The 1,153,433-nt window shown below is 40.4% G+C and overlaps 7 protein-coding genes, 1 long non-coding RNA gene and 2 pseudogenes across 13 annotated transcripts; 5 read left to right on the plus strand and 5 right to left on the minus strand.

The window, feature by feature from the left end:
* The first annotated feature begins 23,865 nt into the window (after positions 1-23,865).
* On the plus strand, positions 23,866-582,599 carry SLC9A9 (solute carrier family 9 member A9). The gene is made up of 16 exons (XM_022582689.3): positions 23,866-28,075; positions 44,041-44,243; positions 77,070-77,147; positions 79,537-79,613; positions 189,478-189,593; positions 226,021-226,126; positions 291,058-291,196; positions 295,541-295,646; positions 313,263-313,351; positions 361,849-361,962; positions 363,546-363,657; positions 384,858-385,011; positions 463,746-463,794; positions 476,279-476,358; positions 573,290-573,395; positions 574,667-582,599. Exons 1-16 carry the CDS (start codon positions 27,901-27,903, stop codon positions 574,892-574,894), a joined length of 1,932 nt encoding a protein of 643 aa, XP_022438397.1. The 5' UTR covers positions 23,866-27,900; the 3' UTR covers positions 574,895-582,599.
* LOC111179332 (eukaryotic translation initiation factor 4 gamma 2 pseudogene) lies at positions 345,489-349,033 on the plus strand (annotated as a pseudogene).
* A 138,234-nt stretch (positions 582,600-720,833) lies between the features above and the next one.
* Positions 720,834-729,509, minus strand: CHST2 (carbohydrate sulfotransferase 2). The gene is made up of 2 exons (XM_022582688.3): positions 728,181-729,509; positions 720,834-728,089 (listed from the first exon to the last, which is right to left on the minus strand). Exon 2 carries the CDS (start codon positions 727,905-727,907, stop codon positions 726,315-726,317), a length of 1,593 nt encoding a protein of 530 aa, XP_022438396.1. The 5' UTR covers positions 727,908-728,089; positions 728,181-729,509; the 3' UTR covers positions 720,834-726,314.
* A 43,085-nt stretch (positions 729,510-772,594) lies between these two features.
* Positions 772,595-827,936, minus strand: U2SURP (U2 snRNP associated SURP domain containing). 5 transcript variants are annotated; one of them, XM_022582685.2, is made up of 28 exons: positions 827,830-827,936; positions 819,272-819,316; positions 817,797-817,928; positions 810,340-810,438; positions 808,170-808,284; positions 807,474-807,607; positions 804,884-804,951; positions 804,248-804,342; positions 804,132-804,164; positions 803,957-804,039; positions 802,416-802,581; positions 802,023-802,234; positions 801,037-801,080; positions 797,859-797,963; positions 796,499-796,565; positions 796,255-796,418; positions 794,775-794,937; positions 794,280-794,359; positions 793,254-793,341; positions 792,112-792,234; positions 790,880-791,036; positions 789,926-790,021; positions 789,151-789,217; positions 784,859-785,018; positions 781,865-781,975; positions 779,339-779,457; positions 777,920-778,096; positions 772,595-776,763 (listed from the first exon to the last, which is right to left on the minus strand). In XM_022582685.2, exons 1-28 carry the CDS (start codon positions 827,872-827,874, stop codon positions 776,625-776,627), a joined length of 3,087 nt encoding a protein of 1,028 aa, XP_022438393.1. In that variant the 5' UTR covers positions 827,875-827,936; the 3' UTR covers positions 772,595-776,624. The 5 variants fall into 5 exon arrangements, with proteins under 5 accessions (XP_022438393.1, XP_022438392.1, XP_089767169.1 ...); XM_022582684.2 differs by having other exon boundaries at positions 804,129-804,164; XM_089911043.1 differs by lacking the exon at positions 792,112-792,234 and having other exon boundaries at positions 804,129-804,164.
* A 253-nt stretch (positions 827,937-828,189) lies between these two features.
* On the plus strand, positions 828,190-836,574 carry LOC149749424 (uncharacterized; annotated as a pseudogene).
* Positions 836,575-867,463: 30,889 nt separating this feature from the next.
* LOC149749425 (uncharacterized) lies at positions 867,464-868,990 on the minus strand. The gene is made up of 3 exons (XR_016393126.1): positions 868,796-868,990; positions 868,461-868,665; positions 867,464-868,031 (listed from the first exon to the last, which is right to left on the minus strand). It is a non-coding gene; the product is annotated as an uncharacterized LOC149749425 (long non-coding RNA).
* Positions 868,991-869,375: 385 nt separating this feature from the next.
* PAQR9 (progestin and adipoQ receptor family member 9) lies at positions 869,376-880,224 on the plus strand. Its single transcript, XM_022582683.3, has one exon. The coding sequence runs from the start codon at positions 869,774-869,776 to the stop codon at positions 870,905-870,907; it is 1,134 nt and encodes a 377-aa protein (XP_022438391.1). The 5' UTR covers positions 869,376-869,773; the 3' UTR covers positions 870,908-880,224.
* Positions 880,225-932,278: 52,054 nt separating this feature from the next.
* Positions 932,279-1,004,668, plus strand: PCOLCE2 (procollagen C-endopeptidase enhancer 2). Its single transcript, XM_022582681.3, has 9 exons — positions 932,279-932,636; positions 933,574-933,682; positions 978,139-978,394; positions 985,027-985,151; positions 987,924-988,060; positions 993,244-993,398; positions 998,338-998,421; positions 1,000,790-1,000,957; positions 1,003,169-1,004,668. The coding sequence occupies exons 1-9, from the start codon at positions 932,554-932,556 to the stop codon at positions 1,003,297-1,003,299; spliced, it is 1,248 nt and encodes a 415-aa protein (XP_022438389.1). The 5' UTR covers positions 932,279-932,553; the 3' UTR covers positions 1,003,300-1,004,668.
* An 18,237-nt stretch (positions 1,004,669-1,022,905) lies between these two features.
* On the minus strand, positions 1,022,906-1,087,366 carry TRPC1 (transient receptor potential cation channel subfamily C member 1). 2 transcript variants are annotated; one of them, XM_022582675.3, is made up of 13 exons: positions 1,086,716-1,087,366; positions 1,075,783-1,075,937; positions 1,069,280-1,069,381; positions 1,064,874-1,065,076; positions 1,059,281-1,059,412; positions 1,056,880-1,057,075; positions 1,052,486-1,052,822; positions 1,045,937-1,046,076; positions 1,044,110-1,044,253; positions 1,035,043-1,035,218; positions 1,026,373-1,026,574; positions 1,025,879-1,026,073; positions 1,022,906-1,024,841 (listed from the first exon to the last, which is right to left on the minus strand). In XM_022582675.3, the coding sequence occupies exons 1-13, from the start codon at positions 1,086,888-1,086,890 to the stop codon at positions 1,024,614-1,024,616; spliced, it is 2,385 nt and encodes a 794-aa protein (XP_022438383.1). In that variant the 5' UTR covers positions 1,086,891-1,087,366; the 3' UTR covers positions 1,022,906-1,024,613. The 2 variants fall into 2 exon arrangements, with proteins under 2 accessions (XP_022438383.1, XP_022438385.1); XM_022582677.3 differs by lacking the exon at positions 1,069,280-1,069,381.
* Positions 1,087,367-1,089,847: 2,481 nt separating this feature from the next.
* Positions 1,089,848-1,142,623, minus strand: PLS1 (plastin 1). Its single transcript, XM_030761532.2, has 15 exons — positions 1,140,747-1,142,623; positions 1,135,748-1,135,911; positions 1,133,787-1,133,916; positions 1,128,963-1,129,095; positions 1,127,420-1,127,501; positions 1,119,403-1,119,568; positions 1,119,179-1,119,321; positions 1,118,178-1,118,273; positions 1,115,335-1,115,530; positions 1,110,288-1,110,366; positions 1,107,081-1,107,195; positions 1,100,125-1,100,258; positions 1,099,556-1,099,679; positions 1,092,204-1,092,328; positions 1,089,848-1,091,969 (listed from the first exon to the last, which is right to left on the minus strand). Exons 1-15 carry the CDS (start codon positions 1,140,814-1,140,816, stop codon positions 1,091,834-1,091,836), a joined length of 1,893 nt encoding a protein of 630 aa, XP_030617392.1. The 5' UTR covers positions 1,140,817-1,142,623; the 3' UTR covers positions 1,089,848-1,091,833.
* Between the last annotated feature and the right edge of the window lie 10,810 nt (positions 1,142,624-1,153,433).

A 1,153,433-nucleotide genomic window follows, 5' to 3' on the forward strand; every position in this document is an offset into this window, starting at 1 on the left:
AAAAGGAAGAAGTTTCAAATCAACAGAAGTAGAAAAGAAAAAGGAGAAGTAACAACTGATACTGCAGAAATACAAAGGATCATGAGAGGCTACTACAAGCAACTATATGCCAATAAAATGGACAACCTGGAAGAAATAGACAAATTCTTAGAAAAGTACAACCTTCTGAGACTAAACCAGGAAGAAATAGAAAATATGAACAGACCAATCACAAGCACTGAAAGTGAGACTGTGATTAAAAATCTTCCAACAAAGCAAAGCCCAGGACCAGATGGCTTCATGGGCGAATTCTGTCCAACATTTAGAGTACAACTAATACCTAACCTTCTCAAATTCTTCCAAAATATAGCAGAGGGAGGAACATTCCCAAACTCATTCTACGAGGCCACCATCACCCTGATACCAGTACCAGACAAAGATGTCACAAAAAAAGAAAACTACAGGCCAGTATCACTGATGAACATAGATGCACAAATCCTCAACAAAATACTAGCAAACAGAATCCAACAGCATATTAAAAGGATCATACACCATGGTCAAGTGGGGTTTATCACAGGAATGCAAGGATTCTTCACTATACACAAATCAATCAACGTGATACACCATATTATCAAACTGAAGGATAAAAACCATATGATAATCGCAATAAATGCAGAAAAAACTTTTCTACAAAATCAACACCCATTTATGATAAAAGCTCTACAGAAAGTGGGCATAGAGGGAAGCTACCTCAACTTAATAAAGGCCGTATATGACAAACCCTCAGCCAACATCGTTCTCAATGGTGAAAAACTGAAACCATTTCCTCTAATATCAGGAATGAGACAAGGTTTTTCACTCTCTCCTCTATTATTCAATGCAGTTTTGGAAGTTTTATCCACAGCAATCAGAGAAGAAAAAAATAAAAGGAATCCAAATCGGAAAAGAAGAAGTGAAACTGTCACTGTTTGCAGATGACATGATACTGTACATAGAGAATCCTAAAGATGCCACCAGAAAACTACTAGAGCTAATCAATGAATTTGGTAAAGTAGCAGGATAAAAATTCATGCACAGAAATCTCTTGTGTTCCTATACTGTAATGATGAAAGACCTGAAAAAGAAATTAAGGAAACATTCCCATTTACCATTGCAACAAAAAGAATAAAATACCTAGGAATAAGCCTACCTAAGAAGACAAAAGATCTGTATGCAGAAAATTATAAGACACTGATGAAAGTAATTAAAGACAATACAAACATATGGAGAGATATACCATGTTCTTGGATTGGAAGAATCAACATTGTGAAAATGACTCTACTACCTATAGCAATCTACAGATTCAATGCAATCCCTGTCAAGCCACCTGTAGCATATTTCACAGAACTAGAACAAAAAATTTTACAATCTGTATGGAAACACAAAATACCCTGAATAGCCAAAGCAATCTTGAGAAAGAAAAATGGAGCTGGAGGAATCAGCCTCCCTGACTTCACACTATACTACAAAGAATGAAAAATGTAAAAGAATGAAATTAGAACACTCCCTAACACCATACACAAAAATAAACTCAAAATGGATTAAAGACCTAAATGTAATACTGGACACTATAAAACTCTTAGAGGAAAACCTAGGAAGAACACTCTTTGACATATATCACAGCAAGATCTTTTTTGACCCACCTCCTAGAGTAATGGAAATAAAGACAAAAATAAACAAATAGGACGTACTGAAACTTAAAAGCTTTTGCACAGCAAAGGAAACCATAAACAAGACAAAAAGACAACCCTCAGAATGGGAGAAAATATTTGCAAACAAAGCAACTGACAAAGGCTTAATCTCCAAAATATACAAGCAGCTCATGCAGCTCAATATCAAAAAACCCAAAAAACCCAATCCAAAAGTGGGCAGACAACCTAAATAGACATTTCTCCAAAGAAGATATCCAGATTGCCAACCATCACATGAAAGGATGCTCAACATCACTAATCATTAGAGAAATGCAAATCAAAACCACAATGAAGTATCACCTCACACGGGTCAGAATGGCCATCATCAAAAAAATCTACAAACAATAAATGCTGGACAGGGTGTGGAGAAAAGGGAACCCTCTTGCACTGTTAGTGGGAATATAAATTGATATAGCCACTATGGAGAACAGTATGGAGGTTCCTTAAAGAACTACAAATAGAAGTACCATATGATCCAGCAATCCCACTACTGGGCATTATACCCTGAGAGAACCATAATTCAAAAAGAGACATGTACCACAATGTTGCGCTATTTACAGCAGCACTATTTACAATAGCCAGGACATGGAAGCAACCTAAGTGTCCACTGACAGATGAATGGATAAAGATGTGGCACATATGTACAATGGAATATTACTCAGCCACAAAAAGAAACAAAATTGAGTTACTTGTAGTGAGGTGGATGGACCTAGAGTCTGTCATACCGAGTGAAGTATGTCGGAAAGAGAAGAGCAAATACTGTGTGCTAACACATATATATGGAACTTAAAAAAAAAAAAGTGATTCTTGTGAACCTAGGGGCAGGATAGGAATAAAGATGCAGGTGTAGAGAATGTACTTGAGGACACGGGGAGAGGGAAGGGTAAGCTGGGATGAAGTGAGAGAGTAGCATTGACATATATACACTACCAAATGTAAAATAGATAGCTAGTGGGAAGCAGCTGCAGAGCACAGGGAGATCAGCTCAGTGGTTTTTGAACACCTAGAGGAGTGGGATAGGGAGGGTGGGGGGGAGGCATAAGAAGAAGGAGACATGGGGATATATATATACATATAACTAATTCACTTTGTTATACAGCAGAAACGAACATAACACTGTTAAGCAATTATACTTCAATAAAGATGTTTAAAAAAAGACTGAGAAAATGTACATAGATACATAATGATCTCTAAATATAAGTTAAAAGGGCAAGGTATTGAAAGGGGGCTACTATATGTACAGAATAGTTGAAGGGGAGGTCTTTATTTATGTACAGCATTTTCTTATAGTAGCAAAAAATAGCTCAGGAAACTGATGGCATATGTTGTCACCTGGAAGTCTCGGGTGTGGAGAGGGAGTGACATTTTTCACTATATTTCTATCTATCTACACAGATACAAATACACAAATTAATTTTTGTTTGACTTTTGTACCACACAAATATATTATCTATTTAAATCTTACAGACACTTTTGTTTATAAGTAGCAAACACTTTTAAGTAACTGTGAGCTGTTTCTACTTACAACACTTCTGACATAAAATGCATGGTGTTCTTCCAGCACCAACAAATTCTCCAACTCTTCAGCCATCAACTGGGTGTTCTACAATTCATTTTAATTCTGACACTAACTACCCAGCGTTAGCACAGACCCCATGGATTAAGGGCTCATTCTCAGGGTAGTACTGCCCCCACTTCAGACACCAATTGTATTGATAAGTTCCGGATCACCTTACTTCTGACCAACCAGTTATAAATTGGGGGTTCCCATGACTCCCTCCTCAGGTTTGATAATCTGCTAGAACAGCTCACAATACTCAGGAAAACACTTTACTTACGATTACTGGTTTATTATAAAGGGTGTAACTCAGGAATTCACTCATTCATCGGTCCCTGTCCCTTTCCTGTAGGTTAGGCAATGGCACTGAAATTTCCAACCCTCAAGTAGTGCCTTGGTCTTTCTGGCAACCAGACCCCATCCTGAAGCTATGTAGGGGCCCTCAGTCAGCAGTCATCTCATTAGCATACAAGAGACACCCTTTGGCTCCAGAGATTCTAAGGGTTTTAGGAGCTGTGTGCCAGGAACCACAGACAAAGACCAAACATATATTTATTCCATCACAGTAACACGATATCACTTTACAGAGGATGTGGCAGATTATATTTTCCAAAGGTTGCTACATCAATGTATCCCATCTCACAAGCTCTTCTTACAATAGGATGCTGCCACTCCTCTTGAATCTGGGTGGGCCTGGAACCATGTGACGACTATTTGAATGTCAAGGTTAAGTCATAAAAGGTGATATAGCTGCTCGAGTCTCTCTTTCTCTCTACAGACGCTTGCCCCTGGAATCTAGCTACATTGTTGTAAGGAAGTCAAGTAGCACCTTAGAAAGATTTTGTAAAGGTGTTTCCACCCCAGCCCCAACTGAGGTCCAGGTGGCAGCCAGTACCGACTGCCAGACTTGGGATTAAGTGAGCCAGCCCCCAGCCTTCAAGCCACCTCAACAGGTGTTGACTAGAGCAGAGACAAACTGTCCCCTCCCAGCTCTGCCCAAACTGCAGATTTATAAGCAAAATAAATGATACGTTGTTTTAGGCCACTAAGTTTTGGATGGTTTATTGTCACACAGCAATGAATGAATAACTAGAACAGAGGGGAAGTTGTTGGAAGTTTTTGAGAAAGTCAGGGATACAGCTTGGTGTCGGGCACAGCTAGAATCAGATTGGTCACTTCCACAATTTCCTCTCTCTATATCAGTTTCTCCCCACCCGTTGGTCATTGTTGCTTCTTTTTTTCTGGATATCATTCTCTTAGGTCTTTTGGCTTCATTTGCATGGTATGCTTCCCCAATTCCCAATTCCTAACTTGGCCCTTTAAGAAGAACTAAGCCTCTTTTCTTAGTTACAGGGTTCAATATCCTATAAACAACTTTGGACCAATCAAATGTGCCTAAAGGGAGGGTCCTATAATATTTGGCCCTAGGGGCTCCTCCAGAGAATTGGGGCTATTTTCTGAGAAGAGAAAATTGCAAAACGAGTAGTCCTCACTTTTGACTTTGGGGGAACTCTTAGGAAAATAATAAATTGCTTTCTGCGTGAGTTTAAATCTCAGAATCTCAAGCAAAAGGTAGGTCTAATTTTATGATGGGAATCAGTGTCAAATAGGATTAGCTGAACAGGAATTCTTCTAATGGTACCATCTTGGATCTTCAATAAAAATCATCAAGATCAATTGATTAGGGAGCCAGCAGGATGTTAATAGTTAATCGAAGGGGAGACTGTGAAGGGCAAATTTATCCAGTATGGCTTTAAATGTAAACTAATTTTATGGAGCAGCAATACATTATAGTTGTTAGAAACCTGGACTCTGGAGCCGGATGGTTCTGCTCAATGTGGCTGCACCACTGGCATCTTTATGACATTTAGCAAGTAGTCTCTCTGTGCCTCAGTTTTCTTGTCCGAACACCGGCGCTAACAACATTTCCTGCCATACAGGGTTATTGTGGGTTTTAATAAATTACATGCTAAGCACTAATAACAGTGGCTGGCACAAAATGAGTCCTCAGTGAATAATGCTTTTATATTCCAGACATCAGATCAGATATCCTGTAGAATTTATCCTAAATTAAGTCTTTGTCACTGGAACTTACAATCAAGTTAAATTCATCAAGTGTGAGCAAGTCCCAGCCAAAAGTTAGATGCTAATGGGAGACTCCTTTCTATTGCCCTTTGGTTCCTGTCTCTGTCGATATTTGGGAGTGGTGGGATGTTATGGATATGGTAGATTGGCCTTCAGCCTTAGTTCCAAACTCCTCCGCACGTGCTTGGAGTTACGCAGAGATTGGCATACTGAAACCTACCTTTCCTAAACTTCCACACAGCTGGTATTCTGGGTACAGATTAACTCTTTAATCTGACGCACTTAGGCAGAGTCTTTAAGGTGGACATGAGATGGGTGCCATCTTCCTGTTGCTTTGGATCTTACTGGCTAACATCATTGTGAGGATTTTGAGATTTTTCTGGAGAAGTCCAGCATCCCTTCACTAGCTGCATGTGTGTTGAGAGGCAGCTGTGACGTGGAGGGCAGTGGCTGCAGCTTCTTGATCCCTGGATCGCAGTAGGTGGCAGTGGGTTTTGAGGTCAACCAACCCAAACGTCAACTCCTGAAGCCCCACATTTCCGAACGTGTCAGAGGTAGCAGCTTTCTTGGAGGGCTTGTTGCATGACGTTGTTTGGGAGTAATTCCTCCAGCCCCTACACCACTAACGGAAGCACCCAATTTCCTACACTGTATCCTTTCAGCTCCTTTTCTTGCAGCCACACTCTGACTGATTCAGACAGGAAGCCACAGAAGTTATCTTCCCCATGGTAGTCCTCTGTCAAGTGATTAATTTTTCCAACTTATTCCGTGTGACCTTGCTGAGCTAATGGAGGAGAACAAGAAAAGGAGGCTGCGGGCTAAGGAGTTGGATTGCTGATAAAGGATGATTCCTCAAAAAATAACAGACAAGTTCATCATGTGCCCAAGGGAGAAAGCCATTCCTCTGCTGCTGCACTGTTACGGGAGTGCACTGGGGTCATGTAGTGAGGGTACCTGGAGTAGTCCTCAGTGTGATCGCCCCCGAAAGAATTTCAGTTGATTTTACAATTTATTGTTAGATTTTTCCACTTGAGCAGAGCTATTCGGATCTGTTTTAATCTCCTCTGCTGTGCCACCTTGAAAAACTGACTTTTTAATGCCTGTCATTTTTCATCAACACTAGCATTGGGTTCCCCAAATGTTCTCAGCCCCTTTCTTCCTTGCCACAGAGCATAGAAAGCCATACACTTACTGCCCTCCCTTCTCTCGCCCTAGCAGGGATCATATGATCCAGTTCTAGTGGAACTCTGGAGTAGCTTCTAGAAAAGCTTTTGTTTTCCTTATTTAAAAAAAAAAAGATATGATTAACAGGACTCCCTCCTTCCTTCTCTCCTACCTTAAAAATAAATATGGTGCCTGGAGTCATATAGCAGCCATTTTGTAAACATGAGGTGACAAGTCAATTCACCAAAGACGATAGAGGGAAAAAGACAGGAGTTAAGATCTTTGGTCACACAATTGAGTCTCTGCATTTGCCCTGAATTTCTTACCCCTGGGCTTTTCCTTAAGTGAGAATAGTAAACTTCTATTTATTTAAACAAGTATTTGTAGGGTATTCTATTCCTTGTAGTCTATAAAATTTCTATACAATGTGTTATTTATATCTCCTGGAGTTTTGTGGGGATCCAACAAGATAACTGGTGTGGCAGTACTTTGAAAAACTATAAAAAAAGAACTAATTTTAGGGCTTCCCTGGTGGCGCAGTGGTTGAGAGTCCGCTTGCCGATGCAGGGGACGCGGGGTCGTGCCCCGGTCCGGGAGGATTCCGCATGCCGAGAAGCGGCTGGGCCCCTGAGCCGTGGCCACTGGGCCTGTGCGTCCGGAGCCTGTGCTCTGCGGTGGGAAGGGCCCCAGCAGTGAGAGGCCCGCGTGCCCCCCCAAAAAAGAAAAAGAGAACTAATTTTAAAGTCCTGTTTTTAAGGGAATCAGCTGTTTTCTGTGTAGCTCAAGGTAGAGGAAATTTCAATGAAATGATAAGTGATTGAAATAAATATGCCACATATTCCTTTCAACAACTGAGATGAAGGCTTGCTTCTCTCTTAAATTATTAATAACCCCATTTAGTACTTTCAAAGTGCTTTGCTATCATTTGATATTTAATCCTCAGAATTTCCCTAGCAGATTGTAAAATCTCATTTTACAAGGGTAGAAGTGAAAACAAGGCTTTTCAAAGACTTTCTCAGAGACACATATGCCTGTGGCAGACTCAGATCTAAAAATCAAAGAATCTAACAGTCCGGTGTGTAATTGGCTTTCTCATGTAAGTTTGATATGCAGGACATGACACAGCCCAAGGGAGCCCTAAGCCCTAAGCATTTAAAGTTTCATAGTATATGTATATTCAAACTAAGATCCAGCTAACCATGTACTTTATACTCTTTATCCTTGTGAATAAAATGCCTTTATGCACAACATTAGAAGAGGACAAGGAAATAATATTCTCTACCAGTAATGAACTTCAGTCTATTTACACACTGCTCTATACTGTGTAATAATTTTGTGTGCCCCCCACATTCATACGTTGGACCTAATCCCTAATGTGATGATATTTGGAAGTGGAGCATCTGTGAGGTGGTTAGGTCATGAGGGTGAAGCCTTCATGAATGGGATTAGAGCCCTAAAAAGAGAGACCCCAGAGAGCTCTTTAGTCCCTTCTACCACGTGAATACAGCAAGATGGCGGTTTTTGAACAAGAAGGAAGTCTCCCTAGATACTGAATCCGCTGGTGCCCTGACCTTGGGTTTTCCAGCCTCCAGAGCTATGAATTTCTGTTGTTTATAAATCACCCAGTCTATGATAATTTGTTATAGCTACCCAAACTAAGACACACACTGAAAGCATCATCCTATCCTGGCATAAAAGAAATGAGGTCATATTACTTTGTTATTTTCCTGATGTACATTGTTATAAGCAGTAAAAAGGGGGTTCTTTTGATACTACATGTTGAAAAAAACAGGGGCAAAGTAAGGAGAATATCTAACTGCCTAAACAGGAAGTGGATTCATGCTTTAAAAAGGAAGTGAAGAAAAATCATCGGTGATCAAAACTTCATTCAGAATTGTGCTGCTGAGAATCTCCCTCCACCTTCAACCCAAGAAAATGTTCTGGCAATTTTAATAATGTTATGTTCAATGAAAAGAAACTTTGCCCTTAATTAATGGTGTTATTTTCAAGAAAAAATTTACCCATTTCAAAGCCTTTTATCCAAATTCTGACTTAGTAAGATTTACATGACATGAGATCAAAGAGAGGAAAAGGAAAAAAAAGCTCAAACAGAAATACAAAAAGGCCTTAATTAAGTCTATATTATTACTATCTTTATTTTCAAATCCAGAGATGGATGATATAGAGATTTCCTTCCCCAGCTCTACTACTTCCTAGCCATGGGACTTTGGGCAAGTGGCTCTCTCTGTGTTTAATGTCCTCAAGTGGTAAATGAACATAATGATAGTACCTACTTCATTGGGTGGTTAAGCGGATTGTATGAAATGGTATTGTAACAGTAATGTTAGCTATTAGTATTGTCTGTAAAAACCAGGAAACAATAAGCACAACTAAGTCAGGGACACCTACGACACATACTACAAAGTTGCAGGACCTATGTCAAATACATTTTGTAAAATACTAAAGGGTAGATTGTTGAGAGGTGACAAAGAGCACACTTTTGTCCAGTTCTGCTATTCCTAAGGGCAACAATGGTCCCTGGATTCAAGAGGACATAGCTGAATTTCAGGAATGAAGAAGGTGGTGTTCAGCAAGAAACAGGGATGTTCCTGAGCAGAAATCCACTGTAAATGGGAGAAAATTATCAAAAATTATTAACAGATTATTACTGGTCACAACAAGGAGCAGATGGCTTCCCAGAAAGCCTAAATAGTAGAACTCTGATAAACCCTCTGGATTCTTGCTGAGGCTTATGATTTATGGGAAGAGCACACACCCTGGGAGAATGAGAATTTTGTAAGATATTTAAATCTCTGCCACCTGATGTTCTAAAGGCTGTTGTATATGTACATTTTATTTGTTAACTACCTCTTCTTCTTTTTTCAAACAAATAAGTTTTTTAAATTTTATTTAAAAAAATTTTTTTTTATTACTGTTATGTTTTGGACCGTGCCGTGTGGCATGCAGGATCTTAGTTTCCCGACCAGGGATTGAACCCGTGCCCCCTGTCATGGATGCATGGAGTCCTAACTACTTGACCGCCAGGGAAGTCCCTGTTAACTACCTCTTCTGCAACAGTTTTATGATAATTAGAACAGGGGAGTGAGGTAACAATCTTGCCTGTTTTAGAAAACAGATATTTTCAGGATGTAGTGTAATTGGATTGGGGGAGAGATAGGAAGATGAAGCCAGAGAAGTCAAGTGCTTGAAACTGGAAGAATTAAACTGGGTAAACTCCAGGAAAGAAATGTGCATAACATACTTGTCAGGCCAATGATGACTTCTAAATATTGGTACTGCCAAGAGCACCGAGCACAGGACAGGGCCCTTCACCAAGTGTTCTCAGTGTTCCAAGAGCACCTCTAGTGTTTCCTGTCTGCCTCCCAGGTGGCTCAGTCTCTCGTGAGTAAGCTACACTGAAAGGGGAGATACGATGAAAGAAGGGTGAGGAAGAGAAGACAACAAGGAAAAAGAGGGAACCAATGAAGAATACAGAGGAGCAAGGGAAAGTTAAGAAGGGAAAGAGAAAGGAAAAGAAGGAAGAAAGTGAGATAATATGGAGAAGAAAGAGATGAAAGCATGAGAATGGGACAAGCATGGAATCACAGAGACATCACTAGGAGGCTTGGACTGGAGTATTGAGCTAGAATTGGACACAGGAATGGAGAGAGGAGACACTGTGTCAGGAGGAACTTCTTGAGAGTAGAGGAGATAGGAGAAAATGAGGTTAGAGGAATAAGAAAACACTGTGTGTTATCGTAGATGTCTGGATTAATAATCATCTTTATGTCTATTGTGTCAAAGCTCTTAGTGACATTGTGGGCAGAACCACATCCAATACTGTTTCAGAATAATGATGGCTTTTGGTGAAGCAGAGTGTATGAAGGGGAGGAGAAATTGGATGAATGATGAAGGAAGAGATAGGAAGCCAGTCCTGCAAGACACCAGGGAGACGCTAATGCTGAACCCTTGGAAATGGAAGTGATGCAATGCCTGTGAAAATGAGCAGGATGTTTACTATCTTTCTGCACAATTAAAAGGAAAAAAGAAAAAAAATGATAGCACTGGCTACACACAACTGTTTCTTAAAGAAGAACATATTGGCATCCAATTTATCTGAGACTGGGCGTCGCCTTGAGGATCTGGCATGTGTGTTATTACTTACATGTGATGTTCCATACCAGTTATTTTACAAGTTTTAAACCAGGCTTTGGCACTTTTTCATTTGTATATTTGCTCCTTTTACTTTATGAGATGAGTCATTTATTACTTTATCAATTCATACATCTATCAAGATATCTCTTGGACCAGTCGTTCTCAAACTATAAAGAGCATCAGAACCATCTGGAGGGCTTGTTAAACATAGATTTCTGGGCTCAACCCCTTCAGAGTTTCTTACGTATGCGGTGGTCTGGAGTGGAAGAATTTTCATTTCTAACAAGTTTCCAGGCCATGCTGATGCTGCTGGTCCAGACCTCGCTTTGAGCACCACAATATTTGATAAATAATAGAGTATTCCTACTGGGTGCAAATTCTATTGCTGCAGAGATATTAAAATACAAGATTGTATTTCCAAGGATGGAATTTTCAGAGTTCAGAAAAACTGTGAGAAGCATTACTATACAAAACTATCAGTTATATTATTTTATCAATAGTAAAATCAAAGAGTTTTATGACTTTTTTCAGGAAAGTTTCTGAATTTGTGACTTTCTCTGATTAGATGACTCACTTGAAATTCTGGCCTTCCCACTGTAGTTTCCTCAATTTTAAAACCTCAAACTTAAGAGTTGTGAAGGAAGTATTACACCTGAAACTAACACAATATTGTAAACCAATTATACTTCAATTAAAAAAAAAAAGTTGTAAAGAAAAATTTCTCCTCTTCTTCACATGATCCCATCTTGACCCAGAGAGAAGGACGCATTCACCAATATTTCTGTCTTCTCAGAATAGTTCTAGTGAGAAAGCTTGTGCCCCTCCCTCCACATGCTGTGGACAGAGCGTGATACTCACTGGGCCATATTGGTTGTGAGGACTGTGTTCATAAAAAGAGGAGGGGGCCACCTTAATATCTGTGACCCCCCCTGGGCTCTCAGGTGCAAACAGGCTTACCTGCACTTCTGTGGCCAAGCAGTAAGTCCACCTGGGTAGCGCCCTTCCACAGGCATCAGCCCCTGCTGGAGACATTACACAGTGTAGCCTGTTCCTTGCAGCTGACTGGGTAAATGGACACAGAGTCCTATCTGCAACCTGGACACAGCCCCAGGGTAAATGTGCAGATCCTAGATCTAAGAAAACTTCAGGTCAAAGCTGTAGTCTCCAACAGGTTTTAGCAGAAGCCCTGCTAAACCATTCATACGATTGGCTATTTGATCTTTAAGTGTTTGCTTTATCAGTCAGCACTCTGAAGGGGAGCAGAATAGGATTTTAGATCTAAAAGACCTCTAAAGTAGGCTGGAAAGCAAGTATATACATAAGATGGGCATATGGGCAGCAAAAGGCAACCTAGGGAGACTGAGGATCTCAATGTAAGACTCAGTGGTCAGCTTGGGCTGGGGCAGCTCACAGTGGTTTATTGTACAGCCATAGCTGGTACATAAGGCACGGGATGCTCAGAAGCAGAGTTCTGGTTAAATGCCACCTCAAAACATGTGGTCTTCACTCTGTGAGGCCTTTTTAGACATTTGTAGAAACAATGATTGCTACTTTCATAGTGTCTTTTTTCTCCATATAGTGCTTGGGGCACAGGACACTAATGTGTTCATTCTGACCTCCAGTTTGTTAGCATCAGGCCTGAGTAGCAGCTCCAGATGAGTTCCAAATCTTACAAATAGTCTCTTGGGCTCATAAGGCTCCATTATAGGATTTTGGAAATATACAACCTCTACCTTTGGGTGGTAAATTGGCTCTGAAATGGGTATTTTAGCAATTCTGCTCATCGGTGTGGATTTATCCCAACTACAGCTTCAACCATGGAAGGGTAGTGCAACAGGCAAAGAGGAATATGGAATTTCTCCAAAGGAGCTATGTCACATTTTTAAGCTGGAGTAGAGTTCAAAACAAAACCAACCTCATTATGAACCAAATGCTAGTAGGAATAATTTCAAGATTTCCTTCCAGGAAACTGTCATTTGGAATTTGGTTTGCTTAGTGATATATCGAGGAAAGAAAACTGGAAAGAGGTTTGATCTTAAAATCAAAACATCAATGAGAAAACGTAAAAGCAAAATGAAGGCATAAACGCTGAGAGTATAGGTAGAGATGGAGAATGAACTTTTACCTGTGAAGAAAGGTTGAATTCTTGAAAAAAGATGTAACTGGGAAAAAGGGAAATATTTTAGTTGTTACTCAATCAAGGAGTTTGGGGAGCTCATGAAACCAAGTAAAAGAAATGAGATTGAGAGAGCTAACTGGGTTTATTCTCCCAGTGAGAGCCCAGATAGAGAATACGGTTGAGAGTGAAACTTTCCCTTCCTCCCCTCCCCTGCCTCCCCATCCCTTCCCTTCTCGTCTCTTCTTTTCCTTTCCCTTTCTTTTCTCATCCTCTTCCTTCATATTAAAAAAAAAACATTTTAATTACAGAAATTTCCTAACAAACACAAAAGAAGAGAGAATAATATGATGAACCCTCATGTGTTCAGCTCCAGCAGTTATAAACATATGGTCATTCTCATTTCATCTATACCTCTCCATTCCTCCCCCAGCCCCTTATCCCCTGCTGGATTATTTTAAAGTTAATTTCAGACACCATATAATTTCATTTGTATTGTCTTAAAGAAATAAGGATTTAAAAAGCAAAATTTAACCACAAGGTTCTTTCATATCTAAAAATATTGATAATAATTCTAGGAGCTAATAACCTATTATACCAAAGTTCCAGGATACAATGTTAATATGCAAAAGTCAATTGCTGTCCTACACACAAACAATGAGCAAGTGAAATTTGAAATAAAAAATGCAATATCATTGACATTAGCACCCCCCACTAAAAGAACTACTTAGGTATAAATCTAAAAAAACATGTATAAGACCTATATGAAGAGAACTATAAAACTCTGATGAATAAAATCAAAGAAGAACTAAATAAATGGAGATATATTCCATGTTCATGAGTGGGAAGACTCAATATTGCCAAGATGTCAGTTCTTCCCAACTTGATCTGTAGATTTAACCAAAATTCCAGCAAGTTATTTAATGGATATGGCCATGCTCATTCTAAAGTTAATATGGAGAGGAAAAAGTCCCAGAATAGCCAAAACAGTACTGAAGGAAAGGAACAAAGTTGGGGAACTGACACTACCCAACCCAACTTCAACACTTGCTGTAAAGCTACAATAATCAAGATGGTTTGATATTGTACAATATGGGGAATATAGCCAATATTTTATAATAACTATAAATGGAGTATAACCTTTAAAAATTCTGAATCACTATATTGTAAACCTATAACTTACATAATATAGTACAGAAACTACACTTCAATTAAAAAAATAATTTAGTATTGGCAAATAACAGATTAATAGAACAGAACATAAAGCCCAGAAAGAGCCACTCATAAATATAGTCAACTGATTTTTTTTTGAAGTTATAACTCACATTTTTATTAATAATATTTATTCATTTTAACAATATTTCTAAGTTTCAAGCCATGTAATTTTTTGGTTTTATGTTCAAATGTAGACTTTTCACTCATACCTTCCGAGATGAGCTGCATAAATCAGTTGTTAAAAATACTAGATTCATCTGCTCTGACAATATTCCCTGCTAATTTAGTCATTTAAAGATTTAGCTTAACTTCTAAAACTAAAACATACTGCACCTTTCTTTGTGAAATAAGAACTAGCCATTTTATCCAAGAGTACTGATGTCCGACTATAGATAATTTTGTTACAAAATTGCCATTATTTAGAAACAAGACCAATAAGTCAAGACAATCATTAAGTCCTACAGCAGAAGTGTGAATTAATAAGTGTAACTGAGAACCACTAAGTCAATGAATAATGACCATATCATATACTTCGCTCAGTTGTTTTAAAAATCATTCAGCTGTACTTGTGACTGACAGATGCCACTAGCATGACATCAGGCCCAATATGCATACATAATAACTTTGGTTGAACACATAATTATTATAAAGTTATTAAATACATAATAACTTTTACTGTGTCCACATGCAGAAAAGAGTTACCATGGCAGGCCTGACACTGTTCTCCTTAGAAAGGCCTGCTTACAAGGCTGGCCCTTAGCTGGCATCAGAACCTGGATTTGGGGAGCATTCCCGCCATTCCCTAATTGATGAGAGCTGCTCACTGCGCCTAAACTGTCTGGGTTTGTGTTCAATACCTGCTTTCCTTCTGGGAGTCTGGAATTTTGGTACATGCTATGCAGAGGCTGCCACGTGACCGACTCCCAGTTAAAAAGTCTGAGGACTGAATCTCAAATGAGTTCCCCCGGAGACAACAGTTCACACGTTGTCACAATTCAACCATGGTGGAATTAAGCTCACCTGAGTGACTCTACCAGGAGAGAGCTCTAGGAAGCTTGCACCTGGTTTCCTCTAGACTTTGTCCCATGTGCCTTTTCCCTTTGCTGGTTTTGCTCTAATAAATCTTAGCCATCAGTATGACTATATGCTTAGTACTATGAGCATATGAAAAGTTGCTCCATGTCATACGTCATCAGGGAAATGCAAATTAAAACAGCAATGAGATACTACACACTTATTAGAATGGTCAAAATTTGGAACACTGACAACACCAAATGCTGAGGAGAATGTGGAGTAATAGGAACTCTCATTTATTGTTGGTGCAGCTGCTTTGGAAGACAGTTTGGCAGTATTTTAGAAAACTAAACATATTTTTACCATATGATCCAGCAATCCTGCTTCTTGGTATTTATCCAAAGAAGGTGAAAACTTATGTCACACGAAAACTTGCACATGGATGCTTATAGCAGCTTTATTCATAATTGTCAAAACTTGGAAGCACCAAGATGTCCTTCAGTAGGTGAATAAATAAATAAACCGTGGTACATCCAGACAATGGAATATTATTCAGTGCGAAAAAGAAATAAGCTATCAAGCCATGAAAAGACATGGAGGAATCTTAAGTGCATATTAGTAAGTGAAAGAAGCCAACTGTATGAGCCAACTATATGACATTATAGGAAAAGCAAAATTATGGAGATAATAAAAAGATCAGTGATTACTAGTGAGGGGCAGCGGGTGAGGAGAGGGGAAATATGAATAGGCAGAGAACAGAGGATTTTTAGAGCAGTGAAAAAATTCTGTATAATATTATAATGATGGATATATGCCATCATACATTTGTCCAAACCCGTGGAATGGACAACTCCATAAGTGAACATTAAGGTAAACTATGGACTTTGGGTGATTATGATGTGGGTGACTATGATGTGTCAATGTAGGTTCATACTTGGTAAAAATTATACCATTCTGATGAGTGATGTTGATAATAGGGAGGCTATGCATGTGTGTGGGCAAACTATATATCTCTGCACCTTCCTTTTAATTTTTTTGTAACACCTAAAACTGTTCTAAAAACTGTCTTTAAAAATATTAACAATAATTCCCTCATGTGTATATTATTATCCATATATTCATGGACATTTCATGGAAGTGCTGTATTGGGTGGTTGCAGAAAAATTGGGTACGGGGACTTCCCTGGTGGTGCAGTGGTTAAGAATCCACCTGCCAATGCAGGGGACACGGGTTTGAGCCCTGGTCCGGGAAGATCCCACATGCTGCCGAGCAACTAAGCCCGAGAGCCACAACGATTGAGCCTGCGCTCTAGAGCCTGCAAGCCACAACTAATGAAGCCCACACGCCTAGAGCCTGTGCTCCGCAACAAGAGAAGCCACCACAATGAGAAGTCCGCACACTGCAACGAAGAGTAGCCCCCGCTCGCCACAACTAGAGAAAGCCCGCACGCAGCAACGAAGACCCAATGTAGCCAAAAACAAATAAATTTTTTAAAAAAGAAAGAAAAAGTGGACAACATTTATGATAGAAGGACTGGAGAGATTAGCAGAGAATACATTAAACATTGTTTGATGAGTCTGAAGGTAACATAGTCATTTCAGGTGGCAAACTCATATGGCCATTGTCTGGGGGAAGATGTCCAAGAAAATCATAGGGTTAGGACTCTGAGCAAAGATTTAGGGAAGATGAGGTACAGTGAAGGCGAGCCTGGTAGGTTTAAAAGAGATCAGTTCCAGGCCGGGGTCAGGTGCTAGGCCGATGGAAGGTACTTATGGGTAGAATTATCGAGCTTGGGATGGTGAAGGTAATTGGATATGTTTGAACAGTGAACACATTTGGCTGACCCAGAACTGACTGATTTCATGTAGGGGATCCCAGAACAACTGTCTGGTTTGAAAAAAAAAAAAAGTCAGGAACTCTGATCCAGCAATAAGTGCTACCCAGGAGGAAAGAAAATTCAAAGCTCTGCTGAGCCTGCAGAGTTCATGGAAGGAGAGAAGGAAATGGAACATTAGGGGATATTAAACTGCTGTAGGAAAAGATGAAGCTGAATGAATAGTTCTGCTACCAATGATGTGGGAAGAGAGACGTTCAAGGTCTGAAAAGTCCAAAAGCCAAGGAAAGGCAAGGTTTGGGGGGAAAGGACGTGAAAAAGAACACAATGGTGCTCATTTAGAACTATCCACAGAGGATTCAGTTAGGGGTGTACTGAGGATAATTCTTTAAATGAGGCCATCCCTCAAGTGATAAGAGGGAACTGCATCTATAAGATATGGTTCCTTAGATTAAGGTTAAAGGAATTCCAGCTCCAAATCTGCTCCAGCACAGGCTAAAATCCTTTTGAGTTTCTACTGGGGATGCAGAAATAGAGAAGGAAAGAGGTTGAGTTTACATAGAACGTTAGGTCATGAATGTGCTTAGAAGGGGATGGAGGCAGTATCACTAGACAGAGTTCAGGCTCTGGGAGGAACTGGATCCTCCAAAAGCAGCAATCAAGAAGGAAATAAAAATATAGTTAAAATTTTTTATTGTGGAAATTTTGAATTACACATAAAAATAGATAGAATAATATAACATTCCCACTATGCAGTCACAGCAACCATAAAATTGTTGCCATTCTTATTTTAACTATTCCTTCACATGATTTTATGGTGGAGTACATTGAAGGTCCAGATGTTTATTATTTCATTAATAAATAGTTAAGAGGTTTTCAACATACAGGACAGACACAGAGTGGACCAATGAAGCCTTGGGTTAACCCAGAGTACTAGACTAGAGGTGTCACCCCTGCACATTTCAAAGTTTTAGAAGAAGATACCATTTTATTTTATTTTAAAATTTTTTTATTGAACTATAGTTGATTTACAATATTGTGTTAGTTTCAGGTGCACAGCAAAGTGATAAATTATATATATATGTGATATCTATCTATCTATCTATCTATCTATATATATATATATATACACTCTTTTTCAGATTCTTTTCCATTATAGATTATTATAAGATACTGAATCTAGTTCCCTATACTATACAGGAAATCCTTGTTGTTTATCTATTTTATGTATAGTAGTGTATATCTGTTAATGCCAAATTCTCAATTTATCCCTCCCCACCCTTTCCCCTTTGGTAACCATAAGTTTGCTTTCTGTTTATGAGTCTGCTTCTGTTTTTAAATAAATTCATTTGTACTATTTTTTAGATTCCCCATATAAGCAATATCATATGATATTTATCTTTCTCTGTCTGACTTACTTCACTCAATATGACAGTCCCTAGGTCCATCCATGTTGCTGCAAATGGCATTATTTCATTCTTTTTTATAGCTGAGTAATATTCCATTGTGTATATATACCACATCTTCTTTATCATTCATCTCTTGATGGACACTTAGGTTTCTTCCACGTCTTGACTATTGTAAATAGTGCTGTTATAAACATAGGGGTGCATGTATCTTTTTGAATTTGAGTTTTCATCTTTTCTGGATATATGCCTAGAAGTGGTATTGCTGGGTCTTATGGTTATTCTATTTTTCATTTTTTTAAAGGAATCTCCATACTGTTTTCCATAGTGGCTGTACCGATTTACATTCCCACCAACAGTTTAGGAATGTTCCCTTTTCCGTACACCTTCTCCAACATTTATTATTTGTAGACTTTTTGAAGATGGCCATTCTGACTGGTGTGAGGTGATACCTCATTGTAATTTTGATTTGCATTGCTTTAATAATTAGTGATGTTGAGCATCTTTTCATGTGTCTGTTGGCCATCTGTATGTCTTCTTTGGAGAAATGCCTATTTAGGTCTTCTGCCCATTTTTTGATTGGGTTGTTTGTTTTTTTGATATTGAGTTATATGAATTGTTTGTATATTTTGTAAATTAATCCCTTGTCAGTTGCATCATTTGCAAATATTTTCTCCCAGTCTGTAGGCTGTCTTTTTGTTTTGCTTATGGTTTCCTTTGCTGTGGAAAAGCTTGTAGGTTTGATTAGGTCCCATTTCTTTATTTTTACTTTTACTTCTTTGGCCTTGGGAGACTGAGTTAAGAAAATATTGCTACGATTTATGTCAGAGAACATTTTGCCTATATTCTCTTCTAGGAGTTTTATAGTGTCATGTCTTATATTTAAGTCTTTAAGTCATTTTGGGTTTATTTTTGTGTATGGTGTGAGGGTGTGTTCTAACTTCACTGATTTACATGAGGCTGTCTAGCTTTCCCAGCACTACTTGCTGAAGAGACTGTCTTTTCTCCATTGTGTAGTCTTGCCTCCTTTGTCAAAACTTAATTGACCATAGGTGTGTGGGTTTATTTTTGGGCTCTCTATTCTGTTCCATTGATCTATATGTCTGTTTTTGTGCCAGTATCATACTGTTTTGATTGCTTTAGCTTTGAAATATTGTCTGAAGTCTGGGAGGATTATGTCTCCAGCTTTGTTCTTTTTCCTCAGGATTGCTTTGGCAATTCTGGGTCTTTTGTGGTTCCATACAAATTTTTGGATTATTTGTTCTGGTTCTGTGAAAAATGTCAATGGGTAATTTGATAAGGATTGCATTAAATCGGTAGATTGCTTTGGATAGTATGGCCATTTTAGCAATATTAATTCTTCCAATCCAAGAGCATGGGATATCTTTCCATTTCTTTGAGTCATCTTCGATTTCTTTTATGAATGTTTTATAGTTCTCAGCATATAGGTCTTTCACTTCCTTGGTTAGGTTTATTCCTAGTTTTTTGTGTGTTTTTTTTGACGTGATTTTAAACAGGATTTTTTTTTTACTTTCTCTTTCTGATATTTCATTGTTAGTGTAAAGAAATGCAGCAGATTTCTGTATATTAGTCTTGTATCTTGGTACCTTGCTGAATTCATTTATTAGTTCTAATAGTTTTTGTGTGGAGTCTTTAGGGTTTTCTATATAAAGTATCAAGTCATCTGCATATAATGACAATTTTACCTCTTCTCTTCCAATTTGGATACCTCTTATTAATCTTGTCTGATTGCTGTGGCTAGGACTTCCAATACTATGTTGAATAGTAGTGGTGAGAGTGGTCTCCTTGGCTTGTTCCAGAATTTAGTGGGAAGGCTTTCAGTTTTTCTTTGTTGAGTATTATATTGACTGTGAGTTTGTAATAAATGGCTTTGATTATGTTGAGATATATTCCCTCTATACCCTCTTTGGTGAGAGTTTTTATCATGAACGGACGTTGAATTTTATCAAATACTTTTTCTGCAAGAAGATAGCATTTTAAATGCCTCTTTCTAATGGTGAGACAATATATCCAAGTGAATTTTCCCATCGTTGCAGGAAACACGGTATGACCATTAATGGGCAGTTTCTCCCTTGTGGGTTTAAATTTGCTGGAAATGGCCTCTGGACCACATGCCCAGATTGATGTCTGTCAGTTAGCCTGAAACCAAAATATTTTATCTATAACTGTGTTTTCTTCATGTGCCTGTCTTTCCCTAGGATAAAACTCTCAGCAATGTTCTGCAGATAACAAAAATACAGAACTAGACTGTACTGTCTACAAAACTCTGGACAGATAATTTTGCTTGGGATAATGCTCTGGTGGCACAGGAGTTGCTTGCTTGTATTTTCTAAACTTTGTTAGAATAACTCTGGTGCTGTGATTCTCAGGCACAGCAGAATGCATGAGTAATTTGTAATTGGGTAAATTCAACTTTGTAGCTGCTGAAGAAGCTATAATTATTCTAGTGCTTCAGAGATGGCACAAAACACTGCAGCTGCTAAAAGAAAGCTGGCCACATCAGAGTGAGATGAATCCATTAAAACCAGAAAGAGACAGAAAAAAAAAATTGAATTTAGTTTACAAGAAGGGGAATTTGATTTAGAATATTAGTACTTTCTCTCATAATTTAACAATCAAATAATTAATATTCAAATTTGGGGTATTTGAGTGTTGTTTGTATGATTTTTTTTTGAGTAGTTTTATGCTGGCACATGGAACTTTTATACTTTTTTTAAGCTGTGAGTTGCACAATGTGGATCAACACAGCTTACCAAAAAAAAAAGAATTGTATAGGAGTGAGTTTTCTTCCTTTGGTGTGTGGTGGAGTTAAGGCAAATTTAATGAGTTCTTATCCTTCCTCACAGGTTTTGGGAGCAATAGTTAGACCACTCAACACACTGTCCCAGGTGGATTCAAAAGAAGCATCCTCTTGAACACAGGAGCATGATTGCTTAGGTACAATGCTGATTTCCATTCTGGACCGGGTCAGTCTGCTCCTGGTTGATCACACGCCTGGCAGTGAAGTCTAACAAATACCTGGGGAGAGTTTATGGGGAACATTTCTGCTCCTATCACCACATTTCCACACTGGTTCATGCAGGAGAAAACTTCTACCTATGCTTCTGACCTTTTGCAAGTGCCATGAAGGAGCTTCTGCTTCACTCTTGATCCCTTGGAACAAGAATGTTCACTGGGTGATCTAGACATCACATGGGCTGGGCCACACCTTATTAGAGGGGAGTTTCCTGGGCTTAGGAGCAGAGAAGTCTGAACCGTTTCTTTCTCTGACTACTACAGTCAAGGTGAGCCCAGAAGGTTAAGGGGTGGTTGAAGCCCTAACATTCTTTCTTTCTTTTTCCTGCTGTGTCTCGGCAGACCTCCTTAAAACAGGCTGAGTGCATGGATGTGGATTCTGCTCTGCTGATAAGGTCTTACATCATTAGGTGTGTCTCTGAATGTGCTCTCCTCAGCCTCTTTGTAGATTTGGGATGAGGTGGGAGACTTGTGGTCTAAGCCACCTTCTCAGACATAGTTCACAAAAATTTTATATTTCGGATGTGACTGTTTTGTTCATTTATTTGTTTTGCGTGTATTCTCCTTTGGTTAAGATGGTGGCAGGGAGGAGCTGTGAGGTTAGGCTGCTCATGGAGCCTAACAATTCCAGCAGAACAATTCCATTTTTCACATGGAGATGAATCTAGCTATTATAGTAGATTTTGGTGGAATCCAATACTGTTTCTATCTCAAATTGCTGACAACCAATTGATTCTGCTCTTTCCAAATTCAATATTTCTTAATTAGAGTGCCTTAACAGACAAGGTTTAAGTTGAAAGTAGAGTTAGAAAGGCATTTTTGTTTTAAAAAAAAGATTCTTCATTTAACATTTAAAAACTTATATAATTTATAGTCCCTCAATTTTGAAGCCCAAATGTACTGAAGAAAAATTCTTCTTTTAACAAGGATACTAAGAGTGAATAAATATTCAAAGCTATCTATTCTTTTAAAAGTAATTTTGTTGAAGAATCTGGGAACCTGGAAGACCTGCTGTAACATAATGTTCTCTGTTACAGCTTAATTGAGATTTATAAGCCCTGATGATATTTTGGGGAATAGTTCTTCCACCACCCAGTGTCTAAGAGACATTTCTGTCAAAATCTGCTTGGCATTTATGTACTTCATTTCAGAAAAATATTTCCAAGTTTATACAACTTCATGTTGTTGGGAACTCTGTCTTCTCTCCTCCTGTGTACGTTTCTCTAACTGGAGAAATATGCAGAGACCAGGGAGAGGTGAGGGGCATGGTGCCTTTCTTCGTTAGTTTATATAAAATTTTAATAATTTAATGGAGAAGTGACAGGGCAAACTATCAATATATTTCAGCTAATGAGGTCAGAGTTATTAGTTTGTACGACACAGAATAGAAGTTATATCCTAAGAGGAATGTGAATTTATCTTGTAGACACTTAGGAGATCAAAGGAATGAATTTTCTCAGATCTTTGATCTCAGAAACTTTGCATTAAAAGTATCAGTAGACGCAGCTTGGAGTGTTAGTTCTCCATCTCGTCCTCCCTGTCCTTGGCTCCAGAGCTCATACTTCTTTCCGGCTCTGAAGTCTCCATCCTGGGTTGTGGGGAGGTTTCAGCCACTGTGGCCAGCCTGCACTTACCCTGCCTCGTGAAGAACTGACTGAACAAAATGAAAAGGCAGTGAGTGAAATTTTTCTCACAACTTACCCTTCAGTATGTTCAAGACAGAAGAGGGGACCAATGGACCGAAGCTTGTTACTTTTTCTTTAACTTTTTAAAAACTGAGATATAATTGACATGTAACATTTATTATTTCTTACAGTGGTACCCTCTACAAAAGAAAAAGGGTGATATGCTGTGGATAGGAACAAAGAAAGAGAAGAGGCAGAATTAGGAATCAAGGGCTATTCATCTGGGACCCTCGTCACTCTGAGGCTTTAGCTGTGAGGCCCTTTGATGGCACAGGGATGACATGGCTAGATCACAGGCAAAATGCCAGCCTTGCCTCTCTTCAGCTCTGTACAGCTTTGGGACCCTTCAATGAAGCAATGCTTAAGTAAAAAAAGTGGGGTCCAGTATATGTTTGCTGGGACAAAGCCAGCAAGTGGCATCTGGTGCAAGTGTAAGGCGATTCCCCTTTTCTCTGGTCATCACTGGTTTGGGGTCCTTATTATGTACTTGTGTACATCAAGGATGAACAATCTAGAGATAAGACCTCACCTTGGAAAACAGTAAGGTCTGTACCCCAGTTTTCCTTCCTCAGAGCATGGCTGGAACTTGGTGGGGCAGAAGAAGGACGAGATCCTCATTCATGCACACATGTTTCTATATATGAGTTGTTTAATGAAATTACACAAGCCCTCTCATTCTCACTAGTTTTCAGTGAACTTTATTTCACTTTGCCGCCATAATGAAGAGCAGTGGAAAAAACATGCACTTGGGGGTCATTTCCTGGGTTCATGGTCCTTGGTCCCATAGACTAAGAGTCTGAAGAGGAAAACCAGGTATTAGGCAGTGAATGTCTTTGGGACTTAATACTGTCCAAGTGTTTACATGGAATTTAACTTTCTGTGAAATTTTTGAACTTTCGTTTCTCTGTGGGAATCTACTAATGGGAGCAGTTCATATTGTTCAAATCAGGGACATTTTTATGCTAACATGTGACTTTTGGAGGGTAGGGAAAGCTAAGATGTGTTAAAAGATAAACTGAAGCACATTAAAATTTTCAAGAGTTTATTTGGGCATACATCCATTCAAACTGGGGCAGCACCAAACTGAAAGGGATTAGGATCACTCCACCAACAGAAGCTTAGAGAGAAGTTTTTGTAGAAAAGATAGGGAAACAAAGCAAGGACAGTATTTGATTTGCTGTAGCTTTCATGGTTGCCTTATTTGGTAAATCTTAGTTGGCCGTTTGTGATTGGTTGTTCTTAAATTTCATTTTCTTGGATTTGAGCACATTGACTCTGGCTTAGGTTTGGTTTGCTTGCATAGGTGACCAAGGCATTAGCGTCACCCCAGTCTAATAGTTGCCTCATGTAATTACTTTAACAGATGAATTTACGGCAAGTTTGAAAATAGAATAGGGGGTGAATCTTCAGTTTAGTGCATTGTGTGACCTCCAAGTAAACTTAATTACAGTCCTGTCCTGGTCTATTTTAGAACCTTTGGGGGCAAAATATGAAACTGCCATCTCACTGGTCTCAGAGAGGGATAAGTGTCAGGAGAAAGGCCAAGTGAATATGGAAATGGGATTTTCCTCTAACCCAGGGCCTGAATTGACTTAAGTATTTTCCGTTAAGCCTGATGGTTGAGAGAGAACTAAGACTGGTCAGAGTGGGGGCTCTAGGGAACAGGGAAGAGGAACCCTCAGCATCTCTCCTCACCCCAGGAAAGTTTCCCTTCTCCATCCTCTGAGCCCACAATCTCCACTGTCCTCTCCAAGAGCAAGGAACTCTCAAATGATTGGCTAGATTATGAAACACAGTCTATGGGTTCTAACTGGTCACATTCACTAAGGTTGGGGTTATTATGCTACACCAAGTTATTTGGCTTGGAAGTTTCTTCTCTTCAAGTTTTTCCTTCCATGAGACTAGATGGGCAAGCTGAGTCAGGGGAATTTCACTGCATAAGCTCGGCCATCCTGTTTTTCTCTTTACTTCCTTCCTCTTACTGGCATGTTGTATCTTTCAGCAAGAACCTTTGACTCAGTGGCCAATAGGTGTTAAGATCTGAATTAACGGACAATCAAGAATTCTTCTTTGGGAGTATTTAAGTTTTGTATTTAAGTTTTGAGATCCCAACTTCATCAGAGCCCTAGTACTAAGGTTTATGTCACCAGCTAATAAAATATTGCCTTAATTTTTAATAGATATTCTTCTTTTTGTGAATATCTCCCTCAGGAATCTCATAAAGAGCAGTCATTTTTGATAGTACAGGATTTGTAAATTTGGAGAACCTTGGCTATTAGGGTGACCAGTTGTGCTGGTTTGCCTGTGACTGAGGAGTTTCTGGGATACAGGACTTTCAGTCCTAAAACCACAAAAGTCTCTAACAAGGCAAGGTGAATTGATCACCCCAGCTAAAATGCCATCTTAATGCCACTAAACCCTGTGTGTGAATTTAACCCCTACTGGTGTGCAACCTTGGATATATTACCAACCCTCTCTGAGCCTTAAGTGCCTCACATGTAGGGTTTTTATGACTATTACATTAAATTAAATTTCCCAGCATATTTCCTGGTTTATAGTAGATACCAAAGTAATATGTGCTTCTACTTAGTTTTCTTATTTTTCATGGTACATAAGAATATTAAATGATATTCTGAGAAGAAAACACAAGATAGGAGGAATTGAAACACTTTTCTGAATGGAAGAATTGGAAAAGTTTCCTAAACCCCCTTTTCTTTTCAGCTTCCCATCCTAATGTTAAACAGTATCAGGATTGGACAATAGAATGGTGAATGTATTCCATTCCTGGAGTGAACCAGGGGCCACATGTTCAAATGACTGTAGGGGTCATGCAGGGAACATAAATGAGTGAAATAGAATGAATGGGACTTGTGGCAAACAGGAACCCCCTCAGCCTTAACAGGTTGTGGCCACATGGGAAGGAGGGTCCAGTGTGCCAGATCTTACCAGTTTTTTTCTAGAGAAACCATGTGTCTGATATTTTTATGTGAAATATACCTTTTTTCATATGTTGACATCAAGTTTAGGACTTTTAAAAACAGTGTATTAGCCAATCAAAACATTCCACAGGTCTTTAATCCTCTCACTGAGTTGCTTCATTGGGTAAGAGAGTGAAATTGGATGTCATAATAAGACAACCGAAGAAAGTTTATTCTGGCCAGATGGAATAATCATCATTATTAAAAGGAAACCAAAGTAATTAAATGGTGACTGAAAAGAAAAAGAAAAAAAAGATAGGAAATTGCCACGTTTTGAAGTTGGGTTATCTTGTAAATCTAACAACTCAAGACTAAACCTGTGGGGTTGCAAAATGGTAAAGGTAGAACCTGCTAGCAAAGCTTCATGAAATGCTTGCAAGCATTATCTGACAGATTTCAAAACAGTTTGAATATTAGTCATCACGGATATGTCTGCCAAAAAGGGTAGTGTGTTAAAAGAACATCTGCAACCCACATAAATACCCCCTGCTGAGTTAAACTCAGGAAATCAGCTTCAAAAGTTGCAGAAGGCAAAGAAGCTGAAACAGCAGAATTTTATATTAAGTGGTTGATAGACTTTCTCTGTGGGTAAAACTGTTATTGAGGAGCTCGTGTAGCCCCCAATATATTGTGTGTTTGACCTCTAGCTTTTGGTGACAAGATATTCTGAGGCTCTATTTGGACTCATCCTACTCAATGAATCACTTACACCATATAAATTGAATACTAATTCCGTCAAGTATGGATATGCTAGATGATTATTACAACCCCTGAGTTATAATAATATCATGAAATGATGAAGAACCTCACTTAACCCTGTATCTAATTGTATCATAAGACCAATAAGGCAAACGAATCATAACAATTACTAAGAAAACAGCAGAGCCTATGGTAGCGTTATCTTGATCTTTTTCAAAAAGCATAAGAATCTTAATTCAAACAGAACTAACCTGCCAAATGCAAGATGATCTGAAGAATCATCACTGTCTGTGCCCTGGAATTCTGGAAACTTCATTGTTGGTGGCAGACTATTCCTCAGTGAACCACATTGTTCTGCATATAGGACAGAGGAGGTTTGTGATCCGTGGCAGTTTCTGTGGGTCCTGAATGTCTGGACCAGGAGCTTTACAAAGAGAAATCCACAAATGTGGCATTACTGGGAATGGCTGTATGGTTTCTTCCTTCAAAGACACGTCTTTAGTTTCTTTTCTTTTTTGACTCAACATATAAAAACAGCACACAGCTGTAGAGATAGGACAAAATTCTTTTTGTCTTGTGCTTTCATTTATTCTTGTTAAAAGAAAAGCAATTGATTCAGCGTTTAAAAACTGCTCTTGTGACTACCAGTTATATAAAACCAGAGGGACATTCATAGACAAAATTATTTCTTGCTTCTAAACTTAAAAAAAAAAATCCTTGTGAAATCATTTTCAGTGTGTCCCCATCACATTGCTAGGCTTTGGTTGGAAAGGAAAAATCTCGCATGTGAGTGAGGTTATGATTCAGGAATTGGCTTTTTGAATTTAGAAAATGTTGGTGATGTAAGGTGATCTGCTTTATTATTAATCTACAATTCACCTGTTATGCAGCTTAAGAAGACTTGTTCTAAACGATAAGATCATGACTCAAGATCTCAGAATGACTGATAGCAGGTTTGTCCGATATGAAAGTTAATTTCATGGAATGAATCATTTAACGACAGTAAGAGTTGATGATGAAACCACACTCTGGAGTTTGAAAAGAGACGAGGCTGCTTTAAGAGAGAAACAGGAAGTTGTAACTAGAAGCCATCTGAATACTAAGCCAAGGCAGAATGCTCATGAAGTAGCAACTTAAGTGGCAGTGTTATCCTGAAATCCTCAGGCAGCCAGACCGTCTTAGGCAAACCTTGATAAAACAGTCCTTATCCAGGTTTTTATCTAAGGAATCCCGAGTAGACTGGAGAATGGAGAGACAGCAAAGGTTCATGTCAGAGAGGGACGAGTATCAGTTTCAACATCAGGGAGCGGTGGAGCTGCTTGTCTTTAATTTTTTGCTCATCCTTACCATTTTGACAATCTGGTTATTTAAAAATCATCGATTTCGCTTCTTGCATGAAACCGGAGGAGCGATGGTGTACGGTGAGTGCAGAAACTGTAGGATTGATGTGAAACTTGTTGCTTGGGCGTAATTAGAGACTTGTGCTCAGATGGCAAAGTACCGAAACTGGAGAAAACATGCTGATTGAAATGTCATTAGCTTGATGAAAGGTGCTGCAGCATAATGAATGCTCATCTCTATCCAGATGAGCTGCCAAAATTTGCCTTGTCACAGGAGTAAATGTCACAGTCATGTTCTCACGCAGCACATAATGCGAGTCTGTTGACAGATGCAGGTCCGTTGTCATGTGGGGAGACAAACAGGGCTAGCTGTTTGTTTTTGTAATGATAGATATTGGGAAGTCACAGAGAGCAGCCTTCTTTCACTGGAGGGGCTGATGAGCTTTATAAAGTTCTAGAAATAACATCACTTAAACATGTATTGAGTAAATCCTCTTACATCAACTAGTTTCAAGAAGAAAACTTGCAGAAACGTATGTATTCCACCCCTACTATTGGAGTAATTTTGTTCAAATCTATTTTAATTATATGAGCATGTTTTATTTTCTTATAATACACAAGTTTCTTTACGCAGTGCTCTTCATTTCTTAGCCTGATTTCATAATTTCTAGTTTATAGTTAGTATGATTTACTATGTATCTTCTTTTTTGGAGGGAGGGACAAGGTGTGGAAAAGAATTTAACCTTTTAAGCTCCCAAGGTATTGCTCTTTCTGTGCAACTTACCATGTCATTCCTTTCAGAAAGCTTAATAAAATGTGACAGAGATTATCCAGTATGTACTCTCATCTTTTAAAGTAAAGTGTAAGACACTGGTGGTTTTAAAACTGATCTATGAAATAGTTTGCTTTACCACTCTTAGCCTGATAATGGATAGGAACTTTGAACACAATGGAAACAGCTGAGGCATTGTTATAAGTCATAGTAAAGAATATACTTTTATATTTCACTTCCCTTATTTTGGAAGTCCTAAAGCCTTTTATACCCCCGAGGTTCAGGGAACAGGATCTGTGCACATTTTATATGCTAACCATATGATGTCCTGATGATAACAATGTACAGTCATGATTTGAGACCATAAGAAATCGGAGGCCTTAACTGGATCGCACTGTGAGATACTTGAGCTAGAAGGCAGAAGTTTTAGGCTAAGCAGTGTAATTTCTTTCAGGAGACTGATGTGCTGGTCCATTCAGAGCACAGTTAAGTTCCTTTCCATTGAGGGACTTAAAAAACATAACAAAACTCTCATTTGAGGGGAAAAACTTACAATCAGGTTAAAGAGAAATAGTCAGACAGAAGGGAAGTGACACCAGCAGATGTAAAGCCCTCGGCGCCAGTCACTGCCCTTCTCCACCATCAGTGGACCAGGCTTTCTACTGACTCTTCTAATAAATAATCAAAGAGGATATAGGATGTAATCTGAGAAGCCAGAAACAATGTAATTCTTAGCATTAAATTAAAGGGCTATATATAGTTTAGCAAAACAACACTGGTTTTAAAATTATGACCCTTTATTAGAGGGGAAGATTTCTTCACAGCCCTGAATTTGATTGAACTATGACTCATTTACCAATTTCAACTTATCTATGATGGAGATACTGTTTTGTAAAACTTTTGATTAAATTTTGGTGACCTATTAAAATTCAGACATACTTTGTACTCACGACACATAAATGTAACTTTTACTTTTTAACATGAAAATTCCCAGATTAACTTTTAATCCTTAAAAACTGCATGAAATACTTTTAAGTTGTGGTTGAAGTCATAAAATATTAGCACATTTACTGTGTAGCACAGGGAACTATATTTAATATCTTGTAATAAACTATACTGGAAAAGAATTTTAAAAAGATTCGGTTTTATATATATATATGTGTGTGTGTGTGTGTGTGTGTGTGTGTGTGTGTGTGTGTATATATGTAAAACCGAATCACTTTGCTGTACTCCTGAAACTAATGCAATATTGTAAATCGACTATACTTCAATAAAGAAGAAAAAAAATTAGCACATTGAGCAATAGTTGAGATAGCATTTCTCTAAATTGCTATTCTTAAGTCAGTTTAAGCTTAAGGTTTGTGTGGGATTAAGTTGAGCTGTCTGATTTCTGTCCTTCTTTTATAAATTTTTTATATGGGAGTTATTGAAAGCAAGTTCTGAAACACTGCAATGTATAAGGATTATAAAAATTATGGAGACATCCACATATATGTATAACTATCCCATTACTAGAATTTTTAGTATCCTTGAGTTATCTTGAGCTGTATAAATCAGTGAAAAGACTTTTATTTTAGTGTTGTTTAGTTTTTTTTTATTGGCATAGAGTTATAATTGTTGGAATTTAAGGAGATCTTAAAGGTTATTTTCTCTAGCCACCTCATTATACAGAGGAAGAAACTAAATCTCAAAGAAGTGAACTTCCCCTAAACTGAATAGCTACTCATGGCGGCGTCCATGTGATTTTACTCATCCACAGGTCTAATAAGGTTCATGTTCATCTCAAAAGAGTTCTCACTGATAATTTCTGAAAATAGTCCATATGGATAGCACTGGTGACATCTCATATTTCTTCTTCAGGGATGATCTAAATGTTATGTCTGAAATATTTATTAGGGACTTTCTGTCAGTGATGTAATAAAATCGTCTGAAACTACAACAGAGAAATAAGAGGGACATTCAGATAAACCTTTTATTTTTGTTGTTTTATTGGAGTATAGTAGATTTACAATGTTGTGTTAGTTTCTGCTGTACAACGAAGTGAATCAGCTATATGTATACATATATCCCCTCCCTCTTGGACCTCCCTCCCACCTCCCCCCCCCAACCCACTCATCTAGGTCACCACAGAGCACCAAGCTGAGCTCCCTGCGCTATACAGCAGGTTCCCACTAGCATGGTAAGGGGAAGGGAGATGCCAAGTGAATGAATCTCCCAGTAGCTGTAACTGAATTTGAAATTCATACATTGGGAAGGAGTCAGAGATTGTAAGTCCAGCATCCTCATCTCAGAGGTAAGGAAATGAAGACTTAGAGATATGAAGGTCATGTAATTAGCCACCGAGCTGGGCTATCTCTATTAAGAGATGCTGAAGATATTTGAAAATAAATAAATTCTTTCAATGATTGTCGTAGAGAGAAGATGTATCTGTGAGATCCAGATGCATCCTCATATTGTTTATGCTTTCAAGATTAGTCAGATAGATTCTATTTTCCAGAAAGTCCAAAAGAATGAAATTTCAGAGTAAGACCAAATAAACCCCTTCATCACCAGAGGATGGAAGTCATGGCTCTTGTGAGAGCTCTGCCAGGGGCCTGGTGATAACCAATGGGGAAGAAAAGAAACAAAACTATGGTTCACGTTGAACTTTTAAAAGTTTTTTTTATCTTAAAGAAGATGAACACTTGAAAGTAAACTGTACTTCAGTCATCTCCATCTTACAGACAGATATGCTTGTAATGAAACATCTTCTAAAATTGCTTGGTCCTGTACCTGGCGCTTATCAGTGAATTTGACTAACAGTTCCCCTACTAGACTGACTACTGCTCTTACTCTCGTCAACTATTTGTATAACGTTTCATTTTCCTCTGCATCAAGGACCATAAATATTTTTCTAAGGCCCTGGATTTCCTGTTTCAGCCCAGCCAGCCTTTTGTCTTTCTGCCACCATTCTGCCGATATGTGTCAGTTATCCTTTAGAAGACACACTAGATGTTGATGCATTTTATCTGTATATGGGGAAATCCAATTAAAAAATTTTAGGGAGCAGGGTCTTAGGAAATGAGCAATTAAATAAAAGTGAGGAGAAAAGTGATCAAACAGAACATTTATAGTTATTGTTAGGAACAATTTCCAAGTTGTTAACCTTATATTATATGAAGTGTTGTAGAGGCCAAGAAAAATCATGGGTGGTGTCTGGTTTGACTCTGGAGTTCCTTGGAGATAATTCTGATACTCCAGATACAAATAATCTATCTTTCTTGGTATCAAGGGTCCTAGGATGCTTTTAAAAATTAGTGGCAGCATTTTAACAATATTTTTGCTTCGCCAGGAACAGTGGTTGGTAATTGTGTCTCATGACATTCTACAGCTCTCATTATTTCAAAATCAAAGGATTAGAATCCATAATTGGCTTAAAGTATAAGCCATGATGATATTCACTTAAATTGGACTAAAAGCTTAAGAGACTGTTAATGGTCAAAATATTGACTGGCAGCAGATGGTGCACTTAGCGCTGCTCACTTAGGGCCCTGTATCCATTGCTCGTTGTTCATAAAAGAAAAATTGCTCCTTGTTCCCTGGTAGCATTAACAATTCCATTACACATCACTGGGGGCTCCCTTACTTTGTAGGACATTCATAATGCCATGCATTTGAGGGTTGGGATCTGAGTTTAGGGACAGAACAATTTAAATCTCTTAGAATTCTACCTTTGATTTCACAGCCTTATAATATAAGGGACAGTCTCCAAATACAAGGGGAAATCTTGCTCACTGTTTAGTGGGCTGAAGGGAAATTTTAAGCCGCAAAGTTTAGATTTTGAATTCATTAAACTATATTATATTAACTCTAAGAATATATTTAGCGGTTTCATAAGGCCAACTGAGTTCACTCAACAGCCTGTTTTTCAAGATTTAAAGAAAACATAGTTACATAGTCAAGCACTAAGGTTTTAAAAGCTATTTTTCTTAAAAAATCATAAGGCATTAATTTTATCCTAGCACTGCTTGGAGGTTCCTCAGGATAAAATTGTCTTGGTGGACATGGTGTGGCTCTCCCCTACTGATGCATTTTACTCTGCTTCAGTCCAGCCCTGCCTCCTTGACTGCCAGGCCCATAGGAGATGTTGACTTCACACCCTTCTCCCTGCCTGGAAGGCCCTCCTGAGGCTTTTTACTTATGCAAATGTAGCATGCTTTATGGAGAAAGCATTGGATGCTCTCTTGGGGATTTGGGTTTTTAAATCCTTATGATTTTCTTTTTTTTCAGTAGCTAGATGCATTACTTTGGGCAAGCGATTTAATCTCTAGCCCTAATTTTCTTATCTATAAAATGAGGAAGAAATGAAATAGAAGATTTCACTAACCTTCCTTCCAGCTTCAAAAGTTCTTCAAGGGCTTCCCTGGTGGCCCAGTGGTTGGGAGTACGCCTGCTGATGCAAGGGGTGCGGGTTCATGCCCCGGTCCAGGAGGGTCCCACGTGCCGCAGAGCGGCTGGGCCTGTGGGCCGTGGCCCGTGGCCGCTGGGCCTGGGCGTCCGGAGCCTGTGCTCCGCGGTGGGAGGGGCCGCAGCTGTGAGAGGCCCACATACCGCAAAAAAAAAAAAAAAAAAAGTCCTTCAAAATTCAGGCTAAGACTGACATTAGCCATCAGGCAACTCTCAGCCACTCCAACTCAAACCAATAGCTTTTTTTCCCAGAACCCTACCAGCCTATAATGACATCCGAGTCTTTCTCCCAGATGGGATTTTAATTAGTTTTATTTTACCATTCTTAGTTCTTCCAGTTCTGCTCTGATTTTATATGGAATGCTCAGTAAATCCTGTTGAATTCCTGTTAGAAAGGCAAAGAGAGAAAGTTATACCATCAGAACAGTGAGGTCTGGCTGTGGATTTGGGGATCTGTGGATGCATGTCATATGAAAACCAGAGTGGCTCTGATTTAATTTGAAGGGACCTGCAGGAAAGGTAATTAGGGTTAAGAGCCTAATGAATTACACTTGCTTTCCCTCTTGGGGGAAAAAGAGGTTGGTTTTAAGAAACTTTCGGAGATCAGGGCCAGGTTTTCCATGCTGTAAAGTGTTAGCCAAAGAAAGTTTGAAATAGTGGAAAAAATCAAAGATGTATAGCTCTGTGTAGGTTTTTAAAAGTTGATTTTAAGAAAATAACCTCCTATGTATCCTGCTGTGCTTCTGAATCACTAAGGAGCTACAGAGGAAGCCCGTAGAGCAAACTACTGTGTTGCCTCAAAGGATCCCATCTCAGACTCTAAAGGCTAATGGGTGTGCACATCAATAAAATGGATTTTTGATTTAAACTGTTTATGGAGATATTATATATAGTCTAAATGGTTAGGCAAGTGGTAACATGATAAACTAATATTTGCTAAACATTTATTATGTCAAAATAACATAATAAAAATAGCAATATAACAAGTAACAATAATAAAAATAGCTAACACAAATAGCATTTACAGTATGAATTATGCTGTCATAAGTACTTTACATGTATTAACTCATTTAATCCTCACAACAACCTTTTTTTTTTTTTTTTGCGGTATGTGGGCCTCTCACTGTTGTGGCCTCTCCCGTTGCGGAGCACAGGCTCCGGACGCGCAGGCTCAGCAGCCATGGCTCACGGGCCCAGCCGCTCTGCAGCATGTGGGATCTTCCCGGACCGGGGCACGAACCCGTGTCCCCTGCATCGGCAGGCGGACTCTCAACCACTGTGCCACCAGGGAAGCCCAACAACCATTTTTTATGTGGGGAAACTGAGGCACCAAAAATTAAGTAACCTGCTTAAGGTCACACATACTAGATACCTAAGCTGGGACTCATACCTTGGCAGTTTGGCTCCATAAGGCCACTGGGTATCACAAACATGGGTGTGTTTGTGTGTGCATGTGTGTGTTGCACGGGGGAGGTATTGTCATTTTTATGTTACAGATGATGAAACCAACACTCAGAGACATAAAGTGACTTGCTGGTAACCACCAGGGCTGAACTTCAAACCCACGATCATAAAACCCATATTCTTTCACCTGTATCACACATTTAGCCCTAGAAGTGTTGCCGTTACTTAATAAATGTCTATTTTGTGCCAGGTGATAGTACTTTAGAAAGTTTATAAAAGAAAGACAGAGATTGAAATATCTAACTACATACTAACCCTCATGGCTAATCATCACCATATCCATGCAGAAAAGCTCTGAGGATCTTCAGTTTGTATATAAGGAAACAAACAGAAAATTTACAACTATGGCCAAGGCTGCCCACAATAATTGGGAGAAACACCATTTTTGGAAGCTAGTGCTCTCAAATTCTGGCCACAGTTGTCCTCTCATCAAAGTCTGCTGTTGGTATTTAACTCTCCCAGGAAGTTAGGAGTGAGGAGAGGTTGGGAAAGGGAGGTGGGTCTTTAAGTTTTCTTTTTACCTTGAGGCCTCAGAAACATTATACTGTCCATAGCCAAAAGCCCAGCATGGGAAAGACAGTGGGAGCAATATTGTGAAAGCACATCCATGCCAAGCAGCTGGGTTGAAATGTCCCCGTGAGAGTGATGAGGCTGACCCGGAAGCACCTGCCCCAGCATCAGGGAAGGCGGTGTTGCAAGTCCACAGTGATTCTGGTTTTAAATGCCTGTGATTGTCAGAATGGGTGGGGAAGGAACTGCAAATGCCTTATTCATGTGGAGTGTGCAAAACTAGGCTTTCATCTAATCTTAGTTTAATGGAATTAAATTTTTGGAAGGGACTGAAGATAAAATTACTTATACCTCTGGGCTCTCCAAGCTTGATGAAACCTGTGTGCATGAACCTGAGGTGACATGGATTTTGATGGAGTTCTATGACTGTGATGGCAGTCGTATTGGTAGAAACTGCTGTCTTACAAGACAGTGCTTCTCACAGTAGGGTTCCAGAAGCATCAGCATCACCTGAAAACTTGTTAGAAATGTATATATGTGGCCCCCGACCCAGCCTTATTAAGTCAAAAACTTGGAGTCCAGCAAAGCAGTGTTTTAATGAAACTTTCAGAGGTTTCTGATGCACCCAAGTCTGAGAACTACTCCACTAGGAAAATGAAACATGCAGTTTCTAGTTTTGTCTCCTTTTCTCCTATCTTTTTTCGTTCTCATTTCATTACCCAGCTGTGATGAAGACAGAGTTTGGGAGACAATCTCCATGTATTGGAGAGTCCCTTCCTCTTTCACTATCTAGAATACTTTGTGACATTTCCACCTCTGGTTTGAGAAAAAATAGACTGTTCTGTGTAAACATTATAAAAGAAATCATTTTGTTTTAGTCAGTATCTATCTAGGTAGATATCTCTATATTTCTTTTGTAAACTTCCTAAGATGATTTCAAGGAAGGGTATTAGCTACATATAAGCTGTGGCTGAGATAGTTTCTAGAGAAAAGTTACCTATAGTGATATGTTAGGAATCCCGGAGTGCTGTGAAATGTGTGTGTGTGTGTTGTATGCACAGGTGTGTGCATGTGTGTGTTGTCTGGTATGCATCAAGGATGGATGTGCATATCGGGCAGCCTACCATGGTGGAAGATCTCATGGTTGGGACTCTGTCATTTCGCATATGACTCTAACCTGTGAGAAGATAGAACTTTGAATGGATGAAGCATCCCAAGGTGGAACAGCTTCATGGACCACTTTCCACCTTGGAATATCATGGGATACTCTTACGGGCAGATGCCCCAGACAGACCTGTTCTGAAATCGTTATGGGGTGCTTTTTCTTCAGCAAAGCAAGTTGATAGTGAGCCAGCACAAAGCAATAAATTATGTCCCTTTTAGCAACACCCACACCTTCCTTTAGTCCTTTGAATTTAGAAGGTTGGTGGGAGGGCAGAGAGAGAACAAAAGCTCTAAATAGCCAGAAGGCACTGTGTATTTTTACTTTTGGTTCTATCCCTGACTAATCTCAGTGTAAAACTAAACTGCTAAAGGAAAATGTTAGGGAATGCATTTAGCATTTGAAACTCAAACCCATATCATCCCTCTAAATCAGTGTTCTGACAAAGGCTTTGATAAGATGGTAGAGGTGGATAAATATCAAGTAAACAGTTAAAAATTGTAGCAATATATATGTGTTAGCATACGGTATTTGTCTTTCTCTTTCTAAGAAAAAAAAATGTCATGAAGAACCTAGGGGTAAGACAGGAATAAAGACACAGACCTACTAGAGAATGGAGTTGAGGATATGGGGAGGGGGAAAGGTAAGCTGTGACAAAGCGAGAGAGAGGCATGGACATATATACACTACCAAACATAAAATAGATAGCTAGTGGGAAGCAGCCGCATAGCACAGGGAGATCAGCTCGGTGCTTTGTGACCACCTAGAGGGGTGGGATAGGGAGGGTGGGAGGGAGGGAGACGCAAGAGGGAAGAGATATGGGAACATACGTATATGTATAACTGATTCACTTTGTTATAAAGCAGAAACCAACACACCATTGTAAAGCAATTATACTCCAATAAAGTTGTAAAAAAAAAAAAACACTCTAAAGCAAAAAAAAATTGTAGTGATAACACGTAATATCTAATATTTGTGAATGCTATCTTACAGTTAAATGGTGTCCACCTATTTGGCTTCCTTCGAATATTTATCACACCCTTTCCTTTTCCTTCTTCATTTCCACATTTGGATCCCTAGTTCATATTTTTTAATCTGAGTGACTGAAATAACATCTTAGATTCCCTGCCTTAAAGAGTCTCCCACTATAAAAAGTCTTAAGAGTGGTAAAGAATGCTCTTCCTTGGCTTTATTTTATTCCTGTCATCTTGAAATTCCTCTTCTCAAATTCCTTTGTTAAATTCTTTTTCACATAAATAGACACTACTTCTGATGTTAACTTCCTCTCCATGTTCCCACTGTTTCTCAATTCTCTTTTCTCTCTTCGGATAATTTTCTCCAAACGCTCTTTCCTCTGCCCCGAAACAGAACAAATCTGCCTCTTCAAAAGGAGCTCACTCTGTTCTTCCTCAGGATCTTCTTGGCAACTGTCTCTCCCTCTTGAACACCCTCTTTCTCTCAGCTGCACTGGGGTCCTTGATCTCAGGTGCCCTAGTGGGCCACCCAAACTGCTCGATGTTCCTGATTAGCACCCCACTTATTGATTTCCATGTGCTTCTCCCTATAAAGTCCATGCCCTCTTCTCTCCCTTGCAAATCCAGTGCATCCTTAAGAAGCTCCTCTGCGAAGCCTTCCTTAACACTTTAGGGGGTGGAGTTAGTTGATCTCTCCTTTAGGGTTCTTTGGGACTTTGTACATTCACTTGTTAAAAAAAAAAACGGTATCTGTTAGGATGTGTTCAACTGCTAGTCACAGGAACCCTGACTCAGACAGACTTAAGCAATATGGCAATTTATTATCTCCCATAACTAGAAGTCCAGAGAAGAGTAGTCTTCAGGGCTGGCTGATTCAGCAACTGCCGTTGTTTTCAAGGACGCGGGGTTTTTTTTCCTTTTCTCCGCTCTGCCATTCCCAGTGCTGACTTCAATGCCAGGCTGGGAGCGAGGTGGGCATGGCAGTTCCTGGTGTCCTGACCAGGCACAATAATAGCCTGAGGAAGAAGAGAGCTCATCTCTCCTCGGCCCCTCTTTTAGGATGTCAAAACTTTTCTAAGAAGCCTCCTAGCAAGCTTCTCTTCACATTTTATTGACAAGAATAGAGTTACATGCCTTCTAGTACCAATTATCAGCAAGGGGAATAGAAACATCCTTGGAACTGAGAGAGAGGTCACCTTACCCTGAGCACATGTGGGGAGGGATGGTTAGCCGAAGAAATCAGGGTTTTGTTGGGAAAAAGAGGGGATAGATGCTGAGTTGCCAATCAGCAGTGTCTGATACCCTTTATTAAGCTGAGATATCATATTACGTAGTTTAAGGATTTATCTTGTTTTTCCAGTAAGAGACAACACCTCATTTATTTAGATCATTCTTGGTAGCCACTCCGTGCATAGAGAGTGAAAGAACTACAAAACTCAGTTCTTCAATCTTCATGTATTAACTACATTTTCTTGAGGCTCCTAAATTCTCTCCAATGTCACGTGGCATTTGAACATACCTGTGTGATAGTCTGGTGCATGTGTATAGTTGGGCTTGTTGCTTTGTGTGACTCCTACGGGAAGAGAATCTGAAAGTAGCCCGCTGGAGTGTGCCATGCAGTGTGGCAGTGTGCGTGATAGTGTGTGCACACAATCATTGGTCTGAACATAGCCAAAGAGATTTCAACATGTTGTGTTTTAAAAGCCATCCTGTTATCCATTTCATTATATATAAATATGATCATTATATATAAAAGTAAATCCCCATCTATATTCCTCTGAGAAAATTCTCTTAAGGATAACATTTCAGCATCATGTAGAATGACTAAATAAGATGCAGGGGAACTGGTTATGAAATGCAGGCTTAATATAAGAAGACACTTAGGAAACCCTCGTACCTTATTCTCACTGGAAATCAGGATCATAGGCTTGGGCAGAAGGAAGAGGCCTGGTAGGATTAAAATATTTTATGATCAGGGCCATATTTTATTCATTTTTATAATTCCCACAAGTCCTAGAGCAACGCCTTCCATGTCTGTAGCATGAAAGCAGAAGGAGGGAGGAAGGGAGTGGGGTTTTCTCATATTTTCAAAGTGGAGAATGGAGAGCCAGTCCAGAAAGAGGAGGCTCATATTTCTAAATGTTTAGCATTTGAGTGCTCGTGAGGCTCTTTCCTCCTTCCTTCCTGCGTCCCTCCTTTCCTCTCCCACAGACATCACCATGTCAACTGTATGTCAGGCATCCGCTATGAGAGTTATATTGCAAGCTCTGTAAGGACAGGAACATCGCAACATTTGGTGTGATGCTCCTTACATGTGACATTTTAAAATGTCGGTCACTGACTAACTACATAAACTCAGAGGATCCTTTTCTTCTTGAATCCAAGGGAGTTTGTGGACTTGGAGAAAGTTGGGTTATAACTGCCTAAAGTGTTTGGCTTTTCTAGAGAAAAAAGAGATGAAGAATAGCACAGCTTCTGCCCTAAACAGTCTCATTATCCAATGGGGGTGACAAAGCCAGACTCTACAGAGCAGTGCTGAACAATATATATCTTTATATAAAATGGGGCCAAAAAGGGTGTGGTGCAAACTATAAGTACTCAAAGGTTAGGGAACTTAGTGAGTACAGGCTGCATCAGAGCACAGGTCCCCCAGCTGGGACTTGAGATGGACTTTGTAGGATTGTGAGGACCTTAGGGATGAGGTCTGTTGTCCAAGATCTGTCTTGGGGGTTTGTGTGCTTCTGGGGCAAGGTCAGCGTTCACTAGAAAGCAAGTTCCCACTGCTGTCACCCTGGTTGCCCAGATGCTCAATCTTGTAGACCCAGGGGATGCATCTGGGCTAGAGTTTCTGCTTGGAGAAGGTAATGCCACCAGCCGGACAAGTGACAGAGCTCAGCAAAGTGTCATGCTTGTGAGGATACAACCTGGGGTCAGGGCTATGCACACATGTGTTTGTGGTATTGCTTTGCTGGGACAGGCTGCCTCCTTTTCTCCTCGGGCAGGTAGGGTTCTGGTTCATGGCTTACCAAAGAGAGTACTGGTTTGTGTCCATAAGTCATAGTAGACAGTCCCCTCTTTTCTTCTTCTGTGCACAAGTGGTTGATGCTCTGTTTACCCTGCATCTTTGTGGGGGTATAAAAATAACCCCTTTTCATTAGCATTTTCTTCCTACTAGCAATCCTACTTTATCTGTCACCTGCTGTCCCGCAATACTGGGCTGGAGTGTGTTAACTCAACATTCTGTGTTTGTGTCAGCATACAGCTAAAGCTCTGAGTGGCTGTCAAAAGCATTATGAGGCTCTATGAGTAGGTGTCTGGCCTCCAACATTAAAGATTTTCTCGTTGCTGCTACTGCACTCAAATGGGTGGGTGCATTTGTTAACCGAGTGCATGGTGAGGCTGTAGCTTCCCCACTGGCCCTTGTACTGTGCCAAGATGTTGATTCCTCTCAACTCTTGGGACTGGGGAGAAGGAGGGCCAGGGCCTTCTGTCTAGTGTGTTAATTTGGGTCCTCCAAGAAGCAGATGCTGGAGAGAGATTAGCTGTGCAAAATGTTTATTGGGGGAAAATTCCTTTGAGGAAAAATGGGGAGGGAGACTGCGGATGCTGGGCCAGCTATCAGGTCTTGGAGCAGCCCAACCAACCCCTGTGGAGAGAGGGAAGGAGGGGAGGCTGCGTAGGAAAAGGTATAGGCTGCGGTGCAGTTCTAAGAAAGGTTGGGCAAAGCTGATGTGGAGTCTCTGAGCCATGGTGACCCTTCAGAGGGGTCCCATATCCCTGTCTTAGTGCCCCTGCTGCAATCAGTCATTGGCTGGGTTCAGCATGACTGCAGTCATGAATTCCAGACCATTGGTCAGACTACACACTCCTCATAGTGGGAGATCTATCTGCAAGGTGCATTTTCATGGCTATTACATCTAGTCACCTCTGGCAGCGAGGAGCTTACTCCACTTACTCAAGTGTGCCGCTTCTCGAAGGCTGGAACCAGAGATGGTACAGAGGGCCAGGCACGGCCATTTAGCTTTTGAGGCATTGTATGAATTTAACCACAGAAACCCAGGTACTAAGCACTTGTTATTATGACAAATACTTGTTTCCCCTGCTTGAGAAAAAATGGTGGACACTACATGTTTACTTCTTGCTACCGCACTGAAAGCATATTGCAAAAATAAGCGGCTCACGGCTCACCCTTTGGGAATTTCAGATATTACCAATACAGGTTCTCTCCATTCAGGCCCTATGCATGTAGTACCTTGTTTCCCTTCTTTATATTCCACTTAGCAGAAAGCAGAGGTCATAGTATCATCCATGGTAATTGCCAAGTAACTTTTAGAAAACGAGTCCTTCCTAGGATTCCACTAGAGTGTTGGAAAAGTGATGTTCTTACACAGGCACCCTAAACCATGTGCAGTGTATGTGGTGCGTCTTCCCTTCTCTTTCCTGACTTGTTTTATTGTAGTCATTTGACACTGCACATGGAAGGCTGCCCACTGTTCTATGATGGGTCAAGTGCTCATGGTGGTTACATACCCATCACTTATTTTTTCTTGCTGGCAAAGGTTAAGATAAAATATTTCTCACTATTATGGGGGAGTGGGCCAAATACTGAAGCAGGAACAAGTAAGGTAAAAATATTTTTGACAGAAATCTGCTTTCATTCTCACCTATTACTCTAGTTCTCTACATTACTGCCAAAGTGATAGATCTTATATGAAAACCTGACTGTTTTACTGTCCTGCCTAAAATCTTTCAATAGTTCTATATTACCATTGGGTTAAAAATAAAAACTTCTTAGCATGACAGAGGAGTCTCTTTATGACCTGGCCCCTGTGGTCTAGAGTTTTTCTCTCTCTTTGTCTCTGTCTCTGTCTCTCTCCACCTATTCTCTTCTTACTCCACTGCTGATTCCCTAAATCCATCAGATTTCTTAAATTCCTCTGTATTTCTACATTATATTATTAGGTTATCCTAGTGACTGTTAACACAGAACCACTCACATTTCAGTGACTACACAAGTGAAGTTAACTTTTCACTCAAGTAACAGTCCAGTGCAGGTTTTCCTGGTTGGCGGATGGCTTTCTCCCACCTGGTGTCTCAGGGACGCAGATTTCTTCAATGTGGTGACTCTGTCTACCTATACCTATAGGGCCTTTGTTTCTGCCCCATCCATATGATAAATGGGGAAAGAGAAGGGAGAAAACTCACCTACTTCTTCAGTGCTGTGGCACACATCAGTTTTGCTTATATTCCATCGGTGAGAACCCAACCAAATGCCAGAGAGCTGGAAACACAATCTCTGGCCAAGCAGCCACTTCCTGACAACTGTTCTACACATTGGCAAACAAAAATCCTAGGGAACATTTATTTGTCTCTGCCGTTACTCACGTGCTGCCACCCACATGTGCAGCCTGGATCCCAACTCATTCCCTGATTCAGGTCATCTGGACAAATCTTATGTGACCTTTTAAGATTCATCTAAAGCTTTGCATCATTCACAGAGCTTTGGAGTGTCTCCTCTTTATACTCGTATAACATGGGGTACTTACCAGCTGTCATAGCACACGTCACGTTGTATTATAATTGTTTGCTTATGGATCTTCATTTTACAAACTTCAGCTCCTGTAGGACTGGGACTGTATTTTTATTTTAAGTCTATAAATGTCTGAAACAAAATATGCACCCAACAAATGTTTTATTGAATAAATGAAAGGCCATTAGATGACTAGATTTACAAAAGAGTGGTAAAACCTCCAAACTTTGATGTTTTAATGAGTGAACTGTGGATTTATCCTAAAACAAATACATCAATCCTAAGTTTAAATTGAGGAATGTGTGGACCTCTAAAGTTTCTTTGTGATTTTGTTAATAAATCCACAATATTAAGAGAGTTCACATTTATCAGATTACCATGAGCATCCTAACAGAGTCTGTAAACTCAAAAGTCAAGGATTGTCACTTGAGTTCAACTCTTTGCTAAGGGAATATTGTATCATTAGAATGCGTCTGGCTGCAGGTAAGCAGAAACTTGATTTTACATTGTTTGAAAAATTAGAAAATGTATTATGTCACATAACGGGAAGTCTAGAATTAGGGTAGCTCCAGGATAGGTTGATCCAGGGCTCAGTGAAGGCATCCAGGACCTGGGTTCTGTCTATATCTCAGTCCAGCCATCCTCAGTATATTGACTGTGTCCTTGGACTATATCCCCTCAAGGTCACAAGATACCTGCCAGCAAAAAGTAGAGAAACATATTGATCATATCCTGAGGGAGAGAATAAGAACACTTGTCCCCTAACCACAGTATATAAGTGCAACCTTTTAGTCTGATGGGGCTGTCTCAGATATGTGCTGATCTGTGGACCAGAAACTTTCTCCAGGGGAATTCCATCTCCTGACTGATTCGATTACAGTATCTCTCATGGAGCCAAGGTTTTCTTGAGCACTTGGATGGATAGAAGAGGTGGGTAGCTCTTCTCTCCAAAATCTGTGGGTCCATTAGGAAGGAAAAAAGGAGAAGTATTAACAGTGTCCATCGCAAATATTTTAACAATACAGTCTGTTGAGCTGGTATCTATGGAAGAGTGAACAATTTTCTAAACCAGGCAATGACCCTTTCTCCTGCCACCTATACAAGTTACAAATCATATATTTGAAAGCATCTAGTAGTGAACATTTTAGATTACATTTCTCCAGTGCAATTATTTATTCTTTATTTTAGGCCTTGTAATGGGATTAATTTTACGATACGCTACAGCACCAACTGATATTGAAAGTGGAACTGTGTATGATTGTGGAAAACTGGTCTTCAGCCCTTCAACTCTGCTGATTAATATCACTGACCAAGTTTATGAATATAAATACAAGAGAGAAATAAGCCGGCAGAACATCAGTCCTCATCAAGGCAACGCTATACTTGAAAAGGTAAGGATCCTCCCTCTCTGGTCACATATTTTTGTTTTCCAGTATAAATAATTGCGTCATATATGAGCCACCATAAGTAACGCATCCATACACATACATATGCCCTTTTTCAACACCACACTAATGGGGTGATTTAGCTAAGTGGTTAATGCCTTGATATACCCTGATTTTAAGCTCAGTTGTCTGTATTTTTTTTCTAGAAGTTGGAAAAATAATGCTTTTTATTATAACTGTTTTGTAAGCCACAGTTACATTAGGTAAAAAGATAATAGTAATTAAGCTGACTCCGCCTTTCATGTTACTTGATTCAAGTTTTCACATGTTTTTTTTTTTTTTAATTTTTGGTTGCGTTGGTTGCTGCACATGGACTTCCTCTAGTTGCGGTGAGCAGGGGCTACTCTTTGTTGTGGTGCGCGGGCTTCTCCTTGCAGTGGCTTCTCTTGTTGCAAAGCACGGGCTCTAGGCACGCAGGCTTCAACAGTTGTGGCACACGGGCTTAGTAGCTGCGGTGCTTGGGCTCAGTAGTTGGGCTTAGTCGTTGTGGCTCGCGGGCTCTCAAGCACAAGCTCAGTAGTTGTGGCGCACGGGCTTAGTTGCTCCACGGCATGTGGGATCTTCCAGACCAAGGATGGAACCTGTGTCCCCTGCATTGGCAGGAGGATTCTTAACCGCTGCACTACCAGGGAAGTCCCACATGTGTGTTTTAAGTGTTGTTGTATGTATTACCAGCTGGCTATGCAGTTTAAATATCCCTTAAATCAAAAGGAAAATGGAGGAGAATAAAAAAATTTTCACTTGCAAGCCTTGATCTAGAATGGCTGACTTTTAGCTGCCAACACAAAACATTGGCCACTTGGCTGTTTATAAATACACTGACACACAGTCAATCTCAAGAGATCTTGACTCCATCAGTTTAGTTAGGGAATCTTAAATTGAAAAAAGAATTGTGAAGTTACTCATATTTTAAAAATGTTTTTATTATTGCAAATGCGTGAATTGCTTCAGTTATTAGGAGGGAAACTTTCTTCTACTCTCAGGACTCTGGGTCAGAAAACAGGTGAGGTTACCTTCTGTGGTGTCTTGTGTGTGGATCAGTCTTTGGAATAAGTGAATTTGTGTTTAACAACACAAGTACGTGCTAAGAATCAGGATCTTATGAGATTTATTCTAGATCGTTTTGTGTCAGAGCCGAGAACTTCCTTGCTATTATGGAAGTGCACTTTATCAATTTTATCCCATATAAATTTAGTTTTCTTTTAAAATACACATTTTTTTTCCATTTCAAGAGATTTGAGACAGGAGGGGAGATACATGATCTGGATTTTTCTTCATTCAAGATGAGTAATTTCTAGTGTTTTTTTTTTCACATTATCTTCCACTAGCACATTCTAGATTAACTTCCTCCTAGCACTTGGTGAGGGCTCAGGAAAGTCAAACTGATTATAATACTAGCCTAAATCAGACTTAGTAAAGTGAAGTGAAGCACAAAAAAGCAAATTAAATCATGTATTTCTGAAGTAAATAGGAGCAACTTCTAGATCTGCTATTTTGGATGATCTCTTCCATGATATTCTTTCTATTTACATGAATAATAGAAAACTATCTATCTTGAAATAATTTTTTAAAGTGACCTTGTTAGCGGCATAATTTAAACACCGTCTTCAGTTTTACTTTGCTTAGTATCGGAACATAAATTATTTCCCTCCTCATTCTCTTACCTATTTTATCTGCATTTCTAAGCAGCACTATTTCTCCAAACAGGTTGACCACCACCACCCCCCGTCCCAAAGATGCTGATAATTATCTCTGGTTTTTTTATAGCAAATTGTTCTCTAACAGGATAGCCTACAAACACCTGATCAGAAATTTTGTTACTGTGCTGTTCACCTATTGATTTTTTTTATCAGCAGCCAAACTCCAGTGTTTTCTTTTGAAAAATTAAGGCAAGAGATGGAGAAAATGTCTAAGTTTCTGGGGCCTTCTTGATCTTTTCATTGGGTGGATTATGAGTTCTGCACATGAAGTGTTTCAATGACCTTGAATGCTCAAGTATTTTATAGACTAACTTCTAAATTGCGTGACTTATTTTTTTTTAACTTTTTTAAAAATCTTTATTGGAGTATAATTGCTTTACAATGGTATGTTACTTTCAGCTTCACAACAAAATGAATCAGTTATATATATACATATGTTCCCATATCTCTTCCCTCTTGCGTCTCCCTCCCTCCCACCCTCCCTATCCCACCCCTCCAGGCGGTCACAAAGCACCGAGCTGATCTCCCTGTGCTATGCGGCTGCTTCCCACTAGCTATCTACCTTACATTTGGTAGTGTATATATGTCCATGCCTCTCTCTCGCTTTGTCACAGTTTACCCTTCCCCCCTCCCCATAGCCTCAAGTCCATTCTCTAGTAAGTCTGTGTCTTTATTCCTGTTTCACCCCTAGGTTTTTCATGACATTTTTTTTTCTTAAATTCCATATATATGTGTTAGCATACGGTATTTGTCTCTCTCTTTCTGACTTACTTCACTCTGTATGACAGACTCTAGGTCTATCCACCTCATTACAAATAGCTCAATTTCGTTTCTTTTTATGGCTGAGTAATATTCCATTGTATATATGTGCCACATCTTCTTTATCCATTCATCCGATGATGGACACTTAGGTTGTTTCCATCTCTGGGCTACTGTAAATAGAGCTGCAATGAACATTTTGGTACATGACTCTTTTTGAATTATGGTTTTCACAGGGTATATGCCCAGTAGTGGGATTGCTGGGTCATATGGTAGTTCTATTTGTAGTATTTTAAGGAACCTTCATACTGTTCTCCACAGTGGCTGTATCAATTTACATTCCCACCAACAGTGTAAGAGGGTTCCCTTTTCTCCACACCCTCTCCAGCATTTATTGTTTCTAGATTTTTTGATGATGGCCATTCTGACTGGTGTGAGATGATATTTCATTGTAGTTTTTATTTGCATTTCTCTAATGATTAGTGATGTTGAGCATTCTTTCATGTGTTTGTTGGCAGTCTGTATGTCTTCTTTGGAGAAATGTCTATTTAGGTCTTCTGCCAATTTTTGGATTGGGTTGTTTGTTTTTTTGTTATTAAGCTGCATGAGCTGCTTATAAATTTTGGAGATTAATCCTTTGTCAGTTGCTTCATTTGCAAATATTTTCTCCCATTCTGAGGGTTGTCTTTTGGTCTTGTTTATGGTTTCCTTTGCTGCGCAAAAGCTTTGAAGTTTCATTAGGTCCCATTTGTTTATTTTTGTTTTTATTTCCATTTCTCTAGGAGGTGGGTCAGAAAAGACCTTGCTGTGATTTATGTCATAGAGTGTCCTGCCTATGTTTTCCTCTAAGAGTTTGATAGTTTCTGGCCTTACATTTAGGTCTTTAATCCATTTTGAGCTTATTTTTGTGTATGGTGTTAGGGAGTGAGCTAACCTCATACTTTTACATGTAGCTGTCCAGTTTTCCCAGCACCACTTATTGAAGAGGCTGTCCTTTCTCCACCGCACATTCCTGCCTCCTTTATCAAAGATAAGGTGACCTTATGTGCGTGGGTTTATCTCTGGGCTTTCTATCCTGTTCCATTGATCTATATTTCTGTTTTTGTGCCAGTACCATACTGTCTTGATTACTGTAGCTTTGTAGTATAGTCTGAAGTCAGGGAGCCTGATTCCTCCAGCTCCGTTTTTCGTTCTCAAGATCGCTTTGGCTATTCGGGGTCTTTTGTGTTTCCATACAAATTGTGAAATTTTTTGTTCTAGTTCTGTGAAAAATGCCAGAGGTAGTTTAATAGGGATTGCATTGAATCTGTAGATTGCTTTGGGTAGTAGAGTCATTTTCACAATGTTGATTCTTCCCATCCAAGATCATGGTATATCTCTCCATCTATTTGTATCATCTTTAATTTCTTTCATCAGTGTCTTATAATTTTCTGCATACAGGTCTTTTGTCTCCTTAGGTAGGTTTATTCCTAGGTATTTTATTCTTTTTGTTGCAATGGTAAGTGGGAGTGTTTTCTTAATTTCACTTTCAGATTTTTCAACCTTAGTGTATAGGAATGCCAGAGATTTCTGTGCATTAATTTTGTATCCTGCTACTTTACCAAATTCATTGATTAGCTCTAGTAGTTTTCTGGTAGCATCTTTAGGATTCTCTATGTATAGTATCATGTCATCTGCAAACAGTGACAGCTTTACTTCTTCTTTTCCGATTTGGATTCCTTTTATTTCCTTTTCTTCTCTGATTGCTGTCACTAAAACTGCCAAAACTATGTTGAATAATAGTGGTGAGAGTGGGCAACCTTGTCTTGTTCCTGATCTTAGTGGAAATGCTTTCAGTTTTTCACCATTGAGGATAATGTTGGCTGTGGGTTTGTCATATATGGCCTTTATTATGTTGAGGAAAGTTCCCTCTATGCCTACTTTCTGCAGGGTTTTTATCATAAATGGGTGTTGAATTTTGTCAAAAGCTTTCTCTGCATCTATTGAGATGATCATATGGTTTTTCTCCTTCAATTTGTTAATATGGTGTATCACATTGCGTATATTGAAGAATCCTTGCATTCCTGGAATAAACCCCGCTTGATCATGGTGTATGATCCGTTTAATGTGCTGTTGGATTCTGTTTGCTAGTATTTTGTTGAGGATTTTTGCATCTATGTTCATCAGTGATATTGGCCTGTAGTTTTCTTTCTTTGAGACATCCTTGTCTGGTTTTGGTATCAGGGTGATGGTGGCCTCGTAGAATGAGTTGGGGAGTGTTCCTCCGGCTGCTATATTTTGGAAGAGTTTGAGAAGGATAGGTGATAGCTCTTCTCTGAATGTTTGATAGAATTCGCCTGTGAAGCCATCTGGTCCTGGGCTTTTGCTTGTTGGAAGATTTTTAATCACAGTTTCAACTTCAGTGCTTGCAATTGGTCTGTTCATATTTTCTATTTCTTCCTGATTCAGTCTTGGCAGGTTGTGCCTTTCTAAGAATTTGTCCATTTCTTCCAGGTTGTCCATTTTATTGGCATAGAGTTGCTTGTAGCAATCTCTCATGATCTTTGGTATTTCTGCAGTGTCAGTTGTTACTTCTCCTTTTTCATTTCTAATTCTATTGATTTCAGTCTTCTCCCTTTTTTTCTTGATGAGTCTGCATAATGGTTTATCAATTTTGTTTATCCTTTCAAAGAACCAGCTTTTACTTTTATTGATCTTTGCTATTGTTTCCTTCATTTCTTTTTCATTTATTTCTGATCTGATCTTTATGATTTCTTTCCTTCTGCTAACTTTGGGGTTTTTTTGTTCTTCTTTCTCTAATTGCTTTAGGTGCAAGGTTAGGTTGTTTATTCGAGATGTTTCCTGTTTCTTAAGGTAGGATTGTATTGCTATAAACTTCCCTCTTAGAACTGCTTTTGCTGCATCCCATAGATTTTGAGTCGTCGTGTCTCCATTGTCATTTGTTTCTAGTTATTTTTTGATTTCCTCTTTGATTTCTTCAGTGATCACTTCGTTATTAAGTAGTGTATTGTTTAGCCTCCATGTGTTTGTATTTTTTATAGATCTTTTCCTGTAATTGATATCTAGTCTCATAGCATTGTGGTCGGAAAAGATACTTGATACAATTTCAATTTTCTTAAATTTGCCAAGGCTTGATTTGTGACCCAAGATATGATCTATCCTGGAGAATGTTCCATGAGCACTTGAGGAAAATGTGTATTCTGTTGTTTTTGGATGGAGTGTCCTATAAATATCAATTAAGTCCATCTTGTTTAATGTATCATTTAAAGCTTGTGTTTCCTTATTTATTTTCATTTTGGATGATCTGTCCATTGGTGAAAGTGGGGTGTTAAAGTCCCCTACTATGAATGTGTTACTGTTGATTTTCCCTTTTATGGCTGTTAGTATTTGCCTTATGTATTGAGGTGCTCCTATGTTGGGTGCATAAATATTTACAATTGTTATATCTTCTTCTTGGATTGATCCGTTGATCATTATGTAGTGTCCTTCTTTGTCTCTTCTAATACTCTTTATTTTAAAGTCTATTTTGTCTGATATGAGAATTGCTACTCCAGCTTTCTTTTGGTTTCCATTTGCATGAAATGCCTTTTTCCATCCCCTTACTTTCAGTCTGTATGTGTCTCTAGGTCTGAAGTGGGTCTCTTGTAGACAGCAAATATATGCGTCTTGTTTTTGTATCCATTCAGCCAATCTGTGTCTTTTGGTGGGAGCATTTAGTCCATTTACATTTAAGGTAATTATCGATATGTATGTTCCCATTCCCATTTTCTTAATTGTTTTGGGTTCGTTATTGTAGGTCTTTTCCTTCTTTTGTGTTTCTTGCCTAGAGAAGTTCCTTTAGCAGTTGTTGTAGAGCTGGTTTGGCGGTGCTGAACTCTCCCAGCTTTTGCTTGTCTGTAAAGGTTTTAATTTCTCCATCAAATCTGAATGAGATCCTTGCTGGGTAGAGTAATCTTGGTTGCAGGTTTTTCTCCTTCAACACTTTCAATATGTCCTGCCACTCCCTTCTGGCTTGCAGAGTTTCTGCTGAAAGATCAGCTGTTAACCTTATGGGGATTCCCTTGTGTGTTATTTGTTGTTTTTCCCTTGCTGCTTTTAATATGCTTTCTTTGTATTTAATTTTTGACAGTTTGATTAATATGTGTCTTGGCATGTTTCTCCTTGGATTTATCCTGTATGGGACTCTCTGTGCTTCCTGGACTTGATTAACTATTTCTTTTCCCATATTAGGGAAGTTTTCAACTATAATCTCTTCAAATATTTTCTCAGTTCCTTCCTTTTTCTCTTCTTCTTCTGGAACCCCTATAATTCGAATGTTGGTGCATTTAATGTTGTCCCAGAGGTCTCTGAGACTGTCCTCAGTTCTTTTCATTCTTTTTTCTTTATTCTTCTCTGCATTAGTTATTTCCACTATTTTATCTTCCAGGTCACTTATCTGTTCTTCTGCCTCAGTTATTCTGCTATTGATCCCATCTAGAGTATTTTTCATTTCATTTATTGTGTTGTTCATCATTGTTTGTTTCATCTTTAGTTCTTCTAGGTCCTTGTTAACTGTTTCTTGCATTTTGTCTATTCTATTTCCAATATTTTGGATCATCTTTACTATCATTATTCTGAATTCTTTTTTAGGTAGACTGCCTATTTCCTCTTCATTTGTTAGGTCTGGTGGGTTTTTATCTTGCTCCTTCATCTTCTGTGTGTTTTTCTGTCTTTTCATTTTGCTTATCTTACTGTGTTTGGGGTCTCCTTTTTGCAGGCTGAAGGTTTGTAGTTCCTGTTGTTTTTAGTGTCTGTCCCCAGTGGCTAAGGTTGGTCCAGTGGGTTGTGTAGGCTTCCTGGTGGAGGGTACTAGTGCCTGTGTTCTGGTGGATGAGGCTGGATCTTGTCTTTCTGGTGGGCAGGTCCACGTCTGGTGGTGTGTTTTGGCGTGTCTGTAGACTTATTATGATTTGGGGCAGCCTCTCTGCTAATGGGTGAGGTTGTGTTCCTGTCTTGCTAGCTCTTTGGCATAGGATTTCCAGCACTGTAGCTTGCTGGTCGTTGAGTGAAGCTGGATGCTGGCATTGAGATGGAGATCTTGGGAGATTTTCGCCGTTTGATATTATGTGCAGCTGGGAGGCCTCTTGTGGACCAGTGTCCTGAAGTTGGCTCTCCCACCTCAGAGGCACAGCACTAACTCCTGGCTGCAGCACCAAGAGCCTTTCATCCACACGGCTCCTTAATTTGGGATGATTCGTTGTCTGTTCATGTATTCCTCAGATGCAGGTACATCAAGTTGATTGTGGAGCTTTAATCCGCTGCTTCTGAGGCTGCTGGGAGAGATTTCCCTTTCTCTTCTTTGTTCTCACAGCTCCCAGGGGCTCAGCTTTGGATTTGGCCCCGCCTGTGCGTGTAGGTCGCCGGAGGGCGTCTGTTCTTTCCTCAGACAGGACGGGGTTAAATGAGCCGCTGCTTTGGAGGCTCTGGCTCACTCAGGCCGGGGGTAGGGAGGGTCACGGAGTGCGGGGCGGGCCTGCGGCGGCAGAGGCTGGCGTGACGTTGCACCAGCCTGAGGCGCGCCGTGCGTTCTTCCGCGGGGAGTTGTCCCTGGATCCCGGGACCCTGGCAGTGGCGGGCTGCACAGGCTTCCCGGAAGGGGGGTGTGGATAGTGACCTGTGTTTGCACACAGGCTTCTTGGAGGCGGCAGCAGCAGCCTTAGCGTCTCATGTCTGTCTCTGGGGTCCGCACTTTTAGCCGCGGCTCGCGCCCGTCTCTGGAGCTCCTTTAAGCAGCCATCTTAATCCCCTCTCCTCGCGCACCAGGAAATAAAGAGGGAAGAAAAAGTCTCTTGCCTCTTCGGCAGGTCCAGGCTTTTCCCCAGACTCCCTTCCGGCTAGCCGCGGTGCAGTAACGCCCTGCAGGCTGTGTTCACGCCGCCAACCCCAGTCCTCTCCCGGCGCTCCGACTGAAGCCAGATCCTCAGCTTCCAGCCCCGCCCGCCCCGGCGGGTGAGCAGACAAGCCTCTCGGCTGGTGAGTGCCGATCGGCCCTGATCCTCTGCGCTGGAATCTCTCCGCTTTTCCCTCCGCACCCCTGTTGCTGTGCTCTCTTCCGTGGCACCGAAGCTCCCCCACTCCGCCACCCGCAGTCTCCGCCCGCGAAGGGGCTTCCTAGTGTGTGGACACTTTTCCTCCTTCACAGCTCCCTCTCGCTGGTGCAGGACCCGTCCCTATCCTTTTGTCTCTGCTTATTTTTTTTCTTTTGCCCTAACGAGGTACGTGGGGGGTTTCTTGGCTTTTGGGAGGTCTGAGGTCTTCTGCCAGCGTTCAGTAGGTGTTCTGTAGGAGTTGTTCCACGTGTAGATGTATTTCTGGTGTATCTGTCAGGAGGAAGGTGATCTCCACATCTTACTCTTCAGCCATCTTCCCGCAAGTCCTATGTGACTTATTGACTCACAATTAGCATTTGTTCCTCGTGGCATCCCAAGTTGGCAATAGGCAGCTCAGTACCCAGGGTAAATCCTCCAGCTCCTTGCTGGTGGAGAAAGGGGCATCCACTGGTACACTTACCGTATTAGACAACTTTAAGTGGAAAGGATCATTTTTATAAATGGCCAGAGTATATCTTAACACACATTTGTTGCTTAAGTGCCAATTTTGGGGGACCCTAGTTAGTCTGCAAAAATGAAATGCCCATAGTCTGTATTTGTTGCTGGGAATAATTGTCCACTGGATGCAAGTATTCATATCAATCGAGCAATTAATTTATGTCAGACGCAAAAGAATTCCAAAAAAGGGCCTATTTATTGGAAGGCTTATAGGGAGGTAACATGGAGTAATGGGAAAAAAATTCAGGACCAGATAGATCTGCCATCTATCCTTAGTAAATTCCTTGAACTTCCTAATCTCCAACTTTTTTATTTGTAAAGTGGGGAGATGAGAACTATTTTGTAGGATTGTTTTAATGTTTAAATGAGATGATGTATATAAAGTACCTGTCATAAGGCCCTTTATGTTGCTGTCACTGCCTCTACTACTACTTCCACTGCCACTTCTAATACCACTGCCAACACCATCACCACTGCAGCACCTCTAAGACCAGTGCTACCATTGCTGCTACTAATATTTGAATGCTTAATATATGCCAGGGATTAATAAAATATGTGGATTTTTTCCATTTATTTAACATCCCTTGGGGAGATAAGACCAATGTATAATATACGTTAGTATATAATTCAGTTCTAAATTGTATCATATAGACAATGAGAATTATGAAGCTTTACGGATTAGTTGTCATAGATACTTGAGCTTGTTAGGGAGTCTTCCTGGAGGAGGTGGAACTTGAGAAGGGCTTTGAAATGTGGATATGGCTTGAATAGGCAGCAGGATTGAGTTCAGAAAGATGTGGGCAGGAGTGGAGGGTGAGGTTGCAGGAAGTGATTATCTAGGTGAAAAGGGAAGAAGGGCTTCATCAACGCTTTGGATCAACAGAACCTGCTTGATTTATAGGAACACTGTGAAAAGAAGAATCTAAGATTCTAAGGCTTCAGGTCTGGCTGGGAGAATGTGGGAGTCCTAGGATAGAGGCAAGGGAGGGAAGGAAGATTTGTGGAAGAGGATGGGTGAAATGACTGTGGGTCTGCATCTGGAGAGAGATCATCTAATTTAGAGCAAGAAAGAGCCCTGGGCTTCCCTGGTGGCGCAGTGGTTGAGAGTCCGCCTGCCGATGCAGGGGACACGGGTTCGTGCTCCGGTCCGGGAGGATCCCACATGCCGCGGAGCGGCTGGGCCTGTGAGCCATGGCCGCTGAGCCTGTGCATCCGGAGGCCACAACAGTGAGAGGCCTGCGTACCGCAAAAAAAAAAAAAAAAAAAAGAAAGAACCTTGACTTCCTTAAGTTGAACTCCGTCATTTTATAGAAGAGTAAAAGAAGAACTTAAGCCCTAAAATTGATTTAAGTCAGTGATTTTCAAACTTGTCTGAATTTTGGAATCATTTGAAGCTGCAAAAAATCCTGATGCTTGTGTTCCACCCCTGGAGTTTGACATTTTACTGGTTTGGGGTGCCACCTGAGCTTTGGAACTTTTCGAAGATCACCAGGTGATTCTTTTTTTTTTTTTTATACAGCAGGTTCTTATTACTTATCTATTTTGTACATATTAGTGTATATATGTCAATCCCAATCTCTCAGTTCAACCCCCTCCCCGCCCCTGCTTTTCCCCCTTTCACCAGGTGATTCTAATGTGCAGACAAGTTTGGGAACCACTGATTTTGGTCCTGTGTTGTGTTCAGGTGAATATAGTGAGGAGAGAAATGCCACTTTTCGGCTTCTTCTCCTCACCTCCACTGCTGCAGATCTATCAGCCCCTTTTATACACAAAGTACTTTTCTTGCTTCTGGACCTCTACACATGTTATTCTTTTTGCCTAAAATGGTCTTACTCCTTCTCTTTGGGCGTCAGCCTCCTTCTTATCCCTAGAATCTTGAAATGCCATCCCTTCAGAGAGGGCTTGCGCTGTGATTTTCTCACACTGTATCCCCTCTCTCTCTTTCTCTCTTGCCCTCTCTTTTGTTTCAAAGTACTTAGCACCATATGAAATTTTATATGTATTTTCTTGCTTATTAATGATCATTCTTACATTGTTTGATGTCCACTAGACTGTAAACTTCACAAAGGCAGGGATCATGCCTTTTTTATTGACCAGTGTATCCCCAAAGATTACCACGGTGCCTGATGCATATTGCTGCTAAATAAATAGTTTGTGAATGAATGAATGAGTAAATGGAAGAATCTGAGAGCTTGGTGGAGTATATACAGCTAGACTATTTGGAAGTTTTCATCTTGGAGTTGGTGGAATAGTGTCCTGGACACTTAATGGTTGAAGAGACTAAGATATTATCTAATCTTAGTTGTGTACATATAGATAGAAATTCATATCCAGAGAAATTACATGGTAGGTCCAGGGCCCCACTACTGGTCAGAGGCAGAACGGAGACCCATAGCACTTTACTCTGAGTCCTGAGTGATGTATCATATCCCACACCATTGGACAGGCTCTTGAGTGGCCCTGTGGACAGAGAAGGACTGAGGCCTGGGCTCTCTTACACTGAGATGGGTGGAAGGAGGTGAGGACCAGTGCTGGAAAGAGAAGAGGATGGTCAGAATTACAGAAAGAGGTCTAGCACCATGGTGTTACAGAAGCCATTGGTGCGGCTCCACTGGGACCTTTTTCTTTGTGGTACAGATTTAAGGGAGTATTTGGCCTTTGTTTCCAAAAGTTACAGGATGAGGAAATGAGTTTTACTCTCAGCAGAATGTAGTTTAAGGGCTTGGATGAAATTTCTGACTTCAGGATTTGAAGAGGCTGAAATAAATTCCTGTGCTATAGAATCATCTCTTGGAATACTTGTAAGAGCACATGTATTTCTGAGACGGTTAGGCCTTGATGTGTTTGGAAACAGCGCTGGGCTTGATGGCTCCCTGAGTTTCTTCCAATAAGAAGGTATAAAACTGGAAAATGTGAGAGCTGTTGGCACGTATATATGCAGCAGTGTACTGTGCTTTTATGCCACATTATAAACATATAAAAATTTCAGGAAATACCATATGCCAAGCTTCTGTTGGTCATGCTCAATGCAGATAAGGAAAAAATATTTTCGCTTAAAGATGTGTGAGAACAGTATTTTTCTATATGTTATGAGCAGCTGATGACCTCAAAACAACCTTCTGAGAGAATAAAACTAGATCGTGTTGCTTTGTATCTATCCAGTTAATGTTTCCAACACTGTTTGTCAAACTGTTCTGTGGATCTAATGTATCCTTAAGTAGTTTTAACTGAGTGGGGCCTATATTCTATTACACAGTGGCTTTACAGACATTAATTTGTTACAGAGTATTTAGGCATACTAAAATGTCTACTAAGCATTTCTGAATTTCGTATCAATAGGAAGTTTAAATCTTGCTCTTGAAGAGCAGGAGATAAAAGAACTTTCTCCATCACTCATTCATTCATTCATTCTTTCAACACAAGTGAACTGAGTGAGTCTCATCCGTTTCAATTCTGAAATAATGATCTCAAAGAGTTTATCAGTAAATTGGGGAAAACACATCATATGAATAAATGAACAAATACACCACAAGACAGCTATCAAAGGAGTGGGTCAGATACCACAGACATTCAGAGGGGGCAATATTATTTCTTGTTAGGGTGACAGGAAAGATTTCAAAGAAGGATAGCTGATTAACTCTGGTGGTGATATATGTAGTGTGTGAAGGTAGGAGAGTCATTCCAAGCAGAGATAAAAGCATGATGTGGAGGTAGAAAAAGGGGTAGAGAGTATTCCAAGAAAGAAAAACATTTCCGATAATTTGAAGTACGGAAGACCAGTGAAACGTAGGGTGGGAATAAAGGCAGACCTTGGTTACGGAATCCCTTAAATGCCAGGCTGAGTAATGCCTACTCTATTGGTAGTCAGTGGAAGAGTGCAATGTTGACAAAAGGAAAGAAATAGTTAGGCTTCTGTGTACAAAGTAGAGAATGAAAGCAGAGAGACAGATGAGGCTAAGCTTGAATGGTAACCAAGAGGCAGATGGAAGAGAAGCAAGGAAGGAAGACGCTGTAGAGTTTGGGCCAATTGGGCACAAGGAGGAAGAGAGTATAGCTCATTCTGCTACCCTCTCTTGTGGGTTCACAGAGAGTGGCAGGACAGAAATGGAGACCTTAAAAGTTAAGGGAAGGAGCTGGTTTGTAGTGGAAAATCATAAGTATAGTTTAAAACTGATGAATGAATTAATTTGTCTCATCATTAATTTATTTATCATTGACTTAACACATTATGTTTTTCCACATTGAGTTGGAAAGGTCAGCAGACCATTTGGCTGGAAAAGTCTTGCAGACCCAGTAGGTTTTCAAAAAGTTGTCAGCACAGTTAAATTTATACTTCCTATAATGTATAAGTCAGTTGACTGTAATGTGAAAAGTCGAAGGAAACTACCCAGTGAAATGTTTGCCAAGTCTTCACTTCCTGTGTGACAAGTGACACTATCATTTGGTAAGGAAAGTTATTTTGGAGTAAGTTACACTGCTGAGTAATCTGTCCTGTTGTTGCAGTAAAGAGAATTACCAGGCAAATAGGTCAGACTTAAGCTATTATCAATTGTGTTGGTAATACTGTATATTTTTGAGATATTTTAAGGAAGTCCTTATAGCCACAGCTAATTATATGACTTTAAAAAATAATTTTGTATTTGCAGTATCAAAACATCAGTGTCTTAATATTTTTCTCACTGTCCAACTTTTTCTGATGGTGATTTTGACTGTTTGTCATTCAGAGTCTTAATTCTCACATATTTATTTGTAAATTATTTCTGTTTTTTCCAGTCTTTCTTTTTGCTTGATTATTCTGGCTCAGAGGCAAGCTCTTCTGGTAACAGGAACAGCTTGATCAGAAGGAGTCATTAGACCATGAGATAAATATGTGCAGTTAGTGCTGGGACACTTTTGGAGAAGATAAAGACGGGAAAGAAATCTCTAAAACTGTTCTAGGCACAGTGAGAGAAGCAAGCATCATGATAAATCAGCACTTTGGGTTTGGAGAAACATTTGTAGGACACTTTCAATTATTTCTCCATTCTGTAGAGAACAGGGATTCATGATTTATGTTTCTTTATCATGACAAGTCTTGACTCTTACACATGAGATTGTCCTGGGGGATCTCAAGCTTGGCAGAGCATGGGATGAGGCTGTTTGGATAGACTTAGCTACTTTCATCGTAAATCTTAGTTAAGAGACCTGTTGTTAATAAAGAAAGCTGACATTTTATTTTTGTTTTATCTGTTTTCTTCCACCTTTGTTCAACTTTCTTTGTAGAACGTTGGCCTGAGAAATGATTTCAGAAATGTCTTGACTCTAAATATTCCATTAAATTTTTTTCCCAATTTTACTGAGATAAAATTAACATATAAAATTATATTAGTTTAAGGTGTACAACATAATGATTTTATATAGATATATAGATATCTATATATATATATATCAAATGCAAAATGATCATCACAATAAGTTTAGTTAGCTTTCATCACCTCATGTAGTTACAAATTTTTTTGTGATGAGGACTTTTAACTTTGTAACAACTTTCGAATATACAATACAATGTTATTAACTAGAGTCACCATGCTGTCCATTATATCCCCAGGATTTATTTACCTTATAACTGAAACTTTGTATCTTTGGACCACTTTCAACCATTTTTCACACTCCTCATCTCTCAGGTCTCGCAGCGACCAATCTGTTCTCTGTTTCCATGAGTTCGTTGTTTTTCTTCTTTTTAGATTCCAAGTTAGTGAGATCATACAGTAGTTGCCTTTCCCTATCTTATGTCACTTAGCATAATGTTCTCAAGGTCCATCCATGTTGTTGCAAATGGCAGGGTTTCCTGCTTTTGTACGGTCGAATAATTCAGTTGCATATATCTCTATATATACACCACATTTTCTTAATCCAATTATCCATCAGTGGACACTTAGGTCATTTCCATGTCTTGGCTATTGTAAATAATGAGACAATGAACATGGGTGTGTGGCTACCTCTCGAAGATCCTAACTTCAGTTCCTTTGGATATATTCTCAGAAGTGGGATTGCTGGATCATATGGTAGATCTATTTTTTAATTTTTTGAGAAACCTCCATATTGTTTTCCATGCTGGCTGCACCAATTTTCATTCCCACAAACAGTGTGAAAAGTGTTCCTTTTTCTCTACATCATGGTCAACACTTGTTATCTTTTGTCTTTCTGATAATAGCCATTCTAACAGGTGTGAGATGATATCTCCTGTGTCCTTGTGATTTTGATTTGCATTTCCCTGATGATTAGTTCCATTTGGTTTTAATTTAGTCATTGAACAACATAGATTTTCTTTAGTCATTCAACAAATATTTATTGATTGGACACTAATCATATGCCGGTTTGTTTTAGATGATGCAAATACAGTAGTGAGCAAAACAAAGTCCTCAATCTCATGGAGCTTAGGTTCTAGGGGAGAGATAGATGAAGTACAGTTCAACACAAGCATTCATAATCTAATGCCAGGTGGAGACACGTGCTATAAAGAAAGGTTAACAAAATGAGGGGATGGTGAGAGAAGTGTATTTAGGTATGTCCTGCAGGGAAGGTCTCATTGAGGAGGTGAAGCTGGAGCCAAGATCTGAATGAAGTTGGAGTGAGCCACGCAGAGATCTGTAAGCAGAGAATTTCAAAACAGAGGGCAAAACTAAATAAGACTAGATGCCTTTGCTTTCTGGAGGTCATTTTCTTCCCTTGCCAGTTCTTTGCTATATTTTTCATCAACATCCAAGACCATTTTTGTCTATACAAAAAGTTCTGGAAAAATTCTATTTGTTGTGGTTGAGAAGGGTAGAGGAGAAGAAGAGAGACGTTCACTTGGACTGGGCAGTGAAAATGCAGAAAATGTAGAAATAACAGAACACCGTGCCCCAAAGACAGGCAGGCTCTGCCTAGCATCCTGGCAACTTTTGCAGTCTGGCCTTCAGAATGCACAGTCCAGACACGAAGGAGTTATTCTACTACAGTTTGATTGTAACTTGGAGCACCCCCAATGCAGGGTTAGGAATTACCCTAGACAGATCAATGTGGTAGAGTTTGGATTAAGCCCTTGCCACCTGGAAGGCAGCTCGGCTTTCTAACACAGGGCTATGGAGGCAGCACTCAAAAACTCTTAGGACTTCCTTTCTTCTACTTCACAGATCAGCACTCAGGACTCATGTTCTAAGGAAACTGACCACTGGAACATTTATTTGTGGCAGGGATTGCATTCCAACCAGCTGTCTGATTTTATTTCTTAACAAAAAGCCTAGCTACTCAAAATAATGTAAAAACTGTTGGTGGCAATGGTCTCTTGGAGTGTCAGGTGATTAGAGCACAGACTGGACTGGTATCTCTCATACTCACTCTTCATTGGGAAAGGAAAGAAGTCATGTGAAAGTGTATGAGTAGGATGAACACTGGCATGGTGCTCTTTCTAACATGACAAAATTTGATAAGAGGAGAGCAGCTATGGAGTAAAGGGATAGCTTCTCAGATTCCTGGCTTCAAGCCTGAGAAAATATCCCAGACCACCATGGGGAGAAACAACTGAGATGCCCACCCATCTCCCAATCACCTCTGCCTCCTGACTATTGCCTGGTCTTGGACCATCTTAGCACGTCCATTTGGTCATCCATTTGCCTGGTTCCAGAAGGGACTTAAAGTGGTAGCACAGACGCATTTTTAGGAAATATGGGAGCCAGCATGGTAGACCACACCGTGGACTAGCATTTTGGGGTGCCGTGTAGCCATCCACTAAGCTACTATCAAAGGACAGGTTTTCAAAGCTATTTTGGGGGGAGGGGGGTGGCTGAGGGCTCTGAAGGTATTCTCTCCACTTCCCTATCCTACTCAGTTCAAGATCATGGTGAAATATATTCCATGGGAGGCCAATCTTAAAAGAATGACTTATACCTTGTTATTTGATACTATTTTCTGTAATTATTAATGTCTTGTATTTATTGTGTGTTAGAACAAAATATTCCTCCTAGGTGATCTTTCCAAAAAACACTAAAATATTATTCTTTTAAACATCAACACATACGTGCTGGGAACTGGCGTGTATGAGGCAGCATAATATGGTTAGAGCCCCACGCTGCAATCAGAATACCTGGGTTTAAATCCCTGGTCTACCTTTTTCTTTTTTTGCGGTACGCGGGCCTCTCACTGTTGTGGCCTCTCCCGTTGCGGAGCACAGGCTCCGGACGCGCAGGCTCAGCGGCCATGGCTCACGGGACCAGCCTCTCCGCGGCATGTGGGATCTTCCCGGACCAGGGCATGAACGCGCGTCCCCTGCATCGGCAGGCGGACTCTCAACCACTGCGCCACCAGGGAAGCCCCCTGGTCTACCTTTAACCTGATCTTTAGCATGTGACCTAACCCTTGGTGCCTTTGTTTCGTCAAATGAGGCAATACTAGTACCAACCTCCAAAGGTTATTATGAGGACTAAATTAAATAATTCATATAACCAGATAATATGTTACAGCATTAATAAGTCCTCAGTAAATATTAATTGTTATTATTAAGCACCAGCTAACTGCGAAGTACTTTAAAACACTGATTTCCATACTTTGATATGTGCATCAGTAAAACACTATTATGTGTACCTAATATATGCCTATTTATTTACAAATGAGATGAAAGTACTATTGTACCAATGTACTGTGTATATTATAAAGCAGTATCAAACTAGAATTTTTTAAAGGATGAGATAAAAATAAAATATAAAAAGCTTTTTCCACACTCAGGTGGATCACCTTGTTTACTTCCTAACATATGTACACTTCAACTTAAGGACCAATAGAATAGTTCATATTTTATTAAAATTTTATTTTTATTTTAACTATTTTTGATGTTTCCTGAAAAATTCTGCTCTTCTCTGAAATCTTACTATATTCTGAGTCTCAGCAGCACCAGTATGCACACGGGCTCTTGGCCTGAGATAGGGATGCTCTTAGGGGCCGTTAGCTTTGTGAGAACATTCAGTCCCACCCTAAGTGATCCCACACTGCCATACTTCAGTACCTAGTTCTGTCGTCTCAAAGCTCCAGCGGGTGTTCTCCTACTGTATCTTAGCTGAGTTGTAAATTAAGATTTATATCGATGATGTTGGATTAATGTCTGTCTCCTCACCAGACTCTAGGCCCCAGGAAAGGAGGAGGGACCAGGTCTGTCTGTGGTCACACTGTATTCCCAGCTGACAGCACATGCGTGCTGGTGCCTGGCACATGGTTGATACTCTGTGGACCCTGGCAAGTGAGTGGGTGATATAATGAAGTATTCTTCTCTGCTTTTCAGTTGCAACTTCTCACTGCTACTGTCCTGTCTTAGTTGTCAGCCATTTTATACCCAAGGATCTATCACAGATTTCTCCTCAGAGTGAAGTACCAGGGCTTTGTGATGGCTTTTTGCTATTCAGAGGGTTGAATTGCTGGCAGTCTCATCTCCAAATAATTAAGTAAGGATAGAGGGAGAGGGAAAAAAGGAGGCTGGGTACAGGAGAGACAAACAGAGGGAGGGAGAAAGAGAGATTTCTCATAAGGTTTATAGTCTCAGTAGATAAAACTTAAGCATGGATCTTTCAATTTCTTTCCTCTTTGCTTTATTCCTTCTAAAACATTAAACTGTGGCGAGAGTGCACATTTATCATTGCTGGGCTCCAGTGAGTAGTTATATAAGGTTCCATCCAACTGCATTTCCTGGTTCTTCCCAAAGGTCATTAAGAAGCTCCTCATTAGTAGCTTATACAGCCTGAAGGTAGGATAGGCATCAGTGGCACAGGAAGGGTGGGGACCATCAAGAGAGGTGAGAACCTTAGGGAAGCTGTGCATTTAACTGGCTTGTCTCCTGATGCCATGTGAGCCTGTCTTGTGTTAGGAGTCTCCCAGCTGCTCCTCTCAGATCCATTTTTAATTATAAGGCTAACTAGACATGGTCTGATTTACAGAGTTCTGCCTCAGGTGGAGGTGTTTGAATCGAGAATGTCTACAAATTCAGGTTCTCTTCACTGCTCCTTTTTTGTTTTGTTTTGGTTTGGTTTTTTGGCCATGCCGCACGGCATGCAGGATATTAGTTCCCCAACCAGGGGTGGAACCCGTGCCCGCTCCAGTGGAAGCACAGAGTCCTAACCACTGGACCACCAGGGAAGTCCCCCCTTCACCATTCTTTCTGACTATTGGGTTCCTAGAGGACTCAGAGGTGGAGTTTAGTGGGATGGTTAAGTGTCCTTGAGATGAACACCTTATGAATGGAAGAGGAAGGAAGCCTGAGAGGGCCAAGGGAGAAGTTAAGCTGTGATGCAGGCCCAACAATTTTGTCTAACTCCCTGGGAAGCTCTGGAGTTAGACTGGCTCTTCAGAGTCATCCGCAGTTGAACTGAGATGGCCTGGACTCTAAAATACCAAATCATTTTGTCTTTGGATGTGGGCTACTCTGGGAAGGGCGTGACTCTGCGTGAGCTGGCTCTTTTCAGTCTTGGCAATCTCTGAAGGGGCTGACAGTATTCTAAGCAGCAGAGGTGACAAAGCCTTCAATGAAGGAAAATCCCCGTGTCTAACACATTGACCCTTGTAGGGGAGAAAAATCTTTCTTTCTGCCTGTCTAGGTTTTTGACTAGGGCCCTTGTAACAGAAGACAGATTAACAAGACAAAGACAAACAGAAGTTTATTAACGTATTTATTTCATGTATACCTGGGAGAAATCTAGGGAATGAGTAACCCAAAGAGATGGCTTAGAATTCAGGCTTCAGTACCATCTTTAGCTAAAATAATGAAAAGTGTGTAGGGGAGGCAAGTTTTAGGAAGGTGACCAGGACATGTATGGTAAAGAGGGTAAGGTTATTATGCAGATCTAAGTCTGTGCCTTTTATTGATAAGTTTCATATGATTTAGAGTCACCCTTCTCTTCCTAGAAGGAAACACCCTTACAAACGGAGGTTTCCTAATGTAAGTTTCCCTTACAAAAGGGTAACTTCTAGTCTGTTTTCAGAGCTTCTCCTGTGTCTGCTGTTTCTCAAAATAATCAGATCAAAATAATTCTAAGGCCAAAAAGGCATATTTTGGGGGGATATAATATATTCTGGTCTCCTATACCTTCAATAGTCTGAGAAGCTTTATATAGGTTATGTGTACAAGAAGAGAACCCAAATGATGAGTTAAAACATAGTTGAAGTAAAATAATGCAGTGGAGTACTGAGAGTCTGTGCTCTGAGAGCTGATTATTTATTAAATATCCAGGAATCTGCAAGCCAGTTGATCAAACATTGGCAACTTGAAATGGGCCGTGGTAGGAGTATTTAGACTACAGAAATTGTCAACTGCTGCAAATCGGGGCTTGTAGGCTTTTTTTACTCCACAGAGATGATTTACTAGCACACCACTGAATATATGCCTATACCATTGCATTTTTAGGAGAACTGAAAATATCCACACACCACATGTTCATCTCACAAAAAAGTTCTTTCTCACATGGTGATTGTCTTAAAATTTCACTATTAGAGCTTCATATCTTCAGCTTGAACTGACTACCTCTAAGGTGATATAGAGAAATGCGTAAGGTTTATGTCTTTGTCCTTTTGGGCAGCTATAACAAAAATACCATAGCCTGGATGACTTAAACAACAAACATTTATTTCTCACAGTTTTAGAAGGTGGAAAGCCCAAGATCAGGTCACCAGCATATTTGGTATCTGGTGAGAGCTAGCCTTCTGATTCATAGATGGCTATCTTCCTGCTGTGTGTTCTTATGTGATAGAAAGAATGAGAGCTCTCTCAGTTTTCTTTTATAAGGACATTAATCCCACGTATGAGGGCTCTACCCTCACAACCTAATCACCTCCCAAAGGCACCACCTCCTAATACCAACAACTTAGGGGTTGGATTTCAACATATGAATTTTGAAGAGATGCAAATATTCAGTCCATTGCAGTTTTGCAGTTACACCTAGGGCTGAATTCTACCTCTGCCACTTTCAGCATTGAGACTTGGAGAAGTTAACTTCTCATATTTTTCTTTATCTATAAAACAGGGATCAGTGATACCCACTTTAGCTTTACAAAATAAAGGAGAAAAAGTTATTTAGTGTTAGGTGTGCTGTAAATGTTACTCTGCTTCCTTAACATCGGCGCTTGGCAAGCATGGATTTCCTCCTTGGGACAAAGTTTGAAGTAGGCATGTTGAAGGAAGTTTGGTGTTGTTTTTTAATGCATCATTTTTAAGGTGAATGCACTGTTTGAAAAATACATCATTTTAATTTTAAATCAAGATGTATGGTATCATTTTCTGCTGATTTCAGCACCTCCCCCCCCACCCCACTTCCCCCAAATCCCTTCAAGCATGCCTGTTATGACTGTGGTCCTTGCTGACTCAGCCCTTTCCTGTCCAGCTTCCCCAGTCCAGTTGCTCCGTGGTGAGGTCTTGTGATGGGGAAGCTGCAAGCACACTTCAAAACTAAGGACCAAAAAGATAATGCAAACTCAGAAAAATTGTAAGGCAAAAAAGAAACTCTGTGGGACTGTGATGCTCCTGTATATTCTGAGGGTTGGAAAGCACAGTTTCTTTGGCCTATAATATAAAAATTGGCCAAGATTAAGATCAATTCCAGATTAGGGGGGAAATCATTCTTGAGGCACAGATTTTCAGTTCTGTTGGATGTCTTTCCTTTTGCAACCCTCCCCTGGGTACTGAGGAATGAATACTCTTGGTGAGATGGGGGACCAGGCCCTTCTCACACACACCTATTATTTTCTCTTCCCCTGCTGATCTGTAGCCAGGGAGTCCCCCTGTCGTGTTAATACCACAGCTAGTGGAGGTAAAGGGGGGTAGGCAACCCACACAGCAAAGGGCACCAGCAGCCAATCCAAGCTATATGTAGGGAGTTAAAAGGTCAGGAGCCTGGGTGTCTAGGGTTGGGAGTAGGAAACCATATCATTTGATTTTCAAACTGGAACTCTTGAGAGCTAAGTGAGGCATGATAAATAATTAGGCCAGGACAACAGGTATTACCTGGGACTGTTCTGGTCAAACCAGAAGGTATGGTTACCTTAGTAAAGGGTCACAAAGGTAACAGAGGTAAGTTCATATGTCAAGAATCTTATGCAGAAACATAGGAGACTCTCTGCCCATCGGTGTCTAGGTGCTGTGGCAATGATCTGGAAAATGTGGGTGGTCTTTATGTATTTGAAGCTCATGAGGACACATCCAATAGTGGAGTGGATAACCTGAACCCATAGGTGGATGGCAGATGGACTACTTTAGTTAAGAAGGTGGTCCCTGGCGTCATATTACTTGGTTCAAATGCTGCTTACCAGCTGTGTGATGCTGGATGAGATGATTAGTTTTCCTATGCTTCAATTTCCCCATTTGTAAAATGGGATATCCCTAACTATCAATACTTTGTAGGGTCTTTGTGAGTTGCAAATGAGAACATACATGTAAAGCACTTAGAATAGTGCCCGGTTCATGGTAAGTGTTCAAGGTATATTAACTGTTAGTTTTGTTATCTTTATTGTTATCAACAAAGCAGTGGACTCACAATCAGAAGCTAAGGTTTGAGTCCAAGTCTTACTACTTACAAGGTGTGACTTTGTGAAAGCCGCGTATCTCTCTGAGCCTTGGTTCCACCTCTGTAAACATGGGGTGTACACAGTACTTACCTCAAAGGTGGTTTTAAAGAAAAAATGAGAGTCTATTTATGAAGGCACTTTTAAAACTGTAACAGCCTTATGGAAATGTCAGGGTTTTTTAAAATTATTACTTATTATTGTAATTAATTGACAAGTGATAACTGTAGTAGTCTATAAGTAAGGAAGACAGACCCTGAGCTTCAGCCCTGCCTGAATTATAATGACTGTGCATTCCCTTTTCCATGGTAGTTATTTCCATTTCAGTCTCACCATTATTCCAAGAGGTGATCAGATATCGCCCCTGTTCAGAAACTGAGGCTCTGAAAGCTTATGTGACTTGGTCAAGATTAATCTGTGGCCCAAATGGTCTTAGGACCAAGTCTTCTGACTTTGAGTTCAGTGTTGTTTCCACACCTCCTTGTTGCCAAGCTAAATATTTAGAATTATATGAATGTTTCGTTCTCAATTCTCCACTTAAGTTTGCCTGGGTTTATAAACATTACCTACCTCCAATGAAATACCAGTGCTTATATCTGTCATTTTTGCATGTATAATGTTCACAATAGTGTATTTCTAACTTCTAGAATTTTAATTACTTGAAAAGTCATCATAGTTTTGTGAGAAATCTCACAATTTCTCAATGATAATTTATAATTATTATTACAAATAAAATATATTTACATATATTTTACATATTTTTCTATGTGATTTAAATCAGATGGTCTCTCAAACTTTGCAACTTGCTTTATTTATTTATTATTATACCCTTACCTTTTCCTCAGGCTTTTAAAAGTTTAGGGTAAACAGCCAATTATAAAACTTTAGGAGAAAATATATTTATGACATCAAGATAAGAGAAGATTTTTTTTAAAGAAGTTACCAAAAGCTGAATCAAAGTAAAAATGGAATAAGTTTTACTACATTAAAATGAAAAACTTTTGCATGAAAAGACACCACTGACAAAGTTAAAAAATAATGTTAAAAAGTTTAAGGGGGTGAGAGAATAGAAGAATGTATTTGAAGTGTAAATAACCAAAACAGAATAGTAACCAGGTTGTGTGAAGAACTAATAAACAAGAAAAAGTCATACCGGGTAAAAGGTATGATCCAAAAAATCACTAAAGTGATGTCACAAAAGACCAATAAACAAGGAAAATATGCTTATTTCATTAGTAATGGGAAATGCAAAGAAAACAGTAATGTGGTAGCAGCTCATATATATCTTACTGGTAAAAATTAGAAATCTGTCAATACTAAGTGTTGGCTAGAAGGTAGAGAAATACTCCTATACTTTCCCGTGGAGTGTAAATGGTGTAACCACTTTAAAGTTACTTCAACCTACTACGGTTGAAGATTCGTATACCTTATCATCCAGCAGTTCTACTGCTATGTATTTTCCTCTTTTAGAGAAATTTACACATGTATGCAAAGGCTTAAGTACAAGAATATCTGTTGCATTATTTTTAGTCATAGTGAAAATAGGAAAATACCTAATTGCCCTAATTCTCTTATCAGAGAAGGGAAAAAACAATCGTGATATATTCATCCAACAGAAGGCTATACAGCAGTTTAAGCGAATAGACAAGATCCACATGTATTAATGTAGGTAAATTGTAAGAACGCTTCTGAATGTATAAAGCAGGATACAAAAGGCTAGTCATGGCTAAATTTCTGTAAAATTTAAAAATACACAAATAATACTAATTATTTCTATGGATACATGTATATGAAGTACAAGAATATAGTCATGGAAGGAAAACATTTTCTAACTTCAGGGTATTGGTCACTTCTGGGGAAGGGTCTTCAACTCTGACACATCATTTAAAACTTGTTTGAAGCAAAATTAAGAATATAAATATAGTAAAAAGAGAAACAGCTCTGGTTTAGGATTTCAAAGTTCAGTGGTGCCTCTGAGTGATCCTGTGATTTTCCACATGTCCCTTGAACTTTCTGGGGGACAACATTAGGTCAGGGTTTCAAACATTTTTTAGCAGAGGAACACTTCATTCAAAGAAAATCTGAAAATCCTTCACAATGTGTGAAACAGGTGAAATCAAAACTGTTCAGGCAGAACCTGGAGAGCAGAGCCAGGGTGGACGCAGCGCAGTTGTCTCCACTTCCCATCACCACCACTCCCTCCGTGGAGCCCAGGGATTGGCAGAAATCAGTTTGCAGACCCCTAAGTTGGGTGACGTCTAAGGCAGCTTCTCCTTCTGACAGTCTGTGGCACTCTGTATTTCTTAAACAACAGCCTACAGGAGGTAAAGCCTATTTCTCTGATGAGTCCCTGCCACATATAAGAGCTCTGTAGGAAACCATCTGGAAAAATGGAAGAACGCTTTTCACTGTGAATAACTATCTCCTAACCTGGCCGTTCCACAGATTTGAATGTCAAGAGCAGGATTTCTCCCCATTTTTAAAAAACAGTAATTCGTTATCTTTTTGCTGCTTGTATGGCTTCCTTACCTGCCTAAACTTATATCCTTACCATTCTTTGTCCTGATCTTACTTGCTCTAAGTAAATATTGTTGAATGAATGGACGTCTCCTGGGTTTGGTCCTTTCTTTCCATTCTGTCACAGTCACCTTCATTCACATTGTCATTACCTTGTGCTCATTTTGGTTCTTGACAATGGTTTCCCTTCATCCAGGCTAAACTTGAGGCCCCTTCAAACTAATCTACATGAGACACTTTTTTTTTTAAATGACTTTAATTTATTTTTTAAGTAATTAATACATTCATGTGGCTTAACGTTCAAAAGGTACAAAAGAGGTAGGTTGGAATCTTGAAGACATTATTCAATATCATTTCTTTTGCCCATCTGATTTTTAACTTCATAGTATTTATTAAAAAAGACTTTTTGTTGTTGCAGTATAGTTGCCCATCTGATTTTATATCTAGGTGAGACACAGATACAGGAATGAGAAAGACAGAGAGCAAAAGCTAGGTAAAATAATGAGTCTCAGTCTGTAAGCTGGCTTGCTCGTCTTTCACCCCAGAATCAGGAAGACTGACCCACCCAGCCACGGACCCAGCTGGACAGCATGAGCCTTCCCTAGGTCTGGGAGGAGCCGGGGGCATCCACTTTGAGCAAGCAGGCCGGTTCCAACACGGAGAGAGAGGGAGCTGAGACGCACACGCTCAGTTCGTTTACTCCAGCTTACCAATTAGACTAGTCACTCTCTGTTTCCTAGGGAGAGTGAGTGAAAGGTGGGGCCAGGGCCAGGAGTGTTGAATCCTGTACAGCGCTCCCCAGCTGGTGTGCTGCTGGGTTACAGGTGTGCCATGAGATATCAATCCCTTCATCCTCAGGCTGAGGATGGTCAGAGTCCTAGTCTCATCTTTTCATCCCTGCGTAGTCTCATCAGGACCCTAATTTCCCCACAGTTTACCCCATTGACCCAATATACTCATTTTCTGTGTGTGTGTCATGATGGCAAAAATGCTGGGATGCCCTGCTCTAAGCAGCAGTCCTCTCTGTATCCATAGATATGAAGCCAGGGCAAAGAAAGTCGTCCCTCACTAAGTACATACAGAAAACCCTTCTCCCAACCCCCATACTTCCTGCCACCAAGTTCTCCCCCCTGGCCTCCCCAGAAGCAACTGATTGTGTGTGTGTATATATATATATATGTATGTATAACTTATATATATAATATGCAATAGACAATAGTATATATATGCATATATACACACACACATATTTATAATATGCAGGTAAATATTCTACACGTCCTCCTTTTCCACACAAATCATGGAATAGGCCAAATGCTTTAACAAACTACCCCGAAATCTCTATGATTTAACACAATAAAGGTTTATTTCTTGCTTGTGTTCCAATCCAGTGTGGCCTTTGGGCCATGAGGGGACCACTGTAGTCTTCTCCAGGGGCCATTAATCATTCCCAACTTCCTTTAATCTAGTGGTTCTGCCAGTCGCTAGTATTTGGGACCTCTGCCAGATGTTCTACAGGAGCTAACAAAGGCAGAAAAACAGAGAACATGGAAGATTTAGGGGATTTTTAGAGACCAGGGTTGGAAATTATTTATATTACTTCTATCCACATTCAATTGGCCAGACCTTTGTCATATGGCCCCATGTGACTACAAGGAAATGTGGTCTAAGTGTCTGGCCAGGACAAAAAGAAAATGGGGTGTGGTGAGGCCATAGCAGTGTTTGTTACACGTGCCAGACAGACTGTTCTACACCTTACTTTTTGAGCTTGACAGCAAATTTTAGAAAGCAACCATATCAGTTCATAGACAGTTTCCTCAGCCTTTCTAACAGTTGCATAGTATTCAATTTTACAGATTATAGTTGACCCTTGAACAACACAAGTTTGAGCTGCATGGGTCCACTTATATGCAGATGTTTTTCAATAACAAGTACTGCAGTACTAGATGATCTATAGTTGGTTGAATCTGCGGATGCAGAACCGTGGATAAGCAGGAACTGCGGAAAGGGAAGAACCTCATATACAGAGGGCCAACTGCGAGTTATACCCAGTTTTCGACTGCATGGAGGGTCAGCACCGCTAACCCCTACCTTGGTCAAGGGTCAGCTGAATATTGTGATTTATTTAATCAGTCCATTTTTCGATCATCCTCAGTGCTTTCTTTCTTCCCATTTATTCATCTGCAATGAATACTCTTGCCCTCGTGTCATTCTACACATGTGCAAGCATACCTGCAGGATAAATTCTCAGATGAGGTGTTGCTGAATCAAATGGTATGGATATCTGGGCTTTCCTGGTGGTGCAGTGGCTAAGAATCCACCTGCCAATGCAGGGGACACGGGTTCGAGCCCTGGTCCAGGAAGATCCCACATGCCGCGGAGCAACTAAACCCATGCGCCACAACTGCAGAGCCTGCACTCTAGAGCCTGCGAGCCACAGCTATTGAAGCCCACACGCCTAGAGCCCGTGCTCCGCAACAAGAGAAGCCACCGCAATGAGAAGCCCGCACACCTCAACAAAGAGTAGCCCCCACTCCCTGCAACTAGAGAAAAGCCTGCACGCAGCAACGAAGACCCAGTGCAGCCAAAAATAAATAAATAAATAAATTTCAAAAACAAAACAAAACAAATGTTATGGATATTTTACATTTTGATACCTTTTGCTAAATTACTCTACTAATAGGTTATACAAATTTATACTCCCAATAGCCATTTTGTTGTTTAATCCTGCTGTGCAAAATATCTCTACTTTCTTCCGTGTTTGAATGAATATAGTTTCAGTTCATTTCCGCTGGGTTAGAGAGGTTAATAGTCTGGGGAGTATGCATAGCCAGGCCTTAACCTCCTCCCACATCACTCAGGAGGTCTACATTTTCTACTTCTGTTCCCCAAGTGCACCTTGTGCCTCCAATCCTTAACCCATTGCTTCAGCAATTTCTTCCATTTCAATTCAGGTATAGTGAGCCTTTCTTGAGAAACAGTGTCAGGTACCAAGTAGAACACTTTACACCTCTTATTACATCTAATCCTCAAAAACAAGTCTAGGAAGTAGGCATTTGCATGCCCATATTACAAATGATGAAACTGAGCCTCAGAGAGATTAAGTGGAGTAAGCTTATCTAATTAGTAGGCGATATATTTTCATCAGATATTCTGAATTTGTTCTCCATTCTCCCCCTCTGGTGCTTTTCATACCAAAACTTAGGGCAGAGGAAAGGAAACACACACCCTTGAGTTGTCTCTATGTATATCCCAAAGCTGTCTCCCCCGAGCAAGCCAGGTTTTCTTTGAATTCTCATATTTACATTAAAAATGCATACAGGTTTTGATTTTCACTTTTAAATATATCTGCATTTTAAAAATATTTAAAATATTTCAAACTGCTTGCTATCAAGTATAACTGAAACTCCAGGAAGCTGCCAGTTTCCCTTGTGGCTTGGTGAACCCTGGCCCACTGCTTCCAGGGCAGACAAAAGAGCATGGTTCTGTATGTTGGTGCCCCATGGAGAGGCTCCTACCCATCCTTCAAAACCCAGCTCATACGCTGCTTCAATATCAAGCATCCCTGCAGGGTTAGCAAGCCCAGAGTTGTGTCTCTGTCCTAGAGAACCATGAACTACAATGTAACCCTGTGCCTTGTACTGAAACTACACAGCGTCTTTCTTTTGACTATAACCTTCATGGATTCAGTCCATCTATCATATATATTCAAGAACTTTGCAACAGAGAAGAGGCTTGTTAGATTTCTAATGAACAAAGCGTTGAAGATAAGTGAACGCATTATTGTGTTAACCACTTTTACTTTTCCAAAGGAATTGGGAATTGCCAAAATAATGAAAGCCTACTTCTGAGTCCCAGCTTCTCTTAAACACTCCTAAGTCTTGCTTTAAGTAGTTATATTAGCCTGGTTCTCCCTTGGAAAGCACACATTTAGCTTGACCATGCAGATACACCCAATTCCCAGCAATATCCCTGACACATTCATTGACACTGGGCATGACATTCATTTCTTCTCCTGTCTCTGGAAAAAGGGGATAATTGCATTTGCCAGTTACCACTCAGGAATGCTGTCAGAGTTGATGAAACTATGTTTTTAAAAGGCCTCTTTGGGAGTAATATGCCACATAAATCACAGTCCCCATATTAATATGCCACATTAATCACAGTCCCCTTTTAGTGCTTATTTATTTAGTAGTTGCTAGAACACTGATATTTCTTCCTAGATAGTTCATATTGAGTTGCTGGATGCCTTAATACTCAGGACCAAACAGAATTTTTTTTTTTTAATTTATTTTTGGGTGTGTTGGGTCTTCATTTCTGTGCGAGGGCTTTCTCTAGTTGTGGCAAGCGGGGGCCACTCTTCATCGCCGTGTGCAGGCCTCTCACTATTGCGGCCTCTCTTGTTGTGGAGGACAGGCTCCAGATGCGCAGGCTCAGTAGTTGTGGCTCACGTGCCTAGTTGCTCCGCAGCATGTGGGACCCTCCCAGACCAGGGCCCAAACCCGTGTCCCCTGCATTGGCAGGCAGATTCTCAACCACTGCGCCACCAGGGAAGCCCCAAACAGAATTTTTGTATCTATAACCTTCTGATGAGAATTAAACTTGGTATCTTTGCGTTCTGCTTTTGGAAGTTTTCAAGTTGATTATCAACATGTCCAGGCCATTCCTAGCCAAATACCAGTGCGTATTTTAGTTAATAGGTAAAACTACTGCATCCTTGTAGTAGTTGAACATATTGGTATTTTTCTGTCTCACATTATCTGGTATTTTAAGAATTGAGTCTCAGTATTTAAAAATCTCACAGTTTTCATGAAGCATCCATAATTCTACCACCTGAGTCTCAGGTCAGTTGCTCCAAATTAGCCATTCCTTATATGGGACGATAAACCATCTAAGAATTGAATGGTCTGAATTTTAAAATTCTAGTAACTGTCTATAAATGTACTGTTCAACAGTTAATAGCCACAGGAAAAAAAAAAATTTCAGTCCCCAGTTCCAGTAGCTTGCAATTCAATTGCTCAATAGATCATGTGACCCATGGCTCCTGTATTGGGCAGGACAGTAATAGAACATTTTCACATCACAGAAAGTCCTACTGGACAGTGCTGGTCTATAAAATTTGTATCTTAAGACTAATGTATTTAGCTGGAAGATTTTTAACTTTCTGCTCTTCCCTTTCACACCTGTCTTAGATTTTTTTCCTCCCTCACACTATAATGAAAAATTTTAATTGTTTGGGCCTTAAAAACAGTCTCACCTCCAAGGCCACGATTTGAACACAAAGTCTGAGGAAAATGACATGTGGAATCGCCATCTGGAGGTTGGTGCAGCGGCAGATCCAGCCATTTCTGAGAAATTGTCTGGGTTTGGAGTTACTCCCAGAACTCTGATTTAGCAGTTCCTAAGCTTATAGCAAGTCTGAAAGGAACACAAATCTGTTTTGTATATACAAATAAATCCTCGTACGCTGCATGCCATTCTCAGCCTGCCAGTTTCATCTGGCTGCTCCAGAAAATATAATTCAATAACACATTAGTTAACCTGCATGCAGGGAATGGGGCATTCTGGTTATTGAAATGTTCTGGTTGAGTGATTAACCTGATTTTTGCAGAAAAACTGCCGAGGCGAGGGATTTTTCTGTCCAAGATGTTGTGCCACTGTAATTCTCTCTTCCAGATGATCACGGCTGCATTGCTTCTCTCCTCCAGAACTCAGAAATACATCTCTTTGCTAAAAACTTTCAAATATGCAGTTGATACACTCTCAAAGAGGCCTCAAAAATAGATCAATAATGGTGTTTCAGATAATCTTAGAAAAAAGAGTAAACTTAGAAGGAAAAGTAATATCTTTGCCCAAATGTTACACAGTTGTAACACTCAAGAGTTCCTAACAATAGGGCAACTTCTTCAAATAGTATAACTTCAAAATATTAATTCAGATATTTCATTTTCTTTAGTAATAAATACTTAAAGGTGCTTATTAGATGTTAGGCAACGCTGCAAGGGCTTTGTAAGTATTAATTCATTTAATTTTTATAACCACCTTAAAATTAGGTACCAGATTATTGTATTCATTTTCAAGATGAAGAAACTGGCACAGAGAGTTGGGGATGGGCCAAGCTGATCTACCTGAATGCTCACTGGTACAAGAAGTTGTAGCATCAATGAGGGAATAACTAGGTTTATGAGAGGGTGCCCAGCTGAGTTAGGTGGCTCCTACTTCCCCCCTTTCCAAATATTAGAAATATTTGGAAATATTTCTTTCCAAATATTAGAAGAGTTGAGGGGCCAGTATGCAGAAAAGCGAAGAGGGACTCTGGCAATGCTCAATTAGGCCCCAAGTAAAAAATGGGAGTTAAGAAAGGCTTTTCTTAATTTTTACTTAAGTAATTCTTACCTGTAATGTGTAAGGTTGTTAGGGATATATATAATTCATTCCATTTTAATAGATTTGTTTCTCAAAGGCAATTAATTTTTTTTTCCAATTTAGCAAATATATATTGAGCAATGGGCTAGCACTGGGAGGGCTGAAAGCAACACAGAATTGGCTAAGACATCATTGTGATCCTTGATGGCTTCCCAATTTAACTGGGAAAACAGTCAAACGGAAACCAATAATCGTGTAAAATATGTTATGAAACACATATGCTTCAAGAGAGGGTACAAAGTGCTGAAAGAGCATAGAAGAAAGAATTGTCAGTTTTGACTTGGGAAATCAAAGCATGTTTCAGAGAGGAGTAGCTTTTGAGATCCAGTTTCAGAGATGAGTAAGAATTCAGGCAAAAAGGGGGAGGAAATTAGAAAGTATAGTTGTGAAACCCATACATCTCAAAGATTTTGACAAGTGCTGTAATGGTAAGAAGGCTTAGTGGTGAAATAATGAATGGCAGTGAGTGTGTGTGTGTGTGTGTGAGAGAGAGAGAGAGAGAGATTGAGAGAGAGGGCAAGTGTGGAAGAAGAGAATGAGCCTAAGGAAGGTTTTAAAGATTAATGAGTTAACATTTTCAGACTACCCAGCAAATAGCAGATATTGGATTCAAGAATTTCTCCATCTCATTTCATTGCATTTCACACCAAGGAAGTTTTTGCCAAGTTTATTTTAACATTGAAGTAAAAGCCAATAAACAAATACTAGAAAAATCCAGTTTCACTTTCAAATGTGTTTTTCCAGAGTCCAGAAAATATTTTGAACTTCAGAGTGGGATAAAGTGGGAAAAGTAAGACTAAATTTCTAAAAATGTTTTATTTGGGAAAACCTTAGATAAATCCTTGTCAGAGCTAAAATGTTGGAACACTACCAATCTCCTCAACCAGAAAAAAATAAAATAGAATAAAAACATTGAAAATATGAGGAATGAATAACTAATCAAAGGAAAAGGAAAAGGTTTTCTTTGCCTAGAGAGGTTTCATTGAGGTTTTTTTGATGTTCTTATTAGCTACAGAATAAAGTTTTACATTTAAAATATTACTTTATAGTTGTATTCAATTATGAATTTCTAAGTTTCCATTTTCTCTTATTTTCATCTTTGCTAATTTAATATCATGTTAGTATGCTTCAGACAACCTTAGCAAGGGTGACTATAACAATTTTTTTAAACTTATTTTTAGTAGTCCAAAGGAGCATCTTCTTAACTATACTTTTGTCTTTTCTGGCAGATGACATTTGATCCAGAAATCTTCTTCAATGTTTTACTGCCGCCAATTATATTTCATGCCGGATATAGCCTAAAGAAGGTAAATGTACAGTGATTGTTTTCTTCTTTTATCATTAAGTAGAGTATTTTGCCAGCACTAATGAAAAAAATTATTTTATTTTATGGGTTTGCCTATTTGGTAAGAATATCATTATCTTAGATCATATATGATACAGATTCAAATCTGACATGCTTAGAATTCTTCTAAATCCTGCTATGTCCAGTATACTAACCGATAGCCACGTGCCATTGAAATGTGACTAGTCTGAATGGTGTGCTTTTTCTTTTTTGTTTGTTTTTTTAACTTTTATTTATTTATTTATTTTTTAATATTTGGGGAGTTTTAATCAGTCGTTTTTCTACAGTTATCATAGTTTATTTTATTTTATTTATTTATTTTTGGCTGCGTTGGGTCTTCATTGCTGTGCGCGGGCTTTCTCTAGTTGTGCAGAGCAGGGGCTACTCTTTATTGAGGTGCACGGGCTTCTCATTGCGGTGGCCTCTTATTGTGGAGCACGGGCTCTAGGCACGCGGGCTTCAGTAGTTGTGGTGCTCGGACTCAGTAGTTGTGGCACCCGGGCTTAGTTGCTCCGTGGCATGTGGAATCTTCCCAGACCAGGGCTCGAACTCATGTCCCCTGCATTGGCAAGCTGATTCTTAACCTCTGCACCACCAGGGAAGCCCCTGAAGACGTGCTTTAAGTGTACAATATGCACTGGATTTTACAGACTCAGTATCAAAAAGTAATGTAAATTATTTCAATAATGTTTTATATTGATTTCATACAGAAATGATAATGTTTGAATATATTGGGTTAAATAAAACATTTTATTATCAACGTTCATTTTACTTTTTTTTTTTTTTTTTTGCGGTACACGGGCCTCTCACTGCTGTGGCCTCTCCTGTTGCGGAGCACAGGCTCCGGACGCGCAGGCTCAGGGCCATGGCTCACGAGCCCAGCCGCTCCGCGGCATGTGGGATCTTCCCGGACCGGGGCACGAACCCATGTCCCCTGCATCGGCAGGCGGACTCTCAACCACTGCGCCACCAGGGAAGCCCTCATTTTACTTTTTAAAAAATTATTTTAATGTGGCTACTAGAAAAATTTTAAATGACATATATGGTTTACATTATATTTCTACTAGGCAATATTATTCTAGATGATTATAACCAAAGAGCTTGCTGTTAATTACATTGGGTTTACCCATCACCCATTGGGTGAAAACTTAAGATTGTTTTGCTAATACTCAGCTGTTGATGCTGATAGAGACAAAGTCTGGTTTTGCAATTTCTATGCACTTGCAAAACATTACTTAGGTGCAGCCTGAATGCTCACATTTCCTAAATTAGTAATTCACATAAAAGTTTAGGTGCTAGCATCCCAAGTGCTGCGGAGTGAGGTTCTGGCCTGAATGAGTTTTGAGATGCAGAGGTAGTGCAGTTGCTTTTCTGCTGTCCACCACCCACTCCAGAGATTCCTAGGGCTCTCCTCCTTTGGCCTGTGGGCTCCAGCAGCCTTTGCTTTTTCAGCACAGACCTGATTTTCTTGTGTACTCCAGGCTCCCTCTTTCTGTCAGTTCTGGCTACTCAGATGCCACTTACAGAACGGGAAGGGAGTTTTCCCAAGCAAGCATTTGAAAAGATTTAGAAAGCTAGACTTATTCCAGTCATCCTTCCTCATCCTCAGCCCCAAGACTATGTATCATTTTGTGTGATTCATTAGAATAAACTGTTGTAGGTGATTAAGGTTTTGTTTCATCACATTCAGAAGGACTGTAAATCAGAGATCCAATAAAAGTCAAAAGACAACTTAAATCTTTTTTTTTTTTTTTTTTGCGGTACGCGGGCCTCTCACTGCTGTGGCCTCTCCCGTTGCGGAGCACAGGCTCTGGACGCCAGGCTCAGCGGCCGTGGCTCACGGGCCCAGCCGCTCCGCGGCATATCGGACCGGGACACGAACCCGTGTCCCCTGCATCGGCAGGCAGGCTCTCAACTACAGCGCCACCAGGGAAGCCCAACTTAAATCTTTTAGAATAGTATATTTAAAGTGCTAAAGGGGTTTCAGTGACAACAAAACTTCTGAAAAACTCTGTCTTCCTTTAATCATCCCAGAATCCTGCATGGCCATTGCTCCAGTCCCTTCCCTCTCTCTCAGGTCCAGCCAGTTCTGGCAGTAGTTTCTCTCATCTCTACCCTGTCACCTTCCAGGTGTATTTTTTCCCCTGTTTTTTGGAAACCTCTGTCCTTTTCTGTGTAAATCAGTTAAGCCTTATTTGTACAATAGGGCCAGGAACTGATGCTCCAAAAAAAAAACTTGCCTAAACAGTGAGGGAAGGGTGGGGCAATTTATTGCATTTATTTTTATTTCCTGTTAACACTAAGAAGAAAAATGCTGACGTACTATATAAAATGTATCTTTTTCTCCCCAGAGACACTTTTTTCAGAACTTAGGATCTATTTTAACATATGCCTTCTTGGGAACTGCCATCTCCTGTATCGTCATAGGGTAAGTGACATTCGGAGCTCAAGTTCCAGAAGGCTGTAGGGCCGGTGCTCTCGAAATGTGGGAGGAATCTCACATTTCCTGGACTCACACTGACTGGGTGAATTGTCTATTTTTTTCAGTATATCACCTCTTTACACATTTTTCTGACTCAGTTCCAAGGCTTGCATGTCTTCTGACAAACACAAGTCTTCAAATCAAAGCAAACTAGAATTAGACTGTTGGATTTTCTCTGTGAGTTTTGAACTTCTGACTTAGGGAATGTGGATAATTTGGTTTGAGTTATGTGACGCACGTTGACTTTTTTGGCTTAAATAATGCAGATACGCACGTTGCATTCGTTTTCCTTCTTCTTGGCAGAACCTTACCTATATATAGTTGATAGGAGTAAAATAGTAGCTATACGTTAAGGGTTTTCTTTCTAAGGGAAAGTTTACAAGAGAGCAGTCTGAGACAGACGTCTCTAAATATTAGCAGAGTTGTTTCCTGCTGGGATACACTGTAGGACGCAGACTTGTTTTTTTCTCATTATATTTTATTGGTTATGCTGCTAAGCCCCAAGTCTAACTATACAGACTCTGGCTTGCAGCTCATCATAAAACAAAATGTGGTACAAAATAGTGAAGCCAATCCAATTCACTCATAATCCTATCCAATACATTAAATCTCCACTGCAGAAAACATGTACAGCTGCTATGACTACAATGGCATGGATGTCTTAAATTGTCGATACAGCCAGTTCTACCCTGGAATTTTACTGCATACAGCTGTTATATCCCTAACACAAGAAACTGAGGCTAAAAACACACATTAGTCACTCATCCAGCCTTTTCCTTACGAAATATTTAGTGTGTGTCACTGGAAAGCTAAGGAGCTCTCATTACTTGGACCTGAAAGTGGGGAGCGGGGGGGGTGGTATTTTGAATTCTCTGTTAAATTTTTATTGATTCAAGCCTAGAACAACTCAGCCTACATTATATGAAAATGTCCAGCATGGTTAAGGTGGTGAGGAAGCTGAAGATTTTAGCACCTGAAGGTGGAGGCTTGCAGAGATGTAGACTGGGGAGCCTTATAAAATCTGGACAACTAAGAGATCTATCAACTGTTTGTGATTGAGAGTCACAGTGGATTTGATCTTTCTCAAAGCTTGTTCAAGGGGGGGGGCTTCTCTGTTCTGTGGGTATGCCATAGCTAAATATCCAAATTTCAAAGCTGGCAAGGGCCTCAGAGATCTGTGTAATTAAAACCCCTCCTTCTGAAGATGGAGGAATGTAACATCTTGAAAGGCTAATTAATTGTTTCAGTCTCACCATCTATGAGAAGTAGGACCTTGGTCAGGACAAAATTCAGAACTTCTTCTCTTGATCCAGTAGCTCTTTCCATCACCCACCTCTTCATTTAGCAATTTATCTTGAATTTCTATACATACCTAATATTATTCCTATACATTGACACAAGACTCTGAGATGTGTGGACTCTACAAATGATTGATTATCAGTTTATAGCAAGATTGATCTTTAGCAGTTCTATAATATGGAAATCTGAGATTTACAGTAGATGCAAATTCTAAACTTGTGGACAATGCTGTCAAATTATGGCATAATCAGTTTCATTATTATTCTGTTTCCTTTGCATAACTGATTTTAAGTATATGTAAGTGTATGCATTGATATAATACACTTTACTATTATTAAAAATCTATACATCTAGTTTTAAAGCACAATAATGTATAGTGTGTGTGTGTGTGTGTGTGTGTGTATGCTTGCACTTGCGCATTGTATATAATTGACTTGTTCTTAAAATTTTCAATTCAAGAGATCTAGTGATATGTATTTACTGGAGTTGAGAAACTCTTCTAATTGATTTTTAAAGCTGTGATCAATAATTTATAATGAAAAGTGATTTGAATAAAAAGTACAGCCCTGGCAAAACTTTTAGAACCATGTTCCTTGTTTGAACAACAAAAACTTGTAGGGTGCCTTCCTAATGTGGGTCATTAGGTTAAAGTGCAGAAGGGTCAGATAGTTTAAAGGTTTTAGGATCTTATCCAGCAAGGTAAGGGAAACCCTTGAAGAGCTTTAGCTTGAGCGTGACAAGGTCAGATTTATCCTTTAGGAAGGACATTCTGGTGGCCATGTGAAGTGGGAAAAAGGCAGCAAGGGGACCATTTTAGAGGCAATTTCCAGGCTAGGTTGGAAGTGATGAGGGCCTAGTCTTAGGCAGTGGCAGTAAAGGTGGATATGGAGCTATCAACTTGTGGAAATCTTGAGAGAATGAGGTCATCCGGGGAAAGTATGTGGAGTGAGAAAGGAAGGTACTTATACAACAGCACTAGTTGAAGAAAGGAAGAGGTGCCCACAAAGAACTAAGTACTGGGCCCAAGAAACAGGAAGCAAACCAGCAGGGAATGTATCTGGAAGTTAAAGGAAAAGGTAGATGGAGGGTGGACAGTGTCTAACACAGGAGAGGTCAAGTGGGATAGGCATAGGTCCATTGGATTCAACCCCTAGGAAATGATGGGCAACTCCACACTTATGCTATGGGCAGAAATAGAGGAAGAGTATTGGTAGGTTCAGTTGTTTGGGGTACTGTACAATGAGAAATAATCATTTATTTTGATGCTGTTCTCCAGATACCATCAGAAATTTTGAAAGAAAGGCACACACTTAAATTCAGACCGAACAGATACTTTCATAATTTGGTGACTCCTGTTGTGAGTCACTCAGACTTACACTTAAGTCTTAGAAAATGACCAGTTATATTTTCTGATAAATTAATGGTGGTAAGAACAACACAACAAACATTTATTCAGTGCTTAATATGTACCATGCCCTTTTTAAAAGTACTTTACATGGATTACTTCATTTAATCCTCCAAATAATCCTATTAAGTAGATAATGTTATTATCCTCACTTAACAGTTGAGACAGCTGAGGTTCAGAGAGAATAACACAGTGTAAGTAATAGGGCTGGTATTAGTAACCAAAGAATTTGGCTCCAGAGTCAAATTCTTAATGCCAAAAAATGTGCTTTACTTCTATGTATTGGTATCACTAAAAAATAGCATTTAGAATATTAAACTAAAGAAAAAATGGTGTAAATCAGTCAATATTTACTAACATGCCCCTTGTTTCTTCATTTATCCCTTTAAAAGTTCTCACAGACATGAGAGATTTTTATTAGGGAACCCTATCTAAAAGAAATCCACATTTTTAAGGGGAAGAAGGGGGAGGCCTGAGTTTATGCAGTTCTGTTTATAAAATGGGCAAGAGGAGGGATTCAGAACAGTCAGTTAGATTGGACTCTGAGAATAATTTTATAAAGGAGGCAGATTCTGGGTAGTCATTTAGTGAAGAGGGATGAGGTAGTTGGATTTTCCATACTCTCAAGTGCATTAGTCCTGGTGGGTATGGGGAATATTGTGCAAGTTTCCAAGTTAGAGAGTAAGTCTCACTGAGCAATGTAAGAGAATGTGGGAACTAAAATACTGGAGAGTCAACTGACAGATGGCCATGAAGCCCAGGATCCGAAATATATTATATTTTTATTTTTAAAATTTGTTTATTTTATTTATTTATTTTTGGCTGTGCTGGGTCTTCATTGCTGCATGCGGGCTTTCTCCAGTTGCAGCGAGCGGGGGCTACTCTTTGTTGCGGTGCACGGGCTTCTCATTGTGGTGGCTTCTCTTGTTGCAGAGCATGGGCTCTAGGCACATGGGCTTCAGTAGTTGTGGCACGCGGGCTCAGTAGTTGTGGCTCGTGGACTCTAGAGCGCAGGCTCAGTAGCTGTGGCTCATGGGCTTAGTTGCTCCACGGCATGTGGGATCTTCCTGGACCAGGGCTCAAACCCGTGTCCCCTGCATTGGCAGGTGGATTCTTAACCACTGCACCACCAGGGAAGCCCCAGGATCAGAAATTTATGAGAATGTGAAGGTCACAAAGAGTGATTTTGAAATATGAATGAAAACTCAGCTAGTGGGTCATGGTCTTCTGTAGGTAAACACTGTAGTCAAACTACAGGTTGGTTTTAGAGCTGGATTCAGAGGCTTTAGTAATTTAGATCATTGGGTCCATTTAAATGAAAGAGTTCTTAACCTTTATTAACTTCATTTTGTTTCAAAAATTAGATGTAAATCATCTTTCATATTACATGGGAAATTTTAACAGTATCCTCCTGGCAATAAAGTCAAAGAAACCTTTAACCATTTTTTTATAGGATGGATTGTTCTTAAAGGATCAAACCATCTTTTCTAGTTTTCTCCCCCATTTTATCACTTAAGAAATGTTTTAAATACATATCTGTTTTTAAATAAAACCCATGTGTTTGAATTATTTTGCTATTCATCTCCTTCATCTTTGGGGACTATTCCTTTATCTTTGACTCCATGTTTCCACTCTATGGCCACACAGATGTGTCATCACAATGACAACCTACCTAATGCTTACTGTCAGCACATACATTTTTGTTCTAAGAACTCATAAGTACCCATGAAGTGCTTCTTCTTCAAGAGCAATGAAATTGATACCCTTTTAGCTTCTCTGTTAATGAGGAATTAAAACAAATGCCACAGTTTCAAAAATATTTGGAAAAAAGGGACATGAAAGACTTCCCTGGTGGCGCAGTGGTTAAGAATCCACCTGCCAATGCAGGGGACATGGGTTCGAGCCCTGGTCTGGGAGGATCCCACATGCTGCAGAGCGACTAAGCCCATGAGCCACAACTACTGAGCCTCCACTCTAGAGCCCGTGAGCCACAACTGCTGAGCCCATGGCGTGCCACAACTACTGAAGCCCGCGCGCCTAGAGCCCATACTTACAACAAGAGAAGCCACCACAATAAGAAGCCCGCACACCGCAACGAAGAGTAGCCCCCCCTCTCTGCAACTAGAGAAAGCCCGTGCGCAGCAACGAAAACCCAACACAGCCAAAAATAAATAAACAAATAATAATTTAGTTAGAAAGAAAGAAACAAAGGGGACATGGATCTAAATGATGAAGAATGGGGTGTTAATGTTAAAACTAGCTCACTTCTTAAATCGCATCCCATGTGCCACACACTGACCTATGCTTCTATCTCATTTTATTCTCATAATGCCCCTATGAGACAGGTACTATTATTATCCTTATTTCACATACAAGGATGCTGAGGTTGAGACTTGCTCAAGGTTACACAGTAAGTAAATGGTATTAAATGGCATAGCCAGTCTGACTTTAGAACAGACACACTTAGAATCTCCTTGTCCTCTTCCTCCTCCTAAGATGACGCGTTACATTTCCTGTAGTGTTTTGCAATTAATAACTATATATGCCAGACCAAGTCCTCAATAATTTCAGATTCTTGTATTTATCATTATGACTAGCAATTATGAAAAATCTGAATGTTTAAGAATGAGCTGTGGGGCTTCCCTGGTGGCACAGTGGTTGAGAGTCCGCCTGCCGATGCAGCGGACACGGGTTCGTGCCCCGGTCTGGGAAGATCCCACATGCCGCGGAGCGGCTGGGCCCGTGAGCCATGGCCGCTGAGCCCGCGCGTCTGGAGCCTGTGCTCCGCGACGGGAGAGGCCACAGCAGTGAGAGGCCCGTATACCACAAAAAAAAAAAAAAAAGAATGAGCTGTGAATATAATTGCAAAGTAGAAATGGAACCTGTCTTTTCTTACTGGAGGTAGTTGGAGGGATGGTATGAATCCATTTTACTTGCTTAGAATTGCTGGACTCTGTGTAACTCACTCTGGAAAACTTGGATTCAGAAATGTGAGGTTGTTTATATTATTCATATCAACATTCCTCAGGAATGTTGATTTTCCTGCTGGGCTCCTTAATATACCACAGAAGCATGCCTGACACTGCCCTCTTGTGTCATCATGCCTGCTGAGCTGGGGACCTGTAGGTCTAAGTGCCCAGGGCGCTGGTTCTAGAATCGCTGTTGCCCTGTCCTTAAATGAGATACTGTATGCTGAGGTTCAGTAGTCTCAAAAGGCTGACTCCTAAGCCTGGAAGAAGGAACAAGGGTCTAGAACCAAAACCTGAAGAGGTTTAGTTCATAGATGGAGGCCGAGTGATACCTCAGTGCCTTAAGCTCTAACACTGGGAAGAGAATGATTTAGAGCAGTTCTTAATTCCTAATCCAGTTCTTAATCCAGGAAACACAGACCCTTAAATGGTTCATAAAAGGACTTCAGGGTGGGGCAATTCAACCCCCTTAAATTGTCCATGAATTTTTCATGGGAGAGAGTCTGCATAGATTTCACTGTTTCATCAGCTTTGCTAAGAGATTGAAGTTGACAAAGAACAAGTATGTTTTTCAAGAGCCTAAGGAAAGAGAAGGTTGAGAAAGGAAGGATTTCACATATCTCCATATTTAATTAGAACTGAAGAATTCTCTAGACTGCATTCAGTGTGGCCATAAAGTCTGGAAATATGCATGCTATTATCTTATTATGTACTATAATGTAATAACAATAAACTAGCTATTACGTATTTGTCCATGGTCCCCGACTTGGTGGCCATTCTGTATCCATGCCTAAGAGTGGAAGTGCCAGGTGGTAGGGTCTGCAAAATACTACTCATTTTTACAAAATAATGCAAAATCATTTCCAAAGCACTTGTACCAATTTTTCCTCTTAATTTTTGGCAATCTAATAGGTGTGAGGTGAAATTATACTGTGGTCTTTATTTATATTTCTCTGATTGTTAATGAAGTTGACTATATTTTCATATGATACCTCACCAAACTTTTTGTCCATTTTTCTAATGAGTTGTTTTACCATATTTTCATTAATTTGCCTGATTTCTTTGTATGTTCTGCATGGTAGTCTGTATTCAGTTACATATGCCACAAATATTTTCTCCCAGTTTGTGTCTTGTGCTTTTACTTTTCCATGATGTCTCTTAATGAACAGAATTTCTTAAATTTAATGTAGTTAAATTTATAATTTTTTCTTTTATGGTTAACATTTTTGTATTTTATTTAAAAAATCCTTCCTTACCCCAGAATCAGAAAGACATTTTCTTCTAAAGTGTTTTAAAGTTTTGCCTTTTGCCGTAAGTCCATTTTCCAGAATCGATTTTTGTGTATAATATGAAGTAGACATCCAATTAAATTTTTCTTTCTCAGAGGGACAGCCAGTTATTCTAACATCATTTATTGTCTAGTCTCACTTTTCCCCAGTATCTACAGTTCCTTCTGTACTATGTGTTGTGGTTTCTGTTTCTAGACCATTAATTCTATCTTATTGGTCTCTAATCTATCCCTGCACAAGTACCACACTGTCCTAATTATGATGGCTTCATAATGAGTCTTTATATCTTAAAAAGAAACTCTTCTTCATGAGTACCTTGTCTATTATTATTTCTTTACTCTTGAATATAAATTTATTCCAATGTATATATTTATGAGTATATAATTTTAACATTTATAAATATATTTGTATATACTTTGTACATATTTGTACAACTTATAACTCTATTTCTGAGTGTTTGCCTTAGGGACCCCCTTGTACATGTGCACCATGCATAAAAATATTTGTAGCAATTTTATATAATAATATATATATTATCATATATAGTTATATATATTATTAATATGTATATTATATGATAGCAAAAACTTGTAAACAACTCATATTTCATTAAAAGGAGAAAAGAGAAATAAATGTATTTAATATTATACAGCAGTGAAAAGCAATGAAATAAAATTGCTAATGACAATAGAGGTGAATCTTGGAAGCATAAGGTAAGATCAGTAAATCAAGTCCCGTAAGACCTTTTTTATAATGTTCATAAATGACCAAGATTAAACAATGTTGCATAAGCATACATGCATATAGGTGAGAATGCATATATGCATATGTGTAGTAAATAAGGGAATTAAGAACACAAAATTCAGCCAAGTGGTAATTTCTGGGAAACAGGGAAAAGAATGGAATGGAAAGAAACACGTAGAAGAAATAAGTTATTGGTGATATTCTGGCTCATGGGTTGGAGTGGGTTTCCAGGTATTCAATATACTACTATAATTTATAGCTTGCATATATCTTCTATATATTCTCTTGCATGTGTCAATTGTATTAAAAAGAAAATAAAAGGGAAAACAAGTTGAAGGAGCTATTTAATAGATTTATAAATATAAGCAGCTTGATTACGTTGCTTACTTCCATTTCTGGAGAACTCAGACTCTTCTATTGTTTCTCTTTGTGTGTGTTTTAATAAGAGCAACTCTGGTTGGCAGGCAGTAGCAGAGATGCAAAGGTGCCAAGAGTGTATTTGCCGGTATCCCCTGGTTAATTCTTATCAACCACAAAGCCCTCTGCTTTTCCTCTCTCTTCCCTTATCTATCTTCACCTTCTCTCTTCTTTCTCCCCACTCTCTTCCCCTCCATCCCAACCGTGTATTTCTCACTGTCCCCTGAGACTCTGTCTGGGCTGCTGCTCTCTGAGACTCCATTTTCAGTAGGCTGCAACACAGCAGAGCTCAGGAGGCTGTGTTGAGTCAGACTAGAAGGCCCCATGCCTCCTCAGTGCATTCATTTACTCTCTAGATACGGAGCTGGCACAGTAATAGCTGTCACTGGTGTCAAAGAGAAAAATAAATGTGCTGCTGCCCTGACACAGCCAAATGAGAAAAAAATAATCTCTAATCTGTCAAGTACAGCCCGAGCCACTTAGCAGTGTGGTTTCTCATATCCATATCACAGCAGGCATGGGCTGTATTTCTGGCAGCAAAGTGGAGAGTGAAGTTTATGAGGAAAAGAAACAAAAGGTAGGGAGGGAGGGACTGCGGAGAACATCAGAGATGTAGTTTGGAGGTAAAGGAGGTGAAGCTGTCAGAGCACCATATGGATCTATGCATTAGTTACCACGTTACTCCTTCTATCACAGCCTTGAAGATGTCAGGAATAAGAATGACAGCACAGGACAGAGAAAAGTAAACAAATTCTGAAAGATTCAAAAAGGAAAGCAAATAAAACCTAACTCCAAATTAGAAAGAGAAATGCTGAAAATCATGTAGAAGGAACAAAATATGTGAGATTGTCGACATGGAAAAAGAGAAATATATAATAATAAAAAAAGTATAAAAATAATTGTAACAATCTATTCTGAAAAAGAATTTACCTGATAAGTCTTATTATTAAATAATGTATTCTAAAGATTCTAACTATGGGATTCCTTTTAAATGAAATATTCAAGTCTTGGAATTACCTAGTTTATCTTCATTCTTCATTACCCTTGGACACAAACATTTTTCTCAATTTGACCAAAATCTGATGGAGAAGATTTAAATGTGGCTCCGCTTCTACATGCACACACACACACCACAACCCTTGCAGATAAAAGGTAAAAAAAAATAAGGAAAATATATCAGTTATCTGTTGCTGTGTAACAAACCACTCCCCAAACTTAGTGGCTTAAAACAGCTATTTTATTAGTTCACAATTCTGTAGCTCAACAATTTAGGTTGGACTCAGATGAGCAGTTCTGTGGTTCTCATCTGAGGTCACTCATGTGACCACAATCATCTGGGGCTTGACAGGGATTGGGTGGTCTAACATGGGTTCACTCAAATGTCTGGTGGCTGATTCTGATTATTAGCTGGTTGGTCTGGGGACTCAGTTCTGTTCCGTGTAACCTCTCACCCACCATTAGGCTAGCCCTGGCTTTTTTCCATGATGGTCTCAGGGCAGCATTCCAAGATGATGAGAACCGAAGTGCAAGACTCTTAAGGCTCAGTCCCAGAAGTCTTGCAATATCACTTTCCCTGCATTGTATTCGTCAAATTATCACAAGAGCAGCCAAGATTCAAGGCATGGGGAAATAGGCTCCAGCTCTTGATGCAGGTTGTGATAAAGTCACATTACACAGTGGTATGCATACAGGGATGGGAAAATTATTGTGGTCATCCTTGCAGATATTCTACCACAGGAAGGAACTATAAAATATATTCAGCGATATCAAGGTAAGAGCTGGCATTAAAAAATGGGACTCAAAACTTTGTGTGAAACCTATGGCTACGAAAGGAAAACATGATGGAGAATCAAGGTGACCTTAGAAAGGCTAACTCACCAGCCTTCTCTGTTAGACTTCCCGATGTTCTGAAAAGAGTAATAATGAATCTGTACCCTGATGACTTCAGTGACTTTCGAAGAAGTATCTTATAACATTCTATGTTTGGATATAAAATTTTATGCAAAAATATACAAAAGTTCAAAGGAAATAAAGTAGAGAGCATGGCTCACTAAGATTTTATGCTACCAAAGCAAATGACATTCGTGGAAAATTGAGCCCTGCTGAGCTAGAGTGGAGAATTATGGAAGAGTTTTATTTAATTTGAGAATTTCAGTTGCTCTGTTTCCCACCAGTGATGCTGAGAATGTGGAAGCAAAGGTGTGGCCATGTTAGCTGTAAAGGCAACAACATCCTTGCTGAGGAGGTTTCTTTCATGACTGCACATCCCTTGCCAAGGGCTGTCATAACAAACCTGATTTGCATCCACTATTGTCTGACTGATTGTGGTGCTTTGGGAAAGGGTGGAGCTTTGGAGATGACTAAAGCTTGATCTTGGCAGCTTATTCATTTTGCTTGAACAGTTTAAGGAGAAATAAGGTTAAGGAGTTATGCCACATGGCCTTTATTGTATGTTTTCAGGGCCTTGAAAATTACCTTAAAAATGGAAACCCATGAATCTTTCACTAAACTATAAGCTACATTGCCAAAACTGTCCAACTTACCTGTGTGCTCCTCCCCATTCTCCTTCCCCCCCATCCACAGAGGTAAATCTTATGCTGAATTTTTATTTATAGTCTTTCCATGAGCTTTTGAACTTTATAAAAACAGTATTATACTTTATGTCATCAAGCCATTTTCTTTATTCCCCCCACTCATGACTTTTCTAAGATTCATCCATGTTATGGTTTTTAGCTGTAGCTCATTCACTGTCATTGGTAACATGCAAATGTGAGAATATTCCACACTTTACTTATTCTCTTATTGATGGAGTTGCTTCTATCTATGAATATTCTTTTTTATATAAAGCTTTATTTATTTTTGTTTGTTTGTTGTTTTTAATTAATTAATTTATTTTTGGCTGCGTTGGGTCTTCGTTGCTGCACGTGGGCTTTCTCTAGTTGCGGCGAGCAGGGTCTACTCTTCATTTCGGTGCGCAGGCTTCTCATTGCGGTGGCTCCTCTTGTTGCAGAGCATGGGCTCTAGGCGCACGGGCTACAGTAGTTGTGGCACGCAGGCTCAGTAGTTGTGGCGCACGGGCTTAGTTGCTCTGTGGCATGTGGAATCTTCCCAGACCAGGGATCGAAACTGTGTCCCCTGCATTGGCAGGCGGATTCTTAACCACTGCGCCACCAGGGAAGTCCCATCTATGAATATTCTTGTACAAGTCACCTGCGGCTCTTGTAAAAGATTCTTTAAACAATGAACTTGAAATGGAATGTGTGATACCACGTTGTTTTCCAAAGTGGTATCCCTACCAGCTGGTGTGTTTCCATTGCACCACATCCTCACCAGTGCTTAGTATTGTCAGACTTCATGATCAATTTGTCTAGCCCTGTGACAGTATCACACTACTTTAATCATTGTTGCCTTCTAGTAATTAAATCAATATTTAATAGGAACAACCTTACCCTCCGCCCCACCACACACACCCTACAATATTCCTTATGAGTGTCATAGCTCTTTGGATCTCTTTATTTTACTGTAAAAATTTTAGAATCATCTCATCAGATTCTTTGACTCACTGTGCTGGTATTTTGATTAGAATTGCATCAAATCTATAGATCAATTTAGGGAAAGCTGACATATTTATGATATTGCCTTTCTATTCTTAAAATTTGATATCTCTTTTTACTTACGTTTTCTTTAAGTCTTCCAATAACAGCCTTGCACAAATTTTACTAAATTTATTCCTAGGAATATTGTATTATATTATAAATGGTTTTATTTTCAACATTTCATTTTCTTAGTGTTGCAATTTAGCAGTCTTTGAAAAGCAATAAAATGGCCCACTTCTAGCTGGCCTGGAGCTTACAGTCTACAAGGGAGGCATTCATGAGGGAATCACATAAACACATGGAAAAGCACAGCTACAGAGAGTGTGAGCAAGGAGAAGTGAATGCTGCAAAGAGATCAGAGACTTGGAGGATCTGCTTGAGGCTTGGGTCTGGAGTGATAAGAGCTCTGACGAGGTAGGTAGAGGGAGCTGTGGGAGCACAGTAAGGAAGCCAGGAGAGGCTTCCAGGGAAATGACTTCTAACATGAGATCTTACATTTATTTCAAAGGAGGAACCCAGGAAAAGACCTGAGAAAAGACATTTCAGGCAGAGAGTATAGCACGTGGGAGGCCAGCAGCAAGGTGAAACTTTAGTTCTGGCTTTTGTCCAGGGCCAGAGTATGGACAGGAAGCAGTAGGAGATACACAGGGTGAGGGCAAATTTTTTTCTGGGAACTTGAGACCTTGTTCTGGAGTTTGGACATAACTCTGTAGGCTATAGAGTGCTCAACAGGAGATAAGCACTTTTAAAATTTCACTCCAATTGGAATATGAAAATGGAAGAGAGAAAGTCAAGGTGGGAAACAAGAGAGCAGCTAGGAGGTGATGCTACTTTAAACCTGGAGACTACTTGGTTGGATTTGAGAGCTGACTGGGAGATGGAACTGACAGGACATGGCCATTCATCAGATTTAGAGAAATAAAGGACATCATGGGTAACTCAATTTTCTGGCTTCAACCATAAGCTCACTCTGAATTTGACTGTCAAATCTAGCACAGTTTGGACCTTATGTGCTATCCCCTTCCATCCTTGTCTTATGTTCCCTAATAGAATTAACCTCTTGGGGGCTTCCCTGGTGGCACAGTGGTTGAGAGTCCGCCTGCCGATGCAGGGGACACGGGTTCGTGCCCCGGTCCGGGAAGATCCCATGCTCCCGTGAGCCGTGGGGCCGCTGAGCCTGCACGTCCGGAGCCTGTGCTCCACAACGAGAGAGGCCACAACAGTGAGAGGCCCGCGTACCACAATAAAAAAAAAAAAAAGAATTAACCTCTTGGTAATCATGCCCTTACTTTTAGTAAAAGTCAATAACTATATTGCCAAGTGAATCAATGAATTAATGAAAAGATCTGAGAAATGTATATCCTTTGGTTGACAAAGAGGTAGTAGAAGTAACAAAAGTTTCAACAGAAGCTAGCTTTTTGGTTCATTTTTTTGGTTCCTGGCCTTGAACTGACCATTCTGCATTTACTATCTCATTTAATCTTCACAACTAACAGCAGAGATGGATAATTTCTGTTGTTCCCTTTTTGTAAGTGAGAGGTATGAAGCTCATATTGCTTACGTAATTTTTCCAAGGCGTGACTGACTCCAGAGCTCGTACGCTAAACGCATCCTTACCACTTAAGTTGCATCTTTGTACCTGCAGCAGCACCTGGAGTTTCTTAGAAATGCAGAGTCTTGGGCCTCATCCCAGACCTCCTGAGTCCTAATCTGCATATTAACAAAATCCCTAGGTAAATTTACTATGCTGCACTTCCAAACTGGTAGTGAGATTTAATGCCTTACTTAGGGATTTAGTAAGAACAGACTATAGGAATCAAGATGATTTTAACTTGCATTAAATTCATATTACCCAGGCACCACTGAAACGAAACTAAATCAATTAATTTCAGAATTTATATCCACAAGATTTATATAGCTATCTGTGTCTGTGCACATATCTGAGTCAAATATTGTATGTGTGTTACGTAGAAGGTAATTGGTAGTTTACTGTTCGTGGGGCACATAGAGCCATCTCAGTGAGAAATGCCCAAAGTTCTGGTCTAAGGGTTTCAGCAGTATCAGTGTGGGAGGTACTCTACCTGATTTAGCAATTACGCTCTGATGTCATTAAAATGAAATGGCCCCAATAAAAGGAATAGAAGTCAATCTTAACCACAGCTCTGAGATGCTTTATTGCTCTATTTCACCCTCACTTACTAATTCCCTCTGCGTGAGAGGCAGCTATAAAGGTTTCCAATAGGTAAGCTACATTATCAACAGAATCATGAATATGAATGATGACATCATTTTTTTAGCATCAATGAGCAAGTTTAAACTTGAAGGTCATTGCTACTGGATGATAGGTACCTACGATCTATTTTTATATGATTCTTGACTATTTGCCCTGTGGTTGCATCTCCTTCCTCCTTGTGATTTCAACATCTATATGAATTTGACCTGCTTTTGACTGGATTTTTCTTGGCAACTCTGTTCTAGTGCTTGGTGAAGTGGATTACTCAATCTTTTCTTTAGCTTCTCAAGGATACCATATCACTTGGTCCCCCTCTTCAAATAAGGTGTACATCTATGAGAACTATCAACTGTAATGATGATAATTGCTTGCATTTATTGAGCATGTACTTTGTGCCAGCCACTGACATGCACTTTACACACATTAAATTCATTCATTATCACAACCCTCCATTTAAAGATTTTTCTCATCATAAGAATATACATTTTCATATTCTTTACTAAAACAATTTTTAATTTTCCTTAGAATGTTAAAAAGTTTTGCAAAATACTTTCATAAATAGTCTTACTTATGGAATAGACTCTTACTGGAATTTTGTTAATATACAGTAGAAGCTTAGGGTTCTTAAGTAAGAATGTCCACAAAGACAAAAGATGAACCCCAATGTAAACTACAGATTTAATTAATAATAATGTATCAATATTGGATTATGGTAGATGAAACTGGAGGAAAGTGAAGGGGTATATGGGTAACTATCTTGAGATTTTGAATACTTTCTACTCAATCTTTCTGTAAACAACTCAAAAAATAGTCTATTAATTAAAAAAAGAATGTCCACTTTATAAATCTTTTACACAACCTCTTTCTTTGATAACATATAGAATATACCAGATATTTCCTATGGCCCTAGTGGTCCTATATTGGATGAAAACTAGAGGTTCTTATCCTTATCTAAACCTAGGATTGTAACTCTTTTGGGCTCATGGACTCCCAAAGTCCACTTAGCCTGTTTTAGTGGTAGCACCTTAGTTGAGCAGTTTGGCAATGGCCCTACTACACTTCATCTCTATCATAGTACCAGAGGTCCTAAGAATAATAGAACTAAAAGCTGAACTCTTTATGGCTGATGGGAAACCTTCCCTCTGGTTAGCCTCCATTATATGGTGGCCACCTCCCCAATCCCTTAGAATAGGTGTTATGAGGATGATGCTTTCTTAATTGCCCAAGTTAAATCATATTTCTTCTATTTTACAGAATGGATATTAGCACTTGTGAGTTTCTTGCTTCTCCTCTTTCAGTGTCCAAACTACACTATTGACAAAGTCGTGATTGAATAAAACTTTTCATGAGAGTGATCATAATGTATCATCAATCCCTAATTGGCTGTGATTCACTAATCACATTTCGCAAGATCATTTTCTCCATGGCTATGATCATAATATCTTCACTATGTTTTTTGGTTGCATGTAATGTGCCAACGTTTTCTTCCCTCCAAAATACTAACCATAATTTAGTCATTTGTTACTAATTGATTCTTTCTCTCTGTGTAATACCTGCCACTTCTGTTTCAAAGTTTACTTATGTGTTTAGTTTTTCCTCTTGATTTTGTATAGCTTGGCTTCTGTTATTGAGCTGTCCTCTATCCAGGTGACCTATGGCTTCTAACATATGTATATGTATATGTAATAGATAAATTGCTTACATGATTGTGAAGGCATTGCTTTTAATTTACAGCAAAAATATATCTATTCTAGGTCACAAATTTAAGATTTCTACAGGAACCAATAACCTGATTATTTAACAAGTCATCCACTGTGCTTCACAGGGCTAAATACAATTACAGCCTTATCCCAGCAGAGAGAAATTAAGAGTATAGGAAAAGGTAAGCATTATCCTCTAAGGGTGGAAAGTAGATGGAGACTCATTTGGAAGAATGTAAGTGGTTATTGTGGATGGCACATGCCTTAGGAAAACATTTTACTTTCAAATGGCCTGTTTTCATAGAAATGATACTCATGTTAGAAATATGAGCAAAGTGTACTATTCTCGTAGTCCCTTGCCCTCCTCACAAAGTGTATTCATTTGCATTTTACCACAACCATACCAGACAGGCAGAGGCAGAAATTATCCTACTTTATACATAAGAAAACTGAATATTAGAGAAGTTAAATTACTTTCTAAGATACTTTTTTTCATTAGTATTTGTCAAAACTGGAAATAATATCTGTTTTTTCTAATTCCTAGATCTCTTCAAATGCTTTACATCCTTGGTTAAGGGCTATCCCACTCTTGAAATCTATTCTCTTGCTGATCATTCAATACAACAAGTGAAATTTGAGACTTATAATAGACATGATAAATAATAACAGTGTATTATGTACACTGCAGGTATACATATATACATATGTATAATACATACACATATGTACATAATATATATATACATACCTACACATGCACACACACGCACACACAGACACACCACTTTCAATTTTTAATTAAATTTTTTTACATCTATTATTTTAACTGCCTATCAAGACAGCAGGGATGTGAGATTTCCCCCCAAAGACATCCCTGAGCTAGATCCAGAAATGAATATAAATCCAGTGAAATTGTTTAGGACACTGAAGGTGTAATTTCATGTCATTGCAAGAGTCCTACATTAGAAATAGTGCTGTGTTCACAGAATTTTGGAGAACTGTATTTAGTTGATCTCTAGAGGAAATTACATACACAGGGCATGCAAGTCAACCAGCATTAATTCACTCAATGGCAGCCCAAATTACACTTTTTAAGAGCTGTGTCTCTAATCTTAGATTCAACTGTTCTATTACTTCCACTGATGTTCAGTTTAGCTTGGCTACTTCTAATGAATAACTCTTTGTAAGGAAATCGATTTTCCTGTTGGGAAAAAGTACAGAAGTTTCCCCAAAGGTTTTTCTCTCTTTCCTTCTAAATTTAACTAACTTTCCATATATCAGGTTAGGAAAATACAGCTATTTTTAAAGATATTTTCTTACATAGTTGCCAGATGATTTCCAACCCTCCTTTTTCTCTTCCTCCCTGCCTCCCAGATGGATACGTTTACAAGGGACATAGTTAAGCATGGATATGCAGTTCCAAAAGCCATTCTCTGACTCCATTCCTCCCATTTTGAAGAATTTCAGCATTCAGTAATAGTTATGGGATTTTTGTTTTAAAGTTTTACAAGATGAAAGGGACTTTACTTAAACCTTGAGTTATTCATAGCTATTTAGATACTTTGAAACATATTTTGAGCAATGTTAGTACTCTTCAGGCAATGTAGCTATGAGAACATGTCAAGTTTTTTACAACCTTGCTGTAAGAGGAAAGGCCATGAGCACAATGCTACTGAGAGTGTTATCTGCAGACTGGTGGTGGTCTGTGAGCTGGGTGCTATTAGATTTGGAAAAATAATTACAAAAACTGAGAATAAGCATTTAGGAATATCCAGAGTCATTTGATATCTGTTGAATTTAATAATAAAATATTTGGACTTGCATTTTATGTAATGTAAAAATACACTTTATGCAGCATTTCATTTTTATTGCATTTTACAAAAGTATCAGTGACAATAGTTTGGAATTAATAATAATAATAATTAGTAATTGATTAATGCTCCTTCACCACAGAGAGTTTGAGAAGCAGTGCTCAAGGAGGTCAATTCAAAAATGTCCTTATGGTAGGGGTATTTCATAGGGGAAAAGAAAATGGTTAGAAAATCAATTCTAGGTTATGGTTTTAAAAAAGTTTGGTTAAAGTCCACTAGGTGGATAACTAGTTTCTCAGAACAAATCTTAATTCCATTAAAGTTCATTGGAAAATTACTTAAGCATTTTTATGAGATGACAGTTTTTCAAGAAGGAGATTTTTAATTTAAGATATATATAAAAATATAACTCAGATAAACTTTGCTTCAAATTTTCTTTTATTGGAGTCAGGGAGGAAAGGCAGGCAGTTCAGTTGTATACTTGAAATCTAACCTGACTACGTTTCTTCCTGATGTAAGCTTTCCATATTGAGTAAATTTCTTTGAGGCAGCTGGACTTCAAGTAACTCTGGCTATCTAGTTTTTAATTAAAAGGCATGATCTCTGTGATGGGTACACCAACACCAGTCTAGTATTTTTAAGAAAGAGAGAATGGGGCCAAGGAAGAGGTGATAAAAATGCCTTTTGGTGGCCTCCTTAGTCCCCCAAAGAACTAAACTAATGCATCTTTCACCAGATAGATATTCAATTCCTGAATGTTGTGAGTTGCTTCCCCAGAAGAAAATTTTTATATTGAAAATATATCTTAGCATTCTCTTAAGTGAGTTTACAAAATTCTTATGATGGGAAATGTTCAAAATTTGCAGTCTTTCTAAAATAACAAACATATGTAGGGATAGATTTTCCTCAGTTGAAGCAACATTCCTACCATGGTGTGAAATTCATTCATGTTGAAGGGGAAAGTATTGGTAAAATATTGCTTCAAAACATTACTTATAATTGAAAAGAATCCTGATCTAGAAAAATATCCCCCCCCTCAGATTTTCAAATTTTAACATCTAATAATATTTGTAAGACTTTTTGTTTTATTAATTTGAATTTTAGTCTTTTTTTTTCCCTCCAGTTACACGGTTTTTAAAAATCCATAAGTCTGTAGAAGAAGTTATAGTTATGGGAAATAGCTTTTATTTTATATGGCATATTCCTGCTTTATCCTTTTTAAAAAAGGGGGAGAAAATAAATAAATAATTATATACTTTAAAAATAAGTAAAAATAAAATAAAGGGGGGGAGAAAACATTACAAATTATATTCTTTAGAATGGAAGAGTTGACTTTATAATGCTTTAGAGTTTGTTTTCGTCACCTGCCTTGCTGTTCAGATTTTTTCAGATGTTCACATGTTTTCTTACTAGTTTACAACTTCACTGGATAAGTCCATTAAACCACTATGAAGAACATCTCAATAGGGGGAAATTCCCTTAACAAAATCTGGTTTGAAGAGATGGAGAAAAATTATACAATTGCCACAAAGATATAAATAAAAGATCTAATGATAATCTTTATACCTATTCCTTTTGAAGGATAGGAATAATATATAGCTTATTATTACATGTATTAAAATCCTTTCAAACTGCCATTATATTAAATAAACACATGTTTTGAGAAAGCAGGAAAGAATAGTAAATTAGTTTTTTAAATTGTGATGTTTTAGATTTAAAGAACATACATTTAAATTTTGAAGGTGATAGATTTTATTTAGAACATGATAAGGATGTGTATATTTGCTCAGTGTCCCGAGAATTTGCATGTAAACTAGATTCAGAGCACAAAACAGATTGATAAAGCTACACCCCTTGCTTTTTAACCACTAACACCCACACAGAGTTGAAGCCAGATTTTAGCAGTGTTTAAAGGCACCATAGAGTGTTATCATAAGTTTACATTTCAAGATCATTTCAAAGTTACAGTCTTTTGCCTATTGGAAAGAAAAGTTGGAACTTCAAAAAAGTCTGTTTCAATAAGCAGATGTGAAAAGCCATTTTGGTAAAATTATTTGTGGATTTTAGACTCAAGGCAAACCCTAAATATGTGAAGAATGGAGTGTGGATTATATTAAAATGGATGTTAAACAGGAGGGGACAACTATCACCACCTAGGAAGCTGAAACTCCATTCCAAAATCAACAGAATGAAATAATTATACACAGTAAACGATACACCAGCTGTAGCTCAGCAGCCATTGGCTTTTATACTGTGCCCTCTGGTGGGAAAATTTATAAATCACAATTTTAACTGTTTCGAACTGACTCAACAAGGTTTATTATTTCTTATTTCTGGACTTTATGTATAATCAAACTTTAGCCTAAGGGAGAATATGTACTGATTTTTTGAGGCAGAGTTGCCTATGGCGTCAACTAATCCAACCTCCCAGTTTTACCTGGAGATGATAAATAGTTTAGTCAGGCTTAAAGAAAAGTGAACTATTTATTATTCAGTTCTCCTTTGTCCCAGGAAAGTATTAATTATTGAATACCTCTTAAGTGCCAGACACTATATAATCATCATTTCATTTAACCTCATTAACTCTGAATTCAGTCCAATACTTTCCCTCTTCATTTCCCTGTTACCTTAAGGTCTTCCCAGAGCTAAAACCTCATCTCCAGTCTACTCATATTTGCAAATACAGGTTTTAAATGTTATTTGCTTCCTCTCCCCTTTCAGAGAGGGCCAGGGAGGGGCAAGACCAGCAGGATAGGGGTGGGTCCCAGGAGGTGCTGCTCTCTTTTGACTAGTGATACCTTGGGTCCTTCACACAAGTCAGCAATGGGACCGGGAAATCCAACTCCAGGTCACCTATCCAGGGCCAGGTGGGGACAGAAGTCCATGGCAGTGGGCCACAATGAGGCTTGTGAAGCTGAAAAGGCTGAGGAGAAAATGAACCAAGGAGGCAGGGGAGAGGAGGGTCCTGGGGTAGGGGTAGGGGATGGCTGGAACACGATGGGGCATTTTCACCCAGCCTTGGGCTTGTCCACATATGCTAGGTCAGTTTGAAAGGCTCAGAGTTGGCAAATATGTACATAATATGAACGTTTTTAGAATTAGAAAATGTTGCAACAATATGTAGCTCAACTTTCGGTTTTTTAAAGGTTGTCTTCTTTCCTTCTTTATAATATGATACATGATACACATAATAATAATATAATAGCTAACCTTATAGGCCATCTTTTATGTACGTATTTTGTTCCAAGCCTTTCATATATCTTAGTCCATTCAGCCCTCACAAACGCCTCATGGAGTGGATGGTGGTGTTGTCCGCAGTTTGCTGGTGAGGAGACCACAGCCCAATGGGAATAGGAACCATGACAGATGTCACGTGGACAGTACGTGTGAAGAGCTGAGATTCAAACCCAGGCCAGCCGGCTTCAACCTATGCTCCTAACCAATATGCCATGCCTATTATGAAGCATAATAATAAATCAAGCACCTATAAACCCTTAGCTCAACCTTAGAAATGAAAGGCATCACTGGTACCAGTGAGGCTCTCAACCAGTGAAGGTTCTTTTCTCAGGAAGGCTAAGTGACTGTCCCACAGTTGGTTATTATATCTTGCTGAGTTTAACACTCAGCCGTTGAGTTTATATGGATGCTACATAGTAGCAAAAGTAGAAGTTTACTAGTTGATTTATTATTTATTAAAGCCAAGAAAACAGAATTTTTGCCTTATATGCGGGGGTCACCCCCTCCACCCCTTACTTGATTTTAAACAGACCTGAATCTTTTATTGCATTTGCATTTGGAAGACTTTTAGGCTCAGAGAGTTACTCATTAACTAATGAACCAATTAATTAACCAAACATATGTAAAACACCTACTAGGTGGCAATCACCATGCTAGGGACAGTGTGAAGATCAGTGCCACACTGAAGTGGCTTGTACTGGCTCACAAGAGCCAATGGTTAATGTTTCAGGACTTTTGTGAGTCAGTTGTCAAACACATACATTATTAAAAATCATTAAATTATGTGAATATACAAATATATAAATTATATTAAAACAAAGTTAATAGTAAAAACATCACTTCTTAATTTTCGCTACATTTTATTATTCATACTTTTGAGGTTATTTACAAGTGTATCTGTATGGTGGAAATACAGTGTAAGAATGTGCTAGCAACTGTGCATTTTTTCCCAACTCTACTTCAGAGATCTCACATTGGTAGCTTGAAATTGGCTATTGTGTATTTACATCATAGAAATCGGCAAAGGCTATAAATCAGGGCTTTTCTTCTTAAAGAACTAGTTTTTGAACATGTAGCAGCACACCGATACAGTGAAGATTAATATACAACTAAAAAAACAATTCTTGGTCTAATGGAACTAGTTATTTGAGCAATACACACACTCAAAATGTTAAAAAAAAAAAAAAAGCTGAACAAAACAAACACCAAAACCCACCATGGTCTCCAACAATGATAATTTTAAAGTATTACCTTTCAACATAGTTAAAATCAACTTCATTTCCATATTTCTCTGGAATTTGCAGCTGGAAATACAGAACTGCTGCCACACTTCTGAAATTGGAATCAGTTGGGCAGGACCTCTTGGGGGCAGTGGTGTCTCTATAAATGTTTCCAGTCACAGCTCCAATCTGACAGTTTTCCACAAACTAGACTTTGGGGCAACCAATAAGCTTGCTAATTAGCACTTCACAAAAGTGGTCACAACTCTTCTTTTGAAGTGAAAAGGCTGTTTGTAGTATTTAACTAATAGGGGTTAAGTGCTACAGTTCCTTCCAGAACCTGCTTTCACTTCAGGTTACAACTAGGCAGAGAGAATGCTCGGAAACAACCACGGAGTCCCTGGGCTTACAGGATAAACTACATATGACCCAACCTGGAGTTTGAGGCCCTTCTAACTAGAACCCTCCTTCTCAAATATCTGTATTTGATTATACTGACTGTCCTTTAATCCACAAGCTTGAGTGTACCAGAAAGAAACTTTTCTTTACTTTTTTTTCTGTAACTAAAATTTGTTTCTGTTTTGAGGCTTTAATATTCTGTCTGGGTGGCTGAAATGAAATCTCTCTCCCTGGGATCATGTCCAATACTAGGAGACTTTGGAGCCCCAAGGTATCAGGGTGGGGGGCTTCCTGGATGTCGTCAGGGCATACTGGCATTCACAGAGACACCATAGTCTGGACTTCAGGCATCGGTCTACACATTTCATTTGTATACCCTTCCTTGTCCTGGCAGCAAAGTCTCGCCAGGGCTTCCGGCAGTCTGAGTCATGAGTGTGCCACTCTGGGACCCATGAGAAACATTCTGCTGCCCCTCCACACACACATTCGGGAGCTCCTCTGAGTCTGCCTTGGACCCATCTGCCTAGGCTGGAAGCCCACCTGTGGCTCAGCTGACCATCTGGCCATCCTTGAGCACTTCTTCTTCTGTTTCTGCTACCCAGACTGGAGGGTAGTCTGGAAAGAAGGCTGCTTCTTCCTCTCTGTCAATTCAAGAAGGGGAAGTGGTCACTTCTCCAAGTGATGACAAGAAGAGAAAAGAGTCTGAGTGGTTTCCGCTACTTTCACAGCCAAAAATATGACAAGGAATGGCAACAGGAGTAGAGAGGAAATCATAATGTCTTATTAACCGAGTCCACCCCAATGTCGATAAAATTCCTGTTTATAATTAAGGAGTTTCCTGGGTTTTCAATGACAAGTTAGCCTAAAAGTGGACAGTTCAGTGAAGAGGATAAATTCCCATTCAGTCTCCTTATCCTTGAGCTTGAGATCTCAGCCTTTCCCCCATGACACCTACTCTCTGCAAGGTCAGGGTGTCTGTCTATGTGTATGTGTGTGTGACTAATAATGACACTAATAATGACAGTGTTAATCTGAAAAAGCAAGCTTCACTCAGTCTAGTCACTCCATCACTTCCCTTCTTTGGTACATGCCATGCACCACTTGCAGTTGAATCAGAATCCCACCCAACACGTCATAAGAAGGAAATAAATGTCATAAAGAATACCTCCTCCTCCTTAACATGGTTGGCACTCAGTGAACATTGGTTCTGTGTAGAGGAGACTCCTTTCCCAGTTCCCTACAGATGCTCTCATCAGCCATTTCAATTCAGCCCTGTTATGAGATCCCTTTGCTTCTTTGCATTGTTGTGTTGTATGAACTGAATATTTGTGTCCCCTTCCTAAAATTAATATGTTGAAGCCCTAACACCCCAAAGTGATGGTATTTGGAGGTGGGGCCTTTAGGAGGTAATTAAATTTAGATGAGAACAGAAAGGTAGGATCCAATGATGGAATTTGTGTCCTTTTAAGAAGAAGAAGAGAGGCCAGAGCTGTCTCTCTCTCTACCAATGTGAGGACACAGCAAGAAAGCAGCTATCTGCCAGCCAGAAAGAGGGCTTACATCAGGAATGTAATCTGCTGGCACTTTGATCTTAGACTTCCCAGCCTCCAGAACTATGAGAAATAAATATCTATTGCTTAAGCAACCCAGTGTATGGCATTTTGTTACAGCAGCCAAGCTGGAATATTATATAGTGTGTGCTTAGAATCAGGGCACCAAGTGGAACATAACAGGGGAGGCATTTTCCCTTCTACAAACCTTTTGATCTGATCTTTGCCATTTTGATAGGTGAAAAAAAAAAAAGTTTATAGTTTTCATTTACATTTCTCTTACTGTAAGGCTGAGCATCTTTAAATTTGTTTAAGAGCCATTTATATTTCCTTTCAGTGAATCGTCTTCTTCATAATTTTTATTTATTTTGTCTTCTATTGAGTTGTAGGAGCTCTTTATACATTAGTGAGATTAGTCTACTGTGATGTGAGTTGCAAATATTTTTCCCAGTTTGTCATTTCATTTTTATTTTCAGGAAATTTTTTTCCCATATAATTGTTGTTATCAATACTTTATTTTGTGGCATTTAGATTTTTCTCACAAAGGCCTTTCCCAATCTAAATTTTATTAATTTTTTCCCACATTTTCTTCAAGTGCTTTCATGCCTGTTTGTATTTGTAGTAATTATTTGGTATATCTTCAATATCTGGCATAAAAGTTATGATGTAAGGCTCTAACTTTATCCACCCTCCATCCAACCACCCCCCAATAAATAGTTATTTATTCCTATAGTATTTGTCGAGCACCTCATCTTTTGCCCACTTATTTTAAATACTATTTTTGTCATATACTATATTTATACATTTATTTGGGTCTATTCCTGAACAGTATAGTCTGTTTTATTGATTGTTTTTTTAAGCACCACCAGTACCTCACTATCTTTTTCTTCTTCTTCTTCTTAATTATTATGGCTGTAAAATACGTTTGCATATATGAAAGGGCTAGTGTCTCTTCCTTTTTTCCCCAGAATTTTCTTACTATTCCTGTTTGTTTATTTTCAATATTAACTTATGAATCACCAGTATAATCTTGCACCAAAATCATCCAGAACTAGGTGTTTTTACTAGGATTGCATTAAATTTATAAATTAACTTGTGAAAAATTTGTGTATTTATGTGGTTGAGTCCTCCTATTCTAGAAACAAGATATGTTGCAAGTAATTTATTCTGAATGATAAAGTACCCATAGAGGAAATAATTTATATGCTTTATATGGTTAGAATGACTCTCAGGCTATCCATAAACATTCATGTTTACTTGCATGCAGCTATATCTTCTCTTGAATTGGGGAAAAAGAAACCAAGCTTGCAGCTAGCTCCCTAGGAATTCCACATATCTCTTGGCATATCTTATCTCTGTACTCAAGGGTGTGTATTCTTCATGTAAATATCATCCATCCTTGTGTCACACTAGGAGGAAAAAGGTTTTGAATTTTAGCCAGAGCCTATGCTCCTATTTATCTAACAGAGATTGCTGTGCTTTCTTGACCTTTTCCTGGAGTGCTACCTTTTCAGATCAGTATTGGCCTAACTCGCTGCTATATTTTTAGTTTTTGTATGTTTGTTTGTACTTGTTATTCATTAGCTTACATGGAATTACAAGTTAGCACAGCTTGCTGGAAATTTGGTGGCCGCAAGGCTACTCTTAGAAGATAGCAAAAAAGAACATTTGTAATAGTGTGGAAAAGAAAGAGTTCCCAGTTTCTAGTGTTTTCTTCTGATTTTGCTTTTGTTTCAGAGGAATACCTTAGGTACTGAAGAATAAAACATTAAAAAGACTAGGCTGGTATCAGCAACTGAATTCAACATGGGCTTGTTTTCACTAATGTTAACATGGATAAGGATTGTATAAATCCACTGAGGGGAATAAAGAGAAGTGTTGGTTTCTGGGCATAGGATAAGCATGATGCAGAGCAGGGGCCAAAGCAAGTTCAGGTTGTAGTAAGAGTTGAAGAAGCCACTCCTGTATTTTTAAGATTATAAAATACAATTTATTTTCATTTAATTTGACAGCTCCTTGCCTCACCTTTAATTACCAGTAGTAACAACATTTACTATCTACTATGTGTCAGTTGCTAAGTATTTTACTTACATTTTCTCCTTTAATCTGATAACTCTATCATGTTGTTTCTTTCCACTCTGTAGATGAGGAAATCTAGGCTTGAAAAAGTTAAATAATTTGGCCAAATAATTTGGAACTTGAGTGAATGTTTAAACACTTAACCACTAATCTATGCTTAACCTTTTATAACAGACTAAAAAACCTTATTATTTTAAATTATTCATATTTTAATGTGAAACATTTACTCAAAGTGACAAAATATAAACATTTGTACTAAATGTTGCATAGAGGTACATAAAGGTATATAATCTTGTTTTAAATAGCGTTAGTACTTTGGAATTGGAAACTTTACCAAGAAATACCATTTCCCTTTATTTACCACATTTTACTGAATGGAGACATATTCATAGAGCATTAACATGCCATACCATTTATTCAGCAATTACTTTTAAAGCATCTATTATGTATATAGCACTGGATATCTTAGTAACCTCACTATAAAGAATCTGTGTCTTTTTTTTTTTTTTTTGGTGTACGCGGGCCTCTCACTGTTGTGGCCTCTCCCGTTGCGGAGCACAGGCTCCGGACGTGCAGGCTCAGTGGCCATGGCTCACGGGCCCAGCCGCTCCGCGGCATGTGGGATCCACCCGGACCGGGGCACGAACCCGTGTTCCCCACATCGGCAGGCGGACTCTCAACCACTGCGCCACCAGGGAAGCCCTCTGTGTCTTTTTGTACACACGAGTAGGAGTTCTTTCACCTGAAGTAGCCCTTTGGTATCTTAAACACAGTTCCTCCTGTGTTTGGTTAGATGAGGTACACTCCTTCCAGTTTCAATACCTCATTAAATCATGTTCTATTACTAGATTCACATGCTCAGAGGAATGTGGTGCATCTGATTCCAAGAGAACCATGTTTCATTCTCTTAAAAAAAATAGAACAACCTTTTTCAGCATCTATAACTTAGGGACAAAATATAGGGCAGGGTGTTGTCAAGATTAAATGAATTAATATATAAGAAGTTCTTAGAACGATGCCAGATACATTTTGTCCCCTCAGTCAGTAGTGTTCTGATTGCTTATTATCACAGCCATCACTGTTATATATAGGTAGAAATGTTTATATGATTTTTCCTCCTGAGAATCATTGAGAGAGGAGCCCTTCAGGTGTGTAAACTTAGTGTATAGCAGTTAATGGGTGAATATTGCATGCAAGCAAGAAGAGGGGGTGGTGTGAAGAATAAGAGGGGAAAGGAAATGATAAGAAATGTGGAAAAGTCCAGCTGGAGGGGGTAGAGCAAACAGGGTGGTTATGGAGAGTATCTCTATAGCTGTCATCTACTTACCTTTAATTGCCTGGTACAAACTTTGCAACAAACAGAGCAAACATGAGAATTCATACCAGCTCTCTTCAAGAGAATGTATTTTGATCATTAAAAAATTCTGAGGAAGTGAGAGACTGGAAAGATATAATTACTGTCTGTGTAGTTAATTCTAAACCATTAGGCTTCTCCTTTATAATCATTTAGTTATAAGATAGAGAGGCGTCACAGAAATGCATGAAGTGATAAAGATGATTGGGAAACCAGACATCTAAATGGCCATTTCATTAAGGAAATAGGCAGTTACTTTTAAACATTCCATGATTTTTTTAAAAAAATCATGCTGTAAAGGACGAAGGAAGATTCATACTTACTGTTGAAAAAATTCTAAAGCTTTTCACCTCTATAAAAACAATCAGCTAGTTGTTTGGCTGGAGGCGTCCCAGCACTGTTGCCTGCGGGCTGTTGGGTGCTGCCAGGTCTCAGTGCAAATGAGCCAAGAAATTAGCTTCCAGCAGCAGTGTTCCTGCAGCTGAATGTTCCTCAGTGTGTCCTCCACCAGTGTTCACATTACCAGGGTGAGCCACAGCTGCACATCCTCTGCTCTCCCAGAGACTCTCCAAGACCAGAAGGATGGTGGTTCTCAAAGCGTGGTTCTTGAAGGAGACCTTCAAGATGGTGGAGGAATGAGACATGGAGATCACCTTCCTCCCCACAAATACATCACCAAAACATCTATATGTGGAACAACTCCTACAGAACACCTACTGAATGCTGGAAGAAGACCTCAGACCTCCCAAAAGGCAAGAAACTCCCCATGTACCTGGATAGGGCAAAAGAAAAAAGAAAAATCAGAGACAAAAGAATAGGGACAGGACCTGCACCTCTGGGAGGGAGCTGTGAAGGAGGAAAGGTTTCCACACACTAGAAGCGCCTTCGCGGGTGGAGACTGCAGGTGGCAGAGGGGGGAAGCTTCGGAGCCACTGAGGAGAGCGCAGCAACAGGTGTGCGGAGGGCAAAGCGGAGAGATTCCTGCACAGAGGATCAGGGCCAACCGGCACTCACCAGCCCGAGAGGCTTGTCTGCTCACCCGCCAGGGTGCATGGGGGCTGGGAGCTGAGGCTCGGGCTTCAGAGGTCGGATCCCAGGCAGAGGACAGGGGGTGGCTGCGTGAACACAGCCTGAAGGGGGCTAGTGCGCCACAGCTAGCCAGGAGGGAGTCTGTGAAAAAGTCTGGACCTGCCAGAGAGGAAAGAGACCATTGTTTCGGGGTGCGCAAGGAGAGGGGATTCCTGCTCCGTGTGCCCACAGACAGCAGAACACTGCTTAAACAAGCTCCAGAGACAAGTGTGAGCCACGGCTATCATCTTGAACCCCAGAGGCAGGCATGGACCACTACCGCTGCCACCACTGCCAGCAAGAATCCTGTGTGCAAGCTCAGGTCACTACCCACACTCCCCCAGGAGGCTGTGTAACACACCACTGCCAGGGTCCTATGATCCAGGGACAACTTCCCCAGGAGAACACACAGCATGCCTCAGGCTGTTGCAGCATCATGCCAGCCTGTGCCACTGCAGGCATACCCTGTGTTCCAGTTATGACTACCGTACCCCTCCCTCTTCCCAGCCTCAGTGAGCAAGAGAGCCTTATCAGCTGCTGCTTTAACCCCCTCCTGTCTGAGCAAGGAACGGACGCCTGAGGACGAACTACATGGAGATGTGGGGGCAAAACCAAAGCTGAACCCCAGGAGCTGTGCGAACAAAGAAAAGAAAGGGAAACTTCTCTGTGCAGCCTCAGGAGCAGCAGATTAAATCCCCACAATCAACTTGATAAACCCTGCATTTTAAGAAGATCTGAATAGACAACAAAAGTTCCCAAAATTGAGGGGGTGGACTTTGGGAGCAACTGTAGACTTGGGGTTTCTTTTGGCATTTGATTTGTTTTTGGTTTTATGTTTATCTTAGTTTAGTTGTTAGTGCTTGTTTTAATTGGTGGGTTTGTTTATTGGTTTGGTTGCTCTCTACCTTTTCTTTTTCTCTTTTTGTGAGTGTGTGTGTGTGTGTGTGTGTGTGTGTGTGCGTGCGTGTGTGTGATTTTGTCTGTTTAGTTTTGCTTTTAACGTTTGTTTTGGGGTTCTGTATGTTCGTTTTTCTTCTTCTTCTTCTTCTCCTTCTCCTTCTCCTTCTCCTTCTCCTTCTTCTTCTTCTTCTTCTGTGCTGTGCAGCTGGCAGGGTGTTGGTGCTCTGGCCAGGTGTCGGGCCTGAGCCTCCGAGGTGGGAGGGCTGAGTCCAGGCCATTGGACCAACAGAGACCTCCCAGCCCCATGGAATATTAACTGGTGAGAGCTCTCCCAGAGATCTCTGTCTCAACACTAAGACTCAGCTCCACCCAATGGCTAGCAAGCTCCAGTACTGGACGCCCCATGCCAAACAACTAGCAGGATAGGAGCACAACCCTACCAATTAGCAGAGAGGCTGCCTAAGGTCATACTAAGTTCACAGACACCCCAAAACACACCACCAGACATGGCCCTGCCCACCAGAGGGACAAGATCCAGCCCCACCTTCCATAACACAGCCACCAGTCCCCTCCACCAGGAAGCCTACACAAGCCACTGAACCAACCTCACCCACTGGGGGCAGACACCAAAAATAAGAGGAACTGTGAACCTGCAGTCTGGGAAAAGGACACCCCAAACACAGTAAGTTAAACAAAATGAGAAGACAGAGAAATATGCAGCGGATGAAGGAGCAAAGTAAAAACCCACCAGACCAAACAAATGAAGAGGAAATAGGCAGTCTACCTGAAAAAGAATTCAGAGTAATGATAGTAAACATGATCCAAAATCTCGGAAATAGAATGGAGAAAATACAAAAAATGTTTAACAAGGACCTAGAAGATCTAAAGAGCAAACAAACAATGATGAACAACACAATAAATGAAATTAAAAATATTCTAGAAGGAATCAATAGCAGAATAACTGAGGCAGAAGACCGGATAAATGACCTGGAAGATAGAAGAGTGGAAATAACTGCCACAGAGCAGAATAAAGAAAAAAGAATGAAAAGAATTGAGGACAGTCTCAGAGACCTCTGGGACAACATTAAACTTACCAACTTTCGAATTATAGGGGTCCCAGAAGAATAAGAGAAAAAGAAAGGGCCTGAGAAAATATTTGAAGAGATTATAGTTGAAAACTTCACTAACATGGGAAAGGAAATAGTCCATCAAGTGCAGGAAATGCAGAGTCCCATGCAGTATAAACCCAAGGAGAAACACACCAAGACACATATTAATCAACCTATCAAAAATTAAATACAAAGAAAAAAATTTTAAAAGCAGCAAGGGAAAAGCAACAAATAACATACAAGGGAATCCCCATAAGGTTAACAGCTGATCTTTCAGCAGAAACTCTGCAAGCCAGAAGTGAGTGGCAGGGCATATTTAAAGTGAGGAAAGGGAAAAACCTACAACCAAAATTACTCTACCCAGCAAGGTTCTCATTCAGATTGGAAAGAGAAATTAAAAGCTTTACAGACAAGCCAAAGCTAAGAGAATTCAGCACCACCAAACCAGCTCTACAACAAATGCTAAAGGAACTTCTCTAGGCAGGAAATATAAGAGAAGAAAAAGCCTTACAAAAACAAACCCAAAACAATTAAGAAAATGGTAATAGCAACATACGTATCGATAATTACCTTAAATGTAAATGGATTAAATGCTCCAACCAAAAGACATAGACTGGCTGAATGGATACAAAACAAGACCTGTATATATGCTGTCTACAAGAGACCCACTTCAGACCTATGGACACATACAGACCGAAAGTGAGGGGATGAAAAAAGAAATTCCATGCAAGTGGAAATCAAAAGAAAGCTGGAGTAGCAATTCTCATATCAGACAAAATAGAGTTTAAAATAAAGACTATTACAAGCGACAAAGAAGGACACTACATAATGATCAAGGGATCAATCCAAGAATAAGATATAACAATTGTAAATATTTATGCCCCCAACATAGGAGCACCTCAACCCATAAGGCAAATGCTAACAGCCATATATGGGGAAATCGACAGTAACACAATCATAGTAGGGGACTTTAACACCCCACTTTCACCAATGGACAGATCATCCAAAATGAAAATAAATAAGGAAACACAAGCTTTAAAAGACACATTAGAGGAGAGAGACTTAATTGATATTTATAGGACATTCCATCTAAAAACAACAGAATACACTTTCTTCTCAAGCTCTCATGGAACATTCTCCACTATAAATCATATCTTGGGTCACAAATCAAGCCTTGGTAAATTTAAGAAAATTGAAATCGTATCAAATATCTTTTCTGACCACAACGCTATGAGACTAGATATCAATTACAGGAAAATAAACTGTAAAAAATACAAACACATGGAGGCTAAACAATACGCTACTAAATAACGAAGAGATCACTGAAGAAATCAAACAGGAAATCAAAAAATACCTACAAACAAATGACAATGAAAACATGATGACCCAAAACCTATGGGATGCAGCAAAAGCAGTTCTAAGAGAGAAGTTTATAGCAATACAGTCCTACCTCAAGAAACAAGAAACATCTCAAATAAACAACCTAACCTTATACCTAAAGCAATTAGAGAAAGAAAAACAACAAAAAAAGAAACCCAAAGTGAGAAGAAGGAAAGAAATCATAAAGATTAGATCAGAAATAAATGAAAAAGAAATGAAGGAAACAATAGCAAAGGTCAATAAAACCAACAGCTGGTTCTTTGAGAAGATAAACAAAATTGATAAACCATTAGCCAGACTCATCAAGAAAAAAAAGGAGAAGACTCAGATCAGTAGAATTAGAAATGAAAAAGGAGAAGTAACAACTGACACTGCAGAAATACAAAGAATCGTGAGAGACTAGTACAAGCAACTATATGCCAGTAAAATGGACAACCTGGAAGAAATGGACAGATTCTTAGAAAAGTACAACCTTCCAAGACTGAACCAGGAAGAAATAGAAAATATGAACAGACCAATCACAAGCACTGAAATTAAACCTGTGATTAAAAATCTTCCAACAAACAAAAACCCAGGACCAGATTACTTCACCGGTGAATTCCATCAAACATTTAGAGAAGAGCTAACACCTATGCTTCTCAAATTCTTCCAAAATATAGCAGAGGGAGGAACACTCCCAAACTCATTCTATGAGGCCGCCATCACCCTGTTACCAAAACCAGACAAAGATGTCACCAAAAAAAGAAAACTACAGGCCAATATCACTGATGAACATAGATGCAAAAATCCTCAACAAAATACTAGCAAACAGAATCCAACAGCACATTAAAAGGATCATACACCATGATCAAGTAGGGTTTTTCCCAAGAATGCAAGGATTCTTCAATATATGCAAATCAATCAATGTGATACACCATGTTAACATATTGAAGGATAAAAACCATATGGTCATCTCAATAGATGCAGAGAAAGCTTTTGACAAAATTAAACACCAATTTATGATAAAACCTCTCCAGAAAGTAGGCATAGAGGGAACTTACCTCAACATAATAAAGGCCATATATGACAAACCCGCAGCCAACATTGTTCTCAACGGTGAAAAACTGAAACCATTTCCTCTAAGATCAAGAACAAGATAAGGGTGCCCACTCTCACCGCTATTATTCAACAAGCTTTGGTAGTTTTAGCCAAGCAATCAGAGACGAAAAAGAAATAAAAGGAATCCAAATCGGAAAAGAAGATGTGAAACTGTCACTGTTTGCAGATGACATAATATTATACTGAGAGAATCCTAAAGATGCCACCAGAAAACTCTTAGAGTTAATCAATGAATTTTGTTAAGTAGCAGGATACAAAATTAATGCACAGAAATCTCTTGCATTCCTATAGACTAAAAACAAAATATCTGAAAGCGAAATTAAGGAATCACTGCCATTTACCATTGCAACAAAAAGAATAAAATACCTAGGAATAAACCTACCTAAGGAGACAAAAGACCTGTATGCATAAAACTATAAGACATGGATGAAAGAAATCAAAGACGATACAAACAGATGGTGATATATACCATGTTCCTGGATTGGAAGAATCAACATTGTGAAAATGACTATACTACCCAAAGCAATCTACAGATTCAATGCAATCCTATCAAACTACCAATGGCATTTTTCACAGAACTAGAACAAAAAATTTTACAATTTGTATGGAAGCACAAAAGACCCTGAAGAGCCAAAGCAATCTTGAGAAAGAAAAATGGAGCTGGAGGAATCAGCCTCCCTGACTTCAGACTATACTACAAAGCTACAGTAATCAAGACAGTATAGTACTGGCACAAAGACAGAAATATAGATCAATGGAACAGGATAGAAAGCCCAGAGACAAACCCATGCACATATGTTCACCTTATCTTTGGCAAAGGAGGCAAGAATATAAAATGGAGAAAAGTCAGCCTCTTCAATAAGTGGTGATGGGAAAATAGACAGCTACACGTAAAAGAATGACTTTAGAACACTTCCTAACACCATACACAAAAATAAACTCAAAATGGATTAAAGACCTAAATGTAAGGCCAGACACTATAAAACTCTTAGAGGTAAACACAGGCAGAACACTCTGTGACATAAATCACAGCAAGATCCTTTATGACCCACCTCCTAGAGAAATGGAAATAAAAACAAAAATAAACAAATGGGACCTAATGAAACTTTAAAGCTTTTGCACAGCAAAGGAAACCACAAACAAGACAAAAAGACAATCCTCAGAATGGGAGAAAATATTTGCAAATGAAGCAACTGACAAAGGATTAATCTCCAAAATATACAAGCAGCTCATGCAGCTCAATATCAAAAAAACAAACAACACAATCCAGAAATGGGCAGAAGATCTAAATAGACATTTCTCCAAAGAAGATATACAGATTGCCAACAAACACATTAAAGGATGCTCAACATCACTAATCATTAGAGAAATGAAAATCAAAACTACAATGAGGTATCACCTCACACTGGTCAGAGTGGCCATCATCAAAAATCTACAAACAGTAAATGCTAGAGAGGCTGTGGAGAAAAGGGAACCCTCTTGCACTCTTGGTGGGAATGTAAATTGATACGGTCACTATGGAGAACAGTATGGAGTTTCCTTAAAGAACTAAAAATAGAACTACCATATGACCCAGCAATTCCACTACTGGGCATATACCCTGACAATACCATAATTCAAAAAGAGACATGTACCACAATGTTCATTGCAGCACTATTTCCAATAGCCAGGACATGGGAGCAACGTAAGTGTCCATCGACAGATGAATGGATAAAGAAGATGTGGCACATGTATATAATGGAATATTACTCAGCCATAAAAAGAAACAAAATTGAGTTATTTGTAGTGAGATGGATGGGCCTAGAGTCTGTCCTACAGAGTGAAGTAAGTCAGAAAGAGAAAAACAAATACCGTATGCTAACATATATATATGGAATCTTAAAAAAAAAAAGGTTCTGATGAACCTAGGGGCAGGACAAGAATAAAGATGCAGATGTAGAGAATGGACTTGAGGACACAGGGGGTGGGGAAGGGTAAGCTGGGACTAAGTGAGAGAGTGGCATGGACATATATACACTACCAAATGTAAAATAGATAGCTAGTTGGAAGCAGCTGCATAGCACAGGGAGATCAGCATGGGGCTTTGTGACCACCTAGAAGGGTGGGATAGGGAGTGTGGGCGGGAGATACAAGAGGGAGGATATATGGAGATACATGTATACATATAGCTGATTCACTTTTTTATACAGCAGAAACTAACACAACACTGTGGAGCAATTATACTCCAATAAAGTTGTAAACAAAACAAAACAAAAACAAAAAAACAAGGCTGCACTAAAAGTCCCCTAGTACAAAAGAGGAGAAAAAATAGAACATATTTGTTGAGGGTCTACAATGTTCATTCCAATGGGGTTGAATGCTACAGGTATTTAAGAGTGAGATGAGTTCCTGGCCACAGGGAGCTTTCTAGTTGAGATTAATGAGATATTTGCCCATGAAACTATCCTTCCTCTCCCAAAACACGATAGTCAGTTAAGGTAGCCTTTGAAGTCAATTTATTTTTTCACTTTCTTGCACTCTCTCTCTCTTTTTCTGTTTCTGTTTCAGTAACCAAATCATATGAAGGGCCGTGCCAGCTCATGTGTGTATATCATAGGGAAGGAGTAAATAGCTTTACTCAGTGTGGAAAATTGCTTGTAGCTGGGAGATCATCCACATCTTCAGAGGTCTTATTGCCCAATCCTGTCTGAAGATACCCTGGCATGAAGGCATGAATAACATGCATGAAGTTTGGCCTTGTTATTGTAGTCAAACATCAATTCTTTCACTCTGTCCCCTGGAGAAACTTCTGGAGATCCAATCAAGGGGCTTACCTCCTGAATGAGACATATGCTCTAAACCCCTAACCATCTTATTAGCATAATTCTCATGAAGTATTCTTCAACTCAGACACACTCAAATCATAGTGGTATTAATGCTACAGATACTGCTTTCTAATTGCATACAGTAATTGTGGGCATGACTACCATGCATTGTTTCTCAAAACAATGAATTGGTATACTGAGATAATAGGGTTATGAGACATGTGGAAGGAGCTTTGGAACTCTTCTAGTCTATCCCTCCACTTACAGCTAAAAAAAACCAAGACCTACTTGTAGAAATGCAATTTGCAATTCCTTAATGGTTAAAGCAATCATGCCGCTATTTTTATTTTTATGTTTTTTGGTTTTGTTTTTTATTTTATTTTTTAAATTAATTTTTATTGGAGTATAGTTGATTTACAATGTTGTGTTCATTTCTGCTGTACAGCAAAGTGAATCAGTTATACATATACATATATCCACTCTTTTTTAGGTTCTTTTCCCATATAGGTCATTACAGAATATTGAATAGAGTTCCCTGTGCTATACTGTAGGTTCTTATTAGTTATCTATTTTATATATAATAGTGCGTATATGTCAGTCTCAATCTCCCAATTTATTCCCCCCCCGACTTTCCCCCTTGGAAACCATAAGTTTATTTTCTACATCTGTGACTCTATTTCTGTTTTATAAATAAGTTCATTTGTACCATTTTTTTTAGATTCCACATACAAGCGATATCATATTATATTTGTCTTTCTCTGTGTGACTCAGTATGACAGTCTCTAGGTCCATTCATGTTGCTGCAAATGGCATTATTTCATTCTTTTTTATGGCTAATATTTCACTGTATATATGTACCACATCTTCTTTATCCATTCCTTTGTCGATGGACATTTAGGTTGCTTCCATGTCCCGGCTATTGTAAATAGTGCTGCAATGAACATTGGGGTGCATGTACCGTTACAAATATGGTTTTCTCTGGATACATGCCCAGGATGGGATTGTGGATATATGGTAGCTCTATTTTTAGTTTTTTAAGGATCCTCCATACTTCTCTCCATAGTGGCTGTAACAATTTACATTCCCACCAGCAGTGTAGCATTTATTGTTTATAGATTTTTTTGATGATGGTCATTCTGACCAGTGTGAGATGATACCTCATTGTAGTTTTGATTTGCATTTCTCTAATAATTAGGGATGTTGAGCATCTTTTGATATGCTTTTTGGCCACTTGTATGTCTTCTTTGAAGAAATGTCCACTTAGATCTTCCACCCATTTTTTGATTGGGTTTTTGTTTTTTTGATATTGAGCTGCATGAGCTGTTTGTACATTTTGGAGATTAATCCCTTGTCAGTCACTTCATTTGCAAATATTTTCTCCCATTCCATGGGTTGTCTTTTTGTTTTGTTTATGGTTTCCTTTGCTGTGCAAAAGCTTTTAAGTTTAATTAGGTCCCATTTGTTTATTTTTGTTTTTACTTTTGTTACTTTAGGAGGTGGATCAAAAATGATCTTGCTGCAATATATGTCAGAGAGTGTTCTGCCTATGTTCATCCTGCTATTTTTAAATATGTGGTGAGGTCAAATCCTGTGTGGTAGCCATTCTCTTCCATCAGAATCCCTTCCTTCCATACACATTCACTAAGCATGGTCATATTGGTTCTGGCCTTGTTGCCTGATACTATATCCTTTTCAACTTTCTTAAATGTCTGCTTATTTTCACCATGAAGTACTTTTTCACTTTTGTTCCCTGTAGCTCTCATTTTTCAAAATCCCAAACTACAGTTCTTCTTTGCTCTCAGATGACTATTTTTCAATAAGAACTTCCTCTGGTTAACCCCTGAGCCATCCCAAAATTTAGTGTGCATCCTCTATCAGTTATCTATTGCCTCAGTGACAACAGATGTGGCAAATAGATGGAAGGTGAGGAATTGGGGCCATTAATGCAATCATTACACCAAAATATGACAGGAAAGTAATTTGAATTTGGCTGCACAGAGCCCAGGGTGACCATGAAACAGATTTATGTCAGTGATTTATATCAGCAATCACAGGCTTATATTTTTCATAGGTAGCAGTCTTTATACCAATTGACCACTGATGCTTTTTGTTTTTGGAGTAAAGGACAATTATTGTATAAATTATGTGTTGGCCATGAATAAACAGCTAGTCTATTGAACAGCATAATTATAACAAGATCCCTACTGAACCCCAAATGCCCCGCATGTTTCTAGGCAGCATATGGATAGTGTGACAAACTCATAGGATATGAGCTCAGGGATCCCTCTTGGTTCAATGATCTCTCAGGGGTCATTGGTAATGAACACAGGTGCCAGAAACAAAATGCCAGACGTGATGAAGAGAAGATGGAAAATTCAGCAAAGAAAGTCTTAGCCTTTCCAGATCACTGAGGTGGTGACTATGCACCTAAAGATTTTCCAGAAGTTACTCTGAGAGCAGCAGTTAGCACTGCTTGTGGAAGTGTAACTTGCATTGCATATGTTTTACCTTTCAAAGGGAAAAATGATCAGAAGTGGTCTATCTCGAAAATTACATGCTATCATTGAAATTCATTCAGTTGTCTACACAGATATAATCTGTATTCATCCTGAGAAGTAGATGAGAGCCCCATGATTTATTATGTCTCTTTAATCTATCTGAGAGCACTCACATCACCTTGTTAGATACCTTATCAGCAACTTTCTCCATCAACCTTTTGATAAGAATTAATAACTAGGAAAAAATGTCCTTTCCTGAGCAACAGTCCCTTTCTTTTCCCTACCCATTAAGAGTGGATTTTTTATAAAGCAGTGTCTTCTGATATGAGCTTGGCAAAGGGAAAGAGGAAGAACCCAAGTACCCTGCTTATGATATGACAAAGGATGGCTTTCATGGGTCAGAGATCTTAGTTGAAAAAGATCTCTTAATAGTAACCTAGGAAATGTGAACCCTCCCACTTAAAAAGTAGCAATATTAGGGCTTCCCTGGTGGCGCAGTGGTTGAGAGTCCGCCTGCCGATGCAGGGAACACGGGTTCGTGCCCCGGTTCGGGAGGATCCCACATGCCGCGGAGCGGCTAGGCCCGTGAGCCATGGCCGCTGAGCCTGCGCGTCCGGAGCCTGTGCTCCACAACGGGAGAGGCCACAACAGTGAGAGGCACGCGTATCGCAAAAAAAAAAAAAGAAGCAATATTGACTTATCATATCAGACTCTCAATAAATACATTTTGTGTAGAAAAAAAATCACTCGTCTGACTTGATGGCCCCATCCTCAAATTTCTTAAGTTTTAGAGGTTTTACAACAGAGTTATCACCTTAAAGATTCCACTAGGTGGAGATCCTGAGCCACACTCCATGCTTTAGGACATATATGAAGAAATGTGAAAAATATTTTATTTTGCTTTTTACTTCATTTTTCACAGCTTTTTTTCTTCTGAAAGATTGCGGAGTGGAACTATTTATTGGTTGGTATATTAAAGAAAATCTGGCATGTACAAACAAGCACTCCAAAGATTTTTAGTAACACGTATCGCAGGAGGCTGAATTGATACCAGAAACTAGGAGTACAAAATCCATGGTGGTATTTTTTTATAAAAGAGAAGTGCAGGGGTTTGTGCTTTGTTTTAGAACCACAGTAACCAAATCCCACGTCTATTATTTGAATTTATCTGTTTATAAAGACATTTACCTTAAGTCAGATTAAGAGATTTTTTTTTGAACTCAAAATTTCTTTGTTCAGTAAAGAAACTAGTAAGATAAAGTCAAGTTAAACAAAAGAAGTAGATGGATGTAAATTTCCAAAGCTTGTAAACTAAATGGCTGTGGCGTTAGTGACTGACACAGATATCTGAATGTCATTGCGGGTTGAATCTCACGCACATTATCTGGGTTCTGAAGGAAGAGGGTGGGGAACTCCCTTGGCTCACAAGAAGACTCTATGAATTTCCAGTTCTGATCACTGTATAGGAAATCCAGTAGAAGCTGCCACCAAAAGCCCCAATGGGAGGCTAGCCAGGTTTTCTAGAGGCACCTGAGGACGCTCCAAAATGTCAAGAAACCATTGGAAGCAGTTCTGTCTCCTCACCTTTTTTTTTTTTTTTTTCAAATGACACCTAAAAGCACAGCTGTGTAAATGGCAGAGCCTGGACCAGAACTCCCCATCCAGTGCCTGGCCATTCTACTGGATACTTCTCATGTGAATTGATCTGAGTTCCTCAACCTTAGGTCGCCTCTTAATGTTTTGAAACTTGTAAAAGCCACAAAGCCTTCTCAAAGAGGTGAACGGTAAAGAGCTTTAAATCAGGAATATTAGCTGACTCAGGATCCAGTGCCAACACTGCCACTGAATTGTGTGACCTTGCTCTTTAGGCCTCAGCATCCTCGTCTACAAAATGAGAACGATGGAGAAGGTCTATCCGTTCTATCTGTGTTTAGTCACAGGCATATTAATTGCTCAGGCAAGTTCAGGTCAACTTGAGAAAATAACCATAGGCAGTATCCTTGCCTCCATCCCCCTCATAAAAACATAGTTGATGTGGGAAAGTTGCTTTGGAGATCATCACGCTATTAAAGCAATCCATTGCAAAGTTTTATTTGCGAGTATAAAAGTTAAGCTTCTATCAGGGGCTATTTTAATTATTTATCAGGGATTACAGTAGAATTCCATTTTAATGAAATTGGTAGACTATCAAAAGAACCCAAATACCATTAAAATTAATGTCTACTCTACAAATAAAAAGGGTATTTATGATATCAGATGTGATGGTGGTGGCTGCTATTGTTATCATTTTAAAAATCATTTCCATAAAGCAAATATGTACTGTACACTCTGCGGTTATTTTGTTCTCAGTCTTTCTAGTAGGAGATGGAGGCCTGCTGGTGTCTGCGATATTATTATTGTTCTAAGACTAAATCTCAGAGGGATTTAGGAAAGGGTTTCTTATCTGAAAGAAGACAGAAAATGTTGATGAAAGGGATAAATGCTTAAGACAGTAAAATACAGAAGAATAGATAGAAACTACAGATTGGAGGTCTCTATGTTATTTTAGTTACATCTCTGGTTGTAAGTGACAGAAACCAACTCAGAACAGGATAAGCAAAAAGGGATTCTTACTCTGAGGATAGAGGGCATTTTACTGATTCTAATGGCAGGAAAGGAGCTGGCCTCAGTTTGGCCTGGAAAAAAGGAGCTGGACACTCACTAAGGACCTAGGAAATGCTCCCTTTCTATCTCTTTTCTGTGTCCTTCCACTCATTCCCCATCTTCTGTCTCTCAGTAGACCTGAAGGGAAGGAGGCAAATACATGGTAGCCCCTACACTGACATTTCTCAGCATAAAGGACCAAACTCACTGGTTATTTCTATCCCAATTCCAGACTATTGGGGTGGGGGAGAATCTGAAGGGATTAGTTTGGGGCAAGGTGCCTACCTTGATTTGAACAATTCTGTCCTGGGGAGGGGATAGTACATGCAGGGCTTCTGGGGTCCACTCTTGGTGGGGTAGGGATAGTTCTCAAGGGGTCTGTCATCCTGGGAATAACAGAGTGTCAGATGTGAAAAGAGGCAGTGTCACTTGACAGTTAAAAGCAGGGATTTGGAACCAGATGCCTGCCTTCAAATTCCCCTTAGTACCCATGTGACAGAGTTGAACCAGTTATTTAACCCTCTCCCCCTTAGTTTCTTCAGCTGCAAAATGAGGATGCCCATAGTGTTGAGATGAAAGAAGCTAATCCATGTAAAGTTAATAGAACATTGCCTACAGCTTAACGAATGAACTATCAACTAGTTGTTGATATCATGATTATTAAAAAGTACAGATGTTTTAAAAACATATCAAGAGTTACTTTGAATCAGTTTCTGAGGCTGTAGGAACTTGTTAGTGACCTCTTATTTTGTAATCCTCCCTTCCTTGTCAATAAGCGTGGACATTACATTTAAAAGCCCAGCTTTATACCAAGGCTTAGAGGACTCCTTCCTCCCCCCAACCCACCCCCTCCCCCGTATCCCCTCTCTCCCCTACAACACACGCCCAGTCTGCTAGTCTTTGCTTCTCTGCTAGAACCAAGCTTAGTGTCAGTTATACCTCCTGACCTTTCCTTACACTGGTTCTTCCACCCTGCTTTACCTATGTCTGACACTCTTCTATTCTGAACTTTTGAAATTGTCTGACACCTATATTCCCACCCCCACCTTGGTTCATTTTCTCTTCTCTGTTAACAGTTTTATTCCAAACATCTTCAAATCTGCATATCCCTGAGACCTTTTTTTTTTTTTACCATTTTTAAAAATACGAGGGCCATTTCTCCATCAGGGGGAGCCCTACAGTCATCAAGTCCTTATAGTTTACAACATTCTCCACTCAGAGGAAACAAAAAACTGAACTTTGAGAACTGATGCCAGATTTACACAGGATATTATAACATGCATCATCCAAAAGTAATTTCTATTTATGAATGAAACACTATATCAATAGGTGTATTAACTAGGTTGACTGGTAAATGAACAATGACTTGGGAATACATCTGTCTTACATGAGTTTTTCATTTAAGGAGGCTAATTATATCCATAACATCAACCTTGAGTTACTGTAGGCTGTTGACCATGAGTTGGCAATGGCCTCATTATGTAGAACTGGATGTTATAAATGGTGGTCATTAAGACAGGATTCTAAATTAATTTAGGGGCCAAAGATATAAATGCAAAGTTTCTCAAATTGGGCATTCTGGGAAAGTTCCAAGGTGATGGAAGAGGATGAAAGAGAGCAGCTTTGAAAAACTGTGTGGTGGTAGCAATAATAAAAATCACTAGTCCAGCCTCCATCTCCACATACTTTCCCTGCTGTTTCCTTTGCCTAGTGACTGTATTGACTTGCCCTTGATCATTTTCTCTTCCTCCTCATCTCATTATCTTCATATTTCCTGCCAACCCCTTCATAGCACTCTTTCTAATTCGATGTAAGACAAAGGAAAGGGCCTGCTATTATACTGTTTTTTGTTTGTTTGTTTGTTTTTTGTGGTACGCGGGCCTCTCACTGTTGTGGCCTCTCCCGTTGCGGAGCACAGGCTCCGGACGCGCAGGCTCAGCGGCCACGGCTCAGGGGCCCAGCTGCTCCGCGGCATGTGGGATCTTCCCGGACCGGGGCACGAACCCATGTCCCCTGCTTCGGCAGGCGGACTCTCAACCACTACGCCACCAGGGAAGCCCTATACTGTTCTTCTTAAATCCTGAAAATCATTTGGTGAAGAAGGAAAAATACAAGGTGAGATATGAACATACCAAGAGGCAGAATAGTTTAGGCATGGAACTAGACAGTAGTTCCCACCTTGGGGGGTGGGGGAGGGGTGGGAAACACACATTTGAAATTTGTGGGGTGGTGGGAACACTTTCAGTTGCCTGAATGGTGCTACAGCTTTTGGTTCCTGGGAGACCCGGAGGACCATAGACTTGCAATGCACAGCAAAGTGCTGCACAGTGAAAGTCGGCTCCACTCCAAGTGCCAGTAGTTCCACTGTTGAGAAACTTTAGTGGTGTGAAATATATTGATTATTTAGATCAGGGTCACAACATAGCCACTGAGCCAACAACTGTGGTCAACAGATGTACAATATTTTGTCTGTCTTGAGGCATGTTTTATAAAAATTTACATTTGAATGGTGGGAAGGCATATTCTCCATTTCCCCATAAGGCCCACCCTCTGTGGTTTTTCACCACTTCATTCATTTATACCCACACTTCCAACCTGAAGGCATTTAAATTTGCCCAGTGATTTTGGTTCAGGTGTCACAAATCTATATCTTTGAAAAGAGAACCCTGAGTTCTCCCTGTTATTGGTTTGGTTTTTTCTTCCTCGAGCACATGTAAACTGTTTGGCTCTGTGGACCTGATATTGTTCCAGGGGACAGTTTCTGGGATATCACAAGGAAACTTTATCCTCATTTGTCTTGTACCCTGATATGCATCTTTTGGTTCATCCTGCATTTTACCTAAGTTCCTGTAGAAAGCATTTGTGTTTTATTACATTTGCTTATACATGATTCACACCTTTTTAAAAAAGACTTTGAGGCAGCTTACAGTAACAGGACAATTAAAAATAGAAACAGAACCATTTAAGAGATCAATTAAAAGAAGTAGGACTACCAGGATTAATTTGTTACTTCACTCAGACATTTAACTCTGTGCTTTGGATTAATCAAAGAATAGACTATAGAGTTCTCTTGCCCAGTTAACGGAAGCATATACACCTTTGTTTGGAAGGACAGACCTCTTGAACTGATGTTGAAGTCTGAAAATATTTCATTGCATAAGATCTTATAGTGCAGTAATTCCTATTAATATGTTCAACCTATCTCTATTTATTGTTACAAAAATGGATTATCCATTCAATAAACCAACACTCTCCCCAGAGTGCCTTAGTTTCTGAAGTGCGAAGGTGTGGAGGACCAATGAGTGCTTTTGAAGATAAGTACTTTTGAAAATCTTTGGAGGCTTAACATACGTAGGGCAAAGATTATAAGGCAAATGGATGTTTGTGCTAAAATTTGTCAGGCAATTTGGAGCATAGATATTTTTAAGAAAGCACACTAAAAATACGGTACTAGAATGAGATAGTGTATGGAAATGACAGCAATAACTCTCTTTTCATGCTAAAGCCCTTGCCTGGTGAGTCAGTGGCTTTAATTGGTTTATTCCAAGGATTTATAAGGGCTGGATACTGCCACTGTTCTGTGAAGAAGAGCTTTTCTTTCCTGAATCCTGAGGTCTAATTGTGGGATCGTGGCCTTCATGTTTTGTGACCATAGGCGCAGAAAGGCCTGTAGATATTTTCTTTTTATGAGACAGTGTGATGGATGAAAAGTGATTTGTTTGCTTTTGTGTGTGTGCAGAGAGGAGGAAGAAGACCCGATTGGTAAGAAATGGTGCTCCACCTGCCATGGTGTTTTAGAGACTTGGGCCCTGGAGTCCCCACTGCATTACCTAAGATGCGCCACTGATCAGGTTTCTTACTGGAACCTCAGTTTCCTCAACAGTTATATCCATCATCTTTTCTTTTTTCTTTCCTTTCCTTTTTTTTCCCATTTCTTTTCTTGTTCTAGGAAGTTCAAAGAGAAACTTAGAGCCAAATTGCTTTAACTTAGTTTTTAATATCCAATACAATTCTCTCCCACTCTTCCCTTGGTATGTTTTAAAAATTACATACACACACATGCATGCATATTTGCATATATAATAGATATATTTGGCATAATATATATTATGACATTATAACCTAAGCAACTTCAAACTATTTTTGGAAGTCACAGGAGTATATACTCTAAATACACTAGATAAGTAATGAATTATGATTTTTTTTAGTGCTTTTCAGCAATCCTGCCATATTTCTATCTTCCGCCTGACCGTTTAACAGGACACTTCTATGTCCTGTCCACGTAGGAGCCTCACAATAAATATTTCTTGAACATCTTGAACCCAATGCTTCTAATACAGCTCTAACACATTTTCAAAACAGGTCTTATAAGTTTTACTATTAAATCATCATGACCAAGGTTGCATACTGATTTAGGCAGTCCCTCTTTCGCTCTATCCTGGAATATAATCTGTAGAGCTTTTCCTTGCTCTGAGATACCTGTGAACATGTTAAATGCTTGAGAACACACTTGTGGTCATTTTGGGGAGTACTCTTTTGAGGGAATCAACAAATCTTATAGATGTGTATACCAGTGCGGATCCAAATGTGTTCACCTTGGAGAAGCCAAGGCAGTGAGCCTTGGCAACCTGCTGAGAGGGGAAGTCTCTTCAGGCAGCTGGAGAGAGCCCGGCAGCCCACACTGCTCCCTGAGAAGGGCCGGAAGCTCCTAAATCACCCATTGTGCAAACACCTATTCACTAGCAAGTTGTGGTTATAAGATTATATGTCCATAGCAAGGTTTTGATGTTGCTGTAAACCACTCAGACTCAGCTGTTATAATTTATTGAAACATCCGTTCCCCTCAAGGGAATTATAGGCTAGTAATTACCATTTGTCCAGGTGCCATAAACAACAAGTCAAGAGACTTTGGATTTCTCTATGGCAGAACTAAACACTATGCTGTAATGGGGGGAGAAAGCTTTTGTAAAAACTAAACTGCTTAACAGACAGGAACCATGCCATCCAGTTGAGGTTCTTTTGATACACATATTCCCTCATCTCTTGTCTCCACCCACCCTTGTCTAATCCCTGAAAATTCCTTTTTTTGGAGGAGCTTCTGTGATAACCAGCTTTCCTTTTGAACATCTCGAGAAGATTTTGTTTTCATCGCAGGCTTTGTCTTAGGACTGCTGGCTCAGTTTCCGCCCCTCTGTTTCCCCTTGTCACTTTCCTCTCCTGGCTCCTGCCTCTGACTCGTCCTTTTCAGTGGCTCGGCCTTTTCAGTCGCTAGCTCACATGGGGAAAAAGTCTGTTCTCCTCGGGGACCCACTGAGGCTTCCATATCAATAAAGCAAATTGATGGCAGCTTTAACACATTTCCCAATTATTGTCTGCAGATGCTTTTCAGAACAAACCGCCCCCCAAACCCTTCACACACAAGAAAAAACACTCCCCTGGCAAAATGATCTTGTTGGGAGGTTGAAAAGGAAAACCTGACAAAGGAAGAATAGAAAATATTCATTGGCAGGAGCTTCCTGGCCATAGACCTTAACTCCTGTTCAGAGGGATAAGAGCAGAAAAAAATCCCAAAGCATGATAACCTGACCCTGGGGTTCCCATATTGGAACTAAATTTTACTGAGACAGGGTGGCTGCAAGAACACTTTCCCTTATTTTATCAGCTCAGTGGTTACATTTTTCTGTATTTTCTATTTCTTCGGTCTCACTTTTCCCCTATTCTGGATTCAGGTGGCTAATCCTGACAGCTGGCCATCTCTTTTCCATACCTTTGTCTTAAGAGTCTCTCAGACGTGATCTCTGAAAGGTCTATCCAAAACTGTGGAGGATGGTTGGGCTTCGAGCCCTTTTCCTGGCTCCTAGGAGGAGAAAGAGAAATCCTGAGACATCCAGACATACCTGATTATAGGGAAAGATTCAGCACATGTTCCCTGTTGGCAGACAATATCTGGTAAGTTATTTACTTTTTCTCTTTATCAAAAATCTTTCTTCTTCAGTATCCCTTTTTCCTTCCTCTCTCCACATGAAGAATTAGGGCATCTACCTAGACAAAACTATAGTTCGAAAAGATACATGCACCCCTATGTTCATAGCAGCACTATTTACAATAGCCAAGACATGGAAACAACCTAAATGTCTATTGACAGATGAATGGATAAAGATGTGGTATATATATATACAATGGAATGTTAGCCATCAAAAAGAATAATGTCATTTGCAACAACACGGATGAACTTAGAGATCTATCATACTAAGCGAAGTAAGTCAGAAAGAGAAAGACAAATACCATATGATACCACTTATGTGTGGAATGTAAAATACGATACAAATCAACATATCCATGAAACAAAAACAGACTCTGATATAGAGAACAGATTTGTGGTTGCCAAGGGAGAGGGAGGTTAGGGGAGGGAAGGATTGGGAGTTTGGGATTAGCAGAGGCAAACGATTATATATAGAATGGATAAACAACAAGGACCTACTGTATAGCTCAGGGAACTATTTTCAATATCCTGTGATAAATAAACCACAATGGAAAAGAATATGAAAAATAATATATATATATACATATATGTGTATAACTGAGTCACTTTGCTGTACAGAAGAAATTAATACAACATTGTAAATCAACTATACTTCAATAAAATTTTAATAAATGACTGACTCCTGAAAGAAAAAAAAATTAGTTTCAAGATACTTTCTTATATCTGTTATAACTACACACCATTCTGGGCAGCACCGGTAGATATGCAGGTGATCTCAGCAAGGCTGAAGGCCTGAGAGGACTAAATCCCCTCCACACTCAGCCATGTCCATCTACAGCGAGGGGCCACAGGGGTTTGAAAAGCTCCCGTGACTGCCGCAGTGGAGTACAGCATCATCCCTGGAAATCCTCTACTGTTGCCATGGATGGTCACCATTCCAAAACTCAGCTGTAATAACCTGTTAGGGTCCTGAAGGGCACCAGGAAGGAACAAAGGCCGGTGCTTCATCAGGCCCAGGGCATGGCCTCCGTCGGCTTCCTTTCTTCTCCTCTCTTGGAGGAAAAATTCCACCTCGTTTTTTTCACCCATCCAAAGAAGGGATTGGAGCTCTGTATGGCTGCAGTTAACAGAAAATGGGGCTGGTGGGCAGGGGAAAGCAAGCTTTCAAATGATGTTTGGTATGTCTGCAAAGTTCAGCTAGTCTGCTACTTCCCAGTTTGCATGCATGTGGAGTCATCTACATCTTTCTTTTTTTTTCCACATGGGCCAAATCCTAATTTCAAGGAGACAGAAAAGCCTTCCAAATGTGGCAAAATACAAAGCAAAACTACAGCCAAGGGGCAGATGTGAGCTTTCTAAAAGCAGAGCAAAACTTATTGGAGCCATTCTGCTCAAGGGAGTGGGGAAAGAGAAGGAATGAAGGCCTGAACTTCAAAGAAATGTAAATAAAACATTCCTCCTGCTCTGATTTTAATCTTTTTCATTGGCCGCTTTCTGTGAGGGGGTACCTAAGTGAGTAGATTTGCCTACCCCTTCAACAAATCAAAGCTTTTCAGAACAGGATCATCAGTGGGGACTCCTTACCCCAGGAAACTGTAATTGGAGGTAAATATTAATTTTAGAGGAAGGCCTTTGAGCCCAGGAAGTGCAGCAACAATGTGCCTCCAAGGAGCCACTTCTTTTCTTTTCCATATCCATTGGAAGCAGATTGTGGGAGCAACGCTTATCTCCCATTTTTATCCATTTTAACAATGCTCTGCCTACTGCTAGTTAAACTGCCTTAAGCTCAACACAAAAAGCTCTTTTCAGAGCATCTGGCAGACAACTTAAAAAAAAAAGAACAGAAACGGAACCTTTTCACACAGCTCTCCCAGTGCCTTTTCATGAGATGTGGCTGTGTGCAGACAGCCAGGCTTTTGGGGATAAAGACATCACCAAGTATTAGGTCTACACTTATTCTTCTTTAAAGTTGCTGCCATACTCTTGCCTCTACCTTCTGCCTTCCTACAACACCCACCCTCACTCCCCCGAGGTGGGTAGGCCTATGCTGGCAGCTATGATGGTTTTTCTTTGCATGTTGGTCAGTAAAGCCCAGTGAGGATCTCCTGTGTTAAATCGTGTCTCACCTTCATCAAGTAGTGGTGTCTAAAGTCCATGGTCTCATCTGGAGACTTACTAGACCACCTATGGGGAAGGTGATAAAAAGGAGAATTCAAAACAGATGGGATGGTGGCCAGATTCTGCTAGAAACCTGTGAACAGTTTGTGTCCATATCAGCAGGGCTAAAGATGGGCTGCTGTTCTCTCTGCTAATGAGACAGATCCCTGGACTGCCATCTCCCATCCACGGTAAGGGCAGGAGAGGTGCCCACTCTGCTGCTCCTGCTGAGGAGATTTCTGAGAACTCTGGAGTTTATTTTCAAATCTCTGAACATCACTTTGAAGTAAGGGTTCTTTGAAGTAACTCTGAAGCTGATTCTGAAGAGTTTGATGAGTGTCTGAGAGGTGATTAAATAGACTGTGGATGCAGGAATAGTCTCTCCTCCCAGACCTAGTTGTCCTTTCCTCTCAACAGCGGGCCATGTTGGTGAGAACAGATTTTTCAATAGTGAGACTCACTGAGGAGGCCCCAGGCTCTGGTCCAGAATCCGCTTGACTAAACTCAGCCTGAGGAGAAAGGAAAACATTGCCTATTTCATTTTAGTCTCCAGTGTGACCTACTTCTCCCCGGTACCTCCAACTACTTTCTTTCACATCCTTTTATTATTTGCCTATTGACGCCATGCCCACCTTGTTAATGACTGTGATCAGTGTCATACCATTTCACTTCTTTTTCTTTTTTAATTAATTTTTATTGGAGTATAGTTGCTCTACAATGCTGTTAGTTTCTACTGTACAGCAAGATGAATCAACTATACATATATCCCCTCTTTTTTGGATTTCCTTCCCGTTTAGGTCACCACAGTGCATTAAGTAGAGTTCCCTGTACTATACAGTATGTTCTCATTAGTTGTCTATTTTATACATAGTATAAATAGTGTGTATGTGTCAATCCCAATCTCCCAATTCCTCCCCCCTTCCCCCTCAGCATCCATACATTTGTTCTCTACATCTGTGTCTCTATTTCTGCTTTGCAAATAAGATCATCTATATCATTTTTCTAGATTCCACATAGATGTGTTAATATACGATATTTGTTTTTCTCTTTCTGACTTACTTAACTCTGTATGACAGTCTCTAGGCCCCTCCACGTCTCTACAAATGACCCAATTTTGTTCCTTTTAATGGCTGAGTAATATTCCATGGTCTATATGTACCACATCTTCTTTATCCATTTGTCTGTCAGTGGACATTTAGCTTGCTTCCGTAACCTGGCTATTGTAAATAGTGCTGCAATGAACACTGGAGTGCATGTGTCTTTTTGAATTATGGTTTTCTCAGGGTATGTGCCCAGTAGTGAGATTGCTGGGTCATATGGTAGCTCTGTTTTTAGTTTTTTAAGGTACCTCCATACTGTTCTCCATAGCGGCTGTATCAATTTACATTCCCACCAACAGTGCAAGACCCTGTTGCACAGGTCTTGTGCACACCCTCTCCAGCATTTATTGTTTGTAGATTTTTTTATTTATTTATTTTTATTATTATTCTCCACACCCTCTCCAGCATTTATTGTTTGTAGATTTTTTGTTGATGGCCATTCTGACCGGTGTGAGGTGATACCTCATTATAGTTTTGATTTGAATTTCTCTAATAATTAGTGATGTTGAGCCAGGAAGAAATAGAAAATATGAACCGACCAATCACAAGTAACGAAATTGAAACTGTGATTTAAAATCTTCCAACAAACAAAAGTCCAGGACCAGATGGATTCACAAGTGAATTCTATCAAACTTTTAGAGAAGAGCTAACACCTGTCCTTCTCAAACTCTTCCAAAAACTTGCAGAGGGTGGAACACTCCTAAACTCATTCTATTAGGCTACCATCACCCTGATACCAAAACCAGAAAATGATATTACAAAAAAAGAAAATCATAGGCCAGAATCACTGATGAGCATAGACGCAAAAATCCTCTACAAAATACTAGCAAACAGAATCCAACAGCACATTAAAAGGATCATACACCATGATCAAGCAGGGTTTATCCCAGGAATGCGAGGATTCTTCAATATACGCAAATCAATCAATGTGATAAACCATATTAACAAACTGAAGAATAAAAACCATTTACTTCTTCTGGAAGGGAACTTCCTGTCGTTTCTGTCACAGGCCAATTCCTTAGGAAGCCAACTCTGAAGCAGAGGTTAGTATGCAGAGATTAGGAAGTGTTCTCATGATACAGGCCTGTGGAAGGAGGTAGGATGGGGCAGAGTGAGAAGCTGAGCTATAACGCAGTCCCAAGGAAGGCCCTAGCTGACCCCAAGGGGATGGGAGACCCTCGAGCCAGGACCACCCTTCAGAGTTGCCCCAAACTGACACAAGGAGGCCAGGCCTTTATACCCTTTACAGCACTGGATGTAAGCTGCCTTTGGAAGGAAGTATGACCTTATACAAGGTGAGTCTCTTCAACCAGGGCAATCCCTATAAGGGGCTGACAGCAGCAGGGGGATAAGTCCTGCATTCCTGAAGGGAGATGAGACCATGCATCATATCATGTACTACAGTCTCCATGTTAAACTATTAGGTGGTCCTTCTAGGAACATCCTATTAGTGATTTTAAGGTGATAGATGCTTAGAAAGGAGGGCGCCCTCTGAGAGTGTGCATCCTCCTGTCCACACATCAAGAAGCTGAGGGAGGTGTGGCAAGAGCAGCCACCACAGCTCATCCTGCAGTGCCAGACTGGGGTCCCCGCCAGCCTGGCTTCAAAAGCAGAACTTTCCATAATGGTGACTTCCTATCTTATCGAAGGAGCAAATGATGTGCATCTCCTCCAGCAGCCCCGGAAACTGGTTCTGCCAGTTGGAGAGGAGAGAGCCAACAGCTAGACTCAACAGGAAGCCTGAATTTCAACACAGAGCAAAACATATAAATATTTATCTAATCACATAATTAAAGGAAATCCACTGTCCCTCCCTGTACAGTGGCAGTCTAAATGGCCCACTTCATTAAAATGCAAAAGTTTTGTGAAATACTTAAAAATATTTCCTGAAAAGACTCTTTCCTCCATGGATTTATTTTTTTAAAGAGGAAATATATAAATATATTTATATGTAATATTAATATATTTTAGTTAAATAATAAATATATTTTATTTAAGTATATATTTTGCATGCCATATGTAGTCACATATATGACTACAATTTGCTTTTACCCTGTACCTTCTTCCCACTTTTCTGTAGAGTAGTTATCAGTTATTGGTACTTAACAAAGACATTACCAAACAACATTATGAAACATTTTCTTCTATGTTATCATTATAGGATAGCAGGCAGATTTGTCTACACAGGTGGGGGAAGTGGAGAGCTGAATTATTCAACGACTTTGATTAATGTTTATGTCAGAGCAGGAACTAATGCATCAGTAATGGGGAAGTTCAATTAGTACTTTAATTAATTAGACTCCTGTTTTTAGCTCTATTGTGAAGAATAATTATTTGTTAGCTTTGCTTAGGACCTGGGTGAAGGCCTTGATTACAGGTATTACAAAAAATATGCCACTGAGTTTGGGGCTCTTTGAAGAAATGTGAAGCTTGTGAAAATAGAAAATGTCAGTGAAAATTTAAACACATTGTTATTTACTAAGCCATTAAAGGCTCAATTGAAAGTTAGAACAAAGTTCAAAATAAATGGATATAACTGAAGATGGTATTGATGCATTAATTGTCTTCTATTTGAATTTAGGGCCACTTTTAACTGCAAAATCAAGACAATACAGTATCATGCAGTTAACCATAAGCTGACTTACTTTTATCCTTACAACGATAAATCTACTAACAAATATTAAGACCATGAAGGCTTAGTCTTACCAAAAAACGGAGTAGCACCTACAGAGGAGCCTGCATAATTTACATTTCTCCCCCTACTCACTGCTAGGGTTTAATCATATCTGAAAGGCAGAATAATTTAGATGCCTAGGCATTGGCATATAGATTTTCCTTTTGTTCCTTATTTTAGTCTGACCAGTGGTTCTGAAACTTTAATGGTATACTCAAGGATTACTGTACAGAAATATGTTCTTGAAGCCAGGATAGTTATGCCTCATGGACCAATAAGGGGCGTTCAAGGGCAATTTTGGCTATCTGAGAATTATAAGAAGAAGCAAATCAACTATTGAGCCACTTAGGCCTTGAAATCAACTAAACATCAAAAGTGTTGTCCCAAAATGCCATTCTCCTCAACTCTAGCTTTAAGATGTAACACAAATATTAGGCTTCTGATAAACTGTTAAGCTTTATGAATGATTTGCTTTTCACTTTTGAATGAAGTAGAGAACATTAAACATTAGTCCCATAAAGTAGCATGCTTAATCTTTGGCATCTAGGAATGTTTTCCTAAGTGGGATAAAAGGAATTCCAGCTAAGTCTCCAGACGTAGAATTTTTAGCCTAGCTCTTTAATGCTGCAGCATTTTGCTGTGGGTTGTCTTTCAAATTACTGTAGTGTTTCTAAAATGTGATTTTACAGTTAATTTTCTTCTTAACTTTAACCATGGATTCATTTTTTCTAAAAGGAAAAAACAAAGAATAAAGGAAGAAAGCATCTTGATTGTGTGTGATAAAGAATGACACCATAGCTATCTGTTTTAAACCTCCTAACAGTTTCAATTCCTGCAAAACAAGGCAAAGAGATTTATGTAGGCTTTATGAATATCAATTTAAAATAACAAGCAAATGAGTAAAACCATGTGTTCACAATATTTATAGTAATAAAATGCTTTAAATTTTTAAATAGTCTGTACTTGCATCCATAAAATGCATGAAAGTCTAGAAAAAATATTTTAAAAATTAAGTTTAGTTAGAAAATATATATTCCATAGTTAACTGTTTTCTATAAAAAATGACACTTTTATTATTCACATGCTTGTATAATTCTATTAGGCACATCTTTATTATGTTTGGGTTTTTTTGGTCTGCAATTTTAGTGTTATTCCTGTCTTCAGTTAGTACCATCCTTTTTTTATATCTTCTTTTACCCTTCTTTCAACTATTTTATATAGTTGAAATAAATCTTTCATATTTTACATTACCCCTTTAAGACTTCTGAAATCTTTTCTTTATAAAGAAAGTGTGTATATATATGTGTGCATGTGTGTGTGTTTGGGAAAGAGGATAGTGGTAGCAAGCAAGGAAGTAAATAAACAAAGACATCTTAAATATATATATATATATATATATATATATATATATATATATAGACATACATGGCCCTGCACCTCTTATAAGGCTGTACATGAATAAACAAATGAATGCAATCAGGAAGAAAGCTGTTCTTAGACTTCATATATATATTAAATGTATGTAATTAACTTACATATTCATTGGGATTTTTGGATATGCTTCTCACTTGCAGGAAAGAAATGATTGATAAGATGTGACCCTTGCTTTCAGGCAGCTTGTGGTCATAGGAAAGGACAGAATAGTATACCAGTTATCACTGTTCCATGAGATAAGTTCTGGAAATACTTGTGCTTAGGGCTGAAGGAAGAATAGGAACTCTGCATGAGAAAGGTCCTCTCTGTTATCAAGGCAACAAAATGCAAAGCAGCAAGAGTAAAATAATCTACTCTTGGAGCTTCATTGAAGGAATAGGTTCTTTCTGTTTATGATGGGAAAGAGAAGCACTGGCGTACCAGATAAAGTATGAACGTTCCTGAAACAAGTAAGAGGTAGTGAGCCCAGAGGATCATAAATCACACATCCCGTCAAAGGGAAGGGGGTGAGGAAGACTGGCATTTATTAAAAATCTCATGTGAGGGCTTCCCTGGTGGCGCAGTGGTTGAGAGTCCGCCTGCTGATGCAGGGGACGCGGGTTCGTGTCCTGGTCCGGGAAGATCCCACATACCGCGGAGTGGCTGGGCCCGTGAGCCATGGCCGCTGAGCCTGCGCGTCCGGAGCCTGTGCTCCGCAACGGGAGAGGCCACAGCAGTGAGAGGCCCGCGTACCGCAAAAAAAAAAAAAAAATCTCATGTAAGATGGGTGACGGATTCATTGAACCCTCAGAGCAAGCCCTTGACAAGTGTTCATTCAGGATATAGTTACAGAGCAAACACTATGCTAGGCACTGAGAATACAGCAGGGAACCAGTCAGCAAATCCCTGCCCACACGGGGCTTCCACTCCATTAGGAGAAACAGACAGCCAATACAGAAACAAACAAGTGAACATGTGATAGAATGAGCCTGGGAGTGGCACTCAGGAAGTGATAGTTGAGCTGGGAGGTACTTGGAAGAAGGGGCCCAGTCCTGAGACAATGTGAAGGCAGAACATTCCAGGCAGATACAAAGGACGCTAAAATGGAAATGAATAGAGCATCTTCAAGGAACAAAGGAGGGAAGGTGGGTCTACAGAAAGGTGAGCAAGGAGAAGCAGGGAGGAGAGGAAGTCAGACAGGAGCCACACCCCAACTGTGGGCTGTCCTGGAGAGTTTGACTCTTCTAAGTGTGGTGGGAAGTCCTTAGGTAGTTTTCTGCAGAGGACTGATGCCAAAGAAAACCAGAGCTGCACAGTAAAGTGGTCAAAACTGATTTTAACCAGGAACTCTTGTAATGGGGGAAAGAGACCTCAGTATAGAACTGGGCTCAATTCTGAATACAAGGACAAGAGGGGATTTACAACCAATGAGCAGGGTGAGGGTCAGTGGACAAAAAAATTATTAGAGGAAACATTAGGGCTGAGGGGGGGATTCTGGCTAAACAAACTCAACAGGCTTCTTGTTGAAGGCAGGCCAGGGTGATCAGATATTGAGGGTGAAGGATTCTCCATAAATTGACTTAGAAGGATTCTTGCTCTTGAGGACAAGGACCCCAAACAGGGCCTAATCGAAAAGGGGCAGGAGCCTGACTAAGTTTGACAAAGGTGAGAGTCTTTGCCAGTGACATGATCTGATTGTCTTATTAAAAATATCTCTCCAGCTCCCGGGTAGGAAATGGGCTTTGGGGGGCAAGAGTAGAGACTCTGAGGTCACTGCAGTGGGGCAAGTGACAGGCAGCTGAAGCCCCATGAACTTAAAGAATGTGCCACCAGTGGTGGAGCACAGATTTGATGCCAAGTCTGATTCCAAAGCCCCAATTCTTTCTGTTATTGGATCCTCTCGACCCTGTTGGTTGTAGTAATGTGCCAGGAACTTGTATTATACAAGAACTCTGATCAAGGAGCTCAAGAACATGGAATGCTCTTTAAACTAGCTATCAGACACTAGGACTTGGGCAAGGAAGAGGAAATCACAAGATGTCAGCTTGGTAAGCCCAGACCTATTCCTGGGTCTATAATATTTGTGGGGACCAGGACAAGAGCATAGACGGACACCCACATGTCATAAGCCTACATATTTAAAGGTAAAAGGCAGGCCCAAAGACTGCTAAATAAATACGTTCATACTTATACCTTGATAAATACGCCTTTATAATGACCTGGAAGGCCAGCTCCAATTTGGAATTCTCAAGATGCCAAGTTCAGTGCCAGAACATAGGGGCAGTGAGAGTGTGAGTCTCTGGTCCCTGGCTGCCACCCACTTTGGCTCATCTCAGCCTTAAGAAGAAGGCCCATAGAATCCCAGGAGCTGGCTTGGCACCATTAGTGGCAGGGGATCCTGGAGTCTCAGAACAAGAGTGTGGCCTGGATAGCAGGATTATGGGTTCAGGGTGGCCACATCTAATTGGCCCATACACATTCCACCCTGGGGAGAGGGAACATCTGGACAAGGTCAATAGTTGGGTCTCTAGGGCACAGGACCTTGGACAGGTGGTCATTTCACCAGGTCTGAGAGCAGTGCTGCCTGTCCAGTGAGCTGAGAGGTAAAGTGGGATGCTGCAGAGGACAGAAAGCAGACCAGATCCCCAAGGAGAGTTCTTAAAAAAATAACTCAAAGCATAACATTGCCGTATTGGTTTCCTATGGCTGCTGTACGAATTACCACAAACTTAGAAGCATAAAATAACAGAAATGTATTTTCTCACAGTTATGGAGGCCAGAATCTGAAATCAGTTTCACTGGTCTAAAATCAAGGTCTTAGCAGGGCTGCACCTCCTCTAGAAGTTCTAATGGGGAATCCATTCTTTGCTTCCTCCAGCTCCTGCCGGCTGCTGGCATTCTTGGCTTGTGGCTGCATCGCTCCGATATTCAAGGCCAGCATCTTCAAATCTCTCTGCTCCATCTTCACATGTCCTTTTCTCTGTGTGTTCAGATCTCTCTTCCTCTGTTTTATAAGGATATATGTAATGGCATTTAGGACCCACTTGAATAATCTAGGATAATCTCCCCACTTCCAGATTTTTAACTTAATCATAGCTGCAAAGTCCTTGTGTCTGTATAACGTAACGTTTACAGGTTCTGGTGATTAGGACCTGATATTTTCTGGGCTTACTGTTCAGCCTACCACTGCACTGTCTTTGTCTGATGGTTCAAGCTATAATATTTCATCCAAAAGTATTAAAAATATTACTTTTGAGGGAAAAAGCAATTAGATTTGTCACATGATTTTATATAGAGAGATAAGTATTTTCATCTTGGATGTTGTCAAGACCATCACCCGTGAAGACAAAAATTTTCTATTTGGTCATCTTTTTCTATGGTTATGGAGGAAAACTAATAGCAGATGAAGAAGAAAGCAAAGATTTCTAGCCAACTGTTTTCCTATTTTGTTTATATTAATCAGCACTATTTTTATTTGGAATGGACAGGTGGCAAACCACACTACCTTGGAAGGAAATTACTTGAGCACTTGAAAAAATTGGTGAATGTACTCAGATAGGCAGGGCTTGATGACAAGCTTTTTTCCTGAGAATTTGAGATAGGAGTCTTGAATTCAATTCAACATATTAATTAAACACAAAAACATTTATTGAGACACCGCTAGATGCCAGGCCCTGGGCTTTGGAAATAGAAAGATAAATTATATTCCATACATGTCCTTCAAGAACTCACAATTTAGCATGTGAGAAGAGACACAGAAACAAACAGTTAAGAAAATGAAAGTACAATGTGGTACGTGCTATGAGAGGGATATGATGGAAGTGCTGAGGCTGAAGGTTCAGGAGGAGAAAAAAGAGAACATAGGAAACTATCGGACATTCAAGGAGCACTCAGTAAATACTTGAATGAATGGCCGCTGCTGTCTCCTCCCTAACACCTCCTGCACCTGCTCCGAGTTCAAGCCACCATTTCTTGCTTGAATCACTCTGAGACCTTACAAACTAGCCCACCAGATCTATTCTCCATGCAGGAAATCCATGTCTTCTCTGCCTAAGACCTCTAACTGTTTCTCAGCATATTGGGAATAAGATTCCACCTGCTTGCTACGGCCTAAGTGACATGGTTTACCCTCTGCCTAACATTTTTTTTTTAATTTTTGATTGAAATATAGTTGAATTACAATGTTGTTAATTACTGCTGTACAGCAAAGTGACTCAGTTATACATATGGATACATTCTTTTTCCTATGCTTTCCATTATGGTGTATCACAGGACATTGAGTACAGTTCCCTGTGCTCTACAGTAGGACCTGGTTGTTTATCCATCCTGTATATACCAGTTTGCATCTGCCTACCTTTAGAGTATTGCTTGTGGTCAACTTTCTCCAGCCACGTTGGCCTTCTTTCTCTTCCTGGAAACTCTGAGCTTATTCCTGCCTCAGGACCTTTGCTCTTGCAGTTTCCCTTGTTCTACCTTAGCTTCTCTTTTCATCCAGTCTCTGCTCAGGTGTCCCCCTGATAGAGGAATGCATCTGATCACACACAGCAAGTATCAATTTCCAAAGTGATTTCCTGTGTTTATTTTATTTCTTTTCAATTGAAATGCAATTTCCATGAGGCAGGACCTTGTTAATCTTATACATTTTATCCCTATTGGTTGTCTCAAGATAGATGTAAACTTTGATCCCTGCCATGATATGAAAACTCTAAATCTACACTGCCCAAAGTCAGGACCTTGATGAAGAGAATTTCCAGAAAAATGTACAGCAAGGCCTAGTGTTCTAAGTATTGGTGACATTATTATCCCAATCCTTTAAGTAGGCTTAAGAGTTAATCCCATAAAGGCAGCGTTGCACAGCTGTAAAGTTTTCATGAAGGATGATTTTAGTGTTCTTTGCAGACTTCTAGGCTAGTCATTGAGCTAGAATTATGACACAGGAGTAAAAATGGTCTTAAAAAATAACAGTATCACTTTAAAATGAGACCAATCCAGGAGATACAATTGTGATGATTTGAATTAGTTATTCGAAAATCTCTTTTTTTCTTTTTCTGGAGGCTTTTTTCTGTACTGCAACAATAAAAAATATCTGTAAATGCTTTGCAATCAAAGAAGCTTATTATAAAAACATACCTTGGTTGCTTGAAAATGCTCACTGGTCAGTATTTTTCATTTATCAGTCTCTATGCCGTGTTTTGTCTGGAAGCTCCATCTCTCTCTCTCTCCTGTGAGTTATTGCCTGAGCATCAAACTAGTGTATTTTGTATGCCAGTCATATTAAATTAGAAGTTAAACAGAAAAATCTCCTTTGTGTAAAGGTCAAGCTCTCTTTAAAAAGCTTTTGGCATTCAAAGTCGAAGCAGTAAACAACAAAAGACAATGGCAGAGTTGAACAAATGGGGCTTAACTGGCCATTAGACTTGGACTGATTTAAAAACGAATGCCTGACTCTGCATTCTGGGTATCCACCAAACCTAAGGTAATTCCTCTTAGTGGGCTCACTTCAGATAAGTATCATCTAATTCCTTTCTCATTAAAAACTTCCTCTGGATACTGGCACAGTAAATACCTGGTATAAAAAGCTACCCCTGGCTCACACCCCTTTCCTCTGATTCTCCACTTAATCAGACTTAATCATTATTCATTTGCCTAATTCAGGAAACATTTAAAGCTGTTTTTCACTTAATCATTTTGACTAAAAAAGCTACAAGACCAGTGGAGATTTTTTTAAGCCTTTTAAAACCTTTAGAGCATAAAATGGTGAATTCTAATTATTATCTAAATAAGACAGGGGAAAAAAAGAGAAACAGGAAGTTCTTTTTAATGGTGAGAGGAACACATGCAGGGAGGGCCTGGGTAGGCTGGGGAGTGAGTGGATGGGGCCCTGGGGAGAGGGGGAGTCAAGTTTTCTATTATTGTGGCTCAGCTCTGAAGCGGTTTTGAGTTAGGGACACCTGTGTGGGAAATAACTATGTACAGGTAACTGTCATTTCTGATTAGCACAGCCTGGAGTCCCGTGATGAGGGAGACACATTCAGGGCCTGTTAGAGATTCGGTCTCCCCAGGCAAGAGGTGCCATGAGGGATGTCTTTGGCGGGTGTGAAGTAGCCTTTGCCAATGTTCCTGAAGAGGACTGGGGCAGCAACAGGTTTCCACCAGCTGAGCCGACGTCTGGGGACACCAGAGCCTAGGGCACAACTGGAACATTGTGATGCTCTAAAGCAAAACTGAGAACTGGCATTAACCTGGAGGCATTAAAGACTCTGGACTTTTCAAAAATTACTTTGAACTCTATATTGCTGTTGCCTGGGATGTGGTTAAGTATTTAACTGATGTTGCTACTATTATTACTATTAATCATATTAGCTACTCATTACCTGCATCCACAGAATCAGAATTCTTCAGACCATCTAAAGCCTAGATGGTCATCTGGTCCAGACTTCTGCCTTTAGGGGCTTAAAAGTGTCAGAATATATTAAAGTTGAACTTCCCACTTGCATTCATGTCTAAAGAATTGTTCAGCAGAAAAAATATTCTCCTCACCCTCATGCTTTCATTCCCGAAATAATTAGGAATGCCACAGGAAACTAACACAGGAACTAGCACATACCAAGGCATCTATGCAAATTACAAGCATATACCAATGCCTTTCTACAAATTACACAAAGTTGACCCCTCTGAAGGGGTGCAGTCTATTACCTGGGCCATGGGCTGTGTAAGCAGAGTGGGAGTTGGGCTTCAGCCCCCAATCACCCTCCTAAATTGGCATAAATTGGAAGGAGATGAAGAGAACCTCCTGGGAACAGGCAGCAGGCTCTCTTGGAGAGCTGTGATACATTTATCTTAACTCTTTAAATAATAGGCTATATTTTAGAAGTTACAGATTTACAGAAAAATTGAGCAGCTAGTACAGAGTGTTCCCATTATGTCTCCCCATACCCCCCACCCATGCAGTTTCCCTTATAATTAACGTCTTACATTAGTTTTGTTAAATAACAAAAATTCAACTGAGTAAATTTTAAAGACCTAATTGACTTTACTGAGCGATTCATGAATCGGGCAGCAACCCCTCTAGCAAGTAGAAAGGATCTCTGAGGAGTTGTACAAAGTGGAAGCCTTTTATAGTCAGAGGGGGAGGAACAGTAGGTTTCAGGCTTAGGTCCCTCCTCCCTATGGGGGATGGAAGGGCACATGTGGCAGATTACCGCATTGGTCCTGACTAGAACTCCAGACTGGCTAAGACTACATTCCTGGGAGAGGTTGTAGCTGCATTTAGGGTAGGTATTAAGTCTTGATTTGCTGACATGAGGCATACCACAAGTGACTCTATTTGGTCCTGTTGTGTCCTTTTTAACTGTTGGGTACGTTTGTTACAACAAATGACCCAATGTTGATACATTATTATTAACTAAAGTTCGTGCTTTCATTCAGATTTCCTTAGTTTTTACCTAGTGTCCTTTTTCTGTTCCAGGATCCCATCCAGAATATCACATTACATTTAGTTATAACGTCTCCTTAGGCTATTCTTAATTGTGACAGTTTCTCAGACTTTTCTTGACTTTCATGACTGACAGTTTCCACTACTGGTCAGATATATCATAGAATGTCCCTCTACTGGAATTTGTTTGATATTTTTCTCATGATTAAGACTGGGGTTATATGTTTTAGGGAGAAAGATCACAAAGGTAAATTGTCATTTTCATCATATCATATCAAGGGTACAAAGTTTCAACATGATTTTTGACTATTGATGTTGACCTTGGTCACCTGCTTGAATTAGTGTTTGTCAGGTTTCTCCACTGTAAAGTTACTCTTTTCCCCTCCTTCCAATTACTCTTTGGAAGGGAGTCACTATGTGCAGCCCACACTTACGGCATAGAGAGTTATGTTCCTTTTCCTTTCCATGGAGTATCTGCATCGATTTTTGGAATTCTACATGGAGAGATTTGTCTCTTCTCCCCCATTTATTCATTTGCTCAATTATTTATTTATTTCAGTATGGACTCATGGATATTTATTTAATATTTTGGTTGATAATCCAATACTACTTTATTTTATTGCTCAAATTACTTTAGCTTTGGCCACTGGGAACTCTTTCAGTTGGCACCTATACCCCGTTGATATATTCCCATCACTGTGGGATTCCTTGAGTGGGGGTGGGTCACTCCCTTACTTTCTGGGGCTACAACATGCTCCAGGCTCAGATTGTATATTTCCTGTCCAGAGCTAGAATCAGCCATTTCTCTAGGGAACACTGGTTTCTTTTGTTGGAGAATGATGTTAGAAACCAAGATCTGAGGGCTACGTGTACTCATTGCTACAGGGTCCTCTTGTTTAGGCCTCTCGGCTGACAGAGCAAGGAAATACATGTGTGTATACTGTCTACATGCATATATCTGTAAATATCTCTATATATGTAACCTTCTGAATCTATATTAACTTAAACATGAATTCTTACCGAGTCTCCAACTCTATTACCACAAGGGTTGTTCTAGCCTCCTCCCCTTGCTGACCTACAAATTTTCTCTCCAAAGGGGAGAACCATTTACTTATTTAATTTTAATATACATGTATAGCAGTATCAGAGTTTTTAACCTCTACCTCCATGGAAAACAATTTTATCAATTAAAGTGTTTATGTGCAGTTCCTTTTGCCTTTAGTTTTAGGTCAGCCTTTTCCTCCTTCCTCCTTTAGTGAGTTGTTTTGTACATTTGGAATATAGCTAGATACTCTTGTCAAAGTCTGCATTCTTTCCAGAGATTCTCTAATGAGGAGATGTGATAATTTAATAAGTTAATTAATCTCATATTTACCAAACATACCACTGATATGCATTTATTTTAATTTGTACTAGAAAAAAGTATATAACTAGACTAACAAAACTATGATTTCGTGACAATTATTGATTAGGACAAAGGTAAATATATTTAATTTTAAAACTGGTTCATATTAATGAAAATTGGCAGTGACGGGGAAAGGCTGAAGTGTGGGAAAAACTGAATTAATTTATGCACAAGGCCCATCAAAATCATACCTATATCTACTTTTAATGCATAGCCAGTTGAGAATCCTGCTTCAGCTTCAGATCCTCAACCTACAACATGCTCAACAGTTCAAAATAATCTGGTGTTCTCTCTGATCTAGTCTCATTTAATTTTACAACACATGAGGCAACAGTCAACTCATAACTTTGGCCAACTTCTCACTAAGTTCACAACTTCTTCAAATGGTATACTCTAGAGAATTCCAGGATCTCCAAATGGAGGAAGCTGGATTTTGTCAGATCTTAAATAAGACAGTCCTGGTTGACAACACTAATGGTCTAACTCATCTTACAGACACCCAACCAAGAGAAATAGCATCTCAGATGGAGCGTAGGTAAGACCAAGATACCTGGACAAGGATAGGGATAGAGATTTTAAAAATAGACACAAAAATCTTAGAGGATTTATTAAACACAGATTTCTAGGTGCCACCCCAAAGTTTCTAATTCAGTAGGTATAGGTGGGTCCCAAGAATTTGCATTTTTAACAAATTCCCAGGAGATACTGAAGTTTGGGGTACAGGGACCACACTGTGAGAACCATTGGTTCAGGTGTTCAGGCAATGGCTTAACAGAAGCGAAAGAACAGATTAACCCTGTATATGTTATTATAGAAAATATCATTGCTTGAAGGCAAATGCAACTTTAAGTATCTAAATGAAATTAAACTTGAACTTTGGAGCTTCCTTAATTTTATTGTGGTCACTGATCACAAGATCAGGTAAGGTTAGTAAGGAAATATTAAACCTGAAAATTTAATAAACGTGACAATTATCAACATCATCATCTTTGTTTCCTTTCATGGCAGATTTTAAGTAAGTATTAAATAGCTATTCTCTTTGGGTTTGACCTTTTTAAAATCAGGAACATTTTGTTGTTTTTTGGGGGGGGGTGGTTAATAGGAGCAAGTGGTTTGGGCACCAAGAAATTTCTTTTACTTTGTTTACTTTGGAAATATACCTCAAATTTGCTTCGTGTTTCATTTGCTCATTATTTTAAAATATAAGTATAAAAATCTTAAAGAAATTTGTAGCCTGAAATACAGTAACCGAATTTTTACGAGTCTCTCTTTATGGTACAATGTGAAATGCAGGTAAAGCTTGAGAGCATTATTTAAGAGTAAAAACTGGAATTTGTCTCAATGTCCAATATTAAAAGACTGTTTAATATATTATGTTAAATAAAATGAAATGTTGTATGACTCTTATAAGTGTGTAAACAAGAAAGAAAATCATGTACTATTTGAAAAATAGCAATTTGCAACATTTTATAAATGGTATGGGTCACAAATGGGTTAAAATGCATAAAAGTTAGATTGGCATAAAATGTGCTAAAGTTATATACAATTTATCATAGGACTTAAAAGTGCTGCCTCTGGATGCAGACTGAATGGACATAAACCTCAGCTCTAACACTTTCTAGTCGTGTGGCCTTGAATGAGTTTGTTAGTCTCTTTTTGTTCTCCACTGTGAAATGGGAGTTGTGGTACAATGGGGAATATATATTTGGTCTTTTTCCTGGCTTCCTGGCACACAGCTCCTAAAATCTTTGGAATTTTCAGAGTGATAGGAGTGTCTTTCATTATTTGTGATAAGTTCCCTTCAACTATACCTGCATTTATGCTTATGAGGTGACTCTTGCAGGCCTCTAGATAGCTTCAGGACAGGGGTTGATTGCCAGAAAGACCAAGGCATGATCAGAAAGAAGGCTGGAACTTTCAGCCCTACCCCATGACCTCCAGGGAAGCAAGAAGGGCTAGAGATTAAGTCAGCCATCAATGGCCAATGATTTAATCAACAATGCCTGTATAATAGAACCTCTATGCAAGCCCTAAATGATGGGGTTCAAAGATGTGTTCCAGGTTGGTGATCACATCAAAGGGCTGGGAGGGTGGTGTGCCTTTCCACCCCACCCCCTGCCCCTGCCGACCCACTGCCACTATACCTTGCCTTATACATCTCCTCCATTTGGCAGTTCCCAAGTTGTATCTTTTCTAATAAGCTGGTAATAGTGAGTAAAAAGTTTTTACATGTTCTCTGAGCTATTCTAGCATGTTACTGAACCAAGAAGGGGCTGTGGAAACTCCCGATTTATAGCTGGTGGGTCAGAACTAAAAGTGGCTCAGGACTTGTAACTGGCATTTGAATTGAGGGCAGTCTTGTGGAACTGAGCCGTTTAACTTGTAGAATTTGATGCTAACTCCAAGAAGATAGTGTCAGAATTAAATTATTGGACATCTAGTTGGTGTCCAGATAATTGGAGAATTGGTTATTGATGTTGTAAAATGCCCCAGGAGTCATATTATTATTTAGCTATAACACTAACGGTTCAGTTGAGAAAACAGATCCACTCTAGGTATTTCAAGCAAAAACTATGTAATAATATTTGGGGGTTTACAAAACTGTTGGAAGGGCTGGAGAGGGAAGTCAAGAGGGTGGCCATTAGATTTTACAACTGTGTCCCAGAGATCCCATCCAGTGGTGAGGGACTATAGGACACCTTGCTGTTATCCCAGTTATGCCTGTGTCCTATGGCACGTGACTGGAAGGGGATTCAGAAGCCCCTGAAGACTGATTTCTCCTAAGGCCCGCATATCTGCCACTGCAGGAGAAAGAAGCATGAATTCTGACTCCCTCTTGTCTCCCAGGTCTAGTGCTAGAGTATTTCAGTAAACGGCAAAATATAAAGTACATGCAGAACCTAAGTGGTAATGGAGTCTAGGACATGTAGTTCTTGGTCTTCCAGCCCCTGTGATAAAGGAAAGGCACAAAGAAGCATGGGAATATTATAAGCTAATCACTTAAAATAGTTTAAAAAATCCAGCGTGCTATCTCATAGGATTTTGTGGGGATTAAGTGGGAAATTCATGTAAAGCATTAACAGAGCATGTGCACACATTTTAAGCATTGAGTTAGTGTAAGCATTCTTCATGATGATGATAAGATCTTAGAGGGTGAGGGAGAAGATGGATAATGTCTTGCTCTCTACTTTTCCCCCACCTGCAAATTTTCTACAGTAAAAGCTTATTATATATTTAGAAGAAAACTAAATATCAACATAAATGCTAGGAAATCATACTTTCTGTAGGTGTATATAAAAATATTAGTATAGGACAGCATATTAGAAGAAATCGTATATAAACTCATAAGCAAAATATGTTTTCTGCACAAATGAAATACATTGACGTTCATCCTGCACATGTTTGAAACTTGAGATTGAAACATGCCATCAGCACAGCCTTCACTAGCTTTGCCATTCATGGGAGTTTTAAAACTCCCTTTAGTGGGGTTCTTATTTTAGGTATTGAGTGAATTGTGAATCAAGCCTTTATTTCTATGATTCAAACTTAATTATTCTACCTGCTGTCTTCCAAAAATAAAAGTGCATCCAATTCCTGTGAGAACATCTTGGTAAAAATTGGAAAAGGCAAATGACTAACAGGAAGAACATCAAATGTACCTGGAACATAAAGAGTAAAAGGAAAATGAAAAGAGCTAATTTTTCAGTGAACCCAGGGAGACAATTCCAGTTAAAGGACTAATTAAAATACTGGGGCAGAAAATGTTGTTTTCATGATGAAATGATGTAAAGACTTAGATTAGAAAGCTTGGTACTTCCAGAGCAAATCTTAAAATGCGACATACTGCCTTGACATTTTTAATGTGGCATGAAGTCTATTGAGTTATTATTACCATAAATCTTTAATAATATAAAATATTATAACTTGGTTTTTTAATCAAAGAATATTATTAGAATGACTCAGTATCTGAGCTTTTCTCCACTTAGTGTATTAAAAATAATTCTTTCAAATGCTCCAATTATGATTGTCAGAGTAAGTGGAAAATAATTTATTTAGGAAGTAACCGCATTCTTAATGTTCCCTACCCACTGACTCAGAGCTGATTAATACTTTACAAACCAGATGTGATTAGCTGGCAGCCTGGCTTGGAAGAGTCATCTCATTACTGGCCCATTATCCTGTTAGCCCTTTGCTCAAAAACTGATCAGTGAGCCAATTAACTACCTTCTCCTTAGTGTGCAGGAGCACAGAATTGTGGTGTGTTTGTCTTTTACAGATGTCACCTACCATAGTCATTTATTGTGAATATCCTGAGAACTAAGAGCAAATCAGACAGAGATTTCTCAGTCTTAGACCTTCTTGCTATTGGTTAAAACAAACCCCAGAAATTTAGATAAAACTTGAAAGAGGGTACAGTAAATAGTTACTTCCACAGAGCCCCCTCTTTAGGGTGTACTCTGTGTCTCTTCAACATTTATTGACTATCCACTTCCTCTAGCACATAACTTCTAAGAGGGTAGGATTTTTACCTTGATCACCTTGGAATCCACATGCTGAGATGTAGTCGATGCTCAGTAAACATGAGTAAATGAGCAAATGAACACTTGACAGGATGCTCGTGCATAATGGCAAAGAGAACATTGTTCTTACCTTTAGGGAACTCCCAGGCTAGAGGAGAAACAGACACATAAGCAAATAGCTATAAGGTAGTGGGTGATGAACTATTATAATACAGGTGCAAGGAAGAACGTGAGTCAGAGAGAGACTAAATTTTGTGTCAAGAGCGGGGGGTGGGGTAGGAGCAGAGCAAACTTTCCAAGGATGGAGATGCATAGACTTTAAAGAATCGTTAGGAACTCCACAAGCCCAATGAAAGGTTCCAGAGAAAGAACACAACATATATAAAGGTATGGATTCCTGGAAGAGCATCCTCTATTAAAAATAGCTCAAGGGAAGTTGTCTGCATAACCCACTAACTTTTGAGATTTCATGTCGTGATTTTCAAAAAGAAAAATGACAAGGTATGGGAAAGAACAAATAAGTTGCCAGGAGAGCCTGAAAGAGGCACATTAAAATCATTGTTGAAGAAACTAAGGCTCAGAGAGGGCTAACTAACTTGCTCAATGTTAGACAAGTAGCAAATGGGAGATCAGGGATTTGAATTCATCCCTCTTTACAACCCATGATCTTACACACTAACTCTTGGCAGTATCTGTGAGGCATCCACTTAGTTAATTTTTTCCTTGAATTATTATACCTGAGAAATTAGATTAGTTATTCAAAGCCCTATTTGGTGAGCATGAAGTCTTAAAGAAGGAAGCCTATAGTTTGAATGTTTTTACAGAGTCTTACTTTCCCTTCAGCTTTCCGCAGGTTCATTGCTTCATTCATTCAGTCAGCAGTTCATAGCCCATGTATGCCAGGCACTGTGCTGAGCATTGACTCTATAACACTCCTTACCTTGGGCTTTGTGGGACAGACCATGAGAAAGTCTTAATTTCCAACTTTACTTTCTCAGGCTCACTGGAGTGCTCCTGCAAATCTAATTTTACAGATAGCATATCTTTTAAATCTAGGATTCCAAGGTTGAACAAAATATTACTTGAGTAATTCCTGGGATTCCCCAAAGGGTAGGAGTTCTTTTATTTGAGGCCTTTAGAGGTCTGTTGTCTACTTTTCTGCTTCACATTATTGATTGCAGAAGCTTTAATCATTATTAAGCTTTTCATTTTGGTAGCTGGTCCTCAAAAGCCATTCTAGTGATTGCTTTCTCTTTGAGGAATGGGGAATTTTATTTTACCAACAGGACAAGAAGTGTGGCTCTCACATGTATTAGTGTTTATTTTGTCAGGGATTGCATCCTGTGTTCTAGTGAACAGGCCCTTCCTTCTACATAAAGCAAGTGTGTGACTCTGAGTACACTAACGATTGTCATTTGTTAAATGGATCTGATTGAGCTGTAGCCAGACTGACTGATGCATCTTTACTAAAGTGCATGTGACAACACAATTCACAATCTGATCATCTTTATTATGACTGAACCACAAGATACTTCACCAGGGATTTTCTTCAGCCATTTAGAGAGGGAGAGTAGAGGACAGAGCATGGCCATGTTACTGCACCTTACTTCACCTCCCAACTCTGGCACCTCTGTGACCTTGAACACATTACTGAATCTCTCCATAATAGAGTCTGCTCATCCACAAACCTCCCCAGGTTTTTTTTATGAAGGGTATTTATGAAGATAAAAGATAGTAGCTATATGTAAAGTAACCAGAACATAACCAGTAATCAATAAGTGCTGACAGCATTTTCTAGGAACCATAGATGTTTTACTCATTAGTGTAACAGCACATATACATGGGAGCACATGAGAACATTGGAAAAGGGTTAGAGAAGAACCACAAGATTAATTTGAAGGTTGAAGAATGAGCTTTGGAATGGAAGACTATAGAGACTGAGGTTCATGATATTAGAGATGAGAAGGAGGGAGACAAGTTATTAATGGCGTTGAGCAATATGGTTATTATCCCAAAGATGGCAATTGGCTGTTTGCCATTTAACTGAATACAAAGTAAGATAATTGGGGCCTACGATACAGAATGGTGAGTAGGGGACAAGTAAGTTGTTCCCATGATATTTGCACACACTAGACTCTTGATGCATTAGTTGGATGAAAACATACATGAATTAATGAGCAAATGTGGAATCATTTCCTAGCATTTATGTTTCTTGAACATTGGGTTATTACTGAGAGGGGTTGAAAAACTCTTTTATCTGGTGAAATGAAAAGAATGGAGATGTAATTAAAGAGGGGCCTTCAACTGTCTTGATAACGTGTTATTTCTGAGCTGGGTGGGTATGTAGTTACTATAGTTGTATGTTGATTTATTCCTTACTTTTCTGAATATGTTAAATATTGCATAATAAATTTAGAAATAACCACACCCACTAAAATAGATTCAGATGTCTCAGAGGATGAAATTCTTTGGCAATGAGGCTTAGTGATGAGAAGGAATAACAGGAGAAAAGGATACCAAAATGGTCGTTTTGACGGCACCTGTGGAATTGGCTGTACTAGCTACCCAGGATTCAGCATGCAGGGGGCTGGGCCCCAGATATACATTGTTCCACTGCCCTTGTGGTAGTTGCCCTGGAATCGAGGCTGCAACAAAGGCAGGAGAGAAAGGTATTCTGCTGCTCATAGCTCCTGAGGTGGGCCCAGGAGAAGCTGGGCTAGTTCTGAGCATGTAACATGACAGGCTGCAACCTCAGGCTTTCCCCTTGGCGGTCGGTAGTGGTGACAGCTACCATCATGATTCTATGTCTTTTTCTATTATCTTAGCACAAATTTAAACTAGTGCTCAGGGGTAGTTAAGTGTTGAGTGAATGAAAATAGGGCATCTTTCCAAATGCTGAAAAGTAAAACTGTAAAGAAATATGAACAGTTAACAGTTTTGCGTATTATTGACTCAAGTAGACAGACTTTCCTCTCTGTTTCCACTGGGCAGTTGCTTCCGCCTTTGGTTCCAGTTTGGTCCTTCTCTCAGAGTACCTATTTGGAATGATCTGCCTAGTGGTCAAAATGCCTGTAAATCACAGGTGGTTACTGTGGGATTCCTGGGCCCTTACAAATGGAGGACAAAGAAGAGACAAATTATCCCCCTTCATTCCTTCCTCTGAATTGTGAGCCCCTAAAGAAGGCTACCTACAGCCTTGTGACCATTAGCTTGCACTCCCCTCCCCTCCGCCCCCCATCCCTGTCAAAATCCTCCTTGTGGTCATTATGAGTGTAAGACCCGTGAGTGGTAGGTAGTAGGGACAGTGTTCCTTCATTCTTTATTTTTTAATTGTGAAAAAATATTTGTAACGTAAAACACCATTTTAAACATTTTTAAGTATCTAATTCAGTGGCATTAATTGAATTTCCAATGTTGTACAACCATTATCACTATTTATTTTCAAAACTTTTTCAACATACCAAATAGAAACTTTGTAACCATTAAGTAATAACTCTCCATTCTTCCCTCCTCCAAGCCCCTGGTAACCTCTAATCTACCTTCTGTCTCTATGAATCTGCCTATTCTAGATATTTCGTGTAAGTGGAATCATACAATCTTTGTTCTTTGATGTCTGGCTTATTTCACTTAGCATAAGTTTTCAGGGTTCATTCATGTTGTAGCACGTGTTAGAACTTCACTCCTTTTTATGACTGAATAATTTTTGTATAGCATAAGCTACATTTTCATCGTCCTGGGTCAGCCATACAAAGATAAATAAATAATACATAATCTGTGTTCTCAAGATGGTCATGATGCAGGGCAGGATGAGGGAAGGACTCATGGAAAGTGGAAAACAAACAAGTAAATCAGTCATCATTGATCGTACCATGTGCTAAGTATGTGCACCATGTAACAGGGCTGCAAGTAAAAAAAACAACAACAACAGTTCAGAATGCCTTGAACAATAAGTGGATTTACTGTCTCAAATAACCAGACATCTGGAGTTCTCACAGTTGGTTAACTGAGCAACTTAAATCCAGGCCAGTGTCCTCTCATCTTTTTGCTCTGCTATCTTTAGTCTCTTCCCACCAAGCTGACTCCCCTCCTCGCAATAGCTGTGAGGTTGGACAATAGCTGAAACAGTTCCAGGCAGCCATTTCTCACACACAAGTGACCAGAAGCTGAGAGGGGGACTCTATCCATCTTGAGTCTCCTTTTAAGAGCTAAGGAACATTTTCCACAATACCCACCCACCCCTAGCAGATTTCCCCTCGTGTTTCATTGGCTTAGATTGTCCTGCTTCATCCCTGGGCCTGGCATGCGGCCTCTCACCCAGAGTGCACCAAGGGAAGCTACCTGAACAAACTCAGGGTTCTGCTAGCAAGAAAGGTGGGAAGGAAAGGACCTAAGGTGAGCAACCGCATCCCGTTACATCCTGGGACAGAAGTGCTCACGGGGTTTCTAAACAGCTTGCAGAGTAGGAAGGGCTTAGATAGGATCTTCTCTTATTGATGTTTCATTTCTCTGATGCTCACAAACTGGTTACTTACGTCAAATTCTTCTTTCTTTTGTAACTAATAGTTTTATTTCCAATATTGAAGTTCGCATGCCTCTTGAAACATGTTTAAAATAAAAAAAATATGAAGAAGAAATAAAAATAAGACATAATTCTACTATCCTGGGGTTTATTTTGTATATTTCTTTTCTTTTTCCATAAATTATAGATATATATAATCTGTCAAAATCTCAGTTATATAAGCCATGTAACTTTATGTTTTCCATAATTCAAATCACCATTATGCCTGGGGGCAAAAACAAAATCTTGACTAGTTACATTAATCTCAAATCAATTCAAGGTTTTAATTAGTCAATCCGAGTTATCCTCAGTCAGTTCAAGATGTTCCCTTTCTCTTTTCTTGGGGATTCTCTAAATTCCAGGAGTCACAGTGTTGGACTCCTGGAATTTAGGAGAAAAATGGAAAGTCAGGACATTTGTTATTTCATTGTCCTCTGTCCACAGTCCATGGCTAGATCTGAATCCTGGGTAGTTTCTCATCTTTGGTTCAAATAGTTGATGACCATGTCCTCATTGTTTGTATAGCAAGACCTCTTGGCTCTGCTGGCTATCTGCCTATTTGCCAAGAATCACACCACGGTATCTAGGAACAGTTGCCTTAGGCCTGTGTGTGTGGATACCTCACACCTCTGTTTCTACCTGACATCTCTCAAGGCATGCTCCACCAGTGACCAGGGTGAGGTAGGTGCCCTCACTGGGACCTACCTAGAAAACAATCCATACAGTCTATGCTCTCAAATACCCCAAGTCTACCCGAGGAGTGGCATCTATCCTCCCATCCCCACTCCCAACATGCAGCCAGGGATGAACCAATGTGTAAAGTCTTTTCTTTCCCCTCCTCCCATCCCCATCTCTTCTCTCCATTTAGCCTGGAAAACTGTCCCTCATCTGGATTTGGTGCTGAGGGTAGAGGGATTGGAAAACCTGGCATATGATTGAAATCATATCCTTCCATATCTATTCATTATGACTGAATCCTTCAAGGCCTTTGCTTTTGACATTCCAAACCTAAGCTTTTGAGAAAAACTCAAAAGCCATTTTCTCTCCAACGTTTGTCGATTTTAAAGTTCAAAATCTGAGAATTATAAAGCCAAAAGCTGAGCCAAAGTGAAACCTGAAAGAAGTAATAATAGTTCACGGGACAGACAATTAGGGAAAAAATAATAAAATATCCAGTTGATGTAGAGAATATGGCAAAGTGTTGTCTTTACTAACTGATAGGTCAGTTGAGGGTTTTGATAACTTTTTAGCCCCATTTCACCATTCCAAGTGCTAGTGACCGCTCAGCATATTCAGTCAAAGACAGCCATGTGGTCCGACTGAACTGGTTCTAGTGATTATCATGTCATATTCTACCACTTTTCTTATCTCTGATCCAAATTTCCTTTCTCTGGAGTTCACAAACTGGTCATTGTTATTTTCCGTGAGTAACAAAATTCCTTTAGAGGAGATAACTCAGCTGTGCCTTGAATTCCCAGGAGGTGTGGCAAGGGAGGAGGTTCATGAAGTATTTAGATGGACTCTAGTGAAGCATGGATTTGTCTATTGTAAAATTGGACATTAAACATTTAAGCAAAGGCTTTGTTAATGAGAAGTTAAAGTGGTCAGAGGCTGTCCTTAAATCCCCATTCACAATTCCCATGTGTCTCTCTGAGACATTCACACATGCAGCTGAAGGCAGTGTTGCCTAAAGCTCTTTCTTTGAGGTTAATACCATAAACACACACATTCATTTATGAGAAAAGGGTCATTAATGGTACCTGAGGGATCTCTGTCACATAAGGAGAGAATGATGAAGAGTTGCCCCACTTTGTAAACTCTCTACATTGTCCATGATTAGATCACAGATTACATTCAAATTAAGATATTTACAGATAATATGCGAAATAGAATTTAGGAGGCCAAATTAAGGGACTTGTGGATTTTTGACAGAGAGGCATAAACTGCCACCAAGTTTCAGACAAAGTGAAATATTTTAAATTCATGGCACCGTGTGCTTATCTTTTGAAGTGTGAGATCTGGGCCTTCTGTTGTCGTCAAGTTCATCCTCTGAATCAGTGACACATGCTCCAGTAAACATCAAGTTACAGCTCCCAGTCACTAACCAACACAGGGTTCCTGGAGCAGATCCAATCCTCAAGAACAGAAGTCATGTAAATAAACTCTGTTCAGCAGGTCATGCACTGAGAGGGAACCAGACTAAGACATCAAGGCAATTCCTGGGCATATTGCTATAGCTGAACAGATGGCGGGCAAGAGAAGTGCTTTAAAGGAGCCACTGGAGCACAATTTCAAGTGATGTCTCACATCTTTTGACAGTTGGAGAGTGATAGAAGCAAACAGATCATGGGGATGTGTTACCACTTGGAAAGGAATGATTTCATTCAAAGATGACTGGAGCAAAATACACAGTAGGATCTCCTCAGAAAAGGGCAAGGTGATATGGAAAGGTGACTGCAACTTGGGCACCAAGGACCTATCCTGGGTCAGGAGTGTAGCAAAGGGGACTTTTTCGCATCTTAAGAGTATTATATTCATTGTGGGGCTCTGCATCACAAGTCATCTTAACAGTAAGAATGCTTGATATTACAGGAGGACAGGTATATTCAAGCACTTCCTAGCTCAGAAGTGTGTCTGAGGACACATTATGTGGTTGAGCCTACAGGTGGGAAGATGAGTGAGAACAAACTGTAGAGTACGAGAATCAAGACACTGAGGGAATGAAGTGAGGGCTGACAACAAGCAGGAACACTGTCCTCATCCCTTTCTAGACCTTGCACAGGCCAGGAAGGAGCAGCAGAATTCAAACTCAAACTTGTTTGGGTATGCATATTGAATAAGGGAATCAATTGGGAACTTCGGCTTGAGGAACAGATGTCTACCCAGCATCCTCTCTTCCTACCCTTGCTACCAGAACTCCTATTTTGTTTAGGCATCTACCCATTATCCACATGGCTCTGAGGATGGTGATCTCTTCCCTAGTTCAAGAGTAAATCTCTGTAGGCATGACTAGGCCCCCTGCCAGAGATTGGTGGGCATGTGAACTAGTTCTGGCCCATGAGGCTTGTGGGGAAAGCCTCTGAGGGGTTTCCGGGAAAGGTTTCCTCTCTCCTAACGGGAGATAGCCCTTTCATCTCTGAAAGTTATTGTGTCTATATATAAGGGTTGGAACAAGATATTGCAGCCGTGCTGTGACCACAAGCAAACAGTCTATGTTGATCAGGTGAAAGTGGCTGAGCTGGAAAATTGCCAATATGAATCAAGATTTGTGGGGTTTGTCACTTGCAACCTATATCATCTTAAGTGACAGATTTTTTTTTAAGTCATGCTAACTTTTCTGAAAGTTTAGTAGAGGTCTGGGGGAGGGCAGGTGGCTTAGTCTGCAAGGCTCTATCTTCTGCTCTGTCCATCCACCCATCTATCCATCCATCCATCCATCCATCAGTTATTACGTGCTTACAGTATACCAGGCATTTAGATGAGCATTGAAGGTATGAAGATGAATTGGAAATAGCCCCTTCCCTTGCAGTGCTCATAACCCTGTTAACGGATGGTATGATATGTCTTGTAAGATAGGAATGTACAAAATGTCTTGGTAGTCCAGAGTGGGTAGTGATGAGCTCTAATCTCCAGGTCGGACGTAGAGTAGGACATACAGAGACTGATTAGAACTTGCCCAGCAGAAAGTATGTTTCAGGGAGTAGGAACTGAAAAAGCGAAGAGAGGTAGTAAGGAAAGCCCAACTGCTTCACCCCTATATGTAAATCCATTCAGAAAGGCAGGCTACGTAGAAATGGACTGTCTGCATCATAAGAGAATCTCAGAGAATGGTGAACAAAAAAGGAAGACAGTTTACTTATTTAGATGCTGCAAGGGAAAGAAGGTAGGTTTGAGGAATGATGGAAGATGGGTTATAAGACTAATCCTTGCTCTTGAGTTACACAGTCATGCCAAAGTCTCCAAAATACCTCCCTTTCAAAGGTGGTCCAACAGTGAGTATGCTCCCTGAAGTTTTTGTGATCCTCTTTCTGGTTGTGATTGTCGGAATTATATAAGGCCACCACACTTGGCCTTAACATGTGCACTTCGATTCTGAAAACATTTATGTAATCAACCACTTACTATATGTGATACAGTTTGAAGAACAAGATACGGAGATAAGTACCAGGATTCGTACCTAAGGAACCCACAGGATAGAAGAGAAAACACACACATAACACATACCTATCATACAATAGAAAACATTACCATAAAAGTATGTACACAGGTGAAACCCTTGAGGGATACAATGCGGGGAGCTTGGCCACGTATAGAGAGTAGATAGTATTTCTGTTGATTCTGAATGGTAAGTAATAGTAGGAGTTTCCAAGTTGGGAAGGTACTTCCAGATAGAAGGACCAACAAAAAGAGGGAACCCCAGAAGAAGAGGGCATCTAAGGTGAGAATCTTCTAGGGTGCAAGAAGGTACAATGAGGTGAATTGTGGGGGTGGCACAGAGAAGTGGATGAGAGAGCGGTGTGAGGTGACAAGATGGAGAGGGCTTATGGACCAATAAAGGTATTGTATGCAGTCTTGAGGAGTTTGAATTTCATTGATTATATGTATGTTGAGTGTCTCCCATGTGCCCAGGAGTTTTAGGATCCACAGATACAATTTCAAGTTTTAATCCCTACTCTCCAGTAGGCCTGGACCAGTGGAAGAGATAGACGCATGGACAGGAGTGAGGAGAGTTAATGTTTGAAGAGCCTTGACCTTGTGCTAGCACTCTACCTCAATTATATGATGTATGCCTCACAACATACCAATAATAGAATATTATTATTCTGATTTTACAGAAGAGGAACTGAGGCACAGAGAGGTCAAGTAACTTTTCCAAGACCTCACAGCTAAAATAACAAGTAGTGTGGATTCAGACTCAGGTCTGTTGTATTCCAGAGCCAACACAATAATGTATAAATTTGGAAGCTCAATAGAGTGGCACTTAGACTGAGGATCAAGGAAGTCTTCCTTAGGGAGATGATGTATAAGCTAAGTTTTAAAAAGTAGAAGGAGTTGGCTAGGTGATGAAGGAAGGACATTCCAGGCAGAGGGAAGAGCATGAACAAGGGTGTGGAGGTAAGGAACTGCCTGGTGGTAGAGGGAATTAGGTGTTGGTGTCACATACGTTATGAGGCAAGAGGGCAAGGAGATGAGTCTAAATATGTAAGCAGCGACCAGATTATGGATGCCTTTACATTATAAGGATAGGACATTGACCAAAAAACATTTTTCAACCATGTCACGATCATCAGCTTCCTGCAAAATATCTTCACCACGTCAGTTACTGGAACCATAATCTACTCGATTAAGACTAGACCTTGATAGTCATCCTTGATTTTTCCATACCTCTACCCACTTATCCAATGAATCAAGAGTTAATTGAGGCCGTTTCTTCCTTCTAAATATATCTCTAATATTCTCCCTGCTCCATCCTCACTGCCACTTCCCAACTCTGAGCAAATCATTCTTCACCTGGATATGGTGAGGGCCTCCTTCATGACCTTGCACTTCTGCTTAGCAGCCACAGCAACGTTCTAAAAATGTAACTCAGACCGCCTACCTCCTCATCCCTGCTTGAAATCCTCCTGTGGACTCTCCTGTATTTCAGATGAAATCCAAATACCTTACCATGGCTGTCAAGGCTCTGCTTTCCTCTCCAAGCTTACCGCACCCCTCTGTCCCCTTCATCCATTTTGCTCCACTTCCTTCAAGGTCCTAGAATACGCTATATCCCTTGCCTCGAGGTCTTTGTCCGTGCTGGTCCTCCTGCCTGCAATGATCACCTTCCAGATCTTTACATGACTTCCTCCTTTCCATCCTTCAGATTTCAGCTTAAACAGTGCTTTATTTGATTCCTCTATCCATTCTCCTCCATCGTACTTTGATTTGTTCTCCATCATTGATATTGTGGTTTTCGTAGCATCCTCACCACAAGAAGTCACCATTCTATTTGCTCATTAAATATCTGTCTCTTCTTTTGTTCTGTAAACTTGCAAGAGGACAGCACCATGTTGGTTTGCTCACACCTTACCCTGAATGCCTGGCCCAGAATAGCCACAGTCCTTAGAAATGTGGCTGTCTCCCATTAATTGTTTAGTAACAGCTCCATCAACTAATAACTGAAGACTTAAAAACAACTTTAAGGGACAGTATGAGATATAGAGGAATATGGAGAAGAAATAAAAATTTGTGCAGTAAATATAGGAAAGCATGAGGATAAATTCAATTTAGGAGGCATGGGGACATGGTAACTCCTCTGGACAGCGCCTGGCACAAAATAGTCATCAATAAATATTTGTTAAATAAATTAATATTAGCTAAATGATTGAATCTATTGACATAGATGAATAATCCAATACTAACAGACCTCATAGAGGCAAGTAGAAGTAATAGCCCAAGGTGGGTCACTGTCTAAAGCGTTTTCTTCATCTGTGAAGGGAAAGCACTCAGTGAATTAATCTGTTTTATTTTCTCAGCTGTCTTTTTTTCTTTACTATACAAATTTGAAGCCAAGATATAATTTGTTACGGAAGATGAGCCTGCTAGCCATAAAATTTTGGCAGGAGAGAAGCAGAAGCCTTTTCCCATGGTAGTAAATAAAATATGATTCACTAAGAGTAATCTAATAATAGTGAGAGAAACAAGTGTCAAGGCTAAAGAGTGGCCAGAGAATCTTTGGTCCGCATAGGCTAATGCATGGATAAGGATATATTTTAACTCTAAATTTTATAATTCAAACAGCACAACAGGGCTTCCCTGGTGGCACAGTGGTTGAGAGTCCGCCTGCCGATGCAGGGGACACGGGTTTGTGCCCCGGTCCGGGAAGATTCCCGCATGCCGCGGAGCGGCTGGGCCCGTGAGCCATGGCCGCTGAGCCTGCGCGTCCAGAGCCTGTGCTCCGCAACGGGAGAGGCCACAACAGTGAGAGGCCCGCGTACCGCAAACAAACAAACAAACAAACAGCACAACATACCAATCCAATCACTGAAGTTGGATTGTAAAACGTAACAATGGTTCCATTGATGCCCCAAGTAGCACTTATAGAGAAAGCATTTGATAACGCAGATTTTCTTTACTGTTCACCTTTTATATTTGGATAATACGCAGTCTATGTTTGAGCTACCTTGGTTAGAAATAAAGATAAGATTTTAGACAGTTGTATCCTCTTCTCAAAGTACTCAGAAATTGTTTTTTTTTATTCCTGCTTATCAGACAACAAATATGTATTGAATATCTGCTATGTACCTGACAGTGTTAATTAAAGTTTGTTTCTCCTTTGTCATGTTAAAACTCTAGGCCTTTTTTTGTTGTTTACACTATAATTAGGGAGGCAGCTTCTATTCTTTTTTCTTTGAATTTTTGAATTTATTTTTTTATACAGCAGGTTCTTATTAGTTATCCATTTTATACACGATAGTGTATACATGTCAATCCCAATCTCCCAGTTCATCTCACCACAAACACCACCACCCCCCTGCCACTTTCCCGCCTTGGGGTCCATGTTTGTTCTCTACAACTGTGTCTCTATTTCTGCCCTGCAAACTGGTTCATCTGTACCATTTTTCTAGGTGCCACATATATGCGTTAATATACGATATTTGTTTTTCTCTTTCCGGCTTACTTCACTCTGTATGACAGTCTCTAGATCCATCCACGTCTCTACAAATGACCCAATTTGGTTCCTTTTAATGGCTGAGTAATATTCCATTGTATATATGTACCATATCTTCTTTATCCATTCATCTGTCGATGGGCATTTTAGGTTGCTTCCATGACCTGGCTATTGTAAGTAGTGCTGCAGTGAACATTGGGGTGTATGTGTCTTTTTGAATTATGGTTTTCTCTGGGTATATGCCCAGTAGTGGGATTGCTGGGTCATATGGTAATTCTATTTTTAGTTTTTTAAGGAACCTCCATATTGTTCTCCATAGTGGCTGTATCAATTTACATTCCCACCAACAGTGCAAGAGGGTTCCTTTTTCTCTACACCCTCTCCAGCATTTGTTGTTTGTAGATTTTCTGATGATGCCCATTCTAAATGGTGTGAGGTGATACCTCATTGTAGCTTTGATTTCCATTTCTCTAATAATTAGTGATGTTGAGCAGCTTTTCATGTGCTTCTTGGCCATCTGTATGTCTTCTTTGGAGAAATGTCTATTTAAGTATTCTGCCTATTTTTGGATTGGGTTGTTTGTTTCTTTAATATTGAGCTGCATGAGCTGTTTATATATTTTGGAGATTAATCCTTTGTCCGTTGATTCATTTGCAAATATTTTCTCCTATTCTGAGGGTTGTCTTTTCGTCTTGTTTGTAGTTTCCTTTGCTGTGCAAAAGCTTTAAAGTTTCAATAGGTCCCATTTGTTTATTTTTGTTTATTTCCATTACTCTAGGAGGTGGATCAAAACAGATCTTGCTGTGATTTATGTCAAAGGGTGTTCTTCCTATGTTTTCCTCTAAGAGTTTTATAGTCTCTGGTCTTACATTTAGGTCTCTAATCCATTTTGAGTTTATTTTTGTGTATGGTGCTAGGGAGTGTTCCAATTTCATTCTTTTCCATGTAGCTGTCCAGTTTTCCCAGCAGCACTTATTAAAGAGACTGTCTTTTCTCCATTGTATATCCTTGCCTCCTTTGTCATAGATTAGTTGACCATAGGCACATGGGTTTACCTCTGGGCTTTCTATCCTGTTCCATTGATCTATATATCTCTGTTTTTGTGCCAGTACCATATTGTCTTGATTACTGTAGATTTGCAGTATAGTGTGAAGTCAGGGAGTCTGATTCCTCCAGCTCTGTTTTTTTCCCTCAAGACTGCTTCGGCTATTCGGGGCCTTTTGTGTCTCCATACAAATTTTAAGATTTTTTGTTCTAGTTCTGTAAAAATGCCATTGGTAATTTGATAAGGATTGCATTGAATCTGTAGATTGCTTTGGGTAGTATAATCATTTTCACAATGTTGATTCTTCCAATCCAGGAACATGGTATATCTCTCCATCTATTTGTATCATCTTTAATTTCTTTCATCAATGTCTTATAGTTTTCTGCATACAGGTCTTTTGTCTCCCTAGGTAGGTTTATTCCTAGGTATTTTATTCTTTTTGTTGCAGTGGTAAATGGGAGTGTTTCCTTAATTTCTCTTTCGGATGTTTTCATCTTTAGTGTATAGGAATGCCAGAGATTTCTGTGCATTGATTTTGTATCCTGCAACTTTACGAGATTCATTGATTAGCTCTAGTAGTTTTCTGGTGGCATCTTTAGGATTCTCTCAGTATAATATTATGTCATCTGCAAACAGTGACAGTTTTACTTCTTCTTTTCCAATTTGTATTCCTTTTATTTCTTTTTCTTCTCTGATTGCCGTGGCTAGGACTTCCAAAACTATGTTGAATAATAGTGGTGAGAGTGGACATCCTTGTCTTGTTCCTGACCTTAGAGGAAATGGTTTCAGTTTTTCACTATTGAGAATGATGTCTGCTGTGGGCTTGTCATATATGGCCTTTATTATGTTGAGGTAGGTTCCTTCTATGCCCACTTTCGGGAGAGTTTTTATGATAAATAGGTGTTGAATTTTGTCAAAAGCTTTTTCTGCATCTGTTGAGATGATCATATGGTTTTTATTCTTCAATTTGTTAATATGGTGTATCACATTGATTGATTTGCGTATATTGAAGAATCCTTGCATCCCTGGGATAAATCCCACTTGATCATGGTGTATGATCCTTTTAATGTGTTGTTGGATTCTGTTTGCTAGTATTTTGTTGAGGATTTTTGCATCTATGCTCATCAGTGATATTAAACTGTAGTTTTCTTTTTTTGGTGACATCTTTGTCTGGTTTTGGTATCAGGATGATGGTGGCCTCATAGAATGAGTTTGGGAGTGTTCCTCCCTCTGCAATTTTTTGGAAGAGTTTGAGAAGGATGGGTGTTAGCCCTTCTCTAAATGTTTGATAGAATTCACCTGTGAAGCCATCTGATCCTGGACTTTTGTTTGTTGGAAGATTTTTAATCACAGTTTCAATTTCATTACTTGTGATTGGCCTGTTCAAATTTTCTATTTCTTCCTGGTTCAGTCTTGGAAGGTTATACCTTTCTAAGAATCTGTCCATTTCTTCCAGGTTGTCCATTTTATTGGCATAAAGTTGCTTGTAGTAGTCTCTTAGGATGCTTTGTATTTCTGCGGTGTCTGTTGTAACTTCTGCTTTTTCATTTCTAATTTTATTGATTTGAGTCCTCTCCCTCTTTTGCCTAATGAGTCTGGCTAATGGTTTATCAATTTTATTTATCTTCTCAAAGAACCACCTTTTGGTTTTATTGATCTTTGCTATTGTTTTCTTTGTTTCTATTTCATTTATTTCTGCTCTGATCTTTATGATTTCTTTCCTTCTACTAACTTAGGGTTTTGTTTGTTCTTCTTTCTCTAGTTCCTTTAGGTGTAAGGTTAGATTGTTATTTGAGATTTTTCTTATTTCTTGAGGTAGGCTTGTATTTCTATAAACTTCCCTCTTAGAACTGCTTTTGCTGCATCCCATAGGTTTTGGGTTGTCATGTTTTCATTGTCATTTGTCTCTAGGTATTTTTTGATTTCCTCAGTGGTCTCTTGGTTATTTAGCAACGTATTTTTTAGCCTCCATGTGTTTGTGTTTTTTACATTTTTTTCCCTGTAATTGATTTCTAATCTCATAGCATTGTGGTCTGAAAAGATGCTTGATATGATTTAAATTTTCTTAACTTTACTGAGGCTTGATTTGTGACCCAAGATGTGATCTATCCTGGAGAATGTTCCGTGCACACTTGAGAAGAAAGTGTAATCTGCTGTTTTTGGATGGAATGTCCTATAAATATCAATTAAATCTATCTGGTCTGTTGTGTCATTTATAGCTTCTGTTGCCTTAGTAATTTTCTGTTTGGATGATCTGTCCATTGGTGTAAGTGAGGTGTTAAAGTCCCCCACTATTATTGTGTTACTGTCGATTTCCTCTTTTATAGCTGTTGGCAGTTGCCTTATATATTGAGGTGCTCGTATGTTGGTTGCATATATATTTATAACTGTTATATCTTCTTCTTGGATTGATCCCTTGATCATTATGTAGTGTCCTTCCTTGTCTCTTGTAACCTTCTTTATTTTAAAGTCTATTTTATCTGATATGAGTATTGTTACTCCAGCTTTCTTTTGATTTCCATTTGCATGGCATACCTTTTTCCAACCCCTCACTTTCAGTCTGTACGTGTCCCTAGGTCTGAAGTGGGTCTGTTGTAGACAGCATAAATATGGGTCTTGTTTTTGTATCCATTCAGCAAGCCTGTGTCTTTTGGTTGGAGCATTTAATCTATTCACATTTAAGGTAATTATCAATATGTATGTTCCTATGACCATTTTATTAATTGTTTTCAGTTTGTTTTTGTATGTCCTTTTCTTCTCTTGTGTTTCCCACTTAGAGAAGTTCCTTTGGCATTTGTTGTAGAGCTGGTTTGTGGTGCTTAATTCTCTTAGCTTTTGCTTGTCTGTAAAGCTTTTGATTTCTCCCTCGAATCTGAATGAGATCCTTGCCAGGTAGAGTAATCTTGGTTGTAGGTTCTTCCCTTTCATCACTTTAAATATATCATGCCGCTCCTTTCTGGCTTGTCGAGTTTCTGCTGAGAAATCAGCTGTTAACCTTAGGGGGGTTCCCTTGTATATTATTTGTCATTTTTCCCTTGCTGCTTCCAATATTTTTTCGTCTTTAATTTTTGCCAATTTGATTACCATGTGTCTCAGTGTGGTTCTCCTTAGGTTTATCCTGTATGGGACTCGCTGCACTTCCTGGACTTGGGTGGCTATTTCCTTTCCCATTTTATGGAAGTTTTTGACTATAATCTCTTCAAATATTTTCTCGGGTCCTTCCTCTCTCTCTTCTCCTTCTGGGACCCCTATAATGCGAATGTTGTTATGTTTAATGTTGTCCCAGAGGTCTCTTAGGCTGTCTTCATTTCTTATCATTCTTTTTTCTTTATTCTGTTCCACAGCAGTGAATTCCACCATTCTGTCTTCCAGGTCATTTATCCGTTCTTCTGCCTCAGTTATTCTGCTATTGATTCCTTCTAGTGTATTTTTCATTTCAGTTATTATATTGTTCATCTCTAGTTGTTTGTTCTTTAATTCTTCTGGGTGTTTGTTCTTTAGTTCTTCTAGGTCTTTGTTAAACATTTCTTGCATCTTCTCGATCTTTGTCTCCATTCTCTTTCCAAGGTCCTGGATTATCGTCACTATCATTATTCTGAATTCTTTTTCTGGAGGGTTGCCTATCTCCACTTCATTTAGTTGTTTTCCTGGGGTTTTATCTTGTTCCTTCATCCTGTACATAGCCCTCTGCCTTTTCGTCTTGTCTATCTTTCTGTGAAGGTGGTTTTTGTTCCCCAGGCTGCAGGATTATAGTTCTTCTTGCTTCTGCTGTCTGCCCTCTGGTGGATCTTCTTTTTTTATGATTCATTTTCTTTTTTACAATTACTCAGGAGTTTTTTGGGGGTCGGGGTCTTTTATGTTTAAAATCTTCTGTGATTCATCTCAATCCTCAAGTGATTATTAAATAGTCCAACTGATGCAGTAAGTCCAATCTCGAGGCACTGGGATGAGTCCTTTATACTTTATGCTGGAAAGATGGATTCCTTGAGAATTAAGTAAAGATAACTGCTATCTTTGTTATTATATTTCCAGTCAACCATATTCTCCCAGAGTATTTTCCTTAAGCGTTTTAGAAAGGAGGTGGATTTTTTTTCAGTCTCTGAAGACCTTATTCAATTAACTGGGTCAATACTTTTTAAAATTCTGACTACAAAAGCCAGAGTTCACCTCTCCTTGCCTCCTATCCGAATATACTTTTATTATAGTTTATTCATGGACAAGTAGCTTATCCACTGAAAAGACATGTCACAGACTGTATTCAGGGGCAAGCACAAATCTAATGATGTGGTATCATTATGTGTGATATCTGTGTCTGATGATCTTTTCTTTTACCTTTTAAAATGAACTTTATCAAGGTGTAATTTTCATACAATAAAAGGCACCCATTTTAAGTTTACAGTCAGATAACCTTTAACAAATGTGTGCCCATTTAAACACCACCTCAATCACTATGAAGGATGTGTCCATCATCCCAAAAGTTTCCATGGTGTCCCTCTGCAGTCAGTCACCCTCATCCTCACCATAGGCAACATTGATTAGCTCTGTATTTCTAACTTTCTCCTAATCACTGGGCAGGATAAAGGACAAGACACATCTCCTGCCTTCAAAGCCCTTATGCCATAATGGGAGAGGGGAAAATGGACACTGAAAAAATTCAGCAGCCAGATAGTAACATACTCAAGAATCACGGGGGTTAGGGGCAGGCAGTGCTGGGATGAGAAGAGGCATGGATTAAGCAATACATACAAGGCCTGGGCTCTTTCTTGTACGGACTCTATTTCTAACCCTCTGTCTTGGTTTTCCCAACTATAACATGAGGAGCTTGAACCACCTGACCTCTAAAGGCCCTACTGGTGTCTCGCCTTTATATTTTACTTGTGAGGAGTGAGTGCTCAAGTCCGTGGGACCACCACTGGTGTGGAAGTCTGTAATTACTCTGTGGTAGGTAAAATGTCTGGCTTCACTCACCAAACACATTTTCATAAAAGTTAATGTTTTTGGTGTTTAGCATATTAGGATCCTCTCATCAGAAGCAATCAATGGAGTTTTATTTCAGTCTATTTAAATAATTTGAAATAATTTGAAGGAGCTACTTTTTGGTTCAGTTTGAGAAATATGTTAATTGATGTTTTCTAGCCAGGATATAGCTGCAAGAGACTGCCCTCAGTTGTCCATCATCTCCCCTGCTGGCCGGTCTCCTTTACTCAAAGGTGGCTTTCCAAAAAGTTAAATCTCCAGAAAGTTACAACTCAAACAGGAAATGAGACAGCAAGTGAAGACAGAGGAAAAGAGATCTCCACAGTGGTCTTCAATTCCAGCAAGGGTAAAGCTTCCATCTCCAGTAAATAATTGGGCAATTATTTAGACATTATTCTAGCTTCTCTGACCATTAAGGGTGTTTTATTTTTCTTCATTAGGCTTCTCATACTTTCACAGGTTAAACTTCTCAAATTCTAATCACCTGTGAACGTTGTTAAAATGCAGATTCCAAGCCAGCAGGTCTGGGGAGGGGCCTGAGATTCTGCATTTCTAACACACTCCCAGGTGGTGTGGATGCTTTTGGACCAAGGACACACTTGGACAGGTGACTGAGGTGGTAAAGTGTTAGATTGGTCACCTTTTCTGGATAACCGACCTACCGACTGCTCTACTTCAAGTTATTTATGTTGTAAAAGGTGCATAATTTAGAAATGTCAACTTATTCAGGGAATATTCTTCCTGTGAGTCGAGTCCAATATAGAGAGTTGAGTCCAATATAGAGGCAGCCCTCTGAAAATGTCATTGAAACACACATTTTCCATTGGGCAACCAACCCATTAGTCTAGCCTTCTGACTAGAAAATGTTTCATTCTTTGGATTAACATGAAAAATATGAACATTATATCCTCCCTAAAACCCCAGGGACCTGTATACAGGAAATAGAGGCCCCATCCATCACCATCCTGGCCTTCTGATGGACTTAAACTTGAGGCAATGGCAGGTTTGGGTCTCTCTACCCAGGACACTTGTTTTTGGAGTTTAGCTTCTAATTCTCTGTGTGCAAGAGTCTGACCAATTTTTTCTCCTGACTGTGGTTTTCAGGAACACAGGGTTTTTTTGTTTTGTTTTGCTTTGTTTTCTGCTTATGGGTTTGTTGATTTCTAAAAGCAATCTTTGTTCCATCAATCACATACCAGGAAGACATATTATTTTTATCACATAAAGAAGGCAGATACTGAAACTCAGAGCAGATTTATGTGTTGTTGGGTTTATCTATCTGTAGGGGTACCAGAACTCAACCAGCCTGCAGGGTTGACTAGCTAGGAGTGAAGTGGACAGTAATCGTCAAACTATAGTGAGGAGGCTGGGGAGAAAGTTAGGAGACAGTGAAGTTATTGGTGTTCTGAGCCCTGTTTGTACTCAGCAAATATTAAAATACCAATTTTCAAAAATAATTGGTCCTTAGGAATAGAGAATGGATAAATAAACAGAAAATGGTCTTGGAAACATAACACAGAGACTATTTACTGGCCACTGAAGACAAAATTTACCAAAAATGCAAAGGAAATTGGAGGGGAGTTGGGGAGTGAAAAGAAAATGTCCTCTTCCCAAAGAAGGGGAACAAAAGGAAAAAAAAGTTAAGGCCAGAGAATTTTTGACCAAGGAGAGAGAGAGGGAAACCTGCATTCTATGTGATTCTGCAGTTTGTGTGAGACTCCAGGAAGCCAGACCTTCGGTACACTGGCTTGGCCCTAGGGTGTGCCATCAATTTTATTGATGACTACGACTCATTTTAGCCTGCAGAAAACTGTTGAATTCAGGAGGAAGGAGAGTGTTACCAGATTTACACCTGGCAAAATTGCACCTTATTTCCCCATCATACCCCCCACCCCTCCATTCATCAGATTCTTTAAAACTTAACATGATACTGCTTTCCTTCGTTCACTTAAAAAAATTGTTTTGGCTCACAAAAATCTTCGTAAAGGCCATGTTTTCAATAATACTTTTGTTTTAGACACTGACTTGTCAGATTGCTGAGACATAAAAGCAAACGTTCCGTTTAAAAAATGTTTTTCTGGGCTCTTCTTCATCTGGTCTTTGTCTGATGTCCATCCAACCCTCGGTGTTAAAGGTCACCTCAGAAAGGGCTGGCCACTTTCTCTCCTTGAGCTGAGCTGCTACTGTGTGGGGATTTCTCGTCCTCCTCCCTTCTCCTCAGTCTCCACCACCGCTGAGCCGTACAACCACAACCACCAGTGATTCAGTGCCTCACTTCTACCCAAGGGACTCTATAAAGCCTGGGCTGCTGGGAAGAAGTTAGGGGGATGCGGCTGGAGGGGAGTTACCTACCTCCACAGCCACTGTAACAAGGCCTTTCCCCGGGACCTGGGATGGATGATTGAGACACACTTTCAGCTCTTCCCCTCCACTCTCTTCTTTTTATTTATTTAGTTATTTATTTTTGGCTGCGTTGGGTCTTCATTGCTGCACGCGGGCTTTCTCTAGCTTTGTCGAGCGGGGGCTACTCTTCATCGCTGTGTGCGGGCTTCTCACTGCTGTGGCTTCTCTTGTTGCAGAGCACGGGCTCTAGGCGCACGGGCTTCAGTAGTTGTGGCACGCAGGCTCAATAGCTGTGGTGCACGGGCTTAGTTGCTCCGTGGCATGCAGGATCTTCCCGGACCAGGGCTCGAACCCATGTCCCCTGCATTGGCAGGCAGGTTCTCAACCACTGCACCACCAGGGAAGCCCCCCTCCACTCCCTTCTTATTAACTATCTCCTTCTCCAGAGATTCCCTTCCTACACCTTCACAGGCATCCTCAGATTCAGAAAGTGGAAACTCACCACTTTTTTTTTTTCAGTTAGACATTGGATTATTTATTTTATAGTAGAACATACCTTTTCCACCTCCTCTTTTGTTTCTAACTCAACAACATAGCTTAGAGATCTTTCCATATTAGTGTATGAAGAAGAGCTTCCTCCTTCTATTTAAAGGCTTTGTGGATGAATTCTAATTCATTTAACAATCTTCTGTTGATAACATGTTGATAGCATTATAATATTTAACTCTTATTTTAGATACTCAGTATTGTCTAGGTGCTGGGGATACATTGATGAGGACAAAAAATAAAAGAGCATATTTCCTCTCCTCATGGAACTTGAATTCAATGAGATAGACATTAATAAAAGACCTACTCAAATAAATGTAGAATCATAACACTGATAAGTGCTGAGAAGAATCTAATAGCGGGAATTTATATAGTCAGGGAGTAAAAGATAGCTTTTCCAAAAAAGTGGTAATTGAACTGATATCTAAAGAAAGAACTCACCACTTCTGTTTCTTTACACCATGCCATTAAGAGGATTAATGAACGGAAGTTGCTAGCATTTCTCCTCCCTCTGTCTGCCCACATGAGGGGTTTCTGACTTGGGCCTCTCCTATAGCTTCCTCCCACAAGCTCTGAGGATGTGGCACGTGATTGCAGCAGGTGGGAGATGTAAGGGAGGATTTTGAAGAGGTATTGTTGGGACATTTTTAGGTTCAAAAATTATGTCTGATGACCTGGACTTTGTTCTTGTAACAAAGATAAAGCTTAAGGAAAATACTTAAGGGCTGAACTATACATGGGTTATAGCCTCAAAATATTAAATCAATTCTTCCTATACCTAGACAGCTAACATTTTCATTTACCCATTCTTTTGCCTTCCTAAACTGGACCTAGAAAAGACTCGAACATGAGAACTTAAGAAGGCACTTTTTAATGCTCTGCGCATTTTCCCATTGAAGGCTACCTGTGTTCCTCAGAGACGGGGATGGAAATGAGGGGGAAACTGAGGCTGTTGGAAGCAACAGAAGGTGGAGGTTGAAAGGGATACTGGCTCTTTGCAGTTATCCCTGCAAGGGTGTGAACGGACACCCATAGGCCTAGGAGACCTAGGCCTAAACCTTTTGAGGAGGCTTATACTGGCAGGAGAGCCTGATTTCCTGACATCTCTGTACGTCTGGCTTGAATTTAAAAAAGTAAAACTCCTCACCTGCTCATTTGTTCTTTCCTCAGCAAGTGAGACCCGAGTCGTTGGCAGCCAAATGCATCCTCCTCAGGTGGCCTCCAGCCTCACAGTTAGTCCTGGCTTTGATTGCTGGGCAAAGAACCGCAAAGAAAAACCCTGGGCCTAGGTAGAAATCTCTTTTGTTTTTTCAAAACATTTATCATGTGTATAGCTATATGGATAGAACCCTTGGAATATCTGTCTCATAATTCCAGTAGAGAACCCAAGTGTGGCACATTGGTGTGTGTGTGTGTGTATCAGAGCCTTTACAAATATCAATTGGGTTTAATTTAGAACATTCATTTGGAAGCCTTTTAAAAATACTGCCAGTTATTTAGGGTTAGGAATTACAGCCAAGCATGAGAAGAAAAGTAGATTATTTAATTGTATAATTATTGGGCATCTACTCTACAGTAGGAGCAATAGTAGAAGCAGTTTTTCAGGAGGGAACTTCAAGGAGTCTCCATGTAGGAGGGCCTCTGATCCTCTGATTGAAAGTATTACCATGTTTGACCTACACACATACGGGTGGCTGAGTGAAAAATGGAAGGTGATATCCCAGAATGACAAGAGGGCATACACAGGACTAGGATTGGAGATAGTTCAATACAGCTACCAGAGTATTCCATTTTTTTCATTTATCATAAGTGTTTTCAACAAGCAATTATTCAGCACCTGTTAAAGGCCAGGTACTGTGCTAAGTATTGAAGATAAGAGAAGAATTAAATATGGTGTCTGCAGAGGGCATACACAGCCTAGTAACAACAAGTAAACAAATGTTACCAAACGACAAGATAAGCTACATCTACCATGGAATCACGGATAGGGGAAAGAAGGAGAGAACGCTACCTTGGAAGACCCAGTGTAAACGGTGGACAGGTCCAGATGGCTTCCCAAAGATAGCAGCCCCTGAATTAAAACTTGAAGAACGAGTAGCACTACTTCAGGGGCTGTCCAACGGTGGGAGTGGTGGAGGTAGAGGGTATTCCATGTGAAAGAAACAGCAAGTACCAAGGTGCAATTTTATCAGCCTGACATGTTATTCAACAAGGAACATCACACACATATTTGCATATACTTTATTTTCAAGTAAAAATAGGGACTCGTATTTCTCCAGTACCACGTCTTCCACATTGTTAAGACTCTCACCATCTCCCTATTAGGAAAAACAAGCAAATACTCAAATAAAATAGTGACTAGATTAATTAGGGCAAAGATAATTAAAAGCTGAAGATCCAAACCTGTCTTGTAAACTAATTTCTCCCATTCCTGAAAGGGCTTATTTGAAAGCTAAAGGATATGTTTTGGTTGCCTGTGTTTTTATTAAAGACACAAGAAAAGGGACTTTGTTCCCAAGTAAAAACAGGGTTTAAATTTACAATTTACTTTATCATCATCAAGCATCATGCCTGTGCATCTGGTGCCCCTGGGCTGCTGCAGCCCAGACGTCTCCCCATAGGAATGGAGGTGCCTTGAGGGAGCTACGAGTCCTGCCCAAGATCTTGTAAAATAGAAGGTGGCAAGTCGCCTGTCTGCAGGAGGAAACTCTGAGCCCTTTATCCGCCATGGAATACAAATTTCCACAGTTAGAGCCTCTCAGTAACGTGCACTACGTTCTATAAAGAAGCAAATGCGAATTGAAAGAACACATTAAGAAATTAATGTCCATGAACACATTAGCATGGATTTTCAAAAATCTGTTTAAGATTCAACAGCCATTTGTTTGGCTACCTGCTGTGTAACAGCCTTCCAAGTCGGCACTGTTATCCTCATCTCACAGAGAAGGAGACTGAGTTTCTGAGGAGCTGAGCTGTCCTAGTTTAAACAGCTACTAAATAGCAGCGCTTGGAGTTGAACCCAGAGTTTATGACGAGTCAAATGCTCTTGCCCCTATATTCAGCTCTCACCTTTAAACTCGGAAAGCAGGATCCTAAGGAATGGAATTCAAGATTAAATCATTTTTATAAGACGAGAAGTGATAAGGACATTTTTAATCCATGAGATACCACCAGGGTGGGCTGACCCAGGTGAGCTGCTGCAGGGCTGGGCATGGGCCACTTGTAGGAGAGCTATGAAGGGCTGGAGAGCCATAGCAGAACCCGCCTGTCCAGGTGGTAAGTGGGAATGGGCTGGGAAGGAGTGGAGCCCAGGCATTTCACCCCATGAGGGGTTCAGCTCCAGGTGAGGGGTGCTGGTACAGCAGGGACGTAACTGAGCCTGATCCAGTCTCACTGGCACTTTGCTGCCTGTGCTTTTCATTCAAAGCTCTTGATTCCCTAGCAGGGGCAGAAACGTTCACTCTGCAAGCACTCTGTTGGATACCATTTCAACAAAAACAAGAAAGCATTATGCAAGGAAAACATTTTCCCCTGAGTTTCTTCTCAAATATGTGTGTATATGTGGGAGAGAGAAATATGTGAGAACAGAAAAATGTAAGTAAACAGTGCAAATCAAACCAGTAGGCGAGCTTGCACATCCCAAGATGGCAAGGAGCAAAAAGGAGTTATTTCAGCTTTATATTGTTCTCTCTGAATGTTTCTTTTTTGTTCTTAATGTTTTCAAGTCAGAGGCTTGTAAACTTGCCAATTCCTAAGAAATGGCTTAGCTGGACTGCGCTTTTGTTTCCTTCTTCTTAGCTTCAGTCATTCTCTTCTCCCCTGTTTAACTCCCCATAACCTATTTGATGTTCAACTTCTGTGGCTTGAACTTTCCATCACCATCTGGATCCTTCAGTCATCACTGAACATGATTAGCTGCTTAATTCTTACCCCTTGAGAATGTTACATCCACATTGCGACATGTGGACCTACTAACCCCGCCACTGTTTATTCAACTAATCATTTTTCTGTCTTTATCTGCAAGTGGATAAGGCCACTTGCCATAGAAAACGTGTTCTTTCTGAACTTGTCTGCATCCTTAATACCAGGGATGTAGCTTTCTAAAATGGAGAAATGTGTTGATAACTAAAAAGACTTGACTGGAAGCAAAATCCTCTTTCAAAATACGGGGTGCATCTCAGTTCAGACTAATATAGCAGAATTCACAGACACAAATGCAGAGGGGGATGCAGTAGGGGATGTAAAGATTGAAGCCAGCTAGATGTAAGAGTAGCTCAGACTGTGGTCAGGTAGGGAAGCAGGCAGCCACCGCTCAGTTCCAATGGGTTGCTTCCATGAGGGAAACATGGTCCAACGTTGCTAGATCTTCTTATCTTCCAAGAGAAGCTCATAGTCTGAATTTTTATGTGTGATCTTCTACTGTTAGCCACTAATCCTAACAATTTTCAAGGCATTCGACTGCCTCTCAGCAGCCAGATTACAGTCTCTGTGGTAGGTGAGGAATGAAATAGAGATGCCATGCTGAGATAGTGCCACTCACTGGAAAATGCCTATCATGTGTGTAGTTTGGGACCTTGCTCCTTAAGTGTGGTCCATTGACCAGCAGTATTCATATCACCTGTATTCAAATATGAATGCATTAGAATTCAGAATCTCAGGCCCCACTTGAGACCTACTGAATCAGAATCTGCATTTTAACTAGGTCCCTAAGTGATTGATCTGTGCATTACAGATTAAGAAGCACTGATATCTGTATAAGGTGATGGTTAGTGTAAAGACAACTTTGATGTTCTGGAAAGGGGCTCCACCATGTTCACCCACCATGGGAGGCACCAGAAGAGGCTTATTAAGCTCAAGGAGCTACAGGCGGTAAAGCAGCTGAAGGTTGTGGTTCATTGCAGTCCTCTCTCCGTCATCCTCTTGCTCGTCCTCCTTTGCCCCATCCCGGGTCCCACCAGTTGTGGTTGGAGAAAACATGGCTGTTGCTCCCCAAAGATCTCCCAGACATCCAAGCCAACAGCAAAAGAGCCACATAAAGGGCTTTAGCAACCTCCTCCACTTCCACTCTGTAATTATCTCTCCTTTTTCTCCCTCTGCCTGCTGCACATTGCCTCACGTACCATCTCTCCCTTGGTCATCATCTTGCTTGGTTTTGTTTGTTTGATTTTGTTTTGTTTCGTTTCGCCTCAGCCTTTGTCCATCACCCTTTGAGCTGACAACCGCATGCTGGACTGATTTCCTAACCTCGACCTTGTGCTCTCTGATGATGCTTCTTCTGAGTGTCCTTTCTCCTCTCACAGCCACGTAACAGGAGAAACTTGCCAGAGTTCAGCATAGGCTCCAGGGCTAACTGTGGCCACTCTTCGCTACTTGGCAGGAGTCTGGAATGAGACACTTCAATTAATCTCTTCTTTTTTTTTTTTTTTTTTTTACGGTACACGGGCCTCTCACTGCTGTGGCCTCTCCCGTTACGGAGCACAGGCTCCGGACACACAGGTTCAGCGGCCGTGGCTCACGGGCCCAGCCGCTCCATGGCATGTGGGATCTTCCCAGACCGGGGCACGAACCCATGTTCCCTGCATCCGCAGGCGGACCCCCAACCACTGCGCCACCAGGGAAGCCCTAATCTCTTCTTTGATATGAACTGATAATTAACAAGCAATGCTTAATAAGAAATTAAGTATGTGGGTTTTTTGTTTTCTGAAAAATATTGATATTTGAGTCTTGAAGGAAAAACACCATTTCTCTTTTGAAAATAACTCAAAGCAACACCTATGTCAACTCCAGCCAAGTTGCTATGTGGTGGCTTTGTGTGCAGTAACAGAAAATGACTTACTCTTTGGGGTATAAACCTCACATTTTGAAAACGCATTTAACTGAAGATATTCTCTTTGACAATCTCCTTGTGAAAAGTATCCTGCCAAACAATTTTTTGATGTCGTACCTCCCCCAAATTTTCTATGACGATTAGAGGACAGTCAATGCTGCCCTCACTTCTTGGCCTTGTAGTGTGGAAGTTTTTGGTTTGTGATGGCTCTGGTCAGTCTGACTGGGGCTCTTTCATTCCTGCCTTGGCCTTCCTCTCCACCTATCCCTCTTCCCCACTCTCACCAACCTTCTTATTTGATAAATAATTATTGAGCACCTATGTGTAAGTGTCCTAGGGATTTGGGGATGGCTAATACAGGATGGTCCTTACCCTCATTCTAGCAGGAAAGACAGATATTAGACAGTCTATTATACAATTAATCATTTAATTCTATGGTGAGTGCTGTGAAGAAGAGAAGGCATGACAAAAGCTTCTATTAGGCAGATCTGACTCTTGCAGGAGGGTCCAGAATAGTTTCACTGAAAGAGTGATGTTTGAGGACTATTTAAAAGATGTGCGCAGGGCAGAGAAAAGACATAAGGGGTAGTCTGGTTTCCCAGGGCTGGTAATATTGGGGCACAATTATCTGAGGGGGGAAGTGATGGAGAGGTATTAGAACCTGAAGAGATCTGTGTGGACAGGACCAACTGAATTTAGGTGTGACCTTTATTGAAGGACAAAGAGCACATATAGACCCTGAAGGGAGAGAACTGAAAGCATAAAGAATAAATACCCCAACCTTATGCTTGTCTGCCACTCTGACCTCCTGCCAGTGTCCCTTCACCCCTTTGACCTGTTGGTCAAATCGAACCAAAATCCAGAGGATAGGAGAGCTCACTGATAGAGCTCATACACGTCAGCCTCCTGGAGCACAGAGCAGGGTGGAAAGGATGGAGAATGGACCTGGAAAGGAATAGCCACCACAAGTATTCTGGCATTTAATCTAAGAGCAATGGGAAGTCACGAAAAGGCTTTGAACATGGAGCTATATGGTCAGATTTGTGTTTTACAATGATTCTGGCTACACATTGGTGGGAAGTGAAGGGATACAGGGAGACAGTTTCAGCAAGCATAGAAATATCTGGAGGAGGTGTGGCCTAGGGTAGACAGAGGTATTTGAAACCAACTCAAGAGGCAAAAGAGCAGTTTAGTGATAGATTGCCTACAGGGAGGGGCATGGGGAGGAGGTGGAGATACGTCTAAGATGACCTCCAGTCTTCTGGGCAGGAGTTGCTGCCTTTGCTGAAGAAAAAAGAAAAAGAAAAAAGTCACTGGAGTAACCCCAGGGTTCTGGAGAAGATCCTATGTTCAGACTCAAAGCTAGTGAGTTTGAGGTGCCTACAGGCCCTCCTAGAAGCCAGAACTGGAACCTGGGTATTAGATAAGGTAGAGAGGCTGCTAGACATCCTGTTCAGTGTCATCTGGGAAATAAAAATGAGTTGTTCCCCAGTCTTGGGGAATTCAATGAGTTTTGTGAATGTCTCCTCCCATCTCCTGGGAAGGTTGAGGTATTTGACACAGGCAAGGATAACTTCATCTGTTTGCATTCTATTCCAAAATAGGCATTTGTGAAGGAGCTACTGTCAAGTTAGGAAAAGAGTGCTGGTTAATGAAATCAGTTCCTGGTGCCAGACTTTAGGTCCTGTCAAATCTGTCTTTATTTTTACTTTGATAACTGACTGAATGCTGGAAAGTATTGTCAATTATGAAGTTTCCCATCTTCCTCTCTTGGTCTTTGCTTTTATTTTATTCTTCAGATCTTTATAAAATCATGAAATTTTAGAGTTTGAAATCACCTTAAAATTTATTTAGCTCCACCCCCTAAATTCACTCCCTCAAGTACACCTGTATCCTTTTCATATAATAAGCCAGCATCCTTTTTGTAGAATACTTAAGGGATGCTTAAATTCCTCCAGGGAAGGAAACTCACTGCTTCCCACCAGAGTGGATTCCTACCACACTGTGGACAGTTCTTCAATAGGCTGATCTGACTCTTTGTAATGTCCTGGTTGTCTGGAGGAACATGGATTAAATTCTCTTTCTCCCTTCCAATGACCACCCTCCAATTCTAAACTCTGGGTACCATGTTGCTTCTTGGCCTTCTCTCAGGTGGCAAACCCAGCTCTACATCTCCTGCCCATCTAACATGTCTCTAACCCCTCAGTATCTTAAGAGCCATTTTCCAATGGGGTGTTTTGAATAAGAAAATATTTTAGCTGAGATCAGACCGATTTTGAATACAGTGGAATTAGTATGTCTCAAGGTCTGCACAAATATACTTTCATCGATACAGATATCTTTCCCCTCTACTACTTCTTTTGCCATAGATCTGTCTTATCATCTTCTCTTGTCACGTCACTAGCTTTGGGAATTTTGTGATGTTTGTTTGAATATTTTCATTATGTGGCTGAATAAACCTATTAAGCTATTCGTGACCTCCTGGCAAGCTTCTCTTCACCATCTTCTGCTTGGCCACTTGCCTGTTTTTTTCAGGGGGGCCCAAAATTGGATGCGGTGGGGTCGGGGAGGTGGTCTCTCAGTTGTGTGCCGTGCTGACGACACTAGATCTGGTTGAAGAATCATTTAAAGGAGTAACCTCTTTGCCAGTGAGGTCTTGGCAAATGTCCATAATGAAATTCGATGAAAATGTATGTTTCTATGTTGAAAACAACCTATTAAAGGCTTCTCTTGATAACTCCAAATCTGAGCCTTTCTCAATTTGTTGATTCTTTGAGGGAGGTGGTCTCATAGGCTAAATGGCCTTTTGTGCTTCTCAACAAAAGTAAGAGCTGGAATAACTAAATAAGCCCTTGGGTCATTCAGTAGTGGTTCTCTGGTAATAATATTGTACAAAAGGAGGACTATTATTATACCCATTTTATGGACAAGGAAACTGAGGAAAGGATGAGATAGACAAGTTGCCTAAAGTCAAAGAGCTAGAAAGCAGCAGAGGCATCTACCATAACAGACTTTAACAATCCGTTTACTTCTCTACATACCTGAGTAGACTCCTCATTATCTTTTTTTTCCATTTTATGCCTAGCAGCTAGCAGGGTTCTGGGTAGATAGTAGGCACTCAATTAAAAATGTACTGTATGGCTTAATAAATAAACTTGATTCTTACCTCTCCCTCTGAGCCTCATTTTCTATAAAGAAGAAAGCATTTACTCCTTCTATTGATATGTTGAGTTTTTAAAGATGAAATTATGCTTGATAATAACAGGTGCTTTGTTCTTCAGAGGTATAGAGTTAAGAAATCAAATCATTAACTATTGGCCCATTTACCTGGGTGAGTCCTCTGCAGATGGTTCATACCACCATGTCTGTCTTAAAGCTGAATTAAAAGCCCATTCAATTCAAATCACATGGGGACACGCCCAACTGTCTACATTTCAGTTCAGTGCCTAATAGTGTAAAGCAGTCTGTATGTCGGGTAGGATGGGGGTTAGTAGACAATAAGTAGGGACATAGATGAAGAGTAGTTATATCAGTTGTCTGGTGCTGTGTAGACCAGATACGTGGGTAATTGTCAGAAATGTTCCTATAGGTTGGTCAGGCTGGCCCCAGGTAGATCTAGCCCTGGAGTCTGGTCATTTAATATTCTGACAGGGACACTTGGGAGTAACAAGATTTAACAAACCAAATGGCCTTTTTTTTAAATGCTTGTGTTGCTGGGTTGATGGGGAACAGCAATAGTGATCTCAAGGCTCGGGATCTATAGGGGAATACATAATTTCTTTATGGCACTAAGTATTTTATTGTTTTCTTGTTCTCTAAATCATTTGGGTGATTTTTTTTCTATATTTGATTAGTTGGTAAACTCTGTTATTAGTAGAGAAGCCCATGAGAACAATCTGTCTCTGGGCTCTGATAATTGATTTGAAATATTCCAAAAGAAATTCACTTTACAACTACAAAGGAATTTCAAGTAAGAAGTTGTATTACATGCATCAGAAGCAAAACAGACCATTGGAAACTCTCCATTCTAGATCAAAAAGTTTTCAAAAATATATTGACATGGTTGGAAAAGAAGAATCAGGGCAAGGAATTAATGTTTGATTTTCGTCACTCACAAGATGTATTGTTCATTCTATCTTGTCACCAGTAATGATAATATATTTTAAAGCCATCAGTCAAACAGTGAATAGTGTAACATCCTACTTTGGGCTAAATATGTTTTAAACATCTACATTATTTATGAGCTTGCTACTTGCTGGAAAATTCATCTGATTGGGTTGCATTTTCTGGTTATTTACATTCTGTTGCAACCAGCAGTTGGCTTTAGGGTTCCAAATGGTACAGCTGAAGAACATAAATATGCTTTAGGGGATATGAAAAGGGATGAGAAGTTTTCTGGGAATAATAGATTAGGCAAATTATATTCAAATCACAGGTTCTATTCCCTTTGCTGAAATCCTAGGCAGCAGAGCATCTGTGGTATCTGCCAGTTCTGGTAAAACCTCTTTAGGAGAAAACTGGCGTTCCAGTCCTGGCTCCTCTACCAGCCGAGTTCAGTGTGACTTTGACCAAGCCACTAACCTAGGTGAGTCATGGTTTTTATATTTTTAAATAGGGATTCTGAGTTGAATAATTTTTTAAGTCTTTTTTTTTTTTTTCCCAGATCTAAACAACTGGTTCCAAAGTGTTTCAGTTTCACATCTGAGGAAAAATGGTGGAGCAAATGCTGTGAGGTGGTAATAGGCTGCTAAGCTCCTTGGGACAGTTACCTCATCTGTGAAAGTAGGATAATGGAGCTTGACTTTATCCACCTCCCAGGAGGGGGGAGAGCAAGTGAGGCAACAGTCATGCATGTGTTTTTAAAGATGAAAAGTAGTGGTTAAGGGCCTAACTATACAGGGCAGCAGGCTCCTCTCTTGCTGCTTTAGCCGGGATGAATTTCATAGTTAGAGATATTTTGTACAAGCTCATTTGTTATTAATCAAAGATTATATGTATATATGTGTATACATATATGTGTGTGTGCATGTGTGCATTACACATGCACACACACGTACATACACGTATTTGCACTGCCAATCAGAGCTTCCGAGCTGATATAGTTCAGCCCAAAGCAAAGAAATGGGTTTTTTTATTTAACAGGCATAGTATTCCTTTAACAGACATGCAAATTTCTGCTAAGAGTAAAAAAAAAAGAAAAATTTAAAAAGAAAAGCTTGAAGATACCCTTTATCACTTTTGAAGACTCAGTAAAACTTTGCAGTGACCAGCCTCAGATGTGATGAGACCAAAGCAGTCACCCAGCTCTTTCCCTGTGTCAGTGAAGGGTGGGTCTCTGTACCTAGGACAGAAGTCTCCGCGGAGTTGTAAATCAAAGGCATAATGGAAGTCTGTTCAATTTCACATTTTACTGGGAGAGACATTCTTTCACTCCCTCTTCCCCACCTCTTTTTAAATTTTATTCTACAAAGAGCTCCAGGTCGGAACTGAGAGGTAACAGTACCTTGAACCTTCATATGTTATTCAGTAAGCCTCTTCACTCATCCACAGATCAGCAGGGAGACCAAGTCACCATGCAGTGGGTAGTAAGTATTAGGTGCTTATCTGTATGTGAACCTGTATTAATTGCATCTCAGGCAAGCTCCATGTGTGAATTCAAAGTGCTGCCTAGAGTTTACCATTAGAGCCAGAATGTATACAAGTGTCTCGGTGATTTTGCTTAGTTAGCAGCATCCTCATGTAGGGTCTCCTACTCAAAGTGTGACATGGGACCAGCAGTATCAGCACCTGGGAGCTCATCAGAAAGGCAGAATGGCAGGCCACACTCTACTGGCTGATCCTTAGGTGATTGGTCTGGACACTAGAGACATGATGTGATCTAGAACACTTGTTCTAGATCTGGCTGCATAGTGGAGCAGTGGAAGAACTTAAAAAATACTAATGCCTGTGTCCCACCTACAGAGATTCTGATATACTTGGTCTGGGATGTAGCCTGGGCATCATGATTTTCAAAGCTCCCTATGTGATTCTAATATGCACCAAAATTTGAGAACCGTTGAATTAGACTATGTAGTAATTCATAGTGGAAGAATCCATCACACTAAATTACCCAACTTTCATTGTCCACACCTCATGTGTTGCCACCCACTTGCTTTGGTGGCCCATGTTAACTTTTCCTTAGTGACCACCCCTTTACATGACTACAACTCGTGTCTGACCCCATTGGTCCTTCAAGAAATATGCACCTCCAGTGCTTTCTTCCCCCAGACCATAGTCCTCCTTTCCTCCCCTGAGCTATCCCTTTAGCTTTCTTACCAAACTTGTTATTTTTCACTTAGCAGTCCAGTTATTTACACACTTAGCTTGTCCCTTCTCTAGGAGCTATTAGCTCCTAGAGGGCAGAAGCCGTATCAGATTCATCTTTGTAACCTTTAGTGTCTAGCAAGGCCGGGTAATATGTGCATAGAATGGAGATAGGAACAGAGAGGGAAGAAGGCAGAACAGTCCAGATGTGCTGTCTTTCTTCAAATTAGTCAGGTAAGATAGGCACACAAAGAATGCATGAGTGGAATGTAGGATCTGGATGAAATAAAGAAGAGAGGTTTGTTAACCACATCAAAGGGCGGACATTGGGGATACAAGTTGAAAGAGGAATGGCAGCAAGAGAGCAGTGATTATATCCAGTAAGTATTAGGCATGGTTTTCTGAAAGGAGAAGGCAGGGTGCCCAGGTTGTAGAGAGAGCTGAGATGACTCAGAGCACTGTAAGGGCCACGCATCCCTGGCTGCTGGCGTAGGCTGACAAACTGCAAGGGAGGTTGTCATTTAGGGTACCTGATGCCTTTAGTGAGTGTGACTGACTCCCACACTGCCTTCATTGTTCCTCTCAGTCTTCTCAAAAGCAATCCTGTTTCACCCCTGGATGAGCCAGCATACTCCCAGAAAGTGGATCTGAGTAGACACACAATTAGGATGCCTGGTCAAGTTCTCACCTGTGTCTAGTTCACCTTTCAGTAGATCTCAACTTCTTACTGCATTTCAGCATTGTGACTTCTGCTCATTCCAAATTCATGCTTGGGATTTATATCACATTTCCTCCAAGAACTATGAAGCACTTAACAGGAGGGAAGCTTTTTTCCCTGCAGGCAACTATGTAGGTTGCTATAGGGCCTCTGGGGAGGTCCAAGAAAGTGACAAGTTGACAGGCAAGTGAGCAGTAGAGTATGTGGAAAAATGGACTCACTTAACTATGTTCCAAGGATCCCAAGGTCGCAAAGCCTCAGACCCCAGCCATGGTTAAAAAACAGTGTATTTCATCACAACCTCCTCTATGCACCCTTTCCATTCTTGAAAAGACATGGTGACCATGTTTCCTTCTAGGCCCACAGGAAGCCTGATATAGAACTGACTTAAAGGGAAAATCATGGAAGGTATGGTGCTTTCCAAACCCCCTTACAGCCAAATTTGATGCCGAAAAGCAAGGTCTTCAAGGCATTCCTAACCCTTAAAAAGCTGGTCCCATTATGTATCATGCCAAAAACATTCTTTCAGAAACAAAGAATATAGTAATTGACTTTTAAAATTTGGGAAGCCAAGGCAAAGATATCTTAAATTTTCTACACAGTGTCCTATACTGAAAAGTAGAAAGGAACATACATTTAAATCTCATTTCTATCCTTAGCTGGATTTCCTTGTCTGTAATATAAGATTCCTGACGGCTGCCCAACTGGTGTGTGTGTGTGTGGTGTGTGTGTGTGTGGTGTGTGTGTGTGTGTGTGTGAAGATTTAAAAAATATAGAAAATGCACTCACATGGGAGCTCTACAGAGTAGGAATTCAAATGTTCATATGTTCATTGCCTTCCTCCTTCCCCCATTTTTATTCCTAATACTTTTATTCCTTAAAATCTCAGGGCCAGAGAGCCACCTACCCAATGACGGTTCAGCGCCTTGAAAAGAATTAAAGTTCCATGGGGTTGGCAGCCAAGAAGAAAGTAGGAGAGTAGAAGCCATGGGGGTACAGTTGTCTTGCTGATGGCTGTCGCAAACAAAGTTTTTGAGCGGTCAAATGTTCCGGCATAGAATTTCCCAGCCCTGACACACGCATTTATGCCCCTGACAGTGAACCCTCCCCTCATCTCTCCTCTTCCTCCTACCCCCACCCCCTTCCCTAACCAGCCTCCTCTTTCCACTTAGGGACAGAAAAGTTGGATACAACCTTTCCCTTCCTCTAATCCTCTCTCCCTCTACCCCTTTCAGAGGAAAGAGGATTAAGGGCAGGCAGTCTGCACTCTTCCTAGTTGCTGGTACAAGATAATCTGATAGAGGAACTGGACAGGAGCTCACTTGTCACCATAACAAAGCGGAGTGGGGCTTCACCCGATCCCCTATTTTCTTTTAACATGCCCACAAGCCACCCAGTTGATTCCTTCACCCTCCTCTCCTCAGCTTTCACTAAAACAGAAGGAACAAAGTCTTGGGACTGGTGGGAAAACTAGAATGGGCCAAGGGACCATCTAGTGTATGAAATCTTAGCACCTGACTCAGCTACAGCAGGACCCACAGGCTTCGTGGGCTTCTTGGGGCCGAGCAGCCCACTCTGGGTGCTGAGATAAAGGCCATAAATAGAGTCACAGTTCAGTCAGGACAAGTTTTTCCCCGCCATCTCTGCAGTGGGTGGCAGATGGCAGATGGTTTCCTGGATTGCTAAAGGAGAGGTTTCATTTTTTGGCCATTGTATTTTTATTGATCCAAGAAGAAACCACCTTCAGGAGGAACAGTTTTGCATTCTAGGGGAAGAAAATCAGTAGTTTGGGCATCTCACATATAGATGGGATATTGCTGGCAGTCTCCTTACTTGAGTGTATATTTCAGATTCATCAAATATGCCACCTTCCTCTCAAAGCCTTTCCTGAGTCCCCAAGAGAGCTGCTTCTCCTCTGTGAACTCAGTGCATTTGATCTGCAACTCACCTAGGACACGTAACAATTTCTATCATGTATTCTGCTTTTGTAGGTGACTTGTCTCTCCCTCCTGAGGATGGAAATCATGCCTGACTTATCTTTGCATTTCTCATAAGCCTTAGTAAAGGCTTTTATGATATTAAATACTATATATATAAATATATATAGAGAGAATTTACTATCATATATATGTATGAGTTTATATATATATTAACATATGTGTGTGTGTGTATACACACACACACCCACACACAAACTGAGAAACAGTGACAAAAGAGGAGAATCATTTCTTTGATACCTAGGAGCAAATGATCCTACAGACCCTTTAAGGCCCATATAGTTTCACCTAAAATCAGACTCACCGTCTCATGCCACTACTCTTGACAAAGCAGAATTCTTATTTTTTAACTCCTGTTTGTGAGCACCCATGAGATGTGAGCTTCTTCACAGCTTCTTCCCCACATCTTTAAGATCAACTCAAGCCTCACTCTAAGCCCCCTTCTGGAGACAGGCCTGATTTCCCTCATAGCCAGACATCCCAAAAGGATGGGTATGTTGCCTGTCTCAATTTCCTCATTTTTTCCATGGGCTCTTCAACCCATTCTAATCTCGCTTTAGCTCCCACATTCCTAATGACATTAAATGAAAGGGCTCGTTTGGCAACATTCAATCCTATGTATCATACCCTCCTTCTGGAAACACTCTTCTCTTGACTCTTGTGACACTCTACCAGATTTCCACTCATGTCTCTGTTGACCAATTCTTTGTATCCTCTTTTCCTCATCACCTCTACCTCATCTTCAAATGCTGGAGTTCCCAGGCATCAATCGTGGGCCCTCGTCCACTTTATGTTCTCTTCACATTTTCATTCACACCCAACTCTGAATACCCAGCAGGCTCACCAGCTTCTCAATCTCAACATTTCTCAAGTTGAACGTGTAATCTTTCTTATAATATAAAGTCCCCCTTTATTGTTCCCAGCTAATATAAGTGTGGACATGTGCAATCTGTACTTCTCTCCATAGGACTTAACCACAATACTGTTAAAATAATAAATTATAAATTAGCTAGTAAACATCTGGCTCCCCAATAAAATATAAGCTCCCTGAGCGGAGGAATTATGTCTGCTGGTACTTATTTGTTGAATGAATGAGTTAATGAGCAAATTAATGAATGCATGAGTAAATGAATTTGGCTAGAAGACCTTCCCAATTCCATCCACTCCAACATTAATAAATTATGAGTTCTCTCATGGAAACAGAGAGAAGATAGGTGGCTGCCAGGGGCAGGGGGCAAGGGGGAGGTGGGAGAAGTGAGTGAAGATGGTCAAAGGGTGCAAACTTCCAGTTATAAGATGACTGGGGATGTAATGTATATCATGGTGACTATCATTAATAATGCTATCTTGTATATTTGAAAGTTGCTAAGAGAGTAGGTCTTAAAAGTTCTCGCCACATACAAAAATATTATAACTGTGGGGTGATGGATATGCTAACTAACCTTATTGTGGTAATCATTTTGCAATACATACATATATCAAATCATCATATTGTATACCTTAAACTGACACAATGTTATATGTGAATTGTATCTCAGTAAAGCTGTAAAGAAAAAGAATTTATGGGGCTTCCCTGGTGGTGCAGTGGTTGGGAGTCCGCCTGCCGATGCAGGGGACGCGGGTTCGTGCCCCTGTCCAGGAGGATCCCGCATGCTGGGGAGCGGCTGGGCACATGAGCCATGGCCGCTGGGCCTGCGCGTCCAGAGCCTGTGCTCCGCGACGGGAGGGGCCGCAGCAGTGAGAGGCCCGCGTACCGCCAAAAAAAAAAAAAAAAGAATTTATGACTTCTCTAGTGGGGTATTGCTCTTGAATGCATGCCCCAGAAAAAAAGAGAAACTGTGAGATTGAAACTATCCATAAAATGTCAACAAATAAATGAAGATGCTTATCCAGAGGAAATGTTTGAGTATAGAAATCAGAAATTTAGGTGCAGATTATAATCTTTGTTTTGCTATCAGAGCCTGTTGGTGCTGGGCTTTCCCACTGCAGAGTGAGGTCCATGTAATGGTCTGTTTCACAAGCTTTCACAGGCAGGAATGTGGCTCTTCTGACAGTTAACAGGCCTGGTCCACACAGCTGTTTCCAAACTGACAGCAATTCCCCTTGCGTATCTCTAGCAATTCAAAAAAACTGCCTTTTCCAGTAGATCTATTCATAGCTTGATCAAGACTATTTTTAAAAAAGATGTATTCTTTTTAAAAAATACTGAGAGGGACTAAGATGGCATACTTAAAAATCATCCAAGCAATTGAGCCTTCTGGAACTTTTTGTTTTGAAACATTTTTGCAACATGCCTTTAGGTGTGGAACTTTAATAGTGTGAAACAAGCTCATGAAATTTAAAATCAGTACGTGTGTCACAAACACTCAATAAAGTGAGTATGTGGAGCATTGTGTAGGACATTTCTTCAAATTCTCTTTTACCCAATGCCTTCTATAAGTGACATGACTGCCATCCTGTGAAACTCTACTCTTTGAAGACGGGTCATGGATTTGCGCCTTTGTATCCTCTGTAGCATAAGCACTCTGCTTTTTAAAGAATAGCACTAAGTGGATATTTGTTGAGATCAATGTTATCAGCAATTTTGCTTTTTATATGGCAGTTCTGCTTCTGCCCATCCCTGTGACCTGGGCTGTCCCTAAGCACAGGCTGACCCCAGAAGGACATCTCACTTGGGTCCACCATCTTCACAGCATTGCGTGCACTGGAATTCACCGGCTTCCCTCTCCCAATCAGACCACATCTTTCCTGTATCCTGAGCCATCTGAAATAGTTTCTGTGAAGTGCTGATAGAACACACCACCCTGTGAGAATGTGGTGGTTGCTAATGGGTTCATTTATTTATCCTCCCAGTTAATACAGTTATAATTAGTTAGTTACAATAATGTAGCAACAATAACAATAGCTAGTTATTAAAAAAAAGTGCCTGGCACATAATAGATACACACTAATTATTGACATTATAATTATCAGTGACAATGACCATTGTTATTGGTAATAATAACAAAATGATCATACTGAGCTCATACTGCACTGGGCTTTTTCTGTTTTTCTTGCTTTTTAAGGTATTATCTCAAGGAAGATATTGGAATTATAGTTATTTTGTGTCCAGGGGTTGATTTGGAGTAAACAAATCATTTACTTTCTTTTTTTAAAAAAACAAACTGTGTGTATAGAGGTATGTGTATATGTGTGTGCATGCGTGTGTGTGTGTGTGTACATGCACATGTGTTTCTCTTGATTTCAAAACAATTCCGAATCTCTATAGAATGGTGGTTGTGTATGCAGGTTCTGGCATCCAACTGCCTGGGTTCAAATCCAGCTCTGTCACAAGCTAACTTCTGTGACCTTAGGCAACTTACTTAACCTCTCTGAATCCTGATTTTCACCTTTGTAAAAAGGAATAAGTATAGTACCTAACTCAAGTATTATGAAGATTAAATGACATAATGAATGTCATGTCACATAATAGCACTCACTAATGTACATTGTTATTTTTTTATTATGACTGTTATTTAGAAAGAAGTGAAAAATGCAGAATAGGAAAAAAGAAAATAGTCACATGTCATTTTATAACCACTATTAACATCCCAGACTATATGCTTCTGACCTTTTTCTGTTTATATGTGTGCTTAAATATATTCAATTTTTATAAAATTAGAAATTATTATATATTACCACTTTATAATTTGCTTTATCAATTTACTTTTCTATGCCTAATATACACTCTTGTATATAGTATTAATAGTTGCATATTAGTTCGTTATATGTGTGTTCTGTAATTTATTCACTGGACATTTAGATTGCTTTGAATTTTTCACTCATGAATAGTAATAATCTGAAATAAACTAAATAACTTCTGGTGTGTATTCAGATTAATTTCTTGGCAAAAATTTATAGAAAATCATTTAATAAGCTACAGTATATAAAAAATTTAATACTTTTAAAATAAATTGTCAAATTGGCTTTTATAAAGACTTTAATTTTATTTTCATCAATAGTACATGAGGTTTCTAGTTTCCAAGTAATCTTCCCAAGCCTGGGTAATATATATGCATGCATATATTTTTTTTATCTTACCCAATCTAATGGCTTCTGTAGGGCAATATGGGGCAAGTCATTTTAATTCTGAGGCTCAGATTCCTAACTTGTAAAATTAACTAATGGGTATAGAATTCAGAAATATAGTCATAGGTCATAAAGTTGATACTGATTCCAGAGCCTATCCATGCTCCATATTGGAAGTGTAGCTCAAATGAGAAAGACCTGTGGTGAAGTCAGGTTAACACCAGGTGAGGCTGAAGGGATGACTCTCGGAGAGCATTTCCCTGGTAATGTTGTGACTGTCCAGAAAGTCTCAGTGTTCATCAGACATGCAGATTCTAATTCAGAGGGTGATGCGGATAACATATATAATTAAAATCTATGATTATATTTATTGCCATCTGCCTTGCTATAAACGACATGCTCCATAAGGACAGGGATCTTTGTCTTGTTCACTGATGTATTCTAAACACCTAGCACAGAGCCTGACAATAGTAGGGGTTCAGTAATAAATATCTATTGAATGAACAAGCTGAATGACTCTACTCTTAACCTGTCCAGAGGCTGCATACCCTGATAACCAGCAGAATGCCCTCCCCAAGATAAGTGTAGGTGAGCTGCCATGATTGAGGCCTCTTCCCAGAAACAATTGCTGTGTCACATGACACAGGCTTTCTCAGATATGTTAACACTTGCAGCCTAGTTAAGCTTCAGCCTCCCCTGCTAGAATCCACACACTTCACAGCAATATTGGGTCTCTGCTCGAACCCATGTGGTTGTCTTAATAGTTCAACTCATGGGTAGTAGTATCTCCAAGTTCTTGGGGATACTCCGTTGCTGCACCTTTGTCCTATATAGAACAACCACCTTATGGACTAGTTAAGAGTATACTGTATGAGGTAACATATAATGTACAATATGGAACTGTTCATGTAGGCAATATGATGTAGGAATTAAAAGCCCGGGATCTGGAGTCAAATTTCTCAGTTCAAGTCTGGGTTCCACAATTTAATAGCTGTGTCACCTTGAGCAAGTTACTTGATCACACAGTATTCAGTTTTCTCATCTGTAAAATGCAATTAGTACCTACCTTGTAGGATCAATGTGTGGATGAAATGAGTTAAAACATGTGAAGAAATAGATATAGAAAGTGAATATTACCTATTTTGATAATTACTATTAGCAGTCATAATCTCATTGAGAATTTACTATGTGTCAAAACCCATATTTATATTACCTCAGATAATCCTTAAAGCAGCTCTGTAGACTAACCATAATTCTTTTCCCTACCTCAGAAGGTTTTAGTAATGCCCTAAAATCACATAACTAGTAAGTGGTAGAAACTGGATTTAAATGCATGTGTGTCTGAAATATTCTCTCATAGAGAAATTTTTCATAAGAGAATTTGAAATATCCACATTCTCATTGTCATTAAAATTTCGAATATCTGATTTCTAGTCTTTTTAGTCATGCTCACAACCCTACAACATTTTTCAAGAAACTAATTTAAAAACATGTGAATATCTAAGCAACAGTCTATTGGTCTGAGAGTCAGTGGTTTCTAAGGACTCTTACAGTCACTTTCAGTGATTCTACCGTGGTCCAGTTCACCAATTTTTGTTTTTCCTCCACTAGGATTTAGAAAAATCAGTTAATTAAATACAATTTAAAAGCTATAGGGTGGCAAATGATGACCAAAACAGATAATTTGCATTCCATGGGTTTGGTAAACATAATCTCATGAAAAGAATGGCTTTCTTTGCAAGATCAAAATGTAACCATTTCAAGATTCATTTTCAACTGTGTGTTGAAGTTACAGGTGCTCTAAACCTAACAGTGTTTTCTCTACCTGGTGTGGAAGTGTCCTGACACCACCAGTAGTAGAGACTCATCTATTGTAAAGTAACTGGTTGACTGAGTGCCTTGTGAGTGGCCAGTATCCTTCTCATCACAGTGACAGACTTTAAACTTGAACCCTTTGCAGACACCCTAGCAGACAAAACAGTAAAACTGAAAAGCAATCCATTTACAGATGTCAACCCAGCCACTATATTTGTGGGTATGATTTGCTATGCCATATTTCACAGATTATTTTTTATATCCTTGAGATTTGTTTTCACTGAAGTACACTATAAAATGTTCTTTTACCTTTTGCCAGGTGAATAAACTGTGATATTTGGTACAGTGTACTGAGAACTAGCATGGCTACAAATAGGCAGAATAGTGGTAATTTGTGCCTCATACTTATTCAGGAAGCCCATTAGAATGTCAGCTATGTTGATGTTTGAAGATCATATTTTTCTCTTCAACAGGTTAATTATGTATGGCTTTGTGAAGGCCATGGTATATGCTGACCAGCTGAAAAATGGAGACTTTCATTTCACTGACTGTTTGTTTTTTGGTTCACTGATGTCTGCTACAGATCCAGGTAATTGCCCAAATGATATGTTGCCTTCTTTCTAAGACTCAAACATTTAAATTGAATTTTTCTCTGATGACCATCACCCGAGTCTACATAATAATATTCCTTATTCCTTTTCACTTGCAGTTGACATATCTGTTAGTGATTACAAAAAAAGAGAAAAGAAACAGGTGAATATTCTAACACCTCTCAAAAAATAGTTCTGAAAGCAATTTCAGTAATGGGAAAGACTCTTTAAAATTCATTACTGTTTATTTCTGTAGAATATGTAGCCATTTTGAGCTGTGGTCCTTAATTGCTCTCTATTTAACTTTCTTCTTTCAAAAATGCTCTATTGGGGCTTCCCTGGTGGTGCAGTGGTTGAGAGTCCGCCTGCCATGCAGGGGACACGGGTTCGTGCCCAGGTCCGGGAAGATCCCACATGCCGCGGAGCGGCTGGGCCCGTGAGCCATGGCTGCTGAGCCTGCGCGTCCGGAGCCTGGTGCTCCGCAGCGGGGGAGGCCACAACAGTGAGAGGCCTGCGTACCGCAAAAAAAAAAAAAAAAAAAAAAAAAGCTCTATTGAATTAAATGGTAAAAAATAATTTTTAAAATTGTTTACTATGTAACGTTTTAAACATATTAAACATAGGGAGAATAATAAAAAGAATTGTCATATACCCTTAAAATTAGCAAATTATGATGATTATCAAATATGGCCAATGTTTTTATGTATACCCTTCTACACTCCTTCTCACTATGACTGAATTATGTTAAAGCAAATCCTAGACAGCATATCATTTTATTTGTAAATGTTTTGAAAAATGACCATTGTCATAATGAAACCTAAAAATATTAATAATCTTTTTTAATATTATCAGAGAGCTAGGCTCTGTTCAAATAGCCCCAATTGTCTTTTTGTCATTATCATTATTAGTTTGTGTAGTAGTTTGTACAAATTAGGACCCAAATAAGGGCTACACATTACAATTGGTGGATATGACTATTGAGTTTCTTTTCATCTATATGTTCCCCTTCCATCTTCTATTTTTCTTGTCACTTATTTGTTGGAAAAAAAAGGCAAATTGTCTCATGGTTGAATTAAATATGGTTGCTTAAAATGTTCCTCTAACTTCTGTATTTCTTGTAAACTGATGGTTAAATCTAGAGGTTTAATCAGATCAGCGTTCATCTTTTTTGGCAAGATTACTTGCTTGGGGCTTCCCTGGTGGCGCAGTGGTTGAGAGTCCGCCTGCCGATGCAGGGTACGCGGGTTCGTGCCCTGGTCCGGGAAGATCCCACATGCTGCGGGGCAGCTGGGCCCGTGAGCCATGGCCGCTGAGCCTGCGCGTCTGGAGCCTGTGCTGCTCAACGGGAGAGGCCACAACAGTAAGAGGCCCGCGTACCACAAAAAAAAAAAAAAAGAGATTACTTGCTTGCTATGAATCTCTATAGCATCACATCGGGAAGCACATACTGTTTAGTGACTCACCTGTCAGCCTGATCCATCACACTACTGAATTGCTACTCCTGCAAAGACCACCAGAACACACCTGTAGTTGAACAAGATGTTTTTATTACATGTTGTAATGAAGAGAATGCTCACCAGAGGAACCATGGGACATCTCAGAGAGTGTTAGAAAGGACTTGTTATAGGACTTGGGCTTATGCTTGGTGATTTTAGGGAAGGCTTAAGGAATTGGGGCTTTGCTCTGGATTAGATGCTGTCAGAAAGCATGAGGGATTGGGCATTTTAGTAAGTCTTATCGGGCAGGAGGAAAGACTGAATAGAGCCTAAGGCTACAATTTGTAAAGAAGCAGCGCCACTTATAATAGCCAAGATAGGGATGTTGTGGTTTGGACAGTGTTCATTTTTTGTGTTTAGATGTGATTACACAGTAGGCTTGTTTTTGTCTTGATCCATCATGGTCACAGAGTAAACCTGTCTGATGTTTTCTGTGAAATTGTTTACATTCAACAAGAGAACAACAAAGCCCAGCTGATAGTACCAGGCCAGCTCCCGGATACTAGGGGCTGCTCTTCTCTTTCTTAGAATGGCCCTCTGACCAGCAGTATTGGCACCATGTGGTAGCTTGTTTTAAATGCAGAATCTCAGGCTCAACTCCAGAACTACTGAATCAGGTTCTAGAATTTAATATCCTCAAGTGGTTTATATGCACAGTAAAGTTTGAGAAGCTCTTAATGTTAGACTTCCCCATTTTAGCTAATGGGTTTAGTACCTGTTGATGGTTATGCTTAGTCTAGAATTTGTTAGGGGTTACAAACTAGTGGTATGCTAATTCTATCCTACATTTTGCATGTATTAGCTGGTACTCTCCTGAAAGAAGCAGTTTTCCAGATCAACTTTTTGAGTACCCTGTGATAATTATTTGAACAAAAAATCAGGATAAATTATTTATTCTTTTTGTTTACTTACTAATGTTCTAATTTTCAAAATAATGAGTTGTTTATCATCTCCCACATATGATCAGGTAGGTGGTTTGGGGCTTTTTTAAAGTATCATATCAACACATAGATTTAAACATAGTTGATATGTTTCAATCTACTATTGTAATTATACTTTTTGAACAAAATATTCCATCTTTGACAACTGGGAGCCTCTTCAAGTTTCTCCTATATCCTTTTGCCACAAACCCAATAGTCTCTCGTAGATTTCTTGTTTCGGAGCAGGACTAGATGTACCAACCTTATTTTGTATGTTTCCTGTACCCTGACTTAGAACCAGACATTTCTTTAAGAAGACTTGGTTCTTTCTAAGCAGGAAATTTATTTAGAGAACAAAATGTGGACACTGGGTGTTTTCATTACTATTGTATTGGTCATTGTTTCTACATATTTTTATTTGTTTTGAAGGAGAAGTAATATCACAAATTCATATTAATATTGTTACTTCCAATTTAGGATTATAGAAATTTAACTTAACTGCCTTGAATTTATTTTGCATTTAAATTTTTCTTCTGCCTACTTTTCTTCTTTCTATTACATTAATATAATTTCTTACTTCCTTTAAATGTATATTTTCAAATTTACAATGCACATATTATTACTAAAAATATGATTATTGAAAACTGCTTAGATTACATTGTGGTTCTTTTTAACCTTTGTGTATATGCCACTAGGATGAACAGTTAAAAATTACTCTGTTTTAAGAGCTCTTGAAATAATCCTCTGTGTGGGTAAGCCACAAGTCAATTATACAATAATGTTCATTTGTTTCATTTTGCTTTTAATTGTTGTTTTAAACTTAGATTAAATATCTACAGAATTCCAAAATGAAAACCATAGGACAAAAGAAGAGAAATCTAACTTCTAGACCTGTCCTCTCTATCCTAATTTTTCAACCATTTGGGTTGGTTTTTAGTTTACGCTTCTATTTTTATTTTTTTAACATCTTTATTAGAGTAAAATTGCTTTACAATGTTGTGTTAGTTTCTGCTGTATAACAAAGTTAATCAGCTATACGTATACATATATCCCCATACCCCTTCCCTCTTGCGTCTGACTCCCACCCTCCCTATCCCACCCCTCTAGGTGGTCACAAAGCACCAAGCTGACCGCCCTGTGCTATGCGGCTGCTTCCCACTAGCTATCTATTTTACATTTGGTAGTGTATATATGTCCATGCCACTCTCACCTCACCCCAGCTTATCCTTCCTCTCCCCGTGTCCTCAAGTCCATTCTCTACGTCTGCATCTTTATTCCTGTCCTGCCCCTAGGTTCATCAGAACCATTTTTTTTTTTTAGATTCCATATATATGTGTTAGCATACGGTATTTGTTTTTCTCTTTCTGATTTACTTCACTTTGTATGACAACTCTAGGTCCATCCACCTCACTACAAATAACTCAATTTCGCTTCTTTGTATGGCTGAGTAATATTCTATTGTATATATGTGCCACATCTTCTTTATCCATTCACCTGTCGATAGACACTTAGGTTGCTTCCACGTCCTGGCTATTGTAAATAGTGCTGCCATGAACATTGTGGTACATGTCTCTTTTTGAATTATGGTTTTCTCAGGGTATATGCCTAGCAGTGGGATTGCTGGGTCATATGGTAGTTCTATTTTTAATTTTTTTTTTTTTTTTTTTTGCGGTATGTGGGCCCTCTCACTGTTGTGGCCTCTCCCGTTGCGGAGCACAGGCTCTGGACGCGCATGGCTCAGGGACCCAGCTGCTCCGCGGCATGTGGGATCTTCCCAGACCGGGGCACGAACCCGTGTCCCCTGCATCGACAGGCGGACTCTCAACCACTGCGCCACCAGGGAAGCCCTATTTTTAATTTTTTAAGGAACCTCCATACTGTTCTCCATAGTAGCTGTATCAATTTACATTCCCACCAATAGTGCAAAAGGGTTCCCTTTTCTCCACACCCTCTCCAGTATTTATTGTTTGTAGATTTTTTGATGATGGCCATTCTGACTGGTGTGAGGTGATACCTCGTTGTAGTTTTGATTTTCATTTCTCTAATGATTAGTGATGTTGAGCATCTTTTCATGTGTTTATTGGCAACCTGTGTCTCTTCTTTGGAGAAAAATCTATTTAGGTCTTCTGCCCATTTTTGGATTGGGTTGTTTGTTTTTTTGATATTGAGCTGCATGAGCTGCTTGTATATTTTAGAGATTAATCCTTTGTCAGTTGCTTTGTTTGCAAATATTTTCTCCCATTCTGAGGGTTGTCTTTTTGTCTTGTTTATGGTTTCCTTTGCTGTGCAAAAGCTTTGAAGTTTCATTAGGTCCCATTTGTTTATTTTTGTTTTTATTTCCATTTCTCTAGGAGGTGGGTCAAAAAGGATCCTGCTGTGATTTATGTCATAGAGTGTTCTGCCTATGTTTTCCTCTAAGGGTTTGATAGTGTCTGGCCTTACATTTGGTATGCGTCTATCTTTAGCTCTAAGCAAACAAACATGAACACGCTCGACTATATACTACAGCACGCATGGTTCATCACCTTGCTCTTCTTTAATTAACAGTATTTTGAAGAGTAATCCATAGCAACACATTAAGAGTTTTCTCATTTTCTTTTATAGCTGCAGAGTATTCCATAGTTTATTCAACCAATTGCCTGTTAATGGACATTTGGGTTCTTTTTTGTCTTTTGCAATTATGAATGATGTTACAGTTAATAACTTTAAATTAATAGCTTTCCACATTTTGCTCCTGTTTCTTTGGGATAGATTTGTGGAAACGGGTTAAAAGGTATTTGTAATTTCCTAGGTGCCAATTTCCTCCCCATAAAGTTTGTACCATTTTGCCTTCACACCAGCAATGTATGACAGTGTCTGTTCTGTACAGCCTTGCCAATGCAGAATTCTGTTACAATTTTGGGTTTTTGCCCATACAATAAGTGAGGATTTGTATCTCTCTGTGGCTTGACTTAATATTTCTCTTAATATGAGTAATATACGTTTAGGGAACATATGCATTTTTTTTTTCTGAAAAGCAAATGTTTATAAGATGCCCTTTTCCAGTAGGTTGTTGGTCTTTTATTTTTCATGCTTCTGAAGCCCTTAATATACTAGGGATATTAACCCTTTGTAATATAAGTTACAAATATTTTTTGTCCGTTTTATTTTGCTTATGGGATGGGGGAGGAAAAAGCATTTTTTAATGTATGATGTTGACATTCTTCCTGGAAGAGGATGAAATGAAAGTATGTCTCAGATTTAGAACCCGTGGTGTCGATTAGAAGACCAGAGTCCCAGAGTGGTGTACAGGGAGAGACTGTTCCATCTCCAGGCCTAGAGAAGACCTGGCCACTAAATCATTGCTGGACCATTTCATGCTACCATCCCCCAAACCCAGGGAAATGCAGAAGTCCCTTGGCATCCACGGAAATGGGGCCTCAAGTAAATTATTTTCAATCCATCAGTGATTTCTAGTTAGTTCAGGTTATTCTCTTCTGCCATATATGGATACTTTGCTTTTCATGGTCAGGTCCCATTTTAGGTCACCTGTGCACAAATCTGCATTTTGAAAAGCATTGCATCCATTGTTTCTTGGTCCCAATGCTAATGGCCAAGTTGTTGTATTTTATGGAGTGATTCAGCCAGCTCCAAGTGTGTGGTGTTCAAGCTTTGCTCCTTCTGTGACTAGTGATATTCCTGAGGTTATGTTTACATGACACAGGAAAACTGATTGAAATAGAAAAAAAAAAATCTAGCTCAGTAAGATGGTTATTTATCTACATTGTATCAAACAACTGAGCTGACTGAATTTTTTGAAATACAGAATTGACTCACAGCCATAACGAGAATCCTGGGAACCAAGTCCACTTTCCAAGTCTGGCACAGACCAGCTGTACAACTTTGGGCACCACTTAGCCTCTCTAGATTTTATGGGTTACTGAAAGTGGAAGATATGTGATCTCATCTTTTCCAACCCCTTCATTTTACAGATGAAGAAACTGACTTTTCATCTGTAAAATGAAAAGTTTCGACTAGAGCCCTTTCCAGCTCTAACATTTGGCGCTTATTTCTGTGAGACTGTTTTTTGTTTCTTTGTTTTTAATTTCATTTTAAAACAAGTTTTTGTTTTACAGTAGTTAAAAGTGAACCCAAAGCCCTCCACCCAGACATTTGGGGGTTCTTACACCAACTCAGCAAATGTTAGAGAAGATCTCACATAGCGGAGACCCACACATGAACAGGAATACTTAAGCACCCTTTTCTTCTGGGAGCTAATTGTTATATTAAAACACACTGAACCTACTCTCTGCTAAATTGGTGCAATTTAAGATCTTCAACAACCTTTAAACACCTAGTTAATCTTACCCTACAATTATTCATTTATTGCCTAAATTATTGTGACTCACTAATTTATGAAAGAGAACCTATGCTCTCCAGGTCTGATTTTTCATGGCCTTCTTTAAATTAATTCTTTCCCATTTAGCCTTAGCTAAATCTCAGCGAGGTATTATTAACTATTAATATTTTTCTTTTACAGTTACATATTTAGACTTAAATCTAATTCTTCCTGCATGTTTCAGACTCCCTTCAGCCAGTTTTCAGTATACCTCCAGTTAGGGTGATTTAGATATTATTTGATTGATTTAGTTTCCTCCTTTCCTCACTGATGAAGATCTTGCTGCTGATGGAAACGTCATCAGCATCCCTTAACAGAAAGAGTGGATAACTAAAGGCAGAGCCCCCAAAGAGACCATGTATGATAAACTGCAGGGTATGGGAAGAGAGAAGTACTTGCAGGGCTTGATCGATAAACACACATCTTCAGGTGTGTTTAGACAAGGAAAAATAGGAGGATGGGGGAGGGGAGAGAAACAATCAACAAAATGGTAATAGAGTAAGAGACCCAGCGACTGGAAATAGATGCTATAGTTAATATCCCTCTTTTTACAAATGGCCAAAGCCCATTAGGAGTCTCTCCGACCTCATACTATCCTCCTGTCTCTTTCATAACTGACTTGGGTCCCAGTTTGGTATATTTAGATTATCCAAGATAACGATTTTTATTATTAAGACTGAAATATCCCTTTATATGGAGTGAGTGACATAGAGAGGTCCTTAAGGTATGTAAAGATACTTGGGAATCCCACTGTACCCATGTGCTATTCCTTAAACACACCAGTCTTTTTTTTTTATTATTATTCAAGTATAGTCAATTTATATTATAGTCTATTGACTATTATATTATAGTCTATCGACTATATTATAGTCAATATTATAGTCAATTATTATTCAAGTATAGTCAATTTACAATATTAGTTTCATAGTGATTCAATTTACATTAGTTACATAGTGATTCAATTTACAATATTAGTTTCATAGTGATTCAATATTTTAATATACTCCATTTAAAGTTATTACAAAATAATAGTTATATTTCCCAGTGCTGTACAATATATCCTTGTTTCTTATTTATTTTATACATATTCGTTTGTATCTCTTAATACCATACCCCTATCTTGCCCCTCCCCCTTTTCTCCCCACTGGTAAACACTAGCTTGTTCTCTATATCTGAGTCTGTTTCTGTTTTGTTATATACATTTATCTGTTTTATTTTTTAGAGTCCACATATAAGTGATAACATAGTGTATTTGTCTTTCTCTGTCTGACATTTCACTAAGCATGATACCCTCTAGGTCCATCCACATTGTTGCAAATGGCAGAATTTTATTCTTTTTTTATGGCCAAGCAATATTCCATTGTGTATATATACCACATCTTTATCCATTTGTATGTTGATGGACACTTAGGTTGCTTCCATATCTTGGCTATTGTAAATAATGCTGCTATGAACATCGGAGTACATGTATCTTTTGGAATTAGCGTTTTCATTTTCTTTGGATATGTACCCAGCAGTGGGATTGCTGGATCATGTGATGGTTCTATTTTTAGTTTTGGGGGGATCCTCCATACTGTTTTCCATAGTGGCTGCAACAATTTACAATCCCACCGGCAGTGTACTAGAGTTCGCTTTTCACCACATCCTTGCCAACATTTGTTATTTGTAGAATTTTTGATGATAGTCATTTTGACAGGTGTGAGGTGATATCTTATTGTGGCTTTGACTTGCACTTCTCTGGTGATTAGCAACACTGAGCATTTTTTCATGTGCCTATTGGCCACCTGTACATCTTCTTTGAAAAAACGTCTATTCAGGTCTTCTGCCCATTTTTTAATTGGTTGATTGTTTTTAGATGCTCAGTTGTATGAATTGTTTATACATTTTGGATATTAACCCCTTATTGGCCATATCATTTGCAAATACTTTCTCCCATTCAGTAGGTTGTCTGTTCATTTTGTCAATGTTTACCTTTGCTGTGCAAAAGCTTTTAAGTTTAATTAGGTCCCATTTTTTTATTTTTGCTTTTATTTGTTTTGCCTTAGAAGACAGATGCAAAAAAATATTGCTAAGAATTATGTCAAAGAGTGTTCTGCCTATATTCTTTTCTAGAAGTTTCCTGCTTTCCAGTCTTATATGTAGTTCTTTAATTCATTTTGAGTTTATTTTTGTATATGGTGTGAGGAAATGTTTAATCTCATTGCTTTACATGCAGCTGTTCAGTTTTCCCAGAACCACTTACTGAAGAGACTGTCTTTTCTCCACTGTATACTCTTGCCTCCTTTGTCGTAGATTGATTGACCATAAGTGTATGGGTTTATTTCTGGACTCTATTCTGTTCCATTGATCTATGTTTCTGTTTTTGTGCCAGTACCGTGCTGTTTTGATTACTGTCGCTTTGTATAGTCTGAAAGCTGGAGTGTGATACCTCCAGCTTTGCTCTTTTTTCTCAAGATTGTTTTGGCAATTCTGGGTCTTTGTGGTTCCATATAAACTTTAGGATTATTTGTTCTAGTTCTGTGAAAAAATGTCATGGGTATTTTAATAGGGATTGCATTAAATCTGTAGATTGCTTTAAGTAGTACGGATATTTTAACAATATTAATTCTTCTAATCCTCTAAGAACATGAGATATCTTTCCATTTACTTGTGTCATTTTCAGATTCCGTCATCAGTGTTTTAAAGTTTTCAGAGTATGGGTTTTTCACCTCCTTGGTTTAATTTATTCCTAGGTATTTTATTCTTTTTGATGTGATTTTAAACAGGAGTGTTTTCTTGCTTTCTCTTTCTGATAGTTCATTATTAGTGTATAGAAAAGCAACAGATTTCTGTATATTAGTCTTGTATCCTACAACTTTACTGAATTCATGTATTAGTTCTAATAATACATGAAGACTGTTTGGAGACTTTAGGATTTTCTGTATAGAGTATCATGTCATCTGCAAATAGTGACAGTTTTATTTCTTCCCTTCCAATTTGGATGCCTTTTATTTATTTTTCTTGTCTGGTTGCTGTGGCTAGGACTTCCAATACTTTGTTAAATAGAAGTGGTGAGGGTAGGCATCTTAGTCTTATTCCTGATTTTAAAGGAAAGGCTTTAAGCTTTTCACCACTGAGTATGATGTTAGCTGGAACACACCAGTCTTGCTGCTGCCTCCAGGCATTTGCATTTGTTGTTTCTCCATCCTCACCTTCTTCAGGTCTTTTCTCAAATGTCACCTCAATGAGACCTTCCCTAACCATCCTATCAAAAATCAAACCCTTCTTCCCCCCAACACAGTTTGCCCCAAATCACTGTGCTTCCCATCCTTTTTCCTTGACTTACATTCTTGTACAGCACTAATCACTATTGATCTACTATTTATTTTATTTCCTTATTGTTCCTTAGTTCTTTGTCCCTCTGAAAGAGGAGCTTTTTTTTTCTATTTTTTCTGGGGTTTTTTCCTATCTTTTCACTCTTATATTTCTCGTATCTAAAACAGTAGGTTTTCAATAAATGCTTGTTAAATTAATGAATTAATAAATTTGTGGAAGAAACTGCTAGAGCAAAGTGTGGAGCTTGAAAAGGTATCTATTCTCAAATGTGAAACGTGAAGCAGCTGAATATCCCAGCTCACCCTTGGAGATAAGGAGTCTCATGGCCCCAGGAGGGACAGTGACTCAAGATGAAGGTGGAACTCCTCGCACATAGCTGAACTTCCAGCACAAGCTGAGTGCAAATATTAGTTTCTGTCCTCCAAAAAAAAAGATATATTCAGCTAAAACAAAAATAAATGTGTCTTTCTTTTTGTTCAACCATGCAGCCAATATTTCTTTCCCCCTTTTCATCGGTGGTCAGTAGCTTAACACTTTCCAGAGAGCACCAAGCCATAGATTGTAGACTTGCAGAAGCACTTATAACAGTGTGGGGTTTTTTTTCAGGTTGAAAGATGTCCAAAATAGGAGGTTCCTTTAGGAAAAGGAAGAACTCAGCACAATACATTAAATATTAATCACCCAGAAGATGACAGAAACTCATCCTGGTATTTACAGGACTGACATTTCTTCCAAGGTCTCAAGGAAGCCATTCATTCAGGAATATGCACAGTGGGCTGTGCATTTTCTCACTTCATCAATTTCCCTGTTTCCTATTTGGATTAAAATGTCTTCATTTTATGTGATGCAGCTACTTTGAGACTCAAATACAGCTGTGCTATTTTGAACTCCAGAAGTATTAGTCCAGTATTTAAAACTAGAAAATAATTCTTACTTTGTAGACTTGTCCTATTTTCTCTCAAGAAAATTAATCCAGGTTGTCCTGTCTTAGGCAACCTCAAATAGGGCTTACTTGAGCATTGCTCTGTCCAATGTGATGGCTATGAGCCACACGTAGCTATTGAAGTGTAGCTAGTCAAAATTGATGGGCTGTATGTATCAAATACACCCTAGATTTCAAAGACATAATGTGAAAAAAAGTAAAATATCTCACTGATAATTTTTATACTGACTACATTTTGAAATAATAATATTAATTGAATATTGAGTTAAATAATATATACACTACCAAACGTAAAATAGATAGCTAGTGGGAAGCAGCCGCATAGCACAGGGAGATCAGCTCCGTGCTTTGTGACCACCTAGAGGGGTGGGATAGGGAGGGTGGGAGGGAGGGAGATGCAAGAGGGAAGAGGTATGCAGACATATGTATATGTATAACTGATTCACTTCGTTATAAAGCAGAAACTAACACACCATTGTAAAGCAATTATACTCCAATAAAGATGTTAAAAAAATAAAATAAAATAAAAATAAATGAGGGCTTCCCTGGTGGCGCAGTGGTTGAGAGTCCACCTGCCGATGCAGGGGACACGGGTTCGTGCCCCGGTCCGGGAAGATCCCACATGCCGCGGAGCGACATGCCGCGGAGTGAGCCATGGCCGCTGAGCCTGCGCGTCTGGAGCCTGTGCTCCGCAACGGGAGAGGCCACAACAGTGAGAGGCCCGCGTAGCAAAAACAAAAAAACAAAAAAACCCAAAAACATAAATAAATAAATAAAATAAGATAACATTTAAAAAAATTGTTAACTTGTTATTTTTATGCTATCTTAAGACGAGGCTGCTATTTTACCATCAGCAAGTGAAAGATGCACATTTTTGCTTGTTTTCCTGGTAATAGTAAATGGATTTCCATAAATCTACATACTTGGTTAGTGGAATGTTCCCTTGACCACCTCCCATTTGTTCATGAGTTGGGAGTGTAATATATATAATGTAGCAATTTTGCTTTGGATAAAACACAAATACACTTTTATATTTATATTTCACAGGTAGAAGATAATATGTGAAAGCAAATCCCAGACATTGCCATTTTTCCCCATGTGTTTTGGTATGCATCTCTATAATTATGATCATTATTCTTACATAACCATGGAGCCATTATCAAACCTGCAAAATTTCCCATAATCCATTGGTATCATCTAATACCCAGTCCACATTCAATTTCCCTGATTTTTGCCTTTTACTTTAATCAGAGCCCAAAAAAGCTTCACATTTGACATTTAGGTGTTATATCTCTGCATTCTCTCTTAGTCCAAAGCAGTGTTTCCCTCTTCTACCCCACCACTTTTTATGCTATTGACTTGTTGAGGAAATCGGTCAGGACGTCCCACATTCTAGATTTGTCTGTTCACTTACCGGTGGTGTCATTTAATTGTTCCTGTATTTCCATTTTGAAAGTTAGTTAAAAAAATCTTGATTAGATTCAGGTTCAGCAGTTTTGCAAAAATGCTGCAGAGGGGATGCTCTATAGCTCATGTTGCGTCATATCAGAAGTTACACATTCTCTGGGTGTTGACTTTTAGTGATGTTAAGTGTGATCAGTTGGGTTCAGGTGGTGACAGCCTGATTCCTCCTTGTGAATTTTCCCACGAAATTTTCACGTAATAGTTTCATCCATTGATGCTTATTGTCTGAACCTATTAGTTTCATTAAGATTGACAAAATAGTGATTCTTTTCTAATTTTGTCATTTCTTTCAGATTATTATCTAGGATTATTATTGCTGCAAAAAATCCTGTTATTATTTTTTCTTTTTTTTTTTTTTCTTTCCGTACGCGGGTCCCTCACCGCTGCAGCCTCTCCCGCTGCGGAGCACAGGCTCCGGACGTGCAGGCCCAGCAGCCACGGCTCACGGGCCCATCCGCTCCGTGGCACGTGGGATCCTCCTGGACCGGGGCACGAACCACGTCCCCTGCATCGGCAGGCGGACTCCCAACCACTGCGCCACCAGGGAAGCCCCCCTGTTATTATTTTAAACCAATCCTTATATCATCTAAAAGGAATGAGTAGACAATATCTGGATCTTTGGTCAAATAAAGCAGCTGTAAACAAATTTCCATTTTAAACATCTGGCTTAAAACATAGCCCCAATGCCATCATCACAACTAAAATATTAACAATAATTTTTGTGGTAGGCAAAATAATGGTCCTCCACAGACGTCCATGTCCTTATCTCCAGAACCTGTGAATATGTTACCTTACTTTGCTAAAAGGGCTTTGCAGATGAGATTAAAGACCTTGCAGTGTGGCTATTACCCTGAATTATCTGGGTTGGCCCAATCTTATCACATGGGTCCCTAAAAGCTGGAGAACCTTTTCTGGCAGTGATCAGGAATAGATGTGACTATGGAAGAAAGGTACAAAGAGAAAATTTTTCTGGTTTTGAAGATGGAGGAAAGGGGCTATTAACCAAGGAATGTGGAGGGTGGTCTCTAGAATCTGAAAAGGACGAGGAAACCAATTCTCTCATAGAGCTTCCAGAAAGGAGTGCAGCCCTGTTGACACCTTGACTTTATCCCATTGAGACTCATGTCAGACTTCTGACATCCAGAGCTATAGAATAATCTATTTGTTTTGTTTAAAGTTTGTGATAATTTGTTACAACAATAGAAAACTAATATAATTTTAAGTGTTATCAAATATATAACTAGATTTAAATTTCTCAAATTGTCTCATAAAATTTTCTATAGCTTCTCTATTAGACCAAGGATCAAGACAATGGCTGCACATTGCTTTTGGATGATATAAGGATAATTTAAAATAATAAAATTGTAGGATTTTTTTAATTAATTAATTAACTTATTTTTTAATTTATTTGTTTTTTTAACATCTTTATTGGAGTATAATTGCTTTACAGTGGTGTGTTCGTTTCTGCTTTATAACAAAGTGAGTCAGCTATACATATACATATATCCCCATATCTCCTCTCTCTTGCGTCTCCCTCCCACTTTACAGAAAGAGACTTTAGAAATCATTTAAGGTAACACTCTTATTTTACAAAAGAGTGAACTAAGGTTTAGAGATGAATTACTTGACCCTAAGACAGTCATGTCAAAACAACATTATAATCACTCTGAAAACTTCATGAAGGTCTGCAGTGAGTTCTGGGAAAGCGATGGCCTTAACTTGACTTCCTTGCCTTTCATTACTCCCTCTAATCTACCTGCTTTTGCTAAAATCAGATAGATGCCTATATGCAACTGAGTGCTGGTGAAGCAGTGAGCCCACCACAAGTGAAATAACAAGCACTGAGCTTTCTCTACCATGAGTAGCATGAGCATCTAGAGGCCATGTTCACAGATGTTTTTAGATGGGGACTGGAAAGCTATGAATACTCAGCAAAGGTTTGGGTTTGCAGAAGTCTGTGGATCTTAGTGATGGAAAAGGGGGAATAGGTTGACCCACTTGATCCTGTATGAGTGAACTTGGTTTCCTTGATTACTGGGCAAAGGTGTAGCCTCATCCAGCTGTCTGAGGGTAGCCCACATGCTTCTACACCACTGGCCTACTTTCTGCCACCTATGGGACTGCTGTCTTGGAGGGTAGTCCAACAAACAGTCTTAAGCCCCAATAACCCAACAAAGAAAAATAAAAACACAACATGGCTTTTCAGTAGCCTGAGAGAGGAAGATCAGTCAAAACAAACAGAACACACCACACACACACACACACACACACACAAATAAATTCCTGAAGTAGTCAGAGGACAATTTGAACAACGTTTTTATAAGAAAAGTTAAGAGGATCAAGGGCAGATCAAATTCATGATTTTTCCAAGTAAGCAATTGAGTAGATAAATCAAAGGATGATGCAGTTAAGACCTTCCCTCCACAACAGATAATCATCTGGCCCAAAATGTCAATAGTGCCCAAATTGAGAAACCCACATTAGCTAATTTCTCGGGTCGGGTTTGGACCCTTAAGGAAAGACAGCACTGGGAATCCACCAGCCCCAGGATTTGTATGGAAAGAGAATGACTAAATTTCTCATCAATTCCTTACACCAGGAGATCTTTTGCACTGCCCGATATTACTCCCATGAACACTTGTTCTGTTGTCTAGCTAATTGTATGCACTTAGTGTGGCAAGGAGCTGAGCAATAATTACTCCATGGAATGCAAGTGAGCCAAAAAGGTGGCGCTTATATTGATTTTTTCTAATTTGTCTTTGCTGTGTATAGCTGCCCTTTGCCGGAGTCTGAAGTACGTACCTTTCCCAACTCCCTCACCTCCCTTCCACAAGCAGCAATTCAAAACAGACTTCTTTCTTCCTGGGGATTTCTCATGGCTTTTGTTGGTATTGTTATTATTGTCTGTTAGCTCCAATTCCATTTTCTTTGTATACTTTCCCATCATTGATTTAGGGGAGGAAGCCAGTAGCTTACACTAGCTCATCGTCTTGTTGATGGGAAGAACGCTATGATAAAAATGCCACTTTTTCTCAAATTAATATAAAAAGTTAATGCAATTCCCATGAAAACCTAACACTTTAAAAATTTGGAACTGGATAAAATTATTTTAAAGTTTATAACGTAGAATAAAAGCATGAGGGGAACTGCCTAACCAGATATAAGAATAAACTACAAAGCTATTGTAATCAAATTAATATGGTATTGGCCTAGGAATAGGGAGACCAGTGGAAAAGAACAGAGGATCTAGAAACAAGTCTCAGTATAAATGGGAATTTGAGGGGTGGTATTTCAATTCAGTGGGAAAAGGATTGTGTATTTAACAAATGATATTTGTAAAATTGGCTGGCTATCCATTTAGAAGACATTAAAATTGGATACTTATCTACCATTTACAAAAATATACCTAGAAGAATTAAAACGTAAATGAAAAAATGAAGCAAAAGAACTTCTGCAATAAAATCTGTACGTTTAGGGCTTCCCTGGTGGTAAAGTGGTTGAGAGTCCACCTGCCGATGCAGGGGACGCAGGTTCGTGCCCCGGTCCGGGAAGATCCCACACGCCGCGGAGCGGCTGGGCCCATGAGCCATGGCCGCGGAGCCTGCATGTCCGGAGCCTGTGCTCCGCAACGGGAGAGGCCACAACAGTGAGAGGCCTGCGTACCGCAAAAAAATAAAAATCTGTACATTTATATTTGCAGATTATAGATAAGGAAATTCTTCTTAACAAGGAATGGAAACCTGGAATCTACAAATAAAGAATAGACATACTTGACTATATAAAATTGTTTTAAAACAATTTTTAAATTGTTAGGGAAAAAACATTTAAATATAGAGAACAGAATATTATTTTCTCTAATATACAAAGACACTTAAAAAGGACAATCTGGCAATAAATAACAGAAAAATGGACAAAGACAATAAAGAGACAATTCATAGAAGTGCAAATCCTCTTGGGCCTCAAATGTGAAAAGTTATTCAAACTCATCAGAAACCATAGAAATGTAAAATAAAGTAACAGCATATCATTTTACCCCTAGCAGTTTGGCAACAACAGTTAACACCAAGGTAACAGTCATTGCTGTCAGGGAGGCAGGGAAAAGTGGACTCTTACACATTTCTAGTGGAAATTTAAATCATCAACAGACTTTTGGAAATCAATTTTGCAAGAGCTATTAGAATTTAAAATACATAGCCCCTTCTCCCAGCCATCTGACTCCTGGGAAGTTATCCCACACAAGTAGAAAGACTGGTTCTTAAGGATATATGGGCAGGGATGTTTATTGCAACATCTTTTTAAGTGGAGGGGAAAAAAAAAAGAAGCAAAGTGAATCCTATCCATAAGGGAATTGTTGGATAGGTTGCAGGACATCTACACGATGTCATGTAGCCATTAAAAAAGAAAATTAGTGCTCTTCCAGCTGACTTGAAGGCTTTCCAGGAGGCACTGTTGACTATGTAAAGCAAAATGCAGAACAGTATATATATGATTCAAATTTTTTAAAAACAACAATCATTCCCATGTATTTATGTATATTTATGTATGTAAATGTATTTATATACATAATGTACATACATAAATACATGGGAATGCCTGTATTTGTATTTACATATACATATATATGTATAAAGCAGGACTCATGGGGTATAACTGTAGAAACTGCTTTTTCTCCCATTGCTCTTCTAAAAGTATTCTTTTAAAAGACTACTCCTTTCCCACGTGGATGAAAACTTTTGGTCTTTAAGTTGCAATCAGAGTCTCAATTCAGCAATGAATATGTCCAATATCATGTAATATTGCATGTTTTCAATTAAGACTTTGCCCCACATCTTCCAGCCCATTGAAAGCAGGTTGGTTGGGGTCTTCTTTGTCACATGCCTCACCTACCCCTTGCTAGATGCAGTTCCTGACTCCTACAAGATGGAGGCAGAGATGAAGTAAGGAAATTTTTTATTTGATTAACAGTAAGCCACCATTAGAGCAGCTGGACAGCCACATCCCATTAGATTTCTCAGGCGAGAGTCAACCAATATTCCACTGTGTTCCCCAACTCCAGGGGTCACATCTTAAGCTGTCTGACGGTCTAGGCAAAGATCCTTTTCATAGGCTTGAGATGAGGGAGTGTGAGATTCACAATTCACAAGTAGCAGAACACCATTCACAAATCTTAACTTGCTAGGCTAGAGTCTAGAGACCCTTTCATATTCTTAAGGTAGGTGAGAGAGAGGTTTAAAGGAATCATGTAACTGGTTTTTGGATAAGTACTTTAAAATTGTGCATCTCACTGTGGAAAATGTTATTTTTTTCTTTTCTCCTCAGTTTAAACTTCTGATTTAATCTGTTACAAATGTGTGTGTATGTGATTAATATAAAGAGAATTTTCGTATGAAGAGACATTGGTGGGACATGTACTAGATTGTAAAGTTAGGTTACTTTGGAAGGAAAAGAAGAGATGGGGAAAAGGGAGACATGTCAAAAAGGAAAAGAAAAAAAAAGACTATTAAAACAAAGCAAACAAAAAGTATATAAATATAATGTGACATTTACATATTTATGCATTTATATGGAAGCACATCTATGTATGCAAAAAGAAAACTTCAAAATTTCATAGAAATGGGAAAATTGATGAATTTTTAAATGTCATGTTATTAAACCACTGTAAAGTGTAATTAGAAGACCTTCAAAGAAAATCTTCAAACTCGATATGATATTATGCATACTATGAAGTAAAAAAAAAAAATTCAATGACTTTGCATATTACATGTAAGTCACACATCTTGACTTGATCTGGCAGCTAAAGTGTGCTAAGAATCCCAAGTGCTTGATGAAGCCCTGGACCCTGGGTGTTGGCTTTCATAAGGAGACTACTGGCTCATGTTAATTGAATTTACAATATTCACTCTGGCATTATCCTGTCTGGAGCCCAAATTAAATGCATGGATAATTCATTTATTGAAATTAGAAGCCAAGAGGAATATAGATACAAAGTCTAAGTCTCTGCTTTGCTAATACTGAGCCCAACCATCTTCTTGACAAGTGTTTTAGCACCATGTTATTTTTGTAACTGGGCATTGGGAGATCTAAGGTCCAGTTCAGTTCCTGCTACTAACTCACAGGGCAAATTCGGGTGGCCACTTAACCCTTCTAGGCTTAATTTCCTCATATATTCCTAGAGGAATTAGATGATTGCTGAGGTCACTCACTTCCTGTTCTCCATCAGTGATTCTCCAACTTGAGCGTATGTAAATCTCATTTGGAGCGCTTGTTAAAATGCAGATTACTGGGCTCTGCTTCCAGAGATTCTGATTCAGTAAGTCCAGGTGGAGTCCAGAACTTCAATTCTGACAAATGTCCAACCGACGCTAACGATGCTAGTCCAGAAAGAAGCCTGATGAATATAAGAACTGATGAGTGAAATATTTGCAATCCTGAGTAAGCATGGTGAATCATAGAGAGTGAAGTAGGCTCAGTACTGATGTTTTTAGGTTGAGGTAGATATCGGTTTACGCACTTATAGGATATGTATGTAATTTCAAGTGTGGCAAAAACGAACTTTTTAGGATAATTGTAGTAAAGATAAATTCTCACCACCGTATGTGCTCCCTCCTCAGAGAATGTGAACTGTAAATGTCCTAGTTCCCAGGAGATTGCAGAAGTATAGAAAGTGCTGCTAGAAAACCTCGGAGACTTCCATCTCTGGGAGGTGGTGACCTTCCTCCTGAGACACACCTGACTGTCTCCTGGCAGAGCAGCCTCCATTGCCCAGCTTTCCCAGCATGTGCTACCTAAAATCACAGCTAGGTGTCACTCTAATTCTGGGGCTAGCTGGTCTCAAGTGGAAAGCTAGAGTGAGCCGGGGCACTGGGGAATACATTACCAACTCCTGTGTTTGTGGGTTAAAGCATTTAAGAGATCGCCTAGGAAATTCTCCACATAAAAGGATCACAGTTAGGGATGGATCATAAACTTTCAATCCCAAGAGGAATTGCCACTAAAAATAAAATAGGTGTGTGATGGTGTAGGAGAGTTATCTAAAAATGAGGTCAGGACGGGGCCTTCCAGTGGCCAAATTATCCTGGATATTGAAAGTATATGTTCATTAAGGCAAGATTAGTGTCATGGGTGAATGGAGAACCACCTTTTAGTGATTTAACTTCTCTGAACTTCATTTTCCATGTCCTTAAAATAGATACTGTAAAAAGAAAACATCAAGTACCTTCAGTTTCTTCACAGAATTCTTGTGAGATCAAAAGAAATGTTGTTATTTGTAAATTGCTAGGTATTATTATTAAACAAAGTTTTACTCACAATGAGTTGTTCTAAGTCACTTTATTGACTTTTTAGATGACACTGTCAAAACATTTGTTTATAATTGAACATGAAATTGCCAAATATCCACTCTTTTCTTCAGTAACCATGAGGAAACAGTTGTTGTCTCATGATATTTCATTACTTCCCCATCCGCTTTCAAGGTAAATCCCAAATGTAAAAGGATTAAAAAGAAGCAATAATTAAATTGTATATATCTTTGTATTCTCTACTTTTTGTAGCATGCAGCGTACATTATTTATTCATTTATTTTTATTGAAGTAGAGTTGATTTACCGTGTTGTGGTAATTACTGCTGTACAGCAAAGGGGTTCAGTTATACATATATATACATCCTTTTTTGATACTGCTTTCCATTACGGTGTATCACAGGATATTGAGTATAGTTCTCTGTGCTACACAGTAGGACCTTGTTGTTCATCCATTCTATAAGTAAAAGCTTACATCTGCTAACCCCAGCCTTCTACTCCATCCCTCCCCCAAACCTCTCCTCCTTGGCAACCACCAGTCTGTTCTCTCTGTTTGTGATTCTGTTTCTGTTTCATAGATAGGTTCATTTGTGTCATATTTTAGACTCCACATATAAGTGATATCATATGGTATTTGTCTTTCTCTTTCTGACATACTTCACTTAGTATAATAATCTCTAGTTGCATCCATGTTGCTGCAAATGGCATTATTTTGTTCTTTTTTATGGCTGAGTAGTATTCCACTGTATATATGTACCACATCTTCTTTATCCATTCATCTGTTGAAGGACATTTAGGTTGTTTCCATGTCTTGGCTACTGTGAATAGTGCTGCTATGAACATAGGGGTGCAAGTATCTTTTTGAATTATGGTTTTGTCTGGATATATACCCAGGAGTGGGATTGCTGGATCATATGGTAATTCTATTTTTAGTTTTCTGAGGAACCTCCTGTTTTCCACAGTGGCTGCACCAACTTACATTCCCACCAACAGTGTAGGAGGGTTCCCTTTTCTTCACACCCTCTCCAGCATTTATAGTTTGTAGACTTTTTGATGATGGTGATTCTGACTGGTATGAAGTGGTACCTCATTGTAGTTTGGATTTGCATTTCTCTAATAATTAGTGATGTTGAGCATCCTTTCATGTGCTTATTGGTCATCTGTATTTCTTCTTAGGAGAAATGTCTGTTTAGGTTTTCTGCCCATTTTGGGATTGGATTGTTTGTTTTTTTGTTGTTGAGTTGTATGAGCTGTTTGTATATTTTGGAAATTAAGCCCTTGTTGGTCCCATCATTTGCAAATATTTTCTCCCATTCTGTAGATTGTCTTTTCATTTTGTGGATGGTTTCCCAGTGTACGTTATTTAAATATTTAAAATTCAGAGTAGTTTCCCTGTGCTTCCAGATGCTGCTCCTGGAGTCATATCAGGCATTGCAAAATGTAGTAGGAAGGCTTGAATACCAGCCTCTGTTTTGGATTATATAGATCATGGAATAATTAAGAATGAGTGCTCTAGCCTTTTATCCCCTCCTCACCCCATTCTAATACTACCACAAATTATAAAGCCAAATTCAGATCTGTGTTTGGATTGGTACTTCACTGCTCTTTCAAACGAGTTCCACTTCTCTAATTAAAGGCTCCTTTTCTTCATAATTTGACTGCCAGTCCACACCTTGAGTCACTGACTGTAGCTTATCCCACGTAATGTGTGTCTACAGTCACCACTGACCAAAGCCACCCTCTGAGTACATGGGCACAAAATATGACTTCTCATCCTACAGGGTGCCCAAGGGTAGGGTTTTACCTGTAACAAATTCTCCAGCTTGGCAAAATGATTATTATTGTCTCCTCAGCATAGTCAGATGGAAGCACTGGACAAATGAACAGCATTGAGTTTTCATCTTTTCTATTATTAACACTTTGAGGAAATAAGAGTCTTCAAAAATGAAAGGTGGTTTTATATACCATACTTGCAAGTCACTATTTTCATTTAACATTTAAGTTGTAAGGGGAAAAATGCCACCTTTATCCTTTAAAGTTTGCTGCAGTGTAACTATTCCAGAGGCACATGAACTATCTTACCTTTGATGGTGTTGATAATCCGAAGAAGACCCTTTCTATTTGGGGTTACTATGGTTACGGCTGCACGGGTGATGTGCGAGCTACACTGCTGTTTTGATAAAAATAGGTATTAACTACCAATCATAGTGCTTCTCATTTCACAGTAGTTCTTGCAGAAGAACAGCATATTTTTTTAACAAAGGAGGAAAAGAAAGAAAAAAAGCCTTTCCAAAGCACGAAGGAACATCTGCATAAATAATGGTGATTGGTCATGTGTATAAAAATATTTTTAATTAAATTCTTTTTAATTAAACAAGGCATTTTGCTGAATCCTTCTCTGTTATTTGCACCAAGCTTAGTCTTGAGGAAGACGGCTGATTAATAGACCCAAGAATCTATAATTAAAAGCAGAACTGTTATTTTTGGAGAAAAGCCTCTCCAGTAAGGGTGACTTAATTGGGCTGTCTCTCATATTTTTTCATTTGTCATTGAACTCTCTGGTTAGAATTTTGATTTTTTTAAATTAATTAATTAATTAATTTTTGGCTGCATTGGGTCTTCATTGCTGCGCGTGGGCTTTAGTTGCAGCGAGCAGGGGCTACTCTTCGTTGCGGTGCGTGGACTTCTCATTGCAGTGACTTCTCTTGTGCAGCATGGGCTCTAGGCACGTGGGCTTCAGTAGTTGTGGCACGCAGGCTCAATAGCTGTGGGCGCAGGCTCAGTAGTTGTGGCTCGCAGGCTCTGGAGCACAGGCTCAATAGTTGTGGCGCACAGGCTTAGTTGCTCTGCAGCATGTGGGATCCTCCTGGACCAGGGCTCGAACCCGTGTCCCCTGCATTTGCAGGGGGATTCTTAACCACTGCACCACCAGGGAAGCCCTAATTTTTTTTTTTTAATATTGGAGGAATGATTATTAACATTGTCTGGCTTCCCTGGTGGTGCAGAGGTTGAGAGTCCGCCTGCCGATGCAGGGGACACGGGTTCGTGCCCCGGTCCGGGAAGATCCCACATGCCGCGGAGCGACTGGGCCCATGAGCCATGGCCGCTGAGCCTGTGTGTCCGGAGCCTGTGCTCCGCAACGGGAGAGGCCACAACAGTGAGAGGCCCGCGTACCGCAAAAAAAGCTATAATACAAGCAAAAGAAATGAATGAAGACCACAATTAAATATTGAAAAACAATAGTGAAGAGAGTGTGTGATCAAAGGGACCTAAAAAAACAGAACTAAACAATGAAAAGTCTTCCGATTATGACAATGTTTGCTCAGCGGCCATGGCTCACAGGCCCAGCCGCTCCGCAGCATGTGGGATCTTCCCGAACCGGGGCACGAACCCGTGTCCCCTGCATCAGCAGGTGGACTCTCAACCACTGCGCCACCAGGGAAGCCCTATGGCTTCTTTTTTTTACAGTCATATATATTGTTCTTTTTCTTCTTTGGTCCCCTCTGCCTCTGCATTTCAGAGTTTCAGAATACACCAAGTTTGTGGTTTCTCAGCACTGGTGTTAGCAGCATTCTACACAGAAATTCAAGAGAAAACTGAATAACTTTCTATCTGCAGACAAAAAAAATAAGATGTAATTTACAAAGCAGTCTCTTCAGCACCAGGACTGGCTTTGAGAACAAAGACAACATTCATTTAATATCTGCTAAGCAGCATAGGAAGAGATTGAGATGGTTTTATTCCCATATTCCAAAAAAAAAAAAAACCTCACATACAGTATAAGGTTATGTCCCTAAATCATTTGCCTATAGTTATCTGTAGAGAAACTTGGGTGACTCTACTTCTATTGTGTAATATTTGGTAGAGAAGTATTGCTGTGGAAGAAGGCAAGCAGTGAGGGATCATTCGGGGTCTTTTCATACGTTTTCATTGAATTCCAGGTAGAAAAAAATTACACCTCCGAGGAAGTCAGAGGATATTAGACCAGCGTACTTCCCATAGAAGGTAGCAGGCTTCTAGAGACTGCAGACAGACCAGCCATTTTTACGAGGCAATCTGTGCTTCAAACCTGTACACAGTGTCATTTAATAGTATTCGGTTGCATTTTTTTGTGTCTGTCCAATTCCATGTTAAACACACTGGGATAGCATCAGTTTAAAAGTCTCTACATAAACCCAGGTCTATAAAACACCATCATATAAACCCAGATTCTATTCTTGAGCTAATTTATCCAGAAATAAAAAGAACAGGTTGAATTTATATTATGTATCTCGTTCAGTGAACTGAAATAGCTTCCACTCGCAGTATTTCAATTACTTTCATGTAGTTTTCTTGGGTAGAGAGGATCCATTTCTTAGATGAAATAATTGAGGCACAGAGAAATGTTGGGTTTTTCTTAAGATTTTATAGTAAGTCAATGAAAGATTGACACAAAAGCCAGGACTTCTATTTTCTTAGGTGATTAGACTATGTTTTCTGTAAGACACTAACATCTGTATGATCAAAATGTATTATTGACTTCAGCTAACGTGCAGCCAGCTCTAAAATCAGTAATGTCCTTATTCTAACCATCAAAGCATCTGTTAAGTCAAAATTTAGAACCCAAAGCCACCAATTGGTAGCAAACGAAAACCTCCATCTGAATTTTTCTACCTGGAGAGTATACCATTTAGTGATAACAACAATTAACTAAGTGTGTACACATATATCATATAATTTGATCATCACCACAGCCAGTCAATTATCTCCATTTTAAGAAACTTAAGATTATAAATACTTAAGTGGTTTATTTAAGTCTACAAGGGTCATAAGTGGCAGAGATGGGAGACAAAGTGTATCCAACATTCTTTGTCCTACACCACTGTTATTTCTCAAAATATTATAGAACAGTGATGTGCCCATTAGGCTTAGCACAAAATGAAACCTAATAGTCAAGTTCTCACTTTATTGTTGATTTCATTTAACAAACATTTATTCGGCACCTGCTATGCACTAGGTACTATAGGAGTGACTGAGGGAGGGAGTGAGAAGCAAAATACTGATCCTGCCCTCAGGAAACTCCAGTCTAAAGGGGGATATAAGTATGACAACTGGCAGTAAGTTTAAAAGATAAGACAGAGGTAGTCAGGCAGCTTTGTGAGCTCGGAGGAAGGGCCCCATGAACTCTTGTATCACTCTGGTGGGAAGAAGATCCTGGGAAGGCATAGGACCTCCTTCAAGACAGTATTTTGCTTGATTGAAGAAGGCAACATGTCAGTTGGAGGAACCACAAACCATGTTTCTCTCCTATAAGAGGTGGCCGTATGAGTAGGTTTTTTTAAAAAATTCCCGTTCAGGCCACAGATGGCATGACCTGCTCAATACTAGCAAGATCTTCCTAGGCTCAGACTCCCTTTGGGGGTGTCCTGGCTTGATAATTCTGGGGGCCAGGGTCAAATCGAGAGCACACCCTCTTGCTATTATAACAGCTCTCTCCTCACTTATGCAGAAGAGTCAAGCTCATGATCGTTTGTCTTTGACACTATTATGCACCTGTTGCTCTGCAACCCCTGATCTCAGTTCCCACCCAGGCTCCATTGGCATAATTAGGAAAATATGCACTCTCCACACCCAGAGTCTACAGTTTGGAGTTTAGGTCTGAGAGCCATAGAATTTTAGTTTTGGGAGGACCTTAAAGACAAGCTCTCTCAATCTCATTTTTAGACAGGGACCTTGAGACTCAGAAAGAGAAAGTAAATGTACATTGGGTAGGAGTAGGTGTTCTTTCCAAATGCAGGAATTCAAGGGGTAATTTGTGAGAAATGGAAGGAGGCAGAGAAGAGTTTTCGTCACTTCTCTGCTTGATAATATCTATTTACCTCTCTTGAAGGCATTTTTGAGTATCAAAGGGGAGACACACAAGTAGAAGGTGTCATTCCATTTTATAATGGACAAACCCTCTGATGGTTTTGATGACATGAATAATAGCATTAATGGTAACCACCATTTACTGAAATACAATATGCCAGACACTTTACATAAATTATCCCACTTAATCATTCTCCAAAAACCTACGAGGGAGGGAATATTTTTATCTCCCTTTTGCCAGTGAAGCTTACTGAAAGCTTAGTGAGGTTAAGTAACTGGCTCAAGATCACCAAGTTCATTTGCATTGCAGCTGGGATCCGAACAGAGGTTGGTTTGACGTCAGAGTCAAGTTCCCAACCGTTATGTCTACCTCAGAACAGAGTTGTGAATAGCAAGGTCTTGGCGCAAAGGTCTTGCTTCAGAAATTGGAAGCCTAGTTATGGAAAGTCAGCTCCACAGAACAGAATTAGAGAAGATAGTGGGTGACAGCCAACTATATAAATGCCCGGGATATTGAGAATGGATAAAGCAAGACTCCAGGTGTTCTGAGGATGGGATTTCAAGAATACACTGAAAAACCATTTGAAGCAATTCAACAGCTCCGTGGACAGCTGGGAAACAGCTGTGGCTGACAGACCTCTCTGGCTCGCTGCTTTGGGGAACAGAATGGCTCTGCTTAAACGAAAGCAGTTCATTCTCAGCAGTGCTCAAAGACAGACCTGCAGAACAGAAGTTTCGAAAGTCAGTGTCCAGCCCACACTTTCCAATCATGTGTTAAAGAAGATATTGCATATGGGGGAAAACTGGATTCAGAAATTTCTTGGAGAGTGTTTCCTTGGACAAGAGCACCCTCTGGCTCCCTTTAGGGTTTGGCTTGGCTGACTGAGGTCAAAACCATGGGGCAATGAGGCAACTACTGAGTCACACTGAAGGCAGCACTCACTATCAGAGTCACGTAAATGCAGCGTCAGCACTTGCACAACCCGAAAGTGAGCACCTCCTGAAGGGTGAGATGCCTAAGGAGCCAGGAGGGCACCCCAAGTAGCAGCCTGGGTCGAGTCCCCTTGCTCTACAAAGCCTCTCAGAGGCCCCTGGGGTTAGGATTCCTTGAAAAGTGGTTTCCCTCCTTCTAGAGCACAGCCAAGAAAGGACAGGGACTGACCTTTTACCTGGGTACTGTAAAAAAAAAACACATTGTAGTGTTCAATGTATTATTTTGAACTGAAACAAAAACAGCTTTTTATAACAAGTGCTATCAGGTCAGTGAGTGGGCAAAGAAGTCATTGACCACAATGGGAGGACACAAGAGAGGCAGGAGCCGGTCTGATCTTCAAGGAGTTAGCCGTATGGCGCATGACCTTCAAGTTTCATTCGTTTGTTCACTCATTAGGTCAACAGAATTAACTGCCTGCTGCTTGCCAAAGCGACCAAAGGCATCAACAAATATATAGATGAATAACCAATACCAGTGATGACCAAGTTTTATCCAAGGGGACCAATTTAAAGAAAAGTAAAAATGCTTGCAGGCTGTTTTTTGGGAGGTGTTTTTGTTTGTTGTTTGTTTGTTTTTTAATACTGCTTTCACATAAGAAAAAGCATTTACCTGCACCTGAACTTCTGCCTGCTTTTATTATTTTCCAATCCAGAAAGGATTACTGTAGAGGACTAAAATTTCAGAGATGACAAAGCTAGTTCACACTGCAGTATCTGATGTAATATAGCACATCTGGAACTGGTTTCTTTTTCTTTCCTTGCCTGACCTTGTAAACCACTGAACTGCAAAGTGTGGCTTGTCTCTTGAAATTATATCCTATAATGCCAGAGATTTTTCCATTGTAAATAAGATAAGTCACATTTTTTAACACAAACAAAATGTTTCTGGGTAGGTGATGATGCCATTCCTTGAGATTGGTAGTTCAAGGGCAAGAGCAGCCGATTGACAAAGGCTGGCTGGGGGATAGGGAATCTATAGCACATCCATACCCAGTGCCAGGCACACAATGATGCTTAACAAGTATTTATTCCAGTAGAAGAACTCCAGGTGGAGTTGTCTTGGCAGTGGCTAGATACGGGAGTCCGTAGCTGAGGGAGAGGAAGAGATGGGCTGGAGATTGAGATTACTTAGTGTGGATGAGATTGCTCAGGGAGAGTTGGTCGAGTGAGAAGGGAACCGAGGAGGGGTTCCTGGGCAGCGTCTGCTTGAGTTTACACAGGAGAGAGAGAAAAAGGTTTGAGTTTACACAGGAGAGAGAGAAAAAGAGACAAGAGGGGTTGAAGGGAAATTAGGTGAAGCTTGTATCCCCAGCACAAAGGAGAGCACTTGGAAAGACAAGAAGTGTCCACAGTGTCATGTCACATAGAGGGCTCAACAGTCTGGAAGCCCAGGGAGGAAGTTCTGAGAGAAAGGGAGGAGGTGAGGGGTCCTCACATATGGCATCCTGGGCCGTGGGAAGAGACTCCGGGTTCCATGCTGTATCTCCTTATTAAGTTTGGCCAGTTTTTAAGATGGTTTTTACCTTTCTTATTCTAAAAATAGTGCATGCTTATTGTAAAAAAATTATAAAATACAAAACAAAGTTCAAAGAAGAAAAATAAAAATTATCCTGAGAGCTGCTTTATGACTTTTGGCTTGCTCGCTTTAGACTTGGCTTACCCAATTGTGTTAACTTTCCACCCTGGTTTGGAAGTCATCATTCCCACTTCAGCACCAATTCTTCACAGTGTAGGTCATATAAAATAAACACTGGAAAATAAAGTGATCTGATGAGCTATAAAGTAATACATTCTGAGTAAACGAGTGATCTGTTGTGTGTGATGATCGTACCAAGGGTGACTCGCATGGATAATTAATTAGCACAGAGGGCCCCATACGCACAAATATTTTCAAACCCACAGCCTTCTCATCGGTCCAGGTTTTCCCTTGCTAAGCATGAGCTAAAAGATTTGTCTAAGTGACTTCTTTTCTACCCATGGTGGGGTAGGGGCCAGGGGGACTGAAGGGCCGTTCTAGCTACATCCCCACTCAGTAACTCATATATTGAAAAATGAAATGCCTGGAAGTTTAGCCATTTTGTAGTTCCTATGGTGGGAGGGTAGCAGAGTGTATTCGTTTGCTAGGGCTGCTGTAACAAATTACCAGAAATGTTGCAGCTTAAGACAACACAAATTTATTATTTTATAGTTCTATAGGTCAGTAGTCCAGGTTGGCTCAACTGGGGTCTCTACTCCAGGTTTCACAAGGCCAAAATCAAGGTGTTGGCTAGTTGGGCTGTTACAGGGAAGCTCTAGGAAGAATCCTCTCCCAGGGTCATTCTGTTTGTTGGCAGAATCCAGTTCCTTGCAGTTATAGGACTGAGGTTCCTGTTTCCTTGCTGGCTGAAAGCTGGGAATACCTTGGCTTCTAGAGATCTCCCTCTGGCCCTTGTAAGTGAGTCCCTACATCTCAGAGTTAGCAATGGAGAGTTCAATCCTTCGCACCCTTGGAATCTTCCTGGCTCCCTCTTTTTTTCAGTCTCTCTTCTGCCTTGCCTTCAACTGCACCTCTGACCAGGCAAAGAAATTTCTGTGCTTTTAAGAGCCTGTGTGATTAGGTTGGACCCACCTGAATAATCCAACATAATCTGCCCATTTTAAGGGAACCTTAATTACACCTGCAAAGTCCCTTTTGCCGTGTAAGGTTATATATGCACAGGTTCCGGGGGTTAGTGCATGGACATCTTTGGTGGTGGCGGCGGCGGGGGCGGGGGGGCAGGCATTATCCAGGCTACCTCACAGGGTGATGACATGAATGATTGGACACATGGCATGATCCCTCTCCTCCTGTCCCTTTTCCCCTCTCTCTCACAGAGGCCCAGTGTGGACTCTTCTCAATATTACTCTTGTTCACCCTTAGCAGCTTGTCTAAACTGCTTAGAAAGCAGGAATATGCACCCTCTACTTTGAAACCTTTCTGTAATGTCCCTCAGGGTCTTGATCCACAGATTGGGCAATGATGGTATAAGATACCTGCTTGTTTCATATCTTTTTGTAGCAAGAGAAAAATTTATTTGTGAAACCCACTTATCTTATGATCATGACTAACGCTACCATCTTTTTTCCTACAATTGTTACTTTTCATGGGTCACAGTGATATTTTTACCTTCCATTGATGACCCATCCAAGCTTTGTCTGCTTTATGGCTCCACTGAGCTTTTCTCTGAATTTATTTCATGATTTGTAGGCAAACCCTTGCCTACTGTGTTCATTTTTAAAATGGCAAAATGCTTGTCGTAATCCTGATTGGAGAACGCTTGTTGATGACAGGGTGAGTCATCTTCACTCAGATATTGAGCATACTGCAGAGGTTCCCCATTAAACTGCACCATGGCTCATTAAACCCCACTGGTGAGAAAACTGGGCCTTATTTTAAATGTTTATGTTCCGTGCTAATGTTAAGTTTAGAATATTTCTGTTGCAGGTACCTTTGGGAAAAATTTTTAAAGCACCAGCTAAAGTGCCAACAGATATCAGCCCATAAGTTCCCAAATATGGAATCTGGGAAACATCCCCCCGACCCCTGTATTTATTCTCAGGTTTCTCCCTTCCTAATCTTTAAATATCTTTTTTTTCTTAATACCAAACCTTGTGATCTTCTGATTACGTTTTTATATTCTCAGTAACTGCTAAGGACTGTACTCCTGGTTTTAAAGCAAAAGAGGAAGTAGATTCTTCTGGAACAACATTCAGCCATGTTTGAAGTCAAGGAAAGGACGTATGATAGTCAGTGTTTTTATTATTCATATATTGAAGAAATAATCTCTGTCCACAAAGCACTTACATTCCAAAAACAGACTTAAACAAACAGAAACACTCATGACAGAACTGTGATTCCAGAGATGTGCCAGTGGAATTAATATGAAAAGAATAATTTTCCTCATGTGGGAGTTTTAGAAATCCTCTACATATATGCCAGCTGGTTATAGTGTGGCAAAAGATATTAAGATCTAGGGTGGCTTTCTCAACAGGAATCCAAGAGAGTTAAATTCTACAGAAAATGATTTGAGCAACTATTTTCTCATTTCTCTCAAAGATGATGCTTAGCCAGTATCATTCTGAGTGCAGAGGATGTAAATTAATTCATTACATACAACAAATGTCTTTGGACAATGGTTCTCAAACTTTTTGGTGTCACAACCACTTTACAATTCTTCAAAATTAGGAAAGACCTCAAGGAGCTTTTTGTTTATGGGTGTTACATCTACCAATTCTTACCATGTTAGAACTTTAAATTTTTTAACATATTTTCATTGATCTATTTAAAATAGCCATCATAAACCATTTATAAGCTAAATGACATATTTTTATAAAAATAAATTTATTTCCAAAACAGAAAAATTTACTGAGAAGAGTGACATTGTTCTACATCTTTTCAAATCTCCTTAATATGTGGTGTAGTAGAAGACAGCTGGATTCTCACATCTGCTTCTGCATTCAATTGCACTCGCACACATCATATAGCTTCTGGAAAATTCCACTGTACACAGATGACATAATAAGAAGGAAAAACTCAAGTGACATTGTCATATTATTCTGAAAATGGTTTTGACCTTGGGGAATCTTCCTGGATAGGTCTCAGGAACTCCCAAAGGACCCTGGACCATACTTTGAAACCATTGCCTTGGGGCATTAGGGCTTGTTTCTCCCAGGGATCCGTGGTGAAGAGGGCTTCAATAGTGTGCTTGCCTATGGTACTTTCTCCACTACTAACTCGGTACCAAAATAACATATCATATTGATGGCCAAAATAAAATTGCAGCGTTTTAGGGTTAAATCATCCATGATGATTTGTGTACCTTCTGATTTAGAATTACCTCAAAGAAGTAAATCTAGTGGTTAGCTTTCTAGATCTGGCATAGTTTCTCTGACTTATTTCAGAAGGGTTAGGTTTTCTAGTTGTAATTCTAGGATATGATTAGCAAAGCTTGACTGGCCAAACCAGTACATGCACTGATTCTGCTGCCAAGGCTTCACTGAGAAGGTTTAGGCTCAGAATAATTCCAGTATTCGAGCCTGTACTAGGATACCTCAACTTTTTTGGAAGCCTCTCCTTGAAATCTCACTCTGTATAATATTTCAGAAAAGTGGGAAGAGTTACAGGAGAATTTCGTATATAGGAATTACATGAGTAAAAAAAAAAAATCCCACATTTCCCCAATAATCACTTGTGGAAATGCAAAAATGCTACCTTATTTATGAGACTACCAGGGTTCTCCACCTGTCAGGCCTGACATGGTTCAGCTGCACAGGCCAGAGACATTTTTGATTCTCCATGTGTCAGGGACAAGTGTCACACATACTGATTTGCACAGAAAACCACAGAGAGCACTCTCCAGGGAAAGCCAGCATTTTGACAAGGCTCAGTGATGACTTAGAGCAACAGGGGTAGGAACTATTGTGTGATGTTGTCCATAGACCCATATCATTTGAAATTTAAATTCCTTGTAAAACACCAAGAAAATATGGGTCAGAGAGCTGCTAATGGAGATTCTAGGGAAGGGACTGTCACTAAATCACCCTGAAGACTTAAAAGTGACTGAAAGAGCATTAGGAAAGAGGTCAGTTCAAAAGCTAGCAGTAAAAAAAGAAAAAAAGAAAAACATCATTTAAGAGTCAACACATTGAGGTACTGATGGGGTCAGCCAGTCATTATCTGAATTTTTATCTCCAGGTATGGTTATTACACTTGACATGAGAAAATAATAGTTTCAATGCTTTAAAGGGGTTCCCCTCTTTTTCCCCTCTCTTCAACTTCTTTATCCGCTTATTCTGCTCAACCTGTAATTTAGAAATTGAAGAGAAAGCCTCTCTTGGCTTTCTGCTCCATAGGCTTCGCTTTATCACCAGCTTCTCAGAAGTGCCATCCACTCCACTGCCTCATTCATTCCCCCAAGACCCCTCGCTGTTTGATTTCTGAAACTATTTTCTCAGATATCTCCAGTGAGTCAGTGACATTTCTCAACCATCCGCTGCTCTTACCTGGGGGTAGTTATGTGTGTGTGTGTATGTGTGTTTGGACATAAAGTTATGTATGCTTGTATTCCTTACTACCAATTTGGGAGACAAAGCGGATATTTCTCCAGCTAAAAAGTCAAGTAGAAAGGGGATGTGTTGGGGAGGGGTCCTGAGCCCCAAGCGGAGCTTCCAACCCATCACTAAGCGATGGGTGCAACTACAGCATGACAAAGGCAAAGATGACTGAATCCCCTGATAAAATCAGAGGCTTAAGAAATTGGATTGTGTCTTCTCCCCTTCTTATCCACATGGGGTCTAGAATGTTCTCCTCATACTGTCACAAGAAGGCTCATCTAACTATGCATTGCTTTTCAGCCCAGCCTCGGACCTAGGTTGTCCTTACAAACCCAGCAACACGTGTGGGCAGAGCTTGTGTGAGCATGTCCACAGCTGTTCCAAGACATTCTCTCCTGGGAAGGTGACACAGAGTCTTGGACATTGTGTGTGAGATTGAGCCCTGCCAACGAGCTAATTAAATGTGTTTTTTAAAAGCTCTAAGCTTAGCAGCGAAAGTGGGCGGCTAATTTCCTGACTCACCTATTCAACTCATTTGTGGTCCCAGCAAATACTTACTCTTGTAGGACACACTGCCTGGCTCTGTTTGCAAGCCGTTCCATTTCTTCACAGGGTAAATAGGAATGCACAGAGTAATAGCTTTCTCTCTTGTGTGGGATAACGTTTATGAAGTGGAGTTCAGTTCTTTGTGCAAAAGGAATTGTGGGGGCTTGCCTGGTGGCGCAGTGGTTGAGAGTCTGCCTGCCGATGCAGGGGACACTGGTTCGTGCCCTGGTCCGGGCAGATCCCACATGCCGTGGAGCGGCTGGGCCCGTGAGCCATGGCCACTGAGCCTGCACGTCCGGAGCCTGTGCTCCACAACGGGAGAGGCCACAACAGTGAGAGGCCCACATACCACAAAAAAAAAAAAAAAAAAAAAAAAAAAGGAATTGTGGGAATGTCAGAACAGTTTTGAACAAAACTGGATATTCAATTAAGAGCCTTTCCCTTCTAAGGCCCAGAGCTCTCACTGGAAAGGTGCAGAGCCCATCCCAGCCCAGGGTGGACTTTGTAACTGGGGATGTGGGGAAAGAAACCCTGGGCCTTACATCCCTATTTGTGAGCCTAGGAAACCTGTGTGTCTGGGAGTGCAGACAAGCTGCAAGTCATCTTCAAAGCTTGGAAAATCAACAATCACAATAAAACAACAGCCAATATTCAATAGAGCTTCCATGATAGAATTTTCTAATTTAAAAATTACTTTTATTCCACAAAATCCTAGCAAAAGGAAAATGTTGCTAATTAAAACCCCCAATGGAAGTCTCTTTGTTTTGATTAGATGCAGGGTCTTGACTATCCTAGCAGTAGACAGAGGTTACTTAGCAGAGGTAATTGTTAGCCCCTCCTACGACCGCCTGCAAAGGCTGAGGGTGGTGGCAAATGTGAACAGCTACATGCTAGTAGAGAGGACATCTCTGCCATTCTGCCTATCGTGATTAAGGATCTACTCAGCTAGAATAATGAAATTGACTCTATGCCTAGTAAAATGGGAGCAGGCTAATTGTCATGCCAATTCATGACATTTTATATCTGTTGTCCCTTTACCTCAGAGCTAGTTGTTGAATTCAATTCTCCTTTCCCTAGGATAATTTTTAGTAAATAAAACTCTATGCATGATGAATATGGTTTTCAGCCAACTTGTTCATGCTTAGGGTCAGGTTTGGCAAATATCCCACGCGTATGTTTCATGCTTCTTTTTCTCCACATACCCCTTAGCGGTAAATGTTCCCCAAGGATCTCTCATGAACTCTCTTCTCTTTCTATGTACTTTGCCCAGGCAATCTCAGCCACTCCTGTGGCTTTATGTTCCATCTACATGCTTATAACACTTAAAATCTTTCTTCTGCTTTAACTCTGTCCAACTCAGCTTACAGCCTTTTATTTCCAGCTTTCTTACGAAATCTCCATTGGAAATTCTACCTGGCTATTTAAGTCAACATGTCAAAAACCAAACTTACAAAATGCCCCTGTCTACAAACTAATTTATCTTATGCAGCCCATCTACCAACTAACTGCCCAGGGTTGAAACCAAGATGACTCCTTGCTGTCTCTCAAGCACCGAGACCCACCAATTCTCCATCCCAAATATCTTGTGGGTATTGTCACCTCTGCTCTATCCTCCTTGACATTATCTTTTATTCATTCACTCACTAAAGGCTTACTATATTCTAGCACCGTGCTAAGGGCTAGTGACATAGAGGGAAGATGAGAACCAACGAGTAAGTAAAATACAAAGCACGTTGGTCACTGACCTATCAGAACCCAGGGTGGTGGATGTTCAGGGCAGAGCAGGATGTGTAAGAATTTAGGAGACTGAATCTAGGACTCTTCCTGTCTTGGTACAACTCATCTCTTGCCAGAACATTTGGGAAAGCTTCTAGCCACACGTCCATTCTGCCCTCTGCCCTGCTGCCTGAACTTAATTTCAAAAGTTTAAAGCAGATTGTGTCATGGTCTGACTAAAACCCTTCCATTATAGCAGGACAAGTGCCAAACTTCTTGATTCTACTTACAAAACAGTCCAGCTCAGCTTTTCCTCCCCCCAGCACTCTTTTATACAACACAGTTACTAACCTCACGGCCCATGAAATAGGAAAAGAAAGAGCAGAAATGAAAATGCCCACTCTGCCTTAAAAATTTACCATCAGTGTCATTTTCAACCACCTTCTTTTCCCCTTTGGCAATCAACTCAATGGATCATTTTCCTAATGATTGCTGTTCACACTTTGCATGACTGCTTCAAGTATCAAGACACTGAATAGTTTTGATGACCACAGCCAATCAGTGTGTGATTATTTACTGCCCTGGTGTACTCCCAAAGGCTCCATACAGATATGAGGTATATAGTAGCCATGCAGCAGGCTGCCGAAAATGAATCCTTAGGTCTTGCTTTTAGGAACATTGAGTCCATCTTTATAGATGAGTGTGATCTCGAGAGAATGAGAGCCAGGTGCCGACTACCTCTCCCTTCACAGGAATAAGTCGCTGCAACAACATCATTCATTCATTCACTTAGTCGTTCATGCATCAAACAGGAGTGACCCAGGTCTTTGCTGAGGGATCAGGGGTGTGGAGGGGAAATTTGAAAGGCTTTTAAAGATTGAATAAAGGTTTTTTCTTTTGTTTTGGTTTGGTTTTTGGGGGAGCAAGAAGTGTGTGTGTGTGTGTGTGTGTGTGCATGTGTGTGTGTCTGTGTGTGTCTGTGTTTATGTATTTAAAGAAGGAGGGGAACAGTAGCACTTGGATGGGAAACAAATAGCTGCTCTGGTAAAGTGAATCAAAATGCCAAGGTAATTAAAAAATGACACGAGTTTGGGAAATTACGGCAAGTTCCTTGTGGCTTGAGGGAGGCAGCAAAGGGTGGTTAGGGGGTGGGAGTGGTGCAGAAAGAGATACTGGAAGGTAAAGAGCATGAAGATTATAGAAGACTCGTACCAAGGAGCTCAGACTTTCTCTTGTAAGCAGGGAGGAGCGAGCCCAGAGAAATCTCTAAGCAGGGAAGTGAACAGTCAGATCGTTTTTTGATTAAAGTTTCGGTGCGTGTATAGTGATGGATTTGAGAAGATGAACATTTAATGAGTGCTTTATACAGGTGACCACAACCAAGGACAAGTCCCTGGCTACGTCCCAGCTAACTCTGCGTATCTGTGTGTCTTCCCTAGTGACGGTGTTGGCCATTTTCCATGAACTGCATGTCGACCCCGACCTGTACACACTCTTGTTTGGGGAGAGTGTGTTGAATGATGCAGTTGCCATAGTCCTTACATAGTAAGTACCAGAACTTGGCCTGTGCTTCTTTGACCATGTAAAATATGCTTCTACTTGGTGATAATTCCTAGTGGCTTTAATAGTATCTTTTCTTTTATGTCATAGAGATACAGTCAATTTCTAACTTTTAAGAAATTATTATCACAGAAGAGCTCCAAGAGTAGGAACATTTCATTAGCCACTTAATTTCTAACACCATTAATAAGCTTCATGTTTCCAGCTTATTACAAGATACTACTCAAAGGGTAACATTTTTGTTCTCGGTGTATGTATTTAGCTGATTCACTTAGGCTTCCTAAAATGCCCATAAATAAGCTTTCTTCATTTCAAATCAATATCATTTAATTTTTTTCCTTAAGTCACTTTCCAGATAATAGACTAATAGAAACCGTTGTATTTATACTAATTTTGGCAAATTGGAGATAGAAGTTGAGAGCCAGAATATTCTTTATTTATCAGTGCAAATGTAACACGTTATAGAAGCACACACATTTTAAAATCATCACGTGACAAGTCAAAATGATGGAGTTTCGTCTGCTAAGAGTTAATGTAATTTTCCCTTCATCTTTTCCCCTTTAGATGCTTACCATTTATATTTAATAAATGACACTTTGGTGGCTTTCACTATGTCAGAGGTCTCTTCTTGGTTTTAGATTAAGACCAACATTTTGGGCAACAGTCAGATACCCTAGAGGGAGGTAGCTATCTAATAATTAAATGTGACAACAAGATTCAATTCAGTGTTTTAATTACTTCAAATGCATTTGAAAATGTATTGCAAAGTAACAAAGGATTTTTAAAAGTCAGATCGCCCAGAGGGGAGTAGGAAACAACAGGGCAGCACTATTCTTTTTTTCTGCCAGCTGACATTTCTTAAGGCTGCCACCCTAGAGTTACCACTGAATTCAGCAACTTTCAAGAAAGAGTCTCCAAAAAAACTTATATTTTACCTGGCTACTGAGAAGTGCCTCTCCTGCATTAAAGGAAAATACCAGTGAGTGCAAATTAAGAGCAAAAGCCATGGCAGATTCACAAATGCCAAAGGATGCTTTTAAAGAAACACCAAGAACAATTAATTAAAACATCAGGGATCTTTGTCCAAGATATACTAGTATTAAAGGAACATTTGGAGGAAAACTTTTTAAAAATCTGCTGAGTCCCTCATCTTCACTTCCTGAGCTGCCATGTTGTAAAAAGGCCAAGCAAAGCAAAACGACTAAAGCACAAATGAGCCTTGGGAAAGAATCATGCAGCTACAGCCAAGGAAAGGTTTGGCCTTTCTACTTTCAGCACTACCATGCACAGTAGTTTTCCATTCAAAATGCAGACTCCAAGGATGAATGTTGACACTGTTGAGCACAAGCCTGGGAGGCATTTGAAACAGTCCATTTAAGATCTCCCCAGGTCAATATGTGGTTATTACTGGTAGCGCCTTTTCTACTCCCCTATCCGTGCGTTGCATGTCTTAATAAAATGTGTTTCCCACCATGGCAAGATCCTTTCCTTTCTAGGCACCAGACACTTGCCAGTCTAGCTGAAATCTTGTGCTTCCCAGCTTTGGCATTTCAGGCATTGTGCAGAGTGACCCCAGTGAGTTTCAACTTTAAAATAAAGATAATTCTAAATTAGGAATACTTGACACGGAAGCTTCCACACATTCAAACCTGCAAGCTCGTTCTTCCACCTGGTGCATTTGGACTCCACCAGCCTCTTCCAGGAGCTCTATTAGCGTTAATGTACAGCTGTCCCTCTGTATCCACAGGGAATGGGTTCCAGGCCCCCTGTGGATACCAAAATCCACAGGTGCTCAAGTCCCTTATATGAAATGGCATATAGTACAGTCAGCCCTCTCTATCCGTGGGCCCCATGTCTGCTGAGTCAACTAACTGAACCTCGGATTGTTCGATGAGGAACCCGCGAATACGGAGGGCCTCCTGTAACTAGGTTACCCTGGGTCTAGACTCTCGTCCCCCTGTGCCGTCTGTTGACCACTTCTTCTTTCACCTTACACAATCCTCCATGTGTTTTACTCTTCACTTTTCTCACTTGCTTCTTAAGCTTAGTTTGCAGCACGTATGACAATCTCTTTTTTTTTTTAACATCTTTATTGGAGTATAATTGTTTTACATTGTTGTGTTAGCTCTGCTGTATAACAAAGTGAATCAGCTATAGGTATGCATATATCTCCTCCCTCTAATGTCTCCCTCCCACCCTCCCTATCCCACCCCTCTAGGTGGTCACCAAGCACCGAGCTGATCTCCCTGTGCGATGCGACAGTCTCTTTTTATACATCTACTTACACACACATTCCCTCTCCTTTAATGCTGCATCCCCAACTATCTTCTTGTTCCCATGGAAGAACCCTATTTAACAGTTTTCCATGACTTTCAGACCAGGAGTTCAAACATTTGTCTCTCCATTTTTCTCTTCCTTCACTCTAACTTCACATAGTAGCCAGACACATCTCTCTGGCTTGTAGCCTCATGCCTTTCTTCACAGGCGCAAAGCTCTCTTCCCAGGTCCTGCTTCTGCCCCATCAAGTCTTTCACCATGTACCTCAGTCTCCTCCTCTGGGAACCACTAGCTCACATGCTAAAGTCCCTCCTCCACCTCCGTATGTGCCTCCATCGATTCCTTGCTAGGGCTCAGCCATGAAATCTTGGGTTTACACGTATATTTGCTTTTCTAGATAGTAACTTTCTGAAGATGGAGACTTTGCACTTGAAACGTATATTAAAAGAGACAATGAAAACCTCCTTTGTATTTTCCCTTTCTCAGTTCCATCTTCGTGTGGTTTTGAAGTTCAAGAATAGAGGTAGAGCTTTTATTGTACCATGGAAAGGAAAAGACACATTTTGATGTGAAATCAAGTACAGTAAATGACCTAGATCATCAACCACTATGGCCTTGGCAGTGACTCCAGAGCCTCTTTGGAATAGCCACACACTTTCATTTGTCTTTCCATCTTCTACAAGCAAATCTCCTTGCTTAAGAACCATCCTCTTAGTATTTAAAAAAGTTTTATTGTTAGTTTTTTGACAGTAATGTGCTCTAGTATTCCTCATTCAAATACAAAGTGATTTAGCCACATTTTAGATTAAATCAGCTTTTCTGTGCTAATCTAAGAAGCGAACTAATTATAATACTTTTTCTTAGGTTAAATGTGCTCTGAATTTCAGACAACTAATTTATAATTGAATTTGATGACCATAACTCTTGTACACAGCGGCATGTGGTGGGTGGTGTCCCTAAGGCTTAAAATGATCCAGAATTATCTTAAGATAAAAGTAACTTCATTTAACAAAAAAGTTTTGAAATTAGCTTTTCTCTGATCCATGCTATTATTTCAAGTATATAGGGAATGTCATACCCAAATATGTATGTGTATTGGTTCATGAATGAATTCCATGTGATGGATTTGCACTTCTAAAGATTGTGTAATAGACTGTGAAGTAAGGCAAAAGATATAATGAAGACATCTTGAAAGGTGTGTGTTTTTGAATCCTGAACAAAGACATTACTTTCAGAGGCACCATGGTAGGGTAGAAAGAGCCCTAGGTTTAAGTCAAAAGTGGTGGTGTCAGGATTGTCACGAATTAACTGTACAATTATTACAGTTGACATGAAATCAACCCAAACTGGAGTAAACACAAGGGGAGTCTGTGTTGGCTGATGTAACTGAACAGCAGGAGTAGAAATGGCTCAGGAAAGGATCCAGTGAAATGAGCTGAACTCTCACCTCGCTCAGCTTCTTCAGGGTTATCTCCCTCACCCGGTCACTAGATAGTTGCCAGCGAGTCCCAGGGCTGCATCTTTCTTCAGGAGGTTAGAGCAAGAATCTTTGTCCCATTATTCCCAACATAAATCTTAGTACACCTTATAGATTCTGACGCTATTCCAGACCCACTTGTGGCCAGGGAAATGTGCTTCATTTACTGTCTCAGGTCTAAGTCACATTGTTCATAAATTCAGGGCAGTAATTGGTTTTACTTGGAAGCACATGAGCTGAGACTGGAGAAAGATGGGATTCTTGCTCAGAGTAATACTGCCACAGAAAAGGAAAAGTGGATGCTGGTCAGAACCAAAACAAAACAGAACAGAACCTAAAAGCCCACGACAGCGACTTCAAATGGCCGTAAACTCTTCATGCTTGTTTCCTTACCTATAATATGTAAGAATAGTTGTTCTGTATACATTACAAAATTATTCTGGGCAATAAATAAAGCAATATATTTGGAAAGGCTCTATAATCTACATAATCTATGCTTATAAATATATATACTTATTATAATTTATATAGTCACGTATATCAATATCTTTCATTGTACTTACACAGATCTCTCTGGTTTCATTGTTATGACTAAAGATAGACCTGCTTCTAGTGAAGCATTCCTTCATAAATATGGCATTTTATGATCCAAGGAATAGAGAGAATAACCATTTTTACATGTGATTTCCCCCATTAAGAATGAACCACTTAGTTAAGGTACACTGTCTAAAGAACTAGAGGTTGAAGTATATTACTTAAAGTTATATAGGTACTCACAACCAAAATTGATATTACTTGTGGAAGTTAATTGGAGGAGGAGAGAGAGAAAGGCAGGGCTAAGTTACCTAAAATGTCACATCTCTCACAGTAAGAAATCAATATATATGTGTGGAGTTGATAAATCAAGAAATGGAAGTATATACATATTATTTAGAGTCATGGGGCAGCCATCGGAAGAAATAAAACCATAAATGTTACTAGTTGGTTGAGTAAATTATAATATATTAAGATCATGAAATCCTATGCAGACATTTGAAAAATGATAGAAAAGGAGTGTTGATGTTAAAAGATATTCACAATATATTTTTTAAGAAAACAGGAAAAATTTTAAATGGTGTATACTCTAAGATCTATTTTGGTTAAAAAAAAATCACAGCCAAATTCATGTGTGTGTATGCATGTGGGTGTATAATTAGAACACATTATCATTTATATACAAAATCAGAGTGTTAGGTGGGATCACAGGTGATTTTTATTTTCTTCTGTTTACTTGTATATATGTATTGGAAATAGATTAAACTACTTATGATCGACTCTGGTCCAAAGAATCCCCCATTAACATACTTGATAATTGGCAATCTTCATTTAAATGCAGATTCTACAGAGGTTTAAGTTTGAAATTTTTTTCTACCCATGAAAGATGAGAAAGAGGATGATGATTTGTTCTCAGCCATTTATCTGCGAAACTGAAATATTGCCAGTATTGTACTGAAACATCTTCTTGTAAAATAGTTCCACAGTATACAAATGCCTCCAGATTTTCTTAGAGATAAAATAAGAACCTCATTAAACAGCTGGCTCTTGGATGATAATAAACACGTACTAGGTGCCTTTATTTTCTGTTAAGCAAATGCTTACAAGGAAATTTAATATAGATTATTGAAAGAGATGGAGAAATGGACACCATTTTCTCATTTTAAATAAGAGTGTTGTGCTGCTTAGAGGCTCTTACTAGAAAATGTCATTTCAAGTGTGATACTGGTGAATGCTTGGCACTTAAGAGTGAGTGACATTTTGAAAGACCGCATTTCTTATAGTCCATGCATCTTAAGGGAAATTTAACATGGAAATTAATGGGATGGCTGTGAGACTCCAAGTACCATGTGACTAACAGGAACCTTGAGATGTCATCCAGCCATTTGACAAAAATGTACTGAGGACCTGTATGTGCCAGACTCTATGCTGAGCGTTGGTAATGTAGATGGATGGGCACAGTCACTCATCCCTACTCTCAACAGCTCCTCACCGAAACGAGGCAAACGATAGCTAAAGCAGGATTTAATATGTGCAACAAAAACTTGCTCTATAAATTATCCCAGAAAATAGCTATGTAGGGATTGGTTCTAAACATATTTCGTTAAGGAAATCTATTATTTCTCTTGGTACCATCATCTCTAAGTAGATTACAAGCTCCTTGAACGAAAGACATACTTTTCTCCATCCACCATGACATGCAGCTAATTATCTGGAAGTTTCTCAACCTTTCAAACACAGGTGGGGACATTTTACTAATCCTCTCATTAAAATACATTCCAGAGGATGGATGTTTAATATTCTTCATACTGCTTCTTCTAAATATATGAAACGCCTTATTAGTTATCCTCACTAGCACTACTTCTCCCATTTTACCCATAGCTGTAAACATAGAGGTGATAAGGAGATGTCTCCTTTTGATGAGAATGAACCAAAACTGTTATTACCACCGGAAAGTATAATATTTCTCATGAATCTGCTCAACTTAAAAACAAATTTCTTATATCTTGACACATCTTTCTGAGGGTAAGTCACTTTGATATTTGCCTTGGAAACTGAAAATCAGCATAAAATACATTTATTTTGATGCCTGTCTAGATACTGCTGGGATACATAATTAGAAAAAAAAAAAAGAATTATGGTCCTTTCTGCTTAAGGACTCCTTGCCCTAACAGTCAATCCATGCCAACTTCATTTTTTGGACACCAGGTGGCACCACCTAGCAGGAATGGGACAGCGTCCTGGCATCTTTAAGAAGCTACTGGGAGGCAAAGCTCAGCTGACCTCCTGCATAGCTCAGAAAGCCCAGTGTTTGCTGCCCACACCCCTGCCTGCTGCTGCGGCCTTGTTTGCTTTTCCTTGTTCCTGATCCCTGGTTCCTGTTTCCTGGCTATGACTCTGGCATCTCCCCTACCCTATCTTTTCATGTCCCTGTTCAGATTACTGGGAATTGACATTGACTTTATCCTGTGACTCCAATCCCTTGCCTCTCAGATTAGATCTGACGTTTACTCACTGCTTCTCGGGAACTTCATTTCAAACCACACACTACAGACTGAACTGCCAAAAATAAATAAATAAAAGAAATCCATATTGGTACTTCCCTGGTGGCGCAGTGGTTAAAAATCCGCCTGCCAATGCAGGGGACACGGGTTCGAGCCCTGGTCGGGGAAGATCCCACATGCTACGGAGCAACTAAGCCCATGCACCACAACTACTGAGCCTGCGCTCTAGAGCCCGCGAGCCACAACTACTGAAGCCCGCATGCCTAGAGCCCGTGCTCCACAACAGGGAAGCCACCGCAATGAGAAGCCCGTGCACCGCAATGAAGAGTAGCCCCCGCTCGCCACAACTAGGGAAAAGCCTGTGCGCAGCAATGAAGACCCAACGCAGCCAAAAAATAAATAAATAATAAATAAATAAATTAAAATTTTTAAAAAAAGAATAAAAAAGAAATCCATATTGATGGTTTCTTATCTCAATTCCATTTATACTTTAATTTATTGGTGTATAAGTCAGATGTAAGTGCCAGAAACCCAATTCAAGTTAGCTTAAGCAAAAGGAATTCACTGGCCTATTTAACACGAGTTGGGCTGACTCTGGGCATGCCAGGATTTAGGGATTCAAATGTGGTTGTCTACTCTTTCTTTTTCTTTCTTGGCTCTGATTCCCTCTGAGTGCTAGTGTCATTCTTTCCTAGTACAGACAGATGACTGCACAGATAGATGACTACGAAGTAGGAGAGAGTGACCTATGGCACCTCCAGGCTTATATTGTTCTAGTTCAAAATAACACTTAATTCTCCCAATATTTGCATATCAGCCATAGATATGATACAAGCAGAGCCAATATCTTCCTATTGGCTCTGCTTGTATCAGAAGATCACCTCTAGGCCAATCACATAGTACTCTATGGAAATTAAACATGGTGATCGGCCAGATCTGAATGATATCCCCATCCTTGTGGCCAGTGGCATGGAATCTTTTATTAGAAGAAAGTGATTGGAAGTCAAGTTTAATCCCAGAACAACAACTACCATATTTCACAATAATGGAATGTTCAGAACATAATGAATTGAAATGAAGCACATAGGCCCTATGCATTTACAAACTTTAAAAAATGCTTTATCTATCTATTTTTGTTTTATTTCCATTTCTCTAGGACATGTATACACTACCAAATGTAAAATCGATAGCTAGTGGGAAGCAGCCACATAGCATAGGGAGATCAGCTCGGTGCTTTGTGACCACCTAGAGGGGTGGGATAGGGAGGGTGGGAGGGAGACGCAATAGGGAGGAGATATGGGGATATATGTATATGTATAGCTGATTCACTTTGTTATACAGCAGAAACTAACACACCATTGTAGAACAATTATACTCCAATAAAGATGTTAAAAAAAAAGTTTTATCTAAAAAGGCAAAAAATCTTTGCTAAATGTAGAACTGATTTGAAGGAGAGAAAAGGAAATTCCCCAGGTATACAAGGCAAGAGTGGGAAGATACCACTGTCAGTAGCCACATGATTTTGTATAGGATATAAACTCAGAGGTTTTGGAGCTGGAGTCCCACTTCCATGTGGAAATCAGAGCGCTTTCTCTTGTAGGCTCACTCATGATGATAAACTTGAGCAAAGCTCTTTGAATAAAGCCTGGATTCTCAAAGTGGTCCCTCCGTCACAGACTCTGTCCGTCAGCCTTAAAAAATGTTGAGGAAACTTGTCATTTATCTGGATTTTGCATCAGAATCCCTGGCCTGGGAAGTTGTGTGTAGGAAATACAAGCCAATGAATTAAGATTAAAAGATTTTAGGACAATTGAAACATCTGCCCCAGCATTATTTCCCTTTCCTTATTTCTAAATATGCTAAACTTCTCTGAAGTGATGCTATCTCAACCCAGACACATGGAAATCCCACAGAAAAGAAAACAACCCTTCCTGAAAGTAAATTCACAATAAAAATTTATAAGCCACAAAAGGAAATAACTCCACTATGAAGAAAAGTCAGAAGATAAAAGTAAATCAGAAGAACAAGCACCCTAAGGAACTAAACAAAAATTATAAACTCTTGAGATATATTATAAAATAAGCATATTAAAATGACTAAAGAGATAAATGGAGGAACAGAAAACAAGTTAGGAAAGAATAATGCAGATATCGACATTAGAAACTAAACGGATGAGATAAATGTCCTATTAAATGCAGCTGGTTAACCAGAAGTAAAGTTTGCAAATGACCCAGAATGCAGAGCAGAATTAATCTGTGGCAATATTTGAAGAGATAATGGATGATAATTTTCCAGAGTTGAAGAGAAAAACTGAAACATCATATTATGTCCAGAGCTGGAAAAATTAAAACTAACCCACAGCCAAATATATTATAATGAAATATGAGATCATCAAAGACAGAGTGGAAATCTTAAAATTAACCAGAGAGGAAAGATGAATTACTTACAGTGGAAAACAATTTGGACAGTAGAATAATATGTACAAAGTTATGAGGGAAAATAACCTACAAACCAGGTTCTAAATTCAACTAAAATGCTATTCAAGGGAAAGAATGAAATAAAGACATTTTCAGGTAAATAGAGTTTACCACTCATAGATAATCAATTATAGAAATAAGAAACTGAACTCACAAAGACTTGGGCGACAAGGAGTGGTGAGCAAAGATATTGGTGAAACTATCATAAATCTAATAAGCAATGACTGTGATGACAATAATGACGATTAATCGGGAGGGGTAAATTATGGAAGAAACAAGCACTATATTATCCACTACAATATTCAGAGATAGTGAACATTGAATGATAGTGAACTGAGAGATGATGGATGGTATGCAGAGGAAGTGGAGATACGGCAAAAGAGCTGTTTTAAAGCAATCCAATTTTCACTCAAGTAGCCGTATTTATCGAAATGTTTCTCAAAATGGTGCAAGAGTCTGACAACAAATAATCTTTTTCAGTTTGGTTTAGAAATGCTGCAATCAATTTATACTTGCTCTGAAACTTTAGATAGTCTTTAATAATTTCAAACTATACGAGGTATTTCTATACATTAGGAAGCTGGTAAAGTATCTTCCCTGGGATCCCTCCACTTTTCTGTTGAAGATTATAAGCTGTATCCTTTGTACCTCTAGTATCTCAAGTGTGGGACTCGTCGTGTTCTCTCTGGAGGCTGTCCTTCATCTTTCTCATTGTCTTCCTACTTTTGCTTACTCTCTGTTCTGATTTCTTCATGTTCTCTTACTGTCAGATTTATGATCCACACTAGAAATTCATCTATTCAGTTCTTGCCAATTCCTGAGAAGAGGTTACTTCCATGGGTGGAAAGCAGGGGACGTTTTCCACCACACCAGTTCTTGATATGCTGTGTGATGGAGATTCTTTTAAAAATTGTTCTTTATGTGCACAAATGACTGTGAGCTAATGTTTTAGGCAAAAAGCCAGTCTTGAGAGAGAGTTGAAAGAGGTAGTTCTGTCTTTTGATGTACATTGTCACCAAGTCATAGTAGTGCCTTATTTATTTTAGCCCCTGTTTGAAATTTTGGCTCTCTCTCTACACGGAAGAACCTGGTGATGTTCTCTTGTTTAGGCCTGGCATGACCAGCCATGTACTAAGAGAATGATTTGCACTAAGCCAAGTATGCATGAGGCAGAGGTGGACACCAGGGTGCTGATATAATAAACACCAAGAAGTTACTGACCCATGGACCAGACTATCCATGCTAGCATGATCAGCTCATTTTCTTTCTATAGTCAAGCTACTTAGGAAGCTGAACCATAAACAGCATCCACTTTATTAATTCACCACAGGAAATTACTGTCACCGGGATTTCAAGTACCCCAAAGATCACATGATAAAAGCAGTATTTCCTGTGGGCTGACCTGCATATAAAGACAAATAATATCCAAAGGGTTGTATGCTCAGCATGGGGACAGAAGAAGGGTAGATTGATGAATCAGATGTTTATCTGCATCTTTCACACAAAAGGTATTTTTTTCCCAACGGAACTTGGAATTTTGAAGTGGTAGGCAATGGCAACCACTCCCCAAATCCATACCAACGTTTAAACATTTAAAACTATTCTACATTTGTTAGGATAACTAAACCTTGCTCTCTCCCCACTAGATAAACCTGGGATGGTCACTTGCAGTGTTTGATTCTGTGATTCTCAATTCTTCTATGACTAGTCCATCCTTCTTCTGGTTGATACATTGCACTTTTGTCACTACACATGAATGCCTTTGTCTCTGTTTGATGTCCTTTAATAGCTGGTGGGGGAATTAATAGTGATTGTCTCTCCTTCTCTGTGTTGTGACCAGTGACATACATTCACAAGACAGTGGCCTAGTGATGGAGGATAGTTCATAACTAGGTATCAGGGACATCTATGAGAAGAACCAATCGTGGCTTTGGCTTCACGTGAGATAAGATTTCCAACATTGCCAAACTAGCTTCTGTTCATAACAAGATCTAAAACACTACACATTAAACTTTTGGAGAGGAGGTCATAAACTTCTTTTTAGAATCTGTAGAAAGCTATGGCTCTCATGTCAGAGAGAGGGAAGTGTATCTAAACAAAAAAAGACAAAACTTTATATTTCAGGAGTTCTCAGTTAAGATTTTTTTTTGTCCTAAAGCATATTTTCTTTCCAATGTGTTTAAGCTTGACTTCTCATTCTGAACAACCAAGAAAATGCCTTTTATTTTAGGTGGTCAATTCTGAGTTTTTTCCCAAGAAAAACATTTCCAGAGAACAAGGGGTCAAATCAGTATGCGATCATAATTTTAGTCTAAATTAAAAGCTCTCTCTTGGCCTGGAGAATATAATCTGTTCATGTTATTTGGGCTCCATAATGAATTTACATGGCAGGCTTATTGCGGATTTTATGTGGGCTCTGCGTTCCTGGGGCATGTAATGCTCTGGGAATCTGATTAAAACTTTGGGAAGGGGCAGCTGTTCAGCTATAGTGGGTGAACTCAGGACCCATTTTTCAGAACATGACCATAATGCCTGATACCCTGGCCTGCTATTAGATGATAAATGAACTGTCTTTGAATGCCCAGCTCCTGTGTTAATAGCTTTAAAAGATCGGTTGTTTATGGAAAAGAAGTTGGGAGCTTTTATCAATTTTCCTGTCCCGGGCGTCCTCAAATACATCATTTTTTTCCATTGCCAGAATGACAGGCAGTGTTGAAGGGAAAAGGAATAAATTCTTCCAGTATTTAGGTTGCTCTTCATGGGTTAACATCAAGAGTTTCTCATTTCAAAAGATAGTGGAGTGAGTGCCCAGTGAATTCTTTTATGAAGTGAAACACATAAAATCCAGACCACATGCTTGCTAGCATTATCCTATAGTATCAGAATCGTTATGTAATTCCATCTGATTTTTCTAAAGGTACTTAATTCAACTCAGTATATGAAAGTCAAATTCTGGAGCCTGTGCCAATTAGCTTATTTCCAGAATGACAGCTAAATTGTCAAATTTGATCTAATGCCATTGATTATGTTATCCCTGATGCCATTACATTAAATCCGGACCCCAATATATTTGGAGGTTTATCCTTTTTTATCTTTAACCCCATCCCCACCCTCATCTGCCTACTTTGTTTTTGTGGACATCAGAATATCTTCAAAGCAGAGTTAATTTTTCATCATGTGACTATTGAACATTTAGATTTTTAGACATTGCCTATTGTTCTAACAGCAGTCTGCTTTTAGCCTTTTCATCAGCATGTTTATAAGAATAAGTTATGAAAAATAAAAAATATACACATGTATGCATTCAATTTCGTTTTATTAGGAGTTCTGGTAAAAGCTTTGGTGGAAGAATTTAAATCTTAGAACACACCTCATGTGTGGATCGTGTGTTTTACTTTTTCCACGAAGAAGCGAAGGCTGGGCTGGGAGTCTGGATGATGACTCTATCATTTACTAGCTTTATCCCATTGAGCAAGTCAGTCAGTTTCTGCAAGTCTGCTTTCTAATTTCATCAAGATGCAGCCTCAGTATACACATCTATCCCAATTTAAAATATAAAAATCTGTTGGGATTTTAGAAGTGAGATTGCACTGAAGATATAGATTATGAAAGCAATAAGATCAGTGTCATGGGAAAACAAAACTCTAGAAAACCAAAGCCCAAAACATGTATAATTATTTACTAAGATGGGGTAAAAGACTATATCCTGAAGACAGGGATAAGCTGAAATTTTAAAAGTAAAATCATACAAATTTAAAATATAAAAATTAAAATTAAATACTCAATAGATGAGCTGATATGATTGTCTACTTAAAAATACAAGCGACTCAAATGGAAAATTTTAGAGAGCTCAGAAATCTGGCTGGACAGAAGACTGACACACAAAAATCAATAGCTTTTCTAGACTTCAGTAACAACTGATGATAAAATGTCATGGGAAAATTATTTTGTTCACGATAACATTTTAAAATCTAAAATAATTAGAATAGCCCTAAATAATAAACCTATAAGATATGTGAGAAGAAAAGTCTTAACTTTAGCGAAGGACAAAAAAGACAATCTCAATAAATGAGAAGCCCTACTACGAAATAGGATGGGAAGATTCAATATTGTAAAATAGTCAGCCCTTCCCCCAAGTAATCTGTACCTTCAGAATAATCTGCCTCCTCAAATCCCAACAGATTTTTTTAAGGTGATTCTAAAGTTCACATGGAGCTTCTGCTTAAAACAGGAGGATAAGATATTTATTCTACTAGATGCCCTCAAAACAAACTAAAACTATGAAAAACATTGAAAAATAGAGAGGAAATTTTCATAGCAAATGAAACATAGAAACAGTCACAGCTCCAAACCACAAACTATGAAATATTTACGTATGAAGTATTGCTGCCAAATAATGTGAAATCTTGAACAAGAGACGGAAAGATGCTGAGCCAGGTCAATTCCTCTCAGATTTGACAGTATATCACATCACTGACAGGCCTAGCTAACATTCCGTTGTTTAGAGCACAGATAAGATCAGGCTGGATGGGCCAAGGAAGAAATGGAGGAAAATAATCTGACCCTTCAAAATGCCAAGATGAGTAGAAATCATGCTGACCTACACTCTAGTTTCCCAGCTAGGGCATTGCAGGAGGCTCTTTGCATGGGGGCGGGCAGGAGGGAGGGAGGCAAAAATTTCCAAACCAAAACATACTTTATCTGTAACTTATGGATCTTTTCTCTATGGCACTCAATTTGAATGCCATGGACTGGAAAAAGATGTATTCCCGAAAGAAAGAAAACAGATTTAGCAACAAATGCTTGAGACCGACAACTTGGGGCAGTTTTTCAAACATGACTCCCAAATTCTTTGACAGTCCTCCCATGGGGAGGTGAAGTCTATGCTTCCTCCCCTTGTCCCCGTAAATCTATAAAATGCAGAGGAAGGGATGCTGTGCCAGTTTCCAGGCCCAGGCCTTAAGAAACTAGCAGCTTCCACTTCCTGTTCCTTGTGACACTCCCCATTGGAACGCAGCGACCTTACTGTGAAGTCAAGCCTCTCTGTGAAGTGTACCACCTGGGGAGAGAATGACAGCCAGCCTGACTTCCCAGACCTTTGGGTGGTCCATCCTTGAAGCGGATCCTTCAGCCTCTTTAGAGCTGCCCCACTGATACCACATGCAGCAGAAATGAGGTGAACCTGCTGAGCTCCGCCCAATTTGCAGATTTGTAAACAAAGCAACTGATTGTTGTTTTAAACTGCTAAGTTCTGGGGTGGTTTGTTTTGCAATGATAGATAACCAGAACAAAATCCAAATTAGAACTGCAATTGGCTTCCGCTTACTCAACTCTATTCCACCCATTTCCCTGTATCCCTGCACTATACTATTATTTAATAAGTAGCCAGTCTCTTTTAAAGATGAGTAATAATCAAAAAGGAGGGAGTGGGACATGTTCATCAAAACTGCAAAATATATTTTTTTAATTTAAGCCAAAGAAGAGCCCACAATCCCCCAAACAAATTTACCAAAGTATTAAAGAAAAGTTTAGACAAAGAATTCTCCATTATTATGAAGGACAGCGTGAATTTTCTCTCTCTCTCTCTAGATGTAGCTATAGATAGATATAGATATATCATTAAAGATTTCACAGAAGAGACATAAAAAAATCAAGGGAGATTAAAACTGTGCCAGCAGAGCTCAAGAGAAAAGTTGGAGAGATAAATAAAATCACTTAAGAGATAAAAAAGGCTTTAGAAGCAACAAAAATAGAATGAACTTCTCTGAAAGCACTGTTAGGGACATAGAAGATAGATTTGAGGAAATAACATGAAACAAAGCAGAAAAGAACAAAGTTATAGTAATGACTATAGGGAATACGGTAGAAGTGGATGGCAGATAGCTGAGTATTTTTGAAGAAGAAAGCACATGGAAATTATTTTAAAACATAATAAAACAATATTCTCCTGAAATGATGTAATAAGTGGATGGAAAGACTTAAAGGACCCACCAGATGCCAGGAAAATTTCATTTGGAATCATCCACACGATGAGACAATCTGGCAAAGTTATTGAATTTCAAGTTTAAAGAAAGAATTATGAGGACATCTAAGCAGAAAATCCAAGTCACTTACAAAAGCAGGAATAATCAGGTTGGCCTGGGACTTGACCAAGGCCCAAGTGACATTCAATTTCAGAAGATGGAAAGGCAGCACATTTTTACTTCTGAGGGACAGAATGTGAAACCCAAGCCAAATTGTTCTTCCAATATAAAGGCAACAGATTAGGTGTTTTAATAAATAGTGTGGGTCAATGGGCTATTCCTTTGGGAGACACAGTTAAATGCCTAATTCATATTATTCCTAAAAAAGAAACTCTATAGGGGTTACAGAACAAAATGTTAAGAAAAAACTATAAAAATACCAGGAGCTATTTCTATAATTTTGGAATGTTGATGGTCTTCCTAAATAACGCTCAAAAAAAAAAAAAATACCACTCAAAACTTAAAAACAGTAAAATTAAAAATTAACCAATTTATACACAAATTTTTAAAAGTAAATAGCATAAATAGGAGACAAATAACAGACTAGAAGAAAATATTTGCAACATCTTTACAGTCTTAATATTTTAAATACATAAAGAACACCTACAAATCAATATGAAAAATTTTCAATACAAAGTTGAATAAAAATATGAAAAAATAATTTGCAGATCTCTGTATGTGTGTGTGTGTATATATATATATATATATATATATATACACACACACGTATATAGCCAAGTAAAATGATGTTATTTACATCATTTTGGAGAAAATACAAATTACATCATTTTGGAGAAAATACAAATTCAAATGAGACATTTTACATCCATCTGATTAGCAAGATTTAAAGAGTTTTGTCACGTTCAGTTCAGTGTTGGCAAGAATGAGGAGAATCAGGTGTTCTTATACACATTTTTGTCAGTATCACTGAACATTTTAAATGTACTCAGTTAAGCTGCTTCTAGTAATATACCTCAAGAAATATTTCCTTATGCAGACAAAGATACCTATATAGTCATCAGTATAACGACAACAAACATGTAAACAGCCAAAAATGTCTATTGATAAGGAAGAGATTAAATATATTGTATATGCATTGACATACATACACTACCAAATGTAAAACAGATAGCTAGTGGGAAGCAGCTGCATAGCACAGGGAGATCAGCTCAGTGCTCTGAGGGGTGGGATAGGGAGGGTGGGAGGGAGGCTCAAGAGGGAGGGGATATGGGGATATATGTATATGTATAGCTGATTCACTTTGTTATACAGCAGAAACTAACACAACATTGTAAAGCAATTATTCTCCAATAAGGATTAAATATATATATATATAGTACTACATACAAACTAGGGAAGACTTTGGAGCCTATAAAAGTAGAAGACATGGAAAAATCAACATTTTTAGTTACAAAATAATGTTTCTGAAAAATGCATATTGTATAATAGCATTTATGCAAAAATGACATTTGTATGTAAATGCATATACACGTAAGGGAGTGGCTTTCACATTCTACTCTGTACACTTCTGCATTGCCTTAATCTTCAATACAGTGGGCGTATTTCTGTTTTACTTCTGTAGTAAATGCATTTTTAATGGGGTGCCTTACCTGCTTACTTAGTAGAGGTTTTAAGTTGTGTTTATTGCTACATTCTGAGCACCTACAACTGGCATAATAGTTGGCCATCTGTAGTTAGTAGGCCTCTGTCTAATGAATGAATGAATAGGGATTTGGTGAGAATCCAATGGGAGGATGGTTGTAAAAGGCTTATACAAGCACGGGTATTTGTGTGACAGCAAAAACCTGATTTTAAATTATAAGAGTGAAACCCTAGAAATGTGTGTGTCTCGGATGCCAGAACAGTTGATTGAAAGTTGAAATCTTTGGCCAGTTCATTTAGATCATTTTCGAAGTTCCAAATTCCTAACCATATAAGAATGTTTAAGACGTATTGGATGTATGCATCATGAACTTGACTCAGGAAAATATATTCACATAAAATAAAAAAAATTTGCCTTTGTATTAATGATAATACAGCTCTAAGGAGTTTGTGAACAAAGCAGGTAACACGAATTTGTGATGGTCCAGGACACAAGACAACAAAAAAGTGGTGGGGCCAGTGACTAAGTGGAGGATGCATGCCCTCCAAAAGTACTTTCGGTTCGATTTTAATTTTAAGCATTGTGATAGCCAAGCCTAGCTGGAGGGGGCCAGTTTGTGACCCTAGGTGTAAGCGACATAAACAATCCACTTCCATTAGAATCTTCTCATTGCCATCTGCGTTTCAGGCTATCCTCATTTCTACCTTAATTCTTTTGTGCCTGCTCTTTTATCAGTTAGGAATTCCCTCCCAAGTCTTCTGTGTCCAAATGGTTATTGTTTTGCAAAGCTGAGATTACATCCTACCTCTCCAACAAACACTATCAAGAACCTTCCAGCCACAGATTCCTTTCTCTGAACCCCCAGGGAAAGTTTTATTTGGAACCATAGCCTCTCAGAGTGAGACTGGGCATTAAAATTCAATCAGTGCAGTTTCAGATAAGGCTGCCTTCCGTCGTGACCAGCAGGAGGTCACTCCACCCAGAGCTGGTGATCTGGAGGGAAAGCAGGGCAACTCCCGGGAGCAGCAAGTGCTTCTCTCCACTCACCTCCTACCTGATTCCCTGTATCTGCAAATCATGGGTCCTGGTCTCACCTCTGGGAATCCTATAGTAACTGGAAGCTTGGTTTTGTTGGGCTTCCCCAGTGTTGACTGGCAGAGTTTTTTGTTTTCTTTTTAAACTCTGAATTTATTGCCCAGATTTAAAAATCACGAGAATTAACATAAAAACCCAGATTTCTGATTACTTTTGAAAAAGCTGTTAGCTGTACTAATATTGGGAGCGCATAGATAACATCTCCCCTGACAACAATTAGCTGGCATTAGGAAACGGCTGCCCCCGCTTTTAATCCGCGCAGAATACCCCAGTTAGTCACAGTTCCCACCACTCCATGTTGCCCCTAAACTGAGCCCAGGGATCCTCTGCCATGGGCTATTGAGTTTACACAGTGTCTTTTTACAGGAGAGTTAAGAGGAAAGGCATTATTTCTTGTGCTTCTGTCTCTATCAAAGGAGGAAAAGGAAGAGTAAGGCTGTCCTCCCTCACTCACATTGCCTGCCAGACCTCTGTGGAAGTTTGAATTTGCCACCTTAGCAATGAAGACAAAACACCTTCTTTTTCATATGAAAGCCATTTATAGGTTAGAAAAAAAAAAAACTATCAAAAAAAATTCAATGTCTTCTTCTCTGCAAAGCCCTATTTCTGTTCTACATACGACATAGTTCTGATTTCATTCATCATCCTAGTTGCTCTACTGTGAACGAGTTTACTGCTATGCTTTCAAAAGTGCATTAGAATTTTTGACCCAAATGCAGGGATTATTTTTAATCCCTACTAAATTTCGTCTGGATTTATGCAAGGCACTTGGCCTCTCATCAGAAACTTGTGGAATAATATGGAGAAGTTAGAGTTAGTAAGAAGCAAAATTAATTGATTTTGTATTGATTTAAGTAGCGATAAAAGTCCGTATTTCTAGTAGCTTGGCAGAGAGCTCGATTGAGGGATTTATTCTGTTTAATATTTTTATCGGTGACTGACATGGAAGGACAGATTGCAGACTTGTCAAATTTGCAATTGATATGACTCTAAGAGGTACAGCAAATAGACTGAATATGATATTGAGATTCCAAGAGAGAACAACAGGCTGGAGAAATAGACTACCCTATGTATTTAAGGTTAGTTTGACGTAACTAGTCTCTGAATTATTATCATATCATAATCATCCTATCAGATTGTTTTGTTTTGGGCTATTAATTGATGAATAAACCTAGGTAAGAGCATTTCCAAAGAAATATACTTTAAGCAAAGTCTGTAATATTCATAAAGTACATTGGAATATGAATTCATTTTTTAATTTGCTCAGATAAGCAAATTAAAAATTGAGCCTTAAATCGGATTCTATTTCTTCCCCTTAGATTTTCACATAGTGAACTCAACTCATGGCTTGAAAGCTAATCTCTGATCATTTTTCCTGAACTGCATTACCATTAATACAATGGATATTATCTGAAAAATCTCAGATAATTGTCAAGGCAGAAAAAATTTGCCTTAGCTTCTATGATGAGAGGGATGTCTCTGTGCTCTTACCCAGAAGAATCACTCCTTTCCCCCAGATGAACTGATCTTCAGAGCAAAAACACAATTCACTGGAGTAAAAGGTATTTGTGGTTATCCTGGAACTTTCCAGATGGTTACATTTCTAGAATTTATCTTTTTTTTGGTCCTTTCTCGCATCCAGAGCATCTTTGCTATTCTTGAGGCACACTGGATCAACCAAGTGGTTGTTTTATGTTCATGTCTTTGTGCCTTTTGCCTTTTTTCTCCACTTGAGTTGATTGGTTTAGGGAGTTATTTAAACGAGTATGAATTTTCTCTAGAGAGTTCATTTTACTTCTCATTAATTTTGAGGCATTTTATTGATGAGCAACCCAAAGACAAGTATCCTAAAGGATAACAAAAGCTTGTCTGTCAATTTCTTTTTTTTTTCTTCTTTTTTCCCCTGGCCAAGTTCAGGATAAATGGTTGTTGAATTCAACAAATACACATTTTTGTTTTTTCATTGAGCCTCATATTAGCAGCTAAGGGAATAAAAATGGTATAGTTGAATTATCTTCCATCCCCATGCTAAATATGATTTCACTGCTGCTGTGCCCTGTCGTCCTCAGTTGGTACTTTAGACTTGTAGGTCCATGAGAGTAGAGAATGCTTCTGTCCTGCTCACCATTGTACCCCCAGTGCACAGGGCCTGGCTCATAATAGACACTCAGTGAATACTTGCTGAATGAATGAACATCTCGGGGCCTTTGAACCCCTTTGAACCCCCTATGAACCCCTTTTTGTCTGGAATTCTGTACCCCCCACCCATACCTGCAACAACATCCCACCATATGCCACCCTATTCCTTTCCTGGCTGGCTCCTTTTCATCTGTTCAGTCTCAATTTAAATAGAGTGTCTAGAGTGAGCTTTGCTTGATTATCCTATCTAATATATCTCTCCCCTGACTCTCTCACACACACACACACACATGCACACATGCGAGCACACACACACACATGCACACACACACATTTATTTTCTATACTGGTAGAGTTGCCAGATTTAGCAAATGAACATGTAGGACTCCCAGTTAAATTTGGACTTCAGATCAGCAATGAAAATTTCTTTTAGTATATGTAAGTTTAATACTGGCAACCCTAAGTGTGATGCCCTGATCATAGCACTTATCATGATTTGCAATTATATATTCATTTATTTACTCATTTATTGTCTCTTATCCCCTACTGTGATGTAAACTCCATGGGGGCAAGGACCATGTCTGTTTTCCTTACCAACATGTCATTATCACCCAACACATTTCCTTGCACTAGTAGATGCTTAATACGTGTTTGTTGAGTGAGTTGATTGGAGATCAGATGAGCTATCAAGCTTAATAAATGATTTTTCATTAATTGATTGATGAGTTGCGTAGACAGACCGTTTATTGCTTAGTGCTTCCCCCCACCACATGGTGACTGATTGCAGTCAGTTACATTAAAAGAATATTACCTGTTTTTTTGATGACATCACCAAAAAAGTGGCCTAAGTGCAGGTGATCCAGAGGAAACAGAAATGGTCATGACCTTACCCAAAAGAGGTTTTGATTAGTAAACTACTGATACTGAAGCTCCTCTGATGCTGGTCTTTGTGTCTGTTTTAATCTTTTTAGCAAAAGAAAAATACTTAACTAAGCTACATTTTGTTTGGTTTGGTTTGGTTTGGGCTGCACCCCACGGCTCGTGGGATCTTAGTTCCCCCACCAGTGAAAGTGCATGTCCTAATCACTGGACCACCAGGGAATTCCCTAAGCTACATTTTAAATTTTTAAATGTATTTTACTTTTTTGTTTTTGCACAAGAAGAAATTTTGAATGCATTAATCTTGAAGAAAACAAGGTGGTTTAACTATGACATTTCAAAGACATATTTGAACATACTCTTTGGGCCTGATTTACGTCATCTGCAAAATGACTGTTTATGAAATGCCTCTTATTTTATGTGGTATAACTCTGACATCCCAAAGTATAGTTCAGAAGATAACTTAGTTCAGAAAATGATTGTTCTAACAGAAATAATCAATTTAAGTGACTCAAATAGGTCTCTATATTCCATCTAACTAACGATGAATATTAAAGAGTGAGTTATTATGTTATTCTCTCTACCCTTTTATCCTTCCATCTCTCCATCCCCATCCATCTGTCCCTTAGGGAAATAGCTTCTGCCCCCTAGGCTCTCACATTCTAAACAAGACCATCTTCCTTCTAAGAGGTGAGAAAGTAGTGTTTTCCTAAGAGTGTGTAGAAAGGATTAACATATTCTTAGGGAGAGCCCCAGGGTAGAATACAGACTACATTAAATAAAATAAATAAAATACAGATACATTAAATAAATAATGGCCGGTCCTCCTGACAGCTCACAGTTTAACTGGGGAAGTAAATGTTCTCCACTGAACTTGCATATTACCAGCTTCCTGCTAATTAAAAAGAATTTTTTTTCTTATCTATTGAGTGTTTAGTACATGTTATGTATTCATAAGTGATTTGCATGCACCATTACACTTAATCCTCCCAACAATGCTATGTGATAGACACTTCTTATCCCCATTTAATAGATTTAAAAAACCTAGGCTCAGGGATGTTAAGCTACTTGCCTAAAACTCCTTAGTTAGAAAGTGGCAGAACTTAGTAATGGAGCCACTGCACAGATAGATAGTTGGTACAATTTGAAGTGTTATAAATATTATAGAATAAATGTCAAAAGAAAGAGGACCTGCAAGAGAAGGACCCTCCCTGAAAATGAACTGAAGTATCGTGTCATGACTCCCAGACACAGGGGCCACTGAAAGGAAGAGGGGTTCCCCCACTCTTGCTGCTGTTCCATGGCCAAGGCACAGCTGTGACAACCCAAACACTGCCTGGGTTGAAGCCCCACATCTGCCACCTCCTAATGATACAGGACAATTATTCAATCTATTTGACCAGCATTGTTGTCATCAACAGCAACTTTTATGAAAACTTAATGAGATGGGCTTTCTGTTGACTGTAAAACACCATGAAAGTGGGATTTATTATTTGGTCTCTTCTTTTAGTGGGTCCAGAAGTTGTTGAGATACTGAGAAAGAAAAGGCCATTCTTAGAAGTGCTTCACCTCAGTTCTTCCTCAAATCTCTGGCCATGTGGGTGGCCCTCCAGAGTCAGCTGCAGGGTAGTGAGATTAAGGAGGACAAGTTTATCCTCTTACCCAAAGCTATTGTCCTGTTAAAATGAGGATTTGTGTGCCTTTCCTCAGGATCGACCCAGCTTGGCACCACAAGATGAATTTTTATCTGGGGCAGTGCAAAATGTTGTACACATGCATTACACTAAATAAAAGGCTCTGTAAAGATTTTAATATTTGAATGCTGTGCATGGAAAATGTGTGTGCATTATGTATAAAATGAAAATTTTTGCAAATTTGAAAATCCCATTTTTTATCAAACAAGCATAATGGTTCTAGTTTGCTTCCAGTAAGTTTCCTTTCTAAATATTAGTTACTGTTTCAAAATGTGTTTTCTTTCTTTTTTCTCCATACACAAACAAAATTACTCTGCTTAGAGCAGTTATCACAAGTTCTCTCCAACAGTGAGCATTGTCTGAGATTTTGCTTCAGAAACTGTCATCTTTACAGTGACAGCATTTTCTAGGTTTCCTTTTTAACCTCTTTGCTTTTCCCCTTGTCTTCCAGTTACTCCTTGTGGACTTTCTTCAGCACCTCTCTATAATACTGGTAAAATATAGGGCTTAGAAAATTGCCTCAGCTACTTTTCTGAATGAATTCGACAGAGGTGTGTGGGTTGTTAAGGAAAAATCCTTTCTCTTCTGTAAGATTCAGTTCACTGTTAATGATGAACTTGATTGGGGAAGCTACCATTATTTTCAAAATTCAGGATGCTGTGGTTTGAGTTCCTTTGATGTGATGCTCCATGGAAACTGCCATGTCTTCTCTCCTCAGAGAAATGGCTTAAACCCTCTGTGTTTTTCATTCTCCATTTGGTCAAAATCTTTAGAAAATGCTATTGAGTACTTGTTTTTTCTTCAAATAAATAACTGTTTTGAGATTATCTCTCCATTCACAAGTGAAAGTAGCATTTCAGTTCTCCTTACTATTAGGTGGGAATAGATCCTTATTAGAAAGCTCGTGAGGGTCTTTCCAGCAGGCAAGAAGTGACTCGTCTGCTGTGCATCTAAGGAGGCTGAGAGGAATGGTAAGTCTCCTTTCATAGTCCTAGGTTGGTCCTGAGGCAGCTGCTCTTCCACCATCAGAAACCATGCTTGGTTTTGGAGGCAGAATTAGGAAGGAGTAGAAAGAGGCACATGGATTTGATATTATCTTTGAGCCCCTGTGATGTCTCTATATCTATCTGTATCTACCAGACTTTCCAAATCCAGGATGTACATTGGACCCCAAGGCTCCCAACAAAGCCATTTCTCCCTTCAACTACCCTAATATTCTACACCTACCTATAATGGAAGGCCACTGGCCCCAGATATTTTTTTTATAGTCTCTTCCGAAGAGTTTCTCTGCCCCACCTCAACGCCTGTCATCCCCAACGCTCCTGATACATAAGCTGTCTTGACCCAAGGTCGATCAGTCAACCATACAAAGCAGGCCCTATGCCTTATTGACTTTAAGAGTTTGTTGACAATCCCCAAGTGGGTGTTCAAAAAATGGTCAATGCTAACTCTTTTCCCCACACCATTCTAGTACAAGTAGCAGTGGTGGGCTTTTGTCAATCTAATATCTCCTCTTTGTAGCTCAGTCCCAACTGTACTCTTGGTTGCCTTGTAAATATTCCTAATACCGATTGCCTCTTTACTTTCCCTCTGACACCAAGTTAAGGCCTCCCTCAACTCTTTACTGGACTTCTTCAAAAGCTTCTTCACTGGTCTTACTGCCTCCAGTCACTGTTTCCATTAGTTCATTCTTCATGGTGCTATCAGAGTATTGTTCTTTTAAAGGCCAGTCTCCTCAAGTCAGTTGTCTCTTTCAAACCTTTCAGTGGCTCCCTGGCGCCTCAGGATCAAGTTCAAACTCCTCAACAGGGCATTCCTAGCTCTTTACTGAATCACTACTACCTTTATCTCCAGCTTCTTCTGGAGTTTGTACATAGATTCCTGCAGGGCAGAGGTAGATAGACGAGTGGATTAGGCTGGGAGTGGAAGGACAATGGGAAAATGGAGAGCTCATGCCCATGCAGGGAGTTGCCCCTACTCAGCTCTAATTCTTTTTTTTTTTTTTTTTTTTTTGCGGTACGCGGGCCTCTCACTGTTGTGGGCTCTCCTGTTGTGGAGCACAGGCTCCGGACCGGACGCACAGGCTCAGCGGCCATGGCTCACGGGCCTAGCCGCTCCGCGGCATGTGGAATCATCCCGGACCGGGGCACGAACTCGTGTCCCCTGCATCGGCAGGCAGACTCTCAACCACTATGCCACCAGGGAAACCCTCAGCTCTAATTCTTGCTATGCAGAAAATTACATCCAAAATTGTTAGAACTTCTGATTTTTCAAGAGTAGCTAGGAATCTGGATATTTTTATGTGTGATCTCAATTTTAAATGTTGAAAAGATTTCATATTTTCTTTTAAACAAACAAAAGAACAATGTATAATCCAAATAAAACATGGCAATCAATTGAAGCCCATAGGCCATCAGTGAATAATCTGCTCCCCTGCTTCCATCTACTCTAATCCAGGGTTCTGCAAACTTTTTCCTGTAGATTGTCAGATGATAAATATTTTAGGTTTATATGCCATATGGTCTCTGTGGCAACTTAACTCTGTCATTGTTGTACAGTGTAATCTTTTGTACTTCCAGAAGTGTCTCAAACTGTTTCCAATTTGCCATTTCTAATATGTTTTACAGTATAAAACTGGATAATCAACTTCTCTAAACTTCTTAGAATTGTGTAGATACTAAGGATGAATGGAAGCAAAATACTGTACTGAAAAGAACACAAACATTAGTCAGATGAAGATTCAATTCTTCCTTCTTTCACTCACAAGTACAGCCTTGGGGAAGGTACCTAATCTCTCTGAGATGTTTTCCTCATCTATAGAATGGGGCTAGTTTTACATATCTCATGCAGTTGTTGTAACAATGATGATAAATTATTTACAGCATCTAATACATAATAAAAGCTCAACAAGTGATGCCTGCTACATTTATTTTACTATTACTATTGGCTCTGACTTATCTCCTGTGATTATTTTAATACATGGACTTAAGCTTTCATAACCTATTATTTTTTATTTCAAATGTCCGGGCTTACAGCTACCTTTTGAAAAACTGAGATTGTCATAAAGCCAGATAGTATCTGAGGGAAAAAGTACCCCATCTGACACATAAAAAGATCCCATGAATGTAGAATCTGAATTGATAGTTCCACCACCCATCATGGGAGTGGAAAGTTTTCAATGTCCTAACCATGGTTTATATCTTTCTTATGCTAATAAAGAAACCAAAAAAAAAAAAACAAAAACCCAAAAGCCTTAAATTGTCCTGGATCCCTATTGAATGCCATGTGAGCAAAGACATGATCCAATTATAGCACATTGAGAGAGCAATTTCTCCTGGTTTTATTAGGCAATCAGTAAGATGTACTCTTATTGTCTGTTGGAGGACTGTGAATTAAAGTGTCTGGAATCAGAAGAGAGCTCTGCGTAGTCTATTCTCTCCCAAGCTAGAGGTGTCTCTGAATAAGCTTTGTGGTCCATTAGAAAGGAGAGTTAGAAATGATTGAGAGCCAGAAAGACTGATCAAAGAACTAAATATACAGCTTACCAAATGATACGTAGCAAGAGTGGAGGGAGGGGGAAAGGGGATCAGAAACTGATACAAGCATACCACAAATGAGTAGAACAACTTTTTTTAGAGAGAAACTGAGCCTAGGAAACTATAGTGTTATTCCTCAGAAATGACGTACTCATCACATGGCTCGCTGAAGACTCCCCCAAAGCAAACAGTGGAATAACCCAGACTCATTCAAGCTATTGGGTGCTGCTCTGGAGCAGATGGGCGATGGGAAACACAAGCAGAGGTAATGCTCAGAAACTATAGGAGGAGAATTATAAAATTTGAAGAGGGGGAAGATATACTATTGCATAAGAAACTCATTATTAAAAATGTTAATTCTCCCCAAATTAGTTTTAAAATGTAATGCAATTCCCAAAAGTAACATGACCACTCCTACTAAAACTGGATAAAATTATTTAAATTTTGTATAGGAGAATAAATGAGTTACAGTAATGTCTAAAGCAATCCTGAAAAAGAAAGCCTAATGGAATGATACAATTATAATTATTGCAATATGGTACCAGTACAGGAATAGACAAGTCAAATAAAAAAAATAGAACACTCAGAAATAAACAGAGGTGTGTCTGTGGACATGTATGCACACTTGTTTTATGTTTAAAGTAACATTACAATTCAGTGAAAAATGAAAAAGAAGATGAAGTTGGGACATTTTGCTGGCTAATTATAAAAAGACAAGAGGAAAAGATTATAGCTCTACTGTCATACCTTACATGAAAACAAATTCCAGATGACATGTAAAAAAATGTACGTAAAATCACCAGAAATACTAGGTTTACTACAACTTAATACTAGCTAGTAGCACTTAATAAATATATTTGTGGAAGATTTTGTGACCATAAGATTTAATTGCAAACTTTGAGAGGTTTTGATATATTCCGAAGACTGGTTGCCAAGTCTTCAAACATATTAAAATTACAGAAAGTTTCACAAATTCTTTATGATTCCATGCTTAATTTTCTTTTTAGTAAGTTATTATCCATAACTGCCAGAAGGTTAATCATTTGCTATTGACATTTGGAATTCTTTTTACACACTTTTCAATTTTAAGATGTTGTTTGAAAAGAAAGAAAAAAAGAAAAAACACAAGCATACCTTGGGGCCCCGCCCCTCTGCCCCCTTAGACATTAGTCATGTGACTAAGGACAGCACGGCACACAGAAGGAAAGGTAATTGATCCCAGTAAAACACCTTGCCATAAGAAAATGTTCTGTTAACTTTTCAGTACTTCCAGGAGTCAAGGAATCAAACTGAGAAGAAAATACAAGTAGTATATTATTGAGAGACTATTGCAATCCACACAGCTGTTTCCAAATTGTTTGTCACATATTTCAGCCCCTGCTGTGTTAGTTTTTTTTCTTTTTTTCTACATTAGGAAAAAAAATCCATATTGGTTTGATTTAGCTTTCTTAAAGTGCTTCAGGTTTCTAAGGCAGTTCTTTAAGTAAGTTGCTATTGAGGTAATTCCTTTTGTTTACATGTAATATTCAAACTGAAATCACAGTCATCCTCTCTTAAGTGTCAGCTGGAACATTTCAGTGCCAGGTGTCACAGAGTTTGCCCTCAGGGATGTATGAAAATGTAACTTGGTTGCAAATTAGCTGGGAATTCCCCAGCATGTCATTTAAAATCTGCTCAGGACAGTTGCAGGTATTTTGGTCTGTTTTTCTATAAACAAAAGGATACTATGAAATGGAGGTTTGATAAACAGACAGTTCTGTCCCAGAACCTTGAAATCACCTCAGGGAAGAAATTATTTACCTCTGTATTCAATCGGCTTGCATACTGGTGGTCTGGCATCCTAACAACTTTCCTCTTGCAAACCTGTCAGAGCACAAGGGCACCGCCCTGAAGGTCAGTGTGATTGCAAGCCAAGCCAGATCCTTGCTCATTTATGTAAGAGTAGCCCATGAGTGAGACAGACTGTCTGAAGGCAATAGGATTGCATAGGATTTGCTTCCATCTTGCAGACAATATTTCATTTAACTGGGCTGCGCTCATGCAAATTCACATGGGTTCAGGGTTTGAGACTTTGAAACAGGCCAAAAATGCAAAGTTTAACTGCTGTGCTGCTATATATAGTGACCTACCTCTCTTCAAGCTTGCTCTGTCAATGGTAATCACTGTCTTGTGCACGGAGACAGGGCCAGTGCAACTCTGCAATGACGCACCCCACGTGGGGCAGGCTGGGATCCAGCCTTGGGTGAAGTCTAGCACTCATTATCTGTCTTTTGAATGCTTCGAACATTGACGATTGACCTAAAGCTTTGACTTAAAAGTATCCCCTGCTTTAATCTCCAATTGTTTCACATCGACCTCTATAATATCGTTGTCTTTAACCTCTTGATTTTTTCCAACCAAGATCCACTCTGAGTCAACCCACTCTGTATTTTTCGCTCATGCTCCCAGGCCCTAGAACACTTCCTAGTCATCTTGCAGGACAGGATCCAATTTAAAACAACTTTAAAGACCAACTGGCTGCAAACAAATTGATCTATCAATACAATATTTTTCTCCATAAATCGATTCCATTCTGGTTTTTTTTTTCATGTAGCAGTTCGATTTTTGAAGTGCCCCAGATCACTTTTAAAATGCTTTGTTTGGGGCTTCCCTGGTGGCGCAGTGGTTAAGAATCCGCCTGCCAATGCAGGCGGCACGGGTTCGAGCCCTGGCCCGGGCAGATCCCACATGCTGCAGAGCAACTAAGCCCGTGCGCCACAACTACTGAAGCCCGCGCGCTGTGCTCTGCAATAAGAGAAGCCATTGCAATAAGAAGCCCGCGCACCACAACGAAGACCCAACGCAGCCAAAAATAAAAATAAATAAAATAAATTTATTAAAAAATAAATAAAAATAAAAATGCTTTGTTCTCCTCTGATCATCTCTTTTTGATTTTTTACTGTTTCCTCCAAGTCTCCGCACCCCATCCCTATATCCCCCAGAATACAAGGGAAACTAAATGTTCAAAAAAATGTATTATTGATAAGTTGAAAAAACCTAAATACTCAACAGTTGGGGATTACGCCCGCCATAATTGTTTGGAAAAAATTTTAACGGATTGAGGGTAAAAAAGTGAATGTTTCCCTTCACTATATCAAGACTTTATAACTTTTTGTATAAAGGTCATGAGGCAGTATATAAGGAGCCCACAGAACAGGCCTAACAGCTGAGTAGACACACTTGACTAAGAATTAACTCAAACTTTATAAATTAAAGAAAAATATCTAAAAGGCCTAAGTCTGAAAAATTTTAGTATTTTTCCTTTTCTGTGTTTTTCTTTTCACCTATAAATAAAAGTAATTTAGGCACTACAGAAGAAAATCATAAATTGCAGACAAGCAAAAAGACGTACATCAGAAACCCCACCATGATCCAACCTAGAGACAACCACTATTATAGATATACCATTTCTTTGCTCATACATATGAATAACATATACATATATACCTTATTCAGAAATTATCTCATACCATACTTAGTGTTTGAGAACATTTAACCAATCATCTATTGTTGGATATTAGTTTTATTTGTGAGTGTGTGTGAGTGTCTTTTGGTAAATTTTTACTATTACAAATAAGTACAGTAATAATTATAGAAATAGATATTGAAAACTCAAGAAAGGAAAAAATATTCTGGAAATTGACAAAAATATTTAACAGTGAAACATTATAAATAAAACTGAAGGAGCACCCAAGTTACCTATTTGTGGGGGAAAAAAAGTGTTTTTGATAGTTATTTTCAGCAATTCATTCTTTTGACTAAATTATCGTGTTTAACAAATTTCTCGTGAACTAGTTATTTCCTATCACCAAGTCCCTTTATTGGTTCCCATTAAAGTTTTTTGCTGCAAGTGGCTGTCTCTCATGAGGAGAGTGGTTCTTCCTGAGCCCCAAGTGTTCTGCCATTTAACGTTTCAGATCTATTCCTTGCTCCTTAAACCTCTGATTCTTTTACCCTCCTTCTGAGTTTCTCCTTCAGGCATTGATTTATAGTAATACCCAAGTCACTGCTTATAAATTAACTTTTACACAGTCAACCAGACCTTAACATATCATCGTTCCTGCCTTTATCTTGTTAATCTTTTCATGTGTCTCAGATAAACTCTCCTTCTTGTTAGAGTGACTGACTGACTTCACTTGGATTCTCATCCCTTTGTGTCCCTTTTAAGACTTTGTTTCTAAGGTCATCTCTTCCTCTGTTTTGCTGTATCTCTGCTTCTGTATCATCTCCTTTATTTTTTTCTTTCAGCTATGCCATTATTTTCCCCTCCTTAAATAGTACTTTTGCTTGTCTCTACTATCTATTTTTACTACAAATATATTTTTCTTCTTCCTTGCATCACCAATCTAGTAAATGAATTGTTCTACTCTACTTTCTCATATCCCTCCTTAACCCCTGTAAACTTACTTCCATCCCATTGACTCAACAAACCTGCTTCTCCATTCCTTTTGTGCCTATTCAAACTGTGCTTTCCAAGAATTCAGACTTCTTCTCTGAAGCATCAAAAACTGTTTAACCACCTACTTTTTGGGACTCTCTCCACTTCCACCTATTCTCAACTCTGAACTAACCTAGCTTTCCATCTGTCTTTCTCTAAACCCCCTTTTGTTTTGTCTTAACTGCATCTTTCTCCTGGTCCCAAGTTTATGAGGCTTAAGTCTCTGTCCTCACCTCCATTTCTCTCTTGGCATTTACTCCCTTCAATAACTTATCTCTTCTCGTAGTTTCACATCCACACTATTTCATCTTTCCCCTATATTTTCATGGAGCATATCCTTCAGTATGTTTCTGCAAAGGGAACATAAAGAGCAGTTATTCTGAGACATTGCATCACTGCATAGTAAACATGGCTTTACAGTTGGCCCTCCATATCCACGGATTTCACATCTGCAGATGGAAAATATTTCGGGAAAAAAAACTTTCGAAAAGGTCCAAAAAGCAAAATTTGAATTTGCTGCAAGCTGGCAACTATTTACATCACATTTACATTGTATTAATTATCATAAGCAATCTAGAGATGATTTAAAATATACAGTTATGGGGTGGGATAGGGAAGGTGAGAGGGAGATGCAAGAGGGGGGGGATATGGGGATATATGTATACGTATAGCTGATTCACTTTGTTATACGTCAGAAACTAACACAACATTGTAAAGCAATTATCCTCCAATAAAGATGTTTAAAATAAATAAATAAATAAAATAAACAGTTATTATGCAAATACTATCCATTTTATGTGAGGGACTTGAGCTTCCGTAGGTTTTGGTATCCACAGCAGGTCCTGAAACCAATCCCTTGCAGATACCCAGTTTCAGCTGTATTCCTCTCTCATGCTTGGAATGATTCTTTGGCTGACTATGGAATTTTAGGTTAGAAGTCATGTTACTTCAGAATTTTCAAGACATGTTTCATTGTCTTCCAACTGCTGCTTTCAGAAATCCACTGCTGTGTGACTTCCACCCACTCGTTTGTGTTCTTTCTTTTGGCTCTCAAAGAATTACTTAAACATTCTCTTTATTCCTTTTATTTGAAATACCACAATAATGTGTCTGAGTATAGTGCTCTTTTCCATTCATTGCGCTTCATATTTGGTGCGCCCTACAATTTAGAAACATACTCTGCAGTCTGGGAAATTTTCTCATACATTTTCTCTCATAATTTCATCTTTTCTCTCTCCTTTCTTTTTATGGAGCCCATTTTGTAATGTTGACCTGATCATCTCATTTTCTCATCTTTTCTCTTGTACTTTTCAATTCTTTATCATATCTAGCTAAACGTCTATCTATTAATATAAACATTTTCGAAGAGATTTACTCAACTTTATGTTCTAGTTTTGAAATTTTCATTTCAGTCCTTGTATTTTTCTTTCTAAAAGTCCTTTCTTGTTTTCTGATTGCTTCTTTTTCTAGAGTCCTGTTCTTGCTTCATGAATGCAATATTTTCTCTTGCCTCAAAATACTGATAATAGGTTTTGGAAGACTTTTTTCAGTACCTTAAGTTGTGTCTGTTTTCTGAAAATTCTTTTTTTTTTTTTTCCTGTCTTTTCAATTTTGTTCTCTGTTTTTCTCATCTCTCTAGAGAGGCTTGGCTGAATATCTATATTTAAGAGTAAAGTGGGGAGAAAAAGCCTAAGAAGGCACAGGATGTGGGCTAGGGGCAAGTCTTGACTGTCAACTGGTGAGCCTCATTGTAGGGTAACTGGGGAACCTGGCCTTTATTTGGGGGCACCTCCAAATCTAAGTACCTGTGAACCAGTCAACGTCTACCAATAGTCCTTCTAATGGGAGGTGTAAGTAGATTACCAACATGCTGAGAGTACTGCATGGAAAAGGATCTAGGGGTTCTCACAGTTTATGGTATGGACTCTTATTTAACCCACCTCTATTCAGTTCTGTATCCCAGTCTTCCTCCCCTGTGCCTGCTGCCCCCAGTCCAGACCCTCCCAGCCTCAATTTCTTAAGTAAATCCTCTGGAGATGGAGTGCACAATAATAGCTGACAGTTCAGAGAAACAGATTGGATTTTTTTTTTTAATAAATTTATTTATTTATTTATTTTGGCTGTGTTGGGTCTTCATTTCTGTGCGAGGGCTTTCTCTAGTTGCGGCGAGCGGGGGCCACTCTTCATCGCAGTGCGCGGGCTTCTCACTGTCGCTGCCTCTCTTGTTGCGGAGCACAGGCTCCAGACGCGCAGGCTCAGTAGCTGTGGCTCATGGGCCCAGTTGCTCCGCAGCATGTGGAATCTTCCCAGACCAGGGCTCGAACCCGTGTCCCCTGCATTGGCAGGCAGATTCTCAACCACTGCACCACCAGGGAAGCCCCAGACTGGATATTTTAAACTTAACAAAATGATGCTAAAGTTTATCTGGAAAAATAAACATTCAAGGAAAATTCTGAAAGTCCTGAGTAATGCTGAGGTACATGATCTACCAGATCCTAAAATGTATTGTGAGGCTATAGCCATCAAAGTTTGGTGCTGTGAAGGAAAAGGCTGGCAGCTTTATGGAAGACTAGAGTTAGAAAAAATCCAAACAAACACATGTGGGAATTTTGGATATGATAAAAGTGGCTGTTCATATCTGTAGGGAAAAGATGAATTATAACAGGATGTTTATGGCATTGCATTATAAACATTGTTTATAAAAACAACCTAATTGTCCACCAATATGAAATTAGTTTAATAAACGTGATCACTTCATACAATATTTGCAACTGTTCAAAAGAATGAAATCATTAAATGTGAGCTGATTTGGAAGATATCCAATATATCACTTAAGTTAAAAAGCAATTTATTGAATAATACGTATGGTATTTTCTCATATTTTTTCTAAAAATAAGAGAGGGTATATATTGCTAATCCATACATAAAAGTTTTAGAAGCAGAAGAAATATTAATAGTACTTCTGGGAGTGGGAATTGGGGCCTGGAGAGGAAGGAAAAGTCTTTCACTTTTCATTTTATACCCTCTGCACTCTTTGAATTTTTTTTTCAGTTTTTTTCCCATGAGAATACATATCTTGTATAGCTAAAATTTTGTTAAAAATTAATAACTACAACATTGCTAGCTTGCTGTCCAAATACTAGATTGTGAAACAGTTTTTAAATGTAATTGAAAAAATATTGATTCTAGGCTGGCTTGCCCTGTAACAAATTGGCCCATGAGCTGGGATTTCTTCAGGCTTGTCATCATCCCATATTTTTGCCTACACCAATTCCAGCTGCCAATCATCATGCTTTCTTGCTTGCTTCTTAGAACACTCTCTCCACAATTTTTATTTACTTACTCTGTTGCAACATAAAAGTTTCCCAGATACCTGTTCTCTTAGGTCATTTGCTACAGTTGTAGCAGATCTGTACCTGGAACAGACTGAGAATAGACTTATCTTCTCCCCTGCTTTAACTCCCTGGAGTGTGGAAATAGGTCAGATAATGGAGTTATAGATCACCACCTACAAGGGACACAACAAACCATGTTCCAGCATAGATAACCAGAGATTTTACGTGATTTCACATTTCTTTTGTTTTAGAGAAAATGTTTAAAATGATTCAACTATGTAAAAGTATACAGAAAAAAAATATACGCATTACTCAGATTTTTTTCAAAAGATTGATATTACCTTAGAACTCTTTTTAAAGGAATAAAAATACAGCTACTATTGTAGTCCTGTTCCTTCCTATTCTCTTCCTTCCCCCAGCTCCCTTCTCCCCGAAGGTAACCACTACCCTAAAGTCAGTGTTTACCCTTCCCGACCATTTTTTATTATGCCCTATGTCTGTATGTATCTGTATACAACATATAACATTTCTGTAAATTTTATGTAAAAATTTACATAAATGGTATTATACTTATTTATTTCAATTAGATTGCATTCAGCTGCAAGTAACAGAAAAATACACTGTAAGGTAGTAAATAATTGAGTATTATTTGTCTCACAAAACAAGAAGTCTAAGGAAAGGTGGTCCTGTGGTGATCCAGTGGCTCAGTGATGTCATCTGAGATGATAGTGATGTTATCTGTCATCCTGCCCCACTGTCGCAGTGGGTAACTCTTCACCTGCTGGTGAGTTGGCTATGAAACTTCAGGACTTCACATGCCAGGGAGGACAAAGAGGGAAGGCAACAGCCTTTTCCTTGTTAAGTTTTGTCATTTTATTTGGGAAGGAAAAGACACCCAGAGAATTTCACTACATCTCATTTGCTAGAACTGATACACCCTTCGCTACAAGAGAGGGCAAAGTATTGAATATTTTTAGCTTTGCAGCTTTCTTAGTAGAGAAAGTCACTGGGAAAAAGGGGAGCTCTTAACTTTTAAGTAGCTAGTCATGATGTCTGCTAGGTTATTCTTTTGAAAGTTGCTTTTTCCATTTGCCGTCCTGTTTTTTTTCAGCTTATCGATATAGGTAATTCTAGATATAATCCATTCATGTTAACTGCTGAGTAATAGTTCATTATATAAATATATCAACATTTATTTGAGTATTTTCCTATCGAAGGACTTTTAAGTTGTTGCCATATTTTCACTATTACAAAAATGAAATCCTTGTATGTATATATATATATATCTTTGTACTCATGTGATAATTGTATATATAATACATATAGATTACATAAAGATGTAATATAGAATACATATATTACATACTATATTATATGTAGTATACTATATATTATTATTGAATACATATAAAATATATCTTTAAATAGTGAAATAGAACGATAGATCATGTCATTTTCATCTCTGATCACACACACACGTGTGCATACACATACCTTACTTTGTGCTTTCAATGTAAATGCTTTTCTATGTCTCTTCTTTTCTCCTTTGCTTTTTCATTTGGAATATTGACTGCTCTATGTCCCTTTTATATTGTCGTTGTTACACTACTGTGGAGTGATTCATTTCAGTTCTTTTTGTTACCTTAGTCATTATCCTTAAATTTTAAATATATAATTCACATAGCATTCATAATTAACAAAGTCTGAAATAAATAAATATCTCTAGCATCATCCTGGATAATACGAAGAAATTAAAATGCCTTAACTCTTCTTACTTCTCCCATCATTCATGTTATTAATTGGCTAGTATTTTAATTCCACCTCATTTTTAACCATTCAATAATAATTATTGTTGTTACAATTAATGCTTATTTTGGTTCATCTTCATGTTTAATAGTTTCTTTAATTAACATTGCTTCATGAACCTACTCTTTCTTCTGTGTCCAGTTTTCTTCTTTCTGAAGCTTCTTCTGTAATGATTCTTTTACTAAAGATGTTAGATTAGCAGATTATCTCAGTAATGGTAATTTAGCAGTAAATTATTAGTCTTTGGCTTAAAATTTTCTTTATTTTGTCCTCACTTTTGAAATATAGTTTATCCAGTTATAGAATTCAAAGTTGACAAATATTTTCCCTCAGAACTTTAGACATGTTTGTTAGAAAATTATATTTTGGACTTTGTTGCTATTGATTAACAATATGCTCTATAAGCGTTATCTTTTTAAAACGAATCTATCTTTTCTCTCTGGGTGATTTTTGGTTTTCTCCTTATATACTGTAATTGTGCAGTTTCACTGCAGCAAGTCTAAATATGCATTAATTTTACTTTATTCCACTCAGAATAATGATTATTCAATTATATAAAAATTCTCCTAGAATATTGTCTCTCCCTCATCTCTTTTCTTTCATCTGAAACTGCTATTAGATATATATTGGATCTTTTCAATTTATTCTCCATGTGTCTTATTTTTTTTAATTTTTTCTCTTTTTATGTTTCTTGAGTGATTTCCTCAGATCTTGTTCTCTAATTCTCTTTTGAGCTGTGCCAACTGAGTTTTTAATTTCATTGTCTACAGTTTACTTTCTAGATTTTGGTCTGTTTCTTTTTAAAATTGGCTATGTTCTTTCATTATGTTTTATATTTATTTTTAACTTACCATTAATCGTTTTAAATGTAACTGTTTTGGAGGGTTTTTCAGACTGTGCTGCTATTTCTATTTCTTTTTTTTTTTTTTTTTTTTACGGTACGCAGGCCTCTCACTGTTGTGGCCTCTCCCATTGTGGAGCACAGGCTCCAGATGCGCAGGCTCAGCGGCCATGGCTCACGGGCCCAGCCGCTCCGCGGCATGTGGGATCTTCCCGGACCGGGGCACGAACCCGTGTCCCCTGCATCGGCAGGCGGACTCTCAACCACTGCACCACCAGGGAAGCCCTATTTCTATTTCTTATGGTTCTAGTTCTCCCTTTTTAAATTTTTTAGTTCTCTGCCTCTCCCTCATAGTGGTTTCTCTTTTTACATTATGTATATATTTTCAAATTTTTTTGTTAAACAAAGTTAGAACGAAAAGTGAAGCATATTGATTTAAATTGTCCTCCAAGTCGGTTAAAGAAAGCACACAAACTTATCTTTTGTGAAGGTTTTGGTTTTTTTAGTAGCATCAAGTGGAGCTGATTCTTGCCTTCAGTTTTCCTTTTGTTTCTTACTCCTAGGGATTTCCACTTCTTTATTTCACATTCAGCTATGAGTTCAAAAAGTTGTTATAATTTACGTTTAAGTTTATATACACTAATATGGGAAGAAACTCTACATTAGTTTAGTTCTACTGGTTGCATGAACCCCCTATTAATGACTTTCTGAGGACACTTAACTTCCTTAACACTGCTCTGTACTCCTGTCAGCCCTCAGTGATGTCATAAAGTTATTGAAAACAAATACAAATCTTAAAAGTGGTTTCTGAACAATTTTTTAATATGTGCTAAAGATAATACCTGCTAATATAATTTTCTAAGGCCGAAGTTACAAACACATGGTCCACTGCTCATATCCCATCTTCAGACACATTTTGTTTCGTCCACACAATGTTTAAAATTTTGTATTAGTTTCCAACATTTAAAAATTGGCCAATTTTATATAATGGTTAAGATTTTTAGTGTCTCTTACAAACAAAGTAACCAAAAAAAGCAGGTCCTCCTGCATGCCTGTGCCAGTACTGAAAGATGGAGTTCTCGCCCCTCTCCCTTGTTTCCATAGACAGTTTGTTCCTTTACATTATAAGTATGGCCTTGCAAGCACCTGAGTTTGTAACTTCTGGTCTAAGGAAGTAAAAAATTTGTGGAGTGACACAAAATACATCACCATTCAGCTCCTAATAAATATGTAAAGGGCTGATTAATCTGGTTAGTTCGCTTCAGTACGTAGGCACTTTAACTCACTAAGGTCAGAAAGATGATCTGCTCTTTTGACCTACTCCAAGGGAAGCATATTTATTTTGGGGAGTAATCCGAGGTCCTGTAAAGAAAACACAGACACTAATTTTAGTAAATATAAACAAAATGGGTTGCAGTGTGATTCAGACAAGCAGAAAATCTTTCATTTTTGCTTCGTATGTGTGCATTTGTATCTTTGTGAGGCTTTGTGGTTTCTTTGGAAGCAGAGCCTCCAGAACTTTCTCTAACTCTTGTTTCAACCAGTGGCCCCCTTGTTGGAAACTTGATAGAATCTGTGGGTAATTAATAAGAATTGGACATGTTTCCAATTTTAAATTATTCCTTCTTTCTAGTTTTGCAAGAATTCAGCAGTATCACAGCCAAGTAGGGGTGCTGTAAACTGTTATGAAATAGCTTTATTATTTCCTGGTAGGTTAGCTATTTATTAATTTGGTCAGTACTCATGTGGAAAAAATAGGCTTTATTGTGTTACAACCTCTTCCATATAAACTGTGTTCCCAGATACTCAGAAGCATATTACTTGTTTTTATTTGTACCCCATACACTTCCACCCCCACTTCACCCCCACTTGAGCCACACGAAGCTCCTCACCATATCCTAGATGACTCTTATTTTCCCCGAAACATAACGCCAGCCTCTCCCTCTTTGTCAGGCCCAGTTTTGGTTTTGTCTCAAGTCAGGAGTCATTTTCTCTTGCTAACACTTTCATCCTGCTTCATTCACCCTGTGATGAGCATGACCGTCACTTGGTTTTATGACTGGTTCTCCACATAGCTGTTCAGTACTAGATTTTGAGCTTCGTAAAAGCAAGCCTTACTTCTTGTCTTATTCATCTTTATTTCTAGGGCCTGGTACCCTGCTTGGCACCTAAGAGTTACTCAACAAACTCACAGTATCTTGAATTAGACTTAATTATGTCCAGAAAGGAGTTGAGTTAGTTTACGGGACTAAGGAATATTTACTTTCAAAAAGGATAATAAGTAAAAGATGAAAAGACATCTCTTAAAAGAAACAAGAAAACGAGTATCTGGCACCACTTAGTTACTTAATTTAGCACTAAATTTTGTTCAGAGCCTCCTGGCGACAAAGTGAAAAGGGAAGTACCTCAGTTTATATAGTTCTTCGAGCCAGCTAAAGAAAACACACAAATCATCTGCCAGCGTTGTTTGTTATTGAACTCCATGAGAAATAGGGCATAGGGTGACATAGTAGACAATGTTCTTGACCACAGTCTTATGAAAGGCACAAAATTATTCTTCATATTGACCTTCTCAAATCCGCCCTCTGCCAAAGCTAAAAGTAGAGCAATAATCCCTAACTAAATAAAGCCACTACTATAATAGCTCTTTAAAGTTGTTTCCTGATGATCTGATGTGAAACAAAGTTAGAGCTTAAGTGACTGTTAGTTATCCATTGCTGGGTAGCAAATTGCCCCACAGCTTTACCGCTTAATATGGCAAGCATTCATCTCACCATTCCTGAGGGTCTGTTGAGGCTAGGTGTTCTGCTTCAAGGTCTCTTGTGACTTTGCAGTTAAGCTGTTGACCAGAGCTGCAGTCTCTGAAGACTCAAGTGGGACTGAAGGCTCCACCTCCAAGCACATTCACATGGCTGTCAGCAGAACGTTTAACTTCCATGCCGCACATTCTCCTTCACAGGGCTGGGCATGACTTGACTTCCCCGACAGAGAGCAATCCAAGAGAAAGATTATGATGTAGTACATGTGAGAGAAAGAAAGAGCAACCAAAATGGAAGCCGTGGTGACTATTTCAGTCTAGTCTCGGAAACGACATATTGTCACTTCTGTTGATCACACAGATCAGCCCTGGTACAACGGGAGAGGGGACTACACAAGGGTGCGGATACCAAGTGTCAGGGATCATTGGAGGCCATCTCAAAGGATGGCTGCCAAAGCAACCAAAGAATGTTTGGTTCTCATGTACTTTAGATGGTCCTTCTGGAATCTCACATGTGAGCACTTATAAGTAGTGCATGAAGACCATTCAAAGTTGACTTCTGAGGTTGCAATTAACGAGAGATGTATATACTTCCAGTCTCAGGAGATTAATGTACCTGGTACGGGGTGAAAATGTGCAGACCTGATGCTCATATTTCTTTCCTACCCCTGCAGTGATAGAGCCAACAGGTTCCTTGAAAGAAATCTGATTATGTTTAATTACTCAAAAAGTCTGCACATAGATTTCTGCATGTAAAATATGGAAGAAAAACTCTTGGCTTTAAAACTTTTAAGCCATGTGTGGTCACAGCCACAGGTCTTAGAAATGCCATTTCACACGCTTGACTTTCAGTAGGACTGCATCTGAAATGGTCCTCAGGGACAGAGCTAAAGAAGGGAACTGTCTTAAAATGTGAAAGGGACTCTTGAAGAAAGCCAGGTACTGTTACCCCTATTGTACAGGGGGATTAAGTAATTTACCCAATATTACAGAGCTAAGCATCAGATATATTCAGCCAGGAAAAAAGATTAAGTGCTCTCATTTTAGACTACATGCAGAATTGTCCCACTCATATCCATATTTCCTTTAGCCTTTTAAAAGGATTTATTAACCCATTAAAAATGAATGAAATATCAATTAAAAGAAGCACAAAAGCTAGTATTAAATAGAGTTAAAGTAATGTATTTGAATATTAAGAATTTCTAGCATGTAAAAAAATTGCTTTAATTCCTTTTATAGGCAACTAGTAAATGTTTGTAGCAACTGACATGATACACAGCTGGCTTTCCTCACCGGGAAGAACTTCTTAAGGGGCAGACTTTAGCTAAGATCTCACCATTGAGATCTTGAGAGGTGTTGACCTAGAGTCATTGGATCTGAGTCAGAGCCTCCAGCCCGGGTCAGGAGCATGCACGGGAAGGAGGCCCGTGACTATGGGGCTGGCTACGTACCGCTGGTCCCACAATGAGCAAGCCAGCGATTTTTCAAAGCAAACTGGTCCAACAGGCCTCCTCTCTCCCCTGACTCTTGGCTGCTTTGAAACACTGAATAATACAACAACAAAGTTAATTTTTTATATGATAGTGTTAAGGACGAATAAAGCCTGCAGGAGTAATAAGGTTTTAAAAATTGAAGAAAGGCATTGTCGAAAAATTTAAAATAAATAGGAAAGAGAACACTGGAAAGCTGTTATATACAGGCTGGAAATGTAATAGAGGAGAATTTCTCCAGGAAATCTCCCCAGCAGGGCCTCAAGTCTTAGCCAGGGGAGTGTGAGAGCTCGGAGGGATGGTGGTAAGGGGTGCAGGAGGTGGGGATGAGTGTGGGAGCCGTGCGGGGTGAGGGGAGGGCGAGTGAGAGGGTCTGGGGCCCAGCGAGGGTGTTTCCTCCAGAAGAGTCTACAGAGGGAGCAGTGCTCCTGTGCAAACACGTGGACACATCCCATCGAGTTCAGGCATTTTTCAGAATATGTAGAACTGGGTCTTCCTTCTGGGTGACTTCATATGAGAGCTAGATAATGGGCTCATTAAATAGCCCCCCAAAAGGTGTGTGCCTTGCAGCCCTCTGGGCTTGAGAACCTAGGAATTAGACCACCTGGTCTGTTAGCTGGAGTTTTGCTCACACCATGGCATTGGCCCCAAACTTCAGCAGACCACTTGGGTCCTCTTCGTGAATGGAAATAACGAGAAGCCTAGTCTAGCTACATGTCTTCTGTCGGGCATCTGATTTAGAGAATTCCTTTAGCGAAAATTATATTTCACCATTCACAAAGTCTTCCTACGTCTGTTGTACAATATGTTTCTTATGACCACCCTAAGAGATTAATAAGGTAAACTAACGTAATTATTGTTCCCTTTTTTCCAGTGAGCCAACAGAGGCAGAGAAAAGTAGTGGTAACTCCCCAGGGTTACATCTGTAACCATCATGTTGCATGTGCCATGCATTGCCTCTTATCCCATTGAGTCCTTACTGCAGTCCTGTAAGTTACTGTACTTGGAGGGCTTGAGTGACTTGCCCAGTAAATTGCTGCCCCCAGGGTGATAGAACTTACTCTCAAACCCGGGGAGTCTGGCACCAGCCCCCCTATCTCTGCACAGTGAAATTTGAAAGCAGTGGTTAAACTGCAAAGCTATAAATTAGCAGTACGGAGTGGGAGGGTTAAATACATGAATTTGGAGAATTATTTAATACTGGATTTGGAAACTGTACATAGGTACATAAAATTTTAAATCAATCCTTGGAGGTGGTATGATACAGTAAAAGAGCAGAGGTTTTGAAGAAAGGTGTCCTGAATTTAAACCCTGGCTTCCCCATTCACTGTTTTTGTTTTTGATAATTGTTTTTTATGTATTTTAAAAAATTTTTATTTTATATTGGAGCATAGATGATTAGCAATGTTGTGTTAGTTTCAGACGTACAGGAAAGTGATTCAGTTATACATATACACGTATCTATTCTTTTCCAAATCCTTTTCCCATTTAGGTTATTACAGAATATTGAGCAGAGTTCCCTATGCTATACAGTAGGTCCTTCTTGGTTATCTATTTTATATATAGTTGTGTGTGTACATGTCAGTCCCAGACTCCCAACCTATCCCTCCCCCTCACCATCCCCCCCACCCCCCCAGCCCGTGACATTCACTGTTTAAATGGATTTGGCCAAGTCACTTCTTAATTTCAATCCCCAAATCTGCAAAATGGAGCTTTCGCCACAAAACTTATATCATTGGAATATGATGAAACTCAGATAAGGCATTGTCTATGAAGTCACTTTATAATTCTAAATTCTAATCTTTGTGTGGGGAGGGTCACAGATCATTCCTCATCTCAAAAGATTGATTGTTGATTTTCATATTTATTTTCTGTCTCTTTGCCTCCCCCCTCTATATTCACCTACGGCATCTACAATAGTGCCAGGCACTTAGTAAGCACTCAGCAAACATTCATTGAATGAATAAACATGAAAACCAATAGAAATAATCATACTGGCATTTAATTAAAGAGAAGAAATTTTGAAAAATAACTCCCCTACTATCATTATTGAGACTGTTTCTCCCCTCAGCGTCCCATGTCTAGGGGAAATGAAATGTGTACCTAAACAAATACACACTTGCAGCATTTACACTTACATTCCCAATTGCCACTTTCTTGTGCTCAGTTAAAATAAATCACACAGCGCTTCCTCCCCATATTGTTTTCTGATCTTCAGCAAGCTCTGCCAAGAGCTAGAGGGACAGCCCAGTGGGTCTCTTCTCTCAGCCTTGGGCACAGTGAAAAAGAGGATTTGAAGTAGTTGAAAGCATTTGTGAAAAAAAATATTTCAGCCTTCTGGTCTACTTAACAACCTGTATCACCCATATTTCATTACCTTAGCTCCTCTTGACAACTATGAAATAATTTCCCAATTCTTCCCTTAGCCATGGTTGCTGATCAACATACATGTTTCCATACTGATCCGTTTTTTTGATTTGCTGGGAGTTGAGTTTGGGGACAGTCATCTCAGATCCACTGAGGAACAAGAAAGGCACCAATCTCTGTACATCATTAATATTTTAAAAGCTAATAACATTTATTAGCTTTAAGGATTGACTTACCAAGGTTAATATTTAAATCTGATAAATTAATGAGTTCTACTTTTGTTTATTTTTTGCACGCTTAAAGAATTCTAATCTGTCTAGAGGAAACTTCTCTGTTTTTGCTGCCTTTCAGGGCAGCAGGCTATCTGCAAGTAGCACTGGACTGATAGGTAAGAGGCCAAGAAAATAATAGTTGGGACAGTTATTGATTAGCTGCATGACCCTTGACAAGTGACTTCATTCTCCATCTTTCCTTTGGTTTCTGAGTTTAAAAAAAAAATGGAAAGAGCCACTGATTTCCTACTTTGTGACATCATGAGAAGACAAATGGAATATTTTGCGACACCGATTTCTTATAGGTCTCGAGGGACCCAGACGAGTTTGTTTTATTTCTATTTTATTATACACTTCATTATGGATGACACTGAACACTTCAGGGCACTGTGAAGGAACTTAGATTCCTTATTCCTCACAGCCTTGTCTGTGGTCAGCCTCAGCGCCATTTGTATTGCAGTAGTACAAAGGAGAGAAGCGATATTTTGCTGGGTCACAAAGAATGTCAGTGACAAGTTAGGACTAAACACAGGCAATTGTTTAGCTCATAAAGCCCCACAGCTTCCTGTGGATTATTTGTGGGTCGCATCTGAACCTTATGTTTAATAACAATAACCACCACAAAGATTGCTGATTACTCAGATGTTAAGCACAGCCGCATTTCTTTGCAAACAAAGGCCCTCCTCACAGAATAAAAGGACCAATTATGCTTTCCAAGTAAGGTCCTTTTATTATTAGATTCCTGGGCATTTGGTGACTTATACCATTTATAATTCAATGCTCTTAGTGATAACAAAATAGCTGTAACCAACTGCTTGATAAAATACAGAGAATTCCAGAAACATAATTATGTTTTTTAAGAGCTAAATAGTGATATGAGACAGGGAATATAATTTCTTTTCTAACTCTTTTCCCATGAGGCATATGGTAAGCCTTCCTTTCCTACTTTGCTGCCAGAGTCCCACTGCACCTGTGTGACAGCAAGAACTGTCCCTTCAGGTTAATGAAGGGATAACTAGTTTGAATCTTGTTTAGAATGAGGGATTGAGGCCACCAACATTTTGAAGCTACTCACATAATTTTCAGCATCTGATTTGCCAAGCAAATCAAGGCCTTAAAAACAAAAAACAGAACAACAAGCAAAAGGGTCTTGCTCCCTGAGACACATAATGTCATTGTTAAAGAAATGGCAGCTCCCCATGTATCTATGTGTCTTTATTGATGCCTACTGCACCCCACACAGAGAAGACCAAACTTTTTGGCTCTTGAAGGACAGCAGCAGGCAGCACACTCTCCCCAACTGGAAAGTGGGGAATGATTTTAAATACATTGTGTTGACTTTCTTGCAGCCTTTTAATAACACATAGGTAGGAGGCCATGGAACTTCAGATAAACAAGGACTGAATGAGTGTCAGTTGAGCTTGCTTCTGGAATGTTCTGGGGTAACGTTGAGATTTGGGGGATGAGGGTATGTTTTGGAAAGGCAGCTACTGGAGAAAATTATGTAAACCTGGTGCTAAGTATCTACCTGAGAAAACTGGGTATAAGTTGAACTCTCATCAGCTTTAAGTTACCCTCCGATAGGCCCTGATGGGAACATAGCTACAGCCCCATCTTTAGTTCTGCTTAGACTTATACGCATGTCCCTCTTATCACAGCAAAAAACAGTAGCATCATTACATCTGGACGTGTTTTATGATTCCTCCTGGGAACAGCTGTGTTGCCTGTCTTTGTGTGGATACAGTTTTTTAAAAATGAAAATCACCATGGCAACAGCTGCAGCCACTTATTACAGAGCAGTGGAAGTGTTGCTGGTATTTCTGAGGAAAGCTATGCTCTCAGAATAATGTGCCTCTTACAGTGGAGTGGATTTTTCCTGCTAACATTTCCATTTTGAAAAAATACAAAAGTATAAGAGTGTGTTCAAAAGAAATTTAGCAGGGAACTGGAGAGCTCAGGGAATTGGTAAGCAAGAATGGAGGCTTTCATCTGTGGCCCCTGAGTTAAAGTCCAGCTGTTTGTTGCTAGCTCCCAAAAATGGGATTCTAGGGAGAGCAGTGCTCATTATTTGTTTTTAGCTCCATGGTACCTAAATATGGTACTCTAAGTAGAATTGCTTAATAGCAATGATAGTGATGATTAGAATTAACTGAAGCCAGTTTTCTGCTTCTTTTAGCAGCACACCTTCCTTAGAACTTTGAGGAACCTCTAAATTTGGGACTGTAGGACCCAATGTGCTCCATCTCAGCCAATAAGTATAAAGTAGTTTAAGATAAGTTTCGGTTTTCTTTTAACTCAGTTCTGAGATTAGTGACATATTTCATAGGCTCATGCTAAATGTTCTGGCACCTCCTCTTTGCTAAGCATTAAGAAGTAGAGAAAGGGAAGCTAGCAAAGAAGATTGCCACGACATATGTTCAAGACTTTATACGTTATGGGGGGAGCATCTGCATGCTGAGTTTTGAACAAGTTTTTCATATTCCCTAAGCATGATGTCACATCATTTTAATGATCCCATAGACCATGTTCTTGATGGAAGCAGCCAGATAATTTGACAGGAAGTGTTTAACTCTAAGGAAATAGAAAAGCGATACCAATTTGGGGTACCTCATGGAAATAATAAAACCTCCAAAAGCTGTGGTCTCTAAGACTACAGATAAATAAGCCTTGAGCATAGCACAAACATCCGTCAAAACCCAAATCCTTCGCTCACTTCCAAAGACCTCTGACACCTGATGAGGTGCTTCAGTTGTGCAGGGGTGTGTGGCTACTTATGTCTCTGAATGTGTGTGTGTATGTGTGTGTGTTGAGAAAAGATTAGGATTTATATGATCTGCTCTCTCTCTCACAAAGTTCAAATCCCTTAAATAAAAGTTATCCCATATATTTTTCTGGTTGTTGGACCCTAAAGTTTTAGAGTGTATATTTCACCACCAAAGTTATACTTCATCTGAACTTGGTTAAACTATGTTGTGCCATGGCTTGTTTTCCTCCCATCGCTCAGAAGAAACAGAGAAGCCCATGGAGAAAGTTTTTGCCCTGGGCTATAGGCAACATATTGCAAAAAGGCTCCATCTCATCCTATTCCAGGAAACGACTGAAAAACAAAAACTTTTCCCCTGTTAAGCCCAGCCACTAGGGATTGTTTTATGTTTATTAGAAGACAAGGCAGCATATTAGAATCTATCGTGCAGCAAGCCGTATGTCCCATCTCTCTCCTTTCTGCTGCCAAGTTTGTTTCCCATTCGAGCCAACCAAGCAACTGTTACACAAAATAAGCCAGAATTTGGGATTAGAACACCATTTGATGGACTCTCTCCAGAGAAATCTTCAGTGCTTGTGATTTACCCCTCCCCTTATTTCTACACTCCACCCATACCACCCGAACCCGTGCATTCATGGCGTTGCATCATATCTTACTTGAGAGACTCAAGAGGAAGGTGACTCTAACAGTTTTATTTTCACTGAACTAGGCAAAAAGGGAGGACGTGCTGATTTAATCCTGATGCAGGAAAGGGAACGCTGAAAGGAATGCAGCAGTAAAGAAGGGAGATAATCATTCTCTTCATGAGAGTCAATACATTTTCCTGGATCTGGTAGCCTCAGGCAGATGTTTGATAAGAGTTGTTGGTTGAGAAGGAATCACCATCTGGCATGAAATGCATCTTAGTATAATTAATTTCTCATTTAATAAATGTATTCCATTTTGCTGGACCACTCTGAAGCCAAAGGAATATGATTCTGTTGGGAGGATCTTGGATCTGAAAGGTGGATCAGATCCACATTTGCTGCTGTGCTTAGGTCACAAGGAACCACTGCCCCCAAATCTGGTGTGTTCAGAGGAGAACTCATCACGGGTTGCATTTTTGGGTGGCATCTGTCTTCAAGTCTGCTTTGGTGGTGTAGGCTTCCATCACTGGGTACTCGGTTTGGTACTCCATTCCATTCTGATAGAAAAATAACGTTTTGATTATCCATAAAATGTAGTAGCAGCCAAGGACAGATATGCTACTTCCTGCCCGATAACAGGCAAAACATTCTACCTTTCAAACACAAACATTTCGTTAAGCCTAGGGGAAAGTCTGGAGGAGAGCTGACCCTGTTCAACTTCAGTTTCAGGAGCCCTGTGGACCTTTTTTTTTTTTTTTTTTTTTCCTGCTGGTTTGCTATTAAATAAACACACAAAGGAAGAACTAAAGAAATATGCAGATAGATACTTTAAAGACCTCACCTCACCAGTAGAGATTGCCAAAGGGAAGGACTTACCTACTGGGACCAGCACATATAGCCACCCTTTTGCTGATGCACACTTGAGGACAGTTTACTGGGAGGGGGCCGTAAGGGAGAGGCAACGCAGTGGCTTTAGAACTGGGTTCTAACGCTGGTCCTACCATTTACTTGCCACGTGTCTTTGGCCACGTAGCTTAACCTTCCTCAATGTCGTCAGTTTCTCCTTGTAATACGTAGATAATATTATCTCTCCCGTGGGGTTGTGGGAACGATTACAAATAATGTATACAAAATGCTGATGACGGTTCTGGCTTGCAAGAGGGCTTCAATAAGTGGCAGCTATTAGCATTGCAATGTGGAAAGCACAAAGTCCAAGAGGATTTTAACACTGAATATTTTGCAGGAACATACCATATATGCTTTCCAAATTCAGTATTTAAGACTCTAAAATTAAGCTGGCATTGCACGTAAGAAGATGTTGGGGGTAGGAGTTTATTTATTCATTTATTTTTGCTGTGTTGGGTCTTCGTTTCTGTGCGAGGGCTTTCTCTAGTTGTGGCAAGCAGGGGCCACTCTTCATTGCAGTGCGCGGACCTCTCACTATCGCGGCCTCTCCTGTTGCGCAGCACAGGCTCCAGACGCGCAGGCTCAGTAGTTGTGGCTCACGGGCCCGCGGCATGTGGGATCCTCCCAGACCAGGGCTTGAACCCGTGTCCCCTGCATTAGCAGGCAGATTCTCAACCACTGTGCCACCAGGGAAGCCCCCAAACTATCTTTTTATATCTTACTAGTTTATTTTATTATGGTTTGAAAAGCCAGAAATTATTATTTTTTTCTCGGTCGTCATTTTGGTAATTTACTGAGTCCTTTTTTTTTTAGATCCAGAAGTTTGAAGGCAAAACGTTTTCAAAGTAAATAATTTAGTAGAAGCAGCGTTCTCTTTCCTCTCCACTGCCACCTACACAGACCGGTTGGTGCCAGGGCCAAAGATTGTCAGGCAATCCAAGGCAGAAGGTGGTAGAGGTGCTTGTCTGGTTCTCTGAGACCTTCCATTTCATTACATTCCCCAAATTCTGGCATTAAGTTTGTGGGGATTATCATACTTTTCCTGTGATGAAGTTACCTGGGGCTTCACCATCACACTCCATACGCGTCCATGGTGCTGTAATCTCTAATTATGCACTGACCTCCTCCTGACGATGTTTCATTAGCATTAAGTGATAAAGCAGGCTTTTCACACACAAAAACATGGATTTTGCTATTTCTCTGCATAAGATTTTTTAGAGCTTCTCTCTCTCTCTTGCTCTTGCTATCACTCTCGCTCTCTTTCTCTACCACACACACAGACGCACACACGCACACACACACAAAATGGATATGAAAGCAGTACAATCCTCTGTTGTTTTCTTCTAAATGGCATTCTCCTCTTCTATCACTGGCTCACCTCTGTTTCCATTTGGATGCTTTCTAGCAATGGCCCTTAGGCATGTTTTTAAAAACTGGATTTTCCAAGAAGGTGGTAATAGGTTTGAATAAAAATCTAATGAATACACTTAATCCAGAGGAGACAGTGAGGTATAATTATTGAATTTCGCCCTTTATCTCAAAGACTTTGTAATTTCTATATAACCTTAGTCCCATTTAAGTAGTAAAGTTCAACACTAGCTGGTAGCATACCCAGTTAGTGGTGGGTAGAATGGTAATACAAAATAGACCTGACCAAAGAAATCCAAAAAACAAAAAAACAAAATGAGAGAGCGAGAGAGACCCCCTACCATAAAAGGAGCAGAGGAGAATTATCCCAAAGCAGCCTTCCCCACCTGCCACTTGCCCTCCAAATAGGAGGGGCCGCATCTCCAGCACCTCCTTCTGACCCACCCTGGCTACCAGTTTCTTCCCTTACAAACAATATGAACAATTCACTAGTTTTTAACCCATCTTACAGAGAGACATCTATATCCCAAATGCTTTTTATTACCAACATGTTACTTATTTCATAATTGAGCCATCAAGGAACATTTCTCTCCCAAATTCCCTGTTTCTCCCATGTGCTCTCATGACATATAAATAAAGACAGTAGATCTTTCGAAGATCTTGCCATGGGTGCACTGAACAAGGCCTGGGAGCTGTTGTGTCTCACACATTCTGACTGACCTAAGGAGAGCCAAGCCCTGGTAGTGGTGGTGGTGATGGTGAGTGACTTTGGATGTTTTGAATCAATAAAGTTGACATAAGCTAAACCCTGAAGAGAGAGTAGGATTGATTCAAGCCGCAGTTAATTTATGCTTCACGATGTTATCTGCTATACTTCCTCTGTCATTTATTCCTGTGTAAATACAACTCTCAAAACATCCCCTTTCTCTCCAGATATACTTAGATGTCATTATTTACTTACGTTCTCCCGTACATTGCCTGCTAGCCCACAGCTGCCATATACGACCCCTACCCGAGCAGGCAGTGAGTGAAAGGCCATGGCTTAAGCACGGGGTTTCCTCCATGACCCCACTCCTGTTTCTTGAACCTTGGTCTGGTTATCTGATTTTGTCTCTTACCTCCCCTTCTGTAGATCACTGTTAACCTCAACTTCTGACCGCCCCCTCCTTGTTCTGCCATCAGAATTTGTGCACCCCTACTTCGGTGGTATTTAACCTTTTTGAGGTCATGGAATAAATGGTGAAGGTGTATGAAAGTTAAGGACTCTCCTTCCAGCAAAGTGCTTGTGTGCATTTAAGTTGGGTTCACACCCATCCCTGGACTCCCTGAATCATTGATTCCCTGGCTGCCTTGCTGGTTGTATATATACTCATTGTGGCTTGCTCACCTGGGTCTAACTTGAAGTGTCGTACTCACCTGCCTCCACCCCGGTCCTCCACCAAGCCTTCCAGTCTGCATTTTCCCCAGCCTCTGACCTATTGTCCACCGAGATGTGCAAAACCTATCTTCTTGAATCTTTAAGACTGCTTCAGGGCCCAGGGCTCAGGGCCCTAGCCCTAGGAGCTTGTGCTCCTTCACGGCTCAGCAATGGCCTTGGTAAATGAAGTGTTCATCCTGGTGCTTGGCATCTGACTCCAAGTCTTAGTAACTATCTTTATTACATGGGTGGGAAAAACCTATTAATTGCTTGAGTTAGAAATCTCTCGATTTTTACAAGTTGTATTAGTTTGAGATTCAAATATACTGTAAAGTCTACATTGTTATCCTAGATAAAGCTGTATCCTGAAGATGCAGTATCAGAGATGACTCTACTGTGGAACTTTAGCATTCTGCAATATATACTTTATAGCAACTGCTAGACACATATAATGTAATTTAAAAGCATTATGTGAAAGCAAAACCCTCTTTGGTAAGATTTGTTGGTCCACAGCTCCCATGCTTCAAACATAAAATCAAAATCTGTAGAGGGGAGGCAACATACCTATGTGCTTTGCCCCCAAAGATAGACTTGTACTCAAGCAAAATTATCTGCAACTCTGTTTAGTTGCAGCTCTATTTATGGATGCAGATTCTCAATTAGGTTGTGATTTGGGGCCCAGATGCTCACTTAATTGCTAATAAATAGAAGCACAGGAGAAGGATCTGGGAATATGAGTTGATCAGTGCAAATATTTTCTGGGAGTTGGCTTGTCACCAGGTGAAACTCCATCAGGCTGTCTCAGGAAGCTGTTTATAACAGGAGTGAGTTTTGTTTAACACAGGAATGAAAGGCACCCAGATTAGGAAAGCTTTTCATAGGACATTGTCTATGAAAAATCCTTTGACCCAGCCAGAGGAAGCTAGTGTGTCATTCAGTCCCTCATCTCTCTGTCCTCAGCCCACAGCATCTGTGAAGCACTGCAGGCCCCAATGAAAGCAAGTGCCTGTTTTCGGATTCTTTTTATCTCTATGTAGCATGCAGTGAGCTGTGAATTGGTGATCGCCATGAAAGCAACTCCATCGGTTTCATGAGTTTTCCTTGATTGTTGCTGATCCACGATTCTATACAACTTCATTAGATACTTTCTGTTCGTGAACATTTTTGCTTCAGATATAGCAACGGGATTTCTGTGATATGTCTATCTTGGTGTCCCCTTCTCCAGCAAGGCTGCTGGAAGTTAAACTCTGCTGGATTTGTAAAACAGCCGTGGATCTTTTGGTCTTAACTGTCATTAACAATTTACATGCATCTTCTTTTTTGATACTATCCCAATAACCTTCTGCTTTACAGGCCTCATTAAGAAAAAGATGAATTCAGTACATGATCTAACTCTAAATGTATTACTCATTCCACCTCAGAAGACTCTTATAATGTTCTGACACCTTAATTGGAATTCCTGAATGCCTCTATATTCTTAGAAGAAGAGCTCAGTTTTTATTGATTTCTTTTGAGCAAATGGTGAACGATAATCATTCCAACAATAATATTGATATAAATAACAGTAACAACAATAATAACAGCTCACATTTATGGAGTGCTTCCTATGTTCCAAGTAGAAGCACTGTACACGTATTAACCCAGTTAATCCCCACTCTATGAAGGAGGCGCAATTGTTATTATCACCATTTTTTAGAGGAAGACACTGTGACACAAGTAAGTAATCACTATAAAGAGACAGTAGTCACCACATGGTAGCACAGCATGAACAACTGCATGAGGTGATGTGAGGCCTGAGTTGGTGCTGCCATGAACATCAAGAGACATGGAGTGTACATAGTTTCATAACAAACTCATTCGATGTGGAGAAGAGCCCTCCATGAAGAAATCCTGGCCTCCAAGCAGCACTAGGTGGTCAGCAAAACTCCTCATATCGAAATGAATATATTCACTAATGCAGTTTTTTTCTTACAAATTAGTACCAGAAGTCCTAAAATCTTAACCTTCTGTGAGTAGTCTTTGCCTCTATCCTATGAACGTGAAACGTTTGTTGAGTTATTTATCTGTGTGTACACTCAGGCGACGGATCCAAGTGTTTTCACTTCCCAGTCTACATTGCACACGGGCTTTCACTAGTGAGACCTGAGTTGAATGGCTGCCGCTCCAGTTACTAGTGAGTTACTTGGGGCAAATGATTTACCATCCCTGAGTCTGTTTATCTCTAAAATGCAAATACTTTCTTCTTCATTACATTTTTGGAAGGATTAAATGAGGTGAGATATATAAAGTTACTTCATTTCTCTAAGCCATAGTTTCCTCATCTATAAAATGGAAATCATAATAGCACCTACTTCAGGGGGTCACTGTGAGGGTTCAGTGAGATAATGTTTATAAAAATGCTTAACATAGAGCTTGACACATAGTGAATGCTCCATAGTAACAAATACAGAGAATAATATGTATTTTGAGTTCTCAGTAAATGTTGGAGCACCTGACCCCCTTCTCCATTTCAACCTTGGGGATTAATATTTGGTCTTTCTTACACCTGTTAATGATTATATTTTAATTTTAACTAGATTTCCGTCTTTAGTGGCAATTAACCTACTTTTCTATATCTTTCTACATCTATTATGACTAAAAGTTTCACATATTACAGTACTCTTTGGAGCTAAGATTTCATTAGTGAGGATTAAAGGAACTGAAAAGTTGGAGAAAGGGTTGAAGTTCCCATTAGATCATGAGAATTAGTGTCTCTCTCTCTCTTTTAAATAGGTTCACAGTGGTGGGATTCAAATTCCTGTTTCTGCTTCAGAAAAGAAAGAAAGAAAGCAAACAAAATAAGAAGAGTATTTGCGAGTTATTTTATCTTTAGGACTATCTCTGATTCACTTTCCTCTCAATATTAGGTGCAAGAGAAAATTTCTCAAAGCCCACAGACTAATCCAATTCTGACAAGACTTTTCAGGCTGAATCGCAAAGTAATTTAAGATGCCCTTTCAAAGAAAATGTACATATAATTCATAACAAACCTCCTTTAACTCTTCTTCCCTTTTAACCAATTTTAAGCTCAGAACTCTCTTTGTCACTTGAAAGTTGGAACTTAATGGACCAGAGCCACTTAGGAATCTGTCAAAGACTTTATTCCGTGCTGAAATTTGTAACTGTTCTTGATGTCATTATCAACATGGCTCCCACCTAAAGCATCGGCGCCTTCATTGCATCCCCACTGAAGTACTGCCCCTTGCTCGCTGAATACTCAGCCATTTCCAATGGCAGGATTTGGGTAGCCCAGAAAGCCAAGTACCCTCCATCCCTCTCTTGATAGTCCTGGAGGAAGCTGGAAATAGATAGGGAGTCAATGACCCTGGGGGCGGGAGGTTCCTCGAGGCCACATTACCCAACTGTCTAGTGCATGATTTTTCTCCATAACACCCTGACAGGTAACTCTTTCATTCTATGTTTAAGTATCTCCAGCGACAGAGAACTTGACTTTTATAGATCTCATTTCGTTTTCCATCAGATCTAAGAATTAGGAAATTCTGAAATAGAATATAAAGCTGAAATCTTTCTCCCTCTGATGTTTTACTCGTGGACTTTACTTTGCCTTCTGGAAACACAAAGAATGAGGCCAGTCCTTCCTCTGCATGACCGCGTTTCAAATGCTCACTGTAGCTGTTTCTGCTAAATTCATCTATCCTTTAAACTCCCCTCCTTCCTTACTTCTTCTTCCCCACCACCCTACTCTTTCTCCTGTGGTCTGCTATGGTTTGTCAGGCTTCGTTCAGATGGTGCCACCCAGACCAAAGAAGAAAGCCACGTCTGATCCAGCCATGGGGGAGGACAATGGGACCATGCTGACTCGTGTCCAGCTTCCTCTACTGTTATTAACATAGCCTTCACCTGGAATGTTCTATACCACGCTCCCCTACCCCAAACCCTCCAGTGGATGCCCTTTCACCCCTAGAGGAAAATCCTAAGTCCTAAGAAAGTCCCGAAAACTTCCACAAGAGCTGGCCCCAGCCCAGTCTCCAGCCCTGTCTCCTACCACTTTCCCCTTGCCCATTCCCCTCCAGCCACACTGCCTCTGCTTCAAGGACTAGAAAACTCTCCCCACTCTTTTCATGCAGGACTCCACTTAATAATGTTTTTCAGAGAAGCCTTTCCTGACCATCCTAAGTAAAACAGCACCCTCATCACTCTCTATTCCATCCCTTCATGCTGCTTTCTTTTTCTTTTCTGTCTCCTCTGTCCTTAAATCATAGTTTACTTGCTTAGCTATTTATTATGTTGATTTCTCCACTGGAACGTAAGGAACATGAGGTCAGAAGGTTTGTTGTGTTCCCTGGTGGATCTTTAGTGTCTAGAAAAATGTCTGCACATAGTAGGTGCTCAAGAAACATTTGTTGTTAGAATGAATCCATTAATTCAGCCTGAGATCATATTATTCTGGGGGCAGCCATGATATACTAACTCATACTTCCCACAAAATTCTCCGTGTCTTGTGGTGCCAGACATCAAAATGGCAAAGTGATATTTGTCAAGGATTTGGAAAAATCACTGTTTGCTGTGAATTTGGACCCTAAGGGAGCGGTCATTAACTAAACAGTCCTTCAGAAGCTGAAAGAGTTCATTAATGTGCCTCCTGAAACACAGCCCTTGACCCTGCAGGGCTGTTGGCCCTTGGGAAGGTGAGACCCTGTGGTTCTAACTCAAGCTCAGTGAACTTCTGGCCAGAACCACTTGTTATTAAAAGGCAACTTTTCTAACCTCCCAGGGTGCCTGGAATGCCCCCAATTCCTGAAGTCATTATGTTCTACAGCAGGTTCTCTTGACAGAACTTCATCAGCCTTTGGCAGGACATAAGTCAGAATAATGGGCAAGCAGATGCCAGCATGAATTCCAGTGTGTTCACACAATTCTTGGCCCCATAAAATCAATTCCTTATTCATAATTAAGCAACTTCCTGAGAAAGCGCAGGTTGGTAGAGTTATTAAAAGGTAAATAATAGATAAGAATCCACTTGTTTCTTTTTCGGGGGGGAGATAAAAAATTTTAAACACAAAATAGCACTGTAATTAGTTTTTCTTCTACTTTCTTCCCTGTGAAACTCAGGGCCAACCAAACAGAGCAGCTTGTACAAATTTCCATCACCCCTCTATGTTGCATTTCTCCTTAAAACGTATCCTTCAGAGCGGAATGACAAGGCAACTCGAGATAGATGGGGAGAAAAGAAACTAGAAGCATCCGGACATGAAGGTCACAAGATGCATCATCCTGTGGGTTTTTGCCTGTTTTCCAAACTGGGTTTAGGAAGCAGACCTGAAACAAAAGTTGCTAAATGCCTTCCTACTAAAAGGAGCATCAGCGCTCCCCAGCACTTAGAACCACACACCTCCCAACAGGCTTAATTGGCAACAGAATCAGCCTCATTTCCTCCAATTCCTACCCCATCTCCTTGGTCTCAAAACAGTGTATGAAAGGAGTGGGAAAGAAAGGGGGTCCTCCTTGGAGAGACTGCAGTGTTTGAGGTGTGAAGCTGTCACCCCTCCCCGTGAGGGAGCTTCCTCTCCCCTAAGTCAAGTGGAAGGGATGCCACTGGAATCACCCCAATAGATGGAGGCTGCCTGCAAGAGGAAGGCTGCCAGCTTGTCCCCAGAGGAGTAACTGCAGAGGGGCTGAGCCCCTCTCAAAATAGAGCTGGGAAGGAGGTTCTTGGATGTGGCTTCTTGGAGTGAGAGAGCAGAAGAACACAGGGACTGGCCTACAGATTTCTGGAAGGAGTCAGCTGGAGTCCTCTGTGTCAGCAGGACCTGAAGGCTCCCTAGTTTGCTGTGTTTGGGGAGTGGGCAAGGTGAGCCCTCCTAGAAGAGTGCTCCATGGCCCATGGAGGGTGCTCAGGGGTGCCACAACTAAAGGGGACTGGAGATCAAGAGAGGTGTGAGAGCCACCGAATTCCCCAAGTGGCCCCTGATCCAAGCCATAGAAAAGGGCTGGGAATATATAGAGCTGGCAGGGCAGAAGGAAAACTGAATGGTCCCTGTGAGGGGATTCTTCATAAATTGGAGGTGCCACCATGTCAGCAGGGGCTTCCAAGAAACGGACCAAGCAGGGACAAGAGTGAGGCCAGGGACCCTGTCCATTGTGGCCAAACAATTGGCCACAAAAGGTGGAGAGCTTGGCTCCCCATCACTCCTTCATGCCTCTAACACCAGGGGGCGCTGGTGCTCAGGAGGGAGGTGGAGGGGAGCATTCCTGAGCACTTTCTTTGTTTTTTTTTTTGGCTGCGTCAGGTTTTTGTTGCTGTGCGTGGGCTTTCTCTAGTTGCGGTGAGCGGGGCTACTCTTCCTTGTGGTGCGCGGGCTTCTCATTACGGTGGCTTCTCTTGCTGCGGAGCACGGGCTCTAGACTCACGGGCTTCAGTAGTTGTGGCACGCGGGCTCTAGAGCACAGGCTTCAGTAGTTGTGGCGCACGGGCTTAGCTGCTCCGCGGCATGTGGGATCTTCCTGGACCAGGGCTTGAACCCATGTCCCCCGCATGGGCAGGCATATTCTTAACCACTGTGCCACCAAGTGCGCCACTCCTCCCTTTCAAGCCATCCTGCCTGCTGCTCTAGAATATTCTGCAGGGAGAAGAAGAACCTTGCTTTGAAGATTTAGGTTTTAAGCTGGACAGCACTAAGTTGTGATAACCGAAAGGAACTGAATAATGGAATTTGACCAAGACATCATTGATGGAACTATACACCCAGCACAAAGAAGGATTCAATATAGTACAGTTGGAAGAATCAAGAGCTCTGTAATAAACTGGTGCTAGTAGTTTAAATTTTTTTGTTAGGGATTAAAGATTTGGCAGAGAAAATGGAAGGTCCTTTTTGTACATCTTTGGCTATAGTAGTCATCTTCCCATCTTTTTCTTGATTACATTCATAGAAATTCAAAAAGGGATGTGATGTATATGCTTAAAACTTTCCTTTTAAAATTTTAAAGTGGCATTGATTCATGTTAACAAGAGAAGTGAGACTGGACTGGGAGAAAAGAGAAGCAGGTTGTCCCAATTAGGCACCCAGAATGTTGAGTAGGTTGTGGGGGTTGGGAGGACCTGTCAGTGGCGAACATCATTATGAACAAAGGCTGCCCAGGAGCTTGAGGTTGTTGAGTAGTTTCTGTGAGGGAAAATTATGGGGAAAATATTTTAGCAGTAGCAGTAAAGAATAACAGGAGTGGGTGGTGATGGAAGCTGGGTGGTCTTGAGAAAGATTGTAAGAATCAGGAGAGCGATGACTCCGTAGGGTCCAGAATGGGAAGATGGCCAGAGTTTTGGAAGGGATGGCATTGGCGGCAGTGATGGTGGTTCCATTTATAGAATACTTTCGATACATTATCTCATCTTCACTCTCAGCATGATTGCAATAACGTCTTTCCTACTTCCTCTTCTTTCGTTTCCTCCTCGCCCCCCTTCTCCTTCTTCCTCATGGCTGGCATTTATTGAGCATATGTGCCACATGCCATTCTACACAAAACAATTTGTATGATCAAATGATCCCTGATACCAAGAGATTCTAGACCAAGGACCAGTCAGAGTGTGAGAGAGACAGGTGATGACATCTCAGTTCTGTTTTGGTTGAGGTACTCACTGGACATCTAGTTTGGGATACTTCTTTTAGAACTAAACCAATCTCTCAGTTTGAGAAAGAGACGGAAAGACAGACAACACAATGACGAAGAAGAAGGAGAAGAAGAGGAAGGGGGAGGGGGAGGAAGATGGGTTATTTGAAGAAGGATGATTAACTTAAGAAATGCTTATCTAGTTCTTACTATGTGCCAGGTACCATTTTGAATGCTTTATAAACATTAACTGATTGACTTCTCATAGCAACCTTCTGTGATAGGTACTATTATTATCATCTTCACTTTATTATCATTTTTTTAATTATCATCATCATAGGAAACTGAGGTGCATATAGTCTAAGTAACTTGGTCAAGTTCACACAGCCGGTAAGTGGCAGAGCTGAGATTTCAACTCAGATCTCAGATTCAGATACTATGCCCTTAACGCTACCTAAGTTGCCAGGGGGGGTTCCTGTAGGAACATCGTAAAGTTGAGAAGATGGGTTGTTGAGAAACACTGGAGTTTCGATGGTGTCTGTGAGTCTTAAACGATACAGCGAAGGGCTTCACTGGGCTTCCCTGGTGGCGCAGTGGTTGAGAGTCCGCCTGCCGATGCAGGGGACACGGGTTCGTGCCCCGGTCCGGGAAGATCCCACGTGCTGCGGAGCGGCTGGGCCCGTGAGCCATGGCGGCTGAGCCTGCGCATCCGGAGCCTGTACTCCGCAGCGGGAGAGGCCAGGACAGTGAGAGGCCCGCGTACCGCAAAAAAAAAAAAAAAAAAAAAGATACAACGAGCAGTGTGATCCTTATTCATGTGGCTATCATCAAAGGAATTTAGGATATTTCATCCATTTCAAAAATTTTGAATAAAAGATACGCATATTTATTTCTGAGACTGTATGCAATACACTACCATCAAAATAGTTTTTGGTGAATAATCTGTTCCTGAACAGAATGATTCAGAATCAATAACCTGGACTTATATCCAATTTATAAGATGAATATTTAAACACCACTGTGTATTTCCAGTCATGTCATTTTCAAGGATATCGGTTCTATCCAACTCAAACATTGTTTTCCAGAAATCTGCAGATCACAGATCTATCTTCACCAGCATGTGCTATAAACAGTGCCTCTTCAGAGTGGCGTCCCAAAGAGCAAGCACCACACAGATTAGCAGAAAGTCCAGTTCCTCTTCCCTGCCTCTCCCCGCTCCGATATTTGCATCCGTTAATGGTTCAAGCATCTCCCTTGGTGCACGGGAGGAGGTATCTCCTTTTTAAGTCCAAAGTGCTGAAACCGTTAGAACATGATCTTCCGTCCTTTCTCAGGTTGAAGTTAGAGAACTCTACAGATGCTACCCAAACCCTTGGTCATTTCCGAAAACACCCTCTGCAACTGCTGCTCCATAATCCAGAGGCTTAGTGTTGAAGCTGAAAACCAGAGCCCAAAGAGATGCCTCCTTTCCAGGGCTTAGAGCCTGGAAGAACAACTTCCTAAAATCCTGGCAGTCAGGAGAGATACAATGTCTCTGGGACATAAGGCCCCTGCTTTCTTTGCCTCACTCCTCACCAGCAGCCAGAGGGCTTTGCCTGCAGAATGTCCTCTGCTAAACTTGGGGAGATGTAACTCAAGTTCAGTCTCCTGGCCTGTTCTTGTCCTGGAGCACATCCCTGTCCAGGCTGCTGAGGACGCCCCTTTCCTCCTTAATCCACGGACCCAAGAGCTCCGCGCAAAACGTGACAACCTACTGGCGTCACTTCTATGGCCGTTTCCTCCCTGGAGACCCTGATGTTCCCATGCAAAAGTGACTTTTCCCTCTGCAGCAACCTAGAAGCACAGTGTGCTGGGAGGGGACCCACACCCCATCGGCCCGTAGTTGGAACCAAGGCCTTGTTCAGCCACGGTGCTCTGCCCTCTTTCATTGTGAGCCTGTGGAAGTTCTTAGCAGAATGCTGATGATCATGGCAGTGATGGTGATGATGGCCAACATTCATTGAGAGCCTATTTTTTGTGCACATAATCAGCACTCAATGAATGGCCCTACAACCTATAAGATAAATATATAGGCTTTGTGGGTTTTTTTTAATCTTAATGTGTTTTTTTTTTTGGCCACGTCCTGAGGCATGCTGGATCTTAGTTCCCCAACCAGGGATCGAAACCGTGCCCCCTGCAATGGAAGCATGGAGTCTTAAACACTGGACTGCCAGGGAAGTCCCTCTTATTTTTTTTTATAGGTTTTTAAATGTACCTCATATTCTCACACATTTCTGTGGGATACGTAATGTTATGGCCATTCTATAGACTTTGAAACCGAGCCTGAGTGATGGAGTAACTTAACCAAGGCCATACAGCCAATAAGGATGAGATCTTTGAGGCTCAAGCTAAGAGTCTCAAGTGTTAACTTCAAGCTTGCATTGATAACCCTAAAAGTACCCACAACACGACTACATATAGTCAATGCCTAATAAAAACTCTTGTAGATGATGATCCATTTGAGAGATGACTAGCTTTTGCAAGCCTCTTCTCCTCCTGCATTTCTTCCTTATTTCCTTCCTGCTTTCCAGTCAGCCTGCCCTCGTTCCCTCAACCTTTATATAGCCTGCCACGGGCCGGGCATCAGGCTGTGTCCTGGGCATAGAAGCAGGACAAAGACCCAGGCCAGGCCTAGCAAAGCTGAAGTCCAGGAGCAGAAGGCAGGCACGAAAGCAGGTTTCCAGGAGGAGCCCTGCGTCTCACCTGCTAGTGGGATGGGAGAGGAGGGCTCTGTCGCCCCATGCAAGGTGCTCCACACTCTCCTGGCACATGGGAGAGTGCTTCTCGTGTTCCATCCACACATGGAATCCAAGGTTCTGGTGCCTGAACTCCTATTGCCCTTAGAATCAGAACCACACTCACTCAACGGTCCTGATGTGGGTCCATGTTTGCCTCCCAACAAGAACACTTTTTCAAGGGAGAAACAAGAAATCTACATTTTGAACTTAGTAGCTATATGATCTTCATTCCTCTGACTCTTCGTTTCTGTATTTTATTTTTAAAAAGGAGGGGCGAGAAAAGAAAGAAAAAGACGGATAACCATATACCTGCCCTAATTACCTGGCAGAGATGTTATAGGATCAAATACAGTTATAATGCAGGCATAAGAGGACTAAATATTACATAAATGTGAGGGCTTTTGTATATTCTTAAGGTGGAATTTAAAGCTCTGAGTGATGCCAGCTACCTGCCTTTACCCCTCCGCCAGTGCCCACATATATGCTGCCAGGCTCCAGCCATCACTATATAGTTCCACGTTGAAGTGCCCTCAACTCTCCTGCCTCCTTGCCTTTGCTTCCACTCCTTCCACTACCTGGAATGCCTGCTGCCCATCACTGACTGCTGACTTGATCAAATGCCATCCCCTCTATTCTAAACTAGTGCCCCTTTCCTCATTTGCCCCATTAAATGTTGCACATCTCTCACAATCACGCTCAGCGCTGTGACTGACATGAGCTAGCTGTCTTCTCTGTCTTAGGCGTCTCCGCCTATGCCTTGCATATGGTCAGTAAAATGTTTGTTGACTCAAGTTCTGCTTCTCCTTTCCATGCCCTTCCCTGCCTGCCCGCCACTCCCTGCATCGAATCCATCACCTGGTACATAGCAGGTACCCCGTGCATCTCGACTAACATCCTGAAGTGCTTTAGGGTTGGCAAATCAATGAACGAGTCTCCATAGGTCAAGGAGAATTAAGTAAGCTCTTCCCTTCAGTTCAATCAGATCTCACAGGGAAGGTATGAAATTTGGCTGCACGCTTTTGGGTGGGGATCAGAGCCCAGGAAGAAAACAGCATCTCCCAAAATGCAGACTATGAACGAGTGGAGATACCCAGATGATTTTAGGTGACACAAAGGGGAACTTTGTTTTTCAAATTTAATAATTACATAATCTCATGTGTATTAAAAAGCAATATATGAAGCAACTCAAAACTATGATTTCGTAAATATTATTTAATAAAAGCTTTTGCATTTGAATAAAAATGAGTTGATTTAAGAACAAACATTACATAAGTAATGATACGGAATATGGCCAAAAGAAGTGATGGTGGTGCTTCAAGCTAGGGAAGCATCGGGACAGAGAAAACACTTCCAGCGAGTGCAAAGGTGAAGATGGGGTTGAAGAGCTGCCTGTTCTAAGGATCAGATCTGCTGGGAGCAGCCTTAGGAATTAACAGAATTATTTACAAAACTGTGTTACTGTGCAAAAACCTTTGTTTGAAAGACAGATAGCAACTGGAATGTTTCCTCATCACTACTGCTTTTTTTACACACGCAGCCATGGGCACCAAGTTTCCGAATGGCCATGGGGTTTTACACCCTTTCCCAGGACTGTCAGCTACAAAGGACCCAAATATGGGTTTGCTTTTCCTTTTTTTTCTGCAAAGCACAACACGTTACAAAAAGAAGAACACTTCAAAGGCAATCCCTTTCTCATATACATAAGAGGGCTCCATTTGAGATCCACATTCATCTTCCTTATCCAATTACATGATCAAAGCAGAAGTGTTTGAAACAACCTAATCAAAAAATGGGCAGAAGACCTAAATAGACATTTCTCCAAAGAAGACATACAGATGGCCAAGAAGCACATGGAAAGCTGCTCAACATCACTAATTATTAGAGAAATGCAAATCAAAACTACAATGAGGTATCACCTCACACCAATTAGAATGGGCATCATCAGAAAATCTACAAACAACAAATGCTGGAGAGGGTGTGGAGAAAAGGGAACCCTCTTGCACTGTTGGTGGGAATGTAAATTGATACAGCCACTGTGGAGAACAGTATGGAGGTTCCTTAAAAAACTAAACATAGAATCACCATATGACCCAGCAATCCCACTACTGGGCATATACCCAGAGAAAACCATAATTCAAAAAGACACATGCACCCCAATGTTCATTGCAGCACTACTTACAATAGCCGGGTCATGGAAGAAACCTAAATGCCCATCGACAGATAAATGGATAAAGAAGATGTGGTCCACATATACAGTGGAATATTACTCAGCCATAAAAAGGAACGAAATTGGGTCATTTGTAGAGATGTGGATGGATCTAGAGACTGTCATACAGAGTGAAATAAGTCAGAAAGAGAAAAACAAATATCGTATATTAACGCATATATGTGGAACCTAGAAAAATGGTACAGATGAACCGGTTTGCAGGGCAGAAATAGAGACACAGATGTAGAGAACAAACGTATGGACACCAAGGGGCGAAAGTGGTGGTGTGATGAATTGGGAGATTGGGATTGACATATATACACTAATATGTATAAAATGGGTAACTAATAAGAACCTGCTGTATAAAAAAATAAATAAAATTCAAAAAAAAAAAAGCAGAAGTGTTTGACCTACTTTGGGGGTTTAAAGACATCCAGGGAAAAACTAGAAACATTTAAAACTACCTTTTTTATGCCACACGTTTTCCTGGAGGAGAATTGGAACCCACTCCCCCTGTTCTCTCTTAACTAGTCTTTAGACACAAAAAGTCAGGTCAGAGAGTTAACGTACTCTCATCATCCAAGTCACAAGAGATTCAGTTACATCTCTGTAAAATCCTATCTAATCTCAAGTCAGTGTGTCTGGTGTACTGTTTGCTCTCTAAGAGCGACAAGGCCCCTCCCAGCAGCCGCTGAGAAACTATTGATTTTGTCTGATTAGCTTTAAAGACCTTGTATTAAAATAAAAACTGCAAAAAACAAAAAAATCTGAAAAGTTACTTCGTTAGTCTCCCGAAAGCTACTGGTTCTAGCACATCTGTTCATTTTGATGCTACAATACGGAGCTCATGTTTCCTAAAATAGGACACACCTTGTCCTTTACATTAACACTGTGGGATTTGAGGCCCTGGTTACAAAAAGAAAATAGCAAATATGACATCCTCAAAACTATTTAAGTGAGCAGACTGCCTATTGGTGGATTGATTTTTCTCTGTGGATATAAATCTGTTGGCGGCCGTCGGAATTGGGGTATAAAAGGTGACCTTAGGCAGCTGCTGTCATTTGTTTCAGTGGGAAAGTGAGGGGTTTGTCTCTCCCCAGGGGTTAATACTGTGACGCTCTGAACGTCCTCTGGGCTCTGTTTCTGAAGGGTTACACTGGAGAGGAGCAATGTTTTGTGGTTTATGACAAGATCACAGCAGAATATTTTGTGCATGCTGTGATTTGTATCGCCCATTTGTGCACAGGCCATAAAAGTGCACTTTTTATCAGGAACATTTGTGAATATTTAACAGCACTGAAGACATATGGCCACTAAATAATTCACAGTTATCTATCTCCTCAGCAGATTCCTTATACGCCTACCATGTTTTAATGCCTAGTTTGCTCAGAAATAATATTCCTTACGACCCTTCCTATATAAAAATGTTTACTGACGGGCAGCAATATATAGATACCATGGGATTGGGTTGTAAGGAATCGGAAAGCTTTCTGCCTTCTCCACCTCTCTCTGTCCTCATCCGTTTCCCCTGAAAGCTTCCAACCAGCACCTAACCTCATAGGAAAACGTGCCCTTCCCAAAAGTGGGTGCTAAATTCTGACTTCTGGTGTTTGGGCCATGAGATGGGAGTCGCTGACTAACCTTCACCCTCTTCTCTTTTCAGTTCTATATCCATTTACAGTCCCAAGGAGAATCCGAATGCATTTGATGCTGCAGCATTCTTCCAGTCCGTGGGGAATTTCCTGGGGATCTTCGCCGGCTCATTTGCAATGGGGTCTGCGTATGCTGTTGTCACGGCACTGATATCCTTTGTCCTGTGTGGAAAGCTGGGGACTGTTCAGAGCAGTCAACTTCCCCGGAATGTTTCCGAGGACTGACAAATTCCAGGCCAGGAAATGGTTAGATAGTCTCGTTCAAGTGCAGTACGGCACCACTGGAGCCATCTTGACTCCGAGCCACCCCTCGAAGCATAGGTCGGTACCAGTGGAAGAGGGGCCCAGGCTCTTTTCCTGTCCAAGGCCAGTTCTAGCACTGCTCATACTGTCTGATCCTAGGATAGCAACAGTCTTAAAAAAATTCCCACCTAGGAATATAGGTGACCAGGGGGTATCAGGCTTGGATAGATCAAGGTCAAGAGGAAGAACTGAAGACCTAAGGTCAAGAATAAAGCATGATTGACTGGGAGTGATAAACTAAGTGCTCTCTGCCTCCTTTTCACACTCGTATCAAGCACTAGTTCACAGGGTCGACCAAGCCAAAGATGACTGCGAGCTTAAACGAGCATCCATGGCTCTTTTATGGAAAGGGAACAGCAAGCCAAGCAGAAATGATGTTTGCCATATCCAGGCAATTGTGTCATCTTACTCCCTCTTCTTCAGCAGAGACGTGGGAGGATGGGTAAAGGTCCTAGAGGATTTGAGCCGGGGAAAGAAGCTGGTCTGGTGAGCTCTTCACTCATGGCAGTTGCATGGGGGCAAAGATAAGTCAGGTTTGAAGAGGAAAGCCAGAAGGCTAATGTCAAGTGTTAACTGAGGCTACAGAGAAGAGGCAGAACAAAGGACCAGAGACCTTGGGGGGGAAAGAGAAGTAAGAAAGGAGAAAGATGCAAGAAGGGTCAGGGATCAAGGCAAGGAAAGCAAAATGTTGGGGTCTCTTTTCATGAGGACTAGCCTAACAGTTCACTGAACACCTGCTAAAAGGCTAGGTTCTACTAAAGTTTTCTAAGATAAGTCAGAAGATGAATAAAACATGGGCTCTGCCTTCAACTAATGACGAACTTGGGAAGACAAGCTCTACAGTAAGAGTTGGACGGAAAGTGAGCGCTAAAGCTGCAGCCACCTTAGTAAGATTATAAAAGTTCAAATGATGGTGAGGCCACTGTGTCTGGGATAGTCCAATAGACTCTTGGCCGATCTTATGATTCTGGAAAATCATCTGAAAAGCAGTATTTACATGCAGAGTAGGACCTGGGCTTGACCTGAAAGATGGGTAGGATACAGGCAAAAGCCACATGATAAGAGATTCAGGAGAAGACCAGCATTCATGAAGGTGTGGCGGAGGGGGCACTGCCGTGGCACATGGCAGTTGTGCCTGAAAGGACCTGAGGGCTCAGGCTGGTGAGCGGTGGAAGATGAGGGGACACAGGTGGGATGGAGTCAGCTTGTGGAGTATCTTGGAGTGTTATTCAAAGGAGCCTGGGCGTCTTTCTATAGTCCACAGAGAGGGACACAATGAAAGTCCTGTTTTTAAAACATAAATAAGGAACTGGTATGTAGGGTGAATGAGAGAAGGAAGATTAAGATCAAGGAAAACTGTGATGATAACCTGTGGGGGGGTAAATCGGGAAGGAGGCCAATGTTTAGAAGAATCTCTAGGACTTAGTGATTGGTTGGTACTAAGAGATAAGGAAGAGGAGAGAATCAAAAGACCACCCCAAAGTCATGTCCTGGAAACCCTGGAGAATGTCAACTCCATTGACAAAAGTAAGTCGAAAAAGATAGGGCTGACTTCCAACTAAAAATAATGATTAACAATCTACCCAGTACTGGAGACATGTCAGGCCCCCTACTACTTGTTTTACATGCAATAACTCATTTAACCTTCACAATGGTCATATCTTTTTTTACTGGACACTGGAGCTTAGAAAGGGTAAGCTATTGCCCAAGGTCATACAGCTTGGAAGTAGAGCCAAGATCAAACCCAAGGAGTGAAACCGAGAGACAGACCATGCTCTTGATCACTACTCCCTGTTGCCTCTTAATTATTAAGTGGAATGACGATGGAGGTCACATGTTGTATGGAGTAGAGTAATAGTAATGATCACAACATTTAGTGAATGTCTAGCATGGGCCTTTATATATATCTTCTTATTCGAATTAACCCTGTAAGACACCGGGTTACACAGGAGGAAATCGAGGCTCAAGAAGGTTAAGTAGCTCACTCTGAGTCACATATCAGTAATAATGGACATGATATTAATTATGCCATCTTACATATGTTCAGAACTGTACCACGTGCCAGCCATTGTCCTTCGTATTTTGCATAGATTATCTCAGATAGTTTTTATAAGAACCCTGGCAGGGAGATACTGTTATTCCCCCAATTTTCAGCTGAAGAAACTGACGTAGAAGGTTAGGCAACTTGTCTAAGTCCACACAGCTAGGACATTTCAGGGCAGGGGTTTAAAACCAGGCCTTTGGTCCCAGGGACGGCACGAGGTGGAAGGGCTGAGATTGGAACTTTTTTCTGCCCAGTGTGCAAGGAATGTATGGACACATAAGTAAACAAATTGATAAGGAAGGTAAAAATTCCTGGAGGTTGGAAGTCTGCTCTGATATTGGATCAGATCTGGGGAAAGGGGTGGAGAAAAGGAAGAGACAGGGGCTCAGTAATAGTGGCAACACCTGATGGCCTTGGGTCACAGACTCAGGCTGTGAAGGAGACAGGGGCACAGTCCATTCCTCCACCATAACCACCTGGATGCCTTGTCCACAATGAGGCAGAGGCTCCTCAGATTGTGGGCCCCTGGGTTCCGGACAAGCTTAGGGCTTGACTCAGAACTGAACAACTTTCTGGAGGCCATGGAAAGAGAAGAACACTTTACTCCCAGTTGGTATTCTGTTACTCAGATCGGCCTGAACCTTCTCTTTACAACAAACTAGAAGAGGGAATTCAGAGGAACAAACCCCATTAGAAACAAAGCCTTCCCTCCAAGTAAGAAGAGGGGACATTGGAAAAGGGTCAAAGGGCAGCCCATGTTTTCCTCCAGATAAAGAATTGCTTCCAGACCCTTACTGAACCTCTTTCCAGAAAAGATGTTTTACAAAACAAATTTATTTAAATCACACTAATTGAAAAACTTACACATCCTTTGTTATATACCAGGCACTCTTCTGAGTGCTTAACATATTGTAAGTGGTTTATAGACCTAGGAGGTAGGTTGCACTATTATGCCCATTTTCAGACATGGAAACCAAAGCGCAGAGTGGCCCACGGACCCGTCTAAGCTGATACCATGAATATGGGCCCAGGTAGAGTTGCCTTCCAGAGACCACACTCCCAACCATGACATGATCCTTAGTATTTTGTGCTTTCTAAGACTTTACAAAACATTTTTAATATCTTCATTGCATGTTACTCTGCACATTGTATGAGTAGGTATTACTCTCATTGCCAGTTCACCCAGGATACAAATAAGGCTCACAGAGGTTAACATACTGCTCAGAAATCACACAGCCAGTGACTAGCAGAGCCAAGACTCAAACCCAGATCTACTAACGCAGAGGTCATACTTTTTGCTTCCTTGCCCTGCTGCCAAACATCTATTAATATGGAATCTTCCTTACACTTTGTTGTAGAAACATAAAAATGCAACAGCATTAACATCTCTTTATCTGTCAGGGCATTTTCCGCCTAGTGGTGGACACAATTACAAGGTAGCCCTTTCCCATCCATCACTAACTCCCAATCGTCTCCCCATAGCCCATTCTCTGCCTGACTCAGATCACTGTGCCTTTGTTCTATTTGCAACTTATAGACTATTGACCAAGTGTCATCCTGGCCAAAATGAACCACTGCCCGCCAAAGGGCATCTTGCTTGACCTAGAAGCAACACCCGTTTTCCTCCATCCTACTTTTACAAAGAGAGTCCGGGCAGCTTCCCTCTCACTGAACATAAATGCTCCTCCTGATTCAATTTCTATCCCCAAGAGAGAAGACTCTTCAAGGTGATCTGTCCACAGACCAGCACTCCCTGGGGAGCAGTGGCCTCCTTCAGTGTTGACACGCTGGCAGCATCTCACCCAGCCTCACTCCCCTTGGCTTTGTTTTCCCAGATCTGCCAGTATTCTGAGGGGCACACCCCAAGGGCTGAGTCCAAATTTAAGAAGTTTTGTGTCTACACTGAGCTGATTTTATCCTCTTAGTAAGACATCTTTTTTATCTGAACACCAGTTTGCATTTTTATAGGAGTGTTCAGCCCGCAATGAAGCATGATTCCTGCTGGCCTTCAAAGTCAAGCCTCAGTCAGTTACAGCCAGCTCCGAAAATTAGTTCTCTCATCTAAAACACAACCAGATTTTTTCACAGCCAAAAAGGAGATTTATTCATAAAAGCAGTTGTTATTTCCCTTAACGCATCTTTGTCACTTGACCAAATTTACCAAACTGTGTGAGTTCCCTATGCTGGAAACGGGCCTGTTTTTCCTCCTGTCTTGGAGCGCCTTCCTGTCTGCCGAGGCCGCTGGCCTAACAGGTCAGTGTTTCGTCCAGCGCAGCAAACTGGATGTGTGAACACATGTGTTCCCCCCACCTCTCCCCATGCCCCCCTCCCTGACCCAGCCGGAGGTGAAATGGAGGCCCTTTTCTATAGGTCTGTGTCAGAATCAGCCTCTCCTGGGCACCCTGGGGAGAAGAAAAAATATCCATTTATCCAACAGCTCAACTGGAAGTCTCCAAACTGCCGTTTCCTCTCCTCTCCTTGCTGGTCAGGAAGGGGATGTTGAAATCTATGAATGACTGGTATACTGAGGTGATGGATAACTTTACAAATAAGAGTCTCTGCTCAGAGTGTGAAGGGTGCACAGCCGCTTTGTGGGAAAGGGTGGTGACTTTCCATTGGCTGTTGACAGCAACGCCCACGAAGGCAGCCTCTCCTGGTGTGCTCATCTCCACACACGGGCCGTGTTTAAAAATCTTTGCATACACTCCATGGCAGGCCAGAAAACAAGGCGCCAACTTGGTGGCTTCACGGTTTAATTAATGTCTCTTACTGTAGAAAGTCTGTATGTAGAGTCCTCTGAGATGGAGCAGTTGATAGAGAGGCAGTCCCTAAGGCCCCAGGTGCCACGCATCCTGTATCTGGATTCGGCAATTAGATTGCCTTTCTGCAAGAGCGAGGGTTTGCGCTTGGCTAGCTGCAACGATTGGGTACTTTTCCATGTAGAAGAATCACTGTGGCTCTGAGCAAAATTTCAAAGCTGTTTCTCTCCTTTGGCTTAGTTCCTTGCTTCTCCTGGGTTTCAGTCCTGGATCCCTTGCTGCTCACTACATCTTAATTGACTTTCAAGTGCGATTCCCCCGCCCCCCTCCGAAGTACTAACTGGGAATAAGGTATGCCTCCCTGGGTACTTGCATTTTAAAAGGTGGTACTTTAAGTGTAAATAATAATAAAAGTTGATATATAGTGAAAGCATACCATGAGCCAGGTGCTGGCTAACTGCCTTTCATGGATTTTCTCATTCATTTACAGAATGACCCAAAGTTAGGGACTATGCCCGGTTTACTCAGCCAACAGTAAGTGGTGGAGCTGGGATTTCAAATAAGGAGATCTGATTCTAGAGCCTGGGCTCATGGGTACCAAGCATTGCTACCTTGAATGAAATTCTATCTATAGAATATGAGGCAGGCCCCCAGGAGTAGGAAGATATTTGGGGCCCCAGAAGCCTGCCTCGTCCATTTGCTTCTAGGCTGGTTTGGCCTCTCCTGTGAAAGCCATGGCAAATCTTTTTTGTAATGATAATCTGTTGCTCTGGGCAGCTGACCCACCTTACTTCATAGCCATGGGAACCAAGCTATTTCCACAGGCTTTGAGGGTGTCTGTTGCTGATACAGACAGCCACCTGCCAGTTATTATGACACTATAATCAAGACTGCATTACCAGAGTCCACCCTACCAGGCCCAGTATCATTCCAAACCATTCTAACACAACATCCATTATATTAGAGCCTTACCGTGTTATTAGAAAGGTTGCTAAAGAGCTTATGCATTACAAAGGAAAAGGATACTGGTGTCTCTTAAATGAAATAATGGAGGAAACAATTTACATACATCATTCAGAAAATTGTGGTTCCCTTTCCTCCACATTCCATGACCTTTTCAGCACTTACCATATTGTAAAATGATGTGAGTAATGTTAACAACAAGAATACATATTTGACCTTCTGGAAAGGTAAAGAAGTACCTTAACTCACCTGATATTTTTTAGTCTACTGTTGATCATTGTAATAAACACACACACACACACACACACACACACTTATGCGCACATATCCCAATGCTTAAGATTGTTTCTGTTTGTGAAGATTGTCTATTTCCTGATCCAATTCAGCAATATCTTGTTTTCTTAAATGTTTTTAGGGTTATGGTCCACGTATAAACTCTTAGTTTATCTGTGCCTTGCGCTTTTGCTATGCTTTTGACCTGATATCCTTATTGGATACCATGCAGATCACTTCTAAGGAGCCAGCATCATGGGGTGGGTGGATGCATGTGTGGGCCTTTGTAGCAGAAAGACCCAAATGTCCACGTCTGCACCCAGGGGAGCGCTCATCCAGAACAGTACTCCAGATTAAGCAACATGCCCGAAAGGCATTTGATACAAATCAAACTTCAGGTGTGAGCGTTTTGTACTGCCGAAGACCAAGCTTGCTAAGTCCAAATTACTTATGTGTGTGTTTGTTTATTATTTAATCCTTGCCTATTTCTAAATTGGCTTTGAGACAACTCATAACCTGAGCCATGCATATCATGGGACCATTTAGTTGAGGCTAGACACTCAAGTGCTTTGGGATAGAGTTTTTCTGCAAAATGAGGCAGCTGTTCATTGCTGTGGTTTGGCAATAAGTATAGCTCTGAGCTTTCTGGCAGCCAAAGCCAAAAGGGAAACATGATGAGTTATATAGGAATAATACAGTACTATAAAAGGAAGTCACAATTATTTATAAAAATGGGCAACCTTTTTTTCTAAAACTTTAGGGGAATTTATCACACACATCTTTATGTAAGGGCCTTTGAGCATCATAACAGACAATGTTTTGTTTTAGGGAAGTTGGAGATCCATTCTTCATGTAATCATTTCTCATATCAACCTTCAATAAAATCTGATGGTGTGGAATTAAATTATATTCTCTGAGGATATTTCATGCAGTAAGAAAATCTTTTTATCTCTAATCCACAAGTAAACTAATATAACGCAAAGCTAAAATCTAGAAAAATTTTCAGAAAGTGCTTAACGAATGAACATATGACAATGAATGTAGTGAACTAAATGAAATGAGCTATTAAATAGTTTATGAGTAACTGTAGTGGTAACCAGCCATCCTGGGGCCGTGTATGGGTTCACTGAGAACAAATCATGTAGGACCTAGAAATGGTGTTTACACACAATGGGTTCTCAGCAGAATTCCCCCAGCCCTGACATTGCTAGGTGAGGGCTCAAGGGTGCCCATCAAGGGAGCAGGCCTCTAGGCCTACCACCCCTACTTCACCCCTCTTATTGGTTCCATAGATTGGGTTCACCTAAGATTTCATTTAAAAAAAAGGATTTCTGATGCTTTAAACAAAATATATCTGTTTTAAGAATATATTTTTTATTTTTTCTTACTACCAAGGTAAGGCATATACATTTTAGAAAATTTGGAAAATGTAGATTTACAGAAGGAAATAAAATTAGAGTTACCTGTATTCTCACTGCCTATTAATAACTATTGTTAGTATTTGTCTGAATTGATCTAATTATATGCAAATACATATACATAAGTAAATATATACATGCATACATATATGTAATTACATTTTTATTTTTAAGTAACTTGCTTTTTTTCACTTAACAATTTATAGTGAATGTTTTTCATGGCATTAAATATTCTTCTATATTATTATTTCTAATTGCTGCCTAGTACTATATCATATTAACTTGCCATAATTTATTATACCAACCTTTTGATTGTTTATAGTTTTCAACATTGTTAATATGATTGCAATGGTAATCCTTACAGCTTGACGTATGAACTTCTATTTATATAACTGACTAAAAATAAAATTCCTGGGTTAATAAGAATGCTAACATTTTAATGTCTTGGAAAAATGTATCCAAGTTATCCTCCAGAAAATTTGCATTCCTTTATACTTCCACCAACGATGTAAGAGGGAGCTCATTCACTCACATCTTCATCACCCGAACTCATATTCACCCCTGCTAATTTGATAATCAAGTTCCATCTTATTCTGATTTAAATTCATTATATTTTTACTGAGGAAATCATTTTAATTATATGTCATTGGCAATTTGTATTTCTCCCTTGGTGAACTACCTGCTTATGACCTTTGTCCTTTTTTCCTATTGAAGTGCTTATTTTTGTCACGTTAAATTTTAGAAGCTCTTTATCTATTAAAAAATATTAACCTTTTGACTGTCATGTAGGCTATAAATATTTTCCAGTTCACGGCTTTACCTTTTAAATATGTTATGCTTTATTTGTTTATGTAAGGGAAATGTTGGCATAGACATTTTCAAGTTTCATGTGGTTAATTTTATCTCTTCCTTCGAAAGCCCAAGATTTTATTGATTTCTACTTATAAAGCCCGCTGTTATTAATAATAATGTATACGTTTTTTTAATATTCGTCTGGTTTTATTTTTGCATTGGAATCCATCTGGAATTTGTCCTGCTGTGAGGTGCGAGATATAGTAGGGATTTGATTCTCTTCCTAGATTGTTATTCACTCATCCTGACACCCTTCAAACTTAACCTATGAATTTACAATATAATGTCCATGTATGTAGGTACATATATGTGTATATATGTTCTGGGCTTTCTGTTGTTCCACTGAGCTCTTGGTCTTTACTGTTTTCATCATTTCAACTCCATGGCTCCTTTTAATAGCGATTTCAAGAGATTCTTTGCTATACTCACACATTTATATTCCAGAATGACTTAAAATAACTTTCTTGTGTTTCAAGCAGAAGATAACTTTAGGATTATGATTGGGGTTGTATTAAATTTTTAGATTAATTTGACGAGGAGTGGTGTTTTTACAGTGTTGAGTCTTCCCACAGAGGAATATGTTATGTCTCTCCATTTATTCAACCCATCTTTTATGGCCCTTAGTAAATCTTTATAGGTGTCTTCACATTAGACCTACAAATTTCTTGTTAAGTACTTTTTAAGCTATTTTATATTTTGGCATACTATGATGAATGGAAACTTCTTCCATTATAGTTTCTGGAAGGCTATTGTTTGTTTATGTGCATCTAGACCTCACCATGCTATTTGATTTACTCTCCGCAGTTCTGAAATATAGAACCATAGCTGATGTGTAGAATTTGGATTGATGGGCCAAAATTATATTAGACTATCAGGCTCGTGAGGACTATATCAACACCAGCAGTGTGGCTGAAGCATGCTAGGCATTCAATATCTTTTGAGCAATGGAATGAATGATTTTAGCTTAACAAAATGAAAATTTTCTAAAATCTGAATAACAGACTGTTTTATGAGTTAGTGAGTGCCTTATGCCTGATAATATTCTTGTAGATTCTTTTTTTTTTTTTTTTTTTTTTTTTTGCGGTACGCGGACCTCTCTCACTGTTGTGGCCTCTCCCGTTGCGGAGCACAGGCTCCGGACGCGCAGGCTCAGCGGCCATGGCTCACGGGCCCAGCCGCTCCGCGGCATGTGGGATCTTCCCGGACCGGGGCATGAACCCACATCCCCTGCATCGGCAAGCGGACTCTCAACCACTGCGCCACCAGGGAAGCCCTTGTAGATTCTTTATGTCCACCGGTCAGGGTATTTCAGAGCAGATTCATACATCAACTAAAGGATATATCATAAATTACATTGATCTGCAATTTCATTTCCCTAACTCTTAGGTTAAAATGGAGACGTGGAGACCTTGGGAAACAAGAGCCTAATCTAAAAGAATATGGTGGGCATATGTCGGCTTTGGCTGCCCAGCACCCGTTCTCCCTTTCACTGAGAATAGCATCCTGATGTTGTTTGGGGAACTACCCCTCCTCCATCAGATACCATCTTCTTAACCAAGGTACCCCACCCTCCCCTGCCAAAGAGAATAGGGGCATCCGAAGCTAGGTCAAACAGACACTCCTTCCCTGTGATACGAACTTTTAGGAGGGAGTTAGAAGTATATACAACTGTTGGCACCCAGACTTTCCAACAGCAAAACCCTATTGGGACCCTCTACTTATTCCTGCCACAGATCCCTGGAGCTGCCTTTATGCCTCTTCCCTCCAATAAATTCCTTTCTGATTACAGTTGCCAGAATCAGTGTTTATTGCTTGCAAACAAAGAAATCTAAATAGTACAAGGGAAGGAATAATCTATGAGGTATTTCAACAAAAGAAGCTGCATAACTTGGTGACAATTCAGAAGGGAAGAGAGGCTCAAAGACGGCACAGCCTCTAGGCTAGGATGCTTGGGACCATCTCATGCCAGGTGCATACTGACAGACAAACAAAAAGAATCAAGCTTACAGAGACCGTTTGCACAGTCTTCATAATTCTTTTTCGATTCGCCTCCTTATGAGATTCATTATGAACACTTCAGTGTGGTGGGCGGGGCTTGCTCGTGACCACATTTGCTGCTTTCACTTTTAGTTGTTACTAATTTGATGATGATCATTTGATTTATTTTGATCATCTTTTACTTCAAGGGCCACATTTGCAGCCGCCTCATCTCAGTCTCTTAGAAATTGCACCTGCAAATGTTCAATAGTCACACAGAAGCACTTAGTTTTATGGAAACAAGTGGCTTTTAGACATGCAAATGAAGGTTGGCATTTCTATTACCCAAAGGTCTGATGCTCTGCTACTGGAAATGTACAAGTGCTGTCTGAGAAAACTTTTATTTACGAAGACTGGGCAGAATATCAAATGCAAGTGAGAAGTCTTTCTAGAAGATAAGGGTGTGTAGACAGAAATGGACTTTAGGGAGTCCTCACAAGCTGGGAGAGCATAGAAGGAAGAGAATGTATATGGAAGTTTCTGCCCTAATTACAAAATCAGCCACTAAGGGGCATGTCTCGGATTTCTAGTTCTTCTGCTAACTTGCTGAGGGATAGGAATGTCACCCTGTTAATTGGTATCTCAGTTTTCTTTACTGCTGAGGTAAAAAGATTTTATTATTTTGTAGTGGGAGGACATGGCACACATACAAAATGTGGCTTTTGAGTAAATACATGACCTGAGGTATTCTCTCTGTCAGGTACCTGGTACACATGCATACCTAATTTCTGATCAAGTAGAATTTTTCTTGGCCTATTTCCTAAAAGTCATTAGGTTACTGAGCCATTATTTTAAATTGAATATTGAAAATAATTCAGCAGTATTATTTATAGCATAATCTCTGGTGGCATTGAATCCTGTCATAGAAGCTGCTTTTCAGTTTATAAAGATAACCAAAAAGCACAGCTGGACAGGTGGTTTGAAAATTCATTTTTATAATTTGTTTCCCAGCTGAGACTTTGGGGGGTCAGGTTTTTTTGTTTGTTTGTTTGTTTTTTGCGGTACGCGGGCCTCTCACTGTTGTGGCCTCTCCCGTTGCGGAGCACAGGTTCCGGACGCGCAAGCTCAGCAGCCATGGCTCACAGGCCCAGCCGCTCCGCGGCATGTGGGATCTTCCCGGACCGGGGCACGAACCCGTGTCCCCTGCCTCGACAGGCGGACTCTCAACCACTGCGCCACCAGGGAAGCCCTGGACGTCAGGTTTTTGCCAGAAGCAAACTTTCAGGGACCGTCATTAAACACCCAAAGAGTAAGATTTCTAATGGCAACATTGACACTGCATCTAATGATTTCTCTGCTTCCAGGCACTGTTGTAATAAAGGCAGCTTCCATTTTTAGGTTCTTGGGGCATATTTTATATCAGCTGGAAGTGAAGGAGGAGGAGGGAGGCCGTTGGCATCCCTCACTTTCTCATACAAAAAGTTAAACAGTATAGCCCACTATTTACTCAGCTTAGAATAGTTTCCATCTAAGAAAACAAACGTGTAAAAATCTGAAAGAAAAAAAGTCCTGATTACTGTACTAAGCAATGCCATTGGGCTTTGTAGTCTGACTCTAGAGAGTAAGAGACTCTGAAAAAAATTTTGAATGTAGAAGGGTAAAAACAAATGCCGCTCTGGCTCATTCACTAAGGAATTGACCAAGATGTCTGAACGAGAGAAGAACTCAGCACACACAAACATGAAGCACGACATAAACAGTCAATTCACCTCAATGACGTCACCCAGCCTTGTTCCCCCATTGGTCTCAAATGACAAGGGCCTAATTACATTGTCATGATAAGGAAAAGCTGACACCTGAAAGCTCAGGTCCTGCTTATCTGTCCGGTCAGCTCTTGAAAGGCTTTTGTAGAATAAGTAGTTGGGAAAAGGGGAAACCGGGAATGTCTTTCTTTTTGGCAACAGACGAGGAAAGATTTCCAAATGAATTGACTATTACTGGACACGTTGAGACTTTACTTGATCTGAGTAAGTAAGCTGGCTCATTACTTCTCATCTCCATCATCTCTCGCCTTGGCGAATACTTGTCTGAAACTCTTAAGAAGGCTTCTAGTTCAGAGATAAATGTGTTCCATTTGGCTTGCCACTGATGCATTGCATGACTGGATGGGAAATATATTTCTAGATCTCAGTAAATAAAACAAATCACCAGGAGGGACTTAGTTTAAATTGTTTCTCAAATCAAATCTGGCCGGTTTTAGCTTCTAAATACATGTCATTAGCTGACATCTCAGCTTCAAACTGTTCTTGCTTTCATATTGACAGGACCATATGAATCCAACTTAATTAGCCAACAATTCACCAACAAATGAGGTGCACTGAGTGTTTTCCAAGCCAAAAATAGAGCCAGAGGCTCAAACTATTAGGCATTCAAGCTGTAGCAATAGACACCCAAAATTCTCAAGGGGATTTATTAACTAGCTTGCTGAACCAAGGGCAAACACGCAAAAACGCCATCTCAATAAACACAGGTGTAAAATACATCTTCTAGCATAATAACTCATTAACTCACACCTGCACTTTCTTGAACCAACTAGCTCATCATTTCAGTATTCAAACAATCTTGCACATGTAACTTGAGTAGTGGACAAATTTATCTCTGCTTTCTTCACTGTAAATGTTTTCTGTCTTTACTTAACACCTCCTCACGGTGCCAGCAGCCATAGGGAAAAGAGAAAGTTCCTCATGTCCTGCACAGGCGTGTAGAAAACAGTGAGAGGCCCGCATACCGGAAAAAAAAAAAAAAAAATTAGTCCATTTGAAAGTCTTCTGGATTCTATACAAGTGTGGAACTTCTACATGGAAAGGTACAGTGGTCAATTGGACATGGATATCTGGGATGAGGCTGCTGACTAGAGATTTAGGTGACATTGGTGTACATGTATTAAGCGACTCCAAGGAAATGAAAACTGAAAAGAAGGAGTAAACCTGACAGTACCAACATTTGAGGTGGAAAGCCAGGGATCTAAACAAAAGGATATTTTTCTTCTCCTCCAGACCTCAAGTTAATTTGCATAAGTACTCACTACTACATTATTTAAGGAATTTTTTGTTTTAAATGGAAATTTATAAACCTTGCAACACAGACAGGAAGTAATCTTAAATGCATGCCTACCCTCTGCACTGGAGGATCTAGAAAGAAGAACATAGATTTGTGCTGTTTTCTATATTGATATTCTTGTATCCCACAGACTCATCATTCATCTGCCAACCGTAGCATTGCCAAATATAGTAAACTAGACAGTAATTGTATTCTTTGCAAACTTGGAATCCTTCATATTCCCTGAAGGAGTTTTCCATTTCGTTAAATCTTTGACTTCTCAGTTCCAGGTTCACGTTCAGCAGTGGTGGTAGGAAACCTGTCAGAAACGTCTCATTTTACTAGATCAAAAATAAATAAAAGTGTGGCATGGAAAAATAACCCATCAACCTTAAAACCCCTCAGAGTGCCGCCTGAGAGCAAGACACAGTTTTTTCTTTCTCACTCGCTCTTTTTCTGTGTTCTGATGATATAATCAATATTTCCTGTCCAAAAACGCAATATTCTCCAGTCTTAGAAACCCCTCAAGTCTGCATTTAATGTCAAAGAAAATCATCCTCCATGTGACAGATGTTTATTTTTCAGCTTCTGTATCTGAAGTCTTCATCAACTTTTAATGAGAAAAGAACCACTGAATAATGTTATCAGTAGCAGAGACCGTACGTGACAATAGTCTTGAATAAGAAAATTTAAATGTTAGAAGAAAATAGACTCTGCCACTAATAAATCCAGATAAACATCTATTTGTATGTGAGGATCAAAAATAATTTCTCCTTCGTTCTCTTTTTAGAGCAGATAAATATTTCTTGAAATAGAGATTCATTACTTTGACAAACCTGCATTTGAGTGTCTGATGTCTACTGGGCACTGTTATGGGATTGGGAGCAATACAAAGAAGGAGGTCATAGACCCAGCCCTTGAGGAAATCTAGGTCGAGAAGGTAATCTAGTTGCCAGGAAGTCCACATGAGGCCGTGGGGGTACCATGTAATTCTTCAATTCCATATATGCAGTCCTTGAAGCAAATGTAAAAACAGCAGTTCAGATCACAGACACTTAAGATGGGAAGGTGCTTAGAGATCATCTAGAGCAGCATTTACCACAGTTTCTTGACGCTTATCATAAAAAAATAAAATAAGATAGTTTTGTCATGCACTTATCTGCACAAGAGCATATTTTTTTGCCCACAATGGTACTTACTTACCTTAAAATACACAAAAGTTCTAATTAAAAGTTATGAACCTGAAACTATCACATTATTAATCAACTGTACTCCAATGTAAAATAAAAAGTTTAAAAAATTTATGAAGTTCTTATATTTTCTTCTATGCTTCAGTGGGTTTCTTGCATACCCCAATCTAAAGGACACTAGTGCAGACCATCTTCTTCAATTCTTTGAGAAGAAAACAATGGACCAGGCAATGAATTTGAATTGCATTAGTCATTCAACTAGTTAAGTGTCTGAACTATGCCAGATAGAACCCAGGTCTCCTGATACCCATTGTAGTACATTTTTTCTTACATAATTTACAACCACACAATGAACCTTGATGTCATGTAAGCATAGGTTTGTGTGTGATGTGTGTAAGCATAGGTTAATGTTACTAAATATTGTATATACACAAGCATTAGTAACACTAATGCTTTCTGAGAAGGTCCAGAAGTGGGAATCATGGAGAACAGTGTAAATGGTGTTCTGTTAACCAAAAGGAGCTAATTGTCCTCTCAAAATTGATCTCTCTGGGGCTTCCCTGGTGTCGCAGTGGTTGGGAGTCCGCCTGCCAATGCAGGGGACACGGGTTCGAGCCCTGGCCCGGGCAGATCCCACATGCCGCGGAGTAACTAAGCCCGTGCGCCACAACTACTGAAGCCCGCGTGTCGTGCTCCGCAATAAGAGAAGCCACTGCAATGAGAAGCCCGCGCACCGCAACGAAGACCCAATGCAGCCAAAAATAAAAATAAATAAAATAAATTTATTTAAAAAAAAATTGATCTCTCTGGAAAGAATTTACTTGCCAGCAGAATCATTATTCTTCCCAAAGAATTACAGACCTCCTCATGCTGTTTCCTAAACTTCTTTGCCTGCCAATAATTTGAATTTAACTGTATACCTCTTTGTGGTTTCTCATACAGCTCTTTTAGTTAGTGTCATGAAGTATCGGTTCTAGTTCTTATTCAAAATTGCACAAATGAGTCCTTGCAGACAGCTCTTCAGCGATCTTGCCCGCCACCGAAAGCTCACTGTGCAAACTGATAGGCAATTTTGAGCACACATGTGAGTCAGAAACTCTTATTATTATTTTCTCTAAGCCACTTCTTAATTTCTTTCAGAGCTCCTTATCTATTTTAGTTCTCAGATATTTTTGAGCATGCTCCCTCCCTGTGGATCTGGATGTATGTACTTGGTTCCACTTGTCATTGCTACAGGGCCCCATAAATACAACTTGAAACCCAAACCTTAGACATGCAACCCTCGTAGTTGCATTTAATGACCGCTTGTGTTTTTCAGAAGAGATGGAAGCAGAATGATCAGATTTTAGCTCAGTTAGGAAAGAAAATGCAGTAACGTTTGCCAGCAGAAGATCAACATACTAGGTGTTTCATAGTTCTATTTTATGGATACTAGGACTAATACAGCATGTAAGAGAAATACTTTCATACTTATAATAATTAGTTTGATCATTTTAAACATAGAGCATATTAGATGTTTCTTCTAAGTTTTGAAATATTTGGAAAAATGTAATTAATTAATTCAACGTGTATTTATTCCCTAACCTATAACAGATTCAAACCCAAAGTGTGCAGGTAAACTGCATGTTCCTGGGACATGCCACATAGTTTCCTAGCTTTCGCCCTTCACTCACATTGAATTCCCTACCCCCGACCCTGCACCTGCAAATTCTTCTTATCTTCCAAGACCTAAGTGCCTCTGTGTCCTTTAGGAAAACTTTCCCCATCTCTCTCCCACTTTCCCCAGCCCAAAAGAAATCACTCCCTCAGAATTCCCATTTTCTTATCCCCTACTTCATTCTACCTGCTTTTAGATATCTCTGTGTATGTGTTGTCTCTGGTAGGAGACATAAAGCTACTTGAGGTCTAGGACTGGGTTTATTCATCCTTGCATTCCCCATGTCCATAACCCATGCTTTCCTCATTGAATATCTCAGTAGATAGATAGAACTTGCAAAAATCGGATACCTTAACTGTAGGATTACTGAGAATTGTCTAAGTTTGGATTTCTAGGAGTGAGGCACACATTTTCACCTGCTTTTCCTTGTTGCAGGAGTTGATGTGGAAGAGAAGGCAACAAATAATGATTAAGGACATAAAAGGTGTGAGACGTGCTAGATGTTTTGTATTTCTTCCCCCAGCAACTTGTTGAATAGGAAATGTTGTTGTGTTTAGACCTGTAATGAGCTTCTCTGAGTCATTCCTTCTCTTCATGCCTTCCTCCTTTCACCTACTTCTAGTAATTATAGCAAAACCTTATATTTACTTCTTAGTGTTTAGTTTACAAATCATGTTAAAATCCATTGTATTGCTTTATACTTAGAACAGACCTGTGAGACAGGTGGGCCCTATCCAAATGAGAAAACTGAGTCTTAGGTGGGTGAAGCCCTTGGCCAACATCACCCATTACATACCTGCAGCCACGGTCAAAGAACGGCAGCCTGGGGAGGATGGACACCTGAGGGACCCCAAGGCCTGAGAGGCATGCACCATATGCTTATTAGGAATGTTCTCTTTGGCTGTATTTTTTCATTTTTATTTATTAAGTTTTTAATTCTACTGTCTTTGGTTCCATTTTTATGTCTTTTGTCTAGATTCTTTAGGTAAATAGTCCATTTATTTCCCTTTTTTTTTTCTAATAGAATGCAAGTAAGACTATAACCTTTCCTCTGAATAATCCTTTGGTTTTATCCCATTGGTTTTGATAAGAAAGGTACTATACACTTACTGTCATTTATCTCTACATAAGCTAAAATTTCAAATTTGATTTCATCTTCAACTCCAATTTTATTGAAAAGAATACAGTTAAAAATCTCTAATGGATACATTTATGTAGCTATGCTTTTTGTTAATTTCCAGTTTTATAACATTTTGATCAAAGGATGCAATTTGTTTGTTTTGTTTTGTTTTGATTTTTAGAGGGGGAAAGAATTTTTGAACTATTTGATAGTAAAATATATCATCAATTTATTCCATGTTAACTAATTTCTTTTATATTCTAGTGTTGCTCGGATTAAAAAATAATTTTAAAATAAAGAAAAAAAATTGTAACTCCTCAAACACTCTTAATAGATAATTGTTCCATGACCCTAAAATTATTTCATGGAATCATGTCAATCCTAGAAAGTCACAGAAAGAAGAAGTGGAGAATAAGACACAAAACTATAATTAAAAACATTTTTATACTTAGCAAGAGCTGCAAAAGTAAAAAAGGGGCACTGAGGCAACACAGAGGTAGTCACTGCAAGAAGCAAGTGTGACCCCTTGGACTGGAGGAGCAAAGGGAAGAGAATCTAGAAGCTCCTAAGAAGGAACCACGGAGCTGGGACTCAGACCTCTGAGGACACTGCCTGCCTGCTGCTGCTTTCTCTGAGGGGGTCCCAGGAGGCTGGTCTGCAAGTGAAGGAAAACAACAAAAAACAAAAAAAGAACACAAGGCTGGGACCAACTGCCAAAGCTGTGGTGAAGAACCATTGCTGAGATGCAGCTGACAGGACCAGCAGGCAAACAGGAGGGAGCAAGGCCTTCTCTCCCCTCCTGCGTCCTACTCTCCTCCTGGGGCTCTATACTGACAGAGCCCATCAGGCAAAGGAAGATGTATTCTGGAGAGCCCCAGCCTCAGGATCACAGACCAGCACAGGAGGGTGGGCTTGGGGCTGAGACACTAGCTCACAGCCTGGCACAAGGAACACTTAGTGCCCCTCCCCGTCCTTTTTACAACTGAGAGTCTGAGATCCAGAGCATGCAAGAGAGTGGTCTAGGGCCTCACATAACAGTGGTACAACTAGGGCTAGCAGGCACAGTTATGTAAAAATATAGTGACAATTAAAACATACTTTTGTAAGGTAGAAAACTGGCAACTGTTAATTTGTGTGAGTGAATTAATTACCAAGCTATAGAATTATGATTATGTATGCTAATACTAAGGGTCAGATCAGCTTTGTTGTTTTATTTTAATTACAACACCAAGACTCTGGTCATGTAGGCAGACTCTCCATTGTTTGCTGCTTGTGTGACATATCTGTAGACAAAACTCAAAAAGTATTAGCAGAAACTTTGCCTATTAGTGTTCTAATGGGAAAACCAATGGAGCTACTGGAGAAAATATCCTCAAAGGAGATGTCCAGCCAACTCTGGTATATAATCTTCATCATCAAATCTCTGACTCTTTCCCTGGGACATCAGAAATGATATTTTTTAGATGGCTTAAGATTACCTTAAAACATTCCTGGAGGGTCTAATACAGGCAGAAAAGTACAGGGAGTCTGTGGAATTTTGAATCTTAGCTCTGCCACTTTCAAGGTGACCTTGAGTAAATTACTTTGGTTTCTTGTTACCTGGTGATAGGAATGTTCATTTATTTATTCAGCAAATATGTGGAGTGCCTACCATGTGCCTGACATTGCTCTAATGGCTGGGGACCAGTGAATCACTCTGCACTCCCTGAGCTTTCCACTGCAGTGCAGAAAGGCAGAAAATAAACCTATAAATATATAAAATGTTAGGTGGCAGTAAATAATATTACAAAAATAGGTCAAGGTAGGAAAGTAGAGAACGACGAGAGGGATTAGTTTTATAGAGTGCATAGCAGAGGCCAGTCTGAGAATGTAACATCTTAAGGAAAGGAGGGAGCCATGTGGGTGTCTGGAGAAGACTTTTCTAAACAGTGGGAACCAGACATGCAAGGGCCCTGTGGTGGAACCTGCTTAGCGAAGACGAAGAGGGTGTGTGATGAGGTGAGGGGCGGGGGGCGGGGGGGCATGGGAAAAGCGGAGCTCAGGGAGCCGCGGGGAGGGGAGGAGGAGGCAGGACTAGATCCTACAGGGCCTGTTTGTTATGTGTTTCCATTACAGAGCTGGGAGCAGAGGACTGACATGATCTGACCTGTCTTAAAAGATTCACTAGCGCTGCTGGGTGGAAGGTAGACTGTGGAGAGTCAACAAGGGAGACGGGGTCGGAGGTGCAATTAGGAAGCTCTTGCTGTAATCCGGGCAGAAAATGATGGTGACTTAGAAAAGGGTGTGAGTGTGGAGGTGTTGAGAGGTGATGGCGTGCCGGGTAGATTTTGAAGGACCAGTCAACAACACTGCTGATGTACAGAGAGGGGAGAAGTAAAGAGTGTTGCCAGAGTGTTTTGTTTTGTTTTGTTTTGTTTTTTGGTACACGGGCCTCTCACTGTCGTGGCCTCTCCCGTTGCGGAGCACAGGCTCCGGACGTGCAGGCTCAGCGGCCATGGCTCACGGGCCCAGCCGCTCCGCGGTATGTGGGATCTTCCCGGACCGGGGCACGAACCCGCGTCCCCTGCATCGGCAGACGGACTCCCAACCACTGCGCCACCAGGGAAGCCCTTCCCAGAGTTTTTTGCCTGGATGGCAGGAAGAATGGAGATGCTATTACTGAGAAGGGGAAGAGAGCGGGAAGGGCTGGTGAATCGTGTGAAGCCTGTTGTGAGATAATAAATCAATGAAATAAATGAGATGATGTGAATAAAACTAGTGTGTTCCTTGCCCACAATAAGCATTCAGCCAATCTTACGGCCCTTACCTATCCTTTATTCTTTGTTACTTCTTTTTGTTCTCAGAATGCATTTGTGCACTACCCACATGCCCCTCCCTTTTTATTCACTACTTCTCTGCAGATCAATATATAGTCAAAACGTTTCCACAACAGTGGGAGGTCGGCTAAACCTCACCCAGAGAAACTTCCAACAGACTGCTGAATCAGCAGAGGTACATAAATTGCATTTTTAAAGAAAGAAAGAAAACTACTTGATGACAAAACAACATGCATGGCAATCCTTCTAGTTCCTTGAAGTCCTTGAAGTACTTCAGTACCCCCAAAGTTTCCCTGGTACTGGTTGTTTTTTAATAGAAATTCTGTGAAGAGAGAAATATAGTATTTCATAAGCAGTTTTCTCTTTGAATTTCTGAAGAGAGGCTAGAAAACTGAAAAGTTACCCAAAGCGACTATATAAATGCTTACTGCATATATTATTTCTTGGCACAATTTCCTAGTTGTTTTTATTCTTTTGCCTAAAAGTTTGAAGCATAATATTAAAAGGAAATAAGTGATGTAAATGTATTAGACAAATATGTCTTAGCAATATTTTATCCAAAGCCAACGCCCAAAATAACCAACATGTAAATAGAAGCATACAGTGTACATATAAAAAATATGCTTGGTTCTTTAAAATTCTTTACTGCAGAATTTTTATTTCATTTGAAATGTCAGTATTCAGTTCACATATCTCTATACTCTTAAGAATCATCAGCATTTAATTTATGAGTGTTTTTAGTTGGAAAGAGTCTGCTGTTTAAAATTCAATTCAATCCCCTTGGTTTGGGTTGAAGACTACTTACATCTTGTGTTTTTCCCAAAGCCCTCCTCTATGCCCAGTTTCCCATAGCTAATCAAATCTTTAATCCAAGGTAGCATGCAGCCCCTACCACTTCCCCACCCCAGCTCAGGGGCAATAACACAGAGAGTAACAGAGCCCAGGGACAAATAACACATTTGTCCCATGGTTGTTCCTCCTCTGTCCCCTGGCAGCATCTAGGGTATGTGTGGCTTCATGTAGCATTTAAAACTGGGTATAATGATGGCTTAAGAAATAAATCCTGCAACCAGCCAAGAAGCAGCTGGGGGCCCACTGTGGATAAGAAGCACACAAGAACAGACCAGCTTACCTTCAAGGAGTGTGTGCCTTGGACGTGTTCACGAGATTATCCAGCAGCAGAAAGACAAAGCCCCCAGCTTTGCCAAGGAGGTGTAGAGGCAAACAAGGATCTCTTTCTGGGCTTGGCAAGTAGGAGTATTGGCAGAGGCAACTGAACCCTTGTAGATGCCTTAGGTTTATGACTCGTGGTTTTTAATACTAAGTTATGGAATGATAGGAACTTCTCAGGCTCCTGAAGGTACACAGTGGAAAGCAAATGTCTAAGCAAATATGCCAGCATTTAGTATAAAATGCAGCCGAGTAGCTGGCACTAGCTGTGAGAGGCCTGGAATTGACTATACAGTCTTGTTCATGGGTTTCCAAGTATAACTTTCCTAACACATGACCAGAGAATCATTTATTCCCCAGGAAGAATCTACTTCTTAACGCTTTTCTTTAACTTTAATCCTGTTAAGTTCCATGTTTAAAGTAAGCAGCCAGGTTTACCAAAGGTTTCATCACCATAATTATTAGCAATTTTAACTCTACTGATGCCAAGTCTGTTTTCCAGCTGGGATAGCCCTACCCCTTTGACTTAGATGGGAAAGAAAATTGATTTTGACTGGTATGTTTTTAAATTTCAGGGATAGTTGCTGTTCTCTTCTGTGGAGTCACACAGGCACATTATACCTACAACAATCTGTCGTTGGATTCCAAAATGAGGACTAAACAGGTAAAAGAAAAAACTCACTACAGGCTTTGTCTCTTTTCTCAGTGTAATTGTTATGTGGCAATTTCTGGCCGGGCACTTGGAAAGAATTTCATTAGTAAAGGAAGGCAGTAAGCTGAAGGCTTCGTTATAGGTTGGATATTTATAGATTTTTTTTTTCTTCAGGATAACTATTAACAATTCTCTTGGTAAGCAAAAATATAGTTATAATAGTCTCTCCCTCCTGAGAAATGTGGAACGTAGACTGTCAGTCTTGAAGATGAAAGGCCCACCGTCAGTAATAATTCACAGTCACTTACATGTCAAAGCATTATAAAGCATGTGAGATTGGGTAGTTTTATAGAAAGAAGGAAATGAAGAAGGATAAGGAAGTAATGTTTGGTCTTTAATTGGGTGCTTTTGCTTTCAAGTAAACTCCACTGCCAGTTGTCACACAAGCAGAATGTATCTCCCATATGCCAGGAACACATCTGTTTTGATATTGGCGCATAAACACTCACAGATTCCTTCCACAAACATTTGCTGCATCACCACTGTGTGCCAAGCACTGTGCTTGGTACAAGGAATAAAAGGGCAGATAATATATGAACCTGCCTTTAAGTGGTTCATTATCAAGTCTGTTGAGGAGGATAAAGATGTGCAGTGAGCAATTAATTATCCACAGTGTGATAAGTACTGAGATAGAAATGTCTATATAGGTTGTTTGGGGAGAATTCAATAGGGCCTCCTCCCATGGTTAGGCCTGGGAAGGTGAAGAGGAAGTTTCCAGAGATGATAGCCCAATCTGGAGCTTGAAATACAAATAGAAGTTAATTAGGTAAAGATGTGGGATCCAGCGGGGGATGAGAAGGTAGCAGGAAGGGCATTCGAAGCCAAGGTTGTAGCATGGACAAAAGCTCTGAAGCAGTTTACTGGAGCACTTTAAATAGTTCTATGTGGCTAGTGAATGGGGTAAGGCTGAAGTTAGTGGAATATAGTATGCGATGAGACTGCACACACAGCCAGAGACCAGCTTATTGAAGGACTTTCATACCTTGTGAAGAAGTTTAGACTTTAACCTAAAGGTAATGGGGGAGTGGCTCTAACAACAGAAATTTATTGTCTTACACTTCTAGATGGTAGAAGTCTGAGATCAAGGTATAGGTAGGATTAGTTCCTTCTGAGGGTTCTGAGGGAGAATCTGTTCTATTCCTTGTTTTTACCTTCTGGTGGTTTTCTGACAATCTTTGGTGTTCTTTGGCTTGTAGACACATTATCCTAATCTCTGCCTTCATGTTCACATGGCATTCTCCTTGTGAGCATGTCTGCCTCTAAATTTACCCTTTTTATAAGGATACCAACGATACTAGAATAGGGACCCACCATACTCCAGTATGACCTCATCTCAACTTAACTAATTACATTTTCAAGGACCCTATTTCCAAATAAGGTCAGATCCTGAGGTACTGGGGGTTAGGAATTCAACATGTGAATTTAGGATGACATCACTCAGCCCATAACAGGAAGTCATTGAAGTGTCTTAGGTAGAGTAATTTTCGGATAATTGAAGTTCCATTTTAGAAATATCAACTGACAGACAAGAAGAGCACGGATCAAATGGCACTTGTATCAACTAGCTTGTGCTGTATAACAAGCAACCCCAGTGGCATTTAACAATAAACACTTATTTATCGTGCATCTGCAGGGCTTAGCTCTTTTGATCTGGGTTGATCTGGGTGGCTCTACTTGTCTCAACTAGGATGGTTCACTGTCTGTGGGTTTGGCGGGGCTCTATGCTAGAGTGGGCTTGTCTGGAGCACCTTAACCAGTGCCCCGTGTCTGTCATTCTTCTCCTGGCAGAAGAACAAACCCCCGTGTGCCAGTTCATTTCAAGCTGCTGCTTGCATCACATTTCCTAAACATCCTATAGGTAAAGAAAATCACATGGCTGAGCCCAGGGTCAAGGGGCTGAGCAGGCCACTAGCTCACAGTGGGAGAGCACTGTAAAGTTACATGACAAGGAACATGGATATAGAAAATTATGAAGAATAGAACCAAATTATTTCAATCTATCCCAAAATGCAAATGGAGGTAGATAGGCCCCTATAATAAGCCCAGTGATGCTGAGAACATCTGATGTTGGGGCAGTGGGAGTGGAAAAAACCCAAAAAGACATCTAAGCAAACCTGTGATTGGCTAGGCATTCCTAAACAGTTTTCGAAGACTTACCTTAAAGCTCTGTAAAATGGCTATTGTTTTCATCCTTCTCTCTTTGTCATGTCCCAAGCTCAGCTGGACCTGAGCCCATCTCCTACCTACCCAGCAGGGACTCTGCAAGGTCACCCTTGTCTCTGCCCATCAGAGGACACAGAAGATGCAATTACAGACATTTTAAGGAGCCCCAATTTTAAAAAATGAACCAAAAAACTGATACCAGTACCTAGAAACTTCCGATACATAGTCTCCTAGGATCCTTTTAATTATGGAGACTCCTAGCATTCTCTAGAACTTAAAGGGAAATATCTTGGGCTGGTTTTTCCTGACCTCATATGGTTCTCTGAGCATTTGTATTCTGAAAGGCTGAACTCTGTTTAGAGACTTGCACTTTTAAGTCACGCTATCTAGACCACTCAGCAGAACTTCAAAGATAACTCATCTCATGGCGAGACAGCAGCCCAGCACCTAGGGGAGACAAAGCCAAAATCAGTGCCCCACAGCCTTCTGTTCTCCTCTGAATGGCTTGACAAGCACTCCCTGATGGGCTGCCAGCATCCATTTTTACAGCAGTCTCCTTTAGGGAAGGAGATTTTTACAAGTTCACTCTTTAACATCCAGATAATTGCATCCCTCCATCTTTGCTCTCCCCATCGCCTTCTTTCCTGGGTGTCTGGTTCATAGTAGGAGCTTAATGAATGCTAATTCCCTTCCCTTCCCTTCTCATACCTTTCTCACTTCTTTTCTTTCAGGATCTCTCATTTTCTATTTATTTTTTCTCGTGATATGTGCATACATAGCAACTGTGCATATTTATACATGAATATATATGCATACATCTACACATATATTCCCCACTCTAGCATATAGAGCCCGAGGTCACCATTTTAAAAAAACAGTGAGATCAAGTACTTTAATGAACTTCACAGATCAAAAGTCCTTGGCCACATCTGCACCAATGTAGCAAGCAAAGTTTAAACTCCATGTGGGAAACCAATTATAAATTGTAAAGAAAAGCTGAGGCAGGTATTATAGAGATTGCCACTGTTTCCTTTTGAAACGGACAAAGGTTTAGAAAGTATTATATGACAACACATGGTTACAGAATACATTATCTTGCTCTGCATCTCCCTGAGTTGTGTTCATTGTCAGTGGGAGAAATCGCCTCTTTGCCTCTGTCCCCAGGACTGTTTAATGGGAGTGAAGGAAGTCAATTAGTGAAGTGTAGGAAAAAATCAATGAAAATCAACTTTGTGTTATAAAACCCTTAGTTGTGGGCTTCCCTGGTGGCGCAGTGGTTGAGAATCGGCCTGCCAATGCAGGCGACACAGGTTCGAGCCCTGGTCTGGGAAGATCCCACATGCCGCGGAGCAGCTAAGCCCGTGTGCCACAACTACTGAGCGATGAGAAGCCCGCGCACCGCAACGAAGAGTAGCCCCCGCTCACCGCAACTAGAGAAATCCTGTGTGCAGCAAGGAAGGCCCAACTCAACCAAAACTAAATAAATAAATAAATGTATATATAAAAAAAAATCCTTAGGTAATATGATTTACAAAAGAATTTTATTCCTGGACTGTGCCTAGATCAGCTAATGAAATGGCTATGTCTGGATACAAAGACTTTTGAGAATTAATATATCCTTTGTAGCTTCAAGAATTAGAGTGCCTCTTTTAAACTGCAGATTTACATTAAAATATGTTTTGTAACTGATAATGACCATCTAGATGCCGGTGAATTGATTTTCACTCCAAGCCATGAAGAAACATGTAGCATCACTGTGTGTTAGGCACAAAGCAGCATAATAGAGACATTCTTGTGCTGTTACCCACCATGAGGATTTCTATTTTCATAGCAAAGCCCTCTAGTAAAGAGTATATGAACATACGTGGCAACCCTTTCCCTGGGCTCAAAGCCGTTTGCTTACTTTAGGGTGTGCACATCTAGCTCTAGAGACAGACAAATACTGCAAGCCCTGACTCTTGACCTAGAAACTGAGAACCATTAGAGATACTCGAGATGGACATCAGCACACGACAGTCTGTGAGCCTAGAGGTCTCACCCTGAAGCATCCAGAAGACCGCATACCAACCTCCTGACCCCACTCACACATGTCCAGGCCTGCCTCCCAACCCCTTCCTTCCTCATGCCCTCACCCGCTAGGCAGGCCTGGGAGCTGATAATCTGGGCCAGATTCCAGGGTGTTTCCATCAGCTGTCTCTTCCTGGCCTGAGGCTAACTTGCAAAACCATGTACCTCTCTACCATCCTTTTTTTTTTTTTTTTTTTTTAAAGATTAAAGGGTATCCTTTAATTTTTTCTCCAAGGTTTTGGGTATTTTTTTTAAATTTATTTTATTCAAGTATATTTGATTTACAATGTTGTGTTAATTTCTGATGTACAGCACAGTGATTCAGTCATACATATATGTACATTCTTTTCCATTATGGTTTATCACAGACCTACCATCCCTTTTAATTAGAATTTCTCCTTCTCTTCCTGCAGTTTCCACCTAAAAATTACTTCTACAGATACACATGGGTGTACAATGTTAATTTAAATAATTAACATCTATGATGCATTAACATGTACAAAGTACTTATTTAATTTTTACTTACTTCTCTACCTAAGTGGTAGCTCTTCTTATTATCACTGATTACCTTCATTCATTCATCTAACATTTTGTGAGAGCCTATTTTGTGCCAGCCGCTCTTCAGGGTGCTGGGATACAAGAGTGAATCAAAAAGAATTGCTAGTAGAGGAGTTTGGAGTAATCAAAATAAATAAGCAAAACATACAGCGCATTCACGGTAAGTTATAAGGCCAATGATAAAGCAAGGAAGGGAGGAAGGAGTGTGTGTATATGGGAAGGCAGGGTTGCTACTTTAAACAGCGTGGCCAAGGAAGGCCTCAAAAAGAAGGTGATCCTTGAAAGAAAGAAAAGAGGGAGGGAGCTATGTGGACATTTGGGGCAGAGCCACCCAGAAATTGGGAACCACGTACACAATGGCACCCTGGAACAAGGTGACCAATGTGGCTGAGGTGGAATGTACCAGGGGAGAGCATGAAAGACAATATCAGAGCAGTGACAAGGGGCGGGTCCTGGAAAGCCTGAACAAGGTGGAAAAACACCAGAGGCTTTTAAGTTCAGGCATGGCATGATACGATTTAAATTTTAAAAGAAGGGAGGTGTCACGTATTAACTGGAGAAGATTGCAAGATAGCACATTTGAGGGACAATCGACAACCAAGTGCTGATTTGTTATATTTGAGATGTGTATTAGTCCCCAAAGCAAAGCTGTTGATAGCCAGTTGGACAAAGAATTCTGGAGTTCAGGAGCGAAGTTTAGGCTACAAGTACAATTTTAGAAGTCACCAGGATCGAGATGATATTGAAAACATGAGGCTGGCTGAGATCTCTAAGGAAATACTAGAGGAGGGATCCAAGAACCAAGCCTTGAGGCACTCCAATGGTGGTAAGAAGAGTCAGGAACCAGCAAAGGAGACCTAGAGGGAGAACCCAGTAGGGAGAAGGAAAACCAAGAAAGTATGGTGTTCTGAGAGTCAGATGAAGAGTCTCCAGAAGGAGCATGATGAATGGTGCCAAATACTGCTGAAAGGTCAAGTAAGGTGAAGAACATGAACATCATTGATGACATTGATAAGAACCCTGTCGGTGGAGTGTCAGGGTAAAAGCCTGAATGTAATGGGTTCAAGAGAGAATGGAAAGAAAGAAATTGGAAACTGTGTGTATAGACGAGTCTTTCAAAGGATGGGGAGCAAAGAAATGAGATGATAGCTGGAGGGAAAAGTGAGGCTGAAAGACAAATCGTTTTATTTATTTATTTATTTATTTATTTATTTATTTATATTTTTTTGCGGTACACGGGCCTCTCACCGTTGTGGCCTCTCCCATTGCGGAGCGCAGGCTCCGGACGCGCAGGCTCAGCGGCCATGGCTCACGGGCCCAGCCGCTCCACGGCATGTGGGATCTTCCTGGACCGGGGCACGAACCCGTGTCCCCTGCGTCGGCAGGCGGACTCTCAACCACTGCGCCACCAGGGAGGCCCCGTTTTATTTTTAAGATGGGAGAAACAACAGTACTTTTGTATGCTGATGGGAATAATACAGAGTAGAAGACCGTGTGTTAGAGGGTTTGCCAAGACTTATGAGTGGCAGAGGGAAATTTTTAACTTAGATTTTTTGACTTGTAGTTCAAACTATTTTGCCTTTTACTATTCTTTGATTAGTAAATGCGTTTAGTAGCAATTGGGGGGCTTAGCATCATTTATTCAGTAAACCTTGAGTGGATGGATAGATGAATGAGTGAATGAATGAATGTTTGGCTATCTTTATTATCCTTTCAGCTACTTAGTCATTTATCTTATATTTAATTCTGTCATCTCTGAAAGTCTTTCAGTGCATTTTAATTTTTTTATTAAAATATAGATCGAGATGGACATAGATGTTTTCGTGCATTTATTTTTGAAAAGCCAGATTCTTTGCCTAGCATTTATCGGCAAACAATGACATCTTCATTACAGCACATTCTTTCCAGATGCTTATTTTATTTCCATTCCCCCCAGATGATATTTTGAGTGTTTATCACCATTGAATGGAAAAGCAGCAATGCAAATCCAAATTTAAATTTCCAATAAAAAAAAAAAAGACAATGGGAGCCAAATTAGATGTGCTGTGCATGACTTTGTAAAAAAAAAATTCAAGAAAAAGAACAGGAATGTGGGGAAATCCAGATGATATGGTGAAAAGAACACTTAAGCGAGAGTCCAGAAAGCTAGTTTGCTCATTATCTCTACAACTAATGGTGGGGCCTTGGATAATTAATTTAACACCTGTGAGCTTCAGTTTTCTCATTTGTGAAATGAATGATTGAACTATATGACTGGGTTTTAAGGAGGATGCTGTAAACCTAATAATTCTCTGACTTGACATAGAGCATAAAACACGCATCTCGTTCCCTCTTCCAGACTGGAACGGGCAGGGATCACTTGATTGCAGTGCAATGCATAAAGATGAGAGAAGCAGTCAAAGTTTGCCGTTGCTCTTGTTGACAAATTGTTGGGCAGACCATTGTAATAAGCTGTCAAATCAAATCCAAGGATGAAGCTGTAGAACATCAAAGTCCTTGATTTATCCTGGGGTGAAAAGTTTCACTGACGGCTGGGTACTTTTTCCTGGAAAAATTCTCTGTTCCTACCTGAATGATTGTAATGGGTTCTTCAAACACTGCCTGCTTCCTTGGGGTGGAGAGAACAAAGCTTACATTGCTGCCACTCAGTGTCAGGGTCTGACTGAAGGGCTTCCCAGCTTTTCATTTCAAGCATGGACTGAGTGTGGACTAAGCACCGCCTGGTTGCATGGCAGGCACCATGCTAGAATCCAGGGAGACAAAGGCAAAAAAAAGGCAACCAGGGGACTGAAAGAGTATGCAAAAGCAGAAAACTAAGAATGATCTTGACAAGTCCTAGAGACAAAGGGATAGCGCACTCTGCCTGGGGCTCAGGTTCCCTTGGGGAAGTAGATAGGGGTGGGTTTGGGCTGCTGGTGTAGGTTGTGGAGCAGGAAAGGGAAAGGTGTGGGAGAGGGTTGAGGATTAAAATGGAGAGGTGAGTTCAGGTGGACATTTTAGTGTCTCACTGTGCTACGTTTAGGAGAACTATATTCTTTTTTTTTTTTTTTTTTGCGGTACGCGGGCCTCTCACCGTTGTGGCCTCTCCCGTTGCGGAGCACAGGCTCCGGACGTGCAGGCTCAGTGGCCATGGCTCAAGGGCCCAGCCGCTCCGCGGCGTGTGGGATCTTCCCGGATGGGGGCACGAACCCGTTTCCCCTGCATCGGCAGGCGGACTCTCAACCACTGCGCCACCAGGGAAGCCCAGGAGAGCTATATTCTATAAGGTTCATACTTGCTTAAGGCTTTTAGACATAGAGATGATGATAATAATCAGATTTGTGCCTTACAAAGGTAATGAATGTAGGATCATGAAGGAAATGACATCAACCCATGATATCAATCTCCCTGCTCACCACACTTCCTTCTGATAAATGCTTACATATGTAACGTCTAAATTTATCTTAACCTTCTGTGGCTCTAGGTATACTTTTGTCCTGTCTCATCTCTTAGGATGTTGTGGTCTATATGAAAAGTTTATGGAAATTTACCATTTAGTTTTGTCTTGAACTTAGGAGTTGCTGAATTAATAAATAAATAAATGAATGAGTGAATGAATTATGACCTTTAACATTCCAAGATAAAAAATAGAGAGGGGAAACAATGTATGCTAATTAATAGTTTTATTTAATTCTGATATGATGCATTAATTTAAATGTAATGAGTTGGATGTACAAAGCAAATGTCTAGGGTAATCTTGAGATATTGAAAGAAAGATCAAGTATAATTCCATTGCTTGTTTCCTGCAGTGTGCCTCTGCCTTATTGATTTGCATTACAGTGGTTTTTGATTATGGTTTTGTGCAATTTTTCTCCATCACTTTTAACAAAAGCAAGCTCGTTTCATCCCAGTTACCTGTTCTGAGGCACAGAGTAGAGAGAAAGTCGGGGGCAACAATGCCCCTGTCTCCCTGGCTTCTGAGAAGTAAGATCAAAGATATCTTCATAAAGCATAGAATTGCCATTTTTAAAAAACTCTAATTACATTTCTTTTGTCAAGATTTCTACCACTTTTCTTCTTCCCTTCATTCAAAGTACGTTTAAAAATACCATCCTAGAAGGGTTGAATTCATAAATGATGGCAAAGTGCTTAAATTTCTCCTTAGCTAAGCTGGTGATTCTTTCCAATGAAACTCATTATATTGTATAAAGGACATTTAGTAGTTCAGCTAATAAGTGTTCTCTTTTAAATGCTAATGAGAGTGGAGCTCCCACATAATGGCAAGAACACACTGTACTTTCGGTGCCCAAAAAGAATTATTGTCTGTGAACCCCTAGTTAAGAAGCCGTATGCCACAACCAACTTGGATTATAGTAGGGGCCACAAATGACCCTTAGGCGCCCTCCGTAGTAGGTATCTCCTATATGTCAGGTACTAGGGCCCAGGGAGAAATAAAGCCAAGTAAGACATGAGATGTGCTTTCCCTTGAACATTTTTCATGTAAGTTTTCTTGTCTGATAAAGTTGTAACATAAAGGTACCATAACTTCTCGATTAAATTTTAGCTACTCTTTTAACCACACATCTGTGTTTGTTTATCATAGTATATAATTGCAGTTGAGAATTTTAAGTCATAAAATCTAAGAAGTTCAGAGCAAGGTGGGAATATAAAGATAAACTTTTAAACCCAGAATTATGTTGGAGGAAACTGAAGCCCAAAGAAGTTCGATGGCCTGAGGGGTAGAGTCAGTTCTGCAACCCAGGGGCCAACCTGGGCATAGACCAATGCTCAAGGGATATGCCCTGCAAGCTAAAAATACCCAATACCCACCTCCAAAAAGCAACCTTTGGTGTATTACTTATCTATTGCTGTGTAATGAATTACCCTAAAATGTATCAGTTAAAACAACAAACTTGTACTATTTTGTATTGTTTTTGAGGGATCAGAGCCTAGGAGCATCAGCTTAGCTGGGTAGTTCTAGCTCAGGGTCTCACATGAGGTTGCAGACAAGCTGTTGGCCATGGCTGCAGTATCTGAAGACTCAACTGGGCCTGGAGGATCCACTCCAACATAGCTCACTCACATAGCCATTGGCAGAAAGCCTCAGCTCTTCACCATGTGCCTTCCATAGGGCTGCTTGGGTGTCCTCATGGTGTGAAAGTAACTTTCCCCCAGAGCAAGAAGAAAGCAGCAATGCTCTTTATTAAACTACTCTCTGAAGTCACACACTGTCACTTCTGCCATATTCTGTTTGTTAGAAGCAAGTCGCTAAGACCAGTCCACACTCAGTGGGAGGGGAATTAAGCTCCCCCTCTTGAAAGGAGGAGTTTCAAAGAACTGTGAACATATTTTAAAACTACCATGGAGCCTGATGCCATTTGGGGAAGTGATTTTTTGATTATGGTTTCAATTTCTTATATAATTGAATACTTGGGTTTTCTGCTTCCTCAGTCAACTTTACTTTCCTAGTAAACCATCTATTCTCTCCGGCTTTTCAAAAATTTTAATAACAACAATTGTTGAACACTATTACCTGGCATTATAAATATATATTTCACATAAATTATTCCAATTAAAATTCACCAAAAAATTCAGGAGGTAAATAATAATATTAATCATATTTTACAAGCCTTAGAGAAGTTAAAAAGTTCACCCGAAGGATAGAGTTGTGCACCATAACCCATTATTATTTTAATGTCTTTTTCATATATTTGATTGTAGACTTTTCCTGTAGACAGTGATGTGTATGTATTTTCCCCCTTCTTTAATTTATGAAACTGCATATTATACTGATCATTTTAAGAAATAGCACTTGGATTTGTTTATCTATTCTACTGCCATGTTCTCTAATTCATTCCTTTCTCCTTTTATCACTGTCATTTTCTTCCTCTCCTTGGGCTTCGCTTCTTCCTCCCTGTCCCCTTTGTAGATGACAATGAACCCAAGTAACCCTGTCCTTGCCGACCAACACTCCTCCCTTTTCTCTTCTTTTCCTTTCTCAGCCTTAACACCAACCAGAGACGGCCTTGATGGGTAGAACCAGGAATGACTTTTCTTTTTCCACCAAAGTATCGATGCTGTCACATCTCCTATCCTATGCACCTCTTTGTCCTGTGACAGATATTTTTTTCCACTTTGCTGCTGTTGTTTTCCTCTTTCTTCAGGATTCATCAGTTCTATATCTGAGTCACCTGCCAGGACTGTCTATCTCTACCCAATAGGCAACACTTTGGGGATCCATATTAATTAATTAATTTCTTGCCAACATGATTCAAAGCCTTCTCTTAATTTTTGTCTTATCTTAACCCTAAGAAAGTATACTTACCTCATTCATCATTTTCTAAAATTTAATTTTTTACTACGTTTTCCCCAAAATAATGGCTTTGTATTCTTTACCACTATGTAGGGCTTCAGCCTCTCAGAGGGATGGTCCTCTCGCTCTCTCTTTCTCTTGCCCTTTGTCCAATTTTTTCTCTCATTTCTTTCACCTTTAGAAAACAAGAACAAAAAATCATTATTAATGCTTAAGTATTAACATATAAATATATATGATCCATGTCCTTCTATGTATGAGTCTGATTCACTGCTTAATGGGAAAAATTTATCTGAATAGGTTTTAAGAGATCGGCTGGCCTGGTCCCCATTTTGATGACATTCAAGACAGATGGTTGCTCATTATTACCTTAAAATTTCTAAGGATGGCAATGACATAACCCCCTTGAATAGCCCATTATAGTTTTATCACCCTGCTTGACAGGTGCAGGTATGAAGGGCTTCAGTCTCATAATGGCATTTTGGGATGATAAATGGAAATTACTGTAATCTTTCTACTCATTTTAATTAAATTTGATTGATGCAGCACAGAAAACATCAAGGCTGAATACATGCACCGGAGCGTGTGTTTGTTAAAGAATCTGCCAAATTTAAGGATGCCATTTCCTTGAAGATCTTGAAAGATGCAGCAAATGGATTTAATAAAATGTTAAGTCTTTGTGCAATTCCCTCAGAAGAGAAATTGAATTGCTTCTGGAGACACAGCTCAAAAATCCAAAAAATCTCATCAGTGGAGAGATGATACAGAACTCCAAATTACCTGAAAGGAAAATCTAATAAATGAGAATAAGACTTTGGTTTTAGGAAAGTCACTTAATGCAATTGTTCTGGGTTGCATTGAGAAAGAACTTGATTGGAGTCAGCAGTGACCGATCTGTTCTTGAGGGAGAAGAGAATGTCCCTTATTATGGACTGCTTTAGCAGTGAACACCCAAATAACAAACTATTCCTGATGTATTTTTCCATTGGTTCCAAGATGTTAAAAATTATGCTTGAAAACACACTTCTTTTCCCTTTTCGTACTGTGCCTTGTTCCATTCCAATTAAATTTTCAAGGACAAACTAGAGGGGCAAAGATGCCTGATGGAAAAATAAAGGAATTCTTCTGTTGAGAAAGAATGTCTAACCTTTTCTGTCATTATACGTAACTGAATTTACACAACTCTTCTCTTCCCCAGAGATCTGTGAAAATGTGGTCCTTGGGACTCAGATCTGGAAAAAATGTTATTTTGGGTTTCTAGGACAATGACTTCAGACCTCAGCACTAGTCATCCTCTGACTTGCTTTTCTTGTCTAAAGATGCTGCTCTGATGATAGCACAGGGACCTACAACATAGGGCCGAGGTAGAAGATCTCTTGGCCAGCTAGAAACAGACAGGCAGAGAAGGGCTCCAGGTAGCACGTGGGATGAGATGAGAACAAGCTGAGTTTCACTCTCATGAGTTCTGACACAGCAGGTTTCTGGAGAGTTACTGTGAAGTTCTGTGAGCAGCCTCTGGGTTCTTTCCTAGGGTCACAAGGCGAACTATATCTCAACTGTTTATTCCTTCTGCAGGTGTTCCCAATGGTGGTTTGTAGGCTAGTGTGATAATGATTCAATTTTATGACACTGCCTGTACTCAGTTCTGGCATAAATTAATGATTTACACCACCCTCTTAGGGAAAACACCACCATTCTTCCCCTTCGTGCTAATCTGTTGTTTGGTTTTTGGCTTGCTTTTATAGTACCAAGTGGGGGCAGGTAGTCTACAGGAGTCTTTTGCTTCATCCAGGTTTATTAGAGACAAAAGAGTTTGAAACCATCTAACCTTCCAGGGGAAAGTAGTCTGATTTTAAAGGAACATTTCTGGCTTGTTTGGCCCTACTGAATGTTTCATGTAATGGCTGGACTGTTGCTAGGACTCAGATACACTGGCCTGTGGAATAAAGCACCATTCCTTAAGGGCCTTCCCTATGTTCTGGGCAAAAAAGTACCTTGTTAAAGGCTCTAGAATGTTCCCAGGCACTAATACAGGCATCTAGCCCTAGTTCCTGATTTGTCCAAGGTCCAGACAACCCAAGGGAAGGAGCTTGAATTTTATCCCTGATTGGGCTTCAGGCATGTAGTGATATATGTATGAGGAAGGGGTTAATGACAGAAGCCAGACACAGAGAGGAATAACCAAACCCTTAAGTGGGAAATTCCTATAAGTGGGAAGGGGTCTAGTACAGCCTGAGGGTCAGCATCTTTTTGTGGGACTTTGTGAGAATGGACGTGGCCCTCCTAACCCACCCGCCTGCTGGCCTGCCTATACTCTGAGGACGAGAGCACTAATAGGTAAAATGGGGAGAGGGGGAGGCAGCATTGTGTCCCTGCTGGGACCCTCCTCTCTTCCCAGAATGCTGGCTGGTAAACTAGAAAGAATTTAAGTGGGTGTCCAAATACCTCTACTAAGGGACCATCTCTAAAAGAACTGGACACAAGGAAATGAAGTTGGAGGGAGAGATAAGTGGCAAAGACCAGGAGGCAGGCAGAAATAGAGCTTCAGGTGCTGGTGGCAAAAATAACAGGGGCCCCCAGGAATGAGGCTGTCCTAGAATTGCAGGCAGCAGGCAGCTGCAGTGCAGGCGGCATGAAGAGCACAGTCAGCAGCTCGGAGTACAGCGAGAGTAGGTGGGCGCAGGTAGCATGGCTGTGGCTGAGCTGAGCAAGCACGTGGGCAGCTGGAGCTGAGACGTGGCAAGTTCCAGACTCTGGTCATATGTGCCACTTCCGCTCCCTCCTCCTGAAAGCCCTCAGAGCAGGCGTTCTCAGCCCTGGACTCTGTTAGAATGACTGAGGAGCTTTTACAAATCCCAGATGCCTAGGAACTCTGATTTAGTTACTCTATGGTAGGGCTTGGGCTGCAATATATTTTTTTTAACTCTACCAAAGTGATTCTAATGAGTGACCAAACCTGGGACTCTAGAAAGACACTGGACGGGGAAGGGCTGAGGTTCTGTCATTTGACAGGTGGGGTTTTGATCCAGCAGATTGAAGCCAAACTGTCCAGGTGACTTCACGTGGGGTGGGAACTGCACGCCGGTGGGCTTGAGGCCCTTCTCCAACCAGGCTGCACACTGGAATTACCCAGGAGTTGTGCCCGGTGCCTCCCCCGGGGATTCTGATTTAATTGGCAGGGGGTGGGATGGACCAGGCAGCAGAGCTCTTTAAATCTCCTTGGGTGGCTTTAATGTACAGCAACGCTTGAGAACCAGTGACTTGGGGGACATTAACATCACTCATGAGGTTCCCCTTTGGGATTCCCATAAACATTCAAGGGAAAAGGAAACTCTGGAAGGGATCTTACATTCTGTGTGAGTAGGTGGAGGTTCAGAGCCATCAGGGTTTAGATGTTTGTACAAATGCCTTTATATTTGCAGTCAGGATGTTTCGGGGACATTACCCAGATAAGTACTTTCACAGTTCTTAGATCTGGGAAGGCAGTCAGACTGACAAGCCAAAGAGAACAATTGACAGACCCCCTCGTAGGGTGAGTTGCTCACCTGTCTGAAGCAGACAAATGGAGGTTTCACTTTAAGATTCACAGATTCACTGTAGTGATCACAGATTGCACAACTGTTGCACTACATAAAAAATGGTCCTTCAACTAGAATGAGCTATTTAGGGGTATTTATTTTCACTACTTTCATCTTTAACTTGGGAGAATGCAGATTTGATTAATATTTATCGAGTATCTAATAGGTGCCAGTCACTGTCTAAGGTGGTTTACTGAAAATTAGTATATTCAATCTTCATGACAACAACTGGTCAGTTAGGTCTTAAGAGCAGCTATTTTACTGAGGAGGAAACTGGCACACAGAGAGCTAACTCATTTACCTGGGATCATACAACAAATAGACCTGAGTGGGTTTAGGACAGATTCCAAGTTCAGGGTTTTTTTCCCACCTCACCAAGCTGCCTTTCTTCCACCTCTACTTATTGACTTAAGAGTATCCCACAGTTTAACTTTCATTTCCAGTTTTAGTTTCATAGGACAACTTATTTGTGATGAATTTCATGAAATACCTTTGGAAAGTTGCTAAGTATACGATCCATCTGAATCTAGACTTACCTACAGTATCCCATACTATAGATAATTCTGGGATAGAGAATTTTTTCCACCTAAAATTATTTGAAGCCTCAATAAATAATATCTTTTTAGAGTCAATACTCTTGAGAATGTTGAAATGAAATCTCTAATTTCTTCAGCTAAGGAGGTGGTATTTTTAAATGACTGTGATTCTAATTACTGTACTCTACCATGTATGAATTGAGAGAAAACTTGCCATGTCTATTTCTCAGAACCTGTGGCTAAGGCACACTTTGATAATTTTCAGAACTGTACAAAAGAAAGTTTAATGTTTTCTATATGATGAGGTAGACGTGTAAAGAAGAATCAAACGTGTGTCTAAAGTTATAATCTATGTGCAATTATTGTACATGGTTAAGAATTTTAGATCCCCAACTAGGGATCTAACCCATGCCCTCTGCATTGGACGCGCGGAGTCTTAACAACTGGACCACCACGGAAGTCCCAAGAATTTTGGATTGTTTAACATTCTCAAGAGCTTTCATCTTAGAAAACCTTATTCTATTCACTGAATCCTTCCCCCACAAAAAACACATTTGTGTCATAAGTTATCAGTACTCTGAAAGCTCATATCACCATAAGGAGCATACTCAACTACTTGGAAATAGATAGAAAAAAATGCTGTTTCCAAAAGCGTATATTAGTACTTAATTTCAAGCAATTTACACCATGTTTTTCAGAGTTAAGCAAAAAAAAAAAGTAAATTTATTGACAATGTTCAACTGGACATGAAAATAAAACACCCAGGTATCATTGGCAGAAAGTGATAGGATTGAAGCTGACTCCAGGTTCTGCTTCTAACATGAATCTTTTGTTCAGAAACAGTATGTGCTAGTTGATTTTGTGATATAGAAACTTCTATGACAGAACACTAAAGTCTTCTAAGCTGCCTTAAGACTGACTTGCTCCAATCTCTATGTTCGTCAATATCTTAATTTTACTTTGACTTGAATGTATATATTCTATGCCTTCTCAGCACTTTTAAGTGATTCTTTCCTAAGTGTTTTCCTTGGTTGTGATTTATTATGATGATTTAAGTGGTGACCTACAGGAGTTAAACTTCAGATCTGCTTTTAAAAGAGAGATGATTCCATTTCTATTGTTCATCCGAATATTCTAAGGATTTAATGATTTATGCAATCAAAGCTCCTTTTTCTATCATTTTTTAAAAGGCCTCCCTCAACCTAGAAATTCCATTTGAAAAGAAAATGCTTTTTGATTTTAAATTGCAACAGAAGCTTCAGCTTATGCCACAGAACACAAAAGTGACTTTTTTAAGCCTTTTTTTTTTTAAGTAAAATGTTAGTTGCACCATTAGTTTCCCAATGACTTAAGGGTTGCAGTTCAAAGAAAACCTCATGCCAAACTTATTTATTCCAAATATGTTTTTCTGATCCCACTGTCCAGCATCCCAACTCTTCCACCAGTTTCCAAATGTCAAGCCAAACAACCACTAGGGTTGATAAAGAAACACTTAAATCTACCCTGCTGGTCAGCACAAAAGACTCAGAGGGACGCCAGGACCCCTAGCTCCGCCCTAGGAGTAAATCCGAGCTCTGTGGACCAAAAGAGTCTGGGGTCCCTAAATGAACCCATGATCTTTAACGTGAACAAATGATCCTCCTGCTAAAACATGCCCAGCACCTGCATCCAAAAAACATCATTGCCTGACCCTGGGGGTGTAGTTCCAGGGTTCTGGGAGAGGTGCCCAAATGCAGTGGGCTCCTGGAGAAATCTGTTACCACAGGAATATTGAGAAATCCAGTTAAAAATTTCACATTTTACGGTCAGTCAACTTCAAAAAGTCACGCTTTCCCTTTCAAACTTTGAACTAGGTGAACAGAGAGATGATTTGATTTGTGGTTCTGCTGCACAGAAGTTACACATCATTTAAAATAATTTTTTAGAATTTATTTTCAAATGTTTAAAAGCACCAATAAATTATTTTTGTGTTTTATTGACTTTCAGATTTACTTGATTCTTGAAACATTATTATCTTTTAATTACTGTGAGCTGGTCTTGAGTTTCAAAGTATCATCTGACAACTGATTTAATTTTCAATGTGTAAAATATGGGCTTTCTTCCCACAAACATAACTGTTATTTTAAGTGAAATCTGGGCAAGATAATTATTACACTCAGTTTTTACCAAATGAAATCTTTAATAAGAAAAGCTTTTTGCTATAGCTTTGTGAATTGTTCCAACTTGAAATACATAACTCAATTTATTTGTAGATGCTTATGTTAAAAATTTCATTATATTTTAGACAATAGGTTAGGTGGACTAAACCCAGACATTTATTGCTGCTTTACAGGAGAGATCTACACTATTATTTTTTGAAAAATATGCATAATAGCTCTTCACAAATGTTCACCTCATTAAAAAAGAAATGCCATTTCACTTTAGCTACAAAGACCTTTCCTTGACAAAGGGACGTTGGCTACAATGGTCTGTTTGAAATATTTTTCTCTCTCTCTCAGATACATTTTTAAAATACCTCTACCTCCAGATGATTCGAAGATATATGATGTTTAAAGATGTAGGGTTTTTTTCATGGTTATATGCATCAGTAACACAACAAAGGTCAGCTTTGCTATGTTTTGCATGTGGTATGCTCGTATATCTGACTACTCCTACCTGTTTAGCCTCACTTACTGCACCTTCCCAGATTTCAGTGTGTTTGTCCTTTACAAAGCATCCTCTGCTGGGTTAGAGCCATGACTTTTTGAATTATTAACATCTGCACAATGCCTCCCAGAAGCGAGAGAATACAGGTACTGAATTATCCTGTGTGTCTCCAAGTCAGTCTTCACACAATCTTGGCATCTGGGAAGCAGAGAAGGTAGGGCAACTGACACTGGACATGGGAGACCTGGGCTGTCGGCCTGGGTCTGCTCGTGCACTTGTGGTATCTCCCTACACCAAAGATTCTTTCTTTTACTTTTATTTTGTGTGTGTGTGTGTGGTACATGGGCCTCTCACTGTTGTGGCCTCTCCCGTTGTGGAGCACAGGCTCCGGAGGCACAGGCCCAGCGACCATGGTTCACGGGCCCAGCCGCTCCGCGGCATGTGGGATCTTCCCGGACTGGGGCACTAACCCGTGTCCCCTGCATCGGCAGGCAGACTCTCAACCACTGTGCCACCAGGGAAGCCCTTTCTTTTACTTCTTACTATTTTTTAACTTACTATGTCATGGGCGATGTTCCAGGCCACGATATAGATATCCTTCATTAAAATGAGGCTTGTGGATATATGTTGAGCAACAATTACCTAGATCATTTGGTCTTGTTTTTTCCTACCGTTTCTCATCATCTACACCCACATTTTGTATTTTATAGAGAGTTAAGCTATAAAGAGGAAATGAGAAGGAACCCAGTGAAGGAAGGTTTGCACAGACTGCCTCTTTTCTAAAGATTTTTCAGACAAGCTTCCCACATGTCATGTCCTCCCTGGTTTACTGCACTTCCAGCAGGAGGATGGACTGTTGAACACTTGTAGTGTGGGTTCTTTCATCCCCTCGTCTGAGTCCCAATCCCCAAGGACAAGAAAAGGTGCCCTTACTACTCTTTTGAAGAGAATCAAATAAGTAAAACTCAGCTGAATTCACTGTGGGCTCAGGAGAGTCCAGAGCAGAACTCTCAGGAAAAGAGGAAGTTTGGGGATTGCAGTTTGCTTTCCTTGCCAAGAGAGCATTCAAAATCTCAAGAGGTCGGTGAGGCCAGGATACCCAAAAGGAGGCCTGAGGGGGTGAATCAGGTTCATTCATGACTGGGGATAATGATAGCTTCTACTTCACGGCATCAGAATCGGTAACAGAGTTCACCAAATAGCTGTTGACGAATGAATAGAATTGTGGTGAGGATTAAATAAGTTTTCACACACTCGTTTTTACAGCGTTTGTGGCACTTATATGCATGTTAGGTTTGGTTTTGGTTATTTTGTTTTTGTTTTGTCTTATTTGTTTTCTGAGTGCTAGAATTAGGACTCGTAATTACATCTTGCAGTTCAAGCTTCTGATCTGTAATAGAATTATCTTATTCCATGAAATCAAATTTAAAATGCTAAAAAAAGCTCAGTTGACATAGGCAAATCATGGATCACATTATAGCAATTTTTTCAATGAACTTAGGTAGAGCAGCAACCAATCTGAAGCTGGTTAGATCAGAAAACAGGTAGTGGGGAACGCATGTCTTGACAGAGCAGTGAGAGACCATATCTGCCCTTTAGCTGCCTGATTCTTGTCTGTTTGCTGTGTGCTGCAACAACTATTTGGATAGTGTTTTCAAGACTTTCTGACAGACTTGAGAAAATGCATGGGCATTTTTCCATCTGGTCAGTAAGGGAAAACCTTGACCAGATAAAATAACTTGGATATTCTACCAACCATGATAATTCAGTTGCTTAGTGGCCCCTTCTTGTTTATTAGCCACAAACCTCTCCATTCCTCAAAGGCAGGTATTCCTTCCCTTCTGCTTGCACAGTGTGTGTCACAGACTCAATAAATGCAGGCTGAAATAAACCATAAAGTTAAATGAGGCTGCAGCTGCCTTCCAGGCTCTAAGAACAGGTGATACTCAGGCTAGACTCTTGGCAAGCACGACCCCAGATTTCTCATTCTCACTCCTCCATCCTGGAGTCATGGGGGTGGCATCCCTTCCTCCCATAATAAATTTAAAACGAAGTAAGGCACTCCTTGGACAGACTTTTCTTTTGAGAAATTAGCTAAAAGTACAGCATCAGATATAGTGTCCATTTTTTTTAGGCTTGCATTTTTGAATTCTTCACTTTTTAATATATATCAACTACTTTATACTTTATAAATACTATGCAAATTTATATAAATATCAAATACTTTATATAAATCTCAATCTCTCCATTGAAGCCAGTAACCATTCATAGGTCACAGAGTCCTTGGAATTGAAAGCTACGACTTCTGTTTTCTTCTCTGTTAAAATGTACTTCGAGTTTTCTTAAGAGTTAAAAATCCCTGCTCTAGTGTGTTCAGTTCATCCAATATATAAAACTATCCAACAAAACAGTGTTGGATCCTTCCAAAATCCACTCACAGATCCTTTTATGGGATGTCATTCCCCAAACAAAACTTCATAATGCCCTTGTTTTATCCAAACCCCTAGAGAGGATTACATATCAAAGACAATTAAAACTTTTTAGTAGAAATGGGGCCAAAATGCTTCAGATGAATAAGAAATCCTCTAGGTCTTTTCCAAAAGCCAATGAACTTGGACTTTTTCTCCCTCCTGTGTTTTTATAAAAAAAACTTTTTAAAGTTTAACTTATGTTTTTCTTAACTATCTCAGTGTTGTGGTTTAGGCCATGGAAGGTTGACTTCCTTCCAGAAAGGCATTTCCCACCCTGAAGTGAGATACTGTGATTGTTGCTCCAGAGCCTTCTGGATCTGAACTTCAACGAGTTAGGTTCCCCCAAGGGTCACTGCACCCTGTTCAGACGCCCTCTCTTCTCCCACCATGACCCTGGCTCTCTCCTCATCTTTAGGAGGCACGTGTTCTCCTTCAGGCTTTTTTTCTTTTCCTCTCGAGTTAATGCTCTTGGTGGCTTTATATTCCCATTGTTTCATGTTGTTGATTTTCCCCACTTATGAAGATTAACCAAAGTCAAGATCAAGTCCTGATTTACCACATAGTAAATACTCAAGAAACCTTTGTTGACTTTTATTTCTTTTAAGCGAAAGGGACAAGTTAAAGTAGAGAAGGCACCTTCTTCTCCTTACCCACTCCTAGCCATGTTAGGACTTTTTACTATGTTGGACCACATGAAACTGTGGCTATTTGATGTTTTCAACTACAGAAATGGCAATTTCATATGATTCAACTAACACCATGCTGCTAAGCAGCTGGGCATTCTGTTTGCAAAGAGTTCCCACACTCGTTACTAGGTGACCAACCAATGGTCCTGGTTAGCCCAGCACTGAGGGGCTCCCGGGATTGGAGATTTCAGTGCTACGACAGGAAAAGATGCCAGCAAACTGAGACTAGTTGCTCACCCTAGTCGGTATACTACAGTCCAATTCTGCTTTCTGTGATTTCTTATTTCCTAAATGTGTAAAGAAAAAACTGTCCAAATTTATCATAAAAATATAATCGTCAGTAAGAGTTACTGAAGACCCACCATGTGCAGACACCTCAGTTAATTTGTTTAATCCTTCCAATAATTCCATGAGGTGGGAACTCTTCTTATCTCCATTTTACCAGTGGGTGAAAGGAGGCACAGAAAAGCAAAGTTGCCTGACTGGGGTCACAGAGCTTGCAGTGGTGGAGCAGGGAGCTGAGCGCAAAGAATCTGAATCCAAAATGAGTGCTCAAAGGAGGAATACTCACTTCTCCCTTCCTTGGGTGTCTATGGTTTCTGCAAAGTCTGCTGATGAAAGTGGTTTCCGAGGAAAAGGAATGGATATAGTTTTCTCCATCCCTCTCCAGCTTTAGTCTTCTTTTTTTCCCTCCCACTTCCACACCCTGGATATTTACTTTCGTTACAGCCACTTAGCCTTGGTCATGCTACTGCCTAGCCCCAACCTGGTAGCATTCTCGTCACCTTGTCCCAGGTGCACACGCCCGGCTCCTAACATGAGGTGCCACCCTCTGTCCACTAAGCCTGTCCCTCACCTCTACCTGGACCACCACTCCCTACAAAACAGTTTCCTATGTGGCCCATACCACCCCTTGGCTCTGCTCCCGCTACTAAGGGGCAGAGGGGAGGAGGGCTAAGCATCAGGAGATGGGCCTGGTGCTAGATCTCGGAGACTGTTGAGTCTTAAAAGTCATGCTAAGCAGTTTGGCTTTTATTTGACAGACAGTAAGGAGGCAGCTAAAGTTGATGGGCAACGGCAGAAGCACACTGTGTTTTAGAAAGATAAGTCAGAAGGTGGACTGGGGCAGGGAGTCTCTAGGATTGCTTTCGTTATATGAGAGCCGGCAAATTCTGATGCAATAGCGCTCAGCGTATACTGTGTGGCACCAAGACAACTAGTCAATTAGATGAAAAAAATCATCCTAATCCAGTTACATCAGCCTTGTGATCATGTTCCCTGATTTTCACTCTCCTAAACCGATAGGAAATGCTAACAATGAAAAGACACAAGTTGTCAAGTGTCAATTAAATACTTTTCGCTGTACTGGATCCTCCTGTGCTCCAATACGGCTAATATGTTTAGTTAAAATGATAGTCTATTAATCTTATGTTAAGGCGTAGAAAGGAATGACAGAACATATTTCATGCTATCTATGAAAACTGGTGAAAAGCAAAAATGAAAATGTTAAATCTGTGAAGAGGAAACAGGTCATCACTGTTCTGGGTATACTTGTGGATTCCAAGTAGATTTGCCTAAAACTGCATGGAAGGAGTTTCAGAACTGGAAATGTAAAACCCTACTTTAAAATAAGAAAATATCTCCCCAAATAACCCTGGTCCCTAATACGGGGTAGATCTGCTTGAAATGAAGGCAACAATTGTCCGTGTCCACGTCCATAGTTCCGCAAGGGTGCCCAAGCCCTTCACCGCACAGGAAGCTTGATATATATTTCAACACATAAGATAACATATACTTTGCACTGAGACTTCCTTGCTAAGTTCAAGATCCTTACAATGGCTGCCAACTCCTAATATTTCAAAGACTGTCTACATTAATATCTTTCAAAGCCCCAAACCTTGGCAAGGAACAAAAATTGTTTTTGAATCTGCTTCAAGAATTAATATTAGAGAATAGGAGGTTTTCCTCTTAGCAAATTGAAGCTGAATAAATTGTTCTCTGTCTCCTTAGAAATGGAACTGATTGCTGGAGGTGAGCACGGCTGGGAGGGGGCAGCATGCAATGCTGGGGAGGGGCGTGTGTGGGCTCAGAGGGGCCTTTGTTCTCTTAAATTATTGGCAGATCTGTTTCTTTAAACCCAGTGTAGATGCTAAAATACAGGAAGTAAGTATATTTGCTTGGAGTTACATTAAAGACAGCTGGAACTGCTGGACGATTACTGCCTATTTTCTTAGATTACTGCGTGCCCACAGAGCAGCCTGCTCCCAAGCATTTCTGGGCGGTTGCTCACGTCCTCGCCACTATGACAGGTGAATTGAAACAATCCTGTGTAGACCTGCATTCGGGCTATTCCTTGGAACAAGACAACAAGCCCAAGAGACATTTCCTTGTGGCGCTTCTGACGACTGCTTTGTCACTCCCTGCCCCATACAAGCAGGGATTCTGTGGTTTGATGGTTTGGTGCCGTTCCCCCTGTGGACTTAAAAGACCCAGACTTCAAAGCCACCTGCCAAAAGCTTTTGGTAATGGCTTTGACTTTGTTATTTTTTTCTATTTATAAAAATAACATAATTCTTGTAGTATACCAGTAAATATAAAACAGAATAATGAGAGTAAAAGAAAATCTTACTGCCTAAAAGCAACCACTGTAACTGCTAATACTTTGGCTTTTTTTTTTTTTTTTTTGCTGATCTGTGGCAAACTGCTTTTCTTTCAAATCATCACTTCTCTTTGCCTTTTAGAATATCATTATATTCCCAAAGAACCAACACAGTGTCTCCATTCCTGATCAGAACAACTAATATTTAAACTAGTATTTACCCACAATTCCAGGATTTACAAATGTATGCTAAGAATTCGTTGCATATTACCTGAACTTGGCATTTTTTTCTGCTAGTATTTCTTAGCTATTTTAATTTAGTCAAGACTAAACTGTGTGTGTACAATTTTGTATCCTGCACCATCTACTTGACAGTTACAAACTAAGCATCTCCCATTAATTTTAAGTCTTCTTCTTTGTTTTGTCATTACTGGCCAAAGAGATGTATCTAGATCCATCTACTTTTCTGCTCTTACAACCTGTGGATTTTTATCATTTCATTCTTTCTTATTTATATATCAGATTAAATCAGATGCCACAACAATTATTGGCACCATCTAAGTGAAAGGGTATGTTTTAAAGGGATAAAATTGTTCTTCATTATAGACCCAGAAATATGCTTTTAAGGTTGTAATGACATTTGAATGCTAATTCCTAAAGTAAAAGAAGAAATGGTTCCCCAAGAGACTCACAGAGCAAAGAGAAGATGGTAGGGAGATTTGAAGGATGCGATTCATATGCTACTTCAGCATTCTAGAGAAAGCATCCACCGCTAATCTGACAGAGCCAGGGTCCTTACTTGTCACTTGCTATGTGATCTTAAATATGTCACTCAACAATCTGAGCCACAGAGGCTTCATCTGGGAAATGGGAGAAATAATACTTACCTCATGCAGGGACACTATTTAGCATGTAATCGACGCTTGTTGGAGCTCTGTCCTTACTATGCAAGATGAGGTCTTTTTCATAATGGATTTGTGTGGATTTAAACAATATAAAAATAGACAAATGACATTTTCAAAAGCCTTAAAAATATAAGAACCAGTTCCTTAACTGCATCCTCCTTTAGCTAGCATTTTTTAGAACAGGTAGCCATATTTTGCCTAGGCTGACAATTTCTTTTGACATCTGTATAGCATTCAGTATACTTTGTTCATCTTGGTTGAGTATGGATATAGGTCTCAAGAAATCTAATTCCATTCATTGGTCATAATGACGGGCACTCTGGAAACCCAAAAGATTAGTATAGATAGAATTCTAGGGTCTTGTTTCAGAAAATATATGCAAAAACTGATTTTAGTACAGTCAAGCATTTTCGAAGCAACTATATACGTGTGAAGAAACAATGTGGCCACCACACATTCTTCCCTGATTATTAAAGCTGATCCACCTTCTCCTCTTTCTGCACATTCTCCAATCCCATGCCACCCTTGCCTTCAGCTTGACTTTGATACCTGAGACTGTTAGTTGGATGGGGAATCTATTAACCTTGATCCTTCATCTCAGTTCAGCCTCTATCCTTTTCCTCTCCTGTGAGAGCAGGGACTTGGATCTCCTAAGGGACTTCAGTCATCTTCCTCCCCCCTGTGTCTTCAGCCTCTTGATCCCTTCTAGCTATTTCTCCTCAGCACAGGGTTTTTCATCATAGACAACAGATACATTCTTCAATCCACCTCTTTACTTGGTTTCTGAGAGAGTCAGTCCCCTCCTGGTCTTCCTCCTTCTTTCTGGTCTTCCCTTCTCTTCCCATCTGCTCTGCTAAGGCATCCATTCCCTGGACCACCCAGGGAATTCCCTGGTGGTCCAGTGGTTAGGACCTGGCACTTTCACTGCTGTGGGCCCAGGGTTCCATCCCTGGTCGGGGAGCTAAGATCCCACAAGCCACACAGTGAGGCCAAAAACAGAAGAAAAAAAAAAAAGGACCCCCTCAATATCATGTCCTTTCAGCATATCAAAGAAATGTAACATTATTGTTAGATTTCATTGTTTGACTTGGGTAAAGGAGACATCTATATTCAACTCTTTCTTCTTTTTACATAGCTTATGTGGCAGAAGTCAAAATAAATATATGTACCATAAATATTTTGTTTCTTTCTCATTACCTTCTTACCTTAGATATACACAATACACACAATCTTGTCATGATTGTTTGTCTTTCAATGATGAATAATTGAGAATCCCTATGTGCTAGACATTGAGGGGATTACAGAAAAATATAATGACAACAGTTACCCTTCATTGAGCCCCTCATGTTTGCCGGAAGGTTTACATAACAACAGTGTTGCACAGTAAGTATTAAATTCTCCAATTCTACATGGAATAATGTTGAGGCTTCAAGTTTTCAACTTCACACAGCTTGCAACCAAAGAGCTGGGATTCAAGCTGTGTCTTTATAACCCAACACTTTCTTTTTATGACTCGATGTTAAGTGTAACAGTTCCTAAGAGGTACAAATTATTAGGAGGGGTGATTACTGGGGTTAGTTTTGATAAAATTAATTATATGGGTTTTTAAAATTTATTCATTTGTTTTTCTAAAATTTAAGAAAAATATGAAGTTCTGCAAAGTTGAGTTTTGTGAAAAGTAAAAATAAGTCACCGCATCCGCATTTTTCATTTTAATTTAGATATCAGTTTTTTCTTACCTTATGAAATTGTGCGTTTTGGAAGCAAAGATAAGCATTATATTAAAATACATTCAGAAAAGTTAAATGCTGGCCTTTCGCTGGTCACGCCTAAGAGCTGTAGAGTAGGAATTTTTACATGATTCAGGATGTGTTGAAGCTGTGTCTCCCTGACAGTTCATTAATTATTGACATTTTCTCTTTTTCTCTCCATGGAATTCTGGGACTGGAAGAGACCCTGTTATGTAGCCCCCATATGAAAATAAGCAATGACCTGAGAGCCAAATGAAATCCGGGCAGGCCCAATGAGAATCAGGTGTGGGTAACGAGAGGCAGGCAGTTGGCCTCATGAGAAACTTTACAGATCCTGTTTCTTTCTATGACCTTTTTTCTATTTTTCAGGGTAATCTTTTAGGTTGTGTTTTACTGAATTTTTAAGCATATTTTCACTTATGCTTTCTTATATTCTTATAAGTTTCTAATATAGTGAATATAATGGCATGAAGTGGCAAGGTTGTGCCACAGTGTAGGTAAATATCCAGGGCAGTGTTAAAGTAGCACAGGGAAATCCTTGTTAGATCTGGCTGTTTCTATGCCACCCTGGTGCCCAGTCTTTTCTGACCTTGGAAGCTGGTTATAATTGGAGGGAATACTAGATGCTTCAGGTCTTTCTTCTAGATCAGGAAAGGCAAGAAAGGATGATATATGAAGACTCAGATGAACTGACAATATGATGTAGAGGTGGAGTTTTATGGCTGTTTCCAAAATCAATGGAAAAGAAAGCTGGGACCAATTAAATACCTGTCATGGGCATACAAGGGAGAACTTGTGGTGCACATACTAGGTTTTGACCATTTCTACGTAACAAGACTGTAAATTTCTCTATCCAACTATTATTTCCTTGAAAATAAGAATTACGTTTTATTTCTTATTGTATCCCCAGTGACTAGCACATCTTTAACATAAGGCAAACAGTCAACCAATATTTGGAAATAAATGGGAATTGAATTAAGAGGATACAAATAATGATTTTAAACTATTTTCAAGTCTAATTTCTGGGCTAGACTTGTCTCCTAAATAGTTCTACATGTGAGCTACTATATCTACAATATCTCAGAAAACATTGGTGGGTTCTAGGTGGGGAAAGATGTATCCCCTGAGAAATTTAGACTTCAGGCTTGACCTTATGAGAGTTTATGGTTTAAATTTATACTGCCTATGATATCCACAATACCCAAACTTAAAATATAAATTAAAATGTGGTCCAGGTTGGAAATATGCGTGGAACAACTGGCAAAAACAAAGCATCTTTGGCAAGCCACATTCTAGACAAAGGCCACAAAGATGTCACCAAAAAAAAAAAAAAAAATTTATTTTCTCATTTTTGCTTCCATCTTTTTTTTTTTTGCGGTATGTGGGCCTCTCACTGTTGTGGCCTCTCCCGTTGTGGAACACAGGCTCCGGATGCGCAGGCTCAGCGGCCATGGCTCACGGGCCCAGCCACTCCACAGCATGTGGGATCTTCCCGGACCGGGGCACGAACCTGTGTCCCCTATCGGCAGGTGGACTCTCAACCACTGCACCACCAGGGAAGCCCCAAAGTAAATTAGTAAAATGAGGCACAAACAGATCAAAGCATTTTAATTTTAGTTATTGAAAGGGCGTACTAACAGAAATTCACTTTACATAAGATATGTATGTTATAATAGAATGCATAACTTCCAACCCAGTGGGAAATAAAGAAGGAAAAAAGTCAATCAATACAAAAGCAGGCAGGAAATGGGAACAACAACAACAACACCACCCCCAAAGCATAGAAAAGTCAGAGTAATTTGAAAGCAGACAGTAGAAATAAAATCAAATACATTAATAGTGAACAAAACTGTAAATGGACTAAACTCATGAGTTAAAAGGAAGGGACTGTCAGATTTAACTTAAAAAATTTTTAATTGTAGTATTATAGTATACATAGGATAAATACATATAAGTGCACAGCTTGCTGAATTTTTGTGAACTGAGCTCAACTGTGTAAACAGCACCCAGGTCAAGAAGCATTATCAGTACCTCAAAAGCCTCTCTAATGCCCCTTACAGTCACCTCCCTGCTCTTCCCCAAAAGAGTAACCACTATCTTGACTCTAACAGCATAGATTAATTTTTCCTTTTATTTCAGAAGACTTCTAAAGTACAAAAAATAAATAAAGGAAAAGTTCAATCTATTTGACTTCACTAAAATAAAGAACATTTGTTCATCAAAAGACATCATAAAAACAGGAGAAAGGCTAGTGATAAACAAGAGGAAATATTTGCAATTTGACATATAACTACCAAAGGATCATATATTCCAGAATATATAAAGAATTCCTACAGATCAGATCAATAAGAAAAAGATAAACTACCCATTGATTTGAAAACTAGACAAAGATATTAGATATTTCATATGAGAAGAAATCCTAATAGTCATCAATATATCACAAAATGTTCAAATCAGTGGTCACATAGGGAATTCAAACCATTCTACCAGGGTGAAAAAAATTAACATATATAATTGAGTGGTTAAGAGTACAGATTCTGGAGTCAGCCAAGCTGGGTTCAAATCCCAGATCCACATACGTAGTTATTTGGTCTTGGGCAAGTTACTGTACTTCTTTGGGCTTTGGTTTCCTCATTTATTAAATGAGGCTATTAATTCTTCCTACCTCGTAGGGACATTAACCTCATTAGGATTATTTTATTTGTTTAGGCCAAAATCTTTGTGTCATCTTTGACTTCATCTTTGGCCTTCAGCAAATCATCTCACTTCTATTTTAAAAATATATTCAGAATATTCTCTCCTCTCACCAGCCCCATCAATGCCACTGTAGTCCAGGTTCACTGACATCTCCCACCTGGACTATTACAGTAACCATCAGACTGGCCCTTCTACTTCATCACTGGCTTCTATTTGCAACACAGTAGCAAGAATGATGGTGTTAAAGCATAATCAGAACCATGTCACTCTGTTGCTCAAAACCCTCCAGTGCCTCTCATCTTCCCCAGTAAAAGCCAAAATCCTTCACTAAGTCCTTCAAGTTCCTAGAGCACCATGTTCATGGCTCTCATTCTGATCTCTTGCATTCTACTTCTCTGTTCCAACCACACTGGGTTCCTTGATATTCTTCAGAGCCTTTGTGTTGCTGCTAGCTCTAATCGGGCTGTCTCTCTCCCAAATGTCTACCTGGCTTGCATCTTCACTTTTATTTTAGATCTTTACTTTGTCTTTACTTTAAGTCAGTAATAGTTTCATTGGACACTATCTAAAATTTCAACATCCACCTTGATAATTATTTTTCAGCCTCCAGTGAGGGGAAACCAAAAGCCAAAAATAATCCGGAGCTATTGACATTTCTGGGACAAAGTCAGTGAGAAGAAGGGGGTGGTTCAGCCAACACACTGAATAACCCCACTTTTTCCTACTTAGCTTCCTGTCTTGGCCACGTGGCACGTCAGATCATTTCTGACCTCTGCACTTTCACTCTGAATATTTCTCCATCAGGTTTTGCCCTCTCCTGGGGGGGAGGGGGGGTCGTTAACTCTCGCCTTCATTCTTGCAGGCAAGAGTATCAGGACTTCTGTCTAACAGCTGTGGCTCTCATCTCCCTGGCAGCAGAGTGAACTCCTTGGAGGGGAAAAAAACCTTGCTATTTTATATCTCCCTTCCTGCTTTATTTTTTTAACCTTAGTTCATATCACTAATATGCTATATATTTTAGTTGTTTATCTTGTTTAATGTCTCCTCTACAGAATTGAAGTTCCAAAAGGCAAGTGTTTTTGTCAGTTGTGTTCACTACTGCATTTCCAGCACCTAGAATAGTGGCTGGTACATAGTAAGTCCTCAATAACTTTTTGTTGAGTGAATGTATAAATGAATGAATGAATCAGCGAATGCCTAGTTTGGGCAAGAGTGTGGAGCAACTGGAACATTTACACATTGCTGGTGGGAGGGTAAATTTGAGAAGCAATTTGACAGTACCCATAAAGCAAAAGATCGATGTCCCTTCTGACCTAGTAGTTCCACTCCAAGTAGATACTCTCTGGTTAAGTGCTTCATACCTGCATCAGGAGACAGGTACAAGAATAGTCAAAGCTCCACCGTTTATAAAAGCAAAGAACTGGAAACAACCCAAATGTTCATCAACAGTAGAATGGATAACTGCATTTCCATTTCTTATATCATACAGCTGGGAAAATGAATGAAGCAGAACTCTAGCAAAACAACACGATGAATCTCAAAAACAAAATATTGAGCAATATATTCAATGTGATTTCATTTATATAAATTTGAAAAACATAACAACAAAATAATATATTGTTTAGAGATATTAAAATTTGCAGAAAAAGTATAAAGAACAAGGCCATAAGGTACACAAAATTTAGGATAGTGATTACCACACAGACAGAAAGGAAGGGATGGGATCAGAGGAGCAGAGAGCAATTCTGAAGTATAAAGGCCATGTTCTTTTTCTTTAACAGTATGGGGAATGTGTAGACATGTTATATTATCTATTTTTATATTTCATAGTTATAAGTATTCCACATTGTCTACTCAATATATAACAAGAATAATTTTAAACAAAAATCTAAAGAAAATGGTTAAAGAAAAAGATAGGCTATTCATTGAACAGTAATTCCAATTGGTCAATAAACATGAGAAGTTGCCCAAACTCTCTATTAATCAGGGCTACAAATAAAACGATAATAATATAATATTCATAAGATTGACAAAATTTTTAAAAGTTGACCAGGCTAGGTGTTTTAAGGTTTTAGGGAACCAGATATTCCAATAAACTGCTCATGAAAAGGTAAAAAATATACTAATTTAGAGGGCTATTTTGTAGTATCTATTAAATTAGTCATATGTAAACCTACAACCAGCAAATTTTAAAAATGATACTATATTTTCCTTCAGCATATTTTCAAAATAATACTGTTTTTGAAAAACATGTACAAAAAATATATCTTAATGAGAATACCTTTCTAGAAAAAAAATAGACTACATGGGATGGATGTGGGAGGGACCAGGAGGAATAGTCAAAGGGGACTCTAGCATCTGAAATATTCTAATTATTTCTAAGCATATTTATGTATTGTTTAATTGTATTTAATTTTACCAAAGAAATACAATTAAAGCTGCACATCAAAATTTGCAACTAATTAAATGTAGTATTGAAATGAAATTAGAGCATTTATATCCTTTAATGTTTATGTTAAAAACTACAAAGGGGCTTGGCCCGTGAGCCATGGCCGCTGAGCCTGCGCGTCCGGAGCCTGTGCTCCGCAATGGGAGAGGCCACAACAGTGAGAGGCCCACGTACCGCAAAAAAAAAAAACTACAAAGAATTTAAATTTAATGAGTAAAAATATCAGTTTAAGAGTTAAGAAAAGGAACAAGCAGAACAAGTCCAAAAAACAAAATTAAGTAAAAAATAAAGGTAAAAGCAGTAAAAAGGAAAGAAAAAAGAAATGGAAAGCAAAACTACAATAGAGAGGATCAACAAAGCCAAAAATTGTTTCTTTGAAAATAACCAATAAAATGGACAATCTGGATAAGGCAAAAAAACCCCAAAATTAACAATGTTAAAAAAGAAAAGGAGAACATTACCATAGGTGCTGTGGAGGTTAAAAAGATAAGAAGATGTCATGCACAATCGATGCAAATAAATCTAAAAACTTAGGTGAAAAGGACAATTTCCTAGAACCATATAACTTACCAAAACTCTTTGAAGGGGCTCCCCGTTTCTTGTTTTCCGTTCCCCTCCCCCTCCCTTCCGCGTCCCGGACGACCGGATCCTGAGGAGACGGCTGCAGTGGCAGCTGCTGAGTTCTCGGTGAAGGGCTTTCATTTCTCCCATCCCCTTCCCTCCCCACCCCATCCATTAATATTATTCTTTTGAAGAGTCTTCCTTGTCAAGCTGCCAAAGTGGAGAGTGTGATGGTAGAAGCGGCTGCTTCTCGTTTCAGTGCTTCTTCGGGCGGAGGAGAAGTAAAGGTGCACCTCAGCACTATCCCAAGACTGCTGGCAACAGCGAGTTCCTGGGGAAAACCCCAGGGCAAAACGCTCAGAAATGGATTCCTGCATCAAGCACTAGACGAGATGACAACTCCGCAGCAAACAACTCTGCAAATGAAAAAGAACGACAGGATGCAATCTTCAGGAGAGTAAGAGGCATACTGAATCAGCTTACTCCTGAGAAGTTTGACAAGCTATGCCTTGAGTTCCTCAATGTGGGTGTAGAGTCTAAACTCATCCTTAAAGGGGTCATACTGCTGACGGTGGACAAAGCCCTAGAAGAGCCAAAATATAGCTCACTGTATGCTCAGCTATGTCTGCGATTGGCAGAAGATGCACCAAACTTTGATGGTCCAGCAGCAGAGGGTCAACCGGGACAGAAGCAAAGCACAACACTCAGACGCCTCCTAATTTCCAAATTACAAGAGGAATTGGAAAACCGAACCAGAAATGTTGATGTCTGTGATAAGCATGAAAATCCCCTCCTCCCCACGGAGGAGGAACAGAGAGCCATTGCTAAGATCAAGATGTTGGGGAACATCAAATTCACTGGAGAACTTGGAAGGCTTGATCTTATTCATGAATCTATCCTTCATAAGTGCATCAAAATACTTTTGGAAAAAAAGGAGAGAGTCCAACTCAAAGATATGGGAGAGGATTTAGAGTGCCTCTGTCAGATAATGAGAATAGTGAGACCTAGGTTAGACTATGAACGAGCCAAGTCCTTAATGGATCAGTACTTTGCCCAAATGTGCTCCTTGATGTTAAGTAAGGAATTGCCGCTGCAGGATACTGTAGAGTTGAGAAAACACCACTGAGTTCCTCACAAGGCTTTTCTTGACAGTGGACTAAAGATGATCAATCAAATCCATCAAGATGCATTAAAAGATCTAGGAGTGTTTATTCCTGCTCCTATGGCTCAAGGGATGAGAAGTGACCTCTTGTTGGAGGGACGGTTCATGCCACCCAGGATGAAAATGGATAGGGATGCACTTGGAGGACTTGCTGATATGTTTGGACAAATGCCAGGTAGTGGAGTTGGTACTGGTCTAGGAGTTATCCAGGTTAGATTTTCACCCACCATGGGGCGTCATCGTTCAAACCAACTCTTCAATGACAACGGGGGACACATCATGCCTCCCACGCAATCGCAGTTTGGGGAGATGGGAGGCAAGTTTATGAAAACCAGGGGCTAAGCCAGCTCTACCATAATGAGAGTCAGGGACTCTTATCCCAGCTGCAAGGACAGTCGAAGGATATGCCACCTCGGTTTTCTAAGGACAGCTTAATGCAGATGAGATTAGCCTGAGGCCTGCTCAGTCTTTCCTAATGAAAAAAAATCCAGTGCCAGATAACTGTGATTCCTCCTATAGTGCACAACCACCACGCACTCAGACACCACCTCCGGGACAGACACCTCAGCTTGGTCTCAAAACTAATCCACCACTTATTCAGGAAAAGCCTGCCAAGACCAGTAAAAAGCCACCACCATCAAAGGAAGAACTGCATAAATTAACTGAAACTGTTGTAACCGAATATTTGAATAGTGGAAATGTAAACGAAGCTGTCAATGGTGTAAGAGAGATGAGGGCTCCTAAACATTTTCTTCCCGAGATGTTAAGCAAAGTAATCATCCTGTCACTAGAGAGAAGTGATGAAGATCAAGAAAAAGCAAGTTCTTTGATCAGTTTCCTCAAACAGAAAGGGATAACCACAAGTGACAACCTCATGCAGGCTTTCCTGAAGGTACTGGACCAGTGCCCCAAACTGGAGGTTCACATCCCCTTGGTGAAATCATATTTAGCACAGTTTGCAACTCATGCTATCATTTTGGAGCGGGTGAGCATTTCAGAACTAGCTCAACCACTGGAAAGTGGCACCCGTTTTCCTCTCTTCTTACTTTGTCTTCAGCATTTAACTAAATTACAAGATCGAGAATGGTCAACAGAGCTCTTCCAACAAAGCAAGTCAATATGCAAAAAATGCTCCCAGAAACTGATCAGAATAAGGACCGCATATTGGAGATCTTGGAAGGAAAGGGACAGTTTCTTACTCCCACTCCTCCAATTGGAGAAGGAACTGTTAAAGTTAAATAAAGTTGGATCCATCTCCTCAAACCATATATAAGTGGATTAAAGATAACATCTCTCCCAAACTTCATGTAGATAAAGGATTTGTGAACATCTTAATGACTAGCTTCTTACAGTACGTTTCTAGTGAAGTAAACCCACCCAGTGATGAAACAGATTCTTCCTCTGCTCCTTCCAAAGAATAGTTAGAGCAGGAAAAACAACTGCTTCTTTCCTCCAAGCCAGTAATGCAGAAATTCCTTCATGATCACGTTGATCTACGAGCCAGTGCCCTCTATGCTCTTCAGGTACACTGCTACAATAGCAACTTCCCGAAAGCCATGTTACTTCACTTTTTTGTTCACTTCTATGACATGGAGATTATTGAAGAAGAAGCTTTCTTGGCTTGGAAAGAAGATATAACCCATGAGTTTCCAGGGAAACGCAAGGCTTTGTTCCAGGTGAATCAGTGGCTAACCTGGCTAGAAACTCCTGAAGAAGAATCAGAGGAAGAAGCTGACTAAAAAAACAGCCAAAGCCTTAAATCGTGCAAAACATACTGTTGCTATGATGTAACTCCATTTGACCTAACCACTACGAAAATTCATTCTGCTGTAGCATTTTCACAATATTTAAAGCAGAAGCACGTCAGTTAGGATTTCTTTCTGCGTAAGGTCTTTTTGTAGTGTAATGTCTTAATCATAGTCTACCATCAAATATTTTAGGAGTATCTTTAATGTTTAGATAGTATATTAGCAGCATGCAATAATTACATCAAGTTCTCAAGCAGAGGCAGTCTATTGCAAAGACCTTCTTTGCTGCTAGTTATCGTAGGCTGTTTTAAGTTAGAAAACTGAATAGCAACACTGAATACTGTAGAAATGCACTCTGCTCAGTAATACTTGAGTTGTTGCAATATTTGATTATCCATCTGGTTGTTACAGAAAAATTCTTAACTGTAATTGATGGTTGCTGCCATAATAGTATATTGCCTGTATTTCTACCTCTAGTAATGGGCTTTATGTGCTAGATTTTAATATCCTTGAGCCTGGGCAAGTGCACAAGTCTTTTTAAAAGAAGCATGGTTTACTTGCACAAAACTGGTCAGTTTTGAGAGATCCTAAATGCCCTTGAAGTGGTCTTTGTGGGTGTGAAACAAATGGTGAGAATTTGAATTGGTCCCTCTTATTATAGTATTGAAATTAAGTCTACTTAATTTATCAAGTCATGTTCATGCCCTGATTTTATATACTTGTATCTGTCAGTAAACATTGTGATACTCGAAAAAAAAAAAAAAACTGTCTGAAGGGGAAAAAGAATTAAGTAGACCTGTAATCATTAAAGAAATTGAATCAGTTGCTAAAAATCCATTCACCAAAAAAAAAACAAGGCCCAGATTGTTTCATAGGTGAGTTCTATCTAACTTTCAAGAAACAGATCATTCAATTTTATACTTACCTTTTAAGAAAAAAGATAAAGGAGGAATGCTTCCCAAGTCATTTAATGACACTCTTATAATACTCCTGAAATAACGACCAGTCAATGGCAGTAATAAAAATGAAACGTGTGTGCCAATCTCACTTATGGACATAGATACAAAGATTGTGAAAGCAATATCAGCAATCCATATTCATCAGTGTAAAACAAAAGTACGTTATGACTGAGCTGGGTTTGTCCCAGGAATGTAAGTATGCTCTAATATTAAAATATTGTAAGTATAATTTGCCACATAAACAAATGAAAAGAAAATATCTCAGTAGATTTAAAAAAAGCATTGGATATGAAAGAGTCAACAAATATTTATTTTAAAAATTCCTGGCAAAGTATAGAAGGGAAGAATTTCCTTTATCTGATAAAATGTATCTGGTAAAAAGCCATAGGAAACATCATACATGGCAGTGAACCTTCAGAAGTGTAATCCCTTTTAAATTGTTTAAGTATTCTTCTTTTGATGTATGTTTTGGTTGTCTTCCATATCTTTTTATTTTAAGGAATGAACATCTTGATGTAATCTATGTATGCTTGTCACATTATTTGCTTAGGAAAAATTCCAAGAAGTAGAATTGTTCAGATCAAGGTTTTACATCTTATAAATTTTATTATATTTTTCCTAAATTTCCATGAAGGAAGATTGTGCAAACTTACAGTGACACAGGCAATTCCTTAGAGTTCCCTTTTTATTCACTTTGTTTATTCAATAGATATTTATTGAGCATTATGATATGCTAAGCTCTCTGCTGGGAGTTGCTGTTCAGTGACAAACACAACAAGTGTGCTAGGCGCCCTTCTGAAACTTACAGATTAGTTTTGGGGTCATCTGTATATCTTCTTAAAATTTATTTATTTTATTTATTTTTGGCTACGTTTATTTGGGTCGTCATTGCTGTGCTCGGGCTTTCTCTAGTTGCGGCGAGCAGGGGCTACTATTCATGGCGGTGCACGGGCCTCTCATTGCGGTGGCCTCTCCCGTTGCGGAGCACAGGCTCTAGGCGCATGGGCTCAGGAGCTGTGGCTCACGGGCTCTAGAGAGCAGGCTCAGCAGTTGTGGCGCACGGGCCTAGCTGCTCCGCGGCATGTGGGATCCTCCTGGACCAGGGCTCGAACCCGCGCCCCCTGCACCGGCAGGCGGACTCTCAACCACTGCACCACCAGGGAAGCTCTGTATATCTTCTTTAAGAAATTGCTTGTTTGTGACTTATCTATTTTTCTGAATGTTCGGTTTGATTTTCCAGAAGTCAAAATTCTAGGATATTTGGCGTCTGAAGTATAAGGGGTACAAGGAATGAAATCTCTTGGGGTACAGTAACTTTGTTTTCCAAACCAAAAATAGAATAGAGGATAGAAAAGCACAATAGTACTTAGATGGGGACAAAAGAACGAAGTGTCTGAAAATAGGTCGGTCCTCAAAAGTCTGAAATATATGATTTCCTCACCCATGGAAAGGGAGGAAGTGCTACACGCAGAGAGGCCGAGGGCATAGGCCATAGACAACCTCATATCCCCAGTTTTGCCTTAAGCAGGCTTTTCAGTAGTTTGATTCAAATTAAACTCAGAAACCCCTATGGAGGAGAACACTTCAATACCATTTATCATTCTCAATCAGCAACTTTAACTTTAAAAATAATACAAAACTCAGTGATGACAAGATAGCAAACTAGCTTCAGCTGCTGGCTCCTTCTTCCCAAATGAAACCTGGAGAAACCACATGATTGAGAGAAAACATGGAACCAAGCAAGTAATAAAAACTATAAGAACACCTGGAGAGGCCAGAGGTGGTCAAAGTGGTATGAAGGATGGCCACACCTGCACAGCAGCGAAAGCAGGAGTCGGAAGAGAGAATCAGTTAGAGATTTTAACTTCTGCACCTGCCTCTTGCCCTTATTGTTTTGGGGTTATCTTCGCCCGCCTCATTGCAATAGCCTAGAGCATCCATCGTGGTAGCCCTGGAAGTAGCATCTGGGCAGTGAAGAAGTTGATAAAAGTGCAGGATGACCAGTTGCCCTGCCTTTGAGCATCCTCTGTCCTCCATCTCCTGTGCCTCCAAACCCTCAGGATGATGGAAAATGACCTAGAGAGACTCTGCCTCTTCCCAGTGTTGCTATGTTCTAAGGGTTTAAGGGTGAATCCCTGACAGACGAATTACCAGAGGAGTGAAACCAATTCAGTTTTGGGGGGTGATCAAAAGTTTGATGGTGCTGAGGGCTTCCTCCACCCTGGAGCTCATCCCTGCGCATCTCCTAAAAATCACTGAAGGAACTCTAGTGTGTGTCCCTCGTAACATTTCCTCGTAACATTGGCAGACAGGATTGACCCCAGGAAGATATGGGCTCACAGGCCAAAATAACAAAATGCCCAAAAAAGCACAACCACTTAAAACAGAGACCAAAATCTGGACATAGACCACAAGAAGCAAAACTATTGGAAACGGCAAGCCAACAATTTAAAATACGCACAATTAGTATCCTTAAAGAGATAAAGAAGAATATTAGTAATTTGGAACAGGTACAAGATGTTGGAAAAAATAATCAAATGGAAATATTAAATACAAAAAAGTGTTAAAAGAGAGAAAAACAGGCACCACTTTTATCTAAAACAAAATTAGCATCAGTCCAATTAATGGAAAAGTCAGTTAAAGCAAGGAGTCATTTTAAAATGACACAAATACCTCCAACATTTAATCGTCACTTACGTAAATGCATATTAATTTGCCAATCTTTTGATAAAGATTCAGTGCTTTTTCTTTGAATCTTAGGGTTCTAGGATGCCTTTCTTGCACAAAGCACACCCAAAATATATCTACCAGAACTTCCAGTTTCTATTTCTGTGTCTTTAGTTCAGAGCCAAGAATTAAAGACATCAGCAAAGCATATACGTTAAGAATTTTTCTGTATTTAAACGTTTTATAGTTGTCCTGCTTACCACTAATTTAGTATCATTTTCTATGCAACTAAATTTTACCAAGTTTTTTCTACATATTTAACTTAGTTTTGAAAAACATCAACTCTTTCTTTCATAGTCACACTTAATCTACGTAGTTAAATTAGCAATTACAAATACCAATTTAAAGCAAAGATAAACAGACTTTGGAACAAGTGGAACTGACTCTCATTAAGCCTAAAAATTTATGTGGTAAGAAGGAATGGAGGGTTAAACTAGAGAGTAGAGACTGATTAAGATCTTCTAGTGCACATCTACAGCTGAGTCTTTCCCTCGGTATTTGAATATGATTTGTTTTGCATACAAACTCTTTCTGAACATCATTGAAAATACACATGTAGCCCAAGAGAACTTTCTGAGGGATCTTTGTGTGGTAACTCTGAAATACCCAAAGAGTTTGGAACAAAAATAAAATTAGCTCCAAACCACCAAAGTAAGTCAAAGCTAAAACTCTCATACAGAATCGATTTATGCATGCCTGGTTTTTATGTGAAAATATAATTGCCTTCCTTGGAAACAAAGAGAAATACATTCACGTACTGTAATCATTCATAATTTTTGACATTTTACTTATATTGTCAAGGGTGTGCAGTAGCTTCAATACAAAGAGGCTTCAGGGAGGGGGCTTTATAAATCTTGCTGAAAAAGAAGCTCAACAAAGTTAATCGGTGTAAAATAAGAGTTTTCTGGAGTTCAGTACAAGCACTGACAATCTACATTCACTACATTTTAACTCTCCATTACAAAGAAACAAGTCAAGCAAACTTAATTTTCACCAGCTATTGATTTAGTGATATTCGTGCCTTCATAAAAATCATTTGGCAGCTGTTTTCTAATTACATGGCATTATTCAATTGTCATATATATTTGTCTCATTTTCATTGATTTCTCTGATTTATAAAGACTCTTTCACATGTTCCAATTTCTTATCATGTTTAGCACAATGTTCTACTCTAAGCTTCAAACCTTCTATTGAATGCCTTTCCATAATCCAATCCACCATAGTTCAGAAATTCAATTCAAAATCTTCTTCCTAATTAAAATGCTTTTTAACCCTTCGTTGTGATATTTTCTTTGTCAGTCAAATCAATGAACTCTTTAACCATCTGGAAAACAAAAAATTAAGAGTTTGAATATTACTATTTACATATAATATAAAGTTGTGTTATATACTTGTATCAGACTTAAAATCAGATTGAAATACATAAAAAATATATACCTCTTTACATTCTAAATTGTGAAAAACCTACCTCCATGTATTGTACAAGAGATGACCTCAAAGCAAAAGGAAAAGTTGAACAAAGTTTGGTCAGGTTAGATAGCAAATCAGTTGAATTAGCCTTCAAATTACTTTCCCTCAAAAATAGGAGATGGGGTAAGGGTGGTAGAATAGTTTTTTCTGAGAAGTTCTGGTTACTGTCGTACCATTACAGTAAATTATTCAAAATTATCTAATTCAGAAAGTTTATCAAAGGAATTCAAACATGATAGATGCACTAACATAAATGCCAGTGTTTATTAGGTGTAACATAACATGAAGCAAAGGATCTCTGGAAATTTTCAAGCTAGCTTTACAACTAAGTGTTATTCCAAACACATGCTTCAACTTCTCAGTCTGAAACACTGAGGCAAAGCCTTTCTCAGTGAATACTGGTTTGGTTCTAGTGTTTTGCATCTGTCCTGATATTCTATGCATTACATTGTGAAATAGCTGATCATAAAACAACACTGAGTAATGTCCTTAATCCTAGGCATTTGTAACACTTTCATCAAGGAAATGGGATGGCAGGAAGAAGTCGAACACAGCTCACAGTGTTTGGGGCTCAATATACTGTATGTTGCCAGTGCCAAATCTTCATGTAGAAAGAGCACAATATTCTCATGGTGGATGGAGCAATATATCCTCAGCCATGTTGTGGGTGGTTGTCACTCAGATCAGTGGCAAGGGCTGGGGTATTGGTATTCAACTCAGAGACCTAAAGGAATGACATCATTAGAAATCTTCCTTTTTGTGTACATTCTTCACACTCCCGCTCAAGAAAGAATTCAGCATAGGCTAATTATAAAGATAAAAAGACACACAAGATGAATAAGAAAACAGATTAAGAATAGCTAAATGAAAAAGTAGAAGAAATGGGATATTGACCTTTAAAATTTTTGATAATGTGTGAAGTGTGAATTTTTTTATACCAATGCCTAACAATATCGATGTTTCTCTTGGTTTTTTCATTAAGAGATTTTTTAAAAGCATGGTTTTAATTTCTTCAAAGAAAATATATTGTTTCAACTAGCTAATTTATTTGTCGGCCAAACCACGGAGAAATTATGTTATGCCATCTCTTTTCTTTTTTTTTTTTTTTTTCCTAAAGGCCAGTACTATTAGATTTGCTGAGAAGATCCTTCTGGAGAACACTTATTTGAACATAATTCTGGTTACTCTAGCCCCCCAAGCCTTTGCAGGTATTCTAGACTAGAGGCTCCACATGCCAACCACAAACTCCTAGCAAAATGTTTACTTTCAAGACTAACAAGACTGTAGGATGAAAAATGGCATTTGCTGCCTACACTGTAAAATTGCCTAAACTGCAACTCTTCTGATAGAAATCCCCTTTCTGCCGTTAGAGCAAAGCTGTGTGGGATAAAATGATACCCTACTTGACTTATTTTTTTTATGAGCTAAAGAAGTAGAAGTAGGAGAAGTAGTTGAAAGTGATAGAGAATGAAATTTCAGCTCAACGTAAGGAAAGATTTTCTTACAGTTACAGACGTCTAAAAATGCCATTTGCTTCCTTGGTAAGTGGTGAGGTTTCTGCCTTTGGCTGTGTTCAGTTATAAGCTGGAGAGACCGTTAACAAGAGTGTTGGAGCAATCAAGCATTGGCTAGATGTCTGGACTACATACATCACAAGGTGACTCTACCTTTGAAATTCGTGTTCCTATATTGTGGTGTGCCTGTGTATGTGCATGTGTGTGTGTGTATGTGTTTAAATTCATCAAAATAGATCTAAGGCCAGTCTTATTTGGTGAACCAATATTCCTGATCAATATCATGATAATAACTTTGAAGTTGCAGACTTGAGAAGTTATTCTTAACGTAATAGTGTATTAACTTAAATGCAACCTTACAAAACTCTACACTTTTACCTTAATAGCCCCCCAAAAAGGAAGAATCAAAACTGGAAAACCTCCAGAAATAAGAACACTATTATCAGTGTTTACTGGCTAAAGTAATTTAGCAAATTCATAGAAAATAACCTTCCCCTTAAGTTATAAGCTTGAGGATTTCAAGAAAATCTGGCTATAGTATTTATTCAGTTTAATGAAGCTCAGTTCCTTGTAGCTGTAACTACATTTATTTCCTATATTAGCTTTACTTACTTAATGATGCCTATTCATCTTCATAAAATGTGTTCTGTTGTGTTTTTATAGGCTGTGCTTTTGAAATTCTCATGTTTTTAAAAAGTCTAATTAAGTTTAAAAGAAAACAATGAAAAATGCAGGGGACGGGAGAGAGCTGGGTAGCAGCCAGGAGTGCATAAGGAACCCAAGAATTCTCAAACAAAGAAATATTGAGTGGGCCAAAAGTTTCATTTGTTTTTTTTTCTGTAAGATGGCTCTAGTAGCACTTAGCTGTCTTTAACTTCATTCGAAACAATTTTGTTAGATTGTATGTGACAGCTGTCATATCAGCATGCATTTTAAAAAGACATCAAAATTGGTGAATTTTTGTGTAGCCATTTTAATATTGAAGGTGGAAGAAAAATAGCAACACTTTCAGCATATTATGCTTTCTTATTTCAAGAAAGGTAAAAACGCAACTGAGATGCAAAAAAAGATTTGTGCAGTGTATGGAGAAGGTGCTGTGACTGATTGAACGTGTCCAAAGTGGTTTGCAAAGTTTCGCACTGGAGATTTCTCGCTCGATGATGCTCCATGGTTAGGTAGACCAGTTGAAGTTGATCGCGACAAAATCGAGGCATTACTTGAGAGCAATCGATGTTATACCACGCGGGAGATAGCCGACATGCTCAAAATACCCAAATCAAGTATTGAAAATCATTTGCACCAGCTTGGTTAGCTCAGTAAAGGAGCTCTCTGAACCTCCTTTACTTCAGGGCCTGTATAGTCCTAACCTTGAAGAATCTGATCTTGGATTTGGAGTCCACCTCCTGCAAATGGGGCAGAGACATTGCATGAAGTTTGTCTTATTTTAGGCCATAGATAGATACATAGATACCTAGATACATAGAGATATCAAGATATATATATGTATCGTAATATATATATAAAACCATATACAATCATTATATAAGGCACAGTGAAAAGTCCAGAATTTCTCTAAGGGGAAAGGGGTGAATGGGGAGGAGATTTGTCTTGAAGTTACAAATGCATGGCAGGACCTTTGTTTTTACTTTTTGTACTTTGAGAGGAGGAAAAGTGTTGGAAGAATTGGCTTGGGTGAGCAGATGGTAATAGACATTGCGGGGGGATAAGCATCCCCTACCTCAAGTCACCCCCTGCATCCACTAGTTGGGTACGAGGAAATTTACGTTTTGGGTTTCTTTGCTTGAAAAACAATGTGGTCGGAGTCACAGATATCTTCCCTAGAAGATATCTAGGGAAGAGTTGCTCTGATGATCAAACAGGATGTATATATGTATGAGACTATACTTTGCAGACTGTAATGTGTTACAAATATTCACCAATACTATTATTACAAACTTCTCGCTGTCCCTGAACCTGAATCTTGTCTAATGGAGAGGCAGCCTAGTCTGGCAGAAGTGGCATGTGCCTTGGACAAAACTCAGGACAACTCAGTTCTTCCCTTTATTGAGCTTTACGTGGGCAAATGCATTACTATTGTTGAGTGCAATTTCCCCAGCTGTAAAACAGAAATAATATTATCAATTTATGAGTTTTCTTTTTATAATGACATGAATTGCTAAAAATGTTTAAAGTAAGCAAAAACCTTTAACTCATTCCCTAGCACAAGTTAAGTCCTAAAAAAATGAGTCCCATTAGCATTATTACTATTTTAGAAGTAGTAATACTGATATTATTACAGTGTCCTAAATCTAGAAGAGGATCTCAAAGGATTGCACTTGTACTTATTTGTAACTATAGATCTTCGGCTTTGTAAGGAGAGGCTTCACTCTGGGAACCATGACCTTGACTGGCAACAAAGCTTTCAGATCCCTTATGTCCTGGTGGTAAAGGTCACATGTCTTCAGTACAATTCAAGTCCTATGCTACCTGTAGAGCCCACAGGAATTATTGGGTTCACCTTGAACAGATTTCCTCAGGACTTGGGACTAAGCAAATATTAGAATCCCAGGAGCAAAAGTTTATAATTTTAATAGAATATATTGTAATGTTTGTTTGCAAATCCCCCAATATAGGAATAAAAATTGTTTACTTGTACTCCAGTTTGTTCAGAATAGTTATAGATATACCCAATAATGTGTAAAAAAATGAAATCTGAGATATTCTCTAAAGAAGGCTCCCAGTTAGGAATAAGGGCAAATTTTATTAACAAACAAACAAAAAATTAATCCCAGGACAAAATTATGGGGAAAATAAAATAATATAGTTAGTTCTTTCTTTCCTTTCACTTTTATTATAGTTTTGTAGGTTCTTTAACGTCCCAATTAAAATGAATTTCAGTGCATTACTTGGCCAAGTAAATGAAAGTCAATATGTTGAAACAAACTTTAAGTCAAGTAAAAGCCATATTGAGGAGTTCGTGTGAACTTAATTAGTATTAGTAAAGCAGGGTATAGTGAACTGCTGTAATATTTCTGTACATGAACCACAGTAATATGGTTGTTTCATTCTTTTACTAATAGGAGAAAAAGTCAATCAGAATTAGTAATAAACATATTTTATAAAACAGATATGACTTTTTCTTACTTTCTAGTAAGTACAGTAAGTAACACCAACTGAAAAACATAGTATCAAATAAGTCTTTAGAGAACACGGTTTGCTGACCAGATTATGTTGTTTAACATGTAAATTGTTACCATGAACTTTCTGAGTTTTTAAACACAGATTGTCCTCTTATGCAGTTTAAATATTTCCCTAGTCTTGCTTGCCCTATTAAACGTGCTTTTTTGTCCTAAAGAAAAGCTCTGCTAAGCAAATATTACTTTTAACCTGGGTCCCCTCCACAGGCTCCCAAACTGTGAATTAAGGGAAATAAAACAAATGTTGCTTACTGTACTGGATAAATAAAATGTTGACTCAAGTTATTTTTCATTGACCCTGAGTAGGAAGGAAGTAGATTCGAGGTTATTCATATTAGATACTGAATTAACTAGTTTGACATTTATTATTATTATTGGTTTGGGGGTGGAGTTTGTTCTTTTTTCTTTTTTCCAAAATTGACCAGTAAATCTATTCCCTCAGTAATTGACTACTCTGGGCCAGACTCAGGCAATGAAGGTTTAATGGTCAAATTGGTTGCTTCTGTCAGCTTGGCCTTAAGGTACATTCTCTTTCTGAAACACGTCTTCAGGAGATTTTTGCATGTGAAGCACAAAGTTGAATTTGCCCACACATTTTCATTAAGTGCCCTGAGAAGGAAGTTATTATGAAGCCTGTTCATTCAGAGGAATGTTGTTACATGATATAAGTAGACAAAGGAGTGCTACTCAGTGCTGCTGCCTTGCTATGAAGGGAATCTTTTTTAAAATGCTAACAACCATCTACAATTTAAAATAAGTGAGTCTATTAGATTGTCAAAGGTTTTTTTAAAAATTGATAAAAATTAATTTTGGCAAGAGTGTGAGGAAAGGGCGGCCTCTACACCATTATTAGAGATGTAAATTGGTATAATATTTCTGAAGGGCAGGCTGGTAGTATGTTGAAAAAGAAAAATTAATATATATCCTTTGACAGAAGTAGCCCAGATCTAGGAATTTCACCTAAGGAGTAATCACTCAGCTGGGGAGAGAGATTTGTATAAAGATGCTCAGTGCAGCACTGTTTATAAGGGGAAAATCTGAAACAACCAAATGTCTAATAATGGGTAATAATAGATACAGTGAAATAAAATTGGGTATGAAGATACAAAGGGATATTGTGCTGCCATTAAAAATTGTTCAGTAGATTGAGATTTATTGCCATGGAAAGAGGCTTGTGAAATATTACTGAGTTAATTAAAGTAAATTATATAAAAATACGGTCAGATTTATGTAACATTATGCATGTTGTCTATATAATCTATGGATTTGTGAATAAAGAGATCACTGAAAAAGATGTTCCACAAAAAGATAAGTGCTTTTTTTGGTTGTTGTTTGTATTTTCCTGCACTCAAGAACAACTTTTAAAGAAAATAAGAAAAAGATTAGATAAGAATGCTTGATAACTTCCTGAAAGTTAAAAGATGAAGAGTTGGAGCTTAAGCAAGGCTAAAGAAGGAAAACATTTGGGAAGTATTTTATTCCACTTTAAAATTTTTGTTATAATTTAATTCAGTTTTTTAAGCTATGAAAGTAACATGTTCATGGTAAAAAACAAAATTTAATAGGAATGTCAAACGTCTGTAAAGTGGAGTGCAAGTTATGTGTATATGTATATGTATATGTATATGTTAATACACGATGGATTCATACGTGTACAGACATATCCTTTGTTTCCTTAACTTACTTTTTTTTTTTAATGTCTCACAATCAGAAGTCCTAACTCCAGCTAATAACTGCTGAATTCATCACACACATTTCTGAACCAAACATGCTGGGCTGAGCGTGGGGAAAGAGGTGGACCCCAGAGGCAAATTGGGGTATGACCACTAACAAGAGGCTGAATGGATCCTAGTCAGCAAAATGTCCCCTCTAAAGTAAAATACACTTGGGATGGGGACCGGAGAAGGAGAAGCCCTATGAATTTAACCTTGATATGTGATTATTAATGTCAAAAACTGGATAGCTGCTCTGGACTGAATGTCTCCCCTTAATCCCCTTCAAGTTCATTTGTTGAAGTCCTAATCCCCAGTGTGATGGCATTTGGAGGTGGGGCCTTTGGGAGGTAATTAGGTCATGAGGGTGAAGTGCTCATGAATGGAATTAGTGCCTTCAGAAAAAGAGACACAAGAGAGAAGATCTCTCTTTCTCTCTGCCATGTAAGGATACAGCAAGTAGGCTGCTGTTTGCAAACCAGGAAGAGGACCCTCACCAGAACTAAATCAGCCAGCACCTGGATCTTGGACTTCCCAGACCCAGAACTATGAGAAATAAATTTCTGTTGTTCAAGGCACCCAATCTATAGTATTTTGTTATAGCAGCCTGACATGTTATGGCAGATTAAGACAGCAGCCAAATCTCACTTTTTGAAAAAGTAAAGACATAATGAGATAGAAAAGTGTCCCCCATCTCCTACATTTCCCCCTATATTTTCAAGCTGTCTGTGGTTATTTGAGTGACGGTGTTTGTTTAGATGGGCTGGCCTAGAATGTAAAGTGAGTACTCAGGATAATTGACGATCACTAACCCCTGCAGAAAGACCATCCTGTACCAAAAGAACTGTGGTTTTTTTTTTAATCCATTCTTTCTATTACTGGTTTTAAATAATGCGTCTGACAAGATTCTGCTTTTCTTTCTGTCAGCTGTCGGTGAACAGGTATTGGTCATTATTTGTGGGGCTGTAAATACATTACATGAAAAAATAATGAGTCCTTAAAAAATCAAGAGAAATGTCTCCAGAGACGTCTACCTAACATGGTGATTTATGTAGGTCTGGGAAAGAAGTTTCAGAACTTCCAAATGAATAGTCTGGATCATAAACTAAAATCTCTTCTAAATCTGCCTTTGCTGTAGCCCTTGGACACATTTCCCTTTCACTTCTAATCTGGAAGTTGGAGAATGTTTTTCTTGTTCAACTTAAATTGTTTAGTTAATGGTCTAAGAATAACTCTTGGGGGCATCCCTCAGCATAACATGTTATTACTCTATCCCTCTGACTGAATTTGATGTTTCGATTGTGTTCTTGCTGAATTAACTGATCCCTGGGATTAATCATTTCCATTTTACCAGCTAGAGATTGTAGACATTTAATGGATATACCTACATCAGTCAATTTAATGAGTCGCATTGTCTGAAGTTTGAAATATACTGATTATTCTAATATTGAAATATAATCGACATTCACCCTCACTACAGGTTTCTAAGTTTTCCAGGTTTGCCCTTCCTGCCTGCCTGAGGAAGGTAATTTAGATAAAGCTCTTTTTTTCTTTTTTTTATTTAGTTCTTCAGGGTCTGGGAACTCACGTGTATCTACTAAACAATTCTTGCATCGTTCACTATGGTACACGTTAAGCAAATCCTGTAGTTTCAGTTTCTGTAACAGGGACTATTCTTTCGTCCTAGTAGGAATTGTTCCATGGAGGATCAGGCCAGTTAATCTCACCCTGGGGTATCTCTGGCAGCCTTGCAGTTGGAAAGGAGGGTGGGATGTTGACACGGCTGCAGCATCTGTCACTGGGTAGAGAGCCAGTGTAGAGTCAGCTGACCTGGCAGGATAGGCAGGGCCCCTGCACCCCGCCAGAGGCTGAGCAGAAGGCCAAAGGATGGCCTTGCCAGTTACAGGAGGACCATTCAGTCACCAAATACAGTCACAAGAAATTAAATGGACTCAAAGCTGAGTCATAATTCATGGGTTTTGTTTTCTGTTTTGTTTTCAGTTGTTTGAATTTATGAACTTCTTGGCTGAGAACGTCATCTTCTGTTACATGGGCCTGGCGCTGTTCACGTTCCAGAATCATATCTTTAATGCTCTTTTCATACTTGGAGCCTTTGTATCCTTTGAAATACAGAACAATGGGTGATGAGAAAAGAGAACAAACTGCTTACCTTTAGTGATTATTCTGTTAAATTGTTAAAGTATTTCCTCAGGTTTACTGCAAAGCTCAAATTCAAGGCAGACAAGTAATTCTAATTAGGGGTGGAAATTATTCTAAGAAATTGGGGCCTTTACTAAATGTTATGGTTCAGGATAAAAAGTTTGGAAAATACTGAGGGAAGTAAGGGGGAAAAACTAAAAGAAAATGACATTTTTTGAATATTCAAAATATGTTTAACTCAAATTATGAATCATTTATATAAAGAGTATGTCAATCCATTTTTTATATTTAATCTGCATTAGAATGTATCAGAAGACAGCCAGGATTTAGAACTTCAGAAATACTTTCAGTGCAAGATGGTAAAATCTTTTTTTCCAGTGAGGACTTTGAAAAAAAGATAGTAAAGATCAAGTGAAATTAACATGATAGATGTGCTTTCAATGTCTTAAGCACTGTGCACATGTAAGTTTATTTTAATAAGCTAGCCCCTTTCCTGTAAGTAAAAGGACAGGTGAAATCTAGACTTCAATTTTAATGCAGAGGGCTTTTCTAGCTCTAGGTCTGGGGTATAAGCATTCCCAGTAGGAAGGGATGTCTATCAGAAAGGATACTGAGCCACTGCGCACGTCCCCAAGGACAGTCAGCAGCTGTTGTCCTTGTTCCCACCTGGAAAATGGGCAGATGCCCCCTAGGATCACAGGCAGACGATTGTAACAGCCAAGAGAGCCGACTCCTCTCTGGAAGCCAGTGTCCAACTAAGCACCGGCACCTACCTCTGGTTCTCTTTTCATTGAGCAGTCAAGTGAATTTTCAAATTCCATCTGAAACCTGGATCTTAGAAGGAAGCTCCCTCTTCCCAAATAACTCCATCCCATTTGAGGACAAACTAGAATAGACAGACTATCAGGGAAGGAGTCCAAGATGTCAAAAGAGGAGAGATGACTACCACAAATATTTTCATAGATTTTTAACCTAGAAAGCTTGGAGTTTAGTGAAACACCTCTTAAAGCAGAAGTTGTATTATACATTTAGACAGGCAGTTCCTCTCAAAATTAAATCCACTAAAAGAAAAAAAATAAGTGAAACTTGCTAGGTTTAAGGAGTATAAACTGATGGAAAGTAAGATGATAATCGTGAGCTGAAGCACATTTATCCTTTCTAAAGTGCTGCTTGAGAGGACAATACCACAGCCTCGGAACAGTCTCTGCCTCACATTTTGCAGCAGACCTGAGTGTAGAGTCAGTTATCAGCAGCATAAACATGATGAGAAAATTTACAGGGATTGAAATGGTATTGAGTTAACAATTTTAAACCGAGTATAGGTTCAAAGAAGACAGAGTTCTCTACTGTTTCTGGAAAGGAACTGACGTTGAAAAATGAATTTTGGAAGCAAGTTGGACATACATGTATTGACATGTTTATTCCTGTTTTCTGGGTCCTAATATAGAGAAGCTTTAGGACATAATATTTAAAGCTCAAGAACTCTCACCCTTATTGCAGCAACATTTTCCTCAATGTTTCCCTGTGCTTATCCACAGCTAGCAATTTTTGTAGCCAGAGCATGCAACATATATCCCCTCTCCTTCCTCCTGAATCTGGGCCGGAAACACAAGATCCCCTGGAACTTTCAGCACATAATGATGTTTTCAGGTATGTGAACTACACTGTGTGTTAGCGCATGTCTTCTCTCGTAATTTCCCAGTGCTTGGACAACCATGAGGATACTTAGAGACCTTCTGGGGAAGCATAACTTCTCTTTATCCCATTGTACATACTGCCATGTGGATATCCATAAGTTCTGAACAACAATGGGATTTTTTTTTTTTCCAGAAGGGAAATGCAATTAAAGGGAATCTTGTTGGAATGGCCTCAAGGTTCAGTATCTGCCGGAAACTGGCCTGGAATAGGCATTGGACTTGCCCCTGACTTATTTCAGATCAATTTTCACTTGGGAGAATTTGCATAATTTAATAATTTCATGAATTGCATACTTGCAGGTAAATAGTGTGTAAATGGTACCATTTTTGTTCAGTGTTAAAGCTCCTTCTCTTTAGAAACCCTGCTCCTTCTCTAATGCCAAGCTCCAGCAACTTCTTATGGTTAATACAAAAGCAAATCATATCTAAGTATGATCAGTTATTAGTTGAGAAAACAAGTATTAATTGCACTCCCACCAAATGCCAAGAGCCGTTCTAGGCACAGGTGGATGAGATCAACAGGATCTCTGCTCTCAAACCATACCTGAAGGCTCTTTTTTTCCCAAAGAAAATAAACAAAATGAATTTGCTGACCCTGAACTACCCTGGGGATTCTGTTTCTCTCTGTTCAATTAATTTTCCTACCATCAGCCTTTTCTTGTTTGGAGACCTTTCCCCTTACATGCCTTCTATGTATTTGTGCACTTATATTACACTCAGAGGTAGTTCATTGGAAGATGCATGAGAGTAAAACAAAACTGCTTCAGAATAGAGCAAACAAAATTTGGGGTATTCAGGGAGATATGGAAAGAGTGAGGAAAACGATCATTTATTGAGTATCTGCTGTTTGCCACTCACTATATATCAATCCTATAAAGCAGATATTAACCCATTTTGTATATGGAAAAACTGAGGTTCAGGATCTCAAAGAGGTCAAGTAACTTGGCCAAGGATGAACTCATCCCTAACCCCAGGTCTGTGAGACTTCACCTCAAACCCAACTAAGTGTCCCAGATCCACATCTTTAGACGTAGTAGTAGGAATAAAAGGCTTGTTTCACCTTCAGGTCCCTCCTAGCCTGTTCCACACAGTAAAGGGTGGGAGCTCTCAGGCTGAGAATGAGTCATTTAATCAAGTACTGGCAAATGGAGACCCAGAGTTTAAAAATGTCCTTCTGTAGGCCTCGGACAGTGCTGCTCTACGTTTCCAGACATGCCGGCGGGGTGAGAGAGGGAGTCATACAGAGGATAATTCGTACCGATAGGTGATCTTTGACTTAGAGCAGTGATGAACTTTGGTAATGATTGACTCCATTGTGGGAAAACAAAAGGCAAATTGGATCACATAAATAAGAAGTCGGCACTGGGTTGCACTTTTGCAAAGCATTTCTAGGAGTTGGGAAGCACTTTTCCTTCGTTCCCATCAAGATATCAGTAGCTTTACTCTGGAGAATGGTGGTTTATTCTTAAAACTTGGAGATTATATTTTAAACAATGCTTTTTTTTACAAAGAAGATTGTGAGAGAAGTGCAAGGTTTAGATAGCCATGTTGGGATGTGAAGTGTCTGCCCAAATAACCTCGTGGCTTTCTGGATTTGGCACCTTCTATGTTTGCTTAGCTGTTGGATTGGAGCTGCATTAAAAACTGAGGCCAGCAGTATGGTGTGTATGACCAGGGGATGTGCGGAAGCCCAGAATTCGGTGATACCTTTATGATATCCTAAATCAGAGAGTCAGCAAACTATGGCCTTTGAACCAAATCTAGCCCACAGGAATTTTGTAACTAAAGTTGGAACACAGCTATACCCCTCTGTTTACATATTGTCTGTGGCTGCCTTTTGTGCTCTAAGAGCAGAGGCGAATGTTGCAACAGAAATTGTATGGCCCACAAAACCTAAAATATTTACTATCTGGCCCTGTTCTAGATCATCTTCATCCTCTAGAAGAAAAATAATAACCCCATCACTTTAATGGGATTGACATTAATAGTTTAATTCAAGGGAATATCCATCTGCTAGTTCCTAGCATTAAGAACATTGGATTTTCCACTAAAAAGCTGTCTTCTTAAAAATGAGAAGATTATAATGTTATATGGTTATGTAATGGAATCATAGATGCTCAACTCCAAAGTCACTTTATACCTTTCTAAGACCTTTTGTGGGTAATGTTTTGAGACTCATAGCCAGGGCAAGATAAGATAGGCGCTCTTGGTCTCTTCCTGCAGATTACAAAAAAGAAAGAGAGAGAGAAAGACATGGAGAGTTTTTGAGTATCTTGCTCACGATCTGACAACTCATAAGAGATGAAATTGAGACTTGAACCCAGGCCTCTTGACTTTGAATTTAGAGCCTTCTCATCTGTCTTGACACAACTTCAGATTTACCCTCAAGGTCATGAGAACAAAAGTTAAATCAAAACCGTGCCCTTCCTAGCCCAGGCCAACTCTAGCATGTCTTAACATGTCTCTCATGAAAACCTGACCCCGATCCTGTTCACAGTAAACCACACACGTGGGTGACACCCCTCCCAGCCATAGTCTCAGGTTCTACACTGCACCCACTGACTCCCTTCAGAGTGTAGGAAGGACCAATGGAGTTCACCATGTGCAGGGCAGTATTTTTCTTCAAAAGAATGGTCCAGACTGGGCTTTGATTTTCTGCATGAATTCTGATATGCCATACCTCACTCAGGACCTAAAGTTTTAAATATATTTGCCAGGAAGTACAGAATTTAAAAGGTCAACGTAAGGTAATGTAAGCCTGAGGAGGAAGTGAAAAAGCAGATCAAATAACACACTGTCTAGCCTTTTCTGGGTGTGTGGGCACAACAGCTGCTGAAGCCAGAAGACACAGCCAAACCCCTTAAAGAATACTTGCATTATAATGTAGTTTAATGCTCTTAATTATGTCTAGAGTGGTTTTGGTCATCCAGTAAGAAGGATAAGTTTGGAAGCTGTCTGGTGGAAACCACTTGTCCATGCTTCACTAATAAATTTAGATGGAGCCTTTCTTTACATAACTTAAAACATTTTTCAAAGAGTCCTCTGGAGAAGATAAACAGCAATGACCCTCGATCTAAAATGGGAGCGTGAATTTATTTACACAATCCCTCAATCAGTCACCCAGCTACTCATTCAGCAGACACTCCCTGACAGGCTCTCTTTGGTAGGTTTTTGGGTGAACAAAGACAGCGATGAGAACCCTGCCCTTAAGGTGGCTTGCAGGCTAAGAGAGAGAACTTGGCTTTGGGCCAAGCTTGGTTCCCTAAGCCGATGCACCACAGATGTTTCAAAGACCAATCAAATAAGAACCAGAATTTCTGTCTTAGTCAATTACACCTACTATTTGACAAAGCCTTTTCCATCAACTTTACCCTCACCTTGTACATGCCTTTTTGCACTGGGCAGGTAGAGAACTGGTGATGTATTTCAAGCAGAAGTGGATTTAGTTGTAAAGTTAAAGAAGCTTCAGTTTTAAGCTCCCCGTGTCCCCCTTCCAAGACCCTGGGATGGGCGCTAGCAGTGTGTCCTAATGGTATATAAAATTTGTGAAAGGTGTTTTTGTATCATTTTTCTTAAAGAGGATCCAAAAATGTGTAAGTTTCAGGCCCCATAAAACCTGAATCAGACCTGTTTCCAAATCTGGATGCACCTGGAGGTGACAGTTTGCAGAGGGATCCAGCTGCTTATTACTTACCTCCTGTTGGGGAGCACACACTACCGGCAGTGAGCATTGAAGCAAGGCATGGAGCTGTGTAGATGGCTGGGGTACAGCAATGTTTTTGAGCAAAGCACACATTGTTCATTGATGACCTTACTGCCACTTCCACCACCCTGTGCCCTCCCCAGCCCCCGCACCCCCACCGTCTCCACCTTTGGCCTCTAGAGCCAGTTAAACTGAGCGAAGCAACTGTCAGGACCCAGATTGAATTTCTCACCTAGCACAGACCCTACCCGATTGGTTTTGTGTAATCTAGTAATCCACACACATGCAGCCTTGGAACCTTAAAATGAGGTCTCAAGGTCAGGAGCAGTGTGGTCTCTCTGCTTCATTTGCCTTGAGAAGCTTTTAATAACGCAATTTCTGTTTTTGGTAGCTAGGTTGCAGTTAAGAGTCAGTTGGGGGAGTCTACCCTGAGACATTTTCAGACCTTCTTTAAATTCAAGGCCAGGAGTTCACAACTGTTCTGCTGTATCATGTGACACCCGGAACAAAGGGCTTAAGAGGACCGCTAAGCTCCCCTGAAACTGTTCTTGTCCCTCTCAGCACAGCCGTAGTTAGTGCCTGGGGTGAGCTGCCCTGCCCAGTTCTCAGCTCCCTTGAAACCGGAGAAGCGGAGCTCTGTGGTTTAAATTAAAGGAGGAGATGTGCTTTGCACAAATTAGCTTTCCTATTGATGTGGTGCATATTACAAAGATCGGGCCTCTTGTTTTAATTCAAATCCATGTGCTGCAATTTTGATTTAATTTAAAACTAAATAAGAGCCGGGAATTGCTTGAAGGAGAGGAAAAACCAAGCCCAGTTGAGCCCCGGCAGCCTTCCTGAAACCACCGTGGCTGGCGACTTTAGCCTACTGGGCTTCAGAGGCTCCATGCAGAGCTGCTGTGCTGATCCGGACGGAACGGAGGCCCTGAAGCACCCGGGCAGGTTCAAGGGCCCCAACGGTGGGTCACAGGACATAATTCTCCAATTTGTCCATTTCTGTTGCAGTTTGAAGAGACATTGCACCCCTGCTGTGTCCTATTGCATAAACTAGGAAGGGTTTTTAACCGGGGAAATGTGACCTCAGTGTATGGATATAATATAAAACCTCATCCAAGAGTTTACATAGCCATAAAGACAACAACACCAAGGGTGGCCAGGCTTTGCTACTAATGTTGCTTGTCGCTCATTTGATCGTCCCCAGCACTCATTAGCATTCAGACAGCTGCTGGCACCAAAGAACTGAGAGAAAGGCCTGGAAGTAAAACTTTAAGAAAACTTTCCCATTAGCATTCAGTTTTTTCCCCCTTAATGGTAAAAAGACTGCCATTACTATTCAAGTTCTGGGAAATAGTGTATAGAACCTCAGTGTTCTACAGAAGGACAGCTTAAGGACCACTGCCCAGGTGTAGGTGACAACCTTTCTCAGTGTCTTTTTGGTGAGCCACCAATCAGGCCATTGTCAGAGCCAGTCTGAGACTTTGACCAAGAAGTGGCCTTCCCAGTTGATTTATCAGTTATACCCAGGAAGAAAACATAAGTGGAATTCATGAAAGTGAAGAGTCAAGGTTATTTTTTCAGCAGTGCCTAGGAACAGGACTCTGTGTCTATGACCACCCAAATTAATGGAACGCTATTAAGCCATAGCGTTCCCACAATAACTACCAGCCACCATGTAAAACGGACACTTCCATGCTTTGTTGATCCTTCAAACCCAAAAGTGTGGTCCAGGGACCAGCAGCTAGGACATCACTTGGGGTCTCTTTAGAAATGCTGAATCCGAATCTGCTTTCTAACAAAATCCCCAGGCAATTCGCATGCATGTGAAAGTTTGAGAAGTGCATCCCAGAACATAATCACAATTTGTGGTTTCTGTTCTGAACCTCTCTCTTCAATCCATCCCTCTCACCTTATTCTGTTCTGCTTTGGACCCCCTTGGGTGCCAGGCTTGCTTCCTTTTTTTTTTTTTTTAGCATTCAAGTTGAAGAACTTCAATTTTTATTTTGTGTTGTTTTTTCTTTTACATCTTTATTGGAGTATAACTGCTTTACAATGGTGTGCTAGTTTCTGCTTCATAACAAAGTGAATCAGTCACACACACATATATGTTCCCATATCCCTTTCCCTTCCCCCTCGCGTCTCCCTCCCTCCCACCCTCCCTATCCCACCCCTCTAGGTGGTCACAGAGCACCGAGCTGATCTCCCTGTGCTCTGCGGCTGCTTCCCACTAGCTATCTACCTTACATTTGGTAGTGTATATATGTCAGTGCCACTCTCTCACTTTGTCACAGCTTACCCTTCCCCCTCCCCATATCCTCAAGTCCATTGCTTCTTGTCCTTCCCCTTGCCGTCTGATCAGCACAGCAATGTTTACCCAGTTACAGAATCTCCTCCAGTTCCTCGAGTATGTGGAATTCTTTCCCTGTTCACTCAGGCTCTCCATCTGTCTGGACCCCTTTCCGCACACACAGCCCCACCCCTCACTCTTTTACTCAGCTAATACCTTTTATCCTTCAGATCTTGGCTTAGACATCACTTCCTGTAGGAAACCTTGTAACTCCTCAAGTCTGGGTTGATGGCCCTCTCCTCTGTTTCCGTAACACCCAATACTTCTCCTCCCCTAGCACCCATCACATTCTACCATGAGTTTTGGTTTGCCTGCCTGTGTGCCCCTCTAGACAGGGAGCTTTGTGAGGCCCAATACTTATCTGTTTCATTCACTCTGTACCTCAGCACCCAGCCCACTACTTGAACCTTCCACAAATAATTGACGGATGAATAGGCAAATGAATGAACAACCTACAACAATGTCTATGCAACTAAAATTGTACATTTCACTAAAATTTCACTTAAGGACTATCCATTCCTGTTCTATCAGCCTGGGAACTTCTGAATCCAGAATTGACCCCAAAGGCAGCTCTCAGACCATGTTTGCCCAGGTGGGAGCTAAGCAACAATAAATTTAAGGAAAGAGATCAACAAATAAAGACTTTTGTTTTTGAAATAAAAGAAAATATTTTTTACCTACTCACTTCTGGCTAAAAAACCCTTCCCTGAGCATTCATAACAGTAAACATTGTTAATACTTCCTCAACAGTAGCATTCGGATATGAAACTATTTTTCAAATCTTTGCTTGCTTTGTGTTGGATGGATGTTTATGATTTCCAGTTAAAGACCTAAGATCTCATTAAAAACCCTGGGACTTTTATATGAGCCAAATGATTTGAATCAAGAATCAGGCTTGGGGCTTCCCTGGTGGCGCAGTGGTTGAGAGTCCGCCTGCCGATGCAGGGCACGCGGGTTCGTGCCCCGGTCCGGGAAGACCCCACATGCCGCGGAGCCTCTGGGCCCGCGAGCCATGGCCGCTGAGCCTGCGCGTCCGGAGCCTGTGCTCCGCAACGGGAGAGGCCACAACAGTGAGAGGCCCGTGTACCGCAAAAAAAAAAAAAAAGAATCAGGCTTGACTTCAGCTCAGGAAAAAATTTCTTTAAATGTATGTACAAGGGTTGTCTGAGAGTCTGAGTCTTCTAAGCAACAGGACTGTTTCTTTTCTTGGCTTGCGGGGATCTTAGTTCCCCGACCAAGGATCGAACCCCGGGCTTGGCAGTGAAAGCGCCAGGTCCTAACCCCTGGACCGCCAGGGAATTCCTGACAGGACTCTTTCTCTCCTTGTCTCTTCCTTTGTTCATCCTTCCAGAGAGCAACAGCCCAGATGACGCCATCACGTTGTCAAGCATTCCTTGCCAAGCCTTCCTGTTCTCAGCCCCTCCCGCGGAGTCCAGGGTTCCCTCCCGCTCCCGTGGTGGTATATCTCCTTCCTGCTCTGGGTGTATCTTGTGCAATTAATTAGGCCACTATCTCTTCCTTACCAGTACAAGGTCACTAACCAGCTAATGGGACATAGGCTGAGAACATTTTCTCCATTAGAGTGGATGAACATCTACCAAGTCCCCACCTCTCTCACGTGACACCCACTGTGGCCCGGGGAAGGCATTAGTGAGCAGGTGGCTGACCGGTGAAGGTCTTCTGCGGTCTTCAAACGGGACAGGGTTAACCAGCTTATGCAGGAAATGAGTCATGAAAATGTTCTAACCAGTGTGTCAAACAGTCAGAAAAAAGACATCTTGAATAACAAGTAACCACGTGCCGCATTGCTGTGACAAAGTAGACAAGCATGGCAGGTCCGGATGAACCGAAGATCCCATTAAGTCCTCATAGTTTCAAATGCTGAGAAAAGTTTATGTGATGATGACAAATTCAGAACATCGGAGAACTAGCTTTGAGCTACAGCCAGCCCCATAGTGTCCTCCTATGATTAGGTCAAAATAGCCTATTCTTCACTTAGTTCCAAAATAAATTTTCAGTAAAAGTTATTAGCTCTTGCATTTTTAAGCAGCATATTAGATTCTATTGGGCACCCCACATATTTTCTAAATAGGAACTACCATTTTGGTGAAATGCAGAGGGCTCAGGCTTTGAAGCAGGCTCAGCCATGGGGCGCTATATGGTTAACTCTCTCTAAACCTCAGCTCCCGTGGCTATAAAATGGTGCTTACGTTAGACGGTCAGTGTTGAAAACCAGAGTAGAAAGTGTATATAAAATGCCTGGCACAGGGACCGCCACTTAGGCCACATTCAACAGTTGGGAGTTTCCATCACTCTCTCTAACCACCCGAGAGGAGATAGCCGTTAGTGCTTCACAGAGACATGATTCATATAAACTCACAACTGCTCTCGGAAAAACCTCCTATCGGAGATTAAGGTTTTTATTCTAAGTAAGGTTTGACCTTCAGATCACTGCTGAGGACCTAGTCTGAGGCCAATGCTAAGTGCTAGTGACATACCCGTGGAAGGCGAGATCCGAGGCTCCACCCCCTCCCCTTCATTTAAGGACAATTGCTGATACTCTACTTTTAGTTGCAGCAGTGACCTACTCCTCGCACTAAGATGTGCAACGTTGTCAACTCAAAGTGAAGCTCAAAATACCAGTTTTTGTGAGGAAAATATATTGGAAACCCCTCTGGGACAAGTTGACACATGCAAAATGCCACCATCTACTTAGACATTTATTGAGTGTGAAAAAGTGGCAAGGCCTTGTAGATTACCCAACCACACTATAGAGACAGAGTAGCCAATAAGAACACTCTAGCTCCTGAGAGACACTGAGTAATGAAAGGGGACAACCCAGAACACTTGTCACCTCTCCCTGTGTTTCAAGGATAAGGTCTTAGATACAGAAAAATAAATAATCTTATTTAATTTGGGAACTTCCTGTGTGCATTTCAGTTTTTCAGGAGTGTCACAGATATCACAAATATCTGGCTGATAGTTTTAACCAAGCTAACCTGTCCGCTGAGGCAAACAAAAGGACCACATTGTTTTTCCCTGTTTTCTGCCTGAATTTGCTTACTAATTGCTTGCTTGTTTTGGGCATTAGGTAGACATAACCTTAGAAAACTATCAATACACACGAACCAAGCTCAAAAAATAAGTCTGTCTGTGCCATGCATAAATCCCTCTAATTCTGCCCTCAGGTTCTGTGGATAGAGTTCAGAAGAAGTCAATAGGATTGACTCTAGTAAGTTATATGTGCAAATGAGCAAGAAGCATTTACATTTAAAAATGCCTTGTGCTAAATTTCCATAGGGCCATTACATCATTTAGGAATTATCAGCACTTGCTCTAATATACTGGGGACATTGCAGTGCTGTTTGGGCAACCAAATCCTTCACAGACAGACCAAACCTCTGTGAGTAGGGCTGGGTCCCAGCCGCACTGCCCAGCCTCCCACTGACCCTCTTCCAAAAGTTAGAGACCTGTGATCACACTTGAGGGCAGAAGGAGACACCAGAGGTCCCCTGCCTGTGAATAACAGCATTGCCCTCCCTTTACAGGATCCTCAGTCCCACTCACCATCCACTTCCCTCAGTGCCTGAAAAATGTCACTAGACCTTCCTGGAGCTGTTTTAAATTCCACAAGTAAACGTGAAAGCACGCATGTTAACTATTTTAAAAAGCACGCCCTTCAGGAGAATTGTGTGCTACCCTTCCCCAGCATATTTCTTCCTTCCAATTGTTTTCTTCCTGGCAGGAAGCTCATTTTGGCTGCGTGCGGAAATGGGGTTTTTGACTGGAGAGTCAAAACCCGATCATTTTAGAGTCGGGTGTCTGGGACTGGGATGGGGAGGGCAGCATGATGGCAGTAATGCACAGAAAGGGGGAGAGAGACAGAGACACCGAGACACAGAGAGAGAAGGTGCAGAAAGAATTGGGGAGGGAGAGCAAAAGGCAAAACATCTTTTTCAAAATGTTGCCTCAGGTTGATCGTCTGCCTGGGAAAGGGGAAGAAAATTTCCTTCTTCGCATCTTTCCTAAAAATTCAAATTATTAAGATAATCATGATTTTTTAAATCTTTGTTATGGGTTATATATTCAATGGGGGGAATGAAACAGATTGAATAACAAGCCATACCATTTACTATGTAACCTTGCTACTCCATCCTTCCCAGCCCATATTCCCTCATCTGTTAAGAAAATATTCTGAGATTCTACAGGGACATGTAAGGGAGAGAGATGTAGGTTTGGTAGATGTAGAGAGCCTTATGATAGGCTAAGCTGCTAGAACACACAGACTCCTAAAATTCAGTTGTTGAACCACAGTAGTAAATCCTCTCTCATTCAAGTCACAGGTAGGGTTGATATTAACATGAGGGTGGGGGAAAGATGCCTCTCCTCCAGGTGGTGATTCAGATATCACCAGGCTCCTTCCATCTTGTGGCATCATAATCCCCTAAGTCAAGGGTTCTAAAAGTGTGGTCCCTGGACCATTAGTATCAGCAATACCTGGAAACTTGTTAGAAATGCAAATCCTCAAGCCCCACCACAGACCTACTGAAATCAGACACTCTGGGGGTGGAGCCCAACAATCTAAGGTTGAACAGGTCCTCCAGGTAATGCTGATGTAGCTAAAGTCTGGGAACTACTGCTATAGGGATTCATCATGATTTATAACTGGCTGGTGGAACCATGGGAAAGAGAGACTGGGGTAGGTAGCTTTTCTTAAAAGCCTGGGCCCAGAAATGACATGTATCACCTCTGCTCTCATTTCTCTGGTGAGAACCAGCTGTATTCCTAGCTGCAAGAGACGCTAGGAAATGTAGTTTATGCAGTTATAGCAGCATAGCATGGATGATAAAAATAGGTTCCGGTGGACAGATAGCCATCTTTGCCAAAATAGCCCTCTGCAGTAGGAATATTTTTAGCGTTGATCCTATGGGAAAAAAAGCAATCCAGTGTCTAAACTAGGGTTTCTCAAACCAGCAACTATTGATATTTGGGGACTGATAATTCCTTTTTGTGGGATCTGTCTTGTACATGGTAGAATATTTAGCAGCACCCCTGGTCTCTACCCACTAGATTAACATTAGCGCCTCCCACCTTCCAGTTGTGGACAATCACAAATGTCCTCAGACATTGCCAAATATTCCCTGGGGGACAAACTCACCCAAGTTGAGAACCACTGGTCAAATAGGAAACTTATAAGTTGACCTTTGAAACACAAGCTGGCCATAAGTTGGGTACTGCTCACAGAAAGTTGACTTTCTTCTGATCTCTCTCAGCCTTTCTCTTGAAACCCTGCATTGAAGATTTCAGCTAGTGGCAAGGATTATTCCACAGTTTCCTACCACATCTACCTTCCCTACGTAAAACTAAACTTCCAAAGACAGAGGCATCTATGCATGTTGACTCAGAGCTGTGACAGAGCTAATCCTATTTACAATTACCCTTCCTGGCTGCCTAAGGTGTCCAAAAACAAACTTCATTTTATGCAAAAATATATTGAAGTTATGTCGCATTCCTTCTCAGTGGCCTTAGGTTTAAATGATTCAAGTTCAGGAAGAGAGATGAAGGAAAGAAAGTTCTGCTCGTCTAACACAGACTTAGTTTCCAGAAAAACTCAATTTATTTTTGAATGCAGAGGCTTTTTCACTGAAACAACCTGTTGGCTTCGCTTCCATGTGATAAAACGGCGTTGAACTGAAACTGGGACTGTATAACAAGGTTGTACTATCCTGGAAAATGTATTTTGAAATCAGACTGACATTTCTGCTGAAAGTAGTTACCTTTTGCAAGGTCATGGGACTTCAGCAAAGGTAAAAGCAATACATAATTCTACTGTAGACTCAAACTAGGGTTTGATTTATCAGACTGATGAGAATGTGTTAAATCTTTGAAATCAACCCCCTCACAGTACTTGAAATGAAAGGAAAAAAAGGTACTGCAATGGATTATATCCCAAATGAAAAGAAAGGCAGCAAAATAACTTATCTAAGGGATATTTCTTTTAAAGAATGGGTCAGTTTCTCAGGGACATTTCTGCATCCCTGTCCAACTACTGTTCATTTTCCTTTGGATTCCAATTGTGTTTCAAAGGCAAAATATGATCTTTCCCTCATCCATTCACTCATGCATTTATCCAATGCTTAAGGAGTGCCTGCTATATGAGAGGCACCATCCTAGCACTGGGCCTGCTGTCACTGAGCTCACTGTCTTGTGGAGGGACACAGGTCTTAAAGGCTAAAAAACAAACATATAATTTCAGATGGTGATCAGTGTAATAAATGACATGTAAAAAAGGCCTGGGTTCTAGTGGAGGGCACTTAGATGGCATGGTCAGGGCAGCCTTTCTGAGGACTGAAATGAATGAGGAGCAGCCAGGGCTGGGGGCCGGCAGTGGGGCGACTGGGGAAGGGGGTGAGGGGAAGCCTGGGAAGAGCACTGGAGGTGCGAGAAGCAGCACAAAGTCCTTAAAGCAAGAGAAAACATGGTTTAAAATCAACTTTATCTTCCCACACTTTTCAAACTCCAAACTTTCCTCCCAACTCCCCACTGTCTCCAGTAAAAACGACTCTAACCTCTCCCCTGAACTCCAGACCCTTAGCTCCAACCACCCACTCAACCTCTGCGCTTGTATGACTACTAGGGATCATAGATTTCACATGGCTGGAATATAACCCTTGATCTCCCCCAGACACCCCAATATGCTCTTCCCACAGTTTCCCCCAATTCTTCCAGTTGTTCAGGCCATAAGTTCTTGGAGTTCTCTCTTCTTCTCATACCCCTCATCCAACCCATCAGCAAATATTGTCAACCTTTGACATTATTCCAGTACTTACCATGCTACCATCCTGTTCTGATCCACTTCCACTTCTTGCCTGGATTATGCCGCAGGCTTCTCACTGACCTCCTGCCTCCAGCCTGGAGATCTGTTTTTCATAACAGAGCCAAAGTGATCCCTTTAACCATAGAATAGATCCTAGCACTACCCTGCCAAAAACCTTCCTGAAGTTTTCCGTCTCAAAATAAAATTCAAAAGCCTTGCTGTTCAAGAGCCCAGCATGATCTGGCTCGGTTACCTCTTGAGCATTATCTCCTTCCACTCACCCCCCCACCTCCCGCCCCCCATTGATCCCATTCTAGCCACACCAGCCCCTTTGCTGCTATGCGAACATATCAGGCATATCCTTGCCTCAGGGCCTTTGCGCCTACTGTTCCAGAAGCCTGGAGTGCTTTTCTTCCAGACACCCACATGGCCTCTCCCTCATTAGAGTTTATGCTCAAATGTCACCTAACCAAAGTGGCTTTCCTAACCACCCTAAACACTCCAACCCTTCTCATAAATATATCCTCTATCTTCTTATCCTACTTTTGTTTTCTTCACAACAACTTACATATTACTTTTTCTTTTCTTTTTTAAACTAATCTGGAAGCCCCTTTAAGGCAGAAACTATCTCTTGTTTTCTGCTATCCCCTAGAGCCCGAATGAATGAAGGAACACATGAACGTCACAACCTCATATCTCGAGAGTCTGAAGCCACTGTAATCATTCAATTCAAAAGTATTTACTGAGTTTCATGTTTTGGATACTATGAGAGATATTACGTTGTGTAAAGAAGTTGTAATTCCAACCTTTTAAAAGATTAATAATTGAGAGTAAAGAATAGATCATATTAAACTACTGATTCATCTCAGACTATCATTTAATAATATGAGTGGCATGAGCAATGTGTCTTATAGGATTTCCAAGAAAGAGAGAGCAATGTGGACTGGAGTATTTCAGGAAAACTTCATGGGGGTGGAATAGAGGCAGAAAGAAGTGAAACACAGGCTTAACAGTGAGATCATGGCGTAGGGGCAAGGATAACCATTGTTTACTGAGAGAAAGAAGACCACCTTGTTGGTATGCAAAGCTCTCAATGGACAAGAGGAGGTAGACCGGAAAGGGGAGCAAAATTCTGATTGAAGTGTTTCTATGGGCTGTAGGAAGCCACTTATGGTTTCTGGGTCAGATCACCACCTCTAAAAGCTAGATTCTGAGGAAACTGTTCAGAGGGACGTTGATAGTCTGGAAGGAAGAAAGGATGGAGGCTGTTAGGCCAAGAGACCAGGGTGTTGGTCAGGGGCACAATCAGAGTGTGAGGTGATGGGCCTTGGACCAAGGTGGTACAGAGGGAAGAGAGAGGAGCCCAAGCTTTCAGGTAACTCATTCTCTGCTGAATCCAAATCTCTAGAGTCAGGACACTAGCATGAATAACTCATACATTTTTAAGTTTCACAGTTGATTCTGATGTGCACTTCTGGTTAAAGACCACAAGCTAGTCTTAAAACCTCCATTTAGTGATGAGACAACACAGATTCAGACGAGGCTAATGATCATGCATCCTGTCGGGCAGGACTGAAAACAGATCCCAGGTCTCTTGACTCTCAGTACGAGGCTTTAAGGGTCTCAATAAATAATAAAAGGGCAGAAGCCAAACTTGAAGAAACAATTACTCAACCATTCCATTGAACTAAGAGATATCAATCACTTTTCCATTTGTAATCAAGAATCATGAAGAATCAGAGCATTCATCTCTTCATTGACCTTTTGTGTGCTTGGCATCGCTCTACGTGGGTGGATAAACAAAGAGCCAGCCAATTACAATGTAATGTCATAAGTCACCTGATAGGCCAAGCACAGTTTGTACTGGGAATGTCAGTTAGCCTAACCCAGGCCCAGACCTCAGTGGAGGCTTCATAGAGAAATCAGAGGTACAGCTGAGCTCTGAAGATCCTTGGAATTAGGTGAAATTTGGGTGAGGGTTATAGAAGAAAGAACTAGAGAAAATTTGAATGGGAGAAAAATGATTCAGTATAGAAAACCACATGTGCAAAGACCTCTTTCACCCCACCATTGATTTCAGTGCCTTAAACATTGCACATTTGTTGACAATGGCCATGATTTGGTCCCTCATGAAATTTAGCAATCTTACCTTTTTCTTCAACAGATTATACATGCAAAGCATACTCTTTATACCTCTAATATACGTTATCATAATTTACCTGTTAAGAGACTCATTTTTGTAGAACCATGAGCCCTAAAATAGAGGAGCCCAAGCTTCCTCACCATTGCATCCCCCCACCGTGCCTTGGGTAACAGGTAGTCTAGAGTGAGTGCTCAATAAATGTTTAGGTTTAGACTCTTGCTTTGCACCTTCAATGCAAATGCCTTAGGGGGTACTTGTATTCTTGTGATTTAAATGTAGCTGTAATAGACCTTCACCTGGTTCATAACACATTTGCAAATTTATAACAGATTAAGTTTCACTTTTGCTGTTTAAAGATAAACAGGAAGCTGCACTTTTTCTGCAGCAGGGGTCCTTGACTGAAAGCCTTCCTTGGTTCAATAGTCTTCTATTGTTATGAATAGAACATCGACATAATTAACAATCCCTTAGAGGCCAATTTTAAGTGAAACCACATTTAATTTCAGGTAATTCTTTTATTCCACAAGATGATGCTAACTTTCCAACTGAGTATGTGAAATACGTCAAGTCTCTGAACAGTAAACCCATCTAAAATGAGATGATATAGTCTATAACCCCCAAAAGTATAAAATTATGTCCATTAGTTGGCCAAAACAAAGAGAAAAAGAAAGATAAATCCAAAGAATCAAAGTACCCATTAAACAAAATAAAACACAAGTTTTGATAATGAGTTCTGAATTTCCTGGTTTGTAAGCAAGATGGCATGTGTTCTTGGAAAATAGTGTTTTGCTAAAAGAAACTCCTAAGTCAGTACTAATCTTTAATTTCTAGTATTTTGCTGGTAGCCTAAGTAATTTATTTCAGTCCTAAAGCCCTCTGTTTCCCAAATCCATGGTGTGAAGGAGATAGGATAAGTGTGCCCAGAGCCTCCACATAACAGATAATCAGTACATATTGCTATGGACTCCCCTCACATAGTGTCCCCTTCAAATCCATAAGTTGAAGCCCTAACTTCCAATATGACGTTATTTGGAGATGGAGCCTTTGGGAGACAATTAGGTTTAGATGAGGTTATGAGGGTGGGGTGCCCTGTGATAGAATTAAGAAGAGACACCACTGAGCTTGCTCTTGCATGGCAAGCAGGTAGCCTTCTGCAAGCCAGAGAGAAAGCTCTCACCAGACCTGGCCATGCTGACACCCTGATCTTAGACATCTCAGCTTCCACACTGTGAGAAATATTTTCTGTTGTTGGAGCCACCCAGACAGTGGTATTTTGTTATGTCAGGCTAAGACACATATGTGCTGAATGAAGCCAACGAATGGCCATTGATTTGACAATTGTCTAGGCGCCAAATGCGTGATCAATAACTTTGGCATCATAAAGGATGAATGGTATGTAGGCAGTTGTTCTCATCTAGAGTTCTAAATGAGCTTCACTTTGTCTACTTAGTGACCTCACCTTTCTCAGTTCCATGCTTCCCATGCTACTAGGCCATCTCACATGTGGCATGAGCCATATTTGCGAAAAGTGGCCAGGGCTACAGACAGATACTGTCTTCTCCAAAAACACACTGTTTCTGTGTTTTTTTAGGTGACCATTATATGGGGGAGGGCTTCTCTTATAGAGCCATCTTGAAGTTGGTTCTAAATATCAATGTTTCTTAATATTCCACAAGTACAAGTACAAGGCAGTGGCTGCATTTTTCTTTCTTCTTTTTTTTAAAGAGATCTCCACATTGCATCTCCTGTAAATATAGAGTTTTATTTATAGGATACAGATTTTTTTAGAAGTCAGAATAACATACATCTTTTGAGTATATTTTTAAACTAAGAACTGCTCATGTCTAGATAATTTAGATTTAAGAGCCTAGTTATGCTAGTTTAACATAATAACAATACATTATTAAACATATTCAGGAAGATAAATGATTATGTCCTTCCTTGCCCTTGATAACTAACATGAACTTTACAATAAACATGACGTAGCAAGTTTTAACTTTTATTCCAGTCTCTATTTTTCTCTTTCTCACAAAATTCAAAGTAAAAACAAAACAAAAAATGAAAAAACAAAGCCAAAAACACACACACACACAAATATTCAATATAATGAAAACAAATACTTAGAGTCTTATCACTTAATATTTCTAATACACACCACTTAACTGGAGTAATGCTTCTTTATGGACACTTCTGGAAATGTGAGCTTGAGGAAAAGGGAAAAAGAAAAGATCACTTTCTATCTCCAATCTTGTCCTGATTAAACACTGCTAGGAGCTTTACCTTAACCTATACATTTTCTCCTCAGATATAGAAGGCTGTTGGAAAACTGTTTCTTTCAGTTCTCATTCCCTAATGACACCATTTGTATTTCCTGGAGAGAACGTTATTGAAATATTCTCCAGTAATAAGGGTTATTAATATCCCCACTCTCTTGTCCCCAGCTGGGTCTAAGTGCATGAACGTCTCTGGTGTACTCTTCTTGAGTACAGCCATCTAAGTGTTCAGAATTTCTGATGAAAAAATTTTTTTTCTTTATTAATATCTACTTCAAATGTTATCTTTCTTATCTTCAGGCCATTTCCTTGTCTACATGGAGATTTAGAATAATTTTCTTCCTCCATTACATTTTGTTCCTTGAAGGTAATTTTATAATCAGAGTGCATGTTCCTCTCTCTTTCTGAGGCTTCCTTCTTTCAGGCAAAATATATTAAGTCTCTCTATTCTAATCCTCTGGATCTTGTGTTATGCCACTCGTCTCTTGTATATTCTCAGTGTAAAGATGAGAAAGGAACATTATATTCTAAGTTGCGAAGCCAAGGATAAAGACCAAAGTAGTTATAGTTTTTCCCATCCTAACCTGTATCCAATTTCTAAAAGTCTCTTAATGTATGAATAAAGATTTAGAAAATTAGAAACCTAGATGATATTAATACAATAAATATTATAAAAAATGGACCATTGAAATTTTATGTATGTGACTTAAACCTTCCTATAAAAGTAGCAAAAATCACTACCTTTGACTTATACTTGCTATCATTATAAATGTTTATTTGCCCTGTTACGTGGTGTAACAGAGCCTGTAAATGTCTTATAAGTCTTGTGTTACCCAAGAGAGATTTTCAATTTTAACTTTTTAGTTTTACTACTCGTGCTTTTATTTACTTTTCTTCAAAGTCTACATCTGTTTTTATAATGTCATCACACTTTGATTTGAAATTGTAGCATTTAATCTTCTTTAACATCTTCTTGCAAATATATTTAATATGGCTTCATAAAAATTCAATTAACATATTATTATTAAAGAAGAAAAATAGACAAAAAAGCAGGTTTTAATAGGTCAGTTTAGATTATAGACTTTGTAAAAGTATGTTCTCAGGCTGGAATAATTCTTAAATGTCATTTAATCGTTTATTAATTTTCAACGGTCCATAAGCTTGGTTTTCCTTGTTGTCTAACACACTTGATTTTCTAAAAGTATTTGTACCCAGAAAGATTTTTTTTGTAAATACAGACAATATTCCTTTAAAATTTTATGGAAAGGCAAAAGATCTAGAATATTTAAAACAGTTTTGAAAATGAAAAATAAGAATCACTCTACCCGATTTTTTTTTTAAATAGATCCTTATTGGAGTATAATTACTTCACAGTACTGTGTTATTTTCTGTTGTACAACAAAGTGAATCAGCCATATGCATAATATGTCCCCATATCTCCTCCCTCTTTAGCCTCCCTCCTACCCTCCCTATCCCACCCCTCTAGGTCGTAGCAAAGCACCGAGCTGATCTCCCTGTGCTATGCGGCTGCTTCCCACTAGCTAACTATTTTACATTTGGTAGTGTATATATGTCGATGCTACTCTCACTTTGCCCCAGCTTCCCCCTTCCCCACCCACCCAGTGTCCTCAAGTCCATTCTCTATGTCTACGTCTTTATTTCTGCACTCCCACTAGGTTCATCAGTACCATTTCTTTTCTTAAATTCCATATGTATGCGTTAGCATAAGGTATTTGTTTTTCTCTTTCTGACTTACTTCACTCTGTATGACAGACTCTAGGTCCATCCACCTCACTACAAATAACTCAGTTTCATTTCTTTTTATGGCTGAGTAATATTCCATTGTATATATGTGCCACATCTTCTTTATGCATTCATCTCTCAATGGACATTTAGGTTGCTTCCATGTCCTGGCTATTGTAAATAGTGCTGTAATGAACATTGTGGTACATCTGTTTTTTTGAATTATGGTTTTCTCAGGGTATATATGCCCAGTAATGGGATTGCTGGGTCATATGGTAGTTCTATTTTTAGTTTTTTAAGGAACCTCCATAATGTTTTCCATAGTGGTTGTATCAATTTACATTCCCACCAACAGTGCAGGAGGTCTACCCAATACTAAGACCTACCATATACCTACAGTAATCATGACAGTGTACCATAAAAAAAAAAAAAAAAAAAAGATCTTCAGCCTAAAACTCGCCACTTATACCAAAATTAACTCAAGATGAGCATGGACTTAAAGGTAAAATGTAAAGCTAAATAACTTTTAGAAAAAATTTTACAATATAGGGGAAAATCTTTGGGGCCTAGAGCTAAGTAAAGAGTTCTTAGACCTGGCTCCAAATAGATGATTTATAAAAGGAAAAATCAACAGATTAGACTTTATCAATAAAAAGCTACAAAGTGGGAGGAAATATTTGCAAACTATATATCCAACAAAGGACTATTATCTAGAATATATAAAGAACTCTCAAAATTTAACAAACATCTAACAATTCAATTAGAAAATGAGATAAAGACACAAAGAGCCATTTCACCCAAGCAGGTAGATGGATCACAAATGAGCACATTAAAAAATGTACAATACCATTAGGAAAATGGAAATTATAACCCCAATAAGCTATCAAAATGGCTAAAATTTAAAATAATGACAACACTAAAGGCTGGTAAAGGCGGAGAAACTGGATGACTTATCTATTGCTGCTGGGAATGTAAAATGCTAGAGCCATTCTGGAAAAGTTTGGTAGTAATTTCTTTTAAAAACATGCTATAGGGGCTTCCCTGGTGGCGCAGTGGTTGAGAGTCCCCCTGCCGAGGGAGGGGACACGGGTTCATGCCCCAGTCTGAGAAGGTCCCACATGCCGCGGAGCGGCTGGGCCCGTGAGCCATGGCCACTGAGCCTGTGCGTCCGGAGCCTGTGCTCCACAATGGGAGAGGCCGCAATAGTGAGAGGCCCGTGTACCGCAAAAAGATAAATAAATAAATAAAATTAAAAAAAAAAAAAAAATATATATATAAAAAATTAAATTAAAAAAAGAAATATAATGTTGGACACGTGAAACATGTTGTAATATATACAATGTTATACATATAAATTTAAATAATGTTACTTCAATAAAATTATTAATTAAAATCAATTAATTAAAAAAAACATGCAAATACCATATAACTCAGTGATTGCACTCCTGGGCATTTATCTCAGAGAGCTGAAAACTTACATTCATTCACACAGCAGCCTTTTTTGTAATAGCCCAAAACTGGAAACTACCCAGGTGTCCTTTAACAGATGATGGTTAAACAAACTGTGGAATATCCATACCATGGAAATACTACTCAACAATAAAAAGGAACAAACTATCAATACATTTGGCAACCTGGATGAGTATCCAAAAATTACACTGGGTGAAAAAAAAAGCCAATTACAAAAGGCTACGTACTTCATGATTCCATTTATATAACATTCCTGAATCGGCAAAATTATAGAAATGGATGATTGATTGCTGGCTGCCAGATGTTAAGGAGTTTGTGGAAGAGAAGTAGGTGTGAGTATAAAGGGCAACATGAGGGATCTTTATGGTGTTGGGAATGTACTGAATCTTGACTATATCAGTGTCAAAATCCTGGGTGTGATATTGTACTAGACAGTTTTGCAAGACGAGATATCACCGCTGGGGAGAAAATGGGGAAAGGGCACACAGTAAGTCCCTATTATTTCTTACAACTGCATGTGAGTCTACAGTTATCTCAAAGTTAAAAGTTTAATTTTAAAATACAATTGTGTTTGTCAGTAAATTGTAAAGATAAATTCAATGAAATGAGAATGACACTCGTGCAGATGTTTCTTTTCCTTCTTTGGTTTTTCTCCATCAGGTTTGCGAGGAGCGATAGCTTTTGCCTTAGCTATTCGGAACACAGAATCTCAGCCCAAGCAAATGATGTTTACCACCACTCTGCTCCTCGTGTTCTTCACAGTCTGGGTATTCGGAGGAGGAACAACCCCCATGCTGACTTGGCTTCAGATCAGGTGAGTGACACTGCTTAACAAAGGAAATCATTATGAGGCATGGCTGCACTGTTTCTGATGTTGCTGACTGGTCAAGAGTACAATGGCATGTCTGTACACTAACTTTCCCTGGGGTCAAGTTGACCTTCATTCACAAGGTGAAACAGTGTGACCTATCACCAACAGAACTGACTTTTCCAAGAGTTCTAGAAATCTCAGGATGATGTTTGTAGTCTACAGTCCCTAGAAATGAATTTCTTTATGAATTTTTCCATTCAATCATATTTACTGAGTATAATGTGATAATCCATGGAGTTCACAAAAATGAGTGAGACATGAGTCTTGTCCTCAAGTTACTTATGATACAGTAGAATTTATAGAGAAAAAACTATAATACCAAGGAGAAAATGAATTTGCTTTGTTTTTAATTTGTCACAGCACTTAGGATAGAATTAGAGACACAGGAAATGCTTAAACGTATTTGATTATTCAACCATATGTTTGGCCAGAGGGATGCTATAGACACAGATTAGACAATTTCTTAAAGGAAAATCGGGTCAAGGCTTCAGTTAGGGGCCATCCAGTAAGCAGTGCTTGGAAGATGATTGCTATTAACCCAAAGTATGCAGGTAGTAGAAGATTTGATGAAAAATGAATAGCTTGTACCAATTGTGAAAAAGTAAAATGTTGTTGTCTTTGTTTCTTTGATCTGGGTCCTCATTTTCACATCCCAGAATGTAACAGTGCTTTCATAGATCACATTTTACTTTCCAAAGCCCTACATCTTGATGATCATGCAGCCCCTCCCTGGTCCCCACCCATTCTCTGTGAGGCAAATCCATACCCACCATCTCTGACAAGAAAAGATCCATCTGACTGGGAGGGGATTTCCAAGAAGATTTTTTTCAGGCAAGGACTCTGTTATTCCAGCACCAATGTAGTGCTTGGCACATAGTAGAATGGAATAAATAATTGCTCCATGGAAAATTGAATGAATATAAGTACGCATGTAAATTCCTTTTGTTAAGGCTTTACTGACAAATTTCTATCCATCTGACAAATAGAAGCAGAAGCAGGACTCATGAGTTTAGGGTAAGAAAGCTTATGTCTAAACTGGGCCAAGTGGTTATGCAGTAAATGCAATTCAAGGAAAAAAGGACCTCTTCAAGTATTGTGAATATTGCTAAAACATAAAAGGGCTTTGACCAAAGGTTGAAATGGAGAATGTTTTGAAATACTTGTTGAACTATTTTCTAGGCATATAAATGTGACCTTCAATTTCTTTCACGGTGGTAGCTGCTTATAGGCTCCTCTGGATGAGCACGAATATTTTATTAAACGCTATAGTATTGAGTCTCCTGTAAACTGATAGTAAGATAATGGTGTGTTCAGGTTTCGGGAAAATAAATTCAGTAGGTGGATCCATGCGTGGAAAAATTAGGACTTGGAAAGCAGAAGTTAGAGGATACCAATCCTCATAAGATAAATGTATTGAATGCTCTATCAGGTAAATTAGAATATTCAGAACATAAAGTGGTGCTTTATTTCAGAACATAAAGTGGCAACATTTTCTTAAAGTAATTCAAATATAACTCATTTTCTACTATTGTCTTTCTTTACTCTGAAGGATTTGTCCCAAATCAATACATGTTTTACCCTAAAATGTTTACCTAACTCTACTGTAGTGTTTTCCAAAGGTATCCACTGACTTCAGATAGATGTTATAGCTCATGCAGTCTCTTGATATCCAGATCAGTAGGGACAGGGTAATATAAAATGGGGCCTTAGGCAGGTTAGAATGTTTATCAGGTTATAGGACAGGGACTAATAAAGAAGGATAGTAATGTCAACTATAACGTCCACAGGTGAGGGGACTGGAGGTCTTCTTAGGCCAGTGCTATTATGGCCTGCTGGGAGGCACAGCATGGAGTTCCCAGGTCATGGAGATGCCCCAGTGCGAACTGGCTCCAAATGGCCCAACCGATTCAATGTCAGACTTGTCCACCAGCCAGGAGGGGAGAAGAGTAAAAGCAGGACTGTGATATATTTAAGGAAAGGAGCTGACAGGGCTGTGGTCCAGCAGACCAGGTGGAAATCCCAGCTGGGAGCTAGAGTGTTAATCTGAAATCAGGGCATAAACCCAGTCAGAGAGACAGAGACCCAGTCATGAGGAAATCAGAGGGGATAACTGAGCTTTATAGGTATGTGTGTATCTAGGAAGTCAACCCAGGTAGACAGGATACAGGGCAGCAAGACCAAGTTAAGACCAAAGGCTCTCAAACTTTAATGAATATCAGAACCAACTGGAGGGCTCACTAAACACCCACATTGCTGGGCCCCTGCCCCAGAGTTTCTGATCAAGTAGGTCTGGTTCAGGGCCTAAGTATTTGCATTTTAACCACACTCCAGGCAATGCTGATGCTGCTTGCTCTAGGACCACATTTTGAGAACCACTGGTTTAGACTTATAACCCCACATAGAGATGGGGCTAATATTAAATACTGTCAGATTTGCCTGGGGTTGCCCAGGGCCCCACACCTGAGCCTCAAGTTTAAAAATTTTAGCACCTATGCTGGAGGGAAGCAGGGGCTAACTTGAAGAGAAAAATTCATTGTGCATTGATCAACGAGAAGGAAATAGAGCACAATAGAATAAACATAAAAGAATAGGATCATAAGTTAGTGTGTGTTCAAACACACACACAAGCACGACATAAATTTGGTTTGACCATGTTATAGTGATACCAGCATATGCTCCACTTCCACTGTGGTTTATAATGCTATCAAAGAAATCCTTCATTTCATTATCGCTTTTAAATGATAGTTATCCATCATTTTTTTTTTTTTTGCGGTACGCGGGCCTCTCACTGTTGTGGCCTCTCCCGTTGCGGTGCACAGGCTCCGGATGCGCAGGCTCAGCGGCCATGGCTCATGGGCCCAGCCGCTCCATGGCATGTGGGATCTTCCCGGACCGGGGCACGAACCCATGTCCCCTGCATCGGCAGGCGGACTCCCAACCACTGAGCCACCAGGGAAGCCCCCTTTTTTGATTGTTTTAAATTTCTACATTTTTTTTCCTCTTAAGTTATTAGGTATGTACTTGAGTTTATTTATTTATTTTTTAGTCCCTATAAAATTTGCCATTCAGCTGAAAACTACCACAGTAAGATGCAGATTAAACGTTTTATGTAAGGTAAAAATTGATAATATTAATATGAATTACACTTTGATAGAAAAACTTTAAAACAGCAATGACTTCGTGCTTAAAGAGACTCAGCATTATCTTAACATATGAAACAAATTCTCCATTGGTTAAGTTTTATCCTAAGCACATTCAAATTTCTTGTCCTAAAGCTGTTGTTTTTTTAATAATAACAAATATTTTTAATGCAGCATTTGAAATAAATCACGAACCTTTGTTTCTTAAAATTCTAGAGAAAAAGAAAAGACTCCCCCAGTATTATTTTGGAGGTTTTCATGTAAAAGAAAGCAGAATGGTTTCTTGATTAGAATCCAGATCTCCTCCCTTCTGTGAATTACATTAATACTGGTGGTGAGGAAAACCCAGCTCCCAGTCTCCAAGGACTAGCTCTGCTGTTAGCCAAGAAACAAGAGATCAAAGGTGTCAGGCTTTGCCCTACAGAGGCCAGTAAACAGTATTGTCCACCAAATAATTACACATGCCTACAAATACACCTCAGAAACCAGTGAGGCAGGGCTCTCCGGCAGTGGTAAGTAATCCGGGATGGTAACCGCATCCTTAGTTTAGGGTAGGGTGTCACATGGAGTTAACAGAACTCATGAGAATGGAGCCCATACCACAGTGCAAACCTTTCCTGGCTTCTCCCAGATAGGAATGCTGGAGCCATCTCTTCGAAATACCTCAACCACAGTACAGAAAGCCTTGCACACAAGAGCAATTCAGAACTTGTATTCCAGACAATATGAGAAAGTGCCCCCAGCAAGATGACTTCTACAGTTTCCAGATTTTTGCTTCGAACATCTCAGAGTAATAGTTGGCTTTTATTGACTATTTACTCTGTGCTAGATATTTAGAAAATAAAGTGCCAGGCCTAAGACCTCCCTGTGACTCAGCCTCTAATCTATAAAATGTCCCCGTATAGCAGTAGCAGTAGCTACCTCCTAGGGTGGGTGAGGCCTTGCAAAGTGGCCCAGGGTCACCCCGCTGTCTGGCTACAGAGTCAGACTACAAGGCCAGGCAGCCTGAGCCCAGGGCCTGCGCTCCCAACTGGTTCATTCTTCTGCTGCCCCAAATAAATGAGCTAATTCCTGAAGCCTGCAAACTACCTTGATTAACAAATTCTCTGGGGAAAAAGAGATGCACTTTTATAAGCAAGACAGGCCAGTTAAAAACAAACACAGGAAATCTTCATCCCTCATGAGTGATGGGGTTGACCTGCTAGTGCCGCACAGAAGTTTCTTGCTGCAGATTTTTTTCCTTGACCTAGAAAAGTTAAAGGTAAACAAGGCCAGCCCTGATCTCAGGTAGCCAAGCAGGGACGTTTGTCTTCCTCAATTATAGGAATTTGGAATTAGAAGAATTTGTTACCCTCAGACTCATTTCCTAACCCCATTTGGGATCCCAAGCCAGTCTGCTGTCAGCCCCTTCCTCAGATCAAACAAAAAATCACACATACCGCCCTGTGTCCATTGCAGAGTGAATAACTTTTAACTAGTGCAATGTCTCCACTACCATTATTTTAGTTAAGTATTTAAATTTTATTTTGGGTTTATGGCCCATCCTATTTTATGTCATCCTATAATGATTCCTTTATCATATATACCCACTGGCTACAAAGTTTATAATAACAGCCACCATGGGAATGCAAACAGTGGTAAGGAGAGAACTGTCTTTAGTAATATTTTTTAATCTTAACAGTAGAGTTAAATACACCTGCTTACATACAGACTTCCTTTATTGCTGAGGTGAGGCAATGTCAAATTTATATAATGGAAGAATACATATAATCAAGTTCTCTTCATATCCAATTGTGTTCTGCCTGGTTTTCTTTCTAGCATCCAAAGTCTCATGCATGCTTAACAATTTACTTCACTGGTGTATTAACATAGTAGATCAGTGCACACATTCTGCAGGCAGACGGTATGGGGCCCAACCATGCCTCCCTCTCTTACTAGCTGTGGGACCTTGAGCAAGAAATTTAACCTCTCTATGCTTCAGTTTTCTCATGTGTAAACTTGGAACAATAATAATACCTACCTCTTTAGATTTTTATATGGATTAAGTACTGCATGTATAAATTTAGGGCACACAGTAAGTGCTCAATAAATGTTGCTGTAACACTACCCACATGATCACCTATGAGCCTTTTCTTATCCAAACACTCTTCTGCCTATGGCATATATATACACACACACATACATACATATAAAGTGTTATTAATTAATTGTATTTATGAAAGCATGGTTTACATGGGGAATAGAAAGAAATAGCCTCTGGGGAGCTTAGTTCATTTTTTGTAATGATTAGATTCATCAGTTTTACAGGCAGCTCCTATTTCTGCATTCAAAATGATAAACCTCTTAAGGAAAAATGCTCACAAAAAGCGTTATATTCATCCAACAGCTCAGAAAGATTCTTTCTAGAACATGCTTTATTTCCTTCTGAACATGATAATCTTTGCTTAGGATCTCTTCAGATATTTAATTTGCACCGCTTCATCAATGTGTATCAATTCATTATTTTGCATTGACTGTGAACCAATTTGTACACTTTGTCTCAATTTTTATTAATTGGCAGGTCCGAGAAATACCCTTTGTCAAGAAACATGGAAAACCAGTTTACTCATTTGAATGTAAACTTGTACTTAATATCCCCTACCTCTAACCCCCATTTAAAATTATGTTCTATTTTCCATAGGCTCTTCTAAAAAATGTTTCACAACTCCAAATATTTATTGCTTAAATCAATCCAGTTTGACATATTTTATTAAAGATATTGTATAAGTCTAGTAACCTATTGTTAACCTAAATATATCCTAGGTTTTTAACAAGCAGGGATTAGCAGCTCCTAAATTTGCCTCCAATGCCATCTGGGTTCTTTAATATGCTTTCTTTCCATGTACTGAATCTTGCCGGTTTCAGAGATAGTAGTCTTTATGTTCATAACTGCCAGCTATCCTCCACTAGGCGTGTTCTTATTTATCTTCTCCAACATGCTCTTGAGAACATCGATGTTAATAAGCTTCACCCATTTATTAAGTTTACCAAACAGTGAACATTCTGCTCTATCAAAGAGAATTTATTAGCTTGCTACCATAAAGTATGATCAAATATAGGTGCCTTACTTTAAGTAATAGATGTATCTTTACTTTGGGTAATAGGTGAAGTCTGAAAAAAATATATTTTAAATGCAATAGTTGGAACTTGTGATCCAAAAGACTACGGAGGGGTTCCAGTTCTGATCAAGACGGTGTAAGCACACTTACTCCCCTCTGTCTCTTCCAACGAATGCAACTAAAATCCCTGGCCAGAATGAATGGAGCAGTCATCTAAGGACTCTTAAAAGCAAGTGGTAGCAGATAGATTGGGGAAGGAAACCAGAATTCAGAGTACTATTAAAACAGTGATGAATTTCCCATTTTTTTTTCCTCTCTGGAATCTCTTGACCTGAACTCAAAGGCAGTTTAAAGGCCAGAACTGCACAACAAGGAAGAACTGCAAAAGAAATTATCTGTTTTGGACATGAGGAACAGGACAGAGGACTGCTGTGGGTCAAAAGAGTGGGGGAAATCCCCTCTTTTGTTTGTTATCATTTACTCCATTCTCATCCCAATACCAGGCAAACCTGAGGCAGCAGTGGTAATGATGGCAGCAACAGTTGAGTGGACCCCAAATTCCCAACCAGAGGAACTGAGGTCCAGAGGCCTTGGGAAGAAGTCCCACTGCATTTTTTTCTCTCTTAATCTTATCATTGCTTGAGCTTGGAAACAGGCCCAATATTATGAAAAAATCATGGGAAACATGTAGCAGTGTAGGGAAACGAAAGCCCTGGGCTTTGGGAAGCCAGAAAACGTGGAAGACATTGTGGAGTAGAGGGAGCACAAGAAAGTGATCCGATAAAATTGTGTATAAACTTTTGGGCTCGCTTCCAAGCTATGTAAGCATGGATCTGAGCCTAAACAGCACACCAAATTGTGAGACATGAGCTACAAGATAGAGCATCACTCAGGTCCCAGACTATACACTGGATGGCACACATGCAGGACATGTGTGGATCATAGATCAAAATGTAAAATATAAAACTTCTAAAAGGAAACATAAGAGAATAATCTTCATGACTGTAAATTAGGCAAAGGAGTCTTAAATATTGTACCAAAAGCATCATGTACAAAAGAAAAAAATGATAAACTGGACTTCATCAAAATGAATATTTTTCGATTTGCAAAAGACACTGTTAAGAGAATGAAAATACAAGCTACATACTCACACTTAAAGAGAATGCATTGCTGGTGGGAATGCAAAATGGTATGGCCAATCTGTAAATCACTTTAGCAGTTTCTTATAAAGTTAAACATACAATTATTATAGGACTCAACATTCCCTCTTCTAGACATTTAGCCTAGAGAGCAAAATGGGGATAACAGGATCTGTCTCTGAAGATTAAATGTGTGAACATTAAATAAGAAAATACATGTTAAAGTCCATTAAGCAGAACTAAGCACTCATTAGTAACCTTATTTTACTCACAGCTTTTATTAGAAATGTCAGATAAATTTTAATAGTATTTTCAGCATATATTGAGATAATCACATAGTCTTTTCCTCTACTTTATTGATGTGATGAAATATATTGATAGATATCCTGGTATTGAATTTTTCCTACAATTCTGCTATCTATAACAATAACTGAGGTTAGTCTATACTTTTCTTTTTCTTTTTGGGGGTAGAGGGGGCTGTCTTTATTGGGTTTAAATAGTGTTAAGGATGTGCTACATTCATAGCATGAGCTAAAGACTTTTCTATTTTTTCATGGCCTGAAATAGCATAGCATAGAAATGATCAGATTTTTAAAGGCTAGTTAGGAGTCAGCTGTAAAACCATCTGGTTCCTGGAGTTCTTTTAATGATGGGTTTTTAATCACCCTTCTAGTGTCTCCTACGGTAATTGGTGTATTCAAATGTAAAATTGTCATTTCTTTAAACTCAAAAATGGTCAAGTATTGTCAATTTCATATAGTTCAACTAAAAAGGATATCCATATACCATTTACCTAGTTTTATCCACTGTTAATAATATGCCTGTTTTGCTTTCTTGCCTTTATATATACATATATATCACATATATACATATATATATCACATATATTAAATGTGTTTTTATTTATTCTTTTCTTTTTCACTGAATCATTTCAATGTAAAAACAGACATACACTTCTTATCTAAATACTAAAGTATACAATTTTGAAAAACAAGGACATTCTATTAGGTAACCAAAATACCATTACTGTGTCTAAAAATATTAAAAACAATTAATAATTTTATCAGTACATACACAAATTTCCCCAGTTATCGCAAAAAAAATTACGTATAGATGTTCTTTATTTCATGATCAAATCAAGATTATGTATTATATTTGGTCAATGTTGGGTTTTTTTTAGTCTCTTTAAACCAGTTTCTCTCGTTTTCTTCCCCATGACATTGATTTTTAGAAGAAACCAGGTCAGTTGTTTTGCACACTATTCCACATTCTGGACTTGTTTGTTTCCTCCCAGCATCCATTAATATGTTCTTCTCTCTGCTATATTTCCTGTAAACTAGAAATTAGGTCAAGGCTCGAAATTCAGGTTGAACCTTTTAGACAAGTATATTCATTGGCAAATGCACAAGTCTTTCTCACTCGTTAGGGGTATGCTTCAAGTACAACTGTTGGACTGTACCATTCCACATGGTACCTGGTAGCCCCATGTCTTTTGACCATGTGGATGTGGCTAGTCCGAACTGAGACTTACCCTGCTGTGTAGTGAACTGTGTCCTCTCAAAATTCATATATTGAAGCCCTAATCCCCAATGTGAGTATACTTGGAGACAGGGCTTTTAGGAGGTAATGAAGGTTAAATGATATCCTGAGGGTAGGGTCCTAGCTGACAGGACTGGTGGACTTGTAAGAAGAGAGATCGAGATCAATCGCTGTCTCTCTGCACGCATGCTCCATGGAACGCAACGAGGACACAGGGAGAAGGTGGCTGTCTGCAAACCAGGACGAATGCCCTCACTAGAACTTAGCCATTCTGGCACCTTGATCATAGACTTCTAGCCTCTAGAACTGTGACAAAATAAATGTCTGTTGTTTAAGCCAAAAAGAAAAGAATATTCATTGGTAATGCTCTATGCTTAATAATGTGTATTTCAAAAAATTAATAATGCGTATTTCATATCAACAGGCACGTAAGGTCAAGTTGTCCCACTCTTGGTGATGCTAAGTTTGTTCATATGGTTACAGTGCTAACCCCCATTGTAAAAGTATAGTTTTACCTTTGGAATTAGTTTTTAACCTATGCGGCAATACTTGAGCGCTGTGTGAATCTCCTGTCTCCAATCTCTCTGTAAGCCACTGTTTTTAGCATCCATTGATGATCCTTGTCTGATTCAGTGATTACATTTGAGATGATTCAGTTTTGATTTCCTTTGATAGGTAATTTTTTGACAGTTTCTTAGTTTACCAAATGATCACAGTTTTGATCACCTTTTTAAAAATTTATTTCTAATTTATCAAATTATGAGAATGTTATCAGTAATAATTCTACTTTTAAAATGTAAGATTTTCGGGACTTCCCTGGCGGTCCAGTGGTTAAGACTTTGCCTTCCAACGCAGGGGGTGTAGGTTCGATCCCTGGTCAGGGAGCTAAGATCCTGCATGCCTTGCAGCCAAGAAACCAAAACATAAAAGAGAAGCAATATTGTAACAAATTCAATAAAGACTTTTAAAAAATGGTCCACATCAAAAAAAAATTTTTAAATAATAAAATATAAGTTTTCTTTGTGATCAAGTACATGACTGATTTGGGTGTATACTCCATGGATATGAAAAGAAGAATATTTGCTATTTTTAAGAAAAAAGTTATGTACATATGTATTGAGTTTCTTGGTTATGTTACTCAAATTCCCTATATCCTTATCTATATTTTTACTAGATGTCAGATTCTGAAAGAGGTACATTAAATTTCCCACTATAATTTTTTTTTTGTAGTCAAGGTCTTGCATTCTAATTTTATACAGTCTTTCACATATTTCTGATGTGTTGTGTGTAGTACACCATTTTATGATAGGGAATCTTCAAATTGTCTGGTATGTCTTTCTCATCCCAGAAATGAAACTTAAAATGGTTGTATCCTTCTTATATGTTCATGCCCCTCTTCTATTCTCTAGTTCTCATAATGTGGAATCTTAAAAAGTAATACAACAAAGATATTTTCATTAGCACTAGACAGTGGGGACTCCCTATTTCCTCCATTTCATTCTGGCTATAAGTAAGCAGTGAGCTAGTAGATTTCAGTGTTTTGATCAACATCATTTCATTCCCTGAAGTCCTTAACTTCTCTTCAGAAAATAAAGTCTTATTTTTTTAATCTATTATAATCTTTTACCTGCTAGTATGCACTTTAAACCTTATGGTTTAAAATGTGTAAAATCCAAAGAATTACAATAAAGCTCCCATTTAGCATCTACCCTAGAGACCAATTGCAGGCCAAAATATGGGATTTTAACTGGAGTTTTTAAAAATAAGTGTTGAATTCTATCACACAGAGTCACTTGGAAGAAATTGCTTAACACAGGGAATTGCCCATTAGAGGCAAAATATGCTTTCATGCAGATTTCATTGTATTCGGTACAAGGAATGTTTGGAAGAGTCTTAGCTGTTCTTTTCTTTTCTTTTTCTTCTTTTTCTTAATGGGCAGGGTGTTCTATGCTAGATCTGTAGTGCAGAGTATAACTGGCCGGTTATGAAGCAACACTCATGTTTGGAGATGAACGTGAAAAGCATCTCAACAGTTGACTTCTCAGTGGCACTGGCTGCTTATTTCTTATTTTCTGCAGGATTCAACGCGTACCTCAAAGGTCACCGCATGTCCCCTTGAGCCTCTTTGTCACTCTTTCTCTTTGGGCACAGCACCCACACATGAGTCCCCACCAAGCAAATGATCATCTTTGTTTGGAAAGTTCCAGCTAAAATGCTGGGAATGGGTTTGGTTCAGTCCATTCTGGGGCCACCACAGCCTGGGTTTCCTCACCTGCCCCTCTGCGTGGCCCTCCTGGGGCTCTGCCAGGGAATGCAGCTGCCTGCCTGCAGCCTCTGTCCATGTGGGTTGCAGTTTATTCTGGTCTAGCCAGCAAAATAATCCCACCCTTCTCTTTTTTTTAAATTTTACTGTCGCCATGGATCTACTCATTTTTATACAGCACTCTTAGCATTTCAAAGGGATTCTCAGAGAAAGGGGAGAAAATACAAATGTTTGAAACAGTAATCTTAATTCTATTTTTCATGAGCCATTACCAGGCATTTAAGCAGGTGTTTAATTTTTATGAGTATAAACTAATACATGCTCATTATATAAAATTAGAAAACTAAAAAATTATTTTAAAAAATGAAATTCATCTGAAGTCCTTCTATACAGAGATAATTACTAACAGTACTACATTTTTCTATAGACTTTTTTTTGGAAATCAATTTTTTTTAAACAAAACTCAGATCTGTTATTTTTTTACTTAAAATATACCATGATAACTTTCCAATTTTATTAGCTATCCTTTGAAATTATGTTTTCAAGGACTGAATAACAAAATCATATGAATATGCCAAAATTATTTATCTACATCGGCATTAGATTAGACTAGATTTATCTTAAACTGTTATAAATGATGTAATTATTTCATACATACTTGCATAAAACTTTTAGTATCTCTGATTTGTTTTAGAATAAAAATGAAATTAAGGAGTCAAGGGTAGAATATTTTCTACAGCTCAAAATATATTTTGCCAAATTGTTTCTAGTAAGGTCAGGTTAATTTAAACACGAACAATGTAATCTATTCTCTCCTTGGTGACTTTCCAACCTGTTTCTTATAGTCCAGGATTACTGCATGTTTTGAGGATGCCTAACAGTTTTCTAAAATTTTATCCTGATTCCAGAAGCTCATTTCTTCTAGGTCTTCAGGAAGATGTTCCTTTTTCTTCGTTCTATAAAACATCTTGGTAAGCTCTGTGTGATTCTTCTTGTCTCCAGTAGTATTTGAATATGGAGAAAGATTTCCCGACTTGGTATTTGCCAACAGACAGGTATGTGGATTGCCCCTGGCTCCCCTAAACGGCCATCTGGTTGTTCATTACATTATTTGCTGGGAGCCATAGCAAGCAAGTCAATTTGCAACATCTGTAACCTAGGCTCTAGGATCAAGCAAATATTCCTCTTTGAAGCTATGTCCTATGTGTAGAATTTTCTGTCATCCTCACTTCTCAGTCTTGAGGCCCTCTGAACCAATGCTGCACACTCCGCTCCTGGCATCTCCCCACCTGCACCCTGGCTACCACTTTACTTATGGGACATTTATACCCCTGGAATGCAATGTGCCATTGCAAATGCTGACCTCTGTCCCCCGTCCTTTCCTTCACTCATTCACAGTCATTCAGCAAATATCTATTGAGCTTCTATTCTGTGCCAGCCACCAGATAAAGCATAGAATACAAGAAACCACAGTCCCTGCCTTTGTGAGGGTGACACAACACCCCCAACTGCCACCTTGTATCCCACCCTATGACTTTCTTCTCTAGGTTGTTTGGTTGATACAAGTTCTCTGGGTTGGGGCAGATAGTGGGGCGAAGAACGTAGTGCGTTTCAGCTGTCTTGCAGACAGGCAAGGATGCTGTATTCCATGACGTGGGGTAGGGGTAAGGATAGGCCACTGGTTGCTCTTCTCAAAATAGCTTATGATTATTATTTTTTTTCAACATCTTTATTGGAATATAATTGCTTTATAATGGTGTGTTAGTTTCTGCTGTGTAACAAAGTGAATCAGCTATATGTATACATAGATGCCTATATCCCTTCCCTCCTGTGTCTCCCTCCCACCCTCCCTATCCCACCCCTCTCGATGGTCACAAAGCACCGAGCTGATCTCCCTGTGCTATGCGGCTACTTCCCACTAGCTATCTATTTTATATTTGGTAGTGTATACATATCCATGCCACTGTCTCACTTTGTCCCAGCTTACCCTTCCCCCTCCCTGTCTTCAAGTCCATTCTCTGCATCTGAATCTTTATTCCTGTCCTGCCCCCAGGTTCATCAGAACCATATATGTATTTTTTAGATTCCATATATGCGTGTTAGCATACAGTATTTGTCTTTCTCTTTCTGACTTACTTCACTCTGTATGACAGACTCTAGGTCCATCCACCTCACTACAATTAACTCAATTTCATTTCTTTTTATGGCTGAGTAATATTCCATTGTATATATGTGCCACATCTTCTTTATCCTTTCATCTGATGATGGACACTTAGGTTGCTTCCATTTCCTGGCTATTGTAAATAGAGCTGCAATGAACATTTTGGTACATGATTCTTTTTGAATTATGGTTTTCTTGGGGTATATGTCCAGTAGTAGGATTGCTGGGTCATATGGTAGTTATATTTGTAGTTTTTTAAGGAACTTCCATACTGTTCTCCATAGTGGCTGTACCAATTCACATTCCGACCAGCAGTTCAAGAGTGTTCCCTTTTCTCCACACCCTCTCCAGCATTTATTGTTTGTAGATTTTTTGATGATGGCCATTCTGACTGGTGTGAGGTGATACCTCATTGTAGTTTTGATTTGCATTTCTCTGATGATTAGTGATGTTGAGCATCCTTTCATTTGTTTGTTGGCAACCTGTATATCTTCTTTGGAGAAAAGTCTATTTAGGTCTTCTACTCATTTTTGGATTGGGTTGATTATTTTTTTGATATTGAGCCACATGAGCTGCTTGTATATTTTGGAGATTAATCCTTTGTCTGTTGATTCGTTTGCGAATATTTTCTCCTATTCTGAGGGTTGTCTTTTTGTCTTGTTTATGGTTTCCTTTGCTGGGGAAAAGCTGTGAAGTTTCATTAGGTCCCAGTTTTTATTTTTATTTCCATTTCTCTATGTGGTGGGTCAAAAAGGACCTTGCTGTGATTTATGTCATAGAGTGTTCTGCCTATGTTTTCCTCTAAGAGTTTGATAGTGTCTGACCTTACATTCAGGTTTTTAATCCATTTTGAGTTTATTTTTGTGTATGGCCTGAGGGAGTGTTCTAATTTCATTCTTTAACATGTAGCTGTCCAGTTTTCCCAGCACCAGTTATTGAAGAGGCTGTCTTTTCTCCGTTGTATATTCTTGCCTACTTTATCAAAGATAAAGTGACCATATGTGCGTGGGTTTATCTCTGGGCTTTCTATCCTGTTGCATTGATCTATATTTCTGTTTTTGTGTCAGTACCATACTGTCTTGATTACTGTAGCTTTGTAGTATAGTTTGAAGTCAGGGAGCCTGATTCCGCCAGCTTCGTTTTTTTCCCTCAAGATTGCTTTGGCTATTTGGGGTCTTTTGTGTTTCCATACAAATTGTGAAATTTTTTGTCCTAGTTCTGTGAAAAATGCCATTGGTAGCTTTATAAGGATTGCATTCAATCTGTAGATTGCTTTGGGTAATATAGTCCTTTTCACAGTGTTGATTCTCCCTATCCAAGAACATGGTATACCTCTCCATTTGTTTGTATCATCTTTAATTTCTTTCATCAGTGTCTTATAGTTTTTTGCATACAGGTCTTTTTTCTCCTTAGGCAGGTTTATTCATAGGTATTTTATTCTTTTTGTTGCAGTGGTAAATGGGAATGTTTCCTTAATTTCTCTTTCAGATTTTTCATCATTAGTGTATAGGAATGCAAGAGATTTCTATGCATTAATTTTGTATCCTGCTACTTTACAAAATTCATTGATTAGCTCTAGTAGTTTTCTGGTGGCATCTTTAGGATTCTCTATGTATAGTATCATGTCATCTGCAAACAGTGACAGTTTTACTTCTTCTTTTCTGATTTGGATTCCTTTTATTTCTTTTTTTTCTCTGATTGCTGTGGCTAAAACTTCCAAAACTTTGTTGAATAATAGTCGTGAGAGTGGACAACCTTGTCTTGTTCCTGATCTTAGAGGAAATGGTTTCTGTTGAGAATGACGTTGGCTGTGGGTTTGTCATATATGGCCTTTATTATGTTGAGGTAGGTTCCCTCTATGCCCATTTTCTGGAGAGTTTTTAGCATAAATGTGTGCTGAATTTTGTGGAAAGCTTCTTCTGCATCTTTTGAGATTATCATATGGTTTTTATCCTTCAGTCTGTTAATATGGTGTATCACATTGATTGATTTGCATATATTGAAGAATCCTTGCATTCCTGGGATAAACTCCACTTGATCATGGTGTATGAACGCTTTAATGTGCTGTTGGATTCTGTTTGCTAGTATTTTGTTGAGAATTTTTGCATCTATGTTCATCAGCGTTAGCAGCCTGTTGTTTTCTTTTTTTGTGACATCTTTGTCTGGTTTTGGTGTCAAGGTGGTGGTGGCCTAGTAGAATGAGTTTAGGAGTGTTCCTCCCCCTGCTATATTTTGGAAGAGTTTGAGAAGGATAGGTGTTAGCGCTTCTCTAAATGTTTGATAGAATTCACCTGTGAAGCCATCTGGTCCTGGGCTTTTGTTTGTTGGAAGATTTTTAATCACAGTTTCAATTTCAGTGCTTGTGATTGGTCTGTTTATATTTTCTATTTATTCCTGGTTCAGGCTTGGAAGGTTGTGCTTTTCAAAGAATTTGTCCATTTCTTCCAGGCTGTCCACTTTATTGGCATATAGTTGCTTGTAGTAATCTCTCATGATCCTTTGTATTTCTGCAGTGTCAGTTGTTACTTCTCCTTTTACATTTCTAATTCTGTGGATTTGAGTCTTCTTCCTTTTTTCCTTGGTGACTCTGGCTAATGTTTTATCAATTTTGTTTATCTTCTCAAAGAACCAGATTTTAGTTTTATTGTTCTTTGCTGTTGTTTCCTTCATTTCTTTTTCCTTCATTTCTGATCTGATCTTTATGGTTTCTTTCCTTCTGCTAACTTTGGGGTATTTTTGTTCTTCTTACTCTAATTGCTTTAGATGTAAGGTTAGGTTGTTTATTTGAGATGTTTCTTGTTTCTTGAGGTAGGGTTGTATTGCTATAAACATCCCTCTTAGAACTGCTTTTGCTGTATCCCATAGGTTTTGGGTGGTCACGTTTTCACTGTCATTTGTTTCTAGGTTTTTTTTGATTTCCTCTTTGATTTCTTCAGTGACCTCTTGGTTATTTAGTAGTATATTGTTTAGCCTCCATGTGTTTATATTTTTTACAGTTGTTTTTCACTGTAATTGATGTCTAGTCTCAGAGCATTGTGATCGGAGAAGGTACTTCATATGATTTCAATTTTCTTAAATTTACCAAGGCTTGATTTGTGACCTAACATATGATCTATCCTGGAGAATGTTCCATGAGCACTTGAGAAGAAAGTGTACTCTGTTGTTTCTGGGTGGAATGTCCTTTAAGTATCAATTAAGTCCATCTTATTTAATGTGTCATTTATAGCTTGTGTTTCCTTATTTATTTTCATTTTGGATGATCTGTCCATTGGTGAAAGTAGGGTGTTAAAGTCTCCTACTATGATTGTGTTACTGTTGATTTCCCCTTTTATGGCAGTTAACATATGCCTTATGTATTGAGGTGCTCCTATGTTGGCTGCATAAATATTTACAATTGTTATATCTTCTTCTTGGATTGATCCCTTGATCATTACGTAGTGTCCTGCTTTGTCTCTTGTAATAGTCTTTATTTTGAAGTCTATTTTGTCTGATATAAGAATTGTTACACCAGGGCTTCCCTGGTGGCGCAGTGGTTGGGAGTCCGCCTGCCGATGCGGAGGACACGGGTTCGTGCCCTGGTCCGGGAGGATCCCGCGTGCCGTGGAGCAGCTGGGCCCGTGAGCCATGGCCGCTGAGCCTGCTCATCCGGAGCCTGTGCTCTGCAGCGGGAGAGGCCACAGTGGTGAGAGGCCCGCGTACCACACAAAAAAAAACAACAAAAAACAAAAACCAGAATTGTTACTCCAGCTTTCTTTTGATTTTCATTTGCATGGAATATCTTTATCCATCCCCCCACTTTCAGTCTGTATGTGTCCCTAGGTCTGAAGTGGGTCTCTTGTAGACAGCATATATACAGGTCTTGTTTTTGTATCCATTCAGCCAGTCTGTGTCTTTTGGTTGGAGCATTAAATCCATTTACATTTAAGGTAGTTATAGATATGTATGTTCCTGTTACCATTTTCTTAATTTTTTTGAGTTTGCTTTTGTAGGTCTTTTTCTTCTCTTGTGTTTCCTGCCTAAAGAAGTTCCTTTAGTATTTGTTGTAAAGCTGGTTTGGTGGTGCTGAATTCTCTTAACTTTTGCTTGCCTGTAAAAGTTTTAATTTCTCCATTGAATCTGCATGGTATCCTTGCTGGGTAGAGTAATCTTGGTTGTAGGTTTTTCCCTTTCATCACTTTAAGTATGTCCTCCCACCCCCTTCTGGCTTGCAGAGTTTCTGCTGAAAGATCAGCTGTTAACCTTATGGGGATTCCTTTGTATGTTATTTGTTGCTTTTCCCTTGCTGCTTTTAATATTTTTTCTTTGTATTTAATTTTTGATAGTTTGGTTAATATGTGTCTTGGTGTGTTTCTCCTTAGATTTATCCTGTATGGGACTCTCTGTGCTTCCTGGACTTGACTATTTCCTTTCCCATATTAGGGAAGTTTCAACTATAATCTCTTCAAATATTTTCTCAGTCCCTTTCTTTTTCTCTTGTTCTTTGGGACCCCTATAATTTGAATGTTCATGCATTTAATGTTGTCCCAGAGGTCTTTGAGACTGTCTTCAATTCTTTTCATTCTTTTTTCTTTATTCTGCTCTGTGGTAGTTATTTCCACTATTTTATCTTCCAGGTCACTTATCTGTTCTTGTACCTCAGTTATTCTGCTACTGCTTCCTTCTAGAGAATTTTTAATTTCATTTATTGTGTTGTTCATCATTGTTTGTTTGCTCTTTAGTTCTTCTAGATCCTTGTTAAATGTTTCTTGTTCTTTCTCCATTCTATTGCCAAAATTTTGGATCATGTTTACTATCATTACTCTGAATTCTTTTTCAGGTAGACTGCCTATTTCCTCTTCATCTGTTTGGCCTGATGGGTTTTTACCTTGCTCCTTCATCTGCTGTGTGTATCTCTGTCTTCTCATTTTGTTTAACTTACTGTGTTTGGGGTCTTCTTTTTACAGGCCGCAGGTTCATAGTTCCCATTGGTTTTGGTGTTTGCCCCCAGTGGGTAAGGTTGGTTCAGTGGGTTGTGTAGGCTTCCTGTGGAGGGGACTGGTGCCTGTGTTCTCGTGGGTGGGACTGGATCTTGTCTTTCTGGTGGGCAGGGCTGCATCCTGTGGTGTGCTTTGGGGTGTCTGTGAACTTAGTATGATTTTAGGCATCCTCTCTGCTAATGGATGGGGTAGTGTTCCTGTCTTGCTAGTTGTTTGGCATGGGGCATCCAGATGGAGGAGAGATGGAGATCTCTGGGAGAGCTCTCTCTGATTGATGTTATGTGGGGCCGGGAGATCTCTGGTGGTCCAATGTCTTGAACTTGGCTCTCCCACCTCAGAGACTCAGGCCTGACACCAGGCCAGAGCACCAAGACCCTGTCAGCCACACAGATCAGAAGAAAAGGGAGAAAAAAAGAAAGAAAAAAAAATTTTTTTAATAATAAATTAAATTTTTTTTTAATTTTTAAAATAAAAGAATAAAAAAAGAAGAGAGCAGCCAAACCAATAAACAAATCCACCAATGATAACAAGTGCTAAAAACTAAACTAAGATAAACATAAAACTCAGAAGGAAATCAGTCACAGACTGCAAAACCCAAGTCTACATTTGCTCCCAAAGTCTACCACCTCCATTTTGGAATGATTCGTTGTCTATTCAGGTATTCCACAGATGCAGGGTCCATCAAGGGGATTTAATCCACTGCTTCCAAGGCTGCAGGGAGAAATTTTCCTTTCTCTTCTTTGTTCACACAGCGCCTGGGGTTCAGCTTTGGATTTGGCCCCGTCTCTGCATGTAGGTCACCCTTAGGCCTCTTTTGGGAAATCTGAGATCTTCTGCCAATGTTCAGTAGGTGTTCTGTAGGAGTTGTTCCACATGTAGATGTATTTTTGATGTATTTGTGGGTAGGAAGGTGATCTCCACGTCTTACCCCTCCACCGTCTTGAAGGTCCCTCCTCCAGCTTATGGTTACTGAAAACTCCTGTGAGATTCTAGCACTAGCCTGCCCTTTATTTTAGGTTTTCAATGGTATTGGAGTTGTTTGCCTTTTCTGGGCCTTCAAAAGCATTTTAGTAGGAAATTAGGAGGGGTACCATTAGGGACTGCTGACGTGAAACCATTTTAAACAGAAGTCACACAGGGCATTTGCAAATTTCGACTTGCTCTGTTTCCTTTATTCAAGGTAGACTTTGAGGCAAACATTTTCGCAGAAATTTTTTGTTGGCAACACAGCAAAAGTAGCACAAAAGTATAGGAATAAATATATTTTGTAAAGCTACTGATGATTATTGATAGTATAGTTCTGATTTTTTTGTTTTACTTAATATTTTTGCCTCCAATCCTGAACACAAACATCTGGCTGTGATTTTGTTTTTTTCTGTCACTGAGCCAAATCCTGTCTAACTCAGTAGGCTACTAAGGTGAAATGAAAATCTGGCCTGTGTTTACATCCTACAGTTAACTTCTCTTTGGATTGTCCAGTGTGTCTCATAACTTCTAATACATGCTATAAAAATAAATAGCAACATCGTAATTTTGTCTTCTGCCAAGTGTATTTGTGATAGGTGGGGCTTGCGGGGGGATACAGAGGTAGTTTCAAGTACGTGACACACATCAAATGGAAATGGGAAAAAGGCAGAATGTTGCTGATGGTAGCATTCTCTACCTTAGACCGTGAGACTCCCAAGGGCATGGTCTGGATCTCTTCCCTTTGTCTCCTAGCTTTTAGCATCATGCTTGGCACTCAGGGCCTTTGAGGGCTGCGCAGAGATAATCCTAAAGTTCCCTAACCCATGAACAACCCCACTCTGCTAGACAAGCTCATTCGTACTTTCTCTCCTCCCCGCAAACCCCCATCACCTCTTCCCCAGCTTTTTCTTTCCTTTGATGAGCTTCTCAATTCACTAAGGAAACAGAAGCAATCAGAAGATCATTTTCACAAGCTCCCCCTTTATCTACCTACTTCCCTGTATCAATGCCTTTAAACTCCACCTTGTTGTATTACAAGGGACAAACTTATCTTGCTCCAATTAAGGCTCATCCTCCTGTTCGTGTGTTACTCTCATCCTCTCTCACTTACCGGAAGACATCACTCCAGCATTTATCTCTCTTCTCTCTCATATCATCATTTGCCCCCATTTGCCCCCTTCCCTGAATAATTTAAAAACCTAGTGTTATCAGTCTCATCTGAAGTAAAAACAAAAAACCTTTCCCGCCCACACACCCCCTCCAGCTATAACCTCCTTCTTTGCTGTCCTTTATAGCAAAATCCCTCAAAAGAGTTTTCAAATCACAGTATCTACAAATCCTCTCCCCCACCCCATCTCTCTTGAATGTACTCTGATATTGCAGTGGCCCTCATCATTCCGCCAAACTGTCCTTACCAGTCTTTTTTTCTTTTCTTTTTTTGGCTGCGGGGCTTGCAGGAGTTCCATGACCAGGGATCGAGCCTGGGTCCCCTGCAGTGGGAACGCGGAGCCCTAACCACTGGACCACCAGGGAAGTCCCTGTTCTTACCAGTCTTGATGCTCCCCTGCATGTTGCTAAATCCAATGGTCAAGCCTCACTTTTCATTTTATTGGTCGATCAACAACATTTAACTCAATTGATCCTCCTTTTTACTTGAAACCTCCTTCTTCACTTGGATTCTAGGACATACTCCCTCTAATACCTACTGTGCCACTACTTAGCTAGTCAGTTTTTGCAGCAGGGACAGTAGCCCAAATATCTCAGTGATCTGCAACCACAAAGGTGTTTGTTGATGTTTGATGTCTGTTGTTCAAGTTATGTAAAGGCTAGGAGTCACCTACATGTCTGCTTGACTCTACTGGGCTCTACTTAGCTGCAGCTCGGCTGGGCTTGACTCCTCTTGGCTGCCGATTGGCTGTAGCTCTGCCATCTGTTTTCTCATCCTAAAACCCAGGCTAAGGAGCAGCCTTATCTGGAACATGCTTCTCTCCCATGACAGGAGAAAGGGCTGAAACTTCCAAAGTCTCTAAAAGCTTCCACTTGGACGTAGTGGGTATCATGTTTACTCACATTCCACTGGGCAAAGTGAATCTGTGAGTCACATCATGTATAAGAAAGGGATAACACAGATGAAGCTTGCCCCTCCCCTTAAGCCCCTGAGACGAGGTTCATTGAGACCGTTGACAGGCTTGATGAATGTCCCCAGAGGATTGAGAGACCCAGTGTCAGACCTGCTGCCTGACTCACCTGGAGAAATCTAAAGAGCCAGGAGCTGGCTGAAACAGCCTGCAACAGAGTGAGAGCTACAGTTTAGGAAGTTGATGTGTTTCCACTGAGAACGCATCTAAGGAGCATGGTTCCTATTGACGGATCATGTGGTGTAATAGGCTGATCCTGTTGTGTTGAGTTGTCATAGACCTGGCGCTAGAATGTCACCTGGAGAGGCCAGAGATCACAGCGGAAGAAATCCAGGGCTATACAGCTGGTTGTTCAGGGGGCAAAGGAGGGGTGGATGAAACGCACAAACCATGTAGGAAACCACAGGTTAGAGAGCCCTCACAAATGCCCACACCAGTCAACTTCCAACATCTGTCACAGCCAAAGGGAAATGGCACCTTAGTTGTGCCAGACAAATGAAACCTTTCTTGCCTATTTACTTCTCCTCCTTCTCCTGTCCCCTAACCTTGGAGAAGCCAAGCTAGCAAGTAGGAGTGGAGTGGGAAACATCAGGAGGATCAAAAGAAAGATGGATCCTTGCAGCAGGCCCAAGCTGGTGAAGGGAACTCACTTGGAATGAAACTCAGATTCTGATATTATTACATGTGACTGAACATAATTATTACCTGAGACTATTTCTGTGATTACAAGTGACCAGAGGACTCTTTTAAAAATTATTTCTTTTTGAATAGGAAATGCATATATAAAGTACAAAATGTGAAAGATACAAAAGAGTAAATAATGAAAAGTAAGTCTGCCCCACCCATATGTATAACATACTATACACACTCTCTTTTATAGTGTATTTTATTCAAGTAGAGTTGATTTACAACATTGTGTTAATTTCTGCTGTACAGCAAATTGGTTCATATATATACATTCTTTTTACATTCTTTTCCATTATAGTTTATCATAGGATATTGAATATAGTTCCCTGCGCTATACAGTAGGACCTTGTTGTCTATCTATCCAATATATACTAGTTTGCATCTGCTAATCCCAACTCCCAATCCATCCCTCCCCCACCCTCCTGCCTTGGCAACCACAAGTCTGTTCTCTATGTCTGTGAGTCTGTTTCATAGATAAGTTCATTTGTGTTGTATTTTAGTTTCCACATATAAGTGATATCATATGGTATTTGTCTTTCTTTTTCTGACTTACTTCGCTTAGTATAATAATCTCTAGGGGGCTTCCCTGGTGGCGCAGTGGTTGAGAGCCCGCCTGCCGATGCAGGGGACACGGGTTCGTGCCCCGGTCCGGGAAGATCCCACATGCCGCAGAGCGGCTGGGCCCCGTGAGCCATGGCCGCTGAGCCTGCGCATCCGGAGCCTGTGCTCCGCAACGGGAGAGGCCACAACAGTGAGAGGCCCGCGTACCGCAAAAAATAAATAAATAAATAAATAAAATTAAATTAAAAAAAAATAATAATCTCTAGGGCCATCCATGTTGCTACAAATGGCAATTTTCATTCTTTTTTATGGCTGAGTACTATTCCACTGTGTGTGTGTGCGTATATATATATATATATATATATATATATATATATATATAGTACCACATTTTCTTTATCCATTCATGGGTCAATGGACATTTAGGTTGTTTCCATGTCTTGGCTATTGTCAATAGTGCTGCTATGAACATAGGAGTGCATGTATCTTTTTGAATTATAGTTTTGTCTGGATATATGCCCAGGAGTGGGATTGCTGGATCATATGGCAACACTATTTTTAGTTTTCTGAGGAACCTTCATGCTGTTTTCTGTAGTGGCTGCACCAATTTACATTCCCACCAACAGTGTAGGAGGGCTCCCTTTTCTCCACACCCTCTCCAGCATTTGTTATTCGTAGACTTTTTAATGATGACCGTTCTGACCAGAGTGAGGTGATACCTCGTTGTTTTGATCAGAGGACCATTTTTTTAAGCTATCTGAGAGTAATAAAAAAATCATAGGACCAGCCCCACAGAAGGAGTCTGTAGAAGCAGAGGTGTGTGTGTGTGTGTGTGTGTTGGGTGGAGGGGAGAGAGGCCTGAGAAAGGTGTTTTCTTTCTTGCTGCATGAGCCACATTCGCTCCAAGGGCTCTTGACCCCTGGGCTCGTTGCTTCCATCGGCCTGGGTTTTCTCCATACTAAGAAGTTACATCACGACTTCATGGTGTCTTCACTGACATCTTTGATCATGAGGCTCCAGGAGGCCAGAACCTTAGTTTACAATTGGCTGCCCTCACACTTGACCCCGTTTACGTAAAGGAAATCTAGGCATCTGGCCAATTCAGGACCAAAGAATTTTGCAGTGGGGGTGTTGAACTTCATTTCCTTTTTCATTTATAAACACAGTTGGAGCTGATTCCAACGTGTTTTTAGGAAGTCAGTAAAAACATTTAGGCGTAACTACTACTGTTTTATGAAATTTCAGCTATTGTTTTCACCTTGCCTGTGCTTAAATCCAGAAATAAAAAGCTTGGTGTGGCCGTGGGGGAGTGGAGAGGCATTATGTCATTACAGCACCTACTTCAGGTTCAGGAAATTCTGAACCCACCATCCGTTTCCTACTTGACTAAGCCAAGGAACGCAGTCGAGTGTGTGACCAAGGGTAACATGATTCAGGTTAAGAACTGGGTCTGTGGAATTTGTTTCCTGGCCAAGAGAACTACAGTTCAATTGCTGCTAGAGTTAAGTGGAAAATATATACTTTTGCCTTCATTAGAGCTATTGTTACCTCTAAAGACTTGTTGAGAACAGAAGCTCAAACTCAAACATGATAGCATGGATTCTAGTTATTGGAAACGAAGAGAGCCCTTGGGAATATTGCCTTCCACTCCCAGTTCTACCCATGCTCCATGTCTGACCTTGGATATCACACCTCAGTCCTTACACTTGAAAGAGAGACTATTGCTCATTAGCACTCAACATTGGGCACATTAAAAAAATGCTCATTTAGACACAGGTTTGACTAATGTCATCTTATCCTTATGTGGATTTATTTATCTAGTTCTTCACTTCTTAAAATGGTACCCTTCACAGAAGCATCTTGGGATACATGCAGCACCTTAAAACAGTAATTAAAATAGATAAAACATTGCAAAGCAGCAATTGAAAGAGCAGCAAATAAGGTTACATCTTAAAACACTATTATGCTTAAAACCTGAAAACAATGCTCGCCTATCAGTATAGGAGGCGCCTACGCAAGCAGTGCACAGGAGACTTGGGGTGGCTTTGAGAAACCGTACACGGGAAGCACATGATGATAAAATTATTCTAAACCTTGCTTCAAAATGTAATTTTCCATCCCTCCCCACCTCTGCCCTGCTCTGTTCACCTGTAGGGTGCTTGCTGTACACTGTGCTTTCACGTGTCTGTTCAGCCAGAAAGGGTTACAGAGGGTTCAGAAACTCCTTTCTTTCCCAGAGGCTGTAACCGGAGTCCTCAGTCATACTTTACACGGCTTAAAGGGCAGTTGATGAGGCTTAAGTACTGGAAACAAAGGATTATAACCTCAGAGAACATTCTACCAACTGAAATAGGAAAAGCCTTGTCCTTCACCACCAGCTCCTACCTCACTGGGTCCCACAAACCCACCCAGTTTCCTTACACGACCCCGCGGACCCTCGCAGCCCGTCACACACCTAACCCAGCCTACAGCTGGCCTCACCCAGCCTGCTTCGCTTTCCCCTGTTAATGAAGGATACTTGAAAGATGTGGCTTTTAAAAGTTAGGATTTGCGTGGGTAGCAAGCAGTTTACAAAAGCTGATCATGCTGCCATTGTCTGGCTGTTAGGCATGTGAGAGCTTAGTGAACATTCTGAACTGGGGAGTTGAAAGTAGATTATCTCCGTTATGTTGAACCAGGGCGCCAAGATGCTGTTCTCCAACAACACACTGAGTCCTTTCAGAAACTGCTCTGTAGGAAGTCCAACTTGCTGCTTGTGTGAAATTGTCACTGCATGTCCATTTTGGTTCATATGGTACTTAAAAGGCAGTGTTCCACCGTGCCAGCGCCTGCCTCTGCAGTCCTGGCTCCGGTTCCACCCTCCCACCTTCTCTCACTCTAGCGAGGCCAAACCACTCAGGATGCTCAATTCAGTGAACAGAATTCCCAGTAACAGCAGCTTTAAATCTATAGTTCTGGACCAAGCTCTGTAGAATAACAACCCACAAAAGTTATGCCAGGCTTATTTTAAAGTGTCTTCTGTATGAACATATTTAAACAGTTTCAATTTTGCCAGCAAAGCTCCTTTGGGGGATGTACCGTTCAAGTAGTTTTCTACCACAAAGCCCTCTGTGATCATTCTGGGAGTTCTCATCAAAGAGAGAAAGAGCATCTCGATGTTCAGTGAAGACCCTGCCTTGGGAAGCAGAGGCTTGCTGAGGCCCTTGGCAAACCCCTCCAGGTTCCTAGGGCTCATTTCATAAAGAACTTCATGTACCCATTGGGATGTGTCCCCACTCTGTCAACAATAAACGATAGGGAAGTCTCCCAGAATTCAAACCACATTAGCATGGTGGCGATTAAAGAGATCATTAGAATGCCTTAAAGGACCTTTTGATTTCACAGGAAACATGAAGTCACTGTGTTCTCAGAGCTTGTAAAATCCTTAGGTGGGTCTCCCCTGCCGAGGATAGCGGCAAACCAAGGTCAAACACACTCTCCACTAGCATCAGCCTGTGTTCCCCTTGTTTCCTGCACCATTCACTCCATCTTAACTGTCGCTTTCCTGCTCTAAGCACAGTTTGAATGTGGCTTAAGTGAGCATGAAGACAAAGCAACTTGCATTGGCTAATTCTGCTGCCCTGGGAAGCCCGTAAGGTCAGGGGCAGGCTGAATTTGGCACCAGGGTAGACTCTGAACTCCTGAACCCATAAAGCCACTGTGGGCTTACCTTTAAAGCCCAGACGTAGGTGCCAGAGCTTTAGAAGAGCCACCTCTGCCCCTAGCAGGACTGGCTTCTGCTTCGTCCTTGTGGCCACAGCTGCCCCTGAACTGTCTCCTCTCCTCAGAGCCAGGGTCCCTGCATTCTCTGCCCCACCCTCTCCTTTTCATTCACCTGGTATTTATTGGGGGCTCTGGGTGGGCGACACAGAGGAATGGCATGGTCCCAAAAGGTGGCCCCTTACTAGGGGGACAGATTACACATGAATGCCACATGACTCCACAAACCAGGAAGTGACAGGTAATCCACTGCGAGGTCCTTCCTCCATCCTCTGCTCCTGAACCCCCAGAGCTCAGGCTGCCTTTCTTGCCTTAATTCTTCTTCCTACTCCACCTTCCACCTGGTGCTGATTGTGGTGACTTCTCATCTGTGAACCTTTCCTGATCCCACGGAGAACTGACCCTGTGCCTCCACTGGACTCTCAAGGTACAGCGAGCTTAACCAGAGGCAGTGCGAGGCTGTGGCTAGGAAGATGGGCTCGGAGGCCCAACTACCAAGGTACTAAATCTTAGGTCTCTTTAGCTGTGTGACTTGAAGCAAGTCTTTCTGTGCCTCTGTTTTCTCATCTGCAAAATGGGACAACAGCACCTACTGCACAGGGTTATTGTGAGGGATTAACTAAGTAATCAGAAAAGGCTCCAAACAGTGCCTTGCAAGTGATACGTTCCTATAATTGTTGTGCATTATTACTGCTGTCACTCCTGTTAGGCTGTGTTATTCCCTAGGATATAGACACTGCTCATTTAACTTTATATCCCCACCCCTTGCAGCTGTGAGTAGCACAGAGTGGGCAATCACACAAGGTTAACACTGTACAAATTGAACAACTGCATAAATGACTGAATCAACAAGCGAAAGGACCTTAGCAAGGGCAAAGGAAGCAGCATCTTGTAGCAATAGCCCTGGACTTGGAATGGGGAAGCCTGATTTCAGCCAGCGGCAGTGTGACCTTCCTCAGTCAAATGAGCCCCTGAGTCCTCCAGCAACCGCGTTGCTGAAGAAAGGCGGTGGGTTGTGGCTCTGAAGACTGGGGTCCACTCCCTGATCAGAGGTTCAAGATCCGTGTGGCTCCAACAATCTCAACTTTGGTTTCCTCAGCTGCCAAAGGCAGGTGCTGGACGGACCAAAGGGCCCCAAACCCTGTGGGTCATTCCAGACTAAGGGCTTGTAAGATAGTGTTCTTACTCTTCCCTGGGAGACCAATTCCGCTGTCTCGAGTGGGGCTGGGGATCTGCATTTTTAAAAACTCCCCAGGTTTTAAATCTCATGTGTTTGTGAATCTCAGACACATGTTTCTGAACAACTAAGCTAGACGATTTATCAGGCTGGAAGGCAGAGATGGCTTTCGGGCTGTACCCTGGAGTGTACTTCTTTTGCAGAATTCCACCACACTCCCTCCCAGCCCCTTCCTCGCGTGTGCGTGCGCACGCGTACACACACACACACACACACACACACACACACACACACACACGCATGCGCACCAGGGGGACACTTGGTAGAATCCGTCTCCACCCTGCTCCAGAAACACAGAAACTTGGGCCCTGCCAAATCCCACATAAACCTCTGCTCTGTGAAGGGAGTGCAGAGTTGCTGCTCTGAAGCCACCTTTCTGCAGAGACTGGGCCTCCCGCCCCCGGCCCCTCCCCACAGCGCACACCTGACGAGCAATGGGCTGAATTACCACCTGCGACTGATCCATGCGAGTTCTAAACTGTATGGACCTGGTTAATTGTTTTGCTTGTATAAGCACATTTTGCTTCATCCATTTGTCAAGCTGAAGGAAGGTTGTTTTATAAAAGGGGGTTTTGTCCCAGCCTGGCCTTTCCTTTCCTCATCTGCGTTATGCTTGTGTCATATTTTCCCTGGAGGGCAGGAAAACAATTTAGTGAAAATGAAGGATCCATTGATTTACTATTGAAAAAAGAAATGCCAAGCTAACAGTTCCCCTCTATGATTTTCTACTGACCATAAGAGGGAACCCAGCCGTTTAACTTAAAGACAGTGTGTTGCCTGGTGCACCTGGCTCTTACATCCTTCTGTACCGTTCATGCTGTTATGTTTATGGCCTTGCTCTTGATTGAAATTATTTCTTGAACACTCTTAAGAGCTATTTTTCTTCCCTGGACAGAAAAGATGTTTCTAGTAAGTAAAACCCTTTCATTTTTTTCCTCCTCCAATTTGGTGACTAGGGGGTGGGGAATCTTTCTTTCCCTGAGACCGTATCAATGGGATCATAACACGACTCCCATCATTTAGCCACAGATCTCCCTGTGTACAGAATTTAACATGACCTACTTTTCTGCCTGTTGAGCTGCCTCGGGCCTCAAATGTTCTTCTAATAGAGATCAGCTGTTTTTCTGGGTTAAAGTCTTAGATCTTTAGCTCAATACAGTATCCCAAGTCCTCAAAGGAAGCAGGTTGCACTAACCATCTGAAGGTGCTGAATATGACAGGACCCGCACTGGGCATCCCCTTCCTCTAGCCACCCTATGTCCACTGATTACCATCCTGAAATCTGAGCCTGAGGCCAAGGACCAGGGTAGTTCTGGAAGTGACCCGTTTCATTCTGAAGGCAGGGGGCCTCACAAGTGAATGTGGGAAGGAATCTGGAATTCGAAATCAGGAAAATGTGATTGCTATGAGGGACACTGTGTCTTTGGACGCATTACGTCACCTCTGGGGGCTTCAGTGTCCCTTCCAGTGCTAACAGTCTGCAATTCCTTCATTCAGTTTTATTGAGCATCCGCTAAGCGGCAGCCTCTGTGGCTGGAGCAATAGTGGGGAACCGAGTCAGACCCAGTCCTGCCATCAGGAAGTTCCGAGTCTGGTGAGAGGAACAAGCTGAATCAAGCGTGAGATGATAATACTCTGATTAGAGCTGTACACAAAGGGCACGCAAGACTATGAGACATAACCGGAGGGTCTAGCTAGGTGCCTGGCTATACATAATCCAGGGAGTGGAGGAAGGCCTTTAGAAGGGAGTGACTTCTGAGTGAACCCATAAAAGGTGAGTTAACTAGGAGGAAGGTGGCTCAGGCAGACCCATGCAGACAGAGCAGCAATGCTACCACAGACTCGGCCAAGCATCCCAGCTAAGGAAGCTCATTTCCCCGTGACAAGCATTTGTCTTCTCTCTTTTTGATCTGTTAGGAAACACACCAGCTGACCTCTGCATTGGAGCTGGTCAGCCAGAAAGCACTGATGCCTAATTAGTCACAAATTACTGTCCATGAAGAGGAAATATTTTATTTTGCTATATTAGACAAGAGTCAGGGCAGCCATATTTCTCACTGTTGCCTCTCCCATCCGCGCCATGAAGAAAGCAAGGGAGAGGCCCTTGCTTCTGCTCTGATTTTCACAAATCATCTGACCAATTCGCAAGGGGCTCGACGGAACAGGACAGTAACTCACCTCTCATTTGCTGAGGGACCGAACAAGGTCTGACTGAGGCTGTTTGCATTTATAGCACTTTCCACCTGAAGGCCTCAAGATGTTTTGTGACCATGACAGGTAACAGGGTGTCACGTGAATGCTAAGTGCTCTCATATTAAATGTTCACAGGCCAGGGTCTGGCTCTTTAGTCACCTGGGGTGGGAGACGGGCATGCCCAGGATGGGGTAATGAGCTGAGCCTGTCAGCTAAGACCAGACCCTGTGCCCACCAGTCTCTCACCACAGACACCGAGTGTGAGCCTCATGCAGACTTGAACCTACTTCTCCCCATGGAGAAGGAAGCCCACATGGCCCCTGTGTCTGAAGAGGTGCTGTGAGGGCTGATTGACAGGAGCTTGGAGCACGAGAAGGGCAAAGAGAGACTAGAGGTAAAGCAGGAAAGGCCTGCCTTGAGGATGAGGGAGGGTAAGCAAAAAGGGCCTAGGGGGTTGATTACAGTGACATAAAGGCTGGCACAATCATCTTAAAGGTTTAGCGTCAGGGTCTGTGACTTCTCTTTCTACACGATTCCTCTGGTCCTGTCTCCAGCCCCACTATGTCCCTCGAGGGAGGAAAGGATGTAACATGTGTGGCGCAATCCTGTTTTGTATATCATTATGGTAGTCCTCCAGGTGTATTAGTGGTTTGACTAAGCGGAGTAGAGAGATGGGTTCTCATGTGCCATTTCAGACTGAGTGGCACTCAAGCTGGGACCCTTTGGGAGAGATCTAAGTGGGGCTTTCTGTCACCCCTCAGATCCTGCCACTCTACTGGCTGCTCTGAAACCTGCCCGAGGCTTTCATGTCCCTGGCCCTCTCATTCCAAAGCCCTTATCTCCTGGAAATCTTGATTTCATTGATTAATTACTTAAAGATAATTTACTGAAAGTCTAAGGTGTCAGGCAATGTGTTACACTCCAAGTGAAGACATTTTCCCTTGCTTTGACTTCTGAATTTCCCAAATTTTCTGTAATGAGTCTGCAAATTTTTTTGGACAGTAGGATTTGCTGTAGAATTATAATTGAAAATGGATATGTAAGCTAAGCATTTATTAGATACATAAGCAAATTATTACTTTTTTTAAAAAAATTACTTGAAACTCTTACTTTAAAACCTTGACTTTACTGTCTTCTTCATCAAGAAAATACAAGGTTATTGGACTCCAACTTTCTCATTATCTACAATGCCTTTCCTCCAACTCAGAGAATCAGGTGCATTGGGTTTATAATGGGAAAAAAAAACAAAAAACTTCTTTAAAAAGCAAAGACACAGTCATGCCTTCTGTCCTCAAGATGCTTACAAGAGAGTCAGGAATAAAGACACTGAAGTAGAGAATGGACTTGAGGACATGGGGAGGGGGAAGGGTGAGCTGGGATGAAGTGAGAGCGTGGCATGGACGTATATACACTACCAAATGTAAAATAGCTAGCTAGTGGGAAGCAGCCACATAGCACAGGGAGGTCAGCTCAGTGCTTTGTGTCCACCTAGAGGGATGGGATAGGGAGGGTGGGAGGGAGATGCAAGAGGGAGGGGATGTGGGGATATATGTATACATATAGCTGATTCACTTTGTTATACAGCAGAAACTAACACAACACTGTAAAGCAATTATACTCCAATAAAGATGTTTAAAAAGAAAGGTAGGAGACAAAAGACATCCCCAAATAGAATTTTTTATAATGCAAAATATATGAAATATTATATTAAACATAAGACAAGATTGAGAGGGATAAATATTTTAAAAGGTATCTTGATAAGGTCTAAGGGATGCCAGTAGGAGGTGTTTATTCCAGCTGAAGGTTGGGAAAGCTTGATGATGAAGAAGCACAGGAGCCATGCCTGAAAGAAAACAGGGTCCAGAGCCGTAGTCAAGGGCAATATTGGGTGACCACAAAAGGGGTTAACATGAACGGTAGGAGAGAGGTCAGAAGAGGCTCATGGGATGGACCACATGAAGCCCAGGAGACATAAAGAGATGGGTGTAAGGCTGAGAGAACTGGGTGTGGAGAGGTCATGGAGGGTGCTGGGGACCAGACTGAGGGAGATGATTCTATCATCAGAGGCATTGAGATGATAAGGACTCTACCCACATCCAATTGGTCCAGCAGCAGAGGTTATGGATTGGGGTGGGGAGAGATGGAAGGTTATGGAACTGAATCCAAATGAGATGAGATGAATACCTGACCTAGGGGAGTAGCTGTGGGGATAGGGAGAAGGGGCAGGCACAAGAGGCATTTTCAAGACAGAACTAGTAGATTCTGGAGAAATAAGGATTTTTCTTCCAACCTGTGCCCTCAGATTGGATGGGGCCAGCAAGAGGAGGCCAAGGTGGTTAGTAGTTGCAATAGAACACTGGAAAGGAAAATTACAGGATGTTCTTCCATGAGAACTTCTCCAGTTCAGAGGCGCTAGAGGAGATGCCAGCATCATGAAAGCTAAACATAGGATTTCCAAATAAGCAAGAAAGATAACCTATAAAACTTCTCTTTCACTTTCCTTTCTTGCCTCTCTCTCTCTTTTAAGTCATCAGTCACTAAGTATCTATAAAGCAGTCACATTATTCAAAGAAACACAACTTAACACCTAGTTCCTGTTCTCCGATGACTCTCAATATATTTGCAGAGATAGAACCGCATCCACATGTCAACATAGCATCATATACTGTAGTTCATGATAAAGGCCACCTTGAAAAAGATGCTGGAACTTGAAGCAAACTTGAAACATTACAGAAATTAGAAGAAACTAAGTATGTGCGTGTTGGGGAGAGGAATGCACGTATCATAGTGTAGTGCTACTATGTGCCATATACTTTTTATCTTATTATTGAGCCCATTTTTTTAAATTGGAGTACAGTTGCTTTACAATATTGTATTAGTTTCTACTGTACAGCAAAGTGAATCAGCTATACGTATACATATATCCCCTCTTTTTTGGACTTCCTTCTCATTTAGCTCACCACAGAGCATTGAGTAGAGTGCCCTGTGCTATACAGTAGGTTCTCATTAGTTATCTATTTTATACATAGTATCAATAGTGTATATATGTCATTCCCAATCTCCTAATTCATCCCACCCCCCCCTTTCCCCCTTGGTATCCATACATTTGTTCTCTATCTCTAAGTCTGTGTCTCTATTTCTGCTTTGTAAATAAGACATCTATACCAATTTTTTTCAGATTCCAGATATATGAGCTAATATACGATATTTATTTTTCTTTTTCTGACTTACTTCACTCTGTATGACAGTCTCTAGATCCATCCACGTCTCTACAAATGACCCAATTTCGTTCCTTTTTATGGCCGAGTAATATTCCATTGTATATATGTACCACATCTCCTTTATCCATTCATCTGTTGGTGGACGTTTATGTTGCTTCCATGACCTGGCTATTGTAAATAGTGCCACAGTGAACATTGGGGTGCATGTGTCTTTCTGAATTATGGTTTTCTCAGGGTATATGCCCCGTAGTGGATTGCTGGGTCAGATGGTAGTTCTATTTTTAGTTTCTCAAGGAACCTCCATACTGTTCTCCATAGTGGCTGTATCAATATACATTCCCACCAACAGTGCAAGAGGGTTCCCTTTTCTCCACACCCTCTCCAGCACTTACTGTTTGTAGATTTTTTGATGATGGCCATTCTGACCTGTGTGAGGTGATACCTCATTGTAGTTTTGATTTGCATTTCTCTAATGATTAGCGATGTTGAGCATCCTTTCATGTGTGTGCTGGCCATCTACATGTCTTCTGGCAGAGCCAGGAGAGCCTGCCCCGAAGGCCCTCTGCAGCACATCGCCCTCTAGTGAGGCAGAGATCAGGTAGGAAGACCCCTAAATGAAAACCTGATGTGCAAAGATAAGGAAGACACAGGCTATCTAAACTTCAAAACCATTGAAACACTAAAGATTTGGTATGCAACTCCCCACTTACTTTACTTTATGGGTGGTTTTAATCAAGGTTTCTGAGAGACTGCTGCTGCTGCCAAGAATCTGCACATTTCCTCAAGATGTGGGGCAGGGTAGGACAAGATAGAAACACACGAGTAAACAGAGTATAAATGAATTGCTTTCTGGAGTGTGTATGAGAGTCAGAGTCAGAGAGGTTTATTCCTTGTGTGGTTCTATATGCCTGCCTCCTGGGCTTCATAGAGTTAAGAGACACCAACCTTTTATAATATCAGCAGATCTTGATTAATCTGGCAAATGCTATAAATCAAGGGGCAGTGTGAAATTGGACACTAAATGTATTGGACGTTATTATAAAAAGAGAAATTGGATAATTTCTACTCATTCCTATCTGAAAATGAAAAACCGCCAGGGTAATGAATCTCCTTGATCTGCTGAAATGCCTATCAGTTATAAAGTACTTTTCCATCAAAGAGGTAAGCAGAGTCAAAACACACACTAAAAATTATTCACCACAGTATTTTTGAATACAAGTAAATAAATCTCCATGATGCTTGTTCTATAAACCCCCCACCCCCCAAAAAAGACCAAGTGACCATCTCTTTTAAAAAAGCCATAAAGTCAAAACCAAGAGGTGCTCTTGTTGCCCTGACACACTTGAGTAAAGGGAGGAGACCTCTGCAGTCATTACGGGAGCTGTCCACCTTTCCAGGGAATCAAGAGCAGACTTATCAAGACAGAATCCTATGATCAAGTCCAGTTAGACGTGCATGAAAAGGAATGCTGTCTCAAGGGTTTTATTTAAATTCTCCCTTTCATTGTTAAGTTCAAAGAAATTACCAGGGCTGTACCTTCATTCCCAAGGGAGTTGGTTGATGCTGTCGCTCCAATCAGATTATGTCCTAGATGCCGATTTCCAGCCGTAGTCAAAAAGGCGAGAGTGCCTTCAGATGAGATAAAATGTGGGCAAGACCAGCCAGCTGGCCTCCATCTCAAGGAATAAAAGCCCTTCAAATACTGATTCCTGGGCAGCCTGCTCATTGTAATAACATCTTTCTTTGTGAAGTTCCTCAAAACCTGGACCCAATCTGTCTCCCTTTCTGTATGAATTATGGATGGGATTGTAATGAAGGAGTCCTCCAGAAATTAATGTTTTAATTCTTATTCTTCCTTGATATGATAAATATACCCTCTACCTATTAGTGAGACTAGTCTAAGTAGGGTAACTGGGATGGTAAACAATCATCTAGCTGCAGACTCTACAGGAGCCAGGACCGTAGCTCATTCCCACCACATCCCTAGGACCTGAGAGGGTGTGACACATGGTAGGTCCTCAGTGCCATATTAATCGTAAACGAATCAATTTATTCATACACTCAACAAATATTTATGGGCAAAGCACAATTCTGAGCACTTGAACTAAGTCAGCTATCGAAAAAAGACAAAAATGCCTGCCCTCAGGGAGCTTTCCTTCTGGCAAGAGGAAGTAAACCATAAGCAATTAGCACAATAAATAGGTAAATTATACAGTATATTAGAAGGCGGTGAGTGCTATAGAGAAAAATAGAGCAGAGTAAGGGAAGGTGGAGAACTGGATACAGGAGATGGGGTTGGGTTGCACTGTGAGTTAGGGTGGTCCAGGTAGGTCTAACGAGAAGGTCTCTCTTGAGCAAACACTTGAAGGAGGGAGAGAAGGAAGAGAGCTCTGGCAAAGGGAGCCGCTTATGCAGACTGCAGATGAGAGCGAGCCTGACAGTCGGGGCAGTGTCTACGGGCCAGTGTGGGTGAAGAATTAGAGTTAGAAGGAGACCCTGGAGAAAAAATGGGGGCAGGAAGGTCGTACGGGGCCTTACAAGCCATTGTAATGACTTTGCCTTTTACTTTGAAAGAACGAGGAGTCACTGGCGGATTTTACAAAGAAGAGGGATATATCTGACTGGTGTTTCAAAGGAACCTCTCATCCTGAGAATACACTGTAGGGAGGCAAAGGTGGAGGGTGGGAGTCAAGTTAGGAGGGAGTTGAAAGAATCTAAGCAAATCAGCAAATAATACATGGTTTTGTGTGTCGTGGCGATGGTACGAACAAGGTTAGAGTGTAGAGCAGGGTGTGCGACCAGCTCCCTGGAGGACTTCTCAGGGCTGTGGTATTTGGATCAGAGGAATGGGGTTCTGAGAAGGGAGGGAGGTGGCAGCAGGTGAGACGGGAAAGGTTTTGTGGCATCGGATTGTGAAAGGCCTTGAATCCCAAGGTTGTTACTTGTTTTGATACCAGGAAAATACCCAACTATGTAGCTTACACCAATAGGGCCTTCTTTGTCTCACATATTAAGAAATCCGAGGATCTGTCCAGAACTAGTGCAGAAAATCGATGATGACAATGGTGACTCAGGCTCTTTCCATCATCTCTGCCGTGTTAGTTTGTCGCGGTCATAAGAGGCTGCCACAGATCCGTGTCCTCAGAAGGAAGAGGGGGGAAGAGAGCGTGTATAGCACATGAATCTGTCACCTCCTTTATTTAACCAGGAGAGCAGATCCCCTAGAAGCCCCATCCAACAGCTTCTGCTTAGGGATCTTTGGCCCAACTGGGTCACATGACCATCCCTACCTGGAAGATGGTTGAGCAGAAGGGCGGGTGGACCAGGTGCGTCCATGACTAACAGCGCCACCACGAGCTCTTCATGCAGCTGATGCAAGTGAAGAGGATGCTTTCCCAGAAGGCCACGTGCAGCTGCACGTCCTCCGCACCCCTTGTAGGCAGGTTCAGTGAAAGGAGAGTTGCCTAGAAGCACCCACTCCCCGCCTTGGCTGTCGTTGCCCCGCCCCCTCCACAGGGGCCCAGGTGGGCCAGCTGGGGCTTCCAAGTCCTGCCTTTACTGTGTGTCTGTGAGCATCACTGACTCAGCCGTGGGTTGGGCTCCTATGCTGCCTTTGGGGTCTGCCTCTCAGTAGAGAAGAGGGATGTATGCGTGTATGTAATACTCAAAATTTCCCTAAGCCTGCAGAGCTCGCTTGTGTTTTGTCAGAAGAGGCTTCTGTCCTGTCAGCCTAAGTGATGTAGCGGGAAGGCACCCATGTGAGGGCACCCGTGGCTGTGTGTGACTGAGCCACATTATGAGCCTGCAAAACTTGATCTCAACGGCCGCAACCAGCTCTCCCCGGACCCAGGGGACTGCTGCCTATCTCTCTTCACCCTCTTTCCAAATCTATTCTCCTAGAGGCTCTGATGAAGTCACTAGCCCTGGAGTATAAATGACTCATAAGACAGAAAATAGCCCCTCCCCTAAGTGTGTCCTTATTTTCATAACTGCCAAGCCCCTGTGGCTCAGGCCTAAGTGTGGCATGAATGGGGCATCAGAGCATCTGGTTTCTAGTTCTAGCTCTGCCACTCACTGCCCAGTCAATCAGTATATCTTGCGGGCTTCAGTTGCCTCATCTGTAAAATAACAGATTTGGAGGAGATGACGTTTAAGGCCAATACAGCCAAGTAATGAACCCAGGACACCGTGACTCTGGCCTCCGCTGGGCCTTAGTGCCCATCGTGGATGCAGGCTTTGTCCTACACACTCTCTGACGACCAGGACCACAGATACTCTGCTTCTTCCTCTTCAGGGGAGATCTCCAGCCAGGTGTGCAAGCCCTTCCTCCCAGACCTCTGTCTGACTTCCTCTAAAAGTAAGTATCTTGGTGTGGACAGCCATGGAGAGGAGCTGCCTCTTAGTGTCATCCACTAGATCATCAACCTGTTGAGGGCAGGGATGTGTCTGGGTCACCATGGTACCGCAGCATCCAACCCAGTGCTGACACACAGGAGGCATTCAACTAATGTTTGTAAAGATGAACTGCTCTAATTGTGGTTAGAAAGGTAGCAGGGATAGACCTCTTCCTCCACTCCTCTCCGTGCAGATAGACTCAGTGCGGCTTTGAATTCTACCTTTACCTGCCTTCTCTCCTCTCTTCCTAATACAAGTCAATGCCTGCTTTACATACAGTCTTATTAGGGAGTCCCAAGTTGACCCCTTACCCCAAACATCATCCAGACATCTTCCCAGCCCATACAGCTGCCCGAGTCACCACTTGAATCAGTCCCCTAATTTAAAGGTATTATTGCTTTGACTGTCCCATTAATAACAACAATAAATACCTCTAACAGCTTTTCAAGTTTTCCAAGTGTCCTCATTTATTCTACCCCGCTCTCTTGGGAGAGGTAGTTTCTCAAACCGATATCAAGCCGTGACTTCTAAGAGATGAGCTGACAGCCAGCTGAGAGACCCCGGGAGGAGGGTGCCTCAGGAGACATGTGGAGAGAAATATCAGCGTTAAGTACCAGTAGCCGGGCAGGGAACGAAGATAAAAGGTGGAATATCAGGAGCTAAGACGCATTTCACCAACATCACACCATTGCTTTGTGTCAATTAAGCACGAAATGCTGGGCTCAGCTGTAGTAACTATGTCCAGCCCTAAGTTTTCTAAAACCATCATTTTCTACCCACCCCTCCCCCCATCCCCATCATCATGACACCCCCCTCTTCATGACATAACACTTGTCTTTGTCCAACTACGTGACCTTCTGTCGTAAGTGGCCTCAACTCCTATTCTGTAAAAGGATAGGGTATGGGTAAGAAGTACCTTACTTGATCGTTATTAGAGACCATTTACTCGACACAAGATGCCCTGATGCAATAGGAAGAAGATCCAAGGATAGTTTTAAATACCTAAAAAGTAGCCTAAATTTGTAAATAATAACAATAATAGTTTTAAATACGCGGCAACATATAGTGGTTTCTTTTCTTAGAGTATGAGACCACATGAGGAGGTATGGGTAACTTCAATAACCTTATGTGCATGAGTGTGTTACACAAGCAAAACTTTTGCCATTATTTCCATGGATATTTTCTGGACATTTAACCCACTTCATGCTTTAGCCTGGTCCATAGTAAGCAAATGTATATTCCCCAGGATTCTCACCAGTGCGGATTGTCAATCAGTATATGAAGACATTGCTTCTCAAATCTCTTTTACTTCATTTTTATGGATTTAAAAACAAACAAACGAACAAAAAGCTTCGACCTTGCTTCAACAGTCATCATGTTTTGTAGATACTAGTAGACTGTAGTGGCTGAAAGCATGGGCTCTGGGGCCAGCTGCCTGGGTTTGAATCCAGCTCCGCCACTTGCACGTTCCATAGCCATGGCCTAATCACCAGGCCTCCTGGCATCTCCCTTTTCTGTTTCTAAACTGGGGGCTATAATAGAAACCACCTCAGAGGGTCATTGTGAGGTCATTAACTGAATTAAATTGTGGACAGCGTATACAGTACTTTAAACAGTGCCTGGTACATAATCAGTGCCCTATAAGTGTTAGCTTTTATAATTATGAACAGTCATCCATTGTTACACTTAACAGTTTCCATTTCTAGTGCCGTTTTCCAACATGGCATTGCTTATTATCTAAATTATTAGCTTCTTTCAAACAGGTTGTCCGTGTAAGGGTAATCATAAAATTTCTATTTGACCTTGAACAAAATTAGCTTCTTGTGTGTTCTGCATGTGTGTGTGTATTTGAAAAATATTAAGAATATGAGCCTACATTGAGATAAAAGAATTTATTTAAGGATGAACAAGAGGAAAAAGGTTGGGGGAGGGGGAAGGCAAGAAAACTGCTGCTACATTTCCCAGAAATGAAGAATCAGTGAACTCCCAGCTGAATGTTTTAAGAAAGGAAACTGATAGGTTTCCACAAGATGCTTCTTATAAACCCAGATCAGCTTGGAAATTTCCAGCGGCTTAATTGTGAGGGACCAAAATGGTTCCACACTAGTGACTGAATCTAAAAGAGTTGATTAAAATACTTTTTTAGTAGTTCATATCCTTGAAAGTAAAGTCCCGGCTATGACCTGAGCCAGTAACAGCCAGTAAACAGCTAATTACATTATAAAGTGTGTTTTTTAATTGTTAATTATAATAAAAGAAGCAACAACCCAACAATAATTTGCCAGTCCGTGCATCTGTGAAGTTTAAATGGGAAAATTGCCTCTTGTCTCAGCAAGGATGTAATTGATTCTTGGGCACTTAACAATATAATACCAGTTGCTGCCTGTTCTTCTTTCTTCCTTCAAAGAACTGACACTATTATGTCACTGATATAAATGGAATCTTGAAGGTGCGTCAAAAATTCTCTGCCTTGGGGCTTCCCTGGTAGCGCAGTGGTTGAGAGTCCGCCTGCCGATGCAGGGGACACGGGTTCGTGCCCCGGTCCGGGAAGATCCCACATGCCGCGGAGCGGCTGGGCCCGTGAGCCATGGCCGCCGAGCCTGCGCGTCCGGAGCCTGTGCTCCGCAACGGGAGAGGCCACAACAGTGAGAGGCCTGCGTACCGCCAAAAAAAAAAAAAATAATAATAATAATAATAATTCTCTGCCTTTTGAGAAGAAGAAAAAAAAAAAAAGCCAATGTGGCTCTTTAGTTCAGAACACGGACATATTCAAGTGGACATCCCAGGGTCAAGGTTAGAGTTCAGCCCAGCTGGAGGTTTTCACTCTTTTCCAAGGGGTGAGGTGGATCCCATTTTGTCCTGTTAGCAGTGGTCATTGTGAACCTCTAAAATGTTTTAAAGTAACATTTTAAAAGACTGCCAAATGAGAGAGCAAAGAGGCTTTGTCAGAGCCCATCGGCTCTCATGTCAACCAAAGCTAACTGAAAAAGAACTCAGGGTTCTTAAAACTGAATTTCATTAGTGGAGACGGACCAAAAAAAAATATGCATTGAAGATAACTAGCAAAATACTAGTCTTACTCCCCACGCCCACACTCAGCTTCTCATATTGTGTTATTCCTGCTCGGTATTAAGTATCCAAAGGGCAGAAAAGGAATAATTTCAAAGAATCAACATCAAAGTGCAATCTGTGCTTCCTTCCCAACCAGAACATTGTTTTAATTTCCATTTTTTATTTCCATTTTTAACTGAATTAGCCACTGTTGGTAGTGGATACATTTTAATCCTTTATAATAGGCCATGCATGTATATTTTTTAAAGTGCTTAAGAAACATCTTGTCAATGTGATAATCACTTTTTCTTCATAGTAATGCCTAGCTTATTCCTAACACAATATCTTGGCCTGATAGGATAATTATGTATAGTTAAAAAAAAAAAACTAATCCCCATTGGGCCCTACATCAAAAAGTATATATCCAAAGATTATAAACACATCTGTGTTATTTTAAACTTTCTCAGTCTGTGAAATCTACAGCCATCTGCCTGTATAATAGGATTGACCACATAGCACATGCTTTCTAGCTGAATTCTATTTCTAGCTGAATAAGTCAGAAGGAGTACACCAGATCTCTCTCCCTGGCATACACCTTGAAGGGAACATGGATCACAGAGAACCATATCATTGCCTACCATGTAAGAAGAACAACCAGTGGTATTAAGCACTGATTATAGACCTCACGATATCAAGTACTTTATGGTTACTAACTCATTTAAATCCACAAAGAATCTATGTTGGTACTTTTATTATCCCCATTTTACAGACCAAGAAAGTAAGTCACAGATAACTTAGGCCTAAGTTCACATAGCTAGTAAGTGGCAAAGCTGGAATTCAAATCCAGAGCCTAAAGAATGTTTTTAACCACTTTACTATAACTTCTGCATGTACCACCTATGTTCCATTTTATTGTTGTTTTTGTTCTGAGATTTTTATTGTTGGGGGAGATAACTTTTTATCTTGAAAACAAATACAATACAAAGATCCTTTTTTTTCCTGAACCATCTGAGAGTAAGTCGTTCACCTGATACATCTTACCTTGAAATATATTAGCATGTAATTCCAATAAACCAGATATTCTCCTACACAACCACAACACAACCACCAAGATCAGGAATTTAACATTCAAAACATTTCTTCCATCTAATTCTCACACCCCATTCACATTTTACCAGTTTACCACTAACGTCCCTTAAAGCAAAATCATGTGTTACATTTATTTGTCACATTTCATTGGTCTCATTTAATCTGGAACAGTTCCTCAATCTTTTAACTTTCATGACCTTGATACCTTTGAAGATTACAGGCCAGATCTTTTGTAGAGATCCTTCCTTTGGTGGATATCTGATATTTCCTCATGATTAGATTCAGATTTTCATCTTTAGCGGGAATATCACAGAAGTGATGCTCATTTCCTCACATTGCATGCTATCGGGGGCTCATGATTTGGACTTATCACATTGCATTTTACCCTCCATAATTAACAAGTATTTTTGTGTGTGGGGGGGTATTTTGAAGCTATGTAAATATTCCAGTTCTTATCAATTTTCAAGTCATTCATTTATTTATGAATACCAGCATAGACTTGTGCTTTTCTACTTATTCAGTGGATTATAATGTATTACTACTATTTTTTATTTTGATATTCCAGTTGTCTTCAGTTTGCCTATTGGGAGCGCCTTCAACCTGTCTGCTTTGTCTTTTTTAGTTTTCCTATCATTTTTAGGGCACTTCCTTGCAAATTGGCACAATAAGATATTCCAGGCTCATCTTGTACCTTCCCTGCTCCAGCCCTGGCATCAACCATTTCTCCAAGGATCCCTGGTTTCTTTTAATGAAGAACGGTATTTAGAAACCAAGATGTGGTGTTGGTGTGCTCATTGCTGCTTCAAAGCTGGCCCTCTAGGTAGAAAGAATTAGGAATTATGTGTATACGTGAAGAAAGAGAGATTTACATATACGTTCGTTTCTATTCTGGTGTGGCTACATATACCTTTATATATGAGTTCATACCAATGCCTTCAAAACTAGTCTAATACCGTTCTAGTTTCTCCCTTTCCATATTTCCATCTCTGACAGCAAGAAACCTAACAGCCTGTGCTCTTAACCATTCTACTCTATTGTCTGCCCCCCGGGGTTCAAGGAAAAGGAAGAAAACTGCACTGAAACTTGGGACTGAGTCCCGGGCCTCCTCTTCAATAGCTGTATGATCTTGAACAAGTCACTTAACTGCTCCGATTTGCCATTCTTCATCTGTAAAATAGCTGTGACCATAATACCTGTTTCAGGAGGACACACAGGTTGGAGGTCAGAGTAAAAGGCCTGTGGCCAGACTGGCTCTGACACCCACTGGCTGTGTGAACTTGAAAAAGTGACGCAACTTCTCTGAGCCTTGTTACTTCATTTTTAAAATGTAAATAATGCTACCACCAAGCTCCCAAGTGGTTGTGATATTTAATTGTATGCAAAACTGTTTGGCAGAGTGCCTGGTAGATAGAAACAATTAATAAATAATTATTCCCTTCACCTTTACCCTCACCACAATGTTAAGTAATAATAATAATAACAAAAATAATACAACTATAATTATACCTATATAGAGTTAAAAAATGGGCAATGAAGTTAAAATGATCGTGTAATTTCTTAAGTATGGTCTAGTGAGATAACCTTCTAAAAGAGCAATTGAGTATAATAAGTTGCCTTTTTATGGCATTTTCACCCTCTCTGAATATTTCCAAGGTGCGATAGAACTCGGAGGAAGAGATGACTGCTCCAGCAATAAAGGATGCATTTAAGACAATTTTACCATAGAGTTTTAACTCTGTGTAATAATAAATAATGATGGCTTTGGGTTGATTGAATGCATATTATACTAGGAAATTTGCAAACTCATTGCTAATCCTTACAACATCCCTGCAAGGAAGGTCCATTTCATAGATTAGAAAACTGCAGTTTGGAAAACTTAAATGTCTTCCCAAGGCTGCACAGCCAGTAAATGACTGGGTCCAGATTGGATCCAATGTGTGAGGGGCTCCAGACCCACCTTCTGTTCAGCCCACTGTCACATTACTCGTCAAGAGAAATATGCCCAGGACGTGACCCCATCCAGCTGATTTGTGGAACTCTGACCGTGCCCCACTTGGCCAAAGAGGCAAATTAAAATTGCTAACAATGAGCTCAGAATACCACCTCCAGTTCCCAGCATTCCACGTTCCCCTTGTTCCGGAAATTCAAGAGCACAATGACTAAAGTTTTTGGCATCTTGTTGCCGGAGTATTTCTGTAACACAACCAGAAGAGTTGGCGTCTGCTCAGGGACTAAAAAGGCTGCCATTGAGAATGAAATAAATTCAGCACCATTGACCTGTTCTTTTTCCTTATGTAGTTTGTTTTTCACAGGATCTTGTGTCTCTGGGGGTTTCCCTGTATCCTTTGTTGTACTTTCCCTGTCCATTTGTCTGATCCCCAGCTAGACTGAGTTCTGGGGATGCAAGGAGAGTGTTTTGGTCATCTTTATCTCATTCATGCTAAAACAAGGTAGGCCTTTCATAAATATATGTTGGCTGGTTGGAGAGATGGTACTGGTCGTCTTTATCCTTAATGATGTCAACAGCGGGGAGGTACATGCAATGTGAGAGGAAGGTAAGGAAAGAGCCTAGTTACAGGCAGGTAGATCTATTATAAATTTTCTCAGAAAGTAAATATTTTAAAGAGACACAAATTTTTTAACTTCTTTTCAAGGGTGCCCTAGAGAAGCATAGAGGTACAAAGCATGGAGTCCAGAGCAAGGCTGCCTGGTTGAATCTTAGCTGTGATACTTCCTTGCTGTGTGACCTCATGCAAGTTACTTAAGCTCTCTGTGCCCTACCTGAAAAATGAATGAGTTCATATATGTAAAGTGCTTAGAACAGTGCCTGGCACATAGTAAGTGCTATAGAAGTATGAGCTTTCGTTGTCATCTTGTGCCCTTATTGCTTTGGCACAAAGAGATTAAGACCCTGATAGGGTAATAAAAAGAAAATACAGTACCCAAAGCCACATGAACTAAGAAAATGAGTTCTTTGTCCAAAGCATTCTACAAATTAAATTACCATAAACTGGTAATTTACACATGTGGTCTCAGGGGAAAGGGACAAGGAAATGAAAATGAAGCTACAACAAGGTGAGAGGACTCTAGAATATTTCCCTTCATCATTAACATAGTATGTTATGAACAAAACCGGCACAATCGTCATGTATAAAAGCAGGTGTTAGTGTACAGTGGACACACAGCCCTGCAAACGAGGACAGTCGATCAGAAAGCAGCTCCACGCCTTCTCCCTGCATCACCCCGGGTTGCTGGATGTTGGAAGAAACTCACACAATCAAGCCTCTGTTTTCACTTTAAATTCATGATCTCAAGACTCAAATTGGCACTCAGTATTCCTCAGCAAGCTTGCTAGGTTTCTCTAGAAGGTTCATTTTCCCCCTCTCTTAGACATCTAACTCATTACTTCTCCAGCCTTCACAAGCCTCCCACAGCCCCTCCTCCACGCTGCCCATCAGCTGATGACCTTGTTTCGCGCTTCACTGAGAAAACAGCAGCCAGCAGGCACACACCCTCTCACCCTCCACTACCAGACCTGCCACCCCAACTTCACTTGCTCCCATCTTCTTCTCCCGATACGGTCAAGACCATTTTCCTTTAGAAGCACATGCCTTGGACTAACTGAGCTGGCCATGCTTCAGCTCCAGGAACTGCCATGGGTCCCCTGCTAATGACCTCAAGGAAGAAGAACAGAAAAAAATAATAAGAGCCAACATTAAGTATTTACCACGTGCTAAGATTTTTTACACATGTTAACTTTCTTGACTCTCCACGGCAAGCCTACAACGTGGATGGTGTTATTGTCCCCACGTTACACATAAGAAAACAAAGGCACAGAGAGGTTAAGCAATCTGCCCTAGGTCACGATACCAGTAAAGTGATGAACGCAGGCGTCTGGCTCCAGAGACTGAATTCTTAAACCGGTACAGCCTCACCATGAAGCATGGGTAGCAGAAGTGGGAAGAAGAGGCAATAAATCATGAATTTTTATGTCAACCTTTTTGTGCTCAGAACAGACCCTCCTGCTGGGTCTGCTTCATTCTTGAGGGTATTGAGTAGGAATTAACCAAATAGAATGCCATGGTAGAGGAGCACAAGAAATGCATGTAATGACGCTCCTTGCACTGGAGAGTAAGGCTACAGAATCCTGATACTCCTTCCTCTGAGAGTCTCCCATTGTCCCAGCCTCTGTGACCATCACACAAAGCAAAGATGTGCTCTTTCCAAAGCTAGAGTCCCTCTGGGCCTTGGAAGCTATTCTTTCACAGGTCAATGGCTGTGTGGTAAGAGTCCTTAGGAGGGGCATCTTAGTCTGCTCAGGCTGCCAGAACAAAATATGAGAGACTGGGTTGCTTAAACAATAGAAATTTATTTCTCACAGTTCTGGAGGCTGGGAATTCCAAGATCAAGGTCCTAGCAGATTCAGTTCCAATTGAGGACCTTATTCCTGCCTTGCAGATGACTGTCTTCTGACTATGTCCTCACATGGCCATTCTTCAGTGTGTGCAGGTATAGAGAGAGACCTTTAACTCTCTTCCTCTTCTTATAAGGCCACTAATCCTATGGGATTAGGACCTCACCCTTATGTCCTTATTTAAACCTGAATTACCTCCTAAAAGCCTTATCTTCAAATACAATCACATGGGGGTTAGGGCTTCAATATGAATTTTAGGGGACCCAATTCAGTGCATAGCAAGGAGAATTTCAGAGCCTTCTGCTACAGTTGCTACTGCCCTGAGAGCACAGAAACAGGGTCACCCAGCTTGGAAGGAGCCTCCTAACCCAGTAGAAGGCTTGCCCCTTCTCCTATCTAAAGCAACCTCTCCCCTGAGCTCTGGATTCTATCCTCTCTCACTTCTCAGATCTTCCCTCCTTCAGTCCTCCTCTCCCTTTTTCCTGTACCATCAATATCTCCCTTTAGACTGGAAGGCTAATATCAGCATCCCAAATGTTCTCCTATACCCCATTCCCCTGTCCTCCTCCAGTAATGCTACAAGAGTCAAGGAATAAACTAAAGCAAGATGTCATTTAGACTCTTTTCAGGCTAGCTTTTATGAAGAAATGGCTTGATCATCAACTGTAGTGAGTATCTGATATACACATTTTTTATTTATAAAATATATGTTTATACTATATATATTAAATATGTGCATGCGCACATATATATACATACCAACATACATAAACACATACATGTAGATATATACAAGTATATACACATACACAGATATGTACAGATTTACACACATATACTCCTCCACACAAAAAGATATACACAGACATATACACAGATATACACATATACACACATATATAAAAGCATATACAACTTTACCCACATAAGCACATATACACGTACACATACAAACACACACATATACACATGTAGTCTTGAAGAGGTTGTGAAGAGGAAAGGAGAAATTGGAATGCAATTATAAAAACAAATGGTGTAAAGGCCAAAAAGAAAGAAAGATCAGACTGAATCTCTACCTTTCCGCTGAATGCTGACTATTCCATTTTCAGCACATTTTTCAAGAGTCTGCTATGTGTCTGGCCCTGGGTGAGGCACTGGCCCTTGCCTTTAAATGGTGCATTTAAAGTGACAGTGTGCTAAATGGGATTCTTAAAGGGGCCAATAGGCTCCTTTCCAGGAAGAGCTGCAATATATTCTCACCAAGAGAATACATCTTTACAATAAACACACACTCAGTTAATAATACAGGTCTCTGTATTTTAGTACGTTCAACTTGGCTTTCTAAACTAGAGCAAGAAAGTGGTACCGTGAGACCAGCTACTTCAAGGAGCCCCAGGCAGGAAAATGGTTAAACTAGTCAAGGTTAGACTGTTGATTATCCAATTGTGTCATCTTTGCTCATTCCCAAGTCACACAGAGGTCTGGTGACAGGTGAAGTGTTCTTCAGAAAGTTATGGTTCTCCATGAAGTGGGAGTCTGCAAGCAGGTGGAAGTAGGGTGAGTCCTGCTTCCTTACAATCAGCTGTCTTGGGAAAGGCACCTCCCAACTCTTCTTGTGCATTCTGTAGGCCTTCTTAACATCATGAATCTTTTCAAACTTCCTGCGGTGTCAGAGGCATTTCCCCCTCAAAGCTTATCTTTGCAATGGTTCATGTACGACAGACAGGTCTTCTGAAAAGCACGAACCTCTGGTCTTTCGCCGGCCATCTTCTACCTGACTAAGCCGCATACTTCCAGGCAACCAAGGAGAGGCTTTGCGTGACATGCAGTGGCTGTGACTGACCACAAACCCTGTTACCCGCATCCCATCTCTCTCTTTACAATAACACCTCGGTGGGGTAGGAGAAAATAATTGGAAGTCCTTCCCATGAGATTCAGAAGCCTTTTCTGGAGGTGCAAGTCTGTAAACTGATGCTGAGGACATCAGTTCCTCTGTTAAACTCCAGTGGATCTTAATGACGCTATCTTTCACCAGTAGTTAAAAAAAAAAAAAAAAAAAAAGCTCAGGGTTTAATCGTTTTCCATTGTCAATTCAACACTACAAATATTGGGCATCCATTTCATGGAAGACACTGTGAGAAGAGATCAAATAAGACAGACCTAGAACCTGCCCTCATGTTATTTAGGGTCTGGGGTGGGAGAGGGAGAGAGGGTCATTTAAGAAAAGGCTGGTTGGGACTTTCCCTGCAGTCCAGTGGTTAGGACTCGGCGCTCTCACTGCTGAGGGCCCGGGTTCGATCCCTCATTGGGGAACTAAGATCCCACAAGCCACGCGGCACGGCCAAATGAAAAGAAAAGGCTGGTTGTGTGAAGTGCTGCCACTGAGGAACAACTAGGAGTGATAGGGTCACAGAGGAGGGAAGAATAAATTCCAACTGAGGCTTCCTATAAAAGGTGGTATCTGAATCAGAGAATGAAGAGATTGCCGGAAGTCAGAGCAAGGGGAAGTGGTGGGACTTCCTGATGAAGGGAACGTGCATGTCAACACAGAAAGGGAATACACGGCATGGGTCTGGAGAAAGTGAGCAGTCAGGTATGACAGAAAACAGAGGGGGTGAGGCCTGGTTCAGTGCATCCAACTTAAGGAAGGTTCAGCTCATAGGGCCTAGGGCTTGGATATTGTGCTATGGGAGAGGGAAGCCACTGGAAGGTATTAGTATTGCCTACACTTTAGGAAGATAGCTTGGAATCTGAGAAGAGGACTGCCAGAGAGAAAGCATGGCCTTGTCCCCTGTCCTTCTCAATAGAATTGAGACTAGAGCCAGAGTCCAGAGGACACAATGAGGGAGAGCATGTTGGGGACTTCGGGCTCCATGGCAGTGTTGACTGGAAAAAAAATGCACAACGTGAGAGCTGTGAGTTAAAGTTTTATTGGGGGCAAAATGAAGACTATAGCCAGAGAGATGGCATCTCAGAGAGCTCTGAGGAACTGCTCCAAAGAAGTGGTGGGGAGATCAGTTTATATGTGATTTTGGTGAAGGGGGATAAATGCGATCGCACAAAAATGTGCGATCAAGCGCACATTTTTGGCAGAAGGTTGCTTCTAATCTCGTGAAGGTTACTGCTAGTCACAAGGAGCAGACGTCACCGTGAAGGATTTTAATGCTTTTCTAGATATGAAGAGATGCAGGAATTGGAGCTCATAAATTCTTCTCCTGAAAATATCTAACTACCCGAAGGCTTGTTCTGCCAGTTTTTTCCCAGAGCACAGAGGGCCTCATTCCTGATCTCTACCCTGAACTCCTTTCAGGGGGTGTTGAAGGTCAGCAGCTGCAGCGGCTCATACTTTAACCCTGGTAGAAGCAGATGGCAAGTGCCAATTTGTAGCTGGCAGCCACCAGCAAGGCCTGGTGACCAGTGGCAGAGGAGGAGCCATAAAGTGAGGACCTTGGATTTTGCGACTCCCCAAAGAAGCCCATCTGGCAGATGTCTGTCTGTGCCCTTGGAAGGGGGCCGTGTCTCTCCCGACTACAGATGTGGAACTCGAAGAGGTCACCGATTTATGCTCACCCTCTTGGACCTACGTGGGGCTTCCCTGATGGGCTGGATCTGTTCTAAATAGAGAGAGTTCGATCAGCACCTCAGCGGAACGTAACACTTTACCTGCTTGCCGGCCGCCAGTCCATAAAAATGGGCACTGGCGTGCCTCCTGCCCCGTGCTCTGCCATCACTGATAGAATTCCCCAACGGGCTGACGGGGACACGGGTTGAGGGAGCACACAACATCAGTAGGTAATGAAAAATTACAACCCACTTAAGGGGACTCTGTAGACAGAGGGAGAAAGACAAGGCTGGCAACTTCATTTACATTAGAACTAATGGAAGAGAGAGAGAGGACATTAATAACAGTAATTAGAGCAAGATCTAATTAGAGCACAGAAAGACTTTCTGGAAACAAGAACGATATTTCTGAATTTTAAAAGTTCAGTAGACAAATTGAAAAAAATGAATGCTCACTGCTGAGAATAGAATTCATGTTCTGGGAGATCAAGTTAAAGAAATATCTCAAGACACAGAGAACTAGTCCCCAAAGTATAAGTCATGTGGAATGAGAAAAGAGCCCTAGAAGACACATCCAGAGGACCTACCGTGTTAACATATGAAGTAACGTGTGCAGAGCAATAAGCCAATAATGGAAGAAAATATTCCCCAAACTGAAGAAATACTTGGTCCTTCAGGCTGAAAGCTCCACTGAGTCCTAGAGAAGATGAATTAAGAGGGGAAAGCAACAACAATAAAAACCTGAGACATACTCTAGTGAAATTTCTACCTTTCAAAGATAAGGAGGAAATATTACAGACCTTCGGACAGAAAGAACAGGTCACTTGCTCATCATCTGAAATACTAGAATCTAAAGAACACTGAAATAACACCTGTATAGAGAAAGAAAGATTATTATTATTTTTTTTTTTTTTTTTGCGGTACGTGGTCCTCTCACTGTTGTGGCCTCTCCCGTTGCGGAGCACAGGCTCCAGACGCACAGGCTCAGCGGCCATGGCTCACGGGCCCAGCCGCTCCACGGCATGTGGGATCCTCCCGGACCGGGGCACGAACCCATGTCCCTGGCATCGGCAGGCGGACTCTCAACCACTGCGCCACCAGGGAAGCCCCAAGAAAGAAAGATTATTAATAAAAGCAGATTATGATCCTAAAATCTTATCCAGCCTAAGTACCATTCACCTGAGAGAAAGGAAGGAATATCATAGTCCCCATCCTTGAACAACATGGAGGTTAGGGGTGCTGACCTTCAGTGCAGTTGAAAATCTTCCTATAACTTGTAGTCTACCTTCCGTATTCAAGGTTCTTCCATATACGCAATTCTGCATCAGGGATTCAACCAAACACGGATGAATTATGTAGTACTGTAGTATTTACTACTGAAAAAAAAATCTGCATATAAGTAGACCCATGCAGTTCAAACCCATGTTGTTCAAGGGTCTACTGTATATTGTAAATCAACAACAAATGGTTACCCAAAACAAGTATAATTACCTACAAATTAAGAAACGTTCTTTGGCATAATAGGCAAGTCCTAGCAAAAATGTGACATTATCTAGAGAGTAACAAAAAAGTATATATTTCATACCAAAGAGTACAGGACGCAGCTAAAACTGTATTCAAAAGGAAAATGTAAAGCTTTAAATGCTTTTAGTATATTAGAAAAATTAAAATGAAAGTAAAGAGAGACTGAAGAGGGCTTCCCTGGTGGCTCAGTGGTTGAGAGTCCGCCTGCCGATGCAGGGGACACGGGTTCGTGCCCCGGTCCGGGAAGATCCCACATGCCGCGGAGCAGCTGGGCCCGTGAGCCATGGCCGCTGAGCCTGCGCGTCCAGAGCCTGTGCTCCGAGGAGGGAGAGGCCACAGCAGTGAGAGGCCCGCGTACCGCAAAAATAAAAGAAAGAAAGACTGAAGATAAATAAACTGTACCTATTCAACTTAAGAAATTAGAAGAGGGATAGCAAAGTGCAGAAGAAGACAATTCTGGCAGCAATGCCCTGAGATAAGGGTGGAGATAATTCTGCAGCAAAGCGATGAAAGCCTAAAATACCGAAGCAGCAGGATCAGAAAGAAGAGCTGGATTGAGAAGCTGTTCTGGAATGAAATGATCCTGGCATTTGGAAAAGAAAATAGGAAGTAAAAGGAGTCAAAGAGGAGTGAGAGTTGGAGATTGGGTCATCAGGTGAAGGTGATACTATTAGTAAGACAGAAAATGGAGAAGGAAGAATAAGTTGGAGAGGGAAGACATGAAGTTCAATTTCAAATACATAGCGTTTGAGGTGCCTGTGGTGGGCAAAGCACTTTATGAGGCGCTGTACTCACCGTAAATCTGAATATGCCCCTGCTCACCCAGATGCCTCTGTCACCAGTCCAGGGATGCAGTTAGCATATAAAGGTGATAAATAATCAAAAATATATATAGTTTAATAGTTATATATATATATAACTATATATTTATATTTTTTTATATATTTATATATATATAATATATATAACTATATATTTATAACTATAAATATATAGTTTAATATAGACTGATTCCAGAAATGTCCAGCCAAGCTCTGGAGTGAGAGAGAAGAAAGCTCCATCCTCTCCAACCCTCTCTGCCACAGTTCAGAGGGCTCATCCTAGGGGATTGGGGATGGAGGGTGGGGACAGAGAGAAACAAGCAAGGTCAGCATTTCCTCATTATTATTCCTCAAGGCCTCTTTACTCAGCTCTAACGTCCTACTTAGGGAACAAGTGAGCTGCTCAAGAGACTTGTTCCTAAAGTAATTAAACACAACTTCACAGTTGTAACTCAATGACTATTAATACAGCCTTAGTACTTCGGCTCAATTTATGTTTTCTTTGTCCTTCTTTCCTTCTGCCCCTGCAGTCCAGAACCCTAACAACACATCACTGAGAAATCTAGATCTTGGGAATCAAATAAAAGAATCACTGGTCAAGATCTCTTAATATTCAGATAACTCTTTCAAACAAAACTGGTAACAAACGTTCTGGATTCCATCCAAGTCAACCTTCCTGCATAGCTTCTAGAAAAGCAGCAAGTCGATGATAATATTTGCTTGGGGGAAAATAAAGAGTCAGGCAGTGAAGCATCCAGGAAAGACTTTCCTGTTCTGTGCCTCTACTTAGGCCAGCTTGATTTTTCTCTTTGATGGAGAAGGATAGGTTCAGGCAAAGTATATTTGCTTAATTCTCTACCACTGATTTGTGCCACGTTAATTTAGTCTTTCGGTGAGGTTTAACCTGTGAATGAAATGGAAACATTGAATATTGGCAGCTGATTTTATTTTTGCTGTTTATTTTTTTTTATTGGAGTATAGTTGCTTTACAATGTTGTGTTAGTTTCTGCTGTACAGCAAAGTGAATCAGTTATACGTATACATATATCCCCTCTTTCCTTCCCATTTAGGTCACCACAGATCATTGAGTAGAGTTCCCTGTGCTATACAGTAGGTTCTCATTAGTTATCTGTTTTATACATAGTAGTGTATATATGTCAATCCGACTCTCCCAATTCGTCACACCCTACCCTTCACCCCTTGGTAACCGTAAGTTTGTTCTCTACATCTGTGACTCTATTTCTGCTTTGCAGATAAGTTCATCTATACCATTTTTCTGGATTCCACATAGAAGAGATATTATATGATATTTGTTTTTCTCTTTCTGACTTCCTTCTGCATGACAATCTCTAAGTCCATCCATGTCTCTGCAAATGGCACTATTTCTTTCCTTTTTATGGCTGAGTGATATTGCACTGTATATATGTACCACATCTTCTTTATCCATTCCTCTGTCGATGGACATTTAGGTTGCTTCCATGTCCTGGCTGCTGTAAATCGTGCTTTGGCAGCTGATTTTAATCAAACCTTTCTGGTCCTTCGTTTGAGGCTGTGCTTTGTTGCTGAGAGGCTAAGTCACTATTCTGGACTCCCAGAGATGCTTAAAACATGGAGAACTCAGTTTGGTCCTCCAGCCATGAACCTGTATCTGAGAACATCTGTGCAGTATCCCAAGAAGTGTTCTTCCATGTTCAGGCCATGGAAGGTCAGATAATTATTTTTACCCACCACTTTTCAGTCAGAAGAAATAGCAGGATATCACACTATTTACAGTTGAAGTCTCTAAAGTTTGTCTTTGAGTTAAGAACATTAATGGGCACAGTGGCCTGACCTCACATCCAAATGAGCCTGATTCATGCCCAAGGAAAATAAAGGCACAGATACCCAAAGTAGTTCTGAGAACCACTGACATGTCACTAGAGAAAAATGGTATTCCTGAGCCCAGAATTAACTTGCCTCATTTGTAGGAAACTGTCAAAATACATCTGGGCAGGCATTCTCTTTTCTTTTTCTTTTCTTTGTGTGTGTGTGTGTGTGTGTGTGTGTGTGTGTGTGTGCAGCTCTTTTGTAAAGTCAGTCCTCATTTCTCCTGGCTGGTGATACTTATCAGCAGGCCAAATAAAATGATGGCAAAATGGCCTGATTCTTCATCTTTTTCTAAGTTGCATCTGTCTCTGTAGAGTTACTAGTAGTACAAATTTGGAAATTCAGGTGGAGTCTTCTTTCCCTTCTATGTGCTAAGATTATTTTTCTCATATAGTAATGATGTTTTTGTCTCTTTGCTGAAAATTTAATAATGCTCCAGAGAAGGGGTCTTTGGTAAGAAGCTTTCAGATTTGGAGGTATAAAACATTTCATCTGGAGAACTTCACATGTCTTAGAAAAAATCCAGAAATCTGAAAGATACCGTTCAAGGCAGTTTCACTTAGGGTCATTTGTTGAAGAATTGACTGCCATTGTGCTAATCTGTTCATGTCTTTGTGCTTTCTTTGATGACATTTTACACATCAATAGGATACAGTGCTGTTATTCTCATTGGCATCATTCCTGAACAAGCTTTACTAACATGATTAGCCATGTCATCCCATTTATCATTGAGCACCCTGATTCTGTCCTAAAGCAGGACCTGGGACCTTTAACTTTGGTTCTCTGATACCCAAAATGTGGTCCAAAGGCAGATAGCATCCATATCACCTGAGAGCTTGTTAGAAATAGAGAATCTCAGGCCCCCCACACACCTACTATTATGGACTAAATTGTGTCACCACCCCAAATTCATATTTTGAAGCTCTAACCCTCAATGTGACTGTATTTGGAGATAGGGCCTATTAGGAGGTAATAAAGGTTAAATGAGGTTGTAAGGGTGGGGCCCTGATCTAATCAAATTAGTGTCCTTATAAGTGTCTCACCAGAGAGCTTGTGCTCTTTCTTGCCATACACACAAAGAAGAGGTCATGTGAGAACATAGTGAGAAGGCAGCTATATGCAATCCAGGAAGAGAGATCTTACTAGTAACCAAATCAGTCACTACTTTTATCTGGGGCATCCCAGACTCCAAAACTGTAAGAAATAAATGTCTGTAGTTTAAGCCACCCAGTCTATGGTATTTTGTCATGGCAGCCCAAGCTGACTAAAACCCCTCTGAATCAGATTCTTCATCCTAACAATATCTTCAGATGATGAGCATGCATATTAAATTATGAGAAAGACACTGCTTAGTTAACCCTGATCAAGATGTTATTTAAGCCCATTCCCTGTTCTGTCTTTTTCCCATGGAAAGAACTTGAGTCATGGACTGGGATGGACTTTGAAATGAGACTTAGGCTTGGTTAGGCCCTGACTCTTTGATTCTAAAGACTCTTGCCAGCCTCAATTTGCCATGTAATCTCTGAAATGAAGAGAATCCTGGTTCTCTGGTTAAGAGGGAAGAGGTGCTCCTTGAAAAACCCTACACATCTGTGAGCACAGAAAGCTACAGTCCTTTTTCAGGAGGACTCTATAACAGGGTCAGGAGGGATTGTATGGTGCAAAATTGAACCAATAGCACAATTCTTTGGATTATACCAGAGGCTTCCCATCCTACAGGTACATTTATTTTTATGTGGCATCAGTCTGCTCTTCAGTCTATTTGGGGGGTCCATCACGTTTACAGGGCTGTGTTGTTTGGAATCACATTTACTCCCTTTCAGAAATTTGAATATTTTTCCATTATAGAAGGTAATCAATAAATACTTCCTTCTTTCTCCTTGGTATCAGTAATATTTGGTGAGATAGGATGCATGACCAGAAGAACATTATCATTGGACAAATGTGTCTTTCTCAAAAAGAACATTACAAATAGGAATTGGCATCTCAAGTGACAAATGAGCAAGAGATACATGTTTACTATAGGATGGTACCAGAAAAACCCAGACCCAGTTCTGGAGTGGGAGGAAAGAAGGGCTCCACCCTCTCCAAGACTCTCTTCTACCACAGTAGTGGGAGCATCCTTGGGCAGCTGTGCCACCTGTTTTTGTATGGCTCATGAGCTAATAATGATTTTTATATTTTTAAATGGTTGAAGAAACATTTCTTAAAGAATAATATTTCTTGACATGTGAAAATTATTGGAAACTAAAATTTCAGAGTTAGCAATAAAGTATTGGAACACAGCCACACTTATTCGTTCATATATTGTCTATGAGCGGGTTCATGCTTCGATGATAGAGTTAGGTAGTTGCAACAGAGTATGGCCTAAATCACTACTGGCCTCTTATAGAAAGCATTTGCTGACTGCAGTTCTAGGGGAATTGGAGTGGAGGTCAAGGGACAAAACCTAAGTTGTTTCTAGATAGGTTTTTGGACTGTTGGTGATAATCTATGGTGAACATGATGATGCTTTTAGTTTAGGTTTTATTTGAAATGTCAGTTGGGCATTTGAAATAAAATCAATTCCTGGGAGTAGGCTTTTGGTGCCAAACAGTATTATGACTTTTACATATTGCCTAATTGTTCTACAAAAGAGCTGTAGCAATTTCTAATACCACTGACTGTTTAGCCATGTCTTTCCTGAGTGTTATGAAGTATGCCTTCCTAAAGCCAGAGATGTACCTAATTGAGCCTATCATTTTTTTCCCTTCACATTAGTAAAGTCCAGGATAATGTGCCAAACCTTCCCTAAATTTTCCATTCTTTCTTTGTCATCACTGTTCTGATTTCTTGGTCAGTATTAACAGCAAAATAGAAATCCCTCTTGTTACTTTCATTTTCTTCTGAGTAATGATAATGAAATTGTCAGCAGGGGAAACCACGAAATAATCAGATGCCTTATAGTTAAAAAAAAAACCTTAAACTTCCAACAGATATCTGGAGCACTGAAGATCTAGCTGTAGGAGCTCTTCTCTGTACGGGTCTGTATACAATACTAAGAGGGTATGTCAAGGCCTTTACCTGGCCTCGAAGTTTGTGTAATACTCCCAGGATATAATCCTTCCACTTCTCTTTCATCCATGCAGAAACACTCTTCATCTTATTTTTCCACTAAGATTTGTTTATTTTCACTTAATTATATGTCTTTAAACACACACACACAGCGCCATTCCTCTATTTATAATGTTTCTTTTGAGCCAGACCTATTTTTCCATTAGTCTTAGTCTAGTCATGCATCTTCCTCAACAAAGATTATTAATACCAAAAGGAAAGAAGGAAGAAGAGAATATTTATTGAGCACCTAATGTTTCCTAGTAAATACATTGGGTGTTTTGTCTTCATCTCTGAATATGATGTTAACTCTGCAGATCAGGTTCTATTATCCTCTTTTTATAGATGAATAAACTAGAATTTATAGAAGGGATGTTTCTTGTCCATAGTCACACAGCTAAAAGGAGTGGGGCCAAAATTCAAACCTGGGTCATCCTGGTTCCCAAACCATTAGGCATCCTAGCACATCCCTTTGCCTAAAGTGCGATACACATGCATGCAGGAGTATTTTAAGAGGTACAATGACGAACTTTAAATTTTTTTAAGTTACACATTTGTGTTTAATCCCTAGTACAATAGGAAAAATATTCATCACCATTTACTATCTAGATAAATATGCTTTTGTTTTTTATATTTTAAAACATTTTATAAATAATTTTCAGAAAAATAAAGGATACCATATGCTACCGCACATACATGGAATCTAAAAAAATGGTACTGATGAACCTAGTGGCAGGGCAGTAATAAAGATACAGACGTAGAGAATGGACTTAAGGGCACACTGGGGGAAGGGGAAGCTGGGACGAAGTGAGAGAGTAGCACTGACATATATACACTACCAGATGTAAAATGGATGGCTAGTGGGAAGCTGCTGCATAGCACAGGGAGATCAGCTCGATGCTTTGTGACCACCTAGAGGGGTGGGATAGGGAGGGTAGAGGGGAGGCTTAAGAGGGAGGGGATATGGGGATATACGTATACATATAACTGATTCACTTTGTTGTACAGCAGAAACTAACACAACATTGTAAAGCAATTATACTCCAATAAAGATATTTAAAAAAAGGATAGTGAAAAGTAACTTTATTCAAAATTTTATTAAGAATACAAACACATAAAACACAATTTTTGTTATATATTTTTCCTCTCTTTCTCTCTCTAGGTACATAAATGAGAGAGAGAAATCTGAACTGGGCAACATTCTCTTAGTTCAATTAATTGCTTGTCAACTGTCATGCATGCACCTAGAACATATTACAGATTTCAAACATATCACTAGGAGGATCTAGCTTATCATTACTTATGGGTCTTCTTTTTGCATTTGCATTATGAAAATGGAAAATGTAAAGACTTTTTAAAATTTTGATTAATCATAATTTCATTGAAGAGGCCATATTTTTAATTCCACATTACAAACATTTCCATTTTAGATTTACAAACAGCAATTAAAATAATAATGTCTATTGAACTGTTTTAATTTTCTTTCACTCATCTTTGTATATATATCTGATTCAGCATTTGTCTACTTACAAATCATATCAAATAATTTTGCCACAAAAGCATCATAAAAGATAAAAAAATAATGGATATGTCCTTTTAGAAACATGGGATAATTCAAGTTCTTGTTGCAAAATATTACATGATAAAGTTCTTCCTGTTCAATGACTAAATTGATGAAAATGCCATATTTCCTTTGTACTCTTAGAATTATATTCATCATTCATGGATTCTGGAGTTTAAAACAATTCATCTAGGATATTGTTATTGGAAGAATTATGGTCTAAGATTTTGCTAATACAATCAATTTGACCATCATCCTTAGAGAATAGAGTTTTGCTGTCTCTTTGCATTTGTTTTCTCATTTGTCTAATAATTGTGAAATGTCTTCTGTTGTAAATTCTACTCTTTTTATCATTATGGGTGAGAAATGAAAAAATTCTGAATTCTCAATTGTGTCCAAAGAAAACTAAAAGCAGACTACGACTACAAAGAGAGTGTCTTCTATCTTCCCTTACACCTTTTCAACAGGTAATACAATACTTTAGACAACATAATAAGAAAGCTAAAGGATAATAAAATAATGATGACTCATATCACTAGCGTATCTAGGTGATCCCATCAGTTTTCTTGTTTTCTTCTTAATTTAGTATTTTATAGCATCATTTGGAATAATGAGTGATGAGGACATAATTTGTAGGATGACAGAATAGCAAAATTTTTCAAGATAGGAAAATAAGATCACTAAGATTTTAAAATATATTTTAGCTTTTTAAAAGGGTCCAGGGGACCTATGTTAGAATTATAAGAAAAAAATTGGTATTATTTTATTTTTTTAATATGTATGATTTCTCCTTGAGCTTTGGAAGACTTATAAGAAAGAAGGAAAATATCATGAAATAGCAATACTTACGAATAGAACTACTCAAAAAATAAACTCAAAAACTAAAATTAGATCCAATGAATGCTGATGGCATACTGAGGGTAAAGGGATATATAAAATACATAGCTAGCATATCAAACCATAATTTCATAGATATTATTGCTTAAGATAGACTAAGCTTGTAAAACATCAATTGAGCAGGACTTCCAAAATGGAAATAGACTTTACATAATTTGTCCAGGCAATCCACTAAACAGATAAACTAATACAAAGTAGCAACATCATCATGCCCTGGGGGTGGGAAAGAGGGCTAATCAGAATCCAGAATTGGTACAATATAATGTCCAGTTTTTGACAAAATATTATAAAATATGGGAAGAAACAGGATATTGTGACCCTTGTACAGGAAAACAAGTAAGCAATAAAAGCTGCATTTGAGGGAGCCCAGGTGAAGGAAACAAAGATTTCAAAGCAGCTATTATAAATATGTTCAAACAACTAAAACCATGAAACCATTTTTTTAAAATGAAAGGAAAGTATGATGACCATGACTCATCAAATAGGGAATATCAATAAGGAGATAGAAATCAAATTGAAAAATGGAAATTCTGGAGTTGAAAAGTACACTTGCTGAAATGGAAAATTCACTACAGGGGTTCAACTGAAGATTTAAACTGGAAAAAGAATCAGCAAACTTGAAGATAGGTCATTAGAAATTATACAATCTTAAAACCTAAAGAAAAAAGAATGAGGAAAAATGAATAGATCTTCTGAGACACCATTAAGCACACAAACATGCATGTAGTGAGAGTACCAGAAGGAGAGGAAAGAAAGGGGCAGAAAAAATATTCAAAGAAATAATGGCTGAAAACTTCCCAGGTATGATGAAAAGTATTGATCTACACATTCATGCTCAGTGAACTCCAAATTGGAAAAACAAAAAAGAGCCATATCTAGACATATCATAGTCAAAATGGTGAAAGTAAAAGACAGAGAAAATCTTGAAAGCAGCAGAGAAAAATGTCATCACATAGGAGAGAATCTCAATGAAATTACAGCTTCTTATCAGAAATGGTAGAGTGCAAATGGCACTGGATAGCATATTTAAAGTGCTTCAAGAAGAAACCTGTTAGCCAAGAACAGTATATCTTTCAAAAGTGGGGAAAACATAAAAACATTCCAAGATAAACAAAGACTAAGATAATTTGTAGCCAGCAGACCTGCCTTACAAAAATTACTAAAGGAATTCTCTAAGCTGAAAAGAAGTTAAGGCTAGACTGTAAGTTAATCCATATGAAAAACAAAAAGTGCTGGTAGAGGAAATCATGTATTAAGCATAAAAGACAACATAATTACATATTTATTTTCCTTTCTTCTCTTAATTAATTAAAAGACAACAAGATTAAACAATATAAAATTGAATTATGGGGCCTATAGCATAATAACCATACCAAGGGGAAAGGAAGAAAGGAAGCTACCTATAGTGAGCAAGGAAGTGACATGAGATGATAACTCGAGTCCACGGGAAGAAATGAAGCATACCAGAAATGGTAAATCAGAAGATTAATAAACAACTTTATAAATATATTTTTCTGCTTTCGTAGTTTCTTAAAAAGACGTAAGATTATATAAAGCACCAATTATAATGCTATATTTTTGTGCTTGTAACATATATAGATGTGATATATATTGTATTAATAATACACAAGAGAGGAGAGGGAATAGAGTAGAACAAACTTTTTATATCTCACTGGAATTAATGTAGTATAAATCTGACATAGAGTCTGATAAGTTAAAATATATATTGTAATCCCCAGAGCAACCACTAAGAAAATTACTCAAAAATATTTAAAAAGTTATTAGAGGAATTAAAATGGTACACAGAAAATATCCATTTAATACAAAAGAAAGCAATAAATTAAGAACAGAAGAATAAAAAACACATGAAAGATATAGAAAAAAGTACCAAAATGGCAGAGGTAAATCTGACTATATCAATAATTAAATGTGAATGAACTAAACAATCGAATCAAAAGGCAGAGATTATTGAACTAGATTTTAAAAAGACAAGAGCCTACTAGATTCAAAGATACAAATAGGCTAAAAGGCAAAAGATGGAAAAAGATACACCATGGAAAGAGTAACTGTAAGAGAACTGGAGAAGTATACTAATAGCGGACAAAATGGACTGTCACACACACACACACACACACACACACACGTTGCTAGAGGACTCCTTTATAATGATAAAAATGGTCAATTCGTTAGGAAGATTTAACAATTATAAACACACGTTCTGAACAATAAGGCCCCAAAATACATGAAGCAAAACTGACAGAATGGAAGAAAGAAAAGTTAATTTAAAGAAAAATATTAAAGAAATAATGGTACAAGTGCCTTTCAGTAATGTAAAAAGTCACAAAGGGACTAAGCAAATTACTAGAGTTTGAGAAATACCACCTCACGCCACACTAAGGCTATATTGTTCTCAAATTTCAAGTTCACTCTGCATTGTTATATCCTGACGTCTCAGACAATAAGTATCTTCCACTAATCTTTTCATTTTAATCTTTCCCTCTCCTAAAAGTCCATTCTCACCAAAGGATAAAAAAATAATCTCCCCCATCATTGTTCATTTGCTTATTTAAGGTAGGCAACATATAAAGTTGAAACAACCTAAATTTAAAAACTGATTTAAGTCCTGTTTCTATTACTTACAACCTAATTGCCTCTGCCAAGTAATCTCTATGGGTCTTGGCATTCTCATCTTTTAAACGATGTGGTAGAATGAGACCATCTGAGGTCTCTTCTGAGCCTGGTGTGAACTGTTTCACCAAGCTTACCATTAGGAGGTCAGCAGGATCCTGATTGCTGAGTTGGTGAGGTCCACCTCACTGCTTCACTGGGTTACAATTTCAGCTTCTAGAAAGACTTCCGCAAACTCTTAGCATTTCTACAGAATTCAGTAGTTTAAGATGCAGATTTAATAAAGCACACTTTGCCTTTGGTTGTAATAAGTGGATTCGGTTCCGAAACACTTTTTTTAAAATTTTTATTTTCTATTGGAGTATAGTTGATTTACAACATTGTGTTAGTTTCAGGTGTACAGCAAAGTGATTAAGTTATACATATGCATGTATCTATTCTTTTCCAAATTCTTTTCCCATTTAGGTTATTACAGAATATCGAGCAGAGTTCCCTGTGCTAAACAATAGGTCCTTGTTGGTTATCTATTTTAAGTACAGCAGTGTGTATTGTCAATCCGAAACTGCCAGTTCCTCCTGTTTAGGTCCTGTCTGTGGTATGATCTAATTCCTAATATCTGCAGTCAGCAGATTTCCCTAGTGAAAAATCTAAGCCAGCCTAGGGCTGACAGCAGTTTATGGCAAGCCGGGCATGAATATGCAGGTGCCCTAGAGAAACAGTTAAAAACGCAATTTTAACTTTTAAGGCTGGAAACAAAACTCTGTTTAAGATTTGTTTATTATATTCATGAGTTCCTTAAGAAATTTCAAGTGCCTACAAAATTCCCAGTTCAAAGTAAGAACTTACTGCAGCTGCATGCTTACAGATGTGGAATATTTTATACTAGCCCGAGTTTAGGCAGAAAGCAAGTAGCACGTTCAAACTGACTCATTTAAAGAAAGTTAATAAAGGGAATATTTACAAAGATATGGGCTGGCCTAAGAAAACCAACCAGGGATAGTGCAGTACCCCAGGACTCGAAGCAGTGGAGAGAAGTAACCACCCAAATGGATAGGGAGAGGAGTATTGACCAGGACCCAGAGAGAGAAGCTATATAGACAAGGCTGCCAATGAGGAGCTGAGGCTTTGGGAGAGGGACACAGACAGCCGTGGTGACCTAGCAAGGAGGGAGCTTAAGGAATAAATACCCTGTCTTCACTCTCCTCCCTCCTTCCAATATCCTGCCGGTGCTTCCCTTTGGCCAAAACCAATCTAACGTCAGAGGGCGAGAGAACACAGTTAATGTTGTTCACAATGGTGAGCATCCCGGAGCCCAGGACAGCGTGGAGAAGGTAGAAGGGCAAATGGAAAAAGTCACACATTTCCCAAATCCAGGGGTAGGGCAGCAAAAACAATTGTGAGGTTATTTTATCCAAGATCAAGACAAGAGTAAAGCAAACAAGGTACCTAGGATGCAAAATTTAAGAAGGTGCTCAGTCTCAGATCAGGCTAAAGTTCAGCACTTTCCTGACCTGGAAAGAGGGGTCGCTTAGTCCCAGGCCTGATTCACCCAGGGACTTAGAGTTGTTTGCAATACAGTTAAGAGAGGGAATGTACTACCTTTTAATCTGTAAGTATAAGAAGAGCGTTTGTTAAAAGATTTTAAAATATCTCTTTAGAGATTTAAAAAATATCTCTTTAGACTTTCCACACACCCCCACCCCGAGGTCCAGGCAGATAATACACTACTCATACACGAAATGTCCAGAGGCTAGTGTGATTAACGGCCTGGCATTGGCACTGAGCCCTGCGTTTTGATTATTTTGTGTGGGTGTGTCATTGATTCCAACTGCACATTTTTTCACATCTTAACATTGCTGAAGTCAATCTTGTCTTATAATCAATGATGTCAGAAGTACAATTAGCATTTTTCTTCTTAGAGGTATACAGAGTAATAGTGTGCCGTATAATTGATGGCATCTTTGATTTGATGAAATTCAGTGTAAATATTTCGAGCATGTATCTGGATTTAACACAAACTTAGGGTGTAATAATGGTCATGGTATATCTTCAACCAGGATTTCATGAATGAATGGATGAATAAGTGAGTGAAGGTGGGAATGAATGAGAGAGTCCTCCTGTCCTAGCTGATACTTCCTTTTAGGGCTTGGATAGTGTGGTGTTAGGAAAAATACTAGCTCCTATACAAAAGTGTAAGCTATCATCACGATCTTCTGCAATGATAGGCTAAAAAAGCCTGAATGTTGCATTCACCATGAGCATTCACTTAACTCTCATTGTTTCATTTTCTGCCAAGTTGACACTAATTCTGTGTCCATGCTGGGCACTTTCTGTAGTCTTCACGACAATCTGAAACCGTTTTACAGCAGATTTTCACTCACTCTTCTCATCTTCCTCTTTCTCATCTGCTCTAAGATAACTTCTTCCCAATGGCATTTCATCAATTCTCAATTCACATCCCTGATTTTAAGCCTTTGATTCTGAAATCAAAGTGCAGTTTTCAGTGTAATTCTAGCATTAACCATGAATTCTTTTACTTTAAAGTTTAAAATTTTCATTTCATTTTAACACAGTCCTGCATGCAGGCATGCACCTCAGTCTCATGGTTAATAGAAGCTGGTTTGGCCAGAGAAAACATTATTTTTCTAGCGATTTACTTTACTCCCTCTCTGCAAGAAACTAACATTATTTTCTTCTTTTTGATGAGTCATGCAGTAACAGCTTCCTAGCTTAGCCATTACCTCTTCCTGTGAATTTCCCTTTTAAAATTGACATTTACTCATTTATAATGCTATATTGAGACTGGTATTTCTGACTTAACTCTCTTCTGAGGATAAGGAAGAAGTTTTTTCATTAAAAATTTAAATATGTATATCGGAAGGCTGAGTATTAATTATTAATAGCATCACATGGCCTTAAAAAGTGTTAACCACCCCAAAGGAGAATAAGATTTCAGTTGTTTGCAGAGATTATGGATCACAATCTACTTCCAATTTGGGGCTTAAGTAATGATTTGGGCAACCATTATTTACCCCAAAGCTGTTTTAATTTCAATTTTAGTGATTTATTAGTGTTGGTGAAACAATTTTCTGTGGCTATTTTTTCATGTTTTACGTCCACATGGTTAATAATTCTGTACTATCTGCGGGATGTTGGTGATGGACAGCCAGAAGCAACAGATTTACTGGTGCAAAATTATTATAGGACCCAGTTGCAAGTGCTTTTTAATGGCTAACTTAAAGAAATGGGTTATAAATCTTTTTTTAATTTTTATTATTAAAATACATGGTATTACAATGATAACTTAAGATCCTCTTCCCCACCTCCATATGCTTTAGATAAAACAGGAATATTACCGAATGCTTATTCTAACGCTCCTTAAGCACTCAATATATATTAGTTGCTACTATTAAGTTTACATTTCCAGGTGCCTTTTCACACTCTGCCACCCTTACTTCCAGGTTCCATGATGCCCTCTCTCAATACCTTGGTGCCCTTTGGGCTTTTGTTCTCACCTCTTCCTGCTCTCAGGGATAAGCCTAATCCAGTCACTTGTACATTGTGTGAATACAAGTCCAAATATGGCCTCTACCAAGTCCTTGCCTTTAGGTCTAATCTTCAACTGGGAATGAAGCACTTTATCTCATGTTAAGGAAGTTCAGGCATTAGAAGTTAGAGAAGGTCACGATTTGGGGAGGTAGCCTTCTCAAAACACATTGTAGATTACCTGCCCTACCAACAGGTAAAGCCAACTTTGGATGGAGAATTCAGAACCAGCCACTGGAATTATACCTCCTGCAACAGCTGTACTATAGGTAAACATCCATCAATATTGCAAAGCTTTGTTGTTCTCCTCTTAGGATAATTTCCAGGACATCATTCCACATAAATGTCTCCTGGCCATCATCTACTTTGGCTGGGTCAACTTTTCTCCTGGGTTATTGCTTAAAGAAATTTAATGGTTCCCTAAATGTATGTTTCATGTATTTCCCCCTTATCGTCAAAGTCCATTCTTGATTTTTGTGGGTGATTTCTCATGGGGATAATATGCTCCTTGCATCAAGAGGACACATCTCCATCCAGGCTCCTTCCCACTGAAGTCTGAGCACATCAGAGAACAGCAGTGTGAAGTCTTACTCTGAGATGGCCTCTAGACCAAGGCTACATACCAAGTGTGGTCTTTCCTGGAGAGCAGGGATTAGGCCACAGTTCCACCTTGAGTTCCTTAGAGCCTGGGGTGGTTTGGAGTGAGGGAAGGAGTTGCAATTCTGGTATTGCCATGGGAGGCTATTTGACTGTGAAGGAACCACAACAGTTTCCAAGTTTTAAATTTTCCACTTCTCACTCAGACAGCTGACAGTCTGGGATTTATTTTCAACCACTTTTGGTTTCACACCAACATTTAAAGCAGGCTCCTACAACCTCTTTATATCCGGTAATAAAATGTCTCTCTTTTTTCTCATAAAACGTCTTCAGTTTGACATTGAGAAGACGCCTCACCTGGTAACACACTAGAATTTAAACAAGCTAATCCACTTGAAAGGATGGCTTTTCTTGAAAGGGGATGAGCACTTGGCTCTGATAAATCCCTAATTGCCCAGACGGGGCACCCAGAGTGAAGCCTTAGGGAAGAAAGACCAGATGCCTTGCTAAGTTATTACATCTGTCTTCCCACCAAAGTGTGTCAGTGCGCTTGCAGCTTAGGTCAAAAGGAATTAGTCCCCTTTCTAATTGACTCTTATCTGTAGCCTGAAATTAGCTTACATCCTGGCAAAACTAAACACTCCAAACTCAAGGGACGTTTTGCCAAACTTAAAGAATAGGATATAGATCTGGGTTGTGTCTGTGACATGTACTTGTTTATTGGTGTTTATTTTTCAAAGAAAATAACGTTTTCAGCATACTTATATGTTCCCAAATGTATTTCTAAATTGTCAGAGATTATAAACACAAGCCCAATGGCTCATCTATGCATCCAGAAAGCACCTCCTCTTCTCAGTGTTTACACTGTAAATAAGCCTCGGCTGGAACCGGGAGTTACATGGAAAAGGGACTTTAAGGCCAGGTGACGAAGGGTGAAACGTAACTCCCATGCCGGAGACACTCACAGTTAAATCTCTATCCAGAAGGCCTAAGCAGCAAGGATAACATCAACAAGAAACACAACAATAACAGCAGCTACCACTCCTGAGGACTTCTTGGTGAAGTCCTGCGCTGAGCCCCTTACATCCACCAACTCACAACAACCCCATGGATAGTTACTATTCATATTCCATTTTATGGAAAGCGAAAGCGAGGCACAGCTTCTTGCCTATAGCCACACAGGTAAATGGTGGGACCAGCTTGTCAGGGTGTCTAACTCCTAATGATTAGGCTATATGCCTTGTTAGCTGTTACCTAGTATTTTTAGTAAACTGTATCAGCAAAGAGTTAAAGAGACATCAGACCCTTCTCTAGTCTGATCAGCCTGACAGTGACCCAAGGAATCTGTTCCGCATCCATAATCTCCTAAAAAAACAAAAATCATGTGGGCAGCCAGAGGACACCAGGACAGGAATGTCACGTGGACACTTGATGTAGCCATTTTCAATTTAGTGATCAGCCAAGTCCCAGGGGTGGGAAAGTATAATCTAGCAGAGCATGCAGGAGACCAACAGATGACAGGTGTCCATGCACTGGTGGAAACCCAGAGGGACAGCTCTGCTCTCAGCAGCATCTCCAGACTCACCAGTATCTTACTTGTCTATGGAGTTCACAGTCATATCAAATGCTTCATGTCCCTAAATTATGGAACCTTCCTTTCTCCCTTCACTTCATTGGCAGATATATTATCTTATCACTCCTCAAATTCAATGCCACTGTTCGCTCTAAACCCAGTCTTCTGATAGAAGTGTAAACCATCTACCAGTTGCTGACCAAGGGACTCACTATCACGCCTCTGACATGATCCATCATTCTTTGCTTAAAAGCAAACAAGAAATGGGGAGGTGGGGTGCTTTTCTTGATTCTGAGCCCACATTGTCTACATTTGGGTAATTCCCATGTGGTACTGTCTCATGTAACGGATGTTAATCCATACTGAAATTTTTCTACCTCTATTGCCACAGCCTTCATCCAGAAAATGTTCACCTCTCTTCAAGACTATGATAAATTACTCTCCTGAGCCTCTTTCCTTAGCCTCTCTGTAGCGTTTCTTAAATAAGATGTCCAAACTGTCTTCAAATACTGATTGTGATACACCCTTCTCCAGCTTCCGTGAACATTCCCAGTCCACTGATCTTGGGCTTGAAACACCCATTTTCCCTCCCTTATTCCTTGGATTTTACCATTTAGTCTCAACCTCCACTTCAGACAAGCAAATAGCTAAAACTCTTAAGGAGGAGGGGCTACTTTTCTTGAGCTGATACGAATGTAGCGGGCTGACCTTGGAGAAATATGGGAGGAAGTGATAAATTAGGAGATTGGGATTAACATATACACACTACTATATATAAAATAGATAACTAATAAGGACCTACTGTGTACCACAGGGAACTGTACTCAATGTTCTATAATAACCTATATGGGAAAAGAATCTGAAAAAAAATGGATATATATATATATATATATATATATGATTCACTTTGCTGTACACCTGAAACTAACACAACATTGTAAGTCAACTATACGCCAATAAAAATTTTATAAAAAAAGAAAGAAAGAAAATCCACACATACGCCTCCCGTATATGGTTAATAGGAGGGGTGAACCATTCAGGTGTGCTGAGTTAAAAACTCAGAATCATCTCGGTAGTTTCCTCTCCTTCCCTCCACAGTCAGTCCATCACATACCACCACCACCACCCCCCGCCCCTCCATGTACACATCTCTCAAATCCATCTCTTCTCCACCACCAGTGTCTTAGCTTAGACTCTTGGCTGGACTCTTGCAGTCGTCTACTAAATGATTTCCATGCCTCCAGTTTCTTAATATCACAATTTTGCCACCAGTTGTTTTTCTAGAACATAAATCTAATTATTTCAACTCCTACTGCCTACAGGAAAACAGAACAAAACAAAAAACACTCTCATAAGCATAGCATTCAAGATCCTTTATAATTTGGCCTCAAATTACTTTCTGATCTCACCCAGAGCAATTCTGCCCACCTCAACATGCATAGCCCTCGCAATCTACTCACACAATTATTTACCATGTCCTAAGTCTACTTCATTCTTTTCAATTTCTAGCCCTTTTGCCCATGCTGTGCCCTCAGCCTGGAGTACACTCTCCCAACCTCTCTTTCATTAAATCCTCATGTGGTGTGGGTCCCAGTCTATTGATAGTGATGCTCTGAGTTAGGAATGCCTGAGGCACTCACTCACCCGTATTCCTCGTAGAGAGACCCCACAGACATTTCTCCCACTGGGGCCAATGTTTTGGCTGGACCAGCCCTTGTGGTTTTTGTTATGATTGCATGACACACTTCCAAAAACCATCAGGGAACTTTCAGGAACAAGTTTCATTGCTCACAGAGTGTACTCAGCACCCCTGAGGCCACACAACAAGGTCATGGGGGCAGGGGGGAGAGAGAGAATGGACCTGGGACTCTGCCTTTACTAGGTCTGAGGGTGGGGTGTCTAGGTTTTCGGGTGCTCACTCTTTATTGGCTAATTTAAAGCATAAGAGTAGGAATTTGAGGATGGGAAAGGAGAACCTGGGTCACGCAAGCAGTCAGTCATCTGGGTTACCCAGGGCTTTCTGAAAGAGGGAACTTTATGGGTGGGGCAGCTTAATTCCTAGTCTGGTTGTTATGCTAGGAACTGTATCATATAGCAGGCAATGTGTTTACAGAAGATGGATGTCTTTAGAAATGGATGCCTCAGCAATCAAATCTTAATGTCAAGCACATACACTATACTCCCTTTTCAATACCCAGCTCCTCTTTATTTTTTTGGGTTTTTTTTGTTGTTTTAACTTGATGAAGCTATTTAAATTTTAATACTATTCTAAACTCCAACTAATATTCAATTAGTTAGTTGAATTACACTCTTCAATTTATATTGCAGTGTACAGAGAATGAAAGTTCATTAACCTGGCTGTGGAATATGGTTTGGGGATGATTTTTTTTTTTTTTTTTTTTACCCAGCTCCTCTTTGAAATGTGCCCAATCCCTCCAGAACCCATCTTGGTTGGGCTCTTTGTTTGTGTGTTCCAATAATTCTGTGTACAATGCCTACCTCACTGTACTCTAGTTCTTTGCTTCCAATGTCTGTCTTTGCCGTTAGATCTGGAGTCATTGATGGCAGCAATCCTGTCATTGCTCTTTATAGCTTAGCATCTATCATTTATAGACAATCTACTCTTGGCTTTAACCTATTTACCACTCAATCTAGGGTACATCAGTTTCTTGCTAATTTCACCAAGAATATCAGTTAATGTTTCATGAGTGTTTCCTAAGTGGCAGCCAATGTTTTACACACTTTATATGTATTAACTCATTTTATCCTTATAATAACCCCTACATTAATATATATATATATCCCCATTTACAATTGAGAAAGCTGAGGTTTAGAGAGATTAAGTAATTTGTCCCAAAGTTACAAGTGTAGTAAATCATAGAAGTGAGATTTGAACCCATACATCCTGGCTGCTGGCTCCTAACTCATCTAACTACCGTGCCACGCCGAAACTACAAAATGAACTGAGGTGAGTCTTTCCAATTACGTTAGTCCATTTTCTTAATTCCCCAAAATAAATTTAAAATATTTGAGTGATTATATTAGATTGATTTGGGTCATACACAAGCCCCACTAATATTTATTCAAATAATATAGGGTGAAAATGGGGTAAAGTACCGGATTTGGGCCCCTGTGGGATGTTCTCATGGCTACACAATAGTCCGCCAACCTCAGCGGGTGTCTTTCAGACTCCTCCATTGTCCTGCTGTATTTATTGCACTCAATATCCAGTCGCTCTTCCCTTACTGAAAATGTCATTTTTTACATTTAGCCATCAATTACACTTCTTAGAGGAAATGGTTTCTCCTCCCTCACCACCTGGCCCCTGTCAGCGGGGGGGTGGGTGGGGGGTGGGGGGGTGGGGGGAGGGGTCAAAAGAACCAAACCTAACGTAACACTATTGGAATTCACACAATGAGACTAAGCCCTGGTAATATTTCACTCCCTTTCCGGAGGTGCTAAGTGATAAGGATCAGAATGGATTTTGTTGGCTTTAATGGGAAAAGCGAGCCTTTTGTTAGTTACTTACCTTGCTTCCCCTCTATGAAAACCCCTAACTTTGGAGCATTCTTTTTGCTGTGGTTGGTTATGGGAGCATCCTGAGACTTTAATAGGTCTAATAAAACTCACCAAAGAATGGAGGTGCCATGGAGTTGAGGGGCACGATGAGGTGCACGATGGTGCACAGAGTTGTGTTTGGCTCTGAAAACGGCGCTGGCTGCTCGCCATAAATGAGGAACCCGGAGTGAGGCATTGGAGGGCACAGCTGGGAATATGTGCAAAGCTCGTTTTCATTTTCATCTGAATACCACAGAGGCGGCCCTCGACTTGTTTAAAATTAAAAGGTACATCAAAAATGCAAAACATGGTATAAAATTTTAACCAGGCTCTTTAATTGCTTTTTAATCCTTTACTGGCTCTTCAATTCTCTATATTTTTAGAGATTTTCCTGGGCTGTGCAGTTGTTCCTCCACCCACCCTTGGCCTGCCTTTCTAAAGTTGCACGCACCTTTGTGGTTATTTATCCACCACCTGTACCTATTCTTTATAGTAAGATACTGTTTCCTTTGCACCTGCCTTCTCTTTGCTCTCTTTCTGCTCAGTTCTATGCTTTCCTTCCTTCCCCTTGCTCTCTAGACACCTTCCTTTCCTTCTTTGTTGCCCTCTTACCTCCCTAGCCTACCAGTAAATTGTAAATGAATTCCAATCTGGGAAGCTTGGCCCTCTGTAAATAGAAATGATGTCTTACTGTGAAACTGGAAATTCCTGCTGTGCACTGGCCACTCCCTATGGCTCAGCTGTAACTGTTAGTTTATACCTGAGGGTTGCCCAATGCAGAACCAGGGACTAGAAGGGTTGAGCAGTGAGCATGGCAGTACTGAGCTCTGGCCCCATTGATTTTTTAAAAAGTACTGATAATAATAAAAATGGTAACATGGACAATAGCTGCTAAGGTGTCTTGAGAGCTCAGTGGGTACCAGGCCCTAAGCTAACACTTTACAAGTATTTTCTCATTTAATCCTCGCCACAACTATAGGAAGCAGGTCCTGTCATTATTCCCACTGTACTAACACGGAAACCAAGGCCGTGAGCGATGCAGGTCACACAGTAGTGGCAGGCTCTTCACAGCGGGGTTTCTCTCACCCCTCAACAACCACAGGGTGGTCCTGAGTCCCGGGATTCCAGCCAGGGCTGGCATATCCTGAAGAGCCCTGGCTAGCCCCACTCGTCTGGCTGGCACCGAAGAGGTGAACACAGGGTGGGCTAGGGACACAGCAGGACAATCACAGACACCCTGGAAGGGGTTCTGTGGGGAGCAGAGAACAGAGTCGAAGGTGTATGGCTGCTTGCCATCCAAGTCAGTGAACACTTTAAGTGATGGGGCATCTGAACCAAGTCAGGGCAACAAAATGCATGGTCCACGGTGGTGATCAGAAGAGGAAGGGCAGGAGAGGGAATTTCAGGATAGGAGGCGGGGCATCACAGATGGCCAGTGATGGCCAGCATGGCCCAACCACCAACTAGAGTTTGGAGAGAGGGGATTCAGTTGATGGAAGAGGCACTGATCCAGGCAGGACCAGAGCTCAGGGGCCCAGTTGGGTACTGAGGCTCAGAAACAAGGACAGGTCCATTTGCCAGCCCTGGAACACTGCGTCTAGATCAGATGAGCAGAAAGGGTGGTACGAGGCTGTGGGAAAGGTGCTGAAGAGCCTTGGATAACACCTAAGGAGGGTGCACTTCATCCCATACACCTGTGATCTCACCTGGGAGCTGCTGTATGTCTACACCTGTGGTGCCACATGCCAGGGTTCATTGTGTCTTCTTTCTAATAATCTCTCAAGAACCCACAGTGTGTAAATGATCTCTTATGCATAAAAGTGAGTGGATTCAAGGTTAACCCTTTAGGGGGTTACTTTCACACTCTGACTTGCTTTCTTGAAGAGGAGAGTAAGAGACACAGACGCAGCTGGCATGTTTGCTTAACCCTGGGGATGCTGTGTGAATGTGCCATGCATGCTGATGCCAGTTTATACATCACAGTGGAGAAAAGGCAGAAAATTGCCCTCAGAGGAGGGGAGTCGGTATGTGGGTGTGCAGGGTGTGGCAGGAGACTACTGTGTTGTCTTGTAAGCCCTTCTGTAATGTTTCAATTGTATTATTTTGTTACGTATCTGTGTGTGTATTATAAACTTGAAAAGAAAAAACATGTACTAAATTTGACTCTCAGGCTATCGGTCCCACACTAAATTAAAAAGTAGGGGGTGCCAATCCAAAAATGGGCAGAAGACCTAAACAGACATTTCTCCAAAGAAGGTATGCAGACTGCCAACAAACACATGAAAGGGTGCTCAACATCATTAATCATTAAAGAAATGCAAATCAAAACTACAATGAGGTATCACCTCACACCAGTCAAAATGGCCATCATCAAAAAGTCTACAAACAATAAATGCTGGAGAGGGTGTGGAGAAAAGGGAACCCTCTTGCACTGCTGGTGGGAATGAAAATTGATACAGCCACTATGGAGAACAGTATGGAGGTTCCTTGAAAAACTAAAAATAGAACTACCATACGACCCAGCAATCCCAATATCTCAGGCATATTCCCTGAGAAAGCCATAATTCAAAAAGAATCATGGGGCTTCCCTGGTGGCGCAGTGGTTGAGAGTCCGCCTGCCGGTGCAGGGGACACAGGTTCGTGCCCCGGTCCAGGAAGATCCCACATGCTGCGGAGCGGCTGGGCCCAAGAGCCGTGGCCGCTGAGCCTGCACGTCCGGAGCCTGTGCTCCGCAACGGGAGAGGCCACAACAGTGAGAGGCCCGCGTACCGCAAAAAAAAAAAAAAAAAAAGTCATGTACCACAACATTCATTGCAGCTCTATTTACAATAGCCAGGACATGGAAGCAACATAAGTGTCCATCAACAGATGAATGGATAAAGAAGATGTGGCACATATATACAATGGAATATTACTCAGCCATAAAAAGAAATGAAATTGAGTTATTTGCAGTGAGGTGAATGGAGCTAGAGTCTGTCATACAGAGTGAAGTAAGTCAGAAAGAGAAAAACAAATACCGTATGCTAACACATATATATGGAATCTAAAAAAAAAAAAAAGGTTCTGAAGAACCTAGGGGCAGGACAGAAATAAAGACATAAGAATGGACCTGAGGACAAGAGGAGGAGGAAGGGTAAGCTGTGACAAAGTGAGAGAGTGGTATGGACATATATACACTACCAAATGTAAAATAGATAGCTAGTGGGAAGCAGCCACATAGCACAGGGAGATCAGCTCGGTGCTTTGTGACCACCTAAAGGGGTGGGATAGGGAGGGTGGGAAGGAGGGAGATGCAAGAGGGAAGGGATATGGGAACATATGTATATGTATAACTGATTCACTTTGTTATAGAGCAGAAACTAACACACCATTGTAAAGCAATTATACTCAAATAAAGATGTTAAAAAAAAAAAGTAGGGGGCAAGCATAGAGACAATATTCTAACATATTGTTGCAGGTAGAAAATCAAGGCAATCTAAATGGCAGATACAAGAATTTCAAAAAGAAAAAGAATAGTAGCCAGGGACCATTTAATACGGGCATAAAGAGGTTCACATACCTCTTGGAAATCATTATAACAAGTGAGTGTTAGATTTTATGGGGCCAGTGGTGATACTGAAACCTCCAGTAAAGTTCCGAGTAGCCCCATCACACTCTGTTTAAGGAAGCAGGGGGCCAGGTAATACATTTTAGCAAGATTGCTATGAAAAGCAGGCAAAATCATAAGAGAAAGAAGGTGTCATTCTTAGGTGCATTTCCTTCATAGCACCTCAATTATAATAGCATAGAGAACAAATGTATGGATACCAAGGGGTTAAGGGAGGAAGGGGGGGGTGGGAGGAATTGGGAGATTGGGATTGACACATATACACTATTCATACTATGTATAAAGTAGAGATCTAATGAGAACCTACTGTACAGCACAGGGAACTCTACTTGATGCACTTTGGTGACTTAAATGGGAAGGAAATCCAAAAGGGAGGGGATATATGCATATGTATGGCTGATTCACTTTGCTGTACAGTAGAAACTAACATGACATTGTAAAGCAACTATACTCCAATAAAAATTAATTAAAAAAATAAAACCAAAACAATTATAAGAAACTTTTCAGATTTTTCTAATTAAACGTACCTAACCATTATGCCCTGTGAAGGCAGGGACCACATCTGCTTTGTTCCCCACCGCTGCCCCAGGAGGGAATAACTCACATGCAGTCTCTCTTTCTTCAAGCCTCTTGAGATGTTTAGTCTGCTCTAGGCAAGAGGGCTGCAGGCCTGGCCCCAGGAGCAGACCCTGAGCTTCCCTGAAACGGCAGGAGGGAGGAGATGTATTCTTGCTCCGAGGAAAACAGCCGATCTCTCGGGCCCCTGAGATGCTTTTCACCGAGTCCCACATTAAACTGAAGCACTTAATCCACTGCTACCGTTCCTCCGCTCCATCTGGCTTCTACAATAATTGAAACTAGAAATGTCTGCTATGACTGCTGCTGGGGAGAAAGGCCTCAGTGCTGCCTCAAACTTTAAATGTTGGGTTTCTTGTGAAATTTGATTTCTGTTCTCTCTAGTTTTTTAGACAGAGAACTAAAAAAAAAAAAAAAAAAAAAAAGGCCCTAAGCAAATGCAGCAGTGGGAACTTCAGGACCCTCAGTTCAATTCACAGCCTGCATGGGTGCCTGTAACTTCTGGTGTTGGGAAAGGGGTTAGGGCTCAATAATAAAGGCTCCTAGGGGCTCCCAGCGTCCGCCAGAGAGCTCAGATCCACCAGAGGCTTGAAGGTGGCCCAGCCCCACGAGAAAGGGGGCCAGGGTGCCTCCAACTGGGACCCCACTATTCACAGAGGTTGGACTCAGGCCACCCATACCCCAAGGTCACTGCCTAGACCCACCTTGAGAGGCTGGGCCTTAACTCCCCTCCATTCTCTCTCCCCTACCCTTTCCTCCTTTCCCTCCCCCTCTCTTCTTGTCTATCCTCCCCACCTCCCCCCTTCAACTCTCCCAGTCCTCTCCCCCCTGCCCCTCCTTCCTCCCCCCATCCCTACACTGCCCCCTCCCTCCCTTCTCTCTTCTCTTTCCTTCCCCCTCCTCCTTTCTCCTTCCTGACCCCCTTTCCCCCCCTACCCTGTCCTGTCCTTCTCTCCCTCCAACTTCAACGAAATAGATCAAATAGCTCTTTCTACTCTAAGAAAATCAAAGGTTAGTCCCCAGCAGAGGCCCTTTCTAGTTACCTGAAGGCCAAAACGTTCAGCAAACAATAAATAGCCACGCATTTCACCCTCTCGGTTAGAGAAAAGGGGCTATTCATGCCCAGAGGACACTAATTTTTGAAGAATCAGAGGTATTTTAAACAAGCCACCTCTCCACCAGTGGCTTTCCTTTCACAGGCTAACACATCTGCAGGCCTGGTAGCTTCTAACCTGCCTCCCCTCCCCACATCTAGGGACCAGAACAAGGGCACTGCAGAAGTGTTTACAGGGGCCGGAGTGGAAGGAAAGATGCTAAAGCTCTAGAAATTGTGACGTTCTCAGGAAAGGCTCTGGCGGAGCCCCAGCCAGGTGGCTGAGGCCCTGAGCTGCACCCCCATGCCGCCCACCACAGGCAGAGGCCCACCCTCCAGAGCAGAGGAAGTTCAAGCTCCAGGCCCTCACACGCTCCGGCCCTTCCAAGGCCCTGGGAAGAGCCGCAGCATTGCGTTCCCATGGTCCTATGTTTTCGTAAGATTTGCAAAAGGAATATATTTTAACCACTGTTGGGTTTGATCACTGTTTCTTTGTGCTACAGTTTCCCCTCCGTCATGCTTCTCGCCTGGTCAGATGGCTCTGGAGTGGCCCTGGGCAGCTGTGGGGTCCGACCAAGGGGAAGCCGAATTGGGAGCGCATTTAGATTGTATTTAGTGGGATGAGGCTGTGTGGTCTGCAGTCACTTCTGTGCAAGGGCAAGTCACTGCTGGCCAGCCTCCTGCAGCGACGGCTTACAGGAAGCGTGTCACGAGGCTGGATGGAAGATGAACATGTCCTATGGTGACTGGCTTCACAAGTCTGGGGGTAGTGGAGGAAAAACAAGGCTTCAAATGCACTGAGCCAGAAGCTAGTCTGTGGAAAATTCTTCCAGTCATGAGATGTGTACAATTCAAAGTGGAGGATTCTGTTCTCATTGATGCCCTGTCAAAACGGAAATTCAGGAATACATACATTCAGTGATGCAGCGTATACACTGATAAGCGTACTGGGTATTGTTGATGAGAATTGCATGAAGTGAAATTTATCAGAAATCTTGTCTTTTCGGGGTATAAACCTTTAGCAGTACTGCACACAGCAAGCATGTCTGTGTGTGTAAGGAACCATGTTTTAATGCCTCCCAATTATTAATAATTGTGATGACTCTGCTAGAGGAGAGACTACCTTGTCCTCCTATTCTCTCTCTATTTTTTTCTTTTTCTTTTTTTTTTTTGCGGTACGCGGGCCTCTCACTATTGTGGCCTCTCCCGTTGCGGAGCACAGGCTCCGGATGCACAGGCTCAGCGGCCATGGCTCACGGGCCCAGCCGCTCTGCGGCATGTGGGATCTTCCCAGACCGGGGCACGAACCCGTGTCCCCTTCATCGGCAGGCGGACTCTCAACCACTGAACCACCAGGGAAGCCCCCTCCTATACTCTCTTACACAAAATCATTATATCATATAAAGAGAGTAACAAAGTATGCAGGCAAAACTTAGGAGGAAAAAGTTATTTTAGAGGTATGTCAGGCAGTAAATTAATTAGAATATTATGTATTTTATAGATGTTGAGATGTCTGTTGCATTTGCCAGATTTTAAAATTATAAAATGTGTTATAATTTATTTTCTCTTTCTCTTTAAAGAGTCACTTTCATCCCTAATTTTGTATTTGTATTTTTGTATTAATTTGCCTAAAGAGAGCCCCCCAAATTGTATAAGTCTCAGGTCCCACAAACCTGGATCCTCCCTACTGCCAGCCTCCATGAGCATCTGGACAAAGGATCTGTTTTTCTTCTGTCCTGGGGAGCCTGCTGCAGCCTGGGCCACCACATTCCCAGAGCAGTTTTGTCAGTGAGTCCTGCAGGAAGAACAGGTGGCCTTCCTTCTAGGATCCCTGTTTTGGGGGCCATGGAGGTCTTTTCCTGAGCGCTCCCGCCCCAGGTTCTCAGGCTTCTGCTCTTGCTGGGAAAGACAGCAGCAGGGAACAGCTGTTGGTGCCCGATCTCACCAGCTGTGCAGAGGCCCAGCTGTACAAGTTCTCCTCTTGCCATACATCTATTTGAAGTTCTTTTGATTCAGGGAGAGGTAGGAGGGTTTTCTGCTAAACCTTTCGTCTGATTCCTATTGTCTTTGGTTCACGTGACCTGACCCAAGAGGCTGTGTCATTTCATCAGCAGCAAGGCCCTTACCAGTTCTCTGTTCTCTTTAACAGGGTTGGTGTGGACCCGGATGAGGATCAAAAGGAGCCCTCTTCACACCAGGCAAGTCAAAGAAGCCGATGCCTAGAGTACAGCGATATGAGATCTTGTGTTCCGTAGCCAGGAGGCTCATTCTAAAGGGGGCTGGCCCCGCAGATAAAATAAATCAGATGACTATAAAATGCGCAGGAATTCAGGGTGTTGATAACCTTTGCGTAACCTCTAGAGTGCTTAGAACTAGCATACACTCGTGCCTTCTTTGTGGCTGCAGGAAGCCTGGAAACTGCAGTGTACGAGCAAGAGCACAGCTCTTGGAATCAGGCAGCCTGGAGTTCAGATCCCTGCCCAGCAACTTGCTAGCGCCGTCATCTCAGTGAAATGTACTTGATGCATGTTCGATGCATGTTGGGCACACAACAGATGGGCCTGCTTCTCCTGCATGATTTCTCATTTACCAGGTCCAGGTATACAGAAATACAGAAACACTGAAAATCTGCAAAAGCACAGCCTGAAAATCCTTAGGGAAAATTATTCAGAACAACGTGCTATCACCTTGAGTAAGGGAAGTGTAGTCTCCACAAACTCTGGACTTGAATCTAACATCAGAGTAAAACCTGTCATTGGCAATTTTGCTTTGGTCATTTTTAACTCAGTACTTAAAGCAAACAATTGTGTAGAAATGTTGCACCTCTTGCTGAAATTGCAGGTAGACAGACACGATAGAATAACACCTTAAATAAGAGGTGCTGCTTAATGAATTGTGTCCTGATCATATCTGGATCTGAAGAGGATCCACCTCTCTTTTATTTCATGGGTTTTTTTCCTGCAGTCCCATCAGTGAGGCACAGCTGGTTAGTGCCGCCAGGCAAGATGCTGCTGCTTTCCTGGTTCACGTAAAGAGGGAAGGATCCTATGCTCTACACAAAGGGCTGGAAAATGAAGTTGGCAATGATCCTGGCTCATATGTACTTTGAATATTTTTGTCACATGTGTTCCAAGCCCATGCTGGTGCTGTTTTCACAGACTTTATTGCCCAGGAAAGACACTTAACTGCAGGACTGAGCCCAGCAGGGTGTCAGCGTACTGGGATTAGGGCCAGAGTGGTGACCTTCGAAAGGAGATCAAAGCCCGTCCATCTCCTTACACTGGTGGGCTGTAATGAGTCCTTAGGAAGGGCTGGTACAGATTTTCACAAAGCATTTTATCTCATATAGATCAACTAATCCATTCTTCTACTTTCACGGAGAACTTTTATCTAAATTTTGTCCTTCTCATATCTTTTTCTTTAAAAGAAAAGTGATAGAATAAGAAAATTCATCAAAGAAAATTCTTCATCTTCCTCTAACTGCCTAATATTTTACAATTACATATAATTATTGGTAAGGTTACCTGCTAGCTTAACTTTTTTCTTTTGTAATTTAAATGTACTTTATTTTAGCTCATTCATACCATTGTCAATTTAGTAATTACTCTTACCTGAAGATACTTAAACCAGTAGAAAGTATTTTTGTTGTTGTTGTTATTAGAGAAATGAGATAGTACAACATAGTACAATGAAAACTACGTGGTATTTGGATCTTGGGCAAGTTTTTTACATCTTTGAATCGCAATTTTCCTAACTGTAAAACGTGAATGATAATAGTGTCTACTTCTCCAGGTTGTTAGAATTATATTTATGAAAACTACCTAACTTAATTTCATTAAAACCATCTTATCTCGTGAAGGATTTGATGAAGCAGCTTACATCACCACATATGATAATAGTAAAATATTTTTTAAGAACTTTAAAACTCAGTTAAAAAAACTAATGAAAGCAGAAACAAAACCAGAGGAGTAAAAAGAATCATGAGTAAACAGATCATAAGGTCCTATGTACTTGCTAAAGTTGAACCACAAGTAAGCTTTCTGGTAACCAAAGGGGGGGAAAAAGGAAATGATAACCAGTAATATACTAAATTACTATAATTAGAGGGGAAAATTATACTCTGTCCTCAAGCTGTACAGAAGTTCACAGGCCACAATTTCTTGCTTGGGGCTTCCTGTAGAGGACACATAAAGAGTTATCTAACTAACCCTGGTATAATTTACATGGTTCCTACTAGTCTTCTGCCGCTATTGTTTTTTAAAAGTGTCCTGGAAGTGTTCTTATTCATGATGGTTGACTACCGAGGTAACTACGTTTCAGAAAAAGGCTTTTTCTACCCTTGGAATAATTCTTATGTTCAATGTCAAGTACAGGAAATGGTGGGCTCAGGCCAGAAGTAACAAACCACAGCGTCCATGCAGCTGCCACTTGACCTGGACAGAGGGGGTTTTTTGGTACTTTCCAAACTATGTGTCAAGAACCTGTCGGCCCTCATTTTGCCTGACAACTCTTCGCTTATTATCAACACCTGTTGCTCTGACTAAAGACCAGAAACCTAATTCTTAGGAGGATTGCATTTTTCCACTCAGCTTGCACTTATTAAATTGGTCTTACATTAACAAATAGGATAATCTTTGCACTGGTCAACTTCTGAAAAAAAGACCTTACTCTTACTTGCCCAAAGCTAAAACTTTCAGATAATTGTGGCAATTACTGATCATATACTCTCAAAATCAATAATAAGCATATGTAATGACATATACTTTTTTTTTTTTTTTTTTTTTTTTGCGATACGCGGGCCTCTCACTGTTGTGGCCTCTCCCGTTGCGGAGCACAGGCTCCGGACGCGCAGGCTCAGCGGCCATGGCTCACGGGCGCAGCCGCTCCGCGGCATGTGGGATCCTCCCGGACCGGGGCACGAACCCGTGTCCCCTGCATCGGCAGGCGGACTCTCAACCATTGCGCCACCAGGGAAGCCCGACATGTACATATTTTTGAAGGAATTTCCTTTTTCTCTGTTTCTGGAGAGTAAAATAACCTTTGGGTAATATGAACTTGTGGCTGTGACTAACCAGCAATGTCACGATTTTCCTTTTTGCCTTGTAATACCTTGAAAGTGTGAATGGTGTTACACTCTTACTCATACCAGACCCAGAAGCTTTAAAAAGAATGTTCCACAAGCAAGTATTAAACTTTAAATATATAGTCTATGCAAATGTGCCACTTTGAGAAATGGAAGGTATCGCAGTTGTGATTTTATGTCTCTTAAATGTAAAAAAAAAAAAAACAACCCTCAGACAAAATTCCACCACCCCACCCTCGCCCCAACAAGAAGTTGTCCTTGTAATTGATTCTGTGTCCTTGGCAGCCCAGCATTACAAAGGTGAGACTTGCTGGAGCGCCACGCCCCCCTTAATCTTTCAATAGAAAATTCCCGCTACCCAAGAAGGGCTGCCACGATTGCTTCTCTTTTTCCCTTCTTGCCCTTTTTCGTGATCATCCTAATATTTGTGGAGTACTGACTCTTGTTATTAACCCTGTTCTAAGCACTTTATCTGTGTTAACTCATTTATCTTCCAAGATAAACCTATGAATGGGTAGTTATTATACTTATATTTTAAATAAGGAAACTGTATACAGAGAAGTTAAGTAACGTACCAAAGGACACATAGTGAAATTCAAACCCAGAATCTGGTTCTAGAACTTCCACTCTTAATTGGTGCGCGTGCGTCTATTCGTTCATTCATTCATTCATTCATTCATACAACCCACCCATGTCAGGCACAAATCTAAGTGTGAGGAAGATGCAGCAGTTACCAATTCAAAGTCTTCACCCTCACAGAGCTTACGCTCTAATGGGGGACACTGGGAACAAAAAGGTAAACAGCTACATACTATATGTTTAGAGAATGGGAACAGTAGAGCAGGTACAAGGATGGAGAACAATGGAGGAGAGGCTATGGCTGGCCAGGGCAGGCCTCTCTGAAGAAGTGGCATTTGATCAGAGTCCTGAACGATGTGCAGAAGTGAGATGTATATGTGGGCTCTGGGGGGAAACAGTCCAGCCAGAGGGAACTGCAAGGATGAAGGCCCTGGCCTCACAGCGGGTTATGGTGCGCTCCATGCACAGCAAGAAGGCCAGTGTGGCTGGAGCCCAGTGGGCAAGGTGGGAGCCAGTGCAGGTGGATTCGGAGGGACCGAGAGGGGCCAGATCACCGGCCACGGTGGTGATTTTGATTTCCTTCTATGTGTGATGGCAGCAAAAACTTGCAGGTTTGGAACTTAAAAGTAATGGGATCAACTTTTTTAAAAACTCATTTTTCTTCCATTTCCGACTCTGCCAACTGTTACAGTGAAGCTAATTTTCATCTTTTCTAACATAATTTTATTTTGGACACTATGCTGGCTCCTCTATGTGCTCTCTTAATGCTAACTTCCACTTTTATTTTTGCTTCGAGAAGTCCCTTCATTGAATTCTGGTTTTGGTTGTCATTTATGCTTGTGTGTAACCTGGGTGGATAAGTTCTGGTCACCACAGCTCAAGAAAGTCAAAGCGGAACTGAGAAAGGTCCAGAGAAGGGCAGCTTCAATGAGCAGAGGGAGATTAAAAGAATTACGATTTCAGCGGGCTTCCCTGGTGGCGCAGTGGTTGAGAGTCCGCCTGCCGATGCAGGGGACGCGGGTTCGTGCCCCGGTGCGGGAGGATCCCACATGCCGCGGAGCGGCTGGGCCCATGAGCCATGGCCACTGAGCCTGCGCGTCTGGAGCCTGTGCTCCGCAACGGGAGAGGCCACAACAGTGAGAGGCCCGCGTACCGCAAAAAAAAAAAGAATTACGATTTCTCCAGCAGAACGACTACCACTAAGAAGGGATACAACAAAGTGTCTGTAAAAATATGGAGGGTATGAGTCAGGTGAACAAAGACTTGTTTGCCAAATCCCAGAAAACCATAACTTAAAACACCCTTGAAACTGAAAGAGCTCATTTGGAGAAGAATAAAAGTATGTGTTCTTCTGCACAATTGATACTTAAATGCTGGAAATATAAGTAGGTTCAAGAGCTCGGATCTAACAATTATCAATATTTTTCCATACTATGTCCCCATGCTGTTGGAGCTGGCCTCACAGAATGTAAATTCTGTGCTATACCAACAAATATTTCAGAAATAGAAGAGTAAACTCTAAAATTGACCTGACCCAGATGAAGGTTTTTTTTTATGTTATTGTAACTAACAGTACTTTGAGAAAAATAAAATGACTATTTCAGAGCAAGTATCTTGGGTTTTCCCTTGGCCAACACTGAATTTATTTTGGTTTTACTTACGGCTTATACACCCAAAAGTATACACCCTCCCCACTACATTTTTACTGCTTAAGACTAAATTCCATATATATATATATATATATATATATATATATATATATGGAATAGAATATAGAATCTATATTTACAGATTCTATAATTACATGCTCTAGAAAACGAAATAATAATGAGGAAGAGGAAGTGCAGGAAGATGATAGCCTCAATTTAGCAGTTAGGTGCCGTATGTAAAATCACATTTAATCTTTACCTTGACCAATCGAGATTCATATTATAAACCCCATTTTATAAATGATGAAATTGAAGTTCAAAGAATTAAAGTAACTTTCCCAAGACAACAACAACAACAAAATTCCAGCCACTTCAATAACACCCAATCTCCAATTTGTAGTTCTTCAACTCAGTGAGACTGCTGCCCTCAGCTTGAATTGTTCTCTGCTTGGACTCTAGCTCCTTGTACTACAGTTGGGAAAGGGCAGAAAGAAAAGAGAATATAGGGCTTACCTCATTTGTCCTTTGCTGCCTGTTGCCCAATATCTGAATTCTATCATGTATTTATGACACCAGTTATTCTTACCAGCCATTATGTGTTTTGCAAGTAGTTTTGTAGGGGGAAACATTGTTTTGGTTTGTTTTCAGACAAAAATATAATACTGTATACTCAAATCACAAGCCTAAATGTAGAACCCTTATCTTCGCTATGGTGTTTGTGGTTTGGGGCACTGTCACTGGGAAACAGCATGAGCTAGGATCTTCTTGTTCCAAGGTGCATTTTCTACTCCAGTGCCTTTTACATCTAGAAGTTATAATTCCAATATGTAATTGTATCAGCCTTCTATTGCTGCTGAACAAATTATCCCAAAACTTAGTGGCTTAAAATAACAAACGTTTATTATCTCACAGTTTCTAAGTGTCAGGAATTTGAAAGCAAATTAGCTGAGTGTTTCTGGCTCAGGGTCTCTCATGACGTTGCAGTCAGGATGTCCGCCAGATGTCACCTGAAGGCTTGACTGGGTCTGAAAGGTTCACTTCCATGTTGGCAGGAGACCTCAGTGCCTTGCCGACTATTGGCAGGGAGACTCGGATGCTTACCACATGGATCTCTCCATAGAGTGGCTTGGGTCCTCACAGTTTGGTAACTAACTTCCCTCAAGTGGTTCAACACAGACAGAAAGGAGGAAACCACAATGTTTTTTTATGACCTAGCCTTGTATATCACCATCCCTTCTGCTCCATTCCACTGATTAAAAATGAGTCATTATATATCGTCCACACTCAATAGGAAGGGAAATTAGTCTCCATCTTTTAAAGGGACAAGTACCAAAGAATTTGTGAATATACATTTTTTTTTGCGGTACGCGGGCCCCTCACTGTTGTGGCCTCTCCCGTTGCGGAGCACAGGCTCCGGATGCGCAGGCTCAGCGGCCATGGCTCACGGGCCCAGCCGCTCCGCGGCATGTGGGATCCTCCCGGACTGGGGCACGAACCTGTGTCCCCTGCATCGGCAGGCGGACTCTCAACCACTGCGCCACCAGGGAAGCCCCGAACATACATTTTTAACTCACCAAAATATTATATTTACCTGAACCAAACAATTTATTTTTCCCTGGATTAACTTGAATCTCTTGTACGGACAAAGTTATTTGAAGCAGACCTTTTTTTTTTTTTTGGTAGCTAAACCATGAGTTTAGCCCATCTGGTAGTGTATCTGTGATGTCTACGTTTCCTCTTGGCATTTTTACCCATCCTTATCTAGTTGTTTCCTTCATTCTTTCTCCCTAAGCATGTATTTTGTGACTATACCTTCTTGGGAACGTTTATGAATTTATCATAGTGTGAGGAAGGTGAAAATATTTGTATAAAATACTCTCTATGTGGAGGCTAAGAGTTAATTTTACCTTTTAAAACATGAATTTGAAAAAATTTTCCTATTGACTCTCAATTGTATCATGTCCCCCTTCTTCAGAATCTAGAAATCGTTCTCTTTAGGGGCAGAGAATCCGGTCTTCTCCTTGGTAATCAGAAAATCAAGGCAATAAACTTGAAATTATTACATGAATACATTCCACACTGGGAGATGGCAGGGCAAAAGTACTGCTGTCAAATCCCATTCACACTGACTACTTGAAAAAGTGCTCTGGAACCCGTAAGGAACTCTGCAGATTTGTTATGATAATTATCTGTCTTTGTCATCATTCTGTACAACCTCCACTGACATTAGTATTGAATATGAAATCTTAGAAATAGGAAAATCTTCTCTCTCTTAATCCATTGAATCCCCGTGAAGTGAGAAACAATCCCATATGACTAGCCCAGAGCAGAGTTCCTCCGGTTCACTTAGCAAAGGCCCCTCCTTTAAATATTGATAGAGGAATGTATTTACATTTGCTTAGTTCTTTTTCATTAAGGTTAATACAGCAAACAATTCCCTCTTGCTTCAGCGTCTGTTTTTTAAAGATTTCTGGCCAGAGCCTTTGTTTTCTTTCAGGGATCCAAATAAGCATAAAACAAAGAGTACCTTCCTAATTTTCCTGTTGCTCCCTCTCTAGGGTGGTGCTAGAGGGGTCACTTAAAAGACAACTACTGGGCTTCCCTGGTGGGTAGGATTGAGGAATCTCAGCTGGTAAATGACAATGTCTTCTCATCAGACAACTCCCACCTGGGAAAAGAAGCCAAAGATCAATGTTTTCTTTGAATACTCAAGGAAAGTTAAGGAAAACCCAAGAACTCTTTCTCGAGGAAGTTAATAAGTCCATACATCATTCTGGGTCCTTAGTCCATACTAGTCTGTGATGTCACCAGCCCATAACACCACTCTTAATCAAAATCTCCCTACTGGGCTTCCCTGGTGGCGCAGTGGTTGAGAGTCCGTCTGCCAATGCAGGGGACACAGGTTCGTGCCCAGGTCTGGGAAGATCCCACATGCCGCGGAGCGGCTGGGCCCGTGAGCCATGGCCGCTGAGCCTGCGCATCCGGAGCCTGTGCCCCGCAACGGGAGAGGCCACAACAGTGAGAAGCCCGTGTACCGCAAAAAAAAAAAAAAAAAAAAAAAAAAGACAACTACTCACTCCTTATCGTGCTCAGCCACTTCCCAACTTCTGATCTATTCCCTTGTTTAAGGAGAAAAAGGAAAGATATCAAATGCCCCAGTCATTTTTACATTTTCCCAGAAATGGAGGATAATCAAGGAAACAGAAATTACACATATATCAAACAGTCTGCTTCTTAGAAGTAGCAAGGGCAAATAAAAGCTAACATTCAATGCCCTTGGATCTCCAGTTCCCATTTACAGCTGTGAAACATGAGGCTCAGATCTGGAGAGTGTATCATTATTATTAAATGGTAGACAGTAGAAAGTCAGAACTCAAATCTTGGTCTTCAGTTTCTGGATCCTCTGCTTGTTCCAACATGGATGCCACTGCCCCTCTGGCATCAAAGAACTCAAAAAAAGAAGACATATTGCTAGCAATAAAGAGACTATCACCAAGTTCCAGATTCTTCTTCTGATGACTGCTTATATCCATTGTCCTTGGGTGTGATCTGATCACTGCTACAGAATAAGCCAGGTAAAATGATGCTACCTGCTGTCCTCTGCCCATCTGGGCCCTCCCAGGGGCTTGCCCTCTGCGCTGCCTCATCGGATACCTTCCCTGTTCCAGGGTGACCGCAAAGGCTGGCCTTCCCTTGGCACATTTATCCTCAGCCCCCAGTGAACACGCAGGGCACACAGTGGACTAACTCATTTATTTCTACTCATTTATTGATGGCCTTTCATAACCCAGTTATTAAGTCATCAATAACTTCAGAGAAATAAATGAATGGATCCAGAATTGGGCCAACAGATATTTAAGACATACACTGAACATTTTATCTCAGATCAGCAGAAAAGTCAATGCTGGGTCATCCATGGTATTTCCCTTACCTGGAAAAACATTTTCTATGTTTCATTCTAATTGGAACCCAGTTTATTTCTCTACAAAGCAGTAAAATGAATAACATCTCCAGTATCCCAAGTAAATTAAAGTTTGAAAAATAGATTACAAGTGTTAACATTTTTTCCAAAATGCTACCTAGTATGTGTTGCTCTCACCAGCTGGCAAAAAATAACCTTGGAAGATTCCCCAGAAATAGGGTATAAGCTCTTTCAGGAATGCCTGTATGTTCTGATATATTCCCCTCAGGAAATGAAATAAAAAGGAGAGGAAAAAGGGAGTAAAAGGCAGGGAGGTTTTCCAAGACCTTGAGAAATCCCTGAAACCAGCATTTAGGAGCCTAGAGAAATTTCTAACACTGAAGTTAAGTTTCTTCAGGGACACTTTCCAACCCATCAGCGTTCACCCAGCTGAGGGGAGCCATGCATTTTCATTACGTTTGGGGGGATGTATAGCTGCTGCATCTCAACCTTCAGTATCCTGACCTCATCTCCTATTCAGATACCCATTTGCCCTAGTTTGCTCTTCACTTACACCCACCTAGATGACAGGAATCAAGGCTGCTGCTGAGAGGCCACAACGGTGCTTGGAAACCTCTCTGTTCGCCAGTTGCCTCAGTTTCCTCATCTGTAAAATAGGAATAATAATATATGAAAAGCACTTAGAACAGTGTCTGGCACATGGCATCTATTCAAGAAGTGCCAGCCGTTATTGTTGTTGTCATTAATGAAAAAACAGTATCTTCCATACGATTAGGACCTCAGAGACCAGCCAATCCAATTTCCTCAATTCATTTTACAGACGAGGAAACTGCAGCCCAAATAGCCTATCATACGGTGTGTGTGCTTTCCAAAGTTCAAAGGCTGAGTGAGATACCAGCAGAAAGAACAGCACCTTTGGAGTCCTTTAGTCCTACGTTCAAATTCCAGCTCTATGGCTTGCTAGCTATGTGACTTTGGACTCAGCTCTTCCCTTCTCTGGGCCTCTCTAGGTCCTCACCTGTAAAATAGGTATAATGCAACCTACCTTGAGGGTTTGTTGTGAAAATTGAAAAACAATGACTGAAAAAGTTAGTGACTGGATAATGTGACCAGCACCTTGCCTAGGAATGAATGAGCATTCCATAGCTGGAGAATATTATTACAAATGTCATTCAGCCGGGCTGCTGTGGAGTGGGTGCTAGAATCCTGGGCCCCTGACTGCCAGCCAAGCTCAACACTACACAGCCCACCTTAACTTAGAAACAAACAACCAAACAAAAAAACAGGAATTTGCTTACACTCCTTTCTATTAATTTTCTTCAATGACTATCTTGTCATCAATAGATATTGTCAGCTATCAAAATTACCTGTGCCTCTGGATGGATAAAATGTGTAACTCCTTATTGTTCTTAAGGAAAGAAAAAAGAAAAGAAGAGAAAAGAAAAGAGAGAGAGAACTCCCCAGGGCTAGCGCAGAGCTTTACTACCTAGTTTAGTTCAGGGATAACAGTTTAACTCTGCCAGCTGAGCCCCAACGTGCTGACCTGTTTGAGAGACAGTGACTCAGAAACGACTTGCAAATGTTGCAAGATGATGAAGAAAACACTAAGTATAGCAGTGACTTTGCAGATCTGACACCTTTCTTGGGGTAGAAATAGCTAGAGAAAGGTTCAGGGACAGATGGAAATTGAACTGGACACCTTGGTTTCCCTTTTGTGGAAATGCCATGGGTACATTCTAGCTCTAGATAACAGGGCATGGCACTCTGGGTCTATCAGAAAACAGACCTATGAAACTCTGACATCATCCATGAAAAGATCATAGGTGTCCCACTGTGGGACTTGGGAATGGGGCATGTGGTCCATGACCAGGTAAGTTTGAGAAAGGCTTCCCTCTCAAAGATTTACAATGCTCATTTACAAATGAAAGATTCCAAAAATTTCTGAATGTAACAAACCTGGTTAACACTCTCAAACCCATCCTTTCCTGAACGATCGGCACAGAATTTCCATCAACATCACGTAGAACAGTGGCATACTAAGGAACGCCTTTTAGAAAACTGTTCAGTGTTGGAAATCAGAGATCTTAAAACAACCAATGAGAAAGGCTGCCAGTTTGGGTTTTCATTTTATTGTGGAGTGTCTGCTTCAACCATTTTAGACAAAGGATAAATGGCTGCCTAGAAAGGGAGGGACCACACTTAGCATTCTTGTATTCCCCTTTTGTTTGTGGGGCATGGAACTGCAGCGTCTGCTTTTACATGTGTTTCAGAGAGCAGAATACAGCCTTTTGTGTTCAGTTATTTATCATTACCCATCAGTGGAACTGTCTGGAAAGGGGCAAAAAAGTAAATAAACAAAGTAAAGTAAATCACCTTGGTTTCAACTAAGGGCTAGCTTTGGAGCAGCCAGTGGTTTCTCACTGTCTTCCATGCCTCATGATTTCTTGAGAATGTTCACATTATTACTGGACTGTGAACTCCTGATACAATTTGGGCATGGAAACCGAGGGCCCAAACAAAGCAATGAAGTCCATGTTAAGATATAAATGCTTTTAATGATGAAGATAATTACAACTGATTGAAGTCTGGAATTCTCTTAATATGCAAAATGAGATACACAGAAGAGGTAAAAATGTCCCTGAATCTCCTTCATACCACATTGCAATGTCCATTATCATCTCTCTAAAGTTCACAGAAATTTTTCACCTTTTTCTCACATTTTCATCCTCTACTGTTACATAAACACCTATCAAATGCTTTCTCTTTTGTCCTTTTCTTCCTTCCTCCCACTGTGGTCCTTTGAAGAAAAAAAAAAAAAAGAGTGAGTGAGCATGGGGTCGGGGGAGACAAACACATTCATTCAGTTATTAAATTATTACAGGCTTCTTAACCGGAATATCTATTTCAAAACTTAAGAATCGAAGGGGGAAGATATCAAAAATTAACCATAGGCTTTGGTAGTGATCTATCAAAAATAAAATGAATGAAAACTAGTTTAACAATTATTAGACTGTTATCCCTTTAGTCTTGACCTTTTGGTACATCGTAAATAAATACCATCCAAATCTGACAGAAATAACTGCAAAATTCCCACAACAGCAATCTGACAGAAATATCATGTTCACTGGTGTCAACAAAGTGGCATTTCTTAGCTGTTTAATAAAATAGGAATTATGAAAAAAAGTAAACGTTGAATTATGCCACAAGAACCTCACCCATATGGCAAGATCCATGAGCTAATCTGCTTGGCGGCAGGTTCAACATTTAGATGAAAATACCTGTATCTGGAAAGATTTTTTAAAAGTGGTTAAGTTTAATTTGGCTTGACACATATTCTTATAGTTAAAATATATTAATATTATATACATACTATGTATTAATGTTGATATTATATATCAATATTTATAGTGATCATTTATCCAATGCCTTTTTCTGTTGTCACTCGCTAGGAAGCAAACAACTCTGGCAAAAGCACGACGAAAACAGAGACTGCCTGGCTCTTCAGAATGTGGTACAGCTTTGACCACAAGTATCCTTTGATAATGATAATCTCCCAGGTCCTGCTACATGGCAGACACTGACTTCGAGCACTTAATCATTGAGGTCTGCACTGCTGCTCTTCAAGAAACGCAGAAAGGTAAAGCGAATTCACGAGCAAATTTAGCCAAAAGAATGATTTCAAAACATAAAAAGCTGTGTAGTCCATACTTAAGTGTTGCAAAGAGCTAAAGTGAAATCTCTCAGAGGCAAATGAATCTGGTGTGCTTGTGGCAATCTACTATTTCCTAATGCCCTATGATAAAATCATAGAGTCCTGAAAAACTGATCTATTTTACTAATTTTACTGTTCATCCCTTTGTAAAAATCTTACTTCTGGTGGAGTCGGCCAGGGTGACAAAGCTCCTTCACCCTTCTGCCAGGAACACATTTGTCTGTTTTTGTTTCATGCTGTAAAAAATGAAGGGGGAGGGGGGAGGGAGGATGAATAGTCCAAGGAGAAGAATAAGTCCGGTCATCACATTGTGAAATAATACTACTTTGTTTTCCAGGAAACACTTGAGTAAGCTTTTTCTAGTGACGGGCAATTTTAAAATTCTAGCAATCAGTGTAAACAGAGTGGCTCAGCTACACCTTGCCATGCGACTCACAGAGCTGAGAAGTCAGGCCTGAAGGGCTTTGCCATTGTGAGTTGCAGTAAGCGGTCCACCTCTAATCCCAGGCAAAAGCGCCACAGAAGAAAGGAAAGAACTGTGCTGAAAATTGAATGTGTTGGGTCTTTGTAGTTAGTTTTCCACAGTCACAAATCCCTCTCCTTTCAGGGAGAAAACGTCAGTCACTGGGCGATTTTAAAGCAGCTCAGCAATGATTAAAGCCACAACAGATCAGAGGGAAAGGAAGAAGAATTAAGAACAGGGGAAAGAAATTCAAAGAATAAGATGAAGAGGAGGTAAAAATGGAAAGGGGAGAAGCAGCAAGAGAAATACAGGAAATTCACAGCAGGAAGGAAAGGAAAGCAAATTCGAGGAATGACTGTAGAAAAAAAAAATAAGAGTGAAGTGAAGAGAAGCCCATTGAAGATTGCAGAGATAAGCAAAAGTAAAACAAGGTTAAAATTAGAAAGCAATTCTGAAATAGTAGAACATTCCAAGAATTATGAAATGAGATGTGGAAGGCAGAGGCTTTTTGAGGCTACAGTTTTGCTTTTCCATACTTCTGTTATCTATGGGCAAATACCTTGCCTCACTCAATCTTGAGCTTTCATGGACAGTGTAGGTTGCCACCACCCTAAAAGTGGTCCATCTTGGCCATTAACTGCCTCTTGGAGGTTCTGGTACCTCACTAACCAGTCACTGGTCTCTCTGAGGGAAGCCAGTTCTTAGCAGGTTACGCTGGTTTGTGTTCCAGTTTGTTTCTCTTCTGGAAACACAATTTTCTCTTGCCATTGCTTAAAGTATCTGATAACCAAATTTGTAGGAAGTTATAAAAATGTGGCTAAAGAGTACATATAAAGGCTGCTTGGTTATGACAAGATGTACAGTAAGAAAGTGTCTTTTGGGGTTCCAGGACCCGATTTCCAACTTGTGGAAGGGGGGCTTCCCCACCCATCCAAGCAATGCGCCAGGTCAGTGTCCTACAACTCAATTCAATTCTGACACTATGTCCCTGGAGACAGTGTCAGATCTCACAGGTAAGGGCTCAGTCCCGCAAGGCTGCCCCTACCACCACCACTTCAGAAGCCAGCCACATTCCCAGGTTGTTACCTATGCTTCTGATCTATCGGCTACATGTTGGGGGTTCCCGTGACCTTCTCCTTGGGTTTGATTGATTTGCTAGAAGACCTCATTACTTACTAGATCATTGGTTTATTATAAAAGGATATAACTCAGGAACAGCCAGATGGAGGAGGTGCATAGGGCAAGGTACGGGGAAAGGACATGGAGCTTCCATGCCCTCTCTGAGTGCACCACTCTCCTCGAATCTCCACCTGTTCACCAACCTGGAAATTCTCCTAAACTCCATCCTTTTGGGGTTTTATGGAGGCTTCATTGCATAGGCACAACTGATGAATAATTAACCATTGGTGATTGAACTCCATCTCCAGCCTCTCTCCTCTTCCCCAGAGGTGGTGAGGTGAGAACTGAAAGTTCCAACCCTCTAATCACATGGTGGGTTCTCCTGGCATCCAGCACCCAACCTTAGTTGGGGTCCAAATGTCATCCATTAACATAACAGAAGGATGCCTTTTTGCTTTCATCACTTAGGAAATTCAAGGGTTTTAAGAGCTCTCTGCCAAAACTGGGGATGAAGACCAAATTTCTATTTCTTATTATAAATCACAATATCACAAAATGGCAAATCAGAAATTAGATAAAAGATGTTTTTGTTCAAATTCTGACAGTGTTGTAAGGAATGCTTTGCATTGCATTGCAAAATGGAAAAGATAACTTGGAGACAAGAAAATGGAAGTAGGAACCCACCCAAATTTTTAGCTTAGAGCAGTGACACTAAATTCAGATGATGTCATAGTTTTTGTCTCACATTTCACCGGGGGGGTTATTTCCATATGATTATGGACAAACTAGCAAAAAATGAAAGCAGACTTACACTCTCAGTAATATCTCTTCTCATGGTAATTTGTCCTCCTGTGCATTCATCCTAGAAATTGCGGGGCTACCATCACTGCATAAATATATTTTCACTTAGACCACAGAGTTTTTATATCCTAGTTATGCTCTGAATTCATACCCAGAGTGTAGCAAACCAACCAGTTTCCACTCTGTAAACTCTTGATTTATCCATATTTTTAGAGAAAAATTATCCCCTTGGCATTTACCGTCATCCTGTTGGCCACCTAGAACCCAGGCGATGTGCCCCATGGACCTCATGGGTAGACTATGCCAGCTGCTGTCAATGTAGGGATGATCCCCCCAACTCCGGGGTCAGATTGCCTGGCTGAGGCCAAAAAGAAAGTGTGAGGCTGAAAGAAATGGATTACGCAGTTTGGAGCTGTTCAAGTTTCATTTTAGTAAAATTGCATCATGCAAATGAGGCATCATAAAGAATTACCGACAAAAGAAAAAGAAGAATAAATGAGCCTTCATATGCACCTTTGTAAGTCAGGATTCTCCAGAGAAATGGACACAGAACCAGTCAGGAGTACACACACACACACATGCATACATACATATACATATAATACACATACACATAGGTTTACTTCATGGGATTGGCTTATGTGTTTGTGAAGGTGGCAAGTTCAGAATGTGCCGGGCAGGCTCTCAGTCTAGAAACTCTACAGTAGGAGCTGAGATGCTGCAATCTTAAGACAAAACTTCTTCTTCCTCAGGGAAGCCTCAGTTTTGCCCTTAAGTCCACTCAACTGATCAGATGAGGCCCACCCACCTTATTGAGGATCATCTCTTTAAAGTCAACTGACTGTAGATGCTAACCACACCTAGAAAATACCTTCACAGCAACACCTAGATTGGGGTCTGATTGAATAACGAGGTAGCCTAGTCAAGTAAACATGTAAAACTAAGTGTCACGGTGCTCAATTCACATTGAACTTATGCCCAATATTCAGACCCAAGGATACAAAGATGCTCTTAACTCACCATCGGTATCAATAAAACAAGTCACTATGGCTCATATAGTCTTGTTTTCTTTTTTTCATAGCATAATTAACACATATGCATTCCCATAAAAATTTCCCAAAACGTACAGAAAAATTAAAATAATAAAAATTAACATTCCATAAGGATGAACCATGGCCAAGTACTGTGTTGAGTGCTTTACGTTATAATTTCATGTCACCTCCACAGCTCTGTAAAAGGGTGGCTCCAAGGGTAGAGTACCACACAAATGGACGGCTGATTGTCTTGGCCTCTGATAAAACAGCCTGTGCGGGCTTCCCTGGTGGCGCAGTGGTTAAGAATCCGCCTGCCAAGGCAGGGGACATGGGCTCGAGCCTTGGTCTGGGAAAATCCCACATGCCGCAGAGCAACTAAGCCCGTGCGCCACAACTACTGAGCCTGCGCTCTAGAGCCCGTGCTCAGCAACAAGAGAAGCCACTGCAATGAGAAGCCCACGCACCGCAACAAGTACAAATAAATAAGCCGGAAGCCTATGGTGCCAAAATTGACGATTAGTTAAGATTTCGCTATGATTCCCTGTGGGCAGCAATTCTGAGTCTTGCGGTGCAAAGCAGAAATTGAGAAGGGGGCTATGAGAAAGGGAACCATGTTACTGAGCACCAGTGCTTTGCCATCGAGAACATTCTTTCATTTAATCCTAATAACCACCCTTTTGGTTTCATTCTCACAAAGACTCTCTTTGAGATGGAAGAAACAAAGTCTCCAAGAACTTAAATAACTTTCTTAGGTTTCCATAGCTAGTGTCAATTCCATGATCCAAGCCTGGATCTGTCAAAATCTAAATTAGGGACTTACCTGGCAGTCCAGCGGTTAGGACCCTGCGCTCCCACTGCAGGGGGCTTGGATTCGATCCCTGGTCAGGGAACTAAGATCCCACATGCTACACGATGCGGCCAAAAAATAAATAAATACATAGACTTCGAAACACTTGAAAACAAAGACTGTAATGACAAAGAAAGGCATTACATAACGATAAAATCCATAAATATCCTTAAATGAACGCTCTCACTGACAACTCTATGTCCATGATAGCTCTTATCTACACATATACCCCATTTCCATACGTCCAGAATGTCACTATTAAAACAATGACTGTTATGACTGCTTACATTATGTCATACAGAGTTCACATCCCAAGCAGTTGTTGAAGATATAGGAGGTGATAAGTTTAGGGGTCCTGGTCGGTCACCCTAAGAACGCCACCATAAAGGAGTCTCCAAGTTTCTGAATCACGTTCTCAACTTTTCAAAGGCAGAAAGTTCAATATGCCAAAGACTCCGAGAATGGTTTCGTTTCATAGAAACGGATGGACTCTAGCCAAGCTCAAGGAGGCACAAGTAGAAACCAGACATCAAATTCCTAAATCATCATATGTGTCCTCATGGGGAGGGATATTCTTTCCCAGCCCTTAGAAGGGTCAAGTCGCAGTCTGGTCCCCAATGTCCCTCCGGCCCCTTCTCTCCCTGTTGCTCGCTGGCTCACCCTGCTTCAGCACCCCGGCCTTCCTGAGATACACCAAGCACATTCCTGCTTCAGGGCCTTCGCACTGTTTCCTCTTCCCCCTGCTTGGGATGCTCTTCTCTCAGACATTCGCAGGCCTCCCTCCTTCACCTCTTTCATCCAACTTGGCAGTGAGACTTTCCTGGCTCCATATATATATATATATTTTTTTTTGTGTGTGTGGTACAAGGGCCTCTCACTGTTGTGGCCTCTCCCGTTGCGGAGCACAGGCTCCGGACGTGCAGGCTCAGCGGCCATGGCTCACGGGGCCCAGCCGCTCCGCGGCATGTGGGATCTTCCCCGACCGGGGCACGCACCCGCGTCCCCCGCATCGGCAGGCGGACTCTCAACCACTGCGCCACCAGGGAAGCCCCCTGGCTCCATATTTAAATTAGCCATCCCAACAGGAGCACTCCCTCTCCCCTTCCCCGCTTCATCTGTCACCATTATGCTTATCGCCATCTGACACTGTATGTACTTCATGCATTTGTTATAATATTCTCCCCCAACCAGGATGTGCGCTTCCTGCGGACAGGGATTTGGGTCTGTAATCAAAGCATACAACAGTGTTTGGCATATAGTGGACCTCAATAGATATTCACTGAATGAATGAATCAAGCAAGAAAGCAATATTTCCTATCCAGGGCACATTTACTCTAAAACGTTGATATAGCAGAAAAATCCAATGAATTATCTGAGGGTTGCTAAGTGAGTCTGAAAGCAGAGCAAGGCAGAGGGGATAATCTTAGTGTTTTTCATCCAGGCTGCCCTTCGGCACCAAAAGGGACACCCCGGGTGCACACCCACCCCTCCCCCAGCGGCAGGGTCCCTCTCCCTGGGCAGGGACAGCCACCACGGCAGAGCTGGATCCCTGTTGCCTCACTGACCTCCTTCCTATGGTTGGTCCATCCTTCCTTAGGTTTAATTCGTACACCTGATCTCATATATTCAAGCCTGGCTCTGGCTTAGAAGCCATTCTCTGTCTGGGTGACTGTATCTTATCTCACCGATTGTGTGTTGATTTTATTTGTATATAGAAATCAGAATTTAGAGCCACCTATCATCCTCACTAACAATCTCTTTTAATGAGAAGGTCAGAAGCAGAAATTGATGCCCCCTTATTCAGATTTTAAGACATCAGATAAAACGGTTTGCTTGGATTCGCAGTGTTGCAGCTGGTACAGGAATCATAGGTTGCCTTATTCGTAGGTGACTAATGGTGCTGCTGGACTGTCTAATTCCTACAGTCTCTATCCATTCTGTCATTTATCATCTCTCCCCTTAAGCATGCTTCCCTGGTGGCGCAGTGATTGAGAGTCCGCCTGCTGGTGCAGGGGACATGGGTTCGTGCCCCGGTCCGGGAAGATCCCACATGCCGCGGAGCGGCTGGGCCCGTGAGCCATGGCCGCTGAGCCTGCGCGTCCGGAGCCTGTGCTCCACAACGGGAGAGGCCACAACAGTGAGAGGCCCGCATACCGCAAATAAAACAAAACAAACGAAAAAAAGCATGTTTATATATTAGTTGTACAAATGTGAATGACAGAGGATAAGAATGACTTCTTCCAAAATAAAAAGGGCAGCCTAAAATCATTTTTAGCGCTTCCTGTATGCCGACATCAACTGAAAATAAGGAGTTATCCTGTGGTTGCCAACATTTTACAGAAGTGTAAAGATAGCACAAAGATAACAATGGATTGGCAAGTTGACACAGTAACAGAATTACAAAGTCACATGGATGGAGACTTCCTTCCCATCACTGGCTTGAAATGAATTGTGCACTGAGATGTTACCAAGAAAATGAAAGGCCATGGCAGATGTGTAGATGTTGCAGCTCTTGAGTTTTCCATTAAAAAGTCTGGCAAGGAAAGTGGCAGATGCCAGACCCCTTCCTGAACCAAAGTGTGACAGATTGCATTCCAGGAAAAATAAACGTGAACATCCGGATCATTCAGAATGATCCTTGGAAACAAGTATTTCATGGATTTAAATGTAACGGCATTGTAGTCTTTAAACAACAACAACAAAAAAAAAAAACAAGGGAAAAGAACCCTTTCCTCCTAAAACTTGACAGAATTCGTTATATGCCACACAGTCATGCTTATTTTAAATCATAGGTATGAATACTGTGAGCAGCAATTTCATTTTAAATGATGATCACTGCATTGCAGTTTTTTCTTATTCTGACTAGCTGAAGCATCTATGAATTATTTGTTGGGTGGGTACTGTGGCCTTGTGAATGACTTGAGTTCACTTAGCAAAAAAACTCTCAGAGGAACAGGGAATGTTAGTTCTGTGATTCCTGTTTTATCGATGAGGCAACTGAGCCCCAAGGAGGGAAAAGACACACCCAAGGTCAGTGATGGACTTGGAGGCAGCATTCGTAATCAACAAAGAGTGGGCTGTGTCCACCTGAAGAATCCACGGGTCCTGGTTCGGGTAGTCCATCCAGTGAGCTCTGGTGGCATTAACATGTGTGTGATGCTCTTATTGTTAAGTGTGCCTGGCATACAATTGATAGTTTGACGTGATAGCTTCCTGGGTGGCTCATCAAAATCTTCACCAGTCTGGAGGCAGGACGTGTTTTACTTTAAGTAGAAAGCCAGAGGGATAGCAGAGGATGTAAGTAAGATGCCTTTTATTCAACTTATTGAGTACCTACTATGTGCCAAGCAATACAGGAGGTACTGAGGCCAACAGCAAACAAGGTAGGCACGGCTGACTCTCATGAAGTCTTGCTTATTTGATTCATCCAGATGAGTCATGACCCCAAAGCCCCTTGAAATGACAGGTGGCCCTTAGTGTAGGAAAGAGAGACAATGGCATCTCCAGAGTTTAATGGGGGAACTCTTTAGGGAGCCGTGAATTAAAATAATTTGTAACCCTCACTTGCAAAATGTAACCAGATGACTCCACAAGCGGTTTCAGAAAGCACCAATATTTCAAAATATTTGAAACAAACATAAGCAGTCAGCTTTCTAAAGACTCTCTCTAAATACATCCCCAGTGGTATCCCACGTGAGGACGTACATGGCATTAGAACTGCTTGCCTCCTGGGAAGCCGGCTATAGGGAGGAGCTGAGCTTGCATGGGGCAGTAGTGCAGCCGGCACTCCCACCCAGGTGGTTAATCCATTGGGTTTGCAGCTTGACTTTTGGTCTTCCTTGTCTTCACAAATGCTAGTGTAGAAGGATCTTGTAGACAGCCCTTGACTTAGCACCTAAGTGAAATGAAATTAAAATTCACTAAGAGAAAACACTAGCTTCCTGGATCCTTATATTCCTTGACTGTTTGGTGAGAACCAATGTAGGGAGTGGTATCCGTGCCTTGAAACATGAGCTGTCTTTTGTTCAGGTCATAACTTGGGTCTTCCATGGTTTCTTCATCCGTATAATGGGAACAATAAATATTATCTTCTGTTTTGGCTAAATCCATTGGAAAATTTAGCTGTTTCTTAAAACAGCTTCCTACTGATGGTAACTTGTTCACTTATCTCTCAGAGCCAAAACATGTTTAAACCAGTTAAATAGCGCAATTTTCTTAAGACCCTGTGGCCTAAATATGTTGAAACATTCCATAACTGGACTTAAACTCTTCTGGAGTCCTGACAAGTGACTACAAGCATGACATTGTGAATTGTTGCCCAAACATGTTAGATACTCTGCTATGAATGTGAAAAGTTGTGGCTCCCAAGACGATAACTGAGTTTTCAACAATGATCCTAGGATTCTACAAGAGTTTTGGCATCCCTGATTTGTTTTGCCTTTTCCCCTGTAAAAGTTTTGATAATATTTCTCTTAAATGAGAAGGCTTTCTCATTTCATCTTCACTGTGAGCAAACAATATGAAAATCTGGATTTACACAAACAGGAAATCAGGAGATGGATCCTCCGCTTCTCGAATGGATTCATAAAACAAATTCCTTTAAATCCAATTTAAAAAATCTGTGGAGCACTTTCTCATTGCAAAGCACTGTATTAGACTCTCCTCTTTTCTCTATTTATTCACGTATTCATCCCATGTTTATCAAGAGGCTACCACGGGCCATGTACTATACTAGGCAGTAGGGATACAGCTGTTGACAAACCCTCACAGAGCTTACATTCCAATCTGGTTCTGTCTTTGAGTTTCTGACTTACAGATGTCTTTTCAGGAAATGACTTTGGTATAAAGAAAGATACACTTAGACATTCCACTATGGGTTTTCATCAAATAGAGGGAAATCTGGCTCAGTGGTCAGGATTTATTGATTTGCTACTGTAGCCTACCCACTTACTAGTTGTGGAACTTTAGGAAAGTTGTTTCCCTTCTCTGTGCCTCAGTCTCTCAGCTGCAAAATGGGGATAATACAAGTCCCTACGCCATAGGTTTGTTTTGAGGATTAAATGAGTTAAAGCACTCAGATAAGTGCTCAAAAATGTGAGCTTTATTATTGTCATTATTACCTGTTGATGTCTGCTTCTCTTAAAGGGCAGCATCATGTAATGTATTTGGTATTCGTTGTCATTTATTATTTCTGAGTGACCAAAATATCCATGGTCTTGTATGCTTGTAATAATTTTTTTGTTGTAACAGCCGTATTTTAATACCATAGGAAAGTCTTCAGTCTCCAGAAACAAAAGATTCCACTCAGGCTATAAATCAGACACAGTTCTTCTGATTTGATCTTGAGTAGATGGAAGTAGCTGGGTGTTCGGCACTTCCTTGTGTCTCCTGTTCTGCACATGGGATTGTTTCATTTACAGTTTTCCTAAGTTACAGTACTTCGTCCCATGGTATTTTTCTGGAAATTACACCACAGAAAGCAATTTCCGCTTGATAGAAAAGTGCAACAATTTTCCTGTCCAGCAATGGAAGCAATACAAGCCTTTGATGATGATTATTCCTCTTGCACATTCTTGTGATAAAGGAAATCTTTTAATTGCGCCTTTCAGGTGAAGCCATCATGTTTTGTCATTAGCAGTGTGATGTTACATTTGAAGATTTCTAGGTCAGTACATACTGAATCATTTTATTACAAATAACGGGGAAGGAAATAATGTTAAGACTGACAAAAACATATGTATTACCTTAATTTTGCCAGTTTTGAATTTAGTTTCAATATTTCTTCCCCATGGGAAAAAAAGAGTATTTTGCTTAAATTGTCTTTAACTGCTACTTGGTCACTCCTTCTCAGCCGTAGGAGACAAGGCATTTACAGGCTGCCAACAAATTCGGGAGCTACCAGAGACACCTTAGCAGCAGGAGCCTTGGCTGCCGGTCTCACATATTCTCACCTGACAGGGAGACAGAGGCCAAGTCTATCTCGTGGACAGCAGTCCTCAGCCCTTGTCTGATTGTGAAGCTGTGGTAGACACAGTACAAGGCATATGGGCAGACATGACCCCACCCTAATTAAAGTTCACTCCACAAGGTGGATGGTGATAACACCTTCTCAACGCATAAATAAGAGCAGGCAAAGAGGTACGTGCGCTGGCGGTGAATGGAAGAAGGGATTACAGGAGAAATCACTACTGTTCTTCTAATCATGTGGGAAAGAGTCCATGGAGGAACTGGGATTTCCTAACATGAAATTAAACAATGGGAAGTGAAGAAAGCACTCTGCGTGGAGGGAATACCATGGAGGATGGTCCCATGACAAGTGTGGCACGAATAGCTCAAAGAAGCCTGAGTAAGGCTGCCTGTAAGGCACAGAATTGGGAGAAGAGAAAGCAGGTGGTCTCCAGAGAACTATAGTGTCAGCCTTTGAAGCAAAGGAGGAGACTCTTATTCCCTACACCTAGCGCAATCAGAATTCTCTCCCACTGGTATTAATTTTATTTCTTTGTTTTGGTCACTCAGATGGCTAAAGGGAGGGCAGCGTGTCACAGGCTGAAGAGCCTTTAAAGTTTCCTTTCTGTCGCAAATCTGATTCATCTGTCTGACAGTCATTTATCAGGTACCTACACATTTAATGTTTCCAGAATTAACATTTAATCTAAATATTATATTAATATTTAATATTAATAAATTAAATATTTAATTTATTAATATTAAATCTGGAATAAACAAGTATTTTGCTTAAATTTTCATTAATTGTTTTAAATGACTTTAGTTTTAATACTTCTTTCCTAGAAAAAAAATATGAGCCTGTCTTCTGGCTTCTGAAGTCACAGAGATAAATAAGAAATGGTGGTTGCCCTCAAGATGCCAGTAACCTAACGAGGTAGAGACAGCAGCCACCAATGCACTAAGAACTATATAAAAGTTATGAGCAAAAAGCATTACGGAAGCCAGAGGCGGGTGTAGCCAACGCACTCACCAGCTTTGGAGAATCAGAGAAGCCACATAGAAGTAACTTAGAAACCAGGTGGAGAAAAAAAGTAAGAATCCGTAAAGAACTGGGCTGAGGATGTGAATGGCATTTTGGCAATAAAACAGCTCAGGCAGAGCTTCCCTGGTGGTGCAGTGGTTGGGAGTCCGCCTGCCGATGCAGGCGACGCGGGTTCGTGCCCCGGTCTGGGAAGATCCCACATGCCGCGGAGCGGCTGGGCCCGTGAGCCACGGCCACTGAGCCTGCGCGTCCGGAGCCTGTGCTCCGCAACGGGAGAGGCCACAACAGTGAGAGGCCCAAAAAACAACAGCTCAGGCAGAGACACAAACAGGGTGTGAGGTATCTGGAAAATGGTAAGAGATTCAGTGCAGCTAGATCAGTGGGAGGTGAAACTAAAGAGTTCTCATGTGGACAGATTGGGCTGGACCACGTGTGTCACAGTCAAGAAAATGGATTTTATCTTACTGACAGCAGGATACCAATGCCGCGCTTTAAGCACGGAGTCACACAGTCCGGCTTGTTATAATGAAGAGAACTCGTGGCTTTGTGGAAGGGGGCGGCTGAGAGAACAATAAACTTAGGATGATTCTGGACAGTTGCTCTCAAAATCACCCACCCGTTTTCTATGTGGATAAAAATGAGGACAGGAATGTCCTCATTCTCCTTTGAAAAACATTTGGGAACGCTCAATATGTGTTTCGAAACACAAGCGTATTAACATAGAAAGGTATCGTTTCATTAAGCGATTGATTTTTTTTTAACTTCCACTAAGGAAAATCCGGTGGTGAAACGATTAGGGTCTACCAGGAGGTTTTCTGGTTCAAAAGCCAACTCAGTCTTTCAGCTCAGCTTCTGGTACTGCAGTTACCTAACCATGGTCAGAAAAGGGAGCACTTCTGACAGAGGTTTGAACTAATCTAACAGAAAATGTTGGATTAAAAATCACTTCCAAAGAAAAGGCTGCTTTTTGTTCCTAAACTGATAAACTCGAACACCACCAGCCCTCAGGCTGCGCTCAGCCCTGGGGTCAGCCACTTGCCAGTGGTAACTGATGATTTTAAATGGAGGGGAAGAAGCACAGGAGAGCTAACCTTTCTCCAGAGGAAACAGACACATCCTCAAAGCATTGCCTTTGACATTCCTTAAAGCCATTTCCTTGGAATTCCTGGAAGTAAACCAGTGTGTTGAGTTTCACTGACCTGTTGCTTGTAAACATAGCCAGAGCTGATTTCCAGCTTATACATACAGCCTTTAATAGCTGGAACAGGAAAGGCCATAACTCCTTTGTCCCTTTCCTCACTACCCTTTCCCAGCAGTCGCAAACACCTCTTCCTACATCCCTCAACACCAGGAGCACTTGGGTTGCAGGTGCCAAGCCCTTTGCCTTTCCCTCCCCTGCTTCATGTAGACGCAGATCATGCTTGGAGCTTCCAAGAGCAGCGTGCCAAGGCTGGCTGCATGCACTGCAGCAAGAGGGGACCCTAGTCAGAAGCAGGTACACCACACCTTGAACAGCTCTGGCAGCATAAGCCCAGAAGCCTGGTCTTTAGCTTGACCAATTCTTTTCCCTTTACTTTTTTTTTTTTAAATTTTTACTCTCAGTCTGAAGTCCTCAGGCCTTCTCTGAACTGTAATGTTTGGAAGATGAACATTGTGGTAATTGGTAATTGTACAAGCACTTTGCAAACGTCAAGTGCTTCATAAAGTTGAAAAGATACTAACTTCATTGACGGGTTTATAGGCCTGAAGGCCCTCAGACTCACTATGCAGATATAAACAAAAAATTTTATTACATTTTTACTATTTTTAAATTCTAGCTGATTTCCTGCTCTAGTCAAGATTATGACGAGCACAAAAATCTGCTCTCGGTCTACAGATGTGCCTTGTTGAGAAATCTTTCTCCCCAGATCTCTGGCACTCTCTTTTGAAGATGATCCACTGTGAAATGGATGCATCCCGTTCCTCTATCAATTAGCCCCCGTTAAGGATGCCTCTCCTTGCATAATCTCACGTGCATGTGGAAGCCAAAAAAGTCAAACTCATAAAAGCAGAGAGTAGAATGGTGTTTACCAGGGGCAGAATTGGGGGAAATGAAGAGGTGTTGGTCAAAGGGTACAAAGTTCCAGTTATGCAGGATGAGTAAGTTCTGGAGATCTAATGTACAGTATGGTGATTATAGTTAATAATTCTGCATTCTGTACTTGAAATGCGCTAAAAGAGTAGATCTTAAGTGTTCTCACCACCAAAAAAAAAAAAATGTAAATGTATGGGGGATGGATTTGTTAAGTAGCTTGATTGTGGCAATCATTTCGCAATATCTACATACATCAAAACATCACGTTGTACATCTTAAATATATACTATTTTTATTTGTCAACTATACCTGAATAAAACTGGGGGAAAAAAATCCCTGTTCTTGACCTTCCAGCAAGTAGAAGCTGGTGCTCTCCAGCTGAGGCCCTTCCTTCCTGGCCTAGCCTTTGTGAGAGGTGTTTGTGTTCCTGATAAGAATCACAGATTAAACCCCCAATGAACATAGTTCCCTTGCTAGCTCAGTCTTTTACAAATCTTTGAAAATGTTGTCTAGGCCATTTAGAAGGACAGATTAAATTTAAATCAGTTTTCTAAACTGCTGACCAGGACTCATTAGTCCTCAAAATCAATTTACTGGGTTCCTAACTAGTACTTTTTAATAATAATTAAAAAGTAGACTAGAGAAATATGATAATGCATTGCAGGATTAGAAATACTGTATCGTGAAACTTGTTTCAGGAGTGTGTGTGTGTGTGTGTGTGTGTGCACACTACTTCGTGATATAAAATGTGTTTCTTAATGGAAATCCTAATCAAAAAGACTTGAAACCTTGGTCTATGCTGGCTTCAAACCCTTACCCTGGAACTTTCAGGCCTTTTCACCTAATTGCTTTAAGTGCCAGGGTAGTTGGGTGAGGAGCTGTAAGAGCATATGGAAGAGAGAGCCATTGACTCTTACGGGTTATTTTGGAAGAGTTCATGGTGCTAGTGGATTTGAGTTGGACTTGGAAAAAAGGCAGAACTTGACAAGTAGAAACTGGAGGGAGCCACAGGAAAGGCAGAAGAAGGAGAGAGAAAAGCAACCCAGAGCTGTGGAGAGAGGGAATTTGAAGATCTGGCTCCTAGGCCTGCCTCTCGGCTGTGGAACCTCAGGCTCTAGGCCTGCTCAGAGCCAATATTTTCTAATCTGCTATCTGCCCTGCTCAGTAATTACAATTTTCCAATGGAATAAGGTGAGTGAAACCACTTTGAAAACTAGGAAATATCAAACAAATGCAAGATATGCTTAGTAAGTTTTTCCAGGCAAAGCAAAGGTCACACTTGAAGGTGAGACTGTGCCTGGGATAGACGGAGGATGGCAGCTTGGCACATGTAGGGCTGGCCATGAGAGAGGAAGGGGCTAAAAAGCTGTGTTTAGGGAAATCTGTAAAGCTTTTGAGTAGCAGGTGAAGGTGTCTGGATTTGATTCAGTAGATAATGGGGAAGCGGATGATTTGTAGACACAGGAGTGAGAGAATCCTGTTTCAGAAAGATTGGTTTAACAGCATTGATTAGGGAGAAGTCACAAGGGCCTAAATGAGACTAGTGGCAACGGGACTAGAAAGAAAAGGGACAGATGCTAGAAAACCCTGGCCCCAAATCCATAGAATCTGATGCCGTGGTACTGGGGGTATTGGGGCTGCAGAGAGGAAGGGCCAGGAGGTACAGTTATTAGGGAGTGGTGGGCTGTGGGTAGCTGGGGGTGTTCCAACCCTCTGCTTCTGCCGGTCACAGAAACAGGAGGCAGGAAGACTAGTCTCATGGGGAGAAGCGGTTGGCAACCCCACAGGTGGAAACCTATTTATATGAACCTGCTCTGTGTTCTTGCTGAGCCTGTTCTTTGGGAAAAACAAGCCACTGGCCCAGTCTTGCCTTGCAAATACAGTTCTCTTGACCTCTGAGTGAACGTAGTTTTTTCTCCTGAGCTGCTCTCTCACAGGGAGATGCTCTGCAATTAAAATTCTACACTTATTCAACATAGTTTTGGAAGTTTTAGCCACAGCAATCAGAGAAGAAAAATAAATAAAAGGAATCCAATTCGGAAAAGAAGAAGTACGGCTTTCACTGTTAGCAGATGACATGATACTATACATAGAGAATCCTAAAGATGCTACCAGAAAACTACTAGAGCTAATCAATGAATTTGGTAAAGTAGCAGGATACAAAATTAATGCAAAGAAATCTCCTGCATTCCTATACACTAATGATGAAAAATCTGAAACTGAAATTAAGAAAACACTCCCATTTACCATTGCAACAAAAAGAATAAAATATCTAGGAATAAACCTACCTAAGGAGACAAAAGAACTGTATGCAGAAAATTATGACACTGATGAAAGAAATTAAAGATGATACAAATAGATGGAGAGATACAGCATGTTCTTGGATTGGAAGAATCAACATTGTGAAAATGACTATACCCAAAGCAATCTACAGATTCAATGCAATCCCTATCCAACTACCACTGGCATTTTTCACAGAACTAGAACAAAAAAATTCACAATTTGTATGGAAACACAAAAGACCCCGAATAGCCAAAGCAATCTTGAGAAAGAAAAATGGAGCTGGAGGAATCAGGCTCCCTGACTTCAGACTATACTACAAAGCTACACTAATCAAGACAGTATTGTACTGGCACAAAAACAGAAAGATAGATCAATGGAACAGGATAGAAAGCCCAGAGATAAACTCACACACATATGGTTACCTTATCTTTGATAAAGGAGGCAAGAATATACAGTGGAGAAAAGACAGCCTCTTCAATAAGTGGTGCTGGGAAAACTGGACAGCTACATGGAAAATAATGAAATTAGAACACTCCCTAACACCATACACAAAAATAAACTCAAAATGAATTAAAGACCTAAATGTAAAGCCAGACACTATCAAACTCTTAGAGGAACACATAGGCAGAACACTCTATGACATAAATCACAGCAAGGTCCTTTTTGACCCACCTCCTAGAGAAATGGAAATAAAAATAAACAAATGGGACCTAATGAAACTTCAAAGCTTTTGCACAGCAAAGGAAACCATAAACAAGACCAAAAGACAACCCTCAGAATGGGAGAAAATATTTGCAAATGAAGCAACTGACAAAGAATTAATCTCCAAAATTTACAAGCAGCTCATGCAGCTCAATATCAAAAACACAAACAGCCCAATCCAAAAATGGGCAGGAGACCTAAATAGACATTTCTCCAAAGAAGATATACAGACTGCCAACAAACACATGAAAGAATGCTCAACATCATTAATCATTAGAGAAATGCAAATCAAAACTACAACGAGATATCCTCTCATACTGGTCAGAATGGCCATAATCAAAAAATCTACAAACAATAAATGCTGGAGAGGGTGTGGAGAAAAGGGAACCCTCTTGCACTGTTGGTGGGAATGTAAATTGATACAGCCACTATGGAGAACAGTATGGAGGTTCCTTAAAAAACTACAAATAGAACTACCATACGACCCAGCAATCCCACCACTGGGCATATACCCTGAGAAAACCATAATTCAAGAAGAGTCATCTACCAAAATGTTCATTGCAGCTCTATATACAATAGCCAGGACATGGACACAACCTAAGTGTCCATCAACAGATGTATGGATAAAGAAGATGTGGCACATATATACAATGGAATATTACTCAGCCATAAAAAGAAATGAAATTGAGTTATTTGTAGTGAAGTGGATGTCTGTAGTGGATTTGTAGTGAAGTGGATGTCTGTCATACAGAGTGAAGTAAGTCAGAAAGAGAAAGACAAATACCGTACGCTAACACATATATATGGAATCTAAAAAAAACAAAAAAAAAATGGTCATGAAGAACCTAGGGGCAAGATGGGAATAAACATACAGACCTACTAGAGAATGGACTTGAGGATACAGGGAGGGGGAAGGGTAAGCTGGGACAAAATGAGAGAGTGTCATCATGTATATACACTACCAAACGTAAAATAGATAGCTAGTGGGAAGCAGCCGCATAGCACAGGGAGATCAGCTCGGTACTTTGTGACCACCTAGAGGGGTGGGATAGGAAGGGAGGGAGGGAGGGAGACGCAAGAGGGAAGAATATGGGGACATATGTATATGTATAACTGATTCACTTTGTTATAAAGCAGAAACTAACACACCATTGTAAAGCAATTATACGCCAATAAAGATGTTTAAAAAAAATTCTACTCAAAAAGAGGGAAAACACTTATTTTAGTATTTTGTGAAAATTCAATCTCATCAATCTGTCTTCTATTTGTAGACTTTGCTTAAATTAAACCTCAGGTTAACTTATGTTATGAATACAGCCCTGATACCATATCCTACCAAGTCAAGTTCAAACTCATTAGGTTGGAGCAGCATGGAGGATGAGTCAAACAGCTGGGTTTAGATCTTTGCCACTTACTAGATGTGTGACACTGCAGAATCTACTTGAATTCTCTGAACCTTAATTTCCTAATCTGTAAAATGGTGATGATGACCATGACAATAATACATATCTCTCAGGATTGTTGTAAGATTCGAAATGTTAAACACACCTAGAATAAGGTCTTAAAAAAATAGACCCTAGTAAAGGGCTGCTATTGTTATTCTTATTCAAGGATATGAATGGATGTGTTCCACACTCCTTCCTAACCACACGCTACAGCTTTTCCCTAGTTCCACAAGATGAGGCTTACCCAGCCTCTGCTCAAAGAGAGGGGCTTCCGGGACTGACCTGGCAGCACCTATGTCTGCAGGAGAAAAAAGTTATCACTGCCCCTCTGCTTTAAGCCCACCTACAGGCTCTTTAGGCAAAATTACTTTGTTCCAGCTCAACAGTGGTCCAAAAATGCCAGGTGTCCCTCACTGGGAGTAAGCGAACAGAAATAGGACTCCTACATGTGTACCACTCAAGTCACCCAGTAGCCAGGGGTTGGGGGAGGACGGGATTCCCATGGCTGCAGTCAGCTGAGACCTGGGGTAGCTGGCTTCCTCCTGCCCCATGATCAGAATAATCCTTGGGGAATCCCATCTGGCCATGAAAATAAAGTGCCTGTTTTTCTATCATAAAATATGATTGCAAGCATTACATCCAAGCAATTATTGATGTGAATAAAGTGCTCCTTCTGAGAAAGTCAGCTAAGCCAGAAATCAGAGAGTATGCAGTTGGGCCCCAGAGGTCACAAAGCAGGAAAAATATGGCTCCTGGCTTTGCAGGCCATGTGAGCTTGAGGCAACCGCTCCCAGCCCCAGTCTCCTTATCTGTGAGGACCTGGAATACCCCTGCCTGTTCTTTAACAAGGAGACCACTACCCAAATACAGAGCACTCCTCGTGCAAGTTCAGGAACCTGGAGCTTTGACAACCCATGATTCCCACACAGTACCCCCACTATCTTTATAGGCTTGGAAATTAGAGCTTATTTTTCAGTCTTGTATGTCTATTTATGCTTCCAACCAACACCATACTGCACAACGAAAGTGCTTAAAACAAATTCTTCTGTGAGAATTTGGCCCCCCAAAAGCCACCTTTATGAAAAGGAGTATTTATTCTCCCGTGGTTTTGAGTGAAGAAAGGAAAGACATTCCTGGCTCTCTGTGGCAAACTTGGAGTCTATTTTTCAGAAATAGGGCACACTTGTCATGTTTTTATCCTTGCAAACTTAACAAGATGTACCATCCCATTTGGATGGCATGTAGTAAATAAAGGTACTTTCTTAGACTCCCAGGAAGTAAATAATTGACATAGTGACTTTCTATGATTCAATCACATGAAGCATACGTGAAAATGAAAGAAAGAAACGAAATAAAGTCCAATAAGCTGCCATCAATAGCGGCTTACTGTCTCATCCAGCTTCCAGCAAGACCTGATTTTACCCTATTTCTGATAGAAACAAAGGAAGAAATCTTAATCCCTTTTGACAAGCCATGAACTCACCTTTTCTTTTCTAACTGGATCCTCTTCATCATCTTGATTTCGAAATAATTCTTTCAAGACAGAGTTAGAAATAGCTGCTCTGCTTTGTCTGGCTGTGGATAAGAGTGGGCAGATGGGCTTCCCTGGTGGCGCAGTGGTTGAGAGTCCGCCTGCCGATGCAGGGGACACGGGTTCGTGCCCCGGTCCGGGAAGATCCCACATGCCGCGGAGCGACTGCGCCCGTGAGCCATGGCCGCTGAGCCTGCACGTCCGGAGCCTGTGCTCCGCAACGGGAGAGGCCACAACAGTGAGAGGCCCGTGTACCGCAAAAAAAAAAAAAAAAAAGTGGACAGATGACAACAGTGATGGCCTCTTCGTTCTCGCACAGAGCAGGAGGCTCCTCTCTCTTTACACGTAGGGAAACTGAGGCTCAGCAGAGCTGGAACTGAAACCCTGGGCATGGGACACCCCCATCCAGGGGCCCTTTCCCTATCTTGTGTTTTATCGCTCTGGACTTCAGCTGGGAGTAGCTGCCGTTTGATTTCTGGTTTAGCCGAAAACACCTACAAGTGCTTATAACAAATTCTCTTTGGAGGAATTTTGAACTTCACTTTTATTCCTTCACTTATCTGTTTCCTTGAGTGAGTTTCTTGATTTCCCCTTTTATCTGTCTCATCATTCCATTTGTTAACGCAAACAAATGCTCCTTTCCCATGCAGCCATCTGATTAAACAATACATAAAGCCGCTTCTCTATTAAAGCCCTAAATTAGTTGCCATGCTTGGGAAAGTTCTTGAACCAGTACATGACCAAATTCAATGATGAAATATATCTTCGATGCTCCTTGCTGAGAAAAATGCTATCCATTATCTCATAGGCTCACAGATGGGCACATTCTGCGATTCTAGCAATTGCCTCAGTTATGCCCCCTACCAGGTCCCAGTTCATGTCCTTGGATTGTTAGATGCTTTTTGTTTATTTGAGGTTTAGCTGGTGAGGAGAAATTCCGTTTCCTTTCATTTGCTTTTCCGGAATAACTAGTCATTTTCCTTTCTGGAAAAAAAGAAAAGTTAGACTTGCCCTTGGCTGTGATATTACTTATTATTTGGTGAAGGAAATTGACAACAGTCATCTGAAAAGTTTTGTGGAGATTGAATGTAATGTTTTTTTCTCACGATTTTTCTCTTGTTTTCTAATAGCTAGTGTTTTCTTTTCCTTTTCATTTTATCCAAAGGTTTTAATAAAAATAATATAATACAAAAAGGCCACAGAGTGCTGAGAAAGAAATGAGACTTTAGTATGATTATTTTTAAGTGTATTTTTTACAACATCAAGTATCAGTTTTCTCTTGCAATTAGCTCAGCACTCATTTTGATGAGAATAATGGAAAAATTAAATGAGGTTCCCCTTTGAGTAAAGTTATGCTTTCCATCCTCTCTCTCCACTTTTTTTCCTCGTCTGGTCTCCAGTTCTTTGTACACAGTGGTGTTCCTTTACCCTTAGCCAAATGAAAAGAGAACATTTTTCCCACAAATTTATTATGCTGAGAGAGTTTTAACTGGCATATAGGGAGAAATCTATATTCAGATAAGAATTTATACAAGTTTGAGCTTGTCTTTGAAATCTGTTTTGTCTGTGCTTGGACCTTCCTACAAATTTGAAGGGAGAGGGAGTAGTTAAAATTGGATTTAGTTCTCTTTTGCCCTTTAGGTTAATCAAAAAGAAATTCTTTATATTCAGTGAACTTAAATATCTATAACTTTAAATAAGACATTATTTTTCCTCCTTCTGTAGACAAGCTATATTAAGGGGGGCGTATGCATAGATGAGACCATTCTTTCATGTGACAGAGACTCCAGTTCACTAAGGTCTATCCTTTCCCCACTTTTCTACTTACCTAGATTGGAATCCATGCTCCATCATTTCAATAACACCTTTCCAAGCACTCTAGATTCCTTTGTCCACTATCCTTTTGGTACACCCATCTGACAAAACCCCAAGCAGTGGTGGACCCAACTCTCTGCTTTTGGGGAAAACTGCACCTGAGTCGCTGAGCCCTGTTAGAGTTACACACCTGGGAAGACTTCTTCTCCATTAAACTGTTGAATACCAACCTCAAATGGATCTGTACTGCTCAACTCTCCTACTTCACAACTCTCATAACTTTGACCTTTAATTACTCTTTCAAACCTATGTCTGCTCTCCTGAAACTTCAACTCTCCAACTTTCCCATCTTTTTTTTTTTTTTTTGTGGTACGCGGGCCTCTCACTGTTGTGGCCTCTCCCGTTGCGGAGCACAGGCTCCGGACGCGCAGGCTCAGCGGCCGTGGCTCACGGGCCCAGCCGCTCCGCGGCATGTGGGATCCTCCAGGACCGGGGCACAAACCCGGCAGTTTGTATGCAGTTGGGCAGGCGGACACTCAACCACTGCACCAAGCAGGGACGCCCCAACTTTCCCACCTTGCTCTCAACAAATGAGCTCCCCTCCTAATAGAGAGAGGAGGCTAATGGAGAATAGAAGCCATTAGATGGGAACTCCTCTCATCTATCTGTCAAACGTTCAAAACAACCTACTTCCACACTTTCTCTTTTCTTATATTGTCAACCACTCCTTCTCAACTAAATCTTTTGAAATGACTTGTTAAAAATTTTTTATTTTGGAGTATAGTTGATTAACAATGTTGTATTAGTTTCAGGTGTACAGCAAAGTGATTCAGTTATACATATACATGTATCTATTCTTTTTCAAATTCTTTTCCCATTTAGGTTATTACAGAATATTGAGCAGAGTTCCCTGTGCTATACAGTAGGTCCTTGTTGGTTATCTATTTTAAATATAGTAGTGTGTATATGTCGATCCCAAACTCCCAATTTATCCCTTCCCCCAAACTTAAGAAGTCTTAACCATTTAACACCAACTACATAAATAAAAACTTTCAGTAACCTCACAACCCCTTCATCAATCATCTTCTTTCACCTTCCATTTTAAAGTCTAAATTCTCAGAAAAAATGACTATAATCACTGTCTCCATTTATTCTCCTTCTACTCAGTCCTCATCCCACTCAGTTCTGGCTTCCATCTCAACCACTTTACTAAAGCAGTTTGTTAGGTCCACAATGACCCCCAGATCTCTAAACCATACAGATATTTTTCAGTTCTCTTCTGACGTGTCTTTTTTTTTTTTTACATCTTTATTAGAGTATAATTGCTTTACAATGGTGTTAGTTTCTGCTTTATAACAAAGTGAATCAGTTATACACGTACATATATTCCCGTATCTCTTCCCTCTTGCGTCTCCCTCCCTCCCACCCTCCCTATCCCACCCCTCTAGGTGGTCACAAAGCACCGAGCTGATCTCCCTGTGCTATGCAGCTGCTTCCCACTAGCTATCTACCTTACATTTGGTAGTGTATATAGGGACATGCCACTCTCTCACTTTGTCACAGCATGTGGTACTGTTGATGGCTCCCTGCTTGTCATGCTCTTTCCCTTGTCCTCCCTGACTCAACAGTCTCTTTGAGTTTCCTCCTGTCACTCTGGCCAATCGTTTTCAGGCTCATCTTTCTTTGTCCTTTAAATGCCGGGATTAATCAAGATTCTATCCAAGGCCCTCTTCTCACTCTGTTCTCTATCCCTAAGTGTCCATCTATACTGTTGGATTAAAATAACAGGGAAACAGAGATAAGTCACAAATTTAAACCTCTGTCAAACTCCAGGTACGTAGATGCAACTTACTTGATAGCCCCACACATATGCCTTAAACTCAGGAATTTCCCCTGCAAACCTAATCCATGTCCAGTATCCCCTCTGTACTGTTAACGCAGACAAAAAGCTCAAGCATTTTCTTGGATTCCCTCTCCTTTATCCAGCTGTTATGTAAATCATCTCTCACCAGTTTTACTACCTTCAGAATTTACGTTCAGGATACCTTAGAATGTTCTGATTATTATTGTTTGGTTGAGTTTTTTAGAAGAACTACCTAACACCTTTTTTTTTCCTCCAACACACTGAAACAAGAAAGAATTATAAATGGGAAATGATGTAAGTGTAAAATACTGCACAGGATCAAGTACTTTTTGAAAAAAAAAATTACATGCCAGGAAATATTTTGTTTTTTTAAAGAAAAACAACATTAATAGTGGGCATCATTCTTGTCACCTTCTCGAGGTCAGAGTCACTAAATTACACAGGACTGAGACACATTCTCACAGCTACACCCAAGAATTTCAAGAGGTCTAAATGGATTGTCATATCTTCTTAGATACATACATTTCTTCCATTTGGAGGAATTGTAAAAGAGAGTATTAAAGTTCATTTTCTGATCATAAAATCTTTTAAATGGGCCTCCTCATTGTATTGGATTTCTCAAGAGATCTGTAACTTAGCCTGTAAAAGAGATGTCTTAATATATTTTAAAATATTATCTTTGGTTCTAAGCAGAAAGCACTAAAGACTTAAAATGAACATTTTACCCTGTTTTCTTTTGGTCTTGACTGTTTTTACACTAGGAAAGAATGATATATTCTTCTGCAAAACCTCCTAAGAATATAGAGCTAAATGCATCAGAATATTGCATTGTTTGGAAAAATGAAAGAGGTGTATTTTTGCAAATAAACCCTCTACCTATATTGAAAGCTCAGTATTCATAGGAATGTTGATAGGAGCTTTCTCAAATAATATGCCTCCCTCTGCCAAAATACAAAACAACCTCCATCAGTTAATAATGAGCATGACTAATTATTAACCTGAACAACAGATGACATCAGAGAAAACGGGCATAAATTATCCCAAAATGAACTGTGAATGAATCTGTCCACTTAATCTAATTTACATGATTCTTCTCCCTGCTGTTCCCTTTGTAAATAATCTTTCATTTAAATAATTTCCAGCCCAAAAGCTGGAATCATTATTCTGAGAATTATGTGGGTTTGATGGGTAAGCCATTCCTTCAGCCGTAACTCGTGAGCTGTTCAGATCATTGATCACTACACCTGGCTGTTAGTTTAGATATAATGTTGCTCAGGTAGTCAGCTCAGGACCTTGTTCAGAAGCTCAGATCACAGAGAGAGAAGTCATGGGAACTTGTGGGACCTAGAACCAGGCTTCCAAGGCAGCAGTGCTGGGTAAATAGCCTAGTGAAAATGTATACCCTCTTGTCATTTTTAACTTATGAATAGCAAACAAAAGTGCTTCCTTTTATATATAACCATGAATCATCTTTGACACCATCAGAAGAATCAGTGGTAGTCAGGCCACTTTCACAGCCTTCCAGGTTCCAGCAGACCCTTTTAATTCATGCTGTGGGGACACAATGGGGACTCCTGCAGTTTTCTCTTTACAGCACTTTTTTTTTTTTTTTTTTTTTTGCTGAATCCAAGACCACATTATGAAGCCATATCATTGATTTGATCGACTACCACTTGTGGCAGTTCTCTCTTAACTGTTGAAAATTACTTTTTTTCCCTCTTAACATCTTGCTAAAACATCTCATTCTGAAAACTGGCTTACTCTCGCCCTTCATTCCCACACTTTGCTTAGAAAAAGAGAAGAATTTTAAAAGAATGCCCTCCTGTTCCTGTCACTACAAAGTGAGAAATCAAAAGGAGTTTAATATTTCCTGTCACACATGTACTCGTGTGAGCCTGATCACACAAAATTAGTCCCTTCATAATAAAAAGGGAGAGAACCAAGGGAAAAAAGCGTTCATAACCTCTTCTGGTATTAAGTCTATGGGATGTGCTACACATTCAAACCATCTATTAAGGTCAAAACCATTATATCCTTCTCTGCGTGTCTAAACTGCCTGTATCAGTCATTTGAGTGGATAAAAGAATAAAGACTAGAAAATAAGATAGTTGCAGATTTGAGAAACAGTCAAAAGTGTCAGTGCCATGAATGGCAATAATACCACTTGTATTATTACAGTCATTTTTATATTACTAGCATTTGAGGATTATATTATGTAGCATTTGAGGATTGTTTTGACAATGTGTTCAAAGAGAGATAAGATAGAAAGAAGGAAGAGTCTTTTCACAAAGAGAGACATGTTTGTGTGTGTGCATGCACATGTGTGTGCGTTCCTGTATATCCCAGCTTGAACGTGCACTAGACATACTATACCCAACCTGAGTGATTAAACAGATCACCCAAAAGGAATTCTTGCAGCTAATTTTCAGTCTGCTTGGTCTTTTGAAATAACATGATATGCTATGGTCTCCACAGGGGTATGTGTCTACAGCATTGCCAGATTTTAACTTGCTCAGGTTAATCTTGACAAATCCAGTTCTTGGCAGCTGTTTGGCCTTGAAGGTTATTTTATTCGTGGCTATTGCTCCAGTGGCTATCTAGATAATAGCATTGGGTGGGGCGTTTTAAATCTAAGGTAGTTCAATGATAAACAGGAATACATCCCCAAAAGCTTTATAAGTGGCCTCATGAGGAATCTCCCAGCTCAGTAAATTCTGGATTAGGGCCTTCTGGTCATAAGGAAGCACACGTTCTGGTGTTTGTTTCATTGAGAGTTCCCTTCCTAAGGGATCAACAGGCAGCTTCCAACATGGTCAGCAAAGCACTCAGATGTGCTAAGTAAAATCTGAAACTTGGAACCGCAGTTTCCACATTCACCTTTGCCTGCCTCTTACTAAGGTGGCAGGGGAGCTGGGCCCTTCCCATGACATGGCTCATAACACAGCTCTACATCCAGACGTGGATTCGCCAAGAATCGGTGACATTCAACTCTCAGGGCCCTTCACTCGAGGGAGCCCCTTGTAAAGAATCTGTCCTTATTTTATACTCAAAGTTTATATTCTCTTTGTTAAGGAGGGTCCCCCAGATTGGATAACCTTCAGGCTCCACAAAATCTGGATCCACTCCTATTCATTTGAGTAAGCAAGACAGAGCAAATACGATCTATTGTGAGTCTTATTGTAATAATATGTGTCACATCACTGTGAAAGATTTCAATCTCTAGCACCCATTTAGCACCATTTTCTGCATTTGCTTATTGGAGCAGTTTTGGTAAAATAATATATTTTCAATATACTTCAGTGGGGCTAAAAAATTCCTCGGGAACTTCAATCCTCAATTTGGTATCTGAAACTAATGTTATTCCTCTCCACATCTCTCCCAAACCATCTTGCACAGCTTCTCCTGCTCATCATACTATGGCAAGTACCTTGTCACCTCCTGAAAAGTGTGCTTAAATTCACAGGTACCCAGTCATGTTTTTTCCAGGATGTCCTCCAATACCTTTCATTCTTCAGTCTAAATTTGCACTGTACAGCCAATGACCCAGAATGACTCTCTTGCCCTCCTTTGCCACTTGGTACAGTTATGAATTGATGATTACGTTGAAATCTCACTCTGGATCCCCCAAATCACCCCAGACCACATATCCTTAACTTCAAGCATTGGAGTCTCCCAAACTGGTCCCATCTCAGGCATATGTTCTCATGACCAAGACTTCATGGGAGCTCGGCACCTGTAAGCCTTCTGCTCCAAAGGGTCTGCACGATAGAAACACTAAAGAACAGTGACAAAAAGCCTAATGAAGGAAAATTACCTCCCAGTCATACCAAATTAATGCTATCCTGAGATAAACCCAGAGAAAAGAACTGATTATATGCAATATAAGTGCCAAAAGGCATTTGGGCAGATTTTTCAGCCTAAAGGATAGTGGGAGGGGCAGTCCTAAGAGTTTTGTTAAGGATTTCTTAAAGAATTTTCTTTGAATTAAGTACTCTTTTCAGCTTTAATTATGATTCTGCTACCAGCAAGAGTAGTAAAGTTCAGATGATCCTAACTGCACAAAATATGTAGAAATGAATAAAAACTTTTGTCCTGATGACTGACAAATTTCAATAAATTCCTCATCTCTCTTTTTTACATTCCTCATACCAAGCCATTCATACTGTCATCTTAGAAAGAGCAAATGAAAGGGCACCTGCAGACAGGTTTTGGGATCTTAAGAGAACCTTTACTGAGTGGAGATAAGATCTGAACAGAAGACCTTTTCTGAGTGCATTCTGACATACAGACAGATGAGTATAGTAAGGGCAAATAATTATTATGAACTGCATCTGGAAAAGGATTGGTGCCCCCTTTCCAGAAGCAATCTTGAAGAGCCCTGGGAAAGCTGCCAAAGCCCAAACCAAAACCTCATGGACAGTGTCTCTTCAGACTCTGCTATAGAATGGTTGAGATAGGAACCCATCTTGGTTTTCCGCTGAGAAACCCCAACTGCTCATGAGCAACTGTTTGCTCACCATGATAGCCTCTAGGACTACCACTGTGCCTGGCACAGAGCAGGTGTTCTAGTAAATGTTTAATCGGCAAGTAATCAAAAAGGTCCTTCAGTTAAATAATAGTAAAATCACGAACGTTTTCCACAAAAAGGCTTGCTCTATTTCAGGCTGGTGTTGGGCATTGGCTTTTGACCTCTGCCCACTGCTTTATTTATTTATTTGCTTTGCACTTAATTTTTCTGGTTTAGCATGGTTGTGCACAGAATCTGGAACCTAAGACCGTATTAGGCCGTTCAAGCACGAAATTATAGTTTGTTGGCTGATAATGCGCAAGGGTGCCTAGGAGACTAAGCATGATATAATAGTGCTGAGGGCTTCTAACAGGAATTTAATCAACCATGATTCCAAGACACTTATTATTTTGTTTACAGTGTCATGATGCACAAGTTCTCACGTTGTGTCTTTAATGCTCTTTAGAGTTCTCCTATGCATTAGTCTTTGACCTGATTGCTTTTCTCCATGTCAGTTAACACCTTTTTGGGAGCTGTAATTGTATGTAGCACACACCATAATTCAGGCAGCACAATTCTTTTTTTTTTTTTTGCAATACGCGGGCCTCTCACTGTTGTGGCCTCGCCCGTTGCGGAGCACAGGCTCCGGACGCGCAGGCTCAGTGGCCATGGCTCACGGGCCCAGCCGCTCCGCGGCACGTGGGATCTTCCCAGATCAGGACACGAACCCGCGTCCCCTGCATCGGCAGGCGGACTCTCAACCACTGCGCCACCAAGGAAGCCCAGCGCAATTCTTTTACAGAAGCAGTTGTCACTCCCAGAGTTGTATTAATAACTGTGAGAAAACAGTGAATTGAGCAACAGTTGTAAACGTGAACCTAATGATCAGAACTGAACACAGCCAAGCTCGGCTTTGGAACAGGAGAGGAAATGATCAGAGTCGTGTGATTGTTGAGAACTCCAGAGAACACCTCAACAATCTGCTCTTTTAGTGACAACTATCATTCACCAGGCGCAACAAGGGTTTTCAATGATGCGCCAATGCCATATGATGGAGACCCTTAAGAACAGCAGTGAAAAGGATCTGAAGAATCATTTATTCATATTAGAAACAAAGTAGTATGTCAATGCAGAAGGAGGGAGTGTGACATAAAGGAAGGCAGGAGGGAAAAGGAATTCTGTGCACTGAGCAAGAATCAAGCAGCCTGGAACACAACTGGAGAAGATCCTCATCCAAGGCTTGAGCCGAGTAGGTGAGCGAGAGAGCTGGAAACCATTTCTTCCCTCCAGACACTCAGCTCCTATGCGGCAAATTGTAATTAATTACAAAAGCCAAAGATGACAGCCAACACACACTAGCAGTGAAGGAGGCTGAGACCTGTCCAAGGAGCAGTGTTATGAGCCTCCACACCAGGAGGGGGCATTAATGAGCAGACTGTGAGACAGAGCGAGGTGGCATTCCAGGGACGCACAAATAATCATTGATGATGATTGAGAGTGAAGCCCTCGGTGGCAGGTAGTGGCGTAGGGAAGCCAAAAGTCCGTCCCTCGGGCTGTCAGGTGACACAGAGCCTTGTGTAGAAGGCATCAGTAAGATTTAAGTTACGGAATCTGACGGTTTCCAGCATTCTTAACCACTCCTTGGTTATAATTCCAACAAGGCCTAATAGGGAAGAGATCACATGGCATTCTTTTATGTTATAAGCTAAGGTGGTGTGACTTGTGGAACTTTGAAGGTCTTTGGATTCAAAACACATGGGTTCAGACCCCTATCTCTTTCACTTAATAACTGAGTGACTTGGCCAAGTCACTTTTCAAATCTCTTTCATAATCTTCAAAACGGGAAGAAGCTATTGTCATAATGGCAAAGTATCAAGCACTATACCCACATGCATGATTATTTTAATCAATTGGCAGCCTAGACGTACAATCCTCAGGCTGCTTTAAGTCATTTTTTAACATAAAGGTGATGATTACCCTGGACCACTCTGTTTTCCTCAACCCAGTGGCAGCTATAAGTGGAAGCAAACACCTGTGTAAGGCCATCATCCGGTTTGGGTGCAGTCAGGTGTGCCATTATTTTTAAAGAATCTTTAAAAAATATGTGTATGCATGTCCCAAGTTCTGTACACACACTCTAGGCTAGGAATGAGTTAAATGATTAAACAGAGCTGACTGGCTCCCACCTGCTCCCTCTCTCCCTCTCTCTATGGGTTTCACAAAGGTGTTTGTTAATATAACACTGCCCTGTCTCCCTGTCAGGAGCTCCAGTCTGACACAGAAAAACACAGACCAAATCAGGCCAAAGATGTTTACAATGGCTTTCCCTTTGCCACATTTTTTGTGCAAACTGAAAGATTACAGAAAACTGGATTCAGTTTTATTTATAATGAAGCCTCTTAGAGTAGATTTAGGCACAACTGGGTTGACAACCGTAACACTTTGACATCGCAATAAAAAATGAGAGCTCTTTTCTTTCTTGGAACTCTGCAAGACCACTACGGTAATGTGGCCAGTTTTCAGCCTGGTACAAAAAATACACATTCCGTACCTCTCCAAAACCACATGAGTATATGTTTTAATAGGGCTTTTTATTTAAAGAGACATCCATATTAGTCTCTTGTATAATATATAAAGGTCACTTAATTGGCATTCAAGGATCCCTCCTTGCTTGAGAGAAAAGCAAAAAGCATGTGATTCTCCTTCATGGGGTCATGACTGCTTCCACTCTGGCCCTGACGAGAAGCAGCAGTGGGTTCTGACTTTCAAAGTACCCAGGCAAGGATGCTTCTCTGCCAACAGAGAGGATGTAGATCTAGGAAGAAAAGGATGTGGGTACAAGGCCAGGGTCTCCATAGGCTGGAGATTCCCCTTCCCACTCTTTAGTTCCCCAAGAATCTTCATCAGGGTTTGTCAAGCTGTCTCTAAAGTAGTAGTTTCTAAGCAAGGAGGCAGCTCAGAATCCCCTGAGGCACTGATTAAAAGTTCAGATCACTGGTCCTCCCCCTGCAGATTCTGATTCAGGCAGCCTTGGTGTAAGGCCAGGGGATCTGTATATTTAACCAGTATTCCAGGGGATTCTGCTAGAGTGGATCAACAGGAAAGCTTTGGGAAAGTCCAGAAGTCCTCTGAAGGAGCTGCCCTGTCAGATTCCAGTAGAGCCTGACTACTGTGCCCATTTTACAGAAGAGAACACTGAGGCTCATAGTCATAAAGTAAGTAAGGGGCCAAATTGGCTCATGAACCAAAATCTGTTAGATTCCATAGTCCACACTGTGACCCACAGTGAGATAGTCCCTCCAGTGCAGTGGGTGACTGAGTCTCATGTCACTTCCTCTGCTGTGGCTTCTATTAGTTTCCCGCATGTCAGCTTCCAACAGCTCTCTACTAATATATGCTGTTGAAATGTAATAACCAGGATTGTTAAATCAGAAACCTTGACTTTAAACCTGTTTTAACTCCGTGGTCATGGTATAAGGGCATGTAGGTAGATCCAGATCTCTCCCGAGAGTCAAGTTCATGGGCTTTGTGACACCTCTTTTCTGCTATGTTTGGGTCACTTTTTCAGACATGCACAGGGTCAAAATTGAATTTCCAGACAATTAAAAGAAGTCCAATTGGTCGACCCATGCAGGTGCTTACCCAGGGATTTCTTACGTCTAGTTCAGTGCTCTTCACACCAATTACAGCCTTTTCTTTTTTTTTTCAAATATAAAATTAGTAAAAGCAAAACTGCTCGGGTTGAAGATGGGATGAACATCCTAGAGCCCAACCCTCTCTCCTACCTTCTTCTCCTCCCCATGACATGCACTGAGGTCCCTCCCATACAGCAAGGAATCTTGGGGCTCCACAGAACACAGCTAGAAAGCCAAGGTCCTAGGGTCTCCTTGCAATTAAAAAAAAAAACAGACGCTAACGAAATGCATAAGATTTTGTTGAGAGAGTAAAACGTAACAAATGAATAAAACAACCCTTACTTGGCTCCGTTGTTAGGAATTAATACAATCTGATAATTGAAGACTTTAGACAAAGTTAGGGACTTCTGCACTCTGTCGTGTGTTCCTCTGCTGGTGGCTTTTATTACCAGGGCAAGCCATGGGGCTCACCTAGCTGCAGTAACATGCTTTCCTCAAGCCCAACCTTCACGGCCAATCACCCAGGCCAGGAAGCAGCCTGCTGGATTGTAGATGAGATACAGGTTGTCAAATTCAACTCATGTCATGGCTGCTGGCTATTCTAGCTGTCTCTGTTGTATATAGAGAGATAATAGAATTGAAGTTTCAGACCAAGTCAGAACTTAGTGCTTCCTGTGAATCACTAGTTTCCAGCTTATTAGTTCTGAAATGATCTGGATAGTTAGGTAGCCTCGGAGCATTAATTGGTTGCTAAATAACAATTGGTCGGACAAATCCAAGTTTTATATACATTTGCAAAAGGACCTAATGTGTCTTTTAATTTTAGAGGTTTCATTGTACTATCTGTTCACAGGAATCACAACCAAGCAAACGCAGCTAGTCAGGGCAATGGTGTGATGTGCATACAATGAGGATTTAGGCCAACCAGGACACAGATTGAAAGCACAGTTCCTGGTGGGTGGGAATTACCTTGTCCGGACCAGAGGGAAACACTGATGTTCCCATCAGTCCTCCATAAAAATATTACAGTAGGTATAAAATAACCCATTTCCTTAATGCCATTTGCAGCAACATGGATGGACCTAGAGATTATTATACTAAGTGAAGTAACTCAGACAGAGAAGGAAATACTAGATGATATCACTTATATGTGGAATCTAAAATATGACACAGATGAACGTATCTATGAAACAGACCCACAAATATAGAGAACAGACTTGTGGTTGCCAAGGGGGAAGTGGGCTGGGGGAGGGATGGATTGAGAGTTTGGGACTAGCAGATGTAAACTATTATACATAGAATGGGTAAACAACAAGGTCCTGCTATACAGCACAGGGACCTATATTCAATATCCTGTGATAAACCATAATGGAAAAGAATATGAAAAAGAATCTATATATGTGTATAACTGAATCACTTTGGTATACAGCATAAATCAGCTATACTTCAATAAAATAAATTTTTTTTAAAGTCACCCATTTCCTGAGCCACAGGGCCAGCCCAGCCTACTTGACAGAGCAAGAGGCTCAGGTTTTAGTTCCCGAAAGTGAACTTGATCATACCTAAGAGTAACAATACACTCCTCAACTGCTCTTATTTCTTCTAATGTATTTCCTGCGTTTTATATATGATTTAAATTACAAGTCCTGAAAGTAACATGGAGGAGTGAAAAGAATATAACTCTTGGCATCAGAGTACCCTGTGATCATAAACAAGTTACTTAAGGTGTCTGAGATGTGGTTACTTCAGCTGTAAATTGGGAATAATAAATACATATTTACAGGATTAATGTGGGGATCAAGTGAAATGATACATCTGCATATAAGTTAGCAAACACATAAACACACAGAAGACTGCCAAGAAAGCACAGTCATTATTAGTTATTACTATTTGAATAAAGGCCAAACAAGGGCAAATCCTTTCCCATCTTCCCCAAGTCATCTTCTCCCCTCTCCAAGATCATCATGAAGGAAGATAAAACCTATTACGTTTAATAAATGTTCTCACTAACTAATACCCAGACAAGTGGATCTCAACCCTTGGGCACACGTGAATCATTTGGGTTCATTGGTTTGGGCTTGGGACCTAGGTACAAGGTATTTTTAACAAGCACTCAGGTATTTCAATGTGCACCCGGGGTTGAGAACCAATGGCTTAAACTATTAAACAGTTTACTACTGGTTTTTCTGATTCAAGATTCTGCCCACTCCAATCCATTCTCTAGTGTACTAGTAAAATAGGCTTCCCAATAATCAACTCTGACCTTGTCATTCCTAGATTTAAAAACCTTAGAACACTTCCTTTGCCTACAGCAAGGAGAGTGAATATACTTTTCCTATGTTCCAATCCTAGCAAGGTGGAGGGGGCTTCCTAAAGCCCTGTGCAGAGAAAGATTCCATGGGTCGGCCTGGGCTCAGCAGGAAAGAACGCCATTCATGGCAGACTGGGGACATCTGCCATGAGGGTAGAAAGGGGGAAGCTCTGGGATTGCCATTCCCAGTATATAGAATAAAGCTAAAGCTCTAACATGACATTGAAGATCCTGAAGAAGTTATTTCTCTAGTTCCACTTCCTGTCTATGAAGCCACAAGCTTTATCCACGATCAATTTCTTATTTTCTTATTTTTCCTCCCAAGCATGAATCCTTAAGTCTGTGACTTTGCTCATACTACTCCTTTGCTAGGAAATGAAAGGGCCTTGCCCTCCTCCCGCCCCACCAATACCACTCCTTAATCCACTAATCCATCTTCAAAATTCAGGCTGAAGGTCACTTTATCAATTTGCTATGACAACACCAGATATAATTAGTCTCTCTCTCCACCTCCATCCTTGCGAAGCATTTTCCCCTATTTTTACAACTGACTTTGTCATAGTACCATATGGTAATTTACTCTCTGTTTACATATTCAAGTCCCCCAATATACGATGCACATCATTAATGCTCAGTAAATGTCGAAGAATGAATGAATGAATGAATGAATGGACTCCTTGGTGGCAGATACCGTTGCTTACTCATCTTTGTTTCCCAAGGCCCAGCTAATAACTGACGCATAGTAGGGATTCAGAAGTCTGCTGAGTCAGCGTCTAAAGGCTCTGCTGCCATCCATATGGCGCAGTGATCTGGGCTCGTTCTGAGTCACAAATCACGATCTGCCAGAAAACTTCCATCTGGAGAGATCACTCCCCTCAGCAGCTTTTCCTTTCAGTCTTTAGGCCTGTTTTGTTCCTTATTCAACAGGAAATAATTGAATGCTAGCACTGGCTCAAAAATAACTCGGGAAGCTATAAAAATTGTAAAAGGTCTATTAGTAATAACGTGCAGGGTGCTTTATGGCAGCCTTGCAGAGAGCCATCCATTTAGTTCCCACGGTTTCTTTATGCACTTCTGTTGCAGGTGTTCTTCTTATCCAGGTGGTCAAGGCAGCCCACCAGCCCCTCACAACCCTCTTGTGTGCAACTTGGCCTTGCTGACTGCTCGGTGCAGCGAAACTGATCAGCTGTCTATGTGGAGTAAAGGGAAAGTGCTCAGGGTTTGCTCAGGATTATCCTTAATCAGTTAATGTGCAGAAGAAATGCTGCATCCGTTCTTTCTTACCCCGTCCCACCTGACACATACATGCTGTACTCTCTCCACTAACTAAAGGTGAAATTCTGCCCCCAGAAAAGTCTTTTGTAAGCACGACCATGCTGAGATACACAAAGAGTGAAGCTTTCTCCATTCCTTGTGGTTTACTCATTTAAATCAGCGTCGCTACAGAGCAGAAACTATTTTGGCTCTATGCATAAGTGGAATATCTAATATAGAATTACGTTATAATGAAATATGCATTAATGCAAGCCTCATAAAGTGCTTTTCACGTTCTGTGGACATCCAAAAGTTGAAAATGCCTATCATCTTATTTTAGTTGCTGCTCAAGTGATGATTCATCAGGTTAATACACTTAATTAAAAGTCACATTTGAAACATTCAAAGGGAGAGTTAGTTCACTATTGGCATTTGCTATAACACAGTTAAGCATTGTGGAAACAAGACAATGGGATGTGTCACTCCTACGAACAGAAGGAAGACCTTTAATGATTTTCAGGAAACAGCATGTGCTTGACACCCAAGGAAATGTAGCTAACCGTATCCTAAAATATTAGCCATTAATAATAAATTTGTGCTTAAAGAGACACCCTCAAAATAATATCCAAACTACTTTTAGATGAAAATTAATGAAAAAGAGATATGTCCACGTGTCATTTATTCCGCAGCTCAGGTCTGATTAGTTGACTGTTGGTCACAGTCGTCAGAAATGGACCAAGACGGTCGAGACTGTCCCTTTTGGCCTCTGATGACCTACCTGTCCCCAGTGTTGAAGGTGAGACTTGAAACTAATTAAGTTCACTCCCCGCCGCTTGGCACTGAATTTAAAATAAAATGACTGAGCTCATTCCGTTCACAAACGTCTTGACTTCCCATTAATAGCGCTTTATCCTTTTCTTCTCCTGCCCTCAAGTTCATGTTGGTTTAAAACGCAGTTGGGCTGCCCTCTGCTCACACGGCTCCCACCGATGCTGTGCCGTCCCGCCGATGGCCCTGGCCAACCCATCAGGTGGCACACACGGTCCCTCACCTCACCATCTGTTTCCTCCACCTCGGACTCAAAGCCTGGCGTGGCGGGTCATAGCCCGGTCAAATTCCACTTTTCCTAGAATTGCACCTCCAGCATTTTTGTAAAAAGTATTTTGAAAGCTCTTTCTCAGGATTTCCTTCTAATTACCCCCCCTCCTATATTACGGAGAAAAAAACCCCACAGAGCCAAGCCTGCAGGTACGGGTGCCGAAGAAAAGCTGTGGGGAAAGGGAGCCGCGCCCAGGGACGTGGGCCCCGGGCTCCTGAGGTCCCTCCAGCGAGGACCCCGTAGTTCCCGCGGAGGACGGGACCAGCCCTTCCTGAAGGGGAACAGCTGGGAGGCTGCGCAGACGAATGCAAGAGAAAGGTTGCTCCTTGGGCCTGGAGGTGACCCGAGACCCCGCCAGGTGGGCACCGGGAGGCAGAGGGTCGTGCACACAGGTGTGCCCAGCTTCTCCCGTGTAACCACCCTCCCCCCCCAAGAATCTGATGGGAAATCAAAATTGTTTCGCTAATCAACGATTTTAAATTTCATGTCAATAGAGATCCACTGCTGCCAACACACAGGGGAGTTTCCTTTACAGGGTCTACAAGTTATTCATTTTTTCCTTTTGGCTGTTTTGTTCCTCCTGGCTTTACTGAGTACCCTGTTCTGCCCCGGGCTCAGCTTCTCACCTTTTGCATCAACTCCCCTGCCGCCACTTCCACCCCAAACGTGTGCACGCACGCGCAAACACACACACACACACACACACACACACACACACACACACACTTCAAGGGACAATAGATTACTAGATCCGTAAAAAGTTGCCCTAAATAGGAAACATTCCTTATACGGTAGGATTTTTTGTCAGCATTATGGAGCAATGTGTTGTTTGGGTCACGGCTATACTGAGGCTCAGAAACAGGTCCTTGTTCTTAAATGGCTGGACTCTTGAAAGTCAGCTGTTGGCATTCCTGACCCTTTTAGAGCAAGTGCCACATGCAAAGATCAACTTGAGTGGAAAGTTTGGGGCCCACATCAGGCAATAAGGTCATATTTTCAGGGCTCTTTGACGAGAACTTTAAATGGGTCATATGTGGTCAAGCAAAGTTGGTGCAGAGTACTAAAACTGCACAAAACAAGCACACGTGCAGCCAGGCAAGAGCAGCATTATCAGCAGGGAGAAATCCAGGCGCTGTTCTAACAATCTTTCGGGTCCATAACAAATAGGGTAAGTGGGGGAACAGATCAAGCTAATCAGGGAGAACAACCCAGATATCCTCCAGCAGCTAAAGCTCACTTGTGCCAGAAACAGGAGAGGCCCTGTGTACAACTTGTGGACGCTGGGAAAGTTCCAGCAATGGTGGCAATATTACTTCCAGGTGGAGAACTGGATGTTCTGAAAAAAGAGGATCTCAGGGAGCTGGGCTGAGAATACTGTGTAGGGTTTTGAATCAGGGAGATGAAGGAAGGGGAATGTGTCGGACCTGATCGGGGCATCTAGACTCCAGTGTTACGTCAGCACCCGTTTAAGATGGCAAAGTTCACCTGATTCTTTATGGCTCACTGTTGCTGTGTTTTCAGGCTGTTCAGAATGGTTCTGTGAAACAATCTTTAATATCGTGAAAGATCTTGAAACCAGAGGGATTGTAACTACTTTGTATTTTTTTTAACTACTAGACTTTACTTTTTAGAGCAGTTTTAGGTTTATAGAATTTTGAGCAGAGTTGAGCAGAGTTCCCATATACTTCACCTCTCTCTGCACATAGTCTCCCCTATCATTATTTTGCATTCATGTGGCACATTTGTTACAACTGATTAGCCAATATTGATACATTATTATTAACTAGAGTCCATAGTTTACATTGGGTTCCACTCTTTCTGCTGTACATTCTATGGGTTTTGGCAAATATGGAATAACATGTATCCACCATTACAGTAACATATGTAATAGTTTACTTTTTTAAAGACAGCTGAGACTCTGATTTCTAGATATCTATCTATTATTGCTTAAAATAAGTATCTATTATCACAGGCAAGAAAAACAGATAGTACTTACACAAGGAGCAGATACGTTTATGTAGAAAAACTCCCTCTGTTGACACACATTGCAATCAGGAAGAGAAGAGCCTTTCAGAACCTTTCTTTTCTTAGTAAGAATAGCTCATCCAGGTTTGCAACTTTTTTTTTTTTTTTTTTTTTTTTTTTTGCGGTACGCGGGCCTCTCACTGTTGTGGCCTCTCCCCTTGCGGAGCACAGGCTCCGGACACGCAGGCTCAGCGGCCATGGCTCACGGGCCCAGCCGCTCCGCAGCATGTGGGATCTTCCCGGACCGGGGCACGAACCCGTGTCCCCTGCATCGGCAGGCGGACTCTCAACCACTGTGCCACCAGGGAAGCCCCAGGTTTGCAACTTTTAGTGGAACGTGAAAGCTGGGGATTGGACTAGTTAGTGCTCAAAGAGTTTAGAATGAATTTAGAAGAACTGGCACTGCTTCTCACAAAAGTTATTACATGTACTTGATTTTTCCCCTAGATAGCTTGGAAAATCTAGTTACTACCACATTCTGGATCAGTGTGCAAACACAAAAATTTTGAGATCAGAATGTCCTGTTAATCCTGTGTTACATTCAGAGTATTACCCTCAAGTACACTGAACACGAAAGATGTTAGAGGCTGTTTCTCTATCTCCAGTAGGTGACCACAGATGTTTGTGGAAGAACTAAGAGTAATGAAGCGGGTGGGGCTGGGAACAGAGGAAAATACTTCTAAGTTCTAATGACAGGAAACAAGAAAAGCCTCAGGGCCCAAGAAATGGGATCAATCTACTAGTAATAATAAGAGGAGATGGAAAAAGTTAAAGAGACAAAACCTCTGTCTCCTTCTCTTGAATTAAAATTCATAGTTGTTCCATATGGCGCTGTACTAAGGAACTTCTTTTCGCACTGTCTGATCCAGTGTCTAAGATGGTTTTCTTCTTTATTCCCCACGTTTACTAGTCAAGTTCCCTTACTGTTCATTCGCCCCACTCTACCTCACACCCACAAGTCTACTTTTATAGATTTTTTTCTTTCATGGTGGGAGGTTGTGATTTTTTAAGAGAGGAAGTTTAGCTCTCACTTGGATTTATCATTTGCAATTTTTGGAGACTTTAGACTTCCTTCCTCTTTCTTTCCTGTCTGAAGGAGCTTCTGCAAGCGAGAGTTCTAGCTGAAGTTCTGGAAAAATGTGTTTCCAGCTCTCCACTGTACTCTCAGAATACTTGCAAGGACCCTTTCTGAGCTTTTTCAACAGAGATTATCCTAAAGAGACTTATCTCTGAACCCATGTCTGCTGACAGATTCAAGGGGATCATGACTGCTGATGAAAAAAAATTACTTTATTTCACCACAAGGTAGATGAGTGTCCTCTATCACCATTTGTAAGAACTGTGAACACAGGCAAGAGAAAATGGACCCCTGAGGCAGAGACACACGTGACTGTTGATTTAAGTGCGCAAACATATAACACCTTATTGATTCTACGAGTATTTATTTAGTGCCTACTAAGCGCCAGCCTCTGTACCTGGGCTGGGGCTAGAAGACACGGCCCCCCTTATCATGTAGCTTGCAGCCTAACAATCTAGCAGGGGAACAAAACAAATCAAACAAGTGGAATAATTACAGAGTCGGTCATTTTTTACCGTGATGGAGAGGGACCATAGTGGGGAGAAGCTACGTTAAAGGCAGTCGGGGAAGAGCTTTCCTTCAGAAACTAAAAATGAGAAGGACCCAGGCTCTTGCGGAGCTTTGAGAGGAGGGTTCCGGGCAGAAGGAACAGCACGTTCAAAGACTTGTCAGGGAAAGAGCTTAGCGTGTTTAAGAAACAGAAGGGCAGCCAGTGTGGCTGAGAGAGAGAATGACTGAGGAACAAGGTCCAAGGGAAATCTGGTGAGGAAGGCAGATCCCGCAGGGCCTGGAGGCCAGGGTAGACTTTATTCTAAGTGAAATAAACATGCATCAAAGAGTTTTAAGCAGGGCAATCTTGGGATCTAATTTACTTTTTTACAGATCACTCTGGTTATGCTGTGTGGAGTGAGCATGGCATCTGGGAGACCAATTAGGAAGCAGTTGTATTAGTCCAGGCAAGAGACAACGGTGGCCTGGATGCAGGGAATCGTGGTGCCTTGAATCTAGTCTGGAGGTGGAATCACAGGACTTTCAGGCATTGGTATGGGGAGTGGGGTGAGGGAAAAGGAGGAATCAAGACTGACCTCCCAGGTTTCTGGCTGCAGCCACCATGTGGCTGGTGATGTCATTTACTGAGAGAGGGAAGACTGGTGGGGGCAGGGAGGAATCCAGAGTTCAGGTTTAGATTAGTTAAGTTTGAGATTGGCCAATGGAAAAGGTAAGTAGCCAGCTGGATATATGCATTTAGAGCTCAGAAAACATACGGAGATATAATATTTGTTATATGTGATTTGTTAATCTCTAGACACTATTTAAAACCATAGATGAGATCACCTAGAGAGATGGTGTTTGGGGGAAGATAGGAGGTCCCAGGACAGACCCTCCAGGAATACCAGTTTTTAGACTTAAGTAGAGGGATGGGAGTCTGCAAAGAAGACTTCAAAGGATAGGCCCATGAATGGCAGGTGGGGAGGCAAGAGGGTGCAGAAACCTGAGAAGTCAGGTAGCAGGGTGTGTGGAGAAGGATGGTCACTGTGCCAGGGGCTGAGGGACACAGAGAAGCGTCCTTTGGAGTTAGCACCACAGAAGTCATTGGTTGACCTTGACTAGAGCAAATTCAGTGGAGTGACAGGGGCAAAAGCTGGCTGGGGCTAGATTGAAGAGTGAATACAAATGAGAAAGTGAAGGTAGTGAGCATAAATTAACTCTTCTGAGCATTGGAGCTCTAAAAGGAATCAAAGAAATGGGGCAAAATATGGAGGAAAGTTAAATATGGAAGATGCCAGATCACATTGGTCTGTAGCTGATGGAAATGATTCGGGAGGGAGGGAGACAGCAGTGCTGAAGAGTGAATAAAAAAAGGATTCCCTGAAAAGGTGTCAGAGGATGGACTCCCAATCCCAGGAGGAGGGACTGGCCTTTGAGGGGGCAGGGCAAACACTCAGAAGAAAGAAGAGCAGAGGAGGAGAGCGTAGGCCAGACGGGTGAGAGTTTGATGGTGGGAAGGGGAGGGGCTCCCGTCTGGTACAGTTTCTGGTTCCTCTTTATTTTCAGTAGAGTACGTGGCGAGGTCATCAGCTGACAATGAAGGTGGAGCAGGAAGCTGAAGGGGAGAAAGGCAAGTCATTTCAGGGAAGAAAAGCAAATCTTCTTTAAAAAAACATAATAGGGTCATCTAGCACAGTTAAGTACCCAGTTGAGGTTTGTTACCACAACTCAGGTCAACGATTTCCTCCAATACTATTCTGAGAAAAGATCTTTTTTCCTTTCTCCAGAAGAAGCCTCTTTACTTGTCACAAAATGTGTCCCTGTTCAGGTACTAACACTAAGTCACTTCAGAAATGCCTACAGAACTAGAAACTCTTTGTAGAATGAAACCCAAACGCCCCACAGGTACCTGGGAAGAAGAGATACCCAGAAAGGCCGACAGAGGATGAAATGGACGTAGGGAGAAATTTCTTCTAATCCTTCCTCCGCTCCTTCAAAGTATTCATTTCTCCAATAATTGGGTCCAAAGACAGTCGAAACCTCCTTTCACTGCACATCCAAGGTTTGTACGGTTTTTTCCTTTTCATTATAGCGAACTTTTTATTGAATTTTCTATGAATGTTCATGTGCGAGCAAATACATAAAGCACTCACAGAACAGTTGCGTGCACGAAGAGAAAACCAAGTGGTATCAGAGCTTCAACTATAAGAAAATAAATTCATCCATCCTAAAGCAAAAACATTAAGCAAAACTTTAGCCAGGACACATTTGCAGTGCCTCAGGACTGACTGAGGGCACGTCAGCACATTTCAGAACCTGCGCGAGTGATGGCTGACACACCCTCTGTGTCTGCCCTGAGCTCATCCTATAGACAGAGACCAGGTCTGAAGGATTCACTTTAAACAGTTGCTGACAAGGCACCGATGAACAGTCCATTACTGTACCTTTTGATCCCCCTGCTGATAATCCTGAGTGGCACGAGGCCACGGGCTTTCAAAGATTTGAACACACTGCAGAGCCCAAGGGGATGTCTTGTCCTATGGAACAGGCCAAGGCCGTCCAGGTGTATCTGTTCCTCTCAGTTACTCCTGCCCACGGCACCTTCACCCTTAGCAAAGGTAAGGAAGCTTTTGATCCTGATTTGCATGTGTGGCACATAAGGCAGGTCCCTGGTCTTGGGAGTCTGCAGTCAGAGACAGAGGGGACACGAAAAGGACAGCCAAGCTGACCCTGCCTGAACAGAACCCAATCTGACACTAAGCTCTGTCTGAACTGAGGCCAAGGGAGAAGTTTTGGGTTATGGAGGGTGAAGAAATGAGAGATGTAATTGACTATATTCTGCAGATCTGTTAACAAACCCTTAGCAAGGCCAGTATTTCAGGCACTTCCTGGCACTCAAAGCTCTCATTGCTTAAGCACTGTGCTGGGTATTTTACGTGCATTTTCCCATTCAGTCCTTGCACAAACGGTCTTTTATAAGTGAGGAGAAACTAGGGTTGAGGGAGGTTAAGTGACATAGTGACATAGCCAATGAGGACAAATTCAACCAGGGCCAACGGAGAGCAGGCTTGGAACTGTTCTCTCCGCCGTGGAAAAAGGAGAAGTGATAGAGGCTTGCTTTTATTTATTTATTTTCTGGTCAATGAGAAGAGACAGAAGCACATAAAAAGAAAACAGCAGGTCGTCCATAATCTGACCAATCAGAGTAAAGGATTTGGGGAATTTTTACATATTTTCCATAGAAGATCTTTGATGACATTAAGAAGAGTAAGCTGACAGCCGTGTTGGAGGCGGGAGAAGTAGCCTCTAAGAGGCTGCCCTGAGAGCCTTAATGAAGATGAACAGAGAAGCAGCTTCTATCTACTAAGCACCCACACTGTATCAGCACCACCCGAGGGCCTTTACATTTACACTGTCCTCACTCAGCCCCAGGAGACAGGTATTGCTTCCAGATATGGAGGAATTCACCCAACGAGGGTCACACACTAGTAAGAGGAAGGGCCCCGACTGCAGCTAAAGCCCAGATTGGTCTGACTGCAGGGTGCTTTCCCACCGGGCTATACTGGTGGAGCTTCAGGGAAGCAGGGCGACTGTGGGAATGGAGAGAAAGACCTAGACCGGGCTCACCGGTTGCCTGGGGAACGTTACAACGACCCCACGGTGCTCCCACTTGTTCCATAAGTCTCATTCAAGGAAGGCTGCTGTGGTTTCCCTGACCCCATCTCTGTCCTTTCCCAGGGGAGCAGGAGTTTTAAGTTGAGCAAAGGAGAGAGGTGATGATAACAGCAAAGAGCAGCACAGGAAGGAACTTTCAACCTGGACTGTCACCTCCACCACCAAAAACAGACTGATAAATATAATGCAAAGAGAAATGGATACATTGGGACCAAGTACATAGGGCCAACTAAATAATTGGAAGATTAGGTAACCATTTTCTTAGGCTGCCAAACTGAAGACTAACATAAACCAGCTTCAAGAATCCATTTAAAAAATATTAGTTTCCTCAGGGCGCATATGTATTATAAATGGATCCATGTGCCGGAAACAAAGCAAACACAACCATCTTTTATGATTACAGCTTGTGAGGACCATGTCAGGCACTCTGGTCTGGAAGACTTCTTCTTTCTGTTAATCTGTAGGCAATCTATTTTGCACTAATTAACACCCTAAAAGTAAGCCTTGGAATTTCTACTTTGAGAACACACACACACACACACACACACACACACACACACACACACGAAGGGCCTAGATCCACTGAGGAAGAAGCAGTTCACAGGCAAAATGAGGTACAGATTCCGACTCCTCTTTTCCTGGTTATATTGGTCAGGGCTCTTCAGAGAAAGAGAATAAGCAGGAGACATCCATACATATTTGCACACTGGGGAGAGCAATCTGCTTTACTCAGTTTGCTGATTCAAATGTTAATCTCATCCAGAAACACTCTTACAGATACACCCAGAATAATGTTTGACCAAATTTCTGGGCACCCCATAGCCCAGTCAAGTTGACAAATGATATTAACCTTTCCTACTGGTGAATTATGTAAATCAAGGAAAAAGTCAGCTGAGCTCAACCAAAAGGTCAGGGCTCCTCCACTAACTTCCCAAAAGCCAGAGGCCAGGACTCCTCTTCTGAAAAGTCATTGGAAGGGCCAAGCAGCTTCTCCTTTTGATAAGCTGAGATGAAGAAAAAGATGATCCACCTAGGGCAGAGCAGGAATTCCTAGCTCAGGATCCAGGGCCTAAAGCATCATCCAGATGTTGTATGGATGTCCACCTAGAGAGACTCCATAACAACATTAGACTCTCAAAGGGTCTGCCCCCTAAAAAGTCTAAGAATCGTGCTCCAGCGTCTTCCTAAGGAGCTAAAAATCATGATCAAGAACCACTGACATTCCAAAATTACTTAAAGGTCTAAATATTCCTTAGTTACAAGAAGGAATATACTTCAGAGCAATGGATGTACTATTTCAGCTGACTCTTCGGACCTCAGTGATTATGATTAATGTGAGGGGAAATGTCCTAGAGCATACCTGACACACAGACAGCAGTGCCCACAGCAGACCCATTTGTCTCACCAGAAACAGGATATAGATCACGCAGAGTAAGAGCTTGAAGCTCCGAAATGAAGGGCAGCCTGTCAATAGGTGGCTGGTGGTATCCATGACGGTGAACATGCCAAGAGGAGCTAACCCCGGGACAAACACCTCCTGGAACGTGAAGGACTTCAGGGGGGCCATATTTGAAGACCAGACAGACCCACCTGGGTCAGAGGGCTCCTGGGCACAAAGGGAAGGCCTCAGTAAATTTCACACACTTCCCTTTCTTCCCATCCGTATCTCTTACCACCACTCTGACAGAGCTGCTATGATACTGCCTTGCCCTGCAGTGGAGGCCATAAGTAAACTGAGCTTCCAAGCAAAAGTGATCAGAGCTTCCTGTCTCATTCCCCAAAGGGTCTCTTGCTGATCTGTCATAAGCTTCATGGATTGGTTTCCCAGGGTTGTTGTAACAAAGTACCACAAGCTGGGTGGCTTAAAACAGCACAAATGTATCCCCTCACAGTTCTGAAGGCCAGACCTTGGAAATCAGTGCGTCAGCCGGGCCATGCTGCCTCCAGAAGGCCCTGGGAGGAATCCTTCCTTGCCTCTTCTAGCTTCTGGTGGTTGCTGTCAGGTACTCTTTGGCTTCCTTGGCTTGTAGATGCCTTGCTCCAATCTCTGCCTTCGTCTTTACATCGTCTTCTCCCCGCGCATTTGTGTCTCTATGTACAAATTCCCCTCTTCTTATAAAGACAACAGTCATTGGAGTTAGGGCCCACCCTGACCCAGGATGACCTCATTTTAACTTGATCACATCTGCAGAGACCCTATTTCCAAATAAGTCTTATTCACTGGTACAGGGGATCAGAACTCGAATATGTATTTTGGAGGGGATACAATTCAACTACAATACTTCAAACACAGAAACTTCCTCTTCTTCTAAACAGGAGCTTGTTGCCATTGAAGTGGTAGCGTGTAGAGGATAAGCAGTAAATTCATCCAAGCAGTGTTTATTGAGCAACTACTATACACCAGGCCAGTCCCAGGCACAGAGTGGCCATCCAGGTGGCAGAGAACTGTGTGGACCTCCAATGGCAGACAACTCGTGTTTGTAGGGCGTCATGGCAGAGACCTTGAAGCAATGGTGCTAATGAATGATACCTCCCCACAGGGCGTGGGTATATTAATTAGTTAAGGTTTGTCATGTGGCTTGAAGATCAGAGCTCTACCTACTGTAAAAGCTTTTTACGGCTGTTCCCAAGGAGTCAATTCCCTTAGAAAAAGAAGCCACCTCCCAGGGCAGTGGCTGCTCTCCAACTGATGGGATAAGATTTTTCCCATGTTTTCATCTGTCAGAAAAAAAAAGGGTTTGTTTAATTAGCAGGCAATATTTTTCTGGAAACGGCTTCTGTGAATTAGCAAAGAGGCTACAACTCCCAGTGTATTATTATCATTTTTCTTTTCCCCCATCTGACATTTGCAGTCTGTCGCAAGTCACAAATTCCTAAAGGATAGATATACTGGGGGGAAAGCTAAGTGGTGAGAGTAACAAGCCACTAAGGATTTCTGTTGCAACTGAAATTTAAGATCTTCAGGAAACATCTGCAAGATTATCGGGGCAAAATGGTAGCAGAGACAGTAGAAGCCTGGAGGAACTATGGGTAAATGACTTCCTATTATGTGTTTCTATTTTCCTAACTCTGAAATGGGCTGATAGTCTTCACCTGTCCCTTTGCTTCCCTGTCATAATATTTGAGTTGGTCCTGTGTCCAACCTGTGTCCACTGCTTGTACCTTACTCTCAGGCAGGCAACAGAAATGGGTATCACAGGCTAAGTAAAGACCAGGAATGACAAGTGAGACTCCACCCCATGTCTGGGAGAAGGGGTGGGAACCCTGGCAAGTCCAAGGCTCATGCCCCATAAAGGCCAGCCATTTGGGACTGTTGAGTTGTTTTGGTTTCTTTGGTCCAATGTGTGCTTCTGGAGGTTGCCTACTACATTTACTGGCTGATTGTGAGGTCTGTGTATAGTTACAAGTTCTGCTTGACTGGGTTGTGTATTCTGAACGAGCACATCACTTTTCCTCTCCATGTTTGTTTCTTCGTGAGAAAAGGGCACCTAATCACATTTCTCTCGTATGCACTTCACAGGGCTAATTGAACGTTACTTTGAGTTCCTCAGAGAAATAATACAAAAATGCTGCTTATCTTTCTTATTTTAAAGATTGCAATAATGACAGCTTCTTCTCAATACAATTTTAATTGATTTCTCATCTTCCCTTTGAAATATCCCAGTCTTGATTTGTTGAAAGAAGGGTGAAATGCATGCAGGAGTATTTATTAGTCAGTGGAGAAACAACCTTAGGTAGAGTTTCTAAAGGTAGATTGTCTAATAAAAAGTAAAAATAAAAAGATGACTAGATATCAACATCCAGCCCCACTGCTGGCGGTTGTAACAAACTTCTCGAAATCCTGCTGGGTGGCATAAGCCTATAAAGAGATTGGGATGGGAAGAGAAGGAAGAAATGAAATACAGAACATATCAATTCTCTAGAAATAATGAATTTGGTAGAAACTGCTTTCTTTAAAAGAAAGAAAATAGATGTCTGCTTTCTCCAGTGCCCAGAATGCCTACTTCTTGGAAAACACTGCTGGGAAGTGTGGTTCGTCACATCTCACCTGTTCCCCGCATGTCCCCACCCCTCCCCCTCCCCAAGCCCCACCAAAGACCTCACGTCCTCCTGCTGGCGTGGGAATCAGGAGGATTTTGACTGAAGAAAGTCTTTTAATCAGTAACACTGAAACATCCAGCCCAAGAGAAAATGGAGGGACAAATGGGGTGGGAGTTGTCCCTGCCTTGGGCTCCCAGGGCCCCCGCTGGGCTCTACCTGGGCACGGAGCATCACGGAGCCGGCTCCATGGAGGGTCACCTGCACGGCACACCACGAGCCTGACCCTGGCTGGACACAGGGGGCTGGCAAGCTCTCGCCTCATTTCTTTTCTCCTTTAGGCGCAGGTAATCAGTGCCTTTAATCACTGAGAGGTCTGCATGAAGTTGGTTGTTTGAGGGGAGGTCATTTCTTTTTCTCTTGGAAGAGATCTGCAGGCGAGATTTATCTGTGTTGGTAATAATGGTTCACCCTCATCGGGTGCTGGCTACGTTTCAGGCCCCATTCCTAGCACTTCGCACATACTTAGTCCTCATGACAACCCTAAGACCAGAACTAAAATCGACTCCTACGTTCACCACTTACTATTTGTGTGATACTGTGCCCACGCAAGCTACTTGACCTCCATGAGTCTTGATTTGCTCATCTATGAGATGGAAATAACGATCATTTCTTTCCTGGGAGGGTTGCTGGGAGAATTAAATGCAGTAACACTTGTAAGTTGTTTTAAGTGCTCAATATGAATTTGCAGTTAATATTGCCAGCGTCATTCTTCTCTATTCCTTAGTGCATACATTGTATCCTACTGATTCCCAGCAGGGCTGATTTTCTCACTGTCTGTCCAAGTCAGATGGTCAGGGTTCTATCAGATGTCGAGAGTGCATTACTTCGTATTTACACACCTGATATGGGGTCAACTAGGCATTTTATTAATATCATTGTGGTATCAACATCAGTGCGGTCTTAAGGGCCCATCTCCAGAGCAATTCACTGCATGGAGTATTGTCTGCCTGACACTCTGTTGCATACCAGCTCTCCTGTGAATGTAGAAGAGGTCCTCTTGCCACTGAGTTTGGTAATAACTTCCAGTCCTGTGTGCTCCCGAAGACTCCTATCCAGACCCTCTCAGATCACTGAGCACAGGACTTGAAGTTGCCTGTTTACTTTTTGTCTCCTCACCAGAATAGGAGAAAGTCTGAGGGCAAGAACTATGTCACAATTACGGTCATATCACCATTGCCTAGCAAGCTCCTTGACATGCAGTAATTGCACATCGTAAATGTTGCGTGGATCGATCAAGAAAATGAAATAAAGCTGGCAACCCCCTTTGCCCATGTGGTCTCGTGAGTGGCAAGTGGTTTTCAGTGTTTAAAGATGTGGGAATGTTTTCGCCTGTGCAGTTTCAACAAACTGCAACGCCCTCCAACGCCCCAGCATCCCTCAGTGCTGGGTGCCTCAGCTAAGTATAACCCAATTTGTCTGGCTCAGACACTCAGATACCTATCACAGAACCTTCTGGCTATAGCTTTGGGCAAGGGGACTTAGGTGTCACCGTCTCCCCTCGCTGCCTCCTGGCTTTTTTCATCAGCCAGAGGTCCTTCCTGGACGCCATTGGAGGCCTTTTCTCTCCATCCAGATCCCAGGCTCCGTCTTCTCCAGGACCTTCCACAGCACAGGGCCGTGGGATCACGTTCACTCTACCGGCACACAATGAATATGCATTTTAGCATTACCCCAGGGAACCTTTAAACCCTGGGTTTATTTTAGCTCTACCCAAGTGGGAATTCTTCCAATTAAGGAAGATAATATAAAAGCCTAAAACCGGTACAGACAAGAAGTGTTATCGAGTCTCCTTGACCAAAGGACAAGCAACCCCCTGGGTCTTTAGTATCTTATGGTTCCTGACTCATGATCGCCACACGTGGTTTTAAACAAATCTAGGTAGGAAAGGGACTAAGTGGCATCTCTGTTCTCCTTGGAGGTGACATGGATGTTGCTTAGGGCCAGCCGTGTACCTACTCTATGAGCTAAGCAGCGGAGAAAAGAGGAGTGGACCGCTGGGTTTTGTTTTCTCAGGCCGTACAGCAGTACATCAATTCTTGAAACACAAAGAATGCTTTATAGAGCTGAGCAGAAGAGAATCTTCCCAGATGGAGTGTGTTGCTGCTATAGGCTCTCACCACCCATCAGCCCTGTCAAGATGAGCCAACTATATCTTTACAAAGATCTAATTTTAGAGAGATCAGAGCTCGGTAATGTGTGGCCAGTACAATGGGAATAAAATGTGACTTCCATTAGTTAGATGACCAGAAGATGTACTATAACTTGTCTTTGCTGGGGCCTTACAGCTGATGCGTTTTAAATTTAATTTATTCTCAAAAATTGATTTTCTGTATTTGATTTGCCGCCTCTATCAGGCTTTCTACGAAGACTGCCCATGGTATGGTCATTAATAACCCCAGGCTCTCTGAAATTTCCTTGAGTATCACACCTTGAGTTTATTTGTTTCTATGAATTAGACTCTTAATTCTCTAATAAGAACAAATCAAAAACCAAACAGTATTTTATGTTTAACTTCCCAGGTGCTGAAGGGCTAATGGAAATGGCACTGCCCACCAGCCTATCAGCTACTCACTGTTGAGGGCTGTGATAGAGTCCAAGGGCTGCTCTGAGGTTCATCTCCAAGAGTGTGGCTCTTTCCCCAGAGTAGAGTGAGGCTAGCCTGGCCGCCTCCGTCTCCGGCGACATTGTACTTCCAGCTTTGCCGACAGTGCCAGGGCATTTGCTCAGGACCAGTTAAAATTCATGACAAGCAGCCAGCAAGAAAGAATTGGGATTCGTTTTATCTCTGTAATGTAAGGGGAACCGTAGCCTCTAGAAGGACTGTCCAGTAGGGGGAAAGCAGGACTAACAGAGATCTCTTTGGTCTTCAGCTGGAGAAACTTCTTTCCTTCAACCCATTTAGAATGACTCATTTCCATGGAGTTTTGTTTTAAATTCTGAGTCCATTTGTAGTGATACTTGGTAATCAATTTTAAGTGGAAACAGCTGCTGTGTGTCACTCACACAGTTCCCCTTCAAACCCTGGAAAAGTAGAATTCAAACCATTCTCTCCTCACCCCCAAGTCGACGCATCATGCTCATGCACATGGCTCAGTCTGCTGGGTTCCTTACCTCTATTCCCTGGGGCCAGCCCCTCTATGGGGACAGGTCAGAAGGAGAAGGGCCAGCAAAATGTGGGGAGAGGTAGGTGAGCAAGGGGAGTGTGGGGTCCTGACAACATATGGAATAGAGCAGTCTGTGATCTCAGCAGTAAGGAAGGAGGCAGCCATGTTTCTCCTTTCGCTCGTCCATGACATATTTATTGAACAGCTACTATATGCTAACAAACTATGCTACCTGCTCGGGATGGAAATGAGAAGATGCAACTCCTGTTCTCAAGGAGCTCATGGTCCCATGGGGAGACAGGGGCTTAAAAAGTCATAATTCACAGAGTTAAGTCCCATGATGGAGGTGGGCACAAGGGCAGTGGGAGCTCCCAGGAGGGTTACTGAACTTACTCTCCACCCCTCCCGAGCACACCCACATCTTCAGTCCCACAAAGCGGCAGGTCTGGCGGCGTGGTCAGCTCGGTGCATTGTGAAGGCCAGCCTCCCAGGCAGGGCCATTCTCCAGGACAGTCCAGGAGAGGAGAGACATGCTGCCTTGCCTCTACCAAGAATGGAAGAAAGGGAGAGACCCAAGTGTGCCCCCAAAAGCCAAGAGGTAAAAAGAGTGTGAACTTTCACTCCTTCATTGCTCTCAGGACATGAGTTTCTCCATCTGTAGGATGGGAATAACACTGAGAACATTTGGGGAGGATTCAGGGAGAAAACAGAAGTATTGGCATTCTGGTGAGAGAGCATGAAGAATCTCACGGCAGGCGGCAAGCAGGTCCTGGCTGTAGCGGCTCTGGGTCTGAGCATGGCTGTAGCTTAGAGTACTCTGCCAATCCCAAACCAGCTGGGCCCTGGCTGTGTTTTGTGGAGCTATGTCCCTATGGCTACGAGGGGACCAAAAAATTCAAAGAGAGACAGGGACAGGGAATTCCCTGGTGGTCCAGTGGTTAGGATTCTGCGCTTTCACCTGGGTTCGATCCCTGACTGGGGAACTAAGATCCCACAAGCCACGCGGTGTGGCCCAAAAAACAAAAAAAGAAGAGGCAGGGACAGGATGTAACCTTGGGCATGGAACCCTTCCCCATCATTGGGCCCCTGCCCTCCTGGAGTGTGTAGCCTTAGAATCAGTAAGACGCTGAACTGCAGCTTTTCTATTCGCTATGGAACTGAGGCTCTATTTCCTCAAGCACAAAGCTAGCACCAGCCAAAGCCACCTTGAAGAACCATCCTGAGGATTAACTGTGAGGGTCCATGTGGTCCACAGTAGAAGATCAATTAATTCTAGTTTTTAAGGTTTTTTTTAACCTCCTGACCCTTTGCGCTGTTTCCTATGTAATATTATTAGCTTTATCGAAGTCTCACAAGACGAACTCGTTAGCTCTCTTGCCCAGAGAATGACCTGAAAGAGGATATTTGAAAAAAGAGGAGGTATAGTCTTAACAAGACCTTGTTCTCTGGGATGGAGGATTCACTGGGGAGCTCTCTGTGTCAGCAACATAAGGCACGGGTTGTCACGGGGCACGAGATGCCATCTTGGTCTGAGCACTGATCAGAGGTGAGAGGGGGATAACGTCAGTCCCCAGATGTCTGATATTATTAGAAAACGGTAGCCAGCTGCACTGAAACAAGATGCGACATGAGGAACTCAGTTTCAAAAGTGAGAAGACCTTCTAGGAAGGTGGGGTTGCTACCCCAAGGAATGAGTTGCCTGAAGGAAGGTGTAGAATATTACTTCTCTGCCAGCTGCGGAAAGCAGGGTAGGTTTTCATCCACTAGAGAAAGGCAGGATGATAGAACAGATGACTTCACTGGGTCCCACCTCATCCTCAGGCCTGGTGAGCCAGGGTCCAGTCTGGAAAGCCCATGCTTTTCCGCCCTGGTGTGACATCAAGCAGCTAACCTGCTTCTCTCCTTTGGGGCAGATTCAGAGAGAGTCAGATGGAGGTTGGAGCAAAGATTTGAGAGCAGCCTTTTTCCAGACAAATGCTCGTGCTTCCGGAAACAGCACGGCCAGACATTTTGTAGAGGTACTTTTTTTTTTTTTTTTTTTTTTCCGGTACGCGGACCTCTCACTGTTGTGGCCTCTCCCGTTGCGGAGCACAGGCTCCGGACGCGCAGGCTCAGCGGCCATGGCTCACGGGCCCAGCCGCTCCGCGGTATGTGGGATCTTCCCGGACGGGGGCACGAACCCGTGTCCCCTGCATCGGCAGGTGGACTCTCAACCACTGCACCAAGCAGGGAAGCCCTTGTAGAGGTGCTTTTGTGACGTTACAATTGAGGGTTAACTTTTTGGCAACCGTTTCTGTGTTTCCTCCAAAGTTCACTCCGGTTCCTTTGACTTGCTGTTGGATTGAGCCCTGTTGCAATACATTTTCAACCGTCCACCACGATTCCTCACCCACATGCCCACACGTCAATCCTTGCTCACCAAATGACAGAAGTAGGTTACACCGTGTCCTCTGACATGGAGAGAGGGCAACTGAGTATTTTCCTGGGGTGTTTTGACTCTCTGTAACTTAAAGAAGATTTAACAGGCCAAATGGTCAGCATTCAGATTTTGTTTCTGCGTGAAGATTGGAGCTTCATGCTTTTTTTTTTCACCTTCTGGTAGACAAATAGTATGTCTCTCATCCCTCAAAAGGACTAACTCATCTAATGTTTTTGTTTTCCCCATGGGGTAGGGAAGTATAATATATTTTCAAATTATTTTCTAAGGCTGAACTTAGGACGATCTCAGAGAAACTAAAATATGGAAGGGCAACCATCACTCTTCAGTCTCATAATGTTTAGGGTTAGTATTCGGTACACAGGGGAGCAAAGTCAGCCAGAGCAAAAGGTAGAGACAAAAGAACATTCGGAACATAGTTCCTCTTCCCACTGATTATGTCAACATAACTAGAAGAGACATTTTTTCCCAATATTTTTATTTTATGTAATAAGACCTGACATATCACCTGCTTCTAATACAACTTTACTTGCCCTAATCTCCCCCATTACTGTTGTTTAGTTCTGCAAGGTAAAAGGTGTAGTTATTGTTAGTAGAAGCATCTAACCTGCCTGGGAGTGAAGTCTGCTTTCACCAGGGTCCTAGAGAAGAATTTCTCATAACCTGGAAAAGTTGAATTGTTTTAAGATGGAAAGGAAATTTTGAATTGGAATAAAAAGTCCCTGGGTCAAGCCCTACATCTGCCACTTAATTACTGCCCTTGAGCAAATTCTTCCCTATGTTTTTAATTTCCTTATCTGTGAAAACGGGAACACATACCTCACAAAACAGACATTTAGAGCAGATGAAACACTGTGCTCTCATTAACTGTTAAGTGCTATACAAATGTATAATACTGAATGATATTTAAATGGTTTTTCTCATTACATTTCCCTGCTAACTGTAAGAGAAGGTCATAACCAATAGGGAAAGCAGGCACATTAATTTATTCATGTAGAATACTTATGATCCCATACCAAAATAATACGCCATTTCACTTCACCAGCCATGTAAGGTCTTCCCTAGGTAGGCCCAGATTATCAAAACCTGGACCATCAGTATTGATTTTGGTTTCTGGCTATCAGGAGTGTTTCACTGTCTTTTCAGCTCACTTGAGACATCCTTCCCTTTATTGCAAAGTATAAACCCTCCTACAAGAGAGAGACCAGGCAGGTAAGAAGAGTCCTGGCCACTAAAGACAAGGCAGCTGACCAGGGGCCAATTAGAGCACGATGGACTTGCTTTTAAAGAAAAGACCACCATCTCCCACTGACCGTGAAGGGTAGGTAAGAAGCCAGTTTTAGTCTTGGCTAAACTGGGTGGGAAAATTTCTCTGGAAATCAAGTCGTTTACACAGAGAACTTTCACAAACTCTGGTAACTCAGCCTTTCAGGGTGCCTATTTTCTGATCTCTAAACTATGTGAGGTCTAAGGACATCTGACATCCTCCCAAATAAACAACCCGGTTTGACTTGAGGACATTCTTAGCCCTGAAGGATTTTAGGCCCAGAATATCTTTCTGGATCTGAAATTTTCTTCTGATTTTCTATTCATGAACATTATGACCACCTGTGCTTATTAGTGTCTCCATGATCTCATGAGCCTGTGAGACACAAATTCTTGTGGTTACACCAATTCTCATCACTTCCCTCTCCTGCATACACAGGATTTGCCCCCTAGTTTTCTTAGTTCCTCTAAGGAATGCTCCATCTACCTGCACAGCTATAACTACCCCTACAACTCTATAATCCCTACAACTAGAAAGCATCCCTTGTGTCAGGATGGGGGCAGGAAGCAGAAAGTATCCATTTCTGAAACTGGTGGAAACCTAGATTCTAAATTGGGATTTTTTTTTTTCTTTAAGTGCAAGACTCTCTGGGTTTGTTTTGTAAAGGCCACACCACCTCCACATTTCACTCCAAGCTTCTCAGCCCTCATTCTGGCCTGACGCCAGCTGAAAATTTCATAGCAGCCCCAGACTTCTGTGACTTTCTTCTAGAAAGGAGATTATTACACAGCCTATGGAAAAGGGAGAGAGTGCCCACTGGAAACTGTTCTTAGTTGACAAACCTCATTCACAGGCTGGTTCAAACTGGTTGGCAAATCACAGTTCCTTAGAATTTGAGCCTTTGGGCTTCCTTTCTAAGCTGTTTGAAAATGGAGGAAATGGCATATGGCCTTAAATCTCAATTAAAGTTGAGAGTGGCACAAAAAACCCTTTCCCTTTGTCTCTGAAGTATCTGTCAGTTCAGGACCACTGCAGCAGAAGAAGGGCAGATTAAACTAAGAGAAGAGATAAAATTACAGTCTTCACTCCCACTAAAACAATACATGTTTAGTCTGGCCCTGAGCCAGTTCATGTGAAAAGTACAACCTTAAATTTAAAAATATATCACTCAAAGATGAGCTGGATCCATTGTCCAGCCAGGGCTCCTTCAGTGAAAGAACCAGCACAAATGGGAGTGGGTATGATTTTTGGAAGTAACAGGATTTCCAGAGACAGAGACTTTTTTTTTTTGTCTCTAACTCTCAACCTTGGGAAAATCTCAAAAGTTTCCAACCACTAGGCACATGACCAGATGCCCCATGGAGAGGTCTACTGGGAATTCACATGGACCAGACCCAGGGAATGACTGAGAACATTCTTTCCTTCTTTTCAACCTTTTCTTTTAAGGGAATGATTAGATATCCCCAAAAGACCAGTGAGATAGAGGGAAACAAAAAGTTAAGAAGATATGCTTTTATGACAAACTCTAGGTCCGTCCACCTCACTACAAATAACTCAATTTCATTTCTCTTTATGGCTGGGTAATATTCCATTGTATATATGTGCCACACCTTCTTTATCCATTCATCTGTTGATGGACACTTAGGTTGCTTCCATGTCCTGGCTATTGTAAATAGAGCTGCAATGAACATTTTGGTACATGACTCTTTTGAATTATGGTTTTCTCAGGGTATATGCCCAGTGGTGGGACTGCTGGGTCATATGGTAGTTCTATTTTTAGTTTTTTAAGGAACCTCCTTACTGTTCTCCATAGTGGCTGTATCCATTTACATTCCCACCAACAGTGCAAGAGGGTTCCCTTTTCTCCACACTCTCTCCAGCACTTATTGTTTGTAGATTTTTTATGATGGTCATTCCGACCGGTAGATAGCTAGTCGGAAGCAGCTGCATAGCACAGGGAGATCAGCTCCGTGCTTTGTGACCACCTAGAGGGGTGGGATAGGGAGGGTGGGAGGGAGACACAAGAGGGAAGGGATATAGGCATATATGTATACATATAGCTGATTCACTTTGTTATACAGCAGAAACTAACACACCATTGTAAAGCAACTATACTCCAATAAAGATGTTTCAAAAAATTAAATAAATAAATAAAAGAAGATGTGCTTTTAAAGGAACATCTGTTTATTCACCCTGGAGTACAGAAACGTGAGAAGAAAGGGTCTGGGAATCCTACACTCAAGTGGGAAGAGAAGAAACCCTCATCCTTACTAAGTAGAAATTACTGGAGAAATCATGAAACTAAGCCTGGGTCAGGTGTCCTGCATTTGAGAAAGTAGGAACATACTTGAAAAAAATATCATCCAGTGAGGAAAGGAAAAGGAAAATTTAAAGGAAAATTTACTTTTTTTTTTGCTTTTCTACTTCTTTGTTTTTATGAAAACTTTTTCAGAAGAGAATAATTGCAAAATATGATTATAAAGATGTCTTCTGATGTTTCCTTCGCCAGGAAAGAAACGGTATAATCCTGTGGAGGAGCAGGTCTTGATTCCTACCCTCTTCCACCTCATTATACGGCCCCAGGAGAGGCATTCAGACATCCCAAGCCTCAGACTGCTCACGTGTAAAATGGGTTGACCTTTGAATTAGAGGAACTTTAGAAAGAATACATACCCTGATTTACGTATTCAGGGTTGGAAAGACTCTTTGATATGAAATGAACTTGAGGGCCAAATAGAATCTCAGCAAACTCAGGGAGGGAGAAATTGCTTTCAAAAGAACATTAAGACTTTGCTCGTATGCACAAATGTCACGGAGTTGGCCAAAACAGATTTAGAGCTGGTAAGCTCTTTAGAGATTTCCTGCAATCCCCATGTTTTATAGAGGGAAAAATCTGAGCCTAGAAAAGATGAAGTGACTTACAAAAAATCACCCGATTCACATTACCATCAAGGTAAGAATTCAGGATTTGTTTTGGAAAAGGCTGAGCAGGCCAGGGGGAGCCAGGCCAGAGCACAGAAACAATCACCCCTGCGTTCTGGACATTTTCCCTGGGCCAAGCACCACGCTCAATGCTGTCGATGCTTTGGGCCATGGAATCCCCACACCGCTGGATGATAGGTGTTATCGATAACCAGCAGTAGCTTCATGGGCTTGAGACCAGTGGTGTCGCAGACAGACACCATTCAGAAGGGCCCTGGGCTCTGCGATCGCCATCTTGAAATTCTTAATTTTTGAACAAGGGATCCCCCATTTTCATTTCACACTGAGCCCCACAAATTATGTAGCTGGCCCTCATCATCTCCATGTTACAGATGTATCAACAGAGACTTAGAGAAATTAAATGGCTTGCTCTTGGTCCTAGCCGCTCACAAAGATAGGGACACAGACGTACAGAGTCAGCAGGCAGTATGAAGGTGACCAAAGGGACTGGCTAAGTGGATGCTGTGCTTTCAAAGCCCCTTTGGGATTTCCCTTCCTCTGCTGGCCTCAGATGTCTCTGTATCCTAAGTTGGATGACTAACCATTCCAGGTTGCCTGGGGCTGTAGGGGATTCCTAGGACATGGGACTTTCAGTGCTAAAACTGGGAAAGTCCAGGGCAAACCGAGATGAGTTGGTTACCCTACTATGCAGTCGCAGGCATGGGGCTCTGGAGGCTTCCCAGACCTTATCAGTTGTGCCATGTCCTGTGCCCACTGGGCCACATGTAGGTCCCCAAAGACAGGGCTCACCCAGAGGACAGGCTGGAGACCATAGCAGAGGGTGGGCAACCAACCAGCTGTCATTGTGAGACTGGGTACCAGGCAAGTGAATCCAGAGGGACCAGTCTATTTGGGAACAGGCAGGCTTCAGTCCATATTCAGAGACCCAAGCCAGGCTAGAGACAGTGTGGGTGCAGACAGCCAGGAGCAGAGGGCAACAGGCTGGAGCAGAGCCCTAAGGCGCAGGCACAAGGGATCTTCAGCTGACTCAGTCTGTGACATTGGGGAAATCACTTTGCTGAGCCTAACTCTCCTCATTTGAAAAATAAGAGACACAGTACATACTTCATGAGGTCATTGTCAAAATGAGACATTAGATAAATAGATAGATAGATGATAGGTAGATAGATAGATAGAGAGTGCACAGTTCAGTATGGTCACCCTGAAAGTCTCAATTTATACTTTAGTTCCATAAATATCTAAAGAAGCCTATTATGAGCCAACCTCTGTGGGAGGGACTGGGGTACCTTCAGCTCTTGTGGGACTAACCAATGGTGTGCTAATAAATGTTTAACAACCAGCTTTCTGGAGAAAAAGTAAAATATTGCTTTGTCACATATGCCAATTTCCATGGTATAAATATTCCCACCATGGCTGATATCAATCTACCAATGTGAGGTCACCGAGTACAGAGTTGGGAAAAGTTGTGCTGAATCTGCTCTAGGGAACTTATGCCAGCATATCACTGAGCTACCATCTATTAGAAAGAACAAACTATAGCACTGAAAGTTTTACAGAAGAAAAAGGAGAGCAGGAAACAGGTCAATATAACTTTGGACAGAGAGCAGGGAGGACCTCCTTGAGGAAGAAGATTTCTACTGAGACCTGAAGACATAGATGTGAGACCATAGACATGACCAGGGGAAGGACACAGCATGTTTGCAGGCCAGGAGGAAAGAGAGGGAGGAAGAAAGGAAAGCATGTTTGAGAAAGAGCTGGAGCAGGGAAAGACAAGGTTGTGGAGAAGCAGAGACCAGACAGTCAGACAGTGCAGGGGCCAAGTTCACCAGCTTCCAGAGCTGGGTGTTAAGGCAGCCACGGACATAGTACTTACATTTTAGAACCATCACTCTGGCTAAGTGTGGGCAATGTGTCTACAGGCAAGTGGGCAAGCAGGGAGACCAGACAGGCCATGGCAGTATCCCAGGTGGAAGATGCTGGCATCCTGGGCCAGGTTTTATATATTTGTGTTAACAGGTATTTATTGAGCTTGTGCCATATACATATACCTGTGCAAGGTCCTGGTGATTCATCAGTGAGAATACTGCCCCAGCCTTCATGGATCTTCTAGGCAAGTGGAGAAATTGTTTTAAAAGATCTAATAATAGTTAACTCTGGAGTGTTTACTGCATGGCAGGCATGGTATGCAGTACCATTTTACATGCATTGCCTCATTAATTCTCAAATAATTCTAGAGGGGAGGCCTAAATGTTACCCTTGCATGAAATATTAGGTCATAAACTGAAAGCAGGTAGGTTCATGGTGCAGGTGCCTGGGTTTAGCTGGAAGGCAGGGGGATGCCGGTATGATGGCAGAAAGAGGCCGGGTCCTCCAGGGATCCAGCAAACACCTGCCTTCTTGTCCAGCACCCCTGCTGCACTTCCCCACAGCCTCCCTGATGGTGCTTCTGAGGGGCATTAAAATCTTTCAGGAAATAATAAGGCTCGAGCGGGACAGTAAGGAAAACAATGTCCATGTTTGTCAGTGTCTCAGAATGTTTTTAAGGAATTCCACTTTTATGATTTTTCAGGTCATACGTGCCAAAGAGAAAAAAACAAATGTTCATAATCTGAGTAAATTACCGAATATACCACAAAAGGAGGTTTTGTTAGACTGTTTTGCTCACTCTCAAATAAGTATGACTTTGACAAATAGCAAACATTCTTCGTCACCACTTGACAGCTGAGAAATTGAGACAAGCCGGGAAGGAAGCCGAGGAAATGGTTCTATGGCTTGAGCTGGGTTTTCTGCCAATCCACTTCTGGTCAAAAATATATTTCTTTTTATCTTCAGTCATTTCTTTGTTATGGAGTGATGGACAGTTAGTTTTGATCAGAGGCCTTAAATAGAATTGACCGTCATTGACCAGATCCATCAAATTTGCCAAAACATTTCCTTGAGACCAATCCACACTCTAGTATTTGTATTTTCATTTGCAGCCCCTTCCCTAGACTTTCTCTTCCTATCAATTCACTTCCCCCCAGCAACCCTGTCATAAAGTAAGTGAAATCCAAATAGTCGTGAACTTTTATGAAGACAACAAAATTGCTTTCAGACTTCGAGGTCAGATAGACCCGGTTCCAGTACTGGTTTCCACCATTTTCAAGTTGTGTGACTGGGAAATATACTTAACTTCTCTGAACCTCAGTTTCCCAACTGTAAAATGGCATTACCTACCTTATATGGTTGTCAAGAAGAATAAACGAGGTAAAGAATATGAGGTTCTTAGCACTCAGTGTATCTATCGCTATTAGCATCACCATCGGTAGCCACTGCTGCGTAACAAAATAATCATGATTCAGTGAGAGGTTTAGAAGAGGAGACAGGGGTCACCTGCTGGAACAGAGTTAGAAGCAGCAGAAAAAAGGCCTAACGGAGCTTCTCAAAAAGTTGGCCTCAACTCTCCCTTTCCCTATCTACCCAAATGGCCCACAACAGTTGGCATTAGGATTCTTGAGCACCAAGATACTAATAAAAAAGCTGTGACTTTGCCTTGTCACTTACTGAGCAAAGGAAAAGGGAATTTTTTTCTTAATCCCAAAACTCTAATTTTGACATCTGGTTCAGAATCAGATATCAAAATATAAAATATTCTCCAAAGCTGTTATCTATAGACCCAGATCAATTGGTTGACCCTGTTATAAAGTTATAAGCAGAGCTGAGTGGCCACTAGCAGGAGGAGCTAGAATGCTGGTGTGCGGGTGTGTGTGTGTGTGTGTGTGTGTGTGTGTGTGTGTACAGGGTAGTTGTGACCTAAGGGTGGGGTTGCTCTTCACCTGGACTTGCAAATAGTCAACCCTTAAAAAAAATCTGTGTGTTAATTCAAAAAGACACATGCACCCCAATGTTCATTGCAGCACTGTTTACAATAGCCAGGTCATGGAAGCAACCTAAATGCCCATCGACAGACAAATGGATAAAGAAGATGTGGTCCATATATACAATGGAATATTACTCAGCCATAAAAAGGAACGAAATTGGGTCATTTGTAGAGATGTGGATGGACCTAGAGACTGTCGTACAAAGTGAAGTAAGTCAGAAAGAGAAAAACAAATATAGTATATTAATGCATGTTTGTGGAACCTAGAAAAATGGTACAATGAACCGTTTTGCAAGGCAGAGATAAAGACACAGATGTAGAGAACAAACGTACGGACACCAAGGGGAGAAAGCCAGGGGTGGGGGGGTGGTAGGATGAATAGGGAGATTGGGATTGACATATATACACTAATATGTATAAAATAGATAACTTATAAAAATAATTTAAAAAACTAAAAAAAAATCTGTGTGTAAAACTAACGCATTTAATGTCACTGGACTTAAATTTTAATAGGAATACTCTAGAAGGAAGGAGAGGATGTTAAACCAACGCTTTTTAAAAAATTACTAATAGAAGATGTACTTTGAATGTCTGTGGGAACATTCTGGGAAGTCATTATTGTTCACATTATCTTTATTTAGAGAAATCTCAAAGAACTCAGCCTTATCAGCAGTGATAATAGTAATTTATTGGCTGGTCTGAAGATAGACCTTGGGTGTCTCATTCATGAGCCAGCCTTGGCTGGACTTTTATCAAGTCTGTCAACTTGAAACCAAGTTCTTGACCGAGGCCTGAATGCCACCAAGATGAAGCTGAGTGTAAACAAGGTATAAACATCCCCTCTAATCCCAAAGTGCCTCTGTTGCAGAACTCCAGATGACTAAGAGACTTTGGGTTCCTCTCTCAGTTTCATGTCTTAGACACAGGAAGCAGTTTCTCCCTGCTGGAGTTGAACAAAGGCACTTCCCAGGCACAACCATTAAGGTGGATATTTCCTGGGTGCCTCAGCCACCAGTGATTCAGAAGATGAACCCCAGAAATTGGATTTTCAAAGCTCTTTATCATTTCTCTCCTCCCTGAGGCCATCTGTCTTTGGCAGAAATATCACCTATGTATAGGAGACAGGAAAAGGAGAAAAACGCTGAAGGAATTCCATTGTTTTCATAAGCAGACCTGGAATGAAGTTATGTTGAGGTCACAGACCAAAACCAGTAGATACACCATCCAGTGGCCCCTAACAATTGACTGTAGTTGCTGTCTTCCCACGGAGATCTAAGAGATCACTGAGTCCTCTTTCCCCCAATTTCCCTCTTTCCAGCTGACAATATAAATATTTTCTGGAAATCAGTGCCAATAAATGCCCAATGGAGCATTGTTTGGTTCAGCTTTCTAAAAACTAACCTAGTATGAATAAAGTCTTTCTGTTAAGACATGAAGCAACTAGATTTTTTAAAGTATCTCTTTAGAGGCCCAAGGGGCATTCTCTGAACTGGCCTGAATCTAGTCCTTTGTGGCTTTTGAAGGTGAGATGGTCCTAGCAAGTTCTGCACGGAAAATCTCACAGGTCACTCAGACCTGAGGTCTGGGTAAAGAGATCTAGGTTTAAGCACAACAAAACAGAGTCAAGTTCTGGTTCTGCCATCAACTATGTGACATGGAGCAGGTCATTTATAAATACCCCTCTGAGGCTGAGTTTGATCATATATTAAAAAAACTAAATAATAATAACTTCCCAAAGTAATCATTCTCAAATGCGAATCTCACATCTCATCCTTGCTTCGAACCAGACACTGCCTAGTTCCTGTAAAGTGATATCTGGTTCTGAGCCTGGCATTCAAGTTCCTTCACGACCCCGTCCTTCCTCCCTGTTCTAACCTCATCTCCATCACTGGGTCCCCTCTTAACCGCCTTTCACACAAACGCTCCAGCAATATTGAAAATCACACTGCTTCCCACCTCTGCTCCTTTGCACACGCTATTCCTGCCCCAAAGCAGTTCTTTCCCTTTGTTCCACCCCCCCACCCCCCGCAAAACCATCTGGAAGAGGGAAAACATTTGCTCATCTTTGAAAACTCAGTTCAAATATCACTTTTTATGAGCAACTTCTGCCGAACACCTCTGTATACACACCCCTCCCCGCACACACACACGCACGCGCACAGACACACACACACACACACATCATCCTCGCAGAGTTGCTGACTGCGACACAAGTCTTGCTTTATCCCACCGGCCCTTTTCTCCAACTCATCTGCCCAGGACCCCACGGGCCCCTTTTTCCAAACTGCACAAAGGCTGCAGATAGGCCGGCAGTGGCCCTGGAGGAACGAGGGTCCATGGGGACAGGAAGGCGGCTTAAGAGTCCGTGTGTCACGCTGGCTGGCAGTGCCTGGAAGTCGGGAGGGGAAATGACTGGAGATTCAACGGAGGCTCTGGGGGCGGAGGGGCGGGATGCGGTGACTGGAAAGGGAGGGCCGGGAGGCGGCCAAGGAATCATCCCGGTGTTAGCAGTGGCTGTCTGGGCTTAACCGAGGTGGATTTGTAAGGTGGCAGGGACTGTGCTCTCTCGCAGAGGATAATTGAAAACAAAGAGAATTATGCAGTTTGAAAATATCTGATTCCAGAAAACGTGATGAACCCTGACAGTGGCCCACTTCACTTGCACCGGTTTGGCTTTTCCCTCCAGTCCTGCCTCAGTCAGACCTGAGCCACTCCTGTCTGTCCTGAGCGAGGGGACTAGCTGTCCTGGTCCTGGGAGGTTCTGTCCCCATGACAGCTCTCCCCCGCTCTCCCCCTCCCCCGCCTCCTTCTTCCTACCTTCGCTCCCTTCCTCTACATTCAACTGCCCGAGGTCCCTCGTCAGTCACACCTTTACTTCTTTCTCTCCGGTCATTTTCCCCTTTTTCTCTAGCTGTCCCAGGGGCCCCTTCATCCTCTCTGCCCCTCACAAACCTCACTCAGGCCTCCTGGCCTTTCCTGCATCTCATTTACTGAGCTTTTTCCGCCCTTCACTTCATTCCCTTCAACATTTATTAGCATCAATACCTTATTTTTACCTACTTTTCCCATTAAATATCATTTCCTTTCTGTTTCCTGAAATCCTTTGGTTCCTCCGTACTGTCCGATTTTACTTCTTTCTGCCACTTCATTCATTCGTTGGACCAGCACTTCTTAAGCACCTGCTATGTTCCAGGCCGTATGCTAAGCGCTAGGGAAACAAAGATGTATGAGCCTGTTTCATAAAGCTAAAGTATAGGCAATCATCCAGAAGAAGCGCGAGGCGGGGGACCAAGTGGACCACTGGAAAGTTGTGGGACGTTTCCACTTAGGGGGTCAAGAAAAAGACTGACCCTGCCAAGCCTGCAAAACCACAGCTTTTCAAAAACCATTTCCGCCCTCTTGCTGATTTTTCTGAATCCCTGGGGTGTGTTAAGCCTAAACTTTGTGTGAATAGAACAGGAAGCAATTGGTACCCTTAAAAGAGAGAGAGAGAGAGAAAACTGTAGTTTAAATGTGGCAGATTTTCAAGACTCACGAAGTAGGCATTTTGCATAAATGTCCAAATGTAGTCAGCAAATCAGAACAATTCGGGAGAAGTGTAGCAGGAGTGTTTTTGAAGCCGCGGCTGACCATACACCAGTCCTGTGGTCACTTTGTAGGATTAGCCGGGTTTCGCAAATGAGAAAATACGGAAACATAAACATGAAAAGATTTTCCAAGGTCACTCTGAAGGTGGTGATGGAAGGAATTAGGTGCTGAATGCTCTCTCCTGAGCCTATTTCTGAGCTACTGTACAACACAGCTTCCTGAATACAGATGTTAAACAGTTTTTTGCCTTTAAAATAAGAGTAAAAAATATTCTTATTTTGGCCATATTTCAGGGCAGATCTCCTGGGAAAAAGGGGGCCCATTTGAAAGGAAATTAATTGCTTCAATCTCCTGGACTACAAGTCAATCTAACTTCTCCCTTTGCCTTACTAAAGAGTGCTTTGAACTTTAGAAAGAGGTTCTCAAACTTTACTGCTCATTAAAATACCCGGGAGCTTTTGAAAACCTTAATGCTCAGGCCTCACCCTGGACCAAATCAAAATCTCTGGGAGTGGGACCCAAGAATCATTATGTTGTAAAACTCTCCAATCTGTAGCCAACTTTGAGAACCAGTACTGTCAAAACCACATGTTGGGATAAGCCGTGGAGATTCAACCATGACTGATGTTTGTACCCCACCCCAGAGACTGGGATTTCATTGGCTGGGAGTATGGTCTGAGGTTGTTAAAGGGCCCCAAATGATTCCAATGTGCAACCAGCGGGCCTCTCACTGTTGTGGCCTCTCCCGTTGCGGAGCACAGGCTCCGGACGCGCAGGCTCAGCGGCCATGGCTCACGGGCCCAGCCGCTCCCCGGCATGTGGGATCTTCCCGGACCGGGGCATGAACCCGTGTCTCCTGCATCGGCAGGTGGACTCTCAACCACTGCGCCACCAGGGAAGCCCTAGCAAGCTGTTTTAACAAGCTCTCCAGGCCGTCCTGATGTTGCTCTTTTGAGAGCCAGCACACTAAGGCAAGCAGCCCCAGTGGCCCTGCCAGTGTGCTTGCCCACAACGCCTGTGCTTGAGCCCCTGCCACAGGAGGGGACCCTCTGCAAAATAAAGATTTCTTAAGGGGCTTAGCTTTGAACGAACCTGAAATTTACATGCTGATTGAATCTTTCAGGGCCTTCTTCACCTCTCAGGAAAGAACCGTAATGCTCTAGAAAAGAGAAAGAAAATGATGGATAACAGATTAAATATTAAGCACTCTTTCCATGCCTTCAGCTCACTTTCTGCTAGGGCAAGAAACCTGGGGGCATCAGAAAAAGAAAAGAGAACTGGCATTTCTTGAGCACCGACTGTATGCCAGGCATCAGGCATACAGCGATACAGCATATGTACCCTGCTCACCTATCATCTCATTTAACAGAGTGATCCCTGTCTGAGCAATAGGGAAACTGAGGTTCCGAGAGATGATGTGACTTGCCTAAAATCACAAAGTGGCAATGGTAGCCCCAGGGTTTTTCCAGGTTGCTCCTGTATTCCTTACTCTCCAGCAGGAAAGGTGAAGAGCTCAGGGCACACTCAGTATCTGGAATGATTGGGTTTCAGAATTCTCACAGCAAGCTCCCAAAATAGATCCGCCTACTCAAAGCCCCGGGATGCCCAGCTCAACAAACCTCTTCCATGTTCTGGCTGCTCTCTATGGAAGCTGCTCTCAAAGCATAAGAATAGATCAGCCATGGAAAGTGAAATAGTTCAGCTGTGCTTCAGCACCCTGAAACACTTAGAAATCTATTCTTAACTGGCAGCGAAGGTTCCAAGTTAGCAGGTCCTGCTTTGCCAATGCCCTGCTAAGCAACCTTGAGGTTCACTCTTCAGAAGACCAGGAAACCTCTTTGCCACACCTAGAACTTGGGAAATGAACTCCCAAGAGAAAGGAGCACAGGGAGATAGTGCTGGTGAGCCATGTCCTCCCCACATCACCAGTAAGAGCTCACGTTCATGCCGTTAAATGCAAGAAGGCTCTGAGCTATGATCCGACAAGTTGAACAAAAAGGACACTGGCTAATTCAATCGCAGAATGAGATGGACACCTGCTTAAAGGTTAGCATGGGGTCGTGGATCCATACCGACTTCCTTTGCTGTCTGTTTGCCTCAGCACCTGCCCAGAACAACCTCTAAGCACCCTCTTCCCGATTGCCGTGTTTATCCACAGGATGGACACACACTGGTTAACTGAACCCCAAGATGTGGGAAGCCCTTCCAACACTTGGTCCAAAGAGATCAGTTCTACGGAGAAATCAACAGGCAGAACAAAAATTGCATTTCAACCTTTCTCATTTGTGGGAGGAGAAAGCCATTTTCCACCCTGAGTAATTTTATTTGAATTATACGTTTTTGCCAAAATGCAGGTCAGTTATTTCTGTAAGGGCCTCCATGGGCCATTTTCCCTCTTGTTTGAGGTTAAGTCAGGGACTCTTTGAAAACCTGCATCCAGCCCAAGGGTTATCGCTTACCTGTCACTACAGGGACTCCAAATTCTACTTCCCATTGTACCTTCCAAGTAAATACACCACCACTGTGGCTGAGTCTTAGATTGAAGTCAAGAAAAAAGTTATTCAGACATTATTGGGCAATACCATATTATTAACAATTGTAGGGCCTTGAAACAGGAGTGATGATGGAAAGATCTAAAATGGTAGCCACATGCCAGAAAGTGTGGGCGCCTCATCTCCCAATGGGCAAAGAAGGGGTACCATGAGCAGCTGTGTGAAGGGGTGTTGGGGAGGCAGAGGCCTTTGCGTGTTTTGCTCAATTGCTCCATTTCGTATTATGAAAAGATGTTGCTGTGTAATTACAGTAATGTTGGAAACGGTCTGAAGCACAATTAAAAATCACTTGACTAAAGGAAGAATTGAAAGAGAGCAAGAAATGGTCTAGAAAAGGGTGTAGGTGATTTGTAAGGTTAGCTATAAGATGGATGTGAGAGGCTGTTGGTACACTGTCAGTTTTAGCATCCTCTGTGGATCAGTGGTGAGGGCAAAATTTCTTTAAGAACTGTTTTCTAAGAATGTCTTAGAGTCAGTTAACATTTATTGAGCCTAATCTCATAAACTTGTTTTCTTTTGTTTGTTTGTTTTTTTGCGGTACGCGGGGCCTGTCACTGTGGTGGCCTCTCCCGTTGCGGAGCACAGGCTCCGGAAGCACAAGCTCAGCGGCCACGGCTCACGGGCCCAGCCGCTCCGCGGCATGTGGGATCCTCCCGGACCGGGGCACGAACCCGTGTCCCCTGCATCGGCAGGCGGACTCTCAACCACTGCGCCACCAGGGAAGCCCTCATAAACTTTTAAATTTAATCTTCCCCAAATCATTCATCATTCCCACGTAACAGACGAGGAATCTGAGGTTCAGAGTGGTTAATGCATTAACCTGAGGTCACAGAACTGATTAGTGCCGCGGTAGATTCTTGAATGCAAGTCTCTCTTCTTTTAGCTTCTACTGCTTTCTGTATCAGGAAACCCACCTAAAAGTGCCTACAGGGACAAAGCAGGCAGGACAAATAAAGGGAGCTGCCAGGTTTGAGGGGATAAAAAGAAGTAAAAGCAATCGATACATGGCTTCAGTGTCAGGGAGACATTAGGGATTGTCAGGGACTATGGCAAAGTGGAAGACTGCTGACAACATCTAGAGTGAACAGCTGGTACTCAGAACCAACTGTTTGTTACCTTTCAGGAGTGCAGACTCAATTGCCACATCTCTGATTATTCAGATTTTTATATAAAGTTTATATAAGGTTTAGTGTTTGCTTTAATGTTAGTTCAAAAAAAATCTGAACCTCAGATGTTCACCTGTTTCATCAACAGGCAAAACAAAACCTATCTGCAAACTAATTTCTGTTCATGGACTTCCAGAGGTGACTTCAGCTTTTTCTAAACCACTCTCAAATCATTAAACTTTATCACAGATAGGACTTCAATCAATGATCTTCTGATCAGCTCCTCCATCTTGTACATGTAAATATTAATCCCCATGATAATGTTATTTTTGACATATTTCTATCTATTTCCTACACGGGACATGTGTAGAAAAAACATGTTGTCCGATCAAGTTTAGAACCCCAGTCCTGCTAAGCAAGAGCTGTGTGACCTTAAAGCAAGCAACTCAACCTCTCTGAGTATTCAGTTTCTTCATCTGCAAAATGGAGACACTGACATGTGAATTATAAAATCAAAATAAGATTTAAATTAGGCAACTATTAGAAGTTATAGTGCACAAGGCCTGTCAGAAAGAGCTTGGGCATGGCCCTAGGGGTTGCCAATGCCCATCCTCCACCCGTCTACCCTCCCTCACCTGAAGATTTATTTTCTTTCAGTATTTGGACAACCCACTTGGAATACAACTGATTTTCTCAAAAAGTTAATGTAAAATAGAAACTGGAACTTCTACTTTTGTCTGAAGCAGGCTCCTCCGCCAGATTTCTGTGCTTCCTTGTCACACACTTACTGGGTACCTTGTTTGGCAATAGTCTTGCTTTATCATTTAGTATATATCTGAAAATGCACAGTACGAATTTGAGCCTTACCCTACTCATACCAGATTTTTCCTTCCAGAGTAGAGGAAACCCAGTTCCTTTCTGCTGTGCTTCTTTCCTGGTAATCTCCTTTACTACTCACCTAGCTCATTTCACTTCTGACACTTCCGATCACCAGATGTCGGGGTATCCTGCAATTTAGCTCAATCCTGACACTACCTACCAAGAGGTAGCGTCACATCTCACAGGTAAGGGCTCAGTCCCACAAGGAGGCTACCCTTACCCCCACTTCAGACGCCAGCCACAAGCCCAGCTTATCACCTGCGCTGTAGATAGGAGGTTCCAACGACTCCCTCCTCAGGTTGGATTAACTCATTAGAGAGGCTCCCAGAACTCAGGCAAATACTTACTTGCATGTACCAGTTTATTAAAGGATATGATGAAAGATGCACATGAACAGCCGATGAAGCAATACACAGGGCAAGGTCTGGGAGAGTTCCGAGCGCAGAAGCTTCTGCCCCTGTGGAGTTGGGATGCATCACCCTCCAGGTATGGATGTGGTTACCCACCTGGAAGCTCTCCAAACACCCTACTGTAGGCAATTTATGGAGGCGTCCTCACGTAGTCATGACCAATTTTTAACTTCCTTTCTGGCCCCTGTCTCCTCTCAGGACCCAGAGTCACCTCATTAGAACAAAACATACTCCTAGTACTCTTATGACTTAGGAATTTACAAGGGATTCAGGAGCCCAGTGTCAGGAACCAGGGTCAAAGACCAATACATATATATATATTTTTTCTATGATCTCACACCTAATATATGTGTTTGTCAGTTGAAAACAGGCAGAAAACCAAGGCTCCTACATCTCGTCCCCTTTCCCCATCAGTTACCTAAATTCAACGTGTTCTTTCCCACTGTAAACACCAACAATTACAAGAGAGGGTAAGCAATTGGGGTTTAGTTTTCTTTAGTTTTGTTTGAGGTTAAGTGAATCCCACAGCAATGAAAAATCAATATTGTATTTGGCCAGATAGACATTATTAAAGCACCTAGACTAAATGGAACATAAATAATAGTCCATTGATTTTTTTTATCCAATTTTTTGTAATTTAGTTTACAAGAAACAGTTATTCACAATGCACCACGTGCTTGACTTGGCTGACTATATTCTACAACATTTTATATGAATTTACGTTTCATCACCTCATATTATTTGTTCTATTTGTTTTTACAGATGTGTGTAAGAGAAGAGTTTTATAAATTTTTTTTTTTTACTCTCTGGTCCCTAACTCTACGCTTGGCTTTAACAAGAAATACCTCCTGCAAGGGTTACAGGCACATTCAAAACACTGACTTGTGCTCAAAGACGGAATTCTTCAGTATTAGTAAATACTGTAGGAATCATATTTTAGAATCTGATCAGGGAGATCAAACTGCCTTCTGATTCTGAGACTACCCAATGCGTAAGTGTCACATTATTCAGGAATTTCCAATTCCAAGCCAAATAGACTCAGATAAGCTCCCGTGATTGACAGTAACATACTAAAATTCACAGCTGCCAGCCTCAGTCTCAGATCACATTCAACAACAGAAAGGGAACTTGCACAGTGTCGTGCAGTCCTCAGGTGGGCTCCATTTTCAAGGTTCTCTCTCCCATGAGCACTGAGGATCTTGAAGGCCCTTATCGGGAAAATGCCGATTATGCCAATAACAGAACAGCTGTAGAATGATAAACGGCATGAATTAGTCTCCCCTCCGGAGCCATTTCCAAGAGTATCTGCTCAGGGCTTCCCTGGTGGCTCAGTGGTTAGGAATCCGCCTGCCAATGCAGGGGACATGGGTTTGAGCCCTGGTCGGGGAAGATCCCACGTGCAGCGGAGCAACTAAGCCCGTGCACCACATCTACTGAGGCTGCGCTCTAGAGCCCGTGAGCCACAGCTACTGAAGCCTGCACACCTAGAGCCTGTGCTCCGCAACAAGAGAAGCCACCGCAATGGGAAGCCCATGCACCGCAATGAAGAGTAGCCCCCGCTCGCCACAACTAGAGAAAGCCCGTGCAGCCTAAATAAATAAATACATTTTTTTAAGTATCTGTTCATGACAGGTTTCCTGTCTAAAGGTGCAATCGCCAAATTAACTTTATGCACATACTATTGATTTTTGGCATAGTGAAGCCAATTAACACTAAAATAACGTGAAAATGAAGAATACATGCAGATGCACATATCTACCAGACCACTTGTTAAACACTGCCTGAACCGGTGCATACAAGTAGGTCATTGAAAGTCAATGCAAACCAGGGCAGCTCCCCTGGCAGGAGATATTAACCTGCAGGAGGAATCTTGCAGACAAGTAATACATTTCAGCCGAGCAGCTGTATATTTTATTTATGAATTGATATAAGCATAGAGATATATGGGAAGAGGAATGCATATTATATATATCCTTAAACACACTCCAAAATAAAGACAGATGAGAAGAGAGATTTATACCCACAAGTTCTTCAATTTAAAGGGTCTCTTCCCCCACCTTCACCCCCAACTCCTCCAAAAAAAAAAAAATCGGAGCTTTATTTATAGCTCTGGGGACTTAGTGCACTTAAGTGTCTTCTATGTTGCCCCCCCCCCAGCAAGTGTAGCATTAACCACAGGGTCTCCTGTCTCAGTTAAGACCACCCATGCTGCAGCCAGAGCAGTGCCATCAAGGCACAGAGGGATCAAGGGATTCACATTTGTCACTTGGTCCAAAAGCACCAGGGTCTTACATTTTGGAAAAGAGGTCTTAAGGGGGGCAGATTTCCCTTCCTAGGCATCCACTTGGATGTATACCCCATTGTAGACAGTGGGACACGTGTTTGCTTCAAGTTAAGGAATGAGAGGTCAGGAAGGAACCTTCTAGATCATCCAATCCACAGCTCTCATTTTACAACTCTGGGACATCCCCCAGCCACATAGACGCAGGGAAACACAAGCAGGGGACCTCCATGTGGCCAGAAGGAGGCAGGATGTAGTAGAAAGAACATGGGTTCTGGAACTAGGCCAAGTTGTGTTCAGATCACAGATGTATAAACTGCACCAAATCCCTAACCTTTCTGATCCTCAGGTTACTCACCTCTACAATGGAAATAATAGTATAAATCCACAAGCTGTCATCAGTAGTTCAGAACTCTAAACTGCCCTGAGAAACAAAAGCATTTCCTAATTCATTTGGTAGCAGAGTCAGCCCAGACTGAACTTACTTAGAGGTAAAAGCCGACCTGAAGGGACGAGGCTACATATTGTCATTATTAATCCCATGGCAGCCGAGCACCATGCCAGGGGCCAGTCCAGGGGCTTCTAAGCCGAATGGAAGCCCTCAGGCTCTGTGTCCTCATCCCCTGTGCTCAATGGAGAGGCTTCTGCTGTTTCTAAGCCCCCGGCTCCTGCCTGCTGTTCTGGTTGGTAGCAGGTTAGGCCAAGAGGCCGGCTCTTCTTTATAGGAGCAAAATCTAAAAGTCTTAAGCATTCTTTAGTAAGGTAGAGGGACAAGTCAGATTGACTCATAGTCTAAAAGCTTCAAGTAATTCATTTCCCTGCAGGTGGATCCCCCTCTTTCCTAGGAGAGTCCCTTTGGCCTCACCCCACTGGCTTAGAGCAGCCCTGTGGGCGACAGGCCCTCCCTCACTTGCAGCCCGTACTGGCTCAGCCGCAGAGTTTCAGGATGGCATTTTCTGACTGCTTCTCCCCTTTCAGATTGGAAAAAGGACAGTGAAAAAGGAGAAGCTTCAGCTTGTAGCTTCGTGAAATTTTGTCATTCTATAATAAATAATTAATTTGGAAGAAGGAATAGCATCCCAGAAGGAAAAAGAAGTTACACTGCCAAAAAATTCTTCAAGACAGACTTTTAAACCTGCTCCAAAGGAGCAGCGTTTAACTTCTGAGCACCATCTTTTTTTTTTTTCCTCCCTCATTGGGTGGTTTTAAGTTGGGTTTGTGCTTTTCTTTCCTGATGTCTCAGGAACAGCAACAGCCTCATCCTCTTCCGTTCTGAACACTGACCCGTGAGGCCCCCCTCTGGGTGATGGACAGAACATTTGGCTTTGCTGCATGATCAGGGCCAACCTCCCAAGGGAGCAGAGAGAGAATTACAACATACCTTAGTGGGGCAGCAGGAGCCTACTTGAAATAAGCCCTGCCACCTGGCCTTCTGCCACTCGAGTTGCTCTCCCTTGAGGCCAGAGGGTGTTAGCAGGAGCCATCTAAGCAAACACCACTGAGTGAGACTAAGCTTCACCAGCTCAGTGTTTTGGTGAACAGACAATGACAGCCAAATCCCATGGGGGAGGTGGGATGGGAACAGGGTATGAGGTCAAGGAGGGCACGGCTCAAAGCGTGACAGACAAGCTTCACCAGCCTCATCGCTTCCCCGTGTCATTTTCAGGCAAGTCGGCCTCCTCCCCTTCCCTAGGCCACCTGCAGGACCAGCGTGGCAGGGTGACATGGCTTCCCCCAACCCCAAGCTCTTCTGTCTTCCATTGAGTGCATGGCATTCCAGTCCACATGCAACAAACATTTTTTTTGAGTGTCAACTGTGTGCCAACTGGTCTAGGCAGTGGGGAGAGATGAGTAAAGTGCAGGCCTGGCCTTGAGGGACTCAAAGCTTTCACCTACATAGAGATGGCCTGGCAACATGATTTTATTGGTTCTCAAAGCAGGTTCCATGGAACATGAAGGCTGGGAGACGGGAGAGGTAAGGGGGATAGGTTCTGTGTCTATCTAAACTTCAGAAACACTGCTTATTTCACAGTGAGCCTTAGCAATAAAGAGACATGCTTCATTTCCATGACTCATTTGGGCCCAGAACCCATTGATCATTTAACATGTCGCAACATCCTAGGGTGCTTGTCCACCAGGAAACACACTTCAAGACCAGACCCATCTGCTTCATTTCAGCCAGACGTGCTTTGGAATTAGGAATTTTGGGAGTGTTAGCAAGGAAGTCTAGTACACCCTTTCTCTGTGCTCTTTGTGATGGCTGAGAGCCTCTTCAGAGGAGAAACAGAGAAAATCTAGGTCCATTAGACGTCAAGGCCTACCAGCAGGGTTTGGGGGACAAATGACTTTACATCAAACTCTGGAGTCTGGGACCACATGACCAGACTCTTATTTGTTTCAGTCATTTTCATCCCTTCTTTCATTCATTTAAAAAATATGTATTGAGCACCTACTATGGAAGCAACTACATTGAAAACTGGGCGTTCTCTGTCACCATGGACCTTGTCGTCTGCCGGCCAGGGCGGGGAGTGACCTGGCCAGTTAACAAGCAATTTGAAGGTGTGATAAATGCCATGATAAGGGTGACCATACAGCCTGGGTTTGCCTGTTGTCTGTGCATAATATGTACAAGTGACCCTGTCACTCTCATAGGTGTCCTAGTTCTGACATTAGATTACAACGTCCCACTAGTTACAATGGGTGCAGGTTGTGGAAGTCCAGAGGAGGGAGGGTCAGGGGAAGCTTCTGGGAGGAACTGACCCTTGAGTCCTGAAAACTGAGGAAGAAGAGGAGCCATGGACAGTGGTGGAGTCAGCACTCAGGTGGAGGAAAGAGCAAGTACAAAGGATGAGAAAAGATAGGACTCAGCACTTGTGGTTACATTGAAGGAGACAGGTCTCAAAGAGTCCAGTTGTATCAGGCTAAGGAGGTGAGACTTTTCAGGGCCATGGGAAGCCCTTGATGGTGTTGTAGGCACAGAAGTATCATGATCTAGTCAACATTGAAGAAGAACCATTCTTATTGTGACTGGGAATGGAAGTGGGGCAGTGAACTGGGGCCAGTCGGCAGAACCCCTAGACCAGTGAGGAGACTGTTACAGCCACCCAGGGGAGAAGTGCTGGCAGCCTGGGTGAGGACCGCAGCTGTGGGCTGGAGAGAAGTGGATGGATGGATGGATGGAATGATGGATGGATGGATGGATGGATGGATAGGGAGGTCTTTGGCAGGTGGAATAGATAGAACTTGGTGATTGATGGATTGATTGGCTGTGGTGGGGATGGAATTAGAGAGAGTTGAAGGTCAACCCCATGCTTGAGCATGAAACTGGAGGATGGAGTCTTCTTCAGTGAGACAGGGAGTATAAGGGGAGGAACAGGTCTTAGGGAGAGGGAGACAAGGAGGTCGATTTGGGCCAGGAGAATTGTGAAGTGTCCTTGCCGTGTCTTGGCCTTTTCAAGAGCTTCAGGGCTGAAAGGGTAAAGACAAGGGGGCATCTTTAAAAAACCATTCACAAACATTCTTGAAACTGAATGAAACAAAAAGCCAAGTCGAAGTGTACCAGAGCAGCCTTGCTACTGGCACAACGTGTCACTGGCTGTTGGTTTTCTGGGGGGCAGTGAATTGAGCCTCCAACACCAAGCTCATCTGTTTCACTCTGAAACAGAGCAGGTGTAGACAAGGGCCCTGTAAGCATCACCTGGCCCCATTCACCCTGAGCACAGAACGTTCTACTCCCAGCCTGTGCTACCACTGAGAGCCCCGCTGAGCAAACCAGCAGTTATCAAGTGGCCTCAGTCCTTCTCAGGCTGAGGCAGGTTTACAGGCTGACGGTGGAATGCTCTCGAAGCCATTTGCCAGCCCCCTGAGCCATCCACCAACAGTGTCAGTTCTCTTGCCACTGCTCCCTCATCATCCCTGGGGCCATTGTGCAGGTTGGATGAGGACAGAGGCAAGGGGATTTGGTTTGCTTTGGGCCAGAGAAGAACAGAGCTTAAAATTGCCAAGGCAGCACTTGGATCTTCCAAGACCATTTGAAGTTCTCTACTTGATTGTCCCATCATGTTTGCCTTTAGGTTCTTGGTTCAGGGTTTATTCATATTATTCATCTTGGTCATGGCCTGAGAAGTTAAAGTGACTGCATGCCTGTGATGGTCCTACTCTTTCTAAGCAAAGAACAAGAAAAATTACTTCACGGAACATGGCTGTCAATAGGGCTCTGCTTGATAGTGATGCTGTAGCCGGGTTTGCCTCTGCAGCAGTGATGAAATTATCCCACCAAGAACTGTCCAGTTCAGGGGCTGGAATGATCCTGTTGTCTGAAACCCTGAGCCATCAGCGGATGTATTCGTCACCCCCAAAAGCCTCTTGTTGTAAACCAGAGAGCCAACCTTTGCAGGCAAAGCAAGAAAATTCCAAGTTCAAGTTTCATTTCATAAGTGTTACAGTGACCCAAGGCCAAGGTAAACCTTTTAAAGAAAGCCTAAAAAGAATTCTTGGCCTTGAAAATGCAAACAAGTAGAACCTGAACAGCGTATTTATATTTTACTTAGCAGTCCCAAGAAACCTGTGAGCACTTGGATTTTATGAAGTGTGATGTGTTCTGTGGTTTTTGTTATAACAGGAGTCTAGGCTTAGCTTTTTTTCCCATGCTGTCTCTGTGTATAGCTGGAATCACAATCATCATAATCAAGCATTTAAGCAAACAAAAATAATCATTTGAGAGCAATTTTCCATAAGCTCTTTAGTTCTCAATTCACTACAACTCAGTTCAGGAGGAAATGTCCCGTTTGTTTCCTGTTGTAGTACTTACTGTCAGAGTAGGAGCAGAGACGGGCTCTCCACCTATGAAGTTAATTCCATTTCAGCTTTTCTGAATAAAAACAAATCAATCAGAAGCCTCAATTTGTTTTTCTTCCAGGAAGACATTTTGGGGGGACAGGCCAGAATCTACTGGAGAATAGCACCCTAGTGATACTTAAGTGTAAGCACGTGGCATAATTTTAAGCCCTCTGGAAAAACCAAATAGTTTACCTCTGGGACATTTTTTAATCTCTAAAATCCCCTTTGGCATCCACTTCATGCAAATTCTCCTCTTACCCCAGGCCATTCCTAACTAAAGTGCAAGGGTCTATAGGTACAACGATTCTATAAACTAACTCACTATTATTCCATCGCCACTGAAGGACAAGGTGCTGAGCAGAAAATGGGAAAATGATTGTCCTGGCCTGCATGAAGAGCAGCAACGGGAATTATTCCAAACCCAGGGGGAATAGCTACACTGTCAGCTCCTTCACTGTGTCGGCAAAGAGAGTAAATTTGCAGGGATAACTCAAAACAATGGGCGATCTGCTCCTGCTTCGTATTTCCACTTCAGTCACCTGTGAATCACAGAAATGAGAAGCGAAATCACAAGAGAAGCTAGCAATGGTAAGCACAGGAAGAGAAGCTCCCAGAGGATAAAGAAGAGAGAAAAGGATTTTTTCCCTCTGGTCCATTGCACCCTTTGATGTCTGCCCCTTAGCAGGCTATTTTTTGAGTCATCCAATTATTCATCGTTTGCTGTATTAGCACTCTTCTAAACTGGCAATGCAAGACTTTTGCCCAGGGTGTAAGCTGGCCAAGCCTCAGGTCAAACAGAGACTAGGAAACGGTATCTGCTTTGCTGCCTCGTCCAGGTCACACCAGGGGCCCCTCTAGAGCTGCCTGGCCGGGCATTCTTGGGCCTCCCCTGTTTGCCGGTGGTTCTCAACCATTCCACACCAGCCCAGCTACTAGGACAGAGAAGGGGTTGAGAGATGGAGAATTTTGCTGACACCTACCTTGTGAGGTCCAGAAATAGGGGAGCCACATTTTGCTTTAAGACTTCTCATGTCGTGGGCTATGATGACTCAAAGGTGACCTGCATTGGCACCTGCATTTCACAGTCTAACAGACACTATGAAGTTTTTATTCTAAAGAGTTTGGAGTTAATCTGAGTTATTTACTTCCTGGGGGAAACCCCAGAAGATGCCACTGTGATGGTTATCTGAAGTCACTGAAATCTGGTGTGATTGTTTCCACCTCCATTTATATCCAGACAGGGCTGCATCCCTAAACTGGGAAGAATCAATGGGAGAAAAAGAATGCCCGTCCACAGCACAAAACAATGCAGCCTTAGCCTGAACAAGAACACCCTGTGAGGCCCTGGCCGAGAGGAAAGTTGGGAGCCGGAGGGAATGTCACCAGGCTATAAACCTCGGTAATCGGCTCGAGACCGGGCACAGCCTATACCGAGAATGCCCTGGCCTCCTTTCAAATGTCAGATTTACTCCAAGGGCTCTGAATGGCATCAGAAGCCCTTGGCCCTGCAGGAGCCAACAGAAAGAGCCGTAGAATGCCTGGCTTGGCCTCCTCCAAATCCTCAAGCAGGTCGCAGAGCCGCTATGTCTGGCGACACTGTGTGTACAGGCCCAGGGCCTGGCCGAAGCTCTCAGGCAGATCCTGGGAAGGTTTATCGAGACCCCGCTGCTTTCTACCCCTACCACCTCCAGAGCACACACTCGCCTTCCTTTGCAAACACTCTTAAAATCAGCCTCAATAAAAGAAGCTCAGTTAGGAGAAAATAACAACTACCGTTCAATCAGCAGATGGCACGTGGAAGGTGAAAATCCCCCAACTTCCAAAGTCACCAACTCTTGAATGTCCTTGGCCTCCCTTTTGTGGGTTGAAAGAGAAGAGAATCTTTCAGTTCTGAGTACATTACTAAACTCTGTATCCAACCCCTCCCGGGTTCTGGGTTATTAAGTCGCATCTCATACTCCCTCAACTGTGTATTCAATCCCTAAAAGGCTCAAAACACTACAGCTCATGAATAGAACCTCAAAACTATACGTAGTAGAAAGAAAGGGAGGAGGGTGAGACAGCCCAGTGCCTCTTCCAGGGTGTCTCTGCTTTCCTCTCCTTCTCTTCTTTTTCAAAACTCAAGGAACCAGGGATACGTGAGACAAACTATTAAAACTCCAACCATTGCAAATGGAAGTCTGCCCCACGGCAAATCTTTTCACACCAATAATTCTGTTCCTAACCTAAGCCCATTATCATGCCACAAAGTTCCTGGGCCACAGCCACCTACTGCGTCGATGGCCTCAGGTATGAATGGTGCTGAAGCAGGCTCAGAGAACGCAGAAAATGAAGGTCTTTTCTAAGAGGCACCTCTGCTGACTTTTTCCGAAGCCAGGGATGTGATCGTCGTGCTCTGACCTCCAGAGTCAAAGTGAGGGGAAGTGAGGCTGGCAGTGCAGCAGCTCAAGTGTGCATTCTGGCTTCACCATCTCCTAGCTGAATGGCTTCAAATCCCTGGGCCTCAGTTTCTTCACCCATAAAATGGGGATAATGATAAAGCTACTTCCTAGGATTAAAGGAGATAATTCACGTAAAGCAGTTAACACAGAGTTTCCAATATACTTAGTGTTAATAAATGCTGGACACCATTAATATTGCAATTTTGAGCCAGAGGGTCAGAGAGGCATGAGCTCGCTGCTTTTGATTCTATAACGCAGGTCAGAAACTCGACAGTGTTGCATAGAATGTGAAACTGGAGGGCAGGAGTAGTAGGAACTCATCCGTACAGTAGAAAGGCCCATTGATATCAACACGTCTTTACCTTCCCTGCCCTATCTGTAGTCAATCAACAGGGATCTCAAGGGTGTTTGGAAACTTACGTAGAGCCAAAGGACGCAGCCAATCTGTATCGCTCTTTTTTTTTTTTTTTTTTTTGCGGTACGCGGGCCTCTCACTGTTGTGGCCTCTCCCGTTGCGGAGCACAGGCTCCGGACGCGCAGGCTCAGTGGCCATGGCTCACGGGCCCAGCCGCTCCGCGGCATGTGGGATCCTCCCGGACCGGGACACGAACCCGTGTCCCCTGCATCGGCAGGTAGACTCTCAGCCACTGCGCCAGCAGGGAAGCCCTGTATCGCTCATTTTGTCAGCAGAAAGTTGCATTGGATTGGCAGATTACCCATACATGGTCACTTCGTTGTGGGGTGGGGGAACCCCTGAAAGCGTAGCCAAAGAGCAAGGACCCTCCCATCCTTGCAGAGTGGTTCCCATGGACTTCCAGTTTTTGTCTCGCCACCAAGGTCCTATTAGATTAGGTGAAAATCTCATAAGATCTAGTTTCCTTACCAAATTCCAGTTCCTAAGATTCAGGTGGAGCTGGAAATGTCCTTGAAGTAATCATATTTCTGAGAAACTGCCAATATTTCTCACCCATACCCCTACTGAGTAGGACAGGGTTGTAAATGAGGGAGATTTCTCCATCCTGCTAAAATATTTAGAGAGGAATTCTGACTGAAAGTCACAACCAATTCAGCCTTCCCAATTCCTGAGGGTGATTTCAAATTGGTTTTCAAAAGAGAGGCCAAGAACCAAATCCCACAGAAGTTTCTGGAGCTGGCATTAAATGAACCTTTCACAGAACTCCTAGCAGCGGCTGGGTATTAACAAGGAGAAAAGAACAATTATCGTTTGGCATGCCAGGTGCCATTTTATGTCACTTTAAAGAATGAATAGACTTCCAGCTCCACTCAGCTGTCTCCTCACAATTACAAAGCAATGGTAAATAATTGTGGCAAATGGAAGGTTTGATTTAGGAGAGTGAAATTGTACAACGACTCGGTGCTTTTTCTTCCTTTTCTGTGGCAAGCGGGACAGCTCCTGCCACTGGTTTGGCTTATATCCAGATCTGTGACTTAACAACAACAACAAAAAGACCCTGGAACCGTTTATTAAAGCAGACACACAAAAGCACAGCAAACCTACCAAAACATTTTTTATTATTTTTACAAGGAGAGAATAGTCATATCATGTGGCATGGTTTAATTGGCCCTCCAGTGGTTTTATTTAGCCAAAGGAGCATATTTGTCCACGCCAATAAAATTTTTGAATGGTTTTAATAGAAAGTGCGTCTTTCCATTTACTCAGCACACCGGTTTCAGAGGACGCCACCTGAGCTCTGCTCCTGAGAAGATGTGTTGATACGGTGGATATGCAGGACTTCTCTCCTTCTGCACCCGTAATTCACTGAAAGGCGGGGGGCAGGTTTTATACTCGCTCTGAAAGGGGTCTAGAGCCCGGGTAGGTAAGACTTTGATCTAGGGCCCAAAAGCATCTTATCCAAACATGCATTCATTTAATCTTGCAACTCAAGAGTGACAGACCCTTCCAAAGTGGTTTGGGAGGACCAAGGGGACAGGGCTGGGGCATGCAGGAGGCACTCGCAGCTATGCCCAAGGAGCCAGTTATCTGTGATACCTGGTCTCGGGAGAGAAGCTTTGCCTCTCAGAGAGGCAGGAGGGATGAGGTAAAGCATTCCTAATGCAGGCAGCCTCCTCTAGGGCTCTCCAGGGAGCGAGGTTCTTGTACAGAAAAGCATAACAGCAAACAAGAGCTGCCCTAGGGAGATCCAGATGGGCTGAAATCCATGGCTGTGATTTTTCCCACCTTTCCTCCTGTGGCCAGTTCAGCCCTACTCATCCCTCACACCCTCATCCCAAAGGCCCCCGTCCAGTGTCATTTCCCATGATTTTATTTCTTGCCAGCTAAATCCCAAATAAGGTTCGGGTTTCAGATAATACCCTTTCCCAAAGAATTTGCAAGTTAACAGAAAACCTGAAATCCTTTTCAAGTCTCAATTCAACTCAACAAACATCAGTTGAGAAGACTCATTTCTAGCTACTGGACATTAAGCACTGCAGACACAAAAAGGAATGAGACAACATTCCTCCCTCAAGGAGCTCACAGTCTTACAGGGGAGGAGATATATAGTCAAATAGTTCTTATATATCAACATAAATATACTCAGAAAGTTGAGTGAAGGCCTGTGGGAGCCCCAGTAAAAAAATTCCCTAGTTAGGATACAGGGATGGTGACAAAGAAGAATTTGAGCAGTATATCCATTAGGATTATGTTTTGCTGCATATAACAAAAATCCAAATAAATATAGCTTAATCAAAATAGAGGTTTCATCTCATGTAAAAGAAGTCCAGCATTAAACAGTCTACAGCTGGTAACAGAGTTCTATGATGTCATCAGTATTCCTATGGTCCTCCTATCTTTCTCCTCTACCATCCTTAGTATACAGCTTCTATTCTCAAGTTTACCTCATGGCTCCAAAATGGCTGCTGGAGCTTCAGACAGCACATACAAGTGCCGGGCAAGAAAGGAAAAAGTACAAAAATTGAAGCTCTCTTTGCAGAGCTTCTCTAGAAATTCTACCCAACAAACTTCTTCAGTTTCATTGGCCACCTAATCTGCTGAGGAAATAGAACCTCTTGCTATCATAAGGAAGAAAGGGAGACTGGATATTGGATAGGCAAAAAGCAATTATCCCATAGGCTTTAAAGAATAAATGGGCCTCCCCCAAAGATATTGAGGAAGGACGTTCCTTGTAAAAGAAACAGAGCATGCAAAGATAAAAGTCCGTATAGTTTTTGGTAAATATGGGAACAGTGAGTAGCCTGCAAAGGCCTTCCATGTCTTAGTAAATCAACCTTGGTTTATTTTTTTTTATTTATTATTATTATTATAATTATTATTATTATTTTGGCTGCGTTGGGTCTTCCATTGCCGCATGTGGGCTTTCTTTAGTTGTGGAGGGCGGGGGCTACTCTTTTGTTGTGGTGCGCAGGCTTCTCATTGCGGTGGCTTCTCTTGTTGCAGAGCACGGGCTCTAGGCGTGCAGGCTTCAGTAGTTGCAGCACGCGGGCTCAGTAGTTGTGGTGCACGGGCTTAGTTGCTCCGCAGTACGTGGGATCTTCCTGGACCAGGGCTCAAACCCGTATCCCCTGCATTGGCAGGTGGATTCTTAACCACCGCACCACCAGGGAAGTCCCTCAACCTTATTTTTTTAAGTCAGTGGATTTTCTAACTTTAGGGTATGTGTTATGGTTATTGTTGTTCATAGGCAGCCTTTTATTTGGATGGAATTTTATGAGGAACCCCAAGATAAAAAAAGCTAAAAGAGAACAGCTCTGGCTCAAGGTAGGATTGCGGGAGGAGAATTGAACTTAATCATCATAAGGTAGAGAGCGGTAAGTCCTAGAAGAGGAGTAAATAAAAGATCAGTGGGATTTCAGAGACAGTGACAGTTGAACTGTGTCTGAAAGCATGTAGGATTTCCAAGTGCCAAGGTGAAAAGAAAAGCTGTTTAAATGGAGGGAATGGCATATGCAAAGGCCCAGAGAGACAGTGATACATAAACAGGAATCAGTGCCCAACTACATTTATCAGAAACTAAGGATTGTGGAAAAGTATGGGGAATAGGGTTGGGAAAGTAAGTAGGATCAACAGAGGATAATGAAGTTCAAGTATCTAGTCAAGGACGCAGCCATGAGGGAGACCTCTGATCTCACCACTTGACAGCACAGTAGGAGCAGTCATGCGATTGTACTCCAACTTCTTTTAATAATGAGCAGGATACACTGCTTGTTTGGGTTCTCGGCGCACATAGGACTGCTGATAAAATGCAGCATATATGAGGCCTGAATCTGGATCCGTGTACATCCAAAAGGCAAAAAAATGTCCCACAGAAAGGGTAAATGCACTACTTAGTCACCTTTGGAACTAGTCCCTGGTGCCTCCCCACCAAAACTATTGTAACCTAACTCTCTAGGTCCCAAGTCACACAACCAAGTAGTCCTTAAGTCAACCAATCCCCAGTATTCGGAACCCTGAAGAGAGACGGTACTGGTATGTGCTTGCCCTCCTCTGTGGCGTTCTCTCTCTACCTAAACTTTGGGGCTGTCGATGTGGCAGATGCTTTGAAAATAAGATGTGCAAATTGTAGGAGGCCACCCATAGTGGATCATGGAATCATTTCGGTAACCCAGGACCAGCATTTCTTAAAAAAAAAGAAAGAAAGACATACACGAGAATACCGTATTAAAATAGGATAGACTATCCTGTGGTAACAAACACTTCCCAAATCTCAGTGGCCCAACAAACATTTCTATTTCTCTCTTACTTAAAGGCTGCTAAGGATGCAGGTGACCCTCTAGGGCAACAGACCTCCATGAGGCAACTCAGTGATGCAGGCAGCTTTGATCTGTGGCTCCACCAACTCAACCTGAGGCCTCCTGGGATCACTGTATCAGGGAAAGAGTGAGCTGGAGGTTTGCTGGCTTCCTATGTTTCAGCGTAGAAGTGACACTAGTCACCGTGACCACAGCACATTGGCCAGAATTAGTGATATAGCCCCACCTACTTCAAGGAAGCCGAGGCAACCTCTTCAAAGATGCTGATGTACCTGAAAGACGAGGAGACCTGGATATTGGTGAATCCTAGCAATGCTCAGGAGAAAGATATATAGAAGACAGACTGAATGGGATGAGATAGGATAGGATAGGGTAGGGTAGGATAGGATAGGGTAGGATAGGGTAGGATGGAGAATAGGACAAAGAATAAAAATAGGAATAGACCCAAGTGCATCACAGCAGTGTTTTTACTTTTATGACTCGGCAGATGTTAGGACACGTACTGAGAAGCAATTATAAAATGTATTTCCAGGTAGGGGTTAGAGGGGGAAAAAAGTTTGAAAGTGACTGCATCTGAGAGAAAAATGTGCCTGGAGAGCAGAATGAGATTATTTATGACATGTGACCCTGTAACAACAAAGGGCTCTCCTCTTATGTCCTCTCAGTCAAAGGAAAAGGAGTTTCTAATGTGTCCTGAATGGGGCTTCATTCCATAGCTTCAAATAACCCAGTGTCACATACCCTGATTCCCATATGCGTAACTAACTCAGTGGGTTACAGCAGTCAGCGTTGCTGGGTTGTGTGTGTGTGTGAGAGAGAGAGAGAGAGACAGAGACAGAGCGACAGAGATTTGTCTTTCTCAATAGTAAGGAGTTCAATAAATGGCCAGGAAGAGACAGTGTCTTCAGAGTATAGGAAAGTTGGATTGGCCTCAAGGACAACCAGAGCCCAGAGAAACAAATACAATGATGAGAAAGGGCTGCTCTAGGGCGACCTTAAAAACCCGATGCCCAACATGAAAACACCCCCCTTCTGAGCGAGTGCCTCACTCCCGTGGAGACAGGTCGTTCCTGTGTCAGGAGCCTTGGAATGTAAGTGCTCCATTGAAACCCTGCTGACATGAAACAGTGAGCAGATCCTCCCTGGGCACCATCACGTGGGGCACAGCTCCAAGAACAGAAGGGAATCTTCTGAGAGAAACTTTGCAGTACCTTCCTCTGGGCTCCAGCAGCCAGCAGAAGAAATATTAGGAAATCCTTGGGGCACATGGAGGGGTTTTCATGAGTAAATTGACTTGGGGATATTTGGAATATATTTCTAATACATACAACTCCTCAAATGACACAGTGAAAATAATAATAACGTTAACTAATGTTTGCTGAGTGCTTATTATGTGGCCAGACCTGTGCTTAAAAAAGTATGGCGCAGTGGTTGAGAGTCCGCCTGCCGATGCAGGGGACACGGGTTCATGCCCCGGTCTGGGGCAGCACTTCCCCTAACAACCAGAAGGCCACGAAAAGCCAAGACCCACTCCATGTGAGTGTCAGCAGCATTCTTCTCCAGAGCTGTCTTCTCTCGAAACAATGAGCCAGATGTAACCTCCCATATGGTGCAAATGGATTTAACTGCATCTGATAGGCAGCAGATTCCTGGAAATCTGTGATCCCATCCTGTGCCCAAAGGGAAAAATTTTAAGGTCACAGTAGTAGGAGGAGAAGCAATGGTGGTAAGAGTGAAAGTAATACTATTGTCATCATTGTTATTATTGCACTGTGCAGCTCATAGATATTGTACCTCCACATCCAGAGTTCTTCAAGAGACAGGATGCCATTCTGCTCGGCATCATTTAGACCAGTGGTTTTCAGGGAGTTCTTAATATGCAGATTGCTAGGCCCCCACCTAAGGGGGTCAGGGTCAAGGGCCTGGAAATCTGCATTTTAAGAAGCAACAATGATTCTGACGCAGATGAGCAGGTGACCACACTTGGAAAAAACCCAGGTTTAGACTTTCTTTTGTATTTAGATCCAAGGCTGTGGATCAGATGAACTCTCAGGTTTCCTCCAGCTTCATGATTCCAATATTTCCCCCTGTTTATCTCCTGTCCACTTGCCCTACTTACACTGGCTGCTTTGGTATCCTACAACTGTCTTCTTTCCTTTAACCTTTCAACAAACCCCACTGCCCTTTCTCTGTCCCTGGATTGTCTATCTGGAACCGAGAAGCCCAACAGAATTAACATTTGATAGTTAGATCCTATAGATATCACTGATAAAACCAACTCCCGGTACAAATAAGATAGCAAGCACATCATTTCATCGGCCTTTAGTCGGCCCTTGTCCTTAATACTTAATCACCAGAGTTTCCTAGCTCAGGACTTCTAGGGGAACATGGATGCATTTCAAGGCATCTGGGAACTCTCTGAAATGTCACATGACATTTTACACAAATGATGAGCACACAGGCGTTCTTTCAGAGATGCCAGTCCAAGGCCAGGGAAGGTTGGGAATCATGGCTCCAGGTACCATCAGCTGATCTGGCTGTGACATAGGAAGTCCATATTGATAAATCTAAGCCATATTGGTTGAATTATGGACAGTCCCCAGTTAGCTTAGGCAATTCAGACAGAGCACAATTTACAAATCTAACTAGACCACATCCCCATTCATTAGTAATGTGCTAGATACTAATCACCAAAGATAGAAGATCAAATAAAATTCAGTCCTGGAGGATTCTGGGAAGATGGCAGTGGCATCAACAGCAGTCTCTCAATCTCTCCAAATCCCTACATAAAAATAGGCAGAACACAGCTTCCCTGGTGGTGCAGTAGTTGAGAGTCCGCCTGCCGATGCAGGTGACATGGGTCCGTGCCCTGGTCCGGGAAGATTCCACATGCTGCAGAGCGGCTGGGCCCGTGAGCCATGACCACTGAGCCTGCGCGTCCGGAGCCTGTGCTCCGCAACGGGAGAGGCCACAACAGTGAGAGAGAGGCCCACGTACTGCAAAAAAAATAAATAAATAAATAGGCAGAACAATTTTAAAAAGTAAGTAAAAAAAATTTTAAGTTTAAAAAAAAAATAGGCAGAACAATTAGGTAACAAAAGCAAAATCCATGGACACATTTACAGCAAAACTAGGGGCAAGTTTTCTCACAAACTCCAAATTAAAAGTGAGGGGAAACAAACTACCAATAGTACAAGTGTCCATTCAGGAGGAAAAAGGAAGCAATAGGGTAACATCTGAGGTAACATCTGAAATCAGGAGAACTGAATGGCCAATAGTATTTCCTGGAAAGTGTAGTTGGACCAATTTGATAAACATCCCTAAACCTGGTGTTGGGGCAGGGAGTGGGAGATGTAGTTTTCTCTAGGAGGAATAAGTGGAAGGTCCCAGGAAGAAGGACTGAATGGGCTGTCGAGACCCCTGAGAGCTCTCAAAATTGTACACGAGTGATGAGCACACGGGCATTTTTTCAGAAGTCTCCCTTCAAGGTCAGGGCCCTACACTCAGGAGAAATGGCCTTGGAGTGGAGTTAAAATTGAGCTGCATAGAGACGGTAGTGATAAAGGAAAGACAAGGTCCAGATCAGTTGGGGGTGGGGGGAGGTGCGGTGGGCACAGGAAACAGGGCAGGAAATCTCAGAATGCAAGCCACCATGTTTACCACTATATAAAAACAACAGAAGAGGGAACCCTGTGAAGTCAGAAGAGCTTTCCTGAACCCTACCTTATTCTATAACTTTAGGAAAACTAATTTTACATAAGAACGAACAACAGAAAAGAATAGAAGTCAAATCCCATAGAGACTTATTATAAGGAAAAAAAAAAACAAATAAGAGGATGAGGAGCAGAATAACATCTCTACAAATAATGAAAACATGCCAGAAAGATGTGCCCATAAATAAATCAAAACTATAACATGCTATATTAAAGCAAGTTAAAAGACCTTAAAAAAATGATACGAGCTATGAAAGAATGAAATAAATCAGAATTAGAAAAAAGCTCTGGAAACAATTTAAATTTTTTTTAAAATTATTTCAGAAATGAATAGTAAATTAGAAAGACTACAAAAGCAAATAAACACAATGGATAATACCTTAAGAGAAAATGCAAGTGAAAGAAAGAGAAGTTTTTAAGTCAAAAATAAATGAAAAAGATTAAAAAGATTCAAGAGAAAGTGACAAATATTGAAGATAGGCACAGGAGATTGAACATCTAGAAAACAGGAATCCCTGGAAAAAGAGCAAAGCAAGGAAACAGAACAAGTCCTAACTCAAGAGAACTTCCCTGAAATACAACACACACATTTAACACATTGGGAACTACACATTGAAAGAGCACACCATGTACCTAAGACTATCAACTAGGAACAGCAAACATCAGAAAAAAATTAGTGAAATTAATGAAAAAATTTAAAAAGTCCTTCAGACATTTAGAGAAAAAAAATGTGATTTATAAGGGAGAGAAAATTATATTTTCATTAGACTTTTCAGGAGCAACTCCTTATGTTAAAAGAAAATAGAAACATATTTAAGTGATCAAATAAAGAAAGTATAAGCCAACAATTTTATTTCCAGAAAAACAGTTTCAATATATAAAGGGCACTAACTCTTATCAATATTCGAGAACTCAGCGAATGTTTCCATGAGTCCTTCCTAAGGAATCTACTAAAGAACAAGCTTCAAAGAATCAAAATGACTAGAAAGACATTGACATAAGGCCTGAAGGTGAACATTAAATGTACAGTTACCTGTAGTGCTAAGATTACATGAGGGCTGAGAGAGCATATAGAATGTAATGGTTATATATTCTGACAATGTAAATATAGTACAACTATGAACAGTTCTACTATAGATTTTCTTTTTTTAATGAGAAGTGAGAATGGAGGAAGGGTAAGCAAACATTTTTAATACATGATGTAATTATTACAGCGGCAGTATATCATGATTATGAGACTACTGTAAGTATAATACTGTGGATAAAACAAATGAGTCATTGTGGAGTATTCTAATTCTATCATCCCCTATGTCCTTGAGAATCAGAAGTTCTTGAACTTGAACTGGAAGTATCCATAGGAACTCATGAGATATATAATCAGTGGTGTGGTGAAGCTGGTTTACAAGAGGTGGTAAGAACAGATGGTACACATTTGTCCCAACTCCACATTTAATGACTCCATGTTGGTATATTGGAATCAGCCATAATGGGAGTATTTACACCATGAAAATTAGGAAATGCTACAAATCTGCCCTTTTTTTACGAGAGTCAGTTGTTATACATTTGCCAGCACCCCATTTTATATTGCAACTTTTGGTGCCCAGGTTGTGCTGTTAAAGTACCCTTTCTCACTGAAAAAAAAAAAACCCAGAGAAGTTTGGAGAAATAGCCTCTTTGAGGTCTGAAACAGAAATGTATAAGATGAACCTACAACTTGCCATGCAGATGACAAGGAAGCTATCAAAGATACTGGCATCATGTCAATAGGACTCAGAAGCCGATCTGAAGATTCCCATTGACCAAAGAGCTTCAGTTTGAGCTTCAACAGTGTTAAAAATTGCAATCAAATTCATTTAAATTCACCATTACTTTATGGTGATATTTAAACAAAGAATCAGTCATTTTCAGAGGGTCATAACCAATCATTATCTGGAAAACTAGTAAATAGAGGGAATAAATCAAACATTTATCTTGCCTTTCCTGTATTGACTATTCCACTGAATATCCCAATAGGACAAATGAAAAGTGTCTCTTTATAAAAGTATTCTACCTAATAAAATAATAAAAAGATAAAATTAGAATTTCACTGTTTGCATACCCCAGTGAGCAAATAGATATAGTTATTACACATCAGTGGCTGCTAAAATCACACAAAGAGAGACAACCAGATATGATGTGCCTTCTTTAGTCTTGCAGAAGGGGTAGAATAAAGCCTGAATCTGATCCAGTCTCTGGATCCAGCTGGCCATTTGCAGGAGGTACGAAGGGCAGAGGAACATGCTGGGCTGCACATGAGTTTGCAATCAGCAATTCAGACCATGGGAAACTCCACAGGTCCAGTGGCCCAGGTTCTTCAGCAAATAAATTATAAAGAAAAGGGTGGAAGAGGAATCTATAGATTAAAAGACATAACACATTTTTAAAAATAGGCAAGACCAAACTGTAGTGTGCCAGAATGTACATTTAAGTGACAAAACTGTAATTAAAAACTCAAGGAGGTGACTCGTATAAAAATCAGGATAGTAGTTACTTTTGGAGAGAGGAAGAAGTTTTGATTAGGATGAGACACCTGAAAAGGGCTTCAAGGGTAGGCGACATAGTTCCGTTTCCTGGAATCTGGAAGGTTTCCATACCTTATAATGATCCATTAAGACACACATTAGATTTATGATGTTTGATGTATCACATTTTCATTTTACAATAAAAAGATTTTATTTTATAAGCTCCCTCAAGGAGCTTAGAGTCTAGAGAGGAAGATGGAGATGTAAACAATCAGCTTTAAGACAATGTGATAAATGCTGTCAGGCAGGTATGTATTATACATGTTGCTCCGGATCCGCCATGGAGCTGAAGCAGTTCAGCGTGGCCGATCTGAGATGGCTATTGGGAGGAAGGGACAAACCAGCCTGGCCTTGAAGGGAAAGCCATTCTCCAAACAGACATGTGAGTAGCAGAGCTCAGAGACCAGGCTGAAGGGGCTTGCAGTCACTCCTTGCTATCTTATTCCAGGCAGTTCTGCTTACCCCTCAGGGTGTTTATTCGGGCTTCCTTTCTGCCCTAGCACTTGTCTAGGGCAATTTCCTTTAAAATGGTAAAGGTTAGGATTGTCAACCAAAGGAACACATGTTCACCCTTGTATGTGAATAGTGGGTTTCTGCCTTTTCCTTGTTTTTATTTTTTTTCTTTTTTTTTAAAATTGGAGTATAATTGCTTTACCATGTTGTATTAGTTTCTGCTGTAGAACGAAGTGAATCAGCTATATGTATATATATATATATGTATATATCCCCTCCCTCTTGAGTCTCCCTGCCACCCCCCCATCCCACCCCTCTAGGTCATCACAGAGCACCAAGCTGAGCTCCCTGTGCTATACAACAGCTTCCCACTAGCTATCTATTTTACAAATGGTAGTGTATATATGTCAGTGCTACTCTCTCACTTCGTCCCACCCTCCCCTTTCCTCCCGTGTCCACAAGTCCATTCTCTACATCTGCGTCTCTTTTCTGGCCTGCAAATATGTTCATCAGTACTATTTTTCTAGATTCCATATATATGCGTTAATATACAATATTTGTTTTTCTCTTTCTGACTTACTTCACTCTGTATAACAGACTCTAGATTCTTCCACATCACTACAAATGATGCAATTTTGTACTTTTTTATGGCTGAGTAATATTCCATTGTATATTCTTGATAGCTTGTTCTTGAAATAGAGTGGCTGCTGCAAAGACAGGACCACACCTCTACGTTCTCTGTGTGTGCCAGTGCAGAATGGGAAGTCCTCCCTCAAGGTAGAGAGAACTGAGTGATAAAACAGCTTAAAGAAGAGGGCTTTTGGTTGGACTCTTAAAGCCTTCCTCCAACCTGAACCCCAAATACACCTCAGCAAAATTTTTCATCACATACTTAAGCAAGATGGCAAGACAGTGTGTCAAATTACAGAATCCAACATATCCTAAGGAAGAAGGAGAACACACTCAATTCAATTTATTAGCCCACATTTCCTGTGAAATAAAGCATAAAGGGTGTGATTTGTATACTGGAATCAAAGAATGATGGGGTGTGTACAATTTGGGGCTATCCTCTACTTGTTCTGTTCATGGATGCTGAGTAAATACCAGCGTGGGGACTCAGCAAGTCCATAGCAAATGGGACCTGGTTTCCTGCAGTAACATATGGGCTTGGAGGGCAAGGTCAGCTCCCACTCTGGGATGCACTTACCCTTCCCTACTCACCTGCCATTGATCCCTGACCATCTCTGGTAGCAAGTCAGCCCTGGAAGTTAAATGCGCTCTGGAAAGGGAGGTAAAGATAGTTTAGAAGAGAATCGAAAAGCCATCTGATTACACATTTCTTGATCTTTAAAATGAGACTATAATACCTACCTACAGTTGTAAAGAGAAAATAAGGTATAGAGAAATGTCTTATAAATAAAAAGATGCAGGGTGTATTCCTAAAAAGATGAGTGTGCTTTCCTTCTCTACACACCTCTGAATTAACAAGAATTTTTTCCTGATAACAAGACCATTTATCAAGCTTATACATACAAACACATGCAAATGCTCCCAATAGGCACAAAGTCTTCCTACACAAGCCAAGATGCGATGCTTCATTATTCCACTCTCAGGTGTAACATCATCAAGACTGTATCTTGTTGAGCCAAGTTGCTGACCCATCCCCCAGGGACAAGTTGAAACAATTGGCTTTAGTCAGGTCTGGGTTCTGGGCAAAATGGGCTTATCTTATACCTATGCTCACCCTAAAAATGTTGGCTTTATGGACATAAGAGGCCATGTTCTTTTTCTTCCTATTTAAGATCTAAATCTCATATGGAGGGCAATACTCTGGAGAGAGACCACTGTGTTCCATACTTGCCTGATCATCAGTTGCCTGGGCCATTGAAAATTCAGAGTCCCAGGCAACTTCCCAGGCCTGCCAAATCAAAATCTCCAGGGCAAGACTTGGACATCTGAATTTTTAACAAATGCCAAGATGGTCTTCACGATGAGGCATGTTTAGAGAAAGCCAAGATAGAACATAGCTCTTCAGGGTTCTGAAATCAATGACTTTTCAAGAAGTCCAGAAACAGGAGCATGTTAGTCTTCTCAGGCTGCCATAACAAAATACCATAAAATGCTGGCTTAAACAACAGAAGCTTATTTTATCACAGTTCTGGGGACTGGAAGCCTGAGCTTAGGGTGCCAGCACAGTCAGGTTCTGGTGAGAACTCTCTTCCAGGCTTGCAAACAGGCACCACCTCACTGTGTGTTCACATGACCCCTTTGTGGACATGTGGAGAGAGAGAGAGCAAACTCTCTGGATTCTCTTCTTATAAGGACACTAATCCCCTCAGGAAGGCCCCACCCTCATGGTCTCATCTAACCCTAATTACCTCCCAAAGGTGCCATCTCCAAATACCATCACAGTGGGGGTCAAGGCTTCAACATGTGAATTTTGGGAGAACACAAATATTCAGTCCATAGTACAGGGCAATGGGGCTTACTCCCTTCAAAGGGGCAGATGTTTTTTGTGGAGCTGGATCTTTGCTTGGGGTTCTGCATCTGACCAATCTATGTAGGACCGTGTTATGAGAGGCATAGGCAGGAGCAAGCTGTGCACCCATTGGTTTTGGCAACTTACAAGGGACAAAACATGAGGACTTAGAATAATCAAAACAGAAACTAACAAAAGAGAGAAATCAATGTCACCACTATTTTGGATGTTGGTTCAGTTAAGCACTAAATTTAGCTCTGGACCTGCTGATAGCAGATGCATTTTCTCCTTTGGCCTGAGTTAATTTTCTTTCCTATTTCACACATGTTAAATTCCAGGTAGAGTTCCAGATTTTACTTACATCTCCTGAAACAGACTGCTCTTCCCAAACTTATGCCCTTTAAAGATGAGAAAAGTCATTGTTTTTTGTTCCCCCCCAGAGCTTAACATTTCATCTCAATGCATTTCGAGCTTATTAGAAAAGCAAAACTAGCTGCACCAGAAATACCCAATGGGGAATCTCTCTGTCTCCGAACATATACTAGAACCTGATAAGAAAAATAACACATTTTGCAAAATCGGCAGTTGGGTTTTCCTGTAGATGAAAAGAGTTTTTTTACTTTTTAATAATTCAGGTAATCCTGGAGATCCAGCCACTTTCCAGATACTGCTCAGCAATGAAGAACTCAGAAAGTCACTGAGCCCCCAGTTCCAAATAAGTTATCCAATTAGATGAGACTTGTTACTCAGTGTCTCTATACCAGCAGGAAGGTGCCCAATGTGGTGGAAATGTCTGGGGTCTCGGGCCCAGCTCTGCCAATAACTAACTGGCTGTGTTCCACTGAGCTATTCTTTTACTCTCTTTGAGCCTGTTTTCATCATTAATTCAACAACTATTTCTTGAACGTCTAAAATGTGCCGAGCATTGTATCCAGCTGAAGGGGACAGCCCTGCCCTCAAGGAGACCACCGTCTAGAGACAAGGGAGCTTTCCATTCTGTAATGTAATTGTTAATTTCCTTGTGTGGGTACTTCAGTAGTTTAGCGCATAACATAAAAATGTGTGAGTATATGAAGGAACAAATGAATGATTGAATGAGTGAAGCACAAAGTTGTTTTCTAACCGCTTTATTTTATGCCGTTACCACATGGTCCCCTTTCTCTAATAACCTAGGCCCAAGAGATCCATCTCTGACTTGACCTCCCTTAGGCTTTTATCCTCAGGAAATCCTCATTTGTTGGCTGTAATCTGCTCCCTTCATTCTTCCCTTGACACAGTTACCCAGAATCCACCTCCATCACTCATAATACCCCTGAATATTTTCCTAAACTATAAATTCAACAAACATCCACTGAGCACATTATATATGGCAAGCATTGGGCAAACCAAGACGTTGGAGAACGTAGACCCTGGTCCACATCTGCCGTGTCTGCGGATGGTGCTTACGTGTTCCGTTCACTTTTGCCACGCGGTGTATGTGTCCTTCCTTTGACTTGCCGCTACTGAGACTCCAGCACAGCCAGAATGGCATCATGAGTTTCCTAGAAGAGTCTTATGTCAGCAAATTCTCCCACCTCTCACCTACTACCTGACACCAGCCCCCCAATACAACAATGTTTAACCCAAATAGCTATTTTTGGTGTAGGAGCAGCTCAAATCTTCCAACCACTGACTAGCCTGTGACTCCCAATGCCACAGAAAATGCCAGGAGTGCCACTCTCTCACCTCTACCCTCATATCATTTCCTCTCTGTTATTTGCACAATAATTGACACACCACTGTCTCCAGAAAGTATTGCTTAGAAAATAATGTTTTTAAATAAAATAGCATTTGAATGGCATGTGAAAGTGTAACACCTCTTTTCCGTGTTATTTCAGTTAATATCCATGGCAATGCTTGAGGCTCACGGGGGTCAATCACTAGACCACAGGTCATAGAGTCGGTGAAGGGGCAGAGCTGGCAGCTGTGCCCAAGTCTTCTGAGTCGAAAATTCCAGAGTTTGTCCAGAGGGGCCAGATGGTAGCCTGTTTGGTCCAGGCCTCACAGTCACAAAAAGCTACAAAGGAAGTCATTAAGTGTTAGCTCCAATAACAAGACACATAAAGTTGAAGAGATACCTCATCAGGATGAAAAGAAGAAAATGTGCCTTGTGCAAGGTTAAATTTGTGTTTTCCTTTTGTAACATGATTTTGGCATTGTGATTTTTCATTATATTGAGAACCTCAAACAATGGAAGTTGCCCAGGCCTCTCTTAAACAACAGACCTCATTTTTATTTACACAACATTGCTAAAAATGTTGCTTACTTGCTGTTACTTTTCCATCTGGAAATAAAATTGGCTGGATTTTCTTTGATTTATACTTCAGTTGTATAATATATATATATATATATATATATATATATATATATATATCGTCCACCTCACCTCCCTAAAAAAAAAAAAATTTTCTCTGACCTATGCACACCATAAAACCTAGTAAGACCACATGCCCCCTGCCTGAGAGGGTCCTCAGCTCACCAGCAGGGGTGCTGTCTGCAAGCTTTTCTCTCTAGAGAACCAGCTGGTCACATGCACGATTCTGCTCTGATAAATTACCTTTCACTAGGGGATGACAGTGGTGGATTCAAATAGCAAAGGGAGCCTCCGGATTATTTAAAATCATCATATCTCTAGGCTTCAATTCTTTCATCCATAAAATGAAGGTAATAACACTCTGTAATAAAAATTAATGGCAAATCATCAAGGGCTTTCCAGAGTTGTAGATAGACTTACAAGATGTTGCAGAGAATGCCAGGCTCTGAGCTTTAATATCTTCCCGGTCCTTAACTGAGCACAACAGCTGCTCATCTGAAAACAGTCGTCAAGTTTTCTATTCGCAGTTGCAATTACAGACCCTCTTAAGCATCTTTTCAGTTGCTCTCCTCACATCATAACTAGGCTGTGTTCCTGAGCCTCACCTGCTTTGTCCCCACTGTGGTGGTGAGTGATTTGAAGCCAGAGGCAACCAAATTCCTGGCCCATGTGGGCTGCATCCTCCCTCTGTCCCACATGCTCAGAGCATCCCAGGCATGACAGAATGTTGTCACCGTCCAGCGGTGGGTGGGCTGCAGTAGAGCCATTGCCTAGATTACCTCTTGTCTTCAGTGCCTGGGGGTGGCTGTTCATCCTCACAAGCTGATGGTAACTGCCTTCCATTTTGGTTTCCCTTTGCCTATTTATTAGAGCATTTCAGAAAGTTGATGAGGTGACCTATTCTCCAGAAGAGGAAATAATACAAAGCTTAAAAGCTGTTTCTGATAGAATGGTGAAATAATTTCACTACTTTTCTTGGAGGAAAATAAATAAATAAATAAGGCAACCTGAGGCAGCCTCTAGGGATTTCATTATTGCTAGATTGGAGGGAAACATAACGACTTTAGATGAACAGGTTTTAACTTGTTAGAGCACTTTGGGATGAAGAGAGGGGGAAAGACAGGTGCTAGACAGTAGAATAAACCCGGCTCCAGCTTATTTACATTATTTCGTATGGAGATGCATTGATGTATGAAGTATAAAGTGACTGTGTTGAATAGTGAAAATATTTTGGTAAACAATCTCTGTTCACTACCCAGTCCTAGAATGAGTGAATGTTTTATGAAATACCTCTCGCTTCTTTGTGACGATTACCTCTGGTTTAAGATGTGTGTGCGGTTTTAGGTAAACACAGTCTCGTATGCTGCTTTTAAAGTCATTCAGGTCGAGGCGCCATTTCTCCATCATTAAAGACCACGAGGAGGGCTGGGAACGTGTGTGGAGCAAAGAATGTAACTAGCCATTTTAGCGGGCCAAATTACCTCCTAAATGAGGGAGTAGGCGGTTTAAATGTAAAAATAACTGTCTCTTTCGCGGCATGCAAATGTTTGTGCTGTGTAAGAAACTAAATCCTGGCTTCCTCTTGGCAAGTATTCCCTAACAGGCCTCGCAGATATCTGAAACCAATTTTAACCCACTCTGGTCCTCCGCTGACCACAACATTACCTGAATGGTGCGGCCCAATTTCCAGACTGCTCACCAGTCCTCAGGCCTATGGGGTGAGTAAATATCCCAAGAGGGACAGGCATGGTGAATACTGATGAGCCCGGGAACCTCAGAGCTATTTCTTCCCAGCATGAGGAGGAAGCGTTTTTAAAATTCATGGCACCAAGAATCATCTCTCTTCTCTTTTCAGTTGTTGCTAATGTGGGCTCATTCTTCTTTTTAAAAATGCAATTTTTTTTTATTGTGACCAATATTTTTAACCATAAGATGAATTTAGAAAATATAAAAGAAGGAATGTGCCCTCACAAAGTGCTGTGTTTTGAGATTGAGAATATCAGGCCTGTGCTTTATAGCTCAAGGGGGTGGAATCAAAAATGCTGAGAAGAAATTAGAATCCTTATCAGTAAATCAGAGTGTCAGGGATTGGCGAGGAGTAGAATCTTGGAGTTTGTGGCACCCTTGGAGGTTGTCCAGCTGGCTGACCCCTTGTCTAAACAGAGAAAAAGGCGTCTCAGATCTCAGACGTGCTCAGGACAGCACAGCCTGAGCCAGTGGTTCTCAAAGTGTGTCCTCAGACCGGCAGCCTCAGCATCACTTGGAAACTTGTTAGAACTGCAAATTCTCAGGCCCTACATCAGAACCCTGGTCTCAGGGGCCCAGCATCTGTGCTGCAACAAGTGATTCCAAGACAGGCCACAGTTGGAAACCACTGAGCTGAGGTCACCTAGCCAGGGTTCATTCTACAGGTAATTTCGTGTGGTCTTCCAAAAACCAATGGAAGAAGAGTTGAGATTTTAATTCCTTTCTTTAAGGGAAGCTCTGTCTGAGGAAAACTTTAGTGGCCGGATCTAGTTCATTTCCACCATTATCTGCTATGGTAACTTCCAACCCTTTTTAGCCCTGTGACACTCATCCCAAGAAACATGCTGTGAGGATATACTTTTTAGAGAAAATATAACAGACATTGAGTTTTAAGAATTTTGTGATAGGCAGGAGTGTTACAAAACCTACATTGAGAATCATTCCGTACTCTGAGGTCACAGGATTCTGCAAACTCCTAACTCCTCTCACCCAGATTAGGTATCCATTCAAAAAAATCCACTGCATTTTATTTTAACTTCCTTATCCACAGAGGCGCTCAATTAGCACATGTTCTCTTACCCACAGGGAGGGAAAACGTGACATCTGCCATACCAGCAACTTCAGCCGAGACAAGACAGGGCAGTTAAAAAAGGAAAACAAACATCCTAGTTTCTAACACTGTAGGACTGCTATTGTTTTCTGCTTTTATCAGGAAGTGACCTCTCTTTCTTTCCAAAACCAGGAACAGCTCAAAGAGGATGATGTAGAATGTATTGTAAACCAGGATGAACTGGCCATGAATTACCAGGAGCAAGCGACCTCACCCTGCAGCCCTCCTGCAAGGCCGGGTCTGGACCAGAAAGCTTCACCCCAGACTCCAAGCAAGGAAAACATTTATGAGGGGGACCTTGGCCTAGGAGGCTATGGACTCAAGCTTGAGCAAACTCCGGGTCAGTCCCAGCTGAATTAATGGGCGTGAACAGCACCGAGGTAATCACAGGTAATGCAGGGATCACTGAGGATCAAGCCAAGCCGATGAGGCTGCGTGGAGGAGAGGCTGGAAAATGTATGAAGAGCATAAATTGGAGAGATTCAAAACCTTATCGCGTGTATCCTCTGGTGCCTGCAGAAATGAGAATTTATTATCATCCCTCTATATTACGCAACTGCATTTAAGTTTTTGACGGCGCCATTTTTATTAATGAATTGGGTGGGGTGGGAAGGGTGCAGAGGGGAGGGAGGGAGGAGTCTAGCTGCTGGGAGGATGAAACAGATGTGCTGTGTCTGCAGGGTGTTTCTTTTCTGTGTGCAGCTCTCTGGGCCCTTCACTCAGATTTGGGATTCTATTCCCTTCATTAAGGAGAGTTTAAAATTCAGAAAAAGAGGGCTTCCCTGGTGGCGCAGTGGTTGAGAGTCTGCCTGCTGATGCAGGGGACACGGGTTCGTGCCCCGGTCCGGGAAGATCCCACATGCCGCGGAGCGGCTGGGCCCGTGAGCCATGGCCGCTGAGCCTGCGCGTCCGGAGCCTGTGCTCCGCAGCGGGAGAGGCCACAACAGTGAGAGGCCCGCGTACCACAAAAAAAAAAAAAAATTCAGAAAAAGAGTTTCTGAGCTTAAATGTGTGTCTCCTAAGCTGGAGGGAATGCCCAGTTCTTCAGGAAGTGAGATGTTTTATATGTTTAGAACCTAGGCTCCCACTCGCTCCGAATGACCCACGGATATTTGCCCACATAAGTGCTTGCTTGATACCACTGTTGACGGCCTCACAGAGCCCACTCCGCCTGGGGACCCGCGGTTCTCCGCATTCATTTCAAGTTGCTCCTCCTGTTGCTTGAAGCTGTGGGTGACAGCTTTGTTGTACTCTGCACTAAATGCAGTGCCACTCTTCACCTTGGTAGGACCCCTTCCAGGGACAGCGGGGTCCTCTTCTTCATACCATGTTTCAGCCTTCCTGTCCTCACTTGCATCTGAGTCACTTCCTGGCTCCATGGCAGGTCCCTCTGTCTGCTGAGTGATGAGATTCCTTAGCACAGGCTCCTCTCCACGCAGCAGGATTCGGGACAGGGACCCTGACCTGTCCTCCAATTCCAACTCTCACAGCTCAACAGCAGTGCAGGGGCAGGAGCAAGAGGATTGGGGCTGAGGATGCACAGAGACCACACGGAGGAGACAAGGACGCAGCATCAGGAGCATTTTTACAAGGCACGGCTCATGGCCCATGGCGGGGAGACCAACGCAATAGCTTTTAATTTAGCTGCGCAACTTTTAGGCCATTAAGATACCTCAAACACAGCTTCTCTTGAAATGCAAATGTTAATATCAGACTCCTAAAAAAGCAGACCCCAGTCACAGGTGCCCAGGCTCTGATGAGTCTGTGCCTGGAGGTAGGTAGGAATGACATCTTCCTGGGGCCCAAAGCTTGGAAGTAACATAGGCTTTGCTGACCAGTTATTTGGCTTTAGACATGAACCATGGTGGTGCCAGGCACGCCACTATGCAGATTCTCTTGCTTTCCAAACAGTAGAATCCAGGGACATAAATTGTTTTCTACTCAGCTAAGTATAACATGGTCATTCCAGGTAAATATGGCAAATGGCAAAGCAGGAAGTTTTCTAATTTGACTTAATCCTAATAAAATTTTGTTAAAAAGCACAATTGTTTTATTTATGTATTTAGAGCCATCTTCTACTGTCTACGCCAATTGGCAGTGCTAAGCCCTTGCTCTCGAAGTGCCAGGTGAAGGGGAACTGAAAGGTGATGTAAGGGTGATGCTGGGGTCCTCTGGGCCAGGAAGAGCCATGGGGGCTACTGGCCTAGTCAGTGACACGTGGAGAGAGCACAGCGGGCTGGGAGGATGTGAGAAGGGAAGGTGGAGTCAGGCAGAGGGAGCACCTCCTCCTTTCACACTGCAGGGGACCAGGAACTTCCAAAACAGGGGAGGAGGTGCTAGAGGAGAATGGACGGAAGGAAAGGCAGGAGAGAGGATTCATCTTATTTCTGCCTTTATCATGTGAAAGGGAGGGATGAGAACTCAGTGTTTTGTTTCTTTTCCTCTGCGTGGAGAAAGACACATCAGGGAAAGAGAAGATCCCCCCAAAACAGACAAACGTTAGTGAGGGAAGGAGTGGAGAGAAGGGAGAGAAATATGACACACTGGATGGAAATGAGGCGGGGGGCGGGGGGGCGGGTAGGGGAAGATACACCGTCTACACCCGGTACCAACTGGCTAAGAGGGCAGACCAAAAATAGCCTCCTGGCCCACAGGCAAAGCCCTCTTCCTGCTTGGAAAAAAATCTCTTTGCATCTGAACATCATGAACCATTACCCACAAGGAGAATGAGGGCTGTTTAATCTGGACTGGACCACTTATCCCAGCTGACTCCAGGTAGGTATGATATTGTGAGTTTGAGGAAATGTGTGTCCCGCCCAATTGGACAGGGTTCCAGCTTCAAGATGTGATAACCAGCCTCCTTCCCTCTGAATCAGACCGAGACCAGAACAGAGGCTAGCTAGTGTCCCAGTTAGCAATTCATAAAACCAAATTCCCTTTCTGCTCCTGTTGTGAATAATAATTTATGATCTTAAGAAATGCTCTGTGCTTTGATTAGCAGCATCAGGATGGTGGAATTCAAACCTGTTATTTACTGCCAGTTTCTAATGAATAATGAAGGCAAAGGAGCTTTATTCAAACCATTAATGCTTGCATTCATTATTAGAGCTTTAAACAGGACCCTAATTAATTCACCTAGGGTTCTTCCTTGAACTTCTTACTGTGTATACATCACACTCACATACACACATACACACACACACACACACACACACACACACACACACACACAGAGTTCCTTTCACTGTCAGGGTCCCAGCTAACATCTCTGTAGTGTCCTCCCTGGTACTCGGCACACGTCTGAGCAAGTCTGAAGCCTGATGGCAAATGCCATCATGGTCTTCATTCATGAAGTTTCTAGAAACTTCTTGGAGGACAACTTAATGATATAAATGGAAGCTGAAAATTCAAATACCCTTTGACTCACCAATTTCATAAGCAAAATTTTTATTCCAGATATTTGAGAATTGTATACATATAAAGAATATTTATTAAAACAACTGAATTGCCATCCTGGTTAAATAAAACATGGCATAGCCATCTCATGAAACAGCACCATAAGTACTGATATGGAATGATCTCCAAGATATATTGTTAAACAAAAAGAGCAAGGTGCAGAACAGATGGTGTGCTGTCATTTTGGATGTTGAAGAAGAAATTGGTAGTATGATTGCCTCTTAAGAATTAAAGAGAGATTTCTCACTTTTGTAGCTTTGGGATTTTGTACACTGTAAAAGCACTATTTATTCAAAATAATAAGAAGAAGATTCCTATGAAGCAACACATTAAGGTACTGAGTTGCAATAGGAAGTAAGGACTGGAAAAGCTATTTTACATTGCAATCTTTGAGACCTTGAGAATACACAGTATAGCATCAATAGCACCAATAGCTTCTGGTTTATTCATTTGCATCATTCAACACACATGGATGCAAACTACGTAAAAGATCTTTAAAATTCAAAGACATGTGACTCAGTCCCATCCAGCCCATATCTAGTAGAGACAGACAGCTAAAAAATAATGTCTCCTTATAAGGTATCAAAACATACGATAAAGCTATAGTAACCAAAACAGGGTAGTATTGACCCGGAAATAAGCAAAGCGATCAAGAAAATCTACTACAAAGGACAGAAGTTGACTCATGAATATGTTTAGAAACTTAATACATAAAAAAATGTCATTTCAACTTGGGGGCATGGATGAATAGAATATTATTCATTAAATAGTATGGACCAGTGGACTTTCAATTTGGAAAAAGAAAGAAAATTAGGTAATATCCTCAAACATCATAAAATTAAATTCCAAGTAACTTTAACAGCTAAATGTAAAAAATAAAGCTACAGAATAATGCAAAATATAAAACAGAATATGTAAATAACCTTGGCATATGGATGGTCTTCCTGAGAAAGATAAAAACCAAAAGCAAAGAATGATACATTTGACTACATAAGAATACAAAATTTCTTATAATTAAAGACACAATAAGCAAAATTTTTTTGATGAAGTAGAGAAATATATTTATACTTTTTGTTTGTGCGACTAAGGATCATTCTTCAAAATATACAAAGAACTTTTACTGATGCATGACAAAAGAAAGAAAAAAACTGCCAAATAAAAAAATATGTCAAGAAATGTAGAATCAAATATGTATACCTTGTACTTTTAGGCATCCCTGTAGAAAAGAAATACTTGGCATTTATGCATAAGGAAGTGTACAAATGATATTCATTGTGACACTGTTATTGCAAAATACTGGGGGCAAAATGTCCATCAATAGCAGAAAAGTTGGACAAAGGATTAATCTCCAAAATATATAAACAGCTCATGCAGGTCAATATTAAAAAAAACAAACAATCCAATCCAAAAATGGGCAGAAGACCTAAATAGACATTTCTCCAAAGAAGACATACAGGTGGCCAAGAAGCACATGAAAAGATGCTCAACATCACTAATTATTAGAGAACTGCAAATCAAAAGTACAATGAGGTACCACCTCACACCAGTTAGAATGGGCATCATCAGAAAATCTACAAACAACAAATGCTGGAGAGGGTGTGGAGAAAAGGGAACCCTCTTGCACTGTTGGTGGGCATGTACATTGATACAGCCACTATGGAGAACAGTATGGAGGTTCCTTAAAAAACTAAAAATAGAATTACCGTATGATCCAGCAATCTCACTACTGGGCATATACCCAGAGAAAACCATAATTCCAAAAGACACATGCACCCCAATGTTTACTGCAGCACTATTTACAATAGCCAGGTCATGGAATCATCCTAAATGCCCACTGACAGATGAATGGATAAAGAAGACGTGGTACATATATACAATGGAATATTACTCAGCCATAAAAAGGAATGAAATTGGGTCTTTTGTTGAGACGTGGATGGACCTAGAGACTGTCATACAGAGTGAAGTAAGTCAGAAAAAGAAAAACAAATATTGTATATTAGCGCATATATGTGGAACCTAGAAAAATGGTACAGGTGAACTGGTTTGCAGGGCAGAAATTGAGACACAAATGTAGAGAACAAACATATGGACACCAAGCGGGGAAAGCGGCAGGGGTTGGAGCTGGTGGTGTGATGAATTGGGAGATTGGGATTGACACGTATACACTGATGTGTATAAAATTGACTAATAAGAACCTGCTGTATACAAAATTAAATAAAATAAAATTCAAAAAAAACAAGATAAATTAGTGGAAAAAAAGATTGCTAAGCAAAGCAATTTAATTCTTTCTATTTGAAATTTTTTGAGAAATGTTAATGCCTGCATAGCACACCATCAATAAAACTCCTTTTAAAAGGTTAAAAAGAAATAGCAGAAGAGTTAACTAAACTGTATTATACCCATACTCCGCAGCACTTAATTATACTCTATGTAGAGATGGACCCACACATATGCACTCACATGGAAATATTTTCAAGTTAAATTGTTAGTGAAAAAACAGTCTGGGATGATCCACAGCAGACTGATAACAAAAAGAGGAGTGGGAGGCTTCCCTGGTGGTGCAGTGGTTGAGAGTCTGCCTGCCGATGCAGGGGACACGGGTTCGTGCCCTGGTCTGGGAGGATCCCACATGCCGCAGAGCAGCTGGGCCCGTGAGCCATGGCCGCTGAGCCTGCGCGTCCGGAGCCTGTGCTCCGCAACGGGAGAGGCCACAACAGTGAGAGGCCCGCGTACTGCAAAAATAAATAAATAAATAAATAAAAGGAGTGGGAATAGGAGGACTGAATCAAGAGAGCCTTTTGGTTTATCCACACTATTTTAATTTTTACAATGATACCATTTTCATTTATGATCTGTTCTTAGAGTGGCTCTGGCTTCAAGATGGGGGTGGGGAGGGAAGGTATGGTCAAGCAAGGCTTCAAGGAGGAACTTACATTTGAGTGAAGTCTTGAAAGATGAGAGGATATGACCAAGCAGACATGATGGGTGCTGGCCCGTGGGGCAAGGGGTGCGGTGTATCATTAGAATATGGAAATTCCAATCAAAGGGAACAGCCTGGGCAGAGACAAAGGGGTATGAAGCAGCCTGGCGCATTAGAGAAACTATAAATTATTCCACATGGGGCTTGTTTATGTGTTTGAGTGTGAGAAAATGGAAGAATAAGAGATAATTCTGGAGATGTAGATCAAATGAAGTAGTCTGGGTCATGATCCTTTGAGAGTGGAGAGCTACTGAAATATTTTAAACAGGGAAGAAAACTACATGTATTGTGAGGAGATGGAGTGCAAGCAAGACTGGGAGTTGGTGCAATAACCCAGTTAGGATGCTATTTTACTAGCCCAGGAGAGAGATGATAAGAGACTTAACTCAGGTGGAATCAAGGAGGATGGAGAGGGAGCATCTTCTAGATGGGTTTCAGAGTGAGAATCTGCAAAGCTGGTAACTGATTGGATATGGAAGGTGAGGAAGCCCAGAACAATCCCAAGTTTAAGGCTTAGGTGACAATAGGTTGATGGTTCCATTCACTGAGGGTATTAGGAGGAGGAAGAGGAAAAGCCAGTGGATTCAGCTCTGGACATGCTGAGCCTGAGGTTCCCATGTAGAGCCTCATGGAGCTATCCAGAGGTTTACAAGAATCTGAAGTTTAAGGAAAATGTCCAGGCTGGGGGGGTGTGTTTGGAGGGATGAGATGTGCATCACAGCTTCACTGAAGAGTTTCTCAAATGCCACATGACCTTCATCACCTCTCTCTAACTCCTGCAAAGAAATTCCGATATGCCCTCCCCACAAAAGGACCGTGTCAGAATCTCCAAGAGGACAAGCATATTCTTCCTCAAAAGGCACCACAGATGATTCTCACTCAATCCCTGGGGAGAACCACTGACAATAAGAAGAAAGAGAGAATCGGACAGAGGCTAAGTGCTACATTCAGTGGATAGACAGAGTGTGCACCCGTGAAAAGAGCCTGGATGAGCCCTCACAGAGAATTCAAGAAGCTCTGGCATTCCGGGGACAGGGAACTAGCTCAAAGAAACATCGATTTCTACCGTTACTGTTCTAGTGGTGGAGTACGACGGCCCTACCTCTCCTCAGCTGTGATAGCTTTGCTTGTCAACTCGGCTATGATATAATCCCCAGTCATTCAAACACTAATCTAGGTGTTACTATGAATGCATATTTTGTAGGTGTGATTAACATCCATCATTAGTTGACTTTAAAGGAGACTAGGCTAGCTAACCTGGGCGGGCCTGATTCAATCAGTTAAAGGCCTTCAGAGCAGAACTGAGGTTTCTGAGGAGGAGAAGTTCTGCTTGTGACCGCAGTGTCAGCTCATACCAGAGACTCCCAAACTGCCCACTCTGATGGCCTACCTGCCAAGATATGCCCTCCCTCACCTGATCTCTCTCCCCTCCCTCTTCCTTTCCCCTCTCCTTCCAAATTGGAACAGAAGGACAAAGGCTATAAGAGCAATGCTCACACAAAATAAATGAAACAGGTAGATTATTTGATCAATTCCAATGTTTTTGAAAGGAGCACTTCAGGGATTTGTTTCTAAATAAACCACCTTCTGTGCTGTATTCTCATTTACTCATAGTGCTGCCCCAATCTCTTATCCCTGTGTGTGGAGATACATAGCACAGTTCAAGGATAACTGATGTTCATAGGATGATCCTGAAGCACACTCTTGAAGTACTTGTGAGATTAGCCAAGAAGCCTTCAAGTGTGTTTATCACTGAGCGTGGGCAGCTGTTAGGCTAGGTTTGGGGAGGTTGCAAGGATAAGACGCCTGCCTATGGAAGGTTCCATCGTCTTCCCAAATATTGTCCATCAACCTGTCATTCCTTCAGTTTCACAAACATTTATTAGAGGCTTACAATATATTGCTGATAATCCGAGTTAGGAATTGCCAGTGTCAACGTCATTAATGGGATCAGTCAAGATGGCACAGATGACTAATGATGAATCCAGACAGCTCATGAACTCAAAGACATCTTGGTTCATTGCATCACCTCAAAAGACAGACTGATTCGTTTTAGCAGCGAGTACAGAGGAGAGGGGAGATCCACCAAGCCAGCCTGGAGGTAAAGGAGGGGATTGGGCCGTCTGCACCTTGGCATTACAGGAGGCAGCTTCTTTGCAGATCATCCTCCTCCTCCGTGCCCCCTCCCCACCGGGAACTGGTCAGTGGGAGGAGAGCAGCTCAGCAAGGACCAAACACAAGAGATCAGATTCAAATGCCCCCTACTTCAGGATGTGGCCTAAGCAATGCAGTCGTACTGTGAAACTCACCCATCCTTTTCCTGGTCTACAGGCAGCCTTCAGTTAACCAAAATCACCAGGTCCCCCTCCCTGAAAGCCCACTGTCCACTCATTATCTTGCAGATGGCCAGCATTCAGGATATGCTGACTTAACAGAACTGAACTGAATTCAGTCATGGCTTGGTAGAGCTTGGTTGTACTTGGCACCATGCCTAAAGGGAAAAAGGAAAAATGACAAAAGGAAGAAAAGGAAACAAATATTAGTTGACCTTTTGATATGGGCCTCGCTTTTCCAGATACAGTAACTTATTTTATCCTCACAACCACCCTGGGAGCATCACATTTCAACTCCCGCTTTACGTGCGTGGACCTGGGAGAAAGTTAAGTCTTGGCCTAAGATCACGCAGTTGATTCATGGCAGAGGGGAGTTTTGAACCCAGAACCGTATAGTTCCAAAGACGATGACTTCTTCCCCCATTATACCAGGCTGCGGGCAGACTTAGCACAAGTCTGTCAAGATGCACTAAGAACCCTTGATGCCCCAGCATCAGGGGCAGAAAACCAGACAGATGTACTTCAGCTTCATGCGGTTTACAGTGATCAGACAAGTGTTATGGTACTAGCACTGGCTGAACATTGGAGGGACCGGGAGAGCTTTACAAGCTCCTGATGCCTGGGTCCACCCCCTGCGATCCTGACTTAACTGGTCTGGGCTGTGGCCTGAACGTTAGGATTTCTTAAAGCTTCTCAGATGATTCTGTTGTGCAGCCAAGGTTGCAAACCACTAGATGAAAGGGATTTTGGAGGAGGAAGCAATATCACCCAGTTGCAGAAAATCATCAAAGGGGAAGTGGTGATTGGGATGGGCAGTACAAGCTGGGAATGTGGAGCCGGGGGACAGTCTAGGGAAGGGGAAGAGAAGGGCAAACTGTGACGGCAGGGGCCGGAGGGTGCGTCCCTGGCATCCTGCTTGCTGGGGCAACAAGGAACCACACAATGGCTAAGAAGTAACAGAGGTGATGAGGATGCTGCCCTCATTTGTGCCTAATTCTCAATCCTCAGGCCATAACCACATGCACGGCCGAGACCACTGTCTAGCTAGAAAAGCACCAACTCACAAAACTTGTGAATCATCAAGTTCTAGATCCCCAGCAGGCAACGCATTTGGGAGCCACAGCTGCTGCCTGAACAAAAGAAGAAAAAATAACTGCTCCCTTCAAGCCCCCGTGACCATGCAATGTCACCCACCAAATCACTTCAAATTGTCTCCTTTTCATACCACTGGATCCAAAGATACGAACTGCATCAGGAGCTGGCCTTGGTCTCCAAGTGCATCCTTTTCCTGGTGAAACCTTGACCAAGAGCCAGCCCTGCCCCTCCCACCCTCCCCCAACAGTCTGTGCCTGCTAGAAATGAAGAGATGACTCTTTTTTTTTTTTTTTGGCTGTGTTGGGTCTTCGTTGCTGCACGCGGGCTTTCTCTAGTTGCAGAGAGTGGGGGCTACTCTTCCTTGCGGTGCACAGGCTTCTCAATGCGGTGGCTTCTCTTGTTGCGGAGCACGGGCTCTAGGCGTGCAGGCTTCAGTAGTTGTGGCTCGCAGTCTCAGCAGTTGCAACGCATGGGCTTAGTTGCCCCACGGCATGTGGGATCTTCCCGGACCAGCGCTCGAACCCGTGTCCCCTGCATTGGCAGGCAGATTCTTAACCACTGCGCCACCAGGGAAGCCCAAGAGATGACTCTTGATACAGTCAGGGATTGCATAGGGTGGAAAACTCTTCTCTCCTTCCCTTCTAGGTTCTCTGGCTGGTTTAATAATTAAATTGACGTAAGACAGATTCACAGGAGTAAAACAAATTTCTTACATATGGGAGCCCCATAAAAATATGACACACCCCCGCAGTCAGGCAACTGAGGCTTTTATAGCATCCTGAGCTAAGGAGAAGGGAGTAGGGATCTGAGGCTTCAAAGAGGAGGAAGACAATTCACAGGAAGATGGGAAGAGCCAACGTTTGGGAACAAATGCTTGCCTCGCCACACAGATGAGTCTTTTGGATATAAAAATTCTCTCTGGCAATAGCTCTCTTCCTGGTACAGACCCCCTCTCTAAATTCTTTTAGGAGTTAAAGGGGAGGTAAAAAGCTCTACCTGAGCCCGCTGGGCCCCGATTGTCTTCAGGCTGAGATAATCCACAAGCCCAAGTGGCGCCTTCTGGGGTGGCTTATTCTGCTCCCCCTCAATTGCCCGTTCAGCTGGTGTCGTTGCCATCCTCGAAGGCCTGCAAGGCTGCTGTTCTTTATGAGGAGAGTAACCCCGCCCTCCTGACACCTATCTTAAGAAGCGCTGTCTAGAGCATCACTTCTCAAACTTTAAAGGGCGTTTGAATGCCCTGAGGACTGTGTTAAATACAGATTCAGGGGCTTCCCTGGTGGCGCAGCGGTTGAGAGTCCTCCTGCCGATGCAGGGGACACGGGTTTGTGCCCCCGTCCGGGAAAATCCCACATGCCGCAGAGCAGCTAGGCCCGTGAGCCATGGCCGCTGAGCCTGCGCGTCCGGAGCCTGTGCTCAAAAAAAAAAAAAAACTACAGATTCAGATTCCGGAGGTCTCGGATGGGATCTGAGGTTCTATATTTCCAGCCATCTCCTGGGTGATGCTGATCGGCTGGTCCCTGGACCACACTTCAAGTAGCTGGAGGCCAGAGCAGTGTTTCTCAGGCTTGGGATGCAATTAACAGGCAGTCTTTATCTGTCAAGGGGTCTGCAAGCAGTTTGGCATCTTCAGAAATGAAGTGACAGAACCATTTGGTTCACAGCCAGGGCATTCATATGAAATGTAATATTAACTGTGATCTTCACAAAAATTCTTCTATGTTTAAAGTTTGTCCGTGTCTGGTAAGGATAGTATCGCTCAGTTTTCCCCAGCTACTTCTCAGTTAGCTAATCCTTCAGTTATCTAATCTTCAGTTTACAGGGCGCAACTCATCTTAATTAATACATTTTCTCCTTATTTGGGCAAAACGGCTATGTTTGTCATATACGCATTTTTGTCCTTAGTAGTGTGTCACCACATTCCCAAAGATGGATCGATGGCTCAAAAGTAGTTCATTGGCATAAAAGTAGGGATAGAAATAATCATGTAAATACTATAATTCAAAATGTTATACACGTAGGTAGCAAACAAGACTCGAGCGAGAGCTTGCTTCTGGGGTTCTGGTGTCTGACCAGGCAGGTGAATTCATCGAATGACAACTGCACACAAGCAGCACAAAGGAAAAGTATTTGAAACTCAATTATCAGGTCACCCCTCCCTCGAAGAACATCATCTTTTTAAAAAACTTGTCAGAGGAGGGCATAAAGCTTTACCTCCACTTCAGAGAACAGAGGGAAACTTCTTTTCCTTCTGTGGTAAAATCTTTCCATTTTTCTATAACAAATACAAAATAATACATTCCAGTACAAAATTAACAAATTTGGCCCGAAGTTGAAGAAGAGTTATAAGCCACAGAAACACCATTCAAAGTTGTATGCCTGGGCTTCCCTGGTGGCACAGTGGTTGGGAGTCCACCTGCCGATGCGGGGGACACGGGTTCGTGCCCCGGTCCGGGAGGATCCCACGTGCCGTGGAGCGGCTGGGTCCGTGAGCCATGGCCGCTGAGCCTGCGCGTCCAGAGCCTGTGCTCCGCAACGGGAGAGGCCACAACAGTGAGAGGCCCGTGTACTGCAAAACAAAAACAAAGTTGTATGCCTAACTGCAAAAAAATGGGTCAAACTATACTTCTCACCAAAATGTTTGTTAAACCAGTTTAATTATAAATACTCTGCTTAGAGGGAAAACAAGAGTAAACTTTAGGACACGATTTTCAAGGTGAAACGTCTTTGTGATCTTCTGAGTTTGCGAGTGGGTATTTCAGTTTTCACTTGGATTATACCACCATTGACTAGAATATAAATCAGCTCTAGGCTTTTGTGAAATAAATTAATGAAGTAAAAAATGCCCTGCAAGTTTTTGTTCTCTTTGTTACTAAAAACCTTTGCTACAGAAAAGACTCCTTATTTTGGAAATAATTGTTTCGTACCTGGTGAGGTAGACCAGGAAAGGTGTGCTTGGATCCTACTGACAAAATACTGTTAGGTGGCCAGAGAGGGCTTTGACAAGCAAGCAGAAATGTCCATCCACACATTGCATTATTCAGAGAGAACCTCTCTGGTCACCAGTATACCTCTTGACCTTTACTTATTCTACAAATACTTAATGAGCACCTACACTATGTCAGGCAGGGTTCTAGGTGCTTATGATACTGAGTGAACAAAACAAAGTTTCCTGCCCTCTGAAACTTACATTCTAGAAGAAAAAGAAAGACTTTAACAATGACTGTCTGGTAGATTACTGAGTGGTAGATTACTGAGCGATAGCACCATAGGGGAAGGAAATAGAGCAGTGTAAGGGAGGTTGAGATTACAGAATGAGGAGCAGCATGAAAGTTGGGATTTTAAGTAGAATGATCAGAGGTGGCCTCTCTGAGAAGATGGCATTTGAGCAAAGGCCATGGAGATACCTGCAGGGAGAGAGTTCTAGTCTTGTCTGGAATGTTTAAGGACAGCAAGGACATAAGTGTGACTAGAGCAGAGCTAGCAAGGAGGAGGCTTGTGGACAATGAAATCAGGAGGAAATGAGTAGGGCGAAGAGGTCGTCCATATGGGTTCTTGTAAAAATTTTTGTTTGACCCTTACTGAAATGAGAACCGATGGCGTGGGCAGCACATAACTGACAAAATCTGGCTTCTAAAAGGATCATTCCATCTGCTGTGTTGAAAATAGACTCCAGGAGGGTAATGATAGAAATAAGGTATTTTGGTCAGCTATTGCTACATAACAAACAAATACAAAAATCTCAGCAATACAAACAGCAAGCATTTACTTAGCTCATGTGTCAGGAGTCATTTGTTGGGGGACGGGGGGCATGTCTGTCATTCCAGGCTGGGTCCCACTGGGGTGGTCACCGGTCTAGCCCTGCTGTGCCTCCCATCCCATCCTCCTCTGGGACCAGCAGGCTAGACCTGGAATTTTCTTTTCAGGAGAATCATTGGCATACAGATGGTAGTTTTCTTTTAAGCCATGATCTTGATTTAACAATGAAAAGTGGCACATCAAATCAAATTGTGGTCACCAAGTATAGAGTTTTTCCGCGTACCACCTAAAGCATGGACGGGGAGTCCTCTGTGTTTGACTCACCAAAATATCCTGAATGTCAAGGAGAAAGGGACTCACATAGTTTTTTTTTTTAATGGATAATATGATTTTTTACTTCATGAGTCTGGATTCCAGTAGGAACCATTTCTGTAACCAATCATTTCAACTGTGTTGTTCAAGTTACATATCACACTTGAACTTTCAGTGTCTTAAACAGCCTGCAACTCTCACTTCAGAGCTGAAATGCCATCATTTTTAATATTGGAAATGAGACATCTGGATTTTTAAGAAACAAACAGTGGTACAGACAACTCCATCCCTGGACGTAGCTATTTTCCAAAACAATTTCTCTTGTCTTCTGATAGAGAGAAATATATGGCTTCTTAATGGGCATATTGAAAACCCATATCTGAATATTACAAAAGAATATGAAGAAAACTTATAAATAAAACCAAAGAAGAAATAAGGAATTCATTCGCCATCATCTTCCTTGTTGAAAAATCCCCATTAGTAGGACGTGTTAATTGACAAGGGAGCTGATGGGCAGAAAGACAATAACGAGAAGGCGCCCCATAATGTGGGGTTCTTGTCCTTCCTATGCAGATATCCAGAATTATCTGACAGAGTCACCCTATATGTCCCTCCATTACCAAACACATAATTATGAATAAGGATTTTCAAATTTAGGAGAATACAAACCAAAAAGCAATAGATTATAGGGAAACTCATCTGTGGCTCAAACTCTCCCCCACTGAACAGATACGTATTCGTTATAATGGTCTGTATATGGATATGGACACATTAGTGAAGGATGGTAAACTATATCATGTCTCTCACCGGGAAAAAAAACATTGTTTTCCATTTTGAATGCAGCTTTCACTTTATTATTTTAAAAATTGTGTTGCATCTTTTTTCTATGAAAACGGTGGTCCATGGGTGTGTCAAATTTCTCATAGGTATTCTAGTAAGCTAACATTCTACGAAACACATACCAAGAAGCTGCAAGTAAACCCAATTCAGTCACTCACCTACCACCAGTCAGGTTATACTAAGTACTTTTGATGGATAAGTTCGGAAGAAGTAGGGCAGGCTTTTCATTTGAAGGAAAAAAAATTACTCCCAATAATTCTCAGTCCACAATACTCAGCGGTGCCAATAAGCCAAGCCAGTTATAAGAAAGATGACATAAGTACAGCCATAAAAACAGTGACCCATCCACATTAAAAAGACAAAACACACAACTCCATTTAGCAGCTCAATTAAGGTGACCTCTAGCCATCACACTTATTCCAATGACAGCTCCTTCCCCCAACACCCACTAGCCTTGGCTTTCTCCTGTGGCCTGGAAATGATGGAGGGGGCAGAAGGAATGATTCTCTCTCTCTGTCCAGGCACCAGCATTTCATAAGCGCTTATGGTGGCTTTAACTTCAAAAGAGTTCCTGCTCTGAGGGGTAAACTTTTCTCCACCATATGTAATTAGCCCATTGATGCATCTCCCACACTGTGCTGATTCTCTGGAGGGCAGCATTAGTAGGTCAAGTTCAAGTGAGGAAGGCAGGTGGCACAGCTGCAGAAGATGAGAGCAAGCCCTCTGTGGAGAGAGGGCCGCAGCCCTGAGGGTCTCTGAGCAAACACTGATGCCCTGGGAGACAGGACGATAGTTTGAACCTTACAGTGAGTGACTGAAGTGTTGACGGGAGTTGGGGATGGGGGACAGGGAGCACGTGATTGACGTGTGCTGGTGTAGTCGTTCCTCCCATTCAGACTTTCACAGGAATTCTGAACCAGGGGAGGGCACAGCTGGTGGAGGTGGGAGAGAAAAGGAAGCAGGGAGGGAGACCAGAAGCTCTACTATAGGCGAAGTCCCCAAAGGACGCCCGGGGCTGTGGGTAGGGGGGAACTCTTGTTTCGACATCAATGTTAATTGAACACAATTACAAGAAGTCCCACCCAACCACAGCTGAAATCGCAATTGATTAAAGGAGAGTAAGAAATCTGGGTCCTCAGCCAACCCAAGCTGAGTGAGCACGGCCACCCTGAAGACAGGGATGCTGGGATGGAAGTGTCCTCGTCAGTTGAGTTGCACCTGAGGGGTCCATGTGTTTCTTTGTTTTTCTGTTCTAGATTGCTGAGAAAGAGGGGGATTTAGCCCTGCTGCAGAACAAAGAGAACCACAGCTCAAGTTTCTCAAGTTCTGAAGCTGAGTTTATACGCTTTTGACAGTTCTGATCCAATGTCAACACTTACAATCCCCTCCCCGTACAGGAATCTGGGGGGAGGATGAAAACACATCCTGACACCCTCACAGGTAGCCTGGCAATGCTAAGGGGTCGGTTTCCCATGAGGAGAATCAGCAGCCCCACTCAATGGGGAGACAGCACCACACATGTGGATAAAACATGCGAGTGACCATAGGACCCAGCAAACATTCAAGGATAGACTTGCCCTCCGAGACACCACCTGTAATACCCATACATAATGCATGAGTTCAGCCATCTGTGGAAATAAACCCAGAGACTGTAAATGTGTAACTGAAAAGATTGGGAATATTCAAAACTCCAATCAAGGGGACCAGAGTGTAATTTTAAAGAAACAAAACCAAACTGTAATTGTAATTTAGAAAAATCAATTCTAATCAATTATATTGTACCCAGTTTAAGAACAGTCTCTGGAACTCAGGGGGCGTGGTTGGCCTGGAGCACACAGCAGGGAAGCCCAGAGACCCCATCACTGACAGTGTTTGTTCAGCTCTGTCAGGCTGGATGGGAGAGATCCCAAAGCTGGCATCAGCAAGGAGGCATATCCTGCCATGGCACAGGGCTGACACACCAGGCCTGTCCCTGGAAGAGCCCTGGTGGGTTTCTGAGGGCCTTTGGGGGCCACCGCGGGTGCGGAGGAACCTCCACCCTTGATGCACCAACTTCCACATACTAGACTTCCCCAAACATTTTTTAAGTGTCTTCTTTTGAAAACTGTCCTGAATTAAATGTCCCCAAACTCTGATATATTAATACCTCCCTTTGCTCTGACTTCATGTCTACCAAGGAAGCTTCTGATAATTCTTCCTCCTTAGACTCCAAATGGCAAGTATCAATACCAGTCGGCAGCGTTCAATACGCTCAGTTATGGATGTGTAAAATCCAGCTGAATCATCAGTCTCTTCTGAGTTTAATTGGCTCTGATAACACCCAAGTCATATCCCAAGACAAGTCATCCTCCTGTCCAGCTGAAGCCCAGTCCCGTGATGAATTCGCCACTCCCCCCACCCCGAGGCCTTCAGTAACCCAGTAGAACCTGGCCTTCCACCACTATCTTCAAATTACAACATGTAAGTGTGAATTAAATGGTTAACTTTGTATCCATCAACTGACGAAAACTCTTCTATCACAGTAAAACCCAGTGAAAGAGCAAGGGGACAGTTTTTACGGGCAGCTGCTGTGGCAAGGGGAGCGATTGTTAGTGCAACACAGGAAGCAAGTGGAGAGTCGAGGCCTTGTAAGGAAGGGGAGCGTTTTTGAGGATGCACACACACCAAAAGTTATCCTCTCCCCTCTTCAAGACAGGAGAACCCTTGAAACCCCCCTCCCCAGGTGGCTCAGGGGAAGTCATTTGTACACCTTCACGAACATCAGTAAAACAATGTACGGCATGTGTTTGCTAAAGGCATTTGCTGGAGGAAAACAAAAAAGGCCCTCAAGAATCTAAGCTTTGGTTTGGAGCATTGTTGCTGTAAACTACCACAAATTCAGTTGCTTAAGTCAACACAAATTTGTTATCTTGTAGTGCTAGAGGTCAGAAGTCCAAAATCAGCATCACTGGCCTAAAGCCAAGGTGTCGGCAGAGCTGGGTGCTTCTGGAGGATCAGGAGGAAAGTCTGCTTTTTCTACTTCTAGAAGCTGCCGTGTTCCGTGGTTCATCACCCCTTGCCCACATCACTCCAACCTCTTCTGTGATCGGATTTCATTCTCCTGACTCTGAGCCGCCTGACCGTTCCTCTTAGAAGGACCTTGTAATTGGGCCCACCTGGATAATCCAGGATAATCCCTCCATCTCAAAAGCCTTAACTTAATCACACCTGCAAAATCCCTTTCATCACGTAAGGCAACATCCACGGGTTGCAGGGATGAGGCGAGGACCTGGATGTCTGTGGGAGCCATTTCCAGCCTACAACAGCATCATAGCCATAGGTGGTGTTGAAAGATAAAATATTTAAAGTAAGATATTTAAAATTTAAAGAGTTTGAGCAAAACCCTCTTCTATTGGGGCAGCACCAAACCAGAAGTGGTTAGGAGCGCTCTGCAGACAAGTGCAGTGGGAAAGACTTGTGCAGAGAAGGTACAAAAGCAAAGAAAGGAAATGATTTGATTGTCTGTAGCATAAAGCCTGGCTGGCTGTTTGTGATTCGTTGTCCTTAGCATTTTGTTTGGTTTTGCTTTTTTTCCGGTATGCGGGCCTCTCACTGTTGTGGCCTCTCCCGTTGTGGAGCACAGGCTCCGGATGTGCAGGCTCAGCGGCCATGGCTCACGGGCCCAGCCGCTCCGCGGCATGTGGGATCTTCCCGGACCGGGGCATGAACCCATATCCCCTGCATCGGCAGGCGGACTCTCAACCACTGCGCCACCAGAGAAGTCCTCGTTGTCCTTAGCATTTTGGATTTGTAACCTGGAGGCATTTATGGGCTCAGATGTTGGTCGGTTTACATAGGTCATCAAGGCGTTGGAGCCAGTCTAATGGCCTCCTTGTTTAATTAATGTAACAGTTGGGACAGGAGTAAATGGTACAACTGAAACGCAATTGATAAACCTTAAAGACTGAGTCCCAAGGGGCTGCATTCTAGAGGACAGAGAACTCTCTGTATCTTAGATATCGATTCTGACTGAGAAGGGAGCTGCACATCTGAAGGGGGCTGGCATGGATCCATGTGGGACACAAATCACCACAGGACATTAGCACAGACCAAAAGAACTCCCAGGACTGGCACAACCTAGGAGAGAATACTAACAGCGCCCGGCAGACATCCCGAGCCCCATTCAGCTCCACATTTACCAACTGGTAATTACACTGATGCTCAAATTAAGGAGCATCCAGTATGTTTAGGGTTTATTTTACAATATGTAGGCTAGATGACAACTGTGCTCTACATTGTACTCTTAATTATACTTTCTTCTTTTCTTTATAAAGTCCCAAGTAGAAAACTCCTTTAGATCTCATCAAGCAAGTAAGTTGACCAGAGGTCCCAGCTAAAGTTGCTGGTCAGTATGCCAGGGCTCGGGTCAGGTAGCTCAGGTCAACACTATCTGTGACTTATTCCTGTTGACTGCGCGTCCATGGCAAGAGTCCCTCCTTAGCCCCAAATATCTCCCCATCCAGCCCCATCACAAGCTTATAATGAAGATCTGCTTCCTATCAAGCTTGGCTTCCAACTGTCTGGATTCAGATTTGCCCTCTTTTTAGCTGCATGACAGTGAACTTAACATTTCTGAACCTTGGCTTCATCATCTATAAAATATAGGTTCTAATCTCTACCTTGCAGGTTATTATCGTAATGAATAAAGTAGAATTATAGCTAACATGAGAACATAGCACTCAATAAATTGTAGCTGTTTATTATTGTTATTAATATTTTTTCCCATCTGTGAAACAAAGATAATAATATATACACAATTTGTGTAAGAATTAGGTAACATTATGTTAAGCACCTGACACAGGACCCGGCGTGTAGAAGATGCTCAGTGACAATTCATTCCCTAACCCTTCCTTCCCTGTGTTCCTCACAATCACTCTGCTGGGTTAACTGAAAAGAAGAACTATTGCCTCCAGAAAAATGCTGTCAAAATGTAAACCTTTCAGTGGGAATGTAAATTGGTGCCGCGACTATGGAACACAGTGTGGAGATTCCTCAAAACACTAAAAATAGAGTTTCTATAAGATCCAGCAATCCCACTCCTGGGCATATATTCAGACAAAACTATAATTCAAAAATATACATGCACCCCTATGTTCACAGCAGCACGGTTCACAATAGCCAAGACATGGAAACAACCTAAACGTCCATCGACAGATGAACGGATAAAGAAGATGTGGTGTATCTATACAATGGAATATTAGCCATAAAAAAGAATGAAATAATGCCATTTGCAGCAACATGGATGGATCTAGAGATTATCATACTAAATGAAGTAAGTCAGACAGAGAAAGACAAATATCATATGATATCATTTATATGTGGAATCTAAAATATGACACAAATGAACTTATCTACGAAATAGACTCAGAGACATAGGGAACAGACTTGTGGTTGCAAAGGGTCAGGGGTGGGGGAGGGATGGAGTGGGAATGTGGGATTAGCAGATGCAAACTCATATATAGAATGGATAAACAACAAGGTCCTACTGTATAGCACAGGCAATTATATTCAATATCCTGCAATATCCATAATGGAAAAGAATATATATTTATGTGTGTGCATGTGTGTGTGTGTATATATATATATATATATATATATATATATATGTATGTATGACTGAGTCCCTTTGCTGTACAGCAGAAATTACACAACTCTGTAAATCAACTATACTTCAATAAAATAATTATTTTTTAATGTAAACTTTTTACCCAAGACAACCCCCTGACTGGCTCATCAACACAGACTCATTTCTTAGATGAGCTTGCCACTACCACTGTCCAGAGAGCCTGTCCCTAAGGAGACAGGAAAGACTAGTTTTAATGGGATGGGCCACTAAGGTGTGTTAGGAGGGTATTCACTTAGGGACCTCTTATGAAAGGATCCTGTGAGTGACAGAAACACAGCTTTAAGAAGCTTAAGGAAAGACTATGTGGGATGAAAAATCTGTTGACTAATACAACAGAAAAGTCCAGTGGACATATCTCGTAAATACACCCAGATCCGGATACTCCAAAGATGTTGTCAAGAAGTGTGTCATGCTCCACCTCTTGGCTTTGCCTTCTTCCATTTTGTTTCTCTGTCTCAAGAAGCTACCCTCTTCAGGGTGGTCCCTGGTCACCAGCTTAGCAAATGCAATGGACAGAGGGAGACTCTTTCTCAAGAGTTCCAACAAAATCCCTGGGCTGGAATTCACTGGACCAACCTGGGCAAGGTGACCAGCCCTATACAAGTCACTGAGACCAAAGAGATGGAATATGCTAATAGCCAGGCTGAGGGAACATGCCCACCTTGGAGCTAATATATGTGCATGGGAGGGCAGGTGAGTCACAGCTCCCTCCTGAACTCCATGGACTGAGTGGGTGATGAGTAGTTTGCCAAAGAAAGAGAAAAGTGCCAAGGTTAAAAGAAGAAGAAGTAGACTCTGGCGAAGCACAACCTTCCAGGGGACTTAAGACACAGGGGGCCTGGGTTCGCTGAGCAACAAAAGGTCCCCAGCAAATACAGCAGACCCCAGAGATGGGAGGAGAGACACATAACTTCCTAGCAGCTCTTCTGCTTACAGTTCTTGCCCTGTCTGCCTTTGATTAAGTAGATTACCACATCCCATCCGCCTTTCCAGTCTCTGGAATACTCATGATTCATTTTCTTTAGAGCACTTTAGAGGATCTTAGATTTTCAGAGTATGAATCAAGGTCAGAGGTCAAAGCCAGACAAATAGCCACTCAACCTTGCCACCCTGTCCTGGACAAGCAAGGAGGAGGGCAGAGAGCTGGTCATTAACCACTTTGCTTGAGAACCCTTGTCTCTCAAAAGATGCTGTAAAATTGGATAATAAAAACAAAAAAGAATCTTAGATATCACGAAGTTTGTTGATCAGATCATTGTGCGGGTCCCCGCTGAAGCTGGCTACACTGAGAACAGACATTTGTTCCTGACCCCAGGAGTCCCAGTTCCTAATCAGGTCCTAATCCCTGGCAGTTCTGCAGTTTCCCTCCCCAGTTACCAGGTTCTCTTCTCATGAAGAACTTTATCAAAGGCTTCTGGAAAAACTAAATACATTATAGCCACTAGTCCTTTTTCTCCATGGCTTTATTTCAAGGACTTTTGACAGGTTCAGGAGGCATAATTTTACTCAAGCCAGCTTGCTCCATTCAAATTCTACCCATCCAGGTGCTTTAGAAGACTCTTGAGTGATTCATTTTGCTTTGTCTGTCTCAGCCTCGTTATAGAGAAGTTATATCATCAGTCTGTAATTCCCAAGGATGAGATTTTTACTTCAGCATCTGCAGAGTACAATAAAGGTGGCTTAACTTAAAAATAGAGCAAGGTTCCAACCCGTTTGGCCATGGCTCTACAAACAAAGCCTGATTTTAAGGATAAAAGCAAATCGGCAAGATAGCCGAGAATATTCGTTCTTCACCCTGGTTATACGTTAAAGTCATTCAAGGAGATTTTTTTTAAATTACCATACCAGAACCTCACCCCAAACCCATTAAATACAAATCTCTGAGGTTGGGGTCTAAATTCTGGAACTTTCTTTTAAACGTGAAGCGAAGTTAAGAACTACTGCTTAGAACAGCGGTCCCCAAACTTTCTGGCACCAGGCACCGGCCAGAGTGGTTGGGGGGAATGGTTCAGGCAGTAATGCGAGCGATGGGGAGAGGCTGTAAATATAGATGAAGCTTCGCTTGCTCACCTGCCGCTCACCTTCTGCTGTGCGGTCCTGTTCCTAACAGGTTGCGGACCTGTACCAGTCCACGGCCAGGGGGTTGGGGACACCTGGCTTAGAAGATGCTGGGGTTCTCAAGGAATGAGTCCAGATCATCATTTCTGATTCATGTGCAGGCTGGTGTCACCTGGGAAGAGACATCTACAAATGTCCTAGGAACTGTGTGTCCCGTTCACTGTGTCTTGAATACCTGAGGATGATGAGCTTAAGAATTAAAGGATCCTGAGGTCAGCTTTAAAGGAGGGCAAATCTGTGCTTATGTGGAAAAAAACTGTCTACTCACAAAGGGAGACACTGACAGATAAAGGAAGCCTGTCCCCTAAGCTACAAAGGATCAGACCACCAGGGTACAGTTAGCAAAATCTCACAGTGACACCATATCTAGGCCTGGGTGTTTGTTCTTCCCAGACTCTGACACTCATTTGTTATATGACCTTGGATAAATCTATTAACCTCCCTTGTCAAGTTTACCCACTTGAGGAATAGGCATGGCCTTCTTGGCCCTTTAAAGATCCTTTAAAGAAACAAAAGGCATTAGCTCTCATCAAAAAGCAACTTTTGACCTATAATGAATGAATGAAAAAACAGGCCACAGAAGTTGTTAATGGGAGAGAAGGACAATTCCTCCTGATAAATGCTACCTTTACTTCCTCCCCATTGCTTTACTTCTCTATTTACGGAAACAAGAGACAAAACTACTGGAAATGCACCAAACTAGATTAAGGACATATTAAAGCTCCCTCAGTGCGCTGAAGATAAATGTTTTGAAAATTAAGCTGATCAGAGCTACTCAAGAGTTGAAATATGTTCAGGGTAAATCAGAGTGTCAGAAGTCTCAACAATCTCTTAAAAAAGCATAAAAACCCACAAGCTTTCAAAGAGTACCCCCTATCTACAGATGAATTCGTGCCTTGTCAAAATTTCTTTCTTGTTACAGATAAACAGGAAATAAGGGTAGAAAGTTATTAACCATGACAAGCCTTCTTAACAATAAAAACCGATACAAAAACTAAACAATGATATCCAGTGAGAAAGACCAGGGTCAGGACTGACTTACAGATGCAGCTTAGCCTTCGTTCTTCCAAAGTCCTCAGTACTCCGAGGTCAAGTAGCTGAGAAAGTGGACTTAAACTCTTTATGTGATCGCCATTGTCAGAAGGACAGAACTTGGGAAGCCGGCTGGTTAATTCCTCCCAGGCTGGAGACCTGACCCTAGTGGGCAATGTTATTTGATTCTGGAGAGCACAGGAAGCAACTAGGGTTCTCTCCGTGTGCAGATAACCGAGATGGAACGCAGGCAATTCATCTCATGATGCCATCCCCTGCGGCAAGCACCAAGATGCAGACATACTACCCTGGAGAAACATCTACCTTCTTGGTTTTTTTTAAGTTTTGTTTGTTTGTTTGTTTGTTTGATGGGGACCATTTTTAAAGTCTTTATTGAATGTGTTACAACATTGCTTCCGTTTCATGTTTTGTTTTTTTGGCTGTGAGGCATGTGGGATCTTAGCTCCCTGACCAGGGATTGAACCCACACCCCCTTCTTTGGAAGGCAAAGTCTTAACCACTGGACTGCCAGGGAAGTCCCTACCTTCTAGATTTATTCCCATCAAAATGATTCATCTCCTCCTTCCTTCTTCTGTTCACTCTTTCAGGAAACATATTATATTTGTATGGTGTGCCAGACCTAATGCAAATTATGGTGGATACCAAGATTAAAAAAAAAAATTCCCTTCGTTCAAGGAGTGTGGTAATGTAACCGAATGTGGGGTCTGGCTGCTCACCACTCAAAAGCCATTAAAGAGGCAAGGTTGGTGGAAAGGAAAGTTTCTTTATTTTGGATGCCAGCAACTGGGGGTAGGGCGGACTCCTGTCCAAAGGCCAACTCCCCCCCACTGACAATCAGTGGGCAAGAGCTTTTATAGATGGAGGGAGGGGGTCACATGCAGAAACAGCACAGTCAGCTCTGACAGTCTTCTTAAAATTGGTCATCAGTGGTCTGATCAACATCATCTTGATTGTTTTAAGCACAATTAATCTTCAGTCCCAGGGTCAGTTTTTTCCCATTACTTTGAGGCTAATTCTTGGAATTGTGGCAGCTTATGTCATGGTTACAGTCTGGTCATCATGTAGTTAACATCTTCCACCTGGCGGGGGTTTTAGTGTCTATGAGACAGCTCACAGGATATGGCTTAGAATATTATCTATAGCCCTTGAGGAGGAACTCAAGGTTCTTGACCTTGCTTACTGACTAAACTATTATTATTTAATCTTGTTGGATGTTTTCCTTTGTTTCTGCATTTTCTCACTTCTTTGATTAAACATCTTCTTTGGCTAAAGTTTTTCCACAGACAAAAGGCAGGCGGAGGACATGGGGAGGGGGGCAAGGACCATAGGTTCCTGCTCCATTTCAGAAAGAGCTGTGATGAAGGAATGCCTAGGATGTAATGTGCAATGTGAGGGGAACAAAAGCCAGATTTGAGGGGTTTAGTCAGGAAAGCTTTATGGGAGTGTCAACTGAGATAAAATAAATAACACAAAGAAAAATTATGGAAATTGCGTTCCAGGCAGAGGGAAGAGTTTGTGCAAAGTCCAAGACATGTCCATGGATCAGGAAGAGTGTTTCAAGCAATCCAGCACAGCTGGAGTGTGAGGAATTTAAAGACAAAGGGAAAGAGATGGGATGAGCAGGAGGGGTGGACCAAATCACAGGGCTTTGGAGGACCCCATTAAGGAGTTTGGATTTTACACGGAAGGTAACATGGAGTCACCAAAGGTTTTAAACAGTGTCATGAATAGATAAGACCAACATAGTGAAGGGTGGATTGGAAGATGGAGAAAATGGAAATGAGGACGGCAGCTGGGAATGCTCGTTGCATAAAATGGTAGAAATCAAGGGGCACCAAGGCAGGAGTGAGGACAAGAGAAAGTGGGTGCTGGGATGAGCTGATGGCTGCCCTGGGTGACTGGGAGATGGTGGTGAGAGAGAAACCATGGAGGAAAGTGTGTTTGGGGAGAGTTCAGTTTTTAGTGTTAGTTGCAAGCTGGGTCCTGTCAGCAGGTGAACGTGTAAATCTGGGGCTGGGATGAGAGGCTTGACCACAATAGAAATACAAAACTGGGGATACAGGATGGAGGGAGATGTGATTGCCCACAGAAAGCGTGCTTGTGAGATGCACACGTAGTCAAGGCGAGAATCCTCTCTGGAAACAGAGGGGTTGACAGTGATGGACTCTGTAATGACTAATAAGAAACTTACAGCCCCTCAAATGCATAAAAATAATACACCAGTGCTGACTACCATTTGTTGGACACTTAGCAGGTGCCAGGCCATGCATGAGTGATCCCATGTCATCCCCAAACAATCGGAGACATGTCTCCCATTTCCGTCCTCATTTTTCAAATAAGCAAGCCTAGATTTGTGGAGGTTAAGGGACTTGCCCCGGGTTATGCATTATAAGGGAAGGAGCCGGGTTTTGCCACCAGTTTTATCAGAGTGCGGAGCACAAACCGTTAACCTGCGGTGCAAATCCCACTTACTATTTCCAGAAAGAAAAGAACTATTTTTTTCCTCTGCTCCTTACCAAGAAGCGAAATTTTGCAATGCAAACATTAGAAGAAGAAACAATGATTTGGGGGCTAGGAGAACTGAGAAGGAGGGCGTGGATTACTAAAGCAGAAACAGAAACTGCCTCTGCCCCAGCCTGCCTGTGCTGGGGGCAAAAAGGGCACCACAAGGAATAGACCTCAGTGCGGTCCTTCCTTTCTGAAGCTGACAAGCACACGCTGACATGTTAGGATGGTTTGTGAACACAATGCAGAGTGGGTGGGCCAGGGACTGAGATGCTGAAAACAACAGACTTCAAGGCAGAAGGGAGCTTGGCCGAAAGGGCACATTTTTTTCAGCGAATCATCCAAACCGAGAGCGCCTTTTCACTTGCTTGACATCAGACAAGACGGTTCTCACACATGTTGTTTTCCTTTCTGTTTTTTTTTTTTTTAATTGATCATCTTTTTTTAAACATCTTTATTGGACTATAATTGCTTTACAATGGTGTGTTACTTTCTGCTTTATAACAAAGTGTAGCAGCTATACATATACATATATATATATACCCATATCCCCTCCCTCTTATGTCTCCCTCCCACCCTCCCTATCCCACCCCTCTAGGTAGTCACAAAGCACCTAACTGATCTCCCTGTGCTATGCGGCTGTAGCCACACTAGCTATCTATTTTCCTAGCTATCTAGCTATCTATTTTACATTTGGTAGTGTATATATGTCAATTCCACTCTCTCACTTTATCCCAGCTTACCCACCCACCCCCACTCCGTGTCCTCAAGTCCATTCTCTACGTCTTCATCTTTATTCCTGTCCTGCCCCTAGGTTCATCAGAAGGCAGTCTGATCTTGGGTCTGGTTTTGTTTTCCACGAGTTGCAGTGTCCAGACCCAGCCACAGCAGGAGCCCGACCTTGCCTCAGAGAGGGGGTCCTGGAGGAAAATTGTGCCCATGAGCCCCTTTGCCAGAATCCCACCCAGGGCTTGGATCCCATCATTTCAGGAACCGCTTTTTGTTTTTGTTTGTTTTTTAATTTAATTTTATTTTTGTTTTATAAGTTTATTTATCCTATTTATTTATTTTTGGCTGCGTTGGGTCTTCGTTGCTGTGCACAGGCTTTCTCTAGTTGTGGCGAGCGGAGGCTACTCTTTGTTGTGCTGTGCACGCTTATCATTTCAGTGGCTTCTCTTGTTGCAGAGCATGGGCTCTAGGCACATGGGCTTCAGTAGTTGTGGCCCTCGGGCTCAGTAGTTGCAGCTCGCGGGCTCTAGAGCACAGGCTCAGTAGTTGTGGCACACAGGCTTAGTTGCTCCATGGCATGTGGGATCTTCCCAGACCAGGGCTTGAACCCGTGTCCCCTGTGCATTGGCAGGCAGATTCCTAACCACTCTGCCACCAGGGAAGTCCAGAACCGATTTTTTAAAGGTGAGTGTTTTTCTTCACTAAACTCAAGCTCTCTCTCTCTCTCTCTCTCTCTACACACACACACACACACACACACACACACACACACACACCCCTCTTCCTTTCTAGCCACATCTTACTGCCTTGGCAAAGAGTGCAGTGAAGCAGAAAACAAATGCAGGAAGTGACAGACGACACAAACCTTTGTCCAATTAGCAATAAGAAAATCACAGGCTCCAGTGGTGACCATTCATGTCGCACAGCCAGCTCAGCAAAGAGCCCTGCTCCACGTCTCTCTGATCTAATTAGAACCACTCAGGCCATGGCTGCCCAGCCAGTCTCTGCATTTTTAGTCCACACAGGGCCCATGCCAGAGTTGGCCATTAATGAGGGACATGAAACCATCAATAGTTTTGATTAAGCCACAGACTACCATGCTATTTAGATGTGCCATATTTCACAGATTCTAAGACAGGCTTCCCCGCCCTCCACATTTTAACATCTTTTAAAATCAAAATGTGCCTTAGAATCAAGGCAATCACAGGATAGTCGTCATGGCCTCTGTGTGGCAAACTTGGTCACAGCTGTTCATGCTATCATACTTTCAGCTGAGCTCAATGCATGGCTGCAAGGACGGGTGTGGAGGTTCAATGCCGTTTAAAAGGCCCTCCAAAGATTATCCTATATTTTGGCATTCGAACAATGAGCTATTGTGGATGCAAAAAGAAACAGAGGAAGGGGCTGTAAATTTGACATTTGTGAAGTAAGTATTTGTTGCTACAGGAAAACCGCCATTCTATACTTTCTCACAAAGCAAAAATCAACTTCTTTCAAGACCTCAAAAAGGATGAAATCTACAAGAAATGAAGCAGTTATATTTGCCCCACATCCAGCAAAGCAATTGAATGCAACAGAAATTGACAAATCCTTCAGAAGAGATGAAAGAAATTTCAAAGCAGCACAGGCTAGTATGACCAATCAAGGACCATGCAGAATGACTGTTAAGACATTACGTAAGAGTTTAAAATAACTTTTTCTATCTTAGAAGTTCACTAGACAATGGTGAATCTTGTAGTCTATGGTTTCTTAGGTTTGATGAAATATAGTATGTCCAGAATAAGTTTCACCCCCAAGAAAAAACCCTTTAAAGTGCTTGAGAATTTGAAAAAGATATGTTCACATTTCAGGAGAGGGCAGCCACTGCAGACATTGATGAGAGATAGAGACAGGTCTGCATACCCAAAAGCATCACCCGCCCTACAGCAGTTGCTCTTGCTTGTCATCCCCTGCCCTGCCTTCCTTGCTAGCAGAACCTGGAGTTGATTCAAGGCTGACGGGGCCTTGTGCTTCAGAAGAGACTTGTTCCTTCTCCACCCAAGAAAAGCTTCATTAATCAATCACAACATCATGATTGCTTCTCTTTCCCATTGGTTGTTTTAGCAGTGACACGTGACCCAGTTCTTACCAATGAGATGTGAAAATATGGGAGTGGGAGGGGAGGGAAGACTTCTAGGATTAAAAAAGTTGCAAGACGGCAGACAGAAGAAGCAAGAAGAACTACAATCCTGCAGCCTGTGAAACAAAAACCACATTCACAGAAAGAGAGACAAGATAAAAAGGCAGAGGGCTATGTATCAGATGAAGGAACAAGATAAAACCCCAGAAAAACAACTAAATGAAGTGGAGATAGGCAACCTTCCAGAAAAAGAATTCAGAATAATGATAGTGAAGACAATCCAGGACCTCGGGAAAAGAATGGAGGCAAAGATCGAGAAGATGGAAGAAATGTTTAACAAAGACCAATAAGAATTAAAGAACAAGCAAACAGAGATGAACAATACAATAGCTGAAATGGAAACTACACTAGAAGGAATCAATAGCAGAATAACTGAGGCAGAAGAACGGATAAGTGACCTGGAAGACAGAATGGTGGAATTCACAGCTGCAGAACAAAATAAAGAAAAAAGAATGAAAAGAAATGGAGACAGCCTAAGAGTCCTCTGGGACAACATTAAACACAACAACATTCACATTATAGGGGTCCCAGAAGGAGGAGAGAGAGAGAAAAGACCAGAGAAAATATTTGAAGGGATTATATTCAAAAATTTCCCTAACATGGGAAAGGAAATAGCCACCAAAGTCCAGGAAGCCAAGACAGTCCCATACAGGATAAACCCAAGGAGCAACATGCTGAGACACATAGTAATCAAATTGGCAAAAATTAAAGACAAAGAAATATTATTGAAAGCAGCAAGGGAAAAACGACAAATAACATACAAGGGAACTCCCATAAGGTTAACAGCTGATTTCTCAGCAGAAACTCTACAAGCCAGAAAGGAGTAGCATGATATACTTAAAGTGATGAAAGGGAAGAACCTACAACCAAGATTTCTCTACCCAGCAAGGATCTCATTCAGATTCAATGGAGAAATCAAAAGCTTTACAGACAAGCAAAAGCTAAGAGAATTCAGCACCACCAAACCAGCTCTACAACAAATGCTAAAGGAACTTCTCTAAGTGGGAAACACAAGAGAAGAAAAGGACTTACAAAAACAAACTCAAAACAATTAAGAAAATGGTCATAGGAACATAGATGTCGATAATTACCTTAAATGTAAATGGATTAAATGCTCCAACCAAAAGACACCGGCTTGCTAAATGGATAAAAAACAAGACCCATATAGATGCTGTCTACAAGAGACCCACTTCAGACCTAGGGACACATACAGACTGAAAGTGAGGGGATGGAAAAAGATATTCCATGCAAATGGATATCAAAGAAAGCTGGAGTAGCAATACTCATATCAGAACAAATAGACTTTAAAATAAAGAATCTTACAAGAGACAAGGAAGGACACTACATAAGGATCAAGGGATCAATCCAAAAAGAAGATATAACAATTATAAATATATATGCACCCAACATAGGAGCACCTCAATATATAAGGCAACTGCTAACAGCTATATAAGAGGAAATCAACAGTAACACAATAATAGTGGGGGACTTTAACACCTCACTTACACCAATGGACAGATCATCCAAAATGAAAATAAATAAGGAAACAGAAGCTTTAAAAGACACAATAGACCAGATAGATTTAATTGATTTTTATAGGACATTCCATCCCAAAACAGCAGATTACACTTTCTTCTCAAGTGCACACGGAACATTCTCCAGGATAGATCACATCTTGGGTCACAAATCAAGCCACAGTTAATTTAAGAAAATTGAAATCATATCAAGCATCTTTTCTGACCACAATGCCATGAGACTAGAAATCAATTACAGCAAAAAAAACATAAAAAACAGAAACACATTGAAGCTAAACAATATGTTACTAAATAATCAAGAGATCACTGAAGAAATCAAAGAGAAAATTTAAAAATACCTAGAGACAAATGACAATGAAAACACGATGACTCAAAACCTATGGGATGCAGCAAAAGCAGTTCAAAGAGGGAAGTTTACAGCAATACAATCCTACCTCAAGAAACAACAAACATCTCAAATAAACACTCTAACCTTATGCCTAAAGGAACTAGAGAAAGAAGAGCAAACAAAACCCAAAGTTAGCAGAAGGAAAGAAATCATAAAAATCAGAACAGAAATAAATGAAATAGAAACAAAGAACACAATAGCAAAGATCAATAAAACTAAAAGCTGGTTCTTTGAGAAGATAAAAAAAATTGATAAACCATTAGCCAGACCCATCAAGAAAAAGAGGGAGAGGACTCTAATCAATAAAATTAGAAATGAAAAAGCAGAAGCTACAACAGACACTGCAGAAATACAAAGCATCCTAAGAGACTACTACAAGCAACTCTATGCCAATAAAATGGACAACCTGGAAGAAATGGACAAATCCTTAGAAAGGTATGACCTTCCAAGACTGAACCAGGAAGAAACAGAAAATATGAACAGACCAATCACAAGTAATGAAATTGAAACTGTGAATAAAATTCTTCCAACAACAAAAGTCCAGGACCAGATGGCTTCACAGGTGAATTCTATCAAACATTTAGAGAAGAGATAACACCCATCCTTCTCAAACTCTTCCAAAAAATTGCGGAAGAAGGACCACTCCCAAACTCATTCTATAAGGCCACCATCACCCTGACACCAAAACCAGACTAAGATACTACAAAAAAAGAAAATTACAGACCAATATAACTGATGAATATAGATGCACAAATCCTCAATAAAATACTAGCAAACAGAATCAAACAACACATTAAAAGGATCATACACCATACATCATAAATCCCATCAAGTGGGATTTATCCCAGGAATGCAAGGATTCTGCAATATACACAAATCAATCAATGTGATACACCATATTAACAAATTGAAGAATAAAAACCATATGATCATCTCAATAGATGCAGAAAAAGCATTTGACAAAATTCAACACCCATTTATAATAAAAACTCTCCAGAAAGTGGGCATAGAAGGAACCTACCTCAACATAATAAAGGCCATATGCAACAAGCCCACAGCAAACATCATTCTCAATGGTGAAAAACTGAAAGCATTTCCTCTAAGATCAGGAACAAGACAAGGATGTCCACTCTCACCACTATTATTCAACATAGTTTTGGAAGTCCTAGCCATGGCAATCAGAGAAGAAAAAGTAATAAAAGGAATACAAATTGGAAAAGAAGAAGTAAAACTGTCACTGTTTGCAGATGACATGATACTATACATAGAGAATTCTAAAGATGCCACCAGAAAACTACTAGAGCTAATCAATGAATTTGGTAAAGTTGCAGGATACAAAATTAATGCACAGAAATCTCTTGCATTCCTATACACTAATGATGAAAAATCTGAAAGAGAAATTAAGGAAACACTCCCATTTACCATTGCAACAAAAAGAATAAAATACCTAGGAATAAACCTACCTAAGGAGACAAAAGACCTGTATGCAGAAAACTATAAGACACTGATGAAAGAAATTAAAGATGATACCAACAAATGGAAAGATAGACCATGTTCTTGGATTGGAAGAATCAACCTTGTGAAAATGACTATACTACCTAAAGCAATCTACAGATTCAATTCAATCCCTGTGAAATTACCAATGGCATTTTTTACGGAACTAGAACAAAAAATCTTAAAATTTGTATGCAGACACAAAAGACCCCGAATAGTGAAAGCAGTCTTGAGGGAAAAAAACGGAGCTGGAGGAATCAGACTCCCTGACTTCAGACTATACGATAAAGCTACAGTAATCAAGACAATATGGTACTGGCACAAAAACAGAAACATAGATCAATGGAACAAGTTAGAAAGCCCCAACATAAACCCACGCACCTATGGCCAACTAATCTATGCCAAAGGAGGCAAGGATATACAATGGAGAAAAGACAGTCTCTTCAATAAGTGGTGCTGGGAAAACTGGACAGCTACATGTAAAAGAATTAAATTAGAACACTCCCTAACACCATACCCCAAAATAAACTCAAAATGGATTAGAGACTTAAATGTAAGACCGGATACTATAAAACTCTTAGAGGAAAACATAGGAAGAACACTCTTTGACATAAATCACAGCAATATCTTTTTTGATCCACCTCCTAGAGTAATGAAAATAAAAACAACAATAAACAAATGGGACCTAATGAAACTTCAAAGCTTTTGCACAGCAAAGGAAACCATAAAGAAGACAAAAAGGTAACCCTCAGAATGGGAGAAAATATTTGCAAACAAATCAACGGATTAAGGATTAATCTCCAAAATATATAAACAGCTCATGCAGGTCAATATTAAAAAAAAAAACCCAATCCAAAATGGGCAGAAGACCTAAATAGACATTTCTCCAAAGAAGACATACAGATGGCCAAGAAGCACATGAAAAGCTGCTTAACATCACTAATTATTACAGAAATGCAAATCAAAACTACAATGAGGTATCACCTCACACCAGTTAGAATAGGCATCATCAGAAAATCTACAAACAACAAATGCTGGAGAGGGTGTGGAGAAAAGGGAACCCTCTTGCACTGTTGGTGGGAATGTAAATTGATACAGCCACTATGGAGGACAGTATGGAGGCTCCTTAAAAAACTAAAAATAGAATTACCATATGATCCAGCAATCCCACTACTGGGCATATACCCAGAGAAAACCGTAATTCAAAAAGACACATGTCCCCAGTGTTCATTGCAGCACTATTTACAATAGCCAGGGCATGGAAGCAACCTAAATGCCCACTGACAGATGAATGGATAAAGAAGATGTGGTCCATATATACAATGGAATATTACTCAGCCATAAAAAGGAATGAAATTGGGTCATTTGTAGAGATGTGGATGGATCTAGAGACTGCCATACAGAGTGAAGTAAGTCAGAAAGTGAAAAACAAATATCATATATTAATGCATATATGTGGAACCTAGAAAAATAGTACAGATGAACTGGTTTGCAGGGCAGAAATTGAGACACAAATGTAGAGAACAAACATATGGAGACCAAGGGGGGAAAGCAGCAGGGGGGTGGAGGTGGTGGTGTGATGAATTGGGCAGTTGGGATTGACACGTATACACTGATATGTATAAAATTGTTGACTAATAAGAACCTGCTGTATAAAAAGGTAAATAAAATAAAATTTAAAAATTTTTTAAAAAGAAAAAAAGCATCCAGCTACATTTTTTAGATTTATATTAGTTGTGGCTTTATAATGTAATAGTAGAATTTTGAGACATTTTACAATTAGCTTGCTTTTGAATGTTACTTATGTATGTAAGTGCTTTGTGTATTTGATTTTGTCCTAGTTTTACTATTTTTTTATTGCATCTTTTCCTACTGGGTCAAAAGTTAATTGGTGCCTCAGTTAACACTATTTGGATTAAGTTTTTCTGAATAGTAATAAAAATTTTAAATATATATATTTTTTTCAAAGAAGTTGAAAAAGCACTAATTTATTACAACCTGAAGTGGAATCTGCTAAGATGTCCTACAACTGATGGTGATAAAAATACATGTGGGGCAGAAAAATGTTTAGAGAAATTTACAAATTTTACATTTTAAATTTATTAAAATGTAAAATTCTAAAAGTCTATCTTTATTCCTTCTACTATTTATCAGCACTTGTGTAAAATATTTATGTGTTATTGAAACAGTACTCTCCGTGGGGTATTTTACTTGCTCTTATGGACTTAAATATCATCAGTTCCATGAATTTTTGTCAGAAGTAGAAGGTGAATATAATGACTTGTCCTACCTTATAGCAGCTTAATGTCTTAATGGTGGTAAAGTTACATTTTAATATTTGGAGCTTAAGACTGAAACTGAATTTTTTCTGAATGAGAATTGTCCTCAGACACTATTAGTGAGTACTGAATGATTTTGGAATTTAGTTTTGCTATAAACTTGCCAATGTTTCTTAATAAATTCAACCTAAACTTACCAGACCAAAAAAAAAAAAAAAAAGATGCTTGAGAAGAAAAGAAAGGTGCCTTTTCTACCTCTGGGCTTGGTGATGCCTGGAGCTACTGCAGCCATCTTGCAAGCAAGAGGAAAGAAAACTGAAGGACAAAGACACACACTGAAGACCTAAGTCCTTAATGACATCACTGAACCACTTTCTTAACCAAGCCTAAAGACTGGTTTCTGGTTATATGAGATATTAAACACCTATATTGTTCAATCCATTGTTAATAGTTGAGTTTTCTGTTACTTTCACCCAAAGTCATGTAATTGATACACTCCAGCCTCCCCACTCCTGTGATGACATCACCTTCCCTTCTAGACTTCTTGAAACTCCCACTTGGGATGAATCAATAGAAGTATGGACTCTGAAATGAGGGATATGACAGTCCTCGTCAACTCTGAGCTGGACTAGTCAGTCAACATCTACAAGAGTTTCTTCAACTCTAGGAAATACCCATTTACTGGGGGCAGGGGAACACATATTAATAAGAACCTGACAAAATAGAGCTGAGGCCTGTCCAAAGGAGAGTGAATAATATTTGTTATTTTATTGAGTAGATTTATTGAATGAATAGCAAGGATTATAAAGTGACATCAAAGTCACGTGACAAAGGGAAAGCTGAAAAATATTTTATTTTAGGGAAAAAGAAGCCTTGTTTCGTATAGGGGAGGAGTGTGTCTTCAAGGAACTGAAGGGGCAGAGTGCGTGAGAGGGATGACACTGTTTCTGGGTGGACCCAGAGGGTAAGAATAGAATACACTACTGTCATTCATTCATTCATTCATTCATTTAATAAAGATCTACCAAGTTGCCACCTAACAGCCAGAACTTGCCCTCATGAAACTTATGGGCTAGTGGGGCAGATGGATGATAAGCAAACAAATTGATTATTACAAAGTATAAAATGTGCAAAGAAGGAAATGAAGCAAGGTGCTGAATTAGAGAAGAGGAGCAGAATTCTAAAGTAAATAGAGCAGTAAGAAATGATGTTTCTAAGGCAGTTATGTTTAAACTGAAGCCAAAACACTGAAAGGAAGACACTATTCAGAGAACAAGGGGAAGAATATTTAAGGTGAGGTAACAACAGGAAAAGAAAGAACAGGAAAATGGTGGGAGGACCCACGCTATATAGGGCTCTAGGCCATTTAAAAGTCTGAATTTTATGTTAAATACAAAAGAAAAGCCTTTAAAGTTTTTTAAAAGTAGAGGGATATAATTCAAGTTAAATTTTTAAAAGATCATTGGCTGTGGCCTGAAGAATGGTTTGAAGAGAGGCCTGAGGGAAAGAGCAGAGAGCAGTTAGATGTTGTCCCTGTTCAAGGGGTTGCTCCCGGGGGCTTGGACAGAGTGGTGGCAGTATAGAGGGAGCGAAGGGGACACATTCAAGACATACTATTTTAGTTGTAATAGGTAGGACTTGCTTACAGGGGGACAGGAAGAATGAGTGAAAGCAAGAAATCAAGGGTGATTCTGGTTGAAACAAATTGGTGGACAGTGATACCATTTATCAAGATGAGGAAGAAGGCTGGTGAATAATCTGGGAGGGTGGGGAATGGAACATTCAGTTTTGGTTTGGGGGTTTTTGTTTGTTTGTTTTGTTTTGTATAATTGATTTACAATGTTGTGTTAGTTTCAGGTGTACAGCAAAGTGATTCAGTTATACATATATATTTTTCAGATTATTTTCCCTTAAAGGTTATTATAAAATACTGAGTATAATTCCCTGTGCTGTACAGTAGGTCCTTGTTGATGATCTGTTTTATATAGGGTAGGGTGTGTGTGTTAATCCCAAACTCCTAATTTATCCCTCCCCACATCTTTCCCCTTTGGTAACCATAAGTTTGCTTTCTATGTCTGTGGGTCTGTTTATGTTTTGCATATAAGTTCATTTGTATCATTTTTTAGATTCCACATATAAACAGTATCATTTGATATTTGTCTTTGTCTGGCTTACTTCACTTAGCACAATAATCTCTAGGTCCATTCATGTTGCTACAAGTGGCATTATTTTATTCTTTTTATGGTTGAGTAATTTTCCATTGTATAAATATACCACATCTTCTTTATCAGATGGTCAAAAGGCATATGAAAAGACGCTCAACATCGCTAATTATTACAGAAATGCAAATCAAAACTACAATGAGATATCACCTTACACCAATCAGAATGGCCATCATCAAAAAGTCTATAAATAACAAATGCTGGAGAGGGTGTGGAGAAAAAGGAACCCTCCTACAGTGTTGGTGGGAATGTAAATTGGTGCAGCCACTGTGGAGAACGGTATGGAGGTTCCTATAAAAACTAAAAATAGAGCTATCATATGATCCAGCAATCCCACTCCTGGCCACATATCTGGAGAAAACCATACTTTGAAAAGGTACATTCACCCCAATGTTTATTGCAGCACTATTTACAATAGCCAGGACATGGAACTAACCTAAGTGTCCATCCACAGAGGAATGGATAAAGAGGATAGAATGTTCAGTTTGGGACATGTTAATCTGAGATGCCTGTGAGGTAGCCAGATGGAGGAGTCAAGATGGCAGTTGGATATATGAGTCTAGAGCTCAGAGGATTGTTCAGAGAAGGACCTACAAATTTGGGAGCCTGCAGATGCTAATGAAAACCATGGAAAAAACGGATGAATAATGTAAGGGAGCAGTACGTAAGGAAATGGAGGGCTTAACAGCATGCTGTATTAGAATTTAGAGACTGGGTAGAGATGGGTAATCAGCCAAATAGAAAAAAAAAAAAAGCATCAAAGAGCAAAGCCAGAAGAGTGTTCTATCATGGACGTCAACAGGGTATCTCAAGAAGGAGTGAGCAGTCAGCTATAACAAAATCGTCTGAGAGGTCAGTAAACCGATGACAGAATAAAGGAGACATTGGATTTCTAAACTAGAGGTTGCTGGTAATCTTGACAATGGACCAATGCAGACAAAAACTACATGGGAGAAGGCTGACCAGTGAACGAGAAGCAAAGAATTGGAGATGGCTTCCAAAGACAACTCTCTCATGAAGTTGGCTATGAAAAGTCTCAGGAGATACAAGGAGAAAATAACAAGGAGAAAAGCTACCATTGATGGCACCCACTGTCGGCAAGCAAATTGTCTCCAGTCCTTACAAGAACCCTAGGTGGTAGGTATTATTATGTTTTATAGAAAATCACTGAAGTTAAGAAGCAAGCCCAAGATCATACAGTATGTGACTCATTTTCTTTGCTGTGTAACAAATTACACAAATAGCAGCATAAAGTAACACACATTGATTATTGCAGTTTCTGAGAGTCAGGAGGTCGGGAATGGCTTAGCTGGGTCCTCTGCAGAGCTGAAATCAAGGTGCCAGTCAGAGATGGGTTCTCATCTGAGGGCTTGAGAAGGTTCCACTTCTAAGCTCTCTCAGGCTGACGACAGAATTTATTTCCTTGTGGCTGTAAAACTCATTACAGCTTACTTCTTCAAAGCCAGCATTGAAGATAGAGAGTGGTCTGCGAGGGACATGGAGTCTTATATATCGTAGGTATGGGAGTGACATCACCTTGGCTACATAGCATAATGTAACCAGAGGAGTGCCAACCCATTACTTTTACCACACTCTGTTGTTTAGAAATAAGTCACAGGCCTCACCTACACTCAAGGAAAGTGAATTACACAAAGGCATGAACACCAGGAGACAGGGCTAATGGGCTCATCTTACAGTCTGTTCAACTCACACAGTTAGTAACTCTCGTGGAATTGGAGACCACTTCTATCCTATTCCAATATCCATTCTCTTTTAATTTAGCTAGGAAGCCTCAAAAATATAAAATAAGTTTCTAAAAAGGTAGAGCCTTCTGAAAATGGAATGTACTCACCGCAGAGGTCCTAACTTCTCTGTCATTAAAGATGTCCATGCTTAAGTGGGACAGTCATTACATGTGGATGTGACTGAAGGGGCTTCCACTTTAGCCAGAATATCATGGGGCAATATGGGGATTTGGGGAGCAGTTGTCGAGTTAGGTGACTTCCAAGGTGTTTCTCAAACTTGCAGCTCTGATAGCACATCATAGAATCCCAGAATGTGATGGTTGAACAGAGTCTTTGAGATGAAGCCCAGCCCCTGCATCTTACAGATGAGGAAACTGAGGTTAAAGAAGCCAAAACTTGTTTCAGGCTCAGCAAACACTGTTGGTGACAGAAAATAAATGGACTTAATACCTGTCTTCAAGAAGCTTACAATCTAATGGGGAGAAAACAGTAAAAAAGTAACATAATAGACAATAAACAAGTCCTATGATGAAATATAATTTCAGGCACCCCGGAAACGTAGAAGAAGAGAAGCTCAGGAGGGGGCAAGTTGTGGGAGCAGACGATGGGGTTAGATTCAGACCTGTGGACATTGAGTACTTAGGGACATCCAGGTGATGATGTCTCGTCCAGGGCTTCTCAAACCTTAATGTTCACGCGCATTCACCCAGAGACTTTCTTAAAATGCAGCTTCTGATTCCACAGGTCTGAGGTGGAGCCTGAGATTCTGCATTTCCAACAAGCCCCCAGCGGGTACGGATGCTACGTGTCCTCAGACCATAGTCTGCGTAGCAGTCTAATAAAGCAGTTGATAAACTGTTCTCAGATATTCACTCTCCATTCCTCTCCCCCTCATCCCATTGTCCTCTCTCTGAAAAGGGAAAAGACCAGAGGCGTCTGCCAGAATGAGGAAGAGGGACACAGAATGAGGGGATTTCCAGATAGCAGCACCTCCACCAGAGGCCACGGGATACAGCCACATTACCTGGGAAGGGAAGATGCCTTTTAGTTGATGTAAAGACTTCATCTACTATTTCTTACCTTCAAGTTACATTTACTAACTTTCCTTTCTAAGGGAATACAAAAATGAATGACTCAGCCCACCGGTGCAAGAATTTAATAATGCAGATCAGCGAGCCTGATAAGCCAAGAATTGTGGCCTTGAGGGCAAATGATATAACAGGTTTCAGTGCAGAGGCTGGAAACCAAAAGGAAATAGGTAGGGGGTAAGATACTAAAAGACACTAAAAGGAGAATCAGGGCTGAATACCGAAGAGGCTAGAGCTAAAAGACAATCTCCTAAGATGTCCTTTCCCCTTATCAAGATAGCCCATGACCCACTCTAGATAAGAATAAGTTACAGACATTCTGAGTCTACAATCCTCTGAGACTATTTTCTCCAACAGACGCTCTCAGCCCAGTGCTCATGTCACATGAGTTCTTCAGGGACCTACAAAAATGTTTGAGGCCAGAATATAAAATCATATCATCTCACACCAATCAGAATGGACATCATCAAAAAATCTAGAAACAATAAATGCTGGAGAGGGTGTGGAGAAAAGGGAACCCTCTTGCACTGTTGGTGGGAATGTAAATTGATACAGCCACTGTGGAGAACAGTATGGAGGTTCCTTGAAAAACTACAAATAGAACTACCATACGACCCAGCAATCCCACTACTGGGCATATACCCTGAGAAAACCAAAATTCAAAAAGAGTCATGTACCAAAATGTTCATTGCAGCTCTATTTACAATAGCCCGGAGATGGAAACAACCTAAGTGTCCATCATCGGATGAATGGATAAAGAAGATGTGGCACATATATACAATGGAATATTACTGAGCCATAAAAAGAAACGAAATTGAGCTATTTGTAATGAGGTGGATAGACCTAGAGTCTGTCATACAGAGTGAAGTAAGTCAGAAAGAGAAAGACAAATACCGTATGCTAACACACATATATGGAATTTAAGGGAAAAAAATGTCATGAAGAACCTAGTGGTAAGACAGGAATAAAGACACAGACCTACTAGAGAATGGACTTGAGGATATGGGGAGGGGGAAAGGTAAGCTGTGACAAAGCGAGAGAGAGGCATGGACATATATACACTACCAAACGTAAAATAGATAGCTAGTGGGAAGCAGCCGCATAGCACAGGGAGATCAGCTCAGTGCTTTGTGACCGCCTGGAGGGGTGGGATAGGGAGGGTGGGAGGGAGGGAGACGCAAGAGGGAAGAGATATGGGAACATATATATATGTATAACTGATTCACTTTGCTATAAAGCAGAAACTAACACACCATTATAAAGCAATTATACTCCAATAAAGATGTAAAATAAATAAATAAAAGCCAGCTCCCACCAGTTTAAAAAAAAATAAAATCATTGACTCTCAAATGTGAAAAGAAACCAGCAAAACATAAGTTAATAAATGTTTATTGCCAAAATACAACATTATTTTAACCTCGTTAATTGTTCAGTTTAGTATTCATAAAAATTCCATTACATCTGAAAACCATTTGTAAGTCAGATTTGCTCACTTTGCAGAAACTCCTGAGCAGGCACGATGATTGCTAAGAAACCCTAGCAAATTGTCAATTAACTAAGTTTCCAGCAGCCAATAATTTCTAAAGAAATCTTTGGCTTATTTTACAGCAAAATAGTTCTTTCTAATGCAGGCTTTGGGTGTGTATTAGTACATATAATGTCTGAATGTGGTCTGAAACCTGGTACTGACCTTAGAATGTGACAGTTCTTTGTGAAAAACTATTAACCAAAAAACAGAGATGGATCTCCAAGTGACAATAATCGTCCAGGTGCAAATTATAGAATTTTGGGGGTCTCACTCAAAGCAGTCTAAGGACAAAAGAGACGAACTCATTCATTCATTCACTGAACACTTTCACTGAGCACCTACTATGTGCCAGGCTCTGTCCTAGGCAAAGCAATACAACAGTAAAGAAATTAGATAGAGCAGCAGGGAGCAGTGTAAGGTAAGGTACCAGGAGGTGGAGCTCACTAAGCCGTGCCTGCTGCACCCACCAGAGGCAGGGCCAGGTGAGCCCAACAAAAGGAAAACAAAAGGACCTCCAGGATGCCTGCCGTGGAAGGCCACCTTGCGTCCTCAGAGAGAAGGAAGGAAATTCACATTGATTAAGTGCCTACTTTGTGCCAGACTGTGCTAAGTGCCATGTCATTCATTCCTGTTGACCGTTCCCCGCAGCTCTGTGGGTCTCTTAATTCACAAATGAACAGCAATGAAACTGAGACCTGCCCCAGACCTGCCCCAGATCAGACAGCTGGTTAGCAAGTGGGTCACTCAGGACTCAAGCCCAGGTCTGTCTGGCGCCAAAACCACACTTCTTCCCTCAGACACCCTTGTTGCGGGGCAGCCTGCCCTGACCACTGCATGCTCGGCAAGTTCCCCGAGCTGGCACTGTTGGTGAGAGCCAGAGACAGGGCAAGGTTGGGGGGGGGGGTCTGTCAGAGAACCCCTGACAGAAGCCTTGAAGGTTCTGGATGTGCCCGGCCTCTGCCCTTAAATAAACAGCTCTCTGGCCAGGGCAGGGTAATCTGGCATCTGGGGAGAATGCCACCCCTGCCCTCGCCAGCACCTGTAGTCGTTCAGATGCAGCTGTGGCTGCAGCGATGCTTCACCTCGGGATCCGAGCTCAGCGTCCTCTACATCCATGAGCAGCATGGCAGAGGGCTCCTTCCCTTCCTTGAGGTCCTCAGCTCAGGTCAGCTGCTCCCCCAGCAAGCCCCAGGCCTGAGAGGACAGTGCACTGTCCTCTCCCGGGCTCTCTGCTCAGCTGGCCTCTCTTCTCTCCTCCCCACACCCACCGCTCCTCAGGTGATGCTGAGCCCTCTGTTTCTCAGGACCAGATGCCAGAAGCACCAGGAATAGGACGTCTTTCAAGGGCGACTATCTGATGGGCCTTCATCCTGTGCAGGATGCTGGGGAAATGGTTAATGACCCCACACCTGTCTTGGGCATCCCTTAAAAGTGGGTGAAGAAAGCAGTTGGCCTTCTGTTTAGTTTCCTGGCTTTCATCCCCTTTTCTTCAGAGTATTAAGTATGAAGGAAGAGGCAGTGGTAATTACATTTCTTCTCCCTCCTGCAAAAGAGCGGCTCTAGAGAGTTGGGGGCAGGGGGTGGCGGGTGTCCTAGACATGATATTTGGACTCTTTCCTCCTTGGTACCTAAGATAGAAGTCAGTCTTCCTGTCCTCCTAGGGGCTGCAGGTACCACAGCAAAGACCTGGCCAGAAGCCAAAGCTAATCAAAGCAAGGGAAAGCCATCCTGTCTTGTAGCAACAGCAATGGATCCCAGCCAATGACAAAAATACTCCAATATAAACTCTCTCTCGCTCTCTCTCTGTCCAGTTGGCTTTCTTTAGCAGATACCACCAGTCGCCTACTCAGTATGCCTTCTCTTTGTCTTCCTTCATTGTGTTCAAAGCCTCCACTCCCTTGCATCTAGGCAGATGGGAAGATGCCAGCTTCCCCTTCATCCTGTGAGGACTTTGGATAGAGTTGACTCCAGATACAGTGGCCAAAGTAGAGTTTCAAAATGTGAAGTCCATCCATTGAAAGAGACCCTACAAGTCTCATTCCTTTAATCTATTTGGGATTTATTTTTATAAATGATACTAGATACAAGTCCTCTTTAATTTTCTTCCAGATAGATAGCCTGTTGCACACATTATTTATTAAATAAATCATTCTTCTTCCGTTGAATCGAAATACCACATTTTCATATGTAAAATCATCCTAGCACAGGCAAACTATTATATAGACAGGATGGATAAACAACAAGGTCCTACTGTATAGCCCAGGGAACTATATTCAATATCCTGTGATAAACCATAATGGAAAAGAATATGAAAAAGAATCTATATATATATGTATAACTGAATCACTTTGCTGTACAGAAGAAATTCACACAACATTGTAAATCAACTGTACTTCAATAAAAAAATTTTTTAAATCCTATAAAATGGGATCTATTTCTGAAGTGTCCATCTGTGTTTTGATCTATATGGCCATCCCTATGCCTGTATCATACTGATTTATTATGGTGGCTTTTTAGTTAAGCAGATGCCTCCTTACTATGCTTCTTTTTATACTTTTCCCCCCGAAAGCTCTCATTGGAATTCTAATTGAAATTGCATTGACAAATGAGTAATGACATAATTGATTTTGTTTGATATTAACACTTCCAATCCAAGAACATGAAAGTTTTTCCAGTTTTTCAGATGTTGATTTACATCCTTCCATCTCATACTATCATTTATTTTACAGGTTCTGTACCATTCTTATCTATATTTTAAATTTTTGTTGATGTTATCAATGAAATGTTTTCCCATTTCCATGTCTTATTTCTAGAATAAAGAAAAGCTTGTGTCCCACATCACCAAATTCTCTTATTTCCCCTTCATTCTCTAGGAAAAATTCTTTTCCTAGAAATTTTTAAAACTGGAATTTCTTGGTTTTTCTAGGTGTAGAATCATATGATCAGTTTACCTCTTTTTTCTCCATTGCTTATACTCACTACAGTAAGTAAGTCCCCTACATATGAACGAGTTCTGTTCCGAGAGTGCGTTCATAAGTCCAGTTTGTTCATTAGTCCAACAAAGTTAGTCTAGGTACCCAACTAACACAATCAGCTATATAGTACTGTAATAGGTTTATAATACTTTTCACACAAATAATACATGAAAAAAAACACAAAAAATAAAACATGTTTAATCTCACAGTACAGTACTTTGAAAAGTACAATTGTACAATACAACAGCTGGCATCCAGGGGCTGGCATCGAGTGAACAGGCAAGAAGAGTTACTGACTGGAGGAGGGAGAGGAGGTGGGAGATGGTAGAGCTGAAGGATCGTCAGCAACAGGAGATGGAGGGCAAGCTGCAATTTCACTCACGCCTGACGTTGATGGAATGCACGTTCGCAGCTTCGAAAGTTTGCAACCTGAAGGTTCGTATATAGGGGACTTACTGTATTTTATTTTTATTTTGTCTTAGTGTATACAACAGAACCTCCAAAATAATATAGAATGATAAAGGTAATAGTTGGCACGTCTTTTTTTTTTTTTTTGCGGTACACGGGCCTCTCACTGTTGTGGCCTCTCCCGTTGCGGAGCACAGGCTCCGGACGCGCAGGCTCAGCGGCCATGGCTCACGGGCCCAGCCGCTCCGCGGCATGTGGGATCTTCCCGGACCGGGGCACGAACCCGTGTCCCCTGCATCGGCAGGCGGACTCTCAACCACTGCGGCACCAGGGAAGCCCGGCACGTCTTTTTTGAATTTCATTGACTTGCCTTCATCATTTCAGTACATAGAGTTATGTTTCCTATTTTGTTTTCAAAAAAGTCTTTTGTTTTAATTGAGGTATTGTTGACCTATAACTATATTAGTTTTAGGTGTACAACATAATGATCCAATATTTGTATATATTGCAAAATGATCACCACAATAAGTCTAGGTAAAATCTGTCCCCATACATAGTTACAAATTTTTTTTCTTGGACTGTTAAGATCTACTTCTTAGCGATGTTCAAATATGCAGTACAGTATTATTAACTATTGTCGCCATGCTGCGTATTACATCCCCATGGCTTATTTATTTTATAACTGGAAGTTTGTATATTTTGACCCTCTTCACTCATTAATCATATTTAAATAGCTTTTCTTAACTGCCATTTATTTAGAGGGGTTTTTTTTTTTAGGAATAACTGCTGCGGTTGTTTTTAATCAAATTTTTTTAGCATTTATTGCTCTGATCATATTTGCTTTTCTCTTATTTGCTGATATAATTAATTATTGATAAATTTCTTGATAATTTAGAGGCAACCACCCTTGCCTTTTCTCCTTGGTTATAATATACCATTCACTCTGTACTTTGCTGTATTTATTTGTACATGTTAGGTAGGCCAATTACATCTCCTGATCTTGGAGAAGTGGCTTTATATAGGAGACCTCCTGTGGGACCCAGCAGCACACTCCCCGCTGGTCACCAGAGCTTTATGCCCTAGGAGTGCCCCTCATCTGGGTTGTGTGGGCCTTTCTGTTGTGGTAGGGGTGACTGCTGTGGACCCACTGGTCACTGAAGCTGGCACTCAACCCAATTAGCTGCCAGGCCCTGCCTCGTGTGGTGGTTGCCAGCCTCCTGCTGGGCCAGGCCAGGTCCCCGTGCAGTTGGCTGCACAGCCCAGAGTGTCCAGGGCTGATGACGGCCCATAAGTGTGTGTGTTGGGTGGGGGGGGACTGGGTCCCAAGGCTGGTGCTGGTCTGCCGGTGGGCAGTAAGCCCCTGGCACTAGTAGGCTAGAGGGAGTACTCCAAAATGGCACTTGTCATCACCAGTGTCCTCAAGATAGAATGAGCTCCCCCGAAATAGTTGCTGATAGCATCTGTGTCCCTGGGGGGTGTCCAAATTGCTTCCTGTCTCTCCAGGAGGCTCTCCAAGATCAGCAAGGCGGTCTGACCCAGGCTTCTTTCAAAGTATTACCTCTGTGCTAGGACTCCGAGCATGTGAGATTTTTGTGTGCACCCTTTAAGAGCAGAGTCTTGGTTTCCTACAGCCCTCTGGCTCTCCCGCACGCAAGCCCTGCTGGCCTTCAAAGCCAGGCAATCTGGGGCCTCCACTTCCCGGTGCAGGACCCCCAGGCTGGGGAGCCTAATGCAGGACTCAGACCTCTCACTCCTTGGGGAGAACCTCTGCAATTGTGATTGTTCTCCTGTTTGTGGATTGCCTGCCCCAGGGGGATGAATCTTGACTATACTGTGTCTCCACTTCTCCCACCCATCTCTTTGTGGTTTCTCCTTTGTATCTTTAGTTGTGGAAAATCTTTTCTGCTAGCCTTCAGGTCATTCTCATCAATAGTTGTTCTGTAAATAGTTGTAATTTTGGTGTGCCCATGGAAGGAGATGAGCTCAGGGTCTTTTCCTACTCCACCATCTTGGCCACATCTTTCTCTGTAAATATTTAAATGGTTATTTAAATACCTATGTAATAGCCTCGATTTACCTCTCACAGAGCCTAAAATATTTACTACCCGGCCTCCTAGAGAAAAAGTTTGCCAACCCCTGGTATTTTTTTTTAATAGATCTTTATTGGAGTATAACTACTTCACAATACTCTGTTAGTTTCTGTTGTACAACAAAGTGAATCAGTCATATGCACACATATGTCCCCATATCCCCTCCCTCTTGAGCCTCCCTCCCACCCTCCCTATCCCACCCCTCCAGGTCATCGCAAAGCACTGAGCTGATCTCCCTGTGCTGTGTGGCTGCTTCCCACTAGCTAACTATTTTACATTCGGTAGTGTATATATGTCCATGCTACTCTCACTTCACCCCAGCTTCGCCCTCCCACCCCATATCCTCGAGTCCACTTTCTTTTCTTTTTAACCTCTTTATTGGCGTATAATTGCTTTACATTCAAGTCCATTTTCTATGTCTACATCTTTATTCCTGCCCTGCCCCTAGGTTCATCCGTACCATTTTTTTTTTTAAGATCCCGTATATATGCGTTAGCACACGGTATTTGTTTTTCTCTTTCTGACTTACTTCACTCTGTATGACGGATTCTAGGTCCATCCAACCCCGGTTCTTGATTTTCAGATAGGTTGCTGATGATTTGCATGTAATATTCTCTTACTGTTTCAATCTACCTTCTCTGTTAGTTCTCTGTCTTTTCTTACTCCTAATCCTGTATATTTTTGCTCCCACACTTTTGTCCTTAATCAGGCTCATGAAGAATTTATTTATACATTACCAATCTTTGCAAAAATCTCGTTTTTCCATTTATATATACATTCTACTCTTTCAGTTTTCTATTTTTCATAACTTTAACTTTTGGCTGTGTAACCACATTTCATCATTATTTTGGACACCGCTAAAAAAATAAAACTCTTCGACATTATCTAGGTCTAGGACATAAGGCTTTCTTATCACTTAGAATGTTTATTCTTTACTTATTGGAAGAGCTCTTTGAGACTCATTAGGCATAAATTTTAATCATTTTTCTCTTATGCATCCATAAAAGAAAACATAAAATCACTTAAAGTACTTCTAAGATGTCTTCTGATTGAGAGACCAGCTCTTCTAAATCATCATCCACTCAGTCATCAATGTTCCAATTTTTCCACACAATTCTGTCCTCCGTGCTGGTGACACAGCATTTCCTAAGAGCGTCCCACAACTGTTTCCAAGATTTTCTTCCGAATTGCTGATACTCACTCTCCAAGTTTTGATGCTAGCTCTCTCTTACTGGAAGTGTCATTCAAAGTATTTCAGACATCAACCAGTATTCATAGCCCTTCTTCAAACAGTGCTTAAATGGTTTTTTGACTGACATCTCAAGGGATTTCAATCATGCCACCAGGAAGAACAGCCAAGTTCTTACAGGCACAGGTAATAACAAGGTCACACTGCTACATGGTCAACAGAAATTGAGGGCATGTTCTGATTTAAGAGATGTCAAGGGCTTCCCTGGTGGCGCAGTGGTTGAGAGTCCACCTGCCCATGCAGGGGACACGGGTTCATGCCCCAGTCCGGGAAGATCCCACATGCCGCGGAGCGGCTGGGTCCGTGAGGCTATGGCCGCTGAGCCTGTGCGTCCGGAGCCTGTGCTCCGCAACGGGCGAGGCCCGCGTACCGCACCAAAAAAAAATAGAATTGATGCAATATGGTAATCCTCACTTCCTGGCTTATTTTGTTTGATTTATTATATTTTATTCTAAGATAGACAATGTTTATTTTCAGTACTTCTATAATAATAAAGATATTTAAGGCTATGGATTTTTCTATGAGAATAGCTTTTGCAGTGACTATTAGGTTTTAAGATAAAGCATTATTTTCATGGTTTTAAAAGGACTGTAACTTCAGTTTTGATTTTGGATTGTACCAAGTGTTTTCTATTTATTTTTATTCTCCATGCAGTAATATTTTGATAACTTTCCAGTCTTTGTTTTTAATTGCATTGAATTACGACCATACAATTTGCCTGTAAAATCTCTACCTTTAAAAATGTAGGGCTGCCCTGGTGGCGCAGTGGTTGGGAGTCCGCCTGCCGATGCAGGGGACGCGGGTTCATGCCCCAGTCCGCGAGGATCCCACATGCCGCGGAGCGGCTGGGCCCGTGAGCCATGGCCGCTGAGCCTGCGCATCCGGAGCCTGTGCTCCGCAACGGGAGAGGCCACAGAGGGGAGAGGCCCGCGTACCGCAAAAAAAACAAAAACAAAAACGGAATAAGATGACCTTTTTTGGTAACGTATAACTAGTTTTATAAATTTTTGTGGACATACACACATATGATATTTATCCCAAGAAAATGAAATTAAAATTAATGAAAATAAAATCCACTAAGAATTAAAATCAGTTTGATAATTGTTTCATTCAATTCCTCATTGTTTTAACTTATTTTTTTTCTACTAGCTATGAAAGCAAAAAAATTAAGAAACTTTGAGAAGCCTGGAGTTTCTGGGTAATATGGAAACTTAAGTGGGTCTGGGGAGTGAGGTTCTTTTGTAACCACACGGTCAAGCAGAGCTCAGGTGCAACCACAGCGTTGGAAGTCGGAACAGAGGTATTTCTGTGGGCTTGTGACTGACAGGGTCATGAAGAGAGCTTCTAGGATCCTGGTAATACTCTGGGTTGATTTATTATTATTATTACTATTATTATTATTACTACTCACTCGGTTACATGGACATATTCAGTTTGTGAAAATTGTATGATTTTTATACGTTTCTTTATATGTATTATTCTTTTTTAGAAGTTTTTCATTTTTTAGTGTAACCACAAGGTAAAATTATTTAATGTCAATTCTTCTTTCTTTCCCTATTCCCTGCTCTCTTCAACAAATATTGATGTACAAGAAATATTGATCCCACCTTTAGATCTGTTTTGGGAAAACTGCTTTATGTTTTTGCTGCTTCCTTTCTTCCTAGGTCTTTTCCCATATATTAGTCAGGATGGTTTAACCTACAGTTAACCCAACATTTCTATGGCTGAACTTGCTCACACAAAGTCCTATACAGGTCAGGAGAACTTCCTCTGCCTTGTTTTCATCTAGAAAACTTCAGAGTAGCAGAGAAAGAGGAATCTGCAGAGTCTGCCGGGCTTTTAAGAGCCAGGACTGCAAGTGGTTTACACCACTTCCGCCCTCATCAGACGGCCAGAAACCAAAAACTGCAAGGGGGCCTGGGGAAAAGGAGCTATCATTCCGCTCCTGGTGACGTGACTTAACGGCCTGAAAGAGCATGTTCCATGTGTCAACCCTGCAATCTTCCCAGCTGTTCAAGATCTCTCTTAATCCTTCAAACCAGCTCTTAAACTCATGAAACTGGTATCTTAATCCCTTTTCCTTCATCATAAAATCAAACGATGTAAGTAAACATTTTGCTTTGTTAAGAAAAGACCTGTGCTTCCTTTTCCAGTAAGCAGCCTGAGGTGACCTCTAAAAACGGTTCTCTATTCACTTGACCCAGAAACCCCCACAAAATCATGCAAGTCAAGAGGTTCAAATCTTCGTGTTCACTTTAAGCACACTCGTGAAACTGCCCAGGCCGTTAAGGGTATGCATATCCGAAAAGCCACCAAGTACCTGAAGGGTGTCACTTTAAGGAAGCCATGTGTGCCATTCCGTTGCTACAATGGTGGAGCTCGTAGGTGTGGCCCAGGCCAAACAATGGGGCTGGACACAGGGTGGGTGGCCCAGAAAGAGTGCTGAATTTTTACTGCACATGCTCAAAAATGCAGAGAGTAATACTGAACTTAAGGGCTTAGATGTAGATTCTCTGGTCATTGAGCACATCCAGGTGAACAAAGCCCCCAAGATACGGCACAGGACTTACAGAGCTCATGGTCGGATCAACCCATACATGAGCTCTCCCTGCCACACTGAGATGATCCTCACAGAAAAAGAACAGATTGTTCCTAAACCAGAAGAAAAAGATATCCCAGAAGAAACTGAAGAAACAAAAACTTACTTATGGCCTGGGAATAAATGCCGCAAAAAATAAATGCAAATAAAAGTAAAAAAAAAAAAAAAAAAAAAAGAAAGAAAAAACTTGTGGTTACAAAGGAGAAAAGGGAGGGAGGAATAAACTAGAGATTTGGGACTGAGAGATACACAATACTATACCTAAAATAGACAAACAACAAAGACCTGCTGTACAGCACAGGGAACTGTACACAGTATCTTGTAATAATCTATAATGGAAAAGAATCGGAAAAGAATACATATATCTATATGTATATGTATAACTGAGTCACTTTGCTGTACACGTGAGATGTTGTAAATCAACTATACTTCAATAAAAAAATTAAATTGAAATCGAAAATTGAAAAAAAAGAAAGCAATAGGATTCCTGTGCTTATTTCTAGTTAGGTTTGAAGTGGGAAAGGGAGAGTTTTAATCATCAATTTTTACTTATTTAACACCTCTCATTTTTCTTGGACATTCCTTAACACTTGTCCAGTTTCACCTTTGATATTCTCATGGAATGCATATATGAAAAGAATCAAGCTCATATGTGGCTTGATCATCTTCTCCTCCTACCTATTCAAACACATCCTGTGAGGCTTAATTTTTGCCTTGCTTGCTAGATGAAATTGAAGACAAGTCTCATGGTTTTATGGTCAATCATCACCAATAAGAAAAAAAAGAGAATGTTCCAGCTATGTTAGGTCATGAAAATAGTCTCAGTTCAATAATTAAAATATCCAGTCTTACGGAAGAGTCACAAGATTCGATTACATTTAGAATGACATCTTCTTCCTGTCAGACATGCTCTGAGAAGGAAATAGTTGTGGTCAGCTCCTTTTCTGTTTCTTCATCTTGAGTTTCTGTTCCCCTCCAATCCCTAGGCTGCATTCACCTCTTCTAGGCTTAGAGCACAGGGAGAAGCCAGGGGCAGAAATGTTCTTATTAGACAGAGATTGTCATGAGCTGGTGCATGGAGAGGATTAATGCCAGCAAGCCTGGAATAAGGCTGAGCTGTTTTACTCAGATATGAAATGCACCAGCATGGCACTGACATGCCACGGCATGATTAGTAGTGTCACTTTATAACCACGTGTCTGAGGAGTTTGGGGTGGTTTGTACAAGCTTGTCAGCATCTTTATGGATAACAGTGAGGCTGATGATTTGCACCTGGTCTTGGTGAGAGCCCACCCCCCAAACCTTGGACATTGGAGCTGACTGCATAGCAAAATTATACCCATGTGACCAGCAGAGTATGAGAAACCCTGGCCCAGACTCTCCTCTGGGCTCCCCGGTTTCTAAGTATTCTGTGCACACATCAGTGGTTCCTGAGCTGAGAGAGCAGGGGCATCGCACCTCAGCCCTTACAGAGGAAGACACCTGGAACTTGGGCTGTCCTGACCCTTTGCTGTGAGGCCGCCCTTGGCTGAGATGTATGACCTGGCTTTAATGCTGATGCTCTACTTCATCCTTTTCCTGCAATGAAATGTAGATTGATAAGCGCTGACTATTGAGGTCCTGTGAGTCTTCTTTCGCAATCCTACCCCACCTGCCACCGTAGTGCTCTGACACCAGCACTTCCTAGGACGGGCAGCTGTATACAACTGACTCTTTGTTTCAAGGGGCACTTATGTGGGTTCTTCAGAGACTCCTCAAAGACTGGGTTTCTCCCACAAACCTCACCCAGCAGGACCCAACCACACCCTCTCCTGACTTCACTTTGCCCTTTCAGGCAACCTTCCTGGTTGACAGCTAAGACAGCCCTCCTGGGCAACACCTAGTCAGAAGGAAACATATGCTCTTTGCCCCAGTCAGCCTGGGGAGTGAAAGTCATCCTTATGCAGCATCTTTTCACTCTTCTCTTGGTGAAACGAAACAACAACAGTCTCTTACCTTTCTGATGTCTTCAGCGTGACTCAAACATCAATCCATTGGGACACATGTCAAACTCACTTGTGGTCCCACTGAAGACCTTCTCCCTGGGCTTGAGGTAAAAGAAAAATGTCCCACTTTTCCATATAAAAATCTTCTAATCTCCATTCAACCCTTTTATATCCTTGATGCTGAGGGGATAAGAGTCCCACAATGGTGTTAAACACTTTGTTGCAAGTCCTACATGGTGGTGTCATACCCCACTTTGTAATGTAAATTAATATCATGGTCTTAAAGCCCTGGCCAAAAGTGACACCAAAAAAAAAAAGTTTTATTTTAACATCCTATTACACTGCTATAAGTGGAAAATCAGGATTTGAACCCACACCTAGCTGATTCCAAATTCCCTATTCTTTCTATTATGTCAGACAACCTCCAAATTCAAATTCAGAATTCCATTTAGAATTTATTTAGTACTTTTTGAATAATCTTCATTTTGGTCCTGGAAAAGATGTCCTTTCAAATGTGTCTGTGCCACATCCTTCTCTTCTCAGTGATTTTTGTCCATTTTACCCAGATATGGAAAACCAAAGGAAGCTATTAGTTTCCCTTTCCTTGGTCAAGTGGAAAAATTTAACTAGCATCTCTTCTCAATGAATAGTGCCATTTTAACTATCGTCAAACTATAGTCTTGTGGCATCATTCTTTCCTTAGAAAAATAGGGAGGTAGGGGGGAGTACAAAAAGAAAAAATATCGTCTCAACAAATGCTTAGAAAAAGAATTTGAAAGCTTTTGCTGCTGGTTACTGACTCTGAAGCCCAGGATTTCCAAATTTTCATTTCCAACTGGGGCCGTATCAACAAATGTGCAAATCTCTCTGCGTCCTGCGGGTGATGTTGCTGTATTCATTGCAGGCAGTAAATTCATGGCTCTCTGACACCCCCTCTCACTCTGAGTTTTGGCCATGTGGTCAGCTGGTCAGAAGTCACTAAGGAGATGTCTTTCCACAGTTTAATTATTTCCCTCACTCATTCTGTCCACCTCGTCCCACAATTGCTCCATAATAGAAGCAAATAGAGAGATAATGTTGTATGAAACACAATAGTTCCTCTCTTTTTACTACAAAATAATCAGTCCTCCTCAGTAGCATTTACTCAACCACATAAAAGAGCCAGCAGGACCTCTATCTAGAAAGAAGTTTGTAAGAATAGCCCCATATAGGACTTCCCGGGTGGTGCAATGGTTAAGAATCCGCCTGCCAATGCAGGCGACACAGGTTCATGCCCTGGTTTGGGAAGATCCCACACGTCACGGAGCAACTAAGCCCGTGCGCCACCACTACTGAGCCTGTGCTCTAGAGCCCGCGAACCACAACTACTGAAGCCCGCACGCCTAGAGCCCATGCTCCGCAACAAGAGAAGCCACCGCAATGAGAAGCCTGCGCACCACAACGAAGAGTAGCCCCCGCTCACCACAACTAAAGAAAGTCCTCACGCAGCAATGAAGACCCAATGAGGCCAAAAAACAAAAACAGGATAGCCCCCCACACATAAGTCTCTCAGGCAGATATAGCATCCTGCCACAGCAGAACAGCAGGCTGGGTTTCTGTTCCTGAACTTTTAGCCCAAAAGCCTTCCACTGCATGGTTTTAATTAGCACCTTCAGGTTAGCTACTCCTATTTCAGGAAGACTTGAAATAATTTCTTCTATAAATTAAAAAAAAAATGTTTTGATTGTCATAATAAGTTAAAAAAAAAAGATGTTGAAAGATGTTGAACAACTTCTCTCTACCCCACCTCTTAGGAAATCAAAGTTAGAAGCTTGGCCATATACTTTCCCACTTTTCTTGAAGATCATTTAAACATTTCAAGCATATATGCATACATACAAGGCAAATTCTTTCACAGATATTTTAAAATCATATCATATTATACACATGACTCTACAACTGAAAATTTTTTCCTCCTTATATGAGGTATTAATTGGGCTACAAGTCTGACTGCAGGTAACAGAAATCCAAATTAAGAAGACAGAAGTTTCTTTCTATCTGACTTAACAGTTCCTAGGTAGATGGTCAAGGGGACTTCTGGAGTTCTGTCCCATACCGTGGGCCAGGCACCCAAAATTTTCTATCTTGTTACCCATTCTCTCCAAGCAGTACCCCTCAACCGCATGACCTAAGTTTGCCATCACAGCCACATTCAGGAAATAAGATGAAGGAAAGAAGGGAGGAAAGGACATGCCCAGAAGTTGCCTATCTCACTTCTCCACATATGTCATTAACCAGGGCCTGGTCATGTGACTACACTTTGCTACAAGGAAAGCTGGGAAATGTAGTCTTTTCCCCAGGCAGCTATGTGGCCGGCTAAATTTCATGGAAAGGGATAGACTTATGGGGGGGTGGGGGTAATGCACAGACTTTACCCCAGATAAAGCTCTTACTATAATACATATTGCTGGTTTTAATAACTATTCTTTTTAATAACCAATCATTCTTTTTTTAAATTTTATTGATTTAATTTATTCATTTTTGGCTATGCTGGGTCTTCGTTGCTGTGTGCAGGCTTTCTCTAGGCGCAGTGAGCAGGAGCTACTCTTCGTTGCGGTGCACAGGATTCTCACCGCGGTGGCTTCTCTTGTTGTGGACCATGGGCTGTAGGCACACGGGCCTCAGTAGCTGTGGTTTGCGGGCTCTAGAGCACCGGCTCAGGAATTGTGGCACACAGGCTTAGTTGCTCCGTGGCATGTGGGATCTTCCAGGACCAGGGCTCGAACCCCTGTCCCCTGCACTGGCAGGTGGATTTCCAACCACTGCGCCACCAGGGAAGCCCCCAATCATTCTTTTTAATAATCGCTCAATTCTCTAAAGTGTGGGTGATCACAGTTTTTCCAACCATCCTCCTATTTCTGAAAATGAGTCCTACTTCCAGTCTTTTGTTGTTTTCTCTTTGCCATGACAAGCAAGAGTACTTGAATTTGAGTGGAGATTTATCAAATATATTTAAACAAATGTGTTGCATTTTTACCTCTCCTGGACTGACAGGTGAGGGGACTGTCAAGTCTCTCTTCTTCTCTATTAAAGAACATTGAGAAAAGATGAAGAAACTCGTGTGAAAGGCCCTCTTGTCGTCCCTTGTCTCTGGGGATTGGTTATTCCCTTCTCAGTGCAAAGAGCTGTTGAAGGTCACACAAATGGAACTAGACATGCGTACTTAACTAAGAGGAGGCTGCCTTTAGGGAAGAACAATGACTTTGCTTATTTTCTTCAGATAATAGGTTGTGAGCTATATTCTGGGAGGTATACCCTTAAGCTTAATTTAGCCTTCAAAGCTGAGGGTTTGTACCTATGGGATTCCTGGCAAGAAAACCACTTTGGGTTAGAACAGGGATTCTCTGTAACCTGAATACACAATGGCAATGCAGTCCTGGGGGTAAATGAAAAGCAAAAAGGAAAAGCGTGGGAGGGAGAGAAGGGAGAAAGGGGGGGAGGGAGGAAAGGAGGGAGGGAGGGAGAGAGGAAAGAAGAGCAGAAGGGAAGAAGGAAGAAAGGAAAATCAAGCAGCAATATCCAGGCACCAGAAGTATGTTCAGGAAAATGGGTCTATGCTAGTTAAATCTCTTTGGTTTTAAGTCACAGAAAGTAACTCAAGTTGGCTTAAAGACATAAGATAGGGCTTCCCTGGTGGCGCGGTGGTTCAGAGTCCGCCTGCCGATGCAGGGGACACGGGTTTGTGCCCTGGTCCGGGAGATCCCACATTCCGTGGAGCAGCTGGGCCCGTGAGCCATGGCCGCTGAGCCTGAGTGTCCGGAGCCTGTGCTCTGCAATGGGAGAGGCCACAACAGTGAGAGGCCCTCGTATCGCAAAAAAAAAAAAAAAAAAAAGATATAAGATATAGGAATAAAGATATAAGAATTCTTATAAAGATAAAAGAATATTCAGGAAGCAAAAGGAAAGTGGGATCTGGAAGCCAAAAGGAGGAAAGCTCTGTAGAATCCACTTCTCTTTTCCCTCTGAAGGGCCTCTGATGCTTCTCTGTGCGTATGTGAGCAAAGGGTTAATATGTCTCAGCTCCCAAGTCTCTGTCCTCTCCCTTCAATAGACCAGCCAGGACTAACTGTGTCATAGCTCACTTCCAAGTTCCAAGGAGAAAAAATATGGCTGGTTCAGCATGCATCAGTTGCTCACCTTGGCTCCAATCAACCGTGGCCAGAAAGACAGCGTCAGGAGAATAAACTTGGAGGGCAGGACAAGACCCCTGTGAGGACAGGAGTCCTTCTCCATGAAGTGTAAGCTGGGAAGGCAGCCAGGTACCTACTCAAGTTAAAGGCCAAGCCAACTACCTACTCAGGCCTCTTAATAAAGGAAAGATAAGACCTTCTACCTCAAATAATATAAATTGTAGTGTGATCCTGGCTATCTCTGGACATGTTTCTTGGATTCAAGATTCAGATTACATAGTTAAGGATGAATTAGAACTGATGTAGCAGTTCTCGTCCACAATCTGTGCAAACCTCAGAGTTCAAACCAATAGATCAGAAAAAAGTCATTAGTGATTGCACAGTCATCTGAACTCTAGTCCCTCCCCCAGGAAGGAAGGTTTGGCGTTTTCTCACCACATTCAGACCCAACCATCAGGAAAGTCATTTCAGCCTTAGGCATACAATGACCTACCTGCTCCTAGGAAGGTATAAACCAGTACAAAAATGACAGAGTCGTTCAACATAGGAATGTAGTTCTCACATACAGCATGGAGGAGAGCTGCTTGGACCAGAGAAGTGAAATGTCCTCCAGGACCCACAGGGTACACCTTGTGGCCACTCCTGTAGGTCCATCCACATGCCTCTGTAGATTGAAAAAAAAAATGCACAACGTGAGAGTTGTGAGTTAAGTTTTATTTGGGGCAAAACGAGGACTATAGCCCGGGAGACAGCATTTCAGATAGCTCTGAGACACTGCTCCGAAGAGGCAGGGGGGAAGGTCGGTATGCATGTGATTTTGGTGAAGGGGGTACATGCAATCGAGCACAGGGTTTTGCAGAAAGTTGCTGCTAGTCACAAGCAGCAGATGTCACCCTGAATGCTTTTATTGCTCTTCTAGACAGAAGGAGATGCAAAAAAATGGGCTTATAAAATCTTCTCCTGAAAATATCTAACTCTCTGCAGGCTTGTTCTGCCAGTTTCTCCCAGAGTACAGAGTGCCTCTTTCCTGGTCTCCACCCTGAACTCCTTTCAGGGTGTGTTGAAGGTCAGTGGCTGTAGTGGCTTAATCCTTGTAGAGGCAGATGGCAAATGCCAATTTTTAGTTGGCACCTCTTTCTTAGACCTCTTTGTTCCCAGTCTGCTAATCTTTCTCCTGCCAGGCCTCTGACCAAGAAGTCAAGTCGTTTGTCACTGCCCAGGAGTCCATTCGTATTCCTGCCTTGAACCATTTCTCTTTCCATAAAAGTATAGACCACATGCAACACTCAAAATTCTGCCCTTTGAGAGGGTCTAGGTCTTTATCAGTTATGATAAAGGATGTTATATTTTTTATTTACAATTGTTTATTTCTTGCTGAATAACAAATTACCACAAAATGTAGTGGCTTAAAACAGCAACTATTTTATTATTTAGCACAACTCTGTGGGTTAACAGGGGCTTAACTGGATCATCCCTCTGTTGATCTTGCTTGGAGTCTCTCACGCAGATGCAACCAGATGGCAGCTGAGGCTGGAATGTCCAAGATATCTTCATTCACATGGCTGGCGTCTTAGCAGAGATGGCTGGCAGTCCACATCATCTCTTCATGTAGCTACCTAGAGCATCTTTACATGGCAGCCAATCCCAAGAGCAAGCATTCCAAGAAGACAAGCCCTTATGTGCAAACTCTTATCAAGCCTTTGTTTGTATCATGTCTGTTCATACCCATTTTCCCAAGCTCAGACTCAGTGTTGGAGGGGACAACTCAAAGCTGTGAATACTGGGAGGTGTGGTGCATTCAGGGCCACCAAAGTTACTGCCTGATTGACCATTAGGAATAGAGCAGCTGCAGTGAAGTCTTCCACTTGGCCTTTTCCACTACGCATCTCTTAGCTTAGAACCAAGGAATAAATATGGCGGTTCTGCAAACTACCAAGTATGTCTGTTCCAGGGAAAGATCTCTGGATGAGTCCATGAACTCAATGTACTCTGTGAGTTAGACTATGCTATTGAAGAGGAAGGGACCCCAGGTATTAATATCGACTCTGTTGCCAACAGTCTTTGAAATGTTTGGGTATTCCCCTTTATCCAGTGTACAGTTAACTGAGTAAATGATTGGAATGCCCTCTGGGGCATCATCACCCAGAGGAATTATACCATATTCACTTGCCATGGTGTTGCAGGGTCCTTCCTCCTAGGGACTCTACCTCTCTTTCAGTCGAAAAATTCCAAGTCCAAAAACTGGCTCAGGCCTGGAAACTAGACAAGGGACATCGTGAATTTTTATTAGATTAGTTCCCTCAACTTCCTGATAATCTAGCCTTGATGGTTTTTGATTGTATGGATTGAGCAATTCTTTGTGGCTGCCCGTCTATCTCACCTGCAGCGATGCTACATTTTACTAACCACCTCCATAGCTCTCAGTGGGTCAGGTTTTCTGGCTGTCACTTTGATCTTGCCATTAATTATGATTGTTGTGCCCTCGCCACTTCTGAGAGTGAAGTCCTGTGGATCCCATCAGCCCCACTGCTGTCACCAAACTAGGTGCTATAACAGCATCACCTTGTGTTAGCCCTGGCCTTCAGAACACAGCCACCACTGAACTGCTCAGTGAGACTGGTATCCTTCTGACCTTATTCTTCTGGCTTTCTCATGGAACGCCAGAAAGTTAATTGGTACTTTTTTATCCTTACTTAGTGTATTCTCTCTAGCATCCTCAATTCTCTGAGCCTTTGATCCCTTCCACCACCTGCCACAGTTCTGGAGCTTCTACTTCACCTAGTGTAGAACATCACCTTCTTTAAGCTTCTAAGAGCAATGTGCTAGCAGCGTGTCAGCCTCATCCCCCAGGGTCCTTGCCAAGGTGTTAAATCATGTATCCTGTGAGAGTGTTCCCATATCCATAAACTTCCCTTTAACCAACCTTGTATTTCCTCTTCACCTTCACCCCCGCTTGATCCAGCCTCCCATTCATACTCTCCCAGTTCTGGGAACCACGTGCTGGCCAGGTACTGCTACTCCCTCTCCTCCCTTAGCAGACCCAGCACTTCTCTGGCCAGGTTATACTGTGGCTTAACTCTAGTTACTGGTCTAGAGAAGAGGTGGAGATAGATCCTGGGGATGGCGGGCATGGTTGATGTATTGTTTTTCAAGGCAGAGACTTCCTCCTTGTCTTCAAGACAGGAGTACACTAGTCTTTAATAGTGAGGACTCTGACCATTTCTACAAGCTCAGAGACTTTGGGGGACTCCAGGGATTGAGTCTAATTACATCAACCCAGGTGGCCCCATTCCAAGTCTCAGAGTCCTACACCTTTCTCATCAGAACCCTAAACTTGGGGTGGCAGACTTGCCATGTTTAAGAATTCAAGCTCTTCTGGAGCACCATCACTCTTATAATTAAGTCCTAGATTTGATGCTGACTGTTTTCTGCCCTTTGGCTACAGGAAATGAGAATCTCTTCACATGCTTCCAGACATGTGGGCTGGCTCTGCTTTTCACACTTCATCTGAAATTGGTGAATAGTCACCCTCAGCCTTTCCTTCTCTCAGTAGCTTGAGATCTCCAACCAACCACCATCCAATTCCATAATCCTAAAAAAGTTTACTTTCCCTGAACCTCTCGACTGCTGAGGTATTGCATCTGCCAGTGAATTCCCTTCCACCAGTACCCCATCCCTGTTCACCACCAGGGACATTTTAGCAATTGCACCACATATCAGGGGGCTACCACCAATGATGGGGTCCTCATTGCCACCTGATCAGTGATCCAGCTCCAAAATTCTACATTGGATGCCACTTGCTAGGACTATGCCTGGCACAAACATTTGTAGGTGGGCTTCCTGGAAACAAACTCTGAACCAGAGGTTTGTTAGGGTGACTTGTTGGAAAAGACTCCTGTAAGCAAGCGAGGAAAGCCGAATGGGGTGGGGGGAGTTGAATTGTGATGCATGGCAGCAAAGACTAAGCCAAGCCCATGGGGAGCTCCAAAACTGGAATGGCTCCCATATTGAAGATTTAGAGTATTGAAGCAAGAGGATCAGCATTGGTACCACTACACCAACCTGTCTTTGGGGCAAGGCAGCTCCCTTTGCCCAAGGACAGTTTCTGCTGAGCCGTCAGCAGGCAACATGCCTACCCACTGGGAAATGAGTGCCCCAGTCATCAGGGGAGGAGCTGGAAGGCACATCACAGCATCCACTATGTAACCCAAAGAAGAGAACTTACCGCACAAACCTAATCTTCCAAATGCACTTATTAATAAGAATGAGATTCTAGGAATGCATAACTACGTTCCAATAAGACTTAAAGACCTGGCCAATATACAATAATGGCAGGATAGTGAGAAAGACACCAAATATCAAAAGCCTAAAAGCCTCAGAAATCTAAAATCTCATGACTAGCAAGAGAAACAATTAAAAAGTGGACCCAGCCAGGGCCATTGACCAGGGCTCTGGTTTAAATCATCTCGAACTTAAAAAACATGTCCTACATCCAGACCAAGAATCCGCTGATGCATCCCAGAACTTGGCATCTAAGTGGGTCTGGTAAACTGACTGCCACCCTGGGAAGGTATAAGAATACAGACGAGAATGAGGATACAGATTTGGATAGAAACAATGAAACAGTGAAATCAGTAGTGTAAGTATAAGAATAAGGGCTGCAATCATTGTGATATTCTGTGTGTCTTACCTCCCTCTTGGGTGTTTAGAGTATTTAGGAGAATCCTGATACATAGGACTTGTAAAGATTTACTGTGTGAAAACATTTAATCAAATAATTTTCTAAGTTAGTGGGGAGGGAGATATCTTCTCAAACTCCTAAATTTTGACTTATTAGTTGTGTTGAATGGCATGCAAATATTTAGAAGAATATTAATTATTTAATTATGTTAATGCTTATTGTTTTATAAAGTCCAAAAAGTTAATAAATTGAGCATGAAAGGAAAGCTAGGTAGTAGCGAGTATTCCTCTCTAAGCAAAAAAAATGCCCTTCAGATAGTAAATAATAGAATCAATAGAGACAATATCACAAATTATTTCCCCAGGGTAGGCATAGAATATATAATTTGATATATGCTGGTATTGCTATAACCATAAAATTCCCCATATTCAAAAGACACAACCCAACAAAAGACAGTTCAAAGCTAAATATAAGTAATTGGGTATCATCCACAGCTGTCACATTTTTCTATCCATCATGTCTCATTTGCCTGACAATTGTGGGCTGAACCTACACACACATAGGGATGAAATTCTCTTGGTTGGCCATGACACAGGAGGAGCTCTTTATCTGCTTCTCAATGAACCCCTTCTACCCTTTGTTCTTCCTAGAAGGCAGCAGAGAGAGTGTATTCCAGGGTCCCATCGAGTGTCAGCTGAAACTGGTCATTATTGGAGACTCTATGCAAACTTATGTCCACTGAGAAGGTAGCTCAATTTCCCTGGGTAGGAGAAAATCAGAAAAATCAAAACGAATTCAGACTGATTTTTGTGTGAAACAATAAATAGAAAACACAAAACTACTGACACTTCAGAGAAACCGAGAACCAGGCAAAGTTTCAGATTTTAAAACCAGTTCCTTCTCAAGTGTGTTTTTAAGTACTCTGGCTTCCAAAATGCTTGCTGTCAACTTGAAACGACTCTCCTGGAAGTATTCAAACAAACCCCAACGAGCTTACTTCCTTTCCTTTGTGAAGCATTTAAGCTCTGCACCTGCAATGGGAACCCTCTGTCCCTGGACTCATAACCTCTCGTGGAAGTTTTTAATCCGCATAGAATGTAGGTGTGAGAGCTTTCTCGCTTGATTCAAAGCCACTTTGACATCCAAAAAAGTGAGTGCACAATGCCTACTCTGTTCTCACTGATTTGTTTGTTTTGGGGGGGGGGTTCTCTTTTGTTTTCCTTTTCAGCTCTTGATTTCCTTTTCATTTTAGGTTGAGTTAGTATTTACTTTTCAAGTCACTTTCCTGGGCCAGCTTGTCAGCAAACATCAGGCAAGTTGGCCTGGAGCTGCCCTAGCGAGAGAGGGAGAGAGGGAGAGAGGGAGAGAGGGAGAGAGAGAGAGAGAGAGAGAGAGAGAGAGAGAGAGGAGAGAGAGAGTCCCAGGTGTCTGAGGCTGAGCCTAACCACCATCCTTCAGCACTTCTTTCTTCCCAACAGATCCACAAAACATGGAGACTGTTGTCCCCCGGAGAAAGAATTTCCTTGTTCTCCAAGAAGACTTTCCACCAGGTGCTGTGAAGGGGAGGAAAAATCTCTGGTCTCCAGAGGCCTGGATTCCAGCACCAGCATTGCCTCTAGCTGGCTGTGTGACCTTTGGCAAGTCACCTTCCCTTTCTGCGTCTGAATCCTCACTGGTAAAATGAAGGCACAGGACTAGACCATGTAATAAGAAGTCTGACTTTTATGATCAGCAGTTGGAATTGACAGCTTTTAACCTCACCCTCCCTCTTCCCCTTCTGCCCCACATCTGGAAAAGCTGAAAAGAAAGCCCAGATGTTCCCTCCGGGGACTTTCTAGTCACTCAAGCCTCTGCCAGCACATGGGAACCCTCACCCCAGTCCCATTCCCGAACGGCCATAAAAACCCCAAGCCAGTCTCCTATTCCTCAGCTCTCAGGGTATTTTTGGAGCTGCCTAGGACCTACACTGTTCTCCCCAGAAAGCCTCATTACGTGAGTAGCAAACCTTTTCATACCCTCTTGTTATGTGGCATAATCAGTGTCAATTTGGGGTTGAAGCCCATCCAGCTTCTACCGGGTGGTCACAGCAGACCAACTCTGAGATCTCTGTTCTAAGGCAGCACTGTCCAGGAGAAAAGAAACGCGAGCTGCGTATGGAAATTTACACTTTCTAGTAGCCTTACAAAAGGAAAAAGAAACAGATGAAATCAACTTTAATAATATAGTTTATTTAATCCAATATAGCCAAAATATTATCATTCCAACATGTAATCAACAGAAAAGCATTAAGGAGATATCTTAGCATTATTTTTTTCCATACCCAAGTCTTCAGACTCTGGTGAGTATTTTGTGCTACAGCACATCACCGTTTGGACTAGCCACACTTCAAGTGCTCAAAACACACATGGGGCTAGCGGCTACAGTTTTAGGCAGTGCAGTTCTAAGAGATCCTAAAGAAGGCCCTAGATTCCTAAAACTATTGTTGTTTATAAAAAGTATTACCCTATTCATCCAAACTCAGATGCCACCCATTGCGAGATGTTATTTCAAATACCATTAAAAAATTGTAATTATAAATGCCATAGATTGTCAAATGAATTCAAAACTCAGAGATATTAACTTTTTAAAATGTGTACCTTAGAATTGATTTTAAAATATGTATAATATATATACATATTATATATAGTATGTATATATATACTTTAGAACTGATTTTAACATATATAATACATTTTATATATATATATACATACATACATACTAGCTTTCCATAAAAGGTCTGACATCCAGGAAAGCTGTGAGGTGAGAAAATCAATGTCTTTGGTGCTATTACCCATTTCCTACAAGATTCTACCTCTCCCCTTTGACCCTCTCCACTTAATTCCTGCCAATCCTTGTTTTAATGATCGTTAAGTGTTGAGTGAGTGCTCATTGATAAGCACTCATTGTATTGCAGGAATCCTTGATGTGACACTTGTATTTTCAAAGAGGACATCTAAAATGAGACATTTATTGAGCCCCGTGCTATGCAGTGAGCTCATCTAATTCTTCCATCAATCCTGAGAGTTAAACATTATTTTCATTTCCATAGGCAAAAAAAAAAAAAAAAAAAAAAACAGACTCAGAGGGGTTAAGTGTATTACTTAAGGTCAAACCGTATCTAGATGCCAAGTTCGGCTTCCAAACCTAGGTCTGTCTAAGAGCCCAGGGATTTTCTCTATAACCAAAAAAGGAGATGGAAAATGTGCGATGACAGGTAGGGTCCCAGAGGGCAACTACTTACCTACACCCCTTCTTAATAAGCCCTCCTCACCCCTTTGCAGAGGCCTAAGGCTGGAACTGTCGGTGACCCCTCCATCAGAAACACCATCAGATGCCACCTCTGGCCACTGCATTTGGCCACCCGCGGTGATTCAACAGGTTTCCTCCACAAGACTGCAAGAAACGCTTGAAACCAAAAATCCCCTTTAAACAAAAAATGCACTACCCTGAGCTCCAGGGAAATGCCTCAGTGAGCCGCTGCAAATGCACACACAAAATGAAAGGGCTGCATGTGCATTTTTGGAGGGGAGACTCTGCACAGTTGAGTGGTCGTGGCCCATCACTCAGGACACCAGGGCTGCACAGCTGCCATTCTCAGGAGCCCAGCAGACAGGGCTGGGCAGACATGACTTGTTTTTCTTCTCCACACTTGACAGCAGCAGCCTGAAGACCTCAGTCAGGTCTGAAGCGCTGCCTGGCAAGCCAGCCAGATTGAATTCCAACCCAGTTCAGCAAGCTGAAATGTGAGAAGGGGATATTCTTCAGGATAACCAGGGTCAAGGCAGTGCATGGCATAAGCAATGTTTCGAAACACATGGGCAAAGAACCCTTCAACTAAACCTCTCAGCTGGAGGTGTGGGTAGGTTTCAAAACTGCTTTTCAGCACTATTTAGCATTGATAAGCTGTGTATATTAGGGAGAAAGCAAACAGGAGTAGTTGGATGCCTTAACAGAGAAATAAGACAGTGCATAAAACATGGTCCAGCCTCTGTCACTGAAGGGGATTAGCAGCGGGCCATCTTATGGGAGAATTTGCTCTGCCACTTGGAGCTGGGAATCAGGACATTTCATACATTAACCTTTCTTAGACACCACTATAATTTAAAAATACTTCACAAATGCCTGGCCCATAGGTCCCTACCAAAAATCCATACTGCGTTGTTTTTGTCATTATTCTCCAATTTCTAGGTATTTGGGATACTCAGAATGAAAACTGCTGCTCTAGGAGCTCCAGTGGCACAATCGGTTAGCGTGCGGTACTTATACAGAACTGCTGCTCTAAAGTCTAAACGAGCCTCATCACAAGCCAAGCCCTCACGCCTTCCAATGCACAGCCTCAGTGTGGACTCTAGGAGCCAGTGTTACCCATCTACCCACTTTGCAGGGTTGGGAGACCTGAGGCAGAGGACAACCATGGAGGGGAACATGCTGGCATTTGGCCACCTCCATTTGACATACTTCAATAGCCCTGGCTGCCCAAGGGTCAGAAGAGAGCCAGCGGGGACCTGTCCATGGAGCTCTCCCACCAGCCACACATCTCTCCTTGGCTCACTTGGGGAGGGGCAGTACCCAGGAAGAGCCAATTGCAAGATCCTGAAGGGTAAAAATTCAGGCCAGTGCATTGCAGAGAAGGCCTTACCCACTTAATCCTAATGGATGGAAATGGGGGAGGGGGAACAAACAAGCCTTCATGTTTCTATAATCCTCAGACCAAAATCAAAGTTCACTCATGCGACTTACTTTCCCTAATGGCGATTTCAATACTATTTATTAACTTTAATAATAAAGGTAATAGATACCACTACAGATTGCTTGCACTGTGCCAGGCCCAGTGCTAAGCATTCTGCAGACCTCATCTTATGTTATCTTTATCGTGCTTGCCACTACCTGAGATTATCTTGTTTGTGTCCTCATTAACAATCTATCTCCCTCACACGAATGTAGCCACAATGAGGGTTGGAAGCTTATCCATCTGATACAAAGCCATTTCCCCAGAGCTGAGAATGGCACCTGGCACACAACAGGCCCTCAATAAGCACCTATTGCGTGACTGATATTATTTTCACAAGAATTCAGTGATGAAAACCTTTTTTAGCCTAAGAAAACAGAGAACAACTCAAAGTTTGACAGCTAATAAGTGGCAGAACCAAAATTTGAATCTAGATCTTTAGGACCAAAACCTGTGCTCTGGGGCTTCCCTGGGGGCGCAGTGGTTGGGAGTCCACCTGCCGATGCAGGGGACACGGGTTCGTGCCCCGGTCCGGGAGGATCCCACGTGCCGTGGAGCGGCTGGGCCCGTGAGCCATGGCTGCTAGGCCTGCGCGTCTGGAGCCTGTGATCTGCAACGGGAGAGGCCACGGCAGTGAGAGGCCCACGTACCGAAAAAAAAAAAAAAACCTATGCTCTGAAATATGAAATCTATGGTTGAAGCTCTCAGAAAGCCCAACACAAACAGGCTTAAGCAATGAGGAAAATGTTAGCGTAACAAGAAGTGCAAAAGCAGAGGTAGTTCCAGGATTGAGCATCTTCAGTGTTGAGCCTCATCAAGGACGTAGATTCTCCATCCTTCTCTTTGACCTGTCCCCTTCAGTGTGTGGCTTGTCCTCTTTGCTCTCCTGATGGTCCTAGGATGGGTACCACGGGTGTAGGCGTCATGTGCAGACAACAGCATCCAAAGGTAGCATGGAGAACCAGTCTGTCCTTCAAATCTTATGGAGAATAAAGGAAATTTTCCCAAAAGCAGCCCCAGCAAACTCTTCTATTCACTTAATTGACCAGAATTGCATCTCCTGACCATACCCAACCTAAACACATAGTAAGAGAAATGAGATGGCCACAATTGCCTTAGACAAATAAATACTCACCCTCAGGAGTCAAGAAAGGGCCACAGCCTCTCCTTCAGGACATAAACGTGGACGTGGACGACTGGGGTTCTGAGTGTTATAACTGTTGCTTAAACAACTTCCTTAAACGTAGTGGCATAAAATAATGATGATTTACTCATTCTTACTGATCATTTAGAAAGGTACTGAAAGGATGGCTATTATGTTTCACAAGGTCTGGGATTTCAGATGGGACAATGAGAATGGCAGAGTTGGGTGGTGGGCAGCATAATTATCTGGAGGCTTCTTCACTCAAATATCTGGTGCCCAGGCGGGAATGACTCGAAGGCTGAGCTCAGCTGGGAGGGGGGTCAACCAGAATGCCTACACATAGCCCCATAGTGCGACTTGGGTTTCCACACAGCATATCGGCCTCATCGTAGCTGGACTTCTTTCATGGCTTCCTGAGCTCCCAATGTGAATGTTCCAGTGAACAGGAGGGAAGCTGTATCACCTCTTATGAATCAGCCTAGAAAGTCATCTAGCATAACTTCCACAATAGTTTATTGGTTGAATCAGTCATAAGGCCACCAGACTCAAGGAGAGATTACAAAGACCCTATCTCTCAACGGAAGGAGTATCATTAAAAAAATTGTGCCAATTTTTTAAAACCACACTGTTAGCAAAAAAGGCGTAGATAAATAACAGCATCTGCCTTCGGATCAGAAATAAGTTTCATTTTCAGAAAACAATCCCAGAATAACCCCAAGTTTAGAAACCTAACAACATCTTGCAAACCCTTCCTAGAGCTGATTCTTTTTTCAGCAGTGAGGCTGCAAGGCAGACCACCTACCCACTGACTTCATCTACAATTTAGCAATCAGTAAGGCAACTACTTTTCAAAATATATGAAGAACACATTCTCTGCTCCCTAGGAGTTGAAAAGTTTAATGAGAAAAAATGAGCTGGTTTACAGGTCCTTTTCTTTAGCGTTTTCCATTGGCTGGAAGTTCTGCATGCTTCCTAGCTAGTTCTGCCGCTCATGTAAAATGGACTCTTGTGCTCTGTTTGCTCTAGCTTAGCCATCTGTAAAATAGAGCTAACCATCTCCAGAGGAGCAGGTTCTTGTGACCCCTGTTCTCTATTTACAACAGTCTGTAAGGTCTTTGGAGACTGTGCTGTTTAAATGCAAAATGTTGCGACTATCATTTCATTATTTGAGAAACTAAACAGCACGTGGATGCTTATGTCTCCACGTTGCTAGGTTACCGACAGATCTCCCTGTCTTCACTGAAATGTCGAGACTCGAGACTCGCTGCAGCTTTGCACCAGGGCAGCCTTTCTCAAGCTGAGATGAAGGTGGGAGAGAAAGGTGGTTGACCTAGAGTCAAACTGCTATGGACATCACTGGGAAGAAAGGGCATTTAGCCACCAAGTACCATGGCAGTGTCCACTTGCTCTTTAAATCTAACAACCCAGCTTGTAGTATCAATGCTAGAGATGGTTCAACACCCAACCGATGGGCTTAACCCTGACAAAGTTGAGATTGCCTCTCTGAAGGAGCCAAGTCCATATGCACTTCATTTTCTGGAGAGTAAGGGATGAGATAATCAAAGGTAACAAGCAGGCAATAATACCTGGAAAGTCTTTCATATGCTCAAGGCATGACATTGCCTTTCTGACACATTCGCCCACATTTTTTAAAGGGAGGAGGAAAATCATATGCTATTAATATGAGCCATTGAAAATCTTCTTTCCGGGGCTTCTCTGGTGGCGCAGTGGTTGAGAGTCCGCCTGCCGATGCAGGGGACACGGGTTCGTGCCCTGGTCTGGGAAGATCCCACATGCCGCGGAGCGGCTGGGCCCGTGAGCCATGGCCGCTGAGCCTGTGCGTCCGGAGCCTGTGCTTGCAACGGGAGAGGCCACAAGAGTGAGAGGCCCACGTACCGCAAAAAAAAAAAAAAATCTTCTTTCCGGGGCCGAGTCATCTCCTATTGGCAGTCCCAAGGTGGATGCTATTGGAAATGTCTAAAGGAAGATAATTTCTCCCAGATATGACATTTCGATACAGTGACAAGTAATTACACATAAACACACACACACACAAAAGAAGGAGCTCTCATCCAGCGTACCTCCAGGTGAGTGCTATTTATTGAATATGCTCTACTGCTAAAGAAAGAAAGAAAACTTTGCAGCAGCTTTATCCTGGTGAGTCTTTGTCTCTTTAATAATGATTTAAACCTGGCAGCAGCATCTCCACTCTCAAAAACCCAGGGATATTTTCTCCCTGGCCATGTAACCACAAAGAGTACTTTTAGAAAGTTCCAAAATGATCTCATCAATGGGGATGTGATATTCAGTATTCATCCGAAATCCTCTACCCATCTGTTTCCTTCTAGAGCTGTACGGGAGAAAAAACAAGGAAACCAATAAAGTTGTTACAAATGAATAGGGGAAGGAGGGAAGGACAGAGGAAGGGAGTGAGAAAGTAAAAAGGAGACAGATGGAAATCAAGCTGTTGGAGAATTCTGCCAAGACAAGGCAGGGACGGGAGTGGAGATGGGTCTTCCTCGGAAAACCACAAAGTTCGTTCATTGGTCACTGAGGATGTACTGGGCACTTGCTGTGTGCCAAGCCTGTTCCAGGTGCTGGGGAGCCACAGCGGAGCCCTGACGGGGATGTACAACCTGGCCAGAGAAACCAGTAAGCACACAAGTCAATGCACATTTACAGATGGCTGTGAGAGCCGGGAAGGAAACCCACAGGATGCCATGAGCAAATACAACTGGGAGAGCTGAGTTAGACCTGCAGGTCGTGGAAGGCCACCCTCAGTTGGTGACATTTGCTCTTGAGAAACACTGGGGGCCTGTGGAGGGCAGCGGGAAGAGAGGCTGGCGTGGAGCTTGCGGGCTGCTCAGCATTAGGACCAGACCTCAAAGGCAACCGGAAGACGATGTGGAGCTGGTCCATTGCCCTCACTGCATCTGGACCGAGAAATTCCCAGGAGCTGCAACCTGTGGGCTGGCTCTGCTGCCTCCGCCCCCTTCCTTTCCCAGGGCTCCCAGGGAAAACAAGCCTTCTACTTGCAGGATGGTTTGTAAACACTCCCTCTTTCTTAGGTCTAGAATGAAGTCAAAGACATGTGTCTGTTTGGTTTTATAATTTGGCATATTATCCTCTCTTTCAATCCTTGTCACTTTTCATAGCATTTTCATCATTCTTTTATCCACATGAACACCCTCCTCCCTTGATGTGTAATTAAATGCTTCCCCAGAATCCAGTTGTAAAGGAGGCTTCCCAGTAAGCTATTTTCCAAAAGGAAAAGGGACAGGATCTCAATGTGTACCGACAGGGTGAATTTATCTTTTTAAAAACAGAACAAAGGAAAAGAAAAGGAAGGTTCTGGAGTTGGGAGAAAACATTTATTTCTCTTGATGTTGGAAGAGTTCCTTAAGAGGACTCACAGAAACCTCAAAAAGGGCTACATGAATTAGCTGCAAATTAAGTTAAAATTATATAAACTTTGAACACTGTCTCTCGGTCCCTTGAATCATTTTTCTTAATGCAGCATGGTCGCAACTTCCAGATGCTGGTAGCCTGGACAGAGATGGGAGGCAACATTCACAAGAACTGGCTGCATTTATTCATAGTCACAGCTGCCATCCTGCAATAAACATTCTATATGCAAATTGCCTCAAGTGAGTCTCCAGAAATTGACTCGTTTCTTACACTGTAGCTTAACACCAAAAGAAATTGAAAACATTTTTATGGCTTACGTCCATAATACATTCCTTCAGTATGTGCTGTGTTTTTATCTGCCAATATATTAAGCTCTTCTTCTAGTGCTTGCTTAGGCATCACCAGTTCATTTTTTTGTGACAATGGGGAAAAAAAGAGCTTTCCAAAATATCCTTCTAAATGAGAACTATTAATGGTCATCACCAAACTGAGTTCAATCTTCCACTGTTCTTGAAACTGAATTGTTTTCAAAAGCAATAGGAAAAGTTGTGCAGATTCAAACCGTTTATGATGTGGAAATTAAGCCCCATTTTTCTAGGGATGAAGGATCTTGGGTGGACCTGTAGCTTTGCTCTGAGTTATTCTGTCCTGGCCATAAAGCTTTGGTCACTTCGTTGCAATAGAATTTCCATAAAAACTTTATAATCCAATTAATGAGATCAAGCAAAGCCACTGTCCTTCGTGTTTTCTTTTTAATGGTGAGATGAAGATGACTGTGTTTTTGTTTTGTGGGTTCCAGGGGGTATTAAATGCTTGGTCATGCTAATAGAAGCCTCATTTTCCTCCTAATCCGGCTGCTCTTAAGAAGAGCTTGGCAGGGACCTTCAAAGCAGCTCCATTTCTTTTGTTTCGCTTCCCTGGAGCTTTGCAAAATGGTAACAGTGCCCAGGGCTCCATGCCCCTCCATGAGGCCCCCCTCCTCCCACTGAGAGCTCACATCTCAACCCTGCTTTGGAACAGCAACAATGGCCTGGTAAGATGGTTTTAAATTTGTTTTTATCACAGCACTGAAAGCTAGAAAATGTAAGAAATGAAACTAATTCCATAGTGTGCACAGTTCTTCTCTTTCTTACTGACTTTCATGTAAGGAATGGTGGGTGGATGTGTTCAAAGTTCTGTGCACGCCTGTGATGCCAGTGCAGGGAACTAGAGTAACATTCTCCTCCTGGCGGGGGACCACTTGCTGTACAAATTTTGCATCATGATTCATGGAATCACAGATGCTGTTGCTGGAGAGATCTTAGAGAAGTCTTTATCAAGCCTTCCTCACTTTACAGGTGAAAACACAGAGCCCCAAAGATGCTCATCATCCAAGTTTACACAGCCAATTGGTGGCAGGGCTGGAGCAGGAATCCAAGTTTCCTGATTTCTGTTCCAGGATCGCTTGGGTCAAATCACATTTCTTCATGATTTTATGGGTTTATCAAAGATATTACACTGTAGATAATTTACTGAATATAACAACAAGTTAGCTATTTGAATAAATGAGAAGATAGATCATGCTGGGCAAAGAAGCCTGGGTAATGAGAAGATGCTACTTCTCTTCAAATTAATTTATAGGCTTAACACATTAGATTAAGTAGACTGGGGATAGGAAAGAGTGTGAATAAATTATTCTGAAGTTCATATGAAAGAATAAGTAGGCAAGAATTGCTTTTAAATATTTGAGAAAGGCAAGTCATTGGAATATTCACTACCATTTATAAGAATATACTGTAAAAATACAATCATTAGAACAGTGTAGTAGCACTTCAGTAAGCAGATACAGTGATAGGAAAGAACTGATATCCTTGAAGCAGATCCCAACGTATGTAAGAATTAAGTATATTTCAAAAATAACATTTCTATTTGGTGGATAAATAAAATATTATTTGGTGGATGGTGTTGGTACAGTTGGCCATATGTTTAGCAACACAATAACGTTAGATCTCTATATCACGCTTGCAGAAAGGTAAATTCCAGATGGTTTAAAGATTTAAATTTCAAAAGTGCCAAAGAAGTAAACCCATAACAGAAAGGATTTATGCAAAAAACCTAAAACTTCTCTATTCAAAAAAAAGTCCTGGGCTTCCCTGGTGGCGCAGTGGTTGAGAGTCCGCCTGCTGATGCAGGGGACACGGGTTCGTGCCCCGGTCTGGGAAGATCCCACGTGCCACGGAGCGGCTAGGCCCGTGAGCTATGGCCGCTGAGCCTGCGCGTCCGGAGCCTGTGCTCCACAATGGGAGAGGCCACAACAGTAAGAGGCCCACGTACCGCAAAAAAAAAAATAAAAAAGTCTTAAACAAAACTAAAAAGAAATTCAGAGGCTAAAAAAGTTGTTTGAATATATATACATATATGTATACACATACATATATTTAAGAATTCTTCTCTTCCATATACATGTATACGGAAGAGAAGAATTCTTAATCCATAAAAGTCTTATAAATAATAGAAGAGAGGCACACTAACAGAAAAATAAGCAAAAAGATCTGAGCAGGAAAAATTACAAAAGAAGAAATGCAAATAGGATAGATAGACAGAGATATTTAATTTTGGTAAGAACCAAAAAAACACAAAAGAACATTGAAAAACATATTCTTCTATCATGCTGATAGAAAATCTTTTTTCCCATTCTCTTTTTTTAAAAGATAACATCAAGTTTAGATGCTAGGGAATTCTTACACACTAACAGAAAAATGTATTCATTGATACTATCTCAACAGATGGACAATTTGGCAGTATGTACCAAAAGCTTTAAAATGTGCTGAAACACTTTGGCCTAAATCTGCCATCCTAAGAATTAATCCAAGGAACTAAGAGATGGGGGTCCGGGGGAGCTGTATGAACGAGGATATTTCTCATAGTATGACTCATAATAGAAAATCTAGAAGTGCTCCAAAAATCAAAAGTAAAGAATAGGCAAATAAACTGTACTGTAGCCATGTGATAAATATCATGCAACATCAAGGATCATGTTTTGAAGATTATTTAAAGACATAAACTATAAATTTTTCTAAAATCAAATAAAAACTATGTACATCGTATGCTATCTATTTCTCAAAAAACTGGAAAGGTATACAGTGAATTTGTAACCTTTTTTCTGGGTGCTAGAATATTGAGTGATATTTAATATTTTAAATTCTGAATTTTTCAAAATTTTCACAATGATCTTATATTCACAAGAGAAAAAATGTTATTAGTAAAATAATACAGAATACCAAGTTAGGAAGAGGTCAGAGCTGGTCCAGGGGTAGCATGCCCATCCCCTTCGCTAGACAATATAGATTTAAACAGTGGCTCTATATTCTGAGTCCTAGAGGTCTGCTGTGCTCTTAATGGTTATGGCTGGGAAGTGACTTTGTAGGTGCCCAGGGGCTGGAGGAGACGGTTCTGATTTCTGAGTTTTGAGAAGGGTTTAAACTCACAACCACCAAAAATCCTCTAAATTGAAGCAAACAAGATGTCCTTCAATAGTTGAATGTATAAATAAACTGTGGTACATCCAGACGAGGAATATTATTCAGTCCTAAAAAGAAATGAGCTCTCAAGTCATGAAAAGTCATGGAGGGACCTTAAATGCATATTACTAAGTGAAAGAGGCCAGTCTGAAAAGGCTACTATATGATTCCAATGACGTGACATTTTGGAAAATGCAAAACTATGGGGAAAATAAAAAGATCAGTGGTTGCCAGAGGTTGGGGGGAGGGAGTGATGAATACGTGGAGCACAGAGGATTTTTTAGAGCAGTGAATATGCTCTGTATGATACTAGAATAATGGATACATGTCATTATACATTTGTCCAAACCCATAGAGCGTACACCACAAAGAATGAACCATAATGTAAACTATGGACTTTGGGTGATAACGATGTGTCAGTGTCAGCTCATCAGTTGTAACAAATGTACCACTCTGGTGGGAGATGTGGATCATGGAGGAGGCTACACATGTAAGGAGAGAGGGGGTATACGGGAAACCTCTGTTACTCCCCCTCAATTTTGCTATGAACCTTAAACTGCTCTAAAAAAATTTTCTTTAAAAAACCAAAACAAAACAAAACAACCCTCTAAGGTTCCCTTGTACACAATCAGCCACATTAAATACTAACCCATGCCAGAACCTCCACTTATAAGACAGACTCCCCTTCTGCACATCTATCCCTCAAGCCACACGTTGACTTTTTATGTCTTTTTCTTTTAAATCTTCCCACAAGACTCACTTTATTCTGGCTTCACCTGGATAAAAATACAAGGGGTTATATACTGACCCCAGAGGATGAGTAACTCAGACATTTTTTTTGAAAGAGGAGGATGATATCAGTTGTAAAAACAGATCTAATCAGCTCCAGAAGAAACTTACTTTAGTGGCCCATAGTAGAAAATCTAATCCTTTTATTACAAAGAGAAATAATCAGCCAAGCCTCAGCAAACAGTTAAGGAAATCAACAGCATGAAAGAAACTCTAAGGTAAACAGAGTAACTGATTACCAAGGGTGCATGGAGAGATTCAAAAAGACACCACATCCATGAAAATTGAACAGGACACTTGAACATGTGCAGAGACAACTACAACCTTTCAGAAATTAAAGAAGTAATCGTTAAAAGAAAAATCATAGAAGGGCTAGAAGACAAAGTCAAAGAAAGATTGTACATTATAAAGAAGCAAGAAACAAGAAAGGAAAGATGGGAAAAATTTTAAAAAAAGAAAAACTTAAGCAACATGGTAGATTTAACTTCATTCTGAGGATTCCAACACCAATCCAACAGGAGTTCTAGAAGGAGAGGGGAAAAAAAAGAACTGGAGAGAAGAAAATCATCAAATAAATCATAGAAGAAAATTTCCTGGAGTAGAAGGAAGCACAAGTCTGGGATGTACCAATTACTGAACAAAAAGGCCCACACCTAAACATATTCTTATAAAATTTTGAAACATCAAAGATAAAAAGAACATAAAACTTCCAGGGGGGAAAAAGAACTGGCATAAAACTCCTCATCAACTATACTGGATGCTGGAAGATAGTGGAGCAATATTGGCAAAGTTTTGATAGATTATTTCCAACCTAAATTTATAACCAGCCAAACTATCAGTCAAGTGTGAGGGCAACATAATGCAAGAACTTTTTAAACATACAATGACTCAGAAATTGTACTTTCTGGTTACCCATTCTGAAGAACTTACCTGTCATTGCATGCCAGCAAAAATTTAAATGAAATAAAAGAAAGAGGAAGACATGGACCAAACCAGAAGTACAATAAAAATAAAATGTCAAGATGACAACTGTCATCTTTAGCAGTACTAAACCTGAAAGTTTAAATTGAAACAGGATGTCAAACCTTCCCACAAAAGGTCTTCAATTTAGAAAAAAATATTTACTTCAATAACAGTGTAATTAAGAAGTTTGATATGCTTACTAATTCGGTAAAGACATCACAAAGTGATTAAAATCTCAGTCTCCAAAATTAGACTGCTTGGTTCAAATTACAAACTATGTGTGTAGCCTTGAGCAGTTACTTAAATTCTCTTTGGTTCAGTTTTCTTGTTTGAAAAATAGATATAAAAATAATTTCTACTGCATAGGTCATTGTGGGTATTCAATGAAATAATACATGCAAAATATTTAGTGCCTGGCCCTCAGTAAGTTTTTTATTGTTATAATTTTCGTATCAACAGAAAAAAAAGGCAATTAGAGATTTTGGAAGAAACAAAACAAAGCTGTCAAGAAATGTCATATGTCAAAGCAAATTAAACCGCAGGGTGACTTTAGCAAGTAAAAGAATATGGAGTGGAAAACAGAGAATTAATATGACCTTGAAGTTTGGATTTTTCTCCATTGCACGTCATGGGTTTGGTAATTTGGGATTATTTTTCCTTCTCTACAAGTCTAATCAAACTACTTGGTTCTACACTGAATAATATTTACATAATCATAATTTCCAATTGCCATTTAATAGTATTCAATTTTAAGAAGCTAACCTATCATCAAAGCACAGAAGACTTAATTATAGTTACAGATCTGAATATAAATGTAATAAACCTTGATCATGTGAAAGTAATGACTGAAGCTAAGAGGGGAGGGGCCAGAGAAAAGGGGAAGGAAGTATCTGTGTATATTTTCTCCTCTTCCATAATGGGGAGACAAGAAATAGTGGTTTATGTGTGCTATTTATGGTTATAAAGTTAACCAAAAGAAGACATTTCGAACAATAATGTAACCTTAAAAAATGGACAAAGAAGAGGAGAGAAGTGATGGTAATATGATAAATTCTACAAACTTCCAAAACCAACTTACTTCTTGGGAGTGAGAACCGGATGGGGGTGAGGGGGTTGGTGTCCTGAGAACAGACAGATGGATAATTTTACTTATTTTATGCCTTGATGCTATTTGAAAATTTTCTCATGTGTTTGAATTACTCATATTATTCAATAAATTAAAAAGCACAGGTCCAGTTAGTTAATAAATATTTACAGATACATACTCTGTGCCAGGCCTCATCTAGGTTCTGAGAATCACAATAGAGAGTCCTTGGCCTCAAAAAACTAACATTCTGGGCTTCCCTGGAGGCGCAGTGGTTGAGAGTCCGCCTGCCTATGCAGGGGACGCGAGTTACTGCCCCGGTCCGGGAAGATCTCACATGCCGCGGAGCGGCTGGGCCCGTGAGCCATGGCCGCTGAGCCTGCGCTTCCGGAGCCTGTGCTCCGCAACGGGAGAGGCCACAACAGTGAGAGGTCCGCGTACCTCAAAAAAAAAACCAAAAAAACTAACATTCTGGTGAGGAAGATTAACAATAAACATGGAACTTGATGAATAAGCGAATTTTAGATAGTGATTGCTATGAAGAAAATGGAGTAATCTGATATAGAGTCTACAAGGGGTCACATGAAATCTCCTTTATCTACAGTAATCAAAGAAGACCTCTTGGAGGAGGTGACTTGAACTGAGTTGTGAATGATGCTCTCAGAGCAGCCATGCGGGAAGTATCACATTCAAAGGGCTGAGACTGGAAGGAGCATGTTCTCAGGCTAGAAAGTCCAGCTGGTTGGAACGGAGTAGGAAAAGGGGACGTTGAATATAGGAACTGAGTTCAGAAAGTTTGGCAGGAGCCTTTTCAGCCATGATTAACCATTTGATTTTGTTCAATTGCAATGAAAAGTCATTAAAGGGATTTAAGTAGGAGAGTGAGATAGCCTGATATTCTCCTTAATAAGCTGTCTCTCACTCTCTTTAATTAGGTTGTCATTTAAATCAGGCAGTCTGATGCAATTCACTGTGATTTTAACCACATAGTGATGGCTTTACCCAACTAGTAATAAAGTAAGTTGCTTTATGAATATTGCCAGGAATATTGCCAGGCAAGAATATTTTTAAAATCTTGCCAGGCAAGAATATTTAAAAAATATTGCCAGGAATATTGCCAGGCAAGAAGGAAGGGAAAGAGGATAAGGGAGGTACAAGCCCATTCGAAGGAGAAATTGTAATGCTGTGTCATAATTAAACTGTTTCCAAGGATAGTGTCAACAGTCTTCCCCCACCCCTTTCCACATGCTCTTTTGCAGTGTAATCTTGCCATTCACAAGAGACACAGTCTATTTCCCCTCCCTTTGGATCTGGGCTCACCATACATTTTGTTTCGGACTAAGAGAATGCAGCAGAAGTGATACTGTGTAACTTCTGCAGCTTCTAGCTTTGTTAATTGCAATACTCACTCTTGAGATCTAACTGCCGTGTAAAGGAGCCCAGGATGGACACTTAAAGTGCAGTATGAATTGAGAGAGAGAGAGAGAGAGAGAGAGAGAGAGGGATCCCTGCCATCACCACCAAGGGTCCAGACATGAGACAGAAGCCATCATGGACACTCCAATCTCAGTCACCATCTGACTACAACCTCATGAGAGACTCCAGCTGATGCCACTTGGAGCAGAAGAACCATCCCATCAAGCCCTGCTCAATTTCTGACCCACAGGATTGTGAGCGAATAAAAGGCTTGTTGTTTTGAACCACTAAGCTTTGGGGTGATTTGTTACACGGCATTATGTAACTGAAACAGGAAGTGCTCCCCTAGCTTGTTGCCATCGTCCACCAAAAGGAAATGAGGATTTCCGGGGGTGTTATTATAAGTGAAATAATAGAGTCAATGGAGTTGTTGGATTTGAGGCTTCCATGAGGCTGAGGAATTTCTGGAGTGGGATCACTACAGTAGAGGGTTGGAAAAACAGGAGTTGACAACTTGCCCAAAGCCAGACAATATTTCACTGTCCCTCAAATCAGCTCTTCTTCTGAGGGCCATTTACCCTCAGGGGAAACTTGGGTTTCCCCTGTGATACCCTCAGTCTCTTCTGTCACACCAGACCAAGTCACTGATTCTTCAGTCACCACATCTTTTGCGTTTGTTCCCTGTATTTCATTCCTGAGTTTAGTCCTCCTCACTTCTGCTCCTGGAATATTGGGACACATTCCTGAATTGTTTCTCTGCTTTCTTCCTCTTCTTCTGTGATCCAGCCTGCTCAGTATTGGAAATCGGTCCTCCTAACATGTTCTCAGGCCAAGCTCCTACTAAAAACAGCTCCAGTGATTCGCTATTGTATGCTAATTAAAGTTTATTAAAATTTTAAAAAAGAAAGAAAGAAAAACAGGGGTTGATGCCAGACAGGAGGGAACTTGAAATCCATATTTGGAGGTAATGCCGTTGTAACTGAAGCAAAGCTCGCAGGAGTGGGCAACTGTGGTAGAACAAGGGAACCAAGGAGATTAAGGAGCAGAATGGCCAGGGTGTCAAGTGGGTCATCTGCAGAGATGTTAAGGCTGCCAGGAACGTCGACAGGGAAATAGCTTAATATAGTATTTAAGGGCACTTGCTCTGGAGCCCGACTGTATTTCCAGCCCTGACTCTGTCACTAACTGTGTGTGATATTTGATTACTCTCTGCACCTCAGCTTACTCATCTATAGAATGAGGATGATAATAGTACCCATCTCATAGTATTATAGGAGTTAAATAAAATAATGTTTTTAGAGAGCTTAGAAGAGTTCCAGGGGAAAAGAGAGCACTTGGTAAATGCTAACTATCATTGTCATTATCATTGGCAGTAGAGATAAAGACAGCAAAGCAGATGCCGGAAGCAGCAAGGACTTGCTGCTGAATGACAGCAGCAAGGTGGGGTAGCAGGTGGTAACATCTGACGCTGTGCTTCAAAGGAGCTCAGGTCTTTGAAGTTAGGAGCAAGAGCAATGATTAATTAGAAGCAGTAAAGGGGGCTAAGGAAGAGACTTACCCTTGTTCCAGGCTTTCAGATCCATGGGGTATGAAATCAAAGTCTCTCCTTGAGAGGACTGTGGAGGAAGCAGAGTCCTCAGGGACAGCCAGGTTCCAGTTAGAGTGAGAAGGTAAAGGGAACATTTGGGGGAAAAAATGACAATTTATGTCTGATAAAGACAAACCAGGAGCTCCAAAGGGCATAGTGGAAGGATTTGGACAGATGCAAAGGCATGGAAGAAGGGTCATATTTTAGATGTACAGAGCAGTGTAGGGATAAGGCAACATGCAGGTAGTGAGGGGTTATCAGATGGGGAGTAAGGATTAAGGCAAAAATATTCATGATCCACAGGGGGTTGGTCCAAGAAGCCTCTCAAGAAGAAATATGGAAAGATCCAGAACAAGCTGGCCATTCTTATGGCTCAAAGTGGTGCGTGGGTCTAGGGGATGGCAGAGGCCTCCTCAGCGCTGTTCTGCCGAGCAACTCAGTTCCTATGCAAGTTTTGAAAGGTACAAGGGTGGGGGGATAAAGGGGGTCTTCCCATCTCTCCCTGGCTGGAAGGGTGAAGAATCAGAGCATCTATCTGTGATCTATTCTTGGAAGCCCAGAGGGTGATTATTCTCTTCCTGGGCCTTAGAGGCTAGATCACCTGACTCTGGGTGATTAAAGGGTATTAGGTGCTAGACATGTCCCATGGCAAAAGAGGAAACATTACTGGTCTTTACAGTACATCTCAGTCTGTTTGGGCTTCTATAACACAAATACCATAGATTAGGTGGCTTATAAACAAAAGAAATTTATTTATTGCAGTTCTGGAGGCTGGGAAGTCCAAGATCAAGGAACCAGCAGATTCAGAGGTTGATGAGGGCTCACTTCCTGGTAATTAAACAGCGTCATCTTGTTGTGTCCTCACACGGAAAAAACAAAAACAAACACACAAAAAGCCAGGAAGCTCTCAGAGGTCTCTTTTATAAGGCCACTAATTCCATTCATGAGGGCTCCACCCTCGTGCTCTAATCACCTCCCAAAGTCCCACCTCCTAATACCATCACACTGGAGATTAGGTTTCAACATATGAATGTTAGGGGCACACAAACATTCCGTCCATGTTTCAGTACCTTAATGCAGATCGGGAAAAGACACTCTCTCCCTTCAGATGCACCCTCCAAGGTACCTGGCTTGACCAGCACACAGTGCTTTATAGAAAGAAAAGTCCTCTGCTTCCTCTGAGCAAGCACAGCCTATAACAAGGACACCAAGCCTGACATGGGCTCAGCCAGGTGTCCCCCTTATAATGCGCAACCTGCACGTAATACATGGTGGCATAGGCTGGAAGCAGACTAAACGTCAGCTGCACTGGGTTCCTGTGTTCGTTCTAATTATGCGAACCGGAGTCAATCACTTCACCTCTCTGAGCTCATTCATCTTTAGGAGTCTTATTTGGTTTATATGCCAAATGAATAGGTTGGACTAATTCAATTAATACATTTTTTTAATGCTGTAATGTGTCTGGCTGGTACTGGGCACCAAAGACACCGAGATGAATTAGATACCCACGGTCTTTGGGGGAGGACAGACACTTAAACAGCTAGTTCCCACACTGTAAAGCAGGTGTTATGACAAAGGAGTGCACAGGTATCTATGGAAGCAAAGAGGAGTCCCTGTGTCTCCCATCAGACATGTGACAAGTCCTGGCCAATGAGAAGTGAATAGAAGTGAAGTCTGTCATGTCAAGCAGAGAGAGTGACAAGCTCCCCCACTCCCACCACCCCCGCCAATTCTCCAGTCTCCTCTCATCCTGGTACAATGCTCTCGGGGAGACCTCGTGTTGAGATGGTGAAACCATATAAGACCAAAGCATCCTGGGTCCCTGAGGAACCACATGACAGACGGCTGCCAGGACCCACAGTGGACTTTGTATGAGCAATAATTAAGCTTAATCCCTAAGACTTTGGTGGTTATTTGTAACAGTGACAAAACCTAGACTATCTTGACTGATGTTGGAAAAAGGTAATTAACAATGGATGATGCCTAACTTGCTTTCCAAAATGTATAGGTCTGATGAACTGCTGGGCTTTTGTTCAGCTGAACATCTATGCAAAACTGGGGCCAATGTTGAATTGTTCAGGATAACAGAGGAAGGCTGGACATGCTGTCCCCACAGCCCTCAATCTCTTCACTCAGATTTCCTCCAAATAAACATGATGCAAATCATTTAATTTTTTTCCTTCGGGGACCTATCCTCCCACACTCTCAGTTCATGTGAACTAGCTCCAGGTGGGGGGTGGTGTACCTGGCCAGTTGCAGTCCCACATCTTCTTGGCCACAAGGGGAATATGAACCAGGCTAGGCCAGAGAGAAGAACCCAAGGTATCTTTCTGGAGAATCACTGGGGGAGAGGTTTCTTTCCGAAGGGGTGGTCATATGAATGGATGCAAGGCTGGAGCTGCTAGGTTGACTTTACCATGGCATGGAGAGAATCTTCCTGAAAATGAAGACAACTCAGTGGAGAGCAGAGTGAAGAAATGAAGAGAGATGGTGACTAGATGATCTTCTTTCTCCTGTGCAGGATACCCACATCTGATAGGCTCACCATGGTGTGGCACAGGAGCCACTGACACCAGCTTTGGTCCTCGGTGCTAAGCACAAACTCTGGCACCTAGCTCATGGCCTCTGCCCACAGGAATGGAAATGAGGCCAAAAGCTCAGGTGCTCTGGATACCACCACCCAGCCATGTCACCACACCCTCATTGGCAGGAGACAAGAGGGGGCTCCAAAGCTCTGTGTGTCCCTGGGAAGACCACACACACCTTTCCTGCCCCCTCCCACCACCAACACTCACAGCCTCAACATCGCTGTCTGCTGTAGAGACCATCTGGATCCCCGTTTGCCAGCCTCTACAGACGCGTTACTCCAGGTCATCCCTTATACCCCAGCCCTCATCCCAGACATCCTCTACTCTGATTCTCCCTCCCATCCCTCCCCAACTCCTGAAACTCTCCCACTGTGTCCTCTGAAGCTCACTGAACATCCACAAGTTCCCACATCGCAACATCTTTTCTAAACATTTCCATCACCTCCCTGCTCCATCTGAAACCAACTGTCATCTGAGGACGCTGCCTCCCCTTCAGCCCTCAGGCATTGAGAGCTACTTTCTGTCTCACGGTCATCATTTCACAGGACCTGGAGGTGGACTGGGTGACTTGCTTGCTTCTCACTGACATCTCACATCTCCTAAAATTCTCCCAGCTTTGCACAGCCAGCTATCAGCCTAGACATCCACTACCTCTCTTGCTGCCATGATCTCAAGACCCTCGTCACACTCCCTCATTATTTACTGCTCTTAGCTACAAGTACACAAACTAGCACCTGCCTGTCTTAATACTCGCTGATTTCAAGATCCATGGAAATGAACCTTCCAGTATTCTGGCTTCCCAGTTCCTAGACCTACCCTTCTTCCAATGATCTGCTCCTTCCCCGCCACCACTGCTGACCTACCTCAACTGCTCAGTCATATGGTCGCCCTAAATCTTGTCAGTATCAATAACTACATGCTCTCTGCAATCTCACTTTAAATCTCCTGCTGCCCACTCACCAATTACATCACTACCTCTGGTACCCCAATTGCAACAACTCTTTGACCCACCAGGATAAAATCTATTGATCTTACCACTTTTATTGTTCAGATTCTCACTTCCCTCTCTACATAGCTTAGAATCTATGGTTCACCATTGTAATCATTCCCTTGCCCTTTCCTCCTTTCTTCTTATTCATCTGGAAAAAAACACAGCCCTAGTTTAACCTCATACCCTCCTTGATCCACACTCGTACACTCCAGCTGGATGTGGCTGGAGAAAAGCACACAACCAGCCTGACAGGTCCCAACTTAAGTTCAAGACCATTACCTACAGCCCTTCATGCTGCCACCACGTTCGTTTCCTGAGCTCACTCACTCTTGGTTAACGACTTGGCTTCCAATTTCTCTGAGAATATAGAATCAATCAGAGAAGAATTTTCACATGCTCCTACCACCCACCCATGTGATCCTCTATTTTGTGCCTCCCTTCTCCCTCAGTGGATAAACCATCTATACTTCTAAGACCAATTTCCCCCCTTGTGCCCAAGATTTCTCCCTCCTTTCTTGCCCACTCAAAGATATTGCTCCACCATTTACCCCATCTTTTCTGCATCATTTTTTTCCTTTCTTGGCTAGATTGTTTATATCTGCATATAAACTTGCCCTAATACCAAGTATCTTTTAAAAAATAAACCTTTTAACTCTGCTCCCCATGCCATCCCAAAATTCCACTTCACAGAAAAAATTCTCAAAGGAGTTTTGGTGGGTTGTTTTGTTTTGTTTGTTTTGTTTTGTTTTGTTTTGTTTATCCACTGCTTCCAATTCCTCTTGTTCCCATCTCTCTTGAGCCTACTCCAAACAGGTTTTCAGCCTCTCTACTTTGCCAAAACAGCTCCTTTCTACTGAATTTATTCATCTGTTGTTGTTGTTGAATGCATGAATCCAGTGGTCAATTCACAGCTCTCATCTTACTGGAACTGTCAGCAGCATTTTTTCACAGAAGATCACATCCTCTTCCTTGATACACCTTTGTACTTGGTTTCCAGGACTTCACCCTCCCTTGGTTCTTCTCTGTCTCCTGTGTTCATGCCCATCTCATGTCCCTAACTTGGGGCTCAGGCCTCCAACCTCTTCTCTCCTCTATTTACACTCACTCCCTTGTGATCTCTTCTGATTCATGGTTTAGAAAACAGCAAGAATCCCAGATTCGTGATCTCCAACTCAGACCTCTGCCCCGAATTCTAGACTTATATGTACACCAACCTACTCAGTCTCACCACTTGGGTATCTACTAGGCATCTCCAACTTAACTCGTCCAAATCCAAGCTCTTGATCTGCCCTTCCCAACCCTTCCCCCCACCTGCTCCTCCTACTGTCTTCCTATCTCAGTATGTGACAATGGCATCCTTTCGGTTTCCCGGCACAAACACCTCGGCATCATCCTTGACTCCTCTCCTTTCCCCACATCCTGCATCCAAACCATCACCAAATCCTGTAGCCTCTGCCTTCAAACACTTCTCATCACCTCCATGGCCACCATCCTGGCCTCAATACATCATTTCTTGCTTGGATTATTACAAGAGCACATAATGGTATTTTACCTTCTGTCCTTGCCTCCTGACAGTCTATACTGCACATCAGCTTCTTCAAGTGTAAGGCCTCTGACCCGAGAGACAATACTATACTGCATTTGTAAAGTATGATAGTCCCTTTGTCACTTTGTTTGATTTCTTTCCTGAAGGGCTTTTATGATATTTTATAATGCCTTTCAAATACCATGAAAAAGAAAAGATGTTAAGAATTCTATCTGGTATGTTTTAATAATTTTTCATAGTTTCAAAAACAGAAATTTACGAATTATCTTCTTTCTGTTACATTATTGGGAATCTCTGGTGGTTAATTGGTTAATTACATTTAAGAAATTAGAGAAATTTCAAAGTATGTAATATAGAAATGAATTACGGTTGGATTAAAATGTCCTTTATTATATCATGAAAATAAAATTAAATGTAAGGCCTTAATACCATGCCTCTGCTAGAACTCTCCAATGGCTTTCAGAGTAAGTACCAAAGCCCTAACAGTGCCCTATAAGGCCTTACATGACCTGGCCACCTGTCTGACTTCAATTAGTACCCACTTCCCCCTCACTCTTTCTGCTCCAGTCACACTGGTCTTCTCCGTCCTTGACCAGGCCAAGCACACACGCACCACAGGGCCCTTGCACTTACTGTTCCCTTATCTCTGGAATATGTAAATGCCTTGCTTCCACATTTCCTTCAACTCTGTCCTTAAATGTCACCTTGTTAGAGAGGACATCCCTGACCCCTTCCCACATGAAATAGAACAGTCATCCACATAAATGCTATCTCCTCATCCAGCTCCAGTTTTCTCCATTAGTCTTCTCATCCTCTAATAGACTATATTCACTTTTGGATTTTGTTCCCTGCTACATCCCTGGCATTTAGAACTATTCCTAGAATGTCAATATTTGTTGAATAAATGAATGAATTTGAACCCTCACTCCATCGTATTCTATGTGCATGACCTTAAGTATGGGGCTTAACCCTCTCAAGTTTCATCTCTTCATCCATAAAATGATATCAGAACTTATCTCATATTTCTATTGCTAAATTAACGGACATAATGCATGTGAAGTATCCTCAGCTGTGCCAGAATTTGATAGGAGCCACATAAGGAGTTGTTATCACTGTTGTGGTCGTCACTGATGTTGCCACAGCAAAAGGTGGTCAAGAATTCAGTTTTCAGAGCTCCTCAGAAAACCCTTCTGACCCAGGTCTAGAAACTTCAGGGGCCAAACACAATCCCCATGCTTGCCCCATCCCAGCAGACCTTCAGCCAAACATCCTTCAGTCCACCTACAAGACTCAGGCTCATGGGACCCCCAGAGCCCTCTGTGTAGGAACACTTTTGCTCAGGGAGAAAATAGCTCACCTGTGAGACACCAGTCTTTTCTTCCAGGACACCAGGGTGGAATTCTGTGCAATGAAAGTCATTTACTAAATAGACCTCTAGTGCCATTGAAAAGTGAATTCATTTTGCACAGGTCACAAGTTCACTTTCAGAGAGCAGTTTCCTCCCTGCCCAAGCAGGCCCGAGTCTAATGGGCAATTGAAGGGCAGTACCCAGGGTCCCTGCAGACAGTGGTTCCCGACCGTCCTGGACTTTGGGAACTCAGTTGAGGGAGAGAAACAGGAAGAGCAATAATGACCATGAGAAAGGGAAATTGTTCTCTATGTTGCTCTTGGGATTATTGGAACCAAAATGTTGGGGTTGAGGTGACTACCATCAGGAAAGGGTAGGGAGAGAGGACAAAGCCAGGGGCTCAACACCATAGTCAGAACCAGGTGTCCAAAATGCAGTGAACTTAAACCTGACTGTTTTGAGGGAGAGAGAGTGTTTGGCAGAGAAGGGAGCATACAATGTTCTTAACAGTATTCTTAGAATGTGTTTGGGAATTCCAGTCTCCAGATGTAGACAAAGCATGAAGTGATATGACGAATACAGAGTCTTTGATACATGACAAATCTCTATATCAAGTTCTCTATCTCCCTCCCTCTCTCTCTCTCTCTCTCTCTCTCTCTGTGTCTCATTTCTTTGTTTTAAAAAGATCTTTTCACATATGTGTGCGCACTCCATAGCTGTTCTTCTCAGATAAGTAACAGCGTCTCTCACCAGATCTGGATTTAGAATCTGCCCTTTTTGAGCATTTAAAAATTACTCTAAAATATCAAACAAAGCAAGGCTATTTGAGGAGACATCCACAGCACACGTGGGGAGGGCAAGTGAGCTTCTCCACAGTACTTCCCAAGCTTACATCTAGAGCTGACTAAGATCAGGAAGAAATCCAACAATGTTATTCCATGATGGGAAATGTCAGTTTAGCAGATTATCATAGACTTAAATGTGAATTTCAGACAGTATAAGCAAAAAGGCAATAATAGTCTGTTTCATTGTTTCACTTCTTGGTCATTTTTTTCAGCCCCTTTTTGCTTGCCTTCTAGAAGCCTCAGAGCCAACACTTTGATTTTAAGGAACCTGATGAAAATTGTACGACACTGGTGCTATAGGATGTTAATAAGAATTTTGTGAAAAAATAAACCTTTGGTCAGTTTAACTCGGTAAATTCTAGGCTGAAAAAAGTTAAGAAAGTGTCTTTCCTGAAGGACTTTTCCGTACCTTTAATATGTGTGTTGTGAATCTCAAATATATGTATATAGCATGTGAGGTTCTCCAAACTTATTTGATGATGGAAACCTTTTTACAGGGAGAATCCTATAAGGGCATTCCTGCAAGGAACACATTTTAAGAAATGTTAATTAGATCTTCCCCTTTTACTGTAAGAGAATTCATTAATGTTTCTTTGGCCCAAAGAAACATTAAAGGATTCTCTAATGGTAAAATTCTAATCAACAGCCTTTTTAAGGTGAGGACTTACCTACTAGGCACTTTTGAAAATCTTGGTTTAATTGTTTGATAAACACTTCAATTCATGGTATGGAAATCTGAACCCCACAGTAGTGGAATTATTGTAAACTCAAGACTCCACTGAATGCAGACAGCCTGGTGTAGTGGTTCAGGGCACAGACTCTGGAGCCAGACTTCCTGGGTTTGAATCCCAGTTTTAATCCGATTTATTAACTGTGCAGCCTTGTGTTAGGTACTTAAACCCTCTGTGCCACACTTCTCAGCTGCCCCATACGTGTAATGAGGACGATAATAATAATAGTACCTACTGACAGCATTGCTGGAAATTTAATGAGTTAAAATTTTATAAAGTACCTAGAATGGTAAACACTAAGCTTTTGAAAAGTAATATGTGACATAAATTGTTTCAAACTTTCAGGAACAAAAGAGTATACATACCCTTTGAACCAATAAGATTTATCCCATTGCCACACCCCATCTAAGAACTGTCCCATTTTCAATGTGAAAAAGAAACAATGGAAATTTAAGTTAGACATTTAAAAAATATTGACTGAAAAGTTACACAATATTCAGATGTGGAATGAGAGATTGTTCAGTTTGAGATATCTTAGAGAAAAACACGGGGCATGAATTAAACACGACTTAGCCCAAGTCCACCAAGTCTTCAGGCCTAGGAACATTTATATTTATTTTTTTATTTATATTTATATTTTGTTTTTTCCTCATCAAAGTTTTTTTTTAATTTTTATTTTATATTGGAGTATAGTTGCTTTACAATGTTGTGTTAGTTTCAGGTGTACAGACAAGGAAGGTGTGCAGACAAGTGTGTCCGGGTGCTTTTGTGTACCCTGGGCAATAACATTTTTAACATTCTGGTATTTTAAATTGCTGAATTGAAACGATAACTACTTCTGTGTCATAAAACCATACTGATATCGATGCCACGAACCCTTCATGAGCAAGCAGATTTTCAGGATATGACTAGATTTGGGGTTTTTTGGTATATTGATGACTATACTTGAGAAACCTGTGTCCCACCGCAGGACCCTTCTTCCCTCTCTCGGGCCTGCCAATGTATGCCCTCTCTCCCCTGGTCTATCTCTTCCTTCATCTTCACAAATGCAAGATTCTGCCTTAAAATAATCCTTCAAAACTCCACGGAGCACTCCAGTCTCATAGCCTCATATTCTCCCAAGTTGGTTTCAACGCGCTTCGAAATAATTTTCTGTCTTTAAAGACATGACAGATCTTTTGGGTTCTCTACCCTTGGTTTGGGAAAGGCGCTATTTTTTACATTTTTTTAATTGAAGTATTGTTGATTTACAATGTTGTGCCAATCTCTGCTGTACAGCAAAGTGACTCAGTTATACACGTATAGACATTCTTTTATTTCTATTCTTTTCCATCATGGTTTATTACAGGATATTGAACATAGTTCCCTGTGCTATGCAGTAGGACCTTGTTGTTTATCCATCCTATATATAATCGTTTACATCTGCTAATCCCAAACTCCCAGTCCTTCCCTCCCCCACCCCCTCCCCCTTGGCAATCACAAGTCTGTTCTCTATGTCTGTGAGTCTGTTTCTGTTTTGTAGATATGTTCACTTGTATGAATTTTTTAGATTCCACATATAAGTGGTATCATATGGTATCTGTCTTTGCCTGGCTTACTTCACTTAGTATGATAATCTCTAGGTCCATCCATGTTGCTGCAAATGGCATTATTTCATCCTTTTTTATGGCTGAGTAGTATTCCATTGTATGTATGTACTTTATATCACAAAAATCTAGTAGGCTGGAGCTCCAAATGAATCCTGTAAACTCTCTTCAAATTCATTACTGCTTGCAAAACTGAGCTTTTGGGTGTTGTGTTTGGTTGGCTGCCTCCCCTCGGGTCCATCTTGGCCCTTCTCTCTGCAGCTCTGAGTCCTGGAGACTGACTCCCATGGGCTGGATCAACCAGGATCCACTGCTAGCTGGCTCTTGGGTGCATTTGGCCAAGGGAGACACCTTAAAGCAAGGCAGGAGGAAAGAGAAGACAGGGTACATTTTCCTGCTCCCTTCCTGCTCCAGGCCATGTTTTCTGGCAGTGGCTGCTTCCCTCCCTGACTGCAGCTTGCAGGGAACTGAAGCAATGCACTTTGTATTGCTCTGTGTCCCTCCAGATCTGGGGCAGTAATGGCTCTGCCGTTGCTCGTCTCTGGGGGCCTCACCATCCCTGATTGTTCCCTTAGCCCTGTCCATACCCCTGTAAGTAGCCTCATCTTTTTGTTTGTTTGTTTTTTGCTTATCAAAGCTTTTTTAATTTTTATTTTATATTGGAGTATAGTTGATTTACAATGTTGTGTTAGTTTCGGGTGTACAGAAAAGTGATTCAGTTATACATATATCCATTCTTTTTCAGATTCTTTCCCCATATAGGTTATTACAGAGTATTGAGTAGAGTTCCCTGTGCTATACAGTAGGTCCTTGTTGATTATCTATTTTATATATAATAGTGTGTATATGTCAATCCCAAACTCCTAATTTATCCTGCCCTTTCCCGTTTGGTAACCATAAGTTCGTTTTTGAAGTCTGTGGGTCTGTTCCTATTTTGTAAGTAAGTTCATTTGCATCATCTTTTTTAGATTCCACACATAAGTGATATCATATGATAGTTGTCTTTCTCTGTCTGGCTTACTTCACTTAGTATGATAATCGGCTCATCCATGTTGCTGCAAATGGCATTATTTCATTCTTTTTTATTCTAAGCAGGCTCTTCTTTTCAGTCTCTTGAACTATGTGAATGGGCTTCTGTTTACTGTTGGGATCCTGACTGATACAGAGCAGTACTAAAAATATAATCCTTTTATGTAATTATTAAACAAAAATAGCATGTTTGCAGATACACATAACCTCAAAGGTAAGAAAAAAACAATTATTGTTTCTACTCAGTTCTGCCACCCTGGTGAGCAAGGGACCGTCTTATAGGGAGTTATGCCTATTGCAGATATTTTAACTCTTAAAAACCATAAGTGGGCTTCCCTGGTGGCACAGTGGTTGAGAGCCCGCCTGTCGATGCAGGGGACACGGGTTCGTGCCCCGGTCCGGGAGGATCCCACATGCCGCGGAGCGGCTGGGCCCGTGAGCCATGGCCACTGAGCCTGCGCGTCCGGAGCCTGTGCTCCACAACGGGAGAGGCCACAGCGGTGAGAGGCCCGTGTACCGCAAAAACAAACAAACAAACAAATAAAACCATAAGTAACATTCATGATTCCTAAATAAGTTAAAGCACATCAGAGACAGCTATTTATCAAATATTCGAAATGTTTCAAAATGTATAAATTAATGTTCTCAAAAAAAAAGAAGAAAAAGCTTATGTTGAAATCTTTAATTTAAACTCTCACAAAATTCATCAACTTTAGCAAACATGCTGGGTCCTCCCTTGCCCTTGCTTCCTTTCTCTACCTGCAGTTCTCCAGATCTCCTTATGGTTGACTTTTTCTTATCATTTAGATCTCAATGGTGACCCACCTTGGACCCCAGCATTCTAATTTAATCCTGCACATAACATCTTTTACTATTTGGTTTTGCGGGGGGGGTTGCTATTCATTTGTTTGTTTGTGTACCTTCTCTCCCACTAGGACATGAGCTCCATAACAGCTGAGACCTAGTCTATTTTATTCACTGATGTATCCTCAGCATTTGCTCAAAAACAAAATCATTGAATGAATTGATGAATGAATTGGCATTTCGTGAAAGATAAATGAAAGAAAATACTGTTTCTGACCTCAGGGAAGTCATAAATGAGGAGAAAGAAACACACCTGAGAATGTATAATGTAAGAGCATGCTGTAATAGAATACACAGAGTACCACTTCCAGCTACAGCAGACTATGTCATAGCAGAGCAATCATCCCCCTGAACAAACTACAAAGATGTGCTAAAATGAAAAAAAAAAAAAAATCTGTTTGAAGACACTGGAAACTCTTAAGGAAGCCAGGATTTGCAGGAGCCCAGAGAGAGGAGAAACTCACTGAGGTGAGCCCAATATTTCATATCACTTTTCTCTTTAGGATATTTTCTGATTCATACACAGTGTGTGTGATGGCTGAGAAGCCAAGCAGAAAGCAACTGCTGAGACAAAAAGGCTGAGCAGAGCTTTTGCCATCTCACAGAGATAGGGAGACAAAAATTGGAGTTCAGAGCCAGCAAGACAGCCAGGACTTAAAAGGCCAAGATGCAGGGAGGAGGGAAGCAGAGGGGTGAACCCAACAATCTGAGTAGCATTTACCCTTGAGGCATTTACTGATTCATACGAAGCACCTAAGGAAAGGCAAATAGTGGTTTCTAAGACTATAACAAGCTGGGCAGAGCTATCAGCAGCACCAGAGCACTGGAAGATTTTTAAAATTCTCTTTGGAAAAAGAAAGTGTTATTATAGTTTCTACAAATTTTTATATGCATATCTGGCATTCAATAAAATGTTTCAGACATCCAAGAGAGATGACCGAGAGGGGGGAAAGACAGTAGAAACAGACCTTCCCCCTACAGCAATCCAAGGAGTTATTTAAATTCTTTAAAACTCCTGTGATTTATAGGTTAATAAAAATAGATGGTAAGATTGAGAATTTCACCAGAAAATTAGAATCTATAAAAAAGAATCAAATGGAAATTCTAAACTAATATCAGAAGTTGAGAACTCAATAAATAGATAATAGATTAGACACAGCTAGAAAAAAGACTAATAATTTGGAAGATAAGACAGTGGAAATTATCCAGAATGAAGCACAGAGAGGAAAAAAAAGATGGAAAACATTGAAAGAGATATAGGGGACCCAATAGAAAAATCTAACATATGGAATTAGAGTCCCAAAGAGAAGAAGGAAAGAAAGGGGTAGAGCAATATTTGAAGAAATAATAACAAAGAATTTTCCAAAGCTGAAAAAAGACATTAAGCTACAGATTCAAGTAGCCCCTCAAGCTCCAAACAGGATAAATACAAGAAAAATATACCAACCCACATCACAGGAAACTGCTAAAAGCCAAATGCAAAGAGAAAAATCTTGGAAGAATATGCAAAATGTTATTGTCACATAAAGGAGAAAAATAGTTTTGCTTTAGAGGATCAGATATTCACAAAGGAGGTAACAATTCATTTATTCATCCATTCAGCAAGAAGAATTCATTGAGCAGTTAATACATATCCATCACTAATTTGAATCTTTTAAATTAAAAAAAAAAAGATAAAAATGACATAGTCCCTGCACTCCAGGAGCTCAAATCTGGTGCACAGGAGAGATGGAAATGTAAACAAAGTCTCCAGAAAGCCTGCCAAGAAGGGCTGTTTTTAAAACAGAGAACAAATGATGCTTGGACCAGACGAGGGTGAGGGGCTAGGGGAAGATGCAGGATATTTGCATGTTGTCTTGCTGGAGGCTCCTGTGGATGAAAACAGCCCAGGCAAAGGCACAGTGGGCATATCATTGAGCAAAGTGAGTTGTCTTTTGGAGCTCAGTGTGGGGAGATGGTGGGGAGTCGCAGAAAATGAGGCTGAAGAGTTAGGTTGGAAACAGATTCAATAGGCAGTGGCGGAACCACTGCAAGTTTTTCAGCAGAAGAAGGGCATCACCCAAGTCATTCTTTAGGAAGACAACCCGGAGGCCTCATGAGGGTGCTTTTGAGAGGGAATCGATGGCAGCCCATGAGACCAATTAGGACAGTTCTTTGCTGTCATGACCCAGGTAAGCAGGAACTATGGCAGTGGAAGTAGAAATGGAAACTGGAGAGCATATTCTGTAGACATTTCAAAGGCAGAATCAACAAGACTCAGCCACCATGGATTGATTGTAGGACACAGAAAAGTAAGTCAAAGTTGACTCAGCCATGTGGAGGATGTCAGTGGTATTGATGCAAATATTGCTTGGAGATAATTTCATGAGGTCACTGTTAGCTTGATGAGTTAGAAATTTCAATAGGACTTTTCTGAAATGTTTATTAGAGAGCTAAAAAGTTCAGTCTGGAGCCCAGAAGCAAGATGAGGAGCTGACACCGAGCTGTGAGGGCCCAGAAGGGGAAGACTGGCAGAGCAAGAGCTGAATAAAGACCAACGACTCCAAACTGAACACGTCTTGGGAAATACGGATTATCCTAACAATATATTCTTGCATTTCTCATTCTCAGATGTGTGAAACTATGTTAATTGAAAGAAAATCATTAAGATGCTCCTTACATAGGAAAGCTCCATGAGAAATAGATATATTACTCTTCCTATTTTATGTTTCCCTCAGCCTTTTGCTGAGCCACATCCCAATTTTTTCTGCTTAAACAGCAGAAACATTAATGAAGTGGACTGTAGTTAAAAGTGCTTTCCTATTCGGCTGGTTGAAAGCTTCAGTATGAATAATGCCACAGGCCGGGGGCTGTTAAAGGCTACATCTGTGCCATGTTTTTAAAATAATGCACATCAAATTAAGAAAAACACCACTTAAAACCGAGATGAAGTTTCCATAATATTAACCAATTACTTTGATTTAAATATATATACACATATGCAGAGACTGTGTACTGTCACTGGGGAAATTTTCTCTCTGCTATCAGTCAGTTGGTCCCTCTCATTTCAGATAGATTTATGGGTAAGAATATAACTTTATCAGTGAGATTAGAAACACTTTTGCAGCCCCCATGTTATCGCAGAAGACTGAAGTTCAGGTCGAGAATAGCAGACTTCCTCTGCTGTAGAAATTCTCTCACAGGGTTACACCGGATGCAATTTGAACTTTTGTGTTTTTCAGCTACTTGTGGTTTATTTCTTGAAAAGTCTGTTAATCTGATCTAAGTCCCGTGAGGCCTACAGAGAAGCAACCTAAGTTAATATTCATACATTTGGTCTTTGGAGATGATTCCCCCAAATTACTTTCCTACACCCGCTAAAACCCAGCACCCTCTGGTAGCTACTCCATAGTGGATCTAATTAGAGAGTAAAACAGTTAATAGTTACCAAGCTCCTCCTACATGTTCAACACTGCTTCATATGACAGGAAGCAAGGGAGCAGTGGAAGAGATGAGCTTTGAAGCAAATGAAAGACAGACGTTATTAAAGAAACTAACCAAAAATGGCTATAATCAAGGGCTGGAGTAGTATCAAGTATTAAACGCTATAGGATCTTCTGTAAAGGGGTGATGTGTGTAGACTGTAAAACTCTGCAGGCTTCATGGAGAAGGGAGAATTAACCCTGGAAACACTCATGTGTCTCTCACACGCTCTTTAGTCTGGGTACAACATGTGTACTGCACTTTGCCAGCCAGCCAGGGAAGAATGAAATATCCTAGACCTGGTTTTGAGACCAGACTGAAAACTCAAACCCTCTTCCTCAAACATTGGCGTAAGCGGTCAAAACTACAACTTCCCTCACTCCCAAGCCCACATGTGCTGCCTGCCCCCATCTTACACACACACACACACACACACACACACACACACACACACACACCAACGTGGGTGCCTGAGCAGGCATGAAGAGATAAATCAAGGACAAAGGTGTAATGTTCCTTATATGCTGGAGGTCTGTAGCCTTATGTGAATAGGGATGTTGCAGCCTGATTCCAGATCAATCTCACACAAAATAGTGGCATGACAGAAGCTGGTCCACAGAACGGCTAGTTCTACACCTCCTCCAACAGCTCTCTTTTAGCCTCTCTCTGGAGTTTTTTACCTGCAGATTTAGATCTCATGAGTTGTCATTCACCAAATATTTACTAAGTCCCTACAAAGTTCTCTACATGAAGTAGGTAGAACGTGTGTACCGCATGAAGGGACGGCCAAGAAGTATACAATCTGTCAGGGGAGCAGACAGAAAATTCTAAGGCTGGCAGGGAGTACTGTGTGCTAGAATTGTGTACAGACCAAGCTATAGGGTGATGTAAATATTATGGCTACAGACACAGGAATTTTTTAAAGCCTTGTGGTACTAAGATCTGCAGGGAAGGGAGGAGGGAAGCGCTCATTAACCAGTGAACACATAGAATTTGCAAGCAAAGCCCTCTGAGAATTGCCTTGTGGTCAGCAGGGGAAGGGGACCCAGATGACACTCAGGGGAGAGGAGGTCTCATTAGACTGCATAAGAGAGGGGGGGTAAACCCTAGAACTGTAAAGAAAAAAATGGGGTGGGGGGAGGAAGGGGATTTGCTGATGATACACTTGAAAAAAGTCTCAGTGTTTGTCGGATAAAATTTTCACGAGCTTTCATTTTGCTGAAACTTTACTTCTCTTTCTCTAACTCCTGATGTGCGATGTTATCAAAGTAGGTGCTGGTTTCTGCATTAACGATCACTAAGGGAGAGAAAAATGAATTAGGAAGCTCAAGGAAGACTTTTTGTAGGAGGTGGCATCCGAATACAGCCCAATGGGTAGACTTTTTAAAGACAGTAATGGGAGGACAGCAGGATGAGAATCCATGGGAAAAGTGAGTAGCACATTCAAGAAGATGCACGGACTCCGGAAGAGCTGTAATATTGACTTGCGGGGTAGGATGGGAGAATTCAGGAGGAGTCCGGTCCAGAAAAGTAGCCTGGCACTAGTTCTGAGAGCCCCTGTGGACCAGGCTAGACTATTCAGATTTAATCACATGGACACTGGGGAGCCACTGAAGGCTTCTGAGCAGGGATGGGGACTTGATCCCACCAAACAATTCCCCAAAGCCACTAATTAATATTGCCTCAGGTGCTGCCCTCATGGAAATATTTATATTTCAATTTAAAACTTCCTGGACCCCCTGTATAGCACAATACAATATTGTGCAATATTCTGTAACAACATAAATGGGAAAAGAACTTGAAAAAGAATAGATACATGTATATGTATAACTGAATCACTTTGCTGTATACATGAAACTAACACAACATTGTTAATCAACTATACTCCAATATAAAATCAAATTTTTTAAAAAAAACTCCATAAAGGCAAAAAACAAAATGTGTTTGCTTATGCAAAGAAATAGGTGTCAAATGAGAGAATATCTTCAAGGGACGTATCTTGGGACAGCACACACAGCTCGTCCTCAGACAGCCCCTTCCACACCAGGATGGTCTTCCTTGAGGCTAGGAGATAAAGAAGTTCTAGCCCCAAGTCTCCCTACACTTTTTCCCCTGAGACTCCCAGGTCAGGTGATGGTCACGGACAGAACATACTCCCATGGGTGTACCCAGGCTCACGTGGGAAACCATCTCATGGAACAGTCTGAAGCAAGCAGGGTTCAAACAGGAAACAGCTTTGTTTTCCTCTAGCTGCTGCCCTCAGATCTGCCTTATCAGACCGCCCTCCTCTACCCCTTGCCATACTTGACCGATCCCATAACTTTCCTGCCTCTGTCACTTCTAAGAACAAGCCTCATTTTGGCCATCAAGACTCCCTCTCAAGCCTGGTCCACTCAAAATCAAAATATCAGTCCCATGCAATTCAAGGCTCAACCTCCTCTCCTTCAACCACTGATATCCTGTCCCCTCAAGCTTAGCACTGACCTGCAGAGGCTGGAGAGTTGTCTGTATTTCCACCACCCTGTCACACCTCCTCCACCTCCACCCAGTTCTCTTCTGGGGTAGGAGCAGGGAAAGGGGGATGGGGCAAAGTGGACATACCTGATCAGTGCTTTTGTGATTCAGTGTTGGTGCCCTGGGGGAGCCCCCATCCCAGGCTTGGAAGGAAGAGCCAAAGCCACGTCACTCATTTCCTTGATGATCCTTTTGAAGTTCTCATCTTCTCTTCATATAGGTTGGAGGTGGTTCTTGGGCTGAGGTTCCCTGGGCTGGTCTGACCCCTTCTCAGTAGGGGCTTCAGGGACATGGCTAACAGCAACTCCCTAGGAACTTATCACCCAATCATTATTGGCTTTGGGACTTTAGCTGAATTTTTCAAGATGGCAGAAGTGCCATTCAGCACCTGATGGATACGCAAGTTACCACTCGCTAATTGTTACAAAACCTTTCTCTCCCACTCATTCATGAGACCATATCAAATGCAAGTCAGTGAGAATGCAATGGTTAGACAGAAATCCCTGAATCTACTCATTTAGTTTTTTAAATATATTGTTAGTGAACTTGGATGCTATAAGCATGACTAATAACAAGTTTGTTTTGACACACCTCATGACTGATGTTCTGCAACATAAATGGAAACTTTCCTTGTTGGGGACAACTATAATCTTATTCCAAGATGAAGGACTCAGTAGAGAGAGAGTCATTTATGCAGATATGTAAGTTCTAAGATGCCAGTGTTAAGTCTTATTTTGTATTACTAATTTGCATGTCATGTGGGCAGGTAAAGGAATCCTGGCTAAGTGCACCTTGCATTTCTTTTTTGTTTGTTTGTTTGTTTGCAGTACACGGGCCTCTCACTGTTGTGGCCTCTCCCGTTGCGGAGCACAGGCTTCGGACGCGCGGGCTCCGGACGCGCAGGCTCAGCGGCATGTGGGATCTTCCCGGACCAGGGCACGAACCCGTGTCCCCTGCATCGGCAGGCGGACTCTCAGCCACTACACCACCAGGGAAGCCCCACCTTGCATTTCTGATTCACCTCTCTGACTGAGGCAGGGAGGAAAGTGATGGAGAATCACGGGAGTGGAAAAGGACCATGGCAGAGAGCAAGTGTTATAGAGGCAGTATTGATGGTTTCAAATATGTAGCCCTCACAGTACACTTTGTAACATTTTCCAGCCACTGAGTTGTGAATACCTTTGGTCTCTGTGGCCTAATTTGTGGTGAACCAGCATTATAGGAACAGCCTGAGAGCCTGACCCAAATGCACCAGTGTTTGGACCCCAGTACCCATTCTCTCACCTTGGTCCCTTGCAGATGAGGGCCTTAATCTTCACAGTGATTTATTAAATCACTACTGCATCCATTAACCTCTGCTTCTGTAGGCAGGGAGAGGTCGGTAAAGGATAGCCAATTTTTGTCAAGTTTTCAGTCTCCATTAATGAAAACCTTTACAGTCACAGGCAAGTCCATCAAGCAACGAATATCTAAGAAGCACCCACTAGGCACAAAACCCTGCAGGCCCACCCCACCCCTGCCCCTATCACCCCAGTTCTAAGGAAAAGTACAAGCTAGTCTACCTTTAAGACTAGAGAGATTGGACCCATCCAGTGACACTACAGCTCACAGTATATTCCCTTTAGGAATGGACTTGAGTTTGGTGCGGGCCAGGAGGGAAGAAAAGAAAGGCGAAAACTCACCAAGAAGTGGAAGAGATGCTCAACTGACAGTAAGAAATTAGGAACGTTGAAGAACTAGGGTTCTTAAGAGAAGACAGGTCTAGCAATATAGTGGTTCTAAAATTAGGAAGTATCACTCATGCACAGGTCAGATTCATCCATTCAACAGATTGGGTTGAGTGACTTCTAAGTCCTCATTACTCAAAGCCTGGTCCCCAGACCAACAGCATCAGCATCACCTAGGAACTTGTTAGAAATGCAGGCTCTTGGGCCCCATCCCACAAGTAGTGAATTAGAATCCACATTTTAACAAGATCCACAGGTGACTCATAGGCATGTTAAAGTTTGAGGAGAACTGCTCTGAGTGCCAAGCATTAGCTACACATATATCTACAAATGGAGACCAGGAAATCTGTTTGAACAGACCATTCTGAGCTACTGAGAAAGCACCAGTCCTAAGCTTGTCCTTCTCTACAAATCTAGAGAATTCTCAAGTGGTCGGTAACTCCCACCTGGCACCCAGTTCCTTCAGTGGGAGTCACTGACTGCTACAGCTGATGCTTTAGAATTCAAGAGAGTTCTCTTTTCAACCACTGAGACAGCAGGAGGAATGCTGAATTAGAACTCAGAATGCATTTTTCCCATTGGACAGTGCTTGTTATCTGTTGTTATGTGCTGGCATTATTTATACTTCCAAATTAATTTATAAATTATTTATACTGCCAAAAATAATCCATAACGACTTGCAGCAAAAAAAAAAAAGATATATTCAGTAAGGTTATTCAAATGCAAAAAAAAAAAAAAAGTCAGACATCAGGTAGGAAAAAGAAGAAGCAAAAGGAAATGCTTCAAGCACCATGAATATCATGGTTATTTAAACTAAGTAACAGTTATAGCTTTGAGGTTGCTGGTAGCCAAAGCAAAAAGAGAAACATGATGAGTTCTGAAATTCTTATTATCTGAAACACACTATTCAAGGGAGGTAAGAGCTATTTTTGTAATGCCTAGAGATCAGTGTGAGGCGGAAGAAGTTAAATATTTAGAGAAAGAAAGGTTAAAGAAGCAAGTCTGACTCCAAAATCTTCAGACAAAAAAAAAAAAAAAAAACCAAACACTTCAGAGAGCCATCAAGAGTAAATGTTTTACATTTTACACACAACCTTCGAACTCTGCCTAAAACTCTTCAGGATAAGAACTGTGTTTCCTAATACTTTTGTCGCCCTACCAAGGCACTGAATACAACCTGCAAATTCCATACTACTGAAAATCTATTTCCTTCATTTCCTCTCCATTACAGACTTAGAACTTAAAGCACTGAGACTTTCAAAACACTTTCAAGTGTTATATCTTGTTTGATCATCACAACGACCTTCTGAGATTACTTCCTCCATTGCACCATGAGGAAAGCAGGCCCAGGAAGTTTACAGCACTTGCCTAACATCACACAGTGGGTCAGCCCTGGAAGTTCATCTGGAATCTACATCTGCCAACACCCAGTCTGGTGTACTTGACACTACAAGTTGCTCATTCTTGGAAGTCAAGATTTAATTCCAGTGAGCAGCCTGAAAATCTCATTTCAGCTACGAAACAGCAGGTTCTTAGGGAAAGTAACTCTTCAAGACAAGAGGGAGATGGATCTGTAATATCTTGCAAGGCCAGTGACTCCCTGTAATTAGGAAGCTCATTCTTAAAAGGGTCAATGGGAGAGGGCTATCCGTCTAAAAAATTCCTGCATCCATGCACTTGATAGCTCGGCTGAAACCCTAAGAAGAGGTTTTAAAGTCTAAAATAACTCTGAGAAGGGGAGGGGAAAAGATAAGTCTACCATAATCAAATAAAAATAGCCAAGATGAATGAAAGAGACCTCTGCTGGGAAGGGCCATTCGGCAACAAGCTTGTCTTGCCAGAATACCACTCAAGAAAAGCTGTCAACATCAAAACTGAAACTGCAGAAAAACAGCGTGAGGATGAACTGGGCAGTGAGGTGGGCTGTTCATCCAGAGGATGACCACAGAGATTCAGAACACAAATAATGTGATCTCCACTGCATGGAGAGCCCTGGTGACACTAGCTTCCAGAAGGAAACCTTCAGTGTCTCCCCGCCAGGAAAACTGAGCCAAGAGCAAATAAACCTCTAGTTCCTTCTTGCCTCACCACTAATCCACCACTCGGGCAAACAAATTTGGACACCTGGGGCTCTGAATAACAGATACCAGCTCAAGATGCTGCTTGAGGGCATCTGTGAATCTGCTCTGTGGGCTGTTTAGTGACTAATCATATTTCCCTTTTTGTTGCTGTGGCTAGGAAGCTCAGAGCCCAATTTGTAGCCTACATCGAGCAAGGGCTGAGAACCAAATGGTGTCTATTTCCTTCTGGCTTTAGGTTTACATTTGTTTCCTACACCATTTTATCCGGTAGCTGACTCTTATTGTAACCGCGTTAAACTGACTTTGGAATGAGGTGGGATAAAGATGAGAAATGAATAGGAAGGAAGGAGAGAAGGAGAAAGGAAGAAAGGAAGGGAGGGTCATGATTTTCTCTGTGTGTGTGTGTGTTTGAGAGAGAGAGAGATGAGGGGAAAGAGAGAGAACGTGTGTGAGTTAAGAATTCAGGTGCAAATAAGCAAATGGGACCTAATTAAACTAAAAATGTTTGCATAGCAAAGGAAACCATAAACAGAACGAAAAGACAACCTACAGACTGGGAGAAAATATTTGCAAACCATGCTACCGATGAGGGATTAATTTTCAAAATATACAAACAGCTCATACAGCTAAATATCAAAAAAACAAACAACCCAATGAAAACATGTGCAGAAGACCTAAATAGACATTTCTACAAAGAAGATACACAGATGGCCAACAGGCACATGAAATGATGCTCAATATCACTAACTATAAGAGAAATGCACATCAAAACTACACTGAGGTATCACCTCACACCAGTCAGAATGGCCATCATTAAAAAGTCCACAAATAAATGCTGGAGATGGTGTGGAGAAAAGGGAACCCTCCTACACTGTTGGTGGGAATTAAATTGGTGCAGCCACTATGGAGAACAGTATGGAAGTGCCTTCAAAAACTAAAAATAGAATGACCATATGACACAGCAATCCCACTACTGGGCATATACCCAGAGAAAACCATAATTCAAAAAGAAACATGCACCCCAATATTCATGGCAGCACTAGTTACAATAGCCAAGACATGGAAGCAACCTAAAATGCCCATCGACAGATGAATGGATAAAGAAGAGGTGGTACATATAGACAATGCACTATTACTCAGCCATTAAAAAGAAATGAAATAATGCCATTTGCAGCAACATGGATGGACCTAGAGATTATCATGCAAAGTGAAGTAAGTCAGACAGAGAAAGACAAATATCATATGATATTGCTTATATGTGGAATCTAAAAAAATGATACAAATGAACTCATTTACAAAACAGAAGGGGACTCAGAGACATAGAAAACAAACTTACAGTTACCAAAGGGGATAGCGGAGTGTGGGGGAGATAAAGTAGGAGTTGGTGATTAACATATACACACTACTATGTATAAAATAGCTAAACAACAAGGACTTACTGTATAACACAGGGAACTATACTCAATATCTTGTGATGACCTATAATGGAAAAGAATCTGAAAAAAATACATATATATAAATAACTGAATCATTTGCTGTACACTTGAAACTAACACAACATTGTAAATTAACTATACCTTAATAAAAAAAAAAATTCAGGTGCATCATTGTGGGTAACAAGAATCAAATCAGAACATCTACTAAAAGTCCCCTGTGAGTCCACAGGACCCTGCTAGGCAAAGGAGATGGTTGGCAGGGTCTCTGACTTATTGGGGCAGCAGACCAAAACTAAAACTACTGGTATTGTTGTCCATGCCTGTAATACCCACAGCCACCATTCCTGAGAAGTTACCCTGTACTGTGCCCTTTACCACATTGTCCTTTTTTTTTCAGGAATAGTTTACATAGAGTAAAATGCACACATCTTAAGTGTTCAGCTCAGTGAGTTCTGACAGTTCTATGCACTCGTGCAACCACCAGTCCTGTAAAGATAAAAATCATTTCCTTCACACCCCAGTGTTGCTTTGTGTCACTTTCAAGTCAGTTCCCTCCCATGAAGACAACGATTGTTTGATTCCTATCGCTATAGATTCATCTAGTTCTGTCCTAGAATGTAGCATAAATGGAATCATGCTGTATGTTCTCTTTTGTATCTGTTTTCTTTCACTCAGCATAGTGAGGTTCACCCATGTTGTTATGTATCAGTAATTTGTTCTTCCTTATTGTTGTGCAGTATTCAATCACATGGATATACCATAATTTGCTTATCTTTTCAACCTGTTGATGGATATGTGGGCTGTTTCTGGTTTCTGGCTATTAGGAATGAGACTGCCATGAACATGCTTGCACAAGCCTTTTTGTGAACATAGGTTTTCATATCTATCTCTTAGATAAATATCTACAGGTTTAATTACTGGGTCATACAGTAGATGTATGTTTAACTTTATAAGAAATTGGCAAACAGTCCTCCATAGTGGTTGCACCATTTAAATTTCAACCAACAGCATATGAATGTTCCAGGTATTCTACAACTTGGTGTTATCCGTTGTTTTAATTTTAGTCATTTTAATGGATATCTAGTGGTATCTCATTCTGGTTTTAGCTTGCCTTTTCCTGATGAATAAAGATATTGAATATATTTTCATGTATTTTTAGTCCATTTGTATATCTTCTTTTGTGAGTTTTTCTGCTCAAATCTTCTGTCCATGTTTTTATTGGGTTGTTTGTCTTACTGTTGAGTTGTAAAAATTCTTGGTATTTTCTGGATACGAATTCTTTGTCAGATCTATGCAGATACATGTATTACAAATATTTTCTCCTAGTCTGTGTCTTGCATGTTTATTTTCTTAACAGTATCTTTTGATGAACAAAAATTTTTAATTTTGATGTGGTCTAACTTACCAATTTTACCTTTTATGATTAGTGCTTTCAACAACTTGACAAAGAAATCTTTGACTAAGATATTCTCCTATACTTTCTCTTAGAAGGTTTAGGCTCTGATTTTATATATTATGTCTATAATTCATCTCAAATTAGTTTTAAATGTGGACTTGTAGGGGTCGAGGCTCACTTCTCACTGCAGGGCTATCCAATTGTTCCAGAACAGTTTGTTGAAAAGACTTTCTTATCTTGCGTTGAAATAACTTGGCACATCAGTCAATTACCATGTTATCATATTTAATCTTCACAATCCTGTGTGTATTTTCCCTATTTTACAGATTAGGAAGAATGTGTGTGTGTGTGTGTGTGTGCGCACGTGTGTGTGGGGAATACTACTCAGCCATAAAAAAGAATAAATTCTGCCATTTGCAACAACGTGGCTGGACCTGCAGAGTTTTATGGCTAGTAAAATGAGTCAGACAGAGAAAGACAAATACTCTATGTTATCGTCTATATTGGAATATAAAAATAAATTAGTGAATATAACAAAACAGAAACAGACTCACAGGTACAGAGAACAAGCTAGTGGTTACCACTGGGGAGAGGGGCAATATTGGGGTAGGGGGTTAAGAGATACAAACAACTATGTATAAAATAAATAAGCAAAAAGGATATAGTGTACAGAACAGGAAAATATAGCCATTATTTTGTAATAAATTTAAATAGAATATAATCTATAAAAACATTGAATCACTATGCTATACACCCAAAACTAATATAATATTGTAAATCAACTATGCTTCAAGAAGAAAAAGGAAGTAATAGGTAAATTCCCTTCAAAAATAGTTAAGTCTCCAGAAAACTGTAGCTTTGTCATAAATATGAAACATGTATATGCCACTAGACACAGAGAAATTAAAAAAGAAACTGAAGACTGAATCATGGGGCACTGTTGGAAAAGGAGGGTTCTAAGGAGTCCCAAAGATATAAGGTATTGAGCTGAGCTGCTGGCCACAGACACCCACACTGGAAGCTCAAAGGGCACCAAGAAATGCAGCTAAGAAGCCATGCCCTCGTAGGGCAAGGTGTCTGAGGGTCAGAGAAGCCACAGCCCACACAGGGGGTGAGCGTGGTTACTGAGAAGTTAAATTAATTCTTCAAAACAGCCTGCCCCTCAGAAGAGATGATGGAGCAATTTCCATCCCAAAGACACTGTCAGCAAGAAATCATGGGGTAATCAGAACTAGGGGCTAAGGTTTCCAGGGAAGAGGTGAAACAGCCTCTAGAGAAACACAGAGGTGATCAATCATGAGGACAGAAGGCCAGTTGTCCAAGAATTCAAAAGGCATTAAAAACAAAATGTTAGAGAAGCAAGAAGAACTACAATCCTGCAGCCTGTGGAACAAAGACCACATTCACAGAAAGACAGACAAGATGAAAAGGCAGAGGGCTATATACCAGATGAAGGAACAAGATAAAACCCCAGAAATATAACTAAATGAAGTGGAGATAGGCAACCTTCCAGAAAAAGAATTCAGAATAATGATAGTGAAGATGATCCAGAACCTCGGTAAAAGAATGGAGGCAAAGATCGAGAAGATGCAGGAAATGTTTAACAAAGACCTAGAAGAATTAAAGAACAAACAAACAAAGATGAACAATACAATAACTGAAATGAAAACTACACTAGAAGGAATCAATAGCCGAATAACTGAGGCAGAAGAATGGATAAGTGACCTAGAAGACAAAATGGTGGAATTCACTGCTGCAGAGCAAACTAAAGAAAAAAGAATGAAAAGAAATGCAGACAGACTAAGAGGCCTCTGGGACAACATTAAACACAAAAACATTCACATTATAAGGGTCTCAGAAGGAGAAGAGAGAGAGAAAGGATCAGAGAAAATATTTGAAGAGGTTATAGTCAAAAACTTCCCTAACATGGGAAAGGAAATAGCCACCAAAGTCCAGAAGCACAGCGAGTCCCATACAGGATAAACCCAAGGAGAAACACGCTGAGACACATAGTAATCAAATTGGCAAAAATTAAAGACAAAGAAAAATTATTGAAAGCAGCAAGGGAAAAACGACAAATAACATACAAGGGAACTCCCATAAGGTTAACAGCTGATTTCCCAGCAGAAACTCTACAAACCAGAAGGGAGTGACATGATATACTTAAAGTGATGAAAGGGAAGAACCTACAACCAAGATTACTCTATCCAGGAAGGATCTCATTCAGATTCGATGGAGAAATCAAAAGCTTTACAGACAAGCAAAAGCTAAGAGAATTCAGCACCACCAAACCAGATCTACCACAAATGCTAAAGGAACTTCTCTAAGTGGGAAACACAAGAGAACAAAAGGACCTACAAAAACAAACCCAAAACAATTAAGAAGATGGTCATAGGAACATGCATATCGATAATTACCTTAAACGTGAACGGATTAAATGCTCCAACCAAAAGACACAGGCTTGCTGAATGGATACAAAAACAAGACCCATATATATGCTGTCTACAAGAGACCCACTTCAGATCTAGGGACACATACAGACTGAAAGTGAGGGGATGGAAAAAGATATTCCATGCAAATGGAAACCAAAAGAAAGCTGGAATAGCTATACTCATATCAGATAAAATAGTCTTTAAAATAAAGAATGTTATATATATGGAACCTAAGAAAAAAAAATGTCATGAAGAACCTAGGGGTAAGACGGGAATAAAGGCACAGACCTACTAGAGAATGGACTTGAGGATATGGGGAGGGGGTAGGGTAAGCTGTGACAAAGTGAGAGAGTGGCATGGACATATATACACTACCAAACGTAAAATAGATAGCTAGTGGGAAGCAGCCCACTAACTTTCTCCAGAAAGAAGCATAGCACAGAGAGATCAGCTCAGTGCTTTGTGACCACCTAGAGGGGTGGGATAGGGAGGGTGGGAGGGAGGGAGACGCAAGAGGGAAGAGATATGGGAACATATATATATATGTATAACTGATTCACTTTGTTATAAAGCGGAAACTAACACACCATTGTAGAGCAATTATACTCCAATAAAGATGTTAAAGAAATAAAGAATGTTACAAGAGATAAGGAAGGACACTACATAATGATCAAGGGATCAATCCAAGAAGAAGATATAATAATTATAAATATAACAATTATAAATACATATGCACCCAATATAACAATTTTAAATGTATATGCACCCAACATAGGAGCACCTCAATATATAAGGCAACTACTAACAGCTATAAAAGAGGAAATTGACAGTAACACAATAATAGTGTGGGACTTTAACACCTCACTTACACCATTGGACACATCATCCAAAATGAAAATAAATAAGGAAACAGAAGCTTTAAATGACACAATACACCAGATAGATTTAATTGATATTTATAGGACATTCCATCCAAAAACAGCAGATTACACTTTCTTCTCAAGTGTGCGTGGAACATCCTCCAGGATAGATCACATCTTGAGTCACAAATCAAGCCTCAGTAAATTTAAGAAAATTGAAATCATATCAAGCCCCTTTTCAGACCACAACACTATGAGATTAGAAATGAATTAAAGGGAAAAAAACGTAAAAAACACAAGCACATGGAGGCTAAACAATACATTACTAAATAACCAAGATATCACTAAAGAAATCAAAGAGGAAATCAAAAAATACCTAGAGACAAATGGCAATGAAAACACGATGACTCAAAACCTATGGGATGCAGCAAAAGCAGTTTTAAGAGGGAAGTTAATAGCTATACAAGACTACCTCAAGAATCAAGAAAAATCTCAAGTAAACAATTTAACATTACACCTAAAGCAACTAGAGAAAGAAGAGCTAGCAGAAGGAAAGAAATCATAAAGACCAGAGCAGAAATAAATGAAATAGAAACAAAGAAAACAATAGCAAAGATCAATAAAACTAAAAGCTGCTTCTTTGAGAAGATAAAAAAAAAAATTGATAAACCATTAGCCAGACTCATCAAGAAAAAGAGAGAGAGGACTCAAATCAATAAAATTAGAAATGAAAAAGGAGAAGTTACAACAGACACCACAGAAATACAAAGCATCCTAAGAGACTACTACAAGCAACTCTATGCCAATAAAATGGACAACCTGGAAGAAATGGACAAATTCTTAGAAAGGTATAAGCTTCCAAGACTGAACCAGGAAGAAACAGAAAATATGAACATATAAATCACAAGTAATGAAATTGAAGCTGTGATTAAAAATCTTCCAACAAACAAAAGTCCAGGACCAGACGGCGTCACAGGTGAATTCTATCCAACATTTAGAGAAGAGCTAACACCCATCCTTCTCAAACTCTTCCAAAACTTTGCAGAGGAAGGAACACTCCCAAACTCATTCTATGAGGCCACCATCACTCTGATACCAAAACCAGAAAAAGATACTAGAAAAAAAGAAAATCACACACCAATATCACTGATGAATATAGATGCAAAAATCCTCAACAAAATACTAGCAAACAGAATCCAACAACACATTAAAAGGATCATACACCATGATCAAGTGGGATTTAACCCAGAGATGCAAGGATTCTTCAATATACGCAAATCAATCAATGTGATACACCTTATTAACAAATTGAAGACTAAAAACCATATGATCATCTCAATAGATGCAGCAAAAGCTTCTGACAAAATTCAACACCCATTTATGATAAAAACTCTCCATAAAGTGGGCATAGAGGGAACCTACCTCAACATAATAAAGGCCATATGCGACAAACCCACAGCAAACATCATTCTCAATGGTGAAAAACTGAAAGCATTTCCTCTAAGATCAGGAACAAGACAAGGATGTCCATTCTCACCACTATTATTCAACATAGTTTTGGAAGTCCTAGCCATGGCAATCAGAGAAGAAAAAGAAATAAAAGGAATACAAATTGGAAAAGAAGAAGTAAAACTGTCACTGTTTGCAGATGACATGATAACTATACAAAGAGAATCCTAAAGATGCCACCAGAAAACTACTAGAGCTAATCAATGAATTTGGTAAAGTTGCAGGATACAAAATAAATGCACAGAAATCTCTTGCATTCCTATACACTAATGATGAAAAATCTGAAAGAGAAATTATGGAAACACTCCCATTTACCATTGCAACAAAAAAGAATAAAATACCTAGGAATAAACCTACCTAGGGAGACAAAAGACCTGTATGCAGAAAACTATAAGACACTGATGAAAGAAATTAAAGATTATACCAACAGATGGAGAGATATACCATGTTTTTGGATTGGAAGAATCAATATTGTGAAAATGACTATACTACCCAAAGCAATCTACAGATTTAATGCAATCTCTATCAAATTACCAGTGGTATTTTTTATGGAACAAGAACAAATCATCTTAAAATTTGTATGGAGATACAAAAGACCCCGAATAGCCAAAGCAGTCTTGAGGGAAAAAAACGGAGCTGGAGGAATCAGACTCCCTGACTTCAGACTATACTACAAAGCTACAGTAATCAAGACAATATGGTACTGGCACAAAAACAGAAACATAGATCAATGGAACAAGATAGAAAGCCCTGAGATAAACCCACGCACCTATGGTCAACTAATCTATGACAAAGGAGGCAACAATATACAATGGAGAAAAGACAGTCTCTTCAGTAAGTGGTGCTGGGAAAACTGTACAGCTACATGTAAAAGAATTAAATTAGAACACTCCCTAACACCATACACAAAAATAAACTCAAAATGGATTCGAGACCTAAATGTAAGACTGGACACTATAAAACTCTTAGAGGAAAACATAGGAAGAACACTCTTTGACATAAATCACAGCAAGATCTTTTTTGATCCACCTCCTAGAGTAATGAAAATAAAAACAAAAATAAACAAATGGGACCTAATGAAACTTCAAAGCTTTTGCACAGCAAAGGAAACCATAAATAAAACAAAAAGCCCTCAGAATGGGAGAAAATATTTGCAAATGAATCAATGAACAAAGGATTCATCTCCAAAATATATATGCAGCTCAGTATTAAAGAAACAAACAACCCAGTTCAAAAATGGGCAGAAGACCTAAATAGACATTTCTCCAAAGAAGACATACAGATGGCCAAAAAACACATGAAAAGCTGCTCAACATCACTAATTATTAGAGAAATGCAAATCAAAACTACAATGAGGTATCACCTCACACCAATTAGAATGGGCATCATCAGAAAATTTACAAACAACAAATGCTGGAGAGGGTGCGGAGAAAAGGGAACTCTCTTGCACTATTGGTGGGAATGTAAATTGATACAGCCACTATGGACAACAGTATGGAGGTTTCTTAAAAAACTAAAAATAGATTTACCATATGATCCAGCAATCCCACTACTGGGCATATACCCAGAGAAATCTGTAATTCAAAAAGACACATGCACCCCAATATTCATTGCAGCACTATTTACAATAGCCAGGTCATGGAAGCAACCTAAATGCCCATCGACAGACAAATGGGTAAAGAAGTTGTGGTACATATATACAATGGAATATTACTCAGCCATAAAAAGGAACAAAATTGAGTCATTTGTTGAGACATAGATGGATCTAGAGACTGTCATACAGAGTGAAGTAAGTCTGAAAGAGGAAAACAAATATCGTATATTAACGCATGTATGTGGAACCTAGAAAAATGGTACAGATGAGCCGGTTTGCAGGGCAGAAGTTGAGACACAGATGTAGAAAAGAGACATATGGACACCAATGGGGGAAAACTGCGGTGGGGTGGGGATGGTGGTGTGCTGAATTGGGCGATTGGGATAGACATGTATACACTAATGTGTATTAAATTGATGACAAATAGCCTGCAGTATAAACAAACAAACAAACAAAACAACTAACACTAAACTTTCATTGGGTTATTTGTATGGAAATATGTTAATATAAATGTTTCAGACATTACATGAAATTTCTAAAAATCTTATATGTTCTGGTATAATAAGTCATAATTCTAGTTATTACTTTAAAATGTATATCTCAGAAATAACTAAATTTCCTTGTCAATTGCATTATTATGAACTTTCATCAAATCTTTAACCGTGGTCATTTTTAAGTTTTTTGTCATTTACAGACAGCTCTGGGTATAGTCTGATGCTTTTGCAAATATGTTCCTATAAAAGGGTTTCATCTTCAAGGAATTCATGGAAAAGACTCTGACAAGTACAGGTTTCTGGTAACTGACTATACTACTGAACTGAATGAATAAGCATTTTCAGAACTCTAATGGAAAACTGATAAACTCATAAAAGTGCTAACAAAAGATCAAGATGAAAAAAAATTAATTACGTGGGACTGAGTGAACTGATGAGGATGATTATAATTTTTGTGACTTTCTGTTTGAATTTAAAAAAAAAAATCCCACAAGGACTCAGAGGCAAAAAATATACAAATCAATTTTCACTGCAGAGTAAAGGAGCTGTTACAGTGGAGGATTACTGGGCTGAATGTCAATATTATGACATAGCATGAGTGTGTTTCGTGTTTGGTAATTGCAGTCATTGTTGCTTTTGTTGTGGTCATCCACTAACAGTGCTTGGTGTCAGTCTATTTATCTCTTGTAAAAATAAAATACAATGTGTGTGTGTGAAATAATTAATTAATTAATTTTTAAAAAATGGTGGAACTCATGACAAAGAATGAAATCTAAGCAACAGAAAGAGAAACACTCACATGCAGACGCCAATGAAGAGTTTAGCTTTAAAATCATTTTCATGGGAGAAAAACAAATATCGTATATTAACACATATATGTGGAATCTAGAAAAATGGTATAGATGAACCTATTTGCAGGGCAGGAATAAAGACGTAGATGTAGAGAACAGACATGGGGACATGGGGGGGTGGAGAAGGGGAGGGTGGGACGAATTGGGAGATTAGGACTGACATATATATACTACCATGCGTAAAATAGATAGCTAGTAGGAATCTGCGGTATAGCACAGGGAGCTCAGTTTGGTACTCTGTGACGACCTAGATGGGTGGGATAGGGGTGGAAGGTGGGAGGGAGGTCCAAGAGGGAGGGGATATATGTATACATATAGCTGATTCACTTCGTTGTACAGCAGAAACTAACACAACATGGTAAAGCAATTATACTCCAATTAAAAAGAGAAAGAAAAGAAAAGAAAATCACTTTCATGGGATCTGTGGACCACTCCTACTATCAGGACGCAGTCAAACGTTCCTGTCTCCACAAGCAAAGCAGAGAATTCAGCACATCCCTGGGAAACTGGGGACAAGGGATTCAGGCTTTTTAAGAAAGGGCTGTCTGTTGCTCTCTTCATCTGAATTATTAGAATATATCTTCAGTGTTACCTTTAGAGCTCTACAAATAGAACCTTGCAATTAAAGACAAGGCTCACCATTTCAGTAGCTCCAGAGAAGGTTAGATTGTTGAATCCGATCAGCTTAATAAACATTTTTTTCTAAAAAGTCTCCTGAGGTCTTTGTAATCTTTTATTAGTCTCTGAAGAAAACAAAAGCAACATAGAGTTTCTCACCAGATACAAGGCAATTTGGTTAAAATATATGTACAAACACAGGAACTCAATTACCCAGACAAATGAAAGGAAGAACAGGTAATTCACAAACTGTCATTAAGGCACATAATACCAACAGCCACCATTTATTAAACGTATACTGTAGTAGGACAGGCCCTATGCCCAGCACCTCACATACAGGAACTTAATCCTCAAGAAATTCTGTAATCAGTACTTCCCTGGAGGTCCAGTGGTCAGGACTCTGCGCTTCCACTGCAGGGAGCAAGGGTTCAATCCCTGGTCTGGGAGCTAAGATCCCACAAGCTGCGCAGCGCAGCCAAAAAATAAAACAAAACAGAAATTCTGTGATAATAATAACAATGGCAACTTACGTAACTTATTTTATTTGTTTGTCAGATCAAGCCTTGGAGGGAGGCACTATCATTATCCCATTTTCCAGATAAGGGAAGAATTTAAAGACATTAAATAAATGTAAAGACACTAAATCTATTTCCCACGGTCATATAGCTAGGCAGTGTGGACCACGGAATCAATCCAAGGGTCTGATCCCATTGCTTGTGCCTTTGACTACAAGGCCTTCCCACGCTTTACAGATGAGACAAGTGAGCCCTAGAGAAGATAATACATAAAAGAACACACGGCTGGTGAGTGGCCACGTCAGGACTTGAATTCCAGTCAAACCTAATTCCAAGTTTCCACGCTTTGCAACTTGGTATTGTAGTAAATTGACTTTCACACCCAACCTAACTTCTATTTGCATTTTATTTGAGGATTTCATAAAATGTGAAATCAGGGGAATCCCAGGGCTTCAAACCAACACCCATTTCCACAGTAAAGGACTGTCTCAAGAGAAGCTGGGTGAACGTCCAAGTGACACACCCTGACCATTTGCTACACTCCACCCCGAAGGATGACCCAGAGCACATTTTGGACAACAGCAAAGCCAAGCATGTGTCACCATCTGACTCACACTTACCCTGGCAGGGACGGGAGAACTTTGCAGGATTTACAGAGAATGCATGTAGGGAATATGGGGAAAGACAGCCTATTGCTCAACTTTTTTCTTATTGCTAAATTAACTTGGAGCTCACAATAGATGGAAGAAAGATGACCATATCACAGAGAGTACTGGACTTCTGTTATTGGCAGTTTACCCCCCTCTCCCCATTGGTGGGTTTCTATTCAAGGTGCTCTGCCTTCCCACAACGAAACGTGGGCATGTGGCCCAGGCTAGACCAATAGAACACTCCCAGAAATTGAGTCTTGTGTGGAGAGACACAAAGAGAGATTTCTGGAATTGATTCATTCTGGCAGCCATGGCCTGGACACAGTGACAATTGGTTCCTGCTATGGAGTTTCCCAAAGCTTCTAAGTCCCTGTTGTTCTGAAACAGGGCCCAGCAGCTTTCTCTTCCATTCTGTGAGCAACCTCATATCCTCCAGCACATTCCTTTTCTGCTTAAGGTAGCTAGGGGTTTTTTTCCTGTTGCCTGCAACCAAAAAAATCCTAACTGAATCTCAAGTTGCCCAAGGGGAGGCATCCCTTGACACTGGTGAGTCTGAGCTTAGAATCCACTACAGAGATCACAGGGTGACTGTTACTGGACAGCAAATGAGTGGAGAAATGGGGCTGTTTCAAGAGACAAGAAGATGAAGGAATAAGCTCTAATTTTGTTGGGTTTCGAGATAGTTTTTAACCCCTGAAATTCTCTGTCCCTTGCATGATTCACACCTTTTACAGTTACTCACCATTTAAGCCCATAGAGTTATCGTCCTGTGAGAAGTAACTCAGCTGTCTAGAGCATGATGCTAATGAGGGCAGCACTTCTGACGATTTTTGTGGGCTGGTTACCTTAGTTCTGAGTCACAGCCAAGAATGGCACTCGAAACCCGATCAAAGCTCTTTTGACATTTCACGGGGCTGGAGTAATGAAGCTGATGGACGACACTTATCACTGCCACAAATTCAGGTTCAGCTCATATTTCTTAAGACCCTGAGCCATGCCAGGTAGTGCATTAGGCACTTCACATGCATTATCTCACTGACCGTCAAGCCAGCACTTGTGACAAATGAATCCAAGTATATTACAAATGAACGACATAACCACATTGAAGATGGTGAGGAAGGAAGGAACTGAGCTAAGTAACTTTGGAAAACAATATCTTGACTGGATACTACAAGGCTAAAGACATAAAGAATGTACTCTAGTTGGTAACTTTGTTTCTCACGGGAGTGTTGGGTTAGCAATTTTGAAACCATTTTCTATGTATGCTAGAGTTGAACATACAAGAACATATATTGCTGATAATGAGAGCTAAATTTCCTACTGCTAGAGGAAAAAGTTCCAAATAAGGCAAGAAGGAGGCTAGAATAATCCCTGTCCTGCTAGATGGGAGTGGGAGGTAGCAACGTGAATTTATAGCTATTTTCTTGTGTGTGGTTAAAATATTAACTACATTCACATTGTCGTGCAACCATCACCACCATCCATCTCCAGAACCCTTCTATCAGCCCAAACTGAAACCCTGTACCCATTAAATGATAACTTCTTACTGTCCCATTGTTTTTTTATTGTAGTGTCTTCGGTTTTGCTATCAAGGCTCATGGTTAATTGTAATATATATACAGCTACAAAAATACAGAAGGAAATATAGATGTATGCATAGGTTAGTAAACACACATGTGTGTCCTAGCTCAGTGTGTCTCCTGAGAGAGTCTAGAACTAGTAATAGAGACTTCCCTGGCGGTCCAGTGGTTAACACTCCACGTTTCCAATGCAGGTGACAGGGGTTTGATCCCTGGTTGGGGAACTAAGATCCCATGTGCCGTGTGGTGCAGCCAAAAATTTTTTTAATTTTGTAATTAAAAAACTCTAGGGCTTCCCTGGTGGCGCAGTGGTTGAGAGTCCACCTGCCGATGCAGGGGACCCGGGTCCATGCCTCGGTCCGGGAAGATCCCACATGCCGCGGAGCGGCTAGGCCCGTGAGCCATGGCCGCTGAGCCTGCGCGTCCGGAGCCTGTGCTCCACAACGATGGGAGAGGCCACAACAGTGAGAGGCCCGCGTACTGGGAAAAAAAAAAAAAAAAACTCTAGGAGTAGTAATAACCCAGTAGCAATGAGCACACCTACTACCCTGATCTTGGTTTCTGATACCACGCTACCATGAAAGGAACCCACGCCCCTTGGAGAAGTGGTTGATTCCAGGGCTGGAGCAGGAAAAATATAAGATGGCCATTAATCTGCATTGTGTCTAAAATCCTGATTAGCTTACAAGGTAGAATAATTTGATGCCCAACAATTATGTTTTGTGACTAGTTATCAACTGGCTGCTTATTAATGTCTATCTTTTCAGTAAATCAAAGTAAAACTCCATTCTGCTATTTAAAAAAAAGATGAACTTGGAGCATCTCACACTGGCAGAAAGTTAAAAAGGGGTTTTTTACAAAAAAATAAGAAGATAAAAGCATGCTACAAAGCCCAGGAGCCAACCCGAAATAGCTAAAGCTGGAACAATGTGTGCAACAATATAAATAGCAAAAGTATTGGATCATAATCCAAAGATTAAAATCAATATCCCCTGAGTCTATAGTGAGATAAATAAATGATTGAATGATTAAATAATTAATAGATAGAAGAGAAGGGACAACACTTCCTTACAGAAGAATTCCAGTAAATAAGTGTAGGAGGAATGAGAGAAATAGGAAATCACTATTAGAGCACCACCATAGTGCCCACTGGAGGAACAACCCACTGATGGTTGTTAAAATTAGTGAGTGAAAATTTAAGGAGAAACAGGATATTTCCATAATCTCAAACTATCTCCCCCCAAATAAATATTTATTCATTTCAAAGGTAAACATGGTCATTGTACAGCAGAGAAACCACCTTAGCCAAATGATCAAGGTTAATATCACTAGTGATGTCATTATGACATCATGTACCCTCCAACATGTCCCACTGACAAGGGCACATCGCCTCTGTGGTGTTCGTCCCAATAATCCATAGCTCCAGTCTACTCACGGGAAAATATCAGACAAACACCAACATAGGGACATTCTACAATATCTCTGATCAGTATTCTTCAAAACTATCAAAGCCATGAAAAACAAGGAGAGGCTGGGGGATTGTCACAGATCTGAGGAGACTAAAGGGGCATTATGCCTAAGTACATTCTCACTGAATTCTGGAACAGAAAAAGACATTCTCAGAAAAACTCAGGAAATTCTAAAATCATCTGTAGTTTAGTTAATAGTACTGTGCCAATGTTAATTTCTGAGTTTTCATAATTATACTACATTTTTATAGGATTTTAAGGGATGGCCTGATAAAGGGTATATGGAACCCGCTGTACTACTTTTGCAACTTCTAAAATTATCTCAAAATTAAACGTTTTTTAAATATCTGAAGAAAAATACAGGCACACAGAGTGAAAACTTTGAGAGTCCTGAGACATCATCTTTTTTTTTTTTTTTTTTTTTTGCAGTACGTGGGCCTCTCACTGTTGTGGCCTCTCCCGTTGCGGAGCACAGGCTCCGGACGCGCAGGCTCAGCGGCCATGGCTCACGGGCCCAGCCGCTCCGCGGCATGTGGGATCTTCCCGGACCCAGGCACGAACCCATGTCCCTTGCATCGGCAGGCGGACTCTCAACCACTGCACCACCAGGGAAGTCCCTGAGACATCATCTTTCTAGGCAAAGACGGCACACTTTCATTTTTCATGAGTTAGTAACTCACAGTAGGAGTTCACCACTTCTCCCTGCTAGGAGTGTAAAGCCCTAAGGGGCCGTTGATGAGGCAATGGATTTAGGAAGCACTGTGGCACTGGGCTGAGGCAGATCTGAGTTTGAACTGTGGGAATTTGTCAGAGGAAAGTTGTTTCACACCTCTGAAATTCAATAAGATCTTTCCAGAGTTGTCTTGAATATTAAATGAGGTCATGCTTAAGAAAGCACTTTATCCATAGTAGGTATTCAGTGAATTTTTCTTTTCTTTTCTCTTGTTTTAAGCATCTTAGAATACAAAAGGAAAACAAGATGTGCTCCCTTTTACATTAGGGCCTTATAATCTAGATTGGGACAAAATGTACACAGGTGTAAAATAATGACCAAAGAATGGCTTTACCCTCTGATATAATCAAAGGCTGCGTTCACCTGAGAGTGGGACAGTGTGTACCAGAGCACAACCCAGCAAAAGTAGAGAAGGGAGAAATGTGATCCAGCATCCCCTGGGCAGCCTTCAAGAGCAGTGGGACTGTCCTGACCATGGCACGCACCAACAAGGAAAGGATGGGGCTTGTGGGGCACAATTGAGCCGGAGAGGGGAAGAAGCAAAGGCATGAAGACAGGAGTACATGTGGGTAGATGCCAGCCATTTTCACTTATTTTTCCATTATTTTTACAGATAAAGGCAGACCAGCGGGAGATACATTCGTCTGGAGCACGGGATGAATGTGAGGAAACAAACCCACGCTGACTAACTTGGGAATGGAGCAGAATTCTGGAGAGCCTGAAAGGCGGCATGAGTTGTTCTGGACGCTAGAGGCAAGAGAGACTGTGGTTGGTTCTTGAGGAAAAGTAGGACTCAAGGGAAGCACAGAATGTTTTAGTCTGGACTGTATTTGATACACAGAAGTGGGGTTTTGTATGTGTGTGTGTTTGTTTTAATTGAAGTATAGTTGACATACAATGTCGTGTTAGTTTCAGGTGTACAGCAAAGTGATTCAGATATATGTATATATTCTTTTTTTCAGATTCTTTTCCCATATAGGTTATTACAAGATATTGAGTAGAGTTCCCTGTGCTCTACAGTAGGTCCTTGTTATTTACCTATTTTAAATACAGTAGTGTGTATATGTTAATCCCAAACTCCTAATTTATCCCTCCCCTCCCCTTCCCCCTTTGATAACCATACTTTGTTTCCTATGTCTGTGAGTCTCTTCCTGTTTTGTAAATAAGTTTATTTGTATCTTTTTTTTTTTTTAGATTTAACATATAGGTGACATCTTATGAGATTTGTCTTTGGCTTGCTTCACTTAGTATGATAATCTCTAGGTCCATCCATATTGCTGCAAATGGCATTATTTCATTCTTTTTTATGGCTGAGTAACATTCCATTATTTTATATATATATTTATATATTTATATTTATAAATATATTTATATTTATATATATTTATATATATATATATATATATACCACATCTTCTTTATCCATACATCTGTCAATGGACATTTAGGTTGCTTCCATGTCTTGGCTATTGTAAATATTGCTGCCATGAACACTGGGGTGCATGCATCTTTTTGAATTAGAGTTTTCTTTGGCTATATGCCCAGGAGTGGGATTGCTGGATCATATTGTAGCTCTATTTTTAGTTTTTTAAGGAACCTCCATACTGTCTTCCATAGTGGCTGCACCAATTTACATTCCTACCAACAGTGCAGGAGGGTTCCCTCTTCTCCACACCTCAGCATTTATTATTTGTAGACTTTTTGATGATAATGGCCATTCTGACCGGCTTGAGGTGATACCTCATTGTATAGTTGGGATTTGCATTTCTCTAATGATTAGCAATGTTGAGCATTTTTTCACGTGCCTGTTGGCCATCTGTATGTCTTCTTTGGAGAAATGTCTATTTAGATCTTCTGCCCATTTTTTGATTGGTTTGTATGAGTTTTTTTTTAAAGAAGATGTTGGGGGTAGGAGTTTATTAATTTATTTTATTTATTTTTGCTGTGTTGGGTCTTCGTTTCTGTGCGAGGACTTTCTCTAGTTGTGACATGCGGGGGCCACTCTTCATCGCAGTGCGCGGGCCTCTCACTATCGCAGCCTCTCTCGTTGCAGAGCACAGGCTCCAGACGTGCAGGCTCAGTAGTTGTGGCTCACGGGCCTAGCAGCTCCGCGGCATGTGGGATCCTCCCAGACCAGGGCTCGAACCCACGTCTCCTGCACTAGCAGGCAGACTCTCAACCACTGCACCACCAGGGAAGCCCTGTTTGTTTTTTTGCACAGAAGTAGTTTAAGCAGAGCAGTCCTGTGATCATAGCATGGAATATCAAGAAGGATTCTGTTGCAGGAAATCAAAACCACTTTGGCAATTTTAAGCGGAAAGAGAATTAAGTGCCTATAAAATCATTGAAAGGACTGGAGAATTGGGCCCTAGGCCATTCTATTAAAGGGGCTGTAAATTGGTAAAACCTTTTTCAAAAGCTGTTGGATGGCACTTATCAAAATTGTACATGTATACAATATTTTTTATTTTTATTTTATATTACAGTATCATTGATTTACAATGTTGTGTTAGTGTCAGGTGTACAACAAAGTGATTCAGTTATACATATACTTATATCCATTCTTTTTCAGATTCTTTTCCCATATAGGTTATTACAGAATATTGAGTAGAGTTCCCTGTCCTATACAGTAGGTCCTTGTTGAAAATATACATATAATATTTGATTTAGGAAATCCATTCTAGAAAACACTCAGTTCTAGAAAAATCTATCCTAGAAAAGAAGATTATGTATAAACACAAAGATATACAAGGTTGTTCATGGCAGCATTTTTTTCTACCAGCAAAAAAAGTTTTTCCTACTTCCTAAATGGAAGAGGTTAAATTAAGCATGGTATGGAATACTGTGCAGCTGTTAAAAGAAAATATTGAGCCTTTATAGAAAGATCTTCCAGACAAACTGTTAACTGAAAACCAAGTCACAAAGCAAAGCCCACAGTACGTCCCATTTATGTGTTTAAAAGTGCATGGACTGAATGAATGCAGAGCAATGCTCACAGTGCTTGTCTCTTGGGGCAGGAAGCAAGAGTGTTGGGGGCATGCTGTCAGGGAGGCTGTCTGCATATTCCTGCATTGTTTCCCTCTGAATATTCCTGCACTGTTGGAGTCTTTTATGAGGACTATGCATTCATGTATTACTAGTGTGGTAAAAACATGAGCAATCGGTCACCTCCTCTAAACCTCTCCTTAAAATGCAATAAAGAAAACAATCCTGACCTTAATTCAGATACGATAGGGATGGGTGAGGAGTGCCATTCTTCTCATACAAGAAATGGGCTGTTGTCCATCTCAGGTAGAAATGATGACTGAAAGGGAACACCTATCATTTTCTCCTGATTTTGTTCTAATGGGTTGGGTGGTGGAGGGAGGGATGGAGATTTAATTTTTCCTTCACGTGCCAGTTATGGTTGTAGGTCTTACCAAAAGGGATGTATTGAAAGGATGGAGGCACTCTGAATCCATTGGAAGACTGAAGATGTAAGCTTGGAAAACAGACAGAAAAAGGCAGCCTGGGCAGCCCAAGAACATAGACAAGTTCCCATCCGGGCAGGGTGTTGTCAGGTCACCCCCAGGAGAGCCAAAAGCACCCACCTCTGCCTGCTACAACTTGCTCCAATGGAGCTCCATCCTTGCATCACTCCCTGAAAATTCCAAGCCTTGATGGAAGCGTCTTATCTGCCAAGCAAGCAAGGAGTAAGGAGTAAAGAGTATCTTTCCTTCTCCTTGATTTTGTCATGGGCATCTGGGCCCTGCCCATCCCCAAGACTCCCACAAGCAGAGGCTTGTCTCAAATAAGAAGGGTTCTTTGATGCTGAGAAAGCCAACAATGATGACTGCCAACCACACTTGGGTAGTTCAACTCAGATTTTGCCTGGTGATTGAAGAGATGCCCCATCTGCCGGTCCACTTGCCTTGGTCTAACAAATTTATTTGCTTTGGATTTTCCAGCACTTCAAGTCAGCTTAGCACTTCACAAACCGCGTGAGGGAGGGAGGCTCCAGAGAGAAGAGGCGCCTTCACTTCTGAAGACGGCATCAGTGGCAGCATCCACGAGATGAGTATTTACTGAGCTGAGGGGCAGAGGGGGTGACCAATGCCCTGTCCCGCAGCCTTCAGCTGAAACTATGAGCCCCGTTTCAGGTGCCCCATTGCATCAGGAAATGAGGCAAATGATTGGGAAGTGTCTAGGCTGGCTGGGTGGCTGCAAGGGCTGGCGGGTTGTATCCACTGGCTTCAGCAGGCTGATAGGTTATACTGCAGAAAAGAGTTATTCAGCCTAGACTAGGGAGACAAAAAAGCAAATTCAATTGAGGTTCATAAAACTTATGAAGCATATGCTGAAAAGTGCCTCAGCAACTCACTCTCAGCCTTGTCCCATAAATAACACAAGGACAAAGGGAGAAAAAAATGAAATTGGAGACTAGGAAAAAAATCTCTTTGACACAACCAGGAGTTTAATGAGGCATGCTCCTCTGGTAGGCAGTGGCTACCAGAGCACACACACAGCATAGCAAAACGTCTTTGGAGAGTCCCATTCATATGATTTTTTTTTTTTTTTTTACCACTTTCAGCTTTTGCAGGTATTGGCACTTCTTGATTTAGAATGCAATTATACGTTTATTGGAAAAGGAGGGACTCGGAAGGTGATTGTTTCCCATGTGTAAGAGCCATTCGTAAATAACCATATTCACTTCTGCATTTCACCCCAGCCTGTCTCCACGTGACCCTCATCACTTCAGGAAAGGAAATATGTGAATTTCTTTAATCTGGGACATCTCTGGGCAGATGTGGACACACACAAAGAGGAATCTGAAGGTTTGGTCACATCTTCACAGACATCAGAGTCCCTACTTGCTGATAGCTAAAGGAGCGGGCATAGGCTGTTCCTGGCACTTTCTCGCTTTTACACGGAAGAGTGGGTAGCGGGGCACCAGACTCCGAGCTGTAACTGCACACCAGGAGCCTTTTGCCTAAAACCACGTTCCTCTTTCTCATCCAGTAAACCAGGAGCTAAAACAAGGGGGTTAATTGAGATAATACAATCACCTCCGAATGTATTGGCTGTTGAATTTCTTTTTTGAAGGGCCAGGAAAAGCAATTAGGACTACGCTGGTCTCTCTCGGGCCATTCTCATGGCTTTAGGTCAAGTCACTCCTGGTCAAAATGAAGAGACAAGAACTGCCTCTGAAATCATTAACGGCAGAGAGAGCAATATTTGGGTGGCAGAAAGAGTCAAGAAGATGCTGGGGGATGTGACCCAGAGGAAAAGAGTCAGGACAAGAAATCAGGCTAAATGGGAGCAGAAGAAACCCTGCCAGATCTGGAGATGTAAGTGGCCTGTCGGCGTCCTCACAAATGATTGCTTCAATTTACATTTTGTTAAGGAACAAAAGACATAGGAAGCCAGATGCCATAAGTTAAGACAAAGCAGTAGCTAGAAAAGCCAATTCTCCTACAGAGAACTAGACTGTATACCGTTTTCATTATCTGCTCATATGCCCTCTGTTTTCACATAAAATCGAGTGCCAATTTCCAAACGGGGAAATTTATTGCTGTCGGCTAGCCCATTGTTATGGAAGCTATTTGTATCAGTTAGAAATATGTGCAGATGCAGATAAAAGAAACCTTGACTACCAGGGACTACCTTAAATAGATAAGGAATTATTGGTCTAATGCATGAAGCAATCTGGGGGTCTGCAGTCTCGCAATAGTGCCGAAACTCAACACTGGCGTCAGGATTCCAGGTTCTTCTCTTCTTCCTGTCCCCCAAGTCTTGTGTCTTAGGCCTCCGTTCTCATGCCTGTTGCCACGTGGCTCTGAAATAGCTGCTGCATCTTAAGTCGTCACATATACATTCTAGGCAGGAAGAAAAGAAAGAAACAGAAAGGGGAAGCATTGCATCCAGAAAGTGGACGCTTTTCCAAAACCCCCTTAGCAGCATCCTGCTGACACCTCAGGGACCAGAATAGTGTCCCATGACCACTCTTAGCTGCAAGGGAGTCTGAGAGGTGTGCGCTTCTAGTGGGACACATTGCCAACCCCACACAAAATGACCATTCTATTAATAAAGTTAAAATACACATCGGATAGGCAACAGCAGGGCCACCGCAAGAGTTGAGCTAATTATACCATGTACGATCACAGGCACCAGCCCAGACAGTTAGTGGGTCTGTCGTACAGTTCCTGTGTTGTAACGTGCTGATTACAGCTGTAACCTGAAGAACACTGGCATTTTATACTAATGTATAATGCTGAGAAGCGTGTCGTATATGAGCTAGTCTTGTCAGTAGCTCAGTTTTCTACATCTGTGAAATGGGTCTAAGCAGAGTTAGAATTATCTGCTGAGGAGAAGGGGCAAATAGCCCTCCTAACAGTGTGGAACGTGTATCTGATTTAGTTCTCCACCGCTGCCTAGAGTCTACCATTTGTGATGACGTGTTCCCATAATTACCAAGTTTCTAATTCCATTGAAAGGAGCGGCTGTGGAACAACATAATATCTCAGGGAGATCCTGACCACAGGATTATGTCACAGGTGAAGCTCTCGTGAAAGTTAGTCTTTCTCCACCTCCAATCCTTGATCTAGACTCTAAGATCACCCTACATCCATCATATGTCACATCAAATGTCACTTGTTCAGAGAGGCCTTCCCTGGCCACCTTCCCTAATACATTTGGTGTTTCCTTGTCCTCTACTTTCCTGCCTGGTGCTTCTATTACATGTCTAAAAGCTCCTCGAGGGCAAGTATTCTGCCAACACTCTCTCCTGTGCCTGGACCAGTGCCTGGCATAGAGAAGATGCTCAATAAATGTCAGTCCAATAACTTCTAAGTAAACATTTATCAAATATTACCAGACATGATTCTCAGTGCTTTACATATATTAATTCATTTAAACTTTACAACAACCCTATGAGGTAAATGCTGTCATCCCATTTTCAGATGAGAAAACTGAGGCTCAGTGAAGTTAAAGTTGCACAGTAAATAGCAGAGCTGGGACTCAAAGCCAGACAGTGGCTCGGGAGCAAAGACGTAAGCCACTGCTTTATTCTGCCTCCACCTTGTAGAAGTTTCCACAACACAGTGGGATGGGTTGTAACAGTGCCTGTCTACTGTTCAGGGACTTCATTCAGTTCTTTAGTTATCCTTACTTCTTAATCTTTTTCTCCCTTCTCCCCGCTGCTTGAAGTGACCCCAGGCCTCATTTAACGCATCACGAATTCGGCACAAAATAGGCACTAGTAAACATTTATTAAAAACTGTATGACTGTCCTTAAATGCTCGGGAGAGTCATCGTTTGTTGGAAATAACCTATATTTTTAAAGCCAACTGTGAAAATAGTTATCTTTTTCTGTTCAGGCAATTTCAATAAGGACAGATATAATTTGAGTACCTACTTCATGCCAGCAATGTGCTGGATGCTGTTCGTACGTTATTTCTAATCCTTTCAACAATCCTGTAAAGAAGGCAGCATTTTTCCATTTTTAAATTGAGAAACAGAGCCTTCAAGAGTTTCAATGAATTGTCTAAAGTTGTGACATAAAGAGGGGGTGGAGGATTGGTATTCCTATTCACCAAGTTTCACCATCTTGTGAAAGAATTAAGTGCCTTCCCAGGCCTGAGATCTTCACCAGGAAAATCTGAGAGGCAGTAAACATTCAATCACAGTCTCAAAGGAAATAAAGATCCATAAAGCATCATATGATCCATAAGAGAGTTTAACAAACAGAACAGTTTCATCCTAGTTTAAAAGGTGCTATATTTCTGGGCTTCCCTGGTGGCACAGTGGTCGAGAGTCCACCTGCCGATGCAGGGGACACGGGTTCGTGCCCCGGTCCGGGAGGATCCCACAGGCCGCGGAGCAGCTGGGCCCGTGAGCCGTGGCCGCTGAGCCTGCGCATCTGGAGCCTGTGCTCCGCAACGGGAGAGGCCACAACAGTGAGAGGCCCGCATATCACAAAAAAAACAAAAAAAAACAAAAGAAAAAGGTGTTATACTTCTTCCAGTAATTATGCCAAGAGGAAGGCATTTCTGATATTTCCATAGAGCCAATTCACAAATCACACGAGGAAAGGAGCATTATGACTTGGCCGTCTCATCATATAAGCCCAGCTTCTCCCGGAGAGAAAGCTCACCTTATTCACAGCCCCTTTCCGCAAAGAATTTTTAGCTCTAATCCAAAAATCAAACCCACCTTCAAAGGATAAAGATTGGCCCATCACTGGAGATGATGACAAGGTTCTAATTACCTGCAATTTACAAGGAAGGAAGTGAAGGCTCAGAGCTTGACTCCATGGCCTCGGGTCATTTATTTTGTCATCAGCGGAGCTCAGGCTTGACCTCTCATCTTAGGACACGAAACCCTGTGCTTTTCCTCCATTTCTAAGAGGAGCTTCATGGTCCAGGGCGGGACACAGAAGCCGAGGAGACAGAGGAAGAGAGAACTGGTGGTGTCACTGGAATCAGCCCATCTTGGCTCAGGCTTTGACTGTGGAGGACGCCATCCCCATGTGTGTTAAAAAGCCATTGATTTTACTTCATAGTCACAACTCCTGAGATGTCATTACGTGAAGGCTTGGTGGTCCTTATCCCCAGGGAGAAAGTATCATCAGGCCCTCTCTGCAGAATGTATTCCCCTGGACACCGGGGCATAGAGAGTCCTAGGATTTCTGCTCATCTCCTCAGTCTAGCAAATGGTGGCATTGAAGGACCTTCTGAATTCCATAGACGACAAGCCACCTATCACGATGGTGTGGAGCCTGCCATGGGCTCTGGAGTGAGACGGCCCAGGGTTCCATTCCCATCTCTGCCAGCCACCAGGTGAATAATTTGTTTCTCCCAGCAATACAGTGAGGTAGATGGTGCACTTCTCAGGGGTGGACATGAGGGTTGGAGGAACTCAGGATGCAAAGCCTTGAGCTCAGCGCAGGCACTGAGCAAGCTTGCCATTATTTCAGCTGGAAATGGAGGGTCCCAGGGGAGCCACTACCACCCAGCTAGCTGTGGGGCCCTTAACAGGGCAGAGGAGGCAAAAATTGCTCTTCCTTCCAAGGTCAGGAAGATGTTGCCTAAAGGGACCCTGGCTTCAGATGCAACCACACTGGCTCCCTGAATGAACCGTTCGGGTGCGTCTGCCCGGGGACACCATCTCTCCCACGAAGACAAGCCGGGCAAAGAAAAACACCCAAGAGCAGCTTGCTTGCAAAGCAGCCATCCAGAATCTAAGTACACGTTTTCAATTTTTAAAATGCACGAAAACACTGTCTTTGTTGATACCGTTTCTAGCACTGAAACGTTGTGTAAGAGACACATTTCCATAACCGCGGTCCCCTTCTGTGCACATAGGCTGCTTCTTTCACAAAATATAATATTTCCCACTCTCCATGCTTTTAGCCGAAGATTAACTCGTAGCAACTTAAAAGGTCAAAGCTGAGATGAAACTGCATGTGTTTTAATCTCCAAACAATGAAAATTGGGCCAAAATTTCAAAAATAACAAGCCCTGCGGGTAGACTACATATTCATGAAGGGTTTCCCGTGACATACGCACTGGTCTTTGGATAACCAGCTTTGCATCGGAGCAGCAGGTGTAACCTCTGATGAGGCATTTGCCATGGTACAGTAAAGGCTGATGCTTTATCGAAAAGAAGCAAGCAAACAGAAAAGAAATTTCACAGGCTCCAAAACGTTCCACAGTTGAAATGAAGGCTGTCTCCGGCGTGGTGACCACGATGATTTATTCAGCCAAATGTTTCAAAGAAATGCCCTGGTATGTTCGTATTGATTGGCCTGAGTTTCGCTGACAGAAAGCGTATCTACTAACTCCATCTCTGGGTAGCGGGGGCTTGGATTTGGGGATATAAATTCCACAAGTGGGTACCATAAACCATCCTGAAAAAAACGAGCTCCACTTTGCACAGAAACAAAACGCATTCCTTTCCACGTGGCTGTTCTTCCACAAGAAATAATGAAGGAAAACAGTGCTGAAATGTGCGGTGCAATTCTTAATGGCATTTTAATAGTTTAAATTAGGAGCGAAAGGCCGCTCGGCATGTGGTTTTACATAAACATTGCCCTTTCGTGATATTAATTGGGATGAGGAGAGACGAGCTAGGAGAGAGACATCAGATGGCAGGGCTCAGAGCTGGCTTACTCCGGGAGGTGGCCAGTGGCACATATTCTCCTCTGCCCCTGAGAAGCCACAGCCAGACCCGGTGCCAGAGTAAAGCAAATCCTATCGCCACCCCTGCATTATGAACTGACTTACAGTGTGAAGCACGCTTGGCACGCAGCTGACAGCTTGCTGGCCTGGACACTGCAACTGCTTAATTTATGTAATGTTCAGCTAGGGAAGAAGGCTTGGAAGTAAGTAAGAGGCAAATGACCCTTCACTTGCCACCAAAATCCATCTTTTCTAATCTCTTACAAAGAGGGTGATCATAATAATAAAATTCCAAAAGACAGGCAGCTTACAGGGGCATGTGGATTTACAATTTGGGATGTACCTGAGACCACAGCATACAAATGAAAGAGGTACATACTTGTTTCTTCCAGGTAAAGTTGACGGTTCTATGTACAAATTGACACAAGCATCGCGAACATGTGGTAAGTTTTCACCGTTCCTATTCTAAACCAGGGGGATATGCTCACGACCAAAACAGACAAGGTCCCGGCTCCCAAGGGCTTCCTATTCTAGGCCCCCAAGTGTCGAGTAAACAAATCAACCAACAAAATAATATCAGGTCATGATGAGTGCTATGAAGAGAATAAAACTGGGACAGGAAAGAGAGTGCCTGTGTGGTCAGGGAAGCCTCTCTAGGGACGGTATATTTAAGCTGAGACCTGAATGGCCAGAGAGGAACAGCCATGAAAAGATCCCAGGAAACAACATTCTGGGCAGAAGGTACCACAAGTGCAAAGGCCCTGGGGTGAGTCTGTGCCATGTTCCTTTCCTTTCACCATCAAAACGGGTCCATGTCATGTCAGATATTCTCACTGCAGCATTTCTTGAACAGATGGCCTAGCTCTCCAGGGTAGAACATGCGCATGTTTCTGACATAGAAAATGAGCACCTTTTGAAGAAGTGAATGTAATGTTAAAGAATCATAAGGGCACAGAATCCCAGGAGAGTAGGAGAACATAAGTGCTGTTTTCAAGGTGCAAGAACTGGTTTGCAGAACCCCCTCTGAACCTTCTAGGGGCAATTACCAACAGAAACGACACATGGACTCAAAATGTATGTGGGGCTGGGGGGTAGTTCTGAGAAGGTGTTTAACAAGCACCAGGTGGTTTGTTAGGTTTTTTAAAAATACTGAGGGATAGTATATTCTGTGGCCAAATTGGTTGATCTGGGTCGGTCTCGCGTTTTCCTCTTCCCCACGATTCTCATGATGGCAGCAACACCTGCCCTCGGGGGTAATCTACGAAGGAGAATTGGAGCTGAGGACTAGCCATTGGAGCAGTAGCCAACTGGAAGAGGAGTCTCTGTGCTGGGGTGAGAGAAGTTGACTTTCCCTCCATCAGGAGCTCTGAATGAAGAAATGATGCTCCCAAGTGGCTTCAAAATGGTATCACAGTGTGTCTCAAAAGGCTAAGATGGAAGACTTGAATGGACCTTATTTTTTCAAAATACAACTTTAAGGGAAGAACTACCCATAAGAAGGCACTGTTCTGTTGAAATAGTCCCGTGAGGCACACAGGAAGTAATAGAGATATCTGGGTGATCTTTCCAAGGCTATTGGGGGTGTCCTTCTCTTTGGAAGAATGGTGCCATGGTCGAGTCTGGTATACGACCTATTCAGATGTATCTCTTGAACAGCAACTACTTTTATAATCACAACCTGGGTTTGATCATATCAGGAACTACTCATCTTTTGGGGAACTAGCTCTGGACAACAGCAACACAACAAAGTCTTTTTATAAGAATATAATTCGTCCTAACTTCTCTTTTGAAATCTTGCATTTTTCCTTCTTAATCTATTATGTGCCACCAAATACATCAAATACAATGTAGAAGAGTCTTTGACTTTCTGGATAAGAAGAATTAGGTGTTTCGATTTATATGATTGCTCTAACTGCATTACCCATGTGGGAAATTGTTGGCTAAATCAGCATGACTGAATCGTGTTCCAAGGGTTTCCTCACTGCACTCCTGTTTGATCTATAGAGTGAATTTGCTTAGGAATCCATCGAAAGTGAAATAGAGACATCCTTCAAAGAAACAGACCAGCATTAGCTTTTGCATTGGGAGATTTGGCCTTAGAGTTCATAAATTACCTGTTGACTATGCATATAACTATGATATCCATCAGGAGAAGGAGTATTAGCTATGCTGATTTGATAGCTATGCTCACTTCTGTTTCCATCTCACTGGCCAGAACTTAGACATGGGCAACATCCAGTCGCAAGGGAGGCTGGGAAATGTAGTCTTTATTCTGGGCAGCCATTTAGCTATGCTGATTTGACCATCTTGGCAAATGTATTACAAACTGGGAAATTGAATTTCTAACTAAAGCTGTCTCTACACAACAGCACAATTATTTAAAAAATGAAAAATGTAGTTAGCTGATTAGGATCTAACTATGCCAAACAACTAGCCAAGCTGATTTTTGCTTTACTAAATTGACCAGTAGCTTGAGCAAATGGGCTGAGTTAACCAGGTGATAAGGCATTAAATAGATCTAGTCTATTCACAGCAACACATACATGTATATAATCAGAGTTAGATTAACCATAATCTATTTGCTTTTCAGCTCTAGTAGCAATAAATTTTGATGCTCACAGGTAAAAAATGAATTGTTAGAACAGTAAATATTCAATAAATATTTGTCAAAAGATAGTAAATAAACATAAATACGCACACTGATATTTCTGTGTGGCTTTTATCCCAATATCTCACAGGCCATAAAACTAAGTTGAAAAGAATTAAAAGTGGCAACATGCAACCATGCCCCCTTGTATAGAGGCTTACACTTGTTCTAGTTGATGACCAGATCTAGCACTCAGATCTTAACTTCTAAACACCATTTTCCAATAAAAGAAATCACAGCTTCTTGGAGAAATGGCTGATTCCAGGACAGGGAAAGAAAAGAAGGAGATGAACCTGGACCATCTTATGGTGCCAAAGAGTAAGAAATGCTCAAAAAATGATAGAGATATGTCAAAATGACACAGGATCCAAGTGGCCAAATCTGGAACAATTTCAGCAATAAAATAAATAAAGATAGTAATAGATAATTGCCCATAGAGTAAAATAAAAGCCATTAATCTATACAGATATAAATAAACACTTGAGAATAAACAAATAAATGAGAATGAAGGGAAAGCTCTTTCTTGCAGTAGAATTCTAACTAATAAATATAGAAAGAATGATGACAGTAGAGAATTTGACAAATACCACAGTAATAATTGTTTCTGGCAAGTTATCAATGGGTGCTAAAAATTAATAGGCACGAGTATGAGAAACAGGATGTTTACATGGTCTCAGAGTAGCTCCCCCTAAAATATCTACTAGTTACAGAGGGGGAAATAGTAACTTCCCAAAGGAGAAATTTGTCCGACACCACCTGAACCAAGTTTTCAAAGTTAATATCCCCAGTTATGGAACAAATCAATCTCAAGTGCCTCCTGATACATTGCACGAGAAGGACACAATACCACTTCTGTGATGTTCTTGTCAAAAACGCATAACCTGAATTCAGTCATCATGAAACCTGGACAAATCCAATTAAGGAACATTCCACAGAGTAGCTGGCCAGTACTCTCCACGAAAGGTCAACGTCATGAATGACAAAGACTAAGGAGAAAGCTGTCACAAATTAAAGGAAACTAGGAGGCATAACAACAAAATGCAACATGCTATCCCGGATTGGATCCTGGAACAGAAAACAGACATTAGATGGACAATTGGAGAAATGTGAATATGGTCTCTAGATTACATAACAGTATGGCATTAATGTTAATTTTCTGGTTTTTATCATTTTACTGTAGCTATGTGAAATATTAACATTTGGGGAATCTGAGTGAAGGGGATAAGAAAATTCTTTGTACTATTCTTGTGACATTTTGTAAGTCTGAAACTATTTCAAAATTAAGCATTAAAAGATAAAATGTTTATAATGGTTCCCATTGGGGTTGTGGTTGGAGCTGGTAAGCAGGGGGCAACTAGCTTTGTAGAGACTAAACTGTGTGGTCTGGCAGAGAGCTAAGGAGTCAGCCACCAACAGGAGGCAGCAGTGACCTGAAAGAGCAAGGTCTAGATCAAGCCTAAATCCTGCACTAACCTATTAACCCGAACTCACACCTTTGGCCACCCCTATTTATACCCACGTATGTTTCAGACCTCACCCTGTTTCCAACTGCTCTCCAAATAGAGAACAAACTCCTTAATGGGGCTTTGAACAAGGTACTTAACCTCTTCATTCTCCATCTACAAAATGGGGCCATAATAGCAGGTAGGTCATAGGGCCGTTGTGAGGGTAACATAACATAACGTGAAAAGCACTTAGCATGGTGTCTGGCACAGAGGAAACTCTTGATGAATGTTAGCTGCTCTAACCATCGTACTCCTTTCCATCATCATCATTATTATGATTCTGCTTGCCAAGCCTTACAAAGAGCCTCACTAGAGTCTAGTTCCATGGGAGTGGGCACTCTCTCCAGCGTGGTGACCTCAGTAACTCCAGCTTTACATGGTCCCTCCACAGAGCAGATACTCAATAAGGCATGCTACTCAAATGGAAGAAAGAAACATCTGGCACAGCTTCCCTCTGGAATTATTTTGAACAGAAATACAGCTGTTGTCACAGAGACCCAAGAGACCAGTAACTTAAATAAGAGAGAAGTTTATTCTTCTCTCACATAGTCATCTGAGTATGAGTGGCCCATAACTGTAAGATGCTTCCAGGAACAGGACCCTTGGGGCAGGGCCGTTCCCAGAAGTCTCATGACCTCATTCACATTCCTGCCCACAGGAAGCAGGAAAGGGCAGGAGGAAGGACACACTCTTTAAGGGCACAGCCAACAGGATATACACTCACTTCTGTTTCCATCTCACTGGCCAGAACTTAGACATGGGCAACATCCAGTTGCAAGGGAGGCTGGGAAATGTAGTCTTTATTCTGGGCAGCCATATGCCTTGCTAGCATTTGGTGGTTCTATTACTGTAGATGAAGAGGATGATGCTATTCGGAAGCCACTAGCCGTACTTCCAATCTCGCCAGCTTCATCTCTCCCACTCTAGACGCCAGCACCACTCCACTTCTCCCAGGCCTTTGCACCCACTGTTCACTCTGCCTGGTGCCCTGGCCTGGCCTCAACCCCACACCTTTTAGAAAATCCTGTTTCACCTTTCAGACCCCTGAAGAGACGTCACTTCCTCTTGGAAGACTTCTAGCACCCCCATCACCACCCAGTAGAGATTAGGTCCTCCTCCCTCCGTGCAAGTCTTTCACTGTCCCTGAACTTGTCCTACAGTGGCACTTGTCACACTGTACCTAAACTGTTTATGAGTCTGTCTCTCCTACTACAATGTACACTCCAAGAGGGCAGAGAATATGCTTGTCTGTGTCCCTTGCACATTACAATGCTTTAAATTTCTGCTGAATTATTAAGTATATATACTTTTGAGAATCTGTATTTGAATTTCCAAGTCACTGTTGCTTTGCCCAGTGGAAGAATATTCTTGGCATGAACATAACCACCCTGGACCCAGGCAGGTAGTAGAGAAGATACCAGTGAAATCAGACCCACTGCTTAAGAAAGAAAGGAATCCAGATGCTGTGGGCCCCGCAGGACCCTGGGAATGTTTGTCCTGCTCCCGACTCCTGTTTCCATCCGGCTGACCTGGAGGACGACAGAGCCCCATCACCAATGCCTCCCTCCGTGAAATCAGCCAGACTGGGGACCGTCTCTAGCTCAGGACATCACAGGCTCGCTTCCTGGGCAAGGAGCATTCGGGTGGCAACATCAGGACTCTGCTGGTTGAGGTCACAGCACAGATGGCTTATGAACATGAAAAGCCTGTTTCATGTTAAAAGCCTTTGACTGTTTTTTTTTTCCAGATTAATTCCTTCAGTGCCCTGCAAGCTGTACACAAAACTGTATGAGCCAAGCAGAAAGGGCGTTTCAACCAAAACTCTAAACGTCCTTGCTTGATACCATTTCCATGAGTCCCAAATCAGTGTGTTAAATACATGTGTGTGGATTCAATGTTTGTTTTGGTTTGTTTGAGGTAGGAGAGCGAAGGATATATCAATAGTTCTAGGCTGTTTGCTGTCCAAGTTTCAACAAAGGGGAAGAGAGAAAAATAATAAGCTCAGATGGAAGAATAAAAACTTACCATTTGTGAGTGTCTTAAAGGTTTAACTGGAGGGTCCTTCATTCACTCCTCCCAGCCGTCTACCTTTAATCACTACTTTGGAAGCAAGACAGAGAAGGAAATTGGAAGCCTGGTCATCCCTTGGTCTGGGGCATCTCTCTGAACAGAGTAGGGATTGCGGGTTTCTGGGAAACCAAAGGAAAGTCCTAGAAGAACACAGCTAGCAACATCCTCCAGTCAAAATTTTGGATTGTGGATTCAACACTGTTTTCTGTTTCTAGCTTTAGCTTTGGGGATAGGAACAATGTGCTTCTGCTCTGTCTCCTCCTTCGTGCAATTATGTATTCAAAAAAAAATAAAGAAGGTTACCGATTGCTAAGGGTGCTGTAGTGAAGGAGACCTAATCTTAAACCTAATCCTAACTCTCCTTCTACTACCGGGCTTAGAACCCCGGCTCACCGTCCTTTCCTCACTGAGCGCCGTTTCCCTCACCCCCAAATCAGAGTTTTGAACATGAGTCTGTCAATGGAGGGCTTGCTTTTTTTTCTTGTGAGGAAGAGTTCTTTCAGTATTAGACATCAAGCCCTCTAAACGTTGGGCTGCAGCAGAATTTTCATCTCCTTTAATTTTCTTGCTGATGATAGAAGATCAATAACAAAACAGGGATCAGAATGGTCCCCAGCTGGTAAATGACAATGTCTTCTCATCAGACACCTCCCACCTGGGAAAAGAAGCCAAAGATACGATGTTTTCTTTGAATACTCAAGGAAAGTTAAGGAAAACCCAAGAACTCTTTCTCGAGGAAGTTAATAAGCCCATACATCAGTCTGGGTCCTTAGTCCATACTAGTCTGTGATGTCACCAGCCCATAACACCACTCTTAATCAAAATCTCCCTACTGGGCTTCCCTGGTGGCGCAGTGGTTGAGAGTCCGCCTGCCGATGCAGGGGATACGGGTTCGTGCCCCGGTCCGGGAAGATCCCACATGCCGCGGAGCGGCTGGGCCCGTGAGCCGTGGCCGCTGAGCCTGCGCGTCCGGAGCCTGTGCTCCGCAACGACGGGAGAGGCCACAACAGTGAGAGGCCCGCGTAATGCAAAAAAAAAAAAATCTCCCTACCTTCTCGCCTCTTACTGGTTGTTCAACAGGCCAGAGCGATTTGTGTGTACTCCCTGGATAACCAAATCTGTGCTCCATGGCCGTCTCCCGTCGGTGAACACAGAGCTATGACATGAAACAGTAACAGTTGTCACACACAGGCAATGTCTTTATCCTTATTTTTAAGTACATAATGCTGTGGAAGATGACAGGTTTGGCAATATTTTTTTCAACCTGCTCAGAACGTCACCGGATATTTTCATAATGACTTGAGGACTCAATCTCTAAAAAGCCAACATCCACCTGTGACTAAGTTTTCAATGTGCATCTTTATTTACAATGGGGTCACTGAAGTCCCCTGCTCACACCTCTGATTAAGAAAACACGTAAATAACTCCTCCTAAATCATTCCTTGTCAGCTGATTCTAAATGGCACCAAAACAGAAATAATTGCTTTCCTCTTGCATCCAGATAGGACATTTCCATGCAAACTGTTCATTTGATTCAAAATAGGCATGATACATGATGATGATTCAAATAGGAAAGTAGATCCTGATCGGGTCTCTGGATAAACAACTTGAAGTTTTCTTTAAAAAAAAAAAAAAAGAAAAGAAAAGAAAAGAAAGCCTGAAAAAGCCAAAAACAAAGATCCCTCCATAATTACCCACACGTAAAGAAGGAGTTGTGTGATGTTTTCCTATTTGTGGCAGATCATTAGGTCTATTCTAGGTTTTCAACTTAGAAGGTCGTTATGTCGGTCTGAAATGAGAACAACTACAAACTCTTTAACTGGGAAAAAGAGTTGCATGGTAAGATCTTGGGCTCTGGGCTGAGACTGCTGGCTCTCCCGGTTACTGGCTGTGTGACCACGGGCAGGTTGCTGTATCTCTGAGCCTTGTCTGTGAATGGGGCTAAGAGAAGTGGCTACCTTAGAGGCTCACTGGGTGGATGACATGTATGCATAGCACAGTGGCCAGAACAGTACACTCAGTTGAGGTCAGCAAATTATTATCATCCTCTGTAGGTCAGAGGCAGGAGGATCTTTTCTGCCCATTCACTGTCAGTATAAAGTTGCTTTTGAAAAGTGAACCAACCAACCACCAGTTGAGCAAATCTAAAAGGGCTGGTACCTCTCCTGCAGGAAGAAGGCATTGCCTGCACCAGCTGGCTGATAGGCACACTCAGGCGCTAAGCTGTTAGGTTAGGTACCACCTGGGAGGTGCACTCAAGCCCAAGGGCTTGTTTTCCCCCTCTTTGCTCAGCTCTGTTACGTTAAAGTGCTGTCTGTCCCTAAAATGGCTTCCTTTAAAATACATGTATACACACAAGCATATACATGTATGTATCTATATAGATAAATGGATATAATGTATACATAACCATCTATTGCCACGATCTTGATTTTCCCCACACTCTGAGGCTTCAGCCTTAGCAATGAGAGCTGGTGTGGCCAACTGTCCTGAGCTCTTACCCCATAAGTGTTCCTCCAGGCTACGGCCGGTTGAGTGTGCTCCACAGTGTGTCGTGTTTAGGCTGTGGTGTCTTTGCTCTCTACCATTTATTGGAGCTGTAAACAATGTTGGCTGGCAAACATTGTGGAAATGAAGGTACTTAACCTGCCACAAAGAAACGAAGGATGAGTAACATGTTGGATATTAAAATGTAAGTTACCACACTGGGCAGCTCTCATCAGAGTTGTTAGGGCATCATCTCTAGGCCATTAGGAGCTCCTGGAAGTCCTTAGATATTAGCCTCAGGCATCATCACATCACGGCAGCCCAGATAACTGATCCACAGCTGACTCTCAACTCTACACTGAGCAATGAAAGCCAAAAGTCTGAAGTTATTTCTGAAGAGCAACTGCCAATGGCAATGCCAGGACCACGTCTCCCCTGGGGATAATGCTGAGTCAGTCATCACTTCCTCGTCCTGGAGAGCAAACCGCAGCTAGGAGGCATATGACTGTGTTCCTCGCCTACCCCCAGCTTGAAGTCTCCAACCAGCCATTTTTAAACAAATTCCTAAGTTACGGAAAAGAAATGACTCATTCTTTCTGCCCTGTGTTAATCAAAAGTTATGCACATTATTTACATTACATGTACATATGTATAAAGCATGCATATATGACCCTTAGATGAGACTCTAAATTTACTCAAGACTCATGTTATGATTGGGTGTAAAGCTCTCATGGTAGAAATATACTCTTATTAACTGAAGTGAGCAGAAATCAGAAAAAAAGAACAAGATTGACATTGTCATTTTTAACCAGCATCTATAGAGGGTCTGTTATGTCAAGTTTTCTTATCACCTGAAAACATGCTAAGAAATGAGAATATCCGTCATTTTTTCTGTTATTTATACAATGCTTGTTTGCCTTTGGTCCTTCTAAAAATGCACACTCAAAGAGAGTCAAAATCAAAATCTGGAGTCAGCCACATGGCTAAGATGCTGCAGGATGGAAGCCCAGAATTCATTTTAACGTGTAGTATTCCCTAGACTGTGACAGAATTCAGGTTTCAATTAGCTTTCTTCAGGCTCTCCAAATCAAGAAAAATCTAGTGGGTTGTTAACATATTCATAAGTAAACAAATGTTTGGTCCTTTGACAGGTGGCCAGGATGTGGTGCAGGGAGGGATCCAGGTATCCATGGTGAAGCCATGGGGGCCTTTCACATCCCTCACTCCATGGGACTGGACCAGCTACGCATGCTGCTCCTGTCTTTCTGAGCATCTTCATCTATACATTTATGGACGTGAGCAAGATGCCTGGCATGCAGCCAGAATTACTGAACTGCGATGGTGCTCCTCGTACAGAACCACTCCAGGCTGAATGTTAGCAAAGCGAAATTGCCTATAGGTCGGCCACAAACTTGAATGTGAACATCGATCACCTGGGAGCCTATTAAAATGCAGATTCCAATCTGGCAGGATAGAGAGGGGCTGATGCAACCGTCCTGAGGACCCCACTTCCCTTCACAATTAAATAAACATGGTTTGGAGGCATTCCAGGCGCCAGGCACTGTGCCTTCTCCTAGAAATACAAAGATAAGACAGGGGCCCTGCCTTTGAGAAGTTGGTGTCATAAGAGAGACAGCTTAAAACTCTGGGAAAATTCAGCCGTCGTTTGGATTCTTTGCATCGCAAGCAAGAAACACCCATCCAAAGTGGTTCAAGTGAAAAGGGAATGTAACTGGCTCCTGGAATTGTAAAGCTCGGGTGAGGTGACCTCAAATCTGGTTTGATGCAGGGCTAAAATGACATCATGAATACCTAGTTTCTCTTTCTCCACCAGTACCTGGTTTCTCTCTCTCAGTCTTTTCGCTCTGCTTCCTGTGGTTTGGCTCTTTTCTCTTGGAGGCAATGTGGTTACCAGTCCATATTTCTTCTCCTCTTAATAAGAGTGCCCGCTTATCCCAGAAATCTCAGCAAAAATCTCAAGGTATCTCATTGGCTCTAATTGGATCACGTGTTCAACACTTAACCGATCACTGTGTCCTGGGAAGTCAGACTTCCGCCATGGCAAACACTAGTGTTTAGGGTGGAGTTAGCCCCAGCAGAACCACATGCATCAAAAGAGCAGGACGCATGGATTCCCAAAAGAAAATCAGTGGTTGGATGCCAGGCCGCCAAAAGGCCACAGTCACCACAACAGAGGCGTGATAGAAGCATGTGCATAGAGAAAAACACTGGCACCTGATAAATACTGTTGACAACGCATGCGCGCGCGCACGTGTGTGTGTGTGTGTGTGTGTGTGTGTGTATGTGTATGTGTGTGTGTGTGTGTGTGTGTGTGTGTGTGTGTGTGTGTGTCACCAGCCACAGGCAAAGCACACACAGTGCCCAATCTGGAAAAGACTGCTGATTGGTTTCTTGGGGGCCTTTAACACGACACTGCTCCACCTCTACCTCAGCAATGGTGTAGTTCAGTCACTCCAGAAATATTTCATTCATTACTTTCCGTGCAGGAAATGAGAAGTGAAAAGTCTGGTTTAATTGTTTCCGAGATTAGAGTTAAATTGGAATATAGACCAGAATGACACATCAAATATTTTAAAGCCAGTACAAAATTCTGTGTTTTATTTGTCCTCAAAGAAAGGAGGCATTGGTGTAGGCTGGAACAGAAGCTTCCACAGGCATGAACATAGAGTTGCAGTAATGAGCTAGCTTGTGCATTGGGACATGAAGAGACTAAGCAAGTTGTAGAAGAGGACAGTGTCAATTTCAAACACCAGGGATAAGTGCAAGATTTGAGCGCCCAGATCAACGACCATGGCCTAGACCACCATTATCCATGATTTGAGTGTCCACGCTGGGAACCTATCTGATATCCTAGACTTTTTCATCGCCTTAACATGTTCACCTTCAATCCACACAACTACCTTAGCCCTTGACTGAGAACAACTGCACCATCTTAGAAATATAGGATTCAAGAATTCCTGACTGCTACTTTTTCCCTATCCTTTACCCATCATCCAATCAGCCATCTTTTCTACACCTGACCTAAAGCAGCAGAATGTAGCTATAGAAACATGCAAACTTTAAATTCATTACCGCCTTAAATGCCCCAAATAGCAATGATGATGGTGATGTTGACAATGGTGGTGATATCGTTATCACCTAACATTTATGGAGTATCATTATCAGGCAGCTTTATTGTTGGTTCTGAGTCAGTAAGTACATAATTCTCTTTGGCTTAATTTAGCTCAGTATTTCTCAAAGGAACCACTGTTGGCATTTGGAGCAGGACCATGCTTCATTACCTGGGACAGTCCTGTGCACAACAGAATATTCAGCAATACTGCTCCCAGCCCACTAAATGTCAGTGTCATGGCAAACACACACACACACACACACACACACACACACACACAGCTGTCCAAAGGCTGGCCCTCAATCCTCCCCACCAAGTAGGCTGAAAGGACAGGTGAGAACCAGCGGCTGAGTGGAAAGAGTACTAATTTGGACCTCAAAACTGACATTTACTCTATGTACTTTGACCTTGAGCGAGCCACTAGCCTCTCTGAGAGTCAGTTCCTCCTCCTATAAAAGATAGATCATAATCCCACTTCTGCCTGGTGGTGGCAAGTTTCCAATAATCTAATAAAGTATTAGTGAGAATATTCAGTGTATTCATTAGGATTGTATTTGACTGTGAGTAACAAAAAATTGGACAGCAGCAGCTTAAACAATTAGGTGTTTATTTTTCCTACAACACAGTTGGTCCATAACTGGTGTGGTAACTTCATGATCTCATCAACATCCCTGGCTTCTGTCTTTCTGCAAGTGGCCTTTACCTTCATGGCCACCTCTCAGCCACAGCGTAGAGTGTCCCCTTCCAGACTCGAGACAGACAGACAGACAGATGGATAGACAGAAAGGAGGGGGGAGAGCAGGAAGGGAGAAAGGGAAGAAGGCAGGTAGGAAGACAAAACAGGCAAGAAAAAGTTCTGTCTCAATCAGAAACATGACACTTACCTAAAAGTCCCCAGCAGATTTCCATTTACATCTCATTGGCTGTCGCAGGATCATTCCTACCTACAAGGGAGACTGGGAAATATTTTTAGCCGAGCCTATTGCCTCCTAAGATTCTGTGAGTAAGAAAGAAGGGGATGATGGGTAGTGGGTAGGAAACCAGCAAGACCTGTCGTACTTAGTAAACTACAAAGCATTACAGAAGTGTGAGGTGGCGTTATTATTAAAACCTGGATGGAAGCACATCACAGAATGCACTGTCTACGTGAATTTCATTGCCTGAATTAATCCCCATCACTTAAATCAGTGAATGTTCTTATTTACATCCAACGAGCATGGCTGCCCAATTCACTAATAAGGTATATCACTGCCCACATTTTAACATAGCAATGCAGGGCGAACCACCTTTCGTGTAGTGGGCTCTGAAGAAGACTGGTCCCAATTATTCAAGGTAACAGGAGGTAATAAGAAAGTATGTAGATGAATATAGAAGACTTTTCTTGGTTTAAGGCCACCTGGAATTTATTCACCTACTTTTGATCATTGCACCCTGATTTTCTTGTGGAAAACTACTTTCCCACATTGTGTGCAGGTTGGTGGTGAACTCAGGTGGCCTCGGCCTGCAGTGGCCCCAACCAGAGATTGAAGCCAGGCCACAGCAGAGACAGCACTGTATCCTAACCACTAGACCACAAGGGCCAGTGGCTAGTGACAAGGCCCTGGCTTGTCTGCTTTGGAGAAATGAATTTCAACAAAGGGACAGAAAGCAGTAAAACAAGTAAAGTGTTTATTAGGAGGGAAAAAGTACCTGTGAATAGGCACACACCGGCGGGCTCAGAGAGAGAGTCACGATTTGTGGTAGTTTGAATCACTTATATGGGGCATTTCTGCCAGGTTTCCCCTGGCCAATCATCTTGCTTTGCCTGGCTCTGAGTCCATATTTGGTTTATCTCAGGGTCCCCCCACCCCGTGCACACACATCTCTTAGCCAAGATGGATTCCAGCACAGAGGCCTGTGGGAAGGTTGACACCACTTATTATGGGATGGTGTCCCCTCCCTTTTTGACCCCCAAGGAGCCTTTCTGCGCATGTGTAGTCAGGAGGTCTCCTTGACCTCCAGAATGAGAAATATGTTGTCTCTTTATCTTTTATCTCGGCAGGACTCATCTCCTCCTGGCTCCCGCCATTATCTTTATCTTGGAGTATCTGTCCACAGGGGACAGACTTCAGCTGCTCAGCCTGGGGCCCATCTATCTCCTGCCTCAGTGGGACTGTCAGTCAAGGTGCCCTGCTCAGGTGCCCCATCCTCAGCCAGTGCAACTCTCTCTTCCTAGACGTTGAATTCTGAATGTGTGAAGCAAGGCAATTGAAAGAGAGAGAAAGGGAGAGGGAGAGGATGAGAAGAGGGAGAGAGGGAGTAAAAAGGAGTGGGGCGGGGAGTGGGGGAGGGATAAGGGGAGGGAGGGAAGGAGGGAGGGAGAGAGGGAGGAAATAAGGAAGGAAGGAAGGGAGGGAGGGAGGGAAAAAAGAAAGAAACAAGAAAGCCAGTGTATCCAGCCTTGCTTTTTAGCTGTTCTTCAATTCTGTGGCCTCCCAATATATTTTCCAGCTAATTTCCTGTTTTGCTTACTTGTAATTGAGTCTGTTTTTCAACCAAAGAACCTTGACTGGTGCCTATGAGAATGACACTCGCAGACCACCCAGAAACTCAGCTCTCTGCTTTGGATTCAACCTCATCTCCTACTAAAACTTGACCAGAATCCCAAAGGGCACTTCTTCTCTGATTCCCAGACATTCTATAGAGATATTGTGAAACACTGGAGTGGCCAAAAAACTGGTAGGCGCCAAGGTAATAAGTCTTAGGGCAAGGATGTGTCAGGAAACCAAGAGCTGTGATTTCTAGTTTGTGCAATTTCTCTGACTAGAGACACAGAGGACATCTTCCAGCCTCTCTGGACCTCGATTTCCACACCTGTAGTTGACTGAGCTGTCTCTATCACATCAACCTTTACGACATGCCAGTATTTCCTAACTTTGCTAGGTCTCCACTTGCCCACTGAGTCCCTACCTGCAAAGCCTTAGAGTCACAAGCCATATATCCACCTCCTGGACATCCCTACTCCTTGAGCAGTGCTCACACCACCTCATCCTTGAAATTTTAAATAAGATTGCCTAGAAGCCCCATCTCACAGTGGGAGAGAAATTTCCTTCCCTGCCCAACGCCTCCAGGGAGCCCTGGGGTAAGCCCACACTCCCACAGGTCAATTCTAGCTTGAGTTCCTGCTTCCACTGAATTTGCAATTGCCTCCCTGCCTTTCACCTCCTGTAGTTTTTTCACCCCATGTCATCCTGGGTGGCACTACTCTGATGCCTTCAGCCTGCAAAGCACCACCCACTCAAGGCAAAGCATGTAGCAGCCTTGCTGAAGGCTTGGAGTAACAGAGGCTACTACACACTGCAGCTGAGGAAAGCAAATACCTCCAGGCTGAACATGGCTCTTCCTGTCACTGGCCATTCCCTTCTCTTCCAGGAACATCACTGCAGGGTCCCCTCCTTGGGCTCCAGCATCCCGTCGTGTTGCTTGTATCCTCCCTCTACCTCTTCCCCTCTCCCTTCAAACTCTTTCTCCCAATCCCCAAATTTCCTGTTCAGATTTTCCACGCCTTCTTCCCACCACCAAAATGGCCTATTACATGTTTTGCTAAACAAAGGTCATTCCAAGAGGAATTCTGACCAACAATTGCTTCTTTCTTTCTGCTGTAAAAAACGCATCTCTAACAATACTGATAACACCTGTTCCCTGGCTGAAGGCATAATGCCTCCAGCATTTAGGAAGCATTTCTCAGAAAGCATTTGGCTGGAATAAAAAGCTTTGCTATTTTGTTGGTATCCCTTATATGGAAATAGTGTGACCTCTCATGTACCAAGCAAAAAGAAAGAGGCTCTGTCACTTAAATAGCTGCGTGACCTGAGGAAAATTAAGCATCTAAACCTATATTTCCCTTCTGTAAAGTGGAGACACTCATCACAATGAAAAAAAAAATCTATTTCTTTGTGTCTATATGAGATGATGGATGCTCACTAAACTTATTGTGGTAATTATTCCATGATGTATGTAAATCAAATCATTACGCTGTACATATTTAACTTATACAGTGCTATATGTCAATTACACCTCAATAAAATTGGAAGAAAAAAATGGAGACAGTAATACTTATTCCATAGGATTGTTATGAGAATCAAATAGAATCATACATATAAAGTACTTTGCACAGTGACTAGCACATAACAAATGCTCTACAAAGGGTAAATGACAGTATTAGTATTATTATCACCATCACAATTAGGGCATTTGAAAGTGAAAGTAAAATGGTGATAGAAAGTTATAAAAAGCACAACACATCAAGAAGTCACTTGGGAAATGTAAAAATATAAATGAAGACTTAACCTTAAAAAGTGCACTCAGAGCTCACATCCTGGAAGGATACTGGCCTCACCAGCAAGTATGGCTGGTTAAATAACAGGGCTAAGAACTGTAAATGTGAATGCCCATTCTTTCAGAAAGAAAATGTGCTTCATTTCTATCTTTCTTTTAGAAAGAAATAACATAATACCCTCCTTCATCTAAAGATGCTGAGCACGAATATGAGAACATCAAATATTTTAATTCCTCCCAGGAGCTAGTTCAGTCCTAGAGAGGATAAGAGTTTGCCAGAGTAACTGGGACATCTGAAAATGGAAATGTAATATTCAGACCTCCACATTGTTCCTTGAAACCTTTCCAGTCCCTGAAAAAGTTAAAAGATGATCATACCAGTGATGAGCTCCACATGTCAAAATAAATACACGGGCTCAGCCTATATTACCGCAATACATTTTCCTAGTGGGCCCTTAAAAATTGTATCATTTCTACATGCACCCCCCAATGTTCATAGCAGCACTATTTACAAGAGCTGAGATATGGAACCTAAGTGTCGATCAACAGATGAATGGATAAAGAAACTGTGGTATATATATATATATATATATATATATATATATATATATATATTCCATTGTGTATATATCTATCTATATTAGAGATAGATTCCATTGTGTGTGTATATATTCTGTTGTATATATATCTATATCTATAGATAGATAGGTAGATAGATAGACACGATGGAATACTACTCAGCCATAAAAAAGAATGCTATTTGCAGCAACATGGATGGACTTTGGAGGGCATTAGGTTAAGTGAAGTAAGTCAGACAGAGAAAGACAAATACTGTATGAGCTCACTTATATGTGGAATCTAAGAAATACAACAAACTAGTGAATATAACAAAAAATAAGCAGACTCACAGATACAGAGAACAAACTAGTGGTTACCAGTGGGGCAAGGCAAGTGGGGAGGGGCAGGTAGAGGTGGAGGAGGGGGAGGGGCAAACTAGCAGGTGTAAGGTCGGCTCAAGGATGTATTGTCCAACACGGGGAATAGAGCCAGTATTCTGTAATAACTGTAAATGGAAAGTAACCTTTAAAAACTGTATTAAAATTTTTTTAATATGTAAAAAGAATACATACATATTACATGCATGGGTAGGACCAAAAGAATTGTATCATTTCTATTGACTGTAATTCAGTTGTTACCTTTCTTTGGGGGGCTCCAATTCATTGTTCCTCTGTTTCAAACATTAATATGGAAAGACCACATTTGAGGCCTTCCACAGGACTTTTTGGAATTCCTTTTTGTCCGTATTGATTTGTCTGGCTTTTTCCGCCTTCTGTCTGGCACACATATGAAGCTCAGACCATGGTGGAATGTCACATCCCAACTCAACAGCCTCTGACAGTGTCTGCTCCCCTCAATCCCTTCTGCTGCGGTGGCTTCTTGGGTGATCTCTTTTATTTAGCACTCCACTTTTTTTTTTTTTTTGGCTGTGCCGTGTCTTAGTTGCAGCAGGCGGGCTCCTTAGTTGTGGCATGCAAACTCTTAGTTGCAGCATGCATGTGGGATCTAGTCCCCTGACCAAGGATCGAACCCAGGCCCCCTGTTTTGGGATCATTGGAGTCTTAGCCACTGTGCCACCAGAGGAGTCCCCAGCACTCACTTTTTAAAGACCTACAAGCAAGATGCTGCTTCAGTGTTGGGGAGACACACACACAGATAGGATCCAGTTTCTTTCCTCTCGAAGGACCATGACTAGAAGAGGAAGTGGATTATAAACAAAGAATCCCAACGTGCAGGGATACACACCGATGGATCTATGCACGAGGCAGTCAGAGGGAATAGGAGACGGAAAGACACGTCCGCATCTTGGAGCAGGGCTGATAAATAAAAGCTTCAAACATATCTAGGCTCTTAGATAATGAGTAGGAATTTACAAAGTAGAGAAGAAATGGCAGGCAGGAGAGGGTAAGAGAGGGCAGAGAAATTTCCCCAGAGAAGAGCGGGACATCCCACACTTATAATGAAATAAACTTAGCCAAACAGACTGGGCACAATAAGGAGGCTTAGCTGTTGGCTTAGCACACCCTGCACCTTTACTCCTTGCGTTCATTGTAACTTGACCTTCTGTTTTTCTATGCATAGACTCTCCCTCTCTATTATACACGAAGCAAATGCAGAGAGTCCCACAGTAGTTTCAGAAGGAAGGAAATATTGTTGTCAGCAGAAGTTGCTAGTATCCCCACGCTGAGGGCGAGGAGGTAAGCTCTGCATCCTCATGGAAGACTATCTGACGTGTTCTTGCCCGAAGGATTCCCCTGACGGCACAGGCTATATATTTATTTATTTATTTATTTATTTATGCTTATATATATTTATACATTTATATTTATATAAAGTTATAGAAAATAACTTCTTGAACTTAAGAAGTAAATACTCAGATCAAATGGGCTTGATGAATACTAGACAAAATTAACATAAAGAGACTAGTTCTTGTGGTAGTTTGAAATTTTAATATTTCATAAAAAGAATTCTGGAAGACAGGAAGAAAACAAAATAAAACAAACAAAAAGAATCAACAAGTTAGCTACAAGGGAAGAAAAATCAGGACCAGAAGTTAATAAAGCAATATCCATCCTGAACAGGATTGGTCCCAAGTTGTCTCAAGCCCAACTGATGACTCAGAGGGCCTTGTCAATCACTTGCTACAGTCATCAAGGATTATTTGTCATGTGCACACTCACCTCCTTAGAACTCCATCATGCGGAGTGCACTTGTCTCGCTAGGATGTCTGTGCTTTAATTCTAGTTACACACGATACCCTGCAGCCACTTTCCAAGAAATTGTAGGCCACTGTTATTTATTCTCTCCTATAATTAAGCATTTCGTCTCTGTATCTGGATGCAGGACTGGCTTCACGGTAAATACCTGTACAGTTTGTGGGCCCTACACTCAGAAGGGCCCATGCTTGATTTAATCCTCTGCTACTGCAGAATTGAAATGCTTAAGAATTTTTGAACGGGAGGCCCTGCCTTTTCATTTTGCACGGAGCCCCACAAATTATGTAGCTGGTCCTGTCTCGAGGATTCACTGCCTCAAGGTGAATTTCTATCAAGCCCTGTCTACACACTCAGGATGGGAGCCATTACTGAATGGTTCTGAGTATAGCTTTTGGTTCCAGTGATCATTTTCACAGTCATTTACTTGGCAGGGTGACTGTCACCAACCTGAAAGTTCAAACAGCCCCAGAACACATTTGATGTCTGATTACAAATAACTGGCTTGGTCAAAAGTTAAGCTTCGGCCTTGGCCATCCTCTCTCATCCTGCCAGGTATACAGACAGGCCCTATTTCTTCAAGGCTCCTTCAAGTTTATAAACAATACCACCCCCAACACTGGTTCATAAAGTTTCCCATTCTACAAACTTAATGTGTTATTCAGAATTGAACCATTTCCTTAGCATAATTTGATGAAGGGTGTGCAGAATTGTATCAGATGTAATAAAAGTCAAGCCCTGTAATTTCAATTATCAAACACTTGTACCAGAGCCCATACCCAAGCAGCTCAGTGGCTTGTACTTGAACTGCAAAAGTAGCAGCTGGATTGCCAGAAAGAAGGGAAGGTATGGAAACCAACTGTGTTCTTAGCCGTGACAGATTTGAAAGGGTCCTTCTCAAGGTGAGTGACAAAAGGGGTCTATAAGCTGTGCATTTACCTTGGGACATCCCATCACCTACCTCAAGCCATTCTGCAGATTGCAACGGTCATTTTCTACCTGTCCACACTGGATCCTGACACGGAACTGTCACTGGTTCTGATAGAATCATCACCCACGAGTTCTCAGAGGCCTGCGATCAAAAAGTGTCCCTCCCCACACACCCATTAGCTGGTATAAAAGCATTCTCTCTTCCAGACCTCAAGACAGTGCACAAACACACTTGTATGTGCAGGCGGGCATGTGTGCTGTGTGTAGAGAGGGAAGGGAAGGAGGTCGGGGGAGGGTGGTAAAGTGACACCTCATCTTTATTCACGACTACAGATAAGACATGCCTTTTTACTTCCCTCTTAGTCTTTCTGAAGTCATCTCCAGAGACTGGGCTTCCAACACGATGTTTATTTCATTGTTCAGACCGAGGGAATATTCATTTAACGGCCTCACTCAGATTCACAGTAATTTCAAACTCTCCAGTGTGCAACAGCAATCCTGGACAGAACGGGCCACGGCCAGGCAGGGGATGCGTGGGGACAGGCAGCCATTGTCTCGTCCACTATCCACAATAGGACTCACTTCCTGCAAGTAACCCTTCTCTGCCTGGGTGAAATTCACAGCACTCCAAACCATAAATAAATATCACAGGCTTCTGCAATCATGAAAACACCCCTTAGGTACCAGGGCAGCATTTATTCTGCCGGCATGTTCTGATCCCTGCCTTTTATCTTGTTCATGCCGTTGGAAAAACAAATAATAAAAATAGAATTCCTCATTTGGAGACTTCTACCTCTCCATGTTCAGAAATTCTAATTCATCAGCGGGAAATATTGAACTAAACACAGATCCTCCTGGAAATCTTGAAGGTGTTCCTAGTGCCTATGCCCCACATCTAAGTAGAGCCTAAGGCCCATTCTCTTCGGCAAACTTTGAAGAACAGCCTGGCACTTTCTCCAAACAGGTAACTCGTTTTGCCACTCTTTCCCTTCTGAGCACTTTCAAAATTGGATAGTTACATATTTCACTCACTTAATAAATAGTTATCAAGTACCCACTGTGTAGTAGACACTGAAGGGTACAGGATTTGCCCCCATGCCCGCCCACAGGGTACCCACGGGTCAGTCTGAATGAGGCCTTTGAGTGCCCCTGAGCTCCCTGAAACTCAAGCACCCAGCCTGAGCTGCTGCCCTTGTTCCAAATTCATATTTGTTGGCTAAATGCACTGAGTCGACTTTGTTTTACAAACAGAGCTTTCTAATTAACAAAGGGATTCCAAAGTCAATGGGGTAAATCAGGCATGCTATCAGTCAAGCAGAATTTGAAAATAAAAATCACTGATAACCTGCTCTAAAGAATATGTCCTCCTGCTGATGGCCATATTGCCAAGTTGGGAACGGTGAAAGGAACTCCTTCACATTTGCTGCTTCAGAAATGGTCACAGGCTCTGTCACAAATTGTTGTGGCACAAGTCTGCGTGCTCCAGGGGCTGACAGAAGCTAATTAACACCCAAAATTGCTTCTCTCCTTCTCAGACTTGTAGAAGGAGAAAGTCACTGATATGACGATCTCGGCTGTTTGTGGGAACTACACCTGTCTCGCTTTCCTAGAATGCAGCGAGGTACAAATCTCCAGGAGCAACAATTCACCCTGTCAAATTCCCGAGCCCAGGAGTGGCAGAGTGGAGAGAGGGCAGCTGCTACAAAACAAGGATATTATGGGCGGAAACCTCGTTCAAACACAGCAAGGGGAGAACTGTTGGCGTTTAGCTTAAAATTTCATTGGAGCAGAGACCGTGAATGTGCTGCAGGCTACAAAGCCTCTACGTGGCATCTCACATTTTTTAAATACAAGATCCAAAAACATCGTGATTCCACTTTAATGCAATCAAAGTCCTTAGCTATCCAGAGAGAAGAATGAATTCAACTGCCTAAAAATCCTTCACTCAAACGCTAAGCGTGAATTTTACTGTGATTAAGTGAAACGAGTTGATTCTATTGCCACATGAAATTTGTTTTCAAATGGTTCTTTAATTCAGAGTGGTTGCCTTTTAATGATGCTGCCTTAATTTCCCGCTAAACCTGTTTCATCTCTAGTCATCCAACATTAATATTTACTTTGTTCATTTACTTTGAAATATTCTTAAATTAAAGTTGTTACAAATATTCTACTGCTGCTGAATTCAGCATAGGCGCTACCATGAAAATATCATAGAAACCATGATCAACGTGTTATAGCTGTAATCTGGATTAATCAACACAATTACTATAAACAATGTTAGTAAATTAAGAAATAACCATTCCAGAATGTGTTATAAAATCCACTGCTAAATACATCCCTTTTTTTAACCTCTGTGCTTTTAAACTCTCGGAATTCTTAAGTGTAGTTAGATTTCACATTGTAATAAAAATTATACTTAAAGTATTTCCCATGTACATATTCCTTTTCATTATATTTGCCTTAAAATGAAATCCTCAGCATTTAACCTATACAGATTGGCTTGCACAAATCTCACAATAAATTACAGTAAAATAAAATTATGATGAACTTGAACTTGTATCATATTTAATGTAATATACAACTACACTCTCTTGCTCCTATTTAGCTTCGTAACTTCTTATCATAACACAACATTCTGCAGAACGCTTCAGTACAAATGGGTTCAGGACAGCAGCAACACCATTACCACTACAGGAAAACTGCAATGGTTTTTTCCCTGGAAAATACCAAATCTCAAAATCCAACATACAAACTCATATTCATTTTCATTTCCTCTTTCCCATAATTTATTTTCATATCTAAAAGAAGTTCTTGGTTGAAGACTTATACTGTCAGCAACACGTAGCTTCTTTGCAATTTTTTACTTTCAGAAAACATAAAAAGAAAAGCAATGTACCCCCACAAGCAACCTAAGTAAACCATTATAAATTCACATTCTCTTTTGCACTAATTTGGGTGGGCAGCCAGGAATAAGGGGGATAACCTGTGGGTGCCCTTACAGTTCCCAGATCAAACTTCCCTTTTCATATGCCTCCGTGGACTGTGTCAGAGGCAGAAAAACGCTCCAAACTCAAATACTTCTGTCACTTTTCTAACCAAAGAACTTGCTACCGTTGCCAACAAAACGTTCACACTAATTTTTGAGGTTTGTGTTCTTAGCATCAGAAGTTTTTTGAACTACATACTTCTCTTTTTTAAAAAATCCTTTTTCTGAACTAACCTCAGGACCAAAACACTGGGCTCTGCTTCAAGGTTTCCCAGTGTTAACTCAAGAGTAATCAAAACCGAATGCCTGCAGATCCTCAAGGGGTTGCTTCTTCCTCTCTGTGCTCCAAGTGGAACAGGAAAGTAGCGCTGTGCTTTTTCCTCCACTGCCCTGCTTGGTTTTTGCCTTTAGAATCTGAAGATTTGTCCCCATTCCTGGGCACCTGACAGGCTGTGATTTACATGGGAGAACACAACTCCAAGGCTCTTATCAAGGAGTCTGAAGCTGCTCCCACCCATCTTAGCTGTCTTCTAGGAAACAGACAGGAAAAGGGGGTGGGGGGAGGAGAAGCAGATTCTGTCTGAAGCTGCACAGGACAAGGAACACAGGCGAATCCAAAGTAATGGAGGCAAATATAAAAAAGAATATTATTTATTATTTTCTTTATTAATACTCACATATAACCTTTGCTTTTTACACAAAAGTCTACTTAGAAGAATGCCTCCTTGGTTTAGCGTGCCCAGTGGGGCTTTTGCTCCTGGACCACTTCCCCTTTCTCCACCCTCCCACACCTCCCACCCTACCCCCGACATCCAAATGACTCTTCTACGTGTTCACAGATACCACGAAAATTTTGGAAACAAGATTTGGGTTACTGGATCTTGATTTAATCAACATCCCACTTCAAAATGGAAGGCAGGTAGGGGAGAGGGTAGGAAAAGGGAGAAAAGGCAGGGGAGAGAAGAGGAAGGGCGGCGGGTCAGAACTTTCAAGCCTTGCCTTTTCTGAGATGTGTGTGTATTGTGGCTGTTCCTTGAAATTCAATGACTCAAAACACTGACAGCAAGTGCCTGTGTGGTTATTTATATTATGTATCTATAACAGAATGTGTGGGCTTCCTCAGTTTGGATCTGGGCTGTTTTTGTTGAAACACACCACAATCCTTCTGTGGGTGTCACCACAGGGAGTCTGGTCTCCCGGGAACCCGTCTCAGAGCCGGGGTTTCCGGAGCAGGGTCTTGCTGAGGTCTCTGACCTCTTCAGGGCTACTGACCCGCTCGTAGCCCAGCACGGCCATGGGCTGGTAGCAAAACTCCTCCACCTGTTTGATCTGCTGGAAGGTGAGGGCGGTCCGCCAGGCATTGGCGGCCTGCGTGGCGTTGCGCGCTGACACCACGAAAGGCTTGGAGGAGGAGCCTGAGCCACTGGTCATGTTGAGGGCAAACTGCTCCATTTCAGGGCTCACCAATAGCCCCACAAAGTCATACACCCTCCGTAGGGTCTTGACGGGGTCTCCCACCAGGTCTTCGTACCGCACCACCAGGTAGTGGCCTTGCAGCCAGTCAGGGGGCTGCAGGGCCGTCTGCAGCGTCTTGGCCATGCTGTGGCAGATGACCTCCATGGCGCCAAGGGCGTGGTAGTCTGCAGGCCCACCCATGCTCTCCTTCTTGGCGCCCAGCTTATGGCCAGCGGCCTCCAGGAAGGGCATGCGGTGCGCTCGGGGGTCCCGGCTGCGCACCACCTGCAGGCTTTCACGGATGAGACCATGGCGCGAGCGGATGCGTGAACTGGCCACAGCGCGGGGATCCCGCACCAGGTGAATGACCTTGAGGTCCAGGGCCGGGTCGCGCAGAAGTGGCGCCAACACGGCCACGTCGAAGACACGCACGCCCTTGATGACCAGAGTGCGGTACTTGCGGCACTCCTCCTCGAAGCGCGCCAGGCGCTGCGGTGGGCACTTCTTGCACACGCGATCGTCTACCAGTCCAACGACCTCCTTGCGGTAGGCGGGGCAAAGTGGCGACGAGCACACCACCTTGTTGGTGGCCGCGCCGAAAATGCCCAGCGTGGTGAGGTTGCGCCCCCCGCTGCCAGCGGGACTGTACAGCTGGAAGACAGAGAGGTCGCAGCGGTAGAGAGCGCTCAGCATGTCCCGTGCCGCCCCTTGCAGGGAAACGGCGTCCCCTGGGTACAGTTTTTGCCACACGTGCCACACTGGCTCATAGAGGAAGAACACTTCGGGGTTCTGGTTGAAAAGCTCGCCGAAGAAGGACGAGCCCGAGCGCCACGTGGTGAACACGTACACCAACTGCCTCTTGTCCCCGCCATCCCCGGTGCCCCGAGTGCCATTACCCGGAGGGGCTGCAGCCCCCGCCGCCCCCGCCCCAGCTGCCGGAGCCGCCCGGACGGGGGCGACGGGAGAGCGGTATGGGGTACGGGGGTCCAAGCGGGTGTGTGCGCGGGGCTGCACGGCCGGAGGAGGCCCCGGATGCCCCCAGCCGCCCCCAGCCGCCCCCGCCGCGGCACCGAGCGGCCCGTCGGGGCTGCACTGCTGCAACGGCTCCTTGTGCCACTTGTAGTCCAGGAGGTTGAGCATGGTGAGCACCAGCAGCAGCGCGTAGCCCGCGCACAGCACCAGCGCCTTCCTGCGGAACACCTTCATTCCGAGCGGGGACGCGGGCCAGCGGCGACCCGGGCGCCGGGGCCACGGCGGGAGCAAGGCGCGCGGCCCGGCGGCAGGCGCGGCCGCGAGCAACCGGGGGGGCGCGCCCGCGGGCAGGGCTCGCGGCGGGCTGCGGCTCATCACAGGCACAACCCGGGCCGGCAGCGCGGCGGAGGCGGCCCTGCAACCCGGGAGGAGGACGCAGCGGCCCGGATTCGGGCGCTGGGACTTGGGCCGCGACTCCGAGGCGGGCGCGGCAGCAGCGGCGGCTGGTCCCCGGCGCCCAGGGTTGGCTCTCCCATGGCAGCGGCTCTGAGAAGGACCTGCGAGGGGAAGCGGAGTAAGCTCGTGCGTCCCAATCCTCCTCCCCCTAATTAACGCCCACCCTCGAGTCTGCCTGGCTACCCCGCTAACCTGGAGCCGCGGGCGCTCCCCGGAGCGGCCCGGGAGCACGGCCCGGCGGTCAGTCCTGCTGTCACTCGTTCCCCGCCTTCTCGAGCGCTGTTTTCCGCCCGGGGTCCGCGCGCCTCCGAGGGGGCCGAGGGACTTGGCAGCCCAAGCCCTGGGCAGAGTTTGCGGGCAGCGGGCGCCCTGCGGCTGGGGAAGGGAAACTTTCACCGGGCCCGAAGCCCTGCTCTGCGCTTCGCTGAGTCCAGTGCGCCCGGCTCCATCGGCGTCTCCGCCGCCCTCTCGGGACTGTAGCTTCCTTCCTCGCTCTGGTGGGGTGAAGGTGGCCGAGGGAGGGGAGGGGGAGGGGGCTTATACGGGACCCAGCTCCCGGCAAAGCGGCTCCACCTCTCTTGCTCTCGGCCTCCGCGCCCCGAATCTTCCCATCTCTCTGGCGGTGGTAGATGGGGCGCAGCGCGACTCTGCAGCGGCGGCGGCAGCAGCTGCTTCTTCCATCACCCGAAGGATGCCCGGGCGGGCATTGCCGGCAGCCCCCGCCGCTCCTCAGCCTCCGACTGGCCCGGAAACCCCCTACACTCACACACACAGCTCTAGGCAAAGGAGCCGGGGTCCGCAGCGCTCCCTTGCCCGCCTCCTCCGCAGCACCAGCCTCTTCGGGTCAACGAGGCACCGGGGCAGAGAAAACCCCGCCGCCGCCGCCGCAGCCGCCGCGCGAAAGCCGGCGCCGGGGAGGATGCTGCTACCCGACTCTCCCTACGCGGAGCGGCTGCAACGCGCTCCGGCCAGCCTCTGCGCGGCTCCTGCCAGCTGGCGCCGGGTTGGTGCGCGCCGCCGTCTGTCGCTGCGGCTCCTCCCCTTCGGCGCGCTGCCCTCCTCCTCCGCGCGTCCCGCGCCCGCCCCCCTTGCAGCGACCAGCTCCCGCCGCCGCCACCTTGGGGGTTGGAGATGCGGGTTCCGATTTACAGCGGCGCCGCTTGGGCCGCCGTCCGCGCGGCGTAGGCCGTAGCAATCCGTGCGCCAAGCGCCAGGGTACGGACGCGGGGTTCGGAGCGCTCGGGCGTCCCGACCTCTGGGAAACTTGGATTCTCCGTGCCGCTACCGTGCTCAACCGCACAGTTTTGCTCTCGGAAAGAGTTGGTGATAAAGTTTGGGCAGAAATCCCCCAGCGGCCTCCCACTCCGCTCTCCCCCCGGGGTCGGCACCCCCGGGCTTCTCCGGGGACCGAGGACGCACCCGCGCCCCGGAGCGCTCCGAGGAGGCCGAGCGCGGCTCTCAGGCTCCCCACTCCCGGCTCGTCCCTTCCAGCTGGCCTGAGGCTTCTCCCTCACCGAGGAAGTAATAAATCTTTCTGACCCCTGGGTCAAAGAAGAAGCTTCAGTTTTCCGGAGGTGTGTGCCAGCGGGGCGTCTTCTCCCCGCTCTACTCCACCTATGGAGAGGGCCTCTTCGGTTTTATTAGCCCCCAGCAGACGCTCTCCCCACCTCCGATCGTAATGACGCGTCCGCTGTGACTGACGTCCTCAGGAATTGGGGTGATGGGGGTCGGGGGTAACTCTTTGTTCCAATTTACAGTAAAATACTTGTTTTGCTCCTTGGTGTTAGAGATGAGATCAAACGATTTCACCCTAAAGGAAACGCAGTTTTTGGAAGTAGATCATTTTTTAAGTTAAGGTTTAAGTACTTTTTTTTTTAGGATAATGAGAAACAGCCCTCCCTCCCTCCCTGCCTCCCTCCCTCCCCTCCTCCTCTCTCTTTCTCTCTCAGTCTCTCACCAAAAGAGACTAAGCCGTAGCTCAATTTCATCCACAAAATGGGGACAATTATAATAGCCTCCAGTAATTGAACGGTGATGGGGAGGTAGACGCCCAGACGATTAAACCCCACTTGAATCCTGGGCTGAATCGCTACGAACTGCGACCGGTCTTGAAGCTCACGGGCCGCTGGTAACAGACTGATCTCCTGGAGACGTTTTGCAGCCTCCTGTCCTGATGGAGTTTTTAGAAATTTGACAAAGTTACTGCGAATTTATATTTGTACTACTTGGGGCAGCCTTTCTCAGCAAGATTCTTCTAAATTAAAAAATGTTGTTTGCGCCATTATTCTTCAGTGAGTCTTACTGAAGTACGAATCTTTGGGGTGCAAGGAGTCTTAGAAAGTGACTTAATTCATATGAGTTTTCAGGGTAGAAATATGTTCCAAGAACTTGACCTAGCCTCGTTTTCCAGAAAAATCCATAATGCCACGGGTAGAGTTCAGATAATATTTCCCCCCCCTCCCGTGGTTCTGATAAAATGTAAGGGTGAGACGTTTCTGGGACAGATTTTGTGCAACTGGAGGGAGAGTAGAGATCGAATTTTATTCACAGCTTTCTCAAGCAGCATGGCATTTCCCCTGGGAGCGTGTCAGGACAGACAGACGTTTTTAATCCCTGTTTACAGACGAAGATGATAGTTTAATGGAGTGACTTCCCATCTCTCCATTTCTGGGCCCACCCACTGCCCTTCCCCCTACTGTCTCTACCCCTCTCCCTTTTTCCCTCTACCCTTTCCCCACGAAACTGAAGTGATATTGACACATTAAAAGACTGGTGGAAGAGAGGGAGTTAGGGAGGCAAGAAAACCTCGACGTCGGTATTCAGCCTGGTTCCAAGAAAAATAATGTCGAATATTTAAAATTTAGTCCCTGGCTTTGTGGTTACTCAGAAAGCCCCTGAATTGCAGTTATTTGCTGTAAGGACCCTTTTCTAAACAATTGTTTGCATATAAACAGTTTTGTCTGCCATTCTGTAACACTTTCCTGAAGTTGGCAAAATAGTAAATCCATTTGCTGGACACCCCCCCCCCCCAGTGAATGCTCAGCTGGTATCAATTTACAGGTTCCAGCATCTCCACCCTCTCCTTGCTTGCAAATGTTTAAACCGTTTTGCACAGTGTCATGGTTAATTCCAGCCTTCGTCACAACTAATGACACCCAAAGACTTGATAATGCCTGTCTTCCCACGTGGGTTCAGGATGTCCTTTCATTTTAAGCCACTTATCCCGTTAGCATAGCAATGACCCAGACCTATAAGAAGTCGCATAATTTCGTTGTCAGAGGAGTCAGGCCACAGGGCTGTCCTTAATTTCAGCTCACTGTTGAGTGTATTGCAATTCAGAGTCTTTTCCACGAGGCTCCTCAGTCCATCCCCTGCGGTCTGGGCTGTGGAAAGGAAACTGCTGTTGGAAACTTGCTGTGGCATTTACCTAATCCTGGACAGATAGGAGGCCAAACGTTCTGAGGTGCTGTAGGCACAGGGCCCAGCCTGTGGGATGTGGCAGAGAGATCTTCCCAGACCTTCCTCCATAGTCTGTCGAGAGAAGATGTAAGGCTGGGTTACCCGGCCAGTTTCCATCCAGGCCTATCTGTGTCACTGTGGACCCACAAGATTCCCCTCTGGGGAACGCCTGCCCCCCTCCCCCCCGGGCACCAAGATAGATTCAGTCAGTCATCGTTTCAGCGAATATGCACTGTCAGGGGAACTTGAGTACACAGAATTGGATTAATCATTATCCTTGATTTAAATCACACTGTTGTCATTAGTCCGAGGGTGGCTCTTTTCTTTTTTATATGATTTTAAATAATATAATGAATACTCATGAACCCACTACAGAGCCCACGAACCTCCAGAGGTAACCGCTCTGCTTAATTGAGTTTAAAAGCTGAAATGAAATGGTCCAAGTTTGGGGTGGGGGGGAAGAGGGGCTTGCCTTAACTGTCAAAAAAGAAAATAACCTGAATCATCTGACGGCTGTGAAGGAACTCTTTTGAGTTCCCACCTTCAAATTCTAGTACGTAGCCACCAGTCATCCTGAGGAACTCCAGCCCAGCCTCTACAACAGCACCAGTGACCTCACCGCTCACACCTCTCCCTGGCCTTATTTATCACCAGCTGGATGAGAAGAACCCACAGGTTCCCACCTGTGTCTTTCTCCTCCACAGAACACTCTGCTACTCACTTCACTTCTGACACTCCAGGTCACCAAAAGTGTGGATTCTTTCCCCAACACCAAGCAATTCTGTGGCACCCGCTGGGTGTCCAGCAACTTTACTCAATTCTGACACTCTTTGCCTGGAGATAGTGTCAGATCCCAGAGGTTAAGGGCTCAGTCCCACTCGACTACCCCCCACTTCTGATGCCAATCGCAAATCCAGATTGCCACCTGGGATTCTGACCAATCGGTCCTAAGTGAGAGGTTTCCCACGACCCCCCTCCTCGGGTTCACTTAATTTGCTAGAACGGATCACAGAACTCAGGAGAAGTTTACTTACGTTTATCAGTTTATCGTAAAAGGATACGATAAAGTATATGGGTGAACAGCCAGATGGAAGAGATGCACAGGGCAAGGTATGTGGGAAGGGGCACGGAGCTTGCACACCCTCTCTGGGCTTACCACTCTCCCGGTACCAACACGTGTTCACCGGCGAGGAGTTCTTTGAACCCCCTCCTGTTGGAATGTATGGAGGCTTCTCATGTTGTCATGACCAATGATTAACTCCATTTCCCTCGCTGGAAGATGGGGGCTGGGGCTGAGAATTCTAAGTTTCTAATACGGCTTGTCCTTCTGGTGACCAGCCCTTATCCAGGAGCCACTCAGAAGCCCACCCAGAGTCACCTCATTAGGACAAAAGATGCTCCTAGTACTCTTATCACTTAGGAAATTGCAAGGGTTTTAGGAGTCCTGTGCCGGGAACCAAGGACAGAGACCAATATATGTATATTTCTCATTATCTCACACTAACACTGATTGGGTTGCTCACTCATAACCCCTGATCTGCTGGGCTCTTTTATTATTATTTAATTATAACCTCCCATTCAAAAAAAATAGCAGGAATGTGAGGTAGCCCACAGAGATAAACACAAGAAAAATGATCAAAGGGGAAAATAACATGAAGCCAGGGGTATGGTCTGTACAACAATTCATTTCATGAGGTCCTGTGCAATTGCGAGAGGTGAGTCCAAAAATTGGCTCTGAGCTTCCTAGTAGGCATTGTAAAGAAGGAAAGTTGCTCAGGAGATTGACAGCTTTGCCTGACATAGAGAACTAAGAAAATAATTTCTCTTCTTTGTATTGTAAGACTCATTCATGTGATTTCTTTGTTCACTGCTTTTTTCCTAATCCTAGCACCCTATCTGGCATATAAGCATTCAATAAATATTTGTTGGCTAATTACCGTGGATCCTTAAAAAGGAATTACGCAGCATGGAAAGTGTACTATGTCCTTAAATATGTCTCCACGATCTACAATAAAAAAAACTATAGAGTTGGGGCAGTAGGTGCTGGTTCTTATAAGCCCAGTCAGTGCAATCTAATGTCATAATATCAATGCTCAGTTCAGGAAAGGTAGACTAGTGTGGGCTACATCTACCACTCTGATGGTCTGGCCTGATGGCTCATCTCAGCACGCTGCATTAAGCTATTTCTCATGCCCAAGTGTGTAGGGATGAATCCCTTCTAGGAAGAGGCTTCTTGGAGAAATGACTGCCTGGAAACAAGAGACTCAGCTTCTGTCAACTCTTTTCACATCTGCATGCCAAACATCTCCCAACAGCAGTAAGAGCTGTGTCTTGTGCTATCCTCAGCTAGAAAGTGGTCTTGAAGCATCTGGAAAATCCTTTCATTTCCCCCTCCCCACCCCCGCTCTCCCCCTCAGTTGCCCAGGCCTTGTGAGCTATGAACACACTAAATGGAGTTGAACTGGGAGTGGGCAGCGTGCCTTGCTGCAGCCACCACCCCCATCCGCAGGCTGGAGCTCCAGTTTGCAGGAATTGCTCCTTGGAGCAAATCTGTTCTCTCCATGGAGAGCCTGTCCCCCAACAGTTGGATGCCTGGAAGTTGGACCTCCCTATAGGCCCTGAGAGATGGCCAGCTGCCTCACCGTGGATCTTCTGGACACATCACTCCCCTGGCCGCAGTCGGTCAGGAGCAATGACTTTCACTGTATTTTTGAAACACAACATTTGAAAAACCGGAGAAGCTTTGCCACTGGGGTTTTAGTCCATGATCGGAAGTACTGTAAAAATAATCAACCAGTCACCAAAATCAACTGTCATGAGGAAGCAGAGATAATGTCACACTGGTAGAAACTCCGTGGGACATCCACATGTCTGTGCAGTAATAGAATTCTGCTTAAAACAAATAAAGAGCTGTCTAGCGTAATACCCCCATGCCTTCCGTGTGACTTCTACCACAGGTAACACAGTCTCTGATAAAAGGCCGTCAATTGGAAAACCTTCTCTTTATTGATAGAAGAAATTAAGTTCCTTGAGATGGAGAAACAAGATATAGTGGCTCATGGGGCTTCCCTGGTGGCGCAGTGGTTAAGAATCCACCTGCCAATGCAGGGGACAGGGGTTCGAGCCCTGGTCCGGGAAGATCCCACAGGCTGCGGAGCAGCTAAGCCCGTGTGTCACAGCTACTGAGCCTGCGCTTTAGAGCCCGCAAGCCACAACTATTGAAGCCTGCGTGCCTAGAACCCGTGCTCCACAAGAGAAGCCACCACGATGAGAAGCCCGCACATCACAACAAAGAGTAGCCCCCTCTCGCTGCAACTAGAGAAAGCCTGCACACAGCAACGAAAACCCAACGCAGCCAAAAATAAAATAAATAAATAAATTTATAAAATAAAAAATAAATGAAAAAAAAAAGATATAGTGGTTCATGTACAGAATTTGAAATCAGCCCTGGATTCAATTCCCTGCAAGTTTACTTACTGGTCCTATGTTCCCAGAAAAAGTATGTCATCTCCTCGGGCCTCAGTTTTCCATCTGTAATAATGGGATAATAATAGCCATCTCCTCGAATGGCTAGTAAAAGCCAGGGCAAGTGCAGGAGGAAGATACACAGCGTGGCTCCGAGCGGTTAGTAAATAACAGTTCCTGCCCCCCACCCCAGGTGAAGGGCATCTTCTCCTTGACGTCCGCTGGGCCTTGCTACTCAAAATATGGTCAGTGGATTGGCTGAATCAAGGTCACCTGAGAGCTTGTTAGAAATGCAAAATCTCAGGCCTCCCAATGGCTTCCATCAGAATCTGCATTTTAACAAGATCACTGAGTGACTGGTCTGCACGTTAGAGTTTGGGAAGCTCGGTAGCAACCATTCTGGTGTTAATGAATGAACACCTAAATAAATAACTTAAGGTCACGCAGGTGGGTGACTGGTTTTTCACTCCCTTTTCTGTCGCGCAGGATTATCAGGTGGCTAGTACAGGCTCCTTCTGGAGCAGTTGCTAGCACACATATTAATAAGAAATGCTTCCTCCCCACCGTCCCCACCCCAGGTACAGCCCCAGGCCAGGGTGCGCAGCCAGCAGAGCAGATGCTGGAAACTTTGTGCAGAATACAACCTGCACAACCACACGAGAGAATGTTCTTGGCACAAAAATAAGTAAAAATGATACAAATTTCCAGAACTACTCCTTCACTCTCAGCTTCTGTATTTACCTAAAGCCATAGAAATAGCTGCTTTGCTGACATTAAATAGAAACAAAAAAAAGAAACTATGCCCGCGCTTAATTACAGTAGCAACCCATCGTGACATCAGTTTTTTCTGAAGAAAGACGAGTGCTTTGGGCATGTTGTGAGCCTCAGGGTACTCAGCGCCACGCACAAAAGCAAATTCTATTCTGGGCCAAGTTATCTCCGTCCTTGTAACTTATAGACAAACTATTATGCAGAGAGCCAGTGATTTTCCACGGGTCACCTCCATGCTTATGTGAGTAATTTCTATGGTGTGTCGCTGAATGCAGGGGAATGTAGAATTTCATGCATACGTTGTTTTGGCAGTCACAAGATAGATAATCCAACCGGGGAAAATATCGGAGAAAGAAAGTAGGTCTTAACCTAGATAGTTTCATTCTGCATCTCCTCCGTCTATAGTTGGTCTTCCCCCCTCCCTGCCCTACGCCCCGCTTTCATCTTCTATGGCAGCTTCTGAGTTCTGAATTCCCAAAGTTTTAGGTCAACTCTTTATACTTTGGCTCAGATCTTGCCTAGTTACACGCTGAAAAGATGGATGCAATTTTGGCTCAGAATGTAACGTCTCATTAGTTTTCAGATGATATATCCTTGTCTTTCGACAGATTTCTCTTTTCTCAGTCACGACGTTACAAGTGGCTTTACTTCCTTCAAAGGAGCAACCTTTTGGCTTAAGCATGGTTTCTGCCACTTCCATTTTGAGAGCACAAAATGTTCTGTTGATCTGTTGAGTGTTTCTTTTCCTTCGCCTTGTTAGCTGTCTATTTTTATGCAAGATTTCATTGTTAGGACACAACTTTTTATGCAGAAAAGTTTCTTCTGCAAATCCGTGCCCCACTTACAGTTTTGGGAGACAATCTACATTTTAATGCTACAGGTCAAATTCCAATCCAATAAATGTCTAAACTCCTAGCCTTCGTACAAAAATACATCATTCTCTTCACCTCCAGCCAATGCCCCACTTCTCATTTGTTTCAGGATCTAATCGACTCGATGAAATTTAGTACAACATAAGAAATTAGGAATTTATTATACTAAACTATCTGTTTTGATTTTTATGACAAACATCTGGGTTCATCCAGATTTATTTTTCCATTATCGTTTTAATGATGGATGTTTTGTTTCTTTTTCCCTCAAATCTCCTCTGCCCAGACCATAGTGGTCATGGCTTTATACTCATTATACAGACGCAACGTTCAGCCATTGCCGCTGCCTGGACTCTGTACCCAGAGAATGAAGATATGATGGACAGCATCATAGCATATGATGATGTGCTGGACACAATGGCAGTACCAACCAAGTGGGAATAATGGTCACTAATGACAGAAGAAAGCCCTCTCCTTCTGGTGAAAATTAATTCTTCTCAATTAATATGCATGGCACTGCTCTGCAGGCTTTTGGATCCCTGGCCTGTTGAACTCTGTCCATAATGACGTGAAAGGCACAACATCTTCCCCTATTTGCAGCATTTTTGCCGGTGTCACCACATCAGAGCACTTGGGTATCCGTGGCTCAAGTTTTGCCCTTCTGCCTGGTGTGCTGTGTTGGAGAAGAACCCAAGAGAGATGGTGCCATTTGGTATGTTTTGGCTGAACGACATTGTTTCTGCACACAGCTGCATATGTCCGACCACACTGGCCATCACCTTAAGTATTTATGGCTATTATGAAACTCCCACATCACTCAGGCAGACAATTGTTTACTTATGTTCTGCGGGAAACCCTTAGAAATGTGTACTCAGTAACTGCAGATGTGCCCACAGCCTTCCCACAGCCCCAGCCTGGGTCAGCAATCTTTTACATCCTTTTAAATAACCCACTCGGAATATCCCCTAACAGATTACTATCCATCTGGTAGTTCAAGTCAAAGTGCTGAATACGCACTGTGTGCTTTGGGGGCTCGCATTTAGTCTAATCCCATGGTTCCTCCTGATTCGAAAAGTCTTTATTTACCTGCAAGACTCCCCACATCACCAGTTCTTGCTGTCAGTAGAAGGTAGATAATGTCATCTGTTTGCATAATCATGGTTCACTTTCAGAGCCCTTTACAGAAGCTCGTCCTTATAACCTCCCACCAGAGGAGGATAGAAATTTCACAAAGACTGGAAAGGAGGCCCTAATTTTACCCATGAATAGCTAGGTCCAGCAGAATTTTAGCATCCTTATTTCATCCTGTCCTCCAGGGACCCAGTACTGGATGCCTAGCCCTGCACGAGGCTTACATAGAAAGCATGAACAGAGAACTCATAGCAGATCTTCTCTCTCCATCTTCCCACATCCAAGCATTCTCCTCCCAATCTCGCCCACAAAAACACCACCAAACCGGTAGCAAATATGTGTATAAGCCTCATGGGCCACGTGAGAGTGCTGAAACTGATGTTAGCCGGGATTGCAGTGAAGACACAGGAAAGTGGAAGCAGCCCAGCCATGTTGCAAGTTTATGACCACAAGAGGGATGCTGACTCAGTGCTCAATGGGCTCTGACCTCCAGGTCTGTGTTTAGTCTCTAGATTCACAGGCCCTCTCAAATTGTGGTCCAAGGACCTGCTCAAAGTGAGGTTTAAACACTCCCCTCCTCTGACCCACAGCATCATTATCTCCAAGGGCAGTGTCCTGGAAAAGCTCTCCAGCTGATTCTGATGCACTTAAATGGGGGGACCACTGTCAACAGCAGCACACGCCTTGACCCTCAGGCTTTCAGTCATTTCCCCCGTTTTGCAAGGCCCTTGGCTCCAACGCTAGTCCCCATCCATAGATAGGCTGAAAAGCCTCCTCCAGGGAGCCTTCCATGATTACTACAGGAAGAAAAGCAGCCAATGCCCAGAGCTCTTTCTGTCTGTAGCTCATGTCTGAACCACTGAGTTAGCTGAGCAGATATGTATGTGCGTGTCTTACTTCTCCTCTGGCAGTTTACCAAACCTCATTCATTCTTCTTCCACTTTCACTCCTTCTTGTCATGGCCAGATACCACCTGTTTTATGTTTATTTAATATTTTATTTTATCTGATTCACTGTTCAAGAGCTAACCTATACTTTAGAGAGAAATTGTATATCACCACTATAGATGGAAAACCATTATCAATTTTTACAAATGAAAAGTAACCAAATATAAATGTAACAAAAAACAAAAGGAAGTTATTAAATTCAATTAGATTATAGCCTTTCTTTGTTTTTGGTTTCTTTTTTGTTTTGTTTTTTTGTGTTTTTATTGTTTTTGTTGTCTTGTTTTGTTTTGTTTTTGCTTTTTTGTTTTGTTTTTTAAAGGAGGGGGAAATTAGTAGGTATTAAAGACAGACCAGCCCCAGACAAAAATTGAAAGTTATTCCTCATTTTCCTGAAAACAATCTGACATACCATGAGTGGTAGGGTTCCTAGTATTTAAGAAACACCGTGCCAGAAATTGAAGTTTCTCAAAGACAAGGACTGTATTTTATGAGAAATGTAACAATTTAAAAGTAGATTGCCACTGAAGAAATCTGTCTGAACCTTTTATAATACCATCATGTACATCTTTAAAACTGCTTTAGGACTTAGCACAAGTGCCTTGCTTATGGAGGCACTGAACAAAGATTGAATATTTGTTGAGTGAATGAATGAGGGAATGTACAAACATCTTGACTGTAAAATTTGATTTTGCAACTTTCCTCCATTTAATTACTCCATTAACATTTAGGGGTCCAGTTCAGGGTCTTCCTGGTACAATGCAGATTCTACCCCATGAATTCCTTCCCCTGTGTGGTGAGTTCCTGATTTGCATGTGATTAGATTAGGGTCAGAATGCTCATTAACAGAGACTGAAGTGGGGTTTTTTGTTTGTTTATTACACTTTCCATCTGGCATCCCAGATCACCCCATTCACTTATGTTAGGTCATGAACCACACGGTTTATTAGAGCCACTGATTGGTTTCTATGTTCCGGTTTTCGTTTAGGATTGTATGTCTAATATTAATCCTCTAGTTTCTAGCTTCTCCGTTGCTGAGGGTTTGTGTTTACGCCTGTGCAACCCAAAGCAGTTATGCTCAACCTGCAGCCCTGGCTCCAGCTCACTGAACAACTTCATGCTATTTCCTTCTTAACTTAACAGTAAACATTTCCATTCCATGCTCATGAGCATTGCAAAAGATGCTGGCAAACTCCATGCACCCCAAATCTGATAATTCCATTGAAACGCTTCTGTGAACTATATACATACATACAATTCGCTTTTGTTGTTAAGGTTTAGAGTTAAGAAAGACCTTTTTAAAACACTCAATTTGCTTTTAAGTGTATCTCGTTCTTCTTTTCAGAATAGTATATAATCAATTATTTTCAAACATCAAAACCACATGAGTACCACACACATACAGTTACAATGAGAAGGGAAAACACATTCTGCTTGCCATTGCACTTGGTATTTCTATTCATACAAAAGATTCTTATATTCAGCACATACTTTTTGAACAGCTACTAGAGGCATGAGGTCAACATTATACCACCACCTAAATTAGATCACAAAACATATAAATGGTCCTTCTCCATGCTAAATCTTGTTCTGACCTGCTTTGGGGGTACACATTTGTATCGTGTTTTCTAGAGTGCCATTTGCGGGTAACATATGCAAATCCTTATAAATGTTCTACTCAGAAGGTACTGCTTTCATTAGTGACAAACTTGGTTATTCGGATTAACATACCCACTTACTGAAAGTTCGTGGTGTCAACTGAAAAAAAAATGCACAGCCTAAAAGTTGAGAATTATGTTTTATTTGGCAGACAAAACTGAGGAGTTAACTCTGGGATGCAGCCAATAGATAGCTCTGAGGGACTGACTGGAGGAAGAAAGGGAGGGAACTTCCCCAGTAGCGCGGCGGCTAAGGCTCTGAGCTCCCAATGCAGGCAGCCTGGGTTAGATCCCTGGTCAGGGAATGAGATCCCACAGGCATGCTGCAACTAAGGAGTCCGCCTGCCGCAACTAAGACCCGGCACAACCAAATAAAATAAATAAATAAAGGAAGGAAGGAAGGAAGGACCCAGGGTACATAGGGGCTTTTGCAACAAAACACCAGGTAGTTGGAACATCAAAAGATTACTGCTAATTAAAGAAAACCAGCCACCTCAAGTCAATGAAATTAGCACTTTCCTAATGTATGGGAAGATGCAAGAGCCTGGGCTCATTGAAATCATTCCTTTGATATGTATCTCAGCTAGCTAGGTAAGGTCACTATCCTGTGCTTTCCCAGCCCGAGTCCCCTCAGGGTACACCACAGGGGGTGACTTCATGGGCAGCCTGTTTGTCTCCATCCTGAGTTCCCTCAAGGCTCACCTTCACGGGCGGCTGTAGTGACTTGATGGCTACAGCATCCTTTATTTACTGAGAAGGCAAGCACAATTTTTCATTCACAGTGGATATACAGTGTAGAGGACCAAGCAAGGCCAAGCAAACCTCAAAGAAGAACAAGTAGGAAGACTTGCTGTTGCAGATATCAAGACTTGGTATAAAGCTCTCGTTATTAAGACAGTGTGATATTGGTGCAGGAACAGAAAAATCGAGCATGGACTGGAATAGACCAGGTAGCTCCTTCACAGACTCATACATATATGGACCTGAGCTGTGACGTAGTTGCCACTGCAAAGGGGTAAGACAGAGACAGTCTCTCAATAAATAATGCTAGGACAATTGAATGTCCATATGGAAAAAGATGACATTGAACACCTATCTCATACAATACATAAAATTCAAGCCCAGCTAAATTACAAACCTGAATGTGAAAGGTAAAACACTAATGCTCTTAGGAGATAACATAGAAGAATAGCTTAATGATCTCAATAGAGAAAACAAAACTGTAAACATAAAAAAGCACTAACCATGAAGAAAAAAATATATATATATGTATTTAACTACATTAAAAATAAGAGCTTCTGTTCAGCAGAAAAATAGCATAAAGGAAATGGAAATACAAACCGTGGAATGAGAGAAGATACTGCACACATGTAAGTCTCAAAGGACTTCAATCCACTTTACACAAAGAATTCTCACAGCTCGGTAAGAAAAAGGCAGGTGGTCTAATAGAAGAAACTGCAACAGATTTGAACTGGCTCTTCACAAAGGAATCAACTGAAACTGCCAATATATATGAAAAGATGCTCAATCTTATTAGTAATCAAGGAGATGCAATTAAAGACCAGAAAGCAATATTACTACACACCACCAAAGCGCTAAAAACATAAAAAATCTGGCAGTGCCAACTGTTGGTGAGGAAGGGAACTCTCATTCGCTGCTGGTGGGAATCATAAACTATTGCTACTTTGGAAAAAATTTTGACATTATCTAATAAACTTGAAAAAGTTCATTGCGCTGACCCAGCAGTTCTACTGATAGGGCATATTTGCTAGAGCATCTGTGGACATGGGCACCAGGAGACAGACCAGAAGTGTTTATAAAATCCAAAACAGATCAATAAATTATATGGTCAAACAATGGAATATGACATGAAAACAAATGAACTAGAGTATAAACAAAAACATGAATCTTACAGACACTGTTGAGTAAAAATGAAGCAAGACATACGGTATTGTCTCATTCCTATGAAGTTCAAGAACAGGAGAAATTACACTATGTTCTTTACATATTTTTTAATTATATATATTTTAAATCAAGAAAATACTTTCCACGAAAGTCAGTAGTGGTTACCTCTGTGGAGGAGAAAGCAAATGATGACTGAGAAGGCACGTTGGGGTGCTTTCAAGGAGCTCACGATATGACATTCCTTAACGTAGAGGGTGTTTATTATAATGTATATTTTATGTACTTTTCTTATGTGTGGTATATTTTATAAGAGGGAATAAAATGAGAAGAAGATAAAGCAAGAAAAGGAAGGAAAGAAAGGAGAGGGGGATGGAGGGGAAGAGAAGGAAAGAAGGAGTGACGGAGGGAGAAATGAGAGCGATCAAAGGCAGAAAGACCGCAGCTGCAGAGATGCTGGACCACAGACAGGCTGGTGACCCAGCTTTGATCGTGCAGTTAAGGACGGTCCCCTAAGGGATGGCAGAGCAAGATGGAGGGAGCGTGGTCCCTGAATGACCATGTGGAGCTCAGCTGGCCCCCAACCTCCCAGCCCACCAGCCTGGGCCACAACCTCAGAGAAATAAATGTCCGTCTTCTTAAAGCCACTGTATTTTGAAATGTATTTGTTACAGCAGCATTGCCATTTACCATAACTAATACAGTTGTCTACATTGCCAATCCAGAGATTTCACATAAAAATTCAGATTTCTGTTCAAAAATCAGAAGATCTAGCAACACTGGAGTTGTATTCTCATAAGGTAATCTTCCAGAGCTTAGAGGTGGCTGTCCCCTCAGTGGGACCATGTGATGGACAGCTCACCAGAGCCCACAGCTGGTGCACTTCATTCGTTCATGGTACCTGCCTAGCTTTGGAGAAATTTGCAATCCCAGCATCAAATGCACTTTTATCAATCCGTTCTCCTGACCCAAAGATTTCATTCGCTCCCCACTGCCAAGATTTGCCTCAGCCCCCTCAGCCCAGCATGGGCAGCGCTGCATTCTCACCCCTCCTGTGTTACCCCTGCACTCCTGTACTCCCGGAGCCCCACTTCCAGGCCCTGACTCGGCTGGTCGCCCTGCCCAGGAAAGACACCCTCCTCCTCTCTGCTCAGGTGACATCCCGCATAAAGCTCCTCGGTGCCCAGTGACCTGGTCATGCTCTAAACTGCTAAGACACAAATTAACTGTGTGTGCTTCTCAAAAGATCATAGAATGTCAGAGCTAGAAAGAACGATAATAAAAGAAGAGAGAAATGTAATGAGAGCGTTTGAAATGAAAAAACTAATTCATGGTTAATTTCTGGATGGAAAAACCTAGACTCCCCAACACCTAGCCCTTTTCACTCCATCTCATTCATTAACTTCTCCAAGCCAGAGTTTTACAAACATTTTTTAAAATCACAACTCACAGTAGGAAACCGATTTTACATTACAACCCTGTACACAGACACAGACACACACGCACACACACAAACTCTTGTGCATGTGTGCCACTCACGAAACATGAGAGGTCCTCTGATATTTTCTAGTCTATTCTACTTTTTTAATACTGTCCTTAACCTCTGAATTATTTTCGTGACCCATAAATTGTTTGTAACACAGACCAAAAAACAGTCTGCTCCATGATTCCTCTTTGGCCAGGTGGCAAAGAGCTCTGCTTGTCTCCAATCCTGGATCAACTGCTTAGGGAGCTCTGAGGCCTTCGGAAAATTGCCTAACTTCTTTGAGTCTCAGTGTTCTCATCTGTAATATGGGATAATAATGTCTACTAGGTTGTCATAAGGAGTCAAGATAGTGTACATAAGTATTTTATCACAGCACCTCAGACATAACAAGCGGTCAATAAACAGTGGCTTTGTTGTCAGTTTTTCTTTAACGTTTTTGTATCATTCTTCAACTGCATGGCAATTTTCATTAGAATGTCACGGCACCCAGAGAGCTGCTGTGCACCCGCCAGGATCTCAGTGAGTGCATCAGGGACAGTGTCCTCTCACCTCCTGGATCTTTGCCTTGAGGTCCCAACTTCAGGAATCAGCTGGGAGGGTTCAAATGGAAATCAGGGGATGCGGAATTTGGGGAAGAGGGGAGGAGAAGAGGCAGAGTTTTCCCTTCTCTGATGCGTGTGATGACCGGCCACTGCCCTCCTAAACACTGATTTAGAGGCTGTCAGAACTGCAGTCTTCAAGGTGATCAGAACAAAATTCCTCATGTGGGGACCAAAGGAGACATTCCCTGGCAGCCGCAGGAAGGATGGGTTAGAACAGTGGTACTCAATTCGAGGAGGGGCAATTTTGAGGAGGGCAGCTTTTAGAATTTACACACACACACAAACGCACAAAGACACATGTACACGTGCACACACATACACACGCACACACTGAGTTGTCTGGTGAGAGTAATAGTATAATGTGGTACGACAGCTCCATTTTACAGATGAGGACGCTAAAGTCCACAGAGTAACTGGCTGAAGGTCACAAGCTCGCCCCGATCCGCGCCCGGGACAGAGTTCTTTTCTCAGCCAACACCTTTTCCCCTGTGCAACCACCAGCTTTGTGCTTCCAAGCGTCCCTCAGATGCCCACTCTGCCTCTCTCCCCCAGATACAGTCAGGTTACACACTGGTTTTGGAAAGTCGTGGCCGCTTAACCCTCTGTTCCTGTTTTCCATAAGAACCAAGGCTGGTTTGGGTTATTTTTTGTTTTTGACATTCTCTGGGGGAAGCAACATTGATGATGTGATATGGAAGTATAACCAATCTACTGGCCTCTCCATAAGCAGCCCCAAAGCATCAACAGTGGAAACATCTCTACTGGTGATCTTTTCTGAAGGCATTGCAGTTGGTCATGTAAAAATTGTCTCTCTTCCCATCCTCACGTTTGCCTCATTTGATTCCGGAAATCAGAAAATAACCGCCGACCCATTAAAATATGGTTGAATCACTGACTGATGAGAAACCAAGTAATTTCACTGGCAGCCGCACCGCTGGCTCCCCACCCAGCCTGGGGAAACACCGAATGTTTAGGCCCTAAAGTACAGGCCAGGCCCAATCCACTCAGTCTGCAAAATGCAGGAATTTCTCGTATACGGGAGGCTGAACAACAACCTGGCCTCTAAGTTTCTAAGCTTTTGTCAGTTTAGGTTAGGACTTTAATGCAATTTTAATAAGTAGTGATTTTATTTTGTATCTAATGAAATCAACAGAGCGTGAAAATAGACATCAGAATTTGGAAGATAATGAGTCTGTTAGCTCGGCTGCCAGCGTCGCTGAGCGAGAGGTACAGTACTTGAGGTACGAAGAATAGCCCGCTTCAGAGGAGGCTTTTATTAGCTTCATTAGGTGGACATCAAATGAATGATTTCATAGCAGATCTAATTAACCAAAGGATGTGCAGAGGCTGCATCTTCTTCCTGATAATTGGGCATCTAGACGCAAGGCATATTAGCTACCTTAGAAATTCAGCATACAGATAAAACTGATAGATTCTTTGTGGGAAAGTGTTCCATGCCGGGGATGTTTTATAAGCAGAATTTTGAACAACCCGGGATAAAAACTTTCTAACATTTTGGTTAGACCAAGGACACTGAAGCCACGTTGAGAAAGTGTCAGAATACTTGGGAGTCAAGAAACAGGAACAGAGTCTGACCATCATAAATGAATGGAGATTTTATTAGAAAGCTATGGGGGTGGTTGGGAGAGAGGGGAGGGCAGTGTCACAGGAGAGAGGAAGGCGGAAGTCCCAGACTCACAAGGGACAGAGCCAGTCCGGTCTGGTCAGGGGACAGGGGGTGCCCAGGAGACTGTGTTCCAGCCTCCGCCAGGCACAGCCCCGCTGGAGTGAATGACGCCAAGCATTTTCTGTCCCTAGGTCAAATCAAAAAGTGATTCAAATTCCAGGGAGGGAAGTCCCTTCATCCTGCTTGGGTCCCTTGCCCACCTCGTAGCAACTGGTTCAGGTGCAATGATAAAATGGGTGCTGCACCACCAAAAAACCCACCGTCCACTCTTGTTTCCTTCTTTACTGAAAACTGCCTCTGCAGAAATATTCATGGGTAGCGTATCTCACCAACTTTATTCTGAAGGTGGAAATACTTTGGTGTCTTTTGGGCAGACTTGGTTCTTTTGGGGAAATCTTATGTTGTTTATTGGTTTGATGTTGGAGTCTTTTAGGAGGAAGATTGCATCACAGAGGACATTTAATAACACTATAATTGTCCAGCTTTTAAAAATAAATCTGATTTAAATAGGTTAAAAGTCCTCTGATCATCACAATCTACTGATTACCTGGACCCAAAAGAAATTCCTTCTGGCTCACAATTCGAAGACCTCCTCATTTAACCAGAAAGTTCAGAGCCAAACTTTGGTCCATGGACGGAAACTGTGTTGGTTTTAGCCTCACTCCATTTTTACATACTCATGCTTGTTTTTCTGGTTTGTGTCACTCCTTCCTAAACTCTACCTACTTCCTTTTACACCATATTAGTCGCTTTTTGTATCCTTCAAGGGTACCTTAAATATGATACAGAACCAGCTGGGAGGTGGTGATGATGAAGATACAAATACAATATACACACACAACAGAATGTTAAGATGGGCCTCTTTCAGTCTCAGTTTTGGCCCAAACTCCATATGGTCGGGAACAAATGAATAGGTTGAAGAATACAATATACATTATGATATCGAAGGCTTGTGTATTACTGTAATATTTGTCAACATAGCTCTTTTAAATGTCAAATAAAACTGAAATTTATAAAATTAAAAAAAAAAGAACAAATCAATAAGTGTCAAGTACTCTCCACATTTCACAGGTTGCTACTAGACACCCCCATACAAGACTTGCAAAAGAGGGGCTCAAAAATGGCAATCTTTAGCCCAATGCCACCTTGAGGGTACTAAAGGGGTGAAGCTGAGAGATGATGGAGAAAGCTCTTAGAGAGATGAGAGAATATTTCTCTCTCTCCTCCTATGGGAAGAAGTCAGAGGCTTGTAAGGGACAAGATGAGAGAATAAGTGGTTTCTTAGTCCTCGGTACTCCTACGCTCTCAACACGCCAGAAACTCACAGTCGTTTTTTTATGAAAAAGATGCTTCGGTTGTTCTTTTTTATTTCCTTGACTATACATTAATTTTGGTGATTTAGCCAAGTAATTTTAAATAACTAAGGAAGTTGGATTTTACCTATTCAACTTCAGATCATTTTTTCTTGTAATTTATTTGTTTTTCTCTTTTATATTCTTTTCCATTAGGCTTTATTACAGGATATTGAATAGAGTTCCCTGGGCTATACAGTAGGACCTTGTTGTTTATCCATTCTTTATACAGTAGTTTGCATCTGCTAATCCCAAACTCCCAATCCATCCCTTCTCCATCCCCCAGTCCCCTTGGCAACCACAGGTCTGTTCTCTATGTCTGTGAGTCTATGAAGGCACCGTGGAAGATGAGACGAGCTGGAGCATTTCGGAGAGTGGTCAGAGGCGCGTCCCTGAGGAAGGGACATCCAGGACACCAAGATGGAAGGATGGGTGGAGCTGGCCAAGCACAGGCTGGGCGAGAGTGCAGGAGTGAGATAGGGAAGAACGCTTGGCATATTCTAAGTCTGTGAGTCCATTTGTGTCACAAACTCACAGTCTTAACCCACAGAGTTGAGATCATAGGAATCAACTCTTCACACAGCATTGGTGCCAGGGTCCCTGGATACAAGTGTACATGATTTCCACGAGAAAGCTTATCACGGAACGAAATGAAAACTCTTACCTGTAATTGGACCAGAGAATTGGTCTAAATCTAGCAAAACGCCACTCCACCAAGATGCCTAGGGAATCTTCGGATTTTGTTTCTTGATCTGGGAGCTATCTGAGTTTTCCCTTGTTTGCATTGGTCCTGCACTGGGAAGGACTGGACAGCTCCTCCCCTTTTCTCAGGCAGCATGCTGACAGAGGGCACTGCCCTGGGGCTGGCAGGTATGTGCAGAGTCTGAAGAGGGAAAGGGGGAGGGAGAAAGTAGAGGAGCAGAATGGTGGTGGGCCCAGGAAGCAGGGAAATGTCAAGGTATAACCCTTAGAAAAGCCTGTGAAATATCTTGACCAGGTCCTCAAGCCGGAAATCGAGTGGTGAGGTCCTTGCCTGACTTCTCCAAGGCTGGGAGGTTCAGCAACCTCGCTCCTTCATGAACTGCAGTAGCTAAATGCAGGGCTCTCACGGGGAACCGACTCAGTTCAACTAATTGGTAAACGCTTCGAGATCGGGTGTTTCTACATCTCCTTAATGATAGGTTGTACTGAATGTTCGATACATGTTCATAGATGCGGTAGGAAGAATGGATTGTGCAGTTGAAACAAGTGGTATGAAATTCTAGCAGATCAATGCACTCTGGGTTAAGTGTTTTATTACAATTACAGAAAAACTAAGAGATTCAAAGAAGGGGCTCCAAACAAACTGTTCCTTAGTTTTCTGAGGTTATGTCTTGAGAACATTACCTTTTCTGAAAATCAAAAACACAGCAAATGAGATGCTTTTTTTTTCTCCAGTTGTTTAATTATTTTTTGTTCACCCCTGGGATTGTACCTGATAGCTAGAAAAATGAGAGATCAAGGCATCTCAGGGCTCCTTATTAATTCTACACACCAAACATTCCCCAATAACCCTATATAATACACCACTGACAATAAATATTTTAGTCTGAGAAATAAATATATTTAATTATAAATGTATAGTTTAGGGATAAGCTAGCTCTCAGCTTCTTAAGCTTTTTATTGTTTCCCAGAAATTTCCCAAAGATAGATGTTGAAGAAGGACTTTTCAGAAAGAATTTTTTTTTAATGAGTTATCAACTCAATAAAGAAATGGGCAAAAGGTATGAACAGACACTTCACCAGCAACCAAATCCCTTTCCCATATTCAGAAACTTCCCCAACATGAGTCCATTCCACTAGAGGAGCCAAAGGGGGGCTGAAATTCATGTTCCCCAGCTCTGTACGGAGGGCCCAGGACTCTGACTACAGTTCTACTAACCAGCCTCGCAGATGCAGAACAGATGAGAATCCAGCCCAACAGCCGCCTGTGCCCTTAGCACCTCTATTCCCACTCATTCTGTGAGCCTGGCTCACTGCCATCCTGGTGATTCTAGAAGGTGCCCAGCAACTGTCTTTCCCACTAATCAGCACTAGTCAGTTTCTGTTGCACTCAACTAAAAGCCCTGGCTTATTTGGCAAAGATGTGGAGAAAAGGGAACCCTCATACACTGTTGGTAGGAATGAAAACTAGCATAGCCACTAGGGAAAACAGTATGGAGGTTCCTCAAAAAATTAAAAATAGAACTACCATATGATCCAGCGATTCCACTCTGGGTATTTATCCAAAGAACACGAAAACACTAATTCAAAAAGATATATGCACTCCAATGTTCATAGCAGCATTATTTACAATAGCCAAGACATCAAAACAACCTAAGTGCCCACCAACAGATGAATGGATAAAGAAGATGTGGTACATATATGCAATGGAATATTACTCAGCCATAAAAACGATGAAACCTTGCCATTTGCAACAACATGGATGGACCTTGAGGGTATTATGCTAAGTGAAAATAAGTCAGAAGGAGAAAGACAAATACTATATGATTTCACTCATATGTGGGATCTAAAAAACAAACAAACAAAATAAATGAACAAGCCAAACCAAACAGAAATAAACATGTAGATACAGAGAACAGAGTAGTGGTTACCAGAGAGGAGGGGGCCATGGGGGTGGCGGGGGAGAATAGACAAAGGTGATGGATGGAAACTAAATTTCTCGTGGTGAGTATGCTGCAGGGTATCCTGAAATAGAAACATAAAGTTGTACACATGAAATTTATATAACATTATAAACCAATGTTACCTCAATAAAAAAATTAAAAAACAAAAAAAAACCTGACTCATTCATTTTTGAACAAGGAATGTGAGAACACTGTGCTGGGACAAGACACCAGACCTCAAATGTGCCTCTGTTTCCCACCTAAAACATGGAGCTACTAACACCACTCTGTTTCACTGAATGCTTGAAAAGAATAACTTGTAAAAATGCAAACATTTTTTAAATTAAGTAACATAGACAAAACACATACGCGTACATGTTTTTGTACCAGCATGTTTTATTAAAAGGAATGCAAATTTCAAAGCTAGAGGAGAAAACAAAAGCCTCCATACAGAAATGCCGCACAGAATTATCCTTGTTCTAGATCCTTCAGGCAGTAAGTGGAAATCCAGCCCGCACTGCTACCTGACTGGACTCCAGAATTTATGGAGCCACCTAAGAGAAGAGACGGGTTTTTTTCACAGACCCAACAAAGCCATCTAAAGCTTTGAAAAGCATCCCACCTAGCCATAATTCCACCTGTGTGTCACAGCATCTCTGTGTTTCCCTTCCCTGTATCTTTTTTAAGCTGCTGAGATAAATACAGAACCTCGGTCTCTTAACAATTCATCTGGTGGAGCCTTTTTCTTCTCACCAGCTGTAACCTCCAATTGTAGCATCCAAGGTAGAGGCTAGGGACATGGCAATAAAGTCACGAGGAATGAGCCCAGAAGGAAAAAAAAAAAAGAAAGCAGCAAACACAAGAAAACCTTGCACATCAGAAGCCCATTCTTAGAAGAAAAGGTCACTTACAGGTAAAAGTAAAAAAGGAAATGAGCATCTGGAGACTATTGCTTCATTAAGACTTTCTTTTAAAGCCTGTAAGGTCAAGGTACCCACAACCTTTAGAGAATATCACACACTTTCATTTGCAAATCCATCCAAGGACATCGTGTCCCCTCTCGCTGCATATGTGTTGCAGACAAGGAACAAGAGGCAGCCCTGGGTGACCCCACGGGGAGGAGGGAGCCCCAGGGAGTGCGGGACATCAGACCAGAACAAGCTGCTGGGACCAGAGGTAACATTTCCTGCCGGTGTCAATGACTTGGAAAGTCACGTCTATTCCACTGAGCCTTGTTCCTCTGTTATGATGCTCTGAACCCATCTTCTTTTCACACCTGCAGCTTAGGGACAATTCTGGGAATCAGTCTGTCACCAGCTCACCCTCTGCACATCTCTAACAGGCACAGATGGGGCTGCAGCAGCTGGCTGGAGGCAAAGAGAGATTCCTTTTAGGGGAAGGTGCTACCAAAAGATTGTTAAGGCCCGGGCCCCCAGAAGGGATCTGCAGACCTCCTGCTGTCTGCACAGAACCAGACCCTGGGCACAGGGCCCGAGGGGCAGAGAGAGGACCACTGGGCCCCCCCACAGAGGCTGACTTTTTTCATCCCTCCACACTCCTGGAGGGAGTGCCCAGCAGACAAACTCACAAGCACTTGTAGGATTAAGAGGAAGGAAGACAGGGACTTCCCTGGTGGTTCAGTGGTTAAGACTCTGCACTTCCAATGCAGGGGGTGCAGGTTTGGTCCCTGGTCGGGGAACTAAAATCCCACATGCAGGCAAAAAAAAAAAAAAAAGAGGAAGACAGGCAGTGGCAGGGTCCAGCTCCAACCTCTCGCTGCACCTTTGAAGTCATCAGCTGAACGTGGTGCAAGAGGCCTGGGATGCCCCAGCTCCCAGAATAGGGGATACCAGGACCCCCAGCTTTGTCCTCAGCCTACAGTGCCCCTAGCCCAGGCACAGTGAAAGGCCGCCACTCAGTCAGAGATGGGCACTCCACTCGCCTGCATTCAAAACGTGTGCAGCCCAGAGCGTCAGCCTCTACAAGTTCAAATAGGTTCGGCTCTCCCTAGCCCAAGAAGATGTGGAGGGGGCCGTGCAGACCTGGACTCAACATAGGGCCCAATACGTGCCTGTAATTTCCATTCTATACAGTCTGTCCTGACTCTTCAGAGAGTTTAAACCATTCGTGTTAGCAGTTTTCAATATTATTCCTCCATGAGATACAACTTTATTACCGTCTCTAGCTGCCCTTTCTAATTCTAATATTCTCATATTCTGTGCATCCCAAGAGGCCCCTTTCCTGACAAAGATATTTACCTTAGATATGTGCAACTTCCAGGAGTCTAAAAGACGATCATAAAGCTATTAGCGAACGCGGTGGTTTTTAGCTTCTCCAAAGCAGAACGCACATAATTAATATGTCTTTTAGGATATTCATCTCTGCCTAGCTTTCCTCTATCCCCCTATGTGAGGAGCACTTATTATAGACTTTATCTTGGATCCACCAGGGGACCACAGAAATGAGGTCTGCATAGCATTTCATTAGCCCAATACATTATGTTCATGATGGAGCGGGAGAAAAAGCACACTGATACTCCGGGAGACTTGTCATGATCCAAAGCTTTTCCCTCAGGCTGAAGCAGGAGGGAGAAGCCCCAGCCTGGGCAAGAAAAAAGGCAGGCTTCCTCATTGGGCTCACTTCTGCCTTTCAGAGGCCAGAAGGTTTATGCTATTCTGGAAACCAGCTCCAAGAAGCGTCCTGAGGATCAGAGTTGGTCTAGACAGGGGTTCTCATACTTCAGCGCCCATCAGAACCCTTGGAGGGCTGGCAGGGGCATAGATGGATGGGCCCCACCAGAGTCTCTGATTCTGTTCGTCTGGGGTGGGGCATTAGAATCTGCGGTTTTTTTGTGTGTTTGTTTTTTTTTAAACATCTTTATTGGGGTATAATTGCTTTACAATGGTGTGTTAGTTTCTGCTTTATAACAAAGTGAATCAGTTATACATATACATATGTTCCCATATCTCTTCCCTCTTGCATCTCCCTCCCTCCCACCCTCCCTATCCCACCCCTCCAGGCGGTCACAAAGCACCCAGCGGATATCCCCCTGTGCTATGCGGCTGCTTCCCACTAGCTATCTACCTTACGTTTGGTAGTGCATATATGGGGAGGGGGAAGGGTGAGCTGTGACAAAGTGAGAGAGAGGCATGGACATAGAATCTGTGTTTTTAACCAGTCGCCAGGGATGCTGCCTCTGCTGGCCTGGGGACCACACTCTAGAACCAGTGGGGTTCCAAGATGGGTCACTGGTTTAGGACACTGTAAGGGGGCCAGTGGACACAGGTTCTGCAGGGCGCCCCAATCCAGCTTCTCTTCAGGCTCCCCCCTGCTCACTGTGAGCCCCCTCCTGAGGAGTCCAGACGTCCCTGGACCGGCCCAAGGCCCATTCACTTTGACCTCAGGGCCAAGGGCTGTCCATGCAGCACCCCGTCACCACGAGGACAAGTGCTCACTGGCTCTGCCCCTGTTTCCTCCTTCGCCAGGACCGGCTACATAATTTGTGGACCCCAAAGCAAAATAAAAACGGGGGGCCCCTTGTTAAAAATTAAGAGCTTCGGTACAGTGACAACAGAGCATCAAGCCAAGCACACACCCTTCTTCCCAGGGCTTGGTCCCTGGGCCCCAGGCGGCAGGCAGGCAAGTCCTGAGTCTTTCTCTGCCCCATCCTCCCGTCTCCCTCATGTCTCCACACAAAAATCCACCCTCCCTCCACACCACGCCCCACCTCCTTGACTCCACAACTTCTGCCCCTCAAAAAGGGGGTATTGGTATATTTTTTGGAGGGAAACTTAAATGCCTGTGAAAGTTATAAAGTGTTTCTGCACTTTGACACAGCAATCCCACTCCAAGGGGCTTATTTGTCCTGCAGTGTATAAATTCCCTGAAGTGCTCTCCCGGGGCTCAAAGGATTTTCACTGATATGGTGTCTGGAATCAAATGTTTATCAATGGTAGCTAAAGAATGAGGCAGATTTATAGGTAATGACAAGGAAGTATATTCAAGATCTAGTTAGTATAAAAAGCAAGTTGAAAATGGGTGTGTGTGTGTTAGCACATGAATAGAAAAAAAATCAGAAAATCGAAATAATACATTGTTAGCCATTGCCACCAGGAATTTTCACTCTTACACTCTAAATTTTAAACTTTTAAAGTTACCTCTTTTATTATTTCTGAGCTTATGTAGAACTAAAAAAATACTTAAAACCCTCACCAAAACTGTTTTCATCCAGAAAACTTGACCACCAGCCGGGTGGCTACCTCCCCGCTCCCCACTCTTCCTTTCAGCCCTGTCCCTTTTCTCTCTTCTTTTGTACGTCCCAGCCCTGTAACTCTCCACTCGCTGCCATGAAGCCTCTCAGGTGCCTGACTGAAGCAAGACTACAGCTGAATCTGCTGCATCTAAATACGCTCAGTACTTCCCAGAAATGGGCTCTTCTAAAAACCCAGTGAGAATATTGAAAGGAGAAGAAGCATTTATAGAAAGTCTTTCAGATCTTTTGCCTTATTTAGCTTTCACTCTGAGGTATGGATGTATTATTTCTTTAATATTTTAATTTTATTGAAGTATGGTTGATTGACAATGTTGTGTTGGTTTCGGGTGTACAGCAAAGTGATTCAGTTACACATATACATATATTCGTTCTTTTTTAGATTCTTTTCTCATATAGGTTGTCACAGAATATTGAGTAGAGTTCCCTGTGCTACAGTAGGTCCTTGTTGGTTATCTGTCTTATATATAGTAGCGTGTGTGTTTATGGATGCATTCTTATTTTCACATTTGGACTTTGGATATGGAACAGGACACCCACCCGACACCTCAGTCAAAAGTGTCTCAAGGTACACCCCAAATTGAATCTTTATCTTCACTAAGGGCCTCCAGCCTCCCCACCTCCTAAGACTCTAAACCTGTCTCTCTCTCAATCCTGAATAACAGTCAGCCAGTTGAGGTATTAGGGTAAGTAATGCTAACAACAAACTCCCAAATTTCAGTGGCTTAACACAGAGGTTTATTTTTCACTCAACTAGGTCCAATGTGGCTGTTCCTTGGTGGCAGACGGCTTTCTGCTTGGCCATCCAGGGTCCCAGGTACGTACATCTCTGCCTTTTTTTTTTTTTTTTTTTTGTGGTACGCGGGCCTCTCACTGTTGTGGCCTCTCCCGTTGCAGAGCACAGTCTCCGGACGCGCACGCTCAGCGGCCATGGCTCACGGGCCCAGCCGCTCTGCAGCATGTGGGATCTTCCCGGACCGGGGCACGAACCCGTGTCCCCTGCATCGGCAGGCGGACTCTCAACCACTGCGCCACCAGGGAAGCCCCCATCTCTGCCTTTTCCTTCCTTTGTGTCCTCAGCACAGGGAAAGGGAGAGTATGGAGGGCAACAAGGGAGACTTTATGGTCCAGGCCTGGAAGGGAAGAGTAGAAATCACATCATCTGGTCACATTCCAATGGCTGGGATTTGGCCTCATAACCCCACCAAACTCTGGGAGTCTAGGATGAGCGGTGTGTAGGCAGATTATGGCCCCAAGACGTCCCCAGAACCTGTGTTCTACGTTCCATGCCACAAGGACTTCGCAGGTGTGATTCAGTTAAAAATCCTGCTATGAAGAGATTGTCCCAGCTGATACGGGTGAGCCCAGTGTAATCACAGTGTCCTAAGAAGAGACAGGCAAGAGGGTGAAAGTCAGGAAAAGGAGATGTGAAGATGAAAGCAGAGGTTGGAGTAACATACTTGAAGATGGAGGAAGTAGCCCAAGCCAAGGTGGTGCCTCTAGAAGCTGGAAAAGACAAGGACACGGAGTCTCCTCTGAAGCTTGCAGAAGGAACAAATCTCTGCGACACCTGGATTTCTGACTTCTGACCTCCAGAACTGTAGGAGAACAAATCTGTGTTGGGTTAAGCCACTGAGTTTGTGGTCCTTTGTTACAGCAGCACTGGGACTAATACACGTGGCCCAGCTGTGTGCCAAGGAGGAAAAGGCAACAGACGCTGGTAAATAATCGCAGCCTTTTCCCTCAGTGGGAAAGCCATGCTACCCTTTCTGCTGCTGCCATGTCCGTCCGAGCTCCCTTTGTTCACCTGGCCCCTGGCTCTGGCTCCCCTCCCACTGACTTTACCTCGTGCCAGTGTCTTTCCTTCTCAGCTGCCAGAGTGGTTTTCCTAAATTATAGATCAGATTGCATCACTTCTTTGCTCAAAATCCCCTGTAGTCCCTAGAGAAGAAAGTCCAAAATTCTCAGCGTGGCATCCCAAGTCCGGTAATGTGGCTTCTCTCTGCTTTTCCATCCCAGCCTCTCGTGTCTTCTCTCCCGTGAGGGGGAAATCCTGGGGCTATAAGGGCACATGACTAGAGTTCAAAAGATGGGGTCAAAGGGTGCTGGCAGTTGGCCTGGGCTCACCCCTTTCCTCACCCTCAGCTTCCCCTCAGGCACCACCTCCTAACAAGAGAGAGAGAAAGCCAGGGGAAGGCCTTCCAGATGTGAGGAGTGGTTTGAGAAAAGATGCTTCACATCCCGATAAATACAACCCAAAGGCGCTTGTTCTAAGTCTAAATGATTGAAAGGGCAAACCCCAAACAAATTTTCATTGGTTCCCTTGGTTACCTGTATATATTGAAGCCAAATTCCTCAGCCTGCGAGGCTGGACAGTCATCCCTGCCATCAAGCCCCGATGAAATGCCTGAGGGTCCACCAAGGAGACTAGGAGCTTGGAAAGATTCCAAGCCCATGCTTGTAGCTGAACTGTTCCTGAGCATGATGGAGACAAAGCTCAGGTAAGACCGAAGGGGAGCCACAGTCGCGTCCACTGTCACCCCTACTGGCCCTTCTCAGCCTGGTGGTCATGTCCCCTCCCCCATCACTCCCTAGGTAATACCCGCCCCCACCGACTCTGGGCTGTGCCTTATGCTCTGTGCCCCTTTTCCCCAAGCCCTGTTGTTTCTAAGTGACAGGGCACTGCAAGTCAGTTAACCATGAAATATCACAGACTCGTAGAATTTTTAAATGCACCTTTAAGTAACTTTGGAAAAGGGGGAGAGAAGGGAGAAATCACCCGTAAGTCTACTAACCTACTGCTCTCATTCTGATATATTCCATTTTAAACATTTTCGTATGCATATTTTAACATAACGTCATAAATACAATTTTGCATCTAGCTGCACAGTCCTCCCAGGCATTATTTAATGGCCTCATAATACTCCTTCCAGTAAATTCTCCACAATCTACCAAACTGCTCCCCCATTTTTGGATGTTCAAGCTATGTCTAAATTTTTTTACAGTTTGCAAATAAAGCGTTGGTGCATGCATCTTTTTCCAGATACATATATAATTTTTACTATTTCCTTAAACCAGATTTCTAAAAGTGGGATTTCTGGGTCAAAGTGTAGGACAATATTCAGGGTGTGGTCAAAGTGCATTTTAAAAAGTTGTACCAATTTAAAGTGCAGTTAGCAAAGGAAAAGGATAGCAGGTATGGAAATATATTTGTATTTCATATGAATATTTTAAAATCACTTCAAATATATTTTTGCTACTGTAATTAGCAAGAAGAAAAAAATAGCATTTTGGACCTGGAAGGAATCTCATACAACCCAGTGGTTCCCAAACTTTGCTGCAAATCAGAATTACCTGAGGAGTCTTTTAATAATATGAGTTCCACTAAAGTTTGAGAAATGGCTGTTTTAGGTCTGGGGGTAAAAAATGCACAAGATGAGTCTCGAGACTCTGTCATTTCAGAAAACAAGGAAGCTATGAAAGACCAATGTCATGTGTCAAAAGGACTCAGGAAGCAATGGATAAAAGCACATCAAACATGTTAAAAATCCATGAGGTTATAATGATGCTAATAATAATAATAAAACTTTAATGGTCACTTTGGAGGATGGTAGTGATATTTCCTGCATCGAGATGATTTTGCAAACTGGAAAATAAAGGGAAAGGATCAAGCATTTAGGCTGCCTTTCCTATCTGAACTGTACTGTGGCCTGAGCAAACAGTAGATGAGGGGAACTTTCTCTGTATCATCTCAGCTAACAAATGGAAAAGGAATGATAAATTTAGGACATCACCATATGCAACCATAATGGATTAATAGGCATAGGCAATGGCCATCAGCAGCGGCTAATGTCCCAAAAAGAGACACAAGTAGACATTATGTGCTCCTAATGGAAGTGCACACCACCTCTTAGGAAGTTTCCTTGCCAAAGTTTTTGAACCCAAGGCATCAAACCTCTAGATCAAATGACTGCTTTACAGAGAATAAACCTGGTAGGAGGCAGAGGTGCCGTCAGCCAAATCCAGACTATGGGAAAGTCTTGAGGACAAACAACCCAGCTTTAAGGGGAAAAAAATTAAAATGAGGGACACCAATGGATTAAAAGTTACTTAAGAGATACATTAGCCAATCATAATGCAGGATCCTTACTTGAGTTTCAATTCAAACACACAGGAAAAAAACACATTTTTTAATAAGACAATTGTGGATTTGTGAACACTGACAGGATTTTTAATGATATTAAGGGATTACTGTTAATTTCTTTTCTGGTGTATAATGGCATAGTGGATATTTTTAAAGTCCGTATCTTGTAGAGAAACATTGATACTGTGTATAAAATAGGTAACTAATGAGAACCTACTGTATAGCACAGGGAACTCTACCCAATGCTCTGTGGTGACCTAAATAGGAAGGAAATCCAAAAAAAGAGGGGATTTATGTATGCGTATAGCTGATTCACCTTGGTGTACAGTAGAAACTAACACAATATTGTAAAGCAACTATACTCCAATAAAATTTTTTTTAAATAGGTATGATTAAAATAACATGTCTGGGATTTATACAGATTAAAGTGGCTGTGAAGGGATAATTGTTGAAGCCGGGTAATGTAGTCAGGGGGTTCATTATACTATTTTTTCTACTTTTGCATATGTTTGAATTTTCTAACTTAAAAGTAAAGCCATATATATAATATATATATATATATATATATATATATATATATATATATCAGGTCCTAAGTCCCACCTTAGACCTGCTGAACCAGGATCTCAGAGGTGGGACCTGGAATCTGAGTTCTGAGATCTCCCCAGTGATTCTGATGTGGCTGGTCTGTGGACTGGTGTTTGGGAAACAGTGGTTTGACTCACAAGGACCCTGAGGCGCAAGGACAGCACATTTCTTGCCCAAGTCACACAGCTGGTTCATGGAAGAACCCAAGTTGCCTGACTCTGGCCCAGGATCATTTTCAGAATAAGAGGCAGCCTCTTGAATGCAAATGCCTTCACTCCTAAATGTATTCCCCTCTTAGGCAACATGATGCTTTGACCCAGTTTAAATACACGTGGCCAGAAGGCACCCTGGGAAGTGTCTAGGGTCTTTCATCACTCTGTAATCATAGTCCCATGGGGCTACCTGATCCGTGAGGACCTCAGTGTCTATCATGGAGAAGAAGAGGACTTTCGAGCCACATCTGCACACAGGAACTCATATTTAAGACCTCCGATGTTAGAGTGCAGACAGCAGAAGAGAACTACAATCCTGCAGCCTGTGGAACAAAGACCACATTCACAGAAAGACAGACAAGATGAAAAGGCAGAGGGCTATGTACCAGATGAAGGAACAAGATAAAACCCCAGAAAAAAACCTAAATGAAGTGGAGATAGGCACCTTCCAGAAAAAGAATTCAGAATAATGATAGTGAAGATGATCCAGGACCTCGGAAAAAAAATGGAGGCAAAGATTGAGAGGTGCAAGAAATGTTTAACAAACACCTAGAAGATTTAAAGAACAAACAAAAAGAGATGAATAATACAATAACTGAAATGAAAAATACACTAGAAGGAATCAAGAGCAAAATAACTGAGGCAGAAGAACGGATAAGTGATCTGGAAGATAGAATGGTGGAATTCACTGCTGCAGAACAGAATAAAGAAAAAAGAATGAAAAGAAATGAAGTCAGCCTAAGAGACCTCTGGGACAACATTGAAAGCAACAACATTCGCATTATAGGGGTCGCAGAAGGAGAAGAGAGACAGAAAGGACCTGAGAAAATATTTGAAGAGATTATAGCCGAAAACTTCCCCAACATGGGAAAGGAAATAGCCACCAAAGTCCAGGAAGCACAGAGAGTCCCAGGCAGGATAAACCCAAGGAGAAACAAGTGAGACACATAGTAATCAAACTGACAAAAATTAAAGACAAAGAAAAATTATTGAAAGCAACAAGGGAATTCCCATAAGGTTAACAGCTGATGTCTCAGTAGAAACTCTACAAGCCAGAAGGGAGTGGCATGATATACTTAAAGTGATGAAAGGGAAGAACCTACAGCCAAGAATACTCTACCCGGCAAGGATCTCATTCAGATTCGACAGAGAAATCAAAAGCTTTACAGACAAGCAAAAGCTAAGGGAATTCAGCACCACCAAACCAGCTCTACAACAAATGCTAAAGGAACTTCTCTAAGTGGGAAACACAAGAGAAGAGAAGGACCTACAAAAACAAACCCAAAACAATTAAGAAGATGGTCATAGGAACATAGATATCGATAATTACCTTAAACGTGAATGGATTAAATGCTCCAACCAAAAGACATAGGCTCGCTGAACGGATACAAAAACAAGACCCATATAGATGCTGTCTACAAGAGACCCACTTCAGACCTAGGGACACATACAGACTGAAAGTGAGGGGATGGAAAAAGATATTCCATGCAAATGGAAATCAAAAGAAAGCAGGAGTAGCAATACTCCTATCAGATCAAATAGACTTTAAAATAAAGAATGTTACAAGAGACAAGGAAGGACACTACATAAGGATCAAGGGATCAATCCAAGAAGAAGATATAACAGTTATAAATATATATGCACCCAATATAGGAGCACCTCAACACATATAGCAACTGCTAACAGCTATAAAAGAGGAAATCAACAGTAACACAATAATGGTGGGGGATTTTAACACCTCACTTACACCAATGGACGGATCATCCGAACAGAAAATTAATATGGAAACAAAAACTTTAAATGACACAATAGATCAGATAGACATAATTAATATTTATAGGACACTCCATCCCAAAACAGCAGATTACACTTTCTTCTCAAGTGTGCACAGAACATTCTCCAGGATAGATCACATCTTGGGCCACAAATCAAGACACAGTAAATTAAAGAAAGTTGAAATCATATCAAGCATCTTTTCTGACCACAATGCTATGAGATTAGAAATCAATTACAGGGAAAAAAACATAAAAAACACAAACACATGGAGGCTAAACAATACGTTACTAAATAACCAAGAGATCACTGAAAAAATCAAAGAGGAAATCAAAAAATACCTAGAGACAAATGACAATGAAAACACGATGATCCAAAACCTATGGAATGCAGCAAAAGCAGTTCTAAGAGGGAAGTTTATAGCAATACAATCCTACCTCAAGAAACAACAAACATCTCACATAAACACTCTAATCTTACGCCTAAAGGAGCTAGAGAAAGAAGAGCAAACAAAACCCAAAGTTAGTAGAAGGAAAGAAATCATAAAGATCAGAGCAGAAATAAATGAAATAGAAATGAAGAAAACAATAGCAAAGATCAATAAAACTAAAAGCTGATTCTTTGAGAAGATAAAAAAATTGATAAACCATTAGCCAGACTCATCAAGAAAAAGAGGGACAGGACTCAAATCAATAAAATTAGAAATGAAAAAGGAGAAGTTACAACAGACACCACAGAAATACAAGGCATCTTAAGAGACTACTACAAGCAACTCTGTGCCAATAAAATGGACAACCTGGAAGAAATGGACAAATTCTTAGAAAGGTATAACCTTCCAAGAATGAACCAGGAAGAAATAGAAAATATGAACAGACCAATCACAAGTAATGAAATTGAAACTGTGATTAAAAATCTTCCAACAAACAAAAGTCCAGGACCAGATGGCTTCACAGGTGAATTCTATCAAACATTTAGAGAAGAGCTAACACCCATCCTTCTCAAACGTTTCCAAAAAATTGCAGAGGAAGGAACACTCCCAAACTCATTCTATGAGGCCACTATCACCCTGATACCAAAACCAGACAAAGATACTAGAAAAAAAGAAAATTACAGACCAATATAACTGATGAATATAGATGCAAAAATCCTTAACAAAATACTAGCAAACAGAATCCAACAACACTTTAAAAGGATCATACACCATGATCAAGTGATTTATCCTCGTGATGCAAGGATTCTTCAATATATGCAAACCAATCAATGTGATACACCATGTTAACAAACTGAAGAAGAAAAACCATATGATCATCTCAATAGACGCAGAAAAAGCTTTTGACAAAATTCAACACCCATTTATGATAAAAACTCTCCAGAAAGGGGGCATAGAGGGAACCTACCTTAACATAATAAAGGCCATACGCGACAAACCCACAGCAAACATCATTCTCAATGGTGAAAAACTGAAAGCATTTCCTCTAAGATCGGGAACAAGACAAGGATGTCCACTCTCACCACTATTATTCAACATAGTTTTGGAAGTCCTAGCCATGGCAATCAGAGAAGAAAAAGAAATAAAAGGAATACAAATTGGAAAAGAAGAAGTAAAACTGTCACTGTTTGCAGATGACATCCTACTATACATAGAGAATCCTAAAGATGCCACCAGAAAACTACTAGAGCTAATCAATGAATTTGGTAAAGTTGTAGGATACAAAATTAATGCACAGAAATCCCTTGCATTCCTATACGCTAATGATGAAAAATCTGAAAGAGAAGTTAAGGAAACACTCCCATTTACCACTGCAACAAAAAGAAGAAAATACCTAGGAATAAACATACCTAAGGTGAAAAAAGGCCTGTATGTTGAAAACTATGACACTGATGAAAGAAATTAAAGATGATACCAACAGATGGAGAGGTATACCATGTTCTTGGATTGGAAGAATCAATATTGTGAAAATGACTATACTACCCAAAGCAATCTACAGATTCAAAGCAATCCCTATCAAACTACCACTGGCATTTTTCACAGAACTAGAACCAAAAATTTCACAATTTGTTTGGAAACACAAAAGACCCCGAATAGCCAAAGCAATCTTGAGAAAGAAAAACGGAGCTGGAGGAATCAGGCTCCCTGACTTCAGACTATACTCTAAAGCTACAGTAATCAAGAGAGTATGGTACCAGCACAAAAACAGAAATATAGATCAATGGAACAGGATAGAAAGCCCAGAGATAAACCCACGCACCTATGGTCAACTAATTTATGAAAAAGGAGGCAAGGATATACAATGGAGAAAAGACAGTCCCTTCAATAAGTGGTGCTGGGAAAACTGGACAGCTACATGTAAAAGAATGAAATTAGAATACTCTCTAACAGCATACACAAAAATAAACTCCAAATGGATTAGAGACCTAAATGTAAGACCAGACACTATAAAACTCCTAGAGGAAAACATAGGCCGAACACTCTTTGACGTAAATCACAGCAAGATCTTTTTTGCTCCACCTCCTAGAGTAATGGAAATAAAAACAAAAATAAACAAATGGGACCTAATGAACCTTAAAAGCTTTTGCAAAGCAAAGGAAACTACAAACAAGATGAAAAGACAACCCTCAGAATGGGAGAAAATATTTACAAACAAATCAATGGACAAAGGATTAATCTCCAAAATATATAAACAGCTCATGCAGCTCAATATTAAAAGAAACAAACAACCCAATCAAAAACTGGGCAGAAGACCTAAATAGACATTTCTCCAAAGAAGACATACAGATGGCCAAGAAGCACATGTAAAGCTACTCAACATCACTAATTATTAGAGAAATGCAAATCAAAACTACAATGAGGTATCAACTAACCCCAGTTAGAATGGGCATCATCAGAAAATCTACAAACAACAAATGCTGGAGAGGGTGTGGAGAAAAGGGAACCTCTTGCACTGCTGGTGGGAATGTAAATTGATACAGCCACTATGGAGAACAGTATGGAGGTTCCTTAAAAAACTAAAAATAGAATTACCATATGACCCAGAAATCCCACTACTGGGCATATACCCAGAGAAAACCATAATTCAAAAAGACACATGCACCCCAATGTTCACTGCAGCACTACTTACAATAGCCAGGTCATGGAAGTAACCTAAATGCCCATTGACAGACGAATGGATAAAGATGTGGTCCGTATATACAATGGAATATTACTCAGCCATAACAAGGAACAAAACTGGGTCATTTGTAGAGACGTGGATGGATCTAGAGACTGTCATACCGAGTGAAGTAAGTCAGAAAGAGAAAAACAAATATATATTAACGCATATATGTGGAACCTAGAAAAATGGTACAGATGAACCGGTTTGCAGGGCAGAAATTGAGACAGAGATGTAGAGAATAAATATATGGACACCAAGGGGGGAAAGCGGTGGGGGCGTGGGGGTAGTGGTGTGATGAATTGGGCCATTGGGATTGACATGTATACACTTAATATGTATAAAATGGGTAACTAATAAGAATCTGCTGTATAAAAAAGTAAATAAAATAAAATTCAAAAATTCAAAAACAAAAAAGACCTCCAATGTTATTTCCAAATGAGATTATACACGGAGGTCATAAACCTTGTCCTCCTGGATTCACAGTCCAACAGTAGCAAAATCTCCTGTATCTGCAACATCTTTTCTGAATGTTCCTATTACATTCTGCTCAAATGAAAACCAGAAGGCAGCAGGAACATTCAGAAAGGAAACTGAGAACATTGGGGATTTTGTTTCTGTTGGTCCGTGAATCCTGAACAGAACAGGGAATATTCAGCCTGAGGTGTATTAGAATGTTTGAGGTGAAGGGTGACGCGGGAGTCTGGGGCTCCTCATGATAACTGACATAACCCGGGCCGAAGGATTGGGAAAATTCAGTCTTGGTGGAAGAAAGAAAAATAATGGTCGAATCAGTTGTGAGAAGCTATGAGAAGGGAAAGGGAGAGAGGGAGAGTTGGGTATCTGTGGTTTTCTTTGGACCACAGGAGATGTGAGGACCTCTTCTTGACATTTGGTGATGGGGGTAGAGGCTTAAGGGAGGTTCACTGCTGATCTGACCCCTGTTGTTAAAGGGGCAAACCCACACCAAAAGCACTGGCTCCTTCCTGGCCCAGAAGCTGGGGGTATCTCATAACTGGGTGCGTGGTGATGGGGGTAGGAAGCTTGGGAGGTATGGTTCCCCTTTCCACCTTGCTATCTACCACGCTTAACGTTCAATCTTGCTACTCTTTAGCTTAATCAAACACAAGATTTGGAAGATAAGAACCTTAAGGTACAACTTTTTATTGACTCAGTGAGGGAGGATCTCGCAGTATTCCATCTCGAGTCATCTGGGAGGAGAAGTTTCCTCTTAACCACATACCAGGATATAGTAGAAAAATGGAAACCTGCCTAGGTGGTCCCTGGTCTGGAAAAGAGGACACACAGCATTGCTTGGCTTGATTTTTTCATGTACCAGAGGTGTCTTCCTTTCTATCTCCCCCAGCCCCCTTCTGTAACACATAACCATACTCAGACACGTATGCACATGGAAAACTAACTTGCCAAAATTACACAAAAAATTGAAAACAGCTAAAGCCACCCAAAGACTTACATTTATTATATATAATTTCTCTCCCTTCTAAAGATAATATAAAATAGTGATTTTTTTTTTAAAAAAACTGAGTTACAATTGATTCATATCAGGAGTATTTGGCCTTTTGCCTCAGATGTCAGAGGAAATTAGTGTGGCTCTAGGGATATGGCTGCCACACAGTATGGCTCCTGCAAGTGGAATTGCTTTAAACCTACACGTTTCTTCAGATGCCTGGACCAGTTACCTCATTCATCTATATAGCCTGCCAAAATCACCCTCTGTTTTATGGATTCCAGAAATCTCCCTAGCTGGGAGCAAGTAATTTCATCCAATTTGAATTAATTTTTTAAATTGTACGTCACAAGTTCCCAATGGTGGCAAAGGTGTGGTGAAATACCCATCCCCCAACATTACATAAAGTCTAAAATGGTACCTATTTGGAAAGAAAGTTGGCAACATGCATCACATGAGCTTTAAAATGTTTACATTCTTTGACCCAATTATTCCATATCTGGGAATAATCCAAAAGGTTTTTTGAAGAATGAAAACAAAAATGTTATATACATGGTGATGTTCATCACAGCACTGTTTAGAAAAAAGTGGAAACAACCCAAGTTTCTAACAACAGGGTCTTGGCAAACTACAGTAAAGGATTGTTTGTAGCCATTAAAGTTATATATTTTCTAAAAGCTTATGACTGGAAAGCTAGGTCCATCAGGTGCCCCCTTCCTGGAACCCAAACCTCCAGGAGAAGAACAAAGAGGCTGAAGAAGGCTGGAGCTGTGATCCTTCCTGGTGGGGGCCTGGCCAGACTGCCCACCACTGTGATTCCAGCTCCCTTGCCTGCTGCGGTCTACATCCTGCTGAATTGAATTCCTTTTTGCTTAATTTAGCAAGAGATGGTCTCACTGACTTGTGCCCAAGGACACTGACTAATCTAACCAACCCATCAATCAGTTCATCAGACTCCAAAAAATAAAGTTGCCCAATCACAGTTTGAAAGTGTTTTCCAAAGTATGTTCAGTGGAACTTTAGCCCTCTGAGATTAGATACGTTTGGGAAATGACATAACGTCTCCTGCCTGGGCATACATAGTCCATAGTCAAGGTTCTGAGAAGGACTGCTGTAAAGAAGCCTATTTAGCCTGGTGTTTCTCAACTGATTTGACCACACAACTCCCTTTTCCAAGTAGTACCTATTAACACCCTGCAGTGCAGTAGGCAGTAGTAGCAGCGGGTGGCAGTGAAGGAATGCTATGTAGTCTACACAATTTATAATTTCCTCATATACCAGCAACAGGGGTGCTGTGTCCTGATCTGGTTGAATTTGTTTAAGAGAGGTCAAGTGAAGTTAATCTTAAAGTGAATGCTTAGCCTCTGCTGGGAAGAAGGGAATCATAAGATCCAAGAAAATGATGAGAGGAGAGGTTGAATTATTAAAGAGCTGCTATGTGCTCAGGGCAATGCCAGATACTTCACTTACACGATCTCATTTAATTTTCACAGCCAAGAACTTCCTAAGTTCCGTTTCCCCTCTTGCCTCTCTGCACAGTGGCCAGTGATCTGAAACTACATCACTCCCTTGCTTAAAACTGTCAAGTTCTTCCTAACCTCACCTCATTCCACGCCTTCCTTTCCTCACTGCACTGGAGCCACACTGACTGCTTTCCATTCCTCATCACACCAACACTGTTCCTTCCTTAACACAGCCATACTTGCAGCTCCCTGGGCCTGGAGCACTCAGTGCCCTATCTTCACACAGCCAGTCCTACCTTATTACTCAGTTCTCAGCTCAAACATTACCACCACTACGAGGCCCTCCTTGACTACCCTATCTAAAAGAGGCACCTCTCATCCACTTTCTGTCTCACTGCCCGCTTTTTGTTTTTCAGGACCTTGAACCACTGGAAATGATCTTGTTTGATTTTCTGTCTGGCTCCTCCCATTAAGATGTAAATTCCACGAGAAAGACCTTGTTCTATCATCACCATATACCCCCTGAGCCTAGAGCAATGCCAGGTGTGCAGCAAATGCTCAGTTTGTTGATGAACCCTATAAAGGGGATGGTGCACTTGTGCTGATAAGGAAAGAGGCATTGTGACCAAGGCCACACAGCTGGGAAGTGATTGGAAGCCACGTTTTGCAACGAAGCAAAGTTGAAGGGAGGCTTTGGAGTCCGGGTATTGTGTTATATTGTTTGGCCAAGTCCTGCTGGGCTACAAAATACAAAGAACTTGGTTCTCAAGGAGGCACTCAGCTTCTGTAAACTTTCTATCAAGCCCTGTAGGAGCTAATCTAGATTTCTTAAAGATGATCAAGGTCAGAAATTCTTCTTTAGAAACCACATTCCACCCAAAATATCCAAAAAGCTCTAAGGTCTTGAGGTCTGACAACTAGACTCATTCATACATGAGATGAAGGAAGTGATTATGTCTAATATCTTGTGTCTTCGCCTCAAGTCTTCCTTCTTGCCCTGGGCAGTGTTTGGGTCAGAGGTAACCATCTGTACAGATCAATGAGAAATATCATTTTAGCCACGATCAGATATTTTATCATGTTTACCTTGTTGTCTTCAACACATTCTGCAAGGAAAGAACTGAAAACTTCAGAGAAAGTAGGGAGGGAAAAAAAAAAGCACTACAAGGCAATCAGAAGAGGTAAGGAGGTCAGGCAAGTCCTCTATTTTCTCCAAAAGTACATTATATCCTCCTCCATATTCAACAAAAGGGTCTGTTTCAACAGAGGTAAAACACCTTCCACGCAGACATGAGGAGTTTTGCAAGGTCTTCAAGGGCCTTTGGATCCCCAATGGGTGCATGTAAGGACATCAAGATAAACTGACAAAAGGCCAAAGTCTAGGATAAAGAGGGGTAGGTACTAGTATACTCAGGCACTAAAACTAACTTGAAGGCTTTTTTTCCTTTATTCCAAGGACGTATGAGGTACAAGGAAAGCCATGATGTGGTGATCTCTGTAGCTAAGTACTTTGAATTCCATTGTGATAGGCTATGGTACCTGAAGAGAATCATTTGAACTATTCACTGAGTAGGACAGTATCAGCGTATGTGCCGTGACTGTTAATCATGAAGACTATTATAAGCTGTTCTGGAAATACACGGAAACAGATCTAGTAGAATTCTGCAACTTGTTGTGAATGTACCATAAGCTCTGAAACATACAGCAGGCAGAGTAATTCTTTATCTTAGTACTAAAACTTTCTCTCGTTCTTCATATATTGTTAGTCACCATTTTATTATGTAATAGAAAGAGAATACATTAGATTTCATAATACATGCAAATGAAGAATATTCTGACAGGTTTCGACAAGTTCCACGTCAGTCAAGAGAACAGGTAAAAAGATGATTCCCTGCTTAAAGACGTTCTCTAACATATGCCTACTATTTGAGTAAAATTAAGCATGCTCTTAGGGCAATCAATTCAGAATTCAACAGGTACTTGTAGACGTTGATGCCTCTTGAGAAGTACTTGAGTGATACTTCTGCTTTGTGGCACACATATATAGTATTTGGCACAGACTCGGACATGCTGCTGATTTTTCTGGAGAGGACACATTCTTAAAGTAAGATGGATATATCAGGAGAAGTTAAGGATAAGCACCCTATGAAATACATAAGGTACATATGTGATCTCGAAATTTAGAGTTGAAATTCCCATTAGCTAAATGTTGTGATTAGAGACTATAAAGATTAGAAAACCTACTCAGGACACCTTTTCGTTTTTGATACCACACTACACCCTGTAAAGGAGGCCTGTATTAGGCCCAGACAGCTAACTTTCCCAGAAGTGAGTGAAGAGTTTGACACATCCTTTATTAAAACTTTAGCATGGGGGCTTCCCTGGTGGCGCAGTGGTTGAGAGTCCGCCTGCCGATGCAGGGGACACGGGTTCATGCCCCGGTCCGGGAAGATCCCACATGCCGCGGAGTGGCTGGGTCCGTGAGCCATGGCCGCTGAGCCTGCGCGTCCGGAGACTGTGCTCCGCAACGGGACAGGCCACAGCAGTGAGAGGCCCGCGTACCGCAAAAAAAAAAAAAAAAAAAAAAAAACAACTTTAGCATGGCTAAAAACCATCTGAAAAGCATCTTCCTAAATGCTGTTTAACAAACTGCTCACACCCAATAGCTATTGCAGCAAAGAAACAAAATATGCTGAAAGAAAAATCATCTAATAGCACTTCATGTAACAGGACTATTTAAGCTGCTTAAGGTAGCCAATGGATAGTGAGGTACTTACTCGTTTCGATTTCAATGTTTCAGCTATATGGAGAACGAAATAGTGTTTTTAAGCAAAGTTTTGCTCTTCTAGATTCATGTTGGTGCAGCTGTTGAGAACTCCAAAGATCATTACAAATGTCCTGAAAGGTATCTTACTACAAAGCCATTATTTCTGAGTAGAATTTAAAGTGTAATTTCCTTTTCAAATTCTATATAGTTTCAGTTCTCCTTTCTAAAAGTAGTTTTAGGGTACATTTCTTATTTCTGCATAATCTGAAAATACAAGTCGTAACTTGCAAATATACACAAAACACAGGAGTTCAATTACCCTCACGTCACTAACCCTCTTTTTGGTCTTCCCTCATGCTGTTCTCTGTCCACATGTTCTGTGAATATCGCATACTGTTGCTCAGCTCTGGTAACTGGTATAGCTTTTGTTTTAACTTTGAACTTGGTCAAAGAATCCAGTGAGTGCTTCATCCTATTTTATACTATTTTCCAGGCTCTTTCCACCATATACCCTATTTAAGCTGTTTACATTTGGATTTTGCTTTATGAGCTTCCTTTCAGGAACTTTGGTTAGTGGAATTCCATAATAATAAATGACAATTTAAAAAGTATCTTTAAAAACCTGCTTAATGAAAATGTTTTTCTCAAAGGAGATCAAGAATTAAATGTCATCTATAAGACTTGACAGCAAATTATGAAGTGATATTCAGTGTGCAACAAAGCAACATATCCCCAAGTGTAAGTCCACAAAATCTGTTAACTAAATACAAATCAAGTACACAAATGTATCTTTTAAAGGTACCAGTACTACAGAATTGTAGTGTTGATCTATTTTTAGTTAAAAGATGTTCCCATCACTAGTGTCCAGGAATACTGAAAGTTTATTAAACTACCACCACATGACAACTACACGCCAGTCATTTACATGTGATTTCATCCTTAAAATAAACAGGCAAGGTTATTGCCATCTTATAGGCAAGAATAGATTCCAAAGGATCACAGAGCTAATAGTGGGGAAGAGCTGGTATTCAAGTTCAAATAAGTTCAAATATAAGGCCACAGACCAGCCTCTTCCTCTTCCTCCATTATGCTATGCCACATCTCATTTAAAAATCAAAAAGTAGGGCTTCCCTGGTGGTGCAGTGGTTGAGAGTCCGCCTGCCAATGCAGGGTACACGGGTTCGTGCCCCGGTCCGGGAAGATCCCACATGCCACAGAGTGGCTGGGCCCGTGAGCCATGGCTGCTGAGCCTGCGCGTCCGGAGCCTGTGCTCCGCAACGGGAGAGGCCACGACAGTGAGAGGCCCACGTACCGCAGAAAAAAAAAATCAAAAAGTAAGTTCTTTATTCTAAACAGTTTCATGCTCTGTGTTTTCTAATAGGAAAAAATAACTAAAAAAATTAAAACAAAAGTTTTTTTTTTCCTTTGTGGCAAAATGAGTGTCTAATCTAAACACTGAGTATACTAAATGCCAGAATTTTAGTTTCCTTTTCATCAGGCAATAAATAAGCTAAAAAAGCATTTGAGTATGGTCATTTATATTAATACACTACAATTTCAAAATCACATATGCTTTGAAAGTGTATTTTGCACCCCATGCTATGATATGTTGATGTGAAATCATATCATATATAATCATTTAAAGAGAACACAGCACAAAAGTGATAAAAAAAAGTCAGTGGTTGGCATATATACTTGGTATTACTCTGTTTTCTTTTTTAAGTTTTTACTCAAAATAGAAAATGCTAATGTGCCATTTGCAGAAAAAACTTTTCAAATTCTATAAGAAAATATAGAAATTTTAAAAGAAAAAGTAGGCTTTAAAAAAGAATCAATGCACATGCTACCACATGGATGAACCTGAAGGGACATTATGCTAAGTGAAATATGCTAGTCACAAAAAGACAAGTTCTGTATGATTCCACTTACTTGCATGCAGTATCTGAAGTAGTCAAACTCACAGAAAGTAAAAAATGGTGGTTGCCAGGTGTGGGGATGGGGGAGTAATGTTTAATAGGTACACAGTTTCAGTTTTGTACCATGAGAAGTTCTGGAGACAGGTTGCATAACAATGTGAACATACTTCACACGACTAAACTGTACACCCAAAAATGGTTAGGATGGTAAATTTTGTTATAAGTATTTTACCACAATTTAAAAGACTTTAAAGGAACCAATAAATTATTTTTAATGTGATAATGATACTGTGGTTATGTTTTAAAAAAGAAAACAGAGACATTTAGAGACTAATAACTTGGTATTTGCAGACCGATGGGTACTAGGAATGCTCATCCTATTATTCTACTTTCATATATGTTTGAAAATTGCCTCCATAAAACAGAACAAACTTTCTTTAGAAAGTGGAACCAATAAAGAACTAAAATTTCCTTATCAAAAAAATCATCTAGGGCTTCCCTGGTGGCGCAGTGGTTAAGAGTCCGCCTGCCGATGCAGGGGACACGGGTTCGTGCCCCAGTCCGGGAAGATCCCACGTGCCGCGGAGCGGCTGAACCCGTGAGCCATGGCCGCTGAGCCTGCGCATCCAGAGCCTGTGCTCCGCAACGGGAGAGGCCACAGCAGTGAGAGGCCCGCGTACCACAAAAAAAAAAAAAAAAAATCATCTATCATGACAATATTTTATTATGGTTTAAACATGTAAAATGTAGTAACATTTTAGCTATAACTGATAAATATGACACATCACTTATTTCACTTGGGATAACGCTGCTGAAAACTAGATATGGTTTGCTGGGCTTACATTAGAAAAACTGTATGGAGAAAATTACATGAACAGTCTAAAGTTTGCTATGAAAACAACGTATTTTATTAAAGTAATTAAAAGTCAAAAAACAACAACAAAAAGGAAATTCCACAACCTTTGTTTGCAACTATATAATCTTTATGTAGAAAAACTATAAAGTGACAGTCTGGAAAGCAACTCCACAATAAACTGAATCCTTACATCAAGAGTAATTAATTATGGAATCAGTTCACCCAAAAGAAATTGTCTTGCTATAGAATATTTCAGCTAAGCTGATTTCAACTGTATTATTCTCATTTCTGAAAATTTGTCTTTCCTGATATTTCAAATCACCAAAGATATAACGTACAAGACCCTGTTGAAGTCAAAGAATAAAACACAAAAATACTCCAAGCACAATTACATATAAAAATGAACGAGGGCATTTATCTACAGATCTACAAAACTATATAAATAACCAATTATACATATAATCCGTGTACACTGACGCTCCATGAGGTGGTACTGAATAAACACTGAGGCATTGAATTTTCAACACTGGAACATGGCTCACTCTGGACAGCAGCGCATTCCCACCTTTTAGTCCAGCATCACAACACATCCCCTGGGATCTGTATTTGTGTATCATCTAAGTCCTGGGAAGTTGATAACAAAATAAAGAAAAATGCCAAAAGGAAAATGAATTAAATACTCCCTAAAATCTATTCTAAAACATGCATGTGGAATATGAAGAACCAAGCACTTCATGAGTTTTTACAGTCATATGTTCCTTTAAACTTACACTAGTGTCTTCATTAGTACCTGCACTGAATTTTCTATAGCTTTTCCATTAATATGTAATAGAAGAGGAAAACAACAAAGCAAAAAGAAGCTCTTATTTTCTTAGAAAAGTGGTACTATTTATTTTTAAAAACAACTTTCTCTGCTAAAGAAATCACACTGTTGTGGTCATCAGAACAGGTTAAGCCACTTGGACAATATTTCATCTCATTTTTAATAATCATATACTATTATCATGTCCATGTAATTTTTTCAGAATTTATACCACAATGGAGGCAAATATGAGCAGAATATTTCTAATAAACTATATTAGCTCACGATTAGAATTTCTTTAAAATATTTTCAAGTGCTCAAGAATATTAAAGTTTGTGGGAAAAAATGCGAAAGTCATAAGCAAGTATTTCCTCCCTCTAAGATCCTTTAATTGGGATAAAAGTCTCAGGAATGGTCTGCAATAAAGAAAAACTAGGTCAGTGTATAGTACTTTCTGCAAACTTTAGCAGAAATGCCAAGAACACTCTGAGCCAAATAAAAGTGATCTTTTGGGTCAGGGCTTTTTGTTTTAGTTCTTTAGTCTGTAACTTCTCAACATGTTGCAGTCCAGAAGTGCCCATAAGCTTATTAACAGTAATAAGGAAATACAAAGTCAAAGAAAAGATTCACAAACATGATTTACTTTCTCTCACCTGTCAAAGAATGAGAGATTAAGTGGTATTAACCTGGTAAGGAATCCCTGTGCATGTTAGAGAGTGAAGGGTTTAAGCCACGCCCTTTATAAAAAGAGTAGCCAACAGGGGATTTCCTCCTACATGTAGCTGTGGTGGAGGATAACTGTCTATCACAGAGCTGAAACAGGGTATTTCCTATAACTGGATGGCCACACCTACAAACATTTTAGTCAACCTGTAGAAGTTTTGCTATCTAATTAAGTGTTCTTTAGACAGGAAACAGGAATAACATGCTATTATAAAAATATGGTAGAGAATATCTCCTCCCTTACAATTCACCAATTTCTGACCGTTAAGCTTTCACAGAATCCATGGAGAATTAAACACATTTACTCTGGATATTTTCTCATTAAGTTGGAAGTAACCTATCTAACAATACCATTTGCAATTCCAGGGGAAAAAAATCCAATACAATCTAATACGAACATTAGCAAACTTCACAGAATACATATTCTACCAAGCCTACACAATCCCCACCCATCACGCAAAAGGAAGCCAGTCTCACCCACTCTAAGATAGATAAACGATGTTCGTTATATCTGGATGCAGGTTAAAAGAACTGCTATGTCCCACTGCAGTGGAAAAAATACTAAATATAAGCACCCGAAACTGACCTAACAATTTCTACACACTCCTGCTTCTCCAGGATATTTTTTTAAAGAGAGAAAAAGTAGTACTCCTTGCAACTTGACTGGCAAAATCATTTCCTGACTTATCATTTCTAAGCCTATACTAGATACCAATGAATGACAGAGTGCCCGCAATCACCAGCAACTCAACATTGTTATTTCTGCAAAGAAAGGTAATTATATAAAATTCCATTCTCCCAGGCAATGAACAGGGGAGAAAAACATGCTCTTTAAAAATGGCTATATTTGTAGGTTTTTAAAAACCAGCACCAAATGTTCATGTTTAATTATTCTGAGCAACATTTAGTAATTAACACCCTAACAATACGGACAAACAAAAGAGTGAATGATAAAGGAATAACTTTCAAGCAATATTGCATGTTGATAAGAACCACTAAGTAAAATAATCTGATTGGCTCATTTCTACAGCTACTGTAGGTCTGCCCAGTTTGGCAATAACATGCCTCACTGCTCAGCTGATATTCCTACTCCTCAAATCATGAGTACAGCTTTTTTATTTTGTGACTAGGCAAGACTAAGTAAAACAACTTGAAAAGGTATTTTTAAAAAACAAGCTAACTCAAAACAATCCATTATTAGAACAGTTTTCTACTCTATTAAGAGGGGGAAAAAAACATCAAACCATTGTATAAAGTGCCTAAATGAAAAACTGAAAGCAAGATTCACAAATAGAAGTAGTGTCAGTTCAAGTCTACATAACCCTTTATTACATTATAGTAATATTATATTCAACATGACACAAGTTTTTCTTATTTCTTCCTCATACTGCAATTTATTACCACTGTTTTACAGATTTCAACTCTGCAAATGGTTTAAATCAACTTTTTGCACCTTTAATTTACAAACCACTGGATGTTAAGTTTCCTGAAAATTATTTTATTTCTAAATTTTACTTAAAGCTAAACCTAAAACTAAATTCTTTAAAAACAAACCAAAAAAACCCAACAAAGGTGCTTTACACTGAACCTTGTAGAAATATTCTGATACCAGTGTTTGAAAGACAGCCTACAGAGGGCTGTAAAAGGGTAACCTTCAAAAAAAAATTCTATGGCCAACTATTATTAGAAAACTTTTAAGTAAACTTTTCTAATGAGAGAAGATGAAATCGAAAGATGGAAATTTAATTTTTCCCTGAAAATAAGTAGTTGCTCAGGACACAGGTTAAGTGTATTGAAACCATATTGCTTCTCTGAAAAAAGAAAAAAATATTCTAACCAGGCATTGCATTAACAAAAGACTACACCACATTTGCCTAGTCTTTTGATCTCTGGGTACTAGTATTACTTAAGGGAACCTTACCAAAGAAACTGGTTGGCAAACCTACCAAATGTGAGTCTCAGGTCCCTAAATTTTGACAGTCATCTTAGTAAATATAAAACTTTAGCTACCTGAACAATGGAGCTTGTAAAGTGCATTAGGTATAAGAAACACAGCAGAAGTGCTAAACTCACTTAAGTAGGACTTTAAGGGACTTGATGTCATCGATAGGGCAAAAAAACAACGTTATAGTTTTCTGTTCAGATTTTATTTGAAATCTAATTCAAATTGTCAAAGCTACAAAAGGGGGGAAGACATCTGTATTATTTTTTTGCTAAGTCACAACATCCTAAAACAAAATATTACTACTGCCAGCAGATCCATTATACACATTTTTGATGAAGTTCATTAGCACAATAAAAATCTCATCTTGAGAAACAGCCACAATGAAAGTAATTTATACAATATAAAACAACGACAGGTCTACAGATGCAGTTACTTATGAGTTTACACATGCATTCACAAACAAAGAAAAACCCCAGGAATGCTCTTTCATTAGATTTTTTGTTTTTTTGTTTTTTTTTTAAAAAACAGACTGTTCAGGCACAAAACAAAATCGCATTTCCAATAAGTGACAGCATCTTAAAAATTTATGTCAGTGTTTGTTTTTCTTTGACTTTTTATGAGACCTGTGTGGAGATCGGGACTGGGATCTGGATTTCTTCCCTGATTTTTTAGGGGATCTAGACCGTGATCGCCTAGACCTTTTAGGTGTCCTTGAACCAGATGGAGATCTGAGGAAACAAACAAAAACAATTTAACCAAAGTACTCATGTGATCAAAACTGACTATCCTTAAATTATCTAAAGTGATCTTTAAGAGAGCACAATGAAAGTCACTGAAATAAAAAAGGATGTAAACTTTCCTAGTTTATGCTTTGCCTACCGTGTGCACACACACACACAGATTTTGTACTTCCTAGGCGCTGCATCAGTGATCATTGGTGGTATGCATGCTTAGAAAGACAGACTCCTGAGCCTTACTACTGCTCTACTGAATCAAAATCTCAAGAGGCAGGGACTGGGAATTTGCATTTTAACAAGCTCCCCAGATTATTATAAGCCAAACTTCAAAATGGCATCCAAGATCATTCACAAACTTTTAAACGCAGCAGCTTTGCAGCCTATCTTCTTGAAGGGAAAAGAACCAACTACTGCAATATCATTTGAGGAAATCATTTAAGACGGCATAACTCTGTAAGTGTGCTATTCATGAAAATTACCAAAACAAATAATTATATATACATATATATAATTTTCATGAACATGTATATAAATATATGCACAAGCACCATTTAGAAAAAGAGACTTATCTGTTGTATAAAGATTTTACTAAAAATGGTTACAATAAAAACGTTTTAGGATAAAAAGCAGTTTTAGCTCTCAGAAAAATTCTTCTATAAAACACTAGATAAATAAAACATTTCTGAACCACCTTTCTGGAACTAGGAGGAGAAAGGTATATAACACACTAAATTAAACACTGAAGAAATGGTATCTATGTCCATAAGTCTCTACCCAAGAACTTGCTAATAAGATTACTGTTGGGTGGGGAGGGAGAATGTATTTTTCTTTCAGCCTTGACAAAAATCAAAGAATATTCTATAGAAGCTAAAGAACAGAAAGGAAAGGAAAGCAGCTATCCCTACTCCACAGGAAACTGATGTTTAAAATTCTTGGTTGGTCTTTCCTTGTTGGAAGCTTTCTTCTGCTTTAGTCATGACAAGGCTGGGGTGGTGAGATGGGAAGGAAGATTCTAAAATGAAAGTATATCTGTTTGGTTTTCTAAAATCCTTTAAAAAATGGCTGCCAACCAAATTATTTTCAAAAGCTGGTGGAATGACAAGGAAACTGGCATTTCAAATATTACAAAAAAATGACTTGCGTTTACCTTTTGGCCTTTTTGCTAACATCTCTAGGAGAATCTTTGTGAGATGACCTGGACCGTGAGCTCTCTTTATGAGATCTTTCTGAACGCTCTGATCGCTCCGATTTTGGTGATGGGGATTTCACTCGTCTACCACTGCTACTGCGAGATGGGCTAGGGGACGTACTGTGTCGCCTTTTCCTATGGAACAAAGCCCCCAAAACATTCCATAAGTGAGCAAAGGATCAGGTATTCATTTTCCTTCTACTAAATTAGCTTTTAATTCCTACCAGCTTACACTATCTTTATTTTCACTAACCTTATTAATGTTATTTTCCAACAACATTCAAAGCCTTTTATACTAAGAACAAATAAGTCTTAAAGATAGGTTGATCTAGACAAAAACTGAATTCAACTAAATTAGATTTTCTCCTGCTCTAAGAAAGATTATTGGAACAATGGACCAAATTTCATAAAGGTCTCTGATTAGACAATCGTGTTTTTTAAAATGTTAATTTCCTGCTCTTGAAACTTTTTGTTGTTGTTTGATCTTGAAACTTTTACTGTAGTTAAGTATGAAAATGGGGCATCATGTAGGCACACTACTCTTAAATGATTGGGGACAAGGGGGGAAGGAAGAGGAAGAAGAAAATAAAGCAAAAGGAGAAATATTTTAACATTGGGGGAATATGGGTGAAGGATATCTGGGAATTCTTTATACTATTCTTGCAACTTTTCTATAAATCTGAAATTATATCAAGATAATAATAAAAAACAAAAAAGTGATAGATTTACTACTTAACCAATTAGTATAACTGTTATTTGTAACTATATGTAGGGTGACTGAGCCAAATTTTTTTTCTTGGCATTTGTTTGGTTTTTATGAGGAAAACCTCAATTCTGTTAACTGAAGTAATTTTCTCTACTAATCAGAGATTTAGGAACTGTGCAAGTAAGGAATAAAAACTAAACGAGAAATGATTTTGATTAGAATAAAGCCTTAAAGTGAGGACCAAGTCCCTATGGCCTATATACACAAACTCCCTTTACAAACAGGACCAGGAGACTCAAGTTTACAGATATCAGCCTCAGCACAGAAGAAAAGCTTATATTGGAGGCAACAGGTAAGATCTAGCAAGTTGTTTAGTTATTTAAGCCTTAGGTTTGATACCTAATACGGTAACTGAATTCTTGCACCGAACTAAGGCTAAGGTACCATACGAACCATGTAAAGGGATGATGTCCCAGATAACTAAGCCAAGTGCCAACTGACTGCCCCATTTCTCAGCTAATTCTGCCTCCTGCAGGCAGAGGCCAAACATGTTTACCACACACACAAAAATACTTTTCCAGTTTGTTGGCACCAGTGATGAAAATATTACAAAATGAAACATGATTCCAAATCCTGAAACCAGTATAGGCATTAAATGAGAAATGTTATACCTTTCTTTCCTTGTTGGAGTACACTCATCCTTTTCCTTCTTGTCTTTGGATCGAGATTCCAATTTTTCTTTATCCTTCTTATCTCTTTCTCGTTCTCTTTCTAATTCTTTCTCTTTCTCCTGTTTTTTTTTTTTTTAAAGAGAAAGTATTTAGCCATTAAAAACACCAACCTGGTTAATCTCATTTATGAAACAATATTGCCTCTTCTAGTTAACTATTTTTTAAATTACTACTGAAGGTATAACTATTTTTTTTAAATACCTACTCTTCCAGAAAACCAGTCATTTCTTCTACTCTTCTACTTATACTGAATAATAATAGTGATGCCAGTGACAGCAGCTAAACATTTTCTGAGTGCCTACCACAGGCCAAGCAATTAATAAACAATTTTCCATATACCATTTCATGTAATTCCTCAAAACATGCCTAGGAATAGCATTATCCTCATTCTAGAGATGAAAAATGAGACTCAGAAAGGCTAAGTACCATGCCTGTGATCATACAGGATGGTGAAGTCAGGATTTGAGCCAAAGCTCCAGAGCCAGGGCTCTCTTAGCTACTACCTAGAGTGCTGTCCCTCCACTTGAAAAAACAATTGGAAAAAGCTAACAGAACCTTTCCAACTCAGACTGCAATAAAATTGTCAACAGTGATTCTAACGGTACAGCAAGTTGATTTAATCAAAGGAAAGCCCTTACAAAGTAATATGTTGAAAAGGAGAAAGAGCTATTCACAATACTCGTCCATGAGAAAATACTATACTATCAGAAAATACTATTAAAATACTATTAATACTCAATACTAATACTATTGAGAAACAAGTACCAATCATATTGGAAATGTTAAATCCTAATTTATAAAAGTACAAACTGACTACATGACTATATAATTATATAAACCAAAAAATAACTTATTTGCTTATCCCCAACTGCTACAACTGCCACTTCTCACTTGAAATTATGATTTCTATTGATAATTAAAGGAGTGGCTATAGACAATGAACCCACGAAGCCAACTTAGCTTTCCACTAACAGGAATTAAATTTCTCTATGATTTGTATGCATCAAGAAAGCTAACTGATATCTGATAAAAAGCCTACATCAGATGCTGGCACATGTTTTCCATAAGGGCCAGGTGGTGAATATTTTCTTTGTGGGCCACAGCCGGTCTACTCTACTGCTTTAGTCGCCACAGTAGATAATACACAGATAATAAGTGAAGGGGTATGGCTGTGTTTTAATAAGTTTATTTACAAAAATGAGGTGATGGCCATAGTCTGCTGACCCCTAGTATGTACCTTCAAAAAGTACATTCTTCCCTCCAATTACAACGATGGAATGCAAGGAGACTAAAATGGTAATACATGTATTACTACATTAGACCCAGTGGGCATCTCAAGGTGTAGTCTTCCATGCAGATCAAACATCTACCACCATCTCCAAAGGGACTCATGGGGTTCAGACACATAACATCTTTTTTAAAAAAAAAAAAAACAAAAAACTCATTTATCTTTTTTCCAAATACAACATACTGAGCACAAATTTAAAAAGTGATGCTGAGGAGACTGACTTCCTCTGGTGACCTGTAGGATACATTTTCCTGATTGACACTTTCATAGGAATCAGACTACAGTTAAAACACTCAAGATATTTTAAACATTTTAATTCAATAATAAAGAGTTAATATAGCTATTATCTAATTCACAATCCTGCAAAATTGGGACTTATCAACCCAGTTTTACAGAGTAAAAGCAGGTTTCAGTGACGTGCCTGGGAGTGCACAGCAGACAGTGGCACCAGGAGTCCACAGTGTTGTACAGCAACAAGCTGCTTTACCACACTGTTGTGCTCCCGTCACCATTAATAGGTTTGTATGATTTTAAGCTCCCTTCTAGTTGTTTCTATTTCTCTCTATAATCTTTTATTTGTAATGACAGTCAAGATATAGGTAAAAATTAATAGCAGTCCCGATAAAATTCCTAGGTTCTTTCAACAATTATCATGTAGGCCTCCTTGTTCTAAAATTCTCTGTATATCCCTACACACTTTTTTATGTATAAGACTACGAGGTCCCTCAAAAGCTTAGAATTCACAGATGAGATATTCTACCACTTGCTGTCCCTCCTTGGACACAATGGAAAAGGAGTCCTAAATGAAATTCCCAAACCCTAACACCATCTCTGACTCTGTGCTACTTCTCAGGGTTCTTGGTGTCTCACTGTCACAAATGTGACCCTTTCTATAGTATCTTCCAGTTCTGAAAGCATGTTCTTAGCAGGATTTCATGCTCCACAGGTAGTATCAGGAATAAAACAGTGTGCTGTTGCCCTAAGACTGCTTTCCACGCTGAAGTAACTGTAAAACGTCAAGTTTCAAACGTTCCGAATTAGCTACCAATATTCAGCATGTAGACAAAGGATATAATTTGAAATATTCTTTTCCTTAAATATGCCAATATATCAATATTGTAGGCAGTCAAACAAATAACTCTGGAAAATGCATATTACTGCGTATACTTATTCCTTACTCGTTGAAGAAGTTTATCTCTGTAGTGTTCTACTTGTTCCTGAAAGCTCTGGCCTGGTTTTTTAGGTCTTTTTCCAGATTCCAATTCATCTTGAAACTTCATAACTTTGAGCTGTGAAATAACACATATTTAAAATAAATCTTTTTATCACTATAGCTTCTCAAGGAGTGCTTTGCTCCTTTAAAAAAAACTCTCTTCTTTGAAACAAGTGTATAAAAACGAAAAGCATAAGTATAGCAACATAAAACATAAAAACATACAGTAACTGATTAAGGACTCAGTCAAAATATAACATCAATGTGTAACTCCCTCATCGGAAGGCCACTTGTCAGACAAGCCCAACTATGCAGAATTCAAGTAATCAGACATTGGTCCACGTGCTCTCTGCACAGCCACACGAGATGACTTGACAAAAATGACTGTTCTAATTTGTGGTAAATCAGTTTAAGAGGTAAGCATCCAAGAGTCAAACAACAGACCTGAATGCTACTTTGGTGAAAGAAAGGCATTCCTAGAGCACCTTTTGAAGATCATTATAAAATCCCTAGCTACAGTTCCTGCTGATGTGGCCTAACTCAGGCACCAGCACAAGTCCAGGGCGCCCAGAAAACAGGTCACAAAGGGTCCCAACTCAAAAGACAGTAGCCCATGGAATGGCTTGTTAGCCATCTATCCCCTGGCTGCCCTGGGACAGTGCCAAGTATATCACCTTTCCCCTCAACTATTCACTCTTTCCTCAGGGATGAGGGCAGAAAAGGGATCTTTCTACTTCAACAACAAAGAAGACCCTTCACCTGGCTCCCCACCTAGTGTTCCACTCCTCCAACCCTTACTGATAGAAACGGAGACAACAGCAGAATGAGAAAAGAAAATGCCAGCCTAGGCACTGCTCTAAGCAGAATCTGAAAGATTAAGAACTTGCTTCCAGTAAACACTGTAATTTATGGCTGCGTGTTTTCTAAGTGCTTTGCAGAGAATGTCAATATTTTATAACACAAATCCTTTGGTTTCTATTAATCCCATGGTAAAAAAAGATTCAGCTATAGACACCTTTATTACGACACATGTGGGGAAGAAAAGAGCTTTTAGAAAGAGAAACTACACTATAAATATACATTATACATACTATATATACTATAGTATATAATAAAACTAATTAGAACTTAATTCTTTATTTAAGGGTTCTCCAATAAAAAGGTACTCACTGAATTCTAAATTCAGAAACTGACATTTGAATTTAGGGGCAGAGAAGAGAGCACGCATGAATAAAGCTCATGAGCCCTGAGTTCTAGTTCAAATTTGCCACCAGTTGTGGACCTTTACTCCACACGACTAAATCTCAGAGTAAATAAGGGAGAAGAATAGATTCTATAACAAACCCAAGATCTACATTTTAAAATCAGGATTTGGCTCACGTCCAAATCCCAAAAGGGTAAGTAAATTGCAATAGGGTAGCCACTATGAGAGTAGGATGAACCACCGCTGAGTATCTAACAAAGAGAGAGGCCAGATTCTCAAAGAACATATAAAGTAGGGAAATGTATATATATATATAGTGTGTTGCTATGTGCACCTCTGTGTATGCATGTATAGCACAAATCAGTATATACATATACAGTGTAGAACCATCCAAATTAACAAAAGTTGTATCACAAGGTTTTCTTTCAAGTCAATAAGAAAACAGAACATTTACAAACAGTCTGTTTTGGCATTTATAAGACGGTAATTCAATTATCAAGAAAATACATTTTTTATTGAACTCAATCTTTGTTTCTACTCCAATAGATCCATCAGGTCAGTAAGGCAGAGTTCAGTAAGACTGGGAGAAGTTCTGAGAGTTAAGGGCCATGTGCAGCTTGAAAAAGGTCCACGGGTAAGCACATTCACTGATAACACAACATCTTATTCCCCTACAATTTTATAAAGAATATATATGAATATACCTCAGGAAAAATGAATCAACTTACTAACTCTGAAAATCCCTCCTCTCTACTTAAAATTGACATCACACTGATTCTGTGTAAGGCTGAAACAAAACGTTTTCTCTATTAACTTTTTGGCTTGGTGATATCGATAAAGAGGTGGGCAAGAACTTGTACCAGCCCAGCAGTAAGTAAGTGGAGAAGTGGAAATTAAGGTGGTAGGTATTATAAGTTAGTAAGAGGAAAAGCACTGACAACCAGTAGGCATATAAAATACTGTTAAATGAACGGACAGAGTATTAAAATTCACCCTCACGTACACTTTTGAGATTCTGGACTGACTGCTACACGACTGCTAATATTTACTGGGAATGTTCCACCACCTTGGGGCAAGAAATAAGGAAGGCTCCCATTATACAACCCTCCCCTCACTGACGTGTCTGAATACCTTTGGTAATTTTAAAAAGGCACTATAATAGAAAAGGGAATGGAGAGAGAGAAGTCTTGAGAGTTTGAATTCCCGCATAAGTTATTCCCCTTCTTATTGTTAAGCCCCAATCAACATCTACTCTCTCCCCATCACTCGTGCAGACACTGAAAATGAGCCTACTACAGTACCATGTATACATAACTTGATCGTGTCAGAAAATATCTCACTTTTTTGTTACATACTATTTATGCTCAACATGTGATGGATTTCGTAATGTGAGATATAATCTATTCATTACATCAACATCTGCAGAGGATCTCCTATGTGCCAGGCACTGGAGATATGATGATGAACGGACAACAGACATGGTCCCTTACTCTTGCAGAAATCACAGCCTAGTGGGGAACACACTAAACAAGCAAGCAAGAAAAAAAAAAACAATACACACACCACATGTAAAATGGTAACAGAAAGAAGAGATGCTTGAACTAAGAGGCCTGAAGGAAGACAGCTGGTATGAAGGTTTCCAGGCAGAGAGGGAACAGTATAGACCAAGGTATGATGCTAAGAGGAAGCACAGTTTGGTGGGAAAAGTGAAAGAAGGCCAGTGTAGTGTAGTTTATACTTCAATGCAATACTAACCTCAATTTCGCGGAGTTTAGCCCGTTTTTCCTCACTCATTTCAGAGTACTTAGAGAACTTGGACTCAGTCATTTCTTCTTTGATTGGATTAGAGTACAAATGATGTTCTTCAGATTTGGAACTTTGAGTATCTTCTTCATCTTCACTTTCTTCTTCTTGACTTTGGAAATAAATAAGAATACGTTGTATGTCACGACAGCAAAGAAAAAAATTACATTTTACATTACAGCTTTTTGATTTTTCACTGCCTTAGAGCTTAAATAATGTTAACAAAACCTAAGAGGACAATTCATCACTAAAACATTTTTTACTAAATATCTGATCAAATAACAATTTTATAAAACTCTTATGTTTCCTCCATAGAAAAAATTTGAGCTTCAACATAATCACACTTCTAAAAATTCTCCTTATGTTAATGTTATTTCTGTGGTTTTCATTCTGCCACAAACTTTCCTTGCAACAGTTAAATGAAATGACTAATCAATCAGTGATTTCTGCATTCTTCGTAATTCAGAGTGATTTCATGATGGTTAATGTTTAAAAAGCCAAATGTTTACCCTTCCTTCAGCAGAGCCTGTAAGCTAGAGAATACATAAGTTTGAGTCACAGAGTTTCTATGCAGCAAGTAAAAGACCTTATCTAATTAACACATAACCCTAAGAACAAAACAGTGTATTAAATTTTAGCACACATTAGTATTCATGTCATAGTTGATTATGAAAGTTGTATTGGTTCTATGTCAGATAAAAAGAAAATGATAAACTAAGTGACTACCATAGCTAAGGATACAACAAAGAAAAATCCTCCTGTCCTTCCAGAAGCAATCGAGTAGAAACAGACAGGGGAGCAACTATGACAAACTGCTCATCATTGCCAGGATAGGATTAACAAATGTTCTTCAATGTTCCTGAAGCACAAAGAATGATGGGACTTAAAAAAAAAAAGGTTGTATGCTCTGGGACTGGGCCTTTTGAGTGTAAATGTTGGATCTGGGCAAAACAAGTCTTCCATGTACAAACTCAAAATGTTTATGTATATACAAACAAAATTCCTCATAAACAATACTGTGATATGAACATTACTGGCACAGCCTAGAATATATGCCATTTTCCCTTAATATTTGAACCTGATAAGCCCTTATATATTGGTATTTGAGTACTAACTACCCTCTACCATGAATAAGAGGAGTTCTTTTAGTATATATTTAAAACTATTCATAATAATATAAAAACAATTATAACCAAATCCTTTCCAAACAAAATTTTAATTATTTTAGAGTCACACACTGAATGAGAAAAATTTAAGCAAGGTAGATAAAAATAAAGAGAGTACTAGCTTTTTAACTTCTCATCTAAAGGTCCGTTCTAGAATACTAATAAAATACTTTTCACACTTTATACTCTCAGAGCCCCACAAATCATTAGTAGCACATATAGGCACAACTCAATACAATACTCAGGTGATGGAAAAAAAGAGGAAAAAGTCAAAACCAACGATTAAAAAACATATTCTTTTCGGAAATAAACTTTTACTTAATATTTCTCATTAATTTGTCAGAAACTTCCTAAATGCAGTTCTTAGCTAATTTTTTAAAAGAATGAGAATTTCTTGTTTTATGGTGCAAAATAGTTTTACAAGTGTCTCAGATGCTTTTAGTGGTTAAAGTGTGTGTGCGTGCGTGTGTGTGTGTGTGTGTAAATACAGATTTACTGAAGGATTATTCTGGAAAGAGTTAATCAACAAAGATGCAACACAGCTAATGAAACTGTGTTATCTATTCAATGGAGATTACTTAACCAATTCCAGCCTGTTACTTACAATTTTTTCAAAAAAAATTTTTTGCAATTTGAAATATTCCTTGATAAACTTCCTTGTACACTTATCTGAATGCTTGCTTTCAACCACAGATGAATACAGAGCAGATAAACATATGGACTAACATGGAATAACAAAACCCATGATACTTGAGTGAAAAACATGGGTCACAGAATAGTATGTACAATATTACATAATTTATGCTTTAAATAGATATGCATGTTTTTATACATACAGAGAAAGAATATAGGTGGCTAGACACTAAACACTAATCATATTATTTAAGACTTTTAAAATGAACTACACTACAATTTGAGAATTTAAAATACACACATACTTTACAGCTGCTATTTAAATTTTGTAAGGGCTGAGTGATCTGTTCTAATTGGCTTTGACTTTAGCTCTTAGTTACCAGTTCTAGGTTCAGATCTCATCACAGCCTCATCTTGCTCTTCTTGTAAAGAACTGGAAATTCAAGACTAAACCCATACAGAATTCATTACAAACGAATTAAATTACTATTGGAACTTTTCTCCAAAGCATTACTTAGTGCTATATATATTTTTTAATCACCCTTCTGCTGCAAAGACAATAATTACTAGTGTCAAAAAGCAGCTCCAGGGCTTCCCTGGTGGCACAGTGGTTGGGAATCCGCCTGCCAATGCAGGGGACACGGGTTCAAGCCCTGGTCCGGGAATATCCCACATGCCGCGGAGCAACTAAGCCCGGGAGCCACAGCTACCAAGCCTGTGCTCTAGAGCCCGCAAGCCACAGCTACTGAAGCCCATGTGCCTAGAGCCCGTGCTCCACAAGAGAAGCCACCACAATGAGAAGCCCGCGCACCGCAATGAAGAGTAACCCCCGCTCACTGCAACTAGAGAAAGCCTGTGCGCAGCAACGAAGACCCAATGCAGCACCCCGACCCGCCCCCGCCCAAAAAAAGCAGCTCCTTGGTAAAAAGGCATTTTGGATTCAGCCACTAGAGAGCAGCAGTGAGGTGCAAGAAAATTTCAAGGACCAGAAAGCAGTAATATGTGAAAAAGTTTTTTTCCCTGCTTTCAAAAAGTTATTTTCATGTTATCATGACTTATTTGGAGCTCCTAGGAAAAATCAAAAATATAAATTATATTTTCAGTGATCCATGCTTCACTGTATGAATGTACAATTACCATCAACACAAAAATGCTTTCACATTTCAAACATTAACATAAATATCAAATTCAATGCAAAAAAATTAGCACCTTTAGAAACAAAACCGCTTGAACAATATTTGGGTTCTGCAATGGCTTTTCTACCCTTCCTTTCCCTTAAATAATTATTTTATGAATACACATACTCATTTTAAAAAGCAGTGATTCTACAATGGTGAGAGATGTTACTAATGATGGGACTGCAGACATAAAAATGAAAACAAACTGGACTGTTTCCAATTCCTGTACTCCTAAACAGCCTCAGAGAGGTACTTCCTTCAGTGAACCACATCTATATTTTGTAAACATGTTGTCATAATCATTGCTGACTTGTTCTGATCACACTGTTTCTGGAAAGACATCACCATTGCCAAGTTTTCTTCATCATACCAAACTGTGTTTCCACAAATGCTGATCAATCATATTGCCTTAAATCTAAATGCTAACACCCACTTATTGAATCCACACAAATGCTCAAATTGTGCTGGGACACAAAGGGACTTTTCCTTTTGTGCACTCTTCCATATGAAAACAATAAAAGAAGATTTTAAAAAAACCCCAAAAACCAGAAACCTCTGCTTTGATGCCCTCTTTCCCTATTAAAAAAAAATTAACTTTTTTTGCAATGATTTTTAAAGGTGTCAAGTGCTATCTTAAAAAAAAAAAAAAACTACCAGCATAAACTTGCAGGAGAATTTGGGAGCAGGAATTCCTATAATCACATTCAGTGTTAAACTCAAAATCAACCGGGGGTAATTACCAAAGAGCAAAACTGAAACTATAATTTCTCCATAAAATAAAGGTAAAATGGTTTTTTTCTTTTAGTTATTCTTAGTTCTTCTGAGGTGTTAACATTTAAATAACGTAACGGTCATAATGGTCATAATGCATTATTTTTCTTAGCAATGCACAATCCCCCCCCCCAAAAAGGAGCATAACCTTCCCATTCACATTTTAAAAAACACTTTTTGTGGAGCCAAAACAATACTTGATGACAAAGATTTAAAATAAATGCAGTTGACCGTTTAGTAACTACAAAGTAAGAATGTATAACCTAGCATAGGAAAACAAACTCAAAAGCAAAGTGAAACCAGATGCGTCAAAACGAGAAAGCAAAAGCTCTTTATTCACTGGAAAAACAATGAAGAACTAAAAATGATCCTCTTAAAACAAGTTTTTTTAAGAGTTAAGTTTTCCTCTTCACTATTATTTCAAGCATACCTCTTAATGAAAAAGGGAGTGTATATGCAATAAGAAACTGAGTATATTCGAAACTTAGATTCTTACTTTTGATTTTCTTCTTCTTCTGATTCTTCATGCTGGTCAAATAACTCCCATTTAGAAGTTGTTACAGCTGAATGGAAGGAAAAAAAGGATGTAATTCCATAAGGTAAATCAGCATTTTTGCAGCAGCACAGTAGAAGCCCAGCTTTAGAACTGAAAGTTTATATTACAGAAGTTATCTACATTTATCTTTTCTTTGAATAGCCATTTCTATGTACTAAATGTATTTCTTTCCTCACACCTACACTATAATTTTATTCAAATTCATGAGGTGACAACTAATGTTGTCATCCTTATTTCTATGCTAGATGGTAAGATTTATTTCATTAGAACCTACAAATACTAAATTAACAATTACAGATTATAAGCGCTAGGATACATGTCCAAGCAAGTATGAAAGGCAGGTCTAAACTGCATCTAAGAAGTCAAGCATTATAAGAGAGACAAAGCTTTGTTTTTTCTGAAACTGACCTCTAAGTAAATTTCCAAATAGGTACAGCTTCCCATCTACATTTTCTACTGAAATGGCTTAACCTAAAAGGTTTTTAGTGATTTCTCTGATTACTCTTGAAGCATCCAAACTGAAGGATCTAAGAAAATTTAAACAGCAACCACAATGAAAACTTAGCCACTAGACATAAAATATGACAACACTGGGTCTTAAGGTTGAAACATGTTAAAAATACAAAAGGAAAATGTACACACACACAACAATGATTTGGTAAAATTTTAAGTACTCAAGTTTTTAAAGCTTTGTATTTATTGTATTTTTACTTACCCTGTGCTTCCAATTCGGATTCATCTACAGCTTCCCATTTTGATGGGGCAACCTTAAATATAGGCTCATTCTTCTTTGAGTCTTCAGTCGCATCCACTATTGAAGAAAGATGAGCCATTAATTCTGACTACTAGAGGATGACTTAAGGAGCTCATGAGTATTCACTTATTATTAAAAAGTAAAATTAAATAAGGTCACACATGGACTAATAATGCTAGTGTCAAGAACAAGGATTATGACTAATCCAACTCTCTGCACCTGAGGTCCAATTTTTAAATATAAGTATAAATATAATTTATACATATGCATATGCATATGTGTGTGTGTGTATGTGTATATATATATATATATATATATACACATACACACACACACACACACACACATACTCAGAACACAGAGGCGGTTATTGCAAGCAAATGGAGAAGCTGAGGAAGTAAAAGAAACTTTAGTACCTTTATCTAATTATTGTTTAAACTGCAGAATTCATATATTATTCAATATTTTAACATATAATCCAAATGTACTAAAGATTATGTATATTTTCTATTTCCAAAAATGATTTCAGGCAAATAGGAAAACTGAATCTATAAGTTAGGAAAACTAATAATAAAAATAGAACTGATAAAACTAAGCACCTGGGATTATGCATACAATTGAACACAAGATTTTGCCTATAGTTTCCTAACAAGACAGGAAAAACCTGCTAATATTGTAAGAGGCTGACTGTCCCAACAAATAAATGTGACCAGAAAGGAAACCTTTTTCTTGGCACAAATGTATTACTGGGTTGTTCAACTCTGAAAAATCAGAAATAAAAGACAGAAAAAAGTTAATGACTGACAACCTTACTGAGAAATTATAACCTTTTTCCATATCAGCATGTGTGGAAATTAAAGAGGCTTGGAATCAAACTTATTAGCTAGATTTAATGAGTTTGAAATTTGAACTTACAAGGCACTCCATCAAGATCATCATCAAGGCTCTTTATAGGGACTCCATCAAGGTCATCAATGGGAGTAGCATCAATAGGAATTCCATCCACATCTTCTAGAGGTGCACCATCAAGCTCTTCCTCAATGGGGGCACCATCAAGGTCATCTGGTACATCCTATAAAAACACATACTACTGTAACATTTTCTTTTGCTTGCTAAAGTCATATTGCTAAAAGATTAACTTGCAATCCAGTATAAACCAACCAACATTCCCAGGTACAATGTGAGGATATAATAAGAATATATTTTTATCATCCAGCTGACAAAGACGCATTCATCTGTGCAGTATTTATCAAATAGTTACCAAGTACTTAATTATGCCAGGTACCATGTGAGGCACTGAGGATACAATGATGAGCAAAAATGAGCCTTGGTGCCCTAGTCCCTCCTGTCATAGAGCTTAGTACAATTAGGGGGTGGGGGGGACAGGGAGGCAGAGAAGGAGCCAGGCAATCAGATAATCACAACAATACACGATGACTGCTATAACAAAGAGGTGCACTGTGTTATTAGAATGTGTAATAAGTAGGTTCCACCTAAAGAGGTCTGAGAAGGCTCAATGAATTTATGCTCAAACTGAGATCCGAAGTGTCTCAGATAAGAAGAGATGTTCCAGAAAGAGGAAAGAACATGTATGTACAAAGGTCTATGGTAGGAGGAAACATATCTAAGAAACAGAAACAAGGACCATGTGGTTGGAGCAGTAAAAGTGAAAATATGATAGCTGGATTAGGATGGTAGAAATGAAGATGATGGATTTAGGAACTATTGAGGAGGTTAAAAAAACAAAACAAAAACACAGAATGGTGATGAATACAATCTGCTACCACTGTGGTGCATCTTTTCAGGTGTATGTTTACTTACACAGCTATCTTTAGTTTAACAAAACGAAATCATGCTATATACATTACTCTATTACTTGGTTTTTTTCTACTAATATACTATAAATCCTTTCATGTCATCAAATAAAAAAAGTCACCAATTTTCACATAAGGACACAAAACAGAGAATTCCTGTTACATATAATTTCAAGTCCTGGGCTCCAGCAATCCCAGCAACAAAAATCCACTGTTTAGCGGTAAGCAGTAGGCATTTTCCACAAAGAAATGTTACATCTGTAACATATCATACCTCCACAGCATTCCAGAAATAAATTTTAAGATAATCGGACAAATACACTGAATACCCACCTCTGTCTCCTTTTCTTCAATAATATTTACAAGTCCTAAGAAAATATTTTGTAGTTTGATCAAAAATGGTTCTGGATAAATTGCCCAATCTTCCCATGCTCTAAAGCAGGTCATTACCCGTTGCTAACAGGAAAAAGACAATGAATTATCATTTAGGGCAATAACTATCCAATGTCATCTCATGATAATGACCATCACAATTTGCTAAATTTTCCTTTAAACCAATATTCTTTTTAAAGTTTAAGGGAAATATCTATTCATCATTACAATATTTTTTTAAAAAATCAATATTACCTCCCCACTAAAAGAGGAAATAAACTAAGAATAAATGTAATAAAAAAATAAACAGTAACTGTTTGCTCTCAGTCACCTAAGATCAAGGTCCCATACCACTGGTGGTACACATGAGGCCACATTCTGGGAAACACTAGCTTAGAAACTTATGAAAGCTGGATATCAAGGTAGCCCACATTTTGATCTGAATTCCTTTATGGTCCGATGAAGTACTTCTTGATTCTGGCTAACACTTCTCTCTGTCCCCTCCTTAAACTTTTCTATAATCTCTGTCTTATGGTCAAAATTTGAGGTCAAAAAAAATTTTACTGGAGTTGTTTGTCTGAATCCCCTAAATGGTAGGGTCACTGGGCATCTTCCCAAGCTAAAAATTTCCTTAATGAGTATTCTTCCCATGAAAGTGTATCTATTTTTTCAACTATAAGTAAGGTATTCTGTTTGGCTTTTCTTAACATTGGTCTACAGCTTGAGAGTTAATAAAAAATTAACAACTGAATATACTTTCAACATGAATAACTATATTTCTAATCCAGCCAAATAATATATACCACTACAAAACAAGTGATCTTCTGAGTGTTTTCTGTGAAAACACCAATATTTAAAATGTTTAAATAAAACCCTTAAAACTAAAACAGACACCCAACAAAACACTAGACATATTTTAAAATTTCAGACTTTTTTTTGACACTGAAGGTAAAATGGCAGTAAATTTTAAAACAATAATTTCTGAAACATCTAAGTTATGTCTTACACTTACTTAACATACTCTTTTAGCCCTCCAATGTGCTTCCCGGCGCCTACTTCCCATTTAAAACACTAGGGCAAAAATACCCAAACAATAAACGTACCTTAAAGTTTTCAGACTGTAAATGGCCTTGAATTGTACGATAGGTAGCATTGAGGTCTGAAAATATCTGACACAACTTTGTTTCAAAACTGAAATTCAAATAATATGTTTTTTACAATAGAATGTGTTTAAAAATCCTTATCTACTTCAACATGCTAGCCAATGAAAACCACTCTGGACTTTTAATTTTATAAATAAATTAATCAAGTAAATCTTTAAAAATAAGAATTAGGTGTTTAAACTCTAAAACTATAACTTTAACTCCTATTATTCTGAATTTTTCTTCTGCAAAATCGCACGAAGAGCCTTAAGAACTAGTTCCCTTAATTAACAAGGAACTTTTACATCTAGGATACCTTGAGCCATCTAGTCCAACCTCTTTGTTTTATAAAATAGGAAATAGAAAAGGTAAGTGACCTGTCCAAGGCAAAAGAAGGAATAGCAGAGCTAAGATTAGGGCCCAAACCTCCAAATTTCCCTTCAGAGCCAGTTCCTAAAGAAAAGCTTCCCTAATTCATAAAATAAACACCAAAAAGGAACTGTGGGGAACTGAGGAAGAGTTATATATCAATATACAGCAACATAATTTCCTATTGCCTAGGAAAACATTAACAATGAACTACAACCAATACAATGATGATCAGAAAACATGATTCTATAAATAGTTAATGCTCCTTTGTTTTCTTCCTTTGTTGGCCACTATTTCTAGTGTTTCAGCTTATTTATTACACAAGTGGCTAAATACACAATAGGAATAAAGTGATTTTTTAACTCTTCCTATTTGTTCTTTTATTAATAGTTAATCAAGAAACTGATAGAAAAACTTTCAAAAGATTATAATAATTTACCTTAAAGAGGTTTACTTCAATGAATACAATCCAATTTTTAGAATATTAAACAAACTATGAAGAAATTCAAATTATTTCTTATTATTGAGGGTATTAATTAACAAAACTATCCTCTTTTCTGAGCTCCTTACCCTTAAATATTTTAGTTCAGGCATATCAACTTACATCACTATACTTACAATTTTCTATAATAGGAAGCATTGGCAACTTTGGCTGAAGAGTTGTACAAAACATCAGAAACCAAATATAATCTGGCAATCTAGAATACCAAAAGATAGCATAAAATGGATTAAAAATAAAAACCAACAGCAAAAAACGTTACTAAAAATATTTCCATATTGAAATTTTTTGAATCAACAGCATAAGGCCAATGTTTAGCCATAATTTAATAACCCTAACTAATGAGAAGGGTTTTAAGAAATTCAGTATCACCACAACCATGACTTGGGCAGGGATAGAAGTTGTAACTCATTTACATTTCAATCTGTTGATAATTTGTGTGTTAATAACTAAGATAAGTTTCCCAGGCAGAAGGAAAATGAAACTCCACGAGAAAGATTTCTTCAGTCAACTTCTTCATTCAAAAAGGAAACCAATTTCAATTCAAATAGAAGTCAACTATTACCTCTCCTTTACTTAACTGAATGTTCCATTAGGAGAAAGTATTCCCATACCTTTTTGGGGAGGGGTGTCTTTAAGATGGACAATGACTCGGTAATGCAATCCACTATTTCTTCAGCAGCTTCAGCATTATTAAGACAGAAAACCATTGCATCTCCAATATCATTTTTCCTTGGAGTTAACCCCCGCAGAATTTCTTCTAATTTGTCCCTCTGTCTGAATACGAATTTTTTAACTTATAAGTATTTATAAATACAAATTTCAAATGCCATTATACTTTCTGCTCGCAAGTTAATTTCTTTAAAACCCACTCAGATAAAACTTGGAAGACTAAATTGTGTTAAGTCTGATTTGTGTTACGTATTCCAAATATGTTACCTTTTTTTAAAGAATTTATATGGGGAAGAACACTATCCCAGGAACTAATAAATTATTTTAGTGACTTTTAATTTACAAATTAAGTAAATTTAAAATTATAGGCATTTTTTCAAGAGTCTTCGCGAATGTCCCACTCCTATTATCCTATTACACTGAAGAACCTTCATGGTCTTCACTCTCCTTTGAAGGAAGTTTGTTACTTTAGCACTTCTGCACAGGATTAGGACAGGATACAAAGCAAGGGTTGACAAACTTTTTCTGTAAAGGATCACAGAGTGAATATTTTAGGCTTTGAAAATCATAGTCTCTGTCACAGTTACTCAGCTTTGCTGCTGTAACACCAAAGCAACCACAGAGTACATGTAAAAGGATGGCTATGGCCATGTTCAAATAAAAATTTATTTACAAAAATAGGAGGTAGCCAGATTTAGCCTATGGGCTGAGTATGCAGATCCCTGGGCAAAAGTAATGATGAACATACAGCTTCAGAAGCAAATATACTCTCAAATGCTATGGTTCTCTATCAGCAATGCTCTCACAAACAATGCATCAATGCAACTAGCATTAAGATTTATTGACAGTGAAGTATATAATCCTATAAGCTAAAAATTATTTTGGCCTTTTTTTCCCCTTCAGGTATACAGAATTTCCTCTAAACATTTCAACAGTTAAATTTGTTTTTGCTTCTTAAACCAGGCTAACTGCCCTGAAGCAGTGCTGACTGAGCACTAATAATGTTTCCATGGTGGCCGCACACGGCACTTCATGGAGCAGCTTTGCAGTCACCCATTTGACTTCACTAAGCCATAAAATAACTTTACCTCTACGTTGCATTCAGAGGCAAGAGTTCTAAGGGCCATGAAATAATTCCTATAAGAATATAAAGTATTCCACTGCTGGAGTACCATCACTTAAGAGATCATCAATAATTTTTATCAGTAGGAAGAGGTCAGGTTGAGTAGGACACACACTTATAATACTTGCCAAGATTTTTAAAATTACAATGCATATGTTAAGAGATGTTACTATTTTAAACAATCACAAATTTTAAAAACCATTTTATTTTAGGGTTAACACATCTTATTAAGACCATTAATTAAAGTGACCGTTAAAGCAACTTTTCTGAATATAAAACAAGAAAGGTAAAAATCTTACTCTTCCTTAAGTGCTCCCTTTTTACTAGGCTCCTCTACAAAAGCTTCTGTTTCCTGCTCTTCTGACATCCCATGCAGATATGGATTTAACGGTGGTGGCCTCCAAAAAGATCCGTTTTTGAACATACGAAAATCTTCCGTCCGCCACTTAGTCGGAGAATCTCCCTAGTTAAGTGTCCAGAATGTTATTAGAAAGATCTAATACCTCAGAGTCAAAATTAAACAAAGTAGTTGATTATACTTGCCTGCAGAATAGAATAAAGCTTCCACCTATAGTAAACATGGGCTGGTGTCTGGTTTTCAAATAAGAATCTAAAACAAAAACAAACAAAAATTAAACATTGGATTCTTTAATGGAGAACTATCTTCAAGTAAATATGAACAAATGAGAAATATTATTTGTCTATTTACTTCTAAATAAAACCAAAAGCAAAGATCCCTGAAGAGAAATCCTCACCCACTGCCATCTATCCCCTTCCTAACCCCAACCCCAGACTGCCTTTGTGACTGACACTAATACTCAGAAGGTATGTATGCATCTTGCTGAGTCTTACAATCAGTTTTATTGAACACTATGTGTCAGGTACTGTGTCTGGCAATGGAGAGATCTTCCCAAAATATAATTTCAAAAGCAGTGGGTTTTTTTTGTTTTGTTTTGCGGTACGCGGGCCTCTCACTGTTGGGGCCTCTCCCCTTGTGGAGCACAGGCTCCAGACGCACAGGCTCAGCGGCCATGGCTCACGGGCCCAGCCGCTCCGCGGCATGCGGGATCTTCCCGGACCAGGGCACGAACCCGTGTCCCCTGCATCGGCAGGCGGACTCTCAACCACTGCGCCACCAGGGAAGCCCAAAAGCAGTGGTTTTTAAATGACTTAAGTAAATTGCAAATGAAGTGTTAGATATAACTATTCAGAAGATAAGTAGTTTCTTATAAACCTCATTTATTCTACCGTATTTTGCTTATGAAAGACTCTTTCATTGAGAAACACAATGAAAAATATTTTCCTCCTAGAGAATGCTAAAAACAAAGCTATTTAATTAATCAAACCATGGAAATCACTGGAAAATTGACCCAGGCACATTCTAGTCTAATTATTAAAACTGCCTTCTCACCCCATTACGAAAATAACCTCATACTTTTAGGACTTTTTTCTTTGAGTATTTTTAATTTTAAAGTATTTTTTAAAATGCACATCTGAGGATACACAAAATGTGGTATATACATGCAATGGAATATTATTCAGCCTTAAAAGGTAAGGAAATTCTGACACATGCTATATACCAAGGATGAACCTTGAAGACATTAAGCTAAGTGAAATAAGCCAGTCTCAAAAGCACAAATAAGGTATGACTCCACTTAGATGAGGTACCTAGGGTAATCAAATTCACAGAAAGTAGAATGGTGGTTGCCAGGGGCTGAGGGACCAAAGGAATGGGGAGTTATTGTTTAAGGGGTAGAGTTTCAGTTATGGAAAATGCGAAAAGTTATGGTGATGGCTGCACAACAACATGAATGTACTTAATGCCACTGAACTATACATATATAAATGGTCAGTTGTATGTTACATGTAAATGTTATTACCACAATAAAAAAAAAATGCACACCTGAACATAGGATTGTTGATCTCTCTGTTCATAATCATAGCTTCAAACATTGGCCCTTCACGTACAACAAACTCTATCATTCGATGTATCAGGGCGAGCAAATTCCTACAACAACAACACAGTTAAAGAAAATGGATTCAGACCTACCACTATATAAAACTACACTTGACCTAAGTTACTATAATTGTGCAGAAAAAGATTATTCTGCTGACTAATACAGAATTTTATACCAAGAAAGTAACCTGGAGCATAGTTAATACCTTGTGCATTAAGAGGGAGTGGGGCAATGGGGATAAGGGAGTGGGAGGGGAAGGGAAGGGAGGGTGGGAAACCACAACACAGCTTCACAGTAATAAAGATTTCAATTTCTAAATACCCACTTAATTTTACTTTCCAAATGCAAAACATTAAATTATGAATCACAACTAACTGGAAAGCTGCAAATATATAAAATCAGTAACTTAAAGCTTACATGTTATCATAACCATCTAAAAACTTACACACTATCTCAGTTTTAAAAGAAAACATTCCTAAACCAAGCACTTTTGTAGTGATATTAAAATGTTATATACATGACTATAATTTATAAAAATGCACAACTATTAACAAGTTTAAGGTCTGAGTTAATAATAATAAAAAAAAAAATCCATCCAACTCCTGTGCTTTTCTGGTACACATATAGCAGATGGAGTTTTTATTGAATCTGACCTTTAATGAGGCAACATCCCTTTGGACCACACTTCAAACTAGTTCACATAGTTCATGACATGTATAATTCTGCCTGTGTGTTCTGAATCAATAAAGCAATTATATTGCCAAAGCCTTAAACGAATGGAGTCCTGTTTCCAAAATATTCTGAAATAAGGGACATTGGTGATATGCCCTTCCCATTTTTCATAACAATTACTTCCCAATATTTAAGCCAAAAATAAACATATGTAACTTTTTAGTCATCATTTTGTTGACTGGGCTTATACAAAGTCTTTATTTTTAAAATCTGATACCTTATTAGGCTCCAAACACAATTTTAGACATTGATTACGGTGTCAGGCAAAAATGATTCAGCTTATGATAGCTACTTCTGATTTCTCATTTCACCAGTCTCCACCATATAGAGTTGGCAAATAACAAATGGGAAAAGCAAAAGGATATTGGCTCTTGGTACAAGGCACACACTAAATTACACCTTTAGCATTCCCAGCTCAAATTAAGTTCATATAACTGCTAGAATATAAATAAATATATAGTTATAGAATAAGACATTTTTTTGCTCTATAAAGCCCTGCTTCAGAGTACATGAACAGTAAAATAATTTATCTCATGCTGATTATAATTATTTTCTCAGTTTTCAAACAAACCTACTTAAGTGGACACTAAAATCTCTACATAGTGAAAAAATGAATTTTTTTGACCTCCTAAAAGAGGTCAAAGAAAAATATGAAGGTTTAATAAATCTTTAACAGAGGGAAAACTATATATTAAAATTATTAATTCAACCTCAAACTGTTAAAGCAAAAACCCAAAAGTATGAATTTTAAATCTAAAAATTCTTTCACAGAAGTACTAATTGGTCTGCAAATATGCAGGTCTTGATATCCAAATGAGAATGTATTCTCAACATCCATGTGGTTAATGACGTTGTTTTAAAAGAAGGGAGATATGGTATTGATTCAGTCCCAAAACTCCCATATGTCAATTATATGTCAAATTAAAGGGAAATTTTATGTATCATACTATATAAAATCAATGACTAGGTGGACAAATACTACACATCCAGAAACTTGTATGAATTAAGTCAAAAGCAACTTGACTTGCATATTAAAGATAGATGAAAAATGATTTAGCAAGTTTAAAACAAAGGATTCATTGTAATGGTGAGTCAAGACTTTACAGCAAAATGTACACTCAAAATTTTGTTTAGAAATAAGCTGAGCCACATGTAAAGCTAATACTGGATATATGCTTTTTAAGTGATGCCAATATACTACTTTCCTGTGAGTGCTTTACCAGTGGAAAAAAAAAACCCACTATAGTTTTAAACAGGCTTGTAACTGATATATCTATTTTTAGAAAATTTAAAGTTTAAAAGAAGTTTTAATATGTTTCATGATTATTTAAAATCAAAATCTGACAATTAACTTTAATTCAAGATTCTTAAGAACTGTAATCACTCTTTTTTCCTTAAGGATTATGTGCTTATTTTTAAAAAGGTGACTTTTCTATCAGAATGAAACAGTGTAGTACAAAAAGATGATATAATTTAAAGTGCATTATTTTATTTTAAAATGGTAAGTATCTTATTCTGGGCAACAACAACAAAAATTGTCTCTCAGTTATAATAAAACCACATTTATTGGAGTCGATCGTACCAATGTCTGGTCAAAAACTGTATACTTTCCCAATCCATCCCATGATGTTTTCCTGGTCCCCCGCTGCCGCAGACAGTTCAGCTGGTGTTGCTCACCAAGGCCAATGTCAAAGAGAATTTGGTATTCTTTTGTGTTATTATTCAACCAGTGTTGTGTTCCTGTGTTTGGGAAAAGGCTTAGCTTGACTGAGCAAGAGCATACCTACAGCATGAATTCTTCCGTTTAACATTATGTTGAAAAAGAAAAAAAGGAAGAAAGGAAAATAAAAGAATTCCAAACACCTTTGTTATCATGAAAGAAGTTTCTAGTTATGGTCAGTGTTCATGAGAATAATAGAAATTCCTTCTTAAAATCATTTAGGAAAAATAAAGGTATGCTTTCATTAAGGAAAACTCAAACTAAGGTTGCATATTAAACACAGAGAATTCAGAAACCAAGGAAAAAAACAACAGATTGGGTCAAAATGTAACATTATCTAAAATTTAAGATACATTTAAAACACCTATTTTCCCATCCCAATAGTCTAATGTTATTAGACTAACAACTCCAGATTAAATCTATTAAACACATTCTAACTACTAAAGCTACAAAACACCCTACATTGGTAACAATAAAACAAAAAAGATAATGACATAAAATTGCAAAGTATACTAAAGTTAGTTAAATTTCACATATCCCCCCCAAAAAGTACTGGGAAGGAACCATTGCTCAGTCAAGATACTACCTTTTCCTCAACACCATTTTTTTTTTTAATTCAGAAGGGGATATTGTCTATATTTAGATCAGTAATAATAAAGAAAAACATGTACCTTTCTGTTGGGATAACCACTTTGACTATGGCTTGCGACAGAGTCTGTATATGAAGTCACATCAGATAATAAACATAGAATATGTGAGTATTGTTAACAAGTAACAAGCAAAAATATACATATGCATTGAAAATACTACACATCTAATCACAAGTTTTGCAGGCAATCACTGCATTTGAAGTAATTATACACTAAGCAATTACATAAATGCAAATGGATGTGTTCAGTGAACAGTAAACGTTCACCAAATGCAAAGAATCAGAACATTCCTGCCAGAATGCACATCAATGCACTGAAATAGGTACTACACTGAGAATTATCAGATAAAGATTTTAATTTGTGAAATCATTAACTGTTTGCCTCTGACCATACAGTTTGCTACTTTGTTCCCAAGCCTTTAAAACCAGCCCTGTCATTTTAAGTGTAATTAATTCATAATAGAACCAACAAATTCTTATAACTTGAAATTAAGTTGGTTTTATGTTTAATAAAAAGAAAATACTCACCCTTTGCTTTTACTAGAGTAGCTAACTTTTTAAAAACCATATATGCTCTCAAATATTCTAATACCTTAGATCTTGAAAACGAAGTTATTAGCTAGCTGCCATCCAAACAATTTAACTATTTAGGAGTCTTTCTAAAACTGAAAAGGCACTTAACCAAATACAAAGTATCACTTTCTCAAAACAAAGTAAATTTAGATACTACACTTAAGCAAACCTGGATACAACAGTGGACAAAGGAAAAAAAAAAACTTAATAAGTGGTCAAAAAAGGAATGATAGCCACAAATAAAAATATGACCTAGCATCCCAATACAGGGTTTCCATGGGCTAAGGCAGGGAACACATCTAAGTTATTTCATTTTCTTTAAGAGTTGCCAAACAGAATTACACACACACTTTCTATAAATTGTTGAAAAGAAATACTACCACAGATTTAGTATTTACAAATTAGATGCGGCCCTATATACATTTTTTAAATTACCTTCTCAAAATCCTCCTTGTTTTTAGGTGGTGGTAACATGGGAGCATTGGGGTTTTTTAATCGCTCTCTAGGCTGCGCATTAAAAGGCAGTCCTGACGGAGGTGGGGGAAGCGTATGTTCCATCATGGAAGGCGGAATGTATATTGGATGTGGAGGAATAGGCACAGCTTTACCCCAACCTAACTTCATTTCAAAAGACATAATCATCTTTCCTAAAAGAAAGAAAAGAAAAGTCACCCTGGTAACTCTCAGAAGAAAATAAGGGCTCTCTGGTGATTTAAATTAATTTTCATGTTTAACCTTTACCTTTCTGGTCCATTTTTCCCCTCGAGTTTTTATAAATACTTTTCAAAACCAAAGCAATATCTGAGTTCTACAGATGGGCTTCCTTACCATTTAAGTTTTTTAAAGCTCTTTCAGCATCTCTTCTATTCATAAAGGCCACAAAGCCACAATTTCTCTCTCTTGCCCTTTCTTCATCAGTTCTGGGCCACATAATTTTCACGCTGGCCAGGGGCCCAAATCTTCCAAACTCCTGGCACAACATTTCTTCATTCATCTATTAAAAGGCATAAGATATTTTTGGTAAGCAAAGAGGAAAGAAGAAAGAACTCTATGCAGCACAGAGCAGTTTTTGCAAAATGAGAAGAGACTTATCAATGCTACAGCTTTCCATTCAAGTACTGGGACCTCTACAAGGGTAAAATCCTGCCTTCATGGGGCACGCACAAATCTTTTCACACCAGAAACATTCTGTTTTACCTAAGTGGCCGGGTGAAGAGGCTGGGTGGCTGGAGAAATCAAAAGCACACCTTTACCTTCACTCTTCCTCCTTCTGAGATCCTGCACCTAAAATACGCTTTCTACAGCAATGGTTTGTTCAGCATTTAGCAACCTTTTTCAGGCAGCAATGATTACCACACTTAAGTCAAGGAGGAAATATTTGTTGGCAATGAAAGAAATAAAGGATCTGGTCACTTTTTCTTTTTCCAGCACCCAGCTGCCAGTGTAATCAAGAACAGAGAAAACAAAAAAGGGTAAGTAAGTATGCAATGAGGTCCAAAATATATATTATTATTTAAAAGATCTTATTATGCAGAGCAACCACTACATTCCCCATAACAATTAAGAATGAAGCAGGGGAAAGAATTAAAATATAAAAGACAAAGCAGAAATATTAGTTTGCTATTATTAAGATGGAAAAAGAAAAAAATCCATAAGGAAGTAGGCTATGCATCAGAAAGGGACAGTCTCAAAAGAATATTGTCTACCACTGGTCATATCCTGATAGATAAAATCAGCACCTAGCAAAACATTTCAAAATCAGAGGACAGTCCAGTTACAGCAAGAGGAGACAGGGACTTCCCTGGCGGCGCAGTGGTTAAGAATCTGCCTGCCAATGCACGGAACACAGGTTTGAGCCCTGGTGTGGGAAGATCCCACATGCCGCGGAGCAACTAAGCCTGTGTGCCACAACTACAGTGCCCAGGTGCTGCAACTACCACATGCCTAGAGCACGTGCTCCACAACAGAGAAGCCACCACAAGAAGCCCGCACACCACCACGAAGAGTAGCCCCCGCTCACTGCAACTAGAGCAAGCCTGCGCACAGCAAGGAAGACCCAACGCAGCCAAAAACTTTTAAAAGAAATAATAATAAGAAGAAAAGCAAAGCTAAATAAATGTATTTTTTAAAAAAAAAAAAGAAAAGAAAAGAAAAAAAGAGGAGACAAGCCCTTAGGAATTGTAGCAAGAAAATTCGGCCCATACCGCTAAGGCTCAATTTCACAAGATAATTTTAGAAACTTATCTAGTTCCACCAAATCTGCTTACTTCAGATTCTTGACTTCATTTTTTTTAATGACTGACAAAGCAGTTTTCCTACAAAAGTATACAGCATATGAGCCAACATTCATCTTACTTTTCTAATATTACCTGTGGATTAATGTTTCCAAGGTATAAATTAGTAGTGCTTGGATCTCCAACATCATGTGAGCCAGGTGCATAATCATCGAGAACTAGGACAAAGAGAAGAAAAAATTATAACCTGCAAAATACACAGTTTGGACAATTTCTATGAATTAAAAAAAGCAAAAAACTGTATTACCACCAGATGATCTATTTCTTCTTGAAGGCGCATCCACTTTAAAAGGGGGAAAAGAAAACAATTCTTAGTTTTTGGAATAGTTCGTCACAAAAACAAACATTAAAATAAATGTCACTTACTAGAACGACGCTGACCATCAGAATCTGACTGAGGCGGCTCAAATCGACTTAATCTGCCTTTTGTTTTATGTCTCTCATCACGCTCTTCTTGAATTCTGTTGAAAATATATATAATCACTAATAACGAGCCAAAATTTGTTTGTTCACATTTAATAACAGAACTTATCCAGATATCATCTTGAAATAACCTGAAATATTTGTGTGTAATGCCAGTACTGACAACCAAGATTAAAGAGTCCCTCAGCTACAAGTCATGAGCAAACTTCTGATATATCAAGCAGTGGGATATAAAGCCCACTTCTAAGGTGAGAAGGAAATTCAACATTAAAACCACTTAATTTGTTCTTTCTTAGATAAAGGTTGACCACTCCTCTCAGTGACTATATTGTTTCCACGGCAAACAGGACTCCGGACATTAGTTAAATCAATTTAATTGCATCCACATAACAGAAGCAACCTAGATGCTGGACAAAATGCTAATTTCATTTTCAAACATAACCCACAAAATAATCTAAAACAGCCTCATGGTAAGCCAGTTAGTAAAAACGAATTGGTAGACTACATTCTTCATACCTGCATCTATAAGTATCAGCTCAAAATACCTATGAGAGCCATTCTCAACACTATAAAACTTACTGTTTCAATTCTTCTTTGAAGAGTTCCAAATTGCTTTTTTTCTTTTCTTTCTCGCCTTTCTTCAGTGGCTATGAAGGATATGATAAGTTATACTTCAAAGAAAACAAGGTTAAACAAAACTAATGGTTCGATAATCAGATCACTTTAAATAAACTTTTATTTTAGTGCCAATTATGATCTAATTATTTAAATTAAAAAGAAAGAATGCTTCTGTTACCACTGAACTTTCCTTCCTATTTTCTAAAACTGAGAATTTAACAGATTATTAAAACAACAAGCAGCAGTCTTAAAGGAGCCACCAACTCTATCCGCTGCCCCGCCCCTGTCCCAAAGCCTACAATACTTAGGCCGGAATACTGTTGGAAGGGTACTGGAGGGAAAATTAATAAACATAAGGTAACTGAACTGCCACGTAAATAACTGCCGTGAACAACTACCAAAAATATGCACCCTTCAAAACAATCACCTTAGAAGGAAATGAATTACTGAAACAAACAGTAACACCGCTGGAATTCCTCTCTTAAAACTGCTTCCAGGGCTTCCCTGGTGGCGCAGTGGTTGAGAGTCCGCCTGCCGATGCAGGGGACACGGGTTTGTGCCCCAGTCCGGGAAGATCCCACATGCCACAGAGCGGCTGGGCCTGTGAGCCATGGCCGCTGAGCCTGCGCGTCCGGAGCCTGTGCTCCGCAACGGGAGAGGCCACGACAGTGAGAGGCCCGCGTACCGCAAAAAAAAAAAAAAAAAAACTGCTTCCAAAAATGCTTTTGGAATCCCTCTTTTGAAAGTGCCAAAATAATTCAATGGGGGGAGAATAGTCTTTTTAACAAATGGAAGTATGGAAATTGAATATCCACCCATAAAAAAGAATGAAGTTGGACCTCTACCTCATACCATATACAAAAATTAACTCAAATCGTTCACAGACCTAAATATAAGACCTAAAAACATAGGAGTGAATCATCATGAGCCTGAATTCGGCAATAGTTTCTTAGATATGACACCATGAGAAACAAAAGAAAAGGCAACAACAAAAAACTGATAAACTAAACTTCATTAAAATTAAAAGCTTTTGTTCTTCAAAGGACACTAACAAAAAAGGGCAAAGCCAACCCACAAACTGGGAGAAAACAACATAGCTGATAAGGGACTTGACTCTAGAAGCTGTAAAATACTCTTACAACTCAACAATAAAAAGACAAATAACTCAATTAAAAAATGCATGAAGGATCTGAAAAGACACTTCTTTACAGAAGACTCCAAGTGGATGATAAATAAAATGATGCTCAACATCACTAGGCAAGTGCAAATCAAAACCACAATTAGGTACAACTTCACACCCACTAAGTTGACTAAAATAATTTTAGCAAGTGGTGATGAAGATGTAGAAAAATTGGAACACTCATATACACTGTTGATGGGACTGTAAAGTGGTACAGCTACTTTGGAAAACAGTATGGCAGTTTCTCAAAAGGTTAAACAATTAGTGACCATATGACCAGCAATTCCACTCCTAGGAATATAAAAGAATTAAAAATATATGTCCACACAGAAGCCTATACATAAATGTTTTCAGAAGCATTACTCATAATAGCCAAAAAGTAGAAACAACCCAAATGTCCATCAAGTAATAAACGGATCAGCAATATGAGGTATATCTGCAAAATGGAATGTTATTCAACCATAAAAAGTAATAAAGCACTGATATATATACCAAAATGTAGATGAACTTTGAAACATTGTGCTAAAAAGCCAGACACAAAAGGCCATATGCTGTATGATTCCATGTGCATGAAATGTCCAGAACAGGCAAATCCAAAGAGATAGAAAGTAGATTAGTGGTTGCCAGAGGTTAGGGATGACTGAAATTAAGTATAAGGTTTCCTTCTGGGATGATAAAAATGCTTCAAAATTAGAGATTAGTGACTGTTGCACAACTGTCAACATACGTTAAAAAAAACACTTAATAAAGCTGTTTTTTAAATTGCTTTCAGACCTATTTTAAAAGTCATACAAGAAAAATCAGTCTCACTATTCAGCATAATCACATTTCCTCAAATCTGGCTCCAAATGACAAGACCCACATCTACCTACCATCCCCCATGAAAAATCCCACTCTCAAAACATAAAGACTTTCTAACACTGAGAATATTTAAAGGAAAGTGTCACTAGTTCTGATAGTAAATCCAAATAAATTCCAAAAATGTTCCAGGCAACAGACACATTGTTGGAGTATACAGTCTTCCAAAGTAATTGATACTACACATGCTGATATTTAAATACCCAAGTTCAGCATTGCTTAAAAAGACAATCCCATTATTTTACATTTGCCTAAACTACAGTTAACTTTCAACTTGCAGTATGCTGTGAGTAACAGCAAATGTTCACTGCTCAACAAACATAAAAAGAGTATCATCTATGTGTCCTAATTTATTATCTCTCATCTAGGAAGGTTAAGCATCAAAACTCAACATCTACTACCAAAATAATTAGAAACGAGAAACCAAAGTCCTGCTTACAGTGGAAGTACAGAAAATATTATTGGCAGTGTCATCTCTGAACATAAATGGTCACTTATTTAAGTGTGACTTACAGGTTTTTTGGTTTCTATCACAAGAAGAGATGGTGGTCTTTCATTGGATGACTGATTTGGAGGATTTTTTTGATCTGCAAATCTTGAAGATGGCTTATAGATTTTACCTCTTTTTTCATCTGTTTCATGTTCTTCTGAAATTTAAAATACTAAGTTTCAAAACTAATTTCATATTATGTGGATTTTGTTTACTTACTATTTTTATTAAAAATAAACACAACTTAGTAAAATGCTTTTAGTATTAAGATATATCACTAGTGACAAAATATGAAATTTAATTCAAATATTATTCAAATATTACTGCCTTACTCTCAAAACTACTAATTTAATCATTTTATAGTAAAACTACAAAACCTGTAAAATGGTACAGCTACTTTGGAAAACAGTACAGCAGTTTCTCAAAAGGTTAAACAAAGAGTTACCATATGAGTAGCAACTCCATTCCTAGGAATATACAGTAAACTATAAAATACTTGAAAATGTTTGCAAAGTTCTCTGCCATCTTGAAACCTGAAAGGTACTAAAACATTTTTTAAACTTATCTGGCTCCAATTTGTCATTAATCCACATTTGGCCATTAATTTTACTAATCAATATCACCACTAGAGGGTGCTGATAGAAAGGAAACATGAAACTCGAAAGCAATTCAACCAAGACTTTTTGGGTTTGCTCAAGGACTATAATATTCACACTAACCTTTAGCTGCATTAACAACACCTCCGCGCACAAATGTTTTCACTTTATTACCATCACTTCCTTCAAAGGCAGCAAGAAATTCCTCATAAATTTCAGCAGCCGCCTTTTCATCCTCCTAAATACACACGAAAATATTAACATCACTTGATATAAAAATTACTGTACATACGGTGAAACTCATCCAAGAATAATGTAAACAAAACCTCTCCCTCCAATGGGGAAAGCAGGTTATTAAGCAACCTTAACAGGCAGTAATATCTAATGCTTAGTAGATATTTAACATACTAATTAACACTGGAATTAAGAGGGGATTTGCTCCTCTACAGGTAATTTGTGGAACAAGAAAAGGACCCACTAAGTAAATCTGTTTAGAGACAATTCAAGGGTCCAACTGTATGACAACAGACTACACAAAATATATTATTCTATTAACGTTTATGACATTTCTAAGGCACAAAAATTTAACTCTGAATATAAACATTTCCTTCACAAACCACTGACATGAGTATTAGAAGTCTGAAGAAGCAATATCTCCAGACAGTTGGCATTAGAGAAAAAAACCTCAAAATTATAATTATATGTAATTATAATTACAATTATAATTATTCTAAATGTCCCCAAAACATGCATGAATAGGAAGGCCAACAGAACAGAAAATATAGAAATAAATCCAATAGCACGTGGAAATTTAGTATTCAATAAAAGGGGCCCCTCAAATCAGTGGAGAATAGATGGACTTTTCAATGAATGATGGTGGGATAATTTGATAGTTATTTGAAAAAAAGGTAAAAAGGAACCAATTCTTCACATCACATACCAGGAGAAATTGCAAATGAATCAGATTTAATTTTTTTTAAATGTAAGTATTGGGAAAAACATGAGGAAATTCCTTTAAAAGCTCGGAGTAAAAAAATGTAAACTAGGGGCTTCCCTGGTGGCGCAGTGGTTGAGAGTCCACCTGCCGATGCAGGGGACACGGGTTCGTGCCCCGGTCTGGGAAGATCCCACATGCCGCAGAGCAATGGCCGCTGAGCCTGCGCGTCCGGAGCCTGTGCTCCGCAACGGGAGAGGCCACAACAGTGAGAGGCCCACATACCGGAAAAAAAAAAAAAAAAAAGTAAACTGAAAAATCATAAGACTGATAATAAATCTGACCATATAACAAAAAATAGTTTCTGCATGGAAAAAAAACACCAGAAGCAAGATAAAAAGGCAATCAACAAACTGAGTAAGAACACTGTACCTCATGTCATAGACAAGTGTTACAATATACTTAATACAGGAGTTTCTAAAAACAGAGATATCCTACTAACTTAGAGAAATATTGGTTTAGATATGAGCAGAAAATCAAACACAAGGAAAGTTGTTCAACCTTACTTATAAAAGAAATGCAAATTTAAAACTGCACCAAGATACAATTTTTCACTTAGCAGATTGGCAAAAGTCCTTCAAAAATACTGGCAAGGCTATGGGGAACCAACCTCTCAAACACTGCTTATAGGGATGCAAAATGGACCTGCCCATATATACGAGAGACCAATTTATCACTATCTAGCAGAATTACAGCTATGCATTTACCATTCAACCCAGTAATCTCACTTATAGGAATATACCCTAAAGATACACTAGGAATAAACCCATATGCCTAACACTATCCCTAGTGCACTACCGGAAACAGCCGAAGACCAAAACACAAATGCCCTCAATAGGCATTGTAGTGAATGCAGGATTTTAGTGAATAAACTATGGCATATCTATAAAGCTATAAAAAAAGAACAAGCAATATTTCAATATACTTCCAGTAATCTCTGAGATATAATGTTAAGTGAAAAAAGCAAGGTGGAGAAAAGTGTACTGAATATAGCAAGCTATTGTTCATCTAAGAAAGAGCAGGCACAACATACATTTATACAAACTTGCTTATACAAAAAGAATAGACCAGAAAACAATCAAAACTCTTACTTACACAGAAGAGAGGAAATGGTGGAGGGGACAGGGATAAAGCTGGACTTCTCCGAATATATCTTGTGTTATAGACTTAACTTGGGGTGGGAGCTGAGAATACCCTGGAGGACAAGAATCTCTGAAAAACATTTCTCTACTGTCCATACACTTAACGCCTCCGTAGACACACTTATAAAGATAACTAAAAATACATTTTAAGCATTACCTTCTTCTTTAATTCTTCTTGCTCCTTCTTACTTAAAGTTCGCTTAGCTGTACTCATTTTTCCAATACTGAATGCTTTAAGTTTGTTTTCTAGAAGAGGCTGTGAAAAGAAATAAAAAACATACCTTTACATACACATTCTCAATTTAACTTGTTATTAACCTCAAGGCTAATAACTTACAAAAGCCATTTTTAAATACATAAAGTAAAAATACAACACAAAGAGAGACACAAAGGCTTAGAACTTATTCAACCTACTTGGCGGCAAGAATAAAAGCACTTGAGGAAGGAAAGTATAGATGTTTCTGGGCAAAAGAAGCAGTGATAGAAAAAAGACATTCAAACAGGGAGAAAGAGGCATCTATGTTCAGTAGCAGGAATCATTACCATCTAGAACCCCCAATTCAGGCACAAAAATCACATCACTTCCTTTTGTAATTCAGTAAATTACCTAATTCTTCATCAACAAAACTGATGTTTATGAACAAAATAATTTCATTTTCATTGCTGGGAAAATATCACATACTGTGTTCTAGGTTTCACACAAGTAAACAGTCATCAATTAATTTTGAATATGAGAAAATAGTATTTTAATGAATTCTTCATTTATGTAACTTAGAAGCAATTTCCTTGTAAATATGGTTTGAACAAATTTAATTTGTTCGGTTATTTATTTGAATGATAATTTTGAGTCATAAACTTTTAAAAGAGAGGAATGTTTATAAAATACAGCCTAGAATGCTTCAAGATGGCAGAGTAGAAGGCTAACTGCTGAGCAATCATCAACAGGAAGACACTGGAACTCACCGTAAAAGACACCCCACATCCAAAGACAAAGGAGAAGCCACATTGAGATGGTAGGACGGGCACAATCACAATAAAATCAAATCCTATAACTGCTGGGTGGGTGACTCACAAACTGGAGAACACTTATACCACAGAAGTCCACCCACTGGCGTGAAAGTTCTGAGCCCCACGTCAAGCTTCCCAACCTGGGGGTCCAGCAACGGGAGGAGAAATTCCTAGAGAATCAGACTTTGAAGGCTAGCGGGATTTGATTGCAGGACTTCCACAGGACTGGGGGAAACAGAGACTCCACTCTTGGAGGGCACACACAGAGTAGTGTGCGCATCGGGACCCAGGGGAGACTGAACCAGACCTACCTGCTTGTGTTGGAGGGTCTCCTGTAGAGGCGGGGGGTGGCTATGGCTCACGTGAGGACAAGGACACTGGCAGCAGAAGTTCTGGGAAGTACTCTTTGGTGTAAGACTTCCCAGGGTCCACCATTAGCCCCACCAAAGAGCCCAGGTAGGCTCCAGTTTTGGGTCGCCTCAGGCCAAAAAGCCAACAGGGAGGGAATTCAGCCCCACCCATCAACAGACAAGAGGATTAAAGTTTTACTGAGCTCTGCCCACCAGAGCACACCCACCTCTACCCACCATCAGTCCCTCCCATCAGGAAACTTGCACAAGCCTCTTAGATAGCCTCATCCACCAGAGGGCAGAGAGCAGAGAGCAGAAGCAAGAACAACTATAATCCTGCAGCCTGTGGAACAAAAACCACATTCACAGAAAGAAAGACAAGATGAAAAGGCAGAGGGCTATGTACCAGATGAAGGGAACAAGATAAAACCCCAGAAAAACAACTAAATGAAGTGGAGATAGGCAACCTTCCAGAAAAAGAATTCAGAATAATGATAGTGAAGATGATCCAGGACCTTGGAAAAAGAATGGAGGCAAAGATCGAGAAGATGCAGGAAATGTTTAACAAAGACCTAGAAGAACTAACGAACAAACAAACAGAGATGAACAATACAATAACTGAAATGAAAAATACACTACAAGGAATCAATAGCAGAATAACTGAGGCAGAAGAACAGATAAGTGACCTGGAAGACAGAATGGTAGAATTCACTGCCACAGAACAGAATAAAGAAAAAAGAATGAAAAGAAATGAAGACAGCCTAAGAGACCTCTGGGACAACATTAAATGCAACAACATTCGATTATAGAGGTCCCAGAAGGAGAAGAGAGAGAGAAAGGACCCCAGAAAATATCTGAAGAGATTATAGGTGAAAACTTCCCTAACATGGGAAAGGAAACAGCCACCCAAGTCCAAGAAGAGCAGAGAGTCCCAGGAAGGATAAACCCAAGGAGAAACAGGCCAAGACACATAGTAATCAAATTGGCAAAAATTAAAGACAAAGAAAAATTATTGAAAGCAACAAGGGAAAAGTGACAAATAACATACAAGGGAACTCCCATAAGGTTAACAGCTGATTCCTCAGCATAAATTCTACAAGCCAGAAGGCAGAGGCATGATATACTTAAAGTGGTGAAAGGGAAGAAACTACAACCAAGATTACTCTACCCCGCAAGGATCTCATTCAGATTCGATGGAGAAATCAAAAGCCTTACAGACAAGCAAAAGCTAAGAGAATTCAGCACCACCAAACCAGCTCTACAACAAATGCTAAAGGAACTTCTCTAAGTGGGGAACACAAATGAAGAAAAGGACCTACAAAAACAAACCCAAAACAATTAAGAAAATGGTCATAGGAACATACATATCGATAATTACCTTAAACGTGAATGGATTAAATGCTCCAACGAAAAGACACAGGCTGGCTGAATGGATACAAAAACAAGACCCATATATATGCTGTCTACAAGAGACCCACTTCATACCTAGGGACAACATACAGACTGAAAGTGAGGGGATGGAAAAAGATATTCCATGCAAATGGAAATCAAAAGAAAGCTGGAGTAGCAATACTCATATCAGACCAAATAGACTTTAAAATAATCTTACAAGAGACAAGGAAGGACATTACATAAGGATCAAGGGATCAATCCAAGAAGAAGAGATAACAATTATAAATATATATGCACCCAACACAGGAGCATCTCAATACATAAGGCAACTGCTAACAGCTATAAAAGTGGAAATCGACAGTAACACAATAATAGTGGGGGACTTCAACACCTCACTTACACTATTGGACAGATCATCCAAACAGAAAATACCTAGAGACAAATGACAACGAAAACCTCGATCCAAAACCTATGGGATGCAGCAAAAGCAGTTCTGAGAGGGAAGTTTATAGCAATTCAAGCCTACCTCAAGAACAAGAAAAACGTCAAATAAACAACCTAACGTTACACCTAAAGGAACTAGAGAAAGAAGAACAAACAAAACCCAAAGTTAGCAGAAGGAAAGAAATCATAAAGGTCAGAGCAGAAATAAATGAAATAGAAACAAGGAAAACAATAGCAAAGATCAATAAAACTAAAAGCTGGTTCTTTGAGAAGATAAATAAAATTGATAAACCATTAGCCAGACTCATCAAGAAAAAGAGGAAGAGGACTCAAATCAATAAAATTAGAAATGAAAAAGGGGAAGTTACAACAGACGAAGCATCCTAAGAGACTACTACAACAACTCTACGCCAATAAAACGGACAACCTGGAAGAAATGGACAAATTTTTCAAAAGGTATAACCTTCCAAGATTGAACCAGGAAGAAACAGAAAACATGAACAGACCAATCACAAGTAATGAAATTGAAACTGTGATTAAAAATCTTCCAACAAACAACAGTCCAGGACCAGATGGTTCCACAGGTGAATTCTATCTAACATTTAGAGAAGAGCCAACACCCATCCTTCTCAAACTCTTCCAAAAATTGCAGAGGAAGGAACACTCCCAAACTCATTCTAGGAGGCCACCATCACCCTGATACCAAAACCAGACAAAGGTGCTACAAAAAAAGAAAACTACAGACCAATATCACTGATGAACATAGATGCAAAAATATTGAAAAACAAATTAGCAAACAGAATTCAACAACAGATTAAAAGGATCATACACCACGATCAAGTGGGATTTATCCTAGGGATGCAAGGATTCTTCAATATACACAAATCAATCAATGTGATACACCATGTTAACAAACTGAAGAAGAAAAACCATATGATCATCTCAATAGATGCAGAAAAAGCTTCTGACAAAATTCAACACCCATTTATGATAAAAACTATCCAGAGAGTGGGCATAGAGGGAACCTACCTCAACATAATAAAGGCCATATATGACAAACCCACAGCAAACATCATTCTCAATGGTGAAAAACTGAAAGCATTTCCTCTAAGATCAGGAACAAGACAAGGATGTCCACTCTCGCCACTATTATTCAACATAGTTTTAAAAGTCCTAGCCACAGCAATCAGAGAAGAAAAAGAAATAAAAGGAATACAAATTGGAAAAGAAGAAGTAAAACTGTCACTGTTTGCAGATGACATGATACTATACATAAAGAATCCTAAAGATGCCACCAGAAAACTACTAGAGCTAAGCAATGAATCTGGTAAAGTTGCAGGATACAAAATTAATGCACAGATATCTCTTGCATTCCTATACACTAATGATGAAAAATCTGAAAGAGAAATTAAGGAAACACTCCCATTTACCATTGCAACAAAAAGAATAAAATACCTAAGAATAAACGTACTTAGGGAGACAAAAGACCTGTATGCAGAAAACTATAAGACACTGATGAAAGAAATTAAAGATGATACAAACAGATGGAGAGATATACCATGTTCTTGGATCGGAACAATCAATATTGTGAAAATGACTATACTACCCAAAGCAATCTATAGCTTCAATGCAATCCCTATCAAATTACCAATGGCATTTTTTACAGAACTAGAAAAAAAAATCTTAAAATTTGTATGGAGACACAAAAGGCCCCAAACAGCCCAAGCAGTCTTGAGGGGAAAAAAACGAAACTGGAGGAATCAGACTCCCTGACTTCAGACTGTACTACAAAGCTACAGTAATCAAGACAGTATGGTATGGGCACAGAAACATAGATCAATGGAACAGGATAGAAAGCCCAGAGATAAACCCAAGCACCTGTGGTCAACTAATCTATGACGAAGGAGGCAAGGATATACAATGAAGAAAAGACAGTCTCTTTAATAAATGGTGCTGGGAAAACTGGACAGCTACATGTAAAAGAATGAAATTAGAATACTCCCTAACACCATGCACAAAAATAAACTCAAAATGGATTAGAGACCTAAATATAAGACCAGACACCATAAAGCTCTTAAAGGAAAACATAGAAAGAACACTCTTTGACATAAATCACAGCAAGATCTTTTTTGATCCACCTCCTAGAGTAATGGAAATAAAAACAAAAGTAAACAAATGGGACCTAATGAACCTTAAAGCAAGGAAACTACAAACTTTTGCAAAGCAAAGGAAACTACAAACAAGACGAAGAGACAACCCTCAGAATGGGAGAAAATATTTGCAAACAAAATCAATGGACATTGAATTAATCTCCAAAATATATAAACAGCTTATGCAGCTCAATATTAAAAAAAACAAACAACCCAATCAAAAAATGGACAGAAGACCTAAATAGGCATTTCACCAAAGAAGACATACAGATGGCCAAGAAGCACATGAAAAGCTGCTCAACATTACTAATTACTAGAGAAATGCAACTCAAAACTACAATGAGGTATCACCTCACACCAGTCAGAATGGGCATCATCAGAAAATCTACAAACAACAAATGCTGGAGAGGGTGTGGAGAAAAGGGAACCCTCTTGCACTGTTGGTGGGAATGTAAATTGATACAGCCACTATGGAGAACAGTATGGAGGTTCCTTAAAAAACTAAAAACAGAATTACCATATGACCCAGCAATCCCACTACTGGGCATATACCCAGAGAAAACCATAATTCAAAAACACACATGCACCCCAATGTTCACTGCAGCACTATTTACAATAGCCAGGTTACGGAAGCAACTTAAATGCCCGCCGACAGACGAATGGATAAAGAAGACATGGTACATAATACAATGGAATATTACTCAGCCATAAAATGAAACAAAACTGGGTCATTCGTAGAGATGTGGATGGATCTAGAGACTGTCATACAGAGTGAAGTAAGTCAGAAAGAGAAAAACAAATATCATATATTAACACATATATGTGGAACCTAGAAAAATGGTACAGGTGAACTGGTTTGCAGGGCAGAAATTGAAACACAGATGTAGGGAACAAACGTATGGACACCAAGGGTGGAAAGTGGTGATGGGTGGTGGTGGTGTGATGAATTGGGAGTTTGGGATTGACATATATACACTAATATGTATAAAATGGATAATAAGAACCTGCTGTATAAAACAATAAATTAAATAAAATTCAAAAATACAGCGTAAAATATTAATCTGCAGTTGAAATCTGAAGGTTTCTCTCTCACCTACCAAAATGAGAAGTTAACCAATTATGAAATTAAACTATCAATCACTTGGTTATTAAACAGGCTTGCCCTTGGCAAGATACAAAATGGAAAAGTAATATTGCTGCAAACTACTTCAAGGTTACATTAAAATCCCTTTAAAAAAAACAAAGCAGTTCATAACTCAAAAGTCAATACTGGGTTTCACAAACACACTCAAAGTAAATTTTTTCCCAAAATAGAAAGGAAAATGTTCTGCCATCATTCAGCACCTTTGATTTCAACTGCTGAAGTTTAAACAAATGGTAAAATTACATACAAATTCAATAAGAAACATAATTTTACAAAGCAAAATTTTTGTCCTCAATTTTATTTATATCCTAAGAGCCAAACTTAGACACCTAAGAGAGAAATGGTTAAGAAAATTATGGAATACTTACTCTAAAAATATAATCACCCATTAAAGTTTGTTTACAGAGTTTTTCCTAAAATTAAAAAAAATTAGACCTGAAGAATCTTTTACAATGTGTTCCTGTAAAATGGACCTCAGCAAAGTAAAAATATATTTATGCTTAAAAATATTAAACAAGAAAATAAAGTGTTATCAATATCAATACTGGCTGGTAATGACTGTCCTCCTTATATTTTCCAAATTTTCAAAAGAAAACATTATTTGAAATTAAAAAAAGACTAAAAGAACACGAGAGTACTTTGCAGATACAGGCAGTGAAGATGCTCCTTCTCTGGGTGCTTGCAGCACCCTGGGAACTGCACTGACCAGAGTGAACAGCACCTGCTCCTGTTAGCTTCCCAGGCTGGGACTATGTATAAGCTGAGAACAAGAAGTGTGTTTTAATCATCTGTGTATTTCCAGTGACTGGCCTCTGGCACTTGGTTCAGCAAATGTTTGGCATAAGGGGAGAACAATAAATCTATTAACCATTTTACATTCAAAACACTCCTTGGTTTTTTAAAATAAAATTAAAAATTTTAAATGAAACATATCTTACATATGAGCTAAAAAACATTTCCTTAGATGAGTTTGAATTTATTGTTAACCCAAATAGAATAATGAATGCTATTTTCAAATAGTACAAGATGAAACAACAAGCACAAAACCAAGATATTCAACTACCAAATTCAATCAAGGGCAGATCAAAATCATTATCTATCCTTTCTTATCTTTATCAATACTTACTCTTGAGAGATTCTGATGAGGAGAGTCACAAACGTTTTCACGGGTACTTTCATTCCTATAATTATGCTTTCTTGGGCTCTTAGGTCGTGTCCGACTTGGCATATCACTATCTGAGGGTCCAGATGCATCCATCTTCATGAAAAGGAAAACGAATTTTTAAAAATCATATATGTAGTACTGAAACTAGAATCAACCCAAATATCCAAGTATTGACAAACTTCATTTTACACTATCAAAATATTTCACTAATTATCCCTTAATACCTCTGATTTCATCAGAAAAGTTCTTAAGTACAGGAAGTTTTCAATAATTCTAACTTGCACTTGAAAGATCAAATTTTATATCACTAACAAATAGTTGTTTTCCTTAAAAGAACAGGTTAGTTTCCTTCATTTTCAAGAAAATATCTGCCAAACACCCAAGTCTGACTAACCACAGTTTGTCTGTCAGTTGTACCTTCAAGTAAAAATGGTATTCCATGAAAGAAGGAGCCAGTTTTATTCCACAACTTAAACAATCCCACAAGTATTATACTTTTCCTCAAGACAAACACCACACTTTGGCAAGCAGAAGTGCCTTATATGTGTCTCCCATTTCATCACACAGAACGTTAAAAACACTCATACACAAGGACAAGATTTAATATTAATAATTTTTACTGCTTCATCAAGAAGATTCTTAAGTGAAACTAGCATATTTTTACTGTGTCTGGAGGGGAAGAACACAATGACTACTAGCACATTTTGGCGACATTGCCTTGATTCATGCTAAGGTGCCAACAATTTACCCATCAATTGTTTTTGCACCATTAGTGCAAATGTCAACACAATGATGGCAAATGATGTCTTAGTGTTATTACAAAATAGTTCTGAATTCAGCCACCCTGAAAAATTCTCAGCAACCCCACGGGTCTGAAGACCACACTTTTAGCACTGCTATAGTAACACATGTAAAGGAAAGTTTATCGCAGTATTATTCAAAATGTCAAAAAGCTTGAAACAAATCGTCTATGCCCATCAACAGAGAAATAGCTTAATAAATAATTGCACCTCCCCCGTGGAACATTAAGATACCATTAGAAAGACTAGAGCAGAGCTGTATCTGTTGACTTGCAGGGATTTGCAATAGGTGTACTGTGCACTGTGAAAAGAAATGTGTATAACGCAAAACTTGTTTAAAAAAATGTATAAGCACACACACCTATGTATGTACAAAATTTTACAAGCACAGTAAAAAAAAAAAAGGGAAATATACACACTTGGTTTCTAACATGGTTTGAGGGGCCAACTTACCTGACTAACAGAACACAAAAAAAACACAGAACATCTAGCAAAAAAGGTTAAAGAAAATATGCACATACAACGCAATCATATTTATTTATCAAGTAAAATCATAAGGGACATATCAAGTAGGGATATATACAATAAGAAATTAAATTTTAAGGAAAAAAGACAACGATTGCCTTTTATACTCACATGGGCATCTGAAGATCCAGATGAATGAACATCTGATGATCTGGTCTGCAAGCATTAAAAATAAAAGCCAACATTTAAATAATCAGAAAATGTATTATGCTAACAAAACAAGTATTTCTTGTGTTACACAGACAATCTTTCCAAACTTGTAGCAATTTCTTCTCAGCTAATAAAACCAAACAAAGGCAATCTCTGACTTACAAAAAAAAAATTGTGATACAAAATAAATGTGTCAGTCAAGTTCAGTCTTCAAATAATGGCACTTTCCAATAAGGTCAAGTGTTAAAGTTTCACCTGATTTTGTTTTAATTGATCTAAATTTCAGATTACATATGGCATATAATAATTTGATTTTTCACTATGCAGCTAAGGATGAAGAAGCCAAGCTATAACACTATTAAATAAATAATATGTGGTATCTTTCTGAAATTTTAATTGGAGGCCCAGAATTTAACTCTGGCACTGAGTTGTTTTTATTTTTCAAGGTATTGGGTAGTGAGATTTTACTTATTTTATATATATATTTAAGTATTAAAAGTGAAATCAAGAATCTTGACATCACAAGTACCTCATCGATCCTAGCTCCCAGTTCTAGATTTCAAATGTAATGCACAAGACAATATATTCATTTTTAAGAAAAAATTGAAGATTTGTATGATGTAGATAAAAGCCAATAAGATTCCCATGGGTCCACACAGTACTGCTTTACTTATCTTGTTGAAACATAAGGCTAAGAACAGCTGATCGGATTTTCATACTGAATCAATTTATTCCTCTGAGCTCCATACTGGACCCTAGGCAAAATCAGCCCAAGACAACCAAGCACTGAGCCACCAGCCATCTCCATTCTTTCTACCCATCTTTTTTCTGTCCCCAACTTTTACTGTGTCCCTCCTATTTCACTTTCTTCTCCCTGCTAACCTTTCCTAAAAGGCAAGGTAGCATGAAAGAAATTTTTTATTTAAATTTAACCCTGTGAAACCTACTTTGAATCAGTTTGAAATGCATCCATTTGCAGACACTTAAAAAATACAAGACAATAAATAACTCCTCTTAAAAAAGAAAAAAAGGGGGCTTCCCTGGTGGCGCAGTGGTTGAGAGTCCGCCTGCCGGTGCAGGGGACACGGGTTCGTGCCCCGTTCCAGGAAGATCCCACATGCCCTGGAGTAGCTGGGCCCGTGGGCAATGGCCGCTGAGCCTGCGCGTCTGGAGCCTGTGCTCCGAAACGGAAGAAGCCACAACAGTGAGAGGCCCGCGTACCGCAAAAAAAAAAGAAATAGAAAGTTCCGTCAAGAGACTGAGTGAACTGAGGAGGAAAAAAAATTCAATTGCCTTCTAATATACCAGTGTTAACCTGCTAGGTAACAAAAATAACAGGGTAATCATAATAGTGAGAAAAAACATAAAACAACTAGAAACCAACTAAAGAAATATGTACCACCTGTGCGAAGAAAATACAAACTTCACAAAAGGGTTGTTATTCAAGTCAACTTTTGAAAAGATTCATCACATTCCTAGATGGGAAAACTCATTATTAAGACAAAGTCAACTACACCTAAATTTATTTATGCATTTAATGCAATTTCATTCCACAGCTCAAAATCCTAAAGGGAAGTCTCTGCAAGGGGACAAGGGGGATTGCCAAAAATAATTCTGAAGTTCACCCAGAAGAATAAGCACGAAAGAGCAGATAAGAAAGTGCTAGCCTTTCTTTAATCTATGCCACCACATCCAAATCATCATTTCTAGGATTTAAAAATAACAGCATGGCTTAGGGCGATGCATCAGCTGATTTCAATTAACCTAAGATGGTCATATTTAGTACAAACCAAACATTTTCCACTGATACGCTACACAGCATCAGAATGAAATTTTAGGCTTGAGAACAGTTAAAGAGATGGAAATAGTAGTGAATAAAAATTTTAAAGGAATAACCAACTTTTAAAGCTAATGGTCCAGGTAATCAGTAAACATAACACTACTTCTGAAGAGTCTCCCCCTCTACTTAACCTGGAACTGCACTATGTTATTTGTCTTGGGTTTGGGTTTTATGTTTTTACTGAAGAACAGTAAATTAGTGATGCTTAAAGATCTTCTGAAGTCCACAGCACAATCCCTCATCCAAATGAAAAGACCCAAAAGCAAGAAATGAAAAGGCAAAATAAGGGAGATTTGAGGCAATAAAGAAGCAGACACAAGAAAAACTTATCTCAAGTTTGAGAAAGCAGATATAGTACAGATGTGGGGAAGGACAGCAAGGGAAAAAAAAAGGATCATACTGATGGCTGCTGAGGAGACAGAGGTGAAGCCAACTAAACAATACCATAAAACTTTTTTTTTCCAGCTGCTCCTACTTTACTTCAATTGAAAAACCGCCACACCTGAGTTTTCAAATTAGCAAGCTAACCACAGCAACATTCCTCCAACACCTCCACTCTGCCTAGTCCGCTCTCCATTCCCATCTGCCTCCTTCCTCCTCACATCCTCTAAAGCATCAACTTACATTTCCACAAGTTTAATAATCACTCCCATAGGAAGCATATCAACACTTTTATTGTGCTGAGATGACTCCCAATTCCTTATCTTCAACCTTGGTGCCTCTCCTGGGTTCCAATCTGTTCTTAAACAACTTCCTGGACATCTTCACCTGAATATCTGCAAGTTCCTCACATCCTATATATATAAAATATAGTTTCCTCCCAAACCAGCTTCTCCCGTTGACCTTCTTACTTCTGACACCGAATGGTAACTTTCAATCAGTCATAATACAGAAGTAGTAAAATGTTAAGAGCACAGACTCTGGAATCAGACTTCCTGTTTTTAGCACTTACCAGCTTTGTAACCTTGGGCCTAGTTCCTTCACCTGTAATGCTGAATAGCACCTGCCTTATAGGATTGTTGTGAAGGACAAAGACAGGTGAAGCACTAAGAACAGTGTTTGGTACATAAAAGTGCTCAATGAGTGTTAGCCAGCAGCATTATACCAGGGTCATCCTTGACTACTTCCCTCTCCCCCATAACCAACTGAGTCAAATTCTGTTCACCCCACCTCTACTGAAACTCTTCTCTGGGGACCCTTTTTACTAAAGACACTATTGTGGTTCAGATCTTCCCTTTATTCAACCCATTTACTGGGCAACCACTTACTGGTACTGTGCCTTACATCAAATATAAATGTTCTTAGGAGCTAATAAATAAGAGAGACAAGTAAAACAGTGTGGCTATACCACCAGAGCACAGAGGGCAAGCAAATCTTAGTGGGAGTGGGGACGATGTCAGAAAAGCTTCCCAAAGAGTATCTGAGGTGAGATTTTTGAAGCAATCTTTAATATTTATCAGCAGCACTACAAAAATCTTCAAACTAATCCTCCTCAATCCCAAATTCTTCCTAAACTATGTCTCCAGAAGAGCTTTCCTAAAGGACTTTCCTGCCTTGAATCTTCCATGGCTCTCTAATTTTATTCCATAGGTTTTAAAGCCGCCACGATTTAGCTCAAACTTATCCTTCCGTCTCAGAAACTTTTATCCCTATGCAAATGTCCTATATACATTGGCTAAACCAGAACGTGTATCAATCCATTTGCCAGTGATTTATTTTCTTTACCTCACCCATCTCTTTTTTATACCTCTATGTCTACCCTTCAAAACTCTGTTCATTGTTCAAGAGACTCAAACTCCTCTATTCCTGAAGCCTCCCCACCCCACCCTCCAATCAACCAGCTGTCATTTCTTTCCCTAAAGTTTTAGACGCTTCTGATGGCTCTGCTTTGAACTATCCATGTGTTGACTCTTTTTCCACTAGACAGCATGTTCCCCAAAACTGATTATCATCTTATTTAATTTTTTCTTCCTCAGAGTCAAACAAAATCTGGCAAGTGACGGAGCCTCAATAAACTTGCTGACGTACCAAGTTGGAACAAGTACCTGCACAACAAAATTGCACTCCTCACTATCAACATACTAAGCTGTCCACTCAGCAACAAGTAACAGCTACCTAGCTGAATACCACTTTCCAAGACAAACCAAAGTCTACCTCTCAAAAAAATCCATCAAGTCTATTGAGTTAAATAATAAACCTGAAATTATCCTTAAAATTACATCCAAAACACTACCAACACATGAAAAGTTGTAAGTACATTTTGAATGATCTGTAATCTAAAATGAGGAAAGCCTGGTGAAAAAAATTAAGTGCTCAAGGAAGAGACATCTAACAGTACCAAATAGCCTCAACTGCTATTGGCAAATGCATCTTGCTTTTAAAAAAAATTATTTCAGCAAAATATCTAGCATGTGGCCAATCTGCAATAAACTGTTAAAGCTACTTAACAGTACAAGAGGCAAATTATTTGTAATATTAATATTTTTGAGTTTAATATCCTGTAGGAAGTTTTGGGCTCTTTTTTTTGTTTTTCAAAAATGATGTTCTTTGTAAAAAGCGATAGAGAGGCATGAGTCTTCAACTTGCATACCAAATGAGCCCTCCTCTCATTTGCCTTACTGGCAAATGAGTATTTTTTGTCAATTTATTATACTTTCTAGGAAGAAAAAAGCTTCAGGAATAAAAACTAGAAGAGAATAAAAACTAGACTTTCAGGGCTTCCCTGGTGGCACAGTGGTTGAGAGTCCGCCTGCCGATGCAGGGGACACGGGTTCAGGAGGATCCCACGTGATCCCAACATGCTCCCACATGCCGCGGAGCAACTGGGCCCCTGAGCCATGGCCGCTGAGCCCGCGAGTCCGGAGCCTGTGCTCTGCAAAGGGAGAGGCCACAACAGGGAGAGGCCCGCGTACCGAGAAAAAAAAGCTATACTTTCAGAAAACAAATAATTCAATCCAATAAGACAGAAAAATTTTAAAACCATATTAACAGTCATATTCGAGCACCAGTGCTACAAATACTCGAATTTCTAAAAGACACCAATCAAGAAAATAAAAGTTCCTAATGCCTCTCTCCACCCCAAAACACAGCCTTCCACCCAGAAAACTAACCACCTTATATTTTAAGATAAGACGGTTATCTTACATCCATATCATAATAAAGATTCAGTTTAAACTAAAACTGGAGAACAAGAGAGCCTAATTTTTCAAGGTTTGTGTTTTGTTTGGAGTTTTTGATCATATTTAATTCTTACATACCTTCAGGTACCACCAAAAAAATGTACACAAGCAGTAATATATACCTAAGGATGATAAGCCTTGAATGGATACTCATTATATCAATACATATTTCGTACAACTGAAATACTTTTGTTAATCAGCAGTCAATTAAAATAGTTCCCACACTAATTTAGCACTGGGTGTCCAAGGAAGCCAGCAGTATTTCCTACTTAGCTCATTTACCTCTCTAACCCAATTTTTGACACTATGGCAAAAAATAAGCACTGTCACAGAGTGAAATAACAGGGCACACAATTCCATTATATTAGTAGTACTACCAGCACAGGAGCTGCAGAGGGAACGAGAATACCACGTTCTCTTCATATCCTCATTGTGCTGAGCAAACAACTCTTACAATCAAAATAAATTAATTTTTATAAATTAAATTCTAAGTTTATATATTAAATTTAACATTTTTCTAAGCAAACAATTATAGGCTCTTTGCCTCTCCTCCCAAAATCAAAGCTACAACATGGTACCCCTCTCCCCCAAAGCATCATTTTAGTCTGGTGATACAAGAATAAATGCACAGGAAATTTTTAGCTAATTCCTAAAACATTTACTGAATTTATTTGTCAGGCTTTAAAATAAAAAGTACAGCAAAATTACACAGAAAATAAAGGGTCTCTTCATCAGGGACAACTACACATAAAGGTTAAATCATTTGACTATACAAACTTAAAATGTAATTTTTAAAGCTAAAAGAAACTATAGAGGTTATCTAATTTAATCTCTTCATTTTGTAATTAAGACACATCAAATAATTTTGCCATTGTCAATAGCAAAAAGCCCTATTATACATTTTATTTGTTAAATTATCTCAATACCTTAAATTACCTCAATTAGCTCCACTTTTTTTTACTGAGGTATAAATGACATACAACACTATTAGTTTTGGGTATACAACATAATGTTTCAGTATTTGTATACACTGCAGAAATTTCATCACAATAAGTCTAGTTAATAGCCATCACCAAACATAGTTACAGAGTTTTTTCTTCTTGTGATGAGAAATTTTAAGATCTACTCTCTTCTTAGCTTTCAAATATGCAGTACAGTATTATTAACTATAGTCACCATGCTGTACATTACATCCTCTTGTACATTTAAAAATTAACATTTTCCTCAGGGTCTACAAATACGATTAACAAGCATCCCTACCCACAGCAATGGGAATTTAACTACCAAAGAGTAAGAATGAACATGAAACTAAAGAATATTTTACTCCATCTGTATGGTAGAATATGTCACTCATCTGCACTCCCCAGAGGAAGAAATCAAAACAGAGATCAAAGGCTAGAAATTCCAAACACTGTCATATTAACCAAAATGATCTTATACTCTCTCCAATAAATTCTGGACTTGTGTTAGAAATAGAAAGCAGTAATCTGAGCAGTCATTATGATAACTGATAACAGATTCTAAATCTCAGGATTAGAATTTAGCCTGACATTTTGAAAAATAAGTACTTTTTACTTCCTCTAAGAACAAAGGGGAGAGGAAAGGAACTAAGTTTTTTTATGTACTTTATAGATATTCACTCATTTAACCCTTACATCAACCCTGTAGAAAAGGGATTATGTCCACATTACAAACAAGGAAATTGAGGCTGAAAAGTTTAAGCAATTTCCCTTGATATCGCAAATATAATTTATTACCAAGTCAGGATTTGAATCCAAATACCTTTTGTTTGTTATCAAAATCCATAATCTCTCCACTACATCATGCACCCTCCTGAGATATTTTACAGACATCGGTAGGAAATCTCTTAACAGCATCAACTGATTATAATCTAAAGCAATATAAACTAAAAAGATTACTGGAAGATCCAACAATTTACTTACAGGAAACAGCCACACAGGCACAACCGCGAGAAGTACTACTAGAGAAGGAGGCCTGAACATATATATACATTAATATGTTTCCAATGTAAGCCAAAGCCTCAAACAGAAGACACTTAAAATATTACTTTGAGTAGAAACAAAAATAGTGAGGCTTGTGCATGAATTTTATGGATGCACTAGCTTTAGTAACAGTTCCCTAATAGTAAGCAGGGCTGTTTTTGTCAGAGTCCGCTGAGGAAGCGGGCAGTCATGTACCCAACCTGGTGAGCCCCTCCTCACCAAGGAGAAATGTACTGGGGAGGGGAGAAACAAACAAGGAGTGAACGCAGGTTGTAAAGCAGCCAAGACTGGCCCTCTACCACAGTTTCTACATAACTAAAAGATTTCTGGTAAACCCATTACTAATTACGAACTAATTATAAACATCATTCACCAAATGGCATAAAGACTATGATTTAATAGAAACTGAGAAAGCAGGTGTATAATAGCTTACGTTTCCCAGAACAAACTGTACACACAAGACTAGACCCCTCTACCGTAAACGTAACTTCCTCATAACCTACTTACTATCATACACGCTCTTTAAGATGTAAGCCCTTAGAACCTTTAAGTATTACACTTCTTGCATCAGCATCAAAAAGCTTAACAACTACTTCGGGCACTATTACTTTTAATATCGTGTTGGAAATGAAAAACTCAAAGCAAAAAACGATTAAGTGACCCGTCCAGGATGGCAATTTACGAACTGATGCTAATCACAACCTAACTAACGCTAAACGACTTCTACAGCTCAGTGGTTTCACAATACGTGCATACGGTTCCCTGTAAACTCAAAAGCAATTTACTAATCTTAGGTGGCTTCCAAGTCTATGAAAGTTTTCCTTTCAGAAGAAGCGGAAGACCCCGAGTCCTCGAAAACGAGCCCTCCAAAGAAGGGCTCATTTTACACTTCCTCTTATGTGAGCTAAGACCACGTGTAGAGCGTAGCATTAACCTTGGCGAGGCATCACCGCAAAGGAGAACTGCACTTCCCACCCCGCTTCCTTCCACTATTGGTCCTCCCCTCACAATTTGCGGCCCTAGAGATTATTTATTCCCTGGAGGACGTGAAGGAAATTGAGCGAGGCCGAAAGCGTGCGAGAACCAAACCCAAAGAGCCGAGGAAACAGAGGCAGACACTTAAGCACCGGGAAGCGATTCCCGCCTCTCCCAGGCTCTGTCCCGCGGCCTCAGAGCTCAGTAAGCTGAAATACAGGGGCGCGTTTTCCCGACTTCAGACCTCAGTCCAAATCACTGATTTCACTCCAGTTCTAAGCGGGAGCCGAACTACTCACGCCACCCGCCCTGGGCCCGCCAGTCTCGAGCCGAATCCAGGCTGGGACTAAGGGAAGATACCAGGCCTCTCAACCTGCGCACCACGGTACGCCTGCGCCCGGCCTACCATCGCGACCAGAACGCGGACCCCCACCCCAATCTCCTCCCTCTGGCCAGAAGCGTCTGTAGTCCCCAGACGACAGTGATACACTCACTGACTTACTGAGTCCTCTAAGAAATTACCTTTGAACTGGCCTTCTGAGAGCCGCCTGGCGTTTTGTCCGCCATCTTGAGCTTTGCCCCTCCTTCGGCAGCGGCAGCAGCGCGGGCGAGTCGAGCGCCGAAAGACTCGATCTCAGCGGAGCCCGCCTGAGGCGCGTGCAAGACCGAATAGTCGACTGCCGACTTGGCGAAATTCAAGAGGAGCTTCGCCACGTGACTTCGGTGTTGGTCATTTCCCGGGCCCGCCCATTCCGCTGAATATTTGGGGGCGTCTGTGTGGCGTGTCGCGTTATTGGGCCCGAGAATTTAGAGAATCTTCTCGTCCTGGCTTTCTGGGTCGGTCGATAGTTCACTCTTTTTCCAGCACCAACCCTTGGTAGGTGCGAGCCAGTTGCACTTGCTGGGCGAGGAGGGAAAGTCTTCTTAAAGAAGAAATGCGTCGTCAGCGGGAGAGGAGCCTTTACTTCAACTCAGAAAATAAATCTGGAGCCGACCGGGGTCCGGCGCTCCGTGGACAGAGATGGTGTTAGCGCCACCTCTGTCGCTCACACCCTAGTGGGAAAGGCAAACTTGCAGTCTGTTCAAGTTAATTTAAAATAGAGTGGTGTCCGGAAGCGGAGGAGGGAAGCTTTTGACCCAACCTGAGATTCCGGCAGTAGGGTTATCGGATAGACTCTGGGTCAAAACGGCTACAGGCAGAGAGAGGGTGAATGAAAGAAAAATCATAAACAGATGGTATTCTAAATCTAGCATCCATGTAAGTTGTGTGTCATTTAAGAATTACATTTTACGGTTTTTTCATTTTTAATCACATAAATGGAGGGGAGCGCCATAAACCTTTCTGTACTTAGCTTTTTGGGTTTTGGTTTTTTAAATTCTTAATAGGATCTATAGTCAAAGAAGGAAAGCTTGCTTGAGGTCATTCCTGAGCCAAACCAGGCAAGGAAAATGGAAAGGGCTTTCCAAGCAGAGGGAGTCGTTGAAATAAAAGCCTGGTGGCATGAATCAGGACAGCCCAGTCACGTTAAGCAGTCCCATTTTATTAGACCAGGTTTTGGGAATCGACGTGGCTGGAGAAGTGGTTGGGAGCAAGCTCACACAGGGCCCTGAGGTAACCAGTGTGCTTAGGGAATTAGAATTCTATTCCAAGGATGAAGAGCGGCCCTCAACACAGTTAGTTAAGCAGGGCTGTGATGTGGTCAGATTTTAAGAGGTTGCTCTGATCACTGGGGGAAGGGAGGAAGAAGGGTTCATGACCTTCTCCTGAATTCATTTATTCAAAATATTTTTGAGCCCGTTTTGTGTGTAAAAGCCTGCACGAAATGTTGAGAGGCTCACAGAGATGCCTGAAACACATTATCTTCATATGATTTAAGATTTAATGAGGAACAAAAAAAAAGATTTAATGAGGAATAGGGGAGAGAAGGGAACAGCAAACTAACTAACGCTGTAGAATTCAATTTATGCTGCAAGCAAGGGCCATTAGCTGTGGGAACCCTGAAAGAATTAATTCTAAAGGTAGGGGTTGGGCAAAGTGTTGGGGGGAGGTTTCACAGAGAAGGATGCATTTGAGCCAACTCTGAGGAAGTAGAATTTTGTCTGTTGGATGGTGTTGGGGGGGAGAGGGAGGGGAGGTTGGCGTGGTGATGAGGGAAGCTGGATCTGACACATGGAAAGACTAACAGTCGTATGTGCCAGGCTGAGGAATCAGCAGGCCAGGTAGGGCTCCTGTTCTGTGTGAGGGGATGGGGGTAGAAGAACAGACAGTAAACAAATAAGCAAACAAGGAATGGTCAGAAAGTAACAAGTGCTATACTTGAAATGGAATGATGCTTTAGAATCTCCAGTCCTGCTGAATTTATTTTCGAGACCAGCTTTTTTCACTTCTGGGCTTCTCCCCCCTACCCTTGTCCTGACTGCTAATTGAAGGCTAATCGATTTCTTTTTATACTCTTATTGAAGATATCCCTTCCTCCAGGAAGACTTACAGACCTCCCTCCCCTACCAAGCCTAAGAAAGAGACTCTGCTTCTGTTACCATAGGAACCTGTTTCGCACTCAAGATGCTCATCGCACCAGATCTTCATTGTCTGTTTACAATCTAGGATTAGAAAATGAAATCATCAGCTGAGATGAAGGGAGAATTGTGGGCTTGGCCGTGCCTAGTCATGTTCTGGCAATGCTGCAGGCTGACTTTGTCACTGTAAAGTGAATATATACATACTTTTCATTTAGATCCCTAAAGTCCTACTTCACATAAAAATCATTTTTATTAAATGTTTACTCCTAAAGACTTGAACATAAAGGAACATAGACTTCTTCTCTCTCTTCTTTTTCATACAGTAAAGCCCCAAAGGAAGTCAAACAAATATGACCTGACTAGAAATGGTACATAGGCTTTTATTAAGGCCTAATTAAGTACACTCTTAAAAACTCACAATCACGATTCAGAGCAGAGTTCTCCTCAATAGGTACATGTTAAGTTGTGGCCCTGTTACTCAAGCCACAAATCAAGGAGGATGAAAGGGCATGAATATGAATATGAATGGAAGTTTACAGAACCTGAAATTTTTAATTAGATTCACAATTATTATTGCCAAGTGACTACACATGAAGAGTAAGAAAATCATACAATTTACTGCAATTAGTATTACTTTTTTACAATCACGCTGAACCCATACCATTCTTCTCTTCCTGGCATGTTGGTTCTCTAGTCCTACACCTGTCATCTGTTTGCAAGGGTTCTCCCCAAAGCTACATTTGACCGAGATTACAAAGTAGTGCCAGATGCAGTCCTCAGAGGTGTTTTGTTTGGCTCAAGCAGGGAGGGTTTTTTCTTTGAATTTTGATCATTTTTTAATTGGGAGACTTGACTTTTTTCTACTCAGGATTTCCAGTTTTTCTTGAAAAAATGGGCAAGTCTGGGAACAATCCGATGGAGGTGAGCCACAGGGAGCTCTTGGGAAGGGGGTCCAGGGCTTCGCCACACACGGTGGACAAGTGCCCCACACAGGCCTGCTTGTAGACCTATGAGTTATCTACTTCTCATGTACCATGTAAGTCTCAGCAGGGGTAATGATCAAAATATTTAACAATCAGTCCCCCGGCACCAAGAACAGACTTACCCGTTAGGCACAGAAGGCGCAGTGCCTAGGGCCCATTTACTTTTAAGGGCATCCCAAAATGTTTTAATTTCTTTTAAATTAAGGGGGGGAGGGAAAGATGGAGTGGAGAGGCTGCAACAATAGCAGCATTTCACAGTACACGCAGTGAAAGGTAGAGACCTTAAAAATGATTGCCCTAAGGCTAACATCTCCTCTATTGTGCCAGTGAACCGCTCCTACTTGGTGGCACTTTCTTTCTAGAGAATGTTTAAGCAGCTCTCCCTGCTCTTTAGGCTTCAGGATATAGGTTGGTGAAAGGACAATCCCATCCATTTGTTCATTTGGCAGTTACTGAATTTCTAGCACGTGCCAGGTTCTGCAGAAAGCAGATAAAAGGGAGGAAGGGAGAGCTAAAAATCCAACTTAGCTTATCTGCTGAGAGATCCTAGCCACTTCTAGGGACAGGTAACAGCCTCCAAGGAGGGTGTGGCCTGTGTGAACTGGAAGATTCTCTCTGATTAACCTGATCGCCTGCCCCACCCCACAATGCTACCCTGACAAGTAAAATTTCAGTGGCAATGACAGCTTCTCCCTTTTCTCCCCACCCCCAGCAAAAAAAATGTACTTATTGACGATATATAGAATTCCTTTGACAATAGTAATTAGCAGTGGAATTTTTTTTAACTACAATGCCCAGGATGTAAGGAGGTAAGAAGTATATAAAAAACAGTGTCAGGGGCTTCCCTGGTGGCGCAGTGGTTGAGAGTCCGCCTGCCCGTGCAGGGGACGCGGGTTCGTGCCCCGGTCCGGGAAGATCCCACATGCCGCGGAGCAGCTGGGCCCGTGAGCCATGCCGCTGAGCCTGCGCCCCCGGAGCCTGTGCTCCGCAACGGGAGAGGCCACAACAGTGAGAGGCCTGCGTACCGCAAAAAAAACCAAAAAACAAAACAGTGTCAGAAAGCATATAGCCCAAGAATGGTCTGGTAACATGTTGAAGATAATAAAAATTGCTATTTTAGCTTTGATCCTGGGGAGATTACCCTTACTGTGTAGCAATTATTGTATCAACAATAGAGTAAAACCTAGGATGGTCCAGATAGGGTATTGTGGAGATGGGTGTTTCTAAGTTTGTGTGTGTGTGTATGTGTGTGTGACAAAGGAGGACTGAAGGTGCCCAGCGCAAGTCACAACAACGAGCAGAGGGCAACATCTCCTAGGGAGAACTCACTTGCCATGGCCTGGCAGTCCAAAGGTGGGCTTGGCTTGGACCACCAGGTAATATAAAGGCTAGGTGGAGAATAAAGTTATGGAGAGAAAATAAAACAAGACTATTTCTCTGATCAATTTCACTTGGTTGCCAACAACAGAAGCCCAGCTGCAGTGGTCTTAAGCACATAAGACCCTCTTTTCACAGTGCTATCATGGTAAGTCTTTCTCTTAAGGAACATGGCATACTTTTCTTCTTTTCCAAGTTTTGTTCTGCTTCCTTTGTATTGACTTTGCACATTTCTTGTTACCCTAATTCTTAGTTTTTTTAATTTTTTGTTACTGCAAATAGGATGTTTTTCCATTATTTATATGTGTCCTAGGTAATTTTATATGTTGATTACTATGCATGAATGTTGTACCTACCACTTTGCTGAATTCTTTTATTGTTTGTATAGTTTTTCACATTTTCTTTTGGACTTTCATTTCATTGGCAAATAACTATAAGTTTACCTCCTCTCGTCCCACTTTTTTTTTTCTATCTTTTGTGTAATAACATTAGCCAGTGCATCCAGCATAACAATAAGTAAGAATGGTACTAATGGATATCCCTGTCTTGTTCCTGACTTTGATGAGAATGCTTTTAGTGTTCTTACGAGGATGAGGCTGACTTTGGGGTTGTAAGTTGAATTATTAATTAATATATATTAATTATATATTAATTTTTTAGCCAAGCATGGAACTGAAAATACAGAATTTTTAATTCTTATAGAAAACCTGGGGACCCTGAGGATATTCCAAAGACTGCCAATGGTCAGACAACCCTATGACAGAAACACTATTACAGGCTTGTGTTAAGAAACCCCAGGACACCTCCATGACTCGGGAAAATAAGGGAACAGAGTAGAAATGTCCTGCTCTGTGCACCAGGGAGAATGGGCAGTGGGGTGAGCAGATTAGAGGGAGGACGGGTAGAAATCTCTATTAACTTCCTGTTGCTGTCAGAACAATTACCTCAAAGTTAGCAGCTTATAGCAACACAAATGTATTATCTTATAGTTCTGTAGGTCAGAAGTGTAAAATGTGCCAGCAGGCCTGTGTTCATTTTGGAGGCTCTAGAGGAGAATCCATTTCCTTACCTTTTCCAGCCTCTAGAGTTCACCTACACTTCCTGGCTTGTGGCCCCTTCTCCATCCTCAAAGCCAATAGCATAGCATCCTCTCTCTTCTCTGACCTCTGTTTCAAACTTATAATCTTCTCTCCAAGTCTGCCACCTCCCTCTTTTAAGGTCCTTCATGATTACATTGGGTCCTCCACAGCAATCCAGGATCATTTCCCATCTCAAAAACCTTAACTTAATCACGTCCACAAAGCCCCTTTGCCATGTAAATTAAAGTATCTGGAGTTTCTGGGGATCAGGGTGTGGACATCTCTGGAGAGCTATTACTCAGCCTACCACAGGATCTAAAACGAACTTTCTTCATCTTAGAAGAAAGCTGGCAGGCACAGCTTTGATCCGACCAGAACACTAACATGGGAATGGTCCTAATAAGTACAGTCTTCTCAAAGCAACTGAGCCCTGAAATTGTTATTGGGGAATTAAAGGGGTAGAAGGTATGGTTCCAGTGAAATGGCATGAGACAGATCCCTGTTGTCAGAGGACTTACAGGGCATAAAGGAGACAGATGTGTCACAACAAGTGTAATAAGATTGAAATTTTGGTCCAATTTGTTTACTGCTGTGTCTGCAGTGCCTGAAACAGAGTAAGCACCACGCAGGCACTCAATGACTATTTGCTAATGAATGAAATCCACAGCAGAGGTGGTTTTTTGGGAACACAGAAGACTGGTGCTGCATAAGAGGAGTCAGGGAAGGCCTCGTCAAAGAATCTGTAGAATTTTGGGGGGTATCTGTCCTGCTCTTAAGAGGTCACCTCTGGGGCTAACTCCTAGGAATTACTAGAGGCTCTCAGAGAGCAGGATGGAGACCTTAGCACAATGTTACCTCATTTTAAGAAAATGCAAATTTTGCTCATTTTAAACAGACTGAAAAGTCTCCCTTCCTGTGCAAAGTTTGAAATAATACGAATCTCCTCTCATCCTCAATTTAAAAAACTCTTTTCAAGAATTGTGTCATTTCGGGAGTTCCCTGGTAGTCTAGTGGTTAGGACTCAGCACGTCCACTGCGGAAGCCCGAATTCAATCCCTGTCGGGGAACTGAGATCTCACAAGCTAGGCAGAGTGGCCCAAAGGAAAAAGAAAAAACAAGAATTGTGTGATTTCTACAGACAGGCTCAACGGACTACAAACATCATTTACCATTTTGCCACGTGGTAGCACTGCTGCAGCTGGTGAATAAAAACACCCACCATCCTTTGTAGATCTTGTGAACACACACACAACTTCTGTGAGTGGTCCTGGTACTCTTGTCAATTAAAAATCTTCCGAGTGGGCTTCACTGGTGGCACAGTGGTTGAGAGTCCGCCTGCCGATGCAGGGGACGTGGGTTCGTGCCCCGATCCGGGAAGATCCCACATGCCGCGGAGCGGCTGGGCCCGTGAGCCACGGCCGCTGAGCCTGCGCGTCTGGAGCCTGTGCTCCGTAAGGGAAGAGGCCACAACAGTGAGAGGCCCGCGTACCACAAAAAAAAAAAAAAAAAAAAATCTTCCTAGTGTCCTGTCATTGTCAACCAAGCTTTCATTGAGCAGTTGTGCTAGCTCCAGTGCTGAAAAAAAAAAAAAAGTGCTAACAAAATAATGTAGAGGGGGAAGTTACATATGATAAAACGATGGTATATTGTGTTGCTCATTGAGGAGGGAAGAGTTCACAAAATCTTAGAGATAACAAACATATTATAGATGACATTAGAGGTAATATCTTTTCAGTCTGGCTTGCTCTGCTTCTTGAGGAGGACAGGGACAGGGCTGAATCCCAGAACTTATTACTGTGCCTAGCACCCATAAGCAAACAATAAACATTTGTTGAATAAATAATAAATGAACATGGAAGATGGCTACCTTGTAGCTCCCAAACATATATCCCCTCACCCTACACAGAGACTAACAAAAAGTTCCTGAAACCAAATTCCAAAATCACAGCCGTGAGTTTCTAAATAGTCCAGCTCAGACCAGCTGCTCATTCTTGATCTAATCAGCCGTGCCCAGGGAAATAGGGCCACATAGCACGAATGGCCCCCAGAGGCCCCCAGTGCGATCGAATGAAGATTTCATTTCGGCTGCGGGGTTGAGGGGCCGAAACTAACTGTAGAGTGTATGAATAATAGGTCTCCGGCACATATGCAATTTGTTTTTCAAATGTTTGGAGATGCTGCTGTGACTGCTAGGATACAATTTGGTTCACTGTGGTAAAATACACATAACATACAATTTGCCATTTTAACCATTTTAAGGGTGCAGCGTAGTGGCATTAAATCCATTCATACTGTTGTGCGAACTCTCATCCAACTCCAGGATTTTTTCATCTTGCCCAGCTGAAACTCTGTACCCATTCAACACTAACTTCCCATCTCCCCTCCCCCCACCCCCTGCCCCCAACCCGGGACCAGGAAACCACCATTCTATTTTCTGTCTCTATAAATTTGACTACTCTGTATATCTCATATAAGTGAAATCAATCAGTATTGGTTCCTTTGTGACTCACTACTTTCACTTAGCATAATGTCTCCTATAATGTAGCTATGATGTAGCACGTGTCAGAATTTCCTTCCATTTTAAGGCTGAATAATATTCCATTGTATGTCTATAGCACAGTTTGTTTAGCTGTTCATCCATCGATAAACATTTAGGTTGCTTCCAGCTTTCGGCTGTTGTGAATAATGCTGCTATGGACACTGTCAGAGCATTCTTGAATTCACAACAGCTCTTTGTCATTTTTACATACCAGCAATCAGTGGTCTTAAAAGTATACCTACTATCAAGTGGGGATCAGCAGAAAAACTGGCAGTGTGGGTGCCCTCATGCTTGACATCTTTTTGAACCTTAGAATAGGAGTGTGTTCAGAGTAGAGGGATCATTGTAGTGGTACATCTGGAAATCAACTCCTGGGAAGAAGGAATGATACAAAATAAAGTCATTGGCCTGGAGGAGAGCAGACTGAAGGAAGCTACGGGAGCTGAGGAACAAAGACTTTTTCCTTGTTTCTCCCTAAGACAGATGAGGAAGCACTGGATGGAGGCACAAAACAACAAATTTCTGATTTCAACTCAATGTACAAAATACATTTAACCTCTAGAACTGTTTACCAGTGGAACAATCTACCTTAATGAAATAAGTACTTCTCTGTGAAAATACACAGACAGAAGCTGATTGTAGAAAGGGTTCCAGAATTTGGAAGGCAGTTGGAGGAGAGCTATATCTGGGTTCTAAGACTTCTTTTACCCCAACATTCCCTGTCTTTCAAATGCTTGAAACATCCATAGAGAAGACAAAACAGCCAAAGCTGTAAAGTTTCCAAAGTAAATAATTACTCATTATATACTTGATTCGATATTCATGAGTGCCGTGTCCACAGATGCAGCTGGAATCTGAGAAGCTAACTGTTGAATGCTGTTAGCGACCCACACAAACCTCAGAGAGGGAAGCATTATCTAAGATTATAGTGACGAGAGCCAGAAATGATCAAGAGGTACACTGGGACCTCAACTCAAGAGTCCTTGCTCTTGTTTGTATATTACACTAGGAAAATACCCCGGTAAATCCAAATCAAAGTAAACAAATAGTGTTCCACCTTTTGTGACTAAAAATTAATGACTCCAATTTGTCTCACTTATTAGACTTTGGTTTCTAGTTTTTCTCCTGCGATTTCTCTTTTCTCTTTTCATTAAAACTTGTGGCGAAAAAATGCCTCAAGAAGCTGTGGAGAAGTAGACAATTCTTCTGCTTTGGGGTTTGGATGGCCATTTGGCCATAGTTACTAAAATGTGAAGTGAACATACCCTTTGACCCAGCAATTCCACTTGTAAGAATGAATTTTCCTCCTAGATGCTTTCTCACTCCAGTAAAGAATATGTGCAGCAAAACATCAAAAATGCCCTGACCGTCCATCACTAAGGGACTGTTTCATAAGTTCTAGCACATCCATAGAATGTTCAGTGTGGTGCAGGGCCAAAATGCTATGCCAAGAAGATCTTTATACACTGACTTGGAAATTGCTCCAAAATACACTGCTACATGACAAAAGCAAGGTAGGAAACTTTATGCTTAAAAAAAAAAAGCCATCAATAGATAGAAATATGTACACATGTGAGCCAGGCAGCTTCTAAGATGACCTCCAGTGCTCTCCAGCCCCTGGTAATCATGCCCTGTGTAATCCCCTCCCCTTGAGTATGGGTTCAACCTAGTGACGTGCTTCTAATGAACAGAATACAGCAAGGGTGAGAGGATGTCACTTCTGAGATTCGGTTAAAAAAACTTTGGTTTCTTGTCTTCCTTGACTTTTCTAGCTCTTCTCAACTGTTGGCTCAGATGAAGTCAGCTCGAGCAGGGGCAAGTGCATGTGGTTAGCCCATACAGAGGTCACATTCTTGACTTAAATTCACAAGAGATATTTGAGGACTTATACTTACATCACCTTAGGAAGCATGTATAGGATACCTTTAGCTGCAACTGACAGGAGCCTCGTCACTTGTGTGACTTACACTGTAAGGAAATTTTATTGTTTCACTCATCAAGAAGTTCAGAGGCAAGACTGTCCCAGGACTTGTTAATTTAGCAGCTCAGTCTCATCAAAGACCCAGGTTCTCTCCATCACTCTGCTCTGCCACCTTCAGTGGGTCAGCCTGCTCCTCAGGCTAATTTCCCTCACAGTCACAAAATGGCTACCACAGCTCCCAACATCACACCAGAGGAAAAAGTGTTCCTTTCTTCCTGAAAGCTTGTATATCATTTTTTTTTAAGAAGAAAACTTCCTAGAAGCCACTCTATCAGACTTTCTCTTCATGTCTTACTTGCCAGAAATGGGTTGATGCTCATACCTAAACCAACTGATGGCAAGGGGAGTAGAATGACCGTGATTGGCTTATATGCAGCACCTGGTTGACTAGGGTGTGCATTATCTGAATAAAAAAATTTTTTTTTTCTTGGCTGCCCTGCGCCTTTCAGAATCTTAGTTTCCCGATCAGGGATCAAACCCAGGCCCGCACAGTAAAAGCACCAAGTCCTAGCCACTGGACTGCCAGGGAATTCGCAATCATCAGAATAAAATCTGAGTTCTGCTGAAAAGGAAGAGAGTGGGTAATAACAACACTGTCTCCTACATTGTGAGGACCTAGGTTTCTGACATTTTTTTTAACTTTTTTTTTTTTTTTTTTTTTGCGGTTCACGGGCCTCTCACCATTGTGGCTTCTCCCGCTGCGGAGCACAGGCTCCGGACGCGCAGGCTCAGCGGCCATGGCTCACGGGCCCAGCCGCTCCGCGGCACGCGGGATCCTCCCAGACCGGGGCACGAACCCGTGTCCCCTGCATCGGCAGGCAGACTCCCAACCACTGCGCCACCAGGGAAGCCCTTTTTTAACTATTGAGCTAAATTGCATGTACTATAGTTAGAAAACACTACATCACTCCCAAGACCTGGAGCTTTACTTTTAAAATTATCACATAGTGACCTAAATCTAGCTCAGAATACGGAATTTTAAAACTTTGAGCATTGGTAGTACTGAGTGAAAAAAAAATGAGGCAATTAAACCTAGAACCATGCCAGTGTTTGCCAAGAGACTGAGATGATGAATTTTTTCCCTTTCCCAATTGGTCAGGACTCTTCATTGAGCTTAAAGGGCAACCAGACCAGGAGCTGACAAGCTGGGCATGTTGTAGAAAGGAAAACACAGGCTCTCAAGCCAGATTGACTTAATTTAAATCCTAGCTCCATCATTTAAGAATATACATGAACTTTGGGCAATGAAATTAAATTTTCTGGGCCTCTGTTTCCTTATGTGTAAAATACAGATAATAATACCGACCTAGATCATCACAATCATGGTAATAAAGTCACCTCCAAAAGTTAAAAAAATAAAAACATAATACTGACCTTGGAGCTTTCTGAGAGAATTAAGTGAGAACCTGGAGTGAAAGCACATGGCTGGGACTTCCCTGGTGGCGCAATGGTTAAGAATCCGCCTGCCAGGGCTTCCCTGGTGGCGCAGTGGTTGAGAGTCCGTCTGCCGATGCAGGGGACACGGGTTCGTGCCCCGGTCCGGGAGGATCCCACATGCCGCGGAGTGGCTGGGCCCGTGAGCCACGGCCGCTGAGCCTGCGCATCCAGAGCCTGTGCTCCGCGATGGGAGAGGCCACAACAGTGAGAGGCACGCGTACCACAAAAAAAAAAAAAAAGAATCCGCCTGCCAATGCAGGGGACACAGGTTCGATCCCTGGTCCTGGAAGATCCCACATGCCACGGAGCAACTAAGTCCGTGTGCCACAACTACTGAGCCTGCACTCTAGAGCCTGCAAGCCACAACTACTGAGCCCACGTGCCATAACTACTGAAGACTGCGCACCAAAAGCCCGTGCTCCAACGAAGAGTAGCCCCCGCTCACAGCAACTAGAGAAAGCCCATGCACAGCAGTGAAGACCCAACACAGCCAAAAATAATACAAACAAATAAATTTATTTAAAAAAAGAAAGCACATGGCTGAATGCCTAGAACATAAGAATAAAATATCAAACCTCCTGCCATTGTAAAAACAAAACAGAACAAACAAACAAAAACAGTGTTATATTAGCACAAGACTGAAAGATTGGCCAGTGGACTAGAAGAGCTAACGTAGTGCCATTTGTACATGAGAACTTAATACACAACAAAGGTGTCACCACAACTCAATGGGGGAAAGAATGCATTGCTCAACAGATGGTGTTGGGAGAACTGACTCATTATGAAGAAAAAGAAAATCCAGTTTGGTACATGGGACCAGGGTGGAAAATGCCCTTTTCACCTCTCAACTAGCAGAGTGGTTTCAAGATGAATGAAGGTTCTAATTATCTGAGGGAGAACTCTAAAATTAATGGGGGAAATTGTAGTAGGATGTCTTTATGACCCTAGGAGTTAAGAAGCATTTCTTAAACAAACCTTGACAAACCTTGGCAGAGAAAGACAAATACTCTATGATATCACCTATATATGGAATCTAAAAAATACAACAAGCTAGTGAATATAACAAAACAGAAACAGACTCAGATATAGAGAAGATACTAGTGGTTACCAGTGGGTGGGGAGAGGAAATATAGTGGTAGGGGATTAAGAGGGACAAACAATTATATATAAAATAAGCTACAAGTATATATTGTATAACACAGAGAATATAGCCAATATTTTATAATAACTATAAATCGAGTATAACCTTTAAAACTTGTGAATCACTATACTGTAACACCTGTAACTTATATAATATTGTATATCAGTTATACTTCGATTAAAAAAATTTACAAACACAAACCATAAGGCAAAAGCTTAAGGCATTTGATTACATAAAAATTAAGGAGTTTTACGTAAGGTAGATAGCTAGTGGGAAGCAGCCGCATAGCACAGGGAGATCAGCTCGGTGCTTTGTGACCACCTGGAGGGGTGGGATAGGGAGGGTGGGAGGGAGGGAGATGCAAGAGGGAAGAGATATGGGAACATACGTATATGTATAACTGATTCACTTTGTTATAAAGCAGAAACTAACACACCATTGTAAAGCAATTATACTCCAATAAAGATGTTAAAAAAAAATTAAGGAGTTTTATTAAACAAAGCCCATCACGGATAAAAAATAATAGATTACAGAATAGTAGGAGATATTTATAGTGTCTAAAAATGGAAAAGGATTAATATCCCTAATATACAAGAACAAAAAATCATCAAGAAAAAGTCAGCAACTTCATAAGAAAAAGGGGCAAAGAATACGAACAGGCAATTTAAGAAGAGGAAGCCCAAAGTCCACCAGGCACATGCAGAAATATTCAATTTTATTAGTATACTTCTAAAAATCCAAATTCAATAAAATATTATTTATACCTATAAGATGGATAAAAATAAGAAAGCTAGGTTATGTCAAGTGTTGGTGGGAATGTGAGATACGTCGGGGGGGAAATATCACTTATCTATTGCTGCATAGCACAACACCCAAAGCTTAGTAGCTTAAAACAACAAACATTTTATTTCGCTCACAGTTCTATGGGTTTGCAATCTGGACTGGGCTCTGCCAGGCAGCCTACTCTCTGGTCCCACTACTCTCCACTCACTCCCATGTCTGGGGCCTCAGCCAAAGTGTCTGCGGCACCTGGGTCCTCTCTCTGCCTGGTCGCTCATCCTCCAGCAGGCTAGCCCGGGCTTGTTCACATGATGGCGGAAAGGTCCCAGCTCAGCAATAAGAGTTGCAAGAACTCTCAAGGCCCTAACTCAGAACTCAAATAATGTATTTTCTGCCATGTTCTACAGTTCAAAGTAAGTCACAAGTCAAATCAGATTCAAAGGGAAGAGAAATAGTTTCCACCTTTTGATGAGAATTTGTGAATACGTTTTTGGCCCTCTGCTATACGAGGTACAGATTAGATCATCCATTCTGGAAAACAATCTGGAACTATAGTCAAATTAAACATATTCATATTCTGTGGCACAGCATTTCCATCCCTCAGTATATATCCCAGAGACCTCACTCAGATTCATTAAGAGACAGCATTATCTGTGGTAGCAGGGAGTTAGAGACAATTGGTTATCCATCTCTTGGCCAGTGGATTGTTAAAATGGTAGATATACATCATGGAATATTATGCAACAGTTAAAAACAATGGATGAAAAGTACACACAGCAATATAAATAGATCTCAGAGGCATCTGCTGAAGCAAAAGAAAAGGAACAGAATGAGAGATATACTGCAGTACCACTCAATTAAAAATACATGTACACAAAACAATTATATATATTTTGCAAGAAACATACACACAGATACACATTAAACACATAATAATAGTTGCCTTTGGGGGAAGGCTTAAAGGGAAGCAGATAAGGGAAGAGGAGATAATAAGCAAACTATTTAAGAAATCAGTCAGTCACAAGAGGAACCCTACCCAGACAACGATGGCAATGCACCTTGAAATGAGAAGTATGATTATTTGAAACCTCTGAATCTGAGATCCAGGATGAAAAAGATGGACATGATACCTCCTTCATCTCTTCCATTCCTTCCTGTACTAGTGTTCCTTTCTGCCATTAAAGAACTGTCAACTTCAGAAAAGGCAAGAGCCAAGAGAAAGGAAGGGCTAGCCCAGGGACCAAGTCTATGTAAGGGCCTCTTTCACAGGTGGTAAATCCAAGAAAATGTGGCATGTTAATATCCTGTGCATTTTTGCCAGAGTAAAGGCATTGGAACTGGGTGTTCTTCCTTGAAAAGAAGTCCACATCTATGCTGTTTTCCTTCCACTGACATGGGTGGAATTGTCAGTCACCTCCATCAAGACAGCTCCCATTCACCCAACTCTGAGCTGAACTTTCCACCCTGTTGGACAAAGCTGCTCTCGGAAGACCACATCCCAACACTCCTTAGGTTTCCAGTCTTCTTCAAAGAGACCCTGGTTTACCATCACCAGACCCAAGGAAACTTTGTAAACAAGGGCTTTGACCATCAAATCACCCTCTGTGACACACTTTCTGAAAAAATTCTATGACTTTTGTTCTTAGATCACTTACTAAAAGCAGACATTCTTTCATTAACCAATTCCAATGGCTATTTACTTTATGATGCATCCTTTGTTTCCTTCCTGGGCAAATTAAAGTTAGAGTTAGTTTTCTGCTTCCAATCCAATTAAGTTATCTTTCTAACTAAATCTAAACTTTGGAAAGTCACCTTTGATCTGTGTATTTGGCTCCAGAGAGATGGATGGTAAAGCAAGTTAAATATGTTTTGATCATTTTCTTCCTTAGCTACTATTTGTTTCTGATTTTAGAAATGTACCTACTGTTATGGGCTGAATATCTGTGTCCCCCCAAAGTTCACATGTTAAAATCCTAACCTTCAATGTGATGGTTATGGAGGTGGAAACTTTGGAAGGTGATTAGTTAGGCCATGAGGGTAGAGCCCTCATGAATGGAGTTAGTGCCCTCATAAAAGAGACCCCAGAGAGCTCTCACATCCCTTCCACCATGTGAGGACACAGTGAAGAGACGCTTGTTTGTGAACTAGGAAGCAAGTCTTCACTAGATACCAAATCTGCCGGTACCTTGATCTTGGACTTCCCAGCCTACAGAACTATGAGAAATAAACATTTGTTGTTTAAATCACTCAGTCTATGGTGCTTTTGTTGTAGCAGCCTGAATAGACTGAGACATCTGCTATGTTTATGTTTCTCATAGCTTTTTTGTCTTTCACTTTAGAGCTGAGTTTTCACTCATATTTTTAAAACACAGACATTCTCGTTTTATTAATTTATTTTTTATTGAAGTATAGTTGATTTACAATGTTGTGTTAATTTCTGCGGTACAGCAAAGTGACTCAGTTATACATATATACATTTTTTTCATATTCTTTACCATTATGGCTTATCCCAGGATATTGAATATAGTTTCCTGTGCTATACAGTAGGACCTTATTGTTTATCCTTTCTATATGTAATAGTTTGCACCTACTGACCCCAAATTCCCAGTCCATCCCTCCCCTTAGCAACCACAAGTCTGTTCTCTATGTCTGTGAGTCTGTTTCTGTTTCATAGATAGGTTCATCTGTGCCTTATTTTAGATTCCACATATAAGTGGTATCATATGGTATGTATTTGTCTTTCTCTTTCTGACTTACTTCACTTAGTATGATAATCTCTAGTTGCATCCATGTTGCTGCAAATGGCATTATTTTGTTCATTTTTATGACCGAGTAGTATTCCATTGTATTATATATAGGTGCCACATCTTCTTTATCAGTTCATCTGTTGATGGACTTTTAGCTTGTTTCCATGTCTTAGCTATTGTGAATAGTGCTGCAATGAACATTGGGGTGCATGTATCTTTTTGAACTATAGTTTTGTCTGGATATATGCCAGTGGGATTGCTGGATTTTATGGTAATTCTATTTTTAGTAAAACACAGAAGTTCTTGATTCTTGAGAAAAGAAGGGGCTGGTGAGTTTGTGAGTGTTTTCTTTAACCACTAGAGGGCACACTACATCGGGTATTTTGTTTTTATTTCACTTCTATGTAATTTTAAATGTTTATTTCAAGAGTACTCAAAGAATAAGAGGAAGAATAAGAGAACTTTGATTTTTCAATGTGAATATTGCTTTTTTTAGCATCCTTATTGAGGTATAATTGCTTTACATTGTTGTGTTAGCTGCTGCTGTTCAATGTGAATATTTTTAAAAACCCTCATTAACTTAACGATAAGCATGAAGAAAGGGACAAAATAAGAGGGAAAGAAATCAAAATCCTTGAAATCTAAAAGTTGGTAAATCCAGATACTGTACTTGACAATCAAATAGATAAATACATACAATTTTCCTTTCAGTTGCTAAGTAGTAAGAGGGTAAATCTAACTCTCTAGAAAGCAAAGAGAGAGTTGCAGCACCCGGAAAGAGGTAAACTGTGAAGTGTAGGCAAAAGATGCTCTATGGTATTGTGATAAGAGGTAATTCCCTACTTAAAAAGTCATTAGATGTTTTATTTGGTTTTATTGGATTGACAATATATATGGGTCATAAAAAACTTAAAGGTACAAAATACTAAGTCTCTCTTCTTCCCCCAATACAGTTCCCCTCCTTAGAAGCCACCATTGTTACTAGTTTCTTATACAACCTTCAAATAAATCTATACATGTGTAAACATAGAACTGAACAAATATATTGAGCTCCACCCCCGACGGAAATGGCAGTGTGCTACCTACACTGTTCTCACTTTTCTTTTTTCTTTCTTTTTTTTGTTAACTTAATGCTATTATCTTGGAGATGCTTCTCTGTACGTTTGGATCTGCTTTATATCTGCCTTACTATTTTTAGCGGCTGCCTGCTATTCAAGTTACATGATTATTTTATAATCCTATTGAAATTATACTCATCATGTATTTCATCACTCTCTAGTAATGAACATTTAAGTTATTCCCAATTATTTCTTGCATAAACATTATTGAAGTGAATACTCTTTTACAGAGGTTATTTTGCAGTGTGTATATTTGTAGAATAAATATCAGGATTGAGTCAAAGCAAATACACAATTAAAGGGTTTTTTTGGTGGTACGTGGGCCTCTCACTATTGTGGCCTCTCCTGTTGCGGAGCACAGGACCCGGACGCACAGGCTCAGCGGCCATGGCTCAGGGACCCAGCTGCTCCGCGGCATGTGGGATCTTCCTGGACCGCGGCACGAACCCGTGTCCCCTGCATCAGCCGGCGGACTCGCAACCACTGCGCCACCAGGGCAGCCCGCACAATTAATGTCTTGATAGACACTATCAATTTGTCTTCTACAAAGGTTGTACTAACTAAATTCCCATAACCCTGTTTTCCTGTATCTTGCCCACACAGTTTATACTTAATTTTTTTAAAAATCTTGACCAATCTGCTATGTGAAAAATATCTCCTTGTATTTTGCTTTGTGTTTCTCTTAATATAAGTGAGTTGAGCATCTTTTTTACATATTTAAGGAAAGGCTAGTCTTAATTAGGGTGAACTCTACTATATAAAGGGATAGGATGTGGAGACAGTATCACCCAAGTTAAGACTAGAGGGGAGTACACTTTCACGGGGAAAAGAGAATCTGGAAAGTCCTGAGCTGACCCTGCAAACAAAGCCCTCGACATCACCCCAAGCCATACTACTGCTTTCTAGGCTGGGACCCCAGGCCCTCAGCAGGTCTCGTATGGGCCCTACGGGTCAAACTGAGAGAAGACCAGACACCACCTGGGACCAAAATGTACTAAAGCACCTCTTATCCCCACAATCCTCAGCCTTGCTCTGACCTGATCTCCCTCTCAATCTTTTCCCCTGCACTTTTTAGATCAACTCTATCCAACAGAAATATAATACAAGCCACGTATGTAACTTAAAATTTTCTAGGAGCTACTTTAAAAAAGAAGCAGCGGGCCTCCCTGGTGGCGCAGTGGTTGAGAGGTTGCCTGCCGATGCAGGGGACACGGGTTCGTGCCCCGGTCCGGGAAGATCCCACATGCCGCGGAGCGGCTGGGCCCGTGAGCCATGGCCGCTGAGCCTGCGTGTCCGGAGGCTGTGCTCTGCAATGGGAGAGACCACAAAAGTGAGAGGTCTGCATACAGCAAAAAAATAATAATAATAAAAAAGTAAAAAAGAAGCAGCTGTAATTACTTTCTTAAAATGTTATTGAAGTATAGTTGATTTACAATATTGTGTTAATTTCTGCTGTACAGCAAAGTGATTCAGTTATACATATATACATTCTTTTTCATATTCTTTCCATTGTGGTTTATCACAGGCTATTGAATATAGGTCCCTGTGCTATACACTACGACCTTGTTGTTTATCCATCGTGTATATAATAGTTTACATCTGGTAATCCCAAACTCCCAGTCCATCACTCACCTACCCTCCCTCCCCCTTTGTAATTACTTTAAATAATATTTTTATATGATGTAATATATGCAAAATATTATCATTTCGTGTAATCAATATTTAAAGTTATTAATATTTTATATTCTTCTTTGGGGACTAAGTCTTTGTAATCCAGTGTGTATTTATGCTCACAGCACATCTCAAGGGCTCAGTAGCAGCATGTGGCTAGACTAACATTGTCCAGTAGAGCTTTCTGCAATGATGGAAATGTTAGATCCTTATTCCCATAAATACCTTCTAACCTCCTATATATTCAGTCTTTCCCCAGAGCACTTTTCTTTCTCTTCTTGCATCATTGGGATCCAGGTCCTCTCCTAAGGGCAATACACCACCCCTGGGCGTCTCTAGCAGAGGCCACTTATTCTTTTATACCTCAAACTACCAGAATCGGTTCCTCATGCAGCTTCAGGCTAGCTCCGTGTTGTCCAATGTGATAAACACAAATAAGCATGTGACTACCTAAATTTAAATTAATCAAAATAAAATAAAAAACTTCATTTCCTCAGTTGCACTAGCCACATTTCTAGTGCTCAAGGGCCACATGTGGTCAGTGGCCTCCACATTGGACAGTATTTCTCTTCTATTTCCCTTCCACCACCAGATAAAGCCATCTCTCCTTGGAGACCATTCAGCTCTAGAACCTCCAGCCATGACCCCGTGGGAGTCATGGAGCTGCCTCTCCTGATGAAGACTTTCAGAGGGTCTTTCAGCCTTCAGAGCTGCCCCTTGCTGTCCCAGCCCAGCTCCCAGCATCACACTGGGGCTTTTCACCATGTGTGTAGCTCTGGGTAACAGCTTGACTGAACACGTCTGGTACCTCCTTAACTCCAGCCTCACCTTCACTACATTTCAATCACCTACTCCCAGAACCCAACCCTTAATCTGGTCATCACTTGGCAGTACTCCACCCAAGATATATTTTTTATTCCTTTATTTATAACGAATTCATAAATAATGCATACTACATTCTTCTTTTTAAAAAAGAATTGACCCATACAGCTAAAAGGAAAGTTGCCTTTGGCCAGCCCACCCCTAAAAATCAAGCCCCCCTCTTGCGCCCTTCTCCAAATCTCCTGGTCCTTATATTTCTAAACCTTGATAAGTGTCCGCATGTTGTTTTGCAGCATGTTTGTTTTCCTTAACAATTTGTCTTGCAGACCTTTTCATGTCAGAATATGTAGACCCACCTCTTCCTTGTTTTGTGTATGTAGGGGCGGGGGGAGGTAGTATATTCACATAGTTAAAGCCCCAAATATATTTATTTTTCAGCCCCATGGCATACAGCATCTTAGCTCCCCGACCAGGGATCAAACCCGTGCCCCCTGCACTGGCAGCACTGAGTCTTTTTTTTTTTAATATAAATTTTATTTATTTATTTATTTATTGGCTGCGTTGGGTCTTTGCTGCTGCGCGCAGGCTTTCTCTAGTTGCAGCGAGCAGGGGCTAGCTACTCTTCGTTGCGGTGCGCGGGCTTCTCGTTGCGGGGGCTTCTCTTGTTGCGGAGCACGGGCTCTAGGCGAGCGAGCTTCAGTAGTTGTGGCGCGTGGGCTCAGTAGTTGTGGTGTGCCGGGCTTAGTTGCTCTGTGGCATGTGGGATCTTCCTGGACCAGGGCTCGAACTCGTGTCCCCTGCATTGGCAGGTGGATTCTTAACCACTGCACCACCAGGGAAGCCTGGAAGCACAGAGTCTTAACCACTGGACCACCAGGGAAGTCCCCCCAAAAGTATTTGAAAATGTACAGTAACGTTTTCCTCCCCATTCTTCCTCCTCATCTACACCATACAAGTTTCATAGGTAATCACTGTTGTTAGTTTCTTATTACCATCCATTATTCTTCATGCATTTCAAGCAAATATGAATATAATTCCTATTTTCCTCCCATTTTATGCACTATTCTGCCCGTTGAAGTGACTTTACATATCTTGAAAACCCTTCCATATCAGAGTATTGAGAATATCTTCATCCTTTTTTCAGCACCATGGTGTTCCACTGTATGGCTGCACCATAATTTAATCAGCCCCCTGGATGGATGTTGATGGAGTCCTGGGTTGTTTTCAATGTTTACTATTACAATGAGTGCTACAATAAAGAACTTTGTACCTGTGTCACTTTCCATGTGGAAGTATACCTGTAGGGTTAATTTCCAAAAGGGAAACTGTACAATCAAAGGGTTTTTTAATTGCTAATTTAGATAGATACTGTCAAATTGCCTTCCACAGGTACTGTACCAATGTATACCCCCATCGGCGCGTATCTCAGTGTTTCCAACTGCTGCATGATGTTCTGAAGACGATGGTCTCCCGGTATCCGCAGATAAGGAGCACCGGCTGTACAGAAGATATACATTGTAGGCCCTTTTCTACTGATGCAGGACATTAGGTTGTTTTCAGTTGTTGTATTTCAAAGTTGCTTCAATAAACGTCCTTGCACATGCTTCCTTGTGCATGTATTTCTCTGGGATAATTAAAACAAAGAGCAAAGGAAGCAGCTGTGCAAAGGCTCCAGGGTGGAACAAAGCTCAGGGTGACGAGAAACGGGAAGAGAGCCACTGTGCCTGGAGCACAGGCACGAGGCTGGAGTCCTGAGGGCACATGTTCACAGGGGCCCGTAATTGGGCCAGGAGGCCATGGGTAAGATTTTGGATTTTATTCAAAGATCAAGACTACCTGCTTTACATTTCAAAAGATCGGTCTGGCTGCTGCACGAAAAATGGTTTCCAGGGAAAGAGTGGAAGCAGAAGACCAAGAAAGGATGAATGTCAGAAGGGGCACCAGAGGCCTGGCTAAAGTGAAGGAATAAATTCCTAGCAGGTTGCACCAAATGGGAAGTAAATGGAACAGGAAGTGCCCTACTCCCAACAGAGGACTCTGTAGAGGGCAATGAGGGACACCTGGATCCACAGGGGGACACAGCCTCTGCCCTCAAGGAGCTTACTCTCTAGCAAGGGATTCAGAGATTAAGCAAATAATTTCAAGGGTAGACAACAGTCCACACACAGTGTGACAGAGAATAGAGCTCTGGCTTTGACCTCAGATGGCTCCACTGCATTCAAAACTCTGCTCTCCCACTTACTAGCTGTGCTACATTCGGCAAGTATCTCTCTCTCTTTCTCTCTCCTCTGATTTCTTCATCCGTAAGGGTTAGTCAGAGGATTAAATGCAATCCTTTTTGAAAAGCACCTAACACTGGTAAAAAGGAGGTACTTAATTATATTTGGTAAATGCACAAAAAAACACATTCCCTTTTCTCTGCCATCTGTCTTCTTGTGCCCCTGCTGCCTTTCCAGGCAATCATTTTGGTTCTAAATTCCTGCCACCCCCTTCAGCTATGGAATGCGGCTACCAACTGAGTCAACCCAGCTCATTAACCCTTTGCGTGTGGTTTGCCAGAATCAGGAGCTGCCAAGTAATGCAAATTAATAGTGTACACTCCTTTGGGTCTATTCTTTTCCCAAAGTTATCCTTTTTAAATTGTAAATATACTCGAAACCGTGGATGGATGAATTAATTTATTTGATTAATGGATACCAAATTACTATGGCTAAGTTTATTGTTTCAGACCACAGCTCCACGGGGACAGTAATAAATGTGATTGCTTTTGCTAGAATATTCGTTAATCCTGTGGTTTAGTGTGATGATAATGGAACATGCTGTTCCCCTGACTTTTAATGAGTGCGCTCCGCTGACTAGCAGAGAAGCAAAGACAATAATTTTATAAATGTATACACATTAAGAAGAATAAGGTAGTTTTTAAATCTCCTTATGCTCTCAGAACATGGCACAAAGGTGCTCTTAAATGTAATTTCTTTTTCCTATAGGTTTTTACCTATAGATTTTTTTAAAATTTAAACTAGAAATGTGAGGAACAGTGCTCTTAAATTCTGAAACAAGGTGCGTTATTCCTAGCTATTGGGATTTTAAAAGACTTTCTTTGGCTTGGAGGCCTTAATTAACATGATGTGTTTTGGCAGTTACGGGGTTTTACCTTCTTTGTGAGTATATAATTCAAAACTGACCAATTAATATGATGATAATAGATATTGTACCTTAGTTGATGCAGGTCACTGAATCAGTTTACAACTGAATCAGATTCAGTCCGTTTACAACAGATATCCACAGTTGTAAAGTGAAATAATGTTATTTACAAAATCATGGGAGATTTCCACTCAAGGACAATAGATTGCCAATGCGTCAATTCAAATGTTAAGACTCAATTGTGTACTCTTTCCTACTTTCCTCTGCCCTCATACAAATCTATTTAAATCAAAGCATGCAAATGCAGGGCAGCTTTTTCCCCCTTGTTTAACAACACGAAATTAAAGGATTCTGCTTCAAGAGAGTGGACCAAACATTTGTCTCCTGCTGTTCCAGAGACAATCTGTATAGATAATTGGGGGGGGGGGGCGGGGCGGGGAGAGGGATAAAATTAAAACAATAAAGAGAACAGATAAGGAAGTCACCAATGGACAATACTTTCTGGAAGACAATTCAGATAAAACAGAGCAGAGAAAGCCAAACCCCAGAATACACCAGGAAGGAGGACGCAGATCCGGTGAGAGAGAACCCTGACAACGATGTTTAATGAAGAGACCATATTTAAATGGCTTAGCACGTTGTAAGTGCTCAATAAATGTCAGCCATCATGTCATGACTCAGGAACTTGCTTTTGTTACTCCAGATCAATACATAACATGGAATGTATTCTTTGTAGACAAAATAGTCCATCACTTGTTCATCCATTTCTCTATTTGAGAAAACTTCAGATTATTTCCAGTGGTTTTCTTTTCTTTTTTTTTTTTTTTTTTTGAGGGGATGGTCTAAACAATTGGTGTACCAAATTCCCTTATACACCTATCCTTTAATGATCTGTGCTCTCATTTCTATAGGCTAGAGTTGCAAAAGTGGGATTGCTGGGTCAGAAGGTATGTGGAAGTTTAATTTTAACTAATTATCCAACTGATTTAACTTTACAAAGAGTTGTAGCAGACACACTCTGGCCGGCAACACTGGGCACCACCTGTTTCTCTATCCTCCAGCCAGAGCTGGAGGATAAATTTACAGATTTTTGTCAGTCTGTTGGATTAAAAAAAAAGTCAACTCAGTACTATTATAATTTGCATTTCACTGGCCTAGTGTAGCTGAGCATCTTTTCAGACATTTCTCAGCTATATAAAGTTCTTAATTTGTGACCTGATCATTCATACCTTTTGCCCATTTTTTCTTTTGCTATTTTCTTATCAGATTGTAGGAGTTCTCTGTATTTTAAAGATATTAATTTCTTGTCTGTCCTACAGTGACTTTTTTTTTTTTTTTTTTTTTGCGGTACGTGGGCCTCTCACTGTTGTGGCCTCTCCCGTTGCGGAGCACAGGCTCCGGATGCGCAGGCTCAGCGGCCACGGCTCACGGGCCCAGCCGCTTCGCGGCATGTGGGATCCTCCCAGACCGGGGCACGAACCCGTGTCCCCTGAATCGGCGGGCGGACTCTCAACCACTGCGCCACCAGGGAAGCCCCTATACTGACTTTGATTACCATTTTTTCCTAGGCAGAAGTTTCTAACTTTTATGTTGTCAAACTCATCAGATTTTTCTTTTATGGCTCTGGGTTTTCCGTCTTCCTGCAGGCTGTCTCCCTCAAACTGAGATTATACAAATACTTTCCTTCTGTTATTTTTATTGTTTTGCGTTTGAAACAGTTCTTTAATCCCTCTGGGATTTTTTGTTATTTATTTATTTATTTTGAGGGGGAGAATACAATCTTTTTTATTGAAGTATAGTTGATTTACAATGTTGTGTTCGTTTCAGGTGTACAGCAAAGTGATTCAGTTATACATATATTTATATTCTTTTTCAGATTCTTTTCCATTATAGGTTATTACAAGATACCCCTGTGCTATACAGTAAGTCCTTGCTGTTTATTTTATATACAGTAGTGTATATCTGTTAATCCCAAACTCCTAATTTATTGCCCCCCCTTCCCCTTTGGTAACCGTAAGTTTGTTTTCTACATCTATAAGTCTATTTCTGTTTTGTAAATAAATTCATTTGTATCACTTTTTTCGATTCCACATATAAGTGATATCATATGATATTTGTCTTTATCTGGCTTATTTCACTTAGAGAATCTCTAGGTCTATCCATGTTGCTGCAAATGGCATTATTTCACTCTTTTTTATGGCTGAGTAATATTGCATTGTCTATATGTACCACATCTTCTTTATCCATTCGTCTGTTGATGGACATTTAGGTTGCTTTCCATGTCTTGGCTATTGTAAATAGTGCTGCAATGAACACTGGGGTGCATGTACCTTTTTGAATTAGAGTTTTTGCCCTTTCTAAATATATGCCCCCATCTGGGCTTTATTTTTATACAGTGAGAAGAAATAATAATAATGAGCAACAATAACAGCTAAACTTTACTGAGCAATTTCCATATGCCAGGAGCTCTGTAAGCACTTGATTCACTTCACATAGATAAGAAAATTAAGGATTAGAGAATTTAAGGAACCAGCCAAGTTTACACAGCTACTAAGACACAAAAATGAAATTTTAACCCAAGCAATCTCACTCAAGACCTTATCCTTCCAAAATCCAGATGAACAGTTAATTGTGCTAATCCCATTTAAGAAACATCCTTCCCATTTAACTGAAACACACATTTCATGGCACAAGTTCTCAAATATAGCCTGACTAGTCTATCTCTGGATTCTATTGTAGTTGCGTCACATCTATATTGTTTTGATTTTTGTTGTTTTATAGTACTTTTTCTCTCTCTGGTAAGGCGAGTACTCCCTTACTACCCTTCTAAATTTATCCAATAAATTTTAAATATTTTTATTCCATACAAAGGTTTAAATCATTTGTTCAATTTCAAAGAAAATATATTTTCACATTTTGATTTGGATTGTATTAAATATGCCTATGAATTTGTTCAGAAACTGACACATATATTAAATCTCTCTATCCATGGACATGGTGTAATGCCCCATTTATTTATGTTCTTCAAGAAAATGTTAGAGTTTTTAAAAATAAAATTCTTGCGCCTTTATCATTGAATCTGCTCTTTCTGTCACTGTTTTGAATGGGATTTTTCTCCCATATCTAATAGACAATTGCTAATATGGAAGAAACAATGATTTGGTCATATTTACCTGGCATTCAGCAACTGAGCTAAAATCTCTAATTGTTCTAATTGGTTTTTAACAGAGTCTTGAATTTTCTAGGTATGTAGTCACACCACTGTAAAAAGTTTATCCTCTTTTCCAATATTTATACCACTTGTTAAATTTATGGAAGAGTCCCAAATACATTAGTTAAAACTTTCAAAAAATGTTGAATGGTGGTGAATGTGCCTATCCCAGCTTTGTCCCTGATTTTAATGAGAGTAGCTTTGATTTTTCGCTCAATAATATGATGTTGACGATTGTAATTCATAGTTATTAGCAAATTTAAGTAGCTTCCTTTTGTTCCTATTACATTTGGAATTTTTATTAGAAAACCTATTTTGTCAAAGTTTTTTATCTACATCACCATAATCTCATAAATTTTAACCTTTAATGTTATAATATTCTAGACAATGTTGATATATTTCCTAATGTTATAAAATGATATAATTCTGGAATAAGCACTACATAATTATTCCTATCCTTCCCAAACCATCCCAGACCATGGAAAAAGACAGAAAGCACTTTATTTCACTGTATGATTTTACCATATCCTTAATACCAAAACCTACTACAAAATACACAACACAAAAATGATGGAACAATTTTACTTATGAAGATGGGGATAAACAATTCTAAATAAAATATTAGCAAATTAAATCTAGCAGTGTGTTAAAAGGATGATAGCAAATGATGTGAGAATATAATGAGAAGACATAAGAGATTCAACAACAAAAATATACTAAAGATTTTGAAAAAAATGGCTAGATATTGAAAATTAATAATATCGAAAATCAATAGCTATTCTATATATTAACAACAACCAGTTGGAACTGGAAATGGAAAAGAAATCCTATTCATGCCATAGTTTTATATTTTTAATAGATTTTTTGGAAGAAAAATTATATTCTGTGTTATTTGGGGATTTGTGAAACATAATCTTGCAAATGGAAAGTAAACATGGGTGGGGCCCTGCATGTGGTTTAACGATTAATTCACGAAAGACCATTTAGAGATAGAGCCCTGGCTGCACGGCTGACTCATCAGATCTTCATTCCCTCAACCAGAACCGGTGCACCAGCCGAATTCAAAATAATCCTGCAGGTTCCCTAAAAAGTACTGATTAAATAGCATTTCACAAGAGAATTTCTGGAAGTAACTTCCTTTTGTTTGGGCTGGTCTTTACATCAGGGCAAGGCTGATGCTCACTTTACGTCTGCTAAATGTTGTGCTGTCACTGTTAACTATTAGAGCAAAGAAAGAAACTTCTTGGATAGAAAGTCCCCTGGAGAAAAAGAACCGGGTTGTCTCATTGATTTCCTATTTCTGGGAATACATTCATTCATTTATGAATTTAACAGGTATTTCCTGCACTTCAGGTGCTGTACCAGGTGCTGGGAATAGAGAGGCAGCACAGCTGGACAGGGACCCACCCTCATGGAGCTTACAGACACATTTGGGATGAAATTGTGATGTGCTCACCACTTTCCTTTGGAACAACCAAAGGGAGAGCAGTTGGTGAATGAAGAATCGGTTATCTCCACTTCTAAACGAACAAATAGGATCTTTTATCATTAAAAGACCTGATAACAGTGTAGTACAGTAAATTCTGTTGCTACACATAGGAAAGACCTTTTCCAGTTCAGTTCTGTGTCCTGTTTCCCTCTACCGTATGTTTTCTAAGAATCAATAGAAACAGAAGCAGCATTTCTTCTCTGCCTTCTCTCTGGGGCTGAGGTCAGCCTTGGGCCGAGGCCAGCAATAAGTCAGCTTGCCCAGCACCAACTCTTACCTCTGCCTCGAAGCCGGCCTTGCTAAAATCTTGATGCACACATGAAGTGTGTCTACCCAGGGTCCAGGGCAAATGTGGGGTCATGTCCCTGTGGAATATGGGAGGTGAGACCTATGTGGGCTTTGGGTTGACGGGCATTGAGGAGGGAGATCTCAGGGGTTTTTGCAAAAGAAATTTGTCAATCATGTCAGAAGCCACCAAACTGTTCATATATTTGATCTCATAATTCTGTTTTGGGGAATTTATGGCAAAGAAACAATGTAAAAGAAAAAATGGCCAAAGATATTCTCATAATAGTGCAATTGGTAATTATGATAAATTCTTAGCATCCCCAATACTCCCAGTGGGGAGCTGTGATATAATCTGGATGAAAGATTACAGCGGTATTAAAAATGGAAGGGATGTGTACTATGTTAATTCATGGAAATATCTACATTTAGAACAGAAGATGGAATTCACACATGGATTATAATTATGTGAAACATCTGTAGGAATATTGAGAAAGATTAGAAGAGCACTTAAACTATTTCTAATGGTTTAGCATTTAATTCATTTTTCCCCAGAATTCTCTATTTCTAAAAAAATGCTTTTATGCAAATAAAAATAAATGGCAACTGACACATCGACATATACAAGCTGCTCTTGCCAGACTTAAAAGGGAAGCACAGAAGCAGTTGTCTGCCTGTTGGGATTTGTCTGTCTGCCCACTGCCAACCTCTCCAGGACTGAACATGAGGACAGGTGCTGTGGTCTCCCCACCTCCTGACGGATCACCCTGATGTCAGCTACTCAGACTTACAAGGGTGCATCTCAACTCCTCCAGGTTTCTGGTTGCTGTGCCGTGTCCCTCTTCAGGCTAGCTAGATGCCTAGCTACCTGCCCTAAGGCTGCCTGCCTGCCTGGACTTATCTGTCTTCATGTGTTCACGCATACTCCTCGCACTGGCTTCCTCCCAGCACCATCAGGGGAAACTGTTCCCCTAACACTTAACCCATCCCCCTGCATGTATCTGGACCGTGCCCAGATGTCCACCCCATTACTAAAGTTCATCCCTTTATACCTCAGTGGCTTTTATTTTCAAGGATCTCTACTAAAAAATAAACACTCTTGAAAGCTCTACCATCTTAAACTAGTGTTTTGTAATATCTGTGGCTGTGTTTGTTTTTCCTTGACTAAGGTTTTTGGGGGAGGGCATAGGAACAACAGTAACAGCTACAGTTTATTGATACCTAGTCTGTATCTAGCACTTTTTATGCATCAATCTTCCCAACAAACTTGCAAGACAACATTACAGGTTCCCTTTGCAGATCAGAGAGGTTAAACAACTTGCCCAAGGTCACACAGTCGATATATAACAAAGCCATGTTGCAAGCCCAGGCCATATGATCTAGCAATTTCACTCCTGGGTATATATCCAGAAAAGATAAAAACTTTAATTAAAAAAGATACACACAGGGGCTTCCCTGGTGGCACAGTGGTTGAGAGTCCGCCTGCCGATGCAGGGGACACGGGTTCGTGCCCCGGTCCGGGAAGATCCTACATGCCACGGAGCGGCAGGGCCCGTAAGCCATGGCCGCTGAGCCTGCGCATCCAGAGACTGTGTTCCGCAACGGGAGAGGCCACAGCAGTGAGAGGCCGGCGTACCACAAAAAAAAAAAAAAAAAAAAAGATACACACACCCCAATGTTCATAATAGCACTATTTGCAACATCCAAGACATGGAAACCACCCAAGTGCCCATCAACAGATGAATGGCTTAAGAAGATGTGGTATATATACACAATGGACTATTACTCAGCCATGAAAAAGAATGAAATCCTGCCATTTGCAACAATGTGGATGGACCTGGAGGGTATTATATTTAGTGAAATAAGTCAGAGAGAGAAAGACAAATACTGTATGTTATCACTTATATGTGGAATCGGAAAAATAAAACAAACAAATGAATAGAACAAAACAAATAAGACTCACAGCTGTAGAGAACAAACTAGTAGTTACTAGTGGGGAGGGGAAGAAGGGAGGGGCAAGATATGGGTAGGGGATTAGGGGGTACAAACTATTACATATAAAATAAATAAGTTACAAGGATATATTGTAAAGCACAGGGGATATAGCCAATATTTTATAATAATTTTAAATGGAGTATAATCTGTAAAAATATTGAATCACTACCCTGTACACCTGAAACTAGTATAATATTGTCAATCAACTATACTTAAATTTTTAAAAAATTTTTAAATTAGTGTTGTGGTCCTAAAAGCTCTTTAAAATTTGCAAACCTCCAAGCATTTTATTTTATTTTATTTTGTTTTATTTTTTTCTCCAAACATTTTAAATCAGACTTTCAGGAAAAGGATCTGTTAAGTTCTAAAAGCTCAGGCCATGGGGAAAGAGGGTGTAAATTTTTTATATCTCTGTGGCACTATATCCATGCTGACATTTGCTTCTTTATCTCAGTTAAGGTGAAACCATGGTGAGACAATCCTAAATAGCCTGTGCAGAGCTGCCCGGGTGCAAAATGATGCTATTAATAGAAGAGATTTGAGGAATTCTCTTTGATACAAACTACTTTGTTAGAATTGACCTTTAAAATTCAAATCAAAGCACTGGTAAGTCTTCCTATCATAATAGCCCACGTTATATGTTGTTTCTTTCCAGATAAATGACTTGTCCACCGAGTGAACAGGGCTCTTTCCAGAGGTTCAGCTGAGGGGAGTGGTGAGAGTGGGGTGGCATGCCTCATTTGGGGGTTTTGTTGTTAAGGTCCCCAAGTGATTGATTCTGAAGTGCAGACACCACAGTCCTAGTCACAAGTTCTCAGCCAACAGCTTTCGTGTTTTCTATTTTTGGTTTAGCTTTTCTGGGTTGTGGAGGTCAGTTAATTAGCGAAGAGTCTGCTTGAACAGGGTCAGTACAAATGTTCTGAATTGAGCCTAACTCTGGACTTAGAAAGCCTTGGAAATGGGTGTTTTTAAACATTTCACAAATGTTAATTAAGTGCCTTCTATGTGCCAGGCCCTCTGATAGGTGCTGGGGATACAGCAGAGAGCAAAGTTCCTGCCCTCACAGAGCTTATATTTCAGGAGGGGAGAAAGAATGAAGAAGTATATATCATGCCATATATTACACAGTGTCAGCTAGAAAAATATGAAGAAAATAAAGCAGGGCGAGGAGGCAAAGAGTGACGGGGGCTGTCATTTTAGATCGGATGGGTGGCAGAGTTTTCTGAGAGATGGTGATGTTGATCAGAAAACTGAATGAAGGGACAATGTCAGGGCAGAAGGCATCTGAGGCAGAGAGAAACAGCAAGTGCAAGGGCCCGGGGGCAGCTGTCAGCCCAGCAGTGAGTCAGGGAAAGGTATCCTTTCTTCTGGGGAGACAGCCCATGCCTGGGCCCAGAGTGTGGCCGGCAGATTACAGGCTGCCTGTCAGACCTCCCTGCCCCTGCTGCCAGGCTGTGGTGCAGGGGACAGCTTGTGCACAGCCACACGGAGCCTCTCCTGGTGGCACATGCTTTTAGAGGGACAGCAGGAAGGCTGGTGCAGCAGATGAGAGAGAGGATTGAATGAGGGAACATGGTAACTAGCAACCTCTGTCTTAAAAGATGAGTGATGTAGGTTAAAAAATCCCTTTCTTCCGTGAGCTAACCACCAACCACATGGGACAGGATTTAGGAGCCCCCCTCCCCCTGACAAGGGACTCCCCTCCGTCCCCCACTGGGGCGATGATTTTCTGCCATCAACCATGAGGCTGACGTAGAATTTAAGAACCACGTCAGCCCTAATACAATACCATTCCAATTTGGAAACTAAGGCAGGCTATTTCCATGCCCCTCTCACACAGAGAAATCCTCTCCTCCCTCCCCATCATTTTATTCCTTCTTTTATAGTGTTTGTACCATGCTTTGTCTCTCCTGAGATAGAACATTCTTCCCAGCAAAGTCAAAAGATTCTTGACATAAGTGTAAAATCACTACCGGTTTTTAAATTACTAAATAAAACAAGAAAAATAGCCTTTCCTCACCCCTTCTTCCATCTCTAATCCCTTTTTTTATGAGATTTTCATTTCCTACTTTATTTCTGAATTGTTTAAAATGTCTTACAAATTTATGGTTTTGACAAGCCCACATCTAATTACTCAATATTTGTTTTAATTTTGTTTAATAATATGAGAAAACAAAGTGTTGTGTTGACATCTACCAGACCTGGAGTAGCCTGTCTCCCCTAAGTTATTGCAAAGGAATTTGATGCCAGTAGATAGAATATATGTACATTACTGAAGGACCTGTTAGAAATGTTAATTGAGGATTTCCAGACTTGGAGCTTGCAATATGAGATAGAATTGTAACCCGAAGAGTCATTCCATTCCCACCCCACTTCCCTCCCAACACTGACCCAATTAAATAAAGTTAGTATAATCAGGAAGCTTCCAAAACATAGGAGTGCACATTCATGCAATTTCAAAGCTGTTAATTAGAAGTGATTGTATCAATTTACATTCCCACCAACAGTGTAGGAGGGTTCCCTTTTCACCACACCCTTTCCAGCAGTCATTGTTTCTAGCTTTTTTGATAACTGCCATTCTGACCGGCCTGAGGTGATACCTCATTGTGGTTTTGATTTGCATTTCTCTAATAATTAGTGATGTTGAGCAACTTTTCATGTGCCTCTTGGCCATCTGTATGTCTTCCTTGGTGAAATGTCTATTTAGGTCTTCCTCGGTGATTTGCGATGACCTGGAGGGGTGAGATAGGGAGGGTGGGAGGGAGGCTCCAGAGGGAGGGGATATGGGGACATATGTTTGCATATGGCTGATTCGCTTTGCTGTGCAACAGAAACTAACACGGTATTGTGAAGCAATTATACTCCAATAAAGATCTATTAAAAAAAAGAAGAAGAAATGAGCCTGGCCATTGGTACAGTAAAGGAGAAATCAGAGAGCAGAGATGCAAGCCAAGGGACAGACAGACAAATAATCCAGGGATGACAGTTCTCTTTGAGATGAACAAGTGGGGATGACTCATGACTCTTGGTTTTCCATAGTTTTCTTGCCAGATGGTGCTTAACCCTCACCCCAGCCCTGACCTCCGTGGGTGGGGTGCAGGTGTCTGTCTAGCACATTACTTAGAAGTAAAAACATCAGAAGCTTAATGGTGTTTGAAGCAGCATTGAAATGTTCCTTGTTTCAAAATGGCCACGTTAAATAAGTAATCACAAAGTGGTTGCATTAAAACATTGTGGACCCATTTCCCCTCCAAGTGAGAAGAGGGATGATTCTGACTTCTCTTTGTTGTGCTCCAACTTGCTCCTCTGCCTTTCCATGCCCTGAGCAATAGGTACCAGCTATGTGCATAAGTGGTGTTTATTATTGCTTGTTAAAGAAACAACTGGCCTGTCTCCTGAATGCTCACTATAGATTTATTCAATAATCCCTATCCAGCACTGGGTTATCTCTAATCAGTGAGTTAAGTGTGTATGAGAATGAGGTATCTAAAGCGGAGTTTGGTGGAAGTTTGGAGGAGCAGGGCAGGGACCAAGAATAAAACAAAACTAATGCATTTTGACCATAGAATTCTCAGAACACATGGCTCAAAGGAAACGTGCCACTGGGTGACCAAGGGACTACGCATGTTCCTTAAAAAACGCTCCTTGTCGGGGCTTCCCTGCTGGCGCAGTGGTTGAGAGTCCGCCTGCCGATGCAGGGGACACGGATTCGTGCCCCAGTCCGGGAGGATCCCGCATCCTCCCGCATGCCGCGGAGCGACTGGGCCCGTGCTCCATGGCCTCTGGGCCTGCGCGTCCGGAGCCTGTGCTCCGCAACCGGAGAGGCCACAACGGTGAGAGGCCTGCGTACCACAAAAAAAAACAAAAACAAAACAAAACAAAAAAACGCTCCTTGTTCATTGTGTAGAAATGAATTAAGTGTGTGGAGGAAAGTCCTATTACTGGTAACCCCACATTCTTGTGGTTTTCACATGAATGGGGCACAAGGTGAATGTAAGATCACACTCTTTAAAAAAATCAATATATGTAAGATACTATACCTTCAATTAGTTTTGTGATTGGTCCCAAGATAATTATGTTGATAAATATTTTCAACAAATAGACATTGTACCTCAAAGAAAAAGAAAATCATTACATTAAAAAGCTAGATATAGGGCTTCCCTGGTGGCGCAGTGGTTGAGAGTCCGCCTGCCGATTCAGGGGACACAGGTTCGTGCCCCGGTCCGGGAAGATACCACATGCCGCGGAGCGGCTGGGCCCGTGAGCCATGGCAGCTGAGCCTGCGCGTCCGGAGCCTGTGCTCCGCAACGGGAGAGGCCACAACAGTGAGAGGCCCGCGTACTGAAAAAAAAAAAAAAAGCTAGATGTACAATTACATGAAAAGATGCTCAACATCACTAATCATCAGGGAAATACAAGTCAAAACCACACTGAGATACCACCTCACACTTGTTAAACTGGCTATTATCAAAAAGGTAAGAAATAACCTGTACTGGAGAAAAGGAAACCCTTGTGCACTGTTGATTGGAATGTAAATTGGTACACCCACTGTGGAAACAATATGGAGGTTTCTCAAAAAATTAAAAATAGAATTGCCATACAATCCAGCAATTCTACTCCTGAGTATTTATCCAAAGAAAATGGAAATGCTAATTCGAAAAGATATCTGCAGCTCCATGCTCATTCCAGCATTATTAACAACAGCCAAGATATGGAAACAACCTGTCCATAGATGGATGAATGGATAAAGAAGAGATAGATAGATAGATAGATGGATGGATATACCAATGGAATATAATTCTGCCATAAAAAAGTGAAATCTTCCCATTTGTGACAACATGGATGGACCCTGAGGACATTATGCTAGTGAAAAAAGTCAGACAGAGGAAGAAAATAACATATTCAGGGGCTGGGGGTGGGCAAGATGAGTGAAGGGGGTCAAAAAGTACAAATTTCCAGTTAAAAAAATTAATGTCCTGGGGATATAATGTACAGCATGGTGACTACAGTTAATAACGTTGTATTGCATATTTGAAAGTTGCCAAGAGAGTGGATCTTAAAAGTCCTCAATGCAAGAAAAAGAATTTTTTTGTAACTATGTATGGTGATGGATGTTAACTAGACTTATTGTGGTGACCATTTCACAATAGATACAAATACCAAATCATTGTGCACCTGAAACTAATATAATGTTGCATGTGAATTATGCCTAAATAAACATTTTTTTAACTTCTAAAAAGAAAAAAAACTAAATGAAACCATAGCAGAATATTTTCCTTTCTGTATTAATCAATCACTGTAGTCAATAATACTGTACTAAATGCAACGATCATCTCTGAAATCACAGAATCTGCTATTTGCCTCTTTGTAGAGATCGAGGGTATGGCAAGCCCCCTGGTCAAAACAGATGTTAAATGTTTACAGGAAAATGCTCTTTGTATGAAATGTGCCTTCCAGCCATGGATAATCAATACGCAGCTGACACGTACTGCACGCACACACGTCTTATTTGGCATCGTTCTTTTCGGGGACTTTCTAACCAGATCCAACCAGTGACCACATTCAGTGACACTTATGGCTGAGCTTTAGGCCAAGATTCAACAGTGGCTTTTTTCTCATCAGCTGTGCTCATTTAATTATTTACAAAGTTCTCCAACAGCAACCATTTAAAATGCTTAAAATGGAAGGGGAGACCATGTGAGGGAATAGGTGCCTTTGTTGGAGATGTTCAAGGCTGGCTACACCACAGCCTTGCCGGGGACAGTGCCCCATAAAGGAAAGAGTGGGGAGTTTGGAATTAATAGTTTGACTCTGGCTCTGCCACCCAACTGCTTCACATCTCTGAGCCTCTGATTTCTTGTCTGAAAATGAGGAGAGTGGATTTACCTTACAAAGAGTATTCTGAGAATTAGAGATAATATAGGTAAAGTGCCTATCCCCGTACCTGAATACAGTGTATGATCAATAAACTGAAACAACTATGATAAATGGGAAGAGAGGTGGACTAGACGACCAACTCTGTAGATGACCAAAGGGTTACAGGACAAGCCTATTCTAAGAGTCTAACCTTTTAAAGAACTACAGTACTGAAAAGAATTGCCCCAATCACAAGTACGTGTTGAGTACTTACTATGTGCAAAGCACTGTGTCTCAAGGAAAGCTGTCAATAAATAATGAGTAGCAGGGTTTTCCTGGTGTCGCAGTGGTTGAGAATCCGCCTGCCAATGCAGGGGACACGGGTTCGAGCCCTGGTCTGGGAAGATCCCACATGCCACGGAGAAGCTAGGCCCGTGAGCCACAACTACTGAGCCTGCGCATCTGGAGCCTGTGCTCCGCAACAAGAGAGGCCGCGACAGTGAGAGGCCCACGCACCGCGATGAAGAGTGGCCCCCACTTGCCACAACCGGAGAAAGCCCTCGCACAGAAATGAAGACCCAACACAGCCAAAAATAAATAAATAAATTTATTTTTTAAAAAATAAATAATGAGGAGCAGGCACTCAGTCATCTATCTTACACACTTGTATCACTGTTTCTAAAGTTAAATGAATGGAAGCCACCTCAAAGGCACCACCAAAAAAGTCTCTTCCCCAAAGGATAACTCTGAATTAGGGTGAATGTAACATGTAAATACGAGGATTTTACAGGAAAACAATACAGGCTCTAGTCAGGAAACAGAAAGGGCAGAATTGGGAGAAATAACTCCAGAATGGAGACTGCATTAGCTCAGGAAAGCTATGGGAGGGGCTGAAGGCCTGGGCAGGGCTAATCAGAGCCTAGGGACTGTAGGAGAACAGACGGTGACTCCGAAACACCCTTTCCAGCAACCTGAGAGGCAGGAAAGGGGAGTCCATCCTGGATCTGGGACAGGGGATGGAAGCAGACCGGACAAACAAGGGCAATGGACTCCAGGGCAGAAGTTGTCAAACAGTTTCGATCGCGTGCCCTTTACCTGCCAGTGTTTAGATGCTCCCCACGACCCAACGTATTATTTGTAAGTTACCTCCATGGGTTCCACGTTAAGTGTATTATACAATCTTCTCAGAGTATGGACATTCAGAAGGATGAGATCTATTGAAACAGAAGTTGCGACATCTTATTCTTCACCTTAATCGGTCTTCCTGTGCAGCCCACTCTGGAGACCACTGGTAGAGAGCAGGTGAACTTGTGGAGAGAGGGGCATATGGAACTGTCACTCCCGGCATAGAACCTCAAAAGGCAAAAAACACCCTCAACAAGGCTCCCTTAGGTTTCCTCCAAAAGAGACTCTTGTTGGGAATTCCCTGGAGGTCCAGTGGTTAGGACTCCACACTTTCATTGCCAAGGGCGCAGGTTCAATCCCTGGTCAGGGAACTAAGACCCCACCAGCCTTGCAGTGCAGCCAAAAAAAGAGAGAGAGAACCCTGCCACCATGTCAGTAACCAGGCAGGAACGGTGCCAGGTAAGAACTCAATCTCCCACCACTCTCTCTCTCACTTTCAGCCCTCTACCCAGGCTTTGGATTGCACTTTGCCCTGAAAAAGTTGCCATAGTTACACCTGATGCCACTGCCAGAAGTTTTTCCACCATTAGGAAGCTGGGACCCTATAATCTGGTAGTGACCACATCTGACATGGAAGTGACTGTTTGGTTTTGTTTTTTTTAAATTTGTATTGAAATATAGTTGATTCACAATGTTGTGTTAGTTTCAGGTGTACAGCAAAGTGATTCAGTTTTTTATATATATATATATATATATATATATATATATCTTTTCTTTTTTAGATTCTTTTCCATTATAGGTATATTGGAAGATACAACATATTACAAGATATTGAGTATAATTCCCTGTGCTATACAGTAGGTCCTTGTTGGTTATCTATTTTTTTAAACATCTTTATTGGAGTATAAGTGCTTTACAATGGTGTGTTAGTTTCTGCTGTATAACAAAGTGAATCAGCCATACATATACATATATCCCCATATCCCCTCCCTCTTGAGTCTCCCTCCCACCGTCCCTTTCCCATGTTATCTATTTTATACATAGTAGTGTGTACATTTTAATCCCAAACAGCATGGAAGAGTTTGGATGATAACATTACGACTGTTTTCAATTTGAGGAAAGAGAAGCACTTTGCTTAGACTGTATATTCTAAGGAGAGGGACCAAACCTTATAGAATTCTCTTCATACAGAGTCATGGGTGCATTTAAGCACTGGGTCCATAGTAGGTTTCGTTTGGTTGGTTGATTGATTTTCTAAAAATGAGACTAGCAAAAAAATTACTTCCTCCAAAACCAGGTGTAGTATTAACAAATATCATAGCATATTTTTTTCTGCAGGCTTTACAAATATCTCATCATCTTTATTAGAGGACATCACATTTGCTGGGGAATTTTTATATATGCTTCATCTTATTACTGCAGCGAGAAACACAAATAAACTTATAGTTGGTCTATAAGAACATCACCAAAGCAAACCACAAGGGCAAAAGCCATTTGTCCTGCTTGCTACAATTCCTACCTATGACTGCATTTTGCAGCCAGGACCCCTCAGCATCCAAATGTACGGGGCCTTCGCAGAACTGCGAAAAACACATTTGTAGCCTTGGTTTGACAAGATTTCAATTGGGAGAACTAGCTGGTTTCTGCCTCTAAATGCTGGCACTGGCTTTCCAATGTAATACCTGGTGACTCTTCTCTATCAGGAACTTGGTAGTTCTGGTTACCTTAGAGATGCCTTATCTCCCAGTGCACCTTCAGGGAATGGCAGCCAGCCCGCTGCTTCTATCTGTTTAGCCAAGCCCAGGGGACAGAATCGTGGTTCTCACTGACAAGAGGCAGTTAGTTTACTGGACTTAAAATAAACTACAAAAGCCAGCCTTTGTAAGGTTTGGGGAACACAGTTTTACATCTCAAAAACCTTAAGAAAAATTAATTCTATAGATTGGTAGTAATTAAGGAAAAATCATAGTTTTTTTTTTTTTTTTTTTATAAATAAGTTAGGTGAATTTTGCAGTTTCCTTAGTTCCTTTTTACTTGGCTTTGTCGAGGTATAGCCAGGACACCTGTCTTGGCTGGCATCAGAGAGCTTTCGGGAACACCACTTCAAGGGAGCAGCTGACTTTGTGCCTCATGTGCGGTGGGAGATGCGTGAGAAAAGAGAAAAGCAGAAGTCCCAAAGACTTTCTGAAAGACATGAGAATGCTACAACAGATCTTTTGACTTTATAAAATACTGAGTGTTTTAAAGAACACCATCTTTTATTAGAGCCAGTCCCATCACTCTTAGTCATCAAGATAAATGTTATTCCATCTAGCCAGAGTTTTTTCACTTTCATTTAGAGTCAATTCCATTATTTCACTTGATGTGAACTTTCTATTATTTCTCCCGATTATGTAAGTGAGCTGATTATGCAACTAAGAGGTTGGTAAATATGGGGTTTATTATAAGATCAACATTTTTCTACAGCTCAGGTTGTTTGTGAAGTAACAAAGAGAATAGAAAAAAAATATTTTTTTCCAGTCTGCCCTGGATTCAGTTTTATCATTCCCAGGTTTGATTTATAAATGGCTGAATCTTAATCCCTTTTACAGATTAGCCTGGATCCTTAGTCCAGATGTGAAAGGAAATTAGGTTTTGCTTTAAAACAACAAGGCTGGGCTTCCCTGGTGGCGCAGTGGTTGAGAGTCCGCCTGCCGATGCAGGGGACATGGGTTCGTGCCCCGGTCCGGGAAGATCCCACATGCCGCAGAGCGGCTAGGCCTGTGAGCCATGGCCGCTGAGCCTGTGCATCCGGAGCCTGTGCTCCGCAACGGGAGAGGCCACAACAGTGAGAGGCCCGCGTACCGCAAAAACAAAAACAGAAACAAGGCTATAGACAGTGGCAAAACAAAACACTAGTTAAGTAACTACGGCAAAATCTCATTTATTTAAAATCCATTAATAAGGAATTTGTGATAGTTCAGAAAGGCTCAAGACCCAAGTGTACCTTTGGCCTAGTTGTGTAAGAGTTTGCTAAAGCAGTTATTAATGGAAAACACTTTTTTCAAAGAGAAAGCGGAAACTTCTAAAGGGACTGTTTCTAGTACCTTTAAGTAATTTTAGACATTTACAATACTGAATGGTTTCTTAGTCATAAATAATTCTTATCCATAACTTAAGTCCTCTGAGCCACCACTAAGTAAATCTTCCTTGACGTACCTACAGGATTTGTTATAGTGATGAAGGTAGCCTTTCACTTATAAAATGAAAATGAAAGGCTTTCCTCAAATCAGACTATCCTTCCCTACTAGTTTCTTCTGAGCAAATCAGGTTGTTGGATGTTCTGCTTTAAGTACACAAGATCCAGAAGCAGCTTGCTGGGTTCAAATCCCCCTTCTGCCAATTGGGCATATTATTCACCGTTGTGGTGCTTCCACTTCCTTACCTGCAAAATGGGAAAAATAATAATACCTAAAAAAATTTAAAACTGTAAAGCACTTAGAACAGTGCCTTGTTCCTTAAAGGTTAGCCCTTGTTGCCATGACACTATACAGCAGGTCAGTGATGCAAGTCAGACTCAGTCACATCCCCAAGGCATCACTAAGAGAAACTTCCGTGAAATGATAAACATTTTACAGGAGGCAGGTTTTTTAGCCCCTCTTTTCACAAGGCTTACGGGCATATTTTCACAGCGCAGTGCATCAAAACTGTTTTCCATTCTTCAGTCTTCCTTTCTTCTGGGCTCCAGCCACCCAACTTAGCCTGCCAGGTACTTCTGCTAAATTATGCATAAGCTTTTTCCAAGCCACCCCTCCGAGTCTCTACGAATTCGTCTCCGTTCTCTTTTCAGTTAGGGCTAGAGCGCACCTCCTACCTTTAGTCCTCCGTCATCAACGGCCCCCACTTATGATCAGCCTTTGACTCAGGCGCAGCTCTGCTTGGGAACCCCTTCTTAATAAATTCCTCAGATCGTTACAGGCTTTCTGAATCGCCTGGTCTTCACCTGAAAATTTTCATTAAAACGTGGAGTTTGAGCAGCCCGCTCTGAGTTGTAGGACTTTGGGCTCCAAACAAAATTCCTAGTTAAAGACACAAGAACAGGAGCACGGGTGAGCTGCGGCCCCCGAGGCCTGGTGAGCGCGACCACAGGCCGGTTTAGAGGACCGTTCGTTTGGACCGGACAAGGACGAAAGGAGGTTAGTGACGCACCTGAATAAGTCCGCTAGACGAAAGGAGACAAACTAATGCTTGATATGGTGCTGAGAGTGAGGACCGCGCGCGCGGGCGCGCGCACACACACGGAGAGAGAGGAGCAGTCCCAGGTATCTGACAATGACACGCCCCGATCCAGACATGGCCTCAAAGGCCCCCGATTTCCGGAGCGCCCCCGCCCCCTCCGGAGATTACTGTCAGCGCATCCCTCCGCCCTGCCCCGGCTCAGGCGCGCCGGCTGCGCTCCTCTCCCCTCCTCCCGCGGCCGCAGCTCCCCGCCCCCAGCGGACGCGTCTCTCCAGTGTCCTCTCGAACGCCCGCGTGGCTGTCGGGTTTCGAATCCCCGCGCCGACCCTCGCCCTCGGCGCGGGCTGCTGAGTCGCGGACGCAGCCTTTGGTCCCCCGCATCAATCATTAACGGGCCAGCTCGGGCTTCTGCGACCCGAGGGAGGGGGGATGGTACGGAACTCGAGCCCAGGGACAACTCTATCCCCCGAGGCCGCCGCGAAACACTAGCCAGAGAGGCCCCCGCCCTCCCCCAGTGCGCCCGTCCCTCCCTCCCTCCAGCGCCTCAGCTCCCACATCCCCGCCTCCCGCGCCGGGGGCGGCTGCTGCTGCGCCCGCACCGCGCGATGCCCAGTCACCGCAGCAGCGCCGCCGTCAGCCGCGCCGCCACCGCCGCTGCAGCAGCGCGGGCGGCCGAGAGCCGGTAGCAGGGAGCCTGGGGAAGGGGCCGCCGAGCCCCGTGCGCTCCTACCGGTCGCTACGCGGCTGCGAAATCGATGACTATTTTTATTTACTTATTTGTTTATTTTTTAGGAACGGCTGCTCCGAGGCTCAGGTCTTCTCGTGAACCTGCAGCGACGCCCCCGGCGCGTGCACAAAGGCTCCGACGGCAGCCGGCGGGGACTGGCGAGCGCGCCGGAGCCGGCGCCAGAGGTCGCCTGTGCGCGCCCTAGCCAAGCCCCGGGCACCATGCCGCGGCGCCTGCAGCCCCGGAGCGCGGGCACAAAGGGCCCGCCCGGCACGACCGCGGCGGCTTCGGAGGCCGCCTCGCGCCCCCACCCCTCACCCTCCGGGGACCCTCCGGCCTCCGCCAAGCCGCTGCTGCGCTGGGACGAGGTGCCCGACGACTTTGTGGAGTGCTTCATCCTGTCGGGCTACCGGCGGCTGCCGTGCACGGCGCAGGAGTGCCTAGCCTCGGTGCTGAAGCCTACCAACGAGACGCTGAACTTCTGGACGCACTTCATCCCACTGCTGCTGTTCCTGAGCAAGTTCTGCCGCCTGTTCTTCCTGAGCGGCCGCGACGTGCCCTTCCACCATCCGTGGCTACTGCCGCTGTGGTGCTACGCTTCGGGCGTGCTGCTGACCTTCGCCATGAGCTGCACGGCGCACGTGTTCAGCTGCCTGTCGCTGCGCCTGCGCGCAGCCTTCTTCTACCTGGACTACGCGTCCATCAGCTACTACGGTTTTGGCAGCACTGTGGCCTACTACTACTACCTGCTGCCCGGCCTGAGCTTGTTGGACGCCAGGGTGATGACCCCGTACGTGCAGCAGCGCCTGGGCTGGCACGTGGACTGCACGGGCCTCATTGCCGCCTACCGCGCGCTCGTGCTGCCCGTGGCCTTCCTGCTGGCCGTGGCCTGCACCGTGGCCTGCTGCAAGAGCCGCACCGACTGGTGCTCTTATCCGTTCGCGCTGCGCACCTTCGTCTTCGTCATGCCCCTGAGCATGGCCTGCCCCATCATGCTCGAGAGCTGGCTCTTCGACCTGCGGGGCGAGAACCCCACTCTCTTCGTGCACTTCTACCGCCGCTACTTCTGGCTGGTGGTGGCCGCCTTCTTCAACGTGAGCAAGATCCCCGAGCGCATCCAGCCGGGCCTCTTCGACATCATCGGCCACAGCCACCAGCTCTTCCACATCTTCACTTTCCTTAGCATCTACGACCAGGTGTACTACGTGGAGGAGGGCCTTCGCCAGTTCCTTAAGGCGCCGCCGGACGCGCCCACCTTCTCGGGCACCGTGGGCTACATGTTGTTGCTGGTTGTCTGCCTGGGGCTGGTCATCAAGAAGTTCCTCAACAACACCGAATTCTGCGGTAAAAAGTGAGCCTCCGCCTTGGAGGAGGCTGCCGGCTCGCTCACCTGTTTGTTTGAAGTTTCTGTTGTTGGTTTGTTTTCAAGTTTTGTTGTGTTTCCTTCTTTGCTCGAGGAGGGTGCTGCAAAACCATAGGGAAAAAGTTCAGTGCGACAAGGGCTTTGGGAGAGTGCACTCAGTGCACTTAGGGCTTTGGGAGAGGGAGGTGGGGCAAGCAGGAGGGAGAGGGCGGCTGGTTCTTGTCCCTGGAAAAAATGTAGGTGGTGTCTGTGACATCCAGGGATTCTTCTAAGGCAGCGCGAATAGAACCCCACATAAAACCCCAACCAGTTCGATCTTCCAGTCGTCTTCTCTGCCAGAGGTAATAACGAGCAGCCCTTGTGAGGTCAGGCATGCAGTAAAGAGGGTAAGTAGACAGAACCCCTGGGTACTTCCGTTTCGGTGTGAGGAATGCTTGGATTTGTCAAAGAATAGAGCTTTGTAGGAAAAGAGCACAGAGACACTAACCCAGGGCTTAACCTGCTAGAAAATGCATGGAATGTGAACACACGTTAATTATTTCAAAATGTTTCTTAGATGTTAGTTAAATAGTAATATATACAATGATTTTTCATAATTTATCAAAGCCTGTGATCTGCACTGAATTTTCTTTGTCACGTAGTTTGGAATCTTGCAGCTCTTCTGCATTGCATATACTTGAACTGGACATCAGGGCAAGCTGCTTGAGAGTTCTCAGCTACTTTTTTAAACAGTATTTTTTGAAGGCCTGTGTGTGTCATGATACAACTGTGAATTATTCTACCTTAGGGACTCTGGTTAAACTATTGGGAAGGAGCTAAGTGGTTTGTATAGGTCCCAGATTTCTATTTACTTATGTGTTCCACAAAACCCATCCTGTTTTTCGGTTTTGTTTTTAATCTTATTCTCTCTTTCTCTACTGATTCAAATTGCCACTGGAATAAATGTGCCTTTTGAAGCAATGCCCAAATGACTGGTCCTCACACATAGTTTCTTGCATGGGGAGAGCAGTAGGTGTAAGCTTTTCTTACTTTATTGCAAATCAAGGTTTAACATTCTATTCAGGAGGGAAGGAAGATGGTATGGGTTGTAAGTTTTTGGTAGGACCAGTAGTGGCTTCCTAGGACATGCAGAGCATTTGGCTTCTCTTACAAGGAGAAGAAATCAGCCCACTAATGAGGCTGTGGTTCCTAATGCTGCCATCGGGGAAGGTGAAAGGACACTGTTCTAGACTGAGCCCGTCTAGCCTTGCTTAAAATTAAAATCGTAATATTCAGGAGTAAATATGGCAGTTGTAATATGAAAGTCAGGAGTATGTTACTTGAGTTATAGCTGAAAATTTTGAGTTAAATAAGATGACCTTTGCCTAGTTAAGCACTGAATTCTCATTTGGATCCAGACTATGGAAATGAATGGCGGTCACCCTAAATCGTTGAAAAATTAGGGAAACACGCTCCTGAGATCCTATCTGACAACCACATTGGCCAGTGTTACTTAAGACATTTCTCATAAACGTTATCCTGGACTTGAGATAGCAGCTCTAGACTAACACAAACCAGTGAGGTGGCTTATTTAAATACTTATCACACTTCTTGACAAGTCCTTTGGGTGAAGAGCCAGATAAGTCATTGAATGGGGAAGTCTTGACTTCATGGTATAATTTAGATCAAGGACAGAAGGTAGATGAACACTTACCTCAGCACTGGTAGGCTGGTGGTCCTGCCAAGATTGCTCTTTTTGTTTATGCTTTTAATCACTACTGTACTTGTAAACAGAGAGGCTCTGGCACAATTCCCTGGAGGAACCAGTATCCTTGTGTGTTAATTGCACACGGAAGTTAACTTTATATATGTCTATATTTAACTTAGGAGACCTCTTAACGAGATTGTAAATACACTTTGCACATTTGCTGATGGGTGTCAGTGTCTCATGTTTGGCAAAGTGCAAGGAGATTCCTGTTAGGTTACAGGGACTGAGAGCTGTGCCTGCCACGGATGTCAATCCTCAGCTGTAACTTAATTCAGTACATGTATTCAAGGACAGTTGTGGAAATCAGGCTATTTCCACATGCAAACTCATTTGCATGTCATTGTTGTCTCTTCTAGAGCCCCCAAAAATGTTGGTTTGGAAGCTAGAGAAACAGGTTGAGGAGCATTTTGGATCTTCCTTGTAATATAGAAGAAACTCTCTAGAGACAGCCTTCCAAAAAAGGTTGATGAGTTTGAGAACAAGAAATAAAGCCTCTATTTGTCATTTTACATTTTTGTTGGCGATCTTCCAGGTCCTCAAAGAAAATTCTCTTCTTGCCTTGTGTCTTTGTCCTTAAGCAGAGGCCACTTAAGGATAAAATTATACCCATATAATTTTCAAGTGATTATGAGGCATGAGCCCAGTAAGATGACACACTTTTCCCTTGGAAGGTTTCAGCAAAGTGAGGACTGACTTTCCTTCCCTTTGCTTCTTCCTTCCTGCACGTTCCCTTTCCCTTTCCATCTTCATTTTTATATACCACATACAGCACTGACAAAGGACATTCTAGTTGAAAACATTGGTTTGGCTTTACCTCATGTTTCCAAATAGGTACCGTATACACTACATAAGACCGGGGTTGATTTGTGAGGCTATATATGTTATTTGCTAAATGATATCGGATTTCGGTCAAGATAAATGATGATGTTTGAGAATCAGCAAATATTTACTCAGTCTCCACGTTTGCATGGAACTCTCCAGGTATATTATATATTTCAGGGGTAATATGACAATCAGAATAAAATCGCTTTTAAAATATTTTTTCACACTCTTCATTTTGCCACATCCAATTCAGTCAGTTTATTGTGTTCAGCTGTTAGAAATGTAGGACAGATGATAAGAATGCACTCCCTTATCTCTGTACAACCTATTTCAGCAGTAGAATTTTGAAGCCTGTTATGTAATGCATTTTATTTTTACTCATTAGTCATGATCTGGATGACATCTCAAGGAGCAGCATCAGAGAGTCATGCCTGGGAAATGAGGGTGTTTGACTTCCATGCCTGTCACCCTGTGGGTTGGTCTCTGGAATTGACTCAGGCTGATGTAGGCGGCTAAGGGGAGGTTCCTTTCTTCCCTGCCTTTCTTGTATCTGTACCTTCAGGTGAAGAGGGTGACCTCCCAGAGAGAGGAAGTGAGTTCTTCAGTCATGTCATGACTGGCTTGTAAAAACAAACGTGATCTTTTCCCCTGGCCATACACTTTCTGTAAATAGCCCAGGAAGAAAGCCCAGGGCTTCAGAGCTGGCCAGAGTGGCCTTCCCATGTTTCCATTCATAAATCCTTGCCTGTAAGTGATCGCAGTCAAAAACCATTTCACTTAATTCATCATACTACTTCGGGGGAATCATTTTGAAGAATGCAAAATTTGAGGATCGAGGTGATTTTTATAACTTTTTCTGATTTGGTGCTGAATCTGAGAGCTAACAGCAATAACAAACAGGGATTTTAATCTTCAGATCTCTTCACAACTTGATTTAATCTGCACAAAGCTATAGTGGGAGACAGGTAGACGTTATCTCCACTTTAAGGTTATACCGTTGGTCCAAGGTGGCAGAATTAGAACGTGGAGACAGTTGTGTGCTCAATTGTGAGTGTTACTAGTTTGCATGGCTATGATGCCTGGCCAAGCACACCGACACTAATTGGATATCTATATATTTTCCCCCTTTAATTGATTACCTTATACTTGTAAAACAGCGAGGTTAGAGATGACTATCCTTGAATTTAGGTTATAAAATTTTAAACAAAATGTTATCAGCTACTTAAGTACTTTCTGTCATCTTGGATTGTTCTTCATCTGCTGAAGTCTGCCACTGCCGACTTCACTCTGAGTTGATTTTCACTTGCTTGTTCCTGTAATCCGTTTAGTGATCATTATCAACCTTCTGCATGTAAGATGCTGGGCAAGGAACCAGCCATATTATTATAGCCATTACCCTTTTATCTGCTGGTGGAACAGAGGTGGGAGCACCAGAAGGGCCCTCTGGCCAGGGATCCAACTCTGACCTTGGCCATAAGCACAATGTCCCAAGCCACTGAGTTTGGTTCTTTTCTCCTATTAGCCTAAGAGCAATGCATAGAATCTTATTTCAATTCACATGCTAATTTACCCACAATCGATTTCATTCCTTTTTTTTTTTTCTGTTTGCTCCTAAGCCTATGTGAATTTTCTTGGTAAAAATAACTAGAAAGTTTAATGCATAATCCAGGTGAAGGGAGAGCAGGCATGTGTACAAAGAGTTGAAAAATTTATCATCACTGCTAATTCATAAAGATCACTTTTGGAAGTTTCATGGCTTTAAACCACTGTGAAGAAAGGTTCATCCAAAGTGCCTAAACCGTGGTATCATTAAGTGGCTGCATTTCACAGATAGCATATTCAAGTTTTTAAAAATGTGAGCTTAAATGCTTATATCTCCAAAGATTAGCTGAGACTACCTAATGTTCTTTAGCCTTTTTCCTCTTTTCAGGTCATCGTGTTGGAACCTATGAAACCTGTTTTAGAAAAAAATTAATCTGGAGAAAGCTACATAGAAAAAATACCAGATGTGAAAAAGATAGGAAGCAGGCATGGGAGAAGGGAGAGCAAGGAGGATTAGCTTCACACAGTTAGAATGGGGCAAGTTGAACTATGGACAGTTTTGCCTGAGTTTTACGTTTTGTCCCTAGAAAAGCATGTGCACTCCCAGGGCATTAGTGCTCAGATAGGGCAGGCGAGGAATTCTGTTCGGCAGCATGACCACATCCTGTAGCTTATGACCTGAGCACAAGTGCCTAGGTATATTTTGAGTAGCAGATGTACTGCTGGTTTACCGTCTTCAATTTGTCTCCATAAAATTAGGGCATAAGGCAAAAAGGCATGAGGGGATAGCATCAGCCAATTGTAAATCACCTTTTTTTTTTTTTTTTTTTGCGGTACGCTGGCCTACTCACTGTTGTGGCCTCTCCCGTTGCGGAGTACAGGCTCGGGACGCGCAGGCTCAGCGGCCATGGCTCACGGGCCCAGCTGCTCCCCAGCATGTGGGATCTTCCCGGACCGGGGCACGAACCCGTGTCCCCTGCATCGGCAGGCGGACTCTCAACCACTGCGCCACCAGGGAAGCCCTGTAAATCACCTTTTGATCATTTTCTTGAAGGATTGCCAATATTCTCTGACGTATATCACCTGACAAAAAGCAAACAAGTCTAGACAAACTGAAAAAGGCAGCAATCATTGGTGGAAGCTGTATTCTGTTGTGATAGGCTGCATGTCTTCCTACTGAAGATTTTATTCCTTCAATATTATGAATAATTATTTCTTAATTGTGAAAATGGGTGTCCACTTTTTTTAAAAAATTAATTTATTTATTTTTGGCTGCGTTGGGGTCTTTGTTGCAGCACTCCGGCTACTCTGTTGCGGTGCGCAGGCTTCTCATCGCAGTGGCTTCTCTTGTTGAGGAGCACGGGCTCTAGGCGCGTAGGCTTCCGTAGTTGTGGCTCACGGGCTCAGTAGTTGTGACTCATAGGCTCTAGAGCGCAGGCTCAGTAGTTGTGGCACATGGGCTTAGTTGCTCCGAGGCACCAGACCAGGGCTCGAACCTGTGTCCCCTGCATTGGCAGGCGGATTCTTAACCACTGCACCACCAGGGAAACCCCTGGTCATCTACTCTTCTTGGTCACTATTCCAAAAGCCAACACAAATTTTTGTCGTTAAAAAAAGGACAAATGTATTGAATTTCTGGTTTGCAGATTTCTAACCGGTTCGTGGGCTTCTTTTGTTTCCAAACAGCTTCTTCAGAGCCTGTGAGTGAGTTGCAGAATTAACGTTTACGGATAGGTCAGAGGCCGAGAATGCTCATTTGGTTGTTAATTGTGGCAGGATGTGACTTTTGAAAGCTCTGAACACATACCTAGAGGCAGCAAAATGCTCATTTATTGACTATTTAACTCAGTGGAACACAGCTTTGCGTTTGAGCTTTTGAAAATGTTCTCCGAGGTATTGTGCTTCTAAATGTAACGCACGACCTTTAATACGTTTTGTTCTTGAACAATCTCTGAAAGCTATTCCAACCGTGGCATTTCTTGAATGTGCAGCGTTATTCTCCAGTGTGTAAAAGTGGCTGGCCACCTTTCTCATGCCTTATACTCCACCTAAAATATGCAATAAGCACTCAAGCAGGAGTGGAGGGGTCTTCGGTTGGGTTTTTAACCATGCTGTAGAGATGGCCCTGCCCCTCACAGCTCACCACAACATTGAGAAAGGACCCCGTGTAAATAACCCTTGTTTCCAGATGGAGTACAGGGACACATTAACATCATTTCTCCTTTTAGGTCCATCTCTAGTTAGAAAGCATGATTTGTTTGTAATATGCTGGATGCAAAAATGAAAATTAATAGACAAAATTTTTAGAGAAGAATTCTAATTTTATATTTTAAAAGTTTATAATAGCAATTTATTTGTAAAAACCGGCCTTTGCACATAGATGAGAACCAGCGCTTTTTGGAAAGCCTCATCTTTGTCCTGGGAGTTTAATCACCTGGAGCTCTTATCCAAATGATAAAGACCTACAAGGTCTTGAAAAATGTAAATAGTGTATAGTTTAAAAAAGGATAAAACAATTTTTTTAAAAGAAGAAAACAGGTCAGCTATGTTATAGGTGTGTCACAAGGCTAAATTTAAGTCTTTTTAAAATTCTAGTTAGAAACATCATTAAATTCACTCTCCCAGCAAGGCTTAGTGCAGAAGGTCTACTTTTCTACCAGGTTGGTCTTTTATGGAGGCTATGAGCAAAATTGTTCCAACTAAGCAACTGAGTACCAAGGCAGTAAAGAAATGAGGCCCAGTTGAGTTTGATGAGGGTTCACTCACAGTGGATAACGTGGCCAGTAAAATGTATAGCCCTGGACACTCCACTCCTAGTTTCTCTGGAGCGGAAAGAAGAATAAAGCCTCATGCCATCAATCCACAGACCAGGAAAAGGCTGTGTTTCAGGGCTGGAGGAGGACGCTGTGGCCGCTCTCTTCTCTAAATAAAGCACGTGGTAGCTCTGAACTCTCTTCGTATCAGCCTTCTCCCAGACCATGGCCATCACTCCTGAAGCCTTCACTTTCCAACTCAGCCTTGAAGACAAAAGGTTTCTAAAAAGATTCCATGTGTATTTAGGCCATCTCAAACCATCTGCCTTAGGAGGTTCATCCATTTCTAAACTGAGGATTTAAATACAATGACTGTGCTCAGATTTACAAGAATGTACAACCAGCAGGTCCCCTTTTGCAGTCAAGGGCATTAATTGAAGGGCCATACTCATTTTTTTCCTCAGGTCAGAGGCAGAGGGAGGATTTAACAGTGACCAAATAGAGCCCTCGTTGTGTCAGTCTTTTTTAAGTTCATTTAATGGTGATAATGGAGGAAGAAGGGAGTAAAGGAAAATGCAGGCATGAAAAAAGAAACTAATAGCTTCTAGTTTTTCCACTGCTTGCTAAATGAATTCTTCTTAGGCTACCTTAACTCCAGTCACCACCTAAATCTTAAACAGCTGTGTTTAGCTAGCTGGCGAGGCTTTCTCAGGATGTGTGGACGGGGGCTACAATGTGGTTTCAAATCGTTGGTGTATTCTGCCAGAAAAGGATTATTTAATCATAATCCCCTGTTACCTGATAAATTAAGCAAAATAATCCATAGAAATAACTACCACTCGGTCAGTTCTGTGCATGTAGCTGAACAAAATTGTGACTCTTTTCTGTTGTATCATGATTTGGGTTTTCTGAGACATTTGTTCCCTACGATCTTGAACATGAACATCTGTATAAATAACTGTTCATTTTTTGCTGAAAAACAAATGTATGAAATAAGAATAAATTATTTGTAAGCATCGTGTGTAGGACTGCATTTGTACGCCTCTCTGCATGTCCAGAAGATATCCTTCAGCAAACAGATTATCCCTAAATTAATAGTATGTATGACACACGCATCAGCAGGCAGAAGGGAAGAATGTTAAGTTTGTCCTGAAGAAGCACCCTTAGTATATTTCTTTTACAATTTTAGTTAAAAAGAAAATTCATGGGAATTCCCTGGAGGTCCAGTGGTTAGGACTCTGTGCTTTCACTACCAAGGACCTGGGTTCAATCCCTGGTCGGGGACCTGAAATCCCACAAGCAGCTCAACAAGGCATCCCCCCCAACAGAAAGAGAAAATTCATGACTTACTTTGAAACCATATCTTCGAAGAAAATACTCATATAACCCAGGTAATGAAGTTTTTCCTTACACCTCACTATTTTTCAAGGGCGCATGTGGTCCATGGACTTCTCTGCAAATACAGCCTGTTCCAGAACCCTGTGATCTGTGTAACTTTGCATCATCTCTGTCCTAAATAATACTAGCAAGGGAGATTCAACTTCAGTTCTTAAGCTCTGTGGTGACTGCTAAGTCTTTAACTCATGTTGACTCTTGTTTCAGGGGTTTGGGGTTGTTAGGAACAGAAAAAATCAATTAAGCACGAAAAGGTTTGTAGGAAGAATACTAGGGAGTTCCCAGGATGCACAGAGCTGACCACCCACACCTCAGGAAGGAAAAAGAGTAGGACAGAGCTTGAGATTCCAGCTGGGAACTCCTGCCCCAAGCCAGCGTCTTTCCAGGGTACTGCTACCAGAGAGAGGCAACTTCAGCTGTTTTCTGGCCCTGTTATATCTGTCCCCAGTTCAGATTCCTGGGAGGGAGTATCTGATTGGCTTAGCTTAGATCACATGGACTCTTCTGATGTCAGGGTATGGGTGCTTGTGATTTACAGCCCTTTTCAGAACCGCAGGGAGGGGAAGAGTCATTCCCCAAAGGAAGGGGTGATGGGCAGACAGAAACAACTGCTGTCCACCTCATCATGCGTCCCTTGGTTGCCTGGTACACAGGCATACCTCTGTAATCCCAGCTCCTGGGGAGTGTGAGGACAAGGACAATGGGAGACCGAAGGTTTGGGCCAATGGGCACTATGTAAGGCACTTGTCTAAGCCAAGTGTCTTACCAATGTGGGGTTCCCGTCCAAATTCTGGAGCACCCGGTTACAGAAGGAAGGAAGAAAATGCATGCCAGCAGCCCCAAACAATAACAACCACAGTTCAGCACCTGGCTGGCTAGCCCACACTCTCCTTTCCACATATGCTTGCCTTATGCAGTAGAACCGTTACATGTATAATCTAAGTGTTTTTGCCCCCTTTCCCAAAATCAACCCAAAGTCCTGGCTTAGAACTGCAGCCAGCTCCTAGCACCTAGGATCTCCATGTGATAGGAGTTCCTCTCAGTGAGACATTCAGCTACACCCCAACTCACTGTAGGCGGAGAAGAATTGGATCACTGAGAGGCCAACTCCCGCTCACAATATTGTACCACTTCTAATAGCATACCGTGCCACCAATAAGTGGCAGCCATCACCTCCCATGATCTAGGAAGGCCAAGCCCTCCATGAGCTGGTTGTAGGATGAGTTCCTCAGGTTCTGTGTGCTGGGAGGATTTCTGTCCACCTTGGGCCTGTGCCAGATATCTGCCTGTTTGCCTTCAGATCCATTTCTCCATCCCTCCCCTCATTTGTTCTGTATTGGAGCTGATTCTAGGCCCCCTTCTCTCTGGCTTTTGTTAGGTCCTGCCAAGGAGAGAAATGGTGGGAGATTGGATGGAAGGGAGATGGCAGAAGGCAGGTATTTTTTTCCCTTTCCCTCCCCACTCTTCCTTTATGGTTCCAATTTCTTCTGGGATCCTTAACCCTGGCAGCTGCTGGCAGTCTAAGTGTAACCCTGAGGGAAGCCAGCATAAGAATACAGCTAGCACATGGAGTGGGGTCAAATAGAGTAAATCACAAAAGGAGACTTGATCAATCTGTGCCTGAAGCCTACACATTTTTGGACTTTTCCTTATAAACCTTCATTATATAATCTAGTTTAAGTTGTATTTATTGCATGTAATCAGAAACATCTTAACTGATCCATAAGGTTTGCTAGTGTCCCAGTTCTATATAATAGGACTTGCACAGCCCCCATCCCACCTTCACTCAGCCAGTCCCCCATTCTAGGATCTGCATGTTAGGTATTTGAAATATCTTCTTGAAGTACAGATTTCTGTTGATATGTTAGGACTCGGGGCTGCCCAGTGACCCTCCTGTTCTCCATTGCAGGTATTTCATCTCTTTCATCTTCCCACTCCCGCTCTTTCCTCAAATCTCTCATCCTACCCCTTCCCATCTCTTCAGGAACCACACTCCATGTATTGCACATTGTTCTCCTGTATGTTCAACTACTTCTACTCAATAGGACTCTCCCTATGAACATTTTAAAATGTGCTACTAGTCTTTCCCATCTTCTAAAAAAAGAGTCACCCTCTCCCCACTATGTCACACTCTAACGGCCACTCCCCTCTCTCTTCTCCTTCACAGCTAGGCTTTTTGCAAGAGTGGTGTACACTTGTCTTTGTTTTCATACTTCCCACTCACTCCTTCACTCACTGCATTCTGGCTTCATTAATCTCACCAAAATGGTTTTTACAAGATTTCTAACAACCTCCTTATTGTGTCCTGGACATTTCTTAGATCCTCTTTTCCATTGCCTTCTGCTGAAAGTCTTCCCTCAGCCTCTGTGACCCTGTACTTCCTGGATTTCCTCCTACGTCTCTGGCTACTCTTTCATAATCTCCTTTGCTGACTTCTCTTCCCCTGTTGACGCCTGACGTCGATATTCTCAAAGTGTGAATGCAGACCCTCTACCATGTATAGTATAAGTTAAGGACTCGGTTAGCGGCTTGATTCTGCCACTTCCTCTCAGCTCTCTGACTCACCAAGGCATTGTAATTCTAGTTCCAGGAAGCTCAACCTTGAGCCTACTCCTCCAATCCTTTCAGTGGGTGTCTAAGCCAACCAATGCCTGTTAACAAATCTCCTTCAGCCCCAGCTAGTTTGAGTGGACTCTGTTGTCTGCAACTGATTCCAAATTGATAAACTAGCTAAGCAGAAAAAGATGGTGATCAGGAGTGCTGGAAATGGGAAGACATAGCTCTTTATTCCCCAAACCAATCATTAGCAAGTAGTCAATTAGGCCTCTGATTTTTCACGCTTAATTCTCCTTGGAAGACAAAGCAGACTCTGGATCAGGCAGAGACTGAACTCTCTTCAGAGATTTGGTTCTACTTCAAAGGAAAAAAGGAACATTAGGAACAGAATTACCTAAGATTTCTTTCCCTTAATGTTGACTTTAAATAGATGAAGGGAGATATGTATATCTTGGATACTTAGAACATATGTCAAGTGAAAGAAATCTAAAATAACAAAACTCACAAATAATAAGCAACATTCCCATGTATCAGCATAGTGTTTATAATTTTCATATTGAGACTCAGCCCCTAATAACCAAAAATCCATTAAATATAAAGAATATACAGAATTATAACATTGGAAAGGAATTCCATGAGTCTCTGATCTAAAAAATTAATTGTGGTCCTCTATCCCAGTGAAAGGCCATCAGAAGTGAGCTGGAACTTCAGCAGGTGCTTGGTTTCCTCTTTCCCTTGGTTTCCTTTTATCCCTATAATGCATCCCCCTGCTTCTTCTAGCAGTACCCTAAATTTCCTTTTAGGAAGAACTCCTCCCACTCAACCTTGGTGGGACTGCTCTCCCTGGCAGTGGGGGGGTGAGGCATGTGACCCAAGGTAGGCCTGTGAGCCCAAAGTGTCTCTGGATTCTGTACTTTTCATGACTTGCCTGCATATGACTTTATGTAATCCTATGAGGCACCCATAGCCTTCAATATATTACTTCTATTTTAAATTATTTTCCCCTTAAGTTAGCCAGAAGGTTTCCATTTCCTGCAACTAAAGAACATTGACTGAGGACTTCCAGTTTCTGGTCTGGCATGTAAAAAGCTTACAGATTGTCACTCTATCCTAACAACAACTAAAACTCTGAATAAACCAAAAAATCAACAACTCTTCTTGGATCCATCAGAGAAGTGAGATCACAGAGCAAACCATTGTCCCCAAAATTAGAGATCCAGACAGGTGGATGCAGAGAATTATAACTTGCCATGTTAGGAATCCATGAGTAGAAACCTCTGCAGGAACAAGTACTGGGTTCCTTTTACCTGATATGCATCACGTCTAGCTTTAAATAAAAAACTATAAGGCTACTAAAAGACCAAAAACATAGTTTGAAGAGACAGAGCAAGCAGCAGAACCAGACTCAGATAAGGCAGGGATACTGGGATTATCAGACTAGGAATTTAGGACAACAATGCTAAAGGCTCTAATAGAAAAAGCAGACAACATGCAAGAACACATGGCTAATTGTAAGCAAAACAATGGGAATTTTAAGAAAGAATCAAAAAGAAATGCTAGAAATCAAAAACATGGTGACAGAAATGAAGAATGACTTTGATGACTCATTAGTAGACTAGACACTCAGGAAAGAACCAAGGAGCTTGAGGATACATCAATAGAAACTTCCAAAACTGAAACGCAAAGAGAAAAAAGACTGGGGAAGAATGGAACTGAATATTCAAGAACTGTGGGACAGTTACAAAAAGTATAACATATGCGTAACGGGAAGGCCAGAGAAAAAAGAAAGAAAGGAACAGAGCATAGCGAATGATACAACACCCACTCAAAATCTGTACAAAGGAAATTCTACACGTAGACATGACATGACTTTTAAAAAAAAATTTTTATTGGAGTATAGTTGATTTACAATGTTATGTTAGTTTCAGGTGTACAGCAAAGCGAATCAGTTATACATATACATATGTTCACTCTTTTTTAGATTCTTTTCCCATATAGGCCATTACAGAGTATTGAGTAGACTTCCTGTGCTATACAGTAGGTCCTTATTAGTTACCTATTTTATATATAGCAGCATATATATGTCAATCCCTATCTCCCAATTTATTCCCCCCACCCCCCCAAAAACCGTAAGTTTGCTTCTACATCCGTGACTCTATTTCTGTTTTGTAAATAAGTCCATTTGTACCATTATTTTTAGATTCCACATATAAGCGATATCATATGATTGTCTGACTTACTTCACTCAGTATGACAATCTCTGGGTCCATCCGTGTCGCTGCAAATGGCATTATTTCATTCTTTTTCTTTTGTATGGCTGAGTCATGACGACTTCTGAAGCATCTGTAGATAATTTCTTTCTCTCCGTTTGAGGAGTCCACTCACAGTTTCTGACCTCCAATTTTTTTTTTTTCTCCAAGAGCTGAAGGAATTCCTAAAAGAAGGTAGAATTTAAGAAATTGGATTACCTTTGCAAATATAAGTACTTCTTAAAATCATAGGACTAATAAAAGAGGTCCCATATCCTGCCTGCTCACATAGTACCCAACCTTCCTATCCTGAACCTATATAACGGTAAAAATATATGAAGAAAACTGAGAGGTAGGGAGAAGGCACGTGAGCATTTATTGGTACAAAATGTAATTCTCTAAGAGCTACATTATTAATTAAAGGTGCTCTGAGTGGGTTTTTACTCCTGCTCTTAATTCACTGGTTCACTGTATTATTTCATCCTTACCATTTATAAATCTGTTTTGATGGTAATCTATAAATATCAGTTTAGAATTCTTTCATATTCTTATTTTAGTTACACAGAAATTTCAAAAAGTACAAAAAGAAATGAGCTTAAGGAAATAAATATTTCTACAGATATACGCATATAATACACCAACTATAAGAAGATCCTGATCATATCTTGCATATAAATAAGGTAAGAAAAAGGTGCATGTCCTCATTTTCTCTTGTTGTTTGTTTTGGTTTGATTTTTTGGTTTTCATCTGAATTTTTGCTTTTGGTTATGGTGTTTTCTTTTTGTCACTTTTAGATCCTAGGAAAGGGTCACATATAAAAAATGGTAGATGTGAAATCCTGTCAGAAGCCCCTCAACTTGATCTCAGATGTTACCTATGTCTTGCCAAAGGTAAAGCTTGTTAATTTATAGGCGCCTATGTATCACATGAACGCATAAGGAGATCCAGGGCAAGTCATATAAATCATGGTGCCTCCCTTTAATTTGGTTACACAGATGGAATCCAGCTAAAATGAATTTAAAGAGAATAAAAAGGAAACGTGAGGGCTTTTCTTAGCACCAGGTGGCAATTCTACCCTGTCTCCCCGTCATACTGGTTCACAGAATCGTTTCAGCCCTGGGGCCATCATTTGCTTCTTCGTGGCTGGAGAAGTAGTCCTGGAAGAATGAGTCACAGCTATGCTGTGAGTCAGACTCAGGTCTGGTGAAGATGAAGTTCTCCCTTTCTTCCTGTGCGTAACAACACGGGGCTCGTCATGTGAGTAGCAGAGTACTTTAAAAACTAAACCTTTTCCTCCCTGTCCTTGCTGTTCGATGCCATAAGTAGGTCTGACAAAGACACCTAGTGTTGCTTGACTCCACCACCCCACCCCGAGGTGCTAGTGACTATTCACAGCCCCTCCTAAGATGCCCCAAAGAGGAAACCAGTGCCCTCCTGTAAAACGGGAAGCCGCTTCTGGAATCGCTGCCCAGGTGTTTGGGGCCTGCTTGTTGTGTCTGGAACGATGTCCCCACTGTCCCCGCTGCGGCCATGGAGCTGGATGACTGCGCACTCAGGCAACTTTGTGGAGGCGAAGCCTGAAGTTCTGGACAATTGGGAAGAAAAAGCCTGGACCCCCAAGTTGGAGGTGGGGTGGGGATCCTGCCTCTCCAGAGAATGGTATCTAAAGAGCTGTGGACAAGTATACACACACCAGACACCCTGGTCACTCCAGATGGCGAGATGACCCTCGAGTGATAAAGGTCCCCACTTTCAGAACCACGGCCGGTGGAGCAGATGGGGAGATGCATGCAGTAGGGGAAGGGGGAGGAAATCGGCTCTCGCTGGATTTTTTGCAGGAATTCCTGCAGGGCCGACGCTGGCTCGGGAAATACATTTCGAGCAGCCAGAGGGATGCGGGGTGCTCTCCGGGTGTGCTCGGGGAGTAGTCGCCAGGGGACAGGGGTTGGAGCGGCAGCGGGCCGAGGGCCGAGGGTCATCGGGGCGCGCGGGGCGAGCGGGGCGGGTGGGTCCCAGAGGACGAGGGCGGCGGGGTCGGCTTGGGGAGGTCGGCGCCTCGCCCTTGGCCTTGGCCTGCGGGAGCTGCTGGGAGGGCGGCCGGAGCCGGCGCAGGGGCGCGGGGAGCGGGCTGGACGGTGGGACGGCGGTGGGGGTCAGGGGACCCGCACTCGAGGACCCGGGAGGCTGCAGGAAAGCCCGCGGTGGCCCCGACCCTGTCCGTGCTCTGAACTCCGGCCTCCTCCCACTGCAACTCCTGGCCTCTCGCCCATCAGACCTGGACGTGGGTCTGACTTCTCACGCCACGATTTCGTTGTCATCTCAGGAAGTTACTTGGCCCCTGCAGACCTCCATTTCCTCATCTGTAAAATCGAGTTGGAAATATTTCTTATGTCCTAGCAGTGTGAGAATTCAAGGAATGAACGTAAAGCAATTTTACTAAGTGCCTGCTACATGCTAACTGTTCAGTACATTTTAGCTAGGGTTATATTAGCTCAAACTCTTAGGAACTCATAACATTCCCAATCCATAAGGATCCTTGAGGGCACGTGTGCAGTCTGGGAAAAAAATGGAATTGAATTAACTTTCTTTCTAGATCAATGCCGTCCAATAGAAATATAACACAAACCATATATGTAATTTTCTAATAACCACGTTAAAAGGGTCAAAAAATCAAGTAAAATTAAATTTAATGATATATTTTGTTTAAGCCACTATATCCAAAGTACTATCATTTCAACCTGTGGCACCAGCCCAATTTCAGGAGCTTCAGTCTCCCATGTGCTGGACAGCACAGCTCAGACTCCTTGTCACTATTTGAGTCTCAGCTCAAACGTCACCACCACCTTTGACTATGTAAGTAGTGGCCCCTGTTTCCTCCCTCCCTTCATACACACACATTCACCATGGCTTTACCTTATTTTATTTTCTACACATTATTTATCACCATGTGAAATTACCTTGTTTACTGTTTCTGTCTCCCCATTAGAATCTAAGCTCCAAGGCTGCAGGTTTGGATCCTCAGCACCCAGCACGGTGCCTAGCATACTGTAGGCAGTTGTTTAATACTTGTTGAATGTATGAGTTAATGAGTTAAATGAATAGATGACTGGATGTGGTAGTATCTACCTCCTCTACAGACAGAACTACCCAATTCTGACTAAGAAGATCCCTCAGCATCATGGAAATAATATTATATTTGAAGAATAAAGAATGCATTATACTCACAGGAATATGAAAACAGGCTTCTATAAATCTGACGATTCATCAATGACAAGTGACTTAGCTACCACCTTGTGCCTGAGGTTATAAACTAACCCTCCCAACTGTGATGACGTAAGTTTCAGATGTTCTTCAACTGCCGTTTATTTACTTCATAGATTATCTGAAATGTAATGCCGGCTCAAAGATAAAAGACTTTTAAAAAGAGTTTTAAAATTAAAGATTAATATATAAAAATATTAGACTGAGTCTAAATGGTGAAGAGCCAATCCACTATGGATGGGTTAACCTTCACTAAAAAGAGAGTAGATGGCCTGGCCTAAGAGTATGTATATCTGCTCTGCTGAGACCATTTAACACACGAGCTTTCTGGATAAAACTAAATATTTGGGCTATGGGTCAATAACAATGGTTAAAACCTACTTCTGGACAGGCTACACAATTAAGGCAACAAATGTGTTTGTGGTACTGGTTCTGATGGACTCATATGCTATTATAAATTGGTTAGTAAAATAGTGGTCTCCAAACCTAGCTGCACAGTAGAATTGCCTAGGGAGTTTCACAAGACAGAGATTCTAATTCAGGCACTCTGTTGGGGCTTTGCAACCTGTCGTTAGAAAGTTCTCTTGGTGTCTTGAATAATCAGCCAGGTCTGGGAACCTCACAGCAGAATTGTCCAAGTGTCACCAGAGGCAGATTCACCAGGACACCAAGGAGATTCCATTTTCAAGGGCCTATCACCCGCATGGGTCCCTCCCAAAGCCTTGTATCTAATTTCGTATTTGTAATTTTATATAAATTTTTTTAAAAAGAAGGGCCCCTTAAGCTAAAGAGATGTGCAGACTTTACTTATTATATGACCTGGATGGCATCCTGTACTGAAAACAGTCCTACATAGGACATTATTGGCACAATTGAATAAAATGGAGTGGGGGTTGTAGGCTACAATAAAGTATTGTATTACTGTTAAATTTCATAAATTTATTAGTTTTACTGATGTTACTTAAGAAAATATCCTCATCCTTAGTAAATGCAAATTGAAACATTAAAATGATAAACTGTTAAAAAAAAAAAAAAGAAGAAGAAGAAGAAGGTCCCCTTGTAAAGAGTTCTCTCCTCACAAAACCTGGATCTGCTTCTGGCTTTAAACTATACTGTCCCAGAAAACCACAGCTACAGAGCAAATCCAGCCCTCTGCCTGTTTTTGTACAGGCCATAAGAATGGTTTTTACATTTTTAATGGTTGAAAAGAAAAGTAACACTTTATGACCTGTGAAAATTATATGAAATGCAAATTTCAGTATCTATAGGTAAAGTTGTATTATTCACAGCCATGCTCATCCACTTATAAATTGTCTGTGACTGCTACACAACACAGCTGAGGAGTTGCAACAGCGATTGCGTGGCCTGCAAAGCTTAAAATATTTACTCTCTGACCCTCCAAATATTTACTGTCTGACCCTCCAAAAAGTTGGCCAACCCTGACCTATAACCATCGAATGATTACATCATAGATACAATAGAAAATTGATTTGAAAGGGTTACTTTATTTAATGTGAAAAGCATGATAGGGGAACTGTTTAACATAAGCAACTTATAATTGTAGAGAGATCTACTCTATGAATCTACAAGTGATTGCATTCAGATGTGAATATCAAAGACTTTACAGAACCATAGCATCTTATTCAACATTATTTAGAATAAGCTGTGCTTGGTCTGTAGGTTAGGAGCAATGTGATATAAGACAGAAGCGTTTGTGAGATGATTCAGGATAGAATGATTATAAGTAAAAACCTTCCCAGATAGAAAATACTGGAAAAATCTTGGAGGATAGTTGCAAAAGATGTATGCCATTAATGATTAACCATTAAGCATAAAATAGTATGTGCCCTGCGTTGTGGAAAAGTATAGTAAAGTGTTGCTAAAGTTCTACTTCAAAGTTTAGCTCAGAGGTAGCTTATGAAACCACTTAACCCAATACTTTAAACAAAGCTAAAAACATTTGAACAATAACGATTAGACGAATTGGGCAAGAACTGTGACAGATCATCGAATTCTGGCAGCAAATGAAAGCAAAAATATTGATTTAGCTGTCCCTCTTCAAAGTCGTATGATGGACACCTATGCAGAGCAGTGAGCGTAGCTCTGAAGATCTGAGATGGAGGAGAGGAGTCTTTGAAAGGACAGCCAGTGTAGCAACCTGAGTTGGTGTGAATGCTGACTGGTCAGGTTCTGTAGACATAGCAGATTTCCCAGCCAGACAAACAGCAGGTGGAAAACTAGACCGAAGGACAAATCAATTGGGAAGATTAGTAGGTGAAATGTTACTAGGTTGGGAGGTCAATGATAAAGGCAGAGCTTTTTTTTTTTTATCAGTCAGTTGACTTTACAGAATTTATGATTGGATCATACAAAAGAGAACAAGAAATCTTCCTTAACTGATTCAGGGGCCCAGGTACTTTGAAGATCCAAGTAGTCTGCTACTCCAGCTTCTGATGGAATCTTGGCTGTTTGAAGACAATTGCTTCTGTGTCTTTTGGAAGGAGCACAGTCCTCTGCATTCCAAAGGCTACCTGGGAATAATATCCCAAATGTAGTCCAACCTTTCCATTTTCATGATAAGAGAAGGGTCGTGAGAGCTGGAAGGTAAGAGGTTTGTTGAGTCAGTCTGAAGGATGAGTGATTTACCGGGCAGACATAGGGAAACAGGAAGTAAAGCAACATTTTGGAGCATCTGCCATGTGCTAGGTACTTTGCATATGTTACTTCATTATCTCCACATCCCCTCAGTATAATTATCATTGATTCCACTGAACCCCTGAGGAAACAGAGAGGATCAGTTTCACACTTGCAACCAGCCAGCCAGTAACTGTAGAGCTGAAATATGAACGCAGGTCTGTCTGTCTGCCTGGCCCTGAGTCCTTACTCCTTCCTTCCTTCCTTCCTTCACCATCCTGTTCCTGGCAGGCTCTTCAAGCAGAGAAAGCAACAGCAGAAAAACACAGTATCATAAATATGTTTTCCCACTCTAAATGACCGCTAAGACATTCCTTTAAGTTTATTAGAGTTATAAAAATAAAACTAAACTAATACACTTCATCAATTAATAATACTGTCTCTAAGGTGGAAGGTCACATTACCCATTGTAGTCTTTCTTAAACCAAGCGTCAAATTCTAAATCTCAGAAATGTCCTCAGTTTGGTCCCTTTGAGAGTTTCTACAATTTAACCCTCCAAATTGACTGCAAAAATTGTCTCATATGCTGATGCAAAGCTTTGCTGACTATTGGTTGCAAGACAAGGCAAGCAGCCATCCTGGCCCCTTGTTCCAGTTGTAACTAGTGTCTTTTTCACCACACTCCAATTAGAAATGAGGCTGTACAGGACATGGAAGCAACCTAAATGTCCATCAACAGGTGAATGGATAAAGAAGATGTGGCACATATATACAATGGAATATTACTCAGCCATAAAAAGGAATGAAATTAAGTTATTAGTAATGAGGTGGGTGGACCTAGAGTCTGTCATACAGAGTGAAGTAAGTCAGAAAGAGAAAAACAAATACCATATGCTAACACACATATATGGAATCTAAAAAAACGGTACTGGTGAACCTAGCAGCAGGGCAGGAAAGAAGACGCAGACATAGAGAATGGACCTGAGGATGTGGGGAGGGGGAAGGGGAAGCTGGGACGAAGTGAGAGAGTGGCATGGACATTTATACACCACCAAATGTAAAATAGATAGCTAGTGGGAAGCAGTCGCATAGCACAAGGAGATCAGCTCCGTGCTTTGTGACGACCTAGAGGGATGGGATAGGGAGGGTGGAAGGGAGGCTCAAGAGGGAGGGGATATGGGGACATATGTATAAATATAGCTGATTCACTTTGTTGTACAACAGAAACAAAGCAACATTGTAAAGCAATTATACTCCAATCAAGATACAAAAAATTTTTTTAAAAAAGAAGTGAGGCTGTAGTTCTAAGTCTTTCCTCCCACGGGGGTTTCTTTATCTGAGCCATTACAGGAAAGAGTCACATGATCTTTCTTCCCTTAGGTAATGGTCAGTGGTAAAAACACATTCAGTAAATCATTAGAGGAATTATTACCAGCTCCTTTAAAACATGACATATGCTGCCATTTAGAAGTCCTTTAGTATGTTATCTGATCAATTTGTAGATATTTCGATTCCCTCTCAGACTGCATCCTCCAATTTGTCAAAGCTTATTTACATTTTGTTGCCCATTCATGAACCACTCAGAAGAGGCTGTAGGAAGAAACTCCTACCAACTAACGCTGTCTTAAAGCCTTCTGTCTACTCTAAATTCAGTAAATTTTTTGTAGACCTAGGCCTAATCTCAGATTAAACAAAACAAACGGTAACTAAGTAGATGGCCTCTTTAAGTCTGCTTGCTTTACCACAGACGAACAAGCCAAGGCTATCTTAATTTGGAGTTCAGAAAGCTCCCTCCCCAACTTAGAAGTAGAGGGAAAAAGAAGACCAAGTATCAACTTAAAACAGACATTTCATAATTATAGGATTTAGGTTTGGAATCACTTCACTTAATCTTTGCATGATCCAGAACTCAACCCAGAAGATTAAAAGAACAGTATTTTCAATTCCATTCATGAAAATTAAGGACTTGGCTAGAGTTAATAAAGCTGAGAAAAAATATATATAAGCTGTTAGTCAAGGCAATGTAATCCTTATCCCAATGCCAAGTGAAAAACTTTTAGTCATTTATTTCCATTATAATAGGTAATACTTTTGCTTATAGATTTGTAAAAGAGGACAGATAATATCCTGAAGGTGAGTCCCTCCATATGGGAGAACCATATTAAGATACCACTGCTGGAGCAACCCCAGAAGCTTATCAGATCTAAATAAAAGATTGATGGTGATTCTGAGTTTAAAATTTAATGTCCAAGGCTAGCTACTAAATGTTACATTACAAGAATGTTGACGGTACTGTAAATCAATAAAGTCAATTATGCTCTCTTATGGGATTAATTTTATAAGATAAAAATTATTTACATATTACTGTGTTTTTTTCCAAGGACATTATTTATTTATTTCACTTACTGTCATTTGTCAAGATTTTCATTTTTATGGATTTAATGGATAATATTTAATATATGGTACATTAGAAGTTCCTACCTATAAACATGGCATACTGGGTTTGCAGATACAACATAATAACCTGATATACCCAAATTCAAGGAAATAATTACCAACTTTTAATTATATTTAAACTGATCCTCTCCTTGGGAAAAGGAGCTCCAAGACAGCTATATTGTGCTCTGAAGACACAATCAAAATAATACTCATAGCTATACATATCTTTGTAAATAAATGGTAAGTGTCTGTTTATCCAACACCTTAGTTACTATGTAAGTCTTTTCCCAAAACCAGGTTACCAATTCACAGGGGCTTTACCTTTGACTAAATCCATCTCTCAAGTGGGTTAGAGGCTTGTGTGAGAAAGTAAATGACCTTTGTGGGTTTAAAAAAGGCTGTGAGGTTAAGACCTGTGAAATGCCACTCAAAGGTAAGAGCTGGCAGTGTTTTCTCCTGGCTCTGTCATTAATGTTCTCACTGATCTCCCTTCCCCAGCTTCCAGGAGGGAAAAAAACCATCTTACTAAATAATGCAAATGTAAATACTGTAAGAACATATGCCTCGAATTGTGTTTTCATAAAATTATAAGATCTAGTTGTTTTTTTTTAAAATAAATTTATTTTATTTATTTATTTTTGGCTGCATTGGGTCTTCGTTGCTGCACGCGGGCTTTCTCTAGTTACACAGGGAGCGGGGGCTTCTCTTCATTGTGGTGCACGGCCTTCTCACTGCGGTGGCTTCTCTTGTTGTGGAGCATGGGCTCTAGGCGTGAGGGCCTCAGTAGTTGTGGCTCGCGGGCTCTAGAGTGCAGGCTTAGTAGTTGTGGCGCACAGGCTTAGTTGCTCTGTGGCATGTGGGATCTTCCTGGACCAGGGCTCGAACCCGTGTCCCCTGCATTGGCAGGCAGATTCTTAACCACTGGGCCACCAGGGAAGCCCCAAGATGTAGGTTTTTTGATTTAGGTTGATCAGACCCTTGGTTACATTTCTAATCAAGAAATAAAAGATGCCAGTGTGAAAAAAAGTCTCAAACATTATCAGAAGGCATCATTCAAAGCATATTTCATAAGTTATAAGAAGTTATAATTAGTTTTTTAACTCAGAATTCAAATCTGAGAAAGACAAATTTCCAGGACAATAGTGAAATACTTTATTATTTTGTTTTCTTAATATAGGGGTGGGTATATTTTAATCGTGGAGGAGAAATCCTGTTTCCTATTCCTAAATATATTGGATTAAAGCCATATGTGCATCAGGTTAGCTAGGAATAAGGACATTTTTAAAAAGCTTTAATCATGTGCATTCAAAATAAGGATATAAAAAGCAATAATCAATTATATTTAAGTTCTGGGATCAAGAATTAACTCAGAAAAGTTTTACTAAGTTTTCATCAGCTGATATGATTATTTGTTTTAAAATGTTTCTAGTATCAACTTTAAGCTTTTTTTTCTTTTTCTGGGTAATTTGCATCATTTCCCCTTTTATAAATTCCCATATTTGAAAAAACACAAAACATATGAAAATTTATAGGGTTTTAGAAATTGCAAAAGATACGAACACCTGTGTGAAAGTCACACATTACAGATATATATAAAGAAAAAGTTATTAATCTTCCCTTCATTGCCTCCAATTCCATCCCCCTGAGAAGCACAATGTTAACAGTTTAGTGTATATTCTCCTCAGGAAAGAAATATGTACATTTATTCAAACACAAATGCATAATTGTAAAGGCTCGTTTTATAAAGTCAGAATCAAATCATTCACATCATTCTACATATTAATCAGGACTCTTGGTTGCAAGTAACAGAAACAGAAAGTTGTTTAACTAAAACGGGGGATTTATTGGTTCACTAAACTGAGAAGGTTTCAAGAATAGCTGGATCTAGGGACTTAAATCAGCACCTGGTTTTGCTTTGTCTTGGTGCTGGTCTTCTCTATACTGGTCCATTCTTGGGCAAATCTTCCCTTGTGGTGGCAATAGCTTACATCTTCACAGCTCCAAAACCAGGGGAGAAAAGAGTATGTTTCTCTTTCAACAGAATCAACGAAAGTTCTGAGGTTTTGCACTCACTGCCTCTGATTGGATCGATGAAATGTCCATTCCTGAGGCCAGAGGAATACTCTCGTTGTGATCTTCCAGTCATGTGTCATGGGTACACATGGACTGAGAATAGGCTCCCTGTCTTAGTTTGGACTTCCATAACAAAAATATACTAGACCGGGTGGCTTGAATAACAAGTATTTACTTCTCACAGTTCTGGAGGTTGGAAATCCAAGATCAAGAGTTGGATTTGATCTGGTGTCTGGTGAGGATACTCTTACTGGTTTGCAGACTCTGAGAGAGAGTCTCAGAGAGAGTCTGTCTCTGACAGAGACAGAGAAAGAGATGGAGATGAAGGAGGAGGAAGAGGGGGAAGAAGGGGAGGAGGAGGAAATGGAGAAAGCTCTCATATCTCTTCTTATAAAGGCACTGATCCCATTCGTGAGGCTCCACCCTCATGAACTAATATCCAAAGTACCCAAAACATCCCACCTTCTAATATCATCACATTGGTAGTTATAATTTCAACATATGAATTTGGCGGAGTGGGAGCCATGGGCATAAACATCCAGTTCATAATACTCCCAAAAGGAAAACCACATTTACTAGAAAGGTTAATGAATCCTGGGTCAGCAAAAACAACACATTGTTCATTACTTCCTGTATCTCTCTTTCTTCACTTAATAGTACATTATGGACATCCCTCCATATAAAGTAATCAATGTAATATAATGTCAATAATGGAAAAAAACCACCTCATTTTTGTAAATTCCTATAAAGTATACCATGTCACTACTGATGAATGTTCAGCTGTCTCTGCTCCCCCCACTTCCCATAAAGTTTTATATTATACGCAGTGCCGCAAGAAACTTCCTTGTATTGGCTAGTTCATTTATTTTTGCAATATGGATTCCTCAAAGCAGGATTGCAAGTTCTAAAGATGAACATATTTAATGTTTTAATATTTGTTACCTGATGTTGGGGGACAGAAGGAATGAAAAGTGCCCACAAAAGTGGGAAGGCATCTTGAGACTGAAAAAATTAGCAGGCAGCTCCATCTAATCAATGGATCCATTTATTACAGGGTAACTTACAGGGTGTAATGGGGATCGAGCAGACAACCATCCAGCATTTGCAGCTGCACTCAGCACCACCCAGGGGCCACTGAAACAACTTTATAGTTAACCTAGAGTATGGGAGTTGGTGCTTGGAAACAGGACATCCAGTCCTAAGTCAAGATTTAGGAATGGGTGACTAGTCTCATGGGCGCCAGGAATACGTCAGTGAAGGTCTTCATCATTGTTTGGAGACTAACAGAGCATAGAGGCCACCTGGTCCTAATGATTATTAAACAATATTTTAACTACAAAGCCCTTGACGACAGAGAACTGATTTACCACACAGTATAGTCCTAGGTAGCCTCAGTAAAGGGACAGGACGAACTAAAACAGGTCCAAGAAGGTGTTAGTTATGCTAACAGCCATATAGCTGATTATATTTCAAAATCTGTTGTTCGCATTCCCATCCACAACGTGGGATGAGAATGTTGGTTTCCTCACATCCTTGACAATGTTATTATATATGTTATTATAACCTATATGTTATTATAATCTCTTCCGTTTTTTCAAATCTCAAGGGTAAAAATGATATGACACTCATAAGAAGAATGACAAATCTGCATACATGAGAAACATTTAAAATCTGCATGTCAATAAAAAGACAACTTTAAAAAATTTTGAAAACCAGATTCAGAGAATATTTGCTGCAGATGTGACAACTGAAGGTCTCTAATTTGTGGTTCCTTAACAATTTAATGACTATTTATTGTTCTTTCATATTTTGACTGGCCACTTAACCTCTTCAGGTTGTTGGCTTATTTTGTAATTCATTGCTGATATTTTTTTTCACCAACTTTAGAAGTTCTTTATATGTTAGGAATGGTTTCTGAATTTTATCAGTTCCTCTTCTAGGGACATATGTTTATTCTAACATAGGATTCTTTACTTTATTTAGTTGATGCAATATATTGAATAATGTTGATATATTTCTCAAGACTGAGTCATCTTTGCATGTGACCGCAGGACATTTTTATCAATCCACTTTTAGATTCAATTTCCAGTTATTTTATTTTGAATATCTCTATATAGAGATATATGGTTTTTCTTTGTTTATGCATTTTATTTTTAAGCTTTTTTCTACATAGATACATTTATAAAAATACCTAAACATAATCATAAATTTTTGCATCTTTTGTTCCTTTTTTGCTTTGCTATTCACAACCTCCTTCTCCTCATCACCCACATCGTTCTTTCTCCACCCTCACCTTTACCTCCACGCCCATATGGCCAGGTTAAAAGTATATTGTGTATCCTCCCATATTTGTTCTTCAAGCTGATGTAATCTTATAAATGCGGATGTGTGTATATGTATATATATATTTAAATTTTTTATTGAAATATAGTTGATTTACATTTTGAGTTTATTTTTGTGTATGTTGTTAGGAAGTGTTCTAATTTCATTCTTTTACATGTAGCTGTCTAGTTTTCCCAGCTCCACTTATTGAAGAGGTTGTCTTTTCTCCATTGTATATTCTTGCCTCCTTTGTCAAAGATAAGGTGACCATATGTGTGTGAGTTTATCTCTGAGTTTTCTATCTTGTTCCATTGACCTATATTTCTGTTTTTGTGCCAGTACCATACTGTCTTGATTACTGTAGTTTTGTAGTATAGTCTGAAGTCAGGGAGCCTGATTCCTCCAGCTCCGTTTTTCTTTCTCAATATTGCTGTGGCTATTCGGGGTCTTTTGTGTTTCCATACAAATTGTGAGATTTTTTTTTTTGTTCTAGTTCTGTGAAAAATGCCATTGGTAATTTGATAGAGATTGCATTGAATCTGTAGATTGCTTTGGGTAGTATAGTTATTTTCACAATGTTGATTCTTCCAATCCAAGAACATGGTATATCTCTGCATCTGTTTGTATCATCTTTGATTTCTTTCATCAGTGCTTATAGTTTTCTGCATACAGGTCTTTTGCCTCCTTAGGTAGGTTTATTCCTAGGTATTTTATTCTTTTTGTTGCAATGGTAAATGAGGGTGTGTCCTTGATTTCTCTTTCTGAGTTTTTGTTGTAGGTGTATAGGAATGCAAGAGATTTCTGTGCATTAATTTTGTATCCTGCTACTTTACCAAATTCATTGATTAGCTCTAGTAGTTTTCTGGTGGCATGTTTAGGATTTTCTATGTATATCATGTCATCTGCAAACAATGACAGTATTACTTCTTCTTTTCCAATTTAGATTCCTTTTATTTCTCTTTCTTCTCTGATTGCTGTGGTTAAAACTTCCAAAACTATGTTGAATAATAGTGGTGAGAGTGGGCACCCTTGTCTTGTTCCTGATCTTAGAGGAAATGCTTTCAGTTTTTCACCATTGAGAATGATGTTGGCTGTGGGTTTGTCATATACAACTTTTATTATGTTTAGGTAGGTTCCCTCTATGCCTACTTTCTGGAGAATTTTTATCATAAATGGGTGTTGAATTTTGTCAAAAGCTTTTTCTGCATCTATTGAGATTATCATATGGTTTTTATCCTTCGGTTCATTAATATGGTGTATCACGTTGATGGATTTGCATATATTGAAGAATCGTTGCATTCCTGGGATAAACCCCACTTGATCATGGTGTATGATCCTTTTAATGTGCTGTTGGATTCTGTTTGCTAGTATTTTGTTAAGGATTTTTGCATCTATGTTCATCAGTGATATTTCAGGTGTACAGCAAAGTGATTCAGTTATACATACATGTATATATATATGTAATAACCTTTTCCATTATAGGTTATAACAAGATATTGAGTATAGTTTCCTGCACTGTATGGTAGATCCTTGTTGGTTATCTTTTTTTTTTAACATATTTATTTATTTGGCTGGGCAGGGTTTTAGTTGCACATGCGGGCTTTTTTTTTGGTTGCAACTCTTGGGATCTAGTTCCCTGACCAGGGATCACCACTAGACCACCAGGGAAGTCCCTCAGTTACCTATTTTATATATAGTAGTATATATATATATATATATATATATATATAATTATTATTATTATTATTATTTTTTGCGGTATGCAGGGCTCTCACTGTTGTGGCCTCTCCCGTTGCAGAGCACAGGCTCTGGACGTGCAGTCTCAGTGGCCATGGCCCACGGGCCCAGCCGCTCCACGGCACGTGGGATCCTCGCGGACTGGGGCACAAACCTGTGTCCCTTGCACCCGTAGGTGGACTCTCAACCACTGCACCACCAGGGAAGCCCAGTAGTGTGTATATTTTAATCCCAAACTCCTAATTTATTCCTCCCCACCCCTTCCCCTTTGGTAACCATAAGTTTGTTTTCTATGTCTACAAGTCTATTTCTGTTTTGTAAATAAGTTCATTTGTACCATTTTTTTTAGATTCCACATATAAGCGATATCATATGATATTTGTCTTTCTCTGCCTGACTTACTTCACTTAGTATGATAATCTCTAGATCCATCCATGTTACTGAAAATGGCATTATTTCATTCTTTTTTTTATGGCTGAGTCGTATTCCACTGTGTGTATATACCACATCTTCTTTATACATTCATCTGTCAATGGACACTTAGGTTGCTTCCATGTCTTGGATATTGTAAACAGTGCTGCTATGAACATTGGGGTGCATGTCTCTCTCTCTTTTTTTTTTTTTTGCCGTACACGGGCCTCTCACTGTTGTGGCCTCTCCCGTTGCGGAGCACAGGCTCCGGACGCACAGGCTCTGCGGCCATGGCTCACGGGCCCAGCCGCTCTGCGGCATATGGGATCTTCCCAGACCGGGGCACGAACCCGTGTCCCCTGCATCGGCAGGTGGACTTGCAACCACTGCACCACCAGGGAAGCCCACATGTCTCTTTTTGAATTAGAGTTTTCTCCAGATATATGCCCAAGAGTGGGATCGCTGGATCATATAGTAACAACTTTTGGGTTTTTTTTTGTTTTTTTTTTAAGATTTATTATTTATTTTATTTTTTGGCTGCATCAGGTCTTAGCTGCGGCATGCAGGATCTTTCACTGTGGCGTGCAGGCTTCTCTCTTGTTGTGGTGTGCGGGTTTTCTCTTCTCTAGTTGTGGTGCACAGGCTCCAGGGTGCATGGGCTCTGTAGTTGTGGTGCACGGGCTTATTTGCCCCACAGCATGTGGGATCTTAGTTCCCTGACCAGGGATCGAACCCGCGTCCCCTGCATCTCAAGGTGGATTCTCTCCCACTGGACCACCAGGGAAGTCCCTATTTGTAGTTTTTTAAGGAACCTCCATACTGTTTTCCATAGTGGCTGCAGCAATTTATATTCCCACTCTATGTATATGTTTTTAAATTTGTCTTTCTAGGGATTTTTCTTTGTTGGGGGAAACAGGGTTAATGGGAGTGGAGAAGGCTCTTTGAATCTATGGATTTTTTTAATTAGTTCTGGAATTTCACACAAACACACCAACTCCAAGAAACAGACAACCATCAGGCAAAAATAGTAAATATACTAGGAAATAAGGCACCATGAGCAAGATCCAGCAGAAAGAGTAGATGTCACTAAAGGACTCCAAAGACCTCATATTGGATATATCAAACACAAAATATGAAATAACTACTTTTAACTATTTTAGAAAAATACAACAAGCTTGAAAAAATGGGCAGGCAATACGAAATCATTTAAAAATGTCAAAGAGACTTAAAGACCATTTGAAACTTATAAGAATGAAAAATATAGTCATGAAATTAAAAAATCAATGGAAGATTTCCATTTATGACAATATGGTTACCAAGATATTTTGGACCACTCTCCCACTGAAAATAACAAAAAAATACTGGCTAAATTAGAAAAAAAAATTATGTCTTAAGGACATCAAAGAGCTAAAAAAGTAGTAAGACATAATCAAGCCAAAATCTAGGTCCAAGTGGAAACACAGAAAAATAAGCATAGTTATGAAACCAGTAGTTATTTATTCAAGGTAATTTCTAAATATACTCTTACTTTGTGTGAGGGCATTGCCTCATAATCTGATGTCGTGATGACCCTATGAACAAGGACTCAACACTGAATAGCTGTCCCGTACACCCTGGGGATTCTCAACAAGTGTGCTTATCTGGAAAGGGGCCAATTGGGAGGGTGCTTTCCTGGGCATCTCAGAATTAGACCTATCACTTGAAAGTCTAGACCACAGACAGCCAACCTTGCTGAACCAGCACAATGATAGGCATGCAAACCCTTAGCTAACAATATCAAAGTTGAATGGGATTGGGGTAAGGAGAACACAAGATAATTGGAAAGGATAAGCTAGCCTGTCATTCTTCCTCATGCTTTACCCGCAACAAAGAGGTCAGTGGAGAGGGCATGATGCTTATCCTCAGATCCAGGAGGAGCCAGGCGGCAGAGCTAAGTTCAGACCTGCAGTCCTTTCTGTACTATGGTCACCACATGACTATTGCCTGCCACAATCTCCTTGCCTGCAGCAGACGCACTGGACTAAATTCAACTTTGCACACGCCCCACTCTAACCATCTGTTTGTTATTGCTCAGAGCTCTGATAACACTTATTGCCGGTACTCCTGCCTCAGTCAGGGTGCTTCTGGCTTCGAGGAATAGGAAGTCAAGCTCAGATGGGCTTAGACAATAAAAGGGGATGTTCTCGCTAAAACTTTTAGAGAGGATTCTCAGTTTAAGCACTAAAGATGGATTCCAATTGACTTAGGAAATAACAAATTTGTTGATAGGAAAGAATATTGGGTAGCTCAAAGGCCAGGTAGAAAGAACCAAAATTAGGCTACAGAACTATTTTGGTAATGACAGTGCACTACATCTGACCCAAGTTTCCATTCTGTCCTGGGCTGTTAGCTTCTTATCACCCTGTCAAGTGCTGATGTGCTGATCACTTCCTTCTGAAATAGCAAACAAATAAACAAAACAATAATAAGCTGTTTTCCATGAACAAGAAATCCTCAGGAACAAGGACCTAATTTATCTTGATCTCTATCTATCCTCCTGCCTAGAAAAATGCCAGGCCTAAGGTAGGTGCTTGGTAAAATGGGTTGAGTTCACACACACACACACACACACACACACACGAACACAGACTTAAAATGATGAAAAAAATCATATGTTCTTTTCATGGTAAAAGCTCCAACTGGAATTTATCTACCTCAAGACAACAAGCATAAATGTAGCTTTGCTCAGCACCAATTTTTGCTCACAAAGAATTGATGTCTCTCATCGGGACTATAATGGGTGATGATATTCAGTGAGCAATAGGTACCAGACCCTCAATTATCTCATTTAAAACCCATGACGACTCTATGACTTAGGTACTCTCTTATCCTTATTTAAAAGAAGAGAAAATTGAAGCTTAAACAGATGTAGTAACCTTTAAATGATGGCTAAATCTGGATTTTTAATCCCAGGTCACCTGACCCCAGAACTCTTGGATGAACCTTTGAAACTCTGGTCAGTTTCACAAAATAAAATGTATTAAAGTTGTATCTGAAACAACAATTACTCTTCTGAATATTGTTTTTACTTTTCTAGACTAGTCATTAGCATCCATAGGTTTAAGCAGGTTTTAAGGAACTGAAAGCTTTTCACTATATTGTAATCATTAAAAAAAATAAGGTTTGGGGCTTCCCTGGTGGCGCAGTGGTTAAGAATCTGCCTGCCAATGCAGGGGACACGGGTTCGAGCCCTGGTCCGGGAAGATCCCACATGCCGCAGAGCAACTAAGCCCGTGCGCCACACACAACTACTGAGCCCGTGTGCTGCAACTACTGAAGCCTGCGTGCCTAGAGCCCGTGCTCCGCAACAGGAGAAGCCACCGCAATGAGAAGCCCGCGCACCACAGCGAAGAGTAGCCCCTGCTCGCCACAACTAGAGAAAGCCCGCGTGCGGCAACAAAGACCCAACGCAGCCAATGAATAAATAAATAAAAATTTTTTAAAAAGTTTACAAGAGAGCTTGCTAGTGAGCAGCAGAGAAAAAATAGAAGTGAACTCTTCCAGGTCAGAGGCTATTCTTTGCACTGTGAGTCCATGTTTGTTTTCATTTTAGTTTCCAGCTTTGAAATTCCCTGTTTTCGCTCTAGTTTTCCTTCTTTTTCTCTGTGCTAATGGTTTAATTATGGTTTTGTGTCCATAAAACAATGTCTGAGCATTGTGACAATTTTGCTGCAGTCAGCATTCTTTGTCTGAGTCTGAGTTCCCTGGAAATTAGAGCCTGCGGCAAATTTTACATTCTGAAGCTTTACTGGAAGAATGCAAACCCAGGGAAGCAAGAGTGAAGGGGAACAGGGCACTGAGGCAGGAGGAAGGGGAAGCAGACAGAAGGTGATCTTTGGGTGAGCTGGCCCCCCACACTTCACTAGAAGGCACAGTTGTTTGCTCAGTCATGTAGGAAATTTCCAGAGACCACACTGAATCATTTCTTAGAAGACTCCTTTGGGGAGAGGATGGAGAAAAATCATCCATGGCTTCTTTTCCATCCTCTCAGTGGTTGAAATGTTTTTTGATTTTTTTATTGAAGTATAATTGATGTACAATATTATCTAAGTTACATGTGTACAGTATAGTGATCCACAATTTTTAAAGGTTATACTCCATTTACAGTTATTATAAAATATTAGCTATATTCCCTGTGTTGTACAATATATCCTTGTAGCTTATTTTATATATAATAGTTTGTACCTCTTAATCCCCTACCCCTATATTGCCCCTCCCTGCTTCCCTCTCCCCACTGGTAACCAATAGTTTGTTCTCTATAAGATGTGGTATGTATACACACACACACACACACGCACACACATACAATGGAATACTACTCAGCCATCAAAAAGAATGAAATGTTGCCATTTGCAACAATATGGATGGACTTGGAGGGTTTTATGCTAAGTGAAATATGTCAGACAGAGAAAGACAAATACTGTATGATATCACTTATATGTGGAATTTAAAAAATAATGCTAGTGTATAATAACACTAAATATAACAACAAAGAATCAGTGGTTAACATTTACTTCATTGGGTATTAATATCCTGCACTTCCGGCATGGTTTGCAGGCTCCTCCTGGCAGGCATGAAGAAACAGCAGTGGCTTCTGCCACCTGTGAGCAGGCACAAGCCAGGGACATCCCATTTCTGCCTGCAGCCTGCAGCATCTGGGCCCCCTCAAGCCAGTGTGCCTCCAGTGGTTCTGTTGTATCTTGTACCTCTGTGGTGACAGGGAGGGTCCAAGGTGGGAAAGAAGGGGCTGCAGTGTGAGGTTTGAGGCAGGGTGATAACTGGGCTGTACCACGGTGACCTGGGAGACCCGGAGCAGCTATACGATGGGCCCAGCTGGCTGAGCAGGAAGAAAGTGACGACGGCATGGCTTCTGCAGAGGTGGAGATTCATGAGCTTTCCTACCACAATGGTCAAAACGACCTCTCTGTGGCTCCAAAGAAGGTGATTTTCCTGGGGGGTCTTGAGAAAACCACGGCTGAGCCTAAGAAACTCAGTCTGTCCGAAACATCCTGACACGTCTTCTTGTGCACTTACAGGAGATTTCCCTGGGGTGTATATTTAGAAGTGAATGGCTAATTTAAAAACACAAAACAAAATTTTGCCATTTGCAAACATGGATGGACTTTGGAGGGCATTATGCTAAGGAAAATAAGTCAGACAGAGAAAGACAAATACTCTATGATATCACTTATATGTGGAACGTAAAAAATATGACAAACTAGTGAATATAACAAAAAAGAAGCAGACTCACAGATACAGAGAACAAAGTCGTGGTTACCGGTGGGGAGGAGGGAGAGGGGAATGCAGAAATGGAGAAGGGGGAGGGGCAAGCTACTGGGTGTAAGATAGGCTGCAGGGATGTATTGTACAACACGGGGAAAATAGCCAATATTTTGTAATAACTGTAAATAGAGTGTAACCTTTAAAATTGTATAAAAAATTTTTTTAAAAAGAGAAGTGAATGGCTGCATCATTGGGAATGTCTATCTTCAACTGTACCAGGTATTGTTATATTATGCTCCTAAATAATTACTTCTTACTGATTTGGTCCCATTCTTTTCCTTTCCTATGTATATGTCTAAAACTCATCTACCGTTTAATAAATTCACCCTGGAGTGAGGGGAATCACTGACTATACCTTCCACAATTTCCCCCTGCTTACAGAAATCTCTTGCCAAACTCATAGGGAAACTGAAAATATGAATTAAATGACGTCTGTGAGGTATTTTGAACTCGGAGAAGCTGTTTAAATCCACATTAATTTTCAAACCAAAATTTCCCATTGTTTCCAGGAGAGGGCACAAATTCGTTTTATGTTTATTCTTAGTGCTTTTCACCAGCCTCTCTAACCTCACGTCACAGGCAAACATGCCCGTCTGCAAGCATACACACCCTAACTCCTATTTCGCACTCACCCAATAGACACACAGCCTCTGCTATCATTTCAGAGTCTATGATAAGCAGCCTTGAGCAGGCGCCTCACCCGGCTGCAAGATCCAGAGGGTGTTCAGGGGCTTCTTGAGGCTCCCACGGCTGGGAACTGGCCTGGAACAGAGAGGCAGGGAGGGTCTTACCAATTAAATACATGTGGATTTAAGTTATAGTTCCTATATTAATTTTCCTCACTTCCTCTGCCATTGGTGTTCCAAGCGTGGTCACATGAATTGTCCCAGGCAATAAGGGAGTGAATAGTCTGTAGAGAGATTTAAAACAATAATAAAACAGACTAAGTTGGTCTGCTTTTACATAGTCCCACACTGGCAATTCTACACAATGTCAGATACAATGTGAAATACTCTTCCTCTCTCCAAATCTTTTGTTTGTCTAAATTCTGCAAAAGTTCTGTGGTTACTGTTCAACTTTGGAATAAGTAAAATTAGCACATTTTGTCACTTATCGTTCACTAAACATTGTATTCTGCATGGAAGTTAACTCACAGAAGCCTTCACATAACTGGGCTAATCTACACGAGTTTGTTTGATAGCTTAGTTCCTAATGGCTTGGAATCATTCATGCTTGCTTTGGGCACATTTCATGTCTCCAATTCTGGTGGAGCTCTCTGCTTTTGCATTTACACACTAGATTTGAAATAAGAGGCAGTCTTGAGGATAACAGAACTTGAGCTACTTCAATTCTCTCATTCAATTTAATTCTCTCATTTTTCTGCGACCACTTGGAGCTTTAATTTGTGATTAAAATTTTAAAGTGAAACAGTGCAAACTGCAAGGTGGAACATTTTTGTCTGATAGAAATTAGTTCATACGTGAAATTTAACAGCATTTGAACAATACCTTTAAAAATTGAAGTTGCGTCTTCCCAGGTGGCGCAGTGGTTGAGAGTCCGCCTGCCGATGCAGGGGACACGGGTTCGTGCCCCAGTCCAGGAGGATCCCACGTGCCGCGGAGCAGCTGGGCCCGTGAGCCATGGCTGCTGAGCCTGCGCGTCCGGAGCCTGTGCTCCGCAACGGTAGAGGCCCACGTACCACAAAAAAAAAAATGAAATTGATTCCTTTTTAGTTGTCATTTTCCTTATTTGCTGTTTAATTACTATTCACCTGCCGTGTTATTAGTTTCTGTGGCAGACTAATATGTAGGTATATTTTCCCCCTCCGTTTGAAAAATAGTAATGTAATTAAAAAGTAGTAATCCATTACTTTTCCCCCTTTTTTGATCCTGGAATCCTTTATTTTATTACTTATTTATTTTTATTGGCATGATTATACATACAAAGTTCAATAAAAGAAAAATGTCACGGTGGGTTTTTTTCTGTTCATATTATTTTTCTCATTTTATTACTATTACTGAAAATAAGGTATAAAGGAGGATCTGTAAACCAATGCCATGCTCTGTGTGTCAGATACACAGGGCACACCACTGCCCCCCAGAGCTAAGAGCCAGGGTTGGGGGAGAGCTGCCCTGGCTGACAAGCCTTTCCCCTGCCACTCGGCTGTGAATCTGCCCACAAGGGTGATGGACATTAACCCTCACTTTTCCCTCAATCTTCTTCTTTGATTCAGAGATATATAGTTAACTGAAATGACAACTCCATGAGGACCAGAACTTTGTCTTGTTAGCACTAATCCCAAAGAACAGAGCGGGCAGTCAACACATTCTTTTTAAATGAAGGAAGGAACGTGGTGTCACTTTGCACACATGTGACTGTGCGCGTGTTCCTGTTTCTGAGCGTTTAGCGTGAGTGTTCCCAGCATAAGATGGGACCCCATCGAGAGCAGACATCGTGTATTTTGCTTCTTTTGCATCCTCCCCATGGCTACCCCCAGCAGTGCCAGAGTCTCCACAGTGGCAGACTGACCAATTGACTACAAGGTCAAGACTCAAAACACTATTCTGAGGAAACTTAAAATGGCCAAGGAGTTAAAATTCAATAAAACAAAATAGCATTTTTTATTCTCTTCTTAGCCTCTTTCTGATTTCTTTTGGTAGGGAGGGCTACTCATTAGAAAATAAAATGCTTAACTTATCAAAAAATACTATACCTGATACTAATCTTTGCCAAATTTTAATAATGTATGGCTCATTTATATAACTGATGGAAGGGGGGTGGGGAATACATCTAACTATGTGTTAGAATTACCAAAGGTTCTAGTCAAAGTAGGAAAAGAGGGAAAATGTAACTTTTAAAGGGTCTGAGCAGCTCAGATAAGATGTTCTTTCATCTAAAGATTACATAATCCAGACTCGGTCTGTAAATAAAGGCTTCAGAGCCCAGAGAACACAAGACTTCTGTCCAGTGTCACAGAAGGGCGAGAGCCAGGACAAGAAGTCAGCAACACTGACTTTTATCCCAGCCTCTTCTTCTATATGACTGAGCTTCTAAAGTACAAGAAAATGGCTCCTTACCTGTTTATTGTATCAACTTGCTTAAAGTAAGATAGGTGCTCCAGAATTATAGCTGTTTATGGTAGCCACTGACTAAACAATGATAAAGAAACTTATAATGATATCCTTACATTGGCAAATAACAAGACACTGATTAAAGAAGATTTGAGGATACTTTTAAGAACCACTTATTATAGCACATAACATTTACAAAGTAGAATTAATAAATATTTATTGATCATCCACCACGTACATGACCTGAGTTATTTCCTATAGAGACTACTGAATGAATAAATAATAGACACACTTGCGTAACACTCACCATATGCCAGCCTCTGCTTTAAATGCTTTACGTTCATTAACACATCAATCTTCACAGCAACCTGCTATTATCGTCACCCATTCTACAGATGAGGAAATTGAGACACAGAGAACTTCACCAAGATCAAGCAGCTAGTAAGCAGATCCTCTACTAATCTGGTCACCTGGCACCATAGGCTGTACAAACTGTGATCCACTTCTTGCCTCAAGGGACATAAATATAGGAAAGGTGAAGGGCAGTGCAGATTTAAAGAACAGTTAAGGAAGACTCTGATGTGCCCCAGGCAGTACACAGAGCTGAGGGAGTCGTCAATCAGAGCTCTTTGGGTCCAAGTGGCAGAAACTAAATTAGAAAAAGCTTTCAAAGAACGAAATAATGCCATTTGCAGCAACATGGATGCAACTAGAGATTGTCATACTATAAAGTCAGAAAAAGAAAGACAAATACCATATGATATTACTTATATGTGGAATCTAAACTATGACACAAATGAACTTACCTTGAAACAGAAACAGAATCACGGACATAGAGAAAGACTGGTGGTTGCCAAGGGGGAATGGGCTTGGGGAGGGATGGAGTGAGAGATTGGGGTTAGCAGCTGTAAGCTTTTATATATAGAATGGATAAACAACAAGGTCCTACTGTAGAGCACAGAGAACTATATTCAATATGCTATGACAGGGACTTCCCTGGTGGCGCAGTGGTTAAGAATCCGTCTGCCAATGCAGGGGACACGGGTTCGAGCCCTGGTCCAGGAAGATCCCACATGCCGCGGAGCAACTAAGCCCGTGTGCCACAACTACTGAGCCTGCTCTCTAGAGCCCACGAGCCACAACTACTGAAGCCTGCGCATCTAGAGCCCGTGCTCCACAAGAGAAGCCACTGCAATGAGAATCCCGTGCACCGCAACGAAGAGTAGCCCCCGCTCACTGCAACTAGAGGAAGCCCACGTGCGGCAACGAAGACCCAACACAGCCAAAAATAAATAAAGATAAATAAATTTTAAAAAAACTCTATGACAAACTGTAATGGAAAAGAATATATTTAAAAAAAGAATATACATATATATCTGAATCACTGCTGTACAGCAGTAATTAACACAACATTGTAAATCAACTATACTTCAATTTAAAAAAGAGAAAGGAATAGCTTTTATAAAAAGGAAGAAAGAAAAGGAAATGCTATTTATTCAATACTTGCTGTCCATACATGTTGTTATGGGCTAAATCTGGGGTCCCTACCCCACCCCAAAATTCATATATTGAAGACTTAACACCCAGTACCTCAGAATGTGACTGTGTCTGAAGAGAGGGGCTTTAAAGAGGTAATTAAGGTAAAATGAGGCCATTAGGGTAGGCCCTCATCCAATCTGACTGGTGTCCTTATAAGAAGAGGAGATTCTGACACAGACAGACACAGAGGGAAGACCACATGAAGACACTGGAAGAAGACAGCCATCTCTAAGCCAAGGAGAGAGGCTTCCGAAGGAACCAACTCTGCTGACATCTTTAGCTCAGACTTTCTAGGCTCCAGAACCATGAGGAAATAAATTTCTGATGTTTAAGCTAGGTACTTTGTTATGGCAGCCTTAGCCAACTAATATAGAAGGATACTGGGTAGCGTATAGAATTGAAGGAAGAGTTACCGGAACCAGTCAAAGCCAGTAACCTCCAGGACTAGATCCAGGGCCTCAACACACACACACACACACACACACACACACACACACACACGCACAATCTCTCTCATCTGTGTTTGACTTCATTCTTTTCTTCTAACTGCTTTTCTCTCCCAGCTTCAGAATATAAAAGTGTCAAGGATGGACACACCTGACCCAATTTGGGTTGCATGTCTAACCCTAGACCAATCAGTTAATTCTCCTCTTTCAGTGAGGAGTCTCTGTACACCCCTGGCTGGTTCATATCCCTGAGTCTGGAGCCTCCTCTAGTTCGCTTTCCCCAAAGAGTAAACCTGCTTTCTGCCAGGGTGGGAGGAAGGCAGTCATTTGGCTGTGGAGAGAAGGAATTTGGGGATCTGACTGCCCCTTCAAAAGACTTTCCATGAACCTCCTGTTTGCAGCCCTGCCTCCTACCCTCTCTTTCAGAAGATCTGTGCCCCCAAGCCCAGGGCCTTTCTGGGGTGTGGTGCCATGAACGGGCTTCCTTCTTAGCAGTTCCCCATCTGCAGATGCCGGGGTTGTCATTTTCTCAGCTCTGCTGGGTTACTCACCACTCACCTGGTCCCTGTTCCTGTTCCCATAGAGCTGACATTGACCCCACCTCTTCCCTCTGTCCTTGTGGACTTGGGCCATTTTAGCTTGCTTGCTGTCATTTTAGTGGCGTTTTGGAAGGGATCAAAGGAAAGTGCATGTTTTTAAACGGCAATGTTTAACCAGAAGTCTATTCTGGGGATTTTCAAATAATCCTCTCTGAACATGCCACAGTGGCTGGCTGCCTTCAGGCTTGGGAGTAGGGGTGGAGGTGGTGGGATAGAGGACAGAGAGGAGGAGGGAAGCGTGGGCAGGCTCTGGACCCCACCCCTGTATCAAGCAGAAAATCTCTGCCTTTTTCTGTTTTATATTTCAGGGCTTCTCAGATTTCATTTGGACAAAAAGCCTTTAACTAAAAATAGAAAACCTTTAAAACCACTGCACAAAACAAGGCCGTCTCCTACATATTTTACAGAGTTGTAATCATAGTGTACACCCAGTTTGGTATTCTGGTTTTGTTTATTTATTTATTTCACATTATATTGCATTATAAACATGTATTCATATTTCTGTAGCTTTTTCATTACCAGTTTCTTAACCCAGTGCCGGGCACATGATAAATCCTTAGTAAATAGTGATTGAATGAGTGAATGAATGAATGGTAATATTTAATAGCTGCTGTTTCTAATTTTTTCGTTATTGTACTAATAACTTCTGCTGAGTTCATGCATTCATTCACCTAACACGTATTTGTTGAGTACCTACTATGTGCCATGCACTGGCGAATGGTGCTGGGAATAAGGCAATGACTAAGATAGACATGGTCCTTTCCACAGCAAGCTTACAGTCCAAAAGAGGAACCTGGCAAGTGAGTTGACAATCACAGTACAGAAGCATAAACGCTATAGCGAACGAAAAGGACTAACCAAAAACTGGAGCACTTAATAGGGGCCACTAACCTAGACTTGAAAGCCTGAGAAGGTTCCCTGGAGGAAGAGACCCAGGAAAATCATTTAAAAAGCAAACAGGGGGCTTCCCTGGTGGCGCAGTGATTGAGAGTCCGCCTGCCGATGCAGGGGACACGGGTTCGTGCCCAGGTCCGGGAAGATCCCACATGCCGCGGAGCGGCTGGGCCCGTGAGCCATGGCCGCTGAGCCTACGCGTCCGGAGCCTGTGCTCCGCAACGGGAGAGACCACAACAGTCAGTGGCCCGCGTACCGCAAAAAAAAAAAAAAAAAAAAAAAGCAAACAGGACGTGACAGGTGCAGAAAGGACGATAAATGCTCCATGCAGAGGAAGCAGCAGGTGCACGACTGGGCACAGAGGAGACCATGGCACATCCCAGGACCTGGAAGAGGTTCAAGGTGACGGGAGGGCAGAGTGCACGTAAGTGAAAGCCCAGGGATGAACGGAAAGGCAGACAGGAGCCAGAGAATGAAAGATCTGATGGACTCCCTGCATTTGGCCTGCATCCGGAGTCATTAAGCACTCTTAGGGTAAAACTCACTTGCTGTTTCAGGGTCAGATCTGCAGATCCTGTAAGGCCTGTAAGCTGTGATGAGTCTGCAACTCATCCCTAAGAGTAATGGGTACCATTAAGGGGACAATATTTTCACTGCAAAAAAAACTCAAAAAACAATATTATGGCAACATGAAGAATGGATGCAGGGAAAAGGAAGACCACTTAGGACTAGCAGAGAATGTAAGAAAACGGCAATGGGGACAAAGAGAGGTAGATGGGTTCAAGGAACAGGCACAGGTAGAAGCAATAAGCCTTGGTGGCAGAACGTGGGACATAAAGAAGAGGAAAGAGGCTCAGATGACGCCAGATTTCCGGCTTAGGTAACGTGTGGGTTGTGGCGCCATTTATTAAGACAGAGATCACAGGATAGGGGTAACCAATGAGTTCAGTTGGGCACATTGGGATTAAGGTGCCTGAAGAACCTCCAAGAGGAGTTGTCTGTAAAGTAAGTGGAAATGTAGCTCAGAAGAAGATGCGGATCTGGGTACCCATCCTCAGCACGGAAGTGGTAAGGGGTGTGGAAATGGAGAGGAGCAGTGAGATCCCTCAGGAAGAGATGCGGAGGAGAAGGGAGGAGGCATGTGGTCAGATCCCCAAAGTGTCCTGATAGTTCGGGATGGGCAGAGGGAGATGAGCCTGCTAAGGAGCTGAGAAAGAGCAGCTCGAGGTGTTAGATGAAATCCAAGGAGGTGCTGGTTTATGGAGGCCGAGCGAAGACAGTGCAGGAGGAAGGGTCAGTGTGTCAACGCCATAGGGACTGCAAAATGGCATCAAGAATGTCACTGGTAGCACAGGGAATGATAGTCAATATCCTGAGATAAACCATAATGGAAAAGAATATGAAAAAGAATGTATATGTATGTATAACTGACTCACTTTGCTGTGCAGCAGAAATTGACACGACGTTGTAGATCAACTATACTTCAATAAAAAAAAAAAAAAAAGGATGTCACTGGTGCACTCAATAAAGCAGTTCCAAGCAGAATGACAGGACAGAAGCCAGGCTGCAGTGGTTCAGAGCATCTGAATTTCAGACAAAGTATTTAGGCAAGACTTTCAAGAAATATGGCTGAAAGGGAGAAGAGAGAGATAAGACCTATCTGGAGGGGAAAAGAAGGTAAAAGAGACAAGCATGTTTGAATACTACCATTGGCTCCCTATTACTATCTATTTAAAACCAAAACCAACCAACCAACCACCAAGACTCCCTAATCTACGTACTATTCAGGGCTCTCCAAAGTTTGATTCCAACCAACTTTATTTTCTACTATCCCCTCACCATCACCCAGTGCTTCAGCCAAATAGGTTAGTTCCCCAAACGAATTGCACAATTCACCACCTCTTTTTCTTGCTTTATATTGTTCCCTCCCCTGAAATGTCCCTGTCACCTGGTCCAACCCTACCCACCTGTACCGCCTACCCCTGGCTCTCAAGAAAGCCACGATGCTCCATCCTGAGACTCTCCACAGCTCACACTGCTTGTCCCACACTCAAGTCCCTTCTTTTCTTCTGTCCCTAAGTTGTTTGGATATTTCCCTCATGCCCCAACTTGACTATAAATTTCTTGAAAGCATGTGTTGTAGCTTACTTAGCACTTTGTAAGCTCTTTTTTATACAGTATGGGTTCAACAAATATGAATGAGTAAAAGTTCCAATGAACTTCATGGAAGTGTTTATCATACACAGTTGATGCCCTGCCAAGAGGTAACCCTCACTCCAATCCTGTTCTGAGCCCCTGCATTTTCATTAAATAGTAACTCCCTGGGCATACACGATGTGCCGGGCATATCATCTGTTTTACTCATCAATCCTATGAGGTGGCTACTATCATCACCCCATTTTATAGATGAGGAAATTAAGGCTCAGAGAGGTTAGATAACTTGCCCAAAGGTCACACAGCTAGTGAATGGCTGAAGCTAAGCTCCAAATTCTGATCTCTTGACCCTTGGAGCTTGTGATCTTATCCAGGACAGCACATTGACCCTGCTGTGTTCTCTCTGCTGTCCTTGCTGACTTGAAGAATGGAGAAAAACAATTTTAAGAAATGTTTTAAAAGTGCAGTAACAGTTATATAAAAGATTGTAAAATATGTTACTTTAGAAAGCCCTTTCAGACTGGTAGAAAAGTCAGTGGATTCTGTCATTTTTCCCTTCTTCAAAATTTGGTAATGAGTAAATAGCATAAACAGTAGGAACCTCCAAAAAATAGCCAAGTAGAATATAGTCGGTGAGAAAGCAAGATATTGGAATATTAGAAAGAAGGGAAGTAGCTAGATAGGAGAAATATTCACTTATCTTGGCTTTTATCTGGCAACAATATTTAATAAATTCTGAATGTTCAACTCCCTGGTATGATTCTGAAAACAATTTTTTTATAAAAATTATATTTGTCAGTGAATCTCCTAGGAACATTCTTTGGTGATGACACAAAATTTTGTGGCTTTAGTTTTCCAAACTTGTAAAAATGACTCTGCTTACATGATTTTGTTTTTCTAGTAGAGAAACACCAAACATAACAACTTATCACTGCCTGGAATGAGAACCCTGCCCTCATTCCTAGGTAGTGATCCAGAAGTTGGATTGTATTTTCTGTTTTCACCAACATGTTGAGGTCAGCCTTTTCCATTCATCTAGTAACATTACTCATTATTTCTCGACAATAATTATTTAACAACTCATTTGTTTTTCTTTGAGGTACCATTTCTAATTAGATATTCATTATGATAAAATTAAAACGTTGTTCAATTTCTGCTAATGGACTGTGGCATTCTTCATATTAGGAAAAGCTTCTATCTCTATGGCGTTATAAAGATATTGAGTCCCAGGAATATTCCGAACAAAGTCAGAAACAGCCAGTAATAGTTCCTCCTTTGGCCAGATTCCCAGGAATGTCACTGTGTCTTTTCCCCGAATAATCTATTAGAATGCTGGTTCCTCATCTTTTAAAGATGTGCAGTCCATCCTTGTTTGATGTGAAAGATTTCTCTTTCGGTCTAGCTCCCTTTCTTCTTTCTGACCACCTGTCCTCCATCAAAAAGTGCTTCATGAAACACTTTTAAAAATAAAAGTGAAATTAAAATAGCTGTGTTTTGAGAATTTTTTTCCCCACAAAATTCTAGGTCAGGCTTAGAGAATCAATTTCGGTCAAGATAATTTTATAACCCTTAGTGAATCCTTTTAGATTCACTAGCATCTAAAATTTTTATAACTGATTTACTATTTATCCCTGTTCACTTAATGAGAAATTTAGAAGTTGGTCAAAATAATTTTTTTTAAATACAGAATTTTAGCGAGGCACTTAATGTCCCGTGTTTAGCCATGCAGCAGCTGGGCTTTATTCTCAGTTCCAAGCCCCAGGGTAGTGGGTGGGGTACATCCCATCATGCAACTGGGTGAGGCCAAGGCAGGGATGAAAATCTGAGGGTGACCTGGAGTGGGTGCAACGTGGCGTACTTTAGCTGTGTCATATCATGTAGAATATGGCACTGCAGTGCCGGCCAAAGGCAGACCAGGATTCAAACCCCGAAGAACCACTCTGTGACCTTGGGAAATTCCTTAACCAACACGAACCCCTGTTTTCTCATTCATAAAATGGAAAACCTGCTATATCCATCACGGTCCAGTCAGGAGACAAGAAACCGTACCAGTTATCTGAACGGTGAGAATTTAATATATACACATATGTAAAAAAGCTGTTAAGTAGGTATAATGTTGTTAACTAGGAGACTGAAAAGGTAGAAAGAAGACACTAAGAAATCACAGCAGAAGCAACTATGGGAAACAGCTACCTCCCCTAGAGGTGGGGAAGAGAGGAGGAAGGTGCAGGTGGGACCTAGGACCTCTGAGGATAGCGCACGAGGATGGGGCTGGTGTCTCCAAGGGGGTGTGATGGGGCTGCTTCTGCAAGTGAAGGGGGAAGCGCAACCTGGATTCAGACTGCCCCTGGAAGGGATGAATAAGCATTGCTGACATGAGGCGCACAGGAACAAGAAATAGATCCCAGCCCCCAGGGGACGAGCACGTTCCTTCTCCCTCCTGCAGCCTTGTAGTCTCCCTCTGGTTTCCCCATGGGCGGAGCCCAACAAGGAATAGCGGGTAAACAGAACTGTGGTCTGCAGAGTCCCAGACCCTCAAAGCAGAGCAGACAGCGGTAGGTTTAGAACCGAGAGACAAAAGCCAAGTAACTGGCACAAATATCATGTATGCAGCACTCACTTCATGCCACGCACAATGCCAAGTGCTTTACACGCATTACCTTATTTATCTTAACAACTTAGCAAAGTATCCCCATTTTACAGATGGTATGTTAGGAAGCTGGGTTTATCTGACTCCGTAACTCCTCTGCTGTACACAACGAGACATTGTCTGGATCGTATCTCAGTAAGCAGATGTCCCTCCCACGTTACCCTCCCTCCCTGTCCTAATATATTCAATTTTCTCAGAGCTTGCTGGTTCCTGGGGAGAGGCAAGGGGTATGGACAGTCAGAATTTACAGAGGAGCCAGGGGGAGGAAGTGGACCCATTTCCATTTCGTGCTTCAGGTGTGCATAATGTGGCCCTAACAATAGGCAGATGGAAAAAGGAAGAGCAAGAGACTCCAAGGAAATTCACCCGGCAGGAAGGAGAAGACCGAACTCATGGCCATTGGTTCACTGGGGAACAGTGGTGCTAGTAAGTGATGCCTTGGCGGCTGGTCTGACCCAAGAGGATTGCCAGGGTGGAGGGTTCATAGGAAGGTCTGTGAAACTGGGGTGGAGCTCCTGAGAGAATCTCCAAGGGTAGAAGCTTTCTTCCTTGTGTCTTGAGCTATCACTGTGGCCTGGGGCACTGGGACAAGAGAGCCATCTCTGGGCTCATCAGGGCTGAACAAAGAGTTCCAGCTTCAGTGAGAGCAGCTGTGATGAGAGGTGGCATCTTCCTGAACTTTGGAGGTTTCAGGTAGGAAGGCAGAGGCTTTTGCAGCGCCCATGGCCATGTCACCTCAAACAGCTCTAGATAAAGAGCCAGTCTCTAGAGAGGATTGTTGAGGTGAGAGCCACAAGGCTGAGCGAATGACACATTCCATCCGCCTTGGATCAAGCTGCCTGGAGAAAAACTCAGATAGAGATTTGCATGCAGGTGGTTCACTGAGGGGTGTAGTCGACAATAACAGCCATAAAGAAGTGAGGAAAGCGAGCAATTATACTCCAATAAAGGTGTTAAAAAAAAAAAAGAAGTGAGGAAAGCAAGACTGGGTAAAGAGAGAGACTGAACTGCAATGGAGATGCAGCAGAGGCCTAACTGATTCCATCTCCAGTGGGACCTGGGATGGCCCTTCAAATCGGGACTGATCTTTTAACTCCCACATAGACCAGCCACTGGGTGCCATCCTTGGGGGAGGGGTTGTAAATCTTGCCCTGTGGGAAATTCCTAGACATGTGCCAATTGGAAGATGTTAGCAGCTGACACCCAGCAACTGGGGGAATGAACGCCTTGGTCCTAAATGAGAGATCAAGGAAGCCCATGACAGCATCCCCTGCATAGCCATCAATTTTAAAAGTATTTGTTGAATAACTCCTCTAAGTCAGGCACTGTGCTGAGCACCGGAAACACATCAGTGACCAAGACAGACAAATATCCAGTTCAAGGTATAGTTACATCTACTAAACCTTTCTTTGCCTCGATGCCCTCATCTATAAACTGTGGATTATAATAGTTCTTAACTCAGGGGATTGTTGTTACGAGTGAGGAAGGTAGCACACACAGAGCCCTGCCTGGTACATAGCAAGCTCTCAATCAGCATTAGATGTTGTTATCATTATGTATAATGCCCACTCTACAGTGTTTGAGGACTGCCGGGAGGACCAGCAGGGCCGTCAACTCCACTGCTACCATCCTTTGCAGGCATGGATTTGCATGAAGAAGAGGACATACCTTAAGGGAGAAAGAGTTGGAACCCTGGGATTGGTCCAAGTGCAATAGTAAGCAACTCCTGCAGAAAAAGTATGGTTCTCAGTAATCTACCCTGTCGACTGATGGCCAGCCCAGCCCCCAGGGACTCACAGTGGGAGAGGACTGCAGGGAAGAGTAAGTGATAACATACAGGGTGGTTTGACTAATCTCCGTGGCCAAATAAACACAGTCTCGCCCAGCCAGCAACTCTGGGAGAGGGGATACTCATCAGGCAATCAACTAAGCTCAAGTCCATTTCTCCACGTTGGTGCTCCTCAGCTATCTGCCCACCTGTGTCCCTGGACTTGGGCTCTGAACTGGGACTTGAACAGGGCACTGCATCCAGGAATTTCCCTGGGCTCCATTCCCTTGGCCTTATAACCACAAATAGTTGTGCTCCAGCTCCATCCTCTGGCTTACCTGTTGTCTGGGCATGCACCACCTGAGCCCTGTCTGCCAGGTAAGAGGGGCTGAATGGCAAAAATGGGAGTGAAGGGTATTGTCTTCACATGGAGTTCCTGTTGGAGAAGTGAGAAGAGACACCAGTTTTTAAAGGGTTTGATCCTTTCAGCAACATGCACACCATTTCTGCTGCCCCTGGAGGGCATTGTGCACTGCAGAAGCAACACTGTGCTTTGCATACCTTGGCCTTGGCAGCCACAGAAAACATCACAAGAGGCCATAGCAAAGGGGGAAGAGGTTACAGGTCCTGAGCAATACCCAGAAGAACTCTTTCACAAGTGTACATGGGACTCCTTGCTAAAGTCTCCAGGGACTCCCTAAATAATAGGGGAGGAAGCTGAGGGCCTGGAGTTCTCACAGAGCAGGTGGGGATAAAACCAGAGAAATTCTAGTTTGTATGCTCTTGTGACCCTCTTTGTACCTCCCATCTGCCTCAAGCTGCTATCACCACTCTTGTGTGGCCTGAGGTCTTAAGAGTTACATATGGGTAATTGACATCTGTTGTCTTGTCACTTAACCTCCGTGCTCCCTACTGGTAACCACAGCACAATTTCCCTTGGGGGATCACCAACTCTTCTTCTCTCAGTTCATGAAATAAGGGTGGGGTTGATTGTAGCCTTGGCTCAAGGTATGGGCATGTGACTCAGCCTCACCAATCAGAAAAAATATGACATTTCTTTTGGTCACAATGATTGGTCTGGGGATGGGCACATGATCCAAACAGTCAATAAAACTCAATGACATTTTTACTGGGACTCTTAAGGAAAGGATAATTACTCCTTTCCAACAGACTTGAATGAGGTCTGCTGCTCCTGGAAGCATCTTGTGACCACAAGGGACAGTAATGTTTGGAAACTGAGCCAACACTGAGGAGAACAGAGGTGAGAGAGACTGGTTGGGTTCCAGTGATGCCATTGGAGCCCAGATCTCTCTGGGGATCTTTCAGTTATGAGTGTCAGTGTCTCTTGTTTTCGCTTAAGGCTGTTTGGCTTGTTTTTCCCTGTCACTTGCCACCAAGAAAATCAAGACAGATGCAGTCTGTAATATGTGCAGTATAGGATAGGGAACTTAAAAGGCGTCCGATCTCACTTCAGTTTCCGTTTCTCCCTTCATTTAATCCTCATTTCAACTATGAGAGGTAGGTAGGGGTGATGGCTTTATTGTCCCACTGAAAAGGTGATAAAATTATACCCTTGATATGCTGAATGACTGGCCCAAGGTTTTCTAGCTAGTAGATTACAGAGCTTGGGGTTGGTGACCTTCTGATTTGGGAAACAGGAAAAGTCAACAAGATCAGTACACCAAAGGAAAGGTGATCGGACCTACTTACTGATAGTAATGTCTTGAGGATACGTTTGGTACTTTAAATGATGCTTCAAACATTTTCTGTTTACATTCAGTAATGTCATTTTTTTATTTTGCCATTGGTCATATTTGCACCTCCAAGGGGCTTCTCATATTAATGGGGACAAAAGAAGTTCCTATAGTAAACGAATTCAATGGAGCAATAAGAACTTATTAAATGCCTCAAAACTGTTCCATCACCTTCCACCTCATTCCCTCAGCTTTTGTGCCCTTGGTTCTCCAGAGCTGCTCACCAACATGCCCACCTGAGAGAGAGAGAGCAGAGTTGGGCAAGGATTGTCACAAATATCAGTGCTGGGCATAGGTGACATTTAAACAGCCCTGAATTTCCTACTCCCAAGCATGAGTCACTGCCCCAGCCTGGGAACCCCAGTTGTGAGTGATGCCTAAGGAGATTCAGATAGATAGACAGACTGACTGAATGACTGACCGATGGACAGATTGGTTCCTTCCATTGTGTATCCCAAATTCTCCATGGCCTTACTCTGTCCACCTGAGGAGATGTGAATATCACTTATAGGAAAACTTGGGTGCAGACTCTTGCGCTATTCACTCATTCATTCACGTAACAAATGCTAGTTATGTACCTACTATGTGTCCAACACTGGGCTAGACTCTGAGGATACAAAGCCCACAAATAGACAGTTCCTGCCCTCGACAGCTTTACAGACTCATCGAGAGAGAGCCACAATGATAAGAATAAGTGTTCTAAGGCAATTTAGGTGCGATGATACAAATGTGTACAGAGTACAGTGGAGGAAAATAAAGGAAGGGTCAGTTCCCCCTGAGGCGGGAGAGCCAGAAGAGGCTCATAGATGATTGGTGCATAAATTGAGTCTTGAAAGAGAAGGAGATAGTTGCCAGTCGATGGGGGTGGGTGGAGGTATTCCTGGCAGGGGAAGCAGCAGGAGTTTGCCATTCCAGTTGCATGAGACAGAAAACCTGAGCCAACTGGTTTAAAGAAGGAGGGAATTTACTAGGGAACTGAGTGAGCAAACAAAAAGGCCAAGGATGGACTCACCAGGCATGGCCGGATTCCGGGCCCAACCACTGTCTCCAGGACTTGTTCTCTATCTGTATCTCATCTGATTTGCTCTGAGATGGCTCCAGAAGTATCAAGATGGTGACAGCAGATCCGACCCTACATCCTCTCAGGTTTCAGCTTCAAAGCAAAAAGACTACACATCCCACGCTTCTCAGAAATGTCTCCTTCTCCAAAAATGTTTCATGGCAACCCATGGGCTCTGGGGAGGAAGCAATCATAGGCCCATCCCTGAAGTGAGCGCTGCGGCCAGGGGAGTGTGAAGCTCTGATTTACTGCGGTCTGAGTCACTGCTTTCCCCAGAGAGTCAGGGTGGAGCCGTCCTCATCAGGACAACTTGGACTAAGAGTGGGGAAGGGGCTTCCCTGGTGGCGCAGTGGTTGAGAGTCCGCCTGCCGATGCAGGGGACACGGGTTCGTATCCTGGTCCGGGAGGATCGCACATGCCGCGGAGCAGCTGGGCCCGTGAGCCATGGCCGCTGAGCCTGCCTGTCCGGAGCCTGTGCTCCGCAACGGGAGAGGCTACAGCAGTGAGAGGCCCGTGTACCGCAAAAAAAAAATAAAAAGAAAGAAAAAAAGAGTGGGGAAGGACAATCCAGGCACTATGATCACAGGAATGGGGAGCTGACCACTAGCGTCCGTTTCAGCTCTAGTCCTGCTGACCTCCACGGCTCCATGGCATTCTGACCAGGAACCTGGAACCAAGCAATTCAACACCACAGAGTCCCAGGTGACTAGCACCAAGTCAGAGTCTCCAAAATGACCAATTTCTGGTCATCTCTTTTGTAAGCATTGTCTTCTCTGGAGCCCACACTTTGGGAAAGGTTTTTATTTCCTTCCCACCAGAGACCCCCCAGCCCCTGGGGGAAGCCAGAGAGCAGCTGCAGTCTGGAGAGGCCCCTGGAGTCTCAGGGGAGCCCTGGCTGCCTGCCAGGACCTACCAAGGCCAGGCCACAGGTAGTGCCATGTCAGTTTTCTACTTTTTTTTTTTTTAGTTTTAAAAAAACTAAAGTGAATGAATGTTTTTACTCATGTAAAGATTACTCTATTCAAACTTAGTGTCTGATTTGATTGGCAAGATTTTATTTGATAGGCAAGATTTTTACTAGTTGACACCAGTAAAATAAATAAATAAACTTAAATAGCCATATGTGGCTAGTGGCTGTCTTACTGAACAGCACAGATCTGATACTTAGCTAAATTATACCGTGTTTTCATTTACTGTTTCTTAGAATACATTAAAGACATCATAGTTATGTTTCAAAATTAGCTAATGTAAGGAGCTGGTATCTTGGATAAGTGGAGATCCAACCACAAAAATGTCAAGGAGCAGCAATAATTAGAGACGATCTCCCAATCACCTTCTCATTGTGTCTAATGTTCTCATATTTCCTTTTTTGGAAGCCAAGAAACAAGTCTCTCTTGTTTCTCAAGTGCTTTTTGCAGAGATAAAAAAAAAAAAAAAAGTCCAACCACCAGATATTCATCTGAAATACTACCCATCTGGACACTTACTATTCGGCTGTTTGTTTTTGCCCTGAAGAGTCCAGATAACTGCTGATTTTGGTATTTCAAATTTTCCTTGGTGCTAATCTTTTTGAAGGTGGAGAGTTGCTGGCCTGGTATGTTGTTGGTTAAAATCCTTTGGGCTGCCTAAGTTTTCAGACCCACTAGAGCTATCTGATGAGAGGGCAAGCTGGAGGAGGGTTCAACTGAAGTGTAGTTGGGTATAATTATTCTGGATATAATCATGTCGTTTTGTAGCTTTTCTTTCTTTTTTTCTTTTTTTTTTTTGCGGTACGCGGGCCTCTCACTGCTGTGGCCTCTCCCGTTGCGGAGCACACGCTCCGGACGCGCAGGCTCAGCGGCCATGGCTCACGGGCCCAGCCGTTCCGCGGCATGTGGGATCTTCCCGGACCGGGGCATGAACCCGTGTCCCCTGCATCGGCAGGCGGACTCTCAACCACTGCCCCACCAGGAAAGCCCTGTAGCTTTTCTTTTTTAATCGATTTTTCTTGTTTGGTCTTTCTTTTCCTCAGCTACAAGTGTTTTGGTGGTGGTGATGGTATGGGATGGTGTGGTTTTGGCTTTATTTTGCTTTAAAACTAGAGGAAAGGCAATCCAAGATGTCCTAGATTTGTAGGTGACACAAGCAATCTAGAAGAGATAGGTGTTACAGGATGCCTTCTGTGTATCTAATTCTACACCTTACTGCTGGTAGGTGTCTGTTGTGGGACAAGAGTGAAATACAGGATTTGGAGCCTTAGGCATCTGAAGAAATGCACCATTACAAAATAGCCCTATATGTATTTTCAATGGAGTTGGACCATATAATGACCTCTCTGCTAAAACTGGGAAGGACACAGGTATGTCCTTGTTTGGGTGTCACAAAGTTAAATTCTTTCTTGTACCATCATTGCCAATTCATAATCTGAACTTTTAATTCATATTATTTCTTCTTCTTTTTAAAAAAATTTTAATGAAGTATAGTTGATTTACAATGTGTTAATTTCTATTGTACAGCAAAGTGACTCAGTTATACATATATAGATTCTTTTTCATATTCTTTTCCATTGTGGTTTATCACAGGATATTGAATATAGGTCCCTGTGCTATACAGTAGGACCTTGTTGCTACAAAGTTAAATTCTTGATATCACAATCTTTACATGGAGGCAGCAGTGAAATGTTTCTTCTGCTCGCACTCCCACCTCTTCCAAGAACTTGAAAATAAAGTTGCCTCTGCATATAAAACCCTAAAATTCACCCATGTGGTAGCCATGGAGTACACCATATAGATGTCCCTTCAGGAGAGAACCTGGCGTAAGGACTGTCATTAGTTGTCAGCCTCCAGCTGTTGTACTTTAGAGATCTACTACAGGATACATGCCAAGGCCACCCAGGCTGTTCCCAGCCAATGGCAGAAGTACTAGAGCCAACACAGGTGTCCTCTAACAGGCTCCTTGCTAGAGGTCCTTTTTGCCCTGGCCCAGCTTTTACTCAGGGCTGCACTGTCACCTAAAGTTCTTCCAACCCAATCCCACTTCTTTCCCTAACTCCTTTCACAGGTGCCAGACCTGCATTGCAGTCTGAGGCTCCCTACCTACTCATGCCTCCTTATCCCTTTATCCTCCACAGGTGTTTCCCTCAATATATCTGCGGACATCTAAGTCTGTACTAGTGACTGTCTCTCAGAGGACCCGAACCAACACAATACAAAATGAATGAGATTAATTACTTACAGAACTAAACTTGAAGGACACTCTCAATGGTGAGGATACAAACTGGGTCTGTTCTATTCAACACTGTATCTGCAGGGCCTAGTGCAGCAGTTGGCATAAAGCATAAAGTAGCCTCTCAAAAACTTATGAAAGGAAGAGAGGGAGAGCAGAAGGGAAGATTTTGGATTAGCTGAGATTAAAAATCTAACTAAGCTTTAGTGAATGTTAAAAAAAAAACAAACACCACAGCATTAGAAGGAAAAACATGTAGACAGGAGAGGATGGTCAGTTTTGAATTTAGAAAAGGGAACGTCAAAGAGTAAAAATTTGTTATTACTTCCTCAGCACTGTCTGGAGAAGATACACACACACACAGATGCATACACACATTCCAACCTGCATCCATATCTATATATGCATGAATAATAATGTGTAGGAAATAATGGATATATTATACATATATTCATATACCTATTACCTTGCTCAGAATTCTCAATATATACCAAGAATATACCACAAGGGTCAAAGGAAAATGGAACAAACAAAAAAATCTGCTCGAGATACTGCCAATGGAAGCATTACCAATCGAGAAAACGGACAATCACCAGCTGCAGGCACAGTCACAGCACTTCTGTTGCTACAACTTCCCATTTGTGCAATTAGTTCTACACAGCAGGCCAGAGTACTCCTGTCATTAGCGTCTGGCAAACATCCCTCAGTTAAGATGTGGAAATTGCAGTGTCCCTGAGAAAAGGCTCTGGACTCCATCAAGAGCTGTAATCCTATTAAATTCCATCAAACAAGTCTCAGGCTAATTTTTAAAATTAATAACCGTTTAATGTCCACAATAAATATATGTTGATGTTCAAGCATTTTGGCTTTATTCAAATTTACCGAAAGTGATGTTTTCCCACATATATCTTCTTTTGCAATTATCTTAGTGGAAAAATGTGTATGCAGAGTTTGACTTGTTTCTTAGGAAAAATGAAGTTTTTGTTTGGATTATTCAAAAGTATTTACAAGACAATAAAGTGTTTTTAGAACTCTGAGGGCAAAGGACTCAGGACACATACTTGAAAGAGTTTTATTAGTATCATGGATTTAGGACTGTGTTCATAGCCATAATTTCATGTTTATTTATATATAAACATATATTCATATACTACAGTATATATAAATCCTTGACATATAATTTTTTATATTTATAAATTCTTTATATATAAAGTTTTTAGAGAAATTCTTAAATTTTAATTTCATTTAATTTTAGTTAATTCTTAAATTGCAAATTCTCTACAGAAACACTTAAAAGAAAACCAACTGCAAAATTCACAGAACTCTGAAGAATCTCGTGATGATTCAGTCTCATAGTTTTAATGTCTTTGTTCGCATATAGTATTTATTTGCACAATGCCTTTTAGGTAGTTATCTTACCTTTTCAAAAGCAATAACCTTTAGCAATCTTGAAACTCATAACAAACCAGACTCAAATTGGAAATACAAATTCTTTTATTCCAGATGTTTAATGAGCAATGAATGTGAATCTTTTCCTTGAGGAACAAATAAAAGGCAATTGAATTGAGGTAGATTTGTTGGTTCTGCCTGTGTTTAGAATTGGTTTCTCCAGACCGTAGTTTAGAAGACCAATGAGTAAGCAGGAAGTGATTTGTGAATGGAGAGAATAGAAAAAGGTCCACTACCATTCCTCTCAGGAAATCATGTTCAGTCTGTCACTGCAGTAATGTTGGCACTATAAGATCATTATCATTGATTTTCTTTATTGGTAACTTTCCCAAAATCGAAGAAGGACTTGGAATGAAAACAAACTCTTTAAATCCCTAGATATAATTTCATAGTAGAAGAGGCACATCAGAAAGGACGGGAAAATAAAGGGACACTAGTGTCGTCTTTGGTGGCAAAGTTAATTTTCTTCTTTCTCTTTTAAAATATTTTCCAGAGTTTATATAATGAGCATGTATTTCCTTTCTACTCAGGGAAATTTTTTCTTAAAAAATAAAAAGAACAAGAGATGGTGACCAAAGATGGAAACCCACACAGCTTAGGAGACAGCTTCAGTTTTCATTCCTTGGTGTTGGTTAGGGTTGGGTGCTGACACCAAATGCTTACCTCGAGCTTTGAGAATCAGTGAGGAGGACACAGGAAACGCAGGGTAGTCTGGGGCAAAGGGGTCTGGGCTAATGTGCTCTGGTGCTCTGGCATTTCTTGTTCCAGACTCCTGGTTCCTTGTTAGTGGGCAGTCATGGTGGCATTCCTCTCACCTTTGGGGTCCCAGCACTTTCCTCCAAGTAACCCTATCTTCCTTGAAGACAACTGCCATCCTGGCATGACTCACGATTGTGAGTAATATTGAGTCCTGGTGAGAGAACCAGATGGGTTAATTGCAAAAAGCATCCATATCTGGATCAATTTATTGAGGTTATTTAATTATGGGAAGTATACCTAACAAACAAAATTAAGATATTTCTTACCTACAGTTAATACTAATCTATCTTATAGACAAAGGCTTATCCCCCAAAGTCAACATAATAAAGTAATTCCAAGGCGTTTTGGTTTGATTCGGTGGTGTTAATTATACTCTTCACTTCATGGCCCTCATTATCATCAATGGCCCACACACTGAGGGTATTTTAGGATCAAGTTCGTTTTTTTATTAACACTGGTACTTCCATCTTTTCTCATGGCCAGGTCTCCATATTATGTGGTAGAATCCTGTGTTCTCAACAGAATCTTTTTCGAATTCTCGGAGGGCCGTCTTCATGTGGAAGTTGGGTGTCCAGTTGTTCTGAACCATTCACCTCAGGCTCGCTCTTCCTTTCCCGTAATGTTTGCTTACACGCTGCTTCCAGAGGAAGAAACAGGGTAGCAGAACCTTTTCCTCAATACCAACGATAGAAAAGTCCTGGGAGAGCTCTCTGATTGGACAGTCCTAGGTCACATGCCCCACAGGGCAGGTGAGGCGGGGGCCGGTAGGAGCAGTGAATGGAATCGGTGATCCTTGGTGCATACACAGCGTAAATCCATCCACTCCAGGCACCATCTCCATCTACACTGAACCCATGGGTCCCAAATGAGGCTCTGCTGGATTGGCGTGCAGTATTGATGAAGAGCTTGGGTTTTCCAGTCAACCAGGGTTCAAATCCCAGCATTTCATTTACGTATGGCAGGTTTGGGATTAGCGGTTAACCTCTATAAATCTCAGAATCTTCACCTGTAAAATAGTGATTATCACTCTTACCTTATAGGGTTTTTGGCAGAGTTAAATGGAATATTATTGTAAAGCATTTCTATCACAGTTCCCGGTGTATAATAAGTGCTCAGTAAAAGTTAGGGATGATGATGATGACGACTTATCGCGAAGTGCTTCCATTGGACAAAGTTTCATCCCAAACCAGCGAAGGGCTGCTGACTTTTGTCCAGCGTTGGCAGATGAGTGGAGTTGGTTTCATTCAACACACATTACGTTGCCTTGGGACCCTTATACATAAAGACTACCTTGGAGCCGTTTTCCTCAACAGAGACAGGCTAATTGAACTTTGTATATCCCTGTCATGGACATTAATCATACTTGTGCCTGCCATTATTTTTTGAGTAGCTTTTTAATATTTGGGGAAATTTCTACAGCATGCAGACCTTATTCCCCACAAAGAGTTGTGTTCCTAGCCTCTCTTGCAGCTGAGATGCCGGCATGTGACACAGACACTACCATATGCACTTGCATGAGACTGATTCAAGACATCCATCTGAGCAAAGAGGGTCAGTGATGAGCTTTCATTCTGTAGGTGGTAGCAGAGCTGTCTGGCCTTTAGGGTACTAGTATTGGGAGATTGAATTTCTCGGGGCAGAAATGCATCTGCTGTGCTCACAGGTGTCACAGTGTCGGCAAGTTGAAGTACCTGCGTTTAGTACTTAGCCTTGGTGGCAGCAGTGGCAACAGATTTCTCACGGGGACATTTCTGAAGCAAGGTTTTGGCCACTATTCTGGGAAAAATAGCCTTGGAATAAGTTTCTCCAGTTCTCTTAATGGTAATGTGAACTACCTTGTGTTTTAAAATACATCCCTTGTACTGCTTGAATCAGCCAGTGTGGACTCAATTGCTTGTAGCTAAGAAGCCTAACCAGTACAATTCCCCTCCAATGTTCTATTCTCAGGAGGAATAGTATGCTTCCAAACGTCAAAAAAAAAATTGAACTAGGGCTTCCCTGGTGGCACAGTGGTTAAGAATCCACCTGCCAATGCAGGGGACGTGGGTTCGAGCCCTGGTCCAGGAAGATCCCACATGCCACAGGGCAACTAAGCGCCACAACTACTGAGCCTGCGCTCTAGAGCCAGCGAGCCACAACTACTGAGCCCACGTGCCACAACTACTGAAGCCCGCATGCCTAGAGCCCATGCTTCACAGCAAGAGAAGCCACCGCAATGAGAAGCCCGTGCACCGCAACGAACAGTAGCCCCAGCTCGCCACAAATAGAGAAAGGCCGCGCGCAGCAACGAAGACCCAACGCAGCCAAAAATAAATAAATAAAATAAATGAAGTTATAAAAAATATTGAACTTTTTTTTCGAACTAACTTCTAATTCTAAAAATCCTTGTTCACAAGAGTATCTACTGATAGACCTGTGCACAAGAATTCAAAGATTACAGAGTTCCTAAAAGTTGATAGTATCTGAAAAGCTGAATTCAGAAAAGGCACTTCATCAGTAAAGTATTAATATCATAACTCTACACTATTATATTTTCCTAGGTAAAAGAATATGGGGATATTCCAGTTTGATAGTTTTGCAGAATGACAGATGTTACGGAAATGTCACAAACAGTATTGTCACTAAGTTGGGCTGCATAAAAGAATTTCCACACTATTTGCTTTCCAGATACTTTTCATTCCTTTTATACATTTGGAGCACTTATAAATCTAGAGACCCATGTGGTGCAGCTGGAGCAGCGTCATGTTCAAGGAAGCACAGCCCACACCTGAGTTCCAGATATGGCTCATGCCTCTAAAAGAGCAATGGGAGGGATCCAGGGATAGAGCCCAGCCCGCCATTATGTCCTCTCCTGGCCTCTCCCCCTCAACCTGACGCAGTCCCTGGATTGTTGCTCAGGTGCTTTTCAAGATAGTTGGAAAAATTATCTGAGATTTTGAATGAATCCATACCTGAGATTTACTGTACTGGAAAAGGCCACTTACTTAAAACAGGTTCCAAAGTTTCATAGCAGATATTTAAAAAGTGTTTAGGGTTTTACCTTCAAAAATGAAGCTGAAATTTTTTAAGTTAAATTTATTTTGTATTTAACAAAATTTCATCTATATTTGCACCTATGTGCCAATTCTCATAAAAAACAAAGAATGAATCAAATCTGGATTATTTAGCACAATTTTCCCTACGAAATTACAGTCGAGCAAAACATAAACATTCTTCCCTTCACCTTTGATTGTCACAACATCATAAAGTAGAATGTTACTTTTGAAAAAGTAGCATAGGGAATCAATTGTTCGCATGGGCATCTCTTTAATATTTTTGGCATTAAAAATCATTCTTTTTTGGTCAGCGACCTTTAGTATTCTTCCTTCAGCTGTTCACTGGAGTAATTCATCCAGGTGTTCATTTGTCAAAGAAGTCCATCATTCCTCTACTTCTTTCAATATCACTTGCATCCATCTTATGAGATTCTGGATCTTTTACAAGGTCAGTACTGCACCATGGATTAAATGTGCATTGTATTTCTGTTGCACTTTCAGATGTTTACAAGGTTGATGAATTGACCAGTGACTAACCAACAAAGATGTTGACATACTGGGCCCAGCTAGGTGCTAATATTATGCAACAAAGTACTATGAGCGGGGTCTAATTTTATAAGTGGTCAGTTCATTGGTGAGTATTCTCGTATTCCCATGATTTTGAGTCTCTGTGCAACTTGGTTAACTGCAGAGACTGGGTAATATATACTTTGAACAACAAGGATCACTTCACCAACCACTCTGCACCCGCAGGGGTTTCGTTCTCTCCACCTCTCTCCTTTCCTAGTGCCTGGAGTTTTAGCGGCTCCCTACCATTATACCAACGCTGCATCTCTGAAGTCCAGAAATCGGTCTCACAGAAATGGACCTTACACAAACCTTCAGAGTCCACTTGGGTGTGTCTCAATTTTGACACATTAAGCTTCTCAGGACATTTAAGCTTTATAATTTTGGTCAGAACTGTACCAAAATGTTCATTGCAGCTCTATTTACAATAGCCAGGACATGGAAGCAGCCTAAGTGTCCATCAACAGATGAATGGATAAAGAAGATGTGGCACATATATACAATGGAATATTACTCAGCCAGAAAAAGAAACGAAATTGAGTTATTCGTAGTGAGGTGGATGGACCTGGAGTCTGTCATACAGAGTGAAGTAAGTCAGAAAGAGAAAGACAAATACCATATGCTAACACCTATGTATGGAATCTAAGAAAAAAAAATGTCATGAAGAGCCTAGGGGTAGGATGGGAATAAAGACACAGACCTACTAGAGCATGGACTTGAGGATATGGGGAGGGGGAAGGGTAAGCTGTGACGAAGTGAGAGAGTGGCATGGACATATGTACACTACCAAACGTAGGGTGGATAGCTAGTGGGAAGCAGCCGCATGGCACAGGGAGATCAGCTAGGTGGTTTGTGACCACCTAGAGGGGTGGGATAGGGAGGGTGGGAGGGAGGGAGACGCAAGAGGGAAGAGATATGGGAACATATGTATATGTATAACTGATTCACCTTGTTGTAAAGCAGAAACTAACACACCATTGTAAAGCAATTATACTCCAATAAATATGTTAAAAAAAAAAGAACTGTAGTTCCAAGTTAAATATGCGTTTCTAAGAGCAAATAATAATGTCTTAGTAAATTTTTAAAATCACATGGTAACATCAGTGTCCTTCTACATGTCTCAACAACAACAGAACTATCAGTGTTGGAACCCTAACTTTTTAGTGAGGATATAAACGCAGTCATCAGTCTGTAAATTAAGAAAAGAGTTGTTGCATATTTATGTCCAAATAGTTTTCTATCCATTTAGTCATATTTCACACTTTGTTTTTTAATTTTAAATTTTGAAAACTTAGTTTTGAAGAATGAAGTATTTTCTGGCTATGATCACTTCAAATCATTACCAGAAAGTGAATTAAGCAATATTTTCACTTCGTAATTTAAAACTATGACTTTTTAAATAAAATATCATCTAAAATACGTATGCTGTTGGACAGCATATTCTTGAAATGTGTGCAAAATAAACAATCATTTATTTTCCTATTTGCTCTTTTAAAACAATTTTATTGGGTTGAGGGTGTAGGTTTCAGCATATAATGTAGTTTGCCAAATTCTGTAATCCTTTTTTTTTTTTTTTAAGTCATACAGGGTGTGGTGCCTTCAGAAAATTTTTAACAAGTTGTAATTCTTGGTGTTTTTTTCCTTTGCATTTTCAAAAATAGTAAGAAAATCTAAACCGCACCGGGAAATTCTGGTTCCTACTATTGACTCCTGGATTCCCCTCCTCTAAAAAGTGAGATTATTCTCTGCCGCCATTCTCTGTTGCTTATTTCCTTGCCTGGAGTATTTATGTTCTTAACACTGTAGGCTCATTATTAGAAATGAAGTCTTGGGACTTCTCTGGTGGCACAGCGGTTAAGAATCTGCCGGCTAATGCAGGGGCTACGGGTTCGATCCCTGGTCCAGGAAGATACCACATGCCGTGGAGTAACTAAGCCTGTGTGCCACAACTACTGAAGCCCACGTGCCTAGAGCCCGTGCTCCGCAACAAGAGAAGGCACCGCAATGAGAAGCCCCCGCACCCCAACGAAGAGTAGCCCCTGCTGGCCGCAACTAGAGAAAGTCTGCATGCACCCAGCAATGAAGACCCAATGCAGCCAAAAATAAATGAATAAATTAATTAATTAAAAAAGAAAGAAATGAAGTCTTGATAAGGATTATTTTAAGGCTTATTTTTTTTGCTTAGAATGGTGAAAATACTTTAGGAGGAACAACACCAATGAGGCATCTGAATTCAGCTATATTCCCTTGTGGTGACGTGGTCATTGAAAAACCCAATGACTCCATTCCATTCTTGTTTTTCTTTTTTTAATCCCTGGTTATTGGGAAGCACTTAGCAAAATAAATATTTTAAATTATTTTTAATTAAAATTAATTAAAAGTAATAAAGCCTTGATTCCATAAGACTGCAATTGTTCTTAGAAAAACAAATTCTCTGTACATCTCAACTAATCAATACTACAGAAAAAGGCATCGTTGGAAAAGATCTTTGAAGAAGAGAGAGGCGCCAGCAAAGAAGCGCTATTCTCAGGACGTAACATGGGGTGGTGAGAGCTGAAGATCCGGAGTTTGTCTCCGTTATTTGTCACGGTAATGACAAGTCACTCACTAATCACACGGCTGAAAACTCACTTCTAAACCGCCCCCCGCCTCCCGGACAGAACCTATCTCCCTGTTCTCACACACCAGTAAAAGCAAAAAGAATCTACTGAGATTCTGTGTGTGTAAAGTAAGAGAATTAGAGGAAGAGTTAAAATATAGTAGAATCTCTCTTCTATTTTCTCTTTTCTTTCTTTGGATCTAGATGTCGGAAGGAGGAACCCTCTTTTCCAGCAATCAGCAAGCGAGAATACTTTTTATTTGAAAGCAACTAGAGAAAAACACTCCCCAAAGCAAACCAAACCAAGGCTACCCCCCTCCAACACCCCTCCCACCCCATCATCTGTGGATCAGGGCGCCAGGTCCCATTTGGGTACCACGCGGCAGGGGATTCCCTTTCATCCTTCTCTCCACAGCCCCTGCCCGAGGGATGTGAGCGGGGTGCGGGTCCTGGGGTGCCAGCGAGGAGCCGCCCGCCACCCCGCCCGCCCCGAGAGAGGAGGCGGCTCCCGCCTGGGAGCCGCCCCCTCTCGCCGCCAGAGAACAAACGGGATATTCAGCAGTGGCGTGTGGCTGCCAGAGCAACTCCTCAGGGGAAATAAAGCGGCGAGGCAGACTGCACCGTAATCGCCTCTAGAAAAGCGCCCGGCCCCGCCTGCCGCGCACGCCCGGCTACCTGGGCTACCCCGCGGCGGCGCGTGCGAGAGAGCGGGAGAGGGCTCGCCGGGGTGCGGGGCGCGCCGGGGCGAGAGTCCGGGCCGGTGCGGAGCGCGCGGTGCTCCGGGGTGCGCGCCGGGGTGGGGCGAGCCCCGAGCGTCTCCACCGGCCATGAGGGGCGCGGGCGCCTGGGCCCCGCTCTGCCTGCTGCTGGCCGCCGCCGCCCAGCCCTCGCGGCCGCAGCCCCCGGAGAGGTAACGCGACCCCCGCCCGCGCTCCCTCCCTTCCGCCCTCTCTTTCCCTCGCCCACGGCTTGGCTTTACCCACTCCGCTTCGGGGCGCCGGGGGACCCACACGCCACCACGACCCCGGGAGGGGGCCGGCCTCGGGGCTCCTTCCGGCGCCCCCCAGCTCCGCCCGCCCCACGGCCCCGCAGCTGGCCGGCCACCACCTCTTCTCTCCCCGAAGATTCAGGCGGGCGCTGGGAAGCACTGGGACCCAAATGTGTGGACTTTGCTTTACTCCTGTTTTCTTCCCCGGAGAGGCTTTGCCCAGAGAGAGAAGCCTAGGGAAAAACGCGAGTTGCCCGGCGCCCGGGGAGCGGCTCTTGGCAAGTTTAACTCTTCAACCTCTGAGCTGCCAGATGGCTCCAGGACCTGGGCCGGGAGACACGCCCTATGGCCAACTTTGCCTTCTCCTTTTCAATGAGAGGTTCTGCCAATGGCCAACGATTTTCAAACAAAGAGAGAATTAGGCATCTCTCCAAATCCAGGAAATTAAAACTTTTTCATATTAACCAATTACTTGTCTAGCTTTAAAACCTTGCACTTCACGGAGCCTAGCTCTCACCCTCGCTCTCTCTCTCTCTCTCTCTGTCTCCCCCCGCAGTTAAAATTTCCATTTACCATTTTCCTGTAAGATCTTACCACTTACGTGGAGGACTTGATTGCATATGGATGGATGGATAGATTGATCTTGTTATTATGGTGGAGACAGATGGCAGCTGGACTGAATGTTTTAGCAGGCTAGAATTTATTCTAAGAGCTAACAAGTATTTCAAATCCCGTATATGATGCAGGCAGTCAATTGTCAGTCTTCACTTTATCCATATTAATAGACTGCATCTTTCTGAAATTGACATTAAATTGTTAGACAGTGTTTCAAATTTCTTTTCTTCTTTTATTTCCCCAGACCTGTTTTCACATGTGGCGGCATTCTTACTGGAGAGTCTGGCTTTATTGGCAGCGAAGGTTTTCCTGGAGTGTACCCTCCAAATAGCAAATGTACCTGGAAAATCACAGTAAGCATTTTTTAAGAGGGTATTCTCCAAAAGTGAATACTGGAAACAGTGGAAGAGCTGCTGCTTTTTTCCTCTGCTGTCAGAATTTGGGTTGGGGGCAAATGTCTGTAATAGTGAAATGTTGGATTTATCTCTACTATTTGGGAGATTTTTAATAGAACTAGTGGTGCCCTGCATTAACAGTTAGAAAGGGCTCGAGATAATGCTTGCAGGGATAAATTCTTAAAGCAGATGTGTGTCTGAAAACCCAGTCTGACTCAACTGAGTTTCATGGATTCAAAATTAAGGCTATCTTCAGGCAAAGGCCCATCATAGAGACTTCTAGAAGCTATTTGTTGCCTGTGTCTTTCATAAATGTCTCCCAGTGGCGGATAGAAGATCAAAGGTAGTACTCACCTCTGACTACTTTATAACCATTAGGGGGAAAAAAAGGGCAAAGAAAAAGAAAAAAAACAATCCCACTTAATGTCTCTGACTTAAAACCACCACTAAAGGCAATCTAAGAATAGAGAATAACAATAACTTAGGGGAGAAAAAGCCTAAAAACAAAAACTAACAAAATGCCCAGGTTGGTTACTAATGGCATAGATTATGCTGAGTCAAGGTAAGCAATCAGATTTAGAGACAGCCAGCCTTAAAAAAATAAGTCCGGATTTAGTCAGCTACAGTGAGTCATCTTTCCAAGTGAGCATAGTAGTGACCATTATCTTTTTCATTTTTTTCAATTTTGGGAAGTTGTTTGGTACTTGAACACATTAGTTCACTGAAAGCTTCATTCAGTCAGATTGTACCACCCATGAATTAATGATTTTTAAAAGTAGGTACCTCTTATTGAGCACTTACTGGGTGCCAGGCACTGTGCCAAGTAGGTAACAAGCATAATCTAACTGAATCTTTGAAATCACTGTGAGGAAGTATGATTATCCCCACTTTATAGATGAGGAAGCTGAGGTCTAGAACAATCATATAAACTGACTTGATCAAGCATTGGGTAAGTCCAACTTTCTATGAAGTAAAGCCTATTTTGCAGTGAGGCCTTCCCACCAAGAAGGTCATTTGACAGACAGATATGGGGGGGTCTCCTTCCTTAAATAAAAGTCAGTTCCTATATGCATTGATGCTCTCCTGTAAAATATCGGCTATCTAATCAATTGGTACAGATTTCATTATGTTATTGCAACGCATGGGGCCAGGAGAGGATGGTCATGAAAACTAGCTCTGCAATATTGATATTAGCATAAATGTGAAATAAGGCTCTGAAACAAACATTAACTTGGTTTTTATATTATAGTTGTGTTTTAGTTATGATTAAATGGCTGTAAGTTAAAAATGACCCAAGGAAATTAGTGACTGAGAGGCACCATGTGCCTAGCAGGTAGACTCCATGTTTAGCCCAGTGTTTTGGGTCTTCGGGGCAATGTTAGTTTTGGAGGTGGGGAAGGGTGTCCAGTGAAAGTTGTCCTTGGTAAAGGAGGGGTGTGCCCTCACAGAGGCCTGACTACCTTATTTTTATGTGTGGGAAAGAGGAAGTATAATGGATGCTCCTTATGGGTACAATGTAAAGGTGAGGCATGCTGGCTCTCATGCCATCACTCATAAGCCGTGTGATGGATTTATCTTTAAACCTCAGGACTGTTGTGAAGATAACATGAGATGGTATGTATAAAGCTCTTTGGCTGAGTGTCTGCGTTATGACAAGTGCTCACTAAACGTTAGCTACCACCGTTACCGTTGTTGCTAGTATTGACTCATCCTTTCTTCTGACTGGTAGGCAATATGGCAGATCACTGCCACCCCCTTAGTATATTGGCTAAGCTGGGCTTGGCATCAGCTTTAAAGCAGCTCAGACTTTGATGGAACAATAGACTTTGTTATGTGTATCTAGGAAGCACTTATTTCTGTGCTTGGGTTCTCCTGTAATCTTACTGGAGAGATTCTGTGTGCGTTAGGACTAGGTTGGCTCCTAGTAACAGAGATCCAAAGTAACAATCGCTCAACCAGAAGCTTGGTTCTCTCCCATGTAAAGGAATCTGGAGGTAGGCAATTCAAGATTGGTGTGGCAGCCTCAAATCATTAGGCACTCAGTATCTGCTTAGATGTGTGCTCAAGTTCCAGCCATCAGGTTCATGGTTTAGCCAACAAAAAGGAAGAGAGGAAGGGCACAGATCCTCCCTTTAAGGACATTGTGCAGAATTACCTGCACCTTGCTGTTTACATTGCACTGGCTAGTTATTAGTTATATGGCCACTTCTAGCTGCAGGGAAGCCCTGAAATGAAGTCTTCATGTCAGGAATCCATGTGCTCTGCTAAAATTCAAGAGTCTTCTTTTGAATAAAAGTCTTCTATCAACTGTGGAAAGAAGGGAAAACAAGCAAACAACAAGCAGTCTCTGTGACATATTTATTTGTGGTTTGCCCAGGCTGCCTGAAATAATGCTCAAAAGTTGAGTAGCAAATGCAGCTTTTTTGAAAAATATATATTTTTAGAAAGCATAGGTAATGCACAAGAAAGGACTGTACAATTTGCTTTTCTCGTGAAAAGCTTTATAGTTTTCACTCTTAGCCATTTGATTCTGTTTCAAGGGACTGCCTCTTTTATGTTTGCATATGAGTAGCACCAAGAACTTCCAGAGGAGCCCAGTACATTCTCCTGGTTATAATTACAGCCTCAGCAGAATGTTCCCAAAGGCCTTGGATGCTCTCAAGATCTCAGTTTCAAAATATCTTCATTTCTTTGTATTTCACAAGGAAAAGCGCTGAATCGTTGGAAAAAAATATTCCCATTTCTTCTTCATGGTCCTCTGGTGTATCAGAGTAGAAGAAGGGAGCTCCCTAGCTTCTGTATATCCTTGGGTTGATAAAAGAAGGAGGACTGTGATAGCACTAAAGCTTGTAGAAGCTGGTAGCCCTAAGGTCTGTCATTCATTCAGCAAATGTGTGTTGGGTCTTGGGTACTACTGGAGTTTTGGTGAACAAGGCAGCCGAGCTCCTTGCCCTCATGCAGCTAGCATCCTAGTTTGGAGAGACAGGCAGTTAATGTTTAAACAAACAAGTAAACAAGGAAATATTACATAGTGATAACTGAATTATAAAAATAAAATAGATACTACTTCATATCCATCAGGATGGCTATTATTGAAAAAGCAGAAAATAATAAGTGTTGGCAAAGATGTGAAGACACTGGAACCCTTATGCATTGCTGGTAGGAATGTAACATGGTGCAGCTGCTGTGGAAGACAATAGGATACTTTCTCAAGGAATTAAACTTAGAATTACCATATTACCCAGAAATTCCACTTCGGGGTATATACCCAAAAGAAGTTAAAGCTGGGATTTAAATAGATATTTATACGTCCATATTCATGGCAGCGTTATTCACAATAGCCAAAAGGTGGAAGCAACCCAAGTATCTATCCATAGATGAATGGACAAACACAATATGGTATACAAAGGAACATTACTCAGCTTTAAGAAGTAAGGAAATTCTGACACATGCCACAACATGGGTGGACCTTGAAGACATTATGCTAAGTGAAATAAGCCAGTGACAAAAGAACAAATATTGTGTGATTCTGCTTACATGAGGCACCTACAGTAATCAAAATCAGAGACAGGAAGTAGAATGGTAGTTTCCACGGGCTGGGGGAGTAGAGGAATAAGAGTTAGTATTTAATGGATACAGAGTTTTAGTTGGGAAAGATGAGAAAGTTCTGGAGATGGATGATGGTGATTGTTGCACAACTTAATGCCACTGACCCGTACACTTCAAAATGGTGGTACATTTTATGTTATGTATATTTTACCACAATATTAGATAATAACCGTATTCCAATTCCAAAAGGGGAAATCTGTAGAGACAGAGAGTAGATTAGTGGTTGCCTGGGGCAGGGGATAGGTATGGAGATTAACAGTTAATGGTCATGAGGGATCTCAAAGGTGGAAATGACCTATGGTGATGGTTGTACAACTTGGTGTAGTTACTAAAAGTTATTTAATTGTGCCGTTAAAATGGGTGAGTTTTATAATATGTTAAATATACTTCAAGAAATATGTAGAAAAAACCAACAAACATAACATAGTGGTGGGATAGAAGTAGCTATGGATGAGGTGGTTGGGAATGGCCACTCTGAGGAAGTGACATTTGAGCTGAGGCCTGAGTGATAAGGATCCAGCCATGTGAAAGTCTGGGGAAGAGCATTTTAGGCAGAGGGACCGGTGGGTGCAAAGGCCCTGAGGTACAGACAAGCTTGATTTGTCTGAGGAACAGCCAGGAGGTCACTGTGGCTGGAACAGAATGAGTAAGCGGGACGATGGGAGAAGTAAAAAAGGTGAGCAGGGGCCTGTAGGCCATGGTGAAGAAGAGTAGGAAGCCGCTGGAGAATCTTAAGCAAAGGAGTATGTTCTGATTTTAAAAGATCATTCTGGCTGCTGTGTGGAAGATGAATTGTAGGGCGTTAAGAGTGGAAACAGGGAGACCGATTAGGAAGCTGTGTGGCCTCCAGGAGAGAGAAGATGGTAGAATGGACAAGAGGGATAACCAAGGAGATGAAGAAATGTGGACTCTTCTCCCTAAAGCAGTTGTCTTAGTAGTTCTGAATGCAGCTAGGGTGGAGTGGCACCGGCCAAGAGGCCCAACGCACCAGGCTCTGGACCCTTGCTTGACATCTGCTCCAGACAGGGCTGTGCTCTGGTGTGGCCTCATCCAAGGCAGTCCATTAAAGGCTTTCTGGAAACCAGTGGATCCAGTCCATTTTCCAGCTCCTGCAGTCAGTAAACCAAGAGTAGAATTCCCACTGGCTATTCAACATCGTAGAGACCCCTCAAGACGGAAGAGTCTCAGAGTAGCCCCCAAACTCAAGTTCCCGTAGCTAGAAAGATCCTGCTTCTCACCACTCATCTGCTTTGCAGTCCATTCTTCCAGACTGGAGATGTGTCCCAGCAAGGTGGCTGTCACCACCAAATCCTCTTCATCAAACTCTATCTTATCAGTGGGGGCGTGGAGGCGGGAAAAGCCTAATGTAAACTTTGAGAAAGGTGAAGGCTAGTGGTCACAAGCAAACTTTCTAGCCATTTGTATTGGACTTTCTAAGATGGAAGTACAGCTTGCAGATTGGAAATTTAGATTTGCCCTTAAATTATAGGACTTCAAAATTTTCCTTGCTATCTCTTGGACGGCTGCACTGTCTAAATACACTATCAACATTGGCTATTTAAATTTAAACTAATTAAAATTAAGTTAAAAATTAAAACTCCAGTTCCTCAGTCACCCTGGCCGTATTTCAGATGCTCAATGGCCACATGTAGATGGCAGCCACCATATTGGACAGTATATAATATGAATATTTCCATCATCACAAAAAGTTCCTTTGGACAGTGCTGTTCTAGAAAAATTTCGAGGTTAATTTTACTCATGTGAAGATATGTTGGGGACGCATGTGCTCCGTGCTGCTTAGTTGCACTTCTGCTTTGCAAACCCGGAAGCTGATGCTTGTTCTGTGTGGTGCCGAAGCTGTGACTGGAACTCAAGCCTCTTGACTCAGCTATATCTTTCTGGCCACCAACTCTTGGTGACCTCAACTAGTCTTAGGTTTTACTAATTAATTTTGCTGAGTGTGTTCTAAAAAACGTATGGCTGGAGTTCAAATCAGAGAATTTGAAGGTTAAGAAATTGTTAAATATTTTGTTACTAATGATAACAAAGTTGAGGGTTTCTTAGTTTCTCATAAGAGTTGAGGTTCAGGACTGTAACCTAAGGGGCATCTGCATAAAATACCAAGTCTGCATACATGGGGGGTGGGTAGGACTTAAGTATGATTTGACAGCTAAGGGAAGTATAATTTTTGGAAAATGGTGGCTGGTCTTCTAAGTAAGCTTGGAAGGACAACATGACTGGGTTGAGGCAAAAGTCACCCAAAGTGATTGAAGGATGAGAACTGTGCCTGTACCAAACCCGGCAACAAGAAATGAAACTCCAAGTGTTGACATACCACCACCTGGACCGCTCTATCACAGTGGTCCCCCTGCTGGGTACCTGTGCCCAAAGGGGCAAGACTGTGCAGGAGACAGTAAGAGACCTCTGAGATCCCTAAAACAAGTCAGGGAGAGTGGACCAGTGTCAAAAAGAGCACAGCCGGTGGGATGTGGCTCACTGCTACACTGGCAAGGTGCGTTTACCAAGAGCCCACCAAGCACAGCTGTAGGTGCTGGAGACACACAGATGAACACCTGGGAGATATGAGCATGGGAGGCTGCCTGGGATGACGCATTCCCCAGGCTCTGGGTGGGAAGGGAAATAAAACCCAACAGGCACCTTGCTTTCTTGGGTCCACCGGCACAAAGATCACCATTCTATTAACGGTTTCCTTATAAATTCATTGCAAACTTGGCATGTCACCCAATCCTTCGGTTCCTTGATCTTTTCATCGATAACTTGTTCATTTTATAATCCCAGTAGAATTGGAGATTCATATTGATAATTTGACACAATTTAAAAAAAAAAAGAAAAGAGGCTTTAGTAGCAAAATAATACCTTGTGAAAGCAACTCTATTCAGAGTTTGACTTGGGCTGCATATGGTATGGCCAGCTAAGTGGAACCAGCTGAAACTTGGTTTATAGCAACTATGCAAATTAGAGGAAACTTGAAGCCTAGAACATTCTGGGAACTCTCCTCGAATAGGTATGTAGGTATTGTTATTTTAAATTGGTTCCCAAAGTTAACAACTAAATATTGCATCTGAATTGCTGTTGTTATCTAACAGAAACAGCAGTTGGTATGCAGATATCAGTGAAAATGATTTTGTTCTTAGATTTAAAGGTGGGCATAATTTACAAAACAGTTTTTAAAAATGAGATTATTCCCGTATGTGGTCTTATTGTTATAAAACATTATCAGAATTACAAGGTATTTGTTTATGATTTATATCTCTTTTTTATTTCCAGAAAAAAGTTTGAAGGTACTGAAATTAGAGAGCAGATTATTGAAGGTTTCAGTTATTATTTTGAGCAGAAATCTGGCTTGGGAAAAAACCAGCAAACATTTGAGCAGTTTAAAATTTGGTGGTTCCTTTAACTCTGAAGTAAATAATGTGGGCTGATCAGAAAGTCACAGACTTATGCCAGAAATGGAAGGAGAATTATAGCAATGCATAGAGTCAGTCCTATTTAAGCCGAAAGTATGTGGCAAAGTTTTCCTTATTTAGCTAATTCATGCAGAGGAAAAAGGCATAAATTGTCATATGTAGAACATCTTCAGATTCCCCAGGTAATACACGTACTGTCATTTTGCTAACTACCTTATTTTTTCTATGCAACTGGAATTAAATATACTCATTATACAGGTCGCAGATCTAAAATAATAACACATGGTTACTTCATCTGCATCCAATTCCGTGATGTCAGTGGATACATGTTAGTATGTCCATTTCACAAATGGCAAAAGTGAGGTCTAAAGAACTTGTATCTTGCCTAATATCCCTGCAAATGGTTTGAAAAGCCTAGCACATTTTCTGACTCAGTGACACAAATGCAGTATTATGCACTTATTTAACAAATAAACATTCGCTCAATGCTTATTGTACACCCGCTAGCTATGTACTGAGCATTGGGCTGGGCCCCAGGGCTAAAAGGTCAAGGCATAGTTTCTATGCTTATGGAGTTTATAATCTGGTAGGGAGTAGTTAGATAAGAAAATCAGTAGCGATTATGTTGTGTAAATAATTATACTACTCAGTGTAAGGAGTTTTAAGTATTGATAATGTGGAATAAGGCTGATTGACATTTTAAAAATTATTGAAGTTCTTAGGTTATTTAAATGAAAACAATTATTACCTCATGCAAAGAGTAGAAGATGTTATGACCCACTTTACATCTGTGCCGCTCTAAGACTTGAGAAATTGTTATATGTCCTTTGTTTGACAGCACAGGGCTGTTTTACAACACATGCCTTGATATTTCCAAATACACCTAATAAAAATTGCGTAAAGGCATTCCTTACCATGGGGTGATTTTGTTACTTATGTGTGTTAAAGTCATCATACTGAATCCACCCTCCAAAAGCCTGATTAAGTTTAAATGGCATTCACATTTACTTTAGAGAAATGATAGATTGAAAATGTGATTGGGGTTTACATCTTCCCACTAACCTTCATATGGCTTCATGAAAAGCAAGTCAGCAGTGGTGGGGCATGGAATTCCATGAAAATTGAAACATATAGTGATGTTCTGTTTAGATTGGGGCTAGGTATATAATTTGAGAAAACAAATAGTGAATTTAGACAGGAACTCAACATTTAAGTCGCTTAATCATACCTAAGGGCATGGCAAGGGGTTCTAAAATTACTGTAACTGTTATTTGCCTGGTATAACCACAGCAGGACAGATAGCGGAATGGAATTTTGGCCTTAAACACATATTTCCTGGCTTTAAAATACATGTAGGATTTAGAATTATATAGAGATTTAAATTCCAGTCAACTGTGGGGTTTGTTTTAATGCACCTATACATTTGTTGGACTAGGCTTCGTTACTTCAGCTGCCTGAATAGTAATTTAACCCCATGCTTGACTTAATATCATTCATATCTAATTCCTTAGTAAAGATGAGTGCAATTAACAGAGAATGTCTGCATACCCAAACTTGAGCACTCTATGAATGGGAAAAGAACACTATAGCTACATGCTGTCTGTTTTTTAATTAGGAGAGAATAATTCAGAAACATTGCGATTCTTATGACACTTAAACTGTCCCAGTTAGGTTTCAATTGATAAAATACTGGAAGCATTAAAACATTTTCCATGCTGCCTTCAGTCCTTCTGAGAAGCAGGAGGAATATAAATCCTAAATAAATAAGCAAGTAGGTGACGATTTCCCACTGGGGCCTCAGCCCAATTTTTCTAAGTTTGTTTAGTGTCCTGCTTGCTTTTAAGGGCTTCTGTTGCTTGTTTTGTTTTGTTTTTCTTTGCTGTCTCACATGGAAATCAAATATGTTTTTATTGATTGAAAACATGATGTTTTATTAATGTGCTTATTTGTACCGCTTGTATTTTTAGGGCTGGTTGAAGGCAGATGCCTTAGAAAGGGCTTAATGAGTAGAGAAGAAAATGAGAGACCATGAAAATGAAGTCCTCTTTGGGTATTTCTTTTTTCTGAAAGAGATTCTCTTTAATAATATATTAATGACAAAAAGTCACTTTTCCTGAAACATCACTATAGTAATAGAGCACAAAGATAACACATTTAAAACCCCTCTATTAAAGAGCTGTATAATGAGAAAGCATTTAACAGAGGTAAAACACCCAGAAATGGTTTTAAAGATTGTATTATTAAAAAGGCTGATGGAATTAGTTTCACACTCCTATCCCAGAGTTCAATTTATGATGTGAAATTATAGGCAAATTGGAATTGTTCCATAAAACCTGCAGATTCCTTGCCATCTATCAGGTATTGACAGAAAAAAAAAGAAAAAGAGAGTGGTTTCATTGCTTGGTTGCTCTATGCTGGAGACCAGAGAAGCATTTACAGGGCTCCTAATTCTAAGGCTTTCTCTCTCTTTTTTTTTTTTTTCTCACATTGTCCTGCTTTCAGAGTTTGGAAAGTGTTCCCGTGGTTAGCTGCTGCACAGTCAAGTTTTATCTGTATGGATCATTATTCCTTGAGCCTATGAAAAACGTAATCACTAAAACACCCCTGCACATTATAATTTAGCAGCCTTATTGGCAGTGGCAATGGCGCTTTGGGGGTACTCTTGAATTTCTTATTCTAGGGACTTGGGAGAATAGAAGTGTTTTCTTTAGATATATTATGAGTCAAGGTGGCAAGTCTCTGTAAAACCAATATAAATATCTAAAAATAAATGGAACAACCACAGAGACGTGGGGAGTTGCAATTAAAGCTGCACAAACCCTGCCACTAAATATCACCTCTCTTTCACCACCTCGGCCCCAAGACACTCCTGGACATGACATATAATAAAATAGTGTTTCCCAAAGTGCAGAGGGAGGGAGAGACCTTTTAGTCACAGATGGGCTGTTCTGTGGACCAAGCTGATAAGAAGCACAGGGAAGCCAGTGGAGATTTGATTGCTGCTTACTGCTCCTAGAAGTGAATTGATAGTGTTACGGACTAGGGTTCTTGATCTTTTTTAATCGATAGAAATTGATAAGAGGCCAGACAAGAAATTCAGGCCGTGCTTTACTGGGGCCCCTGCTGCAGCAGCGGGGGAGCGAAAACAAGTAACAGGTTCCCTTGCTCATTTCTGGGGAAGGGCAGCAAGCTGGTTCCTTATATCGGGTGAGGGTGTGTCTAGGGGTTGGGCTGGAGGTGTGGCTTAGGTGGCTTGCCCACCCTTTTGGTGGAGTTGAGTGCAGGTGACCTGCACATTACCCCTGTTTTTGCTCCGGGCTCTTCAGAAGTGGCAGTTGGGTTTTTGATCTCTTTGTATCTTGTTGTCCATAATTTGCCCCAACTGGGCATACACGCAGTTATTTTTAGTCCCTTATAGTTTCTTTATATTTTGTTGATTGAGGAGACATTTTTCCAGGTGCAAGCACTGCAGCAGCGGGTCCCTGGTCCCAGCCTGTCTCAGTAAGGGTCTGATAGAGGTCTGATATAGACTTTCTAAAAGCCCTGGGCTATGATTGACCTTCTGGGAAGAAATCATAATTCATTACAACTATTTTTAAAGTACCTTTCAGAGATCAGATGCTGGGTTGGGCAGGGAGACTGTAATGTTTGGAAAACCATGTCCCAGAATAGGGCTTGGTGTGGCAAGGAGGCTTTCACTAGTCTGGGAGATGTCCCGGAAAAGATCACAGTAGCACAGGGTAACAAGGTTCACGGTGGAGTGTTGTAAGTATGGCGTCACTCAGTGACTAGTAGAAAGGGCATTGGCGAGTCATACTGAAATATTTTTCAGCTATTTACTAGGAGTGTGATGCACTTTCTAGAACTTTCCAAAGTTGGTTATCATGGCCAGACCTGCGTTGTAAAGGTAGCGTGAGGATTGAAGGAGGTGGTAGATGAGAGGCCCTTGGCACGGCGCTTGATGCAAGAAAGTAGTCGATAAATTTTTTTTTTTTCAATCTCTCTTCCAGGACTGTAATAAGCCATAAAAGGGTGGTGTTTGTGTAGAACTTGTCTGCAAGCCAATGCATTTCAAGCTGGATGGTAATCCCTTTGGGGCATGGCTAGCTCCCATGGGTATTGGAAATACCCATTCCTACTCACTATGTCCTTTCTTCACTTAAAATATGGTCTTTCATAAGACTTTGTCCACAGAAGTGCTTCCAAACCTTCCCTGATTCTCCTCAAGCTAACCACCTCCCACCCAGCACCGAGAATGCCCCTTAACTTTTAAGACTAGGGTGCTTAGAGGCAGAGAAATGATTGTCAGTTAAGAATTGCAAATAATTTTCTGTCTTTAGAGATGGGGATTTTAATTTGCTTTTGGAGGCTCAAATCATCAGAATAGTCCCCACTAGTTATACAAATTAAGTAATGAATTTATTCATTAATTCCTAATAGAGATACCCCATGATATAGTATTGATAGTTAAGAGTGCAGTTTCTGGAGCCAGACTACCTGGGTTCAAACACCAGCTCTCCTATTATGGTGGTGAATCCCCAAAGATGACCCCTAAATAACCTCACCTCCTGGTATTCACGCCTTTTTCTAGTACCCCCAAACATTGAATCTTGGCTGGCCCTATGAAAAAATAGAATGAGACAGAAGTGATACTACATGACTTCTGGGGTTGCGGCATAAGAAATCTTAAAGCTTTTGCCTTAGTCTCTTAAAACATGAACTCTGGGGGAATCTAGCTGCCATAAAAGGACTGCCATGCTATGAGGAAGCCCAAGCTAGCCTTGTACCGAGGCTTCATGGAGAGAGAGAGAAAGATGGTCAGACAGCCCCCAGCTCTTCCAGTATTCCCAGCTGGGGTGCCAGACATATAAGTGAGAAAGTCATCTTGGAGGACCAGCTCCAGTTAAGCCTTCAGACAACTTAAGCCCTAGCTGAGAACTGATAGTAATTGCATGAGATAATTCAAGCAAGAATCACCCAGCTGAGACCAGTGAAGTTACAAAACCATAAGAAATAAGAGTACATTGTTGTTTTAAGCCACCAAATTTTGGGGTTGTTTGTTATGCAGCAGTAGATTACCAAAACAGTTACTTACTAGCTATATGACCTTGACCTTGAGTTACATACTAGCTGTATGACCTTGAGATGAGTTTCCTCATCTATCAAACATGGCTAATAATACTGTCTACCTCATAGGATCATTTTGGGCATTAAATTAGTTATTGCATGTACAGTATTAAAAACCGTGCTTAGCACATGGTAAGTACTTGAAGAAAAAGTATTATTCATCCATGAAATATTTATTGAATGCTTAATATGTGTCAGGCCTTGTTTTATATTCTGGAGATATAATAGTGAAGGTTCTCGTACTGAAGGTGTTTACTCTCTATGGGGGGAAGAGAGACAATAAAATAGATCACAAATAGTAGGGTAGGAATAAGTACCATGAAGACAATAAAACAAGGTGATGTAATAGAGACTGAGGCTGACGATGTGACATTTGAACTGAAACCTGGATGATGCAAAGCATCTCCCCACTGATGGTTCCTGAAGAAATTGTGAGGTCATCACTGCTCTGAATGCAGATGACTAGGTATGTGGCATTAAGCAACTTCTGACATTTCTTGTCCATTACGAGTACAAAATGTCTTCTGGATGATTACGAGTGAAAAGGCCTTGCTCATGAATTAAGGTTAACTCCTGTGGACAGGGTAGTGGATTTGGTTTGCTTCTTTATATTTGGTTTGTTTGCCTTTTTCTTTTGAAAGGTGCTTTGGGATGTGGACAGGGGAAGAGCTGAAGGGTCAGTTTTTGTGCGTAATGTTGTCTTGGGTCCCATGTGACATGGAGTGATGCAGAGTTGGGAGGAACGTGTTGTCCTCATCCTGGCTCACAAGTCTCTGCAACTTGGGAGGGAGCAGAATCTTAGGAGCATCAGAAGATAACACCCTTGAAACAGATAGATGCTTCCTCTTCATCGGCCCATTCAGGGGACTTGGTGGGCACATCCATCACCAGGAACATTCTATTTATCCATTCATCTGTGAATTGACACTTGGGTATTTCCACCTTTGGGCAATTTTGAATAACGCTGCTGTGAACACTGGTGTTCAGGTGTCTGTTTGAGTCCCTGCTTTCAATCCCTTTGGGCATACACCTAGGAGTGGAATTGCTGGATCATGTGGTAATTCTCTGCTTTATGAGGAGCCACCAAACTGCTTTCCAGCAGTAAGAGAGGAAAGACATGTGAACACTATCACTAGGGAGCCAGACAGCTTTGTGGGCCGGTGTAGACATCCCTTGGAGATACTCCAAAACAACTGAGATTTTAGGGGGGATTCTGGCACAGTCATCAAGCTAATAGGAACTTGCACCATTGTTCTTTAGGGATTACAACTAGGCATTTATTGTGTGGGGGATACATGTATGTGGTAGAAAAAAAAAATTTTTTTACTGCAAGGCAATTATCAGGAGCCATACATCTACCCTAGGAATTGCCCAATATACTTGTTTTAGTTATTATATTATAATTGTGATTTATAATTTTAATGAACTTGCTTTATTACTCTCCATAAGTCTTATATATATTTATCCCTATAAATCTGAGCAATGCATATATTGTTTTATTACTCTCTATAAATCTTAGCTATTTATATATCTGAAAATAATGAAACTATATTTCTTAGTAGAGAAATAAATCATAGAATTATTAAGTCAGAAAGGAATTACCAGAAAGCATTCCTGACTGTCTATCCCCCAGTGCAGACTGGAATCTACTTCCTCTGTGTTCCCATAGCATCCGGGGAGTATCTTTTTTGCAACACTGATCACTGATCATCTCTTTACTAATCTGTCTCCTCTACTAAATTGAAAAGCTCTTGAGGACAAGACCCTTGTTTTAGTTTTCTGTTCTCCTAGTAGCTAACATAGTGCTTGACACAGGCAATAGTAGCCGATGAGAGAATGAATGTATAAATGAATGAATGTTCGAATGAATGAGTGAATGAATGAATAGATCAATGACTACACCTCCTTTTAGGCAGAACAGCACAGAAGCTATAGATCTCTGCAGAAGAGTATCAATTTATTGCCAGAGATCTCTAGGGAAGGAGACTTATTCTGAAAATGACTTATTCTGAAAATGTTTGTGATCTGCAGAATGCTACCGTTAAAAGAGATGTTCCCTTCCTGCATCCTCCTTGCTTCTAGTTGTGTGCCATATGTGTGCTGTTTGCACCTCCCCCTGCGTTTGTGCGTTATCCGTCACCTTATGGCTGTACTGGGTGACCAGCAGTCAGTCAGCATAACATCAGTGACATGAACAGAACACCACACCCTGTGGATTTAATGTCGATTTCTGCATATTTACTTTCCAATATGGGTGAACATTCTTAGATGCATCATTGTGTGAAGTTCTTCTTCTGTGCCTTCTGTTCCGCTGCACAGTGTCACTATAAATACGCATTACACTTCTCACATATGCAAAAGTACAGTGCTGCAGTATTAACGTTGACTTTGTAAGCTGTTAGTTTTATGTATAAAACCATTCGGGGTTGGAATTTGTAAATAGTTAAGTAGAGAAATAGATAAAACAGTTAGTATGAATTAAGAGTGTGTTTTCTTTTTTGAATTTTATTTTATTAAAAACATTTATTTTATACAGCAGGTTCTTACTAGCTATCCATTTTATACATATTAGTGTATATATGTCAATCCCAATCTCCCAGTTCATCCCACCACCACCACCACCAAGAGTGTGTTCTGTTAGCTACTTCACTTTGGTAAAAACGTTATATTCTTTTAAAGCCAACACATCCTTATAAAAACGTAAGTGATAGAAGGCTGAATGAAAGAGATTAGATTATAATTCTCACATTTGTAGAATTGCTTGGTTGAATGAGCATTTATAACGTTGAATAATATCACCTTAAGTATTATATTTAAGTTTAGGTATTTCATTCCATTTAGCCAATAAATCTTTTGAAAAAAAAAAAGTCATTTGGGGGCAATTCTTCACATCTTGTGAGGATGAATTAACAGTAAAATTGTCATCCTGTTGATGAGGACACTTGCCTCTGGCTGAGTAGTGATTTTCACACTTCCCCAAGATATGTATTCAGTGATCCTGGGGGCTTTTATGAGGGAAACAGACATGGTAGCTTCTGTTGCAAAGCCAGGCAACAAGAGGCAAGATTTTTCTTCCCACTTAGTGTTATTTTGTGAGCTGTGACGAAGACACAAGATGGAGCACCTATGAGGGATGCAACAAGAAAGGATGTTGGTATGGGAATCAATGAAATTATTTTATTTGATTTAGGCAAAAAGTATTTACTGAGCACCTAGCATGTTCTAGGCAGTGTTTGGGCACCAGGGATATGTCAATGAACTGGGCAGACAGAGATTCTTGCCCTCAAGGAGCTTTGCATGCCTTGCATGTGCTGGGAGCAGCGAAGAAGGCTGTGGAGTGAACAAAGGGGAAGGGAGCAGACGCTGAGGTCAGACAGGGAAGGGTGGGGTAGATCCTATAAGGCCTGGAGACCAGTGTGCGTGAGATAGAGAGCCTATCAGTCAGGGTCTCCATGGAAAACAGCATGCTTGAAATAGCATGTTGGGGATGGGGTGTTGTTTACAGAGAAGCTGTTTAAAAAGAGTAGGGAAGCCTAGAGGAGAGAGATATTACTAGAACCCAGGAGTCAACCCAAGGGGACCTCACAGAGAAGGAGCCAGGGAAGTTAATATCCTGACCTAATTCTCTTCTGTGTTTTCCGTTTCCTGTTGGGGCTTCCCACGGCCGCAGCACCCGAAGACAGTGGTTGATGCATTGATCCAGGTCAACCACCCAGTAAGGGGAGTAGGATGGAGATGGGAGGAGAATGGATCCAGAGGGACAATTGGAAGACATTGGGCACAGGAAGCCTGTATCAGCAGTCTCCAGAGAAACAGAACCAGTAGGACATGGATATACATATATACACATGCATATATACATACAAACACATACACAGGTGTATATAATGTACATATATGTATACATATAAACACATATACATATCTATATATAAATATATACACACATATACATACATACATATATAAAGAGATTTGTTTCAAGGAATTGGTTTATGCAATTATGGAGGCTGGCCAATCTGAAATTTGTAGGTCAGGTCAATTGGCTGGATTCTGTCAGTCGGGAGCTGAGATGCTGCAGTCTTGAGGCAGAATTCCTTCTTCCTCAGGGAAAGGTTTTGCTCTTAAGGCCATTCAGCTGATTTGATGAAGCCCACCCACATTATCAACACAGCCTTCTTAGTGAGCTGATTGTAGACGTGAACACATCTATGAAGTACCTTCATGGCCACACTTAGGTTAGTGGTCAATTGAATCATTAGGTGCTACAGCCCAGCCAAGTTGACACATGAAACTAACCATCCAGCGCCACATCAGGGTTCTGGGCCAGGAGTGACATAATGTGACTTGTGCTTGTAAAGGATCACCTGGATGCTGTGTTGAGAATAGAGCATAGGCTGCTGGGGTGGAAGAGGGGAGCCTAGGTAGGAGGGTCTTTCTGTAATTTAGATGAGAGGAGATGATGGCTTGGACCAGCATGGGAGCCACGGAGGAGGTGAGAGCTGGTCAGTGTCTGGATATACTTTAAAGTAGAGCCAATAAGAATTGTCGATGGACAAAATGTGGGGTGGAAGAGAAACAGAGGAGCCAAGGATGGCTTCAGAATTCTTGGCCTGAGCAAACCGGAAGGAGGAGATCAAGGTGGCACAGAAGCTGGGGTGGAGCGGATTTGCCGGGGTGAGCAGGGGTTCCGTTATGACATGTTAAGCTGGGGTGTACGTCAGACCCCACAGCAAAATGTCCTTCCAGATACCGCTTAACCAGCAGAGAGGACAGGCGGCAGGTAACAGATTGCTTCCTATTCTTGATCCAGTGCCTCAGAAAAAGTAATGAAAATGTTACAAACTTGATCAAATGGCAGCAGTGAGCCCTGTCGTTAAAGCGTGAGGTTCAAGGAGCTGCTGCAGTATAGGACTATGCTTAGGTGTGCCGGCGGCTGACGATAAAGGTGCTCATGAAGCTTTTGAAATGAAGAAGGTATATAGTAAAAAACAAAAAAATCACTTCACCTCACTGTTGATGTCTATAAAGACATTTCTTCTGCTTCAAATGACCTGGTGTGTTATAGCAATAAATCCTATTTCTTGCCTACCCTAAACCTATTATTCAGAGCCATAACGTCACTATTTTACATTGAAAATTAGGAATTGGAATCTTTTGAGTTTGAACTGGGGTACAAAGTGTTTGGTTGCTAAGACTTTGGCATATTCCCAACACCGGATGTTTTCCTTCACCTTTCAGAGAAATAAATCAATAACTTAACATTGGGCATATTTTCAAGCTGCACCAAATGCTGCAGCAGAAAGTGAAAAGATACTTTCTAGAGCTAAGTATTATCAAGACAGAATCAGGAACCCATTCGTTGCTCTTGCCCAAACTGAAACAGTCAGCTTTCTAGGCCTTGAGTGTGATAAATCCATCAGCCTTAACATTTTACAGAATGCTGCCACGTGTAACGAGAAATCACTGTTATTCCGGGTCCTAATTTGACTTGACTCTCCGGAACTTTCTGACAAAGCCAGCAAACGCTTGCTGCCATTCTTGACATCCTATGACACTTAGGATTTTCTAACTTTTAGAGACAAGAATAAAAAATAAAACTGACTGCCTTTGGTTCTATTACCAAATGTATTGGCACACTCTAGAATCATCCCTCTTGTTATTGTGAAAATACTATTAATTGCAAGATAGTAAATGAATTTAATTTTAGACTTTTAAAAACAGGCCTAGAGTTGACAAACTGTGTACATTGCCTGTATCTGTTAAATGGTCCTTGGAGGCCAAAAGTTTGAGGAACACTATTCAAGACAGTGTTCTCCTTAAGAGCAGAAGCCACAGTTATGTTTATCCTTTCCTTAGAGCCCAGCAGGTGACCTGACACATAGTAGGTCCTTGATAAATATTTGATTAATTTATTGAAAAAAACTGGATAGCCTTCCTAGAAGAAACAAAAGAATTATCATTGTTCCCTTGTGTTTTTTGTCCTGCCTGCAAGGAACTTGCATTCGTTTGGGAAGAGTTTACAGCCATCGCATTCCTGTGTTTTACTGATGAGTTATCGTCAACACATTCTGTTGCACTTTCCTCACACGTTTCAGTTACTTTTCTGAGCAGAGACAAAGAACCACAAGTCACAACCCTCTACAACAATTCAGCTTTAGCTCCCTTGGGAAACTGTCAAATTAACCACTAATATTTTCTGGTTTTACTCACTTATGAAATGGCTGTTACTTCAGATTAAGAATACAGTTGATATTAATGCTACTGAACTGAACTTGGGTCCGCTTGCCTGCCCACTGTGCAGCAAAGCCAATCTGATGACACTGGTTTGTAGTGAAGGAAAGTACAGTGTTTATTTGTGGGGCACCAAGCAAGGAGAATGGGCAGCTCATGTTCAAAAGACCCAGACTCCCTGATGGCTTTCAGGGAAGGGTTTTTAAAGGCAACATTTGGGATGAGGGTTGCAGATCATGGACTTTCTTCTGATTGGTTGGTCGCGTGGTAACAGGGTGATGTTTTTGGAATCTTAACCATCAACCTTCTGGTTCCAGCCATTCTGGGGTCTACAAGCTTGTGGTCAGCATGTAGTCACTATTTTCCCCTTTAGTGTGGGTCTTAGTTTCTGCAGAACAACTGGAAGATATGCATCACATTGTTATGTCTATCCCTTGAGGAGGAACTAGGACTCTGTTTTATCACTGAACTATTGTTTAGGCTATCGCTACTTTTCTTGCTTAACTGCTTTTCCTTTGTTTCTGAATTCCACCACTTCTCTAATTAGTAACTGGTTGAGTCTGTGCTTTGGAACTAAAGGAAGGCCCAAGAGACTAAAGCCTTTCTCTGCACACAAGAAACAGGGGACACGGAGGGGGGTGGCTTTTGTACCTCTGTGGGCTCCACGGGGTCCTGCTCGGTTTCACTCCCCCCTTTTCTTTGATACTCTTCAATCCTGAGGGGAACAGGGGCGGGGCAAGAACGGAAGTAAAGTTTTGGATAGAGAGGTTAATCGTAAACTTGGCAGGGTAACTCAGTTTTAGGGAGACTGGGTTTCATTAACAGGACAGCATAAATTAGATACGGCTTGTAGTAAGTTGTGAGATTTTTATACTGGATCACGGGGCGATGGACTATGACTAGACTTTATAGCAATTTGTTGTTCAGGTTCATATCAATTTCAGAATTCCTCAATAGCAGGTTTCAAGTTTGCACAGTGTTGTGGATGGCACTTAACTAGTGGCTGTGTTATGATACATAATACTTGTAATTTTAGCCAACATTTATTGAGCCTTAAGTAAGCAGCAAGCCCTGTTCTAAACTCAGTAGATTGAAAGATATATGTTTGTACCATCTGCATGACATTGTGTATTTCTGCTTATTTTAGTTCTGGAGGGTTTTTTTTAGGTATACTTTACATAGAGTGAAAGGCACAAATTTAATATTTATAATTCAATGTATTTGACAAATGCATCCACCTGTGTAACTGACACCTCCTCCATTTCCAGTACCCAGAACCTTCGCTCTCACTCCTTCCCAGACAATTCAACATCCCTCCACAGTACGAGCACCATAGATTAGTTTTTCTTGTCCTAGAACTTCATTAAAATGGAATAATTTGGAAAGCACTCTTTTTTCTTCTTCAGAATTTACTCAGCATAATGTTTTTGGATTTATCAATACTGTTGTGTCAGTAGCTTGTTTCTTTTATTGCTAAATATCATTCCATTGTATGAGTACACGGTTTGTTTATCCATTCTCCTGTTGATGGGCATTTGGGCTATTATGAATAAAGCTGCTGTGAACTTTTTCTGTAGGGCCTTTCAATGCATATGTGTTTTCTTTTCTCTTGTGCAGCTACCTAGCAGTAGAATTCATGAGTCATGGGATAGGTACACATGTAACTTCATAGGAAACTGCCAAAGTGGTGACCCTTTTACACTCCCACCAGCAATGGCAGAAAGTTCTGTGTGCTCCACATTCTAGCATTTGATATCATCATCAATCTTTCATTTCATTTATTATTTTTTTAAACAACTTTATTGGAGTATAATTGCTTTAAAATGGTGTGTTAGTTTCTGCTGTATAACAAAGTGAATCAGCTATACATAAACATATATTCCCATATCTCCTCCCTCTTGCATCTCCCTCCCACCCTCCCTATCCCACCCCTCTAGGTGGACACAAAGCACTGAGCTGATCTCCCTGTGCCATGCAGCTGCTTTGCACTAGCTATCTGTTTTACATTTGGTAGTGTATATATGTCCACGACACTCTCTCGCGTTGTCCCAGCTTACCCTTCCCCCTCCCCATGTCCTCAAGTCCATTCTCTACGTCTGCATCTTTATTCCTGTCCTGCCCCTATGTTCATCAGAACCTTTATTTTTTTAGATTCCGTATATATGTGTTAGCATGCAGTATTTGTTTTTCTCTTTCTGACTTACTTCACTCTGTATGACAGTCTCTAGGTCCATCCACCTCACTAGAAATAACTCAATTTAGTTTCTTTTTATGGCTGACTAATATTCCATTATATATATGTGCCACAACTTCTTTATCCATTCATCTGTTGGTGGACACTTAGGTTGCTTCCATGTCCTGGCTATTATAAATAGAGCTGCAATGAACATTGTGAAACATGACTCTTTTTAAATGATGGTTTTCTCAGGGTAGATGCCCAGTAGTGGGATTGCTGGGTCATATGGTAGTTCTATGTGTAGTTTTTTAAGGAACCTCCATACTGTTCTCCATAGTGGCTGTATCAATTAACATTCCCACCAACAGTGCAAGAGGGTTCCCTTTTCTCCACATCCTCTCCAGCATTTATTATTTGTAGATTTCTTGATGATAGCCATTCTGACCGGTGTGAGGTGATACCTCATTGTAGTTTTGATTTGCATTATTCTAATGATTAGTGATGTTGAGCATCCTTTCATGTGTTTGTTGGCAGTCTGTATATCTTCTTTGGAGAAATGTCTATTTACATCTTCTGCCCATTTTTGGATTGGGTTGTTTGTTTTTTGATATTGAGCTACATGAGCTGCCTGTATATTTTGGAGATTAATCCTCTGTCAGTTGCTTCATTTGCAAATATTTTCTCCCATTCTGAGGGCTGTCTTTTTGACTTGTTTCCTTTGCTGTGGAAAAGCTTTTAAGTTTCATTAGATCCCATTTGTTTATTTTTGTTTCCATTTCCATTTCTCTGGGAGGTAGGTCAAAAAGGATCTTGCTGTGATTTATGTAACAGAGTGTTCTGCCTGTGTTTTCCTCTAAGAGTTTTACAGTGTCTGGCCTTACATTTAGGTCTTTAATCCATTTTGCGTTTATTTTTGTGTATGGTGTTAGGAAGTGTTCTAATTTCATTCATTTACATGTAGCTGTCCAGTTTCCCCAGCACCACTTACTGAAGATACTGTCTTTTCTCCATTGTATATTCTTGTCTCCTTTATCAAAAATAAGGTGACCATATGTGTGTGGGTTTATCTATGGGCTTTCTATCCTGTTCCATTGATCTATATTTCTGTTTTTGTGCCAGTATCATACTGTCTTGATTACTGTAGCTTTGTAGTATAGGCTAAAGTCAGGGAGCCTGATTCCTCCAGCTCTGTTTTTCTTTCTCAAGATTGCTTTGGCTATTCGGGGTCTTTTGTGTTTCCATACAAATTGTGAAATTTTTTGTTCTAGTTCTGTGAAATATGCCATTGGTAGTTTGATAGGGATTGCATTGAATTTGTAGATTGCTTTGGGTAGTATAGTCATTTTCACAATGTTGATTCTTCCAATCCAAGAACATGGTATATCTCTGCATCTGTTTGTATCCTGTTTGACTTCTTTCATCAGTGTCTTACAGTTTTCTGCATACAGGTCTTTAATCTCCTTAGGTAAGTGTATTCCTAGGTATTTTATTCTTTTTGTTGCAATGGTAAATGGGAGTTTCCTTGATTTCTCTTTCAAATTTTTCATTATTAGCGTATAGGAATGCAAGAGATTTCTGTGCATTAATTTTGTATCCTGCAACTTTACCAAATTCATTGACCAGCTCTAGTAGTTTTCTGGTGGCATGTTTAGGATTCTCTCTGTATAGTATCATGTCATCTGCAAACAGTGACAGTTTTACTTCTTCTTTTCCAATTTGTATTCCTTTCTTTTCCTTCTCTGATTGCCGTGGCTAGGACTTCCAAAACTATTTTGAATAATAGTGGTGAGCGTGGACATCCTTGTCTTTTTCCTGATCTTAGAGGAAATGCTTTCAGTTCTTCACCATTGAGAATGATGTTTGCTGTGGGTTTGTCGTATGTGGCCTTTATTACGTTGAGGTAGGTTCCCTCTATGCCCACTTTCGGGAGAGTTTTTATCATAAATGGCTGTTGAATGTTGTCAAAAGCTTTTCTGCATGTATTGAGATGATCATATGGTTTTTATTCTTCAATTTGTTAATGTGGTGTATCACATTTGTTTTGTTAATGTGGTGTATCACATTGATTGATTTGCGTAAATTGAAGAATCCTTTCATCCCTGGGATAAATCCCACTTGATCATGGTGTATGATCCTTTTAATGTGTTGTTGGATTCTGTTTGCTAGTATTTTGTGAGGATTTTTGCATCTATATTCATCAGTGATATTGGTGTGTAATTTTCTTTTTTTGTAGTATCTTTGTCTGGTTTTGGTATCAGGGTGATGGTGGCCTCGTGGAATGAGTTTGGGAGTGTTCCTCCCTCTGCTATATTTTGGAAAAGTTTGAGAAGGATAGGTGTTAGCTCTTCTCTAAATGTTTGATAGAATTCGCCTGTGAATCCATCTGGTCTTGGGCTTTTGTTTGTTGGAAGATTTTTTTTTTTTTTTTTGCAGTACACGGGCCCCTCACTGCTGTGGCCTCTACCGTTTTGGAGCACAGGCTCCGTACGTGCAGGCTCAGGGGCCATGGCTCACGGGCTTAGCCGCTCCACGGCATGTGGGATCTTCCCGGACCCAGGCACGAACCCCTGTCCGGTGCATCGGCAGGCAGACTCTCAACCACTCTGCCACCAGGGAAGCCCCTGTTGGAAGATTTTTAATCACATTTTCAATTTCAGTGCTTGAGATTGGTCTGTTTATATTTTCTGTTTCTTCCTGGTTCAGTCTCGGGAGGTTGTGCTTTTCTAAGAATTTGTCCATTTCTTCCAGGTTGTCAATTTTACTGGCAAATAGTTGTTTGTAGTAATCTCTCATGATCGTTTGTATTTCTGCAGTGTCAGTTGTTACTTCTCCTTTTTCATTTCTAATTCTATTGATTTGAGTCTTCTCCCTTTTTTTCTTGATGAGTCTGCTAGTGGTTTATCAATTTTGTTTATCTTCTCAAAGAACCAGCTTTTAGTTTTATTGATCTTAGCTATTATTTCCTTCATTTCTTTTTCATTTATTTCTGATCTGATCCTTATGATTTCTTTCCTTCTGCTAACCTTGGGGTTTTTTTCTTCTTCTTTCTCTAATTGCTTTAGGTGTAAGGTTAGGTTGTTTATTTGAGATGTTTCTTGAGGTAGGATTGTATTGCTATAAACTTCCCTTTTAGAACTGCTTTTGCTGCATCCCATAGGGTTTGGGTCATCCTGTTTTCATTGTCATTTGTTTCTAGGTATTTTTTGATTTCCTCTTTGATTTCTTCAGTGATCTCTTGGTTATTTAGTAGGGTATTGTTTAGCCTCCATGTGTTTGTAATTTTTACAGATTTTCTCCTGTAATTGATATCTAGTCTCATAGCATTGTGGTCAGAAAAGATACTTGATACAACTTCAATTTTCTTAAATTTACCAAGGCTTGATTTGTGACCCAGGATATGGTCCATCCTGCAGAATGTTCCATGAGCACTGGAGAAGAAAGTGTATTCTGTTGCTTTTGGATGGAATGTCCTATAAATATCAATTAAGGCCATCTTGTTTAATGTGTGATTTAAAGTGTCTGTTTCCTTATTCATTTTCATTTTGGATGATCTGTCCATTGGTGAAAGTGAGGCGTTAAAGTCCCCTACTATGATTTTGTTACTGTCGATTTCCCCTTTTATGGCTCTTAGCATTTGCCTTAAGTATTGAGGTGCTCCTATATTGAGTGCATAAATATTTACAATTGTTATATCTTCTTCTTGGATTGATCCTTTGATCACTATGTAGTGTCCTTCTTTGTCTCTTGTAATAGTCTTTATTTTAAAGTTTATTTTGTCTGATTTGAGAATTGCTACTCCAGCTTTCTTTTGCTTTCCATTTGCATGGAATATCTTTTTCCATCCCCTCACTTTCAGTCTGTATGTGTCCCTAGGTCTGAAGTGGGTCTCTTGTAGACAGCATATATATCGGTCTTGTTTTTGTATCCATTCAGCCAGTCTGTCTCTTTTGGTAAGCACATTTAATCCATTTACATTTAAGGTAGTTATCGATATGTGTGTTCCTTTTACTGCTTTTTAAATTGTTTTAGGTTTGTTATTGTAGGTCTTTTCCTTCTCTTTTGTTTCCTGCCTAGAGAAGTTCCTTTAGCATTTGTTGTAAAGCTGGTTTGGTGGTGCTGAATTCTCTTAGCCTTTGTTTGTCTGTAAAGGTTTTAATTTCTCCATCAAATCTGAATGAGATCCTTGCTGGGTAGAGTAACCTTTTTTGTAGGTTTTTCTCTTTCATCACTTTAAATATGTCCTGCCAGTCCCTTCTGGCTTGCAGGGTTTCTCCTGAAAGATCAGCTGTTAACCTTATGAGGATTCCGTTGTATGTTATTTGTTGCTCTTCCCTTGCTGCTTTTAATATGTTTTCTTTGTATTTAATTTTTGATAGTTTGATTAATATGTGTCTTGGCCTGTTTCTCCTTGGATTTATCCTGTATGGGACTCTCTGCGCTTCCTGGACTTGATTGACTGTTTCCTTTCCCATATTAGGGAAATTTTCAACTATAATCTCTTCAAATATTTTCTCAGTCCCTTTCTTTTTCTCTTCTTCTTCTGGGACACCTATAATTCGAATGTTGGTGCTTTTAATGTTGTCCCAGAGGTCTCTAAGACTGTCCTCAATTCTTTTCATTCTTTTTTCTTTATTCTGCTCTGCAGTAGTTATTTCCTCTATTTTATCTTCCACGTCACTTATGCGTTCTTCTGCCTCAGTTATTGTGCTACTGATTCCTTCTAGAGAACTTTTAATTTCATTTATTGTGTTGTTCATCATTGTTTGTTTGCTCTTTAGTTCTTCTTCGTCCTTGGTAAACGTTTGTTGTATTTTCTCTATTCCATTTACAAGATTTTGGATCTTCACTATCATTACTCTGAATTCTTTTTCAGGTAGACTGCCTATTTCTTCTTCATTTGTTTGGTCTGGTGGGTTTTTACCTTGCTCCTTCATCTGCTGTGTATTTCTCTGTCTTCTCATTTTGCATAACTTACTGTGTTTAATGTCTCCTTTTCGCAGGGTGCAGGTTCATAGTTCCCATTGTTTTTGGTGTCTGCCCCCAGTGGGTAAGGTTGGTTCAGCAGGTTGTGTAGGCTTCCTGGTGGAGGGAACTCGTGCCTGTGTTCTGATGGATGAGGGTGGATCTTGTTTTTCTGGTGGCAGGACTGCGTCTGGTGGTGTGTTTTGGGGTGTCTGTGAACTTATTATGATTTTAGGCAGCGTCTCTGCTAATGGGTGGGATTGTGTTCCTGTCTTGCTTGTTGTTTGACATAGGCTGTCCAGAACTGTAGCTTACTCGTCGTTGAGTGGAACTGGGTCTTAGCGTTGAGATGGAGATCTCTGACAGGGCTTTGGCCATTTGATATTACATGAGGCCAGGAGGTCTCCGGTGGGCCAGTTTCCTGAACTCGGCTCTCCCACCTCAGAGGTTCAGGCCTGACACCTGGCTGGAGCACCAAGACTCTGTCAGCCACACGGCATTGGAACCCATATTGAATCTCTAGTTCAGGGTCTTTTGGAGTGAAAACGTGATGAGCTCTGGAGCAGCACCATAGATAAACCTTAGATGATCATCAGTCTTTCTAATCTTAGTTATTCTGGAGGATGTTATAGTAAAGTCTCATTTGTGATTTTAGTTTGCATTTTTCTGATGACTAATGAGGTTGAAAGCTTTTCATGTGCATATTGGTCTTTCTTTATGAAATGCCTGTTCAGGTCTTGTGCCCATGTTTCTTATTGGATTATTTGTATTTTATCATTAAGTTATAGGAGTTCTCTATTTATTCTGAATATAAGTTATTTGTTAGATATACGTATTGCAAATATTTTCTTACCATCTGTGGTTTATCTACTCATTTTATGAGTTTCTTTGGATGCCCAGAAATTTAAAAATTTTTGAAATCCATTTATCAGTGTTTACTCTTATAGTTAGTACTTTCTTGCTACCCAGGGTTGTAAAGATACTCTACTATATTTTCTTCTAGAAGTTTGTAGGTTTAGCTTTTGCACTTATGTCTGTGATCCATCTCAAATTAATTTGTGTATGGTGTGAGGTGGGAGTCAAGCTTCATATTTTTCTGTGTGGATTTCCAGTTTTTCCAACATGTTTTGTAGAAATTGTTGCGGTTTGAGAAATTAAGGTGAGAAACCAGTGTTCTTAACCAATGCATTCTTTGAAGGATACTGTTGTCAACTCACAGTTCTTTTGTGGAGAGTAACTTCATCGAACAAACTTGTTAGGGGTGACTTGCCCCTCCCTCTTGGCATGAAGTCGATGTGCGAAACCAGATTTTGCGGTGTGACTCAGATGCTCATCTTTATTACAAGTTTTGATGCTTTTCTTTCTATTTATAATTTGAAATTAGGGTTGACAATTAAAAAAAAAAAAACAATGGGCAAAAGATTTGAATGGACATTTCACCAAAGAAGATATATGAACAGCCAATAAGCACATGAAGAGATGTTCAGCATCATTAGTCATTAGGGAAATGCAGCCCCAAACCACAATGAGATACCACTTCACCTCCACTAGGATGACTATCATCAAAAAACAGAATAATAAGTGCTGTTGAAGATGTGGAGAAATTGTAACTTTTGTACACTGATGGTAAGAATGTAAAATAGTGCAGCCACTTTAGGAAACAGATTCTTTTAAAGTTAGACATTTACTACATGATCCAGCAATTGCACTCTCAGGTGCAAGAAAAATGAAAACACACATCCACATAAAATTTTGCACAAATATGTTCGTAAAAACATTGTTAACAATAGCCAAAAAGTAAGTACATCTCAAATATCCATCAACCAATGAGTGGATAAATAATATGTGTTATGTCATACAATGGAATATTACTTACCCATAAAAAGGAATGAAGTACTAATTTATGCTACAACATGGATGAACTTCAAAGACGCTATGCTAAGTGAGAGAAGCCAGATGCGGGAGACCACAAGTTATATAATTCCATTGATATGAAATATCTGGAAAAAAAGCAAATCTATAGAGATTAGTGGTTGTCTGAGGCTGGGCATGAGAATGAGGAATGACTGAATGGGCTTGAGGAGTGATGGAAGTGTTCAAAAATCGGATTGTGAGGGAGTTTCCTGGTGGTCCAGTGGTTAGGATTTGGCGCTTTCACTTCCATGGCCCGGGTTCAATCCCTGGTCTGGGGACTGAGATCCCGCAAGCCATGTGGCACGGCCAAAAAATTTTTTTAAATTAAAAATGAAATGAAATTAAAAAGTAAAATAAGATTTATATATAAAAAATTGGATTGTGATGACAGCTGCCCAACTGTAAAAATTTACTAAAAATCATTGAAATGTACACTTAAAATGAATGAGTTGTATGGTTTGTAATTTTTACCTCAGTGAAGTTTTTTTTTTTTTTTTTAAGTGTTTTAGGATTGGAACATTTTGGCCTGAATGGGGTCTGAGATATTAAGGAAACACCAAGACCCTACCTGACACTTGTGGCCAAGTGGGGAATGATACAAGCAGAACTGCCGTGTCTGGCATTATAGGACTTTGGTTTTAAGAATCACTTTCTTGGACTTCCCTGGCGGTCCAGTGGCTAGGACTCCACGCTTCCACTGCAGGGAGCGCGGGTTTGATCCCTGGTCAGGGAACTAAGATCCAGCATGCCACACGGCCAAAAAAAAGGAATCATTTTCTTGAACTGAAAACCCACAAGATAACACCTCCCCTCAACATCAGCCCACACTCTAGGGCAGCCAGGGGCTTTGAGGAAAGGGTGCTTGGTGAAACTTGGGTCTTCTCACTTTATGAATAAGCCTAAGGTTTGCAGCTGAAGAAACAAGAACAGACAGGGGACAGCATGGAGGTGGAGGAGAACATCATGCCAGGCCACGTTTGAACGTAATGACCCCTGCCCTGCTGTGACTTTTCAAGCCATCTGTGCCAGTTACAGGCAGTCTGAACTAGTGAGTTTGTTCTGAGCCTCTCTCCAATGTTGTTCTTCCCATCCACGAGTGTCTTCTTTTTATGATTTTTCCTAAATGTGTTGTCACAGAACATTTAATTTAAATGTCACACCATGTGAGCAGAAGGGTTCAGCGTCTTTTCTCCTGCTGACTAAACTCTCCTTTGGGAATCCTGAGGTTTTTCTTAAATAGCACGTTAGTTTATCCATTTTTCTTTTGTTTTTAATTTCATTTACGTTTTTTGAAAAGTTTCCTTGGGGGCTGGGGATCTGAGGGGAGGAGAATTTATAAGCAGAGTTAGCTAGGTTGTTGGTCTTGGGAAGACAGTTGTGGAAATAATGGAGGTGCCGCCTTTGTTTACACTGCTCACCGCCGTCCCCAGGATGTGCCCTTTGGGTTGTGGCTTCTGGCATCTCTGAGCCCCACACACACCCTCTTTCTCTCTTACCCTCTCCTTATGGCTCCGCATTTGGGAGGCATCTGGCTACAGTAAGAGTCATCTCTGGCCTCAGATTGTGTTTTCTCTTGTAAAAGTTTTCCACGTCCTCTTTCCTGACAGAACTACACCTTTTTTTTTTTTTAATTGGAGTATAGTTGCTTTACACTGCTGTGTCAGTTTCTGCTGTACAGCAAAGTGAATCAGCTGTATGTATACATATAACCCCTCTTTTTTGGACTTCCTTCCCATTTGGGTCACTACAGAGCACTGAGTAGAGTTCCCTGTGCTATACAGTAGTTTCTCATTAGTTATCTATTTTATACATAGTATCCATCGTGTGTATATGTCATCTCAATCTCCCAATTCATCCCACCCCCTTTCCCCCTTGGTATCCATACATTTGTTCTCTATGTCTAGAACTACACCTTTTAAACTCGTTCCCCTCCCTCCAGCCATTGTTCCAGCTGCCTTTTGATACTGAAACATATACCTCTAATATCTTAAACTTGCCAAAAGCAAACTTATTACACCCTCTGTCCCTCCACCCTGCTTTCCTCTAAAACAAAACAACACAAAACCGTTCTCTCCTTCTCACGGTCCTTCTAATGTGGATGGTGCCTGCGGGGATTGAAGCCTCGAGGTCATCTTTAGGGAAGCTTCTCCTCCCTGCCATCCCCCCTCTCGTCCCCACCACCTTAAGTGAACCCAGCTTTCCGCTGCAGATGCTCACTGTGAAATTAAAACAACAACAAAATGTCAGTTTTTTGCCTACCAGATTGACATGTCTTGACAGCATCTGTGTAGTTGAGGGTGTGAAACGTGGGACTGTGAATTAATTCAGCGTCTCCTGGGTCTAGTCTGTAATCCTCTAAAATGCCCATACTCCTTGACTTAGCAAATCCGTTTCTAGGAATTCATCCTACAGAAATATTCCCTTACGCACAAGAAGCCTTATATTATTGTGATTATAATAGCATTATTTATAGTAATGAAAAATTAGAAACATACTAAAAGCAGAAAAATATGTAATTGTTTCTGTAAATTATGGTACAGGCATACATTAGAATAAAGCCATTAAAAAATGGTAACGTAGCTGTCTTTTAGTTCTTTTGAGTCCTCCATAGCAGGGGTCCCCAAACCCTGGGCCATGGACAGGTACCGGTCCGCGGCCTGTTAGGACCCGGGCCGCACAGCAGGAGGTGAGCTGCGGGCGAGCGAGTGAAGCTCCATCTGCCGCTCCCCATTGCTCGCGTCACCGCCTGAACCATCCCCCACCTCCTCCCCTCCCCGGTCCGTGGAAGAACTGTCTTCCATGAAACCGGCCCCTGGTGCCAAAAAGATTGGGGACCGCTACTCCGTAGCATCTAGCATAATTCTTGGTATTTGATAAGTGCCTAACAGAATCTGGCTTTTCTTTTTTAAATGTACTCTTGTACATAATTTTATAATGTTATACCTAACATACTCTTACAAGTAACCTAAGACTATAGTGTCATATCATTCTTATTACTTCTTAATAAAAATCACCTTAGTGACCTCTGGTTAAGCATGGTAGATTAAACACATGTGCTTATATCTGCCCCCTCTCAAGATCCCACCAAAATTACAGTAAGGAAATTTAAAAATTTAAACCCACAAATACAAAGGGAACTGGAATGGTACTAACAGTATGTGAGAGATACCAACAAAATTTTGGAGGATAAGAAAGCAGATGGCCAACGGTAACTGAATTAACAAAGGAGAGAGAATGAAATCGTGACTTTCAGAGGCGAGGGGACGCTGCCACCGAGGAGCAAGCTGATTTGTGCCACGGAATCCCTGCCACGGAATTGGAGGCACCAGGTTTCCTGGAAGGCAATGGAGCAGGGGAGGTTATAAATTGGAGTTATGTTTGAAAGCCTTTTAAGAGCAGTTAACCTCTCAGGTTCCCTCCCCCACTCCCAGCAGCAGGGGGGCTGCCTCCCTTCCCTGTTGCCCTCCATCATGGCAGGGCTTCTTCTCTGGGAACCAGAGAGGTTCTGGACTTGGGAACTGCAGTTCCAGCATAAGGGGCCAGGCTGTTGGGGAGGTCCTCCCAATCCCCTTTCCTTCTGCTTCTCTCATGAAAGCTGCAGCAAAGCCTTTACCCCTCGGACAAGACATTGAAGGATCTCAGCGAAAATGAACAGCCCCAAGGGAAGGACCTCCAGACACTGACTTTTGGGAGACCCCGGGAAAAAGCCAGTCTGTCCCCAGTCACGCTGTGGTGACTAGCCCTGCCACAGAGCTTCCCATCTGCCTCACCTCAGTCGAGGGTTCCCAGACATTTGAGGAAAGGCTCTTACCTGAAAGAGTGGAGCCCAAACAGACAGAAACCAAAAAACTCCAAGGAAACAGAGACAATGCAGAGAGCAGAAGAAAATTTCAAAATGAATATTGTTCTCCTCAGAGAGATCAAAAAGGATATTGTTCACGTAAAATAAAAGCAGGATGCTTAAAAAAAAAAAAAGAAAAAATAAGTTAAACACTCTTGGAAATTAATAATTTGGTAGAAATGAAAAATTAATTTCTATTAATTTTTAAATTGATAGAGGGCTGGAAGATAAACTTGAAGAAGACACTCAGAAAGCAAAATATTAGAGAGAAAAGGTAAGAAAATTAGAGGATCCAGGAAGCCCCATCTGACTAAGGAGAGTTCTAGAAAAATAGAACAGAGAATACAAAAGGGAGGGAATTATCAAAGAACTAATACTCAGCACAATGAATGAAAAAGATAAACACCAAGGCACATCTTTATTAAACTTAGACGAGAAAATCCTGCAAGCTTCTGGAGGGGGCGGAAATCACGTAGAAAGGGAAAGGAACATTAGTTTATTGGAAGCTAGAAGTCAGTGGAACAATGCCTTTAAAATTCTAATGAAAATTATTTTTAGGCTATAATGCTATACCCTGTCAGACAAATGTGAGCACAGAATTAAGGCGTTATTTTTTTGTTTCTTTGTTTCTTTTGGGGTGGTTTTTTTTTTGGCCACACCATGCGGCTTGTGGAATTTTAGTTCCTTGACCACGGATCGAACCCAGGCCCTCGGCAGTGAGAGCGCTGAGCCCTAACCACTGGACCGCCAGGGAATTCCCAACACATCTTTAGAAATGGAAGATCTGAAACTCTTTATCTCTGTATACCCTTTGTAAGAAAACTACAAGAGGATGAGCTCCAGAAAAATGAAGGAATAAAGCAATCAAGAAAGAAGACATAGGAGCCCCATGGGGATTTCCTGAGTTAATGGCTAAGCAAAATCCCAGCCTAACAGCTGTGCAGCAGGACTTGAGAGTAACCAGACCAGACCAGAGAGATAGAGGGCAGGAGGGTGGAAGGCTCCAGAATCAATATTTCGAAGAGGAAAATGGAACTGATAAAACACCTGCGGCTGACGATTACTGAGAGGGGTTTGAGTGACAAGCACGTGGAAAACAAAGGACGCTTAAAGAACAAGGCAATAAATTAGCCCTAAGAAAAACAAAAAATTGTGCAAGAAATGTAACAACTTAATTCAACAGTGAATAATATTTATGTGGTCGGAGTACTGGAAATCCTAAATATTGATTTAACCAGAATCTTCATGGGGGAAGAGGGGAAATAGTAGTAAGTTAAGAGATAGAGATTTAAAAGCATAAATCAAGAAATAAGCAATTATACCCCAATAAAGATGTTAAAAAAAAAAGAAATAGAAGCACAAGCATTTTGTTAAGAAGCAAGGAGGTAAATGCCAGATAAAACAGTCGAAAGAGTTAAATTGGTTATCCCTGAGGAATCAGGGATGGGAAGAGGGGCAGGGCTGTTATTTTCCGTTAAAGCCTTGTAGTGCTATTTTAAGTTATAAACTATGATTTTTTTGGACAAAAGAATTAGGTTTAAAAACAATTTGAGTTCTTTCTTGTAACAACCTAATGCGGCCACACGAACCCTGTTTCTTACTCCTTCAGGAGAACATTGGATGCTCACATTCGCATCTGTTCTGCTTGGAATGTGTTTATTACCTTCCTGTGACTTCTCTTATCCCAGAAGGGAAAGGCTTTCTCTTTCATTCCTAGTAAAATAGTAGAATTTTGTGTTCCAGGGCCATTACAGATTCTTCAGATGACATCACAGATTACAAAAGGATTTTCTTGAAAATATCATTTCAGATTTTTTTCTTAGGTCATCACATAGAAATCAGTGCTATCCTATAAAAGCTTTCAAAAAAAATTACACCCACGTGTCATTAAGGAGAAAACACGGGTTCTGTATGACCCAAGGGCCCCTGGCTAGCAAAAGACAACCCTGGCTTCTATGTCTGTTACCCTTAAGCCTAGCTGTCAGATGACACAGACCAGTGGCTTAGGGCAGGGATACTTTTTCTCCATGAATCTCCACCAATCATGTTTATCCCATTCTGGATTAACTCATGCTGACAGCTTCTGGGGAATTGAAAATATATCCTAAAATGACTTAAGTACTTTGTTCTATTTTTTGAAGGTGTGAAGAAATTGGCTAGATTTAATTCTATGACCTATCTGCAGTCTTTTATCATGAAACACAGCTAAGAAAAAGCAATGACTATCCTTTCTTTAAAAAAGTTATAATCCATCATATGCAGATTGAGAGATTATAGCAAACCAGACTGCTTGGGATGGGTGGTGTTTTTACAATCTCCTTCTCTAACATGTCTTAATGGAGCCCTAACTTGATCCAGGGAGGCACTGCCAGGTTCTGTGTCACGGGGACCCTCGGAGTTTATGTTTTCTCCACCTGGATATGTGTCACTGTGCCAGCTGCTATTATTTATGGCATAGATGGCACATGGCATGATAAATGGCGTAGAAAGTCCCCAAACTGTTCGCAGATCTGAGACTAAAATGAAGATAGAAAACTCTTCCCCAACTCCATCCTCACCTTTCCTGCATTTTTTTTGATGCCTGGACTCCAGCTGCCTGTGGGTTCAGACTCAGATGAATCAGAATGGAGCAGTCCTGCCCCTGAAAGGTTCACAGCCCACCTGGAGACAGAGCACACACCCCAGACCCTGTGGGCCCCTGTGGGCCCCGTAGATGCTGAGGGATCTACCGAAAGAGAGGGGAGAATGGTAGAACAGTGGGCTCTGGGAGCGGAAAGAGGGAAGATAACACCCCCCTGAGTGTGGACATTGGTCAAGCAGTGGGAGGCTGGTGGGTTCCTAGAGAAGGTGCATTTGGCCCAGACTTTGAAATCGGGGTGGCAGTCGATAGACTGAGATGGGGAGAGAAGATTCCAGGCAGGGGTTATGCATGTGATCTCATAGAGGTGGGAATGGAAAGGGGCTATTTTCGAGGATGGGGAGATTCGAGCCCAAGATACGAAGGGCTGGGTAAAGATGAGACCAGAATGTCAGAGGGGTGGGCCTCACACAGCATTACTGTAAGGAGTTTGGACTTCATTCTGCAGGTTACAGGAAGCTATTCTTTCATTCTTTTATCCATTCAGCAGCTCTTCATTTACTCAACCTATGGTTTTTACTGGGGCAGCTTCTAATTTTAGAGGAGGGACCCAGATGCCCTGCGGCCAGGATAGCCAGGCGTCCTCATTTGTCCTGGACAGTTCCGATGTGTACCTGTCATTCAGGACATCTCATGTGATTTAACATTTGTCATGGATTTTTTATTATTTTAAAAGAAATATTACTCCTGAGAGTTGCTTTAAAATAATGCAAGATGGGTTTGGTAGAGCCTCCCTTTGTGCTTCCATCTTCTGCCATGGTCTGTCTAGAAGGGCATCGTACACTTATGCAGTAGGCAGAGTTCTCTCTTCAGCATGTGGTTAAATGTGAAAGACAACCAGTGCAAACTTGTCTCTTTTTTCCCAACACAGCTAAGACCTTTCAAGGACAGCATTCAAGACACCCACTAATCACGTGAAATAGCTTGGGCTTTAGCCACTGGGTTCAGCCACTCCTTCCACTCTTGGGTGGTAGAGGGATGAGTGTTTGATGCTTCTGGTCCCAGAAGCCAGGTGGCACCAGTGCTGTGGTTGGTGCTGTGACCAGTGAGACACACAAAGCCACCAGGCTACCAGTTGGCTGGTTCAATGGACAACATGGGAAGTATAGGTTCATTGTACGTGAAATATACGCTGGGGAAAGGAGGCTGAGCTGTCCTGCTGTAAAACAGTCTGAGTGTTCTTGCTAGAGTGGTTTCGTTATTTATGGCTTGGTATAAATCTACAGCTCTTTATTTTATAAATCAATAATTTATTGTATGGTAGTGCTTTTTTATTTTATTGTTGGGTAATGCTTTTTTATTTTGCAGTAAACCCTTTCAAGAACAAATAGCTAAAAAGACAGCTCATGTGTAGTGAAAAATTAAGTAGTGAATTTCCAGTTCTCAGGAAAAGTGATGACTAATGCATAACTTGCCCAGATTTGTCATCACTTACATCTATGGTAGGGTCCTAGTGATACCATGAGCCACAGGAAAAGCAGAAGAGGCACATCTGTGAAAAGATGTGAGCAGTATGGAGGTTCCTTAAAAAACTAAAAATAGAGCTACCATATGATCCTGCAATCCCATTCCTGGGCATATATCTGTAGAAAACCATAATTTGCATGCACCCCAATGTTCATTGCAGCACTGTTGACAATAGCCAAGCCATGGAAGCAACCTAAATGTCTGTCCACAGAGGAATGGATAAAGAAGATATGGTACATATATACAATGGGATAATACTCAGCCATAAAAAAGGATGATATATAGCCATTTGCAGCAAGATGGATGGGCCTAGAGATTATCCTAAGTGAAGTAAGTCAGACAGAGAAAGGCAAATACCATATATCACTTATATGTAGAATCTTAAAAAAAAAAGAGATACAAATGAACTTATAAACAAAACAGAAATAGATCCACAGACACAGAAAACAAACTAATGGTTACCAAAGGGGAAGGGGGAGAGGGATAAATTAGGAGTTTGGGATTAACATACACACACTACTATATATAAAATAGGTAAACAACAAGAACCTACTGTATAGCACAGGGAACTATAGTCAATATTTTGTAATAACTTACAATGGAAAAGAATCTGAAAAAGAATGGATATATGTATATGTATAACTGAATCACTTTGCTGTACACCTGAAACTAACACAACATTGTAAATCAGTTATACTTCAATAAAAAGTAAAAATAAATAAAATTACTTCAGTTTTTAAAAAAAGGAATACTCTACATTTTAAAAAATTTCTATATATGTTACTTATATATATATATATTTTTTAACATCTTTATTGGAGTATAATTGCTTTACAATGGTGTGTTAGTTTCCGCTTTGTAACAAAGTGAATCAGCTATACAGAATGCTCTACATTTAAACCTGACTTTTTCTCCTCCCCCAGGCAAAATCTAAAGGAGTAGCTTTTTGCCCAATTGCCTGTCTCCCCATCCTGGCTGGACTTTCCTCAGAGTTCCTGTTGCCCTGGGTGCTGCTTTGTTGTGCCTTCACATTTTTCCCATCTGCATTTTCCCGTGGCAGACTTGAGTGGCCCTGCAGGAGCCACCTTCTCCTCTCTGGTTTTTCCATCTTCACCCTCAGGCTTAGGATGCATGACCAGCTTCTTGTTCATTCCACAGCCAGGTCTTCCATCAGAAGACCCATTTCTTTTCCCATCTCGAGCAGTACCCATGGCTGCTGACTGTCTTCTCTCCTTCACTGCCCAGCCACAGATAAAGGCGTCAGGGGTCACGACGGTGGTGCCAGAGGAGCCAGTTAGACTTTGCAGGAGCCATTGAATTTACAGCACGTACCTCGGTGATGCCTCTGAATTCACTCTTTTCTGACTGCTTCAAATCGTCTGTCACCTCCCCTCCCATTCACACAGCCTGAGACCATGTCCGCTTCTTGGTGGCCATATTACAATGCTGATTCATATGGAACTTATAGGCACCAAAAAACAACAAAGATATCTCCACAGTTGCCTGTCACCGAGCTGCTGGGTCAGGACAACTGGCACGTGTCACTATCCATGTGTCAATCAGGATCATTAACCCAAAGTGTAAAGCTGTACCAAACAGCCCCCCAAATCTCAATGGCCTGACACAACAAACGGTTATTTCTTTTATAAATTTATTCATTTTATTTATTTTTGGCTGCGTTGGGTCTTCGTTGCTGCACACGGGCTTTCTCTAGTTGCGGCGAGCGGGGGCTACTCTTCATTGCGGTGCGCGGGCTTCTCATTGTGGTGGCTTCTCTTGTTGCGGAGCACGGGCTCTAGGTGCGTGGGCTTCAGTTGTTGTAGTTCTTGAGCTCTAGAGTCCAGGCTCAGTAGTTACGGCACACAGGCTTAGTTGCTCTGCAGCATGTGGGATCTTCCCAGACCAGGGCTCGAACCCATGTCCCCTGCATTTGCTAGTGGATTCTTAACCACTGCGTCACCAGGGAAGCCCCAAACGGTTATTTCTTTTTTTTTTTCTTTATTTTATTCAGGTGTAGTTGATTTACAATGTTGTGTTCATTTCTGCTGTACAGCAAAGTGATTCAGTTATACATATATATACGTTCTCTTTCGTATTCTTTTCCATTATGGTTTATCACAAGCTATTGAATATAGTTCCCTGTGCTATACAGGAGTAACTTGTTGTTTATCCATCCTGTATATACTAGCTTGCATCTGCTAACCCTAAACTCTCAATCCATCGTTCCCCCACCCCACCTCCCCCTTGGCAGCCACAAGTCTGTTCTCTATGTTTGTGAGTCTGAACGAAGGGTAATTTCTTGCTCATGTCACAGTCCAGTGCAGTTGGATGGCTGTCCCGGGCAACTCTCCTTTGAGCATTAGCTCCTGTGTGGCTCTGCCATCTCCTAGAACCTTCCTGTTTCCTCCCTTGAGTCCCCTCCTTAGAGCAAAAAGAGAACTCTGAAAGGATTGTGCAGAGGGCTTTTATGGCTCAGCCTGGACGTGGATACCTCACTTCACCTGCATCCCACTGACCAGGACCCAGGCACCTGGCCCCAACCTAAGTGCAGTGCAGGCTGGAGCATGTCAACTTCCTGTGTGCCTGGGGAAAGGAACCGAGATCAGTGAGCATCTCCCCAGCTTCTGCCACGGTCAGGCCATGGGAAACACAGTCGGGTAGAAGTCAGGACACCTGGGCTCTGCCGCTGAATTGCTGGGTGGCTGTAAGTCATCATAACCACTCTGGGCTGTTTCTTCCTTTTCAGAAGGGTGCCACTACTGCTTGCCTCATACCTGTTAGTTTACATTGTTATATAAACTTATGTGCTAGTAATAGGAGTTGTGGTCTGCACTGTTTTTTTAAAATTAAGATTATAAGGATTCCAGTCATTTGTTCTATAACTACGTTTTGAACTCCTGTAATAGCTAAGTATTGAACTAGCTGTGGGCAACCTCTGGTCTCTGGATGGTACCTTCTGGTGAAGAGACAGATGATACATAACCTGTAAAGAAATAACACGGTTATATGGTCAACATGATCTAAAGCAACTGAAGGGCTCGGGAGAGACCCCTCTGGAAAGGTGACACTTGAGCTGACAGTTAAATAATGAGGTAGGCAGAGGCAGACTTGGGAATATCAGGGAGGAGAGTGTGCCGAGCAGAGGGGCCAGACTGTGCAAAGGCCCTGAGGTGGAGAACCAGCTTGGAGGGTTCCTTGAACAGCCAGATTGTTGCATGACAAGGAAAGATGAGGTCGGAGAGATAGTCAGGGGCCATATCATACAGGACCTTCCTTACGCCTCTCATTGCTTCAGTTTCCTTACCTGTAAATTGCAAAACTGGGCTAATATCAACTTCATAGGGTTGCTTTAATTAAGTGGAATAATATATGTCAAGGGCTTAGAAAAATACCGGCACCTTTTATACACTACTTAAGTGTGTGATTATAGGTACAGTGAGGATTTTATTCCTGCCATGCTGGGAAAGCTTTGGACAGTTTTCAGCAGAGGAGTGTAACCTCATCTCCACTGGTTCTCATGGGCTGGGCTTGAGGTAGTTGGGGGTTTCCACCCTCCTTCCAGACATAAGGGTGTAATGGGGTTTTTTTTGGTAAAAACCCTAACCAAAAAATATATATATATTTTTTTCAAAACATCACGTTATTTCCATGAATCAAAATGTATGTCTTATTTTCCTAATGTTTATAAGATTCCATCTTTAAAAAGAGGAGTATTTAAATAGACACAGATGATGGGAATTCCCTGGTGGTCCAGTGGTTAGGATGCCTCACTTCCATTGCAGGGGGCCACAGGTTCAATCCCTAGTCGGGGAACCAAGATCCAAGCAACATGGCACTGCCAAGAAAAATAAAATAAATAGAAGAGACACATGAATAAGATCTTGAAGCTTCTGATTTATCCCCCTCTTGAAGCCTAGCCAAATATTTGTGCGTAATTTGTACATACATTTCTCTGGATTACATTTGGAGATGTAAGTGAGTTGACACAGAGCTGCCGTGCCTCTTGAACTTGCTGTAAATAAAATGTGGCCTGAATTTTAGAACATGCTTTCTGAAAGGTCTGTTTGTGGAAGAAGAAAATCTAAGAACATTAAAACGAGGGCTTTTTAAAAAAATCAGACAGGCTGCAGAAACAGATCTTTTTGCTCAAATTAGTAAACGATGCGTTGGGGGAAGAAAAGATACAGACACAAAGGAGCGTTCCCACTTCTACCGAAATCTATTCCTCCACACAAAAGCAGCTGGCTTCTATTTGCACTTTTTTTTTTTTTTTGCAAATGATAGAAATGGATTTACTTTAATAATTTCAAGTTGAATATACACATCGATAGCCAATAACACAATTTTAAGTCCTCTGTCATCCACTCGGTTATTTATTTACTTTTACATTAATTATTTATTTTTGGCTACGGTGGGTCTTCACTGCTGCATGCAGGCTTTCTCCAGCTGTGGCAAGCGGGGGCTACTTTTTAGTTGCGGTGCACGGGCTCCTCATTGCTGTGGCTTCTCTTTCTTGCATTTGCTCATAGTATCCTGAAAATGCAAATGACCAGCTCAGAATGCAATTCCCCATTCATTCTCTGGCAGCAACCCTGGCACTGGCATCCAGCGACTTGGCATACTTGCCTGTGACCATAAGGACACCCCACGGGCTGTGGGGTGAGCTGAGGTCACTGTTGAAGTGCTGGGCTTTGGCCCACACAGGACTCGGCTACTGATAAGGAAAATCACAAGCCCAGAATTATTTTTCTACAGGCAGATAATGAATCCTTTGGTCAATAGAATCTCAACAACTTGGTAGCCCTGTCTAATTTGCTACCCCCAAAAAGTACCTTACTTGAGTTTCTGCATTGTTAGCATTTACGGGAGATTTGAGATATAAAGTTTCCCCAAAGATATGTCTTCTATTTTTGGTAAAGAATGACGTAGAAAGGAGAGGGGCCTTCTGGAGTTCTGCTGCTTGGTGGGATATGAAATTAAAACCCACGAGGCAGAGCCACCCAGAAGATGCCTCGTCCAGGATTTGTGCAAAGAAGCCGGTGTCCATTTAGCTCTTGATAGATTCATTCATTTAATAAATCTTTATTATGCACCTCTACTTGGGGCCATGTGCTGTCCAGAAGATGGGGATGCAACAGTGAACAAGGCAGGCGGGGGGGATCCTTACCTTCTAGAGCTCCATCTTTCAGGGAAAACGGACACAAAAACATAACTATGTATTTTGCATGGATACATATACATGTATATAAAAGTATTTTGCATGGCACAGAAGAAAACTCACTCAATTTGTGACAGTGGTTGCTTCTGAGAAAGGAGGGAGAATGAGGCTATGAATGAGGACAAAGGAAAACTCATTTTATCTGAAATTATGTATTTACTTTTTTTTTTTTTTATTTTTTTTATTTATTTATTTTTTTTCTGGTACGCGGGCCTCTCACTGCTGTGGCCTCTCCCGTTGCCGAGCACAGGCTCCAGACGCGCAGGCCCAGCGGCCATGGCTCACGGGCCCAGCCGCTCCGCAGCACGTGGGATCTTCCCGGACCGGGGCACGAACCCGCGTCCCCTGCATCGGCAGGCGGGCTCTCAACCACTGCGCCACCAGGGAAGCCCTGTATTTACTTTTTAAAAAATGTGTTGACAGAATGTTAACAATAATCAATTCTGGCTGGTTGGTACCCAGGTGTGTGTTATATTACTCTTTGTTTCTTTCTATATTTTTTTTTACATCCCTAACAAAGAAAAATCAAGGGTACAGACCATAGATTCTTCAAGTGGAAGGTCATCTTCAGAGAATATGCTTTCCAAAGTCCTGTTTGGAACTCTTAGCAAAGTTCACCTCACAGAGCATCAGACAGTCTTGGTTCCTTATATAAATATGAAGAACAGCTGTTGTGTTACAGCGAAAGGGTTTGATGCAATGTGCATCTCACTTGCAGAAGAATTTCTCTTTGGCCTTCCGTGTGAGATGGCATTCGTCTGTGGTTCCAATAGACCCACAATGGGTACAGATCTCCCCTGAAACCTTCCTTCCAAAGAGTTTTTGTCCGGGTTGTTGGGTTTTGTGTTGAAAGTTATACAATGTAACCCATTTTCTGCTGCTGATATATTTGTGTCTCATTCTCAGAGAAATTTCAACTTTTCATTGCATCGAGACCAAATAAAGAATGTTGGAGAAGGAAAGATTTATCCCATTGGGAATGAGTATCCAAGGCTTGGATTCCGTTTCAACAGCCTGACCACAGTCACCCAGTTTTCTCAGTGTCACAGAACTATGATGAATGAAATGAAACAAGGCTATGATGCCCCATGTCCCTCCTTGTTGCAGTCGTCCAAAGACTCTAGGACAGTCTCCCTCCTTTCTTGTAAATTTTAGCCCCTGGCTCACGGTCACTGTCTTCAGCACCTTCCTTGTCATCATTTGCAGTAATTTCAATATCTACGCGGATGATCCCCTTGGGTCCTTAGCTTCCTCTCCTCCATCGCTCCTCAGCCACCCACTTCCACTGTCATTGTCCTTGCCTCTACCATGATCTAGGTTGTTACTGCCCTCACCCTACTGAGTCCTGATTTCTATGCTTGTAACCCAACTTGGATTCCACGGTCCACCGTTATGGTCATTCTCCTGCCTACGTCCTCTCCCCCACCATAGTCCTCACTTGGCAAACACCCCTCCACCTCCCAACCTCCCCACCCAGCACTGCTTAAATCCAGCTCCAGCCGCTCTGCACCTCCACCCAGGGAGCTGAACATGGCTGGGGAGTAAAAGAACGCAACCATGCAGAGAGGACTCACTTTTTCTTTCCTTTTTAATGAAGTATAGTTGATGTACAAGATTATATAAGTTACAGGAGTACAACATAGTGATTCACAATTTTTAAAGGTTACACTCCATTTATAGTTGTTATAAATTATTAGCTACATTCTCTGTGTTGTACACTCTATCCTGTGGCTTGTTTATTTTGCACATAATAGTTTGTACCTCTTACTCCCCTACCCCTATCTTGCCCTTCCTCCCTGCCCTCTCCCCACTGTGGTTTACTCTCTATATCTGTGAGCCTGTTTCATTTTGTTCACTACTTTGTTGTACTTTTTAGATTCCATATATAAGTGATATCATACAGTATCTGTCTTTCTCTGTCTGACTTACTTCACTTAGCCTATTACCCTCCAAGTCCATCCGTGTTGTTGCAAATAGCAACATTTCATTCTTTTTTATGGCTGAGTAGTATTCCATTGTATTTATATATACCACATCTTCTTTATCCATTCATCTGTTGATGGACACTTAGGTTGCTTCCATATCTTGGCAATTGTAGATAATGCTGTTAAGAGCATTGGAGTGCATGTATCTTTGAATTAGTGTTTAGTTTTCTTGGATATATACCCAGGAGTGGAATTGCTGGGTCATACAGTAGAAAGGACTCACTTTTTTTTTTTTTTTTTTTTTGCGGTACGCGGGCCTCTCACTGTTGTGGCCTCTCCCGTTGTGGAGCACAGGCTCCAGACGTGCAGGCTCAGCGGCCATGGCTCACGGGCCCAGCCGCTCCATGGCATGTGGGATCTTCCCAGACCGGGGCACGAACCCGCGTCCCCTGCATCGGCAGGTGGACTCTCAACCACTGCGCCACCAGGGAAGCCCGTGGCATCACATTTTGATCATTTTCTGATCATGGGATAAATAGAGATTATATGCAACAAAGCAGAACAAAAAAACAAGGCATTCTACAACAGCTATCTCCGTGAGCATGCTTAAAAATTTAATTGCATTTTTTGCTATCAGCTTCTTAGACTGTGGCTTTACAGCTTCTGATATTCACACTTAAGATAAGCTTCCAGCAATTAGAATGCAACCATGTCAAAGCCAAAATATCCCTCTTCTTGTGACTACTCTGTTACAGCTTCTACATTGGGTGTGTATGTGGCAAAAAAGGCAAGTAACACTGAAACACTTCTTCTTATTATAGGAAAAAAAATTCATGGCATTTACCAGCATGGGGAAGCCATATTTATAAGAAAGCATCTGTTGATCTTTGAGTCTGAGATAGTCTAAGATGAAGCAGTCAGTGTTGCTTGTGTTTTTTTTTTTCTTTAATCACTGACCTTTGTCATCTGTAAGCTTTTACGGAATGAAATTCTTATTCTATTGAGTATGAAACAAAGCTGATCAAGACTTTAAACAGCTTGGATGAAGAAATTAAAATAGTGTGAACTGGGAAAGAAATGGGGCTTTTGTAAGAATCCTGCCAAATGCTTTTGTAGCCATTTTCTCTACCTATTCAGGGAACAAGGAGGGAGGAGGAGATTATGGTGAGGAAAGTCTTATGAGAAAGTGAAAACACATCTTTTTCATCAGTGTATATTGTGTTTCAAGGCTGCCTGTTATACAAAGTTTTCACCTGGAAAACAAATAAAAACTCAGCGACTTTGAAAAGAGATGATTCACCAGTTACTCAATTAACATAATCATTGTAGATATTTGATCTGGATTCTTCAGGATCCAAAGTGGATTATCTGTAAATTAACTGCACAATTGCCAAATCACCCCTTCAGTTTGAACTTCATAGAAACATTCTGTATATTGAGATCGTCCTATTGTATTATTTGTGAAAAATGACCTTTCAAATGTTGCTTTGCCAAGCACTATCTCTGAGTGCCATGGTGCTTTGAAATATGCAGATGTGCGCTACGGTCCAATCAGGACTGGTATTCTTTGTCAGCAATGACTTATCAATTAATAAGACTGATGCAGTATTTTGCAGCTTTGTTGAGACAGACTCCCTAGGAATAAGCTCCCGTACCCCAGAGAATTGTGGAATTTGTCAAAAGAGAACAAATGCTTATCTTTCACTAGGAATGCATTATGGTAGAAAATCTTTTCTGGCCTAGTTCAGAGTTGAGGGAAGAAAAACCATCATTTTGGGTATTAAACTTTTATCTGCTTATTTTAGTAATTGGCTAGATGTGAAGATTTCAGATGTTTTCATGACACCGTTTTCCACTTGGCCCTTTTCTTGGCAGGTCCCCGAGGGAAAAGTAGTAGTTCTTAATTTCCGATTCATAGACCTGGAGAGTGACAACCTGTGTCGCTATGACTTTGTGGATGTGTACAACGGCCACCCCAATGGCCAGCGCATTGGGCGCTTCTGCGGCACATTCCGGCCCGGAGCTCTTGTGTCCAGTGGCAACAAGATGATGGTGCAGATGATTTCCGATGCCAACACAGCTGGGAATGGCTTCATGGCCATGTTCTCTGCCGCTGAACCAAATGAAAGAGGTATCGTTTCCACATAACAGCAATAATAAGGGCTCACAGTTGTTGAATGCCTCCTGTGTGTCAGGCACTGTTCTAGGCAATTTATATGGATTTACTCATGTAATCTAAAGTTTAAGAGCAATTCTTCTCAAACAGAGAGCTAATAAATACCACCAAACCATCAAGAGACCATTGAAAAGTCAGTCTTGGGTCTTCCTTGGTGGTCTACTGGTTAAGACTTCGCCTTCCAATGCAGGCGGTGCAGGTTCGATCCCTGGTTGGGGAGCTAAGATCCCACATGCATTGTGTCCAAAAAACCAAAACATAAAACAGATGCAGTGTAGTAACAAATTTAATAAAGACTTTAAAAATGGTCCACATCAAAAAAAAAATCTTAAAAAAAAATCAGTCTTGCCAAGGGGGAGGGAGGGTGGGGGAGGGATGGACTGGGAGTTTGGGGTTAGTAGTTGCAAACTATTACATATAGAATGGATAAACAACAAGGTCCTACTGTATAGCACAGGGAACTATATTCAATATTCTGAGATAAACCATAAAAAAAATCAGTCTTTTTTAAAGCCATATATATTCTTATAAAAATTCAAATGTAGAGATTCATGGAGTAAAAATGTGAAGCCTGCATACAGATATACACATACAGCTATAGAAACATTTCACCCCATTGTAGTCCCCTCTTAGAAATAGCTGTGGCTGGTAGTTCCCATACCGTCTATATGCACTTACTTATATGTATGTACTTTTGCAATAGTTTTTAAAATATATAAGTAGTATCATACATTCATATTGTTTCACAACTTTTTCTTTACACTTCACACTACGAGTTGGGATCATTCCGTGTCAGTACATGTGCGCTCCCAAGGGTAGAAACCTCTACCCTTGGAAGACAACCACAGTGGTCAACATCTGTTAAACTTACAGCCTTCCGCCTGCAGGCACTCCTAATCTTTTCTTGCTTTGGGCTATAGTGCAACATCATTGGTTTGAGAGAGCAGCCAGAACCTTTGAGAGGAAATCCCAAAGAAGAATTGAGGCACAAAAAATTTAGGTATAATCCAGCTAAATCTTTGGCTAATGGCTAAACTCTGCATATATGAGGGAGAACTCAATTGGCCTGGTACAAAAGCATCATCTGGAGGTTGAAAAAAACAGAGATTACAACTGCTGCCCGCTACCAGGGCAACAGACTTTGAGCTTGGGTCTAGCCAAGTTGATTGCCTTCTAGAACAAAAGTCACTTTTTATAGGAACACAACAGAATCTAGAGACTTCATAATGTATCATTCATAATGTCCAGTATCCAATCATGTGATGAAACCAGGAAAGTGTGTCCATATTCAAGAAAAAAAGCAGTCCATAAAAACTGACCCCAAAATAACCCAGAAGTTACAGTTAGCAGAGAAGCACTTTAAAGCAGCTATTATAAATGTTTAAGGATTTAAAGGGAAATATATGTGTAAAAAATAAACAGATTGAGAATCTCAGAAAAGAAACTATATAAAAAAAGAAAATGGTAATACTAGAGCTGAAAGATACAGAACATGTAATTTTTTTTTTTTTTGCGGTACGCGGGCCTCTCACTGTTGTGGCCTCCCCCGTTGCGGAGCACAGGCTCCGGACGCTCAGGCTCAGCGGCCATGGCTCACAGGCCCAGCCGCTCCGCGGCATGTGGGATCTTCCCGGACTGGGGTACGAACCCGTGTCCCCTGCATCGGCAGGCGGACTCTCAACCACTGCGCCACCAGGGAAGCCCCGAACATGTAATTTTTTAATTTACCTGATGGGCTTACAAGCAGATTGGAGGTGGTAGAAGAAAAAGGCAGTGGATTTGAATAGAAATGATCCAAGCTGAAGAACCAGGAGGAAAAAGATGAAAGAAAGAGAGCCTCGGAGACCAGTGAGACAATGTCAAGCGGTCTAACACATGTGTAATCTGTGTCCCAAAAGAAAAAGAGAGTGATAATAATGCAGAAAAAATATCTCAAGAAATGATGGCTTGCGGCCACCCACATTTCGTGAAGAACATCAATTCATAGAGCCAAGAAGATCAGCAAATCCCAGATAAGATAAATAAAAATGAAGCCACACCTAGGCACATCATAATTAAATTACAGAAGTCGAAAGATAAAGAGAAAATCTTAAAATCGATTAGATAAAACCCAAATTACATACAGAAGAACAATGGTTTGAAGGATGGCTTTCTTTTAATCAGAAACAATGGAGGCCAGAAGGCAGTGGAACAGCATTTCTAAAGTGCTGGATATCAACCCAGCATTCTACAGCTAGTCTTCAAAAATGAAAGTAAGTCAGAAAGAGGAAAACAAATACCGTATGCTAACACATATATATGGAATCTAAAAAAAAAAAAAGGTTCTGAAGAACCTAGGGGCAGGACAGGAATAAAGACGCAGATGTAGAGAATGGACTTGAGGACACAGGGAGGGGGAAGGGTGAGCTGGGACGAAGTGAGAGAGTGGCATGGACATGTATACATTACCAAATGTAAAATAGGTAGCTAGTGGGAAGCAGCTGCATAGCACAGGCAGATCAGCTCGGTGCTCTGTGACCACCTAGAGGGGTGGGATAGGAAGGGAGGGAGGGAGGGAGATGCAAGAGGGAGGAGATATGGGGATGTATGTACATGTATAGCTGATTCACTTTGTTATACAGCAGAAACAATGCACCATTGTAATTATACTCCAATAAAGATGTTAAAAAAAATAGAATAATAGTAATGGTAAAAAAAAATGAAATAAAGACATTTTCAGATAAACACCTGCATCACAAGAAGTATTTAAGGAAGTTTCTCAAGTTGAAGGGAAGTGGCCCCACAGGGTAACTCAAAGGTAATGGAAGGATTGAAGGCCACTGGAAATGGTAAATATAGAAGGCTACATTTTATTTTCTTCTCTAATTTCTTTACATGTGTCTGTTCAAAACAAAGCAAACAAAAAACTTTACCACTCTATTGTGGCAAGCGTAATGTATGACATAATATATATGACAACAATTGAACAAAGGATGGAGGAGCAAATGGAAATATACAGTATGTGAAGAAATACACTGTTAACTCTAAATACGCTGTCCTTGGAGAACCCATTAAAACTGCAGTCCTTGGAGAACCCATTAAAAATGCACATATTTTAGCTAAAAGCCAAAAGATTAAAATAGAATACCAGAATTATTGAACCAAAGAAGGCAGGAAAGGAAGAGCAGATGGAACAAGAGAAAGGTGTGACAAATAGAACAAAATAGTAATTGGCACACTGTCCAAACATGTCAATAAATACATTAAAGGTAGAGGATTAAATACTCTAATTAGAAGACAGTAATTATTAGAATGGGTTCAAAAGCAGAGCCCAACCATAATTGTCTAAAAGAAAGCACTAGAAATACAAAGACAAAATAGGTTCAACATAAAAGGATGGAAAAATACATACCATGCAAACTGCATTAAAATCAAAACTAATGCTTATAAAAGGCAATGTTACCAAGATGAATAGGCAACCTACAGAATAGGAGCAAATATTTGCAAAACTACCTCATAAAGGATTTGTATTCAAAATATATAAAGAACTCAACAGCACAAAGATAAAGATCCCCATGAATATAAAAATGGGCAAATACTTGAACAGATACTATCCAGAAGAAGATATATGAATGACTCATAAGTACATGAAAAACTGTTCAGTGTCATTAGTTAACACGGAAATGCAAAATAAAACCACAGTGAGATACCACTGTGGTTTTACATACCAACCGGGTTGGCTAAAACAACTGACCGCACTAAATGGTGGCAAGGATGTGATGCAACCAAAGTGCTCATCCCTTGAGAGGTAAAAAATGCTACAACCGCTTGGGCAAAAAATTTTGGTAGTTTCTTATGAAGTTAAACATCTACATCTACTCTTGGCCCAGCAATTGCATTCCTGGATATTTATGCAAGAGAAATGAAAATACATGTCCCCAAAGAGATGTATACAAAAATGTTCATAGCAGCGTTATTCGCAGAAGCCCAGACTGGAAGCAAGCCAAATGAATATCAGCAGGAGAATACGTGAACAAACTCTGGTTTCCACAGCCCAGAATACTACTTAGCAACGTCAGGGAACAAACTACTAATACACACAGCAACATGAATGTATCTCGGAAATTGTACTAAGCAAGAGAAGTCAGACACAGAAGAGGACACACCGTATAATTCATGTATATGAAGCTCTAGAATAAAACTCATCTAAGGTGAAATTTTTTAGAAAAATGGCGCGAAGAGCCAGCAGACTGACTGACAAGGGATACAGGAATTTTGTGGGAAATGATTCTATTATAATCATAGGAGTGTGGCTCCCACGGGCAGATCCATTTTTCAAATTTTTACAGCTAAGACTTGTGCATTTCAGAGTATTGAATTTACCTCCCCCAAACCTGTAAAATGATAATAATAATAATAATGCAGGTGGTGAGCATTGGGTAGTGACATTGATAGAATAGTAAAATGATGATAATCGTTGAAATTGGATGATGCATACATAGAGATTCATTACATTGTTCTGTTTACTTTGTATATGCTTGAAATTTTCCATGAATTAAAAGTTACAGATGGACTTTCCTGGTGGTGCAGTGGTTAAGAATCCGCCCGCCAATGCAGGGGACATGGGTTCGAGCCCTGGTCCGGGAAGATCCCACATGCTGCGGAGCAACTAAGCCCGTGCACCACAACTACTGAGCCTGAGCTCTAGAGCCCGTGCGCCACAACTACTGAGCCCACTTGCCACAACTACTGAAGCCCTCATGCCTAGAGCCTGTGCTCCGCAACAAGAGTAGCGCAATGAGAAGCCTGCGCACCGCAACGAAGATTAGCCCCCGTTCGCCACAACTAGAGAAAGCCCCTGTGCACCAACGAGGACCCAACACAGCCAAAAATAAATAAATAAATATATATTTTTAAAAAGTTACAGAAATTACTCCAGGCTCAATTTTTATAACACATTGTCTTAAATTTAGAGACTTCTTTTAAGAATGATTAGCTTCTGTGTCACAGAAATATTTTTATTAAAGTATATTAATTCCTTTCAGTGTTTGTTAGTTAAGTCCCAGTAAAATTAAATGTAAAACTTGTATTAAAATGTCTTTCTAAAATTATTTCTGTGAACCTTTTTGTATTCGGTTGACCAAAAAGTTCATTTGGTTTTTTCTGTAAGATGCTACAGGAAAAACCCAAACGAACTTTTTGGCCAACCCAATACATATGAATAGAGATTGGTCTGAAATGATGTTTGTCACATGTTCATTGTGGTTAGTGGGATTTGAGGTAATCTTACCCCTCATTTAATTTTAATGTTTTTCCCCCCACCAATGAAGAAACAGCTTTACTAGGAGTCTAGGCGTATTGGGGAAACCCAGTTCAGTCCCAGAGAAGTGAGGCTAATATCGGCACAGAGCAGGAATCTAACACTGCAGAATTTTCTCTTGAAGACCAAGTGTGAAACTAAACCTCCATCTTAATATCCTAACAATCAGAAGTGCTGCTGAGTTTAGCTGTGGTGAAACTTCTGGAAGCTCCTAGTGAAATAATGAGACTTGTGCATAAAGGGAGAACCTCCAGCACTGCTGAGTCTGAGCTCTACATGAGGTTATGGGTCTGGGGTGGGAGGAATAGAGGAAAAGGTAGGGGGATGGTCTCATCCCCACACAAGGCCATCTCAGTGTGCAGGTGAGGGAGGAACCAGGGGTTTGGGGACAGAGGGCAGCAGAGGGACACTGGCTGACGAAGCACAGTCCCTGTCATAACGCACAGGGCCTGTGCTGTCTGGTGTGAGGGCACCTCCAGCAGGTCCTGGCAACACCCGGTGGCACCCCTTCCTGAGGCCCTTGGGAGAGAGCCTTCCTGGTTCTGTTCTGAGTTCATTCAGAGCAGAACTGCTCATGCCTGGTGGCAAGTCCAGGGTCATGGGTAGCTGCGCGGGATGGAGCGGCCCCCTTGTGACACCTATACCTGTTAGTCCAGGAGACTTTTCTGGAGCAGTCACTTTCTCAGACCAAGAGGGAGCTTGCCCAACACAGGCCCAATCTAGAAATCACTCCCACCTTCTTTAATGCTTTTCTGTATTGCTGAAAATTTATAAACATGTATTGTTTTTACAAACAAAATTCTTAAAAATTGTGAAAGATGTATAGTATAAAAAGTTTTCTAGGAATGAGTGTTGTCTATAACAGCTAATTCAGATTTTGTCTGTGGACATGGACAAAAATAGTATTAGTAAATAATACCCCTGCCTTGAGAGTTCTAATGAGCCTGCATGATTTCTGAATGAGTGCGTGCCCAAATGTTTTGTCTCGTCCAAAAAATGGGAAAAAGGAAGGAAGCTATGGCCCTGATTTCACTCCTTCTCTCTCTTGTGCTGATATGTCAGTTAACCTAGAGATCATTCTCTGTGTGTGTGTGTGTGTGTGTGTGTGTGTGTGTGTGTGTGTTAGGGAGGGGGGTGGGTTTAGAGGAGACTAACCATTTTTTTAAGAGAAAATTTAAAAGCATCTGCCATTGTCTTTATTATAGTATCAATATTCCAAATTCCTAATTTCCCCATGGTTGCATTGCCATAAACTTGGATTTTCTTTTTTCATTTTTAATAACTTCAGGGGATCAGTATTGTGGAGGACTCCTTGAAAGACCTTCCGGCTCTTTTAAAACCCCCAACTGGCCAGACCGTGATTACCCTGCAGGAGTCACTTGTGTGTGGCACATTGTAGCCCCAAAGAATCAGGTGAGATTCCCTGAAAACATGAAGAAAGTATGCATGTGTGAATTAGTGTGAACTGTTAAAGGTACAGGGTGAGGAAGACCCCCTGGACACAGTATTTCTTCATGCAAAGGCCCAGGTTAAAATTGCCTTTGTGCCATTTGACTTGTAAAGTCACGGATTTAATTTCCTATTATAGAATTGTAATTTTCAAAACAGGTTTTGAAATACAAATGGTCTGCAAATTCCACATGAGATTGTTTAACGCCGTGGAAGATGTTGTAAGCATGGGGTTATAAGCAGCAGTGACAAACCGTGGGAGCATAACAAATCCCCAAGTACATGTACACTTCAGGTTACCATTTGCTCACAGAGCATTATGTCCTGATAATGGCCCTCTTAGAGACCAAATCAGAAACAGCCTGAGTGCTTCACTTCAACAAAGCCAATGCAAGCATACCACATCATCTTTTCTAAGAACATCTTTTCTAAGAATGGTCTGATGAGAAAACTGGTGGTGTGTGTTTTGTTTTTTTTTTTTGGTTGCTGTTTAAAATAAAATTTGTGTAGGTTCCCCACAAATAACTTTATTCATTGCTCTAAAACAATCAACAGAGAAGTTTTCCATTGTTTATTAGTATGTAGTTATATGAATTTTTACCCTTTTGGGGACCACTTTCAGATATTAATCGCAGGGTTGAACTTAGCATGAGAATAGACCAAGCTTACATTGTGGAATTCTGAAAATAACTTTTAAAAAAATTGTGATTATTACAAAACATTATAGACTTAAATCAAAACACTGTATGGTAAGCATTATAATACTGTTAAAAAAACTTTTCTAAATTGATCTTTTGTATTGCTTACACAAATATTATTTGACATATATTCATTTCTTTAGTGGAAAATTACTCAGGTAAATATACCCTGCAAGTTAGTCATTTGAGTACACACACACACACACACACACACACTTCACACACTTTGATAATAATCCTAAAATTCAGTTTTATTTTTAAGATGAAAAGTATGTTCATTTATTTGATAATGAAAGATTCTATAGATCTATTAAACATTTTATAGTTTAAAATAAATTTAAAAATTAAATTTCTCAAACATTTAAGCCATTATGTAACTCTTGAGATAGTACTGATCATTTTTCTCTCTGTGTCATTTGTAAATATGTTAGATTAAATAATTTGAATTTAATTATACTCACAGATTACAATTTAGCATTTTTTCCATTGTTTTTCTCTTGGATTATTTAAATTTGGGTTTTATCTTTTTATATGACTTTTGGCTTCAGCCAGCTGAGTTTTTAATCATGGTGTCTGAAATCACTGGAAACTGTCCAAATGAGAAAAATAATATGAGAAAGCTAAGTCCTAAGTAATTTCTATGTAAATCTATGGGCATTTTCTTCTATTAAAGACTTACTTTTTAAAAAATCATAACTTTCCCCTTTACCCTTCTATTTATTTACTTATTTTTATTTTCTCTTCAAAAGTTCTGTGACTATTTTCTAAGTAGAAAAAGTTCAGCCAATTTTTTAATAACCTAGAACACATTTTATTACTAACCGCTAAGGAGTTACAGGACCCAAAGAGGAAATATTTTAATATAACTTAAAGCAGTGTTAAGTATGAATAAGCAATTATTCACCCATCACTGGTGCTGACTTTTTAAAAGTGAATAAATATGTAGATAAGTGGCAATGATGTTCAAAGCCACATTTTACCTCTGTGTCTCTCTGTGGTGCCATTGCTGTTATCACCTTCACCCACATTACTGTGTCTAAGTCTTTGCTAGCTAACAACTAGTAACAGTGTGCCTGTCCTAACAGGAGTTAATGCCTATTATATTCCATAAGCAGCAAGGAGGGTTGCCTGCCCACCTGCCATCCAGCAAGAGTGGGGACCAGCTCTCTGGGTGCCATGGGTATTTATGAACCCAGTGAGACTTCCTCTGATTCACAGGTTGGAGGGAGTCTTGAAAAATCTGCTTATGAGGGGAATGATTGCTCTTACATCAAAACTTATTATTGATTCGAATAATTTAGGACACTATTACTGGTACCAGTGCAAAAAAAAAATTAAGAAATACTTCAGAAATCTAACACTGACTTTGTGTATCCATGCTTCTATGCAACCTCTTCAAAAATCAACCAGATCACCAAGTAGACTGTGTTTGGCAGGCACAGTTTTCAAACATCACTTCCAGAAGACATCATAATCAGTTCCCACTTCCCTGAACCTCTGGTCCTAAAGAATTTGACTTCTTTACATGTGGTGGGAATGTGAGTCTCCTTTTCTTGAAAGGGGAACTGTTGTGTCCACCCATCTCACGCACCCCAACACACACTACTATAGGGGACATTGTAGATAATATTTTTATTTCTATTAGTTTTCCTCTAGAGAAGAATGAAGTTGGTGTATAGCCCCGCTTCCCACTCCAACACAAGCCCAATTTAAGTCTTAACATAGGTTTCTGGGGTTATATAGTGTTTTTATACTTTCTTAGCTGTAAGTGAACAGAGTTCCCACGTTTAAGATCCTAATTAGGATTGATTTGGGCTTGAGATGGTCTTTTGGAATGATTAAAAATGAAAGCAAAAGAATACCACAATTTTGATAACTAATAAGTATGTAAACACTAAGAAAAAATTCAAACACGGTGAATAAATTTTTTTAAGAAGGAAAATCGTGGTACCCTACAAATCTGGGGAGAGGAAGAATTCTGTTTGAGGTTGTTCCACACTGCTCCTCTGACACTTCTAATGTTGTGCTTTCACTAAAGCTTATAGAATTAAAGTTTGAGAAGTTTGATGTTGAGCGTGATAACTACTGCCGGTACGATTATGTGGCCGTGTTTAACGGCGGGGAGATCAATGACGCTGAAAGAATTGGGAAGTATTGTGGCGACAGCCCCCCTGCGTGAGTAGCACCTGTTTTATTTCATTAATATTTTAGGAGCTCTAAACTTGTTTCTTATTAAATTGCCCAATTATATTGTATTTTCTGGAAGATTTTGTGGTGTCGTTTTGTTCTCAAATTCTTGGGTTCCGTGGCAGTGGAGTCCCGTACATCATCAACACAAAGAGTAGCCAACCCAGAGAGCGAGGCAACATTAGCAAGAGTGTAGAGAGGGCTCGGCAGCCAAACGGATAAACCGAAGTAGAGCTGGTGATGCCCCTGGGGCAGACGCTGAGCCAGAGACCTGACCTGGATACCTCACTGCCCTGCAAGTGGGGAGCTGAAGCATCAGAGTGGAATGAGGAAAATTCTGAGCAAAAACTAGGGAGCTGATGATTGGGAATCCAGATGAGGAAACCTGGAAGCTTATGACAGATCCAGGTGATTTTACCTGTCCTGGACGTTGGGGGCTTTACGCCGCCTCGCATTGTTGCTCAAATTCTTGCTGAGTGAGCCTGAAAGGCACTGTGTATTTATCAGCAAATACTTATGGAGCTAAGAGCTCTGCCACTTACTAGATGCATGACATTGGGCAAGTTACTTAACTCCTCTGTGCTGCATTTTGGTGCAACACATGACTGTTTTGGTGCAAGATATCTCACACCGCCACATACAGTACTAGGGAAGGTGGCAATGACATTACTACAACTTGCCGGCAAGGTCACCACTGTGCCAATTTAAATAGCCTTTCTTATTCTGTTGCTTCAACATAATTAGAATATCTGCATCACTTGATCTTACATGCATTTCTATGATTTCCCATAGACACATCTGAGTTAAAGCAAGGTACTTTCCGGTTTAAATCCATTTATATTTATTATGTTTGATAATAGTAAGCATTTTTGATGTGGATTTTACAGTCCAGCTGTAAAATGTACATGGCATTGCTAGGGGAGGGGACAAAACTAAGACAGTTTTGAAGGAGAAGGAACCGGCAGGAGGATTTGACCAGCCATGGTGGAGCCAGGTCAGAAAGCTGTTGTAATTAAGACAGTGTGGCTTTAACAGAGAGGTAGAAAAATTGACTAATGAAAACACCAAAGAGAGGCCAGAAACATATCCACATGTCTCTGCAGATGAGACATATCCCAGAGACGCACAGATCAGCAGGTAAAGGATGACCCTATTGAAGAATGAGGCAGGGACAACTTTTGCTTCTATGGTAAAAATGAATTGTATTCATATCTAATAGCACACAAACGTCAATTACAAATGGATTGGGAACTGAAATGAGAATTTCTGTTCATCAAAATACACCTTAAAGAGAGGGAAAAGAGAAGGCACAAAATGGAAAAAGATATTTGTAAAATATTTGATATATTTGACAAAGACCTAGGTCTAGGTTCCAAAACATATCAAGAAATCCTTAAAAATTATTAAGAAAAAGATAACAACTCAGAAAAAATGGACAAAAGACATGAAAAGGCATTCCCCAAAGAAGAAAGCTGCATAGTGAATAAATCTTTGACAAGAATGTAAATTGGTACAATCACTTTGGAAATCAGTTTGGCAATATCTAATAAAATTGAAAATAAGGACTTCCCTAGTAGCACAGTGGTTAAGAATCCACCTGCCAATGCAGGGGACACGGGTTTGATCCCTGGTCTGGGAAGATTCCACATGCCGTGAGCAACTAAGCCCATGAGCCACAACTACTGAGCCGGTGAGCCACAACTACGGAAGCCCGCGTGCCTAGAGCCCGTGCTCCGCAACAAGAGAAGCCGCCAGAGTAAGAAGCCCACGCACCGCAACAAAGAGTAGCCCCCACTGGACACAACTAGAGAAAGCCTGTGTGCAGCAACGAAGACCCAACGCAGCCAAAAATAAATAAACAATTAAAAAAAAATTTTTATTTATTTTATTTTTGGCTGCGTTGGGTCTTCATTTCTGTGCGAGGGCTTTTCTCTAGTTGGGGCAAGCGGGGGCCACTCTTCATTGCGGTGCACGGGCCTCTCACTATCGCGGCCTCTCTTGTTGTGGAGCACAGGCTCCAGACACGCAGGCTCAGTAGTTGTGGTTCATGGGCCTAGTTGCTCCATGGCATGTGGGATCTTCCCAGACCAGTGCTTGAACCCGTGTCCCCTGCATTGGCAGGCAGATTCTCAATCACTGTACCACCAGGGAAGCCCAATAAACAATTTTTTTAAAAAATTTGAAAATGAGCTTGTATCCTCTGACCTGGTATAGAGCATATACCCTACTCTTCTCGTGGACAGTTTTGTCCCTGTCCATCACAAGACATATACAAAAATGTTCTCATTAGTATTATTTGTACTGGGGGCAGAGTAAACAGCACAATGTTTATCAACAAGAGAATAGTTCGATTCTGTTATAGTTCACACTATACAGCCCTGAGCACAGTGGATGAATCTCACAGTTATAATGTTGAGGGTGAAAAAAATAACAGAAAAAGACACATTATATTCTTTCATTTATATCAAGTTAAAAAAAATGCAAACCTATAGAATATATGGTTTCACGATGCATATGTATGAGTAAATCTATAGACAAAAGGAAAGGAGAAGCACAAAACTCAGGGCGGGTGGGGGCAATGGGGATATCACTTCAGCATCCCTGTGCCTGGTTCAAATCAGTATCGATACCACTGGATTCAGTTCAGAAACATTTACTATATATACCCCAGCCGTGTGGCAGACACGATGCTAGGGACCTCGAACACAAAGATAAAATAAAAGATACAGAGGTAAGTAGTGGGAAGGACAAAAACAAGGCAGATAGGTAAATTGGCAACGGAATGTCCTGGTGGATTTCTGACAAGGAGTCCTTTGGTCCAGTCGGGACAAGTGGTGGGAGGTCAGGGGAGGTTTGGGAAAAGAGATTATGCCTGTTGAAGCTAAGTCTTGAAGCAAGAGTGAGAGTTAGAGGCAGAACTTAGGACACACTCATTCCAAGCAGAGGGGACTCCGTTATTGAAGATCCACAGGGGAGATCTATGCTATTCTGGAGCCTGAACCTTGAGTGGGCGCCCAGAGAGCAAGGAGGCGGAGAGTGGAGCTGGGTTCCACGTCCTGCAGACATGGGGACTCTCGAAGTGCAGTTAGGGGAAGTGACAGGACCGGTGCTTCTAGAACACCCGCTGTAGACAAGAGGAGCAGGGAGCTGGCAAGGAGGCTGTAGCAGTGGTCCCGGTAAAGCTGAGGTGGTAGGGAAGGGTGGTAGAGATGAAGAGGAGGTGGATCAAGGAATATTTAGGAGGCAAAATTGGCAGGACTTGGGGGCTGGTTGGCTGTAGTGATTGATGAAGAGGAAGGCTGTGGATAACAAGGCAGAGACAGCTCACATAGCCGGCTCTATAAGACACCAGTCAGCAGCCTCAGTCCATCCTGGGATTTGCCAGTGGGGAGTGGGTCCAAGTGAGATGCCCCCTTGCCTTCCTAGCGATTTGTAACATTAATTTGCAGATGCAGCACTCTGCCCTCAGTACCTTTATGGCACTGTGACTCTGTCGCATTCACACTAAAGCTCAGTAGCAAAGTAACTCAGTAGCGGCATATCTTTGTTACTAAAATACTCCTCCTTGAGAAAATTCAGCTTCCAATATCGTGCTTCCAAGATGAGTTCATAGAAAAGGCAGTGAATGATCACTATGATTATAACATCATGCCTAGAAGGCTGACCTGGTTGGATCTTAAGGTTTTCTTTGCTGCTTATAAGAAGTGCTTTTTGTAATTTTATCACCTAAACAAGATTAACGTGTCTTATTTGTACTTGTAGTTGAGAACTGTGTTTCCTGCACACTGTATTTATTCAATGGAATGTGTTTTCAAAAGCAAGATAAAATATTTCTGTTCCAGGCTTGATTCTTAGAAGCATTATTTAAATGACCTTGGTCACTTTTGTAACTGGAACTCTAAATGTGGGTCACAGAGCTTGCTCTTAGGTTTGTCTCGTCCCTTGGCTAAGAAGGCAATAACCTTCAGGACAGAAAAGAATCCTGCAGTTTTTCTAACTGGTTGGGTTAAGTCCAGATCTACCTTCCCCTCCACCCACTCCACTCAAAATAGCTGACAGGTTGCCTCATTACTTACTATCCGTGAGGGCTAAGAAGTGATTCAGCTGAGAAGACGACTCAAAAAAAGGAGTTTAGTCAAACCACCAATTAACTCAATTAAATAAATTTTCCACTTCTGAATTAAATAGTTTTAAAATAGAATTAGCCAAACAGCATTTTTAAACCATTTTTTAAATAACAATAGCAAGATTAAATGAAACTACCGTCTTGTATAATATAGTTATCCCCTAAGATTTAACAGAGCTTCTGAGCCTCAGTTATTATCGCCACTAAACCTTTAGTACCAGCACGCCCCTAAAATTGCTTTAAAATTAGAATTCTTAATGATGTCTTTCATGACCACCAAAACAAAGTAATCACTTTCTCTTTCTCCTTCACAGCATTTTGCTACCCAGATTATAAACAGAAAGGTTTCCATTTCAGGCACGCATAAGAACTCTCATTAACAATGAAATGAAAGTCCCATTAAACCCTGCATGGCTTTCCTATCCCTAGGTGACCAACCCACTGAGATGATCCCTTTGGTGGTGTCTTCACAGGGTGTGGGAATTTGTTCACCAAAGTTCTCCATCTGATTCCCCAGGGTCAGCATCCCTAGCTCCCCAGGCCAGCTGGAACCCAGAGTCTTAGTTCAGAGAAGCTGTGTGGTTGCCAAGTCAGGCCAAACCCTGCGGTGCTTGTGAGGAACCAGCTGCAGCTTCAGTGTTTACATTGGTCCCAATGTCTACCAGCGTCTCTAAAGACACCTGGTCCTTTCAAATGCTGACTCTCCCACATACTAACCGAGGGCCTTGGGCAAATCACTTGAACTCTCCGATCTTCACTTGCCTATTCCATGAAGAGGGGATAATAACAGGGTTGTTGTGAAGACAGAATTCAACAGTTTTCACAAAGCACGTGCCTAACTGAGCAAACGGTCAGTAAATGTTAGCTATTCGCATTAATACTGAGCAGATTAAGACCATCATCTTTTTAAGTATTTCAGCTTTTCAGTTTAAACAAAGAATAACCTATCATCAGAAATTGATGGAAAGTTAGAAAATTCTACATTTCAGAGAGGTGTCACCTAAATTTTTAAATATATATATAATTACATCTTTTTTTCTTTTAGGCCAATTGTATCTGAGAGAAATGAACTTCTCATTCAGTTCTTATCAGACTTAAGTTTAACTGCAGATGGATTTATCGGTCACTACAAATTCAGGCCAAAGAAATTGCCGGCAACTACAGCACCACCTGTTACCACCACCTTTCCTGTGACTACAAGTAAGTTTTTCTTGTTTGAAGTTTGTACACAAACTTGAGGAGTATAAGAAAAATTCTTCTGAAGTAGAAAAAAAATATTAAATAAGAGGAAAATACTTGAGACTAAAATAAGTTAAATAAGATGACAACTTATGGAAGAGAATAATATGATTCCATGAATTAAAGAAAAGTGTAAGGTGTAAGAATGCTTCTAAGCTAATAATTTTAAAATGTTACCTAAGAAGATTATGGTCACTTAAAAATGCTAGGAACCCTGTTTTGGCACAGATCATTACAAGCCTACTTTTTATTTCTTGGCACTTATAAAATTATGTGTTTTTTTTATTACGTAGAACTGTAGTGTTTTAGGTTAAAGTTTCAGGGCCCTGATACCTGCCTGTTTTCACATCTGCCAGTATTTGGACTTTTTTGGGATGGGGTATGCTCCAAAATGTGTCATACGAAATGTATTATTTTTTCAAATTGGAGTAAATCAAACAAAAATATTTGAGGTATTATAGAAGCCAGTCGGGAAACTCTGGTATTATCTAAGAAATGGAGGGGCAAGTGTGGGTCCCTGTATCTTGTCTCTGTACCCTGTCAGCTCCACCCACCAGGATTTCAGGCCTGAGATTTCAAAATCTAAATCCAGGGAGGAGAAAAAAAGTGGGAAGGAAGGATCTAAGGTTAAGATATGAAATAGGCTGAGATAAACCCAGCTTTACTGCCCACCATTTTCTGCAGGTACCCTGAGCAGGGCTGTCCTGAGTACAGGCACTTCTAGAAGGGCTGACTTTTCTGAGCACTCCACAGTGTGCCACCTTGTGGCCTGCAGGTGTACTGCCGCACGTTACAGCAATATTTCTCCAGCCTATCTCAGTGGACCCTGGTGTCCTATTCTTTCCAGTGAATTATCTGTCTGCATTCATGTGGTTCCCTAGCTTTTATCTTGTGGTTCCCCAGCTTTTATCTCCAGTCCTAAACTTTCTCTGAAATTGCAAACATGAATTTGTAAATTTTCTCCTAGAGTTTTGCAACTGCTAGACATTTAAATTAAAACATATCAAATGTAACTCATTTCTATCACATTATTTTCCGTCTTAATTCTGCTTCTCCACCTGTTTTCCCAAGCATGGTCCACAGCAACTGTAGCCACACTCTTAGGGTCCCCTTCCTCTGTCTTAATTCCCCACTGAATGCCCCATACACACACACACACACACACACACACACATACACACACACACACACAGAGCAGACTGTGTCCTTCTCCCACTTAAATTGTCTACACCTGTGCCATCCAATACAGTGGCCACTGTTGAACACTTGAAATGTGACAAGTGCTACTAAAGATCTGAATTTTAATTTAATTAAAATTTAAAAGCCTCCGTGGCCAGTGGCTACCATATTGGACGGCACAAGGGCCAAACCCCTTCGCACTTTGTACCTAGCCTCTCTTGCTAGGTTCATCTTTAGGCCCTACCACCTCACTCCTGATGCTCTGAGTAGTTGGGGTTTTATCCTAAGTGCAGGGGAAGCTGTTGGTGGATTTAAGGAAAGTTCAGGATTAGATTCACACTTTACGAAGATCACTCTGTGAGGCCCCAGTGAGCTGAATGGACTGTAGGGGTCAGGAGGGTCAGCATGTTCTTGGGGTTGTCCAGGGGAACTGCACCAGACAGAAATACAGAGACGGTCAAGAGACACTGACAGTTCTGCAGGCCAGAGACCTTGGGAGATATTGACAGGGCTCAGCGGTTAATTGGACTAGGGCAATCCAGAAGCATGCCGCCCGGGTCCCTGGCTTGCACAACTCAGAGGAACAATGTTACCATTCATAGAAGTAGAGTCATAGGTTGAGGGGTAGATTCATAAGTTAAGCTGTGCCCTTGTGGGGTTAGAGGTGTCTGTGAGACAAGCAAATGGAGCCGTTATGTAGACAGTAAGATCTACGGGCCTCCAGGCCAGAAGAGAGATTTAAGCAAGAGATTTAAATTTGAGTCTTCAACATGGTTGACCCCATGGTGCAGAATGCGATTGCCTAGGGAGAGGTTACGGGGGAAAGGAGAAGAAGGGCTGGAATTAAATCTCTAGAAACTCCAGGTCTTTAAAGAGGGTGGATCTGCTGGCAGAGAAGAATGAAAAAAGCAGCTAAGGGGCGGCGGCGGACGTGGGGGGAACCCAGGTGTCTTGGGGGCTGGGGAAGAGAGTGTTTTGAGAAGGGGGTAGTCAGAAGAGCCAAGTGTTGATGAGGCTTCAAACAACGTCAGGACTAAAATGTTACCATGTGATTTCATGACGTGGAGGCTACTGGACACCCTGGCAAGGGTTATGAGTGGAGCTGTGCAGGCAGAAGCCAGATGGGGGTGAGGGGCGTGTGGAGCAAGGCGAGGAAACTAAGTCCAGCAACTCAGTGCACAGGTTCAAGCCTAAGGGAGGGTGTGAACGTGGTAAAGCCAATGGGCAGTAGCCGGCACAGCAGGAGAACAGAAGGGCAGAGTGAAGGAATAAACTGTAGAGGAAATTTCCACAAAGATGAGCGGGTCTGGCCTTCGGAGGACGCACAGAAGGACAGACCTTAGACCAGACGTGGGCAGCCTCCTCTCTCAGGGTAGGAAAGAAGAGAGGGGGCCAGATAAAGACAGCTCGGAGGTCTGGTGGGGCTTCGAGGACATTTTCTTCTATCATCTCTGTTTTCCCCAGAAAATAGGCAAAGTCACCCGCTGAGAATGAGACGGAAGGGAGGCGGGAGCCCCGGGGGGTTGGGAGAATCCGAAAAACAGCTGTGGAAATTGGAGACAGCTTGTCACTTGGACGAGGGTCCATTTGTGTCCTCAGCTGTCTACGTGCGGGCACAGAAGGAGAAGCAGAGGCTGCTTCAGGCTTCCTAAGGGTTGGAGGGCAGAGGGGAAAGGGAGTTTAACATAGTGTCAGGGAAGTGAGATAACAGACCATGGAAATTAAGTGGAGTAGCTAAGGAAGTAGAGATGGGCCAGGATGGTGCAGTGGGAAGAATGCGAGGGGTCAATGTGTTGAACCTCTAAAGACAGAAAGCAAGTACTCGTGAGAGTCTGAGAGTAACTAAATAAGCTTGAAGGAGAAGAGGCTACACTGGCTGACAGGGTGTCCACACTTGGGAGATTGGTGATGAGACTTCAGCAGGAGGACATGGAAGCCTGGGACTGAGGGGCGGAGACGGAGCAGAGGGAACGTCTCTGGGAAGGATGGGGCCGTGGCGGCGCCGAGAGGGATCGTCCCCGAGGAGGGAGGACCCACCGGCATGGCCGCGGGAGCACATGGAGAGGAGGGCTGAGAACCAGGTGCCGTGCTGGGGAGTGCAGGGCAGCAGAGAGGACGGGAGCATGGCGAGGGTCAGGGTGGGACAGCTGATGGCTGAAAGGCAAGAGAGCGGGGATGTTCCGAAGGGAGAGAAGGGGCCGTGTGGGACACCCACCCAACCTCCAGACTAGCATTCCGAGGCCGAGAAGGAGCTGGTTTCCAGTGGCCCACGTGAAAAGATGCTCTTTCATCAGACAGGGAGAACCACTAACGCCACTACCTTTTGACTCAGTGAATGAGGTAAATTCAGGTCCCCAACTCCTAGAACAATAGTCCCTCTAAATGCTTTCTGAGCTCTTTCTCCATATATATGCTATTGTGTTTATTTTACCATTAAACTGTGTGTATTTTAACATTAAATTGTATATATTTTAATACTATAATCCACTTTGGATCCTTTTTGGAGTTAAGTAGGGGTACACATTAAGAGTAAACTCACAGGGAGGAGATATGGGGATATATGTATATGTATAGCTGATTCACTTTGTTATAAAGCAGAAAGTAACACACCATTGTAAAGCAATTATACTCCAGTAAAGATGTAAAAAAAAAAAGAGTAACTTCACAGAAAAGTTAGCAGAACATATCAGCAGGGCAATATTACAGCTGTAAATTCTTACCCACCAAGTAGTGTCCTGTGACAGCTTTGTTTGGTTCTTCCTAGCATGTTGCCACATATAAGTGAATCATTAGGAAATATTTTGGAAACATTTTTAATGAGGATTATTTTCATTTCATTTCATTTCGTTTCCTCATAGTACAGTTTCTCAACCTTGGCACTATTTACATTTTTGGCCAGATCATTCTTTGCTGTTGGGGGCTGTCCTGTTCACTGTAGGATGTCTAGCAGCATCCCTGGTTATATACCCACTAGATGCCAGTGGCATCCCCTAGCTGTGACCACCAAAAATATTTCCAGGCATTACCAAATGTCACCTAGTGGGCAAAATCACCCCTGACTGAGAACCACTGTGGTTATCTGTTTAGTTGTACTTTCAAATTTGTCTACTTCTCAGTTCTTAAGATCCTTCTAGGCAATGAATAATCCTTACTAATAATCCTTACAGGCTCAAAATAAATGTTTAGTGATTGGTTGCATCTAATTACGGCTATAACACACCTTACCACATGAGCAGTGTTCCCAGAAACCTGTACTGCTCCCATTTGGGCGACTGTGTATTTCAGATGCACCAATAAAGCACCCTCCACCCTCAGAGGGAGACCCATAGGATTCCTTTCGGAAAATGAGGAGTTAACCTACATCTCCTGTGTTCATATTTGTTGTACTGGGTTTTTCTAAGCAGGGCACATGAGACTGTATCTATTTTTAGTTACAGCATTAGTTATATATAAAGGAAGAAGAGAATAGGGCTAAATTTGGGTTATCTTTGATCTCAGGTTTAAAACTCAGCAGAGGGTATTGAGTTACCCTGAAGAAATTAGAGCAGGAGTTGGTAGCATGAAGAGTCGCCTTTGCATGCTTTTTAATTATTTCATTGCAATGACAGATTGGTGGCTCAGGGAAATATATGGGAATTTTAAATTGGTAGATTCAGATCTAAACACCAATTATACTTGAATTCACTTTCCTGAATCTTATGTCTTTCTTCTCTGAATGAAGGTTTAAAACCCACCGTGGCCCTGTGTCAGCAGAAGTGTAGACGGTCGGGGACTCTGGAAAGCAATTATTGCTTGAGTAACTTTGGTAAGAAATAAAACCCAGCCTTTCCTCTTTAATCAGAAACCTGAAACCGCATGCTTAATCTCAAAGGAACTGCCGTGAATGTGATGGTAAAGGGTCAGTTACACTCTTCATTTACCCAAGAAAATATTTTCTTACACACTAGGGTATGTTGACTTGTGCCTTTTGAAGTGTTAGATTTCACACCTGAGAAAAATTCATGTACAGAAAATATACAGTTTCCACGTAAACTTAATAATTTGACTCCTGGTACGTGATACTACCGCTCTGTGTCTTCTGGCTGGCTCCGTATTCCTGAAAAAACCGGTATCCCTTTTTTCTCACATAGTTTTCACACACTGAGTATTTTTTCACATATCTGTAATTCAACTGAAGTTAATTAGAAACATGTCCAAGCTGGCCTCTCTCCGAAGAAATTCAAGTATTTCCTCTGTAGTGTCCTTCCAAAGTACTAAATTCAAACTTGGAAATCTGAAATCCATTTGGAAACTCTTATAAACTGGAACCTGAGGAGATATTACCTAATGACTTAGAATTTCTAAGAGTTTCTTCCAATTAAAAAAAAATTGCACTTTCTGTGAAAACCACTTAAGAGCAAAAGATCCCAAGTTTAATTATGTTGGTTATGTTTAAAAGGAACATCGAAGAGAAGTCTTATCAGGAAAAGAAAGTTGGTACAGCCTTTAAATAGGTTACCCAGAACAAAGGGCCTCCCAGATGAGGCTTTGCTTGCTTTTTCTTATGCCTTCAAGTGGTAACTGCAGCCCAGGCGGACTATGTTGCAGAGAAGGTATGAAGGCACTAAAGAATCTAGGGCCCTAAATCTAACTGGAGTTTGCAGCAGAAATTCAAATAATGGCATGAAAATGAAAACCAGTAGCACGAGGTGTCATTGCTCCCACACCCAGTGTCGTCTTCTGTAGGAGATGCTTAAGGAAATCTCCCTTCCTGTCCTCAGAGCCACCTGATTTCACTCGGCTACTGACTGACGTTTTGCAGTAAGCACTCATGACCGAAAGTCGAAGTAAGGCATGAGAAGAATTCTGATGTTATGAGCTTTGCATACCACATAAGCAGTGTGTTCTCACTTTATCCTGAAAGGGTCATATCAGCCAAGTCCAAAGCTCGATCTATTCCACTGTGACTCACTTCCATGGCAAAATGACCCAATACTATCACCAGTGGCCCATTGGTTTCCTACCAGCATTGGTAACACTCCTTTAGGGGCAGGTTTTGATTGTCACAATAACTGCCGGGTGCTACTGGTTTTCTGGGTAGAGACAGGATTCATCAGAAAGTCATTCAGTGCAAGTCCTGCCTCACCTGGAATGTCCACTGCCCACCCCCCCCTCCAGAATGCCAAAAGCACGCCTTTGAGAAACACAGCATCTTTCTTTCTGTGGGTCAGAAGTGAGACTCTTCTCTGAGTGTCACATAGTAAAAAGAGAGAGTGACATAATGAAAAGCAACTGAATTTTGCTAGAGTTTTGTGTTTTTTTTTTAAGCGAGAAAATGTCTTAAGCTATACCTCAGTTCTATACTTTGACTTGTTAAATGCGTTAAACAGGATGGATAAAAAAGAGAATGTGAAAGACCCAGAAAAACACAGATATTCAGTGATCATTAGAGGGAGATGGGGATCTATGGATGAATCACAGTTCAAGGAGAGAGCACCTGATATCCACTGAGAGAAGACAAATAAGGGATCCCAACCTGCTGCTTCTAATTCTCTTTAGTTTCCTCCAGCACCTGCAATTGGTCAGTTGCTGTAGAAGCCCGGGAGAAGGCTTCAGGGAGTGGATATTTGTAAGACCGATTTTTCATTTAATAAATACGTGTTTTATAAAAAAAAGTTCAAGGAGAGAGGCCCGCTAAAGAGAGGAACCAGGGGGAGACACAGAAAGGTAGGCGCTCACCCACACAGATACAAGGACTCAGATCTTCGTGGCTCAAACCCCCATCATGCAGCCTCTTAGTATGGTGTTACCTCTAAAGGTACAAGGTCCTGTTGAGTATTCACAGGTAGAGGCGCATGAGCCCATCCCTTATTTGGTAACTGATCCATACGTTGGATAAAACATTGGAACGAGTCCTCATCTCAGCAACTGACTGCAATTTGGCAGATGTTTTGGTTTTCCTACTCAGTGTCAACACCTAACAGCTGCGGTAACATAACAGCTTCACGACTCCTTTTCTTCAACCTGAATTTTGGTGACAAATGTACAGAATCAAATTCAATGGCTCTATTAGGACCTTCTTTCTTACATTAAAATGTTTCCCATCTGACACTTAGAGAAATGTACAATTACGTTCAGTTCTGCTAACACTTGCCTTCACTGTCCCATTATTTCAAAAACGCTTTCTTTTGCAGTCTTGGCCGGCACTGTTATCACCACCATCCCTCGAGGTGGGAGTCTGCACGCCACGGTCTCAATCATCAACATCTATAAAGAGGGAAATCTGGCAATTCAGCAGGCCGGCAAGAACATGAGTGCCAAGGTCGTCGTGGTCTGCAAGCAGTGCCCACTCCTCAGAAGAGGTGAGTCAGAGGAAAACTTCAGTCGTTCTTCCAGGGGAGCTCAGGAGCAGAGAAGGGGATGGGAGAGCCTCTCTGAGAAAATCATGGATCTTTCCATGCCATGGCTGGTCTAGGGAAGTAAAGTCAGGGCTAATGTATTGCCCACTTGTGGTTTCGAAGGAGGGCCTTTGGAGTCGGCCAGAATTGGGCTCCAGTCCCAGTTCCGGTCACTTGTGGAAGAAGACGAGATAATGGAAATGATCAATGAGTCCAAGAAACGTCTGAAGTTGGATCAATAGGGAACAGACAGAGAAGGAGCACATCAGGAGAAAGAGATTTTGAATTATTGCACTTAAGTTGCCACTACTGTGTGTAGAGGAAGATATCCATCAAGGAACAGGAAATTCAGAGCTGGAGTTCAGAAGAGAGAGGTATCTATGGGCTAGAATGAAAGATTTGGGATTCATTTGTAGATATAGGATTATTAAATCTATAGATGGGGATGAGTTTATTAAGAAATTTTGGAAAAAGAAAAGCTACTTCTGAGCCAAAGGTACATGATTTTTTTAAAAAAACAGGTTCTTTAACTTATAAAAGTAATGTATGCTCTATGTTTTTTTTTTTTTGTGGTACGCGGGCCTCTCACTGTTGTGGCCTCTCCCGTTGCGGAGCACAGGCTCCGGACGCGCAGGCTCAGCGGCCATGGCTCACGGGCCCAGCCGCTGCGCGGCATGTGGGATCCTCCTGGACCAGGGCACGAACCCATGTCCCGTGCATCGGCAGGCGGACTCCCAACCCCTGCACCACCAGGGAAGCCCCTGCTCTATGGTTTTTAAAAAGTTTAAATAAGTAGAGAAGGATATAAAATAAAAAGTGAAGCCCTTTCCCTTTCACCAGAGGCACAATGAACAGCTCCTTCCACAAAGTTCTATCCATATAAAGCCTGCACATACACACGTAGAGAGAGGGATCATGCTACACATGTTCTACTGAAACTTTTCCCCCACGTGATGTACATGTGGACAGCTTTCCATCAACAGCACGTATAGATCTCTTTTTCGGCATGGCAATAATGCCTGGCATTCCACTGTGTGCTCTGCCATGATTTCTCTGTCCAATATCAGCTCATTCCTTTCCTCAGTCTTGTTACACACCTCTACTACAAGTGAAACCAACCAAACCTCTGCCACACACACACAGAAATATAGCATATCCACTTCAAGAAAGCTTTACTATGAATTCAGATTGTTGAGAAAAGTCAGAAGGTGAGCAGCCTCACATTGACTCTTTGGAGGGAATAGCAAAGACTCTGTAGAAGGTAACACTTCTTTCCGGAACTGCCCGGAACAGCAAATAATGCACATCTAGACACAGTCAAATCTCGATGCTAGCAGTCCAGGCTTTCGGTGGCATCTACCTGCTCATCCTACCAAGCCTTCACAGGCTCAAGACCACTATGATGCCAGTGTAGGCCCACAGAGGAAGGCCTATGCAAGAGAAAAAGAAACACATATTCCTCTTATGACACACGGGGGAGAGGGAGAATAAAGGGGGTGGTAAGACACACTTCCTTTATGACATTTTTCTGAAGCAGTATAAATCTTCAGAGTTGAATCCTACGTAGCTCAGCTTGGGCCCCAGTCTAGGCCTACGTTAGCCAGAAACACTGATATATAAAAAATAGTATAACAGAATAAAGTACTTTTTAGTACTTATCTTTTTGCAAGGGACTATAAGAATGGAAAGAAGTATATGATCCAACCATGCCCTCAAAAAACTTACATAGTATAAATGTTGGAGATGTTAATAAAAAGTCCAAGACAACAACAACAGAAGACGATGGATCATTAGCTGCCAAATGCCTGGGGAGATCCAGAAGCCTTGTGACACCAAGAGAGGCCATCTGAAGCCCCTTGAGGAAGGAGAGCCTTTCACAGAAACAGTGTACTGTTCATAGCAGACACTCAGTAAATACATCAGACCTTCCGCAGAGCTGGACATGACCGGATCGAATCATTCCATCCACTTTCCTAGTGTTAGCAGAGCTGGAACATGCTATTCAGTTACATTTAGATTTTTTCCCAATGAGAATCTTAAACCAGATTTTATCCTAGATAGGATAAATGTCTAATTATACCATTTACAGAGCATTTACCTAGAGGTGAGTTATAGTCGAAGTTGTTTCAAACCAACACACAGAGAGAAAAAAATTAATCTTATATTCTCTTTTAGGTCTAAACTACATTATTATGGGCCAAGTGGGTGAAGACGGGAGAGGCAAAATCATGCCCAACAGCTTTATCATGATGTTCAAGACCAAGAATCAGAAGCTCCTGGACGCCTTGAAGAACAAGCAATGTTAACAGTGAACTGTGTCCATTTAAGCTGCATTCTGTCACTGCCTTTGAAGGATCTATTTTTTTCTCAGTAGGTAAAGAAAATTTATAACCAGAAATATTGAGCATTCAGAGAGATTTACTCTTCACATGATGTAGGTAGGAGAGCTCCGGTGTCACTGATGGAAGTTCTGTTGCCTGCACAGAAGAGAGCCGATTGGAAACCTGCAGACTTAGTGAGGTGATAAGAAACTAAATGTATCAAGCGTTGACAGTTTGGAAGCAGTTTATTTATACATCTCTGTAAAAGGATATTTTAGAAATGAGCTGTGTGAAGATGTAAAAAAGAGATTTTATATGTGCAATATTTATAGTGATATTTGTTTTACCTTCAAGCATTTGCTCTGAGTTGTTATATTCTTCTCTTGCATTTTTAAAATCAGTGCTTAATAAAATATTTTTAAATGATTATATAACAGCCATTAGACTTGCTTTTATAGAAAGTGGGACACTGTAAAAAGAATATTCCCTGCTATTTACACATAAGGTTGTCCTTGTATCAGTTTATACTTTGCTAAAAGAACATTCCAAGAACCGCAGGGACTAGATGGACTCAGTAATGTAAACAGACTATAATTCTTCTCTGCAGAACCAGAGAATGTTAGAGCTAGAATCGGGTCCCTCAAGAATCTCATTCAGGTCCTTCATTTTGTGATAGAAATGGAAGCTCAGGTATATTTAGTGACTTGTGCAGAGCACACATCTCCCAAGAGACAGAACAGGCAATCTAGCTCAATTTATATAACTAGACTAAAAAGTTAAAAGCCAAAGATTATCAGACTGGATTAGAAAAACAAAATACAACAATATACTATTTGAAAGAGACACCTAAAGCATAAGGACACAAAGAAGTTGAAAAGAAAAGGATAGAAGAACATAAATATATCAGGCAAATATTAACCAAAACAAGACTGAAGTGGCTTTATTCATATTAGGGAAAAAAATAGACTTTAAGGTATTCCTCAAGATGAAGAGGGTTACAAGGAGATATAACAATTCTAAAATTTGCATGCAGCTAATAACATGCAAAGATATATAACTAAAATATATATTTTATCCTTCAATATAATATAGGCTTCAAAATATATAAGTCTGGCATAGTAAAAATGAAAATTGACAAGTTCACCATCATAGTGGGAGATTTTAACACACTTCTCATAGTAATTGGCAGATTTAAAAGAAACAAAAAAAGATATAATTTTTTTAAATAACATCTTCATTGGAGTATAATTGCTTTACAATGGTGTGTTAGTTTCTGCTTTATAACAAAGTGAATCAGCTATGCATATACATATATCCCCATATCTCTTCCCTCTTGCGTCTCTCTCCCTCCCACCCTCCCCATCCCACCCCTCTAGGTAGTCACAAAGCACCGAGCTGAAAAGATATAGATTTGAACCACACAGTTAGCTAGATTTACCTGATGGACATAAAACAGAACCAAAAGCTCTTTTTTCTTTTTCCATGCCACGTGGCTTGTGGGATCTTAATTTCCCGACCAGGGATCAAACCTGGGCCCTTGTCAGTGAGAGCTCAGAGTCCTAACCACTGGACCGCCAGGGAATTCCCCAAAAGCTCATTTTTAATCTCAGTATGGAACAACTTCAAAACTTGACCACTTACTGCACCATGAAACAAATCCCATTTAAAGAACTAGTGTCCCACAGACATCCTTTTCCAGCAACAATGAATAATTAGAAATTAATAGCACAAAGTACACAATAATTAAAAAAATAAGAAAAAAAACCCTGATGTTGGAAATTGAGAAATGTACTTTTCAGTAACTCGTGATCAAAAGGAAACTGTCATGGAAAATAGAAAATATTAAAAACTGAACAATAATAGAAACACTGAATTTTAAAATGTGTGGAATGCAATTTATAACCTTAAATGTTTATATTCTAAAAGGGTGAAAAATATTTTATGACTGATACAAATTATGGAGGTTAGTAAAAGAACAACAGAATACACTTCTAAAAACTGGAGGAAATAAGCATACAAGCAGAAATTGAGTAAAATAGAATCATAGAGACAACAAAATAAAAAATTGGTTCTCTCAAATGACTCATATAATTGACAAAACCGACAAGATTAAGCAAGAAAAAACGTTAAAAAGGACAAGAAAATGATTTAGGCATGAAAAGGGACCTTAAAACAGATGTTAACGCACTCTCAAAAAGCAGTTAAGAGGATATTATGAGCCATTTATGTCAGAAGATTTGGAAACTTACACGAAGTGGACAAATTCATGGCCAGGGGGTGAGGACTTATCACTTGGACTCAAATAGAAATAGAATACCTAAATAGTCTTATAATCATTAAAGAAATTCAATCCTTTTTTTTTTTTTTGGCGGTACGCGGGCCTTTCATTGTTGTGGCCTCTCCGGTTGCGGAGCACAGCCTCCGGACGCGCAGGCTCAGCGGCCATGGCTCACGGGCCCGGGCACGTGGGATCTTCCCAGACCGGGGCAGAAACCCGTGTCCCCTGCATCGGACTCCCAACCACTGCGCCACCAGGGAAGCCCAGAAATTCAATCCTAATTTCAAAACTTTCTTCAGATAAAACCCCAGGTCCAGACAGTTTTACTTAGAAGGTCTACCAACATCTAAGGGACAAACACAGCCAATCTAACATATACTATTCCAGAGTACAAAGAAGTAACACTCAGCAATTCTTTTTATGACAGTAATATAATCTTAACATCAAAACTTCAGCAGACAACAGGATCTAAAACCACTAGTCTGATTTTACTTCTGAACACAGGTGCAAAAACCCTAAACTAAATATTATCCCCAAAAATCCTGCAAACCAACCAAATAGGTGACAATCAAGTTGAGTTTATCCCAGAAATACTTGATTAATTTAACATTAGAAAATCAACGATCACACTTCACTGCATTAATAGAACGGCAATGCCAACTAGGGAGTCTTAGGAGCAGCTAAACATCCAGACTTAACAGTATCACAGGCCTCCCTTGGTACCAATATCCTCAGAAAGATACTGTATAGCACAGGGACCAGAGCTTAATGACACAATGTCACACTTTCTTCTCCGGGAGTCTTTGTAGCCATCTGGCAGCAGCTCATACCAGCTATCCATGAGCTGTTTTCTTTGCCTCCCTAGATAAAGTCTCAGATGCCAGGAGACAAGATTCATGCCAGATGGATGTAGACACCCCAGTTTAAAGCTCGCATCTCCACAGAAGCCAGTTATCTCTTGTAACAACTCCATAAGCCCAGCTCCCAGACGCCTCATAGATGACACACCTGTTTATGAGTTATACACTCAGGAAAGCCCAGAGCTCTGGCTCCCCTATCGGGTATTTATAGTTCGCTTATACTGGATTGGATTCCTCCCAATCCAAAGCAATTTACCAATCAGGGATCATTTTTACCAGAAACAAGTTTGTCTAGAAACATAGTTGACATACTGTATTATCAGATTACTAGGTAAACTAAACTAGAGTTAAGCAAAGATCATCTTTTAATGGGGAAAGGTTCTGTTAAGCCCTATTCACAGTAGATTAAAGAAGAAAACTCATTTGATCTTAGTAATGCAGAAGTACTTGATATAATTCAACATTTACTCATGACAAAAATAAACCCTGAGCAAACTATGAGTAGAAGGGAACTTCCTTAAGTTGAGAAGAAAACTTGCAGCAAATCTTATATTTAATGGTAAAGTATTGAAAGCATTTCCTTTAAGATCAGTGATAAGACAGGAATGCTTGAAATCATATTTCTATTAAAAATTGTACTGGAGGGTCTGGTCAGTGTAGTAAGTTAAGAAAAAGAAAAAATGATATTGGAAGAAACAAGACTATTATGCAAAGATGATATGATTATCCAAATAGAAAACCTGAAGCAACATGCAGGTGATTAGAATTAATAGTTTCACAAGTTTGTCTCTTAGCCCTAGCCCAAAACAAGATATAAATATTATTTTATAATTTATAATTAAGCATCGTGAGTTAAGTACATGAGGCTCATTATTCACACGCTAACAGCCTCTTTTTAACATAGAAACTATGGGGGTATACATGGATGTACAGAATTAGGGATTCAGATGGGGCAGCTCTGGGACATACATAGAAGTTTTTCTGAGGGATTTTAAAGTTATTATGTAAAATTCTGACTTTGTTTTTGTAATTTGCTTCTTCCCTAAGTCAACAATTAGGTTTAAAAAGGCTAAAATTTAATAAGATATAAATTTGAAACAGTATCTTTTGCTTGAAGGATGTCCCTGTGGCATTCTGATACCAACATTAAGTTAGATTTAAACAGTGAGGGTTTTTTTTAACATCCGTATTGGAGTATAATTGCTTTACAATGGTGTGTTAGTTTCTGCTTTAAACAGTGAGTTTTGAAGTATAGAAACCTATAAAGAAAAATTACAAGCTTAATGTACAACTTTATAAAGCTGATTAGAATCACATCAGATTGGAAGAGTGAGGGGGAAGAGGGTGGAAGAGTAAGACGCGGAGATCACCTTCCTCCCCACAGATACACCAGAAATACATCTACACGTGGAACAATTCCTACAGAACACCTACTGAACGCTGGCAGAAGACCTCAGACCTCCCAAAAGGCAAGAAACTCCCCACGTACCTGGGTAGGGCAAAAGAAAAAAGAATAAACAGAGACAAAAGAATAGGGACGAGACCTGCACCACTGGGAGGGAGCCGTGAAGGAGGAAGGGTTTCCACACACTAGAAGCCCCTTCGCGGGCGGACACTGCGGGTGGCGGAGCGGGGAAGCTTCGGAGCCGCGGAGGAGAGCGCAGCTACAGGGGTGCGGAGAGCAAAGCGGGTAGATTCCGCACAGAGGATCAGGGCCAACCAGCACTCACCAGTCCGAGAGGCTTGTACCCGCCGGGGCGGGCGGGGCTGGGAGCTGAGGCTCTAGCTTCGGTCGGAGCGCAGGGGGACTGGCGGCGTGAACACAGTCTGAAGGGGTTAGTGCACCACGGCTAGCCGGGAGGGACTCCGGGAAAAAGTGTGGACCTACCGAAGAGGCAAGAGACTTTTTCTTTCCTCTTTGTTTCCTGGTGCGCGAGGAGAGGGGATTAAGATGGCTGCTTAAAGGAGCTCCAGAGACGGGCGCGAGCCGCGGCTAACAGAGCAGACCTCAGAGACGGGCATGAGACACTAAGGCTGCTGCTGCCGCCTCCAAGAAGCCTGTGTGCGAGCACAGGTCACTCTCCACACCTCCCTTCCAGGGAGCCTGTGCAGCCTGCCACTGCCAGGGTCCCGGGATCCAGGGACAACTTCCCCGGGAGAACGCACGGCACACCTCAGGCTGGTGCAACGACACGCTGTTCTCTGCCGCTGCAGGCCCGCCCCGCACTCCGTGCCCCGCCCCCCCCCCCCCCCCCCAGTGAGCCAGAGCTGCCGAATCAGCGGCTCCTTTAACCCCATCCTGTCTGAGCGAAGAACAGACACGCTCCGGCGACCTACACGCAGAGGCGGGGCCAAATCCAAAGCTGAACCCCGGGAGCTGTGCGAACAAAGAAGAGAAAGGGAAATCTCTCCCAGCAGCCTCAGAAGCAGCGGATTAAATCTCCACAATCAACTTGATATACCCTGCATCTGTGGAATACCTGAATATACAACGAATCATCCCAAATTGAGAAGGTGGACTTTGAGAGCAAGATTTATTATTTTTTCCACTTTTCCTCTTTTTGTGAGTGTGCATGTGTATGCTTCTGTGTGAGATTTTGTCTGTATAGCTTTGCTTTCACCATTTGTCCTAGGGGTCTATCTGTCCGTTTTTGTTTTTTACTTTTAAAAAAATTTTTTTCTTAATAATTATTTTTTATTTTAATAACTTTATTTTATTTTACCTTACTTTATTTTCTTTTCTTTTATCCTTTTTCTTTCTTTCTTTCTTTCTCCTTTTTCTCGCTTTTATTCTGAGCCATGTGGATGAAAGGCTCTTGGTGCTGCAGCCAGGAGTCAGTGCTGTGCCTCTGAGGTGGGAGAGCCAACTTCAGGACACTGGTCCACAAGAGACCTCCCAGCTCCAAGTAATATCAAACTGCGAAAATCTCCCAGAGATCTCCATCTCAACACCAACACCCAGCTTCACTCAACGACCAACAAGCTACAGTGCTGGACACCCTATGCCAAACAACTAGCAAGACAGGAACACAACCCCACCCATTAGCAGAGAGGCTGCCTAAAATCATAATAAGTCCACAGACACCCCAAAACACACCACCAGACGTGGACCTTCCGACCAGAAAGACAAGATCCAGCCTCATCCACCAGAACACAGGCACGACTCCCCTCCACCAGGAAGCCTACACAACCCACTGAACCAACTTTAGCCACAGGGGACAGACACCAAAAACAATGGGAACTACGAACCTGCGGCCTGCAAAAAGGAGACCCCAAACACAGTAAGATAAGCAAAATGAGAAGACAGAAAAACACACAGCAGGTGAAGGAGCAAGATAAAAACCCACCAGACCTAACAAATGAAGAGGAAATAGGCAGTCTACCTATAAAAGAATTCAGAATAATGATAGTAAAGATGATCCAAAATCTTGGAAATAGAATAGAGAAAATGCAAGAAACGTTTAACAAGCACCTAGAGGAACTAAAGATGAAACAAGCAATGATGAACAACACAATAAATGAAATTGAAAATACTCTAGAAGGGATCAATAGCAGAATAACTGAGGCAGAAGAACGGATAAGTGACCTGGAAGATAAAGTAGTGGAAATAACTACTGCAGAGCAGAATAAAGAAAAAAAAATGAAAAGAACTGAGGACAGTCTCAGAGACCTCTGGGACATTAAACGCACCAACATTCGAATTATAGGTGTCCCAGAAGAAGAAGAGAAAAAGAAAGGGACTGAGAAAATATTTGAAGAGATTACAGTTGAAAACTTCCCTAATATGGGAAAGGAAATAGTTAACCAACTCCAGGAAGCACAGAGAATCCCATACAGGATAAATCCAAGGAGAAACACGCCAAGACACATATTAATCAAACTGTCAAAAATTAAATATAAAGAAAAAATATTAAAATCAGCAAGGGAAAATCAACAAATAACACACAAAGGAATCCCCATAAGGTTAACAGCTGATCTTTCAGCAGAAAATCTGCAAGCCAGAAGGGACTGGCAGGACATATTTAAAGTGATGAAGGAGAAAAAACTACAACCAAGATTACTCTACCCAGCAAGGATCTCATTCAGATTTGATGGAGAAATTAAAACCTTTACAGACAAGCAAAAGCTGAGAGAGTTCAGCACCACCAAACCAGCTTTACAACAAATGCTAAAGAAGCTTCTCTAGGCAAGAAACACAAGAGAAGGAAAAGACCTATAATAACAAACCCAAAACAATTAAGAAAATGGGAATAGGAATATACATATCGATAATTACCTTAAATATAAATGGATTCAATGCTCCCACCAAAAGACACAGATTGGCTGAATGGATACAAAAGCAAGACCCATATATATGCTACCTACAAGAGATGCACTTCAGACCTAGAGACACATACAGACTGAAAGTGAGGGGATGGAAAAGATATTCCATGCAAATGGAAACCAAAAGAAAGCTGGAGTAGCAATTCTCAAATCAGACAAAATAGATTTTAAAATACAGACTATTAGAAGAGACAAAGAAGGACACTACATAATGATGAAGGGATTGATCCAAGAAGAAGACAAAACAATTGTAAATATTTATGCACCCAACATAGGAGCACCTCAATATTTAAGGCAAATACTAACAGCCCTAAAAGGGGAAATCGACAGTAACATATTCATAGTAGGGGACTTTAACACCCCACTTTCACCAATGGACAGATCATCCAAAATGAAAATAAATAAGGAAACACAAGCTTTAAATGATACATGAAACAAGATGGACTTAATTGATATTTATAGGACATTCCATCCAAAAACAACAGAATACACATTTTTCTCTAGTGCTCATGGAACATTCTCCAGGATAGATCATACCTTGGGTCACAAATCAAGCCTTGGTAAATTTAAGAAAATTGAAATTGTATCAAGTATCTTTTCCAACCACAACGCTATGAGACTAGATATCAATAACAGGAAAAGATCTGTAAAAAAATAGAAACACATGGAAGCTAAACAATACACTACTTAATAATGAAGTGATCACTGAAGAAATCAGAGGAAATCAAAAAATACCTAGAAACAAATGACAGTGGAGACACGATGACCCCAAACCTATGGGATGCCACAAAAGTAGTTCTAAGAGGGAAGTTTATAGCAATACAATCCTACCCTAAGAAACAGGAAACATCTCGAATAAACAACCTAACCTTGCACCTAAAGCAATTAGAGAAAGAAGAACAAAGAAACCCCAAAGTTAGCAGAAGGAAAGAAATCATAAAGATCAGATCAGAAATAAATGAAAAAGAAATGAAGGAAACGATAGCAAAGATCAATAAAAGTAAAAGCTGGTTCTTTGAAAGGATAAACAAAATTGATAAACCATTATGCAGACTCATCAAGAAAAAAAGGGAGAAGACTGAAATCAATAGAATTAGAAATGAAAAAGGAGAAGTAACAACTGACACTGCAGAAATGCAAAGGATCATGAGAGATTACTACAAGCAACTCTATGCAAATAAAATGGACAACCTGGAAGAAATGGACAAATTCTTAAAAATGCACAACCTGCCAAGACTGAATCAGGAAGAAATAGAAAATATGAACAGACCAATCACAAGCACTGAAATTGAAACTGTGATTAAAAATCTCCCAACAAACAAAAGCCCAGGACCAGATGGCTTCACAGGCAAATTCCTTCAAACATTTAGATAAGAGCTAACACCTGTCCTTCTCAAACTCTTCCAAAATATAGCAGAGGGAGGAACACTCCCAAACTCATTCTACGAGGCCATCATCACCCTGATGCCAAAACCAGACAAAGATGTCACACAAAAAGAAAACTACAAACATCACTGATGAACATAGATGCAAAAATCCTCAACAGAATACTAGCAAACAGAATCCAACAGCACATTAGAATGATCATACACCATGATCAAGTGGGGTTTGTTCCAGGAATGCAAGGATTTTTCAATATACACAAATCAATCAATGTGATACACCATATTAACCAACTGAAGGATAAAAACTATATGGGCATCTCAATAGATGCAGAGAAAGCTTTCGTCAAAATTCAACACCCATATATGATAAAAACCCTCCAGAAAGTAGGCATAGAGGAAACTTTCCTCAACATAATAAAGGCCATATATGACAAACCCACAGCCAACATCGTCCTCAATGGTGAAAAACTGAAAGCATTTCCATTAAGATCAGGAACAAGACAAGGTTGCCCACTCTCACCATGCTTATTCAACATAGTTTTGGAAGTTTTAGCCATAGCAATCAGAGAAGAAAAGGAAATAAAAGGAATCCAAATCAGAAATGAAGAAGTAAAGCTGTCACTGTTTGCAGATGACATGATACTATACATAGAAAATCCTAAAGATGCTACCAGAAAACTACTAGAGCTAATCAATGAATTTGGTAAAGTAACAGGATACAAAATTAATGCACAGAAATCTATTGCATTCCTATACACTAATGATGAAAAATCTGAAAGTGAAATCAAGAAAACACTCCCACTTACCATTGCAACAAAAAGAATAAAGTATCTAGGAATAAACCTACCTAAGGAGACAGAAGACCTGTATGCAGAAAATTATAAGACACTGATGAAAGAAATTAAATTAATGATACAAATAGAGGGAGAGATATACCATGTTCTTGGATTGGAAGAATCAACATTGTGAAAATGACTCTACTACCCAAAGCAATCTACAGATTCAATGCAATCCCTATCAAACTACCAATGGCATTTTTCACAGAACTAGAACAAAAAATTTCACAATTTGTATGGAAACACAAAAGACCCCGAATAGCCAAAGCAATCTTGTGAATGAAAAACGGAGCTGGAGGAATCAGGCTCTGTGACTTCAGACTATACTACAAAGCTACAGTAATCAAGACAGTATGGTACTGGCACAAAAACAGAAAGATAGATCAATGGAACAGGATAGAAAGCCCAGAAATAAACCCACGCACATATGGTCACCTTATCTTTGATAAAGGAGGCAGGAATGTACAGTGCAGAAAGGACAGCCTCTTCAATAAGTGGTGGTTGGAAAACTGGACAGGTACATGTAAAACTATGAGATTAGATCACTTCCTAACACCATACACAAAAATAAGCTCAAAATGGATTAAAGACCTAAATGTAAGTCCAGAAACTATCACACTCTTAGAGGAAAACATAGGCAGAACACTCTATGACATAAATTACAGCAAGATCCTTTTTGACCCACCTCCTAGAGAAATGCATGCAAATAAAAACAAAAATAAACAAAAGGGACCTAATGAAACTTCAAAGCTTTTGCACAGCAAAAGAAACCATAAACAAGACCAAAAGACAGCCCTCAGAATGGGAGAAAATATTTGGAAATGAAGCAACTGACAAAGGATTAATCTGCAAAATTTACAAGCAGCTCATGCAGCTCAATAACAAAAAAAAAACAACCCAATCCAAAAATGGGCAGAAGACCTAAATAGACATTTCTCCAAAGAAGATATACAGACTGCCAACAAACATATGAAAGAATGCTCAACATCATTAATCATTAGAGAAATTCAAATTAAAACTACAATGAGATATCATCTAACACCAGTCAGAATGGCCATCATCAAAAAATCTAGAAACAATGAATGCTGGAGAGGGTGTGGAGAAAACGGAACGCTCTTGCACTGCTGGTGAGAATGTGAATTGGTACAGCCACTATGGAGAACAGTATGGAGGTTCCTTAAAAAACTACAAATAGAACTGCCATATGACCCAGCAATCCCACTACTGGGTATATACCCTGAGAAAACCATAATTCAAAAAGAGTCATGGGGCTTCCCTGGTGGCGCAGTGGTTGGGAGTCTACCTGCTGATGCAGGGGATGTGGATTCGTGCCCCGGTCCGGGAGGATCCCACGTGCCGCAGAGCGGCTGGGCCCATGGGCCATAGCCGCTGAACCTGCACGTCCGGAGCCTGTATTCCGCAGTGGGAGAGGCCACAACAGTGAGAGGCCCGCGTACCGCAAAAAGGATCATGTACCAAAATGTTCATTGCAGCTCCATTTACAATAGCCAGGACATGGAAACAACCTAAGTGTCCATCATCGAATGAATGGATAAAGAAGATGTGGCACATATACACAATGGAATATTACTCAGCCATAAAAAGCAACGAAATTCAGCTATTTGTAATGAGGTGGATGGACCTAGAGTCTGTCATACAGAGTGAAGTAAGTCAGAAAGAGAAAGACAAATACCGTATGCTAACACATATATATGGAATTTAAGAAAAAAAATATCATGAAGAACCTAGGGGTAAGACAGGAATAAAGACACAGACCTACTAGAGAATGGACTTGAGGATTTGGGGCGGGGGAAGTGTAAGCTGTGATAAAGTGAGAGAGTGGCATGGACATATATACACTACCAAAAGTAAAATAGATAGCTAGTGGGAAGCAGCCGCATAGCACAGGGAGATCAGCTCGGTGCTTTGTGACCACCTAGAGGGGTGGGATAGAGAGGGTGGGAGGGAGGGAGACGCAAGAGGGAAGAGATATGGGAACATATGTATATGTAGAACTGATTCACTTTGTTATAAAACAGAAGCTAACACACCATTGTAAAGCAATTATACTCCAATAAAGATGTAAAAAAAGTTTAAAAAATATAAAGCTGATTAATTTATCTCACGAACAAGAAATTTATATTAATAGTAACATAATACAATGAAGAGCCTCCTGGATGATGAGGAGAAAGACTTGGATTCTCCTTCACAGTGCAGCATTGAGGAACCTTAGTTTCCTTATCTATAAAATGATAAAGTTGAATTGGATTCTTTCTGAGATCCTGTATAGGTCTTCAACTGTTTCCAGATTCTTGAATAACCAAACTGATCAAACTATAAAGTAGCACAGAAATAAAATTAACCACTTTCTCCATTCTAAACCCTTGGTCCCTCCATGGCCTGGCTTGTTTATTTTCTAAGACTGACTTCTGATTTTTTTTTTATGTTTAATACCCCACTGTGCATCCTTTCCCTCTGTCTCTTGCTCATCTCACTGGTCTCTGCTTCTGACCTTGGTCATAAACTTAAAGTCTTTAATAAACTAATCATTTAGAAAATAGGGACTGGACATCTTAAGTTCTATTCTCTGACCAAGATGAAACTATAGTGAGAAATTCATTCAAAAAACCAAAGTGTTTGGATCTATCTTTCCCAACACAAGTAATAAATGGAGCTCAAGATCCCAAGTCAGTCATTGTACAACCTGGACAAATTACTTAATATGTCAGTTTTCTTTCCTATGAAATAAGAAAGCTGAAGTAGGTGATGTAAGTTTTCTTCCAATCCAATTTGATGGAATAAGACTTAGAGATTGCAATTGTTAGAAGGCTATCTGACTGGATATCATTTCCAGGATATTTACACAAATAGATAATGGCTAAATTTTCATTTAACAAATTTGTGTCATTTAATATCAACAACATACTTAAGCTGAGGATACAGAGAATAATAGAACTGCCCCTTCCTATGCTTTGTTTAGTTTTGTACCTTAAAAAAAAAGAAAAAACCCTCTGTGTTAAAATAAGCAATGTCCTTGCTATTTCTACTGAAATATAAAATGGGGGAAATGAGTTTTAAAATATGGAGTTGAATCATCTCCCAAATTAATTTAATTTCTGAATGAGTTAATGAGGTGGCTAGTACATTTTCTTCCTCAAAACCCTTTTCAAATGGCACCTGATAGTTTTACTATCTTAGAATAATTTTATCTAAAACTGAAGGGATTGATCAAATAGTCTTACTAATGGAGACAGACAGAGAGAAACGTCTAGATTGCTGGTAGCAGAATGAAGAAACCTGTCATTTTCTGGCTGAAACAGTTCTTTTTTGAAACATACATTTACCTCCTACCCAACCATGCTGCTTTGCCTCTTGTACTACTGTAATTTAATTTACATCAGAAGCCATGTTTCTTAAAGATGGTTATTTTAAACCATGTAACTAACACATAAAATTTTTCCTACTTTTGAGTTCTATATTTGAAGCACGTATTTCAAACTGGAGGCAGGGGGAGTAGAAAAAGAAAAAAGTAGTGTGAAATGACCAAATGAAGAGAAACACTGTCACTGGCAATTCTTCTAAATATCTCTTCAAGAAACACAACATATTTACCCACAGGGCAGTGAAGCCAGAAAGCTAACAAATTTACTTACAAATGTGAAATCCACAGCAGCCATTGCCCTTTGTACTATTAATATTTTCTTAGTGTAATTTTGAATAATTAGATTCCCTACAGTCTATAACCTCGGCCTATTTGTTATTTTATAAATGTATTTTCCTAGGAAAAGAAAAATTTCAATATCAATGCAATTCCAATCAAAATCACCACAAGGTTTTTTTGGTAGAAATTGACGGGCAGATTCCAAAATTTATATGAAATAGCAAAGAATCTAGAATTGCTAACATAAATTTTGAAAAATACAAAATTCTTCACCCTGGCATTTACTATCATATTTCACGTGACTGTGTTATGTTACTAATGGGCTACTGACTTGCATATTCAAGCACTGTTTTCTTCTGGAGTGGTAATAAATCATAAAATTCAACTGTTATTTTCTTCGTTCTTTCCTTCTTTCCTTCTTTCTTTCTTTCTTTCTTTCTTTCTTTCTCTCCTTCTTTTCATTGAGGTATCGTTGATTTACAATATTGTGTTAGCCTCAGATGTACAACATAGTGATTCAGTATTTTTTTATTATATTCCATTACAGATTAAGAGATATTGAATATAATTCCCTGTGTTATACAGTAAATCCTTGTTGCTTATTTTATGCATAGTAGTCTTTATCTGTTAATCCCATATTCCTAATTTGTCCCTCCCTCATCCATCTCCCCTTTGGCAACCATAAGTTTGTTTTCTATGTCTACGAGTTTTGTATATAGATATTTTTTTCTAGATTCCACATATAAGTGATATCATATAGTGTTTGTCTTTCTCTGACTTATTTCATTAAGAATAACATTCTCTAGGTCCATCCATGATGCTGCAAATGGTGGTATTTCATTCTTTTTTATGGCTGAGTAATATTCCAATATATTTGTATATATGTGTATATATACAGATATATATACAGATATATGTATATATACACACACATGGTATATATATACCACATCTTTTTTTTAAACTTCTTTATTGCAGTATAATTGCTTTACATTGGTGTGTTACTTTCTACTGTATAACAAAGTGAATAAGCTATACATATACATATAACCCTATATCCCCTCCCTCTTGTGTCTCCCTCCCACCCTCCCTATCCCACCCCTCTAGGTGGTCACAAAGCACAGAGCTGATCTCCCCATGTGATGAAGCTGCTTCTCAGTAGCTATCTATTTTACATTTGGTAGTGTGTATATGTCAATGCTACTCTCTCACTTCCCCCAGCTTACCCTTCCCCCTCCCCGTGTCCTCAAGTCCATTCTCTATGTCTCCATCTTTATTCCTGTCCTGCCCCTAGGCTCATCAGAACCTTGTTTTTTCTTTCAATCATATATATATATATATGTTGGCATATGGCATTTGTTTTTCTCTTTCTGACTTACTTCACTCTGTATGACCGACTCTAGGTCCATCCACTACAAATAACTCAATTTCATTTCTTTTTATGGCTGAGTAATATTCCATTGTATATATATGCCACATCTTCTTTACCCATTCATCTGTCGATGGACACTTAGGTTGCTTCCATGTCCTGGCTTTTGTAAATAGAGCTGCAATGAACATTGTGGGATTGCTGGGTCATATGGTAGTTCTATTTTTAGTTTTTAAAGGAAGCTCCATACTGTTCTCCATAGTGGCTGTATCAGTTTACATTCCCACCAATAATGCAAGAGGGTTCCCTTTTCTCCACACCCTCTCCAGCATTTATCGTTTCTAGATTTTTTGATGATGGCCATTCTGACTGGTGTGAGGTGATAGCTCATTGTAGTTTTGCTTTGCATTTCTCTAATGATTAGTGATGTTGAGCATTCTTTCATGTGTTTGTTGGCAATCTGTATATCTTCTTTGGAGAAATGTCTATTTAGGTCTTCTGCCGATTTTTAGATTGGGTTGTTTTTTTCTGATATTGAGCTTCATGAGCTGCTTGTAAATTATGGAGATTAATCCATTGTCCGTTGATTCATTTGCAAATATTTTCTCCCATTCTGTGGGTTGTCTTTTCATCTTATTTATGGTTTCCTTTGCTGTGCAAAAGCTTTTAAGTTTCATTAGGTCCCATTTGTTTATTTTTGTTTTTAGTTCCATTACTCTAGGAGGTGGATCAAAACAGATCTTGCTGTGATTTATGTCAAACTCTAAGAGTTTCAGAGTGTCTGGCCTTACATTTAGGTCTTTAATCCATTTTGAGTTTACTTTTGTGTCTGGTGTCAGGAAGTGTTCTAATTTCATTCTTTTACATATAGCAGTCCAGTTTTCCCAGCACCACTTATTGAAGAGGCTGTCTTTTCTTCATTGTATATTCTTGCCTCCTTTATCAAAGATAAGGTGACCACATGTGTGTGGGTTTATCTCTGGGCTTTCTATCCTGTTCCATTGATCTATATTTCTGTTTTTGTGCCAGTACCATACTGTCTTGATTACTGTAGCTTTGTAGTATAGTCTGAAGTCACAGAGCCTGATTCCTCCAGCTCCGTTTTTCATTCTCAAGATTGCTTTGGCTATTCGGGGTCTTTTGTGTTTCCATACAAATTGTGAAATTTTTTGTTCTAGTTCTGTGAAAAATGCCATTGGTAGTTTGATAGGGATTGCATTGAATCTGTAGATTGCTTTGGCTGTGTCTTTTGTGTTTCTATACAAATTGTGAAATTTTTTGTCCTAGTTCTGTGAAAAATGCCATTGGTAGTTTGATAGGGATTGCATTGAATCTGTAGATTGCTTTGGGTAGTATGGTCATTTTCACAATGTTGATTCTTCCAATCCAAGAACATGGTATTATCTTCCCATCTGTTTGTATCATCATTGATTTCTTTCATCAGTGTCTTATAGTTTTCTGCATACAGGTCTTTTGTCTGCTAAGGTAAGTTTATTCCTAGGTATTTTATTCTTTTTGTTGCAATGGTAAATGGGAGTGCTTCCTTAATTTCTCTTTCAGATTTTTCATCATTAGTGTATAGGAATGCAAGAGATTTCTGTGTATTAATTTTGTATCCTGCTACTTTACCTAATTCATTGATTAGCTCTAGTAGTTTTCTGGTAGCATCTTTAGGAGTCTCTATGTATAGTATCATGTCTCCTGCAAACAGTGACAGTTTTACTTCTTCTTCTTTGATTTGGATTCCTTTTATTTCTTTTTCCTCTCTGATTGCTGTGGCTAAAACTTCCAAAACTATGTCAAATAATAGTGGTGAGAGTGGGCAACCTTGTCTTGTTCTTGATTTTAGAGGAAATGGTTTCGGTTTTTCACCATTGAGAATGATGTTGGCTGTGGGTTTGTCAGCTATGGTCTTTATTATGTTGAGGTGAGTTCCCTCTATGCCTGCTTTCTGGAGGGGTTTTATCATAAATGGGTGTTGAATTTTGACGAAAGCTTTCTCTGCATCTATTGAGACGACCATATGGTTTTTATCCTTCAGTTGGTTAATATGGTGTATCACATTGATTGATTTGCATATATTAAAGAATCCTTGCATTCCTGGAATAAATCCCACTTGATCATGGTGTACGATCCTTTTAATGTGCTGTTGGATTCTGTTTGCTAGTATTTTGTTGAGGATTTTTGCATCTATGTTCATCAGTGATATTGGCCTGTAGTTTTCTTTTTGTGTGACATCTTTGTCTGGTTTTGGTATCAGGTGATGGTGGCCTCGTAGAATGAGTTTGGGAGTGTTCCTCCCTCTGCTATATTTTGGAAGAGTTTGAGAAGGATAGATGTTAGCTCTTCTCTAAATGTTGGACAGAATTCGCCTGTGAAGCCATCTGGTCCTGGGCTTTTGTTTGTTGGAAGCTTTTTATCACAGTTTCAATTTTAGTGCTTGTGATTTGTCTGTTTATATTTTCTGTTTGTTCCTGGTTCAGTCTCGGAAGGTTGTGCTTTTCCAAGAATTTGTCCATTTCTTCCAGGTTGTCTGTTTTATTGGCATAGAGTTGCTTGTAGTAATCTCTCATGATCCTTTGCATTTCTGCAGTGTCAGTTGTTACTTCTTTTTCATTTCTAATTCTGTTGATTTGGGTCTTCTCCCTTCTTTTCTTGATGAGTCTGGCTAGTGGTTTATCAGTTTTGTTTATCTTCTCAAAGAACCAGCTTTTAGTTTTATTGATCTTAGCTATCGTTTCCTTCATTTCTTTTTCATTTATTTCTGATCTGATCTTTATGATTTCTTTCCTTCTGCTAACTTTGGGGTTTTTTTGTTCTTCTAATTGCTTTACGTGTAAGATTAGGTTGTTTATTTGAGATGTTTCTTGAGGTAGGATTGTATTACTATAAACTTCCCTTTTAGAACTGCTTTTGCTGCATCCCATAGGGTTTGGGTCATCCTGTTTTCATTGTCATTTGTTTCTAGGTATTTTTTGATTTCCTCTTTGATTTCTTCAGTGATCTCTTGGTTATTTAGTAGGGTATTGTTTAGCCTCCATGTGTTTGTAATTTTTACAGATTTTCTCCTGTAATTGATATCTAGTCTCATAGCATTGTGGTCAGAAAAGATACTTGATACAACTTCAATTTTCTTAAATTTACCAAGGCTTGATTTGTGACCCAGGATATGGTCCATCCTGCAGAATGTTCCATGAGCACTGGAGAAGAAAGTGTATTCTGTTGCTTTTGGATGGAATGTCCTATAAATATCAATTAAGGCCATCTTGTTTAATGTGTGATTTAAAGTGTCTGTTTCCTTATTCATTTTCATTTTGGATGATCTGTCCATTGGTGAAAGTGGGGTGTTAAAGTCCCCTACTATGATTGCATTACTGTCGATTTCCCTTTATGGCTGTTAGCATTTGCCTTAAGTATTGAGGTTCTCCTATGTGGGGTGCATAAATGTTTACAATTGTTATATCTTCTTCTTGGATCGATCCCTTGATCATTATGAAGTGTCCTTCTTTGTCTCTTTTAATAGTCTTTATTTTAAGGTCTATTTTGTCTGATATGAGAATTGCTACTCTAGCCTTCTTCTTAGTTCTTTATTTTAGTATGTTGTACCATTATGTAGTTTTGTCAGGTTTACTGAAGCATAATTTCCATACATTAAAATTCACCCTTTTAAATGTATAGTTTGATGAGTTGTGCAATCAATCTTCTCTTCCCACCAGATCCTGGTAACCAATGATCTGATTTTGGTTTCTATAGTTTTGTCTTTTCTAGGATGTCATATTAATGGAATCACACAGTGTGTAGCCTTTTGTGATGAGTGTCCTAACTTGGCATAGTACTTTTAAGATTCATCTGTGTTACTGCATATATTCACTAGTTTGTTCCTGTGTCAATTTGGATAGGCTGAATTATGTTTCCCAGAATTCTCTCCCATGTATGCTTCTAGGTAGGGTGGGCACAAGACACATTTCAGTGTGAAATTTGGTGGGGAGAAATGGAGCAGCAGCCATTTGGCGTTTTTTTGCAGGCACTTTCATAGTTTACACATGTTGAAACTTATCTGCTGGCTCAACCTGCTGGTGAAGGTCAGCAGCCAGGACTCTAATCATTCCACCTTTCCTTGGCTTGTCCTTCAGTTTCTCTAATTCTGGACCACGTGTGTTTAGCAACGTGGCAAAGGGTAACTTCTCCCACAGGATTCCCACACCATCAAGGTTGGAGACAGTGACAAGTAACAAGGGTCTCAGACCGTCCTCATGGGTTCCAGCTTATCCGCATTTCTTCCCCCTGACACCTATTTTCCTCTTCCAACAGCCAACCTGGTGAACTTCAAGCTCCAGTATTAGATGCAAAAACAACAGCCTCAGAGACTGCTTAACCAACTCCAACAACTGTGTAATGTCAAATCCCTGTAAACAAATCACTGTACACACAAACATATGTGCCTGCCAATATCCTAGTAGTTCTGCTTCTCTGACTGATACGATTCCTTTTTATCACTGAGTAGATTTCCATTGTATGGATGTAGGATTTACTTACCCATTCACCAGTTCACGGGCATTTGGTTGTTTTCAATTTTGGATCATGAATAAAGCTGCTATAAACACTCACATACAGGTCTTTGTATAGTCATATTATTTCAAAATATGGTATTTACAAATATAAAAAGAAATAGCTAAAAGAGTCAACTATCATTGCCACCAGAGGCAGGAAGAGGTACAAAGGGGTCTCATGTTGATGTTTTGCATTTTAGACCTTTGTTGCCATAATTTAAAAAAACAACAACAGTGAACTGTATACTTTAAAAGTAAATTTTATGATATGTGAATTATATCTCAATTAAAAGTATAAAAGTATACAATAAAACAATGAACAAACTGTGTCAATTTATAATCCAATGTCAAGTTTTATTTACCTTTTTTCTTACAATATGCTGTCATTCAAAATATACCTCGTAAGTAACTCATGCATACAGTAGGCACTCTATAAATATTTTGATTTAATAATTAGATATTTTTTAGAATGACTAAAAACCCTGATGTAAAATCCCAATTGGGAAGTGCTTAATCCCATCATAGACAAAATATATAACTTTACAATAAACATTTTTATAAGAATTTGCCCAAAAAAGGGAACACTTACAATTTGGAAATTAAAAAATAAAAAGTAAAAAGCAAGATGAAACACAACACTAACATATTTCAACATTGATCCCTGGATCGGTGGTACTTATAGACCAAGGGCTACCTGCACCCTGTGGCCTTAAGACCATCTGACATTCAGTTAAGAAGATAATTATATACATAATAACCTCTTAACTGGAAATGCTGCATGAATAAATAAGGAATAGCCTATGAAAAAAATGTTAACTATATCCCTTACATGAGCACAGGAAAAAAATTTAAATATATACTTTATTCTCCAATTTAAAAAGTCAATGCTTTTCACCCTAAGCATCAAGAATGAGCCACAAATAAGCATGAAGTCCCGTTTCTAGAACTACGTTAAATCCTGTGGAAAATACTTTTGGATATAAGATCAAGAACCTTAGTCCAAAAGTAAAACAAATCCTTGCATTAAAGGGTCTTCCAATGTTTACACAAACAAAACAGGCTGTGACCATACATAACAAAGAAATACCTTCTAAATCCTTATTTTGGGTTAGCTTTATAACTAGGAACATTCACTCCAGCTTGAAAAAAAATTATATCACTTTTATGATAATAAAAAATTAAAAGCCAATAAATACCTAACCTTAGAGAAGTAGCTGTGCAAACTTATAAACATAATCAAATACTCTATAGCTACAAAATGAAAAGTCTACTAACTATATTTTTCAAAAACTATATAATTCTATAAAAATTTAAATACGTGGACTCTATCAATACATGGAAATGTATATATAAAATACTATTAAGTGAAAAAAGCAAAATGAAAAATATAAAGTGATTACAACCATGTAAAAGTAAATATATTACAGTAACAAACTGAGGTGAATTTAAATTTATAGACACAAATAGATTCAAACATTCATTAGGGCTTTATCTTTGTTGCTTAAGATTATAACAAAAGAAAAAAGAAAAAATAGACTACTGTTTTAGGTAAACCTATACTCCTAAACAATAAATACTGAACTATATATGTAAACTCCTAAAACAAAGATTTTAAAAAACAAGACTTCTATATCTCAAGTGTACCCTATGGAAGGAGATCAGTCCACATTTGCTGATCTTCATTTTTACAAAACCTTCTGGCAATAGTCACTACAATTCTAATGCTGTCCTTCTTAAGCAGAAAGGGAAAAAAAATTTAAGCACCGTTTAAATAAGAAAACTAAGCAGCATGCTAATAAAATCTACCTACTTAATCTGTTTCATTACTGCAAGAAGCCACGAACAGAGGGTTTTAAAAAAACTAATCGTATATACATATTTTACATAACATATATTTATTCTATAAATATTTTAAAGAATGGCTTTTACATAATTCTTTATTTCAATATATATCTTACTAATTTAATTGCAAGTTATACAAATGCAGTCTTTCAGATTTATTATTGAAAATTATTCTCTACGTGATTTAGAAAATCGCTAATTTCTTGGATAAAACATAGCATATTTAGAAGTCCGAAAGCCAAGTAAATCCCTTATTTCATTTCGGAATTTTGACAGGTCTTGGCGCAGTTCATTTAGATTTTCCACAGTTGCCTGATCTGTACTTTGCATCTTTTGTCTCATGGAAGTCAAGTAACGATGCACTAAACAGCACATCACTTTTTGGTAGTTTTCATCTCTCTTTTGCTTCAAATTTCTCCATTCCTTCAAAACAAAAACTATGATACTAACAATGTGCATAAAAATATTTAAATGAGGTGGATTTTAAAAAAAATTTACAGATACAAACACATATCTTGTAATGCTTTATGAGACTGTATTTTTGCCACTACATGTTACAAAATAATGTTCAACACATTTGAAACATGCCATGCATATTTGTTTTATTCATTTACCTGTACACTTACCTTGATTTAAGATCTTTAGTTTATAGTAGGGATTAGCAAACTATGACCCACAGGCCAAATATGACCCACTTCCTGTTTCTGATGGCCTATGATCTAAGAATGGCTTTTACAGATGAACATTTTGTAATCAATTTGATGATGGGGACTACTAATTTTGAACTCCAAATAAACAAAATGTTATTTCCCCCCAAAATGGAATTCTATTCATTAATAGAGCTGTATTATAAAAAAAAGTGTTACTCAATTATTCTTATATGTTTAATTTCATCAATAAAAATTTTGTGGAAATTTGTTTTCTCTCTTGTTATATTACTACCCACATAAAACCTACAATTTTTTCACAGCCCACAAAGTCTAAAATATTTATTATCCGGTCATTTACAGAAAAAGTTTGCCAATTCCTGGCTTATAGCAACATGTATTGAATTATTAATGTATTGAACAACTTTCAAGAAGAACCAGAAAAATATGCATTGACTCTAAGAGTCACTCTTATGCTGACAGCCTAGGTATTCTGAATATTTTCCTTGTTTTAAAACTGTGAGATGAGAATTCATGAAAAAAATCACAGCTCTCTCTCTCATTTTCAATAAATATTTATTGGATCCTTACTTTATGTTAGATACTATGCTATGCATTAGGGATACAGGAGTGAAAAAAAGAAGTCTTAGCCCTTGTTTTTTTTAAGCTGTTTTGCTAATTGCTTTATAACCACAACAAATTAGTACAGAGAATGCCCTGTACAAAAAACACAGCATATTTATGCTTTAGGAACATCTGAGATTAGTAATTATTAAAATTATCATGTTGCAGTTCAACCATCTAACTTCTTACCTTTAAGCTGTTCTGCCGTTTAACCTTGCCTTTTGATGTGTGAGAGCAAATCCATTTACTGAGGCTACTAATCATATAGCAGATAGTCTTTGGCGAAGGAATGATGTTGAAAGGTGGGGGTAATGTACATTTGTCATCAAAGTAGCTAAGCCACAACTTTGCTCGAGCAAACTTCCATTCTTTGTCTTCATGATTCTATAAGAGGCAAGTGAAAAACCAACACAGGATATGAATAGGCATGCACACACGCACACACACACAGTAGGGCTGGTATGAAGAGATTGTTTAAGATTGTTCAAATGTTTCCACACCTTGTAGGTAAAAATTTGGTTCAAGACTTGCAGTTAATATACATTACTTACATTTTAAAAAAAAATCTATATTTAATTTTTAAATGACACATTCTTAATTCTTTTAAATCTTTGCCTTATCTACTACATACATTTGGTATGGTCTGAAGAGAATATAAAATTTTTAAAAGAATGAACACTTACTGCTATCAACTGAAAACTTTTATGAAGCATTGCCACCAGCAGCTTAGTAAGCACAATCACAACCACAACATTGTATGTCCCAACAATAACAGCTCCGACGAAGGACTGTAATTCTTCTCCGTAGCTAAATCTTGTGACAAAGATTGCCACATGTGCTAAGGAGAAAATATACCAGAACAAAGCAAAGCAAGTGCCGATGAACCTGTAAAGACGATTACATTTCTGTTTAAAAGGAATTTTAAGTTAATTAGCGAAAATAAAGAATTCATTTATATCAACATTACCTAAAGAATACATAGATAGCCCAGGAGTAATATTTTATATAATAACTGAGGTTGGACCCAACATCACAGATATGCCTTACTTTAAACAAAGAAACAAACTCAAAAGGAAGATAAATTATTCCTGTTTAATCTCTTACTACTTCTCTGTCTTTTCTCAACAGAGCAGCCTACGCTCCTGTAATACTTAGTTAGATTTTGCCACTTCTTCGCTCAAAAACTTCAAATGGCTCTCAAGCTCAACAGCCCAAAGTGCATACAAGGGTCAACAAGGTCCTACATGATCCCATTACCTTTCTTTCTTTTTTTCCCTTCCTTTATTTCTTTCTTTCAATTGAAGTATAGTTGATTTACAATATTATGTTAGTTTTAGGTGTACAGCATAGTGATTCAGTATTTTTGCAGATCATACTTCATTATAAATTATTACAGGATAATGGCTATAATTCCCTGTGCTATACAATATATCCTTGTTGCTTATCTATTTTATACATAGTGGTTTGTATCTGTTAATCTCATACCCATAATTTGTCCATCCCTGCTTCCCTCTCCCCTTTGGTAACCACAAGTTTGTTTTTCTATATCTGTGAGTCTGTTTCTCTTCTGCATATACATTCATTTGTATTATTGTTTAGATTCCACATAGAAGTAACATTATACAGTATTTGTCTTTCTCTGTCTGACTTATTTCACTAAGTATAATATTATCTAGATCCATGCACATTGTTGCAAATGGCAAAATTTCATTCTTTTTTATGGTTGAATATTAAATTGTGTATTTATATGGATTAAGAAGGTGGGATATATATATCCCACCTTCTTAATTCATTCATCTGTCGACGGGCCCTTGGGTTGCTTCCATATCTTGGCTACTGTAAATAGTCCTGCTATGAACATTGGGGTGCACGTATCTTTTCAAATTAGTGCTTTCATTTTTTTCTGGCTATATAACAAGGAGTGGAATTGCTGGATCATACAGTAGTTCTATTTTTAGTTTTTTAAGGAACCTCCATACTGTTTTCCACAGTGGCTGCACCAATTTACATTCCCACCAACAGTGTATGAGGTTTCTCTTTTCTCCACATCTTCTCCGACATTTGTAATTTGTAGAGTTTTTGATGATGGCCATTCTGACTGGTGTGAGACGATATCTCATTTTTGCTTTGATTTGCATTTCTCTAATAATTAGTGATGTTAGGCACCTTTTCATGTGCCGGTTAGTCATCTGTATGTCTTCTTTGGAAATATGTCTATTCAGGTCTTCTGCCTATTTTCTGATTGTGTTGTTTGTTTTTCAATATCGAGTTGTATCAGCTGTTTACATATTTTGGATATTAACCCTCCATCAGTCACATGACTTGTAAATATTTTCTCCCATTTTGTAGGTTGTCTTTTCGTTTTGTCAATGGTTTCCTTTGTTGTGCAAAAGCATTTAACTTTAGTTAGGTCCATTTGCTTATTTTTGCTTTTATTTCTTTTGCCTTAGGAGGCTGATACAAAAAAATATTGTTATGATGTATGTCAAAGAGTGTTCTATGTTCTCTTCTAGGAGTTTTACTGTGTCGTGTCTTACATTTAGGTCTTTTAACCACTTTGAGTTTATTTGTGTATATGGTCTGAGGGAATATTCTAATCTCATTGTTTTATGTGTAGCTGTCCAGTGTTTCTAGCACCACTTGTTGAAGAGAGTGTCTTTTATCCACTGTATATTCTTGCCTTGTTTGTCATTGATTAATTGACCAAAGGTGCATGGGTTTATTTCTGGGCTCTCTATTCTGTCCCACTGATCTGTTTTTGTGCCAGTATCATGCTGTTTTGATTTCTGTAGCTTTGTAGTATAGTCTGAAGTCTGGGAGGCTTACGCCTCCAGCTTTGTTCCTTTTTCTCAAGATTGCTTTGGCAATTCAGGGTCTTTTCTGGCTCCATATGAATATTAGGATTATTTGTTCTAGCTCTGTGAAAGATGTTATGGGTATTTTGATAGGGACTGCATTAAATCTGTAGATTGCTTTGGGTAGTTTGGCCATTTTAACAATGTTAATTCTTCCAATCCAAGAACACGGGGTAACTTTCCATTTGTATCATCTTCAATTTCCTACATCAATGTTTCATAATTTTCAGAGTACTGTCTTTCACCTCCTTGGTTAAGTTTATGGCTAGGTGTGATTTTAAATGGGATTGATTTTGGTTTTTTACTTTCTCTTTCTGATATTTCATTATTAGTGTATAGAAACTAATTAACACGCACAGATTTCTGTATGTTAACCTTGTATCCTGCAACCTTGTTGAATTCCCTTATTAGTTCTAATAGTTCTTTGGGTGGAGACGTTAGGATTTTCTATATAAAATATGTCATCTGCAAATAGTGAGTTTTACACCTTCCCTTCCAATTTGGATATGTCTTATTTGATCACTGTGGCTAGGACTTCCAATACTTTGTTAAATAGAAGTGGTGAGAGTGGCCATCCTTGTCTTGTTCCTGAATTTAATGGGAAAGCTTTCAGCTTTTCATCGAGTGTGATGTTGACTATGGGTTTGTCAAATGGCCTTTGTCACATTGAGATATGTTCCCTCTATTCCCGCTTTGATGAATTTTTATCATGAATGGATGCTGAATTTTGTCAAACACTTTTTCTGCAACTATTGAGATGACCATGTGATTTTTATCCTACCTTTTGTTAATGTTGTGTATCACATTGATTGATTTGCATATATTGAACCATCCTTGTGACCCTGGAGTAAATCCGACTCTATCATAGTGTATGATCCTTTTTACACATTTTTAGATTCAATTTGCAAATATTTTATTGAGGATTTTTGCATCTATATTTACCAAAAATATTAGCCTGTAATTTGCTTTGTACTGTCTTTGTCTGATTTTGGTATCAGGGTAATGGTGGCCTCATAGAATGAATTTGGGAGTGTTCCATCCTCTTTAATTCTTTGGAATACTTTGAGAAGGATAGGTATTAATTCTTTATATGTTTGGTAGAATTCCCCTGTGAAGCCATCCCATTTTGGACTTTTGTTTGCTGGGTTTTTTTTTTTTTACAAATCCAATTTCACTTCTAGTGATCAGTATGTTCAAATTGACTGTTTCTTCTTGATTCAGTCTTGGCAGGCTGTATGTTTCTAGAAATTTGTTCATTTCTTTTTGGTTGTCCAATTTGTTGGCATATAACTGTTCATAGTATTCTCTTATGATTTTTTTGTATCGCTGTGGTATTGGTTTGTTATTTCTCCACTTTCATTTATTTTGTTTATTTGGGTAAAGGCTGGCTTTTTCTTCTTGGTAAGCCTGGCTAAAGGTTTATCAATTTTGTTAATCTTTTCAAAAAAACAGTTCTTGGTTTCATTGATCTTTTCTGTTTTTTATCTCTATTTTATTTATTTCCACTCTGATCTTTATTATTTCCTTCCTTCCTTCCTTCTGCTGACTTGGGGCTTTGTTTGCTCTTTTTCTAATTCTTTTAGGTGGTAGGTTAAGATATTTGTTTGAAATTTTTCTTATTTCTTGAGGAAGGCCAGTATTGCTATAAACTTCCCTCTTAGAACTGCTTCTGCTGCATCCCTCAAATTTTGGAAAGTTGTGTTTCCATTTTCATTTGTCTCGAGCTATTTTCTGATTTCCTCTTTGATTTTATCATTGACCCATTGGTTTTTTAGTAGCATGTTATTTAGTCTCCACGTGTTTGTTCTTTTCCCATTTTCCTTTCTATAGTTGATTTCTAGTTTCATATCACTGCAGTCAGAAAAAAATGCTTCATATAATTTCTATTCTCTTAAATTTATTAAGGCTTGTTTTGTGGCCTAGTACATGATCCATCCTGGAGAACATTCCATATACACGTGAAAAGAATGTGTATTCTGCTGTTCTGGGATGGAATGTCCTGTAAATACCAATTAAGTTCAACTGGTCTAGGGTGTCATTTAGGAACACTGTTTTCTTACTGATTTTGTTTGGATGATCTATCCATTGATGTCACTGAGAGGTTAAAGTCCCCTACTATTATTGTATTACTATCAATTTCTCCCTTTATGTCTGTTAGTATTTGCTTTATATATTTAGGTGCTCCAGTATTGGGTGCATATATGTTAATGAGTGTAACATCCTCTTTTGTGTATCCCTTTATCATTATACAGTGCTCATCTTTGTCTTTTGTTACAGACTTTGTTTTAAAGTCTATTTTGACTGATATGAGTATTGCTATCCCTGCTTCTTTGTCATTTTCATCTGCATGAAGTATCTTTTTCTATCCCTCACTTTTTCTTTGTTTCTTTAGCCCTGAAGTGAGTCTCTTGCAGGCAGCATGTTGAAGGGTCTTGTGTTTTCATGGAATCAGCCACCCTATGTCTTTTGATTGGAGCATTTAGTCCATTGACATTTAACATAGTTATTGATAGGTATGCAGTTACTACCATTTTATTCCTTGTTTTCCAGTTGTTTTTGTAGTTCTCTTCTGTTCATTCCTTCTTTTTGTTTCTCTTGTTGTGGTTTGATGATTTCCTTTAGTAGTATGCTTGAGTTCCTTTCTTTTTGGTTTTTGCATATCTATCATAGGTTTTTGTTTTTTTTTTCAGTACACAGGCCTCTCACTGTTGTGGCCTCTCCCGTTGTGGAGCACAGGCTCCGGACGCACAGGCTCAGTGGCCATGGCTCAGAGGCCTAGCCGCTCCGTGGCACGTGGGATCTTCCCAGACCAGGGCACGAACCCGTGTCCCCTGCATCGGCAGGCAGACTCTCAACCACTGCGCCACCAGGGAAGCCCTATCATAGGTTTTTGATTTGTGTTTACCATAGGGCTCATATATGCTGTCCCATAATTATATCTACTTGTTTTAAACTGATAGTCATTTAAGTTCAAACACATTTTAAAAGATCTACATTTTTACACCCCTCACCCACATCGTGTTTCTAATGTCATATTTTACATCTTCATGCTTATCTCTCAACTGTTTACTGCATTTATAGTTGCTTTTGTGTGTATGTTTTTTTCTTTTCATCTATGTACTGGCTTTTTAAAGTAATCTTCAATCCTTACTATGTAACTGCCTTTCCTAGTGGGATTTTCCCTTTCCTATAGATTCTTGCTTCTTTTCCATTTAGATAAGACCCTTCAACATTTTTTAGGTTTACTATTGATGAATTCTTTTAGTTTTTGACTGTCTGATAAGTTCTTTATTTCTCCTTCTATTCTAAACGATAATCTTGCTGGGTAGAGTATCCTTGGTTGTAGGTTTTTTCCTCTCAGCACTTTGAATATATCAAGCCTCTCCCTTTTGGCCCACAAAGTTTCTGCAGAGAAAATCAGCTGATAGTCTTATGGGGATTCCCTTGTATATGACTGATTTTCTCTTCATGCCTTTAGAATTCTCTCTTTATCTTTTGCCATGTTGTTTATGATATGTCTTGATGTGGGTCTGTTTGGTTTCATCTTGTTTTGGACCCTCTGTGCTTCCTGTACCTGGATATCTGTTTCCTTCTTCAGATTTGGGAAAGTTTCAGCCATAATTTCTTCAAATACATTTTTGATCCCCTTCCCTCTCTCTCTTATCCTTCTGGAACCCCTATTATGTGAATGTTGGTATGTTTAATGTTATCCTAGAGATCTAGTGGACTCCTTTTGTTTTTTTGTTTATTTTCATTTGTCTTTCTTTCTGCTGTTCTGATTGGGTGATTTCCATTATTCTATCTTCCAGATCACTTATGTGTTCTTCTGTGTCACTTAGGCTGTTATTCAGAGTGTTTTTTATTTCAGATATTGAATTGCCTATTTTTGTTTGGGTCTTTTTTATATTTTCTAGTTCCTTGTTAAAATGATCTTTGTTTAGATCAATTCTCTTGATCTAAACTAATTTAGTTAGCATTTTTATTACCAATGACGTGAATTCTTTATCTGGTAAATTGTTTATTTCTGTTTCATTATTTATTTTTTCAAGGTTTTTCTCTTACTTTTTCAATTGAGAGTAGTTCCTCTGCCTTTTCATTTTACTTAACTTTCTTTGCCTCTATGAATTTAGGTGAAACAGTTACCTATTGTGGTCTTGAAGGGGTGTTATGTGTGTACCCAATGCCTTTGGTGGGATGGCTGGATTTGATGTGGACACCAGTGTTTCCTCAGGGTATGCTGGCAGCTATGACCTTGGTAGGAGGTGTGGCTAGAGATGGAAGAGCTAGAGCCCACGCAGGGTGTGAGGTGCGATGTTCTCTTTGCTCACTGGCCATCACTGCCCTGTGGGATCTGCTCCCAAGCTGCTGGAGTAAAAGCCCTGAGGGTCAGGCTAGAGCTGGCTCTGTTCCTTTTCAAGTGTGTTTTTCCTTCTCCCCACACCAGGATCTTTGCCCCAAAGGAGGGGGCTGCTGAAGCAAGTGGGGTTCATGCACTTATAGAGGTCTAATGCACTACCTGTGTACGTGTCCGTGGCTCCACTCAGATGCAGCCCATGGTCATGTCTTTTCCCTGGTATTGGCCACCCCAGATCTAGCGCTGCGCTACGGTGTGAAGTGAGTGGGGCCAGAGCATCCACTCAGTCTGGGCTTGGGCACATAGCAAGGTGGCCACAGGAAACCCAGCAGCTGTGCTGTCAAAACTCTGGGCTGCTTCTGGGGTGCCACTGGAGTAAGCTCCAACAATGGCAGCTGCCACACCACCTGGGCTACGCTCCAGGACTGGTTGCCTCTATGTCACAAGGACGAGTCTTCTCCCAAGTCCTGGATGCCCTAGATCCAGTGCCATCCTGTGATGTGGAATGAGTGGAGCTGGGGTATTCTCTCAGTTTGGGCTGGGGAGAGCAGCAAGGTGGTCACAGGAAACCTGACAGCCACTAGGGCAGACCTCTGTCTGCCCTAGCAGGGGGCAAGTCAGCACCTGCACCCCTCATTAGTGGCATCCAGGCTGTTCCAGCCTTTCTATCTCTCCCAGGGTTTCTCCAGCCAGTTAAGGGGGCTTGTCTCCTATGCGTAGAAACCAGACTGGAACACCCAGTCTGTGGCTTGACCCACTAACTCCCCAGGGCGAGTATCCACCTGTGTAATCTCCCTTTTCCTTTGAATCCCTTCCCAGGGCACAGGTCCTGACCAATCACTTTCTTCTCATCCTACCCGATTACATGTATACCTTTCTTAAAGCCTTTGCTGTACAGGAGTCCTTCTGCCTCTTTCCAGCTAGCTTTCAGTGAGAATTATTCCACATGTAGATGTATTTTTGATGTGTTTGTGGGGGGAGGTGAGCTCCAAGTCCTCTTACTCCACCATCTTGATCTGCTTTATTCCCCATTACCCTCCTGACCTAATCTACTACAGCTCTCGCTCTGATTCACTACATACAATCCACGCTGACCTCCTGGCTTTTTCTTGAACATACCAACCACACTCCCATCTCAAGGCATTTGCATTTGCCATTCCCCTATCTGCCAACGCTCCTCCTCCAGATACCTTTTCATGGCTTGATCCTTCACCAGCTTTATATCTTTACTTGGATGTCATCTTTTGTGAGGCCTTCCTTAACCTCCTACCTAACTAAAGCTACACCCTCTCACACAAAAATCCTCCCTGGCCCAAGCTTTATTTGGGCTACAGGCAAGGGCCTGTGTAATACTGATATATACTATATCAATACTGTGCAATATACTATATATTTTATTTTTATTGCCTGTATCACCTCAACAGAATAATAAACTCCATGAGGGTAGTTTTGTTCACTGATACTTCATTTACTTAGCACTTAGAACAGGGTCTGGCATACTGAAGGTGTTAGATGAATATTTATTACTCATTTAATCTTATTCCTTAAATAAACTAAAGAATAGTTGGTACATAATAGGGATACAACAAACGTGTAATTCTACACCTCTTCTCCATTATTTTATCTAAGAATGTGGGGAGGTATTTTGTCTGCCTCACGACTGGTTGTTCAATTCCTTCTGATACAATAAATTAGAGGAAAAAAATGTTCTTGAAGCTTTAACAATCTCAACCCTAATGACCTCCTAAGAAGTGTTGAAATCTGAGAGTGCTTTGGTTGTAACAATGACTGAGAATTGCCACTGACAATTAATACTTGAAGGGCAGAGACGTGGAACATCTCACAATACATATATAGGACTCACAAAGAACTGTCCTGCCCAAAATACAAAGAGTGCACAAAATGCAAGAGTTCCTCTGTTAAGATAGACTGTAGTTGAGGACACAATGTAATAACTCAGGCCACTAATTATTTAAGATTCTATGTGTAAAGGTGACTATAAATGATTCATGAAAAATAAGTATTTCTTATTCAAAATGCATTTCTTAAAGAAAATTTGAAGTCCTAGTTCTGTAGGTATGAATTCACACATAACACAACAGAAAGACAGACATACATTTACTAAAAATTTAAAAGACACTCACGAATGGAAGGTATCATTGCTTTGCTGTTCACAGAAGATGCCTACACAGTCCTTCTGTTCTTTTGGAGTATAGTCTTTATCATACAGTTGTGTCAGTCCAATTGTGAAAGAAAACAAAACAAGAAGAAACATTCCAAGAAATTTTCCAAAATCTTGTAACATCTGTCCCATTGAAATCTGTGGAATATATTACATAGGCATTCATTAAAATCATCAGGAAAACAAAATACGAAAAACTAAATGACCAGGCAAGAAAACATATGATCCACAAGGCTACTCCTTTTTTTCCACCTGTTTGAGATATTTCATCACTTTTAAAACACCAAAAATCCAGTTGTCAAACAAAAAGCCATTCTGATCATGCCAGCACTGTGAGTGTTGGATGGTACATTCCTTGAATCTGGACCAAGTCTGCAGAGGATAATTTTGCTATGAAGGTAGAGGAAGAGACATAGAGATTTAAGAAAAGGCCTAATTTGCAAGGGATGAAAGGAAAATTCTTTGCTAAAACCTAAAGGGAAGTAAATGCTTATATTTATAGTTTCTCAAAGTTTACAAATATAAAACGATTAGGACATAAAGTATTTCATTTGATTTTTGCAACCAATTTAAACCACTTTCTGAAGAACAGCATTTCCCCCTCTAGGACTGTCCTAATCTCTTTTGCCAAGGTGATCAATTCTCTTTCATTTGGGGTCTATTATAAGAAAAAATTATACGTGTTAAGTCAAATGAGAGGGTCTAATACTTATGTGAGTATCTACCATAATTTAGACATATGTAATGCATCTGGGAGCTTTATTCAAGCCTAATTTCATTCTCCTTTAATACTCTTTCAAATTCTGGGGAATAGGTACTTTTCATAAATTCTTGTTATTTAAATTGGCATACAAATTTGGAGAATAATTTAACATTACGCTTTGATCCCAAAATTCTATCCCTAGGAATTTAGCCAACAGGAAGTACACAAAGATGCATTACATACAAGGATTTTCATTGTAGCGCTGTAGAAAAAGAAATTAGAACATCCTAAATGTTGTTGTTAAAAAGAATGAAGTGCTATGTGCTGGCATAGAAAGATGCCTACAAAACATTAAGTCAAAAAAGCAGGGTACACAACAGTATTAAACAGCTATTTTTTTAAAGGATAGGTTAGATATATATTTTCATATAGATAAGGTTTGATATGCACAGGAAATTTCTGGAAGTTTACACAAGAAACCATTAACAGTGCTTGTCTATGGGAGGTAGGACTAGGGGTGTGGTTTGAATCTTCTTTGCTATATGTATTTATTACTTTTAAGATACAAAAATTAAGTGTTTAGAAATAATCTCTCCTCAAATGTAACCAGGCCAAATTTATATAATTAGTGAAATCCAACTTCAAATAAAATTCCGAACTCCCTCGAGCCTGCCAAAATAATGCATACCAATCACCGACGACACAAAATAGTAGCAGCAGGCAAGTGGCCAAGCCCCTCCAGCCCACTATAGTGAGACAGCTAATTAAGTCGAAGAGGTGTGGTAAAATTTTTAGGCACAGCACAAGCTAGTATTCCAGGCAACATGGAGTGGGGAGGTCCACTATGCCTGACTTTTATGCACTTGACTAGCATGTGACTCTTTTCAAAATCTTATGCTTCCCTCACTTAGCCCCCTTGCCAAATTCTGATGGAAGCAACAGAAAACTTTTAGAATCAGAAAGCTCAAAATGTGTGAGAAAGAGAAGAAATACATTTCTCTCTTAATCAATGATAGTTTTATTAGGTCACTTTGGAAAGAAATCACTTATTCAGATTGTGACTGCTTAGAATAAAGCCATATCGTGTTAGTAGAGAACCTAATAATGTATGACAGTGAGAGTACAATAACTGCTTTAGATAAGTACAGAAAAGATTGGATTTGAAGAAAATTTAGACACTGTGAGCTTAAAGGTAAATAAAGTTTTCCAAGAGTGACCATGTATGCTGTTATAATTTTAATTTCAAAAATTTAGTCCAAAAGTGAAAGCCTTAATTTAATATTACTGGGGTTTTTTTTGTTTTTGTTTTTGTTTTTTTTTGCGGTACGCGGGCCTCTCACTGTTGTGGCCTCTCCCATTGTGGAGCACAGGCTCCGGATGCGCAGGCTCAGCGGCCATGGCTCACGGGCCCAGCCGCTCTGCGGCATGTGGGATCTTCCGGAACCGGGGCACGAACCCGTGAACCCTGCATCGGCAGGCGGACTCTCAATCACTGCGCCACCAGGGAAGCCCTTAATATTACTGTTTTAAAGATAAGAGTAATTTAATTTCAATATCAAGATGAGCAATATTTAATGAAAACACTACAAACTTCATGACTTGTTTTTTAAAAACATGATATTAGTTCTTGTATAACATGGAAGAACCAAAATTAGCTACAGTGGATATCGCTGAGGTGAACATTAGCTTGAAGAGCACACTAATGAAACATTCATGTGAAATGCAAACATTAAAAGCAGTAAATTAATTTTAGTCTGAGAAAGATTATAAGGTTCATTTATTTGTAAAAATAACAATCACGCTTTCTTACATGTTTACTTATTTTTATATGTGTCAAAAGAATCAAACTGGACTACTTCTCACACCATGTACAAAAACCTGAAACCGTAAAACTCCTAGAAGAAAATCTAAGCCAGTATGCCTCTTTGATATTGGTCTTAGCAATACATTTTTTGATATGTCTCCTCAGGCAAGGGAAGCAAAAGCAAAAATAAACAAATGAGACCTACTCAAACTTAAAAGCTCTTGCACAGCAAAGGAAACCATCAACAAATGAGAAGGCAGCCTACCAAATTGGAGAAGATATTTGTAAATGATGTGTCTGATAAGGGGTTAAATACACAAAATTGTACAAAGAACTCAGACAACTCAAACTTCCTCTCTCCAAGCACCCCCTCAGTCATGCTCCCAAGTCCTTTGTATGTAATCTCTAAAACAGTATTCTTCACTTTATGTTTGTCTCTTCTAGCAGTCTTTAAGGGCAGGCACAATGTCAGCAAGCTCCAGAGCCTGGCATATTAATTAAAGTACTGAATACAAGGGCTTCCCTGGTGGCGCAGTGGTTGAGAATCTGCCTGCCAATGCAGGGGACACGGGTTCGAGCCCTGGTCTGGGAAGATCTCACATGTAGTGGAGCAACTAGGCCCGTGAGCCACAACTACTGAGCCTGCGCGTCTGGAGCCTGTGCTCCGCAACAAGAGAGGCCGCGATAGTGAGAGGCCCGCGCACTGCGATGAAGAGTGGCCCCCGCTTGCTGCAACTAGAGACAGCCCTCACACAGAAACGAAGACCCAACACAGCCAAAAATAAATAAATAAAATACTGAATACATAACTACTTTTTATATGTCTTTTATCTAACTCTTTACCATTTAACAAGAGGTATCACATATTTTTACTTATCCTGCAAGGTGGGGAAGGCTAGCATTATCTCCATTTCTCCAAGTGACAAACTGAAACTCAGAAAGATTTAGTGAATTGCTCAGGGTGAAAGAACTAATAGATGGCAAAGGTGGAATTGAATTCTTGCTTATGACTCCCTGCAAGGGCTTTTCTAAAACATCACTTTGCGGTTTTTACCTTAGCTCTCCCATTAGAAATTTGGGGCTGGGTACAATTAAGAAATATTTAGTTCTCACGCATTTTGCGTACACAGCAGGGCTTGTTGAATTAATATACGAATAAATGTATTTTAAAAGATGTAATTGTTAATTAACATTTTGCACCGTCTTTTTTCTAACACTATGTGAGCTGGGCCTTACTTTCCTGACCTATAAAAGAAATGGCCACATGCTGCATCAGACTTGCTCATCTACATGCTATTAAAAATTTGTCAGACTTCACCCCAAACTATTTAATCAGCATCTCTGAGGGCAGGACTGGAGAATGTAGGTTAAATGTGTTCCCCACACCATCCTTGCAGCCTCTCCAGTTTTTGAACCCCTAGACTATACGATTTCTAAGTTTCCCTCTAGCTCTGACATTCCATACTCCTTTCAAGAAAAAATATCCATCCCCGGTATACCCTAAAATGCAAAACACCTGAAATCACTCTTTACTCACAAAGAACAATACTTTACAAACAACAATAATATGCCATTTATGTTATACAGGCCACTAAACTAAGTCTGATAATTATCCAATAAAAACAAACAATTCACTAGGAATAAAGGATGCACTCGTGTGTCACATACTACATTCACTTTCCAAGTTTTCTTGTATTATTTTTCAGGTCGGTCACAGTTACCTCCACTACTCTAAGGGAATGGAGGAATGGATCTAAACGTTTATGTAAAGCCCATGATGCATCAGGTACTCTGCTATGCATGTGATATACACTGACCCATTCAATCCTCACAACAGATACAGAAACTGAGACTCAAAGAGAAGAGGTAACAGTAAGTTATGGAGCAAGATTCTGAACCAAGCTGTGTGATCCTGTCTTTTCCTTCTTGTCTAATCACCCAACTACCAGTATTAAAGGCTGCATAAGTCATTTGACACACATGGATAAATGAAGAAGAATTTTAAAAATCTATAAATTATGAAAGCCTGCCAACAGAAGTATTGTACAGTAAAAGTTAATGAGGGACTCATATTACTCAAGAAAACTCTGAGAAGCAATTCAGCACAGTGGTTAAGACCATTAGCTCTTGAGCCAAACTGGGTTGGAATCCCAGTTCTACTGCTCATCAGCCCTGTGACCTTGTACAAGTTACTTAATGTCTCTACACCTAAGTTGCTTCCTCTGTAAAATGTAAATAAAAGAGTCCGCCTCTTCGAATGGTTGTGAGGATTGAATGAGGTCATAAATGTAAATAAAGAACTTAGAATAGTAACTGACACACAGTTAAGGACTCAAATGTTCACTGTTAATATTACCATTATTCACGATTATTTATAGATTGTGCCTTTTTTTTTTTTTTGGTTGTTGAAGTATGTAACATTACTGATTTATACCCAATCATGTCTCTTACATCTGCTGAGGTAGATTAGCTGGCATCCTGAATTCAAAAAAGCGGGAGAGCTAACTTCAAAGAGCAGGCTGGTCTCTGGAGTCAGACCGAGGCAGGTTCAGCTCTTGACTCTGCCACGTAATAGTTCTGTGAACTATTTCTCTCCCTAAGCCTTAAACCCTCCATTTGTAAAATGAAAATGAAAAATAACAAGGGTTGTGATGAGGGCTAAATAAATGGAAAACATATAACAGAGTGCCTGGCCCACATGAAATGTTCAATAAATGTTAGTTGCTGTTATTATTGGGAACAAGCAGGTACAGCAACAGCTAGGATGTAGCCCTATTTCTCCATCAGATTTTTTTGTTTTCTCAGACCAATCAGTGCTTGTATTTACTCAACCCCGTCTAACAAGTTTTTCAACTCAATTCAACAAACAGACATTAACTCCATCATATGGAGAAATTCATTCTCATGGGAGTACGAGTGTAGAAATAGATTTTCTAGTGGTGGGGACACTAAAGCTGGTGCATGTCCCCTCTCCCTGGAATGCCCTACAGCCAACCTCCTTTCAACTCATCTTTTAAGGCTTAATTTCAGTGTCATCTCTTCTGGGAAGTCTCCTCTGATGCCTTCAACTGAAGTGAGTACCCTTCCTCTGGGCTCTCTATTACAGCATCTACCATTCCAAATGTTGTCATTGGCTTGTCATCCTCGGTGAACTATGCATTCTTTAAAAGGAGACTGCAGTATACTCACTTTAGTATATTCCCAGTGTCCAGTACCTATCAGGCACTCAATAAATGTTTATTGAATGAATAAGTAAAGTTTCAACAAGCAGAGGATAGTCTGGGACAGCGGTCCCCAACCTTTTTGGCACCAGGGCCTGTTTTCGTGGAAGATAATTTTTCCACATACGGGGCGGGCGGGGTGGGGGATGGTGCAGGTGGTAATGCGAGTGATGGGGAGCAATGGGGAGCAGCAGATGAAGCTTCACTTGCTTGCCTGCCGCTCACCTCCTGCTGGGCAGTCTGGTTCATAACAGGCCTTGGACTGATACCGGTCCGTGGCCTGGGGGTTGGGGACCCTGGGTCTGGGACATTCTAAACAGGGTAATAACATAAAAAATGACAAGGAAGTGGGAAAGCACAGGACCTGTGTGAGATTAGTGACTGGTCTTGGCCCAGATGGAGAAGTACTTCATGAAGAGATAAGGAGATGAGTATAGTGAGCAATGGCTAGAAAGTAAGGCCGATTGTAGAAGGCCATCTTCCAAAGTCTACCTACAACATGTCAGAAATTTAACAAATACAATCATACAAATTTCAAGTAATAGAATAAAGGATTCAATCACTGCTGAATCAGGATCATTTATGTATTCCACTACAGGATAATTCCATGACCTTGCTTTGCCTGGTAGAGTCCCAGTTCACAGCTGTTGTCCCAACTTAGTAATGAATAATATCATTTTCATTCTCTAAAGTGTCTCTATTTGGATGATAAATTATAGTCATTCTAACTAAGGGAGAGATCTGGACTCCTACTTCAGGTTATATAACCAGCTAAAATAAAAGTCTGTCAGCTTCTAAATCTACAAAGATTTGGAAGGAAAAAAATGTTAGTAAATAGAGATAAATTTAACAAACAACTGCAGTAATCACATAAAAACATTATCTGACATAGCATGTTATGTAAAGAAAAAAAGCTGCACTTTAGCTAAAGTAGTTAACTTATTGTCAGTTTTCCTTTTGCATTTCTTTTTGCTTTATATTCATAATTGGATCACTCTTTTAATTGAGTTCCTTGCTTCTGATTAACAAAATGGAAGAAAATGTATTATAAATCTTCTGCACAAAATTATTCTAGAGTTCTTTGTTACCAATATGCTATACAAATCTTTCATGTCAATAAGATTACACTGGAAAACAAATAACTTTATTGGAGAAATCTTTTAAGTAAAAGCCTGAAGATAGGACTGTACAGATTCTTATTAAATATCTATTTTTCATCCTCTTTCTGAGTAACCAGACCTTGGTTTCTTGGGGGGAAATATGCTCAATTAAAAGTACTCATCTCCTCAGAGATACAAACAGCCATGTGACCCAATTCTGGCCAATGAGTTATAAGTGGAAGTATTTTGTAGGCCTCGAGGAAAAATAATTGTCCTCTTGTTAAAAAAAAGAAAGACAGCTGGCTCATGCTCTCTGCCTTTCCCCTTCTTCCTGCTGGATGCAGACTTTATATAATGACTTGGAGCAGGGAGCCTGCGACCATGAGAACCAGTCACACTCGAGACAAGTTTATATATTTGCAAAACTCATCAAACTATACAGTTAAGATGGGTACATTTTACTGTATGGCAAATTATACCTTAAAATACGTTTTTAAAAAGATCAGTTGCTGGACTAGACCATAATATTTAAACATATATTATGATCAACCTGTAGACCTTTTAAAAAATAGGAGCACACTAAATATTTGTTAGTTTCACTTAAATTATTTGCTAGTTCTATGGCTATTAGAACAATATAAAGTACCTGCTGGAGGAGAAAAACACACACCACAGCTGAAAAGACAAATACCCACTTACGCAGTATTTGTATACATGTCTATAGTTCTTTTGGGAAAAGATTAAGTCAGGAAGACCTGACTCAACAGTTCTAAGAAAAAGAAACAAATAATTTGCTAAGAAATAATAATATACTTTTTCCTTTTTAACTTGTTGTAAAAATCTGTAAAGAAATTTTCAGTATAGAAACTTAGTGATACCATCAGTTTTTAGCTAAAAAACAAAGAAAACAATGTGCATGTAGAAATACTGTGGACCCTTGATTAAAACATTTATAGAAGATATTAGTGATAAAATTAAATCAAAATAACAGATAGTCTAAACCAGTGTTTCACAAACCATGTTTTGGAGGAAAAAAGAGACCTGAGCATATTTCATGAAAAATGGGTATGATGTTAACTGAATTTAGGTGATGATAGTTTGAACAAGATCAAACAAGTTTCTTTACTTCTTTCTCATAGGCTTTAATGTGATAATGTGTACTGTGAATTCCCAAAAGAGGTTATACGGAATGCAGTGTATCCCAAACTTATTTCAGTCCGAGCATCTCACAGGACTTGGCTAAGAGAGAGTCACACTTCAGGAAACACTCTTGGAGGATGACAGCACAAGCCAAATCAAATGGGGTTTTTCCTACATATTTTGTTTTCATATCTCTGTTGGAGAAGGTAATTATGCATTTTATTTAAAATATCTCCTTTAAAAATACAAAACAGAATCTAAATTGTTAGTAAATTCTGACTTAACAAGGAAAAATGAATATTGCTCAGGTTTTCAGACTTACAAAATAACAAAGTATTATGTAGAGCTGGTCCCCAAGCAGAACTGGCTCCACCTTTCAAGAACAATCAGTTACTAAAATCTGTGGGGTACATGCAACCAATTATGAGTCCTTTCTTTAGTGTAAAGAGACTTAGAATTTAGTCCTGGGCTCTCATGTATAATAATCATGCTACTTTGAAACGATAAAAGCTCAATTTCTTTAACTATAAAGTACTGTAAAGCATAAAGTTGGACTACATAAGCTCTATGAAATTTTTTAGCTCTAAATACTTTATTTTCCAACTTACTACATTTGATATTTCTTAAGCAAAGTAAAAGAGTATTTTGTTACAATATAACTTACGTATTTTCAAAATCATCATGAAGTGTGAATTCTGTTTGTACAACATCTCCCTTATATTTATCACTTAAAACTTTAAATGTGAAATTCATTTTGGTAAAAAGCAAAATTTTATGTCCCTCTACTGTCTGAAATATAACTATATTTTAAATACATCTACGTCTATGAACTCGGGGGAGAGGGACAATGGACCACAGCTTAACAAAGTTTGGAATGTCTAAAAGCAGAGGATTATCATTCAGCCAGAAGCAAAGCAGATGAACATGCTGTGACTTTTCAACTGTTAACTATTTTCAAAAGCAAAGTTTAGCTTTAATATCATGAGAAAACAATGTTCCAGTGGACAAGTAAAAGGTGTAGTAGTTTTACAAATTTTCTTCAAGAAATTTTAATTACTTACCTGTAATGGACCCAAGATAGAGCTTGTTGTATACATAAAAAAGAGACGAAGATAACTCAGAACGTTGGCAAATGCAAAAAGCCCTTCTGCCACCAGTGTAGGATGGAATGCATCCCAGTCCTTCCGATCAGCAAAATCATGAAACTAAGGTTAGGGAAAAAAAAGCCAAAGATAAAACAGCTCTCTCAAGTTAGGAAAATAAAAAACAAATATTCTGACTGTTGAAAGAAAACTATTTTATATATCCTTGTGGGGGAACTCCATTTATGTTTTATAAAGTTCTCTTCTTTTAACAGAAATAACATTGTTTTAAATAAGTAAAAGATTTCTACATATGTGGGGCAATATCACTTGTGCTATATAAAGAGGTTTTCTCAGAAATTCCTATGTTTTAAAAAACTAATGTTTTAAAAACTTTCATTAGACTTTTTATGAATGAAATTTCTGCTAGTTTTTCTTAAATTCCACAACACAAACTTTAAGAATGTGTGCTGTCAATTAATTAGCTATCACATTAAATTAACCTAGCCCTTTGACTCAGGATTCTACAATGGCCCATATATGCTTTCTCCCTTCTAAATAACAAGAAAAAAAAGAGTGTATTATTATACTTTAGACATAGAATGACCACATGTTCCAATTGCCTGGGACAGTCCCAGATTACATACCAGTTTTCCTGGCATAATTATTAATTGTGCCCCCTTTCACTTGTAAAGTGTCTTGGTCTGAATAATAAACTATATGGACACCCTGCTTCTAGAACTAAAGAGACCAGTCTAAAAAAACCAATGACCATCAACCTTTCTATCAAACCATCTATCTATATATGATCTTTTTATTTTCTTAATAACTTCACAACTCTGGTCATGGAACATACCTAATAAACATGTTTGGTACTACTGATCAATTACATGAATAGAGGTTTTTAATAAAGTGATATAAGATAACCAGTTTGCTTTCTCTATAGTCTATAAATCAGTCAAAACCCAAAAAATATTATATAAATAGTTCCTTGAATGTGACGCCTCAGAATTCTAAACTCAGGTGTAAACAAAGATAGTTAACATAATCTCCATTACCTTTCCTGGGCTTTTAATAAATCTTTATAAAAGTAACATTATAAGATGTCTATAAGGTTAGATTTTTGTCAAATTTTAAATTTAAAAATATAGGAATCAGAAAATAACTAAATTTACATAACTTTTTAAGCTGTGTAAGATAATAGTCATGATTTGGAATGTGTAAAACACTATATAATGAGTTCCATTCAGATAAACTTTTTCCTGATAGATATAAAGATATCTAACACTAATCAATTTAAGTAACTTTGTGTTACTTAGGTTAATGAGGTAATATATAGGTTAATGAGGTAAGTGAACCTAGCTCAGATTTAAGGAATTGGCATTTGGTAGAAAGAAAATGCCTAGACAGACCTGGATTTAAATCCAGTCTTGGTTTCTTACTGTGTGGTCTTGGACAAGTTATTTATTATCTCTGAGCTTCCTTTTCCTTATTTGCAAAATGGGGATAAGGACATCTGTCTCATAGAATCCCTGTGAGAATAAAATGAGATAAAGTATAGCAAGTATCAACCATGGTGCCTGGCATAAAATAGGTAACGAACATTTAATGGTAATTAACACCCTTGAAGCTATTAGAAACGAAGGAAACAATGTGTACTATTCCCTTGCACAAGGATAGGTTTAGAATGAAAACACATCAGACACAGATTTGGGCCAAAATAACTCTGAGATACATAGCTAAATATCCTGGGTTTTTCCTAAATAAATTTCACTTGTGCCTCCAGTTGACATAGTTAATAGTCACCTTGTTGTGAGCAACCACTTTGAGGGCAAAGGTTGCCAAATAAAGTGAATTCATGACAAAACTGAGTTGATTACGTGATTCTTCTAAAAAGTCTTCCAACCCTTCATACCACAGTCTTTTAATGTCTGACCAAATCATCCCTAAAAAAGGAAGAAAAAAAATCAGATAATGCTCTCTTCATTCAATAATAAACTAAAAAATACCTTAAGACTCAAAGTACTAAATAAACAACACCTGTCAGTTGTAGCCTCATTCAGAAGAAAAAAATAACATTCAGTAAAATGTTCTTAAAATATGAAAGAAAATAACCTTAAGTTTCATATGACAATATCTTTCCCAGAGAGGGATTTTAATAAATGATGTGAAACAAGCATAAGAAAGCAAATTGATGTTAAATACAAAACCCCCAAAAGGCTCAGTTCCTGATTCTTTTCTCTGTCTACACTCACTCCTATAGTGACCTCATCCAGTCTAGTCTAACGGCTTTAAATACCATCTATGTGATAGACTTTCAAGTTTTTATCTCTGAACTCAACCTGTATTTACATAATAATAAATATCTCTAAACTTCTTTCCTAAACTTAACTTGTATAGGTACTTGGCTACTCTACATCTCAAACTGGATGTCCTAACATGTCCAAACTGAACTCCTAATCTCTGCACCCAAATTCACTGCTCTTGAAGACTTCCCCATCTCACTTAATGGCAACCCCATCCTAGCTGCTCACTCTCAATGTCCTTGAATCATCCTTGACTGATATTCTTTTAAATCACACATTCAATGCAGTAGTAAGTCCTGCTGGCTTTACTTTCAAAATATAGTTAGGATCTAACCTTTCTCACCACTATTTCAACTTCAAGCCACTATCTTCTCTGGCCTGAATTACTGAAATAGCCTAGTCTCCCTGCTTCTACCCTGTTCTCCCTAAAATCTATTCTCAACATGACAATCAGAGTAATACTTTTAAAATGCAAGTGTTACTTCTCTCCTCAAAACACTGTAGTAACTCCCAGAGGAGAAAGAATTAACTGCAGGACAGAACTCTTTTCCCATGGGAAGAAAATCTCATGTTATCATCTATTTAAGTGTCGCCTTGGAAACATACTACATTAAGAAAAATATGGAAGGTCAGCTGTGTTCAAGATTGTTATAAAAACAACCACTGATTGGGAAACTGCATCTGGACTGGAGGACTATGAGTGGACTCATAGACCCTAAAAGTATACCCAACCAGGACTATATAAAAACATGTTGAGAAGCACAGGCCTCAGCTTCTCTGTGTGATGTCTCTCTTAATGTAAAGTGTGCACGTAGTGGGAGCTACATTCTGAGGCTTTCTAAGATATCCTGCTGGATTTATAAGAAATCCTGGTAGATTTCAGGCTTCTTTGGCTGGGGTAGCCCACCCCATGAATATGGCCTCATTCCACACAACTGAGTGTGCCCCTGTGGGGCTGGGAAGCAGCCCCGTCTTTTGTAAAAACTGCCAATAAAGATATATTTGAAGCTGTCACGCTGACATGCTCTATTTCCTGTCTTCTATCTTCCAAAGGTAAGTAAATCTGGTGCCAGGTTTTTGCCTATCGTGTCCGGCGAGTGCGAATGTTAATGAGAACCTAAGACTACCGCTGCTGACTGCAGAGTAGGCATTGCACCTTCCCTTACAGCTCATTTTATTCAGAGTCAAAACCAAATTCCCTACAATGGTCTACAAGGCCCTACATTACCTCTCCTCTCTGATCTCCTCTCCTATCAATCTTTCCCTCCACTACTGGCCTCCTTGCTGTTCTCTGAACACACAAGACTCCTGCCTTAGGGCCTTTACATGGGCTCTTCCCTCTGGCTGGCAGCTCCTCACCTAGACATCCATTTGGCTAACTCCCTCCCTTTGCATCTTCGCTCACCACCTACTCTGATCATCCTATTTAAAATTGCAAACCCCGTGCCCCTCACTCCCAATCCCCCAACTCTTCTATCTTTTCCCTTAGTACTTATCACTTTTAAACAATGGATATAGTTTACTTATTATGTCTATTATTAACTGACTACCTTCCTCCCACTTCGGGTAAACTCTTCAAGGGTAAGAATCTTTGTTTTATCAACCAATGTCCTAAATAGTGGCTGATACACAGTGGGTGCTCAAAAATTTGCTCAGTGAATAAATATACATAAATAAAAACCAACCGAACCAAATAACTCCCTTCCCCTTCTTTGGCCAGAAGTTTCTCCATAGTTATATATTCCTGGGAGTAACGGAGAACAGTACTACAATCAAGAATAGCTTTATGACACATTCCTCCACTAAGGTTTTTTTTTTTTTTTTTTTAAAAACAGTGGGCGGGCCCCTCACTGTTGTGGCCTCTCCCGTTGCGGAAAACAGGCTCCGGACGTGCAGGCTCGGCGACCATGGCTCACGGGCCCAGCTGCTCCGCGGCATGTGGGATCTTCCCATACCGGGGCACGAACCCGTGTCACCTGCATCGGCAGGCGGACTCTCAACCACTGCGCCACCAGGGAAGCCCCACTAAGGTATTTTTAAGGAGAATGTAAAGTGACAAAAGAACAGAGTGCTACAACCTAAATATGGATGAAGATCAAGTTAAGCCAATCAGAATCATCCTCTGACTTACCAGTGTACAGAGTAAGACCCCTGGGAAACACATGAAGTATTCTCAAAATATCTGTTCGTAACATCTTAATTATACAGTACCCATATTTTATGTAGAAAAACATTTTGAAATATTTGCAGGTCTGACAGGGAAAACAGTTTTTAAAAATTCCACTTGGATGAGCTTCTATTTAAAATGAATAGATAAAAACTAACCAAAAATGTTAAACCAAATCGTTTACATTTTATTAACCCAAACACTGTAACAGTAGAACACTAAGCCAAGAAAGATGCTTACAGAAATAAGTGTTTTATTTCTGTAAAATGTAATATTATACCTAAAGGGAACGCTTGACAAAAATTACAACATGAATTGGAGAAGATTTTGATCAAGAAAGGCAGACATATGAAAGAATATTAAGTACCACTGACAGTTTCCCAGCTCCTGTGCAATATCCCACACCAAAGTGAAGCTAATACACTTGATGTATTTCACATTTCTGAGCTGGATTGGAAGAACACAATAATTTAAAACTATTATAAGCAATGCAATCACTACACAATCAATGGACTACATTTTGGGGTCCTTTTTTGTTGTTTTTTAGAATTAGTTAAGATTAGCAAACTGTAATCCCATCATTCTGGGAATTCCTCGAGGCTTGCTCCTAGGTCCTCTCTTCTTCTCATCTTATACTTTCTCAAGTGTCTCATGTGTGCCCACAGTTTCATCTACAACATATATGCAGATTATCTGCATACTGCTAACTCAAGCTTAAACTTCTTCTTGAGCTCTAGACAATGATATCCAATTGTCTGACTGACATCTCTTTTGAATTTCTCTAAGGCTTTTCAACTTCAACATACCCAAAACCACACTCAGGATCTACTCTTTCACAAACCCCCAAACTAGTACTCTTCTAGAATACTTAGTTGCTTAATAATTTCCTCCTCCCTCACTTCATATATATATATATATTTATTTATTTCCATGTCCTACTGGCTTTACTTTGTAAATATCTCTCGAATCTGTTTCCTTCTCTTTCTATGGCAACCGGCGTCAGTCCAAGGCACCATCAGCTTTCATCTACAGTACTGCAACAGGCTCCTTATCGGTCTCCCTCCACCTACTCTTGCCGCAGCCCTTCCTCCCAACCCGTTCTCTACGCTGTAGCCAGAATGATCTTTTCAACATGAAAATCTGATGATGTCACCCGCCTACTTAAAAACGCCAGTGGTTTTCCACTGCTCTTAGTATAAAGTCAAAATTACTTAATATGGCCAACAAGGCTGTCCATGGTCTAGTATAACATCCACTTCTATAGTTTCATCTCAAATCCCACTTCCCTTGTCCTCCTGCCTCCAGCCTTTACGCAGTCCCTTCTTTGCGCCATGCTCTCTCTTGCCACAGGGCCCCTGAATGTAACTTTTACATCAGCCTAGAATATTTTTCTCTCCCAATTCTCCTACAATACCTTTCTTTCACAATTCTCCAAGTGGACTCCTATTTATCCTTTAAATCTTAGCTTATTTATCACTTCTTCAAGATAGACTTTCCAACCCCCTGAGTAGGTAAAATGCCCTTATAAAATGCTTGCTCTCCTAGCTCCAAGACCTTTACTTAGTAGCACTTAGCTCATGTAATTTTTTATTTTATCTGTGTGATTTTCAAGTTATTGGGTGTTTTTCTTTTAAACAATAATTAGACCATAAGCTCCATAAGTGTTGGGCCATATCTGTTTCTGCCTGTGCTTGGACAAAGTAGGTAGACAACATTTCAAAATATACATTTCTGTAAGGGCTGTTCTATTATATTCCAATGGTAAAAAATTAAGTAAATGGATACCATTAATAGTCTGTGGATTCATCAACACATTGTTTTCTTTTTTTCTACCTTGCTTTTTATAATTTAACCCTACTTTTTTCCTGGAGGGCTAAGGAAAAGAACAGGAAACAAATGTACAGAAGCCAGGCATCATGAGTCAGAAGTCCCTGTGCTCACTGCATGAAAAAGTAAATTGAACCAAGGAGTGACTTTGAACAAGTAGGCAAATGATTCCTACACGTTTCCTTAGAGCAAGTTCAGATCTATATATTTAAGGAAGTCAGAGCGATCTAAAGACATAACAGGTTCAGAAAACATCCTTGGCAAGGTTTATTCATATCTGTTTCAAAGCAGAAGCTGTGCTGAGAAAAGAAAAATACTTCCAGGAATTTTAATGGCATAATTCATACTGCACTCTTCTACTGAGACAGAATATGTTTAGAAAATTAATAATATTGTGTGTGTGTGTGTGTGTGTGTGTGTGTGTGTGTGTGTTCAGGGCCACTGTGATTAGAAAAGAGTAGCCACAGTTTTACCATTTGTTGTGAAATTCAGTGAAAGCAGCAATATTTATGCTATCCAAGGAGTGGTATGACTCTCTGACTTCAGTGAGTTTTTACTCACTGCTAAGAAATATAAACTTTACTTCTTATACAGACTTGGCTACAGACGTTCATTTTACAAAACAAAGAAAATATTTTTTCTCTCTCACTACTATTTAAACAATAGGTTATAGATAAATGATATAAATTTTCCCTTTTTTATGACTAAGGTATATATTACAATCTTTCAGAAGTAGTTTAAATAAAGGGGAAAAGTGCTTCTAAGAGATACCTTTCAGCCTAACCTACCCAATTAAAAATATAAACAAATTTCACATTGAAAAGATCTACAACAATGCAATTTGGAGTCAAATATGATAAAGTATAAATTATTTCCTAAATTAAAATATTAAATTTTAGATAAGATAGTGGAAATATCAGAAACATGAAAATATTAACAAGAAGAAATTATTTAATTCTCTTTAGCCTAAAGTTCAAATGTGTATTATTTTTACTGTATCTACCTAATTTTAAACATTAATGCATAACTCTGATGTAAGATCAAGTTACTTGAAATGAACTGATTTCCAAATAAAAATAAAAATCCCAAAATACACTTTTATATCTGAAGAACTAAAAGTGAGCACTGTACATTAACTCTTCTTAAATTATTTAATAACTGAAACAGTCAAGAACATATTAATCAATCAGTGCTTCATAACATAGAAAAGAATAAATTTCAGTATTCCTTTTACTCTATAGCAAATAGTAAAGAAAAAGAAAAGGTGGGAAATGCTGAGGTTAAAAACAAGGTTGAAGATCCAGAGGGAAATAATAAAGGGGATGTCATTAAAAGAGCATAAATAGACAATGTAATTATACCTCAACTTCCCTCCTCCTCCCACCTCTCCCAAAAAGGGCAAGGGCAGTAAAAACTGCAGAAGATCATTAAAATATTTATGATACATCATAATACTTATTAAAAAAAACAATTTTTAGAAAATAAAATGTCTTTTTTTTCTTTTAAACTGTCATTTCTAAAGAGATCTGGCTGCCATTACAAAGAACTGATTTATAGAGTGAGTCACCAGGGAATGTTTTATCTATATAAGGTAATATGTAACTATAAAAGTTCATACGTTCTTAAAAGAAAAGCTAATGATATAATAAAACAAAATAGTTAACTCTTAAAATGCAACCGAGTACAAAATGTATCATTACATTTCAAAATACCTAAGAAAATGTTCATATTCTTATAACAAGAAAAATTCATCAGCAAAATTTGTTTTTCTGTTTTAACAATCATGAACAATTTTAGCAACTGACAAAGAATTTTTAACTTCCATGTAATTAAGTAATATTAAGTAAGAGATCTGCTTCCTTATCATCAAGTTCAAGAACATTTATCTTTTAAAAAAAATGTTAGTTACGTCTTCAATGATCATGGAAGCATTCAAATTCTTCCTGTATAAACAGTGTAAAATTACAAGTTGAAGGCAGCTTATAATGCCACCAAGCAAGGGAGAATTAATGGGCTAAATAAAGGCAGAACTTTTTAAACTAACTTGATACTTACCAATAATCCACAGTATAAGAAGATAGTCTATTCTTTCAAGGGCTGGCCCCATTGTGTTTTTCTTATCTTCATTGTAGACAAGAGAGTATAGGTTTAATAATAGCAGAAATGTAAAATATGATGCTCCATGAATAATAAATTTCATAAAAGGTGTGTGAATAATTCTGCCAAACTGAGATTTGGGAGCTATCAAATAACAAAGTGACAAAACTGGCCAAAACATGCCAACTGTCAACACAGTCATTATCTTCTTACAGGTAGGCTTACGTCGGTAACCTGACATCTGTCCAAACCAAACAGTGTTCAGGAACTGCTGACAGTTGGACTGGGAGACAAACTGAAAACGAAGCACACACATATAAAAAAAGTAAAATATAACTTGTAAATACGATCTGATAGTACTATTATTTAATTGATAGTCAAAGTTTTAATAATAGTTTGAAATCAATTCTATACAGTCCAGTTCTTTTTGTTTTGTTTTGTTTTCTTACGTGTAATAAAAGAGTGTGGTGGTTAAGAGCATAGACTCTGGAGCCAGATTACCTAGATTCAAATCCAGGCTCTGCCACTTACTTACTAAATGACCTTGAGCAAGTTTTTAAATCTCTCTAAGCCTCAAATTCCCCATCTATAAAATGGGGATAATAGTATCTAGTCATACACTTGTTATGAGGATTAAATGTAAAGCTCTTAGAATAGTGCCTGGTCATAGCATGCACTATATAAATATTAGTGATTATTACTAGCCTACTCAGCCATTTCAAAACGTTTAACTTATAAAGACTCATAACAGTTTTTATGAAATTTCAAAATTAACAAGCACAATCCACAGAAAGAGACTTCAGCCTAGGAAAACTGATGATTTCAGTTACAAGAAACCAACATGTCAAGAAAGCAAAGCAATTAAAGTCTAAACATCAGATATTTCTATGCTCCACGAAAACACCGAGAATTTCTTAAAATGTATTAAAGATACTCTTAAATCTTCTTAAAATGGAATTCTATGTGAGAAGAAAAGGAAAAATATTCCCAAATAAGAGGAAAATTCTAGTTCAAGTATAGAAATGAATTTACCACAGTTTACGAAGCTTTTTAGTTTACAAAATTCAGAAGCAATATTTTCCCAATATAATGCTCACGTTGTGAAGTATAAGTTAAGGATTCTGATAACTCTGGACACAATAACGTAATCAGGTTTGAAATCACCAAAGTAAAGCACAAGTGATCATAATATCATTCAGATATTAAATAATATTTGGTCAATGTCCTGTTTTAAAATGATTTATCCCAAGATAGAATATAATCTATAGAACGCAACACCGTAGTTTAAAAAAGTAGACAGAGTTTTGTTGTTGTTTATTGTACTTATCAAGAAATTTCCTAATATATCAATACTATACCTATTTTTGGCAGTTAAGTCTTCATTATTTATCCTTCTGCTTAGATTCCAGTGTTGTTAGGGAATCGTAATTTGTCCCTCAAGAGGAAATATCAGGGAGGAAAATAGCTTTTCTTCCCACCAACTCCCCAGTTTAGTAGCATCCCAAACTTAGTGGTTTCATCCTTCCCCCGAGTATCAAAGCAATCTCAGGCGTGACTGCTGCCCTTGCCATTCCACTATATAATGATGATTTAATTAACAGTAATGTTAAATATGTAATTGGAAGGACAAATTTTCAATTGGAGATGTTCTAAGTCTGTGGTGGTTTTAAAACATAGACACAAATTCTTTGATACTCCTCTCATCAATAGGTGGGCTACCAATATTACCTACCCATCAATTCAACAATCTTATAATTGCTTTAACCAGTAGATTCTGGAAGAAGTGACGCTATGTGACTTCTGAAGGTAGGTCTTAAAAGGCCATTCAGCTTCCACCTTATTTGAGAAACACTTGCTCTTGGAGCCAAAAGCTGGCAGGTAAAAAGTCCTACTACCCTGAAGCCACCATGCTATGAAGAAGACCAGGCTACATGTAGGCACTCCGGTCAGCCCTCAGAGGCTACTCAGACCATCCCCCTGCAGCCAGCCCACCGTGAGAGCCATGCCCCTCCAAGGTTCCAGTCCTAGGTTCTTAGGAGACCCACCCTCTATGGACCCACCCACCTGAGCGCCCAGCCCACTCAGAGCTCCCTGTTTGAATCCTCAGCTGCTGCTCAGGCACCAGACATATGAGTGAAGAAGCCTCTCGAATGACTGTAGCCCCCCATCATTTGAGCTATCTCCAGCTGAGTCCTTGACATGGAGAAGCAGAGACAAATCAGCCTTGCTGTGTCCTTTCCTAATTCTTGACCTAAAGAACCCAAGAGCATAATAAAATGATCATGAAATTACTACAAAATGACCATGAAATATTGTTTTATGCCACTAAGTATCACAGTAGTTTGTTATTCAGGATGTATGACCTGAACAAAGTCTACCAACTATTTGGAAAAATATTATCTTCCCCTTTGATTATTTTTAGAAATCTAGTTTAAAAAACTAATTTACATTTTCATTAATTCTTAAAATTACAGAGTATCTTCCTTCCAACTAAAAATATTACCACTACTTCTTTTTCCTTTTCTCTACTCTTCTTTAGAATGGAACACCTGGTTATCCTCTGTGAGTTCTTCAGGGAAATACATATATATATCATTAGGAAACTGCCTCTTAGTTTTTTCTTCCCTTACCAGGATAATCTCGGTTCTTTCCACCTTTCTTTGAGGTTCTTTTGCCAAGCACTTAAGTTGGTTTTGTATCTTTGTTATATCTTCATTCTATCATTTTCTAGTATTTTGTGTCTATTTTAGGTTGTGCAACACATAAGTAAATAAATTAACATTAGATCCAGTCAAAATGTATGTTAGGGGAAGATTACATCAGGGTTCCTATTTTCTCTGTTTCTACATATACATATTAGCATTTATTTCCTTTTAAAGCCACATAGGTATGTTGCTGATTTATAATCTTACAGCTACACTGATCCAAATTCTTGTACTTAATTTTTTTTCCTATAAATGGTCTACCTTAAGCAAGAACGCTGGAGTACTAGAAAAATTATAGGATTTGAAGCCAGAGATCTAGATAAGAAATATAATATTTAGGTTATTTTATTTTATTATTTGTTTAACATCTTTATTGGAGTATAATTGCTTTACAATGGTGTGTTAGCTTCTGCTTTATAATCTAGGTAATTTTAAAGTAAACATCTTATAATTCCTTTATCAATCTCCTGAGTCACAAAGCTATTGGGAGACTCAAACTGTCAACCAAGATAATCAAAAACTCTGTCCCGGGCTTCCCTGGTGGCACAGTGGTTGAGAGTCCGCCTGCCGATGCAGGGGACACGGGTTCGTGCCCCAGTTCAGGAAGATCCCACATGCCGCGGAGCGGCTGGGCCCGTGAGCCATGGCCGCTGAGCCTGGGCGTCCGGAGCCTGTGCTCCGCAATGGGAGAGGCCACAACAGTGAGAGGCCCACATACCGGTTAAAAAAAAAAACAAAAACAAAAAACAGAAAAAAACTCTGTCCCTAGCACCAAAGGTCCTATATCTTGCCTTCTATCATAATCTGTTTGGGGCCCCATTTTTATATTAATATAAATTTGATAAGCAAGTTTTATTCCAATATCTATGTTGATAGTAAGAATAATGGGTCTTAGAAGAAATACCTTAAAAGTACCATTTACCAACACCCTCTACTGAACATCATTATCTACATATAAATATCCAGGTCTAATAAATTATCTCAAAAAATGAAGTTAAAAATGCATACCTTCCTTCTTCAAGTTCCTGAATCATGTGCATGTGAGTGTATGGGGAGTAGAAATAGGTATTTCCCTTAATAGGAAGGGATTATGCCAGAGAGCCAGATTCAACTTAGTTATCATAGCATACGTCTCTCCACCTTTGGGTTTCACAATGAATTAACAAATAAGAATAAGGAACATAATATCTGATATTTTACTTCTAAACAGAAAGGCCCTATTACTATAGAAAGGACTACTTATAAGCGATCAATAATACAAACCCATGACAGACAAAACACAAGATAGAAACTTCATTAGGAAGGCATTTACTCTACAGAATCTTACCTGCATAGCTACTATATAGCAAAAACATTACATTAACATCCATATTATTAATGTTAATTGTTAAAAATAATAGCAACTACCATTTATTGAGTACTTGCTTAATGCTTATACTCATTGTACTAAACTCTAAATATATATATATCTTTAATTAATTCTTAAAACTAAAGCTCAGGCAGATTCAATAACTTTCCCACGGACACACAGTTTTTATGAAGCAGAACTAGGATCTCAACCTAGATGTATTGCTCCAAAGCCTTTGTTCTGAGCCACCAGACTGCTGTGGAGGAAATAATTTAAATATATCACAGAAAACCTCATACCTCCTTTTGGTTATATTTGATAGCAAGTTTTAGACGACTTAAATTCATTCTTTCTTCTAGTAGTCCCCGTTTGTCAAGAGGCTCATCACTAGATGTATGGTTTAGGATAACTTCTAATTCGCGAGAATTCCGGGCTTGTGCAAGTAAATCTTTAGCAAACATTTTACATTGCCGGGCTAGCTCCTCATAGTCATTCCTGCAAAGTACAACAGTCTATTATTAGAAATGTCACTTCCATCTTCTAATTAAGCTGTTTTCACTAGAACATTTTTTACTCAGTAACATTTTAATTCTGATACTGCTACACAACATCTTTTGTGCTGACAGTCAAAGGAACCTACTGGTGCATAAATTCTCCATAGCTTTGGGGAAAATTGTAACACAATTATGTTCTCTGTGTTCACACTGATAATCTTAGGTAAGCACAATGTTTTCTTACATATACTGATATTCCTAGAAGTTCTGATAATATTTGCCAACCAGCTCTTCACTTAACTCATTTGCCCTCATTCTATAATAGTTTTGTATAAAGCTTCCTTTTATATTATTTATCTAAACAGTAGATAGTAATATCTTGATGCTATCCAATAAATATTATTATATAATTTTTAACTGGAAGTTTTTTCAAGGATAGTCTACAACATGTTTATGCTACTTCTGATATTAAAATAGTATTGTTTCATTTTTAAAGTGCTCATTTGAACAAAATTCAAGTTAGAAAGAAAACTACTGAAACACACCTAGTACAGAATTCTCTTTCAGAATCACTATTCCTTGAAAGTTAGGACTTACCTGCTCATTAAAGGCAAGCCTAAATCACTTCTGAGAAACTAAGAAGTTTTAGTAGATAATCCTTTTTAAAATATCAATTACATTAAGCTTATGCCTGAGTGGAACAACTTAAGAATAAAGTTAGAAATAAATAATTATGAATTAATTGGGGTTAGATTTCAGAAAATAATTTTTCATTCAGTTTTTTTAAAGGGAAAGGAAGGGAAAATAGGGAGATTTCCCATTGATTAATTTTTTTTTTCCAATGGGATTTTCCATGAACTGGCTGCATAAAATTATAACTCAAGGAATTAAAAAGTTTTCCTCACCAGCTAACATTTTTTCATCCATTCTTGCCACTTACTATGTAACCAAAATTACCTAAGAATAAGTAGTTGAATTTCTTTAAAAAAAAAAATTATTTATTTATTTATTTATCTTTGGCTGCGTTGCTGCATACAGGCTTTCTCTAGTTGTGGTGAGCGGGGGCTACTCTTCGTTGCACTGCGCGGGCTTCTCACTGTGGTGGCTTCTCTTGTTGCGGAGCATGGGCTCTAGGCACGAGGGCTTCAGTAGTTGTGGTGCACAGGCTTAGCTGCTCCGCAGCATGTGGGATCTTCCCAGACCAGGGATCGAAACCGTGTCCCCTGCATTGGCAGGTGGATTCTTAACCAATGCGCCACCAGGGAAGCCCAGTAGTTGAATTTCTTTAACAAACAACGTATTACCTACTTCTTAGTCTAGGAATCTAGTTGCAGTCTAATCAATTTTATGTCTACATGCTATGTTTCTCCTACTAGAAAATCTCACCAAACAGTGAAAAGGGACAAAGTCTGGGTGTGTGGAATGTCCCTGACATACAAAAAGCATTCTATATGCTTCTGAAAGTTATGAAGGATCGGGCTCCAAGGATGATTACAGAATCTAGGAATGAAGGGAGTAGGACAGAGAGCAGTTATAAATAAGTTTTTTCTTGCTTAAGGCTACCATTCCCACTACTCTTCACACTGCCTTAGAATGCCTCCGGCAATGCTGAACAAAGTAGGGATTTAAGGGTGGTGGAAGAGTGGAAGAAGGAAGATGGGGAAGGAGTGACGTAAGTGGTACTGGGGTCTATTCCACTGAGGGAAAAGGAAAATCCCAAGTATGTGGCAGCAAGGTTTGGTCATTTTGGATCAAACGTAGATAAATAAATGATAATTTGGCCTATGAAAAAACTCAGGCTGAAAATATTCTGGAAAACAAAGAGATAATTTACAATTTCCAGGGCTTCCCTGGTGGCGCAGTGGTTAATAATCCGCCTGCCAATGCAGGGGACATGGGTTCGAACCCTGGTCCGGGAAGATCCCAAATGCCGTGGAGCAACTAAACCCGTGTGGCACAACTACTGAGCCTGCACTCTAGAGCCTGTGAGCCACAACTACCGAGCCCGTGTGCTGCAACTACTGAAGCTCATGCACCTAGAGCCGATGCTCCGCAACAAGAGAAGCCACTGCATTGCAATGAAGAGTAGCCTCCGCTCACCACAACTAGAGAAAGCCTGTGCACAGCAACGAAGACCCAACACAGCCAAAAGTAAATAAATAAAATAAATTTTTTAAAAAAATTTACAATTTCCATTCATTCCCACCTGAATTCCACCTCCACAAGGCTTAGTTCTTTTAAATCAGCACTAAGTTCAAATGCTCGCAGAATTGGATCCTCCTCTGTTAACATTATTAAAGCTGGACTGGCCAAGCAGCGATATATATCAAGACGAAACCTGTGATAAAATTTGATTCCATAATGTAAAACAAATTTATTAGATAAATATGATCAGTATCTTTAGCCTATAATTTTCATAAATTTAAAGTATTATAAAATTGAAAGAAAATAAAACTATAAAATACTTATTATAAGGTAACCTGCATAAAAAGAAAAAAACTTAAAAATAAATATTTTGAAATATAAATATTGCAATTTTTTATATCTACTGCTTATAAAGAAATTGTTTTAGTATTTGTTTTCATAGATTCAAAATTTTGTATCCTTCAATTCAATTTAATTAAAAAATTTCTATTCCTGAACTCAGTATTATTTTAAATGAAATATGTTAATAACTAATACATTTTGAATATGATATGGATGATCATTAAATTTTCCTTCCCCAGTGATAAGTTTACTTTAATATGCTACATATATATAACACATGACTCATTCAACCAGGTTATTTTTGAAAGACCTTTCAAATCTTAAGAATGAAATCATTGATTTATGTCTAACCTCTAACTAATAGAAAAGTATTCCCTTTACCTTCCGTAAACTAATTAATGTTTATAATCAATATCTAAATAGGAACCAAGTCAGAAAAATTTTGCTATAATTCTTTCATTTATAAATATATAATTCTTAATTTAAAATTTGGTAGATATTATATAAATATTTTTTCTTTTAAATACAAATTTAATATATGCTTGTTTAAAAAAAAGCAAGCAGTTTAGAAACATAATGCTCCCCAATTCTCCTCCTTCCACCAACTCCACTCCTCAAAGAGAGTCAGATTTCAGAGAGTTATGAAAATCTTTCCTGATATTTTCTATTCACACACAAACATAATCAGATACACTGTGTACAGGGACAACTATTTCTTCTTTTTTCTTTTCTATATTTATTGATTTTTATCAATTTTTGGTTATTCATAAGGAATCAGCTTTCATGCTACTTTTGTGACAAGCCTACAACCCTAAAATTCTTAGGTGAAATTTATTGCATCTGAATTTCCAAGACACTTTTTAAATTTTTTTTCTTTCTTTATTTCTTTTTTTAAATTAATTTTTATTGCAGTATGGTTGCTTTACAATGTTGTGTTAGCCTCCACTGCACAACAAAATGAATCTGCCATACATACAGATATCCTCTCTCTTTTGGGCTTCCCTCCCATTTAGGTCACCACAGTGCATTAGGTAGAGCTCCCTGTGCTGTACAGTATGTTCCCATCAGTTGTCTATTTTATACATAGCATCAGTAATGGATATGTGTCAGTCTCCCAATTCCTCCCACCCTACCCCTTTCCCCCTTGGTATCCATACATTTGTTCTCTACGTCTGTGTCTCTATTTCTGCTTTGCAAATAAGATCATCTGTACCACTTTTTTAGATTCCACATATACGCGTTATTATACGATATTCGATTTTCTCTTTCTGACTTACTTCACTCTGTGTGACATTCTCTAGAAGGGACAACTATTTCTATGTCACTACATATAGAGTCATCTCGTTATTTCCTAAAACTGGATGGTTTTCCATTTGATGGCAGTCCATACAATCTCCATTAATGGAACTTTAGGTTGTTTCTGATTTTTTACTTCCATAAATAATGTACAACTGATTATTCTTTAGTTCATATACCCTTTGCACATTCAGAACTGCTGGATAAAACACCATGTGCATTTTAAATTCTGGTAGATGTTTCCAAAGCACTAACAATAAGGAGAGTTCATTTTCCCCTACATCTTCATTAGTACATTGCTACCCTAACAGATGAAAAATGGAATTTTAAGAGTTGTATTACTCTGAATTTCTTTAGAAGCTTAAGCATCTTTTCATGCTTACTATTTGTTTATACTTCTGTAAACTACCTGTTCATTTGCATTAGCCTATTTTTCTGGTGTTTTTTTTTTAAATCACCAATTTGTAAAACCTCTTTATATATAAAAGAAATTAGCCCTCTGTCTAGTCAAAAATGTTTTAAATACTTTTCTCTCGTTGGTTGTTTGTCTTTTACTTTGTTTGCAATGGAATTTTTCTGTATGGAAATTTAAAACTTTTATGTAACAAATTTATTGAAATATTCCTTATTTACCTGATAGGTCTCATGTCTTACTTAGAAACAAAAATAGACTCTATACAAAGCATTTTTTTCTATATAATGCATTTCTAAGAAAACAATTTTTATGAAATCCAGCTCTGATCTAGATATTTAATTAACAAGTACAATTACCTGTATCTTAAGTAAGGATTTCTACAGAGGTATTTGCCTATACCAAAACTGTCCAAAAACTTGAGAAAAATATATATAATTGAGTAACTTATCTTTCTGTTTCCATCATAGCAATTAATTTTTAGAGTAATTAATTTTATCAGATTGTCTCTAAAAATGACTTTTGTATTAACCTACATAGTCATGTCTCAAAATATGGATTAGTGACAAAATGCACAGGAAGAGTGACTGCTAGTACTGGTGGCAACCAACTATGCTGGAGTAATAATGGAATAGCCATAGTATGGAAAGCAATTAGATATAATCTCAAAAGTAATGAGGCTGCCTCGCTTTATTAAATCTGTCATTTTTGGTATTCAAAACACTATCAAAAGTAATGGTGGGGGCTTCCCTGGTGGTGCAGTGGTTGGGAGTCTGCCTGCCGATGCAGGGGACACGGGTTCGTGCCCCAGTCCGGGAAGATCCCACATGCCGCGGAGCCGCTGGGCCCGTGAGCCATGGCCACTGAGCCTGCGCGTCCGGAGCCTGTTCTCCGCAACGGGAGAGGCCACAACAGTGAGAGGCGCGTACCAAAAAAAAAAAAAAGTAATGCTGGGATATGAAGAGGTCAGTGATTTCACTACACAAAATATATGCATAAAAATGGACAAATTTTTTTTAAAAAATCAACTATTTCAGGTCACTGGAAATTGTCTATTGAGAATCAATTATTGGAAAACTGCCAGAGCTTCAGGCAGGAATGGCTGGAATCCGCAGCCTTCTCACCTGAGGCTACCTCTTCACCTCTGCCTCCAGTTCGCTCAATGAGAACTGCAGTTTTCCAGCCTGAAGCTGGTAAATCTGTATCTTTGTGCTAAAAGGGTAAAAATCAATTCATTGGGAAGCAAAAACCTACAGCTCTGCTGGCTGAAAGGATTAGACTTAGTAGAGATGAACAAGGAAAACCTGCAGCTTTGCAAGACCAAGCTTGCAGTCTGATTTGAGACAAAGAGTGGACCAATCAGAAATTTAATAGGGAGATCTTGGAAATGAGAAAAGATATACAAGGATTCATATATAGTCTCCACAAATCCCTGGCTGACTAAAAAATTAGGCATGTGTGCCAAGCATTAGAAAGTCTGATAAAAAGAAAAAGTTCCTCAAGGGAACTCTTGAGAAATGGCTGCAACTTTGAATGCCTTCTCCAACTAACTCACAGACTGTTTGTTTGTGTCTTACATTCCACATACAAGTGAAATCATATGGTGTTTGTCTTTCTCCGTCTGACTTATTTCACTTAGCATAATGCCCTCAAGCTCCATCACGTTGTTGCAAACGGCAAGACTGCATCACCTGGCACTGCATCATCTCTGAAATTTAAAACCCAACATCTTAGAAATACAGATTGCCTTTCTTCCTTATTGCTAGTATACTAACTCTTCAACGTCACTGAAACCTTTACCCATCCCTTACTCATTTGTTAGCTTCCTTTTCTCCTGCAGGTCTGCTTAGCAATTCCTGGAAATGACTTCAGTCAGATCCCTTTGACATTTGCTATAACTGTTTTCTCAAACATCAATAACAAACTCTCTCAATGTCTTCAACAGATATACCAGACCATCCCTAAGTAAACCACACTCACGTACTGTGTAAAATGCCTTTTACCTGTTAATTCTCATCCATAATTATTAAACACTGAGCTCAAGCCACAGCTCCTCTAAAAACTTTCAAAACAAGCTTTTTCCACACCTCAAACCAAGACAGGTAAAGTGTTTTCTCCAGCTCCAACCCCTCACCTCCAACTGCTTAAACTACACACATATTTAATAAGCATACCTAATAATATTTAATAATATTTGAAAAATATTTATATTTAGTATTAATAAAGGATTTTAATACTAGAAGAAGTCTTAAAGATCATTTCTGCTTGTCATTTTATAGAGTATTTTATTTTATTTGCCAAGCTGCATGGCTTGCAGGATCTTAGTTCCCTAACCAGGAACTGAAACTGCCCTATCAACTTCACTGACACTGCCCTTGGCAGTGAAAGCAGAGTCCTAATCACTGGATTGCCAGGGAATTCCCCATAGACCAGTCATTTTAAAACTAAAAAGTTAAATGAAATTGGCATAGCTATTAACCAGATCTTATCAAAGAGAAACACAGATCTCATTGTAAAATAGACTTGAAAATAGAGGGACTTCCCTGGTGGCGCAGTGGTTAAGAATCCGCCTGCCAATGCAGGCGACATGGGTACCAGCCCTGGTCTGGGAAGATCCCACATGCCCCAGAGCAACTAAGCCCATGCACCACAACTACTGAGCCTGTGCTCTAGAGCCAACACAGCCAAAAATAAATTAATTAATTAATTTAAAAAAATAGAAAAAATATCCAGTACAATCTCTGCAAGTAAACATTAAATTGATTCCCAGGAGACTTTTCCAATTTATGGATTTGTGACTATCTGTTGAAAGGTGAGGAAGGAGGGAGGGTGGATGGTTTACAGCTTTAAAGCTAATTTCAAATATACTGCACAACAATCCTTAACTAGAAAACAATGTCAACGGATGACCTCGGACTTCCAAACCACATTTTCTGTAGTAAATGCTATACTTGATACGATTTCAACTATATTTGACTACTATGTAGATAATATATACATAAAGGCATATGCTGAAAATTAGATTCTCAAGTCTAGCCCAGACCATACACCTTATACAACGTGCACATGTGTGATCTTGCTCAACCTGTCCAAGAAGGGGTACTTTCTTGTTCATTCACTCCTCAGTTGTTCTTAATATTTTTGACTGGGGAGAATGGGAAGAGAAGAAGACTCAAATACTGTGTGAGAGGGGAAAAAGAGGCATAACAGGTTGAATATCTAGTTAGATAGATAATAGTTTTTATTTTCTTATAAATAAGACAGGAAGTGGTATCTCTACCCCTTCCAGTGCTTGGAAATTCTCTTAGATTAATAAACTCTGCTTTTAAAAAGCAAATAGTGACCCCATCCCTGACCAGCAGAAGTATGAGATAAACCTTATTCATTATTTGAAATTTTTTCCTAATTATTCATCATTTAGTAAATACTTCTTTAAAATGCAGAACTCATTGTATTAAGCAAAGGAGCTAGAAGTCTGGCTTTCATTAGTCATTGCAGTACCATATTTCTTAAAGTAGACATAGAAAGAACAACAACAACAAAAACTTCATTGACATATACCTTACTGCATCATACATCTTAATTTAAACCTTAATTTTCTGACCTGGAATGTCGGAGGCTGTCCTTTTTGTTTTTTGCAGAACACAATGTACATTCACAGCCAACCGCGTGGGGCTTAGGTAGAGATACATCCTGTTTTAACAGCATTGTAAGAATTTCATAGTTGTTACGATGAGCAGCTAAAATGACAGGTGCAACATCCATAGTTGTTGAATACTCAGGATTCTGAATTCGCTCCATTAGTTTCTGAAAAATATTTATATAAACGTCCAAAAGTTCTTATTTGTGACTTCAAAAAAACATTTATCTAAAAAATGTAATGAAAAATATTGAATGCACAAAGGATATAAAAATTATTTTGAGGAATATGATAAACATTTTCGAGGATCAAATCTTTTTTGAAACCTCAAAACTTAACTTTAGTTAATAAATGCAATATAATCATGACAGACAAAATCTTCAATAGGAAATGTTCATACAGCCAGACTTCTGTTTTCCTAACAAAGAAGAAGTGTGGATATCTAGAGAAATACTTTAGGAGAAAGTGTTTCATTTTCACAGGATTATGGAAACATGCATGACAAGGATAAAGAACAAGAATTTTAGAAAAACAATATAATGGAAAAACAGAAATGTTAAAAGTAGGCAAAATATAAATGCACGAGAAAAAAAAGTTTAATTCCACCTCTATGGCAAAACCTTGCCACATTGATAGCAATGAAGTTACTTGAAAGGAATAATAGGAGGCACTCTTCATTTTGTGTAATTCTCTACATATTCTCAAACACCACCTATACTACTTCCTGTTACAAATGCACAAAAACACTAACAATCATAGCTCCTGGAACTATTAGGCAGTGTACATTTATCATCTCATTTAATCCCAATAGCCTGCAAAATTGAACATTATAATCCCCATGAAGAAACTGAGGCTCAGAGAAGTTAATGTGCCCGAGCTACGACAACAGAGTGGCAAAGTGCAGATAGACCCCAGCTGAGTGTTATTCTGGATGCTGAGCTCCTTTCACTACATGGGCTCATGCCTGGTGATTGCATGACACGAGGAAAGAAACATTAGTAAATAAAGAGCAGGATTAAATAAAGAAGGTTGACTATTTTATGACTATTACATATTCTTTCTAATACTTATCACTTTTTCACAGATGTTTTCCTGTGAGCTGTTTGATTCCATAGTATAAGCTCATCAAGTTCACTGTTAATTTTTGTAATTTTTATTAACATTGTAAAAGTAGTGTACACATTATAAAATATCTGAAAAATATGCAAAAGCAGAAAGAATAAAAATGCCCATGTTCCTACTACCCAAAACATTTTACAGTATTTCCTTTTAGTCCTTTCTCCACCACACCCGCTTTTTAAGGGCAACTTTGGCATGAATGACTTGGCACCAACGATTAAAAACAATGGTCCTTAAGATTTTGAAGATCAAGGACCCTTATAATGATCTCATAAAGATATAACCCAGAATCTTCTGGAAAAAAAATTCATGTACAGAATTTTGCATGCAGTTTAAGGAAGTTCATAGACTCTATGTTCAAGATATTTTATTTTGCTAATATAAATAATACTACCACAAACATCTTTATGAATACAGCTTTTTCAAAATTCAGGATTATCTCATTAACATAGAACCCCTGAAGTGGAATTATAGGTCTGAAGGCCATGAACAATTTTGAAGCTTTTTATACATATTATCAAAGTCCTTTTAATAGTTTATATTACCAATAATATAGGAATGTACCCACCCACTAAGGTTTACTCACCAGCACTGAGCATGATCACTCCCAATTTATGAGTGAAAAAAACTATCATGAAATATTAATTTATTTTTCTTTGATTACTGGTAAATTCTAGTATTTTCTGACATTCTTATCTTTTTTTTCCTCTCTTATGAATAGTTTGTTTATACACTTCCCATCTATTTATTGGGGACTTCAAATTAATGAATTTATTTTAAAATTACAGAAAAATCTAAAAATTTATTCCATTCTCCCTAATTACAAAAAAAAGAGGTTATAAAGAGGAGAAAATCATATTTAATCCCTTAAGAAAAAAAATGGTCCTTATTTTTCCTATGAAACATAATTAACTGTATGAAAAACACTATTAGAGATAGATGATTAAAGTTCCTAATTTCAATGCTCATAATATAATCTACATACTATCAAAAAAAAAACCCTGTATTTAAAAGTGAAAATTTATCAAAAGACAATTTTGATAAGCCAAGAATAAAAAATGAATTCACTGAGGTGGTAAAAAAAAAAGTATATAAAAATATTTGATACTGCCTGTCCAGTTGTAATGAGGCCATTAAAATGTGATCTTGTCACTGGAAGTATTCAGGCAAAGGCTGGATAACTTTCTTTGTTAGAGATAGTGTAAAAAGTGTTCTTTCATTGAGTAGGTGAGGACTGCCCACCCTTACAACTCAGTATTCGATTGGCAGTGACAATGGTGATGAAATGATATCAGTCAGTTGCTCCAATACCCTGGCACACTACACTCACCCTCCCTAAGAGTGTAAATGGATTAAAAGGCTAGAAGGTGGAATAGGTATACCAAAATATACTAGTAACTGCAGGATAGGTGTCAGAAAATTGAATAGGATTTCTGATCATTTCTGATCTTTTGGATAGGAGTTATGTTATTGGCCCTTTTTTCTCTACTCTTGTTGGCTGCCTACCACCACTTAAACTAGTTGGAACTATCCTCTGGAGAAAGTCATGCTTACACAAACTTTGTAATAGTTTAAATGAGAGAAAAATATTTCAGTTAATATATGATAAAGTATGGAATTTAGGGGAGCTTCTTATCGCTCTCAGAATATGGCAGATAATTTGCAACCAATTTATAATTCTTTCTTAAAACAATATTTTTCTTCTGAGTATAGCCAGTTTACACTCCCAGAAATTAATTTTTACTGATTGTTTTACTACATCCTCACCAATAATGAATGTTATAACTTTAAAATTTTGATACACAACAAATATCTCTTCTTTTTTTTTTTTTTTTTTTTTTGTGGTACGCAGGCCTCTCACTGCTGTGGCCTCTCCCATTGCGGAGCACAGGCTCCGGACGCACAGTCTCAGCGGCCATGGCTCACGGGCCCAGCCGCTCCGCGGCATGTGGGATCCTCCCAGACTGGGGCACAAACCCGTGTCCCCTGCATCGGCAGGCGGACTCTCAACCACTGCGCCACTAGGTAAGCCCCAAATATCTCATTTTTACAGTAGAATTTATTTAATTATTAGTGACTATCTTCCTAGTTACAAAAGCAATAAAGAAAAATTTTAAAGTAAGGAAAAATATCCTTAAATTTGGCAATGTGATGACTGCTGTTAGGTAACATTTTGCTACATTTCCATACAGTTCCTTTTCTGTGCATATTTTTAATCTCAGATCATATTATATGTACAGTTTACTATTCTCATTTTTTCCCTTCTGTATCATATTTTTTCACGTTCCTAATTATTCCTTTTAAAAATATCATGTTAATATATATGTAATTATTTATGTTTCCAATCTTCTATTTTGGGATGTTTAGATTGTGTCACATGGTTTTTTCATTGCCACAAATAAGATTACAAGTAACATTTCTGTCCACATTTCTGACCATTTCCTTTACAAATTCCTAGAGGAGGAAGCGCTAGGTTCAAGAATATGAACATCTTTCTTGTTTATGACATATCCTGCCAAACTACTTTTCAAAATACCCTCTTCCAGTGGTGTATGAGGCTGTGCTACACCTTTGCCATCAATGGTTATTAGTTTTTACAAAAAATTTGCTGTTTGATAAGCAAAAATTAGCACCTCGTATTTGATTATTAGTAAGATTTAATATTTTGTACTTTCTTTTGAGATTTTTCCATGTCTTTTATTGATTTTGATGTTTTTCATCAATTCATCTAATATTAAGATTATGAATTTGATATATGCTGGAAATATCTTTTGAAAGTTATCCATCTGCTTTCTAAATTTTGCCTGATGTCTTAATTCTAGAAGTTTAACTTCTATACAGCCAAAGCCTGTGCCACTGTGATTTTTCTCCAAAGTCCTTCCCTCCCAGTCAAATATTCACCTACATTTTCTTCCAGTTCTATGGTGTCACTGTTTATATTTAACTTTTAAATGCACCTGGAAGCTAATCTGTATTTTCAACTTAACCTGCAGAATGTTCCAAACTAAAAATACTGGATCACACTGGCAAAATTATAGAAATATCATGAATTTTAATACGGTTTCCTGAGAGCAACATTAATTATTCTTGCAAATGTCTACTTACTTTAAAGCAATATTTTACAGAGTAAAAAAAAAATCTATTTCTTTAAAACAAAGCAAATTGGAGGGGAGGGAGAAAAAAATGGCAGTGGGGCAGGAGATCTATTTTGGTTTAAAAATCCGAATTAATAAATATTTAAGAGTACTAACTACTATAGTTGGTCTTGATGATCGTTTTGGTCGATGATTAAGTAGTATATCAACAGCTCCCACTACTTCAGAGTCGATTGCCACCAAAAGTGCATCTGCAGACTTTAAAAAAAAAAAAAGGTTAAAAATGAAAATGGAGGATAAAAAGGTAAACTATTTATTTTTACTAATTCATAAAGAAAACTATTTTTTTAAATTTAAACTGTATTATATACAGTAATACTAAATTTTTAAAAATTTAGACTGTCCGAATAGTACATTTGCTAGCCTTGGCAGTACTTCAGTGTACCATAACACACATATTTTTGTCCTGGTTTCACTGAATGAGCTGGTAAAATAATGAATGCTTGATAGTGGGGTTTATTAATGAAACAGTGCTGATCTATGCAGTTTAGTTGATATGTTATTTTTTTCAAGATGTTTACTCTCGAACTTTGGACCAAAAGAATCTTCATTACTCCAAATCTATAAAAGAAATTGCCAAGAACAATTACTACAGGTAAAGGATTGTTTTCTGTCTGATAAAAATGATAATGCAACCATGAGGCTAGGGGACAATGAAAAACATGTTAACAGAAGGCGGAGCCCCTCTGTTCTCATCTTTAAAGCACACACGGCTGACTGAAATGGTACAAATATGGCATTAATATTAGCAATCTTTTTCTTTTTGTTGGTGGTGCCACACTGATTGCGGGATCTTAGTTCGCTGACCAGGGATCGAACCCAGGCCACAGCAGTGAAAGCGCTGAGTCGTAACCACTGGGCCACCAGGAAATTCCCAACATCAGCAATCTTAGCAAGTAAAAATCACAAAGAACTAGGATACCAATGTCCTTAGAGACAAGCCGGAGAAGTGACTTTATAGTTTTACTCCCAAACTATAGGTCATTTTGAAGCTCCAACTTTGACAGGAGGAAAAAGTAATTAAATAGAAGCTGAGGAAATGGAGATTTTTCAACTTTTCGATATAACAAACTCTTCAGTCCTATTTGTGATACTTGGCAAGTGAGACATCAGGTTTGGGGTTTCTTTTTGTTTTGCTTTGTTTTGTTTTTTAAGGAAAACCATAAAGGCAGAAGCAAAAAGTGGGGATAGGTAATGATTTACTCTAAGAAAATACCCTGATTATTTAAAAATGTACCCTGTACATTTTTAAATGATTATACTGTTTAACAACTATTTAAATCAATATTCTCTCCCATGAAAATGAAATTATACCAGATCTTTAATATTCTTTGTAGCTGAAAAGGAAGCTTTCATCCACTTTCTCTAGATGTCAAAAACAGGACTAAAAATGGCAGACTTCATCTGGATGTCTAAAAATAGGACTAAGCACCCCAAATAATTGGGTTGGGGTCACATTCAACCATTAGGAACTGCCTATGTATTCCTACAGGGAAAACTCCCCACCCTCATGGGAAATTTAATTCATTATTTTATCCCTTAAACATTTTAGGGTTCACTGGGCTGTAGCCTATTCTTTAAAAGCTAGCACTATTATTCTTCTGCTTTACAAACGTTTCTCTTCAGTTTTTACTGTACTTGGTCAGGTGAAGCAAACAAGCAAAAAGAACCATGTGTTCATTACTACTAAACAGTTCATTTATGGTTTTTAATTTTAACCTATAAAGCTACCTATAGTAATGCCACTGCTCTCGAAGTCAAAACACCAGGCAACTCCAATCATCTGAAACATAGCCATGGATGTAGCTGCAAATTTCTCCCCAAACCATACTGAGCTGTCACAAACGAACTTCATGGGCATTCTTTCCTAGAAACAACTGCCTCACCCACACCGACTTCGAGTTGTCCATAAATGACAGACACCTGGCTTTCCCAAGTACCCTACAGGCTAGATTAAAACCAACAGAGAAGGGAGGAAGGATGAAAAACGGCTAAAAGTTGATCATTGAGAAGATAAAATATCAGCATAGCAAAATCACTATCAATACAAAGCAGTCTGAAGCCACTTAATGTAAGGGAAAACGTGTCAATAGTCTCAGACTATATGAAGCAAAGTAAAATGATTAAACTCTCAATGATTCCCACTTACGATGGTAAAGTTAAATTATATTCAGATATACTGTTTAGTAAAGAATAAAGAAAGAGTCATGTTAAATCTTTCAAGGCTTAAAAGGATAAGCTTCAGGTATAAAAAAATTTATGTAAAAAAGTCATGTAAGGAGTTGCCCTGGACTTATTCTGCACAATGCTGTTACTTGATATATCAAAGGCAGCTCCGAAGGGAAAAATGTTTTAAATTATTTAAGTATCTCTAGGTATACAAATGTCCTCATTAGTTTTGCTTCCTAATTTTTCACAGATATTTGACCATTCTTTATTAAAATCTATTCAGTACACACCTATTATGTATTAATGAGGTTACTATCTCCCTTCTCACCTCAGAATTTGTCTTTTCAACAATTCCCATACTCTCTCCTCAAAGCTCAGATACTCATTTATTTCATTCCTTCCCAAAGCTAAATTTTCCACCTAGGTATTCTATTTAGTGCTCTGGTCTTCTACAGGACCTTGGTCCTTCCTTCGCAGAAACACCAGTCCCAGCCCTCACCTCCCCAAACCTCCCAAAACATGAAATACTTCCTCACTCTTTGCTAATTGACATGATCCTCTCTTTCTCTCACCACTAGAGTTTTCTTTCACTCTCACTCTCAAGCTCATGCGTGTCATTTTCTCTAATTCTACTGATGCCAGTTTCAAAATCCAATGGCCTTTCCTACCATTTTCCTTGATTTCTCAGCAATGTAATAAAACCGTTTCTTTGGTTTTCACAACGTTGCATATCCTAACTCCTTTAATGAAACCCTTTCCTTCTAATGCCCTTTTTTAATGTAGATGCTCCCTGAGAAAGAATCAGCACTAGTTGTTTGCTCTTCTCTATGATTTCATCCACTCTCATGATGTCGGGTCATCTCCATGGCCACGACTGCTGTATCTCTCCAGCCCAGCCTCTCCCTAGAGATGTCAGCTTTCCACTGGAAACTGCCTGATAGCCCCAAAATAAACAAGGCTAAAACCAGAATTCACAGTTCTCTGCCCCAAGTTTGACTTAACTTCCTGTTTTTCTTGCATCATTCTCCCAGTAACGCATGTTTAAGATTTTCAAATCATCTTGGACTCCTTCTCAATACCCCCCTCCAAATTTAAATACTAAGTTCTATCAATTCTTCCTTCATAACATCTCTCACATCTGCCATTTTTTCCCCATTCTTATAGCCACTATTCCAGTTCAGGCTTTAACCTCTTCACATCTGGATTATTATAAAAACTGCTCACCCAAGCTATTTATAGCCCTACCCACTTCCCATTTTTTAATCTGTACTGAACACAGCCACTACATTAGTTTTTCTAAAATACCATTGGACACATCACATCCTTACTCAAAAATTATTTAATGATCTCACTATCTATCATATAAAAGCCAAATTCCTTAGACTGGCATTCAAGCCCTTTTCATCAGTTTTGTCTTAGTTATTTTTCCAGTTATTTTCCACTACTATCCAACCCAAATATTTTGTTCAAAAAGGCTAAGTCAATTCACTGTCTCAAGAATATACATTTACATGCCTTTGTTTACATCCTTCTCCACCTCCTGTTTTACAGTAGTTTTAGGTAGCAGGTAAAAGCATGGACTCTGGAGCCAGAACCTGGGTTCAGATTCCAGATCTGGCATTTACAGAGTAACTTTGGGCATGTTACTGAAACCTTCTGTACCATGGTTTCCTCCTCTATAAAATGGGGATAATAATAGCACCTATCTCATAGAACTGTTGTAAGGATTAAGGAAGTGAATATATATTTAAGATTCCTGTCACACAGTAGAACTATATAAATATTAGCAATTATTAATATTTCAAGGCTGAGCTCAACTGCCATTCTTCCATGAAACCTTTCTTGCTAGCTCTAAACCACAGCGATCTCCTCTTTCCTATGTCTCCAAAACATTTGTTGTGAACCACAAAAGTTTAGGTATAAAACAGGGTTTCTCAATGGTGTCACTATTGACATTTGAGGCCAGATAATTCGTTATTGTGGGGGGCTGTCCTGTTCACTGTAGGATGATTAGCAACGCCCTTACCTTCTACCCGCCACACGCCAGTACTAACCCACCCACAAGCCGCAAAACCATAAATGTTCCCAGACATTGCCAAATGTCCCCCAAGGGACAAAACTGCCGGTTGAGAGCCACTAGTATAACACAAGATAAAATACATGAAAGCACTTTGTAACCTCAAAGCGACATACAAGGGTCAAGTACTATTACCACCCAGCACTTATGAAATACACTTTTATATCATTTGATTGATTTAAAATTCATATGCACTTTCATTGTCCAATTGGTTTTAACATCCTTTAGTACAGAACTCATGTTTTACATATTCATTTCCACAGTCACACCCAACCAAAGGCCTTGGACATCTGTTGACTGACAGATAAGACATAGGTAATTGAAGACGGAACACAGTGAACTGGAAAGAGCATGGGATTTGCAGTCAAAAGGTTAGCTTCAATCTTAGCTTTGCCCTTACTTATTTTAGAACTTTGGGCAATTCATTACAGTCTATGAGCCTCAGTTTTCTGATCTATAAAAAATATAATATCTAGACAGGCTGCCTATGATGTTCAAATGTGATCAGGTATGTGAAAGAACCATGTATACTGCAGACATTTTATATACATAGAATCTTACATGTAAAAAGACAAAATGATTATTGTATCAATACCCTAATACCTCTTTTACATAGAATCATCAGAGACTTTCTTTGTGACATTATTTTATAGGTAACTGAAGCTTATGCCTTTAAGTGTTTAACTTTGAAATTTAAACAAATTTGATGGAAGTTTTCTGCTTTCAGAAGTACTATATATATTCTTCTTTCGTCAAGTAATACATACTGAGTATAATTTAACTTTCCCTTACTGACTCTGGGCCATTGTTATAAATAGCAATTACCACTCTAACATACAGTACCCTTAGAGATTAACAGGTGTCTAATGCTATTGACCTCTTTAAATAGAGTCAGAGGTACTGTGCCTAATTTTTTTCCACTGCAGCCTCATGCCCTTTCTGTTGCCCCTGTAATTCTCTATGGATTAGAAAACTAAGTAAGCTTGTTAAAGTGGAATCTAAAGTAAGAAAAAACAGATTTTGAAGGAGGACTCCAGAATTACCCCTATGATAAAGCTCATAAATGGGAAACTTCACCGCCATCTACCCTGGCTGCTCAGAGGTATTTTTCACTTACTTCCTGGTTCTCGGGGGTGTTCTGGATAAATGAAATTTCTGGGAAAGCAATTTATTTCTACTCTAAATATGTATACACAGAGACAGTACCACATGTTTTAATACATATATATATGTATTATATATATAATAGAAACATACATAGGACTAACCTACTTATTTTTTAAAAATCTTCTGAATGCTTCCTGATACCACTCCCAAAAAAGTCTCATTAGTTTAAAGCTACAAAAGAGCAAAGAACCATACTGTTTGAAAGAAAAAAAGAGCCAGAATTCATATGCTAAGTCCCATTATAAGCAAACCAAAAAGGAAGGAAAATAATATTATTAAATTTCCTTCCGATCTCTTAACTGAATTCTTTCAAGACATACACATGCCTGCTTTTTTTGTTTTGTTTTGTTTTGTTTTTGCGGTGCACGGGCCTCTCACTGTTGTGGCCTCTCCCGTTGCGGAGCACAGGCTCCGGACACGCAGGCTCAGCGGCCATGGCTCACGGGCCCAGCCGCTCCGCGGCATGTGGGATCTTCCCAGACCAGGGCATGAACCTGTGTCCCCTGCATCGGCAGGCGGACTCTCAACAACTGCGCCACCAGGGAAGCCCCAGATGCCTGATTTTTTACACGAACTGATATGAAGACAAGCAGAAAGGTCAATGTTTTCCAGTTTAAAAAAATCCGTTCACCTTTAGCTATAAGCAAACACTAGATTTCAGACAAAAAGGACAATTTAATAAAACTTTGGAGAAAATCAAATTGAAAATTGCTTTGTAAGTGAGGAGTATTCTGTTTTTATGCTTGTAAATTATATGGGCCACAGAAATACCTGTTCCCCTGACACTTCCAGAACACTTGTACTATTTTTAGATATATAAGGTAAATAGTAATATAATAATGTAAGTAATAAAAACAAAGTCATCTTTAATAAGTCATGATAATTTACCTCTGTCGGATGGTTTAAAACATATAAAATAAGGGGCAGGAGTGAAAGTTGGGAAGAAAAAGATAAATCAAGTCAAAATACTATACTTTTTTTAAAAAGGGTTTTTTTTAGTTTGTTTTTAAATTTTTAGTAGCTCAAAACAAAATAAAAGGTGAAAGAAAGAGAGAAGAAAAATAGAGAGAGAAAGGAAGGAAAAAAGGAAGGAAGGAAGGGAGGAAGGAAACTAGAAAGAAAGGAGAAAACATGGCATATCTAACAGTACTTAGAAGCTACTGGATAAAATTATCTAGCCTTGTACCTGACAACCGTAGTCCAAAAGAAGCTGCAGTATATCCAAGTTTTCGTTTTCAATAGTTATGGTAACAGCATTTCTCCCAAGCACATCTACGCAATTTATGTTCAAGTCACCTGAACTGTTTTCCTCCAAAATCTTTTTAACCATATAATAGTCACCTAAATAACAATATACAAACATAATTTAATATCCATGACATATTAAATAAGAATGACTGTAAAGAAAACTTAGCCTGTTGATTTAAAAGATTAAAAAACGTAAACTCATTTTTGTATATGGAAATGTGCAAAGAAAATGTGAGCATTTCCTTGCTGAAAACTTATACCCTGATAAAAGAATATGTACATCAGTTGCAAACATAAAAAGTAGAAAAAATTTAAATGTACAGTTTAAAATCAAAGTTGTTTAAAATTCATAACTGATTGATTATAAGGAGAAGAACTTTCAGAAGATATTTAAAGTAATAAAGAATGTCTAAAAACATAGACTGCGTGCTAGGAAAATAAGATATAAGCTTAAAGGATTTAAGTTTTATATCTCAAATACATACACACATTTAATTGTTAAATGGTTAAAAACGAGATCTAGTAATAAGTGGAGGATGTTATGAAGAGGTTTTACAGGGGAAAATACTTTGGAAAAGCAGTGTGAACGTGTATATGCTTGTGGGTATGTATAGTAAAAGGGAAAGATGTCCGAAATTCCTAGTCTCCTCTCCACTCTCCCAACACACACACACACACACACATCTCATTAATGAAGCTGTTTAGATTAAATAACGACAATATTCAGCTCACAAAACTCTTAAGCAAGACTATGACTAATGCTGGTAGAGGCCAATGTCAGAATATTTCAAAGCGAAATTTGACCTGTCAGGATTATGCAGATTAGCTTCTGCGTCACTCTACCCCACTCTACCCCACAACAAAACAGCTAACTCATGGGGTGAAATGAGAATAATTATGGAGGTAATCATTTTCACAGAGGGCCCACTATACTTGTCTGCTAACCAGCTGGTGCAGCAGGTAAAAGGGGAATAAATCAAAAGAGAAATGCTAATTAAATGGAGAAAGAAAGCAAAGTGGGTTTTGTTTTATTTCATCTTACTTTTTAAACATTCAATGAATAAATGATTTTAAGTGACTTGCAAATATAGCTGTTCCTTGGAAGTCTATGAATAAGAAACAGGAAAAGAACAATCAGAGTGGAAATCAGAAGGAAAAAAAATGATTTCATGATACAGAAAGAGAAGATTCTAAAACTGGACTAAATGAGTGAATAACAAAGAAAAGTAACAGATTTTTTTGGTTAAAATTTCAAATAAATTATGCTATTATTTTTAACCAGTGACTTTAAAGTCCACACACATTTTGGAAGATGCTGAATGGTAGTTTTCTTGATGGTGTATTTCCTTAGTTCCCTCAAGAAGAAAACTAGTCACAAAAAGAAATTATTTCCTCATAGAACTACTAATTAATATTTAGACACTAATGCTCCATGGCAAAAAACTTATCAAACACTTCACAAAGTTGAACCAATATGAACATGCAGATAGATCAGTGAAAACTTATCACTAATGCTGGAAAATAACTTTAAAATCTTATTTCAGGTGAGTTGATTTCAATATCTTAGTTGTAGGAGAATGCTACCCATAAAACCCCTTGCTCTATTTTCTTTGGTTTCATGATGTGTCTGGGTGAGGATTAGATTTTATTTATCCTGCTTGAGAATCATTAGGCTTTCTGAAGCTAAGGACTATGCCCTTCATTCATATGCAATATTTTCAGCCATTCTCTCTTCAAATGCTGCTTCATCCCCTTATTATTTTTTCTCCTGTTGGAACTTCTTTAGACATTATGTTAGATTGTCCCATTCTAACTTCTTTGTCTCTAAAGATTTATTTTTCTTCTTTCTCTCTCTCTTTCCTGCATTCTGGATAACTTCTTCAGATTTCTCTTCCACTTATTCCTCCTTCAACTATTTCTGCTGATTATTCATTAATTTTATTTTTTTTTATTTTTTGCGGTACGCGGGCCTCTCACTGTTGTGGCCTCTCCCGTTGCGGAGCACAGGCTCTGGACGCGCAGGCTCAGCGGCCATGGCTCACAGGCCCAGCCACTCTGCGGCATGTGGGATCCTCCCGGACCAGGGCACGATCCCGTGCCCCCTGCATCGGCAGGTGGACTCTCAACCACTGCACCACCAGGGAACCGCCATGAATTTTATTTTTAATGACTACATTTTTTATTTCTCTAAGTTTTATTGGATTCCTTTCCAAATTTTTGATTTACTTCCTTATGTTTTAATTTCCTTATTTTAAGCTTTTTGTCATTTTAAACATACTTATTTTATGGTCTCCATATGATAATTATCTAGGTCTTAGGGATTTAATCCTATTCGTTGTGCCTATTGTGATAATAGGTGACTGTCTTCTGAATTTTTTAATTGGGTATTGCAAACTCAACTTCATGCAGGTTAACTGTGGGAAACTAGGCAGCCTCGTTTGAAAGCTTGTCCCACCAAGGATGTTTTGTGTTTGCTTCTTCCAGATAACTCAGAGGTTTTGCTACCCTATGAATCCTTTTTATACTAATTTCTCAGTTTAGGTTTTCCCAGATCAAGTAGGTAATATTAATTTAAACCCCAAGCCAACAAGAGGCAGGAGCATAGTTACAAGTTCTTAGGGAAGTCTTATTTGAAAGGTTCTTTGTAGGCTCCCTGTGCTGATGGATGGGTTCTTTTCCTCATCTACCCCTTTGCTAAAAGTGTAGTCCTTTAAGGATCCTGGTTTCATGTTTGGATGTTGTTCCAATTCCCCCACTTTGTACAAACTCAAGGCTTTGTAACCTGTTTCCACAAGGGCATTAAAATTCAAATCCCAACAATGCCCAGACTAATAACTCTTGCTCCCATCCACGGAGCACTCAAATGTCAACTCACATACTCCTCTGTTTTTCAGTCTTTTCTTTATGTTTGAATCTGTTTTCCTTACTTTCCTGAAAGCTCAGCTGTTCACTTAAATGTATGTTTATTATATTTTATCTAGCATTTCTAGGTGATTTAAAACAGAAGCATTTTCAGATTATTCAGTCAGCCATATTGCTAGAGACTGAAAAGTATAGAGAGCTGTATACATATAATTCTTATAAAATTGTATAAATTTCACATACAGCAAATGGTCAAAAACAATGGCTACACATTTTTAAAGTTTAGACTGCTATTTAAAAAGTAATTGTATTGCAAATGTCAGATTCTACAGCTTTAAGGTTTCAAACACTATTCCCATTACAGTTAGGGGGCTATACAAGGAAAAAAAAACCTTAGAAATCAAAACCAAGTAAGTAATTTTCATCCCTAAAAATAATAAAAATTTCCACCCCGTCACGGCTGACACATTCACGCAAATGAACAACTATAAACTATAGTCACAGAACCTATAGGAAACCTAGACTGGTTTCTAAGCATTCTACCTAAGTTTATATTTGCAAGCCATTTAAAACAATGTACTGTATTCAGAAAGCCCAGAACAGTCTTAATATTTGGGATGAGTGTATATGTAAGAAGAGGTGAGTAACTTTAAAATATATAGCAAGAAGCTAGTTATAGAGCAAGGATTATAAGTCAAAATGCCTTCTTGGGTCAGGCAAATTTAGAAATGTTTTTCATTTTACACTGAAGTTGCTTTTAATAGTTACATACATCTTTCATCTTTTAGAATATAACATATAGAAGGAAAGGCAACATGATCCATTTACTTTTTTGGCTAGATGGTTGTCTTTTTTTCAGTGAAGGAAGAAGAAACCTTTTCAATCAGTTCCACCAGTATCCAAATTCAACAGCAAAACTTCTCAGTCCCCTCTCCAGAGTATCTCCCATACTTATCCACTTGTACCCTTGTACACGGTAACCCCCAGTTCAAGACACCATCATCTCTCTCCTGGACCCTGCATTAACGTCTTTACTGATACAGCTGCCTACACTCTAGTACAGGGGTCAAGAAACTTTTTCTGTAAAGGGCCATATAGTAACAACAAACTTTTTCTATAAAGGGCCATATAGTAACAACAAACTTTTTCTATAAAGGGCCATATTTAGGTTTTGGGGGCCATATCATCCCAGTTGCAAACACTCAACTCTGCTCTTGCAGCACCAAAGTGGCCACAGACCAAATGTACACGATGAACTCCAATGTGTTCCAATAAATATTTATGGACACTCAAGTTTGAATTTCATATAATTTTCAAGTGTTATGAAATATTATTCTTGATTTATGCCCAACCATTTGAAATGTAAAATATAAAAATCATTCTTAGCTCACAGGCCTTCCAAAAACAGGTGGTGGGTGGATTTGGCCTGTGGGTTGTAGTTTGCCCACCTCTACTCCAGCACCACCTCTTTAATCCACTCTCCACCCAGCATTCACAGTGATCATTTTAAAATTCAAATCGGATCAGGTTTTCAATCCTCAAGATTTTTTTTGTACGCGGGCCTCTCACTGTTGTGGCCTCTCCCGTTGCGGAGCACAGGCTCCAGATGCACAGGCTCAGCGGCCATGGCTCACGGGCCTAGCCACTCCGCGGCATGTGGGATCTTCCCGGACCGGGGCACGAACCCGTGTCCCCTGCATCGGCAGGCGGACTCTCAACCACTGCGCCACCAGGGAAGCCCAATCCTCAATATTTTTAATCACACTTTAAATGCCACAATCTTTTCGTAGCTTACTAAGCCTTATGGGACCTGGGTCTTGCTATCATTCTGCATTTACCTTGTTGCCACTCTCCCACTTACCCACTATGATCTTTCTACACCAATGTTTCCCAAACTGCAGGTTGAAACCCATTAGCAGTCATGAAATCAATGTAGTGAGTCCTAACCAACAATTTAATAAAATGAAATAGTATATAAAAATACTGTTGTAATCCCATGGATCCTTAGCAACAAATTCACCCTGGCCAACTGTGATATATTCACCCTGGCCAACTTGAGAAAGACAGTGGAGATATGTTATAGTATCAGTGAAGAACCGGTAATCACCTTTTCTTCTTGGCATCTCATTTTATTTTCTGACATATGATGGTAAATTTCAGCATCACTGAAATGGGAGTATTAATGTCGGTCAGTTTAATTTTATAGTAACCAAATTTTCAGTTAGTTGTGAAGTACTGGAGAATTTATCTGTCAAAAAATCTGTAAAGTTTTTCAAACCAAGTTTATCTAACAAACTTTTTGACTATGGCAACTGCAACATTCTTATTGAACTATTACTAAAGACACTTAAAACAGAAGATTTTATTATTAAGAGGAAAAAGAATGATGAACTAAAAAAATACAAAGCCATGATCAAATTCAATTGTTGGATCTGGAAATATAAATAATGACAATACTGATTAAAATGTTAACTCTACAGCAAACTTCAAATTAGTTTGAACCAAATACTAAAAAGAAAAAAAAACAACACACATGCAAGACTTTTAGAGTGAAGACAATTTAAAATGTAGTTTTACCAAATGTGCAAAACCCAATATTTATCATAGACCCCAACATGTTTGTAATCACATTGTTGTGGATGAAACCTTCAAAATTAGATACTCAGAAACATGGTATGCTGAACTGTCCGTAGTACTCTGAATATTTTTGGAAAAAGACAATTATTACTATAATTTCTTAGCCAGTTATGTCTGTTAATTAAGACTATTAGTGATAATGAATATCACCTGGCAAAAGAGCAGACACTGCTGCAGGAAAAAATTATACTTATAGAAGGTAATGCTGATTTTTTTAGAGTAAATTAGTTTATAAATTAAAAATTATTAACATATTCTTGAATCTATTAGAAGCAATGTTCACTTTGTAATTAGAGTCTGTATATGACTTGAGATCTAATTCACAGTGATGTTACAAGTTGTATAAAACTTTAGTTAATATCAGGTATGCAGTAATACAGTTTCATAAAGGATTTATTGTGTTGCTTAAACTTAATCTCACATACATTTAAATTATACATATTTATAGAACTGAAAAAGTACACTATGGATCAATATAAATTAAGCTACAAAAAATATAAAAGGATTAGTGATGGAGCAACAAATATGACCAGAAAATAAACATAGGAGTTTTTTGGGTTTTTTTTAATTAACAGAAGCTATTAATAACAGTGCTGATCACCACTTTATAGGTCACAAAGTTTTGGCATGCAAAGAAATTCCACTGAATCTCATAACTATACTGATATGGTATTGGAATTCTTTTAGTCCTGATAATTTGTTTAGGCTCGTAAAAGTCACTACTTACCCCTTAGTGATAGCTTTTGAACTCATTACATATTAAACTACTAATCCTAGATCTTAAACTTCTTAGTATCATTAAATTTGGTGGTCAGTTATAAGGAAGATATTTCTAACACTGGAAGCATGGAAGAAGAGGAATTATTCTTAGGTTGCAACAATACCCATACAATAAAATTTAATCTTTTAACACCCTTCCCCAAAGTTTATAATATACTAGGTAAAGGGGTTTGGCTTGGGTTACATTTTTTTAACTGCCCAGATAAAAGACTGACTGCATACTAAGAATATCCCATCTTCCAAATCATAAGTAGGCCATTTAAGTTAAATTGAGCATTTGTTTCTGCCCTTCAGACAGATCTATTAGGCACAAACATACTTTATTTCCCTTACTGCTTCTCACAAGAGCACAAGAGAGCATCTCCACTACAGAAGAAGGCACTAAAGGATAGGGATGTAGTCAGTTATTTCTTGATAAAGCACCTTTCTCCAGTGTCCTAACAAAATTAACCTGATATATAGTCAGATGATGAATTATAGAAAAGAACAGCAAGTTAAAAATGAAATAAAGAAGCACACTTCTGTAATCACTACAAAGAAATGCCAGTATTATACTACTATGAAGCAGCTAGCTGCTCAATGATTAGCCTCTTATAATAAAACTATCCACCAAGATTCTGGTGATTTAAGAGTCTTTTTTGTTAAAATAAAGATGAACCATACACTATGGCACCACTGGTGATTTGAAAAACTCTCCTGTACAAAATACTTAAATGCTTAAATACTAATGACAATTTGTGAAATGCCTGTAGAATTTTGTATATAGTACCCTCTTTACCTCTCCTTTCTGCAAAGTTTTCTTCCCTCACAGCACATACCTCTTAACATTAGGTGTCCCTTGTCGACATAAAACTTCTTGGCAGTACCCAGTACTCTGCACTTTTTCTTCCCACGGCCATCCTCTCCAACCCCAGCCACTTCAAAATCTCTTTTCAAATAGCTGTTTTTAAAAGTCCCATTAAATATATTAAGTGCTATTAAAACAACAGCTTAATATACTTTTCCCAGAAATGTTACCCATTTCAAAAGCATCCTAAGCCAAAGGTATGCAAAGTTTAAGCAGAATCCAGGCATCAAAGCACCCTCCATACAATGCAGCAAATCAATACCACAAAGGTGACAGAGATCTAGATTATTAGACTGAGCCTGACAATAAAGGTGAAATTCAGCTCTCTCCATCCCTCCCCTGACTCCATGCTGAAATTTCAAGAAGGGCCTCCTGACTTATTGCAAATCAAATTTCCTGAAAATGTTCTTCATGAAAAGTTGGCAGGGACTGAATCCTGTCATCATTTTCCTTTTCTACACAAGAACTGATTACTGATCATCAGCAAATTAAGGGTTTAATACTAAAGCTGCCATCTACGCAACAGTTACTTTCAAAGAGGTGAATTAACAACTATGTTTAGCTTAGATGCTCCCTAAATAAAGGTATTAATTCTCCAGCCAGCAGGTCTGAAGTTAGACCCCTGTCTCCCACAAATAAAAGTGGCTCATGACCATACTAATTCTCAGTGTGAAAGGAAGACTTGGGTGGTAAGAATCACTGCTTAATATTCCATAAAACAACACTCTTGTTTCAATTAACCTTTACCTCTGAATTGCAGCATTCTACGTCTAAAAAGAATATGTGTACTTTCTGAGAATTTTATGTGGGGTGGGGGGCCAGACTTAGCTTTCTATAACTGGCACAGGAGCCTTCAATTCACTTTTTCTTCTAAATTTTACGAAAAAGAACCGATGTTACCTTTGAGATGATTCTGACCCACTTTCAAGATCAACAATAGCCACTATTAAGTGGCCACTACCTGGATCTGCGCTTGCCTAGATCTATTGGACTAATAATTTACATAAAAGCTAGCTGTACACACTATAAAATCAAACTATAAAATCGTTTTCTTTCCTTTTTTCTTTACTCCTTAATCTGTACACACCTTTCAAAGGGTCACCCATCCACTAACACATAACCCCATCTCCACAATTTTTGCTTTAGGAATTCTCCTTAAGTGGAATACATTACGGACATTTTACACATGTAGTGTAAACTTGATAAATGAAAAAAGGATGAGAAACATAGATGTTCTAGAGTGGATCTGCTCTTGTGCTATTAAAGCTTTTTACTTTTATTGGATAAACATAATCCATGGAAACCACAGTTAATAAAACATTCACAGAGAGCAAGTTTAATTTCCAATTAGTAAATCCAAATATGGATGTGTCTTTTCTAACACAAGTGATTTTCATTCATTCAACTACAACTAGATCAAAACTTAGTGGTTAAGAGTACAGGCTCAAATTAGATCCTAGTTCTACTACTAACTAATGTAACCTTGGGCAAAGTAATTCTAAAATTTTGCTAAGCCTCATTTTCCTCATTCATAAAATGGGGATAACAACATCTGGCTCATGGGGTTGTGAGGATTAAATGAAATCATCTATGAAAAGCATATGCACTCTACCCCAAAAGCTGTCTCAGTCAACGTTTGCCATTTGGCTTGATGAAAGCTCCAAAGTAATAGTGGAAACTATAGCTACTTCAGGAAACTTTTCACTTTTAGATTTGGCTTGGGTAACGCTAAATAAGGTTTAACAATATTAGTGAATATAAACGAGTAAACAAAAAAACTGCTATAACTCAAATATATTTTTTTCAGCATAAATGTATACCATAAGTACATGTAAGAAATAAGCCATTTTTCCAAATCTAACCTAAGAATTCATTTCAACATACCTGAAACAGAAAATACCTATTTAATCTCACTTGTTAAAAAATGTTTTAATTTATACGGGGGAGAAAAAGCATGCATATTTACTTTCCACCCAACCCCCAAAAGCCAAATCTCTCCAAGGATCTTAATGATGTTATAAAAGGGAAACTGACGAAGAAAGACTATCAAGGCTATTTCAACTGGCACTACTGGACAGGTTACAGAACTGTCATACATTCAAACTCTTTTGACATATGTCATGCAATAATCCTAAATATACACACCATACAAGTACTTATTCGAGCTATGTTCCACTATGACATTCCTCTGTCCTCAGTTTAACAGGAATATTAAATTGCCTTTCTTGACATAATTTCTGTTTGCTTTAAAATAACCATAGCTCAGTAAGCTGGGGTAGATGTAGCAGCCACTTACTAATGCTAGTACAACACAATCCGTTCCCTTCCTCTCTCAGAGAATTTTTGAAGGAAGAGAACTCAGACTATCCACTCTAGAAATACTAAATAATTTTATGTAATCCACAGACAATGATATTTATGAGGTTATAGACATATATTCTATGTTTCTTCACATTTCCAAGACTGTATGAACCTGTCCATGGTGGACTTTCACAAATGCTTTCATAATATAATTTAATACTACTACATAAGATCATAAAAGGACTCATGATGGACAGGGGTGGACTTTCTTTATACATCAATGTGTTTTCAAAAAGTTGTGTAAATAAAATCCTATCTCAAAGCAGTAAAAGTGGTTAAGGAGGCTGTCATTTATTTAAAAAAAAAAAAACACATACAAACAAAAAAATCCTCTGTAGTTAATCTTTTCACAGTGTAAGTTGCCCTTTGGGTTTATGTTTTGGAAATTTGCATGATCCTAAACATTTTTCCTAAGCAAGCATGGCCACTGGAAGGCAAGCTGAATAAATTTAGAAAGAGAAAATTCACAGCACTTTTTTACACGTAGGAAATAAAAGCAGTCTTAGGGCAATCAATTTCCCATTCTTTTTATTATATTCATCAATAGAAAGCATGCTTAAGTGAGGAGACTTTGTTATGGCCATAAAAGTGATCGATTTCCAGATTTTTAAAAAAAATATTAAATATATTCCACATTTTTGCCCTGTAATTATTTTGCACTACCTTTATTTCCCAAAGACGTCGGAGGAGCAATAAACCTTCCTCTCTAATAAAAAGCATGAACAAAGTTGCTCCATAAATTTGGAGAAACTCTGGAACTTAGGCAGAATTTCTCCATAAAGTGCTGTCTTTATGTCCACCTAGGATATTGACATACCTAATGCCATTAGACAGTCATTGAACACCAAGGCACCGGGTGGCTGGAGTTAAATAATACAAGTAAGGTTTTAAAGAAAAAAGAAAACAAAACACCAGCTGAGAGCCCATAATCAGGAGGTACATTAAGCAAGGACATGGGATTTTTTTCGTACTGAAAGGTCCAAAACTAGACAAAACCTCTGGGCTTCCAGAAAGAAAGAACTAAAGCCCCAAGCGGCAGACCAGGTCATTCAAGTGGTCAGTAGCGCAGGTGAGGCTGAAACCCTAGGGTCCCGGCCCCCACGACGCTACCTGAACACCTGACCGCACGAAAGGAGACCACCGGGCAGGGCCGCCGCCCCAGGTGCGGCGCTCGGAGGGCGCCACCCGCGGCTGCTTCCGCCCGACAGCTCTGCACTCACAAGGCAGAGGCGGTGCCGAGCAGCCCGGCAGGTGCAGCGGGCGCGGCGCGAACAGACGCTCGGCGCACGAGGAAGAGGGAGTGCCCCGAGTTGAGGCTGGGGAGAGGATGAGGGGTGTGAAGGACACGGGCATCCAGAAGCAGAGAAAGGGGCCTAGCTCTCACCCTTGTCGCACGCCAGCAAGAAAAGCTTCTCATTCAGGGTGTTCTCCTCCTTCACCTCCCGCACATCCTTCAGCGCCATCACCTCGTTCGGCGACGAAGAGGAGGATGGGGAGGAAGGCAGGGAGGAGGAGGAGGCGCCCGAAAGGTCCGTGCTCGGGTACAGGGCCGCCATCATCGCGGCCCATGAAAGGGGCAGGCCAGGAGACGGGGGCGGGGCCCCCACCAGCCCCGACCCCGACCCCCGGCTGGAAAAGGGATGAGTCGTTCCCACGGCCGCCTCGGCGCGCGGCCCGTTGGCCCCGAAGGGCGTCGCCTCCCCACGGAGCCAGCACTCGCCCTCCACCGACAGCCCCAAATTGGTGGCGGCGCATGCGCGGCCCCGGGGCCAGCGCCCCCTCCCCAACCGCCGGCGCCCAGGCCGAGCAGGTCCGCGCCCGTCCGGGGACGGCAGAGTGGCCCGCGCCAGGGCGGCAGCCGAGCGCGGGGCCGTGCCAGGAGCCACTGGGGCCGCGCGGGGAGCGGCCCGGCCAGAGTGGAGGACGAAAATCGGTGGGAAGGGTGCTCCAAGAGGCGATTCTGCACCAGCCGGGCTCCAGGGCTCTGGAAACCGCCGACCGAGCTGCACCCAGAGATGTTCGCGGCTCTCCTCACGTCATCTTCCGCTCGGTGAGAGCGACGACCACGGGGCAGGCTCTGTGGTGGGCGGGACCTGGGGCGGAGGCGGAGTCCGCGAGCGCACCGCCCCCTGGAAGGCTTCCAGCCTCGAAGGAAAAGGCGAATGGCCGGGTGTACCCTCTCCACAACCAGGTTGCAGGTTTGAGGTAATTTCCCCGCCGTCTCGGGCTGCACACAAGTTAAACATGCAGCGGGGTAGTTCACTGAGCCTCTGATGACTTAACGTTTAGTCGAACCCCCCCCCCCCCGTGGAATTGTCGAATTATTGCATATTCCTTTGTCCTCTGCCTAAACTAGAAAGGACAGGGCCCTCGCCACGCCACCAGACCTGTGTTCATCTGTGTGTAATTATGTCGGGCTAGCTACATAATTATTTCTAAAACTGTATTAAAAAGAAAAAAACCATTTTGTGATATAAAATTGGCATAACATTTCTAGTATCGTTTATTCGCATGTAACCATTGGATAAGCACATCATTAGGATTTACTCTACGTCGTAGTCCTTACAGTGGTTTCTTGTTCATCTTCACGTTTATAACTCAGATTTTAGAAGATGAGTGTTATTTAAGCAAAAGCTAACCGAAGTGCAGTAAGTGCTACTTCCTTGAATATTTTTTTTTAATTAAGCTTGTATTTAAAGCAGATTCTTGCAACTTTAAAAGCTGAGGGAGGGGGACTGGAAATTGTATCTCGAATAATTATTGCTTTCCACAGCCAACTGTGCAAAAATCTAAATTGCACCCATAGTGCTTAGGTTTTTAAGGCAATACATAAATTTACTTGAGTACATGTATTTGAGAGAAATACTTCCTATTCTGTTCAGGTTGATTTGTTCCATCGCTGTCCCGGCCAACTCTAACTCCCAAATTTCCTAAATATATTTCTCATCATTCACAGTGCTCTTTCAATCTTCTCTAAGAGGCCTTAGGTAGACAAGATTGCCCACCTTTCCAAACATTTTTATGTGTTTACTTCAAAACAGTTATCTATTAAATCATTTTAGCTTTTTCTTTCTTATCTCTAGTAGATCATAAATCTGCCCCATTCTCTAATGTTTAATACAGTTCTAAGTTTGTGTATTTAGTGGAATGTCAAAATTGCTCATTGTAAAAAAAAAAAAAATTGCTCATTGTAAATCTGTGGCCAGTGAACGGAGTGGTACCTATTTGGGTTTATGGACACTCTTTGTAGTCCAGTAAAATTTTTTTCTCAGTAGCAGAACAGCTCTAACCCAGGCCCATCCAAAAGTTCCAGAGTGTTTAAGGGTCAAAATTCACATGGCTCAGAACTATAGAAACCACTTTAATCTGACGTTTTTTCAAGCTTCTGGGTTTAGGTGATTCCTTTTCCATAAGGCTCCCACAGGGGCTGGACTGATTTCTTAGATTCAGGAGAATTCCAATTTACTTTAGGAGGTAATCCTAGGAGGCATTCCAAAGTATTAGAGGGTTTTTCCTCCTTCAAAGTAAACTAGTGTTTCAACTGTATCTTCAGAAGTCTTTTTGAATCATCTCAGATGCAGAATATTCTCTCTTGTTTCTCGGATCCTTTTTCATCCAGTGTAAATTGGGGTATTTTAAGATCCTCTATATGATTTATTTTTCATCTGTGATATGGAAACCGATGATAGAGCTATGATGAAGGTGCAAGATTCAGAAGCATGCAAGATTCAGAAGCATTATGTTGCTTAAAGCAACTCACCGAACCTCATATACTGAAGAGCCATCACAACTCCAGTTGTGATGGAGAAGAGAAAATCCAGATTCAGATCTAGACCTATAAGTCATAGACCCTGTCTTCATCTCCAAACTCTCTACCTCTCCCTCTTAGGCCAATTTGCCTATTTCTTTTCCTAAAATGCCTGCAAGACTCTTCCTGACTCACAGCCTTTGCACTTGTTCCTTCTACTGAACAGTTAGCATCTGGCTGCTCCTCCTACCATGCATACCTCAGCCTGACTATCACAACCTTAGAGAGACCTTCCCTGACCCACCCAAACTAAAAGCATCTTCACCCCAGTTCCTAAGTCTCTATCACATTTCCCTGTTTTATTTCTCTTAGTGCATTTATCACCATCTACAAATCCTATTTGTTTACTGTCTGTCTTTCTCCACTAGGAAATTAGATTCATGAGGCCAGAAAACTTTGTCTATATTTTTCTCAGCTGAATCCCCAGTGTCTAGTATCATACCCGGATCATAATAGACAAATTTATGTTGATTAACTCAAATTATTTCATCACAAACTAAATTTGTAGAAATCATTTACTTGGTCTTTCCTAAAATTCTTCCTGTTAAAGAATCATAGAACCATCTTCACTCCTCCTAAAATAATAAATTTTTTGTTGCTGTTTTACTCATTAGCGTAGGAATTTTTCTCTTTTCTTTTCTGGAAAATAAGTTTATGATAGATTAATTTTCCAAGTTATATATTTTTCTTTAAATGAAATAAATACTGACACATTTGTACATACACAGAATTTTTATTAAATATATTTTGTGAGAGAAAGAACACTCTAAAGTGCCAAATTGCATGTAAATCAGATAACTCAGTGAATATAATGGTGAAAAAAATCAAGAGGAAATGATTTAAATAATATCACAAAAGAGCAAGAACATATTTTAATCTTCATATAAGAAAACAATTGTCAAATGATAAAAGGAAAGGAAATCTCTTTTGTAGAATATATTTCAAAGTTCCACCTGTTGATGATCTCATTTAAAAAATTCTCTTCTAAGCACATGAGTAGTCGTACTCTTACCATCACGTATGTTTTAATCCATGGTAGAAGGGGGGTTTAGAACACTCATTCCCAGTGAGATAAAGTGACAGCATTTTTTGTTGCACAGCAGTACTGGTCACTGGCACTAACAGTGGAAGATGAAGGAAGTAAACTTCTGAACTCAATTGTTAGCAGAATTGGTCTATTGCTAAAAAATTCAGACAAAAATAGGTCTGAAGCAAAGCTACTGCCAAGTAACATAAGCATTAACCAAACATTGCCAATTTGAAGGAAACTGGGAAAAACGTGAAAATATGTTGAATATTAGCTTTGTGTTACTTTCTACTAAAGATATTCAGTGGGCATATTCTAAATTAGGGCTAGAATATCAAAAATTAGCATGTGTAATATGAAGCTAATAATATGGTATCAACATGTCTTGAGAGCTGTAGCCAGTGTTTGAAGTCAGTTGAAAAGTAACTATATGCACATCCAAAATGAATATTTCTAAAAGAAATCTTCATGTACCAGATAGCTACAAACTGAAAAGTGTTACGCACCTAGTGGGGGCACAATTATTACTTAATGTTGGTTAACTGACCAATACAGTCATCCTTCAGTATCCAGAGGACTGGTTCCAGGACCCCCCAAAGGATACCAAAATCTGCAGATGCTCAAATCCTTTATATAAAACAGCTTAGTATTTGCATATAACCTACACACATCCTTGCGTGTACTTTAAATCATCTCTAGATTACTTATACCTAATATACTATGCAAATAGTTGTAAATACAATGTAAATGCTATGGAAATAGTTGCTGGCACTTGGCAAATTTAAGTTTTGCTTTTTGGAACTTTCTGGAATTCTTTTTTTCAAATATCTTTGATCGCCAGTTGGTTGAATCTGTGGATGTGGAACCATTGGATATGCATGCATCAGATATGGAGGGTTGACTGTATACATACCACTTAAGAAAACCTGGGTAATTCAGGTGCAAAATATGTATATGTACACACATATTTCTCTAATAACATCTTACCAACATGTATATGCTGCATGTCATAGTTAAAGCTGTATTACCAAACCAGTACATGTAAAGTATTGATGCAGTTAAAATTAAGTTTTAAGTAAAAAGCTCCTGCTACTTATATAAGAGAATGTACTTTGAAGTTTATTCATGAGTTAGTCCTTATATATAAAAAAGTTTAATGTTAATGAACAATCCTTGTCATTTAAAAATTTTAGACAGTATAGAAATTTACAGAAAAGTTAAAGTTTTGGACCACTTCACATAGTTGGAGGAAAAAAAATAAAAGGATTAAACTGGATTATGCCTTTGAATACAATTATGATCAAAATCAACACACACACAAAATCAAAACACATTTCACAGCAGGACCTGCAGAAAAGGTTTTGCATTGATCATTTCTGAACCATGAAAAAGAATGAGTCTTGTTTTAATGAGACTTTCAGGAAACAATAATTTAATCATAAAATATCATCTTGAAAATGAACACACTCTTATCAGTATCGACTGGTAAATTAATTGTCAACAAATCCTAGCTAGTATGAACAGGATATTAAATTCACTAATGATTCATACAACTGTTTTGAGAATACAAATAATCTCTGGTTTTAGACCCACTACATTTCAGAAATCTGTAAACTGTGAGGCATTCAATGTGTTTAATGTGGCAGAAAATCATAATAAATGTTTCATTATTTTATTTTGTTCAGTCCTTTTCCCATTAAGCATGCAAACACTGTCATAACCATCTTGGGTTTCACTTCCACGAGGTCATCAGGTAAGGCATATATCCGGGCACCGATCTTTCGAGCAACTGAAATGGCGTATCTTGAAAAGACAAGAAAAATATCTTGGTATTTGTTTTCACTTAATATATGTTAACAGAAGAATGAAACATTTTAACAAGGTTAACTTTACAAAAAAGTTGTTTGTGAGTCTTTAAATCATATTCCTCACATAAATTGTACTTAAAAATGTGAATTTTAAGGACATCATAGCCTCACCTGCAAGGATTAAGAACAAAAGAGCCACTATGTTCTAATATAAACCATAAAGGCTTACTTAGCATTGTTCAGCTTGTCCTCATTAGAAAGGTCTTCTCTCTTGATCATTTCTTGACGAACTGCATTTGGTGCAATGGCATCTATTAAATCCAAGACAGGTAAACTAGTGGTAATAGATTTGTCCTAGAAAAGAAAGAATAGGTGAACATTCATAAACATCTTTTGTAAATGTCAGACCAGAAGATCATAACCATATAACTAAAAGCAATTTATAAATTTTCATTATACTTAACATTCAGCTATTCTTCAACCAACACACATCACAAACCATTTAAAATATGCTTTTCCTTTCATCCTTACAGAGCTTACAGTATAGAGAACTGTCATCATACCTGGAATAAGGTTTGTGGATGTGACAATTCCTAAAGTATGCTAACTACAGTATCCATTCGTAAAAAATAAACAACTTTTGAAAGGGAATAGGAGATGAATTTTAAGTGAATAGTTTTGCAAATTCTAGTAATATTCTTTTTCTTAGACCATGGACTCCTAAGCCTTCACTTAATATTTTTCAGAAAGAAAAATTAAAATAATAGTGGAAAGGAACTAATATTTATAAAGGCATGATTCTTGTTGCTTTACGTGTTCAGTTTGTTTAATCCTAACAGCCTGGTAATAAAGAAATTATAATCTCTCATTTTAAAATGAAGAACATGAAGGTCAGAAAGCTCAAAAGAGCTGTTCAGGGCTTCCCTGGTGGCGCAGTGGTTGAGAGTCCGCCTGCCGATGCAGGGGACACGGGTTCGTGCCCCGGTCCGGGAGGATCCCACATGCCGCAGAGCGGCTGGCCCGTGAGCCGTGGCCGCTGGGCCTGCGCGTCCGGAGCCTGTGCTCCGCAGCGGGAGAGGCCGCGGCAGTGAGAGGCCCGCGCACCGCAAAAAAAAAAAAAAAAAAAAAAGAGCTGTTCACACAACCAGTACGTACAGAACCAGTATTTGAACCCATGACTGTCGGACTCTAAACGCCCAAGATTCTCTCCACTTTGGAAGTTACCTCCAAGGCAACTAAAAATGGACAACGAAATTCTAGTGGATAGAACACTGCTACTGAAGTCAGAACTCCTGGTCTGAATTGATTGTACAACTTACCAGCACTTGAACAAATTATTTGTTTTGTCTCTCAGGATGAATAGTAGCAAATGTCGCTTGCCTACCCAGAATCCACTCCTTACTACTTTCTCCATCCTACCAGAACCCACATGTTTGCTCTGTATCCATATATGGACGTGTGCTTCAAGGAAAATTAACCCCATCCACAGCTCCAAGAGTGACCCTGAATTAGTGTAGACCATTTATTCTGCGGGTAAGGTGATAAACTTATTCTTTATATATATAGAGCAATACAGTGAATAACAGATATACTAATATCTATGGCATTAAAATTTCATGGGGGAGGGGAATTTAGGAAGAAAATGTCTAAAAGACTCATTAGGCAAACAATAATGAGAAAAGGTTGGAAAAAATAGTCTAAAAAAGCCAAAGGGAGGAATCTCATCTGATTGCCACAGTGATTTATTTGGCAATCGCTAATTTAAATCACTAATTTAATTTAACTTAATTTAACGTGAGGCCCTTACTATCCAGGAAGAGCTATGGAAAGCTAGCAACACCCCCTCCTGACTGTGAATGAGAGGATGAAACCTCTGGCACAACCAGCAGCTATTCAATGAGCAAGAGGAAAACCAACTTTAGAGAAAACCACTTTAGACGGCAAAGCAGAGATGGACAAAACCTGATTGACATTCTTCAATTACTGGCTCAACCAACCCTAATGTCTGCCCCACCTCTGGATCTTTGCTATTGTTCTGTGCCTTTTGGTTTAAATCACTTTTTCTGTTACTTGAAGCCAAAAGCACCCATTCCTAATCACTACAATGGAACTGTCACAGGATTCTTGGGAATATTAAGATAAGTGACGACATCTAGTACAGTTCCTGGCCAAAAGTGGTTCTTTTTATTTTATTTTTTTAAATGTATTTACTTATTTTTGGCTGCATTGGGTCTTTGCTGTGTGCGGGCTTTCTCTAGTTGTGGTGCACGGGCTTCTCATTGTAGTGGCTTCTCTTGTTGCAGAGCACGGGCTCGAGGCGCAAGGGCTCAGTAGTTGTGGCTTGTGGGCTCTAGAGCGCAGGCTCAGTAGTTGTGGCACATGGGCTTAGTTGCTCCGCGGCATGTGGGATCTTCCAGGACCAGGGCTCTAACCCGTGTCCCCTGCATTGGCAGGCAGATTCTTAACCACTGCGCTACCAGGGAAGACCCCCAAATGTGGTTCTTAATAAATGTTTGATAAAACAATTTGAAGCCATGTGAAGAGTACAAAGTTCTTTTTTGGGGCCATTATCTAGTACATTTATTAATTTGAGAAAAATTTATATTCTTCATTTTCCGGAATGTTCATTTTATGAAACAGATTTTTGGGGGGGGAAGTAGAAATAGAGGGATAAAAATAATTAGGGTCCTTAAGTCTATATGATGCTGGTAATCCAGATCTGGTTTTTGGGCATCTTTTCTATTTCTGAAAAACTCTCACACATACGTTCTCAATGTGTAGCCTGCAGACCGCCTACATGAAAATCACCTGAGGTGCTTAGTAAAAGCCCAAACTAATCCTTGCACTCAAAGTAATGTCAGATTATTTGTGGATGGGGCTAGGAATCTACATTTTTAATAAGCTTTCTAGAAGACTCTAATGTACACCGTTATACTTTCTAAAATTAAAGCTTAACATGCATGTCATTCTATAATAAATTAAAAATTTCTATGTGCTTATTTTCATATATTTCTATCGTGATTCACAATCAGACAAGTGGCTTAATTGTGCTATATTTTGATTAATTGTTTGCATATTTATGAGGGTTTTTTTAAGTTTGGGGAAAATTGTTTTTTTTTTTTCAGCTTTATTGAGTTAAAATTGACAAATAAAATTGTAAGATACTTAACGTGTACATCTTGATGATTTGATAAGATCCCTCCCATCTAATTAATTAATACATCCATCACCCTCAGTTATGTATTTTGTGGTGTGTGTGTGTGTGTGTGTGTGTGTGTGTGTGTGTGTGAAAACATTTAAGTTCTACTCTCCTAGCAAATCTCAGTTATACAAAAGAGTGTTAACTATAGCCACCATGTCATATATTAGATTCTCAGACCTTATTCATCTTATAGCTGAAAGTTTATATCCTTTTGTGGTATTTTAAATATTTCTTAACTTAGATTTAAGAAACAAGGATTTTTCCACCTATTTCCTTTGATTCACCTTGAGAAAAACTTTTACTGAGTTGAATGAAAAATTTAAGTTTCTAAAGATGATATTGGATCCCTTATCTTCCTGTTTCCAAAAAAACAGTCTTATCTTTCCAGCTCCCCTGATTTGCATATTATCAGTGAAAGACATTTTACTGCAAAAAGGGCAGGGGTTATTGTAAAACCCTTGGTTTAGTATATAAATACATTTTCATAATTTTTCTTTCACTTTCCTTAATCATATAGAAATTACTTAAGCAAAAAGAATTTCTAGAATGTTAAAGATAACTAGTCTAGATTTTGGCTTGACTTTTTTTTTTAATTAATTAATTAATTTATTTATTTTATTTATTTTTGGCTGCACTGCGTCTTCGTTGATGCACGTGGGCTTTTCTCTAGTTGCGGCGAGCGGGGGCTACTCTTCGTTGTGGTGTGCAGGCTTATTGCTGTGGCTTCTCTTGTTGCAAAGCACGGGCTGTAGGCGCACAGGTTTCAGCAGTTGTCGCACACAGGCTCAGTAGTTGTGGCGCACGGGCCTAGTTGCTCCACTGCATGTGGGATCTTCCTGGGCCAGGGCTCGAACCTGTGTCTCCTGCACTGGCAGGCGGATTCTTAACCACTGAGCCCCCAGGGAAGCCCTTGATTTTCAAGTTAGTGTGTTGTACCATCTCTTCTCTTAATTTGATATACATTACTAGTAGGACATTCCATTCCATTGTTCCTTCTGTCATTTTTGAAAATAAATTTGAGTGCTTTATGAATCATCCACAAATGCACAGTGTGTGGCCGCCAAGACTCCCTAAAAAATTCACAACAGGAACCTCTCCACGATGCCTTTTATATATTGGCAGGACCAGTAGTGTAGTGTAGTAAGCTCCATTTATTGACCCCTTAATGTGTGCCAGGTATGACTGAGCTATTTACATGTGTTAACTTATTTAGCTTGACAACAGACCCAGAAGATAGATACTATTAATACCTCCATTTTAAATATGGGGAAACTCAGGCATAGGGAAATTAATAATTTGCCCAAGGTTACACAGATAACTAAATGTGAGCCAGAGGTAAAATCAGTTTTATTCATCAAGAGATGTAACCCAGCTGTTAGTATAAACTGCTAAGATTTCTGGAAAACGCATGCCCTCCTCACATGCTCCCTATTCTCCTTAGCTGATTTCTATAGCACTGCTAACACCCCATACTGTGATTCCTGTTTTCTTATTTGCCTCCTTTCCTAAACAGTGAGCTCTTTGAGGGCATTCTGTAGTCACAGCACCTAGCAAAGTACCTGACACAGAGTAAGCTTTGAATATTTATGGAATGAATGAGCAGTATGTCACATAGCTAAGAAGTGGCTAAGCCTGTGTCAAACCCGGGGCCATACAACTCCATAGCTTGGCTTTCAACCTGCAATTAAATCTGGATATGAAATCCAGCTTTCTGCTTAATAGTTGATGACAGTGGACAAGTTATTTAACTTTTCTAATGCTCACCTTTTTGCTTATAGAGTTGAGAGAATTAAAAGAAACAACAATGTGTAAAATGCTTAGCATAATGACACATATAGGACTCAATAAATGGTAATTATGATTATTGTTATTAGCTGATATACCACCTCCTCATCTTCTTGGTGAGGAAAAATTACTTTGCAACTAAAACGGGTAAATCTGTCTTTTCTAAAATTTCTGGGTACAACACTGCCTTGATTATGATTAATAGGTTCTTACTAGTACCACTTATCATAGCTTTCAAATATAACACACTGAGTTGGAAAAAACCTCCCCAGCCCAACTATTTTTTAGCATGCACTGCTATATTTCTTATTTATATTCTGTTTAAAGGTTTTATTATCAAGCATATATACACGCTAAGCACTTGTGCAATTTGTTTCTACCACCTCAGTTCTAGTAAAACCAGTCTCAAGTCTGCTTTTCTCTGTGAGCTCTCTCCCTTAAATGGGTTGTGTACTCCCATTTTTCAACTCTCTCTTCTATTCAACTGATCACCAAGCTTGTAATCCTAGTTTTAATGTCTCTTTTCATGCAACTCTTCATTTCCTGAAAATTACCTCAAATTCAATAAGCTTAAAACTGAATTCATTGCCTTTTTAGAAAGCAGCTGCACCCCAGACATCCCCATTTTTGTTGTTATCAGTTTTCCAGTTACCCAGGCCCCAAACATCCAGTTTTAACTCCTCTCTCTTTCCTGCGCTTCCCTAAGTCAAGAAGCCAAACCCTACCTGTTCTTTTGCAAATGACTATCCATTCTTAAAGTTCCCAGTGCCCATCTGCATCACCCCCCCCCCCCCGACCCTTATTACCTCGCACCTTGAGTTCTGCCTCAGCGCTTTCCTCGCACTTACACCACTCTCGCTCCAACCGGTCCTGCCCCCTACCTTCAGAACAGTATTCCTATGCTTACGTTACTCCCCTTACCAGTATCCTTTTTAAGGCCAGATTCCTCCACAGTCTTGGCCCAGCCTACATCTTGCACTATATCCCTTAGGAACAATCCTGTCTAGCCAGACTATTTCTCCTAACCTTCTCAGACTTGCCTTTATTCAAGGTGGACCCCCTTCTAGTTTATTATTACCCTCTTGTTCTCCACCAATTCAAATCCTGCCTCCATCTCTGATGCTCAAATAAAGTCCAACTGTCTCCACTAACCATTCAGTTGGAAATGATCAGTTAGATTTTTCCATAATATTAGTTGTATTATTTCTTTGGATTTTAACATTTACCCTGTAGGATTGTTACCTTCTCAGTTATACAAATTTTGTCTTTGAAGTAAATGGCAAACACTCTGAGAGCCAAAATAATTTCTTACATCTTTTTCTTTACCAAAAGTGTTACTTAATAGTTAGAGCTCAATAAATATTTATTAATGTGCTTCTAAATATTTTCTCATTGTATTTACTTTAATGATATACATGCTTGTTATTTTTCACTAATGTACAAATGTATATAATTTCAGTATAACAATTTTAAAGAGTAACTGTCAATAAGAGAGTTTTATATGTCCCCTTTCCCGTTTTACATTTTAAGTTGTGTTTTATATCTAAAATATATAAAGACAAATCATGGACTAAAAATTCTTTTTTTAAAAAAAAAATAAGCAACGACAAAAACTCAATGTCATTAGTTCCTTCCAAGATGGAAAAGAAAGAAACACATATGAACTAGGACTCAGGCAACATCTCTGCCAACATCCAGCTGTCCACTTTGGGGCTCAGTTTTTGGTAAAGAACAGAAGATTGAATTTATCAATTTCTGACATTTCTTCTGCTCTACCATGTTGTCAAACATATATAGCAAAGGCAAAGAAGAAAATAAAGATGGTTAGATAACTCTTGCGAGAGCTTAGGGTTTCATCTATTTGCACTCTTATTTCACTAAAAAAAAATACAAATTGATGGGTAATTTTTCACATATCATAATAAAATCACAAACACAAGGTTCACTGAATGAATGTGTACAAGCAGACATGCTTATTTGTAGCTAATATCAGCTTGCATGCAAAAGCAAAACACAATGGAAATGCATGAGAATTAGTCGGTATGTATGTGCAGACTACATTTTGAGTGCTTTATGAATCATCCACAAATGCTCAGAAGTGAGTGTTAAGTGTCATTATGAAGCCAGATGACAAGATTTTTTTTTCCTACCAGTTTTCTCAATTCCCACTTGAATCGGTTTGGCTGGCTCTGTTATGCCTTGGAAATGATGTCAGTACAATTCTGAGACTGCTGCTAGGGAGCACAAAACATTATAGGTCCTATATAAGCAATGTCTTTTTATCTTTCTTTTTTCATTTGACAATTGGATTTTTGGCTCAATTTCTTTTTTAAGATTAGATTACTGAAGTCCGATAATATTAACCTGCATTTATACTCAATAGGATAACCAATCAAAAATATAAGAATTCAAACTGAATATTTCTGGTTTACACATGCCAAATAATTAGTATGCCTAAGCTCATCAATTATGTGTTTCTGAGATACAACATTGATGTAATTCTAAACCTAAACCAATGTAATTCCCAATAGAAATTCCTTCTTAAACTTAGTTTCTTACCCCCCCCCCCAAATTTTTAAATAGCTTTTGATTACCTTGAAGCTGGAAATAAAAGTATTTTTGTTTGCACTTTTAAGAGTCTGATTGACCCATTCAATGATAATTGCATCATTTACTTTTTCACCCTCTCCAAGATCCGATAACACATTCAACGTGTACCTGTAACAGAAGAGATGCATATTTAAGACTGAAAGGGGTAAAATTTGCTCTCACATCACTTATATCAATATTTAGATGAATATTTAAGAAATATTTCAGTTCTAATAAATTATTTCTCATTTTAGTCTGGTAAGCTCTAGTACAGAGCTTAGTAATCAGAAGCAAAAACTACTATATGGTACTTTTAAAAATTAAAACAGCTCCTTACAAAGCAGTGTTTCAGAGGCATTAATAAAAGTAATTGTGTTTCTAGAGACTGACCCACTTTTAAAACAAAATATAATTTGTAAAAAATTTATTATCAACAATAAATCATTTAAAAATTAATATATTTCACATTGTATGTTTCTTCTGTGTTTGCTATTCTTCAAAAATAGCTGAAGTCTTAGTTCAGTGACTTGTTGAAGGAGACTGACAGTGATGTCACAGACAAATCAGCCTTTACCTTCTCATCAGCTGCCACACCAATGCCAGAGTGAGTGTGGCATTCCCTTCATTTAAGTCCTGCCCAGCAATGCCAACCAAGGAGAATTTGGCCTTATTCTTCCCAAGTTCCACTGCATAGTTACAGTTTTCGATCTGTAAATAATAGTAAAAGTTTTGGTATAAAACAAATTTTTTAATATATTTCTTAAATATGCCAGCCTAGCTCAGTCATCTGAAAAATAATTATGATGACACTGAAAATTGATATGACAGAATTTCATTTCCTAATAACCAGTGAAATTAAGGAAATAACTATTCCCATTTTATAGTTGAACATATCAAAGCACTGAGGGGTTAACCTAGACAGTGAAACAACTGGCTGAAAAGTTTAAAGATCTTCTCTCACTCTAAAAAGTCTTGACTGTCCAAGATTACACAGCTGATTAGTGGCAAATCTGAGACTAACAACCCAGTTTTCTGCATTCCATCAATAGAGGTCATCAGTATTGTTTTGTCTACATTTAAAATTAAGGAATAGAGAAATTGTTTCATTAAGAATCTAACTGCATCTCCAATATTCTAGATCTCACTCATCCTTTAAAATTAAGCTTTTAGCCAGTTTTCTTCATCAAAGGATTAAGCTTAACTGTATCATCTGCATCCCTTGATGAACTGCCAATCATGGTTATTTTATAATGCTTATGTGCCACCTTCTACTTATATTTAGCATTTTATGAACTTTCTTTTGCCAACCATACATAAGCTCCTTTTAAAGGGCAAAAACTATAAAGTGTACAAATCTGTATCATACTCTCCCCATCCCTAGCCCAGGACTCAGCACGGTGCCCTGTCTACAGTAAGAATCTGATGAATGAATGAATAAAGTATCGACCTAACTACTTGTTTCCAGTGGTATAAGTACAATTAAAAATTTTTTGTCTATCCTGGGCTCTACAGAAATTTATCATCTCCAGTCATCTAGTACTATCCTTCTTACCTCAGAACATATATATATATAAATGTGTGTATGTACATATATATACACACGTACATATATATATATATTTACCTTTCCCCCAGTGAAATTATAAGATCTCATAATATCACCAGTAGTAAAAGGTGATTAAATATTTTTTAGAATAAACATTTAGTTAAGAAAAACAGTATAACTGGTTTCTCCTGATTTTCGTTCCCAAGTTAGTTAAGGCCTCATTAAAGAACAAGTAAACCTGAGACACAAAGATACACTTCTTTCTAAGAAGAAGAAAATATTTCCAGGAAAGGTGAGAAAAGGACCCCACAATAACAGAATTTGTACAAATTAATGGATACTGTACTTGCAAAAAGAGAATCCAAATTCCCAGAGGTCAGCCTGTTACAAATAAAAATGCAAGAAGATACTCTGAACCTGCTGTAATATCTGCCTGGTTCCCTTAATAAGTTAAATCAAATCTTTGATATGTATTCATTTTTTTACATGCATGGGGATAATATTCCAAAATTCTCTTTCCTACTAGTCATTTAATATTATAGATTTAGTCTTCCAAATAGAAATATACACAAAATTTAAAAAAGTGAATTCCTTATTTATGGAAAATAGCAGAGCCCTGATTATGTAATAGTGTGAACAGGGGAGATAAAAACCAGCATATTTTCCACTGCCACTCATTTTAACAGGACAATTTTCTAGCAAATTGTAATAACCACTCATGTATGTGTTTCAACGAAAGGCCATCTGTTTTATGGTTAGTGTGACCAAAGTTCCTGAGGGGAACGACGGTGAGAAAGGAGGTCAGGGTTAATAGTCTAGAGGGCTGAGATGATGTGATCAGCAATGAAAGAGAAACTGGAAATGGATGCTAGTGTTAAGGGAAAAGATAGGTTCTACTTTTCGGCAACATTTGATTTCAAGTTTGGCAAAATACTTCTAAGATCTGGAGAGGTACCAAACTAGAGAAAGAGTAAGAAATTAGGTTCCTAGAGGTAACCTTATTTATGGTAGTACTTAACACTCTAAAAAGGGATCTGCTCCCTGAGGATGTAAACACAGAAAGTTAAGAGCATTAGGCCAAGAACTGAGCCTTGGAAATTCCTAGAGTTGTCGGGCTAAAAGTTTAAGACCCTGTGAAAGGTAAGAATGAATACAAAGCACGAAAAAATTGCAGAATATAGTCTCATAGAATTAATGGAAGAAATGATTACCAAGCACTTCAAAAGTGAGGCTTAGATCATTTGGAAAATGAGAAAAATTACATAATGGGATACAGAGTTCCAAGAGAAAAGAAATGCTGAAGACATAATGAAGAAAGACTATTCAAGTGGTGCAGCTTTATGAACTTTACAAATGAAGCAAGTGACATCCGCTGATGAATGCCCGAAGTCCATAAAATAATTCCCTGGATACCATTTCATGAAAGTACTGCTTTTTTAATTTTAAAACATCTTGAACTTATTTCAGGCCTTGTGTTTCATTCTATAAAGAGCTAGTATTTGCTGAAAGGAAGCATTCTACATATGATTGAGACATCGTATAATTAACGAAAAATTCCAGATATAATGAATGAGTGGTTCAGTTTTCTTTTCCTGTTACATGTAAATTGATACAGCCACTATGGAGAACAGTATGGAGGTTCCTTAAAAAACTAAAAATAGGGGCTTCCCTGGTGACGCAGTGGTTGAGAATCTGCCTGCTAATGCAGGGAACACGGGTTCGAGCCCTGGTCTGGGAGGATCCCACATGCCGCGGAGCAACTAGGCCCGTGAGCCACAACTACTGAGCCTGCGTGTCTGGAGCCTGTGCTCCGCAACAAGAGAGGCCGCGATAGTGAGAGGCCCGCACACCGCGATAATGAGTGGCCCCCACTGGCCGCAACTAGAGAAAGCCCTCTTACAGAAACGAAGACCCAACACAGCCCTAAATAAATAAATTAATTAATTAAAAAAAAAAAAAACTAGAAATACCATATGATCCAGCAATCCCACTACTGGGCATATACCCTGAGAAAACCATAATTCAAAAAGAGTCATACACAGGGAGATCAGCTCAGTGCTTTGTGACCACCTAGAGGGGTGGGATAGGGAGGGTGGGAGGGAGACACAAGAGGGAGGAGATATGGGGATATAGGTATATGTATAGCTGATTAACTTTGTTATAGAGCAGAAACTAACACACCACTGTAAAGCAGTTATACTCCAATAAAGACGTTAAATAAAAAACAAACCTATGTGAAATTAGCTAATGAAATTTCCTGAATTCTACTCCCCTGAGAATTATGGGCATATCAAATAAAATATAAAACGTAGACAGTCCAACCACTAGAAATACTGAAAAATATGAATATATATATATAAATCTCTTGTAATAATACTACCCATTTAATTACTTTTAATATTATGATGCCTTTCTTTTTTGTCATTCTTTCAAGCAAACAGGGCTTTAAAAACAATCTCGAAGCCTATAAATACATACATATTCTAGGGATCTGGAGGATCCCTAGATCCCTTTGTATGAAGTCCTTTTTGAATGCGTGTGTGTGTGTGTGCGTGTGTGCATGTGTGTGTGTTTTAAACAAATTAGATTCATATGTATATATACAATTTTGTATCCTCATTTCCATGTCACTATTACTAAAACACTAAAAATGCTATTTTTTAATAGTACATTTTACTTCATTTTATGGGTGTATCCCAATTTATTACCCCTTTGTTGAACAACTAAGTTGTTTTCTTTTTTTTTTCTTCTATAAACATTGCTATGATGAGCATTTTGGCACACAACTTCTTGTCTGACTTTCTGATTATTTCATCAGGATAGATAATAATTGAAATTATTAAGTCAAAGGACTTTTTGAAGATTATTGATATGTATTACTAAACTGTTCTAGAAAGGTTACACGAATGAACACTCCCTCTAACATTGAATGCAGTGCAATCCAATTGTTTCTATTTTAAATTGCATTTTTTTATTGTAGGTGAAAAGTTTTTCATGTGTATATTATCCATCATCATTTCTTTTTCTGTGATTTTTTCACTCATATTGTTCACTCTCCCATTTTGCTGTTACAATTTTAGTAATAGTAATTGAGCTTTAGTAATTGACTCATATGAACTATTTATATGTTAAGGATATTAACCATTTGTTGCAAATGTTTCCAAGTTTGTTTTTATTTGCTTTTTAATTTTGTTTATGGTGTTTATTTTTGCATACAGAAGTTTTAAATTTATATGTATCTACTGTATCCATTTTTTCCTTTGTAATTTATCACTCTAAGAGTAGATTATCACTCACTTCTATTTTCTTAAAGTTTTATTAAACATTTACCCCTTTACTTTCATTCCATTGGAATTTATTTTGGTGGATGACACATGGTGAAAATTGCTTTTTTCCCTAACAAAATAGTTAACCAGTTGTTCTGATATCATGTTTTGGACGATCCTTTCTTTTCCTACTGAATTTAGTAAGCACCTTGTCATATATTAAGTTTTTATATTCTAGGATAGGTTTCTAGGCTACTCTATTTCATTCTATTCTTATATACCTATTAAACTATTTCAATTACTTCAGCTTTATAAGTTTTTTATATTTTCTAACAGCTCCTCCCTCAATATTCTTGGAAAATGTTCCTGATGATTTAGGCCTATTTCTTCTTCCAACGGAACTTTAGAATCACTTTATAAATCCCATCCCCCAACACACACAAACATACATACACACACACACACACACACACGCCCACATATACATAAGAGGAGACTTCCTCTAATTCTAACTGGAATTATTTTCCATCTGTAAGTTAATTTGCAAGAATTTTATAATATTTAGTCTTTCTATCTGGGAATACGGTTATATTTCCATTTATTCCACTAGAGATAGTTATTAAGTCATACGACTGCAGGTTGATTTCATAGTGGCCATATTGATAAGTTATAACAATTTGAGCCCATTAATTTGTATTTTATATTTAAATTATACACATCATTTATTTTATTTTATTATTATTATTTTTTTGGCTGTGCCACACGGCTTACAGGATCTCAGTACCCCACCAGGGACTGAATCCAGGCCACGGCAGTGAAAACCTAGAATCCTAACCAATGTGCCACCAGGGAACTCCCATATACACATCATTTTAAATGAAAGGATAAAGTTAAATGAAAGATTCCATATATGTGCATTAGCATACAGTATTTGTTTTCCTCCTTCTGACTTACTTCACTCTGTATGACAGACTCTAGGTCCATCCACCTCATTACAAATAGCTCAATTTGTTCCTTTTCATGGCCGAGTAATATACCATTGTATATATGTACCACATCTTCTTTATCCATTCATCTGTCGATGGACACTTAGGTTGCTTCCATGTCCTGGCTATTATAAATAGAGCTGCAATGAACACTGTGGTACATGTGTCTTTTTGAATTATGGTTTTCTCAGGGTATATGCCCAGTAGTGGGATTGCTGGGTCATATGGTAGTTCTACTTTTAGTTTTATAAGGAACCTCCATACTGTTCTCCATAGTGGCTGTATCAATTTACACTCCCACCAACAGTGCAGAAGGGTTCCCTTTTCTCCATATCCTCTCCAGTCAGTACTGATGAACCTAGTGGCAGGGCAGGAATAAAGACGCAGACGGAGAGAAAGGACTCGAGGACACAGTGGGGGAAGGGTAAGCTGCGATGAAGTGAGAGAGTAGCATGGACATATATACACTACCAAATGTAAAATAGATAGCTAGTGGGAAGCAGCCGCATAGCACAGGGAGATCAGCTCAGTGCTTTGTGATGACCTAGAGGGGTGGGACAGGGAGAGTGGGAGAGAGGCTCAAGCAGGAGGGGATATGGGGATATATGTATACATATAGCTGATTCACTTTGTTGTACAGCAGAAACTAACACAACATTGTAAATCAATTATACTCCAATAAAGATATTTTAAAATAAATAATCTACTGCTTAAAAAATAAAAGTTAAATGAAAGTATAAAAATTTTAAAGTCCTACATACTTTTACTTTATAAAGCAAATGAACCTGATATAGAAGGTAGAAAAGAAAAGTTGACTATTAAACCGGCAATTCAACAGAACAAGCAGGTACACCAAGGACACCACAGATCCGCTGTATGAGAAAGGAGAATATTGGAGACAAGCACTTCCTTTACCATTCATCTGCCAGCTATTCTCCCACCAACTGTAATCAAGTCACTCTCCTGCTCAAAAACGTTTCACGGCTTCCCAGTGCTTGCAGTTTAAAACCCAAACTCTTTAATCTGACATTCAAGGCTCTCAACATCTGGCTTCAATTCAAATTTTTGGCATTCACACTCACTTCTTACCTATCAGAAACCTCTGCTATAGCCAAACTATTCTTCTTAACCGTCAGCCCCCTCTCCAGTCTCCTTCTGCCAAAATTCTATCCATTTCTCAGAGTATAACTCAAAACTACCTCCTGCATGAAGCCTCTGATAAGTGCAGCCTGTGGCTTTTTCTTTCTTAAAACTGATAATATTCACTTTTGCATACACTGTGCTGTAATGTAGTTATTTGCACACATATCTAATTTCTTTAGGGTTTCCTAAGGACCAACTCCATGCCTTTTACTATCTTATATCCTGGCATTGCACTGTACAGGTCATAGTTAATCGATAAATATTTGTTGAAAAATATTAACGAATAACCAGTAAAGATCATCAAGCTCTGGTGATTATAAAATAGGAATTCATTTATGATACATCTCCAAGAACATTAAGTATTACAACTTGCTAAAGATAAAAACAGTTATATTAAGTATCTGACTGGGGGGGACTGCCTTCATCTTTCCAAACATTAAAGCTCACTTGTAAAAAGTCTATTAAGCTTAACACATTTTGGGTTGAATCTGTGGGGACAGACCACACTTTACTAAGCTTTATAAAACTCTAACTCCTCTGTTTTCTATCTGAACAATAAGAAAATATCCATGGTCATTATTTCATTCACCTTCTTCATGTTCCCTCCAAGAGCAGGATACGGAGGTTTGTTGACATGGCTCCAATCGACTGGCACGCGGATCATTTCGTAGAGCTGAAAGATGACTAAAGCATCTGCGAGGTCACTAAGACAGGAGGAAAAGAAAATGAAGGAGAAGGAAATGTTGGTACTACCTGATTCTATTAAGCGCACTGGAGATGGGCTTATATCTATAAAAATACAACAGGGTCATTTAATGCTCAAAGAATGGCAGGCAGAACAGATCATTTGACCCAAAAATTCTAATCTAGGAATCTGTCCAAATTTTTTTCATAAATATTTACAAAGATATATGTACAAGGATATTCACTCCCAGAGTATTTATTAATTTGCAAACAATCTAAAGGCCTGGCAGTAGGGGCTGTTGAATAAATTATCCATACCATGGACTCCTGGGTCACCATAAGACGCAATAAGGTAGATCTCTATGTACTAACATGAAAAGCTTTACACAACATATTACGTTTAAAAAAGAGGCAGAACACTGTGTACAGTTTATTATCTATTAAAAATATTTTCAAAATTAGTAGTATTTAAATACCTCTGTGTGATATGGACTGTTAATAGCAATTACCTCTGGTCAGGAAAAAAAGGAATATGGGAGGAGTAAAAAGGGATTATCATATTTTATTTTGTTCTACTTAACATACATACTTCCTGAAGCTTGTGCCGTGAGAATGAGTTCATCTATTACTTATGTAGTATGGTTTTTAAAACTTAAAAAAAAATTATATAAAAATCACAATAGCTACTCAGTAGGAAGCTGTTCATGTTAAATAGCGAGCATTAAGAGGAAGGAATTTATGAGCAAGTAGGAGCTATTGAAGTAAAAATACTACTACTCTGTATTCAGAAAAACACATTCTTCCGAGGTGTGCAGAGTATGTCTATTGAGTCTGTTTTCAATTCTGTATGCTAAGGACATAATGCAACAGTGATTGATTTTTTTTTAATTGCTAGCTCTGTGATTAATTACCTGACTTTTCTCCCTCAACAGCTTGTTCATTGAGTTATGTTTTGCTAAGGTTCATATTAAAGTTACTTTGCATCTCTGAGCACACACCATATGGCCGTGAAGGGGGCTGGGCCCTGGGCTGAGTGAAGGAGGGAGAAAGTCCTCCTTTGATGAAGGTAATCAAGAGCTAAGTTATCTATCAGCACATGGAGAACTCTGTATGAAAAATAAATCACTGAAGTAGTTGTATAGGTTCTGAAATCTCACCTATTTCATGATTTTTTTCTTTTTTACTCTAAAGGAATTCATTCTTATTTCTATGTTTATTACTCATGTCTTGCAAATAGGGAAACTGATGCCCAGAGAGTTAAAATGATTTCCAGAGAATTTAAGATGTGTTCCAGAACCAACTTGTCATAGAAAAATTCTAGGACTAGTAGTTCTTAAAATATATTTAATAACCTGTTGAGAGGAGAGAATTTTCAGTTAAAATCAATCTAAATTTTTATTTTGCTTTGGTCTGGGTTTGGTGTAAGTAGGTGAGGAGCTAAAATCACTTAGAGGTGGGTTTAGAAATATGAGCCAGACACAAATTCATGGACACACAGCTCTGGTGCCAACTAGACCTCTGGTTATTGTTTTTCTATATCCCGATGGTTCTTTTTAAGGTTATGTTATTTTTGAGAATTTTCTGAATTCCCTTTCCCCCTCCAAAAATTACATACACCCAGAAGCCCTGTGCTAAGCAGTTCAGGATCTAAATAACTAAAAATAATCTTTAGCTTAAAAAATGTGGTCAATTCTTCTCCACTGTCAACCACAGAGAACTCTAGTGTTCCTGACATTTATGAAGTTACCATGAAGTTTCAACAAAGCCTAATGCCCTAGTTTTAAATTTATTTCTTAATTTAAAAAGAAAATACATGCTCATTGTAAAAAAAAAAATTTAAAAACCCATATTTAAGTTACTAAGTTTGAAAATAAAAGTCTCCTTACTACCCTACCCTCCTCTCTAGGTTGCATACAGTTTGGTATTCATCCCTCCAGATTTTTTAAAAATTCATATACACATATGTATATACTCAATTTTTAAATAATAATATCACGGTAGTCCTATTATTAGTTTCTCTCAATTATATATTATAGACATTCTTTCAAATGAGTCCATAAAGATCTAACCCCTCTTTACCTTCAGCATTTGAGTCCTTTACTGCCCTGCTACTATAACAGCAGTTCCAGTCTAAATATGTATATCTCGTCATCTAGCTAGGATTTACACACTCCTATTAAAGACTTTATTAAATTAAGTCTGTCACGTCAACGCTATTTATCAGAATCAGGCAATACCGGTTTTAAAGACTATTTTGAATATACACCAAGAAATAACTGCACCATAAATCTCAGTTACCCAGTGAACGTGGTCTTTTGTGGCATTAATCTTCAGTTCATATTTTAAATAATAATGAGTTTCCTTGGTGTGTAAATTATTAATAGGTTTAGTTAATTAGACCTTTTTCCTAAAAAATATACAATTAGCTGAAGTTGAGTTCTTTTGCATTTTTAAGGCATGCTGGTAGATCTTATTATAAAGAGAGAAGGAAGGTTTCCTCTCATCTACACCTAGAAAGACACATTGTTAGCACTACCAGAGAGCACAGGAAATGATTCAATAAAAATATTGTCTTAGTCCAACCAATGTTAATAACGTGTCATCATTTTTAAACAAGAAAGAACAAAATAAACAAGTACTCAGGGAAACCAAGTTATTTCTACAAATTAGAAAAAATATACTGAACAAATTACGGGACAGTTGAAGTTTTGGGCAAAAATAAATAGAAAGAATGTGAATTATAATGAAAAATACTGATAAAATGGTAAGAGCAATTTATAAAATATTACTGTTCTTCTAATCTGTTAAAGTTGAAATAATTTATTATTTTCCTGATTAGTAATTATTAAAAAGCAAGATGAACTGATTATCTTTACTAAATTGGTTATTTATATCATCACAAATTATAACTAATATTATCATAATCTTATCTTTTCAAATAATACTTTTCTTTTAAAATCTAGCGTATTGCCAATCCCCAGCATTCTGAAACTCTAAATGTTGGCTAAAATTCTTGAGATTTTTAGAAAATGTTCTCATGTAAACATACCTACAATTTGAAACTAGAAAAGTTGGACCCTGGCCATAAAGCTGAATCACATAAAATATTTACCTGTACAAATGATTAATGTATGGGTTGACTCCCAAGGAATTCATCCAGTTCCGAAATGTCCTCTCTTCCTTGCTTTCTCCTAGAGTAGACACAAGTTCACACTGATGATTCAGGACAAAAGAAATCAAGAACTATATTTATTTTAAACCATTCTGGCAGGTACAAACTGGCCATACATACTTTGCCATGGTTCCTACGATACTACAATCTTTTTAGGGGGAAAAAAATCTCTTACTGCCAAAGTCCTTGTTTTCCCTGTCTAGAAAGCCTCCATTTGCTTTCTAAATGTCTCCATCTAGAGCCCCTTACTTGATGTCTGTGAATTACTGAGCCATGGGTTTCTCTGTTCAGAAAAGTAACAGATAAACTTATGTGGTCCTATCTGTAGTTAATGATTACATGCAAAAGGGATTGGCTAAAAATTAATAAAGCAGCCTTTCAGGGTAGCATTAGCACATTAAACAAAAATAGAAAAGCTGTACCTTCCCCAATGCAGTATCTCCAAATTTGTACAGATTATGTACAGATTATACAGGAAAAGTGTCTGAGCACACAAACCTGCATTTTAATCAAACAGCAATGAAGGGGAGAGGTAATATAAAAACAAGCAATGAGGGGCTATAACTATTTTACAGGCTTCCTGAGTTATTTTAGATTGTCCCTACTGAAAATACATAAGGGACACAGCCCCCATTCAGAGTGCGAAGACAAAGACACATTTCATCAGGGTAAGTCACTAGACCTCAAAGATCACCTCAAGAAGAAACTCCTGCAGGCACTATTATTGAACCTGTGATTACCTACGCTCCCTGAGCAGTCCCTTCACAGCAGTGCTTACCCCATCCATAAGGGAAATGTGGGTTCTGGTGTGCCACAAAGTGGGCAGAGAGAGATGGGGGCTCTTTTTGCCACGTCTGCTTTCTGGTCATCCCCTGGATTGCAGATTGTCCTAAGTGACCATCTATAAATATTACTGTTTGTTTTTCAGCCAAGTTAGGAGACAATGGAATGGCCTTCCCTACACCTCATCACCAGACTCTTGAAAATTTGAAACATTTACACTTCTCACCCCTTCTAAGCCATGGGCAAGTCCAGGTCACCATCTGGACTTTGCCTCATGTGGGATCCCCAGGACAATTTGGAACATTTAACCACCTGAGCTCCAGGGGCCCAGTCCCTATGCAGTCATCCCTGCAGTCATCTTCAGACTGAGTGTCACACACAGTGTATACCTGCACCCCAGAACAGAAATCTAAACCTTGTAAAATCTAAAAGATTCTGTTTTTTTGTGCCAACTGGTCAGGAAATAATCTGCCCCCTGTATTTTCATGTGGTTTTCAATACCATTACCTAAAGGCTTTCCCAGAATCTGCCTTAATTCTTGCTCTATTCAATTACATAGCCATATAATTTCTTGCTTACATTTTGTTCCCTCTGGTCTGTAAAAGGTAACTGATCAGTCTGTTGTATCTGCCACTGCCATTTTATAATATATAACTGATATGAGAACCTTTTAAAAAAGAACCAAGTTAAACTAAATACTCCTAGAACCCACGCTTGCCTTGCTTTAGGAGTTATTAAATAGGTTCAAATTAACTATCTGAACTTTCCTGGAAGTGACATAAATATAACCATACTATGATCAACAGCTTGATGCATGTGACTTGGGTTCACCTTTTAGGTGTTTCTCTATTACATTCTATTATTTTGCTATGTATATAAATTTTTTTCTGGTAATTAGAGAATTTTTACATTATTTCCATCTAGGAAAATCCAAATTATGTTTTAAGATTACAAACATCGATAGTGTATAACAATAATTTAATTTTTACTTAAAGTAATATGCAATTTCTGCTGAACCTGATGATAAAAGACATTAAAGTTGTATTTTGACTGAGTTCTGAAACTATTACAAACTTCAGTGTTTCCTATTTCTTCCTATTGTTCTAAACTAATTATATCATTATTTTAATTTTTGACACCTGGAAAGTAAAACAGATTTTACAAGTGAGCATTTGTTTATCTAATACCATTTCAAATTGTCTTGGTAAATAAATGCTAAAAGCCAGAAGCACTATGCATTTGCGCAAGAGCCATGGTAAAGCATTACAAAAACATATGTATTCTGGACTGGAAATGTTGTCTGGATTTCAGACAACTGAAGCCATCTTAGAAGTAAAATCTTAATTGCTGACATAAAAGAGAGAAAGAACTATAAAACACTCTTTTCACGTTCAGGGCCAAACTGACACTGCAACTGATAAAAGTTTCAGAGAAAATAACAAATATATTAAAAGTAGGCTACTAAGAGGAAAGAAAAGGAACATATATTGAACACTCACTATATGTGCTAAGTGATGTATTAAGTGTTTTCCTCTTCCCGACCTGAACATTATTGAGCACATACTGTATGCTAAACTCATTCATTCATGAAAGGTCATTTTAACTTGCTCTGAAATTCTTCAAAGTAAGTATTATTAGTCCTGTTTTATATATGAGAAAACCAAGGCTCACAAAGATCACTCAGTTATTAAATGGTGGTGCCGTGATTTGGACAAAGTCTAATTCCATGGTCTCTGTATTTTCTGGTGCCGTGATTTGGACAAAGTCTAATTCCATGGTCTCTGTATTTTCTATCACCACAAATGAATTCTGAGATTGTCTCTCTGTATGTAGCCCACATATTTGGCTCAATTTAATATAAAGATTTAATATTTAACTGGGCTTTTAATTTTCTTTAATTCCATACAGATAAAATTCTTTGCCAATGAGGACATACTAATATATGAATATGGGATATGATACGGTCAAGCTTCAAATTTCATAAGGCTCTACAAAAACAAATGTACAGAGGAAAAAATTCCAATGACAGTCAAAGTCAAATTCATTTTTGGCAGATGTATCAGGACATACATATGTTCTAAATAAAGATGACTGATAAATATTTCCCAAAGTATCTTTTTACATAAATAAAGTAAATACTAATGGAAATATTTAGCAATCCTATTCACACTGAAAAATTCCAAATGCATGCTGAACACTAGCAAAAGAATTCAAACGTGACAAATAGGAGAGCGAGCAAGTTGGAAAAGGTATCTAGCAAGAGTTCAGTGACTATAAAAAGCAGATCATTTTTAATATGCCACTCTAAACAATGCCTTCTACTGTAAGACACAGAGGAATTTTGAAATTTCCCAGACCGAAAAAAACACAGCAGTCTCCCTTTTTAATTTTTTAGAAGTTCTAATCCCTCACCCTAAATTTCTCTGCTGAAAAATCAACATTTTTTAACCTATCTTATCTCTCAGTTACATATCTATGTAGAGAACACAATCTTTATTTTAGTGAACTTCTGAAAGAGTGAATTAATCATATTCCTCAAAGAACATATTTGTTAAATCTGAAACTTCTTTCATTAATCAAAAAGCTGTAATCATAAAGTGACCAGGACCTTGGAACTCTGGTTGCGGCAGTCAAAGAGAAAAAGATGATGAAGCTGACTTCTCACTCTGCCTTACTGGGGAAGAAGGGAAGAAGGTGGGTGATGTGAGAGAATGAACGCTGCAGTATCAAGTTCTCCCCACCAGGAAGAATCCCCACCTGAGGACCAGCTTCTCCAAACCAGGGCGACCATGAAGACTATTTTAGGAGTGGCCCTAACCTCTGACAACTGCCACCACTGCTGCCACTGTTTTTACTCTTAGTTCTGGTACTAATGTGGGTTTTAGTATGCATGTGAGTAGTGTGAGGATGGCAGAAGAAAAGGAGAGAGGCTGAAACAGATAAGGAGAAAGAACTAGACACCGAGAATGTTTTTGTCATTATGATGATTCATATATTGTAAGCTTCAATGACATTTAGTAAATGTAATGTAGCTAAGTAATACAAAATGATCTATGTTATAGAATCTAAACAGATCCTGCCAAAGATTACTTGAGATAAAAAGCCGCATAGCACAGGGAGATCAGCTCGGTGCTTCGTGACCACCTAGAGGGGTGGGGTGGGATAGGGAGGGTGGGAGAGAGGGAGACGCAAGAGGGAAGAGATATGGGAACATATGTATATGTATAACTGATTCACTTTGTTATACAGCAGAAACTAACACACCATTGTAAAGCAATTATACTCCAATAAAGATATTAAAAAAAAAGAATAAACTTTTAACTTAAAAAAAAAAGATAAGTTTGTTTATTCACAGCAGAGGGATAAAGGCTTTACATCAAATCATGAAATCAGTTGTCAAAATTGATTTCTAATGTGTTAACAACTACACTATTCCATCATTATAGAAGGCAAATTAGGTGGACAGTTTACATAATCAAGTCTTGCTCTGCTATCCTAATCAGGTTTCATTTGTGTTTCTTGCTTGTCATCATTCATTCTTTAGGCATATTAAGACAGAGAAAAAACCACAACGTGAACAATGCAAAAAATAAATATCAACCCAGACAGAAAGAATAAATGGTACTAATAAAAAGAACATTCAGAATGAATATATTTATAGAGTAGAGAAAAGTACTAAATACAGTACCTACATTAGGAGGGGTCAAATCTGCATTTCATGAAGCAAAACAGGAAAGTATTATAAATTATGAGACAGATAACAATAGCCCACACACAAGACAAGTAATGAATATTGTAAATTTTTTCATGTACACTAAACACATTAAAAAGAGAACAATACTGGAGTCAAACTGTAGCTTTCAAAGGAGAAAAAAGCTACAAATAATTATTTTTTCCAATAGCTATAATTCATTGTCCATATTGGTGGTGTAATTATGTTATGTGGTCATTTAAGAGAACGTTTTAAATGTATGATGGTTTTCACTAAACTCTTATGGAGAAATGACAGACATGTAAGATCTACGTCAGCATTCTCTTTTAACCAAAATGAAAAACGACTTTAAGTTGAACTTTTTAATGAATGCACATGCCTACACACAGTAAACTTCATCTCCCACCACAATCCCCTACCTCTGACAGTGAAGTAGGACAATACCACAAAAAGATACACACAGTGAATCAATTAAAGACAGAGAGAGCATACCTTCCAATAAATTCATATCGATGTCATTATTATCAGGCTTGTGTAGGCTTGGGTATGTGTTAAACAGATTAGCTACAAAAGCTAAATTAAGTTTAGGATTGCCTGAAACCACATCTGCAGGAGTAACAAACTGTCTGCAGCCCAGTTTATCTGCTTCCTGAAGCATGAATTCAGCACGCTTCAAGTCATTTTCCTCCTAAACAATGAAATAAAACAAAAATGTTCAAGATTAAACTTTTTACTGGCATAATTCATATACATATTTATAAGCAACTACTTTTCTGGAAATATATCAAATAATGGCTCAAAATAGGGTCAGAATGTGCAGGAATTCCAAATTAACTTCCCCATTTCTTTTAAATCGGTAAGAACAAGTCTCTGAGTTTTCTTGCTGGGATCAGTGGAATATTTCACCCTCATTGCTGAAGTACTCAACAAAACTCTCAAACATTGTATCAGTAAGCTTCTACTGGCTGAATTATAGGTAACTTGCTCAAGGCCATATACCAGAATGCTTTCTGGCTAAGAGGCTTAGCTATCTCACCCTTTCTACTCTGGTATTTCCAGTAGACTCTTTTCTCAATGAAAAACAAGCTGGGATACATATAAAAAATATTAAAGTCAGTAGGAACAGCACTTTTCACAATTGCAAAACCCTGGAAACAAACCAAATGCTTACCAACAGGAGAGCAGATGAAAACTGTGAAACTGTGTTATATTCACACAATGACATATAACAATATGAGTGACTCATTAATATGTTCAAAATAAGTATGAAATTTAAGTATATGATAAACTTTATATGAAGTTAAAAAGTAAAATAAATTTTGTAGAAAACAAACTTATGGTTACCAGGGGATAAGTAGGGGAGGGATAAATTGGGAGATTGGGATTGACATATACACACTACTATATATAAAATAGATAAGTAATAAGGACCTACTGTGTAGCACAGGGAACTCTACTCAATACTCTCTAATGGCCTATATGGGAAAAGAATCTAAAAAAAGAGTGGATATAGGTATATGTACAACTGATTCACTTTGCGGTACACCTGAAACTAATACAACATTGTAAATCAACTATACCCCAATAAAAAATTTTTTTTAAAGTAAAATTAATTTTTTAAGAAATACATTTGGTTGAAAGAAAACTATAGCAAAAGAAAGGCAAAAAACGATGAACATAAGATTCAAGATGGTGATTATCACATTAAGGGGACGCAGAGAGATGGCATAGGGAAGAACTACACAGCTAAATGTAAACTGATGTCAAAGTCTTAGCTTTCTTGTTGGATTGAGGGTTTGTATGAGCTTGTTACAATTTCAATACAAACAACCAACTATCAGACAAAAATAAATAAAAAGAGGGACATGCCTGGACCCACGATGAGAGTATATCATGACCAAGGATTATGACTTATCTAATTCTGTGCACCAGAGTTGTAAATAAAATGTAATTGAAATCAGAGAAAGCAATAGGTTCAATGCTATTAAACAGCAATAAAAAGCTCCTCAGGTAGACGTGAACAGATCACAATATGTGGACCTTACTCAGATCTTAATTCAGATAAATTATAAAAAGAAAACCTGACATTTATGAGGCAACAGGAAATGTCAACACTGACTAGTTATTTTGATATTACAGATTATTGTTAATTTTTTAGTTATGTAAGGTATTATGGTTATATTTTTAAAGGGTCTTTATCTTTTAGAAGTACATATTGGTGAAATGATACCATGTATAGGATTTGCTTCAAAATAATATGGAAGAGGAAGCAAATAGGTAGGTGATAAATGAAGAAACAAGACTGACCATGAGTTGATAGTTGTTGAACTTGGGGGATGAACACATGGTAGTTCAGTATATTAAGTTTGCCCACTTTTGAATAGGTTTGAAACTTTCTGTAAGTTTTTTTAACTTCCTAATTTTTGTACTCAAGCTAATTTATAAATTTTGCAATACTGATTTTTAGATTTTATAATAATATAAAATATAATTAATTAGTGATGACTCAAGTTGCCTTTAAAACTAAATATTCTGGATATTACACTTTAAGTACTTAATAGATTTTCATACAAACTATAATCTGACCATACTTTAAGGTTTCGATAGAACCATCCCTGGTACTTAGAACTTATGCTAAAAGAATGGGCTTCCTATAAAATGTGTTTAGATGGGTCAGGATTTGTATCAGTTCTTCCTACACCAAAAATACTAGGAATTGCCATTTTTTATTTTGTGTATTGTCAAATATAAGTTGGAAGAACTTATAATCAATTGCTTAGAAATCTAATAACAGCTTGTTGCTCCCTTTCCTTGTGCACAGCAGCAAAAGCACCCTGGTGTGTTCCAGTGATGTTGCACCAGGGAAATGTGAGTGTAGGGTTGATTCCACACATACTCAAGGTCAGAATTCTGCAATTCCCCTTCCTCACTCATGACAGCCAGATGGCTTAGCATGGAAATTTAGAGCCTAGGGCATGAAAAATAACTTCTGAAAAGCAAAGAGCCAAGGTTTAATGAAGGGCTGAGGACGCCACCAGGGAATGCTGCCTGAAGCGAACTGTACTCTAAATATGACTGTACTCGCTAGTCAAATTCATAGAGACGCAAAGTAGCATAGTGGTTACCAGGAGCTTGGGAGAGGGGAATGGGGAGTTATTGTTTAATGGATACAGACTTCACTACGTGATGAGGAAAAATTTTTGGAGAGGGATACTGGTGAAGGTTGCATGTACTGCAAATGTAACGCCACTGAGCTGTACACGTAAAATTGTCATTTTTATGCTATGCATATTTTATCAAAATTTTTTAAAAATTTAATTAAAAACTATACTCACATTAAATCCTGAAAGGTCAATGGCAATGGCAGGTCCATCATCCCGGTCACCTTTAGGTGCAATCTGATTAAGCAGATGAAAATAGGCTCTTGAATCCTTTAAGGAAGGAAACAAAATAGAATTTTTCAAATGAATAAAATCATCATTGGATTTAGGGGGAAAAGTACTCAAATTGAAGCAATTGTCCTCATCTCAAAGAATGGAATAATAACTTAGTAACCTTTACTTATTGCTTACAGGATCCTGAATGCACTATGCTGTTTCACCCTTGAGAGCTTCTAGCAACACTGTTTCCTAAACCTGGAAGGCCCTTCCTCACCTCTTTCATTTGTTTACACTCCTAAGGATCAGCATCAGTTAAGATTAGGGCCAAGTTTCCTTGACAAGTGTCTTCCAGTGGGGAGGGAAGTGTTTCAAGCTACTTTGGTTCAGAGACACACCTGAAGACCCCCTTTTGTCTACTGATTCCCTATGCCCTCTGATACTTTGGGTTCCTCTTAGCTGGTTATTGAGAAAGTGGAAGTAACTATTAAACTGGTCAAGCCCACAAGGGCCTCTAGTCTAGCAACAGACATAATTCTCAGTCCAAATTAACAGACTGTCATTCTCATTATAATCTAATCTATCCGTGGCATACAAAAAGGGAAACGATACTTTAATCTGCTAATGCTAGCATCTCTTTCCCCTCACAACAAGTTGTATTTCTTTTTAAAAGCCAATAAAACAGTTTTTTTGGGTTTTTTTAGTAAAAGATTTTGTGATTATAAGTGGGGGATCCACCTCACACAGAGAAATGCAAAAATTTCATTTTCTACACTGTGCTTGTGAATTAAACTTCAATTCAAATTTAAGTCTGTGGTTGAAGTTCTTTTTTGTCTTTGTTTAAAAAAATCACAGCCATAACACACACACACATACAAATTAAGTCTGAACTCCTTTTGTTCTTGACATGCATCTACATCCTTTTTGTATGTCGCAAATTTGAACATTAAAATATGAACCTTAATGTCCTGGCTGAAGTTGCTGATGGTACGCCATCCTGCATTGGTCAGATGGTAGTTCACCCAACGCAGCAGTAATTCCTCTGGAGAAAGCTTCATCAACTCTTCTAGATCCTCACCTTCATTTAGCAATGCAATCAGGGCTAAGAGGAAAACAATGAAATATAAATTTTTCCCACAGTAAGTATATATCAATGAAAAGTAAATATTTTTGATGACCTTACCTTCATTCCTGGAAATCTCAATATCAGCAAAAAGACCAACTTTGATGATCTGCCAGAGGAGCCCCAAGACCAAGTGAGGTTTTCCTTCTTTGAGATCCTGTGCACCAATGTTGACCACTGTACAACCAATGGCTGAGGCAGAATTCAGGGCTAGGTTTAAATTTTCCTGAATCACCACAAAGAAAAATACACGTGAGAAAGTACTTTCTAAACTCTTATCAACAAGTTGTGAAGGTAAATAAGACACAATGGATGGTGAAACTTCCCAGTTTTTTAACATAAGTAGTACTTATATCACCTCTATATGCCAATGACTTTCAAAGCCGTATCTCCAGGCCACACTTCCTCCCAGCACCCACTCTAAGCTCTACACCTGTATACATATTTGGTTATGTCTACCTGGATGTTTCACAAGTATCTCAAACTCAACATGTCCATAATTGAAGCAATTTTCTGGCCATGCTTCCCTAGTCTTCCTCTAATCCTCTGTCAAAACTGGCTTTTCCTTTATTTCCTGTCTTGGTTGACAGGACCAACCTTCATTCTTGCTTCTTTCTTCCTAAGTCAGAAACCTGAGCAGAATCCTTGTTCTTCTTGCCTCTAACATCCTGTGACCAATTTCTGTCAATTCCACCTTCTAAATACCGCTGGAAACTGTCAGTACCTTTCTTCAAGTTTCTTAATTCCTTCCTAACACCCATGCTCAGACTTGCTCTCTAAAACCCACCTTCCATAGTACCCTGCTGTTGGTAACCTTATTAAAATACGGACCTGACGGCATTCCCTAGCTTTAAAACCCTACAAATGTTCCCCTATCATTCCCACTATCTCCTCTCACTCACTCTGTTCCAGCTCTATAGGGCCTTTGAACTTGCTATTCCCTCTGCCTGGAACACACTTTCCTCAAATATCCACAATTCCTTTACACTGCTCAAATGCACCTAATGGCTTTCTCCAATTGTCCTACACAAAATAACAAGCATCACCACAGCCTTTGCTGGCACTCATTATTCTCTATTTTACTCTGTATCATTCTCCGACATGTTATATACTTATATATTTATTTTTATATCACCCCCAATTAGAGTATGAGCTCTAATTATGATGAGAGAAAGAACTCCTACGACTCAACTACAATAAAACAACCTGATTAAAATATGGGCAGACGACATGAACAGACATTTCTCCAAAGAAGATATCAGATGAACAGTAAGCACGTGAAAAGCAGATCAACATGACTAATCATTAGGGAAACGTCAACCAAACCACAATGAGGTACCACTTCACACCCATCAGGATGTCTATTATTAAAAACAAAACAAAATAAAATAACAAGTGTTGGAGAGGATGTAGATAAATTGGAGCCCTGTGCATTGCTAGTGGGAATATAAAATGCTGCAGTTTCTGTGGAAAACAGTATGGCTATTCTTCAAAACATTAAACACAGAAGTACCATATGGTTTAGCAAATCCACTTCTGGATATTTACTCAAAGAAAAAAGCAAGCTAGGACTCAAAGAGATATTTGTATACCCATGTGTGTAGCAGCATTATTCACAAAAGCCAAAAGGTGGAAACAACCCAAGTGTCCAGCCACAGATAAACAGATAAGTAAAATACGGTATAGGCATACAATAGAATGTTATTCAGCTTTAGAAAGGAAGGGAATTCTGCACAGGCTGCAACAGGGATGAATCCTGAAGACATTATGCTAAGTGAAATAAGCTGGTCATAAAAAAGAACTATTGTATGATTCCATTTATATGAGGTACCCAGAGTAGCCAAATTCATAGAGACAGAAAGTGGAATGGTGATAGCCAGGGGATGGGGGAGTGGACAATGGGGAGCTTTTTTTCTTTTAATTAATTAATTAATTTATTTATTTTTGGCTGCATTGGGTATTTGTTACTGCACGTGGGATTTCTTTAGTTGAGGCGAGCGGGGGCTACTCTTCTTTGCGGTGCATGGGTTTCTCATCGCGGTGGCCTCTCTTGTTGCGGAGCACGGACTCTAGGCACACAGGCTTCAGTAGTTGTGGCACATGGGCTCAGTAGTTGTGGCTCATGGGCTTCAGTAGTTGTGGCTCACAGGCTCCAGAGCGCAGGCTCAGTAGTTGTGGCACACGGGCTTAGTTGCTCCGCAGCATGTGGGATCTTCCCGGACCAGGGCTTGAACCCGTGTCCCCTGCGTTGGCAGGCGGATTCTTAACCACTGCTCCACCAGGGAAGCCCCAGGGAGCTATTATTTAATGGGTATAGAGTTTCAGTTTGGGAGGATGAGAAGAGTTTTGGAGAAGAATGGTATTGATGAATCCATAGCAATGTGAATGTATTTAATGCCACAGAACTGTACACTTAAAAATGGTTAAAGTGGTCAATTTTATGTTATGTGTATTTTACAACAATGGAAAAAAAAGGAAAAATGGCCCAGAGCCATCTTGAAGGTGCTCTCTATGGCCAAATCTGGGACAAGTTAAGCACCAAAATAATCAAGCACAGCAATGAATTAAGCCACTGGAAAAAGTAGGGATTCCTGAGTCCTATCAATGACAGAGAGAGAGAAGAGAGGTCTCTGGGTTACAGAAGAATGCCAAATAATAAAAGACTAGGGCTTCCCTGGTGGCGCAGTGGTTGACAGTCCGCCTGCCGATGCAGGGGACACGGGTTCGTGCCCCGGTCCGGAAGGATCCCACATGCCGCGGAGCGGCTGGGCCCGTGGGCCATGGCCGCTGAGCCTGCACGTCTGGAGCGTGTGCTCCGCAACGGGAGAGGCCACGGCAGTGAGAGGCCTGCGTACCGCAAAACAAAAATAAAAAAATAAAAGACTAGTAAATGTGGAGGAAGTGCTGGAGTTGAAAAAGAAACATAATTTTGCAACCATCATGGTAAAGACCCTGTTAGGAAAGAATCATCAATCTAGGGAATCTAAAATCTAGGGGAAAATTCTGTTATGGAGCAGGATATCTGCATAGCCTTCAAGTGTTTCCTCATGGACTGCTTATTAGTTGCAAGGGAGAAAAAGAAAAGGAAACAGTAATTATACAGTGGAGAAACTGGGTAACATCTTAACCTGATGATAAAAACTAACATCAACTATAAGAGACATACAGATATCTTGTGCCTCTCAATATACAAATTTATAAACTTGATAACTATACTGTGGTAATATAAGAGAAAATCCTTGTTCTGAGTAAATATATGCTAAGGAATTCACTGGTAAAGAGTGATAAGGTATGTAACTTATCCTCAAGTGGTCCAGGAAAAAAGGTTGTGTACACACGCACACACGAGGGAGAGAGCACAAATATTAAAGTGCAATAAACCACTAACAGGTGAACCCAGGTAAAGGATGTATGAGTGTTTTTGTATAGTTTTTAGTTTTGCAACTTTCTCTACATTTGAAATTATTTTCAAATAAACCTAAAAAAAGGGTAACTTAAAGTTTTTTTATCCAAACATGCCATTAATTTTAATCTAAAAGCTTAACTGAGGGCAATATTTATTTAATGATATTAATTAATTTTTGCTTTAGCTGTCATCTATCAATGCTATACCAGTGATCAGAAACACAAATGTACAACAAAAGAGCCACCAAACAACAAAAAAACAGTTTGGGACAACACAAGGCAGCAAATTGGAAAAGACACTGAATTAGAAAAATTTACAGTTACCTTGGCTTTTAACTTTTTTTTTTTATTCCCTCCTCCTCAAATTTCTTCCCTAAATAACAAATGCATACTATGTACCGATGACATTTTTCCGATCAACTTTTCACCTTTTGGAAAGGCACGGTGGCCTGTTTGCTACTAGGCCTTATTTTTTTGGCCATTTAATGGTGATAAATAATCAATACAGTCAGACTTTTAAGTCACCAAAGATAAGAGGAGGTAACTTTAAGAGCTAGGGGATTTGTTGTTAATTGTGTTTGATTTGCTTTGGGGAAAATGTAGAGATTGTCTTTTCCTCTTTTATTTCTACAGTCCACGTTTGGGTGGGGCCCCTGCTCCCACAGTTTGTTTAAATTTTTATGTTTACTAGCCAGAAGTTACACAAAGGTTTACAAAGCACAGTGATTATTTCAATGGCTTCCTCTTACAGTATGCTGAAGCAATTTATCTTGCTGGGCTCCAAGTAAGTGGCTGTATCTCTTGGTGTTTAGTCAAGGGTAACTGAAGTAAGCATTTGGAATTAAATTATTTTTGTAGTAGTATTAAGCAATATTCATTTAAATGCAGTTCTCCCAAAAGAAGGCAGAACCAGAGAATCCTTCAATATATTTACAACCTAAATAAACATGATAATTGTGAAAATATTTTCAGTAAATTTCAAGTATTTTCTAGATATTCAGAAGATTTTTCCTACCTTCAGATATGTTTAATTACCTTAAATCAAATCAATATAACTTTCAAGAGACAGCCTCTGTCAATTTACGCTAGACCAGTAATACGTTTCTCTCTTCATTTCCAAGAGCATAAAGAATGTTTGCTCTGGTTGTGATTCCCCAGAATGCATTAGCTGGGGAAAGAACTGGACTGAAAATTTTTCCAGTAATAGTGTTAATCTTGCAATGACCCATTACATTGACAGCATGGTACTGTGGCCAGAAGAAATATGTAATTTCACCAAATTGACTGTAATAACTAGTGAGAACCAAAACTTTCCACTGCTTTTCTCAGCCTGGACAGTGACAAGGAAACCACACCTTAATGTGACTTTGCACTTATTCCTCTGTCTTCACTGGCATGACTTTATTCTTCCAGGAGAAGAAGGCAAAACATTTGATTGTTCATTGCAGCCACTACTTCCAAGACCTATCAGCTCCTCAGTGGAAAGCATCAATGGACAGTTAATACTCTAAAAGATTCTTTGACACCCTCGCCTTGAAATCCTCCCCTTGCAATTTCCACCAGTTCTGACTGTTGCAGCAGTTGCATCATCATCCTTACCCAGTCATTAGTCTCCTCTCTTCCCCTCTCCCACAGTGAAAGACCCACCTTAAACCACAATTCCAAATCATCAGTTCTAACCTCAGGTTGAAGACACTGCCACAGATTTGCAGGTGGTGTTTTCTTTTACTGCTGTAAGCAGTAAAACTCAGCTTTGTCTTAACAGGTTATGTTGGTGATATATGGAGAACCAGCCTTCGATGTTAATTTTATTCAAAAATGTTGGCTTTACAAGTATAGTAAATGACTTCTGAGTAATTGGCTAAAAATGGATTGAAAATAAGGAGCTAAAATGTGCTTCCTCAAATAAATGGTAGTTTCTAATTGGTAAATACATTATTGCCCTACTGGAGATGAGGGAATGGGATGACCACTATTGTCTAGAGCCGATTCTAAAGAACACGAAGTAACAGGAGAACCCCATACAGAGGTTGCTCTCCAAGTCCTAACATGGACAACTGCCCTGAGTGCTCAACCTTCCTTCCTGAAGACCTGTTTTGGGGGGGATAGGCGAGAACAATAGGGAACCTTCAACAACGGAGACATAAGAGAGGTGTTGTTCCTCCTTGTGTTTCAGTGTCCTCATCTGTAAAATAGGATATCTTACCTTACAGAGATACTAACAAAACAATCAAGCAAACATGGCAGTTTATCTTGGATAAGCCATCCATTCTCTCCCATCTTTTCTGTGCATCAGTGAATTGTCTGTGTGTAAGATAGAGCCCACTTTACCAGGCAGAAAAATTTACACTGCTGTGTTAGATGGTTTCTCATGTCCCTTCTATTTTGATTAACTATCCAACTCTTTACTAACAGTCTCAAATAGGGATTGCAAGTTTTCTTTCTTTTAATTCATACCACTTTGCAAATTTTCATTTCCAATAAAGCTTCAATTCCAGATGAGTCCACTTTTGTTAATGATTTTTTTTAGAGGGCTGTGCTAAACACTTACCGGGTAAGGACAAAGGCATTCTTTGTTACTCAGATTTCATCCTTATTTCACATACCATCGTTTTCACTGCATTTGTAATGTCCAAATGAGATTTATGTTTTCCCTACTTAAAGTGTAATTGAAATTAAGGTCATATATGTGTGTGTACACTTGTAAACATATGTAAGTGTAAAGTATATACATACACACCTTGTATATATGTGAGTATATCAATTGCAATGGATTTTTTACATTTATAAGGAACAGATTCAATCTCTTATACCTACTCTTGTGTTAGTTTCCTGACTTTTAGGTCCCTAAATCATTGCCATCTGTTTGACTCTTACTCATATAATTATTTTTCTTTCAATAATGACAAACAATCAAAAGAATGCAGCTCAGCAACACATTGGGTAGAAGGAGAGATGACCAAGCATCCAAGATCATAAATGAGTCCTACTCTTAGCTACTTGATCTCTTTCCCTTGCTTTCATAGTTATTGTGTCATTTTCATTCTTTTATATTTCTCTTCTTTCATACATCATGATACTTTACCAACCTATCATCATGAGGCGAAAAACTATATTATCACAATCTTTTACAAATGAATTAGGCTTCTTCGAGATAAAGTTTCATGGGAAACGGGTAGCTGTCTAGCAGATCTATTCCCAGAGCTCTAAAATTACTGAATAAACAAAACAGATTTAATAACCACAGTAACACTTTGCCCCTTCCCAGAGGGCTATCTTTTCTCATTCTACATTAGTACACTTTTTCAAGCATCTTAGAGACCTCGACTATTATCCCTACTCATATTGGAAGAATGCTATCTCTAAAAATAGAAGTATAAAAAACTTAGCCCCTCAGACCCATCCTATAGTTACAGAACATTTTTCTTCATTTTCTCCAATGCACTGCATATAAGTATTAAAAGTAAAACCGTACAATTAATTTATACAATAGTAAGAAATGTTGCATTTCAGATTAGGGCCATAAAAAATTGTGTGACACATGTATTCTAAAAATAAGATGTATATTTTCAACAATGATAGATATTAGAGGAAACATCCTGACACAAGATATGAAGGAGAATAAACTTCTGGCAATTGCAGTCAGAAAGGGGCTTTTTCAAGAATGGTAGTTTCTGCTAGGAATATGTAACATTACTGGAAAAAGGGGGTCAAGAAAGCCATGTTAGTCAACAGCCAATTCTGTACTGCTCAAGAATAACGGGAAATGGGAGGACCCCTTGGATAGTCTGAGACTAACCACATATCACTACTCCAAGGTCATAGCTTCCTTATAGAAGAGCCTTAACAACCTTAGCAAAGTCAAGAATTATACCTGCCAACAGAAATAAAGGAAACAGCCTAGCAGTAACTCACTTTTAATAGCTACAGCTGTGACTAGCACATTAACTTAGTTGCTTATTACTACCACCACATGAGAGTGGCAGTATAGCTTGGTGATTAAAAGGATGGGCTCTGGAGCTAGACTACTGGGACCAGATCCTGCCTCGGCCACTGTGCAACCTCTCAGTGCCTCGGTTTCCTCATCTGTAAAATCATAGCATCCACCTTACTTTAAGGCTGCTGGGAGAAGTCAAAGGGATAATTCATGTGGTGTGTTCAGAACAGTGACTGGTACCTAGTATGTACTTAGTAGATACTGATATTCCCCTATTTATCTAGAGATTTTGAGGGAAAAAGTGTGGTGACTATAAATTCCCGGACTTTAACAAGATCTGAATGGAGAAGCTGACTACAGAACAATCTAGTACAGAAAGAATAGCGAAAATTTTGTGAAATGGTAAAACACGTGGTAAAACTATGGGGTATTCTTATCTCAATCAACCAACAAAAACGCTGGCATCAAGCGAATATTCATCAATAAAAATAACTCAGTAACTACAATAGTTGAGTAACATAATCTGAACACTACTTTAAATTTCATCCAACGTACTTTGAATGTTAATTTCTTCATTAAAAAATGCAGCTGAATTTTTACTTAGTAAAAACCTAGTTTTTAATAGGAAACAAAAATTATGTTAAATCAAAGGATTTGCCTGGGCCTAAAGATCCATTAATAAGGGATCCATGATCCTTACAGTAACATGATTACTAGCAAAGGACAAATACTTACAGAAATAGTGAAAGGGGTGAGCTTCTTCTTATTAATGGCTCTTTCATCAATTGTATCTGGTTCAGATAAGTTGATCATTTTACTAAAGAGAAAATGGGAATAATTTAGTTTAAGACTCCCACAAATGTTTTCAGTTTATTTTTGCAAGTAGACAATAAAGTTAAATTTTGAAAAGTAACCATCCATTTCTTTGAAATATTATACTATAATTCATGTCAGGGACTTAATTTTAAAAATCTAAGAAATATTCCCTAACCTAAAACACATTCATCATTCACTGCAATTGTAATCTTAGCATTTCCTTCTAACTGTTTTCAAACACTCTTGCATTTTCTTTATGTGAATCTTGCCTTTATTTCCTTTAATGATCATCAACATTCAGCAGCCTGAAATGTTGAACAAAAAAATCCTCAAGAAGGCAAATTTCATACAGTGATATCAACAGCGTTAAAATTACTGTTGCTGCAGAAAGATGAAGAGCCAGAGACTTGGTCTGAAATTTCAGTAATTCAAACATTTTAAAAGAAACTAATATAAATTTTATCTCTGTATGTTAGAATACATTTTGTATTTTAAAACAAAGGTAATAAAATACCCATTCAATTCATAATAGGAATTTCCTCTGAAGGTCAGAGGAACAGATCAGACTTGTAGGTAGAATTCAAGGTATATTGTATACGTAATGTCCTAAAAACTAATATCCTGTACTCATGGATAGTTTTTTATTTTTAACTAAAAAACACAGAAAAAAGACTGAGGAAATGTGCCAGAATATCAATAATAGCTATTTATGGGTGCTAAGAATATTTGTGGTTTTCTTCTTTGAAAGTCTTCTGTTTTTTTATAAACTTAAAAAATAAGAGATATCTGCTTTGTTCAAAGAAGTATGCTGGGACTTTAGTACACACAACAAGGACAAAGAGATGCCCTTAGAGAGTTTACAATCTAGTGAGCAGAAATAGATTGCAAAGAGCCATGGATATGACAAGATTGAATTAAAATGTTAATCTGATTTAAGCACAAATGAGATATATAGTTCTATTATATTTCCTCATGTTCCTGTCCCAGTCAATGATCAACAGTCCCACACTGAGAAGTGAAGAAAGAAACAATGGGGAATTCCCTGGCAGTCCAGTGGTTAGGACTTCACGCTTTCACTGCCAGCAGGACCAGGTTCAATCCCTGGTCGGGGAACTAAGATCCTGCAAGCTGCGTGGCACGGCCAAAAAAAAAAAAAAAGAAAAGAAAGAAAGCCTGTGAACATTATTAAATGCATCAGAGGAGTAACTCAAAAGTTTCCTGGCATCGTTAAGGAAACATGAAAAAGATCCCAAATAAGAGATTGCATTTGAAAGAAAATGTTGGAAAATATATAGTACTTGATTTTCTATATAATATATATAAAATATAAAAATTTCAAGACTAATGTAGCTACTTGTTGACTAATTTCAAAAGACAATGGATTCACTGAATTGTAGTTTTCACTGAATGCTCTTCAGTGGACAGTAAGAACATAGCTCCCTGAACGCAATGCTCAACTCACCAAAGAAGGATGCCATCGGCAAGTGATTTGAAAAGACTGCCATCATTGGGATTCATAGGTATGAGATGCTTACAGTCAGCGTCATTCTCCAGGGCTTTGTTTATCCAGTTAACAAAAGCCACTTTTTCTTCCTCTGAAAACAGAAAATCTTAGTTGGCATACCTCATTTCACAAAATTAATTGCACCGCAAAAATGTAATTTTATATTTCTGTTCAAAAATAATAAATGCCAATTTTTAAAACCTTACTGAAACAATAAAGTGTTTAAGAGGGCGTAGGTTTAAAGAAAAAGGGGAATTCATTCCACTTTTTTCATCTGATATATCAGGGAAGAGTAAGTCATATACCTTAAGTTAGCACAATAAATATTCGGTTTGATTCTAAAATCTTTCCAAATATATATTCCTTCTGAAAGCTAGTGGATCAGGAACCAAACACCAGCGGTCAGCTTACACACACACACACACACACACACACACACACACACACACACACACACACACTCATATATGCCAGGGGGAAAAATACAAGAAACAAATAACCACATCAATAAATTCACCTGCCCCCCAAAAAACTTTCATAGAGTTGTGATTTGGAACTTACAACAGAAATACTAGTTTTAATCAAGAGTTATTTGAATGCAAAGCGAGAGAGAGGCACGGACATATATACACTACCAAGCGTAAGGTAGATAGCTAGTGGGAAGCAGCTGCATAGCACAGGGAGATCAGCTCGGTGCTTTGTGACCGCCTAGAGGGGTGGGATAGGGAGGGTGGGAGGGAAGGAGACACAAGAGGGAAGAGATATGGGAACATATGTATATGTATAACTGATTCACTTTGTTATAAAGCAGAAACTAACACACCACTGTAAAGCAATTATACTCCAATAAAGATGTAAAAAAAAAATTTTAAAAGGGCCATCCGAAAAAAGTGTAAAAACCAGAAAGGCAGGACAGGCCATGGAGAACAGGGAGCCTTGTTACCCTGATGGGTGGGATGTAAATTGCAAACAGCCACTCTGGAGAAGTGTATGGTGTTTCCTAAAACATCTAAAATACAGAGCTAGAGAGCATAGGGCACTTCCACTCATGGGCGTATATCTTGAGAAAAATAAAAATCAACAAGACACAGCCACCCCAAAGTTTAGGGCTGCTCTGTTTACAAGAACCTCGACTTCGGTACACCTTAAATATCCCAGGAAAGAGAAAAATGGATAAAGAAGTTGTTGGTACTTATGTACAATGGAATATCACTCAGCCATGAAATCGATGTCATAAGGCCAGTAGCAGCATGAGTGGATTTAGGTATGATGATTCTAAGTGAAATAAGCCACACAGAAAAAGAAACTTATCATGAGATATCACTTATAGAGGGAATGTAAACATGGCTACACATGAACTGAATTACAAAACAGAACAGAGTCTCACATTTAGAAAACACACTTATGCCTGCTTAAGGGGAAAGGTGAGGTGGTGTGATGCATAAAACCAGAGCTTGAAATTAGCACAGATACCGTTCCATAAATCAAATATGTAATAGACAAGACCTACTCCTTGCTCAATGAAGTGGACTCAACACCCCCTATTCACTGCAGAGGAATATATCAGACTAGTAAGAATCTTAAAACCTATGTGTTGGTATGTCTCCGCAAGAGAATCAAGTGTGTGTAGAGCGGCATAAACACAGCAGTGAAAATCAGCTAAACCCCATTATAAAAATAAATTTTAAAAAAAAGTTATTTGAATGAATAAAATAGCTCCATTTCTGTAGAATTTCTATTATAAGAAATGAAGACCCAACGCAGCCAAAAATAAATTTATTTTAAAAATAATAAAAAGTAAAAAAAAAGAAAACTGACACATCTAGATACCAGTCCTACTCTCAGCCATCTTCATCCTCAACTTCTCAATCCATGGCTTCCAGCATAAAAACAGTGATCTTTAGGCAGAAAAAATTGTTGGGCTATGCAGTGGGGAAAATAGGAAGGAACTTAAAGGAAAAATGGTCTACTGCCTCATTATTATTATGTAAATATAAAAATGATTTAACAATATAAAACTTAAAGGAAAATAATTCCCATTTCCATCACAGGGTAGCTGGCCTTTCTCTTTATTGCCCCAATTCCTAGAACTAGGTAATTTTCCTAAGGGCATATTTGGTAGATACCCCCAAATTCAATCCAACACACACACACACAATCAATAAAGACACAAACATTTACTTCTGTAGGTATCATTATGTGCCTTCTTATCTTCTTACCTCACTATACATACCTGCTTAGGGACTTAGAATCTAGGGATTTAAAGATCACTAAGATACTGTACCTCTCATCAAGGAATTTTTAGGGTAGTGATAAGATAAAACAGATATACGAAGAAATGTAACTAAAGGGAAATGAACATACCACAAGAGTGATAATAAGTAATGTTTCAGGGAATTTAAGGAAAGAATCATTTCTCATTAGGTTGATCAAGAAAAGGCTTTATGGAGAAGGTACTATTTGAAAGATAGATATTTAATAGGTGTAGATGGTCAGGGAAAGGAAATGTGTTCCAGGTATAGGAACCAGGAATGAGATACCACTTCCCAACTACTGGATGGCTGTAATAAACAAAATAGACAATAACAAGTGTCGACGAGAATGTGGAGGAATGGGAACTTTCATACCTTGCTCGTGGGAATGTAAATGTGTGGCCACTTTGGAAAACAGTTTGGCAGTTCTTTAAAATGTTAAACACAGAGTTGCCAAAAGACCACTCCTAGGTATATACCTAAGAGAATTCAAAGCATATGTCCACACAAAAAATGTGTACACTAATGTTCATACAGAATTATTCATAATAACCAAAAAGTGGAAACAACCCAAAAATCTATCAGCTGATGAAAGGATAAACAAAACGTGATATTAGCCATAGAACAGAAATTATTCAGCAATAAAAAAGAATGAAGTACGATACATGCCACAACATGAATGATACTTGAAAATATTATGTCAGGGAAGAAGCCCGTCAAGTGAAAGGCCACTACTGTATAATTTCATTTACATGAACTTTCCAGAAGAGGCAAATCTATACAAATAAAAAGTAGATTAATGGTTGCCAGAGACTGGGGGGAGGGGGAAATGGGGAGTGGCTGCTAATGAGCATGGGGTTTCTCTATGGAGTAATGAAAGTGTTCTAAAATTACAGGGTGCTAATGACTGTACAACTCTGAATATATTAAAAACTACTGAACTATACTTTCAAAGGATGAATTTATGGTATCTCAATTATATCTCAAATAAAGCTGTTTTTTTTTTTTTTTGGCGGTTCTCGGGTCTGTCACTGCTGTGGCCTCTCCCGTTGCGGAGCACAGGCTCCGGACGCACAGGCTCAGTGGCCATGACTCACGGGCCCACCCACTCTGCGGCATGTGGGATCTTCCAGGGCTGGGGCACAAACCCGCGTCCCCTGCATCGTCAGGCGGACTCCCAACCACTGCGCCACCAGGGAAACCCAAGCTGTTCTTTTTTTAAAAGCCATTAAATGTTCTGTATCTGGTTCTAAATAATGGTTACATGGGTGTATTCATAGGTTAAAAAAATCCTCCCATTATACTTAAGAATAGGGCACTGTATGCACTTTACTCTGTGCATCTTGTACCTCAATAAACAAGCTAAAAAAATAATCTACGGTGATAGACATCAGAAAGTGGACAGTTACTGTTAGAGGCAAGAGGGAGGCACTCAGGTGATAGAAATGTTGTGTTCTGATCTGGTTGGCAGTTGCATGAATGCAGCTACATGATGTATACACATGTGAAAACTCATTGAGCTGTACATGTAAGATCACAGTACTTTGCTAAATGCATATGATACCTTAATAAAAAGTTTTTTTTTTTTTAATGGAGAAGCCATTTCATTAGAATGGACAGGCAGAAATAGAGTTAAGGAGTAAGTACCTTTCAAGAAATAGAGTTATAGACCACTGCCTTCCCCACTACACTTCCCTGGTGGGAAAAAGTTAGGAAAATATATACAATGCGTAGGAGAAGTGTGAGTGTACTGTAAGAGGAAAATCCATTTAGAAAGGAAGAGAACCAAGAGGATAATTAACAAATTCAGATCTCAAAGGAAGAAAGAGGGGGGAAAGTTAAAGTGAGTTTTTTATCAAAAATTTTGAAAGCATAGTTCTAATTATGTTAACATGAACAAAAGGAACTTGGCCAAAGGTTTTTAGGCATCTTGATCCTGAGGAGCAAGCTTAGCATGGGGCAAGCCATCTCCTCTTAGGAGTTAATGTGACTCTGGATTTCCCACTGGGCAACAATCCAGTGATCCTATCAGATCAAGCAAATCAGGTGCTGTGCTCTACCAGTCATTTGGTTGCTTGATAAAAGATGAATCAGGAATCTCAGTTCCCCAAAATGGAAAGTCCTTGCAATAAACCTCTCCACCATCCCTAAAATAGGTCTAAAGTAAACTCATCTCACGGGTCAGGATGAAAAATCCATTCCAAGGTCATGATTAAACACATTCAGTGCTGAAATATAAATAACTTCTACTTTGCTGTTTCTAATTCTGTTATCCACTGTTCCTGACACATAGTAAAAACTCATTTATTATTACTTATCATAAATTCTAGGATTTTTCATTCTGACACCTCTGAAATTATGATACATTTCAAATCTGATGGCACTTTATAATTTAGTCTCAGTTTCCCTCAAGGACACATAAAACAATGGTGCGAATTACAGTAAATGGCATCTTAGATTTGATGACATACAGGACTTGTTGAATGAACCAATGACTGAAAGATTAAATTTGGAGCAGGTGGTCGGTTACCTGAATAAGAATGCTGTGTGCCCTCACTGGAAATGGATGAAGTTCCTCCAATAGCAGTAATCCCTTCTCTCTTGTTAATTATTTTTCTGAATGTTTTGCTGATATCTTTGCTTTTCAACTCTTGCATTAGCTGCAATGGGAGAGAAGTAAAATTGACTCTTGATTAAATAACCATTAAAATCCGTGCAACGTAAAGGATAGTTATTTATTCGGAATGACATCAAAATAAATACTAATCAGTTGTTCTTGCACTTATTGCTTGTGTAGACAGATAACTCTCATGTCATTTTATAACAACACAAAATGGACAAATGTTTGCACCCCAACCTATAATTAAACTCAAAGTGTACACACTGAAATTGTTCGCCTAGACTTGCCATGGTCTTTTGTACTAAAAACTAAAGAATAACTAGCTACATGATGAAGATTTTAAAATGCCTTAACAAAGATATTATCCCATCTGAACAGCTCAAACGTATACATGTTAAAGTCAAGAAGTCAGCTTTTGTTGGAAATTACACAGGCGTAGAGAGAAACGCCCTCTGTCAGGCCCTCTGTCACTGGCTACCCTAGAGCCTGGATAAACTGAATGCAATCAGTTCTCCATGCAGCAGACAAAGTGAGTTTTAAAAAATGCAAATCTGATCATGTTAATTCATACTCTATTCCACTGGCTTCCTACTGCTCTTAGGATAAAAACAAAAATCCTACAAGACCCTGATGACCTGACTCACTTCTCTAGCCGCATTCCTAACCCTTAGCATCTCAGCTCCAGCCACACTGATGTTTTTTTCAAGTGCTTGAGAGCATTCACCACCCCTAAAGGCACAGAGGCTCTACACACGCTGTTACCTCTGCCTGCCTTGCACAGTACTCATTTCCCCCACCTGCCCCTTTTATCTGTTCCTTCAGATCGCAACTCAGTCTTCACAGCTTCAGGGACAGTCTTCCATTTCCCTGAATCTCTGAGTTCCCTAACCTCCCCACCAAGTTCACTTCCTTCTACTACAAACTTTCAAGGGACCTGTCCTGCTCTGTCACAGCATTTATCACAGTTATCTTTTATCCATCTGTGTGATTCCATCTTCCCCTCCACCTGTAAACTCCATGAAAGCTGGAGCTACATCTCTTTTTGTTCATCACATTACTCACAGTGCCTGAGTTCCTGGCAAGAAAGGAGCTCAAATATTTGCCAGATGAATAAAGAATGCAAAAGCAGACAATTTCTATTTCATAAATATTTATTCAATTATATTAGTGAATAAATTAGTTCATTAACTTTCATATGAAAAACACAGTCATGGTGGTGTTGATGGAAGGTAGTGACAGCTCTTCCTCAACCACCAGCTGCCAATGGCAACTCAGTCATCTCTCTGAGCCTGAGAGGTTTGAAATACCTGATACACAATATTCAGTTCTATTTTTCTTTTATTGGTGGAGTCATATATTATTTTGCATCTTCTTCAGTTCCCTGAGTCTCAAGGTAGTTTAATAATGAAACCACAGTTGGCATCAAAATTCACCCGGTGGCTTTACCAAAACTGAAGATATAACCAATCACAAGGAAACAACCGGTTTCTAGGAGGTATATCTTCCATACCTTAGCTATTTCAGTTACAAAAAAATATTCCACTTCTCAAGACCAAGTACTAAGATACGAAAATATTCTGCATACGGAGATAGTCAATAAGCATTTAAATTCATCTGTAGTTTTAGTAGGGCATGAAAGATTATTATCTAAACCTGACTTCAATTCCAACAATTTGAGAATAATTTTTTCCTTTGTTTTATGAATTATCTGTGGAAATTATTGTTGTTATTGTTATCATCATCATCACCACTTTAAAGCAGTGCATTATCTGGTCTCTGAAGCCAGATTTAACCAAAGAGAGCAATGACATTACTGAAATTCTGCTTGAAGCAAAACAATCAGTAGCCAGGAGAGCAATTAGATTACTTACTGACACAAACTCTTCGAAGCTGATTTTCCCATCTTTGTTGTTGTCAGCAACTGCTAGAATTTTCTCCACAATTTCGCGAACCTTGTAGCCAGGCAGAGGAAGGCTTGCTTCCTTAAACAGGTCCTGGAGTTCATAGTCACTGACATACCCGCTGTTGTCAATATCTAAAAAGATAAATTATGAGCTATCAAATATCACTTGTACCCTGTTGGAGATCTGCACTCAGAAGGCTGTTTGGGGACTTCCCTGGTGGTCCAGTGGTTAAGAATCCGCCTTCCAGCGCAGGGGACGCGGGTTCGATCCCTGCTTGGGGAACTAAGATCCCACATGCCACAGGATAACTAAGCCCGCGTGCTGCGACCACTGAGCCCACGCACTCTGGAGCCCACGCACCACAACTAGAGAGAAGCCTGCATGCTGCAATGAAGAGCCTGCGTGCTGCAACTAAGACCCAACGTAGCCAAATAAATAAATATTAAAAGAAAAAAGAAGGCTGTTTGGGAGACTCACAGGCAGGCAGAACATTTCAGGTTTGTTTCACAAGTGGCAGTAATCTTTTCTCCTACACCTGAATTGTACAAGGTATACTATATACTTTACCAAAAAAATTCATATTTAATGAACTTTACCCCCATAGATTTAGGGCTACCATATGTATTTTAAGTGTATAATAAGGACATTGTGCTGACAGAAGAAAAACTCAGGTTTAGCACATGACTAAGTTTCAAAGAATTAAGCATGGGGAGGTCTCAGATATCTAGAAGAAATATAGCAGCATCGGTCATAGGGGAACACCCACCCAGACTTTGACTTCTTTATGTAATTTACGAAATGGAAATCTGGTCCCACATTCCATATAAAATATGTGCATCATGTAAAATACACATAAGGCACTTCTGGTCTACATTTCACTTGGTGACAGTTCTGTTTCACTTGTCAATAATTCACTGCTTCTTCATTAGGTATTTATGATACCATTATGTAGGCCAAATGATGCTTGATGTCATTTTGAGATTAAGTGTTCAAGAAATAATTTCACACCTACATTTGGACTTTTGGAAATAGGTTTCCAGGTGTTTTCACATCATCACTGAGATACCCTTCCCTGGGTTTTCCCTAGAGACTGGATATCAATTCTTGACACAGAACAAAGGCAACACAAAACACTTCTGGCCAGAGTTGGCAACAGGGCTTTGGATTGTTTGGTTAGTTGCCTGGATCCACCTTGTATAGGCTCTCTTTACTCATCTGGTAGTAGTTGCTTTGTTTCCTATATTTCTCTTTCCTCTCAGTATAAGAGCTATTAACACTAAAACTGAATGAATTACAAGACAGAAACTTTTCTTTTAAACTCTCATACACAAGTTTTAGAATTAATACTGTTCAGAATGATGAAAAATTTCTAAACTAGAATCTACCAAGAACCAAAATAGTGCTATAATCTCAAAAGGAAGCTAAATTGCTTGAAATTGCAATAATTGCTTTCTTTGAATTTAGAGTAAAATCTCATTATTTAGTACATCACCAGTTCAGAATTGTTTCCTATAACTCTGAAATAGACAAATAGACTAGGCAGACTTACTGCCTAACAGCACTGTGGTGGGGAGTATTTAAAAATAAACAAGATCAAGAAAAAGTTACTTACATGCTATCTGTCATGCTAAACTATCATTAAGAGTTAGGGCTCTGAAGATGGACAGATCTGTGTGCTTAAATCTCAGCTCCATCCCTACAACCTCTGTGGTTTGGGTGTGACATGACAAGAAATAATAAATACCACTTAATGAGCACATATTCTGTGCCAAGTGATTTGTTAAGAATTTGACTTATCTAATGAAATCCTTACAACTTTGAGGTAGTTAATAATATTATTTTAATTTTAAAGATGAGGAAATCAAGCCTTAGGATAAATAGCCATAAAATCACAGTTTAAAAAGAGACAAGACTTTCCTACAACTCAACAACAGAACAACAAGCAACCTGATTTAAAAATGGGCAAAAGACTTGAATAGACATTTCTCCAAAGAAGACATACAAATAGCCAGTAAGCACATGAAAAGATATTCAACATCACTAATCATCAGGGAAATGCAAATCAAAACCACAATGAGATATTTTATACTCACGAGGATAGCTGTTGTAAAAACAAACAAACAAACAAAAACAGAAAGTAATAATAATTGGCATGGATTTGAAGAAATTGGAACCCTTGAGCATTGCTGGTAGGAGTTAAAACGGTGCAGCCACTGTTGGAAACCACTTGGTAGTTCCTCAAAAAAATTAAACAGAATTAAATTATCCAGCAATTTCACTTCTGAGTATATACCAAAAATAACTGAAGAGAGAGACTTGAACAGATATTTGTACACCCATGTTCATAGTAACATTACTCACAATAGCCAAAACGGTAGAAACAACTCAGAAGCCCATCAACAGATGAGTGGATAAACAAAATGTAATAGAGACATACAGTGGAATGTTATTCCATCTTAAAAAGGAAATTCTGACACATGCTACAACACAGATGAACCCTGAAGACATTATGCTAAGTGAAATAAGCCAGTTACAGAAAAACAAATATTATATGATTCCACTTATATGAGCTACCTAGAGTAGCCAAATTCACAGAGACCAAAGTAGAATGGTGGTAACCCCAGGGGGCAGGCATGTGGGGGAGGTGGATTGTTGAGGAGTTAGTTTTTAATGAGTATAGTTTCAGTTTGGGAAGATGAAAAAGTTCTAGAAATAGATGGTGGTGAAAGTTGTATAACAATGTGAATCTACTCAACGCCAACAAACTGTACACTTGAAAATGGTTAAAATGGTAAATTTTATGTTATGTATATTTTACCACAATTGGGGAAAAAAAGACAAATATTTTAACCTCTCACTTCTCCCTAGAGACCCCAAAATATCCCATCTAGCAAGGTTGGATGGGCATGTCCCTCTGCCTCTGAGAAAAGTTGTTTGGTACAAATTAGCAGAGGATTACTGAGTTCATGAGTAAAAATTTATCTTATACATAAAGTAAGGAAGTATAAATTCTGCTAGTGTTAGCACTTCCCTCACACAGAGCAAATCATCTTGCTGTCAGAACTGTTCCATCAATGAATTATTTATTCAAAATATCATTAAATAAATATTGCAAGATTATATGTCCATGAGATATAAAGATTAAAGTTGGTGTGTGAAATAGAACTAATTCATTCATTTTACTAAGACCGAGGTAGCACTTTTATTCAAGCTGCCAAACTGTACCTATAAAATAATGAAAAATACCAAACTAGGAGATACATTTTTATTACTTCCTCTGTTTCAATGCTTGAAATGAGCAGAACATTTCAATAATTGCCCAATTTTTGTCTTGGAAAGACACTGTGCACTGCATACAATACTCCATAAAATTTATTTTTAACAATAACTTTTTAGAAATCATGCAATGCTCTACTGCCTGCAAAATAACGAGCCTAAGGCGGCCACCGTGTGGACTGTATTCTGAAGGTCTGAGTTACTCTGGAAACAGCTGTGCAGGGAGAAGTGGAAAGGCCCAGAGATTTGTAGAATTCACTTTATCTCATAGCAACAGTTTGTAAGTCACGAGCTTCCTGAGAACTTTACTCATTGTTTTTTTCAGAGAGAGCTTTATTTTTTAAAACTTAAATCTTTCTTTCTTTATCTTGATCTCTGAAACTTCTGCACTGCATTTCACCTACATTAATTTCAGCCATTATTCACTAGGTTTGTGAGAAATCTAGGCACAAGACCAACTGTGATCATTCCATCCTCCCTGGTCTACCCTCTGACTCTGCTTTCCAGAGTGCTCTAATGCACCAGCAAAGGAGCCCATTGAGGCAGGGGCAAGGTTGAGGGTGTTACCATCTCAATCTCTATTCACTACACTCACCTTTCCCTAGGTTCACCTTTCACTTGCACACATGTACAGACTAGAGCAAAAGATGGTATTCATACTCTCATGGGTTTCCTAAAAGCAAAATGCAGAAGAATCGTGATCTGACAGAGGCCGGGGGAATTTTTTGGAAGAAAAAGACAAAGCTGTCAAAATGATGTCGTAAAGACAAAACACTGAATGGCTTTAAAAGTGAAAGAAGAAATGTAAGAGGTGTGGCCTTTAAAAGCAGCACTAAGCTTTTTAAATTATGCATGAGGGAGAAGGAAAATAAGACATATGGCCTTTAAAAATTATATCAAGGGCTTCCCTGGTGCCACAGTGGTTAAGAATCCGCCTGCCAATGCAGGGGACACGGGTTCGAGCCCTGGTCTGGGAAGATCCCACATGCCGCAGAGCAGCTTAGCCCGTGCACCACAACTACTGATCCTGCGCTCTAGAGCCCGTGAGCCACAACTACTGAGCCCGCATGCTACAACTACTGAAGCCCGTGTGCCTAGAGCCCGTGCTCTGCAACAAGAGAAGCCGCTGCAATGAGAAGCCTGAGCATTGCAACGAAGAGTAGCCCCCACTCGCCACAACTAGAGAAAGCCTGCACGTAGCAACAAAGACCCAATGCAGCCAAAAAGAAAAAAATTAAATAAATTTTTTAAAAGATTTTTAAAAAATAAAATAAAAACTATATCAAGATTTTAAAATATTCTGCATGAAGGCAAAATGTGTTATTGTTCGTGACAAACACATGGAGGCCAGAGTTCAGCTTACAGACAAGGAAGTGTTTCTATATTTTCTCTGTAATGAGAAGATCATGTTAAGCATATTCAGTTACACTGTCATTCATTAACCTGGTGTATTCTCTGCAAAGAAATGATCAAAGAATTCAAAGTCCAATTCTCCTAGAAATTCAAGCCAGTCTTAGTCTATCTTTCAGAAAGAAAGAAAGAATCCAGTGAAACCCAGATGGGAAAAAAAAAAAAGAATAAATCTGGGGGTTAAGGGGTGGTGGTGAAGCAATAGAAGGTATTGTTCCATTCCTGGAAGGCTGGTATCAAGCAGAATAGTCACTGTGTATTTAGTTTTTCTCAAGCATACCTATTTTATTAAATGCTTCTTGTAGTTCTTCCAGCTCCTCCCGAGAAATGGTGGTGGTGCTGTTCTCCATCTCTGAGTAGGAAAGACTACCTTCAGGTCTTTATATCTAGGAAAAGCAATGTTAGAAAAAGAACGTTAGCCCTCTGGAAACATTTACGTAAGCAGTAACAGAGGACACAGGCAGTAAAATATCTAGAAGAAATCACCTGAGAGGTCTGGCTGACAAGAAACAACTAGGAATAGATCCCCTGATAATACTCTTTCCCAGCACAGGTGAGCCAGACAATAACTGAGATTCAGTAAAGGGAAGAAACACCGGTTTTCCACACCCTGTGCTTATCCAGGGCATAGACATTTCTCAATGGTTTGTATAATTTTCATTTACATTTGACCCACTGTTTCAGTAAAAGAAGCATTTCAAGTTGAGGAAAGTATAGCATTTAAAAATATAAAGGGTGTGGTTGGAAAGTAAAATTTTAGGACATGAATAATGTCCACAAAAAGAATAAAGTTAGAGCTGGATCATCTTGGATGGAGCTTGTGGCTCTAATGTTTAACTTTACAGCATTCAACCATTGCCACCTCCTTTCCCTTTCCCTGTGCTAGGTCTTTCCCAGATCTGCAGGGCCCTTCTTACTCTGAGCAGGTGAGACAAACTAAAACAAACAAACGAACAAAAATGATGTAAAACTGGGTTGTAAGAAAAGCAAGCACGTGATATTCATTATAGAAAATAATTGGTAGCAAAGGCCCAAATCAGAAATTTTAAATTAGCCACAATCCTACTATCCAGAAATATCAACTAGTACATTTTGTTATCTACATCTTTCTGGTTTGCTTTTCAAATGCACCTGTACCTTTACTGCGGGGTGAAAATCTGAGTATATTATAATTTTTTGTACTACTACATTGTATGTATCAACATAATATTTAATGGCCACATAGTACTATGTCATAACTTATTTGGTAAATCCCTTGTTTCATGGTATTTGCATTGCTTCCAATTTTGCATTATAAACAAATGCTACAATGAACATCCTTACAGATAAAGCTCTATACAGATCCATGTTTATTGCTGTAGATAAATATTTCAAGATGGAATTACTTACTTTTTTTTTTCTTTTGGCTGTGCCACACGGCTTACGGGGATCTTAGTTCCCTGACCAGGGATTGAACTCGGGCTGAGACAGTGAAAGTGCTGAGTCCTAGCCACTGGACCACCAGGGAATTCCCAAGAATTACTTACATTTTTAACGCTTCTAATATATAGCAGAACAACTCATTTTTAAAATGACTTCATGGTTTGACTATTCAATGTAAAGTTATAGATGAATACAAATCATGTATTCCTCTTAAACACACCTAATTACATTAAAGTTATACATATTTCAGAAAGTAAGTGAAAATGAGCGTTTTATAAGATAATAAGAACTGAAGCTAAGCAGGAAATTCTCTTTTTTTACACACATATTTATATAAGAGGTTCAACATCATCCCTGAACATTCCTAATTTGGGGGTTAAGCACATATTTTTTTAAATTATTATTTTTTTTTATTATTATTTCTGGGTGCATTGAGTCTTCGTTGCTGCTCGAGGGCTTTCTCTAGTTGCGGCGAGTGGGGGCTACTCTTTGTTGTGGTGCGCAGGCTTCTCATTGCGTTGGCTTCTCTTGTTGCAGAGCATGGGCTCTAGGTGCATGGCCTTCAGTAGTTGTGGCATGCGGGCTCAGTAGTTGTGGCTTGCGGGCTTATTTGCTCCGCAGCATGTGAGATCTTCCCAGACCAGGAATTGAACCCATGTCCCCTGCATTGGCAGGTGGGTTCTTAACCACTGAGCCACCAGGGAAGTCCCAGCACATAATTTTTTTTTTCTTTTTTTTTTTTTGCGGTACGCGGGCCTCTCACTGTTGTGGCCTCTCCCGTTGTGGAGCACAGGCTCCGGACGCGCAGGCTCAGCGGCCATGGCTCACGGGCATGTGGGATCTTCCCCGACTGGGGTACGAACCCGTGTCCGCTGCATCGGCAGGCAGACTCCCAACCACTGCGCCACCAGGGAAGCCCTGCTCATTTTTTAATTAGGTTGTTTTGGGTTTAAATGGAATTCTTACTTCCTGGATGCAATTTCTTACACGTCAGCATTAAATACATGTCCACGTTTTTATTGAATTCTCACTGTTACAATGTTTTACTGTATTTAATACTATTTACAGGCATACTCATTTTGTGTTGAAAGAGATGACAAAATCCTTTTAGGATTTTTAAGGATAACCCCCAGTCTGCAAAATGCTAATTCTGTCATGGCTGTCTTTGACTCTCTGTGGTTTTGGATATCCTGCATATCCTTTCCCATATTCAAAATGGTTTCTATCCCTTGTCTCAAAGTTTTAAAAATAGTGCTCCAATTTTAGCATTCGCACTCCACAGAAAGGCTGCAAATTAACAGTCCTTGTGTTGACCTTGCATTTGAAATGATAAATATGCCTGGAGTTCTATTCTTTGCTCAAGCCTGTTCAAATGTATGTCACTTGTTAATTACATAAAATATTTTTATTCTCCCACAATCAGACAAAACCAGCACATAAACGTAGTGAAAAAACAATTTACCTAAATGATATTATTTCATAAGGATAAAGAAGTTTATAGCATTATACAAGTCCTTCAGTATTTAAATGAGAAAAATACAGAACAATCTTTAAGATATATTCTTAAAAGAAGAAAGCAAGATGCAGAAGAATAAGTATGGTTGGTGGAAGGGGAGCTGTATCAGTTGTGTATTTATAAAAGCATTTCCAGAAGGATACAGAGAAAGGTAACAGTGATTGCCTCTCGAGGGAAAATGGGGGATTGGAGGCACAATGATAAAGGGGCTTACTTTTCATTATGTATATTTTTAACTTATTTTTTTAGACTATAAGCCTACCAAAATCAAAAATAACTGAAAAACAATAGAAGTAATAGTGGTAAAACACTGGAAAAAAATAAAATAAATACTAGTGGTCTGAAAGTATACACTATTGAACACTGACAGATAATAAGATTAGTATATACGTACCTATATCTATATGTTACAATTTTAAGTAAGAGCACCTATATTTCCTTACAAAGCAAAATACTATGATTAAAATAGCAAAGTAATTTATAGCCTTCCACAAAGGCATGACGATTTACCGGTAGAATGGTTAATGGAAAATATATTACCTCTTTTATAAGTGTAGGCTCTGCATAAATATACAATATCAATATTTTTCTAAGGTTTTGCAAAATTATAATATTAGGATTCTTAAGAAACTAAGTACAGTATATAGTCTGCCTTAACAAGCATGGTTTTTTTGGCTGCTCTGCGCAGCATGCAGGATCTTAGTTCCCTCATCAGGGATTGAACCTGCACCCCCTGCATTGAGAGCATGGAGTCCTAACCACTGGATAACCAGGGAAGTCCCAACAAGCATTTTTACATAGCACAATAAACTTATCGGGAGCAATATACACTGTTGGCTGAGAAAATATTTGATATGTAAAAGACTGTTACATGATCCCCAAATAAATTGCTTACTATGATATTTTTCCATGGAAAAATGTTTCTGCTACAGTAAGAAGCACTGACGTTTAAAAACTTTATGGACGAGAATTAAATTTTCAAAGTATTATGTTAAAATTTTAGAAGAGGGCTTCCCTGGTGGCGCAGTGGTTGAGAGTCCGCCTGCCGATGCAGGGGACACCAGTTCGTGCCCCGGTCCGGGAAGATCCCACATGCCGCGGAGCAGCTGGGCCCGTGAGCCATGGCCGCTGAGCCTGCGCGTCCGGAGCCTGTGCTCTGCAACGGGAGAGGCCACGGCAGTGAGAGGCCCCAAAAAAATTTTAGAAGAAAAGCTCAATGACCCTATAACTAGTATCCCCATATTTATTTTTCTTACTACTCCCAGACTTAGGTGATTAATGCACTGTCCTAAATGCTTTGTGTCCATTCTCACTTACTCCTCACCACTCCATGAGGTAGGTACTGTCCTCATTTTATAATTGAGAAAGGGATGCTTCATAGGATTGAGTAACTTTCTCAATGTCCCAAAGTGAATAACTCTCATTGTCTCCTAACTGAGTTATGGCAGAACCTGACTGTCTCATTCCTGCTTCTAGGCCAATATGCTCTGCAACCTCCCCCATATAATCTGACATCAAATCACAAAAACATGTCAATATGTGTTTGTACAATAATCACACAATATATGAAGCATATATTATATACCTGTGAAATAAGAATTTGCATTTTAAAAGAAATCAGCTTCTGTAAAATTCTTTGTAAAGTTTTGGGGAAAACATTCTAGCTAGATCAACTCATTTTTATTTACCACATAACTTGTCGGTCCTGAAACACTGCAGAATACACAGTTACTAGAATTCACTTTGTAGTTTTAGAAATGAAGAACACATCACTAACAGGTACCCAAACACTGAAACACACATACCTGGATGCCTGATACAGCTCAGAGCATAGTTTTCCAAAGTCAGTCCTGAAAGATGCAGCCCAGAGGTGGCCAGGATCACTGACCAGAGATCCACCAACAGGGCAGGTTATGCTGAATTCTCTAGACAGGTACATCTTCCCATGGATTTTGACATGTGCCCTATACATCTTCAATAATTTCAACTCTGCTTTCCTCCTCTGCTTTTTTTTTTAGCCCATATAATTTTAAGTAAAACCTTCTTTCACCAATTAAAGCCCCTTTTTTCCCCTCTCCTAATCCTCAAGTGTACCTGACACAACCAAACATAAATTTGGAAAGTTAAGAAAGTATATTCTAAAAATGAACTTTTTAATTTAGATGAAATTGGATCTCATCTTTTCTCCTCCCTCAAATTTCTAACTTCCTTGAACCTTTAAAAGCTTTACCAAAATTAGTCTAAGTAGCCCTTTACGATCGGCAGGATCTAAAGCTCTTAGGACAGTTTCAAAGAAAAAGGCATTAGAAACAACCCTGAGACCAACAAGAGTTTGATGCCTTTCTACCAATCCCAAAGGTCCCAACTTCGAGGGATCAAAGCTGTCTTTCCTGGTACCTTTTGGCTTCCCGGCTATTCTGCTTTCCCTCCTCCCACTGTGGTCCTAGACCGGGACACCTGAGATTTTGAGTTCTCCAGGGAACCACTGGCCCAGGGCAGGCAGCCTTCCCCCAGCCCATTCTCCAAAATTCCCTTCTTCCCTTCTTCCCCCTTCTCTAGTCTTAAAAACAATAATGGCAAATATTTAGAGAGGACTTTCAGTGGGGCTGGAACTATGCCAACTTCCTCACACACATGAGCTCACCATTTATCTGTTCCTCTGATGGAACAAGCATCCTCCCTTCAAATGTAAATTAGAGGCCTACAAAGATTAGGTAACCTGCCCAAGGAAGGTAGACAAAATAAAAGATTCAAAATCAAATCTGTTGGGCTTCCCTGGTGGTGCAGTGGTTAAGAATCTGCCTGCCAATGCAGGGGACATGGGTTCAAACCCTGGTCCGGGAAGATCCCACATGCCGCGGAGCAACTAAGCCCATGCACCACAACTACTGAGCCTGCACTCTAGAGCCTGTGAGCCACAGCTATTGAACCCACGTGCCACAACTGCTGAATCCCGTGCACCTAGAGCCTGTGCTCCGCAACAAGAGAAGCCACCGCAATGAGACGCCCGCGCACCGCAACGAAGAGTAGCCTCCGCTCACCGCAACTAGAGAAAGCCCGCGCACAGCAATGAAGACCCAACGCAGCTAATAATTAAATTAATTTCTTAAAAAAGAACATAGGGGCTTCCCTGGTGGCGCAGTGGTTGGGAGTCCGCCTGCCGATGCAGGGGATGTGGGTTCGTGCCCCAGTCCGGGAAGATGCCACATGCCGCGGAGCGACTGGGCCTGTGAGCCGTGGCCGCTGGGCCTGCGCGTCCGGAGCCTGTGCTCCGCAGCGGGAGAGGCCACAGCGGTGAGAGGCCTGCGTACCGCAAAAAAAAAAAAAAAAAAAAAAAGAACATAAAGAAATGTGGTATTTCTTTCCTACCTGATTTTTTATGGCAAAAGCCTTGATGGTGTCTCTCTAGAGAAGTGACCAGGATCAGAGGTTCCAGAGCATTTCAGTACCTCTGGTGAGTAGCAGTTCTACTGGTGTCCTGTCTCCTCCTTCCCTTCTTCACAAACTTAGCTCCCACCACAGCCCTCCTCTTTTCTTTTCACATCCTATATTCAGCTCTCCACTACAAGTTGAAAGATCACAGGTGAAAAATTTAAAAAAAAGAAAGAAAGGAAGGAAGGAAGGGAGGAAGGGAGGGAGGGAGGGAGGGAGGGAGGAAGGAAGGAAGGAAGATAGATCACAGGGTCACTGGAATAAATCACTATGTGAAAAAATTAACAGCTAAGAAATACAAATCAATTGAGTTTTCTTTCTAATTTAAAGGAAACCTGGAAAATATTTTTATCTATCTATAATATTTCCATCAATCTCCTTTTTCAATTACATTTCACAATAGAGAGCTGTGTCATTCATTTTGCAAAAAGCAAACATCATATTCCATATCAACCTGTTAATTTCTTCAAACCAGATTTTCTTTAGTTAACTGGAATGTCCACTGACTCTCTAATATAAGTATGAATTGGGATACCATTGACTTTGTTAAATATTAGTCTCTTATTCTACACACCAGCCTGGAGTGCCCTTTGGACAAAGCAAGTTATTAATGGGTACAGTGTAATTCACATTTTCCCTGAGCATCTTTCTGCTCTGACAGAACGGAGCTCAGCTTTCTCATTCATTCTACAAGGGGCAGCCATGCTAGGTTTCCTATAAAGTGATCAATTTGATCACCAACAGCCAGGATTTTCCAAGCCCCAAACTGTTTTTTTTAAAGGTAATGTTAAAAAGAGTTCCCATTATTCTCAAATAAGCAAAATAATTTCCTAAGTGCCTGCACAATCCTAGAAACATAATTAGGCACCACTATGAAGAGTTCAGACAAGTTTAACACCTGGGATGAAGGGACAGTTGGCTCCGAATTGACTCATTTGTGACCTCTCAAAGGGAGGCCTGGTAATCTCCTGCAAAAACAAACAAAACAAAAAGTAACAATATACTGTTATCTTAATGTTGGGGCTTTTTTCCGCTTCAGTTTTTCCAAGTCTTAACCATTTCATTACTCCCCACACTACCAAGTTAACATGCTCTCTGCCACCTATGCTAAATCCAACAGTCCACTCACTAATGCCCACATCTCCTTAACCCCTCTCACCCGCATTAGATCGCCTCTGTCTTTACCTTGGCTCTTATGTATTATTCACATACACTAATGTATTCTTGATTATGTGTTGTCTTGTAATCGTCACATTTTGCTATTTTATTCTTATTCACCTTCCTAACTTCATTGCTTGCTCTTTGCAGGTAAAAGATATATATTTTCTTCTTTTTATGTTCCCCATGGCCTTACTGTATTATGTACGTAGGGAAAGTTTAGTTAAATTCGTTATCAGGGATATTTCCCTTCACAGAGCAGGGATAGTACTAGGTCAAAAAAGGGCCAAACAAAACAATGGTCAGTGGGAAATGCGCCACCAACAGATGAGTGAAAAGACTGAGAGAGGGCTTCCACACCTCGATAATCAGTCTTCTTCATTCACTCACCTCATTATTTATTCAACAACAACTTATGAACACCTTTTCACTGTGCTGAGTATTAGGGGCACAAAGATGGCACTGGAGTTTTTGAACCCACATGGGTTGAAAATCTTTCAAAATAATCTTTGCCCTAAATCTTGCAAAATAGTTTTTGTCAACTTTTTCCTAATCCTTTCACAAAGGAGTAAATAATATAGCCCCGATTCTTCCCTAGGGGAAACTTTTAAGTGTTACTCTTGCAAACACCAGATAGAGAAATAAAGAAATCCTCCGGCAAAGTAGAGACGAACAGAGAGAACTCGCCTACATCTTGTCCCCACTGCCTCACTGCATGGGCCACCGCGATGGTCACCTCCATGACCAGCTGCAGTTAAATTCATCATAGTCCTGTGTATTTGTACACTTGGGCTCTGACTTGGGTTGCCTTCTGAGCATTGGGTGGCTGCTAGAGTTTCCACCAAGACCTTTCTACATCCATTTACTTCAAAGTCCCAGTACGAAGCCCCTAGTAAGGGAGTTTAAATTAATTCATTCAAGTACTCAACAAATAACGTACTATTTGACTGGACTAAGCATGGAGATTTAAAGATGAATAAGAATTAGTTTCTTCTAAAACAACATTCAATGCAATGCTGACCAGGTTCAACTATAAATGCCTGAGAAGTTTAACTAAAACTGATTTTTTTTGATAAATGATATAAAGTAATCTTATGATGACTTCTCTTCGATCAACAAATTAGAATCATCCCCTAATTCATTTGCTGTTTTAATCTGGATTTAAAGGGACCTCCTTGTATACTATATATCACTTATTGTAGGGGTTATTCAGCGTATATCATATATAATCCTGGGTTGGAAGTTTCTAACTGTAGCCAAGGCAATTGTAGTACATGGAATGGCAATATGAGAAGGCTAAAAGAGGTGTGCATGTGTGGGTTTGTGTCTGTGTGCACACGCACGTGTATCTACACACATGCACAAGCAAACATATGCACTGAAGAGAAAATAAGAATGGGAGAAAGAGACAGGGACCAAAGACTTTTGAAGAAAACAAAAACAGAAGTTTTTGGAAAAGCATTTAGCATGTGAAAAATTCATGTAACTCTCCTTCTTCATTAAAGCAAAGTGCAAGTCAGATGTAGGCAAGACCCCAACCAGAATACCTATGTAAAAGCATGTGGTAAGTCAACAAATATTTAGAGTCCAAAAATGGACTCAGACAAAAAGAAAAAAAGTAGATTATACAGAAGGACTTGGAAAAAATAACTTTCCCAAGAACAGACACTGGAAGCTGCTGGCACGACAACTCTGACCTTCCCTACTTTGTGTACGGGATTTGGTCACTCAAGCCCAGAGGTTCAAATGTCATTTGACTTGTGCAGTTGAATGAATAGGTGCGAAGAGTTAGAGTTGCTCACTGAATGGTTAAATCTGCGTGTAAAAAAAAAATTGGTCTCTTCTCACAAGGCCCTTACTCCAGAGTTCTCCCCATTATCCCTGACTAACACCAAACAGGTGCTGACTCAGGTTTGAAACCCAAATACTTAAAGCAGGTACAAGTGCAGAAGTGATAAAGGGATGGCCTAGGCAGAGAGGGACAATGTGCAAAGCTCACCTCCCACCCTGTGCCCTTAGCTCCACCCGGACGGGTACACTAATGGATCCACCACGCCTCAATGGTGTAGACACAGCTCCTCCACTGCAGCCTGTCCAAGGGGCAGGGAAACCTCTGCCCCTTTGTTAGCGAAGCCAAGGTTAATAATATTATTTTAGTTGAGAAATAGGAAACTACATTAAATGTATACCTAAAAGATACAAAGTAGAGTTTATTGATCCAAGCTTAAGTCAAGAATATCCATAGGAGACCGTGATTGGAACCATTTGGAAGTGTGAAACAAAGGGGAGGCCTTAGTCCCCAGTACCCCCCTGAAGCCTCACGCTCTAAGTTCAACATTAAATGAATATAACTAACTTGTAAACTGAGGAAATTACAATCTATGAAGTGGGAATCAGTTCCTCAGGGCCTACTGACCCATGATACCCCATGGTCCCAAGCTCAGCAACACTTCTGCTCTGAAGGCCATGAAAATTCTTCCTGGTTCCTAAAGTCCTAGATGAGGGACGAGGTCCCTATATCCAACTCCCTAGCCTTCACCCCTTTTCCTGATGTTTCCACGATGCCAATCAGGGCTCTAAAAGAGGAAGCCATGGCTGAGCTCCAATGGACTGTTGCCAAGAGGAATCAGGCCAAAGTCGCCTGATCTTCTGATGTTTAAATGGAAGCAGAAATCCATACTTTTATGTGCCATCTGATTTTTAAATCTGGCAAACAATTTGAATTATTATAAACACCAGGGGTGTCTAACTAGAACTCCAGTCTATTAATTTTGGTTCTGTACCTCCCTAATTTTGTTACTTCACTTGGCCTCCCAAAGGGTCTTGGAGGAAATGCTGTGTTTCTCTAGAAACACTTCAAGAAAACTAGCTCATTCTAAGGGCCAGGAAGAAAATATTTAGTCCCTTAATGTGTCAAAACCCAACCTCAGTTATGCACCTCATACCATATGATCTCAATGAGGGACATTTCCAAGTGTCAGCTCCTCTGAAAGAAGAGGGTCCAACAGGTCAAGAGCCCATCAATCAGATTCCTAGCTCAGGTAACTGGATCTGCCCACTATCCCAGGATCTTTTTCTTCTCGTTCATTATTTACATCCCATCTACTCTCCCCCAACCCCACCCCGACTTTGGACTTCTCTGGCTAAGAAAATTCAACACACAAGTGTTACCCAAGTTCCTATCATATAATGTTCCAATATCATCAACACTTCAAGTATAATTTTCTCAACATATTTTGTTTTCTTCTCCAGCAACTATTTCTATACTTCTGGTAACAGCACCAATTTTAGTTCTGGGGTTCTACTCATTCCCTATAATCTATCCATGCCATTTGACTGAAGCTCCAGGTCCAAGCCAATCAGCACGTCACACTCTCTGGCCATAGTGATTTGGTTTAGGGATGGCCATATCACCCAGCTGGAGCCAAGAAAACAGAAGGCTTTTGTGGAGCTTTCTGTAACGAGAGTCGCACACACTCCCCTTGACCCATATTCATGAGGATGTAGAGGCCAGAATAGCTGCAGCCATCTTGCCTCCACGAGGAAAGAACCCAGGGCTGAGAAAGAAGCCCAAACCAACACTCAGCAGAAAACAGTGACAATGAGTGAAGAGAAAACCCCACACCTGGCAGGGCTGAGGCTTGAATCCCACCGTGCTAACGCCTTTGTGCTTCTTTAGTTACTTGAAACAATATTTTTTTTTAACATCTTTATTGGAGTATAATTGCTTTAAAATGGTGTGTTAGTTTCTGCTTTACAACAAAATGAATCAGTTATATATATACACATGTTCCCATATCTCTTCCCTCTTGCATCTCCCTCCCTCCCACCCTCCCTATCCCACCCCTCCAGGCGATCACAAAGCACCGAGCTGATCTCCCTGTGCTATGCGGCTGCTTCCCACTAGCTATCTACCTTATGTTTGGTAGTGTATATATGTCCATGCCTCTCTCTCGCTTTGTCACAGCTTACCCTTCCCCCTCCCCATATCCTCAAGTCCATTCTCTAGTAGGTCTGTGTCTTTATTCCTGTCTTACCCCTAGGTTCTTCATGACATTTTTTTTCTTAAATTCCATATATATGTGTTAGCATACGGTATTTGTCTCTCTCTTTCTTACTTACTTCACTCTGTATGACAGACTCTAGGTCTATCCACCTCATTACAAATAGCTCAATTTCGTTTCTTTTTATGGCTGAGTAATATTCCATTGTATACATGTGCCACATCTTCTTTATCCATTCATCCGATGATGGACACTTAGGTTGTTTCCATCTCCGGGCTGTTGTAAATAGAGCTGCAATGAACATTTTGGTACATGACTCTTTTTGAATTATGGTTTTCTCAGGGTATATGCCCCGTAGTGGGATTGCTGGGTCATATGGTAGTTCTATTTGTAGTCTTTTAAGGAACCTCCATACTGTTCTCCATAGTGGCTGTATCAATTTACATTCCCACCAACGGTGCAAGAGTGCTCCCTTTTCTCCACACCCTCTCCAGCATTTATTGTTTCTAGATTTTTTGATCATGGCCATTCTGACTGGTGTGAGATGATATCTCACTGTAGTTTTGATTTGCATTTCTCTAATGATTAGTGATGTTGAGCATTCTCTCGTGTGTTTGTTGGCAGTCTGTATATCTTCTTTGGAGAAATGTCTATTTAGGTCTCTGCCCATTTTTGGATGGGGTTATTTGTTTTTTTGTTATTAAGCTGCATGAGCTGCTTGTAAATTTTGGAGATTAATCCTTTGTCAGTTGCTTCATTTGCAAATATTTTCTCCCATTCTGAGGGTTCTCTTTTGGTCTTGTTTATGGTTTCTTTTGCTGTGCAAAAGCTTTGAAGTTTCATTAGGTCCCATTTGTTTATTTTGAAACAATATTTTTTAAAGCCAGGTAAACTGGGTTTCTATTACTTGCAACAATGAGTCCAAACCGATAACAAAGAGCAGTAACAGACATAATTTACAAAAAGAAAATGGAAAAAGGGGGGGTGTCAATTCCTCAAAGGATAGAGAGTATTTGGAGATCCTGAACTGGGAAAGAAAATTAACCATAATTATATTTTCTGAATAGATTTACATCTGGTAAGAAGCATTTTTTTTGTTTTTTTTTTTTGCGGTACGTGGGCCTCTCACTGTTGTGGCCTCTCCCGTTGCAGAGCACAGGCTCCGGACGCGCAGACTCAGCGGCCATGGCTCACGGGCCCAGCCGCTCCACGGCATGTGGGATCTTCCCAGACCAGGGCACGAACCCGTGTCCTCTGCATTGGCAGGCGGACTCTCAACCACTGCGCCACCAGGGAAGCCCAAGAAGCAATTTTTTTTTAATAATTTGTTCTTTACCACCACCACACCTAATCTCAGAAATTCAGTGTATCAGTGAACTACCGGACAGTCAGTTTATGGTTGCTCCCAGAGCAATCAACAGTGTTACAGATTATA

This window comes from Delphinapterus leucas, chromosome 4 (assembly GCF_059928025.1).
Source record: "Delphinapterus leucas isolate spDelLeu-1000000601 "Yukka" chromosome 4, BTC_Dleu_Yukka2, whole genome shotgun sequence".
In the NCBI taxonomy this organism is placed as follows: domain Eukaryota; kingdom Metazoa; phylum Chordata; class Mammalia; order Artiodactyla; family Monodontidae; genus Delphinapterus; species Delphinapterus leucas.

Bases quoted from the DNA above. Each gene is read 5' to 3' on its own strand.
- PLS1 (XM_030761532.2), bottom strand. From the start codon at position 1,140,816: ATGGAGAACAGCACCACCACCATTTCTCGGGAGGAGCTGGAAGAACTA. The intron at 1,133,917-1,135,747 runs GTAAGTAATCTA...CTCCCATTGCAG, and splicing joins GCTTCGAAGAGTTTGTGTCA to CTAATGCAAGAGTTGAAAAG. The intron at 1,091,970-1,092,203 runs GTAAGCCTTTAT...TGTCTTTTCAAG, and splicing joins GACAAGCTGAACAATGCTAA to ATACGCCATTTCAGTTGCTC.
- PCOLCE2 (XM_022582681.3), top strand. From the start codon at position 932,554: ATGAGGGGCGCGGGCGCCTGGGCCCCGCTCTGCCTGCTGCTGGCCGCC. The intron at 978,395-985,026 runs GTATCGTTTCCA...TAATAACTTCAG, and splicing joins CGCTGAACCAAATGAAAGAG to GGGATCAGTATTGTGGAGGA. The intron at 988,061-993,243 runs GTGAGTAGCACC...TTTTTCTTTTAG, and splicing joins TGTGGCGACAGCCCCCCTGC to GCCAATTGTATCTGAGAGAA.
- SLC9A9 (XM_022582689.3), top strand. From the start codon at position 27,901: ATGGAGAGACAGCAAAGGTTCATGTCAGAGAGGGACGAGTATCAGTTT. The intron at 44,244-77,069 runs GTAAGGATCCTC...CTTTTCTGGCAG, and splicing joins GCAACGCTATACTTGAAAAG to ATGACATTTGATCCAGAAAT. The intron at 385,012-463,745 runs GTGAGTGACACT...TCTCTTTAACAG, and splicing joins CTGACTTGGCTTCAGATCAG to GGTTGGTGTGGACCCGGATG.
- CHST2 (XM_022582688.3), bottom strand. From the start codon at position 727,907: ATGAGCCGCAGCCCGCCGCGAGCCCTGCCCGCGGGCGCGCCCCCCCGG.
- TRPC1 (XM_022582675.3), bottom strand. From the start codon at position 1,086,890: ATGATGGCGGCCCTGTACCCGAGCACGGACCTTTCGGGCGCCTCCTCC. The intron at 1,052,823-1,056,879 runs GTATGAGGTTTT...CTTCGTTTTCAG, and splicing joins TCAAATATAACCAAAAGGAG to TTTGTCTCCCAGTCCAACTG. The intron at 1,026,575-1,035,042 runs GTGAGTGTCTTT...TCGTCTTTACAG, and splicing joins AGCAATGATACCTTCCATTC to GTTCATCGGCACTTGCTTTG.
- U2SURP (XM_022582684.2), bottom strand. From the start codon at position 827,874: ATGGCGGACAAAACGCCAGGCGGCTCTCAGAAGGCCAGTTCAAAG. The intron at 804,343-804,883 runs GTAAGTTTTATA...TATTTTCAACAG, and splicing joins TTCAAAGAAGAATTGAAACA to AATTCAAGAAGAGCGTGATG. The intron at 794,938-796,254 runs GTAAGATTTTTA...ATTCGTATTCAG, and splicing joins AAGGGAGCACTTAAGGAAGA to ACAGAGGGACAAATTAGAAG.
- PAQR9 (XM_022582683.3), top strand. From the start codon at position 869,774: ATGCCGCGGCGCCTGCAGCCCCGGAGCGCGGGCACAAAGGGCCCGCCC.